This window comes from Zonotrichia leucophrys, chromosome 2 (assembly GCF_028769735.1).
Source record: "Zonotrichia leucophrys gambelii isolate GWCS_2022_RI chromosome 2, RI_Zleu_2.0, whole genome shotgun sequence".
Lineage (NCBI taxonomy): Eukaryota > Metazoa > Chordata > Aves > Passeriformes > Passerellidae > Zonotrichia > Zonotrichia leucophrys.
The window spans coordinates 148,265,639-149,347,511 of NC_088171.1; the positions used below are offsets into that span (position 1 = coordinate 148,265,639).

Below are 1,081,873 nucleotides of genomic sequence, written 5' to 3' on the forward strand. Positions count from 1 at the left end.
AGCAGCTCTCTGTGGCTCTGGCCCTTGTCACATTAAGCCACACAAAGCAGATAGATTAGGTGCTATGTTTAAATACAAGGAGATATATATGAATAAAGAAAATCATTAGTAGCCAAGGCAACTAATTGTGATGGAACTTTTTGTTCATAACAAATACCAAAATAAGCTAAAGGAGTGAAGAGACCAAAAAAACCCCAACCAACTACCCAGCCACAAAGTACACTATTTAGTAAAAACACTCCTTAATAGTACTCCTATGTCTCCTCCATCCCAGCTGCAGAACCTGGCATTTGCCCTTGTTTAACTTCATGTGTTTGGTGATTGCCCATCTCTCTGATTTGTCAAGGTTTCTCTATTAAACAGGAAAAAATTGCCCAGAAATTCTGGTTTTCATTTCTCTTGGAGGTCACCTACCTCATCCTTTTTCCTTCCTCTCAACAGATTGAAAACTCTGCTGCTGCCCAAGAAGGGGATCTGATATGAAATAGTGGTGAGAAATGTGAATGCTTGAAGCAGCTTCATCTTTCACCTGCCTTAAAATGTCTGCTGCCAGACCCAGACACAATCACAGCTGAGAGTACAAGGCTTCCTCAAAAGAAAAAATAACACAAGGAACTATCACCTGCTTGCAACTATCTGAAAAGGGCTATTTTCCAGTGGGAAGAAGGGGTAGGAACAGTTTAAAAAAAGATTGCTCCATCAGTGATTATTGCCCTAAGACTTGGTTCTATCAAACTCCAACCCCAGCTCTCACTGACCTCTGCCTGCCTTCCCACATAATAATTCATATTATTCCTCCACTCCTTCTGCTCTGAACATGTATTCCTTCAAATTTAGTGTGGAGAGCTGTACACAGAGCATTCAGACAGTGTTTCACCAGTGTTTAAAACCATAGGGTTTGCATCTGGCTATGGTGAATTAATCCCCTCTCCTGACTAATATGTCTTATTGTGTGTTTGCATTTCCATGGCCACATCAAATTGTTGCCTTGCAGCCCAGCTTTACTAGTCAGAGCCTTTCCCCCCTCAACAGGCACTCATACTGTCTAATTCTTCGCTTTCTTGCTCCTACCTCTCCCTTTTTCTCCTTAAAATCCATACTGTAGCTATAAATGCAGCTCCAAAGGTGAACCTGAAGCAAACCAGCCTCGCTCAGAGCAAGTGCACTTCTATATTTAGCAGCAAACATTTCGGTTGTGCTGCTGCAGAGCCTTTTTTGAAGAGCTGCACCTTCAAAGAGGTTTTCACAGAGCCACTGAGCCAGAAAGTATTGAAGGGGTGTTGTCTACAACTCAGCGTTGTCAAGCTTTTAATTCTTAAGCTTATAGCCGGAGGCAGAGCGCAGGGACATTTGCATGGTTATATCGGTTTCTTTTCTTCCTAGAAATTGAAAAGAAGGAACACAGGGTGAAAAATTAATGCCAGAGCTAAAAAAACCCCCCAGTACTTGCCTGTAATAGCACTCTCTCTCTCTCTTTCCTATATATATATTTTAAATAAGCTCCGAGACATATTTCATGTCCATTGCCAGGACTGGTAGCTTTTAACACCCTTTTGAGTCTTTTTTTCCCCAAATAGATGTGAGTATCTATTTCCATCCAGCAATATAACCACATTCAATGGCATTCTGCTTATTTTAAACTGCCCCTGACTCTTCTGCCGGTGAGACCAGACTTTACATTCACTCCTGACTGGTCTCACTGAAAGTGCCACATAAGCCCAGCCAAACCCTCTCAAGAGAGGCTGTAGATGTTGGAAGATGTGTCCTTGATATATGCAGTGTACAAACAGGGTTTTAAACCCTGCCCTTCACAATTTATTAATTCTATTATGGTTTATTGATTTTAATCAGCATTCATGGGGTGTTCTTTGTGAGGATACCTTGTCTGATGTGAGTCCATGAAATTTTGCTCACTATTTTGCAGATATGAACAGTTCTAAACCAATGTTAAAAATATGTGATGGCCTCAGCACACTCCACATTGAATAAGATGGTGGAGGAAAGTGGGAATTAAAAATATTGTTAATTCTGGAGAAATTCATACTGCAGAAGGTTTTAATTCTCAGGTGATTTTAATGTAGGTAAACATTTGTATGCTGCCAATTTACCTAGCAGTTTTATGTGTCAGACACAAAGAGCATCAATTGACTATCTAAATATTCTGAAATTTAAATAATTTTATATTTACTAGTTAACAGCTAGTTGGAGAACAAAAAATTTTACATTTTCAAATAAACAGTCTCTGAGGTTTCTTATAAAGATAGACATTTGTTTTTTAAATATCACATATATTTTATTTTTTCTAATTTTATTCCCCTATTTAATATTTGCATCATTTTACTTCCCTTTCAAATGTCACCGCAAATGTGGGTGGATTTGAGCAGAATGAAGATATTTTTGCATTTCCCATATCCCAGTGAAGAACTGTCTTTGACCAAGTGGCCATCAATGTCAATGAGACCTTTGCCTGGGTAAGGATTTCACTGACATCCCAGGATTTGTTTCACAGATGGCAAGGCACTCCACAGACTTAACAGGCAAAGTAGCCTGTAGTAGCAGTGCCACTACAAAGCCAGGATTATTGGCTCAAACACCCCTTTCTCAAGGAAAAGAGTGTTTCCCTGAGTGGAAGGGCTTTGAGGAGATTTCAGGGTTTTCTGAGCCATTTCAGCTTTTGCCATGGTTAAGGTGAGGAATGTACCACTCAAGATTGTTGAGAGGTCTTCCAGCAGGAGGAGGGTGTATTTGGGGGTCCCATGCCAGCAAACCAGCCCAGATATGTCAATATTCTGACCCATTTCCAGCTGCTTTTCACAGGTGATGGATCATTCCAGTGGCAGTGGAGAATGGGCCATGCCAGCAGTGACTTGCACGGCGCCTGCTTTAGAGAAGTCCTGTTAGAAGCCAACTGCTTTTCATTTTCCTGTCCTGTTTTCACATGTAAGTCAAAGGGTAGAGAAGGCAGGAGGAATTTTCCCTGTTGTCATATGGAACATTTGTGGCTCTTTCATCTTAAAACCTACACTTGACCCCTAAAACAAAGATACTCTTTAAGGTTGATGAGCCAGTGCTCTAAGCTGACCTGTGTTGTTCTGCAAAGATAGGAATTTGCTGGTATTTTCAAATGCAGAAACATCTGCACAAGTGGGTGGAAGGGAAGTGCTTTGGGTGCACAGATAATTATTGGGATTGTTACATGATAGATGAGGTTATTTTCTCAGTGCTGTGTACAAGTTCATAATGAGTCTAATCCCCTGAAGTGATGTGGCATCCAATTGCTGCAAGTAAAATGAAAGACTGCTGCTGCCTGACTGTCAGACAGAAGATTCAATGGCCTTCTCACTCCATAGAGGAAAAAAAAGAACTTTTTATACAATACTAATTCCTTTTTCCCTGCCCTGTAAAAGATAAGGATCAACACCAGCAAATTTCTGTTTACAAGATAAAGTAGGTGCTGGATAAGATTTAGGTGCTTACACCACACCCTTGTGATTCCAGTGTGTTGTTCTTCAAACCATTTAACACTTCAGTTAAAAAGAGGATTTATTTTTCTTTCTTTGGATGATGAATCTCATATATTTTAGAAAGTATTTTGAAAAGAATATAAAATGTTTTAATGGATTTGGTACTCAATGGAAGGGCACACTTCCATTGAGTGTGTCCATTGATATACAGGGTTCTTCAAATCCATTACAAGTGAAGAGGGAAAAGGGAGAATTTTCTCCCTATTATAGATCAACATTTTGAGTTCATTGTCCTTGCTTTTGTTAAAATGCTTTTTATCTCCTGATACCTTACTTTTATGCTTGGAATGAGGCATTATTCCTGAAATTCAAGTAGGTAAAGTTATTGAGTGTACCCGGTGTGAATGAAAAGCATAATAGCAAACTATAAAAGTAGAAAGTCTGTTTATGAGTTATGTCACAGCTCCCCCCATATCTTCCACCCCTTTTGGAGGACAGCACCAGCTCCAGATTATATCACACTGCTGAATGTACTTGAGCCCACTCATGGTTATAGGGTGCTTTTTCTCCTCCATCTTGTGTTACTGATGTGTTGTGCTGGCATATTTCTGGCATATTCTATGTCAGTGATTCCTTGGAATTCAAGAGGAGGATTGAGTCCTGGCATGTTGATAAAAACGTCCACCAGTTTCACAGAAAATTCAATTAAATTGACATCTGTTGCACCAAGTTTCACAATCAACTCCAGCTCCTCTACAGCAGTTCAGGTCAATATTGCTGCTAGAAATTGCTTTAGAACACCAAAAAAACCCTGTTTCAGCAGAACTCCCACATGTTCTTGACTTAGAAGCCATGCCCTCTCTTGCCACCTTCCCTTTTAAGTTACATAATGTTGATGAGGAGCCAGTTCCATGTCATAATGTTCTGGTTTAACCCCAGCTGGCAACTGAGCCCCTCACAGCTGCTCCCTCACTCCTCCACAGGGAGATGGAGGAGAGAACTAGGAGGGTAAAAGTGAGAAAACTCGTGGGCTGAGGTAAATACAGTTTAATAGGTAAAGGCCTCATGTACAAGCAAAGGAAAATAAGTAATAAATTCACCATTTCCCATGGGCAGGCAGGTGTTCAGCCATTCCCAGGAAAGCCAGACTCCATCACAGGGACTGGGGGAGACAAATGTGATCATTCTGAGCATCCCTCCTTCCCATTACCTTTATCTTATTGAAGGCAGATTGCTGAGTGGTGGCTACCAATGTATAACCTGAGACTTGGAAATATTATCCATGCATTTTTTCCACAGATATTACTGCACTTCTTTGTCAAGGTTGTCCACAGTTATACCAATCTGCAGCCTCTGGGAAGTATTTTTAGCATGCCTTGTAAATCAAAAGCATTTTGCAGTTATTTCCAGAGAGAAATCTTTCAGATTTGAAAACTCTTTGTAAGGTTCTTTCCATTTAAAAGATACACAACAACAATGTTTTATCCAATGGAATGGATCAGGGATCCTGGTGAAATTTTGGCTTAGCCAGGGTGTAATTGTCACTGAATCTTGGCTGTTTCACCTCTGTGAACAAAGCAGAGAAAGCCAAGGAGATAACTCATCTATGGCTGTGCTTCAGATCTGCCTTCACACAAAGTAACAGATAAAAAGACCAGGTTTATGTCACTTTCAGCAATCTCTCTTATCTCTTGGTGTTCTAAAGATCCAGAAAAACAAGAGCTTCATGCTTTCTCCCATTGGTTGTAAATAATCCCCTGAAATTCAGCAGATCAGAGATATATTTGAAGGATAAACTGACTACACATTCAGGTAGGATGTCCTTGAATGTGCAGTTCCCAGATTATTTTGCATTAAGACTCCACCAGGACATCCATAAGTTGAAAATTGCTTCCCCCACTTGGGAAATGGTGTGCTCAGGTTTAACTAAAGGCCGCATATAAGAATTTTAGCTAGGTACACTGCTAAAATTTAAATTCCTGTCCTGTTTATATTCAGATATGAATAAATCATATATTTCTTAGAAAATAAATCCTTCATGGGAGCACAATCTTCCCCCTTAAATCTATGAGCATCCTTTTAGATCAGAGGAAAATCTGCTACAGAAAAGTTTGCTTGAGCCTGCATGGCTCAAAGGCTCTTACTTGGTATGCACCTCATGCACAGAATTTCCTTCTGCTGAGAAGTACATGGAGCAGAGGCTGTATCTGGTTTTACATTGTTTGATAGCTCTTGCATTGTTCAAAAAAAAGATTTTATGACATGTCCTTTTGCTCTGGTGATGATTTGTTGATCTCTTGTGTTTCATTGAGCTATTATTTGTGAAGTGTTTTGTGATGCATTGCATGGAAGCTGCAGTCTAAGCAATTTTATGGGCTGCAGTGACAATTCAGGTATCAACAGGCAAGGATTAATGATGCTAATTATTCAAAACAATTGTTTCTTTCTTTAAGTACTTCGTTTAGAGGGAGGGGTAAATTGAAATAAGTGAGTGAATGTTGTGTGTAAGAGGTGTAAGCATTTCTGCTGATGGAAGATAAAAGAGGAAATCGAAGAACATGAGAAATAGCTCCAAATAATATCTATTGGAACACAACTCCTATATGTCATGTAAATTACTCAATAAAACCGGACTTTGCAAGCTACAGAGCAAAACTAATAACACATCCAATAATCCATTTGCCAAATATGTAAAAAAGCATAAAAATTGCATCCTTTATCATCTTCACCACTGACTCTAAACTGCAGCAGGTTTGCTGAAGTGGACTGTGCTGTCCTAAGGTTTTCAGATGGAGGAACTTGTTTGCTGAACCCAGCTCTGCTCTGAGCAATCTGTTCACAAAGCCCAGTGAAGAAAATGTAGTTACTGGCTGAAAAATATCCAAGAGGTCTCCTGTCTCTGGGACAGGCTCTCCAGGATGAATATTACATGGTAATCCATAATTCTGGATAATCTTTGTGTTTCCTTCTTCACAGCAGCATGGTACTTCCATGCTCAGTAAAATCTGTAACAACTGCCAGCATCAAGCGCCACAAATATAAGGTGAAATGTGGTTTATTTTACTGTGGGGTAAAGGATGCTCCAGCCCCAGTGCGCTGTTTTTTATCCTTGGTGGTAGGATTCAAACTCTATGAAATCACTTTTTCCCTGAGAATATGTTTTTTTATTAATTTTCAATAATAATGGATTTAGTAGATTGTTACCTAAAAATGCAGATTCTCTTCTTTCCTACAAAAGAGTGCACATCTAGCTATAGAAACCTGACAGAGCAAATGACTTCCAGTTACCACATGAGAAACTATTTACAAGATTAGGACTAAAATAGGCAGCCACCAAGCAGCAGAGGAACCTCTTTTTACTGATCTACATGCTTTTCTCCCTGTGATTTCCCCTAACAATTTAGATACTCACCAGCTTTATGACAGAGGAGCTCATGCACATTTCAGTTCAGAAAGAAAGTACACAAAAGAAATTGTTTTCACTGTGAGGGCAGTCAGAAAGGAAACAGGGACAGGCTGTCTGAAGATGTTGTGCAATCTCCATCCCTAGAGATACTCAGAACCAAATCAGACCCAGTCCTGGGCACCCTGGTCCACTTCAGCTGAGGAGTTGGAGGAGATCTCAAGAGGTCCTTCTTCATTTCAGCCATTCTGTAATTCTGTGAAATATCACTTGAAGGATCCCAGTCTACAGTGACCTGATGGGAGTGGTGGGCTGTGAGGTGCCCAGTATTCCTCAGATCAGAGATTTATGTTACTGGATATTGTGATTTAACCTCAGTGGGCAGCTGAGCACCACACAGACACACACTCAATGCTCTGTTCCATGCAATGAGGGACAGAATTGAAAAGGTAAAAGTGCAAGGACTGGTGGGTTGAGATAAATTCAAGAAAATACAAGCAATCCCAGAGGAATAATCCATATTTTTTTCCTTCTTGTCCTCCTGGAATGAGTTCTACATGTATTTTTTTCTTTACATGCAAAAACAAGGATAGATCCCAGACTGAACTATAATCTATTCTGTTGTTCAAACTCCCCATTCCCCTGCAGTGGAGATTTACCTGTGATGATCTTATTTAAGGCAGATAAATCTACTCTGTATCAGGCTATAGGACATTAATATTTCAGAATCAAGTGCAAGTCCCCGTTCCTGCTTGTGTTTACCTCGCCTCACCAGGGTCCTCTGCAGAAGGGAAATGTTTGCACAGAGGATCCCAGTTGCATTGGCTGCTGTGTCATGTCCTGTACTGCCACCAGGATTAGTAGGTGGAGAAAACATGAAGCACTTTCTCTGTCAGACTGTAACTTTAGAAAGCCAAAAGCTGTGTAAGTGAAGTGCCTTCTCCTTATGGTTTTATTTATTGCCTATGTTAACCAGATTTGGGGAGACAGCTTGGGGAGGGAAGTACAAACTTTCTGTATTAGCCTACTTCACTCTTACTTTTTCTCTCTCTTTCTAGTTCCCCAGGCAGTGCCTGATACCAAGAGATTTTTCTTTACTGGTTACTGCAACTAAGAATATAAACTTGCAAGAAATGTCAATCTTCTTTACATAAAGAAATGCCTTCAGCAAAGCTGTGTGTGTTTCCATACAGTGGGACTTCCAGTTTCACCTGTTTACTCCCTGCTTCCCAAGCATGCATGAGAGTCTCTGAATTTCTGTGCTGTCATGAGAATGATTTCTTCACATTTTTCATTGGTGACTAAATCTTAGACAAAACTGAACAACTTGTGGAGATGACAAATCCAGTGAGAACACAAAGTGATGGCCCTGTTTCCTTTCTGTAGGCTTCACATAGGAAAAGAAGATGCTGCTCCATAAAGAAATGAATCCAAAGAACGACCTCTGTGTCTGTGATGTTCCCAGAAAGAAAATAAGAGTTGAGCTGAGGGACACTCAAAGGTCTGACACTGGTGGTTAATTGCCTGCCCTACTTTCCCCAGCAGCTGTGGGCTCAGCTTGGATATCTGTGGGGGCCTGAATATATGTTGTATTGTGGGATCTGTGTGGGTCCGAGTTGCTCCAAACGAGCTGCAGCTGCAGGGTCCTTAGTTGGGCAGCAGCTGTAGCTCGTGAAGGTAACTGAAATAAATAGGGGTGGGTTGAGAGCCCAAGAGGAGTCCCTGAGAAGACAGGAAGGACTGTGCTGCAGAGAATGGAGAAGAGCCCCAGCAGAGAGGCAAGAACAACACTGCAGCGAAGGTTACAACAGATATCTCTGAAGCATTGCTGCCTTTTGGAAAACAAGGTAAGTCATAGCTTGTGGGTACAGGGCCAGGGACCAAAGCACGACCTGGTTACTAATAAAATCAGGTAATTATTCTCTGATGCTTAGTGTGTATTCATTATAATGTGTACCTAATGCAAATTATCCCAATGATTTTAATTGTGTTCTCTCCTCCCTACACACACTTAGCTCCCATTGACAGGGAGATGAGAACAGGCCCCCTCCTCTTTCACTCATTAGCAAGTGTTACAAGGATTATTCTGGTTGGGGAAGGTTTCTGGTGCTCTGCAATGATGTGTCTGACTCATCCCCTATTGTAGCAAGTAGGGAAGGTTATTTTTGCAGTGTTAATATGGAAAAGCATGTGGAAAATGTAATACTTCAAAGAGAGGTGCCTTCTGTGGGAAGTCATTGCTAATTAGGTGGTACGTGGGTGTCATCTGGGTCTCAGTAAACTATAGGTCATGCCAATATTTGAATTCTCTCAAGATTTTAGCATAATTAGGGGGAAATAATTAGCATTTCACCTTTCATTGGAAAATTGTGATTAACTGTTTACTAATCTTTTTAATGATTTTCAGGTTTCCTAGAATTGTTAAGTTCTTGCTCCTTTCAAAGCTGTTTGCCTGATGACAACCCAAGGGCATGTGGAAATCTTGTTGGCTATCAGAAAGGGTCTCCATCACTCTGATCCAGACAATTACTGTCATCATCTCTTCATGCTGAAATATATTTATCCACCTGAGATCTGAACCATATTGTGCTAAGTTCTGCATCTCAATACAGAAAGACAGGTGCCCTGTCTAACACTAGTAAAAATTGGAAAAGGAAATCAGGAGTTTTAACTGTTATGCAGAGAGTCACTTACATGATAAGGCAGATTCAGGACTAGAGAACTGAAGGTATCAGACTGACAACACTGTTCCTCCCAGCCAGAAATGTAAAGAGTATTTTACTCTCTTCCCAGTGGGTTTTAGAGAGATTAATCCCAGGATGCCACATGGCTTCTTTTGATGGAAATAGGCAGTCCACATAGACATGGTGAGTACAGCAGGAGATGAGTATGTGAGCAAACTAAACCAGATAACTTAGGTACTAATTACACCACAGTCATAACTCAATCCCCCTGGAGCTCTGGACTCATCTCATGCTAAACTCCTTGATGCTATTCAATCAAATGCTCTTTTAGGTATGTGTTCAGAGCCACAGTCCCACTTTTGATTGATTCAAGTTTTATACATATTATGAAGCTTCTCAGTTCTTCCTATTGTTGGGTTGTGTGCAAGATGAACCAACTCCAGCAGAGCTGAGGCTGCCACTCCCTCACAGAGGAACTGTCCCTGCGCTTATGTTATGGACATTGCTGTCTTGTCATCAGCCATGAAATGTAGCTTTGGAAACAAAATTCCCTGAATTTGGCAGATTTATGCTTCCTGTGAGAGGAGTACAGAATCTGATCATTTTTACAGAATAACAAAGTAGGTTTTTTGCCCTGCACCCAAATGGACAGAAGTTTAGCCTCCATGGACATCTGCCAAGCCATACAAGGGGTCGATCCATGATCCAGACAAGAATCCAGGACTCACTTCTCTCTTTGGTGGACCCTTGAATATCAATTCCTTAGAGCCATGGGACAAAGCCTCCTCACATTTAAAATGAGTTTTTTATAACGAAGACGGTATCCTAATATATCCCAGGGCCAGGATCTGGAGCTCCTGAATCTCCAAGGCATGGTTATTTTGCTGGGATTTATCCATTGCGAACCAATCTCATAATCCTCTTGCATTCTAAAGGGACAGAGAAGTTTTATTTTCTGATTTGATATGTAAAGCTGGCAGGCACTCAGCAGGACCACCTGTCCCAAAGTAGGATGGGAATGTCATTCTGCAAGAAAATGGTACTGCCCTGATCATGCTCTACCATGGCTTTCCTCTTCTCATCTGCAGGCACAGAGAGTAAACCATCCTCAGGTGTCACATTTCTGTGAGAAACACAGTCTGGCTCCCAACAGCCTTTGATGAAGTGGCTCTAAGTAGGACAGAGCAAAGCCTCAGTATTTTTGATTCTTCACTGATGACTTCATGCTGTGGTGTGTTCTTAAGTTTGTTAGTTGCTCCCCTATTTTCTGTATTAAATGGTTTCTTCCTTTCCCAGGACTTCCTGCTGCTACCCTGTCAGTTAGGTTGCTATGGAAATGAAACTGCTCCTCCCCTGGTTTCTCTTATAAAGTGAAAGTTGTCTCCTCCTTGGGTCCAGTCAATCACCCCTTTTCTCCTCCCAGGTTTCGAGAATTTTCTTTTCTCTGGGAGTTATGGTTGGCTGTAGCCCCGGAGCCCCTCCTATGATTTATAACAGTTGGTTACTTTGGTATATCAGTTATGTTTCGTACCTCCAAATATGTATTTCTATTGGTTAGCCGAGTTTCCCTGCCTTCTTCCCCCCTTTTCCCTTAAAACTCTCTCTCGCCCCCTGCTCGGGGCCATTTGCTGGGTGGTTCCCCTCCTTGTTGGTTCTTCTGTAATAAACCGACAGTTTACCCCCAGCAAGTGGTCGCCTCCTAATTCGTCTCTCACTGCGCTGCTCCGAGCTATCACCCAGCTCAGCCCGAGGCCAAGATGCCGAGGGGGGCTGGCTTCAGCTGCGCAGGGGCCCTGGCCTTCGCCCCTCACCAGATAGCCAGATTCCAGGGCCGTGTACACCCCCGCGCAACTTCAGTGCCTTTTGGGCTGACTGTGGGATGCCCTCTTTGGGGCACTCCAAGGCACTTTGCTGTGTGCTGTTTCAGCTGGTGCCAGCCAGCAGGACCAGACAAGGCCTGAATGGCAGTGGGGGAGCTGCAGCCATCTCTTGTTGGAGGCTCTCTGGAAGCACCAAGGACCATATGTTGTTCCTGGCAGGTGCAATCAGCAAGACTGAAGGCAGAATCTGGCAGTGCCCTGCCCTCCCTGCAGCACCACAGAAACTGGAGGAGTTGCCAGCCATTGACAGGCAGGAGGTTTGGCCCAGAGCCATCTGTCCACACTCACTTTCTGCTCCTGCTGTTGCTGCTGCCCAGCAAGCTCCCACAGGCCTGTGCTTGACCTCTCAGAAAAAGCTGGTGCTGGGAGGGAAATGTGCAAAAAGCTTGGAACTTTCAGTTTTCAAAAAGAGGTATGGATGCAGGAGAAAATTAAGGAGAAGAGGAAGAACAGCCTGACCACCTACCTTGCTGGAACAGAGATATGTGTCACCATATGTGCAGGCTGCAGGGCCTCAGGGGTGCTGTGCTTGGAAGAGAGGCGAAATCGGCATCCAAAAAATTAGTAATAGTGGTGCAGATAAAGATTGTGGTATAATTACTCACATTAAAGCTCAGCAGAGAAGGCAAGTACTGAAGGTGACATGACAGGTTCTGCTGGCCTTGCTGGTTTAGACATGATTTTGCCTAAAACGCATCACTGGACTTCACAGCAATGTGCATAAACAAATGTGCACACTAGGGGCTGGGGTAATGCTGAGGGAAGTTTATAGGATATGCTGGGGGAGCAGCAGGCCGTTCCCATACACTAAATTTCTCTTTAAGATAAGTGCATGGAGGCAAGGACCTGTCCCAGAAGCCTGAAACCCTGACTTTCAGATCATCTTGGCAAAGCAACCCCAAATAGTCAGATTTGAGAGAGCAAAAGTTTCAAAGGGATGAGGAAAAGTGAAAGATCAAAATTTACATGTGCTCCATGATAACATGACAGAGCAAATCACCCCCAAACGCCAGAGAAGGAGCCAGTGACTGGAACCATTCCCAGAGTTGGTTGCAGCCCAGGCCAGCTCCATGGAACTATCTTCTTTCTCTCTGCTCAATGTTTCTGTGTGTTTGTGAGGAAATCTCTGAGCCAAATGGGAGCAGGAAGGGGACTCTGGGCTCAAACTAGCTGTAATTGTTGTCCTGGGACACTAGATGGAGAAATGCCTTTAGGGATGGAGGAGGTGAGGGGCTGTGTCACCACTCTTACAGGAAAAAAACACAGGGAGAAAAGTGCCCTCCACTCACCATTATTGATGCTGTTGGCTTTAAGTTTTGCTTAAAAGCTTTCTGTTTTCGGATCCCATTACAGCTCCATGCAGGCCATTAGTTAATTAAGTTATTCCACCAGAGTCTGTCAAAGCTTGGATCTGTTATTACTGCCAGCTCTCCCAGGTTTCCCCTCACCTCTCTCCCCTTCACCCCTCAACACTGGCAGATTGCAAAATACAATAAAAAGCAAGATCCTGAGTAGATTAAAGAAGTTATTTTATCCTTGATGAGGCTGAGCCAACACATCTTCCCTGTGCTAAGTATATCATATCACTATTTCCACACAACAGTGCAGCACACAGTTTTCAAAAAACTTACCAAAAACATCATCAGAAGTCCTTGCCTATCTTTTGTCCCCCACAAACATGCTGCTGCCTCCCCATGACACACCTTCTAGGAGTAGGAGTTTACTCATAACAAGAGAAACCCTCAGGATGGAGCAACCAAGCCATCTGTGCATTGTAGCAACAAGGCACTGACATCCTCCAAGACATATAGAGGAAGAAACAAATTGGCAAAGCAAAAAAATTACTACCCCCACCTCTGTTTGCTTCACTTTGTGTGCCAACACCAGTAGTTTTAGCTGGGAAACAATCTCCTATGGAACCCATAAATTCTTGCTTGAGCTGTGGGGTATCTCATGGTGTCTGAGCTGATAGAGCTCAGAGTAACTCCAAAAGTGGAAATAATGGACCTATTGAACAGAGATTTTTAGCATAGTGTCCTGCTGGTGTGGATCCCAAGACCTTTATCATATCTGTGTTCTGCACTGTGCTCTGTCACTGCACCAGCCTGGCTCTACACTTGATTTCTGTCCATCACATTGCCCAGCCCTGAATCTGTCTTTGATGGCCATAATGAGCTACTTGTTGATGCTCTAGACTGATTTTCCCAGTGACAACCTGTTAATTAAAATCAAAACGTGCAAGAGAATTCTGTTTATGAGTAGAATTCTGTTTATGAGTGGGTATCTATACGTAAAACATGCAGATGATTCTGGTGGCCTCTGAAGATTCTCTGGATGCAGCCCTCAAAAGAAGGGACACAAAGTGCTCTGATGCACTTGTTGCTGTGTGGAGAAGTGTGATGTGCTGGAGTTTCGAGGCCTGAATAAAGAAATCAGGACTGTTTATTATCTTGTGATCCACTCAAACCATTGTTTCTATGGAGAGTCAGATGCAGAGGGTTCTGAATATCAAGTCAGTCTCAGAACAAGACCAAGTTACTTTGATAAAGCAGCAGTTGTTACTCCAGAGAAGAGTCAATGCAATGATGAAACTTGTACTTGACTCAAGTACAGAATTTGTACAGGCAAAATTTGACTCTTAGTGTCACTGGCTTGAGGGTCATCACAACATCCTCCCAATTCTGGAATAGCCAGTACAGTTCCTCACCTTGCTCCTGCCATCTGCAGATTTTACTGCTGATAAAACCATGCTGCTATACTTTCCACATGCAGCAGGCTGTTTGTTCTTCAGCAGAAAGGGAATGGTACAGTCATGAACAGGTGATCCAGGTCTCTTTTTACCCAGTGCAAAAGCAGAAGCCAAAGGCTGCTCAGAAAAGGGAAGAAGCAAACTGCTTTTGACAAGAGACAACATTCTGTATTTAGACTTCTTATCAGAACATGTAACAGTTTGGGAATTTGCTTCTTACATTTTCTAAGAGTGTATTTTTAGCCTCACTGACTAAGTTAGCTATCCTTTTTCCTTTCTTAGTGTCTTCATGGCAAGCCATAGACAGCAAGGATGCAGGATAATCCAGAATTTTCCCCTCATCAGATCAAAGTCAGGGTCTTCTTCATCAAACACCATCCAAGGTGTGGAGGTTTTATCAGTTAACTGGCCTTAGAAATTCATGAAACTAATAACTTGTGGCTGTAGAGCAGTTCCTCCCAAGGCAGAAAAATTACTCTGTGTGGGTGTGTGTGAGCAGGAGGAGAAATCTGGGAATGTCAAGAGGCTAAGCAACAATTTTCTTGCTTTTTCCACAGCCAAGAAGTTTTTTATTATCAGATATTGGGACTATGTTAAGTAGACTGAATTACAGACAGGTAAATGAAGGTCTGAACTTAACTGAAAACATAGAGGAGGGAAGGAGATGAAAGTTGAATGTGGCAACGAGGACTTCAGCTGCATTAAAACTCAGTTCAGGATCCCATAGAGTCCTAAAATTCCTCAAGAGTTGATCGTGAAGTTGAGAGCAGACATTGGTGCAGTCATAAATGGTTAACTGAGTTTGTGATTCCTTGTGTTTAAAGAATTAGTTAAAAGCAAACCAGTTTGGAAGTAATCCTTAAATAAAGCTCTTGCAGTGTTTTACGACAGATTCTTCTTATGTGAAACTACTGAGACTGATCATCTTTCTTGTAGGAAAAAGGGGGCAAAATGCAGAAGGTCATGTAGTCTTTCTCCTTGCCCTAAGACACCATATGGTCTGCCTAAAATAACATCAGACAGACTCGCAAGAGGGAAAAGCCTGAAAAGCAAATACTAAACCTCTGAAACCTGTAGGCTTAAAATGAAGCACTGCATTCACTCCATAAACACCACATCTTAGAGCTGCCAGAACTGGGTGGTATTCAGTGCCTGGACATAGCAAAGGCACTTTAACTTGTGATTCTCTTGTGAACAGCACCTTCTGTGTGGCTGGCAACTGAAATGGCAATGGTAAAAGCCTAGGAACCAGTCAGGACTGCTCATCAAGGCATTTGTCTTACAGCACTGGAACAAAATGTCTAGAAAGAGACAATTGGATGGAATTGAGCCCAAAGGACTGGACTTGTGGCAAGAGAAAGTAGAAGAAGCACCCAAGTTCCCACACCCCAAAGAGACAACAGCTTGTTCCCAGGAGTTTGGAAGCTATTTGGGACCATGGAATATGAAAGCTGAGTATTTTGTTTTTCTGTTTATTTGGCCCCATTTGCACAGCTTTGAGTACAATCAGCCTCATGGCCCTGGGACAGCAATGAAGGTGCAGATGTGGTGAGATTCACCCATGTGGCCACAGCAATGGTCACAGCAGGCTGGGCACATTCTGGGGAGTGGTTCCCTGTGGTCCTATATGAGAGTGGGCACAGATCCCATGGATCATTTCATCTGCCCCTCCACAGAAAGGCCAAGTGTATTTCTGGTCCTATCAGGTGGTGGTATAATCCAATCATCAGTGGATCAAAATGATAGACATGATTGAGTAGGAAAATACTCAAGTTCTGTTTCTCACTCTTCCAGGAAAACAGTTAATCCTCTTTTGCCTCTATTACTATTTCCACATTTTTTCAACTTCAAAAGTTGCTCTTCTGGAGCAGGAGCTATTTTACAAGACAGTGCCACTGGTGCAATCTGCTGCTCACCAGCTCTGAACTTGTCCCCTTTCCTCCCTGAGGGCAACCACATCTCTCTCCCAGGACTTGCCCAGTTATGTCCTGATATAACAGCAGGTACAGCACAGGGGGAATTGTGGTGGTGTTCACAGGGGTCCCAGGATGAGGGAGGAGATGAGAATCTTGACTCCATGTTTTAGAAGGCTGACTTATTATTTTATGATATATATTATATTACAAGAAAATTATACACTAAAACTATACTAAAAGAATAGAAGAAAGGATTTCATCAGAAGGCTAGCAAAGAAAGGAATGAATAATAAAGTCTTGTGACTGCTCACAGTGTCAACACAGCTGGCTGTCATTGGTCATCAAGTAAAAACAATTCACATGCTGGGTAAACAATTCCCCAAATCACATTCCAAAGCAGCAAAACATGAAGAAGCTGAAGCTTCCCAGCTTCTCAGGAGAAAAGATCCTGGCAAAAGGATTTTTCAGAAAATATGTCTGTGACAGGGAATGATGAAGCTGGGCTGTGCCAAAGCATCTCCTCCCCTTTCCTTTTGTTGTTGCTTTGTGTTTGGCACATTTTCACAGTGAAACCGCAGAAACAGCTGAGGGGATGGAGCACTGGTGACCAAATTGGTCAGGTCCAGGAGGGGCAGAAGGAAAAGAGGTGGTTGCACGTTCTGCTGCATGGATGTAACCATGCTCCCACTGTGTCTGCAGGGCCTGGTCCCAGGGCCAGGCTGCAATCTAATCTGGGACTTCTGCTGGTTGGTAACATGGAGTGATGGGCTGTGACAGATATTAAGCCCATGAGCACATTGATGCTCAGCATGCAAAGCCTCTCTCTGTGAGATGGGTTTTCTCAGGCCACTGTGAAAAGCCTGACTGATCTGAGAGTGCTCTGATGTCACCCCAGCCAGCCTGACCCCAAATGCTCGGAACAAGCACCAAGAGCCCTATTTTGCATTGCCTGTAACATCCCAAAACAGTGTCTGACTTCTCAATTAGTCTGAGAGAGGACTGCAAACTTGAAATCCAAACTGATGGACTGTGAAATCCATATCACATTGTCACCCACAGCACACTTTCCCTGCTCTGCACTGAGCTAAAAATAGACTTTCATTATTAGCAAGCAGACAAAGGCAGCCTGGAAGATGTTCCACGCTGACACTACTCCTGGCTTATGGATTTTTGTTTTCACCTCGGTATAGGAGTGAAGATGGGGACAAGCAGGGAGGGGCTGATCAACAGCAACAGCGCTAAAATCACTTCTTCCCCTAACCAAGATAATGTCTGGGCTTTGTTTGGGGTTTTGTTTGTGGTTTGTTATTTTTTTGTTTTTGTTTTTGTAACATTCTCTGCCCTGGAGCCAAGAGGCTCGGAATACATTACCCAGTACTACAGTATGCATTACACCCACCTCCTCTCTTAGGTCATCTATTTAAGCTCCTGAAATGTGACTATCAACTCCCAAATAATGCAGTCATTAAGCCCCTAATATTTTCTTTCTCCAAGTTTTATTTATTTGGAGGGTTTATTTTTAAAATAAGGAAGTTGATTTTTGCTTTAACCATTTCAATGTCTTATAGGAGCTATTAACTTGGGAAAAATGGAAGGGACTTGAATTTTTTGGGAGGAGGCAAACCATGACATGTCTGTCTCTATCAGAAATTCCATCTTTGTGAGGAAAGAATCTGTATGTGCATTTCTACACAAACCAAATCCACTGCAAAAGGCTCTGATCACAAACACTGGTGAGACACAGAATCTGTGACCCAGAGGCATAAACCTCTAAGATTTTGTTCTTAAACCACCATACATACACACCCTTAGTGCACCTTTTTTTCCAAGGTCCTTCCTTCTTTCAGAAAAACAAGGAATTTTCATTAGGAGCTGAAATGAGGAAGATGATTTGCTTTTCCTGCTCATTCATAATTTGAGTCTAAATACCAGCTCTGCCCTTCCCATGCCCCAGTCCCCTCTGACATGCAGCAGCTCAATTTCTGCTTGGTTCCCTGGCATTTTCCACAAGGTCAATTAAACAAGACATTGGCTGTCCATTATTTGTATAGTAGGAGTTTATGCCTGGACTAACAGAATGAAACAGCTTGGCAGAAAACCCAGGAGGGTTTAGTTTTGGTTCACAGCAGGCTGAAGTTCTGAGATAACTGGTCATGTTCATTTGCTCTGCAAGCTGCCCTTTTGTATCTCAGCTTTCTTTGAAAATGAAGCAAACCCCCAAATGTCCATAACCCTTGCATGCTGTGCCTGTGAAGAAGATCTCACTCACAGGGCTGTGTGTGAGGGTGTTGTTCCACTAATTTTTCTTTCCCAGAGAAGAGAAGTTAGCATCTTCCTGATGCCTTTTTGAGCCCTGCTGGCCTTTTCTTCCCCATGGCAGTTTTCAAATCCACAGCTTCTGCTGAGCTGCTAAAATGGTTTGCAAGGCTTTGCTGGAAATTTGTTATTTGGGCAACGGGAACAGAGGAGTATGTTGAAGCCAGATCACTGTACTTTGCCTACCTGGATAAAATAATCAAGGTTTTAAAAGTTTTGGGTCCAGTAATTCAGTCTAATTTATGTCCCATAGCAGTAGCATTGTAAAGGGACAGGACACTGCAGCTTGGGAGCATGGATATGTAATTTTGACACTGAAGGAGCTGGAAAGAAAATGTTAGGTATTACTAGAGCCATGTTCCAAACCCTGAACAGGTTTGGAACATCAGCTTTGAGAGAAGCAACCTGTCCAGTCATTTTTAGGAAGTCCTGCCTGAATGGTTAATAACCATATAATCAAGAAAATTCTGATTCTTCCTGCTACAGAGATGTGGGGGTCACACATCTGTGGGTGACACCTTCTGTGAGGTGCCTCAGTGAGCAGTGCAGGGAAATGAACCTAAGAATCTATTATACATTTATTCAAATGTTTCCTCACAAAATCTAAATTCAAGGACATAACAAAACCCAGCAGTATACCATTGGAACCTGCACTTTATTTTTGCTTTTTTTCTCTTTTATTATTTGTGGTTTTTCTATGCTACTATTCCTGAATTTCCACAGGTGATGAAAACAGGTTTCCTAGTTTCTGAAGGTGTGCAAAGCCATGACCAACCATAATAGCTCTCATTTGTCTAACTCCTTTTAAGAAAAACTAAAGTCTAATTGAAGTTCATGTGATACAAAGACACTTGGAAACTCTATAGTGCACATTTTCAGTGTAATGAAATTAATATCAGGACAATCAGGAATATTAGCAGAATAACAGATGCTCCTGAGTCATAATAACAACTACAAAAAAGGGAAGATACTGGATGTTTTAAATCTATCAAGTGCTTTTGCTTTGTGTATTGACACAGGTAATGAGTTCTACAGAAAGAAAGCTACACTTGAAAGCCTTTAACACTAAAAGCTTAATTTAGTGTACAATGAATAATACAGGGAGCCCATTCATGGGTCGATCAGAATGGGATGAGAGAGCACCAAAGGAGCAGACAGATCATGTTAATAGGAAGCTTGAAACTTATTTAAAAATCTATACTGTAGTTAAAATTAGAACACAAATTGGAGCTTGGCATTCTATTGCTCAGGAAATTGGTAATGGGATACTAAAGCCTTGCACTTCTCTCTGTCTGGACCTGGTTGGAGGAGGACAAAGGCGATGACAGCCACAACGTCGTTTACCACAGGGAGTCATTAAAGAAACTCCTGACAGAAAGGAATCAGCCTTTTCCAGCTATTCACAGTGTGGTGTGTGCTGTATTCCTCTATTAGTCCAAGCATAGAAAAATATGGGTCAAAATATAGAAGCAAATGTTATTATCTTCTTCATGGCTCTTTCAAGGATTGATGATAATTTTGACTTTTTCTTCAGGGGTGAATTCATAAATACCACTCAGCCTTCTGTGGCCAGTGGTTTCATCTGGATCAGATGCACCATTGAGACTTCTGGGTTAAAGAGCTTTTGGGCAAGCATGATAGGGCCCAGTGTTCCTACCAATCAGAGATAAAGGTCAATGGGCAGGGTTTGTCTCTTTCCTAGAGGTAAACTATTCTTATCCCAAAGTCCATCCTTACAGTCAGGCAACATTTATCAGGACAGATCCTGAAAGTTAACATGAGAAAAGGTGAAGAAAAATGATTTTTGGGGGGATGATGCCTTTGAGTTAGGGCAGAGCCACCATCAGGGGCAAATATCTCACTTCACTGTTAAATTTTTCACAATCTTGTACTGAGACTCTGTGGCTCTTTCCAAGCCACCCCTTTCACTATATCTGAACCACAAGCAGTGGAAACAGAAAGCAGGAAAAAGAACTTTTAAGTGTCAATATTTAGAAAAAAAAATGCCGTGGACAGCAGTCTATGTCTCACTGCAAAGGGACCAGAGCAGCTGGGTGACTTCCTGCTATGATCTAACACCCAGGAGAATGATCCCACAGGGAGACCTCAGGAGAAGCAGACCAGCAGGTGGATTTACATCCTAGAGGAAAAAGTGCCTGGGGATTCTAGGAAACATCCCTGGAGTTAATTTTGTAAATAAACCACAGTAAAGATATTAGCAGTAATTCTCAGGATAATTGTTTCCCACAGTCACAGGAACAATGGAGAGTGGTTAAATCACTTTTTGTTATTTTAAAACATATAAAAAGTATTTTAAAAAGATCTAAAATCTGTGTTCTGAGCAATGCCTTACTCAAACATAATGATTTTAAAAATGTATAGGTTTAACTGGAGAAATAATCACAATTTTTTGCCACTGTTTGATTGCATATTTTTTTTCCTATTAAAGCCTGACTTCCCTGGCTGACAATTTAATTATAAGGGTAATGGTATGGATAAAGGGACTTGCTCTGTAGTGCCTCCCACTTGCTAAGCATTTACTTGCAATCACAGCTACAAAAAATGCCACAGTTCCTCAAAGCAAAGATAATAATTTCCTTGCTGTCAGTGTCCTTAACACTTACCATATGAACTTTTAAAGAAAAAAGACCTTTGCATCACTAACTGCATCTTATAGAAGTCAGAGCTATATGAGGCTGCATATTACTGAAAGTACCAGCCTTGAGCTGCTCTTTAGTGGCCACTCATAAAAATAACTTCTACTGCATGGGGATTATTTGAGGGGTTCCAGAAAAGCATTTCAAGAATTTTGATCACAGGTCTACAGTGCCTACAAGTAGCATCTGCTCCCAATCAATTTTTTTAGACTGTTGGATCTTAAAAAAAAAAAAATTAAAATAATAAAGTCAGTAGATGTGAGGCTCCAGAATAACCACATAATCAATAGAGACAAAACTGCACAATCAATAGAGACAGCAGCTGACAAGAAATGAAAAATCTTGAGCAGTAGGACAACAAACTTTACTGCAGATGTGATATTACATGCTGTCATAAAAATTGCAAAACATTGCAGAATGATCTTCTGATGCTGGGAGCGAAACTGAAAAATTAATTTCTATGTGAATAAATAAAAAAAAAAAAAAAGCATGATGGGTCTAGAAAAAGCACCCAAAACAAAACAAACACCTTTGCTGCTTGTATTGCCAGTGTGTGTGTTCCTGGTTATCCCATCTAAGAAAGGTAGAGAAGAATCGGAATTACTAAAGAAAAAGTCAAGAGAGTTGATCAAAGGTAGACAATAGCTCTGACCCATGACAGAGTCTTTAGCCTTGAAGAGATTTGACTCAGCATGGAGTCATTACACAAGAATTAGTGAGTACCAGATGAAATGATCAGTCAGAAGATTTACACAAAGTGCTTGCTCACACAGTGCATAATTAAATCATGAAATTCATCACAATAAGATGCTCTGAAAGTTATAAATAGGTTCAAGAAGCAATTAGGCACTGTGTGGAAGAAAGGACTATCAGGGCCTGTTAAACTCAAAGCAGCATGGGAAAATCCCAAGCTGGAATCTGCCTGAAGGTGGAGGAAAATGCCACAGAAATAGGACAATATCAGCCCATTCCTGCTTTATTTTGGTATTCTTTCTTTAGGCATCCTCCATGACCATGGATAGGTGCAGGTAATTGGGCTGAAAGAGCCACCATCTGAGGCAGAACATTCTTTGGCATCTTCACTCCTGGAACATCAAACATGTCTGCACATGAGATGTTACCCCAAGAATGTCCCATTTCAGGCCTCCTTCAGTGGGATGAGCAAGAAAAGAATATGTTTACAGCAAGAAAAGAATATGTTTACTGTGGGGACAGCAGGTTCTGGAAGGACAGGGAGGAAAGAGGGTTTTGTGTTTTGTGTCAAACCTGTGCATCTCCCAGCAAGTTCAGAAGTGGTGCAGGTTTGCTGCTGTCTCCATGCGAGTATGAGGGAGAGTAATGGAAGGAGATGCATCTTCTGTGGACTGTGAATACCTGGAGGAGAGCTTGTAGTGTCAATAAGGATCAAGTGCCCAAATATTTACTGTGAGAACATGGAGGGTTCAAACTATCTGTAACATCCTTGAAATTAATCAGGATCATATTGAACAGTAAAGGAAATTGTGAAGAGACAAAGTGTTTTGGATTTGGTTCTGTCTAGTAAGAGGAACTGGAAAAGAATCTGAAGAGGGGAGGTGAAAGGTAAAAGGGCTGTAAGTCACTATTCTAAGAAAAAAAAAATGAAAGAGAAAAAAAGAGTAAGGATAATGGATTTACCAAAAAAAAAAAAAATTAAAAATAGCAAATTTCACCAAGCCCAGAGAACATATCTAAAGGGTCTCTTGGGAAGGTAATTTAAGGGATAAAGGAGGGCAGAAGAGCTGACAGTTACAGTAAGAGAGTGTATTAAAGGCACAATAGCAGCCTATCTTGATACAGGGGAAGGACAGAGAGCACAGTGAGAAACCATTACAACTGCATCAGGAGTACTTTAAGGGCCCCAAAATAAACTAAGAAAAAGAAATAATGACACAAAAGGGAAAAAAAGTCTATCATTAAGGACGAGGGATAAAAACCTCAGTGAGGGTTTGGGATTAAATGGGTTGCGGGTTGAAAGGATCATAAAGAGGAACACAAAAAGGTCTTAAAATACACTGAAAGTAGGAAGAACCATAGGAAATTACTGGTCCATTACTGTACAGGGAATGAGAATAAATAGTACATGATCTAAAGAAGACTGAAGAATTCAATGCTTTGCTGCAGACTATGTTAAAAAAATTATGAACAGCTACTTAAGCCAATTAATTTTAAAAAGGTGATAAAAGGACAAAGCTCAAACAGAAAATTAGTAGGTCAAAGACCATGTAGATAAGATAGAGCTATTGAAATTCATAAGGTGTCATGTCATTCAAAGGATTTAGAAGGAGTTCACCAAAATAATCCGTGAACCATTTGCAATTACCCCTGAAGACTTGAGGAAGACACAAGAGAGGCCAGAGTGCTGAAGCAGAGAAAGGAGAGAACCTAAAGGGGAACCCAAAACCATGAGGCCACTCAGCCTCACCTTTATCCTTAGGCTGCCTCTGGAAGGAGTCACTGAACCATCTACAGGCACTTTGGTAAAAATCAGTTGAGAGGAAACAGACATCAGGGGCTTGAAAATAATATCTCATGTCAGATCAACCAAATTTCCTCCTTGACAAGGCAGCACAAGTGTTGGATGAGAGGGCAGTGGTAGATTTGTTCTCAGCTGACTTCACTGAGGCTTTCTTACAGGCTCATGTAACATCCTGAAAGCAGTTGAGAGGAAGATGGGACAGAGAATATTTCTAAAATGTTTTTTCATCATTGTGAACATATTTATCCACATTCCAGATGCTATTTTTTCTGCCCTGAGAACGTCAAACATTCAAAATTTGTTTAGTCTGTCTATCTCAGCTGCTTTGAGGACAGACAGCAGGACATGAAACTGCCATGCATTAGCTGCCTCACAAAACCTGGCCTTTTACCCTGATAAATGTGAGGTAGCTGAAGGTGCCTCACTCCTCTCTTAAAAAAGAGATATTTACCATATTTTGCCTTGAATGAGAACATTTAACTTCTTTCATTCCAATGACAGATCAGAAAATGCAAAAAAACCCCCAACTTCCCTTGTCTGTCCCTGTGTTTAGGAGCTGACTATTGCCCTGGTGAAATTAATGAGTTGTGTCCAGTCATTAAACCTTTCTCTTAAATGAGCCCTGGGCACAAGGGTGAAGCTGAGATTACAGGCATGTCTTGGATTCAGGTAAATGCAGCATTTCAACTGTAAATTGCAGCTTGCTATCAAACTCAGAGAGCATTACAAGGGCTCCTCTGGGGGTCTTTCATGCATGTGGCTCATTCAATATTACCTGTATTACTTTGGATGCTATTATAGAAAAGACACATAAAATTTGCTGATAAAGCCAAGCTGAGAGGCCTTGCAGGGATCCCAGAGGGCAGGATGACAAACAAAAATGGTCTTGGCATATTGAAAAATTGCTCTGATATAAACAAAATCAATAAATAGGTGTTCTGCTTAGGAAGGAGAATTCCAATGTAAAATAAGAAATAAGTGGCAAAGCAGCAATGCTGCAGAAAAGAAGTCAGGGTGAGAGCTGAGCACTAAATAGGACTCCAAAATGTGCTGCTGTAGCAGAAACGGCACATCTCATTCCTGACTGAATTGACATATGGAAGGCACAGGAGGTAATTAGGATTATTTTCCTTTATGTTGGTGCTGAGACCTCAGCTGGAGTGTTGTGTCTAGGATTGGGCATCCCACTAAGATGTAGAAAGATTGGAGAGAGTCCAGAGGAAAATAGCAAGGATAGCAAGTTTAAATTTGGCCTGTGGGAAATCTGGTTTTCTTTTGTTTAGGAAATCATGATATGATTAATCAATGATAAAGAGATATTAATCTATATCAATGGTCTCCCAGCCCATATAAGGTTGTGGAAGAGGCCTATCAAGGAAGAAAAATTTGCAGAGTAAATGTTTCACATTAGACTGATAGATTGTGCTAATGAAGGGCAGCAGAAATCCCTCAGAAAATTTGGACAGTTCCTCCTACAGAGCTTTTAAAGAACAGGTTAGACAGATAAATATCACTGATGACATAAAGATGTGATTAATCCTGAACTTTTTAGGAATAAATACCTTTGAAGCCCCTCATCCCTGGGTGAAGAAAGATAATTTCCCTTCTTTCTCCCTCATGTCCAAAAACTCTGTTTCTGCACTTGCGAGGGAAGAAATGGAGAAATCAAAATGGAGAAATCAAACTGGAGAAACCAGGAAGACATCACCTGGCTGAACACAAGGAAAAACCAGGAAGGAGCTTTCACATCATTCCAAGTAATGGCTGAGGGCTGGATTCAGAGGGAACAGAGCCTCTCTGCAGCTCTGAATCAAGGAGTGGATATCCAAGATTTTAAAATCCATTTTGTCAGCATCTTCTAGCTTGCTCTGGACAGCTGAGCCCAGGGAAGACAGACCCCTCCTCACTCAGTTTGCTTTGGATGCTCCTCTAATCTTTTGGATACTGTAGTGTATGTGGCCTTGAGAAATGGGTAATTTCTGCACCACACTCATCCTTTATTCCTTGAATTCAAGTCTTGTCACCTTTTTCCTACCCCGTGGCTCAAAGAATTAGTAAAAATGAAAGCAGATAAGGAAGTTTTCACACGCAAAATTGTCAGAGAATAACACAAAACAAAAATCAACATTCAAGGGTTATTATCTGAAAATGTCATCTTTTCTCTGTAAGTAAAGAATTCATTATTTCTGAATGCCTACTAAACATTTTTTTAAGATTTTACCAACTCAACTGCTGCTCCTGTCAGATTCTTTCATTTCACATCCCATCTCTCCCCAAATTATCTACTTAAGGAGCAAGTAAAACCCATTTCCTGTAGGTTTCATCTTGTCAGCAGAATGGCCTGATTTAAATCATGTGCATGAATGGCTACTGCAGTACTTTAAAGCTGTCCCTACTACTTCCTCCCAAGAACAAACCAGAGGTAATGTTACCATAATATCTCTTTTCTAAAAACTGAGAGGGGGCTTTGGACTTGCCCTGCCTCCTCTTGTATCTTGTATCCCAGACAAAGAATGGAATATATCAGAGTAAAATTTAGTTTTAAATGCTTTGCTTCCCTGAAAAGCCCATCTTTTATTCTGGAGCATACTTAGAAAACTAAATGTCACAAAATAAAAGTATTCCTTGAAAAGACAGTTCAAACAAACAAGCTTTGCTGAAATCAGCTTCCCTCAGACTTCTTAGATTTTGGGACATGTTGGTTCACTCCTTGATCAAGTCAAACTTTAGGAAAAGACAAAACCAACTGTAGCATCTGATGTAGCTGCGTTCCTAGCATACTGGAGACCCAAACATAACTGGGTTTTGTTAACCATGGAAGAGAGAGGGAATCTGATTTAGAGACTAATCTGGGGCTCCTGCCTAACACAAGTGCTTTGCACTGCCCTTACTGAATTAACATTTGCTTTTACAGCTTCATGCCCTCTGCCATCACCATGGTTGATCAGCTGGAGCACAAGATTGATCCCTGGCTCCCCAGGACTGCTGCAGCTGGGGCTGGAGTTCTCCAGCAGTGGGGGAGTACAACAGATCAGAAGATGGATAATCTAATCTGGATGGTTGGACTTTATGACCTTGGACATCTTTTCCAACCTTGCTGATCTATGATTCCGTGGTTGCTGCATTGGAACATCCATGGAAGTGCCCAGGAGGTGCTCAAAAGGGATCATGTCTGCATGGACAATGAGGATTGGTGTATTACCCACTGCTCTAGGACCATTAAGGTTTAGCCGTGGGATGACCAGAGCTTTCATGGTCAACTCTTCTATAGTTCTGAAGAAAATGAAAATTATTTAATAACAATCTAACAAAAAGTCAAATCAAACAATTAACCTTGTTGGACCCTTCTGATTCAGGATATTCCATGAAATAACTGAGATTAACATAGCAGACTTGCAAGCTGCACTTGAGTGAAACAAAAGGCTTGGCCAGGGTAATGAGCTCTTCAGAAAACAAAACACAGCTCAAAACAGTGGCTGGCAAGAGTTGCAATCGATGTGAAGGAAATAGTTGCATTTCCCAGTCAACAAATCCCTTCAGTAAACACTGGCAAGAGCACAGTTTACTCAGAGCAACTGGATTCCAAAGAAACACTTGCTCAGGAGGAGTTGGGAATGTCAAATAAATCAGAGAGAAGCTGATTCACTTCTTATACATCACACCAGTGCAAAAACACTGTGGAAATTTGGGAAGTGTTTCTAAACCAGGAGATGAGAATATTAGGTGCGTGAGAAAACTGAAATCAGGTGTTCTGAAACAGAAACAATCAAGTCTTAAATAATTAGTTCAGGACTTCATTTTCCTTCTAAGCAGGTTTTATATTAATAAGTAAGGTTTAGCTGGATTTCAATACTATTAACTCATTGCCATGACAGTGTTTTGCAGTAGCATCCTTATTCTGCAAGGTAACACAAGCAAAAAACAAAATAATGCTAAAGCTTAACCTTCCTGAGACAACTTGACATCCCAGGGGAGCTCAGACCCACAAACATCCACAGCACAGAGCCAGCATAGCCCTGCCAGGCTGCAGATCTGAGCCAGCTCAGGCAGGTCTGGCTTCAGTGGTTTGCAGCCACAGCAGAGTTAATCCATGTCCTGGGTAATCCCCTCACATGTAATTAAGAATTGACCATATCCCAGAACAGCCTGAGAAAAGTCCACATCACCCTGCTCATAGCAAGCCTAGTTCTGAAATTTCAGCCACAGGGACATAAGTGTCCTCACTGCAAGGTGTTTCACTGGGGAGCAGAACATGCAAAGAGAAAAGAGGGACAGCTACTCTGCAAAGCCGGAAAATTCTCTTTTGGGTGGGGTTAAACTAAGTAGTAGACACAGGGTACTTTTAATTTGCTTTTATTCCTGTGTTCTGCATGAGGAATAACAAGTGTGTCCATCAATGCTGTGTGCACTCTGCATGGCACTATGTAAAAGATAAATATGTATATATTTCTCAAACAGCTGTGAAACTTCAATAGGACATGATGAAGAAACTGCAATTAAAATTTAATATGGAATAAACCAGGTCAATAAGAGTGTGATTTTTTCCTGCTGCATTTACTGTTCAATGGATTAAATTCATACGGAAGAAATATTACAGTGCTTATCCAATACTGGATTAATTATACAGAGTCTTATATTCCCTGATCCTATATTTTGGATATCAATGCCTTTACTGAGCAAAGAATCACAGAAAATTCTGAGTTGGAAGGGCCCCACAATATCCACTGAATTTGACTCTTAAGTGAATGTCCTGGACAGGGATTGAACCCACAACCTTGGTGTTATTATCAACATATTCAAAGACAAAGAGTTCTAGAAATGAACAATGTTTTCTGGCATGTCAACTTTCTGGACAGTCAATTTGAGGTCTTGTAAAAAGGTCTTGAGTTTCCCCAACAGTCTGCTCATACCTGAGAGCAAATCAGGAATTCCTACTCCAGACATCGTTTCAACCAAAAAAAAAATGTAGCACAAAAATTATTAGAATTTTAGAAATAATCAGGACCTAAATCTAATAGGCTTTAAAATCAGAAAGAGGAAAACAAAAAGCCTGGCAAACAAAGCTGAACTCAAGTAGCATCTTTTTTCCAAGTGTGTGTCTCCAAAAAGACCATCTCTTTGGAGATGGGAGGCTTTTTTCTTGCTCTGATCTGATTCTCAGCACTTAAGAAAGCTGCCAGCAGCTGAGGAGCAGCCACGTTTCACATGCTTACCTTGAACTTCATTTGATAGGGCCCAAACCACTGAGCTCCTTGATTGGATTAGGAGGAGTGCACTGCAGCACTGCATCATTACCAGGATTTAGTTGACCTCTGGGAAAATGTGCTTCTGACGTCCCCATCAATCTGGGCCCGTGTTTTGTAGCTCAGGCAGGAGAGATGCTGAGGGAAGCTCCAACACAGCAGCCCAAGCCAAGCCTCAGTGCAGGATCTGTCCCCTGAGTGCAGAGAGCCCAGGCACTGCCCTGCTTGCGTGACTCCTGCAGCCACTTGACTTTGCACAAGGTGAGAGTCCCAGCACGGGAGCGGGAGCTGAAGCGGGGATAACGCAGCCAGGCAATGTGCTGAGAGGCACGGAGGGAGGATGGAGGAGGGAGAGGGGGCTGCTGGACTGTGAAGCTATTTGTCAAACATGGGAGAGAAGCCTTTTCTCTTTTTTTGTGCATTTTCCCCCTTAGATTCTCAAACAGTCTCTATTTATCAACGTATGAAGGAGATTGATTATAAAAGAAATATCCAGTCCACAAGAAGATGAGGCTGAAGCCACTGCAGGCACTCAAAACATGCAAGGACACCTAAACCTAAAGCTTGGATCTCACAATCAAGGACACCAGAAAGAGGTTCTCATCCCTGCCCCTTCCGTGTAACCCTGGAAGCTTTGGAGTTCTGCTTGAGAGAAACCCTGGGTTACAATGGAGAGACAATCACAGAATGGTTTGGGTTGGAAAGGACCTGAAAGATCTTCTCATTCCAACCCCCTGCTATGGGCAGGGACACCTCCCACTAGACCAGGTTGCTCCAAGTCCCATACAGCCTGACCATGAACGCTTCCAGGGATGGGGAATCCACAGCTTCTCTGGGCAACCTGTGCCAGTGCCTTCCCACCCTCACAGAGAGTTAAAGAATCACTGGGAAAAGCTTCTGTCCTCTTCCCATGGGTGTGCCTGTGCTGAATGCCCTCTTTGAATGTGAGCAAGGGGGTCACCATAGCATTGGTGCTAAATTAAATCTTTGTCTATCAAAGATTTTGGTTGCGGCAGAAGGGATTTTGGGCTGGATCTGTACGTGGGTTTGGTTTGGTTTGTGTTTTTCAGTTTGATGAATTTGAGTAAGTGAGACAGGCAGGACAGCTTTGCTTCTAAATGCTTTAAAACAATTTCATGGTTTGTTTTTAATATAGAAACAAATGGTTGTTATGGAATAGGCTCACAATAGTGCAGGCAAACTTTGAAATTATTTTGTGAAACCCTCAGTTTACATAATTGACGTGCTATTTAGGTATGTCATGAAAATATTTTACTTTTTAAACAATTTTTGAAAAGTTTGGCAGCAAACTTGTGTTTTGGTCTGAGTTCACCACATGCCCTTTTGAGTGGGATTGAGGAGTGAACTGAGCACTTGTCTGAGTCTATGTCTCAATGGCAGAAGGATTCTTGGGACAGACCTTTAGTTGGGACTGGTTTGGGCTCCTCTTTCAAGAGAACTTTCTTTTTTTCTTCTGTGATCTTATTCTTTGCACTTGCTTTGCTGTCACGAGATTTTTGATTATTTGGGACAATTCCCAGGTTTCGCAGGGAAGCGTGGCTCAGCGTGGCTGCAGTAAGGGAGCACAGAGAGGGTAAAGGATTGTTTCAGATTCTCATTTTCTGAGTGGTGCAGTGCCATGGGAAGGCCAGAGCTGTTCCTTTCTCTCCAGACCAAGACTTCAACTGTGTCACCCTCAGGACCTCCATAGGATGCACAACTCCAAAGAGCTCCAATGCAAATTTTCACAGCATTTCCAGTCCCAGGATAGCTCAGGGCTTATACAGCCATCTTTGATCTGAAATTAGCAACCAACCAGAGCCTTTGCAGCTATTTTTTCATGGTGGGGCAAAGAAGAAACATAGAAGAGTTACCCCAACCTTTGTATTACTAATTTTGAAAATACACATAATCAAATATTCCTTGAAGATTACCCATAAAGGGTTAATTTATAACTTATCTTTTAATAAGCATTCTGAAATTAGCTTTTAAGAAGCCCAGCAGCCCAATATGTTGCCCACTCCACAGTTTTTCATAATTAAAAAGTGCTTCTTATCCAGGTGCTTGTGTCTGTAAGATGCTTATAGAAACAATTAATTATTTACTAAACCTTTAGCTGTTTATAATGAAAAATTCATAAGAAAGTGTGGTCATAAACAGACTAAGCTAGCAAATGCTTCAGTAGATGAAGAAAAAGAGACATCTAAAAGCCTTTCACCTCAGGCAGTCTAAGTGCCTTTTCACCCACCAGGTCGTGGTGCAGAACAGAAAAGTTCCTTTATCCTACACCAGTGTGTAGGATGCTGCTTGACATGGAAGGGGACACATGCCATATCTTTGACAGCACATTCTTGAGAGCATTAGATAAATCTGCATGCAGCAGTCAGATCTGGACAATGTTTAAAGCTATTTCCAAACAGCCAGCAATATCCTGATACTGTGGTGTGCAAGAACTTTCTCTTGCAAAGCGACTTCCCATGCTGATAGAACACTCCCAGGTATCCTCATTTTTGCAGAGGGTGAAGTTATTTCACTCTTCCCCAAGGACACCATTTAACCAATTGATTTTTGTAACCCTCAGCATTACCATAGTGGGCTCTGGGTGATTTTGTTGGGTATCGTGTATTCAAAGTCAACAAAAAGTATCAAATGCATAAAATCGCTGTGTTTTTTTTTTTGAGAAAAATATTCCTTTTATCCTAAAATGTGGGTTTGCCATCAACTCTTCTCTATCATAATCCAGAAGTAGCAAGCTACTGCTAAAGCTTTGCTTGACTGCCTTCATCATCAAATCTGACTTTTTGTCACTGGCATTGTCTGAAAAAAGCATCTACACCACATGGGGCAGCCCTAAATGAACACAACAGTGGAAGGCTGATGAAAGCTTTGTAAGGCTGTTATGAGAAACAGAAAACAAAAATGTAGGAGGTATGTGCAAAAGCAAATGCATTTTAAAAATAAAGGTAATCTTCTGAAAATACTATTTTTCTACCTTGATCATCAGGCAAGAGGGACACAAATTCCAGTATGAACTCAGTTAATGGCTTTTGTAGGAAAAGTGTAGGTTTCTTTGTCTAATGTTCTTCAAAAGCTGCCACATCAAAGCTGACCTGACAACAAATATCCAGCATCTTTCAGTTGCACTCAGGATAAAAAGAGGAAAAAAAGGCACAGGAATCTGACAGATGTTGAAGTACCAGTGGTAATCTTGATGTATGTCATCAATCCTGACCATCATAAAATCATAGAATCATTAAGGCTGGGAAAGATCATCAAATCTGACCTTTCACAAAACACGTCAACAATAACTTTAAATAAATAATAACATTGAATGCCATGTCCAGCTGTTTCTTGAACACTTCCAGGGATGGTGACTCCACCACCTCTCTGTTCCAATGTTTAACCTTTTCAGTGAAAATAAATCTTCCTGATATCAAACCTGAACCTCCCCCAGGGCACAGCTTTAGGCCTTTTCCTCTCGTGCTGTCTGTCACTGCCTGCCTGGGTAAGAGATGGATCCCGACCTTGCTACAAACTCCCTGCAGGGAGCTGTAGAGAGCAGTAGGGTCTCCCTGAGCCTTCTTTTCTCCAGGTGGAACAACCCCATCTCCATCAGCTCCTCCTCACAGGACTCTCCAAGCCCTTCCCCAGCTCCGTTGCCCTTCTCTGGACTCACTCCAGCACATCCAGACCTTTCTTGCAGTGAGGGGCCCAGAACTGGACACAGTCCTCAAAGTGTGGCCTCCCCAGGGCTCAGCACAGAGGGACAGCCCCTGCCCTGGTCCTGGTGGCCACACTGGTGCTGACACAGAATGTCAGGAGGCCACTGACCTCCTTGCCCACCTTCAGAACCCAGGACATTCCTCTGGCTGCCCTGGAGGACTCAAGACCCTGGCAAGGGGTGCAGAGGCCTAGGCACAGAGTCAAAGACACCTGTGCCTTCAATTTTAACCCATGGAAACAATTACCAACTTTGTGTGAGGAGTTACAAGCCACAAGGGTTTGAATAGAATGTTAGTGAATTTATCAGAGGGTGAAAATGTAGAATTTTGGGGTTTTAGAATGGGAGTTCAAGAGGCAAGATGGAGGAATCGGCATATCCTGTCTTTCTCCTTCTTCTTCCTGTCCTCTGTCTTCTGCTGTGATGGTGGCACTTTTGGATTGGTTTAGAGTAGAGACAAACTGTCTAACACAGGTGATAGGTATTGGAAAATTATTGTAAATAAGGTTCATGTAGTTTTTAGTATAAAAAGATAACACTGCCCTGAGGACAGTCAATGTGCCTCAATCCAACCTGCTGGACAGACCTCAGCAGGTCAGAAAGAGACTGTATTAGATAAAAGAAAATAAACAATCTTGAAAACCAGAGCTGAAGAATCCTGACCTTCTTTGAGCACGGGGCTGGGAAAAAAGACCTTTTAATACCTTAGGAACCATTCCAACAACTCAGAGTGTGAGACCCACCTTGGCACAGGGCAGCTCATGCTCAGCTGTTGTCACCAGCACCCCCAGGGCCTTTTTGCAGCTGTGCCACCTGATGGATGCACTCTGTACCAATCTCTCCCTGACTCATGCTCCCAAAGAGCTGCCTTTCACAGCAGTGGTGAGTTTACTTCTGATTCTCCTCAAAATGTAAATCAATGGCTGCATGTTGATGTGAGTTTTACATGACCTTATTTAGCTGACTAGCCTAAGTGTGCAAAGTACCTTATTTGTTCTGTCCTTTAGGTCATCTTTTGCAAAGGTATTCACAGTTCTCTAGGCAATGTACCAAGGCACTGGGAGGTACAACTGGCACATGAAACACTGATATTTGAGGCAGTATCATTCTAACTTGTATCCTGCTATTTTGTTTCTTTTTTAAGCCCATATTCTTCATTTGTGAATAAAAGTCAGCAAACAGAAGTTGTTGATATTTCTGCAGGTGGCTGGAATGTCTCTATGAATTATGCTCTCTCTCTCTTTTTCTTAGAAATTCTTCTTTTAAGAATGAAAGACACGTTCTGTGACAGAAGGCAGCCCTTACCACAGATATTTTTATTTCCTATGGATGAGTAAATTTGTGATTCAACCAATTAGTGCCCCAGGTGTAAATGAAAGAACATGGCTCAAGAAAACTCTGTACTCATGTGGCTACATCTTCTTGAGTGTTAAAGCTCTGCTTCAAATGAAGGCTTTTCACCTTCTCTGGAGATGCCCTCCTCAGTGCTTTGTGTGGTTATTTGGGACAGAGCCATTTCATTTACTTCTGTTGACACTGCTCTGCTTTGCATAGCTGAATTAAGACCTAATGAGCAAGAGAAAATGGGAATTTCTCCATAATAAAGTAGTTTGGGCAATCACCTGGGATGCTGGACACTTCCTCCTAATTCCTGCTCCAATGAATAATTATTTATGTTAAAGTGGAACAGCTTCAATATGTGTAAATGAGAGAGTCACATCTTCATTACTGAGAGGCTGAAGTAGCTCCTGGTGAAGGTTGTAAAGAAAATGCAAGTGAGGCACATTCACAGCAGTTTGCCAGGAATCTGCAATAATCTGCCAGCTGTAGTTTGGCTGGATCTTTCTTTTATGCTTTTGTTTTGGACTTCAGTCCAAGAACTGTAACAACTACAGCAGGAGGACAACAGACCAACTCTGTGCAAATCTTTAATAGCAGAAGTTTTTCCTTTTTAATGAATATTCACTCCATGCTTTACTCCTTCTCATTTTCTTTGCTTTTAATGATATTGTTTTATTATGTATTTTGGAACATTATTGTACAGGACAGAATTGAGATTTTTTTTTCCATTTCTGCATATACGATTGTAAACTTCCTTTGATATAAACAGCCACTCCTAATTTATTTTCACTATTCTCCCTTCCAAGGACTTCTCACACACCTCTCCTGATTCAAAGTCTACCCTCCCCATCCTCCTATGCCTTCTGTTCCACAGCCCTTGATTAGTGTGCCATAAAGTTTTATTCTCCTTTTTCTTTGTGAAGATCGTAATCTTGAGTCACACTTCACACTGTCCTAGCTCCTGGCCACATCCTTGCTAACAATTTTAAATCAGTCTGGTCATTAATGATGACTAGTTCAACATAATAGATCACAACTCTCCTTAGATCTCTCTTTGTACACCCAACCTTCTTTGAAGTTGGAAAATATTGTTTCTTCTCTTTTCGTTGCTGCATAAAAAGCTGCAATACTGTGAACAGGCAGCATTGCTTTTCCAGGCAGACAGCTTAGGCTCCACAGCTTCACCAGAACAAGCTGCACATCCTTCCTCTGTCTGCATTTCTTCTTCTATGGCTCTGTGAAACCTTTTTTCAATTGACGAGATATACTTTTCTCTGTTTCTTTTCAGACTCCCTTCTCATCTGACTCCAAAGCCCTCAGGACTGTCCAAGTACTTTCCAAAAGCTCTCTGTACCACCCTCATTCCCTCTCCTGCCATTTTTGCTCCTCCTATTCAGTAGGAATGACAATAAAACCAAATGGAAACTCACAGCTCTGTTGGTTTTTGAGAGTCAAATGTTTGCAGAAGAGCAGATGAGGCTCTCTCTGCAATCTGGTTCCCCATTCAAATTCAGGACTGTCTCTCTTTCCATGGCACTGAGCCGGCCTGCAGATGCTGCTGTTTATTCCTTATCTCCTTTGTGACTTTGGCACTTAGATCTCATGTTCTAGCAGTTTTGTGCACCTTATTCAGGCAGCATTCTCACCTATATGAGCTAAAAATGATATTTCTTTCATGTACCTGAAAAATACTTGGCTTCTCCTGGCCCCAGTTTAAAAAAAAACTAATGCTAAAAGTTCTTGAAATGCTGAAATTTTCAAGACTTCTTTTCATGTTCTTTTAACTTTGCTTAAGCTTCTTGGTTTTGGTTTGGTTTTTTGTTTTTTTTTTTTTTAATTTTTTCTTCTGGACATGTTTATCATTATTTTTAATACTTTTTATGTCTCTGAAGATGAAAAACAAATCAGCCATTTTTTTCAAAGTTCGCCAGAAAAATACAGAAAAATATCAGAAGATACAAACCCTAATTTCTTTTCTTTTCTCTTATATTTTTATGCCATTTGATTACTTCATGAAATGCATTTCTCGGGGTTTTTTTCTATATCCCAAAGAGCTAAAGACATAGACAGGACTGCAGCCCCACAGTCCATGCTCTGCAAACCAATCTTTCACTGTGGCCAGGTAAATATTGGTAGGAATGATGGATGAGAGCAGCAATCTCTGTATGGAGACACAGAGTCCCCATTAAAACAGGACCTTGTCGTTCATTCATTTTTTCCCCAGATGAAAACAATTTGGTCAACATTGGTCCACTCTAGATTTGAACAGGTTCTTCTAGAAGAGAAAAGCTTATGGAGCTTACAGGACATCCTCTCAGCTGCCTATCTTTGAAAAATTATTTGACTAGTTAATTCCCTTTTTGAGCCAGCTGTTTGCTGAATTCCCTGTGGATCTGGCTGAGGAAGGTGGATTTAAGGACAGGCTGGAGCAACCCAAACACCCCACACACAAATAAATGGGGCTGTGCTTGACTTCTTTCCTCAGCCCTTATCTCATGACATTTGTCAAAAAGAAAACCTTTCCTCAAGCATATCCTCACATGGTAAATGGACCAACATGGCTTTGTTTCTAGGGTGATTCCTTGTTCTTCTCATGCACAGAGCATAGGATTCAGTCAATACCAGGTACTTTGGTATTTCCTGCTGGCTTGGATACCTTACTCTGCACATACGTGTTGATTTTCCAGTGTTATCAATGGACAGTGTAAACTCAGAGGATTTTGCATGATTGTGCTGTAGGTCAGAAATCAGACATTGGAAAAATCCCTTTTGTTTTCTTCTTTCTAAATCAGAGTTTTCCTCACTCTCTGTCCTAAGGGGAAAGAAGTATCCTTCACAGGGCTGACAGCTTGAAGTGACTGATGTGCAAATTATATGTCAGATGTTATACTGTACTCACTATTTTATTTATTTTTATACATGATTTCATGTTCACATTCCCCATCCCAATACATGAACATGTACCAATGACAGTAAAACGCCCAGAGTGCTACAAAACCAAGCATTGAAAAATGAGCAAACGTCAGAAGTTAAGGTTTCTATGCAACCATAATTTCATACAAAATCACACAGATTAGTTGAAATTGGAAAGTGAGAGGAACCTCTGGAGATCATCTGGTTCAATCAATCTGCTCAGAGTGGGGACAGGCAAAGCAGGTCACTCAAGGACAAGTCTAGTTGGGGGTTGAATATCTCCAGCGACTTGACGACCTCTTTGTGCAAACTGTTTCTGTATTCAACCACCTTCACAGTATAGAGTTTCATTCTTCTTTCCAGTTTCACTGGTTTTCCTCCCATTCCCATCTAGTTGTTTCTAAATTCTTGAATTCTGGTGGTTTAAGCAATTTTTGTCTATACCAACCTACTTAGCTATTAGTGGTTTTGCCAGCCTTCACAGCCACCATGCAGTTATTACATCAATATCATTAATGACACCATCAACATTGCCTGTCAAATATGCAGACTGTGGAGCAGATTAATAATGCTGTTTTTGTTGAAAAAAAAAAAAAGTTACCTTAATTCACGAAAAATTAATTAAAAAATTGGATGCTCATTGCCCAAAGCAAGTTAGCATAAAATTCAATGTATTCTCATCTGCTTCAGACTGGCAGAGTATAAGACACTGCGTCTGAAAATGATAATAAATCTGCTGGTGCCTCCCATTGTTTGCATTGTGGTTATTCTTTGTGTCCCACCAGTGTCTGAATGATCCAATGATGCCCCACATTAATATGCGTGTGGAGCACTTACTACAGCATTAAAATTTCTGAGTGTTGGTTTTCTTGTTAGATCTGAGCTGAATTATTGAAAACCTTCTGCATCTGCTCTGGCAATTGCTCCAGCACACACCTTTATTCAGAAACAACACACAACTTCAGAAACAACACACACCTAGCAGATGTCCAGGTGCACATGTCTCTTATCTCAGAAAAGTTTTCTCTGTCTACTAAAACCTCACCTCCACAGTTGTGTTCAAGATGCTACTGTTGGAGTTTTCCTCCTGATCTGTACAAAAATGTCACCTCCTTCCCTCCCTGCTCAGTAAGATGGACCTTGGAAGGTTCCCTTCAGCCTCCAGGTCCACAAAGCTCCTGCAGTAGGACACACACATCACCTAATCTGTTCTGGAATCCATTCTGGAAATGGATCAACCTTCCTTTTAAAACAAGTTACTTCTCCTTTCCATACAACCCACATTCATCCCCAGTATATCAAATTCCTAGAACATTTTACAATGTGTGTGTCAGCTCCACTCTTTCTTTCTTTATTAGAGAAGTTTGACACTATCAATTCAATCACTGCTGAAATCCAGAAAAGGAAATAGACTTTCTTTTATCAAGAAGGCAACCATTAGGTGTTGACATGCCTCAGGTGCAGATAAAACCACTTGGCATTCATATTTTACACTGGCATCCTTGTCTAATAATTCTTTCCTTTGAATTTTAGAGTGTGATTAATCAGGTAAAGAGTTATTCTTCCATTAGCACTTTCATATTCCATTCATCAAAGCACCAAAATACAAGCCCATGTAACATGTTGACAATTTCCAGAAATAAAAGAAAGCAAATATTTCAAGATCAAGAGACTGATTCTCAGCAGATACTGAGAGCATACATGAGTGAATGAAAAGATGAATAAATGTATGAATAAATGACTACAGTAAGATGTTTACGTAAAGTGGTGAGAGAAATTACTTAACATTAAATTCATCAATTCTCTGCCTAACCAGCTCCTGCTATACAGGGTGACCAATTACAGTTATTTTCCAATTCTTAATAGATGATTAATTACATTTTAGTCTGGCTATGAAGTTATTATACCATTACAGACTCCTCTGGTATAACACAGTCATGCTATTTAACTGGCAATTGCAGCCTCAGGCTACGATTTCTAGTTGGGTTAGGTCTGGTAGACCTAAAATGTTATTGAAAAATAAGGTCATAGAGTAAATAAAATACTGAACTGTGGAAGACAGCATAACACTTCTCATTCTGATAGTTCTATTCCAGAAATTCCATGGCATGACAAATGATTTGAATAGGTGTGTCATATAAAGACTTACATACCACATTTATAGATTTCATTATTTGAAATTATTCTTTTTATGAAACTTCCCAGACCTGGTGGAGCAAAGAGTCCCATCAAGCATTACTGGGGCCAGATGGGAGGTGCTGCAGTTAGTCATTCACAAAATATATTAAGAACAAAAACATGACAGTTCTAATTATTATAAATGGATCATTAAATCCCTTTCCATTGCAATGTGGAATACAATCTCTGAATAGCAAGCATCTCCTGGAAAAAAAAAAATCACTTATCTGAAGCTAAAAAGAAAAGATCCATTCTGATATGAATGTGAGAATGTGATAGAAGGTGAAGTACATTTTCCCAGTGAATGCCAGTATTATTAAGACATTAATAGCTATTAATGGGGGGAGGTCTGGGATGAGAGAAGTAATATTTATAGAAAAGTTAATCTGCAAAAATGAAAGACAGCCATGGATTGTCATATTTCAGAGGCAGATTTTACAGCAATAAAACTCTTGCTGGCAAGGATGAACAAGGTGACCTTAGGGAAATTTCCAGTCATTTCTGAAAGTCACTGCTTGGAGAGGAGGACTACTCTTCCACACTCTCAAGGGAGCTGGTGGAGGCTCCTTCTCCAGCACACTTGAGAAGAAATGACTGTGTATGTAAACAGCAGCCCTTTCAAACAACAAAGGAAAAACAGCACAAAAGGAAAATGAGCCCAGAGGGAGGAACTGAAGATGCAGAAAGCAGCAATAATTCCCCAAATACTATAATAAACCTTTTATTTCAGCTATTCAGTTCCAAACTTCAAGCACTAGACTGAGACACATTACACAGGGGAACGGCAGAGAATGTCTAGTGGAAGAAACAGCACATGCCAGAGCTCCTGCTTTAGTGCAATTTATTCAACATTCCCACACTTAATGTGGACTGAGGAAGCAGTTACACAATGGTTCACATGAACTAATAGGGGCCTATTTCCCATAGGCCCTTCTGGTGAGCATGAGCCTTAACAACTTTAACAAATATAACCCCATATTCCACAAGGAGCTCTGTTAATAACACCAACCATTGTCATTGAAGCCAGTTAGTTCTCTGCAAGCTCTTTAAACCCTCTAGCAATCTCCACTTTTACAATTATTGTGCTAATTTACATTTAAAATCTTTAGGAAATACACTACAATGTTGATGCCCAGTTTTCCCATAAGAAAACTACTGGGTAACTTGACACAATCCTAATCTCAAATCCAGATTGCTTTCTTCATTTCTCACCTTTTATTGATCCTTCATTCACCCTTTCCTTTGAAATCTATTTAAGAACTTAGGGTTAGATCTTGCTCCTCTTATTCTTTTCTTTTTTATTGCTACTCTTCAGACACTTCATTCAAGATGAAGCATGTGGCAAAAAACACAGGACAAATGTGAGTGCAAGTCATGAAATCTCTGCTTCTCATTGTAAGAGCTTATAAAGAATGTAGGAAATTCAGCCACTCAAGTCACTGCCAGGTATGCACAGGAGAGGAATAAAATTGTAAGGACTGGAAGAAACAGTGGGGAGATTTTGACATTTTCTGTCTGATTTCTGGAGAAAACAAGGCTAGAGACATTGTGCTGTGTAAGTGAATACAAGCACAAATCTGTGTCTCAATTGCCTGACTGTCTAGAAAGCCTTTGAATGAGACCCTACCTACTGATCATTGAAACCTGGCCTCACACTTACTAAACATTAAAGAAAACACTTCTCCTTACTAATCCACTGGAAATTAGTCTTTATTGTTCATCTGCTCATGGAAAAAAAAGTTAATTTAAAAAGTAATGAAGTTCCAGTGCCATCACATTGATGAGAGTGAGGTCGTGCTGAAGATACACAGAAAGCCCATTTAAGTAGAGAATGCTGTGCTTCAGCTAAGTTTAAATTTGCTCCTGATTGTCTTTGAGCTATGAATTCATACCTCAGTGTCATGAAGGACATCAGAAAAAATCAGGCTGCCAATTACTTCCAAGTGAATAATTTATTCAACAAATTTAGATACTTCCCTTTTATGAAGTGTTCCCTGTGAATACAGAAGAACTCCATTTTAATTCTTTGTGTAAAAAATTCTGCTGCATAATTTCTGCAAATAGTTTCTGATGTGAAAAATCAGGACATTCTTTCTACAGTCCAGTAATCACAGTGACCACGTTTATCTCATGATCACCAGGTAACATTCCTCCTGTCTTTGTTGTATCCTTCGCTTGTTTTATTCCACGATTGCAAAAAGCATCAATCTTCTCTTGTTTAACTTCATGCATGACTTAATACAATGGAGCTGAGCACTCCACATCTCACTTTAATATGAATAATAATTCAGGCTATGATCTCTTTTGTCAACACACATCAATCTCAGCTATTATACAGCTCCTCTAAGACAGGCAGCAAGCACCTCATGGTATCTTAATAACATCCATTAGACACAGGAATTCTAAAATACCCACTTATTGCTGTGGAGGAAAGGGCCATGTATAAAATGATTACTTCAGGCATCCATTGTAATGCTTAACAACAGCAGAATGTTTTCAAGCATCTAAGTCAGTGCAAGTCAACAGAGAGGATTAAACACCTCATAAAGGGAGTTCAGAGTCAGCTACAGCACTCACATCTCTCCAGTGATGCTTTTGGGGCATTGCATGGCTGTTGGTGAATCATTCCCAACTGGGATGAGCTTTCAGAACCATTCATTACTCATTAAAAATATTCCTCCCCCTTTCTCTCTGTAAGGTAAGAGGGGTGAGGTGAGGTGAGGGGAACAAACAAACAAACTGAAAAACCATCACGGGAAACTTCATCGTGAACCAGAATAAAGGTGGAAATCCAATAGGAAGTTTCATTTTCCTGCCTGCATTCCTGTATATTTCACTATGTTGGAAGGCAGGCTGGGTCAGGGATAATATTTGCAGACAGACTAGAGGATCATTGTAGGTCTCTCACTTATGAGTCAAACAGTCTATTCTATTCTATTTTAATCTGTAAAGGCTCAAAAATCATGGGAGGGGATAAAATGTGGTTTTTAAAGCAAACTCTAAGTAGCCAGTAAGAATTAAAGAGCAGGGCTCCACAGGAGCATCCTCTGAACCATTCCCAGTGTCAGCCACACATGGCTCGAAGCAAAGTCCCAATGCCAAGCTGAAAGAAGCTGTGAGAATAAGGGTAGGGATTTATTAGGGCCTGTAGGAAATTTTGGACAGAATGGAGCAAGTCCAACACCAAAACAGAATCAACCTGCAAGTACTATAGGGAAGTCCTCATTAAGAGAAGGGACAAAGCAACAGGCACTAAAAAGATGCAACTGGAGATCATGAACCTTCCATTTGAAATGCAACAGAAGACACAAAACCTCCCTTTCCTCAACAAGACATATGCCAGAAATTTAAAATAAATTAGGCAGTAAGCAACAAACAAATCCAGATCCATCTAAAGACCAGGCAGAAAAACTGACATTCAGCCCCAAGTTAAATATGTTTGCGGTTCTTTGGAAATGCTAGAGTGCCTCTTAAGTGTCAATATTGAGTTAAAAGACACTTAGGAGACAAATGTCATCCTGTAACAAGGTGGTGATGTGCTTATTCCCTGAAGAGTCTGCCAAAGCAAACACAACAAGGGATGATCACAGCAAAAGTGAATTCAGCAGTTTGTTTCTGCAGTAAATGTGTTCAAATCAGGTCCCACAAATAGTTAGCAGTATTAATACTCCTGAAACTCCAGTAGTGCCTCTGGAAAGATGTAAAAAAAGACTCCTAAAGCACACTCCTTGAGCTTCCTATTGCATAAATGTGGGAACCCATAACAAATGTCCAAGGCCTGGCACTTTCTTCAAGATATTCCCAAATCAGGTAATATCTCCAGCTCTCACAAAAAGTAGAGTGGTAAAATAAAATTATTTCTTGCCAGACAGAACACGCATAATTCTGTTTTCACCAGAAAATACCAGATGAAGGCTCCAAAAAAGAGCAATTTAGGTTTTCTAATTTGCTTTTTAACATGGAATAAACCTCCCCTTTCCTCATTTCATGCAAGAAAGAGTCATTTTGCTAGTTGGTCCTGGCAGCTCCAGTCAGAACCACCTACATTGCTCTGCTCTATCCCACATAATTTTCATGAGCCATCAACAAAGTGCTGCTCCACACTTTGTATTGGCAGGGAAGTGCTAATTGCAGCCAGGCAGCCCAAACCTTCTGAGCACACAGAGGTTTGGGGATTGCCTCAGAGAAGAGGGGGCAAATGCACTTCTGTCTTCCCTAGAGGAGGATTATTTGCAGTCAGCTCCAGCCCTCAAGGATGTCTTTCCTGCACTCCCTGCAAGGCTGTGGTCCTGCCAAGAGCTGCACACACACAGAGGTGATGGCTGCAGGAGGCAGATCAGAGAGCCTGAAGGCACGGCCGTCCCTGTGCAGGAGCACATTGTGGCTATCCTGTCCCTCCTTGATGAAAAGCAAATTTGGGAACGATCTGAGCCAACCTCAGCTCTCCCTTTTCCAAGCTTCCCATCCGTTCTCCCCTCAAGCTCTGCACACAGCTTGGAGGCCACCCAAGGACAGGCAGATTGCATGAGTATGAAACCCAGCTCAAACTAATCTAGAGAGTTTGTTTCCCCAGGTGAACAAGAGCTCTACCACCAGCTAATGCTCTATCAGAGGCATTCACTGCATGAAATGTTGTTATCACTTTGCATATAATAAATATTCAAGGCACATGCCTCTAAGGCACTAGGTTAAGGTGCTTAACATTTGAGTACACATCACTGAAAAAGCAGGTTGGTACTTTGGTACTAACTCATCTCTATTTTTAGTCTTAACACAGCTCTAACATCCCCAGAAGCCTGACCATCCTGCTGTGATTAAATATCATACTTGTACAGTGAACTGCTGCCTGGATTTTAGAGCAGGTACATTTATTTTAAACCTCTGATCAGCATAGTACGCCCTTATTTTCATTCTAGGCTATTTAAATAGCAGTGTCATTCTGCTCCTTTTTCATATATAACCATGCAAAGAAATGGCTAATGGTGATTTACATTTTTATTGGAATTAGTGGAATGACTTACATAGAATTAATTGGGAGTTTTCATTCCTGTCACATCGTTGAAAGTTGTTGGACAATGAGGAAAAGTAAGTTTGAAGTACTAAAATATAGTGAGAAGGCAAAGATAAGTCATCTAAAGTTTTAAGATTTGAAATAGCTAGACACATCAGGAATTCATTAGAGAGTTTACATTTTGAAACAGGTTGTATATCACATTAAACATCATAATATACAGGACATCTCCAGATTCTCATGCCCCACCATGTTCTGGCTCCTCTCTAACCTCCACTAGGCAATCAAAAGTCTCCTATCAGCCCTAATCTCTTACATGCTGTGGGGTGCTGTGACTCAGTTACTTTGAGAATAAAATTCATTTGCCCAAACACAACCTCCTGAGTCACTTTGGGTGCTGCTCCAGAACAGAGCAGCTCCTCAGCCAGTCAGATTTGGTACAACACAATTCCTGCCTGCAGCTACAGTCTGTTCATGCTCTCACCTCCCAGTGATTTAACCAAACCTGAATTCCAGCAAAGACAAAATGCAATGGATTAAGAGGATGTACAGAGGCAGCTACCACAGTTCCAAGGATTTGCAATAATCCATTATGCAGTCTGAACCTTTCCATCTCCCTGAAGACAATGGAGTGGTCCAGTCCAAATGACTCCATCTCCTCAGCTTCTGCACCAAATCTGGCCTCAACCACTCTCCAAAGTGGCACAAATCCTACAGAGAGGCAGGCTGTGAGAAAAAAGCTGTATGAGGCTGTGAGATTCATGGCTATCACATCAGAGATTGTCTATGCAGTAAATTGGAGCTGGTGTTGCTTTCTGCCACCAACAGACTGAAAACTGAGCACACAGCTGGGGTGTATTACTGCAGCTTGTGACAGCCAAAAGCTTCTCCTGTTCCTTTCCATCTAGTCCTGTGTGTGCCAGCCAACTTTTATGTCTCATCCATCGAGAAAGAACCACTCACATGGCTCTGAGTGGGTACAACAATTTGCTTTGTACAACTGGCATGATTTCAGGTGAGGTGTCTGAACACAGACTCCCTTTATGGATCTGTTGTTACTGCTGGTTGCCTCAGGCACTGTCCAACCACAAGAATCTCACCCAGCAATGTTCCCAGATGGCCAAGGAGGGCAATGGCATCCCGGTTTGTATCAGCACCAGTGGGACCAGCAGGACCAGTGATCACCCCCTGGACTTTGAACTGGTGAGGCCACATCTTAAATCCTGAGTTCGCTTCTGAGCCCCTCAGCTCAAGAAAGACTTTGAGGTGCTGGAGCATGTCCAAAGAAGGGCAACAGAGCTGGGGAAGGATCCAGAGAGAATCTGAGAGTGCTGAGAGTGTTTAGCCTGGAGAAAAGGATGCTCATGGGTATTGTTAATCCTCTCTACATCCCCCTGACATGAGGTTGTAGCCAGGTGGGTGTTGGCCTCTTCTCCCAAGTAACAAGTGATTAGCCAAGAGGAGCTGAGATCAAGTTGTGATAGGGGTGCTGTCGCTTGGATATTGGGAAAAATTTCATCTCTGAAAGTGTTGTCAAGCATTGGAAGAGGCTGCCCAGGGCGGAGTTGAGTGGCCATCCCTGGAGTTACTTACAAGGTATGTAAATCTGACATTTATGGACATGGTTTAGTTGCTGGTTTGGTATTGCTGGGTTAGCAGCTGGACTTGATGTTCCTAAAGGTCTTTTCCAATCTAAGATTCTATGACTCTAACTAGGTATTAATGAACACTGGACAAAGCTTTAGGAATACTTTAAGGACCAGACATATTTTTTACAGTACTTCTACCTAATTTCTCTTTGCTCTAAACATTTAAAACACAATGCAGCTCCAGTGCCGGATGGAGGATGGCCTGCGTGATGGGAGTCCTCTGATTTTCTCATTCTGTTGCAGATGTTCAGGCCAAATATATAAGCCAGAATGCTAGGGCAGTTGGGAGGCCAAAAAAAATCAGAAAAGGTAATAAAACCCTCTGATTTTTCAGTTGCAAGACACCAATCACAGTAAAATACTGGCCCAGTCATACTGGCTTGGCAGAAGCTCTTCCCCTTGTGTGTCTGCACTACAAGCAAATGGTTGGTAATGATTTGTGTGCATGCAACACATCTAAGTAATTAAAACAAACCTCTGTCTGCTGCAGAATGCAAATGAGCCAACAAACTAACCCAACCAAGCCAGCTTTAGCCAGGCTCAGTAAATTCAATGCAGGGAATATTCCCTTGTAATGGCCAAGTGCTAGGAAGCCAGCTGGACATTCACTTTTTAAGGACAAGTAACTCTGGCTGAGGGAGCCCTATGTGTTGCTGTAGTTTGAGTGCTTGAAACATGGGGCATGAGTTTTATATTGATTCTATCCATCAATTATTGCTTGAGAGGGAAATGGAAACAGTAACATGAGTGGACGTAGCAACAGTACCTTGTACATCTCTATTCAATTCCTTCATCTCTAAAATGACAAGATCCCCAATTTTTCTTCACTAGAAGAAAGATTGATATAGGTGAGACATCGCTCGTGATGAAGTTTTGATTTTTAACCTTCTTGGTTAAAATCCACTCTTCAATGAGGGATTGTATCACTTCAGCTGGGACTACACCGAATTTGTGACAAGGTGAGGGCAAGTGTAGAAGGCAATGGTAGAAGTTTTATTTGCTGGCTTCTGACACCTGACACAAGAGACAACCACTGCTATGAGCATCTGCCTTGGGAGAGGATAGCAGCTGATATGAGTATTTCAGCCTGGATATATCAGTAGTTCCTCCATTGTAATGGTTTGCATAAGGTCAGTGTGGGAGGCAGAAATATGCAGGTGAAGTGTGTGACCTCTAGAAGAAGTGAAAAGACAAAGGGCAGGCATGTGTGCACTTGTGTGACAGATATTTTCAAAGTAACTTTGAACTGCCTTTTGGTCACAGCTAAGAAAAGAATCCTCCCAGACAAATAACTCTACAGAAATTAAATAGAATTCTTTCATCTGCATGGCATGGCAAGAACAATACAACATTTAATGATCTTTGCTAAGAATCACTGTTCCTTTACATAAGAAAGAAATATTTTCCTTTTTTTTTTTTTTTTGGTATTTGCTATTGATCTTGCCCCTTGTCTTTTTGCCCAATTTGGCATGCATTTGAAATTGTTCATTCATGTGTCTCACAAGCTTTGATGTCTGTGTGGTTTGGAGGAAATTGCAAATCACAGTTGTGAGTGCACTTTCTCTACTGCAGTAATTGCCTCTAATAGGGTAGGGGAAAGGGCCTCAATCCATCCCACCAGTTGGATGCCAGGGCCAGCAGGAGATTCCCAGAGACTGCAGAGGTCAACAGAAGGGCCCCTGAGGAGCAGCACAAAGGAATTCCAGCCCCTCCAGCCAGTGAGCTGGCACAGGGAACAAACAAGAGGAGTTAGAGTTGTAGGGCTGGGATCTTATTGGCACCACAGGGACATGGTGGGATGGTTCCTGTGGCAATGGAGTGTTAGGATGGAAGGATACAGGCTGTTTAGGAGGAAAAGGCAGGGGAGATGAGGAGGCAGGGTTGCCCTCTATGACCTGCTGGGGACATGGAGCTCACCTGGGGACAGATGAAGAGTTAACTGGGAGCCTACAGGTCAGGAGTAAAGGGAAGTCAGGGACAGGTGACATTGTAGTGGGATCTGCTACAGGCCACCCAAACAGGAAGATAAGTAGATGTAGGAGAAGCCTCATATTCACAAGCTCTGGTCCTCATGGGGGACTTCAAACACTCTGGTATCTGTTGGAGGGACAGCACAGCAGGGCACAAGCAGTGCAGGAGGTTCCTGGAGTGCATTGGAGGGGCTGGTGGGGAATGTGAAGCTCAAGAGCATCCTTGGCTGCAGTGACCATGAAATTGTGGAGTTCAGGACCCATAGGGCAGCATGGAGGATGAACAAGCTCACGGCCATGGATCTCTGGGGAGAAGACTTTAACCTCCTCAGGTACCTGCTTAGTAGAGTACCAGGAAATAAAACCCTGGGAGGGAAGAGGAGCCCAAGAGAGCTCGTGAGCACTTAAGGATCACCTTGTCCAAACGTTAGAGCAACATATCCTGATGAAGAAGTTGGGCAAAAATGCCAGGACACAAGGATGGATCAACAAGGCACTCCTGAACAAACTTAAACACAAACAGGGAGCCTGCAGAGGGTTGAAGTGAATACAGGTAATCTGGGAAGAATACCAGGAAATTTTCCAAGCAGCCAGGAATTAGGTTGGAAACAGTAATGCCCTTACAGAAATAATTCTGGCCAGAGATGTTAAGGGCCATAAGAATCACAGAATTATGGTAGAATGGTTTGGATTGGAAAGGACCTTGAAAACTACCTGGTTCCAACTATCCTGCCATGGGCAGGGACACCTTTCACTAGCCCAGGTTGCTCAAAGCCCCATCCTGCTTGGCCTTGAACACTTCCAGGGATAAGGCATCCTCATCTTATCTGGGCATCATTTTCCTGTGTCTCACTATGCTCACAGCAGGAATTTTTTCGTAGTGTCCAATCTAATCCTCTTCTCTTTCATTTTAAATCCATCACTTCTTGTTTTACCCCTATATGCCCATGTCAAAGTCCCTTTCCATGCCTCTTGCAGGCACTCTTCAAGTATCCCAGAGAAGCTGGAACTAGATGATCCTTAAGGTCTCTTCCAATATAACCCATAATTCTATGAGAACACCAGAGGACAAATTGAAGAATTTTGAAGAATTCGGCACCCAGATTAATATAAGAAACAAGTGTGGTTTATAGTAAATGTGGTAGAGGACAGGTAGTTGGTTCAAAATTTAATTTCTTAGCATATATATATAAGCTTCCTTTTCTCCCCTGAGCAAATTCATTGAAAATTAGGTAGGAAGAGCTTTGTAACTTTAAGAAACATTGACAGAAAATTAGAAAAGAATGATTGTCATAAACTTAGATGAAATGTTCACCTTTCAACTCTTCCAACACACATCTTTAACAGGACTTCTCTGAGGCACACACTGTCATTATCAATTCAGTTCTATTGCCAAAGAAATCACTTGCAAATGTAATTTATATGTTGAATAAATATCAAGGTTATTATAAAACTACAGAAATTAGGTTAAACCACTGCCCTCGTTCTTCTCTCTGTAGAAGAATTTCTCACATCTCCCTCTATATCTCCCCATTTATTCACACATTTTCCTTTAGATATGGCAAGATTGATTTCAACTAACTACAGTCACCGAAAATGTAGGCATATAAGATTGCCTTTTATGTTCTTGCTATTTTCAACAAAGAAGGACTTAGGAAAAGATAATTCCCTTTACAAGATAACTCATAGAATCACAGAATGGTTGGGGTTTAAAAAGACCTCAGAGATCACCTAGACCAACCCCCTTGTTAAGCAGGTTCCCCTAGAGCAGGTTTCACAGGATAAATACCCTGGTTTTATATGCTGCAGTTTTGGTGGAATGAATTGCCCTTTGAAAGTGCTGATTCCTCTGCCTTGTCTACAGGGTGAACATAAAAGACTCTCTTAAGCCATATATCTACCTCCTAAATGGGTAAATTAATTCCAGTCTCTGCCTTTCTCTCTATCCAGGTCCCAGTTCTATGTGCTGCTTGGCTTTTTCCTTCTTCCCTCCACCAATTAGATATCCACTTAGGGACTGATCTCCTGGGTAATCAGCTCCAGCCCTCAATCATCACAGGAAGTCAATGTCATGTCACACTAGTCATGCATTTATCAAACTCCCTCTTAAAATTAGTTATGTGATCTGTACCTGCTACTCCAAGAGAACAGCTGATCTACATTAATCTCCTTCCTCCAAGGCTGCTGCTAATTCCCTGCCTAACCATATTTATTATCAATTTATACTCCATTTGTCCTTTGGCTTCTAGCTCTTCCTGGAATTTACCTGCTTGTAGATATTTATAAGCAATAATTACATTCCTTTCTAGCTTTCATTTTGCTAGTCAGAAGAAGGGATTATTTTAGACATTTTTTTAACATAGTATCTCTAATCTTTCATCCTAGTAACCATATTCCAAATTTAATTACCCTCTTGAGTAATTCTTGTGAGACCTATAAATCGTATTCCACGTCAGTCGCAATGGTACTAAAATTTCCCTCTGGATATGGAGAAATCCCACCTAAAACACCCCAGTGTGTTTTCCCCTGGCAGCCTGGCTCTGGTGGGTCACAATCCTTGTGAGTCAATTAAAGGTGTGAATCTTCCCTCCCTTTTGTTTTCTTCTGAGAAGAATTGGTTTTACTACAGACCTTTAAACTTCTAAACCTTTCTCCAGATTTCATCCTATGGCAGTTTTTCATCCTATGGCAGTTTTTCTAGCCTTCATGAGAAGAAAATCCTTTTGTATTTTTATCCAGTACTTCTCTACCTTGATAATGAACACTAGATGTTTTGTCATCACTTACTTCTGCTGATGTGATCTTATATTTTTTTAATCTTTGGAGAAAACAACAGATGCAATGAGCTGTAAGAATTAGGTTTGAATAGCTACAGAAATAATCCTCTTAATGTAATGATTCTCTTTTAATTATAAAGTATAGGCAATACATTTTAATTATAAATTACAAAGTTCTCAAATTCCATTGCAATAATTTTCTAGACCTATTAGTTCCTTTAAAAATCTTTACTTCCCCTTCACAGTTTTGTATCCAGACTTCTCAACTGTCTCCCTGAGGTTCTCTTCTGGAAAGAATCTGGCCTTTGAGACTACCAGACCATGTCTACTTAATAGATAAACTCATAGAAATGTTTTTTGCAATATTTTAAGTTAATTATGAACTGAATTTTTAGGAGAAAAACTTTATTGTGGGACCTATTACCACTTAGAAAAAATATCTGGATTTTTTAATATGCTATACTAGAGAAAAAATGTTCATATATATGACATAGGAGCTCTGACCTTCCCAGTGTGTCACAGGGCTAAATTCATTTAGCTGAGCAGATGCTTTTTGTTGAATTTTTTTTGTGTTCTGGTGACTGAATAGGAGAGAATGAATTAATTTGTTGCTAGTCATCCAAAACAAGATTGGATATGTATCTTTCACAGCCAAATAAAAAGTATGCTAACCTAGATCCAAAATCTTGCCCTCAGACTTCACTCAGTTTCTCCAAAAGACTTTCTGAGCAAAAAGAGCTACTTCACTATTCATAATCTTATTATTGTCTCCTTTTATCATCAATCAGTTGTCTCTGAAGCCCACTCATTTTTAATATCTCTTGAACAATTTAAATCTCCACATTTTCTTATTAATTTTAAATTATAAGGATTGAGACAATCCATTCATGTCTTTTCTACAGAAGAGTTGATTTCCTTTCCTTTGCATTTGGGGCAGACGCTGATGAGTTATTCCCCTCCAAACTAAACTATACAGGTAATCTACTTTTGGTAACAACTTTATTCTAGCATTGTCCCAGTTGGCCTAAAGAAAATAAAGTATCACAGAATTACAGGATAATTTGATTTGAGAAGGACCTCTTCAGGTCCCTAATCCAAGCTCCTACTCAAAGGTGGTTAAGCTAGACCAGGTTTTTCATGTCAAGTTAAGTTTTGAATGACTTCAAGCATCTTCTACCTATCATGGCCATGTCCTGTGAGATGTCCTGTTCAGTGGATCTCAAATAAAAGCATGGTAATTAGCTAAACAAACAAAGACTCAAAAACCAAAACCCAAGGATAAAACCACATTTGTAAAAATTTAGAGGATGCTGGAACAGAGAAAGTTCAGTCTAATAGTCTATTTGAGTACGATAACTACATACGTACTTATCACACATATCACGTGTATATGTACACAAAAATTACAAAAGGGAGATAATTGAGTGGTAACATGAGGGAAAAAAAAATTGAATCACTTCTACTCTGCACCTAAAACAGATTTTGCAAAGTTGATTGAGTTAAAGCAGATATGCCACAGAAAACCTTTCCAAAATATGCATGCACCAGAATCATGAATCTCTCTCCCCTGGGCTGCATTAAGTATGGGATTTTTTATGATCTATCATTTTTTTAGTCTTCATTTTACCTTTCATTAAACATTACAAAATGTGTCTCATCAGAAAGCATTGCTTTTTATGGCAGCATTTCAAGCTCAGTAACTGAGGAGACTTTATTCTGCATCTGAACATGATTTCCATTTTACTTTTAATGAACTATTTTTATAATGCAAGTGCATAAACAAATAAGAAAATGAGTGGGCAAGGATGCTTAAGGTGCTTTCATAGGAACAAAATTAATTAATATCCATCTTTCAAGAGAAGCAATTTGAAACCTGTGTAACTATTTTACTTGCAGACATTAAGAAGAAGCTGTAGGGCAATTAGCAAGACCTTCATTCTGGAAAGGTAGTTTGGAGTCTATTACATCAGTTTGAAATCAAGCCTTCCATCAAATATTTCTTCCATGCAGTTGTTGAGGGGAAGTTCATCAAAGCTTTAGCAGGAAGAGAAACATGGCTATAGGATTCAAATCCAAAGATGAGGTTCAGTAAAGAGTTTTGGCTGACTCTTGGGAATTTTTAGACCACAGAGTCTATGAGTGATGGACTTGGGACTTGAATTTTATCCTTGCTTTGGACAGTCATAGAATCATAGTTTTTCAATAACAGCAACAATGAAAAAAAAACCACTAAAAAATCCCACTAAAACACTGAAACTCAGCTGCAAGAAAAGCTACAAAATCTGTCAGTTTAAAGCTGATGATCCCACCTGTCCCTGCTCAGGATGCAGCAAGGGTGCCTTTCAAGCAAGTGTCTTGTCTCCCTCATGTGAGCAGACAGAAGGGAGGGCATCTACGGTTCCTCCCATCATTATGGGAGAAATGACTGAGGTTGAGTTGAGTCTTGGCTGAGGTTGAGTTGAGTCCTCCTGTGGCTCACAAAGCCTGCTGAGGCTTTCTCTGCATATCCCAACAGGAATGTTTGTTAACAGCCTCCCAGACCACATTTGTCTCCAGCACCCAAAGAAGGGCTACAAATATGGTGAAAGGCTTTGAAGGGAAACCTCATGAGGAGTGGCTGAAATCAATGGGTCTGCTCAGCCTGGGCAAAAGGAGACTGAGGGGAGACCTTGTAGCAGCCAAGAGCTCTTTAGCAAAGGAAAGAGGAGGAGCAGCACCCATCGCTCCCCTCTGGTGAGGAATCCACCACAGACAGGAATCCAAGGAGTCCAATCCTGCCAATGAAGGTTTAGGTTGGATATTAGGGAAGGGTTCTTCCCCCAGAGGGTGGTTGGGCACTGGAACAGGCTCCCCAGGGCGGTGCTCACAGCACCAAACCGGACAGAGCTCAAGAAGTGTTTGGACAACATTCTCAGGAACATGGTGGGAATTTTGGGGACTTTCCTATGCAGGACTTGGATGATCCTTGTGGCTCCCTTCCAACTCAGAATATTCTATAACTCTCCAGTTCTATAATTTCCATAATTTCCCAAGAAACTAGTTTGAAAAGGAGACATTTTTTCCTTGTTAGCATCTGATTAAAATGTAATAAATTCCTCTCCCTTAATAGGAAGGGTTCCTTTGAATAACTTTGAATCCCATTTCTTTCATTATTCTTTGGTGAAGGAGCCTCATTTTTACTCAGAAGAGCAGTTTGACTGTTGTGGTCCTTAGCTTTTCTCTCCAAGCTTTGCTCATCATCCAGAACAGTCATTTCACTAAATTATCAGTTTCTGTTATACATAAGCTACTTCTACTTGGCATCAGAATAAGGCTTTTTTCAGTAACTAAAAATTTTAACTGATCAAATGAAAACACTAAGACAATTATTTGAAAAGAATAACCAAAGATGCCAATAAAATCTGCGCTGTAGCAATCAAATCATGATGTAAGTTGACTCCCAAGATATGACTGCATTAGCTTATATAGGAAGAAAATATTTTCAATATTAATTACTGGTGCTTTTTAACAAACTTGGCAGTAAATCCAGTTTTAACAATAACTAACTGCACATTCATTAATTCTGGAACTTAAGCCAAATGTAGTCTTCCATACTGAGAACATCTGTGATTGTGTCCTTTGGAATTTGTTCCCTGTGCATCTTATATAAGTGCATCAGAAATATTCCAACTCTCATCCCTTTGTTTTATTTACAGGACATGAGAAAGCAGGCTTGGAAACCTATCAACTGAAGCTGAGAGGGAACAGTGAAGAGGATAAAATAAATTTTAAAAATAGTTCTGATTAACTGGTTTCACTGAAAAAAAGGAATAGAAAAATAAAGAGTAATCTTTGTAGTCTTCATTTATACGTGAATAAAACAGAAGACGCAAACATGCAGAATACATTCAAAGAAAAAAGCTGCTAACAAGGATTTGCTGATTGTTGGATACTGAGGTTTACTGGAGCAATGAGAGCCTCCAAATTCTCTGCTCCTTGCAGTTGAAAGAGCCACTTCCCAAAATAGTGCTTCTTCCCAAAGCTACCCAAAACCTCTTCCACTACCAAGAAACCACCCCCAGCTCACAGCTTCCTTGAACATAGCCCAGATCCTTGGTTATGTATGTCAGTACACACTGATTTATTTGGATATTTTAATTCTGAAAAAGAAGAGCAACCTCTGCTTTCATGCTGGCTTACCTTGCCCTCATCATGCCTGGCTTAATGGTGAAGCAAAGGAATATTTTTAGCTACTGAGGAAATGAACAGTGAAAGAATATGCAGGATTTCCACACTATTCCTTCCTGAGTTAATGCCTAAGTGCTTCTCAGAAGCCTGCATAGATCAAGGTTTTCCACTTACACTTCTGCTTTTATATCTTGTATTTACTACTACAGTATATATAGTTATTGCCACCAAAAAAAAGTGCAAGACATCAACTTCAAACGTCCCCCTTAAATGGTGCTGAGTGTGTACTTTACTTGCAGAAACCACAAAGTGGAACAAATAAAAAGAGCTGTTGTAAGACTTGCTAAAGAGGTTCAGGTACTTGCCATAATCATTTTGCAGATGGAGATAAGCCTGAAAGAACATTAAAGTTTCACCGCAGAGATGTGATGTGGAGTTGAGCATGTCAAAAGGTTAAAAACATTTTGGGATTTTTTTGCTTATGTTTTTGATGCTAGGTTGTGAGATATATAAATCATTCATATACTATTAAAATGGAGCCCTGATTCACCTCTGGGGGATTTCAACAGATTACCATACCAAAGCACATTTTCTGTCCAGCTTCCACTCTTCAGCTATGTGTCTTCTGTACTCTGTATCATCCTCTTCAATACAATCTCCACATCATTTTTGATACCTCAGCACTTCACAACTCTCATTTTCTGGCACTATAATCTCTTCCTTCTTTTCAAGCAACTGTCAAAACATAATTCTTACCTTCTGAAATCCTTTTCCTATTTTTTTCTTGTAGAATTTCTGCACAAACTTCTTTTGGTTAAAAAAAATAGCGAAAGCTCTACATAAATGCAGTTCTTTAGATAACTGACTATATTTAAATTTCTTCAAACAAACATATGTTTGGTATTCCATATGATTGCCATTACAAAATTATTTTTTCAAAAGCACACATTATTGCTATTACAAATTATTTTATCAATTATTTATTAATATATTTGTGCATTTATGAATTAAATTACATATCTAAAATATAATGAAAATTTAAAAAACTCAATTACATCATTATAGGTCTTAAGATAATTTCAAATAATAAAATCTCCCATATTTTAGATAGATTTTGATTGGAATTAATAACTTTGAGAAGGTACCATTTAAAACAAATTCAGAGCATGATGTTGGGAACTGAGGAACCTGGTTCCAATTCTGGTATTTTGTGAAAGTATAGTTGGGAAAATTTGAATCTGGTCAGGCTAATATTTACTTTATTTTAAACCAAACATAAGTAAGAGAGACACTCATATGTTTTTTTGAAGTTGGATTTTGTGTCTTCAAGCACACTCACTGGTAAGGATTATGCATCTCTGTGGTGTCAGGTATTGCAATAATATGAAAAATGCTGGTATTGTCCAAGGGCATAATATGAATGCAGAGAGAAATCCAACCACATAAAATCTCTACCATTATTTATACTGAACACTGAAGTTATTTCTATCTTGGGTCAGGCCTACCTTTTTAAATATTTCACTGCGTACTTTTGACTAAGTAAAATATTCATGAATGTATTTCAGAATAATTGAATCTAATTTAGATTGTAACTTAGAGCTCTTCTATTCAACAGGTCTCCCTCTTCTACTGCTTAGTTGTGAATTAAAGAACTGTTTCCCAATCTGAAAATGTTCCTGAATGTTAAACAGATTGCACTGAAGAAATTCTGCTCATTATTTTCCTATGAATGTGTCTCAGGCATCCGAGCAGGTTGCAAAGAACCAGAGCACGTGAGCTCACACATATGATGAATAGTGATGATTTGAAAGGAACAGTTTGCAAACAGTGCACAGATTGAAAAGTTTTCATCAATGGTATTTAGCAAAAGGTTATAAATAACACAGATTTTCATGAAAGTCAGGAAACACATTTGAATTAAAATGGGATTTAAACACATGAAGCTTTCAGCTGGAATCTCATCTTTAAATGGCTGTACCTTTAATATTGTTAGATCTCTGTGCTCTTTGTGGTGACTAAATATTATCATTTCGTGCCAAAGGGTTAATTTCCTTTGTGTATAATATAGGGGAAGTGAGAGTGGTTGTACAATGCAGGATATCTCAACATTCTGGAATCAAACACCTCCTTTTTCTAATGGAAAGCACACGGACCTCCTAAATGCCAACAGAACGAAAAAAGAGCAAAAGGCAGCATGCATTACAAGTTTGTGTAGCCTGGATTTTTATAGAATCATGGAATCATAGAGCCATCAAGGATGGAAAAGATCTCCAGCATCATCAAGCCCAAGCCATGGCACTAAGTGACACGTCCAGTCATTTTTAGGGTGAACTTCACACCACTTCTCTGGGCAGCTCATTCCAATGCTTGGTAACCTTCTCAGTGAAAAAATTCTTCCTGATGTCCAGCCTGAACCTCCCCTGGCACAACCTGAGGACATTTCCTCTGGTCCTGTCACTGGTTGTGTGGAAGAAGAGGCCAAACCCCAAATGGCTGCAACCTCCTGTCAGGGAATTGTAGAGGGTGACAAGGCTGAGTCTGCAGGCAGTGCCAGGAGCCAGCCATGATAACACTGCAACAGGCAGCAACTGTGGGCATTCAGTCCACTTTAATTTTAGGGACTTTTTCATTGCTTAAAACAGATCACTGAGGATGAAAACCAGATGAGTGAAGGCAAACAGCAGTCTGAGATATCACAGGACATAAGTGGTGGTATCTCTTTCATGTAAAATTTTTCTATGCTCTCCCAGGCCCAACACTGAGGAGGCTGGATCAGGCCAATGTGCCAACTCCAGCATCACAGACATCCAGGAAGCAATTAGGCACTGTGGAAAAGCTGCAGCAAACAGCTGATTTCAGCAGTTTTCCAACTTGACTTTCATTTCAAGGTGAAAGCAATGAGCTGGGCTCTGTCAGAACTGACTTCAGTTTGGTTTCACAACTGTGTGGGGATGATGTGCCAATAGTAATGCTAGCAGTTAAACTAGTAAAACATTCAAGGGCTTCTAACACTGTCAAAGTTTGCATCTAGACCCCAAAACAATTGTTACTGAAAAGATGAACAGAAAATAATAATCTAGTTTTTTTTTTTTTTTTTTATGTAGGCTTGAATAATATCAAAACAGTCTGTAAATGTATACTATCAGTTCAGCAGACCTCAGATTAATGCACTTGACCCCTTTAACCAAACAAGGTAGTTTAGTCCATGCTCCAAAGGAGGTAAAGCCTGACCTAAAACAGGGCAAATAACTTCAAGAAACCCACAAAAGAACAGAGAGACCCAGAGAGCATTGACATATATGAGCTTGGAGCACTGATCCTGAGGTTAACACATGAACAGCAGGTGCACCCCTCATTTATCAAGGAACAAAGACAGGTGTGGGTACAACGACTCTCATGGATAACTTTCCATTGGACACAGTTTGAGTACAGCCCAACCACTTTATTCCATAAATATGACAGCCTTCACAAATGGAGCAAACCAGTCCAAGAAAAGCCCAAGATTTTAATTAATAGATGGAATTTGCCTAAGGCAACAGGCGTCAGTGTCAAAGCTGGCACAAAATCATATCTGTGGGTAAAAAGTTTAGAACTTCTTTCAACAGAAATTTGCCATAGAAATTGTCAGAGAACTCAACAGGAAACTTTGAATGGATTACTTTCTCCAGACTGGGACGCAAATGGTACAACAGCATTGCCATAAGGTTGCCTTCATTCATTACATAGACCTTGTTGTGGTTGTTTCCCTCCACATGTGAGTACGTTTATTTGCCTCGTTTTTTTATATCTTTGTTGGCCTCGTGTTCTTGAGGATTCAAATCATTATTTATGAGACATCTTTCAATTTAAAATTAAAATTTACAGAGCAAACTAAACACTGGATGAATATGTCCTGCTTCAGAAGGACCTTCAATAGATACATACATATGTGTGCATTTCCAGGTGGTAGAAATTAACCTGGCCTCTGCTGAACTGGTTAATTTAAAATGCATAAAACATTTCAGAAGTTCAGGAGAGAGCAACGTAATGAATGTGGTGTTATGTGCTCGGTTTCATTCTTCATCAATATTTATTTGCTCTCTCTACCCTGCCTTCTCTGACTAAAAACTTGCAAGTCTTTTTCCATTTCAAAGATGAATCTGAACCGATCTCCCACCTCAAATGAGAATCTCTCTCCTGCATCTGCTTTCAAAGGTTTTCATGTCATTGTCCTTCATTGCATAGAGGTAAGCAAGTGGAATGTCTGTTGGACACATTCTAGTAAAATCAATTCAGCTCACACAGAGTGGCTGCAATAAAATAAATATTTGTTTGTGGTGTCAAAGGATCCGTGAGGAATTGTGTGTCTAATTTTCTCACCATCCGCATATCTGACCTTCTCCCTCTGAATTTGCACTCTTCATACCACAGTCATTTCGTGTGTGCATGTAAAAATCTGATCTTTAACACCTCTCTCATGCCTGGTCCTGTTTTCTCCTCACCGGCTTGAGGCCCAAGAACCTCCACCTCTACCTTTATATGTTTCTCATCCTTCAAGCTGAGAGGGTTGCATTGATACGTCTGCAATCAGATTTTACAATGAGAGATACTGTTTCATGTCCTGTCTGTGCATTTATGATGATTTCCATATCCCTAGAACCTGTATGGCAAGGACTGTCTTATTTTTTCACATCATTGCCAGAGATTTTGGGGTCCACAGTGAAGTTCCTTCTGTGATAGTTTTGCATCAAGTTAGAAGAGCATTTCTGATATGCCTGTCCCATATGGGTGATGGTATTTGGGGACTGAAGCTCCAATTACTTTCTCCACCAATATTTGCACAAGGCCTGATGTCTGCCAGCCTTGACTTTCATGCCCAAGCCCCACCTGTGGGTTTGGGCTTTATGATTCCCCTGGGCTGAGCCCAGGCTTCAGACACATCAAGCTGGTAAAAATCACTAAGAAAAGAAGTTTAAGTGAGACCAAGACCACCTAAATCAGATCAGTGCCTCTACAGACATTTTGAGAGGATGATGGCTCTTGTTTCTTAGCCAGTGGCTGGGGATGTCCTTAACATCCAGTTTTTCCCTCTTCTGGGAGCACACCGGGAACTTCCTAAACTGAGAAACTCAGAGCATAAGTCATGCTTCAACTGGGACACACATTCAAATAGATATGAGATTTTCCAAGCAGCAATTAAATAACCCTTTCAGTTCATAAGGGAGACACTTCCCTTATACTCTGCTTATATTATACTCCTCCCTTTTTACTGATTATAGTTTCAGGGTTGCAAAAAAATCTCTCTTGTCCTGGAAAAGACTTCCCTGACAGACTGAAATTTCAGAAAACAATTTTCAGACATCTTTCCATTCAATGTTTCTGTAATTCAGAAAAAATTGAAACATTAACATTTGTCACCATTATCAGAGCATTTATAGATTGGCCTTTCTGATAAGGCTGCCTAATTGTTACAGCCACCTTGTAATGAAGGTGTCAGCTCTTCCTCTATGGAGAGCAGCCATAAACCCCTTTGAAGGCCTCTGCTGGATGAGGAAGAACAGATGGACAGACCTTCACTTCAGGTAAGCTCAGGTTTATAAAAGGAGAGGTCACCCAGAGCCCTCCAAGGGATGAACTGAAATTAAAGCTCTGGGATGCTGTCACTCTGAATTAACCAAATTGTCTCAGGCAAAATCACACCATGATGTGTATCATGGAGGGGGAAACAGAGACAATTCAACATAGAAATAAACTGCAGAATTTTTCCTTGTTTCATAGGTTTTGGTTTCAAGTTTTCCCTCTTATGTCCATTTTTAGAAGATTAACAGGAAAAAAAGCCTCACAAAAAAGGGTATAATTCTCTCTCTAAAAGATAAGAGTTTTTCCACTCTTAAAATATTAAATAGTTAACTGATGACTTTAAAAAAAATACTAATTTCTCCTATAGCAGTTTTTGTACAGCAATCCCTGGAAAAAGTTTGAAGTACACCAAGAAAAAAAAAATGAAAGAAAGGAAATTGAAAGTACATTGAATGAAAAAATCAAATTACTTTTCTTCTAGGAAAACTCTCCTTTACTCCTCTCACAGGCACAGCAATGCTTCAAAGAGAAGTCTATTGTATAATGAGTCACTTGCCAGCACCAGCAATCTCTCTCAAAGCAGGAAAATAAATCAATCCTCTCTGGGATTTTAGTTCAAGAAATTTCTACTTTTCTTTTTAATGATTCCTAGGATTTCTTTGAAAACAAAGGAATGAAAGGGGAAAAAAGTAAAAGAGGAGACAGGCAAACTCTCATCTGATCCCCAGGGGTAGACTATCACACTCAGCTCAGCCTGAAACCTCCCTGCCAAGCCTTGGAGAGGGTGCTGGCACCACCTGTTTGCTTCTGGGTGCCTTCCCAAGCACATTCTGCCAGCTTTGCCCTTGGATTGGATTGCTTCCAAAGCCAGGTGAGACAAAGCCTGGAGACTGTCAGACACCTGTGAGCTGGAGCCCATCTTCATGGGGGTTTCTTCCCAGCTACTAAGGCTGGTTACATTCAGCTGCATTAACTCCTCTGTCTTGTTTGTTTCTTGAGTATATCCAGAGTTCTTGGGTGATGTTTTACAATTTCAAGAAGGTGGGAAAAAGGAAAAATCTTCTTGTCTCCCATTTAGGGCTCACAAATCTTCAGGCAATATTTAAAATCCCAAGAATGCCAATTTTGACTAAGTTTCTCACATGGTATTTGAAGGTCACAGCAACGCCTTTCTCTATCCACGGTGTCTCCAAGCACCCCAAAAAAGAACAATAACCTCAGTATTCACACTGGGAGGATTACATAGGAGCAAAAGTCCTCACAGGAACTGAAACCACTGCTGTTCCTTTCATTGCAAATCTGCAGCTTTAGGAGATATTTAAAATCATCCTTCCTGATCAGAGCTGCTCTTGCAAGCTGGTGTAATCCAACTTTCAAGAGCAAACTAGAGTACAGTAACCTCACCCAGATCCTGTCTGTGTGCATCACCATCACTTTACAAGAGGAGAGGAGAGGCTCAACAGGTCTGAGTGAGAGATAACTCCCTCATTTCCTCTCCTTGCTCCAGATGCACCAAACCTGCACTGCCCCACTACCCTCTACCACCATGGAATCAGTCTCTATAACCTGCTCTGACATTTTTTTCCCCAGGAAAATATCACTGATCATATTCCTCTACAGGAATTTCACTGCTGCTCAAAATAGTCCCAGGTGTTGTTGTTATGACATAGAAGTAGTGTGGTGGAGGAAGAACAAAAAATTCTGAGCCATTGATAAGACAATTTTCACTTCCAAAGATGAAGCCTAGTGAGCAAACTGCAGTAACCAACAGGGCAGCCTTTCCTCCAGATTTCTGAAGAGAGATGAGTATGACATACTGGAGTCTGCAACTCCCTTCACAGCACTGTAAAACAAGCAATTTATTCTCGAACATCCTCTAACTTTAATTCCTTTAATAACCAAATTGCCAACAAAATTAAGTATGACAGGTCCATTTCCAATCCCTTTAATGATCCTCTTGTTTTGCCATCCACAGTTGCCTGCCTTTATCACTTTCTCTCTTGAGCCTTGGCTCTGACACCTACAAGCCTCAAAGGCTTTATTTATGTTAATTATCAAGGAAGCTTCCTTCTAAGTGAATAGTTGGATTATCTAACTCTTGATTTAACGGCAGAGTCAGCTTTATACACTGTGATTTACTGTAAAAAAATATGATCCAAGAGAAAACTGGTCTTCTGAAGTGCATGAGGTGACAGCAGTGCCACTCTGAGCTGGGTTTTTCAGTGCTGGCTGATGTCACACACTTGAAGCAGGTACTGCAGCTTTGCAGCCACTCATTAACTTTCTCCATTTTCTCTGCAGTCCCAGCTCTCTTTGTGGCATTACTAATTTTTTATCTGCAGGGAGAAACTTAAGGATGCAGCTTGCCCCAGGGACATGATGCAAAATGCAGCTGATGTAGCTGAGTTTGGAACAAAACAGAAAGAGAAAGGAGCTTGACAAAGTCACTTTGAATTTTATTGAGGGACATATTACACATTTAGCCAAGCTTGCCCCTCTCACGGCCCGGGGTGTTTCCTGCATGCTATTTGCATGTAATTCAGAGTACATGCTAAAGGTAGAGGGAGGATCTGAGGAGTCAAAGGGGAGGCTCAGAAGTAGGTTAGAAGCTGAAGGCACATATTAAAGGTCTCCACAAACACTCTACATGCACAAATCCAGACACTGTAATTAAGCCCGCATTCAGTTACTCATCCATTAGTCACTCACTGGCTTCTCCAAATATATCATGGCTGAAAGTCTCTCCATTCCACTTGAATAGGAAACTATGCTCTACTGATGTTCAAGGTTTTTCTGCTGCTTTCTACAACTCAGCCATACCAAACAACTCAGCCCTATTTCTTAGGCAGGCCAGTGAAGGTGGAGGTCCTTATTTGTTTGGACCCATTTTTAAGACATGAGACCCATTTACTCTCTGTTTTATGTACAGCCCTGACATTTCCTTCTCATCCCTCCATGTCCCCCACACAGCCAGCTGGCTCTGAACAGCCCACTGAGTCATCTGTGGAAACATCAATTAAGACCAACACCTGGAAGTAAAGCTCTAGCAAATTAGTTAAGAACATTATGAAGGCCATTGTAGATGACAACTTGTGTGCTCACCTCCCTCATCTTCCACCCCAGAACCGAAAACATTTTGATGAATTTTCAGCCCAACATTAGGACATGGTAGCCAGGTTCTCTGGTAATGAACACTGGTCAGATGTCCAGTACTTTCATTCAACTCTGTTTTCCATGGTGCTGTTACAGACAGTGTCATTGCTTCTGTTTCCCTTGTTCCACTTGTATTCCTAAAGATAAATCTGGGAATTTCTGTGAGGGAGATGTCATTGGTGCACAGAAACATTGGAGGCCACAGTAAGTGCTTACCAGAGAAGGGAGGCTGCAAGAATGCAGGATGTCTCCAGGAAATTCCAGCACACATCTGCAATGCCTGTTGGGAATGGGTAGAAAAGTTAAAATATCAGAGATGTGGTCACCATGAACATTTCTTTCTTAACTAACAGATAACATTGACTTCGTTCAAACACCACCAAGCAACAGCAGAGATTCCAGCTTCTCCTAGTGGTACATCTCAGCACAAGCTGTGCTTTTCTGAGCCTCTTACAGAGAGGTCATTGCCAGTGGACAGAAAATGGCCATTAGTGATTCTGAACATTTTACCAGACTCTCACAGAAGTGCTGCATAAGTCAAACAATGACCTGCTCAGCTGTGCTGTGCCCCTGCATGAGAACAGCACCAACAAACTGGAACATCAGTGTTTGGAATAACAGAATAACTTTTTAATGATTTATGATTTGAGCTAGGAAACTTGCTAGCCAGATGGATCTGCAACTGAGCAAACCAAGGCTGACCTGAGGCTACAGAACCTGTGTCAGCACACTGCAGAGGTTTTGCTGGAGATTGATTGTACTATTTCATTGCCACAAAATCATCTGGTAAATTCTTAAGATTTTTTTTTTAACTATTATCACTTAATCCAGACATACTCTGTTCACTTTCTCATCTGGGGCTGATATATCATCTTTTGGAGTTCGAGACTTCTAATAACTTGCTGCAAGATATTATGATTTATTAAGTATATTTTTGCTTTTGAGAATAGCAGGCAACATTTGCAAAACTATGGGAGAAAGGTAGCAGATTAAAGTAACAATCATAGGATCACAGAGTCATAGAACACATTGGAAAACATCTTTAGTCCAACCATTATCCCAGCTCTGCCAATCCTACCACTAAACCACATCCCTGAGAACCACACCCACACATCTTTTAAATACCTCTAGGAATAGTGACTGGGCAGCTGCTTCCAGTGGTTGACAACCCTTCCAAGGAAAGAGTTTTTTCTAATATCTAAACTTCTCCTGGCACAACTTGAGGCCAAGTCCTCTTGTCCTTGAATGTGTGGGCTAAAGGGCTCATTTCCTTCCTTACTAGTGAGTTCCCTGACAAATATAATTTTTTTCTTTCTTATGGCATCCTTGATGGATTTTATTTCAGCATTACTCTGTTTACTCTTACTCTGCCTATAAATGGTACCATTTTGTGTCTAAGTAATGAAAATTTCAGATGAAAAAGTGTCAAATGGCAAATCCAATACAACTGTCTGACTTTCTGGGCAAAGACCCTGCTTTACTCACAAATCCCATTCTACTTTTCTGAATCTAAATGAAGACCCTTTAAATTACTATTCCCAAGCATTGGGTATTATAAGAGCATGCTTTTAGGTAAACTGAGATTCACTGGAAAACTTCCAATCATTTTTCTGGCAGACTCAGTGTGTGGAACCCCAGATATTCCTGTCTGGTAAACACTGGACCATGGTGGGTGTTCACATCTTCTTTTCCAGGCACAGGCTAAGCTGTTTGGTTTCTGGTGGATTGTAACACATCACCAAAATTTTAAGAACTTCAGCACTTTCCCTTACTTCAGATATCCAATTTTCATCATGTAGACCTCTCCTACCATGAAGTCCTCACCAAGCAGAATTTTCTCCTTGTTGCTTTCCATTCCCCAATGTCCATCTAGGCTGTCCTTATCAAGGTCAACTTTTATTAGTGGCTGAAGATTGAGTACTTTCATTAACCATCTAGAAAAGGGAGCAAACATCATATTAATGCAGTGGATTGTTGATACGAGGTTGAAAGAGGTCACACCCAAGGGAGAAGGAGAATTAATGCTAAAGAGAACAAAGAAATCATTTGTCTTAATAAAAAATATCCCTTTTTAACTCTTCTCCAGCCTTTTCTATCTACTTTATTACTTAGGCCTATCTACTTTATTTCTTAGGTTTATTTAATAAATCAAAAAGTCTTGTTAGGCATAGGTCATGATTTACTTTTTATCCTGAAATACCATATTTATAATCCTACACTCTAATCTGGTTCCATTATGAGGTTTTTTTGAGAATAGTGTAGCCTTCTGAAGGGAGGTTAAAATGCAAATTAGTCTCATTTTACCCCATTTTTATGCAGGTGCAAGGACAGATCAGGCCCGTATGAAAAAATGGATTCAAACCAGAATGGCAAGGCAAGTTGAAAGCGAAGCTTTTAGGGTCCATCTTCGTTTCCCCAATAGAGAACTCATTAATAATATTTTAAACGAAATGTAACATTTTACCACATCTGTTTGTAGCTTTTCACAAAGACCTTGCAGAGAAGAAGATACAAACTGGAGAACAAAGAAGAATTAAGTCTAACATATTTCACATACCACCTGTAAATACAACCAGTGTCCCCTTGGAATGAAAAACTGCATGGAAAATACTAATGCTGCTACATTTATTCCTGCCTATATTGCAATTTCAGCACTCAATTTCTGTGCAGACTATCATAACTATTTATATTGTATCAAGGCAAAGAGAAACAAATAAATTACCTCTTTAGTCTTCAAAAGAGGGCATCTTTGGAGACCTCCTAGACAGCAAAGCACAGAGGAGGATGAAAGGAGTGTTTTACACATGTAAATGAATGTGCAAGAACAGGTCAGGGTTTTTTTTAATGGTCTGCTTTGTACAGTTTCTCTTCAATAATGTTTTCCAGGTCTCTGTTGTGAGTCAATGGGTAAACACAAAGGGATCATATCAGGGTACAAGTGAGACAAAGGGGAAACATTACCAGATAACTAATTGCTTTGTGGGTAGGAAATTCACTGTAAATGTGTATGAAGCTGCAATTTATTGCTGTAGCCAAGCTGATATTCTGAAGATGCATCTTTTTCATACATTCCTTTGAGAGAAATTTATAAAAGACTGGTTTTCAAAAGACAAGAGAAAAGAAAGCCATGAGATCCTTGACACGTTGTGACTCGTGGCTTTTATTTTGCAGCCAGGCCTTCATTTTCCTTCTGCCCTTCCCACAGCACAGCCCATGCATTTCAAAGGGTTCTCAGGGACAAGAGAGGAACAGATATGATAACAACTACTAAATTTGAGCTTATATTGATAAGATTGGAGATAAGCAGGTTTGCCATTTGTCCATTCAAAAGACTCCTTTTCATGTTAAAAGTAGACTATCTGTGTATTACACTGCTAATCACTTCACAGATCCATCAAACAACCACAACAACCTTATGCCTGATGCTGTCCCACTTTTTCTCCTTGTCCATCCCTGCTTGGTGTAGTTAGAATTGCTTTCTAGAAGCAACATCCCTAAGCATTTCAGAGGAGACCCAGTATTTCCATGGCATCTCCAGAGATTGCCCTTTTGGGCTTAGCTTAGACTTCCCAGCAGCTCCTCCTGGGAATGCTTCCATGTACCTTACTTCAGTAAAAGCTCTTGTGTAACTTGATAGCTTGAAAGGTCTTTTCTTTGATCACAAGTACTCCTTGTTTATCCAATTTTCTGCTCAATACAGTGTCTGGGGCATGCTCTATCAGACTCACTCTAGTGAGGTGCCTGAAGATTTGTTGGCCCCTGCAGCGCTCCCAGCTGGAGGTAAGTTTGGTTTGGAATGAAAGACAATTAGTGAAGAGAGTTCCACCCAGCTTTACCACAGGTGATTGGGTAAAGAAAACAAAAATGTCATTGCAAAATTGTTGCTTATTTGCGTTTTACTTTTTTATCACATTAAACTCATGGATGGAATGTAGATCCTCATAATATTTACACAAAAATTAATTGGTAATTAATTAACAGCCCCCAGCAGAGTGGCTCATGAGCTATCTCAGAGAGGAACTGGGCAGACAGAATCTCTTCCACCACAAACTACTGAGACAGCAATACAGGTGAAATCTCTCAGATGCAGCAACCATGAGGCTTTTTTCAGAGAAATACCCCAAAAATCTATTGAGAGTACTTTCCTTCAATGTACAATTACTAAACAAACACTCCTTTCCACACAATTCTTCTCAACTGTGAGAAGTTTGGAGTAAGCATTTCCGTATTTCTGTTTGGTTTTGTTTTTTTTCTTTCCTGTTTGTGTTGGTTTTTTTATTCCCACATGTTTTTGAAATGTCTTGGAACCTATGCTTATTCAATATATACTTTTGGCTGATGCCAGAAATGACATATCATGACATATCAAAACATTCTGGAGGAAGTCCATGACCATGTGGGATCCTCACACTGACCTGAAAATGTGAAGGCCAAGACTCATATGTGGCTCCAGAGGCATAAAGGAGCTTTGTGATGGTCCTCCTGCCTTTTGTAATACCTTTTTGTAAGTTATAACACATTTAGGATTTGTAGCTAAAAGAGGCCTAGACATGATGTTTCAGTATTGTTTTAAGCCAGATCCACAGAACCATCCTGCCTGCAGTGGATCAGCTTTTGATGGAGTGAAAACCAGAAAGGAATGTGTATCACAAGCTCACATGGGACAAGATGAACATCTAATATCAAGCTTGAAAGATTCATCTCAGGCTTCACATGAATGGGGAATTTCAATAGATACTTTTATGGCCTTTTACTTTTATTAGATACTTTTACTTATAGAAACTTTGAAAACCCCTGTGCTTGAAGATGATAGTTTTCCAAATTACTTGTTTTTGAGAATTTTCAGATACAATCAAGTCCTTAAAGCAAGAGCTAGTACTGTGTGAACTTTTAATTTGATACTGTTGTCACTGCAGTTGAAAATTATGAACTCAGTGTAAATTAAAATAACATCCTCTATTTGCTAACTGGCACAGGATAAAAGCCAAACACTTTCCAGCATGAGTCTTCAGAGATTCTCTTTTTATTTCTAGATGCTAAAAATCTTTATTCCTATTCAATTTTTTTTTTCCACTGGCAAGATTAAATACAAGTTTTGATGAACAACTGGGCAGTACAGAGACCAAACACTTTTTGCTTTCCTGACATAAAATAAGTTTGTGGTTCATTTAATGTTTGCTCTGTTTAGAAAGTACAACCTGGCAACTGAGGCACAGCCTGGGATGACTGGTGGCAACCAAACCTCCAAAAGAGGCACCTGCACTTACCATAGTCCAGATGGCAATAAATGGGCGTCAGTATTTCCTAGTGTATCATTCTCACCTGTTTCAAACCCTTATGGAGGACCGATTTGCTCAAAAGTAGGAGAATATTACACCCACCTACTGCTCTCATTATCTTGTGTCTCTTGTCCTTTGGAAATCCTTGGATGTTCTATTGACAGAAGAAAACTGTTTAGAATCAAGATACATCAAAATTAAAGAGAAGTAGAGTCCAGATACACAAATTATCTTTTTATTTTTAATTAGATAATGGATTGTTGTTAATCTTAAACAGAATTCCTATGTGGAGTCATAAAATCACAGAATGGTTTGGGTTAAAAGGGACCTTAAAGATCATCTCATTCCAAACCCCTGCCATGGGCAGGGACACCTTTCCCTATGCCAGGCTGCTCCAAGCCCCATCCAACCTGGCCTTGGACACTTCCAGAGATGCAGCACTCCCAGCTTCTCTGGGCAGCCTGTGTCAGGGCCTCTCCACCCTCACAGGGAAGAATTTCATCCTAATATCCAATCTAAACCTGCTCTCAGTTTAAACCCATTCCCCTTTGTCCTGTCACTCCATGCCCTTGTCAAAAGTCCCTTCTACCCTTCAGGGGAGTGTAACCAGGGCAGAACAGGGGGCAGAATTCCCTCCCTCACCTGCTGCCCACAGAGCTTTGGATGCAGCCCAGGACATGGCTGGATCTATGGGCTGCAATAGCATGGCTTACTTTGCTGACTGTGACCTCAGTCTTCAAAGTGATATATTTGGAGCATTTAAAAGAACTTTCTGGGTTCTTTGCCCTCTCACAGAACCACTTCCAGACCTTTAAGCTACAGGACGTAGGACTTCTTGCTTTAATTTTCCCATTTTTTGGCATCCCAATGGCTCTCTTCTACACTTTCTTTGCTCAAGAGGGGATGTATTCAACAGAAAAGTTCTTGTGTGTAGAAATCACTTAATTGTAATTCCCAGTATTTAGGGAAATAGGCAAATTATAAAAGCATAATTGTCCTTTCTAGGCTGAAAATTTGAGAATGAAGAAGTTTGTGAATACCTGGTAAAATTCATAGTTGTGGCTGCTTTGGGGAGCCACAGTACTTTAATTACAATTTTGGAATAAATGTTGTACCTAATATTTCAAATATTTCTCTTCTCCAGCTGAGTACTAATCTTTCTCACCTGTAATAATGGGTAGGAATTGAACATGTTCATGGATAATGAGATCATTGATCATGCAGACAAATGTTATAAACTAAAGTCTATAGTTGGACAACTAAGCTAGGCTGAGATCCACAATTCAAGTACAGAAATATTGGAATAACAATTGCAGAGGATTCTAAAGCCCTTAGAGCAAAATCACAGTTATCTGGACACTGCACTATCTCCTTCTAATAGGGAGATAGTGCAGTGTCCCTAATAAATTCAGGGAGTTCCATAGGTGTGTACTCCACCACAAGACAGGCCACCTGAATATAATGGTTCCTTTGGATATTTTATCCTGGAGTCTGTGGGCCTGCAGTTGATCCTGTCCTCATAATAAGATATAAATCCTGAAGTTTAGCTCCTTGTGCACTACAGTGCATGATTAAAGCAGAAATGCCACTTATGCTGCATGCATCTGTGGTACTGGAAAGGGAGAAAACTCAGCATGTGAGATTAGAAGCATGGTAAAAGGAAGAGGACATGTACTCCATTACCAGGAAAATTATTAATTGGAATTTACTCTGAATCCTTTGTTGGCTACTACATAACTTAAATCACTTTTTAAGAGCACAAACGTGAATGGGGAAAAATTAAGTTAGGACTCTTCTGGAAAGTGTCATTTTGTCTGCTTCCCTGCCTTGGTAAAAGGATCTGATTCCATTTTGCACTTATATATTTGAAATCCCTTTCTATCCTGAAGGATGAAGCCAATCTGAATTACTGCTTAACAGAATTGCTACAAAAGTGGCATGAATTTCTCTTCCACTGAGTATGAGAGACTGAAAAAATGAGCTGCCACTTATAGGAAGGATGTTACTTTATTTGAAATACAAGTGATTATAATTGTTTAAACTGTGATTTTATTACTTCTTTATAACAACCCTCTGAAGTGCTAAAATTCCTTTTTTCATCCAGTCTGATGAATCTGTTGGAAGAGGAACTCCTAGGACACAGATTCATACAATTAATAATTCTGATGTACCATGTTTGGAGGAACTGGTCATTTGTGCTCTTCTCCAGGCATTTCTAGGCAGTTCTTACCAACATGGTCTCATAAGGGACACAAAAATTCAAATATAAGGAAGTGTCACCTTCACCCCAGGTACTCAAAGAAAAATAATTCTATTATAACAATGCCGAGGAGGTTTCCACCATCAGACTGAAATCCCTTCAGGAAGGAGAAATACATATTTTCCTTAACAATTGCTTTGAAACCACCATGGATGGAACATCCCAAAACAATGTACACTGCTCTCCTTTCCAACAGTGAAAACAAGATGAGCACCAAGCAATATCTAGCACATTGTGCACTGTGCCTGACAGTTTTAAGGTCATGTAGAGATAGTGACTCATTAGAAGCTCACCTATTAGTCCTCTTTAACTCTGTTTTTCAGCAAGTGCAAAGTCATTTACAGTGAGGAAAAAAAAAAATCTCATTAGTGACAACCAAAGCAGGACAAGTGACCTATCCTTGGCCTTTTGTCCTTGTAAGCATAGATGCCCCAAACAGCTTCCAACTGTTTTCAAAATATTTGTGAACAAGTAATTGTTCCAGAGTCTATTTTTGAAATCTTTGGCTACATGAAAAAATTAGCTACATCCTGATTTCAGTGCCTTTGTAGCTGAGGCTAATGGTGTCTTATGAAATGAAGGTTATTGTCAGTTTTGGGGAACTTCCAGATGACAATCTCTCCAGTCAGTAAGGGGTATCAACAAGTTCCTTTCCAAACAGCATATTTTATTCTCTTTTGTTTCTGAATAGTTATAAAAGGCAGGAAGGAATTTTGTAGAATAAGAAAGATATCTCTATAAAATATTACTAGGTAGCTGATGTGCAAATTATTAATATAAAAATTACAGTAATAGACATGTAAATCGTTTCAACTAGGATATGAATTATTGACAGAGAGTAGGACAGCATTACAGAAAACTTTCCATCATCAAAAAGAAGCTATTATAGGTAAAACGATATAGAATATTGTTTGGAATTACATTAAATTATACTGAAAATCTTTAGATCACTTTCCTTTTACATTAAATTTATTTCTCATACATTCCAATATGTAATTTTTGAAAGTACAGCTTTTTAGAAAAGAAGATATTGCAAATTGAGCAGGACTAAAATTTAAAAGGCGCAATATGTGCAGATATTTCATTTTAACTCATGGCAGCTGTTTCACAAAGTGAAAGGCTGATCAAGCCTGTAATGGAAATAAAACAGTCATGAAATGCACCTCAATGCCATGGCAGGGAGAGGAACAAAGCAAGAGACTCTGAGTGGGATGAGCCTCAAGTGGTCCCTGCTGTAAACACAGATTTACCTAAGCTGTATGAAATGGGGAGCTACTCACTCCTCTCACCAAAGCAAGAATTAAGTGAACCAAAAGTGTGTTTGAGTTTACAGAATTTATCAGGGTCCCCATTCATGGTAATATTGGTATTGTGAAGTCCTGCATCTAATCAGGCTATTTTTTTAGGACATTAACCTGCATTTTTTGCTTTATTCATGACTTGTTTCAGGGATCAGGAAGGACCTGGCATGAGCAAACCATGGGAAACCTGCTCCTTCCACCAAGAGGCAGTGCCTCATATAGTAAGGGCAACATATAACCTTCCTTTTTCCATTTCCTCTGAGTCCAATGTGCAAAAGAAAGCTAGCAAAGCTTTCCTACACAACATACAGTACAGATTAAACCTAAAAGTTTAGCTAGGTACCAGAACTGAAGACGCTTGTAGCTTTTGTGGGGACCTGGATTCTGTTTCGTTCAAGCCCTAATTTAAACATTAACCATAGTTCATCAAATGTCTTTGAACTGATATTTGTCAAACATTCCAGTTCCCTGAATTTTCCACATGTCATTGCTTAAAAATTTAAACTTCTTTTTCCACTGGTTGCCACAGAGGAAGATAAATAATTAGCCCTGGAGAAGGATCCCATGGTACACTGCATGCTGGGACTTTCACAGCAAGTTTCTGCTCCAGGGATCATGGCAGACACAGTGAGCTGTAGTTATTGATGGCACGTCTCTGCCTCCCCTTATGTGTTCCCTCTGCAGAGTTATCGACAGATATTTGGCATTCTCCATCCCCCAACCTCCTTGTTCTGTGCCAGCAGAAAGGGCTTTCCACCCCCACAAAGATGATTGTCAAACTTGGCACCTGCTCCACACTGCCATGAACCAACCAGATTTACTCATTTTTGAAATCTAATTAAATCTCTTACTGCCTTATCAGATGAATCATTTCATTTTTCAGTGACTTGTCCTAAGTTTCTTGCAGATCCTTCTAATCCAGAGAGAAAAATAATCAACAAACAAAAAAGCATAGAAACCAAAGTACTGGCACTGAAGTTTTGGGCTCAGTTTGAGAAGTGTCTTGTAGTCTGACCTTGAGAACATTTTAAGTCTGCCATTCCCTCAGCCTCGTTTCATGATCCAACAGTGAAGGTGATCCCAAACCCCTTTTCCATGGCATTGAAGGTATGACTTAAAATCTGTCAAATTCATACAAACGTTCAATTTCACTTTTCATGCTTTGGGATTTGGCCCAAAGACATTGTGGAACAACTAGATGAAGATCAACCAAGAAAAAATTCCAAAGACAGTAACACAGTTTCAGTATAATTCCCGCTGAAGTCTTGAAGCTCTTGTGGTTTTATTTTGTTGGTCTCTTGGGGTTTTTTTTCAGGCTTATTGTTTTTTTTTTTATGATCTGAGTTAGAAAGCACCCACAAGATTCATCGAGTCCAACTCCTTGCCCTGCACAGCACCATTCCCAAGAATCCCATCATGTGCCTGAGAGCACTGTCCAAACCCTTCTTGAACTCTGTCAGGATTGGTGCAGTGACCAACCCTGGTGAGCCTGTTCCAGTGCCCATCCAGCGGTAACAAATCTCTTCCTAATAACCAAGCTAAACCTTCCTTGATGCTGCTTCTTGGAATTCCTTCATGTTCTGTCTTTGGTCACCATAGAAATGTCGATGCTGCCCCTTTGCTTCCCTCCTGAGGAGGCTGTACCTGCAATGAGGTCTCCCCTCAGACTTCTCTTTTCCAGGCTGAACAGACCAAGTGACCTCATATGCTCCTCATTTGGCTTCTTTAGCCTTCACCACAGTGCTGCTATGAGAAAAACATTGAATCAGACACCTGGGAGCAGCCCACCTTGTAAGAGGTGACCTCTCCTTGTTATTGTCACATAGATGGGTTTTTGAGAAATTGCCAGCCATTTTGTCTTAGTATCAACCATGTGCACAAAAAAATTATAGACAGACTAATTATATAATCCAGAATTATAGAATTTGCATTGTCTACTCATATTGTGCAATTTTTTAATCCTGGAGATTTTTTCACATCTTTTAAGTCTGGAAGGATGAATTTTCCTCAAAATTTACAATCGAATTGAGTTTCTTTTTAATAGGTTTGTTGATGGTTTTATTGTTTTGGTTTAGTTTATTTTTTATTTCATTGCACCTCTCCCTATCATATCTTCTAGATTTTCCCTGTAACTGGGCATTTCCATATTAATCATTTATTTTTGGAATGAGTTTTTTTCACTCAGAGCCTTTCCTCCTCACCACCACTAATCCCTCTGGAATAAGGTAGCTCCACCATAGCAGCAAACTGAGCTCCCTGTGGTGGTGCATCCCCTGCTTCTCCTTTCCAGGCCTCACTGTGGTCTGAGAAAACGGCACCTGGACTCAGCTCTTCCCAAGCATATCAGAAATACCCAGGAAATGCTGCTGTCTAACCAGCATTGTTTTCCTTATGAACAGGCTTGGAAAATGTTTTTCTTGCCTGAACAGCAAAACATTTGTCTTCTCAGGCTTTCAACCCAAACTGTGGCCAGGACAAAATGCTGTTATGACTAAAGCCCAGTCTCTTGCAACCCTATAAAGAGTGAGCAAAAAATGAGACCCTTTGAGCTCTCCTGGGCTGTAACCAGCAACCTCCCTCAGAGTGAGGTCTCTCATAGCCAATGAAGTCTCAAGTTTGCTATGCTTGGAGGATCCCAAAAAAAATATGAGTCCTGGGCCGATACCTCACTCCTCAAGGCCAGGCCCTTTGCTTGGGAGGAGATGTAAAATATCTGAAGTAAGTATTTCCTTGACTTCCAAGGGGAATTTTCCACAGGTACATTGCTTGCACTAACTCTTCATGTCTGTGTGCATAAACTTGTGGAAAAGTTATAGCAAATCTGGAAGAAATTCTGCTTTCTTACATGTTTAAGTACCTTGGATATTGAAGTAAGTTAGGCCTGTAAGAAAGTCTGTGACTTATGACTTAACCCTACTTAAATGCTGCTGGGTGTTTTAATTTGTTAAGTTGTTAAATTCAATATAAGTTATAAGTTAAGTGCTGCTAAGTGTTATTCTTTTGTTAATTACTAATTTGAAGTCATAAGTTAAGTGTTATTAATTTGTTAAGTTATAAGTTAGGTATAAGTTAAGTGCTGCTTCTTTGTTGAATTTTTAGGCTTAAAGTTTAAGTTAAGTTAAAGTACTGTTGAGTTTGGGTGCTGTTAAGCTTTTAGGATTTAATTTGGTTTTGTTTTTTCTTGTTTTTCCTTATTGTGCCTTAAGTGTCCTGTAAGTTGTTGAGTGAATCTTGACAATGAAATTTGTTGTGCTCTCACTTAATATTAAATCTGGTTTTTGCTCATACCCTTGCCAATGATTTTTTTAAGTGATCTCAAACAGTTGTAACACTCCCACACTCCCATTCCATATAGACCTCCATGGGTCTCCTGTGACCTCTCACCTCAAATCTTAGCTACAAATACAACTACAAATACTTTCCAGCACTACTCTAAATTTCCCTGTTTTTCACTTTTTTCTTTTTTAATACTTTACATCTTTAAGGGTATCTTCCCTTAAAGCAGTAAAGCATTATGGAGTAACATTTGCATAAAACCAAAAGTTTCTTTAAAGTTATGCCCAGTTTTTGGGGTTTTTTGAGGATGGGGGTGTTTTATGCCCAGAAGCTCATGATTTGGGGATGGATGTAGTTTAAAAGAGGTAAAGAGAGCCAGGCATACAGCCAATTTTAGCCTACTTTTGAGAGCAGACACCAGTACTTAATGCCAAGTTTTTGGACTAAATATGAAGAGGATCAAACTTTTTAACCTAGTAAATTTCAACGAGGTATATTTGCTACCAAATAATAAATACTTGCTGCACCTAATAGCTGAGTTAGTAATCATCTACTTTATCAAATTTTGAAGTTTGCCTGAGCCGAGCATATTCAAATCATGTGATAGTAAGTAATAGAACAAAAAGGAGTTTTTAAGGTGTGGGTGGAAGTTAGGCCATTTGTATAGAGGGCCTTTATTTGGTGGGGTTCATGGGCAACAGTGGGAGCTCTGATCAACAACCCGACAAAACCAGAATGATTGGCAGAGGGAGAGTGGTCATGGGGGTGAGAAAGTCAGAGTCCAAAAAGGGGGGATTTTTAAGGAGGCAAAAAGTTCTGCAGAGCTTTGAGGAGAATGACAAGAAGGTTTAACACGCTGGACTGCTGATTCTGGAGCTGAAAGCCATCCTCTGTTGGGCAGAGTTGTGTTGCACTTTCTCTTCATTTTCAGCAACAATTGCCACAGTTCATCCCTGCCACTGCAGTGCTATAAAAAGTTAAATATTGTTATTTAAACACAGAGGGAGGGAGGGAAGTCAGACAGGTTTAGAAATCCACTGTTATAAAACCAGAAGAAACAGCGCTGGAGAGAGAGCCCAGAGGGGAGATTGTTCCCTACTGTACAAAAGGCTCCACCTGTGTCATCCCATCCCACCTGAATTCTTTCTCCTCAGCTGAAACAGAGCCATTATAAGGCAATATATAACCCTAGTGCCTGCATGAAATGTTCATTTTGGTGGTGCTGCACCATCATCCTCAGAGCTGTTTAACAGCACAGGGTATCAGTCAAATATAACACAGGAAAGGAGATGATTTGAGGATAATGCATGAAATAGATAATACAATTGCAAAGCTGTTGGAACTTAATTATGGGATGCAAGCAACCACTGCATCTGCACCACAGCCACCTGGGAACACAGTGAAATGAAATATTTTCTATGTGCATGTCATATTGATGACTCTTTTCTATTGACACTCTTGATACTGGCAGCAAATTAGATTTTTCCCATTCCAGTACATGCTAACTGAAAGGTAATTTCAAGTCTGTGCATATTCACAGACTAAACTACAATCTGGCAGCTTTGAACAAAAGGAAGGAGAGAAGAACAAAGCTTTTGGATTTTTTTTTTAGATGCTGCTGGCTTCCTTGGGCAACAGACTGTTAAATCCTATTAGTAAAGTTTCCCCAGGAGTAGCTACAATAATTGAGGAATGTGGCACTCTTGATTGCTGCGATGCTTAAATATCCTAACATTTTGTTTGAGGACAATATTTCAACATTTTTGGATAAAATCAGCTGGAAGACAAACTGTACCACCCTCGGGGCCTCTGAAGCCACCAAGTCAGACCAAATCCTTGGATGTTTTTGTGGTCACAGAGCCTGATCAGACATCAGAGATGTCAACGGACAATGTCACCTGACAGGCTTTCAACAAAGCTTCTCCACATTTCAGTTCTCTTGCTATTTAACCTACTGGGAGATGGAAAGTCTCTGACAGAGGAGCAAAGAAAATCTCTCCTCACTGGTGATTGCTTTTGTAGAATTGGCATATGCCTGTATTTTGTCTTTTTAGTTGTAAAAAATGAATCACACAAGGAAAGTTTTTATTCAGCTCTTAACTTGTTTCAACCATGACCTGAGCTCTTCTGTTCTAATACAAAGAAAATCAACTTTTTTTTTTTTTTTTTTTTTTAAAGAGTGGCTTGGCTGTAGCCAAAAGGAAAAGAAAAATAATATTTTCATCTCCAGGAAAAAAAAAAAATAAAGGAAAACAGAACAGAAGTGATCCATTTTAAAAAAATATTTCATACTGAACAATTTAATTCTTCTTCAGCACCAGAAAAGATATAGCTCTAAACCAGGTTTTCATATGTGTTAAAGCTGAAGTCAACTCTCTGTTTATGATTTCCATTTCTCCAAGAAGAGGTATTCATAAGGATTAAATAAGAGATGGTACATAAAAATCGCTGTAGGCATAAAAACCCACTTCAGCATCATAGTGACATTAGCAACTACTCATTGAACTGGGGATATTGAAGCAGCTCTTAATTTTCCTGAACCTAAAAGTCTTCCTTGTATAAAAATGAACACAAAATAAAGGCAACAAGAAATTGAGCATTATTATTTTCCAATAGCTATTCATTCAAAAAAGCATAACATCTAATGGCATTGTGTTGGAAGGGCTGAACTAAATTGCTTGAAAAGATGAAGTGCTGATTAGTAAGTCAAGGGTTTTTTGGTGGTCTATTATTTTGTACTAGTTTAACTCAACCTTGTTAAATTTAGACAGCCTCCAAAACTCAGTTTGGCAGTGATATTACAGTGTTTAAAAAGTTTTTCCTTTACCTTAGGTCCTAAACTAAGTAACTGTAACTCACTGATGATTTCTACCAATGTGGCAAGCTTAAAGATCAAGTATTTTCCAGTAATGCATATGAAGGGGAAAAAATCAAATACTGATTAGTTGCAAATATAAAATAAAGAGTAGTCAGGCAAGGGCATAAGGAAGGAGAGAGAGCTACTGTTCTGATGTATTAGAAGAAACCTATATCATTTACCTAAACTGTATTTCATGGAAATAGAGAATGGTTTGGATTAAAATGAACCTTTAAAGTACATCTCATTCCAGCTGCCCTGGCATGGGCAGGGACATTTCTCATTAGATCAAGATGCTCAGAGCCCCATTCAATCTGGCCTTGACCACCTGCAGAGATGGGACAGCCACACATTCTCTGGGCAACCTGTGCCAGGGCCTCATCCTCCTGATGGTAACAAAGTCTATCAAATATCACCTCTTTCAATATGTGAAAAATATCATAGAACCCTATGGTATAATCTTAGTTAGAAGTGACCCACATTAATCATCTAGTCCAACTTCTGGCGCTGCACAGGACACTCCAGGAATCCCAACATGTGCTGAGAGCGTTGTCCAAATGCTCTTGGAGCTCTGTCAGGCTTGGGGTTGTGACCATTCTCTGGGGAGCCTGATCAGGGCCCAACCACCCTCTGGATGAAGAACCTTTCTCTAATATTCAACCTAAACCTCTCCTGACACAACTGCAGGCCAATGAGTGTTTCCCCCTCTGCAAAGTTAAACTTAGCTTCTGTAGTATATAGTTATAATCAAAACAACCTCTTGCAGACACTGTTTTCCTATGCATGCTTTCATAGGTGTGTTTTTGAGTCGCTGTTTTCAACTTTTCAGTATTTTTTCAGACATTTTCAATATTTTATAGACACTATTAGTGTGTCTGAACCTCAGTGCACATTCTGAGTTTTCTTCACAAAGTATATTACTGCTAGCTGTAATTAGTACATTTTGTTTAGTCTTCCAGAAGATCCATCTACCTGGATATCTACACCCAAAATACACTAGCACCACTGAAGGCAGGCATGTTCAGGAAGGACCCATCAGAAGACAAGTTAATATGTAATATCTCCATTATATATTATTTTTATGAATGATAGAAAGTGCTCAAGGGGCAAGGTTTGAACTTGAGCAGAATCCCAAGCACAAAATGAGTTTTTAAGGAAATGTTTTCCTCCAAAGACAAAGAAGCTCAAGACCTCAATCAATGAAAGCAATTTGGAACACTACAGCCTTGCTGAGGGTTTTTATCACAGCTGGCAGAACTGAGCAAGTGTGCTGAAACAAAGTGAATATCTTCAAGGTGAATAAATATATGCACAGTCATAGAAGGACACCTTCCTTTCCTACACTGTTACTGTGTAAATTATGAATTCCATCAGTACATATATCCTCAAATTTTACTGTAATAGCTCTCTGGGTTTGAGGTTCCTCAAGCTATCCAGAGAAAGTCTTTTAAAGAAATGTTCAAAAATAGAAATGGGGATGAATCCTTCACCCCATACAGGATCAAGAGATGTCAGAGGTGTGCTCCTCACCTGAGAGTGTAGACTGGGTCCCAATGAGACATTATTAGCCAGGGCAAGGGACAACTGAATCCTTCTGAATGTGGTGACAGTCCCTTTGTTTAAACAGGTATCATTCAAATGTGTCTTTGTAAAGTCTTCAGCATAGCCTGGAGATGTTGCTTATTTTATTGTGTATGCCTCAGTTAAGTTTTGATAATAGAAGACTGTGATACTGAGGAAGAAAAATATCTGCTTTTTAACCTGACAGCCCTCTGTCTTATTACAAACCTCAGGAATTTCTGATCATTGCAACAGATCATATTCTGGTAATTTTTTAACACTGGTAAATGCTGATCAAAGACACGCTTCAGACAGTGAATGTCTAGTAAATGAAGGCAGATATGAAATGTTCTCTAGAGCTCACAGGTTAGGACTTTTTATTTTAGAAGTACTATATGCTTCATTGCAGCCCTTCAATAACACACACACAAGTAAATCACGCAAATCAATTCCTAATGTGCTGGAATTATGCCAGTAATTAATCTGTTTAGCTACTGGGACTGAAAGAACAGTTGGGAAAATACATCCCTTTTCACCTGAAATAACAGTGTTGTATGTTAAGTTCACAAGACTCTAAGGGCTCTGTAAATATCATTTTGTAATATAGTCATGACAGCTGAAATTCTAGTCTCCATACCTGACCTCTTCCATAACATGGGATGATTCATTGTGCTTAAGTCCTTTTGATACTTTTGTCTGAAAAAAAGAAAAAGCAAAGGGAGACAAGAGAAGAAGAGGCAACTGTGACTGTTTAACCTGGAGAAGGCTTCCTATTAATGTGTATAAATACCTGAAGGAAGGGTGGTAAAAACAATTTAGCCATGCCCAGTGTCAGACTCAGGGACAATAAGCACAAATTGAAACAGAGGAAGTTCTCTCTGAGCATGGGCTCAGAGAATACGTGGTTCTTACTGTGAGGGTGACCAAGCACTGGCACAAGATGCCCAGGCAGGCTGTGGAGTCTCCACCCTTGGAGATACTCAAAAGTTGATGGGACATTTGCCACTCTGGGCAACTTGATCTTGGGGAACATGTTTGAGCTGTGGAGTTTGACCACATGATAGTCAAAGGCCCCTTCCAACATCAATGATTCTGTGAGAAAAGAGAGAATAGAAAAAAAAAAACCAGAGAGAGGGGGAGGGAGGGAAGGAGGAAGGAGGAAGGAGAAGGAGAAGGAGAAGGAGAAGGAGAAGGAGAAGGAGAAGGAGAAGGAGAAGGAGAAGGAGAAGGAGAAGGAGAAGGAGAAGGAGAAGGAGAAGGAGAAGGAGAAGGAGAAGGAGAAGGAGAAGGAGAAGGAGAAGGAGAAGGAGAAGGAGAAGGAGAAGGAGAAGGAGAAGGAGAAGGAGGGCTGGTTTGTTAGGACACAATCGAGGACAAATGCTCAGTTGGTCTAAATCAATCAGAGGAACTTGTCTAATAGTACCTATTTATTTTCTCTTCAGCAAACACATTCCCTGTCACATCATGTGGGAGCTCCCACACAGTTCCACATTTCTCCTGTTCTGATCAAGGATTTATCTCTCTTTGCTTATACAAGGCACTGACTGTCTTCAAGATACTAAGCAACCAAAGAGAAAACAAATGATTAAATGGATCTGCTGAAGTAAAAAAAGAAATATTACATTTAGGAGCATCTGACCCGCCATTTCCCAGCAGATAGAACACACGAATATTAAAAACTCGGGCTAGTGCCTAGACCAGCTCATCTCTGTTCCCCATGTTCTCTTAGAAATTAAAGTGTATATCCTGCAACCTAGATATTAATTACCTACCATTTAAAACCCTATTACTTTATTCTGATTTATACTTGATCAATAAAATAAAAAGTACATTAATAATGAAAAAAAATATAAATGTCTATTAATTTCCTATTAACCCACAGCTGTAAGAAGGTACATCAAACTGCAGCTTATTCCTATTGAACAAAGCATTAGGAATACAAGAGAAATATAGCAGAACACCTGATCATTAAACCATGAAAATTACTAACTATTAATGCCATAATGACTCAACTTCTTTGGCATTAAAGAGTGATATGTTAATTCATCTATCCAAAGTTACTATACTTAAAAGCTGTGAATGGTCAAATGTTTCATATACATACAAGCATCATTGTTTTGGGTAAATTTTTGGAATGTGAGCTATGAAGGTAAAATATTTTCAATCTGTTTGTTCATATTCATTGCCTCTAACTTTCTTAATAGAGATGGTTGGCCAAGCATTGTTCTATTTATTTTCAAAAGTATTTTAGAACACAGAGAAAATTCCAATGAACTAGAGTAAAATTCTTATGACCCAATATTTTAAAGGAGAAACGTGAGTAACAGTAATTGCAGCACTAAATTTTTGTCTGACATCTAGCCTGGGGGAGTAAAACAATAGCGTGAACAATATATGAGCTGATTAATCAGGATTTTAAATGGCAATATGTAAATCAGTGTTCCATTATAGAATCGTAGTATAACCTGAGTTGGAAGGGACCCACCAGGGTCATCAAGTCCAGCCCCTGGCCCTGCACAGGACAGCCCCAAGAGTCACACCATGTGCCTGAGAGAGTTGTCCAAACTCTGCTTGAGCTCTGCCAGGCTGGTGCTGTGAGCACTGCCCTGGGGAGCCTGTTCAGTGCCCAGCCCCTCTCTGGGGGAAGAGCCTTATTCTAAGAGTGATAATAGATCTTTTAAAATAATATAGTGTATTTTTTTTTTTAAGACAGCAGGCTTGGAGGAAAGACATTGATGTCAAAACAGTAGAGATCACTATGGTATTTGACTTTACACCAGAAACAACTTGTACAAGAACCAGGAGGATATGAAACGAATATGTAGATGTTGAACTTTTTACAACCCCGTTGACTGATAGTTTTTGACATGAAATTGCAAACAGAATGTATATTTAGTTGGGTTTCTAAGCAGAAAATACTGAAGAGAGAGGTTACTGAGGCACACAAAAATTGTGCTTTTATCAACTGTCAAGCTACTTATGAAAGAATAAAGAATAATGTATTGGCCCCTTTCCTCTTGGAAAATAGTGACTTTTGAACAAATCATGACTTTTGAGGGTAACATATTCAGAAATGATAATAGGACTGTTGGATACACAAATTTGAGGATTTCTGAGTGCATGAACAGAAAATACACAGGCTCTGGATTTGATAAAGTATCACGGCTGGAGGATTGCTCCTTCTAGTTCAGGTCTCTACTCATCTGTTTCAGGGTGGTTATCAAAATTTTAGAAAGTTCACATGGGTAACTTACACTGCCCACCATTTACCACATACAGATCTGAAAAGTGATTTAAAGATTCCTCTATCTTTCAGGTAATCAGGTAATCACACAGAAAGATCCAACCTAGACTAAAAAGCTCAGACAAGAAATAAGTCATGAACTGTCAACAGGCAAGGTACTTAACCATCACAACAACTTATGAACAGCTATGATGGATTTTTTATCCCTGGAAAATTTTAAATAAATATTGAATGTTTTTCCTGAAAGCTCCATCACAATTCAAGGAGAGTTAATGGTCTTGAAAAAGGAATCACTCAAAGCATGTTCTATGGCTTGGTTTATGCATTTTATCCTGGATAATTATTGTAGTTTCTTCTGGCTTTAAAAGATGCTACAGTAGGAAAAGAACAAGATATTCCAGAGTTGTAAGTAGGGTTTGAGGGCTAGAATTTAGCATTTTCCTATTTACTTGAAAGGGTGACTTGGGTGTCCATGATGAGACAGTGACTTGTGAATTCTGTCATGGTTACTGGTTCCAGTATGCTTAGATAGGGAGAACTATCATTGCTTAAGCATATTTTACATTAGAAACCTGATGTTGAATTTTTTGAAGGCTGGAAAGTAGAATCCTTAGTTTCACAGAGAATCTTGACTATAACAGGAAGTCATGGTCCTTCAGCTTCTCTTTGGAAGTTCTGAAAATGGTCGAGGGAAAGCTTAACCATCTGTTCAAGCTTTCTCTGTTACAGATATTGACATTTGCTAAAGGCAGCTCTGCTTTTCCAAAACAGCTCCCTGCTGTCCAGTCATTACTGCTCCAAGCCAACTAAACCTTGTGAAACCTGCTTGTTTAACTCATCCTTACCATATAATTAGGGTCTCTTTCCCAGGTAGCCACTTCTGGTTTCCACAAATATCCTCAGAGATCATGAGAAAAAAGTAATTGTGTATTCTCTGCTACAAATACCCAGCTGTTTATCCAAACTCATTTCACACAGCTTTTACCTGCTTATCTTTACTATTGGAATGGCAAGGTCTTGGCTGTAAACACAAATTAATCCATCAAGCAATGCAGGATATGCTATTGTGAGGACCCTGATTTAATTAATAGACTCATAACATTGGAGGGGATGTTAAAGACCATTTCATTCCAAACCCTCTCCCATGGGCAGGGACACCTCCCACTAAACCAGGTTGCTTTAAGCCTCATCCAGCCTGGCCTTGAACTCTTTCAGGGATGGGATATCCACAGCTTCTGTGGGCAACCTGTGCCAGCACCTCACCACCCTCACAGGGAAGAATTTCTGCCTTATATCCAATCCAAGTCTCTCCTCTTTAGTTTAAAGCCAATCTGTCTTGTCCTATCATTACATTCCCTTCCCAAAAGTCTCTCCAGAAATCTTGTAGACCCCCTTTAAATACTGGTAGGCTCCAAAAATGTCTCCCTGGAGCCTCATTTTCTCGAGACTGAACAACCCCAGCTCTCTCAGCCTGTCTTTGCAGGAGAAGTTCTCCAGCCCCCTGATAATCTCATGGCCTCCTCTGGACTCACTCCAGTAGTTCAATGTCATTCCTACACTGAGGATCCAGGTGGAATCTCACCAGGACAGAATATTGGGGAAGAATCAGTTCCCACAATCTGCTGGTCACGCTTCTTTTGCTGCAACATAGATTCTGTTGCTTTTCTAGGCTGAAAGTGCACATGGTTGTTTTGCTGTATTGCCAAGAGTCAGTAACTTAACAAAGTTCATGGAATTCACACTGTGAGAAATAATACAAATCACATTAACATATCTTTTTTTCCCTTAAATATTCATTTAAATAAGATTAATCCACTCTAAAGCCTAATTTTGACTCTGTCAGAGACCTTTTATTATGTTATTATAATCACATATAGCAGCATGAAACCAGTGATGTAAATCTATATATAGCACATGTTAGTTAATGGTTTTCTAAGTGTATTGAAAGCTCAGTCTGCTTCCACAGGTTTATAGCGCCTCAACATTTTGATCTATATCAAAGCATCCTTCCCACAAGCAGTTCCATGATGACCAGTTTAGTCAAACTTTGCTGTACATCTCATCTACAGTGCTTAACATACTCTAAAAAGTCAAGAATATGACAAACAGGAATTATTAAATATCACCAACCTAGGTGCAAAAAGAGCTTTACAGAGATTTCTAAAATTACAAGGATAATAAAGCCAAACCTCTCAACTCATGGGAAAATAATAATCCCTTTCATAACATTTCTGATATTTAGGGTTATTGGGGCTGGAATTACTTTGTCTTAGTTATTGATTTCCAAGCCTTTGTGATTACTGCTCTTTAAACATTGCAGAGTCATACTGTGCTTTGCTGCAGACTCTGAACCAACAAGCAGCTGAAAGGCCACTGGAGTCCCAAAATCACAACTTTCCATGTGAGGTCTTTTTTCCATCTTCAACTGACACATGAAACTTCTGTTTGGGGCCCCTTTCTTTATCAAAAGAAAAATTACATCCCACCTACCTCCCTCCCTGTCTCCCTCCCTCCAGCTTGCTATTTAGTAGTAAACAGAAGTCTTTGTAGACAATTATCTCTTTACGTTAATCAGTAGGAGCAGAGTGACTCATTCCACCAACAAACATGAAAGTCCTGCTAGGTCATCTGCCCTTCCCTCCACTGGAGCAGAAGGTATAAGCCCATACTCAATTGGCCCAGTTCTTGATGCTCAAATCTCTGTCTCTCCTCTTTATTTCAGACTAATAGGCAAGTTATCATGGAATTTTCTCCTTAACTGGTGATTTCGAAGCTCTCATTCTCTCTTAGAGAAATGGATAAATGAGCATTTCAGAGAATCATGATTTCAAGTAGATGAAAACTACATTGATGAAAGACCCTTCTGTATTGCCAGGGTAGTCTCAAAGATAGTTTTTGTCTGTCTTTTTAGCACACTAAGAGTCAGGCTCAGAAATCTAAAACTGTCATGACGTCTATCAGGACCTGGTACTCACAAAGCCAGAGGCCCCAGCTTGGTGTGTGCTGGGACCATGATGCCCATTGGAGCAGGGAGCTGCACCAACATCCTACACATACAGAGACATGGAGAACATGGCACAGAGAGTAAAAACTGCAGAATAGCATCCAACATTTTCTTATACAGAAAGCAAGACTTTGCCATCTCCAAGGCCAGAATGCATGAAACTCCAGCTATGCTGCACTCTGCACATCATTCTTCCCATTACCCTTCAAACTTCAGAAAAAGGAGATTTTTGTTTGTTCTGCTTCAAGAGCTATTCTCTTGATTAAGCACTTCCTTCGCCACCCCTGAATGAGGCTGCCCTTGGACAGCAGGTAAGGGGAGGCTGATTTTACATGAAGCCTGTGACAGGGAGATCCTTGACCATCAGAGGCATAGGAAGAGCAAAATAATGATTATGACATTTTCAGTGGTCACTGCAGATACAGAAGGGAAGAAACTGTGGTATATCTAATGTGGTAGAAAGAAAAGTGAAGCCATTACAGATATCTTAATTTCTGCTCAGTTTTTAGCAGAAGTCTTACCACGCTTCAGCCTCTCAGTCAGGAGAAATTACAATGCCCTATGAATAATAGATGAAGTACTATTTTGATGATGTAAATTAGTATTAATGCAGAAGATTATTTTAATAGTGTGCATAAATGGAATTTTCAGTGCTGAAAGGAGCCCTAATTAAATCTGATTCTTTCAACCATTCGCTGCTATGCCACTCAGCATTTTGGCAGGGGGGAGGCTGTTTGTTTTCTCTAACACTTATTTCTGTCTCCTCTTTAAATCATTTATTGTTATATTTAGTCACTACAATCAAAAAGTAAAATAGAACCCTAATGATGAAGTCAAACAAGAAGCCTTTAATAATGCAGAGCACGCCATACCAGAAGGAAAACACGCCAGTACCTAGGGAGAGTCATACTGGGGACAGGCATGCTTTAATGCTAGGAAGCGGCAGAAACCACTTTCCATTCCTCTTGCTTGTTTGGAACAAAATTTTGGAATTTCATCAGCACAGAACAGCCAAGAGCTGTTCCTGCAGGAGGCCCAAGGGAATTTTCTGCCCTGACCTTCACTTTGCCCATTGCACACAACATATACAATGTGTACTGCTCAGTGATATACATTCACCATTACCACATAATTGGAACACTGCATTAGGTCTGGCCTGGGAAAAATAGGCAGTCACATCACATCTTTCAAAGGGTTTTTGTCCCACAGGAATTTCCCATTCAGCAGGCATCTACCCAAAGCCCTGCTCACATAAGAGTGACTTCCCTATTTGGACTGACCTTCTGCAAGCTCAAGTGCTTCTAAATAATATTTTCTAATCCATGTGTAGGAAAAGAATTATATCAATGAGATTACTGTACAACCTGTCACGTGCTGTGCTAGTCTTTTGGGCAATATATTTATGACCATGTATTGTGCTATAAAACATAATGAACAATGACAAAATATCAAAGGCATATTCATCTGAAGAATCATTATTTTTATATTTTATGGCAGGGCTGTTCCATAATTTATTGTAAAGCTGCTTGGTGTTGTAAATACATTGTGCAATAGTTTCTAATATAAGTTCACAATACGTTACTGCAGCACTGAGATTAAAATCAGGTGTTTATTACTGAGGCATTTTTAATCTGGTACAAATCATAAAGGAGAAGCCAGTAGTGACTCACCAGCTTGGTAGAAATTTGACTTAATGAAATACTTACATGAGAACAATAGCTGTTGTCAAACTGGAAGGCCATTGACAACAGACTGCAGAGCTTCTGCATTCAGGACACCATATGAGGCTTATTTCAAGTTCATTTCATTTGATTTTGTTCTGGTGATGTGGATGCAGATATAAATGCCTGTTTACAGATAAAAATAGTTTTTTAATCACTCCTCTAGATAAAGAAAGCCATGAGGATTTTAAGTTTTTGTTGTTCTCCTTCAGCCTTCAATGACATCTCTCTCAGGTAGGGTTAGAGGTTATCAGCCCTGCATGTCCAGGCTTTCCTCCTCCATAGGTGCCACTGGCTCCTCAAACCTGTCAGCAGAGCAGATGGCATCAGTGCACCTCAAACAGGTTCTGAAGAACTGAGAGAACTACATACAGGCCATGGAAAAAAGCAAAGAGGGGAAAAAACCCACTGTGATCAAGGCACAGCTATTTGTGCTGTATGCACCTATCCTCCAGTCAAGTCCTACCTATTTCTCCTCCTGAATCACATTTTTCTACTAAAGAGAACATGATTTTGAAGTGTGCAGTCACCACTTCTGGCTCCTCCAGATCCATCATACCTTTTCAAGGATGTTCACGAAATTTGCCCCCTGACCCCTTGATGGCCAGCTCAGCTTGCTCTGGGAAGGCAGCACTGCTCACTTGCCACAGCACAGATTTTTGGGGATTCCCCCCACCACCCTCTTAATGGCATCTAAGCATAGAACTAGACTAGGAGAATAAACAAATTAATTGAACGAGGGACACATGGGTCAGACTTGGGTGTAAACACAGCACAAAGTGTATTGCAGAAAAAAGGTTCTCTGGGCAAACCAGTTAAATTCACAAACCCCAGTGGGCTTGGGGAGATGTCAGTTCAGGTCCATCATCAATAAATCGGTTTCAACACTAATATCTCTGGTCACATTTAATTTTCTTCTATGACTTGTGTTGTGTGACTGGGGTGTGCTTCCCCTGTGCTGTTCTTCAAGGGCCAGAACCAGGGTGAAATTTATCAGTAAGACCTGCACCTTGCACAAAAATGGGAGGTTAAAATAATATGTGGCTAATAATTAACTCATCTTCTCATAATTTTAAATTCCTCATAACACTATATTAAAAAAGAAAATGCAGTCATAGACCTAAAGGAATATCATTGCCATCAGTGTCATAAAATTGCCGTCAGAGAAGCAATGATGAGTACTCCAGCACTGCAGATTCTCAGCCAGCTTTCAGGGTTTGTAATGTGTCACTGCTACTTGTGTGCAGTCATTAAGGAGGTCATCTGACAAGACAGACCTCAACTTGGACTTCAATAATTTCATCATGGAAATTTAGGCTTCACTCAGATGCGTTGACCTGAAAGAGGCACTTAATCAAAAGGGATCTCTGCTCAGAAAGAGAAAGCTGAAGTTTTCCCAGTAATGGCTAAAAATGTGGTTGTAGTGGCTGTGCATTTAATTGCACATCTGTTTGCAAGGTTATGATTTCCATTCCAGTTCACTGACATTTATTTTCAAGACACTTCCAATCTGATTAGAAATTCTGCATGTAAGTCTAGCAGCCACAAAACCAAGAAAGAGGTGTGTTGTAGCTGAGGATAAAAAGTGACATCTTGAAATGCTCCTTAACATTTTCCAAATACTCTGAGTGCATCATCTCAGGAAAGTTTGTTTCTTCTCTGACTTTCTTTTGAAATGTAGACAAAATAAGGTTTTTTTTAAGCTAGGCTAATTTTGAGCTTCATTTCTAAAGCAGTTACTGATGAAATAATTTGTGTCTGTTTTACTTTCACCTTGAATTTCACAATTAGGGTCTTTATATTTGGGTGTCAGCTCAAAAATTAAAGCAAAAAAACAGACACTTGGAGAACCACTGAGTCCTTTGTACTGTTCACCTCTCTCATCCAAGTAGTGATATATTTTTGGAAGAAGATTTGGAAAACTTGTCAGTGTTTTTTATTGCAGTATTGTGTGGAGAAGCTGGGCAGCTGTAATGTGCACTATTAAAAGATAATTTTGAAAATGTAAGTAATGAAATACGACAAGGATGAAATTTTCTGTCCTTAGGATGGTCTGTGGTACCAAAGGAGTGCTGTTAACCTTAGCAGGGAATTAGGGGCCCTGGAAAGGTAACTCTTTCCAGTGCTGTATCCTCATCACCCAGGCTGGAGAAAACCACCAGATGCTGCTATTGAAACAAGCTGGCGAATGAGCATCTTCATGTCTTCCATTTACCTTGTGAATAGCAAGAAAATGTTTCCTTCCAGTTTCTTTTGTTAGAGTTTTAACTAAAATTTCTATGGACATCATTCAAGTGAGTTCTGGGCTGTGTTGACAGCAGCTGCCGACTTGTCCAAGAGGAAGACAGCAAGCATGAGCCTTCCAACTTTTTCCAATTTCTCCTCAAATTTTCCTCTTACAGCTTCAATTTACATTGCTGTCATACTCCTAGAAATCTGAATACCATGCATAAAAGTAAGTCACAATATATATTTATAGTTTTCAGACAGTGTTTGGTGTTGCAAGGTGACCCTCTTCTACCAAGTCAACATCTTCATTACATTTCTCTTTGGAGAAGATTTCTGGGGGAAGGTTACAGCTTCATGTTATATTCATAAACAAGAGTAGGACCAGCACCAGCTTCAGATCTGGGGGTAAAGCAGTTCTGCCACATTGGCTGGCCTCCTGGCTAAAGAACCTTCCTCTCAACACATTTTGGTCCTCCAAAGAGCTCAGAATTATGCACTTGCTTCCTTTTACTCATCATGCAAAGTGGCAGGGCAGAGGGCACAGATATCCAGATTCTCCTCCCCTGACACCTAAGTTGGAAATGCTTATTGTGTTTTTCCAGATCTCTTTCTTTGGCCTCATTAGTGGACCTTCTGTCAAAAGAATGCTGAACAAGCCTCTGGAAAATCAAAAGGCAGGTATCCTGAATGGATACTTCAGAAATTACTTGTCCTTAGCTGCCTGCATTTCTAAAATTCAAATAATGATTGTTACTTACCTTGAGGGCATACTGGGAAGATTAATTCATTAACTGTGTTCAGAAAGCAGAACAGTATCTTTTGGCTCCTAATTTAAATTCAGTAGCCAATGTTAAGTTCCTAAATCAATATGTAGAGATGTGAACAAAAAAAGATTTGTTTTTCAAAGGAGTTTGTGTCCATTCATCTCTCAGCAAGAACTCTCTTACTCTCTCTACTTTTAATTGACTCAGTTGAGAATTGGGAACCAAACCTCTGACCATTATGATCTAAATTTGTGTTTTTCAGAGGAAAAATTCAGCCTAAATAATGTGGCTATTATACTCTCCACAGCAGCAGCTATCCATGATTAAAGTGTTATTCTCATTAACTTTATTATAAGCCTCTGCAATCAGAAGATGCTTCACTAATGGGAACTTTCTGAGGCTGCCTCTGCTCTGATTAAATGTCTTTTGTGCATATTTGCAATTGCAAACATACATACATATATATAAACATTTCAAATGTCCATGCCATGCTCTTACCACTGCAGAACCACAGAGTAATTTTATCTCCTCATAAAACAGACAGTATGTTGTCTTTTCCTTTCTTTTATTTCCTCCCTATTTAATGGGTCATCTGACCACAGTATTTTCATATTATAGGAGGACTGGAGAGGATGTGGACCTACATGTCAAATGCAGCTTTCCCCACTCCTCTTATCCTCTCATTTCTGTTTTCATGTAAACTTCATTCCTTTCAGCTTCCTCTGAAATACCTGATGCTTTAAGGTGATGTGATTGGTTTAAGCATGAAGACTAAATTTTTAAATATAATATAATTACCATTCTTCAGGGTTTCTGCCAGTTGCCTAGAGAGGTGATTAAATGACTCCTTCCTTCTTAGGGTATAATTTGTCCCTTGGGATGTTTAGAGGAAGCTTTTGCCTCTCTGAATCACTCCAGATTGCTACAGACAGACATAGGTGATAAGTGATCTCAGAATCACAGAATCAATTAGGTTGGAAAAGATCTCTAAGATCAACAAATCCAAACTTTGACTGAACACCACCATGTCACTAGACCATGGCACTGAGTGCCACATCCAGTGATAGAAACTCCACCACCTCTCTGAGCAGCCTTTGACAACCCTTTCTGTGAAAAAACTCCTCCTGATGCCCAACCTGAACCTCCAGGCACAGCTTGAGGCCATTTCCTCTGGTCCTGTCACTGGTTCCCTGAGAAAAGAGACTGACCCCTGTCCAGCTCCTGTCAGGGAGGTGTAGAGAGCAATAAAGTATCCCCTGATCATCCTTTTCTCCAGGCTGAGCCTCCCCAGCTCCCTCAGCTTCTCCTCATTTCTACCCATCAGACTTGTGCTCCAGCCCCTTCCCCAGCTCTGTTCCCTTCTCTGGACATGTTCCAGCACCTCAATGTCCTTCCTGAATTGATGGGCCCAGAACTGGACACAGGATTGGAGATGTGACCTCCTCAGTGCCCAGCACAGAGGGACAATCCCTGCCCTGGTCCTGCTGGCCACACCAATGCTGACACAGAAGGCCAGGAGGCCTCCTTGCCCAGCTGGGCACACCCTGGCTCACATTCAGAATGCCCATGCATCAGAGTGGTGCAGAGTGCTGGAGTGGGGTTTTTGCTTTTGTCCATATAATTTTGCACTCCCTGTCCCCTATAAGAACAGGAGGATGTCATGGCAAAGCCTTTGGTCCTCTTTTCATGCCATCCTATAGCACTGGCAATTGATTTTTTATTATAAGTCTTATCACAGACTGTTATAAATGCTTTATTGGCCTGTGAAGGCATGTGGAATAAATTTTTATAGACTTTTCTGTGCTACACATTTATTATACACTTGTTAATAATTGTAAGGAAATGAACTTGTTGAATCAACTAATCCAGTCCAGCGTTTGCATGTTCACTTTGGTGTGACCAGTTCTTTAATCAGCCAAACACTTCCAATGGATTTTTCAACTCTCCTGCAATTGATTTGTGTGCAAATACAACAATCTGGACAAGTCCAAGTGGCAGCCACTTGTTGAAGTGGTGAACTTGCAGTACAGTCTGCACTTAGCTAAGCCACTTGAGTCCAGCTGTGGAAACAATCACATTTCAGGGAGCATTTAAACACACAGAATAATTGCTTGAGATGGCTGGGATTATGATGGATTTGCAAGGATTTCCAAGACAAACAGGACACTGGAATAATGCAGTCAGGGCCTCCCATGCTTACAGCTGATGGAGCACCAAGGAACTGTGTGACCAAAATTTCTCTCAGATACATCAGGACTTAGGGAGCTCACTAAGCAAGCAGACATAGATTTACTAGGTGGAAAAGGAAAAGCACTACCTTAGAAAGCATTCCACACTCCTGGCTGTGGTGTAACTCTAGCTGACCATCTGAGCTGATGAATTTACAGCACAGATGAATCTGGCCGCACCCCATGGTCACTTCCAGCTATGTTGGGGTTTTTCAGACTCACTGAAAGAAGATCTTTCCATTTCTATGGATTCCATAATGCTAAAGGTCCAGCAGCTTGGAGGATGGTCTTATTTTTTCCCCCACTGTGTGATACCATGGCAAGTCTCTTAGTTTTTTCCAGCTCTATTTTTCTACACTATGAAATAGCACAAAACTCTACCCACCAACAAGCTGTGGTAAAATCAAAGCAGTTTGTAAGAGTAAAAGTCAGGTTTGTTTCTAAATACTCCCACACTTCATATATTGTGGAGGGGAAAAGGAAATTATTACACCAGGCATTTTTCTTGGTTTCTGCTAAGATTTTTACATTGGTTTTAACCCTTTAAGGTACTAGGTTAATACCTGGGCATTGTCTGGCCAGTGAGAGGTTTGAATCCACAGCATTATTAGAATGAGCTGTACCTCACTTTATCACAAAACAGGAATTATTAATGAGCAGACAGGGCACAAGCCAGACTAACCTTTTTATACTCCTTTTCTGCCAAAATGTTGCTCTTGGTAGCACCTTTCTCATGCTCCTCTTTATTTCCTCTTGGATGGTCAACAGCACAAGCCCAGAGTGCAAGTCAGGTGATAAGAAAATTTCTTAGCAGGGTCTGAAGTCAAAAAAGATCCAGAATCACTGGAGCCAAAGCTGCAAAGATCTGCCAAATCTGTGCTTAGCACAGCTCTCCTACAGGAAATTATTACCTGCCCTTATACCCTGCTTTCCATCTGGCTTCCCTTTAGTTCCATAAGCAAAAAAAAAAAATAATCAAAATTCTTCATTTATAAGGGTATAAGCAACATGTCAATGTCACTTCGAGAATTATTCTGTATTAATTAATAAATAGTCCACACACCTCTCAACAAAGTTGCTGAGAGAAAAGATCTTGAAAGACTTTAAATTAAATAAGTGAAGACAAGAGGAACACATCACACGAGACACTGATAAACAAATGAAGGCCATATCTGAACATATGTCTATAACCATTGTCAAATTATTAAAGAATGGCAATTTTTTCACTTTGGAAGAATGGATAAATAAATGATGTTTAAAGCTTTAAACAGCAAGACCTGTGTCTCACCTTTTATTGATTCAGGGGCTATTTATCTCCATGTATATTTCCCTGCAACTAAAAATGGTTCCTATTATATTCTATTCCTTTCAGAAAAAAAAAAAAAAAAAAAAAAAAAAAACCAAAACACAAAAAAAAACAAAACAAAAAAAAAAAAAAACCAACAAACCACATATCCTGCCTGGGAGGAAAGCCAAAATGTTGAAAAGATATGATGAATGAGTGAAGGCATTAGCTGAAGCTGGAACACTGAACAAAAAATGCCAGGCATCGACATGATACTGTTTTAATTGTCACTAGAGCATCTGAAGAATCTGCCACTGGTTAAAAGATTTTTTTAAAAATTTATTTAATACTTAATTCTGTATAGACTGGATGCTGGCTATTTTTAATTAAACGTCTATCACTGTTACACCAGTCCCCAAACAAACAGGACGGAAAACAGGAAAGATACAGGGTATGTTGTTGGTTGGTTCCTGAGATACACAAGGGAGCTGCTCCATACTGGCTCCCAATACAGGAAGCCAACATTTTCTTCTTCCCCATGCAAGCTGAAATCTGAAGTCAAGAGAGGGTAATGGAAATATTTTCCTCACTGGACAATGGAAAACTTTTCCTCACTGGACAATTTTCCTGGGTCACTGTTCCAGATTGCAAGGGAAGATGTATTCTATTACCATCTGTATGGCCATTGTCTTTTGTCAAGTGGGCAGTTTTTCCTTATCTCTTCTACAATCACTCCTCCCTTAGGAAGGCACATCTGCTGATAACAGGCTATTGAATGTCACTGCATAACTGATAAGAACTATAGCAGCCCACTGTGAGATGCTCTGCCCAGAGGGAGGAGCCAAGCATTCCTACCTGGATATAATCTGGAGATTCTGGAACACCAGCACAGCTTCTCCACTGGATTTCCCAGAGGAATAGCAGCTGCCTCTTCTTCCACTGGATCTTTGGAGGAAGACTGCACCCTTTTCTACTGGATCCCTGCTTCAGCAGAACCACACCTGACACTCCAGGAGGACTCCAGCCACATTTCCAATTGGACTGCTACCTGATCCTAACCCTAACCAACAGGGGGTCAGGTTGGGTTCTGACTCTGTCAGTGTTGTTCTAGTGAACTGCATTGTTTATTTTATCCTTTTATTTTCTTCCCTATTAAAGAACTGTTATTTCCTGCTCACATATTTTTTTGCCTGAGGGCCCCTTAATTTAAAATTTGTAGTAATTCGGAGGGAGGTGGGGTTTGCATTCTCCATTTCAGGGGAGGCTCCTGCCTTCCTTAGCAGACTCCTGTCTTTCCAAACCAAGACAGTCACAAATCCCTTAGGCATTCAAAACTCAGCTCCAAAGAACAGCAAAGTTTTTTTGCCATGTTTCCATAGAACTTCAGGTTTTTTTCAGTTCTGCAAACACTGCGAAGTACCCCACCATGTCCTTGACATTCAGAGATGATGTGGGTCCTGGGGGAGACTCACAACCCAATAGAAACCAGGTGGGACGTGCCACAAAGTCCAAGATGGAGCTGAGTACTGAAGTTTAAGCGGTGGGCATTAAGTGAATTGTGAGCAGAGTTTTGTCATGATCCCTTCACTCTGCCCATTCCAAATATAAAAGCAGCTCCTTCTATCATATAGCAGTAAAAAAATTTGCTCTGTCCTGCTCACAGCTACCTTGATACAAATCTGTTGCCAGGAGGAGATGTGCAGCTGTGCTGGTACAGTGCTACAGCAGGAAAATCAGTCTCCCAATAAATCCATTAAGAAGCTCATAGATCCTGGATCCACTTTGATGCCCACCAGTTTCAGCTGGACTCTCCCTGTACATCACTCCCTGGTATTAGCAGCAAACAGTAAGAGCTGTGCCTGCCTGGAGCAGAGAATAAATTCCTGCTCACCTTTAACCTCAGAAGAACTTCAAGTCTGAGATTGGGTGATACCTGTGAATATCAAGGCTTCTGGAAGAACTCAGGTGGATCTGGAGGCACACAGAGGTCTCAAGCTTGCTGGGTGCTCTTTCAGCAGCCTCTGTATCTCCGTGTCAACTGCTACTGTACCTGGGTGGCCTGGGTACTTTTCCTTGCTCTTGTCTTCCATCCCCACTCCTCTAATGAGTCACTCATTGCTACAATTTAATTTATCTGCTCTTTATGCAAATTAGATTTGTGTTTTGCAGAAGGGTGAATTTTCCCCCTTTTTTGAGGAGTGCCTTAACAGTACTGTGTTTAGATGGGTTTCCATAGCAAAGATGTCCCCCCAAAGAAGTGTGAGATATAGAAAAGCTTGTGAGACTAACTACAGGGCTTTTAAAGCATGCATCTCTGCTCAGAATGAAAGATACATAGAGATTATAGCTAAAAACAGAGCTTTTCCTGGGCTTGTGCAGAGCTCAGTGCAGATCTGACTCCTCTACAGCTCCTTCAAAAGATGTGGCAGAAGATCTATCTACTCAAAGTGTCCTATTCAATTAAAAGGGGATAAATCCCAGCATCAAGGGGATAAATTAATTTTCTATTGGTCTATATTTTGTTTTTATCAGCAATGTATCTGAAAAAAAACCCAAAAACAATCCACCAGAAGCAGAACTTCACTGAAGATCTAAACAAGTAATGCATGGAGCTCAACACAAGCCAGAAAGAAAAAAATGTAGAGGTTTTAAGATCTGTGGCTCCCTTGGAAGCCTAGGAGCTGCTCCTGCATACCTGTGCAGGGTTATTAGTAAGGCCAAGATGTCCAGAGCATTTTTGGCTGATGCCAGAGCTGCAGAATCACCACCTGTCAGCTCTGTGACCAATGTGGCCCCTGATAGCAGACTCAGCTCAGGCACACTTAGCTCACTGTCTGGGATGCATTTGGGCTCTTTGTTTTCTTTATGAGATGAGGATTTGCCAGCCCTAGTACTTCTATACACTGACAGCTTAACTGCTGATGTCAGATTTTGCTGAGAAATGAGTTAATTTATGATTGCATGAAATGTTTGTCAAAAAGAAAAAACACTTGGATCTGTTGGCAGTATATAAAACTATAAATACTAGAGAACATAGTGACAGGAGCCAACATTTATTAAAATTATGGCCTGTAATGTTTTCAATAACCTCTTTCATTTGATTATTATTATCATTTCACACTGGGAGGTTTCTAAAATTGTATGATCCAGGCAGGCAGAGCATGCCTAGAATACAGGTGGGCAGCAAGTTCCAGCATGAAGGACTCAGGAAAGGGAACAAGTAGAGATGGGAGAGAAGCCTGTGATCACACCTAGTCAGACTTCTCCACAGGAAAGTTCCACCATTCCTGATAGAGGTGCTGCTCCTTTGCAGTGACTTTCTGATGTCTTTACTGCAGATAGTAATCACATTTGAGTAACACTAGGAAAGTGAAGAGTAGGCTGATCTACTTCCTCCTGACCTAAAGCCACTCTGCAGAACTGAGCCCTTCTGGGGTTTTGCCAAGGGTCACAGATGCGTTTGCCAGCCCAGGACAATTCCTGATCCATGAAGTCATAAGGGATTTTGGTGCACTGAACAAGGCAGGGACTTTTTATAACAAGCTGTTCTTGCTCACTGCCACACTCCTCCTGCTTGTTTTGGATCTCAGAGCAGTCCAAGAAACAGGATTCTCTTTCTCTGTGCTCTGCCCTTGCTATTTATGTCACTGATCAGGACTCTGATGGGCCCCTCCTCAGACTGCTACACAAGAGGGGCCTTGCTGTAGCGAGTCTCCCACCTAAAGGCCTTTAAATAAAGAGCAGAAAATGAACTAGAGGTCCAGAGAAGGCAAATAATTTATTTAATAGGAAATTACGGTTGAATTGGTGACAGATCTTAGGTGTCCCAACAGAAAACTTAGCTCCATGTCCACTAATCCTGCAAATTAATCTTTTTCTCCCTGACCTCACCTGTCTTCCATATTCATTGCTATTGTATAATATTCCCTTTTTACCTGAGCCTTTCTCTCACTCCTAGGGAAATTTCCCAGACTTGATGTTCTTCTACCTTATTCTCTACTTTACTTAAGTACTTACTCTACTTTACTTCTGCTACTGGCCCTCAGTGAAAATAATACTTTGGATTTAATTTCCTCACATTTTCATTAGAGTTTGCATATCCCAAGCTGGTCTCGAACATTCTTGTCCAGAGCACAACCAAGGAAGGAACCACCACTCCGGGACTGGCAAAATTTCAGACAGACAGCATAGCACAATCACCCCATTATCAATACCTGAGCCTTTCCACAGTATTTGCTCCAATTCTCTGTTTATCTTGATTTCAAATAGATTGTCCAATCATTCCTTTGAGGGACTATAGCATATTGCTCAGCACTAGACCTTTGTCACCTGTTGACACAATTCTCTTTCCATGAAATATGCAACTCCAGCCAGGCTCCTCTCAAATCCCCTTCACAGCAATGTCATGAAGATATTTCAATTATTGAGATTGCTATGAATTTGTGTATTGAGCAATACTAACCTCTTCTGTTAATCTCAATATTAGCAAATCCAAGACAATTATTTCTTTTACACTAAAATTTTGAAGTGGAGGCATGAATTCTGGGGAAAGCCTGAATGGAAGATTTATGTTTCTTTTTTACGTTTTGGATTGTTTGGCTCAATTCAGTTGCCCAAAAAGTGTGCAGTGGCTTTTGAGATGCCATTGACATCCAGGATTGCTGCACAGGAATGCTCCAGGCAGGATGGCTTAGGAACTCTGAAATGGTCCTACATGTCTTTCATCAGGCAAGGTGGCCCCTCTCCTTCTGAGCCTAAAACAGGAGTCTAACAGGGCACAATTTCAAGCTTAGCTTATCACATTTCCCAGGCTGTTATCTCCTGCATAGCTGGCAGGGAACAAACTGACATCACTGAGGCCCCTCTGCCCCTTAGATCCTCAGCTGCCCTTGACTTCTTCTGCAGAAGAGGAGCAACAACTCAGCATCTTAAAACATCTTCTTTAATCCCTACAGCCAGCTGGGGTAGAGATCTGAGCAAGAAAAACCTGTTCTGACAGAATGTTTTCTAGGCTTTTCAGGAGAAATTCTGGCCATCACAGATCCTTTCCTGGCTTGTAGGGAGAAATTAGTAAGATAAATGGCCAGTGTAATGATGTGGTCCCTTGATCTTGAAAGCATGAGCAGTCAGGTAAAGAAATTGCATTAGCATGAAACAGAGAGAGCTGCAGTATTTAACCTCTTCCAGTCCTTAGAGGGTCACAGTAATGCTAAATATGCTCTCCTGTTGGGAATACTGTCATGAAAGGGCACTCTGAGACATCACAGAGTTTGTAAGAGTTCCCAGAGACAGTCACCCCAGTCAGGTCATCAGGGGTGTGTCAGTCACTCTTGTTTTCAAAAGCATTCATGATGCTGAACATTTCTCGAGAGGTCTGAGTGTCTCTCTCCACAAGCTGCTTTACCAGCAAACTTTCACTTTTCCTGAGGCTTTTACCTTAATACAGCAACAATCTTCACTCATTCCATCATACAGCACTGGGGAAATGGGGTTTTGCTGCCAACAGAAGAGCCAACACTGAACAATTCTACTGGAGTTATGCAGATGCAATCATAAGGAAAGATACTGCCTAAAAGGCAAAGAAAATTAATAGGTGCTTTTAATTACATTATAGATTTGTCACGATGTATCAGATTAGCCGTAGCTAAGGGCTGAAATTCCACCCTGTTGCTCACTCCTGCTCTGCCACTGCTGCCTTTGGCCCTTTCCAGAACTTGTTTTTCTCCCAGCACCCCCAGACTGGCATGTTGATCAAGTGGAACCTCTGGAGCCCTGTGGAACCATCTGTGTCTGACACAGGACAGACCTGAACTCAGAGAGACCCTCCTGCAGCCCCAGAGCCAGCACCTGGGCTTGTGCAGCTGGTACACATGAGAAGAAAAATCTTAAAATACTGCTAAGGCATTTCAAGTTTAAGGAGAACTCGGGTTGAGCTTAAAAATCAATTATAAGAATATGATAGTAGCAGAATAAATGGAAAGAAAATTATATAAGTAAAAGAAATTCATATTTTGTGGATCTTACAGGATACTGATAACTTCCTTGTTTAAAGACAGGACCATAGGGTAGGTTCAACTTCATCTCTTCAAACTGTGGTCTCACAGAGATGAACTCCAGAGGTGCCTTGTTGAGTAGGAAGGGCAGCGGGAGAGCTCTGATCATCTTCAGTGGGTGAGGGTCAGGAAAAATCCATGAGAGCTTTAGGCAAACACAAATAAGTTTTTTTCTTAACTAGGAAATGTTCTTGCTGCTCTCCACTAACTCCAGCCCAGTACCAGAGTATGGCAATGAGGCAAGGTAGGCAACCACTGCAGAGCAAGCCCTCCTCCTTATGTGGACAAAGACTGCTTGGACCAAGCCACAAGGATCAGTCACAACCTCTCAGCTTGTTCCTCAGAGCATCTGTGAGTCAGACCCTTAATTTGGTTTGCCCAATGTTTGGTTCCTGCTGTGTTGCTGGGGCTCAGCTGAGTCGGGTGCATGGCAAGTGGCTGAAGCAGTTCTCAAGGGGGGAAAAAAGCAAGTTTAAAACACAGCAGAGTGAAGAAAACACTTTTGACAGTTGATCTGTGGTTCTCCTTGTTCCTGGAAGCCCTGTTTGATGAGAGGTAATAGATTGGCAGAACACACTTTAATATCACAGTTAGACAAGCTGGGCGTCATCAAGAAAGATTCCAGATGCTGAAAGCAGAGGAAGGAAAATGTAGCAATGAAGAAAATAGCCCAGCAATGTTTCCTTCCTCCCTCAGTCCTGACAACAAGGAAATTAGCTTTGAAGGTTTTCAATACCACAATATGACTGAAACTCAAAGAAAACAACTCTCCTCTGAAATTTATCACAGTGCTTGCAAATTCCCCGCCCTGGATAGGGCAGGCTTCATCTGCCTGCTCTTTTATCTGTCTCCTGTGCAACTGTGGATATAAATTCTGCTTTAAAAAAAAATAATAAGTGTTTTAGAACTTGTACTTCAGCCAAGATTCAATGTACTTTTCAACGTCAGCAAATTGGAAAATCTCAGTGCAAGTTGAAAGTTGAAATAAATGAGCTCTGAGATCTCTGCTTCAGTGGGAGGATTTGTTTTGTCTTTTCTTTTTCTTGGCTGCTTATATTTTTTTTCCCCCCTGAGATTTCTTGCTTCTTTCCTTACCATGTCACAAGCAGAAAAAACCAATACAACATTTGATGGTGTGGTCTGTTAAGGAACATGGAGAAGAGGGCAAACTGACTGGCCAGGTAAATGCCTTACAGATAGGCACTTTCTAGTGAAAAAAGTGGGAAAGATCCAGCTGCCTCTGCAGGTGCCAGATCCAAAGACTCATTTCTAGACACAGGAGCCTGGACTGGTCGCAAAGACTGCATTGTGAAGAGAAGGCAATAAATTCTATGAGGCAGCCCACAGGAAAAATAAATTACTCCCCCCACCCTCTGCACTGACCCTCTGTCTCCAGCCAAGGCCTCCCAAAGGTTCATTCAGCCACTGTGAGATTCAGAATGGCAAATTCCATTTTGGTGGGTGGTTTTATAGTAGAAACCTTGCACTTGGGAAAATGCTCAGGGTGTCAGCATGGGGAAAAGATTTTTGTGAAAGGGATCAGTAAAAGCCACACATGAAAGCCAAGAGCACACGTGCTAGGAGATGGGAAATGCCAGAGGCAGATTAATCCCTCTCATCTTCAGGATCTGGGTAAGTGCAATACAGACATAACCACTCTCCTTAAGATAGGAGCCACCTTTCAAAGAAGCTGCTGGAAGTGCAAGGCTCAGCCTGGAATGCAGATGTGGAATCCCATGTGTGAAACCTCTAGAAATGCAAGCCAAGGTGGATCCCAATGATTTTATTTCTCTGTGAGCCATTTTTTCTCAGTATGATTTTGTCCCATACTGTTCCCCTCTTATGAAAGGTCAAGAGCCCTGACTGGGGCAGCAGCCAGGATTATGGAATTAACTCCAGGCTGAGCAACATCAAAAATCTTATCAACTGTTCCAGCAATAAGAGGATGTTATTTTGAAACTGTGGGGGGAAACACACATGGAAAAACAAGCAATGGTAATGAATTTCAAAAAGTAATTTAGTGCTACTTAGAACAGGGGAGCACAATCACTCAGACTGATGAACAGTCTAATTAAGAGTAATTTATGAATAATAATTCCATCTAAATAGCCTGTGTGCATTTGTGTGTGTGTTTGTGCAAATAGTGAATCTGCCTCAGCTCTTGGTAATCCTGTGAGTGCTTTGGCAGGAGGGCTAATGAACCATGAAGTACAGAGATCTACATTTGTCTGACAATGCTTCATAATAAGAACAGGAAACAAAGTGTAAAAAAAGGGATGGGATATGAATGCATTAAATGTTGCTTGTTTTTCTGCACTCATGTGAAACGTGTGAGCCTCCAATGAGTGGAATTGTACCCGGCAGCACCGGAGGTGTTTCAGATGCGTTCTTTGATCAGTTGTGCTCCTGAAGCAGAGAAAATTTTGTCTTGCCTTAGTTTTAAGGATCACACACCAAATTCCTTGTCGCAAGATTATTAAAAATATTTTTATCTGTCATAGCAAAAGTTATGAATTCCCTGAGAGGATAAATACAGAAAAACAAACCCCTTCTATGATCTGTTGTAAAGCAGTGGTTGCAGACCCAGCATCAAGTTTTTATATATTTTTGTCCCTGGCTCTTATCTCTTAAACAAGTGTTTCTAAGGAGTATTAGATTTATAGTGCTGATAATGTGTAGAGCAATGCTTCTTGGAAAACTGCAAGGAAGGAAACAAAGGAAGAAAACATAGTAGGTTTCATTTTTTTCTTTCTTTGCAAGGAACACTCATTAAGAACTTTGCTGAGAGATTACAATGGTTTGGCTGGTGTATCTTTTTTTTCCCTCCACTCAGATATAAGATGTACTCATATGAGAACATAAATAGCAGTAGAAGTGAGGAATTGCACATTTTTAACTAACCCTGGAGGAACCACTGCTGCTATGCTGAGTGCAGTTTTCTCATCTGCATTCTAGGATAACTGAACAAGGGCTGACAGATATGGCATGGAGAAATACCACAAGAGAACATCTAGGGTAGGCTTGGAAGTCAGGAGAGGCTTCTGTAGAGGTTACATGAAGACTCTTCCTACCTTCTTTTACCTCTGCTTCATATCAGCATCTCCCACTTTCTTTCTCTATAGTAACTTGGGAACATCCAATTCCACTTTCTTCCACGCAAGTAACTTGCACCCTCTGGTTGCTCCAGACCCTCTGTCCTTCAGCCATTTATCTTCTTGTGACCATGTGATTTATTTCCTCCCCAAAAAGACTTTCAGCCCAGCTTCTTACAAAATAGCCTTTGCTAACACACTCACAGCCACACTCAAGTTTCAGTGCAACATCCAGCAAGAATTCCTGTGTCCCTTCCCACCTCTTACAGCTGCCCAGCCTTTCTTCACTTCCCACTTTCAGAGCCATCAGAGCACTTTTGCAAGCTGAGCTTGCTCATCTGCACAGGGGTAAAAGAACATGGAAATGGAGAGAATATCTTACGTGAGCATCACAGAGACACTCAGCCTCTCCCTTCCAGTGGGATGGGGGAGGGAATGGGAAGGGTGAAAGTAAGAAAATTCGTGGGTTGAGATAAAGACAGCTTGACAGACAAAAACTATGTGCATAGGCAGAGCAAAGAAAGGAATTTGTTCTCTAAGACCCATCAGCAGGCAGATTTTTGAATTTCTGAATCACATAATATTCTGAGTTGGAAGGGGAACCACAAGGATCACAAGAATCATCCAATCCAATTTTTAAGTCAATGGCCCACATAGGGATCAAATCCAAAACCTTGGTGTTATGAGCACCAGGCTCTGGCCAACTGAGCTCATCTCAGCCAGCTCTAGGAGAGCACAGGTTCATCTCACATAATGGTGACTGAGGGAGACAAATGTCATAACTCCAAACCACCCTTCCTTCCTCCTTCTTTCCAGCTTCATATGCTGAGCATGATGCCATATGGTATGGAATATTCCTTTGGACAATTCTTAAAATCATGGAATCGTTCAAGTTGGGAAAGATCTTCAAGGTCATCAAGTCCAAACACCACCTCATCAACCAGACCAGAGAATCGAGTGCCACATCCAGGCTTTTTTTACACACCTCCAGGGACAGTGACTCCATCACCTCCGTGGGCAACCCATTCCAATGTCTGACCACCCTTCCTGTGAAAAAAAAATTTCCTGTCCAACCTGAACCTCTTCTGATGCAGTTTGAGGCCATCTCCTCATTCTCTCACTTGCTGCCTGGTAAAGACCCCACCCTGCCCCTTTCAGATGGTTGTAGACAGTGATAGTTGGGTTAATCTGTCCTGGAAGTTCCATATCTTGTACATCACTGTGTAACTCTTGTCATCACAAACTGAAAATGTGACACCAAACCAGCTACTCTGGAGAAAACTAACTCCAAAACAGCACAGAGCAGAATAATGAGGTTTCAGCCGATCTTCCCAGTTAAGTGTCACAGATGTTACATGGGTGTGGAAGAGGAAGAAGCTTTGAGGGAGGTAAACAGGAAAAAAAAGTGCAAATAAAAATGCAAAACCAACGTAGACTTTGATCACTGAAGGCCTCTACACATTTCATAGAGACCAAGAGGAAGCAGGTTCTTTACTTGTAACTTAATGCTTGAGAATCATTAGGCTAAAGAAGCATCTATTAGCCTTTATTTTCTTCAAAGATGTAATTAGGTAGCTTCTCAAGACTTTTTTTGGCTTTGTTTTCAATTATTTTGCTTGGGTTTGCTTTGGGTTTTTTCAGTATCTAAGACTCAGGCAGCTCCATAAAGAGATACAGACAAATACAATAATAAATCTGACTTCACTTAGTCCTATATCTAGAGAGTTACTTTCTTGAATAAAATGAATCAAAACTTTTTTGGAAAACTGATTGGCTCTACCAAGTAATCATAATATGAGTAACTCGGATTTATTTCAAGCCACATTCTTCTTTACAGCTGCAGTAGAAGATGAGGAACAAGGAAAGGCAATATATATATCTACCTGTTCACAGGCAGTAGCTCATGGTACTCAGCAGAAGCATCCAAAAATAGCCGCAGAATGGGGAAAGATATAAATATATAGATATAGAGATGCATAGATACATTTAAAGCTTCAGGAAAAAAAATTATTCTGTTATTTCAAATAATGCATCTGGAAGGGTGGAAAAAAGGATACATCTGCATGATTTCTGGATTCAGACTTCTCAAAAGTAGAGAACAGATGAGTTCTGAAGTGCACATTTTTTAAGGGAAGTGAGGAATAAAAGTGGCATGATGAGAAGATGTTATAGAAAGAGGATACAGTGGCTGGGTACCAGCTTGGAATTGTGTTGGATGAAGTGAGAGGCAGCTCATACCACACTGACCCCAAAACAGAACACACACAGGGAATGCTCAGTATCAGCAGTGCCCTGGTGCTCTGCTTTCCCTAAAGGTCTGCTGGCATTAATGGGATGATAAAGAAGTTTATAGAATAAAAATTCTTCTGGGGAAATATTGATCAAAAGCATCTGCTGTTCTCATTGCTTATTGCTGAAAATAACTGCCTGCTTTGCAACCAAGCAAAGGAATTTGGTGAATACAGGATTGCATAAGGTCTACAAAGGCATATTAAATGTGGGATAGGTACTCAGTATGGTCTCCAAAAGGACCTAAAAAGAGAATTGTAAAGGATTAGGCGCCCATCCTTCTTTGGTCCTTTTACAAGTGCTGTGTGGCACCCTTACTCATGTCTGTAAGCAGAAATCCCTTAAGAAACACCCCAAGCTTTAATCACAATCTTTTAAATGACATTTGAACCTTGGATTTCAAGTTTGAAGCATGGAAATGAATCATGAGCAGAATTCTCCCTTCATTTCTCAGCTCCTCTATGAACCTTCCCTTCCCCCATCTCAACAGCTTCAGTGAGACACAGGCTGTACTTGCAGAGCAGAAAAAGGCACCTTCTGTTTTGTGGAGGAAAGCAAGGAAAAGTGAGCCATGGAGGCAGGACAGGACGTGTTCACTGATCTTACACATTTTGAGTGATCTCTTTGTCCCTTGTGTTTCTGCCTCAGCCTTCTCTCTTTGTCCTCAACTTCTACTGCAATCAACAGAAAGTCTCTTATCACACCCTGTTATTTGCAAACAGCAAGCTTGGAACATTTAAACATTGTCCCTTAAATGTATGTTCTGACTGTGGAAAAAGCGGGGTCCTTAGGAAATTTCAGCAAAATTGCTTCTGCTGTTTGAAGGAATAACACAAAGGGAAGAAGTAGATATTAAATATTTTAAAGTAAATCTAGGGAAGTAAATCTTCCATAGACTTCAATTATTTCACTGTTTTCATGCCAATTCTCTAGCACCCTCATGCTCACCTCCAAGCTTCACTTCCCAGCAGTGTCCTGTCCACTCTCCTTGTGCCTGGTGAGCTGCAGTTTCAGCAGAGTGTTTTTCACAAAGTCTTTTGGTCCTTCTAGAACTTTCAGTCTAGCAAGGACACTCCATCCCAAGTTTTGAGCCAAACTTTTCCTGAGGTTGCTTCTTTTGGCTGGTGGGGACAAATATGGGACTGAAAATAGGCTGGCATCCAGGCAGCCCAGAGGAGCAGAAGGGCCCAGAACCCAGATAGAAGTGGAAATGTGATGAGGCACCAGAGGACTGAAAGGAAGAAGGGAAAAGCACTGGGATGAGCAGAGGATTGATTTCAGGCAGTGCCAAAGTCCCCAGAACAGCAAATACAATTCCCTGAGTCATAGGATTGCCCTGGGATCCTGCAGCTTGCTGTCATAGTCCCACTGAAAATGGGACAGAAGGGAAAAGATGCAGCCCACCCACCACATCATCACCAGCCCCTGCAGAACCCTCCCAGGAGGGTGCAGGCTGGTTCTCTGCCATCCCACACAGCCAAAGGTGAATCTCTCCCTTCTCCTGTGAGACAGAGGGTAGGCTACTGCAAGAAATATGCCCTGAGGGCTTCTGGCAAATTACAAATGAAGTTTTCAGATTGACAAGCCTGTAAGAGACACAGACACAATCTTGTGCTGGGAGAGAATGGCAATAAAAAGCAATCATGCTTTTATACTGCTGAGTAGAGGCAGCAGGCATTAAAAAAATGCTCAGACAGCAAACTGAAACAGAAACAGCAAAACAACATTTTTTTCTCAAAATTCAAACCTCCTCAAGGAGTAAATCAACACTAGCCAGTCCTGAGCTCCTCATCTCATCAGAAAAGGCAGTGTTGCCATATTTATTGCTTCACTAAACTTCAAATGCTGGAATAGGGACCCTTAAAAGAAATCAGAGAACTTCAAGATGTGGTGGTTGTAAGTGTATTAGTTGTGTAGATGGGGAGGTTTTTACCTGAGCTATTTTTAAAGACCATCAGAATTACTTATCTATAAAGTAATTCTGATGGTCTTTAAAAATTATGCTAGAAAAATTATCTGTCCAGTATATTCCAGACATCAAGTTTAAAAAGGAAACTGAGAACCATGGAGAAAGTGATGAGTGCTATTTTGTACTCCACTCTGTAATTCAATCCAAAATATGATCCCACCTAGTTCAGTGACCAGTGAGAATAAAGATTTCTTAGTTACACTTTGAAATCTCAAGACCTGAGATAGGTAAGTTATGATTGCCCTCACCATGGAGAAGGGTGAAAAGAAGCCCTGAGGAACCACATTGCCAATGCCAGAATGGAGAAAAAAGATTGGTGTTCAAGTGTTCTGTCTGTGGGTGAAGCTCAATAACTCTGCCTTCAATATGCCCTTCAATAAGCCAGAAGAATCGGTTTACTCTTATTATCCCAAGAAGCATATGCTTGACCAAGTGCAGGTTTTGTGAAAGAGCATAATGTTGAAAACCAATATCACCAAGTAGTCAGAGCTATTGCAGGAAGAGCAAGTGTGTGCCAAAGTCTTCCTTCCACCTTCTTTTGTGATCTGAATAAAAGTTCCTCCTTCCTTCCTTCCTTGGAACACATCAACTTAACATTCCTGCTTTTCTTACTTACTTATCACTACTATGACTGCCAGTATAGAAAGACATCTGGGCCATTTTTTAGTCAACACACAAAATTCAAGTTCCTTAATGATTACGTTGATTTGGGCTAGGACAGAGTTAATTTTCTTCATAATACCTCATGTGGTGAAAATGGTGACAATATCTATGACGAAAATGGTGTCAATAACACAGAGATATTTCAGCCAGGATAGTGGACAGCAGCTGACCAAAGGAGTGTCCCACACCGTTTGGCTTCATGCTCAGCAAGCAGCAGCAGATAGAAGAAGAATCTGAGAGCCATGGAATCACAGAATATGCTGAGCTGGAAGGGACCCATCAGGATCATCAAGTCCAACTCCTGGCCCTATGCAGGACAGCCTGGGGGTCACACCATGTGCCTGAGAGCATTGTCCCAACACTTCTCAAATCTGCCAGGCTTGGGGCTGGCACTTCTCTGGGGACCTTTTTTTCAGTGCCCAACCATCTGGGTGAAAATTTTCCTGCCTAAACTCCCCTGCATCAGCTTCATGCTGTTCCTCCAGTCTTGTCACTGGTCAAGAGAGTGAGATAATCAGTCCCTGCCCCTCCACATCCCCTTGTGAGGATGCTGAAGACCATAATGGGGTCTCCCCTCTTCTCCAGGCTGAACAGACCAAGGAACCCCAACCACTCCCCAAATGGCTTCTCTTCCAGACCCTCCACCATCCTCATTGTTCTCCTTTGGACACTGTCTAACAGTTTAATGTCTTTTTTATATTGTGGTGCCCAAAATTTGCACACATGACTTGAAGTGAGGCCACACCAGTGCAAATGAAGGAAGTGAATTTGGCCATCAGGTTAAAATTTAAAGGGGTTAGGGGATACTGACTGGCAGTCAGTGTGCCCACACAGCCATCTTTCCTACTCATTTCAGTATAAATTCAGACTAAAAATTGAAAAAAGGTGATACAATTTCTACCTGTTTTCCTCATTCTAATTTAGAGAACCTATTTTTGTCAGGACACAGAAGCTACCATCACTAATATCCAAGATCCCCAGGGTGTCTTTTAGAGAAGAGTGACTGCAAACATCTGTATTTGGCACCCCTGGAGGCTTTGAGTCCCACAAAAGTCAATACCCAGCTCGCAATCTGTGTGATGATATTACTCATTAGAAGTCAACCAAAAAGGCAAGCCATGGCCTAATGAGGCATGAATACTGTTCCAAATTGTGTGGGAAGAACAGCCATGGGCAGATAATACTTCTGGTTTTGTTTACAAATTTCTTCCAGCATATGTGCATTTTGCCTTATGAAAAAAAAAAAAAGAAAGGAAGAAAACCAAAACCAAAAAAAAAAAAAAAACCAAAAAACAAACAAAAAAGTCCCCTAAAAAGAAAACAAAACATCAGCATATCTGTTTTGCTTTGAATGCATAGGGCAGTGGAATGAGGAAAGCACTAGGACTCAGACATCTGCCCTTCTAGCAGTGCTGCTCACAAAGAAATTACTCTGTTCTCAAAAGATTATGAGCTTGGCTTTTAATAACAGATTTTATGAAGTGCTGGCCCCTCTTCCCACAGGAAAGGACCTCCATTTCCTTCACAACAGCATGTGCTAGGAGTATTTGGTTTCATCTCCTCTTTTGCCTTTTCAGTTGAAGGCTGAGGATGTCAAGTCTTTGCTGTCGATTCTGTCAGCTGGGACTTGCTCTAAGAAAAGTCAACTAATATGTGACTCACAGCTGTGTGACAAAACTCAGGAACACCAGTGCTGCCCTTCCAGCCTGCTTTGCTCAAGTAGACAGGCCTTTTTTGAAGGCATTGGGAAGATGTGTTTTCTTCCATGCCTCCATGTACCCTAAACTAGACCAGACAAGGACCAGATCATGGCATTCTGCATCCAGTCTTTACAATTTGGTCACCTGGTTACTCCCTCCTTCCCTACCTCCTCAACTCAAATACAGAAAATATTCAAGAAGTGACTGCATATTAGCTCTACTGAAGCTTTTGATGAGGCAATTCATGATCTTAGCAAAAAGACCCATCAGTGTGTTCTTGTCAAAGAGCTGCCTGTCCAAATCCTTGCTTTCATGGTCCTCTTGTATTATGTAGGCCTTGAAAGCTTTCTGTCATATCACAGCATTAGAATTCACAAGATCTTTCTAGATTTAAAAAATGCATTAGTACTAATCTCTCTCTTTCCCTTCCAGTCTCTCTCTTTCCCCTCACCTGTGCCAGATGGTAACTAAGGCAACCTGGATTTACAGTGGGATGTGCAGACCAGAAAGTTTTTTATAACTCTCTAACTCGTAATATTTCAGTAAGAATCTGTACATAAACAAACCAGAAGGATTAGTGCCATTCATGAATAATACAGCTATTCTCCATGAAACCTTTACTGGGTTAAATGGAATATTCAAATCTTCCTCCAGATATAGACTTCACATATCCCATCTCCAGAGACAGCTTTACTTCAGGTTTGATATTTTCACCTCATTCTGCCTTTAAACAATGAGTTAATCTCCAGCTAATTTTTTTCCAAAATTCTGTTATCATTGTCAAGCAAATATCTTTGGAGGAATCAAAGATTCCTATAAAATTTGGGATTTCATCCCATTGTTACATATTATTGGACAAGACTTTCTGTAAGAGGTGAAGTCTGATGTCTTGCACAGCACTAACACTAGAAGACAGAGGTGGGATCTGCAGGAGGTAGGGAATTCATCCTTGCAGGGATTCATACAGTTGTGCATAATTTGAAAAATTTTGGTCTCACAAGCAGAATATGTCATTCCCATGTCCTGAAGCAGTGGAGTATAAAAAACCCATGAATGCCACAAGGGCTGTGCCCAAAGCAAAGGAAGACAAATTCATGTCAGGACTGCACTTGAGGCAAAAAAAACCTATTCATTCTGTTCTCCTCCTCCTCAATGCAGCTTTTTTGAGACCTGTTTCAATTCATCTTATGGGCCACAACCAGAGGAGCTGAAACAAAGCACGTGGTTTCCATTATGCATCTGGACAGCATCAGCCTAGAACAAGAAACACTTGTCTTCTTTTCAGATTGCAAAAATGAAAAGACTCAAAAGAGGCAGAGAGCAGCCTGGGAAAGGTTATTCAAGGCTCTCCAGCTTTGGAGAAGGAGGTTGTTTATGCAAAATATTGCAATGTCCTCAGCTGCTAATCCAGTGCCAACCTGAAGCCAAGACAGTCACTGAACTCAGCTCAGCAGAGTCTGCAGGTGACTGCACTCAGTAATGTGGGGGCCCTGAACTCCTGCAGGGCCTCACACAGTCCAAGGATTCCTTGGTGCAGCAAAACTCAAATTCAACCCAAATCCCCAGAGCAGCCTCAGTCATTCTTCATCTCTCTCCTCCTGCCTCATGTTTCTCTCCCCCTGCTTTATAGTCACAAGGTCTTTATAACCAGATATATTTGGTGCTGCCTTGCAGTGCTAAGCATTGTTTCCTGTGTATACATTACAGATTTTGCATTTCCTTGTCCTGGAGAAAACTCCTTTGAGAACTGGAAAACGTGTGCAGTGCCAGGGGATGTCTGTGTAGACAGACTTAGCCACAATTTATCTGCTGCCCTTCCAGATTGTTCCCAGGGTCACAGCTACCACAGGAGCTTGTAGAGCACCAAGGGTCATAAAACTATAGAATGATTTGCATTGGAAGGGACCTTTAGGATCATCTCATTCCAATCCTATGTCATGGGCAGGAACACTCTCCACTAGACGAGGCTGCCAAGACCCTCATTCAGCCTGGTCTTGCTTCTCAGTTGTCAGAAACTCCACCACAACACATTCCCTCCCAGGCACTGCATCATCCACCTGCTGACAGCAAGAGACAGTGCAGGTCACCACCAGCACATTGAGGCTGTCTTCCAGATGTTTGACCACTGTACTAACAGAAGTGTGCCTGTGGATGCCTGAATGATTCCCATTAATGGATGAGAACACCACTTTGCAGAAAATACTGAAACAAAAACCCTAAATCCTCCTGTTTTTATGAATGTGACAATATCCTCTCTATTCAAAAAACCCTTGGCTGAATTTTGTTTGCAGGGACACCAGAGCTGGACAGAGCTCTGAACTCTGAGATGTCAATCGACGTCAGCAATGGTTTGATGACGAAGTCTGCAGCTGTGATGCTCTGTGAACCAGGGAAATAAAACTCCTGGGATCAGGCACAGAAATGAAGCTGAGAAGTTGCTTGAGAAGCAGAGCAGTCAGTAGTGTAATGACTTGAAAGCCTGGGAATCGTGCAAGCGATGATGTCTGTGCTACACACAAGGCATTCAATCCCTTCTCCCAAATAAGGGCCCTTGACAGACTGTAACACTACATTATGGACAGGAAGATATTGTGCATCTGATGCCTTCCCTTTCATTGAAGCCCAGGATTATGAATGGTAAGTCATTTAGCCCACTTTAGATAAGCATCACTTTCAAATCGGATTATAATTTGCAGAGGCACAACATGTTCAGGGCAAAATCATGTCAGACACGAAGATAAGAACTCCAGGAGGCTCTGCTGCATGGCAGCTTTGCAGGCACAGAACCAGGGTGCTGGGAACATTGTAGTAACACACAAACTGACAAAAGAGGCCCTTTTTAATTCAGCTTGAGACAAAGGTGAGCTATTATACCTCCCAAGGCAATTGCCAGAGAGAACTGGGGAAAGCTGTGCAACATGCCGCTCTTCATGGTTGCTCATGCTGCTTTGGCACACATATACATTATTAATGCTGCTATTTTTAAGTTTTATTTTCCCTTGTGCTGTGTGGAAAGCTGTGCCATTCTCCACTGTGCCAGTGGCTGTCCTTTGAACATATTTTCATTTCCCATTTTCCCACATGAAGCATTTGCCTATGTCCAGGAGAACAAATAAAGTGAAGAGCTGCCAGCTCTGAGTCAGAGGGGTGGGGGATGCCACAGACAGCCTCCCACAGGAAGCAAAGGTGAACATTTCTCTCTGCAGGCGGTCCCAGGCATTCCTCACCAGCTCCAGAGAAATTCTGGAATATTAATGAGAGAAATGCAGGTCTTCCTCCTGCCCCTGCTCCTCTCAGAGACGTCGATGAGTGAGTCAGGGATGAGCTGCAGCTGCTGCGTCACCACTGTAATCACTGGGGAGAATCCCCAGGCACAGGGAGAAGCTAAAGCCATGGAGTTTCTCCTCACAGGCAGGGCAGGGTGACATTCAGCCCTGGGCTCAGAAGCAATTCCCTGCCAGGATTAAGCTGCTTTGAAGAAGAGGTCTCCCCTTCCCCTGTAGGCCCTTCCTTGCCAAGGTTTGCGTCCACAGCCTGATAAGAGAGTTTTGACTGTGGCATTTAAGCCTCTGATGCCATTGAAAAGGAAGGATGAAGGTGCACAAATTCACAAGACTGGTTCAGTTTTATGTCGAGCCAGATGCGCAAACACAGGGAGATATTGGGAGATTTGGATCCAGTTATTGGCTCTGCCAGAGCTTTGATTGATTTGTTTAAACCAATAGCGCTCATTTCTTCTTAGAATGAGAATCACAGAATTATTAAAATTTAAAAAGACCTTGTCAACTAAACCACGGCACTAAGTACCACATTCAGTCATTTCTTGAACACCTTCAGGGTTGGTGACTTCACCACCACCCTGGGCAGCCCATTCCAACGCTTGACAACTCTTTCCATAAAGAAATCCTTCCTGGTGTCCAACATAGAGCTCTCCTGGTGCAGCCTGAGGCCATGTCCTCTTGTCCTGTCACCAACTTTCTGGGAGAAGAGGTCTACACCACAAGGCTACCACCTCCTTTCAGTGGTTGTAGAGAGTGAAAAGGTCTCTCCTGAGCCTCCTTTTCTCCAGGCTATGGAATGTGTTTACAGGGATCTGCATGACTCCCATTAATGGATGAGAACACCATGATGCAGAAAATACTGAACAAAAACTCCTGTAATAGAGAAGCCTCCTGTTTTTATGAATGTGACAATATCCTTTCTATTCAAAAAGCCCCATGGCTGAATGTTGTTTGCAGAGACACCAGAGCTGGGTAGAGCTTTGAACTCTGAGATGTCGATGTCAGCAATGATTTGATGACAAAGACTGCAGCTGTAATGCTCTGTGAACCAGGGAAACAAAACTCCTGGGATCAGGCACAGAAACAAAGCTGTAGGAGGTATTTCCCTGTATCCTTGCAGGCACTTCTAACTATTGTTTAAACACCAACATACTGAAAACCACTGATCAGGTGTCACCTAAACCTTTGTGCCTTGGGAACATAAGTTTCCTCAAGAGATCAAAAAACCCAGTATTTGTCCATCAGCTTCAGCTGGTGGGCCATCCACAGAGCCAGGTCAAAGCGAGGCTATGGAATGGGTGTCTGAACCAGATTTGTCCTGCTCACCTTATCAGTAGGTTTGAAGTCTGGTTATGGTATTATCTTTTTGAAAGTCTTACGGTGCAGGAACACTGGTGAATGTTTAGGGCTTTTTGTAGTTATGAAGAGGAAGAGAAAAGGAACATCATTGGCATCATCTGCATCTTATAAACTCCATGGAGCAGGAGACTCCTTCTTCTGGTAGTCTGTTGTCTTGCATTCCTAAGAGGAAATGCTCAAGGGCTTATTATCTAAGTTTTTTATTATTATTATTATTATTATTACTAATATTTAAACCAGGATTCTTTTCTTTGACCAGAGTCCTATTTCACTTTGGCACCTGCACTTGTCTATTGAATTTTTCAAGGATTCTCCATTTCTCTATTGATTTATGAGATGAGAGGGAGTGACAAGCCTGACTAATCACTGTGTATCTCAATCTGTGACATCAAACTTTCAGAAAGGTCAAGGAGGCCATGAGAGTCATGGTCCCTGAAGAATGGTTTTGACATGGAAACTGAATTTATATGAGCCAACCCCACTTACAGCAGCTTGAATTCCTGCCTGTTTTGGTTTCTGGCCTTCTGGTCCATCAGCAAGCATAGAGTTCAGAAGCACAAATCCACTGTTTCTTCATATTGTTCCTGAATGAAAAAACCTCCTGTTTCAGCTCATTGCCTAAAGCCAGTTTCTTCTACAGGGACATCTGAGTCCTGAAGTTTCCTAGGCCATCATAAGCAGAAAAGAAGACACAAAGGGGTTTGCTGAGACCAGTCTCCCACTCAGAGTGAGGGAAATGCTAATCCTTAGCCTTAGGGTAGTGTGAGGGTTCATTAGAACATGTTTACATAGTGCTAGGCATTAATTATTAAGTCAAGCTGCCATTGAAGGGAACAAAAGGCCTTGGCTTTCTGAATAATAGGGCAAGCATTTCTTGGAAGACTCCCACTGCCTCTTTGACAGATGCACAGTGTGACATGGCATGTGGGAAACTGCAACCGTGTTTTCCTTTAAGTCACATAACTAATTAAACTCATGAGATAGCTCAGGCTCCACTGAGTAGTCTGGTGTTTTGGAAAGAATAGTGCAAAGCTTTGTGAATAGCTGAAACTCTCAATGCGAGGATTGACTGATGAAGAGCAGAAAGACAACATCACTAGGAAGCAAATGGTGAGTATTTTTCTTCCAGCAATTTTTCTTTGTGTGTTAAGAAGAGGAGACACAAAGAAGTCAACATTTCCCTTTCATGAAAAAAGCCCTACACAAAGTTAGGACTCCACTGAGGAATTCACCAAGCAATAAAAAACCCAGCCCCTTTTCAGTAGGAAGTCAGGACCTTCACTCTGCAGCTGAGGAGAACATGGCTGCAGGGTTCCATTTGCTCCACAGATCCCTGGTCACATAACTGGTGGATGGAACCTTCTCATGACCAAGAACACCTCATTAGCCTAAAATTTTCTGAGTATTCCCTAAGTAACAGAAACAACTGGGACTGTACCATACCAGTAGCTACCATTACCGCCCAATTCTGGGGTTATTTCCTTTAGACTGAGAACTATCAGTGTCAGGGGGCAGAAAAGATCCTGACCTGGCTGTTCTAAGCATGCACCGTGCCTCAGCACAGGAGGTGACTCAGAATCCTATAAAGGGCAATATTTTACAAAACAGGAGTATATTTCAACTTGGAAACACAAGGAGCTACCAAGTAATGGCCTATATGGGCATCGTTTCTGCTCTGAAAATTTTAAGTGATCTTCAGAGACATATTCCACATCTTTGCGAACATGGCTATGGTCACAATTTTATCACAAACTCTAATGCTTTGATGCAATTGCTTACAGCCCCAGCACCAGCTGTCCCACCGGGTGATTTATCTTCCCACACCCCCCTCTCCACCCTTTTCAACCTCATTTTAAAGGCAACCCCACAGCAAAGCTCCAAAGTGAAACCCTCAGAAACCACATGGATAAACCACAGCCATCAAAGGGGGTGGGTATTCATCACCATCAAAGATGGTGCTGGGCAGCCAGTGCCATTGTTTTTATTCTTGCCAGGAGAGTTCTAGTGCTCAGGGAGAATGTGGGAAATGTCTTTACTATGATTATTCCTTGTTGCTTTTACCACTAGCACTCCTGGTTATGCTGTATCACCTGTAATAGTAGTGGTAGTATTGGCAGTAGTAGTACCAATAGTAAAAGGAACATTAACAGTAGTAAAAGGAGCATTATTCTTAGTAGGCAGAGCCATGACTTCAGCTTTTATCTGAAAATAAATCTCTTTAGGGGTCTCAGTTTAGTTGCACTGGCAAAGCCAGTTGAGAATGGGATGGGGGCTTGCTGGTGATGCATATCTGCTGGAAACTACTGTGGCATCCCTGGCACGTTTCTCACAGGTACCAGGACACAATCAAACAGCAACAGCACTCAGTCAGAGCCAACCCAGCAACATCAGAGATGGAAAAACAAAATGCACTCCAAGAGTAAGGGAGGAGCACCAGGAGACCCTCATTTGAAACGTGCAGGCTCTGCTCAGATTTACTGTCACCAGTTAGCTGGTTCTGTAAGGCAACCACTTATGTGTAACTGATAGGTAGTAAAAAGAATTATTTGATGATTATCCCATTGCCTTTCCATTACTGGCCTGACCTGATAAGAAGCAGCTCCTCTATCCATCACAGCTGTGACCGTTCTGACTGAACTCATTTTTCAGACCACTATCAGTCAGCCTCAGCTATTTTTACTCCCAGATTTATGGGGCAAATTCATCCCCCAAATTCAATTTTCTTTGATGAAAGCTCTTCAGAATTTTTCTTTTCATCCTTTTTCCATTGTCTGTGAGTTATGCTTTACCTTCTCTGTCCCAGGTGTAAGTCCCAGAAGGCTATCTGTACCTGCAGGGATATTGCATTGCCTTCCTATATTTCTTTTTAACTACTGAAGTTATTTTCAGAAATAATATTTTTCATTCAAATGTCACTGTAAGCTGCAGGAAGCCCTAAAACAAGGTGGAATCTATGTTTGTGTATGTTGGTGGGTTTACCTCCTCCCCAGTAGACCTTGGACCAGCTGGTGATCTGTGAATTTCTGCAGAATTGAGGACATCAGTCAATTACATCCCAGAGGATGCTCCCATTCACTTGCATTACTGCTTCAATTATCCATTAATACTTGCATCAGGCTTGGATACTGATATCTATGTTAGGCACTTTGCATCAGTTTAAATAGCAAGTGAAAAAATAACTTCCACAGAAAGGACGGGAGTGCTTAGGGAAAAGAAATTAAATTCCCCAATAACTCAAACACCTACTCAGTCAGAAAGGTCCCATCCTCCCCAGCCCTGTCAGCCCTATGCAGGGATGTTGCTGCAAGCCCATTTCCCAGAGCTGAGTTTGGCTCTTTGGGGAAAATTTATCCTCCTACTAGTGCAAAAGCTGAATATTTATCTTGCAGAAGGGAAATAAACAAGGTAAAAATGCACAAGTCTGGGTGAGGTGCATGATACTCCTTCGACAACCTGTATTGCACTTAACAAACTAGACCAAATCCTGGCTGGGCAAAAAATAATTTTCAGGCTGAAGAATCAGCCCTACCCATAAAATACTCACTGAAGGAGCAAAATCCAACATAGTCCAGAATTCTACACGCACAGACACCCAAAATTTGGGTTTGACTATGGGGTTTTGGTTTTAAGTCCCCTGTGTTTACAGTGCTGCTTGAATTATTAACTTAAAGTGCTTTAATGATCTTGAGTGTTGCATTTTACTCCTCAGGCAGCTCAAGCTCATCTGCTTCAGTAATTTCACAAGCATTGAAGGTGAAACCTCTCTAAACCCCCTTTGCACCACATAATAAAGTGGGAAAATTGAGAAGGGATGGTATCCAGTGCTGCCAACCCTGGCATTCAATGGTTTGGAGCCAGTCCCAACTCCAGGGAACAAGCTGCTGAATCTCCTCTGCTGCTTGCAGGGGTACAGGTGGAAATGGAAATGGAAACACAGGGACAGATAAGGAGGCCTTAGTCCCTGCAGAGATGTAAAAAATCATATCAGACGTAGAATTTGTGACTGGGAGGTCCCCTGACACCCAGGAATGCCTCTGCCCATGGAATCTGCAGCTGGGATGGATGGAGACCCTCAGCTCAGCAGTGCTAGAGGGCACAGGTGAGTGTTAATTGATACCACACGCAAAGATAAAGGCTTTTCAGTGATGGATCCAGCCCTTGCACAAGGGCAGGATCTCCCTCTCCCCTGTTCCTTCTCCTTCCATCCCAGCAGGGCTGAGCAAGGCTGGGTTATCACCAAGGAGCTCCCTGAGCAGAGCCCTCCCAGCTGCTCTGGCACTGAGCTGTTCCCCACCCAGAAAAGGGAATCACTGGGTCTGGTACATCCCTCCCTTGTCCCACTGCCTCTCCCACTCATCACCAATTGGAACCCAGGACATTCCTCTGGCTGCCCTGGAGGACTCAAGACCCTAACAGGGGTCTCAGAGACCTTGGCATGGAGTCAAAGACACCTGTGCCTTTGATTTTGACCCATGGAAAAATTTACCAACCTGTATGAGGAACTGCAAGCCACGAAAGTTTAAGTAGAATGATATTGAATTTATCACTGGGTGAAAATGGAGAATTTTGAGGTTTTTAGAAGGGGGGTTCAGGAGGTAAGATGGAGGAATCTGGGTGTGGTCAGTCTTTTTCCTTCTTCTTAGCCTCCATCATCTGGGTGATGTTGGCACTTTTAGATTGGTTTAGAGTAGAAGCTCACTGTCTAACATAGGTGATAGGTATTGGGAAATTATTGTAAATAATGTACACGTAGTTTTTAGTATAAAAAGATAACACAGCCCTGAGGGCAGGCAGTGTGCCTCTGTCTGACCTGCTGAGCAGAGCTCTGCAGGCCAGAGATAGAATTTTGTAGATAAGAAATAATAAACAACCTTGAGAACGAGAACAGAAGAATTCTGACTCCTTCTTTGAGTGCTGGATTGGGAAAAGAGACTTTGTAACACATCTCGGGGTCACTGTGACCAGCAGAAACCTGGAGCATCACCCCGTGAGCTGAGCCCCACCCTCCCTGCCCTGTGTGGGGACGCAGACGCGGAGCCAGCTCATGACCTCCCCATTGCTCCATTTCTCTGGGGAATGCTGCTCGAGGGAATTATCCTCTGCACCAGCACATTTGGGTCACTCCAGGGACAGTTATCTGCACATCTCCTGATGTCCATGGGAGCTGGTTTCTCTGTTCTCTATGCTATGGACCTTTGCTAGGACTAATCCTCTGCACAGCAGTGATCTGTTTCTCACTGAATTGGCTTTAAGTGATTAAGGATGTAACTGTTTCTCACACTATCCTCAACCTTCTTAGCCTTGGCACCAAGAAATGTACAGAGACACTCAGGGAAAGAGCAGAAAGTCTCACAGCATCCATCATCAGGCCTGATATATTCAAATACTTTTGTTTTAGTGGTAACAGAATCATCTCCAGAACTGCCTCATGGAAAAGCAGGACTGTCTCTGTGGCAGGTGCTGCACTCACTGACATTTTTTCTCAGGCAAATTGAAATAAATGAACTGCAACCTCCCTAAACCCAGACCATTCATGGGCTGCTCCTGGTCCTTGGGCTCTGGGCCAAGCTACTCTTCCCAGGAGAGGACCATGTTCTTCTCAGGACACTGTTTTAGTGGAATGAGTCTCTCCCTGCTGTATCAGCTGTTTTCCATGTGTTACCTTAGAGCCCTTGCAGACTCAGTGGTCCCAACACAAAGTCCTGGGTCTGCTGCACATCAAAGATCTTCTGCCTCACTGGTGGCCATGAGGAGATTCTCCTTTCTCCCATGTACAATGCTGCCAGGCAGCCCGTGGCAGGTGAGGGGGGCTACATTCCCATTTTCTTGGGATTTTCCATGAATTGAGTACTGTTAGATCATCTCAGTATCTTCATTTTAAGGCCTGGCGTGACAAAAGGATAGGAAGTCTTGGTATTAGCCCATTATCTCTAAATCTCTTCATTTCAAGCTGCACTAAGGTAAGAACAAATAGTAGTAATACCAGACATAGAGTGCAGTGCAGGAATAGATAATGCAGTTCACAGAGACATTTCTATAAATATGCTACTTTCTAGTCTAGCAGGTTTCAAAGTTTCTTTCACACTCTGTGATTCAGCTAATAAGCTGAAAGATGCTTCTCAGGCTTCTTATTCAAGGACTGGCACAACCCATTCACCATCTGGCTGCCTCACAAAAGGCAGCCCATGCATATATCCCTTTGCTCTTTCATAATTTAAATTTCCAGATCCTTCAGATCCAACAATTTCTTACTCAATCAAGAAGAGTGTTGCAGCATCCCATCCCCACACCATGGCCTGGCCCCACTAGCATTTGACAGACTGATGTCTTTTGAATATAGCCTGGTGTGATTTCTGTTTGCCCAGATGGACAACACAGTTATTTAATGAATATTTCTCTGGTCAGGGGATAAATTATTAACTCACTGTAAAAGAAAATTATCTCCTCCTCACAACAGCTATACTCAAATGCCAGAGTGAAGCCTCATCATTCCTCTCCAGACCCCACAGGGCCATGTAAATTGATATCCACATTTTATCCAGCTAAATAAATGTTACTGATGTGTGTGGCCTAGGGTTGCATTCTGATCAAGACTGCAGTGAGCTATTAGGGAATTTGTGATTAAATGATCCATGAATTCTAGTTTTGAGGGAAATCAGCAGAACCATTCCAGTCCCACTCTGTCCACCTCCCAACCACATGGTAGCCCAGCTAGGCACATTCTTTATGGCAAATATGAGAATGCCATCAGAAAAATACTGTGTCTGCAGAGGAACTCTGACCAGGACTCTCACTGGACAGACATTGAACATTGAGTGCAGGTGTCTCTGTGAGCATTACTCCTTCTTTTGGCATGTAATTTGCAAATGGACAGCTTATATCTCACCTCTTTCAAAGTGTATTTATTCTCTAAAACCTTGGACTTTATTGTCCATATGCATTTTCAAAAGCTCATTTCTCTAAGTCTATAAGATTGTGCATAATGATGCTAAAGGACTTTGCTCAGGGCCATGTCCGTTCAGAGTTTGAATACCTCCAAGGATGGAGACTCCACAGACTCACTGGGTGACCTGTTCCAGCGTCTTGCTCCCTCATCTTCCCTTCTTCCAAAATAAATGTTTTATCTTACATTTAAATGGAATTTCCTCTATTTCAGTTTCTGTCATTTCCATTTGTTCTGTCACTAGACACCACTGAGGACATCTTGGACACTGCAAGATGCTTCCATCTTTTTTACTTCATCTCATCAAAGATTTATACACATGGGCAAGATTCCCCTGAACCTTCTCTTCTCAAGGATGAATCTGTCTCTGTTTCTGCTCATATGTCAGGTGCTCCAACACCTGACCCATCACTGTGGCCTTTTACTGGACTCACTCCAGCATTTCCATGTCTCTGCTCAGCTGAGGAGCCCAGCAGTGACACAGCACTCCTGGGGTTCCACCAGTGCTGGATGGAGGTGAAGAACAACCTCCCTTGATCTGCTGACAGCACTCTGGGGGCTGTTGGCCTTTTCTTTTTGCTGTAAGAGCACTTTCCCAGCTCCTGAGCAACTTCTGCACCAGGACCTCTGTGGTTTATTCTGCAAAACTGCTTTCCAGCTACTCACTCCTGGTGAAGTTATTCCTCCCTGAGGGGTAGAACTTGGTTGAAATTCATGACCTGTCAGCCCATTTCTTCAGCCTGCTGAGGTCAGTCTAAAAGGCAACAGAACCCTCTGTTCTCTAAAATTTAACTCACAATTTTGTGTACATAATGTAGGACACCTGTATATCTCAAGCAGGACTTCTCAGTTCCACTCTTAGAGCCAGAAGAGTGAAAATTAGATATCCCACCATGTAACTTCAGGGGTCTAAATTCCGTATTAGTTGTGGTTCTGAGAACTGCTCTCCCTGTCATATCTCATTATCCTCCACTGTTCACTGAAAAGACCATATTTAAATATCAAAGCCCTGGTGAATACATTTTATTTCAGCCTCTGTGTGTGTTAATATTATTAATATTGAAATTCTGAGATTTCAGCAGAGATGGCAAAGGTGCCTCTGTGCCTCACACTTTCTGCACAGCCCTCCACTCACACATCATTGCTTCTGCAAATACGAAAGCTCCATCCCAGTCCCCCACGTACCACAAAAGTATACCAACAATGAACTTGGAAAACAAGCCAACCTGCAGCTCATGCCTTTTTAAAAAAACTCTGTTTGGTTTTGTAATTGTCTAATTGGCTTGGCTCACTGAATGAGATTAATCCTTGAAAGGAGGAAGTGAGATTCTGCTTCTCCCTTTACAGCTGGAGGACAGCATGAGGGCAGATGAACACTTTTGTGAATCTAGGACACATTTCTCTCCCTCCTCTGCCCTTTGCAGGAGCTCCTCTGGAAGGACCTCATTAGAAATTCTCACTCCTGGCAGCTTCAAGCCATCTGTTGCTACAGAAGAAAGTGTTTGCTGCTTGCATTTCTTTTCCTAAATAGTTACAGAACAGTTGGTGCTGTCTGGTGTTTGGGGTACTCCTGGAGGGTGGTCAGTGCTCAAACACGACCTGTCTAGCCAGATACTTCCAGTCTTTTTTGCTAAAATACACCCAGCCTCTGGATGTGGATGGATCACAGTGAATGTCAGCTGAATCCACAAATGCCTTTCCTGAAATCAGAGCAAACTTGGGCCCTTTCTAAATTTCTTCTCAACAACTAAAGTGGTCTCAACCAAATCATTTGCAGAACTCAGACATTGCCAGTGGCAAGGATCACTACTGTCATGGTTTGAGCCTGGCACAGAGCCAGTGCCCCCATGAAAATGCCCTCACCCTGGTGTCTGCTGTGAGATGTGACCAGGAATAAGCAAAACAGGCTCCAGCTTAAACATAAAGAACACTTTATTACCTAAACTACAGGAAAATAGGGAAAAACTATAAGGAAAAGAAAAAAAAAAATTGAAAACCTTACAAAAAAACCACTTTCCTCCTCCCCACTACCTGAATTTCCCAATCCGATACATTCTCCCAAATCACCAACTGCCCAGCCTTGGCACCACACTTTAGTATACTCAAACTTCAGTTCATGAAGAGGAGAGGAGTCCTTCTTGTTCCATAGGCTTCCCCTGGAAACACACTGAAACCTCGTGTGCTTCCCTATCACTTCGGCACCGCCCGGAAAGTCCTTTTGCCGCTTGTGACATCTTCCTTCCATGCCCAGTGCTCTCACCACCGTGCATGGACCAGAGCTGCTTTTAGGGTTGTCTTTTATGGATGCCTTGTCTCACTCCAAAAAGGCACAGTCTCTGCTTTGGGACATCTGTCCCCCCCCATATTTTTCCAACCCCCTGGGGCTGAGGGGTCCCCACGATGAACCCTCCTGGTTCTGAGGCACTGCCTCCCCCTAAGTGCAGTCTCTGTGTCACAGGAACAAACTGAGTCCATGGCCACAAGAAAAGTCCAGCCAAAAGGCCACTCCAAGCATCTCTCTCTCTTCACTCAGCCAGTCTTCTCTACGTCCTTCGGGCCAGGTCCTTGTTTCATCTTATCTCTTATCTCCCTTCTTAGTCAGCTCCGAGGAGGATCAGCATTCTTGCAAGGCCCCAATCATGAAAGAAAGGGGGTTAAAAATCTCAGTCTCTGCCTGTCTCAGAACGACGATACTCCCACACGCGCTGCTGCGGCGGCCGGCCGGGCTGCACCCTTCTCCCCCCTTTCTCCTCCTGGGCCGGCTGCTATCACATTCCGTCTCGCCGACTCTCCTCTCTCTCTCTCTCCTGGGGGGGAATGGCTGCCCGATGTCTCTTGGGGCTCCTCCACCCTTCCATCCTTGAGGGCCTTCTCACCCCCATCTCTGTGCAGGCCCCGGGCCTACCGCATGGCTGCCCCTCCCCCACCCAGCAGCAGCGGCTGGACAGGGGAGGGTGATCTGACCTCTTCTCCTCAATGTCCCAAGAGAACCTCCCAGGGCCAGAGCTCTGCTTTTTAACCCCTGTGTATTCTCGGAGGTGTGTCCAAACCCCACTGGCTACACCAGGTGCCAGTATCAAACTCAGAACATCCATTGGTTTGACCACAGCTTCCCAGAATTCCCACTTCTTCCTGGTCAAACCACCACAACTACCCACCTCAAAAGCTGTGGTTTTCTTTTGCACTAGAGATGAAAACAGCTCCTTTATCACGAGATGGAGCTGGGCCAAGTGGGTTTCAGTCTCACTTTTCTGATGGATCATTCTGCAGACCAAGAATTTGTTTTGCCCTCCCTGAGCTTTAGACCCATGGGGATCCTTTGGTGATGGGTTAAAAGGCTTAGCAGGACCTCAGAGCCCAGCTGGTGCCTCTCTCTCTGGAAAAGTGAGCTCACATTATTCTTAAACTATTCACTACAATCAATGTCATCATTTGTTTTAGGAACCCCTCACAAAAGAAAACATTCCCAGTCTGTGTCAGCCTTTAGGTAGAAGCACAGGGAAGGTGGGAGCATCCCAACCAGCCTCTTCCAGGAGTAACTTAAGAAGGAAACAAGCTCAGAGATCAGAGTCACTGCTCAAAGCACAAAGCAGTGGCTGTTCCATGAGGGACTGATGGGAATACAGCAATGAAAACATGAAAGTGATAAATTGAGTACAGTAAGAACAAGAACAAAAGGAATGCACCAGACTTCTTGGGACCCATAGCAGGAGAGACTTTGACTTGTAGAATTCAGAAATTTAGCTATTTTTCCTCTTGGTGGCCAGTTCAGAGTTATTACAAAAGGTTGACTATCACTGTAGGTGAACTTGTAAGAGCTGATCCAAGGACCTTAGTGTGAGGACAGAGTTGTGGAGATTTTCATTCATTCATTCACCCCCACATTAAGAGCTGGGACAGTGTTACTGAGGTCTTGGCTGTTGTTATCTCATTGTATTTCATATTTTCTAAAGTCCCATACGGCACTGTCGCATATTTCTAAAGTCTCGTACCTTCTTGGCAATACTTCTTGGGGGCACTTCTTCACAACACAGACTTCTCCTGCTTATTGCCACTTCTTAGTCAAGGCTCCTTCCAGGCTCCCCCTGACTGGCCAAGCCCACCCCCTTTTATCCCAGTTATCTTCACTATCTACAGCTGCAGCCCATCAAGAACAACCGTGGCTTAATAGGGCAAGGCCTATCTACAGCTGCAGCCCATCAAGAACAACCGTGGCTTAATAGGGCAAGGCCTATATACAAATACAATACAGATATTTTACTAAGACTCCTACTATATTTCCCCCTTTTCTTTTTCTTACAGATATTCAAATACAATACAGATATTTTACTAAGACTCCTATTTTACTTGGCCCCTAGAAATCTTGGCCTAACTTGAAAGTTGGGGAAAAAAATGTATCTAGGGGTTTGAATAACCCACTTAAAGAATAACCTTCACGTTTCCCACCTACAACAAGTTAAAAAGAGATCTCAATTTCTTTCCCAAGTCACAGGCAAACTCCTCTTCTTATCACCTTCTCCACAGAAGGATCCTAAACTTTTGTGAAGGCTTCTGGGGCAAACTTACCCCTCAGAGAAGAAAAATTATTATTAGAGAGAAGAGTGATCTTAGCTGTAAGGAACTGGCCTGGGATTGAGGGCAATGTGAATGTTTCCCATCCCTGTAATAGGGATGCATCTTTCAGAAATGTCATGTAATTTGTGATTTTGTAAAATTATTATTCCAATATACTTCTTTTAATGTTCATTTTGTTTATTTCCCCACCTAGATTATAAGAAGGAAATATTTTTCTATCTAAAGGCTTAGGACTTCAATGCATACCACTAGTACCACCACCACCAAAAGATCACTACATATATTTTCAGTGTTATTAGAGAAAACAATCCAATGCCTGTTATAACTCTGATCCTCTGATTTGTTGATTCTATTCTAAATCCTTCCCTGAATCAGTGAGTCTGTATAAATCAGCTTTCACCATGTCCTGTTCCAGGCACAAGGCTGGACTGGATGATCTCCTTAGGTCCCTTCCAGAGTGAATTATCATATGATCCTGCTATATTGCTCAAATGGCTAATGATGCTCAGGTGACACATTTTATCTGAAGAGGTGACACATTTCTGGTTGTTGTGGTATCAAAGGCCTCCAATTACTGAAGCAAACAGTAAATACAGAGCTTAGTCAGGTGCATTGTGATTGTCAGCCAAGGGCAACGCTAAATCTGAGGAGAAGGGAGCAGTGGAGAAATTTGGCTTTCCTATTCATTATAAACAAAATCTGTGAAACAGAATGATCTGCAAAAGGATGCAACAAAAGTAGGAACATTTAATTTTCCTTTCCTATAGACTAGGCAAAATAAACAGTGTGAAAGGAAAAGGAAGCTTCTTGAAGTGCCCATGACAGGGATACATAAAATAATGGAACAATTTTGAGTGGAAATGGAACTTGATCATCTAACCTCTGAATAAAGCAGAGCCAGCTTCAAAATTAGATCAAGCTGCTGAAGAGCTTTTCCAGTCAGACTTTGATTATTTCAAGGTTAGCACTGAGGCAACCTATTCCAGGATTGGCCATTCTCCTTGTGATGCCTTTTTCCCTGGATTTCACTTTCTGCTGTTCATGTCTGTTGCTGCTCATCCTTCTGCTGCACAGCTCCAGCTGGAGTCTGGCTCCATCCAACCACCCATTTCATGTGGGAATTCCATCTTTTTAGTGCTGGTACAGCTCTGCTGAAAATCAGTTGAATTGCCCTGGGCTAAAACAAAGGGAAAAATCTACCTTTTCCCTCTGTGGATTCACAGGGTGTTGGAATTTTCTCTTCCTCTGTGCAATAATTCTGCAGTGTCCCCATGTCATTCCCAGCTCGCTTTTCTTTACGCATGGATCTCAGCATTGCCTTTCACGATGCTCAGAGAAAGAACTGTTAAATACCTCATATCCCAGCATCTCCTCTTGGTACCTCACTGGGATATTGCCATGGAAACAGGGGAAGTTTGAAATAAAAGCGAATACACTCACTTTTCTTATTTTTCAGCAGGGACTTCAAAATTTACTGCAGTATAAAAAAAGCCGTGTGCCATCTGCTTATTGAAAATTGAATGCAAATATTTCTTTTCTTTCTTCTAGAGCAATAAATCACTGCCACGGTCTAATCCCCTCAGAAGTATCCCTAGAGGTGGTGATGAGTTTTTGAATAACTTCCTCTCCAAAAGTTAAGGTGATAAGGAACATCCTTGTCCTTCAGCCAGGGATGGAACAGATAAAGAACAGACTGAACCCAAATGGAAGGCAACATGTACTGGAGACAAGCAGAACTGTGAAACCAGCTGCTGGAACAGAATTTAGGCTCTATAAGTCACACAACCTCCCAGCTATTTTTGGGTAAAGGTAATTTTTTAAGGATGATAGGACTATGTAGAGGAGTCTTCACAAACACACCAGTACCATTTTCCCCTCTATGGTCATTTTTTCTGTGGATCAATTGAAACAAACACCACTGAACTGGAGGGCTGAGACTTCTGCTTGCAGCAGTATGAGGCTCTCAGCTCTTGTGATTGTGATTTATTCACACTGCCTTCTAATAAGGGGCACCAGAGTATGGTTCTTGATATGGTTCTTCAGTCAATGGAGATAAGGAGCTGTAACCTCTAACTCAGCTGGCTGGAGAAGATGATGAGTCTGTATAAGGCACCATTTCTTCCTGCTGAGATCTGTACAGGATCTCAGATTCCCTTTGTGTTAGTGCCACAGCAGAGACCTGAGTCCATGTTAGGAGGTGGCCAGAAGAAAGATAATCTCTTTTCACATTCTCAATCTCTCTCCTTGTATTGAGATTTCTGCTGAAGAAAAGTTTTGTCATAATTTTGCATGTTGGTTCTATGACCCAGACACTTGCCTGTCATCAACCTGTCTGTCTGAGGTGAGGTTTTGCTCTTTGCACTGGAATCACAAGGAAATTTCCTGTCACTGGGGATAATCCTGACAGACTACTGAACATCTGACAGCTTTCCAGGGGAGAGAAAACATGTGGCAATGCTGATGAGTGCAGCTGTTTCTCTGCCCCTAATCTCAGCAGCCCTTTCCCCAATCAGTGGTTAAAGATATAAAAATATAAAGTTATATAAGTGGTTAAAGATACAAAGCTTATATCTCCTTATGAATTTCCACGGGCTCAGGTTGGCCAGGAGAGGCTGACTTACAACTTTTCTTTAGGTACAGGGTCACCATTCCTCTATGGGCAGAGCGAGCAGCACAGCCCCCTAGGTCTGGCACTGTGCACATAACTCTGCTTCACAGGCAGCTCACGGGGCTGCAGCCTCTGCAGGCCATCCATCTCCTGCCTGGCTTTGCCTCTCCCAGAGCTGTTTCAGGGAAAAGGAAGCAGTTGCAACCAGACTGTGTCTTCTGTTGCTGTGTCTCTGGTAATCAGACAGCTACACCAATAATCATGTCCTTACAACCCTGGCTCCTGCTTATCACAGGCTTGTCTGGGAAGGAAAGGCTGCTGTGACCTGCTCACTCAGCCATCCATCACCTGGATGTCCTCAATGATTAATGCCTCCCTACGGGAGCCTGCACAGCTCTCCCTGCAAGGCACTGAAGCTGCTGCATGTGCAATGCTTTGGGCCCACTGGAATATGGGTGTGATTGATCATTACTAGGTAAGTGCAGGGTGCTATGAAAATGTCCATAAATGACCAAGATTTACACAAGATTTATTTTAAGTGTGCTTAGATTATGCTTTGTTTAAGCTTCATTCACAGACACCAGGTCAAATCTTCCACTGTGTCCATTTGGAGAGACAGATCCATTGTGTCTGGAGAAGTGTTGATACTGAAAGATTATATTTTAAAGTCACTGCTATAACATCTATGGGGTAAGTCTTGATTGCAGATGCCTGCTTTGTGTTACCCTGATTCAAACACAGAGTCACAGTCTTGTTCAGGCTGGGAATTATTTCAGGAGGTCTCTAGCCCAGATTCCTGCTTAAAACTGGGGCAACACTAAAGTCAGACCAAGCTGTTTACAGCTGTTCCCACATGGATGCTGTGGTGGGTTAACCTTGGCTAAGAGACAAACCCCACTCAGCTGCTCTTGCACTTCTCAACATGACAAAATGAGGGGAAAAAGGAAAGCCAAAACCAAGGTCCAGAAATATTATGGACTGAGATAAAGACAGGGAGATTACTTATCTTTTACTGTTATGGGTACCTCAAACCAAGGTAACAAATTTATTGCAAATTAAATTTTGATTATAAGAAACAAACTAAAACATCACCTTCCCCCCATACCTTTCCCAGTCCTGCCTTCACCTCTTCATTCCCAGCTCCTGAGGAGAGGAATGGGAATGGGGCAGAGGTCAGTCCTTCACAACCCCTTTTGGTCACCCTTCACTCCTCACATCTCCCTGCTAGGACCCTGCTGGGTTGGCTAAACTGTCTTTGGGTGTTCAACCTGTGCAAGGATGGACCCTCTGAAAAGGTCTTTGAAGGAATAGAATTTCTTGTACACCAATTTCCTGCAGAGGATTAGCTGGAGTAAAGTAGGCCATGTAGCTCCCCAGTAAATCTGAGGTAGAATAAATTTCTCTATGTATTTGTCCAGAAGCCCACACTCCATCAGAATTGACTGGACACTCCACACAGCATGGCCATGGGTTGAGGAGAGGCTGAGTCCCAGTTTTACAGCTCAGCTTCTGCACAACAGCTCAGTAGGACCCTGACCTCGTGGTGGATGTGAAGCCTTCTGCTGTCTCTCTGGCTGTGGGACATCTGGAGGGAGCTCAGGAACATGTCCAGATCATCGCTTCCTTCATGTTCCACTAGAGGCCAAGATATGCTAAATATGATGGGTTTTTTTACAGCAAGATGACTGAATCCTTCTGTCTCTACATCTCATTCAGTTCTGGACCATGTCAGGTGTCATGGTTTGAGCCTGGCACAGAGCCAGTGCCCCCCATGAAAATGCCCTCACCCTGGTGTCTGCTGTGAGATGTGACCAGGAATAAGCAAAACAGGCTCCAACTTAAACATAAAGAACACTTTATTACTTAAACTACAGGAAAATAGGGAAAGACTATAAGGAAAAGAAAAAAAATTGAAAACCTTACAAAAAAACCCACTTTCCTCCTCCCCACTACCTGACTTTCCCAATCCAATACATTCTCCCAAAACACCAACTGCCCAGCCCGGCACGACACTTTAGTATACTCAAACTTCAGTTCATGAAGAGGAAAGGAGTCCTTCTTGTTCCATAGGCTTCCCCTGGAAACACACTGAAACCTCGTGTGCTTCCCTGTCACTTCGGCACCGCCCGGAAAAAGTCCTTTTGCCGCTTGTGACATCTTCCTTCCATGCCCAGTGCTCTCACCACTGACGCATGGACCAGAGCTGCTTTTAGGGTTGTCTTTCAAGGATGCCTTGTCTCACTCCAAAAAGGCACAGTCTCTGCTTTGGGACATCTGTCCCCCCCATATTTTTCCAACCCCCTGGGGCCGGGGGGTCCTCACGAAGAACCCTCCTGGTTTTGAGCCACTGCTTCCCCCTAAATGCAGTCTGTGTCACAGGAACAACTGAGTCCATGGCCACAAGAAAAGTCCAGCCAAAAGGCCACTCCAAATCATCTCTCCCCATTCAATCATCTCCACGTTCTTCGGGCCAGGTCCTTGTCTCATCTCATCTCTTATCTCCCTTCTTATTCAGCTTCGAGGAGGATTAGCATTTTTGCAAGGCCCCAATCATGAAGGAAAGGGTTAAAAGTTTCAGTCTCTGTCTATCTCAGAATGCTGGTACTCCCACAGGTGCTGCTGCTCCGCCGGCCAGGCTGCACTCTTCCCTCCCCTTTCTCCTCCCGGGCTGGCTGCTATCACATTCAGACGCCGGCTCTCCTCTCTCTCTCTCTCCTGGGGGGGGATGGCTGCCCGAGGGCTGACTCCCTGGGATCTTCCACCCTTCCATCCTCGAAGCCCCCTCAACCCCCATCTCTGTCCAGGCCCCGGGCCTACCGCATGGCTGCCCCTCCCCCGCCCAGCAGCAAGGCTGGACAGGGGAGGGTGATCTGACCTCTTCGAAGCGACGTCCCAAGAGAGAGTGCCAAGGGCAGTGCCCTGCTTTTTAACCCCTGTGTATTCTCGGAGGTGTGTCCAAACCCCACTGGCTACACCAGGTGCCAGTCTCAAACCCAAAACCTTCATTGGTTTGACCACAGCTTCCCAGAATTCCCACTCCTTCCTGGTCAAACCACCACACAGGTTATCTAATAAAGCACAGGGAAGAAATGGCAAATTTGAAAATTCATCTGCTAAAAGAAACTACATGGTCACTCAGTTGAGAGACCCTTGCTCCCACTATCACCATGGGATGGATTTAAATGATCAAAGGCAGACCAAAATCATATTGAAATCATCCAAGTGCAATCAAGTGCTTGTGTTTGTGGTGCCACTGCCTAAGGGGCCTCTCAGAGCTCCCTCTTTCACTTAAACAGCACCTGGTCACCTCTTGTTGTTCTTGTTAGCAGATCTGCCAGACTTGATTGTTTGCATTAGGGCTGCTGACAAGACCAAGCCTGGCAAAGCCCTTTTGGCCTTCAGGCTGTTGCAAGGAGATGGAGAATGTCTAAAGGACAGCAAACACTTTGTGATTTGTGTTCTAGATTCCTCCCTCTCTCTCTCCATCCCTCTCCCTTGGGGGGAGCAGACACTAATCATTGCCTGCAGCTCTGGGTGATTAATTTAAATGATTTAGCACCTGGGGATTAACCTTCACACAGAGATCGATGTTTTGGCTGTTTCCTACATTATTACCCTTACAGCAATTACCTCCCACAGATACTTGCTCTTGTGCTAATGAGCCAGAAGCTATTAGCATCCACATCCTCTATCTGCATGTTTTATAGTTGCAGGAGGGTTCTTCCTTGGTGACCACAACTTCTGGACAGGTAAATTTACAATATGAGTAGAAAAGGCTTTTCTGAAGACATTTCTGGAAGGAAAAAATAGGGAAAATTGTATTAGCATTATGAAATGTGTTGTGAGCATGAAATCAGAGGCAAGGAGAAGAGAATCAGACTCAGTTAATTGTTGCCCTATCTCCCCTTTCTTTTTTACCACATCTGTATTCAGCTGAGTCCTGTCTCAATGGTGCTGGCTCTTACACTACCACTCATCCATTTGTCCTATAGCATCCCACAGGCTCTTGCACAAAAATATGGATTATTTCAACCCATCAGTCAAATATTCCTTTTGTTTACAGTAATATAAATTCAATGAGTTGCTATCAGAATAATTGTGAAATGCACAGTCTGTACCATGTTATTCAGAGCCCATGCACAGCACAGAGACAGACTAACAGACAAATACAAACTGGGATCACTTCTACTGTGCAGTGTTTCACAATGGCAACATGAATCTAGAACTGAGGGACATTGTCTTCCTGCTTCATCTCTGCTTCTTGTCTCCTTTTATCTCTTGGTAAAATTACTTCAACTGTCTTAGCAGCTTCCTTTTTATAAATGGAATTTGTTACCTTTTATGAAGTAGAAATAACAAAAGAAAAGCACATCAATAGTTGTGCTCACTAAATATGATCCATCAAGAGGCATAACTCATAGTTTGAGATCAAAGTCACTCAGGTTGTGAGTTGGACTTTTCCCCTCTTATTTCTGTGTAGAACACAGCAAACCTCTGTCCTAAAACTCCACAGATGTCAGCATCTTGCAGTTTGCCTTTGCATCCAACTATTCAAACTGCAGCTGGTAACACTCATCAGACACTACAACAGCGAAAAAAATCAAAGCTATTGCTCCCAATCCACTGGGCAGCACAGGGCACCAGAGGATGGAGTAAAATCTTCTTCCATGAAAAATCAGCTGCTGGCTTTTGTGGAGAGAAGGACCATGACATACCATATATTCCCCCTTTATTCAAACCTAAGTTTGAATATTGCAGCTGTTGGTTGCTCTCTTTGGAAATACCAAGTTCATTCATATCACCTGAATTTCCAGAGTGAAATAGGAGTCTATTGTGACACAAGACCATTATTGTAGGAGGTATGTAGGAGCAAAATTCATATTAAAGTAGAAGGTTTTTTCCTGTCTCTCAACTTTGACTAGAAGCTAGAAGGGAAAGATTAACTCAGTATAGACTGGGGTGGCATGGGTTGGTAGTTTCTGCCTCTAGCATTTCCACCATCTTAGAAGCCAAGTGACACATTCCTACCTTAGCCAGACCTGGGAGAATTAACCCTAGACCTGAGTCAGGACAGGTCATCTGAATCCATGACAAGTGTTAAAGCCAAGAGTTTTCATCAACAGCCACTATGAAAGTGGCACAGTGTATTGGCTTCATCTACAAGGACATTTTCTTCCTTTTCTTCAACAGTAAGCATTTCCCAGCAGTAAAATGCTGGAGGCCAGGATAGTTTGAATATAAAGTCATGAGATGGTTGGGTTTGAAGGCACCCTAAGGATCGTCTAGTTCCAGCCCTCCTGCCATGGGCAGGGACACCTTACACTGGACCAGGTTGCTCCAAGCCCCATTTACCTTGTCTTTGAACACTTCCAGGGATGGGACATCTAGATCTTCTCTGGGGAACCTGTTATGAACCAGTTTAAACTTAGAAGAGCAAAGAAAGCTAAGCCTCTGTGAATAAAATAGATCAGACCCAGAAAGGTTTGAAATGTACCCCAAAAAAAGTGATTAAAACCAAATGAGGTTAGATGTTAGTGCCAAAAAATTGATATATTTGATTTAATAGTAAAAGAGGGAGAGGAGAGGAGAGGAGAGGAGAGGAGAGGAGAGGAGAGGAGAGGAGAGGAGAGGAGAGGAGAGGAGAGGAGAGGAGAGGAGAGGAGAGGAGAGGAGAGGAGAGGAGAGGAGAGGAGAGGAGAGGAGAGGAGAGGAGAGGAGAGGAGAGGAGAGGAATAAAGAAAGAAATATGGAAAGAAGTGGGCATGGGGTGTGGGGGAACAGGGAGAGAGTGACAGGGGTTAGGTGGAAGCATGTCATCCATCAGAGGGTAGCAGTGATGTCTCGTTGCTCCCCTCCATCTTGTTTCTTGGGGGTGAGGGTCCCTGTCCCTGCTGCTGCACCACACTGTGAAGTACAGAATCCTATAGATTAATATACATTTTGGCCAGGTAGGAACACCTCTGTTAAGGGGCCTGGGTTTGACACAGTCCCTTGCAATGCTCAGGGGCTGTTCCATCATCTGCAGTGCTCTGGTGCAGGGTCTGGGGACCCTTTTGGAGGGGCCTTTGATGGGCCATGACAGCCCCTCTGCCTTGGATGAACTTTTCCCTGGGGGGAAGAGCTCCCTGCAGCTGAGCTGGTCTGCACAGCAGAGGGTGAGAGGTCACCGTGCTTCTGGGCAGAGGCTTTTCCTCCACACACCCCAAACCTCTTCCCCCACCCTGTGGTGGAGGGTCTGTGCAGCTGATAGCTGATAGCTGATAGCCCCAGGGCTGTGGTCTCCACCCTGAGGTGCTAAGACTGAGCTCTGTGAATGCATCCTTCTCCCCCAGCCCTGAGTTTTTGCTTTATCTTTTATCCATCAACCAGCAGCTCTGTCAGGCGGCCTGTGCAGGGTGTGGGGGTTTTCTCTGCAGCTTTTGTAACACAGTTTTGCTATAAAAGGCAAAGGTCCTTCAAGAAGATGTTTAAACCACAAATTATAACATTCAGTCTCTGCTAGAGGCCTCACCACCCTTATGGTAAAAAGTTTCTTCCTGATATCAATTTAAATCTCTTTCAGTTTAAAGCCATTCCTATTTGCCCCATCACCCCCTTGTTCCTCTCCAGCTCTCCTGGTAGCCCCTTTAGTTCTGGAAAAGGCACTAAAATCTCCTGGGAGCCTTTTCTTCTCCAGATGAACCACCCCAAGTCCTCAACCTGAATCCACAGCAGAGGAGCTCCAGCCCTTTGAGCATCTTTGTGTCCTCATCTGGACTCACTCCAGCAGATCCATGTCCTTCTTATGTTGGGGGCTCCAGAGCTGGACACAGTGGGGTCCAGGAGAGCAGACGGGCTCTAGGTGGGGTCCATGAGAGCAGAGGACAGGGGCAAAATCATGTCCCAGCAGCAAAAATCGTCTTTTATACCTCCTTCAGTGGCTGAATTCAGACTGACACACTGATTCCAGGTCTTTCAGAGCTTTTGTTTACTGCCTTCTAATCAAATAACAGGTTTTTTCCTGGCTCTGAAAATCCTAAAAATATGTTTGTTTGTTTGTTAGTTTTTAATTCCTAAACTCATTGTTTTTAATATCAGAAATAAAAACATATTCTTCTCCCAGTTCTAAGTGTTTCAGTTTCTGTTCAATTGGATATTGGTTTGTCCTGGGAGAGTGAGAGAGCACAACAGGGAAGAGCTCATTTATCTCTTCTGTACTACTCATTATTTGGTATACTTCCAGCACAACTCCCTCATTTGTTCCATCTCAAAAGTCACTGTTTTTACAATGGACAAGCTGAACTAAACCTATTGCCTTAGGTGAGAAAGATGCAGAGATTTGGTCACAGCAGGATTACAGACACAAACCTGTTTTCAGTGTCTGAAATGTGTGGTTTGCTGACAACCAAGCAAAATATGTACTGAGCAGGCTCTTGCATTTTTCTGCAGGATGTTTAATTCCTTTCCTCCTCTGAGACAGGACCCAAGCACATGGCAGCAGCCAAACCCTAAAATATCAGATTTTTCTTCAAATTTATAATGATATCTATAGCCTATAAATGAAAGATTGAAAGTTTTTTCCTTCATTTTTACTCCCATCCCCTGAAGTCTGACATTCCTGTGGTTGCTAAGCTCAACGTGCAAAGTTTTCTTCAAATTCTCCTGCACTACCTGGAGCCCTTTAAAATGTCTTCTAGTCTATATTATTGATTGCCTCATTAATTACTCTAAAAGGTTTTTGGAAAAGGAGCAAATGGGGTTCAACACCACTTCAGCTTTTCTGTTCATGATAAAATATGCTTTCAAATACCACTCCAAAAAGAAAGAAAAGGTTGAGCTTAACTGCTAGACATGTCCATAGAAATCATAGAATCATTTGGTTTGAAAAGGACCTTAAAGGTGATCTAGTTCCAATCCCCTGCAATGGGCAGGGATGCCACTCTCTGGACCAGGGTGCTCAGAGCCCCATCCAGCCTGGCCTTGAACATTTCCAGGGAAGGGGCATCCACAGCGTCTCTAGGCGACCTGTGCCACTCTCTACTCTCCCTGTAAAGAATGTTACCTGATGCAGCCCAAAAACCATGTGAGATTGCTCTGGTATCCTTTTCTCTGTGGTAACTGCTGTTTTCCTCCTTTCTGTGCCATAAGTACTCCTGTCTTCACCAGAAGATGAAGATGTCATATGTTTATTGTTTTAATGTAGGCCAAGCACTAAATAAAGATGTGTTGAACACTGACAGTGTACCAAGACACAGGACTTCTTGGCTCTTCACTCATTTGTAAGCGAGATTCATAAATAGAAAGAGCAGATAAAGGCTATGACAGCAAACTCATCTCACTGTTGCTGTAATGTCTCATTAGAGTTGGTGGTGAGGCCTGGCACAGGCTGCCCAGAGAAGCTGTGGCTGCCCCATCCCTGGAAGTCTCCAAGGCCAGGCTGGATGAGTCTTGGAGCAATCTGATCAAGTGCAAAGTGTCCCTGCCCATGGCAGGGGACTGGAATGAGATGATCTTTAAGATCCCTTCCAATCCAAACAATTCCATGATTATATGGTAACATGTAGCTGGTCTGTGTTTTATCACTGCATATTGTGGTAAATTTGCTGCAACCAGCTTTTTATTCTGATGGTTAACTCTTCTCACTGTACATGTAGATGTTTCCTTTCATTAGGGCTGCTGGAAGGAAATATAAAACCTCTCACTGTCACTGTGCAGCTGGGATCAGCTTCTGGCCACAGAATCACCACGAAGGAAAAAAGAGAGGCTTCTTCCCATTAGATCAGATGTTTTTAAAATGTGAAATATTAACTCTGGCAACTTTTACAATCCTTGCATTAGTAGCAGGGTGTGGTGAAGCTCAGGTAGGAGCAGTTGTGGTGATGCCTGCTCCCCCAGACCACATTTATAATCTAAGAAAAGCTCATTAGGCCTCAGTATTGGTGAGCAGCACCTGGGATGAGCCCCTCTTGAGTTTATCAGGAACACTGTGTGCTCCCAGGAACTTGTGCTGTCTAATGAGCCCATGCTTTTTCCTTTTTTCTTCATGAACAGCCTTGGAAATGGTTTTATGCTTGAATAACAACCCAAGTGGGATGGTATTTTTGTTCTCAGAATTTCAAAGAAAGGCACTGACCTGAATCACAGCCAGGATGAAACGTTGTGACCAAAGCCCAAAACTTTCTTTGGGCCAATGAACAGCAGCCCAAAGGGAGACCCTTTGAGCTCTCCTGGACCAGCAGCTCCATCTGAGTGGACACCTCTCAGAAACAGAGACTTCTGTCTCTATTCTGAATTCCATCAAGTTTCCTGTACTTAGGGGCTACAGAACAATGAGAGATCCTGTCCTGATACATCAATTCTTCAACATTTCACCTGCTGAGAACATACAAAGGCATCTGAAGTGAGGATTTTGCTCCCTTCAAGGGGAATTTGTCACAGGTACCTTGTACAGGCTCCTCATGTCTGCGTGCAAGTGTGCATATGCCATAGCAAATGTGGGAGAAATGCTGCTCTCCTGGACTCTTAGACACTTTGGATTTGTAGGTGAGGTCTGTAAGTAAGTTACTGTTGGGGTACAGTAAATTCTATGTGAATTCTTTGCTCAGCTGTTTAACTTAAAAGTTAAGGTGCTAAGATGCTGTTAAGTTTCATTTAAATATTGTTAAGCTTAAATACTCTTAGGTACTGTTGGGCCTTCAGGCATATTCCTTTTTACCCTTACCCTTTCTATCCTTTTGTGTCATCCCCACCCCACTTCCACATGGATAGTTTTGTGTTTATTTTGGTTTGGATTGATTAACTCTGGATTTTTTTGTTTGCTTTCCCTTGGAGTGCTTTAACCATCTTGCAAGTGGTAGAGCGAATCTTGACAGAGAACTTTGTCATGCTGTCATTTTATATCAATCCTGTCTTTAGTGATAGCTTTGATGGTTATTCTTTAAGTGATCTTCAAACATTTGTTCACAACAAAATCACATCATTAGGACAAAGTGAGGGCCTGTCCCTGGCTTCCCTTGCGACTTACCTGGGTGGCAACAACAGCACGAGCTGCCCAATGCTCCATCCCAAACAAGGAGTCGTGCTTGTGCCTCAAGGCAGTATCTGCCAGCTAAAATTAGCACTAAGACCCACTTCTTTTATTAGGCAGCACAGGATTAATCATTTCGTGAGTGGAACATTGATCTCCTCAAGTCAGAAGTCACTCTTTTCAGTTTGATATCCTAAGATCCTGCCCTTTAGCTCCACAAAGTTAAGTGTGGGAAGTCTCAACAGCTGACTCCAGCCCACCATGCACTGACTCTGCCCTTTTGCCTCCTCTAAGCAGTTTGGTTTTGCTTATTCTGAACTGCAGTCATTTGGGAACAGCATCATTGGGTATTTGATGAAGGTTCATACTTCACTCTGCAAGTACTTTTGTCAAAAAAGCTTTTATTGCAATGCAAAATATCTTCTGTATATGACATCTTTCTGCCCCCCAACCCCCTTAAATTTAATGAGTAATCCTTTCTGGGTTTGTACATTGTGATTCTTGTGTGTATGTATGAATATATATACATATCTATATATCTATCAATCTATAGATATTATATTAATACAATCATATATAAATCTGGACCTATATCATTTTATATATACACATATCACTGGATATATGTCTGTGTGTGCATATACATATACATACATTACATATACACTATATACACATATATGCACACACATACATACTGTATAATCATAAACATCTGTTGGTTGTCAAGGGACTTTTCTTTAACAAAATAAGTTCCATCAGTGGATTTTACTTCTGTAGTGCAATTTTACAGGAAGTTAACATTTCCACATTCAATATAAAAGAAACAATATACATTTGAAAACGTGCCATAGGATTTTTAATGAAAAAATTAGAAAAGTGCATTATTTTACAACACTACAGTAAATGATTCTTTTTTTTTTCTCTGTAAAGACATTGTAAAATATATACAGGGTTGCGTAGTGCATTCATTACAAAAAAAAGATGCAATCCCTTGCATAAATTACATATTGTACAGGGGTTCGCTGTCTACTTGGACTTGTAAACATTTGTGTGATACAGTTTTCATTCTTTAAGTAAGCTGCAATACATCTTATTTTCATTTGACTGTTGTTGCATTCTGACTCCAGTACGGCATTCTAAGGCCATGTGTGAAGGCATCCTCTCCCATGACGGAGAAGGCCAGGAAAAGAAATGAAAAACACAAAAGAGTCTTTAATTTGGTTCTTTGTAATCAAGTTATCACTGGTTTAACAAATCACATCTTGATGCCTATGACCTCATCGCTCTCATTTGCCAGGACCAGCTCAACAACTATGTTGAAGTTTAGAGGTCTGAAATGAGCACAGAAAACAGCTTCCAGGAGGTAAATTCCAAGTGCAGTCTCCACAGCCAAGCAGCTCCTCTTTCTAGATGACCATGCACCTAATGCTCTGTGTGCTGCACAGAAAATGTATCAACCAGGGTAGAAATTTAGATTTTTTTTTCTCTATCTCAGGCTGTTGAGGGCCTTTAGAATGCCGTCAATACACCGTCGGTAAGTCCGCATATGCACATTCAAAGAAGTACAAAAATGCACCAAAAAGTGTCAAGAGATCCAAAAGAGACACAGCATCAGCACACACTCACAAACACACGCATACACGCACGCTCCTGTCTGAGCAGGAAGGCTCAGTCTCCAAAGTAGGATTCACAATTTAATTTCAACATGTATGTGTGTTTGGAAGAGATCCAAGAATTTCCATATAAACTCCTTAGGTCCCAAATTGAACACTTTTATCCCTGTTTCTCATAGATGAACAGTTTGTTGAAGTAAGAAATTGCACCTTGAAGAGACAGTATCCACATTCTTTTGGCCTACTGGAAACAATTGTTAAGCCCCCCTCCCTTCCCCCATTGACCTATCCAGCTCCAATTAATTTCCTTTGCCATCATGTCACTAGGGTCAAAAGTTTTACTTGATACTCCTCAATGGCAACAAAGAACCACACAAATCTTAACAAGTCAAGGGAAGAGGAAAAATAAAGCTTTTTTTTTTTTTCTTCCACAGTTCACTCCTGACCTTGCCAAAACAAAAGAGAAAAAAGAACAGATGGATTATTGGTTGTATTATAGGCAATGTGCATTCTGTAAAAGAAAGATTAGGTTTGCATTCTAAAGAAAAAGCCATTGCCTCATAATTTCTGCTTATTTATTAATTGTCAAAGGTTTGTAGTAAACAGGATTCTTTCTGAAGAATATTTTAGCTTTTTTTTTTCAATACAAGGTCAACCTACTTACACCCAAACTAACTTTGTGTGCATTAACCAAATTTGTCAAAGTCCAAAAAAGCAGTGTTCAGAGTGGTACCCAAGAAATTACTTAATAAACCCAACTGCTAGATTAACTGTCTTAAACCTCTTGTGATCTGGACACTGGGATCCTTCTCTTGTTATGCAGGTATTACACTTGTCCTCCCATCAGCTGAATAATACTCCTGCACTAAGAATTTACACAGAAAGTGTCTGCCACAGTGTAAATGCTGCTGAATAGTTGAAAAGGAGGGAAATTGCCATGAAAAGATTATTAAGTTGTGTTGAGCACACCAGTTGTGTTGGTCAATGGTGACCACACAGGATTCTGCTTTTCCCAAGAGAATAAAAAGGGCACAATATCAACAATCAAGAGGAATTTCCCACTGCTGCCTTTGACTGCAGTGTCTCTCTCTCCATGTTGGGCATTGAGAAGATAAGCTAAAAAGGATCTTTTCTGGAAAACACACATGGCAGTAAAGAATTCTTCAAAGAAAAGAAAAATTGCACGGAAATATCAATCACCATAGAGCAGCTGGAGCTTCAATGCTGAAGAACTTAAAGGAATGTACAGTGAAGATAAAAACCCCAACTAACTGCATTGCTAGAAGGATCTCACATACATGTCTTTTGCCCCACTTGGCCAACCTTTTGGGAAGACAGCAGCTGCTAGAGAAATTGGAAGAATTTGGCAGTTTTGGTGGTTAAAACCACAATGAATTGCTGTGACCTGGCCCCAGATCCATTTGGACAACTGGCATAATGGAGACAATGGTATGTGCCCACTGCTGCATGTTGAACAAGAAACCTCAAACCACTCACTTCACCATTCAGAAGGGGTTCTGAGAAGAGCTTCAAATCAGAGAGCTGAGATAAAGGTGGTGGATACTTCACAGGAAGCATTGAAAGGAACAGCTGTAGATCTATTTGAAGGCACTGCCACCCAAGTTCCATGTCTTGGTTTCTAAGGAGAAACCCCAAGGAGAAACCAAGCCTGAGCTCTTGCCCAGTGTGCAAGTCAGATATCAGCCCTGAATTCAGTGGGCCTCACTGCACTGATGTTGAACTAAAATCCCTTCCCCAGATTCTTCCAAGACCAGCTCCAGCCAAGATGCCAAGATGATGCTTGTCAGTAGGGCAGCTGAGGCATGACCCCCATGTCAGAAGTGATATTATCAAAGAGGCTTTTGGAAATCGTTTTGTAGAGTTGCAGTTTCAGACTCTGGGAGGCCAAAATCACTTACATAGTCTACTTCAGATAATCTAATTAAATACTTTTATCAGATTAATTATCCTCTGAACAATAATTATGATTGAGGCGCTTCATTCCCACTCTGCAGGGAGAGCCAGCAATAATGAATAAATGTTACTTCTCTAAAGGCCAGTTTTGATGACATTTTGACATGTAGAAACTGTCCAAACACAGTCAATACAAAGAGGTTTCTTTGCTATATTGTGACCCCCTGAACTCAGCTAGAGAAGATAAGAATTTCCCTCATATTCCTATGGTTCTGGGCAGGTGCTATCAAAGATGGACAAGGATACCACAGTTCAGGTCTTTTGGATTTGCTGCAGGCAGCAGGAGGGTTGGTGTAACTGATATCTTCCATGGAATAGGAGAGGAAAGGTGCTCTAGGAGACACGATTTTCCCTACTTTTCCTTTGCCACAGGTGTTGGCAAGGTGGTCTCACCACAACAATCTGCTCCAGTATGAACCAGCCCTGGTCCATCCTTCCCACACCTCCTGCCACTCTTGCATGGGAGGATGCCTGCAGATGACTGGGAAATAAACTAAAGCCAGAAGGTCATGACTCTTTCTTAATGTGAAACTATGCCATGGACCTCACCAGAGACCTACAGACAATGAGCCAAACCACTGTGGCTCTTTACCTGCTTATTTGATTTGTGCTGGCCATTCTCCTGAGGGCCTTCTTGCAAACCAACACACTCCAAAGTTCTCCTTGCAGGGTAATGCATTGCATCCCAGCCAGGGAAGAAACAAATCTCACCCATCCAAGGTTATCCACGTTGTGTTTCTTACTTAATTCCCTACATATTGCTTTTAATCAATCTGTAGATTTCTTTTGTCAGTGGCAATTAGAGAGGAACATTTCCTTCCCCAGGGTGTAGCTGTGTAGCATAACGCTGTTCATTAACAGATGAGGGGGCAGAGAACAGAATGTGGCGATCCTGGGCCTGAACATACGTCCATGAAATGGCAAACTAATGAGTTAATGTCTGAGTGGGAAAGGGGGGCGAGGGTGTAGGGAAAGCCAGAGGGTGGCTGTCTGTGAAATGGATCTCTCTTCTAGCCTCAAGTGGAGTGCTCTGGATACAGCAATTACTGCAAGCTGTTCCACGGGCCAGATAAACAATGAATCAAAGCCAGGAGGGTGGTATCAGAACTCGTGCATGAGGAAGATGCATTATGGAGCATAGTTTCAATTATTATATTTGCCAGCTCCACTTGTGAATTTGCCAGCTATGATAAATGTTATCATCCTGTTGTTTGCTCTGCATTTCTCAAAGTGAACTAAAAGACAACGCAGCTTGGAACTGTGAATATTAATTACCAATAAAATTGCAGCATTAATCTTTCCCCTCCTTTTTTTTTTTCCCCAATCTGTTGTGGGTGTTAATACATGGCAGCACTCCTTACCCTGTCAGAAAGCAAGGTGAAGGAGGACTTTGGGATATTTATTAATTACAATATTCATGGAAGGAGAGACAAATGAAGGCTGAAGGCTCCAGGGATAGTATTTCCAGCCTAAAATTAGCAGGCAGCTTTGAATGACTGGATTCCATAACGCAAAATACAGCTGCATTAATTACACAGGATGACTGTTGGTTTTAGGTCTTACTGCTTTCCCTTAAGTTTAGGAAAGGCTGTTCATGGTGAGCAGTAGTTGGAGGCACTGATAGAGTATCTAGCAGTGAATAGAAAAAAGTCTCAGGAAAAGGGTATAAATAAAATTCCAGTCTCAGGAAAAGGGTACAAATAAAATTCCAGTCTCAGGAAAAGGGTACAAATCAGGACTCATTGCATGGCACACAAATCAGCTGGCTTCAGAGGAAGGCCCTGCCTACCCAGGCCTTAGACAAAGGAGAGTTTGCTCTCTTGTACTTGGGAGCACCAGGAGGAGGAAATAGCATCACTAATATAATATATCACAGAGACCAGCACTGCTTAGGATGGGCTGGCTGAGTAAAATCTTGGTTTAAATGGAGGCAGCTGCAAAAACCTGCCTGGAGAGACAGGAACTCCATTAATCCCCCTATCAGCCATTATCAGTGGAACACTGGGGCAGACCTTGACTGAGCAGAGGACAGTCAGTGTCCCAGACTGATTCTACACAGGTGAAAGCTCAGCAGTCCTTCAGCACCACCTCACAGCCATTTCAACTGGAAATAACACAACTACTCCTGCTTCTGAGAACAATTTCGTATTTTCCCAACTTTCTTTTTGCCTTCCTACTGCTTTTATGGGGGTGAAATTTGCTTTGCCGTATTCATAATATGCATCTTAAAGAACTGAAAACTGCATTTTGGCAAAGGGTTTCATCAGTTTTTTATGGTTTTCATTCAGCCTCTAAGCTCAGCATAACTGGCATAAGAGTCCCAGGGCACCTTCCATCCATAATCAATTTCTCTGTGTCCAATGTCATTATTCCATTTGTTTCAATTTTGGTGAATTGTTATGATAGCAAATCCTTTTTCTACAATTTATCTTGCTGAAGTTCCCAAAATAAAATTTTATATAAAAAGTTAGATGACAGCAGGCTGGTCAGAAAAGCATTATTTTCTTTTTCAGTTCTGTGAGTGTTACACATCTCTGGCTGATGAAAGCAGCAGCGGTGTGATTCTCGTTGTAATTTGTGCAATATTCCAGTCAGTAATAGTGTCTTGTTGAAATATGCATGAAAAAGTCCATAACATTAGTGTAATGGACACACTCCAACACATCTTTCTCATCCAGCTTCCTCATAAAGATTTTAAATGACTGTCTTAATTAGATCTTAATATTAACAGGAATATTACATAAAGCTAAATGAGAACATAAACTTCAGCTGAAAGCTACTTCTACCCAAACCCCTGCCCTCTGCTCTGCACGCACCAAATGGTTTTGGAACATTTTCATGCTCCATCTTGGTTCTACTGACTGCTCCTTTTTAAGCCTTTAGCAACAAATCAAGCTTTATTTTTTCCTTAACAAAACCTTCCAAATCTGTCAGAGAAAACAAGGGGTTACCTTGCTTAAGGTCAGATTCACAATAAACTTGATTACTACCCTGGCATTTCATTGATCAAAGCACTAGGGAACTAATGAGAAAATGTACAATACAGTAGATTAACTTGGTCACTTCCCTCTTTTATTTTTCTTTTTATTTTATTTTTTTTTTTAAATAATGTCTGTTTCATCCTAATGAGCTGTTACAGAGAGTTCAAACAGAAATTTATTGCTGAAGGTCACTGTACATCTTCTCCATTCACTAACAACCAAGTTTTGGACTCTTCTAGGAACACCCAAAGACCCTTTCTGGGGCTGCCCAGCTACAGGTATCCCTGTAAAGCAGGTACATGTACAAAGTTCTGGCAAAGCAGTGCCTGTTAGATCTGTCAGGATATTCCTTACAGTAATGAAGACCAAGTGGAGACTTGTGCCTGCATTGTTCTATTAAGTTTCCTCTTGTTTCCATATCACAGCACGCTCAGTCAAAGCTATTTTGGTGCTTCACTGATCAAACTGATTTTTCCCTTTGATGATAATATGAAATATTATAGGATAATAGGGTTGTTATATAATCAAAGTCGACAGCAGGGAGCTAAATTTGTGTTGTTTTGATGAAGAGCACATTAGTGTGACATAAATAGACTAATCTGATTTATTATTATTATTTCTAATGCTTAATAATAGGGAATGGTAGGGGAAATGAGACTCTGGGGAATGAGAGTGCATCACAAAGTGATAGCAGACATTAGGATGTCTAGTCATGAGCAGCACCACTACTACCTGCTCATAGCTGAATTTCAAAAGAGTGAGTAGTGAGCAAGAGAAGTTGTTCTGAGAGAGATTATATCTTAAATTGAATAAACTCAATAATGTACTAGCCAAAATATTCTGTGAAAAGCAGTGTTGTGAGAAGAAAACATGTAGGGCAATAAGAAGTCAGAACTGACAAAAGTCAGCTCCCCTTTCACTGGCTGGTTTTTCATGTTTAACTGAAAAGCTGGGATTAACCTTGGACAAAAGCTTCCCTTTCATGATTCAGCCTGTTCCAGTTCCAGGCAGCCCAAGCCATTATTCACACATCAGTCAAGAACCATGAAAATAACTAAAGAGAGGCAGATTTTGCCTTGTGTTCTGATGTGCACATGTGAGGGTTCTTGTGTCTGGCTTGCAAAGTCCTACAAGAGTTTCCTTGCAAATGAAACATCCTGCTACTTCAAAATCCCATGTGTGGCAAAAATATATGTTGGACACAACTGTGGGCTCTTCAGCCAGAAAATAAAATAAATAAGCATATTTGAAAATCCCAAAGAATGCAGATACATTCAAGCAAGACACTTTCAAACACATACACTGATTATAGCTTTTAAATTTAAAAATATGGCTACAGACATCTACTCTGGCTCCTTCATACCAACATACACAGATTTCTTCAACTACATCTACAAACTTCAACTAAGCTAAAGCAGAGCTATTATAAAGCCATTGAGTTTTAACGCAGAGACTCTAAGTGGCAGATAACCCATGATATGATGAGGTAAGTTTCTCTCCTGGTTAAACACCCCATGTATTAAAATTGACTCTTCATTTATGGTTCCAGAGGGAAGATTTAGTAACAAATCAGCTAGAGTATGTAAAGTTTCCAACCTCTCCAGTTCAACATGTTTTATAAGACATTTAAAGATGATTTTTTTATGTGCAGCAGAAATAATAATTTCTTCCTTTCCTAAAGAAAAAAAAAATTGATGCAATGTTTTGTAAGATGCAACTGCTTTTTTTTCTTTTTGAAGATGTTGCTAAAGGTCCTGTTACCAAAATTCTCTTTTTCCAGGCACAGAATTCAACTTGAATTCTGCAAAACCCCAAAACATTCCCAGCAACTGTACATGATACAGAGGTGTATATTCCAGGCATACCTCTCTCCATAGCAGGAAAAGAGCCATACATTTATTTTCACTTCTGGGATAACAAACAAAGATGAAAAAAAGTGAATTTGGAGAGCACTGTGAACCCTATGGGCTGTCAGGGGAAACAGCTCAAGGTATCAAACACTGAGGTGGTTTAATACATCCTGAAACTGCTTTTTTAGGTATTCTTGCTTTGATCCTTCTGCCATCAGCATTTGCCCTAGGACGTGGTACTGCCAGCACAGCATTGATGCACCCAGCTTGCCCCACACATTACTCTGAAAAAGTCCATTGTCATTAAGAATCCTGTAAGTTCTTCACCAATCTTAATGTAGGATTTCATGCCACAGCAATTTCTACACCCAAAGGAAGCTGCATAACGGAGTCAAAGTCATTGATAACTTGCTTGTCATTTACTTACTGAAAGACAGATGTGGAGAACATGAGCATATTTGATAGTTAATAATTTAAAGCCAAGGAGAAGACAACAGAGGAGGAATGACACTCCTTATTTCTCCCTGTTAATGCTCTTTATAAATGTCTCTTTGAGAGGGTATCAACATCCATCAGCACACAGAGCTCAGAGCTGGGCACACACCATCTAGTTTTTAAGGGTAAAAAAAGGATTATTGCTTTTACACTGAGAGCACAGAATGGTAGAATCAGCAGGAGGTGATTAGTGCCAAAAAGAAATGGGTTTTGTATGGCAAATTAACACGGAAAGCGATTTAAAAGATAGAATTAAATCAGAGACAAAGGTGCAGGTTCATAAAACCCCCAGTCCTACTCTTGTAAAATCAAAGATAAATCTCCAAAAGCACTAAATCCCATGTAATCACTGAAAATTCCTATTCTGTTAAAAGGGAGCTGGATTAGGCCTCTAATTAAGTTCTGTAAAGTCTGTTTGGTCCAGATGAACAACTGAGAGATGGACAATGTCCAAGGAACAACTCTATGACATGGTCTCAACATCCTCCACTACAACTTGCCAACACAACTGCTCCTGCTGTTACCCTTCAAACACTGGAGTAAAGCTATTTTTGCCTGTTACTGCTAAATGCATTTTTCCTTTGCTAGCAAAAAAAGCAATATCACATCTAATCTCACAAGTTCCCAGTGAGCCAAACACAAGATACTGTCCCTTGAATTCTTCCTGAGACCAACAAAGGCTTTCCATTATTTACAAATCAAAAGCATTTAGAGACAATCATCTTTATTTTTTTTTATTTAAAACAAGGAATGCCCTGTCACTATTATATAAGAAAAAATATACATCCTCCTATTTATACCCATCTCAACCAAGCATTCCAAAGAATAGAAAATCCTATTCATGCAGGTAATTGCTGCACAAAATAATAATAATAATAATAATAATAATAATAATAATAATAATAATAATAATAATAATAATAATAATAATAATAATAATAATAATAATAATAATAATTTATAAATAAAATTGAAATAACAAAATACACTCTCCTGTTCCAACAATTTTTCCAATTTATCCTAGGAATTCTGTTTGCAAATTGTTGGAACAGTTGAAAATTATAAAATTAAATATAGTTAAATTAATATGATTATTTGCTTTTGATTATTAATTCCATTGCTAGTTTTTCTTGTGTTTTTATTATGCATACCAGTTTTAAAAAGTGCATGCTTTATTTTTTTGTTTTTTTAATTTTGAACTGGCAAGCTAAAATGATCCATCTTCTCCTGCCTTTTTTTTTTTTTTAATGTTAATACAATCTAAAATCTAGCATTAAAAAATTTACCATGATACACCTGGTATATTGACTGCTTATGGCGCATGCTTCTCTTGGCAAAAAAAGAAAACCAAAACAAATTGGCTCCCCTCCCACCCTCCCCTTTCCTTTTGGAAGCAATCTAAAAAAGCAGGCTGGAACACAACTGCTTCAAGGGCAAAAGAAAAAAATAATACCTGATGCTTTAATTTTTGTCACATGGCACTGGTTGTGGAATTGCACACGCACACACACAGGCACACACACCCAGCACTCACACAGGCACACGCACACACACTGCAACCTGCTTGTGAGGAAAAAAGTTAGTTAGGTCAGGAGTGCCAGTGGCACATGAAGGCTCCCAGCTGTGTGTGCAACTTTGGATTTGGTACCCACTTCACGTCACCTTGAATCCTCTGACATCCACCAAGGGGGTAATGTAAGGCATACTTTGCTGGAACAGTAATAATCCATGCTTCATGCTCAAGAGCTGAGTCTCAGAGGAGGACTGGCTTGCTCTACTCCCTTTGGCCTCGCTCCGTCTCACTCAAGGAACAGAAAGACCCAAAACAACAAAGAACTGGGAAAAACAAGGAAAGCAAAATAAGACCAATCCCTTTAAATGGACTTTCGCCGTTTCATCAGCCTGTGGTTATCTGTAAAGCTGTGCAACCCAGGTGAGATGGAGCTGACAGGAGATGGGAAAAGGCTGTTTTTTAATGTGCTTGGCGAGATCTCCTCTATCTTGTAAGAGATGGAGTGAAAGTACTGGGGGTTCAGCTTCGAGCTGAACGAATTTTGGTGGGACACCACCCGGCTGGTGTACTCGTGGGACCTGTAACACATGCAGGAACAAACTGACTGGAGGTCTGTCACCTCGGCCTTGTAGCGTGGCCGCCCGTGCTGGGAGTCCTCCTGGATGTGGATAATCATGCTGTTGCGGTTCCCTGCCAGGGACGCCCGCTCCTCGGCATCCCTCCTCTCATCCTCACTGTTCATGGTCAAGAACCTGAGAACAACCAGATTTAGAAATGCCCCGATGACTGTCAACCCCACTAGAATGTACATAAAGCTAAAAGCCACGTAGAGAGGCTTCTTCTGAAGGGCCCCTTTGGTCTGCAGGGCAACATAGTCTCCAAACCCTATCGTAGTCAATGTTATAAAGCAGTAATAGTAAGCGTGGAAAAAGCTCCATTCCTCGTACTGGGAAAAGGCTGCTGCTCCAATGCAGAGTGTCCCCATGCAGGAGAAGAACCCCACAGTGACCATGTTTTCCATGGAGACCTCGGTGCTCCTCATGCCACAGCACTTTTTGATGCGTTTCAAGAGGTACTTGACGAAGGTGTTCATGCGCTCGCCCAGGCTCTGGAACATGACGAGGGTCAGAGGGATCCCCAGCACGGCGTAGAACATGCAGAAAGCCTTCCCTGCATCCGTCCCTGGGGCAGCGTGTCCGTAACCTGGAGGGGGGATGGAAACACACCACAGTCAGTGTTATGAGTAAAAAAAAGGTTATCCATTTTTTTTAAAAGTTTGGGGAGATACAAGTTGAGCTGGTTGCTGGCAGAGGAGAGTTCTTCATGTTGTAATAACCTGTTAAGAGTCGGTCGTTAACTCCCTATTGTTGAGAATTCCCCTTTTTGTCAGTACCACCCTGCCTGCTGCCAGGTGGATAACCCTTCTTGGACAGTGAAAGGAGGGGACATTGCAGGGCATGCAAATGACCTCGAAGCCAGCATGCCACAGGAAAGCCACCCACCAAACTTACCAAAAAGACCTAAAACCAACGAGCCAACACAGAATTAAGAGATCAAAGTGATGTCTGGACGTGAGAACAAAGTCCGGAGCCTGCAGAGACTCTGAGACCCTTTTTTGCCCCTCGCCCTAGCAAAGGAGGACCTCGGCTAGAGGCAGGACCCTGGAGGTCAAACCAAAAAAGCAAGAGATTTCCCGATGCTCTCGAGAGGACGGAAGCCCCAGCTCTGCCCACAGACCAGTGGACACAGCACTCTTCCTCTTCCTCCGTGCCACTCCTGGAAGCAGTGGTGGGGTGAGTGTGGGCCCATCTGTTCTCCCCACCCGAGCTGATCACTTTTAATAAAAGCATTAAAAATAAGAAAAGTCTCCTGCCTGTGTTTATTTCAGTCAGCAGGGCAGGGGATGGTCACGGTTCCTCCATCAAGCAAGCCACACAAATCACTCTGATGCTGTTACAGACATATTTTCTGAAAAATCCTTTCACTAGGATCTTTTCTCCTGAGAAGCTGAGAAGCTTCATCTTCTCGATGTTTTGCTGCTTTGGAATGTGATTTGGAGAACTGTTTACCCAGCATGTGAATTGTTTTTACTTGAGGGCCAATGACAGCCAGCTGTGTCAAGGCTGCAAGCAGTCACAAGATTTTATTATTCATTCCATTCTTTTCTAGCCTTCTGATGTTTCCTTTCTCTTTTCTTTAGTATAATTTTAGCACATCATTTTCTTTTAATATAATATACATCATAAAATAAAAAATCAGTCTTCTGAAACATGGAGTCAAGATTCTCATCTCTTCCCTTGTCCTGTCGACCCTCAAACACCACCACATGCCACCACAGCCAGATCCAAAGCTGCAGGGACACTGCAGTCACACCATCGTCCCATATCTCCTCACCCATGCCCTGTGTCTGAAGTAAACAAGGCATAGAACAACAACGTTCACACAGGAGTGGGAAAGGTGAAAGAATGAGCAGCCTGTTCTGCCTCAATGTTCTGCCTCAATGTTCTACCTCAACAATGCTGAGTCTCCAAAACAGGGTTATATCACATTGATTAACTGAAGAAATTTCATATCTGTTCAGTGTTACAGGCAAAAGTGGAAATTTTAGAAATAGATGGACTTTCTCAGGGTGTTTTTGAGAGTAGTTGGTGTTCTGTCCCAAAACCAGAGTATAGTGATGGCATCCAAATTTTGTGTCTGCTGACAGCATGGAGTTAACAAATCCACAGGCCCACCAGCCAAAGAAATTCCTTTTGAACTCTCCCATACTGAATAAGCCTTTCTCCTAGTTACCTAATGAAAGTGACTCATTGCTGGAACACCATAGGAATTTAGGGATTTAATGCCCATTCTACCTTTACCTACTGGAAGAATAAACAACTTACCAGCTTGTGCCATAGTTTTACAGCCTTGACAGTATGGAAAAGGCAATTTCATCAGGATGTTAAACTAATCCAAGAATAGAGGATGTACCACATTTCGCAGCATAGTTTTCAGATGGGAAAATCATGGCTAATCATTCTAAATCAAACCAAAAGCGGGGGGCTGTTTTGATTTTATAATTATACCTATTCAGATTACATTGCTTTAAAAATCTACATTTCGTACAGGTGACATTTTAAGTGACTGTACCAAAGTCTCCAAAATGAGATGGCTGGGACCCACTTGCCCTTTGTGTCCATTCACCAGGTGGGTACCACTATCTAGAGTCCCTTTACAGTCAGTGAGAAGAACTGTGAACTTCACAAGGGCAGTTCCTGTTGTGTACACAGAGATGTTTAAAACAGGTCAGTGAGTTATTCTCAGGAGACAACTATTTTTCTACAATCATTATAATAGAAATCTTGGGACAGAATTCTGTTCAAGATTAATACACCTACATTTATGTATCTGCTGGTGTACTATGTGTCCAAACTCCTGTAGCAGTCAACTAAAATTCTATGCAAACAGGCAGCAGTGAGTTTTTTTGCTGACCATCCCAAGTCTGGCAGGAAGAAATGACAGCTCTGAGTGCTCATTGATCATGTTCATTAGGTCCCCATTAGACTGACTAGACATCTGTTGACCACAGAAGAATTTAGATACCCACAGCACTGGCAGACAACTACCTGTAAACAGCCAAATGAAGATATCCTAATCATGATGGTCACCTTGATTGACTGTCTCCAGTGCAGCCGCCTGCACTGGAGATATTGAGGGTTTAAATCAGTTTTCCAGAAAGAACCATCTAGCTTTATACCAGACCCCTGAGATATCAGGATACCCACAGATGGCTGGCAGAAAAAGCACAGGGCATTCAGCAGACCCACACAGATCTTACAGATCTGAAGATGGAGGACAGGTCTGACATGAGATACCACTGAGGAGCCCTGCTCATCTACTTTAGACTCAGGTCATGGACCTCTGAGTTTGTCTAATTATTTTTCTAAACTGTTGACACTGCACACCTCCTCAATCTCCTGTGGCAACAAATTCCAGAAGTTCACTATCTGCTATGTAAAAAAGGTACTTTTTAATTTCAAGGATATCTCCTTGTTTCAGCTAGAACATCTTAGTTGCAGAATTGAAGCTCTAAATCTTTCTTATCTACCACCTTCATGTTTTCAGCTAAACTCAGCTTTATCTCTGCTCTCAGGTTTTTTCTGTCTAAACTGAAGCCACAGCCTTTTTAACTCATATAGCAGAAAGCACATTTCCTTGATCATTTCCATGTCCTTCTCCGGATCTTTTGTAGCTCTGCCACACCAGTGCTGAGGTGCAGAACGCAGAATTCTGCCTTCCTCTCAGGATGGGGCTGCATCTCAGAGTCTGCACTTTTACTAGAACTAAAATACAAACACCAGACAACCTTCAAAATGTAAAGCGAGACTAGACAAGGAAAATAAAACAAGAAAACCAGCAAGAATCCCCTTCAAAAAGCAACAGGTTTATTCTTAGGTCAGTTGGTATTTGTTGATGGATGGGTTGTAAAAACCACTTTACAAAAGAAGCACAAAACTCAAAACAGGAGGTTCTTCTCCAGGTTACGGAGGAAAGAGTTTCACCTGTTGTATTGAGCCAGGTAGTCTGTTCATCATAAAAAGCAGTTTCCAAATTACCTGGAAAAGGAAGTGTCTTCACCAGATTGATGATGGGTTAGTTCCACCTGACTGTCCCTCAATAAAGGCTATAATTGCCTCTCATTACTAAGATCAGCTTTTGAACTACAGGGGTGTTAATTAAACCAGGGACGTCTTCCTATTTTATAGCTTTAGTTACAGATGATAAAGAGAAGGAAAGCTTCAGAAAATGTGATTTTCCAGATGGTTGCAGAGATAGCAGTTGGTGGAAACAACTTTTACTTTGGGTTCTAAAAAAATATTTGGGGTGAAAAAAAGTTTATTTTCATCTCACTATATCCTTCCCATCAAATATATCCCCAAGAAACAGTTTAGGGACATAATACAACATTAATATTATGCGCTTGCATGTTATCTCACAGTTGAATTTCTAAGATTTGTCACTGACTTTGTAATTATTTATGCCATAAAATACAAATATATCCACATCCCTGTTTTACAGATAGGGAAGCACAGACACCAGCAGGCTTTAGTTTCCCTCCAACTCACATATGTAGATAGAAAATCCAGAAATTCTGACTTGTATTCTGCCCCAAGTCATACTCATGTTCCCCAATATCAGATAAACGTCTCTTACTGCATTTTCACCATGAATCTGGGGTAAAGAAAAAATTTTATTAATGAAGCTGGAATAAGACTCTACAAATAGATTAATGTATAGAGGATTAGAGACACATATTTATCGTATACAACATGGCTATAAGGAATTGCCATTGCCTTAAACACTCTGAAATGAGGGGTGTGAAAATACCCCAAAGACAGACCTAGCTTTCCATTACTTAAGCATTGCAGAACCCACCCAGCATTGTACAGAGTAATACATGGAAAGCAAACTGCAGCAGTGCCTGTTCTCTGAAATTCAGTATTTTTTAAATCTATTACAAACCATTGCCTTCTTAACATCAGAGACTGCCTCTGGGAAAAAGGGGAAGGTGAGTAATTGCCAGAGGAAGAGGGGCACAAAGGAGCAGTAATGCTGGGAAAGGACACAGGTCACAGTCAGTCTTCAGGGAGTTGGGTTTTACTTGCATCACGGAAAGGCAGAAGTGGAAGCAACTGCCTTGGTAGAAGATTCCAGCTACCAAAATTCTTCCTGATTTCCTCTACACAAATGTCACTGCCCTTTAGCAGAGTATAAAGAGATGACTTTGTGTCATCATTAAGAAAAACAAGGCTTAAAGAAAAACAGAAGCATTAATGATGACAACAGGACTTCTCTCTCTTCCATGGTGAAGAAAAAATATCAAACAGGAGAGACCTTAGTACTGGGTACAGGAAATGCATCCCTTAATAAGCCACAGAGCTGAGGTAAGAGTGAGAAAGGCATAGAAGGAGCTCTACACTGGACCACACCTGAACAAACACTGCCCATCCTACTCCAGTGCAGTAACTGCTTTGCTGAGGTACCACAATACAGCAAAGCGACCACAGCAGGCAGTTTGTCTGCTGTTTAATGAGATATCATTGGAATGATCAAGGAAAGTCTAAATAACTCTAACTCTGATTGGATGCAATGCCATTAGGGCTCTCCCTCACTATCAAACCCCCTCCCAGCTGCTTAGGCTTTCCAGATAGAGCTCATCTGGGCAGGCACCAAGAAGAATAGCTTGGCACAAAGAAATGTCATGTTTCAGTGCCACTTCTGGACTGTGACGCATCAAAACCCCACAAAATCCATCTCCTCCCAGTCAGGGAACAGCTGTGCTACAGACACCAAGCAGAACTGTAGGAAAGTGTAGGCAAAGGAAGAAAAGAATCACACTGCAAGGGGTAGCCCCAAATCAGTTCTCTGTTTGGATCTTCCCTGTCTTTGGTTTTTCCAGGCCTTGTCCATTCCCTGATGAAAAACTCTCAAAGAACTTGTGCACCTCCATGTAATTCTAGAAGAAAAAAAGAATTCTATTTTGCTGTTTGCCAGAGCGTAGCTATAAAGGTCTGAAGAAAAACCACTTAGAGCCTTCTTCAACATTTATTTTTCTATGGTGCCTTTTAGATAGACACAGAGAGAAAATATTCATTACAATCTCTATGAGGTCCAGCTGGGGAACACCCCAGTATATTTCTCTGGGTTCTAAAGAGACATTGTCCTGGTGTACCAGCCTACAAGCAGAACCTGCAGAGGAGCTCTGTGCACACCCACCCTGAATCCAACAGTGACCACAAGGAGATGGCTGAGGAAGAGCAGCATAGGAATGCTATGATTACATATGAGTTTTCCCCAAAAATTTATGTATCAGCTTCATTATTTGGTGCTCAGGGATTTCTTAAGCCAGCTTTTGCTGGGTTTAGTAACACAAAATTAATTTCTCTTTCATGAGCTTGGGTATTGTCCCTTTCATGTCTTTGACATCCTGTGGCAAGAAGGTTCACAGAACAACCATCTGTTCTCTAAAAAAATTGCCTTGCTCCTTTACTTCCCTTTAATTTCTATCAATTTATGGCAATGGGATCTTGTTTTTGGAAGAGACCAGAAACAATCATTCCCCATTCCCCTTCTTTGTGTCACTCATGACTTTATAGACCTTTTATCCCCAAAAATGCCATGTTGCATTCAGGCTCCAAGGAAGTACCTCTGACACTTTGCAGCCCCATATGGGCAGAGCAGCTTGCTGAGATCTACATCAGTGATTTCTGCACCACACTCAGCTGCAGGGTACAGACAGGTCTGCAACATCTGTCCTGTCCTCCAACACGAATTCTCTGAAATAACACTTTGCTTCTAGGGCAAAAAGAATCTTAAACTAATTCATGCTACTGTAATGATGCAGACTGCACTGAATAAGTAAATCCATTACAAAAACGAAATATTATGGGAAAAAATCCTGCATATATTCAGTGTGTTGCATCTACATAGTAGCCATTCCAACACTACAAGGAGTATCTACTCTAGCAAATTAAACTGGGCTCAAGTTCTGCCAGGGGAGCTTTAGGTTACATATGAGGGGAAAAAATAATGAAAAGGAATGTAAATCATTGGAACAGATTGACCAGCGAAGCAGTGGAGTGTTCAGAAAACCTTGAAACTTGGCACTTGAGCACATGGTTTAATGGTAAACATGGTACTGGTGCTGGCTTGATAATTGGACTTGATCTTAAACATCTTTTATAACCTTAACAATTCTGTGAATCTGAGGATGAATTCCACCACCAGCCCAAGACGTCCACACTCTGTGATCAGCCCAGCCCACTATGGTTTTCCCTGGAATAACCATCACTGTCCTAGGCAAAGCCCATGCCTGCTCAACACATGGAGGGTAACACTGGCCAGGGTCCCCTGGAACCAAGCACCCTCCTGGTGCAGAACATGTGTTTATCTACTTCTGGCACTCAGGGTGACATCTCTGTTGGCCTCTGTGTCCTACAAAACACAGGTCCTGCTTCACTTAGAGCACAGATAGAGCCTGCATTGGTTTCTGAGCAATTTTCTGCATTGGGTTCTGTCAGAAATTGAGAGAGGTTTGTCTCTAGATGTGCATTGGTGCCAGGCCAAGTACATTGCATGACCAGTGTTAAAAAATAAAACCTGTGTCAGTGGTGAGTTACGTATAGGTTGTGCTCAGGCCAGAGTGTGTCTGCAGAGCAGCTGAGCCTCATTCACATTCACATTCAATGTGCAACAAGTCTTGGATGTCTTGAATCTCAAAGCAATGCTCTACATTATTCATGAGGGATGCTCTATTTCTCTTAGGAGGAGGTTTCTCTCCTCATTCATCTACACATCATTCATCCCCATGATGGGCATCTGGGCCAGGAAAGGAATTAACTTCTCCGTCCCTGTGACTCAAACCATTCTTACTCATGCTGGCAGCAGCCCAGGCCAGGAGGTTATGAAGAGAGGATAATGGCACCTGTTCTTCAGATAGGCAAGAGTAATTCAGACTAAAACATCTTCCTGATGTCACACACTTCACTTCAGAGGTTCATCTACGTCAGAGGAACCGCCACCAGGATCAGGCTGTGTCTGCTGGATTTGCTGCTCATGCTTTCAGCTTTCAGCAGAGAGAAGAAACAACACGGCCTTTGTGGTGCAGATGAAAGAGATTTTCAGGAGGGATCAGAGAGATACTCTATCTAGCTAACTGGTAGTAACTCATTCCCAGGACAAAGACTTTATCCTGAAAGGTAACCAAGAGCTGCTGTGCAGCTACACCACCCTCCTGGCACATGGGCTCTGCTCACTGCTCCCTCTTCTCTCTCCCATGTCTGGCCTCTCCCTGAATCCTGCTGCCTTTCTCCTCAAACATCTCCTCTTTGTTCTTTTATTCCCTTGTCAGTTGGTCTCACTGTAGACTTCAGCTGAACAATCTCTCTTAGTTTTGCACATCCCCTTCCATCCTCGAAGACAACCTCCCGTTCCATGCTCAAAGACAGTCTCTAATGCCAGGATAAACATGGCACATGTCTCCCTACAGCAACATACAGCAATATGTGATAATATCATCTCCTCTTGTGAAGACATCACAGGAGAGGAAAAAGAACCTGATGTGACCAGGTGCAACCTCAAATCCTAAACCCTTCAACAAGCTTGGCATGGCCTCTCATCCTGACCCATCCCTGGTCTGTTAAAATTGCCTCCATGTCCTGGATGCAGAAGTAAGGTCACACCACCTTGGAGATTGCACTCAGTGCTTTGTTTTATATCAAATCTTCAGAAGATCTCCTGTTCTGGGTGGTAAGGATACAACAGGCTTCCAGGGATTTTCTTCTCCCCACCACAAGGAAAGACTTTTTTTTCTTGATCTTGAAATCAAACTTCCAAGATGTTCAGGGAAAACAGCTTCAAAATCACTCTGATGGGCGAGGCAGGCACAGGCAACATGAAGCAAGAAAATGAGGAGGAAAAGGAAGAAACAGCTTCTCTCTGTGATCTCTGTGATCTGCTGAGCAGCAGGGGAAATCAGCCAAAGCCAGTCTTGCAGGTGGAAGGCCACTCATGCACATTGTGAGGTGGGGGAGACAAGAGTTTGGCTTCTGCAGCAGTGGCTCCTGTGAGCTCACCTGGGGTGCTCAATCTGCTGCCTGTCAGCACTGCCAGCAGCAGACCTGAAGGACTCATCCAAAACTGATAAGACTGATGACTACTCACTCATTCTTTTGCCACATTTCCTCACTCCCTCTACTATCCTGGTCTGCAGCCATCCCATTTTATCTCCTCTGTTATGGAACCTGATCTCTGGAGCATTAGTGGTAGCAATTTTTCCCCATAGCTTGTCTTCCAGACACCCCAAGTTGCAGTAAATTCTGGCGGATGCTCTGCATCACCCCAAATACCTGCTGGCAGTTCCCAGCCCTGACCATTACCAGATGTGGCTAAACCATGTTCCATTGGAAGGCTCAACTATAGGGAAAGTACCAAGAGTGCTTGGGCAGCTGCTTGAGAACCCAGCCCTGAATTCTTACAGCCTCAGTGAAGCAGGAGCTGAAGCTATCAGCTGTAACAGCATGCTGGGCAGTGCTCCTGAGGGTGGAACTTGAGGAGACAGTTCTGTTTCTCACACTGACTGAAATTATAAGGATCCAAAGGCAGAAATATAGTGAAACACAGCCATGCTCATTTCTGATTCAGGGCAGGACTTCTGGGTTGGCTGGTTTCAGCTGGAGACCACATGTAATACAGTCAGGTGTTCTCTCTATAAGAAGTTGACCCTCTTGAAGAGATTTCCTTTGGATTCTCAAAGGATCAAGGCAAATAATGTGTCCCAGTCTCTGCAAGGCTCTCAGTAAGGTCATGTTCATGAGACACTTTGGAGAATTATGTTCCAGAGGTTCTCAGATTGCTTAGACTACACTGCCCTCCTCATTCCCTACTTGGACTCCACCACCAGCACGCCCAAGGGATGGCCTCTCCTCTTCCCTGCTGGATGCCTCCCTGAGGAGCTGAGGACACAAACCCATTCAGTTCCTTGGGCCAGAGACGTTGGAGGTGCTGCTTATTTAGCACCTTTCCTGTCAGAGACTTGTGCCCAGGTAGTTTCAACATTCCCCCAGGTGGAAATTCCTGGCGACGTCTTTGCTTCCCCTGCAAAAGTTCTTGTATTCCTCCTGGATTTAGACCTCAGCAGGGCACAGCTCCTCTCCTTTGAGACCTCTTTTTTTCTGCATAATGCAAAACCACAGATTTGGTCTCATTTGGGCCTTTCAAACACCCACTGGGTGTTATGGCAGTAAGGAATAGGTTTATGGGTTTAAACCAAGGCTTAAAAAACTTTCATTTTTCTAATTAGTTCAGTGTTTTTCTCATTTCTTGGTGAGGATGAGCCATCTATATCCATATCTCTGCCCATCTGTTTTTCCTCCACGGTAACTTTGAAGCTGCTCACCAATTTCCACCAGTTAGAAGAAACTGTAATGTGAACTTGATAGTGGTCTGTTCTGCTGGGCCTGCCATCTGGTCAATCTGTGAATACACATAAAAGGGCCTAAAAATCAACACACCCAGAGTGCAGGCTCAGCTGCAGCTGGGATCAGCTCCTTCTCTGGCCAGTGACTGCAAAGAAACAGAGCTGGAGGTCCTGCAAGGTGGGGTGAGATGCAGAGGCATGGGAGAGAACTACAGGAATAACATCTCTCCATAACCTTATAAAACAGCCTGTGATAGAAATCTGCCTGCAAGGATGAAGATGCAAGTCAGGGTTCAAGAGAACTGGGGATGTTTTTGAGTTCACAGGAAACCAGGCTTCACTATTGTTGTTCATCAAGGAACATCTTGTTTCTAGCAAAAGACAAAATTTGGAAGATGTTGCTTAAAAAAAAAAAACAAATATTTGAGACATCTGTGTTTACTTCTGTTTGTTATTGTTTTACCTTTGAATGTGAATATTTCCCCTTTTTTCTGTTTAAAATTTACACTATAAAGGGGTTTACTAAAAGAGTAAATAAGAGAAAATGGGAAACTTCAAATGGCCCCATGAAATCACAGTCTTCTTGCTCATCTATCTGACACAGAAGATCTAATTATCTCAAACCTCCTCTGGTTGAACTTAGCTTCTACTTTTACTGCTTAGATAGGAGATGTCTGCAGTCCCTGGAAATTCTTTTGAAGGTAACAGAGCAGCTGAGATAATTTCCACCTGCTTTACCACCTCTCAAGAAATCAAGGATGCCAACACTCACCAGTTCATTTTGTACAGATAGAACAATATCTCAGCTCATCCTTAAAATTTCCTCTGCTTCAGAAAAGAGGCTGGAAAGAGAGGAGAGGTTCCTCTCCAGCTCTGTGAGGAGACGACCATTTGAGCAGCAGGGATTCTGGTGTACCAGATTTGTCTGATGCACCATTCCTGACTCCTCCCAAAACCAGCAGCAGCCCTGTGCTGGATTTACAGCTGTGCAGCACTTGACAGCTGACTTCTGAGTCTGTATTTTCCCATGAGCTCTATTTTTGACTGTCCCTGCACTCTTTTCCTCCCTTCCCTCCTCTCTGCTTGGTTCTCTGAATCAATCAGAGGACTGACCTGAGGCTCACATCATATCCAGTCCCAAGACAAATCATGCCCAGAACAAGTTCTCAGTCTGAAGAGAATCCTTGCAACCACTAGGAAAAGACTTTATCAGGTCATGTTATCCATTCCCAAGGGATGGCATATGATTGTTCCTTACAATATATTCTCCAGGGCTTTGTCCAGTTTTGTTTAAATGATTGAAATAACAGGGTTTCTGCTCTCTCCCTTAGGAAATTGTTGCCCTGTCCAGTAGATCCAGCTATTAGGAAGTTCTTTTTTGATACACAGCCTGTACTTTTCTTGTTCTATGCTGCCTTTTATGACATTGATCTTTTGTAGCCCTCAATCCAACACCCCCATTTCTCTCCATCACTGATCATGCCTTTGCACTTCTTGGAGATAGTCACAGCTTCATTCCTTCGTTAATATTAGTTATAAACAGAGCTCTTGGAGGCAGAGTCCTGCAGCAAGAAAGACAAGAGGCATTCTACAACACATATACATATATATATATATACTATTCAGATTTATTTTCTTTAGAAGCAGCTCCTTATATGATCAGTTTTATTGCACTTGTCTGCGACCACTCTTGCTGTTCAAAAATTTCAGGATCTTTGCTAGAGCTGTGTGCAGCCTTTCTAGCTGCAGAACTGTGGTGTCAGGGTTATCAGTTCCCTGGACTGCAAAATATTATCCTTTTTGCATAAGTAGATGTGACTGACCATCACTGTGACTTTATGTTCTCACTGCATAGCAAACTTTACTTGATGCTGTCATTGCTTAATATCACAAAGGCTTTTTGCACTCCACGGGTGTGATTGCAATAAACATTTTTTCCTTATTCACCTACATAAATTGACTTCTTGAGCACTTTTAATAGTTTCCTGTAACTGATTTTTGTTGCCTACAGTTTATTGGCAATGACCTGAGTCTTCTCCATGAGGGAGGAAGATGAAGGACTCATCACTTACAGAGCTGGGAGGATGATCCAAACAGCACTCTGAGGGATCAGGGGAAAATACATCAGGAAGAAGCACAGGGAATCACATCTTAACAAAAGACCAAAAATTAATGAGTTTTTTCTATGTTGTGATGATAAAAAAGAAGCATGAGAAACTTCTGTATAGTATTTGCAGGGACCCCCGTGGCAGGGAGGAATGATGAGGAGGACTCCATCTTATCAGATGGCTAATTAATTACTTTATTATACTATATTATTCTATACTATATTTCACTATATTACATTACATCTAAACTGGATCTGCCAAGCACTGAACTCTGCACACACTGCACAGAATCCTGTGACTGCCACCCAACACACACACCTGGCCCTGACAGGCCAAGGAAACAAAACACCATCACTTTGGGTTAACAATCTCCATATTGCATTCTTTGGCACAACACAGGCACAGCAAATGAGATAAGAATTGTTCTTCCTTTCTCTGAGGTTCAGAGAATGTGAATCTCAGAAATATTCTTGGGAAGAATTGTGCCTTGCTGCACTCTGTGAGGAGAAATGTGGCTACACTTCTGATTCCACTTTTTTCAAAGAATTAGTTATTTCCAAACTAAAGGTCTGAGTCTTTGCAGGATCCTGCTCTCAGCTGTCAGTCTGACACTGCCAGGGCTTGAGAAGCTGTATCTGAACAAAAACTCTGTAAAACAAAGATTACCAAAGGCCAGCTCAGAGCAGTGACTGAGACCATTGATGACGTAGCACCCACGTCCTCTGGAGCTCTGATGTCACTGTCCAGTGCAGTTCAGAGTAATGTTCATAAATCCATCTGACATCAAATGCTGCCAGGTCTGCTAAAACACAGCACACCCAGCAAGAGACAGGGGTTGATAGTCAGGAAAGTGGTTCAGATGTGTTTGCACTGAAGTAAAATCTTGCATTTTTCCTTCTACAACTTTCCACTTTGTGCAGCTAAGGGACACACAAGAGTACAGCCAACTTGCCATGAGTTTGCTCATGGATCTATTTCAAATTTTTGCTCTTTCTACTGCAGATTTTTCCCATGTGAAAGATAAAAACAGAGTATTTTTTCCAACTTTAAAAAAAATATTAATAGGTCCGTGGTATTTTAAGCAGATTTTGCTATTGAGAAACCAGGACTTTCCCTATACTAAAGGGAACCTAAAGGGAGGATTGGTTATTCCCACTGTGCTTAGGTTCAGTCCCTGCTAGAAAAACATGCCAGCAAATCAATTTAGAGACACAACTTTGTCTAGATCAGAGCTTTCTCTGTTTTAGACAAACTTACACAGATACAAAATTGTTTCTTCAAGGAAAGTCTCTGTGTCAGCAGGTGAACATCCAAGTTTGAAAGAACCAAAAATTCCTCTTCCCTCTCCTTTGCTTGTGATTCTCTTTCCCTTAATGACCACAATAAGAAATTAGCCAGAATGACACAAGTTTTCCTGCTTCTAGAACTTTTCAATCATAGACTTCTTTACATCAGTTACAGCCTTTATTGTACCTTTCTCCGAAGAAAAGCATCCCCAAATGTATCTTCTGAATCTGGCTGGCTGCAGTTTTGGCCAAGGTTATCTCCCCTGCATACACTCTAATTTTGCAGCAGCTTTATTAATTGAAACCTGGCTTTAATGATCTAACAGCAAAAGTCAGTGGAATCTGTTGTAATTTCTACCCAATTTCAACACATTTAGGCTGAGCAGTGTTTCTATTGGATTTATAGATAGATTTCAGTGAAAGCACTACATGGATTTCATTAAAAACAAAGAAAAAGCAATGCTGAAATTATTTGGGTTCAGTTTCTTTTACCAAGGTACATGTTTTTATTTCTGATTTTTTTAAACTCTTGCTATTTTTCTCCCCCAAAAAGCCTTATCCTTGAAAATACAAGCAAAGAGAGATGCCTCAGTTATCCTCTACAAATTTTAAAGTCTGATCTGTCAGTTATCTTTGAAAAACTGAAATCATTCAATCAAAACTTTCTGTGAAGGAAGAAGTTCAATTCTGATTGAGAAAGCATTTTTTGAAGCTGAAACCAAGAAAGGTAATGGAAATATATTGCCCAGTGGTGCTGTCCTGTCCAGTTTTCCACTGAGCCAGTTCTAACTTTGAGACACATCTGTCCTTGTACATTTAAGACAGAAGAGCTGAGCTAAAATATGAAGGTCAAAGTTTTGCACTGTTGTTCAGCTTTGGCTGTGGGAAGATTTGCTGGAATTGCTGTATCAGGGTAATCACACCAGCCTAACTCACTGGGCTGGCACTTTCAGATGAAGCAACCTCAGACATTTTTCTGATGGCAACTTTGATCTCACAGGAGCAAGGACACACCAGGAGCAGAGAGACCTTGGTACCTTTCCCCAAAAAGACAAAGCCAGAAGCAGTTCTCATGGGATGCTGTTCCAGGCACCACAAACTGTCCAGCTAAAGTCAGGAAACTGATCCTAAGAGATATTAAACCCAGAACTTGAGCTCATTGTGCATTGAAAAGCTCCTTCCTAAAAAGACAGAGGTACACCTCAGTTAGGGCTCCCATCTCCACCAATCAAGCTGTAAGGCTGTCCCTAAACTCACTGCTCTTACAGCTCAAAGTTTTCCTGTTTTCAATCCAAACTTGTTTGAGGTCTGATTCTTCTCATGGAAGTTGTCAGCTCAAACAGCAACCCACCCAATTTGCCTTTCCTACAGACTAATAAAGATGAGCCATATCTCACCAGCCTACTTTGTTTGTTTGTTTGTGTGTTTTTTCCAAGGAGGAATAAACCAGTCACAGCTAGTCTGTTGCATTAGACAGGGTCACTTTGATAGCATTTTGCACCTTTCCAGCTTGAATTCAATTTTCTTGGACATCAACAACCCAAATTTAGATACAGAGCCACAGAAATTCAATGCTGCGTTTGTACAGACTTCAAACTGTATTTCATACAACTTTAGACAGCTCTTGTATACAGCACTGACACAAAACCTGAAATGAAGTACTGCATCTCAAACCTACCCATCCTTGGTTTGTAACTAAAAATCCATAGGATCTTATTTTGTCTTACAGTGATGAAAATAGAGTAATTTTTCTTGGTGTCTGTGAGCTCACAGCACTGTAACTCAAGTACACAAGACTTCATGATTTAACCAGAAGCAAGCATGAGCTAAGTGAGCTAAGCTCCATGTAGCATAAAACAGATGGATGCTAAAAAGAAACTTTCCATATACTGCAAGCAACTCTCCCATGAAATGACCCATGAAGAGCAGGATGGGGTTCATGTGCAGCACCGAGTCCTAAAGCTGACAGACATATCCCAATTAGGTATTCTAAAAGTGCATCTGTTCAAACTCCTCAACACGTTTCCAGTGCCCAGAAAATCCTTTTGCTGAGACCAATCACCTCCCCTTTTACTTCTTTGTTGTTTGCAGACATTTACCTTTTCCCCACCAGCTCTGATAAGCGCAGCAAGCAGAGAGATTGCGGGAGGCAGCAGAGTGAGACACCATTTAATGCACCTGACTAGGCATAATCAGAGCCATCCATCACTTCAGTTTTCCATTCCCAGCCAAAAGGAATAGTCAAACTGAGTGGGAAGAAATGGGAAGTCACTTAGAAAAACTTTGTCAAACCCCTCACTATTTATCTTCTGCTGGGTGGAAAACAATGACCTACTATATTATTTTAATATCATAACCAGTGTTTTTATTTTATTTCATCACTGAACTCCTCCATACAAGGTGGCTCAATAAATCAGGCTGACAAAGTACTTCATGGAAGATTTCTGAACAGTCATAAACATCATTTGCACAGTTTTTATACCTGAGAAACTCCACTGTGATCCAAGACCCTGCAGTGGCAGGAGCTATATAAATGACACATGAGATTGTCCTTAACTATTCACAATTCTGCTCTGACACACAGAATTACCATCTGCACATTCCAAGCATGGATACCAGAGAGGGAGAAGGCCTAACCATGAAGAATACAGATCAGTCTGAGAGTTTAATATCCCTCCCAAAAAGGGCTTTGCAATGAGAGAAGTTATTAGTCTCTTCAACACAAGAGAAAAAACACTTAGAAAGGTTATTTCATAAAATCACAGAATGGTTTGGGTGGGAAGGGACCTTAAAGATCATCTCATTCCAATCCCCTGCCATGGTCAGGGACACCTTCCACCAGATCAGGTTGCACAGGATCCCATCAAACCTGGCCTTCAACACTTCCAGGGATGGATATCCACAGCTTGTCTGGGCAGCCTCTTCCAGTGCCTCAACACTCTCCCAGTGAAAACTTTCTTACTAATATCTAATCTAAATCTAATTTTAAAGCCATTCCCTCTCGTCCTTTTTAAAATTTCTTTGATTTAAACATTCTCCAGAACTATACCTGTTGTAATTTCAGTCTCTATTTCAGCTTCACTTGCAGGCTTTTTGAAGCTTATATAAATAAGGAGCAGCACTGCTGAGGGTCTACTGGAGACCTAAAAGATATAATATCCCTCCACTTGTCCCATGCATCTGCAAGGGGCCTGCATTTACAGTGGGATTTATTTATCATCTCACACTCATCAGTCTGGGATTTGAGCTGCAAACACATGCAGCTCAATTTTGGACTATCTGTAAGTTTATTAGAACAGTCTTGTGGAAGTCAAGTTTCCTCAGCTGCACATTTCTGGGAATCAATATCTATTATCATATGGTGGGTTGACCTTGGCTGGCCACAAAGTTGCTTTCTCACTTCTCTTCAACAGAATAGGGGGGGAAAGTAGGATTGAAAAATCTGTGGCTTGTGAGGACTAGTTGATTGACCAACAGTTACATTCATGGGCAAAACATGCTCAGCTTAGGGAAGAATAATTTCATTTGTTGCCATTTACTCTCTGACAGGGTCAGTGAGAAAAAAGTCAAATCCAAAAACCCCTTATCTCTACTTCTTCCTTCTTCCCATTCTCAACTTCAGTCCTTCATTCTCAACTCCTCTCTCTCCTCCTTTCCCAATTTGACATGAGGGATGGGGATTGAGGGTCATGGTCAGTCTACAACACTTTGTCCCTGCCACTCCTTGTTTACACTCTTGCCCTTGCCCCAGCACAGGGTCCTTCCCATGGGATATGATCCTCACCAAACTGCTCCAGCCTGTGTCCTTTCTCTGGGCTGCAGTTCCTCGAGAACTGCCACAGTGTGGGTGCTTCCACAGGGCACAGTCCTTCAGGAACTGAGGGCTCCAATGTGGGTCCCCAGGGCCACAGTTCCTGCCAGCAAACCTGCTCCAGTATGTCCAGCATGGGCTCCTTTCCATGACATTCCTGCCAGGAATTCCTGCTCCTGGGTGTGCCTGCCAAGGGCTACAGCTTCCTTCAGGGCAAATCCTTCTGCTCCAGCACAGAGTTCTCCAAAGGCTGCAGGGTGGGTTATCTGCTCTGGGGTGAATCTCTGATCGCCCATGAACACCCATGGCCTGCACCAGGGGAATCTCAGCTCCTGGAGCACCTCCTCTCCATCCTTCTGCACTGACCTTGGTCTCTGCAGAGTTGTTCCTCTCTCATATTCTCACTCCTCTCTCACAGATGCTTTCTGGCATTTTTTACCCTGTCTTACATCAAGGAGATTCACCAGCACTGCTGATGGGCTCAGCTTTGGCCATGGTGGGTTCCATGCTGGAGCTGGCTGAAGCTGACTCTGTCCAACATGGGGACAGCTCCCTGTGTTTTCTCACAGAAGCCACCCCTGCCAAAAGCCAAAACCTTTCCACAAAAACCAAATACAGACCAATAGCTATTTTATATTTGCTTGCTTGCTTCCAATTCTTGAAGGTAACAACTTCACTTGCTACCTCATTCACTGATGGGTCTCAATTTGCCTTGCAAAGCCATAAGGAGAGTTTGATAGAGCTGTTGTCAGCAGCTTCAAGTGCTCACACTGAGTCTGAAGCTGTTCCTGAGTCCTGAAGACCTCTGACTCCCCAGCTGTGTAACAGCAGCAGCAGCAGCAGCATTATAAACCTGGCAAGGTTTCATTTATCTCTGCAGAGGACCAGCTCTCAGCTTCAAAGAACTTGTCCCAGGGAGAAGACTCCAGTAAGCACCAGCACAGCAACTGGGTAACCAAGCTGCTTTTCTTACCAGGCAGACAAGGACTTGGCTGAAAGACAGAAGCTGAAAATTTCCTTCGAAACAACAACAGCAAAAAAGTCTTTGACTACACTGAATCTCAGATTTCTGTACTCATTGGCCTGATTCTCCCATCAGTTCCTTTCAATTTCATTTCCACACTTCTCCCATTTTGTTGGGCATATCCATTCCTCTTCCCTGCCTGCTCCACCAATAGATCACTCCATTGCTGTTCTCATGCCTTCACCCTAATTGTTTCCATTTCCTGTTATCACCTTTTTTTGGTTCTGTTTTCCTCTCCTCTGTCACCCACTTTCTTTCATTCCCATCTGCCCCTTTTTCATTCTCCTCTAACTACAGCAAACACCTCACCTGCCTCCAAAGGCAATGCACAATATTTAAGAGAACTCCATAACCTGCGAGCACCCTATGCAACAGTTCTCCTGTCATGATAATTGCCAACTATAAACCATCAGCCTTATCTCAGCTGTCAAGCTAATTCTGGCATGGGGCATTATGAAATTAGCCTTTCTTGGCAAAGCTGCTGGCCTTTAGCTTCCACAAGAACACAATTAAATGGTATTTGTGCAGTCAAGCTACAGCAAAGCTAAGAGGAGACAGACATCAGGAAGTTATTAGATTAGGAAGTAAAACAACTACTTCTTGGTTAGATCAAGCATTCAAACACATTATATCATATTTCAAAGGCAATACAGGCAAAACAAAACCTCTGAGGCACTTTGCCTCCTTCCCTCCCTCCTTATCTAGGCTGTGAGGAAGCACATATCATAATAGCAAATGAGGAAAGTCATTACCAGACCTCCAGATTTTGGATTTGTTCACAAGGTTACTTGTGCCATGCTGGGTTAACTCAGTGGGGACTCCAGAGCACAGACACAGCTTGAAGTCCTTCCTAATTAAATACACACACATACACCATAATCAGAGTTCTTTCTTCACCCCAGGGCAGGATCTTTGGCTCATATAAGTCAGCAGAATGCCCTGAGGAGCTACTTTGATTTATATTGGCTAAAAATCCAGTCCCAGAGCCTCTGTGCGTAAGAGGATGTTTTAGAATCACTGGTGAGTATCTGAGCTTAAAGAAGCCTTCTCACACACAGATTTACACCCTGTTAACAGGCACTTGTATGTGCATTAGTGGTAGCTCAAGTTTTACCCCTTCTTCATATCAGCTTTTGATTAGATGGGCAATGCTCTGAAGCTGGTGTCCACCAGCTCCATCCTGCTGGGGCAATCACCCCCTCATGCAGTGATACAGTCCAAAGGAAACAAAATCAAGCAAATTTGTTGGGCATGCCCTACTTTGTCTTCACAGATGTCCCCGTAATCATTGCATTTGGCATGATTTTGGAGGAAAGCAATAAAACATAAATCAGTTTCTACTCCCATATTTTTTCCCCAGAATCTGTGAAAGGGTTTGCTCATAATTTATTAGAAAAGTTAAACAATTGCTCAGCACCTTTTAAACAACTGTGCCATGTCAAAAGTTAAGCAGTAATATCAGCATCAGGGAAACATGGATCCTAATGATGTTCTTTAGAGGAAAGGAGGTGAGAGACATCAGTTTTAGGGTAGGATCTGCAGTCCTTTGGAGTCTGTCAAGGCCAAGTGTCCCAGGCACTCAAATCATTACACAGTGAAAACACATCCTCTGGGAACTGGGTTCAACTCCTGACAACCCACACAAGGTTTACGTGTGAATCCTGCTCAGCACAGCTCTGTTTCTCCACCCACCCACAGCCAAAGGAGCAGGCAGGCTTAATTTACTGCTCTTTAAAAACAGATGCTGGCCTTCAATTTATCTCCATCAAGGGAAAAAAATACCCAAGCTCCTCAAATGAAATGCCCTGCAGGATTTTGCCTGAGCAAATGTGAGATGGAGATTTGACAATAAAAAAGACATTTCATTTGTCTTATTAGTGGCTGACTACTGTGGAAGGTGTTCAATCAATTAGACTGATCTTGGCCTCCTGAATTATTGATAGAGAGAGCTGGATTACACTCTAAAATGCTTTTAGTTTAATTGCTCAACCCATCATTGCTTCATTTTCCTTTTCTTATGTATATAAATTTATTTTTGTTGTTGTTTTGTTATTTAACCAAAGCAGTTTGCCAGCAGCTGACTCTGGCACTTTGCTGCTGTTGGAGGGAGCAGTGGGCAGGGAACGGTGCCAGCATCCCAGAGACCAAGAGGGACCTGGGGGAGAACAGTGGCTTGCCATGATGAGAGAGACACACAGAGGAGTCAGGGGGGCTCCTCCTTCACTTCATGCCCATTCTGTGCATATTATAACTCCTGGTCCTTTCCCATTCCTTTATCATCATGCACCGGCTCCTCTTCGCTTTCTGCTTGCTTTCCTTCCATTGCCTTGCGTGCAGAATCATGGAATCACTGATCTTGGAAAAGATCAAGTCCAATCTTCAACTAAATACCATGACACCCAGTAAACCCTATCACAAAGTGACACATCTATTTGGTTTTTGAACAGTTCCAGGAATGGTGACTCCACCACTTCCCTGAGCAGTCTATTCAAGTGTTTAACCACTCTTTCAGTGAAGAAATTTATACAAATACCCAACTTGAACCTTCCCCTGGTGTAACTTGAAGCAACTTCCCCTTGTCCTGTTGCTGGTTGTGTGGGAAAAGAGCCCAACTCCACCAATTCCCATCAGGAATGCAACAGAGCACAGGACTGTCTTGGCCATGGCACTATCTCCAGCATCATCTGGGTCTCCAAATGGCTCTTCTTACCCCATCCTGACCATGGTGGTTCCCCAAAATTTCTTTACATTCCTTGCTCATTACCCCTTTCCACCCTCAATATCTTTTCTCAGGCCCCATTCCTCATCAGCTCTTAGGCACTGTTCTCCTTTTCCCAGGCTGTGCACTTCATCTCTTGCTGAGGCACCAGGACATGAGCAGAGACAAAATCATTGTATTCAAGAGTGCTCCATGTTTTACAGACTAAGAACAGGTTAAATGCCTTTAAAGCATGATTCCCTGCTACTTTATGGCAGGTTAACTTAAAGTGGTGAGAGAATCCACTATTGATACACCATGGATTGTGAGAAGCACAAATGGAGTTATAAAAACATGGAAGATTTTTCAAAGTGAGAGAGGAGAAAGGGAAAGGAGGCTGAGGAAAGAGCAAAATGAGATGGGAAAGGGTATTAAAAAGATATTAAATGGGCAGAGCAAAGGAGGATATGAAGAAAGAGGGGAAAAAGGGGAAAGTAAGAAGGAAATAAAGAGATGAGGGAACTTTGCCCAATAAAAGTGGCAGATATGCAATGTGGATGCTTGGAAGAACAAGAATTCCAGGTACCAGATATAAAAGAGTAATTTTGTGACAACAGGAACATGATATGGTCAGTATGCAGGGCTGAGGAATATGATCAGAGAGGGAAGTAAAGGCAGTAACCACAAAGCTGCAGAGCAGGTGAATGACACAGGTGAATAAACTTAATATGGGTTTAGAAGATGAGACCATGCACATAACAGGATCCATCTGAATATAATTCCTTTTCCAGGAAGTCATTGCAGATCTCTGCCACTGGATCCAGACATGACATGAGATCTCTTGGAAACCATTTGGAAGATAAATTCTGGGAAATGTGTCATTTTGTGTTTTTCTAGATGGCAAGTGAAGAATTACTGTTATGAGTGATACTTTAGCTCAGCCCTTCCTGGATGTAATAGGCAATAGATATTTTTCCCCCTAAAATAGTATCATAACCAGCAAAAAGCAATTTTATTTTAGACTTGGTTTAGATCTCAAAGGAAAAGTGTTTGATCAGGTGTTCAATGCTATTGTTGAAATGAAAGGAAGGATAAGTAAAAACAGGTATCAAAGTCCTTAATTTCTGAAGCACATGGGTGAAGAATTAAAGGGATTAGTAACTGAGTCACTTGGAATTAAGAATGCAGAGATGGTAACAAAGGAGCTTGAGATTTCTCCATGACAAATTCACAAAGAATACCAAGATTAGAGTATAACAATGCTTATTGCAATACACCTTGCAACTTATTGCAAGACTACAGTAATACTTATTGCAAGGGAAGAATTGTCAGGGAAGAGGAGTGGGAAAAGGATAAATCAAGAAATCCATGTCCAAGTCTTTATATGTAGGAATAATATGACAATGGTCCAAGAAACATTGAAACAACAGAAGAGGGCTCTTTAGATATGTAAGGAAAGAAAGCATCTGGGTGACAAGGTAGATGAGTATGAGCCATACATTAGAATAAAGTGGTTTTTTTTGTTTCCAGCAGAAAGATATTTAATTATTGCTGGAAACTGGTAACAAGGCCTGAAAAATTCCCCCCATGTTCTCAAATGTATAGCCTAAATATCAGGAAGGTGGGAAAGAGAGAAAGAGAGCAAGAAAGAGAGAAAGAGAGAGAGAAAGAGAGAAAGAGAGAAAGAGAGAAAGAGAGAAAGAGAGAAAGAGAGAAAGAAAGAAAGAAAGAAAGAAAGAAAGAAAGAAAGAAAGAAAGAAAGAAAGAAAGAAAGAAAGAAAGAAAGAAAGAAAGAAAGAAAGAAAGAAAGAAAGAAAGAATGAATTGCAGGTGTGTTTCCTATTGTACTTCAGTGAGATTAATTAAGATGCTCCACAGGGAATCCCTCATGAAAATGAGGAATCTCAGATCTCAGCAGGCTGCAGACAAGGGACAGTGGTTGGGCAACTGGCAGAAGTGCCAAAGCCTTGCAGGAAAGAGGTCCCATCCCTGCAAGCACATGTGGAGTTACTCACAGTGGGGCTGATTTTAATTAATATTTCCATTACTGGGACAGAAGCAGGATGCCAGAATGAGAAGAGCCAGACAGCAAGCCATGAATACTTGTGCAGTAAAGGAGGGGTCTGTGGCTGATAGCACCAAAAAGGGAAGCTGGAGCACTGGGGAAATTTGCCCGATCACCAAACACCCCTGACCATACAAAAAGTGTATTTGGGAAAGGGCCAGCCTCTTTCCAGAGGGTTCCACAAAGAGACAAATATTGTGGAAATAAGGAGATGCTTTGCTTACATCAAAGCATTCCTAAGAAAGATTTCACTCACAGTAAATCTCCTTTCTCAGCACTGGCAATTGCAAGGACCTGGGCTGCTCTTGCATTTAACCCCCCTGATTGCCATTAGTCCCATTTTACCCTGTTTTAAGCACAGAAATTACTTCAAATGTCCTTTGAAACTACTGCAGTGTCTCCTCCTGTCTAAACTTGTCTCTTTGTGAGTTTGATCAGCGCTAGGACACATCCTGAGAGATTCAGTCTCACACTGCACTGACCTTGGCCATGCCTTGGGCCAAGGAACATGAACCCTGGCAACACCACCAGACTTGGCTTAGCCTCAGCCTTTGTGGCCCTGTTATACCCTAAAGGCTGGTTCAGGTCTCAGATCCTGGTGAATTCCCAGTTCTGTACATTCTTCATGGCAGAAGTGCAGAGATGCCAATTGCCTTGTCATGATGAAACCTCCTCGAAGCAGAACAGTGTCTGCATTCTGAATTTGAGAGGGGAGTGCAGGTCTCTGTGGGACTAAAGCCATTTGAAATTTTTGGGGAATATTATATTATAGCATATCAGATATATAACATATATATAATATATAGCATATCACATCAAATATATGTAATAGATTATATATTATATATATTTGGGAATAGTAAAACACAGTTTGGACAGGTGTGCTCTTTCCTGGGTAAACAATTGACCAGAAGGCTGGGCCCAGAGAGCAGTGGTCAATGGAATCACATCCAGTTGGCATCTGGTCACCAGTGGGGTTCCTCAAGGCTCAGAACTGGGGCCAGTCCTGTTTAATATCTTTATCAACGATCTGGACAAGGAGATCAAGTTCTGAAAACCTACCATCAGTAGGTTTGCAGATGAAATCCCACTGGGCAGGAGTGTTGATGTGCTGGAGGGTAGGAAGGATCTGCAGAGGGATCTGGACAGGCTGGATCAATGGGTCGAGCCCAACAGGATGAAAGTCTGTCCTTGTTTCAGCTGGGATAGAGTTCATTTTCTTTCTAATAGCTGGGACAGTGCTGTGTTTTGGATTTAGTGTGAGAATAATGTTTATAACAGGCTGATGTTTCAGTTGGTGTTGAACAGTGTTTGTCCCAAGTCAAGGACTTTGCAGTGAGTTTTGCGCTGCCAGATCAGGTGCACAAGAAGCTGGGAGGGAGCAGAATCAGGACAGGTGACCTGGATTGGCCAGAGGAATATTCCACAGAATAGAACATCATGCCCAGTTTATTAACTGGAGGAGATTGGCTGTGAGGCACTGGTAGTTGCTCAGGCACTGACTGGGCATCACTCAGTGGGTGGTGAGCAATGTTGTTGTGCATCACTTATTTATATTGAGTGCTAATTTTCTCTTCCTCTCCATTTCATTACAATTACAATTGTAATAATTGCAACTTCATTACAATTTTTATTATTGTTGTAGTTGTTATGATTTGTGCTATTATTATGTTTTATTTTCTTTCAATTACGAAAGTGTTCTTATCTCAACCCATGAGGTTTACTTTTTTTCCTTGATTCTCCTCCCCACTGGGGTGGCAGGAGCAGGGGTAATGAGCACCCTGTGTGGTACTCAGGTGCCAGATGGGGTTGAACCATGGCAAGGTTCAACAAGGCCAATGCCAGGTCCTGCCCTTGTGTCCCAAGGAGCCCCTGCAGTGGCCCAGGCTGGGGCAGAGTGGCTGCAAAGCTGCCCAGCAGGAAAGGGCCTGGGTTGCTGGCCGACAGTGGCCAAACCTGAGCTGGTGTTTGCCCAGCTGGGCAAGGAGGAGGGTGGCATCCTGGGCTTCTGTGTCAGCACCAGTGTGGCCAGCAGGACCAGGGCAGGGACTGTCCCTCTGTACTGGGCACTGGGGAGGCCATACCTTGAATTCTTGGTTCAGTTTTGTGCTCCTCACAACAAGACAGACACTGAGGGGCTGGAGCATGTCCAGAGAAGGAAACAGAGCTCGGAAGGGTCTGGGGCACAAGCCTGATGAGGAACTGAGCTGAGGGAGATGGGGTTGTTCCACCTGGAGTAAAGGAGGCTCAGGAAGGACCTTATGACTCTCTACAATCCCCTGATGGCAGGTTGCAGCTGTAGGTTGGTCTCTTCTTCCACCTAACAAGTGCCAGGACAAGAGGATGTAGTCTCAAGCTGAGCCAGGAAAGGTTTAGGTTGGGTATTAGGACACATTTCTTCATTGAAAGGGTGGTCAGGCATTGGAAGAGACTGCTCAGGGCAATGACTGAGTCAACAGCCCTGGAGGTATTTAAAAGAGTGTAGATGTGGCACTTGGGCACATGGTTTGGTTTAGGTGCTGGCAGTGTTGGGTTAACAGACTGGATGATGGTAGGGGTCTTTTCCAACTTAGATGACCCTATGATTCTATTAATCTAGTGATAAAGAAGAACTTGAAAGAATAAATGTATGCTTGGTTAAATTACATAAGTATATTTTTCAAAATTGAGCTTTAAAGAAAATGAACCACATTCCCCCAAGCATCTTTCAAAATCGAGTATGACTCCCTTCTTACTGAGTTGGGGTTGAATCACTTTGTATCATGGGGGAATCCACACACAAATATAAATTCTTTTTTCTGACATTTAATTTGCAAATTGAAACCCCAATCTTGGCACAGCACTCCAGCAGAGTTCACCAAAGGATCCCTCTGCACAGCCAGGTGTAATGGAAGCAGCTTGGTGTCACCACGTGGCAGTGCAGCCCTGTCACTGTGACTCCTCCTTACACACGGAGCTCTCCAAACATCCATATCCACACCCTTACCCTGAGAGCACACAAAGAAGCCTGACACAGACCTAAACTCCTCCTTGTGCTTGAAATATCAGGGCAGACATGCAGGAGAGGTTTTCTTACACAGAGCTACTGCCAAGCATTTTCCAACACATATCTTCATATTACTTTAATTATTATGGCCATGACCCAAGGCATTTCCTGGGGATCAGAGAACAGTTGAATGTTCTCAGCACACAGACCATTAATCCCAGCCTGATAATGGTCAGTTTGAGCATCACAGTGTACAAGATTCCCTATATCCTTGGTTAGGGTCTCCAGCTGCTACCACAGTATATATATAAATACTACAAAAGCTCCTTTTGCATGAGCAAACACAGAAAGGAAAACAAAAAGAGAAAAAGAAGAAAACAAATGAGCACCCTCTATTCCTTGTGGGAAAAATGAGGGATACACAATGGATTGGCATTGGGGAAATGGTGCAAAGAGACATCAGGACTCTGGGGAAGGCCCAGGATTTTTTTCAACATCCATCCTCTGCTCTCTCACAGCTTTGTGCCTCACCCTCCTGGGATGCTGAAGGAAGCAGGTGTGTGCCATGAATGGGACACCTGGGGCCACGCTAGGCTGTGCTCCTTCAGCTTAATAGTCCCTGTCCCTGCACTGCCTGGATGGGAAAGCTGAGTTTGATAAAGTCCCAGCGGCTGAGATGATGTCTCCTCCTGCCAGCCTTGGATTTTTCACTCACCTTCAAAGTGGATGAGTGGAAATATCAGAGAAGTGAATCTCTTACCTGCACTGCTCAATGAGGCTTTTATGATATTCCCTGTTCCCCTTGGAGAGATGCTTAGCACACTCTGGGGTGTTGAGGTACATTCATTTCCATTTCCAATTCTCTTTTATTTCCCATCCATCTTCTGGCTGCAATAAGCACACACTCTCTCCTTTCTGCAAACAAAAAAACCTTCCTCCCCAGCCATTTCTCCACAAAATGCCTTCCAGTGACCCCCAGCTGGCTGCTCCAAGTTTCATCAGCACACCTGGGGTAGGAATGTGACTTTTCAGATTCCTCTTCCTCTCCTCCATCACCTCAAACAACCTTGCACCTACTTGTGCTCGAGCACCTCGTGTCTCCAGAAAACTCTGCCTCCAGCCCCCTTTTCAACAGAGACATGGTTTATTGCCCCCTAAGTAGCCCTTCACAGTTCCTCTTCTCAATCAGCACTGGGTAATGGTTTCCTAGGGATCATAATACTTAGCAGCACAGTAATTGAATGATATTATTAACAGCAGTAGCATCTGTGTTGTCTGTTTAATTAACTGGAGAGCAAATGAGGCCCTAAGAGTCATTACTGTGATCCTTTATTGTTTTTCTAATGATGTGCTGCTTCTTACTTGATTATTGGCTAAGGATCCCCTTTACCAAAAAATTCACTTTTAATAAAATAATAACAAAAGAACTCTCTACATACACTCCTGAATGACATATAACATATATTACTTCTCTCAAGCTACAGATTAAATAACTGAAAAAAATTCTGCTCTAAATACTCCAAGTCCACCGCCTTTACTACTCCCTGAACAGCAGGAAGGAAAGGGGAGACACCATCCTGTGTTTCAAGGAATGAAAGAACAAAGCTCTAAAACAGATTTTACTGCTGAGAAGCTGATAAAAAAAGCAAAGCTCACCCTGTGGTCATGCCTGGGGACTCTGTAGGGGCTGGAGGAGGAAAGATCAGCTTTGGAGACTGCTGGACACAAAAAACCCCCAAAAAACCAACAAAAACTATGATATACTAGAACTGATGACAACATCTCATTCCACCTCTGCACCAAAGGAAGCAGACATCCTCTCTATCCACAATTGGGCTGAATTAATGGGCAATCTGACAGCAGCAGGCCCCATTTCTCCACTTGGAAACTTCTTGCATGGGTGAGGCAGCCACTCCACAGCAGCCCCAGCAGCCCTGCAACCCTGTCACCACTGAGAGGCAGGAGTTGGATGTGGATGTGGAGCCATCATTCCCTCCACCCCCATTTAGCAGCCATCCTGGTTGGGTGTTGGGGCTGAGGTTCATTGCCTGACAGCTGGTTATTGGCTTCTCTGCAAGGGGCATATGGAAATTTCCATGAAGATGATCCCAACTGCAGTTATTCAGCTTACCAGGAAGCACAGGCAGCTGGCATTAGCCAAATTAGGAAAAAAAAATCCCATCTCAGACAGGAAGGAGATCTTGCTCCTTGCATGGCTAAGATATCAGCTCCTGCAAAGTCTGTAGGTTAAGCTGAGCAGTAAAGGATGTCACATTCAGCCATATGCAGGACTGGGGACATTACAGATCCTCTTCAACAGCCAGATGTGAGACTCTTAGCACTGTGTGGCTTTTCTTTAGCTTTACCTTGTGTAGCTGGTCAAGCCCTGCCCTGGTGGCCACAACAACACCCACCCCCTCTGCAGCGGCTCAGGGAGGCTGCAGCTGAATGTCTGCCAAAGCCTCTCTTCACACCAGCATCACAGCAGCACCTTTGAATCCTCATGGCCTTGGGGCCCTGGCTCTCCAGCTGCCAATTTGGAGACCATTGTGCTCAAACAAGGGCCTTAGGGAAGAGAGATGCTGCCTCCTTTGATGTCCTCAGTCAGCTCCACCCAGATGGAGAGGAAGGACTTGGCTCTGGGTTCAGTTCAGGTTCAGGTGTGGTGCTTGGGAGGTGCTTTTCTACTGACTTTTGTGGGTCTGGGAACCAGCATGGAATCTCTGAACATCAACTCTGTGCTTGGTTCTGAGTCCCAAGAGTATCTCACTGCACAACACCATCAGAACCAAGGGGACAAAGCTCATGAATGTCACACACCAGTTTTCCCCACCATGCAAAGTGCTCCAAGAAAACCCCACTTGAGCAGGGAGGTTGGACCAGATGATACCACTGGGGGTCCTTTCAACATCAATCACTCTGCAATTCTATGTTTAGGACCAAGGATGAGGCTTTGAGTGCAGCTATAGAAGGAGAGCTGCCTGTGACTCCATGATCTCAATGCAAAATCTTCCAAGAGTCATTGCCTACTTATCTGAATTGTCATTAAGGAGAAAAATAAACCCATTTTCTCCTCTGATGGCCTCATTCAGTTCAGTAGTATGTTTCATCAACCAACTTCTTCTTGCATGTATTAAATAAATACAGAATGAAGAATGAGCAGAAATGGATCCTGGGGCATTAGAGAGATTGGGAAAATGACTGTGGCCAAGAATAAACAGGCACATCAAATGAGTGAGGAAAGAAAAGAAAATGGAATGTCTCTTGTCACCACTGGACCTATCCATCTCAGGATAAATTCACTGCTACTCCTAGATCTGCAGATTTAAAATGGTTTTGTTTCTCAGGAAATTTCTCTGGGGCTCCAGGCTGACTCTTCATGAAACCAACTTCTTAGTTAGGGACTACTTTTTTTAACAGTTACAGATATTTCTATCTCTGACTTGTTCACCTGGAAATTTTGCCTCTTGTTCACAAGGGACTTATTTGTAATCCCTGATTTGCTGCCATTCTCTCGCTCCCTGAATCCTGGTGCAACAGCTGTTGGCTGACTCCTGCTCAGTGCATGAATGAAAAATAAATGAATGAACACATGAACTTGTGGCTTGCTGGAAATTTAGAATACAGCAACTCCTTCATACTGATTTGAACAATAGGCACCACAGGAAGCAAAGAAAGCTGCTGTTTGGTTGGAGCTGCTGAAGTGACTGCTGAAGAGACCTCAGATATTTCTTCATTTGGGTCTGAAGAACAATTACCATGTCAAATATTTTTGAAAAAGTGTGAAAAATCTCCAAAGCTGTGAAGTAAATTTGACAGGTACAATTTCTCTTGTGATTATGATGGAGATAGAGACCCCCAACCATGAGACAGCCTCCCAGCAACACTTTGGGTACAGCAGGTTCCAGTACTCATTGGAAAAGGATAAAAAGGGAAAGGACATGAATTGTATATGTATCTATGAACTTCGGAGATGGTACACTTCAGACAAAAGCCTAAATGATTAGAATAATTCATTTCAAGTCGGTCAGTAACCGAGTGACTACAGAGAGTCTTGCCTTTCCAAATATTCTCTTTATTGTCTCCATAAATCAGGAAGAGTGGTGTCTGTCCATCAGTAAGTGGAAATAGTTGTGGGATCTCTAAACAGCAAGCATTAAACATAAAAATGCTCAGATAAACCCTGCTGGTTTGTGATTTTTCTCATAAGAATCTTCCTTGCGCTAGCTGCTTGGAAAGCCATCCCACTGGATTCTCCCAGCCCTTCTGTCCACATTATTTATGGACAAGGTACCCAGGAGTCCTCCCAACACAGCTTCAAATGCATTCCTGTCCCACCAGCCTTGCTCACACAGATTTCTTTCCCCAGATGTCCATTTGTCCTTATCCCTTCTGTGCCCTTACCTAGTCACAAACTGCGCCAAGTGCCATTCATCCCAATGGAAGTTTATTCTCCCAAGCAACACATCTGACTGCAGATTTCTCCTGTACTCAGCCTGATTTTGTTTGAAACATTCCATAACTCTCCCTTCCTCCTTTCCCCATTACTGCTAAGCCAAATCATTCCCCCCTTTCTTTGGTTTTTGCACCCATTAAATTTTTGTAGCTAGATAGCACAAGCCCTTTAACTCATCCCTTGGACATTATTTAATCCCTTACTAGTATTTTACAGTGCCTTCCCACTGGATTTTTGTGCGTTTCCTGCTATTTCCCTGCATTTCCAGGTTTTTTTTTTATGGTAATGACAAAAGAAGATCCAAATATCTGCTCTTACTAGAACTACAAGTGAGGAACTCCCTTTCTTAATAGGGTACAGCACCTTCAGTCTCATCCTTTTTTTCTTCCCAGTGCCTGTACTGGTGGCTTCTTCTCCCCACTCTGCTTGTGCCTGCAGGGAGTGTAGCACTTTTTATATCCTGGTCTGAAGCCATTTACTTCTTTCCCAGCACCTACAGCATAGCTGGAAGTTATGCCAAGAGTCCAGGGGGATTTACACACAAGCTGGAACCTCTAAGTTCATCTATGTATCACCTTTCCAGTTGCATTCTGCAGAATTTAAGACTAAAGCATGTAGTGAAAACAGGAAAGGAATAAACAGGAAATAATCCAGCTCTGCAGGAGGGATCCAGGACAGTCCCCTAGGAAGGTGCATTCAAAGGAAGCCCCAGTTTTTCCAACCAAATAATGAAACAGGTGGCCATGCCACACACTGTGGAAGAGCCCAGCCATTGCCAATAGGCAGTGCAGGGAACCAGAAATCCTGGCTCACAGTCTCTGCTCACCACATGAAGCCCCTGAGCAAAACTACATAATCCACTTAAGCGCAAGTCTCATTTTATGATCCCTGGATATAACAAGGTAGAGATCAGCGGCCTCATTGCCCATTTTTGAAAGGCGCATGGGGAAGAGCTGACTGACAGGATTTTAAAGGGTGTTCCTTGCTGCATTTGTTGAAAGCGGTCATAATAAAAATGAGGAGAGAGCAATTCGCAACATTAGGCACCATAAACACTGCACTGGAATCTGCAGGACTTCACCCAGCTGGAGGCTGAATTTTAGGTAATTGATTTCCTGAAAACCTGTTCTTTGCCAAAATTACTATTTCACTGACTGTTAGAGGCAAACAGATAATTCAGCATATTTAGCAGACCTACTCAGGTACATCTGTGGGCAAGGGGACCAGTAGAAAATAACCACAAATAATCACCCCCTGATGCAGGGCTGAGCCCCTAACAGAGGCTGTGCCACAGGGTGTCCCCTCCCATTCCTCACGTCACCAGAGCTCTTCCCAGCTGACAAATTAGGGACAGTGTGCTCTCACATTTTCCTGTGTTTCAGCTGGAGAGCCGTGTCACATTCCTTGTTTCTCCTGGCCATGCAGGACGTAGCCATCACAGCCTGTCACCCTCTGGCTCCTGGCAGTCTGATCTATCTCAGAGAGGGGCTCCAAACCACGAGAGGACAAAGTCTGACTCAGGGCAGGGAAGGTCAGCCTCTGTCATGCCATGCTGATGACGCTGTGCTGAAGGCTCCTGGGATGACATTAAATCTGTCAGCTTCCTATTTGTCTTTCCAGGGAGAAATGTTTGGCAAGGGATAGCAAAGATGTTTTGATGGCTGGGCATGATCTCTGCTTCCTCCTGGCATGTTCTGGCTAGCAGGTTTGGCCACCACTGATTCCAAGCCTGGCCTGCATTTGCCCTATCCATTTTCTCCCTCCCGCCTCTTTCCTCCCATCTGTCCCTCCCTTTCCCTCCCCCTTTTCACAGCAAGCTGTGTGCTCCTAGAGAGCTTTCCATGTACACAACACAAGCACAAGTGACTTTGAGCTTCCTGAGGTCACTGTCCAAAAGGTTTCAGCCCCTCCAAGGTGCTGCAGGAAATCTGGCCATTTCCAAAGATGAGTAGCTAGCCCCTGTGCCCCTGAGCTGTGCCAGCCCCAGGTTTGCACAGGCAAACCCTGAATCTCCTCACATGCACAACACTGACTGAGATACTCTGGCATAAAACCTTGAGGCAAATACTGCCTTTTGAATAGATGATTGGTCTATTTTCCCAATAGGGGTGTGTCAGATTCCAGGCAATTTCAAAAGGACCACCATTCTGCTAGATGGGCTGATTCCTCCACCAAAAAGATCACCAACTCCTTGTTTACAACAGTTTGCTTTTCCAAAGCAGGCACTCTCAGCTTTTGATTTAGCTTTTAGATTTTGGTACAACTTCCCCCACGTTCTCTCCATGGCCAGCCAAAGACACCAGGAGAGATCAGGGTGGAGAAGACGAGGCTGCAGCTGCATTCCTAACCCTGCCTCCTCTACCACTTCCAAAAAAGCACTTCCTGTGATAACCAGAGACAAAGATGACAACCTTACAGCTACACATACATGCATACCTACATTCATAGGTATATAAATACATATATATACATATAGGTGCATAAATATCTATAGATACTGTAGGAGCCAGCCTTGCCACCAGCATCCTTCTCTCAACAAAGACATGACTGGTGTTGCAATGAGCTCAAAGCCTGCAGTAAAACATTTTGCTGCCCATTCACCCACCTCTGAAGCAGGAACAAGGCTGTCTGTGTAGGAGGGGCACTGTCAGTGAATGAAGGAGTCAGAGAGCCCATGGCAGAGTCAGGAGCAGAATCCCAACCTGACAATTTTGCTGGCATTTAAATCACACAAGCATTTTCTTCCGTTCAGCCACAACCTAATTGCCTACTAAGCTGGTTAGCCCTGCTTTTTGCTATGTACTGACTCCAGAGGATTGTCTCTTGCACAGAGCAACAGCTTCTATCCAGCTTGCACTCAGCTTGCCTCCTCTGTGCCGCTCTTTAGGCTGCTCCCAGTGACTGCTGATCTCACTCAGATTTACCAAATCATTTTGTAATGCTGGGTGCTCTTTGCTTGGTAACCTCACAGCTGTCAGTGGGAACAGACTCAGCCCTTAATCTTTGCTGATATACAAGCAGTGTTTTTCTAAGCCCAATGCAATGAACCCTGTAGGCAGGTACCAGCCACCAGGTTCCTCATAACAGAAGAAATGTCTCTCCAGTGAAAAGCAATCACTTTACACATAAAGTCCCCCCAAAAAGCTTAGCTGTATGTTACCATAAGGTAGATTTGGATTTGTACTCTGCCTTTACACAGGAAAAGCTGTGCTCACCTCTCTCCAGCTCTACCTGCTTAGCTACCTGTTAGCACTATCTGTGCCGCTTACATCAAGGGTGCCATAAGACAAAACCCTCAGTGCTCAGCATTCTTGGCAAAATCTGCCAAATATTGGCATCAACAGCCACAGAGGGCCATGGCATCCATGCTGTCACTTTTAGTAATTTGTTTAGCAATGGTGTCCAACAGCCACAGGCATAAGCCAAGGAAGGCCCTTTAGGCCTGGGGCTTTGTGGGTGCTAGAGCATGGCATGCTTTGGATTAAAACACATAAACTGTGACTGGCACACACTGACAGATGTTGTCAGATAAGTAAATAAATGACTACTGTTTTCAGAGAAGGAAATACATTTTCCTGCTTTTAGAAAACTCAGGTCAGCTAAATCAGTCACCAACAACGCTGACTGTGTGTGAACGTTCATCACAGAATCACAGATTCACAGAATGATTTGGGTTGGAAAAAGCCTTAAAGATCATCTTGTTCAAACTCCCATGCCATGGGCAGGGACACCTTCCACTAGACCAAGGTGATCTACTCCTCATGAGCCTGGCCCTGAACAGCTCCATCATTAAAGATATAAGAAGGGTTTGGGGAGCAGTATTGCTGACTGAATGTTAAGCACAGGACTTAACCTGCCTGGGCTAACACATTCACATTTTTGAACTTTGATAAATGCTGTCACATGTTCACAGGGAAGTAGAGACACAGCAATTCACATATTGCCACAGAAGTCAATGACATGTAAACAGGATAAGCCCCACTAGGCTGTAAACTCGGTAACCTCTCCTGAAACCTACAGAAGTCAAAATTTTCCACAAAACAGGGGAAAAAAAAGGCAAGTCTGCTTCATTAACATGCTTCTAGTAGCACCATTATCTGATAGTACTGAGAAGCTGTCTTTATGTAAAAACACTTCCATAATGGGTAATCAATAGTCTATCTGCTAAGCTGTTTTTCTTTATCTATGGAGAAAGCATTTTGTCTTCCAAAATTGAGTTGTGGATGCCCCATGCCTTGAGGTGTTCAAGGGCCAAGTTGGACAGGGCTCTGAGAAACCTGGTCTAGTGCAAGGTGTCCCTGCCCATGGCAGGGGGTTGGAACTAGATGATCTTTAAGGTCCTTTCCAACCCAAATAATTCTATGATTTATGACAGATTCAAAACCAGAAATGTTATTGCTGGCCTAGAAATTAGTCAGCTATAACTCTAAAACCTGACCTCATCCACTGAGCAACAAGCTGTTCTGCATGGCCATCAAAAGATGTAACAGGAGGTAACAGATCGATTTCAGCACCTACCATGACAAGAGGACAACATTTCATTTTCCTGACCTCTGATGAGCCAGATTTCTTCCCCTGTCACATAATCTGCAATAAATAACCCATCAGTCCTTTCCTTGGGTAGCTGCTGCAGAGCTGCCCAGTTTAACATATGCATTTTTACTGTCCCTGTTGTATCATTTCACATTAGTCCACATTAAAACCATATTTTCCATCAAAAATCTCGCTTGGAAAAAAATCCCTCACATCTCAAAATCTACATTAGCCACCGTCACCACTGAGTCATCCCCCTGCGGCAAACACAGACTTGTCCTGGATAATCCTGTCTCATCTCCCTTTCATCTCCACCACTGTGCTCCACTGCCCTTCTTCTTAACCACTTCACTGCTGCCCCCAGAGTTAATTTTTGAGTGTTAGATTGAATAGGCTCTCAAAACTGTTTGAAGGGTGGCATGAGTCAAAATAAAAAGTCAAAAGTTAGTATTTCAGCAGAGGAAAGGAGTATCACCACCATGCATTCACCAGGGAATTAGAACTAGGGAATGGTTTGGGGTTTGAAGGGTCATTAAAGATGATTCAGTTCCAACACACCTGCTGAGGACAGGGACACCTTCCATTAAACCAGATTGCTCAGAGCCCCATCCAGCCTGGCCTTGAACACTTCCAGGGATGTCACCAAAGTGAAAACCAGAAGCTGCTCTGAGCTCTGCTCTAGGCAGTGCACAAGGAAAGCTGTGCCTGGCTTTGACCAGGGAAAAGAAACAGTCTTTTTTTTGCCACCTTTGAGCAGTTTTCAGGACACAAATATATCCCCATTTGGGAATCCAAAACTCATTGTTGCATTTCTATCACCTTTGATTTTATCAAATATCATTGTTTCATTAGAATACAAGTATAGAATGAAATTGATAAATGATCAGAAATAGAGATATTTAACTTCTTCTGAAAAAGAGAAGGTACTATTCTATCACTTGCACATAGCAACCTAAACTTATCAGTGCTGAGAGTAATCCAGGTTCCCTGCCAGGCAACCCACAGAATTTGCCTCTAAACGCAATCTAATTTCATACCAAAATTAAATATGACTTGACCACCTCCATGCCTGCAACACATGAGGAGAAAGTGGTGGATGAGCAACTCTACCTCCCCTAGACCCCTTCAACAGATCACTTATGTCACAGTGCATGGAAGACAAAGATGGCAAAGGACTCACGTTTCCCTGCAGGCATCGGATGCCTCCTCCAGCCCCTGGAGCCCTGGGCAGAGCAAGGAGGTGGGGAGGAGTGGGGAGATGTTCTCTCCTTTTTGGAATGGGCATAAACTGAAAAAGCCTCCTGGCAGATGAGTGCATTAGTGAAGCACAACTTAGCAAACAGGGGAAAAGCTTCACTGAGACAAATGCAACATCCCTGAATCCTCCCTGAGAGCAAAGCAGCCAGCACCAGGAACAGCTGTTCACACCAAAATGTTTTTCACCTTTACCCTGGGTAACCTCTGGGTGATCACTGAATCTTGCCTTGGTGCTCGGAGAGGATGTCAAGGCCAGGCCCAGTACATTGTGCTCTACATGACTGATAAGAGACTTCCAAATTGTCTAAAGTTGTAATGTGATGATAAAAATCCTAATAATATCCTGCTCCCTTCAACCTCAATACAGTATAATCTTATTTAACACATTGGGGGAAGGGAAAAGAAAGAAAGAAATCTCGTAGTGAGCAGGCACCAGAGAAATGTGGGCTAGGAAAGGATATTACAGTATCACTTGGGAGAGCACCATAAATAAATCCTCACCCGAGATGGGTGGGCAGGATCAGCCAGTGTTCCACACAAAACTGCACTGCTCTACACGACAGTGACTCATCAACTTCTCCACTTCTGATCATCATTCCAACCAGGCTTCCACTGCAGCAAGGAAGAGAAGCCAGAGCAGGGAACCATCTCTGAGCCTGGCTAGAAAGCATGGTCTGGCTGTCAGAGCTGAGAGCTGGGACACACAGGTCTGGATCCTGCCTCCTCTGATCATTTTCTGATGCACAGTGTGGATGGTGGCCAAAGGACAGTGCCTGTGGCCAAGCTCTCCAAGGCTGGGCTCCACAATACCAGAGAGACATGGAAATACTGGAGTGAGTCCAGCAAAGGGCCATAAAGGATGGGAGGATCAGGCACAGAAGAGGCTGGGAGAGCTGGGACTGTTCAGCTTCCAAGAAGAGAAGGGTCAGGGAGAATCTTATCTATGTGTATCAATGCTTGACAGGAGAATGTAAAGAAGACAAAGACTCTTCTCAGTGGGGCCCACTCAGAGGGCAATGGGCACAAAGTGGCATCCAGAAAATGCCATTTTAACATGAAGAACTTATCTACTATGAGAGTGGTCACTCCTAGAACAAGTTGCTCAGAGACTCTCCTTCCTTGGGGATATTTAATTTCCATCTGGATGTGGCCCTCAGGAACTACCAGCTGGCTCTGCTTGAGCTGGGGACTAGGTGACCTCCCAAGGTCCTTTCAAACCTCCATGACTCTGATTGCACAAGTCTCATCCCAGTTCATTGGCTGTTCAAGATCCTTAGTACCACCTACATATGGAATTATTTGCTTAAAAGCAGATACAAGTCCAAATATCTGGTAGGCCTCACTAAATGCAAAACACAGTGTATTTACTCATTTATCCATAAGTTTCCGGGTCAATGTCAAGCCAGCAAAGTTACAGATGTTTGGTGTGTAGAGCTCATTTTATTTCTCTCAAACTATATTAATTCAGCCTTTGAATCAAAGGTTTCCAGTGAGGACCCTCTAGTCCCTGCAGGGGTGTTCTCTGGAGGCTCTCCATCTGCCAGACACCCTCTCAGACTATCACTCTCCCCACTGGATTACAAATTGTCAAAGATTCCATATGAACACTTTCTATAGTGCCTATCACCATAGTAACAGGCATTGTTCAGGAATACATATGCAGAGCAGCACCCTAATGAACATCATGGACCACTCTGGTTTTCTGCTGTAGTTATAGAGTGCACCAGGTATAAGATAAATTCACAGAGAACCAGATAGATTGAAAGCTCCCAAAACAACCTGTTTGTTTTTAATTTATTGCCAACTTGTGTTTTGTCCCTTCCATACAGTTCTAACAGATCTCAGTTCTTTGACTCTACACTAGGAAGTTTTTAGTTGTTTTTTTTTATTTATTCTCCTTTACTGTTTGGATAACAAATCCAGCATCTCCTTGAAGAACTGGGCTGCCTCCTCTGCTCCTTGTACTATTTCACATTGCTTTCAAACTCAGGTTTGGGTAGGACTGCAGCAGGCAGAACCAAGCCTTTAATCCTCCTCCTTTGCAGACTGCTCCATGCAATTCCCCTGAATGCATTATTTGGGTTGGTTTGTTTGTCTGTTTGTTTAAGTCATTTCCCTTAAGAGAAACATCACTGTTTTGTCTCTCCACAAGCCTAGACAGGTAATTGCATCTCCACAGAGCCCAGGATAAATGTGCATTCTACAGTTTTGCTATCATTTTGTTTTCCTATTTCCACAATCTTCTGTTTGCTTAGAACAAAGAGACACTGAAGCCAGTTGGAGGCTTCCTATAGATTTCCAAAGCCACTGGGTTAGGCCTCCACTTCCCAAAAAACTCCACACTCCAACTCTGCACCTCCTCAGGCTGAGAGCAAAATCCAACCAGCCTTTCCCCATTTGTCTTTTCTACCTTTTTCTCCCCAAGATGACAACTTTGCAATCGGCCTGCCAACACATAAGCCAGGAAAGGACATCAGGCAGCCAGCCCCTAAACTGTCAGCTTTTCTTCCCCAGAGGCAGCATTGACCCCAAGGCTCAGGAGGTTCCTGGGAGCTGTGTGGATGAAGGGACAGCTACAACTAGGGCCATCCATCATGTTTGTAAGCATCTGCTGGCTAAATCCCAGCACCAGGGCAGGGTGAGAGAGTTTCATGTTATCCAGGCTTCCCTCAAAATGTCTCTTTGGATGCAGCACCCCGTGTTCACCACCTAGAACCAACCTGTGGGGTGTTTTATGGCTGTAGGACCATGAACCAGAACTTTGGGCGCAGTGAATCCTCTGAGCTTGGCTGAGCTCATGCAGTTATGCCACCCCGCATGAGATGAAAACAGAGCTTAAATTTTAGGGTGGCCTTAAAAATAATTTCTCTACTCCATACCAGGGAAATGATTTCCTTGTGATGAGAGCTGCTAGGGTAACACTGAGGATTACAGATTTTACACCTCCACCACCTTATCTGGACACCTACAGTGACTACCACTTATTATACTCTTTTATATTTTCCACACACTGTCTTCTTCCTTTTTTCTGCCTCTCACACAGCATTTCTTCTCTCTTGCACCTTCTACTAAATGGAGAAGGGGAATTTGACCAGATAGAAGTACCTAACACAAACCCAGCCACTCCTGGTGCAGTGCTCTTCAGCAGAAGAATGGGGTAATTAATACCCAGGGAAAAAGAGAGCCAGGCACAGCAATACATATCACTTGCTCTGGAAATTAGGAGCAGCATTTATACATGCAGAACAGCTATTTAAAGATGTTCAGAGAAGCTTTATGGTTGTCTCCAAGCTCTGGAGAGCTCAAGTCATGATAAGTAAAGCACCTGGATTTCCAGGTGGGAGGATGCTAACCTAAATCCAATTTTAATACCTTACAGCTCTCTACAGTGTTTGCAGAACAATTTCTCTGTAAGAAAGCATGTGCAGAATGAAATTTAGATGATGGGGTACAAAGAATTCCTCAGCATTTTCCTTCTGCAACTCTAAGTCCCATGCAATAACAAACAGCATCACTGTGTCATTCTGTAGAAACACCTTGGATCTTGCATGACATCCAAATTAGGATTATCAAAGGATAATTTTAAGTCAAATTACTCCAACAACTCCGCTAGTTATAGGTTCTTTCCATGAAAGACGGGGAGAAAACAGGTAGAGAGAAGACCCAGGCAGAGAACCCACATGAACTCCATGGACAGCAATACCAGGCAAGGGGAACTGAGCCACAAGAGGACAGAGACAATTCCATGGCCCTGCCCAGGAATGATCTCCAGGCTCTGTGCAGCACAAAGCAGCACGTGGAAAGCCAAGGAGCAGCTGCTGTTTAGCTGCAGCAAAGCACTGCAACATCAGCTGGGTTGTCCCAAGGGATATGGGGAAGGAGGATGACCATCCTGGTACACTGATGTTGAAGGGGACAGTTTCTTGTCACATTTCCAGAGATAAATCCAGTTTAAGAGATTTCTATGCCTCCATCACATATTTCTGCCTGCCTGCCTCCATCCTTTTCCTGCTACAAGATACACCAAAGTTCCTCTGTTCTAGCACCCACGCTTTTAGGAGGATAAGTAAACAAACATGTTTATAAAAACAAGTCGATCATACCACATGATTTACCATAACCTACTTACCTTTCCCTCACCTTTAAGCACAGGCATATGCATTTTTAAGCTAGCTTAAGCTAAAAGCTAAAGCTATAAAAAGCTATATATTAAAAGTTAAAGCTCTGTAAGCTTTCCTATATCTTATTTATTAAAAACTACCAGTTCCACTGATCTAAGCTCTGAGACCACATCCAACCAACACTGGACAGGCTAAAAGAGCAGTAAATTTCCAAATTCAGCTCTTGGTTTGGATGTTCACTTGCCTCACACCCCTTAGTTTTGAATGGTGTCCATCTATATCATGAGATTTTCAGACAAGGAACTTTCTCTTCACATCACTATGAAACCTGCTTGCCCTTCAGCAGGGGCACAAAGGGAAGCTCTAACTCACAGTTATGGGTCTGCAACACGAGTCCATGTCCCCCCCCGTTGACACACTTGTAAATGCAAGAGTAAACTGTATATTATCCCAGAGCAAGAGTTCAACCCTAATGCTTCATTGCCCTGCAGGGATCTTGCTTCTGTCTGTGGGACAACCTTGAAAACTGAAGGAAAAGACAGAATCAGCTGCTCATCCTGGATATTTAGTGCAATCATGCTGCAGGACAAGAAGTTTTGCATCCTTGGGCCTTGGTCTTGGACACTGCACATTGGGAGAAGTTCCCAATTCCTGGTGAAACACATTCCAAGAAGAAATGAGGGTATTCTCTTGGTAATTCCACACCTTCCTACTTCTGACTAACATAAAACAAACATGTTTTACCAAACATAAGTTGGTAAAACTACTACTGCACAGGTGGCCAGGACATCCTATGGGAGAAGTATGAATCAAAGTGCCAGGAACTCCTGAGTGCAACTGTGCCTCCCTGAAATAGAACTGAGCACTCACAATGTCAGCACTCTAAGGAAACAATCTATGGGGGTTTTTTTTGTCTCTAAATTGGCAGAATGAAAGACTCAGATAGTAAGGAAAGACCAATATTAGCTGAAAGTTTTACACTCCTGGCAGTGAGGGCACATGTGGCACATGTGGCACTGTTCTTGTCTCTCTGGTCTGGCTCAGCTATGTCCCCTCTCAGAGTCAAACATCTCCAGCCAGATATTTCCTGGATCCCTCTGCTGACTGTACAGAGTGCCTCTAGGACAGGCTATGCTTCTCCTTTTTCTCCTAGGGTTATTCAGTAGGCCCACAGCAGCTTTATGCCCAGTTAGTAAAGCAATACCTCTGCAAAGCAATGTGGTCCAGCACAACCTCCCCTGGCTTTCTGGTTTTGTACAATTTCCTGCAGTTTAGAGTTGTCCTTCAGAGTAGTTCAAAGGCCAGGGGCATGCTGAAAGTCTCTACCCAAGGTATTTCCAGGGTGCCCTGTGCTGGGTACAAAATCACTGTTCCTGGAACAGACCAGCTCCTGTGGCTGCCCCAGAAACCCCCCAAAAGTGCAGCAGAGTGGATGGAGAGGTACAGTTTCAAAATGCCCAAAATCTCCCAGTGGCCCATCATCGATGGGTCACTGACATGGTCATTACAGCTTATCAAATCAGTGCATGCCTAAGGAAAGGTCTGAGCCACACATTCACACACACCAATGAAATCTGCAGACAAAAACCATCTTGATGTGATTAAGGCTGAAGAGGAGTGACTGCCTTCGACCAGACTCTCCTTTTTTCCTAAGGTTTTTCAAATTACACACAATATTTCCAAAGGGGTTTAATTAAAAGGAGAGACTGATGCCTTTTAAAAACATATTTAGGGACATTAGAAAGACCTTATCATTATTAAGAGAATAATTCATTGGAAAAGAATGTGCTTGATTCATTTTAGAAATTATCCATGATTAAGGATTACTATTTTTGGATCATTCATGGGATGAATTTGCATAAAAGCCCTGAATTAAGGCTTATCCCCCACAGAGCACCCCAGAAACCCCTGCCCTGTCCACAGCACGTGTGGATGTTAATTCTAAGCACAACACAATGATACACAGGGACAAACAGGCAGGGGAGAATAAAAAAGTCTCTGTGAATGGTCAGGCTTCTGCTTTACAGCCAGGGCTGGACTCCAGGAAAGCTGGAACCAGCTGCTGCCATTGAATTTCTTCATGGTGTGACCAGGAAATTTTCTGTGCCTCAGCTCCCCAGTGATAATTGAAGGCTGGAGCACTTCCCTGCCTTCTCAAGCAAAGGGGAGATGTGATCTCTGTGTCACATTTCATCAGTGTCCTAAGTGCTTATTTAGCATCCAGATAGCTCTTCCTTGCCCTGTTTGCTGCCTCTGCCATTAAGAGTGCTGTGGAAAAACGAGGTAAGGCAAGAAGACAGCAGGTCACTGCTCATCACCAGCTGGAGGACTCCAATTAGTGTAGGGCTAGGCCAGCAAGCTCCATTATGGGGAAAAAAGGCAAATCAGGTGCCTCAGGTGGTCACATCTTAGCATCCACATCAAATTACTTCAGCAAAAAAGAGAAATACAGAGAGCACATGTTCAGTTCTTCAGCAAGTGATCCCCACTGATGGCACAGGGCCCTGACATCTCACTCACAGCAGCATCACCATCGCAAACACCTCACAGCTGCCTGGAGCTTGCTGTCAGTCCCCGACCAGCACAGCAACATCCCAGCCTGTGTCACCACACCCAGGAGTGCCAGGTCACAGGTATTTCTCATGGCATTCTTCAGCTTTGCAGGGATCTCACTTTGCAATTCTTAAAAAAAAAAAAAAAATAGGTCTGGAGTTTTGCTGCCCAAGAGCTGGGATGAACAGACCTGCCCATGTTTCATTCTCAGTTTCAAATGCTTCAGACTGAATGAAAACTGCAGTCACAGACAGGCAAAGCCTCACACCCCTGCCCAAGCATTTCAGATTGATCTGGGACACCACACTGGGCAACTCCAAGACAGCCTGACCTAACGCCCCAAACTGCCAACAAATCTGAACCTGTGCGGTTTGGAAGGAGAAAACCCATGTTACAATCACTGCAGAGTGAAAATTATTTTGTGCAGAGCCGCACTCATGAGCAGGATGGTATTTCCATGGCATGACATCCCTTTCCGTTCCCAGTTTGAGATCAGTATGTACCTTGAATGTTCACAGCCCAAGACATTTCCTTTCCTTTAGAGTACTAAAATTCTAGATCCTGAAAGTACAAAATCCTTAATTTAAAAAAATACACATATATATTATGTTATATTATGTTACGTTACGTTACGTTACATTACGTTGCGTTACGTTACGTTACCTTAAATTACATTACATTACATTATATTATATATAGGCATACATTACAAAAGTCTACAGCTGCCACCAACAAAAACTTCCCTCACTGACGTCCACAAACTTAAAATACAGCCTCTGTCAGGAAGCTTTTGAACAGTTCTGTGAAACAAACTGCCTTTTCCTGACTTTGTACTTTTCTGTATTGATTACTTCATAAAAAGAATTAAAATACAAAAAGCAAAACCAGAAAGGGGCAGACAAGCTCCTCCCTTTGAGTATTAACCCTATGAAATATGTCAGCTCTAACTTATCTTCTTTCCCTATGGATTAAATTGCAACATTTTCCCTCAAGCCTGTAAAGAGAAACTACATGTTGCTGATCACTATCATTTTTTTTCCTATTTGCACCACCAATCACTTTTAATCATTTACCAGCACTCCTGGCTAACTGGACAGATCCCAGTTTGAGGTTTGCAAATGTTGTGCCCATTTGTGAGAAGGTGCAGAAGCAGGATGTGCTCATTTATGAGAAGGGCCCATTTATGAGAAGGGGCAGAAGCAGGATCCAGGGAACATCAGGCCTGTCAACCTGACTTCAGTGGAAGGAAGATCAGGAATCAAGGAAGGTTATGGAGAATTCCATCTGCAGTGCCATCATGTGACATGTACAGGAGAACCAGGTTATCAGGCCCAGCTATTGCTGTGCTGTGAAGGCCCCAACGAAGGAGGAATGATGAGGAGGACTCCACTGATATCAGAAGGCTAATTAATTACTTTATTATACTATATTATTCTATACATCTAAAACTGAATCTGCCAAGCACTCAACTCTGCACACAACCACACTTCAACTGCACTGAATCCCGTGACTGTCACCCAACATTCCCAACACACACACACTCTCTTGGCCCTGCTAGGCCAAGGAAATGAGACACCATCACTTTGAGTAAACAATCTCCATATTGCATTCTACTTTGGCACAGCACAGGCACAGCAAATGATAAGAACTGTGTTTTCTTTCTCTGATGTTCAGAGAATGTGAAACCCAGAAATATTCTTGGGAAGAATTGTGCTTTGCTTTTCTCTGTGAAGAGAAATGTGGGGCTACACCCAGCCAGCATAGGTTTATGAAAGGCAGGTCCTGCCTGACCAACCTGATCTCCTTCTATGATCAAGTGACCACCTGGTGGCTGAGGGAAGGGCTGTGGATGTGAAGCCTTTGACACCATTTCCCACAGCACAGTCCTGCAGAAACTGAGTTCCCATGACTTGGATGGACATGGTCTCCACTAGGTAAAAAACTGGCTGGGTGGTCAAGCCCAGAGAAAGGTGTTGAATGGTGTAAACCCAGCTGGCAGCCCCTTACTACTGGCTCCTGGTCCCAGGGCTCAGGGCTGGGGCCAGTCTTGTTTAATATCTTTATCTGGACTAGGGGATCAAGGGCACCTTCAGTAAGTTCACAGATGGCACCCAGCTGGACAGGAGTGTCAATGTGCTGGAGGGGAGGATGGCTCTGCAGGGGGATGAGGACAGGCTGGATGGATGGTGTGAGGCCAGCAGAATGAGGTTCAAGAAAAGCAAGGCCTGGGTGCTGCCCTTGTGTCCCAAGGAGCCCCTGCAGTGGCCCAGGCTGGGGCAGAGTGGCTGCAAATCTGCCCAGCAGGAAAGGGCCTGGAGATGCGGGCCAACAGTGGCCAAACCTGAGCTGGTGTGTGCCCAGGTGGGCAAGGAGGAGGGTGGCATCCTGGGCTTCTGTGTCAGCACCAGTGTGGCCAGCAGGACCAGGGCAGGGACTGTCCCTCTGTACTGGGCACTGGGGAGGCCATACCTTGAATTCTTGGTTCAGTTTTGTGCTCCTCACAACAAGACAGACACTGAGGGGCTGGAGCATGTCCAGAGAAGGAAACAGAGCTCGGAAGGGTCTGGGGCACAAGCCTGATGAGGAACAGCTGAGGGAGATGGGGTTGTTCCACCTGGAGTAAAGGAGGCTCAGGAAGGACCTTATGACTCTCTACAACTCCCTGACAGCAGGTTGTAGCTGTCTCTTCTTCCACCTAACAAGTGTCAGGACAAGAGGATGTAGTCTCAAGCTGTGCCAAGGAAGGTTTAGGTAGGTTTAGGTTCATTTCCTCACTGAAAGGGTGGTCAGACATTGGAAGAGGCTGCCCAGAGCAATGACTGAGCCAACACCCCTGGAGGTGTTTAAAAGAGTGTAGATGTGGCACCTGGGGACATGGTTTGCTGTTGGGACTTGGCAGTTCTGGGTTAACGGTTGGACTCAGTGCTCTCAAAGGTCTTTTCCAGCCTTAACAATTTCATGATTCTTTGATTCTACCATTCTTTTTCTCAACAAAAGGGTGATCAGACTTGATACAGCAGGTGGCACAGATGAAGCATTAGTTCATGGGATTATTATTAGAAACATCATTATTATTGGACACAGCTTCCTCCACCCATTCCTTAACTCAGCTGAGCAGGCTTTTCACTGTTGCAAGCCCTGCTGTGTGCTGCCTGAATCCCTTCTTTCAGTTGCTAGCAATTATGTCCCTATGTCCAGAGGGTTAAATTGAATACAGAAATCATCAGTGTGTATGGAACCTTTACATCAGCCCTTTTGAGCAGCACTCCCTTCTGCTTCGTTATACTGAAATTCATGTTGGCAAGTTTAATGGTTTATTAGGCCTTTATGGAGCTGCTTTTATTCCTCACAAATCTCCATGAACCTGATTCTGGGTGGAACTTGTTATTAACCTCTTCCCATGCTGAGAATTGAACTCTTGGCCCTTGTCTTTCTGTCCCTCCCCTTCACCACTGCTGAAGCTATGCCTCTGCCTTCCTTCCTCCTCTATACTCACCAAATCCCATTAATAGCTTCTTGTAATGCTTTTTTTTTTTTTTTAAAGCATCTAGAAAATCTAAATTAACTGTATTTGCCTGTCATCCATTATCTGCTCTTCTCTTAATCTTCCCAAAGAAATTGAGGAGTTATTAACAGCAGACACATAACTTTATTTGCAATCAGGTGCTGCAGCCTTCTAAGACATCACCAAAGATTAGGTGGCAATGTGTTAAGCTCTGCTTACACCCAGTGAAAACCCACATCTCTGCTCATGATCTTAGCAGATACATAAATGCCAGTGAAAGAAGTAATCCCTACCTTGACCAAGAAATGTGAATGAAAGAATGTGTGATTTTACACCTAAAATCCATGGAGTTTTGCTTCTTTCAACTCACATTTGCCCTGGTGTTTTACTGCCTGTTCTTTAATTAATTTCTCAGTTATTCTTTCAGCAGCTGAAATAAGACAGAGAAGTCTATGGTACTTTGGATCACCCATAGTTCATATTAAATAGATGGATACATTGGCCTCTCTCCAGTTCTTCCTAGTCCAATTATTCATCATAAATAGTATTTATTATGAATAAAGCCCCATTTTGGTTAGCAGAATGTTTAGGAGCCATCGATTTTTTTTTTTATAAGCACTTGAAAAATAGACTTAGAGATATTTGCAAATAATTTCCTTTTACTCCTTACTTTTAATGGTTGGTTCCTAGTTGGTTCCGAGTGTCCACTATCTTTTGGAACAGTTTTATCAGAAAAGCAACAAACTACAGTGGAAAATCCTTGATCAATGATAAATTGATGGAAAATCATTTAAATGGATAAATTGAAGACTGAAAGATATCTTCTCAAATCCTTTGGGGCTCTCAGCATACTTGCAAACAACATTAAGTGAACTAAGCAAATGACAATGAAATCGAGAGCTGTCACAAAAACCCAAGCCAAATATTTTAACTGCAGCATTGTTCTGTTCCTCCAGCTGCTTTTGATGTATGGTTGTGCATTTTCTATGTGATATTGAACTGCTCAGCTCTTTCAGAACACCTTGATTTTCCCCGCTGCCCTGATCTGTGCGTCTTTAATGGGACCTGGTCCTTAGGAACCAAAGCTGCACCCAGCCAACATCACCAGGGTACAAGAGAAGTGCCCATGATGTGTTCCCTACTGAGCAGCAGCCTTAAAATCCCAATTTGTTCCAGTGCCATATTGATTTTGGCTCCCTTTCTCAGTCTCTCTGTTGCCCTCCCCCTCTAATTATCCTATTGGCAAAGCACGAGCGAAGAAGGAAAAGTTCTCCAGAATGGGATCCTGGATTACCTGCAGCCACAGTGTCAGGAAAGTCTTTCAGCTGCTCTGAAGTGATGCACTCACAGGGGAGACACTGTGCCTGAAACACTCTGCCTCACAGAGGGAATAGTTCAATGGCACTCAGAAATTAAAACTCAGGAGAGGAAAGGGATTCCCTCCCACACATCTCTTCTCACCCTGTCGCCCAAACCCTTTCCAATATGAGCACAGCTTTGGAGTGAAGATTGATGCAAACAAGTGACTGAGCTCCTCTGCAGTCTGTGTATCGCCCATGATCACCTCCCTTTCACCTTGACTGTCTGGTATTCAGTGTCACCACAACCAGTCTGTAACTGGGAAGAAGGAGATGAATCAAGTGTTTATTAGCCCAAGCAGGAAATTAATTTGAAAATGGTGCATCTCTTGGAAGCCTGCAAAGCTTTATGAGAAGCCTGATCTGCTCTGCATGAATGAAGCCAGTAGGAGGGGTCCCCACTGCAATGGAAAAGGGATCTGTAGTTTCTGGCTGCCTTGCAACAACACTGCAAGTCAGCAGCAGGAAGGTTGTGTTTCACATTCTTTTTTATCCATGAATTCACTGATAAATTGGGGAGCACATTACCACCTTCGATTTATTGTTATCGTAAATTTTGTGGCTGCAGAATGGAACAAAACACAACAGTTAGGGTCTTCATCTTAGGAAAAGTGATGTTGTGCAGCCTCCCTCAGTACTCCTTTATGGCAAAGCACAAAAGATGAAGGGAGAAGGGGAGAGAAAGAAATATGGAAGAAGTGGAAATACTTGGTCCTGTTTGCATGCTGTTCACTGCCCCATTAAATCTAAAAACATTTCAGGCTCTGATTTATTGCCATTTCATGTACCCAAGTTTTCCCCTAACTTCTAGCAGTAAAGTCTTTGAGATTTCTGGTTGCACAGCTCAACAGGAGCCAGCCATTTCAAGCTTTTATTAGCCAGTACTCAATCAGCATGTGTTAGGAGAATTTTCAGCTGGATATCTCACAACTACCTGTCTGATTTACCCTGCAAGCAGATGCTCCATCATTCACAAGACAAACAGCTGCTTGACCATTCTGAGGGTTGGACACCACTAATCAGACCTCAGCTGGCTTAGGCTGTATCATTTTCACCCACTTACCTTCTGTCAGGCAGTATGGCCCAAATCTCCAGTGCTAGTGCCTTGCACACAGTTGAAGGACACCAAATTCTTAGCACTGACAAGTTGAAGTTGCCAGCTTTGGCCCCAGAGCATTGTCTGGATTTGGCTTTTTGTGTCCCACATGTGAGACAGTACATGGTGGAGAGGGCTGAATCTCAGAGGTGGAAACAACCTGTGTCTCCAAGAGCACAGAAAGAGGTGGGCCCAGATATGTGGGATAAGGAACTCCCTTTGCTGCTACTTTCATTTTATCTGGGAGAAAAGGGCTGCCCAGGGGCCAAGCTCTGAACAGCCTGCTCAGGTTTTACTCTTTACTTACTTACACTGTCTCCAAACTGGAAATCTAAATAGGTATGGGGTGGGGGTCAGCTCTCCTCATGTCTCTCTCTCTGCTTTTGTATAAGCAAATTTATATCAGATTAGGTTTAAAATAAGAGTGACATATGGTTGTCATGGGAGTTACAGCTCACACAGGATGGTAGGTTGTTAAAGCAGCGAAATAGCACTCAGCCTTTCCCTGGAGGACTTCCAATTTCTATAAACACCAGGCAACTAGACCCTCTGACACCAGGGAGGCAGTGAGTTGCTTTGGAGGGGGAGAAAAGCACCTCTACAACCATCAGGGCAAGTCAGGATCAGAAGTGAGAGGAAGACACAGCTGAGATAATTTTTAGCCTGGTGCTCCAACCAGTCTTTCCTCTTTGGGACTGAGGAGACTCCAAGTTTTCCATTGAGCACATCACCCAGGGCTTAGAGAAGACACATGGTATAAAACCTGTATCCTCATAGGAATTTTTGAACTCTTTAGGTTAGTATTCACCTAATTGAGAAGAGCTAGAATATTCCCTTTCTTCAGACAAAAGAAAGCAAACTCAGCAATTTTATGAAGAAGGAAAAGCATCAATGAAGAGAATGGAATGCTGAACAGTTACAAGGGCACTGCTATGCCAAAGAGACCCCTACCTGATGTGAAATTGTGTTCTTCATGTTTCCAGTGAAGCCCACAGCTCAGCACAGAGACCAGCCAGCCCCCAACCTCCTGCCAACCCTCCAGTGAGGCCTCAGCTCTGCATTTTCAGAGCAGACAGATCTGACACCCAGCTGTATTTGGGATGACACTGAGTGCATCCAGAAATCAGCAGATCCTACAAGAGCACTGCAGGGAAAGCTGAATGACCATCAGCACACAACCTCATCTCCTGCAGAGACTCAGTGTCCCCTGCCTGGCCATGGCATGACAGGCCCAGAGGACTGAGGTCAGTGTTTTGCAGTCTGGCTCAGGATGTCAGCTTGTAAATTTTCCATGGCCCATCAGCACCTCCACCAGCAACACTCCACTGGCCTGGCCTGCATTAACCTCTTGACCTAGAAGGGACTTTTGTCTTTACTGCTACCCTCCCTCCCATCAAAACTCATTTCCCATTATTCCACTGCACTACATGGTGTCAGTAGTTCAGATCTCTCCAGGAGACATCACTGGAATTGCAGATATTATTAAGCCACTGCTGGGTCAACTGCAACGCTGCACAGGGTTTCAGTGGTGCAGGAAATGAGTCAGACATGGTGTGATGCTATTTTGGGTACACCGCAAAGCTCCAAGCAAGTCCACATGGGATGGAGGTTGAGAGTCTGTTCCTTGGATAAGGACATTGCCAATACCCAACCTGAGGTGCTGCCAGGTTCCCTCACTGCAGGGAACTTCCTCTGTCAAAGCCCATTTACAGGAGCAAAGTGAAACATCACTTCAGAGAGCCTGAAGCTCCTCTCCAGCCTGCGGATCCCCATCTTGTAGTCTGGACTAACTTCATGTTTCCACATGGAGCTCTGGAACCTGAGATATCCTCTACCAGAGACTTCTTGTACAGAAAAATATTGGCGTGGTCATACACACCTGTAGTTACATGGATGTAATTCTTTTTGGTAAACTGAACCCTTAGTTTTACAAAGAATCATAGAATGGTGGAGGTGGGAAGGGACCTCTGCGGCTCATCCTGTGTCCCCCCCCCACAGGACCACCCAGAGCCACTGCCAAGTCCTAAGGCCTTGGAACATCTCCAAGGAAGGAGACTCCACAACCAGCCAGGCAGCATCTTGTCAGTATCACAGTAAAAAAGCATTTCCTGATGTTCAGATAGACCATCCCATGGTCCTGTCACTGGGCACCACTGAAGAGAGCCTGGCTCTGTCCTTTCTGTATCCTCCCTTCTGATATTCACACACCTTGATGAGATTCCCCCTGAGCTCCCACCTTTCTCAGCCCCCTCATAGGAGAGAAGCTCCAGTCCCTTAATCACAATCTGCTCCTTCTCTGGACTCTCCAGTATGTCTGTGCCTCTCTTGCACTGGGGAGACCAAAAAATAGACACAGGACCCTTGAAACTACCCACAACTCAGAATCAGCCCCATTTGATTACCAAGCAGGGCCAAATGAGCAACTGACCCCCAAGAAACCACCATCATCCCCCACTGTAAACTATTCCTAAATCTTCCCATCCCTTCATCTCATAGAGACAATGTTACATCCTGTGGCTCACAGGCTTTGCAGAGCAATTTGGAGTGTGAGTCAGAGGATTAGAAAATTCTCTTGCACCCATCCTGCAGCTTCAAGAGAAGTTGAAGTTTCTGAGGCAGATTCAGGCATCTTTGTGCTTTGCATTTACCAGTTTATTAGAGTCACTTCAATTTTGCTGGCTGAGACCTTGGCTTTGTTGTGGGTACCAATTTTTGCACAGATGCTTCTTTTAAATAAAAGGGCACACAAGACGTTGGCAAGTCTATAATTCTGTCATCTGACATTTAAATCAAAATCAATCTTTCTCTTTGCTCGTTAAACAAAGATAAACAGAAAAGTCCTGAGGTTCTCCAAGTCTCTAACCTGGGTGGGAGGAGGAAAAACTATGACTGTCCTTGCTTTCAGAAGCATCAGCCAACATTTCCCCCTCCAGTGCTGGCAAGCTTCCCTCCCCCCGAGGAGGCAGAGGTTTGGTTTAACACTGCACCCACCCAAGGCCCTGCCAGAGCCACAGGCAAGGCTGAACATATGGACTGGATGCTGTTTCCACATTAGCACACATTAGGATTAACCTCAGCAAGGTGACAGAGAGCCTTGGCTCCAGGAATCATCTCCATGGAGAATTACTTGATGGGATACCTAAAGCACCAGGGGGAATTAAGGCACAACAGGACACTGGGTCTCCTATGGGAGAGACAAACCCTCTCCCAGAGCTGTTTCAGCATAAGAAGGGGTGAGGCATCCACAGGCTTCAGTCCCCGGTACCAGTCTGTTCATTTTTGCACTGGATTTGGTTCAAGTTTTGGTTCAAGTGTCTGGTTTAGACTCCTCTCATTTTGTTACATTAATGAAAGGAAAAATAATTAAGACCTAGGACTGTGCAATGAAATCCCAGTCAGAGGACCAAAGCCAGTATTGTGGAAACCCAAGGCACCAGGAATATTTGTCTGTCTGCTCTGGGGTGCCCTGACACCCAGGGGAGCACTGACTTTAACCCTCCTTCATGGAGAAAGTTTCCTAGACCTCAAGATAGACCAGAATCCACAAAAGTTTGAAATAGAAAGTAGTGTAGGTGTATCACTTGGTGAGAAATTTAGGTTTTGGGATTTTTAGTATGTTGTGGATGGAAACAAGATGGAGGGCACAGGGTGTCATCCTGGGTTTCTTCTTCATGCTGCTTCCTTCTTCTTCCTTCTGCTTCATGGGTTTGGGTGGCATTTTGTAATTGGGCAGAAATTCTGCATTGCAGCTCTTTGGGATCAGTTATTGGTTAAAAGGGAAAATAATCTAGGTGCCAGCTCTTAATTGGATAGTTTAGTCTTAAAAGACCTTGTAACAAGAGATTGTTGGCCATTTTGTGCCTTGCTAATGAAAGACTGCAGAACTCACAGTAATGAGACTGTTTTACTGATAAGAAATAATAAACACTTGAGTCCAAACACAAATCACTGTCTCAAGTGCCTTCAATCCAGACCCAGAAGAACCAATGACTGGTATCCCCACACAGTACAGCTGCCATGATGGCTGTTTTCACTTTTTCCTGTCCAGAACATTGGTAAAATGCTATTAAAATGCTATTAAAACTAATCAGCTCTGTGATTTGTACCAGGTAAGAACCAGGTTACCATGGACTGACTCAGAAAGAATTCTCCCTTGATTGCATAAAAGATGGGAATCTGCTCCCAAACATTGCACTAATCAACACCCATCAGATTTATTAGTGTCTCTGAAGAGTCTCTCATTTTGCCTCACCATGCATTTCACATTTCCCTTTTTTCTGGAACCCTAAAGCCTCCAGGAATATTACCTGTCACTCACCTCACATCTATTTCCCCATAATTCACAGTTTGTTCTGTCCTTTCCTGTAACCCCAGGCAGTTCAAGGTTGAATTCTGTAATAACTCTCCTCTAGTTTAAAAACGTTTGACACCTTTGTGTTGGTCCCAGCTTGGTAACATCTGATTAAAAATGTGTTCAGGCACATTACAAACAGGGAGGATTTGTGAAAAAGACATGAAGTCTAAAATAATTACTTTTGGGGTATGTTAATTAACAGATCTGATAGCTGGAGATCCCTCTGAATTCTTGTGAAATCCATTACAATAATTGTGTTATTGCAAAAATATCTTCTCAGCAAACACTCCTCTATTTTAAGTAACAAAATTTGACACTTTACATATTCTCAGAATTTTGAGGGCCACCAGTATGCTGAAGTTCTACCCCTTACCCAGACATCTTACCCTCCTGGGGCTTTAAGAGATTTTCAGTATTTCTTTTTTCATGTGAAAAACATTACAGATCCTAAACGAAAACATTGTTTCACAGAACAACCCAAATCCTCCTGTCCAAAAAGCCCAGACAAACCCAAGGCAGCAGATGACAGTCTGCATAAATATTTCTTTCCATGGAGGCACTTTTTGACATATTCTAAAAGATATTGTGGGGTATCTGAGGCTCAGGACTAAATCTGGCTATCTCCAGAGGATCCCACAGTGGACTCCTGGCTGCTGAGGATGTTTTTGTCAGACTAACAGAAACACTGAAGGGCTGAAGGTGTTTTTTAAAAGTCATTTTAAGAGGTGTTTACTGAGCAGAAACCCAGGGGAATTGACTCCAAGCAACTGGCACAAGATTTGTGCCTTAGGACCTCCAAGTGTAATCCTTACAGAGATGGACTAAGCAGGTACCTCTGGCAGTAAGGAGGCTGAAAAAAATGGCCTGAGACCCATAATGTGCTGGAACTTGAGTATTTATTTATCCAAGAGTAAAATCCAGGAAGAAAAAATGTAGGGTCCTACTACATATCTCCACAGTCTGCTCCAAAATTAATACATGTGTCATACTTACATTATTAAGGAAAAGTGATAAACTATTCTCTCCTGGTCTGTCTCCTCTCACATATGCTATTTCTTCTTACACGATTACAGGGAATAATCTTATTATGACATTTTGACTGAAAGCCTGCAAATCTCACAATCTCTAGTTACAGAGTGTCAGCAATTAAAAAATGGCATTCAGTTACTCTGAATATCTTTTACACATGTTGAACAGAGAATAAAATAATTTATTTGGTTGTAGGAAGCAAGTCCATGAGGGTAAACAGCCCCTTTCTCAGCACCACCTCTGCTCTGGACTGTCTCAGAGCTGGTCCTGGGTTGGTGTGTCAGCACTCAGGGGAGACAAGGATCAGGAGAATTTCTTCATGGCAGACCTTGTTCTCCATCAGCAAAAGATTTCATTCAGCCTCAAGCCTTCCCTTGGAGCTCAATTAAATCTTCACAGCCTGAAGCAGATGAACTGCTCCATTTGCCCGCAAGTGTAGCTGTGACAACATCCTTAAAATCTTCACAGCAACTGCTCTTGAATGAACAGACCATGTTCCTCAGATTAGCAGGGGGGATCAGCTGTGGGCCTAATCCCCCTTTTGTACCAGCAGCCAGAGGGCTGAGACTGGACAGGCCCCATCACAGGGGTCACCTCACAGAGGGTGGAAAAGGCTGGTGCAGAAAAACCCAACTGCACAGGTTCCTCTGGTCTGGAGCCAAGCTGGAGCTCTTCCAAAGAGCACTGTGCAGAGAGCTGGGGCAAAATGGAGTAAAAAGGAAAATTTGGGGGAAATGGCAACAGACCAACCTTTCTACCCGTACCCCATCCAAATGACAGAGGTGGCTGCTGCTGCTGAGTACAGCTAAGACCCTGAATACAGCCAAGACCCTGAATACAGCCAAAACCCCCAATCCCAAACCCCTGCCCTGTCTTCAAAGGACAATTAATTCCACCTTTCAAGCTGGAACAACATCTGCCCATGCCTGACACTGCTTACAGCCATGCAGCCAGAGGAATGGGAGCTGGAGACATGATGGCAAAGGCACTTAAATAGAATAAATATCATTAATATGCAAAGGAAATGGTTGGCAGGCTCCGAACAGGAGAGGCGTTCTCGCGTGGTAATTGGGCTTGGCTGCAGCTCACAGCTTCACACCCAGCCTGCCTGGCTAACAGAGCCTTTGCTGGTGCAGATATAATGCCTTCACTGTGCAACACATAACAATACCCCAGGCTCATAATCCAGTGCCTGATAAACCCAGCTAAGCAGGGCCTTGCAGTGAATTGTTCTGAACATCAGCTGATTTTGCCACTGGTCAATTCATCCAAATGCAAAATTATTGTGCACAATTATTGTACACACAACAGCATTTCTTCACTTCAGTTAACAACTAGCGCTTCTGGAGGTATTTCTTCACTCCCACCATTAACAATCCTCAGCAAGGATTAAGAAAGGCAGGCAGTGGGTACTGCCACAATTAGAGAAGGAAACAGGCAGCAGTTTCAAGCCAGTTGTCTGGAATGACCCAACAAAACAAAAGAAAGAAGGAACAAAATTAAAAGGATATCCATCCCAAATCTACCCACTGAACCAGACTGTCAGGTCAGAGTCTGACCTTTCAGAGAGGTTTGCCTCTCCCTCTAAATGTTTATAGAGAGAAAGATAAAGGCAGGACAACACCAGTGTGGCTATACTGTGGCAGTTCTGACTTCTCACATAGCTTCTAGGAGAAACCTCCTCCTTCCAGATTTTGAGAATAAGTTTTAATTTTGCTACAGGTGCAGGAGGCTTTTTATAGGGAGGAACAGATTTACTGGAGCACAGAGCTGCTCTGGCTGCCCCCAGTCTCCTTTCCAAGTCCTGCAGTCCTGAGAGAGAGGGATGGGATGCATCCTACTCCATGGGATGCAGCTGTAGGGCCTGAGAGGCTTCCTGAGCTTGGCACGTAGTGTCGAAAAAATGAAGATGATAAGGTGACAATGCATTAGTCGCCCATTTGTGTAAGAATTCATTATTATTGTAAATATAAATTGGGGAGCTGCTCTGCAGAAAGATACTTGGGCTGGTGGAAATTGAATGTGAGTCAGCAGTGAGTCCTGGCAGCCAAAAGGTTCCTCGTGGGCAGGGTGGTCAGCCATGGAACAGGTTTCCCAGGGAAGTGGTCATGGCACCTACCTGTCAGAGTTCAAGGAGTGTCTGGACAATGATCTTTCCTCATATAGTTCAGTTTTTAATAATCCTGAGAGGAGCAAGGGGTTGGAATCAATGGCCTTAATGAGTCCTTTCACAACTGAGGTAGTCTTGAGTTTATTCTAAGACTCTGTGTCAGTGCAGGTCCTTCTAGGACTACCGATCCCATGTGTGGGACTGGTTCCTACTGAGAACTTGGGGTGGGAGTTAGAACATGACTCACTGATACTCCTAATTGAAAATGCAAACTGCAAGATTGGTTTCAATTTCAAACATATCATAATTTTCACCTAACATTGGAGTAGCACCCTTCCTAGAAGAAAAAAAAAAAAAAAAAAGAAAAATATCAAACCTCTTTGTTTGTCTTTGCTAGGATTCATTATTTAATTTCCTCTTCCCACCAAACATCATTCTGCTGAAGATACTAAAAATGGTCTCTTATGATTATGATAAAGTAGTGGCACTTCTGAATAGTCAAATCAAAGGAGAAAAAGAAGAGAAATGAATCTGTTGATGAAAAACTGAATGATTCAGACAAGAGAATTGATTATTTAAGTCAATTCCATCAGAATGTGAATGTCACTGTTGTTCTTCAATTTTGCTTCCCTTTATTGAAACCTTATTGTCTGTAAAGTTAAAAAAAAATCATTATCCTAACAAAATATCAATAGACACTTAATTCTGCATCATTCCTGTGGAATTCTTTGGTCATTTTGAACATGTTTTTACTACCTACTTACAAGAAGTACTTCAACATATATTTTTCATGATTCTTATAATAAAACCTCCTTGAATTAGAAGCAGTGTATATATCTAAAACATGCATTTTTCACAGTGTTTTATGTTTTTTACAGTCTTTGAGATGAAAAGTATTAAAGCATCATTTTCTTACTCTGTTTTATTAAATATCTTTTAACCAGAATTAAATATGATTTATACCTGCACATTCAATGAGGTACAGGAGTTGGGGTTTTTTTCATAGTCATTACACAGTTCAAGTTTAACTAGATACTGGCTAACAAAGAGCACTTTTGAAGGTAATATATTATCATGAATGAGATCCACACATACTGAAAAGGTTTTACTTGTTATCATTGTCCTTTTAATCTAACACAGCATTGCTGATTATGATATTTGGATGTCATCACCAGAACCTATTTATTTCTTGTTTACACATCACTGCCTGAAAGTCTGTTAATTTTTTATCATTTACCAAAAATTTAGAAAATATACTTTAAAGAAGAAAAAGCAAGGCACTCCAACTTCATCCCCACTGAGCTCCATGGTTACAGAGAAGGAGGTGGGTAAGAAAAGCCAGACCAGCCAATTTCAGATCAGTTCTGCTCCAGTAGATATTTTCCTGCAACAGATGTCAAAGCCTCTCTGATGTCCACCAGAATTATTCTGCTGTCCAGCAGCTGCAGTGACCCCAGGGCACAGCCTTCAGGGGGCTGAGCTGACATCAAAAGTCGTGGCTGAAGAACATGCTGCAGCACTCAAAATGCCTACATAACTCCCACTGACTGGAGAAACAGAATGTGCCTACTCTTTCCTCTCATGCTGATGGAGAACCTCCTGAGAGAATCTTGGAGATTTGCCTTGGGTGGCACACACAGCATGGAGCTCCACCAGAAAATATCTGCTTGCCACATGGAATATGCGAGTGTCCTGAGAACATTTTCACTGACAGGGTTACTCATCATCTGAGCTTGAACTCAGGCTCCCCAGATGGTCTCACACTGGCTCCCACTCTGCCTCAAATTTAGATTAAATAAATTTACTATCAAGTGAAGAAACTCCTCACTGGACAAGAAGAAACCACCCCAAATGCTACTCCCTGCCCATTAAAAGCATTTAAGTGATTTAAATCACATTAGGTGAGAGATTTCAAGCCTGTGCTCAAGCAAGACAGGTACAGTCAGACTGCATAAAATGGAGAGGGAAATGCCAGAAAATAAACCTTGGTAAGTACACAGTCCATTGTAAAAATCCAGCCCAAACAGGTTGCCAAAAACAAATCCAATAGAGAATCCATCAGTCTGTGCATGTCCCAGCTGAATACATAACACATTAAAAAGGAGGGAAGACTGTGTCTACGGCAAAGCAAATAGAAGCTGAGAAAGGAAAATGCCACCATTCTGCAATGGGAGCCCTTTACAAATAAATTGACACCCCCACAGCTCCTCAGCTGCACTTTGCTGTCTGTTCACTGAAGTACCAGGGCTTGGCCAAGGCTGACAACACATAGATTTCTGTCTTCTCCTTCATCTCAGCAAGGCCAGTGACACCACCTAAATGTCACTCTAATGTTAACCAGACAGAGTAACACAGGCTGGGGAGATGAGTTCTGACAATCAATTAGCTCCTTCTCCTATAATCTTTCACATGAAACATGTGTAATTTGAAGACCCCCTACAAAACACCACAGTTTAGTGGCTGTATCATCCCTCTCCTCCACAGCACCCACTGGGTTGCCCAAAAAAAAACCCAAGGCTGACCCCATGGTCCCCACACTGCAGGGTAACTGATGTTGCTATTCTCTGCAGCTCGTGTTTCTTGATCAAAATAACCCACCCTTTTGGGGAAGAAGGGAAGAGGAGTGGGATGGTAGGAGGAATTGATCCAAAATTCCCCAGCAAAACCAGAAGAAAAACACAGGCTTAATCAATCACATCCCTCAAACCTGCAGAAATCCTAACAACCCAGCCAGAAATAAGCGTTACCTAGAAACATGAGAATGCACTCCCAAGAAGTGGGAGGTTGGTTTGGCCAGGAATCCAGAGTTAATGGGAACATCCAACAGGAGGATGCACAAAAGGACCAAGCACATTTGTCCCTCCTGCCTTCTATTCCCTCCCTCCAATGATGGCTTGTACTGAACCAGGCAGCCTAAACGAAAAGTGTCAGTACGCTCTCAGCCACTGGCAAATCTCTTTTAACCTGAAGCTTCTCCTAAAAAAGCCGACACCAAAAATAAAGCTGATTAAATTGTTTAAGATACAGTTTGAGGCGGTCTGTTTCCTTTCCTGTTTTTTTTTTTGTGGTTTTGTTTGGTTGAGGTTTTTTCCTCTTATCCCAGAGTCCACAACAGGTTAAACAATTGGTTGACCAGAGAGTACCTGGCACTGCAGGTTTTTTTTTGCATTGCAGATGGCAATGGACACCTTATTCTGCAAATAAAACCCAAAAAAATCTGCCAAAAAAATTCTACAAAGAGAGGGGAAAGGGAGGAGGGGGCGCATTGGGCTGATGATCAGAGAGTGTTTACTTACCTATGGCTTTACTGGGGAGAGAAAGAGAGGGAAAAGAGGTGGGAAAAACCAAGAGAAGAGGCTTTGGGAGGCTTTGGGAGCAGGCAGGGATCGGGATGCCGGCGAGCCTCTGGGGGGAGCTCGGGAACCGCGGTTCCCCCCCCTCGGGGCCGTCTGTGCCGTGAAATTGGGAAAGGAGGGGAACCTTCTGCCCCTTTCCCTCTTGCTCGATTAAAAAAGGGTCCTCTTCCCCTGGAAATTCAGTTTGCAAACGCAGGTATCTGCTTGACAGCGTTTTGTCAGCTTTCTTGAAAGAAATAGAAAAAGGAGGGTGAAGCAAACCCCATTCAGCACCTGCAATGTTGCTCTCAACAACAGGGTCTCCTTTGGGTCATACAAATTATTCCCGTGATTGAGATCATGCACATGAGGACTAAGGCACCCCACAGCATCCCAAAGCACCCCAAGGCATCCCAAGCCCTGCCGTGAATACCAGCAATAATACTGAAGTTAGTGCCACATTATCCATCAGCTCCTGTGCCATCTCTCAGAGCCTCAGGAATTCCAAACGGCTTCTGAATTAATCAATCTCAAAATCTTCTTCCCTCATCACTCGGCACCCATCCCATCCAATTCCATCAGTATTGTCACTGAGGACTGGAGGAGTGTGTTCATTTGCCTCAGTGACACAAAGTTCTTTGAACACCTCTTGCTCAGAAAAGTCTACAGGGAATATGCATCAAGCATCCCCTCAGAGAAGGGGGGAGGTAAATCTGTGACCCTCCTATCCACAAAATCCTGCCAGTCTGTGGGATTTAACTCTGATGGTCCTTGGTGTTAGTTAAGCTGAGTTTGGGAAAAGCCATGCTTCCAAAAGCAGAGGAAAACAGGAGGTTACAGGCCAGTGTGCTCCTCCTCCAGCCTCAGCTACAGACGTGGCTTTTGCTTCCAGAAGCCCTCCATTCATTGTGGCACTTTCTGATGTAATTGCGCCACTCTTGCACTCACACATTCATCAGGAAAGGCAAAATTAAAAACTTAAATCACTGATGAAATATAACCAGCATGAATGTCCTGGTAAAAAAAATGAGAGACAAAATGCTCACTTGTGATTGTTTTTCCAGAGTACTCCCTGGCCCAGAAAGGCAGGATAACAAATTGAATGAGATAAGGAACTCCAAAGGCATGAGAAATTATTTCTGTGTTGGAAAGAACTGGCTAACAAGGAGAGATTAAATCAGCCAATTACACATATTCTTGGACTAAATATAACCTACGCTGAGGACTTTACAGCAGCCTCTAAATATTGGAAAGATGCAAACACTTTACTAGAGACAGTAAAACTACCAAGAGTGATGGAATTTATGAAATACAAAAAGGCCAGCTAAAAATTAGGAGCTGCCTCCCAACTCTGGGTTTATCAGAGTGGAACAGTCTGTCGAGGAAAGCGATCTTTCCTAGGAAAAGCAAAGATTTAATTTAGTGAAAGCGTCTCTGAGAACAGCCTGACATCTGCGAGGATTCAGCCGGAATCAGCGCAGGAACCTTCAGACTGCAGCTCCACACTCACTGCTTAGCAGAGCATGTTTGCAAATTGTAATGCTGCTGTTACAACTGATACTGTGCAGTTTTCAGCAGCTCTACACTAAGGGAGGGAAAAAACATTGCTCCAGCTACAAAAGGAAGCATCAGTGACAGATCCCTCACTGTAAGCTTTTCATTTCTTTTTTCTAATATTCACCCAGATGGATTATCAGCCCCTTTCTCCTGCCCCTATGATCCTCTGGAAGGAAAAGGGCTGGAGACAGGCATTAGGGGTCTGGAAAGTGTCATGGCTGGTGAGAAGGGAGATTTACAGAAAAAGATCTGGGGTCCTGGTGGGCAGCAAGTTGAAGAGGAGCCAGCAGTGTGCCTTTGCAGCAACCAGGGCTGAGCACACCAGTTGCAATAGTGAGAGCAAAAGGGGCAGGTCAGGAGAAGGGAGAGCTGTGTACCCAGAGCTGTGCACTGCAAAACAGGAGAGAATGGTGACAAATTGCAGACAGAGAAACTCAAGTTGAAGGATCAAAATTTTTATGACAAACACTTGACAGGGGCAGAGAAGCAGTGCCATCTCAGCTGGGTAAAAATCTGCCTTGGAGATGATCAAAATACAACCAGATAAGGCTCCAACCTAACTCAGGACTTGGGCTAATTGGAGGAGAGGCTTGGACTGATGCCCAACAGAGGGACCTTCCATCTTAAGCCATTCTGTGGTTCTACATAAGGAGCTGACTTGAACCAAAACTGAGCAAAATCAGGAGCAAGTGCACTCAGAAGCACAAAATGGATTTAGAACTGCATCAGAAACAACCTAAGAAATCATTCTCCTTCCCCTCCCCATAAGACTGTTAAAGACCCCAATATCCACCCAAAATCTCAGAGGCACAAATGGAAATCTAATGCCACCTTTGCATGCTCACCTTTGAGAATCACTCTCTGAGCTGCTGCCTTCAGGACACGGCACTTCCCAGTCTAAAGATTCTGTATGATATAAGTGGGAATTCCATACAATTCCATACAACCCTCCAAAAAGAGGAGTAATACCTACACACATACAAACAGGAGTTTGCCTTCTTCTTCACCACAAAATAGGCACAGGTGCCTCAACATCAATGACCCACCACAGTGATCTTTAAATATGAGTGTAGGATCCAGGAAAAAGCTGGTAAGCAAACAGTGACCAATGTGTCAAAGTAAAAAACAATCCCTTTCTCAAGGTGGCAATTAATTCTCTGATTTTGTTCAGAGGGACAGTTTTTTCCTATCCTTAGCAGAGTAAAGTCACTGGGGGAGAGGGGATGAACTGGGATCTAAGCTGGCTCATCTATCACCAATAAAGATGCTTCCCATGTGCTGATTGCAGGATATTACTGGAGGCAGCAGTTGTGAGGGAGAAAGCACTGCTTTATTTCCAGAACCCAGCTCAGTTTATGTGGTTGGCAGTAGGGAAAAATAGCATCACCCCTGTTGACTTGAAAATGGAGCAAACCCAGCCTCTAGAAATCATTGAGGGGGAATAAACTTGGAGTCCCAAGATGCCTTTTATAGAAGCACTTTATCATGGATAAACACACTTTGGAATGAGGCACTTTTCCCACTCCACCTTCTTTGAGTCAAAGTTATGTTTCTACCAGGAATAAGGAGCTTCTCATGGTTTTTGGGGGGGGTTTTTTTGGACAGTTAGAGAAGAACCAGCTTTTGCTGAGTGCCCTCATCCCTACCTCACCAGGGACATTTCTGGAGTCCTTATGGCACAAAAGCTAACTAACAGTAAATGACTCCACATCATAACCTAGTCCCAACCCATGAGAGGGAACTGTCAGGCTCATTCAGGTTGGCTGAGTCACACACAACATCATTGCTTTCATCTTCCTGATGAGCATCAGGGATAAAAGAAAAAGCACCACAGTTACATTATTCCTGCTCACAGAATATTGGAAAATATATTAAATTACTTCACGCTGGCTGAAACAAAGAACTTGGCTCCCTGAAGTTTTTTGTAATGAAGTTCCCACTTCAATAGCCGTGGGTATGTTCTAGGGGACTCCTCATCTGCTCACCAGGTCCCACCTGCCAGCTGCCTCTCCCCACACCCAGGATCCCTGCCACTGATCCACAGCTTTTAAAACAATTTCTTAGGCTCCTTTCAGGGTTGCCCTGGCTTACAAGAGGCCATAAAAAGTAACTTCCTCAAGATGTAATAATGAGACATATTCAGATTACCTTTGGGGCTGCCTAGCAGTAACAACTCTTCCAGGAGCAGTCATTGTCCTGCCTACACACACCTAAAGCAGATTTGTGAGGCCAGAGCTGTTTCCATCACTTGAGTTGTACAAGGCATTCACTCTTTTCTCTTTCTCTCTGCCTGCTTGGATTTTACCAAAGAATGCAGAACTCGGGGTGCACTTCTGGATTCCCATTGCATTTTCAGGCACATATTAAGGAGCCTTCAGTCATTTTGAGTTCAAAATTGCACTGGGTTTGTACTTAATTTTAGCTCTATGAAGAGTCGCTGCTTCTGCAGGCAGACACACAGGACACACAGATGGATTCCCTTGCAGCAACAAGGACAGCTATTGAATATTCAGCCATTTAACAGTATTTTTTAGTTGAACTCTCAATTCAGTTCTTGCCTCCCCTACTTAGGAACACACCACTTTTATCATACAGCATTCCTTCGGACCAGGATGAAATGTCAGGCTGAAAAGCACCATCATTGCATTGAATTCCATTCACAAAGGACTTGATCCCACCATCAAGCTCCCAAAATACTATTTCTTTCCCTGTCCCTTGAACTTGTTCCCCACTTTCCATCTTACTGAGCCATTACAGAGGGATGACATGAATCTCAACCAAGTCTGTCTCCACTACCAGCCTGGTCCATCCACTCCTGTTCCCTTTGGAGCAATGACAGGCACAAAGAAGGACCATGCCAGAAAAAAGAGACTGACATGAAAACCAAGAGAAACTCATGCAAACACCATCACAACTGTGAACTGTTAAACCCAAGCAGCCACATTCTGCCACAATCCTATTAAAGCAATGTTTTAATAGGAAAAAAGGTCTTCATTACTCAGGAATAAAAAGTCACAGGGCAGGAAAAGCATTCTCTTATGCTAGGATTAAATACTCTCAGTTGTCCATGAAACCTGAAGCCCAAGTTTTTCTGGGAATATTATGAATGTCTCAGGCTAGTGGCCAATTTTAGAGGCTATTGAATAGTTCAAGCAAGCATTAAGTGGCACTTATTTATAGCCACCACTGTGCACCTACCATGTGCTGTATTAACCCTTCAGCATCAGAGACCAGGCAGAAATTCTATGAAATTCATGCAACATAGGCTAAGCATCAAAAAGGGAGGTGGGGATGGTGGAGGGTTTGGAGGGTTAGAAGGGGAGCAGTTTGCTTGTGATATAATTTAAGGGGAAAAGAAAAAGAGTTATGCATGGGGAATGAGTCTGTTAGTGAGTGCTACAGCAAGAAAAATCAGCCTGCAGACCACAAGGCTACATTTTTTCCCAAAATTGGATCAGACCACTCTATCTCCTACTCTATAAACTACAGATTCTTTCCTTCATGCTTTGTTTAGTAGGATGATTTTTATTTTGTCCTGCCTGTTTTATTCCTGAACCACAAGCCAGCATAAAAAATAACTGATAACAAGCTATCTTTTTGATTATTCTGTTGTATGAGCTGGAGATACTATGAAATAAATGTGATTTATAACCTGTTTGTGGCCACATGAGACACCAGGCATTTCTCTATGATGCAAGAGAACTTCCACCATGCTCTCATGCAGAAGACCACAATTAATATCTAGCAAATAATGGGACATTTCTGGCTCTACCTGGTACCAATCAGCTGCACAATTCCAGACCAGCTGCTTCCTCACAGCTCAAAGCACTTTGTAGTGTAAGCACTAATACAGTAGAGCAATAACTTGAGATGATAATTTAGGTTGCTGCTCTTTCTTAAGTGTCTGGATTTTTACAGGCTGTCTACCTTAATTCTCTCTTTCCCATTAAAACCTCTTTGGGGAGAATGAGCATGAATTTGTAAAGGAAAAAAAAATCCAGGAATTTGGAGAACAGTAACAGGTGCATACAGAAATTGAAATAACACAATAGTTCACTGGATTTGAGTTGGGCTTCTAAATCCCCAGCCAAGCATCTATATATTATGTGCTCCAAAAATGCAGCAAAAGACAAGGAAAGGATTCATTCTGAGAATAGACTGCACATGCAGGGGAAGGAGGAAGCACAAATAACTATATCACTTGTAGGAAACTGAGACACAGTCAAATTAAGGGTAGGAGCAGAATGGTCCTGGGGCGCCAGGCACAGAAATGTACATACTTTCTGTCAAGTTTACAGACTAAAATTCAAAACAGAAGTGTACACACTTTTTGTCAAGTTTACAGAGTAAAACTCAAAACCTTTTCTGAGGGGCTTGAAAGGTGTTAGTTGCCATGACTGTCACAGTATTTTATTCAAATTTAAAAATCTAGAATCAGTTCAGGGAACAAAAACCATCAAAGGCTTCCTCCTCATCTGATCACCATTCTACAGCATCCCTGCTCCCTACCTTCTCCTCTCTCTTGCAGCATCCTTGCTGATAGAATGGCTCATTTTTAACAGCAAACAGAGAAAGTGCTCATTCCCCACCTTCTCCTGCTCCAAGTAACCTCTATTTATGATCCTGGGGATGCCTAATGTGTGTTAAGTGTTGAGTTGAAAAAAGAGTATTGGCTTGGCTCTGCACACATGCCAAACTGCAGAAACTGCAGCTGTTGTGACTGGAAGAGCTCAAAAATTCACAAAAAATTCAAGTAAAAAGAACTGAAACAGAAGAGTGTAGGCAAGCTTACCTGAGTCAGCCCCAAACATGGAGAGACATCACCTACAGCTCAAACCAGCAACTGCAAGGACATGTTGATTTGTCTTTATGGCAGATGGAAGCTGGGAAAGGGAACTTGTTGGGACACCCTCATGTTCCTGGGGTATTATGCCCCAGTCCTAGACCCAGGCTCCCAGAGGGTTGTGCCACCTGTTCCAGACCTACTCCACCCCCAGGGCTGAATGAATATTGAATTTGATTGTGCTGTTCCACCCACAGCATCTCCAAGTCCAGGGGAAGAGCAAGCATGCACCTTGCCCATGTTCTCGATGAGTCCTGTAACTAATATATTCCCTAAAAAGCCTCTTTTCCCTCTTCCCTTCACATTTCCATTGCAGCTGGCCATGTGCCACAGCAGGGAAAAGCAGCACAGGCAGCAGCACAGAGCCTGTGACAAATCACTGCAGAAGCAAAGCAGCCCAGAGATGCCAGTCAGCTCTGCCATCTCCAGACAAAAGCGACAAGGGAGACAAGCACTGAGATATTTCTATTCCACTTTTGAATTTGCCCTGGGCACTGCAGACTTTTCATGGGCTCACAGAGATTGTTCTCTCCCTCACCAGCAACAGGACTCATCTTTCCAAGCTAGTCAGCCTGGTGTGCCTTTTGCAACAATAACACCACTAAAGCAATTAACATTTCCTCTTTAAGTTTTTGAGTCAAGGTAAAAGCACTCAGCCTGAAGAGTGAGGGCTGTTGTGCTTTTCAAGGGGCAAAGAGGATCCTTCAAATAGCTGAAAACACACAGGCATAGCAAAAGCTTTGTAAGAACCTCACACAGTGAGGTTTGGAAGAGAGCACATAAACAGGACCAGATTGAGGATCCTGGCAATGCACATCCTACAAACAGGTGAAGGGGGCCAGCAGCAAGCCATGGATTTTCCACCCAGGAGCTGAAAAAGGAAATTGCAAAGTCCAGGCAGTACAAATTAATCTATTTTTGAGCTGCTAAATTTGTTGCAAGTCCTGAAGCTTTTTGCCTGTCACAAAACAGAGCCAGGTGTAGAAAAGGTGAAGAAGCACTGTGCTGCAACACCCCAGATGAATTCCAGGGTCCAGAGCAGCCCCAGGAGAGGTGTGTGTCAGCACATCCAGGACAGCAGCCATGCCATGCTCCTGTCAGGAGACATTGCTGTGCCTTCTAGCTGGCCTCCTTTCAGCACGATGAAAAGATGATGCCACATGCCAGGCAAAACCAGTCATGTGGATGGCTAAAAGTGTCTAACACATGGGGATCACGTGCAGTGAGATGCAAAGGAGCAGCTACACTGGGGAGAATGAAGAACACAGCCAAGCCTACCCTTCACGTGCAGGGCTGACAGAGCCCCAGCCCAGAAGGACACAATGGAGCATGAGGAGCTCTCCATCTCTGCAGAAGGTGCTAAGGCAGGTGGGATCATATGAGGAATAGACAAAGAGCCCTTGGCATGAGCCCTGGAGGGGGGCTGGGTGAGAGGGTGACTTTGAGCAATGTGAAAACCTGTCTGCCAGAAGTTGGACTGAGATCCACCAACTCATTCCACACAGCTCCCCAAACAGACACACTTCCTTTTCTTAGAAGCACAGATGCCTATATATATTTAAATCACTGCTCTAGTCAGGGGTTGTACTAGCAGTAAATTTTGAAACTGGGGGGAAGGGGAAAGGCACTGAAGATTCCAGTATGTAATTTTCTTTTTTTTTTTTCCTCTTATTAGATTATACCCTTGTTTAAGAACTAACTGTTCTTTTACTTGGTGTCCTTCTGGCAACCATCTCTACCTAGCAAGACGTGGGTGTGTGCACTCCCCCAAGTTCGCCTGTACTTGCATAGCAAGTTCATATGAAATACAGCACAGAATTTGTACTCCTGCAGCCCAGGAGCAGGAGTATTTAGAGCAATTAATCACTAAAATGAAGAAAAGCCAATGACTGGCACTGTAAAGGAAGAGAAAAAAAATGTTAACTTGGAGCACTACTGAAACGTGCTCAAAATACACAATCCAGGGTGGAAGGAGCACGTCTGCCTGAGCCCTGCACTGCTGGCAGCTGAACATCACAGGCACTTTGGAGCTCTGTGCTCACCATCCACATTCTTCTCCGGGGCGGTGCAGCCACCAGAGCGGATCTGGCCGGTTCCCTCCTCCCCAGGCTAATTCAGCTCTCCCCGGTCACACAAGAAATAGGGACAATATTTAGTGTTCCCCCAGCGTGGTTTGACCTGGAGAACAGCCTCAGAAAGGCTTGCATGGCCCTGCCCCAGGCTGAAAACAGTAGCATCAGCATGTCTGCCACACGTTGCAGTCCTTCCTTAGAGCTCTGTTTCCAAACACCCAGAGCTGGAAGGTGGCCACAGATTCAGCTGAAGTCATTAAGAAACCTCTGAGGTTGGAAAAAATTAGGATTGCAGATTATTGATCAATGGCTTTAATGGCATAGGTCTAGCATTACTATATTATCTAATCCTGCTGAGGCATATCTGTTCCCAAAGCCAAATACCTCTACAGGTCAGAACAGCACAAAGAGTTTTATGACTCTCTCATCAGAGTTTTAACCCCAAAGATTGCTAAAGTGTTGGTAATCATTAAAAAGAGCTCTGCTACTAATGAGGCTGTAACTAAAACCAGTGCAGAGAGCACACAAAACCTGCAGGTTAAGGCAAAACACTGCTGGGATGCTTTGACCCTGCCTCTATTGGAACTTTGTGAACCTCTAATTTTGTATGAGACCATAATACAGATAGCTGTGCAGTGCAAATAGCCTGGGGACTTATGGCAGTGCTTATCTCTGGAGGCTTAAAAAATAAAATACATAGCTTCAGACTCCTTCAGAAAGAACAGTGCATCCTGCATCCAGATCCCCACAATCATACATGGCATGAAAAGAAAGAAAACCCTCAGCCAAGTCTAATTACCACCACCAGGGAAGGTCAGTCAAGTTGTGACTGTTCTAAACTGCACTTGTATAAGCTGGGATGTTCTATACCTGCAGGCTACTCAGCTCAGGGGAGATATCTTGGAAAAACTTTAAAGCAAACCATGGCCACGACTTCAATTCTGAGCAGCACAAAACCTCAAGAGCTTTCCCCTTTCCTCTCTACTAACTTTTTCTTTTCCCACATCTCCAAGGTTTTCATGACCACACAACCCTGTCCCATCTTTCCCAGTTCTCTTTTCTCATCACCCACTTTCCCATCTGCAATGCCATTTGTGCCAGCTGTGACTACATTTTTTTGGTTCCTTCAAAACACATCTCCAGGCATTTTTCCTCACAGCATCTTGGATGCAAAACACGTCCCTGAACTAACCCACAAGCCCAGTGTCTTTCCTGGGATAAATTCTTCATCTAATCAGTGAGGGTGGCAACTAAGAGCATTTAGCAGAATATAACTGTTATTATTTTCCTCTCCCTTCATCCTACTGCTTGTTACACTCATTTGTGACCAGTCTCAAAGCAACAGAAATTTCTCTAAAGCACAGACTTACTCCTGTGTTTTTCAGGTATTCATCAAGTGAAAATCAACGTGAGTTGGTACCTTATGAGTCAGCAAGCAAAAAAGCAGTTTTAATGTACAAGAGACAGTAGCTTTCATTATTACTCCACATGCTGACTTACTTCCTCAGGTGTAACGAGAGAGAAAAATCTTTCCAGGGATGTTAGTGTGACAGATAGCTGAAGAAGTGGATTACCAAAGGATTTGGAGTTACCAGACACCTGTACTCCTTTTTTTATAAACTGTCCTGAAAGGCATATTTTTCTCTTGTTCTTCAATGACTTCACACTCCAACCAACCTGTTTTTTAAAGCCATATTTGGCAGGTATGAGGTTCCTTGGCTTGGAAAGCAGCCTCCTAAGTGCAAGAGCTACTTTTGAAAATGGAGTTTTAGTTCTGTGGTCTTCTAGACACTTTTTTGAAATTACTCTGAATTTCGTGCTGGTAGGGAGCCCAGTGCAGCAGGGCTTGAATCCAAGGACAGGACCAATCATCCTGACTGGCTCTCAGTTTCAATGAGTGGCAAATCAGAAGAAAACTGACATCAAATCCAATTGCACATAGAGCTGTGCTATTGTCACTGCCAAGTGGTGAGGCACATGATTCAGCACACAGAAGTTCACCTTCTTCCAGGTGGGTCTTGCAGTCTGTGCTGAATGTGAACCCCACCAGCAGCAGCACTTCAGAGGGTACATCCAGCAGAGGGATGGCTGCAGCAGGTTGTGGTTTTGGAGTGCATCTGGCACCTGGAAGGCTTCAGAAGGGAGCACACAGACACAAATGACAAGGTTGCACATAAGGTGGGTGCCTCCACTGAGCTCACCATGTCAGTGGCCCCCAAACCTTTTGAAGGAACCATCAGTGATGCCAGATTTGGTGTCACTGTCTCACCTCTCCCAACCATGCTAAAAGCCAGTTCACTGCGCCACTGCTCATCTTTCCTGAAACCACTGTGTTGCAGGGGTCTCACAGCTCGAGCTCAGATGAAACGAGGGGTGGGTGACAAAGAGGTGGCACTACACACAGAGCAAGGTGACAGCTTCTGCCCTGTCATACCCTGCCATTATTGCTGTCATGGTCATGGCCACCAGTCAAACAGCAACAGCTGGCCCCCAACTCCAATTCCTGCTGCACTGGGACCAAAGGAAAACCAGCAGCCAAAACTGCACCACCTCCATACCCTGAGTGCTATCAGCTCTCTGCCAGGTCATTGTGCCCAACACAGCCCCCAGACACCTGGAGGCCTGAGCCTTGTGACTGCACTCAGCTCCAGCCCTCCCAAATCCATGCCAAGTCCCTTGTACACTAGCCATGACTACCTCCTCAGCCCCAAACTTAGGAAACATTCCCAACAAATTTTCCCAAATGAATGTCTTGCAGTTTCAGTGAGGTGGCATCTTCTAACAAAAATACTTCATTCCCAGACCTCCATCCAGCTCTGAAAAGCAGCAACTGATTTCATGTACTGTTGTCCAGCTGGATATATAGACCAGGTTGATCTTGGCGCATGATTTTTCCCCTTGCTAGGACACATGTTTCAGATTGGTAAGTGGACTCACTTATCAGTCCATTCTCCCTGGCCCCTGCTTTGTTTTTCTAGTTATTTTAATCTTCTGCTTCAGTACAACAAATGAAAAGAGTGGAAATTTTCCACTACCCCAGTGTCTGGTCCTGAGCTTGAAGTCTTCACAGTGACATGAAGATTGGAGGATGCTCTGCAGCTGCACAGAGATCTCTGCTCAAGCAAAGGTTGGTCCTTCATTAGATCAGCCCACAGATGAAATGAAAGTGTGGTGACATTAGTGAGCACCCTACTAGAAGCAAAGAAAAGACTGCAGACCCACAGATGAGTCACAAAATCTGTCTGTTCCAGTGCTCTAATTACATTGCTCATCCAAGAAAAGCCTCTTTTGGAGCCATTAGGTCAGAATCTGTTCTCCCCTAGCTGTAAATCCCTCATAACTCGGTGAAGTCAATCGATTTGTATTGGTGTAAGCAAAATCAAGCACAGTGCACTTGCACAGCCTTTGATCTTTCTGTCTCTCTCTCTGCACACAAGCTCATAGAATGCCATTAAAGACACAAGAAACCCAGGCCCCTGGGTCTCGTGCATGCTGCAGGCACTCTGAGCAGTGAGATCAACAGCAAGCACTGCAGAGAGGTGGAACAGAAGGCAGAGGAGAGACAAGAACCCTCTGGGTCACCCTTCAGGATGAAAGGCTGTGGACCTCCCAGAGGGCCTATGGACACTTGTTAAAGGGTTGGAGCACATCACATTAAAATAAAATAAATTATCTACCTATCTATCTATCTATCTATCTATCTATCTATCTATCTATCTATCTATCTATCTATCTGTCTGTCTGTCTGTCTGTCTATCTATCTATCTATCTATCTATCTATCTATCTATCTATCTTTCAAGTAATATTATCTTTCTAGCTGAAAAGCAAACACAGGGAGGCACAGCTCCTGTGGGTCTCCATCACACCCAGCACAGCTTTGCTGACACACAGCACTAAAACTCCAGAAGACCAAAGACCACCAAAACCAAACATTTCTCTTTCAGGAAATCACCTGAGTGTAGGATTCCAAGCAATGGTCCATTTTGTCCTAATAGCTGCTTCCAGCTTCTTCCTCTTCTTCAAAGTCTCTACCAATGTCCTGTGCAGGAAATCTTGCCAGCCCCTCCTTGCCAAAGAGCTCTGCACTGTGAATGGAAGCAAAAGTCACCATCCAAAAGACACAGGATGTTCCCTCAATATTCAGTGTATTAGACAGGCAACCAAAGAATGACACTGGGTCACAGGAACATTTCCTGCTGTTAAATCTCACACAGCTTCTACTGAGATGTGCTCTTCTGGTTAGGAAGAGCATCAAGCACCTCCTTAGTCTACAGCCTCAGCTCTTCCTGGATAAATAAGAGTACCAAGTTCTCAAGGGAACAGGAAAAGAGGGAATGCTCACAGCATCCAGGAGCAGCTTGGCTTGAAGGAATTCAACAGGGAAGCCCACAAGAATAGCTTGAATTCCACGGATTGTTTTGGAAGTCATGAAGAGTAAAGGAAGACCATGAGACAAAGGCTGGAAAGCATTAGGATATTTCTCTCTCTCGGATTCCCTCCAAGCAGAAGAGCAGCTAAGGAAGACAAAGCTTTTAGATTGCAGAAAGCTGAAAGGCTGTCCCCTCCTCTTGGACATCCTGAACCTAATATTAGTTCTCACAAAGTGAATTTCCTTAAGCTAGTGGAGATGACTCAAAAAAAAGGAGTTTTCAAGGAGTCTTTTCTATTAACAACTAATTAACAACTAATTCTTTTAACACTAATTCATATATATTGGTTTTGTACATATATTTACATTTCTTTGACTCAGTTAATGCTCTTTTGTGGGGTTCAAGGGGAAAATCTCTTCTGTTATTTAACAAATCTCTTCCAGGCCTTCTATCCCAGGCCTTGTGTTCAATACACCATCTCCAAGTTCTGAAATTAGGTCCCCTGGGTTCTACATTTTCCACAGCACTGAAATGTGCACAGTATGATGTAGACAAAGACAGAGATATCTGTAATGGCTAATATGGAGCTGTATTGATTTTGGTGGTTATATGATGTTTGTTTACTTTTTTAAGCCCTGTTTGAGAACATTTTCTATTCCTTTCGGGCTACTGACATATTTTCCATTTGCTACAGGAGCTAATATCAATGCTACATCATGTGTGTGTAAATTTGTTGGGTGAGTAGGAGGAGATGCTTCCTTCAAAATACAGGCTCTCCAGACCACATTCTGCACACATTTATCTTCATTTAAAGTCAACAAATACACCAAAACAACCAAGTTTTGCAGAATTTACAGAGAAAAACTGATCAGAATCTGTTCCAGTCTGTCAGGATCCACCATTTTTGTCTGTTGGGAAAGCTGTGGGTGTCCTCTCCCACTCCCTGTTGTTGGAAAGGGGGTGGGAACACAATACCACATGGGAATAAAAAAGCAGCTTTACGGTGAGCTGATATATGAACAGGAATTAACAGGGTGGTGGGAAGGGGATGAATCAGCCAGTCCCAGGGAAGACAAAGAAAATTTTCAGACACTACCCTGGATCGCACCCACTCAGACACAGCATCTTTTCTTGGCCCCTGTGATACATCACTTCTTCCTCTCACAAAACCCTAGTATTGCAGCATCAAGAAAACCTGAAAATGGCCCTGCCAAGAGCAAATCAACTGATCCTACACCCAGCCAGTGGTGCACAGTCATTCCAAGAGTGCCAAGCCAGCCCAAGGCATCCAGAACTGCTTCTGTGTAAATGAAGTTCAGCCCAGTACTGAAGTCTAGAAAATATGGAACCCAACAAAAGTTTGGGCATCTGCACTTTCAGAATTAGGGAAGCATTCATTCCAAGCTATGGAAGACAGAAGAAATAAGAGGTCATTATCTCTGAGGTTATTTCAACAGCAGGTATCTATGTCACTCTTATGGTGAAAGACCCAGATTTGAGTGCCATGGAGGGGGAAAGAGATTTTGAAATGCAAAAATGGAGGCTGTACAAAGGCTTAGAGGGTTCTTCTGGGGAAAAAAAGTGCATTTGGGCTTAAATCTGTGTGGTAAATTATCTGTTCTCCCCCTGGTGCAGGCAAGTAATTCCTCTCACTTTAATGGACAATTTTATGGCTGCTAATAACATTTGTAGCTTAGATAATGACAAGGATAATCAAATCTCATGCTTGAGGGCATAAACTGATTGCTGCGGGGGTTAGCAACAAAATCGCCATCGCCATATATTGCACAGGTGTATTATGGGATGGATTTCCTTCCTCCAAAGTCGAAAGGCATTGGTGTCTGCCAAGATAACAGATTGGATGATTGTCTGTGCTATGGAAATTGCTGGTTTGTATGCATGGGATTTAGGGAAAGAGGAGGAACCTCTTTGTTTCAGCATTACAGAATATGCAACCCAAAATGCCAAGTGAGCAGGGGCTGCAAGATGAATATTGATGTCTGTCCTAGCAGAACCGCTCTCTTAGAGCCAAATTCAGCCTTGACCATCACAAAGCCCACTGTCAGACAGCAAATGTTGCTGTACATTGAGCACAGCATTTAGAAACATCCATTGAGTGCATAATCCCAGAAGTTGAGGGCTGGGAGAAACCCCAATAAACCATTTGACCTGTTGCAGGATGCTCAGATCCTCAGTCCATTGCTTGGGAGTTAGTCAGCTCTCAGCCACCCATTCCTAGGAACACATGGCTGAAGGGGCGTCCAAGGTAACTGAGCCCTTTCAAAACTGAGGCAGGCTGAAATATACCAAACCCAATTGGACAATTGTTAAACCACTTCTGACAAATATCCCAGTACTGGCACACTGGAGGTTCCTTACAGATCATGTTATAGCTGTTTTCACAGCTGATGATCAGCCTACATCTGGGTATGTATGCAGAAAAAACTTATTAATGTCCTCTTTACAACAATCTTTCCCATGTTTGAAGCTGTTATTATTCCCCCCCTTCATGTATTTCATATAGGCTAAATAATATCTGTACACTTCACACTGAATACAGGTTAATTTTTCTTTTAGCATTTTGATTTTTCTCATCCTTCCTCAAAACACTGTGTGCCCAAAACTGCACTCAGTTTCCAGGCTGAAGCCTTACCACTTTATCAGCATGATGTCGTAGTACCTGCATCTACTCAGTTTATATCATTTTTTTATATGTCTCTTTGATATTTTCTTCTTCAGTGTAATTCTGTGCACTTGACTTTATTGAATTTCATCATATTGATTCCAGACCATTTCTCCAATCTAACAAAATCGTTTTGTATTCTGCTCCTGCCCTCGCAGTGCTAGCCACCCCTCACAATTAATGTGTGTACTCTCTGTTCTACCAGACAAGTCATTAATGGGAAACTTGAATAGTACCAGCCAAAGGACAGACCCTTGTATGACTGCATGTGTTATGTCCATCCAACCTGACAGAAAACCAGTGATAAATATTTCTGCATTTTTAAATCCTAGTGTGAAATTATCTGGTGGCAGATTCAGCAGATCTGTGGGCCTGTATTTTCTGCCCCATTTACACCTGCACAGTGCATGTGTTTTTCACACATGTGAGAAGCACAGTCACTGTCCAGCCTCTGGTCCACAGTGTGTGTCCATCCAGATTTTACAGCCACCTCGCAGTTTAACCCATTCTAGGATTTTCTACTGCAATTATGAGAACCCAATGCTATTATCATGCCACATATATCATAAATTCCCTCTCCATTAGCTATCTGCTGGAATAAAAACAACCCAGAGAGGAACATGAGTTACTCAAGAAAAACTTGGTGTTGTTCCAACTTGTCCCTTGTTATCCCCTAGGTACTTTCACGCCGATTAACAGCTTGGTCAAATATCTTTCTGAAGATCAAATTTAGGTTGACTGAGCATTAACTGCCCATGTTCTCTCCTGTCCCTTTTTTAAAGATAGGCAGCATGTTTGTTTTTCCCTGCAACAGCCACTGGCAGGGCTGTTCAAACAGCAGCCATAAAAAGCTGGTGGCACTGCTAACACCGAGCAGTTGCTGTTAGAGGAGAGGTTTGATTCTTATCCCGATATTCAGCTGGAGACAGTGTAGAATGCACTGATAGCCCCTCAGGGAAGCCCAAACCTTCAGAAAAAAAAAAAAAAAAAGAAGGACAAGATAAACATCCATAGATCCCAAGCAAGATCCAAGGCAAACTTCAAACAGCCTGTGTGTGTAGGGAACCATTAAAAATACAGGACAGGGAGGCCAGTGCATACCTTGCCACAAGGCAGGACAGAATGCATGGGTCATTCCTGACAGATGCTTGTCCATCCTGTTCTGCAAGACCTGGCAAAGAAGAGCCCAGGGCACCCCCCACCAACCACACATTTCTCTTTCACAAGTATCACTGCTAGAAAAGTCTTTTTTCTCTGTTGCCACTCTAATGCTTCCTCGCTGTTAACATTTCTCCCTATTTACTGTGCCACACTCAAGGTCTTCAGGAACAGACCTGGAGTTTTGGTCAGATTTTAAATGCTCCACAGGCTGGATTCTTGTCAAAGAGACCATGGAAATAGTTTTTAACTCCTCATCACCCAGCTTCCAGTCAGGGTCCATCTAGTTATCCAGATCAGGACCACACATCCCCAGGAGCCAGCAACCTTCCCCATGACAGCTATTGCAGGGCATTCAGAGCCAAGTTTGCGTCCTGTGCCTCTTCAACACCACCAGCCTTTACTGTGTGTGATCCATCTTGGGAAAAGAAAAACTTACTGAAACCTTTAAAAAGAAATCTATGTTATATCAAAATACCAGCAGCATACCTGCATCATAAAGACACTGATTTCAAACATCAGACAGCAACAGCAATGAAGCAAGTCTGAAGCTCTATGAAAAACTGTTTCTGGTGCCAGTCCAGCAAGTCAAACCAGACCTGAATGCAACCCACACAAAAACTATCACAAGTACAGGAGTGGTACAAGGCCTTCTGAAAGAAGATATAAAAGGGGGTGGATATCTGGGGAGAAAAAAAAAATTAAGCCATTCTGAATCATACCTAGTGCTTTTCACTCATTAAAATAAACCTTTTGGATGTGCAGTACGTGAAGTCACTGACTTGTAGCACTGCTAATTTGCCTATGTTAGCCCACATCTCTAGGTATCAGCTCATGCTCTTTCCCCTGACTGCCAGAGTGCACTCATTAAGGCAAATACATTGCTGCTGAAGTACTAATTGTTTTGAAAAGCGCCCTTTAAATAAGAGGCCTTTTACTACTAGGCAGGATGTGTTCTAAGAGCTTTAGCCTTTGCTGCCAAAAGACTGGTTGATCATTTTTTGTTTGTCAGAGAAAAATACCAGAAATTAACGAAAGAGCTGATAGGGCATCAGTACAGACTGAACAGCAACCACCTCCTTCCTCATCTTGGAATCTTCATTCCCACATGGAACAGCAAAAGAAGGGAGAAACTCCAAAGTAGAGACGTTAGGAAGATCATTGAATTGTCAATATATCAGTTGAAAGGTCAACTGAAGAGTTCAGGTTGATTCACTGGCATCTCCTGGTGCTTCCAATGGCACAGATCCAGTGTTGCTGCTTTAACTATCAGTTGTCTAGAACCAGCCCAATGTCATTTCTAACACTTTTAAGTAATACTGGAAAAAAATACCAAACCAGGAAAAAGAAGAGAGAAGAGAGAAGGGAGAAGGGGGAAGGGAGAAGGGAGAAGAGAGAAGGGAGAAGAGAGAAGGGAGAAGAGAGAAGAGAGAGAAAAGAGAGAGAAGAGCCCCACACAAACAAAAAACAAAGACATATTTGATGTCCACAAGCAAACAAACAGTAGATCAGGAACATTTTTAGACGACATGTCAAAGTGAGGGTGGGTGGACAACTTTAAATGTTGGAAGAGACTTTCACTCCCCAAATGTTGGTCTCCAGACTACCACATACCAATATACAGGGTTTTTTTCTTCTTTGGCAGTCTGGGGCAGTCCAGTCTTTTTGAAAGCTTAGTACATGTGATGATCCTGAATAATGCTGAACAAGCATCCTTCTACTGTTTCTAGTTCTCAGCAGAAAATACAATATGTTTTATTCTGTAAGGAACTCTTCTAAAATTCATGGTTTACTCTGGAAGCCCAAGAAGTCCCCAAAGGCCAGAAAAAATGTGAGCCAGCATTGAGACTTCAAGTCACCTCTACAAGTATGAGAGGTTTTTCTGATGCAAGATTGTAATGGAGAGTTCAATCATCTTTATTTCATGAACTGTTTTTATACATTGTTGATGCAGTATCTTACATGACACAGCCTGCATGCAGAGCCTTATGGTCAGGGCTCCACCTCCTTCCTGGTGCTGGAATTCATTTTATTGCAGTACAGTATTTTAGATGTATCCAGAGCAAAGTTAAATTAAGCACCAAACTGCAGATTTTTTAGAAATTATTACTGCTGCAAACACTGTTTGCACTGAGTGAAGTCAGCCTTGTTTCACCATAACAGTTCAAACTACTAAAAACTAACAGCAACTGTTCATTAGTTCAAGTAATGGAGATATATCCCTTTGAAACAGGAATATTTGACACCTTTTCCTACTGTGTCTGGTCCTGAGAAGTTCCATGTGGGTGTGAAATGCAGCAGAGTGACAAATCAAAACTCAAGTGGTTTAGGTTTGTTACAACATTTAATTTCTGACACACATCCCATAGCCCTTGTTGGTTTAAACATAGGAGGAGGACATCCTCTTCAGAGGACATCAAAAGAAAAGAGGGTGGAAGAAACAGAATATTCTATCTCCACCCAAAACACCCCTGTAATGAGTTAATGGTGGCACGCATCTGAAATTACTGACATTGCCAATTGCCTTAGGAGTGGATCTCCTTATTTATATCTTCCCTTCAATATGTCAAGAATATCCCTAAATTGGGAGTCTGTGAGCATTTCCTTAGAGCTAATCTCCTGCACTACACAATTAGAGAGCTGCAGCAGGTTTCATTCATCAATCTGTGCCCTCAAGCCCTCTGTGAAATTTTTCTGCTTGAGAAGGAAGGTCCTCTTCTCTGATGGGAAAGTAGGAGACAATCAACTTCCCATCAGATATAATTTAACCCCACTACTTGCCTGCTTTTCTCTGAAGCTCTTTTTTTTCCTTCTGGTGCAGGGAATTGAAAGGACAAAGCAGGCTGCTCCCTCCTAATCATCCTAATAAGTAACAAATACAGGAGCCCTTAATAGAGAGATTCCTTTCACTGGCATGCCCTAATCACCTCCATAATGAAAGCAGTTAAAGAGGATATTGAACCCTTTAACCAACTGATAACTGCCTAAGCCTCTTGTGGCAATTGGCCAGGTATTAATAAAAAAAAAGTCATTGAACTCCTTAAAAAGGAAAAAAACTGCTAGGAAACTTAAGAGATTCTTCCCCTGAAATGGAAAAAATATAAGTGCCCATTACACTTGAGAAAAAAAAGAAAAGCATCTCAGTGGATCCAAAAGTGATAGATCAGAAGAAGTTGTTAACTGTCTGGGAGTCATGAAAGTAAGGAAAGCACACAAACAGCAAGAAAAGAATCACACTCCACCAAAAAAAAAAAAAAAAAATAGAATTAAAACCTCAGCATTCTTCCTCAAGATTTCTCTTTGCTCAATTTTGAGGTATGCAGTAGGCATGTAAGTTCAGCCTTTCAGTATCAATTGAAAATATACAAATCAGTATAAATACCAATGTCAAATCCATTATTAAAAATAAATAAATATGAAAACTACTTTTAAAGATATTTTCCATTAGTTGGTTTGCTATAGAATATAGCTTCTTGCATTGAAGAATTCTTGTCAAATAATGGCCTGATCCAAAACAACTGTTACTCAAAATATTTTCTCTGTTACTTATAATAAACCTTGAATCAGGACTTTATTTCTGGGCTTGGGGTTTTGGTTTTTTTTTTTTTTTCATTTTTTTGCCAAATATTCTTTTATAGAGGTGATGTCCATAGACAGTCTCACTTTAATCAAAGGGAATGCTGTAGCTGCAACACCAGCAATATCAATTTTGGTTGTAGCTAATCAAGTCAGAGATACCTGGTGGGTATCAGTAGCATGGAAATCTGCCTAAAATCAGCAGATTCCACGGACTATAATCCTGAGAAAATAACAGATTACAACTGATTTGCATTGCAGCAATGTCCATGGGTGACATTTCTGAAGGAGTCCACAGCATTATCAAAACTATCAAAAGGAGGAGAATAGGCCTGCTACACACAGCAAACATCTGTTGCAGGTCCACAGTAACCTCAGCCCCACATACAGGCATCAAGGATTAATTAGCTCTGCATCACCAGTAAGTGTCCTTGCCAGTATCTGTTAGAGGGGAGGGGAATCTTTCATGTGGCCTCCAACTATATCCAGCCAAAGACCTTCAATAAAATCCACAGCAAGTGGATACCTGATAGCCTAAAGAGCCTTTGACAGAACACATATGGTAATAACAGAGATAATTAGCCAGAACAGCACATGAACTTCCATGAAATAAAGCTCCAGGTTCTGCTATTACTGCATGTCAGAAGACCTAGGCTGCAGGAGTTTGCCAGTATCACCTTGAAGTCCTTATGGACCTCTGACTTTGGTTCACCTCCACTGTTCAATCTGGCTGCAAACTCATGCCATGTCAGCCAAAAGAGAAAGAAGTGAGCAGTTTGGCAATTAGAAAATAGCTCCCAACCTGAGTCTTCAGAAAGTCATTTTCTCCTCTTGTTTCTAAACTGAGGATAATTTTTACACAGAAGTGTTGTGAAGATGAATCACCTAATGTCAGTACAGCATTCTGAATATAAAGGTCTGTGCAGTTCCAGCTCAAAGCCAGGAGAAAAGATTTCAGCATTTATGGGGGAATATGCTCTGACACTGAAGGAACTGAGCACCTCAGCTCACATGGCATTCAAGGAAACACAACAGCATTCTCAACTGTCCTTGGTGCCAGACCAGCAGCATCTGTCCCAAAACTCATGGTGTCCAACAGGGAAGCTCTCCATTAATCAGTTTTCCTTTGGTCAAGCCTCATAGTTGTGAAGCTGTCCCAAGAAAAAGCAAAAGGTTTTTTTTAATTTTTATTTGAAGCAGGTATAAGACCACTGCCAACAGCTAAATTTATTTCCTTATTCTTAGTCAAAAACACCTTCATTCACTCCCAGTTCTGCCCTGTGAACCTCTGCTTGGCATCCTTGTATCAGCAGGATCATCTTCTTCAGCTAACTTCTTTCCCAAAACACTTACCAACACCTCTAGCTTCTAACCTTGACTGTGGGTAAACACAGATATTTCTATTCTGACACTTGCAAGGGTCCATAAATGGGTTTACTGGCTAGAATAATAATCAACAAGCAAAGACCATAAAGTGGAGAAAACAGAATTTCATATATCTTTGTGGGTTTTTTTCTCAAGAGAAACAAGTTGACCCAAGAACTACTAGGTCTCAAGAAGTACGGAAAAAGAGGAAGATTCAGAAAATCATAGAACATACGGCTGATAAAGACTTCAAGAGGTCAGCCAGTCCACTTTCCTTCCCAAAGGCAAAAGCAGCTGCAGCTTATTCATTCCTGGGAAATTTTTGTTATCTCTTTTTAAAGCAGCCTCCTTAGGCAGTCTCTACCTAAACACAACCATCCTGACAGCAGGGAAAAGTTTTCTTCATGGTTAATCTAAATCTCACTTGCTTCAGGTAAAAAAAGAAGTTATGAGTAGTTAGGAGGAAGTGAAAGAGCACCAAATACTAAAAAAACCACAAGACACTAATTTCTCCAGTGCTGTTACATTAAGGAAGTCTTCAGACACCTCCACCTAGTTCAGTGGCCAGAGGTTTCTCAATATTTCCCCACAACTGGTTTCCAATTCTTACTATTATGTTTGCACTGTCAATAAGCCACACTGTGGGAAGTTGCAGCTCAACGTCATTCTGAGCTGTAATTTTTACTTGTTTATCAGTGATTTTTAAAAAGCTTTTGCTGAAGTGCCTCTGGCAGGAATCTGAGGTATCACTGCAAAACCAGTTTTCAAGAACTCAAAGAACTTTATCCACAAATGTGAGCAAAGTAGCCTCAAAGTCTCCTTTGTTGGCAGAACACTATTCTGATTTTGCTTTCTTTCTTTTTTTTTTTTAATTTTCATCAGACAAAGAATATAGTGTGAAACAATCTTCCAGACTATTCTTGTTTTGCAGGAGGGAAAATTCCCACACACAGTCCATCTTCACGGGGCTCACTGCAGCAGACCTCTTTCTTGCTTTGGAGATACCACCACCAGATATTCAGGTCCTCAGCATCCAGTATTCTCCAGTAAAGCTTCAGATGGCATGAATGAAGAAATTTGTTACATCAGTGCATCTACAAGCATTTGTCTGACCAGGAAATCTTGCTCTCTGCTTTCACCTGAATTTATTAATAATTGATTGGCTTAATCTACTCTGTGCTTGTTTGGTTTTTTAACAAGATATGACCTTCATGGTCCTGGCAAGTCATGAATGCCCCAGTTAATTGACCAAAGCATTTGTGTCTTTACCTTTAATCTCTTCCTTTACATGTCTTGTTTTCTTTACATGTCTTGTCCTTTCTTTTTTTTCTTTCCATTGTAGGCTGTCCATCTGCCACGATTCCCTGCCCAAACCTTTTCAATGCACTGGCTCTAAATATTACCATCCACCAAAAACCAAGAGCGGACTCAAAACACCAGGGGTTAGTCTTAAAAGAGGAGCAACAGACAAAATAATTCACTTGTGAGAACACTTCAATCTTTTTCTTACCCAGATTAGAGACATCACTGCACTACTAAGTTGGTGGTTTTGCACCCATTTTATGGAAGGGTAAAACAATGCAGAGAAAGAACACGGAGACTCAACCACTGTCCCAAAATGGATTTAAGCATGTGTTTGCTTAGTTCATTAATGCAGGTTCAAACTCCCTGTCAGGACACCATCTGCCAGAAGTATGAAATGTCCTCATCTGGATGCAGACAGCTCCTGAGTGTTTGGCTACTCAGCAGCCAACCAGCTGTCAAGAGGTGGATGTTCATTCACCATTACAGGTATTGCACGACATTCTTTAAAAAAGTATTTTATCTGAATAGGTCACTCACTGCTTATAGTAGGTTCAAAACTGAAAACAGAGTCCTGAAAGCTGCAAAAGGAGACTCATAATTCACAGCACACACTGCCTTAATTTTGCTCCCCTTAGAGTAACTTCTCAGGAAAAAAATAAATGAATAAAAATTTTCAATCTGTTTGTTGTTTCAGTTCAATTTACAGTGACACGAGCAGCTTTCAGTTCTTTACATTCCACACAAGCCTCCAGAAATATTCCGTGTTTACTAGAGTTTGGTGGTGTTAAATCAAGAACAACTATCACCCTTTAAGCCCTAAATGATAGAGCGATATCCATACCAATAACACATTTTGACAGTGTTGACACCTGCTTACAGAAAAGCAGGTTAATGGCGTATAGAAAAGGACATTAAAACTTGCTAGAAATCCTGGAAATAATCCTTTGTTTTTGGAAGGTGGTGTTTTTATTCATAGTATCAAGCCTTTAGATGAACTCTGTGGCATATTCTACAGTGTATCTCATAAAAGACAAATAGCTGGATGAAGAGCTTCATTAAACCACTCTTTTTCATCATTTTGACTGTACAAGTGTAAATGGATAGGAATTCATACTAGCTCACTCTGAAACAAGAACATCCTGAAATGAATGCAGCACCTGGTGAGAGCCAAAAAAAGCTTATTAACTCTTTTTGATCCCCTAAAAACTTTTACACAATTTAAACACAACCAAAACTTTGTAGAAGCTGGGGGAGAAGAAGGGGAGGTGGAGAGGATTTTCTTCTAATTGATTTTAAGAGCAGACTCATCGAGTGTTGTAGCACCTGCTGTTATCAACCTTTCCATTGTTGTGTTGGTTTAAAAGAAAAAGAAAAAAGGAAAGAAAGAACAAGAACATTGCACCTGAGGAATAGAAACACATGTTCTGCCCCAGGTTTAAGAAAAAAACCTGTTTTCATATACTTGATTAGCTCTCACTTTTTAATTTAATACTCAGCTTAACAAGTGAGCAGTAACTCCCAAGCATCCGCCAATAAAAGCCAAATACCAAAGATTAGAGGAAATGAGAGACTTGACCAAATCTCAGTGCTTTGCCTCACACAGGAGATTTCCAGGTTTTCACGGTCCCTTCCAAACAGATCTTTAATCATGCGATTCCACGGCAAGCAACAAGCGGCAGAGCTGCCCGAGGAGGGGAGTCCAGAGCTGCGGCGGCGGACGGGAACCGAACCCGAGCATCGCAGCCCGAGGGCTTTGCCGGAGCTGTCCCTGTCGCTGCAAAACCAGGGACCGGGGACACTGCCGGAGCTGTCCCTGTCCCTTCAGCACCACGGACTGGGGACATTGACGGATCCGTCCCTGTCCCTCCCCCTTCAGCACCATGGACAGGGGACACTGCCAGAGCTGTCCCTTCAGCACCATGGATAGGGGACACTGCCAGAGCTGTCCCTGTCCCTTCAGCACCACAGCTCGAGGGCTCTGCCGGGGCTGTCCCTGTCCCTTCAGCACCATGGACAGGGGACACTGCCGGAGCTATCCCTGTCCCTTCAGCGCCACGGAAGCACCAGGGACTGGGGACACTGCTGGAGCTGTCCCTGTCCCTGCAGCAGCACAGCCCCAGGGCTCTGCCGGAGCTGTCCCTGCAGAATCACGGACTGGGAACACTGCCGGAGCTATCCCTCCAGTGCCATGGAGAGTGGACACTGCTGGAGCTGTCCCTGCAGAACCACGGACTGGGGACCCTTCCAGAGCTGTCCGTGCAGAACCATGGAGAGTGTACGCCGCCAGAGCTGTCCCTCCAGTACCACGCACCGGGGACACTGCCAGACTTAGACCTTGAGTACCATGGACACTGCCGTGTGTGTCCTTTCAGCACCACAGACTGGGGACACTGCCAGAGCTGTCCCTTCAGCCCCATGTCTCAGGGGCAATGGGGCACCTGTTCCATGGTCTGGGGACACTGTTGGACCTGTCCCCTGGCACTGGAAGAGAAGCACCAAGCTCTTCCTGGCAACTGATGGGCCATGGCCAACCATGAACACCTTTGATTAAATTAAAGCCACAGTAGTTGAAATCAGCACAGCGAAGAGGTAATCACTCCAGACATGTTGCTAGCATGGCAGTATCACAGAGCACAATTAAGTTAGACATAAATTAATCTGCAACCATATGCATCTTGCTCGACTTAGTGGTCCGCCGATTCCTATCACTGCTCTGTCTGAAGGGACGTTTTGTGGAGATAGAAGTACCCTTCCAGATTAGGCAAGGTCTTTGTTCACTCTCTTTTAAAAGTCAGCCTTCAATGATATTTAAGATACACTTTTGCTGGAGTATCTACTGAGTAAAGCAGGTTCACCAATGCACACTCTACTGTATGTGGTTCTGGAAGTCTGTCCAGAAGGTTTTAGAGGAAGGAAGATGTATATGAGAGCATACACACAGATTTGAAAAGAAATAACCAGCACAAAATATTAATATGAACATTTTGGGTCACTTCCATGGACAAGAAACATGGATAACAACTCTTACTTTTCTAAGAACTTAAGCAGAGCAGTTTTTTGGAGTTTTTTCCATCCATGAGACAAATTAGTTTAGGATAAATAAGAAATTAAAGAAAAATCTTCCATGCTTACTTTTACAGACTAGCTGTAGATCAGATAACATCATGAAGCCACTTTAGTACTGAAGAGATGGTACAAAAAATAGAATTGCATTTGGCAAGATGCAGAGAGCAACTATTAATAAACTTTTGAAAGACGGATTTTGAAAGCTCCCAGAGCACAGCTTCCCAAGCGAACAATTGTTACAGAATGTCTGCAACTTTCTGCACCATTCTTTATTATCAGTCTTCCTCCCAGTGGTTCCCTGTTGCTATACACATTTTTAAATTTAAACAATTCGTACATCCCAAAGCACCTCTGCCTACAGAAATGCATTCTGAGGTACTTTGAGCTTCCAAAACAAATCCCAGCCCTCTGAAGGAGAAAATGCTACAACTTCCCATGTAGGTTGTACTTGTTTATGGGTAAAATACCATCAAATCAGCAAAGTGCTGTACAAACAACCCTTTCTACCTGTCACCAACAGAGCTTAAGAATGCAGCAAGTACTGCAGGCAGCTCCTGGGCAGGAGTACAGGCACTGTGAGTACCAGGAGTGTGTGGAAGGCTTATTGTAACACAGAGGAGCAGAACAGTATTCACTTAGCACACACAAGTGGCAAGAGACAGGCTGAGGAGGAGAGACTCAGTGGTCAAAGGAGGAAAGAGAGTTCTGACATTGTAACCAATAGCGGGAAATACAAATCATCAGCCAAAGTTGCATTCTACTTTATATTCTGTTACCTGATAATATATGCATTTGTATTAATATAGCTAATAACAGAAAGGTAGAGAAATTAACCCTTAAACATCGTATCTTTGTAAGGGCAAATAGGCTTTATACTGTCAGATGGTCTTTCAAAGTAAATTTTTTACTGCCCCAGGTAGAATACAGTCAAACACAAACATAAGCAGACACTTTTCAAAGTGCAGTGGACAGCACGTTCTGCTGAAAACTCAGTATCTTCCGGTGGCAGTGTGAAAATTTCTTGTAACAGTCCCTATATGGCAAAAAGAGCAAGTCCTTATGTATTATCAAGAGAACTAATTTCATGTCCTGTTATGTATAATGCACTATCAAACAGCCACTGAGGTAGAGGGGTCGCTTCAGACCTCCACAGGTATTAGAAGTTCTGGGAGAAAAAACATTATCAACTGCCTTAGTAAACCCACCTTAAGGAACACAAAACCAGCACGAGTAAACCTGCTCATCCAGCCAAAGCCAGAGTTATAGCACAGTTCTGTGTGCACTCCGCAGCCTCTAGTCACCGTGGTATTTATTTTTATGGCAGAGAAACAAACTTTGTGACAAATTCTCAGCTTTAGCTGTGGGAAGCAGGGAAGTACAAAATGATAGCCTGTGGCTGTGTCCACTGACTGCCCCTTGCCTGTCCTGGGAAGCAGCACATCTGGGAGGCTGGGCAGCATGGATGTGACAGCCAGCATCATTTTGCCTGGCAGACTATGTGCCCACAAAGGGGAAATGCAGACTGTGACCTGTTGTCACATCAGGCGCTCCAGTTGCAATAAAAACTCCAGGAACACATTGTCAGTGCACAGGGTTTGAGCACAGCTGTGGGAACCACCACCACTGCCTATGCCAACTCCAAAACAAAGTTTGCAAAAGCAGATCTACCCATGCCTGGCTACATGAAGGGCTTTCCCAGCTGATCCAGTTCCCATGCCCTCATCATTTTCATTCTCCTCCAGGCTACTTTTTGCCCAAGTTTTCCCCGTGTCTCTTAAGGTGGAAGAAGGAGTGTGACCACAGGGCTTTCTTCCTGAGGGGAACCCCAGGAGTGTCACTCTGCCTCTTCCCTCTTCCACTCTCTTCCTCTCCATCCAAGCCACAGCACCATGGTAGCCAATGCCCCTAGCCAGACCAGCCCTACTCTTCTCCAGTCACACAAGAGACAGAGGATCCATCTCCAGGAGAAGAGGTGCGGGACATCCTCAAGTCCAACAAGTGCCCAAGAAGAGCATTAAATTACGTAACACGGGACGGAAGCAAAAAGACTCATCCAGCACAGACACCCTTGCAAGCCACAGCCTCCCTGCCCCTCTCCCTTTTTTTCCAGCCCGGGAAGTTTTTGCCCCAGTCCCGGCCATGGCCCCACAGGGTCTCCCCGAGGGGAGTCACTCACCGATGGTCGTGATGACCGTGATGGCAAAGTAGAAGGAGCCGGCGAATTTCCACTGGACTCCGGCGCGGTGCGGCTCGGACTGCATGATCACCAACTCCAGCTGCCGGTAGTCCTCGCTGGTGATGTTGTACTTTCCTTTGAGCCGGATCTCCTCGGCTTTGAGTTTCTCCTCCTCCCGCATCTCGTTGTCGGACTCCAGGGCATCAAAGACGGCAGCCCCGACCAGCAGGTAGGTGAACGTGCAGATGATGAGGGACAGGGTCCGCACGTTCTGCCTCTTCATGGCCGCCAGCAAGGGGCGAGTGAGGGGACCATGTCCCCCCCTGGCCGCCCGGGGTTCCGACAGGCCGCAGCAGCCACAGCAGGGCAGCAGCTGCCGGGGGGGCCGGCGGCGCCCGCCGCCGCTGCCGCCGCTCCGGGGCAGCTTGTGCTGCGGCGGCGGTCGCTCCCCGCCCGCCTGCTCGGGCTCCTGGGAAGAAGAGAGGCACAGGAGGCTGCTGGAGCGCCGGGACCAGGTGCCCTGAAGCCGGGAAACTCTGCGCAGGACCTGCCCAAACCAAGCCGTCCCAGTGCGCAGGGCCATCCAGGGCACCCCCCGCTCCTCCCTAGCACCGAGGCCAGGGGCAGGGGGTCCCCGCCGAGGGGCCGAGGGCCCCGGCACGGAGTCCTGCGGCAGGCGGGTCCCCCCGCGAAGTTGGCGCGGCGGCGCGGGGAAGGGTCGCCCGCAGCCCGGGCGGGGCGCGGCGGGGAGGCGGAGGGCGCCGCCGTCCCAAGTTTCTTCAGGCGGAGCGGCGGGGCCGGGGGGAGCCGGGCGGCGGCAGCGCGCCCATCCGCGGAGGAGCAGCGGGGCGAGAGGAGGAGGGCTCCCGGGCTCCGGCCGTCGGGGACCCGACCCGCCCCGGCCCCGGCTGCCTGCGGGAGGGTCGGGACGGGCTGGGCGCTCTATTCCTTCCGCCGCGGTGCGCGGAGGGCGGCGGGGAGCCGGGCAGCTGCTGCTGCCTCTGCTGCTGCTGCTGCCTCTGCTGCTGCTGCTGCAGGTGGCCGCGGCGTGGGCAGCGGAGCGGCGTCCGGCGCGGCGAGGGCGGCGGCGGCGGTGTCAGGCGGCGGGCGCGGGGCCGGGGGCAGCATCCCCGGGCGCGCCGGGCCGCGCCGCCGCTCGGGCGGGAGGCGGGGGCGCCGGGCCGGCGGCGTGGCCCTGGCGGCGGGGAGCCGGCGCTCCGCGAGCGGGAGGAGCGGCGCGGAGCCGCCCCGGCCGGCGGGCGGGGAGGAGGCGGCGGCGGCGGCCGCGGACCGAGCACCTGCCCGGGGCAGCGGCGGGGCGGGAGGGCGGCGGGCGCTGGCTCCGGCCGCGGGCTGCCGGGAGCAGCGGAGAATCGCCGGCGGCTTCCCCGGGGAGCGCGTGAGGGCAGCTCGGCCCCGGGCGGACACAAAGACGGAGGCGAGAAGAAAAAATAAGACCAAAAAAAAAAAAAAAAAAAAAAGAAAAAAGAAAAAGAGGCGAAAAGGAGGGAAAAATGAAAGGGTACTTTCACGGCAGCTACCCCGGCGGTCGGTACCGGGGCTGCTTTATTTAGGATGATTTTAGAACAAAGCCGTTAAGAAAAAGAGCGACCGTCCTCCTCCTCCTTCTCCCGGGCTCTTGACATCATCTCGGGGAGAAGCGAGCCCGCGCCCCGCAGCCATCGCCTGCGCGTGTGTGTGCGGGCGTGTGTGCGGGTGTGTGTGTGTGTGAGTGTGTGTGTGCCCGTGTCCGTGCCCGCTCCGGCGCGGGAGGCGGGATGCGGGAGGCGGGATGCGGAGCCCGCCCCGGCCCGCCGCGGGGAGCGCCTTAACCCCCTCGGCGCCGCCCCGGCAGGGAGCGGCCGCGGAGCTCCCCCGGCGCGGCTGCGGCTCCCGCCCCCCTTCTCCGGGCTCGGCCACGCCCCGGCCGCCGAGCGGGGCCGGGCGGTGGCGGGAGGGCTGAGCCGTCCCGGCAGGGACAGCCCCGAGCCGCTCCCACCCTGGAGCCGAGCCGCGCGTAGCGGCCGGGACGGGTTTGTGCCACCTCCGCCGCCCGGGGGACAGCGGCTCCGCGGGCTCTGCTGCACCGCCGCCTCTCCAGAGACCGCCAGAACCGACACACAGGCAGGGCCCTGCACACCCCGAGCCTCACACACCATGCCTGTACACCCTGAGCTTCACACACCATCCCTGCACACCCCGAGCTTCACACATCATCCCTGCACGCCCTGAGCTTCACATACCACCGAACACGCACACACACAGCCCCACACACCCTCAGCGTCACACAGCATGGCCCCCATGCACACACCTGCACAGCCCTGCACACCCTCAGTGTCACACAGCATGGCCCCCATGCACACACCTGCACAGCCCTGCATGCCCCAAGCATCACACCCCACAGTCACACGCACCACAGTCACTCACCACACCTGCAGGTCGTGTGCTAAACCTCCATGCACACAGAAATCAACACATCACCGTTCCACTCAGGCACCCCACACACACACACAGACCTCGGCACACCACAGCCATACATACCACAGCCCCACACATCAAAATTTCCTCAGGTCCCCACCAAATGCGCCACAGCATCACACACTCTAAAACCTGCTCACACCACCTCCCTCCACACTTCAAAGCCCCTTCCCCAGCCTCAGCATGACCTCCAAAGCACAGGCAGACACTCAGACCCATGTGTGGGTTCACAGAGGTGGAACTTGATGATGTTTAATGTTCCTTCCAGCTGAAACCATTCTGTGATTCTGTACTCGTTGCATGCAACCTACATACACACAGCAAAATGTTCCCAATGGTTCAGAGGAGCCAGCCTGGCTCCACAGAGTCCATCCCCAGCCCCATGGCTCCTGAGCCACCACCCTAGGGAGGCTGCAATCCCTCAGCTCCCCTAGCCACATCCTGCCTCTCACTCACCATCAGGTGTTACCACAGGAGCCTGAGGCTGCTTTTTTGTACTCCCTGAGACAAGGCTGACCCTCCTGGTGTTGCCTTGCTCAAAATTGCAGGCATCCTCCTGCATTAGAGCTGGGATTTTCAGCCTTACCCAATGAAGGATGAGCTGGTCCTGATTTCTCTGAGCCTCAGGTTTAGGACCTTGGTTTAGGTCTTTCTCAAATCCTAAGACCACAGGGCTCATTACTGTAATTCTCCATCCATAAAAGCAGCTCTGTCTGTCTCACTCCTGGCCCAAAGCTTTTGGATACCCTTCCTGAGGCAGGGGGGGGCAAAGGGAACCCAGTGCCTTGTAGATGGATCAGATCAGAAGTCAATCTCCAAGACTGAAGCCCTCTAAAAGGTGTACCCCAAGCTGAGTGGATGAAGCTGGTCACAAGGCCCTTTGGGAAACTCGTGGATGCAAGGAGGAGAAAGAATTCATTCCATCAATTCAGCAAACAAGAGTTCACCCAGGGCAAATTCTGAATCACATCACCTGAGAGTTACCAGAATCATTGCAGCACGACATGGAGCAAGGTCTCACCTGCCAAAAGAAGTGTATACAGATCAGCAACAAAGGGAAGGAGGGGAAAGGTGGAGAAAAGAGGAAATATTTGGTTTCGATCAACTCCTTAAATATAGAAGTCTGATTACCTTTGCCCATTTCTGATTCCTCAAGGGAGAGCAGGAGAAGAGGAATCTATAAATAGTTTGCAACACACAGAATCCTATAGCAAAGTTGCTGGGAAAGATCAATAGCATGATTCAAGGAGGGCTCCAAATTACATCTCAGGGGAGGGAGGTGCTGAACAGAATTGATAAATGAGTTGCAAATGCTGTGTGTGTTGTGTGTATCTAATTAACAGAGGGTGACTGGGATCAATAGCAAGGAAGGAGATGGTCTAAAAATAGGACTCAGGCAGGGACTGCAACCTGCGGGCAACAGCTTGGATGGAAATGTCCCCTGGAGTAATTAACCTTTAGCTGAAAGTGATGGTTAGCAGGAGGCCAGAGTGGGGCCTGTGGGCAGCTGGGAGGGGATGAGGGCTCTGTGGGACCCAGGGCACAGAGCAGTGTGACATTGTGGGGGCACAGAGCAGTGTGACATTGTGGGGGCACGGGCACGGCCATGAGCTCAGAGCCTTCCTTTGGTCAGGCGACAGTGACAGGATGCTGATTGGTGTGGTGCTTTCTGGAGAAATATCTGAATATTGATATTTTACTGGGGTTTTGGAACAGAAAATACATGCTGTTCTGTGTACTCACCAATATTTCAACATTGCTTAGAGAAAAGTAACAGTTATTTTTTAAACCTCTATTTACTTCCATAAGAATCTGCAGTTTTCTTTTCTTTTGCTGACCCTGTTACCAAGGGAGTACCCACCACTCTCAGGAACAATCTTTGCTCATCCAGACTCAACACCACGTGCATATTTGAGCCACAGAGAAAATAACTTGCAAAGGGGAGTGTCCTTCAGTCCTTCCATCTACAACAGAGCTGCCAGGCAAACTCCAAGGGAGAAGGATTGATGTTGGGCAGGATGGTCTGTGGCTCAGCTCACAGGCTCTGCTGAAGTGGCAGGCTTCAGCCAAGTGAGAGGCAGAGACAAACCCAGGAACAGAAAGTTCATCCTGAGTGCAGGATTTGGACCTGGGGTATACAGCATGACCAAAAGAAAAGGAAACTGTAAAGAAGAATCTAGAAAATATCTCTGGCAATAAATATTTGGAGGGGTAAGTGGTGAGGGAAGAGCTTTCCTTTAATATAGACAGAAGTGACTAAAAATTCCTGAACAATAGTTTTCTCCATGAGATTAAAAACAAACAAACAAACAAACAAACAAACAAATAAATAAATAAATGTCTTTTATTCTGCTGTAGATGGAGCTACTAAAGGAGCAAACTATGTTTAGTCACCAAAAGGAAAGTTAACTCAAAGGGACAACACATAACTTAGCTCCTCTTGGGTTAGTCTAATTTGTGGGAGAGAACACAGGTGGGAAGACAGCTCTGAGATGTGCACTGGGTGCCCTGGGTGCTGACAGCTCTGCTAACCCAAAGTTGCATCTACTGTCTCCCCAAAAAGCCAAATGGAATTTGAAATTTCTCACATTTTAGGTAAGAGGATGTGGGTGCTGTTGTGTCACAGCAGCTCTCCTGTTTTAGCTTGAGTTCACTCTGCAACAAGGGCAAGTGCCAGCCTCAAGGCACTTGGGTTGGGAGTTGTTCTCCTGTCTATCCTTTGGACATTCCAGAGGTTCTCCTTGAGGGAAATCTGATTTCTCTCCCTGTACAAGAACTGGCTGAGAGCTGCCAATCCATGAGCCATCTTCCAGGTGAATCACAGGAGTCACAACAAACCAGAAAAGGAAAAAGGCCCAAAACAAGAAAAATAACTGAAAAATTTGATCAGTACCAGAAAGAAGACCTAACCTGTTTATTTTTTAACACAGGTTATTAAGAAACAATTTTCTTTCTCTGAAAATGGTGGCATGAAGATGACCAGAACAGTAGTTCTGATTCAGGCCAAGGTTCATTGAGCCCAGAAGCTGCTCATCCACAGAGGCTGTGCAAGCACAAGGGAGAAATGCCAATGGAACAAGTATGTGTAGTCCTTTTTCATCTCCTTAAATACTCTCCCAACCTCAGACTACCTTACATCAGTGGATTTTCTGTTTTCATTTAGTTGTTCTATCCAGTGACCCATGACAGATCTTTCTCCCAAGCACTTGTCCTCTCTCTTTCTCAACCCAGCTGAAACTTTTTGCCTCCTTAGCAAAAATTCAAGCTGAGGACAAGTTGGATGGAGCTCTGAGCAACCTGGTCTCATTGAAGATGTCCCTGCCCATGTCAAGAGGGTTGGAATGAGATGATCTTCAAGGTCTCCTTCCAATCCAAACCATTCTATGATTCTATGAAAAATTCTCATCCTTCCTGAAGATGAATGGATCAATGGATTTGTTCTTCAGAACAAGAAAAGTGCTCCCTTTTATCTGTTTTGTCCAAGCTTCCTTCAGTGGTCCCCAGGCCCTGGGCTGGAACAGAGAACACACTGCAGTTTCTCCATGCCATCAGGGCTTGGTAAAGACTTTGAAGTTCAAGAAGGTTGTCTGTTTTTAGCCACTCTTCCCAGTGCAGGGCCATAAAATGACATCTCCATGTGGGTCTCCCATCTCTACTAAGTAAGAGGAAGAGGGTCCATGTGTACAGGTGAGCAAGGCAGAGGTGTAGCCCTGTAAAATGTCTCTGGCCCTTTGGGGGATTTCTTTGAATTGCTACTATAAAAGAGTCACTGTATTGAATTTTGCTGTGGATGTTCTTTAAAGTGACAATTCACAGAAGGTGGTCACACACAAGGAGTAGTTGTTGCCGTACTGTTCACATGAGAGGAGGGCTGCAAATCTGTAACAATTCCAAGACCTAATGAGACTGGCACTATAAAAGAAAGACACTGCAATTTCAGTCATTAAGAATCACCAGAGGTCCCCCATAAAAATTCTTCCCTGCAGTCTACAAAATTCATTCATTAAATGATCTGGCCATGAATGAAGTCTGTCCTTTACAATGCAGCTGCAGCAGCAAAGTGAACGTTGCAATTTTAAGAACTGGGAAGTGGCTCAGTTAAAAATGCAGTGCCTGACTCAAAGCCTGTCACAGCCATATCTATCAGTGCTGGTGGCCTTTGGATCAGGCTGTTATCAGGAACACAGAGATTATGATGACAAGTATTAGTGACTGGGTTGTAAGGAGTCAGAGCTCCCTTTAGTTTCACAGGCTCTCTTTGCATCCTTTGCTTCCGCCAGCTGTGTGCATTTGCTCAGTCACTGAAGTGTTTGTGGACCATGGACTCAGTCAGCTGAGTGCAAGAGGAAGCTGAGCTCGGGTTACTGGGTGAGTGCACCTGTGTCCTTAGAGCAGTAGCTCTGGAAAATGATGGAGGAGGGAACCTTCCCTGCACAGCTCTCATTTTCCTCTTTGTGCCTTCCTCCCATTGATGTTCAAAGGAGTGCAACCTCTGTGGGATGCACTCGGGCAGGGCTCACATGATTCCACAGCCTTTCTTTCACCAGGCAGTGTTTGTGAGAGGCAGGTTTGGAACAGGGGACTGGTGCTTTAATTCCTGCCTCCATCCCCCCCGTGCCTGCAACATGACAGTCCTTTTGAAAGTAATCAGCAGTGACAGAAAACATGCACCAAGGGTCTCATTGACTTAGGGAGAGGGTGCTTGTGTGAAGCAACTTCACACGTGGGAGAAAAAAAAAAAAAAAAGAACAGAATCAGACCTACGCTTCGTATTTTTCCCACACCCGTTTCTTTTCACAGGGAATTCGCTAATATTAAATCCACCTAGGTGGCAGGAATGTGAGCATCTGGTCCAACCTAAATAGTCTCTTCTGTTCTATTTTTATCCTGGCGTGTCATTTTTATTCTGCAGAGCCTGTGCGTGGCAGAAAGGGTGAGTTCACTTCTCGGTGTACAAGCCAAAGGTCTCTTCCAGAACTGCTGTGAAGGATTTGGAAGATATTTCACTCCAGCACAGAATTTATATATAGGCACAAAGCTTTCATTAAACATGAGCAGCCACGGGGACAGCATCAGTCACTGACAGTAATGTATGCACGTCTTGTAGGCACACTATAGAGGAGTGAGCTGCTTGGAGGAATTAATGCAGCAAAGGTGTTGGATATGGATGCATTTCTTACTGAATCGACTCCATCTAAGTTTCCTGAGCCACTGTGACTTCCAGGTCTATTTGTAGCTTACCAAATGCTCACAGTGTGACTGTCACTTTTGCATTTACTGCAGCTGATGCCTCAATGTGATATTTGATGCATATTTTAAATGAATAATTCCCATACCAAACCTGCCCCTGATGAAGAATACATCTTTGAGGAAAACCCTGGCAAGGTAAAACAGAATATCCCTAAGCAGGTACAGCCCTCACCATTGTCACCAGAAGCAACTGAGCTGCAGAGATGCAGAGCTCTGGGAGAGACATCTTCCTGCAGCAATGGGTACTGTATTTTGGTGCAACAATTTCTGAATGAAGTGGTGGAAAATGTGCATTTCATTAAAACCACCACTGAAGAAGGAAAGCAGTTGCTGAGGGGGCTTGCTATCTAGTGCAATAAGCTGCAACTGTTACTAATGGAATGCCACAGTAAAGGCAAAATATGAGCTGTCATGTGTGTTTACTGTGGAATTGTCCTTTTCTGTCCAGAAAAAAATTGCTTAGAATATTTAGAATAATGCTGAATGAAATGTGAATGAAATTTCCTGGTTTATCTTGCTTCTCTCTTTTAATTGCTTGTGCAGCAGGATCCAGCTTTTTTCTCTTTGGAATAAATGGTTAATGTATTCTCATCCTTTTTTATTTGGAAAAGATTGACTGGGGTCTTCCACACCTCCTTCTAATTTTTTTCCTATTAGAGGACACATGAATACACTCACCCTGGAGTTACCTCCATCATTTTCACAGTACATTTTGTTTTAACATATTTTTTCTGGCCTCTACTCCCATTGTTTATGATCTGACTGCCTCCCAGTAATGGAAACACTTTGGGAGGAATGGGGTGCCCAGCTGCAACCTTGCCCCAGATCTGACAAATTTCAATGGCACCTGGTGGGGTGTCCCCACTACCTCCACTTGCAGCTCTTGCCAAGCTGCTTCAGTGCTCCATGGCCTGAATATTCCAACATAATCCCTGAATATTCCAGTTGTGGATGCTGCTTTGAGCTCTACCTTAAGGCCAACCAAGCCAATCTGTTGAGGAGCAAGTGGAAGAAAAGCTTCTCCCCTCATCTCCACAGACATGCTGGAAGTGCCAGCTTTATCTCTACAAATTCAGAGAGTGGTTGGACTGGCTAGCAATTAAAAGGCTGGTGCTGAACATTGTTATAACTGTATCTGACTGTGTTGAAATGGAAGCAAGACCATAGCAGCAGCTTAAACCTCAGCTAATTCGATTACATTCAGCTCTGCCAGGGTCTCTTACGGGTATTTTCCAAAATAAATTCCAACCTGTATATACACAAAAAGCTGAACTGTTTCTTTGAAAGGAAGATTATAGTGTTACTGGTAGAGATCAGGCAGGATATTTACCTCAGTGAAAACCTTTCCTGAGAAACTCAGAGTCTGGGCAAAGGCAGCACCAGCTCCTGGAGACAATTTCCCACCACCTCATATTATCACTTATTTTGAAACTGGAGGAGGGAAGGAAAGTGAACCTTTAATAACTGCCCAGATCTAAAACCAATTTCGGTGCTCAAGATAGCTTGTAAACACACAATATGCTTTAAAAAGGATTGATGCTGAGCAAAGTGAGGTGCACATTTTCCTGCTGTTGAAGTCAAACAAAGCTCTTAAACAGCTTCCATTTTTGAGGGTGTGTAAATGGATACATTATTAAGAGCCTTCCTCTATCTGAAGATGAAAGATTTGCTTCTTATAGCTCTCTTACACACGTTTAAATCAGGAATAACCCACTGAGTATTGACCTGGTATACATTTGTTATGAGAAAAGAATAGAAAAAAGAAGTCCTGTATATAAAAAAAAATAATCTAACAAGGATATAAATTATGATGATTTACACTTTTGGGCCAGGAGTTGAGATTCCTTTTAAAACCACAATTGATTGATGAAGACTCACAACACGCCTGTGATTCAGTAAGTGCTACACTCAGTTTGCAGATGGTTGCTCTGAAGCACAGCATTGTTATGTGGTTACAAGCCCAACAAATGAATTAGTGGCAGAGCATGAACCAAATGCAGATTGCTGTATCCTGATTATTACAGAGCAGTGCTTTGGGACAGCATTTCTTCCTTGTGGCTGCTCACAACACAGCAAGAATTTCTGTAGTTTTGTGTCTCTTGGCTACAAAAGTTGACAACTTAGCATGGCACTGCTGCCTTTATATCTTCATGGTGTCACATCTCATCATCCTGAGACACTTGGTTTTTCTTGACAATCCACAATACCCCCAGGGTCCAATACTGGGCCTGGTATTTTTTAACTTAGATCTAAAATACTTGGATGAGGGGCAGATGCCTCCTCAGCAGGTTTGCTGATGACACAAAGCTGGGAGCAGTGGCCAATACCCCAGAGAGCTGTGCAGCCATGCAGAAGGACCTCATTAGGTGGGAGAGATGGGCAGGGAAGACTGTCTGAAATTCAACAGAGGTAAATGGATCCTGCACCTGGGAAGGAATGATCAGGCACCAGCACAAGCTGAGAGCTGATCTGATGGAAAACCACTCTGCAGAGAAGGACATGGGGGTCCTGGTGGACAACAGTCTGTCCCTGAGCCAGCAGTGTGGCCTTGTGGCCAAGAAGGCCCAGGGGATCCTGGGGTGCATTGGGAAGAGCAGATCAAGGGAGGTGATCCTGTCCCTCTACTCAGCCCTAGTGAGGCACATTCAGAGTGCTGGGTCCAGTCCTGGGCTCTTCAGGACAAGAAAGACTTGGAGCTCCTGGATCTGGGCCACAACAAAATGTGATTAAAGGACTGGAGCATTTCTCTTACAAGGAAAGGCTGAGGGAGCTGGGGCTGTTCAGCCTCAAGAAGATACAACTGAGAGGGGACCTCATCCCTGTCAGTATCTGCAGGGAGGGCTCAGAGCAGGGCCCAGGCTCTGCTCAGTGTGCCCAGCAATGGGACAAGAGGAACGGGCAGGAACTGATCCCAGGAAGTTCCACCTGGACATCAGGAATAATTTCTTCCCTGTACAGTGACCAAGCCCTGAACAGATTGCCCAGAGAGAGTGTGGGATCTCCCTCAGTGGATATTCCAGACCTCTCTGGACACAATCCTGTGCCTGTGCTCTGGGATGGCCCTGCTGGACCAGGGAGGCTGGACCAGATAAGCCACTGTGGCCCCTTCCAACCTGACCCATTCTGTGATTCTGTGATGATTCTGTGATGATTCTGTGATGATTCTGTGATTCTGTGTAATGCATCTAAGTCACCAAAGTAGAAGTTTAAAAACTGTGCTTCCTAGAAGGTTTAGAGATGCTCAACTGCCAGCCAGGCTCTGTAAGTCCATCCTGAAGGAACAGTCAATAAAAGGGATGGCTGCCACTGGTGGCTCACACTATGGATGTGCAAGACATAAAAGATCAGTGGTAAGGGCAGAATGCACAAAGAGAGTGAAAAGAATGACAGCAAAGGTCATCATGCAGGGGATCTAACCAAGATGGGGGAAAAAGCTGACTGGAATGAAGATGTAGGAGACTGAGGAAGGAAGTGAGCGGAGAAATTGGATGCTGAGGATGTGGGGCTAGGAGGGAGATGGTACAATCAGTCATTTGACACTGGGCAGAAAAAAATTGCAGTCAGAACTCAGAAAATGTTTATCAATGTCCACTTCAGCTGTGTCTGCAGCTTTTCCAGCTGTCTGGAGACTCTGGATGAATCCTCTTGGCATTTTTTCTTGAAGGCAACAAAGTAGAGGAGGGAACAGATAGCACCCACATTTTATTTTCCTCAGGGGGACAGGCAGTCTGTCATGCAATGTTCCAAACCCAGGGGATTTTTGGGAAAGGCACATTATGTCCAGTGAAGTTATCACTGGCCTGATACTGGCGTAATAAAGTGGACTCTCAGACCTGAACTCTGTCCTGAACTGTGTGCCTTGAAGATTTCTGAGCACATCTCTTGCTAAGGCTTTTTTCTGCATGGACATCACACTGCAGAGACTTTTGCCTGTGCTTGCATGTCAAGAGAAGATATGTGAGAAGGAAAAAAAGAGCCAGATCTCCACTAGCTCTTCAGTTTTCAGTTCCCAATGTGCCTTAGTGCAGATGAAGAACCCTTGTGTGTTCCAATATCTGAGGGGCATTAAAGCACCTATAAAACACCTCCCAGCTATTCTCCTGAAAAGACAATTTAGGAGGGAAACTTGCTGTTTAAACAGACACTCCCTGAGATTAATTTTATGTCTGGAGTGGATTAATTTCTCTACTGCTAAACTATAGTGGAAAGGCATCTTTGCAAGTGTCTGCAGACTCCTGCCTGCAAAGCAAAGCTTTGCATAAGCTCAGGAGCTTTTCCCCACCAGCAAAGCAAGCTGTGTGACTGCAGCACAAGGTTTCTGCTGGACAGCCACACTGCTTTCAGGACTTGGTGCCAGCTGAGGTAGACAGAGGCTGCTCACACCTCCTCACAGCCCGGGGCAATGCTGCTTGGCCAGTGAAAAGATTGTGGTGGCCAAGGAGCATGGCTGGTTGCCTTGGTTTGGAAAGAAAGGAGTCTGCTAAGGAAGGCAGGAGCCTCCCCTGAAATGGACAATGTAAACCCTCCCCACCCTTCTGAATTGCTATAAATTTTAAATTAAGAGGCTCTCAGGCAGGAAATAACAGTTCTTTACTAGGGAAAGGAAAAAAATTAAAAGGCTAAAATAAACAATGCAGTACACTAGAACAACTCTGACAGAGTCAGAACCCAACCTGACACCCTGTGGGTCAGGGTGTTGGTGGCAGTCCCATTGGAAATGTGGCTGCAGCCCTCCTGGAGAGTCAGGTGTAGTTCTGCTGGAGCAAGAGGGTCCTGTAGAGAAGGATGTATTCTTCCTCCAAAGATCCAGTGGAAGAAGAGGCAGCTGCTGTTCCTCTGGGGAATCTAGTGGAAAAAAACCATGCTGGTGCCTCAAAACCTCTGGATTATATCTGGGTAGCAGTGCTTGGCTCCTCCCCCTGGGCGGAGCATCTCACAATGGGATGCCATAGTCCTTATCAGTCATGCAGTGACATTCAATAGTCTGTTATCAGCAGATGTCTCCTCCAGAGGGAGGTATGAATGTGGTCACTCAGAGAGAGAGATAAAGCAAACTGCCCACTTGACAAAGATAATCTGCCATACAGATGGTAATGGAAAACAACTTGCATTGCAATCTTCAGCACTGGTGCTGGTCCTGGTCCTTCACTGTGTGCTCAGGGCACTGCTGGGCTCTTCCTCCCCAAACCTGCTCTAAGGCCACAATAAATAACCCACAAGAGTGGCAGGTCAAAAGTTTATGAGACAATGGCAAATTATATTTCTGGCCTGCCAAGCCATGAAAAGTAGATGGAGAAGGAGGAGCTCAGGACTTTTTGGTTTTCTCTGAAGATCATGCCTTGGCAAGGTTAAATAATTTCTGACAGATTGAAAAGACCCATTGGGCAGATTGGAAAGTCTTGCAAAGGGCTTTTTTGAGCAGACTGAAAAGGCAGAAATCTGAGCTCTGAATATGAAGCTGCTTGATAGCTTCATAAGACCACTTACTATCAATCTCATCCTCTTAGCACAGCAGAGGATGAGACAGCAGGGCACATGATTGAATGTTTTTCATATATTGTGAAATAAACTGCACTCCACTTCCCACTGCAGCAAGTGTCAGGTGTGCAAGATAAAACTGGGGCTGAGGTACGCTCCAGACCGCGGCACATTCTGCATTTCAAACACACACAGCACCATCCCTCCACAGGCTGCACAACACTGAATTCATCACACTTTCTAGCACACTGCTAAGTAAAACAGAAGACTGATACACTACTAATAGTTAAGGCTTCTTATAGCAGCCTCATCTGTTATCACATCCTCCGCCATCGTTCAGCTTCTCCTCCCACCTCGCAGTTACTCTGGCCCTCGTACTCTGTTTATCTTGCTCTTCCTCTCCTGACTCCATGCCTCTTTCCCTGCTTCTCACTTCCCTGGATTCGGTTTGCCTGCTGACCCCTGATGCCACCAGCTGACACAAATCCTCAGGGAGGATCATTTCTGTCATGACACTAAACAACAGCTTGGGATGACCTTCATGGGGCACCAGCAGAGGTTTGTGCTCCTGGCTCTGCAGCATGGGGCAGCTCTGCACTCCTCTGGGCTACAGCTTCTTTTCTTCATTTATGGGAAGAAGAACCTTACTCAGGGCTTGGTTCTCTGCGTGTCTTGAAGTCTGGAAAATCAAAGTCAGAGTTTGGTGGAAATGTCTGGTTTCACTGGCAGTTTGCATGAGCAGAGACTGAGAATGAACGAAAAGACATTTAGGATTTAGCCCAAAGCATCTATTATGAATATGTCATTAAATCCATCCTAGCCCAACTTCTGCAGTTAAGGAATAGAGTAGGAGCTCCAGGCTTAACCTGGAGCTGAATCTAGGGGATATGAGGAGAAAGGGAAAATTTAATTCTATGTAAGATCACTATTAACTGACACACTGTCATGGTGCTTTAGAGAAGAGAAAGGGGATGATTACAGAGGGAGAGCAGGAGCCACAAAATAGCACTTTTATTTTTCAAAACCTTCACATAGCTTGGCAGAACAAATGACAACAGAAGTTAAAACAGCACTTTTCAATTTTCCATTCTTTATTTCCACATGATTCTTCTGTGGAACTGCAATTAGGATATTTATTTCCCTGTCTTGTGCTTTTTCAACACAGAATGTCAATTGGTTTAGTAACAGATAGAAAAGCATGGCTCTTATCTCCCTACAAATATAAGAGTGCATTTCTGCAGGACTAACTCCAGGTATTCATGATGCTCATAGTCACCATTACCCCATTACCCAATTGCCTTGCATTAATGGATTTCTCCTTGCATCACTTGACTGAGGAGAAATTCAGTGCTGAATTACTACACTCATCTTCCAGACAGGAAACTGCATCTTAGAGAAATTGCAGCGTTGCCCACAGGAAACCTGTGCAGATCAGAAACCTCAACCAAAAGCAATGCAGACACAAAGGCCAAATCTGCTCCCCCAATACCTGTCCAGCACTTATGGGAACCAAATTTCCTTACAACTGTTCCCCAGTCAGGCCCACACAAACAAGATTTCAAACCACCATAGGACAAACTCAAAGGCAAACCAAAATCTTTAGCTGACAAAAACCAGAGAAAATGCAGCTTCAAAGCTGCCAACAGTGTTATTTACACCTGCTGGGAATTTGACCCAATCCATCCACTGCATCCAGTTATGCAAACAATAAACAACTGAAATTGTCAGATATTATATACCTTTAAAGGAAGATCAAGGCACTCCTCTAGAATGTGAGGTCTTGGGGAATTTCTCTCTGCTGGATTGGGAAGAACAAAAATTCTTAACGTGAGGCAAGCATTCTCTCTTTGCAATATTGCTAATAAATTTATTAGAAACAGGGAATTTCTTTTGTAAGGAAACATGTTCTCATGAGAAATTTCTGATGAAGAAACTTTCCTCCAGCTCTGAATTCCCATCAGATACCATTCAGGATCTCCTGGTGAGGGTGCTGATTAACAGCAATTAACAGCATGGGTCTTTCCCAAACCCATGTTAAGTCTGTGTAGGGAATGGGAGCACCAGGCTTCAGCTCTTGGGTAGAGGTGTTGACACAGCTCTCTGCAGTCAATTTACTTCTTAATAAAGACAAAAAATGGTTTAAAAGAAAAACTATTGGAAAATCTTTTGGCTCTACCGTAAGGTTTATAAAGCAGGAGTTCATCCACCTCAGACATAGCCAGGCTTCTCACAGCCCCATGTCCATCCAAATTCTAAATGAGCCCCAAACACAGAGTGACTGAACCCCCTGCCAAGTCTGGGCAACAACATTTTGGCCTTCAGTGAGACCAGTGTTAAAATTTCTATGCCACAAGTTCACTTAGGGAATTTAGATGATTCGTGTAAAATCCACACACCTCACAAAGGGCTACAGCAGATAAAGAACTCAGTCAATGGAGGAGAAGGTACTTTGGTGCCTCAGTGGTTTGCAATTGCAGTGCTTTGGTAATTCTATCCTGCTTCTGGTATTGGAGGGATTGCATAATCCCATTTTCCTTTCTGTCTTAGAAACCTGTTCTCTGCTAACATTGTTGGAACTTGTTGTAGCTGTTAGCCTGTCACAGTGAAAGTATGGCTTTATTTATTTAAACAAACCAACAAACAAAAAGACAGTCTGTGTTCCTGCTTCTCTTCCTGTAGGAATTTGATCAAATTTAGCTTTACAAATGCAAAAATAATTCCATTCAGAAGATAATCCAGAGATGTTGTTGTCTGTATGATATCCAATGCTTTGTTTCAGAACTGCAGGAAAGAGAGGCTCCATTTTTCAGCACCGAGATTCTTCCTGACTAAAAAGCACATGGAACCTTTTCACTGAACTTCTCATGTTCTCCCATCCTGAAGGTTTTTCCAGCCCTCTCTAGCTCCAGGTCATGTCCTTGTAGTGTCTTGTCAGCTTTCAGATTGTCTCACCTTTTCATTCCTGTTTTCCTTTGCATTTGCTCATTATCTCTCCCTTCATTCTCAGCAATCTAGTCCTTAGTTAAAGTAAATGTCAGCTTTTCTCTCTACTGGCATGAAATGATATTTTAACATTTATGCTCTTGCTTTGCCTCAACTCATAATTAAAATGATCAAATTAGCTATTTCATTAAAGTCAATGGCCAGACTGCTAACAGAGCCCCTCTTTTAGTACAATTTAACATCAGCATACAGTGCAGTGAAGGTGCCTAGCACTTAACATATGCCAGCTGGAATAGTTACCAGCTAGCTCTGAACCTAACTGAAATAATTTGTCACTTCTGAGCCAGCAGAGAATGCTTTACACTGGTTGCTGCAGTTCATTGTCTGGGGCTGAGTGTTCCAGTGCCACCATTCAACAGCACCACACATTAATTTGTCTTAGCTCCTGTTCCAGATGCCTGAATTCATCACAACAACTGATATGAGCCAAGATTGCTTTAACCCACCTTCCTGCCCTCCTGGTCCATGTGGTGGCTCTTTGTCTGCTCACAGTGTTGGTTAAGAGAGATTCAAGGTCAATAATGGAGATCCCACTGTCCATGAAGGACCAGCACCCAGCCCTGCTCTGCCTGTGGCTTCCTTTTCTGAGAGAGAGACCCATCACAGACCCCTAATGCATGATCTGGAGAGAGCAGTTAATTTAAAATCACTTATTGACTCAGTGCCTTGGAGAGATCCATGAGGGTTACAGAAAGATGCTAAAACAGCTGTACTCTAATGAGAATGGGTCTGATTAGTGACACACATGTGCCAAAAATTTCCTTGAAGGGCTAGGTTAGCACACACAGGAGAATAAAGGCTTTGGTATTTAACAGGGTTTTTTAATCTTTGCCTATGCAGAAATGAATCATTTGAAACTTGTTTTTTTTTTTTCAGAAATTAACATCTCAGTACTGATAGCAATAACTGAACTGAGTGTGCTTTCTGAGACATTCAGTGTCCTTTTCTGAGCGTACCCCATAAAGGGTAAAACTAATTTTACACCAACAAGCCTGAACATTAATGACCATACTGAGGTCTTGCTGTTCCCAGTGTGGAAAAGGGGAGCAGGGACAGAGGGCTGAGAAGTCCCTTGGACAGCTAAACTTGGTGTTCAGCTGCCTTCAGGAGGATGGAAAACTCCCACCCCAGTGCCCTGCAGCAGCATTAGCAATCCCTGTCCCTCAAGGCTCCAGCCAGCAGGCAGAGTGCTCTGCACCACTGGCACCATTAAAGCCCATAGCTCTGTAACTGTATATCCCCAAAGTCTGTGCTAATCTCATCTGAAAAATCCTCCTTGGCAATTACAAGCATTGTAGGGACTAAAGCAAACCACTCTGAAATGATCCTGCTATCACATTGCCTGGGCTATGGCCTGTGGAGGAGATTTCCCACAGAACAAAGGCAGTTTCAGTGGCACAGGGTGGGGTTTGGCTTCTTTGTCTCTGATGGTCTATATGGGAGTCTTTTAATGCCATGGAAGTATTGGAAATTGCAGAAAGTCAAGGATATTTGAGACAGGATCTGTGAGGATTACATGTGCAGACAGTAGTGGCATGGGGGTACTTTGGAGAGGAGAACTTTGCTGCAGCAAGAAGCTTTAGAGACATAAAAACTATACCATGCATTAAGTGTGTCTGTTTAGTCTCTTCACTTTTATGTTTTCATGTGTCCTGTCACAATGACATCTGAGCTGATGAATTTTGCCACTGGAAGCTAGGATAATACCCCAATTATTAATTTTATAAGTAGCTCTCATTCTCACATAATTTTATACAGACAGGTATGGCTTCCAATATTTCATATTTGCTCTTATTGAGGCCAAAGATTTCATTAACTCCTGGTGTGTGCTTGTAGAAATGATAGAGACAGATTCTTTTCAGGGGTGCAGAGTGAGAAGATGAGAAGCATCAGACAGAGGTTGCAGTAAGGAAAAGTTCTACTTCTTGCAAGGAAGCATTTTTCAATGTTCCAACTAAACACTGGAATGGTTTGTCCAGGCAGGCTGTGATTTCTCCATTCTTAGAGAGAACCCTCAAGCAAACTGACCCAGATATGAAATGAGTCTTGCATAGAGCAGGAGGTTGAACTAGAAGCCTCCAGAGGTACCTCCTAATATACAGCAATCTCTGATTCTAAAATATATTTATAAGAAAATGTATTGTCCAGAGTGTTTAGGCAAAGGGCAATATTAATTTTAAATTGCATGGAAGATGGATCTGAAGTCTTCCATACTCGAGCTCATGATTTTCTTCAGCCTTTGAGATGAAGAGTTATCAGATTCCTTGTGAATGATGTCTTTTGGAAGGCAACATGTAATGCACTTCAAAAAGCTTAGACAACAAAATATAATTGAATCAATCAGCAGACAGACTCAGAATTTGGTTTCAGAGCTGTTTTTCCAGATTTTACTCTTAGATTCCCTGCCAACCAATGATGGAAAAGAAACAATGCACATAACATATGTGTGTAGGCAAAGCTGCTTGACCTTAGTCAATCATACATTCATAGAAAAGAGTTCATGATAGACACAGTGGCAGAAATTGTTCAGCTTCAGCACATAATTTTAGCCAGAACCTATTAATCGACAATTTGCATAGAAAAGAATAAAAAAAAAAGAGAAGGGAACATTTATTAGAGAAATTATTGATGCTATTTACTCTCCAAAAACTGCCTGTTCTATATCCTCCTTTAATGCTACCCCACCTCAGAGCTTGGAGAAAGGAAGGCTGATGTATATTAGCCAGGCTACTGTGTTAGCTGTCGCTCAACAAATGGGGAAATCATTGTATTTGCAAACTCTGCAAGCAGATCACTGTAAGCAATCTTCAAGAACATGCACTTTGAATTCACTCTCAAGTAACTGTTGGCATGTTGGCAAATAGAACTGGCATGGTTTAATTTAAAGTTTGATTTATCATTGATTGTGGACATGCATGTTTGCTTTTTTTTTTTTTAATAAAAAGCTAAATTCTTTGCTTTTCACTTAAGTCTGCACAAATATTTATGATGGCATCATTAGGTCATTAAGGCCTAAATAACAACTAAGTTCAGAGAAAAACTATAAACAAGTTTGAATTTGCATTTTAAAAGCACTTGTTCTATCTAAGCCATGATACATGAGGACTTTTCCTCACTCTGCCTTTCTCCAAAACTTGACTCTATGATTATAATGTTGCCAAAAAATGAAGTTTTACTCTGGGACACATAGGTTGCACTGTGATTTAAAGGAGAGCTAAAAACACAGTTAAAAAAGAAGACACTCAATAAAATTTCTTCACTGGATATATAGATCAGAAAAACACCTGGATGTGAACTCCTTTCAACAGAATTTCCTCACAGGATCCTGGTTATTCCTGAGCCTCATGACTTTATTGAACAGGGATGAGACTACTCACAATCTGAACATCAGTGTCTTTGAATATGCCTTTATCTGAGCTCCAAACGTTGCAACAACGCATTAATCTATTGGGTTGTGCATTCACAATTCTGCCAAGAATTCTGAAGGGCTCACAGTGCAGTTTCTATGATTTCAACTCAAGCAGAAGTCAGCAGTGCTCTGAGAGCTGATCTGCTACTCCTGAGCTGCATTTCTCATCAGTGGGTCATTGTTATCCTGTGTTAGCACCTTCTGCTCCACATTCCATGTTCAGCCTGTCTCTCTCACAGCTACATCCCTGCACAAGTCCATTTCTTTTCAGGAGGCAGCAGCTTTTTCAGCTAGGTCCCAAATTTTCTTCTGCACATTATGTCATCCCAGAACATTGACATTGGCCAGAAGAGGATTCCTAAGAAAGAGAAAGAGCTGAGTCAGCATGGGCTGACCTTTGCCCATCTTCTGTGACTTTTCACCCAGGGATTCCTCAGACAGGCATTGTGTGTATGCATTTAATGGTCCTTAGCACGTTTTCTTCTATGAATCTGCGTAATCACTTCTTGAACCCACATAAACTCATAACAGCATCCCATGGGAAGAAATTTCACAGCCTAATTATACATTACACAGGGGAGAGTGTCCTCTTGTTTTTGGCTCTGAACCTGTAGCCTGGTAGTTTCATTATTATCCCCTACTTCTGGTATTGAAAGAGAACATGGAGTAAACTATAATTTTCTCCATACCACTCAGGTTTTAAAAGGCCTCTTTAAAATTCCTCCTCTGCTATTCACTTCTAAGGGAGAAGATTCTTAGTCTTTGAATCATCCCTCACACAGTTGTCCCTTGCTGTGTCACCTTTTCCACGAAATTCAGGCCTACTGCACCTTTTTGGGATAGATGGGACACAACTTCGTACAGTCATCAGGATGTAAGTAATGTGGGGTCACACAGGCACAATGAAGTTCTCTTTCATGATGTCAACTCCTTTGTGCAACTCCTAATTTGTATTTTTGACCCCTGTGGAGCAGCACAATTATGTTTTCGTGCAAAGTATTCCTCTACTCTCAAAATGTTGCTTCTAAGTGAAATAACCAACTGCTCTGCGCATGCTCAAACACTTCTGTGTCTCTTTTTGCCTAAGCCCTGCAAACTTTCCTGACCCAGTGATTATTCCTGCATCTTGATCCCCCACAATCATAGAATCACAGAATGGTTTGGGTTAGAAAGGATGTTAAAGATCATCCAGTTCCAACCCCCTGCCATGGGCAGGGACACCTTCCCCTATCCCAGGTTTCTCAGAGTCCCATCCATTCTGGCCTCACCATCCTCCCAGGAAAGAATTTCTTCCTAATCTAAACCTTCCTTCTTTTAGTTTAAAGCCATTCCTCCTTGTCCTATCACTTCAAGCCCTTGTCAGAATTCCCTCTCCAGCTTTCCTGCAAGTCCTCTTTAGCTACTGAAGGAGGTAAATTGTGTCTTCTATTCACAGTGGTGGAGGATTGCTGCCTTTTTGCATCTACAGAACTCTGATATATCTGTAGTTAATGGAATATTTTCTTTGCATAGGAAAAAAAGTGAAAGTTTCCAGTGGGACTTCAAATTTACAGGCATGTTAAATGGAAAGGATGAAGCACCACCTGCAAAACACACAGAGAAATGTTCAACTGTGTGAACCAGAAACTTACATTATTTCTTTCTACTGAACATATATATGTGTATAAATCAAGTTATTGCACACCATCCACTACATGGACATGCATTTCTCAGAAGTGCACTTGCAAGACCTGAAATGAAATTAAACTAAATTAAATAAATGAAATATGGATTAATGATTCAGTTGCCAGAATTTTGCATGGTACATAACAGAGAGGGCACAGACCAACACCATCCATGAAAGAATCAGAGAAAAAGCAGATGTGGAAGCAACCAACCAGGAGTATAACAAGGTCAAGTTTGTTTCTCTGTCTCCCTGCCCAATGGCAGCAGTGGGAATGAAAACATATGGGAAAATTCAAAAATGAAGAATTTTTGTGAGAAAAAAAAACAACAGTAAGGCTACCCAGGCAAAGTGAGCAGAGTGGAGCCATGGATGCTCTTGAACTGAGCTACGTCTTCTGTTATTTTCTTCAGCTACTCTGTTTAGTTCACTGCCTTGTTTTTTGTGAAATGTTGTTAGAAAGAAGATGTGGTATAAGCAGTGATGGATTCACTGAACCACAAAGCAAGGTGACCACCTGAGTTACGTGACATGTTACATGACAGTTACACGCCCCTTCAGTTACATGACAACTCTTAAGGTGGGTAATTTTGAGCCTTCTTTAAATGCATGTCACCCATTTCTTCAGAGCATCTCTGAGCCCTTCAGTCTATGGAAAACAATTTTTTATCACACTATAAAGACAGAATCCTTGAAAGGTTACTTCTTAAGCTTATTATCCAGGCAGACATTTCAAAGTTTTGCAGAAGTGTGTTATGTATAAGATTCGCCTAACCTTAGTCCTATATACAAAACAGAGTATTGCTTGACCCAGAATTCATCTAAACTGGCAGATCAAAAGTGGAACTAGAATTCTTCCTGATCTCCCTGATTATCTTTGTGCACTGTTCTTCAAATCCAGTTTATGCTGGAGTATGCAGAGGTTATGACATGGCAGAAATTATGGATAAGAATTTGCCACCAGCCATGGGGAGTGTGGCCATTCTGCAGATGGCTCCACCCTAGACCATGCTGGCACTGGCACTGCTAGTTCTGTGATCAGGAAATGAGCAAAGTTCTCTAAATGCACATTTTCTAAGTGAAAGGATGATTTTTCTCCTCATAATTTTTCAATACTTCATTTAAATCATGATTTTGGATAACACTGGGGAGCCTTGAACATCAGCGTCACAGAGATTGCAGACCAGCCTTCTAGATCTTACAACAGAAAGGCTTATCTTCTTCCAAAAAACCTCAGATCCACAAAACATTTCTATTTTGTGGGGTTTGTTTATTTCTAAATGTGGGGTTTTCTGTCTGCGTCTGATGAATGGAGGAGTGAATTTGGTGAGCTCAGAGAATACTGGCAAAAAAAATCTGTGTCTGCCAAACCTCTGAGCTGGCAGAGAATTTGCTGAGGACTTCAGCAAGTTGCAGCTGGCCAAAGGCCTGTTATTTTTCTAATTTATTGACAACAGTATTATTTTCCTTCTTTAGGCATCAAGCTGAAAGATATCATCATGTACTTGGGCTGTAGCCCTGTGAAAGAGAGCAAAGATTGGATTTGCTCATCCCATGTCTTCCACAAAACTCTTGACAAGAGTTTTCCACTCTCCCTAAAAGCAAATAGTTCAGGTGGATATAAATCCTTGGTCATCTGGTTTAATGCATGCCTGTAAGTTCCTTCACAGGTGATATCAGACTTTGTGTCATTAGAATTTCCAGTGGGATCTGACAAGTATTGCAGAAATTCTGAATTCTGTGAAATGAGCTTAGCTGGATATTGGCCAGCCATCCAGAAGAAATTGAAGTCCTGGAAAGCTCAGGCAAGTATCCCATCCAGCTATCCAGACAGCTTAGTGAATGCTGTGTTCACTTCTCTCTTCTGCCTGAGAAGAGAAACAGACTGGAGGTTGTGTCTGCTGTCCATAAATGCACCTTCATGACTTCCACTCTTTGGGTAAGGCGAGGGAGCAGCTCCATCCATCAGCTCTGTTTAAGTTTTTCATAATGCAATTAAAAAAAATATATACTCAGAACAGGGGCAAGAATGAAAATGAATCACCATTGAGTGATGAGTGTATTCTACTGGGAGGGGAAGAGTTTGAAGCTCCAGCTCTTCTTCAGAAGGCTGTGTGTTTAATCTGTTTGTGTGATGGACACTTCATCTCACATCCCAAGGCTTCCCCACTCCAGCACTGCACCAATTACCTGCCAATCAGACTATCAGATTAGTACACACACTTTTTTTGGATGCTACCTCTGGTTTCCATGGAAACTGTTTTAAGCCTCATCCTCTCTCTCAATTAGAACTTTTTATAATTTCTCCACCCTTATGAAATCATTTGTGGTTCCCATGGTAATCACTGAAAATTTGTTATCTCTGAAGTACTGCTTCCTAATCAGAGGCTTCACCAATGGCAATGTCCTGCTGGAGAAGTAGAAGGCACAAGAAGGTCCTAATCCTCTTTTGGAGTGAGTAGTGTGTCCTTTGCTCATCCTTAAAGCCAAGCACCATAAATCCCTTCTGAGCCTCCTAACTCTGACATAAAGGTTTTGGTCACAGTGGAATTCACTGAGTGCTGCTCTGTCCCCATTTATTGATTGCAAAGATGATGGGCACAGACTTGCACTCACTTTGTCCAAAGTGTTTCCATAGGTCAGGTTGTCTCAACAAAGCTTGTAGGAGAATTCAGATCTCCTTTGCTGAATTTACCTCCAATCTAATTCCCTGTTCACTGGGAATGAATGTGCCAAAAATCCAAATGCCCCGTGTGCATTCATTTGATGTTCAGGTGTTTAACACACCATATAGTCAATACAAACCAAATTTTGTATATATACACACACACACATACACAGACTACATTTATAGCACATTTTATTCACTCTCCTTCCAGCCTACAGCAATTTCCATGACTGTAAATATGCCAATGTGTGACAATGTCCTACCACAGTCCCAGACTGAGGTTTGCTTTGACACTAAAAGCACAGGTGCATCTGATCTCAGCCCTTTTTTTTTTTTTCAAAAATCAGCCCACATTAGTCCTCCTCTACAACAGCTCTTCTTAGAGTCCTGCTCTGAGCCTGTTATCAAGATTCAGAAGCAAGTCCTGTGGATGGTATCCTCTGGCCTTTCTGACTCAACTCCAGCATTTCAGCAATTTCTATCTTTATCCATCTGGGATGATAGCAGACAACTTTCCATCAAATACTGGTTGTACTTGTCTCTTACAGCTGATTCTGGACTTTTCCCTGCACTGAGTCATAAAAACCAAATTAACTGTGTTTCAAGTTTTGGTTTAATCTAAAATACAGATATGTATGTATATATCTTCTGGATGTATAAAACATAACTTAACATGGTAAAATCCCATCTCCATCTGTTGTAGAGAAACCAGGACCTCACCCAGGAGTTTCAAGTTGAGAGGGCTGTAACCCTCTCAACTCATGTTGAGGGTTAGTCCCTTAAGTTGAGGGACTGTAACCAGCTATTATAATTTCCAGCCAGGAAACACTGCATTGAATTTCTCCTTCCTCTTTGAAATAAGCAATACTTTTTGGAAAGATAGCCACTCTTGACTGAAAAAATTAAAGTGAAAGGACACTACTTTTCCTCTACGGAATTGTCCCAGTAGTTACTTGCTGGCGATTAATTTTTTGTTTGCAGTAAAATATGCCACATGGCACACATCCATCTTGCAAAAATCGCTGTTTTGTGTATCCCTGTGTATTCAATTCCCTTTTGGTCCTGCTTCCTCAGCACATCATCCCACAGAGACATATCAGACATTTTTTTCTTCTTTTATTTTTTACGAAGAATCTTATTGTGTGCTTCAGATGTGGAATTTCTTTCTCAACTGACATTAATCCAGGGTCTTAACTGGTGGGATGTGACTGTGTGAATATCACCATGCACTAGAGATTATGTTTGTTGGGACTATGGGATTGGGATTATGTTGGGATTATGTTGGGACCTCGCCTCCAAAAGGGGGAACATTATCTGCAGCACTGTAGAAAGGATTCATTGATGGACAAGGTGATAAATAGCATCAACCTCGTGGAGAATTGCTCCATTTTGTTCATCAGATCGGGTTATTTCCTGTGCCCATAGAAACCCAAATTTCATAGTCTGTTCATACCCATGTCAGCACATGGAGCTGTTGGAGCAAGTCCAGAGGAGGCCACCAGGATGATCCTCTGCCGTGAGGAAAAAGTTGGGATTGTTCAGCCTGGAATAGAGAATAGGATGACCAAAGTTCAGTGCTTCCAGTGCATGAAGGGAGCTAACAGAAAAGATGGAGAGGGACTTTTTACCAGGGCATGCAGTGACAGGACAGGGGGGAATGGCTTCAAACTGAAAGGCAGTAGGTTTAGATCAGATTTCAGGAAGAAATTCTTTACCCAGAAGATGGTGAGACCCTGGCACAGGGTTCTCCATCCCTGGAAGTGTTCAAGGCCAGGCTGGTTGGGACTCTGAGCAAGCTGTGATAGTGGAATGTGTCCTACAGCAGGTGGGTAGGAAATGGGTGATCATTAAGGTCCATTTCAACCCAAAAAATACAATGATTATATGATCCTGTGACTAACACTAAGCAGGGTAGGATTTCATTTTAAAGCCATATACAGTATTTAAAACAACAGAAACTCAGAGTTGTTAAGACACGTCAGAATTCAGAAGAAACTTCTGTAGCCTTTTGTATTCAGAAAGGCATTTGTGAAGCATTTGACATTTTGGTGTGTCAAAAAGGTTAAATGAATACCTGATAATCATGTAGCTGAACACTGGCATCCATTTGATAAAAATATAAAGGCATTTGGAAGCTATAGCAGATCAAAGAGCACCAAAAAACATTTCATTTATATGTTGAAAAGCCAGTGTGATGTCACACTTTTCAAAGGCCTTGCAAACAACTCCTCAGAAGGAAAAAAATTGTTGCAAAGGCTTATTAGCAGCTTTAGTAGACACTGACAGTAACTCCAGCTTGGAAAGAAAATGAGAATAATAAATAAAATAGAATTTTGTTGGCACTGCCCAAGAAAGTCAGTAACTCATCAGAAAGAAAATTATTTTTCCATAAATATCAGAGTTGCATGTGGTTTCAGCTGAGTCTACTGTCTCCCCCTAAACAACACATTTTACTGGAAGAGGACATGTCTTAAAAAAAAATTAAGTTTCAAAAATCTCTCCCAAGTGCTTTGGAGGCTCCTGAGAAGGACTGGAATGCTGATGGCTCAGACAATTAGGGGGTAGCTAATGAAGTACAAAGCAATGACCCAGGTGCAGAGGACACAGCCCCCCCTCAGGTTACAGCTGGGTGTTGAGCAAGGTAAGGGAAGAGGCTGATAAGAGGCTGATCCTTCAAGGTAGGGGATGCCTCTTATAATGCCAAATTCCTTACACAAATGGCTCAGCTGTGGAAACTTCCCCCGGGAAAGTGCTGGGACAGGCACACACAGCCTGGAGGTTCCTCCCTTCTGATGGGCCCCCATTGACTCAAACTCATGGCTTGGGACCATCAAGGGTTCACGGATTGTTCCCTGATTCACAGCATTACAGCATCCAGCTGGCACTCCCCACATTCCTGAGCATTCCTGAGTGTTTATAACCCATGGAAATTCAGAGTTCCTTTGGTTAATCCACCCCTGACAGATAGAGACTGTGACCATCACTTTTACCAACAGGCACTGAAACTGCAACAACCAAATCTTCATTGTGAGGTCCATGAGCAGTGAGATCCTCCTATTCCTTATACATTTCTTAAGAGATATTTTAATGTTTTATATTGCTCTATTGCTATAGATCATAATAACCAAAATGGCTGCATAACTGATTTTCATTGCAACCAAATTGTTCTAAAATAAACCCCACATATATATTCTTAAAAGCACCAATCATTCATTGTTTTTTCACTCTAATCCACCTCAAGGGACCTATTAACAAGAACCTGGTTTGCCCTTGCCTTCAGGGGTGGGTCACAGCAGCTCTCAAGGCCAAGCTCTCAGAAACAGAAAGTTTAATGCATTTATCAGTATCCTGGCCCTGGAGGATAAGGAAGAGCTCTGTATTCATGCTGTTTGTGTTTCACAGACAGTGATATAAAACAGAAATTCCTTTGTAATGGAAAACATTGAAGAGGAACAAAGGTTTGCCTCATTTCCCCATCTTCTCTTTTCCACTTTCCATGCCCATCTCTTTGAAAATCATTGTAAAAATAGACCTGTTGATACAAAGGGAGCTGATTTGGGCCCAGCACAGTGTGATGATGTGTGTAGCACAGCCTCCATCCCACTCTGCATTGCTTATTTCTACCTCACCCAGCCCCAGCTTTACCTCCTCAGAAGTACAGCCCAGACTGATGCAAAAAGAAGACAAAAAAACCCTAGAGGTTGCAAAATCAAACTTTTAATTAACATCTCAAATTCTAGTGGAGTGCTAGCATCTTAAATTGCTGGTGCTTAACAGCATAAGCAATTTCTGGTGCCTCAGCAAGGTTTGGAAATAAGAACTGGCAGAGGCAAATGGTGCAGATGAATATGCACCTCATTGACATGAAAAAAGGATATTACAGCTATTCCTTACCTAGAGGGAAGTTCCTCCAAGGCTGAATTAACAAAATGACAGTGCTCTGATTAGATTGCCCTGTTAATTTTGCACTAAGGTCACTTGTGAATCTTGGGATTTTTCATGAAAGATTCAGGCAACAAAATACCTGCCTGGTTTTCAGGATTCCAGGAAAACAAAATACCTGCCTGGTTTTCAGGATCCCAGAAAAACAAAATACCTGCCTGGTTTTCAGATCCAGCAGCCAGCACTGATTCCTTGTTTTCATTGGTTCTTCACTCTTCACACAGTGGTGGGGCGTTCTTCTGTCTTCTCAGAACTGAAAGCCTTGAACCCCCCCAACCCTCCCTGAAGAAGCAACATAGTCCATCATCCAAAAGTCATGAACAGGAGGCTCTTTCCATTTTAGAGCAAAGCTGGAGCTCTCGTGCTCTTTAACAGTAGTGTTGGGATTAGTGTTTTCCTCAAAGCAAGATATATCTTGCCCTTTGTGTTGTGTCTGTAATTACAGGCTTCAGAAGCAGAAGTCTTCACCCCTATTGTCAAAAGATGGGGCACAATTTTCATTGGTCTGCTGTGTAAAAGCACAAGAGGACTGGTCTGTTCTGGTTTCATGAGGAAAGGGGAGCTCTGGTTTCCCCTCATTGCCTCTGTGTCTGTTAAATGTAAAGAGTGTGAGGAAGAAGCCTTTGGAGGAAGATCACAACCAGACCTGGATCCCAGCTGGACTTTGGTGCAGATTCCAGCACCAGAGCAGACCCTGGAAGACATTGCTGTAAAATAGTCCCTGATAGATGTGTGTGCTTCTAGGGTGAGTTGAGCACAGGATTTGAAGTTCATCATTTTGGGCTTGGAATCTTGCCTTCCATGTTTAGATAATTACTGCAAGAGTCAATTCCAGCTCTTCTCTGTCCAATGGTACCTCTGAAGTCAGTGAGTGCTGAGAGAGCAGATAACCCTTTATTCAGATCAACTTCTGAACTGAATAACCAGGCAGCAGCCAGGAAAGAGGTGGAGTAGGATTTCAGTGAACAGCCTTAAGTCAGCTTGGGCTTCACAGCTCTGATGAATTTCCTTGGAGGAAAACCCATCTCCACTGGATTCTGCATTGTCCCAGCTGGAGCCAAAATCCCAGTATTGCAAAGGCTGCAGTAAAATTGCAGTTGCAAGAATAAGTGTGTATTTACTTCTGTAGAGCATGAAAGATTCTGCTGAAGATTTTACAGGTGGTTTTATTTACATCTGTGTCAGGGAGGTCAAAATCTCATCCAAAACATTCTGTTTTTTGTGTTGGCTAGCAAAAATGTTCACACTAACTAAATCTATCCTATAAATCACCTTGACAGTCCTCATAATTCAACATAATAGGGTTCTTTGCAGAAAGAATTGTCTCTCAGCTGATGCAAGAGGATGGACAAGATAACCTAAGTGAGTTCAATGTCTATGAAAAATTAAATTCTTAACCTTTTTCTTATTCCTTTGAATTCCACCCATTCAGGAGCAGTTCTACCCCAATCATTAAGGAGATTTCCCTCCATTAGCTCTCCCCATCTCTTTGCTAGTCAGTAGGGTGCTGCAATCTCCTCCTCAACATTTTCTGTCTTTATTTTCTTTGCTCCAAGAGTCATTATTCTACATTTATCTGCACTGAACTGGATTTGTCACCCTTTTGCCCAATTACTTAAATGATCTAAGACCTTCTGTGTCTGACTGCATTGTTCCTCATGTTTACCTCTCCTCGCCCACTCCTGTCACCCAGAAGTCTTGCTTTCAATAATTTCCAAGTCATGTCTGCAAATAATAAAGCATTTAAAGAGCCACAGTGTAACACTCACAGTGAAATGCCTTCTCACTTGAAACACAGAAAATAGACACAATTTCAGTATGTTTTACACATCTTAGTCTGATGCCTTCCTGTCACTCTCTGCTACCCACAGCCTTCAGATGCAAAAAGGCATCTTGAAGCTGCCAATGCAAACATTAATTTATGAGCTGACTACCTGAGGGTCATAAATCAAAGGGATATCTTCCACCTAACTGGACTTCCTAGCTTGTAAAATAACCCTATGGGTACATTTGTGGCTGTGGAGCTTAGGAATTATGCAGATCTTCTCTGCCAGCTTGAAATGGCAGGGAAAGAAGTGTTGCAGTGACTTCCTTCAAAGCTGCAATCTCCCACCCAGCTAGAGAGAACCCCTTCTCCTCACTGGTATGGCACATTCTAGGGTAAAGCCAAGCTGGTCAGGTCAAGCTTTTCCTCATTCTCAAGGTAACATCTCTGCAAATCTTCTAAGAGAGATGTTTTTGACTAAAGAAAAAAATGTTCAGATTTTTTCGAAAAAATGCATCAATATCATTGGCCTGGGAAAACTTATTGGAATTTCACTTAGCCACCCACCAGCAACAGATCAGTGCAGAATTACTGTGCTGCTCTTTAAGAATTTAAACAGACTAGGACAAAATTAGGACAAACAGCAATAAGCCATTAGAAAAGCTAATAAAACAAAAAGTAAAACATCTGCCATTATAGTATCATTGCTTCTAAGGTGCTTTTCTCCCCTGCCTTATAGATATTTAATACAGAAAACTCCATAACATATTAATTTCTAATTTTCTGTTCCAAAAATTCCCTTTCACAAATGGGTCAGTGGTGGGTGAATGAGCCATCAGAAGATAACTTAGCTCCCAATTTTCTTCTGGATCCTGGTCTTTGGACTGCTTACAAGGCAGAGCTTACCAAGAGGAGAGACAGAGGAGGACCACTAGGTTGTGTGCCCCCACCAGAGTAAGGGCAGGCAGCTAAAGAGAAGCTGAGAGCAAATTTCAGCAAATTTCCTCAGTATCTCTGTTTGGCTGCTTCTGCCCTAAAAACCAAGCAACTGGGATGAACAGCCCACATCTGGAAACTTATCTGGCTGCAGGTTTGAAAAGTTTGGAGTGTCTCTTAAGCTGAACTACATCAAGTCTCATAAAAATGTGACCAATCACAAGAAGCTTATCTAGGTGGGAAACATCAGGGGAAAAGGCGCCTGAATTTGAAAGCAGAAGAGAGACCTTCCTGATGTATAGCCAGGAGAACCTGTTTTATAGTTTTAAAAGACATACTCCAGCAATTACAGCTCATTGAAACCTTCAGGACTGACCCATAACACATTTTACAATGCCTTTTATAATAAAATAACTGAAGAGTATCACCTTTCTACTAGAGTAGTTAAGATGGACATACTGGATTTGTCCACATTGGACTTGTAGTGGAGATAGGATTTGCCTTGGAAGTGAATTTCTCAGTCACACTTGCTGCACTTCCCCACACAGAATGGGATTGCACCTGAAATTTATTTCATTTTAGATTAAACTGAACAAAAGGAACTGAACAACCTCAGGCACTTGAGCCACAAATGTTAATCCATGAGATCAGTCTGCAGACACGTTGTACAGTGTGGATGTCAGATGTCCAGGTTGGATTTCTCATTATTTAATTGCTGTGCTGGCAGTTTGGATCTGAATTACATTTCCCCACAAAACCCACCTGCTAACACCTATAAGGTCATTGCCACCTCCTGATGGTTTTTATACTGGCATGCAGAAAATCCCTGTCAGAACAGACCAGTGAGGACATGGTGGAGTGAGGACTGTGGAGTCTTGTGAGCTCTGAAAAACATGTGAGAGGAGCTGGGGAAGGATGTTGCTACTGGGGGAAAAAAGGGATAAAGAAGTTATAGGGAAATCAGAAGGACAGTGAAGTAATGAAGTTTAGAGTGTGAAAGTGAGTTAAACTGTAGAAAGAGCTACAAGAAAGATCAAATGGCAGATAAAGGAACAAGCTCTAGGCTGCTAGAGAAGAGAATATATTTTAAGGTAATTTTTGTTCCCTGTGGATGGACAAAACCAGTTATTTTTACTTTCAAATTAAATATCTTGTTCTGGACATGGACAACACTGTCTTCCCTTTTCAAAAGGCATGAAGAATCTAGCCTGGGTTAGCCCAACTCATTGTTTTGGATGTCTGTTTCATGGATGGAAAGGAAGGAGTAGCACAAACACACAGACACCAATGCCAAACTAACTCACCACAAATTCCGAGTCCACTTCCTCCCATTCTTCACTCTGATCACTGTGCATTGTATTTAAATCTGGTTGCAAAGTCTTCCAGTGTAGAAATCATGTCAAAACTATTACTTTTCTTCCCCTGAAACCCTTCAGCATATATTTTTCAGGTTTAAAAATGAACAATCTTCACCTCTACCTGTGAACCTGAGAGCAGGAAAGTGTAGTAGAGAAGAGCAGAAGTCTGTGGCACATCCTTCACTCGTGGTGATCAATAAATGAGATCTTTCGCCATCTGCAGCAGTTCACTTCAGTCTTAATTCTTCCTCAAGCTTCCAAACTTACAATGCCATGGATGAAAGGACCTTGAAATAAAATGAATAACCAGATATCTTCCCTTCCTTCCTTCCTTGACACCCTGCACAAAGTCCCAAAGCCATGATGACTGCTTGCATCGTTATGAGCAGCAATATTCAAAGAATAAACATAAAGCTACCAATGAACTTGTGAGGCTGCTGGAAATGCCTAGAACTAGTCAGTGCTACTGAATCCTAAGTCAAGACTTTTCATATGGTTTTTTTAGGGTAAACTGGACACATTGAAGGGATTGGCAAAGCCCAACATTCATTCAGAGCTAAATACCATTTCCCTCCTTCCCTCTGTCCTAAAGGAAAAGGAAGCAGGAGCAAAGCCATTCCCCTTGGTTCCCCTGTCCTAATGGAAAATGAAGCAGGAGCAAAGCCCTTTCCCTTGGTTCCCCAGTTCTAATGGAAAAGGAAGCAGGAGCAAAGCCCTTCCCCTTGGTTCCCCTGTCCTAATGGAAAAGGAAGCAGGAGCAAAGCCCTTCCCCTTGGTTGCCCTCCTCCCTTTGGCAGCCAGGGCTGGCAGAACACACAGCAGAGCCGTGCTGCATCCCATTAAGGGCTGTAGCAGCAGACAGACTCTCCAGCAGCACCAGGGATTGTCATGTCCTCAAGTGCAGCAACCAACAAACAGCTGAGAAGTTTCTGGATGAGCAGTTCACAGAGGCAGCAGCAGAGGTTACCACTTTGGGCAGCACCACTGTCTGTCAGCAGAGCTCTGTCCTGCCAGGCTCTCTGCTCTCAGATGCTGCTCATGGAGAGCCCAGGTCCCCCAGCACTGAAATGCAGACAGATGGAAACCAAGAGAACAGGGGAGCACAAGTCATGAGTCAGGAGAGCAGGGAATTTGCTGGTTGTGGATCTGCATCCTCAGCCTCTCACAAATTCACAGAACTGCCCATTTTTTATTGTTGCCCTTAGCAGATCTTTAGGAAGTATCTCTGTGGATTGGCTGTCCTTTGCTCTTTCACTGGATTTTGGAGTGGAATAACTGTGATTTCTTGTGCTATGTCCACCTCTAAAGAAACAGCACTTAGCAGTTCCTGCTTTCCCTGCCTGTTGGAGAAGAGAGGATCATCCTCATGCTCAACTCTTTCTGGAGCTCACACAGAAACTGGGCAAGGAACTGAATTTAATTTAGCAGGCTTGGGAGAAAGGATAATGTGGAGTCTTGAGGCACAGTTGGTGCTTCACCAGTTACCTCTGGAGAGCCATTTCAGCCTCTGGAGCACTGGGTAATGCCCATCCTGAAAGCAGATGGGGAAGGGAAGTTCAGTGCATATGCAGAGAATGACAACCTGCAGGCTTGCCTGCTGTTAATAAGGCACATCCAAGTTAATTTAACAAGGCTATTAGTTCAGAGCACCAGCAGAATTTGAATCTGGGAAGTCCAGAGTAACCATATAAACTAATACTTGAATTTGGTTGCCATATTCCATTTAGATATGTATTTTAACTGTAGGCAATCCCACCTGAGTTAATGTGAGTCCAAGTGTTATGTTTCCCCCCAGAAAAATTTTCCATGAGTATTCTCAAAATATTTTAACTCTTAGCTTTTTTTTTAAATACTTTCTTTTTTTGAGAGAGAGATAATTTTTGTCTATCATAGATTTTTTTTTCTATCACAGAAATATGTGTCTTTGTTTAAAGGTTTAAGTTTATATAGCATTGTACATTTTTCTCTTAATCTTTGCATAATAAAAATTTTCCACTGGCACTTCACTGCATCTGGCTAGCTTGATGCTTTTGGAGGTTTGCAGCTTCTGTCCTCTTTTGCTTATTCCATTAGAAAAGTTAGAATTGGCCTGAAGTCCCTAGTAGCTTGAGTTAATTTGGGAAGAAATAGTGTCAAAAATTCCACCCAGAAATGATGCTTAACAAATGTTCAGGCAAGAAATTTCTCCCTCTAAATATTTCATCATGTCAGATTCCCAGGACACGTTCCTGCTCCATCCCTCCGGTACTGGACTAATCAGTTACAAAACTCAGACAAAATTCATTTCCACCAAGTTTTCCTGTTCACAGTGTAGATGTTTGCACCCAAGTGTTTGAAATGCCATGAAGAACTTGGGGTTCAGGATAGCTCTGACCAAAAATGATCATTTCACCAAGGATAATGAAATTTACCATGTCCTGATCTCCACTGACCACATGGGACAGCTCAGCACTGCCTTTAGAGGGTGTGGGACTTGCTCAGGAGGGGATGGAATGGCTGAAATGCAGATTAACATATTTAGCCACATGTATTTTAAGGAATTTTACACCCAGTGCAAGAGAGGAACACGCTCAGGGTGGGTGGCACCATAGCAGGCAGACTCCAACACATCCCCCACGAGGATGTGCAAACACATTTCAGCAGCTAATAATTAAAATTAATGGAGATGAATTTTAATAGCAGTAGCAGAAGGCACATTCCTGGCACAAGGGGGATATCATGTCTGCTGTGGAACATCTGGATGCTCCACTTCCCAACAAATCCCAGGAAACTGGGCAAAAAAGCAGTGTTTCCATTTCCTTCTTATATCTTACAGACAAATAATTTTTGCTAAAATTAAGGGAGAGGTTTTTGGGGAAAGGAATTATATTTTAAAAAACCTCCAACCAACAAAATCATAATTAAAAACAACAACAATTACAACAACAAAAACCCCAGAAATACATATCTCATAAATAGGCAGACAGAATATTTCAGTCAAGGCAGTTAAAGCTATTCCATAGTTGTATGAAAATCTGGCAAAACTTTCAAAAATAGGAATGATACAGAAGTGGCAGTGTTTGGAAGCCTTATGGGCTGCACTGTGAGCTCTGCCTGTTCTTGTTCCCAAATAAAAGCCCAGCTAAGATTTAAAGCCTCCCATTAAAACTGCTCCCATTTGCTCCTTCATTTTGAGAGGGGCTTTTCCACAGACAAGAGGTTAATAATAAGATACTGGAAAGGTTCAGAAGGTGATTGCATGTCTTAGGTTAAACACAGATTTACTGTACACAATCATTTGCTGCTCTAATTGCATCCAAGTGTATGTTTATGTTTGATTACCCAGGTTTTCTTTCACAGCACCTTTAAATTGTTGTTGCACTACATGTGAAATGAATGGGATTTGGTGTTTAAAAACACTGTGTGCTGTGCAAACCACTAACAAGGGAGATCTTTTTATTATGTATTTAATGGGATAAAGATCGCCATAGGTTATTACATAAGAACCTTCCTCAGTCTGAAAGCTTTAGAAGATAAACAAATAGATTTTTCTGTAGAAAAGCCAGCTTCTTGAAAGTTTGTGGGACACTTTACTTACAAATTGAACCCACCTAGGGAACCACTGTCTTTAGTTTTATTTATCCCTGAAAGATCTTCTCATTCCAGGATGGGTAGGTGGGGTCTGACAGGAAAATGTGTAGGACTGCAGGGATGCTGAGTCCTCTGTGTCAGTCTGTGCGGCATTTGGCTGCACAGATTCACCCCTCTTCGTGGCACAGAAATCATGAGGGCAGATGCGTCTGATTTACTTGCTGTCCCTCCAGAAGGGCATGTCTTGCTGTGGAATATTCTCCTTTTTTTTGGCATCAATCAGGATGTTGCTGTAAGAATCAGCCAAGGACCTTGAGACAGTTTCTCACTGAGCCTGGGAGCTGTTATGTGTCTCATAATGTTGTACCTAATGATGTTCTCTATGGCAATTAATAAATATAACAACTTTTTTTTTTTTCAAAAACCTGCTATTTTCAGAACTGAGAGACCCAAAGCTTGATATCTACTTACCAACATTTAGTCTGTGCCTGAGTGGAGGGGGACAGAGGTGCAGGGCAAACAGGACTGACAGACATTCAGCACACTGACCACCACCTGAGCTGAGTGTACCCAGAGGAATGCCAAAGGGAGCTGCAGCATGAAACCAAATGGTTTCTTTTCAATCTGGGAAAAAAACCCCAATGTAATTATGGAGCTCCACAAGCTCTAGATGAGGTCTTGCCTTTTTAAAGAACTTTGTGATGGGGAAAGCTACAGAGGGAGCAACAGGTTAAATGAACGGGCGACAGCAGCTAAAATGCAGCCTGAAGAGATAAAAGGTAACACATGATGGAGGTGAATCTCCACTTTAAAAAGTTTAGCCCTAAATATGTCCTTGGCTGTGTCAAAGAATTTCATAGATCCAGAAGTTTTTCCCCTTCAACATTTTTCTTTTTAGCTAAAATTATACCAGCACTGCATTATTATATTATCACAATGGTGTATTTTTTCTTTCCCTTTTTCTTCTCTCCCATACACAAAATCAATAGAAAGAAATATTGAAAATGCCCTATTTTCACTCTTGTATTATAAAGATACTTTTGCAGCAGCCAGAGGTTGTGGGGTTTATGATTAAGCAACACTGTTAACAGGGCCTAGACAGATAGGAACATGAAATACAACAGAAGGTTGAAAATTATAACTGAATTTAGGGCTGTCTGAGCCTTGATATTTCAATGTTGAATCCTTTTTTGAGTCTCTTATGGCCAGTGAAACAAGTTAATGGTGCTAGAAAATGAAAAGTCCCTTTTCTGTTTTGTCTTTCAATAATTTAAGGGCACCTCCGGCAACCAAAACAAATATATTTATCATTGCACACAAAGCCTTTAGGCATGAACTTTAGAGAGGCACATTAGTGTCAGTGCATCTGGTACTGCTGTCACTTCCCAGTTTAGTTTAACTCTTGCTTCTCCTTTTTTCCTGACACTTGTGTCTGAAGAGACATTGCTTGATGTTGTTTTCTTTTCTCAGAAAAGAAAAGCAAGTTAAATAAATATTGTTTGTATAAAAATACACAAACATGCAAAAATCTCTTGGCAAAATTCAACAGTTTGTCTGTGCAGAAGATGATATTCAACAGTAATAATGGATGCACTTGATCTAAGACCTGTGCCATAACATTACCTCTTCACTCCTCATCAGTTTGTTTGCATGTGGGCAGGGTGGTTTTGCTCACTATAAAGAGAAAGATTGTGCAGAAAAACAACAAAATAACCCCCGGAAGGAATTTTCTCAGATTAAGTAATACATGAAGGATTAGAGCAGCAACTGTTTGTAGACAACAGGACTGCAAGCTTAAATCTGGAAGGAGTGAAAAGATACAACCATGCATAAGAATCTTTGTGTTTGATATCTCTTCAGAAGCCACATTTCATGGTGGAAATGAAATTATTATTATATTATGGGGATCAGCTTGGGCCAATGTTTGTTTTGCATCATTACATCCAGCAACCCACTCTAGATCCTGAAGCAAGTCAACTCACAAGGAAATGGGAAATGTTACTGCTCTGCATGTTAGCAAAGAGTCCTGCAAAGGTGGATCCCAAAGTTCACAAGGAAATGGGAAATGTTACTGCTCTGCATGTTAGCAAACAGTCCTGCAGAGGTGGATCCCAAAGCTCACCAACCCATTTCTACAGAAGGCAAAATCAAGCAGAGCATCTGAGACAAGGTCATGCAGTGAAGTCCTTGCTCAAGGCAGACTGACATGTCAGCACTTCTGGCACCCAGAGCCGTGCTCTGAGTAGTGAACCAAACCCTCCCATTCAGCAAGAAGTGAAATATTGGTGTCTGAGGAGCAGGGAGGGTTTACCTTGGCACATCAGCAGCCCTGCAGGTTAATCAGGGTGACACCAGCTCCAGTGGCACTCCCAGCACCAGGAGATGCTGAGCTGCAGCTGCAGGGACAGCCTGCAAGGGTGACAGAGCCCCCAGCCTCTGGGAGCCAGCCCGACCCAAAGAGGGTGGCCCACAGGGGAACAGCACATCAGCATCCACAAGGAGTCCCTCCCAAAAACCCAGGCTGATCTGTGGGGCAGAACAGTCACCCCAAACACATCCCCATGTCCACCCAACAGAGCTTTGTGAGCAAACCCAGCACAATCCTGGAGCCAGGACGTGCCTGGCAGGACTGATTTTGCTGCCTTTAGCCCTAGTTTCAGTAATCAGTTCCCTTGGCTTCAGTGGCATCAGCCATTATTTACCTTACTGTGAAAGTAGCAGCAACACAGAGGAGGTTTTCAGTTTCCCACTGGAGTTTCTGTCTTGGACACTGTCTCGCAGCCAGGCAGAATTATCAATCTCTCCTCCCAAAAGCTCTCCTCTCAGGGCTGGAAATCTTGAGATGCTGAAGGTCAGGAGATTTAAGGTACATTGGCAGAGCTCTATATCTCCAGCTTGCATTATTCTGGGTGCTGGCCAATGCTATCAGTCTCTTGCCAAAAAGGAATAGCTATTATGGCATTGATTTTCTGCCACGTAAAAAAACAGACAGAGTGACTTCTAGTTACATGCAACAGTAGAAAATGCTCCAGCCTTTTACTGCAAAAAAAGGCTGTGTCTTGGTCTGTGTGTCTTGGTCTGTGATGGCTGAGTCTAGACTAAAATGCTTTCAACACCAGTTCTGCACAGAGGAATTAGAAAAGTGCCAGTAGAAACAACTGGCATGCAAAGAGCAGATTTTAGAATCTGTTACAGATTGATCCCAAATACCAGAGGTTCCCAATGACAGCAAGAAAAATGGTTATAAAACTAATAATTGTGCTGGAATGGTAACATTCCACAGCAGGTTCAGATCTGCAGGCTGTATCCATCATAGATGGATAGGGCTACACCACAACAGTGATTTTTTTTCAGTGTTTCTCTGTTGAAAATTTTATCTGCTTATTAACAAACACAAGCCCAGTCCAGGCAGCACCAAACACTTCAGCTTTAAACAAACAAACAAAATCCATAGTGACAATAAACATTAGTCACTGAGTAATTCTTAAGCTTTGGTGACTATCCAGATCACTTGGCCTCTGAGAATATCTTTTCCTGATGAATTTCTGGTATGTTCACCCTGTTTTGGATAAGAACCTATATAATCCAGGTTTTTTGTTTTATTTTTGGCATAGCTTTTTTTTCCAGGACTTGGCCAGAGTGCAGAGGAAGAAAAAGTACAAAAGAGATGGAAAAAGAGAGAGAGAGAGACTTGACAGTAAAACACAGGAGATATCTAACCTGCTCTGAACCTTAAATAATCATCTACTTCAATTCAGTTTGAGCCATTGAGGACATGAAGGGTCATGTTTTATTCTTATTTTTACAGATTCAAAGAAGTCAGTGATAGCTTAAGCTCCCATTATACAAACTGAAAATGAACCTGAGTTCATTGTATCCAAAAGCAGCCTGATCCTTTAAAAAAAAAAAAAAAAAAAAAAAAAAAAAAAAAAAAAAAAAAAAAAAGAGGAACTAATTCATTTAAAAATTCACAGTGACTTCTGCTGCTTGTGGTTTGCAAATAATGTTGGACCTGTGCCAAAGAACAGGGAAAACATGAATACAACCAGCACTTTAACTCAAAGCAGCCCCAGCTTAGGAGCCTTCTGGCTTTATCCAGGGTAGGTGAAATAACCTTCTCTTAATTGCTTTGGTTAATCTCAGACAATCATGACAAACTCTCTTTCCCATCTCCTTTACTCTTCCAAAGGAAATTCAGTTTCATGGACTTGGTGCAATTTTTGGAGTTGTCTTCTGCAGGACCAGGGTTTGCACTTGATGATCTTTGTGGGGCCCTTCCAACTCAGCACACAGCATGATTCTGTGGTTGGTTTGGCCCTGTATTCTCACCCAGATCTGGTTCTCACCATGTCCCTGGAGGTACCCAGAGCAGCACTTGCACTGGGAGATGAATTCAGGTGGAGACAAACCTTCATGAATGACTACGGGCAACTACAGATACTCCTTCCAACCTTTCCATGCATCTGATCTCAAATGCATTTATCCTTTCCAGAAAGCCTGGCAGAGGGTGGGAGGAGTCAGTATTCCAAGGATCTCCTCATGCTTGGGCTCTCAGTCCCATGGATGTGCCAGCAACTCTTCTTTGCAATATAAACATGGATGAGGCTGAGGTCCCAGCTCTGTGCAGAGCCTTTCACCTCCTGCATCCACAGGAGTTGTTTCTCAGCCACAGCTCCAAAGGTTGGAGCTCCCAAGCTCAGTCTGTGTCTGTGACTCAGCTCTCAGCCCCAGCAGCTTTTAATTCAATCCCAGGTGTGCTGAGCACTGGCCATCATCACTAATATATGTGAAATAGTTCTATTAATCTGGTTACAACATAGGAAGGTAGAACAGAGTCATTTCTCAGTAATGAATCACAGTCGTGGGGATTTGAACATGGGGATTGAAAAGGAAATTAAAGTCAACTTTCCTCTATGGCTCATTCTCTGGCCCAGCATTGCCTCAGACGGGAGAGGGATTTCTTTTTGTTCATTAATAGCAGGGGCAGATCCGGCACTGCTTCCTGAGGACTGCACCTGTCCTGGACAGCAGTGAGCACACTGTGACACTCAGGATTGGTGCTGGGAGTTCCTCAGCTCTGCTCTGCAGTGCTGTGGCACCACTGTGTCTTCTGTAACTCAGAGAAAGCAGCAGCTTCTGACTCCAGATGTAATTAGGCACAAACCTAAGGATTTGGATGAGCCATGATTCATTATAAAACACTCAGTGAAAGAATCCTGAATTAAACCCCATGGGTCCCACCTGGTCATGACAGTGAGGGCTCTTCAGGGCTCCTGGTGCAGGAAGAATAAGGACATACCTGAGCAGCTACTTACCCTTGTAAGAACATAACAATTTTTGCTTTTTCTAGACCTCTGAATAATGAGCAACACAGTAATCATATTAAAAAGGACTTTAAGGGCATGACCAGCTGCATTCAGTGTCAAGCATAACAGCCCTTGAAAGTGCTTAGTCACACTTTAACTCCTGTTATTATTTTCCAAGCCTGTGTTTAACTCAGACAGAAATGTGGCTTTTTCTTACCCAGTGCAATATTTCCATGTTTAACCACAACCTCCCACAACAGCAGAAGGGCAGGTGTTGCACTTTCTTTCACTAAGGCAAAAGACACAGGCTGATAAAATTGTCTCGAGGTTTCACATGATTGCTGCCTCAAAATATTGATGCCCAGGGCCAGGTTTTGCACTGATGTCCTATAGCAGGAGTCCTAGTAAAACATTTGTATTTTATAAGTGGCCTTGTCCCGATCCAAGTTGTTCTAAATGGGCTGCAGCTGTGATATCCTTAATTGGGTGGCAGCTGTGGCTAATGAAGATAAGTGGGATAAAAGGGGGTGGGTTGGCCAGTTAGGGAGAGCCTTGGAGGAGCCTTGATGCAGGAGCATCATTGCTGTAAAGAGTCTGTGTGTGAGAATACCACCCAGAAGGTATGGGACTCTAGAAATATGATAACAACAATATGAATATGACAATTGGTGACCCTGATGTGATAGAAGATGTGGCAGCCTGAGAGCTGGGACTCTAGAAATATAACAACAATGAGATAACAATGTCCCTCTGATACTTTAGGAGAACTATCCTGGAAAAATTTGCTTTGCTAACTACTACAGGAATCAGGAGCTGTAGGGACCAATAAAACAGAGAGATCTCTGGAGAATAAACTCAAGGTGAAGAAAGAAATACAACAGAAAGGAGAAAGAGATGCTCTTGCACATCCCACTGAAGGGGGACAGCTCCCATCCTAGATAATGTCACTCAGTCCTAGCCAAGGGCTATTCTTTTGATCTTACAAGGCTGAGGATATAGAATGAAGTCAACAGATCTGGAAAATCACAGTCCTAGAAAGGGGGAAGACAATATTAGATTAACAAATGGATGATGGACATCCAGAAGAGTTCATATCCTATTCATAAATAACAGGCAAAACTTTAGTGTCACCGTATGTTTACAGTCTTTGCTGTGTAAATCCCCTCTGCTCTGAAGGTTTTTGTTGCTCTAGCAACAAAAGGGAGAGAAAGGAGAAAAAAAGAGAAGGGGGAATAAAAGGAAGGACCAAAAAAGATAGTCTAATTGATAGCAAAGTTCAGAAAAATCAGAAAAGAGGAAAAATAAACTGAAAGAAATTTTTGGAAGTTTTTTAGAAAAATACAATTATAGATCTGAAATAGAGCTGTAACTTCTCAAAAATATAAAACAGCATATCTTTCAAATTAGCGTTTTCCCAGCTGCAGGCTACAGAGTTTATTGCTTGCAGTATGAAACCTAATGATGTGATGGGAAAAAAATCTGAAAACTCTTCCACCCAGCCCTGGACAGACTGACAGCCCCAGAGATCAATGTCCATTAGTGAGTTGCTGACTTCATGCACAGCAAGGCAGAGCATGAAGTTCTCTGGTTCTCTTCAAATTTTGCTTAATTGGATCACCTACAGGATGAGAGGATAATTTAGCATGCATGGCCAGCCATATCTTCATTGCACCCCTGAGCCTGGAACAAAGGCTCTGGCTGGGACGGTGTGGACATCTGAGCAGTTGGATGCCCTGGGACTATCTGTCCATGTCCTGAGTGCCTCTGATCACACAGGAGAGGGCAACTGATCCAGTCACTGCTGCTCTGAGCTGTCTCCAGTCCCGTGGCTTAGAAGAAATGCCCATGTCAGACTCCTTTCAATGGAATCCTAATGAGACTTCAAAGGGAAAGGACCAAGCTTCTACCTCCAAACCATTTTCCTTAGGGATTTAACCTAGCCCAGCTGGAAGTAATGGGAATCTTCCTTCATTTCAGTTGGTGCAGTACCAAATCTAGGTGGTCAGAGATGGGTTAGAGTCACAGATCACAGGTTTTGTGTTTTCTTCCCCTTATCACTAAGGAACCTTGTCCTTACACAGAAACATCCTCCATCAAAGTCTCTTACTGGAACTTGCTTCTAGAAAATTAAGAGGCCTTGGTTTTCTTAACAAATCATGCTTTAAAAAGAAATAAATTGAACCATCATGTGAAATTTCAAAGATTTTCATTCACTAAAGTAACAACAAGAGCTACAAAGAGCTTCAACTATCATTTAGAGGGGATGAGAAAATTAATGGTTTAGAAACTGGTTTCTCAAAGGAGGAAAGAAACAGATCTATCTTCTCATCAGAGAGAGACCCAGGGTTGCTTTTATCCCCTAACAGGGTCACTTTTATCCCGCACCACCAGCCACCCCTGCCATGGTTTTGGTCTCTGGCTGCCCAGACTGATCTGCTGGCAGAAGTTTCCATCCAGGCTTTGCTGGATGTGCCTCAGTCACTCCCTGCAGACCCTCTGGTCCCACCTCCATCAGCTGCTTCTTTGAATCTATTGACCACGGTGTCAGAGTAATGAGGCAGGAGTTGTCTGTGCAGCCACTGACTCCATTATCTCACACAATATCAGGAGTGATAAAATGGCTGCTGGGTTTTTTAATGGTCTGCCAGAAGAGTCTTGTCGATAATAATTCTTTAGTTGGGTTTCCTGGAAATTACAACCATCTCCTCCACTGCAGCATCTTGCAGTTCTGTGGGAAATAGTTCTGAAACAGCTTCTCCGGCCTTAGAAAAAAAAAGAATAATGGAAAAAAAAAAAGCAAATTTGTCCATGTTGAACATGTCTTCCTCTCTTTTAAGCAACAATAAATGAGACTCTGGTTTCCTAGCTCTCACTCCTGCCTTATTATTTAGGAGTCAGTACTAGCAAGATCCTCTCTGGTTCTCAGTTAGAATTTTGGATTTATTAGACTGATCCCAGCACACTCCTGGATCCCTGACTGCAGCTCACTAATGCAGATCTCAGCAGCACTTTGTGACATGGGGCAGTGTCAAAGGGACAAGCAGCTGAAAATTCTGCTTCTGTCACATCCCTCTGAGCCCAGGGGAGCACAGCTTCATCACGTCCTGCTCCCCACAGAACCTCCCTAGGTCCCATGCAATGCTCCACAAGCCTCTTGATCCCACACAAGATGCAATAATTGCCTAAAAATCCAAGAGCCTCTTGATCTCAAACAAGATGCAATAATTGCCTAAAAGTCCCCATCCCTGCTGCAACTGAGCCTGTGCTGGGTTCTGTCCCTGTTATGAGAACAAAAAGAGACCCTGGGTCTCTCTGATGGCTTGTTTAGTGCAAAAACCAGTCTCATCTAAAGCTTGTATGAAATTTCTTGGGGGTAGAAAGAGAGACTCAGCTGGTTTGAATCTGAGCTCTTCCTTTGACTTCAGTGGACTCATGCCACATTACACTAAGTGCAGCTCTGATTTGAGGTATTTAACTCCTTTCTTCTCTGGATGTTGTGCTGGCCATCTCCTGAGATAGTTCTTGCAAGTTGTCCTTTAATTTGGGTTCCAGGGAGGAATAAACTCTGCCTTCTATTGTTTTAATGACAGGCAAAACTCTTCCAGGCACTTCCAACCACTAATCAAAAGAGGCAGACTTTCTCTTACCTCAAAATCTTCAGTAAAGAAGCCTGTAAGGTAAAGCTGTGTCACTGTGGTTGCCTGGTCATTTGGCAAGGTCAGGGTGGCCACACTCAAACGTGGCACCTGTGTTGTGGGTCTCGGTGGTGGGAAAACAGGGCTGCTTTAGACCTGACAGACAGCAAAGAGTCCTGCATCACCCCTCACAGCCAGCTGTGCAGCATGATATATTCCATTCAAGAAGCAGCTGTGGACCGCGAGGAGCAGTCTGAGGGTGGAGCACCTACAAAACTTCCAGACAGAAATGTTAATATCATCTAGAGGATCCAGGGACTGGACATAGTATGAGAATCCACTGATTGGACATGCTGTGAGAAAAGAAAGGATTTATGTATGGCTTGAGTTAAAAAAATGAAAAATGGAGGACAGAAGGCATGCCAGTGGGATGGCCAGGAATCATGGAATCAGAGAACAGTCTGAGTTGGAAAGGACCCACAAGAATCCTCGAGGGGCTTTACAAAGGACAATCCCAAGAATCACTCCCTGTGCCTGAGAGTTTTGTCCAAACACTCCTTGAGCTCTGTCAGGCATGGTGCTGCGAGCACTGCCCTGGGGAACCTTTTCCAATGCCCAAAAAACACAGGCAGGAGACCTTTCTCCTTTTTAATGTCTTTATTAAAAGCGATCATCTCGGGTGGGGAGAACCAACAGGTTCATCCTCACGCTGTTGCTGCTCCCAGGAGTGACTCGGAGGAGGAGGAAAAGTCCAGCTTTGTGCACTGGGCAGAGCTCGGGATTCCATCCTCAGGAGAGCATCTGGAGATTCCCTGCTATTTGGCTCAACATTCGAGGTCCTCTGTCTAGCCAATATCTTCAGGTTAGGGTGAGGAATAAAAAGGGCCTTGGCAGATACTAGATTCTGTTCCTCATGTCTAGACATCACTTTGATCCATCTATTTTGTGTTGACTTATTTTTAGGGGTTTTTGGCTAGGTTTGGTGAGGGGTCTCTCCCATTGCATGCTGGTTCCGAGGTAATTTGCATGCCAACTTGCTGTCCCTTCCCCTTCACCATCGGAGTGCCTTCCTCCAGGAAGCAGCAGGGTGTCACTCACAAAAGGGGGAATTCTTAACCATCAGGACAGGTAGCTAACAAAAACAACAGGTGATTACAATAACAAACAGTTAGAACTCCACCCTGGCAGCAACTGGCCCAACCTGTGAACTCTGCAACCTTTTAAAAAAATGGGCAGCTTTTCTACTCACAACACAACCACCCTTTGAATTTTCAAATATCCAACCTAAACTACCCCTGACACAGCTCCATCTGTGTCCTCGAGTCCTGTCACTGGTCAGCACAGTGAAGAGATCAACATCTGCCCCTCATCTCCCCCTCACAAGGATGTTGTAACTGTTGTGAGGTCTCCTTCAGTCTCCTGTTCTCACAATGATCAAACCAAGTGTCTTCAGCCTCTCCTCATGCATCTTCCCCTCAAGACCCTTCACCATCTTCATTACCCTCCTTTGGACGCTTTTTAATGGATTTTTATCTTTCTTATATTGTGGTGTCCAAAACTGCACACAGGACCAGAGGGGAGTGGTGTTTGGGGAAAGGAGTGTGGGACACATAGGAGAGCTACAGGAGGGAAGCATTGCTGAGTCCTTGGCCGGTGTTGTGTGTCTGCCATAGCAGGGAAAGGCATCCAAAAAGTGGCAAGTTGTGGAAAGTAGGAGGAAGCACAAAAGAGGGCAAGGGAGTGGTGATGGGGAAGGGATTCAAGATGGCAAAAGCAGATGGAGACATTTGTTCAGAAAGAAAATCTCCACCAATGCTTAGGAAGACAAGAGGAACCACTTCCAGAAGATACAAATTAGAAAACAACATAAAAACTTCCTCTGAATCAAAGAGCTTTTAGAGAAACTATGAATGACAGGACTCAATACAAGGTTGATTTTTGTGTGAATAAGTTCACCTTCTTTTAAGCTCTCAGGCTAAAACACCAGCTATCTGCAAGGCCTGCCAACCCCTCTGTCGTGTCCCCCAGCCAGCAGGGCAAACACATCATGTTTGATGTCATCTCTGTGCATGCAAAGCCAGAAAGGGCTAAAGATCTGTTGTCTGTAGATCTCTAAACATTGACTATTTTTTGAACTTGACAATCAGTCTGTTTTAAAACTGGTTGCCACACAGCAAAGCTGGGAATTCTTTGCCTTGTCTTTTATTCTACATTTCCTCCTGTTTTTTCTCAGATGGGGACAGACCCCTCACTGCTGAAGTCTCCATTTACTTCCAGGCATTCTGCCCTGGATCACAGTCCTTTAACAGGGTTAAACTCAAAGCATTATAAAGTAAACTGAATTCAACATGCACATATTTGCCAGACAAATTGAATTTGCTTTCACTCAGTTAATTAGGATAAGCATCAATTCTCACATCAACTGTTTTGCATTCGTGCACAGACACGGCCTCCTCTTCTTCTCCCTGCAATTACAGCAGAAGGCCACCAGATTTCAGATTTGCAGACATCCACCTCGTGGCTCCTCTGTGGCTCAGTCAAAACCATCTTCTGGTACTCACAAGACTCTTTCTAGACTCTGATATCCAGCACCTCCTGGAGAAGGCATCTCAGTTTTGATGGTCACATCTCAGGGCTTCAAAATCAAAATCTACCAAAAAACCCAAAAAAAAAACCCAAAAGAAAGTAGACCAAAATTTGTCTAAGAAATTTGTTTAAAAAGGAAATATCTTGCTTTTTTTTTCACCTTGCCCCAGACAGATCGCTTCAACCCTCTTGTAGGCCAGCACAGATTAGTTTAGGGAATCAGAAACAAGAAGTGGCCTAGAAAAGACCAATCCCAGGACTTTGTGGTGCTGTGGTTGTTACCTCATCTCAGTGGCAGGGATAGTCACATGTACCTGTATTTCAGTGTCCTTCATTATATGCCAAAGCACAGACCCACAGGACACTATTAATTATTACAGCATAAATTTATCATTATTATCATCCAGAGTTTCCTGTTTGCTGTGTCCTAAGGCAATCCCAAAGAGGGATTATTCAAAGAGGGGAGCTCAGCTCACAATGAACAACTTTCTTTTTCAAAATTTAAACATTATATCAAATCTTCACCTTTTCTCCCCTTTCTCCCTTGTCACAGACATCTTTTATGGAAAATCTTTCCTTAGCATTTTTCCTCCTGAGAAGCTGAGAGGCCTCAGGAAAAAAATGTAAACATTGATTATCTGCTGCTGTGGAATGCAATAGGTGGATCTGTGATTGGCCCATGTTGGATGCTTCTAATTAATGGCCAATCCCAGTCAGCTGGCTCAGACAGAGAGCCGAGCCACAAGCCCTTGTTATCATTCCTTCCTATTCTATTCTTAGCTAGCCTTCCAATGAAATCCTTTCTTCTATTCTTTAATATAGCTTTAATGTAATATATATCATAAAATAATAAATCAAGCCTTCTGAAACATGCAGTCAGATCCTCATCTCTTCCCTCATCCAAAAACCCCTGTGAACATTGTCACACTCCCCCACATGTTCCAGAGGCCTGAAGTGCAATATTATTGCTTTTAGCTGCACTGAGATCTACAGAATAAGGCCAAATTCACTCATCTACCCTCATTGACTTAGCCCAGTTCTTCTAAGACAGATGCAAGCACACAGGAGCCTAAAGCACTGCAAAAGCTGAATCTTAATCAGAGATATTTGGTTACAGCAAGGTCCCAGGAACATCCTTACCTAGAGGCAACCTTTGTCTTTCCACCCTTCTTCCTTGTGTTTTCCTGTGAATCCAAGTCCATGCAGCTCCTTAATCAAATCACAAAATAATCAGCTCCTGATCACATTTTAAGGGATAAATAGCACATGACCAGCATTAATCACTCATTACATCCCATGTGGGTGGCTAATTCCCAAGGACTCACAACAGAATCTAGAAAGTCCTGTGTTTTCCCTTGAACTCAGTAGCCTTCATCCAAATCAAAGGGAATTTTTTTATCACTTCTAATTTGTTAACACTGCAGACCTCAGAATAGATATTGGCAATGCTGCTAATAAAAACATTTTAAAGTTATTACCCTCATTGAAGTCCTATAGGATTTTATTAAAGCTAATGCAATTCCCCCAGACTCTAATGGTTAAACCACACTTTTCAAATAATCTTACAGCCATATCATTGCCATTACTGTACTTATTGGTTTTCTTAAATACCAAAATATATGAAGGGGGGAAAAGAGATTGTTTAAGCAGGTACATTTCCCACAAAACATTGTATTAACCACGCTCTAGCATAGCTCTAAAATCAATAGATTTATATCTGGGAGACAAAAACAGGAAAGGTCAGGGAGTGGGTTATTGTGAACTGGTTGGTGATCAATCCTGGCTGAAGACATGACTTTCCAGTTCCCATACTACAGAAAACCCCAGCCCCCACTGCATTTTGTTGTGTTGTGCTTTTCCCATTATGCAATGTAGTTTTAAGAAGTGCACCCTACAGATTGTGACTGCTTTGCTAATATTCTCATCAAGCCAAAGTGTTCAGTTGTTGCAGCACAGTGGGTGGAGGGGGGGAATATAATCTTTAAAAATAGAACCTAAAGTCTTTACTTAGACTGAAAAAAAAAAATTCTTAAAAAAATTAAAAGAAATCCAAGCTACCACATACTCCCCCATTCATCTGAAAGTGATTTGTTGGCAAGAATAGAAATTTGGTTTCCAAGGTACAGTGAAAGAGCATAGAGACAGCCTGAGGAATGGGATAAATATGCCATATTTCTCAGTTACACAAGGTGCTGTAGCTAAGGGGAGAGGCAAAGGGGCTACCAGCATGAAGCTGCTTGCCAAGAACTCCCCAGAACATTTGCATGTAAAGCCTTGTGTTGGAAAGGGGAGTACAGGTGTGACTCACTGCTGAGGCAGCCGTGCCAGCCACTCTGCACAGACCCTGCAGGGCTCACAGAGCCTTTACAGCTTGCTCAGACAAATTCCTTGTGCCAGCTGCTCCTTGAATGGGGGCAGGCTCCCTCCAGCTCCCACAGAGGGACCCAGTAACACTTGCACTGCTTGTCATCCTTCAATGGGGCTGAGTCCTGCAGGAGTTTCTGGTGTTTTTGCTGCAAAAATCAGTATTTAGAGAGATGCAGCCCTGCATGGCCCTTTCACAGGCTGCCAGCTCTCCTTGCCTGCAGAAACACAGCCAGACCTGCCAGATGTACCAGGGGACAGGGAGGGTTTCCATCTGCACCTGAGGCCAGGAGAGGGATGGTGAAAAGTTGGGTGTGGGGGATGAAACCCAAATCCTTGGGGTGGCTGCTCCCTACAGAGCCCCTTCAAGAGAAAGGGGATTTAATTCCACCTGAATTTGCTCCTGCTGGCCTGGGGCAAAGCAGCAGAGGCTGTGGGAGAAGGGTTTGGAGGAGCATTTCGCACATTTCACATGCTGAGCTGACTTGGGGGAGCCACAGCCTGTTCTGGGATGAGTCTTACTAAGACAGGAGCATTCTCAGGGCTGTTTTCCATTGAGATGTCTGTTCCCATGCTCAGCCTGCGGACCAGAGGCTCTCAGGGGATGCCAGAGGGTCTCAGGGAATGCTCACCCCTTGTTCAGGTGTGGGGTCAGGCCTGCCTGGGCTCCTGCCCCAGCTTGGCCTGTGTCAGGGCCCCTTTGCTCCTGGAACCCAACTGCAAAGGGGACACTGCCACCTCAGATAGCAAGGTGGGCTAAACTGGATTGTGAACAAGTCAGAAATGAGAGATAAGAAAACAGCAACAGTGCTGGAGAGGAGAGAGCAATGTTCTGCCATGGCTGGAGCAGCCCTGGGAAGGCTCCAGTACATGAAGTAAAGACCAGGCTAACTGTGCTGATCACTTTCTCAGTCCCCATTGTGAGGTTCACTTTGTGACCCAGCTTTCTTTGCAAAGTTCCTTCTCCAAACACCCTTTTTAGCATTAAAAATTGCTTTAGCTGTCTATTAGTCAATCAATCAGCCTCATGGATGTTAAACTCTTACCCTTACTGGAATATTACCTGGAAACTGGTACACAACAACGGATAGGGGCCATTCAATTTCATTCCAACTTCTTCCCTTTCTGAATAAAAGATATCAGCTGTTTCATATGAAGCTCTTTCTCCTCAATCCATATTTCCCATTCCACAGCCCATGTGAGCTTCTCCTCAAGCTTGTGGTGGTGTGAAGATCAACCAAGAGCAATGAGGTGCCCTGGATTCACTGCAAAGAAAAACACCCAAAGACACCCATAGATACAGATTTTCTTCTCCTGTGAAGTAATTTTACCTTCCTGGTTTATCCCATAAAAACTCCCAGCCCTGAACCCTTTGGTTTTTCCTGGTGGGCCCAGCTGGAAGCATCTACAAACTCCTGTGGTGAGATGGGAAAAGACACCAACTTCCTTCCAGCCTGTGGGAATGCTGGGGGGAAGAATGACCCAGACACATCCTCCTGTGAACTGCCTATAATGCAGCCAAAGCTTCTTGCAGGTTATTTTGAATGGCATCCTGTGAGTCAATAAAAGGAAAAAGAAGTTGCCGGACTTGCAAGGGTTCCTCAGGGGTGAAGAGATAGACGAGAATCTTGACTCCATGATCAGAAGGCTGGATTTATTAATTTATGATATATAATACATTTAGACTATACTAAAAGGAATAGAAGGAAAGTTCAGAGGCTTGCTATGCTAAGAATAGAATAGGAATGAATAAACAAAGGAGCTCTCTCTGATGATGTCCCAGAGAAAGCTTGGTCTTTGATTGGCCCTTCATTGTAAACTTGGAACATGGGCCAATCACAGGTGCACCTGTTGCATCCCACAGCAGCAGATAACCATTGTTTACATTCTTTCTCTGGGGCCTCAGCTTCCCAGAAGAGGGGAAAATCCTAAAGAAAGGATTTTTCACAAAAGATGTCTGTGACAAAAAGAGACAGACATAGGACACCAAGCACATTTCTTGTGCCTCCACCTAAACCACAGCAGAGAAATGCCCCAGCTCAGCGCTGCCCTGGCTCCTGCATAGCAGTGGCTGCACAGCACTGATCTACCCCTTGGGCAGACACATTTCTCAGGGTTACTTCTCGAGGCTGAGACCCCTTACCCAACAGCTGATATCTAGAAAGAGATAAGCAATATTTCACATTGGGCTTACAAGTACATTGTGTGCTAGTGCCATGTATAGAGCCATAGGTTAAGTATTTGAAGTGGAGTAAGTAGCAGAGTGTTTGATCACTTTTAAAATCACTTTTGGAATCACTGTCAAATCACTACCTAAACTATCATTCAAATCATCACCAAAATCACCATTAAATATTTGCCAAATCATTGTCAACTCGTTGTTTAATCCCTGTTTCACTAACATTCAATTATTGCTCAATCACCAATTGATTTTCACTCAATCACCAATTAATTTCCATCTGATCATTATTTGATCATTAATAAAAACTTTAAGTTAACCCCATAGCTTTGGCTTCTCATAATTCTCCTCTGACAGAAGTCTCAAGAGATTCTCAAGACACATGGTAAAGTGAAGCAATTTTGGCACATTTACCCCCAAACCCCCCAGCTGTGCCCAAAAATCACCTCACTGAAACACCACACTCCTGTGGAGCATGGAACTCTACTGAAGCTGAGCTGAAAATGCATATGATTCGTAACACAGATAGCATCTAATTGTTGGGTTATTTTCCTTTAATAAACCTTTCCTGAACCCAACAATTTTTCCTTTCTGTGTCCCCACCCCTCATCCTGCTTCCGCCCATAAAGGCATTTCCTATGGCAGCCACAGGAATGCTCCATCACTGCACCCAAATTTCCTACAGCCCTCCCAACATTTGTCCTCTGGATCTGCATGGTTTTCACACTCCCTTTAATCACACAGCTGAACAGCTCAAGAACAACTGGAGGAGAGCTCAGCAAGGTGCCAAAAAGTCAAGCAGCAGGTAGCTGGGTCAGCCCTGCTCCTCCTTCCCTGACAAACCTCTGCAGAGAGTGGAGGAGGGAATGGGGCATTCCTAAGGTGGAGCAATGCTCTGGCTCCCCTGGACTCAGCCATCACAAGTTTCATCTCCATGCCTTTGTTTTGAAATCCCTAATTTTCATGGTGAGTTTATTGATTTGAGCAGATAAAGCATTGGGTAGATCAAAAAGCTTATTAACTTTCAGGAGAGTTACATTGCATCTGGATTCCATTATTTAGATATTTTGTTGCAGAGCTATACTAGGTTTGGGTATTCAACCACCTTTTTAATTATTTTTTTCAATGAGTGTGAACATTTGGTATAATATACAATAACATGGGTTATTCCTGGGTGTGGTGGTGTTTGCAGGGTTTTAGGATGAGGGAAGAGATGAGGACCTGACTCCATGTTTTAGAAGGCTTGATTTATTTTTTTATTACATATATTATATTAAAACTATACTAAAAGAATAGAAGAAAGGATTTCATCAGAAGGCTAGCTAAGAACAGAAAAAGAATTATAACAAAGGCTTGTATCTCAGACAGAGTCTGAGCCAGCTGACTGTGATTGGCCATTAATTAGAAACAACCAACATGGACCAATCACAGATGCAGCTGTTGTATTCCACAGCAGAAGATAACCATTGTTTGCATTTTTTTCCTGAGGCCTCTCAGCTTCTCAGGAGGAAAAACCCTAAGGAAAGGATTTTTCATAAAATGTGTCTGTGACACCTGGGTGGAGGAACATTATTGTTGCAAGCCTGGGCTGTGCCCAGTCTCACCTGGAGCATGGGGAAAAGGTCTGGTGACATGGTGGGTGCTGTTATTTGTGTTTTGCTCACTGGAAAGGTCCCAGCCAAGCCCTGTTTGTACTCAGTGAGCCTGGCGTGTCCCTTTTGCCGAGATAAGGGGCAGTGGGTGGCACTGGGGTGGCACTGCAGGGCTGGCAGTGCTCCTGTGCCCAGGCTGCAGGATCTGCCTGGAGGGATCAGAGCAGGTGATTCCAGGCTGTGTGTGCAGTTCCTAGGGGAAACAGCAGCCCTGCTATTCAGAAAGATTATTTTTCATTTGATTTCATTTTTTCTTGCCAGTAAAAGATTCCTGCAAACACTGAGCTTTTAAATTAAAGGGAGTTAATGAAAGTGTACCTGTGGTAACTATTACCAGGTCCCTTGTACATTCAGCAGTCGCATTAAGATGATTTCTTATTATCTCTAAATCCATTCCAGAGGTATGTTCTTGCTGTTACAGCCCTCCTGTGCACCATTGCAGGTGCAGGTTTGCTGCCCAGCATGGCAGATAATATACAGTCCAACTGTGTTGCTACAGCCTTGACTTGGATTTTTAGTTTTGTTTTTTTTTTTCTGAGACAGAGGAGCTGGGGCTTACGAAGAGTCCTGCTCAACCTTGCCTGTGGATAAAGCATGTTCTTGTATCCACATCCCCTGGGCATTCCTAATGCAAATAGATACTTCACCTAAAAGGAGAGATCTTTTGTTCTAAGAACAGCAATGCAGTTTTCAGCTGAGACTGTGCTGCGTTGTATGAGACAATATTAAACAAGACAGAAATGGAATATTATTTTGGTATAGACAAGGCTGTGCAGCCTCTCCAGTCCCCTGAATGGATTAGGCAGGGTTTACTAGCAAGGAAGACTGTCCAAAACATACTTGGTGCATTGTCAGACACAGGCAGCCCATGAAATACACATTTTCATACAGCAGTTTCTTCATTTTGATTGAACCAGGCTTTGGTCCCTGAGCTCTTCTCCCTGATACTGATGGCGAGTTTTGCCATTCTTTTAGTTTTGGTCCAATTCTGAGTAACTGATTGTTCCTAATTCACAATGTCTGGGGTTTTCTTGGGGGGGATATTTCTTTACTGAGTGGTCAGGTCAAACCAGTTCTTCCTAAAGAACTGGTCAGTGCTTAAGAGTCATTTGGATAACAATCTTAATAACTAATTTTAATTTTTGGTCAGCCCTGAAGTGGTCAGGAAATTGGACTGGATGACCATTATAGGTCCCTTCCAACTGAAACAGCTTCTCTTCTCTTCTCTTCTCTTCTCTTCTCTTCTCTTCTCTTCTCTTCTCTTCTCTTCTCTTCTCTTCTCTTCTCTTCTCTTCTCTTCTCTTCTCTTCTCTTCTCTTCTCCTCTCCTCTCTCTCTCTCTTCCTCTCCTCTCTCTCCTCCCTCTCCTCTCCTCTCCTCTCCTCTCCTCTCCTCTCCTCTCCTCTCCTCTCCTCTCCTCTCCTCTCCTCTCCTCTCCTCCTCTCCTCTCCTCTCCTCTCCTCTCCTCTCCTCTCCTCTCCTCTCCTCTCCTCTCCTCTCCTCTCCTCTCCTCTCTCCTCTCCTCTCCTCTCCTCTCCTCTCCTCTCCTCTCCTCTCCTCTCCTCTCCTCTCCTCTCCTCTCCTCTCCTCTCCTCTCCTCTCCTCTCCTCTCCTCTCTCGGCCCTGTTGCTGTTGTTGGACCCATAAGCCCAAAATGCTCCACAAGCACAGCCTGAGGGTTCCAGGTCCATCTTTTCCCCTGCTGCTGTCTCTGGGGTTGTGACACACTCTGGCTGTCACTGTCTGCAGCTCCAGAGCCTCCTTTCTTAATGTGAATTACAGTATCCACAAGACAGAGGCTTGAGAACAGTTAGGAGTTGCCTTTTTATCTTCAGGTGGAAGTGAGAAAAAGAGCTGCTGAGGTGTTTCCTCCTGGGAAAGGCTGTGGAATAAAAATAAACTTTGGGTCAAAGTAAGCAAAGCCATTTCTACACGTGTGTAAGACAGTTGTCTTTCACTCCTGAGCTCTGTGGGCTGGTCTGAGGAACTCTGTTCTGATTTATCTCATCTCAAATACACTGGTTGGATAAGTGGATGTCTCCATGTCAATTTATCACCCTGGCCTCTCTTTACAGCAAGAATCTTCTTCCAGATCCCATCCCACCCTCCCCTGGACACAAGCAATATTTGGGATGTTCTGAATATGGCAGAGAGCCACCCCTGCTTTGGAGTGCCATGGAGCTGGGGTTGGCTGTGCCCATCTGCAGTGCCAGGGCCTGATGTGCCCTTCAGTGCTTGGAAGAGGAGCTGGGAGCCCCATCAGGAGTGCTGAGTGAGATGTGACACTTTCCAAAGCTAAACTTGCTGCATGGCAGCCTCACATTCAGCATTTCATGTGGCACTGGGACTGAGTACAAAGATGTTGTCACCAAGCAACAAAACCCAGATTTTGCAGGAGACAGTGAGGTGATCTAGTTGAGGTGTTAGAACATGGGTTTGACTCAATGATCTTAAAGGTCTCTTCCAACCTAGAAATTCTGTGATTCTGTGATACTAAACCTCCTCTCCTCCTGCCTCCTCTCCTTGCACCAAGGCCACCATAACCAGTCTTACCTGTGTGGTGGTGGGGAGCCAGCAGTGGACAAGAGTGTTGTGGATCAGTTCAAACCAAAAGTGCCAGGTAAAAGGGAGAGCCCAGAGAGGCAGGAGTGATCCTGTTCTCCCAGTGCCTGACCTTGGGATCAAGCAGGCAGCAGAGCAAGGCAGGAGCTGGACAAGCCATGAGATGCACTTGAACACAAAGAGGGAAGGCTCCATCCATGGCACTGGATGAAGGACTCTGAGCATTCCAAACCTAGAAACCTAGGGCTTGAATGAACAGGAAAAATGGCATGGTCTGCTTGCAGAAAAGAGACACTGAGAGCAGTAAGAAGCTATGAAATAAATAAATCTGATGTCAGAAAAAAATATCCTGAAACTAAAACTCTAAAGAAACAAGGGGAGAAAGAGGTTTGGAGCCAAGCAAGAGAGCAGTGAACAAGAATAATGCAGGGGCTTTTTTGGTATTGAAAGCTGACATCTGCCGGGTCTGTCTGTCCCCAGCATTGCTGCCCTTTGCACTGCCACCAAAACAAGCAGCCAATGTCCCCAGCACAGTGAGCAGAGACAAACTGACCCCAGTGATGGTGATGGGTGGCACATTTCCATTAGTGTCCTGCATGTGCAAACAGATAGAGCATCCCCTCCCAGCTGCCAAAACACTGCTGCCTTATCTACAGCACAGCCAGGGGTGCAGGGCACAGAGACAAGGAAAATATGACTATGCTCATTCAGGATCAGCTCAAAAAGCCTCTCAGCTGAAGGTCTCATCAGGGCAGGTTTGCACAATGCTGAGATAAAGCTGCAGCAGGTTTTCCTCTTCCCCTGGACATTCACATGGGTGCTGCCCAGGAGAGCTGCATTTCCCCATCATGTGGCTCCTTGCTGACAGGCTGCCTGGTGCCCTGCTGGCCCTGAAGGTCACCCTAGCCCTGGCCCATGGTGAGTGCAGTGAAAAGGAAAAGTACTGGGAATGAGACAGACCCCATGTTTGTACCACAGCACCTGAATGACAAACTTGACCCCGATGGAACTCTATCCTGGATGGGGAGGGAAAGGGGTTTGCTCTGTCTGATCTGCAAAGAAATGAGTCTCCTGTGCTCAGAGTTGGGGTTCAAGGGTTTGTCCCTGGGTCCCTTAAAACTTTGAAACACATTTGCAAACTTCATGCAGGCTTGATGGGACAGGACATGGGGATTTGTAGGACAAAGGGGAATGGTTTTAAACTGACAGAAAATAGGTTGAGATTGTTCATTAGGAAAAAATTCTTTACTGTGAGCGTGGTGAGGCCCTGGCAGAGGCTGCCCAGAGAAGCTGTGGATGCTCTGTCCCTGGAAATGGTGAAGGCCAGGCTGGATGGGGCTTTGAGCAACCTGGTCTAGGGAAAGGTGTCTCTGCCCATGGCAGGGGGGTTGGAATGAGATCTTTAAGCTTCCCTCCAACCTACATCATTCTGTGGTTCTGATTTATCTCATCTGAATACACTGGTTGGATAAGTGGATGTCTCCATGCCAATTTATCACCCTGGCCTCTCTTTACAGCCACTGGCAAAACCCAGGCATTTCAGATTGGAAACTTTTCTGATGCAGGGTGGGTGTTTCCTTCCAGGTCCCCTTGCCCTGTGACTCCTGTTCATATCCAGTGTTTTTTAATAAAGAAGTCTGTGGTAAGAGCATCACTGATCCCTCCTGTTGTTTCTCTGAACAGAGCTTGTGTCACCCTGAGCCCTCAGCATGGACAAGCTTTAGAGGATGTGATTTTATTTGAAACCAACAGAGCTACACAAAAGGGAAAATCTGGTAGATTTACCCAATACTTGTGTTGAAAATAATATTCCAAAGCATTTGCACCTATTTTGTCTTATTTTTGTGTGACATTTAAATGCACATTGTTCATGGGCTTTGTTCTGACACCACTTGCAAGTGGATAATATTGACACTCAATTCAAATATTACAGAGCTGGGCCAAGTCCCAGTGCCCTCCTCAAGAGACTTGGGAAGATTCAGCCCTGCCAGGACTTCAGCCAAGGGAAGACAGGAGCATCTTCTTTTCCTTTGTGAAAAGAGTCTTGTGAGCTCTGCACAGGAATGAGAGATGGGATGGGATGGGATGGGATGGGATGGGATGGGATGGGATGGGATGGGATGGGATGGGATGGGATGGGATGGGATGAGGCTTTATGCCTTCTCCAGGGTTATGGAGGAATATGATAAGGAAGGACAATTCTCACCTGGCCTGCCTTCTTGCCTTGGTCTGCAATGCTAGCATCTTCTCTGGTGACATCTTCCATGTAAGCAAATGGCCAGAGCTGGATGTAGGGTTCATTTTAATAAATTAAATTATCATGGTCAAGTCTTATTTCATGGCTCTTCTGTTTTTCACTTTACTTAGTTAACATTCACACTACTTTTGCACTTGTGCTTTCTCCAGGGATCTGCAGACACCCTGGCTGGCAAGGTGACATCCTGCTGGGGTGACATCCTTCTGCATCCCTAGAGTCCACGTCCCCAAAACACACTGAACACATTTGTAGCAGATGGGAGCACATCCAAATACTGTGTGTGTTCCATAAAACCCTTTAATTCTCAGGAGCCTGTGGCCTTCCTCAAGCCAGAGGTGAGGAAAAGCACAATCATTATTAAACTGGTGAACTGAGAGTTGGAGGTGGGGGTGGGGGAATTGGTGTTGGTGTTTTGTTGGTTTGGGGCTTTTTAGGAGCAAAAAAAAGGATGAAAGGGGCAAAAGTTCCCTGTTTCACAGTTCCTAAGGTCACACTTCATATTAAGGCTCCATTTACAAAGAGCACATCATTCCTTGATACATGTTGAGGTGATTGATGAATCATTTATGGTGTATTGCTATTGACCTGCAGGTCTCAGAGCTGTGATTTTACCATCTATAACTCCTGCAGCTGCTGTGGACACAGCCATCGATAACGCTGGAACACAAAGTGTTTGTGTGCAGAACGTGCTTGCCACATCTAACATTTATGAATGCTTTATAAACAATTCATAAATGAAATCTTAATATACAGCCTAACCTATTTTTAATGTTGTGGCAGTTACATAACCTGTTTCACCTTGATTCATCTCAGTTAACTTTGGGCACCTTGTGGAGGTGTCTCTCTTTGTAGCCCTGTGCCATTTCCCTCTGCAATTTTTTCCCTCCCTTCCTCCCACTGCTCATTTACCCCTGTTCCACCCCAAAAGTTCTGGTCTGGGATGCTGCAGCCTCTCAGGCTGCTGTGTGATGATGCAGTTTCTCATCAGGAACTCACTCATGTGTGCACACACTAAAGGAAACACTCCCCTGCCTTTTCCTTGCCCTTTTCAACCCAAACCCATTGCATGGGTTCAGCCTTGTGTGGCCACACAAAGAGGTGAATCAGGCCAAGGAATGGGGAGGGAATGGCTCTCTGCTCTGGATGTGGACTCTTGGGAAAGGAGCTGGAAAGCCCAAATCAGACCATGGCATCACTTCAGCCACTGGCCTGGAGCAGTTTGTCAGGACATGGGCAGACTTTGGAGAGCAGAAGGGCTCAATTTCTGACACAGATCAGTGATGACATCCTCACAGTCATTAACAAGATGCTCATTCTTAAACTGTTTCAAAAGCTGACCTGATTTCTCTCTGCCAGTGTCTACATTGCTTTTTTCAAGCTGAATCCAGGCTGAAGAGGGGCTGAAGTCTTCCCTCTCCAGCCACAGCACCAGAGAACTCTGGGCTGTAACAAATTCTCTGCAGAGGATCCATCCCAGAAATGGTGCTGAGCTGCCTCATTGTTAACAGATGCCATCCCTTATGCCAAGTGATTCCTGAGCAGCTCCTGAGGAGTTTTCCTGTGGCTGTGAAGATGCAAGCAGGAGGTGGCTGAGCCCTGCTTTGCCTGGTGCACAGTGCTGGGGACAATCTGGCTTCCCAGGAAAGTCTGAGAGTCTGATTTACACCTCCAGGGTGCATTGCTGTGGTTGGTACAGCCACACACTGAGCACATCCTGGCTTGGAAGGATCCTCTGCACTGCCAGACTTGGATAAATGCAGATTTTGGTGAGATTCCTTCTCCCTATACCAGGGTTCCAGCAAGCCAGTGGTGATGGCCCAGGCAACACAATGGGTTGTGGGCCTCCATGTCAAAATTGCAGGTTCAAGTGAAGATTGTGAAGATTGCACATCTGGGCACAGGGTTAGTAGATTTCCACAGGGTTAACAAATTTCCCCTGAATTAGCTGTCAAAAGAGGGCCTATTAATGTATTATTAATGTATTTTTATTGATATGTTTAACATTAGACACATGCTTGTATATCTTAATCATGAACACAGGGACAGGAAGGGAGCAGTGAGTGTTAAATGAGATGTCACCTACACACAAAGTTCCACTGGTGTTATGGAGTTGATGCATCCTGAACACAGTGGCCTAAAGTGTCCTTCCAACAAGAAACAACAGATTGCAACCACACAGACAAGGTCCTGTTCAACTGAAATAGCTCAAGATGCTTTAAGGAGAGCATCAAACTCCAGTTTATGGGTTTGAACCATTTTTTCTCAATTGGGTTTGAAGCATTTTTTCTCCACCATGGACAAAGTGTTAGGAAGGCTCTAACAGAGATGTGATGCAGAGGAAGGAAAAAAAAGAAAGGGACAAGTTGATCCTTTCTGTTGGAAAAAAACAAAGAAAAGCAGAAAAATGCAGTGAGTGGAAGAGTCAGTGGGAAGGATGAGGTGAGAAAGAGCAAGATGAGAAGCTGAGAGCTAAGGAGATGCTAAACAACCCCAGAATCCTGACCTAACCCCAGAAGGAAACAGTTATCATGGAACACTTGACACAGAAATTTTGTTCAGAGCTTTTTGTGTCTTCTGCATTAAGAAAAGAGCATGAGTGTTTGCAAAGCTCTGCAAAGCAGCCACCTGAAGGAAAGCCTTTAAACACCCCCTGTGCCCACACCAGAGCTGCAGAGGGCTTGGTTCCAGCCCAGGAGTGGCAGCCAGCCCTGCTCCGGGCTGTGCAGGGCAAGCAGGGGGGATGCACAGCCCCACTCCAGGGACAAACAAATGCCCACACCCAGGAGAGAGCCAGAGGAATCAGGGAAGGGAGGGTGCAGCTGACCCTCACTGAGGAATCCTCAAGAGCTTCCAGATTGGGAATGCAAACACGGGAGCCCCAGGACTGACAGAAGGAGCTCAGACAAGGCTGGGCATCAAATGATTCTTAGTGCTTGCAGTCTTCCAAGATGGTCCTTCCAGCCTTCGAGCTGTTTCTTAAAGGATGGAAAGAGTGAAAGATTCATGGAATGCTTTGGGTTGTAAGGAACGTTTACAGGTCCAGTTCCAATCCTTCAGCACTGAGCAGGGATATCCTCAGCTGGATCAGGTTGTTCAGAGCCCTGTCCAACCCAACCTTGAATGTTTCCAAGGGTGGGGCAGCCATCTGGGCAAGCTGTGCCAGGGCCTCACCACCCCCAACATCAGTATTGGGACCCTGAGGCATTTCACAGGGTCACAGATTCAGCCAGGTTGGAAGGAATCCACATGAATCAGCAAATGCAACTCCCAGCCCTTCACAGGACCATCCCCAAGAGCCCCACCCTGTGCCTGAGAGCATTGTCCAAACACTCCTTGAGCTCTGTCAGGCTGTGACCCCTTCTCTGGGGAGCCCATTCCAGCACCCAACCACCCTGTGGATAAAGAACCTTTTCCAATCATCCAACCTAAACCTCCCTGGACACAACTTCTGGCCATTTGTTGCCTTTCATGCGAGTGCCTCTCCCTCTCCTCAGCTGACACAGCAGCCACACCACAGAGCAGACAGGGTTCACCACCCCTGAGCTCATCTAGGAAGAGAAAACTTGAATGTCACCATGATATTTTCTGAAGAATCTCTTCACCAGGATTTCTTCTCCTGGGAAGCTGGGAAGCTTCAGCTTCTCCTTGTTTTGCTGTTTTGGAATGTGATTTGGAGAACTGCTTACTCAGCATGTGAATTGTTTTAATTTAATGACCAATCCCAGTCCAGCTGTGTCGAGGCTCTCTGAGCCTGTCTTAGGTTTTTATTGTTCATTCTTGTCCAGCCTTCTGATATATCCTCTTTCTTTTGTATACTTTTAGTGTATAATTTCTTTTAATATAATATAACATCATAAAATAATAAATCAGCCTTCTGAAAACTTGGAGCCAAATTCTCATCTCTCACCTCGTCCCAGGGACCTCACAACACCACATTTGAGTGAAGCTGAAATTTCAGTTCCAGGGTCCAACACATTCTTTCAGAGACACAACACAGAATCAAGGGATGCACGTTATTATCAGCAAAATCACCCAACACATCCAAGAGCTACAGACTAAGGAGACTGGCAGAGGTGTAAATTACAAGCCACAAGTATTTATTCAGGTAAAGTTACATAACTTATGCTTCTCCAGTGCATTCATATATGGATCAACATCTGCTCTCAGCAATGGCCATTTAAATTAGGAATAATTTATTGCAACCACTGGTTCATATCAGATTTACAATGAACTATTCAACTCATCATGTTCAAAATAATTGCTGGGTGTTTCAGAGGAAGAAAAAGAAGTTTTCAGTACCAAGAAATGAAAGCAAATAAGAAAAATATCATCCTTCTTTCAAGCAGTCCAAGGACCATCCTGACAGCAACCCCAGTGATTTTAAGCACCTTTCCCTCAACCCCTCTCCAAATTATGCTAACACTTAAATATCTTCCTTCTGGACAAGTTAGAAATGACCCCCAGAAGGAAGAACTTCTTGTGTTTAATCTCTTTCACCAAGACAAGTAGAAGTCTGAGAAAACTGGGGAAGATATCATAAATGCCAAAAGCAACTCAGTGTCCAAGTTGACAAGGGACAGAATCTGCTATATAATGAACAGATAGACCTTTAAGGGTCAGCTCACACATAAGAACTGATATTTATGTGCACATGTGGCAGATTTATAATGGCATATTGGATACCTAGAAAATATGCAGCCTGCTTTTCTTGTAATAAAACCTGTTCCCATTCCAACAGCTTCAGTGGGCTGTAGATAAGGATCCTTCATAAGTAAAAGGCACTGGAATGTTGCATACTAGGACAGCTCCACAGAACAAGACCTTCTCTTCTCAGAGAATGCTGTTGAAAATAATTAGAGAACAGGCCCTTAGCTGAGTAAATTGAAGCATCCTGACTACAACAGCGTCTACTTTAAAATATTTTTATTTCAATGTGGTCCTTATAAAGCCTTAGCTGTATTCCTAGAATCTGCAGATTATCTTCTGGGAACATTGAATAAAACCCAATTTGAATTTTGCTCCAACAGTGTTGTGCAACATAGTCCGGACACTCATGTCAAAACCAAGATTTTAGAGAAGATGCACTGGTTTAGTTCCTGCTCTCCTTGGATCTCATTTTTCTGGGTGTTGCCTATCCAGTGACAGAGAATTCAGCCTCATGGCACAATCTGGTCAGCCAAGCTCCACCAACACAGAAAAGCAGGCCCAACTCAGCTGTTGGACCCTTCTTCCAGGGGTTTTGTTACTGGACCTCACTGGCACCTGACAGAGCAGGGAATGACTGCAAATAAATCCTCAGCAGGGCTCAGATTTTCATCAGGTCAAGACTGAAAACTTCCACTTTCAAGGCTGAGTCCAGAGCCACAGCTCAAGCACAAACATTGATAACATTGCCACAACACAGGTTTTTAAAATTCCAGTTTTGTAGAGATACACTGGAAATGCAACTACCATGCTACAGCCACAGTTCCCCAGCTTGGGAATATTTTTAGGATGAATAGTCACTTGCAAGCATGCAATGAATGGGGTTTGGAGCACTGTAGGAAACACCAGTCACACCTAAAAGTACCCCTGGGCTTGGTGCAGAGAGCCAGAACTGAGCAGGAAGGGTCAGGCCAGGCATTCAGCAGGGCCCATGTCTGCATGAATTCTAAAGAAACAAAGAATTTGCAGAGAGGTTGTGCATGTGGATTTAAATCATGTAGAGCTAACTGGAGTGTCCCTGCCACATCTTGGTGTATCCATCCCCAAAGCACACTACCACCAAATTTAACTGTGCATTTAAGAAAAGACTGAGATAGTTTTTAAACATATGGTCCACGAAATAATGTATTAATCATACAGCTAAAGCATCTCCCTGCTTTACATGGGGTAAAAACATGTCTCACTATACAAAAACATCATTCTGAAAAATAGTCTAAATTATCTGTACATTCAGCAACTACTCTCACACTCAGGAATTCCACGGCCTAAACTGCTTAATAATTAAACTTAAAAACACCCCCAAACTTTAGGAAAACAAAAAAAAAAAACCAAAAACAACAATAACAAAAAAAAAAAACCCAACCAAAAAAAAAACCAAAAAAACAAAACTAAAAAAAAAAAGAACAGAACTGTGAAAGCCTAAATTCACAGCCAAGCCTTAGGAAGCCCAAAAGTTGGCTTATTTATTCTCCCAAGGACAAAACTCTTTTTGCTCTTCCTCACCCTCTCTCCTTTCTAGTTCATAGATCTGCCAAACTAAAGGCAGTGACTTTAGCAGGAGCAAGTGGCACTGGGCTCAGGGGAGGCACAGAATAACTGGAGGCTATTCTTACTTTCAGTAGCACACTGAAAAGCACCACTACTGCTATTTGCTACCAGACACCAAATTCTCAGCAAACAAATGATCATGAGCAAGCCAGAGAACAAATCTAACAGAGATCTACATCCCAAGGGAACATGCCATGGGTCCAGCATAGACCAGGAGGAATTTCATACAGACACACAAATCTTACTGAAAAAAATGATCAAACAGGATTATTCAAACAGGATTTAAGACCTTCAAACACATTGCAAAATTCAGCCCTCAAGACTCTTTCAAACCACTGATATCAATGGAGCATATTGAAGTATAATGCAAATAGTTTCAAAGGCTTTCTGAAAACAGAGGAAAACTTCAGCACAGTTATAATCTCTCTCCCTCTGAAATTAGCTGAAGCAGCTGTCCAAATGACTGTCAGGCAATTCAGAAAGTGTTCAGCTGTTCCTCCAGAGCAGAGACTGTGTCCTGGGGTTGGACAGAAACAAGCTGGGGTCAAGCAGAGGCTGTGCCAAGCTCTGCTGTGTGCTCTGGGTGATCAACAGCACCCAGTGCACATTCACATATTCCACATTCACAGCTGAGCTGGGGCCACGGGCTCTGTGGCACGGATGTGGACACTGGGAAGGCAGAGCCAGGACAGAGGCAGCTCCCTGCTGCTGCTGTCTTCATGGAATTTGATGTTCAGGTAGAAATCGCCCGTGTAGAGGAAGAGAAGTGCTCCAAAGTACACAGAGTCTTTGGTTGGCTTTACCTGGTAAAAAGAACACAAAAATCAGTACAAATAAACCATCAACAAGGCAAATTAATTGCAGTTTGCAATTCATTAGCTCCTTCAAAGGGTCTCAGAGTACTCCAGATTCACATCTCAATAATGCTTTCATACAAAAAGGAGTAAACATCTCGTCCCTATTCTAGTAAAAATGTTACTTAAAAAAATTAATCCTGTTATTCACTCATGCAGTAAATCTGTGCCACTCAGCACAAAACAGAATATGAACCTTTAGGAGTCACTGATTCCAAACCAGAATTTGTTTAAGGTAGAGATCACCCTAAATCTCTCCTTAGACTGTATTTACCAACATCTCTATTAAAGTTCTAAATCACATCTCTGAATTAATGCTAAATACATGGTTTAAACACCATTTAACAGCTTAGCAATAAGTAAGTTCATTCTCCCTTATTACTGAGACACAATCTGACTGCAAATTCTAATCAGGAACTTGGGTGACTGTCATTGAAATAATGAAGTTTAGAAAGAAACTTCCCAAAAACAGTAGCCATCCTGATTTTACTTGTCCAAATTAAATATACAGAGTTCACACCGTTTCTACATTTATGTATCTTCCTTTATCACAAATCCATCTACAATCCATATCTTTACAACAAATAATATATCTCAGTCCATCATTTCAGCAAGACACTTCAGTAATTTCTAACTTTAACACTCCCACCACTGTTCAGCATGTGATAATGTTTGAATTAGTATCTGCTTCCACAAGATGTTAAATCCTGTTTCAGGATGCCTAGAACTGAGCTACAGCAAATGCAAAACACCAAATCAACACAGAGCCATTCCACTGGATGGGATTTTTCCAAAAATTGTGAAAAGGCAGATTCATCCCAGCAGAAGAGTCCCAATAAAGGCTGAGGCTCTGAGACAGGCGATCAGAGCTGTTCCCCACTACAAAAAATGTCATTATATGGTAAACTGGGACGTGAACTGGGGAAGTGCTCATGGACACCCTTTGCTGAAGGACAAATTGCCACTGCTTGGGAAGACCAGAACAGGGAATGGGAAGGTCATGATGGGGAACAGGGGGAAGGCAAATGATCAACAGATTTCAGGGATGCTTGGAATTCAATAATACTCCAGAGAGGTGAAAACTTCCAGCCACCACCTTCCATGAGGCAGATTCTCTGCAGCTTTCAGAAGTGAAGGGAATGAGGTCTTTGCATTTTCTCCTGTTCAAGCTTTTTTTTTTGGAATTTCACTGCTGGGTTATTTAGTCAGGAGACATCATCCTGTATAGTCCCCTGGGCTATCAGTCTGCTTTGTTGGACCTCCCTAAACTGGAAGAAGTCCAGAGAGGGGCCACAAGGTATTTTTGGAACAGCTTTTCTATGAAGACAGGCTGAAAAAGTTGGGGTTGTTCAGCCTGGAGATGAGAAAGTTGAGTGGAGACCCCACAGCACCTTCCAGTATTTGAAGGAGCTACAGAGAAGCTGGAAAAGGCTTTCCATCAGGATGTGTAGTGATAGGACAAAGAGTGAAGGGACTAAATTTAAAGAGGGGAAATTTAGGATATAGATAGATAGATAGATAGATAGATAGATAGATAGATAGATAGATAGATAGATAGATATAGATATAGATATAGATATAGATATAGATATAGATATAGATATAGATATAGATAGATATAGATAGATGTAGATATTACTATGAGGGTGGTGAGGCCCTGGCACAGGCTGCCCAGGGAATTTATGGATGCCCCATCCCTGGAAGTGTTCATTGCCAGGCTGGGTGAGGCTTGGAGCAGCCTGGGATAGGGGAAGGTGTCCCTGCTGGAATGAGATGAGCTTTAAGTTCCCTTCCAACCCAAACCATTCTGCGCTTCCATGACTCTAAATTGCAGCTCCTGCACAAGGGTTCTCTGTTCACATCCTCAGAGCTGGAGAGCCCAGGCTCCCTTTGGTTTTGGTGTTGGGCACTTCTGCTGACCTACAGCAAACTTGTATCATCATCATGTCATCCACGTGAGGGATCAGAGCAGGCACAGCTGCTGCCCTGACCCTGTCCTTGGCATCTCCCCTCTGGCTGGGTAACAGCTCCTGCCCTCTGGCACCGCGTCTGGACACGCAGAACAACATCCAAACATGTCCCCTCGTGCTCCTCTGCCCTTCTCCCAGGGCTGCCTGCCTGATTTCTGCCTCACTGGAGCTGATGTGGCCTTTCCTGCAGAGCAGGGCAGGGGCAGGCACTAATGCCAGCAGTGGGTGCAGGCAAAAAGCAAACGAAGCCTCCTGAGCACCCTGAGCTGTTCCAAGCTCCTGGTCCATTCCTCCTGATCTGGCTGCACCATGGAGGAATGTCTGTGACAGCACAGCTCAGAGCCCTTGGCAAGCAGGGAGGTGGCTCCAGGCTCATTGGCATCAAGACCAAACATTGACAGTTTGGGCTCTACCCACTTCTGTTGTGCCACCACCACTGCATCAACACTTGTGGATTGGAGAAGAAACAGGGAAGCAAAATGAGCTTGAAACCTTTGCCTTGCTCAAGTGTGGGTGGGTCTGCAGAAGTTACCAGATGTTTCCTTCTAAACAGGAATCAACTTTGGAATGTGTAAGGCTGAGTGTCCAGTGGGGCGGCCTACAAAGACTCCCAAAAGATCAGACATCCAGCTGCAGCAGCCAGGGCAGCAGATGGTCACATCCAGCCCATCTGCTACACCAGGCACAGGACTAATTTTGAGGTCAAGCCTACATTTAGGAGTAAAAGGTATCCAAGGTCCTACAACAAAAGGAGGATACCCAGTCAATGAGACAGTGGAGCAGACACAGAATGGTCTCCCCAGGCAGCTGCAGAGCCAGAATAGAGTTGCCTAAACACAGGTAATGGGATGGTCTAAGGCACTGAGACACCTGCACAGGACTGGGAAGATGCCCAGGATGTCCCACAGGATTTCTGGCAGCATCTGGTGGCTGGTAGGATACCCACAGCACCAGTATGATGGCAAACATCTGCTTTTAGGCAACTGAATCTCAGCCCTGTGTTAATGAGCCAGGTACCACCTGCTGCAGACCACATCTCCATGGCCTCATGGGAGCTCAGTGGGGCAGCACCCCTGGTAACCCCTCCTCATCCAGGGGTCTCAGTCTGGAACTGAATCCACCCAAGTGTCTGTAAAGTGGATGTCCACATCAAAACCAGCTGTACAACACAAGGACTCACCTGATCAAACACAGAATGGCAAAATGTTTCCTACACTGCTGCTCCAGATTGCACTGCAAGATATATTCCATTACCATCTGTATGGCAGATTATCTTTGTCAAGTGGGCAGTTTGCCTTATCTCTCTCTCTGAGTGACCACAATCACACCTCCCTCGGGAGGGGACATTGCTGATAACAGACTATTGAATGTCACTGCATGACTGATAAAAACTATAACATCCCATTGGAAGATGCTCCACCCAGAGGGAGGAGCCAAGCATTGCTACCCAGATATAATCCAGAGGTTTTTGAGACACCTGCATGGCTTTCTCCATGGGATTCCCCACAGGAACAGCAGCTGCCTCTCCTTCCACTGGATCTTTGGAGGAAGAATACATCCTTCTCTACAGGATGCCCTGCTCCAACAGAACCACCCCTGACACTGCAGGAGGGCTGCAGCCACACTTCCAATTGGACTGGTACCAACACCCTGACCCACAGGGGGTCAGGTTGGGTTCTGACTCTATCAGTGCTGTTCTAGTGTACTGCATTGTTTATTTGATCCTGGTTTTTTTTTTCCTTCCCTATTAAAGAACTGTTATTTCCTGTTCCTATATTTTTTGCCTGAGAGACCCTTAATTTAAAATTTATAGCAGTTTGGAGGGGTGGGGAGGGTTTACATTCTCCATTTCAGGGGAGGCTCCTGCCTTCCTTAGCAGACTCCTGTCTTTCCAAACCAAGACAACTGCATTAGTCTGATGATTTGCTCAGCCACTCAGAGTGGCCTGCTCAGGTGGTCACCTGCTTGGCTGGCAGGACACAGCACCCCACAGCCTGCAGTGCCTGACCCAGCTCAGCCATGAGGAGCACAACTCGTGCCTGACCCAGACCAAATTCGTGTTGTCCTCCAGCCCAGCAGCTCTGGTGTGCCACTGCCCAGATCTGTGCCTGTGTGTCTGCTGAATCATTCATCAGGATGCTGACACTCCTGAGCCAGGGCAGAGTTAAAATAGATTTTATTAAAATTCCACCATTCATGGAAACAAAGATGAGCAGCTTGTACCTCAGAAAATAATGATCGAAAATCGAGGGAAAAAAGTCCACATTAGTCCTTTGTTGCACCAAGATAGAAGAAAAATTAAGTTTCTAGCTGCATCCTAATCCTTCCCTGATTTAGGCTACCATGTGGGACTGTGATTGCTTAGAACTAATTACTACTTATTTATACTGCTGTAGTACTTAGGGAGCTCAGTTGGAGATTAGGGCTGGTGCCAGCTACTGCTCGCTGCCCCAAAGAGTTTACAGTGTGAATAAAACAGTGCCAAGAAAAATAATTTGTTCCAGATGGGCCACAGAGGACCTGCCAGAAGTGAGCAAATGTTCACCATGGCTTCTGAGCTGATTCAAAATGACCATCTACTAATGAATTTCTCCTCATCTCCCACTACCAATTGCTTGAGCTTGCGTGTAATAACACACACAGGAAAAAATCCTGCTTGAAGATAAGTGATGGCACAAGCAGGGGCAACAAGAGAGGATGAATTGCTGGGAGTTACAGGATTCTCCAAAGAAGGCAATATTTTTGGTTTCAATTTGTAAAAAAACTAACTCTGTCTGATCAACTAATTATTCAACAAAAAACAGAGGTAAGCACTAAGAAAAATTAATAATAGGGTAAAAGATAAACTTTATGTAGTGAAGCAACACAAAAAAAAAAAATCCACTGTATTTTAATGTGTAAGTTCCACCATGTTAATTCATGTTTCAAAATCACCCACTGAATAAAAAATGTTAAATATTTAAGTCATAATGGGGAAAGTCACTTTTTCTGTCAAATACAGAGAAAAGTAAGGTTAGCCAAATTAGAAGTTATGCTTAAAAATGCAGACTTTACTTAATTTAAAATGCATGGAAATAACTCAATATCCTTCAAAAATTTTCCAGAAAAGACTTTGCTTTTTGAAGTATCATATCCAGCAGAGACTTTGTGACACAAACCAAGGCTGCTGCATCAAACTGAGGTAAAAGCACAAAGAGGTGAATAAGCATCACTACATTACTTCCAAGATAAATCTAACTTGGACTTCAAGCCACAAGAAAGGGAAATACAAAATTGTGTGACTTTTACACTTTCAACAATTTATATTCACACTGCAAAGCAGCAGGTGCATCCTGAAAATTCCCATATATGTCCCTTGTCTTCCAGGTAGCAGCAGAAACTGCTTTGAGACTTTTTAGTCTGGAATCAAAAATAACAGTGAATTTTGAGCATGAGACTTAACATTTAGAAAGGCAGAGGGATCTGTTGGGGTTTTTTTGTACCAATAATGAAGTTTCTGCATGACAACAGAGAGAATTTTCAGGGTGTGAGAAGTATCTGCCCTTGCTGCAATACCTGATGCTCCCACTCGACCACGCACCAGTGATGCACCAAACCAAACTTGTTTCTCCATCCTCCCTCCCACCCAGCTCAGCCCTGCAATAAATCATGTCAGCATCCTTGTGCCAGTGTCAGTGTGAAGTCAGCCCAATTAACTTAAACTGCTGACCAATGTGTTTTTTGCTAAACTGGACAACTTTGCACAAAAACAAGTTCTCGCAGCATCTGTCCTGATGGGCCTGCAGGGGGAGAGGGGAGCATCTTTCACAAGCAGCTGGGAAAGGGCAGCACCTCAAGCCACTTCCACTAAGCAATAAAAATAGCCAAGTGCCCATGACCTCAGGTTAAAAAAATAATGGGGACATTTTTTACAGCTTCCATACAGCAGCACTGAGTTGAAAACCAGCAGGGAATCTGGTCCAGTATCTCAACTTTTGTTTACAAAAAAGAGAAACAGGTTGTCTCTCATCCCACTCAGCCATGAGCTTCTATGGTTTTCTAAGCAGTGCCTGTCTGAATTTTGGCCAAACTCAGAGCAAAAGCACAGTTCTGAGCATGGTGGCTCTTCTCTGAAGCATCAAATACACAAACCAGGACTTCACCTCATCCCCCCAAACAGGTGGAACTTTCTGAAATCAATTTTCTATTCCTAAATTAGTCATTATGAGGGAAGAAAGGGCCTCTGGCAGACATAAAGGATTTTCTTCCGCAATCAAGGCTCTACACCCCAAAGAAGGTGACCAAGCACTTTCCCTTAGAGCCTGTGTGGTGCCAGCACCACACGCAGTGAAATGTAACCCTTCTTGTCTAAGAGTCGACATTTTGTTCATTTCACCTTTTTTGTATGGAGAGGAGGACAAGCAGCAGAAAACAATTCTATTTTTAACTTCTTGGGGATTGTGTTTACAGGAGAAATGTCAAACTCCTGAGCATTGGGGCAAAGGCAGGGACCGGAACGTATGAGAAGGCTGCCTGGGCAGGCACCAGAGACGCGACCTCCTGACTTTCTGCCCCGTAGGAGACTCAATCAGAAGGTAAGAATACATCACACTGACATCTCCCTTTTCCCTCATTAGCCTGGAGGGTCAGGCCCTTTGGCAGCTGGGCATCCAAACACCACCACTCTGATTAAAAACTCCACATTGTCAGAACCGGAGTCAAAGAAAGCCATCCCTGGATGATTTCTGCTGGCATATTTAAATTATTCAGCTACAAGAATGCAGTTAGCCCCCATTAAAAATCGAGCTGATGGTATATTTCATGCTCATTAGCTTTTAGAAATATTTTCTTCTGCAATGCATAATTGAAAAATATGCATGGTGACTGTCTCTGTGATTAACCTTTCATTTCTTTCTAACTAAAGTTCACTTATATATTTAATTTTGACAGGTACATTTTATTAACAATCTGAAGAGCTGACCTAAACAAAGGTCCTAAGCACGATCCCAAACACTCACCCCATTCCTCATGTTTATTTCATGAGTTACCAGAAATGCTGCTCATTCCATTCTGCAGCATTGCCTGCGAATTTTCATTCCAGGTATTTTGTTGTTGTATTTTTGGGAGGGAAGGATGTGGGAGAGAGTGGTGTTATCTTTTTCTTGCCTTAGAAGCAAAAAGCTCCTAGACTTGAATTTTCTACAGAAATTGAGAGAAAAATCATAATCTCAATTGTTTTTAAAAGAGGCCTTTTTTTTTTCCTCATTTTATGCATTTCTTTATGGTTTTATAACAGTATGCTAAGCATCCAGGAAATGAACCAGCTCATCAGATTGGCCATTAATGCTTAGCATTTTCTTTTTGCAGTCTGTTGTGTTTCCTCAGAACCTGACTAGAACTGATTTGCTGAGTTCCTTGGCTCAGCCTGGGGAATGTTTCTTATGGACTGAAGGAAAAAAAAAGTTATTTAAAATCTATTACTGCAGGCTGTGCTGGGAGACTCAAGGGACTGGCAATATGGTATTGAACATTCAATCTAGGGTTACCCATTCACATTCAGCCAGATCTGGAGTGACCAGAAATTGCTGGCTCTGATAATTTACTAGTGGTTTACATGGTAGGAAATTGCAGTCTTAAACCATTTCAGAGACCATTCCAGAAGAATGCAGCAGCCCTGTTAGCAAAAGCTGCCATAATCACGGGTATTTCAAAAAATTAATCTGTTTTAAAATGTACAATAGAGTAATGAAGCCCCTTTCAAATGCACATCACTCAAAATGCTGCTAGTTGTCACCAAAGAACTCACAGTGTCGATGTGGAAGGTGTTGGAGCCCACGAAGGTGATGGCATCCTGCAGCTCATAGTTGTGCACCCCATTCTGGTAGTCCTGGTAGGGCATCATGGTGAGAGCAAAGGGCCCCACGCTGTGCTTGCTCCAGTTGGTCAGCTTCACCTGCAGGGGCACAGGGTCCCCCACCTGGCACGTCACCACGGCGTCGCAGTCACACACCTTGCCATCAACCAGGATGTCTGCAAAGCAAGGAGACAAGTCCTTGTTAGGCTGGACACCTGCTTCAGCAACTGCACTAATCTTGGCAGGAGGCTCAACAAGAAAAAAGTAACCTCAATGGAACCAGGAGTGTGGGACAGTTAATCCTGGGAGAGAAAACTCAGTGCTGTGCTGTTGTGAAGGGCACGTGCTTGAGAAAAACCAGCTCATGAGGGGCTGATATCTGTCCACAGCTGTTGAAAGAGCTATGAAAAAACCCGAATTATGATATATACACAGGCACCAGAAGATATTTTTTTAACCTCCTCCCTTGAAGGCCAAAGCCACAGACCATTTCTCATGGTTCTGCAAATCAACAGCACGAGGTGAAGGGAAATACAAACAGGAACCATCAATACAAACAACAGCTAGAGAGATCCAGGGCTGGAGGCTCATGTTCATGTGTTACAGCCAGAATAAATCCTTCTGTGTGGAGGTGAGCTTTTGGAGCAGGACAGATACTGGCAGAATTTGCAATGTATTACATAAATTAAAATACTGATTATAAGGAAGAGCAGGATTTTAAAATTATACTGGAGTACTACAAGCTTGTTCACTCTTTGCACTTTAAATCACTCTGGGATTTCTATTTTTAATTTTCTACTTTTCTTTCCCTTACTGGGACAGCAGAAAATATAAAGCCTCCAAATTGGTTACTGCTGGGACAATGACAGCCAGAGTAATGTGTCCATTAACCTTGCCCATTTGCTTATACAGAATCAAAATGTTTCATTACCAACACACTATGAAATTGCCAGTCCAATTCCCTGCTCTGAAAGGGTTCCCAGTTGTGCAGTATTACTGTATTTTTCAGATGAGGGTTATCTCCAATGCACTATTAATACAGGAACATTTCTATTTCACTATGGGTTCATGTTCAGAGATAAGAGAAAGCCCTGGGCACATGTAAGAAAGCATCCTTTGTATGAATACCTATCCCCACAATCTCATATGCCCATGAGGCATTTCCATCACTCCTGCTCCTCCTTGGATCCTTGCCTTTTGACATGCATCATATTATTCCTCTGCATTGGATTTACATTAGTAATATCCCCTCTTCAAGGAAAGACACTATTTTTATGCTCCAGGAGTTTTCACAGAAAAAAAATTTACACCAAAATGATTTTTTTAACTTTGCTTTGTTTCGTTGCCTTGGACAAAAAGTGCAAAATGATGCATGTTCTTGTGATGCCCTTTAGCCTGGCAAACTGAACAAGCCTCAACACAGCCACTGGATAAAAAACAAACTAAAGTTATTGCCAAAGAAGAAAAAAGTTCAGAAAGGAACATTTATTCCAGAGGTCAGGCCAGCAAAGCTGAGGTACCCAGATGAAAACCTCTCCTCAACCAGAGCTGCCCAAATCCAGCAGTGTTAGATACAAGAGGTTTGGCAAAAAGAGCACAAAAAAAAAACCCTTCAGTGTTCAAGCTGAAGCTATCCAAAACCAGTGCTGGTGTCCCAGTTTCCCAGTTGGAACAGCCCCTGTTCCAAAATTTCCTTTCTCTCTCTCTTTTTTTTTTTTTTTTTGACAATTAGAGCATTGTTGAAGAGTTCTGGAGTGCTGAGTCCAGTTCTGGGCTCCTCATTACAAGAGACAGGGACACACTGGAGAGACTCCAATGCAGGGCCATGAGGAGGATTAATGGACTGGAGCATCCCTCCCACGAGGACAGGATGTGAGCACTGGCACTGCTCAGGCTGGGAAAGACTCCAGGGAATCTCAGCAACATAGATGAACACCTGGAAGGAGGTGAGAGGACAGAGCCAGGCTCTTTGACTCAGTGCTGCCCCGTGGCAGGACCAGTGTGCACACACTGAAACACAGCATCTTCCCTCTGACCCCCAGGAAATAATTCCTTTCCTGTGAAGGTGGCCCAGCACTGGCACAGGTTGCCCAGGGAGGCTGTGGAGTCTCCATCCTTGCAGATTCTCAAAACCCATCTGCACATGGTCCATGGCAAGGGGCTTTAGGTGGCCCTGCTCGAGCAGGGATGAGACCACAGTGATTTCCAGAGGTCCCTGCCCATCTCTGTGATTCTCTGAAAGGAAGTGATAATCATCACTGCATCTTAGGGAAGGGCTAGAAAACCTTTATGGCATTGGATTTCTCCTGCAGCAGCACACTCTAATACCATGGGTTGTCCTGCCCAACATGATCAATCTGCTTCTTGCAGTATTGCCCTGAGATCATGGAGGTGAAGTAGGGGTTATAATGGTATCCCACTATCAGGCATTAACTGACTTGGGTTTCTCAAAATCTCAGGTTTCTGTGGTTGAGATGACCCTGAGGTGTCAGAAAGTCTCTTTTTCCCAGCTCCGCAACCAAAGAAATCGAGATTCATTGGTTCTGCTTTTCAAGGTTGTTTATTTTTTCTTATCTATTACATTCTTTCTCTGACCTGCTGAGATCTGTCCTGCAGGTCAGGTTGTGGCACAGCATGTGCCCTTTGGGTGGTGCTAACTTTTTATACTAAGAACTACATGTACTTATTTACAATAACTTTCCAATACCTATCACCTATGTTAGACAGTCTGTCTCTATACTAAACCAATCAAAAAGTGTCACCAAGTGTCACCATCACAGCAGAAGATGGAGGAGGAGGAGGAGGAGGAGAAGAAGAAGAAGAAGAAGAAGAAGAAGAAGAAGAAGAAGAAGAAGAAGAAGAAGAAGAAGAAGAAAAAAAGAAGAAGAAGAAGAAGAAGAAGGACATGCCTAGATTCCTCCATCTTGCTTCTTGAACCCCCATTCTAAATCCCCAAAATTCTACTTTTTCACCCTGTGATACATTAACTATCATTTTTCTCAAACTCTTGTGGCTTGTAAATCTTTGAGTCCCTTGCCAGGTCTTGAATCATCCAGGGCAGCCAGAGGAATGTCCTGGTTCCAATACCAAAACACAAAGAATGTGTGTCTGTGGATAACCTTTGTGCTTCCCCATCTCCTGGCACAGAGCTGAAGTCCAGTTGCTTCCTTCAAAAGCAGTGCATTTATATCAATTCATGACTTTATATCAGTTTCTGTTTCCAAGCTTCTCCCTGCAAGGTGACTCCTTTCATTAACTAAAAAAAAAAACAACAACCCACTTGTTTTCTGCTTCTCCACCTAGTGGGTTTTACTCCTGTGCAAAGGGTTAGATCCCCAGACCATCACAAACCCTTGGAAATACTCCCTAAGCTGAGAGGATGAATCTACATTTTCAAGCTGCTCATCAATTGCCTCTTAGCTTCAATGGTCTGCTGTAGGAATTGTAAACGAACGCTTTGCCCTCTATCTCTACCTTTGTATCTAATAAAAGCTCAGAGCATTTCTTTCTAATATCTTAATGAGAAAATAGAAAATCCAAGCAAAAGGGAAGCATTTAAGTCTGGCTCAACCAGATTAATTTTTTTTCTCATTCCTAAAAATCAAAAATTAGAAAAAATAAATTCTTTTAGATTGATTTAAAAGTGTGTGTGTGTGCACATGTGTTTGTGTACATATTGAGAGATAATTTCCCTCCTTCCCAGAACACACTTCCCTCCTGCAGTACCAGAGCCAAGGATCTCAATGAGATGTCAGATGAGAGAGCACACATGGCTGGCGTGCAAAATACTATGGAAAGGAGTGTTTAAAAACAGCCCCCTTTCATCAGGGAGAACAGCTTGGTTTGACAGGCAGCTTTACTCCCTTCCTGACACAGAAAACATCTCATGGACCAGACGGATTTGCTTTAATATTTTCACCCATGAGCAGAGGAGAAGCCATGTGCACAGGGTCCCGTTTCTGCAGATTCAGCTCCCTCACACAGATGGCACAGAAAAGCTGAGACTGCTCACACCACTGCTGTGAGAGTGAATCATTACTGGCTTCAGAGCACAGGAGCTCTGAATCAGAAGATGCAGTCACTAGCACAGAAATCAGTCGTGGCTGTGTCTCCATCCTATGAAGATTCAGATACGAGAGAAACAGCTCTTGAGAAAATTAGAAGGACCAAGTTGAATTCCAATTGCATATAAAAATTGCATTTTAAAAGTGGCAGCATAAAATCTGGATGACAGAAGGGGGGGAAGCACAAAGACCTAGCAATCTCCCAAACTCCTTTAATTAAAAGTTAAATCATTTTTGAAGTGATGCAATAAACCAATAGACTGTTGCCCTCCCCACCCCTTTTCCTGCTCATTTACCTACAATGCCCACTTGTGTTGGCATCCTTGGGTGCCAAAATCACCCTGCAATGCCTGACAGCCATGAAAAAAGGACAGGCATTATTTCTGCCACACATTAATGAACAGGCACAGGACCATTCTCTTTTCCCTCTAGGTCCTTCCCTAAATGATTATTGTATCCAGAGAGAAAATGTTATCCAACACATTTTGGAAGGTGAGGATGAGGCTGCTACAACCACTAAGAAGGGTGATTGGAAAGCCTTGCTTTTTCATTGGCAGCCTTTGCCAAGCCTTTTAGGATCTCCATGAATTAATCTTTAAGATGGAAAAGCTGTTTCATGGGCCAGCTGATGGGTGATGCTTATTGCCACCACAGCAAGTCTGTGAGAGACCATTATGTAAAAATAACACATCAGTATTCTTATAATGTCTTTCTTTCAGGACCTCAGAATTCTCAAGAAAAGGGAATGAATGTTGCTATCAGGAAAACAATGACTATTCCACAAGAAAAACATCATTTACCTTTACCTGCCAGGTGCACTTGTGTCTACATCACCCAAAGGAGCTGCTTGGAACTGAACACCAAACATTAATAACATTCTGTGTTATTTACTCTGCTCATATTAACACACAGTAAGTTGTTCTTGCCACTTTGTCAAGGTCCCATGCAAGAACTCATTGGTCCCCCTGCATATCAACAGTCCTGAGTCATGACTAATTGCATTTTCACACCCAAGTCCCTCTTTGCCACTGTCCAAGTTTAATTTTGGAAAGCCACATACAAATACATTTAATCCCAGAGGAAATGCATGTTCCAGCAATGTTTTCTCTCCTCACTCATTTTTGAGCTGATTTAAAAAAAAAAAAAAAAACAGACTGCAGAGAAAGGCAGGGTGTCTTTGCTGATCTTTATAGGGGAGGGATGGAGAAATTTCCATTGGATATTTCCCTTTAAATTGGATGTCAAGTCCCCAGCTGATGCACTTGCACTGGCCTCTGCCATTCTCTGCTGCTCTGAGGACTCTGAGCAAACACCTCACAGAGAAATGGCTTTGCACAAACAAGTTGGCCAACAAAACTCAAGGCATGAGATGCCCAGATGAGTAAATACTGCTCACATAAAAGAAAAACCAGAAAATCAAGAATATGAAGTCTTGCCTAGCTTTGCTGTTATAGTTAGGGTACTCTGCCAATCAACCACTGCAATTGTTAATTAAAAAATACTAATTTCACTCATCTTGGTCTGTGAACCAGGAGAGCCATGGCCTGGGCAGGAGAGAGGAGCAGCAGCATCACTGACATTTCTGGATAATGCCCATCAGGTACTTTGATGGAGGAAAGCCAAGGCCCAGAGCCATGCTAGAGCTGCTGCAATGAAGATCTTATGGAATGATTCCGTTTTTCTGTGCTCAAAACATCTCAAAACAGCTGATTAAAATGTTTGCCCAGGACAGCTTTCCTTCTAATTGCCTTAAAAGAACACAGAAAGGGCCAGCCATGATGTCTGGAACAACTTCTCTATATTTCTTTTTTTTTCCCTTAACCTTTTTTACAAGACTATTTGTTCAGGACTTTGCAAGGAACTTAACACTGAAAAGGGAATTCTTTTTGAAATCATTTATTCAGAAATAGGTTTAATCAATTCTCTCAATTTCTGATCTTATTTTATGCAGCTGCATGAAAAGATCAGAAAGGAGGAAAACGTCTGTACTAGAGGCAAACTCTCTGTACAGAGCAGTCTCTACACAAGCAAGTTTCCCATCCCTCCCCTCATGCTCTGAGTCAAGTCAGCACCACATTTATCATTCTGGTTTTTGGGGCAGCTCAGAGGAGCAGGTGACATGTGGCATTCTGTTGAGACAACAGGACCCCTGGATTTTCCTGTGTTCCTCTGAAGTATGAACCTAAACACTGCTTCTGTTTCCCCTCTTTGCACTTGTTCTCCCTAATGTAGAGCAGTTTCCTTTCATTTTCCAAACCATTCCTGCAAATTATTTGCACACAGAGAGGCAGATTTGGTTACATTTATTTGTGCATGATGAGGTCCTGCAGCCCTTTCAGAGCTGAATACATCCATACAAAAGATATTTCTATGAATATAGAAACTGTGCTCCCTGTCACTTTCATCAGGAAAATGCTGAATGGTTATTTAATAACACAAGACCCTCTTAGATACTTGCATTAAACCTTCTGTCTATTATGTGGACCTGCTCCCTGCACCAAACCTGAACATCTTAATTTGGAATAACATCCTCATATTCATTCACTGTTATACTGACACAATAGTGAGGCAAATCCAGCCCCTGCTGAACTTCCCTGCAGTCAGCAGCACCAGAGCACAGAGGTATACACATGTTTGTGTTGTAACAGCTTCAGACTACACAGATATCTCACCTTGTCAACCACTGCTAGTCGTGTTCTGAAAACTGCCCTCATACTCAGCTTTTGCTTCTCCAAACCCCCTGCGGACCTGAAGAGTTCAGCTCCTCTTTGGGTCAAGGCCCTTGGACAGTGGTGAATGAAAAATACAGAAAAGGATATGAACAAACTATTGCAGCTTCCTGCAAGCACCAACAACCCAGAGACCTTCAGCCAACACCGGGGCATGAACCAGAAAACAGGAAAGTTGGCAGAGGATGGGATAACTGGACATGAATGTAGGCTGGTGAAAGAGGCAATTGCTTTCACAGGACCTCAGAGCTGCCCCGTTCCTGGCAGACTTCCCATTCCCAAACATTTTAGAATTAAATTAAGGACACTTTTTTTTTTTTTTTGCTCCAAAAGCAATTAAAAAGAAAAACACATTTAAAATCTAGTTCTAGCAACAATAAGCAATTAGTGTTTGATAATTGTCCGTGTCTTCCTATTTAATCACTCTTTTGCAGTGCCCAGTATGCTGATGACAGATCCCAACAGGTCCCATTATCTTTCTTGCCAAATTGTTCCCAGTTTGTGTCTGTTCTTAACTCTGTGATGGCAATGGGCTGAGGATGCTGCAGCATCCCCTGGGGCTCGTTGCAAAAGGATTCCTCAACCTTGTCCTTTGTCCTGAGGAAGATTCCTTCCTCCAAATCAGTGCAATGTTTATGTCCAATTTTAAACTCCAAGACATGTGACCAGCATTCAGTTTTAGCACTCCTTGATCTTGGCTATGAACATTTAAATGTGGTACAACCTTCTTCCATTAACTCCACAAAACAGGGTCATGCTAGCTGAGGAGGGAAGCATGAACGTGACTCTGGGGTTTGACTGCCTCCAGCTTCTGCTTGGGATCTTAAAACCTGAATGCACATTAAGCACAGATTTATTTCAGAAATGTGTCAGTTCAGTTTAACCTCCCTGGTTTTGGTGGGAGTTATTTTACTTCACACATGCCTTTTATGACAGACATTTCTCCTTCCCTAAGAAACTGCTGGCACATGGATGGCACCTGCTTGTCTCATCCTCTGGCAGCCAAGATAACCTGTGATTTGGTGCTTTGCCCAATTTGCTATCAAGTGAAAATCACTTCAGAGTTTATTCTGCTTGTGCCCAGCCCTAATCTAAATGCACAAGGGCAGATCTCTGAGATTTTAAGATGTTCAAAGCTCTGTGTTTTCCAGTAAGCCTGAGCCCCTCTTGACTTATTTTAAAATATTCCATGACATGGCCCCAGCTTCCTGAAATAGTCTCATTTATGAACGTGGGCCAACACTTTTTTGTCTGTTAATCACAAGCAGGTTTGACAAAATTTCTTTTTATTATCTGCTACACAGCCTGGAGGTCAGGCTGGCATACAGTGTGTGCCTTGTGTCTGAAATTTCACAAGCCTGGCATTTGCATTTTATTTTAAGTTATTGAAAACTTTATTTCTATAGCTTGTCTGTGTCAGGACTACTTTCAGAGCATTCTAATCCAGCCCTGTGGAGGAAAAAATGGAGAGGGAAAAAAGCCCTATAATACATTTAAACAAAACAAAAACCTATGAGGAAGTATCATATAACACTGGTTTTGGTATATTGGCAGCTTTGTGCAAAACCTCTGCAAGAATTGAACTGCATCGTATAATACCCTGAATTAGAAGTGAACACACAAGGATCATTGAGTCCAACTTCTGGGTCTTCACAGGACAAACCTAAAAATCACACCATGGCATAATTTAACCTGCAGTTCACTGAAAGCAAATCACCTCTTTCCTCACTGGTTGCTTAATGAGACTTTAAATTTTCTCCCTTTTTTCTCCTGCCATTCTGCAGTGATGGATGTTGGACAAACCTCTCCCTCTGTAGAAGAGATTTTGAAAAGCCTCATGCCAACTTTGTCAGAGTGTCTGACAAAAAGTTAATGGTAAAAAAGGAGCTGCAAAAGTTAATGGTAAAAAAGGAGCCTATAGCACTTTGTGCTGTTTTGGGAGCATGTTTCAGCCTCAAAGCAGGTTTAGTCTAGACACTGGATGGATTTCAGACCTCCAGGGAGTGTTACCTGCTCTACAAATCAGTGACAAGGGTGGTGATTGTGGCACGTTTGCCATGGAGATGGCAGTGAACTACAACTGCTCACAGGAGAAGCAATGTTATTTAACAGCAGAGCCACAAAACCAGACTGCTGTACTCAATTTTGTGCATTCAAAGTCAAATATGAGAGCTCAGCCACACAGTTTACTTACCCAAAATATCATGGAATTAGGCAATATGGAAGTGGATTTTTTTTTTCTCTGTATTTTCTACAATTTCAAGTGGAAACAGTATTTTCTGCATTACTCATTCAACAAGCACAGAGTGGTGCTCTGGGTTCTTACAGAGGTAACACCTAACAGGGAATTGTTTTGGTTTTTTTAAGTTGCTGGTTAAACTAATCCTATGTGTAGTATAATTGTCTTTTTTAAGGCCTGTAGGAAGAGATCTCTGAGGTAATGTCTGAAGCAGAAGGAACTCAAATTCAGGTGAGAAGAGAGATGAGACAGCAGTCTCTCCATGCCCAGATGTACAGAGACACCAGTGCAAGATGCTTTAAGTAAAAAAAAAAAAAGTTATACTGACTATTTGAAGAAAAAATTGTGGGCCTGTGACTCATTTTCCATACTTGCCTTTAAAAACCTCATGAGATATCCTGCATGAGATATCCAGGCCATAAGAATTTTTGTGTCTTTGTAGACCAGGCACAGCCTGGTACGAGATAATGTATAACCCCCCATTAACAGGCAGGTAGATGATTTACCACATCTCAGTGGCTGTGTAAACATGAGCAGGAGCACACTGAGCCTCTCAGGCCTCCTTCAGCCCAGCCACAACTGAAATGCACCCAGCTGAGCTAAATGAGGGCATCAACAGGGCCAGGCACAGACACTGCCTGTGCAGGGGCTCTGTGCAGGGCATCTCTGTGGGTGCCAGGCCACCTGTGCCCAATGTCCACACTCTGGGGATCCCACTAAATGAACCTATTCTCCATTAAGTTTCTTTTAATTTCAATCACAGCATATTTCAGTCTGATGACTCTCAGTTGTTTGGCAATCCACTTGCCAATGGATTGTCTTAATTTTTTCCCATTTTCCCCTTGTATGATTAGTTCACTTTTGCATTAAAGCATGAGACAGTAATCCAGGCAGGTGCAAGATAGAAACTCCCAAACCCTACTATGACTTCTTTATTCTGATTGCATCCTGCTTCTATATCATGACCTGTCTCAAAATCCAATCTGAATGCACAAAAGAACTGCAGTAATAGATATGTGTAGATGGAAGTTTCCAGTCATCCTCTCTGACACAAACCCATAGTTTTCCTTGCTAGATTGGATATGAACACTCAAATAACAATCAAGCTTGTAGAAAACAAGAAATATTTAAGCTTAGAGTCATCAAACCAAACTACTTTTGGCCTTTCTTGGAGATATTTCTGTTAATAATTTACTACGTCTAAAACTGAACATGCTCAAAACCTAGCTCCTGAATTTTTCATTAAGTCCTTTTCTCCCCATACCTGTCTTAATTTCAGAAATAAAATCAGATTCCTTCCTGCCAATCTCAGCTTTCACTTTGACTTGATATCCTCTCATGACTCATACCTCCACAGCCTGTGATTAAATCCTGATGCCACTTTCTAGAGCACTTCTCCAAAACTGACCTTTTTGCTCTGCTTGCACTGCCAAGCTCTCCTCTGAGATCTAACTGGATTATACACCTTAAAAATTAAAGTCACTTCATCTCTGCTTTTGAGACCTTCAAACTTTCTATTCTCCTCAACTCTCCCAGTCCCTGCACCAAATATCATCCTCTAGGTCCATGACCTGGTTATGTGCACATGGCAGCTTGCATGGATCTCATTCTCAGCTTTCCAGATATGGCAGTAAAGCTCAGCCCAGGCTCAATTCCCACATAATGACCCATCTATTCCTGTGCCAGCAGAAACCCATTGCTGAGGTCACACAGCAATAACCACAGAAACCTGGTGAGAATTGCTGCAGAGGTGGCAAATTTTGCCCACTGCTACCTGTGGGCTACAACCTGTGTACGTAACTACTTCTCTCTCATCACTCTGGTATATTATTTTTCCTATTCCTCCTCCCTGCTCACCTTTTTTTTTACATATACCATATTTATATTTGTAGCATACAACACAGGCATATATATTTACATGTGTGTGTGTATATATCTATATTTTCATATAGATAGATGATATAGATATATAGATATGTAGATAGATATAGATATAGATATAGATATAGATATAGATATAGATATAGATATAGATATAGATATAGATATAGATGGAGATAGATAGATAGATAGATAGATAGATAGATAGATAGATAGATAGATAGATAGATAGATAGAAAATGCTGGATATAGATATCTATATCTATATCTAATCATCTATATCTACATATCTATATATCTATATCATCTGTCTATATAAATATATAGATACATACACACACATGTAAATATATATGCCTGTGTTGTATGCTACAAATATAAATATGGTATATGTAAAAAAAAAGATGAGCAGGGAGGAGGAATAGGAAAAATAATATAAGCACTCAGGGACAAAGACTATAACCTCTTAGGGACCACAATACTCATGTTCCTAAGAGCTTAGCAGAACAATTTGTATGGCATCTAGAACTACACAGACCTATTTTCCTGGGATGGGAAGATGGCACTGCTAGAGAATCAGAAACAATTAAATTTAAAAAAAAAAAACCAAACCTAACCCTAAATAAATAAAACAATATTTATGTATCTCAGATCTCAAATCTGATGGGAAAAGGAAGTGAGCACTGCATCAGCTTTCCACATGGGGATTCTGAAACATTTTAGGGAGGAGTTAACCTGTCCTGGGAAGTGAAGTAAGGACTTCTCCTAAGCAGAAATGAACTAATAAGATACCAAAAAGAACTAAGAGGGGAAGGTGACTTCCAGAAGATAAAGCAAAACATCTTAATTGTAAGTTTTCAAAATCCCCATGCTGGCTCATTGAGGTACCAGCTTCTTACAAGAATAACTCTTACGCTAAACCAAATGTAAAGCCTGAGGATTTACAGGACATGCAGGAAGAGTGTAGAGGGGATAAAAGAAAACCCAACCACAAGGAAAAGTAAATTGAAATAAAAATAATGCTGTTTAAAGGAGAATTCTCTGAGAAAAGGCTTAAAGTAAGAGCCTAGAAATCCTTTCTTTCCCATCACTGCATTTTGAGCGAAAGGAAACCTCAAATATCAGCACAACAGAGTGCACAGAGGATGAAAATTCTGAGTTTAAATAAAACTGCAGATATGACATTGTGGGAAAAGAAGAAAAGAAACACTGAGTTCAGCTAGACAGAGTAAAAAATTAAATCCTCTCCATACCCAAGACTGCAAGGCATGCCTTGGGCTTCATCTGTCAAGTGTTGCAAAGCATTCCTGCAAACCCTCTCCCTTCCACTGACAACCTGGGTGCCAAAACCTTTTTCCTCACTCAAACCCTGGGACTGTGCTCCAGCCTGGAGAGCTGCTGGGGAAATGAGCAATGAGCAGGTGTCAAATTCTGTCCTTTTATCTCTGGCTTTAAAAGACAGACACAATTATGTGCAAATCAGCGTAGTGAGGCAGCTGATTAAGTCCCTTTTCTAAGAATTATTTTCCCAAGGCTCCGTGCACAGGCCAGCCAGAGTTATCAGCTCATCTGCAGACAAAGTATGGAGGCTGCTCCACCTTCTAGAGACCCATGGACATAGAAACAGAGATGAGAAATTACTAATTCCTCACCCACCAGTCAGGCAAGAGCCCTGCATTGTCTGACAAGGCTTCTCTGGCACAATCTTTGCCGGGTTTGTGTATTTTGGTATTTTGAGATTATGTGGGTACGTTTGATACACATTAGTAGAATGCCTGGGAAATGAAATGAGATTGTAAAGTACAGGAAGTTGAGAAAGTTGAAAAAAACTAAAGGTGAAAGTCTTCAAAATTCAGTGCATGGAAAGACTTTATGGCTTCTTCAGTGTACCTCTGAAGTGACGTATCATTCTGTGATTTTACATGTGAAGTGCAAAGAACTGCATCATGTTTGAACCTAAAAACAAGAACAGAAAATCCTCCCAAGCCCTATCAACTGCTGAGACCAGATTTTTAACTTTATAAAAATCCACGGATTTACATTACCTAGGGGTCTGGCAAATGGTTTTTACTTAGCCATGCTGGAAAACAGAGTTGGGGGGTTTTAAATGAGAAAAAAATGATAAAAGAAAAATAGCTTTTGATGGTTTGAACTGACCTAAGAAAGGAAGTTACCCATACCATATCGAAAGGAAATTTTCCTGGCAGTCTTAATACAAAGCCTGAGTGTACTTCCAGAGATCCTGGTTGCCAGCCCAGCCCCAGAAGTGGTGCCCCTGGGAGGGCAGTACTAAATAAAGCTCCTGATGCCATCTGCATCAGTGCTGCTGTTTGCATGAGCACAGCTCCAAACTGTGCATGTGGGATATGCCCCTCAGTGCTAACTTACCATCCTTACATCCAAACCAAGAGAGGCTTTGTATGCACCCTCATTATGCAAAGAGGAAAGGAGAGAGGATCATTTTGTCCTGATCCTTTCTAAACAAAAGAAGTAGAAGTTTTCAGAGCCAGGGAAATTTTTTCCAGATTTTTTCAGGTCTCTAGCAGCAGTTTAGCCTATGCTTTTCCAAAAATATCTTTGAAGTAAGGGAGTGGAGAGAAGCTCATGAGTGGCTTGGAAAGTATATAAAGCAAACAGTGACATATAATGGAAGCTGTTCCCAAGAGCATTTGGATTTCAGCAAGTACACAGCACTGGGAGTTAACCACTCTATTATGTGGGTTGTCTTTTCCAGCGTTAATTTGTGAAAAAGTCCATCTTTTACACACTTGCAATCCAAACAAAAGAACAAATTTAGAGAAGCAAGCACAGAAACCATGCTGGGCAATGGAGCACTGCAGACAAACGCTGCCAGTAATCTATATTCACATTGGATTGCATGAACTGACCCAGAATTAACTATGGCTGCCCTCTCCTGGAAAACTCTCTGGAACAAATGAAGTTCTCTCATCCATTTCCATTAATGGCATTAGCATGCTTGGTGGGAAGACCACAGCAGAACAACTGGATAAACAGCTACAAGGAAGCAGAAACAAGTAACAATAGAAAGGAACTATTTTTCCACAGAAGTCCTGAATATCCTGAATAGATATTCCAGTCCCTCTTGTAAACCAGGGACACAACTGAGCTCACCCAGAGAATGCAAACTGCGCTTCCTGGTTTAGGTTTTAAAATGGATGTCAAATGTCAGGATGGGAGTAGGAAGAAAGCAACTTGCAGTCAATTCATAGAAATTCTTCACATTCAGATACCTGAGAGCTTTAGGAAACTTCATTTGAAATCTTGATCTCCTTGAGGTTCATTGATCAAATACAACATGAGCCCACGAGCTCTAAGGGACTGAGTGCTGGCTCCAGGCTCAGCAGATCATCCTGCTGGTGTGTCTTTGTGCGCATCTAGAGAGCTCTTTCTTCCCTCTTCAAATAAAGATGGAATTCCCAGAACAAATGAGGATGGGCAAGGATGTTACTATGAGTCAGCAAAATGTCCTGACCCACAGTCTCAGTGTTATTGCTAGAATGCAGGTGGTTTCAGCCTCCTACCCACAGCTACATAATCACCAGTTAGGAAACCATTCATAGACCTTTCCTCTGAAGGCATTTTTTGGTTGACCTCATTCAGTAAGAATCTCTTAAAATCCTTTCTTGAGAAACAACAGCATAAGATGATCATTTTGGAAGATCACTGGCCAAATCCAAGTTATTACTTCTCCCATAAAGGTATCACTGAGTCATATCTCGTGATAACAGCACAGAAATACATGCTAAAATTGCAGAAAAACTGTGAGATTTCATTAGATTTAGTTATCAAATTGATCAATAGAGTATCCCTGATCAAAACAAATGAAAGGGAAACCCTGATCAAAACAAATGAAAATGAGAGGTAAAGAATTAATCACCTTCATGAGAGGTTTGACGGTGAAAGCATTTTAAAAATTGCATCAATCTTAAACATCCATCAGAATAGAATAATCTGTTAAATGAAGCATTTCTTTCAAAACTACAATGTTCAGTTCAAGCACTTTAGAAGCTCAATAGTAAATACCTACAGACACAGGATTTTACTAAATTTTCTTCATTATTTTCCTCTTTATCCACGTTGCTCCTGACCATTTTTAATGTCTCCTGCATTTGCCTCTGACAGCATCTACAGTGCACCAGGCCCTACATGAAAACAGGGAAAATCTGTGCCCTTAAATAATCAGTTTGTCACATAATGACCAGAGAAATCTCCGTGTATGCAATGAGCCCTTTCAAATGCCACATTCAATCTGCCTCAATGAAAAGCAGTTGTAATAGGAGGCAGATGCTCCCCAACAAGTCTGCCAGCTGTTCAAGCCATATCCAGATGTTGTGCCCACTGAACTCCAAACACATTCCAAACACACAACCTTTCAGGAAAACAGGAACTTGTTCCCTGTCTTAAAAATGCTAAGCCAAGATCTCTATCACTATAAAATGCCATAAAGTAACTCTGCTCCTGGGATTCCTTCACAAGTACAGAACAACAAACCCACAAAAAAAAGCACCAAAAAATTACAGAAAAATATGGGAGAATTGAGTTTGACAGGAAAGATCAATTCCAATTGTCTTTAATGACCTGAATGATATAAAACTCAACTTTAGAATCCAACCTCTTGTTTTCCCAATTCTAATTGTAGCTGGGCTCCATTTTTACCTTCCAGAGCATGGCAGCCTTAAGGAAAACAAAATGCTTTGTATGAGCAGAGGTTTATTTCCTCTGACACTTTTCTTTGAAATCTAATATAAATAAATATCACTATCTTCTCTGTATAAAAGACTAATAAAACTGTTAAATTGCTTGAAAATCAGCCAAGCTTGAGCTACTCTTAAACTAATCTAAGTATTTCTCTAAGAAAAGAAACCAGTTTCTGCCACAATGTGCCAATGCTTGTTATTAACAACAGTCTGAAAATGAATTTTTCTTGAAGGTGTGGCACTAACAGGAACTGAATATTCTCTCACATCAAAGAACTTCTACCAGTAAAGACCAGCAGGAGGTCTGTTGGCATTTAGAAGTTTTATTTAATTTTTAACATCTCAAAGTCATTCAGCAGAATGGATTGCTGTCTTTATCATCCCAAAGCACCTCATTAAACAAGTGAGTTAAACAACTATATTCTGCTAATGAGAAAACATGATTAAAAAAGTTCAGAGAAGTGGGAATGAGGAACAAAATTCACAAGAAGAAAACATCCTTTCAACCCAGAAACATGCCCATGGTTCATAAAATTTAAGTTGCAGTTTGGTTAACAAAATATAAGTGATAATTATGTCTTCTGTGAGTAAACAGTAAATAACCTGGTCAAAAATATATGGGGATACTTTCTAATAGGAGTCATGAGGATAATTTCTGTCCTGCCCATGGTTTGATGGTCTAGAAAGGAAGAGTCTTCCAGCTTTGTGATAAGATTCTGTAATTAATATACAGGACTGTATGCCAGCTTTGGCATTTGGGCTTTTTGCATTTATTGAAAATTGGTATTAGGACCTTGCTGAACTCCTGATAGGTATAATTATCCATGTATGCACCCACTAGGTTTACAGGGAAATATAAGTACTCACTCATTCCATGTATCAGGTTCATTTTTAAGATAGCAAATTAACTATTAATAATAGTTAATAACTGATTAATAGCTGGGAGCTATCTATACATAACAGTTACATCAGGTACATTTAACCAGGGCAATTTCCTTTGCTCTTTGCACATTTGAGAGTCACTGCAGCATTTCAGATCTTGGGAGTTCTCAAATATTCCTTACCCATCCCTGTCCATAGCTCACTAAATGTAGAATTTCCTTCTGAATTATGCCTGTCCAGAAGTACTTCGTCCTATTCCAGTAACAGCTTTTCTATGCCTAAAAGTAATACCTGGAATATTTCTACCTGATACCAAGATGTAAAAAGGGCTTCATTTGCTCAGTCAGCCTTTCCCCTGCAAATGCAGGAGTATTTCGTGCACATATTTACTCATGCATTGTGAATTCATGGACTCACAATAACCCCAGCAATATATCTAAATATTTGAAAGCAACTGTGGCAGAATCACTTTAGAAAATCCTTCTGAGAATGGTATGATGTTCATTTTCTTGCAGCCTGCTGAAATATTTACACAAATCTTTGTTCTGTGATGCAATTTGCCTGTTAATAATACTGAGCAGCAATCTACCTTGCCTAGACTTATCAAAATAGTCCTAAATACTTGAATCCTGTAATGAGAACAGGCATTGTCTGGAACTTTGGGCTGTAATGTTCTCTTGGATCATTTGTAAGCGTGGCTCTTTATTGCTTGGCGATGGCATGAAATGCCATCAAAGCCAGCAAACACCATTTCCCTGACTGCCCACTCACCAAGTCCTGGGCAGAACAAAAATGTGACACAGGCTGTGCTGAGAACCCTGGAAAAGCATCTGCCATCCTGGGCTCTGGGAGCTGAGACATTTGTCCTTTGCAGTCACAGGAATGGCCTTTCTGTTGAGATTTCCAGGAGAGAAAGATACAGCTGTTAATTAATAAAACAGCCAAAGTTTATCTGCAGGTTGTTTCACTAATAAGCAGAGCCAGTGTTATGACTGCAGCTTTTCCAGCTTCTCTGCTGCCTTGCAGAAAGAGACCTGGAGCAATGAAGGCAACAGTGATTATATGAAGTGTGTCCTAAAATTCCTGAAATAGTTATTATTCAGAAAGATCACTCAGGTCAAAGGGAGATAAAAATTCCTTTCTTCTCCAAAGACTAAAAATTTGTTTGTCTGCTTGCTTTCTCTTACATTTCTCTCCTTTATCTTCACTGCATTGCTGCCATGGGTCTGTTAAATTGGCAGCACCCAAAAGATGCCTCAGGAATGAATGAATCCCTACTGAAAGCTGGTATCACATGTCTGACACACCAAAAAGGGGTGATCACAACACAAGACTCTTGATGGGTTCAAAGAAAAAGACTCAAAAGTGGCAAAATAGCCTGGCTTTATGTCCTGACCTTGACTGCCTATGTTTCACTGCAAAAAAAAGTCACATTGCTACTTAGAATCACAGAATTGTTTTGGTCTGTAATGCTGCGCCCCCATCTCCATCCATGACCATGGCCTTGGTTTTCCTCACACTCTGCCCTGCCACCAATTGGTCTCAAATGCTCTCCAGCTTCTCCTAAAACACCTGTTATCAAACCCAGCTCTTCAGAAAGGAACAAGCCTCAGATGAAGAATCAAAATTCAGTTTTATCGTATGACTGCCATCAACACAGCGATGCAAAGAAATCTCTTATTCTGCAATCTGCATATTTTGTCTCAGAAAATTTTGTTAACAATGGAAACAACCAGTCTTATTAGTTCTTTAGGGAGCAAGGCAGGGAACAGGCATAGCACTGCTCTCTCCAGCAGGTAGAACTGGGGGAAAATCAGAGCTCTGGTGCTTCTCAAATCTACTGGAAAAAGCTACAGATGTTTTTGGCAGTGCAGCTTTCTCAGGTAATCCTCTACACAAACACAGCAAACTCTTTTCTCTGTAAATTCTTTCCAGTCCCACTGAATGAGCTCAATAAAGCAAAGGAGGAGGAACAGCCAAATTTGAGATTGAAAAGACAGGTAATCTCCATCTGTAAGAAGACTATGATTGCTCCATGTGCAGTAATTCTTCTGAATTATCCAGTCTAGTTTCAACTTAAAAATGATGAGACTTCCCCCATATCCTGCTGGAAATACCTTCACAGTTCAATAGATCTTACTGTCAAGGCTCCTTCAGTCTCAGTTTAAATGTTCCCATTCTAATTTTATCCCATTACTCTTAGTTATTGTCCATATTCTGGCCTCAAAGTAATTCCACTCTCACATGGTGCTGGTATCCTAATATTTCTGTCCTCCTCTACCCTCTGGCAAAGGAAGACATTAGAAAAATACACTAGAATAAATTAAAATTGTCAGAAAAGCCAATGAACGCCAGATAATTTTAAGATAAATACAATTAGAGCAGTTAAAAATGGAGGAGGACTATTAGATTACCGAATGCATCCCTGAATAAAGGATACCTTAAATTAATCCAATATTAAATGTGATCTAAGACAAAAGGTCAAGAAGAATCTTGCATATCTTCTTTAATTTAGAACTTCCTGGCCTTTATAAAATATCTAAAAATGCCATACAGCAGCACCCAAAGGTATGTTCATTTATTTCTCAGAAACCCACTTAATTTCTTTTTTAAAAATGATGCACTTTGTCTTTCAGCAAACTTATCTCCAGTGGGAAGGCCTTGTACAGGACTGAAGTTGCCTGTCAAGCCTGTGCTTTCTCCAAGCTGAGTGGGAAATATTTCTGTGCTGTCTGCAGTCAGGTACAACTGCTGCATCCAAGCTCATTTCAGCTGCAGTTCCAACAAACACACATGGGAATGCGGTACTGGAAGAATATTTGATTGTGTTTGTTTACCAACAGTGTTGATGCCAAGCAGCTCTGCCTGGCAAAAAATAAAAAAAGAAAAAAAAAGGATTAAATTTGTTTTTTAATAATTCCACAACTCTGATAGGAACTGTGCTACAAGAAATAGCATTTCATCAACAGAAGACAGATGGTCTTAATGAAACAGTGATATATCGAAATCTCAAACCTGTAATTCTTGTGAAAGTTATTTTAAAGGGAATAATAAATTTAAATATATATTCCTAAAGTCAGACCATGTCCCATGGCTGTGATCACCAGCAGTCTCACTTCAGTTTGGTGTGGGATTTTTTTTGTTTAGTTTTCTTTGTGGTTTTACCTGGATTAGTTCAAGATAGAAGGAATTTTACTTTTTTCAACATAGCACCCTCAGGGAAGAACGGTAAAGTTGTTCCTAAACTTTTTAAACTAATAAATCCCAGTCAATTTCCAAAATATCTAGCAGGCTTCAGTGTATTACAGTCTGCATTTACTTTTAAACATTTTTCTGAAGGACCAAAAAATTGCTTTGAAAACATCAGACAGCTCAGTCCAGAATGAACTCTGTTCCTTTGAATGACATTGATTCAGATATCTAGACTCAAGAAAGCATTTTCATGTAACAAAACTCTTCATTTTGGGGTCAATTAAAAATAGATTCAGGAGCAAATAAGGTTCCTTAGCAACTTAAACAAAGCAGGAAAAACCAGCCATTGCTAACACCGAGGGAAAACCAAAGTGTCTCATCTCTCTGCTAAATTACCTTCTTTTATTTCATTAGCAGCCTCTTCAGGCCTGTTATGAGGGACATTTGCTGCCATGTGTGATGATTTCAGAGAGGATATTTTCACTCTGCTAACAGGCAAGGAGAAGCCAGGCTGTGCTCAGCTGTCCCCATTTTTGTCACTGGGGTGACTCTGCCCTTTGCTCTCCTGAGACCCACATTGAGCTGGGCGCTCCCAGCACAGGAAGGACCTTGTTGGAATGAGCCACCAAGCTGAGGGAGGGATGGTCACCTCTGCTATGAGGAAAGGATGAGATAATTGGGGTTGTTCAGCCTGGAAGAGAGAAGTATTTGGGGTGATCTAATAGTGGCCTTTCAGTACCTGTGAGAAAAATGGAGACTTTTCCCAAGGGCAAGGAGTGACAGGACAAGGGGGGGATGGCTTCAAACTGAAGGAGAGTAGGTTTAGATTAGATATAGGAAGAAATTCTTTCCTGTGAGGGTGGTGAGACCCTGGAAAAGGCTGTCCATAAAAAAATGCCCCATCCTGGAAGGTGTTCAAGGGATGGAGTTCTGAGCAATGTGGTCTAGTGGAAGGTGTCACTGCCAATGTCAGGGGATTGGAATGAGGTGATATTTGAGGTCCTTTCCAATTCAAACCATTCTGTGATTCTGTGTTTTGCTTTTTGCTTCTTTGCCATCTCTTTTAAGAGGTCATTGCTTTGCTATTTTGATTTTCAGGCACTATGAACAGCAAGCACTTCAATAACAATACTCTGGTTTGTATGGAAAAAGTAGTGTGTACAGCAACAATGATGACACCTTCTACTTGGAAACTGCAGGGAAAAAGATCTGATAGATCATGAATAAATGAAAAAAAACTTTTATTCATGATGATAAAAGCCTGCAGAGTCCAGAATATCTTTTTCAAAAATTTCTTTTTTCTCAAGATCAGTCTGGCAGACTATGGCTGGAACCATATGCCCTAAACACTATTTGGATTCTCACCAATCTTTGGAAGGTCAAAGGGATCAATTAAGATTTTCAGAATTTTAATCCAGGGCCAATTAGTTTTGCAACAAACATTTCAACCAGGTCTGACCAGCATAATTTGGATATCAATTACAACTCTTTTGGTTTGGATTTTGCAAATTGCCTCCTGAGTCATGGGCTGTGTTTAAGAAGCTGTTGCCACACACTGCAAGAAAACATAAGACTTTTTCGGTTATTAATTACCAGCTAAGTGATTGCTATTTCATATCAAAGTGAGCATTTAAAAGTCTCTAGTATGTGTATGACTTTACAGACTTAGACTTTAAGGAGAATAACTGGCAAAACCAGATGACAATGGCAAAGAGAACACAAAGCACTGGGAAGAAACCAGCCACAACTCCAAATTTATGACAATATATTTTAGAATCTCAAAAATATTTATTTTCTCTTCAGCTGGAAAGCCAGGTTGAATCAGGTTAAAAGTTCATTATTTATGTTAATAATATGAAAAATAAAACCCTGCTAACACACCTCAGCTCTTCCATCCTATATATCAGTGACTTCTGTCTGTGAGAAGGAGAAATTTCCTTGAATTTCTTCCTGGTATTTCATAAGAGAGAAAGGTGCCTGAGCCCCTGCCAGCACACCAAAGCAGAGCTGATGTTTGTGCTGTTGATGTTTGCCTCTTTCTCAAGCTGTGTGCACCAGCTTCCCTCCACTCCTATCTTGCACACAGACTGAGATTATTTTGGTGAGCAGAGTAAATCCACTGAGGCCCGGAAATGCCAGCAACATTTTCCATCACCTGCTGGACAAAGGAAAGGCTGCTTTGCCTTGTTCTCCTTCTGTAGCATTTTGTATCATTAGATATTAGACCACAAGGACTGGTAAGGGAGAAGCAGATGGCTCATGCCCTTCTCCTGCCTTTTTACCTGTTTTCCAGGGGATGGTTCCCTTTTTACTCTCTTCCTTAGCAAAATAACTGTGTTCTGTCTGTGCCTCAGGATTCAAGTAATTTTTAGATGCTACATCAAGGCACACTAAGTGGCTCATCAAATAAAGGGTTTAATAACTGGTATGAAAAAGGTACCTAAGTATCACTCCAGACTTAGAAGACCAGACTTTGTTTGGTTTTTTATCATCATAGCAGAAAAGTATCATCTGCTATAACAACAATTATTATTATTAAGCACAGCTATTAACATAAAACTAAATTATTTCCTTTGCCTGACTAACCTATGGCTCCCTTTTCTCTAGCATTTTACCTGCCAACTCAAAAAGACCACACACACTTCACAATCCTTTTTAAACTGATACTTTCAATTTTTTACAGTATTTTAAGGATCAAATTAATTTCTAGCCATGTAAAGGTGAAAGCTCAATAAAATTCATAAGCCAAGTTGCACAAGGTCTGACCATGACATAATGGGGGGAGCACAGGGAAACATTGTGCTTCAAAAATATGTCCCTTTTCCCCCAAAAAGGCCTGGGAACTGTTGTTGCAGGTTCTACATGGAAGACATGAAGGCAAGAAGCTGCAACTGTTTTTAGAAAATCACAGAATATCCTGACTTGGAAGAGACCCACAAGGATTACAGAGTTCAGCTCCTGGCCCTGAACAGGGCAGACCCAAGAACCACAAAGAATCTGCAATAAAAATTAAAGAGTTGAGGGGTGGAAGGAACCCTTTCATTTACCTCAACCTCAAGCTGGATAAAGCAAGCTTTTCCTCCCTCCTAATCTGATTTGTAATGATGCTTGCACAGGGCAGAGAATTATTTAATCCAGCCCCAGACTGGTACAGGAAATGCACATCAGTGGCCAAAGGGAGGATCAGATCAAACCCCCAGGTGCCTGGGGGTCTGTCCCTGGACAAGCCCCCCAGTTCTGACCTCCATTTAAACATCCCATCCCCATCCATCAAATGATAAGTTGGAAGGGAGGAGCTTCTAACACAAATAGCAGTGCTAAGGCAATATTCCCCCTGCCACAGTATTAGATGAAGGGCAATTTTCCCATTTCTCCCATTGCTTCCAACATTTGCCATGAACACTAATCCTGAGGGTGGAACATCCTCACTGTTAGGGCTCTCAAATGCTGACTACCCTGCTCATTTTGACTAATAAAAATGAAAGCAAGCAGCACACTGAATGTATCCAGCCATTCTATATTGCTCACAAATTCCCCTGTATTAACATCTCATCTACAGTGCAATGATCTACAATTTTACAGCTTTCCAGCAGCAAAATAAGGCACTATTTGGAACATTCTGTAGAGTTATTCCACATCAAAATAATGGCACATTTGCAAACGGTTTTTCAATCCCTGGATAAGTTTTATCCATCTGCCCCTGAAACCAATCTGCCTTCAATTTTTTTAGCTAATCCTCACCTATACAGCAGTATAACAAGCTCCAATCTTCTACCTGCAAAATGAGCCTGTGATGAGGTAAAAAAGGTACAGAGTTTGAGTTGCAAAGGTACAGAGGAGATTTCCACACCATAGCATTTATAAAGAACAAGGGGAAAAAGAAATCCCATTACTTCTCATGTTAAGCTTTTTTGCTTTTTGTCTCAAAATATCCCCTGATGTGCCTCAGGAGTTGCAGGGAGAAACTCAGGTTGCACAAGCATGGGCTGTACAACTCAATTACCAAGATCTGAAGGAAACTCGTGTCCTCAGACAGCATCTCTGAGGTTTCACCATGAACACTGCCTGATCTAATTAGGAAACACTCAGCATCTTCGTGGCAATTACTAAAGAAAATAATTATGACATGATATGACCACTGTCTTCTTTCAGCTGGAAAAGCAGCATAAAATGACAGGAAATGGAAGTCGGACAGGAATTAATAAAACAGCCTTGGGCAGGAGAGCAGAGCAGAGATGATTCCATGAGAAGGTACAGGGTTTTTTGACTGGAAAATGAGGGAAAAGTAGCACATTGCAAGGTAAGGACCAATAGAAAAAGAGTCCATTTAGTCATAAATGAGCCACAGACTCAACAAAATAAAAAAGATTATGCTTGCAGACAGATCCCTATCACAGCTTTTATCACAGCTATTATAAGCAAAGAGCTCTTATGGTTCAGTTCATGGCTGTCCCACTGTCACATGCTTGCCCTCAAGAGATACCAGGTGACAATGCATTGACAATCCTACACCCATTAATGGCATGAATTAAATCTCTTCCAACACAGAAACTGATCTGAACCATTGAAAATACTTTGAAGTCCCCACAGGAGTTAATCTGGTGGTTCCAACTGAGAACTGCAAAACAAGATGCTCTTAATGCAGCCCCAGCCTTAATCACTGATCTGCAGGAATTTTATCACGTGAACTTAACTGCCCTGCCTCAGTTTACTGATGAGCACAATATTAACAGGTGGCTCTGGAGTAATCAAAATATGGCAGACACTTTCCAAAACAATGCAGGTGATCAGTGCAGAGCTCATGCAATGCAGAGGTGTGAGCCTTAATTAATGTTTATAAAGTGCCTGAAGAACCTGCGAGAGCTGGCGCCCAGGGAATAGAAAGTATCATTACACTTATTTTTCAAAGAGGCATGAATATGTGATTATAATTTTATTACCCACGCAGATTTATAAGGAGGGTTTGAGCACAAAAGAAATTAAACTTTTTTGACACTTTCTCTGCAGCACAGGTTCATTATCAGAGCCGTGTATCAAATGAAAAATGTAAATTTAACAACTCACTCTGAAGATCAACTGTGAAATCATACCCAAACCCTCACTATCTTCAAGCAATGTATAAGCAAAACACTGTGTGACAAGAGTGTTTTAAAAGTCAGGATTGTTATGTGGTTACAGCATGACACAATCTCAATACTTTCAGAGCATTCATTTACTGTAGCAGCTGTATTTTCCCCTATATTTTGATGATCTTGACATTTTCTAATCATGAGAGTTATAAAATTTAAAATTACATGGCAGGCTTGATAGGCTGCAGATTCACCACCTCAAGTGAAGTTATTTTTTTTATTAAATGTTAAATTGCTTTTCTACAGAAGGAGAGTTGTGTTTTGGTTAATTTTGCTTTTTGAATGCTACCACAAATTTCTTTTGATAATACAGTGGTCTGAGTGACAGCAGAGAGATTTTTCTTTTCAATAATCCTTGTTAAATATTGACCAAAGATGCCAGTTCTGTCTTTCACCATTGAGATGAATTCATTTTGGCACAATAACAGCAGGAGTTTTTTTTAGTATGGTTCCTAGTATGACTCAAAAGTTTCTAATCTGATCTTAGAATTTGCACAGATTTCTTTTTCCTCAGCAGCTCTATCAGTTTCAGGCATTTTAGGCAGGGTCTGAAATTTGGCTGGGGAGGTGCAGCTGCTTTCATGTAAAGCACAATGCTTTTCCTCCTCAGCCCAAATTCCTGTAAATAATACTTTCTGTAAAATACTGTCCCCTGCATTTGTAATCAAGAATTTTTATCCAGATGCCTTCCATGTTCCCTTCACTGACCAATCCCATTTCCAGTACCAGGTTTCCCTCCCAAGCTCCGTGTCCAGCCCAATCTCTAACAGCTGTGAATCAAATTAGAGACAACTCTACAACTTCTTTGCTTTCAGACAGATTTATGGCACAACCAAAAACAATTCTTCAGCATGACCAGATTACCTATATCCTACCCTTCATTCCTTTTCAGAAATTATTTGGCTAATAATAATGGTCTATCACATGGTTTCAGCTAGGAATTTAAATTAGTTTAACTTTTGAAGAGAGAACCTTATCAAGCCTCACTTCTTTACAGATACTATTTGAAATTGTCTCCTTTTTTCATATTTTTTAAACAGCTTAATAAATAGACATAAAGGATTAAAAAATAAAAAATAAAAATAAAATAAAAAATAAAAAATACTGCATATTCTGGTAAAGAAACATCCCAATGTGGGATTACAGTACTCTGTCCTGAATGTACAGCTCACACATTGGGCAATGGTGCAAAAGACTTCTGTGTTTTGACAGATGAAATGTAAAGATGAAAATATATTCCAAGGCAGAAGGATTTGTAGGTTTTCAAACTCTAAATGAGTTTTGGCATTGAACCCCCCTAACACCACAGGGAGGAATGTGACCATTATTAGTCCTAGAAGTGGGACATGAATTTGGATTTGAAGCTCAGCTCTCTAAAGGGGGTGTTTGTGTACCATGAAGTCTTCTCCTCTCTGCTTAAACAGCAAATAAAGTAGGTGCAGACATCAGGGGGATAAAAAGGACTGAGGTCTTCAATCATTTCTCAGAAGACAACTCTTAGCAAATCTGCACTGAATACCAACAGAGAGCTTAAACTGAGATTAACACACTGATTTCAGTGCTGAGAGTCAGGCCAACCCCTGCAGCTAACACATCTGAAATAATATTCCTCAGTCATATTTTTCAAGAGATCACAGGTTTACTCAGGCTGACCTAAAGCCCCTCCAGAAAGTCAATGTACTGAGAAGTCTATTACTTTTACTCATCCATACCTCTCCCCATGGATCAGCTCAGAAAAAGAGGTCACAATGCAAAGTCTGCCTTGTTTGCAGAACTCATTCTTCCTGCATATATTTACAGTGACCAAGCTCTTTGTTTAGACACAGATTTTCACTCAAAATACAGCTATCCCAGAAGGCAAACAGCAAAGCAGAAAGGGAAAGCAGATTATCAATGCTGTCTCTGCAGCAGAGCCGAATGAACTCCCTAAAATACTTAACCCATGAATAAAAGTTCTGATGGAAACATCATTACCCAAGACCTTCAGGGAGACCAACGTGGGATGACCAAATGGTTACAGACACAAGGAGCTCAAAGTTAGATTGCCTTTGAAGTAATCAGATCACATCACTCTGTACTGTAATAAAAATACAATGCCTTGGAGAAATAAAGGAAGAAAAGGACTATTTTTCATTCTTTTTTGGTAGATCCTGTGGTGTCCTAGTAACAGAACAACATCCCTTAAACTAACTGTAAAGCTTATGGTGCTGAAGCCTCTCAAAGCCACTGCAACTACACATGTTTTATAGCATAGCAGAAATAACCTCATTTTACATTCTGTAAGGAGAGGAAGGTGGTTTAGAAATACATCCATTTATGTACTCATTTCTATTCTTGGCAATTTAAAAAGATCTACACAGTCAAAAGAGCATGGTGGGTAATAGAAGAAATATCCTCTTCTACATATGAACAACCAGCCACATAAAGCATAAAAATGTGGATTGGGCACCAACTCCTGTTTATTTGGATTCTTAGGTCTTAATATTCCAGCTGCAATGCTTCAGGCTGACTTTGGATATACATAGATGTGTCCTCTCCTAAATTTTAAAAGAAGCATTCAAAATACTTTGCTGTGTAATAGCAGCAGGATATGCACATTTCACAGCTTGGATCTCCAATCAGACTGAAAAAGCTTTATGAAAGAAAGATCATTAGCCCTACTTGAACATGAGAAACAGGTACAGAGGGGGGAAAACAATTTGCTTACAGTTACGCCACCACCAAATCCAGGGGTGGGAATAGGACCCCCAAACTCCTCAGCTCTGTCCCCTCTGATGCTGCCTCTAACAACAAATTCGTTTTCAACACACATGAGAAATAATTGCTCCAAACTTCAAAAAAGCAAAGAACTTAAAGCTAAGTAAAAATAGTTTTATTCCATTTTCTACAAAAGAATGTCATCTTTTGAGGTTTGTTTTTATTTCATTTGTAGTTTATTCCCTTTCAGCATAGCAACCAACAGACTCATCACTCCTTTGAAGTCACTTTCTTTTTCCCACACTGGCATTAGCTACACAGACAATTCTCTTCTCCCCTTCAGCAGGGAAGGGTGAGCTGTAGTAGAGCTGTCTGGCATAGAGTTAGGATATTATTTGCTATGTCTCTGTAAATACTGTAGTGTATCTACTTTCACAGCTAACTTTCAAAGGAACACAATGATAAACAATAATGGATTTTCTAGGAATCATCAAAGTGGAGACAAGGAAGTACAGCCCTGCACAAAGCAGACTTCATGAAATGGAGCTGACAAGAAGAAAAGTAGAAATAAGTGAAATTTTGATGTCAAGGTGAAGAGAAGTAACAGAGGGGGTGCAAGAGTGGAGATCCTGAAAAGATCTTCCAGTTGAAGATCAAAAAGATTCCAGAGGGAAAGCGGTCAGTCTGTCAGCAACAGAGTAATGGGACAATGAAAAATAAGCAAGGTAAGAAGGAAACCTTGCTGGTCATCACATCAACATTGGCCAGATGTTGCAACTGGAGACAGGCTGTGGGGATGAGCCACCATTCACTCTTGAGGCATTTGCACTCTGTGCAGGAAGAGAGAACAGACCAGACCTTCCCTGGGTGAGCGGCTCCAGCTTTGCTGCAAACTGGCAGAATGTAAGTGGCACCTGCCAAAGGCCAGCACACAATCTCTTATCACTCCATCACTGGTGATGCTGCACCCCAGAGGCACATCCTGGACAGCAGGAAAGAACTGATCCCATTTCTCTGCAAGGCAGCTCTGCAGCACTTGGCCAACATTTCTGCTCCTTACAGCTGCTCTGGTCAGGTCTCTGGCCATCTCATCCACCATCCAACGTGCTCTGGCTCACTGCTGGTAACTTGGATGAACTTTCAAACTTTGTTTCTGCAGCTGACTTCAGTCCAAAAAAATGCTTTTCTTCAGTTAAACAAGTTTACCATGACACTGACTTTCCCTTTGCTACCATTTCTGATGTAATCAAACAGCTTACTTTTCCATGTTACTTGAATGGTCCTTAAAACATTCCCACAGGTGTTAAACCTGCCTCTCCTAAAATATGTTTAATTGAATACAATGTATGAATGACTGGAATTGAGCACTTAGAAAATGACCTACATTTAACACAATTTGCTACTGAAATACATGAATTTGTTACTCATTGCTGCTCTTTTCAGAATAAATGTTAAAGATCTTTTCAAAATGTTGTTTTATTAATAAAACCAGCTATTGTCTAACTATGAGCCTGTGAAGTCCTTCTTTTGTGCAGTTTGAGCTGAAATCCAGATATTTACCATCCAGCATCTGCCTGGTCATTCTGTTCTTGCTTTCCTTCCTCCACCTGCAAGGGCATCACATCACTTAATCTCTACCAACTGTACCAAAATGCTGTGGCCTATTCTGTCTCTGGAAGATTTCCAATACTTTCAGAAAGCAGATTGCAGTAATTGCAGTTAAATTGCAGTTAAAAAGAGTACATAGCTCCAGTAACTGTTATTTATTCATTTGACATTCTTAAACATACACTTGGAATCCCTACAGAGTTTCAACAAAGCTTCAGTGCAGTCTACACCTGCACTTAGTTTTTCATCCCTGTAATTTGCAGGTCGGTCTTGTGGTTTCTTTTATTGCCAATAATTAAGTGATTCAAGGTAGATTATTTCACGTATGAAAATTTACATTTTGCTCTGAGGAAACATGCCCTGGGAAAGTTGTGCTGCAAATCCTTCCCACTTGTTGTCTCTACATGGACACTCCAAGCACATCCCCAGAAATCAAGCTCCTCACAGCTGTGTGCTGCTTTACTGATGTAAAGGAAAAGAAGGAATGTGTTTTTTCACAGAGCTGTGGAGTCACTGAGGCTGGTAGGAACCTCTGAGCATCATCCAGTCCAACCTGTGCCCAAAGCAGGGCCAGCCACAGCAGCTTCCCAGGCATGAACAGCTGCAAGGATGGAAAGTCCACAACCCCTCTGGACAGCCAGTGTCAGCTTTCAAACACTCATTAAAAAAAAAAAAAAAAAAGGTTTCTTATGTTTAAATGGCATTTCCTGAATTTCAATATGTGCCCATCACTACTTTCACTGGATACTACTGAAAACCTGGCTCTGTCTCTACATCCTCCCATCAGATATTTATACACATGAATAAAATCCCCTTCTCTGGGGTGGCTTCTTCCTGCTGTCCAAAGAAGGGCTCATCTCTTTCTTCCTTCACTGTCAGTCTGTGCTAAATGTTCACCACTCATTGCTCTGCTCTCTGAGAGAGACCCAGCAGCTCCCAGCTGATCCATCACCCATCTCAAGGCAGAGTTCCATCAATTTTCCCTCCACTCTCATGCCAAGTGCAAAACCTGCTGTGGATCCTCACTACCCTCCCCTGCCATTCCTGTTCCTGTTTTTTGCTCCACTTGGCCAGGCAGGTCCTGCCTCTCTGTAGTCACCTCTGATTCCCAAAGAACATCCCACTGTCATGGAAGCTGGATCCTCACTACAGACAACAATGCTGACGTGCAGAATCTGTCCACTCCTTCTCTGGTCCTCCCCACTTAACGAGAAAGCAGAAAACAAAAATCTGGGCTGCACATGCTCAATCACAACCTGTGAAACCATCTGGAAATACCTGCTATGCTCAGGTTTCCTTGACTGGATCACTGGAGCCCATTTGGAAGGGGACCATTGCCCAGGGGCTGGACAGGCCTCAGCAGTCTCCAGCACCCTAGAACTGAGTCCTGGTCAGCAGAAAACATCTCAGGAGTGGTCAGGCTGTGAAATGGGGGCTGCAGCCCCATGGGAGGGAGTCACCCCTGCTGCTATCAGCCACCCTGCTCTGGCTCAGATCTTCACTGGACAGAGCTCCCAGCCCCTCATCCACACCCAGAAGCTGCTCTGGAGCTGCAGGTGGAGCTGGAGCCTTCCTCCAGAGGCCAGAGGTCACAACTTTCTGAGTTTGCCATCACAGAAATCTTCATTTCTCACTCTGATTGGCACAGACTCCCAGCACATCCTTCAGTACTGTTGGGAGCTCAAGTCTTTTGTATCTTCAGCATCTTGGAGAAGAACCAGTCTCTCTCTCTCAGGACCACTTCTGAACCAGCTGCTGCATCAGGGACCTGTGCTTTAAGGCCTGCAGCTGAATGGGCTTCTCCATAGTGTCACTGTCATATTTTCTGAAAAAATCCCCTTGCCCAGGGTTTTTCTTCTGGGAAGCTGAGAAAAAGGAAAACAATATTATCTCATTTGCTTCTCCTGTGTTTTGCTGCTTTGGAATGTGGTTGGATATTGTTTATCCAGCATGTGAATTGTTTTTCACTCAATTACCAATCACGGTCAGGTTGTGTTGGACTCTAAGGAGAGAGTCACAAGCTTTTCTTTAGTATCTTTTAGTCTTCTGAAAGTATCCTTTCTCTGTTCTTTAGTATAGTTTTAGTATAGCATTCTTTAATAGAATATATTATCATAAAATAATAAATTAGCCTTCTAAGAACATGGAGTCAGAGTCATCATCAGGGGACCACAAAAATACCACATCCACAGCACCTGCTGAAAGTGTGATTGACTTTCCCCAATTCTGATCAGGAATGGCTGGAAGAAGCTGTTAGAGCCTGCTGGAAATTATCCTTTCCAACCAAAGCCAGCACCACAAAAATTCTTGAAGAGCTCCCAGGAGACCTCTGACAGCCCTGGAGGTTCCCAGGAGAGCTCAAAGGAAAGCACAGAAAATGTTCATCTGTTGGCTGCCTCTTCCAGCTGCACTCACCTCCTGAATTTACTGCTGAAAACATCCTTTTTTATTTGGAAATAGAGGGAAGAGTACAACTTTAAGGACAAACAATACAAAAGCCATCAAGTGGAACCTTCTTAGTTTGTAGTGGAATAGAGTTGCTAAATCCTATCCCATCACTGGCCCAGACAGTGAAAATTGACATTTAATCAGAAATACTGCAAATTTCTACATTGCTTTGACATTATCCATTTTTCTTGGTGCCTTCATTTTCCTGTGCAACCAACAGCTGTTACAAATCTCCGTGTGAAAAATAAAATGGAAATACTTTAATGATTTTTAAAAGTGATGGGGGAAGCAAAAAACAATTAAGTTTGCAATGTTGCAATTATTTAAAACCCATCTACCGAAACTCAAAGTTCCAAACATTAGGGGGCCACTATGGTAGATCAATGAGGCATTACATAAACTCTACAAATGAGGTGCTGATTAGAAACTGCACTAGAGAGAACAGTATCTGAACTTCCCTGGAATAGAGAACATTGGCAGACAGATGACTGATTTCTGTTCCATAATGCTGACATCACTAGTCCAGCAAAAAAGCTTTTGTAGTTGTTCCTGCAGCAGTGGTTGTTATTCTTCTAGGACTACAGGTAAAAGTAGAGATCAATGCATTGCAGTGTTGTATTTATGCATTTTTGCAGTAAGTGAAGAAATATCTTATTCTCATCCTTCTGTCTTTATAAAAGAAAAAGTAATTCCAAGAGTACTGATAACCTACACCTTCTTCTTCTTCTTAGGGTTGATTGACTCAACATCAGCTTCTTTTGTGAAGAGCAGGCTAAGGGGGTCATAGTCTCAGCCTACAACTATTCCAAGGAATTGTAAAGAAGATGGAGACAAGTCATGAGCAGAACGTGGAGGTTCAGAGTGGATATCAGGAAATGATTCTTCACTTGCAGAGTAGTGAAGTGCTGGAAATGGTCATTGAGGAACCAAATCTCTGCTCCCTGGTCAAATCTCCAGCCTTAGAAGTGTTTGAGACTCATCACAGGCAAAGCTGACCTGACACACTTTGGACTGCAGGACTTCCAAGGGACATTTTCACCTCCTATGACAGGGGCTTTGTGGTGCCTGCAAAGGTTTTTGCCCAAACTGCAACCTGCTCATTAGTGCCTTTCCCGCATTCTCTCAAGTCTGTCTCCTTTCCTCCAGATTTCACAAATTTGCAGGAATTTCACTGTCACAGAACTCTCTAACTATCTATCAAATTGCATTAAAAAGTGGTAAGCAAATTCAAAAGACATTTGGGGAGACTGAAGGAGAAAGGAAATTCAGAAATGCAAGCACGCTTTCTCTTTTTTTCCAGACAGGAATGATAACGCATTTAGTTTTCGTTTTCCTCCCACACAATGGTTCCAGGGGCCAGTGCCTGTGGTAATTCCTGTCCTTTCAGGATGTCCTGAACACAGATGTATGAAGGCACAGAACCACCATTCATCTTCCCAGCACATGCACAGTCCTCCTCTCCAGAACACTTCTTTTTCTGGGACCCATGGTGCCAACTCTGCCAGACAGGATCCCAGACAGGGCAGACAACTGCTCTGACCTGCTGTTGTAATTCTATGTTCTGGCTCCCATGTAACATCTATTTCCATCACCTGATCTGCAAATCCAGACGAGGATATAGGGCAGGACAGAGCAGATGGAACAGCACGTTATGACCTCCTGGTGGTATTTCTCCTCATGGAATGATTGAGTCGAGAAAAAAAGTTACAGTGTCAGACTCTCCAAAATGCTAAAGCTGAGATCAAAGTTAGCAGATAAAAATGTCAAGTGAAAGATGTTCCTGTGCATCACAAACAGCAGCACTGTCAGGCAGTGAGTCTAGTGGGACAGATCCTGCTGCCCATGTTGGGAAGTTGGAGGACAGAAGCTGGAACCCTTCATGTTTCATGTATTTACCTGGTCATTTCCACACATGATGATTAACACAATCTGCACCCACACAGGGCATGAAAGATGCCTGAAATACCAGCCATTACCTCAAATGGGTTGAGAAAAGACAATTTTGGCTTGCTTGGAAGAGATTAATTGTCCATCATACACTCCCAGGCAGAGCTGTTGGCCCAATTGCTACGGAAAGGAAGACAGGGAGAACTCCACTGAGCCTTTTGAGCTCTGACTCCATCATAAAATGTCTTTTATTTACCACCACCTTTCACCAAAACCTCCTCAAGCCTCTCATGTTAAAAAAATACCAAAAGCCCTTTGGGTTTTTTGACAGCAACCTCTGTCTTGACAACAACCCTAAATGAGAGAGAACTGTTTGATCTTTCTTTTGTGTCACTGTTTGACAAGGTTGGCTTCTGCCTGGCAAGTGAGAGCAGCAGCACTGTGAATGCCATTCATTAACTTCCTCTTTTGGAAAGAAGTTCAGGCCAATTTCTGAGTGATGGTCAAGGCTTGTATGGGTACCATCTGTGCACAGGCACATCCCAGAGACAGATCTCTGCTGTCACAAACTCCTCACCTCTCTGCTGTCACAAACTCCTCATCTACACATGAACATGCCCAGAGCTTTCTGACCCACCTTGCTCCTTCCATTTACAGAAATCTCGTTATGCTGAACTATTCAAAACCACTCAAAACCTTTTTGTGCCCATCTGAGCCAAAGGGGTTTCAAGAGACTGACAGCACTCATCTGCTTCATCTCAGGGGTCCTGCTACAAAAAAATATCTGATGAGGTTTCCCCCTGGATTTGGGACTGTGTATTGTGCATCATTCATCTTTTCTGCGTCTTATTCCTCTCTCATTTTCCTTGTTCTAATTTTTCCTGGTTTTGTTGGTGGGATTGCTATTTTTAGAATCATATTTTACTTTATTTCAATTATTAAACTGCTTTTAACTCAAGCCATTGCTCTCACCTTTCCCTGCTCTCCCCTCCATCCCCCCGTGGAGTGGGGAGTGAGCAAGAGCTACACAGTTAAACTGCCACAGAGATAACAACAGCACTTTGTTCATATTCTTTAAGACTCAGAGTATTAGTCAGCTAAAACCCATTAGAAAACCACCCACAAACTTCCAATTCTTTTTTTTTTTTTTTTTTTTTTTTTTAAATCAAGAGGCTAAAATCATCTTTGTCAGAGATATGCAAGAGAATTGTGTAATGCAGATTTTATTCTGGTTTTCTTAGCTTTTCCTACGCTTTTGAGCTCAAGCATCCCCATTTTCTCTATTCTTTGCCTCCTGTTCGCACAAGTTTCTTTATTCACCCATGAAATTCATTAGACATTATTGAACACAACTCTAAGCACAACACACACCAGCTAAGGAATGGGGAAAAAACCCAAACAAGGATGAGTGAGGATAATGACTCACATGGGACAATTAAAACGTGTCTGTAATTATTATTAGTGCTAAAATTTTACAACGTGACAATGAGTTAAAACCAACATAGGACTAAAAAAAGCAAAGCAATGCAAAACCACCTTGACAACAAGCAACCATATAAAAAAGATAAAGAGCAACAGTGAATAAGTGAGTTCTGCTAAATATGTTCATTGGCTTCACCATTATCAGCTAAACAAAATCCTATTTGCAATACAAGGCCTTTTTTCTGCAGTTAATTTCACTCCTGTTTTACAGGTTCCTGACTGAACACTTGGGATTTTCCCTTTGTGCATGACTCAATCCTTGCCCAAAAATATGCATGGGCACTGGGGACAGCATTATTACTTCCTGCTTTCTCCTTATATTTTTCCCCTAAATTTTACCTTGAAATTAACCAGATTTTCATGTTCCTCCACAGCTATTAAATCCAGAAATCAGAGCCAAGCAACGTGCACAATTCCATCCTTTTGGGTCTCCAGCTGTTTCAGTAACCTTTTTTTTTTTGTTTTGTTAAACTGTACAAGAACTTCCTTCCCTTCCTAAATTCAGGGCTTTATTCAGAATAATCTGCTCCCAGCAGCTAATTTAGGTATCACGACTGCTCTTCTGCTCTGACAGCACAGCCAGCCTGGTCTGGCAGCGCTGGATTGTAGGTGGCCTGAATCACTGATCACTTTCCCAAATTCAGATGCTAAAGATAGGCTCCTGTAGAAAAACAGCCTGAATCTGGCCCCACATCTCTGCCAGTTTTTCTCTCATGATTTGTGTTTGCCCAGCCCTGAACCTCTCAACATCTCATCAAGGATGCCGCAAGAAACACTCTTCACTTCAGTGTCCTTTTCCTGGAACTTGCACCATAACCATGTCTCTGCTTCACAGGGTCTATCCCTCCTTCTTAATGCTTCTCTTGATTTAAATTATGCAATCCCTATTTGCAAGTAATCTGTAGACCCTGTCTATATTCTATTTAATAAAATTTACAGATGATGCTTAGAATGGGGCTGATATTGCACAAAGCATTACTGACCATGTAATCCAAGTGCCCTCCCAACAGGACAGAAATGCTCTCTCATTCAAACCATCATCTCTATTTGCCTAAGACTTTTTTTTTCCCCTTTAGCATCTCTTCAAAATTTTCTGAATTAGTTGAGCTGACTATTAATTCATCTATTTTCTATTTGCCAGGCTTCGTTGCAGTCAAAGCAAACACAGTCAGGTGACTTACATGAAATTTGGTCTGAAATACAAATGGCTGTGAGAATTTTAGTGCTTGATTCTGCCAGCCTTCATTCTTAGAAAAAATCCTGATTTTTATAAAAGGTCACCTTTGAATGAGCAACAGCAATGCTGATAAAAATCTGCAGGACTGAGCCTTATAAATGCAATTTTTTGCAGGTTATTTAGAGAGAACAAAAACAAGCAGACAATCAGATTTAGACATCTGTTTTAAAGACAACTCTGCAAATTGTCTGGAGACCAAAATAGATTATTAGCAGGAAATGGAGTTTTCTTAATATTGAATTTGATCCTGCCCTACTGAAAATCAATGGAATTTTGTTGCAGATTTTCATGTGAAAGGGACTTAACAAGCAACATATACAAAAGCAGAGTTACAGGAACTGTCAAGGAGAAAGCTCAGTTAGGATAAACCTACAATTTCAATATAAAAGCGTTCCTGCCTGAGAATGAAAGAGAAACATGGGAAGAGATAAATGTCCAATTTGAGTGGAATTGCTGAATGCAGTAGTGGAACCATTCAGCTTTCTTCATAATCCATGAAGTATAAAAAGGGAGGAAAAGCAAAGAAAATCCAAAAGACTTAGGTCCACAAGGGTGTGGTTTCATGCAGAATTGTTCACATGGAAAGCACTGGTGCTTCCCTTAGTGACACTATTTTCCTTTTTGCATCGTCAAACAAAAATATCAGAATATTTTACCCATGTCAATTAACCCAGAATCCTTCTGGGACATACATCCTTATTACACCCATTTTTGCAGACTACAATGACACAGAGTTTGACTCATTAAAGGCCAGAAAATGAGTCAGCAAACAAAAAGAACCCCAAAGCCCCAATCATCCATTGTCTGCAATAACTACTGAATAACCTCTCTCTTCGTCACCACTCAGCCTTGGGAATAAAGTCACTTATCTGAGAAATAAAACTATTCCTTACTTTATGCTTCCCCTTTTTGTATGTTTGTTTTCCACTATGATTGCCTCCCAACATTTCCCAGCCTTGCACACAGACTGATGTACTTAATTTTGACAGATACAAAATCCGTCTTAAATCTGCTGCAGTGTTTATACTGGGATGCATGAAAATGACTTTGTGAAACAGAGTCTCAGAATAGAAAATGAGATTAAAAATATTTTGCACAAGAAGATTTCTCTAGGATATGAGAGAATAAGGCCATACAAACCTTATTCTCCTTCTCCAGATCGCCTAAAGGGGCCCCTACAGCAGAATTATTATCTTTAATCTTATTTTCTCTTTTCAGCATGTATTTTATTTTCTTCTCTCTGCTAACAATACCCTAGCCTCTTAATAGCTCCTGAGTTCACCTCCTAAAAAGATATTCTAGGGTAAGCCTTGTCAGTATTAGATTTGCAAAGGTTTAGAAACAGCTTGGGTTCTCTCTGTGCTAACAAACACTTAGTGATAAATGCCTTCTCGAGGACTGTATTGCTGAAGTGATTTGGTCAGTGTATGAGCCAGTTTGCTTTACAAGCATGAACTTCCCTGGCCTGCCAGTATTACTGCAAAATAGAATCATTTTCCTAAATGGTTTCATTAAAGGGACATTGTGAGGCTGAATAGGAGCTATTGAATGAAAATGGACAGAGTGAATTTTTAGTCATGCCAAACCAGTCTGTGGCATCAGTCACAGAGGTTTCACTGAAAAAAAAAAAAAAAAACAAAGGAGAAGAAGAAAAAAAAAAAAGTCTCCATCGCTTTATTTGGAGTTGAACTCATTTGCAATGATTCTGAAAGATTCACTGCCACTGTGGCTACAGAGCCCTCATCAGCCATCATCGAGCCAATCTGTCAGAAGAACCCAGGATGAGTTATTGTCTGACACTGCCAAGACTTTCATTTGCTGTGGAAAATCATAATCTTCTCTCTGCTTCAAACAATTCCCATTCAATTGCTCCCCCCAACTTATTCAACCCCTACAAAGCCATGATGGGAATACCAAGAGGGAAGACCGAGGCACAGGGAGCAACCACAGCCTCTCCTTGAAGGGGAGTCACACTGAGCAGCAACAAATTCTGCATTTTAATGAAAAACCAGGAAGATGAGGGCCAGGAGAGCATCATGTGAGACAGCTGTTGCTATTTTTGATGTACAGCAGTGCTGGAGCACAGACTGTGCCTCCCCTGCCTTGGGATTTTTCAACTTTCCCTGGGAGATGGGAGGATGGGATATCCTGAAGGAATTCCACCTACACAGCAATTTAACATGGCCCATGGGCATGGGCACCAGGATTTTTCTTGCTTCTTTTTCTGCCTGAAGCCCACACTTGAATTTCTGGAAGACTGAAATCCAATCCCTAATGTCTTCAGGCTGGTAATATTGTAGTTGAGTGACACTTAGTGGGCTGTGACAAAAAGAGTTGATGATCTGTCCTTCATTTCTGCTGAATCTCTGTGTGTATTTCTACATAGGAGGGTTTTCTCCTCACTTTTTCCTCAGACCTGCCCCATAAAACAGGTGCAATTGCAAAGTCTTCCACATAAAAGCCTTATAAACTAATACAACCATTCCCATCAGTAGGATTCATCTCCTCAAACTGCAGCCATGAAAAAGCAAAATCCTCTCTAAGTTCATGAAGATAAATACACTTGCAAATGTATTTCCACCCCATCTGTCCTGGGCAGCTCTTGTAGGATGGGAAGAACTGGCCTGGGACTGTAAATCTCATTCCACTGACAGTGGACAGAGCCTGGACTTACAGGCATTTCAAATTAAAGGAGATTAATATCTATATCTACACCTACAGTCCACAAGTGAGCTAATTATGCACAAACTCCCACAGTCACAACCTTAACAGTAATTCAGTGAGATGCCTTTTTATTGTTATCAATATTTTGAAGGCACATTTCTAGCACCAAATCCATTTTCAGATAGCATGGGCATAATAACAGTTGAGAAATATGTAGGTGTCACAAGTGTAGGTGGGGTTTCTGTAATTCATCTTGCTTCATATCCACTGTAAAGATAAATATCAATGCAAGGCAATACTCTTGGAATTTGTTTATCTTGCTGCTGATTCATGGCTTATTGGTCATTAAAGGGAAATCAGTGGCATGAAGTTATATTTCTCTGTAAGTAGCAAGCAATGCCAAAATATAATGAGGACAAGCAGATATAAACTTTCCATGGCCTAGGAAAAACACATGATTTAGCAAATGTGTGGTGTTATGCACAACCTCCTATAAAATAAAAGGAAGAAGAGAAAGAAACAAGAAAAGGGAAAGAAAAAAACAAAAAAGCTGCCTTATTTCCCTGGACTCTGAGGCACCTTTCCTTCCAGCTTGCTCTACATTACAGATCCCACATGCATCTCTGTCAAGACAACCTATGTGAGCTCACTGAAAACTCCTGTCACCCAAGCTGGGGCCTGAAACAAAACTGAGAGACCAATAAATCATGCTACAAAAGAGAAACTCACACACAACATAGTGGGCTCTTTTCTCCTTTCTTTTTTGATTTCCCAATGCCTTTTTTTGGTCTTATGTGCTGCATCTTGCAAAGGCATTTGGCAGATCAACAAAGCTCATGCAGCAGCACAATTAATCCTCATCATCCTCAGTGTGATTTGTGCTAGCCAACTAAACCTAAGATAATTTTCTTTTTGAAATGGGATAGGATCAAAATCCTGATATCAGAAAGCAACTGAACTTTCCTGAAGTTCACCAGAGTGAATTTTCTTGATATTAAGAGTTCCAGAATATGCCCTCAAATATCTATTGATGGAACCAATTCATTCCACAGATTGATTGAACCTTCCAAGTACTGTGGGATGGCTTTTTTTTGTAGACTTAATTCTGGTGTTACCTGCAATAATAACATATTTGTGCAACAGCTGTACATCTGTGTAGTTAATGAATTATCAGAGCTGAATCAGGCCAGTCATTCACTGTGTCTGCTTGTCTACATACTGAATTTGATAACAAACTGTGCTCTTAGCAACAGGATGAGTATTTCAGGATGGATATATTATGTGGGGAAAAAAAACCCTAAATGAGATGATACTGACTACAGCACAGCCAGGGATGGGAGAAGTCTGATCCTTGGAGAGGGCTTAACTGAGCTGAGCAGGGAGCTTTAGCCACACACAGGGTATTTTCATAAAGCATAAACTAAAAACAAATTGGCATCTCCTAGCCAGTGTTTCACTCCTGTTCTTAACAGATAATGATCAGTGCTAAAAATACATCAGAAGAAAAGGCAGTCTGGGTACCCAAAGGTTTCTTACTTCCACAGAAAGCCCTTCAGAGGAGTCTCTTTGCTGGGATGACAATCATCTCCATGGGGGATTTAAATATCCAGCATTTTCAAGAGAACAATCTTAACCAATCTTAACAGTCATAAATTTTCTCCTCCCATGCAAATCCTCTCTAATATGGCAAAACCCAAATTAATCTCTGGACAAATATTCAAACCATTTTGCTGCGTTGTTTTTTTTTTTTTTTTTTTGGGGAGGGTTGTTTGTTGGGTTTGGTTTGTGGTTTTTTTTGTGCTGGCTGATTTGTTATTTTTCTTCCTCTATACTTGAAATGAGTTGCCCCAGAGGCTGTTCACAGCAGAGTACCACCCTCCTTACTCCAAGTCCTGTGCTCTCAAATTTCAGATGCAATTACTCCACTCTGACCCCTGGAAGTGAGAGGAGTTGGACAGAAAAATCTCAGTGAAAAGCAACTCAGAAGTGGGTGATATTTACAGGCAAACAGTAATTTGCCAAACCTATGGTTGGGAGGCAATTTCACACATTCCTTTCCAGGATCCAAGGGCCTCTGTACCATGTTTTATGCAACTGCAGCTGAAAGCCTTTTGCACAGTGTGAACTGCCCAATTTAGTGCAAATAAGTTAGTTTGCCTCCTATATCAATACCTGCCAATGTTTCAGCATAAAAAGAAATGAGGATATTAAGGCTATTTCTTTTTCAGACAGCATCTGGTTGGTTATTGTGAAAATGCTAGGGTAGTTGTTCACATCCATTTTCCATTTAGCCTAAATTAGCCTTTTAAATTTAAAAATACCCTAGATTTCCCCAGTTTATAGTTTTTGCCTTTGATACCATTTCTGAACTGATGGAAACTTCAATCAGAATGTTCCTAACCTCTGACAAATTGAATATTGGGAGAGTATATTAAGCAGAACACAAAAACTAAATAGATTTTTGGAAGTGTTGTAAAAGGCAATAAACAAACTAAAATAAAAGACAGTTGGAAGAAAAAATAAGATTGATTTGTAAGAATGAGATCTGATTTAGGGCCAGCCTTCATTGAGAAGGAGTACCTTGTGTTATAACAAAAAAAAGAAGAAATGATTAATGTTAAAATAATAGTTTCCATTTCAATTTGTGTGGGTACAAGTAAGTTTAAAAAATGTTATGCCTTCACAGTGGTAAATTAGTGCATTTTGCCCACACACATCTTTTTTTTTAAAAAAAAGACTAAGTCATAAAAACACAATTTCCCTTTTGCAATGCCTAGTCACCGAGCCAGGTGCAAAGTTTTAAGGCTCAGGATTCTCAGCCTCGTGTTCAGACCCCAGAATTAAATGACATCATCTCTTCTTTCATTTTCTTGAACTCAAATTCAAAAATATCTACTACCTCAGGGTGCCTGTTTCACACTGTCACAGATATAACATTTTTACAGGTTACCTGCTTTTAAATCCTCCCTCTGGCTGAGGCAGGGCTAAAAAACTGAGCTGACCCAGACAATAATTATTGATAATCAGAGAGTTTCCTGCCCTCAGATGGGATGGAAGAACAGCAGTGACAGCCTGTGCCATGGCACTTCACTGTCTGTCTTTCCATTTGTGATCTGAATCTGTGTACAGTGCATGTGATTTAAAGATAATGGAAAATCTGGCTTCAGAGAGAGATCACTGAAAATGTGGTATTTATTTTTCCAAAAATATTTCAAAGAGATGAAACCCACGAGGGTGAGCTCTGAGATCTAGCCAATATTTCCATTGACAATTTAAGTTCAAGGAGGAGGGGAAAAATAATCTAAAAAAATAAAGATAGAGAGATAGAGAGATAGAGAGAGAGATAGATAGAGAGAGAGATAGAGAGAGAGAGAGAGAGAGAGAGAGAGAGAGAGAGAGAGAGAGAGAGAGATAGATAGATAGATAGATAGATAGATAGATAGATAGATAGAAGATGCTACTGATGACTTGGAGCAAACAACAAAATTTAACAGGATTTTGATGACAGTCCAAAAGTCAGCAAAATGCAATTCATTGAAGAGGAGGACAAAATACCAACACACAAATCTTCAGTAAGAGAACACAAATGTAAATATCTAGCTGCTAAAAAAAGAAACCTACCCAAAAACGTGGCTTGGGGACCAGCAGCTCTGATCCAGACTGGGTAATCAGGCACAAGTGGCTTGTAAAGCCAAATAGCAGAGGTTCCTCTGGGCTGTGCTGATGTTCAAGAGAGTCTGGGAGAGCATCACTCCACCCCAGGCAGTGCTGCTGGAGCTCCAGCACCAACACTGAGACTCAGCAGAGGTCAGTGGGAAAGAGGTCAGGAATCTGGTAATGGGAGAGGTAAGGAAGCTTTCACTTCACCAACAGGGAGTGTGTTAGTTATGTTAGAGAACAGGGAAAAGCTGTGAGGGAGAAGCCAGCTTCAACCAGAAAGGCTTTTAAACAGGATGGGAATGGAGAGCACAACAAGGTCTCAAATGTCCAGTGGGAATCTGGTGTTTATTACATCTTGAAAGCCTGTTTCAGGTAAGATTGTATTTAAATCTCAGCTCCCAGAGAGACATTAATTCCTGCTTCTCATATAAATTTTTAATGCACTTCCATTATTAAAGCAAATTTTATTCCAAGGAGCTTTGCCTCTAAAATTAATCAAAAGATTTTTGTTGTACTCCAGATGAAGCAAACGCAGAATTCCAGGAGCCTAACACAGAAACCAGACTTCTATAAATAGACTGTGTGGAGCCTGATTTGCTGCAAGTCAAGGGGGTAGGTCACATATCACATCTCTCCAGGCTGATCAACATTGGTCAGGTATTGCTTGAAAGGCAGCCCAAGATGGAAAGCAAATAGATTGATTCAGCACTGAGCTCAGAAACACACACTGCTAGGAAATGAGAGCTGAAGCTACATGAAATGCACTGATTTCTCTATATATTTGAAAACAGTCTGAGGTGCCTTTTTTCTTTCCCTCTCTCTTTATTATTCTGCATGCAAATGCTGAAAACAAAGCATGCTGGTTATGAATAGGTGGAAGTTGTATCTCAGTCCCAAACAGAAATATACCCTAAAGCATATCTCCTGGTTCTTCCCAGTTTGGGCAAATTAATTCCTGACAACAATAGAGGTGTTTAGCATGACCAAAACCCACAGGAGCTCCTGCTGGGAGCACTAACCCCAATGGTCTGCCCTCTGTGCTAAGGCAAAGCCCAGCAGAAAATCATGGAAGGGTTTTCTTATTCTGGACCCAGTGTCATGGACCCAGAGATGTTCAGCACAGCAGCTCTCAGACGTGACCCCATGAAGGGATGAAGATCTAAGGGAGGAAACAGCAAGACACAAAAAAAACGTGTTTGCAGGTACAGAGAGGTCTTCTGCCCAGCCCTCCCAACTGTTTGTGGGGTTACACAGAGCCATGCTTACACTCATTAATTTCATGCTATGGATTCCATTGAAAACAGACTTAAAAATGCCTTCCCAATCCTCTGTCCTGTTATTTGGCATGTGACAAATAGTCACATACCTAAATACACAGCAAGGTACCTTTAGTGAGAGAACCTTTCTCCTTGAGAGAAGGAATTTGGTCCAAAAATCAATTTTCTCATTAATTATTTGTATCAACAGAAATGCTGACACATCAAACAATTTACTTGGCTTCTTGTATATTACCCTCAGGTAATATACAGCCTTTTGCTCAGTGCCCAGAAAAATATTTCAAAGATTTCAAAGCTGCTGTTTTTGGGGACCTCTCCCCAAGACTGCAGAGATGAAGCAGTTCCAGGCACCTGGCATTCAACCACTGAGCTCCACTCACTGCTTTCACATCCTTTTCTTTCAACCACACACTCAAAAACGGCAGAGTCACTTTCTAACCCACTGCTTCAGAAATGGAGAGGGGGAAAAAAGAACATTCATAACCTTTGCTTGAAGGTTTGCCCCACAAAATTTCCTTTGTGAGACTGAGAGAAAATGGGAGACTAAAAACCTCCAAGGATGCTGCTTTGATCTTACAGCAGGAACCCATAACACCCTCTGTCTGACTCCATTTTGGCTAGACAGGACTGGCTTTCCTCAATGTAGGAGACAGTGGAGTTGGGTCACGTGCCTGGTTCAATTCCAGCTTCAATCCAAAGTTGCTCTTGACACAAAACCAGAGAAAACTTGGCAGCATCATCTCCCAACCTTGGGTTTAGTCCCAAGCAAAATTCCAACTGAAACACAAGGTCCCAGATCTGCATGAAGCCGAGAGAAAATGCTGGCACTGATGCTGGCAAGAGAAGCAGCCAAGTTTTGCTGATATCTACGTGGTGCTTCTCTTTCAGCTGCCCACAAAGAACTGATATTGCTTTGTGTGGTCTATTTGCCCTGGAAATTGGGATCTAAAGCCAATGACAGGGATGTCATGGGAAGCAAAACTGGTGTCAAGCCTTGTGGCAGGGTCACCATCTCCCAGGTCACCAAGAGATCACAGCCAACCTGCACCAGGCAGTGCTGGAAATCCCAACAAAGAGAACCAAAAGGAAAATTTCAAGAATTACTAAATAGTCGATCACATCAAAGAAAACAGCTGCATTTTAGCTCATGATGGATGGATGGATGGATGGATGGATGGATGGATGGATGGATGGATGGATGGATGGATGGATGGATGGTCACTACTCAAATTTTCTCTGTGTAAGACAAAGGATTGGGGGCTGATCTTTCCGGCACATTTCCGGCATGATTAGGCCAAAATCACCAGAACTGTGACATCTTTGCTCACATCAAGCAGAATATTTATACAGGGGTTGAAACAGAGCTCAGAATGAGTAAGCATACCAAATTGCCACTTGATGCTTTCCATGATTCAGCCCTGGCTGCTCCCTGACATGCAAGGCAGGACTGGTGACCACTCAAAGCCAAAGCAACCCCTCACAGGCCTAAGTGCCATGAAATCACAGCACAGATGACACTGCACAGACACTGAACAAGCCTGTCACCAGCTTCTCCCTCAAACACACTCCCTTTTTCATTAGCACAAACTGAATGGTGACCACAGAATGGAGTCAGACCTCCATGGCCAGCGCTCAGGAGGACAATGTTCCCAGTGCATTTCAGACTGGGAGGAAATTTTTCATTCCCTGGAAGTGGGCAGAGAATCAATAGCTCATTTTTCATGTTATGGTTATTATGCCCAGTGCTTCACAGGCATTGTGTCATGTACAGCCTCTATAGCAACGGCTCAGATTCCTCACTCCTGTTTGCTCTGTCAGTGGCAGTAATTGCAAAAAATCCCCAGGGCTCAGGAGTGTTTAGCTCCAACTGGGAAACACAATTGTGGACCCAGTAAAAGTAAAGTAATAAAGAGAGGCCACACAAATATGAAAACAACTGCAGCATGACACCTTTCCAGTTCCATTAGAGTGACTACCCCAGTGGCAACCCAGGTCCTCAAAGAAAGCCTGTGGTAAACGGTTGGGGTTTTATTGAAAGTGCCTTTCACCATTCTACAGGAATTGCTCCTGAGCACTGTAGGAACATCACAACACTGCACACACTGTTTGTAGACATCCCTGCATTCCTTGAGCAGCAGGAGGGCTAGGAAGCTGACAATAACTTGGAGCATGACTCTCCCCTGCCCGGCCTTCAGGCCAGGGCAGGGCAACCTCATCTCTGTGTCCAACTTTAATCAACCTGCGAGAGCAGAATGGACATGCCATGAGTATGGAGCTGGGAATTGAGGGGAGAGAACAAATAGTGTCTGGTGAAACACTCCAAGCTATGAATCCCCAGACCACAGCACAGAACTGAACATACTTTTGTTTTTTGCTTGCAAAAGAGCCTGAGACCTGACAGCTAAGATAAACATTAAGACAGCAACAGCAGAAATAAAAGCAAGCAGGTTGCTGAATACCCCTGCAATGGACTTGTCTTCCGGTAAGTGAAACAGGGCATTGACTGTAAAATGGCTCCTTGGTGGCAAAGACTTCCAAGCCAGTTTAAGAACTGTAGAATTGTTTGGGCCAGAAGGGACCATTAAAGGTTACCCAGTCCAACACCCGTGCAATGATCAGGGACATCTACTAGATCAGGTTGCTCTGAGTCCCATCCAACCTGATCTTGAATTTTTCCAGGGATGGAGTGGAATCCCTGGAAAACCTCTCTGGGATACCTGTGAAAAATTCCAAAAGTTTGTGGGTCAAGGGCTGATTCCAAGAGTACAGACCAGGACCTGCAGCTCCCCCTGCACTGAGCAGGATTGAGATTGCAATAATTCATCATCAGTAGGTAAAACCACCCTGTCTCACAAAGATCTAATCCCAGCTCACATCCCCTATCATAGTGAGCAATCCAATGCTTGGTGAATTCTGCTTCCCAATGGCGGGAAGAGCCACGATGAAAGGCTCAAAAAGCAACATTGCTATGAGCACTTGGCTGCCACAAGCCAGTCCCCCCTGCGTTAACTTTCCTCATACCTCCTGCTTAAAACACCAAAAGGCAGAAGAATCACAAAATTTGTGGCTTTCATGGGCTGTATTTGTACTGAAAATGGACATGGAGAGAGCTCCTGCCCTTGCTCTCCATGGGAGGTTTCTGTCCCCACTGAGCTCCCTGAGGACACGCTTGTGAGGCTGTCACAGCTGTAGCCCCCTGTCACATCCCATCTGCTCTGTCCCTGCATGAGGACCCTCCTGCACCTGCCAGCTCCTGGTGCCAGGGGGGAGCAGGAGGCAGAAACTTCTCTCACTTCACTGGGGAAAGGAAAAATGCCTTTTCTTCAATGCCTTCTTCATTCAACCAGAATGAAGAAGGCATTGAAGAAAGACCCCCCCCACCTGCTTTCTCCACATTCACTGACTGCCAGCTTCTGTTCAGGGCTCCTTTTCATTCAGTGTAGACTTGGGGATGTACAGAGGAGAATCCTTTTCTAAGAGCTGCCCTGCAGAGACAATGACAGGATACACTGCCACTGTTATCCCTCCACCTTCCATTCCTAACCTCTGTAAAAGTTCCTCTGACAGCTTGTGTAGCAAACTGAAGTCATTTGCTACACCTTCAATCCACAACTATAAAATCCCAAAATTTCTTATCTCTGCAAAACATACATATTCATACATATATATATATTCTCATAAATATCTTTAAGTGTAAAGAAAACAAGAATATTTTATTTTCACCCAGATATACAGTAGGAAGGTTGAAACTAGACCTTACAAACCTTTGCAGCCTAAATGGAAGTTGCCTGGTTGTATTTACAGGAATGTAGAAAACATTTCCATCAAATTCCTTATAGACAAGAAATGAAAAGCACTGATGATTGAACAGCAGAAAAAGAATGAGAAAGCTGGTTAGACTCTCATTTTCTCATGACTACACAATCAAATGATCTATCAATAAAACTAAAAGATAAAAATTGATAGGATGAAGCAGCACACACAGACCCTAATTCAATTAACCTGCAGAAATCCCTGCCAAGAGCTTCAAACCAGGGCTGATTTTCATATGTATTAATACAGTTTTCACTCACTAGATTTGAAATGTCAGAATAATTTATAGCACCAGAGAGCAAACTGATGGTTGTCTCTGATCAAAAACCTGCAGCAATGTTCCAGCACTGTTTACAGTATTTACAATTGCTGAAATTGCTGATACACGTTTGTCTTCTGTACAAATATTTAGCTTTGGCCACTGTCAGAGCTAGAAAAGATGTTCTACTATTTGCTTTATTCAGTGTCTTTGAAAGGGCTATCTCTGCATATAAATAAAGGGTATTTGATGAAGGTTTTGCAGGCTCAGGAGTGGCCAGGTTTACCATCAGCCTGTGCTGAAGTGGCAATACATGTGCTCGACCCAGGTTGTGTTGGGCACTGTATTTCCAGGCAGTGAAAGGGGCTGGAATGCCAAATTGCATTAATTCACTTCATCCAGCAACTGCTTTAAAAGGATTTAGCATGAGAAGCAGAGCACAAAGCTATCAGAAGAGCACTGCATGAGTGAATAGAAATTGAAGACAAATGAGTTCCTTGTGAAATTCTGCAATCACTTCTTTAAGCAATAAAGAGGTGGTTTGTTAAATAATAGACTAGAACAAGTCCAATAAAATAAAAAACTGTCAAAGTACCCTTTTCAAAGTTGCTACATAATCTTCCAATTTTGCTTTCATTAGTAAACAGTAACAGATGATCAGATTCTATCGTCATTTTGTCTGGACAATATCTTAGCAGCTTTTGAATACATTACAGAATGAAAGAATACCAGAAGAAGAAAATTTAATGTAATTACCACTTTCTGAAAATAGATTGAGCATAACATTCACTTAATATAGCTCAAATAAAGTGAGAAAGAAATCAAGGATGGGGAAACTGTTTCCTATTTAAGACCAGATACAAACAGCTTGTCCTAACCATCTCTTCAGCATCCACCTCCCTTCCCTGTCTGTGGGACCAAATGAGCAAAAATATTTCTGCCAAAAGTAGCAGCACATTACTGCCTGACCAGCAGCCTCAGCCTCAACCACCCAAGGATGCTCTGGCTCCACTGGCTGCAGACCTTGAGTCAGGTAAATCCTCTCCCACAAATACTTTTTCCTTCACAAAAAGAGAATGAAAGGACAGAAAGTGAGAAATTTTCAGTAAATTGTGTCCCAGTGCAGCAGCAGCCGTGCCCTTGCACAATGCCCTCCCGTGTGCACACAGAGAATATGTTTTCCTGCAAGCTGGAGAATAAAAAATGCCCAATTTCCCTCAAAAGCTTCTGATTACTGTCCCATGTCCTGTCCCTGGCTCCCACCCAGTCTCTTGTGACCCCATCAAGGCTACAAGAAACCCTCTCTGTCCCACTGAGATCTTCACCTCTGCCAACCTGTAGAACATAATTACTTTCTGAGATTTCTGTCCTGTTTCAAATACTGTTGAAATCAATCACTAACTTGAAAAATTACTGGGGACAGGCACACAGACAGCATTGCAGCTACCAATTTCCTTAGGAAATAAAGCTAAAAACAGCTTCCTGCCTGTATTGCCAGACAGAAATCCCCTTTCCTTAACCCCATGTGTCTCTAGCTCTACCTGCAGCCATCCTAACTTACAGCCAAGCTAAAGAAACAAGGCACAGCCTTAGTTACATCAATCATTAACACAAGAGCAGCTGATAACCAAAGTGCACAATGTCCATGTATCTGTTTATCATTAGAACTGCAAATATCCTTTGGCCTTTTTTTTTTAAATTCTCAACCAGCAGAGAAAAAAGGCACAGTTTTAAGGGAAGAAATACCACATTGAAGCCTTTCTCAAAGTCCTTTACCCCTGATTACAGAGAATGCTTTTTGTCCTTTTCTTAACTAGTCTTTGCCTGTTGACCACAAACTGAAAGGCAGAATGGAAAAAAATGAACCATCACCTGGGTCACCATATCTGCTCAGGAAACTGATATTAGAGACTGCTTGCATTTAGTTGACATGGAAAAGGTGCTCCACTCTAGCAAAATCAGCATGACATCCACTGGCAGAGGCTAAACCTACAGGAATTAGAATGGGAAATTAAAGATGAATCATAGGGATGGCTGACTTTTAAAGGACATGGAAAATTCAAAGCTAAATATGGTATTTGTCTGAAAATCCTGGGGCACATCAACCAGAATTTAGTGGGTCCAGTGCAGAAATGAAGAAGTTAAGTAGTAGCATCTGTGATATTTAGGAACAGAATGACTACAGCAATTCTCCTTCAGACCCAATCACAAAATCTGTGAAAAGGAAGGAGAGAAGAGAAGCAGGATGCTTTAAAGGAGAAGAATACACTGGTCAAGAACTCTATACCAGCTTTTTGCAAAGAGATTTCACATGCAGTTTGCAATTCCAATATTTCCTTGATGTTTCTGAACAGGAGATGGGGAATTGCTGAGCTCCCTGTGCCCCAGTGCACGATGCCCAAGGCACTGGGAGCACCCAGTGGCACAGCAAAACAATGAACCCTGCATTTGGGGCAGAGCCATGCCAGAGCCAGAGTGTGCTGGGCAAACTGGCGGCTCACTGTGAGCTTTGTTTTTACCACCTGTCAGCTGTGAAGGATGCCCTTGGGGGTTTTCTGTTTACTGCTTCAAGGTCTACTGCTGAACAATATTTCAGTAAAGTCATTGTTACTGTTAACTCAGGAAACTTTTTCTGGGGTTAATTGTAAATCTTCAATACAAAAGATAAGACTGTCATTTTCCCCTAAAATAATAGGCTCACACTATAGCAGGCACCTGCTTTGGAAATTAAACACCTTACTCAAAGTGAAGGCAAAACCCTTTGAAAAGAGAACAAAAAGCTTACTTTTTTTTTTACTTCTAACTTCTTTCAATGCTTTTCTTTTACTCATCTGCTGAAATCCAGAATTAAAACAAAATTCTAAATTAGGTATCTCCAGTTTTATCAATGGACACCTTTGATTTTTGTTTGAAAGGTTGCTTACTTGGCATCCCCCATCTGAAAAGAATATACAAGAGTTCTGCTGCATTGATAATCTATGTGTCTATTAGGAATAAATTTCAGGAAAGGTTAGATGACACATAACTTACTGGGAACCACTCTGTAGGATTGCAGGCAAGGTTACAGTAATGTCCTTTCAACAGGATAAATAACATATCCATTCACCACGAGCCAACCCTGTCATGTTACCTCATTTTAATCAGCCCTTTCATGATACAATATTCATGTGGAAATTGGGCTAAAAATACCCCCTGCCAAGGTGATTGAAGAAATAAAACTGAGAACTTTATTTTGCCTATTTTAAGATCAGGTTTTGTCCAGAAATAATGTGGCATATTAATTTGAGTTTCATGTGGGGGAAGAGAGGGAATGAAAGCAAGGGGAGGGAAGGAGGAGAGGGGCCAGGAGCTATTGCCTGTCCATCAATGATTAACCAGCCCAGGCTAAAGCTAACACCATCCCCTCGCACTCCTCAGAAGCAGTCATTCAGCACCTGTGATTGCATTCAAACAATAAAAACCAAACAGCCAAATGCTGGGCTTGCAGGCTGGGCTGTGACCACTCAGCAGCACCCACAGAAACCCAGGTGGCCAGGTCAGCCCTCGAGCTGCTCCTGGCTGGGTCTGAGAACAGACCTGGCACACATGTGCTTTCCCAGGAGAGGAAAATGCTGCTCCTGGGGGTGTGTGAGGGGAGGAGGATTTCCTCTAGCTCTAATCCCCAGCACACAGCAAAAGTCAGCTGCCTAGGGAGTCATTAAGAAGGAAAAAAAATCATCTTGGTCTATTTGAAGAGGTTCGCAAAGGAAAGGGAGAAGCGCTGACTTTGTGTATGAAAGCCACGCACAGCCATGGCATTACGTGGTCCCAGAGCTACTCCCCATTCTCTGCTTGCTCAGTTTACAAATCAAAACAAGATATTTCATGTTGTTCAGGTTGCAAGCCCAGCCTGGTGCACACAAAGATCAGCCAGTGACCTTTTCCCCCCCCGTATTCCATCCTCATCCCCGTGCTGAGGAGTCCAGAGACACAACCAGGCTCTGCTGGATCCTTCACTCTCATATTGGCTGTGCCACACTGACAGCAAAGAAATTTGTATCTGTCAGGTTATTAAATTGATCTAAGTGAACAGAATCACAGGGGACTGGGGCTGTGATGAGGTAGCTCTCTCCACAGCCACATGCTGAAAACCTCCTCCTCCTTTTTCCCTAAATCCTTCAGCCAAGCACACACAAACTTGTCAGTCAAACTCATCTGAGGCTCAGTGTGTTCATCTTCCACAGGCATAAGGACACATCAATAGCATGGAGACCAGGACCAGGCCTGGCAGTTCCACACCAGTGGTTCTGTGAAGCTTTAAGCTGGTTTTTGAAAGGGCATTTTGTCAAGAATAACTGCTGCAGTACTTTTGACTTTTAGCAGCTGAACTGAAATAGATGAGAAGTAATAGTAAACCAATTAGAACAAAACTGACTATCACACTGCACACAGAAAATTACAAGATGATCCTTTTCTGCTTTTTTTATGTAATAATTCCACTTTACTACACTGTCATAATACTCAGCAAAGCAAATTCTCATTCAAAAAGCCCCCATCTGACATTAAGAATTGGACTTTCTCATTACAACTAAAGAGCCTCTGTTTCTCTATTATTTTCTTTTTCCTTGCATAGAAAGAAACTGAGCATAACCAGAGTGGTGCTTCTGAGCATGAACTTTTACAGGGATCCAAGGGATGTTTCTCAGGGCTCAGCACCACAGCTGACACCATTTCCTATCTATACCTGGCTGATCAGATGAGCTCTCAGCAAGTTTGCAGATGGCCCCAGACTGGGGAGGAAGAGCTGTCAAGGTGCTGGAGGATTTTGCTGTTCATAGGAACATCCAGAATGGGCTTCCAGAAGCTGCACAAGGCCAGTCCTGCATTTTGGAAGGAACAATCTCAGGACAGGTGTCCAGGCAGCTAAATGCACATTGGATTGCTGCCCTGAGCCTGCAAGTTCTCTACTTGCTTCACCTGGGATACAATGTCCAGTTTTGGAATATCCCCAGCACAAGAAATGTTGACAAAGTGGAACGAACTCAGATGGCCAGGGGCTGAATTCACATGGCCAGGGGCTGAATTCACATGGCCAGGGGCTGGAATACACAGTGGATGTGGAAAAACTCAATAAACTGGGAAAGGAGGCTCAGGGGCTGCTCACCATCAATGTCCCGCAACAAGGGGAGCTTACACAAAGCACAGGTTAAGATTTTCTGAGAGGTGCACAGAAGGAAAGGGGAAATAGTTAAAAGTTTTAGTGAAGGCAATCTTGATCAGAGATATGGAAAAAAATATGCACATCAGGAGAAAACTCCCTGTCCATGGAGATTTGCTGGTGCTATCCAAGCAATATGACCTAACCTTGGAGGCTGGAGCTCCTTTGAGCAGTTGGCTTCCAGAAGGCCCTTCCTGTCATAGACATGTTCTATGAAAAATACTTTCCCTAGGATTTTTTCTCCTGAGAAGCTGAGAGGCCTCAGGAACAAAATGTAAACATTGATTATCTGCTGCTGTGGAATGCAACAGGTGCATCTGTGATTGGTCTCAAGTGGTTGTTTCTAATGAATGGCCAATCATAGTCCAGCTGTCTTGGACAGTCTCAAGCCTTTGTTGTCATTCCATTCCATTCTCTGCTTTACTTTCAAGCCTTCTGATGAAATCCTTTCTTCTATTCTTTTAGTATAGTTTTAAAATAATGTACTATATATATATCATAAAATAATAAATCAGCCTTCTGAAACATGGAGTCAGATCCTTGTCTCTTCCCTCTTCCTGGGACCCCTGTGAACACCACCATACCTTCCAAACAAAAGTTTTATATGATGCTCAATACCTAGATCTCCATTTTTGAACTTTTATTTTTTTCATGATGGCTGTTGCAAGAAAAGGCAGGCAAGGGAGTCAGGACTCCACCACTGATTTTCAACAAGAGAGAAGTAAAGGTACAAGTAAGACATGGCACAACTTATCCACATCTTTAAGGACTCCAGAAACTGAGAGGCAGAAAGAAAGCCAAAACCTGCAGCTCATTAGAGATGAGGTGACCTCCCTGTTTCTTCTAGTGTTAAGAGAAGGAGCACCCTCAGCTTCCAGGCCACCAGGGGATCTCAGTCTGACAAAAAACAGCTGATCTGCTGTGATTCAGTTCCCAGTTTTCCCTCTGAGGGAATGAAGAAATGAAACCCAGAGGGCAATAGCAAGCACAGAGACAATTATTATGTTCTTCACAACAGCAGCTGTGTCTCTATTTCACTGTGTCATGCTCAGATCATTTTGAAAACCAGCACCCCTGCCATGCACCCTCATCGAGCAGCAGCAAGCTCCAGCAGCCAAACAGTGGCACAAAATCACCTCTGCTTTTCAAGCTAAAAAATTAGAGATCAAAGAACAGGGTGTTTTCTAGGTCATGGTGTCAGATTCCAGAGCTCACAGTTATCAACAGGCTTCCTGAAGAACAGCACAAAGACACAAACCTGCACAGTGGTTTTATCTGCTTAGTCCAGAGAATAATTTCACTACAGGCTGGGCTGGGGAACAACAGCTCTGACTGTGCTGAAAACTTCCTATCTTGTACTTTTATTTGTAAGTAATTAAGCATCTGCATGTTTTGCTAAGTCAACAACCTTTTGACAAAAGAGACAGATTTACTCTAAGAGCAATAGAGCATGAAAACAAAAAATGTTCTTGGGATAGTATCCTACTTTTAGGATTTTGCCTCAGTAACACTTGTGTTTTAATGATCTCAACAAAAGTTTAACAGAGAGTTTACACCTAGCAAAATTATTTTAAAAATTTCTGAAGTTAGACTATATGGAGTTAGATTAATTCCATTAAAATAGTCAGGAGGAATGTAAAATGACTGTAGAAATAGTCCCTGACAGAGCATGGGAAAGGACTGAGCTCTGGTAATCAGGACAGTAAAAAAGGAAAACCTTTTTTACTGCTGAATATCTGTGCCCCTTCTCCTATGACTACTGATTGAAGCAGTATTAGGGTAGCAAAAGTAAAATTACTTTTTCATTTTATTAATAATAAAGTCACTCATATACTGGTATAACAACACTTATTTTGTTCTGGGCTTTTAAGAAGTTTCCAGGGCATTAAGATGATATATGAACTCTTACAGGGAAATTTTTAAAAATAAATAAATAAAATAAAAAACCCAACAAAGCAAAACAAAATACCAACAGTTTTAGTACCTTGCAGCATCCATCCCCAAAAACTTGAAATTAAGGAAGCAGCAGCTGAACTAAGAGTTGGCCATTTCTTTGCAAAACTTTTCATGCTGGGATCATAGATCATGTTGCATTTTTATGGAAGATACGTCCTTAGCAAAGAGGAATACCTAAATATCTATAGGCTTTGATCCAAATTTAGCAACTGGAATGGCTGTGTTCTATAAAGAACAATATACACAGCCCTTCCACATGGGATCTCCAGTAAATAACTTCTAAAGAGCTAGTCTGGAAACAGTAGGAAGGAAACAAGCACAGCTTCTTTGTAATAACAGAGCACCCCAAGGAAAGGTATTTCTATATAGGCAGCAGAAAATTGAAAGAAAAAGGAAAGCATAAAAATGAAATGGAAAGTTTCTGGTAATCTATCAGAGCTCCTTTACTAATTTTAACTCGTGAGTAAGAGAAATGTCATTGCTCTATTGACTAATCTGTTTGGAACATCAAAACAGCTTTGGTTCTGTTATTGATTTACTTTGTTAAGTGATTAATTAGTTGGGGTATTCCATCCCTCTCTTTTCCTCATGCTTTATCATTTATTAAGCTATCCAGGGGTGCAAAACATCACAGAATCCCAGAATATTCTAAGTTTGAAGTGACTCTGCATCCCAACAATCCCACCCTGTGCCTGACAGCATTGTCCAAACCCTCCTTGAGCTCTGTCAGGCTTGGGGCTGTGACCCCCTCCCCGGGGAGCCTGCTCCAATCCCAACCACCCTCTGGGTGAAAAACAATAAAATTTTTCTCATATCTAACCTAAATTCAAACAAAGGAAACTCTTTGCTTGTTTTTATCTGTGGAAAAACATTTCTGAAAACTCATTGCCCTAACAGCAATATCTAAGTGAACTAGAAATTTAGGAAGAAAGATAACATGAACATTTTCAATTACTTTAAAACTCTGAGACTAGAACTAGACATGCAGTTCTCAACAAATGATGCTGTAGCACCAATAATGTCTCTAAATTGCTTGGGTGAACTGAAGCAATTAAAAAGGGGTAAGAGCATGCTGTAGTTCCTTCTGTGCTCTATTTTCTTTCCTGTACTCATACACAAAGAAGTGTGATGATTTCCATTTAAACTGAAGGATTAACAGCATCATGGAACAATTATTCATTACTCAGGAGAAAGGATCTTTGAAGACAAACCAGCCACCATCAACCTCACAACTCCATCTGACCCCAGTTACACACACACACTTTGTCAGCACTCCTTTATTTCAGAGTTAGAAAGACTCATCCTCTTACTAATATGATCAGGCAAGAAAGTTCATATCAAAGCTATAAAAAGCAACAGCATTTCAAGAAAACAGAGGCCTATTAATTTTTCCACAAGCTAAAACAAGCCTTTGAAGCACAACCCAAAATTAGATGCACTAGGTACAACTTTAATCTGTAGCACTCTGGGCCCCCTACAAAATATCCAGAATATTAAGAAAAATATCCTAAAAATTTAAAACAGGGAAGTTGCCAATCATGCAGGGGGAAAACTGGAAATTCTGGGTTCAAAATGGGGAAAGTGGGGAAGAGAAGAAAACCTGTTATTCCTGAAATGAAACTTTAGAGAGCAATTTTTTCTCTTCCCTATTTCCTGCAGAAATACCTCTTCAAAGGCCATCTTCATGCTCTTTGGGTGACCTTTCTGCTGTTACATTTCACTGCCTGCCCTGAAGGATATCTTTTTAATATCTTGTTAAACGGGGAGGGAAACGTGCAACGAGCAAAACACTCTGAAATGGAGGCACTTCTGCCTCAGTAAATACTTTGAGGATATATAAAGTGCAAAAAAGGGTCTCTTATTTCCAAAGGCCAGAGATATTTATAGAGTGCTTTTTATCAGTGTGTAGGGATAGTGGTTCCTATACAGTAAAAGAAAAAGGAAACAAGTGAGGGTTTTATTGACTGATGTACATACTGCCAATGAGAATATCATTATTAATGCAGCTAAACCCACAATTTTAAAATAAACCAATAGTGGCCGATTCCCTAAAGTCTTTGAACACAGCCTGACATTTTATTAGGGATTCCAGAATGCAGGAGGAGAGGCATTGCCCTGATCAAGCATTAAATGAGATATTCAGCTGGGAACATCTTTCAGTGTCACTATGAAATAACACGCCGATCCCATTCACCTATAATGAACAGAAAAACAACTTTTTCAAAAACTTGTAGAAGATATCTTCTTTCTTACCCTCATTTTTCCTGCAGTGAGAATTTGGTTAAGCTTTTGTCACCTAACAATGGTTCCCCCAGTTCCTCCCCTTCTGTGGGACACAGAAAACTTGAAAGTCTCTTTTGTCTAAAAATTTTGTGCTACATTTTCTGCAAAAGACACCAAATTACCTGTATTCAGATAGACTGCATTTCATATGTATCTTTTCTTTGGAAGAAAACCCTGGCTAAGATTAACAGGCAAGCAGAACACTGGTTACTATTTTAAGGGTATTTTAAGGGGACAGAAATCAGGCTTTGACATTAGAACACTGCTCGAGTCAGAAAGTTTATTTAAAAAATAAAATGTTGGGAGAAACAACAATGCAAAACCCCAAGGTCTATAACAGAAAAGATTTCCAACTCTCCACTTTCATCCTTTCTGATCTCCTCAGCAGCAGCAAATACCTTGTGCAGTCCCTTTCACCCAAGTGTGCTTGACAGGAAGGCTGTCAAGTTAAAAATTACTTTTTTTAAAATGATAACTTTAAAAATAATTCATTCCCACAAATCATTGGGACAGCCAGGGAAGAGAAGCAGAAAAGAAAAGAGGGAGAATTTACCACCCTCTGCGCTCATAAAATGGATACTTAGAAAGAGCAGGACAGTAAATTTCTCCAGTTTCTCCACTTCATAGTCTGGGGGCACCAAGCCCACGAAGCAAACCAGAGTTGTGAAGCCCAAGACCTCTGCAATTCCCTTCCAGCATGACATTTCTGGAAATGTGTCCCCTCTAATCCAAGGCACAGCTCAGCCCAAACCCAGTGTGCTGCCCCAGGCAGTTCCCAGCCAATTTGCTGATCCAAACCTGTGTTTCTCTGGAAAGGGCCCAGGAGGTGCCTGAGGTGAGACAGTGCTGTTAGAAAAAGCAAATTCTCCTCTTGCTCATGAGCCTCCACACCTGGTGATCATCCAGTGATCAGCCTTGACTCCCCAGATCTTACTGGAAAGCTTTTGGGCTTAAAACAATGCTTCATTCCCCTTTTTTAGATATGTCTATCAAGTAAAGCTTTATATTCCACCTAATGCCTTCATTCACTTGGACATTATAAATTTAAGCTTTAGCTCTCAACCTTAGACCAGACTGTAAAATAAACTTGTAAAAGATTATTTCACTCTCCTCTAAATCAGCATTGAATAAAAGGTAGAAGAATGCAGCTGACAGGAACTGCCCTGGACATGTCATCAAGTAATTGAACAGAGATGCAGTGATAATCACTGAAAAAGTAATTTACTAAGTTATTCAATCAATATCATGCTATTTATGGGTTATTGTTCAAGTATTTATAAATACTGAGGACAGTTCATCAAAAGATATTAAAATCCACGAGATTCATTGTTTTCTTGAGCAAAATACCCATTCTATATATATTAACATCTTTATGCTAGCCTTGTCACTGAATCTATATATCCTTTTGAAAATAAAAATATCTCCTGCTTTCAAATTACAGCTCTCCCCACCTACGTGATTTTATACTTTCAATAGTATAAATTACAACTTTCAATAGTCTGAACTTAGACTACAGATTTATTTTAGGGTTTTAAACATATGCTCTGACACACAATTAATTAAATCGACATTCTTTGCTATTATCCTTGTACTGATGTGTTAGCAAGTGAAAGCAAAACTTTTAGCTTAGGAGAATACACTACTGATATAAAGAGACATTTGCTTGGACTAAGAAATTATATAATAGAAATTAGATGGTTTTGAACAGTTAGACAATTTAGGTTTCTATAAAAACATAAGGCTCAGGTTTGCTCTCTGGGACAGACATGTTCTTTTACTACATTTTACTGCTGTATTACATTTTGATGGGAAGGTCATCCTGCACCCAAAAAGTGAATTAACTTATCTATGGGCCTAGAGTTTGTTTTTACATCTTGAATTATGTCATAGCTGATGACACAGGTGCTCAGCTCCAGAATCCTGTTCCCCAAAACCCAAACCAGGGTCCTCTTGGAGTGCACCATGGCTCCCTTGCTTTTTGCCACCTGACAACTGAGAAATATAGAATACAACTCTATGACAACCATGGGATTTTAAATTTTTATTACTCAGAAAGCATTTTTGAAGGTGACATTTGAAGACTCCTGTGATGGTGTTCACAGGGGTCTTAGGTTGAAGGAAGAGACGAGAATGTTGACTCCATGTTTCAGAAGGCTTGATTTATTATTTCATGATATATATTACATTAAAACTATACTAAAAGAATAGAAGAAAGGATTTCATCAGAAGGCCAGCTAAGAATAGAATAATAAGGAATGATAACAAAGGCTTCTGTCTTGGACAGAGAGTCCGAGCCAGCTGAATGTGGTTGGCCATTAATCATAAACAACCAACATAGGCCCATCACAGATTCATCTGTTGCATTCCACAGCCCAGATAACCATGGTTTACATTTTTTTCCTGAGGCCTCTCAGCTTCTCAGGAGGAAAAATCCTAAGGAAAGGATTTTTCATAAAAGATGGCTGTGACAGAATCCATTTAAAGCTTAGATGCGCATGAGATTGTCAGAGCAGAGTTGGGCATTTGGAGATTCTGTAGTGACAATACAATGACTTGGACCTTTAAATAACCAAATTAAAATCACTGTCAAACCACTGCAGTATGAAAGTGCTGAGATGTTTCCATGCAGTTCTGTGTGAAGCATCATAAAAACCTTCACACACACCCCTCCAGCAGCACCTCAGCAGCTGCTCCAAGCCAGGTTGGATGGGGTTTTGAACAACCTGGTCTAGTGGAAGGTGTCCCTGCCCCTGGCAGGGGATTGGAATTAGATGAGCTTTTATGTCCCTTCCAACCCAAACCATTCTGTGATTCTGCTGAAGGAATCACACAAAGTGCTGTTCCCTTACAGTGCTGCAGGATCATCAGAAACTACTCACAGTGTGTGTAGATGGAACATCTCCACACTCCATATCTTTAAAGTCCCATCTGGACAGTTTATTTAATCTTCACTTTTAGTGCAGCATAAAACCCTGTAAAAAGCAATGCCCAGAATGGGGGCCCTGAGGAAGCAGCACAAACTGCCTGTGGCTAGAAACGACTCATTGTTTAGGCTGTGGAGGGAAGACAGAGATGGAAAGCCATAAAAGTGATCCATGAGACTGAGTCTCTGGAAAACAATGTGTTCCTACAGCAAATCAGCCTTTCATCACACAAGATGTATTTCAGTACGTGTAAAGCCATTCTGAAAAAATTGCTTATGCTACTGAGCAGTCAAAGGGATTTTTTTGGGTGCATTTGCTCGTCATTTCTGTTCATTGTGCAGATGGTAAAAGCACAAGCAGACCCTACCCCTAAATGTCAGCTTTACCTTGGCAATCCTCCCCATCAAACACTGACTGCCACACAAATGCACCTCACCAGGATATGAGGCTGGAAAAGTGAAACCAGAGATTTTAGAAAGCCCTCACCAATATCCCAATGACCTCTCCTCTCCCCAAAGGACCAATCCTCTATCAGAAGAAGGAGACCTAATATTATGGCAGACCTGAAGAAAGAAAAATTCTCACTTGTTTTTATCATCTGTGACTTGCAGATTAACATTTGGTTGGTCAAGGGAAATGCTGGAGGATCTAGCTGTACATGCAAAATAAGCTGCCATCATTAATAGTAAAAAATTGCCTTCCTTACCCCAAAGTGGTACCCACTATTTAAAAAAAAAATAAATATCTATACATAGATAGATAGATAGATAGATAGATAGATAGATAGATAAGTATAGATATACATGTATATTTATAATTTTTCTACCTGGGGACACCCAAAACCTCATTTAAATTACTGGGGTTATGTCCAGAATGCCAGAATGCACAAAAGTTTGCAGAGCCCAGCTGAGAAATGAAAAAGGGAGATTGCTGCAGTCCTCATTAACATGCTGCATTTCAGTTTGTGTCTTTCCCTTCGGGTAGGCACAGGCACAGCATTTTCTTCTGACTTCATTAATTTTTGCTGCTATCAGGTTTTGATTACTTTCCTTTCAGACATGCTCTTAAAGCCAACCAGTTCAGTCACATTCTAACAAAATCAGACCAACATCAAAGAAGCCTGTGTTTATGCCATAAAGTCCACACAATCCAAAATTATCCCCTCGGTGACAGCACCAAATCATCACACAGGGAGACAGGAGTTTCTCAGGAGCACGAGGTGTCACAGCAAGGTTTTAATTTGCCCACTGGAAAATCCATTCTCAAGTGTTTACAGAAAAGTGATAGAAAGATAATAGATGTGAGACACTGGAGACAGATTGTATCATCTTCTCATGAAATTCATTCATATTCCAGCTCCTCCTTGCATTCAAACTAAGGAGTTCTGCAAACCTGTGCTGTGACAGCTGTCCCTGCTCTCAGCAGCAGTTCCAGGGATGTCTCACCCAAGTGCTCGTGCCAGGCCCTGTGTACTCAGAAAAAGCAGATTATGCTCATCTTTGTCATCTTCCTGCTCTCTTTACTGTCAACAGCTGGAGTCTCTTTTTTGATGTTTAGATGATAAATTCAGTGTATCTTTGCATGCCATGTCTACTGCAATGAGGCTGGGAGCTGTGCAATTACAGCAACACCAAAAAACCAAACCAAAACCCAAAACCTAAAATATGTTCTGTGAGACTTTCACTATATTATCATTGCACTATAGGCCATAATTACTGCTAGCATAGGACTGCACACAATTAATATTTGTTGGGTAGACATTTTTCCACTATGTGTTTTAACAAATTCAGATAGATATAGAAGAGTATTCCACGAGAGAAACAAGTGACCACATAACTGATTTATTTAGGAAGGGAACAAATTCCCAGAGCACTGGGCAGAAGTTAGTTCATCCCCTGAGATGAATTCAGCTTCCTGAACTATGAAATTGTCATTATTTGTCACCATAGAAGTCTTATTAAAATTCAATTCAAACTTCTATTAAAATTCAACCAATCATGACATCAAACACCACTGTCTGAATTTATACAGATGCCTAAAGGAAAGATAAAGGCTAAAAAGCCTTATCTCCTTCAGTGTTAGACAACAGCCTGTCAGTCAGTTCACAAGTTCCTCTCAAAAGAAGTTCATCCCCTTGAAAAGGGCAGTTTAGTGTGTGAAGGGAGCAGAGAATGAGAAACAACTCAGTGTAAGAAGTCACAATAATTGACTGGGAAGTTCTGAAGAGAAAAAAAAAAGAGATTTTTCTTGTTCCCTCCACTGACTAAGCAACGAAATGCTGTCACAAATTACTGGTGCAGCAGGGATTTACAGGAGGAGGAATCCTTCCAGGTCAGACACTATCCCTGCAAAAGGGTAGAAAAAGGAGCAAAGTCTGTCACAGTTCCCCCCATCACTCTCATTTCCATATCTTCTCCTTCAAGACTTACCTCTTCATGACAATAAAAAAAAAAAAAAAGGAAAACTCTAAGCCTTCTGGAAATCCAGAAGTTAATTTGTCCTTCAGTAAGAATTTATATAATTCCTCTATGTTGTATTATATTAGATATTCCATCATGCATCCCCTCACCTATCCACAAAACACCGTCTCAAAATCTAGCTGTTGTTTATAAAATATGCTTGTGGCTACTGTTTCTTGGAGTCTTGATGGAGACAAGAGGTTTAACAGACAGCATTGCAGAGGAATTGTAGAGGTATCAGGAAAAAAGTCTGTCTCTGAGCCTCTCAGAATACAGCTATACTGGATTTAAAGACAGCAAGGTCAGAGGCTTTAGCTGTACAGAGAAATTACTACATATTTTACAAAATTAAACAGAATTCTGATTAGTAAGGAGAGGAAGATAGGGCTAAAAATGTTTCTTTAATGTCAGCTACTGAGGGATGGAAATGAGCAGGTCTCTGAGCGTGCTGAGACACAGATCTGCTTGCACAAAGTCCATCATTTGGAAATGTGCACCCATCAAACCTCCAGCACTGGGGAGCAGCAATTCCCTCAAGGCTGCCTTTGAAAGGCATCTTCCTACAGGCAGAAAAGAGCAGAAATACCATAAATTCTACAGCTCACAGACTTCCAGTACAAAAAGGATTGTTCTGGGACTTTTAACTAGATCTCAACAATTTTCAGATGCTTGAGGGCAACTGCCCAAGTAATGTCCACAAATAACAACCAGAAGCCCCCTAGAGATGGAGAGCTTGGAGAAATTCCAAACACAAAACTGTTCCTCAAAATGGTGAGCAATCCAGAACCATATGGATCATGGTTTGTATTATCTGGACCCAAATATGCTACTGAAATGGCCCACCATGATGGACAATTACCATGTTACAGATTCAGACCTAAACTTAAAGGAAGCAGCCTCTGAATTTGACATAACCCAGGGAAAATGGGAAGAACAGGAGGGCTGAAGCTCCCTGAGAATCATGTCAACAAAAATATATCAACAATGTCTTACTCTACTGGAGGTACAAAAGCCTGAGATGCAGTAGAGCTCTCAAAATGCCCTTTTTATCCTCCTTGTGCCTCCTTCAGGGTAGAGATTCCATACACAGTAATGGAAGGAGAGGCAGGCACAGCATAAGGAATTCCAGATGAGCTCCTGGATGGGTATATTTGCTATATAAACCCAAATCCTGTCACTGCCTTGCTCTGCCAGGACACCCAGAGTGAGGTGAGAGGGAATCTTTCAGCTTGGACATCTTCCAGTCACTCAGAAGATCTTGCAGAGCCAGATGTTTTTCCCTGCACAGTCCAGAGCAGCCACATCTGGGGCTTTTCCACTGGGATTTGAGAAGCCTCAGTTGCCTTCCTAGAGTTGGATGCAAACAACAGACAGGATCAAACAGAGAGGGCAGCTTGTCCATGGAAAGCGTGCAGCCTGGCAGGAAGAAAACCTGGAGAACCAATGCCCTGCCCTGCTGCTTTGGAGGCAGCAGCACAGGAAAACCCTTTGGCCAAGATGATAAAAGTAAATTAGAACTAAAAGGGCATTGCCTACTTCTTTTTTCCTCAGCTGGTCACCTTCCCACCACAGGCACAGAATTTTGGAAGGTTATTTTGTCTTGCCACTGGAAGCTTCCACCTCTTCAAGAGCCCATGCACAGCCTGGCAAGCAGAGCATGCAGACTCCTGACATTACAGATTATTGGGTTTCCCACTGTTTGTTTTCCATCTCAGCCCTTCATAATGCCATCAATTAAAGGCTAAATTTATAACTGGTGTGTTCTTTGTAAAAGAAATTTACTCAACACTTCTCACTTGTAATGTGATTATTTTTTCTTATGGTCTCCTAAAGTGTTTCATGAAATTAAAAACTGCAGTTAGCTCCAGACAGGAAAGAAATGCTGGAGCTTATTCTAAGCAGCATGGCATCAACCCTCAATTACTGTAAAAAACTATTTATTTAATATGTCAAGGCTAATTGTGGCAGCCCACCCAACACTTCCAAATAAATAATTAACAGCTGAATTTAGGAGCATGAGGTAATCAAGTTATCCACGGCATATGACATGTTAAAATGTATTGGTTTTATTTGAAAAGAGAGGAACCTTTGCATGTAGAATATGCTATTTCTGAGTGTGAATGTATATGTATGAGACAGGAGAGGGGAAAGCTGGGAGAAGAGCCATTATTCACTTATAGCCCTAATTCATAGAAATTTCAACTGAGGATTTATAGAGTAATCTACTTTCCCTCTCCTCCTGGTAAAAAAGTTAGGAAACTAAGAAGAAAATGGGAGAACATGTCTGAGTCTCTGTTTCTACTCTGATATGCATTTAGAAAAGTTTAAATCAGTCCCAGTGAGGTCTTATGCAGGAAATAGCTTATGGTTATCTCTGGATTTCTCACAGCATCTATTTTTTTCTGTGAAGTAACTCCCAAGCCTATTTTCACTCCCAAATTAGCTTATGATTTTGGATCAACAGACTAATTGGTTATTCCAACAATTCAATTTAGTACAAGAAAAGTTAAGTGCTTGATGCGCCAAGAAAGAAAATCACCTTCTCATAATCCCAAAGTCACTACTTGGGACAGTGTTGATACTGAGACCTACAATCCTTCTGGATGACCAAAAATTACTTCTTTATGAGAAGTCACATTAATAAAAAAAACAAATGCAAAAGGCAGGGCAGGTTCATAGGACACTGCTGCTGTAGCTCATGATTCTTTAAAAAGTTGTACAAATCTGAGAAGGGCCATTGAAATACTGAATTTGTGGTTTCACACACAAGCCCACAAGTCAAGCTTCCATTCTGTCACCCTTGCTAGAACTGGGAAACCTTTACCTTCCCCAAATACCAGCCACAAGTGTGTGAAGGACTCATCTTCTCTCTTCGCTCCGGCTGAGAGCTGTGGTCAGGCTCTAGACTCATGTATTGCAGGGATTGTTCCAAGTTTCTACATGAGATTATTCCAGGTTTTGTGCAGGTTCTCATTAGAGGGACCTAGCCCTATTTGTATCAGGATCATAAGAGGAAAATGCATCAGAAATGGATTATTATATGGAAATGTCCCCATTTTCATATGTACTGGAATCAAAAGTCTGTATAACGCAAATCCCAGGAAGCATTGAGTGATCCAGGTGAGGACATTCCCTCTTTAAGACTGCAAAAAGCTGCTTCTCTCCAAGCCTTTTGCACAATTTCCTTTTGGAATTCCTTGGGAAGAGCATTCAGCACTACACTCTCAACACTTTCAACAGGGCAATGCTGAGCCATTGCCCATTACTTCCTGTGTTCTCATTTTAATTAGAATTTTTTTTGGTTGTAATAGTAGAATACAGAACTGAAATAACTTGGTTTTCACTCTAAGATTCTTTTTATGAAATATTTTGCAGGTTGTTTTTTTCAAATTATCACCAGCATCATGTTAAAAAGCACTTCACCACTGAAACCCTTTTATGCAATGCTGTTTCCTTAGGAGACCAAGCACATGGAGCAGGCCACTCATTCAGGAGGTGACTTTGTGCCAGTGTGTGACACAGCCAAGAAGGAACAAGATTTGTTTTCATTTTTTCTAACAAGAAGTTCATAACTGATCCTCTCCGTGTGAGGCTGTGTTTGAAGAGCTGATCTCTCCAATTGAAGTGAACCCTTAATATTTTATATGGATAAGAATGTATTTTAACTATGCAAAATAAAATATTTCAGCAACAGCAGATCAGGGGGTTAAATTCACCAAAAGCTATGGAGCTTTCCTAATCTGCCTCCCTACAAGAGAAGAATTGATGGAGTTTTTTTTAAGTATTAGGTATAGCAATCCTTTACATTACAGGATGGTGTATATTGTCCCATCCCTGGAAGTGTTCAAGGCCAGGTTGGATGGGGCTTGGAGCAACCTGGGATAGGGGAAGGTGTCCCTGTCCATGGCAGAGGGGTGGAATGAGATGATTTTAAAGGTACCATTCAATCCAAACCATTTAATCTTTTTATCAAAAAGGCAACTTTTCATTCTAATGCCACACTGCATTAAAAAATTGTGAAATACATAAATAGACTATAAGCAGAAATAAATAATTTACTTTTGCATTTGCCATTGGTAACATTAAACCTATAACCACAATGCTGTTCTGATGTCAGAATAGATTGCAGGGCAGTAGGAGTGAAAAGAGGGGGGAAAAAACCCTGGAGGTTGGTTCATTTTTAGTAAAAGACTTTAAAAGTCTAATCTGTTTAGTTTATCAGAAATATTGTAAAAATTACTTGATTTGTGAATATCTCTATGGAAAGAAAATTAAGAGCAATAAAGGACTCTCTAGTGGGGAAAATTGTTACTAAAGGAAAGGGCTGAAAGCTGGAGCAGAAATTGAAATTAGGCAGGGAACAGGAAGATTACACCTATCCTGACCTTTTTTATGAAGACCAGGGGCTTTCTACAACGAAACCTGAGCTTGTGAGCACAAAGTATTAGCAAGGAGGGCCAGGTAAGCTCCCAGAACAAGGAGGAGATCAGATTGAATGGCACCTTCTCACTTAAGTGTTTATAAATCCCATGGAGTCAAGGAGATCCATTTGCAGTGGTTAGTGGGAAAGGAAGGAATGAGAGCAATAAGCTGGGGCTTAGATGGGATATCAGAGTCTCTTGTCAAAACTGGGGAAAGAATCTGCCAGAAAGTGCACTCAGCAGCTGTGAAGGGCAAGGCTGGGTGGGAGGATCAGGAGTGAAGGATGTGAAGGGTGAAGGCAAATAAATGCAGGTCAGCAATTCCTAAAGGGACACAGGCAGGGAATGACAAGAGCAGGGTGGCTTCCTAAAGCAGGGAATATGGGGTGTGAGCCCCTCCCCTGGGACAGGGATTCAATCCCTCCTGGTTTTGCTTGTGTTCCTGCTCCTTAGTTCCCTTCTGGGGGTGAGCAATGGGGGAGGGCAGGAGTTGGGGTAACACATTTTTGTTGGAACTCGGCACATCCCTCCGGGCGTCCAGAGTTGCTGAGGACCCCACCGGGGGGCTTGGAGACCCTGGCATGCAGCCCAGAACACCTGGGGATTTGATTTTGACCCCTGGAGCAAGTTGCCAACTTTGTATGAGGGCCTGAAAGTCACACAGGTTTGAATAGTGTAATAATAAAATTATCACAGGGTGAAAATGTAGATTTTAGGATTTTTGGTATGGGGATTATGGGGACAAGATGGAGGAACTTGGGCGTGTCTACCCTTTCTTCTTCTTCTTCTTCTTCTTCTTGTTCTCCATTTTCTGCAGTAATGTTGGCACTTTTGGATTGGTTTAGAGTAGAAGTGCACTGTCTAACACAGGTGATTGGTATTGGGAATTAAGTGTAAATATGTTATATGTAGTTTGTGGAATAAAAGGACAACACCACCTCGGGGGTGGTCAGAGTGCTTGTGGCTGCCCTGCTCAGCGGATCTCCGCTGGGCAGAAAGAAAATTTTATAGATAAGAATTAATAAACAACCTCAAGACTGAAAACTGAAGAGTCCAGACTCATTCTTCAGTTGCACGGGCCGAAGCAGAGACATCCTGCACATCTCAGGGCAGCAATTAACAACAGCAACCCCAGACATTCTCATACAGATGGAGACGGAGACAAAGCAATAAGCCTAAAACACAAATACAAATTACTGCTTTTCTAGATGTCATAGATATGGAATAGGTGATATCTGAGTTGGTTTTGGAAAAGCAGGGAGTGTCTGACAAGGATCTAATTTTATTGGGTCAAAATAGCCATTAACAAAGAGGTCTCTACAGAAAAGGAGATTATTTCCAAAGATCTTCTTAAATGCAATGCTTTATAAAGAGACATCAAGAGCATATTAGCTTGCATTGAATGGAAAAGGGAGGAAAGATCCAGTCAGAGGTCTGCAAGAACTAGGAGTTTTTCCATCTTCTTGGACTCAGAGCTTTTCATAAAACTGATTGACTGCTCACCCTCTCACATATTTATTCATTTGGCAGCCTGGTTTTCCCAGAAAGCTATCTCAATTCAACAATGCCTGTGGAGCAGAGACAAAACCTGGAAACAGGGAATGATGGATGGTTTGCTGGGATGGCAGTGGAAGAATGGAATGGCAAGGGCCTCATCCAGACATCCTCACAACAAATAGAGGAGCATAAAAATATTCATTACCAACTCAGAAAGAAGGCAGCATCAGAAAACGAATGGGAGCTGAAGGAAGCCAGGCAGAGCAGTTTGAATACAGAGGGGATGTGGAAGCTGGAATGGGAATGAACTGGTGCTACAACACAAAGATGTCATCCCTCAGAAGACAAAATGTTGATCTGTATCATACAAGAGGCAGAAGCCAAACCAGTCTGCAGCTCCTGTGAGCAGAGCAGGGGCCTGAAGGCATCACTGCTGCCCCTGCTCAGTGGAACTTAAGGTGCAGCCTCTGATTCCATCTCTGTGTTCTGCTTCCTCTATTGTTTTATGTCATTCTAAATAACTACACCCAGTGGATCTCAGTGCAAGCTGGTCTGTGGACCAAGAGATTTCACTAACAGCTGTTTCCTTCATTTTCCTTTTCCACATAAAATCATGTTGTGTGAAGTTATAGTTCCCTGTACAACTCTGAAGGATTTCTGGGAGCGACTCAGCAGTGGGCAGGGGTGAATTTGTTAACACAAAAAACCTTCTCCAAATTTCTTCTTGCACAGTGAGCAGTACCCAAGAATAAACAAGGGAAAGACAGGACCAGGAGTCTTTCTGAAGCTTTGTTGTGTGAACTGGAGATTGTCAGAGTCTACATCCCAGTCCACCTCACAGTCCAGTTCTGTAGTCCAGTTTGTCTGTGCAGATGTTATGGGAAACTGGATCAAAAACTGTTCTCCTGAAGTCCAGGGCAGTGAAACCACCATTTTTCTCATCTCCTCAGGATCCTGAACTCCACCATCCCATGGTCACTGCAGCCAAGGCTTCCCTTGACTTTCACAGCCCTAACTAGTTCTTCTTCGTTTAAAGGGTCAGGCCTGGGCAGATCATGCCCACTCACCAGCTGCTCAATCACCTGGGTCTGGAAGCTGGCACCAATTACTCCAGAAACCTCCTGAATTACTTTTGTCCTGCTCTGATGTCCCTCCAGCAGTTTTTGGGGTGGTTAAGGTCCCCTGTGAGGACCAGTGCCGTCTATGTGAGGCTTCTTCCAGCTCCTTGCACGGGGACACCCAGCACAGCATCTGCCCTCTGAACCCAACCCAGCAGCTCCCAGCTGTCTCTTCATCACTTTAAGTTTACATCTTTCTGTCTAAACATATTTTACTAGTTACAGCTTTGTTTTCTGTTTGGTATTAAAACCAGAGAGTGACAAAGTGCTGTGGTTTATCTTTCCTGTTAGTGACACTCCGGCGCTTCCCACGGATCCTGCTGAACTCACCTCAGCTCCACAGGGAGAATAAAACTAGAAAAGGCTGCATAAAAATATTCAGAAAATATTTAGAAAGGAATCACAAATGGAGATATTTCTTGGCCATTGGTATTGTGGAGTGTCCTTGACCTCACTAAAGTTCTTGTCATTCACTGTGAAATCAGCACATCTTTAGATGTGCATCTCTGTAGCCAAAAGCATGCTCTTCAATGTCTTTATTTTCAATTGCTTTGAGAAATTCTGCAAATAAAGTGTTGTTTTAACAGTTTGCATGAAAACACAGCAGTGACTAAGATCCATTTCACTACATTTTGAGCCCAGACACCTAGAGAATTAGCTAAATGTGCACAATCTACCTCCTACGTAAGGGAAGATTATGGTTAACTCTCTTGAAGTCAATGCAGATAAGTCAGTGTAAGGTAAGATAAACAGGAGTAAAGTCTACAGCATTATTTTAAAAAGGAGGAAATACAAAAAATAGAAGTAAACAGACCACAGTCTTTCTGCTAGAAAGCACAAACAACCACCTACATGAGGAAAAGTGGAGTAGGTGTGTGTTGGCCATTATTGATATAATTAGAAACTGTTTTTAAAAAATACGTTTTTACAGAGGAGAAGTTACACAGTAAAAATGTGTGTCAGCAAGTTATGTCATTTTAGTTATGTATTTGAAAATTAGGCTTACATATATGACATTTTTTCTGTAGATAAATCTCACAGGATGCAGAAGATGAATATTACAGAATTTAATGTTACTCTTAAAACTATGATTTCAACATTTGACATCCTAAAAGTTGCAAAAAGATCAGAGCTTTATTTTAAAGAAGACACTGCTGGACCTTGCTCACCTTTTTTAAGGTGTTTTCACCTAAACAAGGTAAACTTAAATAAATAAGCCATTTCTTTCTCAGATAGAAAGAAGAAGACTGGGATGAGCCCTGGAAATTTTGTGCTGGCAGCAGAGAGCAGAGCTGGTGGGATGGAATGGGAAGGGCTGAAGGACAGAAAGGTGGGGATCAATGGAGTTTAACAGATTGGCTCTGGCTGCAGTGGCCAGCGCTGAAGTGCAGGAGCAAAATGTGACCAGAGTGGCCAATTAAAAGAGATGAAAAACTGCTGGGGAAAGAACCAGGCATTAATTTAAGAAGCCTGACTGTGAAGCAAACATATTCCAAGCTAGGAATGAAACTAAGTTTGTGGATAATAAAAAACACTGTAAATCTTATTAAGCAGGAAGTCTAAAGAGGCTTTTCTCTCGTTTTGTACCTAAGAGTCTGAAAATCATTGCATTATTAGATTAGCTTACAGAAAGGTAGTCATTCAATATCCCAATCTTATCCATGGGGAAAAAAATTTTTGAAGAAGAAGATTTATAAAAACCACTGATGCCAGGGCCTATAATTGGAGAAGAAGGATGGTTTAGCCCAGAGTTTGGATAACAAATGCTAGCCCAGGGAACTCAGACATTGAGTTCAATGGGGATTATAAAGCTTAATAAAAGGCAATACTAGTCAGCTCTGGCTCATTTTTTTTCCCCCAGCATTGAGACAAGAAGTAGTTGCAAGTGCTGGCTGCAATTGTTCACACGCTGAACAGTTTCTCTCTGGCCCTAATCAGAGTCAGAGGAAATGTCCAAACCTAAAATGAGTTCTCACTCCTCGGTCCAAGTGGGACTGAAAGGCTCCATGAAAAGAAACAAATCAAGAAGGCAGTTCAGAACTGCAAGATTTAGTCACATTGCTTTAGTCAAAGACTTGGGGGACCCAGGTTTCTTTCCCTGCTCTGCCACAGCGTTCTTGCACACCTTCAGGCATGGCACGAATTCTCTCCCCTTGCTTCTGAGCTGCACAGCAGAGATAAATGTTCCTCCCTAATTTAGGAGAGTGCTGTCAGCCAAGGAAAAAACAAATAGGGGATGCTCAGATATAACCACACTGTAAAAAGTCAAATCTTAAAATTAAAAATTCGGGAAAGGACTTGCATTCAAAACAATGTTAAAGTACAAGCTAAATATACAAGTTTATTTAAACCACTGTGGAATAATTAAAAATTTAAGGGCACTTCAGTTTCAGCACATTTTCATTCACTATCCTAAACAACATTTTGAATACAGCCAAAGCATGTTCATTAATTCCTAAAGATGCACATAAAATCCTGAAACTGTCAAAAGAAAAATTAGCTGAAAGGAGTCCAGGAATTGAACTTCCAAACTAGTCTGGCATAGTTAGCACAGCAGAAACAAGACCCTACTGGGGTAAAAAGAATTTTTGATTTCATACAATTTTGTACCAAAATTCTCTAAACTATAAATCAATTTAATAGTTCAGTGTAATGCAAGCTACAAGATTTGTTAAGTATTAATTATTCCTAAGTATTTAATACTTAAAGCAAACCAAGCATAGTCTCAGCTCCTGTGACTCACTCAGATGAAACAGAAAAAATTGAATTTTCCAAACCATCACTATATTATAACCAACCCCCTTTTTTTCAGATGTTGAAGGACAGTCTTTGCAACCAGATATCAACATGGAGAGACAGTTAAAGATTTTTCTATCTGCTTTTCACTGCTGAAATTTAATCTCATATGCTACATGCCAGCCATGAAGGTATTAGAGAGCTTCATGTCCATCACTTTTTAATCATATGCCTGTTGTACTTTCAACCTCTCCTAGTAAAAAAAACCCTCAAAAATTGGATTTATCTTAGCAGCATTTTGGAGTTCTTTTTGGTTATTTCCTACACATCAGCAAACATTCCCTGCCAGGTTGTTTGTCTGATAGCCTTGATAATCTTAACAGTTGTTTTATTCTTTCTGATGTTATGCTTTGGTTTTGGTGAGCAGAGCTGTTTTCTAAAGCTCCCTGTAGCATCAAACATGAACAAAGCAAGAAAAACACATGGACTTTAGGCTAGTAAAGAAGATTTAACCAAATTGATAAACTGGCTTCAATCTGAAGGGTTCACAGATTTTTTAACTGATTGTCACAGCACAGACTCTACCCAACATCCCACAAACACTCAGTACCTACTAAAAGAGACAAACAACATTTTACCCTGCATTTACAGAGCAGGATTTTTAATTGACCATAAAGGATGCAGATTCAAGCTCAGGATGTCTGCACCAGTCTCAGTGGGGTGTTCTCTTGAAGAGAAGTTGGTACAGGCCATTGATAAAGGCAGAGGGCACCTCTGTGTCCCCATTTCTGATGCTGCATTGTTGGCCCTGGCTGAACAAACTCCTGTAGTGTCAAGATATGGAAAAATTCTGTATTTTTAGAATTTCAATGTAAAATATCCTTTTTTATCTACATAAAAATAGAGAAAGGATAATATACAGTTTTCTTCTGGTAATAAGATCCTTTTTAAGCAAAGCTAAATATTCCTATTTGAGTAATAATTACAAATTTTTGCTGTTTCCAGCTTTACTTCAAGTTCCTCTTATTTCTCATTACCCAGTCTTTACAGATATTACACTTATTGTCATTGATACCTCTCCAGAGGTTTTCTGTCAATTTCTGGTGAATCATCAACACAATGAACAATTTCTTTGTACTGTTAATATTACAGAACACAGAATGGTTTGGGTTGGAAGGAACCTCACAGATCATCCTGTTCCAACCACCCTTCCATGGGCAGGGATACTTTCCACCAGACCAGGATGGTCAGAGACTCTTTATTACAATTATATTTTAAAGGAAGCACAGAATCCACACATTGCATAACTTCACATTGTAGAAAATACTGAGATTTTTTCTGGTTGCTTTTTATATGCTGCAAAAAGCTGATTTTCCTCTGCTGTGTCATTCTCATTAATTTGCCTTTCATGTTTTCCCATTTATTAACAAAATGTTGAAATCACCTGAATGTGAAAAGTACAAGAGGTTTTGTAGGGATCCACCAAATCTCCATTCCTAAACCACACGATTTCAAAGAATTTTTTCCAGAGATAATGACTGTTACAAAATTCATTTTAAAGTACTATCTTGGGATAAGTGGGAAACATTCTGGCACCCCCTGAAAATACATTTTTGAATCAAGAATGGTAATGTCCTGGTAACAGCAGCTCTGAAACTTTTTCCCACATAAATCTCCATCTTCCCTCAGCTGTTGTTTATGTCTTTGTAGTGACTATGTTGCATCCTTTGTTATGTTTTTATTCCTTGTAGACATTGATGGAGACTACAACTATTTAAGATATAAAGTTAGGAGTTATTTTCCTTTAAGAGTTTTAAAATTGAAAAAGTTGTTCAGAGCCTTGGATCCCCTTCTGGCCCCAGTGGTTCTTGGGTTTGTACTTTTTGCTTCAAGTGTGTAGCCTAACATTGAATCCTAAGCTGATTAGAGCTGTAAATCAACATATACTCCTCCAATTCTCTTAAATTCACAGAAGCCTTCATTCAAAATTGGAGAAAAATATCCTAGCACTGACTGCAAGCAAGTTCCTGGTGTGGTCACTTGTCACATCAGTGCATCTCAAGGCATTGTATCAAGAAAACATTTCTTCCATAACTTCATTTCTGTGACTACCAAGGCTGCTCCAAGCTGTTCTGAGTGATTATCTAGCACTCATTTTCACTTTCTTAATAATAAGTTGACAGCATGCAGCAGATAAATTGATTCACACAGCCACAAAATTGATAAATTCTGAACTGGAAGGAGATTGCTGTTGCCATGCAAGTCAGCAGGAATCCTGAGTTTTCCTGCTTTCCTCCTCCTCGCTTCTCCACAAGCTCAGGCAGAAGGGAGTTTGTCAAGAAAACTTGGGAGGGATAAGAGCAATTAGCAGAGGCACAAAATGCTTTCACAGAACAAATAAAAGAACAGCTGTGGATGTATACACAGGGAAGAAAATAGCTGTAGAAAGCTTTATCATCTAAAGCTCTCTTAAGGACCACATCTGTGGTGTGTCCATTCCAGAAGGGAAAAGGACACTGCTCACAAGGTCTCAGCAGTGGCAGGAGTGGGAATGGAGCAGGATGGCTCAAGCACCTTCACACTTCCCTCAGCTGCTTCCCCACACACAAACAGCCTCAGGAAAAGCAGCCCATGAGTCCTGTCAGCTTCACATAAATGTGGTTTTCCCAACAGATTCCACATCTAATATAATGAAAGAGAAGTAATGCGACCTCAACCAAAATGAGTTCACATGTATGATAATAAAAATTAACCACAGTAGGTCCCACATCTGTATTTATAAGGCCACATCTATGGCATCTATTAGCCGGGGCCTGTGAAAAGCTTCAATGTCCATCAAGATTAAGAGCCATACAAGAAGCCTTAATTTCTCCATTTCCTGACTCCTTAGGGACTCAATTTTGCCAGTCAGTGTTACCTTTCCTGGCCTAACTCTTTTCAGCATCATTTCACAAATCACAGAGGCACACACTGACTCCAGCAGCAAACTGGCTTTGAGGTATCTCATAACCAACAGGTTTTGGTGATGAATCACAGAAAAGCTGACCAAGAACCTCACTGCTGAGATTTACAGCCACACAAATCATGGCCTCACCTTGAAACTGTCTTGAATAAAGAAACTGAAATTCTTCTTCCATCTGCAGAACCTGATATTGTCACATTGCAGCTGAGGAGCCTGTTCCCCACTTGGTGGAATAAAGACTGTTTTTAAGCAAAATGCAGCTTTAGACTACTGTGCTATTTTTAGTGACTAAGAAAAACTACCAAAGGGAATTCCCAAGCAGTAATGCAATTTAGCAGGCTAATACTCACTTGTACTTTGAAAGAAAACCATTAAATTATGTCAGTATAAAATATGCTGAAGAAATATTTGTAATGTAGGTACACAAACAACTGACACAAACATATTTAAGGAAAGCTGCCACCCAAGGAGACAGTGTTAGGGTTTAAGTTCAAATAAAATCAATTTAAGGTACTTGATGTGTCCATGCAAAGGCAGAGGCTTTTTGTAGGGAGAACAGAAGGCAAAGTATTCACTGTGAGGGTGCTGAAGCCCTGGCACAGGTTACCCAGAGAAGCTGTGGCTGCCTCTGGATCCCTGGAAGTGTCCAAGGCCAGGCTGGATGGGGCTTGGAGGAACCTGGGACAGTGCAAGGTGTCCCTGCCCATGGCAGGAGGTTGGAACTGGATGATCTTTCTGGTCCCTTCCAACTCAAACCATTCCATGAATCTCTTTTTGTACAGCCACTCTCAAGGAGCTGATGTTCCTAAGGAGTCTGTCCATACTTTCTAGTATTTCCCTCACCTCTCAGACTTGAAATGATTCTTAACTGCTTTCTAATTAAATCAGGATGGTTTTATCCCTACATTTGCTCTGATTTAAATATTTGGTTAAATACTTTCTAATTAAGACAGGTTATTATTTATATGAGAAGTCTGATACTTCATTAATGATGCAAAGCAGAGAGCTGCAGCTCTTTCCCATGGAACAGTCTCAGATCACAAGATTTTCAAAATTATAACTTGAAAGCCTGAAATTTATTCCCTCCCTGTTGACCTTAATAAATAAAATCTAAGAATTTCAAAACTTGGTGTCTGGAGTGAAGGAGCCTTTCTTCTTCAGAATATTCCCTCTAAAGATTACATTTTTAAGGAAAAGCTGAAACAATTTCTGAAACTATGATGGGTTAATTTTCCAGAAATGAAGCTGCTCTGAAAACAGCAATGAAAATTGACATTTGACAACAGTATTACATTATTTAGTGCTGACATTAAACAAGTAATATCTTTTGCTGCCACTGCAAAGCTTTATATTGCATCTATCAAGCACTTTTCAGGTTTCCAATGCAGTCAAAATGCTAATCAAGTGAAATAGTTACTGGGCACATCCTGATTTAACATTTGCTTTGATTTCAGAACTTGCAAACTTCATATTTCTTTATTGGGCCTGAAGTTCAAAATACTGTGTGGTGTCAGAGAGGACGAGAAGGGCCATAAGAACCCAGCTATCAGAAAAATGAAGAATCAGCAATCAAGGGTCTAAAAATCAGCCTATTTGGACCCAAGTTAAACAAAAAGCCAGAGGTAGGGAGATGAATGTTAAACCACACAGAATTCCCATTTGGAAGATTAAATAAAGATAATGAAATAATGATTATTTTTCTTTCTGCATAAACTAAGTCAGTCTCTGATCTCTGTATACTAGAATACCATCATTATTATGCTGCATTAATATGCAATATAATACTTTTCCACTATTTTGAACACTCTGCAGGAGTTTGGTGGTTAATATTGCATTTTAGAGAAGGCAACACTGTGAAAGGGATGGCAAGGAGCAGGCTCTAGACCACACATTAAGACAGAAGCATCTATTAAGGTAATTGCTTCATCCTCAGGATATTACAGCATGCTAATATTTCCCAATGAAAATTCAAAGTCTCAGCCCAAACGCAGCATGAAAACACAGTGCTCATCCATAGCTCCTGCACAAACATCAGAGACTGCATTTTGCTTAGGTTCATGCAGAAACCTCACAGACCCTGAGTGGCCAGCAGTGCCTGCCTGGTGAATCATCCATTCCTGCAGGCTCTCCAGCTACAACAGCCACAGTCTGAACCACCTGTTTGCAGTGTAATGAGCTATCAGCACCTTTGCTTCAGCAATTCACTGGTAAGAGGTGTCCCAGCACAGCTCTTTGGGGCTGATAATGAAATTCCTGCAGTTGACAGATGTTACCATGACAGGGCTGTCTGCTCCCACAGGCAAAGATGTTGTTGCCCAGATTATTAAACTCTATAAACCCCACTGGGGAGAGTCAGGGCCATCTAAGCAACTCCTATAGGGATCATCATCTACTTTACAGCTGATTTATGTTTTCCCTGTTGAGAAGTAACACCATGTTTTAACTGCAGCTGTTATCTCATCACACTCAGAGTGTGGGTGTGAGAGGATGCGTGGGATGAGCCAGAGGCCCTGGTGGGAGGAGGACACTGCCCTTGGTCTGACCACCCTTTTGTTTCTTTAATCAGTAGAATCACAGAATCATTAAAGTTGAAAAAGACCTCCAAGATTATTGAGTCCACCTTTTGACCAAACACAACCAGGTGAACCAAACCAAAACATTGAGTGCCACCTTCAGTCATTCCTTGAGCACCTCCAGGGGTGGTGACACCACCACCTCCCTGGGCAGAACCTTCCAAAGCCTGACAAAGCTTTCAGTCAACAAATTCTTCCTGGTTTTCAATCTGAATCTCCCCTGGTGCAGCTTGAGGCCATCCCATCACTGGTCACCTGGGAGAAGAGGCTGATCCCAACCTGGTGCAACCTCCTGTCAGGGAGTTGTAAAGAGAAAAGAAATCTTCAATGTTCACATAAAGAAAAGAGTCAAATATTGAAGACAAGTGTGTCTAAATATTGGAGATAATCTGACACAGAAAGTATTACCAGAAGTTTCTTCAGTAGTTTCTTCCATTAAGAACAGGCAGCCTGAAGGCAGAGACATTCCAATTAAGGTATTTAATGAAAACTGAAGAAGGGGAAAGGCTACTACAGAGCACCTCTCACTGCCACAGCAGTCCACCTCTCACTGCCACACAGCAATCCATTGTCCAGCCACAAGAAATAAGGAAATAAAATCTCAGTATTGCCAGAGGTTGAAGATAAGGCTCTGTTTGAGGGTGGGATAAAAGACAAGTCATATTTTGGGAAAAGGTGGAGAAGGGAGACAAAACCCATCCTGAAGTGGGTAAAGGAGATGCCACTTCAAACCTATCAGAAATAGTGAAAAACAGTGACTATAAAAATTTCTCTGACATTTGGCAGGGAAGGAGAGCTCCCCATTCTTATAACAGTTGAGAAACACAAACATGCCTACATTTGATAAGATAAAAAAATTGAGTCCAAGCAATTAAACTGATTTGCCTCAGGCCATTTGAAAGTTTCACAACCCCAGGTTCTCCACACAGAGACCTCCCCCAAAAGCCAACCTCTGCAGGGGGAGCCTCTCTGGCTGTCAGACTTGGTCTGCAAGATCAATGTAGCAGCACAAACTTTTTCTGATCCTCATCCAGATCATCACACTACCCAGCAGAATAACTCCCTGTGCAAGGCCTGCTACCTTCAATTGGATTTTTTGGAGCTGATCTGCACTCCACTGATCATCTCACTTCTTCTTCAGTAGGAAAAAGTCAGCAGCAAAAAGAAAATGCAAAAATTTGTAAGCTTTATGACACTACTTCTTTCTTTTCCTTTCATTTAGATTATGATTTTGTCTATGACCCAATTCCTAAATATTATACTCTAGATAACCTCTAAATTTTTCCTGGAATATGTGAGGTCATACTGTCCTCTTAATAACTATAAAATAAAACATTTCAAATACAAGAGCAAATACCCAAAATATCCTCTTCTTTTACCAGATTCATTCTCATCTTTCATAGATATAAATAGAGAAGATATTGATGTTTTCTTAGATTAAAAAAAAAAAAAAAAAACACAAACCAAAACCGAAGAATAAGGTATTTTTATGATACATTTTGGAAAGAATTTAAAATTACAAACCAGTGGTTCATTTTTTTAATTGTACATCTCTTTCTGATACATTGAGAATACATTAGCTCAGCAGTATCTGTAGTTTACAGTAGCAATTAGCATCCTGGGGAGTCAGCTGCAAATAACAAATTCATAAACAAAATAGAATTAATCAAGGGAAAAATTAAAATAAGGAGGAGCTTGCATAATCTTAGGATGGCAGAACACCTAAGAGAAGCCCTTGCTCCAGGCAAGGATTAGTCTGTCAAAATTATGGTCAAATATTTAAACACTCTTCTTTTTCCTTAATGGTTTCTGAAGTTAATGCAAGGTAATTATCTAATTAAATAATAACTATATTATGGCCTGTCTAACAATTAAATTCAAACCATAATCACCTTGCTAAACTTCAAGATGTCCTTGCAAATTTTTCATTTCAGTAAGAGAAGGTACAGTGGAGATGCTCTTACCCATCAATGCATAAGCAGACAAAATAATGGACAGCAGTCAACAAAATCCCAAAGTCCAACTGTTCCTAAATGTAAAGATGTGGCAGAAATCTCTTCTGCCATTACATGGTTAAAATGTCAGACCAACAGCATGTAAAAATCAGCCCATGCATTATTTTATGTACACAAGATGGAAAGGGGTGGAAAGAGCACAGAGCTGCAATCTCACCTCTGCCAGCTGAAATCTGCTCTGCCTAAAATGGAACCAGGCTGGCTTTGGTTAAGCCAGGCTTTTCTCAGGCAGGGCCCCCTTCCTATCCTGTGCTGGATTTCAGGCTACAGAAACAGAAACAAATCCCACATGGATTTCTTCCAGCAGTGAGGGAAGAGGATGGACAGAGAGAAGGCAAAGAGGTCACTTGGCTCATTTTCCTTTTCTTACAGGTAACAACTCTCAACAGAAACTGAAGCCACAATTCTCAAATCCCAGTGATGCTGCTGCATGAAGTGACCACACAATTCACAGTCTGCTAAAATTATCTGCCAAATCAGGCCAAGAGCCCTGGCCAGCCCTTTGCCTGTCTCTGAGCTGCAATCTCAGACTGGGCAGCAATTTCCACTGATTCTTCTATTCAACTCTTCATATTATCAGGGCTATCATTTCACTGGCAATATGTTGGGGTTTTTTGTGGTTCCCAGTCCATGACAGTCTGGAAAAAGAATTCCTTAAGGAAGATATTTTTAACAAATCTCAGCATGAAACAGAACAGAGATGGGGCTACAACATTTCTGACCAAGAACACCAAGCTCAGAGATGTTTTTCCAGCAGCACACAACTCTTAGTTTGGGTTTGTTTGGGGTTTTTTTGGGTTTTTTTTGTGAAGCTTACCCATACTTTGTGTAACAGTTCTTTACCAGGCATATTTATAAGGAGAAAACCACTTGGAAGAAGAGTACATGCAGTTCACTGGAAGCCTGCTATGGTAAATTTAATTTACTTGGAAGTGCTGAAGTACTGACAAAAACAGAAACTGTAAAAAAAAAAAAAAAAAAAAAAAAAAGCCAAAACCAGAAAGAACAAAGACAGAACAGAGATAGAATCATCTAAGCTTGTCAGAAAGGCAGGAAACACTGTCTTGGACACACTTTACTTGAGTATACCTTGCAAACTTACAGGAAAACTCACAAGTGCAAAGTTACATCCTTAAACAACAAGATGAGGCTGTTATTGAAGTGCTATGATTTGTTCTGCATCTCTATCTAAAACAGTTTCCCTTTAGAACATCCTATTGAAAGGCAGAGAAGGGCTCTGAAGTGTTATTTTCTTTACATTTGAGAGAAAAAGCCTTTGTACTTAATATTGGTTGAGACCTAGAGTATTTTAGGATTGCAAAGCCCATTTAGATTGCTCAGCTCGGACATGAAAGCCCTGAGAACAATTCCAAAACAGCAGAATTAATACAGTCTTAAAAGAGAAAAATCAATGCAGCATTTGTATTTCTTTTTTTTTCTTTTTTTTTTTTTTGCCCCCATGAGCACCAAAACATTCCCTAATTAGACTGCATAACACTGCTCCTGGCTAGGTAACAATTATCACTCCCATTTCACAGGTTGCTAACGAAGGAGTTTTGCTCAATTAGAAGTGAGAGGATCAATATCAGGCCATACCACATCTCCAGAGGACAGAGGCCACTGCAGCCTGAAGTGCCTCAATCCACTGGGTGACAAGATAAGGCGCAATTAGTTTTGCTGTTTCTCTGATCAAAGAGAGAAATTTCTAATGGACTGCCCTGCTCTGGCAGAATGTGCCACTACCTTTCCTCTTTGTAACAGCAAAATTACAGTGAAAAGAAACAATTTTCTACAAAGCAAGTCCTAAACACAACAGTGCAGGAGCTATTTTGGCAGCTAATGCTCAATGTTTTGTGCTGCCTTTATTCTTAAGGCAAAGGGTACACATTTCATCTGAGAAGTGGATCTGTACACAAAATGAAGGTATCCCATGCCTTAACAGAAAGGAAAGCAGATGAGTCATTTTAAATTATAATCAATGGGAACAATAATCCTACAGCTAAGTCTTGATATTTCTCAAGTGCTTTCATAAATTTTCAGAAGGGGCATTTCTACCACTTAAGCTAATACAAAGCAAGGGATCAATATTACAAGGGTTTCTGGATTGCACCAGAGACTTGAAAAAATTCAACTTGCTTCTGTGCTTCAGCTCTTCCTATCTAAATTCTCTCTGTTCTCACTGGATTTCAGCAACACACAGTAATTAAATGAACAAGCTCAAATTTTTCTAAATATCTGAAATATTTTATTATTTGTACCATTTTATGCAAGGTATGTATCTTAAAAGTGTTTCAAGGATATTTATGAGCTCAAACAGAACTGACGGAGGGCTATAAATCCATGCTAGCCATGAGGAGCTATTTTAATTTCCCAGAGCCTTGTACCAACTGGGGCTGGCTGGCCAGGAGAACTCAGCACTGGGCAGGTGTTTCAATTCTTGTCTACAAAAATACTTCATCTTCCTTCTCCTCCCATTTCTTTCAGTCTCTGGCCTTCATTATAAATCTCTGCAAGGTCTTGAGAAAGCAGAGTTGCTCTGACAGTCAGACTGAAAGCCTGGCACACTGTGGCATGTCCTGCACAGTAAAAGCTCCTGTGCATTGTCACAAGAGCCACCTTGCCCACAGATTGCTCCATCGCTGTGTCTCCCTCACCACCTGGGACAAGACCCAGAAAGGCAGCAGGGCCATCCTGGCTCCAGCAGGGAGCTTGTCAGTGCTGGCAGCTCAGGAGTCTCTGCTCCAGCCCATCAAATTCTGGCCAAGACTGTGATGCTCTCATAAACAAGGAGACAGATTATAAACTGACTTGATGGATTGTAATGATGGAAGTGACACACGTGGAAATAACACTTTCTTTTTTCTGGCTGTGTCTCATAATCTCTCTCTGCCTTCCCCCATGACTTGATTTTTTCTATTTATTCTCTTCCATATGTTTCTGTGTAATGGAGAAAGCACAAATAAACTGCAAAGTACAAAAAGGAGAAGAGATATTTCTCTATAATTATAAATCTTGTTGTGTGATGCTTTGTATCTGTTGAGATTTGGGGAAACAGATTTTAAGAACAAGTTCCATTAACAATAATGGGACAAGTTTCCAAAGTAATCCAAGCTGGTGCACTTCACAGGAGCAAAGGCTTCCATTACAGCCTTCATGTCACATTCATATTTTCTGGAAAAATCCCTTCACTTAGGATTTTTCTCCTGGGAAGCCGAAAAACCTCAGAGAAAAGGGAAAACAATATTATCTCATTTGCTTCTCCTGTGTTTTGCTGCTTTGGAATGTGTTTGGAGATTGTTTACCCACAAGTGATTGTTTCATTGGTTTTTGGTGTGAGTATTTTCACTCTTTGGCCAATCACGGCCAAACTGTGTTGGGACTCTGGAGAGAGTCATGAGATTTCATTATTACCTTTTTACCTTCTTTAAGTATCTTTTCCGTATTCTTTAGTATAGTTTAGAATAGCATTCTTTAATATAAAATAGTATCTTAAAATATTTAATTAGCCTTCTGAGAACATGGAGTCAGATTCATCATTCCTTCCTTTGCCTAGGGGGAACCCAAATACAACAGCTTCAGGCAGTTTTTCCCTTTGCTCTGCTAAACCACTAAATCTAAGGAGTAAAATCTTCAGGTTTTGCCTACTTCCACAGTGACAAAAGCTACAGAGTAAAACTCTGCCCCGGCACACCAACGACAGTGATGCAGTGAAAGAATAAACTGAGCTGCTTCCCAAGCAGGGTCAAATTCTTATTCTTGATCTCTAGCACTGCTGCTTCATTACCTCTATATTGTGTCCACTAAAGTGCTCAAAATACGTAGAACTACCCAAGAGAAGTTAATGGATGTCCGAAAACATATTTAATTTGGCATAAGCAGCATGACAGAGGAGCATGTGAACCATCAGCACACCCAGCTCAGTTATTTCCATGAAACAACAGATTTACAGTAATGGGTTTTAGCTTGCTTTTCATGAAGGAATTCTTTTGGACCCCATGAAGGAATAGGTGTGCACCTGTGCTCTTGGGGATTCCTGAAGCCAATGGAAAAGATAACCCTGAGGAGTGAAGGTAAATGTGAAAAGATAATGTGGAAAGAAGCAGGTGACACACTGTGGTCCCTCACAGCTCACCCATCCTGTGATTCTGTGGTTATGTATTTTCTCTCTGTATCCAATTAACCTGGTGATCATTTTCATGTAAGAATTTGCAACCAGGCTGTACTTTTAATATGCAGAGTGCTAGAAAACACTTGTGCTAAGACACTTTGCTAGACATATTTCTAGTTATGCATGCAGATCTACTGAATTTCACAGAAGCTGGTGTACCATACCTCAGCTTTACCAACACACATCTCCAATGCTCTTTTTTCCTTTAGTTCTTTAAATAATTTAACATATGAAATTGGAAGGTGCTGATTTTTTTCAGTAAGTCAGAATTTCTTCACAAAACTCAAAGATGCTCTGATGACATTGGATGGGACAGCAACAAGCATTGCTGCAGCTCTCTCTCAGCAGGCACAGAGAAGTTTTCAAGTACATACTGAGGATGAAGCAGATACTGCCGTTGAAAAGCAAATGCTTTGCTTAAGTTTGCTCAGTAAATTTCAGAAATGTTATCATTAAAAATTGAAATTAACTTTCAGCTGCTTGGGCTCTATATTCTGTTTCAAGTGTTTCAGATGCAGTGGTCTGGTTTTCATAAAAAATTCTAGATTTTTGTTCAAGGATGTTTCTGTGTGATTGCCAAGTCTTCCTTTAAACTAATCTCCCCTCCCTTCCCGTCCACTGTAGCATTTATCATTACTGCACTTATTAATTTTTAAAGGCTGCCCTTCTTCACAGGAGCTAAATAGGAAAAAATGGGAAGGTGGAACCATGACAGATAATATAAATCTGGAAAACAATTTCCTTCTCCATTCACAGCTGCCAAAACTCAAAATACCCCCCTCTTTATGACTTCATGCACTGCTGGTGACTTACAAGTGAAGAAAGAATTCCTTCCCTTGCATTTCAACAAATATGAGGAACAGCAAATTGGCATGGATGCTTCTTTTCAGTAGCAGTCATCTTGTCTGGCCAAATCCACTTTTTCCTCCTTCTGTGGAGACAGAGAGATCTCCTGGCTGGCCCCTTTCCTACAGAGAGGAGCAATACAAATCCAGACAAATCCTGTAACTTCCAAGCATTTTGTCAATTCTGAGCACCCTGCCAGTGATCAAACCCAAAAAGTTTTTTTCCTGCTTAAAATATCACCTTCACTGAGCTAGGGACAGTTCTTTTCCAAGTTCTTCCCCAGTTATTTTCTACAACAAAACTGTTGCCATTTATTGTTATGGCATTAAACAAAAGAAATTCCTGGACCCTCTTGGTGCTCCCTGAAGGTAGTTCTTTAATACAGATAAAAGAGGCTGAATAGTCTCAACAGAAATTAGAGATTGGGTTTAGATTGGGATTAGAGATTGGATTTAGACAAACCACTGTCTTTGAGATCACATTGTGGCCCACAGGACACATGGTGCCATTTTTTGATACAAAGCAGTCGTTAAACTGCCGAATTTCTACCCAAAAGTCTTGGTTTTGTTTTTTCACATGCAGTCACTTTTGAAATAATAGTTTAAAACTCCATGTGTTTTCTCTTTAGCCATAAGAAAACTTCCTTTAAAGAAACCACAAAATCTAAAGCAAGAAAAAACTATTACAGAATCAGAGAATCACAGAATGGATAAGATTGGAAGGGACCACAATGGGGTCCTCAGTCCTGACTCAAATACCACAAATTCTGTTTAACCCTTTAAGGGCTAGGTTATCCTGTAAAGTTCCCTTAAAAATAATTATAAATTATTAAAGCCTCTAAATGTATTCAAGCTGTGGCTGATGGTTCTCTATCCAACCAAAGATATAACTTGAGCTGCAAGATCTATTTGCTTGTGCTTATTTAATAAGAAGAAAAATTCTATTTCTGTCTCCCATTCTGTTCAAAAGTACACGAACAAGTTTTACTCAAAGTTGAAAAGCCATGTATTAGTCTTCAGGCAGATATGAGGATGGGAAAAATTCTCCTCAGAGGAAAAATTCAGAAAGGTTTAATGTCACAGTCAAAGAATTAGGATGGAAATATTCATGCAACCCTAAACGTGAGGATTTTTGTAGCACTTTTGTAATCAGTGTGGATGTATTTAGGTAAAATCTAATTTTCCAGGGAAATCATAAATGCCTCATTTTCCCAAGGAGCCTGAGGGAGACTGTATGTACCAGAGATAACACAGAGATTGTATCAGAAGGCAATATCTTTGGATATAAATAACATGAGGAAGCACAGATGCAATTTCATCAAATATCACCTCCCCAGAGTACAGACAAGGCTCAACCTCTTTCCTGGTACCCACTGAGCATCATCCTGGTGCATCCAGAGGGCTCTGGATAGCAGGACTCACAACTGCCCTGTTCCAAAATGTGCCCCTCACCTGCCAGGTGGGGCTGGGATTTCTCTGGGAAGGCTCAGACAGGGCTAAAGCTGCTTTGCAAAATAGGAAGTGGTGCTGGTTTCAAAGTGTTTTACAGCACAGGTCTGTATCCACATCTTGCAGCCCAGTTCATCCCTCTAGCTACGAGGCTGGATGCTTTAGCTCTTGGCTGGGAAGAACCACAATATCTCCAGCTTTTCCTAATATGATTTTATTTCTCTCAAGAGAGGGCAGAAAAAAAAATTGCCAAAATTTGGCAATTGTAAAATGCTGTTCGGCCCAAAAATTATAACAGAAATGCAAATATTTCCATGTTTTATGAATACTAAAATAACAGCCATTAACCAAGTAAAAAAAAATGCTCTTTTATCCATCATCAACAGGGATACTCTCATTACTTGAAATAAAATACTGATGTTTCTTCATTCTCCTATTTCAGAGAAAGGCTGCAGTGCAGCTGTTCTAAAAATACTCTTTCTTTCTAATTTTTTTTCAGAATCTTCATGATCACCTTTGAAATTTGTAGCTATAATTTCAATTTAGTATGTGGAAGAACAGGACAGCTCTGAGTACTGTTTCAGATCCTGGCAAACATCTTGGAAAGAATAGATGAGCATCCAAAACCACCAGCTGAGAAAGTGGTAGAAATCCCATTGCTACATCTCAAGAGCAGATTAAAAATAAATACAAAGAAAGAAGTCAGCTTTCCACTGAGTGCTGGAATAGGCCAGGTTTTGTTTCAGAGTCTCAAAAGCTCAGGTTTCAAAACCTGACAGAACTCCAAATTTAATTTCTTTAAATTAATATTAATTAATGTATGCATTAATTAATGTAATACATTAATTCCTTACATTAATATCCACTCTCCAGACACACAGAGCTGGATCCCATTGGTGTCCCACTCCTCAGGACACTGGTGATGTTTTTGTGAACAAAAACACATCTCCTCCAGGCCCCCTGATGGTCCCACCTCACACAGAGCACTTTGCATAGGCAGGTACATGGCCAACAGCAGGGCTGGGCATCATCCAGGAACAGAAATCCTTATTTTGCCCCATGTGCCACTGAGTGTTTCTTTAACACAAGCAAATCTTGTTTTCATCGGCACAACATTTTAAAAACTAAATTTTCTTTTCATTGTTCTACTGAAGAACATTCAAACCATATCAACAATTTGTGTCTTGCTTTTTCTGTTTTCCCCATCGCTATGTTTCTCTTTAAAAAATCATCTTTAATTGGATTAAAATAGAGTTTTTCTTCTTGTCAGATCATTTTTTCACAAGGGAACTCCCCAGCTTTAGTGTTTGGTAGGGCTGATTCTTTCTACCTTTCTTTCTTGTCCAGCAGGGACTCAGGAAAAGCACAGCAGGAAGTCAAAACACAAATGGAATAATGTCCTCTACACAAATGGAACAATGTCCTCCTCTGACCAGTTGTGCTGACCCATACATAAGGCACCTCCCCAAGCAACTTCAGACAAATTTACAGGAGACTGAGCAGAAATTCCACCCCAGTCTTCTCAGAGCTGTGGAGGTGCCCATCCTTCACTGCTGCCAGGTTTAATGACTGAGACACAGCCCAACAAGCAGAGATCCATCACAGGATTCCTCCAGGATATTAGAGGGGGAGATGGAGGAGAGCACCAGGATCAATGTTCACAAGAGAGCACCAGGATCAATGATCACAAGGGACCCAGTTTCACCAGCACTGGAGTGATGAGCCACCACAGCATCCAGAGGGTGTAAAGCTGTCAGAAGAACTGGATTATCTTTTAACTGTGGCCCTTGCAAGCATCTATCTGGGGACAAAGATGCAAAGTCATGGCAGTTTGCAGCAGCGGTTTCTAAACATTTCCAACCACAAATTCTCCTCCCTGAGCAATGAACTCATTTTCATTTACTCTGCCAGGGTCTTTCCCCCATTCTGAGAAATGCTGGACGGATGGGGATGCACAGAATAATCCATCACACTCACAGCCCATTTCTGGGATGCTGTAGGACCTAAAGGATCCCACCAGGCACAGGATGGTTTGACCTCACCTCTTCTGTGGAGATCAGAACCGTATCTTCAATCAAATTCTGATGACAAGGTCTAGACCCAGGGTAGAACACATGAGTGTGTGTGGGAGAGCAGCACAAATACTCATTGGAACATGGTTTCTCTTTTTAAGGCTTTATAATTTTTAATGGATTTTTACTTCCCCTTGGCAACTGACTTGCCTTGAAATAAAGTCCAATATTAGTACCCTCCACTAAAAGTAAAGACCGGAATTGTTTGCTGGGCACTGTAATTAAAGGAAGTCTAAGCAGATAGAGCAGCTCACAGTGCTCTGCCTTCCCTGCAGCCATTTGCTAACTGTGTCTGATTAAACAAAAATAAAAATAAACTCCCAAATGCAAATTTTACACATATGAAAACACCTCACATTGACACCAGCTACCTGATTAGTATTTTAGATGCAGCAAAATAGAAAGGCAACTTCCTACAAGTCTTTCAAACCTATTCTCCAAAGTAAATCCAATGGCTCAGTCAGACTTTATAAACTTTCCTTCCTCTACCAAAGCAATGGGTGATTACTTCATAATAAAGAACATGTGGTGGAGATGCACGTTTTGACCTTCAGAGAAGCAGATGAGACTGTGGGAGGGCTGTGGAGCCATTTTATTTCTTGTCAAGTATTTTCAGAGGTGTTTGACCCCAGGTGTGTTCAGCTTTGCTCAGAGGACCCAGAGGAGCCTGGCCTGGGAAAAGTGAGTGGCAGGAACCACAGGAAAGCTGGTGAGACAAATTTTATGTTCCTATTTCATTTTATATCTACTGCCAATGAGAAGACAAAAAAAAAAAAAAAAAAAAAGGAGGATCCAACAACCAAATTTTATGAAAGTTTATTCCCTAAACATTACTACTGAGTTTTGTACTCACAATAATGGGGTGTGTTTATTGATGGGGGGAGACTGCACTCAGTTTAGCACCATAACAGACTGAGAGACATTGCAGTGATATGTCAGGAAGGCTTAGTAGAGACTAAAATTAAAAGCAAGCCTCACTAAATCTTAAAAATGGGATTGCTACATCAACAGCTTGATGTATAGCTTCTATTGTTGTTCACAGATAATAGTTATTTTCTGTACCTATGAAGTGCTTTCTGTATTAAAGTACTCCTGCCATCATAAAACACTTGTGAAAATTAACAGCCAACTTCTCCTCTGCACTGAATATTAATTACTGTATGAACATTTCTTGCCACCCAGCTTTCAAAACATCTTCTCTCCTAGGATATTTAATTTCATGTGGAAAGCAATTTTTCATCAGCCTCCACAAATTGGTGAATGGAGAGGACATGGTGCATCTGACTGCCTGCCTGAACTCCAAGCAAGCTCTCTCCCCACTGTGAGTTACAGGGCTTGAAATGAAACATTAATTATGGTTTTTATTTATAAACAGGAATTGATCAAAGGACAGGTATGGAGTGGTAATGGTAGATGTCAGTGGGTTTATTAATAACTGTTAGAGCTGTGAGGCAAGTGATGGAGCTGGGTTTAGTTAAAATGAAATGCTTCATATATGTCACTGGAGTGAGCCTTGCAAATACTGTCAGGATGGAAAAGGTTAAAATACAGGTATGAATGAATGTAGAGTGATCAGAATTGGAGTTACAGCAAGCATTGTAGGTAAGGGGGATTAATATCAAAAAGATGTTCAGGAGGAGAGAAAACTCCAGAAAGCAGCAACCCCAGAGCCCCCAGAGAACCAGCAGACAGTAACTCAGACACAGCCTGAAACTGGCCAAGACAGCAAGGTCACTGGCTGCTTATGGAATACATATATTAGCCCAAATTAGTAATTCTTGTTTGTCACAGAGGACTTCACATCAAAACCAGTTCAGACGCTTCAACACATCTCAGGGTTGGAGAGGTTCAATGAGATTTCTGAGCACAGTCAACATTAATCATTCAAGAGATGAAGTGCCTAAATTAGTATGAAAGATACTGCAGTAAGTGCAGCTTGGCCAAATAATAATTAAATTACTACTGTGAGGAAAAGAAAAAAGACAGAATGACGGCACTGTTCAAGTCCTTGGTTTGAGGAAGGGGGGCAGGACCCAGCAGAGGTGCCTCTCACTGCTGCATCTCCTTCTGAACATTTCTCTGTTGGATACAAGGTGAATTAAAACCTCTACCAGCTATTTTCTCTTTTTAGACTTAGCCCTAGAAACATTTATAAACAACACTAAATCTTTGCTTCTACACATCTAAGTTGAGTCGCTGCAAAAATGTTTCCAAGATCAGCTTTCTCCACCCCTACTGAAATTTTACAAGGGATTTATAAAGCAGTTGATAAAACACAATCTAAAAGTTCATACCTGATTTCCCTAGGAAAAGCAATTGAAATCATGTTCCATGCTATAAACTAATTAAGTTGTTGCTTCCTTTCACTTGAGTCAAATACTCAAACCTCTCATATTATTTTCATTTTCTTCTGGCTGTGAACTGCTATCAGATAGCCCAAATAAAACATTTTGCTGGTCAAAACCTTAAAGAAAGGAAAGGGAAAAATATTTCAGCTTTATAAATTGTTTTTATATAAAAATCCTTTCTTGTTCTTGATAGTATGCCTATAAATAATTAAAATACATGAACAGCAATAATAGCAAAATACTTTTCTCATAAGGCTTGAACTCAACTTTCTATCACCATGAGGAGCATTTATCTTGCCTGTGGTAATACTTTATAATCATTTTACATTAAGAGGTCTATTTTGGGGAGGATATATCTTTGATCTCTCATTATATACATAGAAATCACTTGCAGCTGACAGATCCATTACACTTCCATGATGCTCTTTGTCTGCAAACAAAATACTTATGGAATCATTTTGTTTCCTGTAGAAAAGTCCTTTCCTGCTTCTCTCAGCACATATCATGGAATCAAAGAATGCTTGGGGTTAGAAGAGACCTTAAAGATGAATTAATTCCAATCCCCTGCCATGGGCAGGGACACCTTCCACTGTCCCAGGTTGCTCCAAGCTCCATCCAGCCCAGCCTTGGACACTTCCAGGGATGGAGCAGCCACAGCTTCTCTGTGCACCCTTGTGCCAGGGCCTCACCACCCTCTGGGTAATGAATTTCTTCCCAATATCCCAACTAACCCTGTCCTCTGTCACTGAGGAGAACTTCCCCCAGGTCCTGTCACTCCATCACTTCTCCAAAGCCCCCCTCCACATCCCTATGTGCACTGGAATGGGCTCTAAGGTCTCACCAGAGCCTTTCCTTCTCCAGGTTGAACAACCTCAACTGTCTCAGACTGAGTCAGAAATAATTGAAAACACACAGTGAAAATCAAAGAGGGCACTGATTCCTCAGGCAAGCACGTAGAATTCATCACATAGATGTTTGTTATTTAGATTTTTTTCCTATCAACTGACACATAAATACGTCCATTAAAAAAAATCCTGCCTGCAAACAAGGCAATTCTAAGGCTGGTAGAGTTTGTTGGAATTTTCTAGAAAGCAGAGAAAGTGATAAAGGTGAAGGAGGCTTTTTTTTTAGTTTGCCTTATGGAGGGAGCACACAACCAAGCCCTTTGAAGCACAGGACTTGTTCCCAGCACTGCTGAACCCATCTTGCCTTCAGCACCACCATTCCCATCATGTGCTTCACCCCCCCCTTCTGAGGCCTTGTCCTTTGTAAGATCATGAAATTCTTCATGTATTCTCAGTCAACTGAAGAAGTTCCAGGAACTGTGGACTAAATAAATTTCCAGTTGCTTTTCCCCCAATGCCTTAAATAGGTTGCGCTCATCACGTGCTTCACCTGAAAATAGTTACAGAGATAGTTCCTAGACCACAAGGAAGACACACAGGGACAAAGCCAAGATGCCTTGATGTCTTCTATCAAAATCTTCTATCAAATTTGACCTACATGTTCCAAAGGAAGAACGAGGTCAAGTCCACTGGGAAAAGGAATTTCACAGGACCCATGTACCAAGGAAAAAGTATAATCTCAGTTTCTCATCAACAAACCTGCCCATCTCTAAAAAAAATTCCTCTGCCTTGAACTTTGATTCCTGAACAAGAACATTTCATGGGTTTCTCATGTTTCAAAGGGTCCTGGAAATGCTGTGCTGTTTTATCTTTATTTATCCCACACAAAAGACATCCCCTGATTTAAGTCAGATTTAAATATGGTATTAAATGGGGAGAACTGCTGTCAGGAAGACACAGGCTTATTTACATTAGTCCCAGATTGATCCCAATGATCTGCAAGCAGTTTCCTCTGATTTGATGAACACCATTGACAAGATAGAATGAATGCTGCAAAGCACTTATTGATGTGCAAATAAATATGCATTTGCCACCAAGACTTTGTACAATATAAGCTCGAAACTCCAGAGACAGGGAAAATATGGGCCCCACTGGGGTACATGCTCTCTGCTAGAGTGTGACTAAATCTACTCTGCTGGCAGAGTAGATTTAATAACGTTCTTCTCCCTCCCAAGAATGTTATAAAGCTGCATTAACATCCTCAGGCAAAAGTCTCCACAAAAATGAAAAGGAATATTGTTTCTATTTTAGAGATGTGATAAAACCCTATAGCCAGCCACCTACATAGTAAGTACTTCCATTCATCTTGGTAGCTGAAAACCCAACATTCAGATCACTTCTAAGTTTAGAATAAAGTAGTATGGGAAGTTAACCACTTGAGGAAATTCAGGATTGCAATTACCTTAGTTAAAGTGCAATCCTGATTTATCACCCAATTCTTACCAGGAATCTTTCTGTCATCTTTTCAGAATGAATGCAGATGACTGCACAGAAGGCTCAAGGCATATAGCAAATAATATGCACTATATGGATTTTGGAGAAGACATCCTTTCATGAATATATCAAACCCTAAACACGTCATTGAGAGACAAATTCACATCCAGTAGAATGGAAAAGAAACCACCAGAAAAAGAAAGGTAAAAACTCATTTCAGCAGAAGGAATCAAACAAGCAGACCTAAACTACACTTCCTAAAATAATTTAAATTCCTATTTATGATGCTGCTTTAGGTCTCTTTGCTAAACTACCTGAAAAACAGACCAGAGAGTTCATGCACAGAAATTTTAGGCAAAGCTCTGGTTTTATTGTTAATGTGGAATATGAAACAACAACTCATTGTTCATGACCAGATACTATGACAATGAGCAAATTTGAAAGAGGCTCAGCACTGGTATCTACAGCAGCAAGGACTGGGCACGTTACCAGCACTTGCTGTACAAATGCTGCCTTACAGTTGTACTAACACTTAATCCTTACCTCTTTCACTTCTGTATTACAAAGCCTAAGTGTAAAATGGCACTAAATGCAGTGTGAAAACACAGTAATTCCCAGCTGCCTTATTAAAACATTGACAAGGTTGCAGTGAGACGTGCTGGAGAGGCAGCTCTGCAATGTTATTACCATGTGGTGGAAGTGAGTTCATTGAGATGATATATTCATATTTCTTCCGACTAATTACCTGTTCAATAAATAAATATATCTCTGTTTTAAATAAATAGGAAATTTGTAGATTCCTTCATTATTACTTAATTTTCACCAATAAAAGCTTTTCTGTAAAGGAAGGGCACAGTACCGGGCAGAGATTCACCAAAATCTTTCCAAATGCTGTAATGTCATAGTGGCAGCACAAACTACCCATAAAAGCACTTAAGCTGCCAGTACCCAGAACAGCACATAAAATCCAGAAACTTATGGGAATTACACTGGTACTTACAGAAAAGCTTAGCACACAGACAAATTCCTAACAACATCAGAAAGCTCCATCACTGTCACCAAGCTGGACACATCATGGGCAGGGCCAGTGTTTAGGTGACACTGTACAAGCAGGAATAATCCACTTGAGTGACATCTTAATTAATGGCTCTTGAATTGCTGGGGCATACATGCATTTCTCAGATACTTCAGAATTGTTAAATAATGTGGTGAATCCATTACAGCAATCCTGCCTGAAGTTCCTGCAAGTCTTTGAAAAGTTCCTGTAAGTCTTTCTGGTCACTGCTGTGATCTTTGATGCTCCAGTGTCCCCTGCACCCTTGGCAGACAGCAGCACATAGGCAGGGCCATGGCATTGCTGGGAAGCTGGAAGATGCTGTTCTTAGCAGAAAAGGAATGTGGTGAAATGGATGAAATCAGTAAAAATGCTGGAGCTGATTTCAAACTGCAGCTGCAGAGCAGCTGCATCTGCATCTGGTCTCCTGTCTCCTCCATCCAGGTCTGGACCTGACCCCTGGGCTTCCTGGCTTGGCCCTGGAGCTGTCTCCAGGCTGTGATTTCCTGGGCTCTGTGTGATGCTGAACAGAGCCTCTGGCCCACTCCTGGCTCAGTCTCTGTGAGCTTTGCCATCGCCTGTTCCAGGTGGAGCTGCTGGCCACCATGGCACCCTCTGGCCTTTGGAGCATCACTCCTCAACAAGAGGCACCTGAAATCCTCACAGATCTTCCTGAAATGCTGCCGAGCACAAAGCAAACCCAGGCAAGGGTTGGATCCCATGCTGGGATCATGATGTGACACAGCAGTTTGTGCCTTGTTCCATGACCAAGGGCTGGCAGATGTTGTCTGCTCCCTCAAAGTGATTTCATTGGAGTAACGCTGCAAACCTGGAGGAGACATCAAACACTACCTGTGCCTGCTCCTGGAACAAAGAGCCATTAACTGGAATTCCCATTCTTACTAACAGCAGCATGATTCTAACGTGAGGATTGAAAGGTCCTTGTTCCTGGTGGTCCTCAGGTTTGTGTGTGAGGCAAAGACCATCATTTCCCAAAACTTTTACAGTGACAAAACTACCAAGATCGTAGAAATTTAAGAAGGCTTTTATCATAACTATCATTTTGGTTTTTTAATTCCTCAGATAAATTTGGAAGAGAAGTTCTGCTCTGTTAAGACTTGTATAATCCTTTTTGCTTCTGGCATTATCACCCATCCTGACCCAACCAGCTTTCCAGGAAAGAAAGCAATTCACAGTAGGGACATCTTTCCATGAGAACAGGAGTGCTGGAATCTTAAACTGTGAAGATTTTTGAGAAGCAGCACCAACATGGGCACATGTTATCAAATTATCCACGTGCCAATACCAAGATGAATCCACTTTTTTTTATCTTTTTATTTTACATGTGGTGCCTGGCAACAAAGACAGAGATCCTGCTGTAAACTTGTATTCCAATATGGATTTTGAGTTGTAAAGCACACTTGGACAGTGGGAAAACTTGGTGACAACTGTGATTCCTTCAGACTGTTTTTGCTTCTAGCTCAAATGTTTAACCTTTTCCTGTGACCAAAAGGGACAGCAGAATGCCCTTGCCTAGACAAACATAGTCTAGATATAGAACGTGAAAAATTCAGATGCGTCTCTGAGATAATATTAAATCCACAAATTTATTTGAAAACTAGATTCCTTATTCAAAGGATAATTCATAAATGCCTTCAAGAATAATGATTCAATGCCATGAACATGGAATTAATAACAAAAATCCATTGCTCATTTGTGAAAATTTCATGGTGAACAGAGATGAAATGTCTTCCAAACCAAAGAGAGGATTTTTCTAAGATTAAAAGTAATATGTAGCTTTAAGTAGGTTAATATTTATGTTAGACCAGTGTAGCAAATCTAAATACACAAAGAAATGTAATTCAAGCTTTAGAGAAAACTGCAATTAAAAAATGAATTAAAATCAAATTAATCTTTGCCCTGTCCCAGTGTAATGATTTAATTGCAATTTTGAAATCTGTAGCAGAAAATAATTTAAATGAAGAATAAATTACACATATAACTGAACAAAGGCAGAGAAAGCTAAAGGAGAAGTACATCAACTGAACAATAAAAGGGCTTTGCTTGAGGTCAATGCTTATTATTTGCCTTTAAGGTACTTGGGAGTCATCTGCACAGCAGAAGAAAGCAATTTTACAGCAAACTTGTGAAGTTTTGAATGAAGTAGACTGACATCTGGGAAAGGATATTTCCATAAACAAATGTTGACACGTGACAGATGGATAGAAGGGCTATTTGAGGACTACTGTATGCATTCATGCTTTTCATCCACATTTCTCTTTACAGGCTTCCTAGCAACAGAATTTCTAACTAAATCCCTCAAAAGCCACATGCTCTCCAAAGGACTCACTACCCTCCCCCTGAAAGAGCATTTGTGGGGGGAATGCAAGAAAGTCATTCAAGAAAAGTATCAAACAAATGCTCCTCCCGGTTAGCAGAGAAGTGCATGAGCTGTCTGAGCTGGTTGAGATGGAAAGTTTTTAAAAATATCTTCCAGACAGGATTTGTTCTATTTGTGCCCCATTTTGTTTTATTAAAGCTGAGCCCTGAAAACATTTTCCATTACCCAGGAGAGGACAAACCACACATGGTGAAGGTGTGATTCCTGAAAGGTTCACACATGGTGAAGGTGTGATTCCTGAAAGGTTCACACATGGTGAAGGTGTGATTCCTCAAAGGTTTTACTGGTTTTACATGCTCTAAGGGCAAGAGCCAGGTAAGCACTGCCAGCAATGCTGAAAGCTCTGAGCACCTGTAGCTGGAAGCTCTTTGTTGTCCTCTGTTTTGGCTTTTACATTTCCTCTGTCTGTCAACAATGCTTGACATATTTTGTCTGAGAATATTGGCTCAAACATCATGAGGTTCAAGACCTAAAAGTGATGTGAAGCAGCCCTGGAGGACAGGGGAATGCCCAGGGAGCTGACTGTGGAGCAATAAATTTAAATAATCAAACCACGCAAGGTCTTCAAGGCATTAGACTACACATTTCCCCAAATGACAAGCATTCATTGCTTCTCTGCAATTGAAAAATAGAATTCTGTAGAAAAATCACTGGAGGATGATGGTAACTTCCTTCATTTGCCAAAGGAACAGCGAAAAATAAAAAGCCAAACTATTCTGCTACAATCTGGGATTTCTGCAATTTTTTTCTAAATTTCAGAGTGAAAGATGTCAGAATTGCACTGGAGATGGCCCTAGTAAGGTTTGAGCCTGACTCCATCTCACATTTTTAACACATTGCAGCAGATATACCACTTGAAACCATTAATTCAACACCAAAAGAATATTTTTGAGTATCCAGAACAATGAAAACAAGATAGGGAAAAAAGAGCATTATCATTAAATGCATTTTAATTTGTAGCCATGAACTCACTGGGTTGTTGTCTTGGAGTATGTTTATTACTATATTTTTTTCCTTTTTTTCAATTGAAGCCACATAGGTTTTTATGGCTTCTCAACACACACAGTTCAAATAAGAGAGAGGCATTGCATATGAAATATACATCCAAGTTACAATCATGGTCTGCCATTAATTCACTAACAGAGAGCTGCATGATTTCCCAAAGATCAAAGCATGCATTTTTAAGCCACAGAGTGTGAATTTATCAAGAATTACTCTTCATTCACTGACACCTCATAAGGATCCTTTCATGATTTAACCATGCACTGCATATGTGAATTTGCTCAAGTGCCAAATACTCATATTACCTCAGCATGTACTTCCCTTAAAATCTTGAAGACACAAAGATGTTCCTCATAATCTCCTCACACGTGTGTTTCAGGCATCTCCTCACCTTACATTTTAACAAAGACATTATTTTAGAAGGCTCAAATGCCTTATTTGATTGTCCAATTTACACTGAAAACTTCTTATTTGCCACACAGCAATTTGTCCGGAGATTAAAACCCTTCAAATGGATAACTAGTCCTGTGCTTGCTCTTATTTCCACTCTGGACATGTTTTCTACAGAGTCAGGGCAATGCTTCATCCCACTGCCACTTCCAAAACCCTTTCCTGGCACGTTCCTGTTATTTTAACACGTACACCAAGAATCCACAGGCTGTCAATTTCTCTCAGAAGACACAGGGATCAAAGAGAATACTCTCTTCCTTCTCATCAAAACTAACACACAGGAAGTATTATGCTAAAGCCTATATTGACTGTAGTCTTTTTGAGTCTTGTCAAATGTGGAATGCAAAATGTGGAAACACAAATCCCTGGAGGCAGCATGGACACCCATGGATATGGCACCTTGGGCATTCATTTACCCAAGTCCTTGCTATTGCCTCAAACACCCACTTACATTACAGCCAGCTCAGTTTTTATGCTCTAGTTTTGATAATTCATGACCTGGTTTTGATATATTATTGGGCATGTTTGATTTTTTCTTTTTTGCCATGGATTTGGCCATGTCCTTTTATTGCCAGGGGACTTTTTACCATATATTCATTACGATATGGGTCGTAATTCTTAGAGAATCTATTACTGTGTAGATCACTGAGATATTTCTTAACTCCTGTCACAAGGAAAACTGTAAGTTTATGCATTTAAAAGATGCAAGAAACCTCACAAACTTCTGGAATAATTTATTGGATTTATGCCACTTGGTGCTTTTAAATCAGAGTGCTGATGACAGATGCATTCCCCTCCCAAATGCTGACTGGGCTCATGACACAGAGGTTTTTCATCTCCGACTTCCAACATCACAGCATTTACAAACCTAAATGCATCTCTCCATCCATGGTCACTCCCCTGGCATACTCCTCCAGCTATGTCAAGTCTCTCTGCAGTGATGTTTAACTTTTTCCTTGGGTTTTTATGATGTGAACTTTTAGTGAAGATGCATTTGGCAACTTTCCCACTGGGAAAGGAAAGCAATAAGGAATGGTGCATTCCTGACTGTTGCATACCTTCAGGGATCAGGTTTATAAGAACCACAAATTAAATGGAACAGATAAATGAAAATCCATCTGCTGTTGGGAAAACCAAGCCTCCTAGCCTTGAATGCCCCAAAAGAAACTGTACAAATTTGTCTTCTCAATTAACATCAAAGGCTGTGGGGAACAGACACCTACGAAATCAAAATAGGAATGTATCACTGACTTTACCACGGTTCTACCTGGTAAACTTTTGAGGGAAAGGAACTGTGACTTATTTTGGTGAATAGTAGGGCATAGTTATGCTGTTTGGGTTTTGCCTTTTTTTCTTTTACATGTTCTCTGTATCTTCACACCTATATTTGTAGCTCTGTAGCTTATTGTATTAGTGACTAGTCTTCCCATACTTATCCCTGTTCTTTCCCTAGGCAGAAACACAAAACAAATTCCAGAGCTCCAAGCCTCGGGAAGTACAAGGCCCTCTACTATCTTGGTTCTTCCTGGGAACCAAGGCTGAGAACAACTCATGGACTTCAAGATCCATTCTCATGGACAAAGTACAGCCAGTGCTGAAGGGGGGACTCCATAGAAGGGGCTTGACCTGGGGGGAACTGCATCACCACTTGTCCTCCTAATTGGTGCTTTTTATCAATTATTCTAATTTCCTAAAACCTATAAAAATGTACCCACCCCTGGGGGAAAATGGGCTTTTGTTGGCATCTTTCCATAACTGCCCCTGAAGGCTTTCATTAAAGATCCCTTTTCATATTACCTCCTTACAAAATTATCTTGAGTTTCATTTTCAGGTTGGGTAAAAGGCAACAAGAGCAGTCAACAAAACCCCAGTATGTCCCCAAGTAGAACTTCAAAGACATCAAATCAGTGGTTTAGTTTTGAGTGATTCAAGGAAAACACATGAAATAAAATTTATTTGATGTAATACCAATAACAGCTGCAAGTGCCTGGATGGTGAAATTCAGCTTACCAGCAAACATATTTGAAAAACTATTCAAATTTACTCACCTATGTTTATCACAACACTCTGAACCAAAATGTCAATCCCTAATTTAATTTTGCTGAGGAAGAAATCAAGTCACAGTTCAATGGCTCTTTCAAGGCCCAGAAAGGCCTCAGTGAGAAGCTCCTATTTAATCTCCCATCAGTGGATAACCCATCTTCCTTAGCACACAGCTCAGTAAAGTGCTTTATTTAATCCCCTTCTCATTCAAAATATCAGAAGCTGGAACTCTGCTCTTTGTTTTGTGTTACAGATTAGCACCTTTGTTCTTGCTCTGAAGGAAATCCCAATTATGCTGTATTTCCCAACATCACACAAAAACCTGGAGTTTCTTACTGTATTCCTTTACTGGTTTCCTTTAAGCTGAACTTAAAGTTTACAGCTTGGCTGTGAAAAATGTAACTGGAATAATTTCTTCCTGAGGTGACAATTGGAAAAGATAAAAAATTACAGAGGAGGCACATGAACTTTTAATTGACTATCATGACAATTGTATTACCCCAGAGATACTCATTTGGAGAAAGTGTCCTGGCAATAAGACATTAAAACAACTATATTTTCTATGTCTTGGGTATCTTTCATCAGAGGTTCTCAGTGCATCTACAGTCATTCATTAATTAAACTGTAAGAGCTCCCAGTGTCATCAAGCAATTACTGCTTATCTCCCCTTAGTAAATACCAAATCAGGGACAGGGACAGTTAATTCCTAGGAAGACTTTCAATATGTCCTTGCCAACTGACATTACTTTTATAAATGAATTAGGTTTCCTAGGTGGGTATTTGAGGGGCTGATGAGTTGGATGAGGCACAGAGAGACGTGAGGCACAGGCTGGTGCTCACAAATGACTGAACATCCAAGGCAGCTCAGAGCCAAAGGCACTGCAGAGAAATGAACCAAAGGAATCCCAAGATAACTCCAGCCCTCTCTATCTCATAAAATGCACAACAGCCCCAAGGTCCAAAGTTCCTTTACAATAATGGTTGAAACTCATAATTTCACTGATTTACACAGCAGGTTACATCCTTATGCACCTTTTTTGGCTTCTGTGAGTGATGCTTTCCTCAGGTTTTTGGTCACAATTTTCATTTTTTTTGGACCCAGATGCAAGCCTGTCATAAGATTTCGTGGTAGCAGTAATGACACACCCAATTCTCTTGTAGGATCCAAATGCACTTCTAATACCAAAAATATAAAGTTCTTACTCCTTCAAACAAACCCAGGACATGGATTCTCCTCCTGTCTGCTAACACTTAGCTTTGTTAAATATTTCAGATGCAGTTTTTATGCTGGACTCTTCTCATTATGCTTTTAATGTCCAAGAATTCTAAAGCCCCGGTAAAAGCCTTATGGTTTAAATAAGAATGTATTTATTACTTCAATTTAACTTCAATTAGACCTTTGCCACAAGTCAGAATTAAAAAGAGAAGGCTGCCTTCCTCTGTCAAGTAGGTGTTTCAATCACCCTGAAGGAGCAGAAGTATTTCTTTGAGGCAGATAAGTTCTATAAACATTGAGAAGTTCCAGGGCACAATGGTTTGCATATAATGTAACAGGCTTTTCAATTCAGGAAGCTGAGATTTGTATCTACATAGGGCAGAAAAATTAATTTGGTGGCCCTCAGTACAGACCTCTTGGACCTAATCAACATTCCAGACCTCTCTCAGAACCAGCACTTGAGTAGTTTCTTAAATGAGAACCCAAATGAAATAACTCTGTAAGGCCTGAGGTGACAAAGCTCAAAGGGAACAGACATTTTGGTTCATGATTATGTTTTCTATAGAAGAGGGAACAGAAATGCATATTAATGAGAATGAAGGGTTTGGAGAGAGATGACCTCTTCTTACAAAGCTTATCTCATTTATTTCGTTAGATATCAAAAAGAGTCACTCTTGTACTTTAGCACTGTTGTACTATTTGCTCCAACTTTTCACCACCTGCTTGCAGACAATAGTGAAGATAGAGAAACTCAAATTCTGTTTCATCTCCAGTGCTTAAAAGATACTGTGGATTAAGATCTTTTATCAGCACTAAGCAATGCATGACTGAAAAATGAGTTCCATAAACACCATCCCTCAGCAGGCTCCAGAGCAGATCTAAAGCCATTGGAACAATGTGATACCTCAGCCTCCACCTGCCCCTTTATGGAGTGGTACAGATTTTTAAAAAAAGTATAAAACATGCTCCTACTCACAATTTTAATCAAATGAAAATATTAAATTGGAGAGATCATTTCCCTTGTTTTAGTCCAAGAGAAATCATGGTCAGTGTAAGTAAGACAATGAAAATGAAATTTCTTAGAATCATAAAGAAACCTACCCAAATCCCATGTTAATTCTAATTCTCATTGCAGTTTTTAAAAAAGACATCTGAGAAATTTCAGTCATGTAAGTTTGATGCCAAGCAATCATCAGCTGTGCAATAAATGGAGCAAAAGTGATAACTTAGCAGAGCCCAAGTGAACCACTGAGGTGATCTTGTCTTACCCTTTAGCCTTCAGCAGTCACTTGGCACATGCATGGAATGAGGCCCTTTTCCCATTTCTCATACAGAACAGAATTGCCTCCTATCAGCAGAAATGAACATTTCTCCATCCTTTAAAAACGCTTCCCTTTGTGTCTCTCTATCCTGTGTGAGCACACTAAAAACTCCAACAGCAAGAACAACCATCTCTGTTTCTGTAAAATAAACAGCAGGAAGCTTCTTAGCTTCTCACATTCAACAGCAACAAATTTATTTTAGCCCAGCAGACCAACGACACATTCCTGCTAAAGTGACCCTCACTCAGTGAAACAGCAAAGCCATTTTCACCACTGCTGACTCCAGTTTTGAGCTGCATTGCATCAAACACATGTAGTCTCTTTCTGTGGTCCCCACATTGCATTATGTGGGGAAAGGGACTACAGAAAGCACCACAGCAAGCTGGTCTCCAGGGCATCAACACCTGCCTTTTCATGGACCTCCCTAATGAAGAGTGTGGGCACATATGTGAGGGCAGCATGAGAACTCATTGTGCTACAGAGGCTTGCTGTGAGCCAGACATCTCAGCTACTTGAAAGTCCCAGCAAGTCTTTGTCTGAGAAAACAAGTAAATAGCTCTTTTTATTTGGCCTTTATTGGAATAATTGATGTTGCTATAGAGAACACAGTCATAAATTCGATCATCATTCTCTCAGAAAACCAAAACAATCTTTCTAAGGAACAGTCTGAAAGCAAGCATAGTTATTTAGCAGATAGATTAAACATGACCATAACTGCAGAGAGAATTTACCTTGCAAATTAAGAGCCCACAGGTCTAAATCTATACATTTAAAATGGTACACAATGCCACCTTCCCTCAAAGGCAGTTCCAAAAATCAAGTGAAAACAGAATTTTCAGATATCATACACTTCAAACATTGACTTTTGACAGTTTGTACTTGCACAGGAGAAAATCATCCCAAAGAACCGAGGTTCCAATTAAATCTCAAACTTTTTTTATCTGAGAATTTGGTGGCCAAAAAACTCTTTCAACTATGGGCACAGTAACAGAAGGGATTCAGGATAATTTTTTTTTTCTACTCAAAATAACTTTCAGAAGATTTTCACAAAACTCTTTTGCTATCCATCTTTTAGAGCACAGATGCCAGTGACTCCTGGTGGGGGGTTGTTGGGAAAGCACCCCTAGAGACCCTTCTGGCCCTTTTCTGGCCCTTGCTTGCTTGAGCTCTGTCTTGGCAATCACTTGTTGCTCTCTGAGTGGTGGATGAAGTTCACAGTTCAGACAAAGGCAGCTTTCTCAGGCATTCTCCATTGGGGAACCATCCACAAGACCACTTACCCTCTCTTTTCCTCTCTTGATGGCAATTCATTAAAAAAATAAATTAAAAGGACTCCAGACTGCAAGGTAGATTTGAACCCATTATTATCCAGACAAAAGAAGCTCAACTGGATCTTTCAGCTGGTTCTATAAAACCCCTTCCCTCATGATGGGAAGATGTAACAATTTTCCCACCAGTATGTCTCAGAAGGATGAAATTTCACTCATCTTTACATCCTCTGTCAGAAGGAATCTGTGGTTTCAGTACACAAAATATCAGCAATGTAATTTTATGGAAGTTCATGTTTGTGGAAATCAGATGGGAAATTGCACACAAAACTCATCCAGACCAGCACTGGCTCTGCACCAGGGACTCCAGAAGGAAAGGAAAGAGCTTCATCCTCTGGTACAGTGGAAGAGGGAGAGACAAAACCTGAGCAATAAACTCTTTTAATTCTTCTGCCTTGGTCCCCAAAACCTAGCATTCAAAAAAACCTTGAATTTTCCAGCAGAAAATGGTACTAAACTTTTTTGAAAGTGTCTTCATTAAATACCAATGAAACAGAAAGTGAGTGCCAGTTTTAAAATAAAAGTAACTTTACCCATTTCCCAAAAGTTTCTCAGATTTCTGAAATGCCACTCAGGTCGGCATAAAGTGATTTAATGAAGGTTCCTCTGCACCAAGGCATCCCTTCCCAAACTGCAAGGAGAACCTGCAGTCACCCCCTCAGCATGCCAGTGGCACAAAACAGGATTTTTATGGGTCTGCAGACAAGATCAGACAGAAAGAAATAAATTCTCCCTGGATGAGCCAACGGGAATTGCGTGTCAGCACTTCATGAGGAATCAAATTTCCTTCATTTACTACAAATCACATTATATTCCAGGAATTCCTATATGAAATATTCCTCAGGCAAGGTCTCCAGTTGCTCTTGCCTGAGGTGCACTCTGAGTCAGATCCTCAGAGCTGGGCTCCTGGGTGTTGGTGGCACTCTGGCAGGGGAAAAGCCTCTCCCAGCCACAGAGTCACAGCTGATGAAGGGCAGAGCCCCTGAATTTCAACAGGAACAGGGTTTGGGCCCATCACTGCTGCCTTTTAGAACCAAAATGCATAAATAAGTATCTCAGGGAGTTCTTTAATGGGCAGCTTTCTCTGAAGAGAAGACCCAATCTGTTAGTAAAGAATTCTTGGTAAAAACTCTCAAGTTTCTTTACTCTTAGAGGGTAGAAATTCAAGTTTGTAGCTCTAGTCTGGCCTGCTTCCAAAACTTGAACATCTGCAAACTTTAAATCCTCTTTTTACTACAAACTCAAAACAGGCTTAACCAGGAAAGAGTTTTTACTGATTACTGAAGCCAAACAGTACTAAAAAAAATTATTTAAACCTGAAATACTAATAATTAGTACACCCTTTCCTGAGACAAGAGTGCTTTGGAAGAACATGAGCAAAAATAAAGAGTAATATCCAAAACATTACTATTCTGCTTCACATTTTGGGATTTTGATTTATCAACAAGAGCCTGTGACTTTAACAGATGATTCAAAACCCAAGAAAAACCCAAAACAATAACTGTATTTCCTCGGGAACTTGCCCAAAGTTAAGACATTTATAATTTCTGCATATTAATGAAACAAACAAGACAACCTCATCTATTTTTCAGGGTGATAGAAAGAAAACAAACAAAAATTCTCTATTGCCTTTAGCTTTCCTTAGTCTGTCCAACAATCATGTCAGATACCTTTTCACTTCACAGTTAACCCTTGGAAAGGAACACTACTGGTAACAGCTATGAATATTCAAGAGTCTTCACTTCCCCTTTCCTTTCCTTTTCCATTTCCTTTCCCTTTCCCTCTTTCCCTTCTCCTTCTCCTTCTCCTTCTCCTTCTCCTTCTCCATCTATCATCTGAGGTCAGAATCAAACAGATGCTGAGGATGATCACTTTACCTGGATCCCCACAGACTGTGGAACCAAAGGACATGCACCAATCTCCTCGAGGTGAGCTGCTTTATGCCATGTTCTGATATTTAAACCCTTAAGAACAAACCTGAAGAGTGATGGAGTATGAACCCAAATTTTACTAGCAAAAACCTCCTCAAGAGAACCTTAAATATGTGGTGGAAGGCAAAGATCATTTCTGAGAAATTATTTCCCAATGGCTTCCACCAGTGAAAGGAAAGCAAGATAACTGAAAACAGAGCATGCAGACCTGCCTTTGCTCTAGTCCTGTGGCAGAAAGACACACATTATTCTCAAACTCAGTTTCATTTATTTTCTGTAAGTTCTAATTACCACCAGTACTTTAATTACTGCATTTTGCAGAAGACCCATACAATAACCATTGAGAAAAGTCATTAAAGCTAATGAAAAATTCAATTCCAATGACTTCACTAGGTTGGCTTCCAAATTCAGCTTTTAGAGGCTTGGAATAAAAAACTTTGACAGTTTACATCATTAAATAATTGAATGTCATATAAATGCCCTCTTTTAGTCATCATTCATTTAATTATCTCCACTGTTGAAATAATGCAATAAGCCCATGCTGATCAGTATGACTTAGCATTTCCAAGTCCAGATCTAAGAATACAAAACCAGTTGTAGTATTTTTCCTCCAGAAAGTTCAATTTCAATTTCAGGAGTGTATATCTTCTAATATACATGATTATTAGCTCCTACTGTTGGGTTCACCATTCAACTCAGACTATAAAAAAATATATATTTACATATACCAAAAAATTTTAAGAGGGTAAGAACTGCTGAATTCAACTAGGGATTGAAATAAAGAAGGAGATGGTAAAAGCCAGAAGATTATTTTCCCTTTCCCAGTAACTTGACAACCTTTTGTCCCTGGAGTGTAGTTGGTATTTCTTGTTTAAAACTCCATGGTAGCAAACTGATCACAGTTAGTCCAGATGTGGGATTTGAAGGTAGAAATACTGCTATAAATTTTTTGGAAGAGTATGTGTATTAAAAATCCATACTGAGGTTTGTAACATAGTGGTATCTGAGGTATTCTCAGAATGGATGCCACAATGTACAGAAAACACAGTATTTTGTGTTCTACTGATTAGTACAGACCAGTAAATGTGTATTTTATTATGATTTATTGGTCAGTAATAATTTTCCCATTTAATATAATTTTAAGTAGCATCCATATACCAAAAGATTTCAAACCAAATGTACAGGAACTCAAGATATGGATATATTTACATGTGTGCCACTGCTACAGGTTTCTGTCTGCAAAAGAGAGATGCTGTATGTGAAACAGAAGTACTGTTCCTCAAGGCTGTAAAGTCACTTATATTCACATTAAAAATAATCAAGCACATGCTGGTTACCAGGAAGAATCCTCAAGCTTTTCCTGTCCAAAAGGGACATTTCTGCTTCTTACAGGTTGTCCACTTGCAACAAAAGAAACCTGTGACTTAAATCACCATCACTTCCTTTTAAGTATTTAATATTCCAGTTTCATTCATACCATTCTCTGAATTGTTTTCAGCAACTATAAAAAGCAGAGTAACAACAATTTTTTTAAGGAGAGCAGCTTCGCTGGTAGCATGGGATCAATAATCAACCAAGAATCTGAGTCTGAGCCTTTGTGACATTCTTCCTATATTGTACTACCTCCAGTGAGGGATGAAAAAAAAGTCTAAAGAAATCCTGCATCCTTCTCTTTGATCACTGCAGACTTGTACTGTAGGAGATCTCAATTTAGAAAGAAAATAAAACAGAACAAATAAACCAAATCTGTACAAAAGGTCTTGAAATATAACCGGCACAATTCTGGCCATCAATAAGCATGGACTTCTTTAGCCTTCTCTGGAGAACTCAGCTTGTGGCATTCAGCTTGCACTAGGAAAAAAAATGCAAACTGCAGCATTCTTATTTTCAATCTAAGTCATGCAATGGGATAGATCATGCGCCTGAGAGTGGAGCAGAAAAACTTGTCACTTTGAAAAATCATTACCTAGGTATGCTGGCTACACTGACTTCCCTCCAACATTATTGAGTAATGAGAACAACTGAACTTCAACTTCTTCTCATGATGGAGCAGCAAATGTTCCTACCAGTCTGCCTACTACACATAAAGGACGAAGGGCATGAAAATATTCAAGAATTCAGAGAGCACTGCCAGCCCTGAGGAGACCAGGCACCAAGGATGGTTGAGCTCATCCAGAGATCACACTGTCACTTCCACACTTGCACCATCTCTAACACGCCCACCTGGCCCCAACCCAGGGAGAAAACAGAATTTCTCAGAACTTGCAGTGTGACCTCTACAACACATGCCACCAGAATCCTCCAATTTATCTGTGCTCACATGGGAACAACTCCTAGAAAAACATCATGTGCTGAGTGCTGGTCAATCCAAACTCTTCATGTGAGTGATCCTGTGATTACTGAGTTGTTCTCTCTGTCCAGAAAAGCAACCTGGTTCAAGTCTGATGTCCAGCTTCAGACTACAGTTTGGTGGATTGTTTCTTTGTCACCACCACGTTTTTTCCTCCAATTTTCCAATTCCATTCCTCGAAAAAGATATGCACAGATTGTAACCAACAGCCGAGATCCTTGTCTTCCTACAACGAAATACACTGAGCTCCCTCCCAATCCTTTTAACACATTTTTCTACTCATCTGAGCATTTCTGAATCTCATTCAAATTTTCAAAACTCTTTTTATTTTTCTTTGTATCAACAGGCTAGATATGGCTGTGATGGTCTAAAGATGTAAGTGCATCAACATCTGCTCACGTGTTGGGCACCCATATAGCTTTAACATAACATTTTAAGATCTTTATTATAAAATTATTACTCGACAAAAAAGGAAACATAAAAATAACCTACAACTTAAAATGTGCAAAGAGTATATATAAAATGGATATATATAGATATAGATACATATATATATTTGGATTAACATATTCAAGTTTTATCCAGATTTCCATAATGCTGTTACATAAGATAACTGGGAAAAAACTGTATTTAATGCACTCTACATGATGTATGCTGCCTTTAACAATGAAATCTTGCTGGTTAACGTTTTCTCAAAGGTTTCTTTGTAAGGAACAGGGCCAGCTCAGACAGAGGATGGGCATAGGCAACCTCAGCCTGGGAAACTGAAAACATGGACAGTGAGGTAAACCTCTGTTTAGAAGAAATAACAAGTCTTCCTTTGCATGCAAACACCTAAGAAAAATAAAAATGTCCACAGTCTATCACGACAAATTTATAAATAATTCTTATTCTGGGCTGGCAAGGGATAGCTGGTTAAAAGACACACATCAAACACATGCAACTGAGGCACTGTGACACACCATATGGGTGCAGACAGCCTGCAAAACCTGCATTATTCCATGATGCAAATTTCTTTCAAATCTAAAACATTTCTGACATTGAAGTATTTGTCCTGCCTTAATGGTAATTTCAAGTGATGAGCTTACAACATGACTACAACAGCACAGTAGGAACCAACTGGAACCGTTTAACTTCACATTTTGCAGGAGTCATGTAAATTAAGTAAGTAACTCTGGTTATCAGACTCACTATTCAGCAGCAGCTCTAAATTCACCGATACCTGAAAAATGCTTCAGGTAATCAACAAGCTAAGTGAAAATATTTCTTTCTTGTAGAGTTAGTTGCTCCCAGATTTGAAAATAAGCATTTGGGTGCAGTGAAATGAAAGAGACAATTGGAAACCAATTAGCTGAACTGAAAATGGAAATGGTTTCAGCCCCAGATCTGCAATCTGCACTGAGACTTGCATCAGTGTTCTTATTATATCTTCTGCTTTGAATTGGGCTTCACGTGATGAAGAGCTGCAAACACTCCCTGGTTTAGTAGAACTGGAGTATTTTGATATTTATCAACAATGGCAGCAACACAACCACCACCCATGTTTTGGATTATTTGCATTCCTGAGTTTACAGCTGTTTAGGCAGGTGGGATTTTGTCTATTCAGAGATATTAAATTCAGACTGAGCATTTTCACCCAAGGCTGCTCCTCCACGCTGTTAGAAGTTAATTCACCAATAGGATTTAACACCTAATACAGCCAGAGTCAGGACACTAGAGAAAGCCTTCCTGGGCTTCCCACTTCCCTGGAATGGGCACTTGAAAGCAGATATTTGGTCACAGTTGGGCTTAATGTATTAAGTGGCAGCACATGAAGCACAATTATTTTTTTGGAGCTGTAGAGATCTGTTAATGAGACATGGAAACATGGCCTGCTTGCTTTCACTTAATGAACTTTGCTGTAATGGTAACTGGTGAGTAATCTCCCATTCTTATTTCACTTCATGAGCTTTATTTCTTACTCTCTCTCCCATCCTGTTGAGGCAGAGGAGCAATTCAGTGGCTGGGGGGACATTTGGCAGCTGGTGAAGGTCAGCCCACTACACACCTCCCCCAGGAAATGACTGCTCGTGTGCTAGATAAATTTAATTCTGTTCTGTGTGTGCATCCCTTCCACACACATCTAGAGTTCCAGTGTCACAGACTTCATCCTGAATGCACATGGTATTCCTCAGACACTATCATGTGGCTACAGCCAGACAGAAATGCTCCATATGGTGTTGCTACCGTACCTATAAAAAGGCTTTAACGAATTCTGACTTCATCCTGCCACAGAAGAAGTATGGAAATGTAATGCCTGCCACATTTTGTTGCTCTCAGCCTCTCCTGCAGTCTGTCCTCCTGTGTCTTTTCCTCTCCCATTCTGCACTAGGAGGCTGTGCTCACCTCTAGCAGGCATCTAAGAACATCCATGGCCCATCTGTTTGAGTTTAAATCAAGCTTTTTTCTTCAATCTGTTGCTCATGCTGCCCATTGGCTCTTGGAAGAATTTTTCTGCTTTATCCCCTCCTTGAAGCATTTCCTTGGCTTCACAAGGGTGGTGCTGTTGACATGTTAGAGATCACTGCCTATTGGGATGAGCCACAGCATCTCCTGGTTTTCTTGTGTCCTCCCCAGCTCATTCAGTAATTTCCTTTCATTTTTCACACAGATGGTTATTTCTGGACACAATCTCCTTTTTTTGTCTCTTTGCTTGCAGTGCACCAGTTATTCAGCAGGATTAGCAGGATTTCTAGGCTCCATGCTTGTACAAATAAGAAATAATAATTAACTGATTAGGAGTTTGGGAAAATAAATAAGCAATTTTTCCATTTTCATAGATGGTATTTCCTAATTTGCTTTCCCACTTTAGCACTTATTAATCCTTTCAAAAAAGATACTTTATTTTAGGTTTTTTTATTTTTTTCCTCTTTTTTAAAGAAAAATTATCCTAATATTAGCACTAAAACTATTTCTAAACATTAGAAAACTATTCCTACACCTTAGACACAGACACGTGGAAATACATTCTAGCTTAGAAGATACCAATGGGATTTTCACTGTTGAACAGGAACAATTTATATCTCTGGCTAGTGGCTGGATTTCCAGAATCCTCACCAGGATTCGCAGACATGGACAGAAAAAGCAGCACTATTTTAGGCTGCTGGAAGAAGGCCATTAGTCACCATGAACACTTTACAGCTGGTGTGCATTGCAGGGGCTGTTGACCAAATGAACCTTTAAAGGAGAGCAATTTTAAGCCTACTGAACTCGGACACATGCCAACTCATGAGGAAAAAAAGAAATCTTGGGAATTAAGGAGAAAAAAGCTCTGTTAAATCACACAACTTCTTGCTCAACATGTGCAAGAATCCCTCCTACGGCCTCAGGAATATGGAGAGTCCCATGGAAGAGCAAGTTAAATATTGTCCATTTAGAAGGTACTAATGAGTTCAATCACTTCTAAATACATAGAGGGTTAGGGTTGTTGATTTTATGTTTGGGGGTTTTTCTAAGTTTCTGGATGCATAATTTCAGGTGATATTTTACCTGAGTTGTCTGGTGGCCAAATGTGTCATGAAAGACATCCAAGCTTAGTGAGAGGAGTAAAGGAACTCCAGGCTAAGCAGTCAATGGGAAACAAGAGAAGGAAGTTATGAGGCTGAGGCAGTTTCAGCTGAATATTTCATTTTGGGGTAGGAAATACACTGAGGAGTTCAAGCCTATGAAAGAGAAAAGGATTGGTCCATATTTTCCCATGTTTTTTTCTTAAATAGTGACAAAGGCCCTGCAGTGATGGGGCAACCATAACTTTTCTTGCAAGAAGACCTAACACACAGAATTTTCCTTTTTTCTTTAGTTTTAAATTACATTCTTTTGCATCACATAAAAATTCATGGTCTGAACTGCTGAAGAGCAAAACTGTAACAATAGAAAATAGGTACTGCAGGGGAAACAAAGGAAAATTGCTGATCTATTTACAGAAATTCAGTATAATGCATTACAGCTACCTTTGGCAATGCTCTGGAGAGCAACCAGAGCAGCCCTACAGAGCTGTCAACAGAGGCTTCAGCTCAGGAGATCTCATTTGTTTTGAAAATGATCTCTCTTTATCTGAGTAGCATCTGATTTCTGGGCTACAATTTAAAATAAAATATAATAAAGAAAGTTACTCAACTCCAATACCTCCAAAGATCAAGGGAACAGAGAAAAGCAAACAAACAAGAACAGTTTAGCAGACAGTTTCATTTAGTTTCACATTTTCAGAAAACAAATTAGTGTTTTAATATTCCAGGGGCAAACTACAGTAGTTGAGCTGTCAGATTTCAAGACACACTCTGAAGCTGTTCCTCCTCTTAATTTTGTGTATTAAACATCCCATCTGGTTTGGGTCTGATCCAGTAAAACTAACCTGCATCCTTCAAATGTCCCCTAAATGCTGCATGCTGGAGTTTTAATAACTTTATGAATATAATGTGTATTCTGCTCTTCCTACTCAATGAGTCGAGGGCTTGCTCATATTTCAGTGTTTAGCACTTTGTGTGCCCCTTAAATCCTGCCCTCAGACACATTTAGAAATATTACAGAGCATTCCAGGTTTCCCAGAAGCAAATTCCATTCTGAAATTTTTATCTGAGACAATAAACATTCCCTAAATTACTTTAGTGCACAAAGCAACTATTTAAGTAGAGTTTTTCTAATGGTATCACCTTTTGGTATTACCAATCTCATCTCATTTATAGTTTATATGCACAGCGCTTGCACATTCCCTTCAACATTTAAATATTTATATACCAGTACTGCTCTGGGAGGGAACACATGCCAGTGGCTGTTAGCAGGATGTAAAGCAACATTTGGGTTGGTAGCTAGTGCAAACCTTGCTTGACTTCTTAATAACCATCAAGATTTCATCACCATGCCACCCTAAAGCACGGCTGGAGTTGTTCCAGTGCTGTGCTCTGCAGCTCACAGAGCTGGGGGAAAAACCAAACTTAGCTCCTTATAATTAAGGCAGAATTCAGCTGAGCAAATGTAGCTGGATTTGAGCAGTTTTACACCTCCCTCTGCTCCCCTCAAGGCTGGTGGGGGACACAGACATCCTGACCCAGACAACAACACAGCAACTCCAACCTTGCCAGTGCCTCCTGCTGCACTTCCAGTGTTAAGAGGCAGTCCCACACAACAGGACAACTCATGGAGAACTACACAGAGTAACATGAATCTTGTCCTTCCTGATTCTGTTCGAACACCTTCCTTTCACCAAATATCACCTGAGATAATTTAAAAATTACACATAATTTTTTTCTTGGATGTTTATGCAAACAAATGAAGAGTCTCTCTGATGAATGCAAGGTTATTTAGTTGTGGTGATATCAGTTTTTGGTTTTTTGGGTCTGGATTGAGAGCATTTGAGACAGTAGTTCATGTTTGGACTCAAGTGTTTATTATTTCTTATCAGTAAAACAGTCTCACTACTGTGAGTTTGGCAGCTTCTCATTAGCAAGGCACAAAATGGCCAACAGTCCCTTGTTACAAGATCTTTTAAGACTAAACTACCCAATTAAAAAATGACACCTAGATTATTTTCCCTTTTAACCCAATAACTGATCCCAAAGAGCTGCAATGCAGACTTTTCTGCCCAATTACAAAATGCCACCCAAACCCATGAAGAAGAAGGAAGAAGCAGCATGAAGAAGAAATCCAGGACAACACCCCATGCCCTCCATCTTGCTTCCATCCACAACATACTAAAAATCCCAAACCATAAATTTCTCACCAAGTGATACACCTACACTGCTCTCTGTAATCTATTTCACACTTTTGTGGATGCCAGTCTATCTTGAAGTCTAGGAAACTTTCTCCATGAAGGAGGGTCAAAGTCAGTGCTCCCCTAGGGGTCAGGGCACCCCAGAGCAGACAGAGAAATATTCCCAGTGCCCTGGGTTTCCACATTTACTTTCTCCTTAACTACTCAAATCCCAAACCCTGCTTGGAATGGAATAGATTTGCTGATTTGTTGGTTCTCTTCCACAGCCTACAGCAGCCATTCTTCCAACAACCCTGCTTTGCACCTCTGATGCCAAATGGTGGATTGCTTTTGAGGGGTTTTTTGGTGTGTTTTTGCTGTTGGCTAGAAATGGAAAGGGAAATAATAGTGTGTCATAATATATCTTCATCAAACAGTAAAATGTGATGTTGAGCCTTCATGTAAACTTTGGGCAGACCAGGAAATAGGAAATTACAGGCATGGTCTTCCCTCTTCTATGGATTTCATGGAACCATGCAGATCAGTGGGAAAATATCAGGCAGGAACATTTATAATTTTTGCAAAGATAATCTGAGATTTCAGGTTCTTATATACCAGGTGAAGTGACTTTGCTGCTGTTCATGGTGCAGAGAGGCCAAACACCAACCCAGCAGTATGGCTTAGAATAAATTCAACAGGGAAGTTGCTCAGATTTATGAATGTTTCCTTGGGGAGTTTGCTCCTGATTCAGACATTACCACCAACAGGTAATATTATATCTTCTTCTCTAACCTCTTGTATGTCCCAGCACATATAATTTCATTTCCTCTTCCTACTGAAACTCCAGTCCCTTGAGTTTGGACGCAAATCTCCCCCACAGCTTTTCAGGAGATAAAGTTTATGGTTTTCCCGTTCCAAGAGGTCACAGATGAATCTCTCCTGAGAGATGCTGGAAATTCAGCCTTCTAAAGGAGCTCAAATAGCCTCAAACACTAAATTTGTATAAAGAAATAAAGCCTGACCAGGCAGGTAAGAGCCATGACAAGTCTCACAAAGTTAAACTCCCTTCATTCCCAAAAGAGCACATCCTCACAGCTCCTATTATTCCCTTTAAGGATGACAAATTGTATGATTTGGGATTGCAGAGCTAGAAGAACTGCTGGAGAGATCTTTACATATATAGATGCTCTTTCCCATATTGTCCTTCTCATTTTCTCCTGAAGGAAATGGAAGACAGGGATGGTATCAACCTCAGCCACTCTGGTTCTCTTATTTGCCTCTTGCATCAGCAAAAAGCTTAAACAAGCCCCTGTGGCACAGGGTTAATGGCTCAAAATGGACTCATGCCTTTGATTTTCTGGCTTTGCTTCCTGAAACATCTGCTGGCAAAAACACTTTCCTGAAAGATCTCAGCGAAAGGACTGGTTTTCCCCCAAAGTAAGTGCAATTCCAGGTATAATTCAGAACTAGAAAAACACACTGCAGAGACAAATCATTATCTAGAAATAGTGATTTAACTGTTTCAAAGACAGGAATTTCCCTCTAATGAGAAGAACTAGCAATCAGGAGTGCCAGGAAAACTAATGGAGGCTCTGAAGACCCAATGTGACATGGTAGAAGCAACACAACTTCCTCTACTAAGGTCCCTAAGAGGTGATTTACCTTTTTAAGGACCTATGAGCACCATGTAGAAGGCTACAAATGAAATTATTTGCGGCAGTTAATATCATTAATAATAGGTAATAAAACACAATAGATTATATACTCTGCTATAATAAATAAAGCACAAATCCAAGAGGGTGGGAAACCATTTAACTAACTGAGTATCATCCTTGATTGGTTCACAGAAGTGTGAGGAAGAACCACATTATGAAATTTCCTGCATGGGAAACCACAGGGAAATTTCCTGCATGGCAAAATACCAAAGCAGAATCTAAAACAGGAATGTCTACTTTAGGGTGCGGTGGGAACAGGAGGAAAAAAACCCAGAATATTTACCTCTATATTCATTATTTCTTAGTTTTCTTTCCCCTCAGTCCTAATGTTGTTTTTATGCAACTATTTGCATTTATTAAATTATAATTTATTTCAGATCAAAAGGAAAATAAACATCTCAGCGCCTTGTACTGGAAGAGAAAACCAATATGACAAAGAAAATTACTAATATGATAAAAAATTTATATCTAACCAAGGCAGAATATCAATCCTGCTGCTTCTGGCTCACATTCAATCTCATGAAGAGGCGGAATGAAAATTTTAAAAAATATTTTAATAAGTAACACCACCCCTGTTAAAAGCAGGATGTCAGGGCAAAAGGAGCCTAAGCAAAAGCACACTGAAAAATTTGTAGATGCAGGAAGGGTAAGCAGGGTAAATAGTAATTTTTTTTTCCCTATCTATTTTTACAAATGGAAGTTCTAATGGACCAAAAAGAGTTAAGGAATAGCAAATGCTTGGGTATTTATTTATTTATTCCATTCATAGCCAGTGACAATCAGGTGCCTTAACTCGGTCTCATCGTGACTGGCAAACGGTCACAACCAGCTGACAAGAAAAGCAAAGAGAGAGAGAGCCAGGAGAAATCTCTCACCTCCCCAGATTTCAGCAGCTCCAGAATCACTCCCTTGGCTGGGGATCACTGGTGTGATGTGGATGTTCTCAGCTCTGCTCCATCCCCCAGCACAGCCACAGGCACGACACAAGTGCTGCTCTCCCTTCTCAGAGCCAGCTCTGCAATGGGCACACAACTTCCAGGGCAGTTATGTTACACCATGCTCTCAAATAAATTCAATTATTAAACAACACCATATGTCACTCCCCTCCAGCTGAAAGCACAGCATAGGCTTAGTTTGGTAAAAAATCATAACCTGCTGGTGGAAATAGTATTGGATGTGACTGACAAGCCTCATTCTCTGCTGTGGGATGGAGTGAGAGTGTGATTGTAAATTTGGGTAAACTTTCACCTCCTCTCTGAGCACTTGCTCAATTTCTCTTTCATTTCACTCTCCCACCTGCAAAATGTTTGCCTATGTAAGTTTTCACCTCCGCTGTTAAAATTACCTTCCTTATATTCTGGAAATATCCTTCCCTTCCTCCCAAGCTACCTAAGCTATTACTGCACAGTCATCCCCTCCACCTCTAAAAACAGCACGTGCATGTTCTTAGCTCTTGATCCTTGCTTTGTATCTTGGATTTTATTCCTTCTCGTGGCCCTTTGCTCCTTCTTGAAGCCACCAAGCCCACAGCCTTTCTTTTCTCCTCGCTTTTGTTTGCAGCGGGGTGTGGCCTTAAAGTCAGGTGTCCAGCTGGCAGAAGGGCGGCCAACACCCAGCTGCAAAAATGCGTGAGCACCCCTCGGCGTCAGAAGGCTTCGGGCTGTGCTCACAGCGGATGGAATCGCTGCTGGCCGACGAGAGTAAAGAGCCCGGACACTCACTAGGGACTTGTCAGATTTATTGTAGAACCCAATGTGTCAGCCAAGGAGAGACAGCCTGGCTGCTATCTAACATGTGTCAGCCGGTGAGCGACCTCAAACAAAGCGTGCAACAGGATTATAAAGGGGGGAGGAATTCATGGGAGGGGTTTACAAAGAACCAATAGGGGAAGGCAAGGGAGTGGACTTAGGATAACGGGCATGAGAGAAAACCCAATAGAAACAATGTAAGGAGGGACCCCGGAGCCACAGCCAATCAAGTCTCCCTAAGCACAGAAGATTCTGGCAAACTAGGAGGAGTGGGGAGTGATTGACTGGGCCCAGGGAGGAGAACAAATTCTCATATAAGGAAACACAGGGGTGGGGAAATTATATATCAGAGAGGATTGGCATAAATGGTGGCGGGAGCAACCAAGGTAACCAAATGACAGACAATACCATGGCGGGAAGAACTGGTGAGGGCAGAACCATTACAGAAAATGGGGGAATGATACAGAAAATAGGGGAGTAATTAAATAAACTAACAGAACATGCTACAACATTTGTTGTTATTGTTTCTCTTATCCTCCCTCAGTTTTCCACAAATGGAGCTGAACAATATCTAATGCTGCAAGGTTTTCCATTAAAAGACTTTTCATTACAGGAAAAGCTCAACAATTTCCAGACAAATTGTATATAAACAACTATAAAAATTTGAAACACTTAACGTGTTATAATCTTGAAACCAGTGCTTTATAACAAGAACAAATTTTGGATTCTTAAAACTGTATTTTCCTCCTGTGCAGAAATCATTACCTGCAGAAGTTTTACAATTTCCTTTGGGGTTTATAAGGATACATATTATGATAATAAGGAACACTGGCAGCATGGATTGGCAATTTAAAAGCAAGTTCAGGTACTTTAAAGTCTGCAAGACACACACACTTTGGTATTAATCTTTTACAACCTCCTGTTAGTTGCATCCAAATAGTTTGGGTTTTTTAATTTCTGAATTTGCCTTTATGTTTAAATCTTTAAAAATATAAAAAGGAAGAGTAACACTAAAGAGACCAGGAGCCTAGAGTGCCACTGCTTGACGCCAGAGTTTGAAGGTGGAGAAGTCAGAATTTTCCAAAAATACCAGTCCCTGTTCACTCCTACCTGTACTCCTCTGGTTATGAAACAGATCCTCCATGGAAGGGGGGAATTACCTGTGCTATTCCCAACAGAAATTCCCAGGAGGGTTCACAGCTCCGGATACCCCATGGGATTTGGCAAATAAAATAAGGTGGCTCAAGTGGGAAACAGAAAATGCAGAGGAGACAAAAAAAAGCCTTTAGAAGGGGAGAGGCTCCTGATGAGCTGGGATCAGAAATCCAATCTCCAAAACTGAATCAAAGAGGCACTGCAAGTACAGGCTCTAAGCCAGAGATAAATGCATTTTACAAGCTACACCTAAGACAAGACCAATAAAATAAAGATTATTGAAAAAAAAAAGAAGAAAAAAGAAAGAAAAAAAGTGCCCTACAGAGAACATGGAGAAGAAAAGCTGTGTGTTATAAGGCTTCCAGAAGAGATATCTTATTAAATATTAAAGCAAGCCCATTATTCTCCTCTGCCTGCTAAGAAATACACTGAACACTGTAGATACAAGATCACCCACCAATTTAGGGTGAAGAGGCTGAAAATAAAAAACAAGCAATACCCTTAGAGATTCAGCCCCTTAAAATTATGAAAGATTTCTCAGAACTGGAAGAAAAGGATAAAGAAGAAATACATAAAACCCAGAACTGGTTACCAGCATGGCTATGATGAAAAGCATCCTTAATTGACAAAGCTTCCAATCCTAAAACCCAGGCACTGAATGCTATCTGACAAAAATACCATTAGCCCTGGAATTTAAACACAAGGAGATCTAAAACTTTACAAAGAAAATAGGGGAAGGAGAAACGGCAAAAAACAAGGTAAAGAAAACAGTAGGATGCTAAGTTTAAGGGAAAAAAATGAACAATGAGGCCATTCAGCTCATTAGGAATAGCAAGAAATATCTGATAACTAGCTCAGAACAAATAGCAAAAGTTTTTGAACATATTTTATAAAGGATTATGTGGAACTGATACATCTTCAGATAAAAGACAACCAACCCTGCTATGGATTGACACCAGCTTCAGTAAAAACAAGAAGGTGAGAGGATAAGGTTGGATAATCCAGTTATACATGAGTTCATATCTGAATTTTACATGCTTTAAAAGAGCTTAAAACATTTATTAGTAAGTCTCTTTTATAAAATCTAGCAAGTAAAAACATTTCCTTCTCCCACGACTAAGGAGAGCTGTACACAGGAACTGGAACAGCAGCTTGTTATATAAATCTGTTGATAAAAATGTTGATGCAGAAATGCTTGCTAAAATGCCAACAGATAGAATAAAAGCTATACTAATTGGATTTATGCACTTAGAAAAGGATTTATGGCAAACAAAAAAACCCACAATTGCAGGTAATCATAGGAGCTCCTTTAGGCTGCCTTAAAATATGCATTAAAAAAATCACTCCCTGTGATACAGGCACTGAAAAGTACAAGTGTGGTTTGAAAGACTAATTAGATAAATCTGTCTGAGAAAGTTCAGCATGACCTAATAAACACAAAGCTGGGGATCCAACCTCTGGCTCAGAAAGTGCCCAGGATGCAGTTTTCCAAAAGTAGAAGGACACTCATTTGGTAAAGTGTTGCTTCAGTCTTGACATTTTATTCCCTAAAAATCCCTTAATGCTACTGACCACTGTCAGAAAAGTGATACTGGCTTGGGGACACCTCTGGTCTCATTAAAACAGCTTTTGGTGTGGCTGCTCTTTCTACACCCCAAAAACCTAAAGAGAAGAATTGAAGAGCTCTAAGAAAATGTTTATTTTTCAGTGTAACCTATGGGCACCTGGTTTTGGTTTGTATGAAGGCTGGATGGAAACACAGGAGGGTCAGGGTGAGACTTTCTAATATGTGACATCCCACAAGCCCAGACACAGAGGATGCTACAGAGAAGTTCAGCAGTAAAATGCAGGAAAGGGCTTGTTATTTATAGGTAGGCACCAGACAGAGAACAAAAGGGGCAAAAGGACATCTCAGGTCTGAAAAATTCAGATCACTCTGTCTGGAAAAGAAATGAAGCCCCAGTTATTTTTCAATATGCCTTCACTTCCCTGCCTAAATATGAGAAATTGTGATCTTACTAAATAAGAGTTTTAAAGGTGGCATGATCTGACTCTTTGGGGTCCAAACCTCCTTGGTAAAGTATAAGAAATCTTACTAAGAAAAATATCCAATATCCCAATTTTCCAGTGCTCTCCAAAGAAAAATGAGAAATAAATATGAAAGAGATCTCTGCTGACCCCCTTTTGAGGGACTGACATGCACAGACCAATGGTTATTTTTACTTGCTTCTAGACTATGAACTTTTCAAATGTAGAAAGGATGAGCTTCTCCCCTTTCTGAAATCTTTCTGTGTTCCAAGAAATCCTCAGAGCTAAAAGCAGACTGCAGTTCCACCTCTCAGAGTAGCCAACTTCCCAGGCTCTGTGTTGCAAAGGCTGAAATGCAGCCCTGCTCTTTGTTTTAAGACACTTCAGAAACCATCCAAACATGCTCAGGGTTTAAATTTGTTTTTCACCTAACAAAAAAGTCTCAACAGTAAAACCATGCAGAAAAGCAATCATTTGTCCTCTCACACAAACATTGGCCTCTGCCCTTGTGACCTTGCAATCTCCCCTGTTCAGCCGCAAATTGTCTACGCTGAAAAACATGGAAGTTTTCTATTTCCTCCCCAAAATGCACTATTATTATAAATATATCTAAATAATGAATATATCTAAATATATCTAAATAATAAATATATCTAAATAATAGATCGAAATAATATTATATCTAATAATTATGTTAAATATATCTGCAGATGAAGAACTCCGTATTTTTCCTTTTTGTATTTTTTCCTGCTGAACTTCCAGCATCAGGTGACAGCTTCCAACAACAGCTGGGCCTCTAAACTTTGGGAATAAATGATTTCTTGGGTGTGAGCTAATTTCTAGAAGAGATAATCCTTTTGGGTTAGACCAGCTACCATGGCTACCACAGGTGTCCAGAGCTCTTCCCCACATCCTAAAGTAAAGCAGAGCAGTGATCATGATCCCATGAGTTAAAGATTGGCCTCACATTGAAAGGCATTGAGAAAGCAGATTCTACCAGGGTCCAGAAAGTGATGAATCCTCTGTAAGGAAATTCTCACCATTGCATTGGGAAGGTGTCAGTGAAGCCAGCAAGGTGATCCTGTACAGGGGGCAGAAGACATTTTCTTAAGCTGGTGACTTGCCATGATGCAAATCTAGGACCTATGTTTCTCAAGAAAACAAAGGGCTTTTTTTTGGCCTAAAATAAGAAAGTAGATCCATCAGATTTTCCATTTTGTATCACAGTGAGGAATAACTGCGTGACTTCCAAATCACTGCTGCCAAAATGGGAAACCATTTGAGATGGCCTGATGAGAAGGAGGCCACTGAGTGACCATTAGCCCCTGACATAAAGCATGTACATCAGAAAGAAGTGGGGACAATGACACACAAGATCAACTTGCAGCATAGCTTGTCCACCTATGGTATTTCTTTTTGGCTTTTATTTGTGCTGCAGACAATCTTTATTTTACTCAGATGTGCCACATGCCACCAGACAGTGGCTTACCCAATAAATGTGCTGTACTCACTGCTTAACACTACAGGACATTTTCCTGTGAGCCACAAACACATTTGGATACAGAACTGATGCACCCCACTCTAAAGATTGTCCTGGGCTCTTCCAATCCTATCCCACAGCCATGGGCTGAAAAGAAACCTAAATCCACCCCAGCTTGGTACCTGTGCTGTGACAGCCAAGATCTGGAGGTTACTGCACTGCCCAGGGCAAAGCAGAGCTCTCTGCTGAGACATCCAAACAAAAAACCCACATCCCCCTGACAGAAACATTTTGACAAACACCATTTACACAGCACAAATGTGGGATTTTAGGGGTTTCCTCCAGGCATGGGATGAGTCAGCTAACAGAGGTGATTCTTTTTTGGTGGGAACTTAATTCTCTTCTGAGCCCTCTATACCAGACACCACAGCCAGGCTTCATGACCACTGGGTGCTGGCAAATGGGCTCAGTCTAGACTTACATATAAAAACCTGCCTGCAGAGGGATAAAAACATATTGTTGTTCAGCAACACAATGAAAACAGGGTAAATTTTGTGTAAAAATTAATTATTGGAAATAAAAAAAAGAGGTAAGGGATATTCTAATTTTTCTGCATTTGTTAGTTATTACCATTTATTCAGTGACATAAAGAAGCTTTACTTCTACACCTGGATATTCATAAAGCAGTTGATGGAGTCACCAGCAGGGAGTTCCTAATTGCAATAAGAATTTCTCAACTAGTAGAATAGAAGGGACTATTTCAGATCCACACCTTGCCTTCTCCCAGTCCAGAAGTTCCACTAATAATTCCCATTGCCAGACATATATTGCTGTCATGAATGAAGCAAGGTCTAAATGAACCCCTTGAATGTGGATACAGGAATCTGTATCCAAACTGATGGGATACACCAGTGGGAGAAAAGGAATAGCAAGGATGAGACATCATTAAACAAACTGTGTCCTTCAAGGCATGACACTGACACCAAAATCGCTCCTAAAAATTGAATTCTGTCACTTATGAGCAAAACAGAGCAGTCCATTTGGTAAAAGGGTGCTCAGTAGTATTTAACATTTCAAACAGTTTGTGTGCAGCACACACAAGACTGGACACACCAACCACCCAAGATGACACCCAAGTGAGGGCAGCTTGGGAAAGTTGAACCTGCTTGCCAAGTTTGATAGGGAGGACTTGAATCCTGGCCAACATGTTCTCTTCTCTCATCAGAAAAGTTTCAAGGGTCTCTCTGTATGCTCAGTACAGCAGGGCTTTGTTTTCACATCAAACCCATAAAAGGCTGTGAGAGTTGTGGTGCTTGAAGCTCGTTTTGAGCTAATTCAAAGGACACAAGAGAAAAAGATGCAGAGATGAAAAAATCTCTGCTGGTCATTTTCAACCAGCTGTGAGATCTGGCAATTGATTAGAAACCTTAGCTGAATATCGATGACTGACACAGGAAACAAAAGAAGGAGACAACTTTAAAAAAAAATTGGAATTTCATAACATATTAAAAAAACCCCTTTTTCTTCTACTTGTAAGTTTGAGGCCTGGAGTTGACCCTTCAGAACAATACACTGAACTTACATAAAAATAAATTTTTATATTTTTGTATGAGGCTAAAACAGATCTAAGATTGAAAATCTACAAAATTGAAAGGAAACATATGGCTATTTTAAACTGTTATTAGCCTCATTCAACTTTATCATTAGCTCAACTCAGAGGTTAACACGTTACATATTTCAGCTTAGCCAGTCATATCTGCTACAGGCATGCTGAATAAATATCATATAAATCACAGAGCCTGACAAGACTTAATAAGAAAAGCTGCTAAATTGACCTATAAATGTAATGTATTACAATGCATCAGCTGGTGTTGCCACTTTCTTGGAAACAGTGGAAGAATTGGGATAGATGTCTAATACCCTCTTATGAGTTTTTTTACATGACTATGGGATGAATATTCAAAAACTTAAACCCAGGGAAGTAATCCCACTATCAATGTTTTACACCTGAGTTATTCTTCAATAATATGTTGAAATTTACAGCAAGCCTCCAACACCTTCCCCTATTCTAATCTTCTCTGATCTGTCTGAAGCAACATTTCACCTCTTTGACAAGTGCATTTACAGTTATTTTAAAATCACTTGTTTGAAATCCAGCAGTTCTGCAAACCCAATTTCTTTGAATCTCATTCCCTTTTTGCTGGGGGAGGCAGAATTTAATATTCATGATCCGTGCTCCTGTAAGGGAGTATTTGCAATTCTTCTGATACATGTTACTGGGTTAATCATATTTTCTTTCTTGAAATGTATCTTTTGTTCCTACAAAGGTAATGAAGGAGAGTTACTCATCTCCATAATGAATCTTGAATTTTAATTAAACCTATTAGCTGAACATGTCAAATGTTTGTCACTTTCAAAGCAGCATAAAAATTACTCTTAGTAATAAATGTTACTTATTCCCATATTGCCCTGGATTATATAGCAGACACAGTATCTATAACAAGATCCTTATGCTATTTTATTCTATATTAATATGATTTATTATGCTGTAACAATGTATTTTATTCACTCCTCTGCACCACCAGCAGCACAAGGATAAATTGTGTTGTAGAACACGCTGGCATGTTCTGTACAGTACACCCTGAAATAAATGAGCCTGCAGTGACACAGACACACTTTCCCTTATCTCCCTTAACTTTGCATAACACACTCAAAATGCACTACTTATGCATCTCCTACTCTGCAACGAGTCTAGTCAAATGAACAATCCACATGAATAAACATAAGGATGTAGGAAAGCACTTGAAAGATCAGAGAACAAATCAGCAGGGTTGGGATATCCTTTGCCATGGTACCTGAATATCTGATAAAAGTACACAGTTTGAAGGACAGTGGAGATGAGAAGCAGATTCTGCTTGGAAAAGTATTCCTGGACTAACAGCCTTATGGATTTCCATGCTTAGCACAACAATTCTGCTCTCCTCTAAAAGCTGCTGCTCCATGATCAACCCAGGATCTAAAACTGATCTGAAACTGAGCCTGTGTTACCATCTCCTCACAGAGCATCACCAACAGCAAAGATCCCATCAGTGCCATCAACACCAGTATTAACACAGCCCTACATTCTTAATGCCTCCAAGGGATCTGCAGACACCTAAACTATCTGCAAATACTCACTCTGGGGATAAGAAATCCATTCCTCAGATACAACAGGATCTGAAGGCTGAGGAATCACTTGCCATGCCCTCACATCCCAAACAGCTTTGCCTTTGCTAAAGAAATATATCATGTTAATGAATTATTCCCTTAACTAGCTCCTGTATTTTTTTACATCCATTTTTCCTGGGAAACATGGTAAGAGCACCAACAGTGTTTATAAAGTGAGATGTCATGATGGATGCAGTACAGGTAAATGCATCAAAGGAGCAGAAGAGTGTGTTTCCAACAATCCAGCACAGCCCTTTCAGGAAGGCTATAAAGCCTCATGATGATGATGCACAGGCATTAGTTGCCTGTCTTTGGTGAACTGCCTTCTAGGGTCCCAAGGAATAAAAGCAGAAAAACCACTTTGCCACACAACTCAGCAAAAAAACTACATAGACAACAGAGCCATGAGCAAGCTTTGAAGAGTGGCATAAAGCTCCTTTCCAGATAACTCCTTTCTAAGTAAAACTGAGAAAAATCAGGTTGTTTTATTATTATTTTTGTTGGTTTTGTTATTATTATTATTATTATCTGATAGCTCCAGTTGACATAAACACAGTCAGCTCTCTGCATATTAATATGCAAGTGTGACAATGTCATTTTAGTTTTCATTACTATTAGTCTGTAGGGCAGGAGAACAAAGCACATTAGCACTGAGATATTTGGCTGTTGGAAATCAGTGCTTTCACTCCTGTTTTGATGTGTTTGGTGTAAATGTAAATATAGAATTGTTTTAATCAAGGAGGGGGATGATATGGAGTATTCCCTGTAGGTACAAGATAAATAAAAACTAACTGCCTTCACAGTGAGCTTTAGATTGTAGCATAGAGCACCCTGATTTACTGTTAAAGAATAACACAAACAACAAACAGGACTCTTTACCTGGACTCCAAGGCAAGAAAACATCACATGAACCATCTCTTCTATATAATTTTTGTCAGTCAGCATCATCCCAGCCTTCTGAAGGGCTGGAATACAGAAACACTAAACAACACCAGAGACACTACCTAATTCACAATCTTAACAGATATATTCTTGTTCCATTACATTAAATATTGATTTACTCTGTATTATTACAAATATTATGGAAGCTGCTTGACACTAATCTGCTTTGCGTGCTGGTAATCAAAGAGAAAGAAGTCTATTGACCAAATCTATAAAGAGAAACATTTTTTTTGCAATCAGATAATTACCAGAGTAAGGTATGATGATGCTAAAGTTATAGAGATAAGGACAATCATGGATGTTCATATGGAAAAAAAAAATCCATCTAAACCCTTCCCTCTCCTGATTAACTAAGTGCTAAAGCCCAGGTGGCCACATGGAAGCTCTTGGAATTATCTGGAATTTCAGTGACACCCATAACATGCAGAATTACAATAATATGCATAAATAGCCTTTAGAAATCAACTGAAACAGTAGAATTAGGAAAAAATACATAGGCAATGCCTTATATCTAAATGAGATTACAGTAAATGAAAAGAGAACAAGAGCGGTATTTAACACTAAAACCAGATGAACATGGATGGGGACAGAAATAACAAGTTTTAGCCAAGGGGAGAATCAACCTCAGGCTGGCAAAACTGAGATTTCCTCTGCGTTTTCAAATGCACTATGAACTCCCTGGCTCAGGCTCCAAGGAGTGGAAACGACAGAGGACAGACCTGCAGCTGTTATGGCAAAACACCCTGAAGGAACCCAACAGGAGACACTGCTGGAGACCAGGGGAGGTGGGAGGGAGAGGAGGAACCACACAACTCCTGCCAGATGCCTTGGGGAGACTTTGTCACTTGCTCCAAGTGACAGTCACACATCCTCAGCTGAGTGCAGAGGCACATTGCACATCTATTTCCATGGATCTCAAAGGATCAACTCCAACTTGCATCCTTACATAAGTCCTTTGCCTCTGCTCTCCCACATTTCCAAAACTTCCTCTAGGAGGTTGTATGAGTTGGTCAGGACACTCCTCAAACAATTTTTTCTCAGTTATTTAATCAAGCTGACCATGATTCTCTGTGGCCAACCCAGAACATGCATAATTTCACTGAACCATAAAATGGTTTGAGTTGGAAGGGACCTTCAAGATCATCAAGTTCCAACCCCCTGCCATGGGCAGGGACACCTTCCACTATCCCAGATTGCTCAAAGCCCATCCAACCTGCCTGGGACACTCTCAGGGATGGAGCATCCACAGCTTCCCTGGGCAGCCTGGGGAGCCAGGGCCTCCCCATCCTCACAGGGAATAATTTCTCCCTGATATCCTGCCCTCTGTCAGTTTGAAGCCATTCCCTCTGTCCTATCTCTCCATGCCCTTGTCTAAGTCTCTCTCCAGCTCTCTTGCTGCTCGTTTAGGGACCGGAAGGCGTCCCAAGGTGTCCTCAGAGCCCCCTCCAGGCTGAGCCCCAACTCTGAGTCTCTCTCACAGCAGAGCTGCTCCAGCCCTCTGAGAATCCTCGTGGCCTCCTCTGGACCTGCTACCACAGCTCCATGTTCTTTCCATGATGGAGCCTCTTGAGATGGATGCTGTGCTCCAGGTGGGGTTTACTGACATACAATAGATACAAAACATCTTTTCAAGATCTTAACAACACACAAAACACTGCTCCACATAATCATTACATGGGTAAGTTTCTATTGACTTTTAATAAATGTCTTATGTACAATGAAATCACTTCTACAGCAGTAACAACCCAGGACAGTCTTTGGAAACTTCACCCAGGCTGCCAATCAATGCTGCTGGGCACCCAACTCAGACTAGACAAAGCAGGATGATCCTCCAGTGAAAAAAAAGGCCAAAATTTGGCTGCATTTTTGTTACAGCCATTAGACAGTCAACATGCAACAGTTGTTGCAACTTCTTCCAGCTAATAGTTTTAATTAGCCATTGTCTGATACAGAGCCAAAACTATTTTAATCATCTGTCTTAAATAATTATTGACAAAATTAAAAAGTACTCGGATCAAAGAAAAATAAAGAAGGTACAAGTAGCACTCATTCTCAAAGCAACTGGAGTGGTGAAGGAAAAGCCCTCAACTCCAGCAGGAAGAATGATTTTTTTAAGTCAAGGACAATAGTTTAGACATGGAAATAGATCAGAGCAACTTCCCAGGACTTGTTCTGTGTGTCCAAATATAAACTGCCTTGAAATTCGTCATGGTACTTTATAGCCACACAACTGATTTAGGAAATTCAGACCAGTCTGTCTGGAAACACTTGGAGAAAGGAAGATAAAGAGATAAAATCTACAGTTACAGTCAAAAAGCAATTAATTATTTTCTGATCACTGTGCACATGAAGTTATCAACTGAAATACATGCAATTACATTAAATTAATTCATATTAAAAAAAAAAAAACCAAAAAAACCCACCAGAAACAAAACCACCAAATCAAACAAAAAAACCAACTAGAAAGATTAGATGACTGGAGTCTCTTACTAAAGATACAAATTCAGAGCAATGTAAAACTTCTAGGAACAGAGATTTCTCCACATGTCCATGCAAGCCAATGTGTGGAGAAGCACATCTGTGTCTGATAGAAAGGATGTAGAGAAAATGTTACAGATCCTCCAGCCTTACACAAATACAAACTGCATTGCTTCTCTTCTTTTCCCTCTCCTCTTAAACATTCATTTACAGTAGGCAAGCAAACCCTCTGTAGGCTAAAAGATGCTTGTTTCATTTTTCTTCTACAGAAGACACTGAGCAAGGATGCTCCAATGATGATTCACTTCAAGAGAGGCAGATGGATGTTTTTGGTCTGATGATCTGATGTTGCACCACATACCAATGTTGATTAACTATTACTGCTTAGCATATGAAAAGACAGAGTCCAGAAGCACAGCTCATTCATTACTTTGCTAGTTCACATGTACTTTAAATAAGTATTTAAAAATGCTGCATCCTATCAGTGATGGATACAAAAAAAAGTGATCATCAATTTACAGGCCTAATTATGCATAGTTTTCTAGAAATGACATGAGGGGTAGAATTAGGGAAACATCAAACATGCATCAAACAATGCAGAAGGAATTTAAACCCAAAGAAAGCTGCCCTTTACTGATCTACCTTGAAAAAAACAGGCAATCCATCCATCCATCCACCCATCCATCCATAGATGTGCCAGAAATGATCCTGAAAACTGCTTCTCCTCTCCCATTTCTCTGTCTTCCACAATGAAACTTTTCTGTTCTACACAAACATCAAAAGGTTTGGGTTGGAAGGCACCTTAAAGGTCGACAAGATCCAAGGTTACTGCCATGGGCATGGAAGCACCTGTTCTGATAAAACTTCCCCAATATCCACAGAATTCCCTGTGTGTAGTTCACACCTCAGCTCAGGCAGGGTTCCCACCAGAACAGACACCCCACAGACATGTGGAGCTTTCTTTGCTGGTTGTGTCACTCTGAATTTCTGCAGTGTGCACGTGCATTCCACTGGCTGACAGGAAAGTGTCAATGTGGGGTGTCTACCTGCACACACAGGAGCTTCTCTTTCTGGCAATGAAGGCAGAGATGAGACAGAAGTGGGAATTTTATGTAACAAAATAATAAAAGAAAAGCCTTTTGGTAAGAATATAATCACATGAGCTATATTCCTCAGGAAACTCTTAAACCTGAAGGATTAAAAAGTGTAAAATATGGATATATTTCTTTGGGAGGAACTAATACATGCTTTGCTGTAGCTGTAAGTTAATGCACTGACTCACTTTCAATTTAACCCATTCCACCCAGATAGGCTGAGGTACCTTTTGAGCTTCAGTAGGTTTAGAGGACAAAAAGAGCCACAGAGTGTTAACATGGAAACATGTCCCCCTTTAAAGGGGACATAGGGAAAGCCACATTCAGGGAACTAGAGAAACACAGAATGGTTTGGGTTGGAAGGGACCTTCAAGATCATTGAGTTCCAACCTCCTGCCATGGGCAGAGACACCTTCCACTATCCCAGTTTGCCCAAAGCCCCATCCAGCCTGGCCCTGACACTTCCAGGGATGGGACAGCCACAGCTTGCCTGGGAGATTTTTGTTAGTGTCTCACCACTCTCACAGCAAAGAATTTCTTCCTAATATCCAGTCATCCCTTGACTGAATACTGCATATTGATTGGTACTCTCTTCCAGTTTAAAGCCTTTCCCCCTTGCCCTGTCACTCCATGCCCTTGTCCAAAGTCCCTCTCCAGCTCTCTTGGAGCCATTTTAGGGACTGGAAGGGGCTCCAAGGTCTCCCTGAAGCCTTCTCTTCCTCAGACTGAACAGACCCAACTTTCTCAGCCTGTCTCCATAGCAGAGGTGCTCCAATCCTCTCATGATCTTTGTGGTCTCCTCTGGGCCTGCACCAGCATTTTGGAGGCCCCAGAGCTGGATGGTACCCATATAAACAGAGCACTGTGATAGGGTATCACAGTCCTGCCTCCAGAGGTACTTTATTTTATAGATTTTGATGGCTTCTGCCTCATGAGCTCACTAACATTTTAAATCTGTGCTTTATGGTTCAGGAGCCTTGAAGAACACAACTTCCACAGACCTTGAAAATACAGGATCAGCCCTGAAGGGCCAAGTGCTCCCCATTAATATTGTGGCCCCTACATAAATGGTATTTTGAGTACTTAATTCCTGGCATACCAAGCAGATGTGGGGAGCAGGAGCACCTCCTGAAAGTGACTCAGCACTGACTTTCCAGGGAAAGGTGTTCTGATATTGTATAGCCATGACAGCAGCACCAAGTGTGGGCACAGAGGTATTCACATCATATACAAGGGAAAAAAAGTGAAGCATCAAGAACATGATTAAATGAATAGATCAGACAGCAGAGTCTATTTTTAAAGTTCCAATAATAACCACCTATGAGAAAACAAAATAAAAATGCTTTAGGAGATCAGCCCTAACATCAGCTGCCCAGTGTGCTCCTCAACTTTAGGGACACAGACAACATAGAATGAGAATATAAAAGCTATTTTGGTCATAGTTTTATGTACTTTAAGTTCTTGCTTTCTTCACACAATAGAAACCATCCATTGACAATGTAATTCTGCCATACCTTTCCCTACCAGAAAATATTTGCTTGATATTTTTTAATTGATTATCCTGAGAAAAATCCAGGACTGTCTGCCTGTTTTGGGATGAGTTTGCAATGCACTGAGATGTAGCAGTTTGATTATAAGGAGACCACATCAAACTAAGAGGTGTAATGACTGAGCACACAGCAGTTACTCCTCCCATGGAGCAGTGCTATGGATGTTATCCAACTGCAAGTACAATCTAACACATGTACTTTACTAGTTGTAGAGTCTGCAAGCCTAAAGGAGGGTCAAAACAAAAGATTAAAAAAAAAAGATCTTTCCACCCTAACTGCCAAATTCTGAACTCCTGTTTCTGCTCCTTGGAGACAAGCAGTAGTATTTCTGGGATTGAAGAAGCAGCTCAGGAATGTGTGAAATATAAGACATGACTGGACAACATCCATGCAGCTCCATGCTGTACTTCACTCTGCTGCCTGTTCCTTGCAGAGCAGAAGGGTTTTTGCAGAGCTCCAGGGCAGGTGATCCGTGCCAGGCCAAGTGCAAAGCTCTCCCAGCCCGTGACACGAGCTGAGCACGTCCCTGGCAGAGCCGCAGCCCGAGCTCCAGCGCTGAGTGCTGCCTAAAGCTCCCTGCTCCTCTTCCAAATGGATTAATTTTTAAAGATAACTCGCTTTTCTCTTCCAGCAGGGAAAGAGTGGGGACAGACTTCCAAAAATAGGCTAGCCTGTCACAACTGCTAACTGTCACACAGCGCTGAGATTGGAGCTGATCTCTTGGGGAGGCGGCTGAGAACAGAGGGGAGTAAGGAAGCAAAGAGAAAGAGTAATTTCTCTTTCCATAGCCCAGCCAGAATGGAAATGAACAGGCAACCTGTAATCAATCACAAATAGTACATAAGCCAAAAATCAGTCATTCTGAGTAAAAATACATAAACCTATCAGTTTACCAGCATTTATTAGCACAAGTGCTATATTCTGCAGCATCAAAAATGATGCCCAAATGTACTCTCTGATCAAGGTCTCACCAGGAAAAATACAAGATTATTGCCCATTTAAACAAATTGATCCAGCAAATTAAACCAAAATGCTCTCTTTAAATTCAATTTTCAAAATGCTGTCCTAAAAAGGCTTCTATCCACGTGGCCTCTGCAGTACATAGACACTGAAGTCACAAGATGACTAGAAAAAAATGTTTAGACTTTTGTGAGATGAAGCTCCATTCAGATTACACAAATTGAAAGCTTATTTTAAAAAAATTATAATAAACCCATTTAAACCCAGGCAAAATTTGCCCGGTACCAAATATTTAAAAAGAAGATAGGAAAAAAACTACAACTGCATCATTATTAAAAGGATGAGAACATAATCTCGTTCAACAGTGATCTTAGCCCTGTGTATTCATTTTATTAAAAGGTCTGAAAAGGAATATTTAAAAACAAAATCTTATTAAGAAAGTCTTCATCATCCTTGCTGATGGTTTTTCCTTCCCACTGCATGAAGGAAATGTATTTTTTTTCCCATACAATCTTTGCCAATAACAGACTAATTTTTTTTCATTGCCTGCCTTCGTCATACGTTGTTGTGGAACATTAAGTGTGCACTTAGTTGAGCTGCAACACCAGGTGTTTTCTGATGCATCTGTGTAAGATGCTAATCTCAGTATCAGGACACAAAAAAGTAAAAGATGACATAAAATTAGATATCATCACTAATTCATGAATTTAATTTCCCTTTTTAGGTCTAAACCACAGCCCACTTGTCTACAGACAACAACAGGCTTTTGTTGTGTAGAGTCATGAAACACTGATCTAATAAGACAGAGATAGTGACTGAAAAAGATTATTTGATGTTTTGAATGATGACCATACCTAGAGGCCCTGGGAATGACACAGCCATGATTTCAGGGCCTGGGTACAAACTGTGCCAGTGTGGGCTCTGCCTGACAGCCCCTTCCTTCTGTGTGCTCACTGCTTTATTTGTACTTCTGAACACCACTTTCCCAAAACAGAACAGCCACGGGAGCTACATTTTATTATTATAATTCTTGAATCCTATATAAAGCATTGCTCTGCTCCAGACATGAATGTGCAGTACAAACACCAAGTATCATCACTTTCCATGGATAAACACTGCAGTGCTCCTCCAGAGCTGCACACCAAGGGGCAAATCCCATGCCCAGAATCCAGGAAGGGACGAGAGAGCAACAGCTTCAATTTCTGCTCCTCAACAGAAAATTCCTCTACTAAATGTCTATGATAACCCATTAAAACAAGGTTGATTTGATAGGGAACACAGATGAGTAAGGCCCCTGGCAATGCACACCATCATTACAGTCATTGTATATAACTGAGGGCTCTTACACAGGTGTATCACAGCTTTGTCCTCCCCTCCAAACTTCAATTATCGAAATAAAAGCCTACTTCAAGACATAATAACCAGTGGCAATTTTTTTTTCCTTAATGTCAGATATAAAATAAAATTAATTCCAGTAAACAACTCTTGAACTGAGAGTCTGAAGAACAGCACATAAAAGACACAACGCACCTTTTCAACAAGCTCTTGCTAGGAGCCCTTTATTCTCACCCAGTGTTTATGGGAGCTTTTTATGAGAGTTTTTGTGGGGCTCATCCCTATCAGAGCAGACACTGTGATTACTGTCAGGGACAGTGCTCTAATAACACACATGGCACCTCGCTGGGAGCCAAAACACCAAATATCAGCAGCAAAATATCAGCCAGATCACAAAACAGCCAGCTAGGAACAAAGCAGCAGCTCCCTCTGGGTACAGCAGGAGAAATCCTTCTGCAACGAGGAGGTGACTGGAGTCCCAAGGCAATTATTTTGTTATCTAAAAGTGGCTTTCAAATTCAGACATTCTGCCCCAAGACCTGAGCAAAGCAGCATTGAGGTGGCTGCATGGAGGTTTGTCACAGTTTGCAGATATTAACTCTCTTCTGGTACAAGTAGCTCAGGGAGAAACAACAGATTTTACATGTACCACTGGTTCTTTAATCATCTCCTAATGGAAAATGAGACCTAACTTGGATCTTCTCTTTTTGTGTTAAGGATGCTGATGCATTATTGGTGCGTTAATAGAAAGAAGGGGCAAAAAAGCCAAATATCTCTAATGAAGAAGGTATAAAAGACCATGGCTTTAAAGCAACTGATTCTGCACAGAATAAGGCATCTAGAAACAATTGCTGCAATTTCTTCCCTGATCTGAATCTCCTCAAAGATAGTTCTTTCAGGCAGATGGCAAAGAAGAAAAATACTGGATGTACAACATGGCCATTACTTATCTCCTGAAACACCTTGGCAGCCTCAAAAATTGGCACATCCCATGACTCCAGCTCAGGGACTGACCCTCACTGAGAACATCCATCTTATGCAGTCGTCCTGATGAAGGAGCCAGGGTCAAGAAGCAAACTTTGCACTGGTGGGGAAAAACCTCTCAATTCCACATTTCTGGACAGAAGGGCAACTGGATTTCTGGATGGGAAAGACAACTCTTGGGGGCACACAAAAACATCCTCTTCCTCTTATTTTCTCAAGTCAAATCTAAAGCCTTGCCAAATTGCTTGGATACTAACATGCATTTACCAAAGCAAAATCCTGATTCAGTGCCCTCACTGGAACAGAATGATGGTTAATACTTTTTGCCAATTATTTGCTCCTACCTTTCCATTACTGAGATAGCAATGCATGTATCACAAAGGAGTTTTGAGTGTGTGACAAAGAGTTTTGGCTACTGAAAAATAGTGCTGCACAATTTGCAAACCCAGAAGGTTATTTCAAGACAAAATTGCCATGAAACACTGTCATTTAAATAATGAATGGCTATGCTTGCTCGCTTGATTTCTTTCTTCTAAAATAATTTTTCTTGCTTTCTGTCAGTTGGCAACAAATTCATCTTAACATTTGCATTTCAAGCAAGAAGAGAAACCCAGACAGTTGCTCCAAAAGAACTGGAAAATGTACTCTGAACTCTGGTATGTACAAACCTATCAGAGCCATCCAAACTTTGCCATTTGTAGTTTGCCAGGAATTCAGAAGGAACCCCAACTTTGCTTAGAGGATTTGGAAGTTGCTCTTCCCTCCCATTTGAAAATGGTTTTCAGTCTCATCCCACTCTGCAACATCCATTAATTCAGATTAAAAAGGGCACCTCATTCTGCTCTCTTCCCATATCTACACAAAGAATCATAAAATGTCCTTTGCATAATTTATGAGCAAAATGGCTCCCATGGGGTCAGGTTTGTAGTTGTTGCATTGGGGTTTTTTTGTGGTGGTGCTGTTTTATCACCAACAGTTACTGTGGAAATCACAGGTCAAGTATTGAAGAAAAAAATGCCCCTCCAAGAATCATCAAATAGGTCCAACTCTCATTATTATTCAGCAATAAACCAAAAAATGGGCTCCATTGCTACCAGAGTTCCTATTTGCAACAGTCTGCCTTAAGCAAAAGGGAGATGTGGAAAGAAACCCTATTTCAATTGCTTACACCACTACAGAGTGCAGGGCAATTTTGGCCAACAGATTTTAGCCCTGTTAGTAAAAAACAATACAAAACTAGAACATTTTTTTGGGCAGAAGGGAAAATAAAATTAACACCCCCCCCACCAGGTTTTGTACAAATATTTGGCTATGAGATGCCTATGAAGCCAACTGGTCAAGCATTTTGTCTGATGATTTGAGTTTGCAGCCTCATGGACTCAAAGAATCTCCTTTGGAAGCCATTTCAGCTGATTTTTGTGTGCTGTGGGCATTGGCCAGAGGTGCCAGGCTGAAAGGCTGCAGCCTTGGCACGTTCTCCTCCCCCCTCAAATGGAAAGGAGCACAGAAAAGCCTTCCTAACCCTAAATTCCACCCCAAAGGCAGCCTCACCATCCTTTTGCTGCAGTGCCTTACCAAGGTAACAGGAACACACAGTGCATAGACAACACTGCTCAGGAATAGCCTTGGATTTTCTTTAATCTAAGGTAATAATGATGTTAGATGTGATCACTTCACTGATTCATTACCACATCAGAGTTCACCATACATAATTTGTTGTGCATGTTGGCACTGAACTAATGGTGTGTGACATAAAGAATCTGATTGGGACCTGGACACAGGAGTTATACAACTTCAGACACAAACATACAAACACACACAGGTATAAATGCATTTAGAGAGACAATAAAGATCTCTACACACATTTCCACTCTTGACTCTCTGCTTACTGGGTGGGATGATTTTAAAAACTGTGTCATTTTATCTCTGCCTCTAAGACAGTTTCCTTGTGAAATGAGAGAAAATATTCAAAGGCTTTAATTATTTTTTTCTGAGCATTCAGCAATCCCTCAGTGAATTTTTTTTCACTGCATTCAAAGAGGCAAAATAAATCCACCACAGGCTAACTCCTAACTCCCTCCCACTCCCAAATAAATCCTAACTTTTGCCCACTTCCAAACACAAAAGAATGATAAACAGCAACACCACAGACTTTTAGGTTAAGCTGAAATGAAGAGAGATGTTTCAAAAACTATTCAAAACTATTGTAAAATATGGGCAACATAAAAACCACAGAAGAAAGACACAAGATACAGAGCCACCTGTTGAAAAATATTTCATTGAGAAGTTCTATGAAAGATTAGCATTGAGGAAATGCAGATGTGAGAAAATAAGAGATTTCTTATCCATATTATTTTAAATGGCACAACACTTTTGTTATACACAAATATATATATGTTAAGACTGGTGAACTTGTACAGAGGGTGGGTGAGATGACCTCCAGAAATTTGTCATCTTTGGAACTGAAATTATTCCATGGAAAGGAAGCAATGACTTTACAGGATGAAATGAGGGTGGTAAATCCCTGTGGAGAAAACATCCTCCTAGGTACTTGAATAATTTATAGCAGCATGGTGCAATGGTCACTCTTGGTAAAACTCTTGCTGTATTCAAAGATTCCACAAATTCAGAAGTTTTAATCATTTTATATATTAAACTCACATCTCTGCATTAACACAGCCTCTCAGAATTAAAAAGGTTTTCACAGTAGCATATCAAGTGGATGATTTTAATGGTCTTTCAAACACAGTGCCAGGCAGAGACTCAAGTGACACAGCTTTGAGGAGAGAAAGTGAATTTAGAGGCAGCTATTTATGTCTCCCTTATATTTCATTTTATTTCAAAATATAACACTAGTTCTAAGGGATTAAAAATGCAACAATTTAATAATAATGCCTATTGTTTGAGTCTCTAATGAAGAAATTAAGCCCCAAATCCATCTGCAGCTTCATACACAGTTTGTCCTTTGCATTTTTTTATCCATAAAGGTTCCCTAACTCAGAATGACTTTTGGTTACATTTTTTCTCACAAACTAAAATAAACACCAAGAGAAGCTGGCATCATTCAAAACAATCATCCCTGAGCTCAAAACACAAAGATAACAACCCCAAACAACAGTTATTAAAGAAAATAGGCACAAAACAGTCCTGTCATCAAAACCTGGAGGCCCAAGGCCATCATCACAGGCAGCTTCAGCACCCAGGAGGTGACAGAGGTGTGCATAAAACCTCTCCCAGCTCTGAGTGCACCCAGCACCTCCAGCTGCCCAGAGCCAAGAGGACATAAACCACAGCTAGGTAATAAACCCTGCCTTAGGGTACAAAATGTGGTGCAACTTAGTCCATGGGCATATTTATACATGGACACCCCATTTGGCAAAAAATCCTTCCAGTTTCTGAGGTGCTCTACAACCATTGCTCACTGTCACAATTGCTGCTCCTTTCTGACACATTGCATTTATTTAACTCCTGTGAAATAAACTCATGGACAATGACAGTCCAGATCCAAAACCAGTTTTTACCAGGCTAATGAGAAGTCTGGTAGGAGCTCAGCCTGAAACCAGAACTGTCTTTGAGAAGTTCTGCACACAGGTGAATGTTCAGCAGTGTTCAGCACCTCCCATGTCAATGTATCAGGGCCCATTTCAGCTTAAAATAAACAGCTGCAGGCTCCCAAATCAACAATTCCAGCACAGCCTGGCAAACCTGGCAGTCAGATTTCAGTGATCTCAATCCCATCTTAAAATACTCATCTTTGCTGTGTTTTACTATTTGCAAGGATACTCCTAAGACTGAATACTTGGTAAAACAAGTATTTAACATTGTATTGGTTTATAGTCTTTACTATAAACCAATAGAAATTTCTTCCTTGGATTTTTCTCTGTGTGTTCAGATTACTCTGCACACTGTGTGTAAGGATGCCTTTAAATCCAGCAGCAGAAGGGCTCATCTCTCATGCACCACACTGCTCTGAGGAGACACAGCTTTTTTGTCTTCAGGTTCATGGGACCTCTTCTCCTACTGGCCTCAAAAGGACAACTCAGGCACAGACATTAAATGTGCCTTTTATTATCTCACCAGAACATGGCCAGTGATCAGGACCCTGCAGCATGCAAAGCAATTTTCTCTATTTTGTTACCCAGAAAGTCAATCAGTGAATGTAGTGATTTTCCTCTCAGGATCTGCATTTATTTTTAAAAAACATGATTAATGGGTCTTAATGTAGCAGCAGCTCTTACACTTGACAGAAAATAAAAACTCAACCCAACATGCTCAACTTTAAAAAATGCATAAGGGTAACTAGAGCAAAAACAAAGCAGTTATGTTCTACAATGCCATCTCAGGTCTGCTCCCAGAAAGCATTAGCAAACTAAGATATATTTAGTAAAAATTAAGGTGGCACTATATGTCTGATTTATTCAAAAACCTCAGAGGAACTGGGAAAAAAAAAAAAAAAAGAGTTTTACTTTCATCCCTGCTTTTGTGCTTCCTGAAATGTTAGCAACCATGGCTACCAGACGTCAGTGTGCTCTCATTTTCATCACCATGAACTACCAAAAAGCAATACATTCCCACTAAACTTTCTTCCCCTCTCTCTTTTTTAAAAATAGAAGCTTCACATAGTTCAGCACAATGGCGAGGTGACCCCACATATCCTACCATTTTTTGCCTAAGAACATGTGAAATCAGCACTCCTTAACCTGCAGGGTAGATTAAAATCAGGAGCTACAGTAGTAAAAATTCACAAAACATAAAACCAGAGAATATCCTGAGTTGGAAGAGATCCACAATGATCATCAAGTCCAGCTCCTGGTCCTGCACAGGACACCCCAACATTCCCACCATGGACCAAGAGCGTCGTCCAAACACTTTGTGAGCTCTGCCAGGCTTGGGGCTGTGAGCACAGCCCTGGGAGCTGTTCCAGTGCCCAGCCCCTCTCTGGGTGAAAAACATTTTTCTAACACTCAACCCAAACCTCCCATGACACAGCTCCAGCCATTCCCTTGGCTCCTGTCACTGCTCACCACAGAAATCAGGGCCTGCCCCTCCTCTTCCCCTCGTGAGGAAGCTGCAGACCAGAACTGGGCAGCATCACTCTCAAACAACCTTAGGATACTGGTCTTCAGTTACAGCACAATCTACAAAAAGAACAATGAAGCCCCTTTTCTTCAGTGTTCACTTCCTTTGGAGACAAGACAATTAATAAACAAAACACATAACCCCCTGGGAGATATGAACAGGGTTTGTACTTGCTGGGAGGTGAATTTTGATTACCTTCAAACACATCCCGGCTCTCCCATCCCAAGCCAGAGCAGAATTTGTGGGATAAGAGGCTGCCTGTCTCCTCTCCTCCCGGAATAAGCATCTGCAGCAGCTTAATTATCAAGTTACAAATAAACATATTCAGCTTGGTGCATACATTCAATTACAGATAATGAGCTCTAGACAAAAGCTATTGAACTATAACTGAAATCCTATGAGCCGGTACACAACAAACCAAGATTAAATGATATGGACTAAAGGACAAGGAAAAAAAAGATTCTTCCTTAGCAAGGCATGCAAAGTAAGGAGATTTTTCTGGGGAAAATCTGACAAAGAGGTAATTGTCAATACCTATTATTTTCTCTAGTCTCATCCATTTTTCATAATGTTCCAGCAAAAGTTCAAGTGGTACTCAAATTGTTTCACTCTGACTGTTACTGTTAAAATGAGATGTTTACAAATAAAAGCTTAGTGTTTGCTCAAAGTCCAACTTTATAGTGCCATCAGGATGAACCATAATGTGCCACATGCCTGCAAATAAAAGCTAAGACAAAGTGAAGCCTGAAGGCACATTTTGGAAATTTCTGTAATTTTAAACTCTGCAGTGATACACCACATAAACTCCAAGTATCAGAAAGTTGGGAAATTCAGACATACAGTTTACTTTAAAGGAAATGAAAACATCAAGGGTTCAGACAGGGAGAGATGAAGTCAGTGGAAAACCCTGACGTCTGTCCAATGCGTCAGGCACGGTCAGGAGCTGCACAGATTAATTTTCTCCAGCTCCAAGACAATTTACAAATGTACACAGAGTTCTTTGAACACATTATGACTATGAATGGTTATGAAAATGTTTTGCTCTCTCAGTTTTCTGACATATGGGAGTGCTCTTTACATTGGCTTTTTTCCTTATAAACTGACTTTTCATTTGCAATGAAATGAAGATTCTAGGATTCTGCATGCAAACCTTATCAGAAATACAGTTTCTTTATCTCTTCCAAAGGGCCTGTTGTAGTGTTCCATCTGAAAGGTTTGCTGTAATCCTTCATCCTGGATTTAGTTTATTCAGATTCTAAATATAAAATAATCTGGAAATGCTAACAATTGCTTCTGCTCAATATCTGTCCAGTGGCTGCAAGTTCATCATCATTTTTTATTTGACACGTCAGTTCAGACTGCACTCTCCTGATAGCACAAAATTAAAAACTCAAGTGCTGCCTCCTACTTCCAGCATAGCAAAACCCAGACACAGACAAGCAGGATGATTACAGATCACAGAGGGCTTTTGCAAGAGGTATTTCACTTTGTTTCCTATTGCTAGAGAAAATTGATTTTTCTGACCATAACCTGCAGCAAGCTTTCACAAGGCTGCAGCTATGACCTTACAAGCATCCCAGTGAGCCCCTGGATAACCAGGGAGGGAGAGCAGGCAACTCTGAACAAGTTCCAAAGCTGACTTCTTCCACATCAACAGGATGCTGAGAACTTGCTACACAGCAAGAAGAGACAGGTTTTCCTCCTTTCCAGGGAAACTGCAAATTAGTGCAATCTGCCAACAGCCAAGGAAAGTTCACCTCATACAAAAGAACATCTTCCAGTAGACCTGGAGCATGTTACCCTGACAAAACCCAGATGATTTCTCATAACTCAGCTGTCAGATGGCCACTGTCTTGGAAAATATTGCTCTGTGAAAATACCTGCCTCCAGAACCCACTGTCCTGATATTGCATATTCAATGTCTCTGCATCTCCTCTTGCAGCCACCACACTCTGCTGTTGGGGCTCTGAGGTCACTTTCTTCCCTCTTTATGTTACAGCTGAGGACTGGAGCTGCATCTGGAAGTGGCCACAAGCCTGGCAGAGCTCAGGGAGTGACTGGATGAGGCTTTAAGTCAAGTCATATGGTTTAGTTTTAGGTAGCTGTGAAAGGAGCAGGAGTTGGACACAATGATCCCTGTGGATACCTTCCAACCTGAGATTTTCTATGATTTTATTATTCTATATAACCCTTTTTCTGCTATGCAAACTCCAAAACTGACTCCTGTCATCCAGGACTTATTGTAGGGATGAAGAAAATTTTCTCAGAAGATTTAGTCTGAATGATTACACAGAGTGAGAAAAACTGGGCTAGACAGCAAAAACAGAACAAAAGAACACAGTTTTGGGTGAAAGGAGTTGAATTTGCTTCATGTTCCTGTAGTAGCCACTGGCTGCTGCAAGGCATTACCCAGTGAATCAGACTTTCTAATGAGCTGGGAGTCAATCTTTTGCAAGGATAAGCTTTGGATTTATTTCCTCAGGTATTTTTACAGCATAGGGCATGGCTTGTCATTTCAAATGATCTGGTTCTCTCTCAGCTGTATCAATTCTTCTGCTCCAATCTTGGCACTGAGGCACTTGATGTTTATTACTCGGTGACTGGCACAAACTGTGTGTCCTGGGAGGTGAAACAGTCACACTCAGAGGTGCAGCTGGCCTCACACAGGCTGGGCTTAAACTCAGCAATCAGTGCCAGCAGCTGAAGAACAGATCAGCCAACAGCTCCTCCAGAGGGTCAGGGATGGGTGATTGGAAGGAGGGAGATAAATGCGCAGGAACTTCTGAGGAGACTGAGGAGCCTCCGATGGACAAGTGACATCTGAGCTGACCCACTGCTGGCAGCACCTCTCTCTGAATGGGACACCACCATGGGGCCACCAAAGTTTCTGCAGCTCAGTGGAGGCTGAAATTATATGAACATTTTATAAATACCCAGAGAAAAAACTTGCCCCAGCCCCATAGAAAAAGCTGCTCTAAACAATGTAATATTGAAGGTCAGGAGGACAAAGCAATCAGTAAAACCACAGAGGGGATTAACCAAACAGATCCTCAGGATCTATTATTGTTTTTCCCAAAAATAGCTTCTTTAGTCCCATGTTGATGCCTAAATCTTATCATCAGGCTGATTTAAACCCATCCTTTTCGGTCAGCCACATTTAAATCTCTTTTACACATCAAGTTAATTGTTGTGTCTCCATGTCTCTATGGTATATTTCATATTTCTGAAAACTATCTTCTACTTATGACTATCCTGTTAGAAGATTCCAAAAAAACAACAACGAAAAACCCAACCCAAACCAAAAAACTCAAAAAGAAATAAACCACAAACTTGCTACTCTAAATAATGTGCAAGCATCAATACCTAGTTGTGTCTTGGTTCCATTACAATTGATATGCTCTTTTAAATAAACTGTTATTAAGACATAACTCTAGGAGTATTTGTGCTTCTAACAATCTCTGCTCCCAAAAAGGCTGCACAGCCTTTTTCCTTCCTCAAATCTTTCACATAACTTAAATGAAACAGAAAAGCAATATATCTGCTCAATGAAACTACAGGGTAAATTCCATTAATTCACCCAAAAGCAAGACAACAGATGAGCACATGAAAGCTCTGAAGTAGGAAGACATTTCCTGGGACAGGCAGCAATGGGAAGAAATTGCAAAGATTCTTGTTAAAATTATTTTTCTTGAACTTAAATCTAGTTGTCACCAGTGATCCAAGCCGTGAGAATGATGAAAACTCTTCCTCTGTCCCACCAATTATCTTCACTTCATTCTATTTATAAACTGTGCTCATTTCTGCATTGCTTGCACAGAAGAGGAAGGGAACTTGAAGAAGCCAGAGATGGTCAGAACCAGGGCAAACCAATGTGGCATTTATTCTGCTATGAATAATAGGCAGTGATGAACAGAGACAATGAGTGTCAAAGTGCCACATCTTTGTCAAGAACTGAACTTCCAGCTCCTGATCCCTGTCACATTTTCAGGATGCAATTTTAGAAAGAATTTTGAGTTATACTTGTAAAGAGTTTGGGAAAAATCACAATGCAGTTTTAGAATGAATTCCCAATAGTAACATCTCTATTTAACTAAAAAAAACTTACAAGATTAAGTCTTCTGCCACTGGAATGTGACAATGTCTGATGCAAACACTTTAAGGATGAAGCAAACTTAAAAATGAGCTTCAAAACCTGTGAAGCTCTTGGAAGAAAAAGCAGAACTGAAACACAAAAGCTGAGGGCCAAGGCACACAAACTAAAGTGAGGCAGACAAACTAAAGTGAGGTGCAAGCAAATAAGGTTTGGTACAGGATTTTCATGGAGTTACAGTCTGGTCAACAGAGGTTCAGGAAAGGAAAATCATCCTTTTAATATGAATTTAAACAAAACAGTTCTGATCAGGAATCTACATGATCTTAAAAGTGAGCTAAAAGTGCCAAAAAATATGTTAGAGGCCACAAGAGGAAAAAAGAAGGCAATTTGCTTAAAAGCTGAAAAAAATTAAAGCAAAGCAGAGAATGTGGGACTTGATTTGAGAGGTGAGAGCCACCTTGATTTGAGAGGTAAGTTTTGGAAGTGAAGCCAAGGCTCTTGTTACCTGATCAAATGATGAGCTGGGAGCTTTGTGTGAGGTGTTTGGTACAGTCAAACACACAGTGAGGATATTCCTACAATAATTTCAGTTCCCACAGTATCAGAAGAGTACAAAGAGTGCCAAAGGGTCAATTAAGAACATTTATGAGTAGCTGAAGGACACTGCCACAAATCTCTCCAACAACCTGAATTCCGCAATGTCTTTTGTATCCTGTATCCAATGCCTGGGCACTACAGTGGCACTACAAAGGCACCTTAACATAAAAACAAAGGCCCAAGTCCAAATCTATGTGTGAAAGAAGCTGATGTTACCCCCCTTGAACTGGATTTGGGGGATGCTTGCTCTGCTGTGGGGAAGAAGTGAAATTCAGACAGGCCAGCTACTGCACCCACAGCTTCTGTCATTAATATACACTACAATTCTAAAATAAAGTACAATTCTTAAATAAGGAACCTTAAATGCATTTTCTGCCTTTTCTCTAAGTTAGGTAAGTCAAAAAGAGATACAGCAAGTAAACTACAATAAGATCATATCCCCAACATCTTAAAATAATTGGTTTTGATGACTATCTCTCTGTCCACATTTATTTTTTTTAAAAAGTCAAAAAAAGTGAAAAATAGAAGAGCCTGCACAGTGCTGTTGTTTGATGTAATACTTGAAGGCAACTTTAAACAGATCCACATTAGAGAATTTCCTCTCATCATCTAATTTCAGACTGGCTGGAGTCACACACCTGGATGGGTGAAGGACACCTGGGCTGAGGAGCTGCTGCTGCTGCATGGACCCAGAGATCCAGGGAAGCTCCAGAGGGGGCTCTGAGCTCAGCTGGGGGGACGTGTGGAGGTGACAGGTGCATATTCACATCCTCCCCCTGACTGAGTGCAAAATCCTTTCAAACAGCAGGGAAGCAGTTTTGTTTCACTGAAAGCCACAATCCTAATTTGTCTCTGAGTGAAATGCAAGTGTCAGCCTTCCTGAAGAAACAGTCACAGGGTAAAGAAATGGTTCTGCCTTTCTTGGATACTCCTAAAATGTGGGAATCTGCCTCTCCCACTACCCCCAGCATGAAAAATCTTTTTATCAAGAGCACCACACTTCTCCCACTGTTACATCTTTGGGACAAAAAAGTAACAATTACTCAAGAAAAAAGGGAAAGACAATGAAATGGCTGTGATGCTCTGCATTGCCTTCCAGGTAAGATCCCCCAAGCCAGGTATGTTGAAGAATCTCTACCCTGTGGCTCATGATGATAATTTTGATTTCAAACACACATGGCCAGTCTTCCAAACAATTATGCAACTGGTGTGGTTAACACTCCTGTAACAAATCACTCCTGCTCCCATCATTCAACAACTTTGTCCAGTCTTCTCTTCATCACTTCTGCTGATAATAAACCCTCTGCATGTTTCACAAGTAGTTTGGCCACAAAAATATTCACTTAAATAATCAGCAGTATGATCTCTCCACTGGAACACATGTATTATTCATTACTAGGTAATCTCAACAGCTTGCTCAACGTGCCTGGGGCTTCTTTAACTTCCCACAAAAAGGCTGACAGGGAACTTTTTTCCCATTTTTAAGCATCCACAAATTCAGTTTAGTCTATATGCTAAAGCTTTTCTGCTTCTTCTTCCCCCAGCTCCTGAGCACAACAAATCACAGAAAAATCCATCAGGAAAAAGTTTGACTAAATGATTTCTAAATTCATCATCAGACTATAGTTTCAGTCTGTTGTTGGGATATGAGTAAACCTGACTGTGTTTGCACTCTTCTCCTTCTATGTGAATAAAGGACAAAGCAACTAAAATAAAATTTTGACCTGTTTTCTGCACAGGAATTAAAAATCCCCCATGTATGATAGCAAAACCATATTTGCTTCAAGAAGCAGAAATTTTAAATGGGCAAAAGCCTTATACAAATACTAAGAAAGTGAGAACCACCACAGGAGAAGGGGAAGGATAGAGAAACAAGAGAAACTCCATCCTATTTAGGACAATCAGGTTGGCATAGGCATCTTTTTCCAGGAAACATCTCTTGAGTAAAAACAAATCAGCATGACTCACTGGATCTCACTCACCTGGTAGTCACCAGATGCCTTTTCACTGCTGAACTTTGGAGCTCTCAAATGTAGATTCAAGCAGGGTAATGAGTGTTGCCAGGCTCAGAACAGCTTATTTCTACATGCCACTCATTCCTGCAATTGTTTCTTCCTGAGGTGAACTCATCATGTGAGCTACACTAAAACAACTCACCACAATACCTTCCCCAAAGCTCTGCAGTAACTGATTCCTGCTGTTGCAAAGGCAACCAGGCTGCAAAGCAAGGATTTTCTTGAGAATAAAAGCCAATTTTTTTCCTCTTTTCTTTACTTCAACTGCATCTTTGTCTTCCCCAGCTAGGACCATGTGAGTTCTGGCCTTCAACTCAGTGACCTTGCCATTTCAATGTGCCACGTTATTTCCCCAGGGATAACATGATTTCTTCTAAGCCCTTTGGGATAAAGGAGATGAAGGATTCTGGGCTGCCACCTCCAAAAAATTTCTTTTCTTTCCCATCCCTTTTCATCATTGTCCAGTAGCTCACATAGAAGCCAAAACAGTATTTCCAAATAACTTTGCACATGCTGCCACTCTGTCGTGTCCCAGCGTGGCTGAGCAAGTGTGTGAGGATTGACTCTGCACCTCTAAACTGCATTTAGTGTTCTCATAGACCAGTCAATAAGCAATTCACTCACAAGCACATACTAAAATGACATTGATAAAAAGCTCATGAATGTGATTCAAAAGCAATTGAACAGGTGAACAGCCAGGTGCCAGCTGTGTGCAGCCCATGAGAAGAAACATGAAGCATCTTCTCAAAAGCCTAAGTCTGGATTCTACTGGCAAATGGATTTTCAGGAGGTTTTTTGCCTTATGAATTTATTTCTAAATTCAAAATAGCTCTTTTTGATTAGCCATCAATAATGCAGGATGCCTCTGAAATAACAGTTATTCTTTCCATTCCACTACGAAAAGTGCCAAGAATAAATCCTTCCATTTTTTATGATAACCGAGTAATGGAAAAATTCTCCTAACCCAAAGCACGTTGCACTGAATCTCACTAACTCACTGATTCCAGCAAAGAAGCCTTTCAATGACAGCTCAAAGTCATATGGCCAATCAGGCAAAAAAAAAAAACCAAACTACTTCTAAAAATCAGAGCCTGTTTACGATCTGTCAATTAACAGATGACCAGGTTTTTGAACAGGTATTAAGTAAATATTCTGACTCACTTTTAAAACTAAAAAGACCTCTTGTTGATTATATTAACATCCTCCACTATTTGACATACAGGTTTGAACATTGTTTTAGCACATATGACAGTTCAGGTCAGGTCCCAAAGAAGCAGGTTGTGAAATTCACATCAGTGACAAAAATAACTGGGTCTGTAACACACCTTGAGAACTGCCAGAAATGCCTGATTCTTACGAAGAAGCGTGATCTTTTTAAGCATGACTTTTGATGTCGTACAGCACTGCCCCATATGTCCAACCAAATGCCATTTTTAAACCCTGAGGATATATTTAGCACCACATACATCATCCTACTGTCGTCATTTCACCAAACAAAGCAAAAGACAGGATCATGCTAAATGATGCAGCCTCAGCTTGTGTCAGGAGCACAGCAGAGAAAGGACTGCAATACCAATGATGGCTAAAATGCAGCCAAGGAAGCTGAGGAAATAAGATGGCATGGTAGATATCAATGGATTTGAATTGTGAAGCGAGAATAAAGAATGAAAGCATAAAACATGCTGACATATGAACTGTATCTGCTCCTGACTAATCTCTGCTCCCCTGCCATTTTCATAAGGCACCATCTGATCTTCCAAGTTCCTGCATGCATGATGAGCTCTTGGCTACAGCCTGGGCTGGTGCAGCCAAATCTTTGTGATTCCACCTGGGCAGGACAGAATGCAAGTTATCACTTCCGACTGGCACCGCTTCCTATGCCCAGAGTGACCCTGCACAACAACTCTATGCCTCATTACACCAGCCAAGAAATTAATGTACACCACCAGCCCTGTAAAGCTTACTGTCATCTCAGCAGAAGCTTGAATTATTTATCATAATTCAGAACAACTGATGATGTTTTTTGATTTTTAAGAGCAAAAACTGTTTTATTCTTTACATTTAGTAAAGAATAAAATGTAACTGTTTTGGAAAAAAACTACAGATCTCTTTTGTTATTCTGTACTCAATGTCCATCACAACAAATCATTTGTTCATCTCACCTTCCTGCTAATAAACTGCCTTTGTGATGTCTTTGGAGCCTCATCAATCACTTTGTACTGGTTTGTAAAGGATGAGAGCCCCTTTCCCCAACAAACTGGAGTGCACAATCCTTTACTGCACAAAGGAGAATCAAAAAGCAAAGCCAACTAATTCAGCCTGCTCTGAAGGACAGAAGCAAGCAAAACAGCTCTTGGCATGTACCCGAGTTTTAAAGTAGGCTTTGGAATGTGAGTTTTGTTCAGTTTTTAGGGAGGTCTAGACGGTACTCAGACACACTTCAGAGAGACACTTCACCATTGGATACTGCTGATCAATCCCAAGGGAATCATTTTGGTTTTACCATTTACCCACAACAAAAACCAGTCTTTGTGCTGAGCAGTATAAACAAAAATATCATCTATTAAAGAGCCAGCAGAGTGAAGCAGCTTTAAAACCAGGAGCTTGAGAGGAAAGCAAAGCACAGCCAGGGCCTCATGCAGGAGTCCTTGATGCACTTCATGTGTCCACACCAGACAGCTGCTATTTCCTATGGCTTCTGTTCAGAGTTCCCCTAAGACGCAAAATAACTTGTCCAAGCTGCTAAAAACCACCAGAGCAAGCAGGAGAAATGCCAAAGGATGTGTGTGCTCTGCCCCTCCATCCTCTCCACCACAAGGTCACCTTCACTAAGCAAAAGCAGTTAAGCACTGGGGTTAATTTGGACCTGCAAATAGTTACTGCCAAACATAAAATCATTAAGGTTGGAAAAGACTTCTAAGATCATTGAGTCCAAACATCAGCCTAGAAATTCCAGGTTCACCACTAACCATGTCCCTAAGCACCACATCCACACCAACCAGACAAATTCTTCAGATTCTTCCCAAGCTCAGTAGCATTTGGGGTCCTTTTCTTCAATTTTTTTGTAAAACTGATAGATTTTTGAATGATATTTGAGTCCTCCACTACTATTGTTAAATTTGGGGTTGGTTACCTGATGGGTTAAAACATAGTGAGAGTGAACAGAGATAAGCAAAAGCTTAATTCCACCGGGATCAGTCAAAACAGACTAATAAATGCAGGGAATAACAAGTGAATTCATAGTACAGGTGTGCAAGAATGGGATTCTGCTCTCAGCTGAGATGATTGCCTAAAGACTTGACATTAAATGAAATTCCTTCTCATATAAATCACTTCTGTCAGAAAACACATGTGCCTTTCAAATATTTGGAAAGGAAGCAGTTAATTTTGGTTTGTTCCTTGAATGTCCCAATTAAGACATTTCTACTAAATTAGGATGGCATTTTCAGTATTGATTTGGGGGATTATTGTCAGCATTAGCTTGATACACACTTCATCCAGTTCTTCACATTCAACATTATCAAGGTTAGACTAAAAACAAAATCCATAGTTAGACTTTCTTGAATTTTTACTGTATCAAGGAAGGGAAAATGCTGCTCTCTTTTCTCCCCATGACAGGCACTTTATTTCCTTTGTGCATTTTCAGAGGGAAAAAAAGGCTATTTTCATAGAATTGTCTAACATAGCAAGCTCATTTTTGGAGCCCAGCTCTGCCCAAAGGACAAGCCAAGCCAGGCCAAGACACTCACCTGCATCTCTGGACAAATCTGTTCTCATCACAAAGAATTTTCTGGCCCATAACAGATCATTATGCTATGTCAATCTGGGACATCATGGACTCACAGACCTTAAATGGTTTGGGTTGGAAGAGACCTTCAAGATCACCTCATTCCAACCCCCTGCCACGGGCAGGGACACCTTCCACTGTCCCAGGTTGCTCCAAACCCCATCCAACCTGGCCTTGGACACTTCCAGGGATGGGGCAGCCACTGCTTCTCTGGGCAATCTGGTCCAGTACTAAATCACAGCACATCAGATAATTCAGGGAGCTTCATTATTTCACTTGTGTCTGCAGTGAAACATTCCCCCTGCTGGCTTTCTGTCCTGGGAGTTTCTCTTTGCAAATGCTTGGCCTGCATGTGATTTTTATGAAGATTTAGTGCTCACCTCTCCCAGAGTTTGCTCAGAGTTCATGAATCTTGAAACTTTTGACACGCATGGGAGATCATCCCTGAGGGACAGGTTACCCACTGCATCCTGGGCTACCTGCTGCTGTAATTAAACAAAACCTCAGTTCCTCCCTCTCAGGGCTTGTCTTGCAGAGTTTCCTGGGCAGTGGAATCCCCAGAGCTCCCACAGCTGCTCATTCTCTGCCTCTGACACACCTCAGGGGACTTTGAGTTCTGCTCTTCCTGTATGTGAGAGAAAACCCTAACTACAAAATAAACTTCATATTAATAGAGAAAGGAAAAAAAAAGCCAGAGTGTGAAGATAGATTAATCCAGGTTCTCAACCATAGAGAGAAATGACTGAGAACTGCCACAGTGCCCAGGTCCCAGCACACTTGAGGTTCACATGAAGGTCTCCCACCTCAATTCACACTTACCATCATCTTGGCAATCTCTTTGCAATCTCTGCAAGGCTTCAGGGGTGAGACATCCAGATTTCAATTGGAAGAAGAACTACAGAGCAAACAAGGGATGAGAGCAGGGCAAATCAAGGAAAATCTCTAATAGAAGTGGGAATGAGAGGATAGTCAATTTACAGATAGGCAACACTGAGTACCAGGTACATTGTCAGAAAAACTACCAGTGCTAGCAGCAATTGCCAAGTATTCCAATTGTTTCTGCCACCAGACAGCACAAATAACAGATGACTGAAAACTAAAGTAAAGAATCTAAGCACAGGAATCATCTTCTGGTCATGACTGCCAGTTCCTTCAGATAACAAGGGCTGGAAATTTCAGGACACGAGAATAATTTCTAGGGAGTCAGATTGACACCTGGGGTTTCAAATAGAGAATATACTCACAGCAGGAAGGGTGGAAGGGCAGAGCATAGCTGACAGTCTAAGGCACACAATCTTTTTCCAGTAGCACAAATATTTAGATATGCTACCCAGAATGACCAGAAAAACATTCTTTATTAAGTGTGGCATGATTTACTCTGAATCCAAATACATTTTCTCTTGTTATGCTATAAACTGAATACTAAGAATACAACAGACTGCAAGACAAAAGCACAAGTACTGCATGTACCATTTACCTTGTGCATATACATTGCCTCTGTGTGTCAAGATGACATCTACTTTTTCGTCTCATTCTGGGAAGTATGAAATATTTAAAGCATGGCAAACCCTTCCATCCCAACCACAGCAAAGTGAGATGTCCCATGATGGACTTTGTCCTCCTCCTATCAGTTCTTTGGTTACACCTTTGCTGAAGAAGCTTCAAAGTCTGTAACAACGTCCTTTCTGAAGCACCCACTCCTGTTTGGAGAAGTTCCAGGATTCAGGGTAGCATTTTACAAATGTGGGACATCACTGCTTTGAGAGTAATGATGAGATGAAACACTTCACCTGTGTTTGGACAATGCTCTTATTTAATCACAGTAACTCAGAGCTGCCTGTGCCACAGCAGAGGGAAAGGCATCACACCACTGATCCTCATTTTTAACTATGATAATATATTTAGCAAGAAAATGTCTGAGGGGATGTTTAGGCTGGATATTAGGAAAATGTTCTTCACCCAGACGATATCTGAGCATTGAACAGGCTTCCCAGGGCAGTGGTCACAGCACAGAGACTGACAGAGCTCAAGGAGCATTTGGACAATGCTCTTGGGCACATGGTGTGACACTTGGGGTGTCCTGTGCAGCGCCAGGAGCTGGACTCAGTGATCCCTGTGGGTCCCTTCCAACTCAGGGTATTCTATGATCCTATAAGTACCAGTCTTGCTTCATTCTACATTTATCTGCTGGTCAGACTTTGCTGAATCACAAGTTTTGTTCCATGTCTTCAGAAGCAGCTTTTTTTTTTTTTTCCCAGTAGAACACATTCAATTTTTCCTCTTGCCCCTCCAGATGTACAGGCCATGAGATAAGGACTCTACCATCTTCTCAGGCCATTGACAAAGTAATTAATGCCAAGAATTCTAACATTTTATATGAACTTTTTCTGGAAACAGGTTCTGAAGCACTTTAAATACTTCAAACATTGCATAAAGTATAAAACAAATTCTGCCCTTCCCCTCATATGTAAAAAGTTCTGTTTCTAAAAGAACTGGGGCATAAACTAAACCATGGTGATATGATGACTTTCAAGGCTTGGATGCAACATGTAGAGGATAGTTAAATGTCTATGCAGAAAAGACACCCTCATTTTCTCTTGGGAGCTCTCCTGTGTCCCCAGGGGAGTTAAAACAAAGCCTGCTTACTTCATTCAGTCATTGCCGCATAGTGGAACACATGAAGAGATCTCTGGATAAATCTTGAGGAGAAAGTTCCACTCCTCTGGATATTTAAAGACCTTCCAACTGTTTTGTTTTGGGTTCCTGACTTTAATATCATTTTTTTAAAGTCACAATATTTAAAATAAAATTCAAATTAAAAATGAAAAGGCTTTGGTTTAATTATTAAGGATTAGATAAATTGCCTGGTAGTCTGAAGTGCTGTGCATCCAGCAGGTCTCAAAATATTGTTTGACACTGGAATGACCATAATTTCTACATGAATTGACTATAATTTCTACATGAATTTAGGAGCAGAAATGCATGGGATCAGGTTTGGGGTGAGTTTTATTCAAATCCCTGGGCAATTTCATGGTACAAAAGATTTTACCATTTATAATTCAGCACTAAAATATTGGTAAAATTGATTTACATTAATCTATTTGTAAATATAAAAAATCCAACGCTACCAGTGGAGTCCTTATGATTGACACAGTTGTGTCATACTTATGGAATTTCTGCCTTCCATACTTGAAAATCATTCAGGCAAAGCCAAATAACAGAGTAACATCAACATTACAACTGAAAAAAAACACAACCCAAACTGAAACAAACACCAAACCAGAAATAAAATGCACATGACTACTAAAAAAACAGCAAATGGCCCATAGAAATGGAGGCTCCAGGGGATGCTGCCATCAACAAATTGCCTCATTTAGGATTAGCTGGTACACAAAAATGACAGAAAACTTGCCTGAAGAAAGGATGTTTTAAATGGTTTTAACTAGCCATGTGAACACATTTTGAAAAGCACCAACTTGTGTAGGAGTACACATGAGCAATTTGGCAATTTTATGGTTGGACTCAATGATCTCAAGGGTCTTTTCCAACCTGAATGATTCCATGATTCTATGATTGGTTCTGCGCAGCTAAGGTGCTTCTCCTCAGATGGAAAAGACACAGGACCAAAACAGTCCTTGGCATCACCAATTATGGGAATGACATCAAAGCACAGCGAAAACAGAGACACAAGTCTTAATTAGCTCTGTCTTAATTAACAAAGGTGATAAAACCCAACAGAGAGGAGAAAGGAGCTGATTTATACAGCTAGATACAAAACCTCTTTGGCTCCTCACCTGGCACCTTGGGGCTCTAGGCTTGTCCCACATTTAAAACACGAATTTCAGGATTCTGTAGAGAGCACTGAGGATGGTTTTTAAGAAGTACCAATGAGCTGTACTCAGTCCTTAATTTTTGGCACTGATGTGAAGGCTCCATTTGGTGATGCATCTGCAGTGTTGGGGAGGTGTTTGAAAGGTGGGAGAGAGGGTGATTCCCCTCCTCCAGCATATGCTGTGATTATTTGGTGATTTCAATACACATTCCAAACACCAGCTGTGGTCAACGGGACCTTCTGTTTCTCTGGTGTGTTGTGTTTCTGTGTGAATTGCTGCAGCTCAGTAAAAATCAAAGAACAGTTTGTGTTGGAAAGGCTCTGAAAGATCATTAAATTCCATCCCCCAGCCAAGGGCAGGGACATCTTCACTATCCCAGGTTGCTCCAAACCCTGTCCAACCTGGCCTTGGACACTTCCAGGGATGGGGCAGCCACAGCTTCTCTGGGCAGCCTGTGCCAGGGCCTCACCACCCTCAAAATAAAGAATTTCTCCTTAATATCTGATCTCAATCTCTTCTCTTTTAGTCTGAAGCCATTTCTCTTGTCCTGTCACTCCAGGACCTCATCCAAAGTCGCTCTCCAGCTCTCTTGGAGTCCCTTTTAGGCACTGGAAGGGGATGTAAGGTTTTCCCTGGAGCCTTCTCTTCTCCAAGCTGAACAGCCCCAGCTCTCTCAGCCTGAATCCATAGTGGAGGTTCTGTATCATCTTTGTAGCCCATGCCACAAAATGCAGCTGATTTCTGTGTTGGGACATTGTCAATGGTGGAATTCATGCTCAGATACACAGATTTTTGCAAAGCATGTATTTTTTATCATCCACTGCACCTTATGGAACTGTTGGGTGTAAAATACGTAGAAATGCTCCTTTCTAATATTAAGTATTCTTTATGGTCTGACTAGACTAATTACCACTGAACAGCATAGCAGCTATGTCCTGGAAAAAAACAGGCAAATTTTTTTTAAACTTTAAGCCCAATCTTCTTTACATGCTTTTGCTTCACTTTGTTTCTAAATAGGCAAAAATAAAACGTCTTTTCCTTTTTTTTTTTTCCTGGAAATTCTGGTAGAAACTTTATTCTCTTTCCTTTTGTACTAAATACTGTAGATAAATAGCCTGAGAACAAATACAAAGAAAAGAAATAATTCATCCTGTGATCCTGGATTCTGCTGACACCAAACTTTTTCTAAGAATATGCATTATCTACTCACAGTACTGTTAATTCCTGCAGCACTCTCATGTTTTGTTCATTAACTTCCTTTTAGCACTGCTGTAGAGTTGGGGAAAAACATATGCAAATGGAGCAGAAAACAGAGCAGGGACGACAGAAGTTTGCTAGTTTAACATGAAGCTCCAGGAGCAATAACATTTTCAAACAAATGCAACACAAAATCCTCCTACACTGCAGTGTAACAATCAATTTGTTTGCCGAGAGAACTTCTAAAGCTCTCATAAGGGAAGAAAAATCTCAGACAGACACCTCAACAATATCAGGAGATGGAAATCCATAGCAAAAGCTCTCTACAGTAAACTGTGGACAAAAAAAGAAAGCTTCCAATGAATAGACAGAAATCCATTTAAAAGCAATAATTAGCAGTCCTGGCCTTATTTCAGTTACACTGACCCCTTTCACATAAGTTTTCATGCAGGGAATGCTCAAAATAAAGAACCAAAGTTGGGATTTTTTTGCAAAAGGGAAAAAATACTCAAAAGGGAAGATTTCTGGGAAAAACTGGAAAGCTATATGAGACATGGAATGATCCAACAGTACCTTATTTCAGAAGTAATCTTCCCAATCTCATCCCCAATGCATGAACTGCACTGTAAAACTGTGAATAAAGCCCCACTTCTATGCATGTGCCTACAAATTTAGCCATTTTTTAAAGAATAAATGGGAACATGGACACGTTTGAGAGGAGGGAGAGGAGTTCATAGAGATACAGAAATAAAGTACAAATAATGCCATGAAGGGTGAAAAAACCACCTCTGATACTAGAACCTGTACCTGTTTCCCTTAAATAAAACTCCCTGCAAAGATGTATTCCATTATAAATTCTAGCAGTTTAAAATAAACGGCTTCCCTGAAAGAGAAATCTTTAATAAAGACAGATGCTCTGCAGATGCATCAGTGCCTGTTCATTTTTCTTCCTTCTAATTAAAAGACCATTCTAACTCCTGGTTGAATTTTTTCCCATCCCAGTGCAGCGTATTCCAGAGGGCTGCAATAACACAACTGCACACACCCATCCAAACAGGATTTCACATCTGCCCAACAGGAACTTTGCCTCAGATTCCAATTTACTCCATAATGGATTACATGGCAGAGATTCATTCAGCTGATTTCCATAATGACAACAGTAGCTGAAAAGAAGTACTTGCCTACTAAATGGAAATGTGACATCAATATTAAGGTAAACATTTGAGTCTGTTGAATACTTTATTGGCAGCAGAGCTATTTTAGCTCCAAAATAAATTTTCCCCAATAGCAGCTTTTATTTCATTTCAAATCCATCAGCTCTTCTGGCTGCTAATTCCCAGAGCTGCCCCTTCAAGTTTTTAATCTTATCTTTCCAGTGTGAAAGTGCTGCAGACCAGCACTTTTAAACACAACAGTGCAACAGTTTTGAAAAGCTATATAAATCGTGTGAAAGACTATCCTATTAATTCCCTTTCTTATTACCAATTTTTCTCTTTTATTTACAGGGCTTGGGGACTTGAAAATTCAGTCACTCTGAGGGAAGGAAGAACTTCAGTTTCACTGGGACCTCCCCTCTGGCTCTTGACATTTTCAGAAACCTGTGGGACAATACCATTCGGGTCAGCCCAGACATGGAAACTGTGCTAAGCCTAAACCAGATCAATTTTAGTTTGTAGCTCTCAGATAAGGACTTTGTGCTCAAGGCATTGTACAGAGACACCAGCAAAACAAGATATCTACCTTCAGAGTATCAGACTGGTAGTACTAAGAAAAGTCTGGCTGGAAAAATCAGTTTACCAACCTGATTAAAGAGCACCAAAGGGTAGAGAGGCAACTGGTTGTTTTATTCTGCTCACAAGGACCAGGATCTTTGTGCCAGGTAGGAAAGAAATTATCCTGTGAGCTGTAAATAGATAACTTTCCTGGTTTAGATGAAAACATCTGCAAGTAGCAGACACAGAGGAACTGAAAACAAATATTTATTAGATAATTACCAGAGTGCAAGCCTAATGTTTTATGGGACTTTTGTTTTCTAAACATTAATTCTCCAAGGAGAGAAAGGATTAAGATGATGCCAAATGCCACTAATAAGCCACTGTTGAAATGTTTTATTTATCTTCTCTGAGTTAGAAGGGTTGATCTAAGTATCTGGAAGTTATGAATATTAAAGATAAGCTAAAAAAACTTGTCTCTAAGGCAGCAATTTCTGGCTGATAATGTAACCTTTGGCACCACTCTAATCTGGGCCATAAAATTGCACCAGCCATCTGGACCAGGATCTCCCTAGATCAGCCTCCTTTTCCCTCTAGTGGTGCAGGGACAGCTGGAAGCACTCTAAGAAAAGAAGATTTGCATCTCTCCAAACCCCCTTAAAGGAGATGCCACACATGAAAACTCTGTGCCTGCCCACTCCAGAGAAAAAAACTGAGTTTGCTGCAATAGATGATCTTACAAACATCAACATCTGCATGGCCAATTCCCACCACCAAATGACCTCCACCAGCTCACCCAACCTCTTGAACACCCATTTGAGACAGCACCCCCATCCCATCCATCTCCCTGAGCTCAGACATCGATGGCATTCGGTGCCACAGAGACACTTCTGGAATTTCACAGGCTCAAAAGTTTCTTGCCTGCATCCCATCCAAAAATAAACCTTCAAAGATCTGAGTACCCTTGAGCTGTGCTCAATTCCTCCTTGTCACACATTTGGTTTGCTCAGAGAATTAATTGGCTTTGTGGAGCATGAAGAAACAGAAATGGCAATATGTACCTCAATTAGACTCTATTTTTAAAATAATTTTTAAACTTCATAAATTATGAGACTTTAAGGACTTTAACAAGTTTGCTTGATTCACTTTGATCAAACAAGGTTAGGGACTCATTATACCCATACATGCAGCTGTTTAACAACATTAAAATACACCATCAAGTCAATCTTTCTCTAAGTGACTTCGCATCACACAGCAAGCAGATCTAAAAAGCCCTGTCATTTGCAACTGGCAATCACCATTCTGGCAGCACTGTAAGAGGCTTTCTTAATTCCACTGGTGTTTAAATTCATGAGCCAAAACTCATCATAAATTGTCTTTTATGGCTGTCAAGAACAATGATGGATATTCTCTTATTTAGCCTTTTGTGACTTATTGGGAGCCTCTGAGTGCCTGAGAAGTGTTTGCTACACTGAAGATTGAGACTCTTCTATTTTTATGTTGGAAAGACACAGCACATAAAGTAACAACCTTAGAGCCTACAGTCAGAACCCACTGGCTCTTTATAAGCAGACTTACATCAGCTCTTAATTATTTTTATTGAAATTCTATTTATTAGAAATTTTTAGCATGGTGAAAATAGAGGGTGAATGCTCCAACTCTGAAAGAAAATGCCACCTTCTGCCAGAAAACTGAGGCTGCTTTGCCATGCTCTGCCAGAGCCTAGGGGGAATATAAATGGACTGAGAAGGAAGCACATGATGTGTTACTGATAAAATAATCTGGCATTACAAAAGGACCGGCAGCCACGGCTCCACCAAGAGATCAATAAAAGTGCAAATAGCAGCCTCTTTAGAAATCATTGCTTTCCCTCCAATATGTGGTGACAAACTCTGTGACAGCATTTACTTCATGCTATCAGCCTCATTAAATAAAGCAGCCTGTCCCCATCCACCCACAAGGCCAACTCCAGAAGTCTATGGAAAATATTGATTTTTCTTGACTATGTTCAGGTCAACGATGCAATGCAATAAAACAGCTTAAGACAACTATTCCCTTTCCAGCTCGCAATTAGAGCCTTGAAACCCTGATTCTAGGTCTTGGTCTGAGATCTGTTGTCAATTCACTTTGACCTTAGGCAAGCAAATTTCATCACTGGGGAACTTGCTGCTTGCTGTAAAATGAGCAGAGTTAACTTCTCTCAGAAGGCTGCTTTGCTGGCTTTGAGACTTTTTGATCCTTTAAGGTTTAATGATGTGATAAAATGCATTTCAGTTTGAGTTTGTTAGATAAAACACACCCTCAAGTGGAATCTTTACATGTGAATGATTATGCACCTGAGGATCTGCGCCAGGAATTGAGCATCCCTGTGTGTCAAGGAAGAGGAACAGAGCAGGATCTCCAGAGACACCCTGCACCATCAGTGGAAGGAGCTTTTCCTGCACTGCCACTCCTGGGAGGCCCCACATATTTTCCTGGAAAGGATGAAATTTAGTACAGCAAAGAGACACCATCGGGAGAGTTAAATCCAGAAAAGAAGAAAAAGCAATTTCAATTTCTAGGTTTAGGTGAGACACAGAACTATTTTCCTGCTATTGCAAGGACCAAAGTCAGCCTTTTTCTGTTATCTGCTGTATATATATCCTTTATATACTGCACAAAGGATGAAGCCCTGAGGAACCAGCAGAGATACCAAACCTCATCTTGCCAGACCTTCCATACAGACCCATCCCTAAGGGACAGACATAGAACATCATAATATTTTTTTCTTGTTGGATTATCTGATCCTTCTTTGATTATTTTTACCATTAATAGTGAGCATGTATAAACACCATTTTCTTCACTCCATACAGCAGCTGATAGTTGGGGTAGGTGCACCCCACAACAGCTACAAGAAGAACCCTTGAGTCACACTCTACATTCACAGAAGGAAAAAAAAAATCTTCAGGTTCTGAAATATATTAATATGGAAACAGTTCAATGTTTTAACAAGAGAAGTAGAAAAAAATTTGTTAGCCTCTTCAGCAGTGTTATTTAGCCTTTTATTGCTCTGCAAATTTAGACAGTGACCTATGGAGGACTCCTGTACGATTCCAAAATTTGGAGGAGAATCCTCTTCATCCTGAAGTGCTCAGACAGGCCTCAACAATAGAATCAAGGGTCCTGGTCTTTCCAGACTGGGACCAAGCAAACCCTGGTTATCCACATTATAATTTCAACCTGTTTCCCTCTCTTTCTTCATGCTGTCTGCTTCAATTTTTGAATGAGAAGCATGAGAAGAACCTGAGTTTTGTGCCATTCCATGAGCTTATAACCCCTTTCTATTTTAGGAGCTGAATAGTAAAAGCTGTTACAAACATCAAGCATCCTTAACTACCTTGCACACAAAAAGATACACAAAATCATACAAAGTCTTTGAGACATTTGGAGTTTGAGGCTCAGCTTTGAAACTAGAAGAGCGATCATCTTGTTTCCCATTTCTGAGAGTACAGCCCGTGACCAGGAGTGTGCTGACTGTTCTTGCTCAATTCTGTGATTTCAAGGTGATTTACTTTTCTTGGGCACTGCACACCCACCTGCTGAGAGTTAAACAAATATTCCATCTTTCTTTACCATTTGGGTGATCACATTGCTCTCAAAGGAACTATGGTTTATATGCTCCAAAAATATCCATCCAATAACTTGAAAGTAAATCTTGTTCCCTCTCTTCCTTATGGAAAACTGAGTAATAAAGGGACAGATTTGAGTCCAAATGTTGGTGCAAACTCTATGTACTTTTTCAGTTTTGGCTTAATATTTTCATAGCAGCTGCATCCCAAAAATTGTGCACATGAGCTACACAGAATCTCAAAAAATATTTTGAAGACAAAAATGTTATTTAGTAGTGAAGTATCAAAAATACCAAAATTTAAATCTTTAGATCTCATTTTTGCTAGATGGCATACAAGATGTACATTCAGGTTGTTAAACTGCCTCTTCAGGATATATTTATAGGATTTGTATAAGCAAAGAGCTCCACAGAGGCAGGGAGCCTGATTCCCATGGAAAAACACCTGCTCCTCCAGCCAGCAGAGCAAGGCACTCACTTGGGCTCTTATGAAACCTCCTGGTCAACATTGGGCTGCCACTGACTCATTTCATGCTTTAGCTCAATGCCACCATCCAAAAAGTGACAGGAATCCAATATATAGACAAAAATAATAGAGTGGTTTGGATTGGAAGTGACCCTAAAGATCACCTCATTCCACCCCCCTGCCATGGGCAGGGACACCTTCCCCTAGACCAGGGTGCCCCAAGCCCCATCCAACCTGGCCTGGAACACTTCCAGGGATGGGGCATTCACAGGGTCTCTAGGCAACCTGTGCCAGGGCCTCCCCACCCTCACAGGAAAGAATTTCATCCCAATATCCCATCTAAACCTTCCCTCTGTCATTTGAAGCCATTCCCCCTTGCCCTATCACTTCATGCATTTGTCCAAAGTCTTCTCCAGCACTCCTGGAGCCCTTTATGCACTGGAAGGGGCTCTAAGGTCTCCCCAGAGCCTTCTCATGCCCAGGCTGGGCATTTCCAGCTCTCTCAGCCTGTCACCAGCTGGCTACAGTGGTGTGGACCATGGGCTGATTCCCCTCGCTCTCCTGGAATGATTCCATCACAGCACCAGCAAGAGCACACAGACAAGAACTCCTTTTCCATCTCCAAAGCACAAGTGCTGTCTGAGTGTGGCCTTTAGTACCAGTGAAGGAGCTCTGAGTGATCCACCAGAGCTTTTTCTCCAGTAGTGAGAAGAAACTACTAAAACAACAGTCTGCTAAAACAACATTCCAAAGTAAAGGGAAAAGGGAAGGGTTTTTCAGTTCCTCACCCCACAGGTACCTGACACCCCCACACTGTGCAAAATCTTCATGTCCTGGTGCAAACAAAACCATTTCAACTTACAAAGGACATCAGATTTAAAATATAGGACTAAGAAATTATTTTTTTTCATGTTACAAGAGGCAGCTCTCAAAACTGTTCAGAACAGCAAATAGCCACCAGCAAAAAGAAAGGAGAGAGAGATAAATGAAACTGCACCACCAAATGAAAGAGCAGCTCCTAAGTCTCTCCTTTTTTGGGTGCTTACACCATAACTTGTTGCCGTGAACACACTAAGCTTAGAATATTGTTTTAACATTGATATGGAAAAAATCTGCATAAAGCACTCCTCATAATGTAATGACAATGTACCCAACTTACTAAAACTGTCCTTTTATTTAGCTTTATGAAATTGTAGGAAAATTAAGAGGTCTTGAATACAAACACAGTTCCAATGTACTACGCTGCAAGCAGGAGAAGAGCAGAAGCAAAAAAATGAACATGCTGAAACTTGAACAAGCTGAACAATTCTTTTTTTTTTTTTTAAAGCCATCAGAATTGAAACTGACCCAAAAGAAAGTTAGCATTTGGTGAAATTTGAAATCAAAAGTAGAAGCTTTTAGAAAAGGCTGGTATATAAAATGTCTTCTTTATTTGCCTGCAAAAAGCAATAGGATTTTGTGAATGGATCCTGGCTCATCCCTGGAAGGATTTTTAGCACCATCCTTTTCCTTCTGGTTTGTTGTGTGTTATCAAACCTAGTGATGTTAAATGGCTGTATGAAAGCCATGAAGTCTAGTATATGGGGTGCAAAAGCAGACATGAAAAATGAGGAAAATAAGAATGTGATGGTTCAGCTCAGTTCCTATCAAGGCAGAGTATCAGCTAAATATAATAATTACAGCAACCTTAATTACAAGAGTCATCTTCAAATATTACACAGCTTGACAAAGCCAACTAAGGGACAATCAGGAGGGTCAGCATCAGAGCTGGAAGCAAAAAAACAACTCACTGATTTTAGGAAATAAAAAAAAGTAAATGTTAACATGCTAACAAAACCAAGACTATTAAACACTGCAAGATCTTCTCTACTGTCATTTGTCACTCAAATGCAAGCTGTGCTTGCTCTCAGCAAATCTTAAGCCATTTGAAAGAACTTTTAAAACAGCCTTTGAAACATCTCTCAGGTTTTTAAATTCCAGCCTGATGAGACTTTGTTTTCCTGTTCTCCCATTTACCCTTAGATACTCCCCTGTTCCTCAGCATGTGGTTTCTGAAGAAAGAGTAAAAATGAAAACTTTCTATTGCTCCTTTTTCTATATTCTGCAGAACCTTCAACATAACCTCACCATTTTCAAATGAGATGTTAAATTTGTAAAGCTTACTACACATTCCTGCTTGCACTGCTAATTAACAGCTTAAAATAAAGACATTCATGTTTTTCAACTCTGCTGGAACACAATTGTAGAACAAAACACCATAGAAGAGTCCAAGTTACTGAGACAGGCTGTTACTGAAATCCAAAACCAAGCAGGAGAGTAACCAGCAATGTCAACTTTCTATGGAGAAAATATTGGGCAACTGAAACCTAGAAGATATTTTGGGGACCAAAACCAGGATATCTATTGGAAGGAGAGTAAGAAATAATTGGAATTTGGCAGCAAAATGAGTCAATGCAAAGGAATAACTCATAACACCATTAAATACTTGTGTTTTACTTTAGTCCTACTGCACATAACAGCTACAAAAAGCAGACTGAATATTTATAAGTGAACTGGCAAAGCAGCAGTTTTGCTGTGTCTTTTTCATTTAAAATCATCACAGTTCAAGAAGTGACTCAAGGATGGAAAGAGTCTCATGAAAAGACCTAAAAATCTTGAAAAAGAGGAAAGAATCAACCCAGTCATCCTAATGGAAAATGTCAAACCCAACAACTTTCAGGCTGATAGTTCTGCCAAATATTATTTATGTGCATAAAAGTAAAAACTGTGTCCTTTTCTGGAGGCAGCAATCTCAGAAACAAGTTAGCACTACTGACTTTGGGCCACAGTGTTATACTCAAGGATTTCAGGATGAAGCAATTCAGATCAAAGACAGCCCAGGATGCAGCTGAAGTGAGGAGGTGCCTCAGACAGGGGGAAAAAGCTACTGATATTTAGCTGCATCCATCCAGTGAGGGCTCAAATTCCAATTTTTCAGCTGAAAGGACAATAATCACATGTTACCATCAAGGGGAATTTAAAATTTACAGAATGCTTTGAATAGTACGACTATTTAAGAAACAAATCTCTTTCTGAATGGTAACATGCAACACATGGTCAAATTATGAAAACAAGTCTTAAATCCCCATGTTCTTCCTCTTTCCTAAGTGATCTTTTTCTATTTCCCCTGTTTAAAAAATCCTCCCTGAGGCCCTGTGTCCTGTGTCATTTCCCTGACCTTTTCCCTAATTCCCTGACAAACTTTTCCTGGTGAAATCTGTTATTTCTAGGAAAGAAGAAGGACAGAAGAGAGGGACCCAGTGCTGAGGTCTAACACAGGGAAGCACAGCCCCCTCTCTGTGGCTGAGGCAGCCAAGGCAAGGAGTGAAGGAACAGAACTCAAGTGTTGCTCTCTGTGGTGGAAGGTTTTGCTTTGTGCTTCATTTCCTCCTCTCAAGTAATGCAAGCCAAGTTCTCAGAACATCACTGAAGTGGGGCTGCACTCACCCAGCACTGCTGGGTGTCCTTCTGGAGCCTCTGGGTTGTAAAGAAGCTGATGAAAATGAGAGAACTTAGTGAGGGTTGACAGGGCCTTAAAGGACCAATTTCTTTCTGCTTTCTGCAGCTCCCACCTGACAGTGGGAAAGGAGAATTAAACAGAACCTGATTTCTCCACCAGAACCAAGTGTAACTCAGAGATCTTTTTGATTTAACACCATATTACATCTCATACAGTTGGAGAAGTCTAGTCCAACTTCCCATTTACAAAGAACTGCTGTATTTTGCAATGTTTGAACCACAAGCCTACAGAACATTACCAATAAGGGAAATCTCCAATATTTTTCATAGAATGATGAAATGGTTTGGGTTGGAAGGGACGTCCCATGGGCAGGGACATCTTCCACCACCCCAGGTTGCTCCAAGCCCTGCCCAGCTTGGCCTTGGACACTTCCACGGATGGGGCAGCCACAGCTGCTCTGGGCACTTTCCAGTTTATTCCACAGGTTTGAAAATCAATCACCTCCTCTGCCAGACAAATGGAACATGAGGAGTAGATAATCTCTAAGCACAGTGAAAAGCCAAGAGTTTATTTTAGTAATTGATGCTCCACACAAGAGCTGAGCAAAAGAAACCCTCTCAGACCAAGCTCAGTGTTTCAATATAGACTTCTTTTATTTTATTTATTTTTTTTAGTTTTACCTGATTTGTGCCTGTACAGGCAACTCCCTCATTTCTGGAAAGCTGTAAGACAACACTGGGCTACTTTAATACAAATTCAAAGACAGACTTCTGTCATTTTTACTGAAAGTACTGCAGCATGTACCCAGATATAAAAATATCTGCTGTTTGGCTTCTTACATAAATTGAATAATAACAGCTAAATTATTTCTAAATATTCCATGAAAACTTTCCATTGTCATTTAAAATGTCTGAACATTATTAAATGTTTCAGCATCTGCTTTTTCCTTTGGATTTTTTTTTTATTTAAAAGCAAGCTTCTGCTAATGTTATATTCACATGTCAAACAGCTCTATGTGTTGTTCTGTAATTAAGCAAAATTTAATATTGGGTAATTGAAATATCAGATTGCTAAGAACTGAGCTTCTCCAATATCTTATTTTCAAATAAATTGAAATTCTAAATAAATTCTTAATTGAAGAACAAGCAGCAAAGAAAACCAATTTTCACTTAGGACTTAATTTTCCAAAGTTTTGCTAAAACAATGCAAATCTGATTCTGAGGCTGATACACTTCCAGTGTGAACACTGCATCCTCTCTTACAGTTTTCAGATGTTAAAAATTACATATAATGATTAAAAAGCAGCCCACTGAAGCTGAGTGCAACACAGGTCCTTGATAGATCAGTGGTTTCTCATATTCTGCATCCACCCTTTTTGCCAGTTGCAACCGTTCAATCACACATAAAACCACCAAATCCTGCCAAAAGAGAAATGGGTGTTTTCCATTTTACCTATTTTTACAAAATTTTAGAAGATAGAAAGGTAAACATGGGGGAAAAAATCAGTCAGTATTCAACATGTTTGTGTACATAAGGAACCATTGTTTTAGATTTTTTCTTGAAGTACTGTTTCTCAAATCTGCTGATGGAATCAATAGCAACAGCTCAAAATTATGACAGATTTTTAAACAAGTCAGTAATTACAAGGTTTTTATCATTTTTCATCTACATTGAAAAGACATAAGACTAAGGAATCCTAAAATTCAAAACAAGCACACTATTATGAAAGCAATCATTAATTTGAGATTGAGCTACTAAACATACAGAAAGTCAAGGAAGAAGTTCTGGTTATTAACAAAATAAAACATTAAAAGGAATACCCGTATTATCCTCTGTTCCACCTTAGAATAATACTTTATCAGCAGTAAATAAAAAGGAAACTGAGAAATTTTCAGCCTTCTGCTTGCACAGCTTTAGTTAAACACAGAAATCAAGGTGTGGGCTGAATTTCACTGAATCAGTGAATTTATACTGACATAAAACTGCAATGAGACAGAGCTGAATGGGAACTATATTCCTGCAGGCTCAGCTATTTCACCTTCTCTAATAATACCTGAAGACCACTGAGCTGTTGACATATTTTTTCCCACTAGTAAGAAATGCTGAGGGTAAGTATAAATATGTGTATATACACAGAGATGATAAAAAATTTAATTAATTCCACCTATAGCACCTTCTTACATTTTTCTCTTACATTATGACACCTCTCCTGCAATTTTAATTCTTTTTTTAAAAGCTCATTTTTTTATTCAGGCTGCACCTCTTCTCAAACATGTTTTGTTGGGGCTTTTTTGCAGAGGGAAATCTGCAGCATCAATATTGTTAGGGCTTGGGCCCATTGAGTTATCTAACTTTTTATATTCATAGGGTACACACAGGACTAAGAGATGATCCATTCTTGGCAGCAAACTGTATCACACACTAACATAGCAGAATATGGAATAACAACAACCTCAACCACAGTTTTTCATTGTTATTCACTACATGTGCAGGGAATACGTTTATTTCAAATTCTTTATGAATTCAACTCAATATGCTGCAAAACAGTCCTGAAAAAGCCTCAAGTCAAATTGCCTAAAGTAAATAAAGAAAAGCAAATTACTTTAAATTCTTCACCTCTACACTTCCTGCAAAAAAACACAGTTGTGCATATTGCCAAGCATCTTTTCACAATAATCAGTTTCAGAGAAATTGGAGATAAAACAAGATTAGCAGGCTCTTCTATCCACTTCCCTGAAATATTAACAACTTCTGCAGATTTTCCAGTGTTTTCAAGCAGAGGAGAGAGTCCCACACGTTTGGGCACAGAGAACATTGCTAAAGATGACTTTTCTGGAGCCTTCCTGCCAAAGGTTTGACCAAAATTCTGCCTGGGGGTAGGATCCAGCTCAAGAGCAAGACATCTAAATTTGGTCAGCTGCAGGTGGGTTTGTCCATGTCCACTTGGTGTTTCCAGCCCCATGGAATAGAGATGGAGCCACCAAAGCTGGCGATGTGCAGGAGGAAGAGGAGCACCAGGACAAAAAGTCCTGGGAACTGCTCTACCACCTCCAACCTTTCACTGTTTAATATTCATCAGGCACCCAATCACACACACAAAAAAATCCCTTTAAAACATATTATAACATACATACCATGCAAATTTTTGCACACATATTATTAACAGCATAATCCACCATATGCATTTGAAATTTCTTTGGTAAGTTTTAAGACATTTTCATGTGCTGCAGAAGTATTTTACTTCTGGCAACTTCTCCCACTATTAAGTCTGTAGATTGATCAACATCAGGCAATAAACTTGGACAGTGCTCATCAAACATAAGAAAAAGTCCAACCAGTTTGGATTCTCACCTGGTTATTCTCTTTTTAAATGTAATGCTCATGAACATACCCCCTGCATCTCTCATTCCAGGTTTGATAAAACCACCTCCCTTCCCACTCTTCCACTTGCATCAGAAGCCACAATTTATTACCTTCAAAGAACAGCTGGCAGCTTGTGCCAAACTTAAATAAAACATTCAATTTTGAAGGTGTTTTCATCATGTTTGGTATGGGGTTTTTTTTGTTGGCTTGTTCATGATGTATAACATCAAACTACTTGTTCAGGCAACACCTCTTTTTAAGGTCCTGTTCTCAAAGAGAACAGTGGTTTCTACAGCAACCAGATGTGAAATCTTAAGTCCAAGATTAGCACATAAATAAAGCAAAGTGTGAAGGAAAAGGTTCCTTTCTACTATAAAGAACCAGAAAAAACCCAGCCTCAACGAGGTCTAGTGAAAGAGCAATACATAAATATAAAGTTTTAGGTACTTTATCAGCCACATCAATTTACCAAAAGTTTCTTCAGCAGTTATATTGAATCATAAACATCCTCATCCTGTGTACAACAAAAATTCTCAAAGTAAGCTCTTGTATTACATTTATTTCATGGAAATTCATAACTCAATATTTTAATGTCTTTTTTCCTGATTCTCTCCTTTTTTGGCACAACCAAGCAGAGACAAATCTTTCTGGAGGCTCCAATGTATGAGCAGTGTGCAACATGGAAAAAAAATTCATATTTGGAGGAAGACCCAAGCTAAGGAGCATCAGTGGGGCTAGAGAAATGGCTTTATCAGAGGGACACACACAATCTAAAAAAGGTCCACGTGTCTGGACAATAATTGGAGCATCAAGATGTGGATGAGATGACAGCACTGAATGAGAAGGGAGCAAGGAAGGGTGCTAGAACATTTGCAAGGCAGTCATGGGGTTATACTTTTTAGCAGAGATTAAGCAGCTAATTAATTGATTAATCAAAACAATTAGCGAGATGTCAAATCACCACAGCGGCAAATTTAAAGTCAATTAATTCAAATATTCAAAAGAACAGCAAATAATTAATAAGGAATTAAAGAGTTTGTTAATTATGTGGCAGTAGATTAGTTATGCAGAAAACTAAGTGAGAAGCAATTAATTAATTATGCAGAGAATCAAATGAACCACAAAATATTTATGCAAAGAATCCCCACAAATGGGCAGTTTAAAAGCAGATGGTGGGAGAACGCTGGGGTATGTTTAAAAAAAAAAGTTTAATAAGTTTAAACTGCTGGCAACTGTACTTAGCTGAGCTATTAAGAAAACCATTTGAAACAAGAGTGGAAGTGAGGTCAGGAAGCAATTGATGAGGAGAATCAGGTTGTCAAACAGACCTATGGCAAAGGCTCATGGAGACTCTGGTTGTTATTGACATCTCCAAGGGGCAGGTCTGGGTTAGAAACACAGGACAGTGAAACTCCAATGGATGCTGGAGCAGACCTTTGTCACATGATTTTATTACCATAATGTCACCATATGCTTTGCCTCTCCCCTTTGCTCACTGCCCCAGTGCTGTACCCTGCACTGTGCTCAGTCTGGACTAGAAGTTAATTAGGATTCATGTCTTACATTCATGTGGAAATTGTCATGCATACAGCTGTAGTTTCAGACAAAAATAACACTCTGCACCAACATTATCTCCAAAATTTAACTCCCCCAACATGCTTTGGTTAAAATTGTAAATGAACTGCAGAAGGGAGCTGAGAGAAAGGCTCTGTTTACATCAGTAAAAAGGAGTGAGATTCTCATTGTGGTGTCAGTGGAGCTGGAATGGAGCTTACACAGATGTGATGCTACAAACTCTCTGAGCGGTGCCTCCACATTCAACCACAGATAATCCCAGGCCTCAGATGAAATGTGGTGTCTACTGAGAACAGAGATTTCATTTCAAATGCCTGATTCATTACTCAGAAGACTGAGATGAATTTTAACACTTCAGCTAATGCTGACTTATGGGAGAAAAAGCCCCATTTAGATGGAAATGATCACAGGGCTGGGGCAGCTTCCCTACGGAGCCAGGCTGGGAGAGCTGGGGGTGCTCACCTGGAGAAGAGAAGCTCCAGGGACACCTGAGACCCCTCCCAGTGCCTAAAGGGGCTCCAGGAGAGCTGGAGAGGAACCTGGGATGAGGGATGGAGTGACAGAACAAGGGGAAATGGCCTCAAACTGAAAGAGGACAGGGTTAGATTTGGTATTAAGTAAAAATAATAAATAATTTCTTTACTGTGAGGATGGTGCTGGCCCAGAGAAGCTGTGGCTGCCCCATCCTTCCCAGACAGCAAGATACAAGCTATTTAAATGGAAAAAGAACTGCTAATATTTTTCCATACTTGGAAAATCTAGCCTGAAAATTTTTGTTCAGAATTTTAAATTAAAGAAATCTTTTGGATTAAACATTCACCCTGTGGCCCTCACACCTGCAGAGGTTTAGAGAAGACACCATAAAACCTGACCTGAAGTCTGGAGCTCCAACATGAAACACTTCAACAGTTGTGTGCAATTTGGGATAGAAGAACTATTGATTAAAGAAACATTTCACATGTTCAGGAACATGGTCAGAAACAATGCAGAGTTGTGCAAATCTGTACAGAACAGAAGTGGAATAAATAAATGGTGACAATATTAACCTCTCCTTGATTTAAAAGTGACCCCCCACTATCATTTCAAGACAAGTCTCAACAGAAAGAAACAATCACCACAGCTGAAAAGGCCTTTGTGCTCCCTTAATAGCTGCAATGAAAATCACTTTTAGGAACCACAGTTTTATCACCTGGATGTTTTCTGGAAGTGCATTTGTCATTTAGGGCAACTACCTGACAGGTTATATGCACTGCAGTGAAAAGCAAAGTAATTTTCATTTTACTGACACACACCAACTACTGAATGATGTCATAGGAATGTAATATGTAAACTCATCTTGGCATATAAAGGCATTTAGCAGAATTGGAAGGTAAATTCTTGTAGAGTGCCCTCTCCCAGACTTCTCTCCAGGCACTGTGGTAGCCCCTTGCTCTGTGAGATGCTCAATCATAAATAAGAAAGAAAATAAAACCAGTAAATGATACTTAAAATAGTATTAGAGATAGAGTGGAATGAGATTCTTGCCAAGTGGGGAGAAAAAAAAATCAATATTATTTAACACATTTCTAGATTGCCAACCACCACAGCACACAGGAGCTTACAACAATAAAAATACATTTCAATACAGGACCAACAGTGAGCAGCAACAGAATCGATCAGGAGCTAAGTGAAATGCATGAGGCTTTGGTTCCAGCTGAGAAAGCTCTCCTGCCATCCCAGAGCAGCCTGCAGAAAGGAGAGGGGGCTCTGGATAGAAATTCTCATGGTTACAGCAAAAGTAAGGAAAGCCAGCCTACAGCCAAGGTTTAGTATTGAGAAAAAAAATGTTATTAAGTGGAAGGTAAAATAACTGAATGCACAGTATTTCAAAGTGACTCAAAGCCAACAAGAGATGGAAATGCACCCCAGTATTATTTTTCAAAAAATAATTCTGAATTCATTGCAAAGCTCCACATTTAGAGACAGAAATACATGTACTAGTCAGGGAGAGTCACAAGAGATTTTATTTTTTCCAGGTAAGAAAACCCAAAGCATTCAATGAAAAAGCCTATTGACATCAAAGATCTCAGTAAACCACTTTACCCTGCCTAAGGACTCACTTAGAGCAATGAGCATTTTCTAGATTTACAACTGAATTTTAAGTGAAAAATTACTTTCTTCCAAGTGTTCATTCATTAGGAAATGAGAAATAAGCAAAAATGTCATTGAATGCTTCTCATACAGGGCTTTATCTGACTGGGAAATTACTTCTGTTTTCAGGGCAAATATAGCATTTTACACAAACCCTTAGTATCCCACCCCCAAAATACATGTCCACATTGCTGTGGCTCTTAGCAGCCTTGAGTATATGAGGAAAAGGGGAAGCAGCCTCAACCTTCTGATTTAAATAAGAGCTGATGAAGTTTTCTCAGATATCTCTGCCAGGAAATGATGTTCAGACAAATTCTGAGGTATTTTTCCAGATAGCTGAGAGGCAAATCTGAGTCAATCTGAGTGTCCAGAAATTCAACCTCCAGTACGCATCAACTCCAGCAGCAATTCCACATAACCCAGCAAACAACATCCAAAAGTGTGTGCTGACATTGCCATAAGCCCAGAGACTTGAGAGGGAACATGCAAATGCTACCTAATGCACAGTGAAATTTCTCTCCCAAAAAATCCTGTAGAGGAACATGCAGACATGTGCTAAGCACCTGATGCACACATTGCAGCTGGTCCCCACCTCCTGTGCAGCCTGTGCTGCTCTCCCCTCTCTCTTGATGGATGCAGGACAAGGAGATCTCCTAATGAGCAAAGCCACATGGTGCAGAGCAATGCAGGAGTGCCCCAGCATCAGCCCAGAGCAGCCAAGGCAAAGCACAATTCTGGTGCCACCAGGAGGAGGAAGGACAGAGGCAGGGCAGGAAGGCTTTTAGCCTGGGGAATGTGCAGCTGGAGGTTCACAGAGCAGAAAACTGAAACCCAGGCAAAAATGGCCTCTATCCCATTTTACCTGGTCACAGAAGTGTTTTAATCAAAGTCAAGCTCCTCAGCCCAGTGTCTGATTCACGGGATGACATGAGGTGCTTTCAGCCCTCAAGTAAAACAAAAAATGATGAGTTTTAGTATTGGGTCTGGCAGTGTGACACCACCCAGGGCAGTGACATCTTCTCACAACCCAAAACCTGGCTTTGCAATGTGCAGAGGCAGAACATCTCACATTCCAGACCTCCAACTGGCCTCATGCCTTTTCCAGTTAGGCAGTCTTTATTAATATTATTAATACAAAGAAACATATGAGCCAAATGCTTTTATTGCTTTCCTAATCACCTTTATTGATATTTGCATGGAACCTGACTATTTTCTCAGTCCATCTGTTCCTGCTGCTCATTTATAATGTGAACTCTTAATTCTGCCTTGTTAGAACTGGCTCATATGGAGGTAATTATGTCGGCAAAAACAATGGATTGTGATTTCTAGAGGAGAATGGGAAGCAGCAGCTACTATAGGCTTGCTATTAATGGCATTTCTAATAATCCTTAAATAGAACTGCTTGTACATACAGACCTTTTCAGCATGTATTGACTGTATTAAAAAGTCAAATAAATGTTAAACTAAAAAACCAATATTTTTTAAAAAGAGTAAAAATATTATCTCTTGTAACCTTTCTCGAATGTGCCCAGAGCAATAAGCAATAAGATCTGTGATGTTTAGAAGACACCAAGCTAATTTCACTACCTATGAAATGTTTAATTACACTAGCCAAGAAAGAATAATTTTTGACAGGATAAATTATATCTCCTCCATACCACCATGGGAGCAGCCCACTAAAACATTTGTAATGTAGACTATTGATCATGTGCTTCATTGTGCCACAGTAAATCTGAGATTCAAGCCTGCTTCACACATCCTAATCCATATGTCCAATTTTAGTTTTGAAATAAATATATATGAGAAAGACCTGAAAATTCCCTGAGCTCACATCAGACCTATTCAAGAATCTATTTAATTAATTGTAGTTCATTTTTTACTGGGAAAATAAAATGGTATGTGTAAGACATTCACTACTTCATTAGCAACTTTCACATATTTCTAGTTTGAAACTCATTTCAATTTGCCAAGATAAATGCCTTGATTTTTCCTCTCTGCTTAGTAACAGCATGCAGGGTAATAGGAGCTGGGAAAGGCAGCATTTTTCTTTGAGCAAATTCTACTCAGCAGGATCCAAAACCTTAACTGGAGAAAATCACCATAATTTGTTGAACATTAAATGCTCAAGAAACACTGAGCCCCGCCTTTCTGAGAAGTTCTGAAAAAAAAAAAAAAACCACCCAAAAACCCAAACAAAGGAAACCTGTACTTTTTTATTAGTGTGTTAGCCTGCAGAAGTTAAACTTGATTAGGGTAGTCAATAATCCTTGGAAATGGTGATGCATAACCCCACAGAGCTCTTTCCTAGAAAACGGAGCTGTAATGAATGAACCAGGCACAGCCGCAATGCAGAGCTCTCCCAACAGCCAGAGCTGAGAACTTCCCCACCAATCCTCCAAACAGCAGCTGTGATTTCTTTTTCTAATTACAATTCACTCCCATCTCCACCCCCCCCCACCAGCCCAAACTAATTTTAACCTAGCTTCTTGTTAATTAACTATGTTAATTGCTAATGCTTCTTGGCAAATTTAGCAGGTTTCTGCAAGCACTGGCTCTAATATCTGTGTCTAAATGCACAGTCATCCTGATAAAATTCATAAAAATCCCTCCCTCCAGCCTTTACATACTTCTAATTCAAAAATCTATCTTCTCTTTACCTGAAATCTGGCTGTGAAGTCCCAGAAAATTCGGAGAAAATCACTGCTGAATACACTATAAGCCAGAAATTAATTGAGCACACCTCATGCTATAAACCTCTGCTCTTCGGGATATTTTCTCCTCAGGGTCTCTGGATACACCATAGTTACTAATTTCTGAATTTATTAGGGGAAGAAAAATAACATGCAAGTGCAAACTAATTTTATCCAGCCCTGAAAATATATTATTAAGTACTGAATCGTCTCTGAGATTTGGAATTTAATTAATCAAGGAGCCCAAGTCACCTGTAATGGCATGGAGCTGAATTTAGCCACAACCATTATTGACTCAATGGAAGCCTCTGGGATTTAGCTTCATTGAAAGCTGTTTGTTTATTTAGTTAGGCTTTCAATTTTTTATTTACCCAGGCACTGAGCAAACTATAGATTTCAAAATGCTGCCTTTTATGATTTTAAATTAGTTTTTAAACACTTAGCTGTGCATTACAGCAATGCAACCAAAGGAAGTCATCACAATGATGTTTCAGCAGGATTTTAGGGAAGGGAATCTTGCATCATCTCCCCTTTGATTAGCCAGGATCTCCCACCCCAAAAACCCAACACCTTGCACTGACAAAGTGCTGTGGAAACCCTTTATAAAGAAATGCTTATTGAAAATAGTTGCAGGATGCTACTGCATAACTCAATATTCAAGGGGTTTTTGGTTTTTTGGGGTTTTTTTATGTGCTTTGAACAGAGGTAAAGAAAATAAAATCAGTAGCATCCTCTCTACTCTTGTCTTGCCCTCCTTTCTTGTTTACTTTGCACAAATCTGGACAGGGCTTTTAGGATATCACTTTCTAGAGCAGCCCCTGCTTCCCTGCCATTCTGTTCACCGCAGGGATGATCCTGCAGTACCTAGAAACAAGTGACCTCCCCCAGAAGTGTGGAAATCACTCCAAGCTGTGACTCCAATTTGTGCTAATAGGAATATCCAGGGGAAGCCATTGCCCCTTGTCTCCTTGCTGCTGTTCTCAATACAGGATCACTTCCAGCATGTTCTGCAATGAGGTTTGTTAAACACAGCCCTTAAACAAGACTAGTGAGAAGGTGAAAAAAAATTACTTCAAAGCATTTGAAAGCAATTTTGGAATGAATTCTGCAGCTACATAATAACAGCATTGGGCCCTGGGAAACAGGAGCTGCCAACTCAACTAACAGGTAACTGAGTAAACAGAAGAGTGGAACTGCTGGAAAATAAATAATAATAAAACTGCTAATAGGACTGGGAAGAAAAGCGACAACCTCATCTGCACCAGGACTCACATCCACAGCAACCTGTTCTTGCAGCAGAAGAAGCAGTTCACAAGTCTTAATCCATGGGGTAATGAAAAGCTCGAAAAGCTGTAAAATTTTCAGTCACTCATTACAAAGTGACAGCCATTACAGTGTCAGAAAGGTGTCATCACTAATTTGTCTCTGCACCTCTTTGATAAGATAGGTTGTGATTTTAATGTATGTCTAAAAAAATACACTGTGTTTGCCCTCTCTATTCAATCTTTAAAAGCAGTTTTCATGATTTTGTGTCCTGATTCAGTTTTTCCTGGTGGAGTTCAGAAATATTATTGAAACTTTTCCCCCTCAAATCCAGCATAAACTTTTCTTTCAGAAGCCCTTCAGAGCTGAGAGACCACAACTTCCAGCAGACAAAGGACTGAACTAGCATTAATACAAGGAGCGATTGGGGAATAAAACCCACCCTAATTCAAAACTGTCTAATGAAAAATCTTCTTCACAGCTCATCAGTCCAGAACCCTGCCAAGCTTCTTCATTCTCTCAGATCTTAATCTCCAGCACTGGGAAGAATAGCCAAATATATCAGTTAACCAAAATTAAGTGTGAGTTAAAGTAGCAAGTAGGCAGAAGCAGCTCACAGAATGCATCCTCACCACAAACATGAACAGCAGCAGTTGGGATTTGCCAGAATTGTCAGCATCCTGCCAGATTTCCTGAACAATTTGAATGTACAACCATAGAAAATTCCATGCCATTCCACAGTATAGTTTTAGGTGCAATAATAAATTAATAAACTTCAATATATGTATTTCCACAGTGGAGTTTCCTCCGTACCAAAACTTTAATAAATGTACCAGTCATCAAAACCCAGGTGGATTTTGGTCTAATTGCCATTTATGCTGAATTTTTTTTTTAAATAAAATATTTCATGCACCCATTTTTATTATTTTTCCTCTTAGCTATTTCCAAGAAGACATAAATTCAACCCTAACACCAATAAGCAGAGTCTCCAAGGGTTCCACTTAACACCTGCACAAAAAAGTACCAAATTGAAGAAAAGTCATTGCATCCAGCTAAACTTCACATCTTGTGTAAGATTCCTTGAATTTAACTACACATGGTTAAGTATCTGTTAAGTATAATAAAATATATTAGCTTACAAATAATGTGTTGATTTACTGCTAGCCTGCCCTGTTTGTAGTTGCAGGAATACCTTAATTTATTACAGAACCACAGAAATATTTGGGGTGGAAGGGACCTTCAAGACCATCTCATTCCAACCCCTGCCATCACTTCTGCAGGAGCTTTCCTCAAATTGACAGAATTTGGCTTTCTCTTAAAAAAAAAGGCGGAACAACAAAAAATAACAAAAAACCCCCCTGCAATCTAAATATATCAATGCCTCTGGTAAACAGCTCACATGATGACCATTAAAATCTATCACTGGAATACTACTGAAAGCTACTGCAATATAAACTTTTGATCCATTATGCTGTCTGGAGTTTTATTCCACCATGGCAGCATACACTATCATACAATTTAAGAAAATACAGCAAAGGATATTAAATACAGCAGCATTGATCAGACAGCTCTGCTTTAGAAAAAAAGGACCATAAAACTGAAATATGTAAACATTACTTCATTGTGATGGCCAGCCTAGGGCTGTAGAGCAAACCAACAAAGGGAAATTGTACTTATGTGCATCTAAATATGGGGACTATCAGATGATCAATAGTTACTTGCTTGCTATTTTTCTGTCTAAAGAATCATAACACAGCAATGGCTGCAGCAAAAAAAAAAAAATCATTGCACAGCTTCATAAATTTTCCTAAAAAAAAAAAAAACACTTTTCATTTATGAGCAATGCCTCAAGGCTGATGGTGATTCATCCTTAAATGTCCATCTAATCCCAAAAGAGGGGATGAATCTCTCCCAGCCAAGGCAGTCATGAGCCTTCCTCCAAACCCAACAAGGTGAAGGGAGTTCCCTTCAACACCTGCTCAGGTGTAACTTGGTGGTGCTGAGAGCCATGTGCAGAAGCCCAAAGACCACCAAATTCTTTACATGCAGTTCACTGGAAAGCTTCAAAAAGACACATGTCTGGATATTGCAGGAAAAAAATCCATAGCTTTCTAAAATTATAGCTTGCTTATCAGTTCTCCACAGCAGGGAAACACACAGGGGACCTGTGGATTTGAAAAGATTAACACGTGATCTGGAAAATGATTGACTAGCACAGTTATGAAGTTTGCTGACAACAGAAAATCATTTGGAATAATCAAAACGAAAACTTTGCTGCAGCCTTGCACAAGGCACCCAAGTGATGGGGGCATAAAATGGGAGCTCCAACTGCACTGCTGGGGGGGAGATAAAAGATATGAGAGTGAACCTAAACCCAAGAAGAAGGGAGGGATGGGGGAAGGTGTTTTAGGATTTATTGTTTATTTCTCATTATCCCACTCTGATTTCATTGGTAATAAATAACATTTTTCCTCCAGTCAAGCCTGTTTTGCCCATGACAGTAACTGGAGGGATCCCTCCCTGCCCTTTTCTCACCTCATGAGCCTTTCATTACATTTTCTCTCCCTGTCCAGCTCAGGAGTGTCGCAGACATCTTTTATGAAAAATCTTTTTTTGAGGATTTTTCCTCTTGAGAAGCTGAGAAGCCTCATGAACAAAATGTAAACATTGATTATCTGCTGCTGTGGAATGCAACAAGTAGATCTTTGATTGGCCCATCAATCAACATTAAATATTTGTAATTAATAGCCAATCACAGCCCAGCTGGCTCAGACAAAGAGCCTGAGCCACAAACCTTTGTTATCATTCTTACCTATTCTATTCTTAGCTAGCCTTCTGATAAAATCCTTTCTTCTATTCTTTTAGTATAGTTTTAATGTAATATATAAAATAATAAATCCAGCCTTCTGAAACATGGAGTCAGAGCCTTGTCTCTTCCCTCAACCTGAGACCCCTGTGAACACCATCACACAAGAGAGCAGTGACAAAGTGGCTTTGTGGGCACCTGATGTCCAGGCAAGGTCAATCCCCCTGGATAAAGCACCTGAGGGATGGGGTGATGGAAGAGCAGCTGGAATGCAAAGGGAAGTAGAGAGCTCTGGAGTGGAAGGGAAGCACTGACAGCTTCTTACTCATCACCACTCTGTGAAGCAATCTCAGCTACATGGCCAACAGTCCTGTGAGAGCCACAGCACACAACACAAAACAATTATTACTGTGAGACAATAATAAAGAGAGCAGGAAAAAAAACAACAAAAACCTCCAAAAGGTATGACCAAAAAACAAATAAAGAAACTCAAAATCCACAGTACTTTCAACATGAGAAAAAAGCCAAGCATTTTCATTACATAGCTGGTAAACCAGTAACTGATACAGATGTATAAAATCAGGAATTATAAAATAAAGATGACAAGGGACTAATTCTTCCACAGTTCCACATGACACAACTGGGACACGAATACAGTTATCAAGTGACAAATGTAAAGCAAACCCTGGAAAATACATTTCAGACAGCACAGATGAGCTGTGGGACTTTACCACCACCAAATGCTATAGGGGCCATGAGTCCAGAAGCCCACAGAGACATCAATCCCACTTGTGGAGCATCACACTTTTAGCAGCTATTAATTCACTGGAGCTGAGGATGAGAAAGTCCTGAACATGTCGTTCCCAGAAGCTGCGAGTGTAAATCCTGGCCATGTATTTATGGGAAAGGATCATGTGGCATTGTCCCTGCTCCTCACACTCCCTTCTGAGCCACCAACTGGGACTGGAAGACAACTTTTGCCATCAGAAGAAATAAATCAGTGTGCTCCTCCTGCAGGACTGCTCCTGTGGGCAGGTGGACAAAAAACTGCTGAAAGGTCTAGGAGGGGAACTGGAGGGTCCCAAAGGGAATTGGAGTGTCCCAACGTGAACTGGAGTGTCCCAAGGGAAACTGGAGGGTCCCAAGGGAAACTGGAGGGTCCCAAGGGGAACTGGAGGGTCCCAAGGGGAACTGGAGTGTCCCAAAGTGAACTGGAGGGTCCCAAGGGAAACTGGAGGGTCCCAAGGGGAACTGGAAGGTCCCAAGAGGAACTGGAGGATCCCAAGGAGAACAGGAAGATCCCAAGGGGAACAGAACTTCACTGGGAAGTTGAAAGGACACATTACACAACCCCATCCTCCTCCTCCCTGCTTCTGTCTGATTTTGATGTACTGAGTGGTCACCTCACACTGTTCTGCCCAGTTTAAGTACTCCAGTGCTGTGGGATCCTTTCACTATTCCATGTACTGAGCCTCCAATATCACAGATCTGTCTTCCTGCTCCTGGGGAACTTCAGGCAGTCTCTTCTTCCCCAAGAGAATATTTAAGGGCAGAAATGTGGTTCATGATACCAAATTGTCTAATGTTTACAATCTGTTTCTGTGTAAAGGTGATCATTTTTCCAAGCAATATTAAAGGAGAAATACAATAGATAGCAAGGGCTGGATAAATAGTCTCTTCTCCCAATTTAAAATCTATAGTATTTTATACAAAAGTAATTTTAACTGAAAGGAAAATCTAAGTGGTCATTCATCACTGGGCAGAAAAGCTGTTATGAGTCTCCAAGTCTAAGAGCTGAAGCTGTGAGAGGCTGAGATCACTGTTCCCAACAAGTAAAAAATGCTTTTTTAAAGTACTGATATAAAATTCTGCTGCTTGGTACTTCCATTATGAAAACTTCCAAGAAAATTTTAAACCTGTGATACATATTTAATAACATGGATACCTTACACATCATTAACTTCTGCTGACACTTTATCTTTTCCCCTCTTTTCCTTTAATAATATTTAAATTACAGAGTATGATTTTAAGGTATCATTTCCCAGATCTTAGAGTACTACTGTTAATGTCTAACAGGTTTGCCAGCACGATTCTAATGAGATTTTGGGGATGATTCCTACTGTTGCAGTTGAGTTTAGACATTTGAACAATCTGTAGGTAATTTGTAGGCAACTACTTCAGAAAGATGACAATTAAAAGACAGTTACTTGGAGAATGTTAAAATTCCCATTATTTTCTTTCTTTTTTTTCTCTCTTTGTAATCAATATGCAAATTTAGGCATTTAAAACCAGATGAGAATTAGAGAAAAATGGTACATGTATAAATAAAACAGGCACTGTGATTCCACTCCCCTTTTAGTAAATGCCTTTAAAAGAATAAAATGCCTATAAAATGCAGAGTTATAGTTTGTCTAAAGTTTTGTCAGCATCATAATGGAAATAAATCATCTGAGGGGATCTGAATTTTACAAGGAGAGCAGGCATGGGGCTGGTTAGAGATGAAATAAAGACAAGGGCAGATGGTTAGGCATGGAAAAAATGTAAGAAGCTTGATGTAACAGAAGTGATGGACACTGCCTAAAAATCTAGAAACAAAGGGACTATGAAAAAAATCAAAGTATATGTAGAATAGTCTGTTCCAAACAAGATGAGAAAAAAACCTGAAAGCCAAGAGAATGCAATTTATATAGCAGTAAAATGAAAATGAGGAACATCAGAGGCAGACCTAAAGCCTCCATCTGATGATTCAAGCTGACACTGTGTTTGTGTGTCCAAGGCCACTATAAAAGAATTCCACTAAGTGTTTAAGAGATGAATTAGAAATATTTCCATCTAGTAACACAGAAAATTTATTTCTAATCACATAAATCACCGTATTGTTCAACACATTCAGTACCAGTTTATTTTTATAATAAGTTTGAGCATATTATAATCTGGGTAAGAAAAAAGACATTTCTGAAGCATATATTAACCATTACTAGAATAATCCTGAGTACAGCTTCCAACTTGAATGGTTATTTGTTTCAAGACTCTTTATCATACATTCCAGAATGCATTTTATCAGCAGCCTTCAATAGGAGAACATCAATCAAGCTGCAATTTCCACTGGAACTGGAATTCACTAAGAATTATGTACTAAAGGACTTGAGGAAGAGGCACTCAGTGCACCAGACAAGGAAAAGGTATTGTCCCTCAGAAGAATGAAAAAGCACCTAAAGGTCTATAATAAAATTGATGACTTCAAGAGATTTTATACTGCTAAAACATTTTAAAACCACAAGTCTTAAAGTTTTATGCACACATTGAGTGGCAGGAGGTTAAATGCTCTTGTGACTCTCATGGATTTATATTCTCACAAATGCAAAACAACCAGCTGAGAAGAGACTGCTTGGAAGGACTTATAGCAAACAACTACATCCTAATAAAAAGGGGGAGGTCTCTTACATTTAATTATCAAAAGTAATGAGATAAAACAAAAATAAAATCTAAAAAAAAAACAGGCTGTCATATCACCTCCAGGTACAGTTTTATCTAAGTGCATATTCTGATCATAAGGACCAAGGAAGTTCTCAGTTACAAAGGTGAAGAAAAGCCCTGATGTACAAGAAGAGGTTGATTGATTGATTGATTGGAGTTCATGCTACTCAAAAAGGGACATTTGTAAGTAATGTCCCTGCTGCTTGGAAAATGTTGGAAAGTGCAAATTCTCCATCTCAAAACAGCTGTAACAAGGCACATTTAAAAAGTCAAATCTTCTCTCAAGAGAGTGCACAGAGACATTTTAAACATTTACAGAGAGTGCAGAGCTTTCCACAGCAACCAGACAGTGCCTGTTAATGAAGAAATCATCAAAATGCCAAACATTACTTGAAAAGGAGTGCAGTTCTCAGAATAATCAAGTTATAGCTTGAAGTTACTTTGAATCAATGTTTGTCATTCCAGAATTTCATAAACCATTATTTCAGAGAAAACGGCGTAAGACTGTAAAAATTTTAAATTTTAATTAAGAAAAAATACTAAATATACCTTTTTCTCTACTTCCAAGAAACTTTCATTACATGACCTGATGGGCAGGCCATCTTAACCTACGACATTAGAGGTGAAATCCTTGTTGCCACTCACCCAAAAATCAAATTCTTAAGAACTGAAGTAAAACCAGGATTTATCTCTGAGAACTTAAAACCACACCCATGGGATGGATGGCATATTCCAGTCAGGGAAACATTCAGCACCTGTGGAAGCACCTAGAAATACACTGTCCAACACTCAAATGGAAATTAAAATTGCTTCAGGAAAAGAATTCCTGAATTTTGTTCACATGGAGGAGAGAGAACGGAAAGCTCAGCAGCATCAGTTGCTGTATTTTGCAAAGATAAAAAGAAGCAGCAGAGTAAAGTTCCCCTTCACCACAGCTACAGCTGAGTGTCTCCCAGGAGTACAAATATTCAGTAATTAAGAGGGTCTAATCAGCTCCCAGGACCCACCTCACCATTTCATTTTCTTCAGACTGCCAATAAAGATGCCAATTACAGCTAAATATAACAGAACAAGACATGCTCTTGTGAAGTACAAAGAAAGATCACATCTCATTTCAAACTGGTCATCAAATAGCTAATAAATTCTAATGGGCTTTCATTGCTTTGATTTTGAATACAAGAGAGTAAACTGCAGGAAAAAGCTTTCAGAGCAGTTGTACCACAACTCAGCCAACTCTGCCAGGTCTGGGAATGTGATAAATACATTATTTTGTCATAGAATCAGAGAATCATGAAGACTGGAAAAGACCCCTAAGATCAACTATTAACATAACACTGCCAGGTTCACCAATAAACCATCTCCTAAACACCATAATGTGATTTACATTTGTAAAAAATACATATGTTAAATCTCCTAACTTTCCCCAAAATAGCAATAGTAGGGTTAATAACCCACACCATCCTAAATGAAACTGTAAAAATTGAAGTAAAATGCACAGCATTTCACTTTTTCTCCTTCAACCATCATGGTCTGTTCTGAAACAAAATTTAACAAATAAATAACACCCCACACACATTTTACCTGCTCTACTTATTGCCAAAAGTAATCCACCTTTACACACTGGGCAATTAAATATTGGATATAAAAGGTACTGACACTATTAGAGCTTCCTCCCCCTGGCTGGGTAGCAATGTGCAGAGCCTGCAATTTTATTTTTACAGAAGGAAGTCATAGACCCCTTAAGGCTGCCACAGCACAGCTGCTAATCTTGAATACCTCTCTTACATCTGGATCAGTAAACTCCAAATGGGAATGAACAAACAAGGTAGGTGGTGGATTTTTAAAAGGCAAGTGAAACAAAAATAGAAGGATCTTTTTATAGTAAGAAAAGCCTGGGGGAGATCTCACCACCTCTTCTCTCTGCTGAAAAATGCTATTTGCTTTTTAATTAAAGCTTCTTCGGTCTCTTTTTGCAGCCCAATTTTCTCTGAGCGCCAGCACGTCTGAGGAGATGAAAAATGCACTGAGTAATGAATTTTAGATTTGAAGAAGTCAGCTCTAGAAATAAAAAAGGCCTCCACACATAGCCAAGATTTGAAGGTGAAGTGATTTAATGGCTGACTCGACTTATTATAATTATCATTATTCATGTTGTGGTGCCACCCAGAGGCTCTGTGTTAGGTACCATACCAATAATACCATTTCAACAATAAATCTGTTTGCAGAACTGGGCAGGAGTTGAAGAGCCCAGGCAGAATTTAAGCAAGAGGAAGAGCAGAGGAGTGGCAAGAGGTGGGAAACGAAGCTCCAGCAGCTACCAGAACTTTATCCAGTATAGGTTTGGCTTGTTAACAGGAAAGCAAACACTTCTAGGGAAAATAAAATAACCTGGTACAGGTCACTGTCCCTGGGAGCAAGGGAGAGAGGACACCAAAAGTGACAAATATTGCAGCAAGACACCCATGACAGAATGGGATCCACCCAACTCCTCCTCCTGTGTTGGGAACCTCAGCACTTCAATGGGTATGGCAGGAAGAACACAGGAAGAGGGAAATACAGTGTACACTGAAAAATGAGGGGAGGGAGGAGGTCTAAAAGAGAAGTTGGGGCCAGTAGAGAATAAAACCAGAGGTGGCATCATGAAAGGCACTAGGAGCAAAGGAGGTGGCTGTGGAGCAAATGTGAAAGTTTGGTATTATGTGGATAATTTATAATGAGTCAAAACAAAACAACAATGCATGGCAATGTGGGTATAATGAAATTGCAAAAGGCAATTTGATGCTTCAAGTGATTATCTTTAGGCTTTTTAATTTTAGATTATTCCTTGCCCAGTGACAATGCTATGCTTTCTCCATAGTAAATTAAGCAGAAGTCTTTGTGGGCAGCTGCCCACCACCTTTCTTACACAAGAAAATCCACTCTTTATATAACTTTCCAAATTAATAATTTAAAATAATTATGTAGAAATTCTGATTAGACATACCCAAACAAGATCAGAGCTGTAGGGTGGGAGAACAGCTTGAAAATGCAGGTATAGAGGAGAGGGAGGAGTCAAGTTACTGTCAGTAAGAATTGTTTTTTCTGATGTCTCAAATTATTCAGGCCATATCTTTTACTCTGCCAGTCACAGAGCTCATGTAAACTCCTCACCAAAATTTAAATTCAATACAACTGATATGAAATTCAACTTTGCTAATTGATAGAAATCTGACCTTAATTGTAACCACAGCAAAAAATAAGCCAGTATCTTCTATGATGCTGTGGCTTTGCCCTGGGAGCTCTGCAAGGTTTACTCATGTTTAGTAGTAATCCTCAGACTTTCAGCAAAGGATATTCACATCTGTGATGATAACAACTATTCAGATGTTTTGGCCTGTGTGTTCATCAGATCCAACTAAAGGAAACAATAATATCACTAAAATCATTCCTATTATTATACCCAAAATCATGCTGTTCCAAAAGTGCCTTGGAACTTGGCTGCGGGACTATAAAGCAAAATATTCTGTATTTGCCATGAGAACCTAAACTCAGCAGCAGTTACATTAATGTACATTTTCCACTTCACTTCCTTTGACTTTATCACTGCTCATCATTCACGAGGTTTTATTAGTCCATCCTTGTGCAATCAGAAGGTTATCAAGCACCAAAAATCTTTAACCATTTAAGCAGCCCATCCTCTGTGTTTATTAAAGACAGGTGTCCATTTATTCTGACAGGCACTACTGGATAAATAAAACAAAATTCCAGCCACTAATTCCCAGCCAGTCCTGTCAGGACAAGAGTCAGTTATTTCATCCTTGTAAATTAAAGACTGGAAACAGCATCCCAAACAACTAAAAGCCTAACGAACAGGCTGCTTTCATTACACTTCATATCAATAGCAGTTGTCAAAATGAAAAGAACCAAATTCAAGCTTCATTTGCTTCCCACAAGCCATTAGGAAATGTGTAAGTTTCTGTTTTGATATGCAAAGGAAGGCTTTATAGTCTCATAAATGTAAAAATAAAAGAGCTAATTTATGCACTCATCAACAATGGAGGATACAGTTGACAAGTTTATATGCCTGAACACACACCCACCAATTAAAATGGTGAGGATGGGTGAGCACAGAGATTTCTGGTGTACCACACAGGGCAACCTCACGAGGCTGTCATGAAAATCAGAGGATCTTGCTCCTGGAGAAGACATCTGCTCCATCTCCTTTCCCCACATGAGTGTCTTGCCACACCTGATCATTTCTGAGACATTTCTGTCTTGTTGGACCTCAGAGGTTTCCCTGGTGAAGCCACCACAGCCTCCCAAGACAACCTCTTCCCATAACTTTGTGGTTTTGTTTTTTTTCCAAATACACTGTATAAAAATACACTTTTCATAGAACTTTATTTCCAACTTTTTTCTTTTTAACCAGAAAAACAAGAAATGTGTTATTTTTGTGTTGAGGTTAACCTCAGCCAGCAATTCAGCCCAGCACAGCTTCACTGGGATGTGGGGACACCTGGAAGGGCAGAACTGAGAAAACTCATGGGCTGAGACAAAGACAGCTTAAGAGGGAAAGCAAAACCTGTGAACACATGCAAAGGAAACCAAAGAATTCATTCACCCCTCCTCATGGGCAGGCTGGGTGCTCAGGAAAGCCAAGCTCCATCCAGAACGGTGACTTGGGCAGACAAACATCACCCACCCCTTCCTCCTTCTTCCCCCAGATTTTACTGCTGTGCCCAACCTGTCAGGGTTTATGGAATATAACCTGTCAGGGTTTATGGAATATCCCTTGGATCAGCTGTCCTGGCTGTGCCCTCCCAGCGCCTGGTGCATCCCCAGCCTCCCCTGGCAGGGCAGAGGGAGGAGCAGAAATGGCCTTGATGCTCTGTAAGCAATACCTAAAACATCCTCATGTTATCAACACTGCTTTCATCTCAAATACAAACCACCTTACAAGCCACTGTGAAGAAAATTATCTATCCCAGCCAAAATCAGTACAAGAAGTAACATATTAGAGGGCTGTCATGTACCTCCTGGTCTGCTGTCAAGCCAAAAAAAGATTCTCTCGTTCTGCTCTCAGCTCCCACTGTGCAGATGTCTAATCAAAACCACAACTGAACTCTGAATTCTCTGCCTGCTACAAAGGCACACCAGAGAATCAACAAAGGTTTCTCTCCTAAACTCAGGAGCTTGTCCTTGTTCCTATAAAAATCCTTACATTTTTCACTCCAGTTCTTCAAGTAATTTCTCTCCCAGCTTTCCTGTATATTTTACATCTTCTAGTCCACCAACAGGGCTGGTAATGAAAATATTAATCAGAAAGTCCTTGCTGAGCTCCATTTCACAAATCCTGCCAGTCTCAATGAACCACTCATGATTTTTCTACAGGTGGTTTTCCAAGGAATTTCACATTCCTGTACAGAAGACCCCAATCCAAACCATGTCCCTTCAGCTTCAAGTCTTATAAGAAGGAATGTCAAAAACCTTGCTAAGCTCCCCAAAATACACAACCTGGTTCTTCTCTTTCCTTAGAGATTTTCACTTCCTCCAGGAAAAACTAGATTTCTTTTTGACCATTTCCTGCTCATAACTTTTATTTTCTTTTTTGAGGATATTAATGCCTTTGATTGGTATTTTTCAACTCAAAAGAATATCAACAATTTGATCTGCATAACAGTTGCAAATGATGAAGTGGACATACCAACAGATCAGAACCTGTGTTACTGTCAGTGTGATGAGCAGCACACATACAAAATCCACTAGAAGTGCCAAAAATGAACTCCAAATAGAAAATTCAGCTGTTGCAAGGGGCAGACACATGGCACACATCGTATTCCTTACATCCCAGCCCTTGCAAATAGATTTTTGAACACTTTAAATTGTGAGTGCAGTGCTCATTCTTGGTGCACTCTTGGGTTATGCCCCCTCTCCTTTTGCACTCTGGCTCTGCCACATGAGACTATTTCAGAAAGACAGTAATAAATGGCTTTGTAGGAACATTGATATTTTTGTGACTCAAGGTTTCTTGTCTGGCAATGACTGCAGATTAAACTGGCTGAGTGGGCACTTAGCAGGCCACTTTTTCAATTATGAACCTTCACAAACCCTCAGGTTGATACAAGTGTCATAAAGAATGAACACAAACACACCAAACCTAAACAAAGTATTACTTTAAAAGATACAGATTTATGTTCCTGAACAAACACTAGCAAAAAACAGCTGCCTTATCTGAAAGCAAGTGTGCACCAGGACAACTGCAAAGTATTCCTCAAATATTATTTCTTTTTAATGCCATATTTTAATCAGCTTCTTAGCAAGAAGTACCAAGTGTCTTTAAGCTGGTTGTTTTGAAACAGAAAATCAAAGAGAATGAGAAGCAGGAGTAGCACAAACAAACACATTCTGGTTCAAAAACTGGGATTTCCCAGGTGAGTGCAGCTCTACATTCACTGAAGAGAAAAAATAGCATGAGAATATTAAGGAGAAATGAGTAATGTTATTGCAGAACTATTTAAAAACTTGGTTGTACACCCATCATCTCTGTGAGCAGAGCTTTGAAGAAGTGCAGGGATTTTAGAAAGCTGAGAGATTTTAGAAAATGCAGACTCCTTTCTGATGGAAAAAGTGTCCCTTTCTGCAGAAATTCAGATGAAAGTGAGAAGAAAAGCATTTTTGTCCTGCATTTGTAAATTAGAATTCACACTTGTAAGAACTGAGCAAACAGGAATTTTTATGCTCTCACATCACAAGCCCAGGTCTCCTTTAACACAGCTCTCACTGGAGCTCTCACACCAAAAAGGAGAGGAAAGTTTGGGGTTTTGCTCATGAATGCTGAGTGAGCTGCTAGGAAAGAGAATCCTCAAGACAGGAGGTTTTGACAGAAAGCTGCTCAGCACAAATTTCCCACTGCAAGAGGACAGAGTGAGGCTGGGAAAAGCAGAGAATATTGGTCCCCAGATCTGGTTTTCCATTTCTGGCTTATTCCAGTGCTGAAGAGCCCAATGGTGGCTCTTAAAAACTTCACCTTACAAGTAAGAAGTTATAAATATTCAAGTAAAATTTCAAGAAGGTCACTCTATTTCCCTGTAAACACAACAAAATGCCAAATGCATTTAGGCACAATTTCAGAGGTTAAAATTTTATCAGGTAAACTTGACAGATTTGATACAAAATTCAGAGATAACCACAGTGACCCATCTTTACACATCCTTCTGCTTCCAGTTCTTTCCTATACCCAAGGCAAAAATTGCAGCAAAATAGAAGTAGCAACAATTTAACACTTCAAGACACCAATTCTTCCTTGGATTAGTAAGAAAGAAGTAATTTTATGAATCAGTACTTGCTTAGGAAAACCTGTGATAGAGATGTGATTCTCATGTGTGATGATTTATCTCATCAGGATGGATGAGAAGAAAGCCTTTATTGATAAACAATCATTTTTTTTTCATCAAAAGTTTTGTGAAAGAAAGCAGACCTGAAAAAAAAACAACTTACATCCCATCTGGTTTAAAGCATATGGTTTTGATGCTACTGTAACAAATCTTGCTCAGATCCAAAACATTGCACACTTCAATACTTCTCCCTGTGCCATAGAAATTAGTTCCAGGGGAAAAATCAACTGACACAAAGTGATTTTATAGCAGGATGACATTTATAAAAAATTAATGTTTTGCTAATTGATTGGCTAGGGCAAAACATGGAGCAACTCAGCTGAGTTTGATGACAATTCTTGCAGAGTGGAAAAGGCAAAACTCTTTGTTTATCTGATTCAGATTTGCTCAAGTGTATCAGGTTCCATAATAAAACAAGGTTTAGTCAACCACATCATCTTCAAATCAAGTTGTCCCTTTCCAGTAACGTTTTTTTTAAATATATTTTATTACTTCAACCAAATGCAGAGTTCCTAAAGTATAATATTCTGAAGGGCTTCTCAAAAATTAATATTATAGAGGTGAGGAACTTCACCAGTTCTCAAATTAAGCTAAATGAAAGAAGAAAGCAAATACTTTTTAGCTTTTACATCCAACACTCATTTTCAAGTATTCTCCTTCATCCCTGCCTACAAAGGAAAAAAAATCAACCTCCCTGCATCTCCAACATGTCACCCTCCAAAATCAGGCTCAGCACAGTTTTGCTCTCCCAGGATGCTCCAACATGGGGCTGGGGAGACACCTCAGCATCATTTGTGCAGAGCACTCTGGCAAGGGAAAGCAAAGATAACATAAAAGGTAAGCATTGAAGGTAAAGTAAAGATAACATTAATGCACATAAAAGGTGTTACTTGCTTTTTGTTTTGTTTTCTAAAGTGGCTGAAACAGAAATGGGAGATATCAGAGCTGGTTCAGGTCTGAAATAACACCTGATAGTCCACAGCAACTTTTGTGTTCAGTTTCATTCTTCCACTCAGGGAATGCAAAAGAAAAATAGTATTATTTTTTAATCGAAGGAAAAAAAATTCTGTGTCATTTTAAAAAAGCACCATTTCAACATCACAAAAACAAAAAAATAAGCCTGTGTTGAATCTTCCCCTTTATAACCAACAATAAAACTAGAGACAAGATGTGGGACTTAAAACTTCTCCTCTGCTGGTTTCCAGCCAGCTGTCTCCTCCTGTGCTGAAATTAAAAATAACTAATACCTTCAATGAGTTATCAATTTTAAATCTTGTCCAGTCATTTGGGGAGTCGTTTTTAAAGTATTTATCAATGAATTTTACTGCAACTCTTTCATTTTTTAAAGATCTAATTTGCCTTTCCTTTGTCATTTCATCATGACAAAATCCCATTTATTTAGACCCTTATTGCCATGAAAATGACAAATACTTCAAAATAAATTTACTCAGCTAAGTTATTTTAATTATTAACACAATTTAGACAGTTTTTGAAGCAGTCCTAAAGAAAATACTTCAACTGCTGATTCCAGCAGCAGCCTACAATAAGCAGACACATTTTCCTAAAAGCAGAGCTCCAGAGTGAGGTCATATTTTCCAATATTCTGCCTCAATCTGGGAAAGAGACCTTGCAGAACTTTTGATTGATAATTTCCCTTCCCAGGTGATTGATGCTGACCTTTCTGCCAAGGTCTGAGGTGCCATTTGCAGACCAGAGACTCCTTCCCTCAACATCCAGCACTTAAATTCATAATAATATTTTCCTGAGAACTCAACACAGCATCCACAGCATCCTGTAATATTTTACATTTCCAGCTCCAACTCTTTTCCCACCTTGTGACATAGTCTCAAGTCAACACTTTATGTTTTCCCTTTTCTTTTTTCCCCAAGAGGAACTGATGATGCTAATGAACACTTGGAAAATAAAACCCACAAATTAAGTGCTCTCTCATGCCACCAATAAAATGACAGCTCAGAGTCACTGGTTCAGCATCCTGGAAATCACTGAGGGATTATTCCACTTGGCACTGTGTGGGTGTATTACACATTAATAGGCTTCAAGCAATACAAATAATAGATTTAAACATAACAGAATATATTTTTCATATTTGTTTCATCTACACAAGCCAGGGACAATTGATGACTTCCAAACCTGCAGAGCAGACAAGGGCACTCTCATTTCAGGAGTTGAGATTACCAAATGAACTGAAAAATTTGCAGAACTATGAAAAAAAAATTGTATCACCAGCAAAGCATCCAGCAGCATTGTGTCACCACCTCTTGAAATTTGTCATAACTAAAAATAATGTTAAAAATTCATACTTCAGAAAACAAGCTGAAATTACACTTTCTTCTTTGAGTTCTTAGGAAAAATTATTTTCAAATAAGGAAGTAAATACTGTTTTCTCTAAGCCCGTGTCACCCTTCATACAAATGACACCAATTTGCAACAGGTCTGCAAGGCTGGAGCACTGCAATAAAATTCCCCTCAGCCTTCCCTAAAAATCTGGGGTTTATTAGAAGAGTTAAGAACTAGACTGCTTTATTTCTTTATCTTGTCCCTTCCTGACAATTTAGGATGCAAAGAACGCAGTGGTCTGCAATAATCCCTTTTTCTGTGCTATGCAAACCTGCCAAGGCAGATGCAGTCACTGCTTTCCCTCTGACACCCCAAACTGAGACATGGATAGGATTTTTTTCTGCAATTTTTAAAATTTGTGGTTGCATTTGACATTTATTTCAAAACCAGGAGCACTCACAGAGCCACCCTCTTCCCCCTTAGCTCCTGAGAGAGCCCCAAAGAGAAGGAGCTGAGGAAAAACTGAATTATTGCTTACAAGAACCACCTGCTTTGTGTCTCCAACTCTCTCAGCTTAATCAGAGCCCAGGGCAACACTGCTTAATGTCAAAATTACCCACTCCCTTTGCTACCAAAACACATCAGTGCTCTGAAACCAGTGAATAAAACCCATCTCTATTATTAATGTAGATCTCATTCATTTCTATTGCCATCAACATTTGAAAACTTTTTACTTTTTTCTCCTTGCAGGAGAACACATTTCCTAGGAGTGCAAATACTGACAAACTGAAGGTAAAAAAAAAAAGAAAAATAGATGAACATATGATATAATGCAACATCCACTGGGATGAGTACAAAAAGATTTATAATTTATTTATATTTTATGAGAAAGAAGATTTTGCTATTTGGTTTGGAGATCACAGAAGCACTTCCAATGCCTCCTAAACCAGCACAAATGAAACAGCAAGAGCCTGAAGCAGCTCCCACATCCCTACTCCATCCCCTGGCTTTACAGTACATTGTTTGCACTTCTACTGATGCCTATTCCAGGTAACACCACTTCAAGCATCTAAAACAAAATACCACACACATGTTAACAAACTGTGCACCTTCCAGTGTAATTATGAAGGATTTCTCAGACTCTCATTCCAAAGTGAAAACCTTATTACTGTGGCTTCATAAAAATGAATGCCAAAAAAAAAAAAATTACTATGAAAAAATAGATGTATTATCTACTTTTTTTTTAATTTCCCCTTGATTGGCAGTGCTGCAGGCACAGTTTGATGTGTTCAGGGAGAACCATCCCAACTCTCTGCAGCAGGAGGATCCTGCAGCAGAGTGGGGAGCCCATCCTGGTGCCCTGAGAGCAGAGCCAGGGTGTGATGGAAATCACAGGACTGTCACTGAGCTCAAAGCTCTGCTACATAACCTCAGGAATAGGGAAGGCAGCCACTGCACTACAGTAATCCAAAGCTGATTTCATCAATATTTGGGCAATTCTGAATTTTTAAAAAAACTTTCAACTACTTTGCAGACATTGACAGAGAACTTTGTGCATGTGTTGTATTTTGTGTCCCTAACACTAGAACAAATCTGGGAGTGATCCTGTGCCTTCTGACAGTGGTGAAACTTAAAACCTGAAAAGAAGAAAACCACTTTTCTTTTTTTAGTGGTTGAAGAACGCCTAATTTTCTACATTGCCTGTTGAAGAAAGGCCAGACTTTGTGCCAAGCCTTCTGAGCAGGGCACAAAAACACCTGTAAAACTCAGTGTACAGGGATAATCCCCACTCAGGAGACCAATCTCAGAAAGCTCTCATGGGAAACCATGGGTGAATGTGAATCCATCACAGATACCCCTGGAAAAACCAAATTTCAAAGCTTCAGCTGTGCATGGGGACTGCTAACCTCCAGTTCTGAAGGGAAACTCTGCCATGAGAACCATTCCATTTTTCACACTGTCAAAAAGACACAGACTACACCCACAAGGTTTAAAATATTGACAGTTCTATAAAGGTTTCCAGCATTAAAAAAAAATTCTGAGTACAGCTAGGATGGTTACTTGACATCAAAACAAAATCATCTCTGATTTATTTCCCATGTTACACTGCACATCAACAATGACCTCAAAAATTCAGCATTATCCACCTAACATTCTGACCAAAACAAAGTAATTTCAGCCACTTCCTGAGATATTGTTGAAAGAAGTTAAAAAGTACCTCAAAAACAATTGATGGATGGTTTTGTGAACTTCCATGATACTTAAACAAGGATAGATCTTGCTGGAATTCTTCTCTGAAGTGAGGGTTGCTTTGTACAGGGGAATGGACTGATGTAATAGAGAGGAGAATTCTTTTTTTTTAATTTATTTTCTTTTCCTGAAAACCTCCTGTTAAATTTCTTGTCTTGGATGAAATATTACTGTAGCAAATTGTGAAACTGCAAGAACATTCTGCATTAGTTAAAGCCCAGTTTGCTCCAGGAGTTCTCAGGGAAAGGAAGCACAAATACAATTGCAAAGGCTGAAGTGAGACAGGACACAACTCTCAAAATTTTGGTGGAATAAGCACCAATTTTCCTACAATATCAGCCAGAAATTTTCTTTAAATAGAATTTAGATTTAATTTTAGGTCCTTCCAAACCAAACCATTCCATGACTCCATGGCATTGCAGGGTCACTCTCACACCAGGGTCTGTACATTGGACTTGGCTGCAATTCAGGTGACCAAAGGAAGTTATCACTCATTAAGATTCTGAATGAAATTAAGACTTTTCCAAACAATTTAAAATGAGAGCAGGAAGCCTGTTGGTTTAACACCAGCATGTTCTGACTGTGGAACAGCTGCCCTTTGCTTAACTTTAAAAATGAGGGAGAAATGGAATGTTAAATTGAGCATTTTATAGAATAAATATGACTTTATTCACTTCAGCTCCCTCAAGTTAAGCAGGTGCCTGGATTTATGCCCTGGACTAAACCACTACATTGAACTTCATTTGATAAATTTATTAAACTTGGTAATTTTGATGGAAAAAGATAGAAAAAAATGCCAAATGAGGTGAGGATTAGCTGAAAGCTGAAGTTTGTATGTAACCACTTGATGTTTCACTCCACTGGCAATGCAAACCATGGTACAGCAGGAACTTTTTGTGCCCTTTTCACCCTTATACACCTTGCTTGGTCACTCATGTGTGGTTTGTAAAATATTTCAGTATGAACTCATTCTTGATACTACATGTTTCCACTTTCAACTTCTATTCTGTCAATTCAGTTCCTAAAAGAGGAAGAATGGGCAAAAAAAAAAAATGTAGGCAGGGAAATTATTTTTAGTCTGGCCAAAGAAAGCAGTAGTGCAGAGAAGATAAGCTCTCCTGGTATGTCATGTAAGAATTGGGTGCAGACAGAAAAAGTAAAATACACAGCCTATAGAAATAGCTTTTTGATAGCTTTGCTGCAGTCACAGCCTGCCCAGAGTCCCAAAAAAGCCCAAGAGAACTCAAATCAGAGCAGCTCAGTGTGCACCAGGAGCACCAGCCTGAATGAGCATCCCTAAGAAAGAAGAGTTCACTCAAGTGTGAGACTGCTTCTGGTTCTAATTCTGATTTTATTGCAGGTCCCCTTTAGGATCTGTCTCTACAGATCTGTGTCCTATTTATGCACAGGGTAAAAGGAACTGCACCATCAAACAGGGATTAACATACCATAAAACACTGATTTATAAATTAGGGAAGAAGAGGGAGATTTCCTAAAGGTTGATTTTCCTGCAAGAAATACAAAGGCAAAAGCAATTTTTCCAATGAAATGAGGGAAGGGCTGGTCCTGCAGGATAAGGGGCAGAATGAGGAGCTGGCAGATAAGGGCTCTGCTGCTCTGCTCCTGATTCCTTGGAGCAGAATTTGGGAAATTTTTCACACAGTGTCAGAATTTTCTCTCAGAAATATCAGCAGAACCCCAGGAAGGTCAAGGTCTGGATATTTTTAGTTTATCAAGGAGGTTGATGGAGACACTGTGTGACCTAAAGGCTCTTTGGTAATATTGGATTGATGCTGTACAATTATTAAATGAAAACTGCTGCATCATTAACACCTCTCTCAATATGAAGCATATTTTAATTAATCACATATTATTTTAATTCACTTTCCATGGTATGGCTTGCACTAATATCTGCTTTCCTGCCAGAGTGGGTAAACAACTGAAATCCAGTAAAATAAACCTAAATTGAGTTTATCCTGTGGTATTTTTTATAGAGAAAATGGTTTTATTTCACTTGCTGTCTTAGGCAAAACAGGAACTATGTAAAATTAGAGGGATGTAACTATAAAAAAACCACAGGGGAACTTGGCTCAGTGTGTGTATCACTTGGTTTTAAATAATTATTTTGTAAAATATGTTCTCACTGAAAATTATTTTTCTGAATACAGTTTTACATTTCTTACTTTCCTGTAAGCACACAAGGAGCTTCAACAAATACTGGTGCCCACTCACTCAGGCAGAATTGGTGGAAAGTTAAATATAAAGTACAGAGTGAGCAGGGGAAAATGCAGCCAATCTCCTCTTCTGAAATAAGGCTCAATGACTCTAAATTGGAATGTGTAAGCAAAAAGAGTGGAAAATAAAATTGTTCAGAAAATAATCAAAATGCATAACTATAAATGCATCATATTTGGTTTTTTTAAAAAAAGGCATGACAATTTTTTTTTTTTTTTTAGTTCTATATGACTATAAGGATAATATTTCGTTTAAAGACAGTAGTTTTAAAAATATTTATAATGATCACTGGACAGAAAAAAAAAGTCTTCTTGGGATTAAATGCTTGTTAATCAATTTGATTTTTATTTTCAAAAGCACTTGTGCTAGCCATCATGTACAGATGCATTGCCAAATTGAAATAAGAAGTTGGTTAAATTCAAATGGATTTTTGCAATTAAGAGCAAAGAAAATTAATCAATCCAATACATGCAATCCTCAATATTGTTCCAAAATACAAAGATGCAGCTAATAAATTTCCACATTCTTCTCTTCCAAAAATTTTTTTACCCATGGAATTGTAATCCACAACTTAAAGTATCCCATAAGGGAAATTGTGTCAAGACAAGAAAACTGATTTTCCATAATCTCATCAGCAGGCAAATGCCATAGCATCTTACACCAGGAATAACCTGACATTCCTGAACTAAAATCAGATCACTGCTTGTTTTCCACCATCATCATCACCACTGAGTTCCTGAGCAGAAGAGATGAGTTACACAGGACATTCTTCAGGCATCAAACCGAGTTAAAATCAGCTTGAAAGTGAAGAAAGCCACCCTCTTCCTAAGCAGAAACTTCTTTTTAGCCTTCTCTATGTCACAGGAAAACTGAAAGCAAATTTTGCAGCTAAAGTCTCACTCCAAAAATCTTAAAATAAAATTTGTCATTTGAAACTGGATCTTATGGCAGGATTTGGTTAAGGCTGGTGAGTACAGTTTAAAATGCTCCTTGTAAACCTGGAAGGTCTTGGATGTTCCCCTGGCTAGAGATCAAATGAGCCAACATTATCAGCTGCTGCAGAATTTTATTATTTATTATTTCTGTTGAAATAAAAAACTGTTGTGCTCCTCCAAAGCAGAAAAAAAAAACTCTCAGAAATTTGCATCATAACTCAATTTCTGGATCTGCTGCTGGTCACACCTGGGCTGAAAAGGAGAACTGTGCATTAAATTATTTGAGAGGGTAAAATCTGGGGCTTCCAAGCTTTATTTGGAAGGGATGTTAAAGATCATCTCATCCCAGCCCTGCCATGGCAGGGACACCTTCCACTGTCCCAGGTGGCTCCAATCCCCACCCAGCCTGGCCTTGGACACTCCCAGGGTGTCACCAAAACAAAAACCAGAAGCAGCTGCTGCAAATGCTGCACTGGGCAGTGCACAAGGAGAGCAGTGATTGGCTTTGACCAGAGAAAATAAATGACTTTTTAAAACTCTTTCCTTTTTTTTTTTTGCCCCTTCAAAGTAGCTTTCAGGCCACAGGCAGAACAGCATGTGGGAATCCAAAGCTCATTGAGGAATTTCTATCACACCTGATTTTATCAAATACAGTGATTTTATTATAATAAAAATGTTGAATGAGAAACACCAGATGGGCTGACTTAACTACAAAGATTTTCAGAAACATCTAAAATGGAATTTTTATTTCAAGTTCATGTCTTTCACCCTAACTTTTTAAATTTAGAGTGAAATGAAAGCAAAATGATTTTTCTTGGGGTCTCTATTTGGTCAGAGTGACCCCAAAACACATTAGAAAGTCTCTTTTCTCAGCCCAGTGCTTGAAGGAGTCAGAGCTCTTCAGTTATCAGTCTCAAGGTTGCTTATTGCATGTTATCTATAAAATTCTTTTTCTTGTCTTGTTGAGGTCTGCTTATCTTATATAAAAAGTGTTATCTTTTTATATTAAAAAATATGTGTACAATATTTACAGTTACTTTCCAATACCTATCACCTGTGTTAGACAGTGAGCTTCTACTCTAAACCAATCTAAAAGTGCCAACATCACAGCAGAAGCTGGAGGCCAAGAAGAAGAAGGAGAAAGGCTGGACATGCTTAGATTCTTCTATCTTGTTCTTTGAACTTCTATTCTAAAAACTTCAAAAAATCTATTTTTTATTTTGTGATAAATTCACTATCATTCTACTTAAACTTTTGTGGCTTGTAATTCTTCATATAAAGGTGGTAATTGTTTTTTCCAAGGCTAAATGAAAGGCACAGGGGTCTTGGGCTCTGTGCCAAGGTCTCTGAATCCCCAGACAGGGGCTCGAGTCCTCCAGGGCAGCCAGAGGAATTTCTCGGGTTCTGACAGATTTTTATTTTATTTGCCACTTTTTCAGGAATTTTAAACCTGTATAAATCAAGCTCTTCTATTTCAATTATTTACCCTCTCCTTAAAGTAGAATTACCACTTGTGATGTTTTCCTGCATTATGATTTCAGATTTCTGAATGGAAACATCCAAGAGATTTTTCTTTCCCTCCTACTGTAACATCATACTTTGTTGTCCATGCAACTTTCCTATTTTTGTACTAAGTATTTTTCTTGTCAAACCTTGTGGAGCTGATTTTTGAGATTAAGCCTATCCTAAGATGAGCTGCTTTTTCTAACAGCCTTTGTTACTGAAGAGAACAGAAAAAAAATTCACCTCAGAGTAATTCCAAACAATGGAATTAAAGAGCTACAAAACAATTTCAAGGGACACAGGTCAGCACAAATGCCAGGATTATGAATGGCCAAGAAAAACAGAATGGGGAGAGGGAGATGAGGAAAGAACAGCCCTTAATTCTGGATTGCAATGAAACATTAAAATTCTTTCTGTGGTGAAGAGTGATCCCTGCTTGTTCACTGGGGCTGATGAATGCCACCAATTTTGGTTCAGCTTCACTTTGCTCAAGGGCTTGGAGAAAATTTCAGCAACAAAAACCAGAACAATAATGTCATTATGGCTCTTTTCTCTTTCTGAGCCGGAAAATCACAAGTGTGTATAATAAAATTCAGCAAAGAGGGAAGAAGGGTACTTCAGGTGACCTGGGGATGATCATTCAAGAAACAGGTTATTGGAAAGCATTGTGCTGGCAGCCTTTGCAGAGCATGCATTATTTAGATAAACTCACTTTATTTACCTCTAAATGTTATGCAATTCCTGTGTGCAGCACAAGAATTTGTAAGCTAATTTGCTGACTTTATTTGTCCCTGTTTGCACTGAAAGGACCACATCAGTTTGCTCACCCACAGATTCAGAGTTTGGGGAGAAAACAGTTTCAGGAAAAGACAGTAAATTATCCTAATTATTCTATTTTTAAAATACTAAAACAAATGAAGTAGAAATCCCTTCAGCAGCCTGTTGCCAGTTTAGAACTCAAGGTCCATATTTCTGCCCTTTTCAGCATTTCTTTCCCATTTATCCTTTGTCACATATTTCTGACATGCTTAAGAATATGGAAATATCACAAAGACAATTCTAACCAAAAATATGAAGTCTCAACACTGCCCAAGGTCCCAGTAATGCAAAGAGCTGCTTCTTTTCAGTGTTTCTAACTTCCTATTTAGTTTTGAATATTTTTATTAATTCTCAATAGCCATACATCAGACTTTGACAAAGATGGTGTGTGTGTGTGTACCTTATAGGATTTATGAATTACTCTTCATGAAATGTTTGTAGAATTCAGTGCAAAGCTTAATTAAGAAATACAGACGTTTTAATCAAACACATTATGAATTTTATACATTTGCAAAGCAGCTAGTTAGAGCATATTTTCATCCCTTAAGGATTTCCTTATTGCAGAGTAACCAAAATAGTCATGACAGCTAATTACTTTCTTAAAAAGAAAAGAAAGATTTAAAAAAATTCATTTCAAATATTAATTAGCTTCAGTATTTCTTTAGGGCTTTTTTACCTCTTTCTGATACTCTGGATGGTTTCATTTAGTGAAAAGCCAAAATACATATTTATATTTATATTTATATTTATATTTATATTTATATTTATATTTATATTTATATTTATATTTATATTTATATTTATATTTATATTTATGAAAGCAACAAGTATATATCCTATTTTCAGCTTGGGAAGGAACAGAGGTGGGAGTTGGATCACAGAAATGAGGGAAAGTGCTGCAGACCAGAGCCCACCTAAAGCAGTGTCAGGCCATATTCTCTGTATTCCATCTGTACTCTCACATCATCTTCATGTTTGGCCATTTACACCTAAACACACAAGACACGAACTCAAAGAGCTGCTCCCTCCTCAAACATCACTCAGAACCCTTGGTGTCCACACAAGGTCCTGAGGCTGGAGATGCTTCACAAACCCAGCAAGTTAAAAACTACAGTGAATCCTTTTTAATTTTCTTTCTTATATTTTTCCTTTTTTTTTTTTAATATATGGCTTTAATATACCCATATTCAAAGTTTAATTTGGTCTGCCTGGGATGGTAAATAGCAATGCACCACACTCAGCTGTTACTATGAAGAATGAGTTGCCCATAATCTGTGTAATAGAACAATTCTCCTGCTAATCCATCAAGCACTTTGCCAAGGACACTGCAGGGACACCACAACCACCAGTCCCAGGATTTCTGCTCAGGATGGAAGAACTTGCTGGGATAAGGGAGAATATAATTTGTTGTGACTAACAGATTGCATCTTTTGGAAACGAAAGTCACTCCACAGCAAAGCTCTTTTCTGCTGATCCATTTTTTTACCACTGTTAACATTTGAAAGCTCTGAGGTTTGCAGCCACCCAGAGCTGGGCCCCAGCATAAGTTTCTCTCTGAACTTCAGTTCTTGACAGGCAAATCAAGAATGGATGATGTGGCTGGGATGTGACACTGCACACAGGTCTGAGGGGAAGCCACACAAGTGCACAGTCCACTGAAACCTTGTCAATCAGCTTCTCAGATTGTTCTGAAAATCTTTTCATTAGCCAGCACCAAATTCTTTCAGAAATTCATTGAGAATTCACGTTTTTTTCCCTCTTTGAACTCGGCAGGAATTATTTTCAAGCAACAAAATCACATTGCCTGCCAGAAAGGCAAAAAAAAAAACAAAAAAACCTGAAAAACCCCAACAACCCAGCACTTCTATACTGCTCATAGCACTGCAACATTTATGAACCAGTGAGCCTTAATGAAAGCTGCAGCATTCAGCTTTTCCATGAAGCATGATGAGCTTTCCATAAATTGCAGCCACGTTTCTCCTAGAGGGATATGAATAAAGTCTATTTACAGAATATTCAGCAAGTGGTTACAGGGTGAAAATATCACTTGTTTCTTCAAAAAACCAAATTACCAAGTTTCCGTATCCTGGATTCCACAATTTTTTTTCTTCCCCTCCAAATCTGAACTTCTTTTGCACAAATACACCCTAACCATATAAACTAAGCTGACCCACATACAGCCTTAGTGCATTTTTTGGACATGTAAACATGCAAAAGGAACTTTATAAATACAAACTCATAAAACTGTGTCTAGAAATAGAAACAGCAGCAAAGACATTTTATGGAAAAATGTGAAAGCAGAGACAGAAAATATGGACATCCTTGAATGAATACCAGGATGATCAGAGTAAAGGAACAAAGACCATTAAATCTTGGAAATTCCCAATTTACCTTGGCCAGTTTGATTTAGGTGGCAGGAATATGTGCCACAGTGTGACAACCACAGGTAAAAATTACTCACCCAGAATTCATTATGTGGCAAAATCCTATTTCCAAGGAAATCAGATATCCATTAGTCTTATGTTTTGCTTTAACTTTAATATACAAAAGTTGTATGTTCCTGGACAAGGAAGGCATAATTCCAAAATAATTTTTTCATAACATATACAAAAGAATGTGCATAATTAGGAGCAAAAAACCCTTTCCTACAACATCAGGCACTTTATTCTAGCTAAAAGGTAAGAACAATAGTCAGACTGTATTTAAGTCAGGGATCCAAATATTGCTAATGCTGAAACAAATGAATGACTGCCCTCAACAGACAATTAAAATTTTAAAAAGCACCCTGTTTTGAAAAGGTCTGAGGCTGTTAAAATTCCATGTGGCTTTTCTCTCTTGGAATGATAAATGCAGCCAACAGCTGATAGGATGTTCTACCATAGGTTCTATTATTAAGCCATGTGAGGAAGCATTGGCAATTATTACTAATTTTATTTTAGGCTTCAGCACAGAAAAGTAGCTGGAAGAAGTTCTTTTCAAGAAGTTTTCTAAGTCTGTCCAGACAGATAAAATGCAGCCATCTTCCCAAAGAAAATGTGTGGGGTTTCATTATCTTGAAAGGTCAGCCATTCTTACAAAATTAAGTTCTTAGAAGTTCTGGTGTTATTTCATGGAAGGAAAATCTAAATAATATAACATAATGAAGATAGCTTGGCAACAAGCTTCCAGGAAAGAACCAACCAACTCTCTAAAGAAATTATTAGAGAAAAATTATTAAAATCTCTGAGATGGAGATTTTCATAGAAAGCATTCCCAGGGTGCCCAGGAAAAAATGGGAGTTAAAATAAAAAACTATTACATCTACTGCATAACTTATTTATGTGTATTAATAGACTCTGTAGCAGTACACACCCCAAATGTCAGGGACAATGAAAAATACAATGTATTAAATACAATGCAAATACAATGTAAAAAAATGTAACTGTAAATACCACAAATTTGCCCAATGGGTTCAAGTAAATCTGGATTATTTTCAGTATATGTGCTGATCAGTAGGATAAGCACTGAACACAAATACATGCTGCTTTGGATTAAAGCTTATTTTGTGGGTTTTTTTTTTAATAAAAATCATGTTGTCACACTTCCAAGATGATGCCATATACTTTAGCAGATGAAATTACACAAGGCAAAAACAAATGTCTATGAACAAGTTTTCCTGTGTTAACCTTGCACCTTTTTAACACCTTAAACTAAGGCAACAGATTCTGAGCTCCCAGCTCAAAAAGCTAGAAAAGCTTTTTAACCCTCACAACTTGTTTTTCCCTCTCCTCTCCATAACCCTAAGTCCTTCCTCTCACCTTAAATTCTAAATATAAATAATGTAACTACTGAAGAAAATCTTCAATGCATGTGAGACCTCAGCAGAGATCTGTGAGGAAATTAACTGGGAGTGTTGTGGTGGAAATCCAGAATCAAACCTGGCTCTAGGGCACATGCTGGGGTTGGGAAATTACAAAAGAAGGATGGTACCACTCCTTTCCAAAGCCTGACTTGGCATTTCCTTTCAATAACAGGACTGGCCTTTCTCTGAGTGGGGTCTGGAATGGTGCTGGCACAGCTCCTGTCCACCCACATTCTGTAAAACTTCAGTAGCTCACTCACAATACCCCTTCAACAAAATTAAACCAAACCAAACCAAAATTAAACCAAACCAACCTCTGCAGAGCATCACAACAGATCTACAATAAAGGTGGAAGACAAAACCAGAGAGTTCTGCGTTTGAACTCTCAACTTCTGAGAGTTGAAACTTCAAGATTTGTCAGAAATTTATTCCTTCCTTTTCACTCATTTTATTTAAGGGCCTCCATCTTTAATCTAAATGCTATATTCTGAAACTCTGGGTTTATGGCATTTAGGTGTGCTTGCAAAGCACTTCAAAAGTGGAATGTAACTACTGGGAATGATTTTATAACTGTAAACTATCAATGTAATACATGGCATTTTTCATTTGTTTTTATTCCTGTTCCAAAATATGCACTGAGTGTTAAATGAAAGATGTTACAGTGCAGTCCCTACACAACATAGATTAGATTAGATGTGGATTAGATTTTAGGAATAAATTATTTACTCAGGGTGAGGAGGCCCTGGCACAGGTTGCCCAGGGAAGCTGTGGCTGCCCCATCCCTGGAAATGTTCAGGGCCAAACTGGTCAGGGCTTGGAGCAACCTGGGACAGTGGAAAAGGTCCCTGCTGTGGCAGGGGGGTGGAACGAGATTATTTTAAAATCCAAATCCAACCCAAACCATTCAATGATTCTATGATTCTACAATTCCAGGAAACTAGAAACAGTATAGATACTAAATAAAGTGCTTCCACATCTGGGATTCAAAGCAAACTTCATACACAAATAACAACTATACAAACCTCCAAAACCTCCCACATCATTATGTGGGTATCAAATTTAATTCCAATTCTGTATTTCCAACCCTCTGGGACAAAGCAGAAACATCTGTCTTTATTTCAGCTGCCAGTCTAACAGTATGTTTTAAGATAAATCACCCTCTATGAATAATTAATACTGCTTTCTCAGTCAGATTTGTGATTATTAAGTCATTATTTGTTTGTTTTCAGTGATGATTAATCTGTTTTCCCTTCTCATGCTTAGTCATACAACTCTGGAGGAAAACAAAACCCTCAGATAACTTGCAAATTCTGGTTAGAACTGAGCAGTCAGAAGAACTTTGTATTTCAAAATATCCAGCTGAAAAGGTACACAGACCAAAGGGTATTCTGCAGTGGGGTTTCCTGTGCACAGAAAAACCCTGGGTTATAAATGATTCCAGCACTGGAAGGTGTTGAAGTTGGCACACTGAAGCCCAGGGACACAGGCATTGACCATAAAACACAATTTTAATGAGGATCACATAAAGAAGGGCTAGGATAGGAATGAAGGAAATTTCATGTCCTCAGCAATCTATTTTCTGCCTCTTTTTGGGAGCAGAGGATCTGAGTCTGCAATTCTCAAAGCAATCAAGGCAATCATCCCACCAGCCTTTCCAATCACTGATGCCATAGAAAACTCCTGGCATTTCTCGCTGGGTTTGTCTTCTGACAGACTGGCCTGGTAAATCAGAACAGAGAATCTGCAACAAATTAGGTAGGAAAAATACACAAAGCAATTGAGGAAATAATCTGGAGGAAGAAGGGTGAAAACTCCTTAACTTGCCTTGCCTGGCAGTGATACAAACACCAGAGCCAAACCCAGCACACAACTGGGAAGTGGGAGATGCACAAAGATTGTACCAACCCTCATCTTGGGTCAATTAAAAATCCTCCCCAAACTACTCTTGAGGAAAGAGAAGGAAAGCAGGAGGCTGCAGGGTCAGGAAGACACTGGGAATTTGACATCCCTCCCATCTGAAGCTCCTCTGAGCCTTGAAAATGGGCTTGGAATAAACAGAGCCAGAGATGTGGGTCCTGTATCTGCAATTAAAAATCAAACCTCTTCCTAGAGGTGGCTTCTTGCAATTCCAGGATCAGGAAGGTCTCTGGATATAAATATTGCTGTGATGCTGAGGGGGATATTCAGAAGTCCCCTCAATTGGAAGGACAGAACCCTAATGCCACCTCACTGCCAAGCCAGTTACAGGCAAATGGAGCAACAAAATAAAATCTGCCAAAAAGGCAAACCACAAGTGAAAGGACTGATCTTATGGTCTGAACTAAAGATACTGACAGCAAGTCAGTGCAAAAAAACAACATTTGCTTTGCTTATTAACCAGGGATGTTGCCGGAAGCACAATAGTTACATAGTTTTAGTTTAATCTCAAAATGGGTGTGCAAGTCCCAGGTTATTAAAAAGCCTGAACAGGACACTCTGTTCTGACCAATCATTTCCCAAGCTTTATTCACCACCATTCACTCCCAGGGCTTTTTTCAGCCACTATAATGAGTCACTCACTGGTTAAAGCAGGAGGCTGAGAGACTGAGCTTCCCACTATATTACTGTCTTATTCTGTAGCCTGAGGCAAAGTAATGATCTTTTCTCAGTCTGTCTATATGTAATATGCACATTATGCTTCTCTCAGGGATATGATTTGTTCAGTGATGATAAAAAACATCTCGGTTTTCTCAGAAAAACAGCATCATAAATCCACAAGAGGGAAGCAACAGGGGGAAAACAACTGTCTTCCCGTATCAGTGCAGCTGGACAATTTAGAAGTTGCAACAAACTTTTTACCTAGAATTATACCATCCTCCAATATCAAGTTCTTCAATATTTTTATTTTAAAAATAAATATTTTTTAAAATCTTCTCAAGAGAGCTTCCAGCCTTATAAACATAATGTTGGCCAGAAGAAGTACGTCAGAAGTTCATCCTGCCCTCAGAGAAAGAAAACCATTTGACAATTCCAGGATTTCTAATCTGCAGCCAGAAGGGATGAGATCTTCCACATCATCCCAGGAATCCTGAGAGAATGGGAAGCAAGACTTGAACTCTGTCAGCTGAGGAGAACCAGACAAGCCCTAAAAAATGATGGAGATGCTGTAGAGCATCTCCAGCAAGATGAGTTGGAAAGGAGGTGTGGGAGGAGGAGTTCAGGAAAGCACCAGATAAAATGGAGGAGCTGGAATTTGCTTCTGCAGTTAAACAGACTTGCTCATTTATTTTATCAAAATTCCACTGGAGCCTTGGTCAGCAATGCAGCAGCAGAGGCTGATAATGACATTTCTTCAGAAAGGCACAGCATGAACCAGGAGTTCCAGCAGTACTGCAGGAGAATTTTGCAACCTTTTTATTTGGGGAACTAGTTAGACACTGGACCTATCAAAGATGCTAATTGCTCAGAGTCATGTTCCATGTTTCTAGCTCATATTTCACTTTGTTCTTAGAGGCAAAACATGATGTCCAAATTAGACATCTTCATAGGCTGTGCTTCCCCACACCATACCAACATTCTCCTTCCATGTTTTTAAAAACCTGAATTATTCACTGTACAGTTCTGAGGCTCAGAGTTATTGGGTGAAAAGGCAAAATTATCCATTAATCTTCAACTTTTACTATCTAAGAACAGATTTATTATGTTAGAAGTCACAGGTATTCCTTTCAGAAGTATCAAGGAATGTTTTGAAAGGAATTTTTTTGGCCAACTGAAATACAACTTGGCAGAAACAGAGTTCTCCCTAATGAAGTCTTGGCTTATTTATCTATATTTGTCTTGAACACAGCACAGAAGAATTCTGTGAATGAACAAAACCAGAATATGTTTCTATGTAGCTGCTTAGGCCCCTGCATGGAACAAGCCTGTAGGTGTATTTGTGCAGCAAACAAATTCCATCTGTGGGCAGGCAATAGTAACAACACCTTTTATCACATCTAATCTGCATTTCCAGCATGTCAATGGCACACAAGTGAGAATCCTGAAAAACAGGAAGATTTTACTCTGAGACTTACTCATTTAATTGACAACAAGAACAACAAAGTCAATTTCCAGAATGCTTTACCCTTTCAGCATCCCAATTTAGATTTTGTCAATGTGAATTGCATTGGATCCCAAATGCTGAAATGCCACATTGAGAGATGCAGTCAGACAAGGAAACCTCACAGCTCTTAATTCCTTACAAATCTTGAATGACACCCAACCACGAGTAGGAAACCACAGCAAAAATGAATCTAAAGACTCTTCCAGAGATTCATGAGAGCTTTAAACAGACAATGAAACACATCAGCACTTACCATCCACCAGCAGCAAGTCATTAGCTGCAAATGAAATACATTCACTTAACAAATAGGACTGGAATCACAAGTCAGCCTGGCTTTGCATGAGGGAGACAGCATTGGTATTGACAAGACTCCCAAAATGAGCAAATTTAAAGGACAGGGCAATTAAAATGTTAACCACTGCCTGCAGCCTTCTTTGCAAAAGCGTGCCCAACTTTGCCACCATCAAACAACTGCTGCTTCAGACGGGAGGGAAGTGCCAAGACCTTGCACTTTGTTTGAATTTGAAGTGGATCTGCAGCATAGGCTGGGTATATACAATAAACTGAAGTCACAGATTAACTCAGATAGATAAACTGACTCTCCAGACACTGCTCTGTGACAGCCAATAAAGTGCAGTGAAAAGATGACACCCTCAGATGCACATACACAGCTTTGCACCCTCCCCACACCTCCTGAAACAACTCAATCTGTCTCTAATAACAATCCTTGATATTTCAGATATTGCATTGAGATTTAAATTGAGAAGCCTAAACTGGAACTTCAGCTGTGTCAGGAATCATTAATCCTTTTATAGAGTAACCAGGAGCCAAATCCATTTTGTGATGACAAACTGCAAATAAAGGGACTTGCAGGACCATCAAACATGCCAAGAGCATGGCTGCAAGATGCAAGGTAGGTATATCAGGTCAGAACTAGGTCAGAACTATATAATTTCCATATTTCATAAGGTTTGCCAAGTTCCAAATTAGAGGCAATCACATAAATCTTAAAACATGACAGTAAGAAGATAAAAATTCCCCTTGGTTAACAAACAAAGGAAGACAAGAGTATACAAGTCTCAGATAAAGTAGAATGGAGAACAGATAAAACCTCCCCCAGAAAAAGAAAATCATTCAGAAAACAGTAATTACAGGCAATTACAGACACAGCTTTGACATTTCCACTCTCTCACAAAAATTCTGTATTTAAAGTATGAAACCAGTAAAAGAAAACTGCCAACAGCTGGATGTCCATTGACTCTGTGTTAATAGAGGTAGGAATGTCTTTACTCTGTGATTATTTTCAACCTATCTCTGCACAAGGAAGAAATTCAAAGGAGAATTTAGTGATTACAAAGTGTTTTAGCAACTGACTTGCATTGAACTTTACAAATTTACTGCAAATTTGAGTGTCAGTAGACACCAAATTTACCAGCCTTCAGTTTCAGGCCAAGGCACAACGAAGCAGGAGCTTTTGCCCACTGGACTCCAGAAGACCTTTCTTTGGTTTTACTAACCAAAACCATCAATGGTAAAAAAAGACAAACAAACAAAACAAAACAAAAGCAAAAAGAAAGAAAAACAAAACAAATTTTTTTTAAATGCCTCTGTCTCAGAAATGTTTGTCTAATAAAGCAAATTGGGTGGTAAGTGAAGAGATAACTGTGAAAACAGCAATTATGGGGGGAAAAGAAAAGGATGTCATAATGATTGTAAAATTTCAACAAAGACATAACTAAAGTAATTACAGCCAGTCTAAACCCTAACAGGAGTGAAATAGTCTAAGAAAGCAAGAGAGATTGCAAACATGGGACTGCTCAGGACTAATGAGTACAAAAAGCATCAAGATTAACTAGAGAGGTGGAGGAAAACTCACATACAATAATACTCTAGCAGCTAGTGCTGGTATAGAGCATTTTCACAGAAAATAAACACTATTTTATTTTATTCTAGGTCACTAGGCTGTGACCTAGAATTTACTTTCTTTCCCCACAATACCTGGGCTGTGAAAGGTACAAACATATGAAGCTGTAATAGATGTGAAAGCCATAAATAAATAATTCATTAATCTGCAGTTAATATCATGAATTACGAGTTTATGTCATTTTTATCACGCTCTCTGCTGATTCCTTTTGTAGTCCAAATGAGCCTCTCTCCACCTCTGGTCCCTGCTCCTCTGAGTGGCTCCTGGTTCACAAGGTGGCAAAGCTGAATCAGGAGCTGCCCCCTGCCCTCCTCAGGGGTACAGGACACACTGACTCAACCCCCAGCCTCATCCCACCCAAAACCAGAAGATATTCTTTTCTTCTGGTTTGGTTTTGGTTTGTTTTTCCCTGCTGTTTTAGTGAGTTGAATTGAGTCACTGTGCCATGAAGTGACACAGCCAGAAACACCTGAGTTTCTTTCACATAAGAGTGAGAAATGAGAGATAATGTGACTGAGCAACATCTGGCAGTTTTGATAGGAACAACCCATTACTGCCTTGTCTTTTCACAAAGCCATACCCTCCTTCCTCCTTCTCTTCAACAAATGCCCATTTACCTAAATCTCATTCAATTATGAAAAAAAAATAATTGTAGAATTGAAATCCCTTCAATTTCCCTAATTCTTTTTTGACAATCTTTCAATTTTTTGGTTTATTTATGTAGTGAGGACAGGAGCTGCCTGTTAATGTGTGCTCACTCTGTGCTGCTTCCTGGCACAATTCTTGCAGAGGGAACAATTTATCAGTTATAAGCACATGGATTTAGCCAAATACTGCACATACAGAAAGCTTGGGAAAGATGGTGTTAAAAACTGGTTTGGGTACACAGAAAGAGTAGAATTAAAATAATTTCCTGATATGAAAGAAAATGTTTTAAAAGGGCATGGGATAATGGACTGCATGTGTCAGAAGATAGGAACCTTCAGCAGCAAGACCTTGAATAAATTCTCGGAGAAGCACAATTAATTTCATTATACCCTGAGAATAAAGTGTACCCATCAGTGTACTATTCTACTCACACTTTTCCTATGCTACATGTTTGGTGAATAAAAAGGGTTACATAGCAGCTTATTATTATTAAAATATGATTACAGTGCCTGTGTCTCCCCAAGCAGCAAAAACCTCCAAACTCATATCCTCAGAAAAATCTTTTCATTTTTATAAGCCATCTGTCAACAGGCCATTTCTTCTCTGCCTTCCCTTTGATCATACAACCCTAATTTTCTCAATGTGGCAATTAATCTCTTTTCCCCCTGATTTTTATATAAAGATATTAGAAAACCCTCTGAAGCCTCCACACTGTAGACTTAGCTAATATATGCAGACTTTATTCCTATAATTATGCTTTTTCCCCCCTTCCTTTCTCCCTTCTCCCTTTCACATATCATCTATCATATCTTGTTTCAATAGGACCACATGATCTTTTTGTGCTCCCTGAGTACCTACCCAGTGTGCTACAAGCTGTCCTGTGCCAGACAGAATCACCCACCACCCACAATTCTGCTCCTCAAATTACCCACAGAAATGTCCAGGCTCTTTTTCCTTTGGCAAACTCCACACTGATTTTATGCCTCCTGTTCATGCACTGCTAAAAAAATGAATGGTGTGGATGTCAGGCAGAAAAGTGTGTGCCTGAAATCCTTCACTATTTCAGCAGATTGTCTTTTGCTCACATTGGGTCTTATCTCCTTTAATAAAAAAAAAAAAATATTTAAAAAACCCAACTTTCCTAGAATGAATCTTTTGAAGAATGGGTATTGAGACAGTCTTTGGGAAAATAAAATCATCCTGCTAAGAAGCAGAACATTTAATGTGATTGGATACATCACTCCCCAAGCTTTCATTTCATGCACAAAATCCTTTTGATGCTTTATATCTTTGGTGTCACAATAAAAATATCTTCTTATTACTGAGGCACGATAAGAGAGTAAACAGCAGCTGTGTGATAGCACTGATGTAGCAGAACAAATCCCCCTGAGGATTCTTGACCTTTCAGCCTTGCTTTTCAATGCTGCACCTAAAAATAGCTTTTCTCCACTGCCAAACATTACAGCTCCATGCTGCAGAATAGCAATGAGGAGCTTTATGCTCTAATGGCTTTGCTATAAATAGAATCTCTTCAATGCTAAAAGCTCTTCATTAAAAGGATTAGTGACTACAACACACAACAGGAGCAGCCAATACCAAACCTCAGGCTTTGTAGCACAGGCTGATTTTAAATTTACTCAATTTTAAGGTTTATGAAGCAACTGTGTAATTTGGTGAGTAAAACAGAATGAAAAAGAACCCCCTCCCCCCTCCCAGGCAATGTTTTGGAGGGCTGATTTTGATATAAAATTAATAGTTTGAGGAATCAGCTTTCTACTATTCTCGTTTTCTCCAGTTCGATGCCAAATTGACTGTATAATGCAATGTCAAAATGGAGCACAAAGCCACAACAAAACTGATGTCAGTGCTTGAGCATAACAAATGATCAGTTCTCTGCTAGAGCAGAAAAATTCCCATTCCTGAAGGGACACAAATTCTCCCAGGGCTGGGCTGTGGCTCGCCTGTGCTGCAGCAGGTGCCACATTTGGGGACTGAAGCAGGAGGGTGACAAAGGCAGGATGACAAGGGGAGCAGCAGAATTGGAATCCCACATCCCATCTCAGGGTAAGCACTTAATAAAGCCTGAATTAGGGGTTACTTTGAGATATACCGGCAACTACCATTGGTGATGCCTCACAAATACCCAGCCATGGAAAGAAGACCAGAGAGAAAATGTAATTAAAGCTGAAATTAAAGCTGAAATAAGGCACATTTTTTTAAGTGATGAATAATCCCAACATGGCAACAGTAAAATGCTGACCAGCACGTTTGAAACTTCCAAGAAAAATATAAACATTACTTCCCAAATGAGAGATAAATTGACCATCTACAAATATTAGAAGAAGACAAACTTATCAAATACTCTTTTTTACAAAAATGTGTCTGAAATATTCAGATATTTTAAACTTCACTGGTACAAATGGTGGAGAATGAGCAGTCAGTCAAGGAAATTCAACCACTCTGATACTGATGCATTTGAAAATATGCAGTAACTTTGCATATCCACTGGAAAAAGGAATCTATCCCATTCCTAGGTGCAGTTCACTTGCTCCCATCTTAGCCTGGCCTGCAGAGCCACCTCTCCATGAGCCACAGCACCAACAACCAGCTCACAATTAACCATGCTCACAAATTGGCTACTGCATGCTCCAAGCACTGGCCAGTCCTGGGCCCACACAAACAAGACTTCAGCCTCAAATAAAAGGCTATTTCTTGGAGCATCTCCATGTGTATTGAACATCTTATCCCAAAACATCCCTCAGATAGATCAGAAGGTGATCAGGATTATATTTACTGAATATCAAGCCTTCAACCCACTGAGGTTCTTAAGGACAGGAACATCTGTCTGTGGAGCCATTCTGTATTTTTAATTGACAAACCAGTGCACCATCTGATTGCCCATCAATGAATTCCACTCATGGGTCTTTGATTCTTTGTTCTGAGGTTCTGCAAATGTGGTCTTGGTTCAGTACTTTTGTTTGAATTAAAGCAGATGTGGTAATGTTGTTCAAATTAATTTTTTTAATAAAAGCCACAGATCTGAGTAGTTGAAAGCAATAACTATATTCTGGGTTTTCCTCTTTTATATTTGTTTACTTTTAGAGAACAGAAATTTTATCAAACATAAACGAAATTTATATTACCAAAATAACTAAGGATGGCTTTTTCCCCCTCTGACATTTAGACAAATGGGAAATTTTGATTGCCTGCAAAAATTGCTAATAGGCAGAACTGCATCCTTTTTTTCATTTTAAATTAGAAGATTTGCTACTAACATGCCATATGCTGTGTGATATGTTTAACAGAATGTTACACTTCTAATTGCATACCAATCAAGGCCTCATATTTTTCAACAATTAGCAGAGCAAAGTATAAATTTCCTTGTGTCGTTGGCGCTTTCAGGCATCCAACAGTGCCTACAATATTTCAATCCGCACTTGTTCCAAATCCCAAACATGATTCCTCTTCAGGGAGAGACCTTCAAATACAGGAGACTGAAAAGGAGAGGATGGGGGCAGAGGAGAAAGAAAAATGTACTTCTACAGCACCATCCTTCTGACTTCCCAGGATTTCCCACAAAAGTCCAAGATATTCAACCCCAAAAATGGGGAGGGGATCTGAGCTGGGATTTTATATGAATCTCTCCATAATATCTTGACTGGATTTTATATATATATATATATATATATATATATATATATATATATATATGAAGAAAGAAGTCTGCAGCTATTTATGACATTTAAGGATGTCACAGAATAAATTTATCTGTAAATTCAAAAATCCCCCATTTTCAGGGATGAAGAAAGGAGATGTTCTCTAGTCTTGGCAATTACACTTAGTTTGAATGGAGTATGGGAATGGAAAAATCCGGCAACAGCTCTCCAGGTAGATCTTGGTAAATTTCAGTTTTAGGGCAGCAGAAGGTATCCAATCATGATTTTCACCATACAGTTTTCAAAATTTTCAAGACATTTTATGCTGATTATAGTTCATTTTTTATTTGTATCTATTAACTTGCTTGCTGATATTCAAATTTCACTAATAATGATGAGTTTTCCCATCATATCATTTATTATTTGTAATGGAGCACAAGTGAGCTATCTATTGAATAATAAGATGGCTTGGATGCATTTTAATCCCTGTTTCAAAACAGAAAAAATCCTCAATGACTTTTCTCCTAGACATTATCACAGATAAGTGAAATTTTACAGAGTAAAATATTTACTTGTGTTTATTCCTGTGTTTGCAAACTTTAACAAATTCAGTTTGCCATCAAAATATGAAGTAATAAAATTAAAGACTGGATAATCACCGCTTATAAAGGTGGTTGCAATGTGTTATTAATTAGCACATACCATGTACTCAAATTTATTTTTCAGTGAAATGCTCAGGACCAGTGGAAACTTTAGCACTGGAAATGTTTGAAGCTTCACATGAATCTCCTGTTTCATCAGTGTTATTTCAGAAAACCTCTCCACAGAGCCTCCTCTCTAGATTTCTGCATCTGGAAAGGCACAGGAGTCATCACTGTATTATTTCAGTTTAAAGCTTCTTCTCAAAGGTGGTTCAAAAACTTAATTACTGCAAGTTTATGTATAAATAGCACCATCCAACAGTATTACCTAATGGGATACTGGGAGTAAGTCTGAATGCTCTTAGCATGAACTTCTGGGAATAAAGACAATAACTGAGCAGCTGAGGGTCACCTTTGGAACCTGTGCCACCAAGAAACGTCCCCAGTCCGTACAGAAAACAGTGAAGTTCTAAATAGAGGAGTAAACTATAATGTGAGAGAACTGATGGCACAGCCAGCCTGCTTCAAAAGCTCTGAGTTTCAGAAGCTACAGGCCACTAAATCTGAATAAAATGCAGTTCCTGGGATAAATGACATCTCTGGTTTTCTGCAATGTTTTGGTCCCTTCACCTTTAAATTTAGATATGTAACAATTTTCTGCTGAGTTCATACCATCAAAATATCTAACTGAACTTAAGGTTTGCTGATTATTATGGCACTTTGGCAAACAAACAGCTCCACACTCTGAAACTCCAGTTGAATGACAGAGGTAAATGCCATCTGTGGTATTTTACATAAATTAGGTAAAATGACTGGATTATTACCAAGTTGCCAGCACCAGAGGAATACAAAAGACATTTTAAAGGAGAATGAAAAGGATTAAGAATGATGCCATGCCATATATCAGAGTTGGTGATTTCACTCAATAGATAGCCTAAGAAATTATTTATTGCAATAACAGAGGGGTTTTTGAAGGTTAATTCTGCATGATGAACAAGTGGCTGGATTTGTTTTACTCTCTCAAAATAGCAGAAGAGTTTCATTGTCTGCCACTGTGCCTTCTGAAGAACAGCTTCCAGATTATCAGCGCCAACCTCGATTACGAGCTGCCTCCCCTATCAGATGTGTATCACTCCATGTCACACTCCTGCTCCCTTCTGCTCATTTTTACTTGTCTGATTCATGCACAGCATTCTCAGAGGTACAAAACCAGGTACTTTGACAGCCACAAAGCTAAAACAATTCCTCACAAGCAAACAATCCTGTATTGCCTCTTTGTCATTCCTTGTCTTGTGTCATTCAGAATTTTTCTTACCTGTGTGTAGCATCTATTTGTTCTGAAGGGATTTCTGAGTATTAATGACCCCAAACAACTGCACTAAAACCTTCCCAAAAATTCAGTTACTGTGTAAGAAAAACTAACATAAACTTGAAATTCACTTGCACATCTAGGGTTGCTAACAACTGTTAAATTTCCAGCCTGCAAGGCTGACACTGCTTTATAACATTATTGGTCATGGTGCTGAGTACTTGAAACTTGAAATTTAATCAAAATTAACTTCTAATGATTTTGGTGCTTTAATTATTCTGTATTTAATCAAAGTGACTACATTATTATCAATCTTAAACAGTCAAGATCCTACTAGAGATACACTAGAGAAACACAGCAGCAACTTGTCAAACACCAATAACTCTCACATTGCTCTTAATTCATAAACTTTGGTACGAGCCAGAAGGTTTAACAAGCTGGATTTACTCCATCACTGCCTGTTTCAAACTCCTGCTTGTGAGAGAGGCAGTGCTGGTTTCAACAGCTTACATCATGCTCTGTGAAATACTAAATATTCACTATAACTTCGTGGTTAAAGAAGGACAACAGAGAGCCTTGGAAATGATACCACAGATTCACCTTAAGGTGGATCATTAAGGATCCATGCCAGGAATAATGCTACTGAAGATCTAAGCTTGTCAAGCAGATCTAAGAAAACAAAAACCACACTTTACACCAGACACAGACAAAGGCTACTGAGATAATTGTGGGGTGAAAAATAAAAAAAAAACAAACAAACCCTCTGCTATCAAAGAGACTCGGAGAGTTCGTCCTGACTGCTGTCTCAAGACGCACAAAAGAAAGCAAGAGTGATAAAAGGCAAACATGAGAGACTGAGAAAAGCTATTTCAACTAAAGAACAATATTGACATGAGAACAAAAGAGCTGGAAATGAGTCACAAATAAATTTAATCTTGAAATTCCTATTTGCAGTAAGGATCTCAGACAGAGCTCAATAAGTTTACAAAAGGCTCTCCAAACAAAATTATATTGAGACACCTTCTGCAGTCTACTGAATTAAATAACATGAAGATGTATATTTCATGTCATGAGATTAATTTAAAGCAATATGCAGACAAAGCACAATCTACTAAGTACCCATGAGCAGAAATCATCTCCTTCAAACACAGCCAAAATGTTTGACAAAAACAGTTCATAATTAGTGAATGGTGAGCACATTGCTGATTAATACCTTCATTAGGAACAGATGTTCAGAAACTCACTCGTTGATCCAGCAAAAATACATACAAAATTATAGCTGCTAGGAAAACAGAAGAGGTCATTTTGACTCTAACAGGCAAAAGTTCAGGTTGTTCACTCCAACTGACAGCTGCTCACTGACCTTATTTCCATCCCAGCCTCAGATCTGAGATCACACTTCTCACTGGCTTTTATTTTCTGTGCTCCACAACTGCTTTTTGGCATTTGGTTAGTGAGATAAACCTGGATGGTTTCTTCCGGGAAGTGAAGCATGTATGGGAAAAGAGAGGTGATGCAGTTGTTGGGAGTTAAGCACCACAAAGGAGCTCAGTGGGCAGCACAGTGAGGACACCCAACACTGTGGGGTCAGCTCCTCTTTTGGGGCATTTACACTGGGCACAATGAAGGAGCTATAAATATGTCTCATTTCAGAGAAAGGTTCCAAGTATTGTTAGAAGACTATAAATATGTCTCGTTTCAGAGAAAGGTTCCAAGTGGCCCAATGCAGAGGTGCAAAGCTGTGTTTTACTCAGCCTGAGCTGTGAGTAAGGCCAAGCCCCAGCCAAGAAGCCCAGCCAGGTCTGGGCTGCTGATTACACCCCAGCAGGTGAAATCCCAGCTGAAATCTGAAATCAGCTTGTGAGCAGCCTCCAAGCAGCTCTGACTTCATGTCCTGCTAAAACAAATTTACTAAACACTCCCACAGCTGTGAGCACTGATGGAAGGCTTCCCACCAGAACCATCTGAGGCTGGTGGCACCTGATTCTGCTCTCAGGTTTCTGATTTATGGTCCCCAATGCTTTTAATACCTGGGTTTTTCCTTTGACTTCAACAACTCAACCCCATCGTTCACTCAGAAAACTGACAGTTGACTCTTTATCAAAGCACAGAAATGTAATTATCCTCTGACACTTCTTTTAATTATTGAGGATTGTTCCTGCTGCCTTTTCTTTCTTTCCTGAAGTTTTCACATGAGGCAACCAATTACTTCTCTGTGTAATTCCAAATACTGTCGAGATATTTTATCCTTTCCATATCCTACTAACATTTTTAATTGACTCTTCCTTATTTCATCTCATGTGTCTGGCCTTGATATAGAAATTCTGTAACAGCTCTGTAAGTGTCTGATATTATTGAGCCACAGCTTCATATGACACTATGCAAAATGCAACGAGTAATAAAAACCAAATTGAGTATCATTTGACAAAAGTCCTTTTGAACAAAGCCATCCTACAGAATGCATTTGCTCAGCTTCCCTTTTATATTTTGAGATGAAAAAATGTCTCTTCTCCCTCTGTAACTTTTTCTAATGTGTCCATAGGTAATGAGAAATGTTGCTAAAGTGACCCTGAATTTATGCTTAGTAAGGAAACAGACATTATATAAAAAGTCCAAGTTCCCTATTGAGTATAAATTATGAAAAAATACACACAATTAAAGCTCAGAAAATATTTTCTGTTTCACTGGCTCCCTTTGTACAATCAAATCAATTAATTATTCAAATCAAATAAATGAAATTAAGTTTTATTATTTCAATTAAATCCATTAAGTTTCTTAATCCAAAGGGCTGGGATAGAAAATAAAAAACAAAAGTAATATCTAGTTCTGATATTGTTTTAATAAAGGGACAGCAGGGAGATGCAAAAGACTAAGAAAAATCACAAAATGGAGGGAAAAAAAAATCTCATATGCTAAAACATAGACAGCTAGATGTCAAACTTGAGAGAGACTGAAAAGGAGAAAATGAGAGGACATGAAAGAGAGCACTTCAGTCAAAGCATATGTTTCTTCTTACAAATCTGTCTGCTCTGATCTCTGTTTGTGCTGCTGAGGTTTTGACAGTTGGAAGCCATTAATTTCAGAATTACAAGGCTTATTGAGCTGGATTTATGGTCTTTGCAGTTGGTAATTCACTTCTGCTTCCTTGATGAAGTAAAGGACTACTCCAGAATGAACAATGACAATGAAGCTGACTTCCCTCTCCTCAAACATCTGGAGAACTTCTGCTGATGGAAGGTCACACTTGCCTTCACCAATGAGTCAAAATATATGAGGTGGGGGAAGAACTTGTGGAAATATTTGGAAAAATTTGCTTTTAGTAGAACAAAATAAGAGGTAAATGTTCAATTTATCTTGATTAAGCACAAACTTCAATCTACAGCAGAGTACATGAGTGCTTCTACTGAGAAGATGTCACAGTCCAGTTAAATAACAAATTTTCTTGGTGAGAAAGGTCTGATCCCAAGCACAGCATGGCCAGTGAGGCAGCTGCTTTCATTTACAGCATTCCTGGCCTTCAGTCCCAAGCATGTTTTTTAATAAAAGCAAAATAAATAAAACCAAAGCTGAGAAGTGTCAGCAGGCAGAGGAGGAAAGCTCAGTGTCAGCCTCTGGACTGAGGTTCCCCTCTTTATTTCCCCAAATCAATCTCACATAAAACCTGACCTGCACCAAGGCTGTTCAGAGCTGGGTTAGTGAATGCTTAGTGAATTGTAGTCCTCCACTACAATTAGCACATTTGCCATTTCTCATTCTCTACACACTTAACCGTACAATTCATTTAATTGTTGAGCCATTAAAATCTTACCTGATCAAAGCATTTTTCTTGCTTCTCTTGTTAATACATACATCTTCTGATCTAATTTCCATTTTTAAGTTGTCCACAAGCTATAACATATTTTTTCTAAATTTTTATTCAAATGGTAGTTTCTATGCTCATTAAAGTAATAGAAATCTATTTCCCTGCAGATTCACTGATATTTTTTCACCAACTACCTTACAAGACAGCTTTTTTGTCTTTTCAATCTTCTTCCTTACAATTACCTTCACACAGTTCTCTTTCAATGTGTAACCCATTGTCATAATTATTACAGGAGCTTTTCATTTTTTAATTTGGATGTTCATTTAATCTATTATTCAATTTACTTCTAACAATACTTAGAAAATGAAGTACCTTGCATAACTGCATGACAATTTATCATCATTATGGTGTTTCTCAATCACCTATTATGGCTTAACTGAAATGTCATAAGGAATACTCCTCTAAAGAAGTAAATAAGGCACGGCTGCTCTTTTTTTTTCCTTTAAAATATAATGGTTTTCTAAATTAAATATTGAACATAGTCTCTCAACACAAAAAAAAACGTATTAGGCCTGATCAAGCTTGAATGAGTTAGTTTTCCTTCTTCCACAATGTCCTGCTTATTTTTCTCTTTTTTGTAGCTGATTAAACACCTTTTGGTACTTTCCTCTCCACCAGTATCTCTACTGGAACATTTTTCTAAAGCCCTTAACATTGTGCTGAAAACCATCTATGTTCCCATGCCAAAAGCTGCCCTACTTCAACAATTTTTCTGCCCTCCTGGTCTTCTGATGGATTCCTGGAGAACAGTCAACTTTTGATTTTGCTAATTAAAAAAACTGCATCTCAGAGATACTGCAACTCAGAGCAAGCAGACTGTAGATCTTCTAAATAGTGAACACAACTCACTCCTAGATTTTCTCAACTTTGAAGAATTGATCAGATTTTATTCAGTGTAATATCTTTATAGCATAAAGCTGCTAATAGTCTTCATTCCCAGATCACCTCTGAAACTACATTTTCTTGTTCTGGTTTGATTTGAGCTCCTCTGGTAAGAAGTTTCATTAGAGGTTTGGACAAATGTCACCTACACCTTTCCTCACAGCTGAATTACTCTGGTGGCTCAGAGTAACACCCAATTAAATAATTTCCAACCACTTCAGACAGCTGAACTTGTAGCAGATTTCTGCGTTATTTCTTTCAGAACAGATAAACACCTTTTTTTTGGACTACATTTCACCCATTTCATTAATGGCATTTGGTTTTTGATATTACTGAAATATTGTAGAAATACAGAGGGAGATTTTTGGCCAAGACCTGCAGTGACAGGATGAGGGGAAAGGGTCTTAAACTGAAGATGGCAGGTTGAGATTGGACTTAGGGAAACAATTTTTTACAATGAGGGTGGTGAGACAGTGGAACAGGTTGCCCAGAATATCTGTGGATGATGCTGGACCAGTAATTAGACTTCTCCAGTATTTATTACCCCATTTTCCCTCCCAGTCTTTTCATTGTTTTGTTAGAAGTTCTGTACCTGAAGCTCCAGGTGCCAGTCCCTTCAGAAATCTGCTATGAAGTAACCACTGGCACTCACACAACCTCTCTCAGGCCATTCCATAAGAGGTTTTGTTGATTTATTTTCACTTCAGGGTGCTCTCTTTATTCTTAGCATCTTTACTTTGAAATCACTACTGATCTGGTTATATCTGAAACCTTCTCTGTGTGAGTTTTTATTTTCAGTTTTGAGTAACCAAAGCTTGGGTAGGAATCAGAAACAACAGCTGCTTCAAAACACATCACACAACAGTGTGTTTTGACATGAGACCTGTGCCAGATGCCCCAGTTTCATCGAGTTAGTCCATTTTTCTGAGTACTACCCCAGTCCCTCAACACTTCCCAGGAACTAAAGCATGTTGCTTGCTTGACATTGCCAAATATCCTCCAAAACAGCCTGCACACAAGCTGCTAAGATATGGAAATGTTCCCACCTCTCTTGGATCTTAAAAATAAAAATGAAAAACCTGAAGATTTTTCTAAATGGATGAGAAAGATCGGTTACCTTGCAAAATCCATTTATCACCAGATTGTTTCTCAGTTTTGGTCGTCCTGTGAATCAGACTGTGATTTTCTACCTTACTCTTGAGATTTCCTGGCTAATGCTCTTGGGTTCATCTTTCCAATGATGGCAATGGCCAGACTACTGAAATGCTAAAATAGAAATTATTGTAGAATATTTTAGTTTGGTGAACCAACACAGTAACATTCACCTTTTTTTTTCAAGTGCAGGCTCTTATATACCCTGCTGATTTCTTTGAATTTCCAAGCCTGTATCTATATATAATAAATTATCCTGTCTAGGACCTTGGAGGGGTTTGTTTATTAAAAGAGAAAGCAAAACTACTTTCTTACAGCCCCCCATTAAGTTCAGTCTTTGAAAACAGCTTTGGAATTTCAAATATGGAGCAGCAACATTGTAGGACTGCCCTGGCTAAAACCAGACTCTGAATAAGGTCTTGTGTGCAGAGATCTGGATCATTTTAACTAAGCCCATGGGGACAAGATTATCCAGGGGACATCCAAAACACGGCTTAGAGGTGCATCATTTACTCACTGGTAGACACTACAAAATATTTTCCTGTGTATTTGGGATGCAGTGATCTCACACTGCTGAAATCCCTTAATCACATGAATTATGGAAAGAGAGATTTAATTATTGTCTAGGGTCAGGCTGGAAACTACAAAATAAAATTGGTGTGCAGCTTCGGTAATTAATGTTAATATCCACAAAACATAAAGCTGTGAAAACTGATTATGATTTGGTGCTCTCTAAAACATACAGTTAATCATTAAGATAATTTATTTTTAAAGCAATGCTTCCATAAGATGCTTTGTGAAACTTAACCAGACTGAACTTCCAAACAAGCTGTCATGAACCATATGTTCATAAAACATTTCAAAAGACTTTAAAATCAACATCTTCTATTGATTCCAGCTACCTCTAAGGAACAATTTAACACCACCTTCACTTCTGAGTTTTTTTGGTTTTCTCTAAGTACAATACTCTTACATGCTGCAGTAGGCACAGAATTTATTGTAGGCCCATAACAAGGAGTGCAGCACTTTCTGCCAATAAGTAAATAATCCAGACTTTGTCTACTGCCCATCCCTTTTCTTATTTATGGCCTGAGCAGCATCCAGCAGCAGTGATTTCAGTTCTCCTGTAATCACATACTAGGAAATAAAATGCACTGCATTGTGCAAAGGCATCCAAGTACACTTAAACATTAAAACTGTACTGAAATTCACATCTTCTTTTATGAAGAAAGGAAGAATAAATGAAATGAATGAATGAAATAAAAGAGTGAATGGAAGCAAAATCTATTTCTGGACTTTTTCCATGGTGAAGCTTGACAAATGCATGTTTCTTGGAACACTGCTGTTAGTAATATTAGAGTTCATGTATGATCATTGATTTTCAGTTATTCAGTTAGTTGCTATGGAGAAAGAAAAGCATTTGCTTGATATATTAAAACCTCTAGCACTTTTCAGTGTCTACAGTTCTAAATTCCTAAATCAATTTTCTCCAATAAATCTTCCCTCTTACACTCATGAGGGTCATCAGGAAAAGATTTCTATACCTGGTGCTTGAAGGCGGTGAAGGAAGTTAAATTTATTTCACTTTATGCAGGAGAACTCAAAATAAGTTTCTGTTGTGAAAATTGTTTACAGCACTCTCAGAGTGTCAGAAGCCTCTTGTTTCAGAGGAACTTCTCACTGAATGCAGGAATATCCCAAGCCCAGCTTGCTCCAGGGTCAATCAGGACCCAATTTCAAACTCAGTTCAAGTTCAAACTCTACTTCAAGTTTAATGAAATCTGGTGCACACATTTGTACCCAAGATAATTTTGCTATGGAAATCAGCAGAGCACCATCAAAACTGAGAAGTTTTCTCTCTTGGGATTTTGCTTGCTTGCAAAGTCAGAGGCATAAATCAAATAAAGACTGAAAAAGCCCTGCCCAGGCAGCAGCCACAGATGACTCCATCAGATCATTTCCAGCCCCAGCACAGCACTGGGGAGGCTTTGGAGGAGGTTTGGTTCTCCTCATTACACACTGCAGGCTCTGTTTCCTTGCTTTGATGGAATTAATGTATTCACCTCAAAACCACATCTATGCCTGCATTTGGTTTGGTGCCCAGCTGTAAAAAGAAAATATGTCATAAATTTTAGAGAACATTGAAGCTGCTGGTGTTGAGCAAGGTGATGCTTTTCAATTACATGTGATTTACTCACCTGCCTCACAGACAACTTCATTTTACTGAGATCTCCTAAATCTTAAAATCAATTCTAACAACACATTAAGAACTCTCACTCCAGCCTTTGAAGTATTTTTTTTTATGATTCCTCATGTTTTAAATACTTTTCCCTTCCTAATCATTAAATTACAAAACAAGCTCTTCACTACAGATCACTTTTTCCCTTCTATGACAAATTTCAAAGGTAACTTTTACCCTCAGACCAAAATTTCAATGTCACTGAATTTTGATTCTACTCTTTGCCTTCTATTTAATGAAAAAAGGACAGGATTGTCAAATTTAAATGAAAAATTATTTCAATATGCTTTCATAATTCCAGAGATGTAATATTAACTCTTATATGAATTAAATATGCCAATTTTAAAAGGAGTGTTGGAGTACAGCTTCTACAAATTTGAATAAGAGCCAGTCATTTTTTTAATCAAAACCATGTTAAATATTCATTCATGTTTCACTGTGAGCACTTATAATAAAGTAAACCCTTCAATGTGACCAGCAGTGTTGCAAACTCCTTGAATAATCATAGAATCAATTTTATTGCATGAAACTGAGCCAAATTTTTAGCCAATTTATGCAGAGGCTGTGTCACAATGATGGCCAGTGGTAAAGAGTTCATATTAAAACACAAGTTATTGTCAACATACACAAAAACAAAACTCAAAGCAAAGCCAGGTTGTAAATACAAACAGTGTAACGATTAAAATGAAAAAATTCCAGCTGATGCTACAATATTACAGTATTTTAAACTTTTAACATGTTTCCATGCCTGTAAGAATTGAATAGGAAATGTATTCTGGCACTGAAAGAGAACTTAAGTCCAAGAGAGTGTGACAGTGCCTAAGTGCCTGTACAAGGCACACACCTCCCCTGGCTGTCCCAACATTTCAGCAGCTCCTCATTACTCCCACCCACCAATCAATAATAACAATCTCTTAATTCCTCCTGCATCCCACACATTATTAAAGAAAAAATCCTCCTGTATTGCCAAGGTACAGTCTGGAGGAAGTGCAGGAGCTGCAGGCAGGGTTACCTGCCTACAGCTCCACCAAAGATTTAACTGCTCAATATTCAAAATTATGGTGAACTAAAAGAAGCTAAAATGTCTCCATTGTCTTTAATTTTGAAGTTTTGCTTTTGTTTCCAAGTAAAATCAGCCATTTAACCAAAAATGTCCTTTTCAATAATCTCAGCAGTAAACTACAGCTTCCAAGTGGACATACTTGGTGTGTTATAAAAATAGATAATATTCATTAGCAGTTTAGGAAAAGCAGTTGGGAAAAATCAAACAAAGAAAGTTAAGTAGACTTCTGCAAAACTGAACTTTCCACTAGGAGATGTAATATAAAAGTGGTAGCAAACCAAGCATTCAATATCCCAAAGGATCTCCCTTTCCCTGCTTTGCTCAGTGTAGAAAATTAAAATGTACAACACCATCAGTCAACAGGCTGTGCTTCAAAAGATTTTGCAGCTATGAAGCAGAGAATATCACAGAGTTTTGGCTGAAAACTCAAGTAACTGGGACTCTTTAAGTGAATTAATCAGCAGCATGAGAAATAACCAACCCCACAGGAGATTTTGTTGTAAATCAGTGTTATGTTCATGGTTTTCAAACAGTGCATCAAAGATCACTATTCAGGCAGGAATGCCAGGCACAATTCTATAATTTAAAAAGCCTCTTTTCCTAAGAAAACAGTGGAATTTGGCACAAAGAGAATTAAAAGGAGCAAACCAAGGGTACAGGGAAAGAAGAAAAACACGTTTTTCATCCTTAAGCTGATGCCTTTTGCAGAAGTGCCAAAGGAAGATTTTTCACCACAAAGCCCACGTTAGAAACCTGCTGATGGTCAAAGCCACTCTGCAGAGCCAGGAAGTGACCACTGAGCTCAGAACACACAAACCACTGACACAAACTCACTGGTTTTACTGGTCCAGGGCAATCATGGCCAAATCCCATCAATCATACTAAAAATGTTGCCAAATCTTTGAATCCCCTGAAGAACTGAGGCCAGGTAAGCTTGATTTCAAAGGTAGCTGATTATGGCTAAAGTTGGACATACTTACAACAAACTACATTAAACCATTTTTTATCTTCTTATTTATATACAAAGTGCTCACAGGTTTTAACATATGAGTTGAGGGTGGTCAACACACTTGAAAAAGACCAAAGAATTAAAAGAGTGCACAAATAATGGAGTTCGGGGTCATTCCAATTTTAATAATTAACACAGGAAATAGTGATGGATCATTGCTCCTTAAAGTTGCTCCTCACTAGGTCATCAAAGTATTAAAATATGGAGCAGAGAGTTAAATTTGTGTTAAAAGCAAAAGCTTTGGCAACAATTTGCTGATGACCTGGGGATTTGACCTGAAACTTGCAACTCACATGGAAATGTTGGGGATGAAACATCTCATGTTCCAAAGCCTCTGAACAAGCTTTGTTGAGAACCTCAGACAGAAGTTGCATTATTATGACTCTTCAAAATTAAATTAATTCCGTTTTTCATTGTGGGAATATCATTCTAAATGGAAAATCAGGACAAGTAATTCTTCTGTGCTACCCAGAGTAAAAACATTTTCTGCACCTCAAAAGTTAGTAATGCAATTGTCTGGACCTTAATAAGAAATATATCACAAGGACATTACCATTCATATGAAAAAAAATCAGAGAAATTACTTTAAAAACACACACTGTAAGAAAAAGGGGAAGTTTAAGTAGCAGCCACCTCTCATACAAGACAACTAGAACTGAAAATTACAGGAAAAAGTGCACAGTCAGGTTTCCTATTTACTACCAACCAACAGTGGTACTTAAAATAAAACAGATATCAATTCTGCATTTATCTTCAGCTAACTAAAACACCTAAAGGAAAAAAAATTCCTATCAAATTCTTCGCTATCACAGACTGTCAGTAAATGAAAACATTATCATTCTCACGCTGCTGAAAATAACAAGCCAGTAGATTCTTTATAAAAGATCATCAATAAATTTGACAGCACTCACCCCACTGGAGAGGAGCCAACTGCAGATTCTCCAGGACCAGCTGATTCAGAACCCCCTCCACACTTGCCTCCCCTTCACGCTTCAAGGAAGGGTAAATTGGAATTAAGGAAAATTTTGTTCCAGAGAGGAAAAGGGTATGTGATATGCACAACTTTTATTATTGCAAATCAAAAATTCCATCTACAGATTCATTAATATGGTTTATTAACCCATCAATTGACCGACAGTAAAAGTAGAGCAGTTGATATCTTCTGAAAATTAAAATTTAATTCCACTGAGGATGGTTAAAGCAAAGGTAAAATATACCTGAACCATAATAAAACACAAGGGTAAAAAAGTCTGGGAGCTGCAAAAATGCAAAATCTTCAAGTATGTGGTGCAGGATGAGAATTCAGAAGGATAAATGAGGAACAATCTGAAAACAAAGAGGTTAAAATTTGATAGGGCAATAGAAAACAGAACAAATGTCTGCTAGGACAGCCCTGGCTGCAGCCTTGGTGCCAGTTCCATGGGATGTTGGCCAGTGACAGTGCCATTACTGAGGGCAAACATCACACCAGAACCATGGGCAGAGAACTTGCAAGCTTCCCTTTCCACCCTGCATGAGCTCAGAAACAGGCCCAGACTGAAAAGAGAACAGATTAGGAAATTGTTCTTACTCTTAAAGACAGCACAGCACTGAAATAAACTGCTGTGGACAGAAGAATCTCTTTTGAAAGGGCTTCAAAACAGGTTACCCAAGTGCTAAAATAAAAGAATAGACAATATCCAATGTCATGCAAAGCCAGTATCATCCACTTAAACAAATTAATAATAATTTTGTGTGATGAGTCAATCAAGATAACATTTATTTGTAACAGGAAGAGTGCTGGATTTCTTTTTTCTAATTCCCTGACTGCAGAAAGGCACTGGATTCACAAGGCTTGGAAGCACATGCAGATGTCAGCACCATCCTGTATCCAGGCATGAGTCCCACCATAATTAAGGAATAAGCTCCTGGTGAGATTCATCAAGATTTCACCCCACTACTCCAAAAGTACTGGAACCCTGGTGCTCAAAAATACATCAAAAAATAAAAGACTATCTGAGCTTTTATTAACAGCTTCTCAATGTGATCAGTCCCTTTTCTGTAAACCCTGGAGATGGACACACAGCATCTGACTGCTGAAATAAAGATTCACCTGTGGCAGTTAAAAGAAAATTAACAAGCACTGTAGATAACCAATTTCTACCACAGTACATATTCTTGCAGGGTCTCCAGGAGATTTAAAGAAAAGTCTTGAAGCTCAGAACAACACAAATCTAACAGTGATTGAGACTCAAGAGCTCAGAGATGATAGCAGTGGAAAATCAATACCAAGTACAGGATTATTGCCATTATTTTTTAAAAATATTCTCATTATGCCCTGAAATATGTCATAAATAGCACCTCATTTTTTTCTCCTAAAGAGACACAAATAAAGAATTCACAAATCCCAAAGAGTCTGAAAGCTGTAAACACCATTAAAGAAAAGCATCTATTTGGAAAACTGAAGGCAGCAGAATATCACCTTAGAATAGTGCTGCTGCAGAAAAATGAGACTCAGAACACCAGCACAACTCAATAATTTCCATAAAACACACTAGAGGGTAGAGAATAATTTGAATTACTTCACAGATACAGCAGATAAATAATTCTGTTATCACATCTTTAATCTAAGGACTGTAAGTGAGAGAAAACACTAATAAAAAGGCAGTATTTAAAAGATGCTTTAAAACAGAGTGGCTGCCATTAACTGTAACATTAAACTAACTTTAATGTAATTTACTTACAACAGACTTGCAGTGGTGCCTGGAATATCACAAATTTTCACTGTTTAGAGCTTCATGGGAAGCTTAATGTCTCAACTAACACTATAAAATTATAATAAAACAGGTGATTCTCCCTTCTTTATTGTTGGTAAATGCTACCAAAGCAGATCCATGTATTCAGAGGTAGAATATTCCTCCTGGAACACAAAACCACAGGAGGCACATCTGGGGTGCTGTGTCCATTCAGGGCTCCTCAGGACAGCAGAGATGTGGAGCTCCTGGAGCAGGACAAGAAAATGAAAGGACTGGAGCATCTCTCTTGCAGGGAAAGGCTGAGGGAGCTGGGGCTGTTCAGCCTTAAAAAGAGAAACTGAGAGGGGCCCTAATCCCTGTCAGTGTCTGCAGGGAGGGCTCAGAGCAGGGCCCAGGCTCTGCTCAGTGTGCCCAGCAATGGGACAAGAGGAACAGGCAGGGACTGATCCCAGAAGTTCCACCTGGACATCAGGAATGATTTCTTCCCTGTGCAGTGACCAGATTGTCCAGAGAGGGTGTGGAGTCTCCCTCTCTGGGGTTATTCCAGCACTGTCCGCACACAATCCTGTGCCTGTGCTCTGGGATGGCCCTGCTGGAGCAGGGAGGTGGCACCAGGTGACCCCACTTTGGTCCCTTCCAGCCTGAACTATTCTCCAATACTATTGGAGGTTTTCTGGTCACACATTTCAGAAAAAAAAAAGTCAGAAATCAAACTGAATGGTTCTTTGGAAAAGCTAAAAAAAAGCTTTAAAAAACCCCAAAAACAAACCCCAAACAAAAAAAAAATGGGGAGGGCAACAAAAACAACAACAAAAATAAAACAACAACAGCAACAAACAACAAAAAGAGAAAAGCACCAGAAAAACTCACAAACTGATTAACACAGAAAATAAATATGTAATAACCCAAAAGCAGTTTAAGCTTTCACAGCCCAAATTTTCAGATAAATAAATTTCCACCAAGCTCATTTTTAGCACACTGCTTATTGTCATCTAGTGGCAAAATGAATTCTATAGACAAGAAATAGCTCAGTGAGTATTCTTGTAGATTAATCTGGAGGTTCAGGGTCTTATTTGTTTATTTTTCAAACAAATTGATGTATTAGTTTATCTTAGATACATGGCTATGGATTGTAGAACTCATGAGAAATTTTAATTTTCACAATTCTATGTGAAAGAAAAATGCAGCATTTAAATGGTTAGGCCATGCATAGATTATTTGACTCATGAAATAAATTGAATTTGCCTAATGAGGTCACTGAATGAAGCAGCAGAAAGGAGACTGGTGGCAAAGGAGAGAAAGGTGAGGTTGAGATGCAACCAAAGAAGTGGACTTAAAACAGAAAGGAATAAACACATAAAGGAATTATGTGTTCACATGAACCTACAGAGGGACCTGGATCATGGAATTCCATCTCACTGATCTTTCTCCTAACTGTATTGTCAGGCAATCACACAAAATCGCTCATTATAGGACAAATACAAAACTGAAAATTGCAACAAACTCATTGCCTGGGAGACGAAAAGCAACCAAAATATGCAATAAGAAAATATAAAAGGAACAAGGGAGAAAAGCTTAACTCCAGAGTTTGCCTAAGACAAAGCCTTGAGAAGTCAATGAAAGCAAAGGAGTTGAACAGGGTTGCCAAGATACCCTTTTATTCTTAGCTCAAAGTCAAAGCTGATAAAAGGCACAAGTGTAAGATCCAGGATTTAAAATTCATTGAAAAAGACTGCCCAGATAAACACGAGTGCAGGCTGCCAAGGTGAAGTCTGACCTTGCAGAATTTATCTACTTAACCAAATCTCCACACATTTTGCTGAGGACTCACTGCCATCACAAACCTGCTCTTCTGTTGGAGCCACATTGCTGACCCAGGCCTCCTTTCCTAAAGTTAAATCTTTGTTATTAACAACACAGGAATCTGCCAGGATTTAAAAAGTTGACTTCCAGCTTCCAGCACAACAGTTCATATTTAACAGCTCAAGATATTTTCATCTGCACAATCAAATCAGCCCCAGTGGGGGCCTCAGAGCTAACAAACACACAACCACCAGATGCTGTTAAAAAAAAAAACAAACAAAACAAACCTAAAAACCTAATTTTTCACTGCTGACACCCTTATTTCACGTTTCTGTGGCAACAGATTGAATATGATATAAACGGTTTCATACCAAAAACCTAAATGACATTCAAATGAACCAGTTATTTCCCCAGGGAAAACTTGGGTCTTTTACACTCTCTGGATTGCCTCATGTGTAGCTGGGTACTCACAATTGGAACACAGTCTGTTACCTAAAACCTACTGCTTAAAAAGACAATTGGTTTTAAAAAATGGCTCCTATCTGGAACTTACTCATGTTTTTTTCTCCTTACAGCACTCCACATCTTGCATCCTAAAAGAAATTATTTTCAATACATATGTCCTTTGCAAATAAATGCAGGTGGGAGAATGCACATAATCATAAAAAATGGCAAATGTTCCCAAATAAGAATTATACTAATTAAAAATAAATCTGCATGAATTGCACATTTTACTGACAGCAGTTGCCTTATTCATATTTTAAGCTTTCTGCTTGATTATTATTGTGGAATTTTAATATTAGAACTAATTAGAAGCAGTTATTTAGGGTCTTAAATAATAGTTATTTTTGCAAACAATAAGAAGCAGCATAGAAATTTAAAGAAACCTTTACTGATGCACAGAAGTTCTACAAGATGTAATACTCTCATAGCTGATGATTCATATTTATGATCAAGATAAAGTCATCAAAAGTGGAATAGACACAGAAAAGTGAATTTCAATAAGAGTTATAAGTAATTTGCTGTGAAGCAAATGAGATGACTCAAGGTTCTGTCTGATAGATAATAATTTCAAAATCCTGATTGGCTGCTTCCATGATGAAATACAAAAACATTCAGAATTTTCATGTATTTGGAAAAGATGGCAGTGTTCACAAACTTAACAAATGAGTGGAATTTATGAAGATCATTGAGATGAAATTACAAGAAGTTCCACGTGCCACCCTAGAAGAAATCAACAAATCTATAAATGAAAGTTGGGAATAATAATTCAGTCAGTTATGCTGGACCACATGCAAAAAAAAAAAAAAATCTATCCAACAATAGAATTAAAGAATAGTTCTCAGAGAAAACATCACCTCTGAAAGCTGGAAGGTCCAATTTTATTCTGTGAGAAATCTCACCTGCAGTATTGCCTCCAGCTTTGGATCCCACATATTGAGAAAAATAGACCTGCAGTGCAGGACAAAATCAGCAATATGACTGAAAGAAAATGTGCTTTGAAAGAAATTTTGGCAATTAGGTTTAAATATGGGAAAAAAACTGAGGAAGGGGCACAAAATACAATTCCAAAAATGTAAGAGAACATTGCAAATAGGACAGACTTCCTATACATCACAGATATTAAGGCTGAAGTAAGAAATAAAAAGTCTAACTATTACAAAAGTTAAATATGGAACATGATATTTAAGGTGGCACTGGAAGTCTGTCTCACTTTTTGAAAGGCTGTTAGGGCCAGGTTTAGAATATTTTCAAGAAAATGACCCCAAAATGTTACAGTCTCATTTCACTGAAATAGCAATTCCTTCACAGTACATTAGAAAATTTCTCTGGCTGCAATCAGACCTGGGGATAGCAGAAGATGGATGAAGGAAAGAGTTTGGTTTTCAGAAGTCATTCTCTGACCCAGCCCTCTGCCCAGCTGCACAAATCACAGAATAATTTATATTGAAAGGCAATTCCAGTCACTGTCCAGCCCTGTGCTCAAAGCATGGAAAATACTGAAATTGCACCAGGCTGTTCAGGGCATTGTCCAGAATTTTTTAACATCTTCAAAGACAGCAATTTACAGCACTTTTGGACAACCTGTTCCTCATTGTGAAAAGGAATTTTCCTACTGCCTAACTGGAATTTAGCAGTCTCCTCATGACACACCTTGCTCCAAGGGTCAGGTGAACTTTGTTGATTGCTGAAACTCCCAGGCTTTGAGGAGGCTGCTCCTGGAGGCCCAGAAATTTCACTGGGAACAGATCCAGCATCCATTCCAACCCTTCCTTCCCCAAATTCTCCTCTGCTCAAGTCCAGAGTCATTATCCTGCCATGTGCCTTCCTCACATCCATCAGGATATTGAGCTCCATCATCTCAGGACAGCTGCAGCCAAACTTCAAACACTCCAGCTGGATCATTTGTGCTGGGAGCAGATCTCACACACAGCATCTACCAAATCAAACCATCCAACACCTGTACACAAAAACTACCCTGAAAGTATTTCAGAAATAAGCTCCCCTGCAACTGGAAGACTTCTTCCAGTCCTTAAAGAAAAGTTCATCCAGCTTTGCTTCTGGTTTAGGTGGTCTGTAATAAATACACATCATCTCACTCTGTTGGACAATTCTGTACTTGGTCAAAAAGCTTTCAACTGTCTCACCCCTCCTTTCCTAATAATTCCCTGTGCACACTCTAATTTCTCCTCCAGATGCTTTTGCAATGGTACGAGCATCTGCCATGGGCCCTGGGGTCACACCTCAGGGCAGATTCTGTGACTTTAACTCACCCCAGCCCATCCCCTTCCCATACCATGCACACAATCAAGACTGAAAAGTTATCTGGGGAGCTCTGAGTTATCTGAGCAGTTGTTATCTGATTAGAAAAGTTATCTGGGGAGCTCTAAGTAGTTCAGAGATGATGGATAACAAAGGGATCACTTGGTATTACCATTCAAGAGACCTGCAAAAATGCCTCCTCCAGTAGGAAATATCAGTAATTCTGCCCCTTTGTCATTTAGCAAATACTTTTCCTCTCTTGGCTGCACTGAGTCTGACTCCTGAAGAAAAACAAGGCTAAAGCAGCTGAACTATCCATCCATTTCCCTGCCTGTCTGTCCATCAGTATAAACTCTCCTGGCCTGTGTCCAATTACTCTGATGGGAGAAAAATACCTCAGAAAACAAGTTTCTTACACTTAGCAGAATGGAGAGTAGAATATTTTTTTTATTGACTGGTTCACATCTAAATATTGCTGCAAGAAATAAAAGGATGAAGCCAGAGATGTTCAGGTAGAACATAAGGAAGAATTTCTTTATGGAAAGGGTTGTCAAGCATTGGAGGGACTGCCCAAGGAGGTGGTGGGGTCACCATCCCTGGAGGTGCTCAAGAAAGGACTCGGTGTGGTGGCACTCAAGTTGGTGGTATTTGGTTCAAGTTTGGACTTGATGATTTTGGAGGTATTTTGGTAACTTTTCCAACATTAATGATTCAACAATGCTATGGGAAAGACTAACTCTAGCTGGGACATGACACCTGGAAAAGAATATATACACATTTCTTCAAGGATTTTCAAGCACATGTGAAACTTGTTGCCCTTCATTAATTAGATGAGTTTTAGTTCCTGGAACAGACAGAAAAATCAAAACAAGTATTAAAAATACAGAAATTAATAATTGCACTGAATTTAACACACAGAACCCACACAGTTCTACTGGTGTCTAAGGTACTGACCAAAACTGGGATCAAAACAGGGGTTAAATCCAGAGCACAGAATGGATGTAAACAGTGTTGCCCAGCAACTAGAATGAGTGAGGATGAATTTTTACACCTTGACAAAATGATTACCACTGTGGACTCAATTCCAGTGTAAGAATTCATCTGTGCTATCACAGAATATTTATATCTTCCCATAACACAGACATTTTCTAAGTGAGTTCTGGTTAAATATTGACATTTTTTGCATAAAAGGAGCTCTCTGAAATGTTGCTTGGGGTGTCTGGACTGAACCAGGCATTAGGAATCTCATTTATGTCTCAAACCTTGCCTTTGACAAATCCTGATCTGATTTAATCATCACAGGATGGTTAAGGTTGGAAGGAACCACTGGAGGTCACCTTGTCCACCAGCTGTTCAAGCAGGATCCCCAGAGCAAAGGGCTTGAAAATCTCCAGGGAAGGAGAATCCAGAATCTCTCTGGGCAATCTGTGCCAGTGCTCAGCCACCCTCACAGTACAGAAGCTCTTCCTCACAATAATTAGTAATGAAACATCATTTCAGATTACTGGATTAAAGTATAATTAAAATTACAAACAGATCAAGCATGATTTGATTGCCATTCTTCTCTCATCTTCTGCCACCCCCTATCATGTGAATTCGAGGATGATCTGAGTGAAAAATATAAATCACCAGGGAAATGCTGAGTACCATCACATGGCTTGGGGGACTGTTTACTGTACAGAATGTTTCCTGAAGAAAATCATGAGAAAGTGTATTTTTGACAAGCCAAGGACAAGATTTTTTATAGAAATCACGAAATTTATAGCAACACCATTGGTTTATTTTAACTCTAAACTGAATGCAATTTCTTATTAATAATCATAAGGCAATATTTTACTGCTTTTAGAATTATTGTGGGGATTTTATGCTTAGAATGACTAAGTCATCACACAAGTCCTGTCTAAGCCTTAAAAAGCTACCTAAGATTAGATACATTACTAAATCTATAGAGAGGACTTGGAAATAAATTATTCTAATATGTTCTAATTTACCCAAATTTAATTAAATATATGCAAACTCTCTAAATCCAGCTTCATTAATTTCTTCATGATTCAGTTACTCGATGTGGGGGAGAACAGAAAAATTTGACCCCATGAATCTACTACTCAGCAATCCTAACTACACTTCTTCAGTTCCCTAAAAGCTGGGAAAAACACACAGGATTTATGACATGCTCAGTGACTCAGAAAAAGCCATTATAGGATGACCCAAGCATTGCCTAAATAATATACAGCACAATTAACCTTAAACAGTCTATAATTATGATAAGCTTCACAGTTCTAATTACTTTTCTTTTCAGTAACACTGCCACGAAGTGAGTTGCATTATAAAATAAAATGTATCAGAGGGCATCTATTTATATACTTTTAAAGCAAGCATTTATGAAAGGATATAATTTTCCAGCAAATATCCAGCTTGCTGTTAATCTCCAGGCCTCTTGCTTGCTGCCTCTCTTCTTCCAGCTGCTTTGCATTCGCCAATTGTGCTCCATCAGTTGGGGATTCTGGGAAGCTCTCAAAATTGAACTTGTCCACTTGGATAGCCATTCTGTAGCAAAGGCAAAGAAAGAAAAAAGCCAACAACATCATTCTTGCTGATATTAGTTCTGGAGAAACTGCAGACCACTGAACACAGGCACTACAATATCAATATATTGGTTCCAGTGGCAGCCAGTCTGTAATTAATGACACAGAAACCATTTCGTTTATGCTACTGAAAACGGAAGTCTAAGCCTGTTGATGGTAAAAATGTTTTACAAATCATCAATCAACATCTTAATGACTTTGTGAGAGGTGCACAAGACATTATTTTGCAGTTGCAAGCAGATGACCTCATTGTGGTTCTGCAGAGGTTCACCTGCCCCCACTCTTGGTAGGTGAAATCTCTTGGTGTGCTCAAGACTTGCTGAAAAAAATAAGACTGGGCCAAAAGCTGAAGAATATTCTATGTAAAGTTGTTTTTTTAATACCAACCCATACAAAAGGGAAGCAGAATATTATGTATCAAAGAGTCTCCTGAAGTGAATTGTAACACGTTGGAGAGCCCATTGGTTTCACAAGGCACATTCCCCACTTTTCCTGGCAAAACCCAGGAAGCAAAAACAAAATATAACAGAAGCAGGGCCTTAATGTGGCCCTTGGACACTTCTCTCCTGCCTTGTGCATCTTCATGAATTACAGACCATATTAATTTCAGTATCACAGTAAAATTCATTGGTAGCAAATGGTTAAATAATTGCTTTATTAAATGTACGGTAAGGCAGAAAAGGTAATCAAATTAAATATAGTACACTATAATGCATACTAAATACTGATATGTTAAATTAGAATCACTAATCTAATAGAAAAGGGAATTTAGACCAGCTCACATCACATGAAATGTGGTTATGGAAGATCTAATATACTGTGCTGCCAAAACAGCTTTAATTTCCTGAATTGTCTGAAATAGAAAAATAATTAGGGAAGAATTAAAATATATTGCTCTTGAGATGACTTTGCACTTAAGGAGACCAAGCAACAGCTTTGAAAACCATTCAGGATGAAATGCAACTGCAAACTGAGAAGCTGGGAAGGGCATTTCACAAAACACAGGATTACTATTATCCTTTTATCTATTTCTCCATAAAAGAGGGAAACATATTCCATGAATATTGCCAAAAGGAAAACACCAGCAACAAATGTCAACAAGAAAGAGCTTTGAAATCTCCCCAGACCAGAAAATATTTGCTATAATTCTCATTAATTCAAAAGAATCTTGACCCCAAAAGAAAGTGGGTGAAAATAGATGGCAATTACAAGGAACTATCTAGAGCTTGTGAAGTTTGCAGTGGGAAGGTGAATTCAAATAAGCTTTATCAACACTGAGCAAAAACTCACATCTCAGGAGAAGCTTCTGAAGTTCCCCCTTCACCATTCTAGTGGAAGGTGTCCATGCCCATGGAAGAGGGGTGGAACTAAATGTCCTTTAAGGTCCCTTCCACCCCAAAGCACTCCATGATTTTATGACAGAAAAAGTTCAAATACAGCATTCAGGCAAAGGTTTCTATAAGCTCCCACTTGTGCAGCCTGCATCTTTGCTGATCCTCACATCCCAAAGGCAGAGGATTTAATCTGCTCCTCTCTAAGGGGGGTTTTGTTTTGGCTATTTTTAATGCAGCAAGAGATCATTAGAAGTTCTTCATTTGCATGCAGAACCCATCAAGTGCTGGGCATATTCAAAAGCTAAAGATGAGTTATAAAAGTGGATCACAGTAACTGCCAGAATCAAGCCAGAAATAAAGACTATAATGAGAAACACCCAGATACCATCTGAAGAGTGGATTCTGAAAAAAAAATTACCAGGCCTGAAACTATGACTAACAACATCAATTCTTACTGGCAGTGAAGTATGATTTGATTCTGCAATGGCAGGATGGATTTCCTGGATTTTGCACAGGCAATGCACAGGGACAACACAACTGGAATATTTTGAATTTCAGTCTTTGTTTCCGAGATCACCCCACCCCTCTGTGGTACATGAGCAGATGCAAACCAGTACTTGATTTCTATGATATACACAGTAATGCTGATATTCTCACAGAAATATAGATTCATCTAGCCACATTTTAACAAATTACCTTTGCTTCTGGACAGTCAGGAGTATTTAGAATTCATCTCTGAAGGGACCAGGAAAACAGCTCCCATCTAATTAATGTTAAACTTTTCTAAGTGATTGCTATCTGAGAAATATATTCCTACCTAACAATATTTAATATGCAACTGCAGCATTCAGACTGCATCCCTCTGTTGAAGGACCATTGCTGGCATTATGGTCAGTATAGTGATTTTTGTCTGGAAATTAAATATGCATGTAAGCACTCTGTACCCCAACAGCCTCCAATAAATCCACATCAGCTTCAGGAACACAGCCTAGACTGCTCTTAACTCTCCATTGTGCATTTCTGCTGGAAGTAACTTTTATTAAGCTCTGAGCTGTGGAAAACGTTTAGTGAACAGGGCTCTCAGTACTCAGAGATTCTACTAAGTTTTCAAATCTTCTAACTATGTTTTTATTTATAATGTTTATACTGTATTTAGCACAGTAGCACCTCATGTCACATGAGAAGCTACAAAAACACCCCCAGTGACACACTTGCCAGCTAGAAAGTGAAGAGTCTAAGTAAAAGAGAATTACAGAGAGAAAAATATCCCACAAAACAGTACTATGAACACAGCCCTAGGTAGGATATATGAAAGCAATAAAGAGAGATAAAATAAAATGTTTCAAGACTATAATTCCTCTCAAAGCAAAGCACAACAGAATAAAATCCTTGCTCTTTTTCTTAAAGGTATCTGCCTTTTATCATGTGTATTCTGTGCTAAAAATATTAATTTTAAGTTTTGTCTCTGCATTTTTTATCTGTAATGTTGCTTCAGTATTTTTTCCTCAGCCTATGGAACATGTAGTACATGGGAAAGCTTTGCACAAGAATCAAAACAAAATATAAATACCATAACCTAAATCAGTCATTCATTCTGAAAAATGTACCCCTACTCAAACCCAGCTTCTTCACTTTCTTTTTAAATACCAAGATTTCTCCCATCTCAAGAGATGCATTTCACCAGGGAGGTGTTAACAAGTGGACAAACAATTCCCAGAACCAGCTGATGGAATGAGAAAATGGATAAGCTGGACAATGATTTACAACCACCAGCTGAAAAAAGGATCTTTTTCAGCTTTTAAGTGATCTCCAGAGATCACATGGACCTCACCCTGAGGAAGGGGAGGGCAGTGAAAGGCAGATTTTTGAACATCACCAAATTTGTCACTGGGCTGAGCAGCAGAATAATGAGACTGAAATGTGTTTTAGCCAAAGAAATAATTCTCTGCTGTCTTCTGCAGTTACTTTGTGACTTGTTTCCTGTCAAGAGTTCCCTGCATCTCTCCCCAAATTTGTCCTTGCTTGTTGTGATATACAAGAATCTATGGATCTATAAAGAAAAAGGTAAAAATAGACAATTCAGTCTGAAACAGGCATTCAATTTGTTGCAAGCAGCCAGAATAATGACAGCTCACATTGTGCAAGGGCACCTGTTCCTTGCCCTTCACAGTAATTACATATCAGGGAAAACAGAGAAGATCTTAAAACTCAAAAGTTCAGAAATAAACTTGTTCCAGGAAAAGGGACTAGAATTCCATTTTAACTTCTTTGCCTCATGGGGAGCTATCCAAATTTCCTACTAGATGAGTTTTCAATAAATGATGAGATATTTGTATAAAAACACTGCATTATGCAAAAAAAGAAAAAAAATTAAATATCCAATCCTGCAAAGGCAAAACAGGTTTTGTTTCTCTCTGGCCAAACTTGTCTGAGCAGGAGGAGGAATAAAGCAACAACAGTTTTCATGAATAATGAAACAACCATGTTTTGAAACTACTGGGTTTTGTCACGAAAGCAGCCCAAGCCTTTGTGACAGCTCCTCAGACAACTGAGCATCGATACAGGGATGCAAATTATTCAAATAGAAATGAAAAGGATGGAGAGGAGAAGGTCAGCTCATTGGCAATGCTGATGATGTGTCTGCACGGTCTCATCTCACGTCACCTGTCAGGATGGCTTACAGGGAAACAAGTGACAAACCTCCTGATGGCACAGCCAACATCTCAGTGACAGTCACCTAAAGTCCCATTAAAGTCACAGTGCAGAGCTGCTAAAGGCACTGGACAGCTCATTTCACCTCTTCTCAGAAAAAGAGCTGCAACTTTACTGGAAATCTTACCCTTCCCTGACAACAAAACACTCAGCAGAAAGGATTTGCAGGCAGGAAAACAAAACTTCCTGCAAATGACATCAGGACTGCTCCTGAGCCAGTGGCTTCCAAATCCCCCTTTCCCAAAGCAGTGCCACCTAAAACCAAGCAGCACTGACAGCTTCACAGAAATGGCAACTGGAAATAAAAAATCATAGGTGAAAAACTGAGTATGGAGCATCACTGCAAACTCCTCCCATCCACCAGTGATGCACCTCAGATCTTTCCATGTCCTCCTCTGAATCTATAAAGTGAAATTAATTATGGGATACTCTCCAAATAAAACGAGGTTAAGAGCAGGCATGGTATTAAAAGAAAAGCAGCAATCTGGTCAACATAAGTAGATTTCATCTTTCATTAAGTAAATAAAACACTGCTGCTTAGCTTGGAAGAACAGAATATAGAGATAGTCCTTATTTAATTATCCTTAGGAAAAAACAATATAACAGGAACCCAAAAACTCTCCCTCATGGCTAACTACCTATTTAAATACTATCATCCATAGAGGAGTTTGAAAGCTGCTTCCAAAATGAAGCTGACAGAAGGCAGCTGGAGACTTTATTCAATATTTTGTTTACTGTTCATCCTCCTTTCTTATATAAAGTAGGCAGTAGGGACACTATGCCAGACCATGTTACTGCCACTTATGCAGAATGCTTATGTGCATGAAGAGTGCCTGTACACTCAATGATTTTAAATTTCAGGAAAACTTGAAGTGATGATGATAGTCTTGTTCTCACATTCAAGAGGGAAAAAAGATGCATAATCCAAGTTTCCTTTTAAAATTTTGCCTGATTCTTTCATTGTGTAATCTCACTTGTAATGTATAACCTGCTGTTTCAGGTGCACATAATTCCACCCTAAATACAAGTCCTGCAGTTGATACCAAAGTGGATGTGATGCCCCAGTACAGAATAATTTACAGGCAAAGAGGGACCTCAAGAATCAAATTTCTTGTGAGGTGAACACATATGTATAATTGGTTGGAAATAATAATGTAAAATAATGCAAATTAACATATTCCTTGTGTTTATCTGTTATTACTTCACAGATTTAGAAGAACAATCTGCATTTCATTCACTACAACAAAATACAACTGTAAAATTCAGCAGCTCAAGTGACCCACAAGTAATGGTCTCTCCTCCTGGCCTAAAACTGACTGCAGAAAGAAAAATTATGGCTTTAATATCTGAACCATGCAGAGCAGAAGATAAGTTTTTCTATTAATCTCAAGAAAGGTCAATTAAATTTAAAAATCTGCATTTAGAACTTAATTATTTATTTAAAATAATTGAAGAGGAGATAAAAGTCAGACTATAGACTGAATATTCAACAGCTTAGACTTATCTGAGTGACAACATTCAAGACAATAAAAAGTTAAACCAGGAAAGAATTGTTCCACTGGATATAATGTAATATTTGAAAATAGAGCAGTGCTAAGAGATAGCTGGCTACATAAATCTTCTGCTTAAATGTGATTATACTATGTGTGCTGGTCATATAGCTTCTTAATTCCTAACTCCAAATCTGAAAATCATAAACTGCAAATGAAGAGGCAGAACAATTAACTTCAACTTGCCTCTTTTTTCACTTAAATAATTTGGACTTCCATGGCAATCACCACGTAGCAAAGCTCTTAGCTACCTAAAGAAATAGGAAATTTAAAATAATAATAATCGTGGTTATAGCCTACTTTCTGAATACACCAATTGCCATAGGGGGCATAAAGACCATTAATCAGTAGCCTTTCATTCTAGGAAATTTGGAAAATTCTAAGTACAGTAATACTCGAAGATTGAGTTAAATATCCTCCCTTTATCATAGCTGAACTGCACAAGAATTTCAAAATTCTCTTTATCCAAAATAATGCCATACTGTACCTCCTACCTCTCTCTCAGTGGAATACCAATAATCAGAGAAATAAATGTCAAAATATATATGTTCATATTCAGCTGCTCATTTGTGCAATTCATTATTGCCTTCATATGGCAAGAAGTTCAGAAGAAAACATATGCAAACTAAAAACATGGAATTTTGTGCCAGATATAACAAACAAGACCAAAAAACCTCAATTCTACAGTCATCCAATTATCACTCCAGCTGTCTGAATCTCCTCAGGAAAAGACTGAGAAGATTGCCCACCCCAAAATACAAACAGCAAAAATAAAAGGGGGATGGGGTCAGTACTTCTGTTCAAAGCATCTTTACCAGGGAGCCTCAAAAGAAGGAGCCAGGTGCTCACCTGGTGCAAATCTGATTTCCATTCTCACACTGAGCACAGAGGGACAAAACCACCAAATGTCTCTGCTCCTGGAATGGCCCAAAGAAACCAGAAATGCTGGTCATGAATCACCCCTGGATCATTTCCCAGCCTGGGCTCTGTCCTGACCCAGCTCTGGTGGCTTTTGCTGGTCCCAGAGCCCTGCAGGATGATGCAAAGGAGTGGAGCTGAGTGTGTGCAGCACCCCAAAACACTCAGAGGGGTCTCACGGCACATGATAAACCTGGAGCATCAATTCACTTTTGCCTGTGAGAAAAAAGAAAAATTCCCAAATTCCCAGTGCTCCTCTTTTAAAGGAATGTGACTGTGACATGTGGCACACAGCTGGAATTTTCCTTCAGAGAAGATGCTGAGATCCTACCCAAAAACCAAACTAGGGAGCAAAAACCCCCAGGACAGCCTGTGCATCTGGGAAATTATTCACATGAGAGGAATCCATCTCAGTGACTACTCCAGGGAAAATGCAGAGATACAGAGCTTTACACACAACATAAGGAAAATGTAAGTTTCTCACAAAGGAAATTATTCAAAATTTTTTTTTGAAGAATCACAGGATGCATGAATGCTCAGCGTGCAAGAATACACATTTCACCATGGCCTGTCACTTCAAGATACAATTAGACTTTACATTCATAATGAATTATTAATTTACCATCTACTTGCTTGTCTTCTCTTTTTATACACAAAGGTAACATTTTTCCTTTTCCCAAAGCACTGCAGCAGAAGTTCACCTCAAGATGATTTAGTATAATAAATAAAAAAATACTTTTTCAAGTCCCTGTTTTCCCACTATAAGCTGTATAATTTTATCACACCTGCAACTTTCACATTTTCTGTTCAGAGCACTCACTCTTTGGTCTCTTGAAGACTCTTTTATTTCAGTCCATTGACTTTAAAATATTTATTTTGCCACAGACATTGATTCTTTTCACCTCTAGAGTTGAACAGATTCTATTACAGATTCTCAAGTCCTGGATGCAAGTTTTGTGAGTGATGCCATACTTAAAAAAGGAAATCTAGAATCTCTGCCAAAGAGCAAAGCTGGGCAACAGCCAGGACACCCTCAGTTCAAGAAACCAAAGCACCAGAACAGCAGCGAACATCTCCCAGCAAAGCAATGTGGTCCAGGAGGTTCAACCCACAAAACTTATTCTTAACTAGTGAAAGGAATAATGTTCACAGACAGGAGTGGGAGTACAAAGGCTTTAATCATGCTCCAGAAATCTCAGCTCACAGTGAGTGTGTGTCACAGGTTCCAGAGCAGTCAACTGCTCAGCACTAATACCAGAAATGATACACATCTCACTCACCCACACACTATCTCACCTAAACCATTTTTTTTTTCACAAAAAAATCACTGTACATATTATAAGTTTATTTATTGCTTTCACCAGCAATGACACCTGTATGTGTGTTTAGAAGCATGCTCAGAAACAAGCTATTTTCAGAAAACAAACCAGCAGGGATTGTTCACCCTGGAGAGGAAAATGCACTGAGGACACCTCAAAGCCACCTTTCAGTACTTAAAAGAGGGTTATGAGAAGGATGGGGACAGATTTTTCATCAGGACTTGCAGTGATAGAACAAGGGATAATGTTTTAAAATGAAGATAATAATGGGTAATAAATCAAGGTGCTGCTTCTATTGTTTCTGTTGCTCATGATACTCAGCCTTTGGCAGCCCTGGGTGCAGCTTCAGCCAAAAGCAGAGCTGGGGTTGCCTTCACTTTCATCTCATGTTTATATTGATTTATGCTCACACACTTTGCCCCACATATTGCTGAGCTGTGTTAATTATCTGATGTGCTTTACCAGTTCATCAGAAAATGAGCACAGCTCTAAAACACCTTTTAATTTTAGCCAAAACTCCCCGTGTGGAAATCACCATCCCACAAAACTGCCCTGCCATGTGCTCTCCCACTCACTGAGCCTTGAGCTTGAGCTCCCCTGGGAAAGGGCAGCAAAGCCAAACATCCACCAGACTCAGATGTGAACACTACAGCTAGAAATTCAGTATTTATTTCATTATTGTGATGGAATGATGCTCATTTAGGAGCAGTTTCCTGCCACATTAACCTCCCTTGGTCAATTAGGGAGATACAGAGCACAAGTTATACATGGCCAATGGATCCTGCTCACCCATGGCCTGATGTCCAGGCAGTGACCAACCCATCCTCAAAGAACTAAAACAAATTAAACAAACCACCAAAGTCAAATAAGATCAAGGGGATTTTTACTCCTGCTTCCTGTGGTTCAGAAATAGTTTAAACACAGTAGCCTAAATTTTAGCCAGGGAAATTCCACCTGTCAGCAAAGCAATGCTTGGGAAGCTTTCACAGAATATGCAGCTGTGTAAAGGATCTCAGAAGTAAACCCTGGATTTTTGGTGCCACTCATAAAGCAACTTTTCTTGTCAACTTCATATACACAAATCTCTTATAAAAGAATGGATTTTTTCACTACATTTAGAGAAAGTGAGGGAAAAGGAACTATAAATACTACAAGTTAGGAGCAGTCAGCTCATGGTGTCTGAGACCGACACCTCAGTTTTAAAAATCGACTTGTCCGAGCATCCTTTCTTATCATGGCAAGCACAAAGCCTCCAGCTGTGGAACAATTTAAAACAAAACCCCCAAAATATGACCTTTCCATTGCAGGTTTACACTGAAGGTATAATTTGAAGTCTGCTACTAAACTTCTTCAGAATTTTCATGATTCTTATGAGAAAGGATTATTCTTAAAATGAGGCATACAGTTACATGATAAAGGAGTAACAAAACTTTTTATTTAGGTATTTAATTCATGTCTACTTGAAATAACTCTTTGAAAATGTCTAGCTTTGAAAATATGGAGATTTTAGACTAATCTTTATAATGCTTCATAAACTGAGAAGGGATTATTTCAAGTAAAACATTAATGTGGTATTATTTAGAAGGTTTGGCAATGTTTTAAAGTATTTAAATACTGAAGGTGGTTTTTGTCATCATTTATGTTTAGCATAGAAGTTTTAAAAGTCTTTTCAATCACCTAAATCTCAATTTTATGAACTAAGAAACAATTTTAATCAATATTCTGTTATTCTTTGCTTATTTGTAATATTCCCTTACATATAATAAAAGTCCAGAAGATTATGTTATATAAACATCTGCCACACAAATTTTCCTTTAGGAAAAAAAGGGAAACTGAGAGGTAAAATTCAAAGATATTGAAATAGAAAACAGTGCTTTGCCATCTCTTTTATGACAATTATATCTACTTTTCACTCATTGACTAGATTTTTCTGACTATAAAAAACACAGGCATATCTAGATTTAGGCATCTATTTTAAACTGAATTCCTGTTCAGGAATCAGATTTATTCTCTGCCTTTAAAGAATGGCAAAATTATCATAGTTTCACTTCCAGCTTATGGAAGAATTGAAATTCATTTTTATATAGATCACCAACATGATTTATCTTAAAATCATGCTGTGCCACCAGGCTGCCAGTTCCTGCAAAGACAGAAACCCCCCAAAAACCACAGAGGGCACAGACATTAACCTACACAGAGCTTTGGGCCAATTTGACAGTTCAAAGAAAAAATCATTTTTTGTTCTTTCCTATCTACAAAGAGCAATTTAACACAGAAATTCCAGACCTAGATTATCCCAAAAGGACAGACTATTACTACCAGAAAAAATGTACCCCAAAATTGTGTAGCAGTTTTATAAACTCCTCATCTACAATTGAGAAGTCACCGTGGTTGTGATTCACTGATTTGCCCTGAGTTACTCAATTAAACAGTGAGAAATAGATTAGAGGGTTAATACTAAAACTGAAGATATATTATTATTATTAAAATTGGTTGTATATATCCTATGCAAATCAAATAAGGCTGTAAATACACAAAGCAAAGATTACATGATCTGCTTTGTTCATAATAAGCCTCTCACACAAAAAATTTCCTTTCATTACTTACTATTCTCCATTTCTCTCTTCCACACAACTACAAAAGAGATGCCATCAAGCAAGTAAATCAAGGAATAAAGCTGCAGAGATTTTTTTATTCCCATTTATTCCCATTGAGCCTCCCTCAGGGACATACAAATTGGAAATTGCTAAATTGTCATCTAATAGGCAGAAACAACGTAGGCGAGACCAATTAAGTAAAAGGCAGAAAGTTGTATTACACATGTAATTAAATTAAATTCTTTGACTAGACTACATTAGAGTCATTCCCAAAAAGGACAAAACTCAACTTTAATCAGCACATGACACCTTGTAGGACACATCTCCAAAATTGTACATTAGGAGTTTGGATATTACAAAAAGAGTATTTTTCTTAATTGTAAATCAAGTTACTTCCAGGTGGTAGGAAATTGTTTGAACAGCAGCATTCCCTCCCAGATATACAAGACTTTAATGATGCATAATTGAGTACAAAGTCATAAAAAGTAGTTTTCTTGTCCTTTTTTAGCTGTAATATCCTTCAGCTGGGTACCCACACACATTTTTTCAGTGGGACCATTCTCTTACAGAGATCCCCAGAACCCAGGAAACCACCAGATCAAATGTGAGTGACAATAACTGGGGATAATTTGGCTTGTGTTCACAAACATCATCAAAAGGAACAATGCAGTGGGGAAGAAAAAAAAGTGCAGTGCAAACAATTCTGACCTGCAAGGTTTGGGTTCTTCATCTCTTGCCATTCCCAGCACTGAGCCCAAAACCTGCTCATTGTAGGCACCAGCTCAGCCTTCTCCTTGTGCCACTGCACAGCCCTGGAGCTGGAGCCCAGGCTGAGATGGAAATAAAATCCAAAATACAGGAGTTGGAGCCCAGGCTGAGATGGAAATAATTCCAAAATGCAGATTCAAGGGACTGTCCTGGACTACAGGAGGAGAAGAAGCAACATTTACCTCTGCTTGTGGTGCTTTTCCACGCTTTTCCTTTCTGGAAATTGGCTAAAGCAGGCAAAAAGCCATCAGCACCCCATTTCGAGAAGAGCACTATTTAGTTAAACTATTAATTGTTCATCTAGATGATAATCAGAATATCAGAAATGGATTGACAGCTCTAAGCACAAATTGCCTTTTGGAATTAAATCAATTCTGTGATTGTCCAGCAACCAGGGGGGGGGAAAACATTTTCACAACCTCTGTGCCCTAAGCCAAATTGATATTTTCCTCACAGTAATTCCCAATAACTCACTTTTTATCTACCTCTTTTTTTGTTATGTTTCTTAGATAGTACCATTTCAATAGCAAATCTGTTATTTTCTGTCTAAAGAAAGTTCCTATCCTAGAGGAACACATTTGCCAGGCAGGCTGAGAAACCTTGAAGCATAATCATTACTTCAATATTGGAAAAATCAGCTTATTGTTTATGTCATACACATACACAAATTAAAATGGAGACTTAGAAAAGAAAAAAAGTGATCTGCTTTCTTGATTGAAGCATGAAAATGCAGAAAATGAAAAAAACACATGGCTTAAATTTCCTTAGGAAAAAATTAACCCATTTATATGAAAAGAACAAACAGCTTTTAAAAATTATAGATATTTTTAAAAGTTAATTATTTGTATAAACCAGTTCCTGTGCAGAAGGGATCAAATGTAAGTGAGTTAGTGCAGCTGACAGCAGCAGTGAGAAAAGCAAGAGGCCAGGACAAAGACAAAAACCAGGGCTTGTTTTGGTGAGCCTGTTCTGAGGACAAGTAGTACAGACATAACCCACTGTCTAATGTCACCATGTGCTTGCAAATATCACTGTACAGGAGTCCAGCCTGCACAGCCTCCCAGATAATGCCAGATAAATGGCAAGAAGCTCTCCTTCAAATTACAGATGGATGGTTCTTCCCAGAAAGGGAGACATAATGTCAAAATAGAAGAGGTAACACAACCAAGAAGCTGCTCTGAACCCACATGGAATGGCCCCAGAAACAATGAGCACTGACATGAAAATATTCCTCATGTAAATTCAAATTCCATCATTAGAGCCTGTGCACATGTATTTGTTGCCTGCTGTCACCATGTAATCAGCAGTCACTAATCCCCCCATAGTGGGGGGAATCCTCTCATGAAATTCTCTATTTCATGTTAGAGATCATGACTGAATATTCCAAAGTCCCATCCTGTCCAAGTCCTTGTGATTCTGAAAGAAAATAAATGACAGCTTGAAATAAGCTGCTAGTGATGCCCACCTTAAGAGATGCTTTCCATCAATGTATCAAGAGGGAAAAAGGAAATATTAGTGAAGTGTGATGTGGATTTATTGGGCCTGACATTGTTGGGCTCAGCAGAGTTGCTGTAGGAAGAGATGGGGAAAAGGCTGCTCATGAGTAACACAAAACACAATAATAAGAAACAGGTTACAGCATTATTTAAAGAACACAGCACAGCTCAGGATTTTATGTATTATTATTATTATTGATATTTTAAAAAACATCTCAATGACTTATAACAGATTTCCCTTTCCAAATTCACTACTTAATCAGTCTAGACCCAAATGAAAAATAGGACTTCACTCAATTTTCACTAGGATGCCTCTGCTCTTCTACCTTAAAACTAATGGTTTTGAATTTCTTAACATTCACCTTTCATTTCATTTTACATACATACTGAGCTTTTCCTTCCAGTGGATAATAAATAATATAGAATATAGAGTGTAATGCCTGGAAATAAATCTAAACTGAATTCAGGGGGGGAAATGAAACAGAGTTGTTACATCCATGTCAGGATCCAAAACAGCAAGGTCTGATCAAGCAGCTAAAAAGACAATGCCTGTAACAATAATGGGTATCAAATATGTAAGAAGAGAAAAAAAACTCAGCAAACCCTAAAGACTTCCAAGTGCATGGACTTAAAAATGGTGAAATATTTACTCAGTCTAAAAATGACATTAAAGAATGTCACTGCATTCTTTAACTCACATTTCCTCTAGGGTTCAGTAGACTTCATAGTGCTGTTTCTTCTCTAAGGGAAACTCTGTCTGTTCCATGATTTTTATTGTCATAAGCCTTTCTACAACAATAAATTACCATTCCTTGGGACAGCTTTAGAAGGGATGTAGGTTTCATGATGGGAAGGTACAAAAAGCATTTTGTGTTTTGATGTACTCTTTTTATTCCAGTAGAGAAATCATCTATTCTCAATCTCAGCTCTATTAATAATTAAAAAGGGTTTTTTGCAGCACAAAAGCTTTTTCAAAATATCAACAAGTCTTTAGACAACACTTTTGCCCTGCTCATAAATGCTCATTGCTTAAACTGAATTAACTTGAGGCATAATAACACTTTGTTTAAGATGCACTGATATTCTAAAAAACTATCCTGCAGTTTATTGGTTCACTGACTCCAAATCAAGTTTCTTTTGTTTATCATTTAATTCCTTCCTTCCAGTCTTCTAATCCCCACACTCAGATTATTAATGCTTTTTTCCTATTCATCACTATCAATAACAAACTTTTCCAAAGTCACTGTTATTCCCAGAAGAGGAAGAAATGCAAAGAAAGGACAAAATTTGGCCAAGGAACAAGAATTCAGTTAAAAGTTCTGTAGATAGTACATGGCCCAGCCTATAATGACTCTCCATATCACACTCCTGCATCCCAGTAGGCAATCAGTTTTTAGCTAGTTTTTTAAATATGGAAATTTATTTACCAAAAATTGGAAGTTCTTTTAAGATGCCCATGTCCACTTCAGTGTTTATGTTCTGCTTACACTCAACCTCTGATTTAAGTCATCTTTTTAGCCTCAGCCCTATAACCTCACTCAACATCTCACTCACACTCTGACCCATCCACATGCTGCTGGAAAATGACCCAAAAAAGGACATTGTAATTCCCCTGCCCCCTCCAGGTTCTCTCAATGTTCAAACTTAATTCGATATTAAAAAAAAAAAAAATTGAGACAGATAAAGGGAAAAAATCAGCTGAGTACTACAGGTCTTACAGAGTTTGTCATCAACTCCATCAATCTGCGTGTTAAATCATCTCTGGCCTCTCCACCACCATTAAGAGGAGTTGCATCTTTCCCTGCCTGTGTGGCTGATTTGGGGTGAATTCACCACTCAGTTAAGTGCAGAGAGGCTCCCAGACCATGCACTTCCATCCTGAACTTCAGGGCATTTTCATAAATCAAAAGATCAAGCAGCTACTGGAAACTCATTTATGGTAATATGAATATAATTACTGCAGTGAGCTTCAGTGAGTTCTTGCTAAGGTATTTTCAGTAAGAGCTGGAACTGAGGTAAAGCATCCATCATTAATCACAACCAGTGAATCAGACACACAGCTGGGCTGGGCCAGCAAAGCACCCACAGCAGAATCCAAGCTTTGCTTGGCATCCCCCACACATGAAATTCCAGGTGGGTTCAGTGCTGAAAATTAACTAAAGGACATTATTTTTGATGTTACCTCTTTTGTTTGGAACCCAGAAATGGCTCAAGCACATCAAGATGCTTTGGGCATGATGGAGCCCAGAGCTCCAAAGCACTTCCATGGAAGGAACACAGATCCTGTCTCCCAACCAGGGAAAAACCTAAACAGGGTAAGGGCTGAAGATGAAAGGCTCCTTTTTGCAGATGCTGGCCATGACTCATCATCAAACAAAAAGCATGGCTCAAATTATCTCCAGTAAGTGAAACAGCTGCACAATGATCTCTAGAAATCTTTGTACCTGTTTGAAGTAATGACAAAATACCCTTTCCTTAACCTGAAGTGCCCATGTCTAATGCTGCAGGGACCTCCAGATGCAGCTCTGGAGTTACAGAGAATCCAACTACACATCCTGGTACAGAGAGAGCTTCTCATCTACGAAAAACTGATTCTAGTTACACAAGAACATGCAAAATATGAAAAGCACACCAACCCCCTCGAAGATGAATAGATACAAATCAGTTTTCCCCATGAAGGGATAGAATTTTATTTCAACCTCAATCACAATACTTCACTTGAACCACCATTTTCTGAAATTCAAAGTCTCTGTGCTTTTTTCTATTTGTTGCCATGAAACAGCTGCTGTAAAACTCTGTTCTTCTCAAGTGAGAGGAAACCTTGTGAGGAAGACACTGAGCAGTGTTTCCAAGCAGCTTTCACAAGCCTTTCCTAAGGATCGAGGAAAAATTGGTGGGCAAAGCAGTTGTTCTCACCAGCTAAGTCCACCAGTGCTGTCTACACTGGTGTTGAAATACCCATGAACCTGAGGGAAGGTGACAAACAGGATGATTCCTGCAAGATTTGGGATGCCTCCATTCCTGCTGGGTTTGAAAAACTGCCCCCAAGGCAGATAAGGGGGAAGGAAAATCCCCTTGTGAAGCTGAAGATCCTTGCAGGAGCTCCATCACAGGGTCAGAGAACTGATGGCAAAGCCAGGTCAAGCCTCAGAGATTCCCATTAGGCACAAAGAACTGCATCTTCCTGTTCTCCAGCTCCTTAAAAAATTAAATTTCTTACTGGCAGAGTGCTTTGCCTCTTTGTCTCTTCTGAGAAAACACAATTGGAGCTGAGGACGTGCCCACTGCACCCTCCTGTGACTCAACAGTGACACAGACCTGCCTTAATTCAGAACATCAGCTTGAACAGGGGTGTTGGGAATAATGCTGGGGATGGGAAGAATTCCAGGTATCTCAAGGATGCAGGGAGATTATACACTTCCATTAACATAATTGTTTTACCAAGAAAAGGCTTGCAAGGTGTTCTTGGGAAGTTCTGTGGAAGCTTCATGGAAAGACTGGGACTGAGATTTCCCTGGAATTACTGGGGAGCACTGGAGGCTGCAGGAGAGCATCAATGGCAGAAATGCTTCCAGGCACAACGAAAGCTGAGGAAGACAACTCTCCTCTTGGCTAGGGCTGCTAAATCCAGCTTGACTGAAGTCTGCTCCACCCCTCCCTGTGAACACTGAGACCTTCCTCAAGACGGGGTGTTCTGAGACTTTTGTTGTTTTCATTTGAATGGAGGAAACCAAAGAAAAATCAAACATCAAAAATCGAGTGAGGCCATCAAAGCCCAACAGCTTCAAAGTCTACACCCACAAATTCAAACCTCCTATTGAAGGTACATATTTTTTGTCAAAGCTCTCAGAACACAAGCAAAGCAATATTCTAAAGGAGACATTAAGGAAAATAAATGCAGCTGCAATGTCATGTTAAGAATGACACAGGTAGATTAATCTCTCCTGCAGGTACACACAGATTTAAAGGGTATTAATTAATTGAGGAGAAGTTGAAGTATTTGGTAACAAGCAGAAGGAAATACATCCCTGTTAGAAAGCACACATGGGGCAATCACTGAAAGAGGAAAAAAAATCCCATCTGTATCTATTTTAACATCAAAATGTGTCAAAAGCCAACTACACAAAGAGAACTGACGTAGGTGCTGTAAAACATTTTTTCCACAGCCAGTTTTCATTAACAGAAAAATACCTGCAGATCCTAGACTTTGATCAAATAATGTGTGCAGAAGAAGCAAGGTATTTTATGAGATTCCAAGACAAGCTTCTCTCAATCCCATCAGGGAGAAAAACCCAGAAATACAAAATGCAAGTCATTGCTGGAGAAACTGCCACTCTACCTGTACCTTACACATCAGCCTTTCTGTGGGCAGTTTACAATTGTATATTTATTGAAATTTTAATGAATAATGTGCAGGTAGTTATGGTATCTTTTTTTTTTTTTTTTTCTTCTGGTTTAAATTGCTGATTCAAACCTTAGGCTAGTTTAGATATAGCTGGGGCTTGGATTTTACCATGAAAATACACTGGTTTTCAAAAATGTCTACAAATACAGCATAAAGATGATACACAGTACAAACTATACCTGTTTGGGGTTTTTTAAGGCAGAAAACCACCCAACCAGACCAAAGCAGCCAGCAAAACATACAGTTGCATTGAATCATTAAGCCAGCACAAGGCTTAAAAGAATAAATCTCAGCTTTTAAGTGCAAAACAGAATTCAGTTTTAACCACTGAGCCATGACCACTGCCTCTTTAACAATGCTATAAAAAGCAACTTGGTTTTTCAAATTTAAAAAAGTCAGTGCCACATAAATACACTCACAAAAGACCTAAAAATAACTTTAGGCCGCCCACCCTCAAGGTCACAAGGAGCAGATGCAAAGAAATAAACCTCTGTGAAGGGTTTCCAACAGGAAAACACTACTGACAAAAATGAAGGTGTTGCCACTGGTTCACAGCTATTTCTTTACAGTTCTTCTGTGTCAACTTCTGCTGAGTTCTGCCCATGCAGTTCTCACCAGTGAAGAACTTTGCTGGTGTTGAAAGAACATTTATTCAAACTTACTGACTGAAAATAAACTTTGGTGTGAGTCCTTTCTACTCTTTACAAATGATGTGCTGAAGGAGAATAAAAATGGATATATTAGAGGTGCATGAAGGCAGAAAGCAGCAATTTTCAGCATTTCAGGGTAGAAAGGCTCATTACCACAAATGCAGAGGTTACAAACAATGCTGATCCTGCTACATCAGGAAACTTCTCCATGTGGATCTGCTAACGGATTCCTCTCCAGCTCCTGATGGAAACCAGATCATCATAGGCCAACCATTCCTTTAACACATTTTATACTTCTCAGAGTAGAAAAACAGAGGGGAAATAGTGGCAGTGATGGGGGCTGAAACTGCCTTGAGAATTTCCTTTTTTTGGCTGTAGCAGGTCCACACTTGGCAGAATGTCCTGCCCCAAGGGACAGAGCTGCTCTTTGTGGACCTTGAAGAACAATCTAACAAGACCATCAATAAGTGTGCTCTGAACACCAGTAAAGTGATTCCCTGATGCAACAGTTTAGGGATTTCAATGTTTCTGCACTGAGCTGAGTTTATGTGGCTTGCAAAAGATGAAGGACTGAGCCTGCTCTCCTGTGATTTCAAAGTCTGATTAAAGGAATCTAAATCTTTAAAATCTGATGTTTCAAGCATGCTCGCATCCCCTGAAGCTACACCTTTTTTTGGTTTAATTACTATTATGCCTTTTTTAAGCTTTAATGTTTTCCTTAAGAATGGGCCCAGAAAGTATTCAATTACTGAGGCAAGAAGTCACAGGCTGAAACAAAGCTGTAAGAAATACTGCAGCCTGTCAAAGGTGATAAGGGACTCTGATTATCCTTGACTGCATTCCCTGGGCTCAGCATTTCATTAAATTGCAATGCTCTTTTTTAAAAATAGATTTACCACCATATCCTGAGGGTCTTTGCTATTTTTAGCTAAACCTATGCACAAAAATACCACTTTCTTCACTAATTGTATTTGATTTTCAGTTTCAGTGTTACTGGTAAGATTTTTTACGTTTGGGTAATGCAACCTGAAACAAGTCATGAACATTACAACAGTTTTTAAACTCATTTTTATGAATCTCCCTTCAACTGGATGAATTCATAACTTCCTTGGAGAAACTACAAAATGCTTGAAAAATTAGGTATTAAATTAAACGAGGTGAACTTGGCTGTTACATCCTTGAAGAAGAGCAATACAGCCAACTGTGGATCTATGCTAAAATAAATGAGTTGAAAGGTGAAGAAACAAAGTAGAAAGGTTGGTCAGACACTGGAGCAGGCACAGCCAGGGAAGTGGTGGAATCAACATCCCTGAGGGGCTCAAAATACAGACAAATGTTGTGCTTAAGGACAAGGTTCAGTGGGATCTGGCAGGGCTGAATTAACATTTGGATTCACTGACCTTAGAGGTCCTTTCCAAAATCAAAGATTCTGTAATTGAATGAATGAAGTTTTTTCACCATGTGTTAACAAAATTCTTCTAGCACATACCAGGATAGAAAGTGTTTGCACCAATTGTTTGATAATGCCTGATTAAAAGCTGTAGGTTTTGTTTATTTGTTTATTTTTGGGATTTGTTTACTGATTATGATATTAAGTAAAACAGCTGACTATGTAGTAAAAACACTGCATATTTATGTGTGTGGAAATCTTAATGAAACATTGAAAAGAGCAAATTTATTTTCAAATAAATATTTTCCTTGATGCAATGGGCATAAATGGTTCTGCTCCACAGAATAGTTTTCTAACTGCGGAAACCAACAGGAAAGCTGAATTAAGTGTTAACTGAAACTCAGAAAACAACATTTTCTACAAGATGTCCAATATCCATTTTCATTCTTCATTGGCAGAAGCTTCATCAAACATCAGTCAGAACAGAAAAAAAAAATTGAAACAAATGCTGTATCTGAGGAGAAAGGTTGTGAAATCCCATAGATAAGCTTTAAAGTGTGACACAACTGCAGAATAATTACTTCTAGGAAAAACACAGCATTATCTCATGCTTCCACAAGTCAAGATGTTCTTCCAAATGAAAAACCTAACTCAAATATTGGTAACCTTTTCATAGTTTTGCAATTGCTTTAAGCTGAAAGAGGAGAGGTTTAGACTAGGCACGAGGAAGAAATCCTTTATTGGGTGTTGAGGCCCTGGCACAGGTTGCCCAGAGAATTTGTGGATGCTCCATGCCTAGAATGTCCAAGGCCAGGTTGGATGGGGCTTGGAGCACCCTGGGATGGTGGGATGGATGTGCTCTGCCCATGGCAGGGGATGGAACTGGATGATCTTTAAGGTCCCTTCCCACCCAAACCATTCCAGGATTCTGTGATCCCTTGAAGACTAAGCACCATCAATGAAAAAGATGAAGATGTGAAAAGAAAGAAATGAGGCTTGATCAGGTGTCCCAAATCAACAACTGACTGAAAATGAAGCCAAGGCCACAAGGAAAAGGAAAATACATGGCAAAAACATTCAGTGTTTTGTATTTTTGTTCTCAAATAAAGACAAGTCCAGCCCACAGTCATGAAGACAATTAATGGATACAAATATTTGTCATACAAGGAGAAGCTGAGAGAGCTGGGAGAGAACTCACAGAAAAGAAAGCTCAGGAGGATTTTATCCATACATTTTTGAAGGAAGCAAGGAGTAAAGAAGCCAGATCCAGGCTCTTCTCTGTGGTGCCCAGTGCCAGAACCCAAATCAAAATATGGGAAATTTCATCTGGACATGGTACAAATCTTTTTTCTGGAACTGCTCAGAGAGGTTCTGCAGTCCATGACTGTGGCTGTGATTCTGTGGCCTTGCTCATAAAATTATCAGTTCTGTCTTCAAACTGGTTAGCAAGACTGAGAGGGAAAAAAACCAGTCTGAAGGTTATTCCAGAATGTCCATCCTCTAATATGTTCCAAGGCCAGATTTCGCTTACTAGTAAATAATTAGAAAGTAATGAGGGGAAATCTTCAATAGAAAAATAAATAAAATATTCCCAATTATTAAAGAGGCTGAAAAAACACAGAATAAAACATTTAGGGGATTGCTCTAGATGAATAAATATGCAGAAGAACAGCATTTCTATTTATCATGTGGAGTTATGCAGAGTCGAGCTGGTTTTTGGGGTTTTTTTTACATCCAGTACTTGAATGATTGCTTGCATAAGGCACAGTTAGCTCAGAAAACATGTTTAACACAATGGAAGAGAAATGTACACAAGAACTTCTGGGATCATCTCCTGCTCATTATCCCTGCCCTCTCAAAAAATTGAAGTTTTCTTTTACATTCATTTCCTACTGCTGTTTCAATTAATTTCACCAAAATGAATTCTCTGTGAGGAAATCTCCAACCTTCAGCTACTCCCAGTGTCTAAAGAAAATATTGCCAAAAGGAAAGGGAAAAATTTCTTTTGCTTCCAAAATATGTTTACTTGAGATAGAGAGCAGCTCAAGGTGAAGGGATGAGAGAAAAACAGAGACTAAACCAGGAAATGAGTGAGAAAGAGAAGAGGAATGAGCTGCAAAAGAAGCCTCGAGGAATTTTATAATTCTGGGGTTTATATGTGGCTACTTAATGCACTCAGAATTTATACAAAGCAGACAAAATGCACATTCCAGCCCAACACCTGATGGACACAGCCTGCAGAACTTGGAACCCAGCACACAGGGAAAAATACAGAGAAAGAACAAACCCAAGTGAACCCATACAGGTCCTCTGAACCAGCAAACAGCTCCCAAAGTGAGCTCTGAACTTTATAAAAGAGAGTTTTTAGGATAAAGCCCAACCATCACAACAATTGCAGAACTGCATTTTACTAAGACTTTTATTTACCACAGTGTTTATGGCTGCCAGTTCACTCAAGAACAACATTCTGCATCAATAAATCACTTTGTTTAAGGAGCTCTTGATGAACAGGGAACTGGGTCCTAATGGGAATCTCAAGTGCTGAGTTCTGTCACAGGAGGAGGAGGCTGCTGGGTCAGAGAGTTTTAATGAACATCAACCATAGTTTTAATGAAAATCAACCATAACACAACAGGATAGCTCAGGTGAAACATCGTTAAACTTCAGATAGATGAAGAATTTGCTGCTAAAGTTTTATTCTCTTTCCATCTAGGAAGGTGAAAGTTAGTGCAGATAAGCTCAGTATAATTTATCTTCTAGCAGCATCCTGAATAACTAACAATTGGGATGCCACATACTCCTTCCTAAATTGCATTTCAGGGATGACTTTCTGCTGGATTCGGGGGGGGGGGATCCTCCTTGATTATATTCTCAGATTTCTGATTATCTTGCAACAGATTTATATGCAGGGCTTACATGGTTCCCTGCCCATGGCAGGGGGTTGGAACAGATGATCTTTGAGGTCTTTTCCAAGTCAAAGCATTCTGTTGTTCTGTGACTTTATAAATCAGTTAAAGGAACTCAAAATAGTATGCTTATTATGTGACATTGATTCACTCTTCAGGAGCAGACAGCTCTCCTCCACCAGAACTATAAACCTTCTTACTCTCATGTTCTCTCTCTAGCTCATCAAAATGTTCCAAAATCTCTCTAGAAAATACCTGACTCAAGGATCACAAAAATACTGACAGAAACACAGAAATAGCAATAAGGAGAAAATTACCAAGTAAAACACTGTTCCAACTTTACACCAGTATGTTCAAAACAAGTTATTTTAAATTAATTACTACTGGTGAGTACAAAAAGAAAAGAGAACTAATATCCCATCATTAAATCACACCAAATCAGCTAATTTGGGTGGTTTTTTTATTTACTTTCTGTAACTTTTACTTCCTATACTTGCATTTTCATTCCACTAGGTAAGAAAAAAAAAGATACAAAATTGTAATAAAACCCTCCATCATTATCAGGCTTTTTCTGACTCCTGACTGTTTAATTCCTTATTGATTCTTTCTTTTTTTAATCATATCTAAAATGAAACTGATTCTTTGCGTGCTGAGGACAAATCTGGAAAGAAATCCATGAATTTATTGAGCAGCATAACAAAGACCATCCTGTCTCATGGACAATGCTCTCTGTAGGAGCAAACCTTTCCTTTACCTTGACAGATGCAATTCCAAATGGGGCTCACTGTGAAATCAAAATATTGAAACTGTCAAATATAATCACTCCTCTGGCACATCATGCAAAATTGAACCTTTGTTTTATAGACAAGAAGGATGGTTTATTTCTTTAGCAGACCAAGGTCTCAGGATGATTCAGACTCCTGCTGGGGAATGCAGAACCTAAGGAGGAAGATGAGCACAAAGGGAAGGAGTTTGCACCTGAGAGGGGACAATTGTCCTGCTGGGCACTGGACAGGTCACAGGCACAATTCTCCTCTTGGTGCTCTTGTAAGAAGCGCCACAAAAGGAGGGCGTTGTGCTTTTTAAGCTCTCAGTGAGATCAACCCTTCTGTGCTGATGTCTTTTGCTGTTTCAACCCAGGTTCCTATATTCTCGTTTCTTTCACTTGTTTTTTCTTTCTACATTTCCACTTTATCAGACTGCAACCCTAAAATGCAAGTTTCTTTCCAGCCTAAGAATTCCCAGCGTTGTCTTCTCCATCCCTGGCCAGAATCTCTGTGTGTAAATCTGAAATGACTGAATGTGGTATAGAAAATTTGAAATTTATTTCCCTAAATCAGTTTTTCATGTTCTCCAAACAAATTACTGCTTCTTGCATTTCAGAGTCTCAACAAAGATGACAAACACCTTATCAACACCAAATATGAGCATCTGTATAATTATTTCAAGAAATATTTAATCTTTATTTCCAGATCCCAGACATTCTGAGTTGGAAGGGCACATTACTGCTTCTTTATCTTGTGCATGCTATTAATGTTTTCTAAAACTGCTTCTGGAAAGTCAAGTTTTGTTTCCCTCAGGTTATATAATGTATTTCTTTATCATGTTCTGTACATTATTCAAGACCTTTGACAATAATTAGTTTTGCTTTAAACACTAAGAGAACAACACTGGGTTAGGAAACTTGACAGATTTATTTCTGAACTGAAGCAAGGAAAAATGTTTAAAAACAATGAAATACATGTGTAACAGTGAAGAATGATTATTAAGACAAAAAAAAATCCCAGCCAAGCAGCAGAATATTGCCAGAATATGTATTATTTACATTAAATTATTTTAAACCCCTGTAGACTGTTATTTCTGTATGAGAGTGTGAATTCTGTGTAAATGTATTACACACCACACTTAGCAGTAAATAAGTTTAATTCGTATGATCTGAACCAAACTTGAAAATAGATGAATTTCCAAGTGATCAGCTCTCAGCATGTTTGTTTTTCAGTGGATTCAGAGAAGCAAATTCGATTCACTGTTAGTTTTTAATGCAACACATTTAGAACCAAGGAATTGCAATTGCACACTTGTGGTGGAATCAGGAGTGCTGTTAATCAATAAGGAGCAAAAATAAAACATGCAACACACCCAGAGGTACCTGTAAGACGTCACTGATGGACTTGCCAGAACTTTGGGACAGACACTGACAGAACTTTTTCAGTCCAATCATTCAAGGAGCTCATCACAGTAAAAGGGGTTAGAAATAAAAATAGAAAATTACAACTCCTTCCTCAGACTTGGTGTCCAAACTCTACTGAAATAACTTCCTACTGCCTTGTTGCTTGCAGTATTGTGACTAAACCAGTTTTTAATTGGACCCAACATGCAGTGAAGGTACCAAGGCTAAAACTTTCACTAAATTCCAGTATGGAAATCAGGAATGCAGGACCTGTTCTTCTTCCAAGCAAGAACTGAGAGCCCAGCACACATTAAATTCCTAAAGGTGCCCAAGCACTGGCACTGGGGGATATTCCACACATGAGAGATGCCAAAAAATTATATTCTATATTCTTCAGTTTTACTTTTCATTGAACTTGCAATCATTTGAAGTGAAGTACAACACAGAATACTCCATTTAAATCTTCTACCATGAGAACAGAATCTCAAGTCCACAGAGTAATGCCTGCAATTTCTATCATGTCTATTTAAGCAATTCCACAGTACTCCATGCCTAAATAAGGAGAATTATTTTTTCTTTAAAAATCTAGTTTAATGTTTTATTTCTTTAATTCCTGTATATATTTCTCTGTCATGCAGTTGCTACTTCTCTATCTGAATCAGCTTAAAATAATCAAAATATTCCAAATAAAGCGAAGCAAATAATCCCTCAGGTAGTCTGTAACACTGTACTTGGATGTTTTTATCTCACCTTCATTAAAGAAAAACACATCTGCACTGCTTGTGTTTTCTCAAGCATCCTACCTGGGAGGCTTAGCTGTAATTTGGATGCCACAAAAATATGTTCTTGTAAATAAAGTAATTTTGAAAACCTGCTAATTTCTTCAAGATCCAAGTATTTTATTCTTGATAAGCATCCATTCAGTCTTCATGCACAGATGGACACAACCTGTTTGTAGTTTTTCTTCAATGAAACAAAGTAAAATATTTTGCCAGAAAAGAGGGTACAAAAAACCTGAAACTAAATCCAAATTTTCTTTTAACAGTATTGAGATTCTGAGGTATCTCTCAGAAGTAAAAAATAAAGTTAAAACCCTAATAATTCTTGATCCAAGAGATTAGACACCCATCCCAAACACAGTCATAATTTTAAAGTGACAAATTTACTTACACTTCATAAATTATCCTTTAAGTAACGAAAAACTGAATGTTTTCTAATTACTGTATGAAACTAAAAGAAAACTCTGAACTGGAAAAGCAGCTTCTGGTTTTCTAATATTCTTTCAATACTCCTCAAATAAAGGATAGGAAAGGTAATGAATACACAAGATAAAACTCAAAAGCTTTCAGTGTAAAAATGTAATTGTGAATATATATACATACATCTGTCTCTACATATATCTATAGATAGATAGATAGATAGATTAGATAGATAGAAAGAAAAAACAGTCTACAAAAGAGTGAGGCACCAATCTCTGCCATGGGTCAAACCTGGATTAAAGAGAACTGCAGGAAGCTCACCAATAAATGGAGAGAACTTTATTTTGAGATCTGATAATGATGAAAATTCACTCTTAAGATACTTAAAACCAGTGTATTTGCTAGGGAAGAGAAAACCCATGAAAGCGGGAGAATGATACAATGGAAAGAATCTCTAGATTTTCTACATCTAGGCAAAAGGTAAGGCAGATTTCATACCCAATCAACAAAACCACCTTAAAAAGGGATAAGGAAAAGGTCAAAGAAACTGAATGTGATATTGGAACTATTTTTTTTATCTTGGAAAGAAAAAAAAAATTAAAACCATCAAAAAAAAAACCAAACCCTTTTTTACAAGCAACAGATCTGAAAAGTTAAGGGGGAGAAGGCATCAGGGTGGACCCCAGAAGGGCCAGTTTTTCTTGGGCACCACATTACCTGATAATTGTAATTTCAGGGAGAGCTTCCAGCATCTCCATAAGTCACTCATCAGCTGCTCTGGGGGGACCCCTCCTCCCCCTTTCACCACCAGCACCAAGTCCCATCAGAGGCAGAGATAAATGCCTGGACTTCTAAAAGTGTTCTTCAAACCCTTTTGGGAGCAGAGAGAAACAGCAGCTTAAAAGGAATCCTGTCTGAGGAAACTCAGTCCTTAAGAGAAACAGCACAGTTAATACTGGGATTCTGTTCTTTGGGAAGTTACTGTGCTCCTTACTGTCAATAGAACAACTTGTCTCAGGTGCAGATAAAACCTCAGAATCTTTTAGCTTAAAAAAAAAGAGAAAGAAAAAAAAAAAGTAGAGAAAGCTCAGGAAGTATTTGGTCAAAATTTTTCCTTTTCCTCTGAGAAATTTTAGCAACCACTACATTCTGTACAGCACTGCAGCAGATTACACCTGTGCTAGGTGTCCCTGCTTGAGTAGGGGAACGGCACTATCTGACCTCAAAAGGTCCACTCCAACCTGAAAGCCCCTGAATGATGCTGTGACAACACATTTCATTGATGTTTTTGGCAGAGCATTCACATCCAAACCAAAATGGTCCTAAAGTTCCTGAGTATTTAAACTACATCTACTGTCACTAATGATAGATGAAGAAAAAAACTTGGAATGACTCAAGCTGTCAGGAGCATATGTTTCATACTTTAGTACATGAGGATAGAATTAAATGCCATTTTAAACAAGTGCATTTTTGCTGCAGATTTTATTAGAGAATTACCCTCCACGAGCTTTCACAAGCCTCTTACTGTGAGCCATTCATAAACTGGATTCACACAGCAAGAAAGCACAGAACTGTGACAACAGCATGAGCACTTCATTCAGTTTCTAACTCTGCTTATTTCTCCTGAACTATCCAGGCCTAGATTTAACACAAACCGCAAAGTAAACCGGGAAAAAAAATCACTGAACACTTTTGGTAGGTCAGCTGAAATTTTTTTAGAATCAGGTGTATGACTAACTTCTATTGAAACTTTTTCTAGTTCCTCCAAAAATAACAAAACCAGTAATTTTGACTTATTAAATACTTTCTGTAAACTTAAGTGAAATACATGAAAAAACATTTGCTGCTACAACTTAAATTATTGTTTTCCTCTTTTCCATAATTTTGTATTACCCCTTAATCTTTTGTAATTCCTGCAACAGCAAGTGTTCAAACCTAAATACTGATCAGAATCACTTTGTGTCAGGGAGAAAACACACACAGAAAAAAGGCATCCCACTGCCAATGGATCTATGATCAAAATGAAGATATAAAACTGCTGAGAAGAACAAAAACCACAGTCAAAAATTCATAGTCAACACAGTATAAAAGCCAACAAAATAACAAATAATCTTCAGTAGGTGTTCATCAACTACAAAATTTAAGCAGCAAATTAGTATAATTTGCTGCAAAAAATTAAAGTTTAAATGCCTCAAAAAATTATGCCTTCAAAAATTACCACAGCATGTGAATGCTGTTTTATTCAACCCACATTTAATTTCAGATTTCCAGCAGGACTCAGATATTTCCAGGACTGACCACTGGAAGAAATGGTCTTGAACAACATTGCAAATTTCTACATGACCGCAAGTTATAATTTTCATTTCAGATCACCATTGCTGATGTATTTCAAATAAAAACTTCTGGAACCCTTGAAGATGCTCTATCCAACACCCAGCTCTGGTATTTCCACCTCCACTCAGGCAGGGCAGGTTCAGCTGCTGCCAGGGCAGAGAATTCAGCCTAAACCCAGAGGAGCAGATTGTGCTCCTGCTCTTGGCCCTTTCCTGCCCAAAATACCACTCCTCATTTGGTCTCTCAGGCTCCAAATCACACCTTGCATCCCTTTAATAACAGAATATGGGTAAAAAAACCACATGAGAGGGACTTTGTTATCCCTGGTCACCCATTAGGTGAAATGAGCAAAGTTTCCAAAAAATGAGCAAAATTCCAGTTCTCAATTCTGTTCAAGTGAAGAATACAGGAAAATCTGGAATGCTCAACAATGTGGCAGGAATTGTAACATCCAATATCTCAGGAAAGAGAATGAGAGTTCTACAAAGCCCATTGAACTGGCTTCACAGTCGCAAAATCCCAATTTTGGATCCCAAAAACCTCCGCTAACTTTGTTTTAAATTACATGAAAGGCAGACTTACTGTCAACAAGATATAAATCCTGTCCATCTACTTAATCTCTGTCCATCTACAGAGAAATCTTTCATCCTATGCTTCATGCTAAAGAAAAACTAAAATTGCTGAAAGCCAATGACAGCCTTCTAGATTTTAGGGGGTTTTTGTTTTAAATTGTAAAAGATGCTTCTGCTCAAAGTTATATACAGGGGGAAAAAAACCCAAAACCAATGTCAGATGAAACACAGTCCTTGAGGATGTATGTAATTCCCAGGCTTCCATTATGTAATTATTTTTTAAATTTTTAGCTTTGTAGCAAATTCCCATTCCCAGGCATGACATTACAGTCCTTGTAAATTTCTGCTGAGAAAGCATAGGAAGAAAATGAAATTGTTCTAAGCATGGGAAGAAAATTGAATTGTGCTAACCAGTTCTAGTGCATGATTCTTGGATTTATGCAACATCCTTGGTGCTTCAGAGTAAACACTGAATAAACATCTCCTACATCTTCTGAGCTTGCCTTGTGCTAAACTTAAGTGCTGATCTACACCAGGACTGAATTGATATTACAGTGAGAAAGCTCAGTGTTTAAAGGATGGGAAGTTTTAAGAGTTTTTCTCTTTCATTTCAAAAAGAAGGAAAAGGTCAAGTGACTGCTGGCTGCATGTTTGGGTGAACTCTGCCACACAGAGATGGGCTGAGTGGTTGAACACGCATCTGTGTCCTGCACCTCGCTGAAAAACTGAGAATTTCCTTTCCTTCCCTCTTCCCTTTCCTTTCCTCTTCCCTCTCCTTTCCTCTTCCCTTTCCCCTCCCACCCTTGCCCTTCTCTTTCCCCTTGCCCCTTCTTCCCCTTTCCTCTTCCCTCACTGCCATGGTCTGATGTTCACTGACTCTGTTGCCTTCTTTAAGGCCACATTTTGTGCCCATATTTGCAATCCCATTTCCCTGTTCAGCAGAACTGAGCTGTTCCCTCCCCACACCAGCAGTTTCCAGCCCCACTCCAGCCCAGATTTCTCCTCCCTGCTGCCCATGGGATATCAGCACCCTGGGAGGGCTCATCAGGTCACTGCTCCCTCCATCCTGAGCCTGGAAAATGGAGCTGCAGTCAATCCAGCAATTAAATTTGAGACTTCTGAGCCACTGGAAGTGCAGCAGTCACCCTCTAATACACCTACAGGAAATTAAACAATGATATCATCAGCCTATGAATAACTTTTCATTCAACCTGCTGCAGCAGCAGATGCCAGGTGGCTGCATCTGTACCAACAGAGCACCTGGCCCAGGTACCAAAATAGCTCAGCACAAGAAACTCTTCTGTTTATCACAGGCTTGCTTTAAATGAGCTTTTCAGCTCCTCAGGATATGGCTTGTTTCCCTCTATCTCTGCTGGTAGTAATATCTGCTAATAAACAACATGACTAATACTTGATAATAAACAATAGTAGAAGTCTGCACAAACCAAACCCATGTCTCAAGAGCACTGATATTGTTTCATATCAAAACATTTGGAGGACAAATCTGATAACCTTTTAGTTATCACTGGAAGTTATGATTTAGATTTTTTTTTCACACTGATGAGCAAAACACAGAGTTTAGTGGCCAATTAGTCCTACCCTGTAAAGCATTTTCTCACTAATTCTCCTCATTCATTCCACTTAGGATGTGGAACTTATAATGGAGGAGGAGGGGAGGAGCTAAAAATAGCAGCAGCAAAAAAAGAAAATGAAAGAAAAAAAAAAAAGCCAATTAGTAGGAATTGAGGAATTGCCACAGTAACCTTTGTCAGGATAAATTTAAGGTATAATGCTCCAAGATAGTTACTATGGTGACCATGGGTGCTTGCAAGGTACCTCTAATGAGAAATGCAGTATCTGTCACAAGCAAGCAGATGCAGCAGCAGCAGCAGCCTAACAGGCTATTTAAAGACACTTTTCTCCCCTGCCCCCTTTTTTCAAAGAGCAGCAGGAAAATAAACTGCTACTAAAGTAGCTTTACTATGTGCAGTTTTTCAATTTTTTATTTTTCCCCCACTCCTTCAGTCAGTGAACTGTTAAGATCTCAGTGTAAGATTTATCCAAATTGAACAGGTTAGATTTACAAACATTACCCACTCTTTGCCTGCTCTTTGCAAAATAAATTCAACTCACAAGTCATCCAAAACCTCCAAGGAGTGAAAGGTTTTTACCTTGAAAAAATTATATAGACACAGGTTTAGAGTAAGAAAACAAGAAAAATGTTTGTGAAAAATCTTGCATAAATTCTCTTATTTGCCAATACAATGTGCAGCTGTTATCATTTAAAAGAATGTATTTTACTAGATGGAAACTATCTCAGATTTATTTTGTTATTTTTAACAAACTAGATGGAAACTATCTCAGATTTATTTTGTTATTTTTTTATTTTTTATGTTGTTTGTTTTTTTATTTCTCCAAATATACACAGACAATACTTAAGAGTGAACAGCTTAAAAAAATAAGGTTTCTCCTTTTTCTACACAAAGTTCACTTCCTTTCCATTGTTTACAGAGGAAGTCTTTTTCAAATTTGGGCTGTCACTGCCATCACAAACACCCTCATTAGGGACAAGCTTGGATTAACTTGTTACAGCACACACAAAATGACACAGCTCCCATCAGCACCCTCAATAATAAACTTCAGAACCATGAAAAAAATAATAAAATGTGTGTTGCTGCAGCTCTTTGGTACCTCTCAGAGTACTGCAGCCAGCTCTGGGCTCCCCAGCACAGCAGAGACCTCAGACCTGCCCAAGGGGCTCCCAAAAGGAGCCCTGGAAATGCTCCAGGGCTGGAGCCCCCTGCTCTGAGCCAGGCTGGGAGAGCTGGGGCTCAGCCTGGGTAGGAGAAGGCTCCAGGGATACCTCAAAGCACCTTCCAGGGCCTGAAAGGGAGTGAGAAAACCTGAGAGAGACTTTTCACCAAGGCCTGCAGTGACAGGACAGTGGTTTCAAGAGGGCAGATGTAAATTGGATGTAAGGAAAGTGGCTTTTATGATGAGGCTGCCCAGAGAAGCTGGGGATGCCCCATCCCTGGAAGTTTTCCAGGCTGGATGGGGCTTGGAGCCACCTGAGATGGTGGAAGGTGTCCTTGACCAGGGATTGGCAGTGGATCATCCTGAAGGTCCCTTCCCACCCAAACCATTCCATGTTTCTATGATTTCAAGCTGAACACTGAATGGAGAGGTTTGTTCAACACCACCTCAGCCTCAAGCTGGGCACCACCACCCTCGCAAAGCCTGGGCAGTGCCAGGGGTGACTGAGCTGTGCTGGGAGCTCAGGACAGGCCTGGCTCACACCCAGGGTCAGCCCCTGCTCGCACCCTCACTGCTCACACACACACACCCCTCACTGCAGCTGGCCACTCACAGTTTTTCTTGATCAAGTTCTCGTTTTCTTCATCCCAAACTGAATCTTCATGCAGAAAAGAATCCTTTTCATGCCTCTTCTTAATTAGCAATAAATTACTAAACTGCTTTTTTTTTGCCTTTCCCAATGCTAAAGAGGCAGCTTCTCTCCTTTTAAACACTGCAAATTAAATACTAAAATCTTTCTTTAAGTAATACATCTAAGCCCAAAGCACACAGGAGAACACACTGTGAAAACCAGATCAATGGTAGCTTGTGATTTAAATAGGTTAAATGTGGGTTTGGCAACTTTGCAGCCAAGCTTTTGCATTGATATTAGCAGGTGTTAGATCTCCTTGAAGCTGCAAAAGCTCTGCCAACTCATCAGGAGATGCACAACTCATTAACTCAATTTTGATATAAAAGATGGGGCTGAGAAGCTTCCCTGATGAAGTAACCCTGGAAGGAAACTTTGGTGTGAGTATAATTTATATGTGAGGCCCTCACTTGTCAGAGGAAAAGGTTTTAGCTGAGATAATCCCCTGGCTGGGATTTTACCCCACATTTCACAGCCTACTATTAACAGAATTAATATTCTGCCATGTGTTCTGCAGAGCTGACTTAGATTTCAGTTTCAACTTTTTTTAAAAAAGACAATGAATAAATACTTCAGGAAAAATCCTCCTGACCTAGTAAACTGTCAGAGCAGGAGTCAGTTAGAGAGAAAAATTCCCTCATGCAAGAAATGACTCAGTAGATTCTTTCCAAAAGAAGCTTTGTTTATACAGACTTATACAGATAAGAAGAAAAAAAAAACTCTATGAAAGGCACACTAAATCTCTGGCCCAACCCTGTTCTGCTACACTGAATTTATCTTGTTGCAACTAATACCTGAATTTATCCAGATTATAACTGTTTTGTTGTGTAGTTTATAACTCTTTCAGCTGACCAAAAATATTAAAGCAAAGGTTTCTCTCTTGCTTGGCCAATGCCTTCCCCTCTCAGTTAAAGCCCAGACCCAAACCCACCTGCTTGGCATCAGCACAATCCAAGGGAAAGAAAACACTGAGGAGGAGAAAAGACAACAGGGGAGAGGAGAAATAGAATATTTGAAGCACCCAAAAGAGCTCCTGCCATTGGTGAGGAAAATCTCTATTCCATCCCAAAAAAATCTACCATAAACAGCCTCCAAGCAGCTTCCTGCTCAGCAGTGCAAATCCTGCAACAACTGCATGTGTGGGAACACCCCAGAAACCTTCAGGTTAGGAGTCAGGAAAAAATCTGTGGACAACAGCAAAACCTTCATCCAGACGTAAATAATTCAATTTGTGAAGACAAGAATCAATAAACCAAGAATCAATAAAATCAGTTTCCATTTAACCACCCTAACAACAGTTACACCAACCTGCAAAGTTTTATCCTGTAATTGTGTGAGGGAAAAAAATACCATCAATCATCTCAGACAATTATACTTGAAATATTTTTTATACTTCATTCTTCTATTCACAATGTGTGCTTACTTTTATTTTCTCTTTTTTCCCCTCAAGTGTAACATTGGATTCCTCTCTCATATCAAGCTCCCTTTTGCAAATATTTTTTTTCCTTTCAACTTGAATAGTTTTCAAGTATCATCTTCTCATTTGGTGAGATCATTCCAAAGAAGTGAAAACATCCTGCCCTGTGCTGATACAAAACATTCTGCTCAAAAAAAATGCTTTTTTTGGCGCACTACTGAGCCATAGGTAAGATTTTCACAGATGTATTAAAACCTGGATCCAGTTCCTAAGAGGTAAAAGACAGCCCTGAGCTCATCATCCACTATTTAAAGCTCAGATTTTTTTTTCCACCCTGTTCATCACTGTGGATTTATTAAGACTGAAGTTCACCGGACAATTCATCATCTTGTCCTCTCTAACTCCTCACATCAGCTCCCTCCTTCACAGTCCAGCACCAGGGACTGTCCCAGCCCTCTGCTCACCCCTCTTCCACCACAATCCCAAACAAAATTGAGCAGTTCAGGGCCCAGCCCACATTCCAGAGGGGCTTGAATGAGGACCTGAGCTCTACAAGTTATTAATCCCTTTCTTAGTTAATTAATTAACTTTCCATTCTCATCCCAGAGCAGTTTGGTTTCTCTATCAGCTTCTGGTGGGGAACTCCTTCCCATGTCAAGAATGACATTAATTACACCCTCCTCACCCAGAAGCTTGTTCATTCCTGACCAGAACTTCAATGTTCTGGAAATGGATAAGCTCACAAAAATGGATTTATGAGCTACATCTTCCCTGCATAAAGCCCTGTTTACTCCTTCCTAGTTCAGCACACTTAATCAATGCAGGTGTACACATAAAACTGAAATAAACATGTAAATAACCTTCTTTAGAAAGTGTCATCCTCTTTCCTCCATCTTATTATTTGACATATCAAATCTGGAATGTTTCCATGATGTCAAGATCTTTCATAGCCTGGAAGCACCATATATGATAGGGAGTAATTTGATAAGTGTTTATAGGGAGGTTTTAAACGCCTCCTGCACTAGGCAGAAATCAAGGTACTACACAATCCAGACTGAGAGTTCCTCTCCCACTGAGGGCCAGGAAATCAAACAATTCCCAGTGATCTTATTTCAAGAATTGTCAATTATACTTTAAAAATCCAAGACTAGAGCAGAATTCTTCATTGTTATGAAGAATTAGAAATAATGTGCATTTTTCACATGGCAAAGCATGGCAAAGCTCTCACTGGGAGAACCACTGGAAGAGTGGGCTGGAGTGGGCAGAAAAATAGCTTGAAGAAGAAAGATTACAGACTTAACATCCCCCCATTCCATGCCAAGATTAGACACTTTTATACGGCAAATCACAAATTCTATTCAAACTTAGCAGAATACTAGTTTGGGTTTTTTTTTTTTTTAAATTCAGGACCTATAAATCTTTCCATTATTTCAAAGAAGGCTTCACCTTTTTGCCTGTGATCCCAGTTATTATGGTGGCATTGGTGAGGGGGGAAGAAAACAGAATTTCCAAATCAGCATCTGGTGATACATTTGTAACTGCAAAATGAAAATGTCATAAAAGGTTGGCTTTATATACAACAGCATTACTTAACATCTTTTAGTGATCTTTTCAAATCACTGTTGTTTTAACTTTTGTTTCCAGTTAATGAAGGCAGAATTAAATGGATGTCAAGAGTAAGGAATAAATTCAAGCTGATGAAGCACTAATTTTAAATGAGTGTTCTCTTTGAAGGAAATACTCACAAACCAGCTATTTTAATTATACTTTTGATCATCTAAAACAAATTAATAGAAATTGGATATTTTCATTTCCAACTTCAGGAAATCCATGCTGCACCCTCGTGATTTTTTACAGAACATCACAGAGCAGGCAGGGAGCCAAATCTGGGCAACATCTGAGTGGAACTTTCATAAATCCTTTGGCCATTAAGGCAGACATAACTGGCAGCCACTCAAGACAATCTTCTTTCATCCCATTAACGCAGCCACCGTGTCACCACAGCCACAAAACACAGCCAAGTGCTCCTCAATACAGGGAGTACTGTGCTCTAAATTAATCTATTTATCTACAGATATTGATCAAACCAGGTGTGACCTGGAGCTGCACCTAAACCCAAAAACTCGGTCTCTTACTGGCAGCATAAACAAAAAAATTACCTGAAATGTGTTAGGGAGGTTTTCCACAAAAAATAAAGATGATGGTTAATTGGGAGATGGACTAAAATTATTCAGTTACCTTCATCATTTTGTCCTGCATTCTCTAAAGAGTCTAAGTGCACCCAGATGCTCTTCACTCCTTATGTCCAAATATCATAATAGATCAATTTATTAGGCAAATTAATTCCACTGAGTTTTTTCATCTTTTAGATGAACATACAAGGCACCAGGTGACAGTGAGAAGAAGTAGTATTGCACCAAACTGAATCAATGAAGGAGAACTGTGCAAATTCACATTTCTCACAATAACACGCTACTTAAAATAAGACATGAGTTAGAGCTCAAAGCCTTACCAAAAAGTGGCACTATGACATCTGTAACAGTAGGAAAAAACAAGGAAAAAAGGCTAAGGAAAAAAAAAAATTGTCCTCCAGAGAAGGGCAAAAAACCCCCAAAACAGATTAGGACAAATTTTGGAAAGACAGAAAGTCTTGGAGGATAAAAGAAAACAAGAGAAGAACCAGTTCCTACGGACACATGCCCATAACTGCTGGCTTTGGGAAGAAAAGGGAAGCTTACCAATGAGTAGGTAGATTTTCAAATCAAAGAATGGTGTAGATTGGGAGGTCCCTCTGGAAGTATCCAATCAAACCTGGAAGTTGGCCACGAAGCCCCAGGTTGGCAGCACAGCACCCGGCCAGTAAATTATTCTTTGCATTGCTGCTCCCATGCAGGCACAGAGCTCAGGGCAGCTCCCCCTGCCTGCCCAGCCTTGGGCACTGCTGCATCCCACAGAATTCTGCAATAACCTCTGCAACAAGAAAGAATTCTGAATAACCTCTGCAGCAACAGTCTCTGCAGCCTGCCTTGAATTCACACTGCAAGGCAAGTCTGACAGAAATTTGGGCTGTGCCAGCTGCGCTGCAGCTGCAAAATTCACTCCCCCGTTTGTCTGAGCTCCTGTGGAGGGCATCTCTTTTCTGCCATTGTTTCACTCAGGATCCCCAAGTTTCTAACATGGATTTTATGAGGAGAGACAGCCAACAGAATAGCTCAGGTGTGCTGACCACAGGGCAGGTTTGAGACAAATCAGAAAATTTGATTAAGTATCCATCCCACAGAAGTACAGACAAACATGGAAAGAAAAAACAATGTTGATTAATACAACTTTCCTTTCTCCTTCAGTGTTCAGAAAACCTACTGGAAAAAGGACAAACCCCAAGGTTCCATGGAATCTTTTCTTCCTGGGAATATTGGGGGTTTTTTGCAGGAAAATTAATTCACAGTGAAAGGTTGATAATGCTCACCTTCATCCCCCACGTTTTTCCATCACTCATCAATATTGAAACATGATTTTCTAAAACTACAGTCTGAATTTACTGGTTTGAATATGTGTGAATTAAGGGCAAGCACAATTCATTTCAACTCTGACTTCCTTCATGAAAAGGTATTTCTTCCTGTTTAACTTGTTGTTCCATTGTTATCTAACAAAAGAAACAATTATAATTTTTCTTACATTCTTACCTTTTTTTTCCCACATTCCTTGCACAAAGCTGAAAACCCAATTAAAAAGTATTAGCACTTCAGTCCATTTTTTAACATGCCTGCACTTTGTCAAATGCTTCCACAACTGTGCCTAGCACCCAAAAATTTCAATACATTGAAATTTCAATATATTGAAATAATATTTTTCAAATATTGAGGAAATTAAGGAAGGAAAAAGTCTGGCTTCTTCTATGAGAAAAAAAAAAGTTTGTTTTTTTTTTAAATAATTTCTAAATCTGACTCCTGAAATCAATTACTCTGCCTTTTTTTCAAGAGACAGCTTTTGAACCCTGCAAGTCCTACAACCTGTAATCTACTTAGGATTCAAGGGGAAAATGAAGATGACTGGTCTGGATTTTGAGTGATTTATAGCTCATTTAAAACTGGAGCAGCAAACTCGTGCTACATCTGTGGGATATTTTGTATAAGGGCCAAACTACCCAGCCACATTTATGTTGTGCCCTATTAAACTTAATAAATCCTGTCAGAGACAAAATTGGCCTGTGCTCACCAAGCTCCTGTTTCCCCAGCTGCATACACAAAATATTATAAATAGTGCAAATTGGGTCTTCTGAGGCCAAGGCAATGTTCAGAGAGGTCAGAAAAAGTGCCATGCAGGCTAGATGCAGTGAGTTAGTCACCTCTGATTTAGGAAAAGGCAACTGAAGAAGTGGGAAAAGAAAAAGAATCTTAGGGAAAGTGATGTAATACAAAAGAGGTGCCTACCCAGGGCAGTACCACAGGATTGATATAATCCATACGTTGAGTTTTGGGGAAGGGAGGGAAGGGAAGAGGAGAAATAACCCCTCTTTCCTCAATTCTTAACAGAAACAAATGCTAAATTCAAATGCAAATCACAGGAAATAGATTGCCTGCACTTTCCCTATGGAAATACATCCTAACTGTTCAGAAGAAGTGGCACTGGGGACAGCACAGGGAGAGGAACAGGAACACACTGCTGTAAAAGGTACCAGAGCATTTGTTTTCATCATCATTACAGGGACAGAACACGGGAAAAGGTCTTCCAGTTGGGAAGTGTGGCAACTGCAGGCAGATCTCTGGCAATTCCAGGGAGGACACCTCAGAACCAGCCTTTGTGAAGGTCTTTGCCTCCACTTGTCCATGGGGGAGATGGTCTGATGATGCCTGAAGCCTTGAAATCTCTTCATTTCCAGATGCATTCATACACAGCTCAAAGTTCATTTTTTATTCCCATGTTCACTTCCCTTAACCTTTCCAGGAGAGCCTTCCCCTGTTCCCACCTCATACAAAGCATTAAATTGCCTTTAAATTTTACTGCACCTGTCAAACTAAAGCCAAAGGCTTTTATTTTCACTGCTCACCTGAGTCTTCTCCCATTTGATCTCCTCTTTGTCCTGTGCGTGTGACCAGAGCTGAATATCAAAATTCCCTCCTATCATTCCTTCTTTCTGTTGGCCTCTCCTGTCCTCAGATCACATCTGGGTTTTTTAGGATCCCTGTGATCAGCCCCCAGCTGGGGTGGGATATTTCACCCCTTACAAAGGAACTAGGACCAGGCAGGGACAAGCTTGGAAGGGACCTCAGAAGACCATCTGGATTTCATGGGATGCAAATGGATTCCTTGAGTGCTTCAGCTACAAAGCAGTCCAGAACTGAAATGTCTCTTTATTACTTCTTCTCTTGCTCTTTCCTTTTTTTTTTTTAATTATTGTTTGTTATTTTGAAGTTCTATAGTTTTTGCAGAATCCTCCTCTAGCATCTCCAGTTTTTGCAAAGTGCTTGGAAATAAATATGAACATCATAACTGGTTATTACTATGACTAGTGATAGTTATATCACCCTTTCCTACCCAAACAATTCCTTTAATTTTTTTTTGTTTGAAAATAATTATTCACTCAAAATTATGTACAATGTTTAAAGATTGATTTGGCTATTAGTAGAAAAAGGCAAGCCTTAAAAAAACTAAAAGTGTATTTAACAACTGTCAAATAAGAGACAAAATAAAAACTACTGCCTTGAAAACAAAGGGTGATTTTCATGTTTAAGTTAATAGAATTTGACTTGAAAGTATCTCAGAAATATCCAGCTGGCCATGAAGACCAAGGGCAACTACTGTGAAATTTTATTTTCTCTTGACAGCAGGCAAAGCCTTAATCATAGCAGCTCTGTCTTTAAAACATAAACTGTAACAGCAATGTATGGAAAAAATCATTAATCTCCCATACAGACAACATGCCCTGCCATAAGCAGACACACAAATTAAACACTGACTTGGCAGCTCTGAGAAATAACAATCATCATTTACTTACATATGGGCAATAAATTTATTGGGGGAACTTTTGGTTCAAAATGGGGCAGAATTTTTAGTTCTTGTTCCCTTTGAAAGAGGACTTATCTCAAAGTGTTTTCAAAATGTGCATTGTTAACTAATACTGCAGAAATTGCAGTGTACCACTGCACAGACTTCACAGCTCGATTAATAAAGGCATTTACATCAAATAATTAAGCAGCAGAAATGGCACTCATAATTAGCATGCACACAAAGGACTTTGAAAAATTCTTTCATTTCCATGGGTTAAAAACCCACCAGACTATGGGATAAAAGGTATAGAAGTGAAAATAATAATTTGTTTCTTTAATTATTCTTGTCTCATTAGAATGTAACAGAAAAAAACCCAGTGAAGTCAATACACACAAAAGTAAACTTAGCAAAACTGAGCATTATACCTATAATTCTGCTGACTTTAAAAAAAAGAACAAAACTAACTGTAGAGTATATGTGTAAGCAAACACACTCCTTTAACTCTGTCACCCTGCTAAAAAGCAGGGTAAAACTGCTGACCCAGAAAGGAAACCTGAACTTGAGTGTTGACTTTGCTACTGCAGGATTGCTTCAGCTTATTTTTAATTAGGCAACCTCCAATTAAAAAAAATGAAAAGGCCAAAATTCCATCATGTTCTTTCACATCAGCATCCCCAGGGTCACCAGCACTTGTCAGAACTTGTAAATTTTGCACAAAAGCCTCTCTGATTTGAACTACCAACAGAATTATTTCCTCATTTACCATGACCTGTCCTGTTCGTTCTTCATCTCTCAGCTCCTCACACCAGACCTACCCTGGGCATCCCAAGCTTGAATCCCCATGGTCCTCACACCAAGGCCAGAACAGGCTGAAAAATGCAATGTGTGAATGTGCAGAGCCCAGCTGTGCAGTGTCACACATGGGGAAGGCTTCAGCAGCCCAGCTGGGCTGTCCCACAAGGACAGAGGAGAGAACTGATCTGCCCAGACCCTCCCCAGCATCCATCTCCCCCCAGTGCACAGAACGGGGATGGGGAGGCAAGGCAGGGTGTGTGGCACAAAATGAGATATCCTGGGGCACACAACCAGATTACATCTATTACCATAAATTATGAAGTGATTTAGGCATAAATGAGGGCCGTCATGAAATTTAATTTGAATGGTTTGATAATCAATTCAGGAACACAATAATTACTGTACCTAGGGTTTTTCAATAAATTCAGATCACTGCTAGTGGCAACACTTTTTTTATTCACAGACATTAATACAATTCCCTCCAAGAGCTGTCTGCTATATTTTTCCATGTCAGAACAACCTGTTGATTACCTCTTTGCTGGGATAAACAAGCTCAGATTTTCCACTGATTATGTTCAAAACACTTGCACTTTGCTCACTGCAAAGCTCCTTTAACAGTGCAGCTGACTGCTGCAAGAAACAGCTTTTATTCTTCAACAAACTGGAGACTCAGTTAATCCTGCACAAATCTCTAGAGGCTGAGCTTTCCAATAGCAGACATGAAAGAATTTGCTTCCCTCATCATCATCACATGTCATATGTTCAACTGGAGAGGTGAACAAAACATGTTGATACCATTGGGTGATATTTGAAATTAGCTGAAGACATTGCCAACACCTCAACACCACTCACTGCAGCCAGAACTTCCACAGAATAATTTGGCTGACATCTTTTCATCAGGACACCAGATCTCCAGTGCATTTCCCTGTGGATATTGAAGTTTTAAAAAATTCCTGCAGGTGTAAAGCAGAAAAAATTAATTTGAAGCCTTTGCAATGAAGCCTAAAATTATTTTCAGGAGTTCAACAAACGATCATCCAAAACTCTTGCTTCTCTGTTTTCTTCAACCAACCTCACAGGAGAGGGAAGAAAAATCTCCTGTCTTTTCCTTCTCTACTCCAAAGAAATCTTGGTTTTCTTCTCTCTCCATCATAATCTTGTGGGGAAAAAAGACCTCAGACTAAAACATGTCACTAATTGTCCCACAATGGGATAGGAAGGAACATTTCAAGTCATGTGGAAAGCAGAGATGGGAATATCAAGTCTCTAATTAACATCTTGGGATACAGGGGTAAAAAAAGGCTGATCCTTTCATTTGTTTGTCTGCAAAACAAGCAATGATGAAAGACAGAAAGATGAGTGAACAAAATAATCACTGAGCCCAAATTATCATTTCTGACTATAAAATGACAGGGAGTAAAATGTTTCTCTATCCTAAAATAGAGGGAGAAGAGTGTCACTTCTCAGAAACACTGCTTATATATGTCTCCAAGAACAGTTACAATGCACACAGTAAATAATCCCAATTATTGGCTTAAAAAGTACAGCAAATTGTAAGTTTAAGCATTTCTGAAAGCTAAAATGATAATTTTCACTAGTCAGCAAAATAACCTTACTGTAGAAAAAGGCATCTATTTTCCAGAGATTCTTTTAATGGCCTAAAGGATGTCTCTTTTCCTAACTAGTATAATACCAGTTTTTCCTGACATATGCAGTGTTATTGTAGCAGCTATTATTGCCCTGTCTCTAAGTTAATTGAAGCAAACTGCCTTTCAGACCTTAAAATAAAAATATTGTGCAGCATTCTACACATTTGATCCATTTCACATGAATACAAATAAGACCGAGAACAGGACAGGGTTGGAATGCACCAAATAATGTGGACACTACAAAATGAATCCCAGGGACTGCCCTTGATGGGCTCAGAAAGGTTTGGCAGTGCCAGCACTGATCTGCTGGCAATCCCAAACTTTCTTTGGCATTTCTCTTTTGATCTCCTCACCCTTCCCATTGCCAGCACCATGGTCAATTGTACAGCTTCATTATAAATCACATTATATTACAGAGAGTGCTCCAATAAGTGCAGCACCCATCAGGATTCCTCATTTTCCATGGGAGCAATGAAAGAATCCCCTACAAATTCCCTCTCGGGAGGGAAAAACTTACATTCTACAGTGACAACTCTGTAATGTAGAGAAGAGAAGCAACATATCAAAATTCCCAAGTTATTTTACTTTCTAAGCATCCAAAGTGGGAAGCAAAAGAGGCCAGAGTAAGCAGGATGCAGCATTATCCTTCTTTGTGGGTCTGGAGGCAGAGAATATGAAAACACTCAGAGTCCCCAGCAATAACAAAAGGGACAAAGAAAACAATTTCCTGCTACCTCCACTCTGTCAGGATGGGAGATTTCAAAGTGAGGGTGACGAATGGAGGCAGAGTAAATTACAAAAGGAAGAGAAAGTGACCAAAGCTGGCAAAAAGTCACTATTTAAATAAAGGTAGAATGAGGCAAACATTAAGAATGAGGGCAGCATCAGAAAAGGTACAGGGGAAATGAAGGAAATAATGAACTTGATTGAAAAGCCCTCCCTTGAAATATTAATCAGGTAATAATAACAATCAATATCCAAAGAAAAAAATCCTAAAAGGAGACTCCAAAAGAACAGGGATGTGTTGAAAATCTTTGTATACCTGGGTTGAAAACCTTGGTTCAAAAGCAGATTCCAGGGAATGCCTGCCCTGTATTAAAATGCAAAGATCTGGAGCCATTGCTTAAAAAGGGAAAAGATTTCTCCTTCCTTTATTTATTTTTTCTCTTTTTTCCCCTTCAAAGAGCAACAAAAGCCTTTTTCTAAGAGCAGGAAGCTTATTGTAAAGCCCAGTGTATGTTTCACATGCTTTTCTGTAGTAGATCTATTGGAATAAAAATTAAAGCTCATGGCAACATAGAAGCATATACACAGTTTTACAATGAAAAGCACTTACCTTCAAGAAATAGATAATAAATGAGTTTAGAAACAATGAAAAACTGTGCAATTTCTAACCAACAAGAAAAACAAATTTTGCAATAAGAAGAAAAATAACTGTAAATGTTTAAATACCTGCAACACATATACAATCTCCTTTGATAAATGACTGTTTCAAAAGACTTAGTGAAAGGGTTTATACCCATCACAATGTAATGATTTAGAGATATTTAAATTTAAATCCATAGGAAAATAAAATTCAATCAGAGAGATGAAAGAAATTTTATAACCTGATTTGCAGCTTAATTTCTATCTGTTACTATTGTCCCAAAAACTAGGAATGAAAATTTTCCAGGGGTTTCAAAACTACAAAAACAATGCAAAAAACCAAGAGGCATAAAAATAAAATTATAGAACAATATAGATGGGAAGAAGAATACTTTGGTGAATGTTTGCAGCACTCACATTCTCTGATAAAATCCCTTCACCCAGGATTTCTCTCCTGGGAAGCTGAGAAGCCTCAGAGAAAAAGAAAACAATTCTTATCTCATTTGCTTCTCCTGTGTTTTGCTCATGTGGAATGTGTTTGGAGAGTGTTTATTAACAATAAATTTGTTTCATTGGTTTCTGGTGTGAGTTTTTTTGACTCTTTGGCAAATCAGAGCGAAGCTGTGTCAGGACTCTGGAAAGAGTCATGAGTTTTTATTATCTTTTTAGCATTGAGTATCTTCTCTTATTCTTTAGTATATTATAGTATATTTTAGTATTCTTTAATATAATATAGTATCATAAAGTAAATAGTATCATAAAGTAATAAATTAGCCTTCTGAGAACATGGAGTCAGATTCATAATTCCTGCCTTTGTTGGGACATTACCAGCAAATACAATAACTGTTTAGACTGCTTTTTAAAAAAGAAAAAAGGCAATTCTTTCCAAATAAAAGGCAGAAGCACTGTAGGTTACTGGTGGTTTTGTCCATTGCTTGGTAAAGTAAAATTCAACCTGAGTTTGAGTCAACACATTTCCACTTGGTTGTGCTTTGGGAGTCATCAAGGCAAAAAGAATTCCAAATGTGCTGCTATTTTACCTATTCTGTAATTCTTTTTGACAGCTGCATTCCTTGCAATTAACATGGTTTGACTTTGAACTTAATATTCAGCCAGGGATTTGCAGACATCAAAACATCTCTCTTTAACCAAGTTTTTAAACTCTCCCAGAGAGGAGAGCAGTGCAGGGAGCCCAAAAGCAAGATTCCCTTTTTCACATTATCACCTTTCCAGGATGAAATTGGAATTCAGATGCAATGATCACCTGAAGGAGATTAAGCAGGCTGTCCTGGGCTACAGCCAGCAGCAGGAACCTGAGGCAGGTGTGTAATGGCAAATAATGGTTAATAATGAGCTGTACGCCACTCTAGTAGGGTTGCAAGAATCAATACCCACAACAGCTTGCTTGATTTGAAATATATTTTCCCACAGAGATTGGAATTGCTTTTTCTTCAATTCTATTTTTCTTTCCTGGAGTTTTCTTTGTAGGAAAAGTAAGGAAATGGCTGGGGAACCACATAAAGAAAATTTAAAACTGGGAAAGGATAACAAACTACTGAGTTCAGGTTTTAACACCAGGATTACATTCAGAGCACATGGAAATTACATTCAAACACTCTACAAAAGTTAAATGAGCTGTACACCTCAGTACCAACTGCTTTGTATTTCATTATTTCCAGGATCACTACATGCAGAGCCCAAATAAATTTACATGAGATATTGCTTAAACTTAGTGATGCACCCCCAAGAAATAAAACTTTCCTATTCTTTGACATGTGTACAATGCTTAAGAAGAACAACAGGCACCTAAATGCCATCAATTGTGTACAGAAAAGCACCAGGGCTAACCCTGGGCCCTTTGGCAGAGGCAGCACTCACCGCTGGCACTCCCCGGCGTGCAGAATTAAATCCTCGTTGTTCCTGGCACTGATGGTCAGCTCATGCTCTGTGGAATTGAAGACATCAAGAAGGAGGTGGCACTGCCTGGTGCTGTTCAGATGGAGGGAAAAAACCACCATTTCAGTGATGATATTATTGTAGGTTTATCAAAATGAGTATTCATATACGGATATAAATATATATACAAAGAATACATTCATTCGCATAGAGGTATTATCTCCTCCTCCAGTTGTAAGAATATCCCTACAAAAACAACCTTTTTAAAAATACTTTTTTTTTTTAATAGAATTAAGCAGATGCACCCTAAAGAGCAGCAATCCTATGACAATTCTATCCTGCACAATATCAAGCCCCACAGCATTTGTTCATCTCTCTACATTCTCACTTTGCAACTTTCACATTCAGTTCTGTGGAGAAAGCCACAGACATTTTTCAGTTCCTTAAGCCTTCACATAAAAAGAAAAAAAAGAGTTGCATTATTTTAAACTACCTTGACATTACCTCTTTAAGACATAAAAGTACAAGCAAAAATTTAAATTGGTTTAAATTCATTATAAAGGAGAAATTCCATTTCCATGGCTTGCCTACAGACCAAAACAAGCTGGCAATTGGAGTATTTAACTTTGAGAGGAATTTCTCTGAGAAGGAGAACTCTCTCCCCTCTGTAAGACTGGGAAACAGAGTTACTTCTCACAGAAAAACTTAACATTTGTTGGCTACTATCCATTGTTTCTAAACTCATATTCAAATCCAAATTTCCCTAGATGCATTTGATAGAAATACACCAACTTCATTTCTGGTAACCTCAGAAAATAAAAGTGACAAAGTTGCAGAATACAAACCTTATTGCAGAAGTTAATTCCAATACACCTTTTCATCATAATTAACATTTTTATAATATTCACCATTCTTATTATGTAATACTAATAAAAATAATTTACTACTCATTTACTACTTAATACAATTAAGTGTTAATATTTTAAATTATTTTATTCCAAGTAAGATTCTGGATTTTTTTTTTTTTCTAATTTACAACCTTTTCTTCCTTGTGAGAATAAGCAGAAATAGCAGCATTGATGATAAAAATATAATACACATGAAAATTTATTGGAACCAGGTACCAAAATGCCAAATCCTATCAGACAGCTGCAATAACACTTTACCAACGTATCTAAAATTCCAAACTTTCCAAGAGGCTACTGAACAAACTAGAAATATCCCCAAAAGGGAAGAAAGGAATACTGGTGAGTTGTCAGAGTCATCCTTCAATGTGCATGATCAAGCTACAGCCATGTGTCTGGGGCAACCAAAAATGTTTATATTTATTGTTTATATTTATTGTTGCACAATAGTTTACAACTGAACTGAAATGCTATTCCAAAGGCAATTAAACTCAGAGGTACAAGAGTTTAAGAACTGTTCTACTCCAAAATAGGTTCTCTGGTCCATAATACAACTCTGTTCTGAAAATCAAAGAAGTCCCTTGCAGAGCACACAGAGGAGGAAATGTTTTGCCAACCCCTGGGTTGGGAAAACTCCCAGGACAAGCCCAGGAGGAGGAGGTTGAGCTCAGCAAGTGAAAATAATGTCACTTATGTCACTTGCAGCCAGGCACGGCTGGGGTCAGGACCAAATCTCTTAGCAAAAAAAAAAAAAAAAAAAAAAAAGAAGAAAAAGTGGGGGTGGAGCTTCTTTAATATATATTTTAAGAGATTTCTCTCTCTTTGTAAAACCCCAATGACTGCTGAGTATAGAGGGGGATGCAGGGAGGCAGCTGAGTGCCTGAAGCAAACTTGTCAAAACTCAAGAATTTAGAAGAGATAAGGAGATGTGGCTCTTGTTAGAAACTTCCTTCCTCAGAACTCACAAGAAAGAAATAACTGGGAGGGCAGTGCTTGAGTCAGTTACCAGGAAGGAATGGAAAAGAAAAGGGGGAAGAGCTTTTATCAGCTTCTGCCTCATCTTTGGCAGAGTGGGACAAGACCTGTGAAGTCTCAGACACCTCTGCCTCTCCAGCAGATACAAGGTGATGGTCTGGAAGAGCAACTTCCAGTGCAGATTAGTTTTAAAAACTTCATGTGGAAGGAATTTGTTATTTCTGCCACAGCAAACCCAAACAAAAAACATTCAAGCCTCCTGCAGAGCCAAAGTTTTGCAAATAAAACAATTCATGCCACAAAGGACCTACACAAGCAGCTGCCCCTCAGGACTAAACAACATTGATTTTAAAAAATCCCAAATATGAATTCTTGAAAATTATTCATCACCACAACACTTATTTCCTCCTCTTCCAACACTACACAAAATAAACATATAGGAAAAATAACTATTTTCTTGCAATTTTAAGTTAATTCACAAGGAAATCTTTAGGTAAAAATATATATAAACATAAAATTTGAAGTTACAGAATTATTACAGTACCTTGAAATCTTAGAAGAATAAGATATTAATGTGAAAGAATTGAAAGTAACATTAAGACTGTAGGAAAAGGTAGCATAAGCTCTTCAGAATAACTACAAGACAGTATCAAATAGACTATTACAGCAATGAAAAGCAAACACAATTAAAGGTTTTGTTTTATTTTTTTTTAATTAAAACAGGAAGTTTCAAACAGAAGCTCCATCCAAGTAAGGAAATCAAGAAAGCATCAGCTCTGGAAAATCAGATGTAATACCAAAAAAAAGTTTAAAAAAAAGGATAAGAATCAACTCTGAAGTTGTTAAAGAACAATTTGCTGAAGATCTGAAAACCAGCAGGAAGGTTTGTTTTTTTTTTTCTTTAACATTCTGCAATTAGTACGACTGTGTAGAACTCATGATGCTGAGTTAGGAAAGTTCCAGAAAAACACAGAAGTAATAAGAAAGCCAAAAATAAATATCAATTTTCCCTCCAGCAGAACATACAGAAGGCCATCCTGTGCAAGACAGGAACTAAAGAACTTATTTCAGTGTCAGTAAAGGAGATTTGAGAGGCAAATCATATTCATGCAAGTTTGATAAAGGAACTCCAGTAAGATTTTGCTGAACTCCTGTATTTAAGTGCAGTCAGAAATGTGTTGCTTAAACCAAGTTCTTTACCAGAAAATTCCTAACATCAAATTGTTTTAAGGATTTGAAGGCAATTGACCAAATCTTAGACCACTTGTGATGACCTCAACACTACGTAAATCAGGTTTTTTTAAAAATCTGCCAGCTTACAAAAAACCCTTAAACCATTCAAAATAATAAATGGATCTAAAATTGATTACATTATATACCATAATGCCCCACTGACATGTTTGGCAGAGAAACTCCAGTCACAAGCCACAGATTTCTGGAACTGGGAAAGACTGGCCTATAGACACACAATTTATTCTCCTTTTCCCAAAAGATCCACCACCATGTAAGAGTTTACACTAAATATTTATTTGGTTGAGGAGGGTGGATTTTGAGTCCTCTAAGTTTAGTTAGGTAGGTGTTAGCTACCATTCATCTCAGAGAAAGCAGAGAACACTATCCCCCACATTTCCCACATTCTGAAGGTTCACCAGAGGCTTCCCAGTCTTTTTTAGGGGTCATTATTTGTTACCAGCTCCCTCTGAAGGTTTGGGATGAACACATGCAGAATAAATCAGTTTCTGTTAGGTGGGGTGGGTTGGTGGTTTAGGATGGTGTCAGACACACAACATGAAACCATCACCAGCACTGCTGGACCAGGAACAGACGCCAGGATACAGAACAAAAGTTCATGAGAGGGTTTGACTCTTCTTCCCATCTAATGGGAAGGAAGTCTGGTCCAAAAACTCAGCCTACCAAAAAATCACAGCACTCAAACATTTTTTCCATTTTGATAATCTTCCTGATTTGTTCATGATGCTTGATTTTGAAAAATCTTCCATAAATATCATGTTCAAGATTTCCTTTCACAAGTGACACAAAACTAAAGAAGGTTCTAGAGGTAAAACACTAGAATTAGAAGGAAATATTTTCATCAGATAGATTTATCATCTGAACATCTCAGAATTACAAATTTAAGTCAATGCTGATATCAAAAAACAATTAAGAAATCTTTTTTTAAATTGAAAATTGAGTTAGTTCAACAATGTCTCAGAGATTTAGTGTATAAATGGATTCCTGTTATCATCTACTGTAGAATTGAGAACACAGCACAAGCAAAAGTTAGCAGCACAATGAATCATGCTGTATTTTTAAAATCTTACAATGCCAGTTATGGTTCCAAAAACAGTCACAAAACTGGGGCCATGGGAACTTTAGGCAAGTGACAATGACACTGTGATCTAAAAATCTCTTTCAGGAGGATTGTGATTACTTGAAATGACAGCTGAGGATATTCTTCAGTAACACTGAACACAGAATTAAACCCCAAATGCAGCTGCAATGATGGCTCACTTCAGTGAACAATCTCTGCAGTTCTGTCTCCAGCTCAGTTTAAAAGTCACTTTAAACAAGAAATTCTCAGGAGGGCTGGCAAGTTTTCTGCATCCTGACTCATCTCCCTTTCCCATCAACTGAAATCATAGAGTATTTTCAGATCCACTTTTTTAAATTTCTTTTCTTCTCTTTTCTTTGAGCAGCCATTGCTGCACAGAAAGGGACAGAAAGGGAAGAGAAGTTTTGGCTCTGGTGACAATGGTGTGACAGATGACAACCCTGTTCTCCAGAATCCACTGACCAACACAAAGAGCAGCACAGCACAACAATGATCTACACCACCTTTGTTGATGCTCTTGTGTCTTCAGTAGGGCCTCTTTAATTTAATTTTTAATAAATTATGTAACTTCAGATGATTAAGTCAGTTTCTCCACCTTACTGGCAAAAGGGCTTTCCACAAATTCCAAGAAGAGTCCTCATCTGACTTCTCCCAGTTGTAAACCTTTTCACTTATGCTAAATATTCCCAGCACATCTATAAATATTTGCAGATTTATGTTCTGACATATCCATGTGTCAAACCATACATATTTAACATCTGGATCCCAAAAATCAATTCTCTTAATCTGCAAGCTGCTTTCTGCTGCTCTTTCATGAACCCACTGCAATGTTACAGCATTAGCAGAAGTTAAATACCTCTGATTACCAAGATAATTTAACTATTGGGTGTAACCTCCCACATGTCATGAGTTACCACTCAGTAGAATCTATATTGAGCTCAATAGTGTATAAATAAGGAATATATTTTAGAATGACATCCACTCCTGAGAACGTTAATATAAATCCATTGCCTGACAGATTTTCCTAATGATTTGTCAGTTTAATTGCAGCAAATGAGAGCTTTATTTGCTTTATTTAGTTGAATTTGCATGGTTCCCAATTTGACTGACTTTCATTATTAATATTTTTCATTAACAAAACAGTGAATTTAATACTAATTATTTTCTCCATGTAAAAACATCAGATCAATTTAAACAGGTCATATCTCAAATCCTCCTCCAAACAAACATCTTGCTCTTCAAGCAACCAAACAAGAGATGTTTTCCTCCACCTTTCAAAGCTCTATGACATACTGAGCACCAAAATATTAAGAAAGAGAAGACTATAAGGAGCTGCCTATCAGTAGGTGACTGATTCTCATTCTGAATGTAGCAAATGTGAACAATCAATTCAAAAATCTGGCTATATAAAACCAACAAGGGTTTCAGAAACTACCACATAACTTTTCATCATATAACAAAAAAGTCTGTTAGAGCACAGCTGAAGAAACAATGCTGTTTACTCTTTCCCTTGTATAATTTGTAAATATACAACAATCAGGATTTCTGATCCAAACTTTAGATGTTGCAATTTATTGTAGTGAAACTATGAGCAACCTTGGAAACTGGAGTGGAAATTCTAAAAATATGTCTGATTTTATTAAACCTCAAAGTTCTACCCACCCAACTGAGGACCTCCTGAGAACCCTCACCAAAGCCAAGACTTCTCTTGGCTCTCAATGGCTCTCAAGAAGAAGACTTCTCTTCTCCTCAATGAAACCAAAAAACAGCATCCTAACTTTAAATACAGAACATGAGAAGTCTCAGACTACGGAGCACTGCAGACTGTGCTGTGAGCTGATGTCTTCTGGACAAAACCAAATCATTTGATCCAAGGATGTACACTAATGATACAAAGGACAGTTACCCTGAATCTACAGTTAGGTGAACTGGCACTTTGAATTAACAGTGTCAGACCTGATTTAAACCCAGAAATAGAGTCTAAGGCTCAGCACTTGCCAGAAGATATCTGCAGCTGATGTCTCTTCTCAGCATTAAGATAGAAAGGAAAGTATTCTGGCAGCTTTAAGATAGAAAGGAAAGAATTCTGCCCCACAAAAAAAATTAAAGACTAAAAATCTTATCATCTTGAATTTGTAGAATTTCCAGGTAAGAATATTATTATATATCTGGATTCCCAGCTTAAAAGTGAAGGCACCATCCCTGAGGATTGACTTCATCTACAAACTCAGACTGTCTCACCACACATGTAGAAAACATGATCAACATTTTCTGGCCTTTGTAGCCTCTTATTTAAGACACTTTTGTACTGATGGAACAGTGGCAAGGGACACAAGGGGACCACCAGCAGGTCCCTCACAGTGGGCAGAGCACATTACTGAATTCTTGTCAGACCTGCAGTATTATTTCTGGCATATTTTCATGCTCTTTTATAAAGGCAATAAGGAAAGACATTCAGTGCCCATAAAAACTGGCAGAAAACACACCTGAGAGAAACAACAGGTATAAAGAAGATTTTTCAAGACAACCCATATAAGTTGCAACAGCAGACTTGCTTAGAGCTAACAGGATATCAAAATGAGGAGAAGAATCACCCAAAACTATCAACAGAATGTTTCCTTACACTGAACCATCTGCAATCCATCTCCAGTGGCAGCTTAGGGTCAGATCATGGGATCCCCAGTGGCAGCCTGGAACCTGCTGGGAACTGCTCTGCCTGGAGGCCTGGGAGCACAGCAGGGTTTGGGGCTGAGCCCTGGTAAGGAATCAATTAACGTGGTAAGGCAATTACAGGAGATAATTAATACAATTTTACTATATAGATGTATCTGCATTTTACAGTAAATAAGTGGTTCAACAAGTAGATCCCTGAAGCCCTTCAAGATTTCATTGAGCTGCAGGACAGAGTGGGAGAACTTTCAACAGTAATTCCTTATCCCTTACACCCCATTCCAGGGCACTCCTGATGATGCTCCTGGGAAAGTCACCTCTCTGCTCACACCAGCAAGCAGAGCCAAGGAACACAGGGAACATCCTCAGAGGGAATATCTCCCAGCACAAGGCTGCTCTGCCAGCCCCTCTGGGTGCAGGCAGCTGAGGGAGCACAGGGTGACACCCAGAGAAGGACCTGGGAGCAGATCAGGGGCTCCTCAGGGATGTTCTGTCAGTTCTTCACTGATACAACATCCTCTGTACCAACAGCAGGGCTGAGATCTGAATCAGAATTGGGTGTGGGCAGAGCAGAGATCTAACCCAGAATTGGGTGTTGGAAGAGCACAGATCTGAACCAGAATTGGGTGTGGGTAGAGCAGAGATTCCAATCAGAATTAGGTGTTGGAAGAGCAGAGATCTGACCCAGAACTGGGTATTGGAAGAGCAGAGATCTAAACCAGAATTGGGTGTGGGCAAAGCAGAGATCCCAACCAAAACTGGGTGTTGGAAGTTCAGAGATCTGAACCACAATCAAAAGTGGGCAGAGCAGAGATCTGAACCAGAATTGGGTGTTGGAAGAGGAAAGATCTGGCCCAGACTCAGGCAGCAGATCAGGCACTGCAGTGTGACAGGAGCTGCATCCACCCCACCTTAACCCCCAGAGCAGCACAAACAAAGGTTAAAGGGATCTGTTGTCATGACTAAATAACTGAAGATATATTTGAGGTGTGGTTAATGAAGCTTCTCCCCATGAGGCAGAACTTGTGCCTAAGTGGAAGATATAATTTTGCTTAGATATTTAAAAAACAAAGCCAAGCCTAAATCCCCAGTTGTTTCAGTGATATTTCCCAGGCACTTCTGCTCCAGCAGCTAAATAGAAGAAATACCAATTAAATTTTGAAGACTTCTACATAAACCATAATCTTTATGTTATAGTGGGGGAAGAAGTGTTTTCATTAACATTTTTCCTGAGCTTTTTTCACTAAAGGCCTAAGGGAAGAATCAATGCTCAGAGTCTTTTTAGTTTGATTTGACTTTTTAGGCCCAGGAGTTAGTAAGCTAATGTTTCTTACTTTTGTGGAGGCAAAAATGTAAAATAGAAACAATAAAATGAAAAAGAAAAGGAAAAAAAAAATTAATCCAGATAATGAAAGCAATGATAACTTCCATTCTGAAATGACAGCTAAGGAGGTAAATTATAAAATACAATTTCTTGTAATGACTAAACAAAAATAGCTCAGCACCTCAGACAGTACTTAAGCAATGAAGTCTCAGTTGTAAACCAAAAGGAAATCAGATTTTTTTTTGCAAGAGCAAGTAAAAAAACCCCAATTATAATTTGCTGTCATTGTGTCTCAGATATTGGCAGAGATTATCAACAGTAAAAAACAAATTTTGTTTCCTCTAATGATGAAAAGCTATCCTTAGCAGATTGAAATACATATTTCTGCCATTTTCCCTCTAAATTATAATATCAAATTCTGATGGAGAACCTGCACAGGGATGCACAAGAGCAAAGGAACAGTGTTACAGATCACTAAACCAGTAACATGGAATGAGCAGTAAGAGAGAATGCAAAATCCATTCATGACTTAGCAAACAATATATATATACCTAAAGTAACAACCAAAGTAAAAAAAAGCTTTTTGACAGGTCTGGCAAGAAAACATTTCTGAGAGCAATGTAAATATTAGAGTCTTTTTCTCCAACTCAGTAAAGCTTTTAGGCACCCTGAAAAGCAGGCACATCTTTAACTACATCTCCAACCATGAAACCACTGAAAGTTTCCATGACTTAACAGATCTGAGTGGTGAACAGGGAAAGGAGGAAGGAAACACACACAAGGTGAGATGAACTGGAGCCACTAAACACAACACAACGTGGGAAACTGTGTCCTGCTAACTCAGAAACTCTGAATTAGCACCTCCATCTGTGTGTAAGGATTTCAGGATTAAATGCCTGCCCCACATCAAGAACTCCAGAGAGCAGATTGACAAAGCAGGGCTGGCATAACCTTGGCCTACACAAAACACATCTGGGGAAGCCAAGCACAAAAAGCCAAAATCCCAAAAAGGGAGAGTCAAATAAAAGCATCAGGTTGCATTTGAAGCTTTTATGGAAGGTTTGCAGCTTCACTCCCAATCCACCCTATAAGGAATTGCAGTGAACCACAGAGCAGTCTGCTCATTAAAAATATACATTTTGAGAGTATGGAGAGCTTTTTTGACACTGAATGGAGGGAACTAGGCATTCAAATAATAAATGAAATCTGGTTATTTTAACCTCTATATTGACCCTTCTTGAAAACTATTTTTAGCTGATGCTGTGGTACTTCCAGGTTGTTCAAGAGAGATCACTTATTCACTCTTGAAAACCTTTCAAAGGCTGAAGAACGTGCCTTTGAAGGGATGAAACTGAACATCATTAAAAAGGGGCCCAGAATTTTGCAAACAGTTGTTCTGGATACTGTGTTCTGACTTTGCCAAGCAGCATCAGATTTGCTTTACTTGAGCAATTCCTAACATAATAAAACCATGTTATGCTACACTTTCAAGCAGCAAAATGCTCAAGAAACTTGCTTACTAATAGAACCATATGGTTTCATAAGAGCTGGACACAAATGACTCATTAAAAATAATTTTGTTTGTCTCATTTTTGAACATTTTCTTTAAAAAAACTATTGCAGAGTTTCAGTGTCTTTGCCTAATGTAAAATTCCCTTGCTATCTGCAAAGGTCATTATTTGCTGTATCCCCTGTGGGGAAGAACAGGATCCCATCCCTCTTGGCAGTGTCATCATTAAAAACTCCACTCCCTTGTCAGTCGTCATCCCTTCAGCAGGAGAAGCTGCTTTAAACTTATGTTTCAGCAAAAATCCCAACTTATCACTCTTCTTGCTCCAGACTCTCCAACTTCTCTTCATGTTCAAGCCTAAAACTTTCCTTGATGCTTTAATTCTTCTGCTCACAGCCCTGTTTTTCAGGCTATGTTGCTGCCACAGGCTGTCCATCTATCCTTGGACATTTCTGCCATGGTATGATACTGAGGACTCAATTCTTTCCTTTGAAAATTAAATATTCACCCAGTGCCTCCAAGATTGGCATTTCCTCCTTGCCCATCTTTAAATTTCTGAATTTTGTCATGAAAAGGGTCCCAGGCCCAGCAGGAATTTCTTGGATCAATTATGTTCCCTCTCAACTATTATTACTGGTGTTGCATACATAACTGCACTAAAACAATCTCAGAATTTAATCAAACCAAATTCTTGCTCCCACTGTGCATAGAGAGTTTTTTTACAATAATCCTACTAATTATTAAAACTGATTGCATTCAGTGGCTGAGAAATTTTATTCAAAAAGATTTTCATTATCACAGCATTTGACCACCATCAAGAGTTGCCTTGATTTTAATATTCACTATGGCATTTGAAACTGCTCTGTGGTTTCCAGGAGAAAACAAACACCAGAGGAGAGTCTGGTCACAATTTATTTGTCACATCATTCACACGTTCATTGGCAGTAAGACTCTGTTATAAAAACTCCAAACTCAGTAATACACAACACATTACAATTGCTAAGAGATACAGAAAAAAGTCATCAAATTGTGCAATAAACATGAGATTTCCAGGCCCTGCTAAAACACATCATCATGAGAAAACATCTGAACCTCAGAAGCTGCTGAATGAACATGAATTGCTCCAATAAACTCCTAAATGAGCAATTTTGAAAATTTCTTCACAAAATTCTTTACCTACACGTTGATGATGATATTAAAAATGTTTCCAATATGGACTTTAAGTTACATTCAATGGAACAGAGACAGTGAGTGAGATTCCAAGAGTCAGGGCAGGGCTCACCTTGTTGCTGGCAGGGTACTGATGCGAGTGAAGAAAACAGAGGGCTCCACCTCCACGTGGAGACCCAGGGCAAGGTTCCTGTAGTATCCTTCAGCATGTCCTGGTCCACCAGAGTACTTGAAATTCAGAATGGCTTCCAGTGTCTGGAGGAATAAAAGTTAATTCCTTGTTAGCTATTTTTCACTACTGTGCATTTCACAAGTTCAATTAAATTAGGCCGCAGAAGTGATTTGCAAATTTGCTTTCCTAACCCATCTATTCTGTTATCTCAGGAAAAAAAGGCAATCTAACAAATAACTGCAGCTTAGGCAAACAGTTGCCTAATCCTTTGGAAAACTAAAGAGTGCAGCATAAAGTCAGCTGGACTTCCCTTTACATAATTCCTCTCCATATCACATTCAACATCAAAAAAACAAAAAAAAGTTGCTAAAAGAGTTAGGGTTTATTCAATGCTGCTCTCCTTCATTCTCTTGAAAAATATTCACCACTTCACTATCTAATCAAATTGAGAAGCTTCAAAGCTGGGGGGCAGATAAAGATGATACAAAGCTAAAAGAATCTGGTCTCTCATTCTCATGTCCTTGAAGTAACAGACTGGAGCAACACCCAACTGCATGTACCTTGTCTCTGTGTTCATTTTAGAGGAAATGGCTGGCTAGTAAATATTTAAAATTATTCTCTAGCATGAGCCTTCTGCTCATTGCTCTCAGCAGCACTGAGCCTTTACTTCTGTGAGGAAATTTGGGGCTTTGTGCCTTTCCCCTCGATGAACAGCATGGGAGCAGCTTCCCAGCACAGTCCCCACATCATCACCAGTGCTCAAACCCAGAACAGCGTTTGATTGATCCAGAGAGATCATTCACCACCTCCTCTGTCATCATGCCCCTGAAATATGATTTGCTGGAAGTAAGGTGAGAATTTGGGAAATGTCATTGGATTTTTGTTTTTATTTTCTCAGTTTTTATCCTGGTCCTCAGGCAGCTGCCACTGCCACACCTCAGAGCAAGGACAGAGGCAGTGCCAGCCCTGCAGCCTGACATGGACATCACATATTGTGCTGAAACCTGTTTATGGAAGGACAGACACTTCTTAAAAGGCTTTGGAAACAACACCAATTTCACCTTTGTTTGGCTTTTAGCTCATTCTTTATAAAAAAAGGCAAAAAATGCCAAACTTCAAGTCAACAATTTAGCCAGCAAATCTATTTATCAGACACCATCAAGCCTCAGAAAGGTAAAAGCACTCTGCCTTTCAACAGAAGATTCACAAAAAATTTATGAGACCTGTTATTTTTTATCATGAGCTCTAAGGAACAATCTAAGGATTTTACAACTTACAAAAAACTCCAATTTTGTTTGATACCATTCTGTTTATAAGCGTGGCTGAAGGAAAAGAAACAGATACAGAATCATTTTCTTAAAATAACCACAGTCCAGTGATTTAAAGAATACCAAAATCAAGAGTTTAATGTTCTGCTGCATGTGTGCACTTAACTGTTCTGCCTATTTCCAACTCCCTTTTAAGTGGAATAATTTTAATTCTTAATTTAGTTTCATTAAAATTCATGAGAGCCAACTTACAATACAAATAAAACCCTTGACTGGGCACTCTGGACATACCCATCTACTCTGTTTATGTCAATTCCTAATTTGTACTTAATGAACTCAAGTTTATGTTATGTCAGAAGAGCTAATCAATATTAAACACAAAAATAAAAAAGCACAAACCCATTCAAAACATACTTCATCCTAATTAACCAGCTGGACCATTTCATAAAAATCAGAGCCAGACTCTGTAAGTACAGGGAACTGACATTGCTTATGTTGTAATGTGAGAATGGACTTCAATTTCAATTAGGGCATGGTGAAAACTCTGCATGTTCTGCATTATTGCTGTAATGCTGTGTCCTGCTGGGAGCAGCTCCATGGTTCCCTCTGCACAGCACCATGGAAAAAAGCTGCTCAACAGGACCAGCCCTGTGTCATTACAGGTAACAGATTTCAGCTTGAAAGGTCACAGAGCATTACTGTTCCAGATTCAAACTCCTTTCCATCCCAGACCAAGTGAAAAACCTCCAGAAAAAAGGCCAAAAAACACAACCATTATGTGCCACTGATGGGCAGGAGAGTTTAAGGGCACCATCATAATTTTGGTCCCTGTTACAGTGAGGAATTTGTGGGGGAAATCCTGCTGATGATGCTGTGTGTCCTGAAATCCCACTGGAGAGAACAAGGAAAAGGAAACCCAACCATCTTCTGTTAATCCAGACAGCAGCAGGATATCCCTTCCCACCCAAAACGTAAGATCTAACAGGGCACAGTAAAGACTGGGGAGAAAAGAGATTCCAACAACTACAGAACACCCAAACCTCTTCTTTGTTTTCTGTTCTTTCTCTGGCAATGATGGTTTGCAGCAGTCTATGAATGTGCGCATGTGCACACAAAGAAAAAGCATCAGGCAGACTTTACATCAGGACTGTAGATGGATGTGCAGGAGAGGAGATTGACTGAAGGAAATAATTATTTTTTTCAGGACCCTTCAGATGGTTAGAGAAAGCTTCATTGCTTAGGATTTATGCAATATGAACAGAACAAAATATTTTAAAAAAACCACAACAACTACAACAAAATTCAATCTCCTTTAAAACCTCAAATATTACTTCACCTCTAATATGAAAGATTCATTTTCTATCTCTGTGATAGAAAAAGAAAATACCACATTTTCCAAATTTCAGATAATTTACTACTCTCTCCCACAGCACCTGCAGAGAATGGCCCAAATGCTACAGCCCCCAATTTAAACAATGTTGTACCCTGACTCCTTGTGAAACCTACAGAAATCACAGCCTGAGCTGCAGATTCTCTTCATCCTTACAAATCCAAATAGCAGTACTTAGAATTCTCCAAATTGTACCACTGCAGACTGAAAATGAGATGGCAGAATGTGAACACCATTCTTCCTGTAGATTATCTATGAAAAACAAAAGGAAGGAAGGAGAGAGTGCACCAGGCTTTCAGGGCAGGCAGGAAAAGAATATTGATAACTGTTGAACACATATGAAATTCAGAAACCTGTGGACTTGGGGGGATTCTTGTTTTTAAGGCAAAGCTCCATTCTGGAAACTCAACAGTAAATATTTACTGTGATGGCTTTGGCTTGATACATTTTTTATGATTTCATTGGTCCTTCCTTCTATTGATGAAGAAAAGGAAACAAAAATGTTCCTGCATCTAAATTCCAAATGAGAGATTCTTAACCAACAGCACCCACTATCAATGACACCTACCAGAAATATTCTGCAGATAAACTATCAAAAATTCCTGGTTTGGTTTTTCATGCTTTTTTTCCTCCAAGTATTTTCAGCATAAAGCTGGCACCAGTTTGTTGACTCACAATAAAATTTAAAGCAGAGCTATGAAGGAATTGAGGTTTGATGCCACAAATGAAAAGCAACCGGGCAGTAAAGTTTCCTCACTCACTGGCACCAGTCAGCTCCCACCTGCCAACATCTCAGTGATGACTCTGAGCAGCAACACCTCTAATACTGATTTTTAATTGCCAATTCAGTTGCAATCCACAGCTCAGAGAAAGTATTTCTACTGAACTACTACCACAGTACTTCCTCCACAAAAAGCAAAATCAAATCTAAAGAGAATCTCTGTTGTCATTATATTGCAAGAGTTCTATTGTCATCACATTGCAAGGGTTCCATATCGCTAGAGTTTCACACCTCCTTGATGTTTCCTGTAGGCTGCTCCTCTAGGCACTGACTCCAGTTCCTCCTCAACCAACCAATCCACTCTTTTATATCACTCTTCTTATTGGCTACAAGTGTGGCCTGTTAAAATCAGGCCTGTTCCTAATCCTTAATAATTAACCCAGCTGCAACTCTTTAGGAGCCAAGATTATACTATATACCACCTTCATTTACCCATTCTGTATCCCCCTACAATTCCCCTTTTTTCTTTTAATTATGGAGTTGCAGCATTTCTAGAAGCACATGTTCAAGTAAATTAACATTATGACACATTCATACATTTCATTAAGAACTAAGAGTTCTACAAATGCTCAAACAACATATTATAGTACAGATATATATATTTCTGAGTGCTGGTTCAGTTTTGCCGCTTTTCTCAGTTTACAAAGTACTTACCTTCAAAATCTTTTATACTCATATTTAACAAACACTAATAACTGCAACTGATATATTTTACCAATAGTTTAGTATTCAAGTCCTGTTTCCCTGAATCCACAAGGTTATATAGTTGAGTCCTGTTTCCCCAAATCCACGGGATCATGTAGTTTAGCATTTGAGTCCTTTTTTCCCAAATCACATCGGGGTCACCATTTGTCATCTTTATATTGCAAGAGTTCTATTGTCATCACATTGCAAGGGTTCCATATTGCTAGAGTTTCATACCTCCTTGATGTTTCTTGTAGTCAGCTCCTCTAGGCACTGACTCCAGTTCCCCCTTAGCCAACCAATCTACTCTTTTATATCACTCTTCTTATTGGCTACAGGTGTGGCCTGTTAAAATCAGGCCTACTCCTAATCCTTATTAACTCAGCTGCAACGTTTTAGGGAGTAAGATTACATTCTATAGCACCTTCATTTACCCATACTGTATCCCCCTACAAATTTCCACCTAATTCTACAGATTATTGCTGCTCATGCAGAAGTTGGAATGTTACTGAGAACAGAAAAGTCCAAAACAGACAATGACAAATTAAATAGAGAAATTAATGGGGGGAAAGCTGTGTGAAAGGTATTTCTAGTGGTGGCAAGTGAAATATGGTGCTCAGCCCTTTCTCTCAACTGAGAGATGATTTACTGAATACTAGACTCAGGAAAATTTGCCCCCTCTAAAAAGTGCTCCAGTTCTGTGTGGCAAGTAGCACAATTTTAGGTCAAGAATTTTCTTACACCAAGAGCATGTTAAGGAACTATAAATCAAGGATATAAGGGCCCACCTGCAGAGATGCAATCATTATATGCTCTAGGTAAAGGAAAATAAAGTTTCCATAGAAGAACGCAAAGCATCATCATCATTTGTGAGCAAGGCTCACATACACTGTGTTTTCAGGTCTTTTCTAAATTCCCTTAGTACAGTAAAAATGACACTAAGTAGATCTCAGCACTTAATAGAAGATGAAATGTCAATGCTACAGGCAGTTTGCTCCCAAGGAACTGCAGATGCTGACTGCAGTGACTGAAGAAATACCAGACTGTAGCACTACAGACTCCTCCTTAAATCCACAACACTTAAAAGCTAAAAACTAAAGGGGAAAAAAATAGCATGAAGACCAGACTCAAAATACACAAATTCAGAACATAATCTTTCTAGTTTAGCTTCTGGATGGCTTTTAGAACACAATCTCATTAATGAGTATAATTTCTCATGCAATTAGGGCTTGAAATTTGAAAAATAATTTATTCTAGGTGTGTAACCTTCCAGTACACCTTCCTTTGGGAAAAAAAAAATACTGATTACTTGCCCAACTGTAAATATGATTTATTCCCAAATCCTATCCTACTCCTGATGTTCTTCTCTCTCAAACTCCCATTAGCAGCTCTGGCTCCACACATTCCTGAGTGTTCAGCCATTTTTTCTGACTTTAGCCCCTTTTCTCACCTGTTGCCTTGTGATTTCTGGTTTGGGTGTGGTATTTTTTTTCCTTACTATAAACCCCAATTTTGTTAAGTTCTCTCTGCCTCCCTCCCTCATTCCTCTTCTTCTCTGACCATTCCACTCTTATTCTACTCTGAGCAACAGCCAGTAAAATTCTCATCAGTAAAAAAAGAGAAATAAAAAATTGATACTTCATCAGTTTCATCTCACAAAAGGCACCAGAGGATCTGTCTCAACAAAATGAATTTCTCCATTTCTTCTGCTGGGTGGAACGCTGAAAATCTTTAAAAGAGCTTTGTGTAAATAAACCATGGATCAGGAATTTCAGCTGTCTAGCTGTAACTAATTAAATGATCTGGCAGTAACGAGGAGAAAGTGAGTTTCTCTAATTAACCACTCTCTTTTCAAGGGCAGCAGGTGACCCTGGCAGTGCTCAAGCTCCTGACAACAGCAGAGATGTCCCCAAAAACGTGCAGAATTGGATCAACCTCAAAAAGTCCTGCAAGCTTTTAATCCAAGCACATGGGATAAGCTGGTCCAGGAACACGTTTCAGATACAAACACAGGGCATGGACACAGCTGAATCTTTTTTATTTTAAGGAAAAGGCTAAAAAGTGAGCATTGGGAAGGAAATGGAGATGCCTAAATAGCTGAAACCAAGATGAGACTCAAATACATCAAGCTTCCACTTTGGAGCAATTTGTGAACACAAGGACTGTGTCTATGTTTAGCACTGAGCTCCAATCCCAGTCCTGACATTTGGAAATGCACACAGTATGCCTGTGTATTCATCTGGCTATCAAAATTAATATAGATTAGCACTTTCTTGAGCTTTATTTACAAAGGTCTAACAAAAGAATTCCTGTCATTTTTGCTTCTTCCTCTCATCACTGAATCTACAGCCCGTGGTTCCACATGATAACCTGACAAAGATTAAAATCTATATTTAAAAAAAGAGGCTTAAAGGATGATTTTGTGTAAAAAGAATGAGGCTTAATAGCAGTGTTGGGAGAAGCAATTGGTGCATCTATGTCCATGGGCTGAATATCCTCCTGCCCACTTGCTCTCAGGAGGATAAAAGGGGACACAAAAAAAAACACTCCCACACTGCTAAAGAGGAAAAGCAGAGACACTTCTGGATACCTTCAAATCCTATAATTCTACTTGGGAAGACAAAAATCTCCAATCTAAGAGGAAAAAAAATCTGACAGTTAAATGACAGAAGTATTTATTCCTGTCTTTATTCATCCCCAAGGAAAGAACAGCACTGCTGGAATTTGGGATTTGAGATCTGCACAACTCCTTAGCATGGAGTCTCTGGTCCCAGCTCTCTGAAGGACTTGGATCTTGATATCCTCAAAAGGTTAATTCAAGGTGAGTATTGTTTCAAAATTGAAAACAAATTGTTTCTCTCTAATGTCTTTAGTGTCTCGCACAATCTCAGGCTGCCATGAAAGGTCCATGTTAAGAAATGAAGGTAAGAATTTGAACATGTCAACAAATATTTATGAAGTTTTCTGCCTGCAGAAAACACTAGTTCACTATTATTATTAAAAAATAATAAATTGAATTTTTACATGAAAATCATTGGTGGGATAAAGTGCACAGTGATATAACAGAATCATAGATTCACTAAGGCTATAAAAGACTTCCAAGACCATCAAGTCCAACCATGGACTTGAGAAAGGCAGGGAGAGATCCATTTGCTTTGCAGAGAGAGATTTTTTTCATTGCAGTGTCACTGGACAGTATCAGTCTCTTCACTCATGGCTAACCTGTCTTATTTTCTGATACACAAAATGTCCTTTAGGGTTTTTGCATTTTCAGAGATGATATGACTGTCTTTTTTTTTTTTTTTTTTTTTTTGCTAAAACATAAATCCTATACTTCTGTCTGCATGCCAATCCTGAAGCAAATCTGAATCCACTGGAATACTTCATTGATCAAGGTAGAATTCCTAATTTTGCCCAAGTAAGAAAAGAAGACTCTCCCTATAGATATTGTTCCTTAGAGCACCAAACAGTGCAGTAATTGATAGCAGGAGCCCTGATACATGCATTACAAAAAGGATATGCATATGTAATGATCTTGTAGTGCATATGTAATCATCCTCCTGGACCCAACTGCAGCACACACTCTCCATGCTAATTTTTCTCTTCTCTATTCCACTGAAAATACACTTGGCAACTACAAAAGCCAGGATAAAATTCTTAACAACTGATTAAGCAATTAAATAAATTGTGCCTCTGCAGCAAGTCAGACCTTTACATGTATAAATACAAACAAAGCCCACATTGCCACTCCTGTTAAGCTTCTCTATCAGTCTGCCACACAATTCAATGTAATTTTTAGCACCTGTGTTAACAGGTGACTTTGCACACCCAGGTTAGTGAAGAAGGTGCCTGTTGTGTGCAGCTCTGGTGCAGTGTTACTCAAGTGACTTTCAGCAGCAATTCTTGCACCATACCAGGGTTTATGGAGCTCATCCATCCACATTTCTGTCTAGTTAAACCCCTGAACAATGAAAGTGCTGCATCCCTCAGCAAAAATAGCACAATGGCAAGTAGCTGAAGCTAAATATAGCTCCTGCAAGCATATACTGGGAATTAAATAGTACATTTCACCCCTCCCCAATCCTAAATCAGTAAGCTTCAACAAGGAATCTCTAGTGAATACACACAGGAGCTCAATAAATCCCCCTTAAGCTTACAAGGCATATTCTGAATCTGTGCAGGCTAAAAATAGCTATGTTTATAATGAGAATGGAGATGTGAGCAGAATAATATTAAGTTTAAAGGCAGGGCTGGTGTAGTCATTCTGCATTAACAAATAGGGTGAATCAAAGGTCGCTCTGACAAACAGATACACAGGCTGACAGATAAAATATAATATCCAGCAATCTTGTACTGAAGAGCATTCATCTCTCATTAAACTCTGCATTTCCTAATTGACTATTGCAGCCACACATTCACAAGTGATTTTGTGCACATTTTTTAGCTGGAATACAAGTTGTTAGCTCCTAAAGACAGAAGGCAGGAATACACAGCATAATTCCCCTGGACAATATTCCCTCCTAGAGCTTCAATCCCCTCTGGAAATATTCAGGAAATACATAATTATTTTTGTTGTATTAATCACAGAATTCTGCCTTCTTTAATTAAAGGTAAATTGCATCCAGGCCTCCTGGGTCCCACTATTGCAGCTGGATGCCCAAGAGGCTGATGCCCATTCTCAGCTGCCTCAGTTTTACCTCCCTCAGCCTGGGTCCCAGCACTGCTGACCACAGCTAGCACAGCATCTCATTCTTGGCTGAGCTACAGATGAGAGATTAAAAATAATTTAAACACAAGTAACTTTTATGTGGAACATTCCCATGGAGAGTTTTCTGTCTGCTGACACTAAACTGCAAAATGTGTTAGAAAAACATGCTGGGGAACAAACCCTGCATGCTGGTCTTGGAGGATGAGAAGGAATGGAGGGGCAAGTCAGAACACATATTCCTTAATAGCTTCTTTGATTCTGAAATCAAAGAATGGCATCAGTTGGAAGGGACCTTAAAGACCATCTCGTTCCAAACCCCCCTGGCATTGGGAATCCTTCCACTAAACCAAGCAGCTCAGAGCCCCATCAGTTTGTTCTAGAACAATCTGGGGATGGGGCAGCCACAGCTTCTCTGGGCAACCTGTGCCAGGGCCTCACCATCCTCATATTAAAGGATGGTTTTGCTTTTATCTAAAGCAAGCCTACTCTCTTTCAGCTGGAAGAGCCATTCCTCTTTGTCCTGTCACTCCAGGCCTTGCAGTCTCTGTCCATCTTTCCTGTTGGCTCCCTGCAGGTACTGGAGGGCCACAATGAGGTCATCCCAAGACATCTCTTCTCCAGGCTAAATAAACCAAATTCTCTCAGTCTTTCCTCAAAGCAGAGCTGTTCCATCCCTCCAATCATCTTGGTGGCCTCCTCTGGACTTGCTCCAACAGCTCCACATCCTTCCTGTGCTGGGCCCCAGAGCTGGACAGTGCAGGTGGGGTCTGACCAGAGCAGAGGAGCAGAATCCCCTCCCTTGATCAGCTCCCACAGTTTTGGATAAATCCACAGCTTTGGATAAATCCTGCCCTGACTCTGAAGTAGGAAGGTGGAAACAGAGAATAAATACAGGGACACATGTTGATGAAGAAATCTCAGACATACACACACCCTTCCAAGGGGAAATTTGTCTCTGTGAGACCACCTGGTTCTCCCAGCAATGGCTAGGGATGTGCTGGGGGCTGTAAAGCAGCATCACTGCACCTATTTCCTCACTGAAACCTTAGGTTAGAGGGTACATATGTTGTTAGGGGTAATGGGGTATTATCATAGGATACATTTGTACTTTGAACCTGTTCAGTTCACCCTCCAGGCACAGCGCCCAAGAGTAAAGGCACAAATGCTGGCAGATCCTTCTCACTAAAGGCACATCCCAGGGAGAGGTGGATAAAACCAAGATGTGGGCATAACAAAGAAACATCTCCAGCATAAAAACCCCACATGTCATGAAACCCTAAATGAAATTACATATCATTACATATAAACCCAGTAACAATTCAGAAAGAACTTCAGTAAAAGCCAGAAACAAGTGCTGAAGAAGTGACAGCCAGCTGGGACTGACACCTCTGCTCACTGCTGCTGCTCATGCACAGGCAGGTCATCTCTCACCTTGGAGAGAGTGAGCACAGGACTTTTCTTTGGCTCCACAGCACATCTGGCTGCTCCAGACTCAGCAAACAAGAATTGCCTCTCAGAACATAGTCCCAGTTTACCAAGTGAGACTTTCACAGAGCTGTACAACACTACTAAGGTCTGCAAATGGTGAGTCGAGGGTGAGTCCTCCTCCAACCTTCCCACAAAAGCAACACCACCAACCCTGAATAGGCTGATATGCAACAACCTCAAGTCCCTGGGTAACACCAAAAAGTTATTCAGTTTTGTTTTTCATGCCAAAGATTTCTACGCCGTTTTGTTCTTCCTCAACCCCTTTTCTGTTCCTTCTATTTCCACCATGTCCTTTGTGAGCAAAGAGGGTAAGATTGCACAGAAAGAGGGAAAGAAAAAACTCTTTGGTTTGCTCTCTATTCCTTTACTTTCTAATATTCTATTCCTAATAATTGTTTGTCTTTGTAGAGCATCTCATGCTTCCAATTTCATGTATTTGGAATTAAAACTCCAAATTCTTCATGTGCATTAACTTCACCATGCACATGTGGATCAGTGCTGAGCTTCACCTCAGACTTTAACCCCCCAGCCCTACTGCAGGATAAGCCTGTAATCCCTGAGAGCTGGTTTCCATGTGTGCTACCCTTGCTGATCTTTGGCAATTCCTCATCACCCTAATGCTCAGATCCTTTAAGAGCATGCACAGGCACAACACAGTCCTAAGGAATGAGGCAGGAGCCCACCCTGCAGTGTGCAAATGAGCCCCTTATCCTACCTTGAACCAGCTCAGCTCATGATGAGACCTTTACATTCGTCTCACAGCACACTTGCCTCTCTCAAAGAGCTTTTTGTCAGTCTCTGGGAGTGTTTAGGAATCAAGTGAGCAGCATCAATGATTTTCTGTTTGTTCAGGAGCTCTGAATATAGAACTGGGACAGATTTGCTTACCGTGATGCTGCCCTTCATTAACAAAACCCATTTCAACAGTTCCCCAACAAATGTATCCTGTAATAACACCCTACACCCCTAACAACATATGTACCCTATAACCCAATATAATAACCCTGATAATCTGCAGTTTCACTTCTGGTTTTACCACATTTACCAACAGTAAGTGTAAAGTAACTGTTTTAATTGCTCTGCTTCCCCAATGGCAACATACAACTTAACTTGCCAAAGTTACAAACTTTTGAACCATCAGAGAATATGAAAATAATATTCCAGACTAAGAAGGAAGAATCACATGCACCCCTCTATGAGCACAAGTTCTTACAGAAGTCCAGAGTTTCTATTTTACATCGCAGGGATCCATCCCATACAAATGGTTTTAGGAAGGTATCAAATCCACTCACTATTCAAAACACTCTGCTGAAGAAGCCAGTTCCTTTCATTATGTGTATAATTTTTATTCATAATATTATTGTAGTACACTCTGAAGAAAAAATATAGTAACAGCCTAAAGGATAAAAATCCTCCTCTTCAATAACAGAAGTATCTTTAAAAGAAACAATGCATAAAGCAAACCAGGAAAAAAAAAATCAATTCTATAAAAGATTCTTGGAACTGATAAGATTTTTATAGGCAAGCTCTTTGGAATTCTTGGGTTAAATAATCCTCATTTTTTTAGGAATTCCTCTGATTACAAGGGATAAGCCCAATTAGTGAATTTTCAAAAGTAGAAGCAAATGAAGAAAGGGGCTTTAAAAGAGGGATGCTTGAACAATTTTATCTCTAGATCTGTTTATTCAGCACAGACATTAATACATAAATATGAGAGACTGAGCACTTCAGATTTTTCAGCTGCTGCTTGGGTTGGAAAAAAATGCTCCAGTAGCACAATCAGTTTTAAAATCAGTAAAGTTACTGAGCTAAATTTATCACTGATTTAATGAGTTTAATGTGGAATGAATAGCGCAAATTCCTTCTCCTTAATATGATGATCAAAACTAACAGAATAAGAAAATAGTGAAATTGGTTTTCAAGAACTAAGACTTCAGAAATTAAATCTGTCCTCTGCTCTGGCTAGAAATGGGTTCTTTGAGTTGCAGAAAAACAACACTTTCCATTCTGATATATCTTCTTTCCCTGGGCAGGCTCTTTGAAAGCAACCAAGCCTTTAGTTACACCACTGAAACACGAGTCAGTGCTCCAATAAACTCTCTGTATGTGATTCCTTCAAAGGTTGCCCCTCAGGACAGGGAATCTGGACTTAGCTCTTCAGGAAACATATGAAAAATAATTGCAGATATGAGTCAGACACGGAGATGACACTAAAATGAATTTCCACTCTTTGCTGTCCCCATTTTGGCACAATTCAGCCAGGTGGACACGGCGTCTGCTGGCTGGCTCCAGTCCCACCTGCACTGAGGAGCTCTGAAGGCTGAGAATACACTTTAAATTCTGTGATGTTACCAAAAAAAAACCAGACAAATTTTCCAGAGGCAAAGGTCACAAAGCAAATGAGAGGTGTAACACAATGCTCTCTCAGAAATATAGATTTACAAAAGACTTGTCAGGGACAATTTGACCAGTCTGCAGCAAGTGTTTGCTGCTCATTTCTGAGCATGAGCTCAGACAATACTTGAACCATTCCTGTTTTCAAGCTGCCACTACTGATGCATCTGTATTCTTCACACAGAGCAATAATGCTCCAAAAATAACAGATCATCCTACAAAAAGGTAGCAAAAGAAGGGAAGGAAGGGAAGGAAGGGAAGGACCTGGTACCTGATGTTTAAACCACTATTTTGATTTTTATTTAGGATGCCAACTTGATTCCCAGCCTAAGTGGTTAGCACACACTTAAAACAATTACAAATGCTTACTTAAAAAACACACTGAGTCATCTCTGAGCACTTCATAAATATGCAGCAGGAAACTCCCAAACACTGACTCATCACTTCAGAGGTTTAAAACACAATCATGCATTTGCCAACTGTTACTCATACTCGATTAAATCCTAAGCAAAACCCGTCCTTGTTCTGTGAATTCCACTTGACCACCCATTAAGCCTGGCAGAGAAAAGAGCACAATGGGAGGCAGAAAATTGGGAAGAGTGTTGATTCTTAACAATTCCTGTGGAAACACTATTTCATCTAAACATACTTGGAAAATTCTTTACCTTGCAACTTATGCAATGAGTGGCTTTTGTCTTTATCTTATTTCGAATGAATGACTGAGTGAGGAAAACAAACAAAAAGCAAAACAAATTTGACAACTTGTTTTAATCTAGAAAAGAAGAAAAACAACATGCAACAATCTCCAAGTTTCTTCTCCATAAAATTCTATTTGTGCACAACTATTTAGAGTAGCAACTCAAGAATCCTGGTCAGACAATGCACTGAGATGCTCTAGCTACCTATTCCTACAGGATTATGATGCTAAGAATACATGTTTAATGGGCTACTCTGATAAACATCACCATAATACTTCTATTTCATCCTGAAATTGATTTTGTGAAATTTGGCATAACTAAAAATGTTGTTACTGCAAACATTGTGATTTCTGTAAAATTAACAAGAACTCCTTATAATTTTCCTAAGGCTTAGTAAAATTCTGGCTTTGTTAGAAATAATTTCACCAAAAGGCAAGTTAATGTATCCACATTGTAAAAAACACAGATGTGTTAATGCTTCCCATTTATGGCAGCAACCCCAGCTAAAAGACAGGAATAATTTTTGGTATCCCAGGCAATTACACAATAGTCAGTAGTCAAAAGAAACAGTCTCCTATTCTTGAAATATTTGTATAGAGTACTAAAGTTTCAGATAGAAAAAGAGAGTAGGGAAAAAAGACAATTCAAATAGTTATGATAGAAAAGCAATTTCATTTTCTAATTCAATTTTATTCAACCAGAATGATGGAGTTTTGCTTAATTTAAAACAATTTTTTTTTTTGTTTTTAGTTTGTTTGGGAGATTTCAGGCATTTTGAGATTTCTTGGGTGTGTTTTTTTGGTTTTTTGTGGTTTTGGTGGGGGTTTGTTTTTGACAGGAGTAATTACATTAAAATTTTTTTTTTTTTTTTTTTTTTAGAAATCAGATTTGTTTATAAATTGTTAAAATACATCATTTCGGACATCCAGAATTCCTTCCATGCCCACTCCCCTTTTTTTAACCTCAATAATTAGAAGATGGCCAGGAATTGTATCATTTTAAGGTCAGGAACTGTTTGGCAATAAATTTGTTTGACATCCTCATTAACAGAAGAAAAATAGTAGCCAAAAGTTGCTTTTAAAAGTCAAGCAACAGCAAGGCATCAATACTTGACTCCATATTCCTGCATCTAAATGACAAGTGTCTCACCCTGCTTTAAAAAATATAATAAGATTATAAAGAATCTAGTTGTTCTTGTCCATCTCTAAGATTTTAATTTTATCACACCAAATGGTAAACAATCTGTTTGGCAACTTATGATCTATTTTTACCAGGTAGCAGGAGTGTAACTTTTTCCTACTGAAATAAAGACATACGAGAAATCAGTTTAAACATATCATCATCACAGCTTTAACATAGGAAAAGTGTAAATTACTCCTAAGGTTTGAGGGTTGATTGGTAATTGTTTGCCCGAAGCTACCCACCTGCATTCAACTCAGGTTAGAAAGAAAAAGAAGCTAAATGGTTTTAAAAAAAGGAAAGTAACTTTCTAAAGCAGAGAAGAAACCCTAATGAGTTCTGAAAAATGAAATTTATTAGACTTACATGTAATATTACAAATATTTGATAACACACTTGTGCTAAGGTAACTGCATTAAGCTCAAAATTTTGAAAAGAAACATCCAAGTTTAAAATATCACAGGATAATATGAACTACAACATCATGATGGGACCTGAAGTCAGCCCAATTTTGGAACAGAAACTGGGCTTCTGTCTCCTACCATCCTCTCCTTCCATCCACTAGAAGTTAAAATTTTCTGAGAACTGGTACCATTTAAAAATAAATAAATAGAAAACAGAACAGAAATTTTAAAGCTTTTAAATAAGTTTCCCCTGCCCACTACACTCTTACACTTTTTTAATCAGCTCACCTTGGCAATAATCCACCATGAGACTTTATGGGGACACTTTCAGGATTTGCTTTGTCTGGATCAGGGAGATACTTTTGTGGTCAGTCTCCTCCTCACTCTTATTTCTTGACTCTGTTCTTGAAGAATAAAACTGGATCATTTCAGGGTGAATTACAAGGGCTGCATCAGGAGAACCACCAGCAGGTCAGCCCAGGGGTGATCTTTCCCCTCTGCTCAGCCCTTCAGGAGAGCTGTGCCCAGTGCTGGACTCCCCAGCCCAGGAGAGACCCAGACACTGGAGCAAGTCCTGCCCAGGGTCACCAAAGGAATTTGACCACCTGAGGAGAGACTGAAGTGTTCAGCCTGGATAAGAGAAGGCTCAAGGAGCTCACACCCATGCATATGAACACCCTGTGTGATGGCCTGAAGAAGATGGAGCCAGCTGGGTTCCAGCAGAAAGGTAAGGAGCAATGAAATACAGAAAATTCCCTTTAATCACAAAGAGCTTTATTATTGTTAGCATAGACAAATGCTGGAACAGCTTGCTCAAAGAGTTTATAAAGTGTCCATTCTTGGAGATATCCAAAATCTGAGTGGACATGGCCATGAGAAACCTGCTGTAGCTGACCATGCTTTGACCAAGTGTGCTGGGCCAGACCATCTCAAGACATTCTTTCCAAGAGAAAGGATACTGTGATAGCAAATTGGAAGATACACTCCATCCACTACCAGACATTCAAGTCCACAACATCAGATTACAGACATAAATAAAATCCACCCCTCCTCAAAAGCACTGGCAGCACAGACATCCTATCCTCAGCACTCCCTGCTTCACTTCAAAACCCTGCAGGCTTTTTTGCCACATTTCTTACCAATGTAAATCCATTTTGTCACCAGAGAGAGATGATGATCCAATTTTTGCAGCTCCAGTGAGTATCCCTGGCTGCTGAGGTCTAACATCCTGGTGGCAGAGCTTCCATCCTTTCAGCCATCCCTTTTTCCCTCTTCTCACTACTCACTTGCTAAAACTCCCCTCATGAGCCTTCTGATCTGCTTCCACAAATAGAAAATTCTCTCCCACTCCAGAAGGTCCATGTTGGGTTTCTGCTTCCTTTTTCTGCCTCTATCAGGGTCAGGATTGAAGGCACCTGAGACGATAGTTTGTGTTCATCCTCAGGTGTTTATTGTTTCTTATCAATGGTCCAGCCTCACAGCCTGAGTTCTGCAGTCTTCATTAGCAAGGCACAAAATGGCCAACTACCTCTTGTTACAAAGTCTTTTAAGGCTAAACTACCCAATTAAGAAATGACACCTAAGTTATGTTCCCTTTTAACCCAATAACTCATCACTCAGTGCTCACAATGTGGAATTTTCTGTCTAATTACAAAATACCACCCAAATCTATGAAGAAGAAGGAAGAAGGTAAAGAACAACCTGTCTCCACCCTAAAACCTCCATCTTGCTTCATATTTATTACTATATTCTAAAACCCCAAACTCTTAAGTTTTCCACCCTGTGTTATTACACACTAGTAACCAACTACACACTCATAATCCCAGTGCTGTTAATCAACTTTGGAAGCCTTCTCCACAGCCTCAGGACAAATGCAGGTGTTCTCATGCAGGTCTGTGCCTTTCAGCACAGAAAGTTTAGAATTCTCAGTATCCAGGGTTCCAACAGTCCAGAACAGGCAGCAGGCAGGACACAGGAGACAGGAATCTTCCTGCCACCTTCTCTGACACCCAGGGAAGCCCTTGGGAAGAGCACAGCCCACAGCTCCTCTTTCCTGAAGGCCTCTGACTTGAGCTGTGTAACACAGGTGAGTGACTGAGCATTTTTAATGGTTATAATCAACTTCACCACTTTCAAAAGTGCTGTGGACAACAGTCTGCACCATTCCAAGTATACCCCAAATTCATAAAAGTAACTTGCTCATGCTCTCAAGCACTTAAATGCAGCTTTTGCGCTTGATTGATGGAATCCATGTCCATTACTACCTTGAGCTTCTCTCCAGCTTTTCTGTGTGCTTCATTGAGCACAAGAACTCCCAAGCTTTTCTCAGCAGGGTTCAGCCACCAGCTTCACTGAGCTCTCATGTGTTAAGGGAAATATACAAGGTTTCTTTTAAGTTTATTTCCTAATTTTGCTCTAGTTTAAGCCTTTCCAAGTACATGACATAAAGAGATCCAAGGGTAGGACAAGAAAGTGTTCATGTAAGGTTTTATAAAAACATGGTACAGCTAGACAGCATTTCAGCCTGTTTGCCATTTAATATTTCAAATCATATAGAAAGAAAAATGAGAAGGAAAAGTGAGAAGACAACTCTTACAAATTTAAATAAAAATGGGGTTGCTTTTGACATACATAAATTCCACCTTTTCAATTTAAAGGATTGCCAGTTGTCTTGAATTTTGTCACAGGAGACTCCCAGTTTTGATAGACCTGTCATGTGCCCTGTCAAACAAACTTACAAGATATTGTAAAATGTGTAGAGGGAAGTATCTTTCTACTGTGGTGTGGGGATGACAGCTTTATGAATGATGTCAAGGAAAAATGTTGTTCTACAGAGCAAATATCTGGCAAGTTATTATACACTGCTCACCCACTGCCCACATTACTCAAATGTTTCAGGCCTTGCTCTCCCTTTCTTCCTGCTTCAAATTCAAATGTTTTACTTTTTCATAGGCTATTTAAAAAATACAAAGAAAGACCAACACAATGAAGAACTAAAGTTTGGTAATTGGAGAGAGAATAATTAGGGGGTTTACCATATAATGGAGATTTTAATAAATATTTAAATGACAAAAGTCCTGTTAAGTGGCTGTATTAAAGTAATAACACCATGTTATGTGCACTCTCATATTTTGAAGTGCTTCTTTAAAACACCTGATGAAATAATCAATGCATGAACATACAAATATGAATCAAAAATAAATCCTGGCTCGCACTAAGAGTTCTAATACAAATTCAAGCCCTAAAAAGTTAAAATCAGTACAATAATGTAAAGAATAGATGCTTTTTACTCCAGATTTCTTACAGCTCACAGCTCTTAGTACTTGCTAGGATGCATCTTCAAAAATATTTAATGTAGCATGTTTTAAATGCTCATTTGCTGCTCTGTCTTTCAGTGAAAAAAGTACTACACAACATGACTGAAACTTTCCATAGCTGGACACCTGCTCACCTGCATTTACTGTGATTCACTGCTATAATCTAAAAGGAAAGAGTCTTTATCCTAACTAAGATAAAATTCACCAATGGCACAGTCTGCAAAGCAAAGTTCTCAGTTCATACTTCTAAGAAATGGCCACATACAGCAACAAAACCAGGATATCTAAAGAACAGTGCCAGAACACAAAATACATCTCAACCCACTCTCCCAGGCACAAATAGCATGAGATTCCCTGAAAATGATAGGAGAAATGGGTGTGAATGTCTTTTTCTGCACAAAATAGAGCTGAATTCTATATATTCAGTACCCTTCTTTTCTCTGATCCCGCTGAAGGTTTCTCTGAATCCAGAAGAACTTTCACCATTTCCCTCCTTCAAGTGTTTCTTCACATCTTCAAAGACCTCCAGTATGTCAAGCATATGGGCTGTGAAGCACTGACTTCAAAAGCAAAGCCAACGCCTGGTTCTATGGGACACACTCATGTGTCCACTAATTCTGATTACAGTTTCTGTCAGTGCCCAAAGAGCCATCAGGCTCAGCAGTACACTGTGTACTGGCATCATGTTTGCCATCTGTCAATCAGTGCACAGGCACAGAGATGGCTGAAAGCAGGAGGTGACAAACTGCAGATGGCAATTTAAGCCATCACAGCATTTCCCAGAGGTGCTCAGGGTGCAGCAATAGTGATTTTTTTAATGTTCATTTTCATGACATTATTCTCCACATAACATTTTTCAGCCTGGAAAAGAGAAGGCCGCAGGGGGACTTAACTGCAGCCTTCCAGCACCTGAAGGGAGCCCACAAGAAAGATGGAGACAAACTCTTTACAATGGTATTTAGTGACAAGACAAAGGGGATTGCAGCATTCACATTCTCTGAAAAATTTCCTTCGCCCAGGATTTTTCTCCTGGGAAGCTGAGAAGCCTGAGAAAAGGAAAACAACTCTTATCTCATTTGCTTCTCCTGTGTTTTGCTCATGTGGGATGTGTTTGGAGATTGTTTACCCACAGGTGATTGTTCCATTGGACTCTGGTGTGAGTTGTTTTGACTCTTTGGCCAATCAGGGCCAAGCTGTGCTGAGACCCTGGAAAGAGTCAAGAGATTTCATTATTATCTTTTTAGCATTCAGTAAGTATCCTTTCTGTATTCTTTAGCACAGTTTAGTATAGTATTCTTTAATATAATATAGTATAATAAAATTAAAAATTAGCCTTCTGAGAACATGGAGTCAGATGCATCATTCCTTCTTCACTGGGGCATCTCTGCAAATACAATAGGGGATGGCTTCAAATTTTAAAATAGTAGGTTTAGGCTAAATATTAGGAATAAATTATTAACTGTGAGGATAGCAAGACAGTGGAACAGGTTGCAAGCATTCCATGATTTTATAAAATTCTGTGTTACACAGTAATATGTTTGATCTATTAATCAATTTTGCTTTAAATCTTCCCTGATTTGCAGCAGTGTGCCACCTTAAAAAAGATCACTGTGAATTCACTGAAATTCCCATCATTGTAATGCAAAGGAAATCATCAAACACCTTGAATTATGTTAACAGAATTTGTAAAATTAAGTTCTGCAGTCTGTCATTCTGCTGAGGTATGGTTGAGGTTTGGCATTGACTTCAAAGCTCAAATATCCACAGCCTTGTCTAAAAGATCTCCTTTTATCCCACAGCACAGTGAGTCTTCCTCACTTCTGGAATACCTGCACTCATCTCTAAGCCTGGAACTATGTGACAGGTAATAAATTCAGGATTAATCTAATATATTTTAAGTCATTATTAATGGAATCCACTAATCTGTCTGTGCTTTTAAGTAGTTGTATCACTCAAAACATTAAGAGATGTGACAGACAATTCCTGCATGCCAAGTTCCAGGTTACTGATTTATCCACACATGTGGAATGTTTACTTCAATCAAGCTAAGAAGTTGGTGTCAAATGTTTTAATGCATAGAAAAGCTACTCAGAAATTCAGCTTTGTGCTGCTGCAGATACACAGCACCACATGGAGGAGAGCACAAGGAACAGGAGAAAGTATTGTAGTTTGATTTCCTGCATGATACCTAAAAATCATTATCTCTGAAAAAACCTCTTCTTTGTAAAAAAGCCCAAAACTCCAAATACGCCTCCAAATATTCTCACTTCAAATTTTCTGAGTATTTTAGCAGCAAATTACTCATTAAATTCACAGCTAAACAAACTAAAATTGGGTTCTGCTCTTAAAACAGCAGTTCCTTTGAATGATCATGATGGATGGTGTAATAAGTGTTTTGCACAGCAATATTTTTGTGTTTTAATTACACACACACTCAGCAGAGCTGCCAGGTGTCTTTTCCTGCACCAGCTCACAAAGGATCCCATTATCCACTGTTACTTTGTCCACACCTTGAGTCCAAGGAATTTTATCAGGAAGATCTGACATGCAAAAAGCCAACAAGGAGGGCAAAAGGATCCTCTCACTTTTGGCTGGAAGTTATTTCCAGACCTCGAAGGCTGCAGAGGAGGAGAAGGGCAAGAGGGACAGCCAGCCCAGAGCAGGTCCTGCCCTGCAGCCCAGGGATATTTCAAGGGGGATGCTGCCCCTCTGCTCTGGGATTCCCACCTGGAATGCTGCATCCAGCTCTGGGGCTCCCAAAATCAGAAGGACGTGGAGCTGCTGGAGAGGGTCCAGAGGGGGCCACAAAGGGGACTCCAAAGGCTGGGACATCTCTGCTCTGGAGATAGGCTGGGAGAGCTGGGGCTTTTCAGCCTGGAGAAGGCTCCAGAGACACCTGAGAGCCCCTTGCAGTGCCTGAAGGGGCCACAGGAGAGCTGGAGAGGGACTTGGGACAGGGGCTGGAATGACAGGCCAAGGGGGAATGGCCTCTGACTGAAAGGGAGTAGGTTTAGATTAGATACAGGAAGAAATTCTGGGCTGTGAGGGTGGTGAGGCCCTGGCACAAGTTTCCCAGAGAAGTTGTGAATGCCCCATCCCTGTCCAAGGCCAGGCTGGATGGAGCTCCTGCTTAAGTGGAAGGTGTCTCTGCTCATTGGACTGGGCCAAAATCAACACCACCAACAGAGGAGGACAGTTTACACACACAAACACCAACCCTTGGCCCTTCACAACAAAACATTCCCCACAATTATTCCACTTTCTGGCAATGTGCAGTCTTGACTCTTGCCTGTGTCTGTCCTTATCACCGTCCATGAGCTTTTACATCTTACTCTGCCCCCATCCGACTGCTGGCAGGAAGCCAGGAGGGGTGTCTGGCAGCCAGCCAAGGTCATCCACAATACTGGAATTGTCTATAAAAACATAGTTTTAATTTAAGTTTTCTTCTTACTAAACCTCAAATGGGTAATTTTCGTCTCTCTTAAAATGGCTTCAGAAAACAACTGCAGTCAGTACATTCTAACATGAACTCACTTCTCTCCTGATTTCTTTTTTTATATCATTTGATGTCAAAATTTTAAGCAATTCTTGATAGGAATCTAGTGTATTTGTTAACAATAAATTATATACTGGAAATAACTAGAAAAACACAGAAGTTCTGAGTCAGGATCATAATAGGAACTCAAAAAGGCTAATCAATAAAATACAGCATGTAGAAACTTAGCAACATGTTCTTGTACTTGTAAAGACTGTGAAGAACTAAATCTTTCTGGGTCTTCAACTCTATGGCTCATTCCAGTTATTATATTTAGTATAACCCAAAAAATAAAGCACTCAGCACTTCATGGATGTCAAACTGACAGATTAAAATTAACAATAATAATTGCTTTCAGTATTTACTTTAAATTGTCTTCCCTAACATAATGCCATTGAATCCTTTATTTTCTGTCCTTTACAGATGATTAGTTCTCCTGTTCCAGCCCATGGATCATCATGGGGAACTGCTGACTTGGTCTAAATGCAAGCAGCTTGTCAGAAACATCACCACATCTGAGTTAAATATAGGTGGTGAACCATAGTAAATGTGTCACTTGCATTGTACTGCACCCTTACCAGTTCCAAAACCAAAAGGAACTATTCACATTTTATATTTTTATTAAGTAGGAAACAATATGTACAGGGGGTCAAGTTACAGATTTCAGAAGTGCATTTGAGCTGTGGGAAAAGAGAAAATATAGTTTAAAAGTCAATAAAACAGCCTAAAGAAAGGAAATCCTTCATCTTTCAGAAGGCACTGCTCTTACTTTGGGAGAAAGCACTGATTTTATATCCTAGTATTTAAATACATTGCTGAGAGAATTCTATTTCTGCTGAGACATAAAACCTGATTGTTTTCACATGCAGAGAAGTGTTAACCTTCATGTTTTGGACAAATTTCATTTGGACAATTACATTCCAACTAACTACTCCTGTGATTTCAAATGTCTAAGAGTCACCAGAACAAATGACACCACCTTAGCTCTTAGACCAGAACATGAAGAACTAGAAGGTCACTGAGATAAACAGCAGTGTATGGGTAGACAGTTTTAAATGTCAGCAAGGCAATTTGTGTAGGATATAAAATGCAACTGAGAATTAAGCAGCATTTTTGAAAATTGTGCTGAAAAGTTTATGGGATCTTTGGTTAAGTCACAGGCACAGGTTAGGGACTGATTCATTAAGCCAAGGAACTAAGTTTTAAACAGTGAGTCCTTTATTTATTGGTAAAAGCTACTTCTCTGTTAAATGGAGTTGGTTTCTATAATTTGGCCACAGAAAACCCTGCTTTATGTGCATAACCTCTGTTTTCAGACACCAGAGAGTGGAGTAAGGATAATTCACACAGGAAATACTGGATCAGAGGGAAACAGGTAAATAAGACAAGTGTTATAAAAAAATTCATACAAAATAATGACTGACCAAGTGCAAGAATGAATACATCTAAAATAGCCTTGAAAATGGATAAAGTTAAAGCAACACACTGCTTAGAATTTAATAGGCAAGATTAAAAAATAGAACAAACTTGCTTGATTTGTTCAAACACTTAAGACTATAATATCAAAGGTAAAATTTTGGAAAAGCTTGAGAAGGGTCAGAGTAGGAAGTGGTTTTTTTGTAACATTTATATTTTTTCATAAAGGAACTTTCTATGTTCAAATCAACTCCATGCACCAAGCACTGGAATGGAACCAAGGTGTTTCAATTGTTAAAAAATTGAGCAAAACAAAGACTTTGGAATAAGGGAAGAAATAGACAAGAAGAAAATAAAATAACTAAATCCTCTTTTTGAAATATGACAGGAAAGTTTAGCACTTACACTACAGTTTTTTAAGATAGCAGCCATTCAATAGACCATAACTGATAAAAACAAGTATAAAAGTACTTCTTTTATGGTATAAAGAAGTACACCGGAAAATAAGACAATATTTTCTGACTAGATTTATTTACTTGAGATTACTTTCACGACCTTGCATTGCCATTGGTGAGATAAAACATCCCGCTAACATAAGCTATCACTCCTCTGAAAAATAGATAGAAGCACTGAAACAACACTTGACTACCTGACATCCAACTGCACCTATTCAGCAAACCACAATCATCTTGCTGAAAAAGTTTCTGAAGCCCTCTCTGAGGAGTTTATACACTTATCCCAGAGTTGATTTACAGATATTTTTTATATTCTTTAGTAATAAGTGTGTATCATATTTGTCTTTTGGAAAAATTGGCACCTAATGTAGTAATCCAGAAGGCTGGTTTCCTTTAGAAGGGAAGAGATTATCAATCTGGTTCTTGATGCACCTCAAACTTACACTCAACCACTTCATTAGATATCACAGACATAAAAGCCAGCCTTTCAATGACTCCACTAAAATTACCCTACTTTTTAACCTTTGATGGTAAATTCACTCTTCTTTAAACATGAGATCCACCTTTTCCTTTAGTTAACAATATTTTCCATAACACTTCACTCTGTTGAACACTTCAGTAACATGTAAATAAATGTACAACCCGATTTAATCCTAAAATACAAAACCACCTTGTAAAGAAAGAGCTAAAGACTGTAAGCAAATGTTAAATTATTTGTTAGCTCACACTTAACACTTCTAAAAAAATTATATTAGACATTTGCAGCATGACAGTGATTTTCTCTGCAATATGGTATCTCCTCGTGAAGACATTTTATATTTTTATTATAGACATTTTTAAAAAGCTCATTAGTACTTCACTTGTAGTGAATCCAATTCATTGGTCTGAAACTCGTAAAACACACCTATGCACTGCTTAGGAACGAAGAATTTCCTAAATGCACACAATCCTTTGTCCAAATCCACTTAAGATGAGGAGAAGCAAGTTTTGCCTTGATCCACAAACGCAGGAAGGAATTAACTTCTAAACACACCCCAAAGTGAGATTAAAACACAAACAAGACTAAATGTTGGCACAGAAAACAAGAATTCAACTTTATTTTTTTTCCAATAAATGAGGAAGAAGAGACATAAAACAGGAAAGTAGGAGAATGCCAGCAATGATTGTGAGAAGCACAGGAAAGGGTTACCCCAGCACGGCTCCAGCACTGCTCTCCAGTGCCATGGCAGATCTCCCTGCCATGGGCAATTCCCCAGGTCCCTCCCAGAGCTGCCCAGCCAGGGAACAGAGCCAGGGCAGCAGCACCAGCAGGGTGGAGCAGCCAGGACAGCAAAGACTCCAACACTTTCTAGATGTTGCAGTGCCCGTGGCTGTGCAATCCTCTGAATCCTCCCTTCCCCTCAGGGAAATCCCCAGGGCTTCACCTTGGAAGAACAGATCATAGAGCTTTCCCCACCTAGGCTGACAGAGAGGACTCAGCCCCTGGTGCTCTGCAGCACCACTGCCAATCTACACCAGATTATTTATCCCATTGGCCGGCTGGCACTGCCCACCCCAATCATTGATCCCTCATCCCCCCTACAGCTGCTGCCCTCTGCCCGCCCCTGCGCCCTCGGGTCATTGGTCACTGACCCCGTACTTAAGCCTGTGCACACCACATGGTTTTATCTTTTTCCCTGTTCCATTTGGCAGACTTTGCAGTAGACTTTTTCTGGACTATATCGTACAAAGACCCTTCCTGCCTTTCCTCTGATGAGCTATCTGTGGCATGTGTGTGTGCAAGAAGTTGAAATAGCTGTTGTTGTGTCCTTACTCTGAGCAGCTGCTGAAGGAGACACTTTGAAGAAGGTTGCAGCAATTCTACCACTGTGTCAGGCTGCAACATGTGGCAGGTTGGGCACTTGCTTATTTTGAGGGCTTTGAGAGTGCCAGTGTCACCTCCACCTCACAGCAGCTGCATGTCCATGCAGAACTTCATCCCTGCTCCCCCGAAATTCATTTCCTACCCCTTGGCATCCAGGCTGAGTTTGCCTGATGGCTCAGGAAGTTTACTGCTCGCTCACCTGATGGACCAACTACAGGCTCTGTTAATGACCTTCAAACAGCCTGCCTCATTTTCTAAATTAAAGCAGTTTCTAAGGTTTTTGCTAGAGGCATTTCAAAACTTTAATTTGCAATGAAGACGCAATGGAGAAACTTAATTTTTACTCGTTCACCACGTTCACCAGGTTATTTACAGGAAAGCAGAATCACTGTTTTTGAGGTTCTCATCTTGATAGCAAGAAAATGACTTTAAAATCATTCAGTCTCACAGAACATTAGACTTTATAAAATAGCTTAATGTTTGTCAGTGAATTTAGATAAAGGTACAAGAGAATAGAAGAGCCCTATTCTCTGCCAGATCCTCATTCATAAGGTCCTTTTGACCCATTCCCTTAGTACTTCAAGGCAAGGGCATTTAAAATTCAGGCAGTGAAAACAATACCTGGAGTGTTATTAATGCAATAATCAGTTAATTCAGACTAATAATTAAGCAGGCTAGTGAAAATGTACCTAATTACACCACTCATCAAATTAATGTTCTGATGCTGTCATGCAGTTTAAAAGCTACTTTTCTTCAAAGCAACAGCTTGGTGAGTTTTTTCACCACCAAGCCAGTACTTTGGAACTGGTGTTTCCTTGACCTTTCACATCTACAAAATCCTAAGATCTTAGAGTACAATGAGTCCTAAACCTATTTAAGTTGGCTGAATTAGGATGTGGCACTGACTACAGGAATCACAGATCAATGCAATATTGTACAGGACAAAACCAGGCAACATTGCAGGATGTTAATGTGCAGTCTCAAAAAAACCACAAAACAACTCAGCAGAAAAGAACACAGGCTCAATGAATTGCCCAGAATATTGGTTTTGAAGCATTACACCTGTCTCCCATTCTCTGGAGAGATATCATAATATTATACATGACACAGTCAATGTACATCCTAAAGGATTACAGGACAAAATACAATACTGAGACAAAAACAGGATCTGGAAATTGGGGGTTTTAATCGTTTTGTTAAGCAAGATCATTGCCAATAAACACTGTTTCCAATAACTGTAGTGACTGAAATACAATTGAACATCTGTATAACTCCCAATTAGTGCTCCTTCAAAAAAACTGCTAGCACAAACTGTCAAAGGGACAACAAAATTGAGAGAAAAATAAATGAAAAAGCAATAAGTATACCCATTGACAGGAAGTTCCTTCAAAGTTACAGACCAGAGACAACTACCACAGTACTGAAAAGGAGAGCAGTGTAAGCCACTGAGCCAGAACAGACAAAGAATAATATATAAATAAAAGGACTCAAAATTCCTGTGAAAAATAATATCTGGATAGCCAAGAAACAGACTTTTTGCAAATCAACTGACTCCTCCATCCCAAGCCAACATCATTCATGAGGTACGAAGTCCAGCACAAAAACAGCAGCAAGCAGATCTAGGGACTCCCCATGCCTGGAAGTGTTCCAGGCCAGGCTGGATGGGGCTCTGAGCAACCTGGGATAGTAGAAGTCGTCCCTGTCCAGGGCAAGGGGTTAGGACTGGATGATCTTGAAGGTCCCTTCCAACCCAAACCATTCTGTGATTCTGTGATTCTAAGTTCATGGCCTAGACAGAAAAAAAAAAATGCTCCAGCTTTGAGCATTTCATGATGCAGAAAAATGTACATTATAAATACAATTAAAGTGTTTTCTGTTCAAAGCCTGCTCAACCAAAATTTCAATTTTTCCATAGTATAGCTAGAGTCTCCAGAGAGTTTTTATTTGTTATTTTTGCAAGTAATTTAATCACTTTTTGCTCCTTTATGGTAATAACTATCTACCTGATTATTTCAGCAACGAGCAAAAAAAAATCTAATCACAAGTGTCAACTGTGAGCACAATATTATAGCTGAGTCCACTAAACCCCACTAAATATGACCTTAGAACCAACAAGCTCTCACCATTTTATAGCTGGAAATCAAATGAAAGATACATTAACATTACTGTGCACATACTGCAAACACATGGTTACACAGGAAAAAGTGATCTGTTTTTCTAAGTTATTTTGAGTAATTATGTACAGGAATATCAAGTACTGACAAGCAAATCAGGTGACTGCTGAAATTTGGGACAGTAACTTCAAATAATGCTGAAGACTTAACAAAACACCATCAGGCTTCATATAAACCAAGACTGACTGAAAAACATTTAACAACATGTGGAAGGATTCCATCTAAAACATTTCACTAAAACATACACTGCCTCAAAACTCTGCAGAAACACTCACTGGCTACACCCAGACAAGGTGAACATCACTAAAACATGCATGGTAATAAGTCTTTCCTCCCTGCAAGAAAACATTGAAAAGACAAAACCATCACAAAAAAACCAACATTTTCCTTCATATATTATCAAATGACTGAGAGTTTTCATGCTTAAGAAGGTTTTATGCAATATTTCATCCACAATAAAAATTTCCACTGTTACTATAAAAACCACTGAAACTTCCAAATTAATGACTTAGGAAGGCAATTTTGGTTCAGAGTGTATCAGTTATAGAGTCTTCTTAAATATTTATAACTAATAGTAATTAGAAAGAAATGGTTTCATGTGTGGTAAATCACTTAATATATTCTGTGCAAGGTTAAAACTTAATAAAATACCTGCTCTGGCAAACTGAATTATCACCTCCATGTAGATCACTCACTTCAAATTAACAAAAAAGAAAAATCAGTCTTCTCTGAATTAAAATGTCTCCATCAATAGGCTGATTTGCACAAAAGCTAATAGAACTACTGCTCAGTGCACTTAAATCTTTCACAAGTAATAAAAATACACTTTATAAACATATATACCATGTATAAATAAAATAAATCCTGCATCTTCCCACACTTCTGGTATACACTGCTTAACTTGGTCATGTTCAAATTATCCATAGTCAAAAAAAGAAAATACATCTTTACAGGCAACCAATACATTCCTTTAACCATTTAATCTCTGCAAGGAACTGCTGCATATAATTTAACATTTCATTTCAACACTATCTAGGATTTTGATAAGGAAAAATAAAGAAAGGAAATGGGAGAATGTATTGTTCAATTTCATATCCCTGTTGAGTTGTGAAGTTTTTAGAAATTGTAATCAGTTAATGCAATTGAAACTGATCATGGAAATCTAAAAAAAAAACCAAAATACCGGAATGAAATACAAATTATGAATAATTAATCCATACACTAAAGGCCAAACCATTTATTTAAGGGACTCTGTGCTGAACTGAGTTCCCATGATCAATAAAGTTACTGGTTGTCTTGGCTCACACATGTCCACTGCATTTCCTGTCCCTGCTGTGTCTGTCAGCATTCTGGACTGCTCAGCCAGGTAATTAACAGCTGTTGTTAATTTGTTTGTTTTAATTCAGAGTCTTCCACAGATTTCTACCTTTGGCATTTTAGTGAAAAAAGTATTAAAACTGTAAGGGGAATAAAAAAAATTACGTTTTTTTCTCAAGCTGCAATACTATAACATACATTTATTTTTTTCAATTATTTTATTTCTCAGTGACCCATCTGCCATATGGTACTTCAGGCTGTAACAGCCTAAAGAAAAAAATAACTGCCCTATTGAATAAAGCCTTAAAATAAATTATAACTGCATGACACCCAAGAAAGCAAAGGCATCCTAAATCCTGTACCACAGATGAACAAAGAATTCACTCCTACTTTCTCCAATTGTAGGCTAATAGTGCTCACTGACCTTTTTACTTACCATACCTCTTAAAATCCTTTTCTAGAAAAAATATCACAATTGCAGAAATTTTAACAATTCTACTGTTACTATAATCAGTTTTAGTTTCATGAACTCGTTCATTAAAAGCACAAAATGTTAAGATACCATTCAATTTATAATCAAAGTAATTCTGATATTAGAGATTTGCTAAGTCAACCCAAACATTACAGAATGCCAGAAGCTGGTTTAAAGTTTTTTAATCCATGAAAGTTGTCTACTTCTTATATGGACCACTGTTTTTAGTTACAGCATTGTTTTTTTTTAAATTCAGTTTTGTGCAAAATTCAGTATAGTGAAACAGCTTTGTCACTATAAATGAAACACTCTCCACCCCAGGAAATTAATTTAGTCCTGCTCAGCCAGATGTAGCAGATCCTCATCTTCAATCAGGTTTTTGCTGAAATGACTGCATTACTCGTCTGTCCCAAATCCAGCAAATGAACTAGTGATGGAGATTTGGAATAAAATTTGGTTATTTCCTATTTAGTCCTTTCTCCTAACGTGTAAAACTCTGAGAGTCTCGATAGAAAACATCAAATACCAACTGTTAAGTCATCACAAATTCAATATGCAAAGGACAGGAACAGTTTCCACTGGGGACAGGAAAAACATGAAGAGGAAGAACTCACAGAGAAAAGAGGAAAAGCTGTCTGTAGTTTCCTGCAATAGGAAAGGCTGGAGATGATTAAAGGCAGACTGTGGAACTTCTGTCACCAGATCTTCTTCCAGAAGAGCCAAGGCTTCTCTGCAACTTTCAAGGGAGCATGATGGAGACTGGATGTCATATCAAAGTCTCTCCCAGCTCTACTTTCTTGGTGGTTTGTTTAGCATCTCTCATGTAAACATGGGCAGGAAAATTCATTAATGGCAGCAGGAATAGTTGTTTAAGAAGTCAGTATTGAAAGTGAGAACAAACTGACTGAAATTCTGCTTTTCTCTGGGAAAGCCGCTTTCCTATTAGGTCAAATAGGAAGCTTTCTAAAAATACTATGCTACAAAAGCTTATCATAAAGCAGTATTATTAACTGAAGCTACCTTATCTAAATGGCATACACATAAAAGAACCTAACATTTGCTTTTGGTTAACCAGGAATTTGAAAATAATTTAGGTTTTACTGACTTAGGTCTCAGCTGCAAAAGGACATCAATGTGTTTGGCAGCTACAGACCAGATAACTTCACCTCTCAATGAAGAAAGATGACAGAGTAAAGTATAATGAAAAAATATAAAGTATAATTCTGTATTAATTCTCTGTCACATCAGCAATCTCCTGTCTATGACAGAATCTGTAATTTTTCAAATTCTAAACTTTGCCTGTATTACTGTGTTGTTAACTATTCACAAGATCAAGCAAACATCAAGTACCAGAAAGCATTTCATTACTCTAAAATATTAAAAGAAAACTATAGTATTACTGCTAACATTAAATACCATTTCTACAATATTCAGCAGGTGAATGACTAATATAACCACCAGGACTAGCATGCACATTTTTCTCATCAAATATTTAAAAAGCAGTATTATTTTATTTTTTAAGGAGTAGTGATCTAGCACTCAAAATAGTCTGGAGATATAAATGCATCTATATAGCTGAGAGACTGTCTTTTCTTACATATGAATTTATTACCAAAACCTTTTAGTGCAAAAATGCTCACACAATTTTTAAACCATTCCAGTCTAATAATGCTGTTAATAAATACATAAAGATATAGCCAAAATTCCTAAGCAGAAAGTTTTGAAATACAACACAAAAGATAATACTCTTTATAAAAAAGATATAGCACAGCTTTTCAAATACAGGACATTAACCACAGCCCTGCTATCTTCTTAGTCTAAAAGTGCATTTTCACTGCTTCTTTCAGCATTTCAGGTCAACTCTGATCCTGCTTCAAAAGTCAGTCTTCACAGTGCATTCAACTGTGCTTTCAGTTATTTTGTGAATCACAAAGTAATTAACCTTTATTCAGTACATTTCTCGTTCTGTGACAAGCATGGCATTTCTCCCTCAAGCGTTTCCTCAAAAAAAAAAACCATGTCTACTCTTCTGTTCCCAAAAATGTATAAAAAGACACGCTGCTAAAAGTATACCAAAAGACAAAAATGTAAGAACAGTCAAGAAAAAAATCTCTGCTACATTCCTGTAATATTGCTTATTGGTAATTAGGGCAGAAAATATCCTTCACAGAACGTTCTGGTCACTGCCAGGAGGCTCTTGGGAAACAGCTCCTCTGAACGCCCACCAAGGAGCAACAAAAGCCAATGGCAGGAGGGGAACAGAGATCCCAGCTAAGGGAGCTGCCAAGCCTGTCCAGGAGCTTCACCTGTACCATGAGCAGGACAGAGGCAAGGACATCTCCACCTTGACCACCAGGCCTTTGTGAGCCATGGCAGCATGGTGCCCAAAGGCCATTGTGATGCTGGTCCTCAGGGTGACCCAGAGGGCAACAAATCCCTGCAGCGGCCACTCCCAGGAGAGCAGCTCTCTGAGGAGGCAGCAGCTTCTCTGGAGGCAGCAGCTCACCTGGGAGATTATGGCCAGTGTTCAGCAGAGCACTCCGCAGTGTTAAAGAAGCAGGAGCGAATGCCAATGGCAAGCCCTGAGGGGGGCAGCCGCTCATGTCCAAACAGCAAAAGGTGAGGGCTGAGGAAGGAGGGACAGCCTGCAGTGGGACCTGGGGGAAGCCCTGGGGCAGAGACAGCCAGGCCTGGCACCAGGCCATGCTCTGTGCAGGGCCCAGCACTGGAATGGCCCAGGCACAGCAATGGCCCAGAGGCAGCGAGCCCAGCTGGGAACCCGGCCCAGCCTGGCTGCTGTGGCCAGCACCTGCCTTGGGGCCAGGCCCGGGCCTGCAGGCACATGGGGGACACTGTGCTCACACAGCCACCTCCATCCTGTGCCTCCTCCTGCTTCCCACAGGTGACCTCCAGGCAGCCACAGGCGGCACCTCAGGTCACCTGGACAAAGAACACGGCACACAGCAGCATCACAGGGCCACAGAGACTGTCCGTGTCAGACTTGCCGCCTCACCATGGCCCTCAGATGCCACTTGCAACTCCCTGCCAGCTCAGCCCTTAAATGCAAAGTGCAGCTTCTGCGAGGGTCAAGCTGCCCCATCTGCCAGCACAGCAGCAACAGCAGTCCCTGGGTCTTGCCCAGTGCCTGCCCAGCCCCTGGCACGCAGCGTTCCTGCTTGCCCCGCTGGCAGCGCAGCCGTCCCGCAGCCCCCGGCCCCACGGCCATGGCGCTCCATGGCCAAGAGGGCCCGGCGGGCTCTGCGCCGCCTTTTCTCCTTCAGCTGCCTCAGGGGGCAGCCAGAGGAGTGAGCCCGGGGCCAGCAGCAGGACTGTGGCCAAAGATGCCATGGCTCACCCTGGGGACACCCAGCTCCCAGGGGCAGTGGCAGGTCTAGGAGGCAATGGCACCAGGGAGTGTTGATGCTTCAGTGGATGAGAGGATGGTGGCCAAGGCAACCACTTGCCAAAAGTAGGCTCTGCTGCCGGCCCCTCACCCCCAACAACAGCAAGGCAGCCTGGTCAGGGAGAGCTGGGCCTTGTGCACTCCACACCAGCTGACTTTCGGCCCAGGCTGCATTTTCAGGGGGCATCCCTGCCCTGCCCCAGCCTGGATTCAGAGTTGAGAAACACTCCTGCAGCCTCGGCATTGCAGATAAATGAAGGCAAGCCCATTCTTTCTTCACGAGGAAAACAGGAAAACACCTCTCTGGATACCTGAAAGAAGGCCTAGAGAAAGGTGTTAACCCTGGATGAATGACCCAGGGTCCTCACTTCCATAAGAACTACCAGGACCCCCAGTGCAGAAGCACAGCGTGAGGAGGGACCAATGAGATCCTGCTGGAGCCAAGAGTCTTGGAATGTTGTCTGCATCATCACTTCCCCACCCCAGCCCTGCTCTTCCCCACACCCCAACACCACCTAGTCTTCCCCATGCCACCTCCACTCTTCAGCCACTTTCCTTCTCACCCTCCTCTGTTCCATCCCTATCTCTCTACCCCACATTTCATGATAAGTAAAATCTCTATTGTTAATTTTCGTAGATGGTCTCATTGGCACAATTCGCACACAGGAATCTCTAGATAATCCCATCTCAGCAGGGCCACACATCTGCACACAGCACTCAAGGTGTGGCCTCCCCAGTGCCCAGCACAGAGGGACAGTCACTGCAACAGTCCTGCTGGCCACACTAGTGCTGACACGGAACCCCAGGATGCCACCCTCCTCCTTGTCCACTTGGGCACATGCTGGCTCGCATTTGGCCACTGGCAGCTGGCAACCCAGGGCCTTTATTGCTGGGCAGATTTCCAGCCACTCTGCCCCCAGACTGGAGCACTGGAGATGCTTCTTGGGACAGAAGGGCAGGACCAAGACCTTGCTCTTCTTAAACGTCACCCCACTGGCCTCACACCAACCATCCAGCATATCAACACTCCCACCCACCTTGTTGTCATCACAATTTTAATGCTGGGGGTACCCTCTATGCCCTTGTCCACATCCACAGGACAGAAACCGAGCAGGATTGGGCCCAGGGGACACAGCTAGGGACCAGACAACACTGTATGTGACACCATTCCCCACCACTGTCTGGCCATCCTGACAGTTCTTAACCCAGCCAAGAGTGCCCCTGCACAAGCCCTGGGCTGATGGCTTTTCCAGAACTCTGCTGTGGGAGATGGAGTCAAAGGCTTTGCTCAAGTCCAGGGAGACTCCATGCCCCCCTTTTCCCTCAGGCCTGATGCGGGTCATCCATGGCCCAAGGGACATCAGGCCGCTCAGGCAGCACCTGCCTTTCCTAAACCCAAACTCCCCGGGCCTGATCCCTCAGCTGCCCTCTCTGGGCCCTGTGATCCCCCTCACCATGATCAGGGCAGAGAAATATGAGGGGCTGGGTGGGAGTCACTCTTTGGCACGGCACAGGGCTTCCTTGGGGATGTTTAGGGGAGGAACACACAAGGTGGAACAAGAGAGAGCTGTAGATCTTTGGGGAAAGAACAAGCATAAGTAAAGACAATGGTCAGAGGACTAAAAAAGGCTTTTCTGACCAAGGGCATCTGCAGGGAAACCACCAGGCCTATGGGACCACGGGTGGCCATGGCCACCATGCCTTTGTGACCCGTGGTGACATCGTGCCCAGAGACCATTGTGACGCGGGTCCATGTCATGGCCCTTGGGGCTATAAATACCCTGCAGTGGCCACTCCCAGGTGAGCAGCTCTCTGAGGAGGCAGCAGCTTCTCTGGAGGCAGCAGCTCCTCAGGACGCAGCAGCTCACCTGGGGGATCCTGGCCAGTGTCTGGCACAGAACGCTCAAGATGTGGAAGCAGCAGGAGGTGAATGCCCACGGCCAGCCCCAGCAGGGGCAGCCACTGCTGTACAAAGGGCTTGGGCCAGCAGCAAGGCAGGGCTATGGCCTGCCACCCATTCAAGCCGGACGTGCTGTGCCGCTCTGCACTGTGGCCCAGCCGGCTTGGAAGCACCTGGGGCACTCTGAGACAGAGGTGCTCATGAAGGTGCAGGTAGGGCATAGGGGCAACACCTGCAAGGACCTGTTCATGGGCCTGGGCCCATATCTGAGAGAGAACAGGTCCATCACATCCACTTTGAGAAGCCCCAAGGGGTTAAGTGCCCAGCAAGAGGGGGAGGGAATTATTTGGCCAGCCAAGCAAACTGTGCCTTGTAACCAGCTGTGCCCAGAGGATGAGGAGGCTTTGGTGTGTCGTTTGCGTAAAAAGAGGGAAGAGCTGGAGGAGATGGAAGACAAAGTCTTCCATGATGAGATGTTTAGAGCCATCTCCTCCTCCCTGGATGACAAAGAAAGACCCATGAGATCTAAGTGTATCCTCAGCAATGCACCAAGCCTCTCCCTGGAGCCAGCTGCAGGCCCCTTGGGCCCACACAGCACTTGCAGTGTGACCAATGACACTGCAGATGAGACACAAACCTACTCAGAACTTGTGTCTCTTGACCAGTTGCTGGCTGAGCTGTGCCCTGCCACAGACAACACACTGACTTGTGATGCTCTTGTCAAGGAATCCACAGGAGAGGCAGAAAACAATGCAGAGATTGCACATCCTGACCTGTTGGCAGGCCTGTGCCCTGCATCTGGTGATTCGCCCTCCTGTGCCTTTCTCGAGAAGCTCCTAGAAATGTGGGAGGAAGAAGAGCTCCTTGACAGAGCAGCAGCAGGAGAGAGTGACAGTGAGCAGGAGAGCCTGTTGTCTCTCCCACTGCAGGAGGAGGAAGCAGAACCATCAGCTTCTCCTGTGGACAGCGATCCTGCCTTCGAGCAGTGCATCCAGCCTCTTCCCTCGGCATTATTTGAAGATCCAAACATGTCTGTGGGTTGTGCCTTGCCTGCTGACCCTGCAGACGAGGCCGAGGCAGCAGGCATGGAGGCTGGGCGTGCCCAGGCCGCCCCTCCCCAGGGAAAGCCCTGCGGGGATGAGCCGCCGGCAGGAGCTTGCCCGGTGCCTGCCCAGCCCCTGGCACGCAGCGTTCCTGCTTGCCCCGCTGGCAGCGCAGCCGTCCCACAGCCCCCGGCCCCACGGCCATGGCACTCCATGGCCAACACGGGCCAGCGGGCTCTGCGTGGGCTTTTCTCCCCCAGCTCCCTCGGGGGGCAGCTGGAGGAGTGGGCCCAGAGCCAGCAGCAGGATTGTCACCAAAGATTCTGAGTCACCCAGAGGATGCCCAGCTCCCAGGGGCAGCGGCAGGTCCCAGAGTCAAGGACACCTGGCAGAGAAAAACACTGAATGCTTGGATGGATGGATGGATGGATGGATGGATGGATGGATGGATGGATGGATGGATGGATGGATGGATGGGTGGATGGATGGATGGGTGGGTGGGTGGGTGGGTGGATGGGTGGTGGGTGGGTGGGTGGATGGGTGGGTGGATGGGTGAGTGGGTGGGTGGGTGGGTGGGTGGGTGGATGGGTGTTACATCACTTGTGAGGGTTCCTCAGGGTGAGAGAGATAGACCATCATCTTGGTCTCATGATCAGAAGGCTGGATTTATTAATATATGATATATAATACATTATGACTATACTAAAAAGAATAGAGAGAAGTTCAGAAGCTGCTAAGCTAAGAATAGAATAGGAATCTCAAAACAAGAGAGCTCTCTGTGAATCTGTCCCCGAGCTTGGTCCTGTGATTGGCCCTTAATTGTAAACATGGAACATGAGCCAATCACAGGTGCACCTATTGCATTCCACATCAGCAGGTAATTATTGTTTACATTCTCTTTCTGAGGCCTCAGCTTCCCAGAAGAGGAAAAATCCCAAAGAGAGGATTTTTATGAAAAAATGTCTGTGACAGATGGGTGGACGGATGGATGGGTGGATGGGTGGATGGATGGATGGGTGGATGGGTGGATGCCTGAATGGATGGGTGGATGGTGGCCAAAGCAACCACTTGCCAAAGGTAAGCCCTGCTCCCAGCCCCTCAGCCCAAGGCACCAGCAAGGCAACCTGGTCAGGGAGAGCCGGCTGAGGAAGGATGACAGCAATGCCTTGTAGCATCCCTGAGGAGCTGAATTTCGGCCCACGCTGCATTTTCAGGGGGCATCCCTGCCCTGCCCCAGCCTGGATTTGGAGCTGAGAAATGCTCCTTGGGCCTCAGCATTGCAGATAAATGAAGGCAAACCCATCCTCTCTTCACATGGCAAGTAGGAAAACACCTCCCTGGATACCAACAACAACATAGACTGGGGTAAGGTGTTAATCGCTGACGAACGGCTCAGGGTCCTCACCTGCACAGGAAATACCAGGACCCCTAGTGCAGAAGCACAGCATGAGGAAGGACCAATGAGACCCTGATGAAGGCAAGCTTCTGGGATGGACCTCTCTTTGATTCTTTCCTCACCCCAGCCCTGCTCTCCCCCACGCCCCAACACCCCCCAGTCTTCCCCTCCCATCCCCACTCTTCAACCTCTTTCCTTCTCGCCCTCCTCTGTCCCATTCCTGTCTCTCTAGCCCACATTTCTTGCTAAAGAAAATCCCCATTGTTTACTTTGGTGGACTGGTCTCATTGGCACCATGATTCGTAATTCGCACACAGGAATCTCTCACTAATCCCATCTCAGCAGGGCCACACATCTGCACACAGCACTCAAGGTGTGGCCTCCCCAGTGCCCAGCACAGAGGGACAGTCACTGCCCTGGTCCTGCTGGCCACACTGGTGCTGACACCGAAGGCCAGGATGCCACCCGCCTCCTTGTCCACTTGGGCACATGCTGGCTCACATTCGGCCTGTCAGCTGGCAACCCAGGGCCTTTCCTGTTGGGCAGATTTCCAGCCACTCTGCCCCCAGACTGGGGCACTGGAGATGCTTCTTGGGACAGAAGGGCAGGACCAAGACCTTGCTCTTCTTGAACATCACCCCACTGGCCTCACACCTTCTAGCCAGCATGAAGAGCCAACCAACCACCCAGCATATCTACACTCCCACCCACCTTGTTGTCATCACAAATTTACTGCTGAGGGTACCCTCTATGCCCTTGTCCATATCCACAGGAGAGATACTGAACAGAACAGGGCCCAGGGGACAAAATAGGGACCAAAAAACACTGGATGCAATAATATTCCTCATCACTCTCTGGACACGGCCAACCTGACAGTTCTTAACCCAGCCAAGAGTGCCCCTGCACAAGCCCTGGGCTGATGGCTTTTCCAGGACTCTGCTGTGGGAGATGGAGTCAAAGGCTTTGCTCAAGTCCAGGGAGACTCCATGCCCCCCTTTTCCCTCAGGCCTGATGCGGGTCATCCATGGCCCAAGGGACATCAGGTTGCTCAGGCAGCACCTGCCTTTCCTAAACCCAAACTCCCTTGGCCTGATCCCTCAGCTGCTCTCTCTGGGCCCTGTGATCCCCCTCACAATGATCAGAGCAGAGAAATATGAGGGGCTGGGTGGGAGTCACTCTTTGGCACGGCACAGGGCTTCCTTGGGGATGTTTAGGGCAGGAACACACAAGGTGGAACAAGAAAGAGCTGCAAGTCTTTGGGAAAAGAACAACTATATGCAAAGACAATGGTCAGAGGACTTAAAAATGCTTTTCTGACCAGGGACATCTGCAGGGAAACCACCAGGCCTATGGGACCATGGGTGGCCATGGCCACCATGCCTTTGTGACCCGTGGTGACATCGTGCCCAGAGACCATTGTGATGCGGGTCCATGTCATGGCCCTTGGGGCTGCTAATCCCTGCAGAGGAAGAAGAGCTCCTTGACAGAGCAGCAGCAGGAGAGAGTGACAGTGAGCCAGAGAGCCTGTTGTCTCTCCCACTGCAGGAGGAGGAAGCAGAACCATCAGCTTCTCCTTCGAGCAGTGCATCCAGCCTCTTCCCTCGGCATTATTTGAAGACCCAAACATGTCTGTGGGTTGTGCCTTGCCTGCTGACCCTGCAGACGAGGCCGAGGCAGCAGGCATGGAGGCTGGGCGTGCCCAGGCCGCCCCTCCCCAGGGAAAGCCCTGCGGGGATGAGCCGCCGGCAGGAGCTTGCCCGGTGCCTGCCCAGCCCCTGGCACGCAGCGTTCCTGCTTGCCCCGCTGGCAGCGCAGCCGTCCCGCAGCCCCCGGCCCCACGGCCATGGCGCTCCATGGCCAAGAGGGCCCGGCGGGCTCTGCGCCGTCTTTTCTCCTTCAGCTGCCTCAGGGGGCAGCCAGAGGAGGGAGCAAGAGGCGAGCAGCAGGATGGTCACCAAAGATGCTGCGTCACCCAGGGGATGCCCAACTTCCTCTGGCAGCGGCAGGTCCCGGAGTCAAGGGCACCAGGCAGAGAAAAACATTTGATGCCCTGAATGGATGGATGGTGCCCATGGCAACCACTTGCCAAAGGCAGGTCCTTCTGCTGGCCCCAGCTCAGCATCAATGAGAAAATCACAAGGCAGCATGGTCAGGGAGAGCCCGCCGACAGAGGCTGACAGCGCTGCCTTGTAGAGTCCCACAGAAGCTGACTTTAGGCCTGGGCGACATTTTCAGTGGGCATCCCCACCTTTCCCCCAAGGCTGCATTTGGGGCTGAGAAATGTTCCTTGGCCGTCAGAATTGCAGATAAATGAAGTCAAACCCGTCCTCCCTTCACACGGCAAATACGAAAACATCTCCCTGGATACTTGCAGCATAAACTGGGGAAAGGTCTTAATGCCCGATGAATAACCGGAGGTCTTCAGAACCTCTGGGATCCCCAGTGCAGAGACATGCGGGGTCAGGACAGATCAAAGGTGCTGCTGGAATGCAGCATCTTGGACTGACCTCTGCTTGATCTCTTCCCCACACCCCAGCCCTGCTCTTCTGCATATCACCTTACCCTCAATCTTCCCCACCCCACCCCCACTCTTCACCCTCTTCCCTTCTCGCCCTCCTCCTCTCCCATCCCTATCTCTCTACACCACATTTCTTCTTAAATAAAACCCCCATTGTTAATTCTGTTAGTCTCGTTGGCACCTTAATTTGTGCACAGGAAACTCACTAATCCCCACTCAACAGGGCCACACATCTGCACACAGCACTCGAGGTGGGGCCTCCTCAGTGCCCAGCACAGAGGGACAGTCACTGCCCTGGTCCTGCTGGCCACACCATTGCCACCAGCCTCCTTGCCCACCTGGCCACACACCAACTAATATTTGGCCACTGTTGGTCAGCACCTCCAGGGCCTTTCCTGTGGGACCAGCAGTGCCCTTGTGGCCATAAAGACTGCCAGTGGGATCCTGGGGTGAATTTGTAACAGTTTTGCCAGCAGATCAAGGGAGGTGACCCTGTCCCTCTACTCAGCCCTACAGAGGGGCATTGGAGTGTCCAATTATGGGCTCCTAAAAACAAGAGAGACTTGGAGGTCCTGCAGTGTGTCCACTGGAGAACAATAAATATGATTAAGGGACTGGAGCATCTCTCTTACAAAGACAAGCTCTGAGACCTGTTCCTGTTCAGCCTCGAGAAGCCCCAAATGAGAGGAGGTTTTATCACTGTCTCTCAGGAGGGTGTCAGAGGATGGACCTTCTCAGTGGTGCCCAATAATAGGACAAGAGGCAACAGGCAGAAACTGATCCAAAGAAGTTCTACCTCAATATGACAAATAATTTTTTTACCATGCAATGACCGAGTACTAAACAGTTTATCCAAAAAGGGTGTGGAGTCTCCCTCTCTGGAGATATTCCAGCACTGTTGGGACACAATCCTGTCCCATATGCTCTATGATGGCCCTGGCTGAGCAGGAAGGTTGGACCAGACAACCCACTGTGGTCTCTTCTAACTTAACTCATTCCATGATTCGGTGACATTCTTAACACAGACTGGCTCACACTGAAGTGGACAAAGTCTTATTGAAACAAATCAAAGTCATCTCCCACCTCCTTCTAGTGGAGACAAAAAACTTTCAGCATGCACTAGGAAGGTAACATTGCAGGACACAAGAAATCCATGACATTTCTGGATTGTGGAAAGGGTAATTTTTTGTCACAGATCTTGGACGGGCCTTAAACATTCTTTAATCATTTGGAAACTTCCATCTGCCTAAAAAAATACTGTTGCTACATATCAAATTACTTTTACCGTGGTAAAACACATACTTTTTGTACTGATCTGCTTACCCAGCACTTCAAAGTAACCAGAGTATTCTTGGCTGCTCTTTTATCAAGAGGAAAGATGGATGCCCTTTCATTAAGGCTATAAAAATTAGTCCCTTGTACTTATGAGTCAGATCTTTCTGAGGCAGCTTACTCCTTTTTCTCATAATGGAACATTCAGCTTTCATCAGCAGTGCTTCCACTAACAATCCTAAAACCAACAGCCTAAAACAAGCTATGATAAGTCCTTACAAGGAGTCTGGCAGCAATAATCTTCTCTTAAATACATACAGACCAGATAAATGCTGAGCTGGCCACAAATTTTCAGACAAACAAGAACTTGCTAATGATGGATTTTGAAATTAAGAGGAATGGGGCAGTTGAACAACCAATCATTTGCAGGATTTCTCTTACAATGTCACAGTGCCAAGCTCTGCTAGAAAAAAATGCAGAGCTCTCAAGGTTCCTGGAAGAGTGGATGTGGATGCAAAAATTTACATGTCACTATCACAGGACATTCAGAAAAAAGTTCTGAGAACCCCATTCAGTTAACTCACGACATCAAAGAAATCTGACCAAGTCCACCAGTCCTCTTTAGAAGACCAGGATGAAGAAAAAGGCCTTTGTGACATTAGGCAGAACATCCAAAAACATGGCCCATATCTGCATGGTGAGGATAACATTCCTCTTCTTGTCCAAACACCAAGTTTCAGAGGTTTTAACTTTTGTACCACAGCATTCAGGCATTTTAAGACTCGCACTCTTGGATCTCCTTATAATTGTTAATGTTCTATACCAGTTTTTAAAGAGATTAAAATAAAAAATCACCACACAAACCAGACATGGCCTCTCAAGGAATGCTTTGCAAAATAAATTTCCACTTTGTCCAAGTACATTAAAAATTTTTGCCTAAAAATGAATGATTTCTATGCACACATGGGTGGAACTCTCAATGTGTGGCTCCAATACTGTCATGGGTTGACCCGGAAGGAGTGAGAATTCTGGGAAGCTGTGGTCAAACCAATGAAGGTTTTGGGTTTCATACTGACACCTGGTGTAGCCAGTGGGGTTTGGACACACCTCCGAGAATACACAGGGGTTAAAAGCAGGGCACTGCCCTGGCATTTCCTCTTTGGACACCGCCGGCCGAGGAGTTCAGACCTCTCTCCCTCGCCCGGCCCGCTGCTGCTGGGCGGGGGAGGGGCCAGCCACATGGTAGGCCCGGGCCGGGACAGAGATGGGCTTGAGGGGGCTTCGGGGGGGCTTCGAGGATGGAAGGGTGGCGGAGCCCCAAGAGACATCGAGCCCTCGGGCAGCCAGCCCCCGCCCCCCCTTCCCCCCCCCCCCCCCGGAGAGAGAGAGCCGGCGGCACCGAATGTGATGGCAGCCAGCCAGGAGGAGAAGGGGGGAGGGAGAGAGAGAGAGCCCGGCCGGCCGCAGCAGCAGCATGTGTGGGAGTATCATCTCCTCCCAGGACAGACAGAGACTGAAAACTTTTAACCCTTTCCTGCATGATTGGGGCCTTGCGAAAATGCTAATCCTCCTCGAAGCTGAATAAGAAGGGAGATGAGAGATGATATGAGATAAGGACCTTGGCCCGGAGTTTGTGGAGATGATTGGATGGGGAGAGATGATTTGGAGTGGCCTTTGGGCTGGACGTTTTCTTGTAGCCATGGACTCAGTTGTTCCTGTGACACAGACTGCATTTAGGGGGAGGCAGTGCCTCAAAACCAGGAGGGTTCATTTGTGAGGACCCCCCGGCCCCAGGGGGTTGGAAATATATGGGGGGGACAGTTGTCCCAAAAGCAGAGACTGTGCCTTTTTGGAGTGAGACAAGGCATCCTTGAAAGACCACCCTAAAAGCAGCTCTGATCCATGTCTCGGTGGTGAGAGCACTGAGCATGGAAGGAACATGTCACAAGCGGCAAATGGACTTTCCGGGCGGTGCCAAAGTGACAAAGAAGCATCCGGGATTTCACTGTTTCCAGGAAAAGCCTATGGAACAAGAAGGACTCCTTTTTCCTCTCCATGAACTGCAGTTTGAGTATACTAACGTGTGGGGCCAAGGCTGAGCAGTTGTTTTGAGAGAATGTATTGGATTGGGAAAGTTAGGGAGTGGGGAGGAGGAAAAGTGGTTTTTGTAAGGTTTTCAATTTTTTTCTTTTCCTTATAGTCTTTCCTATTTTTTTTTTCCTGTAGTTTTAGGTAATAAAGTGTTATTTATGTTTAAGTTGGAGCCTGTTTTGCTTATTCCTGGTCACATCTCACAGCAGACACCAGGGTGGGGCATTTTCAGGGGGGCACTGGCTCTGTGCCAGGCTCAAACCATGACAAATACATGGAATTGGTTACCCCTTTATGAAGTCGGTAACATTTTCAAAGATTAAGTAATATTTTAGGTTTACTGAGATTTTTATATAACTTCATACCTCTTTTAAATCTCAGTTCAAATACAGGCTATTTTCTTGAGACTTTTAGGCATTTATGTGCTACCAAAATCATGTCATGCAGAACATCTCAGTACAAGGGGATATGAACTGTTGTTGGCCATGCACACTTGTCAATAAGTGAGTGATGGAAATTATTTCTTAAATGGAAAGCAACAAATATGCCAGGCAGAAGATGAATGACAGCAACTCAATCTACAAACTGTATCTTCAGACTTCTATCTGTTCTCAGTCAAGAGAACAGGAAACTGAGATACACAAATGCAAACAAAGTTTGTTTTAGGACTCCAAGCAGAAATAAAATCCATTCTGAGAGGTGATGCTCTTTGCAAAAGGCTGTATATAATGTGTTCTTTGCAAAACACCAGAGGAAGGTACACGCTGTAGCACAGATACTATCAATAACTGGAATTCAATACACCCGAAAGCAAAGCCACAAAAATGGCATTTGATGCCAACACCTAAAACCAGTATCTCATCAGTAAAATAAAAAGAGAAAGTTGCATTTAAAATTAACATTAGGAAATATGGATGCCTCTTCTTCTTCATATCTGAAAAGCAAAAGCAATGTGACCTAAACCAAGCACCCTATGTCTTAACAACTATACAGCTCCACACCTTCCTGAAGAATTCCTACCTTTTCATCTTTTCCCCTTAGTCAACCAGTGTGATCTGCTTCAGTTAGGATGAGCTTCAGCCAACACTCTTAGCCAAAACCCAATTTCAGTGACACACTAATCATCTAAAAAACCTGACCATCTGTGTTGCATGAAAGAGAGACGTAAAAATGAGTATTAGCAGCATATTGATGAAACTGCAAACCAATCTGTCACAACCTCCTTTGCAGTCTCACATAAAAAGCACAGTTGGCAGGAATCTAAAAAATTCCATGAGAAAGCTTCTGGAAGAGAAGAAACAACTGCTTCAAATAACTCAGTTGTCTGGAAGAGAATAAAAAAGGGAGTAATTAAAGCATGGAACTGCCAAACACTGAGATAACATGGAGACCTGGCAACCATCTCTCATGGCCAGTGAAACCAAACACAGCACTTGTGCTTCACATCCCCTGTTGGCAATATAATTCTACTAAGCAATAAACCCAGTGTGATTTCTGCAGGTTTGGAGGAAGTAGATGAAATGTACTTGAGAATTTGACAATGATCAAACTTTTTTACCTTCACAAAGGACTCTATAATACTCCATAATATAAAGCAGGAACAGCTGTCCTTTATTCCCAGCAAGAACGCTCTCCTGGCTCATATTAAACTTGGCATTCACTGTGACTACAAAGACCATTTCATCAGAACTTTGCATTTCTCCTTGCACAACTTCTGAAATTCCTATTGGTGCCAGCCTCAAATTTCCCAAGATACTTTTACACTCAATCTCTACCACTTACAATGTTTACTCAACACTCAAGTCTCATCCAGGAATTTGCTGAGGACACATTCTGTTTCACCATCTGGATTTTTCATATATTGGATAGTATCAGCCTCAGCATCATCAAGGAATCAGCCATTTCTGCCAAGAAGACAAAGAGGTCAGTCAAGCTTGAGCTGAGGTTGGTAGCTCCACACTGATTGTGCTCAACCATGTTCTTCTCTTTCACGTATTTGGAAAAGCTCCATCTCATCAGAAATCCAACTGGGCTGACTAACTTTTGCAACCCCAAGTCTCCCTCCTTATCTTTCCTTTAGATAAAATACTTTTTTCAGTCATCAGAAGCCTTCCTGAGTTACCAATCTCAAACCTTTTGTCCCTTCAATGTGAAAAAACCCAGACTTCAAGAAAAAATTGATTGCATCACTTCAAAAGTCACACCTGGATGCCACCTATGGAATGCTACTCAACAATAAACTAACACTTCCCTTCAGAATTCCTCTGTCTACCAAGAGAGATTAATTTCATGCCCTCCAGCATAATCTTTACAAATTTTTGGGGTTTTACTATAACTTCAGATATTTTTTCTTTCTCTTTCTATACGTTCCCAGGACTAAACACCAAGTTCTCCCACAAGCAGCCAGGTATCTGCCTCACTTCTAGACACAATCAGGCACATCACAATTCTAGTATTGAACAAGAAAGATAAATTGCAGCATGATTCACATTTGTGGTGCAAAATTTAAGCAAACCCATGAAAAGAATCTGGATTTGTGTCCGTCCACTCCTTACCATCTTCACTATTAGAAAACACACACCTCAAGCCTTCACTGATTACAACGAAAGTTACTGCTAAGAATACCAGTTAAAGCTTAATTGCTATCAGCTACATAAAAACATCTGCATTACCTGAACATTTTTGAGGGTTTTGTTGAAAACTGGGCATAAAGCAAAATTATTACAGAACAAGCCATCGCATTATCCTTTTTTAAAAAAATAAACTGCTCAGCAAATTCATGAGATTTGATAAAATCTACTTAACAGAACAGCAAAAAGCATGAAAATACTAAAAAAAATTCCTCTGAGCAGTCAAACCAAACAAACTTGGGGTTTGAATTATGTAGTTCTCGGTCTTAATACAGAGCTTTTGTTACTGAGAAAAACAGACATTTCCATAGCTCTGCATTCTACAATGGACAGCAGTACCTGTCTGAGGAGAAATATGACAAGTAAGGCATGAAACGATCATCACTATCATCTATACTCAGTATACTCTTGTTCCATCTTGAACCTGTCTTTTGTCATGGCCTTCCTAACATTTAGCAGCAGTGAATTTTACAATTTGCATTATGCACATTGAGAAAACAAAAATTCCCTTTTGATTATATTAAAATTTCACTAGAGCTGAAGAAATCTATTCATACTGGCACTGTCTTCTTCTAAATATTAATCTTACTACAAATCTTCCTACAAAAACAAAGTTAATTTTAGTTTCCATTTCCAGGCAGGTGTGATATGTATTCCATGTCCAACATATAGCAGAAAATGGATACATTCAATGACGATGATACACTAAAAAGGCATACTGCTATTTTTATTATTACAGTCATTGTATACAAATCAATATAGCTTTTTTTAAAATCTGTAATCAAACAAACAAATTTAATGGAAAATTAAAATCTACCACTGCTGTCCATGAATCACAGAAGCCCTTTCCCCAACTCCACAGCAGTAAAACCAGACTGGATCCTCTTTTCCTGCATGGTGGATGATAACAAATCATCCCAAGCCCTGTTCAACCACTGATCAGAGCCTGTTACTGCTACTCATGGCCCCAAGTGCAATTCCCTACAAACCCCACAGCACAAGCAGAACAAAAATAAACCAAAGATCTCCAAAGCCCTGAAAGCTCCATGATCACGCAGGTCTACACTCTCTTCTCTGGTGTCTTTTTCAGTAATGCCACAGTGCTGCAGCTGCAGTTTCCTTACAGGGCAGGCACTAAAAACAGATTCTGTTCAAAGGTGGCACCTGATGGTGTCACTCCAGTCACACCTTCAGCCTCCTCTGTGCTCAGACAGAGCAAACCAAGCAGCCAAGTCCCAGACTCTGCATTAATGCTACCCCAGAGAGTCACAGAGTCATGGAACACTCCCAGGGATGAGGAGTGGGACTAAGAAAGCTGCAGAGGACCTTGGATCATGTGGGGCTTAGGCCCAAATGAAGGCACATCCAGGGCTTCCACAGGACACCCAGCCTCAGCCAAGCTGGGGTGCCAGGCAGCCACGGCTGAGGCTCCGCAGTGAGGAGCATCTCACAAACTCTGGAGCACAACACACCAATGGCCAGCCATGGGAAACCTTTCACATCAAACTTCACCAGAATGCAGATGAATCACTAACTGAGTACAATTCTGTTATTTCTCCAAAGGCCCAACACTAACCTCATCAGCATAATGACTTTCTACAGTACCGAGGGCGTGCCCACACACACTCCTGCTGTACTTGGTGTCAATCCATTACCAATCCAACATGAAATAAACCCCACTGAAATCAAACTGCTTAACAATAAACACCAACAAAATACAGTAAGAAACCCTCTTACAGTTTATTTCACACCCAGACTTCAGAATATGTAACACTCAAGAAGTTATTGTATTTTTTTTTTCTAATTTTAATTTTCATGTGCTTTTCTGCATGTATCATTTCTTTGATTATCATGTCTAGCTTTGTTCGTTCTTGCAGTGTAAAAATGTGTTGGGATATTAAAATGTTACTAAGTGTGTACAGATGTATAGCTTCTATTTGAGCAGCTCAGGGACTGGTAACCATGGCACTGCTTCCAAGAATAGAATTATCATCTGTAACAGCACTCATGCTGTGGCAGTTGACAGAATGGTTATAAATATATCTATTAGCAGCCTGAGCTGAATCTTTAAACAGCACTATAGGGACAGCAGTTGGCTAAAAATAGCTTGACAATATTGCATTTGAACACTTGTCCTCAGAAACACTTTGTCACATCCACAGAGCAAATTTCAATATTTTTTTTCCTGCATGAAGCTGAAAATGAACTTCTGTGGCACACAGGAGACAGACGGTGTGACATTTTTTGACCTCCCTCCCCCCAGAACACTACAAATAAAAGCACAACAGCAACAATCTTGAAAAGGCTGCTATAAAACATGAAGTGATGCCTAGAATTCAAAGTACATGAAGCAAGAGCAGAATCAAAACTCATTTTTCAAGGAGGGAAAAAAAACACAAGGCAATCAAGAGCACACAAATAAGCTGTGTGAGCTGCTGGAGTTCAGCTTCATTCTAACACAAGTCCATAGAACTGGAACAGGGAAATGATGGCTACACAGTTGTTACTGACAACTGTATGAGCCCCCAATCAATATGAAGAAAGGAAAATTGTCTCAAAACAGGTTTCTAAGTACAGAAGATTTCATTAATTCAATCATACATTCTCAGTAAATACCTTTTGCTTCCCACTTTTATTATTTTCCTCATGTGTTTAATCCCAGTTGATACCAGTGCAGTAAAACCCCTGTGACCAGTTCAGCCAGCTGATGAAAAACAAACCAGTGTCCTTTATTACTCAGGGAAATGCCTGCATTTCTTTAAATTATCAAATACAATTGCTAATTACCTAATAATCATCTGTACACTGGAAAATGTGACTCATAAAAAAAAAAAAAAGGTATGAATGATGAAGGTCTCTACAAAGAAAAAGATGTGCTCACAGAGTACATCATGTCACACAGCATAAAGTATTTTAGCTGAGAAGAAATCTCTGGAGGTTCTCTGATCAGCCCCACTCAATGCAGGGCTAAATTACAGCAGGTTGTTTCACTGAGCCAGATTCTGAAAATGGAGATTCTGCAACATCTCTGAGCAGCCATTTTGTGTCTGAGGGAACAAGAAAAAACTCCCTCATATGTGACTGCATCTTATGTTTGAGCTTGTTCCTACTGCTTGGAATTTGGGTGGTGCCCAGTGACAGACAGTGGGCACAGAATGAAACACAGGAGGTTCCCTCTGAACATCAGGAAACATCCCTCAATTATCAACCTGTTTCCAGCACAAACCCAAACTATAGCCCCACAACAGCCACGATGAACAAAGTTAACTCTACTGCAGCCAAAACCAGCACAGGGTGAGAGCATGGAACCTCCCCATGAAGCTGGAGAAACTCCCACCTTAAATACACTCAAAAGTCAACTGGACACAATCCTGGACACCTGACTGCCTGAGCAGGGTGGAACAGAGATGTTGTCCAGATTTGCCTTCCAGTCTCAGCCATTCTGCAACTCTGTTACTGTTTTTTCACAATGTGTTTCCCAGATGAGCCCAGCTCCCTTCACTCTATGTTCTGCCCCAGATAAAGCCCTCACGCACCTTCACCTGAAGCTGCAGAAACCTCAGATCCCATCACATCCTGGGGCTGCAGAAACCTCAGGTCCCATCACATCCTGGGGCTGCAGAAACCTCAGGTCCCATCACATCCTGGGGCTGCAGAAACCTCAGGTCCCATCACATCCTGGGGTTACAGAAACCTCAGGTCCCATCACATCCTGGGGCTGCAGAAAACTCAGATCTCACCACATCTATCATGGACTCCACTGGCCTCAGTGCAGCATCTCCTTGTCCATCTTACACTGAGAACCCAAAACTGGGCACAGCACTCCCAAGTGCTGACCAGAAGGGAAGAATCCCTGAGGCTGCTGACCACACATTTCCTGGTACATCCAGTTGGAGCTGGCCTTCACTGAAAAGGCACAGAGGCACTGCTGACTGTACATCCACCCGGTTTTTTTCTGCCATGACTCTCTATCCAGTCACCATCCAGCCTATGCCATTGGTAGGGCAAAATAAGTATCCAATTTTATTTTATTTTATAAGCATAAATATATGTGTGTGTATAAGGTTTCATTAACAGTGGTTTTGAAGGGTATTATCTACATTAAAAATAAGAAATTAAACACAGCTTAAAGTGCACTGAACTTGTGTTCTTCAGAATTAAAGGTAAGACCTTTGATATATACTTCCAAATGCAAGTGAAAACAAGACCCAAGGAAAAGAAAAATTATCTCCCAGCCAAAACTAAATACTGTTTCTAAAATAGGTTTGAATTACACCTTCCATCTTTCATGATGATTACTTAAAGATGAACTACAACTTAAATAGAACAAGCTCCACGTGTTGTATCCTTCTTAAAGCTTGGTTTTGGTAAGGGAATGTAATCTGACATTTAAAACTTAGATAATGAAAGTCAACTCCACTGTAGTATGAGACTTGAATATTCAGGCAAGAAAATTAAGCTCTTGGGATAATTAGAATTGCTGTTTTCATAAGGCATATGGATCAACTTGACCGTGGCAGTGAACTCGGGCTGCAAGGCAAAAAGAATTAACATTTCTACTCAAATTTGCCCATTATCAACTACACTTTCTTTAAAGTTTAAACACTTCCAATCTTTTTTCTAGATTTATCACAGGGGAATTAGAACATAGAGCACACATTACAACTGTGAACTTCTGAAAATCTACTGACAGTACTACTCCACATCTCTCTAGGATTTCTGCATATCTGCCAAGTGATATTACCACCATGAAGACTTTTCTCAACCAAAGTGTGATGCTGAGGACTAAAGAAAAATCATGTCAGATCTGGTAAGATACTTCATCAAACAGGAAAATTAATGAGAGAACAAGCCTTTAGAATGAGCAATAGCTTGAGTGATAGCATTCCTTTAAAACATCATCTAGGTAGCTGACTTTACAAATAAAACAAAAATTAGGTTAAACCTCTGTGCAAAGGAAATTAATTTTTGTTCCACTTAACTTCAGTGTCAGCTACAAAAGTGCAGTTATTCCAAGGATGTAAAAACTTTGCTAAGATCTCCAATTAAACCTATACCACAATTTAAAAAAGAATAATATCTGACTATTACTTTATGACTCTGTCCTGGTATAAATATTTGGTTAAGTAGCATTTCACAGTATCACAGAATGACTGGAAGAGACCCACAAGAACCACTGCATCCAGCTCCTGGCCCTGCACAGCACCATTCCCAACATTCCCACCATGTTCCCTGAGAGTGTTGTCCAAACACTTCTTGAGCTCTGCCAGGCTTGGTGCTGTGAGCACTGCCCTGGGGAGCCTGTTCAGTGCCCAACCACCCTTGGTGCTGTGAGCACTGCCCTGGGGAGCCTGTTCAGTGCCCAACCACCCTTGGTGCTGTGAGCACTGCCCTGGGGAGCCTGTTCAGTGCCCAACCACCCTCTGGGGGAAGAACCTTTTCCTGATATCCAACCTAAACCTCCCCAACACAATTTCAGGCCGTGCCCTCAGGTCCTGTCATTGGTCAGAGAGCAGTGTCTGCCCCTCCTCTTCCCCTCACAAGGAAATTGTAACTGCAATGAGGTGTCCCCTCAGTCTACTCCAGGCTGAACAGAACAAGTGTCCTCAGTCACTCCTCAAGTAGTTTCACCTCCAGACCCTTCACCATTTTCTTTACTCTCCTTTGGATGCTCTCTAACAGCTTTACATCTTCCTAATATTGTGGTACCCAAACCCACACACAATATTCAAGGTGAGGCCACCCCACCCCAGTGCAGAACAGAGCAGAGCAGAACAATGCCCTCCCTTGCCCAGCTGGTGCTGTTGTGCCTGATGGCTCCAGGACAGGGTTGGTCCTTCGGGCTGCCAGGGCTCTGCTGACTCACATTCAATTTTCCATTGACCAGGACCCCCAGGTCGCATCCCACAGCTGCTTTCCAGCCTCATTCCCCAGTCTGTCTGTACATCCAGGGCTGTCCATCCCTGGCACCTGCTCTTGTTGAGCCTCAATGGCTGCTGATCACCCAGTCCATTTGTTCAGGTCTCTGTGAGGCCTCTCTGCCTTCGAGGGCATCAACAGCTCCCCTCAGTTTTGTACCATCTGTGAACTTGCTCAGTGTCCCCTCCGAGCCATGAGTCCAAGTCACTTGTGAAGATGCTGAAGAGCACAGGGCTGAGGATGGAGCCCTGCAGAAGCCCACCAGTGACAGGTCACCATTCTGATGTCACCGGTGTCATTGTCACCCTCTGTGCCTGACCCCTGAGCCAGTTGCTCACCCATCCCATGACGGGGGCTGAACATTTTGTCCAGAGGGCACCACGAGAGGCAGTACTGAAAGCTCTGGTGACACCCAACAAGATGGCATCAGCTGGCTCCCCCTGCCCAGCTGGTGGGTGACCTGCTCATGAAAGGCAGCCAGGCTTGCCAGGCAGGACTTTGCTCTCCTGAAGCTGAGCTGGCTGTGGCCAGTGACTGCATTGCCTCCCAGTACCTGCACTGTCTTACAGTACCTCCCAAAATAATCTCCTCCATAACTCTACCAGGCAATGAAGAGTGAGACACTCATCAAAATGACTTTTTCTCCTCAAGTAATTTGTTGCATATTTTCCCTTAGAAGTAAAAGAAGAATACCAAAAGTTGTCTGAATTTCTTATAATTTTATCAGATAGTCTAAAATTAATCATTAGCAAGTATCAATTGGCTGGCTGCATTGACACAAATGGTCTTGATTGGATGAAGCACAAGCTACTGAAGCCAACAGAGCTACTGAAGTTCAACACAGACAGAAAAAATAAAAATAATTTTAAAAAATCCTACCACTGTTTGATATAACAACTTCAGAGCAAACTAACATTTATTCTGAGCTGTAGCTGACTATATTTATGGGTGCTGTGTTTTATCTCAGTCACAGTGCCATCTGGTGACTATTTATACCCTTATACATTTTAAATAGATGGTATCTTTTAGGCTCATCCAACCACCTCATGTCATCCATTAACCTCCCCCTAAGTCTGATGTGAAAGTGAGGACAGGAACAGTTCTTCAGGAAATGGAATGATTCCAGATTTCCATTTTACATGTTCTTCAAGTGAACTCAGAAGTTCATTAGGAACAGAGTGGATTTTAAGCACTAAGGTATATGAATGTTGCTATAAAAGAATAAAATTTCTATTGCTGAAAAGGAAGAGCTGGTCTCAAGAAAGAGATGAATGGAAGGGTTTGCATTTTTTTTTTTTTTTTGCTTTTCCCTGGAAATTGGCGTCTAAAAGCCAGCTGTGCAAGGACAAACAGCACAAACTGCCTTTTAAATCCTGCTGCTAAAGTTACCACAGCTTTCATTGAAAAAGTGGTGGCAGATACATCCATTTAGTAAAGATAAATCAGTATTGATCAGCTTACTGCATCCACATATGAAACATTCAAATAGACTTGCCAGGTTTGTTACATATTTTATCTCTTTTAACAATTTACAGCAGTTATGAGCCAGTTCTGACACTTTGATGAAAGCAGCAACATGAGAGAAATATTTATATTGGTGTTAACCTTTATTTTTACCCCTTCCCCAAACTTACAACAAATATTCCCATCATTATTCACCCTTCAACTCTCCCCATAACAAAATAAGTGACAAGACTGTAATACATGGCATATCTATAAAAGAGGAACACATATTATACCTGGCACTGTTTTTCCTTAATATAAAAAATGCTGCATGAAAAATATCTAATTAGAAGTAAAGGCAGCATAGACAATTCCCCCCAAATCCCCATGGCAGAGAGACTGAACTAAAGGATTTTTATGGTCCCTTCCAACCCAAACCAGTCTATGATTCTATGCAGCCAGAAAATGTTACAGTAAGAAAGAGGCTGCTATTGGACATGAATTTTAAATGGACTGCTGTTTCTCCTTTCTGGAATAAAAGGATTTTATGTAATACTACATTTATTTCAGGCTTTCAACAGGCATAACCAACTTCGTATAAAATGAATGTCCATAATGATGAGTTAGAAAATTAATTCATATTGTTGTTTCTTATGCTGATACTACCTCAATTTCCAGTCCAATATCTATTTTGTTATTAAGCATATTCACATGGAATCAAGTGTATAAAACATTAAATATTACTTCAGCTGCTACCAGTACCAGTAATAACAAAATGCTTCAACCATCCCATAATTAAACAGTTAGCATGCTCAGAGGGAATAATTATTTCCTATTTTTCTGTGGAAGACAGTGTCACAGTCCATTTAGGGAAGAACTCAGCAGGCCTGCTACTCACTGCATAAAATAGTTAAGGCTGTTGTTCAAAACCCCAAATCTGCTGCTTCTGATACTTTCACTGGAAGAAACTGCTCTGATTCCACACTCAGTAAAGCAGAACTGTTCTCAACATATTATGCAGGTCAACAATTTCTGATTAAGTTTTCTTTCCATAAACCATGCTATTAATAATTTTTCCATTATCCACTCTTTTCTAGAAAGTACTTCACCCCCCAAAAGCTAACAGTTTTGGTTTTCAAGGGTAATGCAACCTACTCCTGACAACAATGAGCATACACAACTATTTGATAAATTGGATGGGGGAAAATGACCCAATCTTTCCCAAGTAATTGTAATTAAACTCATCTATTCTCTTTCATTAATATTCCAGAGTGCCACAGAATCATTTTCTATTTACTTGAATGAATATTCATGAGGCAACTGACTGGAACTCATGTCCACTTCCCTCACGTGCTCATCATTTGAAACCAACTCTCGTCCAGGCTGGGCAGTCTTGTAACACTGCAGTGTCCTGGCCAGGAAAGGGCCTGAATCTGTATTATTTGTATTTCTGGTGCATTGTATTGACCTCACAAGGCCTCAGGACTGAGATTTGTTCAGTTTGCTCTGATTGACCTGCCTGCAACTTTATTTTATGAGCTTTAGCTGCCACAACAATTTGTCCACCTGACCAGAACGCTGTGTCTCATTTGTTTTAGTTGTGTGGGCCAACCACAGCTTTACACACAGAGTTGCAAGAGGTAGAATGAGATATTCAGGAACAAGATAATCATGTGGTGTGAATAAATAAAGGGCCTGTCTGATGACAGACACTTGGAGAGGTGGTTGCAGCACAGCTGTACAAGCAAAACCCCACAGGCTGTAAATCACTCACCAAGAATCAGATAAAAAAATGCAGGTGCACAGCTGGACAAAACCCTGCTCAGGGCTAGCAAGAACAAATAACATCTAACATATGCTGATGTGGGATGTAACAAGGAACCACAGACCAATGAAGAAAAAGTAAGGTGTAAAAACACATTAGAAAAGGCATCCTAGAAAAGAAATCACCTGTGGCATGTTCCACCCAGTGAAGGAACGTCACAGCACTGGGGGGGTGGCCATAGCTCCTGCCCCTTTTCCTCTGCTAAGAATTGGGTGTGTAATAATTCCAGCTGTATTATTGTTCTTCCTGTAATGATTCAGTCTGGATTAATAACAAATAAAAGGTTACAATTTCTATACTAAATACTGTACTCATACTGAACTGGCTTAGCCATGTAAGGTGTTACCTTCTCATTGACTGTAAAACAATGAAGTGGCATTGAGTGACTTCCAGAGGGGCCTCCCAACCTCAGCTGTTCTGAGTCTGATTCTGTGAATGCTGCCTTATCAACAAAGAGCTGGATAAATAAGCAGATGAGATTGGAATGTTTCTTTGAATTCTCTGTGCTGTGTTCTTCTATCTGACCTCAGACCTACAGTTCTGCTGTATTTGGGACAGATACTGTTCTGATTTTTGCTGTACAGCTCCTTGTCAGTGAACACAACTCTGTAATGCAACTATTAATTTTCCTTAATGGAGTAGAACCTAAAATTTCGAATAATTTTGTCCTTTTACTTATGTTTTTTCACCCATCAGTGATGACTGATGTTCAATATACCTTGCACTACATATTCTCAAGACTTTTTTGTGTACAGGTAAAAAATGCCACAGGAATGCTGCAGTTGACTCAGGAAAAACAGAAAGATGATAAAACAGCTAAAAGAACACAGTTTGATGCTGAAAAACGTCTTCCATTTTTTTTATTTTTCAGAACTTAAACCCTGAAGTTCTTGGATGAAATATGGCACAGGGCAACCCACAAAAAAATGGAAAAGTATTCTCCAAAGAGAGTGCACTGCCCTGAATTGGGCTAAGGTCTCTTGAAAAGGAGACTTTTGATCCAAAATTACTGTGTTAAGATTCTGGGTCTTCTGCAGTTCTCAGAAATATTTATGTCAAGAAAGAACAGTTGACAAAAGTCAACCCCTAAAGTGCACTTTTATAATAAGTGAAAAATGTATTCAAAATGCCTTTTCCTGCTCGATTCAAGCTGAACCACTCCAAGCAAGAGCCCTATCACCAGCCTATTCATCTGCCTGCCATTAACAGCTTGTTGTAACAAGAAATCTCCTCTTGACAAGAGGAAGTTACAAAATTTCATTCCAACTGTGACATCCCAACCAGTGCCTATCACCTCCCCTTTCATGATTAAAACATTCAGCACAGAACCTCGGGGTAAAAATTCAGTTCACAGAACTCCAACAGGGTGAGGTTTCATTGAGGTTTTCAGAACTTCACAGGAGAAAGTGAGAAGAATCTTTTCTACATTTATAGACATCCATGCAATCTCCTACTCAGTGGAAATAAAACAGCCCCACATATTAAACAAATAATATGTGGCTGGTTTTAATTCCATTATTAAGTTAAAATCAAACAGCAACACTGGAAGATGCAGTCAGGTTGCAATTGAAACAGATTTCTGAAAATAAACAGGCTCAAATGCTTGACTTCAGCTTTCACCTAAAGAAGCGTCTTCAAAAGTAGCACATTTTCAAGCATGTGTTAAACAGAAACAGCAGCAGTCAAGTTTCCATTTTAAATGAACAAATTTGTAAACTTGTTTGGAAAGAAGTAAATTAAGAACTGACAAAAATGACAGCTGAAAGCAGTAGAACAGTCACGGTATTTTTTTTTCTAAATATAAATCAAGCAAGACTGAAATATCTTCAGTTTCATTTATAAAAACATGTTCTATTTTTCTTTTTTTAAATCTACCTACTTGTGTACAATTTTAACTGGCATTATTCAGTTTAAAATTGTTTTTCATACTGCTGAAGTTATAGTTCTCTTTTTTTAAATCTCCATGTTTATATACTATCTAAACTGGCATTAATCAGTCTAAATTTTGTTTCATAATGCTGAATGAATTAATTTTACCTTGCAGTTTCCAAGTTACTTGTAGCTTATGCAGCTCAAAACCTGAGCCACGGATCAGAATACTGAAAGCACTGATATATTTAATGAAAGTATACAATTTTCCAGAGAATACAGGATGGAATTATGTATTAAAAAAAAAATAAGGGACACAACAGGAGAATGTGAAGGCTACATCAAGCATCCATCTCAGCTTAGTAACCAGGCAGCCTTCAATAATATTTCTTAAAAATGAGCAGCTCCACATCCCTCTGCTCCAAACCTAAATGTTTGTACTCACTCAAGTCTCCTTCCTGTGTGTTCAAAAAGCCTTGCTTGCTTTGGGGTTTTCTTCCTGCAAACTCTGTTATTGAGTGTTTATATCAGAGATCTTCAAACATTTGAGTAACTGAGGGGTATCACTAAGTGCAGACGACTTGGGCTTACAGGCTTAGCCTGGGTACTAAATAAATGGGGATATTTCAATTCTTTTATGTAATGGAAACTAAGAAAAATGATCTTTCTGAACACTTTTCCATATTGTGCAGTCTGAATATTCCCACATTGGTTTAGTGCATTATAGTCTTCAGTTTTTTGAAATCTTAGAAATTTAGAAACTCATTAAGGCCTTAAAACTGGTAATTTCAGTCTTTTGCATTACTGGTATTCAAGACCCAACAGATCAAATACTTTCAATAGAAACATAAATGTGCCTGCTGAAGAAGATTTCTCTTCACTGTTATTTCTGGAGTTTTCCCCACCATTTTGTGGTACAAATCTCCAACACACACACACAAAGTATGTATTTAAAATATACACTCCAGTATGTGGGATATGAAAATAAATTACTTTCCACAGAATATGAATCCACAAATGAAACATTTGCATTTATAAAACAGGTTTACCGTTCACAGTGGATCCACCCTGTAGATATTTAATTGATAGGAGGGAGTCATATTTGCACCATGGCTAAATTTCGTTCTTGAAATATTAAATTTATATCAGGAATTCCTGCTTATATTACACTTCAATTTCTTAAATAATGTCCAATTCCATGTAGGCAACAAATCTTTTCAATTTCCAACAGTCATTTTTCTAGTCTCTCTTCAAAATCAATTACAAGTTGGTGGTAGGACAGGCAAACTCCAGGTTATAAATCACAGGCAGTTTCAGTATCCTGTAAGATTTTATTTTTGCAAATATAATGAACTCTCAGTCATGCATAACTGACAAGCAAAAAGATAAGTTAATTTACAAATGCATTCTCTAGTAGTAACTAATTATTTAACTCAGCTTTATCTTAAACCATATATTAATGGAAAATAAAAATCTATTTAAAATTAAACTCTCTGTGAGGAAATGTGAGGAAATTTCATTTCAGTAGCATATTAAATAAAAGGCTTAACTTTCAATCAGATTTCTTTAAAAGAGGGTTCAGATTTCAGTAAGAAAGAAAAAAAAAAGAAGGAAAAGGAAAAAAAGAAACCACCAGAAGTTGCTGGGATGCTGTGATAATTTAAGTTGAATTTTATCCAAATAGCACACAAGTTTGGGTAGGACATACGGATTAACACATTCAACACTTGCCAAGACTGCCACAACACTGAAATGTCCTCTTGAATTAATTTCAGAACAGGTGCATCCCTACAATTCCAAGAACGATTCCAGCAGATCCAGCTTGGAGAGGTCCCGAGACAGGGATGGGGACACTGCTGACATTTTCACATTGCAGCCACAGCAGAACTACAGAAGTTTCAGAGCTTTATCTCCTTCTTCTGACTCCCCACATGAAAAAGGAAAAGTGAAAACCTTCTCAGGAGGAAGCAAAAGGGAAGTGGTGCAATCAAAAGGGGGAACGCTGACAAATCCCTTCTGTTTATTGCAGCTAAATTATTTTGTTTATGTTGCTGCTTAAAACCTCTAGCAGAAAAAAAAAAATCTTAACTCCTTCGAGGAGGTCATAGATTTGTTTTTACTCTGTGCCCTGAATATTCATTCAAGATGCAGGGTAGCAATTTGTAGTAAATTATAATGTAATAAATTATTGTAATAAATTATATGATCATAAGCTGATAGAAAGACCTTAAGAAGTGGCACTGGCAATTAGGGAAATTCCTGAGACAGGAGGGAAAAAAAAAACACCAGCAGCAATCACAAATATCTTAAAGAACTCGGACTTTGTCATAGAATGTAAAGGAAAAGGCAAGGAATACTCAGATTTCAGAGTTTTTCCTGGTTATTTTCCTTGCAGCCTTAGTTATTCCCACTGATTGCTGCTGAGCTAAACCAAGGATAGGCACACAGGGAAACAGGACTTGAACTGAATACAAAAAGGAGATGAAAAGCATCATCCTGATACTGTTAGGTCACAAAAAGGTGTATCTTTGCCTCATCACAGATAAAGCATTACTCAGATTGGGAGCTGTATATGCCCTGGAGTTAAATATGGAGAAAAATCTCAGCTATTGCTAAATTTGAGTGACAATAACCAAAAAAGCCTTTCTTATTCTTCCTGGCTTAGCAATTTTGGTCACTCCGTCTCTTAATAAAAAGTATTTAGCTATAAACAAATATATAACAGAAAAAAACATACAGATCTTCATCATCACTTCACATTAAAATTAATTTAACATTTAATTTAATTTGACTCAATCAATCTTTCTTTCAATTTAGAATTCCCTAGAAAAAAGCTCAGAACCTGGTGTTTAGGTTAAAAATTGAAATACTGAAACTCCACATTTAATCTCCTCCATCATTTCTGAGCAGCCACTCCAGATCTGAACCTACTCCCCCAGTATTAAATGCTGCAGAGAAACTCAAAACCTGTAGTGTCTGTTTTTCATTTAATTGCTTCCAAATCAACAGAGCCTGAACAAAACCCACAGACAAACCTGCAAGGAAATGCACTGCACTGCACAGAGCATAACATGGAAAACACTGTTTCAAACCTGCTGCTATTCTTTAAGATTTTCCCAATTCATAAAACAGCAGGAAAATGTAAACCAGCAAGCTGGTGATGCAGAGAGAGAAATATGGAAAATTTCACTTTTTCCTGGGTGATGAGCTAAATTTCAAAGCTTATTTTTAAGGGTCGGGAAAATAAAACGCCCACCACAACTCCAAACAGGTAACCAGGAAAATGTAAGGAATACATCTTTAAAACACAGGAACTAAATGATCAAAATAATTTGTACCTTCCTTCAAAGGAATGCAGCAAGGGGGGAAAAAAAGAAGGGGAAATAAAAGATGTCAGTGAAGCTGAGAAGCTGTGCTGTGATGCAGAACTCCACGCTGCTCCAGAGCCAGTCCTGCCTATTTCTTTAGGATAGTCCAAGGCCAACTCTTTGGCCTGGCTGACAAAATTTTAATGAAGATTTTCACTGTTCTGCAAATTTTAACCATTTGAGGACAAAGGATAAACAGCTCCTCACTTTGTTTGCTGCATTCTGAATTTTTAAACTCCTTCAAAAAAAACCAGTTTTCTTGTCTTAGAGACCAAGTTTACAAAGGACATTTTCCATTGTTTTCCTAATCCTGGAACCTGCAGGTTTTGGTGTCCAAAAGCAACTTCTACTTCTAGAAAATTCAGACTCTGCTGGGAAAGCACAGGGAGCAGTGGCCAACCAGGTTCTCTTTCCTGAGATACACAGAGAGACTTTCTAATTCTTCTGAAGGCAATTAAACCTTCAGTCACTGGGACAAGTGCACAAAGTTCTTACTTTTTAGTTCTTTTTGGCCAGATAAGAATCACAGAACTATCAATCCAAGATCATCAAGTCCAGCCTTTGGCCAAGTATCACCATGTCCACTAAACACCATCACAAAATGCCACATCCAATTGTTTCTTGAACACTTCCAGGGATGGTGACTTCCCCAGCTCCCTGGGCAGCCCCTTCCAGTGCCTAACAACTCCTTCAGTGAGGACATTTTTCCTAATACACACTGTGAGTGTTTTGCAATAGAAAGATTTTGTTGAAATAGGGAGATTTTTGTTTTGTTTCATTTTGATTGTAAAATTAAAATGTACCAGAGTCAGAATCACAGACAGACTTTTATCCCCATTTGATGTTCTACATATCCTTAAAAAGTGTGATGGTCATAGTTTGATTTTTTTTTTTTTTTAGTGAGATGCAAGCCTGTGAGCTGAACAAATGAGGCAAAGAGAGCATGAGCTGAGCCTTACAGACTTTCACACATTAGGCTGGTACAAGGTACTCAACAGATGGCAAGATTCCTGAAAAACACAGCCAGGATTTTGTACATGGCAAAGCAGCAGTGAGTAGAAAATACTGTGAGAGATGAGAAGAGACAAAAAACAAAAACCAAAACAAAAACGGCAGAAAAGCTTCAAAGAGCTCATTAAATCATATTAACAAAAGACATTTCTAGACAAAAGTAGAAACATGTCAGTGTTCCAGAGGAGGAGAATCAGTGAGACAGACTTTGCTGTTCCGATGTTCTTTGTGCATGGGAGACACTGCAGGTGTCAGAACTGATCCGGGCCCTCTCTCCTGTCCCTGGACAGCAGCAATCAGGAGCTATGGGCAAGCAGAGCTATTTGAGATTCCTGCTCTCAGGTTTCCTTCTGGAATTATTTTCCATACATTCCTCACTGGAGTGAGCTGGATATTATAATAATGGACATTAGAGAAACATCAATGCATTTTGTCCAAAATGCAGAATGTGTTTTTTTCTCAAAGCAAAATTATTAAGTTGATTAAATTAATTCCTCCTGCCAGTATTCCCTAACAATTTGTTCCTGGAATATAAAGACCCCTATTTATGCCTTCCTGTGCCTTGAGAGATTCAACACACACCTATAGGAGAGCCTGGTGTGATGAACACACAGCTCAGGAATACTCTGGCACTGCAGAGTGCAGAAAACATCTTGTTTTGCACACAGTTACGTCACAAATTCTGATTTTCAAAGGGAAACAAGGTCCCCTCTATAGAGTAAATAAAGAGAGAATGTCCACAGGCTCATTGTGTTGCCTTTTCCATCAGGGACTTCTCAAAGCAAGTGGCTTTCACAAAGGAGGTGAGGTGAGCAGAGCTGCACTACACAAACATCTGAGGATTGGATTGTTTGGGTTTTGGGGAGGGTTGAGTAGTTTTACTCCATAGAAATCTAAGTTACTGTTCAAAGTTATTAGTAAAATACAGGGTTATAACTGCTCAGATCTGGGGACAGCTTTTGCTTTTCCTCAACTCACCTCCCTTAATTTGAACATCACTCCCAGGAATATTCACTGAAGTGGTATAGAACATGATAATAGAATTATTTCTACTTTTATTAATTTTTCAGTTAAAAATCTAACAATCACCCACAATTTCAACTCCATTCCATCCAGACTTGGAGATCATAACCCACATTTGGATACCAAGTACAAAGAACAGTTACAATTCAAACTATTTCACTTCTTTTGTGGTAGAAAATTTGCCATGGTGAAGTTATGCATTATAGTTGCATGACAGTACCACCACAAAGGAAAGCCAAAAGGTCAGCTTCAAAACTGAAACATTAAAAAAATGTTCATTATAATTCATAAAACTTTCAAACTTTACAGGAATACAGCTTCAAGAGCAAAAGCAGCACTTTGGGGGCAATCATCACTGAGCTGTATAATAGCAAAGGAAAAGCAGTGTCCTCCTTCCTTCGGAATTTGACATTTCTGTCATACACAGAAGTTCCCAATAAAATTCTAAAAATAATTGGTCGCACATTATCTCATTTACAATAAGTAGAGAAAAAGGATACCTGGGGGAAGAAAGCCTTTATTTGCTTTAAAATCCAGTGGTGGAAATTGAAGGTAAGACGAATTAGAGCTAATGGTAAAATGCACTTTTAAAAGGCTATTTCACCATTACAGGAACTGCTGTAAGGATGGAGAAAGTTTTCTGCCACTGAAATATTTCCATAAAATTGGCTAACTTCCAAAATGCCTGCTTCAGCTCAGAGTTCTTGGCATGATGCTGAAACCTCGGAGGTAAATTTATCAGGATCAGATTAGATGGATGATCAGTAGAAAGTTTTCCACCAAGGCTACAAGAATAGATTCCCAGCATCTAGATAACTTTCCAATTTTTTATAATTCAGATCATTTGCTCTCCATTTGTAGCTATTCCCCTCATTATTCTAGCCTGGAACCCCTATAGTCTACAGGTGATGACCAAGCAAGCAGATAAGCTCAGGGAGAGGATGTGGATTGCCAGCAGCACTGACCAACAAGAGGTAGAAAAACAAATGAAGAACAACATGGAAGAATTGAACATGGAAAAATAGCATGGAAGAATTAAAACAAAAAGACACAGACAGCTGCCATAGGGAACAAGCACCATGCAAGGGGCAAAATCCAGAAATGGCTTTTGGTAAAGGATCAAGGTTCTAGGCAAAGAAATACTAATAATGAATTCTCAGAATGCAGGATTTCAAATGATTTTTTCATATTCTTAAGAAACAAGATTACATCACCCTTTTAATGGGATGGAGCATTTGGTGCTTATTTTGACAATATTCCCAACTCTACATCTTTTGTGATCTTGGGCAAGTAATTTATTCCTTGTTCTGGACTCTCAGCTGCTGCATCAAATGGAAGGAACAGCAATAACTGTTTATGGCTTGCATTTATTAGTAATAAAAATAATACTTGCATTTGTACAGTGTCTAACCAAAAATGAGTAGAATTTCACATAATTACTCAAGCAAATTACTGAAATGGGCTGTTCACCTTGCTGGGCATTTGATACAAAGATATAACCTAGCTGAAAGTAAACTTGAAAAAATTTAGACACATCAGTTACTGCCATGAAGCAATCTAGAAGCTTCCTTGCTCCAGAGATTTACTTTATTACAAAATATGTATTTTAATTGCTTCTTGTCATTTGTCTTTTTCTCTTCTCAGACTTATTTCAGCTAAACCAATAATGTTTTAAGAGCCCCAGGTTTAAAATTAGCAAGTCATTCTGAGTCCTCCACTCTTACCAATCTGCAAAATGTGATGTATTATGCTCACTGTATTTAATAACTACAGACAGCTGAAGCACATCCAAGACACTTAACAGTAATATTTATACTAATTTATCATCAAACTACACACCTCTAAGTGGTGCAGCAAATACTCCACACAAAAACAACATGCACCAGTTTAAAGGCTAAATTTCCCAATGTAATATTCATAGTACTTTGATCTTCTATTACCAGAGAACATGCTTTTTATTCCATTTAAACACAAGAACATTAGGAATTTAATTTACTCTAAGATTACACACCTACAGAAAATCAGGTCTAATGAATCATAGAGAAACATCTAAGAAATGACACTCTATTTGATCAACACCCTCAAATTCCTACACTTTTCCCTCTTCACAGAACATTTTTTTCATCACCTGCTTTTCCCTCTCACATCATCAGTCACTGCAATTCACAGCAAGATCAGCAATTTAATGACAACACAGAGAAACCAATTTCATAAAATGACCAACAAAATTTGAGCTGGATCTGTTTTATCTAACACAATATTAAAAGCTGCATTCATTTCAGTCTCAGGGCTTTTTCTTCTTTGTCTTACAAAGAATTTCCTCTCCTCTGCTTTTGATGGTTTTAGATAGTTTTCATTGCTTGGAAATTTCAGCATTTTGAAGTCAATCTTGTCCTACTCCCGCTAACAAAGAGTTAGCCTCTGACTGATCAATGATAAATTTAGCACATCATCATTATTAGTACTAAATTAAAAAGCTTGAAACACACTTGTAAATAAATTGAAATTCTCTTAAGCAATCCCTCTTGCAGACCATCTTACTGCAAAATTGCAATCTAACACATTTAAAACCTGGTTTACCCATAAACAGCAAATGTGGAGCTTGCTGGGATGATTCTCCAGTCACTTCCCTCAGTGAATCAAAGTTGGTAAAGCAGATTCTGAAGAGCCCTTTCAAAAATGCTTTGGCATCAATTGCAGCCACCACAGTCTGCACTTCCCATTCCTTCTGAGCAAAGCTGCCACACCTGACCCACCCTTCTGGAGTGCCCACAGTGATAAATTACTGAAGTTCCTTCTCTTTCTCATATTCCTGGGGAAGGCAGCTATTAAAAATGCTACTTCTAGCTAAACAGAACACTCACAGTCTAAAGATTTTACTTTTCTTTTATCAAGATGCTCTTTATCTCCTTGGCCAGCTGCCCAAAAATCAGAACAAAACTCCAAGCATTACTATGATCTGCCTCTATGATTGAGGAACTGAAAATATTTCAATTTTAAAAAAAAAGTTATTTGAAATATTAAGAAATTTAACTTGTCTGCAGATTTATTTATTCTGAAATGGAGAGAAAAAAACTATGGCACAGTGTTTATCACAGCCTGCAGTACAGCTATTCCTCATTACTTGTCAATGCACTGAGTTTTGTGGGTAAAAGACCAGAGAAAATTATTAAATCAATAAAATTTATGTAATTTCAAAAATGTTCCATCAAACATTTGGAATGAAAACATTATCATATGCAGGATGAGCAATATTTAAGTAAAAATGCAGCACGAGGCTGAAACCAACTTCAGCAGCAAATGTCTGAATCTACAACACGAGCACTGTAAATGTGCTCAGGTAAGAACCAAGTAAATAAGGCACCTGAAATAAAGAGTGGTCTTTGATCCAAACCCTGCCTGACCTCCCTCATCTGTTCTCATTAAAAGAGGAAAACTAAACATGCAAGAACTTGCAAGTGCAAAGTTAATGTGTAAAACCCCAAAGAGATTCTGAATTTGTGACACCCGACCGTGGAGCACACAGCAGGTCACACTCTGCGAGCTCCAGGCTGCAGGGGCTCTCTGACCTCTGAAAGAACATTTTGAGGAAATTTATCACCGAATGCAAGAGCATTCACATAAACATCTCAGTTTCTCATTAGTCTTAAAAGTTCTTACAGAGCTGACTGGACTTTCACCACCCTGTTCCAGATGTTTGTTCCAAACCTCCCTCCATCCATGCCAAGTTCCCAGCTCAGATCTTCACATGAGCCCATCTTTATTATTTCTCCATTATTCAAACCCAGTCAACTTCCCCTCCTTTTCTCCCCTCACCTTCTATGCAGCCAACCCGCTCCTACAAAAGCCAACCTCAGTACTGAGATTTTTTTCCTGACTTATCACAGTGTCATTATGGATGTGACCACCTCCAGCTGGTCCCATAAACTCTGTTTATTGTGCTGGTGTCAACTTTCATTTCTCTTTGTCCATCTTTAGACAAGAAAGAGATGAAGTGTGGTTTATACAGGAGATTGCACCTGCAGCTACTCCTGATGAGAGATTTGTTTGGGTATGAGCAGGGTATCATCGCTTGTTTTCTGAGTGACAATGAAGGAAGTCCAAAAAAAAGTGCTTTTGACATGCAGACAGTGAATCTTTCCAATTTTTTTCTACTAGTACTTTATAAATTTTTTAATCCTCCTTTCATGTCAAATAAAATGGGAAAAATAGCAAGTTCTAAACCATATTGCATTGAAATTGTAGATGCTACTGTGCTAATATTGAATGTAAAACACAAGACAAGCTGAATGAATTGAATTTATCCAAACCCAAGGGGCAGCAGGGTTTTTTCCACCCCTGGCTCTAGGGAATAGATTTAGTCAAATATTTTCTTAATGTTCTGAATTGCAGTCCTCTCTAGGGCACAACAGACTGTTCCTTTCTTGAGAGACCAATTCACAGAAGGAGAGGAAGAGGAGTGGAGAGCAGAAATTGTGTGGAATACTCAACTATTTATAGAACTCCAGGGAAGATAAGCAAAGCTGAGCTGGGCAGGGAAGGAAAGCTAAAAGCATTTAGACCCAGACTGCTCAAAAATTGCCAACTTTCATCCAGATCCAAATCCAGATCGTAATCAAATTTTGCCAGACAGGTATCAGCTGCCAAAAACCCATTTCTCCCTTGTTTTTGCAGAATGGCTCTATTTTTATAATCCACTTTATCTCAAAGAAAACTGCAAATCTTGGCCAGGAAAGCAATAAAAAACACCTTGCTGACCTGGCAAAGGCTGATGTGGCTCACAGCTCCAATCTGAGCAGGCTTCAGGAGATGTGAGTGGCCTTCTGGCCCTCACATCACATATTGTCAATTACAAAAAATAAGATATGTATTATTTTGATAAAAATCAGATTTGGACATGAAAGAGCTTTGTTTATTTTTTATCTTCTACCATCTTGAAAGTTATTAGGGAAATGAGATAAAAACATAAAACTTGACATGTTTAATATTGAGGGAGAACTCAGGGCCACAGAATTTATAAGCATAGTAATGAATTCCAAAATAGGACAGCGTGGAAGTACAACATCTTAACTGGACTGTTGTGCCTAAGATCTTATTCCTATATTCACATTTCTTCAATGAAAAGGAATCTAAATTTCAGTTGTGTTCTATAGAGTCTACATCTACTCTAAATTCAGCAGCACCCAAAATTATTTTTAAAATTTAAAAAAAAAAATCCCATTTGTTCTGTTTAAGGGCTTAAACTTAGAATAGATATAAGGTTTATGAACAAAAGGAGTTAGAACTTAAAGTATCAACACTATAAAGTTTATCCCTGTTAGCAGCACACTTTCAAATAGAAGAGTAAAGCCTGAGAATTGAATAGAAAAAAAATCCAATTAAGGCTTGCATCTCATCTTAATACACTGCTGAGTAAATCAGAAAAGATACATTAAAGACAGTGTGTTAAATTAAATTAGCTCTACATACTGTATTTTAACACTTCCTACCATTTACTGAGAGTGCAGGAACAGAGCAGTTTTATGAGAGTACTTAAACCCTTCCAGCTTCTGCAGCTGAATCTCCAGAATTACAGCTCACATTCAGGATGCAGAAGGAAATTCTCCTGAACAAACAAGTCTCAAAACAAATAAAGAAGTCAGCCAAATCCCTTATAAATTATAAACCAGCCCTGTCTGCCAAACAACTGCCCAGTAAGCACTGGGAATGTTTAACAGCTTAAACCAAGGGTTTGAAAAACTCACAATATGCTTTCAAAGTTTTTATCATCCAGCTAAGAGTTCTCCATTTCAGCTCTTCATTTGGGTTAGACTGATCTCTGAAGCTCAAGTCCATATGGAATAAGGACTGAAGTGCCAGTTTGTTTCTTCCATCTGACAAGAACTAGACCACACCACAAAATCTCAGCTTCCAAGCATGAAAAGCAGTGCAGAATCCCCAGGTTCAAACTGGCACTGTGTTTGCTGAGAGATTATGGCATCTGGTTAAATTTCTCCCTGCAGCTTTTGCATGAAGACATAGAATAGTTGAATATCTGAACACACTGCAGTGTTACTCAAAAAGTAACAGATTCAGCCTCAAACCTGACATTCACACACCACAGCAATGGTGAAAGGCTGAGTTACCCTCAGCAGAGTAATTTCTTCCTTTCATGCAGATGCACCCTGGAACAACCAAGGAGTTTAGACAAGGCTCAGCACAACAACCCAGCACTGAACAGCAGAAAAGAATATCTGAACATAATATTACAGCCTGAGATTCCATTCAGCTTGAGGGTATAAGCAAGCTTTATGATGAGGTCATAAAGCAATTTTTACACTGAATTTATGAGCTCATTGTAACAGTCATTTCCAGCAGCCAGTGACTGGTTTATTAGGAGACAGCCTACAGCAAAATTGGAAACAGAGATTGCAGAGAAGCTCGACTGCAATATCCAAGACTGAAGCACAAAATCTGTAAGGCAAACAAGTAGGGAGGGAAGGTTTAAGCATGAGGCTTATAAATATCTGAACAAGGACATTTCAGAATCAGCAACACGAGAAGCATTGATTTACACTCACTTTCATTTGCAGAAATTCACTTTTATTTGAAGATGAGCTTATGCACAGCATGCAGGATTGAAAAATAACCACTACCCCTGAATATTCACACCAGACACCTATTGTTAAATCATGAATAAGTGACAGCAGAGTGTTTTACCACACATACAAATTGTTTAAGATCCATCTTGCTTCTTAAGTTAAAAACTCCCACTTGCTTCTTACATTAGTCCTTGTCAAACCACTCTAATTGGCACAACAATAAAGCAAATGTAACCCAGAGCTCATCCCAAACTGCTCTGTGAGGGACAAACAGCCCAAAAATCCAGATTTGTTCTGCTGCCATAGGGAGAAACTCAAAGATCTTTTAAGGAGGTTCTAGGGAACTCAAAAAGATTCATAAATATCAAACATTTTGAGACTCAGCATCAAAGGGAATCTTGGATCCTCTCTCATGTGCAGATCCCAGCTTGTTTCATTTCACACAGCAATGTCTGAGCAAAAGCATTTGACAATGAACATAATTCATGTACTCAAAGACACCCAGTCTAAACCAGAGAGACTCAAATCCAAAACTACAGCAAATTCCTCAAAACTCAGCCAAGACAACTGGATCACAGCACATTCTAATGATATCTATAAATTCTTAATTGACTGGATTGTTTACAGTAACTCCCTGCATCTATGGTTTGGAATTTATCTGGCTTTCATTTTAAGCTATTGGCGGTTCCTATGCTGCTTCCTACTAAAGAGCAGTGTCAAAACAGAAGCCACAAGCAGAAATCCACATTATCACAGAATGACTGCCTAAAGAGGCAAGTACATCTCCTCACTTAGAACAAGTCATTTTTTCTGGTCATTTACCCACTACCCACTGTCTGTCCATGTACGTAGAGTTAATTATGTGCGCAGCCCAGTGAATCAAAAAACATTTTTAGCATAGTTCTAAATAGTTTTGAGCTCCATAGGCATTTTTAATCCAAGCAGATCCAGTTATTGGTTTATAGTAGTTTAATTGGGACAAACTCCAAGCATGCTACAGGTTCTGTACAGCAGTGATGCTCATCAGGCTCAGGACACAGAGACATTTACTCAGCAAAGAATCTTTGGTGCTGTTGGAATGTGTATTCCCTACTCAACATAGTTTTGATCATCTGAATGGTTCTTCCATCACAAAATACCAATTAAATCAAAATTCATTCCATAACCCTGGCAACAGGATCCAGCATGTGTCTTCCCACCACAGTTTTGCTACACATGCTGCAAACCAAGTTTCTGCTTTACACCCCTTCAATATCCTTCTAATACCATCACACAGATCATTGGGAACCTGCAACTTCTTGGTTGCCAGGACAACTGATTGACAAGTAAAAAGTGCACCAAAATGCTTCTTTCTTTTGTACTTGGAACAAAGTTCTGCATTTCTAGATTTTTTAGTCCTATCTTGAAGTAACACTCCCATTGCTGCTGTGACTGAGAAGTGTCTACAGGCCAGACATGCTACTCAAATCTCTGAACTTAAAAATCAATGCTAGACATTTTGTTCACTTAAATAGCAAATTATTTCCTCAATCATGCTCATTTATATTTATAAACAATTTGGAAACACCTTACTATGCCATAAAACACAAAGGCTTTAGTAATTTTGCTAAGACCTTTTCTGCTGCAGAATCAATTGATGATGAATTAACAGTGCTAATGATCCAGAAGAAACACATTTACAAATTAACAGTTTCAGCTGTTAATTGCTCAGATAGAATTGTGAATATTCCCACTGTGAAGGAATCAAATTCACAGGCAAAGCAAGTCACTGAGAAAAGCAGAGCCTGTGTTTGCTTCTCAGCCAAACACACACAAAGCCAAATTTTGCCACATACAACACTCACTCTAATTCCTGACAGGATGAGCTGATGCAGAACATGGATCTGTGCAGGGAATGTTTCAAATACTGCACACAACACAACATTCACCAAAAGCTGGGAAGAGACCAATGAAGTGCTGCAGTCCATTATTTACAATCTTTCTTATTTTCATCTCAAATTATATCTTCTTCAAATCTGGCCATTATGAAGCTAAATTTATTTCATGCTCAAAACAACAACTTTACACTATCAACAGGTAAGATCTGCCCCAGAAAAGAAAAAAGCAGCTTGGGCCAGGGGAGACTCTGGGTAAGCACACTGCAGCTTCCACCTACACCACTCTTCTTCCACCCTGCTACTTTTCTTTACTTTTCCTTTGACTCTCTCAACTATTCTGTTTTATTACTTGTAGGTACATCACTAAAAAAAAACTCACTGCAAGAAAGCCAAGAATTCATAGAGAAGCACCTTCCTACAGAGTAAATAGCTTGAGAAAGCACCATGAGGTGAGCTGACAGCTCCCCCAGTACACCACAGGGACAGCCAGCTCTGCAATTTCCACTCTTAGCCTGATCTTTCTTCACCTTTTTTGTTTGTTGGCTCTAATATAACAATCCAAACACAGAACATCAAGCTGTGCTAAAGGAAACCAAAGGGAAATATTTATGAGACAAGGAAACCTTTGTTTTTTAATCACACAACAAACCATAGCACAGTACAACGAAAAAACCACAGGTTTTACTTATTTTGGTGTCATTCCCCTACCTTGACGTGACTGAAATCACCAACTTTGCTGCTTTCCTGGGGATTAAGAGGTTTGGTCTCCACTCTTGGTTTGACAACCTGCCTGAAAGGACTGGAGAGTGGGAGGCCACTGACACTGATTCCATCTGGAAAACAGAACAAGGAGAATTACTTTTGCTTGTCTCATGCTATGTTTTGTTCCAATTAATTTAGAGCTTATTATCAAAGGAAGAGAAAAGACACATAAATGATATTAACCTTTTACACAAAAAGACAAAACAAAAGACAAAGATTATTTGGCTGTTTCTCCCAAGACACCAAAAATAATCAAACTTGAACACACCAAAAACTCAGTGAATATCATGGGGAAGGATGGAAACTGCATTTGAAATAATCACAACAGAGATGTCAGGTTAATAATATGAAATTAGTTTTAACATTTAGAGTATTAAAATAAAAATCAAAGTTTGTGGTTTTTCATGACAATGTGATCCTATCAGTTCCTTAGGATCCTTAAATTAATTTCTGGTGCAAGGATTTTTTTTTAAGCGCATATTATGGAAAATGACAGAAAATAGAGATGTCATGTTTTGTACATCTACTAATGCAAAAATAGATAAAATAGTTCTCTTTTATAAAGGAGGCAGAATGGAAATTAAGGTTTCCATTGTAAGAGTCAACAAAAAAAGCTTAAAAATACCCTGAGAGGAATGTCCTGAGAGTTTGGTGCTTACTCCCAGTCTGGGTACTGGCACACACAGGATGACAAAGATACAACACAAAAAATTAACATCTTCTGTTATTGCCAGCAAGGTGTAACTTGAAGGTAAATAAATGCACTGCAGCACTGAATAAATATCCTAAAAGTGTTGTATCAGCTCCTGGGGGAGAGCAGGACAGGAGGTGAGAGCACCCTGCCCATGCAATGCAGCACGACCATGAACAGGACAAAACACAGAAATAAATACAGAACTACATTTGATCACAGGCTTTGAAAGCTGCTCTTTCAAAATGAAAATTAGAAGTTTTAATTGAGGAAAAATATTCTTCTCCAACTGATGAATGATTTTCACTAGTTCTATATTTAGAACAAAAACTGACACTGACTGGTGCATAAAATTGCAAATGAAAACATGAAAGGAACCAAGTATGAAAACCTGCATGGCATTAGTCACATTTTCCACTTCTTATATGGCATGAGCTTTATTTCTTTGAGAGAAGAATAGATAATACCTAAAACAACATCACAGAGATACAGCTAATGCCTTTCTTAATTACTTTATCCTTTCAAATCCTATTTTATTTTTAATTTCTACAGTAGAGGGGGAAGAAAAGACAATAGTTTAAACATTTTCTCTGGAAAGAAAACATTTTTAACTCTCTAATTTGTATCTGAAAAAGGAAGTTTTTTAGCAAAGGAGACATCAGGATGAAAGGGAAGTCCAAGGTAACTTGGTAGTGATTGAACTTTCTGTCTCAAGTTTGTGGCACTCTCACAGAGCCAGTGCCAGGCACTTTGTGATGCTGCAAATGACTCAGCCCTTCTCAGCCTGGACTGCTCAAGGCAACTTCTCTGCCAGAGGACAAAAAAAATCATTTTCTACCACAAACAACTACCTTTTAAAATTATTTTGTTTCTTCTGTTCTTTGATCAGGCAGCAATGGGAGAAAAGACCTTGCCCAGATCCCCTGCAATACATTAAATAATCAGAATGGGGGAAATCCTGTTAAAAACCCTGCTAGGCTGAAGAACTTAATGATGGCAGGAGAAAACACTGAGCACCAATGAAGCAGTTCTCCAGAAGTTTTAAATTATTGATACTTATATTTTTTGAGATTTCATACATTTTATTTTCTCTCATGAAGTTTAGAGAGATGAAGATGCTAAATCCTCCATAATTTTCTTTTGTCAATCCCTACTGTCAAACATCCTGAGCAGCCTTGTACTATATAAAAAGTATAATTATCTTTCCACTCTGTCCAGAAATCTTCCTAATTTCAACAATCCACACTGAATATTTCCATGGTAACAGCATATGACCAACACTTTTCCCATGGTAACTGCAAAAACACAGCTTGCCTTTCCAACATCCCAGTCACTGCTGTCACAACAGAGCAAACTCTCCTACCAGCATTTCCTCTCTCCTATCAAATGTTAAGTAAATTGTCAATTTAACTTCATTAGCCACTTTCCCAGCACTCTGAGCAGAAGAATCCCACAAAATTTCTTACTTGGATGAGGGAAGTGCATTCAGGGAGTTAAACCTGTGGATTTACAATGAGCACAGAAGGAAGGGGTGGCAGGGGACAGCTCCTGGCCTGTGTCACACTGTGCTGTGCAAGGACCACTGGCCTGACCTAAAAATGGATCCATTTTTACTGTCTGTTAAAGCTTCCTTGTTTTAATTCTCTTGTTCTTCTAATTCTTTTGATTCTGCAGTAATTTGCAAACATTTTAAATTTGTGCTTAGAGTTTTTGGGTTGAGGACCCCAAATGTGCTGCAGTGCATTTATTTACCTTCAAGTTACACCTTGTTGGCAGTAACAGGAGATGTTAATTTTTTGTGTTGTATCTTTGTCATCCTGTGTGTGCCTGTATCCAGAATGGGAGTAAGCATCAAACTGGGGATATTACAGCCATGGAGGTCCCAAACCCCATAGAAAGGAAACACTTTAAAACTATTCCAGTGACACCACAAAAGTTGGGATTCTGAGGCAGTGTCCAGGCAATTCCATGTCACACAAAATGGAAACTGTGGAAGGTTTAGGCTGAAGTGCTGTTTCTTTCCAGGAGAATTTCATACAATTCCACAGCAGTGCAGATCTGCTTCCTGCAGCTTCCTCTAAGCAGCACAGGGACCCTGAGAGGGGCAGGAGGAGGAGGAATCCCAGAATTATTCAGGTCAGAAAAGGCCTCAGAGATCATCAAGTCCAGCCTATGACCAGACATCACCACATCCAGAGCCCAAGTGCCACATCCAGCCCTTCCTGAAACACCTCCAGGGATGGAGGCTCCACCACCACCCTGGGCAGCCCATCCAGGGAGGGCAGGAGGGGCTGCTGGCCTGGAGCAGGATCCCTCCTGCAGCCCAGGGATGTTTCTGGGGGGTTCTGCCCCTCTGCTCTGGCGAGATCCTCCCCAGAGTGATTTTTGTCCATCTCTGGGGCTCCCAACATCAAAAGGATGTGGAGCTGCTGGACCAATTCCAAAGGAGGCAAAGATGCTCAGAGGGCTGGGATGCCTCTGCTCTGGAGACAGGCTGGGAGAGCTGGAGCTGTGCAGCCTGGAGAAAAGGTTCCAGAGAAAACTCAGAGCCCCTTCAGGGCCTAAAAGGGATCCAAGAGAGCTGGAGAGGGACTTTTTGCAAGGCCATGGAATGATACGACAAGATGAGGGTGGCATCAAACTGACAAGGAGTAATTGTTTATCCAGAGCATGATGAGGCCCTGGCACAGGTTGCCCAGAGAATCTGTGGGTGCCCCATCCCTGGAAGTGTTCAAAGCCAGGTTAGACAGGGCTTGGAGCAACCTGGGATAGTGGAAGGTGTCCCTGCCCATGGCAGGGAGATGGAATGGGATGATCTTGAAGGTCCCTTCAATCCAAACCATTCTTTGATGCTATGTGACAGAACCATAGAGTTTTTCAAAAATACACAGCTTGATCATAACATATGAAAACTAAGTGCCACTTCAACCCATTTGTTTATTTTATCAATTCTTGCCTGATTGAAATCTCAAAACAAAAACCTCTTGGTAGGCAACATCTCATAAGAACACTGTAACAGCTTTGAAGTTCTTTAAACATGCAGAAAAATAGAAAAAAAAAGACTTGAGACAGGAGACAGACTGCTTGCTGAACTTGAATGTATTTCCTTTTTTTTTTCCCCTAGAAAAAGAGAACTGTACTCTCATGATGTGTGCAGAATTCTAGAAACTTGCTGTGTGCAGCAACAAAGAGCAGAATAACACCAGAGCACACAGAGTTTGAGGCAATATAATCCACCCTTCACACCTGTGGTGGTTTGACCAGGAAGAAGTGGGAATTCTGGGATGCTGTGGTCAAACCAATGGATGTTCGGAGTTTGATACTGGCGCCTGGTGTAGCCAGTGGGGTTTGGACACACCTCCGAGAATACACAGGGGTTAAAAAGCAGAGCTTCGGCCCTGGGAAGCTCTCTTGGGACTTCGAGGGAAGGAGGTCAGATCTCCCTCCCCCGTCCAGCCTCTGCTGCTGGGCGGGGGAGGGGCAGCCACGTGGTAGGCCCTGGGCCTGGACAGAGATGGGGGGTGAGGAGGCCCTCGAGGATGGAAGGGTGGAGGAGCCCCAAGAGACATCGGGCAGCCATCCCCCCCCCCCCAGGAGAGAGAGAGAAGAGCCGGCGACGCCGAATGTGATAGCAGCCAGCCCAGGAGGAGAAGGGGGAGGAGAGTGCCGGCGGCCCGAGCAGCAGCGATGTGGGAGTGCCGGCGTTCTGGGACAGACAGAGACTGAAATTTTTAACCCTTTTGCTTACATGATTGGGACCTTGTAAAAATGCTGATCCTCCTCAGAGCTGGATAAGAAGAGAGATAAGAGATGAGACAAGGACCTGGCCTGAAGGACGTGGAGAAGACTGACTGAGTGGGGAGAGATGATTGGAGTGGCCTTTTGGCTGGACGTTTCTTGTGGCCATGTACTCAGTTTGTTCCTGTGACACAGAGACTGCACTTAGGGGGAGGCAGTGCCTCAGAACCAGGAGGGTTCATCGTGGGGACCCCTCGGCCCCAGGGGGTTGGAAAAATATGGGGGGGACAGACTGTGCCTTTTTGGAGTGAGACAAGGCATCCTTGAAAGACAACCCTAAAAGCAGCTCTGGTCCATGCACGGTGGTGAGAGCACTGAGCATGGAAGGAAGATGTCACAAGCGGCAAAAGGACTTTTCCGGGTGGTGCCGAGTGACATTGGAAGCACAGAGGTTTCAGCGTGTTTCCAGGGGAAGCCTATGGAACAAGAAGGACTCCTCTCCTCTTCATGAACTGAAGTTTGAGTATACTAAAGTGTGGTGCCAGGCTGGGCAGTTGGTGATTTGGGAGAATGTATCGGATTGGGAAATTCAGGTAGTGGGGAGGAGGAAAGTGGTTTTTTGTAAGGTTTTCAATTTTTTTTTCCCTTTTCCTTATAGTTTTTCCCTATTTTCCTGTAGTTTAGGTAATAAAGTGTTCTTTATGTTTAAGCTGGAGCCTGTTTTGCTTATTCCTGGTCACATCTCACAGCAGACACCAGGGTGAGGGCATTTTCATGGGGGCACTGGCTCTGTGCCAGGCTCAAACCATGACAACACCTCAGATGGGCACTGAGATGCAGCTCCTTCCCTCTCTCAAAAATGTGCTCAGGACCATCACAGGAGGGAGCCCAGGCAGCAGCACTCCAGGCAAAGTTCCTGGGATTGCAGCAGCTCTGCCTCAGCCAACATGAACCAGACTTGAGCTCTTCTTTGAAACCCCATTACCTTTGAAGACAATAATTAACAACAACAAATGCACTGTAAGCAAGGACTTATGTCCTGAGGTTGTTGAACTGAACTAAAATTGGAAGATAAATTTACAATAAGGGTGAATGCAGTGAAAGAGAACAAATGAAGTGTAAAGAAGTTCATAATAAAACTAGAGATTATGTATGCAGATTACATTAGATGCTAAAATAAAGTGCCTCAGCAAAGGATCAGTATAAAAGGATGGCAGGTTTATTGGCCTGTATATGCCAATAATCAATTTATTGTTATTTGCCTCATGTCTCTCTTAGTTATTTACACTGTAAAGATTTGGCTCACCAGCTCTCTGTGTATTTGTGTAGTGGCTGGAGTACTATGGCACTTACACAGTGTTAAAAAATCCCATCCTTTATTAGTCAAATCATGAGACAAGATGATTTATCTGGTTTAAAGTGCAGTGGGAAGACAAGAGGGCGCCTTATCTTCCATAAGTACTAAAGCTGGAATTCAAGAAAAATTCTGTAGTTCTCAAAAAAATTAAGAATATTTTTTTAAATTACACAGTGATGAATTTATGGAGGACATAGAAGCATCTGTATTTTTAAAAAATAGAACAAAAGGGAAAAAACCTCATTTCAACAGTACAACCATACTGGCATCTTCAAACTGCAGAGACAAAAAAAATACTTCTTAAAAATGAAGTCACTTCAAAAGAATACTCAGAATAATTAAATATAATAAAGGCTACTAAGCAGAGTAACATGGAAATGATAGTACTGCAACATCTCTGAGGACCCCATCATTATCATCAGTGATACCATTATCCTAATAGAGTCCTCCAGGCTACTTAGTTTCTTGGAAGAACTGTCAAGAGAACATTTAAATTCCAAATCAGGTATCATTCCAACAAAAAAAAAAAAAAAAAAAAAAAAAAAAAAACAAAAAAAAAAAAAGCTTTGTCTGTACACTGTGTAAGTGCAGGGACATTTTAAAGCAGATAAAATCTGGCCATGAAAGCAGAAAAACAACAAAGGGAGTATGAAAAATACACTGGTCTTGCATACCAATGTTAAAAAATATTCAAGATTAGTGCTCCTAGACATATGCTATTATTGCTCTGCAAGCTTTTTCCCCTGGAGTGATGCCTTCAGTTGTAGCTTTCATATTTCCAGATTCTGTACTGCATTAGTTTATATATAACTCTGAACTTCATATAAAGTGTTAGCAAGTTCTCCTCACAGCTCAGTCAGACAAAACAATCCTTTTCCAGCCCCAGAACCAAGGACACCACTGCAGCTTCAGGCCCAAAAAGTGCAAACAACAGGGAATTGAGGAGAGCAAACTGGGAGGATGGGACTTCATAACCTGAAGCTGTAATTGGACAATTAACCCCAAAGTGTAAATGGACCAAAACTTTTAAAAGTGTGAAAATTCATTACTCACAGTCCATCTTAGGTGGAGCCTTGGCCAGGCTCTTGCACTCTCCAAGGTGTGTCCTTTAAAGGCCTTTTTAATAAATCCCTGCTTTATTCCTTTAACTCTGTCTAGCCTCTGTTCTAGGCAACCTCTCCAGGCATCAAGAGAAGGGAAGGAGAGACTTAAGGGCACAGATTTGCTTCTCTCTCAATGTGTAATTAATTAGTTCCTTTGATGAGTTTATGAATTTAAATATTCTCACACTTGTCTTTAGGTTCCCTACACAGGGAATAAAAGAACATTAACGTTCTACATAATGAAGTACTCATTGCAAATTAATTCATTAACTTTAAAAAACTCTGTCCCCACCTAACAGAAGCTTTGTTAAAAACCTCAAACGAGTCACTGTGTACAATACAGCACAGAAAGAGCAGCTTTTGTCCTCACCCCATTTTTAGTGTCTGGGAAATGCAGAATTTCAGAAACTGCAGTATAATAGCTGGAAAGGGGAATTCATTATGCTCATAATGTGAATATCCTGTTGACCTTTTCAGTCACCTTAACAGGTGACAGAGATCTCAGTGCTTCAGCTCCTTGCACCTGGCTGTACCAAGCACATCAAGGGCTTCCCCCTGCCTCACCCAGTGCAACAATCTAATTTAATTAAATTAAATGCCCATGCTGACCTCCTCAGCCAGAGGAGGAACCCCGAACCATCCAGCTGACAAGAGATCCAAAATTTCACTAAGATTTGTTGCAAAGATGGATCTCCAAATCTTGGTCAACTGGCTTCAAGACAGGGAATCAGAGAATTGTTAAGGTTGGAAAAAACCTTGAAGATCATCCTTGTTCAACTCTCAGCCCAGCACCTCCATCATGTTCACCACTAAACCACATCCCCAAGTGCCACATCTGCACTTTTTCTGGAACACTTTCAGGGCTGGTGAGGTTGGTGAACAGGGCAGCCTGTTCCAAGGTTTTCCAACCATTTCAGTGAAGAAATGTTTCCTAACAGACAATCTAAACATCCCCTGATGCAACTTGAGCCCATTTCCTCTCATCTTGCCTTTTGTTACCTGGGAGAAAAGACCAACACCCAATAAAACAACAAAATTCAGCATAAATAAAAAGGGGGGAAAGAATCCTAAACTTATACATGGAGAAAGAGGCTCTCAGGATATCATTTCTGTTGAGAAGCAAGATCATGCAGTTGTGGTTCACACATTCATGAATCTCCCAAATCAATGTTCAGCAACAATCAAAAAAGGAAATAATAAATTGTGCATTAGCCCATGATTGCAAGGAAAGTAATATAAAACAAAATAAAGAGCACCATTAGGTCATCACATGAACACATGGATCAGCTTTCAAAAAGTGTATATAGCCTTCCTCAAACAGACAGAAATGAGAGTTCAAAAGGGACAAGGCTGACACTGGAACAGTTCCCATAACAGGGACAACCAAACCCTCAACACTTAGAAATCCCAGCCTGCTGTGACAATGCCCTGGGAAAATGCATCAAATCACTGCAGGAACCATGTTTGGAAGATGTCTTGTTACCTCTCCCATGCAATTAAAAACCTGGGAACACAAGGCCACCACTAATGCAAAGCTGCTAAAAAGTAATTTAGCTGTGACTCTTCTTGCTATGGCATGTTGTAAAGAGCTGACAGGAAGAATGGAGAATTTTATCCCACTAAGGATGAGTAAAAGTGCCTAGAACCAGAGAAACCATATTCAGCCCTGGAAGCTCCTAAGCTAATAGTTAGAGGCCTAGAGGAAAACAGAAGTTAGTGCACAAATTTTCCTGTATTATCCCATTGGAATCTGTTCTTAGCCACTGTCACAGTCAGGATATTGGCTGGAGGGTCACTGATGTCATGTACTCATGGTTTTGCCTCCTTTAATCTGGAAAAACACCCAGCACTTTTCCCTGTGAGGCAGCACACCATCAACACACCTCAGCAATTCAGACTGATGACTTGGTTTACTTTCCAATTGGATAAATGTGTATCATCAAAAACATCAGTAATTTATCCCTTCTGCAGCATGTCCTGATTACAAACAGTGCAAAAGGAAACAATTCCAGCAGCAAATGAAAGACATGGAAGTAAAAATTGCCCTACTAAAGACATTGCTTTTAAGAGACGAACGTATTTTGATCATGATTGTAAATGTGGTTGGTCTTCAAAAGAAAAAGCTACCACAGTATCCTATGATTAAAAGTCTTGTCATAGTTGCCATTGATTTTCCAGCTCTTTACTGTTCTTCCCATCAGGCTCTCTCCTCCTCTTTGGAAACTTTAGCATTTGTAAAGTTAAAAGCAATACATAAAAATAAAGTAGCAACTAAATTTTCGATATACTTAGCATCCCTAATAACACTTTCAAAGGACAGAGAGTACACAGCACCCACAGATACCAAAGTTCCAACAAAGCAGGAATGGATCCTACTCCTTTATCATCACTAAATGAGGAAAAGTTGAATTGCTTCAGCTACACAATCTTTCAGAGAAGCAGGAGGTAGTAATAAGATTAAAATGGTGTTCAAAGATTTTGTTCATCTGTGGTCCCATAAGAGCTGGATGCAGGTAAAGAGAGGCCAAAATCCAAATCCCAAATCCCACAAGTGTTCAGTGTCCACACATGAAGTGTGTTATCTTCACCTCCTACAGAATAGTTGGGGTTTATGTTATTTCAGCAGAAAAGCTCCTACACAAGTGCAGCTTCAGAGCATTTTGGACACTGGGCAAAGGAAGGAAATTTTCCATATATTTGTGTGCTTATATATCTATATATCAATATTTACTATGAAATCTCACTTGCTATCAAGGGGAATTCCTCAGAGTCTCAATTCCCTGGCACCTCTGTTTTCACAATGTCAGGGTGGGCTCTCCCTTCACTATCAGCATTTTCCACAAGCTCTAAACTGAACTGCAGTGTAGCAACACTGGGGAGTTTGTGCAGTAAAGTTCTAAAATATTTTTAAAGTATCTTTATATTTTACATTAGGGAGGTTTCAAAACCAAAATCTTTCAATCATTACTAACAACTACTATAATTTTTGTCTAAATGCATTTGCAAGGTAACTCACAGAAATCATTCCTATTCAACCTGAATAAGCTCTGCATGTAATTTTGTTGTATTCTTCTGTACTGAAAGATTACTTATAAAGGTAATGCAGACCTGCAAGTGGATCCTGGGAAAAAATCCAAATAAAAGAGAGTTTTTAATACAGGATTATCTTGTTTTATCAAGGTAATTTAATCAGTGCAAACATATGAGACAAAGGAAAAAATACAGAGTAGAGTAATTACTCCAGAAAGACTGTGTGTTTATTATAAAAAGGAAATCCTTATTACAAGTATCTGGTACTTGTAATTCCAAATAATTCTAATAGAAGCGAACACTGTGGCTTCCTTTTATTCAAAATAAGTTTAAACACATGGCACTTTCTCTGCAGTACAAATATTAGGGGGATTCTGCCTTAAATTTCAATCTGTCCCTTTAGGCAAAACTGCACTCAGCAATTATTCAGAATTCTGCAAACCTGGATAATTAAATAATCAATTCAATGCTAATTTTCTTTAAACCCCACTGATGTTTGTGAATTATTTTTCCTTATCCCCATAAGGTAAGGATTCAAAGAGACACCTCAAAACCACTGTCAAAAATATTTTAAAAGACAGCAGGGCAAGGTCTCATGATGGGGAAGCTGGGCCAGACTCTCATGCCCACAGCTCTCTCAAAACTTCACCCTTCAATCTGCAGAGCTCAGCCCAGGGCTGACTTTGCTTTACAAGACACAAATACTCAAACATGCAGCCACATCCCAAATCAGTTTAATACACCGGGCACAGCAATTAGCAAAGTGTTTCCAGCAGCACATAAACCCTCCTAAGCAAGGAGAAATGAAAAACTCACCATCACTGAGATCCTGCAGAAGGTTTTCTTGGCAAGAAAAGTCCAGCTTCACTTTAATGTTTACAACAAATGTTGCAATCTTTCCAGGTTTTAGAGGAAACTGGCAGAGGGTGTCTTCTAGATTCCAACTCAAGAAATCTCCATACAGCTTCTCTGTAGCAAAATAAGTAAATATTTGATAAGCATAAGCCCTGCATTAAGGAAGTTTCAGTTTTGAACTGCTGTAGAGAGTACTAACCAATCTGTCATGTCCTGTTTAAAAGCTAAAATATTCAGAATTAATGTATTAAAATTAATGTAGCACTAGAAAGACAGAGAAGTTACTGGGTACTGACACTGACCTGGAATCACACAGATCACAGAGCTCAAAATATGAATTTAAGTGAAGAAGATCTCTACCAGAAAGAAAAAAAAAAAAAAAAAAAAAAAACAAACCCTGCACAATAGGCAGCATTAAATATAAACTTTAAATATAGCCTGCAGGGGTTCTAAATGTTCATGTAGTTTGGAATCCTACACAGTTCAGCTCAGGAGGTGTCACATGAATGCAGAGCACTTTTCATCAAAATAACCCAAACATAATCAGCTGAAATTCTGAAACAGCTGTAACATCATTCTTCAGTTATTTACTGAGCAATAGAGAAGGCTAAGAAGGGTACTGGCCTTCATCCTTTTATAAAGTCCTTTCTTAAAGCTCAGAAGCAGCCTTTTATAAAGCCCAATCATTAAGGATGCCAGACAGGGTTAGTCAGTGACAAAAGAAAATTTGTTTAATACATTATTTGCCATTTGTCCACTTGATATAGGGGACAAATTAATTGTTAAGTAATTAATGTAATTATTAAGTTCTTCCTCATGCCAGAACATTATACAAGGGAGGGAAAACCCCAGAATTTACTGTTCATCCACACTGGGTCTTCAGTTCTGGCCAGGGTCAACCCACCCCATCCATAAATTCATCCCTATATGCAGGACAGCCAATGATAAATACTACAAGAAAGTCTATTGGTAGAATAAATAATCATGATGTTTGGCTGGGAGAGCCCTAAAAATATGTTTAGTGATGTATTATAGAAATGCATGTTATCTCCAATGTATACTGGGGAGTTCTTCTAAAAGCTGATTTAAACACATTTTGAGCACAGCTGTGCATAACAGGGACCACTGAAAGTCACACAGTTCATCTCTACATCCTCCCAGGCTGCTTGGTAAGAGCAAGGTAATTAAAATCTGCTGTGATTTCAGAACCTTTCCAAAACTACCCTCTAAGATCCACATGTGAGGGAACAGGGTGGGCAGACTGCCTCAACTACCACAACCTGGAATAAAGGATCTTTCAAAAGCAGCAATCAGAATTCCAGATTATGTCCAAATCATGTTGATTTGCACAGGAACCTTTGGTTTCCTTTTCTAAGAAAAGGAGAAAACAAAGAGAATATTTTTTCCATTAACTTCCACCTAAACAATAAAAGCTTTGCCTGAAAGATACTCTTCTCACAGAGCACCAGATGTTGTCTTGTGTCTTTCCCCACCAAATCAATAGTACAGATTTCTTTATAAAAAAATAAAGACAAGGTAAAAATAAAAAATCCTCCCAACAAATTATTTCCTTAATCTCACTTCCACCTCACCTAATGATTTAGCAGGAACCATATCACCACTCTGATCATTTTCTTCTACTTTCATGAAAAAAAGTTAGTAAGTATGACACTCTCTATCCCCTTTTCCTGTAAAGTAAAATTCAATATGCTTAAGGAGTGTTTTTCCCTCAGTGTAAACAAAGAAGGACATATCCCAAGCAGTGGAGCACCAAACTCTTTCCAAAATGTGTTTTCATTAAGAGATCTATTTGAAGACATTACAAGGGAAAAGATCTTTGAAGTAAGAACAGCCCTTGCAGATACTTTCTAATTAACACCAGTAATTACAACACAAGATCTAAATGCTGGAGCTAAAATCTAAGCTGTAGATGTGGAGAAACAGCTAATTTATATTTATCTGACACTTGGTTATAGTTTAACAATGTTGACCTTGTTCAGTAATCAGCATTACAGTGAATTTTATTCGGGGTTCAGACTTCTCAGTTCAGTGGAAGGCTGACCTGGGGCAAGCCTGCATTCAGCTCTTTCTCAAGCCAAAAATTTGTGTTTAGCACACAAGTTACAAGCAACTGTTATCAGGAGTTGTAAATAACAACCTGTTTCATTTTACTGGGTGCTAAATCACTAAAATCCTAACAAATATCACATAAAAGCTTACCCAGAAACTAACTTTGGCTCATCCTAGACCACCCTAACTTTTAGCAGCTTTTAAAGAAAAAGTCCACACTGATATTTTGCATAGAGAAAAGATAAAGTCTTCTGCCAACAGAAGAACCTCAGTTCTTTTCAATCTTAAATCCCCTGGTAGATCTGGCTTTTTGCTATAGTTTATTTTATAAACTCAAAATAACTATCAGTTCTAAATGCACAGGCATTGCCATTCACGCATTTTAACTTCTCCTAGACCTGGTGGATAGAAATGAACCTGCAGGACTTGTTATGCTCTTTCCAATGAGATAACACATTTAGGAAGGAAAGAAGTTATTATAGTACAGAAGCAATTGTGTTCGGAGCAGAGTGAGAATATGTGAGAGGAACAACTCTGCAGACACCAAAGGTCAGTGGAGAAGGAGGGGCAGGAGATGCTCCAGGTGCCAGAGCTGAGATTCCCCTGCAGCCCAGGGAAGGACTCCTCTCCCTGAACAGCAGCAGGAACAACGTGGGATGAAGTGAGAGCAACCCCCAAACCCCCTCCTGGAAAACCTGGGAAAGAGGGAGTGGTGGGAAGAGGTGTTTTCAATATATATTTTACTTTCAATATATATTTTATATAAATTTTATCTTTTCTAATTGATTTTCATATATTTAAATATCTATTTTCAATATATATTTTACACTTCTTATTATCCTGTCCAATTTTGTTAGCAATAAAATTAAATTAATATCCCCAAGGTGAGTCTGTTTTGCCTGTGACAGTGATCACTGAGTGATCTCTCCTGGTCCTTAACCCATGAGACTTCCATTGTATTTTCTTCTCCCTGGCCATTTGTGGAGCGGAGTGACAGAGCAGCTTTGATGGTGTCTGGCATCCAGCCAGGGCCAACCCACCCCAATAACCCAACTCCAATTTGAATGAATTTACCAAGTTTTCTTTATCAAAAATGGAAATAGATCTAGTCCTGGATATTCACATCTCTTCCTGAACCTCAGAGGAGATTTTTCATTTGTGCTCTGGCAAATGTGTTCAAAGGCCATGGGAAGAATGCAGCTGGACAGGTGAGCCTGATTCTCTACATTTAAATTGCTGAGCTCTGTCACTGCTAGGAAAGATGAGTGAGGATTTGGCTTCATCCAGGTTCATTCCATGTGTGTAGCTGAGCTCACCACTTGTGCTAAGATTGCCAAGTGGGCTCTTCTCAAGTCTCAACTTTGAAAACACCTGGGTTATATTTACCCCTCAGTGGATCAAATTGTTGGTTTATCACAGCATTTGGACTGCACTCCCTTATCTGAGACACAACAAGCCTCTAAAAAAAGCTGACTGCAGCCAAAGGGAAAGCATCCAGCTCTGCACAGGTCATCTTTCCAAAAAAAGGATTAAACTGTCTGACCTGGTGAGGGACAGTGCAAGGTGACACAGAGCTGACCCTGGCAGCAGGGACATGTGATGTCCAACCTACAGATGGCCCAGCCTGGCTCAGGGGTGCAGTGAGACACTAAAAGCCATGACAGACATGTCTGCTGTGGCAGCATGACAAGTCCCTCTTGCTGATGTGCCTCAGGATCTGTTCTGTAACACAGAGCTGCTGAAGGACTCAGAACCCTGGGATGTCCTTCATCAACTGCACAGGGGGAGCTGCAAACTCTTGTTTATCTGAGGGCCAGAGTGGAAAACCCACAGAGCAGCCCCTGATGGTGACAGAAGAGAGGTAAAGGAAGGGAAGTGTGAAATTCTTACCTCCAGAGGTTCTCATTGACATGACACCACCCACAACAATGCCAGAGGAGTTGGATTCCTCAAGGACAGTGACTGGCTATAAATCCAACATCAGTAAAAAAGAGAATGTTTGCCATTTACAGCACTCATCTTTGTGCTAAAAGCTGTGGCTCCAGAAACAGAAAGTAGGGAAATGGGTCAGGCAGGCAGCAGCTGCAAGAGATTCACAACTGCCAAGACAAAAAGAACCAAAGGAAATTGGGTGTAACAAAAGATGACTGAAAGCTCTTTGTGTTTGGCTGGAATTGGCCAAAGCTTCTCATGGGCTCCTGAGCTGACTGGCAAGCTGTGGTCAGGCAAATGAAGGTGACCACCAGCTCTCAAGGACACCTTGAGCACTTTGCACAGGCACATTTCAATACAGAACAACCAAGGGAAAACTTCTTAACACACCATGGACACCTGCACATGCTGTCAACTTGATGTGGAACACCAGGAGTTTGTGTGGCTGTTAGAGATGGTTTAATGCCCTGTTCCCAGGAGTTCCATGCATGTATTCACTGACCAAAGGGAGCTGCTGACATTACAAACCTTTGGTTCCCTGTTGGCCACCAGAATCCCATCTCACTGGACTGTCAGCCCAGCCTCATGCATTTGTATCAATTTAACTCAAATGGAAGAGAGCCCATGAAAAAAGGCAAAGGTCCATCCCCAACCCAAGAAAGATCTGTTGGAAAAAGTCCTGAGGGAGCCACTGAGTTGATCACAGCACCTCTGCTATGAAGACTGAGAGAGCTGGGGTTGTTCATCCTGGGGAAGAGAAGGCTCTGGGTGGATCTTAAAGCCCTGTCCAGTGCCTAAAGGAGCTCCACGAGAGCTGGAGATGGACTTTGGACAGAGCTTGTAGTGACAGAACAAGGGGGAATGGCTTCAAACTGACAGAGGACAAGTTTAGCTTAAGTATTGAGAGGAAATTCTTTACTGTGAGGGTGGTGAGGCCCTGGCACAGGCTTCCCAGAGAAGCTGTGACTGCCCCATACCTGGAAATGTTCCAGGCCAGGCTGGATGGGGCTCTGAGCAATCTGGAATAGTGGAAGGTGTCCCTGCCCATGGCAGGAGAACTGAAGTCCAAGGTCTCTAAGGTCCCTTCCCACCCAAACCATTCAGTGACTGATTCTATGATACTCGGCAATACTTCCACACAATCACATTTGAAATAACATAATTATTGTATGCTTCATGTGGACTATTAGTTCTTCTAATTTGCCTTTTCCAGTGCTTTACATTGTTTCCACAGCAGTCATTTAAAAAGTCACACTTAAGTTTCTTTTTTTCCTCCAAGAACACAGTTCATCTCAAGCACACAGCTCCAAATACAGGGGTGCATTTCACTTCTGTGAGACAATGCAAGAAACTGAACATTCTGCTTGACAGGACCCTGGATCACCTTAAGTTCTGCTCTCAAAAGAAGGTTAAGATGATTTCCAGAGGTCCCTGCCCACACAGACATTTCTGATTGCATGATTCTGATGGCACAGTTCTCACACTGTCAGAACAAATATCATTCAGTGCCTCTCAAAATTTACTTCTGTTTTTCTGAGAGAGGGACTTAAGTTGCATTTTTTGAGTATGCATGCTTATAGTTTACTCATCAGAAATTTTCCTTTTTCTGATAGTTATCATGCCTAATAAGATTAAAGACACTGTGTGGTGGTTTGACCAGGAAGAAGTGGGAATTCTGGGAAGCTGTGGTCAAACCAATGAAGGTTCTGAGTTTGAGACTGGCACCTGGTGTAGCCAGTGGGGTTTGGACACACCTCCGAGAATACACAGGGGTTAAAAAGCAGGGCTCTGGCCCTGGGAGGTCCTCTTGGGACGTCGAGGAGAAGAGGTCAGATCACCCTCCCCTGTCCAGCCGCTGCTGCTGGGCGGGGGAGGGGCAGCCACGTGGTAGGCCCTGGGCCTGGACAGAGATGGGAGGTGAGGAGGCCCTCGAGGATGGAAGGGTGGAAGATCCCAGGGAGTCAGCCCTCGGGCAGCCATCGCCCCCCCAGGAGGGAGAGAGGAGAGCCGGCGACACCGAATGTGATAGCAGCCGGCCCAGGAGGAGAGGGGGGGGGGAAGAGTGCCCGGCCGGAGCAGCAGCGTGTGTGGGAGTGCTGCAGCTCCGGGACAGACAGAGACTGAAAGTTTTAACCCTTTTCTTTCATGATTGGGGCCTTGCAAAAATGCTAATCCTCCTCGAAGCTGAATAAGAAGGGAGATAAGAGATGAGATGAGACAAGGACCTGGCCTGAAGAACGTGGAGATGATTGAATGGGGAGAGATGATTTGGAGTGGCCTTTTGGCTGGACTTTTCTTGTGGCCATGGACTCAGTTTGTTCCTGTGACACAGAGACTGCACTTAGGGGGAGGCAGTGCCTCAGAACCAGGAGGGTTCATCGTGGGGACCCCTCGGCCCCAGGGGGTTGGAAAAATATGGGGGGACAGATGTCCCAAAGCAGAGACTGTGCCTTTTTGGAGTGAGACAAGGCATCCTTGAAAGACAACCCTAAAAGCAGCTCTGGTCCATGCACGGTGGTGAGAGCACTGGGCATGGAAGGAAGATGTCACAAGCGGCAAAAGGACTTTTTTCCAGGCGGTGCCGAAGTGACAGGGAAGCACACGAGGTTTCAGTGTGTTTCCAGGGGAAGCCTATGGAACAAGAAGGACTCCTCTCCTCTTCATGAACTGAAGTTTGAGTATACTAAAGTGTGGTGCCAGGCTGAGCAGTTGGTGATTTGGGAGAATGTATCGGATTGGGAAAGTCAGGTAGTGGGGAGGAGGAAAGTGGTTTTTGAAAGGTTTTCAATTTTTTTTCTTTTCCTTATAGTTTTTCCCTATTTTCCTGTAGTTTAGGTAATAAAGTGTTCTTTATGTTTAAGCTGGAGCCTGTTTTGCTTATTCCTGGTCACATCTCACAGCAGACACCAGGGTGAGGGCAATTTCATGGGGGCACTGGCTCTGTGCCAGGCTCAAACCATGACACACTGTCAGATACACAAAGGGGCTTCACTGCAAACATCTTTGATAGAGAAAGAAAATACAGGATGAAATAAAATTAAAAGTTTTACTGAACTTCAAGGTGAGTGTATCAACTATTCTCCTTTTCCCCCACTGCCTTTAACAAAAGTTGTCATGGAGAGATGGTGGTTTTAAAGCTGGCATGAGTCTCTTTTTCAGCATTGTGAACCCATTAACTGTGTAATGTTATGTAGAAAAATTCTGATTAACATGTGACTCACAGGCCCATATATTCCACTATTTAATACATCAATTTCTCCATTTCACCTGAGTGCTGTACTTGGCCTCTCCATTCCATACATGCAGCCCCTGGCCCAGGAGGAGCATGCTGGAATTTCTGAAATAAGAACTGTATGTCATCATAGGTTTCAGCTCCTAAAACTATTCCTGGTAACAAGTCTCAGACCAAAAGTCTATTCTGGGAAGATTGGCAACTCCTATTCTCTGAAGTTGTGGAGAAGGGGACACTCTGTTATAAAAAATCACAAGCTTGAATACTGAAATGAACAGAAATCACAAGGTATCACACTGCATTTTAATGCTTTGGCACTGACAGAATAAAACCTGCAATAAAATAAGGTATTTCTACTGTCAGTAAAGATTATGTGCTTGTCACCTGCAGTGCTTCTGTTAAGATAATTTTCATAACAATCCCTCAGAGGACAAACAAAAAAAAAAATGCATCACAAAACAAAAGCAGGATTCACCTATCAGACCACTTTTTAATACTAACATGGACAGAGCAATTCAAGAGAATTAAGTGTACACAGGGGATGTGCTGTATTTCATCCAGAGCTTCAATTATTCTTTTAACTCACAATAGCTTATTTTATTTATTGCCTTGTCTTTTTAAGTCTTCTCTCTATTTTTTTTCTTACTGCTCACTGAGTAAGATAGAAACAGGCTTATTTACTTCCACTCCCTCAAGTAGGACAACATTACTGCTAATAGTAATTTATTTAATGAACTAATCAGCATATTTAGACATAAGGAGAAAATAATTTAGACCCAAGATTCTTCCTCATTACAAGTAATTGCCTCAGGATTTTTCCCCAAGTAACACTGAAATTAAATTTAGGTTTCCAAAAAGCAGATGACCCTTTAGCACAGGGATGGTTCAACAATTTCCTTCATCTTTCTACATTTTCTTACATTCTCTTTCATTCCTATATTCCTACAATAAAATCAAAATTATTTCAGCTCTGTAATGGGAACTATGATATTTATTCTAAACTGACCTAAAAGAAGTATAACACAAATAATCTCCCTTTCAACAGAGAAGAAGTAAGCATGAATATTTCTCAATATAAATCAGTATACACACCCTTGGTGTTGACTGTTTTTGCTGTCACCTCCAGTTTCTCCAAAGGCTCTGCTCCAATATTTTCTAATTTAATGATGAGCTGCTGGGTCTCTCCATTGTACAGTTGGACAGACACATTAGTGGAGATTTCATCCCCTGAAGAAGGCTGAAGTGTATGAGCAGACCTACAAAATGTGACAAACAAATTATTATGATGAAAATGTTAAAAGCCTGTCCTGGTTACTCTGTTCACTATTTTTTGGAAGACTCAGAAACTATTGCTGAAGACACCAAATAACATTTTCCATTCCCATTTTTAAAACCATTGAGGACCAAAATTAATAATTTATGCATAAGACAAGTCAAATTTTAAGCAATACAGAATGCATATTCTAACTCTGAAAGCTTGTTAAAATACCTGCAAAAACTGTAAGGAAGGGGAAAGGAAAAACAAAATCAAGAGCAGGTTGTTGTATTTGTGGGGTTCCCAGACGAAGGGAGGAATGATGAATCTGACTCCATGTTCTTAGAAGGCTGATTTATTATTGTATGATACTATATTATATTAAAGAAAACTAAACTAAACTGTACTAAAGAATACAGAAAGGATACAGACAGAAGACTAAAAGATAAAGACTCGTGACTCTTTCCAGAGTCTGACACAGCTTGGCTGTGATTGGCCATTAAATTGAAACAATTCACATGAAGCCAATCAATCACCTGTGGGTAAACAATGCCCAAACACATTCCAAAGCAGCAAAACACAGGAGAAGCAAATCACATAATTATTGTTATCCTTTTTCTCTGAGGCTTCTCAGCTTCCCAGGCAGGAGAGAAATCCTGGGCAAGGGATTTTTCCAGAAAACATGATGGTGACAGCAGGTCACTACAAGGAGCAGGTTTATGGACAGTGCAGGGCAGAAACCTCACAGCAGTGGATCCAACGGAAAAATTCCCAGAGTGAAAGGTGGAACAGTGCCTAGAGATGAACTCTTTGGAGCAGGAATGAGGGAAGGAGGCTGCAGAACAAGACAGATGGGCAGAGGTTCCATTCCTGACGGCACTTTCTGTGCTGATGCAGAGTGATCAGAAGGCATCGAGGATACAAAGACAGAAGTCACTGAGATTAATGACCAATAATCCCACTTCTTTTTGCAGGTATTCCTGCCATCCTTCCCTTTGATCCTGTCCTTCCCTACCACAAGACAAGCAGCCTCCACAAACAGGAGCAGATTTCAGTCTTTCAGAACAGATCTGTGACAAGGACTTCAACCAAGTATTTTTTGATCATTCAGAATGTGCTGTCATGTACTGTTCGCATTTCAGGGCTCTGGAATTTGAGCATGTGGAGTGAAAGGGAAGAAGGAATTTCTTTATTCCCCCTCATACTGAGACAAAAATATTATGGAATTGCATACTAAAAAGGAAAAATTGTTTTCAGTGACTGTATAAATGTACATGTACTTATTAGTGATTCTTCTTCTATATCTTTTTCTCTCTTATTTCTTTCTTTCTTCTGTGATAATTGAGTTAACAGTCATGCCTGGACTAGATTTTTAAGATATAAACAGTGAATTCTTGGCTTGATACATCCCTCTTTGCCCAAAACCAAAGTTTTGAGCACATAAAACATTGCAAAATTATTTCTGCATGTTTCTGTGAAATTCCATGGTTTCAAGCAGTAAAACAAAAACCTCAGTTTTGTATTCTAAAGCAAATAATGCAGATTTAGATTATGTCCTGTTTTACTCAAGCACAGATGATGCACTCAGGTGGAAAAGCTTTTATTCAGCATGTGACTAACAGTTAAATACAACCTAATAAAATCATCATTTAATTTAATTTTTCACCTTGGAAGGGAGGTGCTGATCTGCAGCCTTGGCAAAGCTGGAATGACTTCAACAGTGCAGCCATTGGTCTTCACTCCTGGCAGATTGTCCAGAAGGCAATCACTGAAGACTCCAAAAACTGAAGTATGATAACCTGAGTTTTAGAAGAAAACACCAGTTATGTTGTGAATTATACTGTTTTCTGGCAGGTCTAAAAGTACCCAAACCACCACCTTCTCCACAGGAAAATCTTCTCAGGACAGATAATATCTACAGGATTTCAAACCCCTGAAACAACATTTATAAGTACCTGACAATGTACAAACGACACATGGTCACCTCTGCATCTGTGGCATGTAAAATAAAATAAACTGTAAAGAGCCTCTGATTTCTACAATGCATTAGAAACTTCTGCAGAATTCTTTACAAGATCAACATCACAAGTCATAGCATGGACACCATTTTATACCTGTCACCAAATTCCCTGGGGCACATAAAACATGTCAACCTTCAACACACATTCCTTATTTCCTCAGAAAAATGTTTACAGGAAAGAATCTCAACTACATCCAGAAGGATAAAAGAATCCTAAAGGAAATTATTAATGGAAAAAAATACGCATGCATAAACACAAACACCTGCCATGAAAGACTACAACTTCTGAAAGTTCAATTTAGTAGAAAAATACCTCTCCACTGATTCCTTACCAGGCAATATTTATGAGTTATATCTGAAGGAAAATTTGATACATTGACAAACAAAAAGCTGCCAAGTACAGAAATCAACTCCTCTACTTGCAATACATTTTTAGTATGTGGAACTCAAAAGGAGACAACTACAGTACAAATGTTCTGAATGCTTTGATGCTATTTACTGAAATAGTTTCTGAGAAAAAAAATCACATGAAAAATTGTTTTATGAGCAGACACAAAAGCACTTAAGAAAAACTCAGTGAAAACAGTTTCTTCAAGTTAAAAGCCATCCTCTTTTACAGCTTAGCTTTACCAAAATTGTTCTTATCCTGTATCCTAACTTTACATTCCAGGAGGACATATTTAAAAATGTGATTTGATAAGATGATTCACTCCTACTACATGCTGAATCCATCCTCTCCACATATGCCTCCTTTTCTAGGTCTGCTAGCCTTTTGTAAAAGCTCTTTAATTTCCTTCCTTACTACACACACAGTTTTATTTTGGCTTATTAATGAAATGATATCTTGACTGCAACAGGCCATACACCCTGGCTAAATTGTTTCCACGGAAGCAATCTGCAAAAATTTCTGTAATCTTACATGAACACGATTAATTAAGGGGAAAGAAAAAAACCTGCAAGATTATCTTCTGCATTCTTAAGAAAAAAGTTACAGTAATCCTCCTCAGAAGCTTTCCAAATGAAAGCATTAATAAAGGGGAGCTGGAGTTCATTATCCTCTTCCTCTCACACATGAGATACTCCAAGAATGTGCTCGTTACTGCTGCTGCAGCCAAGTGATTCATCAGGCTGTTTTTAATGAAGCCTGGTGCAGGGAACAGATTCCCTGTGTTCCTGTTTTCTTTTCCTGACTGAGGAGAATTCAGAGTGGTGAACGCACACGTGGCAAACAAAGCCATGCAAGCCACAGGGGTGTAAAACTCAGGTTGTTCTGCCAGCAAGGGTGAGTGGAGCCATCCCTTACCATTGACAGTGATCTGCCCTGTGGTTTGGGGAACTCCAACCAGAGTCACAGGATAGAGCCCAGATTCTGCAGGGAGGGAAAGGGCAGCAGGCAGAGACTCAAATTCTACTCCAGTTGTCAAGAGACCCTGAAAAAACACAATACACAGATAAATCCATTTATGATATACACTTACAATTTTTATGCTAGATACTTATATTTTAATCCCATGCTTTACATCAGCCAAACTTTTATGATTTATTCCAATTTACTCATAGCAGTTATTCTGGGGTTTGAGTTGCAGTGACTGCAGCGTGCATCCAAAATTACAGCAGGATTTGTATTCAACATGGAAATGTGTTCCAGGAACTGAGATGGGAATGAAAAACTAATAAAAATTTACATCCAAGCACAGTAAAAAAATCACAGATATCATCTGCATGGTGCTGTTTTGTACCTACATTTAATTGTACCTGTTGTGACTTTAACTTGAATATTTGATAGATAGTGGAAATCAAATCACTATCTAATCAATTTTTGATAGATAGTGGAAATCACAGATCTTGCTTAGCTTTACTTACATACCCAAAATATGTTTTCTAAGAGGAAAAAAAATTGTATTTACAGATAACAGGGCAAGTCTAGCTTAACCATCCAACCTAAATATTTCAGTGAGTTGGAATAATGCATTCATTTTGCTGAACTGATCCTCTCAAGCCTAAATGCCTGCAGTTACTCCCTTAGTGTCAGAGAAATCTTTTAGCATTCTAAATTTAAAACATGGGACAAAATGAGAAATGAAGCAGAAAAAAAAAATCATTGAAGAAATTTCTGAGCACAGCATTACTGTTCTTACTAGACTGGGGCTTTTCTTTAAGCTTGGTTAATGAATTGAAGATGCTTGAGCATAGAATGTGCTGTTAAAAGTAAACTTGATTTTGGAAAGCATATAAATCCAAGTTACCCATTGTTTTTCTATATACATATTTATTTTTGAGTAAGGATGCTACAAAGACCTCCATCAATAAAAGAAGTAAGAACAACTGGATTAAATCTTAACTCTGTGTGGATGCTTAATGAGAACTGAGAGCCCTGTTAAAGAGGAATGTACTTTTGTGAAGAGAGATTGAAAAACTCACAGTTTGAGCCACGGAAAAACACATAACATATCCAAAATCTGTAAAATCTCTGTTCTAGCAATTACTTCTTTGTAGACTTGACACTCTTGAGACAACACCTAATTCACCCAAAGCTGCTCTGGCTTTGTGGAAAGCTGCATTAGAGAACTCTGTCCTTGATGTTGCATAAAATTCCATTTCCATTGTACTTGAGTTGTAAATAAATACTCTGTCGCACCCTCATTTCTACTGAATTTTTGTTTTCCTCCCATTTCAGATGCAGACTTCAGTTGTCAGAAACCATCCCCAAAAACACAAGTAAAACCTTTGTCTTTCTGTATATTCAGCACCCATTGTATCAGAGCACTGAGATTCTTTGATTCCCACATTAATCCTTCCAGTGGGATTCACCCCACAGAAATGGGATGAACATTCTCTCTTTAACACTGATGTTGCCTCAATTTTCACCACAATTCTGCTGCTTTTACTTTGGCTGAACCAAACCTTAGAACAAAAAAAAGCTGGCCCCATACACTCTCCAGAACTCACTTTTAAAACTGGTACAGAAGGCTTTAAAACTTTATTTTCGTCTCAAAACCATTGATCTATCACTTGGCCTAATATTCAAATACATTTGAATTATTCAGGATTCATCTCAACTAAAAACTTTCATCCAAGGACTTCAAGTCCTGCAAAATCAGTGATTAAAACCCCCCAAACCCTCCAGTGGCTTGTTTACTATCAGCTGTAGCAAATGTAAATTAAAAAAAAACTGGCAGGGACCCCTAAATATTCTCTACTATGTAATGCAAACCTTGAAAACAAAGGAATTTTTTAGAGAACAAACACAACTGAAGTGCCAAAATACCTGCACTAAGCACACACTGCGCCTGGACTAGAAATTGAAGAGCTTCAAATGCACTAACACAAAATCAAGAAAGCAGCAGTCGATTCCTCCCCTTTCACAGTTCTACTGTTCAGTAAAACTTCCAAGTTTTGAAAAGTAAAGACATTAAGAAAACATTAAAACTCATAAAAATGGGGGGAAAACTCAATATAAAAATCAACTAGACTTCAGATTTCCAGACATAAATTGAAATCATGACACTTACCCTTAAAACTTAGGCCACATAAGCGATTTTTAAAAGACAGTCACACATCTTAGAATGTCTGAAAGATGATTTCAAGAGCACAATTTGCTGAATTGCACAATTCTGCAATATTTGCCCAACATTGCCCTCTGGTGCCTGAAGTTTTGCAGTTTAAGAGCCTAACCAAGGCTGAAGTACTCTCACATCCATTAACTAAAAAATTTCAGCCACACCACCAAAAGTAGGGAAATGTGTTAGATTTCTTTTCCTGAGAGTTATTACATTATTTCAAGTAGTAATATTTAGTAATCATTTAGTCACCACTTGGTAATCATTTCTCTTTCTGACCCTACACGAACAGATCATCCAAATCCAAGGTTTCCTCCAGGGAATATATGAGTCAGGCACACAAAAAACTGTTTTCTTTGTATTCTTATAAAACAATTTAAATTGTCTTGGAGAGAATGTATGCATGCTTTTATCACAGTATGTCTTTCAATCACTTCAAATCTCATTTCAGTTTTAGAGGAACAAAACAACTTGCATGTAAATGGCAGCATTTGGGGACGCTGTTAAAATAACAGGAGTATGTAACTGCTTTTTTTAGGCTTTACTTACCAATCCCAAATTGCAATCATTCTTTTTTTAAAGTAACACGACCTTCAAAGTTACTTTACAGCCTGAACATCCTTGTGTACCGTGTTGTCAAATACTTTACACAAAAACTGTCAAATATTTATTTTAAAGGAAATTTTCCCTACTATTTCTAATATGGTTATTTCAGGCAGACCTAGAAAAACACCAAACACAACCATTTTTATTCTTTTCCCCCCTTCACCTTTCTTGACTAAAACATTCTCCACTAAATGTAGTGCAGCAATAATTAAACATTCTCTCAAGACAGCAGAGACAGCAAAAGATGTGAACTCAGGAAAAAGCAGTTCATGGAAACAATTTAAACCATCATAAGCAAAGTTGTGGGACTGATGATACATTCAGATTTATCAAAATTTTAGATGCTCTTTTTAAACATCAACATAGAGCTCTTGACTAATAGCACAATTTTCAATTAAAAAAAAAAAGCAATGGCCATTCTTAAAGCATCATTAATCAAAATACCACACCTGGTTGTGTTCAAATAAATACAGGTCCCAAGCAGAAGGAGAAACATAGAATAAAAACTTAATTCTTGACTAATGACAAAGTATTGTAAATTATAATATTCTCATGGGATAGGAGGTAGCAAATTTTTTTGTTTCTTGATATTTATTTATTAAATACAGACAGATCTACTGTCTGTAGATCTTGTAGCTTTCTTGGAACCATGGCTGTATTTTCCACACTACAAACAGAGAAAATGCTTTCCCACAATACACAACATTACCTCAAAATTAATTTCTCAGCCTTTTTTTCTTTTTTTGCTTTTAATAGGAAACTTGATAAAAATATGAAAAAGAAATTAAAATCTTAGAGAACTTAACATCTTGCACTGGATCTTCACATGTATTTTAATACTAAATCTCCCCAGATTGCACAGTTTGCTGCTTTAAGCATTTGTCTCAAGATACAAATCCACAGGAGATTTCCCAGAATTTTTTTTATTGTTTTGGAAGGCCTGAAATGTGAAGATCATTTTTTCCTGCACAGAAAACTGCAGTTATGGCAGTAACATCAGAACAAACTGCAAAAGGGCTGGAGGCCATCACTGAGAGACCTGAACAAGGCTGTACAGAAATCAACATTCCTGGCAGAAAAGGTGAAGTGGTGGCACAAATGTGCAGCTGAACACCCCATCTCCAGCTGAGCTGCACCCCAGCACCAGCATGGCAAAAATATTCTGTCTAATCCATCCCAGCCAGCTCTGCTTAGGCTCATTTTTGTCTCTCATTCTGCTGATTTAAGGTACCTGCTGAGTTTTATTAAAGCATTTGTTCTGATCAACCCCAAGATCTCTCCTACTTCACTTTATTGCTCACACAATTGTGGGAGCTCATCACTTCCATGATTGAACATTTTCATTTGTCATTTTACAAACAGTACTGCACTTTCCATTGGACCAGCCCTCTAACCATATGGACAAAATAGAAACATGAAATAGAAAAAGACAGAAAATGAGCACAGAAATGGGGCAGGAATGAAGAATAGATACCTAATTAGAGTCCCAAAGCAGGAATACTCATGACTGGAAATTAATAGTAAAAACAACAAAAATGGGCCAAGATCCTTGAGAACAATAAAATAAAATAACAAAAGAAAATCAATTGTTCAGGGTTTATCATCAGAGCAACACTAATCAAAGTCTTGTGTCCACAGTCTCATATCAAGCCTAGAAATTCAATGCCTTTTACTTAAGCACACCTCAATTAACCTGCATGGACTCAGCATTAATACTTCAATTAATGAAAAAGCTCTGGAAGCCTTTCCATGGGGAATCATTCTCCTTAACAACCTGTGCTCAATGCTAACTTGTTTACCATCACAACAGAAATTCAACAAACAGAGACACAGTAGGAAAAGTACAATGGCAAAATCTTGGATTTCATGTAACATGAAATGAGTAATTTATCAGAACAACAAATCTAAATTGAGGGAAAGGGGGAAATTAAAAAAAAATAAAGACTGTAGATTTCAGTACAGTTATATATTGGTGAATGGTGGAGCATGGAAAGGACAAAGAAAAATTAAAGCAAGCAATGGAAAACTCAGAGATGACTGGAAATAAGCCTGAATGATCTTGCAAAGATGAGGTGCTGAGTCAGGCAGAAGGAAAAAAGTCGTGGGAAAAACAAGTTGAAACTGCCACTAAATGACAGAAAAGGACACACTTGCTATGAAACTGAGTCAGTGAGAGTAAATAATCTGAAAGAATTTGATAGGTGATGTGAAATCAGACAAGAAAAGAGTATGGGAACTGCAGGCATGGGTACATGTTAATAATAAAATACACCATTTTAAAATATTAACCAGCACTCTGAATTATTAAAATGAAAACAGAGGAGTTTATTCTTATGATGAAGTAATGTCTATTCCCACATTCCAGAAAGTTCACAGATAAGACTGGAAAACCAACAACTCAGGTTGGAAAGAAATTGTAGAGGTCATCCTGTTCAGCCCAGCTCAGAGCAGGGGCAGCTTTGGTGATAGTTTGGGCTTTTCACATCCTGGAAAAAGGGAGTTTTTATCAGGGAGGGAAGTTCCCAAGGCTGCAGCTCATTCCCTGACTCTCCTCCTCTGGAAAGAGCCCAGCTCTGCTTTTGCTGCACTTTCCCATTCTGGGATTGAGCAGAGCAATAGGAATCACCCCAATATTCTTCTTCTCTACAGGCTGAACAGATGTCAGTGTTTCTGTCATTTGGGGAGCTCCAAACTGGCCTCAGATCCAAAGAAATTGTCTCTAAAATTCCAAATCAAGGGGAACAAGCACTTTCCTCAGCTTGCTACAGTCTTGATAAACAAATCTACCAAAATCAACCAATTTCTCCAAGTGAGGCCACATTAGTGAGGAGCAGAATTCCTCAAAGCACTGACTAGAGTTGCATTAATCACTTCAAAGATTTGCATCTAGTTGGCAAATTAATTCCTCTTGTGCTTTCCACTGGAACTGGAATTCAGTGGTAATTCCAAGACAGAACTTTATCACAACAACAGTAAAGAGAAGTATTGGTGCTACTACAATTCATTTGCTCAGGGAATGGATGTTGCGTAGATCTACACAAATAACTACATTCTGAAATCTGGAGTGCATGGAAGCACTCAGAAAGAATTTCCTCATTTAGAAATTTTCCAAGTTTTTTTAATATATAACAACATCATTACTTACACAATACTAATTGGACTGTAAATCAAAATGTTCTTAATCAATTCATTCCCACAGAGACCCTTCTGATGTGCAGCTTTAAAACTACTTTTTCTATTAATCCCTAAAAAATTTAAATACTTCTGTGAGGGTGAGAGGAAATGCTGCTGGAGAAAGTGGCATGTTAGCTTCCAAGAATTAATTTTATTGTGCTATAAAAACAAAATCTTTGGGCACGTTCATTTCCCATGGAAAAGTACCTTATCACATGTGGTTTATTATCAGTAATTTAGGTCAACTTGCTTGACTAGACACTGCAGTAGACATATCAATAAAAATAAAACCCAAATAAAAATCATGAGTAAACAAATGTACACTGATTCAATTAGCTTGACAGAACAAAGGGCTCTAAGAGATGTGATTTATATTTAGAGCAATACTAAAGGTAAAAGTATTTAACATAAAGGAAAATGCTGGATTAGGACTGAGTGGATATTAAGTTGGTCTGATAGTTACAGAACTCTTAACCTTTAAATTGATAACAATTTTTAAAAACCCTGTTAGATGGAATAAAGAAAGGAAAAAAAATCCACAATTTCCCTTTTTTTTGGATACACTGCAAGCAGCCAGCTGAAGTAGAGAGCTTAGGCCTGATCCATCTAACCTCACATATTTCTCCAGTGGTTTGGCCTTTTTTTTTCACTCCCTTCTGTTCATCTGACATTACAGTGTTTTCAAATAACATAAATCACTGGGAACAAGGAATCCAGGAACTGAAGTTTTTATTAAAACCCAAAGCTTCTCAGATCTAACTATTTTAGTTCATCAGGTTTTTAAATTGTGGTCAGAATGGGAATTGGAAAAGCAAGGATGAATGTGGACTTTTAAACAACAGTAGCAAGGGCACAATAATCATTAGGTTTTGGGTATAATTATTACTTGAAAACCACTCTATGTAAATCATGTAGCAAGACTTTTATTCAATAGAGAAATGTACAGAACTGATTTATGGGTCAGTGCCAGTAAAGCATTTAAACACTCTGAGTTGCAGAGATTTTTCTTTTCAATACCTCATCACCAAAAATATGAGAAAATTGATTAACACCACAGTGTTAAACTGAGGTTATGCTGGCTTAAACCATCTTTAAAGAATATATACACAAAAATATATTTGAAAGCCCAAATGAGATTTTTCTTCAGAAAAATAGCAGAAAGAGAAGATTTAGAAAGGTGCATACCATGTTTTCTACTCGGAGCTCAAAAGGCATGGGGTTGTACACCATCAGCTGAACTTCACACACATCTCCCTGGACCCACTGGAAATCTGCAAGAATAATCACAAAATTAAGGCAGGAATTACCTAATCACAGGCTTATAAACAAACAGCAGCAGCTGAGCTGTCAGATTGCTACAATACTTAATATATCTCTATAATCTTCACAGCCCAAGTCCTGCTCAAGAGCATTGTATGACACAAGCTGTAAATCCCAGGCAAAGCAAGAAGTGAAGGGACTGGAAATATTCATTAACACAGCAAGAGTGCTCCAAAGAACCAATGCTTCGTTGGCAAAATTAACTCAGGCAGCAATTCAAAACACTACTTCAACACATCCTTCCTGTTCAACACTTAAAGGTTTCCATAAGTGGAGTTTTGTAGAGTGCACATGGCCTTGACATTGGAGACCTGGGGAAGAATCAGCCCGGTAAGAAATGAACACAACAGGAAGAAGAAAACCATCAGTTCTTATAAAGACACAGCTGATTATATGGAGTAAATAAAGAGACAGTGAAGTAAAGTGGGCCAGGTAAAAAGATGAACTTTATATCTTAGCACAAGAGACAGGTAAACTTTAAAGATACTCCACTCTGCGAATTATATTTTTTTTGAGTTTTGTAATTTAAGGAGATGAGGCTGGACTAGTGGAAGGTGTCCCTTCCATGGCAGGGGAGGTTGGAACTGGATTATCTTCAAGGTCCCTTCCAACCCAATCCATTCGGTAATTCTGTGGTTCTGTGGGAGATTATGGAGGTCAGAAGCAGAGATGCAAATTTTGAGCAAATGTTCAATGCAAAAAGATTATTTTATATCAGCACTTCATAACCTTTTCAGCCCTCAGGCTTGTGTCTACCTTCCAAATTTCTCACAGTGAACCACATGCACCTGAAGTGCAGACTTTAAACTGAGTGTGGCAAGATTCTCCCTGCAAGCTGAGGATTTGCAGTCCAAGTAAACAAAAGGTGGTTTAATTACATTTGTTAAATAAATCATGATTATAAGCTAAATTATAGCATACAGGGACTAGTTCTTACTAGTTTACCTAATGATTTTAACATACATTGCTAACAATTTTTCTACTAGGATATTAAGAAATGTCCAGTAAAAAACCTGGATAATCAATATTAAGACTTTAATGCACAGTTGAAGCAATCTGTACTCTAATTGTACAATCACAATCATTTACTTTCTGATTACATTTTGCAGGCAATATTAGAGAGCTCAAGGGAAATGTACTTAATGCAAATGTTTAACTCAAATTAATGCCAGTGGAAATTAAACACATACATCCACAGATGTTAATGGGTGATATTACTGTGAAACCTGAAAAGCAAAACTGTTGATTAAAACAAAACATTCACATTACAGTGGTATAAGATGTTCTCCACATTTCATATTTAATTGCTTATTAGTGTCCATGATGTCTTGTGCATTCTGCAGCCCCCAAAACAGCCAGTGACTGCTCTGCACAGGTACAGAGTTAAACATTGTGGATTCCTACAGCAACAGAGGCACCTGCAGTAGCACAGCAGCCCTGAACCTCCACATTCTACCAATCACTACAGTGAGGAAAGTCTGTTCTGAAAGCACAACCACCCAACAGGGCTCTCCAGGCCCAGGATTCATCCCTCCATGATTCATTTGTGCCAGTGATGTCAAAGCTCTGGGACATGGCAAAGCTTCCAGCTGGTGTTTGTTCCTCATGCTGTGGGCATCAGGATAGAAACATTTCAGGTGTGGTGCCTTGTGGCCAACACCTGGTGAAGCAGATTGTGGGATCCCATCAGGATCCTCAAGGTTTGCCACAAAATCCCATTGCTCAGCACCAGGGAGCCTGGTTTTGTCCCTTTCCCCCTTCCTAGCAAGTTCAAAGCTCTGTCAGCAAGCCCCATTGCTCCTGTGCTAGAACTCCTCTTCCCATCTAAAAAAGCCTCATCCCATCAGGTGTCAGCAGGCCGGGTGTTGATAGATGGTCAAAACCCCCCCTTTTTTTCCATTGACACCAACCTTGGAGCCACACATAAATGGAGCTACCTGTTCCTATCAATGTTATTCCTTGCTTCTGCAAGGATCAAGGAAATCACTCCCTGTGCTCCTGATCCCTCCACCAGCTGTCCCAGGGCCTTGAAGTCTCTTTTGATTGGCCTCAGACTTCTCTCTGTTGTTTTGTTGCTGTCAGTCTGAACAACCAACAGCAGAGAGAAATCGGAGAGTCTTTCCAGACTGGAATTTCCTAGGGATGTCCCTTACCTGAGCCCCTGGGAGACAGCAAACCTCTCCTGAGTTGGGTCAGGTCTGCACATGGGGCTCTCTGCTCCCCTTAGAAGGGAGGGAGTCTCCTGTGAGAATCACCCTTCTTCTCCTGCCAGCAGAAGAGGTTGTGATGCAGGGTCCAGGTGGTGCTGCTTTAGGAGGCCCCTCTGCCCCAGAGGGACCCTCAGCCACCTCATCAGTTGTTTGGCATTCCCATTCCAGAGCCTCACCCCTCTTGTACAAGGTGCCAGTCCTGCTTGTCACAGGAGGAGGAGGAACCTTCCTCCTGTATGTGCAGTGACCTGGTTCCATCCTTCACCTGCAACAGACCCCTGACTGACAATCCCTCCACTCATCACCCTGGTGGGCTCTGAGTCCTGCTTTGGGTTCTGAGAGTCCCTCTGCTTTGGGCTCTAAATCCCTCTGTTCTGGGCTCTGAGACTCCCTCTGCTTTGGGCTCTGAGTCCCTCTGCTCTGGGCTCTGAGAGTCCCTCTGCTTTGGGCTCTGAGTCCCTCTGCTCTGGGCTCTGAGAGTCCCTCTGCTCTGGGCTCTGAGAGTCCCTCTGCTTTGGGCTCTGAGAGTCCATGTGCTTTGGGCTCTAAATCCCTCTGCTCTGGGCTCTGAGTCCCTCTGCTCTGGGCTCTGACTCCCTCTGCTCTGGGCTCTGAGAGTCCCTCTGCTTTGGGTTCTGAGAGTCCCTCTGCTTTGGGCTCTAAATCCCTCTGTTCTGGGCTCTGAGACTCCCTCTGCTTTGGGCTCTGAGAGTCCATGTGCTTTGGGCTCTAAATCCCTCTGCTCTGGGCTCTGAGAGTCCCTCTGCTTTGGGCTCTGAGTCCCTCTCTTTGGGTTTTGTGTCCCTCTGCTTCTCCACTGCAGAGAGAGGGAGGTGACCACTCCACTCCACCCTGGGCTTGTCAGGCACAGCTGTGTCCAGCTGTGGTCCCCAGAGCTGGGAGGGACACAGACACACTGGAGAGGATCCCAAGGAGCACCACAAAGGTGGTCAAGGACTGGAGAACCCCCCTGAGGAGGGATATCCCCTCTGGGGTCAAGAGAAGGCTCAGGGGCAATATCATCACAGTATTCCAGAACTTCAAGGGCTGCATAAAGAGGACAGAAGCTCTTTCCTCACAAGGAGCCACAGGAAGAAGACCAAGGGTAACAGACACAAGTTGGACTGAAACAGGTTTTATTTTCTACTAATTTTTTTTTTGTTTCAGTAAGAACAGTGATTCAGTGGAACAGCCTCCCCAGGGACATGGTGGAGCCTGAATCAATGGAGGTTTTTTGAGATGAGATTGAAATCCCCTGTGAAAAAAGTGCCAGGGCAGGGCTACAGATTTGTTCCTTGGGGGAAAAGGTTTTGAAAGGAAAGGTAAAATGAGCAATATTTGTATCAGCTAATACAGGTATGACAGAGCTGCTGGATTTTCTAACAGAACCGTATTATATATTCTTGCTGCTTTAGACTATCAGCACTCAAAACCAACAAAACACTTCATGTCAAAAATCAGGAGGTTTATTTTTTATGACTAGCATGCTATTAAAGCAATTTAACTACAATATAATTATCCCTGTTATTGTTTCCAATCAGAAAAGCTTATCAAGTTGAAAGCTGAAAACATTTCAAGACTTTCTAAAGGGTTTTGTTTCCCTTTGGTTTGTCAGCAGTGCTTGATTTCCTTTGCTGCAAAACAATAATTTAACCAAAATATGGAGTACTATCTCCATGTAAGACAAACAGTTCATTTGTTATTGTTGTTTTTAATTAATGTTAAATCCATGCCATTAAATTATTCTCATTAATTTCGAACTTAATAAATTTCTCTGCTTCTTTCAAAAGAAGTATCTGCTTTTATTGTGTATTTTCTTTTGTTTGCTAAACTTTGAAACATAAGAGGCTTTTAGCAGGGACTGCAATGTTTATATACTTCAAAAGACAAATGCTGTACAGGATCAGAAGCAATCAGACATCTCCTTAGGCTAAATAAAAACCTAAAAGAAGAATGTTCACTGTAAAATGTAAATCTCCTACGGTACACAAAGCACCGAAACAAATCCTAACCAGTTCAAAAATGCAGGTTCCTTTTGTACCCATCAAGGAATGAGAATACTGCTTTGTACAATTATGTGACAAAACTGGGAATAAGGTTTTATTTAAATGAAAAAAACACGACACAGTATAGCTAAGAGATTAAATGTTGAAAATTTAATAGTAATTAAACTTTCAATGAATTATTAAGAGAAATCAAGAGAGCACTTTAAGATGTTCCCCTTCGTGCACATTTTTTCAATTTATCCTTTAACTAATTCTTCTTCTCTTTTCTTAATTTCTTAGCCTTTCTCTTTTGAAATCAAAGTAGTGCTGCAGCAAAGTCACACTGAGCCAAGTGCATCCAAACTGCCAGATCACCATCCCTGCTCTGCACATCCCAACTGTTCCTGTTTCAGCTGTTTATTGAAAATACACCTCACCATAAACCCAAGTGGAAAATGTGCATGTTCTTCTCAGGGTGAGGGATTTATTTCACTTTACTGACAACCAGATCCTGAGCAGGGGCACAGCCCATTTTTGTTGGAAAGAGGAAACCACAGAGGTTCTTGGAGAACTGGCCCTGCAGGCAGGCACAGTCCACATGAACAAGGAACCAAGTTAAGATAAAACATCCTGCAAATTTCTGAAGTTTTTACAATCAGTTCTGTTCCACAGTCACATAAATAATTTTTTATGCTGACATTGATGCCTCTGGTAAAAGTTATCACTCACATGATAGGCACAAAAGCCACAAAAAAGAACTACCAATATTTGTAACTTAATCCAGGATTTAAACAAACTTCTAATCTTTTTCCAATGGCACAATTACTGAACTGAAAGGCTTTATAATCTTTATAAAAAGAAAATTACTGATATTCCTAACAGGGTTTAAAAACTTTTTCTTGGCTGATCTCTCCTTGAGTAAAAGGGGCCAATGAGACAGTTCATCACTCTGAGTTTATGTTAAATCAGAACAGGAAAAGGAAAAACCACAACAGAGCATTTTCCTCAGGGCACTGAAATTGTGGGGGCAGCCAAGCAGAGCATGTCAGAACTAAGTTTTCCTTGAATTCTCTTTTGTTTGAGAAGGAAATAAAACTAGTTTATCTCTTCTTGAAAAATCAATATTATCACCTATGAGACTTTATTCCTCTTTTGAATATGAAACTGTGCCCCAGAGAAAAAAAGATTTGTTCCTTCAGGACTTGAGGCTAAAAAAAAAACCTGGTTATCTCAAATGAAAGACAGAAATGTTCAGGTTTGCTTTTCTTGACCACAGAAGATTCTCTAATTTAACAACAGAACAGAAAATACTGTAAATTATTCTTACCTATTTTCTTATTTCGTTCTTCCCCACGACTGTGAGCAATAATTGGAGAATATATGAAGGGGCTTTTGGTTGACACATTCTGACCAAGTAAACTTTTCATTTTGTGAGGTCGGAGACTGGTTGGGAGGTTCAAGAGCTTCACAGATCTGGTGAGTATGAAAAATAATTTCTAATTATTTCATTTATTCTATTTTGTAACAGGTGACTGTGTTAAAAAAGAACACTGATAACAAAGAACATTGACTGATCAATATGAAATATCAGTCGAGAACAAAATACCTGAAATGGAACACTTGAAACAAATATTTACAATACAAAAGGAAGAAACACCAACCCAAGGAAACTGAAGTTTCAGAAAGCTCTCAGAAAACAAATAACAAAGGAAAAAAATGTTCTTTAGAAACAACAAAACCCAAACTAGCCAGAACAGTGATTTGAAATCCAGCTATTAATTTTTGAGTACAGACTGAACCACAACTCCAGTGCAGAAAGCAGCCAAATATTCAACTTAAACCCAAACTAGAATCCAGACAAGATTTCATTGGGCAACACAAATAAAGAAACTTCTCTACAGTGAATAAAACTGATTTTAATACAGTGAAAATGCAGAGTTGCTGCTGGAAAGAAGAAAATGTCCCAGAAATTTGAGTGGGTTTGTTAAACAACCAGAAAGCAAATTACAAATAGAAAACAAATGATTTATTAGATTGCATCCCTGCTAGACCCAATTCCTGCAATGCCATGCAGGGAAATCAATGCTCTTCCAATGCTCAGGGGAAAGTAAAGACTAAATTGTGGGCAGAAGAACAAGCAATAAATTGGTGGATATTCAGTAAAATCAGCAGCATTCTATAAACCTGTAGGACACCTAATTACTTCAAATCAGGAACTCAGCACAGCAAAGAACAGATATATCAGTATCACACTAATAGAAAGCAGACACACAAGAAACCAAGATAATGTGTTTCTGCGAAAAATAATGGAGCTGTAAGAGTAGCACTACAGACAAGTTCTCTCTGTGAAACAAACCACCTGATGAGAAATTACTAAATAACACTAAAAGTGGGTTGAACAAGAAATAAATCTTGTTGGATGGGAAAGGAAAAATATTTTTTTTTTTTAATAAATCTCACTACACTAAGTAAACAGAGGGAAGGGGGAAAAATGGCACTGAGTCAATTTGAAGTAGTAAGAAAAATGTGTAAAGACAACTAAAAGCAGCAGTGCTTAAAAGAAAGAAAATCTTCTGCTTTTAAAAATATTATTAGACAATTACCTTTAACATAGGTAAATTATAAAAATGAGAATAGTGCATTTTTTATCTGAGAAAATACCAGATGATGATTATATATTGAACATGAGTAATGGAATATAAAGATTTTGCCTTGCCAAATCTCTTCTATTGCCTTTAAAGTACTGGGGAGAAAAGGTAACATAGCCACTGTGTTCCTATTTCACTGTGGCATTTCCATGTCTGACTGTATTTTGATTAAGAAATTCACATCCAAAATAAGCACCCCACATTAAATGGATTAAAACTTGTAGACCATGAAATGCCAACAGTAAATAGAAGTCATCCCCATCAGTAAATGTGTGTTTCTACAAGGCTCTAACATGGATTGAATCATAAGCTGAGGTTATTCAACATTCATCAAAATGACATTTCCACACATTTATAATTGATGTCACAAAAATTAGCATGATTTAGCTCAGAGAGCTCTGCAGTCCAGCAGCACAGCTGGTTCCAATGGGCTGGGCAGCTCTACAGCACCAGATCTGCTGGGCAGATGGACCCAGAGCCTTTATATCTAAATTCAACTAACATTTTATTGGAGCACAAATTTTTATTACTATGGCTTTTATAGAAATTTTAACAGACAAGAAGGAGGAGAGGAGCAGCAGTCCTTAAATGTTAAATAAAGCTGATGCTGGGTTCCTCAGCCCATAGCAAAACAGAAGTAGCAATTCCCAACATTCCAAGCACAGCCAGGTCAAGACAAGTAGATAATGTAACTGGATATGTTTGTCCCCTTCTCTCAGCATAAAAAACATTTTAATTGACATGAAATCTTTCCCACTGAAGTCTTGGGAATCTCTTGCCAGAGTTCTGGCTGGCCTCTTCTTCCAGTTTCTTCTCCCAGGTAACAAGAGTCAGGATAAGAGGAAATGGCCTCAAATTGCATCAGGGGAGGTTTAAATTTGGTCTTAGAAGAATTTTCTTCATGGAAAAAGTTGTCAAGTATTGGAAGGGGCTGCCTAGGGAGGTGGTGGAGTCACCATCCCTGAAAGTGTTCAGAAAATGTGTGGATGTGGCATCTGAGGACATGGTTGAATGGTGAATGTGGTGGTGGTGCTGAGTTGATGGTTGGACTTGATCACCTCAAAGGTCTTCTCCAAGTTTAATCATACCATGGTTCTATGATGCTATCACTAAATTCATGACTCCCATGAAGGAGGATTCAATCAGTATTTCCTCCATTTTCTTCACTATTCAACATACTTCTTCTGGATAGGAATTATCTTTCCTTCAAAAAGAAAATATTCCCTTTCAGTCTTCTATTATTGATACCCAGTGGCTACTTTCTCTCTCTCTGATTCTCTCTGATGTCATGCCAGGCTTCAACCTGAACAAGTTGTTATTCATTGGCCTGACTGCAGGATGTGCCTGAATGGAACTGAGATTTAGAACAGGCCAGTGAAGGTGCCAGCTTGAAAATGCAGCATCTGGAAAGGGAGAGGTACAAAAAGCACCATTTCCAGGTGAGTTCCAAGCTCTGTGGATGAAAACTGCATCCAACTCATGGACTTTCAGTATTGAAATGATCAAGTACTCAACTAAAATCTCAGCTGCAGCAAAATAGCTTCCTTCAATTGAATAAGAAACTGTTGAAGGACAGTTCTTCAAAAAACAAAACTTCTCTCTTTCTGAAACTAAAGGCCAGAAATTATTTTTTGGTCATAGGCTCTATTTTAGATCAAGAGCTTCTCAAAACAATTTGACATTTTGACATTTTTCCATGTTCCTGTGATCCACATGCATAAAGTGAGATGACTGCATCCTTTCAGTATCCTTTAAAATTTGACAGGTACTGTGAAAAAGCTAAAGATTGTGTTTTGGTCTTACTTCACAATAGGCAATTTGGTGAAGGGAACAGGAGGTAGCTTCAAACCATCTGGAAGAGTGATGACTTCCATTGTCCCAGGGCATTTTGCTGTGTAGCTTTCCAAGCTCTGCGTGACATCTTTCTTTTCTAGAAAATAAAAGTGGAAAACAATTTCAAACTCACATTTAATTGAGACTATAGCCTTTTTTTGTACAAAATAACTCAACTGGCATGCCAGCTAATTTCTGCATTCAGCACTTGGAGTAATGTTCAACATTGACAGATGGATCAAATATAATTAAGTGACCTTAAGCAAAAGAGTTTTCTAGATTTCTCAGATTTTTTCAAGTGCCAGTCTATACCTACTTTTTGTTAGGGTTTTTTATTGTCAAAATACAATTTTTTACCATTCTACCTATTAAATCTATATATCCAAACAAAACAATCAGCCTCACACATATTAAGGTTATTAATAATAGCATTGTACGGGAACAAAGACTGCTCTGAAACATTAGATTAAATAATATCAAAGGCAATGAAGAGAAACAAATTACTTTGGATGTTAACTTGTGTGAAAACTATCTAATCTTCAAAATAATTACACTGTGTTATGCTACTAAATCATAACAACAGGAAAGAAAGATTTTCTTTGGTTTTGCTTAAAAATACAAGAACATTCAAACAAATATATATTATTTGGGTTATCTTCAAGAATGTACAATGATTGCATATTAGTTTTATCCAGCAATTATTTTCAATAATACATAAAACTGTGTCTTCAGAAAAAAAAATAAGTCTGTTTGGAAATATAAAGCCTCAACACAAAATTGTATTTGATCTTCATGGTGCCTTCCAACCCAAACCTTTCTGCAATTGTATGATTCCCTATTTCTCTGATGAAATGGAAGACTGCAAATAGAGAAAAGTCTGGCAGTGTTTGTTTAGAGGGGAGAATGAGACAGCTGAAAAGACCTGTATTGTTTTGAAGTGAATATTCAGAGTGTTGGAAGGAACCTTAAGGTCCAAACCCCCTGCCATGGGCAGAGACACCTTCCACTGGACCAGGCTGTTCCATGTCCGACCTTCCACCAGCTGTTCCATGTACGTGCTACCAACAGAAATAATTATTCAATATCAAAACTGTATCAGGAAAATACTTAAAATATCAAAATACTCAATGATAAAACTCAATAGGAAAGGGAAGGGTGATAACAATTAGCTATCAGTAGTAGTACTACCAGAAAAACCTGCTTAGAGGTGTACTGGGTATGCAGCAAGATTTTGGTAGCAAGGAGTGGCCTCTGGGAGAAGGCACCAGGGTATTTCCATTCCAGACAACCCCAAAACAAACCTGCTGCTGCCCAGAGCTGGGCCAGTCAGTTATGCTGAGAGAACACATCTAAGAAAGGGTAAAAAATACTCACAGCAGCTGTGAGAGGGAGGAGTGAGAAAAATGGGAAAGAAACATATCCTGTAAACCATGCCAAAAATACCAAAACCTGCCCAAAACACCATCTTGGGCCTTGAAAAGCACAAACATCCAGCAATGCTTGTGCTGCCCACACCAATCCAGCTCAGTTTGTGAATTCTACAGCCACAAGGAGTACACACTCCTTCAAAGCAAATCAACATTGACTGTAATCCCTTCACTATGGAATTAATGGCACATAACTGACAAATTGCCTTGCTCATGTCTGTGTTTCACTGAGCCATTCCCCACTTTTGAATTGCCTGTAGGGAATGCTCCCAAAATCCCATTAATTAGACATCCATATAGACTCAGAGCAGCACAACACAGTCAGGAGTTGTAGTGGTTCAAGGCTGAGTATTGCCATCAAAATTTCAGGTTATTTGACATATTATGAGCAGGGGCACACAGTGCAAGCAGAATCCACCCAGATGGAAATGTTCACAGCTACCAGGAATGATGGAGGTAATGCTACAGCATCTGCTTAATTGTGCTTGAAACCAAAGGTCTGCCATGCCAGAGCACTGCCTTTCATTCCCTAGTGTGAAACAGTGCCAGTTACTGTTTTCAAAGAAAGCAGGCTGCCATTAGCAAGAAGAATTTGTTTACAGATTTTTGAATTTCATGGTTATTTCCTGGTAGCAGCTCCCCATGCTTTCCATGAGAGAAAAACCAAACCAAACCATTTTTCCATGTTGATGTGGTGTGAAACACAGCTTTAAACGTGCCAGGCCAGCAGCTCAGTTCCTTTTTCTTAGCACCACATCTCAGCCAAGATGCTGAAGGAATCCACATCAGCAGGACACCATGGGAAGCATCCACAATCCAAAAGAGCTGCCTAATCCTGCCCAAGAGCCACTTCTGAAATCCAGCACTGGAACCTTCTCCCTCGAGGAGCACCTCAGCTCCCTGACCTCTGTGCCTTAATGGTTGCCAAAACCTAGTCAAAAACCAGGACAAACCTGCTACAGAGATTGCAGCTCTGAATTCTCACAGCTTCTGGCTGCCTGACATCCTGATCTGACAGAACCTCCTGGCAGGAGCCACTGAACTCCTCAACCTCACTCCTGACCCACAGTGAGGAGATTTCTGTGATTGTTATCACCAGCACTTACCTTTTTGAAAAGAAGGGACAAAAACCAGCTGCTCTTGGAGGTCTTTACCCACCTGGTGCCTTCATGCTCATACAGCAGGAAGGCAATCACCACTTGATCCTGTGACCTGAGAATTCACCTCAACAGCTTTAAAAGCCTGTCCTGCAGCTGGGAGCACTACTGGATGCTCTTGTGAAGGTATTAGAGACTCATTTATTGAGTGAGGAGTGACAGCTTATTTTCTCATCTGGATTAACTATGTTCACAATTTTTTTGCCCTCACTTTCTCTCCAGACTGACTGAAAGCCCAGGATCACAGAATGGCGGTAACCAAATGAAGCTGAGCAAAGCCTCTGGCAGCACTGGCATGTGAGCACATTCTGCTCAGTTTTTCCCACTGAATTTTCCCCATTTCATACCAAATTGGCTTTGGCTGCTTCTGACAACCAAAAAATTTGCAATTTTTTTCCACCAATACTCTTAGAATTTCACTGCTCAACTACTTCACCTCAACATAACAAGCACTGATTTTGTGTCCAAGCTGCTTCAAACCTTCTTCTAATATGAGAACACAAAAATCTGAGAGCTTCAGATGCACAGTCAGAAACCATTAGTGATTGAAAGCTACTAAATGTGAAAAAGACAAGACTTTCTGCTCATTTCACAGTCCTGTGGAGCAATATTTCACAATAATGGAGCCATTGAAAAATCAGACCAGGACAGGACAGAAGGTCAATTATAGACTAACATTTTTAAGCACTTCAGTAACTGTGATTTAACAGTGTAACACAAACAGCAGTTCATGTCTTGGCAGATAACACAGAAAATTGGAAGAACACAATTGTTGTAACTGTGCTTTTGAATATTTGAAGAAATTTAAAATAGCTGTAGTTGGGTTCAGTCACTACCCAAGGCAAAGAACAAAACCACAACATTTGTTCTTTGGCAACAATTGACTGATGTTTTGTTGATCAAGTCACAGTGTCCCCTGCAGAACAATCCACAGCCAGGTGAAACAAAGAAAGGGAACATTTCCTGTCTGACCCACCAATCCCACTGGAACAACTTCATTTCCTTATGGAGCTCACTAAAATATTGAAAAAAAATAGCTCCACACCTTCTAACTCCAATTTTACCTCAGTGATAGGCCCAGAATCAACATTTTAACAAAACCCCTCATTGCCCAGGGTGCTTTGTGCTGGCTGAGCTTTCTCCTTCTCCCTTGAAGACATTAAATAATGGTCACAAAGGAGGAGTCTGAGGAGAGCTCCTGCAGCAGTCCTGACCCAGCTTTCTCAGGACAGACTCAAACATCTCCTTAATGAGTTAACAGTTATATATAACAAGACAGAAAAGGCAGTCTAATGACAGGAAAAAAAACAAGAGAAAAAGCAGTTTTTGTACCCATAAACACAGATATGGCCTTCCACTGCATGGAGGGAATGTACAAGAAAGATGGAGAGAGACTTTTTACAGGAGCATGTATTGACAGGATAAGGGGAAATGGATTCAGACTGACAGAGGGCAGGTCTAGATTAGATATTAGGAAAAAAACCGATTTTCTGAGGCTGGTGAGGGTCTGGCACAGGTTGCCCAGAGAAGCTGTGGCTGCCCCATCCCTGGAAGTGTTCAAGGCCAGGATGGATGGCACTTGGAGCAGCCTGGGATAGTGGAAGGTGTCCCTGCTCAAAGCAGAGATAATAACTTTAAGGTCACTTCCAACTCAGACTATTCTGTGCTATTTCCTTCACACACCCACACAAAATGAGAATTGCTTGGTGAGCTCTAGAGAAGAGAAGTCCATGTCTACTTCCAGGGAAATCTTCAGTCTCACTCTGCCATGAAAATGCAGTGTACTCTTTAAACTAAAGCATTTCAAAAAGGCCACAAAATACATTAAGACCCTCACAAAAGCTGCAGTAGGAATTGAATATTCACAGACAGCAACAACCACACACCTTTTACTCTGCAGTTAATCAGATTGCAGGGGGTGTACAAAGCTCCTCAGCCTTTCAGGCAGTGCCTGAGCTCTGGTTTGGGCAGGGAGCACCACATTTGTGTATTCAGGGCATTCCCCTTCCCCAAGCACAGAGCCAGAGGGGTGAGCAAAGCACCTGGGCAGGACCTCAGGATGAATCCACTCCTCATCACCAGGGCTGGAACTGAGCAGACAGAGCAGCTCCTGTCCCTGCAGGCAGCACCCTCTGCTTCCCCACCCCATTAACCCTGACAGGGATTGGGGGATGGCACTTTCTACATTTACTTTCTACCATTAATATTTTTCTGAAAAATACATGGAGCAGGTAAACACAACTTCAAAGTGCTCAGAAATCTCCTACTTGAACAAGCTGCTTTGACAGGAACACAGGAACCCTGAGGGTTCATCCCACTGCTGCAGTAAATGTGTGTGCTCCCCACAGACTCCAAAGCTTTCTTAGGGAGAAAGGCACTGACAGTCACCAGAGAGTATGAATCCCATTTCTTTAAAAAATCAAGCAACATAAATCTCTAAATAAACACAGCAGAGACTAATAAAATTCACTGTTTGACACAGAACAGAGCAGAAACTAGAAGAAAATAATTAATCTATGCTATGAGAGAGTTAGATCTGCTTTCATGACCCAAACATCATAAACTGTATCACAGACTGACTCCACCCACACAAAGGATTCAGTTATTGGCTGCGTAATAGCTCATCTTTGAAAAATAAGTTCTCAATTTACTACTAACTTTGTGGAAAGGGGAAGAAAATATTTTAGACACAAATAAAAATAGCTGTCCTTTAGAAGCAGAATGTTTTCCACTTCTAAAAAGACTGCCACAGAGACAAAGAATAGGAGGAGACTAAACACATCACAGTCTTCCATTACCTATAAAACCTTTCCAAGAGTTTTAATAACTGCATAAAATGTATACACATGAAGTCCCAGCCAGTTTGCAGCCAAATATTTCTGTTTAAAACCTGACTTTAAAAATTGACATAGCTGAAAGACAGTTCATAAAGACACCATCAAAATTTCAGTGTCTGGTTCTCCATCATATCTCAGAACTTCATATCTGCAGACTTTCAATACTAAAAAAATACATTTTGTATACACAAATTCAGTATATAAATCACTGAAATCAATACTAATTTTTTCAGGTTAAGGAACTACCTTTACAAAAAGTGGAGTAAATGAGACATAGATAACTTCTCTAACAATAAATGAAGTTCAGGACTGCTGCAAAGCTGCCTATGGGCAAGGCAGGTTTTGTAAATATTCAGAGGTACAATGGTGTAACTGATAAACACATCTGATTCTGGATTTTATGTGGAAGAAGCAGAGACAGAGGATGGAAGGAACAACACACTGATTCCTGCAGAATATTTCCCCCAATATAGTGTTATGCACAGGAATTTGGCCAGAAAGGTTTATCAGGATTCAAAACTTCAATGTCTCCACCAGTGATCTAAACTTGCTTCAGAATAGAATGCTTTAATGGTTGAAAAAACTGGGAAACTGGCTGAAAATCTAAAATGAAGACATGTCAGCTCTCTCTCCTTATGTACAGTTGAGTTTTCCCATCCCTCTGTAGAAACATCTCTTCAGTATCATTCCAACCCCTCTCATCTTCCCTTGGCACATCCAATCCCACTCAATGGACATCACATGGGGAGCTCACTGAGGTACAGGGATGATCCATTTTTAAACATGGATATTTCATTTTCCATATAAACTGCCAATTTCAACAGCAGCCTTGACTCCAGTGCTTTAATTTGAATTTAGGGTGAGAGAGCAGTATTGAGTCTGTTAAATGTCATATAAAATATATTTGAATTTTAGTAATATAGCACTTCCTAAAATAGCTTCCTTTGGTACAAAAAAAAAAAAAATAGCACTTAATAATACAGCACAAATTCTTCATGTCTTCATCTGTACAACTGAAGTAGCTCTTCCCCAAAGGAATTTCTCCTTTTTTTCTGGAATAAAAACCATGCAATGTGCCTCCAATTGCACACCTGTATACTTTCCCTCAATTAACTGAGGGAAATCACATTTCTTTAAGATCAGAGGTACCTATATGAGGACAGCAATTTTGGGCTAAAGCTCAAAGACCTAATTTTGTTCATGAGTGACCTTTAAGAATTAAGAGCAACTTTTTCCCCTTAAAAAAGCACTATTTTACTGTAACAATTGATCTGCTGATCATAGTCTAAGAACGTGGCTATGGCATTGGCTGGAGTTTTTGTCTGTACCACAATGACACAAAAGTCTAAGCAAAGATAAATCACATGTGAGACTTTCAGGCTGGTCTGCAATGCTAAATATTTGATTCACAGTGCATTATTTTTGTCAAATAACATAGGACTTAAAAATCATTGTGTTTCATATTTAGTGCTATGCAAATGAATTTGAATCTTTTATTCCTGTTGCTAGTTTACTCCATTTCATTCAAACTTTCAAAAAAAATCAGAGTCTAAAAGACATGTAATTCAGGTAAATAAACTATACCCTCTTAATAAAGCAGTTTGACCAAAATTATTAAATAAGTTGGCTTGTCTCTACAAAACACAAATTCCAGGGAGACATTCTAAAGTGGGGGGTTAAAAAAAGCAGGAAGAAGTGCAGCAGGAACACAACAGTGCTGAAGTTTGACAGCACAGAACTGATGAAAACACAGAAGCAGATGAAAAGCAGCAGAAGTCACAGTACCACAATGAGTAAGACTGAACTGGCTTCTAAGGAGTCTCCTTCTACTTCAAATAAAATCTCCCAAGTCTTTTATTCCAACACATCAGAAAGCATTTCCATTCAGGCTTTTTTAACATATTCATTCTTAGACCACACTGTGCCACTGCTATACATCAAACACACAAGGTGGCAAGTCTGTTTAATTACATTTTTATACATATATATACACACATACACTTATTTATATATAAGTACACAGGCTAGATATGGCATTAAGCTGAAGCTGTGAAATATTTCAAAGTAATGGCTAAGAACTACCCAGGCTGCTATAAATATTCCCTGGTAATTACACTGTAGACTTCCATCTTCATCCTGAAATCAGTCAATTTGAATATTACCAGACCAACCAAAGTAGCTCCCTTTTGAAAGGTTTATTGGTTGGGCAAAACCAACTTGCAGGTACTTTGTCAGCTGAAATATAACACAGTGCATTTAAAGCAGTTCATCAGCGTCAGTAAAGTAAACCTCACTGTAACTCTGAAGTTTACATCAAGTTTTAATTTGCACTAAATTCTCTGTTCAGTCTGATTAAAGCATCATTCTCTTTAGCCCTTGCAGTCAGTAACATTTACCTTTCCAAAAATGAATTTACACACTACAGATGATCTATGCTGCCTTAATTTAAGTGCAATTTAAAGTATTTTAAGCATTGCAGAACAAAAGAAGCTACAGAGCAGAGCAGTTGTGCCTTCATTGCAGAGCTTGGGGATTACCTGGGACAGCACCAGCAGACTCTGGAAAAGCAGGATTCCAACACTGGATCTCTTATCCTCCACTCTCAAGTAACATCACCACAATCAAGTCTACTCTAGAAATTCTAAATAACTTTGGCTTGGCAACAAATTGTGATATTGTCACTTGTGCAGTTTCCTAACAGCTGACATCTGCTTTGACAAGTGCAGCTTTGGGCTAGGGTAGAGTTAATTTCCTTGGCAGTAGCTGGGCTGGGGCTGTGTTTTGGGATTTGTGCTGAAAAGTGTTGATAATACAGGGATGATTTGGTTATTGCTGAGTACATGGCTGGGAATCTCTTTCCTCAACACCCTAAACTCATTCACTTACTGTTTCTATCTCTTCTAATCATTAATGAACCAACACACCCATAGATGTTTTGGTTTTTTGGTTTTTTTTTAATTCAGGAATATTATATCAACTAAATCACACTCATTTCAATGCTCCATCATTTCTTGAAAATAAATCAGGCTTCAAAGATGCTCCAACCTCTTCCTATTAAATCACAATTATCCACACACCTACCAGTATTTACTAGAGCTTCTTACAATGCAACCAGCACTGAGCCAAATTTATTGAAGCCCAGAGGGCTTCAAAGGATGGAATTTGGTTTACCTCACTTCAAGAGAAGCATCCATGACCAGGGTCACTTAGTCAGTACTGAGAGGGCCACAGATGTGTAGGGGGAGTGATGAATCTTGAAAAAAGAATCACTGCTGTGGCCAGGGTCACTAGGAAGACTGTGACACAGATATATCAGTTGGAAGAACTTCCATCCCTCTTGAACTCTTAAAAAAAACACAGCAATGCACTTGCCGTTTGTAATTCTAAAGTGAGGATAAAAACACTTAAAGAAATTAACTGCAACTGTAATTCAGCTGTTTAAAATTAAAATGCTTTTAGTGCCTTTGAACCTTATCTGGTACCTGAAATTTATTACTGTTCATTTTACAGTTCAGATCACTCCCCACCATAAACCACCTCTAATTACATTTCAAAATAATTTCACAGATTTATTCTCTGTAGAGGAAGGAGCAGCCTTGGAATCTTCTTTCCTAAACAGAAAACTTTGATCCAAATGTTCTGATACAGCCCAATCTTCCCTGAGTGTCTCTTTCCATACCTCAATTATCTTTCAGTTCTGGCAGGCTTCCTGCTTTCTTGTGAAGTTATTATTTTTCATGAGTTGAGCAAGTTACACCTCAAAATCTTTTCTGGGCTTATGTCTTTATTTGTAATATTTATAATTTTGTTTCCTCTAACCTAAATATAAAAAACAGGAAAAAAAAAAAAAAGAAGAGCAGCATTATGAGAATCGGCAGGAGAAATGGCAAACAGAGGGGAGAAATGGTGAGCAATCAGCTCAAACTGAAATGAGCTGAAATTCCCAACAGCTCTGGCTACAGCTCTGAAAACATGGGGGAATCAGAAAGTCACAGCAAGATTTGAACAAGAGAACAGGAGGCAGTGAGGTGAACAGAGTCACAAGCTGCTCCAGCAGTCCCTCAAAAAAAAAAATTTTTTAATTGTTCCATGCCCAAAAGTTATTTATAGGCTCACAGGTTATTCCTATCCCCTGCTCCAGTGAAATTCGTTTACCCCAGTCTCTGTGGGGAGATAGAACCCACCAAATTCCTGTGCAGCTTCACTTCATTTTCCCAGGTTTGGATGGAAATTCAGGACATTACAATTTTAAGATCTTTAGAAATCAAGTCTGGTCCCTATTGCTGCTTGGCAGGAGGGCTACAAAGGGTTAAAGTCATTCCCACATTCACTTGTGGCCTAGCTGTCAATTTTCAGGAGCCCAGTTTAATATTCTTCCTTATTTTCCATACTTCCACATAGCAATTTGAAATTTAAATGACACTGAAGGAATGCATATGCAATCTGTTCTATAAATAAAAATGTCTAAAATACTGCATAATTTCCTCTTCCAAAATGCAAGATGGAAAGACATATTTTAAGAGTTGTAAGACACCACGTCTGACATCACCAAATTACACTCAGTCCAGGCTTAGCCATAATTCCTGAAGATGAACAAGGTTTGGGGTTTCTTTCTTAGATCAAGCTCATCAATTCTTTGCAGAGGGCACAACCTCACCCTACCCAGCTGATATTTCACCTGAACACAGCAGGCTTGAAAGGAGAAGGTTCCAGAATTATGGAATGGTGTGGAAACCCTCATATTAAATGGTGTGGAGACTCTCAGCTACCAACCAGTCCAAGCTGTCAAGGCATCAAGGTGGCCTTCCCAGCCAACACTGACAAGTCCATCCCAACTCACCTACAGGATGAGGGGAACTGAAACAGCATTCAGCAGAAATTGTGGCAGAAATTCTTCACTAGTTACAATGATCTCAGTCCAGGCTGATAATAAACATCTTTAAGAAACATGATTCAAGAAACAACCACACAGAGGAAGGACAGACACACCAGGATGTTCTGGGAAGTTCTCTCAAGAATAAAGATTCCAAATCCTTGATCAACAGATGAAAAATTACTTCTGCATGTTTAATGCAGATCATCATAGAGTCAGCAGTTTAATTCACTGAGTGCATGACAGAGCAGTGGAGAGCTCAGATGTGAAGGTGTCACCCCACCCAAAGACTGCAAAGAACTCAAGTGCAGCAACAATAACCATGGGACAGGAAGATCTTGGCAGAGCTACACTAATAAATACACATTATTTCCCAAACTTCCCAAAAATAGATGAACCTTGAGGATCTTTTAGGAATTAGCCCACAAAAAAAAAAAAAAAAAAAAAAAAAGGAATGTAATACTCTTAGTTCCATCCCATGCTATACATGGTGGGTGAGAAAATGTCACTTCAGCTCAGCACATGGAGATCCCTGCCAGCAGAGGCAAACAGCAGGAATCCTGAAATGTTGGAAACCTGCTGAATGTCTGAAAGAACATGAACTTGCAGGAGTGAGGGACTGTTCTGATCTGCTCCAGCTGAAGAGAGACAAGTTTTGCCTTGATCCACAAATGCAGGAAGGAATTAAGTTCTGAACATACCCAAAAAGAAGATTAAAATACAAATGAAGTTAAATGTTGGGATCCAAAGTGACAACTCAACTTCATTTCTTTGCAGAGGAGGAAAGGAGGAAACAGGAAAGTAGGAGAATGCCAGCAGTGATGGTGAGAAGCACAGGAAAGGGTTACCCCAGCACGGCTCCAGCACTGCTCTCCAGTGCCATGGGAGATCTCCCTGCCATGGGCAATTCCCCAGGTCCCTCCCAGAGCTGCCCAGCCAGGGAGCAGAGCCAGGGCAGCAGCACCAGCAGGGTGGAGCAGCCAGGACAGCAAAGACTCCAACACCTTGCAGACCTCACAGATTTTTGGGCACTTGCTTAGAGAGGATTTTGTGAGTGGCAACCTCACATCCACCTCCCAGAACAGCACATCACTGGTGACCTCCATCTCTGCTCCCCTAAAATCCACTGGCTGCTCCTCGGTACCCAGGCCAAGTTCACCTGATGTTCCCAAAGTTCATTCCTCCCTTCCCTAACAGATCAACATCAAGGTCTTGCAATGGTCTGCAAACAGGTGCCTCATTTTCCAAAAGAAAGCAGTTCAAACCTTTCACTTTCAAACCTCAAATCTTCCAAGAGGCTATGGAGAAACATTCCCAACTCTGTATTCATTCACCACAGCCTGCCTGGTGAGTGGGCAGTCACATTTCCTTAGCAGCTGTCTCCATATAATTCTGTGTTTAGAGAGGCCCTAACAGATGAGCCAACCCAGAATTATTTGCACTCAATGCAAGCCACAAGCCATTTAAGTTGTATTAATAATATCAGTGAAGAGCCACAGTAAAATAATTGCCATTTTTTTCCAAATATCTGACATTACTCAATTCAAATTCACTGAGCTGCACACACAGTTTTGTTGCAAAAAGCATTATGCAAAAGATAGGTTCAATTCCAAGCAACTTTGCAACTGCACATTTTAATTCTTGTTTAAAGAAAGTGATTCTTAAGGGCTTGTTACCATTAAAACATAATAGCTTGAGATTAGAGGTTTTACACAGAATTTAGTACCTCTTTTTGCTTTGCAGAAGACTGCATTTTACATATTTATGCAACTAAATAGCTTAATTTTAAATCAAACTTTTAGTTTCCATGTTGTTAAAATAGTGACTGACATCTCCCATTTACTTGATGATATTCTTTATTTAGATTTGCCAGGCTGCATGGTTGGAGATTCAAGTAAATTCAAGTAAACATAGACAAGCTGTATTTTAAAATGCATGATTCAATTCAAACATTAAATTTTGTTTTAAACACAAACCACTTTTGACTATGCATTTGTGTTTCATTAATAGAAGCAAGAGTTTCTAATTAATAGATCTAGATTTCATTGGAACAAATAAATCTCAGCAGCTGAGCTTCTAATTGGAGAATAAATCAGTATCTCAGCTTCAACTGAACTAGTAAATGAACAGAATTAAATTTAAAAATGAGAAAATGTTCCTTTTCTGTGTCTAGAGGCAGCTAATTCTGAGAGAAAAAGGGTTAGAAGGTCAAGTTCCAGAGCCAAATGTTTCGCTGGTAACTTCCTCTCAGCTTAGGAGTTTTCACTTCTATTTATTCTAATTTTAAAAATGATCTGCAAACTACCCAAACTTTAAATAGAAGGATTTAGCAGATAATCAGTAACAAGCTTTAAAAATATGAAGGAAAGAACACATTCAAGTGAAAACTGACTTTCCAAAAGAGTGAGTTTTCCTCCACCCATAGGAACTGGCGACTTTCTATGCAATGTAGAAAAAAGTAAAGTCTGAGCACTCTTGAACTCCAACACCACTGCATTATTTCTGTTTTCTAATTAAACCTTCAATTAATGAACAAAACCTGGAAATTTCAGTCATGTGGCATCAGAGAACTCTAATGACACCTTTTTGCCAGTTTAGAAGGGAACAGTTCACAGTTAGTAAAACAGCAGCCTAATCCCCTGCTTCAATTCTCTTGCTTTTGTCCTTTACTACAATTCAGGATTGAAGGTTTGTTGGTTTATTTTTCCCTAATATTCCAATAGTTTTATAAGAACTATACATTTAAAATAATTTTCTATGCTAAATGGACTCTTGCACAACATCAAGTTGGACTTTATGATCCTGGAGGCCTTTTGCAACCTTAATGATTCTATGGTCACACAATATCAATCTCAGCAGAGTTACCAAAAAAATACAGGCAGAAATACACTTCTGGCACTTCTTATCAATGAAAGACACCAAACTCAACAGCAAGTTCTATTTTGGATGTATTCAGGAAAGAAGGAAAGAAAAATACTCAACTGTGTTTCAGACACATGGGAGAATATTTAGTTTGATTTTTTCAAAGGCACTAAACCTCACAGTTATCCCAGGCCTTAGGACACTGGAAGCTTTACTCAGACACACAATGTCTGAAGGCAAAGAACACAGAAGATTCTTGTCTTTGGGAGTTCAAACCTTCTTGGGATTAGGGATTACCAATATCACATGTGGAAATGCAGAGTGGAAGAGTTTAAAACCTTGTCTTCAGCACAACTTTCCATACGTAAATCAACAAAACTCCACTGTAAGTCCTGGAAAATCCAAGGACCTTTTGACAGCAAATAAGATCTACAGGCAGAAAGCAAATTTATTCCAGTTTATCAGTTCCTCTCCTTGCTCCAGCATTGATTTGAGCCACTAAACAGAGGGAATAAAGCAGGCAAATACCTAAAATTTGCCAACAAAGTTCTTTGCTGCAGGAGTCACTAAGGGGAGACATTTGGCCTCAACAGAAGGAGAAAAGGAAAAAAAAAAAAAACAAAAACCTATACATTTTACTTCCATCCTCTTATTGTAAACAAAGGAGTAACTGGAAAAAATTATTTTTTGCCCAGCTCACTGAGAAGCAAAACCAAATTTTAATATCATTTAGCACTCATTAAGATCATTGATCTCATTAAGCTGGGTGATAAATAAGTCACTATGGAATATTTTTCCTAAGAAACATAATACAAAATAATAGTTGTCACTTTTGGCTTTTTCAGGTGATTCTGTAAATGTTACATGGTTCTATCCCACAGAAGGGTTCTCACACACATCATTCCCATTGCTGAAAATCATCCACTCATTCATTGTATTGCCAACCTTTGACAAATCAAATCCTGTTAAAATATATTGCTGAATTTAAAAAAATAAATAAATAAACTGCAGAATGTCGAGGAACTTAAGGCCACTGTCCCAGTTCAGCACTGCTTAACTCAGGTCCATCACATTCAGCTTCCAAAAGTTAGAAACACAGAATGGTTTGGGTTGGAAAGGACCTTAAAGATCATCTAATTTCAACTCTGTTGACTGACTACCATCAACAACCCACTCAGGCATACACAGAACTCCCCAACTTCCCAGCTCTCCAAATTAATTGTATTTCAAAATAGAGTCACAGTATTTGATTATGGATCAGAAGAAAGTACAAATCTCTGCTTCCTTAGAAGTCCTACCTTGGTCAGAAAGGAAATCCAGCATGGTCTGGAGCAGGAAGGAGAGGTGCCTGACACACAGGGCAGGGTTGCCCATCCTCCTGGAGGCGTAGACCAGCTCATGGAGCAGGCGCATCTGCACTGCAGCCCATCCCCTGTGAGTTCCTGGGCAAAATGCAGGCAACACATCACCATAAATCATTCTATTTACTGTATTGTAAAGGTGGAAATCATCACTAACACCTTGGTTTTGGCTTTCTTCACATGCTAAGCAGTAATTTTATGGCACTCATACCAATCACCCAACGGTTGTTACAAAATCCAACCCTTGTACTCAACACAAAAAAGAGGATTGTTGTCTTTGCTTGAATATCTAAACATGAAACCAAGTTTTGTTTTATGTGCTTGTCTATGGACTAATAAATGTACAATTAAAATTTTGAAGATGAACTTAACACTTCCCAAGAACAAAAATGATGCACAAAACACATAAAGTTTTTTTTAAATTCTCTGGACAATGCTCATGAGATTTCATACAGAAATTGAAATCATAGAATCACAGAATGGTTTGGATTGGAAAGGACCTTAAAGATCATCTATTTCCAACTCCCTGCCATAGGCAGGGACACATTCCCCTAGACCCGGTGGCTTAAAGCCCCAACCATCCTGGCCTTGGACACTTCCAGGGATGGGGCAGCCACAGCTTCTCTGGGAAACCTGTGCCAGGCCTCACCACCCTCACAGTAAAGAATTTCTTCCTAATACCCAGTTTAAACCTCCTCTTCCAGTTTGAAGCCATTTCCCCTTGTCTTGTCACTCCATGCCCTTGTAAAGAAAAAAAACTACCCAGTAATTCTTAGCTCTCTTTAAAGATCAAGTAAGAGATTTTTTTTCTAAATGCTTTCCCAGGCAATAAAAGCAATAAAACTTTGGAACACAAGGCACATGTCCTGATTTTCAGCCTTTAAGTTTCAGGCTATGAATTACTTCATGTTTGTAGAGTATCTATGGGAAGAATAAATAGATGATCTTAACATAACCTTCCTTTCAGAACCACAATATGCAGCACTCTTCATGAAGCTTAACCTGCTTTTAGTAGTAAGCAACAGCAATAATTTTTAAATAACAGATATTTCGAGATGTTCAATACTTCATAAACTTCAACAGCCTTCCTTGTAATATCACCCATCAGCATTTGGCAAACTGTTTTAGGAATATTTACTGCAACCAAACCTTGAGAGTTTATATTTTGAGAGTCTCATTATTTTTCATGTGTGAAATGTCATTTCTATCTTAGAGTTTGCAGTGATCTTTCCATATGTCTCTAAAAGAGCCATTTCAGGGATAAAAAATGAGACAACTCACTTCAGTGCAACATGAAGGTAAGGTAAAAATGAAAGATAAATTCCAGTCATGTCTTTTCTTTGCTTTTTTATTTATAATTTCTTGCAGAACTTCTACAACTTCTTCTCCCAACACAGTCCTATCCCAGGTCACAGCATATTTTTCCCAGCACATTCCCTATTCCTAGATTCTTAGCATCTTTCCACTGAGTCCACTTGGCATTTGCTACCTCCTCTCACATATAATTTGACTGCCAAATCAGAACAGTTTTAAAAAACCCAACACCAACCATCCACAAATACAGCTCAGCCCATCTCTTTCTGCTCCTCTCCTGCAGCTACAGCATTCAGGGAATGGTCCCCAAAACTGCTGCTCTATAACACAATGCAAGGTGTTGGAAAGGTTTACTCAAAAGGAGCTGCCAAGCAGCAATTCAGCTGTCTCTGATCTCATTTGTGGGGAAATGTGACATATTTGACCCTATTAATTACATTATCTGTATCTATATACAAAAATATGTAAAAGGATTTTTAATCTTTTTTGTCAAACAGCTATAAAACCAAAAGAAATACGATTTCTGATGGAACAACCAAAAGCACTTTAATTGAAAAAGTAATCCAGAATAATAGATGACCTTTTCATATATTGAGAAGCATATTATCAAAACAAAGATAATAATAATAATGTTTTTTTGAAAAACATAAGAAACTAAGTTTTCATAAATAACACATAATTACTTCCTGCAACCAGGGAACCACAGCAACACATTCAGCAGTGACTTGCAGAAATTTGAAATTACTGGAACAACACTAAGAGAAAGTGAAGGCACAGTGTTAAACAACTGCTTTATCTGCTGCCATTAGTTTCGGATTACCAAACAACTTAGGTCCAGGATGAAACCTCTCAAGGGAATTACTATGGAAAGCCAGCTAAGTGGCAATCCCACTGACCTTTGCTGAAGTCCTGAGGGTCCAGGGAGAGGCTGTAGCCAGGCAGGGTCTCCAGCAGCAGTTTGTAGCAGGCCCTCCAGCCGGGCTCGGGGATGCTGGGCGCCGCGCACTGCATGGCCGCGATGCGCTTGAAAAACGCCGATTTGCGGTGGAAGCCGATGCGCTCGTACAGCTCCGACAGGATGCTGTACCGCTGGATCTTCTCCTCTTCTGAGAGCTGCAGTTGGAAGGGAAGGGAGGAAAGGGATGGTTTTTAATCAGATTTCAAGTGCTGAGTTTTAAAAAACAAACAGGAGTAGCAGACATTGGCGCTGCAGAAGGGCAGGGATTTGCACATAGCCAGGCGTGACAGCTTCTGCAGCCAGGGAAAGTTAAGCTTGGTTCAACTGTTAATAAAAACTGCAAAGATGAAGTTCTGCAGCTTCAACTTTATTTGTAAGTGGTACTAACAAGTAAACAGTCAAAACAGTCAGTAACAGCTAAACAGCTCCACTTTTTATGGAAGATACTTAACATGATATTGGTGTGAATGAAAGGAGTGCAAAAATATAGCACTTCCAAGATTTATTGATTCACTAAGATTTTCATCCCGTGAAGATTAAATCTGATCTTGAAATCTCAGGCTATGAAGGCAAGAAACTACTGTCTGGATTTTTATGTCTCTAATCTTGTAAACCACAAATTTTTCATTCCATGAAACCGCACTGTGATTTATACACCGTGAGATTGAATCACAGAATCATAAAATGGTTTGGGTTGGAAGGGACCTTAAACATCATCTTGTTCCAACTGCCTGCTATGGGTAGGAATGTCTTTTTCTAAACCAGCTGGCTCCAAGCCTCATCCAACCTGGCCTTGAACACTCCCAGGGATGGGGCATCCACAGCTCCTCTGGCAAACCTGTGCCAGGGCCTCACCATGAGCAAGTTTTGGAGGGCAGCAGTGAGCTCAAGGGGAGCTTTTCCCAACAAGGTAAAAAATAATGTTGAAGTAGCAAAATGTCATGGAAAGACATAGATTTCTTCACTGAGTCAAGTATTGGAACTGCCCAGGGACATGGTGGAGTCACCATGACTGAAGGGCTTTAAAAGATGTGTAGCTGTGACACCTGGGGACATGGTTTAGTGTTGGGCTTGCCAGTGCTGAGTTAATGGTTGGTCTTGAGCTCTATTCCAACCTAAACAATTCCATGATACAGTTGCACACTGCCAACAAGTGAGGTGAAATTTAGTTAAAGTCCTGTTAGGCTTAAAGCTGAAACTTGATAAGAAACTACCACCATGTGCTCCTTTAGCTTATCAGTGTATTGGCCTAAGTCCCAGGTAACTTAATTCCTTTTGCCTCTGGCCTGAATGATAATCTTGCTTTGGAGTCAGCCAGCCATGAAGAGACTGCCACAGAAACTGTGGATGATTCCTGCTCTGTGTCCCAGGAACCTGCAGGCAGAGCAATGCTGACACCTAGTGCACAGGACCTGGCACAATCCAAAGCAATCAAACGTACTTGAAATTACTCTAAAGCTGCCAACACGTTTTGCAAAGTGTTTCAAGTGACAAACTTCACCCAAAAATAGCCCTAAAGGACAGAAACAGCATTCATTCTTCAAAACTGGAAGTATCAATCAGTCTGCTTAACTTCAGGCACTCAAAGGCTTGGACAGTCAGAGGGAAGCTGCTCACCACACTGGCTGGGTTTTTTGAAGAAAGGATTAGGTCTTGTAAGCAGAGCTTCAAAATGTCTTTCAGCCACTCAAATCCTGATATAATTACAAAAAGCAGTCTGTTCTCAAAAGTCACTTCTAATTTTGGACACAGGGATATGAGACACATCAAAGAGGAGTTATCAGAGGGCACCACGACCTTATCTGACAGTTCAAATTTTTGTACTTCAGTATATGAAGAAACACACAGAGTAGCAAAGCATTTTAGAGAGTTTCAGACAATTTTTGAAGCTGAAATTCCTATTTTTTCAGAAATGACAACACAAGACAGTGCCTGACACAAAAATACCACCCATCCCTAAGACCAAGCCCTGTATATCATGAGTTGTGAAAAAAAGGTAATTGTACCAGGGTGAAAACTTTCAGAAACCAGTGCAGCTGGAAAAAAACCAAAATACACAAAAGGAAAACACTGAAAAAATTTGGAGAAGTTACTATAGTTCCCAAAAGCAGTCACTGAGAAAGAACACGAGGTATCATACTGAAGTCACCTATTTATGCCATTTTTAACAAGTTAGAGCAATGAAAAATATGGCAGCAAAGCTGAAAAGGGCACAAGCACATGATCAGGAAATAAAGAAAAAAAAAGCTTTAAAAAACCCTATCAAAAGCTATTCCTTAAATACAAATACCAACAATGTTCACTAAATTCTTTAAGATGATAAAAAAAGACAGGGCAATGCTATTTCAGCAGACAGGAGCCCTCACTAATAATTGGAATTACTATGAGAGAGGCAGCAGATTCTCAGAAAGTTTTATTTTCATCATATCTAAGTTTTTACCATTGTTACATAGCTTGTTGCTTAATGGTTGTCCCCAAAGTTAATCAAGTATTTTCCTCAGTTGCAGAAAACCTGTTTTTCATCACCACAAAGACAGCAAAATTGCATTTTCCTAAGCACAAAAAGTTATGTGTTACCATCCAGGAATTTAAAAGAAGAAAAAATGAGAAAAAACCCACCCAGATACTCCAAGTAATTAATTCTGGGAAGATTGCAGCAGGCATTCTGCAGGCCATTGGTGTAACACCTACAAACATCTTTCCTGACCTCACAAATTTATAAAAGCTTAATGCCTGTAACGTGGCTGCAGAACAGGCACCACCTGAAGCACAGCATTATTTCCACCTGGTTAATTTTTATTTGACTGCTCTACCAGACAAAGCTACAACTGCACCTGCAAAGGCTGCAGGTCACTCTCCAGGTAATAGAGTTTTTCCTCAGGTTTGTTTCAAGCCAGGCTTTCAAAGAATGCAGCTTTTTATTTGTTTTTTAATTATTCCTTACTACATTAAAATTTTATAATCTCACTTTCTCTGTAATTATATTTTACAATTTATTCCTCATAACTGGATGCAAAGTTAAGTCTTATTACCCTGCAGCTCATCAGAAAATACCAATTACATGATATTACTAGACTGAGTATGAAATTAAATTTATGGATAGGAACAAGTCGTACACTTTAACCTGTGAGGTGTTTTCTGCTGCAGAATATTGGTTGTGCTGATGTTCTATTTACCTACAGATGAAAAGCACTGTCCTACAGTTTTTTCCTTCAGCTATCCCAGGATGACTCCTCCTCATGAGTTAGTCAAAATAATAAATACAACTCTTATTTGTTTACATGCTTCATACATTAAATCTTAAAAAGCTGTACATACAATTCCCAGCCATACCTGTCTTTAAGGAAAACACATTTCCCAGCCCTGGAAGGATTATCCTACATTATTTCACATGATAATGCCAACACAATCTCTGCTCCCAGCCCTGCAGAGATCCCAGACTGAGCTGGTTTGGGCTGGACTGGCTGCAGGTTCACTGCTTAGATCAGGGTCTGGTTTTCATGTTGCCAAGTTTGTGTTTGTGTATTATTAGGCAATTCATATCAATTATTGAAGTGGCAAGTACTTTGTCATTCACTTGGTGCTGGAGGTTCCAAAAATCCTTTTGGTTCTTTCTCTCATGGAATTTTGTCCCATCTGTTGGTAAGAGACAACAAGGACCAGTACTTAACAATGACCAAAAAAATGGCCAAGGTGGGGAAGGGTGCAGCTGGCTCCTCTCTCACCTGGGGGTTTTCTTTTTGGGAAGGCAAAAATACCAAAGAGATTTTGGCCAGGGGGTGAGGGTACACACACCAGTGAAGAACTGTGATTCCTTTTCCCAGGTCCTTGCCTGTAAGCCCCAGATTTTCAGAGTTATTTGGAGAGAAGGAGGAGGTCACATTTTCTATTCCAAGAGAGCTTCCTGCCCTCCTTGTCAGACACCTGTTCTTCAGACCAGCACACTGGGTCTTACAGGTTTCCTCTGATAAGAAGCGAAAGTTGCAATATCAGTGGTGTCAGGGAGAACTGGGTATTCTCTTAGTGCCACTAATTGCTTCCAGAAAAAGAAACAACAATGTTGGAGTTTGCAGGCAACAAGAATAACAGCTCCAGAACAAGAGGATGGATGAACAACAAAGAACTGCCAGCAAAAAAACAGGTTACAGAATTAAAGAGAGGGCCTTTAGCACTACAAGGATTGTGGCAATTAAGGCACACTCTAACAAGACTGATGATTTTTATGACAGCTTATCAATTAATTATTGTCTCATTAATGCTTTGTTAGAAAATTTATTCCAGAGAAAGGATTCTTAGCAAATGAAAGAAAGTATTCTACCTCCCTCATAAATCTGCTGTCCCTGTCTGGGCCTAATAAGGTCAATGGTGTGGATTTAAACTGCTCATCTTACCAAGATGTAATGAGAAAAAACCAAAAACCATTAGGAAACCTAACAGCTTTTTATTAATCCTTTCTCTCTGTGAGCAGTGACACCAAGCTTGAGACACTGCTCAAGTGTTAATGTTGTTTTTGTGGTGATACTGAGCACTTTCCACACAGCTCCAAACACTGATTTCCCCCCTGAATTACTTTCTGATTTGGCTTAATTAAGACTTTGCACTACACAACAAAAATTCAGTTGATTAAGAACACTAATCAGACCCTTCAGCTCACTCTGCAACAGGCCATTCCTGATTTGCTCAGTTCCATTGAATGAGATGCAATCAAGAAAATTTTAAAAATCCACTGCAGAGCAGTCCCAGGCAGCTGTTTTTCCCTAGTACAGCATCACAAGAGAACAACAATGGGATTTTTTTTTACCTTCACAAGGGAGAAGAAGCAACAGAGTTTAATCTCAAACTAAGTCCTCATGTTTTTAGATGAACTCTCAATACGTTGTAACCCAGACTCACAGATGTGAAAATCCCCAGAATACAAGCTTTTGTCAGAAGAAAGGCAATGGTACAGAAAATAAACTGAAGTGTCCTGAATCTAAGTAACTTTCAGGAGATTCTGTCAATTGACAAGAGAAGAAAACCTGGACTTTGCAACTGACCTGCCGAAGGTTGATGTAAACTGCGTTCTGCAGAAACTCAGAGGCTTCCATGCTCCTCTTCTGCATTGCCAGGACTCTCACAGCCTTCACACAAGCTTCCAGCTCAATCACCCCAGCATTCTTGTACTTGGAGAGGGAGAAAATTAAAATAATATTGAAGTATTGCACCTGTTAGATTTTATGAGCATTTCTGCTCAGCACATAAATCAGCTGTCACATCCTCCAAAGCCAGCAATTCCTTAGTGCTAATGACTGCACTGTTCAATTATCAACATGTGCCCAAGTGAAAGTTAAGGTGTCATCTAAAATATTATTGTGCAAAACAGCTGCTATCAGCCTCCTCACTCACTGCTCTCATTTTGAGAGTTCAGGTGAGGAGAAAAGCTGGGAATATTGGAATAATTTGGGGTAACCTCATATAAATGGTTGGTTGTGGGTGCTGTGGCTGCAAATAAATTCTACCTTTACAATGCAAATATTTTTATTGCTGCCTCCATTGTCTAACTAAAGTTAAAACAATATTCCGGATGAGAGAATTAGAAACCAATCTGGCTGTTCTAATATTTGTTTGCAAAACATTTGCTGTAAATGACTGTTTGGTGATTTAGCTTGCTTAAGGAAGCTAAGGAGACAATGCAGATGTGCATTGAACTGTTGGTGCTCAGATAATAAACAGGCAATTTTGATCTGGTGATTTCCCCAGACAACATTGATACTGGGTATTTGATTTTGCCCACCTTCTGCTGAAGTTGAGCTCTCTTCAGGTATTTATATTTGAAAACCAATGGGGGAAAGGAAGCTCAATAACAAAATGCAAGAGTTACAGCAGCAAAGCTGTCACATATTCCTCTCTTGTCATTTATATTAGCAAAAACAAATCAGTGGAGATTGAATCTATTTTAGAAGGTGCTACAAAAGTTTTTCCAGTTGAGTGAGAACATAAAAACCATCCAGAAAAGTGCTGCTTCCTCAGCATTAGAGCAAGGAGCTACTCTGTAGGTCTGGAACAGGCAGGAGGTAACTGTGCTTGTCTTGCAGGGTTATAAATCAGTCCTGACACAAATCTCTTTGTTATTTCAAGTGAAGCTGCAGTGAAGCACAGTTATTACTTGCTGAGAGCACAGTGCATATTATAAATAATCAAAATATAAATATCCTGCCTTAAGCCCAACTAAGTCCAATAATTTTATACTCCTAGAGACATCACACCCTTTCAAGATGAGCAATGTACCCTTAAGGTAACATTAAAAAGCTGAATGCATCCTTGACAGTTATTGTTTTACTGATGGATTCTAATTTATCTGACACTGTGCCCAGAATTATCACCTTTCATTGCTCCTGATCATAAATTAACTCATGCACACAACTGAAATTGTTTCACTTGGAGAGTCTCCCTTCAACATGGACATGAAAATGCCAGTAATAAATATTTATAAGCTTGGTCTAAAGATACATTATCAAACAAGAAAAATACCTGAAATTAAAAAGTGATTAAATAACTCCCCTGCAATACAATCAAACTTCTCTTTAGTGTTGATGTGGACACTGAGCCACTATTTTCACAGTAAAAAACAATTCTTTTTCTTTTGTTATTATGACTGCAGACATTAAGTTCCTTTTCCATCTCAGGCTCTGATCATTTGCACAAAAACCTAAAAAGTGCTCCAGCAGAGCTGGAAGCTGTTTTACAAACCTCACTGCCATGCTTTAAAAGATCCCCCAAAACCAAAGCCTCAGCAGTTCATGGTTGAAAAGAACTTAAAGTGTTCATTTATAAATAACCAGGATTACCTTGCCATAATAAGAAATGGCTTCTTTATATTTTTCTATGATGTCCTCAGGACTCAGGCAGTTCTTGGCACGTCCTATCTCAGCACTGGTATCTGCATTGATCCCGTTGGAAGTCAGAGCACCTGGAACAGAACAGGGTCAGAAATGAGCACGGGGACTCTTGGCAAGTGCTAAATATCTAAAAAGCAAGCTAGGGTATGCTGTAGGTTTGACACAGAATACACAGGGTACACTTGCCCTACCTAGAAAGAAAGGAAATAATCTTTCACTTTGTAAAAAATAAAATATATTCAGGATTTTTTGCCTTTATCTGAATGTTTAGACTATGAATAAAATATAGATTGCTAGAATTATTTTATGGCCACATCTGAACAGCCAGTTTTAATCTTTGAACTATTCCTTCTACTTTAAAACTGTGTTTCTAAAGCACAGCTTAGGGAAAAAAAAGGCTCAGACAAAACAATAAGAAAATGGTTTTCTTATATAAGAAAGAAGGCAAGAGACAGAAAGGGTCTATATAAGGGATAAGAATTTGAAATAGAAGCCAAGGAAATCTGGGGTATTAGAAAGAACATGAAAATTCTATTTTTAGAATTTGATTTTATTGGAGTTAACATCATAAAAGTGGAAACATATCAAAGGCTTGGCAAGGCTCAATACCTTCTTACATATTATTTAATCTGCAGCATTATACTGTAATTTATTTAGGATTATACACTAATTGATTTCTCCAAGAGGTTTTTCTGCAAAAATGGCAAAAAATCTCCGTGTTTCAGAGCTGGCCCTAACTGTCAATAGACAGTTAAAAACTATTGTGAAAGGTATTTCTGAATTTACTCAGGGAGCAGAAAGAATGTTTCTTTACATACTTAAGTGCTAAGGCAACGTTTTTAATATGTTTATTAACCTTAATGAATCAGACCAAGCACATCTGGAGATTAAGATTATTTTTATGGAAGTGCAAGATGTTTTTTCATGATGACTGAGGGAGCACCATGACTCTAAAGAATCACATATGATTATTCAGGTTGGTCACGTCAGAACTATTTCAAAATCTTCACTACTCATGGAAAGAAATCTTGTTGATTAGAATTAGTTGAGACACAATCACAGAATTACAGCATTTATTTTGTGCCAGTTACCCTTCAGTCTCTATAATTTCTCAAGATTTATAGCCAAAAACTGAAGCATCAGGGATCACTGCTAGTTTTGGCAAGTGGCAATAACCATATATACAATTGCAAAACACATCAAGTAATACAAGAAAATATTTTGGAAACATGCAGGAAAATAATGTACCTGGATCAATGAGAACTTCTTGTGCCCCTAAAAGGAGGAACAAAAATGATTTTTTTCAGCCTTAAATAGAGCCAGCAAAGTAAGTTCTTATAATGTTTTATAACATCAGGCTTGAACAAAATCATCAGATTCATCAGGGTTATCACTGCTGTTGTGAAGGACTACCAGTTATAATTCAAGTAGTCCCCATATGTTAAATCTCATTTTGTTAATAAATAAATGTCAAAGTCTATAAATTTGCAATGAGTTTTAAGACATACTAAGAAGAATTTCAGAATTTTCAGTGTATAATTTAAAGCCATATCTTTTCCCCCTTATCTTTATTGTTTTGGTTAGCAAGTTTCCATTACAGTCCACTTAGTATTAATGCCAGGACCTACAGTACTTAAATCTTCTTGTGGAAGCTCATTTAATCTGCACAATACTCTAGAATAAAATTTCCAAGTAATTTTATCCCTTTTAATTGTCATTCATTTCTCCCCATCTAATTTTCTGAATAATTGAGTCATGTCAAGCCAATAAGCCAGACTGTCCATGTAAGAGTACTGCAGAGTTGGATTACCAGCATGGAACACCTTGTGGCCCTAAACTTTGGTTAAACATGGCAAAAACAATTATTTTATCAGCAAGAAAGACCCTCCCTTCAGTTGACTTGCTCAGATTGCAGACAAGTGAAGCAGAGATTTAGATCTAGATTCAAGTATACACCAACACTTCACTCAGGTGTCATAATTCTGCCTGGGGAAAAAGCAACAAAATCAAGATCTTAGAATTCCCAACAAATAAAATCCAGTGGAGAAATCCAGACCAGCCAGTGACCTAAGCATAAAGCAATCCAGATTCATCTTGTTTGACATTCAAATTCCACAAATGACAGAGCACATCCAGATTTCCTAGCCAAGAGGAACTATGCAACTCAGAATCTTCCTTTACACTGAAGGCTGCACAGACACATCCAGGAATTCCAGGGGACACAGCCTAAACCTGTCCCCATGCAAACAAAAGGGTTCAGATACCTGAGAAATCAAAGCACCCTTTTCACAGAAAGGTTTGGAAAGGGATCTTAAAAACCATCAAACTCCAACCCCCTGTCCATGGGCACCTTCACCAGAGCAGATGGCTCAAAAACCCAACCTGACCCTGAGCCCCTCCAGGGATGGGCAGCCACAGCACAGAGCACAAGCTCAGGTGTATTTTGGAGCTTTCTTTCCAAAGCTGTTTCAATATAAAGCAGACACCCCCATCTGCTGAGCAGGTCCTGTGCTGCAGCCTAAAAATGCCAAAGGATGGAAATCACAAGGGATTCCAGAGGAAGATGTTTCTCTTGGCTGGATCTGGGCAGGAAACTTCATCCTGTGAAGGCTGAAGTGCAGGCACAAGAAGAGGTGCAATTCCAGGTACAAGGGGAAGCACTAAAGGTAACTCCCACATCTACATGCCTCAAAATCAGTACAACTTTCAGTTCCAAGTGTGGCATTTCTTTGTGCAGAATTTGGAATCCCTTTTTTTCTGGATTTATCCCACAGAAAGATACAGCAGAATTTGTTCCCCAGACTGAGCTCTGTCCTCACGAAATCAATTCCAGTGAAAGAGACTGTAACCAAAGGTGCAGTTTGAAAGGATTTCAAATGAAAGACACTGTAGAGTCAGGAATAGGTAAAAAATAGAAACTTTCAGAAAACTTTGTAGGAAAATGACATCACAGCAACAGCTGTTTGGCCAGAGGGAACTCAGCAGTTCACACCAAACACAGAGATCATAACTAGAGTTAGGGAACAGTATCTAATGGGCCACAAAGTAATATTTTTGTCTGCAAAGGATGACAAAAAAAACCTGTAATCAGTTTTTCTTCACAGAAAAGTCCTTTGAAAAATCTTGTCATATGAACCTAAAACATTTTTAAAGTACAACTACACTAACAAGTTTACAAACTGGACTTTGAAATACAAGACAACTTAAATAGAAACCAGCAATAATACACCCAAAATTAATTCAATTATTCTGATAACTGTGACTTTTTATCTTCTTTAGTAACCAGGAGTACCCATGACAAACAAGCAGATTGCAACATCTCCTGATAAATATTCATTGAAAAGTAGATAAAGGTCATTAACCAGGTGAAATTGTAACAGCCAATGTAAAATGCATTCATAGATCATGGGACCAAATGCACAGATTTTAATGACTAGGTATTGTATAAAAATTAGTATTCTGTCCTGAAATAAGGTAATTTTACTATCACAATTATCTGATTTCAATACACACAGTTCATAATAAAGGTAATGCAAAGCAAGTGTTTACTAGATTGTGACTTATAAAAGAATAAAGATGAGTGGTTGCTTCTTTAGATGAAGGAATTAATTCTGACCACATTGCACGAGAGAAAACACCAGCACTGAAACCCAGCTATGTTTCAGTGCTGAGTGAATGCATACACAGCAGCAGCTGTGCTGGGTTAGCCCACAGGCCTGTGTAGCTCCCATTAACCAATGTATTTCCATTTTCCTACCCCAGCCCAGCCTCTCCTGAAAGCCACAGAACCTTTCAGGAGTTGTAACACCACGTGACAAGTGTCAGGTTATGTGACAGGCTCATCTGCACAGCCACAGAGGGGTGGAGAGGACCAGTGACCATCAGCTGAGCCCCAACAACCAGATCAGAGCCACCAGAGCTGGGGAGTGAAGCCCAGAGCTGATCTGAGCTCTGGGGGGTGCAGCCCAGCTCAGTTACCCCAGAGCTCTCTGGATCCCTTACAGACAGACTGGGGGGTCACTGCTACAGGGATATGGGGCTCACTGGGGGGAAAGAACATCCTGGGATTGTACAAAATTCCTTCTGGGGTGCAGGGGATGAGCCAAAGACAAGCACAAGGAGGGACTGAGGCAGTTTAGGGACCAAGCATGGAAAAGCAGAGGGGAGTGAATGTGTGTGTGCTGGTCTAAGCACCAACAGCTGCAATGGGCTCTGCCCTCAGCCTTGGGGGTTGAGGTGCCAGCCCCTGGTGCAGAGCAGTGCCAGCTCCTGGACAGACTGAGGCTGTGTCTGTGCTCCCTGTGTGTTCTCCAGGCCTGCTGGGAATTCCTGCTCAGCCTCCTGTCTGCCTGGACCTGGGGCCATGGAGCTGCAGCAGCCTTGCCTGTCTCACACAGAGACACCAGATTGGCACCTCTGAATGCCAAGGAGTTCCATGGCACACCTGGAGGCTGGGTAACGAGTAACTCCTTTCACCTGCTTCTCCATCTGCTAAGCTCTGTTTGATGTCCTCCAGTTCTTCTCTTGAAACAAACACTGAACCTGTGATCCCCACCCATCCTTTTCCACAATGTTCACTGCATTACAGATTGTTCTCATATTTCTTCTCAGCCATCTCATTTGCAGTCCAAGAGTTTTGAAAAAGTATACTAAATCTTAAAAATTACATTGGTTTATTGGCATTTCATTTTAAAAAATCTATTTGTTACTCATTGACTTTAGAGTAGCAAAAAAACTCTGATAAAAATGTTCCCAACTTAATTCTTTTTAATACATGCAGCCCTGCCAGATCCTATTTTATGAAAACTGTCTGCCTCTCCTCCAGCAAAATTCAAACTAACACAGACACTACTAACAATCAGGTGAAGAAATCAAAAACTTTGCAATTCTTGCAAAGCATATGTGTTGTCATTAACACCAAAACAGAAAAATAATTGCAAAAATCTAAAAAAAAAATTCTTCCCCAAACCTCCCTCCTCTGATTAATGCTGTCATCTGTATAACTTTATAGTCAGGATGTAGGAAGAAGTTTTCAGATGTAGTGGCAAACAGAATGAACCAGAAATGCCATCCTTACCTGGCCTGTGCCTGTTGCCTGCCTCAGCAGACAGAGAACCTCCTTGGGCCCTGCGAGAGCCAACTTTACCCCCAGTGCCCCCTGGGTAGTGATAGATGACAGATGCTGAGCACAGCCCCTCCAGGGCAGCTGCAGAGAAAAGCAAAAAAAGCCAAAGGGTTAGTAGAGAAATTTGCAGGAAGTGAAGCATCCTGTGGTAAAGTCCATTTACACAAACAAAATGAAAAAAAGTGTCTTATGTATCTTACTTTTTTAGAAAAAAAGTATCTCATGTAGCATAGTTTCTATTTTAACATTATGTTATAACCTAAAACTATATTTAACACATTACTTAAGAAACTTAACACAGCATAACTCTCTAACATAACACATACCATATTCACTTTAATATTTGCGAAAAGCCAAAATAAAATATATATTTACATAAAATCCACATTTTCACACTTGGCATTACAAGTGCCACACGCAGTCGTACCTCCAAGCCAGAGGAAGTCGTTGACAGAGCGCAGCAGCTCCACTGCCATGTGGTAGTGCACCAGGGAATCCTGCAGCATGCCCGCCTGCAGGCACAGATCCCCCACGTGCTTCCGCATGCGGCCCTGGCAGCGCTTCTTGTAGTGTCTGCAACAGACAGGAGCAGCTCAGCAATCTGCTCTGGGCTGACAAACACCTCAAGTCAATTGCTTCCCTCCTTCATAGCAGATCAACGTGGATTTACTCTCTGCTTCTAAGCAAATATGAATGCTAACTAATGTCATGTGCAGAAGGAGCAACAATTTGAGGATATATTGGAAAAAGCAATGTATTACATGTTTGGGGTACACAGCTAGAGAGTCACATGCCCTGAAAATCTCCAAAGCAAGGTTCCTGCAGACTGCAGTGAGTATTTGGTTCCCTGTCCATAGCTGATATGCTGCTTTTTTGCTCATTGTTAAGCCAGGGTGGTCTCTTGTTCTGCCTTTTTCTTTTCCCTCAGCAAGGGATGGATTGTTCCTGTGCTTCCAGGAAGCTGTTCTTGAATAAATCCCACAACTCCAGGGATGCTTCCCATGGAATCCCTCACATTTTGGCTCTGAGCATATTAAAGGTGATCTTTCCCAAATCCTGCTCTGGGCCTCTGCCTCCTCTGCTGGGAGCCTCCCCACACACAGCCCAAAGGTATCGGGGGACAAACCCCCCCAGACCCCACAAACCTCCCCCTGCTTCCAGCCCCTTCTTTTAAAGGGATGATGAGTGAAAAAGCACCATCACTTCAGGCAACAGCTGACAGAGTTTCTCCTCCTACTCTTTTTCTACATGTTAAAATAAATGGTGATGTTCTTCCCAAATGAACAAAATCTACTGAATATATTCAACAGACACCTTGGTACAGCTGAACAGGCAACTTGGGCATGAATCTGTGTGACAAAGGCACTAATCCTACTGTTTTGTTTGGGGTTTTAGTACATTTTAGCTAAAGAAAAGTTTAAAAAGTAACAGATGCAAAGTAAGACTGGATTCAGAGAACACCTCATGGTTTAAGAGACAGTTCAGAACTCTGCTCTCCCAAATCCATGAACAATCCTCCTGCTATCCCTCCTGCAAAAGTATTCCCTGGCCAGAATGTTCTTGCACTATAATTATAAACTTGTTTCATGAGGAAGAAATTTAAATGTCAATTGAGATATTTTATTAATTTATTTATGTTATTTTCAATAGTATATCCTGTTGTTCTAACAGTACATCCAGAGAGGTATGAAAGTTTACTTTGCAAACATCACATCATGAGGAAAAATAGACTCTTCTTTCTTTGGATAGTTTAAACTAAAATAAAAGTCTATCAAAAATGAAAATTTAATTAGAAGAATTGCTGCAGATGCCATTCTTTACTGTACACATGAAATCCAAAGAATCTGGTAAAAATACAAAGAACCATCCTGGATTTACACAGTTGTAAACTCTGAGCTTTTAGATGTAGTGATATATTTTCAATTTAATTAATTTAACTTAAATTAAGTTGAACAGATTGCCCAGAGAAGCTGTGGATGCCCCATCCCTGAAGTGTTCCAGGCCAGCTTGGATGGGGCTTGGAGCAAACTGGAATAATGGAAGTGTCCCTGCCCATGGCAGAGGGGCTGGAAGGAGATGATCTTTAAGCTTTGTTCCAGCCCAAACCAGTGATTTTTTAAAATGGTACCAAGACTATTTGAACTTAACAACTTTAAACAAAAAAGAAACCCAAAAAACCCCTAAGGTAACACCCCCACTCCAGATGCTGAACTCTTATTCCCTGGAGTGAGACCAGAATATAAGAGGAATGCCAAAGTTATGGAATAAAACCAGTTTGGGGCAGTGGGGTTTTTTTTTTTCAAGAGATGAACTGAAATGTCACTGAAACAATCTCCATAAAGCACCTGAACCAACTGTGCTCATGAGGCCTGTAATGGAGAAATGCCAAAAGGAGAAGAGGCACAGAACATATGAAATGTAAGGGGAGGAATAAGGACATTCATTTATTTCCTTTAGATTTGAAGGCACAAGGGCCAGGAGGAATGGCAAGAACCCAAACAATTCCATGGCACTGGTTTATTTGCCTTCAAGGCTGTCAGTTTGGCTTGGGTAGTTCACACCACAGAGCCACATCTCTTCAGCCACCAAATAATGTCTCATTCCCTGCAGCTGGTTTGGAAAAAGGAGATGAAGAGAAAGGAACTGATTTATATGGACAGGGGACAGAAATTGAAAAAGAGAAGATATATAGAAGTACAGACAGTAGCCTTATAAAAACTGAAGAGAGAAGCTATCAGAACCAGTGTTATTGTCTACAAAAAAAAAAAAAAAAAAGGAAATAATAAAAGGAGACAAGCAATAGGTCTCCTATTGCTTCTCTCCATCTAAAAAGTTACAAATAATTCCTATATAAATGTTTGCCCTTTTCTGATCTAGCACACCATATTCACAATTGATGTGAAGGTGTTGACATTAAATGAAGCTCAATACAACTGTTGTTCTTCATCTTTCAGATGTGTCAGGAATTGAAATATTTGTCTTTTATTTTTCAACAAGTATGTATTTTATAGATATTTTAAGAATAAAAATGCAAGAAAATTCAATGTGAAAACTAAAGCTGCTCTGTATGAACTATGGAAGGGCACCAAATCTTACCAAGATTTCAGTCTGAGCTTTGAGTTATAGAAAAATAACTCCATCAAAAAGCCCCTTTGTAATCTGGAATCAGCATTGCACAGGAGAGTTTAAATTGGTTAAAAATCAGATTTTCCTACTCTCTGCACTCCAGAATGAAAATAACATTGTAAATGTTAAATTGCTTTAACTTTTTTTGGTTTTTTACAGCAGTGGTGGAACTGGGGAATCACTGTTTCCTTACCCAGCTCTAATTCCTCTCAAACTTGCCACTACTTCCAACTCCATCTCTTCACTTTCAAGCAATCTTTATGTTTAGGAATAAATTAAAGTTTTTATTCTCTCAAAACTGTACTTTAAAGCTTTCTTCCAGATTCTCCAGCTAGCAGATGATTGAGTTCATAAATATGAGTCATACAGCAAAGGAAATAGATGATGCCTGGCTCCTAAATCAGGACCTGATACCAAACAGTTTTGATCACACAGCCTCAGCACCTAATTCTGCTGCTGATTTATGCCCAGTCAATACATCTGAAGTTTGAAGGCATTTATTCACCCAGACATCAATAAATATTGCTCAAAAACCACTGTTCTTTGAGAAACTCTCCTTTATTTATAGAAAACCAGATAATTTATTCCTGGTGATGAAGAAATTTACTATCAATTATTCAAAAACTGAATTCACTCCACTTATTTTTAGGCTCTTCAAGGTATTGCCAAGACAGGATTCATCTCCAGTCCCTGCAAGTCACTGCCATCCTCTTGGAAAATATTTTCTCACTAATTATGGAGTAAGTTTGTACCAAACAAATGTATAAACTGTCTTAATTAGGCAGTCACAATTAAGTGCAGTGAATTCAATTTCTTCAAGTATGTCCAAAAAGACAAAAGGCAAAGACTGCATGGAAACAAAACCCACCCTCCACAGCCAGCAAAACTTAATTCACTTCACATTTGGGAAGCCTCTTTTTAAAAAAATCCACTATCTACAACATCAGGCCCTAAAAATCATGTCCAAGGGACTCATTGTTCCTTCTGTGCATCCTGAGGTGCAAATTTAATGGGAAAAATGTCCTATTGAATGTATATTCATATATATATATATATATATAAAAATATATCTCTCAGCAGAAAGTGATTGCTTATTTTAATACTGAGCTAGTTTTGCTTCACAGCTTTTGCTGAAGAACCTGAAAGTGAGAAGCTTACAGATATCTTCTCTCTGAATTATTTTTTGTTAAAACTCTGTTAAAATATTTCAGCTCTCTCCTGCTTAATCCCAATCTATTTAGGGACAGGAAGCCCACATAAATTAACAATTACTTCCTCTAGGATAAGAGGACAACTTTTCTCTGGGCCAGTTCCTTCTGCCAAGAGCAGCTCCTATTAATTTCTCCTCTAGAATATCATTTACAACATGAAATTTCAAAGAAGTACCCAAAGTCTCTCCCTACAAACTCTCTCCTGAGTGTGATGCACTCAGAAACATCCCCAGGGAAGGCAGTGCCACCTCCTGCAGGGCCACCCATGGAAAGCTCCTCTTCTGAAGGTCCTCACCACACAGAAAAATCCCATTGACTGCAAAACTACTTCAAAATCTTATTTTCTGAAGTTAGTTGGGTTAATGCTCTACCAAACACATTCTTATATTCACAGGAATCACCACAATCATGACCAGTGACCACTGCTACCACTGCAAAGTGGGGATAATAAATCTGCTCCAGGAATTATGCAGAACTAATTGATTTCCATTTCTGCTTTCTTTGCTCTATAGGACATGTGCTTTATTCTTTCATCTCCAGCTCTTTTCTAGGATCCCAGGAGAATTTTATGGAAAATTTACAGTGTTATATTTTAAGACAGAATTTATTTTCACTACAAACCATCCAGAAACAAGTTTGACAGAATTTCTGGATCCTCCAAATTTGGCTCAATTTACAAACAAGAAACATGCAAAATCAATTCTCAAAAGTGTATTCATGCAAAATGCTCCAACAAAAAATTTCCATCAAGTTCTACTAATTCCAGTTAGCATGCAGAGCTATAGAAATCACCAATCATAACATTATCCAGACTCCAAGAGACACAGCTACAGCACTGGATCAACTGCCAGAACTTTTGAATCTGGAAATCAAACACAGGCAGCAACAGCTTCATGGCTTTGGAGTTTAAAAAATAAAGCAAATTCCAGAGGCCAGCAGCCACCTAAGCAGACTAGGTGTGTCCTACAAAACAACTCAGCATCGCTACCAAATGTAATTGCCAAATGCGCCAAAAGGGGGCAGCTGCAGTGGGGAGGCTCCAGGCAGCGATTGTTTCTGTGTGTACTGAGAAAATAAAGATAAAAAGCAACACTGAAATGTGCAATGAAGGCGAAGTGAAGAGGCAGGACATGGGAAAAAAGCTAACTAATTTCAAAGATACACAATCACATCCTACCTTTTTAGACCCAACAACAAACTCACAGGGCAGTATGAGAGAAGAAGGGGGGAAAAAAAACAGAAAGGAACAGAACAGAAATTAGAAAGACAGAGAACAGAAAGGAAATTAACAGCCACATACATATACTGAGATCATCAGCTTTGATAAATCAGTGCACAAATCCCAGCTATGACACTTCTACAAACAGGGCCCTACATCCTCATCCCTTCACAGCATTAAATGATGCCAGTATTCAAAAAAGAAAGAGCCTAAGACACAAACTGATGTAAACAACATTAAAATGAGCTTATCCAAGTAGATTTCCAATCATACTTGTGCGTTTATTTTTAGCTGAAAACAGAAATAAAAGAGAAAACTTAAAACAAATGGGATTTTCAGTATTTCTGGCACATAAATTTCCCAGTTTTCAATTTATAGGATGTTTTTATCATCATGAGAACGTGTTTCCATCGTTCTCCATCAATCTCCCAGCCTCTACAACTATCAAGTGCAACTGATTTCAGAAACTTTTTCAACTATCCTCAGCAGCCCTGTGACCACATAAATATTTTATCCAATTTACAGATGAAGAAACATCTGTAAGAAAAGAAAAAATTAAATCAATTTGCCTAAAATCCCCACTGGCTGAATGCTCCAGGAATTAACCCAAGGTCAGCCTCTCAGTCCTACAATTTCTGTTTAACAGGACAACATTTCTTCAAAACATTTTAGGACTCAGCCCATTATTTTTCATATATAAAGTTCTCTACCAGCCAAAAAAAGTTTTTCCACACACAAAATTCAGTGACTTTTTGTATGCTGTCATCTCAGTCTCAGCTCTGGGAATGTGTCTCTCCTGCTCATTACACAAGCAACTTGCAAAAAAAACAAAGATCATCCTCAGTTTTCCCAAGAATTGCCTTATTTGAAATAATAATTCATCTTCCTAATTTATGAACTTTGCATCTTAAAATCCACTAATCAGTTGACTTCCGTGGCAATTATCATGCAACCAAGCTAATGAGAGTCTTCTAACTGGGTGAGGGAGAAGATCAGGCCTATATATAAAGTATTAACCTTAATATTTGTCCATAAACACTTGGAGAAGAGTACATTTTAAGATATAAACTATGTTCAGTAGTTTTAATTAGTCTCCAAATCATGTGATCAGAATTATGTGGCCCATGTAAATTCTCAACATATTTCCCTCAATTTATCATCCCAACAGCTCCAGGTTACAGCTGCATCACACATTTAATTACACCTTTGCTACGCATTGCCATTTAACTTCAATTTCAGAAGTTATAGGAAAATAGATGTTTATTTATCCTAAGTAGGTATCCACAATTACAGCAGCAGAGACATACCCTCTGTTACAAGAACAGTGTGTCTTCTCTGACATTTATTTAACAGAACATTTGTGGTTTTAAGTAATTGGCTGCACACTGACTGGGAGGTCAGGATACATTGTATACAAAAATTGAAAATAGACAGAAAGTTACAGAAAAGATCAAGGGACTTTCTTTGCCTTTAACCCTTCAGAAATTTCCACCTGTTCTAGAAAAAGCTGCTTCATTTGTCTCAGTCTCTCAATATCATCATGTTTTTATTTCTTTCTGTAAAATCATTATGCTGACAGGCTCAAAACCTACAAAGTAGCAAAAGTTGTTCTACCAGATGTACCCACTTCCTGCATTCAGACAACCCTGAGCCCTCCCTGATCAGAATTACACATCCACTCTTGCAAAAACAGAAACTGCTCTCTATTGAAGAAGGTCCTTCCTGGCCCTGTCTCTCCCTGGTCTGCAGTGCTTTCCCTTAATTACTCAATCTGTCACTACAGAAGGGAATGTGCTAAAATAAAATCCTGTGAACTGCAATCCAAGCAGCAAAAAACTCACAAATAATGAAATGCAATGTTACTGTCACTGGCTCACATCCAAAGGCTTTGGCTCGAAAGTATAGGTTAGTTTAATAAACTGATCTGAGTTCAACCTTATTCTATGGACCTGAGTTTGTGCTGTAGAACAGAGGGCAGAGGTGCATCAGGCTGCATGAAAGTGCCTAGAAAGGCTCCTGTGCAGAGAAGCTAGAAATACATTTTCATTCAGCTTTCTGAAGTTTTAATGTATAAATCATAAGTTTTATAACAATCAGAAGTACTAACTCCACAGCAAAACAGAACTGAAGAACTTTCTTACTACTGAACTGAAAAATTAGAATATTTAACCCCTTTTCCTTGAGCAGCTCAGTGCAGCAAACATTTCAAGTGCATCCATTGATCCAGACTCACTGAGAAGCTGTTTGGTATTCAAACCTGCCAGCAAGGTGTGTGCAGAGCTGAGGCGGTGATTAACTGTGGATAAACCCCTGTGTCCACAGGCAGGGGCACACACCCTCCATTCTGCCAAGAACTGAAGCACCACACTGAATCTGAATTCCTCACTGCAACAGCATCAAATACCTGCCTGGAGATGTGTGGGCACACACTCTGCTGTCACTCCATTTCCTCACCAGCCCAGAACTTCACAAGGAGTATTTCCCGCTAGTAACAGCACAGCCACTGCTCAGAAATTTGTCATTCATCTAAAAAACCATTTCCAAATCATAATTTTTTATAAGACACAACTGAACAGCAGAATTCATTCTGGTTTTGAGACTCTTGGCCGACAATTATCATTTGCTACCTATTTGGAACAGGAAATTTTGATTATATTCAGCCAAATTTCATTCAAACTGAGTAATGAATGACAAGATTCTAAAAAGGCTTGTCCAAACTTCTCAGTTTTACCACCCACGTGCAAAAAGCAGTAACACAGTAATTCATAGTGATAACTGAAGAATAGTGTGGGTACAAACAGGGACCAACAAGTCAGAGCCAGTTCAAGTGCTCACCAAAGAGGAGCAGGTCAATGAGGTACTGATGGTCCTTCAAGCCACCACAGATAATTTAACAAAAGCTTCAAACTAATTAGAAACCTGGAATGCTTTATTCCTGTTTCCAAGGCCAGGACCAGCAATGCAGGCAGAGCTGATTAATTTGATCTAAAAGCTTTACAGACCTGCCTGGACACCTCTGAGCTTTGACACACAATAAAAACCTCTGATATGAACACCACTATTTCCTGAGTTTTCATAGGGCTTCCCCACCTCTGTCTCTGCCAGGACAAAAGGTGGATGCTTCCATCCACTGGATTTGACTGCAAACAGCAGAGTCAAACAGATTTTGCACCTGCCTGTAGCTATCAAGCCAGAATTACTAATCCCTTGCAGAGGAGCTATGCAACACTCAAATCTGACAGATGAATATGCAAATGAGGAGGAAGGAAAAATGGGGGGATAAAACTCTAACATACAAAAAACCAAACAGTTAAGAAAACAAGACAGGTAAAAAGTGATAACAAATAATTACATGAAACAAAGAAGGACAGGAAAAGATGCTGGACTTCATTATCAAAATAAACAGCCATTGTCTATAGAATGAAAAAGTAGACAGAGGTTTCAAGAGAAAAAATACAGTAAGTAGGATAGTCAACTACTACTCAACATGATATAAAAAGTTTCATTGATCCTAACTGAATTTTTTTATTAATATTGTATATCTATAAAACATTGGAAGCTTTCCAGCAAAAAGTCTCATTAGAGCAGAATCTGTCAAACCACTCCTGTGACTTCTTCCTGCTATTTGATAAGCTTCATCAATTAAATGTATATATAAAAACAAGCTCAGAACATCAAATACAATGACACTACACATTAAATTCTCTTAAAACTACAGCAAGCAGACACAGAAAGATCAGGGCACAGCTCTGCTGGAACAAGGTTCACCCTGTCCTTTCTAATAGGCTTATCCTAAAGGCTGGCAAGTGCCACAGATGTGGTTTTTTAAGACCTGTGAGCTGACAAAAGCAGCTGCTTACCTACTGTCGGTGTCCAGACCTACGAAATCCTTCTTCTCAAAAGGGACACAGAGCAGGGGGATCTTGTCTCCAGACTTATCAGTGGCTCTGTCGAGACGCTTGGACTCCAGCACTATGAAGAGGGACTCAATAAAATCTTCTATTCTCTTCTCCACAGTCTCACACTCATCATAACTGGGATAAAAGGCGACATCTGTGCGGGGCTGCTCTGCAATCTCTCCTTGAAGCCCAAAGACAAACAAGCGGGAGTCATACAGAGTAGAACCATACATTTCCTTCTGAAGATGGAATTTTTCAAAAGTCTGAGGCCATTCCTTGGCTGAAGAGCACTCTGTGATGGTGATCAGCCCCACGACCTTGCGGTGAGTCTGAAAATCGCCCCACTCGTTGTTCTCCGGGGGGTAGTGGTGCCTGTAGCGGATGTAGAGCACTCGCTGCGAGTCGCGCACGTTCACCTGGCTCACAGCCGAAATGCGCTTGTAGATCCTGAAAAAGCTCTCTTCAGGGACAATGCCCACGGGCTGCACCACCACCAGGAGGGTCTGATGATCCTCAGCACACTGCATGTAGTCAGGAACACTCATTTTGCATCAGCTGCAGGCTACTGAAAGAAAAATGCAGATTATTTTTTAACCTTCAGAAGTGTACAGGGTTGTTGAATCAAACCGGGGCTTTTATGCTAAACATTTCTGCAGCCTGAATTTATGTGCTACAATACCACTGTTTCTTTCATTATTTTACTAAATCTTCAACCATGCAACCTACTGACATTACACTGTGCACAAGGAGTACTTTCAGTCACTTATCAAATAAAACTCTGTAAATAAGGGCTTTCCAAGTGAATCTCACTCCCTGTGCAGCTACACAAGTCTCTACCACAGCCACTGGGCAGAAATACCAGCTCAGGACAGCCTGTCAAACTCAGGCTCTTCAGTCCCATTTTACTGGGGAAATATGCAAAATTGTGTGGGGTAAGGTGTAAACAGGCACCAAATCACGATCGCCAAACTTTATACAGGCTGTCAGTGTTCACATGTGGCCAAGCAGAGGAAAATCAGGACCAGAACACCTATTTTTGAGGAAAAGCAAAGTCTTGCCTTCTCAAAACACACACAGGTAAGGACCAGGCAATGTTTTCTGCTTTAACATTTAAGTATTTAGAATCCCTTTTCTCTTGAGCTCTCTAAAATAAATTACTGCACTGCAGCTGAGTCTTGAATGAAGATGCACATCCCTGAATCCTTTTATGCCTGAGACCTCCTGGACCCCTCAGATCCCTTCATGAATTTCAAGTCCAAAGCCCTGAACTGTAAATACCACCAAAAAAACACAAACAAAACCTCAAACCTCCACAAAAACAAACACACGGACAAAACAAAACAAAACAAACTCAGCCCAGCTTTAGACTCGACACCATTGGTTTTACAAGCAGAACAACGAGTTCCGAGCTCGCAGGGACACAGGTGACAGAGAAACAGCTGCCTTGAGGAAAGGCTCCTCACAACTATGGACTGTAGCTCCCTTGTCCCACCTCACTGCCCGGGAACTGCCCAGCAGCCCCATCCCGGGGTGCAGCCCCATTCCCAGGGTACAGCCCTATTCCAGGATACAGCCCCATCCCCAGTGTGCAGCCCCATCCCAGGGTGCAGCCCAATTCCCAGGGTGCAGCCCCATCCCGGGGTGCAGCCCCATTCCCAGGATCAGCCTATCCCAGGATACAGCCCTATCCCAGGATACAGCCCCATCCCAGGGTGCAGCCCCATTCCCAGGGTGCAGCCCCATTCCCAGGATCAGCCCTATCCCAGGATACAGCCCCATCCCAGGGTACAGCCCCATTCCCAGGGTACAGCCCCATTCCCAGGATCAGCCCTATCCCAGGATACAGCCCCATCCCAGGATACAGCCCCATCCCAGGATACAGCCCCATCCCCAGAGTGCAGCCCCATTCCAAAGTGCAGCCCCATCCCAGGGTGCAGCCCCATTCCCAGGGTACAGCCCCATTCCAGGGCAGCAGCCCCATTCCCAGGGCAGCAGCACCGTCCTGCCACTTCCCCCAGCAGAGGCCGCAGCGGCTGGGAGCTCCCCCCTTTCCCTGTCCCCGAGCCGGCCAAGTTTAGCAGGGAAAAGGAATAAACTGCAGAAGAGCCAAGCGCAGCAGAGGCGCGGTGGAGGCGCACACCCCCCTGAGCCCCGTCAGGGACAGCGAAAGGCGCGGGGGAGCTGCTCTGGGGGAGCGGCTGCCGGGTGGCAACCGGGAAAGGTGCACCGACAGCCCGGCAAGAGCCGGTCTTTGGCTAGCGAGGGCGGGCGGTAACCGGGGAAAGGGCACTGACAGCCCGGGCGGGAACCACTTAGGACAGGGGGACGCGGCTGCCGGCAGGAGCCGGTCTGTGGGCAGCGAGGGCGGGCGGTAACCGGGGAAAGGGCACTGACAGCCCGGGCGGGAACCACTCTAGGACAGGGGAACGCGGCTGCCGGGCGCTAAGCGGGGAAGCGGCACTCACAGCCGGGACGGGGGGACGCGGCTGCCGGGCGGTAAGCGGGGAAGCGGCACTCACAGCCGGGACAGGAACCGCTCTAGGACAGGGGGACGCGGCACTCACAGCCGGGACGGGAGCCGGTCTAGCACAGGGGGACGCGGCTGCCGGGCGGTAACCGGGGAAGCGGCACTCACAGCCGGGACAGGAGCCGCCCCGCTGCCGCCGGAACTGACGGCAATGGCCGCTCCGCCCCGCATGCGCGGCGGGCCATGGCGGGAGAGTCGTGAGGGGAGCGCGGCGATTTTCCGCCGTCGTCCGCGGTGCTGCTCCCGGGGATTCTACAGGGACTGGGAGCCTGTGAACACGAGGCATTGCTCCAAGAGCAACGCAAAACAGGAGTGGACGAACGAGTGATTCACCTGGTGAACTTCAGCCGACTGTGTATGAAAACCTGCAGGGCTCTAGCTAAGCCCTTAGAACGAAGTGAGCCTTTCTGGCATTCCCAAATCCCGAAACTGGTCTGGTGTCATAGAATCATCCAGTCCAACTGTCAGCCCAGCAGTGCCACTGTAACCCCTGAACCACATCGCCAGACTCAGGTTTTCACCTGAAACCCTCCCAGGAATGGTGATTCCACCACCGCCCTGGGCAGTGTATTCCAATACCCGACTACCCGAACAATTTTTTTTTTTTCTTATCAGCATCTCCCCTCTCTCATCTTAAGTCCATTTCCACTGGTCCTCACACTGCTGGCACAGCAAAAGAGGCCAGCCCCGGCTCATTACAAGCTCCTTTGAGGTAATAGTAGAGAGCGATGAGGTCCCTCCTGAGCCCCATCAAGAAGAGAGAGATCTTCCTCTGAGAGGATTTCTCAGTCACGTAGCTTAAATGGCAAAATCTTGAAGACTCTGGAAGTACAAAAAATCCAGAAGAATGAGCCTTGTATGAGAGTTCAGGTGAATTTCTGGTGGAGGATGTGGGAACCTTAATGATGCAAGTGTGAGATGCTGCATGTGGATAACCAAACCCCAATATCAGCACAGGCTGGGGAATAAGTGGGTTGGGAGCAGCCCCACCAAGAAGGACGTGCGGGTGCTGGTGTGTGAGAGGCTGGATGTGAGCTGGCCATGTGTGCACTTGCATCCAGAAAGCCAAACATGTCCTGGGCTGATCCCACAGTGTGGGCAGCAGGTGAGGGAGGGGGTTCTGCCCCTCTGCTCTGCTCTGGTAAGACCTCACCTGCAGTGCTTCATCCAGGTCTGGAGTCCCCAACACAAACAATTTCTTGGAGCAGGTCAAGAGGAAGCCATGGAAGTCAGAAGGCTGAAGTGCCCCCCTGTGGAATCAGCCTGAGAAAGTTTGGGTTGCTCATCCTGGAGAAGGGTCCAGGGACCTTCTTGCAGCCTTTCATAAGGGGCCATGCCATGACTTAAACTAGTGGCACTCCAACAAAATAACTTCAATAGAACTCACAGTGTTTGAAAAATCTGGATCAACAATTGCATTTAGGTAGAATCAGAGAATCATTTAGGTTGGAAAAGAATATCATCAAGTCTAACCTAGTACTGCCAAGGCCACCTCTAAACCATATCCCTAAGAGTTCCATCTACATGGCTTTTATATCCCTTATGAGATGGTGACTCAACCACTTCTCTTGGCAGATGGTACCAATGCTTGAAAACCCTTTTGGTACAGAAATTTTTGCTAATATCAAATCTAAACCTCCCAATGACACAACTTGAGGCCATTTCCTCTTGTACCATCACTTGTTACTTGGAAGAAGGGAGTAACCCTTACCTCTTTTCCAGGTCTCCTCAGCCACTGTGGCACAAGCTGTGGGCTCCAGGCAGGTCTCTCTGCTCCTCTTGGTTTTCCCCAGTTTGACACATGAGGAAAAACAGCAGCATAAAATGAACTGAACAAGCTTTAGCCTTGACCTTCAGTTATCTTCTAAAAAATGGACAAAAGTTCCCAGAGGGAAAGGAGCTGGAGAGATGGCAGCACCAGCTGGCCCTCAGAGTCTCAGACAGAAGCTGACCAAGCCCAACAGCAGCACGGCCTTAGGGCCAGGGAGGGATGGGGAGGGCTCAGCCCAGTCACTCACAGCCTCCCCTCCTGCCAGGGGCAGCTCCTGCTCCTTTTGTCCCTTCTCTGGGACACAGTGACTCACAGAGGCACCTACACCTGGCCAAGCTCTCAGCTGGCACAGGGGAAAAGAGCAGCTCTGAGGAGCTCAGAGGGTCCTTCACCTGTGTCTTCCCACCACCATGCTCAATGCCCTCAGAAATTCTGGCAGTTTGATGAGGTTTATTTGTATATTGAAATAATTAGATACCCCAGTAGTATTTTTAAGAAATGTGCTGGAGCAATGTCAGCTGTCTCCACAAGATGTCACAAGACAATAAGGATGAAGAAAGAAACCAATCCTTCCAGACATCCAGGCAGCATTTCAGGATATTTGTGCTTCCTTTCATATATAACATACATACAATTGTCAGTTTTCGGCTGTTTGAAGGGCCTGGAAAGGCCCGGAGTGGCCTTGGGGCAGCCCGCGTATCAAAAGACGAGAAGAGGCTTCAGTTCTTCTTTCTGTTTTTATGTTTATTAATTGTTTATCTAAAAGATTTTCTTTCAGCCCGACAGAGGTCTGCTCAGCAGTCAGCCATGAGCACACTGTGTAGTCCTCCGGACAGTCACCTATCTTTATACCCATGGTTACATGTACAATATTTATCATTTTTCCCCAATCCTTTTTATTTTTATTGTCCGGTGCACTTTCAGTAACGACCAATCCCAAAGTGCCACCATCATCACAGAAGATGGAGGAGAAGAAGAAGAAGAAGAAGAAGGACAGGACACGCCCCAATTCCTCCATCTTACTTCTCTAAACCCCCCTGTACATAAATCCTAAACCCTGTGTCTCACCCTCTAATTAACTAATCCCTTCACCATTCACCCCGGTGAAGTCCTCCTATCCTCATACAGGTGTCGTCTCCCGTGTAGGATCAAAGTCCAGCCACCAGACACTTCTGGCAACATTCCAGGACTCCCGAGCCCCCAAGGGTGGTCTCGGTGGCTCGGCACCTCAGTCCTGGGGTGCTGAGATCCCACATACAATGGCTCACATAAAATATAATCTCAAAAGGATTATACAGCCTAAGAGATAGAGATTATCTGCAATAGCTAACTATAAATTATGTCCCCAAATGCAGGAATTTTGGAATTTATCATATACTGTTGTTATCCTTGCACTTCCAACTGTTCATGGTGTTATATTTTATCAATAAATCAGTATCATCTGCAGGCTTCGCCTTATGTACTTGGCAAATTCTGTATAAAAAAGTAACATTCAGTCAATAAACTCCCTGTGTTTTCCATGTAATGATTCTTTGTGGGTACATTCCTTTCTCCCCTAAATTCCTTGTGAATTATTATTCTGTATTCTGGAAAACGTCTGCTCTTCTCTCTCATATTAAGTGGAGATTATATAGTGGCCTTAGCAGATTTCTTACCAACACAAACCATCAGGCATGTTGTTTGTAAAGCATACTGGAAACTTTTTGATTGAAACCATTAATGAATTAATGCAAACAATGTGTCATCACTTCTGGAAGTGCTCACTCACCCTGCAGCTCTTACCCAAACAGGTGCAGGCAAACTTCTGGAGCAAACACTCCCAGCACCAAAACCCCATCCACAAGCACATTACAACTTTCCTATGCAGCAGGCCCACAGTGTAAACGTGGGGAATGTGTTAATAATGAAGATACAGCCCCATCATCACTTCATAGCCTACACGTGCCCTCCATACCTCCCCCACAGCTCTGACAAGTGTCAGGATGACCAGACACATTCCCTGGTGCTGCACTACAGCTGCAGAGGTGTTGAGCAGCCTGTAATTACAGCTTGAGTTAACAGCTTTGTGAGCAGTGGCCTGTAATCGGGATACACACAGGAGATGCCCAGTTTCCATTAAAAACAAGCTCCCCACCCTCCTGTGCCAGCCTGGGGCTGAGGGGCCATGATGAGAGCTGAGGAAGGGGAAGCCCCAAGGCTGATCCTGCCTGCCCTGGGGCAGCAGGAACCCACCCAGGTGGGAAGAGTGACTGGAAAGCTGCTCAGCACAAAATGACCTGGTGGAAAAGGACCTGGAAGTGCTGGTTGGCAGTGGCTGAACATGAGACGGTATGTGCCCAGCTGGCCAAGGAGGCCTCCTGAGCTTCTGTGCCAGCACCAGTGTGGCCAGCAGGACCAGGGCAGTGACTGTCCCTCTGTGCTGGGCTCTGGGGCTGCCACACCTCAAGTGCTGTGTCCAGCTCTGGGCCCATCAATTTAGGAAGGACACTGAGGTCCTGGAGCATGTCCAGAGATGGGACACAACACCGGTGAAGCGGCTGGAGCACAATTCTGAAGAGGTGCAGCTGTTTAGCCTGGAATAAAGGAAACTCAGAGGTGTGACCTTATCACTCTGCAGCCACCTGGTGATCGGTCACAGGCTGGACTCGATCATCTCAGAGATCCTTTCCAGCCTATTTGCTTCTGTGATTCTATGAAGGAACTCGCAGCCGCCGCAGCCTCAGCTCGCCCGGGTATCCCCGGGCCCGCTGTCTGCCCGCGGCGGGGAGGAGAGCGCCGGCGGGGCCGGGGCTGCTGCAGAGGGAGCGTCCCTGTGTGAGCGTCCCTGTATGGCAGGGAGATGCAGGGAGCTGTAGTCCCGGCTGGAGGCGGGTCCCTGTGCGGGCTCCGGTGCTCTAGGGAGCTGTAGTCCGGATAGGTGGCGAGTCCCTCCCGGTGCTGCAGGGAGCTGTAGGGAGCTGTAGTCCCGGCTGTGGGCGGCTCCCCGTGCTGTAGGGAGCTGTATTCCCGGTGCTGTAGGGAGCTGTAGTCCCGGCTGCGGGCGGCTCCCGGTGCTGTAGGGAGCTGTAGTCCAGATCTCAGTGCTGCAGGGAGCTGTAGTCCCAGTGCTGTAGGGAGCTGTAGTCCAGATCTCGGTGCTCTAGGGAGCTGTAGTCCAGATCTTCGTGCTGTAAGGAGCTGTAGGGAGCTGTAGTCCCGGTGCTGTAGGGAGCTGTAGTCCCGGCAGCCGCCGCCTACAGCTCCCGGCGGGCCGTGCCCTCGCTGCCGCTGGGACGGGCTGAGATGGCGGCGGCGCGGCTGAGCGGCACCGAGCACCGTCTGGTGTCGCTGCCCCTGTCGCGGATCCGTGTCATCATGAAGAGCTCCCCGGAGGTGTCCAGCATCAACCAGGACGCGCTGTTCCTCACGGCCAAGGCCACGGTACCGGCTCAGCCTGCCCTGCCCTCGGGCCCCCCGCGCCTCCCGTCCCCGGCTGAGGGGCCTCTGCCCTCGGAGCGCTGCCGCGGCCCGGGCCGGGTTCCCGCTCCCCTTCTCTGCCCGCATCCCGAGTCTAGAATCACAGAATGGTTTGTGTTGGAAGGAACCTGTAAGAACATCTCTTTCCAAAGCCCTGCCACGGGCCGGGACACCTTCCACTGTCCCTGGTTGCTCCAAGCTCCGTCCAGCCTGGCCTTGGAAGCTTCCCGGGATGGGGCAGCCACAGCTTCCCTGGGCAACCTGCGCCAGGGCCTCACCACCCTCGGAGGGAAGAATTTCTTCCTAATATCTGATCTAAACCTGCTTTCTGTCAGTTTGAAGCCATTCCCCCTTGTCTTGTCACTACATGCCCTTGTAAATAGTCTCTCTCTGTCTTTTCTGTAGACTCCCTTCAGGTACTGACGTTTAATCAGTCTCTGCACTCAGTGTATGTGCAGTTAAATATGGTGCTTCTGCCTTTAGATAGGGATCAATGATATGTTTGAATTCTTAGTCTGACTATTACTAATTTCTGTTTTCATTTTTTAGGAGCTTTTTGTTCAGTATTTGGCTACATACTCCTACAAACACGGCAGAGGGAAGGAGAAGAACGCTCTGACGTACACTGACCTGTCTCATACAGCAGAAGAGTGTGAGACCTTTCAGTTCCTTGCAGGTATTGCTAACACAAGGGTAAATCCAGTGTCTGCTTTGGAAAATAAAATCTTGCTCTTAATGCTCTGTTTTGTGAGAACCCAGTTCTCCTACTGGTCATTGATCTCCTGGTTAGCATTCAACTGGAATTCATAAACTACTTCCCTGAAAACATTTCTTTGTGAATGGGGATATTTCTGCTCCCTCTAGATTATACAGTTACACTGTATACAGTTCTCAGGATATTGCCTTTAGCATTTCCTAAATTGCAGCAGTTCCATCTGAAAGCTTTCAGCCTGTGGAAGAAGGGTATTGTGCATCTTTAGGTGAGAAGTTATGTGGACGAAAAATGACACATAGGAATCTATAAGTTATGGTCCCTCTATGCTTCTAGATACACACACACATTTTTACTGATACTTGGATTTTATATTAATGGCTCATTGGATCTAAGGCAGTTGAGCACTCTGTTTTATATCAAATAATTTACATCAGCAGACAGTAAAAGTTGCCAGTAATCAGTCATGAAATAGAGTCCTTATCTTTGGTTACTTGTGCCATAAGTGGGTAACTCCCTCCTACTCTTACAGCAGTGTGTGAGTCAGGCTGACTTACCTGGTTATTCACCTAAGGTTTATTAAAAATATTAATATTTCTTTTTTACTTCATTTCTTCAGTGGTTTGGATACAACAGTATTAACAATGCAATGCAAGTATTGAAATAGATAATAAAAGCAGCAATTCTGCCTTTCAGATATCTTGCCAAAGAAGATTCTAGCTAGCAAATACCTAAAAATGCTTGAAAAAGAAAAGCGAGATGGAGAAGTGAGGGAAGATGATGATGAGGCTGAGGAGGAAGAGGATGAAGATGAAGCTGTTGGTGACAGTGTTGGATCTTAAGGCCAATGGAGAATTGTTTCATAGTTGATCCATTTTTCTATTGTATAAAGGATGTTATTTTTGTGACTGAGAATCCAGATGCTGGATGTATTTTTACACTGAGCCATCTGCTTTTGCTTTAAGAAGTTTAGAAATTGAACTTTATACTCGTTGGAGAATGGAATTCTTCCCTCAGAAACACAGTGGGGTAGGAAGAGACAGTGCAAACCTGACAGCAGAGCTTGGTCAGGTGATTTGAAATGACTTTGTCAGACAATCATTACCCAAATTGAAAATTTCTTACAGGCAGCTTTCAGTTCAAAAGCTCCAGAAGTGGACCAAGTCCATTAAAAAAGTCTGTGAAAGCAGCCATGTGGGAGAGGAGGAGATCCATCCCAAGAGCTAATGGTGGTTCTGTAGCTGTGGTGGTAAATGGGGTAGGAAATTATGTAAATGTGTGCATCCAGAACCCTCTTCTTGAATGAACTCCAGTTCTGCAGTGTCTCTTGCCAAAATGCACATTGAAGTCTGTTAATTGTGGGTTCTTGAGAAAGAGCAGCTCCTTTACCATGTGAGTGACAGAGATGGATTTTTCATTTGGTTTTGGTTTGCTCTTCTTTTTGTACTACAGGAATGGCAACCATCCTGTGTGGAACTTTACATGCAACTTTTAAAAATAAATGTTTTGTATGAAAACTTGACAATGGATGCAGAAACTTCCTGTAGTTCTTTCCAGTTTCAGTCACACATGTGGTCAGTGTGGCAATGTCTGAGAGAGAGAAGTGACCAAGATCTGTCCCCAGGGGTGAAAAAAGCCCCAGGTAAGCAAGGGAATGTTTAACAGGTAATAAAAACCTCCCACTCCAAAATCAGCCAGGAATTTGTGTCAAGGGCATGTTTAAGAGTTACCAGAACTGAACAGGCACAACCACACTCAGCTTCTCTTAAAACATAGCAGGGAGCTCCAGCACATCCACAATCCAGCACATTCCATATTCTAAGAAAGCTTAGGCAGGTAGGGCCAGGGACTGGCAGAGCTCCTGAGCCACACCAGAAATGCCCCTGCTGTTTTAACTGAGCAGAGGATGCTGCACTGTAAGAAATGTTCCTGAAGTTGCCATAAATGAAAATCAGATTGTACCAGGAATTCTGCAGTGAGTGCTGAGTGGGGCTGGATCCCTGGGAAATTCCCAAGTGTAAAGGCAGAACCAAACCATTGTTCCAAGAGCTGGTTTGTGCTTTTTTATTATTAAAAGTGCATGGAGATGGGTGGAAAACTGAGTGTGGAAATCTGGTGGGGGGAGGAGGTGCCAGTTTTTTGAGAAAGAAAAAAGATCCACCAGCACAAATTTGCACAGTGAATTTATATCAGAAACAGGGATGAGGGCAACAAGCAAATACCTGAACCATGGATGGGTCAAACCAAAGAGAGGAAAATCCTCAAACAACCCTCAGGGGTCTGAGCACAGCCCCATCCCTGCACCATGGGAGAAGGGAAAAGGGACTGGGAAAGGGGTGGAAGATGTTCTAATTCCACCTAATTTGTCAGTAAATGATATTTTCCCTCCAGTCACATCTGTTTTGCCCATCACAGCAACTTTTCAGTGACTTCACTGTCTATTCCTCAGCCCTTGAGCTTTTTAATCCTATTTTCTCCCTCTGTGCAAACTGCATCATTTAACAGGAGCTTCCTCAAAAGTGACCAAGGTATCTTGACCTGTTTAAGATGTTCTGGGATTTTAGGCAGTGGATCACAGGCCAAGGAACACTTTTGGATTATAGGTGTTTCTATCATTTTCCCCCCCACAACACCAGCTTGTGAGACCCCTCCCCAGCCCAGCCAATGCAGCTCAAAGGACATGAAGTTCCCTAAACGTGCCAAAATGACAAAAGAACTGTGGTTAGTAAGCATAAATCACCACATTTCATCCCTCTCAGAAGTTTCCTGTGGGATGATGAACATACTCTGTGAATTCCTGAGCCCAGAAGAATGTGCACACCCTTTTGGATTCATTCAGCCAGAATCCTCCATGGGAACTTCAGAGCTGCCAAAATTTGCCACAGCCCTCTCCAAGGCCCTGCAGCTGCCAAAGCTCATTGCCATCAAACCAGTGAAGGGTTATTTGTTTTCCCCAAGAGCCTGACCCAGAGCAAAACCTCATCCAATTCAAAGTGTGTTTCAAAAAAACAATGGAAAAAATAAAGGGAAGAGACAGCTCTGACAGTATTTCATATTTACTGAGTAAAACCAATCTGTGTCTGCAGGGTTGGGCTCCCAGAGGAAGCTCCTTGGCATCCTTGCAATTCTGTTGGATGCTTTATAGTCACCACCAGGTGCTACATTTTCTTCATTTAAAAATTGATCACTGTAGGGATTCACTCAGAAAGAAAAAAATAAAAACCAAGAATTTCAGGCATGTGATTTCCAAAATGTTCATCTTCCCAAAAGAATTCCAGGATTACAACTTGGAAGCAGATAAAGCAGCACGGATTGTGCCTGGCTAGGCACAGGGAGGGTGGAAGCACAGGGAAACATCCAAACACAAACAAGGGGAGAAATGCAAGGGAGAGCAATGGACCAGAGATTTTGGCAGAGTCTCACAGTGCACAAGTAACTACAGAAAATGCCCAAAAATTAAATGAAAAGACATCAAACTATATCTTGTAAAGATGAGGAATTTTATTTTATTGACATACTATGAGGCAAAACAAAATCGACACCATACAAAATAACTTTATAAAATATCATTCACATCATTATTTTGTCAGGAATTACAGCATTCTGAGCTTGTTACAAGTCTTATGTTTTGAGGTGAAAAACACTATGCTAAATCTTTAGTATTAGTTGTATATATACAGTAAGAAACCAGAACAGAACCTGTTAGGTTTTTCATGAGTTTATTGCAAAAGTAGTGCAAACTATTTTACCTTGCACGCTGTAAAACAAACTTGGAAAAGGACCCACCTAAGCTTAAAAACATGACAATAAATGCTCAATTTCACAGCCTTTGAAGCTTCCTTCAACAGTTCTCAACAAAAATTCCCCATCTCTGCACATTTTTAGATTTTCACTGACTCAGAAATGAAGGAGTCGAGGGTGGACCTGCAGTAGGGAGCAGGCAGAGAGCAGGAGGGTCCTGCTCCAATGTGGGGCACTGCTCTTACCCATGGATTTGGGGAATCACCCCCAAAACACCCACCAGTGGGGCAGGTTTGGTCACTGTGTGCCCCCACTAATCAACTGCCCCTTTCCACACTCATATTTGAGAAAAGAGTCAAGAAAGCAGAACGAGCCCAAAAAAAACCCCACAAACCATAATTAAGAATTAGGAACATGTATTGTCTGTTTTAGGAATATAGTATCCTTTTCCTCCTTTTCTGAAGTTTATAAAGCAAATTTCCATGGTCCCCCTCCCCGTGTGTACACACTGCAGGGCACATCCCACCCCAAACTCCTGCAGGATCCCAAGGCAGGATTCTACATTCTGTGAGATCCAGAGAAAACAACGGCCTAAAACACTACTGGGGTCCCCCAAAGCAAACAGGTAGCTAAGTCATCTCCTAAAAAACCAGAAAAGCAAATAAATGCTACATGAAAAATGTTAAAGAAACAAAATGCAGCATATTCAGGCTCTTTTTTATTTTTTTTATCTTGAGGTACCTATATAAATATTACCTTCTGCCCAAAGTACGATTGGTTTTGTTAAAAAACTAAAGTCCTTATCAGAGCCAATTGCAGGGCAAACATTATTACTGAGAAAGTGCAACCATGCTGATCATTTATCTGCAGCATATTAAAGGATGATTAGGCTTTAGAAAATATAGCTTAAGTCTAGACCTGATGGAGCAGTTTTATAAAAACACTGAACAGAGGCATTTTCCTTTTGCTCAAGAGTCTCTGCAACAGAAAGCCTTAGGAAACAGCTGGGAAGTCCTGCCATGATGGAATGCACTTTTACAATCCCATTTATAGATTTTTTTTCTTTTAATATTTAAACTAAATACAATTTTACAGCAAAGATTCCCCCTCTGTAGTAGGTACTGGTAAATAGTGGATTTTTAAAAAACTTTTTAAACTTCAAAAAATGATAGCATATCACAACTTAAAGCTTTCCAAAAAGGAATTCTTTTTGAGTAAAAAAGGTTCACATAGTAGAAAAAACTTACACATAGTTGTAAACTGTTACATACAAAACTGTGGAAAGGTCAGTGATGTTTTATTCCCTCACCCTTACATGTGTATCCCTTCTTTTTATATTTATATATACACACATACACAAAGTCCTGTGCTATGTGCATATATAGAGACACAGAGATGTAGAGATCTGGGGTCAGGATTAAACATTTCCAAAACTTTCTTTATTGGCTATTTCTCTTTGCCTAGGTCAGCTGTGATACTTGATTTTAAAACTTGCTACACCAAAAAATATTTTCGAATTCAGTTTTTCGTGTCGCAGTTAAAAACCATCTGCTGTTTTTAATCAGGAAGATGAGTTTTGATTGTTGTGCACTGGGGAGAAAAAAACACAAAGGCACAAAGAATAGAACTCAAATCCAAGATTGTTGTCTCAGAACAAGAACCCAAGGGTTTGGGCCACGGATGGGGTGGGTTTGGTCCCCTTTGCCAAATCTCCTTGACAATTTGAGTAATTAGCACCCAACTGGTTACATGAGGTAGATCCAAATTGGAAAAAAAATAAAACAAAAGCAAGCTGGGTCCCCAACACTTTTTTTTTTTTTGCCTCTATTTAAAATGTTTTAAGGATTTTAAGGATCCTATGTCAGTCATAAGAAGTAGAAGCAATGGCACCTACCCGAAAGCAAGCACGGAATTCAAGAATGGCTTTTTCTGGGCTGTAAAATTTGAAGTGTTAAATCACAATCCTCCTTCAGGCAGAGATTTGCTGGCAGGGGGAGGGAGGAGAATAGGTCTGACAACAAGGACAACACAAAGCTGGGATTTGGGAAAGCCTGTTTGGGGCCAGCTGCCAGAGGAATGGCCGAGAGCCAGCGCCCAAAGAGGCATCACAGTACAGAGCTACAGGTGTCCCTTGTTTCTGCCTTGGCTAACACTGAACTCTACAGGAACTCTCCTGTAGTTAAACAGTATTTTTGCATGCTCTGAGAGAGGAATCTGACACATTTAGCATTGAGTTAAGGCTTAGTTTAAAGTGGCCTGGCCACACAGCATCACACAGGTGCCCACCCAGGGCAGCGAGAGGAGCAATGGGTGAATCCCAGCCCTGTGACCCCCCAGCACTGCCAGGTGATGCCACAACTCCATGGCAAACCAGGAGTGCCAGGGATGCCCTGCTCACCAGCTGAGGGCAATTCTGGGCCTGGCTCTGCATTACAAGTGCTACTCCCACCCAGCCAGCACCAATCATTTCTATACTGCAAGCACAAGTTCCACAGAGATGCAACACACACACAACACTACTCAACAAACACTTAGTACCACTTGGAACAACCTTAACATCATAGCTTTCTTTTCTCCTCAAAAAAAAACCAAACAAACTTTAAATGGTCACAAAAGCATTTTGATTGGAAGGAACATTTACAATATGGAAGCTTCTGGATTGATTTTTGGTTCTTTTTTTCAGTTATTTTATAAAAAATAATATTAAAAGAATTTTTGAAACTATTAAACGATTAAAACCTTAAAAGATAAAGTCAGTTAATTTTGCAATGTACCAAAATTAAAGCAAAAAAAAAATAGATTTAATCAATACATTCTGTTTTCCATCTTGCCCTCCCAAGATCAAGTCAACCACTCCGCTGCACAGAAATCTGGGGCTGGATCTTTACTTATCAACTGCCCTAAATGCTGAAATCGTTGTGATTGTACAATAAAATACTGCGAAAGCCAGGGAAATTGTGCTTGTTATTTCCAGCCAAATACTGCCTTTGTATCTTTTACAGACAGCCTATACACTGTCCCCTGTCCTGTCACATGTGTGTGCACCCATACAGAAAGGGACACACTCAGATCTAAAAAATCTAAACTTCACCAACAAACTACAGAAAGGAAGTGGTAACACTCTTCAGGATGGCACAGAACTTTGCCAGATGTAATTCCCCATTGCACCTCATTGAAAATTTGATTTTCCAAGATAAATGTAAAACTTACTCCTTAATGGCTTTTGATGGTTTTTTGGGTTTTTTTTCTCTTATTTTCTTTAAAATGCAATTATGAAGTTGTCATTTGTAAATGAGATGAGCATTGAAGGGCTCAGTCTTTAAGTTTCACGAGAAAATCTCTCAGGAATGACAAACTTTGGGTCAAATCCTTATTTTTAATAGCATAGAAGCAGTGCTATAAAAGTGAGGTTTGAGCACCTCACAGTTGATGCAGAACTTTGCTGAAATCTAGAAACAAAATTCACTGCATGTCATGTTGGTACAGGAGAGGTCTGACCCAACCCCAGCAGCTTTGGGGTGCCCATAGAGCCCAGACAGGATCTGCTTTGAGTCAAGTACATAAAAAATGTGCAATTTCACAAAAACCAGCATGACTGAAGCTTCCTCTATTCATGGCTTTAAAACCAGGAAAAGCTGATAAATACAGAAAAGAGTCCACATTATTTATTTTTTTCTGACAGGAAATCTAAGCTAACAAAGCAAACACAACCAGCACCAGCCAGGGGGTTAGACACTCCCAAGCTTGCCTGCTGACCTGTGCACCATTCATGCTTGCCAAGCACACCCAAAAAACCCTATAAAATTACCAGAAAAGTTTAAATTTATATTTTGGGGACAACTCCTAGGCTTGCTCCCAGGTCAGACAGCATCTGCAATCCCTGCTGATGAGCAGGGAGCAGTGGTTTAGTTGTGCTTAAAGAAGGGAGGAAAAAAAATAACAAAGTTCAAGTCTGTGGTTCAATAGCACATCCAAAATGTGGGGAAAAAACACAACTAAAACCTGTGCACTCCTGAGAGCCCCATGGAAAGGATCATTCCCCTTGATACAGAACTGCCCTGCAAGCCAAGGCTCCTCAGGGAGCCCCAGGCAGGTTTACAATGGATCTGCTGAGGCAGCACATGGACAAATCCAAAGGAATTGCTTTTTTGGGGGGGTTTTAGGTGGGAGGAAGGAGCAGGCACAGGCTGCAGCTGGTGCTGTGGGTTTGCAGGGCTGCCTCCTGCAGAACTCCCACAGGAACTCCTGCCAACCTCTCATCCCTCCAGATCCAGCAGCGCCCCTGGCCCAGCCCCAGCCAAGTCAGAGCTCCCCAAAATCACAAATCAACCCAGGGAGCTCCCTGCAGCCTTCCCCTGCTGGATGGGCCAGCAGATGGGTGCAGGGTGCAGGATTTCTCAGGGGCACTTGCAGAGGAGCCAGAAGGAAAACTAAGAATTCAACTGTCACCTTAACAAGTCCCTAAACTGGCAATTTTGAAGGAAATGTCTCGCCTCCTTCCTCTCTCATTTCCCCAAGGCTTGGGGTACCCAGGGTTTCTCTTCTCTGGGGCATGAGCAGCACCCAGCACTGAGATCCTTCACTCCCCAAACTTCCTGATGATCCTGGGTCTGCCTTGTCTGGAAAACACAAAACTCTGCTCTCACCAATGACAGAGGAGCTGTTCAGCATCTCTGCTCAGTGCCAGCCCTGCCAGCAATAGTGTCCACAATCTGCAGTGCACAATGTAGTGAAACATCTTCTCCAGAGCAGCCACTGACCCTGCACTTCACACTTCTGGGGGGCTTTGAGAAATCATGACTGAGAACTGAACCAAACTGACAGGATTTTACAGAATAAACCCAAATGGTTTATTCAGTCACTTGCAAAATCTGGGTTCCACAAAGTCAGCACATAAAGCAATCCTCCTGCCATGGATGAGCTTCATTAGTGTCTAGGCCAGAGATTAAGGGAAGGAAATCACAAGGAGCACAGAATCCCAAGAAACTCACTCTGACAGGCCAAAACACACAGCAGAAAGCTCAGTAACTTGTAAATAAAAATCAACTTTAACACTGCTATGAAACCACACAACACAATGTGCTCCAACAGGTATTTCTGTCAGCAGAGTGGTTTGTTCTGGAATGAGGAAGCTTTTGGAATAATTGTAAACAAAATCTGATGCATTAACACAGTTTTCTACAGTTTCATTTCAGGTCACCTGAAGTACCCTCAGTCCACATGCACTGATGTCAAGGTTGAGTTTTTGCCAAGATTTTGCACAGAACTGACACTTAACAGTCCCCAGATGAACATACTCAGGTTTGGGGTTGCTTTTTGGTGTTTTGGTTTGGTTTTTTTCCCCCACATTTTATATAATTTTCTGAGCAGGGAATAAAGTATTTTCATTCTTACAGTCAACGTCACCTTAGCTAAAAAACACACTAAAAAAATAATCCAATACATATTTTTTGCCTCAGATTCAAAATATATTTCAAGCACCTTAATGTCATTTGCAGAGAAAACCTGACACTTTCTGGCCAACAGGTAAAGTACAGAAACATTTTTCATTTGGAAAACAACAGTATAGAAACTGGGACAGGTCACAGAGGGAGCTGCACTATGGAGTGACCCTGACCAGAAGCAGATGTGCCAGATGTGCCCCTTCACAGGCCTGGTACCCTCTCAGTAACAGGGATGCCCCTGGAAGGCTGAGCAGCCCCCCAGCATCACAGTATGGCACAAACCCCATCCCTCTGGGAGCATTTTGGCTGCTTAGGGGGAATTTCACTTCAATTAATTCTCCCATGAAGGAATACAGGAGGTAGCCTAGAACTGCACCTGCTTTGAAACTAAAGATTCCTCCAAAGCCACTTTTGTAGTGATTTGGCCAAGCAATTACATTCAAATTAACACTTCAAAGAAACAACTCTGACAAAGCAACTGAAACACTAAATGGGATTAAACAGCTCTGTGCCACACCAAGCACACACAGCACCCCCTGCCCATACAATTTGGATTAAACCCTCTCAGAAATGTATCTTTCCAGTCATCAGCCCTCAGAAACAGAAGGCAGAACTTGCTGGTTTGCGCCCTAACATCAGCCAGTGGGGCTGGAGGTGGGCTCTGTCCTGTCCCTGGGGGTTCTGGAAGCAAAAGGCAATTGCTGATGGATGGATGAGATCCAAGGGCAGCTCAGAGCACTGACACATCCTCTGCCCTGCCCAGTCCCACACAGACAGCAAGACATCATAACTGGATCCAAATCCCTGTCATTCCACTAATTCTGCCACATCCAAGGATTCTGCTTCTACAACACAAGAATCACACAAGCAAGGAACACCTTGAGAGCTACATCTGATAATTCAAATATTACATTAATGCCATCAGGCATCAAACTGATACCAAAATTGGCATTTGAACCTTGCACAGATAATGAGCACAGTGAGAGCTGAAAAACTGCATCTCTGTGGTCTGGGAGAAATGTGAACAGAGGAGAGAAGGAAGAAATGTTTATAAATTCACACAAACCCTAAATATCTCCACTGTGACACAGCAACTGTGCCCTTCTTGCACTGATACCATAATGCACACAGAGTATAACAGCATTTAACACCAAAGCTCCCACCTCAGCACTGGAAAACATGGCAGTATTGTGGAAAATAGAACAAGGAATGGCATCCCCAGCATTTCTGTACTTGCTGTGCAGAGCACTATTTACAGTATTTTCAAACAGCTACAGCAGATGCAGAAAAAAAATCTTACAGTAAAAAGGGAATTTTAAAAACCCAAAAATCAGTGCAATTACCTTCTACTTGAAGTTTTCCTTAAGAAAGATGGCATGTGTGCATCAAGAAGCATGTGACCAAATGGAATATAAAAGTACAAAACAAAGGACTGCCCTGCATTGGGAATGGGGAAAGCCACACAAAGAGAGATACTATGGTAGGAGAAGAATATTACAAAACCAGGAAAAGAAGTGAGTTTAATGACACTGGTCTCAAGTGTGAAAAATACTGAGAACCCTTCTTACATTCTTTTAGTTAATGAGTAAAAGATATATTTAAAAAAAAAAAGTCCCTTACGGGTTATTTATGCCACCAGAGGTGCTTATTTGACTGAGTCTGCTATTTAATCAAAAGCCTTTAGTCAGGAAAAAAAACTTTAACTCCTCACACCTCCTCTCCAGAAGTTTTAGATTGATAATCCTTGTGGAAAAACCTCTTGTCCTATGTTATAAAAATGATCCAACAAGAACAAGACTCTGTTACAACAAAGGCTGTAGGAGTTATTGAGAGAGGCAGAATTAAAGCCAAACCTTCACAACCTTCTTGCTTTGCCAATCAGGGAACCCTGCCTGGGGGCCTGGATGGAGATCAAAGGGATTTGCTACCTGACAGATCAAGAAACAAGGGAATTCCTGTGGAACATGGAAGATCATTGATTGTAATTCACAAAGTCAAATATTCTAAAGCAAGCCAAGCCAAAAAAAGGAGCTCTAATAAAACAAGTGACCTCACTCTGTACATCAGTGCATACACAACATGTGTTAAATTGCATAGGGCTGTCTAAAATGCCACATAAAGCAGAGACAAATCCACCTCCCTCCAGCATCTCCCACAGGATTTGCTGCTCAGGATCAGCTCAGTTGTTTCCTGGGGCTGGAACAGATGGAGTGGACTGGTGACTCTGTTCAGCCACTGCAGCAGAAATCTCCACCACCAAGCAAACCTCATTATTGCATTAGATTTTGCACATCAGGGGAAAAAAGACAAACTTTAAAGTATTTTGTGTATTTTGACAGTACTTGTCACCTCCCGAGAGGAGCATTTCAGATTTGCTGATGCTGTTTTGGGGGGCTGTGCAATGGGACTCCTCTGCACGGGCTGGAAAACGCCCCAAGTGCCCAAGGGTGGCACAAATTTGGTTATTGCTGAGCTGATCTGCACAGTGACCCAGACCCAGAGCTGTGACCTCAGCTGGCACTGCTCCACCACAGCCTGGGGCAGACTGAGACTTCTTGAGCTTTGTGCTGACCTGAGATGTTGCTGTTCTATACCAGACATGTGGGAGGTACAGAATAAAAATAATTCTAGGATTTTATGTGCTTGTGGCAGGTTTTTTTGGACAGGAGACATTCTTGAATGTGTAATTTATATTAGAAATATTCCCAGAAAGAGGTGCTGCACTGCCAGCATGCTGTACTTCACAAGGTATATACCTAATCAGTATTTTTTTTAAATGCTTTAAATTATTCACTAATTCACCACTGGTGGGAGGGAAAAGCAGGAAGACACAAGTGAAACATGAGGGTTAGAAATCAATTTGCCCATCACCAAATAAATGCAGACCTACTTTACAACTTTACCAGTTGTGGAGTCTTTCTGTGAATCACAAGGCATAAATAATTAGCAGTATTAGAGGCTTAGAAAGGTCTGTAAAAGGTAAAAATGTCCTGAAATGCACATAAACATCCCAAGTTCCTAATACTTAGGGAAGGAAAGCTACATAATTTCTGCTTGTTCCAAGAGGATCCACAAACAACAGCTACTCTCAGATTAAGGGCCTGCCTGAAACTCCTTTTCTCACAAAGGAAATATCTTAAATAGGATGCAGTGCAGTCCCAGGCTGCTTCAGAAATGAGATTTGAGGTCAAGCCAGATCCTGCCCTCCCCACCCCATCTGATCACCTGTACAATTCCACTGTCCCATATCTGCATGGAAAGAGGGGGATGCATTTCACATCCAAGAGGTCTCTGCATAACAGACAGCAAATAAGTTAAATGATGCCTTAAAATGGATGATCTTTATCCTATTTGATAAGAAGAATTCATACAAAAATAATTCTTATATAAAACTCTGCCAAATGAATATCTTCACTGAAATAGGAAAGCTCTGAAGGAAACACAGAGAAGTGCAAGACACCCACCACGGGGAGGATCTGCAGCTTGAGGGGAGGTAGGTACAACCTCGCTGGCACACAGCAAGACAGACAATGCTACCTAGGATTTGCTTCAAATTTACACAAATCTGAATTTATAGAGCTATGACCAAGAAGACACTCTGAGCCAGCAGCCTAATCACCCAATCAGAATAGTACAAATATGATTATTCTGTTAACAGGTTTTACATTTCACCTACAAAACATTGACAACTCACACACTGCTACAAGGTGAAGATCTGAACTGGAATTATGTACCTAAAAAAGGCTTGATGCAGCAAAGGTTGGGCATTTTCTAGCTTATCCAACACCACCTGGTGGCAGCTGAGCTGCTCTGTGGCCCAGAGCTCTGCATGGCTTAAAGCTACTTGCCCATCCCAGTGGCCAGAGGTAAAGTGTCCAAACAGAGACTGAGCAGCCCAGAGAAAAGGGAAAAGACAAAACAAAATCCATCAGTGGAGGAGAATGAAGGTTTTCCAACCTGCCTCTCAGCATCTTATTTCACTTATCCCATGGAAAAACAAACATGATCAAGTCAGCATAAACAACTTTCCTGGGCTTTTTCCATTTTCTCCTAAACCTGCTCGTGGCATTGTCATTAGTGCAATGGCTTACATGTGTGTTATGGTTTTTATGAATCCAGTGTGCAAACTAACAGAAGCATCTGTCTCATAATTATCAGTTTTAATTAATGCTTCTCCTAAGAGAATGGCAAAATTCTCACCTTTCCTACAGATCTTATGCATAATGAAGAGAACTTCACCTCCCTCCCTAAGTAAACTTCAGTTTCCTCATTTTTATCTTTACTGCATAGATTCTCTGACTTGTGCCTAACTTCCAGCGAGCCACTCTCCTCTAGCAGAGCTCCTGCTTCACCACTACTCAACACATAAATAAAATACAAATTGTTTTGTGCTTGTATGGATGTAGGATGTTGGTCTTGTGTGCGTCTGAACCGCAGAGGTAAATCCTGCTGTGTTGAAAAAGCCTTTCTGCAAATCCCAAGCTACAATAGACACTGGCTGCATCTCTCTCCTCTCACCACATCAATTGCATATTTTTTTTTTGCATTTGAAGAGTAATGTCCCCACAAAAAGGATCTTACTTTCTAAGTTCAAAGCATTCTTGATATGTTAACAGAAGTATAATGAGCACTCCTTAGTAAATAAAAATAAATAATAGCATCTAGTCTATCACATTAATACTGTGAAACATATATAAAATTTACATTAACTCAAACAACAGTGAAAAAGGATTGTACTGTATTTAACACCACAGACCCGTATTCTTTAGAGACTTTGGAAAGTAAGTGTCACAGTCCTGTATGACAAATCCTAAAGTTAGCTGTCAGTATGATTTTAAAAAAATCTTTAGAAATTTTTTTAAATGGCACATTTTCTTCTGTCAATCTAACTGGAGCTATTAAAAGCTTAGGTACAGGTTTACTATTTTCTTTTTTGTTTTTTTAAGTCCATCTTTAGTCTATGAAAAACATTTTAAAATGCAGCACAATAAAAAACATTCAAGAACAAGCTTCAGAAAATACATTTGTCCTTAGACACACAGAGAATAATCTGAGAATAATCTTTATAAGACAATTAGAAACCAGAATTTTGTCACGCTCTTATTTGGAAAATAAAAAATTTGTAAATGCATTTAGAATAATCAAGGCTTCATAAATACTCAAAAAATGCTTTGCTTTTCTTTGTACTAAAAGCTGATTCACAGCATTTTAGCTCATCAAACCTTACTATGAATTAGATCTTTCCAAGTTATCAAAAGCAACTCAATGAACAGCAAACTGAATGAGGAGTTTTGTGGGTTGAGTTGTTGGTTTGGTTTTTTTTGTTTATCTTCCCTAAGCCCTGAGATTGCAGCTCTTGATTTAATTACAAAATCTGGGTCTGTTTTATACCAAGCAGCTCAGAGATTTTTGGCAAACCACATTTCCGACAACAGCGGGGTTTGGTACAAGAACGCAGTTTGTGATCAAGTCTGAAATTCTGGACGGAAGGCTTCCTCGCAAATGGGAAAGAAAGGAAAAAAGATGCATCACTCATTGCTGGCTGTCCCTGGGCTGGGGCATCTGTTGGTCTAAGTGCAGCTGGTCTGGTGTGAATCCAACTCTGCCTTGTCCGGAGCCGCAGAACACGAGAAGGTGTCAAGCAAAGTACATCGTGCGCAGCGTGTCCTGGTGCACCTGGACTGCCTTGGCAAGTGCTTGGTGGTCTCTGCCATTGCTCTGGCCAGAAGTGTGGCTGCCTTCAGCACTGGAAGAGAAGGGAGGGGGGGAAACAAAAAACAACAGGTTGGGGGGGGAAGAGAAACCCTACTGTTGTCCTGATTTTTTGAGCCTTCTGATGTTTACATTCTCGTAACAAACTTTCTCACACACTTTCTGTAAATAACTTATTGTTTTGCATTCTTTTGTGGAGGAGGAGGAATTTGATGGACTGTTGGTTTGTCCAGCATCATTGGAGAGGTGGCACTTTCACCCTCCAGTTCACTGTCACTTTTGGAAATCTATAAATGTTGGGAGTCAGAAAATAAACTCCTCTTTTTTCACCTTGAGAGCAGCGGTGTGTGCAGATCGTGTTGTTTTGTGTCCTATAGTGACACCCTACTTAATCTGCCTCTCCTGGCAGGTGTTTCTGTACCATTACTTTCTTCTGGACAGAATAAGGGTAATTAATGTTTGACCAAAGCCCCACTGAGGTTCTGAAACAGCAAACAGCACATACAGGAACACCTTCTGCTTTGTATCAGCAGTGACAGCAAATCCAGCCTCAAACTACTGAGGACACCACTGACCCCAGAATTAACAAGCCCCACTGCCTTCCAATTGTGCAAAAGTGCAAAACTCTGAACTCACCTATCGTGCTCCTTATCCACCAGATGGTACCTGGCTCTGAAGGCCACCAGGTGAGCGTAGTAGGCGGGGGCAGGGATGGAGACGGAGCGCGTGCAGCGCACGTAGGTGTGGCACAGCTGGTAGGTGAGGATCTGCAGCTCGTCCGACGAGAAGCGATTGTCATCCCACAGCACGTGGTAGTGAGAGGGTCTGCTTGTTCCCTGCAGCCAGAGCACACAGCTCATCAGCATTCCCAAACATCTCCTGAGCTTCCAACCTCTGCTGGGAGCTGCAGGGAAATGGCTGCGTCCTCAAAAACCACGGGCAGCAGCTCGACACATTCCAGCTGGCTTTTCCTTTAAAAGGCAAACAAACTCCTTCCTTGCTGCCTATCAAACTAATCCCTGCCCTTTTATTGGTAGGGCTGTGTTTCCCAAAATTTCACCTCTGAAATGCACTTTCATCTTGACAAGAAGCCATCTGATAAAGGAGCTTTAGTACAAACATTAACAGTTAAAGAGTTACCATGCCACACAAAACGTCTTACCTGAATCCCAGCATGACTACACAGGTAGAAGTCAAACTCTGAGGGGTGGGTGATTTTTGTGTCCACTGTGGTACCAGCTGGAATGTTTCCACTTTTCCCAACCTGTTGTGTAAACAGCAAATGCAAAGACATTGAGGCATAACACAAAGGGTTTTTTTTTATTCGCAGCTGTATAGCCAGGAAAACAAACAAACAAAAAAAAAAATCTATAAAAAGCAGAAAGTGAAGAAGAATGTGCAAAACTGAAATTTTGTTCCAACTGAAAATCTGCAGTACCTCTACTATGGAGAAAGAAAAAAAGAGATCTTCTGCAAAATCTTCTTAGAAATTACCTAAAAAATTTGGTTTTCTGAATAATGTAAAAAGAATTTCCTGCAACTGAGTTGTCAAATTATTTTCACCTTCCCACTCCAGAACAGGAGTAACTTTTCCTGTTTATACCTGCAAGGGGACAATCCTTCCTTGTCAGACAGGCCACTTCTTCCCTCAAAATCTCTTCAAAACAGAATGTCAAAATACTCTTTACTTTCAAACAATTTAACATCTGTAACCACAGCATTTATTAATATAACAGCCATGTTCATGTCAGCTTTGGGAGTTACTAATTATTGCCTTGAAGCCTGGTGGGGTCCAAGTGCTCCCACAGAGAAGCCTGACAGAAGGAAAAAGAACATGGAAAGCCAAATCTTTGCCATGAGGAACTCTCCATTCTCAGCAACAGCTCTTGAAGAGTCTCCTCTTCACACAGAAAGTACCAAAAATCAAATTGGAGATTGATCTCCCCCCACAAAGTACCACAAATGGACAGAATTGGTGACTTGGCTGGAGCTCTGGGGTGCCAAGCAGAACGTACCCGCTCGTTTTTATCCGTGCAGAAGAGTCTGGTGTGGTGCCTTTTCTGCACCACTATGAATGTGATGCCAGGCTGATAATCCTTCTCCAGTTTAATGCAAGCCTCCCTGATAGCCAGCAGCTCGTGGTGCAGAACCTGAGGCACACAGAGAGAGGTGGGATCAGCATGAACCATTGCCATCACACAAGTTCCTCTTATTTATCCACAGATAATGTATCCTGTTCCTTCCTGCACTGTCACTCAGAGTAATGAGATGTCAAAGCTTTCAGGACCAAATCTCAATTTCTTCCCCTCATGAGGGCAAATTGCATCAGCAGGTTCCTGAGCCAAGAGAAAGCTGCTTCCAGATTTGCTCAGCTCCAAGCACGAGGCTCAGACTAATAACCTGCATGTCAAAATCTCTTTAACTACCAAATATAAATGAACATTTAATTAGGCTGCTGAATACAACAGACTAATTATTTTTCAGACTAGAACAAGGGATAAAATCCAGAAGTGCTCAGCTGCTCTTTCCCAGCTTTCTGCAGTTCCAGGCAGGACTACAGACATCAATAATAAGGAAAGTGAAACAAACCAAAAAACCAATTATTCAGTCTGTGGGTTAATTGTACATGAAAACTTCAGTGAAAAGCAATAACAAATTAAAAGAGAATATATCAAAAGTTCATACAAAGATTATTTTATCAATTCAAATTTAGCAAGTGACCTTTCCTCTTTTCCCCCTAGATTTTGAGAAGCCAACTCAAGTCTGTATCTTTTATTTACATACTTAAATACTGTATAGAAAAGTGTACATAAATGTCTTTAAAATATATAGAAAAGTATTTAATAAAATATGGTACTAACAAGCAAACAAAATAAATATGAGAGGATGAGTTTTATCAGAATAAAAATGACTGCGACAATCCAGTATTTATTAATCCTGTATTAACAAAATATATAATTATTTTTTACTACCCAAGTTCTATAGGATACACTCTCACTAATATATACTAAATAGGAAACAGATGTGGAACATAACTTGAGTGCTAAAACTACACTTTTCACTTATAATTCTGTCAGGGAAAATATTTTAACGGGGAAAATTACTTTCAAAAGCACATGAAAAGTATGCAAACACTTCTCCTGCTTGCTTGGTTGAGGGAAGATTTGTTGCGCTTATACTTCTTATAACTCCAACCACATAGAGGTGGAATTTTAAAATTCCATTACTACCACGAAACTACACGATGAGAATTTCAAGAAGACAAATATCACCTGTTGGAACTGCCCCTCAGAAACACCATCCCTGTAGAAGATGATTCGAGTTGGTTTGAACCTGGTGGATTTGTAGAACTGGATCAGCAGCTCCCTGACCATGGCAGCCAAATCCTGGATGATTTCCTGCCGGTGCTGCTGCACCCGCACCGTGGCACAGTAACGGTTGGGATGAGCATCCATGCTTCCCACAACCTGGAAAAAATGCTTGGCATCAAACCAGAGAGCACTAAAATAAAGGTTATTTCATGGGATAACTGCACTGTTTTGAACACTGAGTGGTTGGCTTGGCAATGATGTATTTGAAATTAAAATGTGCTTGGAAACAGCTCTGGGTTTAGTCCACCTGTGGCAGCACACCCTGCTGAAACAGAAAATTGTTTTAAATCTAAAAGACTCATTTCTTGTTTGCACCTACAGGCACTTAAAAACTCAAATACAGTTTGGAGCACTGATACCATGAAGCCATTGAGATAATTCAGACTGTTGCATAGGAGTTGGAATTCTGAGACAGCAAGCCTGAAATGGTGATGGACCACAGAAATATCCACACCTTTTATCAAGGGAAGGGATTTTTCTGTTAATGAAACATTAACATCCTGTAAAAGTGACATGGGACTTAAACAAGCAAAAAACCTGAAGAAGTGAGCACATCTCTGTCACTGTCATATTTTCTGAAAAATCCCCTTGCTCAGGATTTCTCTCCTGGGAAGCCGAGAAGCCTCAGAGAAAAACAATATTATCTCATTTGCTTCTCCTGTGTTTTGCTGCTTTGGAATGTGGTTGGAGATTGTTTATCCAACATGTGAATTTTTTTACTTACTGGCCAATGAGGGCCAAACTGTGTTGGACTCTGGAGGAGAGAGTCACAAGTTTTTCTTAGTTTTTCTTTTTTAGCCTTCTGTAAGTATCCTCTCTCTACTCTTTAGTATAGTTTAGTATAGCATTCTTTAATATAATATAGTAACATAAAATAAAAAATTAGCCTTCTAAGAACAGGGAGTTAGATTCATCATTCCTCTCCTTGATGGGGGTCCCAGAAAATACCACACAGCTCCACCTGGTTTTCCCTGAACACACAGGTGTAAGTTTTTAAAACAGATACATAACATCACCAAAGAACTTCATTATTAAACAATCCTGAGCAGCCAATACAGGTGTTTGACATAATACAAGCTAAAGACCATTCCCTGTACTTAAGAAGGACATTTCCAAGAGATTACTGCACATTTTGTGTTTTCTGGAAGCTTGAGTCCCCAGAAACCACAGCTGAGCCAGCCTAGCTCCCTATCAGCAATGAAGAAATTCTGAACATTTCTAAGTGCTGAAGAAGCAGATTTAAACATGCACCAGCTCATTATCAGCCTGCTAATAAATATCAGCTCCCAAAAAAGCTCCTCTGTGTATCAGCAACTCAGGCATTTTACAAGCTAATACACACATTTAAGTAATTAGCATCAGAGCAAGCTCTCTGAAGTTTCAGTAAATTCCTGCAGAAAAATAATTTATAATGCTATAATTAGGCAATCAGAAGCAATGGACCACAAAAGGATTGAAAGCAATAAAATGCATTAGAGCTGAGCAGCAGGAGGGAGAGAGAACAGGACACAATTTACTCACTGCAGCAATGGAAGGCTTCTTCCCATCCCCAGCTGGAGGGTGAGTTACATCTGCACCAAGGAATATGACAGGCTGCTGGAATACTGGGGGTCTGGCAAAGAGAAGGGAAATTTGTAAAAGCAGCAAGATTTATGCTTAATAAAGCACATTACAACTCAAATAAACAGCACTCTGTACTCCTGCAGGGAATTCATCAACAACTGGCACTTGATCAGAGTTGGTCACTTGTTCTGTGGCAGGAATTAAAAATCCTGATTAAGGTTCTCATGCTAAATACTCAGGCAGATTTTTAAAGCACAGCTAATTGTTGCTCTTAATTAAAAATTAGTTTTAAAATATATCTAGTTTTTTCTAACTTGAAGAATTGCAGTTTTTATCACTGAACCAAAGAAAGGAGAAAAAGTTGATCCCTTAGTAACAAATGGCATCTGAGAAAAATAAATAAGTATGCACATATGCAGATGCTGTGAAAAAATATATTTTTCCTAATAAAAAACAGTCTTGGTAAGGAAGTCCAATAATAGTAGGTATCAAAGTTATTACTTGCAAAGTAGATTTTTTTTTAACTAAGCTGGAAAGTTTTAAACAAATCTTTAGGTTAAGATATTAAACTACTGCCCCAAGAGAGGAACACCAAAGCACTACAACACAGGTTTTAAATTTGAACTCTATTCCTTAATGAAACAATTTCAAACAGGAAATCTTGGACCACCATAATTTCTTTGTGGGGGAATGATTTCATGGTTAAGAAGATTAATTTATCTGTTTGCAGACCTTCTTTAAAAGAAATGGGAAGGTAATGTTGATGATTAGGCTTTTGTTGTTTTTTCTTGAATTGTTTTTTTTTTTTCTCTCAGGAAATTTTCTTCCCATTTTTTGCCTAAGAGATGATGAATGGACTGTACTTAAGACACAGAAGAAAAACAGCTGGGTGTCTTGGAATTCTGTTAATTTTTTGTTGTCGTTTGGGTTTTGTTATTGCTGCTAATGTTGCTTTTTTGTCTACATACATAGTTATATATACATATGTACATACATATATTCTAGTAAAAAACTGTTATTCCTTTACCACATCTTTGCCTGAAAGCCCCCAAAGTCACAATAACTTGGAGGGAGGGGGCCATCTCATCTTTTCCATTCCAGGAAGATTCCCACCTCCCTTGGCAGACACCTGTCTCCTAACCCAGCAGAGGTTTTGGTGCCCAGGGTTGGGCTCCAGGGCATTGAGAGGAAATTATGAAAAAGGAATAGCAGTTTCTGGGTAACCTAATTTTGTGTGAACACAGAAACCTCCTTAGGCACCATGTGGTCTAACTTAGCCTGGTTTGGCTGCCACATGGCTGTGGATACATTTTGTGCTTCCATTTGCAGCTCCTCATTTAAACATGGATCCTATGACCTAGGCTACTGTGGCTGTTACCCAGTCTGCACAACAGGTCAATAAGGTGAGCAATTCCTGGATTTTTCCCTCTGGCATGTGGACACATGGCTGTACAACCATCACAGGCTAAGCTCACGTCTGTGGGGCTTCATCAATAATGGTGCCCATTGTGAGGAAGCAATACAGGGGGCAGTTTTCCCCAATTCTTCACCCATTTCTTTGGATGTACCCCAGCATCTTTTAAAGGGTTCAAATTTTTTCTAGATGTTGATATCATACAATGGCTGCTGTTGCTGATAGGCCTAATCTATTTAGCATTTAGAGTATTCCTCTCCTGTCTATATAACCTAACTTTTGCAGGACTATTTATTAGAAGCCAAAAGAGTTTGTCTGAAGAGTCACTGAAGCTGCAGATAAAGGCTCCCAGTTATCTCAGCATGTCTCACATTCTCTGCAACACAAAAACCTCTCCCCCTTTGAAAGATGAACTTACCTTCCCTGTGGCAGTAGAATGTTATTCACACCTCCTAATTTGACATTTATTTTTAAGCAGAGGTTGGACAGAGTTTGTGGTGTTGTTCTTTGGACGTTTTTCATCTGCACACACTGAGTGGCCATTCCCAGCACCGTGTCCCCGACGCGCTTCACCTCCGCTGCACAATGAGAAAAACAAAATAAAAAATTTGCAAATTGCAAATCAAACCATGGAGGAGACTTGAATTTAACTACAATTAACTACACCTGGAGTTTTAGTGAAGTGTGCTCAATCTTAAAGGAATACAATGAAACTTAAACCCAAACCCACCCAGCCTCCAGAACATCCCCCCAGTTCTGCTCTGCTCCACCTAACCAGTCCTAAATGCAATAACTAAAGGCACTGCTGCCTTATATTAACTACGATTTTTTTTAATTCATTCTTATTTTTTAGTTGTAGCATCATATCATCATCTTTGGCTAATGATGTGAGCAATGTGGATAAAATTAAGATATTGAGCACTTGTTGCATTATTAAACACTGGAATAGTAACACAAATCTAGCAGTGCTGAGCAATATTCAACCAAGAAGTTTATCAGTACTTCACTGCAAGTTCATCACTTGCATAGCCAAGTGACCAGCTCAGCAGACAATGGTCCATAAAAACTCCAAGAAACTCATTAAGCACTGTACAATTCCAATGGTTAAATCAAATCCTATTGTTAACAATAAAATTGAGACTTCAAGGTTTTCAGAGACCCACACACTCTTATAGGGAAGAAATTTAGGCTCCAAGATTGGCACAGAGAAGATGAACCCTCCTCTTTGGCAACAGGAGAGGGAAAGAGCAGGGTGGGAAGAAAAGACAAGACTGTGGGTATGGGAAGTGCAGGGTATGGAAGAGCGTAGGGTGAAAACAAGCAGAGAAGATTAGAGGGGGCAGAAATAACTATAATTAAAGATAATGACAAAGAAAGAAGATCAGAGTGGTACCACATCCTCTCAGTGGTTAAGTAGAGGAAAAGAATTCCCTTTTAATGCCAAACAGGAATAGTAAAAATGTCATTTTGCACCAAATTTCTATTGTACAAATTAGAGATGAGCCACCTCGTTTGCAGGCTGAATTCAAAGGGGAAAAAAGTACTATTTCCTTAAGGTTCCTTGCTTAATCTCTTTTCATCTTGTAAGAGATTAATATTAAAGTTGGAAAATTATTTTGTGCTCTATTAAAATGGTGAGGGATGGCATAAAACAAATCTGCAGCTGCTTGGTAGATCTGATCCACCAGAGAAGAGTGCACACAGCTATGGGAGAAAAACAGTGGCTGCTGCTCCAGCTGGGCAAGGTAAGTGAAAAAGGAGGGAGGCAGGACAGGAAAAAAGCAGTCCTGCCTATAGGAGGAGCTGGAAAATGCATGGTTTATGTAAAACATACTAAAACCCATGTGTTTTATGCACCAATTGTCACTGTTTCAAAAATAACTTTTAGTTTGCTGAATTTTCATTTTCTATGCACCTGTATCCTTGCAACCCGAGTTAAAAAACTGAAATGAAAAGAAAAATAGACTGAAATCTCCTTCACTCAACATTTTTGCCAAAGGAGATTGTTTGAGTAAACAAAGGTGTTCTAAAAGCTACAGAGTTCTTGAAGTCATTACTTCTTCAGTCACTTGGAATTTTCAGCACACAAGTTTTATTAAGCATATGATAATCCACTACCTATCATTGCCAATCTGACCAAACCCTGTGCTGGCTTTCTGAAATGCAATCAGCAGGGAAAATGGCAAAAACAAATTAAAAGCATAGAAAACATACTGAAAATACTTAGGTCTTAATATAAGACATCACACAGCACAAGAAAAATAGTAAAATTAATTTACAGCCCATTCCCTAACTAGCATTTATAGAGTTAAACCAGCATTAAACCTCTCTGCTTTGGACAGCTCACAAAAAACACACAAAGCTGTGACTGAAATGCACCATTGGCACTCACTGACCATAGACTGGTGTTTTTCCTGGCAGAATGACCACGACCAGCTGCAGCCCAGTGTAAGTGTTCTTGAGGTGTCTGAACATGGGCTCCACGCTGTCGGCTCCCTGCGCGTATTTACAGAAGCAGGGCTGCCCCTGGATTGGCATCCCAGCATCCCTGGAAATCTTCCTCAGCTGCTCTGTGAAGGACCTGGGCAAGGCACAGAAATACGTTAAATTATCAGTCAGTCAAAACCCATCTTGGTTTTGATGTTATTTTTGATGGAACAATCCTGTTAAACTTGCAGAGTTGTGCTGTTCAAAAACCTGGGAATTTAAACCCATGTGCCTCTTTAATTGGCAATGCCCGTGTAGTCACTGAAGGCAAGACAGGAAATATGCTGTATAAATAACATCATTGAAGAAAAAAACTTATTACCTTATTTCTATGAGAAATACAGGATAAAATACTTTTTGCAATAATGACAATTTGGCATAGCCTGCTCTAACATAATTCCATGTTACCACCAGAGAAAGGGCTGGAGTTATTCCTTTTTTTCCCTCATGATGAAAACAATCAACAGAAATTACCAGCAATTGTCTCAGTGAATTGCTTTAGCATCCATAATAATGCACAATTTCATAGATGCCAGAGAAAATGTGTAAAATCCTGGAGGTGAAGGCAAAACTTCTCCTAGGCTGGTAAAAAAAAAGTCACCCTTTGATGGAACTGGTCAGATATGGAGATAAATTTCTTCAGAGGCTTCCACCTGAGAGCCTTTCTAGCTCACTGCTAAAAGCCCTTTATTTATTAACCTCCCCACAGTTGTCTAAAACATTGCTCATCCCCACCACAGGGTGCCAGGGTATCACTGGCTGAGAGGGTGTGAAGATTCAGCTTCTTCCAAACCTGTTGTTAACTTGCATGAATCATAAGAGCCTGTGAGCTCCAGCCCTGCAGCCTGAGGCTCCTTGCAGAAAATGGAAAAACAAGCACTCACTACAGCAGAGCCAGGGGCAGAACATCTCCCCATCCCTGGGAGTGTCCAAGGCCAGGCTGGGTGAGGCTTGGAGCAGCCTGGTCTAGGGGAAGGTGTCCCTGCCCATGGCAGAGGGGCTGGAACAAGATGATCTTTAGGGTTCCTTCCAACCCAAACCCTTCTGCGATTTCAACATTCAAGTGTGAAACAAGTCAGGGCTGAGTCCATCTGGAAGTACAGGGCCTACTGTAGGAAGGAAAGGCTCTCTCTCTGTTCCTAAGAGGTAAAGCAGGATGATTTGGAAGATTTTAGAGCATCTGAAGGTGTTTCCTCTGTTGAATCAGCAGCATTTGAGTTCCAGCTTGATCAACAAGATGTAACAAGAGACCACAAGATGGAACAGGATGCAGACATTTTCCTGGCTTGAAGCAATGTCCTTTCATGGTAAATAAAAACTCATTCTAAGCCATTCAAATAATTTTATTCTGGCTCATTATGTTCAGGACTTCTGTCTATTTCTCAAAACTAAGTAACTTGGCTTACACAGCATTTCCACTAGAAGCAACACCATGGAAAGGAAAGTTCTCTGGCAGCCCAGTTCCTGACATGTGCCTGGAGAGAACAAGTCCCTCCCTTCCTCACACAACGGGCAGTAAAAGATTCCCACTGTTTGCTCATCACTTGTTAGGGAAAAATTCCCAAGCTGTTTAGCAAACCATGAGAAGGAACAGTGCCCTGGCAATGCCACTGGTGTGAGCAACCCCTGCCTTGAATTCACCTCCCAGAGAGCAGCTGAGTCACTGCCAGGGCTGCTGCACTTGGCCATGCATGAAGGGGAAGCAGCTGCACGTGGAAGGAGGGATCAGACATGGATCTGGGCCTGCACACCTTCCCTGAGCCAATGCAGATGTCACTGTGACAACAATCTTTGAACAATCCTGTCCCATCCTAAGATAAAGAAACCACATCTGGAAGTTTCATTCAAACACCTAAACCAAATAGAACAACCAATCCTACTCATCTGGCAAATACAGCAACTTGCACATTCCAGAAACTCTGAAGAGGAAACGGTTTTGGACAAGAAATTTCCTTTTAAAGAAATTCTGCATGAATAAATCTACCTCATATAACCAGGAAAGAGAACACACATGTTAGCTGGCATTCTTGAGAAACACCCACTGATAAACACCCATTATTACACCATTTCTGTTATCTTAAACCCTGTGCTAAGGATTCACAGGTCAGATATCTGCCATAAAGCAGAAATGGATTTTGTTAAGTCTGATTTGGAAGATTCCCTGATGCTGGCATTGAAATCAGACTGGCATCACTCAAAACACAAAGACACAGAAAATGTATTGCTGTGTGTTTAACAATTAAACCAAAAATATGTTCTTAATAAAAGTGAAATCATGACATTTGCATCCTTAATAAATGATAAAATCAGCACCTTACACAACACTTACTTAAGATGAACTTCAGTGCACTGGCGCTGGGGAGCAAAGCAGGCAATTGCCCAAACCTTGATTTCAATTCCAGTGTGAAATTGTTTATTCCTCATGTCCCAGACACCTTGCACTGGTGTAGCAATTGCTTTATTCTGCAAGTGGAAGGTAAAAATTAAACATTACTGCAAAACTTGATTGATGCTAAACAAAAATGGGCTTTGCTTCTACTTCCCTCCAAGTGGAGGTGATTTGTACTCTGAGGTCACTCTCTCCCCTGTACAAACATCCATCCATCTTATAATAATCATTTTATCACTGTAGCAACACAACTTCTTAGCCAGGTGAAAAATAAAACTCACATTGTTCATTTTTACTGCTGATCATTGTCTTTGGTTGCAATTATCAGCAGCAAATAGCAATTATATATGGGAAGTAAGATTCCTGTTTGGTATGGAAAGTTAAAAGAATCTGCATTTCTACAGTGACTTTACAACTGCTGAGTGAACTTTCCAAGGGAAAGTTAATTTAAGTACTATAAATATTTTACACATCACTAAGTAGAGGCAAATAGTGGTTCAATGTCACTCACACAACTCCAGAAAAAATGTGAACAAGCTGAGAAAGGTGATCAGTTATTCAACATTTTTATTTCTCCCACCAAGCAGATATTACTGGGATGGATTATCTAGAGGACAAGGGATGTAATAAAGCGGCTAAAGTAATTCTGGTGATGTTAATTACCTTAATAAATACTGATAGATGCTTTAGACAAGTTACCATGATGCCTTCCTTCTTACCTAGCAACAACAATTAAAGCTTCTGGGCATTTTTCAGGACACACACACATGAATTTGATAATGGATTTTGCAAAGAGTTGTGTGTGCTGAAGGCAGTGCCTCCCCAATACAACTTTCAACTTTCATCTGCCGGTAAGTTCCCCCAGCCTGTTCATAAAAATCTCATAAAAGCAGTGCCCTCATCAGGGTCAGGCCTGGGGTACCTTAACCTGCCAGGGAAGGGAGGTTTGAGCTCATTTGCCTGAGTCACCTGAAGAATTTTAGGCAGGGAACTCAAGAACCTCTCCCATTATGGGTTTGCAGGCTCTGCTGTGCACAGGGACAGAATTTTATTCAGCTGGCAATGCATGATCTGAACAGATTCATCAAAAGCCTCCACAAATGAAATTATCCCAGCTATTAAAGCTTTCATCTTGCAAAAAGTCCCAGTATATAACTGATGGACAATCCTGTTTCTCAAGCTTTTTTAAAAAAGATATCACAGGAGAGATTCTGTCAGGAAGGCCATCTGAAAAGCCATTGTAAAATAAAAACCTGTGGGTAAATATTCCAAACAGGAAGAGACAGCTCTAGGGAAAGACTGATAGAGATGATACCTCAAGACAGCTGCCCTAAACACAGTTGCTCCACCCAGAATATTCAAAACCAGCCAGAAGTTCAGCAATATTTCAGCATATTTTCAGATATATACAGTAATAATTGAAATAGTCTTTGTTCTTCTCCATACACATTGATTTGAACCACTATTTGCGGGCTGCCTCTTACAACACACAATTAAAGACTGTGCTGTAAAACCTGATTAAAGTAATTTTATTTTCTTTTATCCTAAATTTGAGGATAAAGTCAACATAAAGCTATTTAAAGACACATATATTTAACTCATAATACCTGTTTAGAGCTCTGATATGGGAAAGTTCAGCCTTACTAAATTTTGTTCTTTGCTTTCTAATTAAATATAATTTGCACACTGGTCTTAAGCGACTTGTGTCACAGCAGCAGAGTGTTTGAGGCAAAGAAGGCATTTTTAACCCAGCTTTACTTTCCAAAATAAAACAGCAATCAGAAGAGATGCAAATCAGCCAATACATCTAAGGACTTTGAGAACCTAAATTCAAATTCACACCTGTGTCAGCTCTCTGACTGCACACAACACAATTAATTTAAAATAACCACATTACAGAGGCCAGCACAGACTGTTGGACATACCCTGCCTCCATAGAGGATGGAGGGAGGCTGAAGGACCCTGCCAGTCACATCTGTCATTTCATCCTTGACCATGATCCCAAACTCCCGCACGTAAGGGTCTGTGTTGAAACTGGCGCTCCGCATCTGAAATGATCAAAATGTACAAAACCAAGCTCATCCATAACCTGTGTGCAATGCACAAACACATCAGCACCTGCTAAAGGTGAGCAAAATTAAACCCATTCCCACCCCTGCCTCGTGTCTGGCACAGCACTCACCAATTTGCTGATCTCTTCCTGCCTGTCCGGGGCTGATCTGGCAGTGGCTCGGATCATAGTGGAAGTTTGATTGTCTGTGAGTTTCTTGATGCATCTTTGTCCTGCCACTATGTTGCACACCTGAAATTTCCCCACAGAAAGAAAATTAAACACAGCTCAATTCTTTTTTTGGCTCATGGCTTTTCTTTCACTGATGCACCACTGAATGTCTCAACATTCGGCTGCTCAAAAGACAGCTCGCCAATATTTGAACCCTTTTTCCCTCTGACCCCCTTCCCCCAGCCCCAAAATAGAGAATTCTCTGTGAGTTTACTTGCCTCCAGAGGAAGGTATGTGTGTTTCTGCTCCTGTCCAACTTGTAAACATGGAAGGTGAGGGTAGCGTAAAACTAATTTATGCCTGTCCTTAAAATACTGAGCTACAGTGCATTCAACTGTTTGTCCATTCTCCTGCTGAAGTGGGAATCTGTTGGAATGCAAACATGGCAAGCAGCTATTACTTCATGTAAAATGCTTCCCAACAACTCCTCAATAATTTTTTGGCACAAGTTACACTTATTGAAGGAGGATGAAACCAAGCCCAAACAATTAAAAACCAGATTCAGATACTGATCAGTTATCTTCTTGTAAAAAGCTGTTATCAGTTTTGTTCTTTATATTGCTTCCTTATAAATAGGAATGACTGTCTCCATATTCAAGTTATCTGCAAATCTCTGGTTGGTAGTTAAACTTTTTTTCCAGAGGAAAAAGAGATTGCAAATAAGCAACATCAGGAGGCTGATCCCAACTGCCACCACTTTTCTAAAATTCCAGTTGTGGGAAACATCACGCTACAAACAGGACACCCTGTCCTTCCAATTTTAAAGAAATCCATAAATGACAGGAAAAACCCCACCCAACCAAAAAATCTCCCAGATCTAAAACAGAGCAAATGGTTTGCTAAATCAAATGCTATGATACTCATTATAGTATAAAAAAAAAAAACCAAAAAGAACAGCAAAATAGGGAAAATACTTTGAGGTATATTTAAGGGTATTAACCAAAGAAAGCATCATTTTTCAAGGCAACTTTTCCCACCTCAGTAAGGCAGGCAAGGTGTTTTTCTAGCCTGAGACCAAACATATGCCTAAAAAGCAGGAAAATACTACCTGAGACCAAACATTAGCTCAAAAAGCAGAAATATACTTTACGTTTGGTGACTTGCTGGTCGTCTGGTGACATTGCACACTCTGTACTTCCTTTTCATTTGTCCACAGTGTGTTATCTCCACCTTCAGACCTAAAAATTGGAAAGAACAAATCACTGTTTCTACAAAATCAATATGTCAGCCCTAAACTGCTACAGGAGACCAGTTAAACAGTGCAATAAAGCCATTTTATTTAGCCCCAAAGGGCAGAGCCCAGACAGAACTCAAAAAGCAATTTACAGTCTTAAAATTCAAAACTCCTGAGCTTCAGCGAAAGTTCAACACAGAATTTCAGAGACAAGATGAAATCCCAAAGGCCCCAGAGGACACAGATGATGCTGAGCACATTCTGCAAATTCCAGAGCTGGACCTCTGAGGAAGCCCAGGATGGGGAAAGGACAAAAAGGGCACAAAAGCTCCTTGAAACAAAATCCCTTATTTATATTTCTGTCTAAACAGATGGGGTCTGGAAGACCTCCAGCTCCTGCAATGAACTGGGGGTGTGGGTGGAGGGGAATCCCCAAAGAGCCTCTCAGGAGCTCATGGGAATGAGGCCACAGTGAAGCACTTTGGTGCCAGATTATCCTTTCAAAACACAACCAATGCAAACTCAAAATTTATTTGTACTTTCCTTGCTAATTTCTAGTTGGGCAAAGCTAATTTTTGTTGATGTTTTTTGGAAACATAAAAGGAAGATGCAGGATGGGTTTATTCCTTTTAAAATTGCTTGCTTTCTGCCAAGAGTATCAGGAAGGAAGGATCTCCATTTTGCAGAGGAAGCCCCTTCAGTGAACAAAACCAGTAAGGTTTCTTCCTCCTGTTCTCTTTGATTCAGTCACTACACACTAGAATAATTTCTTATTTCCTTCCAAGAGAGTATATGCAGGACAGATGCCTAAGTATGTAAAACACACTGCTAAATTATTAGTAAATCTGAAATATGAAAAAAACTGGTATCAGAAATTAGAAAAATTTAAGATTGGGTAATAAAAAAAAAAACATTAAATCCCAATCCTTTGTAAACATTTAGAAATCATCAGATTAGGAACTGCAAACCTTTTGTCATGAAACTGGGATTGGTACTACTGATATGTTCCAAAAGCAAAAAATATGAATTTTTTGTCTCCCAATCTGGCAACTGCTGTAGAAAATATTTAAAACACATAGTGGTAACACATCAGACAGAATAAAGGTTGTATATAATTTCCTTAAAGCTGTATATAATTTCCTTATTACCTTTTATTTCTTTGGTAAACTTTACCCTTTGGGAATCTGTCAGAGGTTTTTGTTGTTCTTCAATACTTTTGAAGTCCAGAACTTCACAGACAAACTCAATAACTGGCTGTGCTTTGTAAAATGCAGTTGCAGACACTGCAGACAAAAACATTAATGATGAGTTATAACAATACCAAGGGAATTCTTAGGAAATCCAACAAATGGAACTGAAATTTTGCCTTTACATCAAGGAGCAAGAAGAAACAAGAAAATCCTTCCTAGTACCTACCATCAATATTTAGCATCATTTTCCATAATGAAGGTCTGACTGACTGATGGAAGCCAAACCAAACTTCTCTGCCACCACCCAAAGGATTTGAGCACCCTTCTGATGCTGTAAAGAAAGATCTCCCCACAGGAGTATACCTGCAAGAAAACAAATAAATTCACACCAGAAAACTAAAGCAAAAATTGCAATAAATCCATAATTAATGTAAATTCCTTTTCACAAAAGCACAGAAATGTCAGTGTTTAAAATTACCAATAATCTGAGATTCCTGGCAAGACTCAGGTCACATCTCTCAAAATCCAGCTTGTTGCAGTAAGAAACTGGCTACTACTCAGGTTTAAATTTAATATATCTACTAATTCCAACAAAAAAGCATCAATAACTTTTTATTTGTACTCTTTTAAAACATCAGCTGTGCCTCCATAAGAAAAGAATTCAAAGTCTCTGCCATTAAAACACCAAGGTAACAATCTCTCCCCACACTCTGAATTATAGACATTATGAGAGGGTAAATAAGTGATCTAACAAATATTTCTAATTTATCTTTTATCTTGATCATTAAGTACTGCAAACTTAATAACAAACAAATCATGTCCAGAGGCAATGTGCTCCTCTGAACAAAGGTATCTGACATTCTGGGCTGCTTTCTGTGCTGTAAAACCTGATTGAAGTAATTTTATATTTTTTTATCCTAAATTTGAGGATAAAGTCAACATACTATAAGGCTATTTAAAGACACTTACATGTATTTAACTCATATTACCTGTTTAGAGCTTCAATATGGGAAAGTTCAGCCCTACTAAACTTTGCTCTTTGCTTTCTAATTAAATATAATCTGCACAGTGATCTTAAGTGACTTGTGCCACAGCAGCAGAATTAAGCCCAGTATCTCTTGGGGGAGACTGAAAATCCTGTAGGTCCCACTTGAAAAACAAACAAATAATTCCCAATTTTTTCTTTCCTATCTAAATAGCTACACAGGGTGACATTAATGTCCCCCTAGCACTGCAACCTTCATACAAACTGGCAATAACCATCCAAGACACACAGGAACAGGGTAAGAAGTTGTTTTAAATCCACCCTTCCACATCCACTGTGGCATTCACATTCTCTGATAAAATCCCTTTGCCCAAGAATTTTCTCCTGGGAAGCTGAGAAGCCTCAGAGAAAAGGAAAACAATTCTTATCTCATTTGCTTCTCCTGTGTTTTGCTCATGTGGAGAATGTGTTTGGAGATTGTTTACCCACAGGTGATTGTTTCATTGGACTCTGGTGTGAGGAGTTTTGACTCTTTGGTGAATTGGGGCCAAGCTGTGCTGAGACTCTGAGAAGGAGTCACAAGTTTTCATTATTATCTTTTAGCATTCAGTAAGTGTCCTTTCTGCATTCTTTAGTATAGCTTAGTATTCTTTAATATAATACAGTATTAGAAAGTAATAATAAATTAGCCTTCTGAGAACATGGAGTCAGATTCATCATTCCTGCCTTTGTCAGGGCATTTCCCAAAAAATACCTATACTAATAAGGTATTAATAATAATCTACCAACCTCCAAGCTCTTCCCACCTGAGAGAGCCTCCTTCTCCAAGGCCAGAGAGGGAAGAGAGATGGCAGAGCCCCCCTGACCTGAGACACACACCCATGGGCCAGTCTGACACCTCTGGGGAAAGGCTCCCATGTCCAGGCTGGAGGTGACCAGGGAAGCACCAATGGCCTCTTGCTGAGCCTGCCATTGCCACACAGACTGCCCAAAGAGCCTCCAAAATAAAGTACTGGAATGCTCTTCCCAGGGAGGTGGCACAATCACCATCTCTGGATGTGTTTAAAAACAGACTGGACGTGGCACTTGGTGCTACAGTCTAGCTGAGGTGTTAGGGCATAGGTTGGACTGGATGATCTTAGAGATCCCTTCCAACCTCATTATTCTGTGATTCTGTGAAAACAGCCCCAAGTCACACCTAAAGCACCTCCAGGGCTTCCCCTCACCTCATGGAAGGCAAGTGCCTCATGACCACATCCAGGGCCTGGATGGTCTCGAAGGGGACGCTCGGCAGCCGGCCAGAGAGAGCGTCGTGCAAAGCCTGCAGGCTCACACAGGACATCCACTTGATGGCCACCTTAAATATCCTGTCCTTTCCTTCTCCTGGCAGAGTGACCTCCAGCTCCACCTGCAACAATGCCAAACAACAAACCAAGATGATTCTTTCCATTGGAAGGGGGGAAATCAGAAGGGACAATGGATTCCTCTGAACAACACCACAAAGCAGGGGAGGAGACAAAAAGCTAGGATGAAGCAACACCATGGATTAGGTACAGCCCCTTTTTACAGCTCCATCTGCCCCAAGGGGTATTTCAGAAGCCTGGAGGGCCTCCCAGCTGGCATTTATCTCCTCTGTGAGGCAACACTGGAACTTGGAGGTGCTCATATCAACGGGGAGGTCCCAGTGAAGATCCCATAACCTGATTTCAGATCCCTAACACGCCCCAGCGCGTCGCTGCTCGTGTCAGCTCCTGCACGCCTAAAATAAAGCACGGGGTGTCACCACCTGCCAGGATTCATGACTTTCTGGTATTTGCTCTCCAGAGCACCAGAGTGCTTTACATACTGTTGCTGCAGACACAGCTCAAACAAGAGAAGAAAGGAGCTTTAAAAGCAAAAAAAGAAGAAATTATCAATCACCCAAAGAAAACAGAAAAGCCACAAAAGCCACCAAGCCAAAACTGTTACTTTTAAAGTAAGAAAACAAAGAATAAACTACAAGCCCCAGTGCCAGTGATGGTATCAGGTAGGAAACAGGGGCACCACTTTGCCATGGTATGCCCTACCTGGAATTTTTTGTCTAAAAATTAGTGGCAAACTACATTGTGGTAAATGACTTCAGCCAATTACTAGTAATTTTTTCTAATGCTGATTTCTCCTCTTTCTTAAAACAAAGGAAGTCTGAGCACCAAGGTTGTTAAGCCGACTAAAATTAGGGCTTGTCTGAAAGGATCAGGTCTGGGAGTGACTACAAGAAATAACAAGATCAGAGTATCCTTTGTGCTGGATACAAACAAAAACGTTGCATTTTCCCTGCTAGGGAGCTTGTAATTTAAATGTAAAAGCTATTCACCTAAGAGGCAAGGTATAATTAGCAAAAATAATAGGTGGCTAACAGCAAAATAATATCTGTCAGCATTTGGTCTCTTGCAACAATTTTCTTCTTTGGTCAAAAATAGGAAGGAAATATAAAACACTTATTTGATATATAAAACACTTTTTTAATATTTAATATACTTTTTAATATATAAAATACTTACTAATATATAAAAAACTTTATATAAAATAAGAAGTCTTCCATGTGCCCCTATAAATGAGTTTACCATCTATAGCAGGCACACAAAATTAATATTACAGCCGAATCTTTCCTCCAGCACAAACATCATGCCCCAGGGAGACTGGAGCAGAGGAAGGAGCTGCACAGCTGTGGGAGGGCAATGGGAACTGAGCCTAATCTGGGGACACTGCTGTGAGCCTGGCCCAGGTCAGCCCTGCTGAAAGCTGGGCAAAGAAACTTTGCTGTGCTCTTCAGCTCACACAGGCTGGAAGCTTTCCATGAGGTCTCTTTTCCACCACACCATCAAAAAGTTCTCACCTTGCCTCTCATTTACAGCAGGTGGAAGATGTCTGCCACACCTGACCTGCATTTTCCTTTAAGCCTCTCCTCCAAATCAAGTTTCATCATTCCTAATTGAGCAACCCGGTCCAGTTGAAGGTGTCCCAGCCCATGGCAGGGCTTGGAGCAGGGTGGCCTTAAAGGTCCCTTCCCACCCCAACCACTCCATATTTATTCCCAATACTGCTCATACCCAACTCATCTGATTATTGAATGCTTTGGTGCCCTTAATCTAAAAAAAAAAAATATTTAATTTTACTTTTTTTCCTCTCTTGGTATCAGTTTACAAAACTCCTTCACCATGATGGAATGGGAGATGAAGAGCAATCTGTGCTGCAGGACCTTGTCCCTGGTGGAAATAAAATTGAGGGATTTGAAGAATTTCTATTCCACGTGCCCAGCTGCAAATACCAGTAAAAGTTAGCAGAGCTAACTTTTGTGACTGCTGAATTTGGCCCAAAACAGTTTTTGCTGCTGGGTCTAACTCCAAATGAGTTGAATTAGGAGTCATTGCTAAAAGAAGTAAGGTTTAAATAAAACTTTCCTGGTTTTTTTTTTAATTAAATATCTCACCCTATTAAAAAAATCATGAAAATATATTTTAAAAAATCCTTAATCCACATCCAAAAGTTGTCATATACTTTTAGGCACTGCTAATCAGAATTTTTCCTCTCTCAGCAATATTTTATTTATCCCACTCTGTACTTTTGAGGACAAATGAACACTCTCATGTTCGGCAAAGTAAGCAAAATATGAAAAAATTAGGACAAAGTAGTTTTAGATGGGAATTTTACTATGTCCTTCATTATTAGGGATACATCCTAAAGCAAAATACAAGGTTTGTTTTCTCCTCTAACCCCAAATAAATGTCAGGATGCTACCTGGTCAACTCACTGCTAAATTGCAACAGAATTGACAATTTTGCAGCTAAAGGAACTAAATTAAAAGGATTTTACTGTCAGGATGTGAAAAATCATTAAGCCTGTAGAAAAATCTCAAAGTCATTCTTAAAAAGAATAGGTCTTGAGGCTGATGCGCTCTGAATGACTCACACAAATCAGAATTTTCACTGTTAAAAAAAACTTTACACCTGACCATGTGTTTTGGAGGAATTCTTGGTATTTCTTCTTCTCCATAAAATAAATGCAACATCACATGATTATTTATCATGCTCTGAGCATACAATGTACCTTTTCTCCATTAATCCAAGAGCTTTTCCTTCCCAGGGATTCAGAGGAAAACAGATTAACAACAAGCTATGGGTGTAGGCAAGAGCTGTTTCTGTCATGTGCAGAGTCTTTAGCAATACTTCAGAAAGACAAAGAGAGGCAAATTTGTGGCCACAGACAGAATTAACATTTTCCTTCTAGAAAGGGAATAGCAGCAGGATTTCTGTACCAAGCTGCTGCTCTGTTCATTCCTAATTACTGTTTTTCTAATAAAAACTAATGAAGATGTAGGTTAAGATACATCAGTTGCTCTTGAATCTTCCTAGGTGAGAAAACTTCCAAGTTCAGGTAAAATTAAATTCCAGCTTTTAACTGCAGAAGGATATTTTAAGGAAATAGACAAGTAAAGCAGGAATTGCATACAAAGCTGCTGTTAGAGGTGACCTGGGTTTGCTGTGTAGAACCTACAGGGAAAAAAGAGACTTTTAGTATCTTCCTACCTTGACAGTGTCCTAAACACTTCTTTCTTCTCAATATGTACAAGTAAAAACTAAGAAAATATCCTGTTAATATTCACATATTCCATATTTGTTCTAAAGGTCTAACATTAAGAGTGAAAATAAGGTAACTAAGGGAGGAATGAAAACAGATTTGATAACCATGATAGCCAAGCAGAAAAGTATAGAGAAGAAAAAGCTATAAAAGAAGCAGAGCTGCCAGCAAGTACAAAAAAAAAAAAAAAACAAGCCAAAAACAACCACTACAACAAGAGATGAGGACAGAGTGCATTAATTAAATTAAAAGAGCAACAGGAGGAGGAAAACCTTGGCAATTTGGTGTCAGCCCTCTGTTTAACATCAGCTTTTCCACTACCAGTGCACAGTGCAAGTCAATTAAGATCTTCCACATAGATTAATTATTGTATGTTCATTAATCTTTTCAATATGATCCTAAATGCAATCAGATGTGCAGTAAACTTGCTATGTTTGCTATGTACAGAACAGTCAAAAAAAAACCACCAAAGAAAGCTAATCTAATTATGCTGGAAGAAAGTCCTAATATCTACAAGCTTTATAGTGGTTTAAATCATGCTTAAACCAATTTAGAACCATGTAAAAATTTCCTTCATTAAGCTAAATTTCCCCACATCTCATTTAAAACAGCTCAAGATTTATCTCTGTTAGCTCTTTCCTCCAGGGTAAGGTTAATATATGTGGAGCAGAACAAGTGACAGAGCCCTTTTACCACGGGAAACAGGGGAAAAATGGGAGTTTATAGAAAGTGAGCCACAAATGAAACCACCTGAAACTCTCTGATGATAAACTCCACCACAAACACCTCCCCAGTGACCCCCCACTCCAAATGATGACTGCTCTGGCAAGACTGGGAAAGGATGAGATGATTTTTTGGGTGAGATGCTCCTTCTGTGCCTGTGCTGAGCAGACAGGACTCTATTCCTGATGCTTTGGATTTTAAAGCCCACACACACTGACATACACATGGTGAAACTGAAATCTGGGACAGTGTGGCAGCAGGAAATGTTCCTAATGGCCCAATTCCTTTGTGTCCTTGCAAACCAACAGTGTAACCCCTACAGCTGGGAAAGGCTGACTTGGAAGGTTTTGTTAACTCTGTCCCGTCCAAAATGGTTATCAGAGCAAGGAAGGCCAATTTGCATCTCATGAAATCTCATTAGATCTGAGGATTAATTTGATCCCTGTTTATCATGTATAAATAAATCATTTCTCATTTACCTTTACTTATTAAATGAGGAACTTCATACTAGTCATAAGGTAAACTGTTATTCACCCAAAATTTGTAATGTATTATAAAGCAACTCTGCACAGATCCAGAGTTGTTCAAACCCCTAAGAGACTCTCATCAAGTATCCTTCCACCTCTGCAAATACTTTGCAGTCTTGTGTGTCAAACCTGTAGGAACTGGAATATTGTATGTGAAAGCAAGAGGAAAAAAAACACTACAACTTTTAGTGATTCCTTTATAGTTTCCCAGATATTCCCTTATCAGTTATGAAAAGTAATTAACACTGGAGTAGAGTCTGACCTTTACTGCATGGCATTCATTTAAATAAATTGGGAGGAAATAAAAATTACACATATGAGATTAGGAGCTTGATTCAGGCAGAACTATTAACTACAAGCACTGCACAGGCACTGAACATGAGACAGCAAACAACAGCCTGAACTATTTTATAGCTGCTGAATTTCAGAGGGCCATTTCTCTGTATTTATCTCCCCCCTTATGTTTTATTTTTGTCTAAAGCTGAAGACAGAAGAGTCCTCCCTGTAAGTGTGCACCCCAGCAGAAGGGAACTACAGCAGTTCCAAAGAGAATGACTGTGCCCTCCCTCAGGGACTCACCTGAATGAAAACAAGGCACAGAAAATTCAATCTGCCATGGGATCACAGATGCACAGGCTCAATTATTTACTAGGGCTTGTGTGTTTGCATGTTCCAACAGAGCCCCTTCCACCCCAGCAGTCAATGGGCACAGGAGCAGCCACAGCCAGAGCCCAGAGAGGTCACTGCCCCACCAGGAGCTGGCAAACACAACCCCAGCCCTCTCCAGCTGCCCCAGGGCAAAGATTGCAGGTCTTAACCTGTGCAGTGTAAATTAATTTGGCTCTCAGTCATCAAGGATTAGGGAGGAGAAGTTCCAATACAGGCAACAGAGAGATGGAGGAGCTTCTTTCAGCTACTGATAGTGAGAATAAGCTTAGAGTGGGCCTTGATGAGATTAGTGAGGTGACACAACAGCTTCTTGCTGCCCAGAGCAGGATTTTTCCTCCTCTCTCCCACACTCAGCTGTGCTCTCCCTTTTTCCTTAGTGCCACTCTGGAGACACTCTGCTGTCTGGGGCAGCTGATCCAGATCCCTAAAGCAGCAGAAATCACACCAGAGGCGAGAGAGAGGGGAAGGAATGAAGGGATATAGAACAGGGAGTGACCACTGGGATAGCAGCAAGCTCACACTTGTGTCCTGGCAAAGCAGGGTGGCAACAACAGAGACAGCTATTGCAGAAACAAACAGAAAATCAGTTTCTATTAGTTATTAAAAATATTCTGAAAACATCACATTGAAATGCCTAGATTTTTTTCTATTTAAAACTTACTTTATCTCTCCCAATGGGAAGTGGCATTGCTGTATAAAGGTTTTTTCTTCCATCAAACACTGGTTTGCGATCCCCAAAAATCTGGGTTTTAAAGTGCTGAACCATATGCTCCACTATTTCTCTGAAAATGCAAAAAGATTAAGTTAATCCAACTTTTTACTTTGAATGTTAAGAGACAGACAAGTACTATATTTACCAACAGAGGCATTAGGCAAATGAAAGGGTTTGTCCACTCCCGTCTATTAAAGGCAAGATTTGACTGATCTGAACTGAAAGCAACTTTTTCACAGACTAAACTGCTTTCTTAAAAATGCTATTTTTAGGGGTTTTTTTCAAATTTAAACTTTCCTTCCTCTTTTGTGTGATCTACTGGAAGTGGTGAAGTGAAAGCTCATGCTCTCTCAAGCTCAAAACAAAAAGTACCTGACAGATCTGAGGCTTCAGCTCCCCTGCCCTACAGCCCTTTCTGCAGAGGACCCTGGACCAAAAGCCCAGCAGAAGCTGAGAAGCTTTCAAAAATATCATTATCCCAAAAAATATCATTATCCCAACTTAGAGCCCCAAAGTCAGGACAGCAGTTTATGCCAACAATGATAGTGAAATGTTTTGCAGCTCCCTGAGAAAAAGAATTTTTAAATGCATTTTTTTTCATGCACACAACAAAACTGGGTATGTGCACTCAGTAGAGCTGTGAATATCAACAGTACACATTCATTTAAAAGTAGCTGGAATTAGATTCCATTTCTATATGAACAGGGAAACCACTCACACAGCTCCTGTCAAACCACAGTGTTTACACACTGGTCATCCAAAGCAGCTCAGCAGTCAGTGAGAGGTCAGCTGGAATAATAACATTTTTTGAAGCTGGAATAATGACATTTTTTGATGCCAAAGGTCTTTTGGCCCCAATGTCCCAGAGTGACATCCCTCAGTGCACCTGTACCACCCAAAATCCATCTGCAGGCTGCAATCTTAACACACAATCAGGGCCAAAAGGGCACTGAGAGGTTAAAGGGGCACAGAAAGGAAACCACTGCTCCCCCAGCACTGCTGACACCACCAGCTCACAGAGGCTGCTCAGGCACCCTGACTTGGCAAGGGAATTAACCCAGCACTCAGGTAGGGATTACAGTGCTGAAAAATATGAGACAAAACTGAACTCACCCAAGGAAAGAAGTGAGATTGTTTTAATTGGCAATTTCTTTGCTGCGTCCCAAGGTTTACCTTAAAATAAGATGAGGCTACTGAAAGGAACTCTGACCTCCTGCAAACCATAAATCAAACCTGACCCAGTAATATCTGCCTCAGAGTGTGACTGAATAAGTACATAACTGGGAGGAAGAAGGTATTTTTCAACCTTAAGATTGAGCATGGAAACCCCACTCTCCTCCTGAGCAAGTTCTTCCACTTGTTAACTGCTTCATATAAAAAAATGAATACTTCCACTTGATTTATGTTTTCAAGCTTCAAACCACATCCACAATTAGCAATGGTGCTTCTCAGCTGTGGGTGGAGATATTTTTAAGAAAAATAAGTTATTTTCTCCATGCAGAGTTAAGAGAAGAGTTATTTACCACTTCATTAACTTCAGCCCCTTGGGACAACTGTTCTACCAAGCTCATGCAAGCTCACCAAGAACCCTGGGCTGGCAACTGCAGGCAGCGCTCACCTTGCACAAATCCTCAAAAATTAAATTGAGAGCACCCAGAGTGCAGAACTAAACTCACATTGCCCACTCTGCCTGCCCAGCTACCCAAACTGATCTGCCTGAATTGTAGCCAGACTGTATTATTCAGGAGCATGTTGTTCCAGCTGTGTTTTCCAGTGCTGCTCCAGCTCATGTCTCAGTGTGGAACTTGCATCCACAGTGGATACACCCTGCAGTGGGGTCTGCAGGGTCACAGCACAACTGCAGTAAAACTGAAGAACAAAGCTGACACACATGAGGGAGTAGAGCAAAAAATAAAACCTCCTCCTCTCCTTTCTAGAGGCTGTATCACAAAAAACAATGATAAAAACTACCTACTACATACATGTGAATTATAGAACTAAAATACTAGAAACCTGTAATGCAGCTGTAAAAAATCATCATTCAGAATTGGATTACATGTGCATCCTGCATAATCCTATATATATATATATATGAGATATATATATAGGGTATATATTTGAATATATATATTAATATATATATAGGATATATGTATTTGAATAAAATATGAATATATATTTGCACACACAGAAATTCATGTATAGACATAGGTCACAGCTCACAAAAGCCCAGGTGCAGGTGAGTACAGGTACATCTACAGAATACAGAAGTAAGCACTCAAAAGAAATAAAACACACTTTAATATGTGAATCCAAATTGTGTTTTTACCACACTGCCCTGAGAAAGATCCACCACAGCACTGCTGAATGCATCTGTGGCATCTCTGCTTACTGCAAAAGGCATTTCACCTGTGTAGGTCTGTACCTGCTCCTGTCACCACAGAACAGGAGTGACTAACTGGCCAAGCAGAGCAGGTCATCAGCAGGCACTGGAGGAAGAACTTGCTACTGAACAGAATCTGCCCTTCCAGTGAGAAAAACTGCTTGAGGTTTTGTGGCAAGGGAGGACTGTAAGGGAGGTGCTCACACAGAAAATACACATGAGCTGTGCAGCACTTGGCCCCCAGAGAGCTGCAGAGGAAATCTGGATCAGCAGCAGCTGGCACAGCTGGAGTGGTGGCAGGGACAGGTCAGGAAAGCAAATTTCTCACAGCTCCCCTTATAAAAAAGTGACTGCTCCAAGTGTTTTGCAGTGCTCCAATGCAGGAACAGCACCTCAGTGAAATCAGCAGTTGCCTTGGGCAAGAAGAGAGTTCAGCTTCATGCACTTAACAACCGTGTTTGCTTTTGAAATTAACCTCGGCTCTTGACTAGCTGAAAAATTAAACTAATAATAGATCACCACAGGAAGTAAAAAAAAAAAACCAGGGCAGCAAAGCACAGTGATGCTGCTTTGTGAGAACACTATCATTACCAACTCCTCAGTGTAACAATGGGAATGCCCTCAGGTTTATTAACTCACAGCAGGAAAACCGTGGCTTTCAGGTGGCTTTTTTGACTCCACACTGTTTATTCTAGTGACAGCTGGTTCCACCCATGTCACCTTTTTAACAAGGAAAGGCTTTGCTCTTGAATATATAAACAGGCCATTCCATCCTCCAGAGTCAAGGTGTAGTTATGATGATGACACTTGTGGTTTCCAGCTGGTGCCAAGTCTCATTCTCAAGTTTCACTCCTGGCAAGGCTGCTCCTTTTTCAAGTCAATGAAGTTGCACACTCCAACAGGGCACAGGTGCCAAAGGCAAGACCTGGCTGCTTTGTTTCCCTGGACAGCTGAGCCCTGTTTTCACCTTGCTCTCTCTTTCAGGAGCACAGCTTTCCCTTATATAGAATCTACTGATGAAGGAGAATTTCTTACCTGCTTTAGTAACTCCATAATCCTCTCCCACAAACAAATGGGTTTTGTCACCTCTTGTGAGCAGGGAAAGGTGGGAAAAGAAGCTGGAACCACCAGCTCCCTGCTGAAGGACTTCAGCCAATTACACCCCAATATTTAACCTTATTTAGGTAATAAGAAATCACTTTTATCAAGTTGGTTTATACTGACCCAGCTTTAATAGAGCTAATACAGCTTATCCATCTGCCACCAGTGGCTTCAATCAGCAGCATCTTAAGATTCTGACAAAATCAATCCCAGTAAAGATTTGGAAGAAAAAAAAAAAAAGTATTTACATATCCTGTTAATTGAAGTGATCAGTGCAATCACTGATTAAAGCCAGACATCTTTCCAGACACCAGGGAGGGCACCTGGCTCCAGCTTTTTCAAAGAAAAACAAGACAGCAAATAAACTGAGGAAAGGCAAAGTGCAGTGTTACCTGTTAACTCTTCTAGGACATTTTTCTGGCTTTATATCCAATTCATAATGGTAGATATCTATTTTAGGAATGTCCATTTCAAAGAAGTTGGCCTGCAGTTTGATTGTTCTCCCAGAAGTGCCAAAATCTGGTCGAGGAGGAGGTTTAAAGGCATATCCCTGTATTGGTGGTGGCAATGGGGGAGGAGGTGTGAGCACTGCAAAAGAGAGAAAGCACAACTTAGCCATCATCAGCTGCCTCAAATTGACATTTCAGCAAATTTACAGCTAGTGGATCAGGGAAACCCAGCACATTTAAACTATTACTCCTTTTAAACAACCTAAAAATGGAAAAAAAAAAAAAGCCCAAACCCTGCTTTCAGGAGATCATGAATTCTGTTTTCTCTTTCTTTCTCATGCTGGTTCACAATTTGTTGTATTTCATAGCCCCAATTACTGAAAGACATCTTAAAATCAGTTGCAGTTTCCTATATAACAAGTCATCTGGGTAGAATTTCACAGGGCAAGCAGGAAAGCAAGAGCCAAGCTCTTCCTTTCATTTTAAAACAGATCTACCCACATTTATTTGAGCAACCACCTATAAAATGGAGTTTCCACCACTTTCCTCTCTGCTGCAGCTCTCTGCAAAATCCTGTATAAGAACTGAACTATATCCTACTGCTTCCTTCACACAGAAAACAGAGCAAATATTCTACTGCTGCTGTGCTCAGTTCTTGAGGTCAAACATCAGCTGTTGCTCAGATAACATGAAGCAGAAGCACAAAGGCAGTTTGCTGTTGTTTCAGTCCAGGAAAATCCATTAAAAATCCACAGAGAAGGGTGCAAGGTACCAACCTGAGCACTCAAAACTTCTGCAGCCTCAGTGCTCAGGTGCTCTGTGCTCTGGAGCAACAACAACTTGCAGCACAATCTTCACATGTGAAAGAACCCAGGAGGTTTCTCATTACTTATGTAAGAATCCAGGTGTGGTTTCTTAAGATTATCAAATTCAGTTCTCTGCTAGCACCAGAAACAATTCACATCCCTTCATTAACAAATCTGTCACCACTTTTCCACCCTGACTTTCTCTAATGCTCAGAAAACATCCTTCCATTTTTATTTATTCATGGCAGGTTATATTTGGTGGCCTTCATATTGAATACTCCTGACAGCACTTCTGGATTTAAACCAAATACACATTTAATACTAAATTCCAGGCTATGCTCCTTCTGTTAGTCCATGCTCAAAAATCAGACTTCATCGTTCTCATCCTTCCAGTGATCTTTCCTGGAGCAGACTAAGTGATAACCACACTGTGCTTCCACCTCTCAACTGGAAAAGGCAGATTAATGAGTTCTAAACTGCTTTTGCTTGCTGTACCACTTGTAAAGGCCATCCAGTGACCACTCAGGGCAGGTGCACCCATTTCAGGTGTTTAAGATCATCTCCCAATTCCCTATGAACCTCCAGCTATATTGTCTTTAATAAATCAACTTTTCTAATCCATATCTATTAACCTGCTGCTTTCTGAATGATGCTCAGATTCTCCTTTTCCTGACAATGCCTCCCATACCTGTGATGAAATTTCACATACTTATTCCTAACATTTATGCAATGTTTGCTAATGAACATTTCATAATGAACACTTCATTTCAATGCTAATGAAATAATAAAACCATTCCCAACATCAGTAGCATCAATGCCCCACTTTACCCCTCAACACTTCCCATGGCCAGTTTCCCACTCATGAGTATCTCCCTTTTTTTACCATCCTCCTAACAGTCAGCACCAATTTCCCCAAGCACCAAATGCTTAAGAAGATTTGACAATGGGGAAATGATAGAGGGATTTGTTATTATTTTTTTTAAATCTTGTTTCTGATCTTATTAATTTTTGAAAATCTTGTTTCTGGTCTCCCAAACATATTCTATGGCATCCACCCTTCTAATTCAGGCTACTGAAACCCAATTTCCCTTATTTCCCCTCCCTTTTATAAACATTGCCATTAAAGACTTTGGTGTTCTCCTACACTAACACAATCAACAAATTAAAATAACTTCTTGCTGAAGATCTGTATTTCCATAACCTAAAACTTCATGTTTCAGTACTTCAGTTTTGCCTTCAATGGCAATATAGCAATTTTTATTTGAGTATTATGCATCCACATTGCTCTTGCAGTGTCCACAGCTGCCCTGAGGAATGGAGCCAAATATCACCTTAGCTCTTATCTCTAAGCCAACCCTAGATATCACCTTAGCTCTTATCTGTAAGGCAGGAGCAGCCCCTCTGCATCTGCCCTTGCCCACCTCCATCCCTCAAGGCAGGACAAAACACAGCTCATGATTCTGCTCAACCTTTGGCTCTTTATTTTTCCTAAATTCCCACACATCCTGATTTCTAAGACATCAATTTCCATTTTTTCCCAACACTTCCAGGCCCTCTGGTAACTTCACATTTTTCTGATGGTGATTAACTCACTCAGGTGGCCCTGGTGTCACCATTTCCCCTGTTTGGTGTGACAAATTCCCACTGGCTGTGACATTCAGTGGAAGGAATCCTCTGCTGAGGACAGGACACCTAACAGAGTTATTGACAGCACTGCCACTCCAGCTGGGAAGTAGCAGAAAAAATACAAAAATACTCCCACAAATATTTGTACCTGCAATTCACCAAAGGTTTCTGTGATCCACCTCCAAATCTGATCAAGAGGATGTGCACAAAGCAGCCACCTCTCCTCCTCCAGAATCCTGTTTGCCATCACTTCCACCCCCTCTCTCAAATTTTAAAATAATCTGTCTCCCACATGCATTTTCAGTCACCCTGCTGCTGAATCCTTTACAGATCACCACTGCACACATTTTTATTTTCATCTTTCTGTAACAGAATTATTCCATTTGAAAATTATGTCCTAGTCATCAACTTTATTCTCTGATTTTTGTGTGTTTCCATGCTTCTCATTACACCACACATTATAAAATATTTTCATTTTCTATCCAGGCTCCTGTATTTTAAAGTTCCATTTCTTGTTATCCACACTCTGCATTCCACATTGCCTTACCACTATTACCTGGCCAACTGTTATCAACATATTGATTTCCCTTCTCTTTCCCAATGATTTTTATGCCTTCTAACATTTCTGTATCTACTGCCACATCCTAATTCCACTGCTCTTCCTTTTCTGGGCCATATTTTGTACATCATGACTTTTAAAATTTTCAAAATAATAAAAAAATTACACTTAGATATTGGAAGTACAAAGAGAAGCATACTGGAAGGGGACACACATCCCCACAAGCTATTTCTGCCAAATTAAGAAATTCTGTAATTAAGCAATAAATCCTCCCTCCGCTTTAAAATGGGGTTGTTTAATGCTTCACAGGGGCATTACAAAGCCATATCTGTAAATGTTCAGGGATCAACATGGACACATGTTGCTCAATTCCTCCAGTGGAGTTTCAGCGACAAGCAGTGAATAAAAGTGAGGTTTCAGCCCCATTTTTGAGGCTAAGATGAAACACTGAGAGAAGCACAGATTCCTGGGGAAAGATGGGAAGGCAGTTTTATAACCTGCATGACTCACAGAGATATAAAAGCACCAAGCTGCCCAGAAAGCAGGACCACTGCCACCCTCTATTTCCATCCTGAACAGTTTTGTCAATGATTTGGGTTTAATGATCCAATTAAAGGGAAAAAAAAAAAAAACCATAAGGTGGGGAGGGGGGGAAACCTATTTCTGGCTCAACTCCCAAGGCAAAACTTATTTAGGGCAGGGTGTTGCTTCAAGGAGATAAGTGCTGTTTATTAAACAGCAGCAGCGACCCGATAAGAGCTCAGCCTACATCTGAAACAGACACAGATGTGTCGGGGATGGGAACCGAGCTCCAGGGGCCAAACACCAAATATTGCAGCCACCCAGCTGCACTCACTCCCTGCACTACTGCCTCAAAGTAAGAAAGCAAAATCAAACTATCTGGTGTGGAACTTATTGCAGCAAGCAGCTGTGAAGGGTAGAATCACAAAATGCTGGATTTGGTGCTGACAGAACAGAGAAATAAAGCAGGAGGCACAGTTGCTGCATTCAGTGATTCAGCTGCCCCATCTCCCTGTTCAAACACCCCTGCAGAATTCCCACCACTCACTTTTACATGTGACAGAAGCTGTATCAATACAGGAATATTCTCCTTAGTGCTAAGGATCCTACTAGGAAGCTTTTTCAGTTGTGCTACAGAGGACAGCACTGGACATCTGAGCTGGAAGTGATGCCCTGGCCAGGGAAACCTGCCAAAATTCCTGCAGAGACACCTTCATGAACACAGATGCTGCTTCTGGAGACAGTTTTCAAAGCATTGGAAAATCCCAATGTATTCCTGGATTTCAGTTTTAAAGTGCTGTCAAGGAAAGAAGGGACTAGAAAAAAGACTAATAAACTGGAGCATCCATGGGGTAAGAATTGGAAGCTCCTCACTCATTTGCCAGGTGACAAAATGAATAATGAGAGCATTTCAGCCTTGATATGATGATTGAGACCATCAAGAGGCCCATTTTCAAGGTGTGAATTAAGGTGAGCTGGGTGTGCAATAATGAGGTCCCCACATGCTGTCTTTAGGCTTACTTTCATCAGGAAAGAAACCAGACTTCCTATTATAATTCATCCCATTTACATAAACAAAATGTTCATAGCTATCAATCTTAAAAGCAGCACTTTCCACCAAAAATCTGGAAAAGACAGTTATGAGAAAAATAACAGTCTTGTGGCATTTTATGAAATAAAATTAGCAATCAAGCAAAATTACTCTTTCAAAAGACAGGGGGGAAGGTGGCAGTAGAGGAAACCTGGATAATCACAGAAATGCTGTGCTAGTAAAAATAATTTTGCAAATTGAAAACTATTGTGAACGCAAGGCTGGCTGCTCTTACTCCTGCACATTACTGAGGATGAAAATCAGAGATAGAAGTGACTCAGGGAGTGACCAGGCCAAGACACTCCCTGTCTATAAAAGGTGTGAATGAGCCACACACTCTGACAAGCTTCCACTCTAAAATCCACACAATTATGCAATGATGGTTTTCCAGCACCATGTGCTCCATGAACCATTTCCCAGACTTGGAGCATTCATTTCTTTTGTCTTTCACCATTTTTTAAAGCTTAACTGCTGGCCTGCTCAGCATGCTGGAAGTGCTGCCAGTCAGCATGAAAGTTGCACATTGGAGATTTTTTAGCAAAGAATTATGCAATTTTAATGTGCAGGCAGAGGCCTAATGAGTTTCTAAATAAGAAGGGGCCAAACAAGTTGCATGGAAGGGCTTGTTGACACAGGAAATCATCTGAGCATAATTACCCCAGTGCAATTATATCAATAAGTTTCCTTGTGTGGCAAGTCCTAACTCATATTTAATAACCAGGTGATGTTTTCACAACTCTCAGTAGGTTTTAGCATTGGGCTCATGCAATCTACATGTGCCAAGGGGGAGCTTCTCTAAAACCATTTTTCTAAAATCTCCAAATGAAACTAAGGTGAAGGAAGCTTTGTTTGAAAGCATCACTTTGGGTTAAGGTTTCCCATATCAGATAATGGGGCTGCTCCTCCAGATCATCACTGAAGGTGTTTCAGGAACAACCACTGAGCACATTCACTGCTGCCCGGAGGTCAGTGTCTGATGCCACCACACAGACACAGACAGGATGCTCGTTAGGCAAAAAGAGGGATTTAATAACTTGTCCTCAACTACTGAGCAGCTATTTTGCCTCCAGAACTGCAAGAAATAAATCAAATGACAAATGTGTTCATCATGAGCAGGTTAAAAAGAACCCAGGCTGGCAAAGGAACACCCTCCAGCAGCTGCTGCAGAGGAGCAGAGGATCGTGAGCACAGAGCAGCACAGGTGGGAAGAAGCCAGGCTGACTTGTCAAGTTTTGAATATCTTAAAGAACAGAGTTTCCACAACACCTCTACAATCTGTTCCACCCCCATGGTAAAACAAAGTTGCCTTCTACTCAGCTGGAGCTTCCTGTGCTCCAGCTTCTGCCCTGCTCTGGTGCACCTGCCACAGGACTGGCTCCATCTGCTCCAAAGGCTCCTGAGATCAGCCCTTCCCCTCCTCTTCCTAAGGCTGAGCCCACCTGATTCCCTGCACCCCTCCTGGTGTGCCACAGGCTCCTTCCCCCAGTGCCCAAGGGTCATTGTCCCCTCCTGGAAGTGCCCTTTGAAGTGGGAGAAAGGGAGACTTGGAAAGGGGACACCCCACACCAGGGGAAACAGGATTTCCACAAATAGTTATTCAACTGCCAGTAACAGAAGGAATTCGGAAAGAATGTGGAAAACACCCAGTACAGATCTGTGACAGGATCTGTGCAGAGTTTTTATGTATTTTAGTCACACATAAATAAAGCAAGACAAAAAAAAATACAGGGAGTTCAGCCTTTTCTTTTTAGGACCCACTAAAGAAAAATTTGGGGCTCTCTTCAAGTTTTCTGACTGTCTGGGCTTTATAAAGAAGTTTAACTTCTGGCTTTCTGTTAAGAACCGTTAGGGAACGATAGGAGAGAGGCTGGCAGTGTTTTCTGTGAGATAAGGGAAACCCAAAGCTGCAGCTCACAGTCCCTTGATATTTTAGGGGCAGAGGAATCTATATGGGACTGTAAGTCTGTCTGCTGCTCATTAAGGATGTTTTAGAGACTGGAAACCAGAAGCTATAACATTCTTGATTAGATAATGCAACAAAAATGTTACAGAGGTACCTATTAATCTCCAAGAACTCAACAAGCCACAAAGGGAGCAGAGGAGATGATGTAATCAGATTTTCAGTTGTCATTTTTGTCAAATCCCCACTCAAAAGGTTGTTCTGGTCTCTCAATTTCTAAGCACAGCACATTGCATGTGCCAAAGTGGGCTACAAGGAAAAGGACTGGCTTAATATTGATGAGCAGAAATGAAGGAGCTGTCCTCACATTTGGTGATATTTTAAGGTCCTTGCATGACCACTGAGATGTTTGATGCTACTCTGCCAGATTGCTTCCAGTTTCTTAGTGCTGTAGTAGGAAACTAAATACCTTAACAAAAGTGAAAGTATTGGATAAACAGCACTGCCCTCATAACTGTAATCTCATTATGTACAGCAGATTACTCCAGATATAATTTTACTGAATAATGGGCACTTCCTGTGAAAGAATTCATGCAAGATTAACTTCCAACTCAACCCTTTTACCTCCTGAAAAATGTCCCTGCCCATGGCAGGCAGGTTGGACAGGATGATCTGCAGAGGGGCAGCCCAACCCATTCTGCAATGATTTTGTCTGGAATAAGTAACCAGTTACAGACCTGCAGCTCCCTTGGTTACCCTGATGCCTTTCTGACCTCTGTGGGACACAGCCAGGACCTTTTCAGAGCGCCAGAAGTGATGTGATCACTGAGAGCAGAATCACCCCAGACACCAGAGGTGTGAGCTGCAGTCACACATCAAAGGGACAAGCCAGACTTCAATCCAGCCTGCTTTAAAGTCAGGACAACATTTCAAAGAGGAATATGCAAGAACAAAAGAACTGAAGAGGAGGAGATCAAGGCTGCAGCAGAAAGCAGAATGGCTCTTTCTAGCCCACAAGCTGCTTCTGGACAATGTCAACCAGCAAAAGGCACCAAGTGTTAGTACTCTGCTTTCCTCCCACATTCTCCTTACAGCCTTGACCTTCCAAGTCAGCCTCCAAATTTCTGAATACCAACAAGCTGCTTCTCACCACCTGCAAGTGGGGTGAGCAGTGGCAGAGCACCCCCAGAGCACCCAAAGTGCAGAACTTCCATCCTCACTGCTCACAAACCAGGTGCCTCAACCCATCCCTGCATGTGGAATTTGACCAAATCCTACCAGAACCCTCCTTAAGGGCCAGAGAAATGCTTTTAATTACAAGCTGCAGCTTGAATTAAGCCATCCAAATAAAGAGCCTCAGCCAAACAATGGAGGGATGCTTATGGCTTACCCACAAGTCAGCAGCCCAGTTTGAAGTTAAATGTGAATTCAAAGTACAAAATAACTCCATCTTCAGACAAGCTTCTACTCAATGAAGGGGGAAATGGAGAACATTCTTAGTGCTTTTTATCACATTTGACCATCATGATTCATTCCCTTTTCCATGCCTTAGAAAATGATGCTGAACTAACTCCAGATGTCTTTCCTAACAATTTGAAATACAGAATATAATGGTATTTTCTGCATTCATAAAAAGCAATGCCTCCATTCAATACAATCTCTGTTCTTTGCCATTTCAAAAGACCCAAAGTGAATAAACACATATTTTATGAGGGAACAAAAAACTCCAACCCACCTACCAGCACCTATTGCTCCCTTCAGGCTGCTTCTCCTCCAGAGAAGGTAAGACCAGAAATTCCATATTCATCATCCCACATCATGCTTCCCTTACCCCTTGTTTGCATTAGGATAGGAAAGAAATGTGGATCCCCCTCCTTCTGTACTAGCAGACACTTGGAACTGCACAGGTGTGTAGGGAACAGCCCAACCCACCCTGCCCTGGGTTAATTGGTTTGGTTTTGAGTCACCATGAGGCTGGTAAAGCATGACTTCTTCATCCATCAGGATTGAGCCTCCCAAAAAACTTCACACACAGCCTCAAGTTTCTATCACTGCTTGGTGTGAACATGAGACAGACAGACAGACAGCAATTCCACCCAGTCCCCAGGAGCCACAGGGCATCCAGTGCTGCAGGTGCAGAGCTGAGCTCAGCAGGGACACCCAGCCCCATCTTTAGGCACTTGCACACCTGCACACCAGCTGCCACCACCCTGCACCTCCAGAGCTGCACAGCTCACCCTGGGAGAGTGTAAAAGATGATTTTTGTCCTGCTCAGACACAGTAAGAACTGCTCTCTGCACTACAGCCCACGAGAGGATGCTGGAGAGATCAAATCCCCCAAAGCAGAGTCAGAGCTCTCAGCAGTGCTGCTCCCCCACCATCACCCCATCCTCTCCTCCTGCATTTCCAGAGCCACCAGTGCCCACCAGCTCCACTGAATTTATGACTTTCATGGCTCAGGCTCTGTTCCATGGCCACTGGCATGGTTTTCCATGTGCTGGGCCTCACCAGCTGGGAGCTGGTGCCACAGAGGCCCCAGATCCACGTTCCCTGTGGGATCTGCATTGTGCACAACTTAATGAAACACAGAAGTGATTTGTGCTCAGCTAACTAAAGAAAGAAGTTAGGATGGTTCTGCTTTGAGCTGTACCTTTGCAAGCACATTTCATACTCACACAGGCTTTGGCTGGCAGTGCTTTTGCGCAAAATGTAAAAATACAAATTAAGTTGTTTTCATTCCTTAACAGTTTTTAATATACAAAACTCAACTGTAGAGCTGTAATTCAGAAGTAGTCATGTCTTCCTTGGGAAAAAAACAATCTTTTCCCATTCCCACACTGGATTAATCTACAGAACACATGAACACTCTCGTGGTTTAGGTTCAGAATAGAAAATTCCCAGCTAAGAACCAAGGTTATGCTTTATTTTATCATTTCAGACAGTGGAAGCAGCTGTAGCATAGCAGCATCTTCAACATGCAGCAGTATCTCCTGTGGTTTCCAGAGATAGGGCTGTGGTTTCCAGCATCACTGCAGAGAGGGCAAAATGCAGGTTCCTAATCATGGAATAACTGAGCTATTACAGAGTGTGGGCTGGCAGCACAAGTCCCCTATCAGAATTTTTTTTCCATTACACCTCAGGGTTTTTTCCTCCACCTGCTTCTTGTAAGCAACTGATGTTCTCATATTACCTGATACAAACTAAAACTCAGCTGTGAAACATTAAAAAAGCCACAGAAAGGTTTGATACAGAGAGGCCTCCCTCCCTGAAATGTGACATTAATGGGAATTTGCAAGTCAAACAATTAGGAAAAAACCACCACTGGTGTGCTCTTATCACATATGGAGACCCGGACAACAAAGCTTCATTTCCCTGCCCTGGCAGGAAGTTTCCTCCTCCTGAAAGGAGCTCTGACTTTTAAACAACAAACCTTTATGCAAATATTCTGAATCCTATGAGTTATTCCTAAAAATTCCCTCATTAAACACTGAAGCTCTTCCCAAAATGAAATGCACTGGTTTCACTGAGAAATTAATTCCTCTGCATTGTCATTTCTACATGAACCTGGATTTCTGCTCTGTTTTATTTTTTGTTTTGTTTATGGTTTGGAGGGTTGGTGGTTTTTGGGGTTTTCTATTTAAACCCATGTCTCTCAGTAGAGAGAGCTCTGTTTCACAACAGAAATATTCAGCAGAGCTGAAGTTGACAACATAATTTGAGAAAGTTTCTGTTTTACTGGCAGTAAAAAACCACAAATAAGAGAAACCCCTGCTCTCCCAAAGCCTTGTGCTCCATGAGGATTTCAGATATGGAGAAGGATGATGGGGCAAGAGTGTAAAACCAACAGAGATATTAATAAAAAAAGGCCACAAAAACCAGCAGAAAGGGAGCATTCAGTGCAAACCACAAGCTGTATGAAAGGACAGAGAAAGAAGTTCATTATCAAAGTCAAGAACACAGCAACATTTAGACAGAATTCACCCTCTCTGTGAACAGATGCCTGGCCTTTAATAGCAAACACTTGCTAAACAAGTTTCAGAAGGTATATAATGAGGCCCCAGTAATAATTATGTTTTAAAGTTTTATTCATCTACATGACAGGTTTAACTTCAAACAATTTTTTGATTGATCTAGCTAAGCCAGTGAAACCTCCACTCTTGGGAATTCTCCTAAAATTAGCTTATTTAAAATAAATCTAAATTAGCACATCCACACAAACTTCCTACTACTAAATTAAAATTTCATTATTTTCTCACATCAATAAGCTCTTGTGTAAATTTAATGAGTTAACTAGGAACATAAAAAAGCATTGCTGAGACAAAAAGTTGCAATTTTCTGACATGAGCAGCTCAAACAGAGCCACCCATGGTGTCCAACACTGCCAAGGCACAAAAGTTACTTTTTTCCTAGACTATATACAAAATCATAAATATCACTTGATAAGTTTCAGAAGTTTCAAGCTTCCCAAAATAACAAGCTGAGATTTGTTTATTTCTCAAAAAAAAGAAAATTTCAGTTTTGCTCTCCATCTGCTTGTGTCACACCCAACACAGGCTGGAAGTGACACAAGGAGACAATAAATTCATGTACTGTTTAAACACACAGTCCTCAGACTCACACATATTTTATTAAGAATATTCTCCACCTTCTGATTAGAAAGCAGCTTGTACAAGGGAATTCAATCAGGTTGTGCCAGGAGAGCTTTTAGGAAAAACTTTTAGGCTCAAAACTGCAGATGGAGGGCCCATAAATGGAGTTATTCTGCATCTCTGAGAAGTTAAATATTTTAATGCTGGTCCCAAAGAGAGAGACTTGCATGACTCCAGACTTATTAATGTTGGGACCTGGTCCCCAACACTTTCACTACAGAGGACAATAAACTCCCACACAAGACAGAACACAAGTAAAAAAACAGAACAGGACAAGCAAATTACAAATTACAACAAATCACTCTCACCACACCTGTGATTAAAAAAATAAATAAATCCCTTTCACAACAGTAACAATATCTGGTAGCACTGTGGACAGCTCAATGAGTACCCAATTCAAAAGAAAAACCTCAAAGCAAGCCTTGGACTGACTGGATTATTCCAGGATCCACAATATTTTCCCATCTAAATCAATGGGTTGCTTCCACCTTGGCTGGGTCCAGTTTTGTAAAGTCATACAGTAAAAAAAAAATAAAAAAATAAAACCAAACAAAACTTTCCTTGCTAGAAAGCCTGGACACCAGGTGCCACGTGGCTTCACAGCTGCAGCACAGCCACAAAGCAGGGCATTTAGGAGAGGCAATTTTGCTTAATATGAAATGCAAAGACAGAGTACAGAAGCAAATGAAATAATGCTCACATAAAAACTTGTTATTTGAAAGCACCAAATATTGTTCTGAAAAGAGAAAAATAAAAGTAAAACAATTAAAACAGAGAGGTTAAAATGAACTGCACTGATCTGTGGTGCTCCCTAAACAGGCTAAAAGCACTGATGAAAACAGGCCTGAGTATATAAAAATACAGGCAGCACCTCAGTCTCCAGGAGTTAAAAAACCTCCACTTCCTGGGCAGTACTAGAAAGTCTCCTCAAAGCACAACTTCTTAGAAATGGCTACACCACAGGGACTCACAAATTACAGCTCTGGTGTAAAACATGACAGGCACTACACAAATTCAGTTTACCTGGGGCTGATACTATCCAGCTCTGTCTTTTCCCAATTTCTGCAGTATAAAATGTGCAATGAAATTTTTAAGTTGTGTATTACAATATATGTGGGAGGAAAAAAAACCCAACCAAAAATCCCTTTGCACTGAACTCAAAGGGCTGTGCTTCCCCAGTCAATAGGATAAGGGACATTTTACATTCTAGTGGGCTGCTTTGTGAGTACATCAGAGAGGAAGCAAGATACTAAAACAAATTAATTGGACAATGCATGGAACAGATCCCTACCCACAGCCACTACAGTCAAAACTACGTAATATTTTCCACCAGCTTTTTTTTTTTTCCCTCTAGTTCATAACTTACCAAAAATAAGATACTGGAGGCTGACTTTTCTTCATTTAGAGATTTAGATATCATTTCTGGTAGGCTGAATATTAGAAACTTCATCACTAAAAACAGGACCGGGTATTTTGCATAAATATCAAGTAAGGGAAGCAAAACACCCAAATTCTGACAGCCCTTACAAGTTTGTGAAGCTGTTGTCAGGACAGGCTTAGCCAACATGAACAGGACTTTCAGCAGGCATGTAAAGTTCCTAATTAGCTAAAACTATCTGGGTTTGCAGAGCCTGTGATTCCTGTGATTTCTGGAAGGCCAGAAGTGTTTAGAAGGGCTGTTTTCTGAAATGGAAAAATCTCTCCCTCCTATACAGTTCTAAGGGGTACAAGAACATCAGATGATCATCTGAGGCATTTTTTCTTACCGAATTAAAGCATTTATATCCCTTTTCCACCCTTCTGTGAAAGAGAGGCAGACTGGTGGGGATAGCAGTGAAGGAAGGGCTGCAAACTGTGAAAAAAGAACTTTCCTGGAAGTCAGGAAGGTTTGGTGTTCTCTGCACTGCTTCTGTACATTCCAATGCACCACTAAATATGTACCAGCACACAACAATTCTGCAAAAGTGGAAAACTTCAAGATGAAGTAAAAGTAAGTGCACAAAATGCCATGCAACTGCAAAGTCAGCAGGAGAATCACTGCAGAAAAAGATGTTTCACTTTTCAATAGCAAATAGAATAGTTCAGTTCACTGAGGAAAGGAGAAAGTTTGGTGTCACATCTGACACCACCAATTATCTTTCCATCAAACCACCTCATCTTTAAGCCACCTGAAGATGACACAGTTATCTGAGGCAACAGAATGATATAGAATTTTTCTTTCCTTAGGAAAATATATTGGTCATGACAGCAACACATTTGAAAAAGTCATGCTGTGTTTTCCAGGCTGTAACTTTGTCAAATGCAATTTCAATTTTAGCAAAAATGAAGAGAGCCGAGGCTGCATACAAAGTTCTCATTCCTTCCTCTTTGTGTGGCAGCTTACCAGGAATTTCAGCATCAATTTATGGTCTAAAATTAAGCCAAAGAAACTGGATGACTCTGTGATAGCAGCAGCAGGGTAAGACAGGTCCACATCCACCCCCAAGAGAACAGAAAAAAAATTTTTAAAAAGAGAAGGACAGACCTTTAACAGGCTGTACAGGGAAAATATCCACTGCCAGTGAAACACAAGCTAAGAGGACACTGGTGGATTAAATTCAAGCAGATGAAGATATAAAAATTGCCATTTCTACTACCCCAGTTAAGTTATGAGAACACCTTTCCCTGCACCACATTTTAAGACTGAAGACTTCCAAAGAGAATCAACATCTAAAATCCAAAATCTTCAAGAAAACATATGGAAGGTAAAAACAAGTACCTGCACTGAAAACTAAAACAGACTTATAAAAGTTTCAGCAGTCTATTCACAATTTTTAAAGGGTAACTTAAAACTAAATGAAAATAATTTTAGTTCCACTAATTTAATAAAGTTGCTTTTTGTGCTAGGGAAAAAAAGTTGGTATTTCACATGCAAAGCTATTACCAACTTCACACTCTTTTTCAGACAATTACTGCTTCAACAATAAATTAGGACCCTCAGCATCAGGCAAAACCAGTTATTCTTTTAAAGAATTAAGGAGAAATCTGTGGTGTGCAAAGTTTAGAATTAATAAATACATTAAGACCTAGAAGTGCAAGTTCCAGAAGTTTATGAAGCTTTTAATCAAGTCTTTTAACTGAATGACAGTACTTTTATTGTGACATTTTTCTGTCCTTCCTTCTAAAAAAAGTACACCAAAAAGTAGCAGTATCAAGCTTTTTCTGCAAAAAAAAAAAAAGAATTCCCTCTCAGATTTTCAGATTCTTGACTTTTCACACTTTCTTGAAGCTAAAAAAGGGTACGGACACAATGTCACAGCAAATTCAACACCACGTCAAGAACTCAGACAGTATTTGGCAAAGCAAAAAGGGACTATTAATTTCCTAATTATGGAAACAGTGATTTCATGACAACTCCTTAATGCACAAAACCCCACCTTACTCCTGACACAACAGCATGGTTGAACAAACTTTGCACGTTCAGCAGCGATGTTTTGAAATCAGTCAGATATGGCCTCCGAACTTGCTTGATACTGTTTCCAGAAAAAGAATTAAGAATTAAGACTAAAATAGCAAACCCTGTGGCAAATTGAGCGGCTCCCTGGCAGCAGGCCAGGACCAGGGGCACCTCGGATGGGCTTGGCTGCAGAGCCCAGCTCGGACACGAACTGGGAGGGCAAAGCAGCTCCCGAGCATCAGCAGGACAGGGCAGAGATGAATGGAGCCTGTCCCTGGTGTCGAGGATGTGCTGACAGACCTGGAGAGGCTGCAGCTCTCGCCTGTGTTCACAGCAGCCCTGCCTCGGTGAGGGGCTGGAAACCACACTCGTGCTCTCTGCTCCGGGCAGGATTTCACACACAGTGGGTTTGTAGTTTTCAGATTAACATGTGGCAGGGGACTTCACAGTCCCTCGCTGTAATAAAACAGAATACCCACAATAAAGAATCTCCACGATGCCCTGCCTGGTGCGCGGAGCAGGAAGCTGCCGGGGCTGCCAGAAGCCGCTGAGCTGCCGAGGCTGCCCGGGGATGATTGCACAGGAAGGAAGCAGAGCCTCGCTCCCCATGTGCGCAACAACCCGCAGCTCCCAGCCCGGCCAATGCCCGGGGAAAGGGCTGAGCCACCCCGATAAACTCGGAAGTAAACAAGGCACGAGATGAGCTCGGCCGGAGAAAGCGGTGACAACACAGAGCCAGCCCGAACTTGGTGAAAGCACAGCAGCGGCAGGAGCTTGATACTGGTACTTTTGTTCCAGATAGGGGAAAAAATTCCTACACAGCAAACGTGGGTCCCTGATGGCAAACAGCAGCCACCAGCTGCGAGATCATTGCAAGTGAAAGGGAAACTGGTAGGATCGGATAGAGAGTAAATAAAGAGACTCCCACACATTAAACTACTCTCAGCCCATATGCTGGTAATATTTTTAATTGTCTGTCTCCTTAAGCACAATTTCGAACAAGAGCTATCGCCAGGAGGCGAACACAGCAACAGCCCGATGTGAGCCACCGAGAGCACCTGTAAACTGAAAGTGAACCTGTGCCGACACCAAAAACCAAAGGATTACATCTCTAGTCCTACGTTATTGGTGCTGAATGTGCAAATGGTGTCACACATGAAAGCAGGAGCTTCAACATCAGTCTGGGGACACAGAGCTGTGCCAGCAAGAGCCCGGTGAGAAAGTAAAAACAGAGCAACTGTACTTCAAGAGGAAAACAATATTCCTAATTATCTTTCCTAATTATTGCCCCTTCAGGAGAACCAAGTCAGACAGAAAAAAAAAAGCCAAAAAAAACCCCCAACACCTAATTGTGGATCCCAAGATATGAATGCTTTTACAGAAGCATCTGTATGTGAGAGGAGCACTAAAAGACATCTCAGTTACAGGTCCTGTATTTCCCTACACCAGTCCCTGCTAGATTATCCCTCTAAGCAAAGAAATTTTATGCAAAGCAATTGAGAGCAATAGCATAAAATAAAGTTCCATTTATTTTGAAACTTTTCTAGAAGAAAATTAGGTGCCAGTCACCCAAACACTGCTGTTTCTACATAAGAATTCTCACCGCAGAAACAGCCTAACACTAAAAAGGAGAAAACATTGTCTCATATGAGCTGCACAAACTTGCGCAGTATTAACCTATATTTCCCCAAAGTGATACTAAACGTCCCTAAGAGAGTCGCTAACCCTTTTTGCACGTCCACTTTTCCTTTGCTGCCAGGTTTGCTCCCTAGGACACCTAAGGCAGCCGTCCCGACATGCGGGCGCTTCCCCAACGCAACTATCGCGGCGCGGCCGCGGGCGAACACGCGGCCAGCCGGGAATCCCAGGATGGAGCCAGGAGAGAGGAAATGGAGACCCCGGTCCGCAGCGGGAGCCGCGCCGGCCTCAGGGCTCGGCAGAGGGAGGGGGGAGCGGGGCACGGAAGGCGACCCTCCCCTCAGAGGGGCCTCCGGACACGCGGCCCTGCCCGCGGTGGCGGCGGCGCCCTGACCCTCCTTCCTCCCCCGGCCGGCGCGGCCGCCGCTCCAGCCAGGCCCGAGCCGGGGGGGACGAGGCGCTCCCGGGGCTCCCCACGGGCACGGACCGGGAAAGCCGCTCCGGGGGGAGTGGAGGGGGGAAACAAACCCGGGCAAAGCTCACCGGGTCCGGCGGAGGGGGCTCCCGGGTACATGTCTCCGTGTGTGCGGCGGCGGAGGCGGCGGCGGCTCCAGGGGAGGGCACGGGGGAGGGAGCGAGCCCGAGCCCCGGCTACGCTGTCGGGGGAAGGGGAGGAGGAGGAAGGAAAGGGGAGGGGGGAGGAAAAGAAAAGGGGAGAGGAGGAAAAAAAAAAAAAAAAAAAAAAAAAAAAAAGAAAGAGGGAGGAGGAGGAGGGCCGGGAATCCAGGTTACTCGTCGGCAGCGAGGAGCGGGGAGGGGAGGAGGAGGAGCCGCGGGGTCACGGGGAAGGGGCGCTCCGCCCTCCGGCCGGGCAGGCGGGAAGCGGCAGCGGCAGCGGGACGGGGATCGGAGCGCTGCCGAGCCCAGGGGCCCCGGCTCCCTGCCTGCACAGTCCCCCATCCCAGCCTGCAGCCCCCGATCCCAACCTGAGCCTGCAGCCCCGATCCCAGCTTGAGCCTGCAGCCCCCGATCCCAGCCTGCAGCCCCCGATCCCAGCCTGCAGCCCCCGATCCCAACCTGAGCCTGCAGCCCCGATCCCAGCCTGCAGCCCCCGATCCCAGCTGCAGCCCCGATCCCAACCTGAGCCTGCAGCCCCCGATCCCAGCCTGCAGCCCCGATCCCAGCCCGCAGCCCCCGATCCCTGCCTGCAGCCCCCGATCCGCCTGAGCCTGCAGCTCCGATCCCAGCTCGCAGCCCCCGATCCTGCACCCCGATCCACCCGCAGCCCCGATCCCTGCCTGCAGCCCCCGATCCCAGCCTGCAGCCCCCGATCCCAGCCCGCAGCCCCGCCTGAACTCTGCCCGCAGAGTCACAGAATCAGCCAGGTTGGAAAAGTCCTCGGAGGTCACCGAGTACAGCCTATGACCGGGCATCACCGGACCAGAGCACGGAGTGCCGTGTCCAGTCTTTAAACACCTCCAGGGCTGGTGACTCCACCGCCACCCTGGGCAGTCCATTCCAATGTTTAATCACCCTTGCTGTGAAGAAACTCCTCTTAAAGTCCAGCCTAAACCTCCCCTGGCACAGTTTAAGACTATGTTCTGTCATCCTGTGGCTTTCAGTGAGACCTTGGAAAATGACTTTGTGCCTCTAGCACTCTCTCCACTACCTCTCCCTGTTACATGTTTGAAAGGTATGCTGGGATTACATCGGTATTACACATACTGCTGGATCTTGAATTAAATTTGGATTTGTTTGTTTATATTCTTTTATTCCTCCTGTTGCTCTAAAAACCTCAGCTCAGTTTCCTCATGAATTCCCATATCCACTTTTAGTCATATCTGTGAAACCCAGCTGTGGTGGGGTTGCCTTATTGTCCTTGTCAACCAGATAATGTCTGGTACTGCACACGTGTAAAGTTTAGTGCCACCAGATAATGTAGTGGGGAAAACAAACTAGAAATTATGTGAAAGAGGGAGAATACTGATCAGTATGATGCACTGAGACCCTGGAGATATCCCTGGAGGAATTTAAAATACATGGATGTGGCACGGGGTATGGGTTAGTGATGGGCTTGGCAGTGCTGGGTTAATGGTTGGACTTGATCTTAAATGTATTTTCCAACTTAAACAATTCTGTGATTCCACATCAGAGATGATAATTCCTGCAGGAACTGTCATCCTTTTGTAGTCACCTAATTAGTACATCTTCCTTTCAGACAAAAAGTAGGAAAAATAAAGTTAAATTTGCTAAGGAGGCAAAAAGCAAGTTAGTGATGCTCACTTCCACTGGAGTTACCTCCAGAGTTCCAGCACAGCCATGATCTATACTTTCAATCCCCTCCTCCATGTTGATGTGGAAGCCTTTAAAAAATTCATGCAGTTTTTAACCCAGAACAGTCAAGCCCCATCAAGGTCAACTGAATTCCTTCACCAAGTATTATCTGCCAGAGAGCAAGGCAAACATACAGCTTGTATTTTATCCAATTAATATCCTTCTTCATCAGGTCACATCTCAAGTGATACAGAAGCATCTCACTGTTCCAAAGTATTTACTCTCCCCTTTGTGTCATACTCACAGATATTCCAGGGCTGCTGTTAGCAGCTCAGCTTTCACTTCAAGTGAGCTGTTCCTGAAACCACTGTCACCACTGCAGTTTCCACGGGAGTGATTTTGGATTTGTCTCCATTCCAACCTTCTCAAATTGCTGGAAAGTAAAGATTTACCCATAACTATAAACAAATAAATTATGGGACAAAATTATGGGTCAACTTTAGTTTTAAAGGAAAGCCAAGCGGCTCTAGCAAAAAGATAAACAAAGGAGTTGGCAAAGGGGTTGCTGTTTTCCTCCCTGTGAGGAACTGGGCAACATTTTTTCACAACCACCAATAATTTCTGGTATATAACCTTACTAGAGGCTGAAAAAGAGGGTGGATGGGGGAAAATCCCCAAAAACAAGAGCCAGAAGAGAATTATCTGAGGCACATTTGGCCTTTCTGCTGAGGTGGCAGGAGAAAAACATGCAGTTTCTGTATCAACATCTAATTTTTGATGCTATATTTAAGCCAATCTCTTCAACCTGATTAGGGATGTAACTTTCTCTAACATTAGACATACTCTTGTGCCTGTTAGACCTGCATTTATTAAAGAAAAGGGGATAAAACACACTGACAACTTTCTGGAAATGTTCACTGGACACATTTGGTCACCCTGGCTATCAGCACTGACTTATGCTGAACCTACAAGTCCACTCTGGTACTGTGGTAGCAGTTTGAAAATAATGAACTAACAAGCATCACAAGACAGGTGAAATATAAGGGGAGGTTTCACAAAACACTAAACACTCATCCCACACTTCCTTCTGGCTCCACAGAATCCTCTGCAATCGATTTCAGAAATTCCCTAAAAAACAGAGATCATGGAAATGGCAATTAATGCCTCAAACATCCTAGAGTGCAACATTCTTGTACTGATTTAAAGCTGATTTCTCTGGATTTAGCAATTAATAAGCAAAAGCATTTGTCACTGTTCACACAAGACTGTAGAACTGCACAGTCAGCTAAATAGTAAATTAAATTGTTTTATTTAAGCAGTTTTCCCATGTGGAAGTGCTGCTGTTTCTCAGGTGTATTTTCATGGTGCTTAGCACTTCCAGCAGCATTTCTGTGCAGCTGAGGAAAAGAGTTCCAGCTCTCTTCTGCCCCTGTTCACACACCCATTTTGGGCCATGTCACTTGCTTAATTTCCAATGCTTTCTGTCACTCACAACTGCTGTTTTGGAGCACAGTGAAACCTAATTATGTCTTACTGGGCCATTTCACCCAAAAAAGGCTTCAGTTCTTGAAAAGGTTTGTTCTGAAAGAGAGGTTTGAAAGCTCTATAACAGCATTCTTTTAAGCGTGGTCTTTATATGCTGCATTAACAATTATATGGTAGTGTAAGAACAGCTGCTTAAATGCTTAAAATTAGGTTTTTCTAAAGAAGAAAAAGAGTGATTGTTGGGCACAATACCTGTCTTAACTGCTGTATTTCAAGATGACATTTCCCAGAACTGATATCTGTCACAGAAGAAATTATTAATTTTGGAAAAAAGCACGTTCTAATAATTCTGGAAGCAAAGATGGTATTTAGGAGCAGCATTTAAAAATCCTTTATAGCAGTAGCAGCAATCTAGGGAAAATATTTTATATACAAATAGGCCAGTGACAAATGATAGAGCTTTTCTTTTGATGAGAAAACATACCTTGATCTCCCTAAGTAACAACCACTCCCATTTTAAATTGAATTAATTTTAAAACCCCCAGAGTTTATAAATGTCTGACAGTCATTGCTTACAATGATATAATAGCAAAAATTTTCACTCAGAGCTGGAAGATGTAAATTTTATTCTTGACTTGGAGGGTATTTAGGCTTATATTTGCCATCTCTCAACTGGCCTAACTTTTAAGATGTTATCCTGGAGTACATGCATGAGACCTGTCACATATTCTGCATTCTGGTTTACATAAGAATTTAAAATCAGAACCAAAGTGAAGAAGTCCATGGCTCTGTGCCCTAAAGTGTTCACATTTTACAAAGACTTTGAGGGTTCTGGTCCCCCTGCTCAGGAATTGTTTGTTATTTTAAAAATTAAATATTTAACCACAATTAATCCACGGTGGAGGGACCAAAAACATTGATTTCTGAGTTTCTATAATCACATAACTGCCCCAGCTACCAAGCTACAAAGCTGCATTTGACTTATTTTCTCAAATGAATTGCAATAATAATTTCTAAAAAAACAGAACAAAAAAACCCAACTAATTATCATTAGATTACTAACTTCAGTTCACTCAAAAAGACAATTTTTCCAGGTGATCGGGATCAACAATGCAACAATGCAACGATTCAACTTGATGGAAAAGATGCAGCACCACCTATTGGGGATGTGTTACACACACTGGTTGTTACAGTTTCAAGAAGTATCAGAGTTTTGTTCTTTATTGTAATGACCTTGTTACAAGGGGGAAAAAACCCAAACCGAATAAAAAAAAACAACCAAACAAAAAAAACCCACAAACAAAACCCCCACAAAAACAAAACCAACCAACCAACCAAAAAAAAAAAAAAAACAAAAGACAAAACCCCAACTAGGAACAAAAGGACTTTCCAAAAAGAAGATAAAAGAAGTAAATACTGTACCTGAGACTGTTCACCAAGAAAAAAGCCCTGATGTCCCTAAGTGCCACATCTAGATGCCTTTTAAATACCTCCAAGGTTCTTGGCTCAATCCCTTCCCTGGCAGCCTGTTCCAATGTTTGACCATCCTTTCCATGCAGAAATTTTTCTTAATAGTAAATCTAAACTTCCCTGAGCACAACTTAAGTAATTTTTCTCTCACCCTAGCATTAGAAGAGACCAACCCCCACCTGCCTTCAACCTCCTGCCAGGCAGCTCCTTCCCTCCCCAGCTTTGTTCCTGTTCTTCAGACAGGCTCCAATGTCCTTTTTGTACCCAAATCTGAACACAGGACTCGAGGTGTGGCCTCCCCAGTGCTGAGTACAGGGGGCAATCACTGCCCTGGTCCTGCTGGCCACACTTGGCCTTTGGTCACTGAGCAGCCCAGACCCCTGCTGGGGGCTCAGAGACCCTGGCACAGAGCCCAGAATGCTTCTGGTTTTGATTATGACCCATGGAGCAAGTTACCAACCTTAGATGAAGATCTGCAAGCCACGACAGTTAAGCAGAATGAGAGTGAATTTATCATGGGGTGAAAAAGTAGATTTTGGGGTTTTTAGAATGGGAATTCAGGGCGGCAAAATGGAGGGATCTGGGCCTGTCCAGCCTTTCTCTTTCTTCTTCTTGGCTTCCATCTTCTGCCGTGATGTTGGCACTTTGAGCTTGGTTTAGAGTAGAAGCTCACTGTCTAACATAGGTGATAGGTATTAGAAAGTAATTGTAAACATTGTACATGTAATTTTTAGTATAAAGACATAACACCACCCCGGGGGCAGGCAGAGTGCCTGGACTGTCTTGCTGAGCTGACCTCAGCTGGAGAAAAAAATTTTATAGGTAAGGAACAATAAACAACCTTGAGACTGAGAAATGAAGAGCTCTGACTCCTTCTTCAAGCACCAGGCTGGGAGAAGAGACTTTCTAACTTTTCTCAGGGTCACTCTGACCAGGGAGAGATCCTGAGACTTAGGGAGACACGAATCACCTCAGGAAGGTTAAAAGCAGCAACAAAATAGTTAAGCAAGGACAAGAAAAAAGAACTTCAACTCTTCTTGGTAAAGACCTCTTGAGTCTGACCACTTTGATGACCACCAGTGGCCTTGGTCATGTTCTAGCATGTTCTAACACTCAGCATCAGCTCTGTGTGAACATCACACAGCGAATTCAGGGTGAGGTGCTAAGGGCTGACTGCTTTGGGTATGATAATGACAGATCCTGCTGATGTTTTCATCTTCCTTGGCAAAGCACAGGCACCTCCAGCCAGATCTCTGCCACTGCTCCTCACCATCCATCCTCCAAGTGTCAAGTATCCATCCCAGGGAACTTTCCCAGCCAAGTCACTTGTTTTGTTTATCATGAAGAGAGCCCTGTGATCCTGCACCAGCCTGCAAGCACACAGCTGGATCATCCTCCTAAACCTCACCAGCCTGGGAATAACTCACTGCCCTGGAACAGCAGAATACACAGAATGTAAGGGGCTTTGTTGGTTTGTTTTTTTTTTTTTTAAGCCTCCATCTATATGCTGTAGATTTATCCAGAACAGAGACTTCTGCTCCAAAAGGACGGTGATGTGTTAGACAGTAAAAGTACAGACAGTTACAGGATCAGAGGTGAAAAATTTCCACTGCAAATTTCTAGACCCTTGGTCTGCTTTATTATCTAGCTTTATTAATTAAGCTTTATTAACCAGCAATCCTGATCACATATCCAGGCTTCCAAAAGCTTTAGGAAACAGCAAAACTGGGGTTTCTTTTGGTTTTTTGCTTTCTTTTACACAGTGATTTGTTTTCATCAGAACTTTCTTCTGGGCTCCTACAGAGCAGCTCTTTCAGTGTCACTCAATAGATGCAGCAAGACAGCCATGAAGCAAGGATGCAGGCAAATCTCATTTAATTAACATCTTTGCCAACCAAAGCCTAAGCTTATGTGAATGTCACATTTAAATTTTAGGTCTTCATATTTTATTTTTTAACAGCCCATCAGCATTTCTAACAACTTTTAGCTTAAGGACTGTTATATCAGAACTGTTACAAAACCATGTCTTATTAAACATACAATTTTGTTGACTGCCTGCACACTTCCAGCGCTCATCTCCCAGGCCAGCAACATTTGCAAGTTTATTTGATTGAAAAGGAATCTTATTTCTCTGCTGCTCCTTTTCAGTCAGATCATCATCTCATGGAGCACTGGGACAGCTCTGAGGGCTTTGGCAGCCCTGGAGTGAGGCTCACACTGTGAAGTCACTGTGAAATCCCATCCTCAGGCACCCAGCAATGACAGAGGTTCCTGGATATTTAATCCTACTGGAAAGGTGTATTTATTTGTGCTTTGAGTTAGGTATAAAAATGTAGACAATTGTCCTGTGCCTTGAAGAGGAAGTTTAGGTAAATGCTTAAATTCAGAGCGTTGACTCCACTAATAGGGATAAACACCCACAAATTATGCACTGCATCACTGTGCATTTATCATCTCCATCAGGGAGTGTTAGATCTTTGTTTAGTGAAATTCTCAGTTGTTTGTGGTCCTTACGAAGGGATGGGTACAAGAGGTAAAGTCCCTCTTGCCTACCTCAGTTTTCACTTGTAACGGTCTAATAAATCCTGAGATTTCTATAAAGGAACACTACAAAATCAGGTTGGATACACTTTGCTGGTAATAGAAAGTTGTCATTTTTGGATTCTAAAATGTCAAGCTTTTTGCCATTTTTTGAATAATTTTATGTAAGCTTATTTTTTATAATTTTACTTATTTGGTTTGGGTTGGAAGGGGCCTTTGAGGGTGAGATAGCCTAGCCCCACTGCAGTGCACAGAAATATCTTCACCTAGATCAGGTTGTTCAGAGCCCCATCCAGCCTGGATGGAATCCCATCCCTCAGGCATGTCAGCCACACCACTCAGCTTGGAGTTATCTGCAAATCTGCTGAGGGTGCACCTGATCTCTCTGTTCATGTCTTTGATGAAGACTTTAAATCATAATGGTGCCAAACAGAGCTGAGGGACACATCACTGATCTCCATCTGGACATTGGGTCAATCACTGCACTGAGGGTGTGAGCATCCAGCCAATTCCTTATCCACCAAACTGCCCATCCATAAAACCCATCTCTCTCCAATTAGACAGAAGGATGCTGTGTGGGACTGTGTTGAAGGCTTTACAGAAGTCCAGACAGGTGACATCCATATCCACTCCATGTGGTCACTCCATCACAGAAGGCCCCTTGGTTGATCAAACAGGACTTGACCTTGATGGAGCCGTGGCTGTCCCAAATCCCCTCCATGTCCTCCAGCACAGCATCTAAGAAATCTGTTCCATGATCAGCCCAGCCTCCAAGGTGAGGCTCATCAAATGCACATCTGTCAAGAAGACACAAAATAAAATCCAGAAAACATTAATTTTTCTTAATCTGATGATGCTGTTGGAGCAAAACTCTGGAATTTACTCAGGCTCATCAGAACCATATGTGAAAAATGTGTATTTTATGATTGGCTTTTCACAAATATTAAAATGAATATTATATGTGTTATGTTAGAAAGTTATGCTGAATTAATTTTTTAAGTAGCGTGTTAAATACGGTTTAGGTTATAACATAATGTAAAAATAGAAACTATGTATGTAAGATTTTTTTTAAGAAAGGAATGAGGTACTCACACCAGATAGCAGTCACAGGACACCTAAATCTTTCAGAGAAAGAGAATTTATTGCTCCATTATCAGAAGAAATGAACTTCTTCCTGACTTGCTCAGCCATGAACACGACGTCAGGATTAGGAGGAAGAAGTTGGCACTGACCAGACATAATCCTGTGTTTGAATGGAATTTATGCATCATGTATGAGGTGTATGAACATGCAACAGGCTGTTGTTTTTAAGGGTTCATCCTCTGTCAACATGTGTCCTTTTTCGGGCTTATGCTGCCCAAAAAAAGTACCCGGACTTCCATAACCTTTTGTTTCTATTGTCTCATATTGTCGTAATCCAAATTGTCCAAATTATTATTACTCTAATTATATTGCTATTTTTATAACCATTTTATTACTATTAAACTTTTAAAATTTTAAGAACAAGTGACTGGCATTTTGCACAGTCACTCCCTCATAGAAGGCCCCTCAGTTGATCAAGCAGGACTTGACCTTGATGGAGCCATGGCTGTCCCAAATCCCCTCCATGTCCTCCAGGAGTGCCCCAGCACAGCTTGCAGGAAAGCTGTTCCGTGATCTGCCCAGCCACTGAGCTGAGACTCATCAAACACATATCTGTCAAGAAGACACAAAATAAAACCCAGAGAACATTCATTTTTCACAATCCAATGATGCTGTTGGAGCAAAACTCTGGAATTTGCTCAGGCTCATCAGAATGCCAGAAACACAGAATGATGAGGTTGGAAGGGACCACAGTGGGGTCACCTGGTGCCACCTCCCTGCTCCAGCAGAGGCTCAGGATTGTGGGCAGATAGTGCTGGAATATCTCCAGTGAGGGAGACCCCACACCCTCTCTGGGCAAACTGCTCAGTGCTTGGTCATTGATGGGAAAGAAGTTCTTGCTCATGTTTGGGTGGAAAAAAATCACAATACACAATCCTGTACCAAGGGCGTATTCAGCACCTTTTCTCCCCGTTTTATTACATACAGAAAACGGAGTGTTTAAGCGAGGCAGTGACACCCGAAGTAGCTGTGGGGGAGAAGGGCTTGGGCCCCTCAAGCTGTGCCAGGGAGGTTTAGTTTGGATCCTGGGAAAATGGCCTCAGTAGAGTTTTCACCCAGGGTAGTGGAGGGATACAAAAGCCGTGGGGATGTGGCACTCGGGGCACGGCTGAGGCTGGCAGGGATGGGGGAGCGGCCGGAGCCGGCGCCATTCTCGTTTTTCGGGTGAATTATTGCCCGTGAGGGCGCTGAGGGACGGGGGAGGGAGCGCGCGCGGGCACCTGCCATGCGCGGCGGGTCACGGGGTGACGTCATTGATGACGCAACGCGCACCGCCATTATAAATCCGCGCCGGCGAGTCCGGCCCCTTTCGATCCGCGGCGGCCCAAGGTGCTGAGTCCTTCGTACGAAGCTAAGGCCGAACCACCCGGCGACCAGCACCGCGCCCCGCCATGGCCTCCGTCTCCGAGCTCGCCTGCATCTACTCCGCCCTCATCCTGCACGACGACGAAGTCACCGTGACGGTGAGTGCGGCCGCACAAGATGGCGGCGGCCGCGCGGCATGGCCGCCTGAGGGGCCGCGCCGGGCCGGGCCGGGCGGGCTCTGAGCGCCGCTGTCTCGTTGCAGGAGGACAAGATCAACGCGCTCATCAAGGCAGCCGGAGTGAACGTGGAGCCTTTCTGGCCGGGGCTCTTCGCCAAGGTGGGCGAGAGGGACCGCGGGCCGGGCGGGAGCGGCGTGTGGGGCTCCCCAGCGCACCTTTCGCCCGTATTAACGAGACTTCGCTGCCGCTTGTTGTTATCCGCAGGCGCTGGCGAACATTGACATCGGGAGCCTGATCTGTAACGTGGGAGCGGGCGGTGGCGGGGCTCCGGCTGCCGCCGCTCCCGCGGGTGGTGCCGCGCCCGCCGGCGGAGCCGCCCCCGGTAAGTGGCGGCCGCGTCCGACCGAGGCTCGGAACGTGGATCCGGGGATCCATGGAATGGCTTGAGTTAGGAAGAGCTTAGTTAGGCCATCTCTTTGCAACCTCCTGCCGTGGGCAGGGACACCGTCCTCTACACTGGGCTGTTCAGAGCCCCATCCAATACTTCCAGGGATGGGGCAGCCGCAGCTTTGCAAGCACCGGTTCCAGGAGCTGTTGGCATGTGGGTTCTGCCCTGCGATGTGCGTCAGTGTTCTGGAGCAAAGCACGCCCCCCCCTTGAGAAAGGGAGCATTGCACATGAAGTCAGTGCACAGGATTAGTGTTCCCTCAGAATTAAAACTGCTCGTCCTGTGTGTCATCAGGATCAGAGCATCAGCATCTTCTCAAAATTTTTCGGGTTTGCTGGAAATTAATTCTGAACAAAACCACTTTGCTAATAGCACAAACAACATTCTTGGGCTGCTGGCTTAGGTTTTAGGACTACTTGATGTTAATCATTGCATGTGACACCTTTTGTGACAAGTGACTTCTATGAACTGATAAATTAAAATATAACTCTGTTTCTTTTCCAGCTGAGGAGAAGAAAGAAGAGGAAAAGAAGGAAGAATCAGAGGAATCTGATGATGACATGGGCTTTGGTCTTTTTGACTAATTAGTTTTGTACCAGCCTGTAATAAAGAACATCTGCTTGTACTCTTGTCTCAGGTGGATGTTTGTGTCCAGGTTACCTGCAGCTCCTGAAGCTGCTGTCATGAGTGCTCAGCTGGGGCTTTACAGCTTCCCCTGTCAGTTTTTTGGTGTTTCACAAGAACAGTTAAAAGCTCTAAAAGGCACCCACAGCCTGTGGATGGAGGGAGGGATGAAATCCCAGTGAGCAGGGGTGTGGTGACAGCTGTGGCACAGCAAGGCCAGGGGCTTTTCACAGTGGGGAAAGGGCTGCAATGCTCAGGTGTAGGGCTGAGGTTGTGGCAGGTACAGGATGTATTTACCTGTGTGGGAGGTGATGTCACACTGCAATGGAAAGGAGCTCTTAAAAGGCATGAATTTCATAAATAACTTCTGAACAGGACTTTTCCAGAGCAGTTGAACAAGGGAAGAGTCATGTTCCAAGTGGGTATTCCAAAGCATTTGAGGCATTACAGAATTCCAGGTGTATAAGAGACACCAAAGTTGTGGAGGGGGATTGTTGCACAAGCACTGATAGACTCTGCACTGTCCCACCTCTTACATTTACAAAACAACTTCATGACAGAATGGTAGGTATTTGTATTATCAATTCATTTTTAAAAAGACACAGGTACCCAGGGAAGAATTCTTTTGCAGTGCACACACATGAAATAAAGAGTCAGAGTTTCACTGGTAACACCTTTTTAATAGGTCAAAGTAACTGTACAGTTCATTATATTCTTCCTGAGAATAATTTATATCCCTCAACAGCAAAAAGGGAGTGTGGTTTTTATTTTAACAGAACAGATGGCATAACTGGAAAACCAAGGAAAATCTAATTACACTGCTCTACTGTAACTCCTCCCAGGCAAGATAGACAAAAGGATGGGTTAGTTAACTACAGTGGGTTTAAAATAGTCATCATGGCTTTAATCTGTCTTTATAAATTATATAAAAATGGGGGACATGAATGGTTACAGGTCTCCTCTAAATGCAGCTCTGAATTGCTCTGGTACAAAGCAGCATTTTCACTTCCAAGGAAAACAACATTGCTACAAAAGAACTGGCACGTTATCCTGGTGAAAAACTCGAGTGTTCAGTTGTGTCCTACAGCTAGTTCCAAACAAATGCTTCACACAGTCACGTCAAAGTAAAAGGCAGGAAGATGAAGAGGGCTTTAGTTTGTCTTGAAATGACTGAAGTCTTGAAAATATAGCTTTTTATTCTTTCTCTGTAAATCGTGATTAGCATATTGCGACATAAGTGTTCTAATAAAAAAAATTCCAGTCTGGATAGTTCATATACTGTGGGCAAGAATTCTCAGCCCTGAGGTTTCCCCGAATTCTTCACTTCACAATATCTTTCTCCCATCTGCTGCTCCAACAGTTTTGGCTCCGAGGCCCGGGGGCAGCTCAATGGTGGCAGCTCGTGCGAAGCGTGTCCCATGCGATGACGGAGTGACTGCCCCGTGCCCCAGCTCCGAGGGCTCCTGTACAAACTCAGCTGCTGATAACCACGGCCCGAAGCCAGCCCGGCCCCAGCAGAGCCACTCGGTTCAACTGTTGCAATGAGAGACCCCCAGGGGGCGGCCAGGACTGCGCTGGGTGAATCCTCACTGCTGGTGGAAGGTGAAGGAACATCCTGGCGCGAGCAGAATTCCGAGGCTGACGATGCTCTTCCCTCAGTGCTTAGTGTGGTCTGGACTGGCTGATTTTCAGTCTGGCTTGATCAATGACATCCAGCAGGTTTTTGGCATCCACAGCCAGGGCGTGAGCAGCCGTCAGCATTTGCTTCTTGTACTCCTGCTGCAGGCTGGTCATGACGTACTGCTGGGCCAGCTTCATCTTGTTGATGAGCTCGGCCAGGTCCGAGTTCAGCAGCTTCTGTGCCATCTCAATCTGCAACGAGACAACCCCATCAGCCCTGGGGGTTTGAAACCCTGCACTCACAGCAATTCCACCGAGCCACAGCCCCTGCTGATCCCTGACTGCAGCTGGGCTGTTTCTGCAACACCACGGGGAGCAGCAGATGGAATTTGGCACCTGCTGAGCCACCCACTGTTTAACAGCACCAAGACCCAAGTACTGGATTTTAAACCACAACTTGGCATTAACAGCCTGTAATGGGTTTTCAGGTTCTTGTCAGCTTTACTCTTTTTACTACTGAAGCAGCTCTAAAGCATAGAAGCAGCTCTAAAAATGAAACAAGAAGGCAGATACAGGTTACTTAAGCACACAGCTAAGTCAGCCTGAACCTCTGAGATGGCACTTACAGAACCCCACTCATTCAAGGTTTGGAGGAAAACTGTTTTAATTACGAACTTCATTGAAAGCTCTCAGTCACTCCTCATCCAGAACTACAGACAACCTTCCAGCTGTACCAAGCTCTGCTCAATTACCTGTTCAGTGACTTGGTGTGCAAGCAAATGACAGGTGACATCTGCACTAAGAATTAACCCTCAGCTGATTGACTCCCTGCTGTGGAATACTGGGGTTTATGTCACTTCCTATAGGTGACACCTATATCCAGTTTTAAGAATCCTCACTAATACCAAGCCTAAGTTCATGCAGCAATTTTAATTAAATAATTTTATGCAGAATTATAACCCAGGAGTTCAGTCTGCTCAGGGAACCAAAAGGCCTGTGCCAAGAAAAGAGCACCAAAACCTGTCCCAGTGAGCTGAGGATGACTGGGAGGGCAGTGGCTGAGCAGCAGGTAGGGAGAGCTCCACGTACCTCTCTGTGGGTGCTTGCAGGGAGCACTGGGAGGGTCTCATCTACTGTTGCCAGTAAAGTTCTTAGTGCCAGACCAACCTCCTAAGAAAAGAAAGAGATTAAAGAAATAAACTTCAAAGACTTGGAAGAAATGGATGAGAGAATTTTAGGAGTGCAAGAGGCACTGGATATATTTAATTGCTCATCTGGATAAGGAAAGAGTTGGAACATGCCTATGGCACTTCACAATCCCGCCTGCAATTGTGTCTATTAGCATCAAAACAAGATGCCAAAGGCTTAAGAACAAGTTTTTCTCATAAAAGTGAAAATGTGGAGAAGACAAGCACACTACTCAGGAGCCTGGACAAGCACAGGCAAACTGGGCATGAAGCAGTGCTGTCCACAATAGTGGGCATGGAATCCAAAGCTCCAGCCTCTGACCACATGAACACAAACAGCTTTTCTACTTCCAGACACCCCAAACACCCCGAGTTCAGGCACTGCCCCCATACCTTCACCATGGGCACATACTCCTCGGGTGGGGCCGGCTGGATCTTACTGGACATTTCTATCACCGCCTTCACCAGCCCCGTGACGTTCTCGTAGACTTTGTCATTGGAGCGGTCCAGGTTGGCCGTGGGGGGAGGGCTGATCTCCTGCGGCTGGATCTGCAAGCACAGAGCGGCTGCTGGAGCTCCCGTCCCCAGCAGGTGGGGCTCGGCCACCTCCCAGCCGGGAAGGGCTCGGCTTCCCCGGCTCCCACAGCCCCGCCCGGCCCCGCTGCTGCCTGAGCTGGCTCCGGGATGGAGGAGGTTTCTTTCAGTTCTTCTGACTGAATTTGATCTCTGAAATGACACTGGGCAACTTTCACCAGGGTATCCCTGAAGAGCTTCCAGTGTAACACTCAACAGAGAAGGGAATAATTTGAGGCATGAGAGTACTGAGTACTTAACATGTCTCAGTGGTTCAAGTTCCACTGCAAGGGCAACAGGTATCAGGTCCCTCATTCCAGAAGGGATTTTTGTGCTCCAAAGAAATGTCAGAGCACACATTAACATACTGATATGTTAAAGAGAAAACTGGTATGTTAAAGAGAGAACTGGAATGAGATCATCCTTCCAAGCCAAACTATCCCATGATTCTATGACATTATTCTTTTGTTAGTGAAAATCTACAGCAGGTTAACAAAAATGGTGTCACCAGTACAGGTGGAAAACATGGAATGGTTTTAGACATTTGATTTCCAAGAGATCAGAAAAAACTCCTAAGTTAAAAATCCTATGGTCTTTACTCAAGTAAAACTTCCAACAAGTCAGGTAAGTCTGGAGTTAAATCCAAGACAGACAATTAATCCCAGGTCTGAAATGAAACAAACTTTGCAAACATCCTTTATAAGGTCCTCAGTATCTCAGAACTGTAAAACCACCAAGCATCCCAGTCTCCTGCAGCTATTCCCTACAATGGGATGCCCAAGCAACAACTCAGTGTGAGCAGCAAGTTAAAAAATTCCTGATTTCCTCCTGGATCTGAGATGGCTCATGGCACTTCAGCTCCCTACACTGGGTTACTGCTGGCTCTCAGGACTGGTCCCAGCTCCAGGAAAGCTTCACTGCAAGCCCCTGATCCACTGCCCTGAGGAAACTGTGGAATGCTTTGGTGAGACTTTCTCTAAGGAAGGAGTGCAGGATTCAGTACAAGGTGATTCCATTTTGTAGCATTTCATTAAGTGGATACCAACAGCTACCACAGAGATTCCATTTAGTGCATTGATCAGAAAACACCTTAGGAAAAAGAACACTGTAATTGCTTCAATCAGCAGGGAAAGGCTGTGATTCGAATCAGTTTCAGCAATCAAGAAGTTAAAACAGTCATTTGGCAAAGTCACATGCAAGGACATTTTGGAATAGGGCACGGACACACACGCTCACGCGCTGCTTACCCTCCATGGCTATGGTTGAGCAGAATGTGGGGGGAGGTTAAAGAAATTTACCAAAAGAAGGGAAAAAAAGAAAAACAATATTAATAAAACTCAGCAGGAAAAAAACAAAAAAACAAACAAACCCAAAACATGTGTAGCAATCAGAGACCAGTTAAAAAGCCTGCAACGAAAACGCATCCTCACCAGAACTGGCAGCCACCAGTGTTAGCTCTGGGCCCTGTGTGACAGAAGAGCTGCTGTGCACCCCTGTGGGCAGTGGAAGGGTTTGCCATGCACCCCATGCTTCCTCCTGACTCAACACACGGGCAGGAGATCATGCAAAGCTGACAGGAGCAAGCCAGTGTGGCAGACTGCTGAGTGGAGCAAGGGCCTGGGAAACCTGTCCTGGGAACTCTGCTGGTCCCTCTGCACAAACAGTCCAGGATACAAATTTTGTATTCATCTTTCTGGAACTTCTTGTTTAGGTAAGTCATGATGGGAAATACATGGGTGATTTAACTGTGCAGGACTTGTTCACAAGAACTCATCACAGCCATGGCCAGGAACTACCCAGAACCCATTCCAGATGATTCCCAACCCTCAGAACTCCACACCCAAACTTTTCAAGACTATGGACATTGTGTTTCTCAGCCCTTGGTTTCTCTTTGTTTATCCCCAATATCAACACCACTACTCTGCAGAATTTTGAGTTTCTTTGTGGAACTGCTGACTCTGCCTCACCCAGGAGCTCTCTGGAGCCTGCCCTGAAGGCTCCCAAGGGCAGGAAATTCCAATCCTCTTCATCTGTGCTCTCCCTGAAAAGGGAGTCTGAACTGGGGGTACAGAAAAGGGAGTCTGAAATGAACCCCAGAAGCATCTTCAGTTTAGGACAGCAACCATTAACAAAGCTATGCCAAAAAGTAATGGGCTGTTTTCTTCAAGGGGCATAAAACAATCCAATTCCAAGAAAATTTTGACAGAAGAAAAAAAATCAGCCCTTCTTTCCTACTCAAAGAGCTATTTAGTACACAAATCCTGTTCACTTGTCACTACTGATGTCTCTGACTGCTCAGGTTTGTTTGTTGTCAAAAGGATTTATTTCAAAAACATTTTTTCATGTTCCAGCATCAGCATTTAGAAAGGAAATTTCAGAGAAGCTGAGTTTAGGAACACATCTGTTACTGCTTTTTGACATTTTCTGAGGCTTGGCAGCTCGTAAAGCACTGGCATCAGTTTATAATAAATAATCCTGCTCAAATTCACCACTGCTGGCTATTTACACTGGTTCTTAAACATTCCAATAATCCCAGAACACGAGCAGGAGTGAGGCAGGCTGGCAGTGGCTGGGATCAAGTTGTGCTGAACACACTGCTCTGGTGGCAGTTCTGAATTTCATGTTCAGATGAACTGGGCTTTTCCTGTATTTCCTTAAATCACCTAAAATAAGGGTCACTTATCCCAGCTGCTGTGGCCACCACACCATGGATTCCTGTGCTTTACTACAGGCCTGGCAGGGCTGTTTCCTGGAGATTAGAAAGGTGGCAGAGTCCCACAGGCAGGAAACAGCACACAAAGGGATGATTTTGGGAGTGCCTGACATCCTTAGGAGCTGTTCTGTGGACACCAACTGCAGCAGGGGCAGGACACTGCACCCTGCAGCAGCACCTCTGCTACAAAACCACTGTCAAGTTTCAGTTTTGGCTTTATTGCTATTTATGGGAAATGAAAGAACACATCAGGAAGTATCTCCCTCCCAGGTCAGACAGCCCATTTCCCCTCTTCCCTTGTTCCCCAGAGCTGGTAGGATTTGAGGAGCTCTGGTGCTGCAGCAAGAACTTTTTGAGCACTGCAGGAGAGGTCTCACCTCCTGTGACCAAGGACAGGAGACTTTGGTACCATCTGAGCAACTGGGATCCCTGGGCATGCTCCATCCTGCCCAACAGGGAGCTGGGTCCATTTGGGACACCTCATCATTCCAGACTAGAAATAAGCTCACCTGGGCAGGTTCTAGCTGAGGAGCCCACTACATCACAGCCAGGGAGACCCTGAGTTCCCTCCCCACTCCCCTGGAGCTGTTTGCCCCATGACATTATTTACTTATGAATTCTGTCCCCTTTGCTTTCCATGCTCTCTACTTCAGGAACATCAGATTACCTCAGAGCTGTCACATTTGATTTGCTGGGGGTATTTCACTGGTAATGAATAAAGTGGCCCTGGTAATGTTCCATTTTCTGGGTGCTCCCCTACCTTCACACCCTCGTTGTAGCTGTCCACGGGGCTGTTGAGGCTGGCCAGGCTGCCCAGGTGCCCGGGGGCTCCGGGGCGCGGGGGCTTCTTTGGCGGAGCCGCGTGATCTGCGACAAAAAATTGTGATTTTAGAGCAGCAAGGTGTCAGAGGCACCTGGCACCCTCCTGCTCTGCACTGCACAGGCTGCATGGGCTCTGCTTTGCCACAGATGGGAGATCTTTAGGTGTGCTGCAGGAAATGCACTGTTTGTGGGAGCTGCACTTTAAGAGAGCAGGATTGTTTTAGTTAAATATTTGAAACTCCTTTTGTGGGGTAACTGCTGCTGCTCTGGGCACAGCTACCCCAGCACTGTGATGGTGTCATCCCTGGTCCCACATGCTGTGTGAATCTGGGAAACTGGATTTCTTCCCAGCAGCAAATTGTGTGATTCACTTTTGAGACTGAGAAACCCAATTTTAGGTGTCTACTGCTGTTTGACATGTCTGAACTCCACCCTGGGTGAATTCCCACTCTGACTCAGATGCTCTAGACATTTCCTGCTTGTTGATCTAAACACTTCCTTGGCTTTGCTGACTGCATGTCTGGGGCCTGCATGGGGAACCTGAACACACAGCACACAAACATCAATGTGTGTGGAACTGAATCCTCTCTGTATGGAAATATTGCCATGAACTTTGTTGACTACTGCTGCTACAAGACTTGTAATCAAATACTCAAAATGTCAGCATCTGCATTTACTGCTTACCTGGTTTTCCCACAGGCTGATATATGTGCTGGTTACCAGCCTATAAAATAAAATAAACATATAAAGTAGTTATTGCAGTGCTTGCAGCTCTCATCAGCACTAACTTAATCTCAATACCAAGAGCAGCCAGCTCTCAGCACATTTCCTACCAGCTGAAAATAGATCCCAATTCACCATCATCAGTCCCTTACTACAAGTCTATTACTTACAGAGCAATAAAAGAATTTGCATGTATTCTGTACTGCTCACAACAGCCCTGGCCTCCACATTGCAATTCATCCTTATTATTCAAAGGTGGTGAGACAGTTCCAGGCATTTTCAGTCTGTGCCCACAGATGCAACTGCAGAGGTCATGGTGGTGAAGGAGAAATGACAACAGAGAAACTGCAGAACTTCCTGCTGAATGCTTCTGTAATGGGAACACACTTTGGAGCTGGTTTGCTTTTTGGTTTTGCTGCAAAGCTCTTACTCAAGGCCCATTTGCCCATCCACTTGGAAGAATTTAGTAACAGACTGAAGTGACTTTCCCTGGTAAGGGCATTCATCCATCCTTCACACCAACCTCATCACTGCTGTGAGCAGCCCAAGAGTCAGCACAGAATTAAGGAATATCTCTGTGTCCACTGCCCTGGCCCTCAGGGGTGATTTTAACTTCCCAAAATTCAACTGGGAATATCATACAGTGGACACAAAGAGGTCCAGGAAATTCCTGTGAAAGTAACTTCTGGATGCAGGTATGAAGGAATACTGGGAAAGGTGATTGCTGGAATTGCTGTTTGTAAACAGAGAGGGACTCATGGGCCAAGTGCTGAGCAGTGGCTGCCTCAGTCATGGCAACCACAAAGGAGTTGAGCTTCAAATTGCTGGAGGTAGGAGAAAAAATTCCAGCAAAACCTTGGCTATGGAGAGTGGACTTTGGGTGCTTTCCAGGAAATAGTGAGGCTCCCTGGGAATCTGCTTTTGAAAGAACTGGAGTCCATGGATGTCAGGTGATTTTCAAGAGCAATCTTTCAAGAGCACAATTCAGAGTGCTGGACATCAAGCAATCAGGGCAGAAAAGGGCCTGGCAGAGCAGGGATCTTCTAGAAGTTAGGAGGACAAAGGAAATGTACAGACTTTGGAAACAGGGACAGGCAATCCCTACAGAGATGCTGTTTGCCACTGCAGGGAGAGAATTGGTGCTGACAAAGCTCGACTGCAGTTTCAGCTGGACAGCACCACAAGAAGGGCTTTTTAAAAATGTCAACAACAACAGGAGATGCAGAAATGACACTGGTCTGTCGCTCTGTGAGGTTGGTCACCTCAAAGACAGGGACATGAAATAGAGACATTCAATCATGTCATTATCTTTGATTTGTGCTGTTAACCTAAATATTTCAAATCTCATAACCCCAGGGGGAAAGGAAGAGAGCAAGAGAGAGGCAGAATAATGGTATCCCACTAGAAGAATTCTTGCATTTTTACTTCCACAAAATTGTGTATTGAAAGTACAGGTCAAAAAAATGTGATCAGACAGGAACTGCCCAAATGTGGGTGGTAACTTCTCATTTGTATCACTGCCCAGTTTCTCATCCTCTGTCAGAAACTCAAATTGACTCACAGCAGTAATAAGCATTTCCCACTGCAAATGAAGTCAGAGTTACATTCTGAATCTACTGAGAACTACAAGATCAAATTCTGTGACTAGAAATTCAGTTACCATGAATTAGAGTCTCTTTTAAACCCATTTTGTCCATGACCATGAAGTGTTTTCTTCACACTCTTTCAAATGAGGTGCTATATTGGACCACCTCATCTGGGCAGGCAGGACTTTCCCTGGAAACAGTTTGGGATCTGTAACCTGTGGCATGACCTGAAAATCTCCTGGGCATCACAAAGCATCTTCACAAGCAGCACAAAATGCAGCAACACTTTTCTTGCTCTTATATAAAGATGCAACAACAGCCAAGGCCTAACAGTAACTAAGAATCTTCTCCAAATTCATGGAAAAAATCTTAGGAGCTTCCAGACATGAATGTCTCCAGAGACTGTGCTGCAGTGTGTCACTGATATACTCATTCATGACTGTCTTGGCTGCAAATGCAGGAAGAATCCCTAAATTCCTAAAAAGTGAAGAAATGCTTAAGCCAAAGCAGGAATTTACAGTCCCATCCCAAATGAAACAGGAGGGTGGATTTAAAATATCCACTGCTTTCCTGGGGAGAAAGAGTGGATGAAGCACCAGGTTTGTGTGATGAGCAGTGCCTAGCCTAATCCCCCTTTTCCAACAGTATGATCCAGAGATTCCAATGGCAATTCAACAATTGAAAAAATGGTTTTAATTAAATTAAACAGTCAGGAGTTAAGCCACTAAGAAAGAACACCCAAGCTGCAGCTGCTGTCTGGGAATAAAGGAATGGCTGTGGGGTTTATTCCAATTGTTTCATAGTGGATCATTTACCCCAAACAGATTTCTGAGTAATACAACAGCAACATTTACATTCCTTATGAGAAAACCCTTCAGATATTTAAACAACAGCATGAGTTACTTTATTCCTGCTTCCTGTTGACAGAATTTGCAGAAAACAATCCCCATTTTTAAATAAAAGGCCCAATTCTACAGCACATGAGCACTTGGAAATTATTGTAACATATTTGTGGAAACATTTTAATATTTGTTTCAAGAACAGCTTCAAGGGGAAAAAACAAAAAACAACCAACAAACCCCAAATCCCCCAAACTGCTGCATGAACCACTTTGCTGTGGCTGCAGTTCCCACAGAAGCTGAGCCTCTTGGAAAGCTGTACCACCATGTAATAACAGTGGAAACATTTAGCAAAACCTTTAAATCATCTCCCACCCCCAAGCCAGTGTACAGAACATTCTAGCAGGAAACTGGAGGAAGAGCTGGGAGAGGAAAAGATCCCCCACACTTACAGGGCCCTGCAGAGCTCCGTCCTCGCGGTCAATGCTGCCTCTGGAGTGCCTCATGTCGGGTTTCTGAAACAGAAATCCAGGGATTCACTCTGTGCTCTGCTCACCCAGTGGCGTGCCCTTGGCTTAGAGGCAGTGCAAAGACAGGAGAATGCTGTTCCAAATGCACACTGACAAATCCAGATGTCATTTCACTCCAGCCCTTCGCCCCCGCTGGCTCCTCCTGCAGCTGCCCCCAGCACAGGACTCAAAATGCTCCAACAAATATCCAAAGTACCCCTGAGCTGACACAACATTGGAAAATCTGCATTTTAGTTTTCTCAAAGGCAGCAAAAGTTGAGTTTTTTTCTGAAAAATAAAAAAGCTTGCTTCCCAACAGCAAAATTCCAACCACAGGATGAGAAACGCTGCACATTAATTCCCGCTTCCTGCCCCAGGATGGCTTAAATGTACTTGGCTCCCTCTGCAAGCAAATGGGGCCAATTACTGGAGCTCTCTAAACACTCCATGTGGATACAGCCAGCCAACAAAGCCATCCAGATGCCCTTTTCTTCCCATACAAGCAACAAACATATTTATATTTCATGTGTTTTCAGCACAATACAGGAATCCGGGGCTTGGTCGTTTCTAAAAGCAAAAATAAAACCACACTGATTCTGATTTTTTTTTTTTTTTCTTCACACATGAACCAATAATTTTTCTCACAGAATATGCTAGAGTTGGAAGGGACTCACAAAAACCACTAAATCCAAACAGGAAAACCCCACTTATCTCCCCAGCAAACCCAGGTATGTTTTATTTATTCTTCAAGGACAACATTGATTACATGGGAAGACAAAGGAATAGTGGATGTGAAGCCAAAGTTAACACTGATCTGAACACACAAGCTCAGCAAAATTACAGTGTGCTTCTTGTGCACCAATTCTGGCACTTAAAAACAGGATTTATCTGACTCTCTCCTACAAGACTGGATGAGGAGTCACTGATAACTTAAGGGATAAAGTGGTCACACATAATATGGAAATAACATTTTTTTAATTCAGAGAAATGTAGATGTAACTAAACACAGTGTCACTAAACTGACCACATGTTCTTTCAGGGTTAATTTCAGGGGACAAATACATCCTTTTCTTGTTTTAAGGCTATTTGAGATTCCTTCCTCCTGTAAGAATACTAAAGAATAATTCCAACTCACAAATCCTACTAAATGACCCTAAAAACCAGAAGGGCAGAAAGAACCTGCAAAAACACACTAATATTGATCTTCTGTCATTAAAAACAGCCCAGTTGTGCTGCCATGTCAGAACGGCTCACATTTGGGATTTTCATTCAATCTTCTGCAGACTGAGTGGGGCACAGCCAGAGACAGTCACTGTCTGAAAGAACTTGCAGATTAAAAATAGAAAATCATATCAGACAGGGAAATATTTAACCCCCTCTTATCATGAAGAACTGAAACAGACACAAGTGATCTCCTCATGTTTTTCCAGGAATTTGTGACAAATTTCAAGATGAAACTTACCATGACTCATCTCCAGTTTATTTCCTTATTACGATAAATGAATTCTTTTCTGATTAAAGTCTCATTTGATATGAGTATGTCTGAAAGTTCACTAGACAGGTAAAGTCATGATTCTCATAGTATTCTTCAGCTAAATCAAATAGTTACCCTTGTTAAATATCCATATAAAGCATACAACAAACTACATTTCTATTACCCTGATGCTCACAATTTGCCATCGTTTCATGTTCATTTCTAGCCAGGGAAGTGCCCAAACTCTTTGGAAATAACCAAAGACTGTTTTATCACAGGGGTCTTTAATGCTCTTTACACTTACAGCAATTTATTACTCAAAAAATGCATCTTAAACCAGGAATGGTTTGGGCTGGAAGGGACCTTAAAGGTCTTCTCATTCCAACCTCCTGCCAGGAGCACCTTCCCCTGGACCATCTAGAGCACATCCCTCAGACCAGAATCCAGAGACAATGAAATATCGAGCATTTTAGAAGAGTCAGAAGCACAAAAATGCACAAAAGTCCAAGTAACAGGACTTTTTTTCCTAGTAATATAAGCAAAAACTGAAATTAGCAGACACAAAATCCATCTCCTCCTCTCCTTGTCTTGCTGAGAAGGTCCCTCCTTCCAGCATCCAAAGGCTCCAAGTCACAGGAACAATTCATTCCCCAAGTCTCCACCAGCAGCCAACATGCAGAATGTTGAGTTTCCTCCAGGACACCCCATCTTGGACAGCACACAACCCACAGCCCAGGAATGGCTGTGCAGAAAAGCTGAAAATGCTCACCAAATATCACAAAAATGGTGATGATTAACTTGGTCCCCACCCAAACAAGGCTGTGGTGCTGCCCTGGCATCTCCAAGAACCTGATCCCAAACTGCAGATCCCAAGTGCCAGGGGGTGATGGCAAAGCTGAGGGACCCTGAGCAGCTACACCTCAGAAATAAGGAAAAAATCCTTTAGCAGGACATAAACTTCTTTCAACTTCCACAAGCATTCTCCTCTGCTCCATCAAAACCTGGGCAGTCAGGAACAAAAGAGAAGGGTTCAACTTTTGTGTCCAATGACTGAGAAAAGTCCCAATTCTATATTTACTGATTTTAATGTTCTAATAAATTCTAACAACTCCCATTTGACTAAATGATTTTCTGGTTTATTCTTTTGTGTAGATGTGGAAATGTCAGAAGGCAAATTATTTTACAGTAAAAGTGATTTTGATGATCAAACTCCCATTGTATTTTAAAGTATGATTCAGCAGCAATTCTTCCACTTCTGCAGTTGCAAGAGCTTTGAGCCCCTCATGCTGCCACAAGAACAATGCATTGCTGAATTTTTAATTCTGTGATCCTTCAGCTGTTTATTGCAACATTCTCTAGGTCAACACTCAGCCTCACACCAAACCTGTTCTGTACTTCACCATTTCACAGCCCCAGAGAACACCCTGCCACCTTCCCAGTCCCTGCCATGGCTCTGAACCTCCCAAAAACCGCAGAGATAAAGAACTGTATGTTGTTAAAATCTTCCAGAAACACAAAGTCCTTCAAAAGTAAATGGATTTTTTTTTTTAATAAATAAGCCTACTATCTGAAATCTTTGGAAATGTCAAGAGGAATTTTCAGACAGGATGTGTATGTTGACAAAGTGGGACATAATCCACTTTATTTCCAGTATTTCTGGTTACTTGCTAATAAAAGAATATGTAAGCATTGGAGTTCTCAGGACATGCTGAATTGTAATGTCTTGGTGGGATTTTCTCAGGCTTAAAATTAGAATCTTATTTTAGCAACAGTTCACATCAATTAGACTTGAATTGAAGTTCTCAGTGTCAAAATAGGACAAAAACCACAACTATGTGGGAATTTCAGAAAAAAAAACTAACGAACCCAAGCATGATAAGGAAAATATGTGAGTTATTTCTTCTTAGGCTATCCCAGAAGGGACTATAAATTTCTTAGTACAAAACTGTTCTGTCTGCTGAGGAGTTACTAACAGGCATGCACATATATATCTTTATTTATCTGATTAAAAATAATGTACATAACATCAGCCCAGCCAGAAAGGAAGGTTCAAAGTGGAAACTCCAAATAAAGGAAGGAGCAGGCAATTAAATAGGCCCAAAAGAAGAGATGTGTAAAATGTTCAGAGATAATTTTTGATTGTTTTAGATTGTTTGTACTGCAGCCATTTCATCTGAAGGTGCCCTGGACAGAGACAGTGTCCTGTAATGATCGGCATCAAGCTTTGGGTGCAGTAATGCTTTGTGTCTCCACTTCAGCTTTCTCAAAAATAACTCACCTACTTCTGTCCTTCCTGGAGATGATTCTCTCCACAGCACTTTTATCAATAGAGCATGAAAATTTAATGACCACAAGTTTTAATCAGTGTCCATTAAAGCTGGGAGAGCTGAAGTGCTGCCTCCCCTCCCTGTCAGGGGCTGGGGTGTCATCCTGGATCCCCCAAATCAAACCCTCCACCAGTTCTCTCCTCACTCTCCAATGAATGTATTTGGAACCGTATAAAATCAAGCACTTCTTTACTCTTCAGCTTTTACACAATGGATTTATTTTCATTAGGGAGCTTCCCACGAGGAGAGACCTGTTTGTTTCCCCTTTTTACAGCAGAATTTCCAGAATCCTGGATTCTGTTAAGGCTGCAGCTTGAAAACAACATTTTTATCCTTTCAAGCACTAACTAGTCCCATGTTCTCCAAGGACCAGTTTCAGGCAAACTGCTTACACTGATAACAAGCTCCCCAAAGACCAGCACATTTCCATTGCAATGCCACTGCACTGAATTCCCCATCTGGGGAGTCCCCTCCAGCAGCATCAGTGCTGTTTATCCCTGTACCAATGTGCTGTGAGTTGTGTTTTCTCCCTGCAGAAGCAGCAATAAATTTCAAGTCATGAGCAAGTTGGTGTTACTCTGGGGAAACAAAAATTGTACCAACAGAAACCCACAGAGGATTTTCCATCTTGTTGCAGTGTCCTACAATAAATCATTTGCAGTTGCTCCCCTGTGAGTCCAACTCTCAGCAGTATAAGTGGGATGTGCTGTAGAGCCTGAGGATTGGGTAAATAGAGCTGTTTTTGGAAACAGACAGTTTACACTGAGAACACCACACATGGTTACAAAAGTTAAATATTATAGTTAAGTAAGTTAAATATTAAAATCTGACTCTATTCTGTTGTTCTCTGTGCTGAAAAGGACAAATATTATTTGAAACTTGTCTAAAGCAGGCAAGGGAGGGCCAGATTTCTTCTCTCTAAATCACATGGAACGAAAATAGGGGAGGCCCTTCTTCCCAGGGCAGAAATGTTGTCACTCACTAGAGGACACAAGGAGCATGTGTGTGTAACACCTGGCTTATTTCTATGCTGGACATCATTACATGGCCTTAATGCCTCAATAAATCACTTATTTTCTCATGTTTGGACTCTCATGTCTGAATTGTGGATATCTTCAGGAGACCTGCCAGGCTTCCAAGAGTGACTCCCCACTATGACTTTTCCACATCTTCACTTCCTCAGGGCTAAATCTAGAAACACCCCCACATTCCTTTTCCAAGAAACACCCACCTATAAACTGAATATTCTCCTGACACACATCCTGCTATGGGCTCAAAGGCACCCTGTGACTATCAGCAGTTCATTTAGCTCCTACCAGGGGGTATAAATTTGTAATAGGCATCCAAGGGTGAACCTCAAAGTCTGTACAGTCAAAATGTTAATGTGGAAAGAAAAAGAACTGAAGTTTGGATTCCAATTATGGAATCCAATTCCTCAACAAAATAGATGCAAGAAAGATGGTGTTTCCTCACAATAAAACTAACACAAAATGAAAACACAGCAAATCTCTTCCAAACAGATGCTATGAGTGTATTACAGATAAAAGAAAAATCAGCAAGTTCCTTCTCAATGTCAATTTGGGGGATGATAAACACCCTAATGGTCCAGAGACTGAATCAACAAACACTACAAATAATCATTTATTCTACACAAAAAATCATGGAGTTTTTGAAAGTTCCCACACAATCTACTGCCACCCCTGCAAGGTCAATGCTCCTTTCCCAAGAAAACTGATTCCACAAAAAGTTCTCGAGCATCTTTCAAGTTTTAATTGTCAGTGGGATGAGTTTGACCTCCTGGGTTGTGTAGGTCACAAGTAAGTGGTGCCACACAAGACTGGAAAAGCTAATGCCTAAATTAGGGAAGAAATTTTCCTTTCCCCTCCCTCTCTTCAGGCCAAGCAATCTGGGCACAGGGCTTTGTTTGCTGTCACCCCAATGGGAAAATGCAAATTCCCAAATGGACTTAGAAGGAAACCAGTTTCGACACCCATTAATCAAAAGTCACTTCTTAGCTCAGGCACAATGTGGATCTCAGCTAGAACATGTCCTGGACATGGGAGCATCTACCAGCAGCTCCAACACAGGAGATTTCCAAACTGAAACATTCCCTGAAATACGCCTAAGGTCAAGCACAGGGCAGCTGTCTGTCACAACCCACACACAGCACTGTAAATTCTCCCCTGTCCCCTGAGCCTCAGGCACCCACAGGCTCCTGGTGACATTCTACTCCCACCTTCTCCTCCATCTGTAGCCATCAGCCTCAAGCAGGAGAAATTTAACACTTAACTTGAATTTTGACAACTGGGAAGCCAGAGCTGAACCAAAAACCATACACCAGTGGCACTGATAACAATTCTCTGTGGAACTGCAGAGAAACACCACCAGGACAACCCATTACCAATGATTTCTTCTTCCTGCTCGTGGTGAGGTTCAGAGCATTTCCCTCCTCACAGAGCTCTCTCTTATACTATTTCTTCCCACTAACATGTGCCATTATTCCTCCAGGGCAAGGCTGGGTACAACTCTTAGCACAGCCACAACCCTCAAATGGTTACATCATTTTTAGGGGTAGAGTTCTGTGTAAGGACAAACAGGCAACCTCCAGATGGGCACCGAATTACACCCACAACTTCCCCCGCACAAACACTCAACTGGATAAAATGAGATTCACCAAAAGCCACAGCTGTTCAAGAGATGTGAAATACAGCTCTCACTAGCCCAACACTTACTTTAAAACCTGTTTCCAAACCCACATTTTTGGGGTCCTGTATCCTGTAAATTTTCTCATTTCACAGAAGTGACCAGTTTTAACCAGCTGCAGTACAAAACCCCAAAATCAGAAGGAATTAAGAAGCTCTGTGAAACAAAGAATTACCAGGAATCGTTCTTCTTTTTCGAGCCAGCGCTGATCCTCCTCCATCTCCTGCTGCTGCCGTATCAACCTCTCCTCCATGAGGTGTGGGGGCAGAACCTGGCTCATCCCACGGATGTCCAAAGTGCCTGAATCCTGCAATCCACAGGAAATTTACTCAGTCTCACAATTTCCAATTCCTATCAACAGGTGCAAGAACTTAGAGATGATAAAAGGAAAGTTTTTTAGAAGCCAATTCTCGGCAGCAATCAAGCAGAGCTTCTTCAGCTCCTCAAAAGCTGAAGCAGAGCACTGGAAGAAACTCCTTCCAACCCTGGAGTTTTTATCTGCCTTGCTCTTAGTCACTGCAACCAAAAAAGATTTGAAAGATTCTGTTCTGTTTTTCAGCAACATTGTCACTTCCTGTGTTGCACTTCATTTAAACTGGACAACAAACCCAGACTTATCAATCTTGTTTTCTTGGTCTTGAGCAATAATGTAACCATCCAGTTGGTAAAAGCTACAAGATACATTTTTAAAAATCAAAACAAACACACTATTCAGTGTTAGCCAACAGTGGCAAAGCATGTCACAAAAACATTTTTAATGAATTTTTGTCCAAATATTTATGGCTGTCTAAAGCTTACAAAGCATGTCACAAAAATATCTTTTAATGAATTTTTGACCAAATATTTATGCCTGTCTTAAGCTTACAAATACTCCACATACCATACCCCAATGCTGCCTGGAAATCATTAGGAAATAGTGTATAAATTAGTATTTTTTAAAAGCCAAGGGAAATTTGGTAACAAATTCTCTGTATTTCTGAGACAACTTAAATGTTTATCAGGAACACAGGGAATAGAGCTGGTTAGAGAAGAAAAAAAAAATTACAACAGAAGCTGCACAAACTGAATCGTTGTGGAAGGAAAAAAATGGAATTAAAAAGTGTACAACAATGGAGAACAGAAAAAAAAAAGACAGAAGGTTAAAGGGGGAATTAATTTGATGTTCCTCAGCAGCTCAGTGCAATCATGACAGGCTGGAGAGAACCCAGAAGGAATTCAGCTCAGGAACAGTCTTTCAGACCCTCTCATTTTCTCTTCTGGGTAAGTAACAAAGAAGCCTCAATCCTTCAGCTGTGCTGGGTATCTCCCAAGAGGTTTTTTTTATGAGTGTTCCCATCTCTGTGAACAGCAGTAAGTTCCAGTAAAGCCTTCTCTTAACAAACACCAAATATTTGCTATCACTCAGATAAGTAGTAACAACTTTATCACGAATTCATGTGTGGTGAAACTTCATGCCCAGCTGTCACCGTCATATTTTCTAAAAATTTCTTTGCCCAGGATTCTTCTCAGAGAAAAAGGAAAACAATATTATCTCATTTGCTTCCCCTGTGTTTTGCTGCTCTGGAATGTGGTTGGAGATTGTTCATCCAACATGTGAATTGTTTTTGATTTAATGACCAATCACAGTCAGGCTGTGTCAGGACGCTGGAAGGAGTAATGAGTTTTCATTATTATCTTTTAGCCTTCTGTCTGTATCCTTTCTCTATTCTTTAGTATAGTTTAGTTTAGTATTCTTTAATATAATATAGGTCATTAAATAATAAATTACCCTTCTAAGAACATGGAGTCAGATTCATCATTTCTTCCACAGGGGTCTCAGAAAATACAAGACCCAGCCCATTGCAGTGAGACAATTTTAAAAGCACCAGAAACTCTCAGTTCTCCTCTAACAGATCTACCTAAATAATAAAAGTAATACAACTTACAATAATAATAAAAAGTGCCTTGAAGTGTACAGAACACAGCAGCAGATGTGTCAGATCTCCTACCTCCATGTTTGGCTGCCACACTGGTATTTCCTGAGGCCGATGGTTCCAGGAATCTGTTTGATCCAGGAGAGAAGCTTGCCCAGGATAAATGCTGCCTGCCATGGCTGGTATCCCATGAGAACCAGGGTAGCCAGACACCTTTAGGGGGCACAAAACCCCACAGGGGCAAAACCAAAGAGAAAAACAGAGATATTAGTAAGACCTGTGCTTCCCTATAAGGGAAACATCCCCTCCAAGACATGAAAGCACAGAAATGACTCAAAAGACACTGAGAGGAAGGAGGAGAAGCAACATCAGAATAAGGAAGCTGAGCCAAAATATGACACCTCTGTTTTAGGCCTTTGAGGATGCTCATCATAACATAACTATTTTAGAATAACTGCAACAGGGCACAAATACAGCTTTTGAGGAGAAGTATTTTATGGTGCCTATCAAACCAGCAGCTTCAGAGCATGCTCTAACCTCTGCAGGAAAGGAGATCAAAGTCCTCTGAGGACAAAACTCAATCTATAGATACACATGTAAGAGCTCCACACGCAGAGCTCATGTTCCAGATAATAGGAGCCTGCAAACATCACCCTACAGAGCCCCATAAAAACGTCCCCCCTGCTGTATCTTACAGGCTTAAGGCTTGAGTGGCAGCATGTAATTAGTGTGCTGAGCTGAGTGGCCTGGGAACTTCTCCACAGGAAAATCCAAGTAGTTTTAATGAGCCTGAAGTACTTATTAAATCAATGAAAACCTCCCTCTCTTCATGGAAAAAAATCCCCTTGACTGAGACAGCTGTAATATGGCTGGAGCCTTGAAAAACCTAAAATTGCTCGAAGTCCTTTAAAGACAAACTTTTGTTCTGAATTTCTTCAGCAGTTTTAGGAAGAAAAGCAAAACCTGAGAGTATACAACGTGGTGGAGCTTAAGGCAGCAGCTATCAGGACACACAAAATAAAATACCAATGACCCCAAGGAAAGGCCCCCAGTTAATGCCATTTTATAAAGCCAGTGATTTCACAGCTCAGCACAAATGTCAACATGAACACCACACTCCCTCAATAAATATGGAAATGGCTGATGTGTTTCACTGCAGTTTCAGGAATCTGAGCACCACATCAGATGTGGAAATATTTACCATCTGGAGTAAACCTACCAGGCTCAGTTTGGTTTTTTTTTTTTTCTATGTAAAACAAAACTCAGAACTGAACTGAATTCAAATAAACCATGTAAGAAGTGCATCAATCCCACAAGCTGCATCTAAACCCACATTTGTAAAAAAACCAACATGTATGGTATTAAATGTAATACCTGGTAATGATTTGGCTGTACCATGTGCTGTGGGCTTGGATAAAACCCTTCACTGGATCTGGGGCTGGGGTAACCAGGTCTACTGGGCTGTAAAGAAAAAGGAATTTTTAGAATCATTAAACACACACAACTAAACACAGAAAATTATGTTTCAGTGAGACAAACATTTACAGGTTTGGCAAACTTCAAAAAAACTCCAAAACAGATTTTCTGTAATTACAAATACTTTTTTTAAACAATTAAAATTAAGTTTTCGTCCATTTTTGCTTGGCAATGGATGCAGCTGAATTGTTTGCTCAGTATGTCAATAAATAATTCTTGCTCTGTGAATTCTTTGTATTTATTTAATTGCTTGTACTCAATGACCTGCTCTGTTTTGTTACACTCTAGAGAGAACATCATCTAAGAACCTAAGTCTTAAATCAAAATTACAGGTGCACTACAGCCTTGTTTCCAATTTTTGCTGTTATTTTGCTGCTTTTGTGACTGTTCTCAAAAGTAAATTCTTTTGTTCCAGTAAGAATAACACAAACCAAATGGATTTATTTGCATGGCTATTTCCATGTGGTATTCTGAGGTATAAAGTTAGTTCTGATTATTAACTTCTGTGTAACTAATTACCTCAACATGGAAATTGCTTTTGATCTTATTCAGAATATCTCCAAAGGTATAGTTGAGGGTTTCTTTTTGAATTAGGAACAGCATTGCTGGGTATTTCAGGAGGAGAAAAATTAACCAAAGAGGGAAAAAAACCCCAAACTTCATCATTCTGCAAAGGGCTCTCTCAGTCCTTCTGGCAGTTAAAGGCACCACATCAATTGGAGACTGCAGAATTTATCAATGCTTGATGAAAAAATTCATTCTCATTCTGGACTAGGATGTTTTCTGTCTCAGGATTCTAACAGAAATATCACTGTGAGATACAAGTGATCTCATACAAGTGATGGATTGTGAGACCTGGGAATTGTCTGAGGATGTGCAGGAGCTTTAAGACCTGCAACACTTACAATGAATTCGCAGAAGAATAAAAAAAATCAGTTGTCACATCAGAAAATTAGATAATAATTAAAGAGACACTTAAAGACATACCTACAAGATTCCACTTGTTCCAATGCCATTATTAAGCACATTCATATTTTACACAAAAGAAATGTGTAAAAAAAGTTAACCAACAACAGCATCAGAAATACAGTGTATTTCTACAAGGACATAGCAACCCCCTCAAAACAGATTCTCTCTAGTGGAAGAATTAACTGCATTTTTAACATCAACATAAAGGTGCTCATTTCAAATTAAGCATTATGCTGGTCCAATTTATGCAGTTTATCTGCTTCTGTAACCTGGAACATTGTCTGTTTAGACAAACACCAAATCCTGCTAATTCATCTCAGATGACTGACCAGCTTGATGGATTGTTTGCTGTTTCTAACTCTGAAATGAAAGCAGCAATTCCACTGCCCACATTTTCTATTTGCCATCAAGGTACCAAAATGCAGAACTAAGCTCAGAAATCTGATCTATCAGGCAACAACCTGGAAATGGGAGAGAAAAACACCCCAAAATCCCCAAACAAACACAAACCCTCCCTCTCCCCTCAAACCAAAACAAAAAGTTGCCTTTCTATGAGGCCTGGGTAATGTGTGCAGCACAAGATGCCACACAACTACTCCTGGAATTATTATCAGAATTATTAATAATTAATTATTATTCCAGAACAAGGAATTCACAACAAGGTATCAGGACACAGACAATACAGTGGTGACTGCACAAAAATAAATTCTTCAAAATACAGGCTTGAACTTTCAAGCAACAACTTGCAAAAATAACTCTGAGGGGAAGCAGAGTGAGAGGGAACTGGAGAGGTTGGACTCCCACAGCTGCAGAAGCCATCAGTGACATCCAAACAGGACAGAAATGAAAATGAAGTGGAAACTAAACCACGTACGTTCCTTGGAAACAAACCCCTCATTTTCTGTCCAGAAGAAGGAAAATGCAATTAGCTGACTCCTGTCCTGTCACTAATGTGTTATAAATAAACTTCATGCTGGCCTGAGAGCTCATTAGCCAACAATTTACAGGAGTGCTACAAGCAAGAAGGGAAAGGAAAAGCCAGGAGACAGTTTCGTGGCAACTTTGGGGTTTTTTTTTACAATTTCAAGTAGAAACAGAAAATCTTTAAAGCAGTATCACAGCACAGATCAGTTCTGAGCACAGTTCAAGCAGAGCTGGGTCATTTCAGGCAAAGATTCCCAGATGGGGACAGAAGTGGCCAAAATGCTGTGGTTTGAACCAACCCATCAGGGCAGGCTCTGAAGAAATAAACTGAATAAAAAGCAAGTTTTTGTTTGCTTTTTGTTAAACACACATCATTTGCAGTCTTAGCTACCTTGGGAGGAGCTTCATCTGATCCTCCTGAGTCCCAGGACACCGTGACTTGTCGCCTGGATTCCATTCTCATTCGTTCTTCTTGCTGCAGCTTCTCTTCCTCCAGTATTGTACTAAGGAAAACACAATGCAATCAAGCAAAACTCCAATTTCAGTGACTAACAAACCTCTCCCCACAGCCCTTGCATTTTTCAGACTAATAAACAGTACTTCACATGAAATGCTATAAAATTACTGAGAGTCAAACTTATTGTACATATACTGGTTTTGTGTCTGAAAACCAGTATCAAGAAGAAATATTTCTGTAGGATTACCAGGGTGCTTTTAACAATGAAAACAGCATCAATGTTCAGAAAGCTGTGGTTGATCTCACACACAATTTTTTTTTCCATAACAGTTCTTTTTATGTGCAATTACACAGAGAAGTCCTCAAAGACAATCAATCAAGCACTTACTTGCATGAAAGCTTAATCTTCACAAGAAAATATTCTACTGAACTGCTGCAAAGGTTCAAAACAAACCGAAAATGTTCTTTACTGAAACTCAAGAGCTTCAGATCACTGGGATTTTTTTTTCTTTTTTAAAAGAAAGCAGTCAAAAATACTCCTTCAGCTCTTACATTTTAGCCTAACCAGGAACACATTCAGCAAAGCAATTTAGCAAAACAGAAAGATCTGACAGTATTCACTCAGCTTCTAAGCATTCAGGTCAAAAGGCTGCATTTTCACAAAGTACAAGACAGCAGTAAAACCAGTTTGCTACTTACCACTGTTCTGACTATTAGAAAGCCTGTTTGAAGCTGAACGTGCTCCTGCTGCCCCCACAGCCAGCCTCCTCCCAGCTCTGCTATGTGGCTTATTAATGTTGGATATTTGCCATTTGAAAAAGACTCAGAGAGAAGCTTTGAAAGAGGGAGCTGCCAATTCCTTGGAGCCGCACGCTACGCGGGCGCTCTGAGATGTGAGCAGGGCAGATTATTTCCATATCACTGTCCCCAGGGTAAAGGCAATCCTGTGGAGGAGCTACTCCAGTTTCTTTATCACTCAGGAGTTTCCAGAAACAAAGCTAAGTTCTGAGTTTATAATCTCCTGTTCAGTCTGCTAAACAACCACCCAGAATTACTCATTCAGGGGATGAGATCAACTCCAGCAATTTATTCTCATCGTGAAACTTCACTGCTCATTTCAAGAATAAATTCCTGCTGGAGACAAGAACTTTGCTTTTCCTTACTCAGCCAAAAAAACCCCAAACTATGCCACTTCTAAAAAGCAGAGAAGCTTGTCTCTCTGCAGCTAAATCAAGTTTATAACTATTGCTGCAATTTCAATCCATCATTGCTGAAGCAACACAAGAATGTGGAACAAAAGCAAAATCAGACAAGTTATTTGTAAAAGTCACCCTGCTAGAACTACCATGGAAACACAGCTACAGCCTAACAGAGGGAATGAAGAGAGAATCATTCCATTTTACCTCTCTTTTCCTTCAGAATAAGGAAAATGCAAGATTTTCTACTTGAACCTATGAAGAACCCCTGCTTTAGAACTATCTCACAATTCAGGTACCCTGTATTTTTATACAGCATGAGAAAGTAGCCAATGAACCATGATTACCATCTTTTAAGAGATGGATTAAAAAACCCCTCAACAAAGCAAGACCAAAAAAAAAAAAAAGGGGAAAAAGAAGTTTGCCCAGATTAATGAAAGAGAAATGAATAAAATGTAGGTTTTTAGGTTTTTAACCAAGCTGTTGGTACAGCAGTTGCTCTAATCTGAACAAAAGAATAGAATGGAGTTGGCTGGTAGTAGCTGGCTAAATTTAGAGATGGCTTACTGACAATTTGGGGCCATGTGTGGAATTTGTCACAGCACAGTCCTGGTTTTCCATAAAAAGGAATGAAACCCCAATACCTCCCTTTGCTATCAAAGCCATTTTACCTCTGGTGCCCCAATGTGCAACACCATCAGCTTGCATCACCTGAAATGACAAATTTCTTTTGAAATTGCTTCTTTTTCTTAACACAGGCCCAGCTTTTTGCCTTACAACTGCAGTTCATCCTCCCTGCTCGTGCCATCAGGAGCTTCTTTCCCAGCAGCCCAGAGCAGCCTGGCCAGAGGCTGATGGGCTGCAGCAGCATCTGTACTTGGATGCCCTTGATTCTGCTGACAAGAATATAAAATAGAAATGCCTCAGAGAAGCACTACTAGAAAAAACCACAAGGAATAGAAATGACTCACAGAAAGGTCTTTGTTTTCACAAAGGGAAGACTGGTCTGTGGATGAAGGAAGAGTGTGCCAAGAGATATTTTTGACGTTTCCTCAGTGCAGCTGCTCAAGTTCTCTGAACAGTTTATTAGAATTTGCAGAAGGTCAGGAGAAGTCAGATCTAGGCATATTTTCCCAAACTGCACATATTTTTAGCAGCAAAGAGGAGCAAGCAGAGAATTCTATCCCTGTGGTTCCCCTATCAAACCTTGAGGTAGCACAGACAAATTTAACTTCTCTGCGAGGTGAAGGCTCAAGAAAAACCCCGACTATTAAAAGTCTGCATAATTGATAAACTTACTTAATTTACAAAGAACTTGCTGAAATTGGCCTGTGACAGCAAAAAGGAAACATTTATGGGGACCTTCAGTGTAGGAATATTTAAATTACTAAATTGTATCCTCATATTCCAAAAGGCACAGCAGCACCAGTGTCTCCTGCTACAGTGGTGTGGGAACCTCCATCAAGTGCTGACCCCCAAAAAGCAGCTTCTTTATTTCCCTCTGCCACCCAGAAATACAAAGTTGGATGCAGAGGAACATACCTGCAATACTGTTCTAATATGAAAACATTTTTATATGGATTATAGACTATTAATGGTCACAAGCAAAGAACAGAAGAACAGCAAAGCATTTTGCAGCCTCCATCATGTATTTGAGGTAGGTGTTAATCTTTTTTTTGTTAGAATGCCATAAAAGAAGACTCAAACTGCCCTCACCCTTACCAATTTTCATTTATAAGCAACATTTCAGGATCTACATCAAATGCAGTGACAAAAAGACTCAGGTCCAGCTCTCATCAGTAAATTATCTCACTGTTGTCATAAAACCAAACTTTAAAAGCATAGTATCAGTCTCCTTTCCCCCCCCATTCTTTTTAGAGCTGTTTCCATGTGCCCTGCAGCCCCAGGACACCAGTAGGGTGAAGCACTCTGTAAAACCTGTGACCACCAATGGGCCACAGGGACACTGTCACCTCTGCAATGACACAACTGCTCCTTGTTTTGCTATTTGTAGCAGGGCAGGTTCATGAAAGGTACTTTAAACAAAATCTGTTCCAAGACACAGTGAAAAATGTGATGAAATGACATTAATTTGAAAATTTAAGTCTTTTGATATTATTTACCATTTACATATTATTTACTATGTATATTATCTTGCAAGACAAAAAAAATCTCTTCTACACAAAACCAGCAGGGCAACACACACTTCCCAATTTAAAAAAATCCTATATTCTAATTCTGACCAAGTCAGAATTGCAGGAGTAACAGGGTAGCACCTCACTGTCCTGACCTAATCTGACTTTTAACCCCCCTCCACCACTTGAAAAGGGGACTTGGAATGCAAAGATAAATTACATTTGGAAATCCACAATCCACCCATTTGTTTCTGTGTTTGCTGGGAACACTGACTCAACCACATCCACTTCAGACAGATCAAATGCTATAAAATTACTACTCTAATAACAGTACTTAAATTCATATGTAGCAACAAATAACAGTGCATAAATTGTGCAGAAATCAGCACCTTTGCCTTGCACAATCTGCTGCAAATTCAGTTTGGGTAAAGCAGCTGTTACTATGAAACAGAAAAAGCACCAAATAACAGAGAGCATGTGAAATGCTTATGCTCCCATCTATGCTATTCCAGATGCAGAAGATTTTTCCCAAAGCCATGAAGGTTTTTTTTTTCATTAAACCAGAGAGGAATGAATGCTGCAGTGCTGTATCTGGCTCCATGCAAACATCCAGCCTGCTCTCAGCTTGAAGAGACTGCTCTGGACAGCATCCAGAACGAGCAGCAGCAACAGCACAGGGAAAGGCCACCAGGGAAATAGATTGTTTTTGCAAGTTCATGGGAATTTGAGTTCTGAAACCCAATCCTGCCTGAACTGCCTCATCATCAGGGAATTGGCAACATTTCCAGTGAGAGGCTGGCTCTGTCTGGAGCAGCAAAAGCAGCCCTAAGGAAAACCATGCTGCCTAAATTTGGGAGATAAAGGTCACCGGTTTGGTGGGGCGGAAAGTTCTCTGCTTTGGTGGGAACAGAGTGAAACTGGATTTTAGAGTTGCAGATTTTAGAGTTGCAACCTCTCTCCTCAACCATGAGAGAGGCTGCCCTGTAAACAAAGCTTCAAATGTCCCAGCACGAGCAGAGGAGCAAACACCCCTCCACAGGGGGTGCACTTTCCATGCAGAATGAGATGAAGGGGTGCCTGCAGGTCTCAGGTCTGATCTCCTGCTGAAGCTGGGCTCCCTGCACAGCCAGGGCCAGGTGCTCTGAGCCTTTTCCAATCCAAATCTCAATGTCTGCCAGCATGGAAATTCCAGAGTCTTTCTGGGTGACCTGTTTCAGAGCTCACCCCAGCACACTGGGAAACATTCTGATGTGTAACCAACGAGCCCCTGCCTTGCTGCATGCCCTGAGTGCTGGTTCTGAGGAGAGCCAGGCTCTTGGGCACACTGGATTTACTCATCCTCTTTCCTTCCTGGTGAAATACTCTCCCTGCATGGCTTTATACACCACAGCCATCTTCCAGTCACTCTTTAAAGGGCTTCATTCTTATCTGTGCCAAGCAGCTTTAACAGTACAACCTGGCTGCAAATTATCAATCATCCTGTACTTTCAGAGCAAAAAGAGACAAAAAGCAAATGAATTGCCAATTTCCACCTATTACCCAAATCACACAACTGTGCCACATCTTTTTCTTGCAATCCTTGCCCAGCCCTGACATTCCTCCCTTTGTGTTAACTCCACACAGTCAAGAGGATGAGAAATTATCTGTGAGAAGGGTCAAGTCTTTCCTTAGTTCTAGAAATGTTAGTCTACACAGGAATTCCTAGAGTAACAGATGGTGGAGCTGTGTGAAATGTTAAGAATTAGGAAAAAACTTTAAGGTCTTCCAGTTCGCCATACAGCAGCTCTGAGATAGCATCATAATTACATTCAAATTGTCTCTCATTTTAACCACCAGTGAATTATCTTAAACCATGGACATTCAGTGACAGCAAAAACATAATACTATGAAAATAAAACATGCCACAAAGCACAACTTTGAAACAAAACCTGTAGTCAAAGCAAAGAATTCAACAGTGAATTACAAGAATTCCCAGTGTGGATTGTCAGTGAGCAAAACCTATGTGTTACTCAAAGCTTGCACTGACTTATGCAAAACACATCCTGAGCAGTCATGAAATCCAAACATCGCAACATCTGTGACCCAATTTGTTCACAAATATCAAATGTGCCTGCACATTATCTCAGAGATGTTTCAAAGCTTAAATAACCAAATAACCCTCCCACTTTGGGGCTGGTGAAATCACTGGAATACATTACTGCAGAATAAACTAAGGTGTGAATTTAGACTGGTCTGCAAGGTGTGTGCTCACACTCATTCCAAGATAAACATAAAGGTACTTTATATCCTGGTTTACAAAGGGCAAAGGAATTTCTGTCTATGATGTTGCATTTATTGCAGGCTCTGCAATTGCCCTGTGACAGCTGTGACTGTGCAACTACTGTGCTACAAGCCATGAAAGTAACTTCCAACAGCACTAACCTGATGCTTCATTTATTTAAGATACATCTCTGCCCCAGAAGCCCACAGCATGTTTGCTTAGATAATCACTCTAAATTCTTTTTCCCTCCTTCCCCAAGGATTGTAACTAAAATTATAAACAAATTGCAAGTAAAACGTGGAGTTTTTCTTGGGAGAGAAAGGAGGTGATTCATATTTCCAGTTATTTAAATTTGGTGCCTAATCTCATTTTCTCTACCAGATAAAGCCCAGTTTTCCCAAAGACCAGCAACAACCTGGCCATTTGAAGATAAAAACTCCAAACACCGTGCCTCGGATTTTCCACAGAACCAAAACACCGTAACAGAAGATAAAGTGAAAAGAAATATTTCTGAACAAAGGAAATGACCTCTCAGAAGTCAAACCCTACCTGAGTTGTGCTTTAAGTTCAGTAAACCTGGGTCTCCTGCTGGGGTCGTAGGCCCAGCACTTGGTCATAAGGCTGTAGAGGGTGGGAGGGCAGTTTGGAGGCATTGGGAGCCGCTCACCGTTCTCGATCCGCCCAATCACATCATTGTTCTTCACTCCCTGGAAGGGCTTTACCCCGTGCATGAGGATCTCCCACATACACACACCTGAGGGACACACACAAAACCACCTTTTCTTCACTGTCAGCAAACAATCAGAGCTGCCCAAAGAGAAGCAAGCCCCAGTTTTGTACTAATAATGCAATTTCTGCTAAAATATATAACCAGGGATTTGGTTTGGACTTACCTGCAGCAGGATCACACACACAGCACCAGCCTCACCTTCTGATGAGGCACAGTGACCCACAGACGGCTCACACAGCCTTTTACCTGCCCTAAACCACTGCTTGCTCATATTCAAATCTCCTCTCTTATGAGGTAGAATGTGTTTGCTTTTCCCTCTGACTCCTTCTTCCTGCTCTGACATGTAGAGTGCATTTTCACTTTGAGCGTTTTTAGGGTTGGCATTGATCCACATTTTTTTGTGCTGAAAACGTGTAATAAACCAATTTCTATTAAAACTGCATTAGAAGAATAGCATCTATCACTTTAGAATTGGCCAAAGTGATCCATAGGCTTCATTTTTCCAACTCTGCCAGTACTGGAGTTTTCTTCAAACTGTTATAAATGCTTCACTTAAAAACAGTCAAATTTTAAATTGAACTCTCACTTCATTATCCTGCTCTTATTTCAAGTGTCATCACTTTTGTGTTCTGTCTGTACAGGCCAGCAGTCAGCACCAGTTGGAGCACAGGACATCAGATTATTATAAAATGTTGTATATTTGGGAAAAAAGATCAAGGTTTCAGAACATGTCTATTTACCCTTGTATTTAATGAGCTTCTGGTTGTATTTTTTAAGAGGCCAGGAGCTATGAAAGACAAATTAATTCTTTTAATTTAACATTAAAGAATCTAGCATTAAAGATCTGGAAATTTGGTATCTCATGGGATAATTGCACATTAAGCATGGAAATGTATATCAACATAAAGAAAAAGTCAAAATGCAACAGAGAAACAGCAAATGACAATGGTATAACACAAAAAAACCAAACCAAAACCAACAGACAAAAATAATCTCTGTCATAACTATGAGCTAATTTCCTTGCACTTTAATTTCTCTCAGCTTCTTACCAGAGGTAAAAAATTCATGAGAATTCAGGCTTATTAAGCAGGAAAAGGAAAGAAAAATACAGAGGTGGAAAACACGCTGGAAGAAACTGGATTTTCAGAATGCACAGTAAAAACTGTGAAAAATATTTGGAAATTATTCATTTATAGCAGTCAAAATGAACACTAGGCTTGTCCAAGAGGACACAAAGAACCCTCCCCACTTGGTTTTCACTTACCAAACATCCACACATCACTAGCTGAGGTAAACCGTCGGAAATTGATGGACTCTGGAGCCATCCATTTGATGGGTAATTTTCCTTTGGAAGCTACAGGGAAGGCAAGAGAGGGCAGATTGTTATCCCCACTACAGAGCTCAAAAATAGATTCTGTTCCCAGTGAAATAATTCACAGGCAAAACCAATCTCCAGTGAAGTACTTCAAATATTGATATATAAGCTGTTTGGCTTTACATGAAATGGAAAATGAACCAACAAAACACAAAATAATAATAATAACCCCCCAAACCTCCCTTAAAGACCCCAAAACCAACCCCAAAACACACCAAGAAATGATCATGTCAAAATTATTTCCCCTCTTAGCAATTAAAACAATAAAATGTAGCTCAGCAAAGTGAGACACATAAAATGAGGAAACACAATAGAGTGTAAGGGGACAGATAATGGATAATTTAAAATACATGAAACCAGAAAAATATTAAAGATGAGATTTATGTAGTCATGATTTAATAATATAAACCAGCTTTGGAATGCTACTGTTTGGGACCCAACATGCAATCTTTATTTTCCTGCTGCATTTCCCATCTCTCAGCACTGCAGGACATCTCTCAGCTGCTGGAGACATCAAAGCTCAGGATTCCACCCAAAATGGGGCAAAAGTAGCCTTCAAAGGCAGTTTTGTACTGAATCTCCCTAGTCCAGTGACATCTGAATATGCAGCATGCAGTGACAACACAAACTCAGCATTCATCTGAACCTACATGTGAATTTGATCATCTTTGCACCTTAAATCACACCTTGTGATCCTTCTTCTTAAGCACACATAGCAATTTACTGCCATTAATCAGGTATTGAGTAACTTGCCTTTTTATACAAATGCAGCAGCTAGACCAAGGAAATCTGGTTAATTCCTCAGCAATGTGAGAAGCAAGTGTGTTTTCAGTGCAAGAAGGACCCAGAGGTGCCCTCACCTTTGTAGTAAGTACTGTCTTCCATGTATCGGGACAATCCAAAGTCACCCAGTTTCACACAGTCAGTGGTAGACACCAGCACGTTTCTAGCAGCAATATCCCTGCCAAACAAAAGAAATAATATTTCTAGTAACTTCAAAACATGAAGTGGTGAATTATCAATACCTGAAGAAAATTTATCTCCTTTCCTGCAAAGGTAAGGAACTGGTTTAGGATTGTAGTTCTGTAGGAGGTTTCCCAGTAAGGAGCTCAAGTTCTCATTGCAGAAAACAACAAGATCTCCCTCAGCCTTTTTTTACCCTTTGTTATTTACATGTCTTAACATAAATATCTACATATCTATGCATAGCCATTACTTAACATGCAAGTGTTTGCTTATACATTACCACAACATATATAGAATTACACAGTCAGTATTTAAACACAAGTGAATTGCTTAAGTTTAAAATTAATTCTACTTCATAACTGGAGTTTTGTGAACCCTTAGTTGCACACAATAAGAGGTTGAAGCCAGTTTCTTCTCATTCTTCTCATGTTCACATTCAAGGGAGTAAAATTCAAAACACACCATGAAGGAAATTTAGGTTCATTTTCTGGTTAAGCAAGTACTTGTATTTTATAAATATTTTATTTCCCTTCCTCTTTACTTAAGAAGCCATCTGCCCTTGTTTTGCTTTTCTATATTTGAATGATTACAGTTGACTCACAGCTTGAAAAAATACTGTAACCACAAAGCAACAACTGAAAATGATTCCGATTGAAATCTGGCACCAGCTCCAAGTCAATCCAGGAGTGAACCAGCAGGTGTCACCCTTGAAAAGGGTGTCATTTCATGGAAACCTCTGCAAAAATGACACTCCCTAAAATGTTATGAGCAGTGACATATAAAAAGAGACAGGTACAGATAAATATTTATGAAATCTCACCTATGTACAAATCTTTTGCTCTCCAAGTAGGCAAGAGCTGTGCTAAGCTGGTAAGCATAGAGTATCAGAGAGGCCAGGTCCAAGCTGTACTTCCTTACTTGCAAAAACGACCTCAGCTTTTTGCACCAAGGAGAAAAAAAGAGAAAGAAATTAGGACAAGAAAATAACAAAGCTGAAAAAGGCATATTTCAAATTGTGAAGTTTACATGAGTATCAATGGGCATGACTTCCATGCCTTAAAGGCTGGATGAGGTAAAGAAAATCACTTCCCATGAAGGTTGTGACTGCAGCAGAATTCAAGCAGTCTTTCTACATGAAAACTGTTAAACTAAAATAAATAACTGTAATTTTGTGCATTCTTTCAGTCTCTTTTTGAAAAGCATTTGCTGTTGCTGTTGCAGAGTGAAGCACTCTTGGACTTTTTGGTTTTTTTTACCCTTGAGTGCAGCCTCAATTTATGGCCTAAATCACTTCAGAACTGAACAGCACCTATTCAACCCAAACACAGATTGATCAGTATTGTTTTAGGAGCATTCATGTTAATAATTAGTTTTAACCTACATGTGCTAAAACAACTGAATTTAGCTCAGAGTGGCCAATATCAGCGCAGAATATTTGTCAGCTTTATTCCCAGTATAAGGCAGGCAGAACCTACTGGAAGGTGGCACTAGAGTGTCCTTACAGATCAAAACAAGGCTTTGAAAAGTGATTTGAACACTGGAAAGGAAATCTATTAACAGAAAATTACTTCTCCACTATAGGTTTTTCTATCTATCCCTGTTATTTTATTTTGGAGTTTGATAATTGCAATGACAATCATATAATGTTGTATGAAATATCACTGCAGCTCACATTTTCAGAAACGTGGCTCAAATAAAACAAATTGATTATAAAAAGTGAGATCTCGTTTTCTTTAAAGCATTCATCCAAAAAACATAATAATGAGGGAAGTCATCTTATCTAGAGCCCCTGCTGCAGATATTCTACAGGAAAAAAATAAAAAAACCAACACAAGAAATTCAATATTTCAAGGGAAAATGCAGCATTATTCAGGAAGAATAAAAGATGTACAGTTTAATTCTGGAAGGTATGTTTGCAAATGCTGTTTAACTGATTATCACATTATCATCATCTTGACAGAGGTCATGCTCTCACTCTGGAACTGCAATTGAATGCTCTGAAAACTCTGACTAAATCACTCTGGAATGAGGTGATGCAGTTCCCCCGGTGGAGGAGAAGGTCAAAAGCTGCCACTCCTGTTTCTGAGTCCATAACTCTGCAAAGGAGTATGATATCATGCTTGATAGCATGTGTTAGAATTCTGAAGTGTTTTTTCAGCCTTTTCTGGGAGCTAAAAGAGAGCACGAGGATTTCTCCTACCTCTCCAAGTGTACAGAGCTCCATGATTATCCAGACTGGGTTTTCTGTGATAACCCCAATGAGCTTCACAATGTGGGGGTGATCAAACTGACGCATTGTTACTGAAAGGAAAGCAAAGAATTCAGTGCATCACATAAAACCTTTCTTAAAAATAAAAAACCCCTGTTGGTTAAGCATTTAGTCCATGAGCAGGGAGGATAATCACAGACTTTAAACAACTGTTGCAAGCAGTGATTTCTGGTCATTCCATGTGCTGAGGGCAGGCAGAAACAAACACTGATTGCCTGAGCTGTGCTGTTCTGCACTCACAAAAATGCAAACTGCTGTGGAAGGTGCCAGTCAGGTCAGGTTCTGCCTCTCAGCCCTGGATCTGGTTATGGACATAACCTAAGTTAATAAAATAATCTGTCAAACCAGTGCACAACCAGTTAATCTGTGCCTTTCTACTGAAAGAGAAGGCTAAAGCAGTCTGTATAATTCAATTACTGGAAAAAACATGTTTGCCAGATTATGATATGGACAAAAATCTTATTTAATCATTACATTATTTTATTTCCCATGGAGTTAATTTCAGTCCTGGCAGCACAGCCACAGTATGTTTTATGCAGTATGACACATGAATCACAGAATCACAGAATGGTTTGGGTTGGAAGGGACCATCAAGACCAACCAGTTCCAATCCCCTGCCTTGGGCAGGGACACCTTCCAGCTTGCAGGCCCCAAGCCCCATCCAGCCTGGTGCTGAACACCTCCAAGGATGGGGCAGCCACAGCTTCTGGGCAACCCGTGCCAGGGCCTCACCACCCTCATCACAGAATATATCCTAAACCCAAATTTAACCTGCCCTCCTTCAGGTAAAGCTACCACCCTTGGTCCTATCCCTGATAAAGAGTCCTGTCTCAAGTTAGGCAAGAATAAATCCCATTTTTTTCTGTTTTACACAAACCACAAACTAAAAAAACCAGGAGGTGTTTCTGAATTTATATTCTGTAAGCTCTGAATTCTCTACTTCTGGATACACAGTAACCCCCCAAAAAATCCTTGGATAATTGTATAATAAAAAATTATACAGTTTAGTAACATATCTTCCTGACAAGAAACTTTATGGGAGAGAATATATTCTTTAAAATATTACTGTTATGAATAATACAGGGAAAATTGCAATAAAGCAAACATCCCTATCATTGACATAGCTTAGGGAATAAATAACATGAAATGTCATACAGGCAATAACAGCTGCTAAATCTTTTCAGCATTGAAACTCCATCATAGGCAAACATCAAAATATCTCAATATTCCTAATATTAAAATATTAGGAAATAAATGTATTAATTCAGTGAAGTAAGCAACTGTTCTGAGCAAATTTGCAGTCTGAATACAAGACAAAGGCAACAGATGGGAATTAGAATGAAAAAGAGGAAGAAGAAATGGCAAAACTATTAAATCAAAATGGAAAAGTATTATTTATGTGTCGACTACAGCAGCATTTCCTAATCTGTCAAACTTGAAGCATAATAAGGAGCATTCAATGAGCAATTATTTTCTACACTGCCAGGAGACAGCAGCCTACCTTGTGACTGCTGAGTTATTACTGTAAGCAATGGTATTTACTGTTCCAACAGATAGAAATGCAATGGAAAAAATTACAGTAATTTACAAAAAAAATGAGAATCCATTAGCTATTAACACAGGTCTTCTGAAGGAGTTGAAAAAACTCCTTGAATTAAGGAATCATGAATAAAATATACTGTAACATCTGACCAAAACCAATTACTTTACTGATAAAATACAATACATTTACAACATTTAGAGGTATACAACAGCAGGGGACAATAGGCAAAAATTAAGGCCTAAGTGCCATATCTTAATTTGCTTGCAAAATCAAACAACAGAGGAATCAGAAACTTTAATATTCTTTCAAAAGTTTCTGTTCCTATTCACCCCAACAAAAAGCCTTCCTCCACACATGAAATGTGCTACTTGGGGAATGCAACGTTTGTGGGCAATTATTTAGAAAAATGGCCTATTCTGGCATAGATCTTAAATCTGAATTTTCAAAGCAGATCTCTATTAGATCATTTCCAGCAAGGACAACTACCTGATCTTCCAAAGCAATAAAGTGGAGAAGGTGCTGTGGTTTTTAAAAATTTATTTAAGGAAAAAGAAGGAAATAGAGGATCACATCAAATGTTCCAAAATTGGTTCTAAAACCCTACAGGAGCCAGACATCACCACTCAATTTGGAAAATCAAAGAACCCACATCCACTCACACACATGGGCCATGCAAGGATGTAGAGAAGTCCCCTGGCACATGCTGTAGGATGAGAAAACATCAGGCTGTATATGAATAAAATATTTACAGCAGTGTAAGAGTTTTCTGGCACTGGTGGCCACAGTCTTTGCAAGGAGAAGATACAGAAATGATCCCAAAAGAAGTTGCTTCATACTCACAGGCTTCTTGTAAGAATTTTTCTCTAACACTGTCTGAAGTGCAGTTTTTACACGTTTTGATTGCAACAGCCATAGCTGGATTTTCCTGAAAAATATTATTGAGAAATAGCTGAAATACAAACCGCCAAAAACAGCCCACTAAAAGCTGGCCCTTAGAATTCTGGTAAAACTACTTTGGAAAAAATTACTATTAAATAAAATAACGTCAGCTGAGAAATTACATGTTGAAAGCTTCTGTGTTAAAATACCACTATAATCAAGACAACTTGCATACAACATTTACATCCAATGTGTCTTGAAAATATTTAATGTGTGTTAAACTGTTGAAAAATTATGACAAAAGATGGTAAGTTTAACTGAATAGTACTGTAAACTTTTTGTGCTATTGAGGAAGGTAAACTCTTGACAATATTTAGCAAAAATAGAGAAAAGAAAGAGATATGTGCCTAAAAACCACACTTGGCTTATACAAGCAAGCAACCCAGAAAGCCAAATTAAAGACTTTTTGTGGCTTTTTCACAGCAAAGACTGGCTGTAGATGTGAGCCCAGACTAAAAAGGAAAGTAAAACAAAGATTTTTACACATTATCTTCACAGTCAGTCAGACCAAGGCTTTAACACCAGGTTCAACAGAACCACATGTATTGAAAATCAAAATCCTATCTGAATATCCAAAAATGAGAAGTTATTGATGGCTTGAGAGCAGCTGAAGTGTTTTAAAACTAAGTTTCTACACTGGAATGGGCTTATTCAAGGAGCTGAATGTCCTCCTTCCAAGTGGGAAACTGGGAATTGTCCACTGTTTAATGAGCAGTTTACAAATGAACCTTTCCTCAAAATGCTACAGCACTGATGAATATCCTCATCCAATTTTTAAGGCCAGTAGGAAATGAAGATTCAGAATTATGTTCCATCTCTGCTCATGCTTGGTCTATTTTAAATCTGTTTACAGACAAAAATTACCAGAATTAGAATAGTATTTCTATTTTGCAGGATAAAGTATCTTATTTTCAAAGTTGTTCACAAAAGAGATCTTCAAGTTGACTTTGAAGGAAAATATTGATCTGATCCTTTTCCCACACATCAAATGCCCATAAAGTAACTGAAAAAGCTGATGGTAAATCATGATTTTATTATTCCCTTATGAAACCAGGATTGAACAATCAGCCTGGGGATGAGACCTCTGGATGCCTGCCAGACCCATCCCTCTCCTGTGTTAAACATCAAGGTATTGAAATATTCTTTAACCAACAGGGGCATCAAAGGGAAGAATCTGAGTGTCTGCAACCAGCAAAGAGATTTGGCAGAATAAATGTTGGAAAAGGTCTGATATTGGGGGTTTGTTGACCTTTTGGTTTTGGATAAGGAGGCAAACCAGTGAGAATGTATAAGACTGGACACATTTTCTGTACTGAGCAGGAAATGTTTTTTTAAATGACACTTTGGGATTAATTCCACAGTTAAGCAGCCTTTAAAGACAATCTGGGATTCCTGGGATTGTTACAGCTGAGCAATAGGATGCTATAAAGCCATTTTCCACTCAGTACCCTACACCTGAGGCTGGCTGTGACCCTTCAGGAATACCTGGGAGAGGTGGATGCTGAATCAGGACTTTACAGGTGCAATGAACAGGGATAAATGGAATTTTTGAGATTCAGCTTTGAGCTAGCAGAATAAAAGGCAAGGAATATCCTCTATATTTTTGCACTCAAGCTGAACATATAAAGGCTACACTACCATGTTATTAGAACTAATCTTACATTAATTTTAAGATTTCTTCCCAGAGTGTGAGTTACACTCTGTGACCAGAACATTAAAATTTAATGACATCACTGTTCTGTTTCACCTTCACATATCCCAGTGTCCTAAATGAAGTACATTCTTATTAAGAAAGTAAATCCACAGGTGGCTGTTTAAAAATCTCAACAAAGAATGCCTGAGTAAAATCCATTTTCCAATTCACAAAAAAGAATGGAGACAGTCAATATTTTCAAAACAACAGCCCATAAGAAAAGGGTCTTTAATTAGTTTTACAGAGCTCCAGACTTATCTACCATTCACCAAGCGAGTGAACCATTACTCCTTGGTACTCCTGTTAACTTGGACAGAATGAAATGAAAAATAAGAATCTCCCTCAATGCAAATTATAACAGATGTGCTTTCTAAATAAGGTATCAGACCAGACTTCAAACTTGCCTGAAACAGAACATTTATCCTTATTTACTTAAATATTGCATTGAAGATTATTTAACCCACTGAGTCCAGGACCCTAGCAGCTGTTTCTGAAGTTAGAACTAGATTATTGTCCACAAGAATTCTTGTATAATATATCAAAATTTCCAACAATTTAGTCTAATATGAAATATTTATTTTATTAGGTGGCTTTGTTGAAACTAACTATTTCTTGCAGCTTTCTCTTGCAATTTTACACAAATTTTTTGATCTATTGGAAATGAATTCTTAGTCTTTCTAGAAAAACTCATGAGCACCATCCTAAATTACACAAGTCCCTGGTTTCACTGAGGTGACTCTTGTGCTTTGGGATTTTGCTGGATCAGTGTTCAAGTATTTTGTATTTTATTTCAGGAAAACTTTAGGAACTTTATTAGGAACTTAAGAACTTTATTAGCCTTTGTTGTGAGACAGACAGTGAGATTGTCACTGGACCAAATTTTTATTTGTTCTGGAAGACTCAGACCAAGACCTCTATGGAATACTCTAATTTTTTTTTTAACCTAGCAGAGTTTGATTGTTAATTTTGCTTTGAGAAGTGAGGCTTACCGGGCTCATGTAAACTCCTTGGTGCACATCTCCAAACTGTCCTTCCCCAATGCAGCGCCCCAGCTCAATCCTCTCCCTTTGAATTTCATAATCTCTGGCTACAAGAATATAATGCACTTGAAATATTAAGTTGCTGCTGAAGGGCAAGGAAATAATCCACAAGACACAAAACTCAAAGTAAGTCACTCAAATGTCTCACATATGAAAAACTAAGATTAACATTTGCTGCACACCAACCTCTAGAGATGCTGCACACACACAGTGGAGACCTCTCAAACCTCTCAGTTTGAACCAAAGCAACAGGAAAAGAACTGTGAGATTGTTAATTTAATTACAATGCACTTATTTCAGTGCAATAAGTATAATTAAATCCTTTTAAATTACAGCTGGTGAAAGACAAAGCACACGAACAGTTTAAGGCAACACCAGTGATGTTAAACTCAGCACACATCCCTTTGGCTGTTTAAGAGGACTCCACCATGTGCTGGTTTAGATTTTGGAACCATCAAAAAAAGCCCAGAGAACTTTTAAAGAGGTAACTGCAAGAAAAAAATACAGGAACAAGAGGATGGCAAATAAAGACAAAATGAAAGAGCAGAATTTTGAGTGCACTACACCTCTGCCAGTGTAACTGAAGTAAAATTGAGATGTTTGGTGGCCTTATGCAATTTTGTTAATGTCACAGTTTAATAGGCTGAGAATAATACTGATAAAAATGGCTCAGCACTTCAGCAAAACATGTAATCAATTGCAATTGAATGATTTCATTTGCAATTTAATTTCTAGCAGATATGAAAAATCTTTCAGGAATAGCAGAAAAGCATGCACAGTATATGTTTTCACCTCCACTTGTATTATTCAGAGAAAAAATTATAACCAACCAGCTTATAACTTCATAACCTTGACTTTGACATCATTAACACTACAGAAGTAATGTCATGTAGAGCTGGCTAACAAGGTGATAAATGCCTTTTTCATCTCTTTTTTAAGTACTGCATTTTCCTCTTTAAAATCCCAAAGCTAACTGGTTTAACTATAAATAAATAATGTTTATTAAATGAAAGTGAATAGTAAGCTTTAAAATTCCACATCATTCCAAACTGCAAGCATACAGGGATGGGTAAAGGGTCTCCTGTTACCTTCATCTATTCCATAGCTTTCTGCAGTGCAATTAAGAGAAAAATCAAATGCTTACTTAGACAGAGCTTCTTAAAATCAAAACAGGACAAACATTTTTCAACATGAGAAAAAAAGAAGAAATATACTGATGCAATTTAAAGTTTACATTAGCAGAAGTCACAGGTCTATTTTTGTGATCTTTACTGACTCAGTCCTTTGGGAGCTGAACACTTGAGTCCCCTTCAATCCAGCAAAGCACTTAATGAATTTCCCTCCACAGCCCATCTCATGGGTTTTGCATTGAAGCCATCTTCAAGTGTTCAGCACAGCCAGGGCTGGGCCCACAAGTAATTACTGCCATGAGAATTTAAATAAAAAGGTTGAGGGGTGGGGAGGAATAAATTACACAAAGTTAATTTGTTAACAAAAATAAAGGATATCATTTATCAGTATGTTTTGAACCTGAAACTATGTTAAAACAATATGTAGTCACTTAACTGCAAGATATTAAAAATGCTCAGTTTATTTCTGGAAAACATATATTCTTGCTTTTCAAATACTGATGTTCAAATATATATATATATATATGTTTTGTAAAACATATATTCTTGCTTTTCAAAGGTTTTCCACAGCTGTGGAAACAATGCTGTGAACACTGAAGTGATCATGAAACATTCTGCCCCATGGAGAGCTCAGAAATCTGCACAAGTTCATGGTCCTTCAGCAGAATGTGGCCCCAGCTCAGCACCATCCTCCCCTCTCACACTGACCAAACCTGATGCTTTTGGCAGGATTCTGCACCAATGGATTGTCTGCTTCCAGAGAAATCCTTGGTGGCCCAAATGCAACTGGAATTTTCCAGATGCAGCTTTTAAAATCAGAATATTGGACTTTCATGTTTAATGACTTGGCCTTGACAGTTTAGGATTGTATCATAATTCAAACAGGCTGTAACACAAAATCCTTGTGGTGGCTGCAGCACCACTGTTTTTACTTCAACGATGAAGACTCAGCAGAACTTTGAATTTCTATTTTTGTTCTTGCAGTCTTTCATCTTTAACAAAATTGCATGTGGTAGAGTTGAGTGTTCCTTTCTCATGGAACTGGGAGCACCAGATCTGTCACAGAGCAAGGTGAGATACTGACAGACAGCAATCCACAGAGCTTGCCACACTGCTCTCATCACAGAGACCTTATCCAGTCTTTAAGTGTTATGTTCAGCATCACAATCAAAAAAAATTCTGCATTTTGAGACAAAAAAAGAACTTTACTGTGAAATCACAGATAGCAGGAAAGCAGAACATTTTCCTTGCACATTTATTAAATAAGGCTGATATTTTTAGTTCCTGCTAAACCAAAGAAACTTTTGGATAGGAAATTTCCCAAGGTAACCATGGCACTTACTTGAGGGCATTGTGTAAGTGTCTTCTTCATCTATAATCTCTGCATAGTCATCAGTCTCTGCAAAGGGAGGAATTGAAGAGTTTCGGGAAGAGCAGATGAAAACAATTCCAGAACAACAACTCCAATGTACCAAGGCTGGTCTGTCCCAAACCCCAAGCTCAGCATTGCTGGGTCACATTTAATACAGCATGACTAAAACTGGCTCATGCATAATTCATGATATGATAATGACCTCAGTGCCAACTGCCTTACATCACAGAGATGCACTCAACAAAGAAGAAAAGGAAGATTCGTTTGTGTTCAAAAAAGTTCAAGTTTTGTAACTGGGACCTATCTAAACTGTTGATTTAAAATCTTTTAAACAGCAAATTCCATTGCAGTAAAGAGAAAAAATTATGAATTAGTTAAATTGTTTTACCTTCAATAAACTGGCAATAACAGTTTGCTATTTTTTATGTCAAACAGGCAGAAGACACCAATGATGTTCCAGGGCAGCTTCCCCCTACTGTCAGTGTGGCCAGCTGAGTTATTTACCACAGAATCTTCTAGAGCACAAAGACCTTTTTAAGCCACACTCTCTTTCCCATTTTTCTTACAATTTTCCTTGTTAGTGGAAATTCACCACAAGTTTTGCTGTGAGGACTCAGGATTTCATGGACAGGTTTTGGTAACAACTTCCCAAAATTTTCAGAAGAATGACAGTGCACTTCTTCCTCTGTTTAAAATTACATCATCTGTTCTCAAAATGGTTTAAATGGTGTCAAGTCACATCAGAATGTCCTTCCCTTGCCCTAAAGAACTTCCAGTGTGTGGAGGTAATTTCCTAAAAGTCAGATCAACTCCTCCAGGGGTTTTAAAGCCAGTCCACAACAGAGGGTTCATTCTTTACTTCAAGGCTGTCAAATTCTACTCACCACTTTAAACACAAAGAGAGATTCTCAAAACTGAGTAATTTCCAAACCCATTGTGCAGTTTCTGTGGTTGATTTGAGGTGATCACACACTGGAAAGCCTCTGGAAATGATGATTTCCTCTCCCTTTTCCCCCATCTACCCTGGAGCACATGGATACATCCCTGCAGCTCCCTGGCCTCACTCCAGAGCCATGGCTTGGACTGGGACAGCCACAGTGAATGGGAAGAAGGATGGGATGGACCCTGAGCTGAACCCAGCCCTGAAACCAGAGCCAGGCTTATCAATATTTCACACACAGACAAGCAAGAGGCTCAGTTTTCAGGCAAACTGAATATTCAACAATTAGGAAAGTACAGGTTGCCTATAACCTTTGAAGTTCAACACACTTCAGGGAGTAAGTGTAATTTTATGATCCTAGTTTCTTACTATTGAAATATAATTAAAGCTGTTTTTTTCTTTTGAACTCCTGTAGGAATACACCAGGTAAAAGCAGAATTGAGAAATTCCATGTAATTTTAAATTTTGTTAGGCAATTTCTATTTGGGACATCGCAAAACACAGTCACCTAATGAAAATGCAATAAATTCTAAAGACAGTGCACAATTCTGAACAGGCAGGACACTCCAGAAGCACTTATCTCTTTCTTGGTATTTTATTTTCTTCCCTACATTACAAACTAATGTTTTTGTAAAAATAAGCCTTTGATTTTAAAAATAAGCTTAAAAAAAATCCCCAACGTGATGGAGACAAATCACTGCTTCCCTCCAATATTGTGATAGGATTTTGTTGAAGATATCAGAAAGTTCTTTATGTTAGAAAATTGACTGGATGAAAAATATTGTAAACACATCTAAGAAAAATTTTTGAAGCCTGGAAACCAAACTGGTGCCACTTTAAGGACCCCAAACACTTTTCACACTAGGTTACAGAATAGTGCTTTCAGAATGTGATCAATGGCAGGGCTTGTTCATCTCTCTATTTTAAATTCATGAGTTAATTCATACTAAAAGCATTCTCAGAGCAGCACAGAGCACTTTACATGCTTTTGATACATTGCCCAAAACCATCATGAAACCAGAAGTCTTCATAATCAATCCAAATAAATTAAATGTACACAATTAACTACACAAACATTTCTTGTTCCACATTTAACAATCTGGAGAGAAATATATAAAAAAATAATTCCTATGTATGTCTGGCATTGGTTTTGGGAATTAGAGAAAAATTCAGTCCAGGCTGTGCTCAAAGTGGTCTGGAACAAAGAGAATTGACCTCCTCAGAGGGGCTTGGGCCCAGCATTAATGACAGACTGAGAATGTCACCAAATTGCCAGAACTGTGCCTGCTAAGAGATTCCAGACCCTCCACTGAGCCTGAAGCAAGGCTGAGCTGGGCAGGGCTCTCCAGGCTGCTCCACAAAGGAGGATGTGTCACAGCACCCTCAAGAGCTGAACACATCCAGGGATTCCAGGTGTCCTTGGAAAGTCCAGAAAAACTCAGATTTAGTAAGGGGGCTCATCATGCTGCCCTCCTGCACTTTTTAAACCCAGCAGCATCACTTGTTATGATTCCTGGAGATGGGCAAAATGAACAAGTTGCTTTCAGGAAAAGGTAGTGGTGGTCACTCACATGAATGAGCCAATCTGAGCTTCACTAAATCTGAATTAATTTATTAAATGTAGGGAAAAACATCCCAGGGTATTAAATCCATAATAGCTAATCCATGACCTTAGGCACACATTTGAACTTCTCTTTTTCATAATTTATCCCATTTATCAGAGCTTGTAACTTATAAAAGAAGGCAAGTTTCAATAAAAAACTATGTAGGGGGTAGTATCTGAAATATAATTTTTAAATTTATGGCAGAAAAAAATATCCTTTTGATGTTTAAGAAAAGGAAGAAAATGGTGTGGTATTATCTTTAGCTTATATCTGAAGGGAAGGAGATGAAAAGTTAATAAACTCCCTTCATATTTTACTGAAAGGAAGGTCACAAGATGTGATCTCTACTTCCTCTTATCCCCCTCCTTTGCATATTGCTTTTATGCCCTTTGTGCCTCCTACTTAGAAGAATAAAGGTATACACACTACCAGTAGCAGCAGTTTGATTCTTTCCCAACATCAGATGGAAATCCTTTAGAAAAATAGCCAAAAATCTCTTAAAAAAATCAAACTCCCACTTCTTTTAAGAAGAAAAAAGACTTTAAAAGTCTGCAGAAGTGAAACATTTTGTAGTAAGTTTCAAAGTTTTTAAAAGAAAACCCCAAACATTAAAATCTGTCTTTAAAATTATTAGTTTGAATAGCTGAAACCTGGTTAATATTCATGTATTCAATCTACATTCATCTATCTTGTAGAGCTTCTTTTAATGCAAGGAGCACTTTGATGCCTTTAAAGCATTTCTCAGTAGACTCATTTCTCAGGTGTCACATCCACTGATCTCACCCACTGACCAGATTAATGATGGTGTAACCATTTCAATCAAACTGGACACTTGCAAACCTCTAAACCTTCTTTGCATCATGCCACAAGTCTCACTGCAAACACATGCACCACCACATCCCTGTGTGTTTGAAACAGAATTTTTCCTTTTCCAATTCCAGTTTAGCAGACAGCATTAGTTGCACAGCCTGTAAAGTACAATATTTATCAGCTAATACCCAAAGCAGACCACTTTTGAACACTGAAAGCTGGATAAAATGTATTACTGAAATGTGCATTAAGTGGTTTATGGAGATAAGAGTTGCATATTGCACGTTAGTAACACACAGACTAGAAAACATATTACCGTCCCCACTAATTTCATCTGCAGATCCAGGTGGCATGCAAGGAGAGAGAAAAAAGAGGGGGAGAGAGAGGGGACAGAGAAGGGGGAGGGGAAAATATACTATTAAATTCATGAGTAATCCAAAAGTATTCAGACTGTAGTTATCTTATATACCTGACTCAAGAGAAACCAGAAAAGCAGCAGAATTTAAGACTTCTCACCTAAAACCCAAGGGACAGAGATATGCTCTAAGAAGCTTTTATGATGAAACAGAGTTAATGACTTTCAAACACAAAGGTACACAAAAATTAAATTTGGAACTGGAACTAGTTCTTTTAATGCATTGTTAAAAATAGTCAATTTCTGGGTTTATTCAATACTTTAAGGCAGTTGTCCTACAGCCAGATGAGTCGGCTCAACTTGACTCTGCACTTACACTGAGGACTTTGAAAAGCAGAGTTGGTGCTGACCCTTCCAGAAGAAATGCACTCCTGAGCTATCACCAAGACATGAGAGAGAAATGGAACCATCTAAGTTTTAATGACACATAGCATTCATTACTTGTACAAGGCTGAAATTTAAATGAGTGGCAAAGAGAGCAACTCTACAGGGAAGATTTCAAACAAACACCAGATTCCACGTGTACTGCAGCAGCCCTACTGCACACCAAACCCCACAGCAGAAGCTAAGGCAAATATTTTACACAGTCTCTACAGATAATAGGAAATTCTTCTTACCCCTAATAAAGCCAAACTGGTCTAGATCAGTGCTGGACCAGTACGCAGCCAAAAGCATCGCTGTAGTCCGTGTTTAATTCAAAGTGATCTCAGCTGATGCTTATTGTTGCTATTCTGTTTCATCCATAAGCATGCTGTGTCAGGGGTCCAAGAATGAAGTCAAAATATATTTAGAAAAAAAAAAGATGGCAGTCAAGGACTGCATGACTGTATAAATAAAATAATTTAATATGTTTGTCATTGTAGCATACGATGTTCGAAAACACGTTCCCCATAAAAACGGGGACCAGCAAGCTGCACGAAAATCCAATTCAACAGCAGGAAAACATAACAAAATTATTCTTGGAACTCTGTTTACCTGAGGCTAAAGTAGTTTACAAACAGTAACTGAGTTAGTAAATTCAGCTTTTGGGTTAATAAGGCAGCCTAGACAAAGAGCAGAGCAGTACCCTTGGGTGGCGACTCATGGGCACAGAAGACGAAAGGCAGAAAGCGTCTAGCTTTCTTTACTTTATGCTGACAGTGATTGACTCCTTTACAAAGAGGCAAGAAAAGGAAAGAGAAAAAAAAAACAGAAACAAATTATTTGGAAATAAAAGAAAAGAGACTGAAGAGAACATCTACAACGAATGAACATAAAAGTAAAGGTTTACATTAAAATTCTGTATACCCAAATGAAAATACAAAAGTCTCTGAAACTCTAAAGCATTTTTGGTGTTTTCCTTCAAATTCCTTTCTACAGTAACTCATATTTCAGTTTTTAGAAGTAAGACTAGAACCCAGTAAAAAGTCAGACTATGCCAGCTATGTACACCACTCATTAACAACACAAAGAACATTTATCCCAGAAGTGCAACCTGCTTTTCCAAGTTTCTCATCTACGTTCTGTCAGACTTGTGTGACAGCTATATTCCAGCTAAAGTGGCAGTCACCAGACTTAAACATGTATGTACTGACTCTCTGAACCCTTAAAACAACATAGGAGTATTTCACATAGCAGGATTACACAGAACAAGGGAAAACATGGTTTCCCTCTCCTCTGAAATACAGCACTGACAGATTCTATGATTTCAAATCTGCCACCAGAGTCTTATTCTCAGTGCAGACCTGCCCTGCCAATGGCACCCCACTGCAGGGATGACAATGTTTTAGCGAAGTGCTCATTAGGACAAGGGAAATTCTGGAGTAGGAAAAAATACAAAGAAGCCACACAAGGTGAGAAAGAAGGACACAAGATGACACACAGCACCTGAGGTGATACCTGCTCCTTTTATTTCTCGTTACCTGCTTGCTCCTCTCTGCTTTCCCATTTTTCCTCTCCCCAAAGAAACAGGAGAAGTGGTTTAAAAAGCCAATTAAATAAAAAACCTGCATCTTGGGGCTGGTAGCTCTTCACAGCCAAAACTCAGGAGTGAGGTGCAGCCACCTGGAGTTACACAGGTTGGGGATGCAGGTATTAAAAGAGAAGCCCAGTCCCACAGCAGCAGCTACTGGACAGTGAACCAGTCAGTGGTGGGAGGAGTGCAAAAAGGGTAGAAAAGGAAAATTATATTTTAATAAAAGTCACTTCTACAATCAACAAAAACTACCATCACTAAATATGCTGGGTGACTGAGCAAACTAGAATCCCTAATCTAGTGGGAAAATGCACATATCAGAGAGAAAGACAGAACATTAATCAGATTCAATGCTAAAAACTAAAAGAGGTGCAAGGAGAGGGGAAAATTCTTGACTAAGTCAGTGTATCAGTATTTCCATGTGTCTTGGTTTAAGACAATTTAAAGGGGAACACTCTGAGTTCTCCTCCTTGATACTCCTAAGGGACTTCTCTTCCTAACATCACATGGCAGACAATTTTCAGCACTGTCATTCTAGCACAAACCTCAGGTAACACCCATAAAAAGCTTCAGACACACTAGGAAGGAAAAGGAAAAAATACTGCAGCAGGTTTAAGCAACCACTGAAGGGGTGTTGACATGAGAATGAGGGAACCCAACACTCTGTGCTGAAAGAGAAGAACAGGTATAGAGTCACTGCAGGCAATGCAAGCTCCAAAAGGGAAGAGATGCTTCAACTCCTGACCTGCCTGCTCAGGATACAGAGCTAAATTAAGCCTGAAGTGCTGAAATGCTGCTCAGCCTCACACTGATAGGTGGGAGGCACAAGCTGCTGAAACCTGAGCAAACCTATTTCAAATGAGGGCACATTGCAAAGGTAAAAGTGTTTTTAATTCATGTGCATGCCCTGATGCCCTGTGATGGTCCAATTCTGCCCTTGCATTTAAACTCTGCCTTTATGATTTGCTGTCAACAATTTGAGCTTGTTCAGCTGTTCTGCCACAATGAATGGAAGATGCTTTGCCTTAAACTTACCACATCTGCAGTCTAGCTACAAAAGGAAGTTGATTCTAATGAGTTGGTTTGAAATTTTTTAAAAAATAGAAGTTTTAACACTTTCTCAGGAGTCCACAGAATACCATAATGAAATGAATACAACTTAGAAGGATTTCCAGCATTCCACAGCAGCTTCCAGCCAGGTTATAACTGGTGCTCAAGAATGCTGCTGAAAACTGCACAGGACTTCTTAATTGATTTAGTTCCTCTATGCAGTATTCACTCAAATTATTGTGAAAAAAATTTAAAAGGCAAAAATAAGGAAAGAAATCAGTTGCTGTGCAATAACTATGTTAGAAAGAAAGAGGCCAGGCTTTTACTGCCCTTTTTTTACAGGGCAGTTACTACTGGAGCTCCTTGTTTGGGCAGAGAGCAAACACTGGAAGGCTGAACCTGAAAATATCCCATTCTATTTCATTATACATTCTTGAACCAGTCTGAGGAAAAACCCTGAAACAAAAACCTGTAGAAAGAATAAATCAATTGATTTTTGAGCTTTTGAACTCCAATGAGCACTATGGGGTTGGCACATCAAATATGTTTCTACATGAACAACAAACCCCCAACCTGCATGGAATATTTCTCCAGTCACACCACACTGGCACTATTTGCACAGCAGAAGTGTCTGCTCAAATTCAATGAGAGGCCCACAAAGGAGGAGCACAGGAGAATAAAAAACTTATTAAAACCTTAACCAGCACCACAGGCTGATGGAATCATTGCAGGAACTTCCTGGACACTGATATGGAAGAAATCTCTTCAGACTGTCACCACAATTCATTCTAGTACCTTTATGCATGAAAAGAAGCCTTTCAGTCAGTCAGGCTAAAATAGGAAAAGATAACAGCACCAGTCTATTCAACTGTGATGGGAATCTGAAATACTGTAATTCATTAGCATTGAGGGCATTTTCAACTGTATTATCTTATTAATCAGTGAAATAGCTGGATGAGTTAAGAGCAACTCCCTCCTCCATGAACCTGGAGATTAATGACTTGCTCAAGGTTTGTAAAATCAATCTGCAGTAAACTTTAAGCTTGAATGTCTCCCAGTGCTGTGACCATATGGCAGAGCTAAAGCTCTCACAAAGTCTTTATACTCCTCAAATTACTTAATAATTACTTGATTTGAATTTATAACTATGTCATTTATAGCAAGACTCTTAAGTCTTTCTTTTCAGAAGTGAGCTGTGCAGTGCAACAAAGCTGAGCTGTGACACAATCCTGAGTACTCAAGATACAATTTTTCATCTAAAAATTTAATTACACTTCTCAGCTTTGTCTCTTTGGAGTGTCTTGACAAAATGGATGTTAAAAAACTGCTAATAATTTTTCATACTCAAGCAAAGGCCACCTTTTCCCCACCAACTAACTCAAAAGGAGCTAAGAAATATAAGTCCTGCACAAGAAACCCTTTCAGACCTGGGCACAGGGCAAACCTTCACGTGGAGCACAAGAATTGTGTCACAGAGCCTGCTCTGTGCTCTGCAAGCAGAAGTGATTCAATAAAATCGAATTTGTTTTTCCATCCTGCTCACAGCTTTGCTGCTGATCAGCCTCAAGCCAGGGCACAGAGGTCCTTTCACAAGCCAGCATCTCCATTCAGAGCACTTTTAAGTGCTGCAACACTCACATCAGGTTAATAGATTCATTATTTTTTTCCCCCTCTCCTGTTTGTTGTGTTTTACCATTTGGCTTCTCCTCTATAGGAAACCTCCTGAAAGTCTCTTTTACTCACAAACTATACCATAGAGGTTTTGGGGTTTTTTTCATGACAAAATCTCCCTTAAATCAGGCTTACCTCCTTCAAAATAGAGGGTTTTTTAACACTCAAACTGAAATTTCAGTTGAATGCCATGACTACACTGGCAGCTCCCTCAAACAGGATCTGCTCCTAAGCATTAGTTCTCATTTCACTGCCAGATCAGGAGTTAATAATAGTGATTAAAATTTAACAATTTTATGTTACAAATTTGTGATTTTAAAGCAAAATCTGGAAAGTTGCTGAGAAGCTCCTCTTTCAGGGTCTTTCAGGATCCTAAAACCCTTCAGCTCCTATACAGATATTTGCTCCAAGAGATCAAATCCTCCATGAGGCATGCTACTGAATATGTCTAAACCATGGAATAGAGAGGCAATGGCAAAACCAGAATTATTAGCAATTTCATGATGAACTTAAAAACTGCACCCCTTTGAGTTTAAAATGCTGCCTGTGTTACTGACAGCAGCTGCACCAGCTGGGGAACAGGATAACAAACCAGTTTCTCTTTAATATATTTATTTCCCTCTTAAAGGTTTGTGTCCTGGGGTTTGCTACTCAGGTGCCCTGAACACTTTGCTTTATCAGCTGGAACAGGGACTGTATTTTCAGAGACCTTTTAATTACCTTCACCAAATAAGCTCATACTAAAGCTGCAAAACCAGCACCTGCTTTAAGCAAGACCAACCCTATGGGATATCCTAAAATCCCCTTCAGACACATCCCTTGTGCTGGCTACTGCAGGACAGCTCTCCTCTCCCTTCCTGTCATCTCACTCACAGCTCCCTCCCCACAAAAACATCATTGTACAACAGTACCTGAATATCCAAATGCCAGGATGGACTGCTTGGAGCCTTTAGCTTGAAAAAGACCCTTAAAATCATCGAATCCACCCATTAACCCAGCAGTGCCAAGAACTTGCCAAGACTTGTTCAATCCTCTGCCTGTTCAGTGAAACACATGGGCTTGAAATGTCATTTTCTGTGGCATTGCATGGAAAGCAGTATTTGAGCTAGGATTAAAAAAATTCATGAATTTTCCAGGGTAAAGGAGGCACAGTGATTACCCAAGGGATGCAAAAGCATATTTATTCTTCCTAGTCATATTTACATAAGCAAGGGGCAGAAGAAACCAAAGAACTCAGTGTCAGGAGGAATTTATGTAGAAAGGGAGCAAGCAGCTACTGCTGAACTGATTTCATTTTATGAAAAACTTGTTGTAATACAGAATGGACCAGATAAGTTATTATTTTTGGAAATATGTGTATCTGGAAATACAAGATCACCATACCAAGGCTAATGTTTGCTATGTAAAAACAAAGCACTGGCCAAAGTAAGTTCCTTTAGACTAGAGCAGAGCATTTTAATAAGGTGTCTCCAAGCCAAACAGTGGAAATACAGTCAATAAAATTAGAGTTAACTGGTGTGCTGCTTCTTACACATTTGATATATTATTTGCACAGAGCAAATAGTTTAGCCTTACCATTTCCTGAGTGAACACCCTTGGCTAAGGACAAAGAACTCTTTTTTTAATGCAGAAGCAGAGGGAGAAGGAGGTAAAAGCTGCAATTCCCTATAAGCTAAAACACTCATTGTTTCTGGTGAATCACAGCGACTCCAGCCAAAACATCAGATGATTATCAAAGAAATCTAAAATCCAACTGATTTGGTTTAGCTTATTTACAGTAATTTATAATCTTACACACACACCAATGTGTTGAGGCATAAAATCACTACACTTTTTAAAAGGAGGGGAATCTGGCAGGCATCTTGGTTACACACAGTGTCTACTGCAAGGAACAGAGAATTTGAGGAATCAAGGTAGACAACACCAGAAGAAAGAGAAGCAGCAATAGACAAGAAGTTTGTGGTGAAACCTGGCTCAGTGACTCACAGATGCAGCAATTTGCCGCTTTGGATTCCTGAAACCAACTTCATCCCTCACTAGTTTGAAAGGACCTTTATTTACAGGAGGAAAAATAATCAAGAGGATTTACAAACCTTCTATTTTTGTGTGCTTTGGAGTATTGCAGCACTTGGAAAAGACCAAGTTTTCACTTCACTAGACAAGAAATATTCCAAAGTATGTTAGTAAGTACTTAAAAAAGACAAGGTGTCTTTCATTAACAGGTTCCTTTTTAAACTTGCAAAGCTTCAGACAAATACCTGAATAAATCATGTTTCACACTGGGTTTGGATATTGCTGGTTTATCCCAGTTGTGGTGGGGCACTCACTGTGAAACTTCCCTTTTGAGCTAAGTGTGTTAATACTACAAATGTATATGACTTTGAAATTTTTTTGCTGAATCTCTGTTTTACATTTTTGCTATTTATCTTTAGCATTGGGAGAGGTCTAAACAAAGGGGAGCGGTGTCAGTGAAATCAAACATCAGAGTTAATTCATTATCTAAATCATCAAAGGTGTGGAGCAATTACAGATGTCATTGAGCTACAAAAAAAGGCAGGTTTCTTATCTGAAACCTGGCTCTGAGCCCCTGCAGTGTCAGCAGAGAAAAGCTCCTGTTCTGCAGCCCAGAGCAGCCCCTCTGCTGCCCTGGCTGCCCTGGGCTGGGCTGGTGCCTCCCCTTCCCACTGATGGATGGGTTCCATCTGACAGCAGCAGTGACACTTCTCCACATCCACACCAAGCATCACTTCATTTACAGCACCCTGATTCCTTGGGGGATTCAAGAGATTCTTACAGAAAGCAGCTCCTGAGAATAACCCCTGTCATGTGGGTTCATCTCAGCAATCTGCCTCCACTTTAAATTTAATATGATGGCACACTCAGTGCATTTTAACTAACTTTGGGGGGAAAAACACAACAACAACAACAAAGTATTCATGTGCTCTGTGCCATTATGTTACAAGAAGAACAAACCTTTGAGATTTAATATTAAATGCATTGGCTCAAACCATTCCAGCATTTCCAGTGGTTTAAAATGGTATAAAAACCATTAACATGGTATAAAAACAAGCATCAAGCACAATAATTTTATTGTGGAAAGATATAAAACATTCCTACAATACAAGAATAATACCTAATTGGTGTTTTTGGTATTGGCAAGAATGAGGATGATATTTCTGGTTTAATTTGACTGCACTGCTCACAGGAGCCACTCTGCAGTGCCCCTGACACTCACCTGAACAAGCAGCTCACCCCCAGCAGTGCTCTCATTTCCCCCTCATCCACTTTCACGTGAAACCCTCAATGCCAGAGCTGGGGGTAGTACAACTCACTTCCTACACTAATTTCAAAATGCTACTTTAAAAAGAAGTGTTTGTGCTCTGAAACACCTAAGAACTTCAGAAGACACTTAAATTTGCAAAGGCAGAGTGACAGCAAGAAAGGTTCATGAAGTCAGCATTTATTATTGTTTTCATTATTAAAAGTATTACTGGCATGCTCAGAAAATCTGAAGGAGTGAACATCCGAGGCTGCAGACAGCCTTTTTTGTCCTGAAGATTGGCCTTTTTGAGGGTGAGTGGAATAATTACAAAAGCACAGAGCTAATCACTTCAGAAATTCTAACTTTTTTTAACAGCTAAAATGAGCCATACAGGTAAGAATCCAAAGAGAACATGCTGACCATGCTTCATGCCTATTCACCTGATCTAGCATGCTTGCTTGCCAGGCACTGGAGGAAGAAGAGCTGCTATTTGACTCTGAGAGCTGAAGCTCTATTACCCCACTGCAGCTTTTTCCTCATTTTAACTCACATCCTCTCCCCTGTATTCCTGCAGTGTCTATTTGGGTTTCCTGCGCCAAGCAGTGAATCTCAAATATCTTTTAGAAGTGGGTAAGGGTGGGGAAATGAATCTGAGAAGTAGGAAATTAATTAATTGTCTATGTAGCTTTCCTCCTTATTGTATGAAATATGTTGGGGGTTTGAGTATTTGTCACTAAGAGCTCACATAAATAAATGTAAAAGTGGGGCTGAAGCCTCCCTCTAAGGGAAGGGAAATCCACTGAGTCACAGTATTGGCTCTTCAAGTTTGTGACCAAATACCAGAAACCTATTAAAACATAATATAATCATAATATAAATCTTAATCATATAGATCATACTATAAATAATTTTTGCATTAAAATTCCCTTTATAAACATTATGCATACTGATTTAGAAATACATTTTCTACTAAGACACTACTAAGACTCAATCCTTCAAAATTATTTAAGATTCTGTAACAGGAACATATTCTCTCCGAAGCATAAAACCTCCATGTTAACTTAGAGAATTCTTAGAAACCTATAAAGAACAGAAACAACATGTATTACCTCATATACCCATCCTTCAATTAACTTGTCATTTTCAATAGCAAAAATTAAATGCTTTTATCTAAACAGCTACAGAAAAACAGCTATTAGGTTTCTCCTTTCTGTAAAGCAATGATTAATATTTAATTGCCTGTTTTCCCTTTTCAAAGCTGCTCCCTCACAATTAGCACATACTCAGGTAATTTCAGTTCTAGCCAAGACATTCTACTTCATCCCAAAGTTAAGTGGAAATTCTGACAAGCTTTGCAGTAACTGCACAGATGTGGCTGTTGCATAAAAGTTTCTCTTTAGAGCAGAGCTCCAGTCTGGGGCAGTCAGCAGCCCTGGAAAAGCTTCCTGCACCTCTGCCAGCCCCAGAAATAAACTCAGCTGCTGGCTTTGGATGAGCCTTACCTGACACAGAGACCGTGTGAGACCTCACTCCTTGCTTCTCATTGTTGGCCAGCCTGGAAAACAGAAGTTGGAAGTGCTGAATGCTGGACATTCTCCACAAGCACGGGGAGCTCTCCCAACAGGCACCTACTGTGATGAGCAGGGCTGAGCCACCTCCCCAGGCACAGCACGGGCAGGGAGCAGGCACGGAGGAATCTACCACTGCATCCTGCCTGGGGGAGTGAGAGTGGCTTTTAATCAGCACAAGCAGCCACAGAAACCTGGGCAGTTGGAAGGAAACCACAAAAGCCAAACTGTGCACACTTTTAAGATGTGTGTAACCTGACTGTGCTCATACTTTCTGTGTGATCTGTGGGAAATGGAGTATGAATTGAGTTTCTGTCTGTAAAAAGACTTATCTTGTACTATTTGGAATTCATTTACATGTCAAACATAGAAAACCAATCACATTTAAATGTAGTTATTTATAAATAAACAGTACAAACTATTTAGCATCACTCCTATAATTAAATTTACTGAACCCCAGTCAAGTCTTTTCCAAAACATCCTGCTTTTGTTATTGTCAAATATGGGATACATTAGGCACTTTTTTTCTTTGATTTTCTTTCTGGTATCTTTGTAGTTTAATATTACTGCGAGCTTTTTATGCCCTACCTGCTATTTGTCCTGGAATCCAAAAGCAACAATAAAAATTATTGTTATAAAGAAGTTCTGAAAGCATCACTATTTTTCAAAACTCTTTTTTTAATATATGAGAAAAGAAAGCACAAAACTTACTTTGGTATGGATGGTAAAGCTCTTTCACCTTCTGTGTAAACAAGAAGAAAACAGGATTAAAGCTTTTGCACGTTTTCAAATGACCTCTCTCAAAGTGAAATATATACATGCCTGAAACAATAATCATCACAATCTCTGAGGGAAACTGAGAGAGCTCAAAGAATGTTCTATACATGTATAAACAGCAGCATTATCAACAACTCCTTCTACCCACTCACACAGACCTTTAGGCAAACTCTCATCTGAGGAAACAACGTACACAGAATATAAAAGCTGGTTTTATTCTTAACAAATAACTCCAATAAATCACTTGCAGAAGGTGTGACACTATCTCATCTCTCTGGTAAGAAATGCTTTTCTTTTATCTCCAAGATGTCCTAAGTTCTAACATATAAATAAAACAATTCAATCCAACTTGGATTTCCAAGTAAGACAACTGAAATAAATCATTAAAGCACATATTATCATATTGATTTCACACTGGCTTGAGACTCTACAATAATAATGTTTTGTGTCAGAGAGTAAGTCAGCTTTTTGTACACTACATTCAAATCCTTGCCAGTCTTTCTTTGAAAATGGTAATGTGTGTGAGACCTTGGATGTACCTATTCAAAGGGTTTTTTTCCTACTGGATTTGATGAAACCCTTGGCATTCCTGTGGGGAAGTTACTAATCCTTCAGCAAAACACCTTTTCAGCAGATTGGAGTATGCAGGGAAGGAGAGAAGATGGGTAATAAAGTGTGTTTCACTCTCTAAATCAATGTAGCTCTGATAAAGTGACCTGAGAGAACAGCCACACTTGCAGAAAATGGTGACATACAATGTTCAACAAAATAATGCAAATTCTTATTTCTTTTTCACCCATGCTAAAATTTCCAGGACTTACAGGTGTAAACAACAGTCTCACCTTTGTGTATTAAGGGATTGAGCAGAGAAATGCCCAAAAGCTACACTCAACATGGCAAAATACTATTTTTGTTCATTTTTTCTGCTGTCTACAGGTAGAAAAGCAACACTTGGCTCAGCAACATCAGTCCATTCTGATCTGTCTGATGGAGGGTGTTAAAAAGGAGATGCAGAAAAGAAGGGAAACCAGAAGCTGCAATTTCAAAGCTCTGGAGCAGCTCAGCAAAGTGACAAGAACAAGCACCTGGAACTGGGGGGCAGAGGGAGGACAGTAAGATTATATGAGCAGGTGGGAGATAAAGGTACTGTGATATGTTTGGGTAAGTGATACCTTTTGGGAAGGAGACAAAAGGCACAGATCCTCAGAGATAATGTGGAGTAACAAATATGAGAGCAATGGTGTGGAGGTGCAGCCTGGCAGTAAAAGATTGGGGAACAGGTACCCAAAAAAGAGACTGTAATGGGCACAAGAGGTAAAACCTGGATGAAACTGGGCAGAAGACACCAAGCTGGAAGGAAAAGGCACAGGAGTTCTGCCCACTGCTATGCAAGCCTCCCCAGGGCTGTAAAGAACACTCAAAAGAACTTTAATTTTTACATGACACCTACAGCTGTCAGCATTAGTTGTGAAATCATCCTGGGTTCTGCTTTACACCAATTTATGCTGCTCGTTGTTCCAATGCTGCTCTTAGACTTGGCAATTGATGTAAGGCTTAGATGGTGCTGATTAATCACACATGTTACTGGTGGAACACAAAGTCTTCCTCTGCTTTAAAAGAACTTCACTGAATTGCAGTTACCTTATTATTCTGTGTTTTAAAATCAAGGTAATGGATGCACAATTAATAAGCAGCTACTCAAAATAATTTTCCTTGCTCTTTAATATGTAGCTCTATTTCATGTTAACTGCATCCTATTCAAACTGCATTCTAAAGATGGAATTTTAATTTCCCCTAAGGCTTCTTTTTGGTAGAGTATCATATTTGGGGACTTCAGAAAGATCAGTGAATGATTTCATTAGACTGGATAGGAATGATTCCATAACACTTGCAGGGCCACAATGCTTCATATGTTCAAGATGCTGAGATCAGATCAGATCTGACTTTTTCCCTCCTCCAACCTCCCAAGAAAGTGAGAAATACCACAGGTGGCAACTGCTAGTGTGTGCTGAAGTCAAACACTACCTATCAAAGAGGATCTAAAGGAGATAAAGAGAGAATCTGACTTTCCACTGTGGTATTAAATTTCCTTAAAGAAGAGAATCTCATTCTGTTACCACAAAGCTCCACTCCACTTTCTGAACAGTTTCCTAACAGTGCAAAGGTCATAATAAAATGTAATAAATCATAACAAAACAAAATCTTGATTCCATTGTAATAGCAAATCTTTTCTCAGCCTTTTGTGAGATAAGGAGAATGTGAATAGAAGTGGTCTTACACAGTGAGTAGCAGTATGATGTAGTCAATGAGTTTGAAAAACAAGAAAAGAAGTGAAGGAAATGTGAAAGAATTGAAGGGAAAGTGAAGAAAAGGTGAGAATTGAAGCAGTCTGGAAAACTGTGAGGAAAAGTTGGGGATAGACAGAGAAAAGCAGAGACTCTGACCCAAGTGAAAGGAGAATTTACTTCCAGATCCACTGGGAAATCAAGCAGCACACATGGGACCACCATACCCAGAACTATTCCATCTGATCATCCCCCTTTTCACTGAATGTGCTGAATTCCACAGGACATAAGTGGCTTTGTGCTCATTTGCATCAGAGCCAGAGATCTGGACCCTGTGGAGCTGGGAGATGTGGACAAGGCAGGCTCAGCCCTGGGGAGAAGGAAGGAGCACCCACAACTGCCTGGAAGCCACAGCCTGGTGCCTGCAGGGACTGGCTACAGGGACAACACACCCCATTTGTGAGTGCTGGAGATGTGTCAAGTGCAGGGCTGTAAATGGACAGGGGAAGCTGGAAAATACTTTAAAAAAAACCACACAAAGGTATCAAAAAACCCTCATACACTCTTAAGTATTAAGAGGTGCCCAGGGGTTGTAGCACTAGGGGGTTGGAACAGATGATTTTTAAAGGTATCAGCAAACCTGAGCTATTCTGTGACTCTTCCATGATTCTATGTCTCCTCCATCACCGGATATAATTAAAGAAAAAACTAATCAGCATGGAACTCCTGATCCTGCAGACGCCCACAGGCTCTGGATACAAACTGCTCACTTCAGGCACTGGTGCTCATCCTTTTACAGTTTATATCCCAAATAAAATACCAAATATTCATTAGTACCCCTGCAGGTCTGAAGTCAAAATTTCTTACTAACAGCATCCCAGTTTAAGCATATGTTGTTTTTCACAAGTAGAAACCCACAACATTTTTGCCCAATTCTATATTTTTTTAAAGAAATGGGAGATGCATGGATCTGCTGGGCTTTCCACAGGGTTATCCAGGTCTGAGCAGAGCTCCATGCTGGACACAGCAGAACCCAGGCAGCTCCAGGGCTCCCAGCCTGGGGGAATGGAAATTGTCCTCACCTGACTGAAACTATTGTGAAAGCAAAATCAGTGAGGGGCCAAACTACAGAGGTAACAGTATCCTAAAAATGGGAACATATTATCAATCTGTTAAAATGAAATTCCTGCCCAGGGTAAATCTGGGTGAAAACAAAAAGCATTGAAGTGGAGAACTTCACCAGCTATTTAGATCTGGTATTTTTGAACACTTCCCTGGGCAGCTTATTCCAATGCCTAACCACCCTTTTGGGGAAGAAATTTTCCCAACATCCAATTTAAATCTTCTCTGGAGCAACCTGGGACTGTTTGCTCATGTCTGTAATTTGTTACCTGGAAGAAGAGACCAACCCTCATCCAGCCACAACTTCCTTTCAAGTGGTTGCAGAGAGTGATAAACACCCCACAACCTAAAAGCTGATAATCAGTTCAAGAGTTTATGAATTCTTTAATTTGTGTTCTTGGCCTCTCAGAGGTGTAAGTGTGATAATGGAAATACACATATTAAGTGTAACATTTCCACATGGGTCTAAAGGGACCTGAACATCCAAATATTTACGAAAAATAGAACAAACTGAATGGAAAAATGCCAAATACTGTCCAGGTCTTAAACACTATCAAGTGCTCTCCCCAAATTAAGAAGAACTGGATATCATTAATGGATAGCACGACAGATATCCCAAAACCAGACTCTGTTAGTAATCAAGAAAGACAATTTATGAGGACACTTGCAATAAATGTAAATTTACAACAAAAAGGGGATGGGAAAGCTCAAAAGGAGGATCAAACACATCTGGGGGGATCAAGAGTCGCCCCATGATTTTTTTCTGATGTGTTCTACACATTCAAAGCTCACTGTGGAGGGACCTGGGAATGCAGATCATGATGGGGACTGTTCTCTTATGAAATGTTTAATGAATATGCTGGGTATTGCTATGAACTTCAAAAAAAAAAAAAAAAGAAACCTCAGACAAAAGAAACCCAGAATTTATTTTTAAAGGGGTTTTCTTCATGTATGCATAAAGTGTTCCCACAGTGCTACCTGATGTTCCTGTTCAATCACTGCTCATTTGCTCCACGTTAAAATGTGTTATAAGAATAGCCCACAAATAAACCTGCATTCACACCTACCAAAAACCTCAGTTAAAACCTCAGTTTTCTGTGCAGGGCACAGAAAAATCAGAGATACTGCCCCTCAGAGAGCTCAGTCAGCCTACAAGATGTAGCAGATGCTGCTAAGAAAGTCAGGTAGGAGCAGGACAGGAATTAGAAAGAAAAACTGCAAATAGAACAGGTCAGTTTTGATGGGGCACCACCACCAGTGTGGGAGTGGCAAGAACTGGACAAAGTCCATGTGTGCCCCTAAAGGAAAAGCAGAGACAGAGTCAGAGCCATCCATTAATTCAGGGAAGAGGTCATGTATAGACATGAACAGTTTTTAAAGATCAACTGTGGCTACAATAGGTCTACACTGGTATTAGAAGGAAAGTTTTGGCAGTCAATAATAAGGATTGTGGCAGACCCCAAACCATGATTTCTCAGAAAAGAAGAGGCACAAAAGACCTCCACTCATGGGCACACACTGGTCTAGAGACATGGAAATCTTGGATTGTGATGCCTCTTTTATTTTTAGAAAATAAACTGTTATTATCTCTGATGCTAGCTTATCCTTTTGGTGTCTGATTTTGGGGCCAATGATTCATCATCATGAAGTTGTGCACCAGGGTGGCTTGAAGAGCTGAGTTTGTGTTGAGGGAAGATTTTAATTTGGGTGAAGATAAGACTGCACAACTCACACAGCTTCTAACAAAACTGCTTGTGTTGGAGCTAAATGTCACTCACACACACTATGGGTCAGAAATAACAAAAAACATGCAAATTCAAGAATAATTTGAACCATTACCATGTGCTGTCAAAACACCTAAGACCCTAAGACCACATTTCTTTATTAGTGAATGCTCAAGTTTAAGTTTGGGGATTTTTTGAGCCACACACAGGGAGGATGTTATAGACGGAGCTGAATTATGTTAACAACATCACCCCAGGGAAAACCTGTGGCAGAAAAAAGCAAGAATGTGGCTAAAAGAGACTCAGTTTCACATCAGAGAGATGCTGGGATGGTTTGTGTACTTTCCTGTACTACAAACACGGAAGAAGGAAATAATTTATTGCTTTAGAAAGCAGCAAAGTTGGATGAATCCCATGGGTAAAGATGAGAACAACATGAAAGAAGAAAATTTCATTCTTAAGCAGCTTTGCTTGCATGATTTTCAATAATTAAAGCTGTCTGAAACTGGAAAAATTCTAATGAAATGTAATCAAATTCTTTCTAAAACAAGGGATACCTGCTCTCACTTCTTGAGAGATGCTACAAAAACAACTGACAGCCACTATAAAATGTATTTCTGCTTTAGTTCTATTTTAGGAGAGAAACTCATGAGACTTCTCAAGGTTTTTATTTTTTAAATGGAGATATGTGAGTATCTAGGAAAAAGGCAGAAACTAAAAACTTTCCACTTATACAAATGCATTTTAACCAACCTCACTAAATTTCCCCTTGTATATTGGGAATCACGTTATAAGATAACACACCCTTGTTAGGAGTGCCTTTAATAATTACAATTAATTCTGCCAGTTAAGTTGGAATTAGTGCAAAGCAGTGATTGCTGAATCAGCCTAAATCCTCAGCAATTTTTGATGCAGTGATAATTTACTACCAGCGTTTCTCACGGCCCCTCCCTGCAGGAAAAGAGCCTCCAAGTGAGGGTTTTTCTGCCACCTCTGTCTTGCATTCAAAGCAGGATGAGCTGGGAGCAGCTCTGGGGGTGTCCTTACCTTTCTGAGGCCTGATGATGAAGGACTGCGTGGCCCCGTTGACCAGGCGGCAGTAGCCGTCGATCAGGTCTGCCATGTTCTCTGCAATGGTTAAGGATGGTGCTGTCACTGTCAGAGGCTACAGAAGGGAAAAAAACAAGGCACCAACAAAGAGGAATTATTGCAGTTGAAGCCACTGAGTGGAACAGCTGTGTCATTGCATCAGAACTTAACACACGCCTGCAAAGCGTAAACAGAACAATGTGGGTGAGCAGGGAGAGTCCTGCCTGAGCTTTTGGGCAGCGAATTTCAAACAGGAGGTTCAGAAAGCACAGCTGGTAAAACCCTCCACCTAATGTAGTGTTATTTGGGCTTCTGAAGTGTAAACAACTGGTGAATACAACTGCTATGACTTCCAGAGTTATAATTAAGACAATTCTGAAGAAGTTGGTTATTCCTTAAAGCTCTCACAGGTGGAATCTTTTTCCCCACTCTCTGCAGTATTTGTTCTTTGCCTAAAAAACAGCCCTTTCAATTTCAATAAAGATTATAAGAAAATAAAATATGTACAGTGGAAAAAGAGATGAGAGACATAGAGGCAAGCTATAAAGTTCAATGCCACCAACATTCATCATTCTGTGCACAGACCTGCCACCCTCCCTCAGTCCTGCTCTTCCACTGTTTTCTGGTGCAATGGACCAAGGAAATTATTTGATTTCACTTCCAGCACTGATTCCATGTAATACAAGGGAACAAATTTTCCTTCTTTCATATTTCCTCCTTACATAAATGTGGAATTGCTGTTTCCTCTCCAGGATGCAATACACATGCACAAGCTGCTAATAAATTGCATTTAAGAGCTCCTGTTTTTATATTAAGCTTCTTCTATGAATATCAAAGTCTACAAGCACCAGATGCAAAACATAAAATGTGAGTGAACTTTAAATCTATTTTAAAACCAAACCCTGAACAAAAGTCCAATATAGAGAAAATCCACATTAGGAGTGTGTTACATCTCACTCCTTGCAAGGAAACACAAAGTAGCTAGTTTATCAGCACATATAATATCAATAACATACCTCAGGTGCACCTGCTATCTTTAGCTGCAACATCCCTTTTCTGTCTTTGTCTTCACTGTTTGAATACTGAATGGTTTGCACTTGATTGAAATCTGCTAGATGGGTTGGCTGCAGAAAGAAAACAGAAAAAATTGAGCGGAAAAAAAATCAAAATTACAGCAAAATAGCCTGCCTTGATCCCTGGTGTTGCAAAAGCACCGGGAGACTTCGATCTCCAAATTACACGTGCAGAAATCTGTTCTGTGTTTCCTTCTAGAGTTTCATTGCCACCCACTCCCAACACACACAAACATCCAGAGTGGCTGGAAAAGGAACCCAGCTCCACTGTGCCCACAGAGGTCACTGTTGAGCAGTGCCAGGCACGGAACAACCTCTTGGGTGCCAACACAGAAAACTCAACAGGTTCAAACCACATGGAACCTGCACTGACACATTCCCAGCATCCCTCCAGACTGCTGGAAAAGGTTTGTTCTTAGCTCTGTGCTCCTGATTTCCCCATCTTTTCACTGGTTTTGAATTCATTTCAATAGAAAACAGGACATGGGTTCAGCTTAAGTTGTGATTGTAAAGTTCCCAAACATTTTGCTGAAGGATTTGTCAGGACAGAGCTCCTTGCACCATGGGGGTGCATAGGAAACACTGAAATACAGCTGGAATCAAGGAAAAGGCTGTGAAGGATATGAAGAAAGTAAATAAGCAGTGCCTGCACAGATGTGCTCCCCAACTGGTTAAACAAGCTCTGCATTTACACATTCTTAAGAAAGAGAACCACTCAGAATGATTTGCATTTCATTGGTAAAAAATCCCCACCAATGCTTTAAATTCTGCAAGTGAGCACTTCACTGGGTAGAAAACCCAACAAATTCAGTGCCAAAGCTGACACAGTCCTTGTACCTAAGACCAGAGCCTTTCCTCTGATCCCAAATCACAAATTAATACCTGACTTAGAGCTGTACATGCTGAGAGCTCCCAGAGATCAGACTGTGCTTAACCCAGAGATCAGACTGGTCACTCCCCTTTCTGTGACATCCAGTTCACAACAGGTCATGGCTCTTAACACAGTGACTGAGAAAAAACCCACACACCAGGAGCAGACTTACATTTGCACCCTTGTCTGTCAGGTAACTGATTCCTTCTTCTGGGCCAATTGCCAGCTCCACTGAGATAATCCAGCTTGACTTGGGAGTCAAAGGAGAAAGGGCAGAATTTCAGTAATAAGACATGGCCTTGCTAAGGAACACTATAATCCAATGTGGTAATTACAGATTTTAGTAATTAATATCTAGAACCTTTTCAACTCTTTAAACAAAATTATATTAAAATCAAGTAGTTCTGTAAGTGGCAAACCCCCTCATGACTGGTTTCCTGAGGATCTCTGCTACTCAAACTGCATTTCCATGCATTTTATCTTAGGTCTACATGAGAACTATGAGTTTCCTGTATTTCCTCTTCTTATGAACATTGATATTCAAGTTCTAATTTCTGCTGGAGCCTCATTTTCACAAACTTTGCAAACTTGGGGCCCTTCTTCAAAATTTGCTTGAATAGGTAGAGATTAACAGGTATTAGGTGAAAATTTACTAACAGAAGTTGACATTTCCTTGTGGAAACAGCTGAAAAAGTGCACAAACAAAGCACCTATAAAAATATTTTCTTTTACATACAATTTTTATCCTAGTAATGAATGATTATTTTAGACAGTCAATAGAGAAAGTTCTAAATAAAATCAATAAATACCATTTGTTGCTAATGAAATCTAATTAAATAAAAAAGGATGTAAGCAAAAAATTATTGCAGAACCAAGCAAAAGCAATTGGACTGAAAGCTCCAGAATGGATTCTAATGATTGTCACATTCCTCTACTTACACCAAGAGCACACTTGAAGCATTCCTTGTCAAATCTGTACACTGGAGAGAGGATCTCAAAGAACTTCAAAATACTTTCTTCTCTATTGAGGTTGGCAAATTGTCGAAATGTTTGTTGGATTAATTTCCGTAGTGTTTTGGCCTGTGTATTAAAACATTCGGAGAATAATTATTTCAAATCTACCAGCTGAGGGATATTTTACGAGTTTTGGTCACTTAGTAGTACAAACAGTGTCTTTATCAATGAAATGCAGACAATTCTCAAGGAATAAAAAAAAGCTTCCAAATGTAAGCAGCAGTTCTGCCTTTTGACTTCTGCTTAGGACCAAGATTATTTCTGCTATATCATAGAGAGGATATTTAATAACATTTTAAATAAGTTAAAATAGAAGACCACATGTTAACCCTTCCAGGAATATTTGTTCTAAGTTCCTCATTTCTCTCAACTTCTGAACTGTGTCCCACCACAAAAAAAACCCAGAATAATTTATACCTTCATATGATCTTTTAAATCAAAACCACCATTCTGTCTCTTACCTGGCAATAACAAACCAGCTGTAGCTGTATCTTAATCTCTGCACACAATAACTTAGACTATCCATAATAAAGTGGATTCTTTCAGTCTGATAATAAGCAGAAAAACCCTTCAATATAAATAGATGAAATTTAAAAATGCAAAAAGTAAACCAGACTTTTAAACTAAACTATATTAATTATGTTGTCTAGCACTCTATTACCAGTTTTCAAGGTACAAATACCCAGCACAAAGGATAGCTAAAGTAACACTTAAAAAAATTAATTACCTGCCTGTACATAATTGTACATATAATACATATAATCCCTTTAAGGCAGACACTCATGAAAATAAAAATAAAAACAGGGCCTGAGAAGCAGTATTTCTAAGATGCCCCCAATCTGAACAAACCATCAAGAATTGTGAATAAAAACATCTGTCTAAAGTGACTGAATGGCCTTAAAAAAATCCAGCTCTAATTCATCTTTCAACTACCAACAACGACAGAAAGCAAAACCACGCTTATCTTTGCAATATGTCAAGGTTAAGACAGGAATTGCCACTGTTCCTCCATGCAAACATATCTGAATGTCCCATTTCAACAGCAGTAAAACTCTTTATTCTCCCACTCTGCCTGTTAACAGCCCCAGGCACTACACAAATACCAACTTCCTTTAGTCGTTAGCACTTCCAGGCAGATTAGACACTCATTTTTAGAAAGCCTTTACAGAACGTTCAGAAGTCAAAATAGCCAGAAATGTTTCTGTGGGGTGTTTAGGAGTTACTCCAGTAGCAGTAATCCTAGGGTGTTGCATATTCACAAAATGATCAGTTTTGCAATGATGCATACACATCAAATTAACAAAGAAATCTGTAATTTGGTGTAATTTCAAATTCTTTTGTCAATTTAGCAGAGCCAGCTCTCAGGTGGATCATGAAGGAGGCTGCAGAGCCCTTGGCAGTCAGGAAATTCCCTCGGGCACCCAGAGCTGCCTCAGGCTTTGTAAGGACTCAGACACTGCACGCTGCACCTCCCTGGTATCTTTATTTTTACAGAGAAAACCAACTCCAAGGCAAGTGCAAACCTCAGCCTTAGCTTATCACTGGCAAATACAAGGAGCAAGACACAACAAAATAAAGAAACATTTGCCAGCTCAAGGTGTCCCAAATATTTCAGCCACTCAGCTGATTAAAGATTCTGCCCAGGGATTGTTTTCCTGACCAATTCCAGCATCACATTTCCTGCCAGGAATACTGGCATATGTTATCTGGCTCTTTTCAGTCCACCAAGAAGAATTGGTCACTTTAAATTTTAACATCATGAGCAAGGTGTAAAGATAGACAGTCCATTAGAGTCACAGGCTGGTTTGGGTTGGAAGGGACTTTAAAAAGTCCATCATGTTCCACCTTCTTACCATGGGCAGGGACCCCTTCCACTGTCCCAGGTTGCTCCAAGCCCCATCCAGCCTGGCCTTGGACACTTCCAGGGATGGGGCAGCCACAGCTTCTCTGGGCAACTGTGCCAGGGCCTCAAGCACCCTCGGAGGGAAGAATTTCCTCCCAATATCCCATCCAGCCCCAGCCCCGTCAGTGTGAAGCATTCCCTGTGTCCTGTCACTCCATTTCTTGTCCCAAGTCCCTGCCCAGCTCTCTGCCAGCCCCTTTAGGCACTGGAAGGAGCTTTCAGGTTTCCTCAGGTTTTTTCTCTTCTCCAGGCTGAACAGCCCCCAAACCCACAACTTTTCCATAACAGAAGCATCTATCAGAAATATCTCCAAATAGCAACTTCAAGCAAAATACACTGAAAACTTGATCTTAAAAGTATTTCTAAGAACCATTGTTTTGTTCCCTCTCTGTGTTCATTCAAAGCAGAGAGAATTGAAAGAAATAATAATTTTATATTTCACAGCTATTGGGAACCCTCCTTTTCCTGCCAGTTCAAATTCCCTGGTTTTCACAAAGTGGAAGAGCAATTTAAGGATTTAAATCCTGTACTACTTTGAATAGGGATTTAAATTTCATTGAAAAGCAGACACATTTCTCCTTCCCTTGTTTTTTTTCTTCATATGTGCAACATTTTTCTTCATTTCTTTATAAAGTTCCAACTCAGCTTCACCTTCTGGCAACTCTTGCTACTTCTTTCTGCTATTCTCCCCACTTCAGGATTTCCAAAGTGCAGTTTTCTTGGTCAGTCAGTTTTCTGGCTCCATAATATTATTTTTGAGACAGTTATTCATACTTTTACGTCTGGAGCCTTTCACCACAATTTTTCCCGTTAGCAGAAAATACAGTTTCAGATAATTGCTTAAATTAAAATGCAGAGGGGATTACTTAAATCCACTTGACTTCATTAGCTTCTGATTTTCAAAAGTCTTTTGAAACAAAACCTTGTCATGACAGACCTTTTGTGTTTACCCATTTAAATTACAATGCAGATTCTTTCCAAATCTCAAGTTGAATTCTATTATTTCTATAAAGCTCCACTGCTCACCAAAACCAGCTCCAAAATAGCAATTTATGATTTATACTTTCATGTATGAATTGTAAGAGACATTTTACCAGGACATTCATATTGAGGTGGCTATAAATGTAAAATACTTGGTGACCATTCTTAATCCCCCTTTTCAACACACTTGAGACAAATTTGCATTTTTTACTCTGAGAACATATGGACTTCAATGGCAGTGAGATTCAAGGAACGTTTATAGTCTTAGCTAGGATTAACCTAAGCAGAAATTACTGGAAATCTTCCTTGAATAAGTTGGATACAGTCTTGAGCAAGGAAGGCATCAAGTTTATCAAGTTCCCAGTAAAATATTCTTTTTACTACCATGTTTCCTCCCTCTTTCTCCAGAAGTCTCATTTTTCTTTTAAGGAAGGGGGAAAAAAAAGGTATTTGACCCAAGAGGCTGCAAGGACTTGTTTTGCACTTTTACCCCCAAGGTTTGAGAGGCAGAGCTGTGCCCCTCTCACAGCAGCTCAGCAAGGCTGTGTGAATCACTTTATCCTTGTCCTGCCAGATGCATGGCTGGGATTCATATCCCACCAATCCTATGGACAGACTGGATGTGTTTTCACAAAGCAAAACTGCACAGCAATTCCCTTAGGACTGTACAGTGAAAACTATAATGCTATTTTCAGATTTCTGACACTTTACAGAAGTACAGGATTGATTGGGACTGTAATTACCTTCACTGAATCTAGCAAACTCTTCGGGAAAAACCGTCTCAAACCAACATCTTTCCTAAAAGAGAAAATACACACACCATTAATACCAAAAACATTGTGCAGTATCACATTTCTCTTTCCAAGATGGTGCTTTGGGTCTGTTTGTTGTTTTAACTAGCATATATGATTACTAAACCATTTACCCAACAATGTCCTTGAAAACTTCAGAGTAACAAACAGACTACCAATAAAATTCTAACTAGAGTCACTCCAACATCAAATGCGGCACAGCAGCATCTTCTAGTTTAAACCGCAAAGGATATTGAGGATATTGTTGAAATTGTAGAAATATTGTTATATTCCTACTATTATTTAACCAGGTACCTGTGTGGAAAGTCTGTTATTTGAAATGGTGGCTTGAGCACAGAGTTTTGAGAATAAAAACTGGTACTTGTACATTTTTTAATAATTGCAAACATTTAGAAAAAATATTCTTAGAGCATGTAGTTAGGTGAGAGGGAACAACATGGAAGTTGAATGCCCTGATAAACCTCTATTAGAATGGAGCAGAAGATAAAAAAAGAATTCCAGAATGGTTTGGTTTGAAGGGACCCCAATGACCATCCAGCTGGCAGGGACATGTTTCACTAGACCAGGTTGCTCAGAGCCCCAGCTTGGCCTAAGGAATCCAAGAATCCATAAATCCATCATGATATCACCTCACAAAGTCTGCTGAGTGCAATTCCATTACTGTTTTACCCTTTGAAACACTCTAATTAAGGGGTTGCTTAAATTTCTACTATTATTTTTTCCTCATACTAAGCAAATTAAAATTACCAACTTTTTCTTGCAAGCAGTCTCACTTTTTGCCACTGTAAATCAGGTGGCTGTGAGCTCAGAATTTGCAAACTGAATTTATCACGCTCACATTCACACCTATAATTTGGGTTGTAGCCCTGGTTTGAACACCAGAGCCAGTATATATGTCTATGCTCTGATGTTATGTCTGACATGTGTTTGTGTCACTACTACTGAACATCAGCTTCAAAAAAAGGTGCTTGAGAAGTTGCCAATGACATTAGTGCAGAAGACACCACTGAACAACCAAGTGTAAAAAACTCACATGTAAAAAAGGAAAAATAAGAGAAAAATATAAATAGGAAAAGGATTTATGGCTCAAAGGTGTAATTGACTTTTTTCCTTTAAATTTAGGACATTACAATCTCTTTCAAACATTCTTATCTGCTTCTGGAACAAGTATGAAAGTGAGCTTTCCATGAGTGCATGCTTTGAACATCACAGAAATACATCTGGAATTCTTACACTTGGCAAAGCAAGGAGAAGCTGTTAGCAGGCAGAGATATTCAGGATTTATTTACTGCTACCTAGGAGCACAAGAACAAAGCCAACACTAAAGTCAATATAAAAAGCTCACTCAGAAGAATAAACCAGGGTATTTTTAAAACTCTCTGAAGATGAGTAGCAAACAATTTCATACTAAAAACATCCTCAAGCAGGAGAAGCAGAATGTTCATGTCCAGCACTGGCATCTGTGCAATGACAGTAAGCTGCAGGATTATAAAACTTCATAAATGTTAATTCCTTCCATGCATTTCTTCTCAAATGCAAATGATACTTGGTTTATCATCCCGCACAGTTAAATGAATCTAGCACACTATTACCATCTAAATAATATGCAAAGACATTTTGACAGGGATATATTAGTTTAACATTAAGCATTTCAGAGAGAGTTGGTGCTTCTGAAATGAAGCACCTCCCATCACCCTGGTATCCCTGATTTTAACAGTCCTGCAGCACAGGGAGGCTGCCACTGCCTCATTTGATTCATTACCAGGACAAGCTGAGCAGCCTTTTGTACAGATCTGGGTGCAACAAACTGAGAAGAAATTCTTATGCAGAGTAAAACAGAGCACAACTCTTAACAAAACTTGTTAATAAAGCATTTCCTGTATTTATCTGAGACAGCAAATTTATTTACTGGAGGAGAATTTAACAAAAAGAGCCACACAGATTCAATGCCCTGGCCAGCAACAACTTATGGATACCTATAAATAAGAGAATAAACCCTGGAAATTGGAACATACAAACAGTTTTACACACACAACCCTACAAACTCCTTCCCAGCTGTGCTGTGTGGGGGTGGGATGGCCAACAAGGGAGACACCAGCTCAGGGCTCTGGATGAAGGATTCAGCCATCTGGTTTCTGATTGCCAACACAAGATAACCAGCACTGGTCATGCAGTTCTACTGCAGCTTTGTACTTAACCTCATCTACCCCAGCCTACTCATGGGCTTAAATCTGAATTCAATTTTTAATGTACAAACTTCAATTGGATTAATAAAACACCAACTACAGATAGGTGATACTGCTTGTCTTACAATGATAAGCAGCTTTAAGCAGCATGTATCATGTATTTTTTACCTCAATCCAAGTTACAACAAAAAAAAGTAACACTAGATTAACATAATAGACTTGAACATGCCCTTTACCAAATTGTGGCTGCACCTGTTCCTTCCTACAGCTCCCATTTCTGTACTTGTAATTATCCCTGTTCTCACTAACAGGCTTCACACTTATTAGGAAGAAATTCTTCTTTCACTCCATGAAGGCCCAACTATGAAAGGCTACTTAACAATTTGATCCCATCTACCATTTCCCATCCAGATCTGTTCTCATATGACAATCTGATCAAAGACAAGTAGACATGAAACAGACATCTGACAAAGGCAGCCAAGGAGCAATCACCCCCAATGCAAAAAAGGGCCATTTAAAAATTGCTCTCAGCTGGTTAAGTGCCTCATGATGTACTAAAACCAGCAATCCCCCCACAAAAACACCAAAAAGCATCACTTGAGCAATAAATATTACTTGTGCAGTTCAACATTTATGGGCTATTACGGTGATAAGATCAAATTAATGCATTTTGGGGATCACTGGCACTTTCTGCAGACCCTTTCCAGTCTGTAATTATCTGTAGTACAGTCAGTTTAAGGTGGTTTTATCCTTCATCTCTCCCAGCTAAACCCCATACAAATTACATCCTGGTTCTCAAAAAAGAAAAAACTTCTGAAATGCACAATTCTCCACATCCAGTTCCACATGGCATTAAGCTGCTACATTTTGCATCTCAGGGTTTTGCTTCACTATGCCTTTCACAGCAGCAATTTATTATTTCCTACAAAAGCAGTCACTGTTTGGAAAACACAGACTGAAGGAAAGAAATCACTGTTCAACTGAAAGCAGCCCCACACTGAATCCTCCTGGAACTCTCACTTGTTACATTATTAATTTATACTTTGTGTGACCTCTTATGACCCTGCTGTCCTTTGTCTCATTGTTTCCAAAGTCATTAACCTAATTACTCGTGCTTGTATCTTCTGACTTGCTAAAAAACTGACTTTAAAACACTTTACTCAAGTTCTTACTTGAACATATGTGAACATATGTATGCAAACTACACCAACCATAACTCACATACTTTCAAATCTTTTATTATATCCCCTTTTAGTCTTGTCTATCTGCTCATCTCCTTTATTTTTATTAGTCTTTTCTCATTTTGTGATGTGTTTCCTCAACCAGGATATTTCTACTAATGTTTCTACACACAAAAACCTGAAGTCTTAAAAAAAAACTTTAGAAGTCCCTAATTCAAACAAAATCAGAGTTTTAAAAGAAATCTGAATAAATAAAGGAGCACTACAGAAATACTAAATAAGCAGGCTATTTATCAAATTTATCTTTACCTAGTAATATCATAGATCCCTCAAAAATCCTTGTAAACTTATTCATTGTTGTATAAAATCTTACCTTCCTCCTCCAAATGCTCTAATTTCACATCTCTAAAAGTTGGCACCCATTTGTCATTAAAAATAAGATTTAAAAAATCGAGACTTCACTGCTGCAACAACCTTTTATCCCAATTTTGTGTTAAACTGTACAGGATCTTTTCACAAGGGTTATTAGCAGAGATGAGCATATCATTGCTGCATGTATGTCTGAAACCTTATCCACTATATAAATACAAATAAAACCAGTTTTCAGGTTTTTGCTAAAAAGCTGAAGGACTTTGGCTTGTTTGAACTGAAGCCATCCCCTGTACAACATGAATAATCAAACAAAATATTTCATTACAAGGATGCTCCTTGGTCTTCCAAAAATCTGGGATACTCAGATAAACAATAACCTTGTTAATTGCAAGGTCACATCTCAGGAAATGCCCACAGTGAGCAAACAGAAACAAAAATAATATCACAAACATTTTCAAGTAACTCAAACTTTACCACAAATGAGTCACAGCTAAAGAATGCAACTGGGCACAGAAAAACACTGAGGAATAAAATCACCTCACAAGCAGAGTTGGTGAATCCCATGAACATTTGCAAAATTGCTGAAAACCAAAGTGAGCCTCCTGATCAAGTTTAAACTACTGCAAACCTGTTTCTCTGGAGAGTTAAAGGCATTTTTCCTACTTCTACATCTCAATGGGTTTCATCATCCTTTTCTTACATTAAAGCATCTTTACCACCTTGATGGAACAGAAAACTTACAACAGAGAGTTCTGTCACTGAACTGAATTTATTGTTCCTGCTGCGGAGAAGGGACAGTTCAAACCTCACAATACTTACTCTAACACTTCATAGTTGGACTTCTTTTCTAATGCATTGCCTCTCATCTCTCCATAGGATCTCCTGAAGTCAGGAAAAATATTTGAAAGCAACAATTATTGGATAATTCAGCCTAAAACTACAACATCAACATAATCAAAACTTCCACTCAGCATCAGAAAACATTGGCAGAATGAATTCAAAGGTAAGTATGAAGTACATTATTATTCTACCTCAACAGAGCAGATTTTGATTTTACAAATTAATTGCATTTTCAGAACCACTTTAAACCACTGCTGCCATCAAAAGTGACCTGACCTGGCCTTGAGCAGCTCCTTTCCACCTCACACTGCACTTCCCCCTGAGAGCCCCCTGTGCATGGAACAGGGAGAACCAGGGAAGCAGGAATGATGAAAACTGCTCCAATCCAGCCCTGCTCACATTAACAAGTAAATTAACAAACAGCTTTGTTAGGAGAGGGCTGAGATCATCGTTGTCACAGAATAAAATGGACCAGAAATGCTCATTCTAAGAGTTTCACAAGTTCATCTATGAGAAATATCTCATCAAAATGCTCCAAAGAGCCACAGCTTGAGAGGCAGGGAAGGCAGGACCTGGCTGACAACATAATCACAGATTATTACATTCATCACATGTTTTGAAATAAGGCACAATGATTTTGAAAGTGCATAAGGAGTTTATAGTTACACAAAGAATTTTTCTTTTCTCTGGGGCTACCAGCAAAACTTACAACAAAGGCATCAGGTTCTCCTGTGATACCTGGGAAATTTTATAAATATAAATTTTGTTTTAATTTGGAAAGTACTGTTCAAAGGACACTTTTATTCTCTCCTAACAAGTTTACATTTGTTATTAATTTCTTATCAATTTTACTTCTTCTCTAATCTCCCTGTGTGAGACATCAGCATAACTAAAGCAAATGTTTCAGGCTGGAAATTCTCCATAAATTAGCAAAACCCAACACATGCATTTCAAAGGTGGGAACTCTCTCAAGGATCTGTTAATCTGATATATTTATCTTTATTTTCCAGCTGTCTATACAGTTGACAAGAACACCAAAAACACCCAAAAGGATCCTTAAGATTTAATCATTTCAAAACAGCACATTAAAAAATGAGTAAATACAGAGAGGAAAAGTAGCAGCATTTATCTATAATAACATTCTTTAGCTGCAGGATTTATATATGCAGAATCATAAGACTATTTACTAAATAACACCACAGATGCATTTTTTTAAACATACTTCAATGTACTCTACAGGCCTTTGAATTATTCAGATGAAGAATTCACCCAAAAGGCAGTATCAAGATGTAATTAATTAAAATTTTAAAATAATGTTAATTTAAAAATCACTAGAAATGAGTTACAATACAGTCTATTCAGTTTTTCTTCAAACTGCTTTGTAGCAAAAAAAAGGTCTTATGATGTTTTATTCAACTCCATTGGTCAGAAATTGATGAACTTTAGGCAGTTTCAAAATTAATGTATATATTCTGTCAGAAAGATGTTGAATAATAAATTAAATTATCAGCTTACCGGATTTCAAGGCAACCTAGTTTCAAAGCAATTTCCTGGTCCACTTGATCTGCTATTTCTAACATATAGTCATTTTTCACCTACAGCAAAAGAAGCAGGGAGGCATCACAGAAAGATCAGTTCAGTGCCAACACAGACGAAAATACTCCCCAATAACTTTCAAATGAATACATCTTAATTTTCTGGAATGACAATTCACAGTCCAGGAAGAGAAAAAAGAATTTATGCTCATATTCTCCACAAATGAGCAGACACAATTCTCCACAAATTTCTTTGGTAAGAAACACATTTTGACCACCAAGAACTTGATTGAAAAATTTCTTGTGTATGTCAATATTGCTTATGTTTTATTAAATATAATCAAAATTCAGAGGGACTGAGCAGATGGTTACACCTGCATTCCAGGCTGCGTTCTTGAACCATCCTGGTCAACAGGGTTTAATTGTCTAGGCAGATCTAATCATGCAGGTAAAACTGATAAATGCCTAGGAATTACAGTGAAAATAAAAACAGAAGTAAAGAGAGAAGAATGTACAAACTGTACTGCACACAGGCATAAAATAATGCTGAACTAGCAAGAAGAACAAAGAGTGAATGAAACTGGGTGGTGACCATCTAGAGTAGGAAACACTTCAAATCTTCATCTTGTTGTATTTACCAGCATGGATGGGGGCAGAATCCTATTTTTTAGGTAATATTTCACCACACTGGAGTAAGAAATTTATACAGTACTAACAACAAAAAATTCAGGCAGAAAGAGAGAACAGAACCAGCTCCCAAGATATTCACTCTGCAAATCTTGCTCCAGTAACAAATCTCAGCAGCTTTTCCCTAACAGCTCCTGTTTTCCTCTTATGAAAACACCAAGTTGCTATTGAGATCCTGAAGTTGCAGCAAGTCCTGAAATCCCACAAAAATCCAAGAGACTGACTTGTGGATCAAAGAGGAGATGATGCAGCACACTTCACCCAGTGGGTTTGGTGAGTCACGACAAGCTGTAAGAACAACAAGTTCAAACTACTACTGTTAGGAAATGCATAATTTAGGAGGTAAGGAATTACAGCAGTGGATCCAACAGCTGGAGGTGTTCTCCACTCTGCATTTTCCTTGGAACATGTGAGCATCCACCTCAGCATTACTGTGGAAGCTGCTTCTACTCCAAACTACAGAAAAATCCCTAAAAATGTCCTGGACCTGAACTGCATGAGAAGTTTTAATTTGTAATTGAAAGACATGAAAGAAGAAATATGATAAACTGTGCAAGAATGAGAAAATTAATTATTACAATAGCTGAAACATGAGAAAAAAGCTTCTTACATCTGAATTCATACAGGCACTCAATATGACAAAATAATGAGCTTTTAACTCTTCTCAATTCAATTCCTACAAATACTAATGAGACAGGAGAATAATTGCCCTTCAGCATCATGTAGTGTGCTATTTGTACACACATATGGAAATAATAATTCTGTATTCCCACAGTAATAGTATACACAATATGAATTCATAATTCTCCTCTTTATTATGCTCACAATTTAAATAGTTGGATTTAGATTGGATATTAGGATGATTTCTCCACTGAAAGGGTGGTCAGGGATTGGAAACTGTGCAGGAAAGTGGTGGAATCACCATCTCTGGACCATTCCAAGTGTGGCTGCAGCCCTTGGGGACATGGCTCAGCTGGGGATGTGGCAGTGCTGGGTTAGTGGTTGATATTCCAAGTCTTTTACAGCCTAAATGGTTCTGTGATCCTATAAACAGCAAAATGCAATAAATTACACCAGGTTTTCTATTGCTGAGAAAGGACTTTGAGCTGCTCATGCACTAAAACTGTCAGACAGGAGAGCGGGGCAGGTAAATCAGGAATGGAGTTTCAGGGTTAACAAACTGTTATAAATGACCTCTGCAAACACACGTGGGTGGTGACCAACAGCACAGCCCTCCTCACCCTCAGGTCTATGTGGGATACCTCAAAATGAAAAAAACTGTTGAACATGGGGTCAGATCATACACTGATACCCAAATTCCAGAAATTCTCTTGGTATTTTCCTGAGAATTTACCTTCATGTCCAGCCCAAACTACTCCACCTACCAAGTGAATCTGTTCACAAAATCCCTTGGCTGACCTGTCCTATATCCACCCAAATCAAATACCCACTGACTGATCACTTCTATTTCACTGAACTATTTTTTTTCCCCAAAACTACAGATTCAATTTTTTGAACCATTTCAACAATTTTGCATCACCAGGACATTTCAAAGCCATTATCCCCCTATTACTTGAGGTATTCAGACCCCAAGAAGAACTGGCTGGAGCAAAGTGATTTTTCAGACCTGACACACCAAACCTCCACTCACAGGAACAAAGATAACTTAAAGCCCAGTGTATTATGATCAAATGTGGATTCATTTATCTTCACAGTTCCTTGCCTTGTGGATCCCAGTGCTTGATTTGTTAAACTAAACAGTTTAAGAGCATCTCCAGTCTGATGCAAACATGATTTTAAAACGCTGCTAGCCTCCTATTCCGTAAATAAATAAGCAACATTACCCAAATATTTAAAGTTTGGGGTTTATCTCCTCTTGCCCTGCAGCTTGTGAGCTTTCACAAATTCCAGTCATGTTCCCAGTTTGACTCTGCAACTACAGACATCAGATATTGACTAAGAAAATGTAAAAGACCATCCCCCATTCCAACAAAATGGAAGGGGAAAAAAGAAGTATTTTACATTATGTACACCTATTTTAGTGTTTAAACTTTGTGAGTTATAAAAGATTATAAGCTTTAGGAAACCTGTGGTGAGAATCCAGTGGTCTGGATTTAACAGTGTCCTACTATGGATAGCCAAAGGGGCTTGAATCTTCCCTTTTTTCATAAACTTGCCTGCACACATTCTTCTTTCAATTTCAGCAAGGAAAAAAAAGCAGCAGATTCAATTTCTACTGCCAGAATACCAATGAGAACTTCTCTTATCACCTTTAATTTTGCTTGACTATTCTCTTTGAGATGGCATCAGATCAATGCATGAACTAATGCCTGTGCAGAGATGAGATAAGAATTTCACAGGAGGTTCAGCACAACCTCCTAAGGAAAAAGCCTGAGCAAATATTAAGTGGAAGAGACATAAGAGATAATTTAATGGTAATTAAATGCACTGTCACAAGGCAATTGAATAGTTTTCCAAGAAGCCTTTTGTGTTTGCTCAATTATAACTTTTATTATTATTATTATTATTGTTAATATAATTAAACGAGAGAAATGAGAATATTTTCTGGGTTAGACAAACAAAGGCCCCATCTTCAAGAGCACAAAGCCTATATACATACAAAGGCACAAAACCTGAACTCTTAGAAATCTAACAAAACCCATCAGGTTTTTTCTGCTGACTACAAATTCAGAAGTATGTTAAGAGATAGGATGAAGCCTTCCCTGTGGGGTTTGGAGATCCTGTTATCTGTGAGCTTGTCACACTCCCTGGCACTGAGTGCAGATCTTTGGCTGTATCTCCTATGGCTTGGAAATTTGAGTAATTGTGCAAAACCTGGAGAAGCTGAAGAACACATCTGGCTATATATACAGATATATAAACACAAACGCCATTTTCAAGCAGATCAAACACCACTGCCGTAATATTCTCTACAATTTAAATGTTCAGAATGGGATCTCTCCAAAGACCAAACCAGTAAAAAACCCTGTAGGATGCTATTTAATACACCTTAATTTCACCTAGCTTGTAAGACAAAACTGATTAATATAAACTTGTCACATAAATCTGATTTCAAAAAAGCCACCCCAAAAACCCAATCAGCTAAACAAGAAATCAAAACAGCAACCTTTGATCTCTTTCTCAAGCTCAACAAAGCCTTTAAGGTGCTCCTGCTAAACCTCTGTGCCACTACATCATTTACACCCCATACTGGAGACCAGATGCTCTGGCAATGATAAAACGACATGAAATCTGTATTTATCTCCAATAGTTTATGGTCACAATGTCACAGCAATGAAAATGCAGAAAGATCAACAAGGCAAACACTTGGACTGACACCAGGATTAAGAATTCTTAAGTGTCAACACTGCTAAAATCCTGTATACTTTTTATTTGGTAACAATCCAACCCCAAAATATGCTAACTGAAGTGAGTCACTTTGGTGTATGTTGCTTGTAACATATTTGCTTCCACTGAGTTACTCATTTTGTATTCCCACATAATGTGCTTATCTCAACTCCCTGAGAAAAATACATTGGAGAACAGTTTAAAGGAGGATAAGAGACAAAAGTAATTTACTGCTGCAAACTGCTGTGCTGATTTCCAGAACCTTTTCCCTTGGATTTTTTTTTAGTATGTTCTAACAAGTTGAAGTCAGATTTACAGTCAAGCAGGTGCATGCTTTGGGGGGAAAGGATTAGGCTACTTAAGTTCCATTAAACATGGAATAATGGAAATAAAAACTGCTTCAGGCTTCCAGGCAAATGCTACTGCAGTGCCAGTGTCAGAGGAAGCAACTCTACTGAAATTTGTTCATTCACAGGGTGGTAAATCAGAATTAAAGTGTGACCTAAACTTCACATTTGGAGTTGACTTCTTGGCCACAACAGCTACAAACAGACTGGTACAAAAAAGGGCTGCAGTGGGGAAAAATAGGAATGCTAAGCATAAAGGCACCTCTCAGAGGCAGGAAAAAGAACTCTTTCACATGTTCTGATAAAATTAAAAATGAAACAAGATTGTCATTGCCCCTACGTACAGAATGCACATCACCCAGCATCAGTGAATAAATGCTTAGAAAGGGCAGTAATATCCAGAGAAAAAAGGATTTTGAAATCCAACACAATCCTAGACCATATTTCCTGATTTATTACTGCCCTGATATTCAGCAACAATTCACTTTATTTAAAACACTTTTTATTCTCAACAATATTATAATTTTTTATCACTCCTCTTTTTTTAGCCAGAACAGAAATCTCTCTTCTGTCTCCAGTATTTTTGGCATTAAAAGTTAAAGATACCCCTAAATCACAACCAAAGGAGGTGAACACAATGTGAACTAAAAGACTTCTCCCACATGGAAGAGGGGCACATAAACACAAGCCCAGTTTTATTTATGATGTCAAGACTCATAAAATATTTGTTCTTTTACTTGAATGGGGAAATTATTGATGGTGTCACTTCTAACTTCTCAAAATTTACTAGAAAATAATGGGCAGTTTCCCAGCTACAGAAATGGACAGCCAATCCCAGATGGAACAATTTAAAATAAAAATTGAAAACAGAGGAAAGCCCATGTTTGTGAAGATGGAGAAATTAGAGAACAGCCCTGTGCTACAATTTAAGGAGAAATCTATCACTAGCCTTGTATTTTCTATACCAGCTGCTACTTTCAGAAGCCATCTGCTTCATTTTCCTGCACACGAGTTTTTTATGCAGCTGCAGTATTTCAGAAGAAGGTTCACCCAGGCTGACAAGCAGTTCATAAAAACACCATGCTGGATTTAGATTTTTTTATTAAGAACAACAGTAAAGTAATTCTGAACTTGGCAAATGCTTTCCAGTTTAGGGATGTTTTTAAAAAAGATATTAGATACTGTGTCCTAAAAAGATATTTTAGGTTTAAACTTGTTTATAGCCTTATAAATTATTACATAAAATTATCAAACTTGACATTGAATTTTCAAGCATAAATACTGTGGAAATTCTTTAGCAACACTACTATCAAATGGTGTCTCATAAAGGGCAAATACCAATAATTAGCCACTACTGGCTTTCCCAGCTTAATGTTACCAAGAAATTTCCCACAGGATAAACTCCAATTTTTTAGGAGGACAGTTTAAAAATAAGCAATCTATTTCTCTTGCTTTTCTTTCAATCTCTATGACCTACTTACACAACTTCGTCCTTTTTTATTTCTATTTTTTTCCCAAATTTGCACTTCTTTGAACACTGCATTTAAACAACCCTTCAGTGACTAAGTTCCCACTGAAGAGTTAAGACCATACCCAAAAAGAATCATCCCAACATAGGAGATATTTAGATAAGCAGCCAAACAAAGAAAATGTCTTCTGTTCTCCATTCAGTACATAGAACACAAACAGTAATTACAATCATTTAATGAAGCATGAAAGCAAAGATTTATAATATATAATTTGTTCTACACATTTATTTTTAGCTGGTGCTTTTATATATTGGGAAATTATGTACTTCCACTTAGTTGGTGAAATTTATATTAAAAAAATACAACCTGCCTCTTAATTGTCCTGTATATGCAATAATTTATTTATTCTCAGTAATTTCTCTGGATTTATTTTTAACAGCTCAGGTGTGTTCTAGCACCTGCTTTTTAAATTCAGGTTTCTAACTCTAGAAGGTAATTTGGTGTTAGGTTTTGTATGTTACAGTTCACCCTCAGTCACCACAGAATTTAATCAGGATCTACCTCTGTTTTACACCAACACACAACACTTCTGGTGACACCCATCCCACCAAAACCCACAGAAATTATTCCTGCAATTTACCAGTTCCAGCTTCTGTAATGAAAGACCAGAATATCTCAATATATCCATGGGAAAAGCTGATCTTCAGCAACCACTTTTGTGACCAGGACAAAAATCCAAGTATACAGCTCATTTGTTTTCCCCAAAATTGCCCATTCAAAATGAAGAACATTGCTTTGCTCTGCACCTGCAGCAGGTACAACACACAATTCCACCCCAGTCCATGGCACAACTCTTCTGTTGTGCATGTTGTGCATCCCACCAAAAAGAATGATCTCAGATATTGCCTGCTACTGCTATGAAATGCATAATTTGGGAAATGCATAATTCTCTGCTTTCAGCTCCATTGCTCCTTGCAGGGTTAAACACACCACAGCCTCACTGTAGGACAGACACACGACTGGGTTCATGTGGAACAGTCACCCAATATAAATTCTGATATTTCTAAGGACCAAACTGTTCCTCCATCCTGGTTTTCCAGGTTTATGTAGGACACCAAATTTTCATCACTACAAAATCAGCTTGAAGAACAGGGTCCCAACCCTCACTACTACAGCCTCAGAAATCTGATGCAGCATTAACCCTGAAAGATTTGTGCCTCATCTGCTCTGAATGAAGCCCCATATGTACAAAAGCCCAATGTCTGCTTTTAATGTCATCAGTATTTTTAGACACCACCTTAATGATCATAATGGTAGTTTTTAAAATACACACAGGAGGGAAACACATATGTGTTCCCACCCCTATTTACCCATCTGATAGTATTAAATTTGCTATAGGAGATAAGTCAATATTAGGGAAAATTAGGGCTTTGGCCTCATCTAGGGGAGTTAAAAGCCCAGATCCAGTATCAGGATAACATTCATCTGCCATCTGCCCTCAGCTGCTCCTCCTCTTCGTGTCCCAAGGTCACAGGCTCTATATTATCTAGGGCTGATCTTTGACATCTCTAACTAATTTTGGAAGCTCCTCTGTTAATAATAAGGGCATTAGAGATGGGCTGGAGGGAAACCAACTTGTGACAAGGCATTGTTAGGGGCAGAGCAGCTAAAAATGGTGCCGTCTGTGCGGGCGGGCTGAGCTCCAGATGTCACTGCAGGAGACGCGGCCGCCTCCAGCACAAAGTAGAGCTGGACTCCTGGGAGCCATGCAGAACTCAACCTGCTGAACAAGCCTTGCTCCCAGCTCTTTTTATGCTTCTCCTTTCCAACACAGAGTTTCCAGATCAACAGAGTCCTAGCATCAAGGTAAATCAACTTTTCTGTGGGATTTTTTGTTGTTATACACAATTAAATCTGCTAATTGCAGTCACGTTTTGTTCCAGACTACTAAAGACATACTGCCACACATCAGTCCATGGAAACCTGGCTCTGGAATTTGAAATCTATCAGGCTGAATATGAGCTATTTGAGAAAAGCCCACAAAGGAAGATTTTCACTGTTGTGGCTGACAGGTGGAAATTTTAAATCAAAGCAACCGTTTCCCTTTGGCCTGAGCTTGGCTGAGCAGTTAGGAGGTGTTAAGGAATAAGAAGTTTCACAAGTTTAACATTCCTACCACAGAGCACTAAGGGAAAGCAGACATTGGGCACACAACATTTGCAGCCAAAGCAGCTCCACAACTATGCAAACAGCAGAGCCTAAAACAAGAATGTCAGCATAGTTTGAAGGGTGTAAATCAACTTTTACAAGAGAAAAATTACTTTATAGGATACTGTGAATATCAGCAACTTCAGAAATCTGCCCCTGTCAAGGAAATCCCACTTTTAATTGTCTTTTTAAGCTGTTAAGAGCAGACAGGAGAGGTTCAAATTAATTTATAGTTTTATCAAAAAATATATTTTCAGTATCTTTAATCAGCTGCAGCTCTTATATTGCCACCTCCCTGCAGGGCAGTTTATGCCTCAGCCTTTAACTCTCCATGAAAGATCTGCTGGGTTTGGGGTGGGTTTTTTTGTTTTGTTGAGGTTTTTTTTTTTTGTTTTAAATAGGCTGCCAACATCAGGAACAAGGCCAGCTTTTCTCCCAGTGTCCTTCATTTCCTTCAAAGCTTTTCCTGTCAAAGTCATTTGCTTTAGGTCTCCTATTTTTATTAGGGTGTAAGAGATGTTGTTATTTAATTAGGTTAAAGAGTCTAATTCCCAGCCTGCATTTCAAATTATATCTCATGCACCTAAGCCTTATAAAACTTTAATCATTAAGTTATTACAATAATTGCCTGGACTTAAAACTTCCTACATGTCAGGGACAGAGTTATAAAAATAATTTAATTTGCATGATGTATTTATCTGCCACAATATAAAGAGATATTTCATTAAATGAAATGCCTTTTGAGTGTGAACATAATCTTTACAGACACTACAGAGACAGAGAAAAAAAAAGTGCCAATTGTCCACAAAAAACTTTTTCTCCCCTTTTTCTGAGGATGTTTGTGCCTTAATTTTTTTAGTAAGGAAAAAGTTCGGGTTTTTTTTTTTGATCTTTACTTTTTAAAAAGAGTTTTCTTATGAAAATGAACCTGCAGTGTACTTGTCTGGTGAGGCACAGAGCCCTCATGGCACAGAATTCAGCTCAGTTTTTTCAGGGCATCACTGGCCTGCCCTAACTTTGAGATCATCCCCTGCTTGCAATTTCTTCTTACACAAACTTTGGTTAATTTTAAAAAACAAATTCAAAACAGTTTAGTCTTGTGGTCTCCTTTATTATATATATTAACATTTCCAGGCTAGCTCCACACAGCAGCAGAGAAAAATTCAACACTGATAAAAGCAACCTTTTCTTCTTCACTGGGATCTAAAAAAAAACCCCAAAAAGTTACTGTAAAAGTCTTCTGTTTGAGCACAAGGACAGCAACAATGGAACAGCTGATGCCCAAGAGCTGCCCCCACCCCCCATACAGATGCTTACTCCCTTTTCATCAAGGGATAAACCATCTCCAATTACTGCAGGCTAACATGTTATTCAAGGATAAATGTGTACAGGCTCTTGTCCCACAACAAAAGGAAGGCAATTCAAGTAGCTTACGTCTGATTCTCATTACATGAATGTTTTTAAAAGCTGTATTCTATCTTCATTTGAGATATGGCTTCATTGCTCACTCAGCTACTAAGGCAAAACAGAGGAGCCTGTCCCCTTTATTTCCTCTTCTCAACTGCCATGTCACTGGAACACAGGGAAAGGAAGGAACTCACTAGGAATTTCACCAAAACTTATTTAAAGCAACTGAAAATACTTCCAAAAAGGACAAAAAAATGGTGAAACCTTATTTCATTACTCAAAATCTGTGATTTTTAATTCTCCTTTTGTACCTTAATGTTTGTTTTCTCTGAAAAATGTTAATAAATCATACAAAAACCTAGGTATCTTTACTAGAGATTTACAATACAGTCAACAGAACACACACATACATACACACACACAGAGGATGCCATTTCTTAATAAATCTTAACTTACAGTATTTTTATTCACTGTACTACACTTTCAAGGTTTTGTGGGTGGGATTAGAGCTCACTTTTGATTCAGATTTGGGTATTCAATACCACAGGACACAAGTGAAGGCTGGCACATAAAACCTGTGCAGTAAGCATCTGCCAACTGTGGAGACAACCATAAATCTGGCTTTTCCTGATTTCTGAATATTTCAGCCTCACAGTTCCAACAGCACTGGGTGGGATCCAATTTGCCTAATTTGGCTGAAACTGTAAGCAGTTGGGCCCAAGGGAGTAATGCAGTCCATGCAGAATCAGCACCTAAATACTCCATAGACTGAAAAAAGAGAGGACACCCCTGAAGTCCTGTCACCCACTACCTCTGACACCTGCCAAAGAGAGCAGCAACAAAACAAAAAGGCACAGTTCCAGCATGAGTTTGTTGATCAGAGCTCTCAAATGGGATGTGAAATGACATGACTGGAACACAGAGCTCCTCCAGTGAAGGGGAATGACCTAAAGATCAGCCTCTCCCCATCTCTGGCCTCCAAGCTGAGGCACAGCCTGAGCACAAGAGCATCGTTAGTGGGACAGATTCTGATGTTATTAACGAGTTGTGTGGTTCCCCCTGCTCCCACACACTAATTTTAATCCCTTGCTGTACAGCTTGCAGAATGAAAGGTCTCATTAAGTGCCCTGCTTTACACTCCCAATTAAGAGCAGCTCCCGCCCACCGCAGATGGCAGAACGAGCAGCACGTCCAGCCACAAACACTTCTGGGCACAGCTTCCTGATCCGGTCAAGACTCTTGAAAATGAAGAATATTCAAGACCAAAGAAAGGTCACAGCATCCTTAAAACAGTCAAGAATCAAGGAGAAAATAGTGATTTGACATATCAAGCCCAAGCTGAGAAGCCTGAAATGCAGTGATTTGCAGAGGGCAGAGCAGTGGCTGCAGTGAATGGGAGCAGTCATGCATGTGCAGCACAAACGTGTGCCAGCTTTGGGTTTAACAGCCTGGTAATTGTGCTTTGGGTGAGCTGCATGAATAAACCCTGCCTGTTGACAGTGATTAAAGTAACATTTTGTTATCTTTACAAAATGCTCTGTACTTTTCCAGAAGATCACTTGAGGATTTAAACTTTCTTTTTCAACAATACTGTGGCTTCCAACTCAGATTCAAGAAAATCATTACAATTTCAAATTGCATGGGTGACAGAGGGAACCATGTTTCTTCTCCTTCTCCATGAACTTTTAAATCTGTTGCATTTTTTAAAATTACATTTTTTTTTAAATTACATTTTTAGTAAGACAAACAATGTGTTTGGATATTACCAAGTTAGCAAAAAGGTTTCCAGTCTCATTCTGACAAGAAAATCACAGGCATCTGGTCCTCACAAAAATCTTTTTTACTCATTTGTAACATACAAATGTCTTTGAGTTTTACATTGAGAAAAGCCAATTTGACAACAGAGGTGTTGTTTCTGTCAGATTTTTAAAAATTTTTAACTGAGTTCTATGCTCCTTATCTCTGACAGTTGCCTCTGTGCAGAAAGCTCAGGATATCTATGCATGCATGTATGAATTCTGTACATTCTGTTGTTCTTGCCTACACACAACATGATGCATCTGACTGAGAGCAGTGGTTAAGCAAAAGATGTTAAAATGTTGCAGGAATGACACTGGGATAGGAAAATGTGAAAAATCATCTTTCCCTGGTTTTTTATCCCCCTCTCTGCTGTAGGCCTGGTTTATGATGCAGTGTTACTGCTTAAATTCTTCTCTTGCCTTCTTTTCATACGTCACTGCTGCTGCCTTAACACTTCACCACATAGAAGTTATTGTCCTAGTTTATCCAAGAGGACAAGTGAAATTTATGGAGCAAAGCAGAATCGTGGATAGAGAATGACAGCTCTGGAAAGTTCTGCACCTGATTTCCATGACAACGGAGACCCAAATACCTCAGAGCACCCCAAAACAAAGCGCAGTGACTTTTAAAGAACTGGATTCAGACATACCTCACAATAAGGTGAAAAAGAAAGGGGAAGAGAAAATAAATGGGATTGTGTGAAGAGCAAGGAGACAAGAACCTCTGATTTTCATTTTCTAACAGCACTGGGATTCAGGGCACTGTCAGATACAGGCAGCTGTCAGCTTTGCCTATCAGTCCCAATGACCTTCCAAAACCTTCTATTCTGAGCCATTTGTAATGATTTCTCCAAATTTAGTTAGAAGTTAACAAACATTCCTCTGGCATTTCAAGCTCCTTGCTTTATAGAAACATCTCCCTGAAGCAGAAATGAGAGGGCACTGCAGGCTTGCCAGGTGTTGAACAGGAAAGTGATGAAGTTCAGGGAATTATTTTGGAACTCATCATGGGAAACACAAATCTCCTGTGTTTAAAGCCAGTATGAAGGAAGTTCCTTGCTGCTAAAGGAAAAGAGAACATGATTTTGTTGTACAAGAACCCCTGGCAGAACTACACTAAAAAATCACCAAAATTCACACCTTTTAGGCTGAATCCAGCATATCACACAAATCACTTAAACTAGAATGTGAAGTCCAAGGAAGCACTGCAGGAGAAGTGTCTTTTCAGAAGTCAACTTCATCATAGATCAATATACAAATTGCATCACACAGTAAAAAAAAATAAAAGTAATTTATCTAAGACAAGAATGTTGTGTACACAATTGTGCTTGCTGGAGTTAGGGTAACCATTTTAGTCCTAAGTCCCCTAAAAATACCCCCAAGTGGTTTTATTGTGGGCTTGTTGATGTAAAAGCAGATTAAAATAATTTACCTGAATAAAATTAGAATTTAGTGTATAATTTATACAAACTTTGACTATTACACAGTTTTAGTAATCCAGAAGAGATTTTAAACCCAAGAAAATAACCTAAGAATGTGAGTGGGAAAAGCATTTGATGGTTTGTAGTGAAATTGTCACTCACACTTAAAAATAAAAATGAAGAAATTCATCAGTTTAATTGAGTGTGAATGAACTGTAAGAAGCCAGTGGAACAACAGTCAATTTTATCTGAGTTAGGACAATTATTACCTGCAGAATCACCTCGGTTTTGGAACATATTCCTCATCACTTCTCAAGCAGAAAGATGCCATGGGTTTTGTGCCCTTTCTGCTTTATATATGCAACCTTAAGTTTTTTCCATTTTTCTGTTTCTGCAGTAATATGCTACCCACATAAACAAACCCAGAGTTCTCTAAATTCAGCAAAATCAGCAAAAGACAGAGCAGAAGAACAGAACATACCTGCTGATAGAAAAAATTTAGAGTTGGTTTGTCTTCAGTGAACTGGTTTAGAAATCCTTTTGGCAAATACCGAATTCTCAATTCATATCTGAAATGCAAGTAAAAGAGACTTTTGAGCAGAATTAAAATTAAGATTTCCTCACAACATTCTTAAAAATACAAATAAACTCAAAATAAACTTGGAAAATTAATGGAAAACTTCCTTTTTGATTACTCAAGAGAACTAAACTGGAATTTATGTGTAACAGACATTTCACAGAGATATTTACAAAGCACTTTTGTAACAGAAGCAAACTTAGAGCCTTGCTGCCTTCTCAGAGCTTCAGAGAGGACCAAGCACCAAGACTTGGAGCAGATAAGCTCCAGATCCATGGGAAGGGAGTCCCCAGATAGGTGACAACAGATGAGCTGCCAGAAGCCCTGACATGACCCCTGGCACCAGCTTTTATCTCTGCTTCTCACATGAGGGACTTAAAACGCTGATCCTGCTGCTCCAGGAGTGACAAACAGCGTCACTCACCAGGGAGCCAAAGGAACAGGACCCTGCTCCTTCTCTGATCCGTGCTCCAATATTCACCCCTGGATTTTCCATAGGTTTTGAAGTGATTTCTCTGTAAAAAGGTTCTCTGCTCCCTTATTCATCACCAAGACACATGCAAAAGCCAAACAGTTTTGAACCTGACAGTCATATTTTAAAAGGTAATTCTACACTAGAAGTGAGGGAAATTCAGGATGAGCCTTGACCCACAACCTAATCTGTATTTACTTCTCAAACCTTAACTTCTGCTTTCAGCCCCTAAATTTAGTAATATTTCTTGTCATAAACTTCTGCTTTCAATCCCTAAGTTTAGTATTATTGCTTGTCCTGTGGTAACAGCCTATGGTGTTTGACACAGACTGTTTGCTTCCTCCTCTGACACATTCCTTCAATGAAAGTCTGATAACGAATGTCTCCATCCCCTGGGCTGTGCCAACACAGCATATCCTAACACACACTCTTAACAGCACTTCCCAAAGTAAGTATATTTAACAATCTGCTCATGATAAGAGCAAATATTACAACATTTCAATCAGTTGGTTTCAGCAGGACAAGAAATTCTTTTCAGCAAGTGATTTGGCTGCCTGTAATCAAGATTTAAGGAGGATTTGGTAAAAAGTTACTAGGGGTAAGTGCTGCCTAGGATTCCACAGCAAGCAGAACTTGCAATATCCTTATTTACTTAAAATTAATTGAAAAAACACTGTCCTGTTAAAAACCATTAAAATAAGGAAAAAATTTGGAAATTGTAAATACACACACTGTATACAAACAAATACTACTAGAATGATGCCTTGTTGTAGTATGACAATATATTTCCTAAGTCCTGTGCAAAGAAAACATGTTGTTAAATAAAGAGTGAAATGCAGGAGGCTGAGAACACCTGACAGAGAGTAGATTTACAGTGGATACAAGGGAGAAATATTTTACTCTAAATGTGGTGAGGCCCTGGCACAGAGAAGCTGTGGCTGCCCCATCCCTGGAAGTGTTCAAGGCCAGGCTGGATGGGGCTTGGAACAACCTGGGATAGTGGAAGGTGTCCCTGCCCTGTCACTGGGTTGGACTCAGTGATCCTTCAATGTCCTTCTCAGTCCAAACCATTCTGTGACACAGGACACAGACACAGATAAACAAAAAAAGACTCCAAGTCTTTTAAGACAAACTTTCACAGGTTACTCTCATATGTAAGGGAACATAGAAACACCTTCTATTGCTGATCAGCCTTTACATTTCATGATCCCCAGCAGATAACTGGTTATTCACTAAAATTTAGGTATCAGCCAAATTGTACCTGCCGGTGTTTATGTGTCAGGGAGAGAAGGCGGCACAAGCACCCTGTCCAGAAAAGCAGAGCCTCTCCTGTTTTTTATTCTGCCATATCCACTAAAATCTACTGAACACAACTGCAGAGACTGACAGAGAATAAAACAAGTCCATATAAAAGACTTCCTTCTTTTTGGGGACTCTACAATCCAGTGCATTTTAGAATGACAGAATCATTAAGGTTGGAAAAGACCTTTAAGAACTTCAAGTCCAACCATCAACCCAGCAGCACCACCATGTTCACCACTAAACAGGGTCCTCAAGTAGCAAATCCACACTTTATTTGGAACACTTGCAAGGATGGTTACTCCACTGCTTCCCTGGGCAGCCTGTTCCAGGGCTTGACAATCCTTTCCATTAAGAATTTTTTTCTAATATCCAACCTAAATTTCTCCTGGAGAACAAATATGGGGAGAAGCAGCTGAGGAAGCAAAGGAGGCTCAGGGGAGACCTCATCACTCTCTAAAACTCTCTACAGGAGAATGTAGCTAGGTAGGGGTCAGGTTCTTCTCCTAAGTAACAAGTAATAGGATGAGAAGAAACCATCCCAAGTTGCACCAGGAGAGGTTTAGACTGAATTATAGATCAGAAAATTAGATATTCAATATCAGAACAAATTTCTTCATGGGCTGTCAGAGATTGGAAGGGGCTGCTCAGGAAAGTGGTGGCATCACATCCCTGGAGGGATTTAAAGTAGGTGTGGCACTTGGGGACATGGTTTAGTAGTGGCCTTGGCAGAGTTGGGTTAATTGCAGGGCTTGATGACTTTAGAGGTGTCTTCCAGCCCAATTGATTCTGTCATTCTAGGATGCAGAACGCCATTACTCTCTGGGATTAATAAACAAAACAAAACAAAAACCAAAAAAGCAAACCAACAAACAGAGGAGAATCCATCTCTCTCCTTTACAGGGACTTGTCTTCTTAACTGATCAGCCACGGAAGTGCTGCTTCTTGCAACAGGATCTCATGAGAAAATCAGGTAAGGCAAAGCAGCTCAGCTGGGCCAGTGACTGTGAGTGACCTTCATTAGCTATTTATAACCTCATCTCTGCCTCTGGGAATGAAGGAGCTGACTTCCAAAGGCCAACACAAGGATGGGCTCAATTTTCAACATCCTCTACATTGACTGCCTTTGAAATGCAGCCAACTGACAAGGATGACATGTCCCTTTCTCACAAACCAGGTCTGCTCTCAGAGCAAACATCTCAGCTGATGATCACTCCCCTTACGTGTGATAAGTTATTCCTGGAAGATCACCACTCTGCTTCTGCAAGCACTACAGGGCAGCTGGTGGAGCCAAAAGAAAAAGGATGATCCAACTCTTAAAAACTTGTGCCACTGAAAGAAATAATTTTGCCAACCCCAACCCTGCCTCCAGCAGGTTCTGATTCAGTTCACATCAACAGCAAAGTAACCAGAACAGAGAAGATGAGAACCAAAAGGGCAAAGGGGAAGTCTTGTGCGAGTTTAATGAACTGAACCAGCTCACTACAGCTTATAGAAGTATTAAGGCTCACAGAAGGAAAGGAAAAGGACTGGATAACTGGAAACCAGAGAAGAGAGAAGACAGAGTGCAGCAGGGAGAGGGACAGGTCTGTTATATCAACTTGGTCAACTCATTAAACCATCCCACAGGTGATCTGGCCTTGTATCTGTGCCAGGCTTTTGTATCACAGCTACCAAAACTCAGAGCCCAGGACTGCTGAGCACTGGGGCAGCTCCTGCCTGCCAGAGGCACAGCATGGATGTCACCTGGTCACAGGGACCTGCTCCACAAACCCCAAGCACAGAGCTGGGAGCTGTCTGCCCCGAGGGGAACAGGGTGCTCCAACACACACAACTTGTTATGTGAACCTCCTGATATTCTTTTGTGTGACACAAACACCAGCAAAAGGAACAGGGCTCTGGCACAGAGAGTTTTGTCAGAGGCATGAAGGAGTGCAGCTGTGCCTGCTGCTCAAGGCTCAGTATTCACACCAACCCTCATCATTTTGTGCATTTATGATTTAAGAGCCCACATCCTGCTAACCCTGGCTCACCCAGCTGGGTGATGGATTTTACCCAGATAACTTTAGTGTGCAGCCTACTGACAATTCCTGTAACTTCTAGTACCTGGATTAGTCCAGAAGAATTCCAAGATGTAATTGCTGAACACTGAATACACAAACCTTTAATTTGGATGATAAAAACAAAATAATCAAGTGAGGTATTTGGTGGTTTACTAACACTATAGGAAGCTTTTAATTTAAGAACCATTCCAAGACTACCTCCCCTTTAGTAATCTAAATATTTCTGCAAGTACTGTCATATGATCTTAGACACTTTGTGTTCTGGCATTACAAATATGACAGCAGCATTTTGATTATGCACAGCAAATCTCTCTGGGTTTAAAAGGTATGTCAGGCTGCATGTATTTGATAACATACTAAATGACACTTGGAAAGGTATTGAATAATTTACACCTTATCATAGCTCTTTCATGAGCATTTTACACAATTCCTTTCCACAAGCTTCAAAACAATATCTAACTTTGTTTTTAAAACCAATTAAATGTGTTCTGCAATGTGTACCACGCAAGTTGCACTGCCTTATAGAAATGGAATTGACACTGATACACAAGGTAACAAATTTCCACAGCATAAATTATTCACATCTCACCCACCACTTGATAACACCACTAATCACAGAAAGGATTCAAGAATCTCCTCCTTTCTAAAGTGTGATTTCACAATATTATCGATGAAAAACTTCTTGTGAGGGAAAATACCTGTGTAGCTCACAGAAACAATAAAATATAACATGCATAAAAGAGAATATGCGACATTCCTGAAACACAGGTTTTAAATATTCCTAATTTCTTTCAATTTGTTAAAATCAGGACCCTAAAGAGAACTTACAAACTGAATATTGCCAAATGTGACATCTGCTAAAATATAATAACTACACTTGTGAGAAATTATTGACTATTTACAATACTTTTGCAGAAGATATGTGCATCCTTTAAAACAACCAGCAACTTCATCACAATTGTGGTTATGAACATAAACCACAGAAATAGATGCACAACACCCCTGTGGAACAAGTAATCACATTAATCTATCCTTTGGTTTAATCTTTAGTTGGTTTATTGGTACTTTACAACTCTGAGCTCTCCATTCTCTAGTAGGCTACAGTGTCATTCTGCAAATAAATTTTAGTTTCCTCTTGTCTTTCTACCAGCAAACTGGAGTTTCCTTCCTTCCTGTCCTGAGTGGGTATCACCAGCTTACCCTCCTAAAAAGCTAAAGAAACGTAGGTTATGCCACTTCTTTCAACCAACTAACCAGCAGCATGAAAAACCTCAGCAAATGTGCCCAGGCTATGAAAAACCCCAAAATGCTGCAGTTATTTTTCTACAGTGCATTGCTCCTGGTTTAACTTGAGAAGATCACAGTCAGAAGGAAGGCAGATGCCACTTACTGCTCTGGGTCTCAATATAAGAAAGTTTAACAACTGAGAGGTTTTTCAAAAGCAGAGGGATAAAATTATTTCTGACTGCATTTCACTCTTTTCAAACCACATTTCTCCTGCTCAGTCTATAAATAAGTACAACCACTATTTAACAATATCCTTTTGGCTTTATTTAAATAACAAGATTCATCCTTTTAAAACTGCAGCCATGTGCTTATACCACAACTAGGAATACCATTCTTTTCCTAAAACTTTTAAGCATGACAAAACTTGCAGATTCCAGCACAAATGACTAGGAGATTTCTGTTCCTATTTAATGCTTCCTCTAAATCCCAGGTTTCTCTTCAGTTTGTAGGAAACCCCTTAGAACAACAAAAACCCCTTAAAGCAAACAAAACATTGCTCACAGCTTTTAGTGAGGAATTTGGTGAGTTTATTTCCCCTCATTCTACCAGCTCTATCCCACTACAAGATCTCAGTAAATTAAATCACAGAGTATTTTTTACAAGAAGACAGGAAGACTTATATGACTGACATTGAACAGAGTTATATTCTTACTTCCATTCTTCTGGAGGGTGGGCTAGTTCAAATTTCTCTCTCACACTGGACACCCCCATGTCCAGGTGCAGCCAGTGAACTTCCTCAGACTGCAGGTGGCTGAGCCGTAACCCATAGCAGGCCACATTCTTCACTTTCTGACTGTCCACAATCTTCTGAATTATGCCCTGAAACAGAGAAATACACACTCCTTACAAGCTGTAAAATACAATAATTTTTTTTTAATTTTAAATATCACCATGTAATACCCTACAAAAAATACTAAGCAGCACATAGGTAGCGACTTTATTAAAAATACCAAACATATTTTATTGTAAGCCATTTTTTCTTTCACACAACCAATTATAATTGCTGAAATTTTACCAGCATGACTTCAGAAAACATCAATTAATATGTTCCATGCATTTTATCAGATTCAGGCCAGTATTTCCTCTATGTAAAACAGAATAACATAAAAGCCAATATTTCAAAAGCAGGTTTGTGGATGAAAGCAAGATGCATTAGTTCAAAAAGCCCACCAGCAGTCTTTAAAAGTCACTCTCCATCAAGAACCAGAAAATCATCTTGGACTTTTATCCTCTTCAATGCCCCAACAGCCAGGATTTCATAGGTCACACCACAGCCCCTTGGGTTTCCTTCCCCCTCCTCCCTGACTTACTTGAGATTCAGCAGAGATCTCTTATAAAACCAGGCAAGAGACAATTATTTAGGAACATTCTCAAACACAACAAATGTTGTTTGCCCTGAGGTAAATTTCAGAGTTTGAAGATCTCTTGCCCAAGAAAGGAGTCTTTTACATAAACAGGCCTTTACTTCTGTGACTAGAACGGTCTGAAAATTTCCTACTGAAAAGAATCATACTGGTACACACACACACCGATGCAGGCAGAGATGCACAAGTGATTCTTGCTCAGAATTCCAACAAAACCTCAGCACATCACCAGTGCAAGTTCTACAGGAGCCAGAGGTGACCTTCTGCAGTGAGTTAGGTGAGAGGGGTTTCTACAGGATGGTGCTGTCAGCCTGGAGAAAAGGAGGCTCAGGGGGGCATTAATGCTCTCCTCAAGTCCCTGACAGGAAGGTGAAGCCAGGTGGGCTCAGACTCTTCTCACAGGGAAAAGGGAAAGGATGAGAGGAAATGGCCCCAAGCTGCAGCAAGGAAGGTTTAAATTGGGTATTAGGAACAATTTCTTCACTGAAAGAGTGAAAGCCTTGGAACTGGCTGGCCTGTGGAAGTGGTGGAGTCATCATGCCTTGAAGTGTTCAAAAACCATGTGGATGTGGCACTTGAGGACATGGTTTAGTGGTGAACTTGGGGCTGGGCTCAGAGCTGGATCTGATGACCTAAGCAATCTTTCCCAACCTAAATGACTCTGTGATTGCTTCCCAAAATTTATTGTTTTATACCCCAAAGAAAATGTTTAAAACCCTGATTCTGCAAATTAAGCAAGCAGAAAACTAACTGCAAAAAGAGAACTAAGCACTAAATCTGAATAGAGGGGGAAGATGACACATGTAGGAGTGGAATCATTCTGCTGGTGAGGTGATATCAAGCTGTTAAATCAGCTCACACATCTCCTCAAACTGCAACCTTTAAATAATCCCTCAGAAGCAACACAGTGCACAGAGAAATGTAAAACAAAATTCTTTCAAGCCTACAGGAAGGAAACACAAGCCATGTTTAGTCAGCTCATGGAGACTGAGTAAGAAGAGGCTCCATCAAGCCCAGCAGGACCCTGTGAACAAGAGCAGCAATGTGAGCACCCTCAGAAGCGTATTTTTGGTTCAGAGCCTGCAGGGCCCCAAATCTCCCTTATCTCCCAGTTCTGGGGTTGGACACAGGGCAAAGGGGAGGGCGAGCCCAGACCTGAAGGAAGATGGACAGCAGCAGAGCAAGCAGGAGGCTTGCAGAGGCTGGTATTGTGTGGGAGGGAAACTTCACAACACTGCGGGCAAATCCAAGCTTTCAGGCAGCTGGCAGCAGCACAGACTCACCAGCCACAGCCTGTCCCGACAGCCAGAAGGTGCCTGAGCTGCTGGGAACAAAGGTCGGATGCAAAGGAGCAGCTCCCTGCAGGCTCCTCGGGAAAACAACTCAAGGAGGAAGCAGAGAGGCCACAGATGGGTGCCAGGGATGAGGCAACACCAGGCAACACAAGGGAACACTTCCCCCAAGTGCTCTCCTAACCTCAGCCTATTTTTATCCCAGTGGATTTCCCAAGCCAAGCATTGTTTCTGTCATTCATCAGCCTACAGTGAAACTCTTCCAATTACTCATCCTGTCTCCTCTTACAGCAATTCACTTTTTGCAACCTTCCCCAGCAATTCCAAAGGTCTATTATCAGGTCAGTGAACAGGTTTTAAATCTGCATTTAATGTAAATTGTTTAAGTTTGTTTCTTGCCTGCATTTGAGGCTCTTTGTATCACAAACTACAAAGGAGAGCAGTTGCCTGTATCCCTGGAAACATTCACCACCACCAAGTACTCTCAGAAGAGACTGAGGCATATTTAACCTCTTCTTCACCCAAAGGACAAGCTCTGCTTAGTTAATAAAGCCTAACATTTTAGCATCTCATCCAAAGGGAATGGTGCCAGCTTTTCTCTATGCAAACAGAAGAGATTCACTCATTTTCATCCCTTCCTGCACCCTGCACAGAGCATGCAGCATACAGCATAACATTTCTGAAATCCATCCCTCCCCCATCTCTGACACAGTCAGTTGATAATGAAAATGGAGGTATGTGTTCTCACATGATAGTTATGCCTGCTGTGATAAGAAATGGTTTTGGAAAGGAAAAAATTATGGTAAAATTATCTATGACCATGAACTACTGAGACAACTGATGCATAAGGCTCAGCTGAAACCATTAGTGCTTACTCAGGAAAGAATCAAGATGGACATTTCAGACCCTCTCCAGTCCTCAGGCTGGATTTCACAAGGACTGAAGAAGCCAGGTGTCCTAATTCCCAAATTAAGCAAGATTTTAAACCTTTTTTGTATCATCAATCAAGTCTAAATTTATTGATCTAAATCATCAATCACAGAATCTAAAATCAAAAATAGACATATTTTCTGATTTATGTAAGTAGGGTGAGGTATGTAGTGAGGTAGTTGTTGTCAGCCCAAGAAAATAATCAGCAATAATTAGTACATGCTGCAACTCAAGAAAAAGCACAAACACTAAGGAGAAAGCAGAACAGGTGCACAGGAGGTCAAGTACAAGTGCTGGAAAACACATTCTAAAAAGCCATGTATTGTCAGGAAGGAAGTGGTGCTTTATGTGAAACAAACACATCAAGTGCTTCTCTTTGCTGTTGTTTAGGAAAGCTGCAGAGCTCATTCCAGGTGCTATCACAGTCAGGAGAAATAAGGAAATGTGGTGATTTAGACACCCAAAATGGCTGGTTTGCAGTCTCTAGTAAAACATTTATTTGCTTATATAATTTTTTATTAATAAACCAGAGGAATTGGATTCTAAAACATTTAGAGCCACACATTTAGTCCCATCAGGAGAACCCAGCACACAACAGAGAGCCTCATCCAGCCCCAGGGACTTGCCCAGCCCTGGCTGCTCTTTATAAACATTCCAAGATTAATCCCCAAGGCTTGCACTGGCACTGCAGGCAGCATCAGGTCAGTGCATTTAACTCCCATCAGCAGTAAATAACATGTTCAGCCTCCTCAGGTCCTGGGCAAGCTCCATAAACCCAGTGGGGACTCCTGGAGTGTCCAACAAAGCCACTGCCATCACTCCAGGCTGGGTGACAGCCTCTGGGGAGCCCTGCCAGAGCAGCCTGATGCTCTGTGTGGCACTGACGAGAATGTTTCATCAGAAGTTTCCAGACAAACAATTTAACTGCTTAACCACTGCACAATAGCAACTCCAGCATCCTGCTGAGACATGTCACCACAATGCTCCAGCTGGAAGCACAGCCAAGGAAATCTGAAATCTCTCCAGACTCTACTGCAACCAGCAGCTCAGGAAACTCCTCAGAGGGATTGCTAAGTGGAAAAAACCAGGTAAGGACCAGCAGTTACAACCTGACCACAAACTCTTGACCTCAAATTAATACTTGTTAGAGAGCTTGACTCCAGCAAAAACCTAATCCAGAATGAGATTTCACTTTGGGTATAGGGGATCCATCCCTACATGAATATAAATTCCTATGAGGTGTTTTAATGTGTCTGTTGGCAGCTCCCTACAACTGCAAGGCAGTCACACAATCATCTGCCACTTGAATGTAGTTTAGTGTAATCACATTGATTTTAATTAAGTTTCTGAAGCTGACATTTACATTCTGAACAAAAAATAGACTAGCGCAGCTGAGCAAGAGACAGTGGGAAGCCTTCAGAGGAATTTCTTATCAATAACAGGCAAGGGATAGGTGACCTTTCACTCCCTTTACCCCAGAGAGAAGAAGAAAAAGGTAGAAACCTGGATAGCAGGTTTTTCTTCATGTAGAAACCTGGATAGCTCTCCTTTTTACTCATTTGTCAAAAGAAACACAGATATACATCACAGCTAATTTAAAAAATAGATTGATATTTGCCCTAAATTAGGAGAATGTGCCCAAAATCAGAATTTACAGTAGAGTGTATTTAAGAAAATTTTGAAAAATCAAGGCAGACCAGAGAAAGGCCAAAAGGCACACAGTACCCTTGGCTCTCCCAGTATGTATCAATAACACTTTGCTTCTGTAAATGAGTCAAAATGAATTGATTGCTTGTAATTTAACAAGACTGATGTGCTACTATGAATAAATTGAAGACAGAATAATATACTCCCAGTGTGACTACAAACCTAATTTCCTTATTTAGTTGGAGGGACAAAGTTTCTTGCACCAGAAAAGGTCTTTAAGTAGCAGCTCTGACATAGGCACAGCGTGCTAATGTTTGTGCAGCACTTCAAATATGCCAAACACTATTTATATATCAAGTATTGCAACTCCTGATGACAGATTTATATGGGGGGCTTAAATGAAAAGCTGAACAAAAGTAAATGGCAAAGGTCTGATGAAAATTAATTTATCGTTTTCATACAGGAGAATGTGCCCACTATACCAAAACCTGGGCTGTCCTCTGATAACACTGACAGTCAAAGCACAAAGCCCACATTCCTCTTTTCTCATTCCTGTGCTTATCCAGCAAGCACATTTGTGTATCATATGATAAACAAGACTGGAAACTGATGAGGCTGCACAAGAACTCTGCACCTGAAGCCCAACAAGTTGATACTGCAAGCACAGCCTGCAGACAGGTTTGTCCTGCTGGCCAGGATCCTGGCACCATCCCAGCACTGAGACACCTCAGCCCAAGCAGCACATCCACCCAAGAGCCTCAGAGCCTTTCACATTCAACCATGCTCACATCTGTCACCCCAAATACCTCTCACACCCACACAGAATCCCACAAGGAACCTTCCAAGCACACCCTGACAGCACTGACAGAGCAGAGCTGCTCCAGCCCTGCTTTCCAGTCTTCTTGCATTAATCAGCACTTTTCTGTTCCTACTGCACACTTCCCAAATTAATGCAATGCTCTTTTAAAAGCTGACAATAAATTTAGTTTTGAGTGTGGGCAGGAGGGTGAGGGAGGGGATTCTGCCCCTCTGTCCCCTCTGGTCAGACCCCACCTGCAGAGCTGCATCCATCCCTGGGGGCCCAGCACAGGAAGGACCTGGAGCTCCTGGAGCAGGTCCAGAGGCCACCAAGACCATCAGAGAGATGGAGCAGCTCCCCCACGGAGCCAGGCTGTGAGAGCTGGGGCTGCCGAGCCTGGAGAAGAGAAGAGAAGATCCAGGGAGAACCTAGAGCCCCTTCCAGTGCCCAAAGGGGCTCCAAGAGAGCTGGAGGGGGCCTCTTTCAAGGGTATGAAGTGATAGGATACAGGCAAAGGGCTTTAAATAGCAAGAGAGAAGGTTTAGGTTAGATTTATGAAGTTTTTTTACAATGAGGGGGTAAAACACTGGACCAGGCTGCCCAGAGATGTGTGGATGCCCCATCCCCAGAAACACTCAAGGCCAGGTGAGGCTGGGCTCTGAGCAGCCTGATCTAGTTGACAATGTCCCTGCTCGTTGCAGCAGGGCTGGAATAGACAACCTTTAAATGTCCTTTCCAACCCAGATTGTTCTGTGATTCTGTATTTCTCTACTCCCTATCCTCAGATGCTCAGGCAAAGTCTAAGAGCCCCCTTGGATCCAGTTTTTGTACAGTTAAACACTGATGCAGGACGCTGACTTGAAGCCATCTACAGATCTAGATGTTTTCAGAAAAATGTCAAAGGGCTATTGAGATTAGGTTTAAAATGTTATTTTGCATGTGTGTCTCATCTGAGGGTATCAAGAGTATTTTGCACAAGTAAAACAGGCATTCCAAAGCCCAAGGATCTAAGTATACTGATTATCACTATATCATACACCTTTTTGTTTACATTTCAAGATCCATAATTTTGAATTCTTGCTATCTTTCTCAGGTTTTTAGAAGGGAGGCACCTACAAAATAACAATACAACCATGCCTTGTTATCTGATACAGTTCATACAGGCATGCAGCAGAGAAAAGGAAAGAAAAAAGGTAAATCACACCAATTTTCTAGCTCTTATACTAGACCAGAAATTATTTTATACATTTTTACACACATCTATTTGATGTTTGAATGGCTGCACTCCAGTCTGCTTCTATACATCAAATAATTCCACTGCCTCAAAGCACATATATCACTGTACACACACAGAAATGAGATTTGAATATGCAACCATTGCTGTAAAGAGCTGACTTCACCAAAAATATTAATCCAGCTTTGACTCCTGCCAGCACTCACAGCCTCTTTCCACAGAGCTTTGTGTGACCAAGCTGCTCCCCCTGTTACTAAATCTAGTAAGAATCTATTTTAAAAGAAAAACCCAGTAGATAAAAACTCATCCAATTAATATATTTGCATTTCCTTTCAGATTGCAGTAGAAACACCAGAGCGGCTCCACCCCATGCCCATTCTCCTACAACTCTTCTGGCTTGGGGGGAACTGAGCAGCAATAAAGCACATCTGGCCATTCCACAGCTGGGGAGCAGATTCAGGATCAGTATTGTGCAGCCCAGATCTGCTCCAGAGTAGCCAAAGTAGATGTGTAGCACCTTTTGTCCAGATATTGGCTCTAAATAACACAGACACAGGTTTGAAAAAGGAGGAGCCTTGGAGGTGAGTGGGTGGAATCACACATGGCACTGAGGCTGGACTGACAAGCCTCCTGCCCTTTTTCAGAACAGGCAATATCCTTCTTGGGAAATGCTTGGAAACCAGGAATGCTGCTGAGGATGACAAGGGATGTTCATCAATAAGGCTTTAATACTCTGTTCCCTCAGTGCCAGCATAAACAGGCATTTCCTTTCTCCCCCCAGCCTTTTCAGCTGTGTCAGGGTGCAAGACAATGCAGCTAACAAGATTACAGAACTGATCTGGATTTGCAACAACAGCAAAACAATCATTCATTTAAACTTGGATGAGTTTGCCAAAACAGTCACACCACCTGTGCCAGCACAGCTACGGTGGCAGCATGAGAAAACAAACAGCAAGGAGGAGCTGCCAATGAAACTCGGGTCTTTACCAGGGTAACATTTGAATTTCAGACCTTTGCACTGCAGGATCTTCCCATTCCTCCACCACAAACTGATCTCCACTCAAACATTCTGCTCTCTTGCACCAATAGGGGAAAGTACAGCAAGGACTGAATGGGAAAGAAGACACAACACAGAACACAGTAAGAGCTGAATTACTGCTCAGTGAAGACCCAGCTGAGTGTGCTCCAGCCCTTCCCCTAAAGCACTCAGCTTAGGAACAGACCAGAGCACACAGCTTTCCAACCTGCACATGTGCCTTATACCTGGGAGGAGCAGGGTTTTGCAGGTGGGCAGGGAAGCTGAGGAATTTGCTCCGGTCTTTTTGCAAATGGGATGGGATAGGATGTAGCCAATGCTCCTTGCATTTAGGGTTTTTTGAAGTTAGATAATATCCTTCCCCTTAGCTACTGTACTTGTTAAATTCAGCTTTTTGAGTTCTTATTCTGTCAACATTAAGGAAGCTGACATTTCAAGGTGGTACTGCATAGAAAAGAAAGAAAAGGACACTTGAATTGAAACCAGGTTAAGAGAACCCCAAACATTTACCTTTATTTGTTCAAGAGCTCTAACCATGTTTCTCTTCAACTACAAAAATAAGGACTAATCAGACAGGTTAAAAGTTTTAATGCTATCTCTATCCAGCTTAGGTTGTAGACAGTATAACAAAATTGGAAAGAAAAAAACCTTTCTGATAATCAAGGTACAACACATGTCTGGCAATAACCTGGTTTGAGATTTGTGTTTGTTATTTCCACATAAATAATGTCTTTACTTCTCACAACAACTGGTTAAGAATCAAGGACAAGCTTTAAAGGCTAGAACTTTTAAAAAAGGTGTAATTGATGCAAGGTGGGCACCTCTGGGGTGGAAAAGGAGACTGCACAGAAGATCTGCACTTTATAAAAAGTCTCCTGTAAGGACTCACACAAGGTTTCCCAATGCCCATTTTCCAAAAATCCCAGATCTTCTCTACCCATTCAATGTGCTACATGCATTGCAGTCTTTTTTTTCTTTTTCCTTAATGATGGCTACAATTCTGCTTCAACCACATCTGAAAACAGAGGTGATTTTCTCCTAAGTGTTGATCAAGACCCAGTGGCAGTGTTGACTTTCAGGGTGCACTTGAGACCAAAAAATTCCATCTCAGCAGCAGCCACCTCCTCACACGCCACACCTGAGGCTGTGAGCAGGGCACAGAATGCCCTGCATTCCCTCCAAGCCCCAAGCCTGGAAATCCCTTTGTGCACAAACATCCAGACACCACATCCAAACAAGCCATACCAAGATAAACAAGGAAGATAAACAACTTTTCTTCCCCTGGCAAATGTTTGGCTGTGTCTGCATACACATTCACAGGAGGAGACCACTGTTTGCACATTCATAAAAGCCTTTTCTTTCTTTTGGAAATGAAGCATGTCTTCAGTATAAGACCAAAGAAAAAGAGGGTAATGAGAGCATGCCAGTTCTTTGAAATCCAAGAAAGCAGTTCCCAGAATTGAGAAGCTGCTCTTGCATCCACTGCAGAGCACAGCCTTCAATCCTCTGAGGAAACAGCAGTCTTTGAGGGACTAAATCCATCCAGAATAAGCAGAGGTGAACAGCCCAAAGTTCTCCTCAAAGCAAAGCCTATGTGGAGCCACACTGCTGTCTTGGTGAAAGACATTTTAAAACAAGCAGCAAGGAAATCACAGTCAGCCTTTTAAGGGATTTCTACAGAAAGCTGATTTCTGTTCATATTAACTTAACCACCTGAGTTTTAATGAAAAGTGTTTACCCTTATGACCAAGGAATTGCAGAGAAGGTATACAGCTAAATCACTGTTTCTACTCTACACTCTAGGATATTGTATCTTTGTTTTCCTCTTTTTTATTTAGTTTTTTTAAGAGGAAAAGACCTTTTTATTGCTGGTTTGACTCTCAAACACATCCTTCATTCACAAAGGCAAACTGCACCTTGTTAGAAACAGAAGATGTTAGGAACCACAAATCAGGAAAGAAAATTCCAACTTTACTTTCCCTGGGTAGATTCCATAAAGTCCTCTGGCTTTAGCAGCAGAAACACCTTTAATTGGCTCATCTAGAGATTCCTGACCAAGTGTGACTTCTAACACTGGGAATGTACCCCAAATACTGGAAATGTTGCCCAGCTATCACCAGCAGCTGTGCTGACCAGGGAGCAGCCTTAGAAAACCTCATTTCCTTTGAATGGCAGAGCTGTCCCAAAGACATTCACCTTTGAATATTCCTTCAGAGCTCCTTGGAAACAAACCCAGCTCCAGTCTCCTCCCTCAGGCTGTAATTCAGAAGAAATGGCAGAGTCTCCTCCACAAAAGGAGGCATAAAAACCTTACAGGCTATTTTAATCTTCAATTATTCAGCTTGGTCAAACAGCAGTCATTCCAATGGAATGTAGGCTTGTACTCCAACAAGGGTTTACTGTTTCTAAAATAAATGTCATGGTAATACATCAGTGCTAGACCTTCACTACCTGCACATTCACATTCAGCAGTCACTGTCCCAGTTGAACAAAATAACAAAAGAAGGACATTTGCAAAAAGAAGGAAGTTTACCAGCAACCCATCAGAACAATACAAAATTCCCACTCTTTTGGAAACATCCATCCAATTAAAAGTACATGTAAAAATTAAAAATTAAGGCAAGCGTCAAGTAACTGCTACTCGCCTGTTCTTTTGATCCTGTTTTTATTTAAAAAATGGCATATTCTTGCTTTTAAAAACAATATATAACTGCCAACTGAACTCAGCACTGAATTTCTTAGCAACTCCAAGTTTTATATCCTTAAAGTCCATAACCACAGGTATTCCTGAGCTGGAAAAAAACAGATTTAATATCTGCTTTTGTTTTCCAGGGTTTTACATACTTCTCTGGAAAGACAGCCTTCATTTCAAGTACCACATTAAGAGCCCAGGACATTTATCCAGAGGAGAGGTTTGCAAGGTTAAAAACATACTGAGACATAGTTTTGCTCCTCTTGTACCAAGTAATGCACTTAATGAAACAAATCAATCAGATTAGAGATAGCAAACCATTAATACTTAAGTCAAGGAGCAAAAACATTTCAAGTGGCACCCAAAAAACTTTACTCCACATAAAATATGTATGCAATTGATGATAATGATTCCTGTTGCTGAACCTCTGATCTGTCCCCAAACACAGACAGGAACTTATTGAATTGACAAGAGACAGATTTTCTGATCATCACCAATGAAAATCCCTGGATTTCACAGGTCTGTGTTTAGGAACACAAGAACTCCTCCACTGAGGAATTCTCTTGGGCCTTTGCACATGCAGCCATGCTAGGAAATAAACAGTGGAAAGGGAGATAAACATTCAAAACTCTTCATGGGTTTTTATTAATTTCGTTTTCTCTTGTACAAAGGAAAATTAATAAAGGATAGAAGGAGAAACAAGTCTCCATCACTCCATGACAATCTCTCTCCTCAGCAGAATCTTTGCAGTGGAATTTGAAGAGCTGTTGGAAGGAAGGAGCAGATGGGATCTGCTTCCACAGCAAGTACCTCACAGCAGAAAACAACCCCACACACCACCTACCACCCTGCAAGATTCTGCTCTTGGAAGATAATTAAAAAACAAGCAAACCACAAAAGCATTTGACATGCTAAACTAGGCTTAGTTACAGTTTAGATACCACAAAACCTCAAAAATTTAAAGGATAAATGCAGAAAAGGTAAGATCTCAGCATTAGAGAGGATGTAAGCTCACAATAAAGTGTTCTCATGCATATATAACATTTCCACAGAACTCTAAAGATTACAGATACTTATTCTCTAGAAAGTCACAACTTTTGGGTTTTTCCATAGATGAACTGAAGAACAGTATTATAAAAATACAAGCAGCAGGTGACTAGAGGGGGAGAGGATGGAATGACTGTCTGGGGGAAAAACCAAACAATATTTCTTTCCCTAAGTGATGTACACATTATATTAAAACATTTTAAGCACATAAATACACTCATATATACAATTAAACACATTAATTTCTTATTATTTCTTTTAAAACATGAAAACATAATTTAATGTCACATTCATCCCTGCTCTCATTCCTGCCTTGAGGTGCCACACAGGTCGGTACCACTTAAAGTTCCTGAATTTATGCAAAATATACAACGGGTCAAGATTATTTTCAAAATAAACCACGAAACTTTTATGTTTGTTTGCTTCCCATTTTTACCTCCCATTTTTGAAGATAACGCTTCACCTAAGGATGGCATGAAATGCTGAAAAGGGACTCACTCGGACATCGGTGGCGTCTCCGTGCCGGATGTTGCTGGCCCACGTTGTTGGCTCGCTGTTGATTTCAAAGTAGTGGAAAACCTTCAGGACTCGTTCCATGGCCCCTGGGGAACGTTCCATGCCAGTACTGAGGTGAGTCTTTGCACCTGAACTTGGGGTGTGATTCAAGTTTGGGTCAAGGTAAGCTGCTGCCATGGTTTTGCTAGATGCTAGGTATCTGTCATATTCTAGGGAAAGGGAAAAAAAAGAAAGAAATTAATTTTAGTTATGTATGAATCTTCTACTTCTTCATACAAGGCATTTACCAGAAAACCACGAAGATTCACTTTCTTTTTGGAAAGCAACTAAAATATTTATGTATCTACAAACATAAAAACTTATCCAGATGACTACCAGAGAAACTGAAAGCCCCTTGGAGCAAGTGATCTAAACGTGAACACCACAATTATTTACAGAAGTGGTATCTTTAGCAAAACCTCTTCCATTTGTTTCTCAGTGACTTACCCCAGGTCCCTCACAACAAATAGCAGCTTTCAGTTCAAACAGTTTTCATCCCTAGAATCTGCCAAGTCTGCTCCTACAACAAACCTCTAAAGAGGGATAAGGAAACCCCAGCACTGAACTGGAGGCTCCCCACTACGAAGCCACACACCAACAGCAGGCTCTCCTGTTCCAAGGCTAAAACAATGAAATCTTCACTCCTTTTGTGCTAGTTTGGAAACCAGTGGCACACAAACCCACCCAGACTGAAGTTCATTATTCAGTGAGGAACCATTCAGATCACAGCTATCCCCGCTCTCAGCAATTTCTGAACAAGTGGCTAAGTTTTATTTTTCACTAGCCTGATTTCAAAGTCTGATGGCAAAAGGCACAGTGGTATGAGTCTGCATGTCAAAGGAAAAAGAAGAAAATTGCCTCTTGGCTACTGCTTCTAATTAGTCAGCCACAAGCAGATGGTGTCTGAGAAATCAATGCAGTCCAAGAGAAAAAGAGCAAAGAGCACCTCCTCCCTGCCTGCCAGCCCAGAGCATCATTCCAGTCCGCTGGCTGCAGAGAGCAAAGGACTGCAGGGCTCTGCTCCAGGCCTTGGACAAGTGCACAGAGCTTTCCCTACCTCCTCCTCCTCACAGGGAGGCAGTTTTGAAAATGTGAGTTAAAAATAAACTAAACTTGATCTTTTTGGCAAAGTGCTCTGAACGCCTTGCTGGTAGTAAACTGAATGTCTGAGCCCTGGTTCACCTCACTGAGAGGGACAAGAGAGACCCCCCTGCTTCCAGCTGAGCTCCTGTAATGCCTGGCTGCCCCTCAGAGCTTCAGCCATCATCACCCTGTCACCTGCCCAAGAAATGGCTCAGAAAACTATTGGGGGGGGGGGGAATCAAAACAAAACCCAGGTGATTTGGTGTTCAGGACTGGCTAGCTCCATGCCTGAGCTGCTGAACAGCAAGAGAAGCAGAAGCAGCCAGGATCAGAGTGAGGGAGAGCATCTCCCCTCCAGCAGCAGCTGTGACAACACCAGCCACGCTCAAAACACACCATGAGCTCAGCTAACAGGAATTAGCACCAGCAACATCAGTGCTTGAAATCTCCAGATTGTAGATAACATTTGTGAGGCTAAAACCTGACTGGAAGTATTAAGCATCCATGAAATTCAGACCCACCAGATAGAAAAGAAACAACAGCCCATCGGAGCAGGATGTCTTTACCTCTTTGAATAAATTGCATTGATCCAAGGGAAAGGCAGGAACTTACAGTGGACAGACAAAAGGCCTCTGATGTCCTGCCCTCAGGGGAGATGGTGAGAGAAGCCAAGGAGAAGCTTCTCCCAACACTTTGACAGTGTCTGACCCTTGAGGGACTTCCCCCACCTGCCAGAGTTTCCTATCTCTGTGAAAACTCAAGAAACCGCTACAGCTTCATTGCTCCTCTTTTCTGGACATCAATAAAAATTAATTAAGCCAACCCAAGACTCACATTAAAGCTTCTCCTCCTCTTCACCTCTCACAAACAGACACAGATCTGAAAATGCCAGGAGCCCCTCAGCAACTCTTTGACTTCTGCTCACCAAAGGAGCCCGTGAGCTGTTTTTACACAAACATTGACTTTAAAGCTGAAACAGGCACCAAAATCTCCCCTGTGGCACAGTAACACCAACACAACACGACTGTACAAGCTCCAAACTGCAAGACTCCCTCCTGTAAGGTTAAAATAGCCATTGCAAAACCCCAAAGGTCCTCAGGGTAGGGAGTTTCACCAGGAGAAATTCAGGCAGATGAAGCCCAATTTCCAACTGTTTGGAATGAAATTATCCAACTGTCTGGAGTGAAATTGCAGTTTTCAGGCTCAGACAAGGCCACTGACCTTGTGCAGGATGCTCTGCATCCTTCAGAACAACCCACCCTACCTCAAGGTCACCGGTGAAACTGCTGAGCTTTATTTAAAGTTTACATAAGCAGACAGCAGGGAGAATTGCTACAACACAAAGCAAAATTGAGTCATGTCTTCACAGAGAACCATAAGAATGCCTGCTTTAGTATTAATTCACCACACTCCAGCCACTTAATACACACATTCATCAGGTTTTATGTGGCTGAAGAACAGCTATAGAGGGAGAAAAGCTATTGGGGAAACACCAAACCAAGCATTTACATGTCTAGCCATAGGCTTAAATATGGACAATCTCCAGCCCTTGGGAGCAGCAAACAGGAAAGCAATGCAAGACTCCAGCACCTACACACTGAAGGGCTCTTACAAGGTGTCATTTCAATGGACAGGGAAACCACTATTATAATGTTTCATTATTCTTCAAAATGTGGAATTAGACATCAGACTGACAGTACTGGGTACAGGGTCAGTTTTCACAAGGTTCAATTTCACAGAGGTTTTTCTAAATAAAACAACCCCCTCCACAAAACTAGAATAGCAGTTTTCCTTCAGTATTTGATCTTCACTGGTTCCTTACAACTTCTTTTAAAAAGCCCAACGTTTACTTTATGAAGCACCAAAGCAGCAATAAATCTGATAGCTCCAGGTATAGAAACACATGCCATATCCCTGGTTATGGACCTATTAACATTCCCATTAAAACCAGCCCCTGGGTTTGAGCTTGTAGTGTGACTGTAAAACTCTGCCCCAGGCCAAAACTTTGTAAAACACAGCTGCTGTTAAACAACTACTTTACAAGAGCTGCTGGGTGTTTTACGATACAAAGAAAGCTCAGATAACAACACCACGATGCTTATTTGGGCTGTTCTAAATTCAAACCAGACTGGTGAGTAATGCTGCAATTACACATCTCAGTTTAAATGAGCAGCTTTAATCCTCTTGGTATTAAATAGACAGGTACAGTGTGCTACCATGGGCCAGAAACAAGCTGCAGTCAACTAAAAGAAGGCAGATTTACATTGCATATAAATCAGAAATTTTGGACACAGCAACCTAGTGGAAGGAGCTCTTGCTCATGGCAGGGAAGGTGGAACTAGATGATCTTCAAGATCTTTCCCAACTCAAACCATTCCATGATTTTATTACTTAATTCTACTGTATTTTATTGGATCTTGTGGTGTAAAAAGCTCATGGTGTAAAGTCAAGCATGGTCAAATTTCTTTGTATGCAAGGCTCTGTGCCAGTATCCCTTGGAGCTTCCAAGAGGAAGGACTATTGTTCTCCCAGGGCTCGCACTTCAGAGAAACCCCTGTGATTTCTCAGCAAGGTCAAGGACTATTCCAAGACTGGGGGAGGAGCAAAGCAAACCAGCAAAGCAAACCAGCCCTGCTGAGATGCTGCTGTTGTACCCAGACTACAACACAAGATGTATTTATTATTGCTGAGATGGTTTTCTTTACTGTGGTGAGAGTACCTGAGATTTAGGCAAGTTGAATCTGTCTAGAAGTTATTTCCTCTCAAAGTGACTCCTCCTGACACATTCCCACATTTGCTGACTGTATCAGAAACAAAATCAGTGTTATGACTTCCAGTAGCACAATCAAAGTTCTAAGTCACGTTTCACTATGAGCTTTGAGTACTCAGAAATTAAATCATTTCCACTAATGAGACAGTCAAAAGTCATTAAAAAATATTTAAATCAATTAACTGCAAATTGGTTAATAAAGTGATAGTAGAGTCATCTCATAAGGAAAATGGTTTCAATGCAAATAATGTCTTCAACATCAGCAGTTTGATAATAAAAAATAATTTAAAAAATAAACAACACTTTCTCTTATTAGTGTTGGCTGATGGCCAACAATGCAGTGCTAACAAGTTCATGTTACAAGGAACCAAGCTGTAATTATTCACATTATTCACACTGTGACTCCACATTGTCCTTTGTAGATACCATGAAATCTTATTATTCTTTAACCTCCACATTCTGATCCCCATCTAAGGCTTGAAGGCATTGACATCTATGAGCTAAAGCCCCTTCCAGGTGGCATTTCTGCAAAATAACTTGGTCATCTAAATTCAAATCTATACAAATCTGAAAGAATCTATAAAATCTGTTAGAAAAGCTAAGAATACAGTAAGGATTCAGAGTTCATTTTGTTCTCTGGTCCTGGTGTAATAATCCTTCTGCAAGACTTAAAATACTTTCAAATATTACTTAATTATTAAAGTAAATGAAAGATTAGATTTAGATTGCTTGCACCTTTGACAAACAATGCTGCTTTACTGGACAGACTGACTGCAAAGCAGCTTTCCAGAGGACCTGGATGTCCTGGTGACACCAAGCCAACCATAAGCCAGCAAAGTGTCCTTGCAACCATCAGGCTCCTGGGTTTTGCTACCAATCCTGACAAGAGAGACAGGGACATTATGGAGACAGTCCAATGAAGGGCCACAAAAACAGGTCAGGAATTTCAGTGTCTGTCATACAAGGAAAGGCTCAGAGAAATGGGATGGTTTGGCCTGGGGGAAAAAAGCTCAGGGGGATCTTCCAAATGTGTATAAATACAGTAAAGATGGAGCCAGACTGCTCGCAATGATGCCCAGTGATACATTCATTTATTTGGGCACGAAGGGACAAAACAGGAATTTCCATTTTAAGTATTAAGAGAAAGTTTTTGCACTACACAGGTGGCTGAACACTGCAACAGGTTGCCCAGAGGTTGTGGAATCTCCATCTGTCTGTATTCAGATCACAGCTGGACACAGTCCTGAGCAACCTGCTGTAGGCTGACCCTGCTCTGAGCAGAGGCAGAGGAGGATAAATCTCCACAGGTGCCTTGCAACATCTGAAATTTTGTTATTTGGCAATAAAAACTAAATTAAGGATTTATTTCACACTCTAAAATAAGAAATTATCCAGAATACATCTCACATCAGAGAGTAAACATCTCGTGCATTTCAAGCTCAATCCATTTTCACAGCTTGTATTAAATCCTGCTGTAACTCACCTTGCAAATATTAACTTGACTATCTCAACCTCACAGACGGGAAAGGTGTAAAGTACAATTTTAACTAGGATCCCCATGACAAAGCCTGTATTTTTGGGGCCTGTGTTGAGAGTCAGCACATTGCTGACTTTTGGTATTCCATCACCTGATACAAACACATCCACAGCAGAGAAGCAGCAAAGGTGCCAGGTGTGTGACAAGCCCTTTTTGCATTTCCTTGATGTCAACATCTTCTTACACATTTAAGGATGAAACCTGGAGAAAACCATCAGGTTTGTGATTTCAAATTAGGGATGGATTCAGAAAGAAAGGAGAAGGGCTATATTTTCCTTTTATCATCACTTTAGCCTTCAAAGGCATTCAGTAATTTCAGCTATTTCCATAAGTCACGTTGGAATGTCCCTGTTTGTTCCCTGCTGAGTTTATTTTTCTTGTACTTCTTCTTTCAGCTAATGCTGATGTTCAAAAGCAGAAGAAAAAAGGAGCAATCCTTTGTTGCACTTTACCCTGCCTTTCAGCTATGTTCACTGGTTTTGGTAATATTTGCTATGACTACATCCAAGAACACATTTATGTATTTATTTATTTCTCTTGCTGCCTCTTTTTATTCCTTTCCTGGTCACTGCTTTCTCCCTACTCCTGCATATACAACTGCAGGTATATGTAGTTTTAAGTGCAGTATTTGTAGCCAAAAGCATTTATCAAGGCTCTCAGATCAAAGTATAAAGCCAGACACATTAAAACAATTTTAAAATCAAGTTCTTAGTATCTATTTTAGCCTAAAACATCTCACCAAGTACTTCACTGTATTAGTATGAAATAAAAACTGGCAATTTCATTTTTCCCCCCCTCAGGGAATATTGCCTGAACAGTTACTAAATCTATGTCTCAATACAGTTGAAAGATAATACAAACCAAAGTCAAAACAAGTTTAGCAATACAAATTGCCAATATGGGACCATTTATTTCAATTATAATAATGTTTTAGGAGATTAAACATTCAAGGAAGCATGAAGGAGGAATTCAGACACAGCATGAACTACAAGACCCACATGAAGTGAAGCAATATGACATTCCTGGGCATGTAAATGTAAGACAAGGATAACTCACTAAAAATCAATAATAAACAAAGTATAAATAAATTAATGTATCACCTAAATTAAATTAAACCGTGGCATATTTATTCCCTGTACAGCTGCTATGGTCAAAGGCTGCTGAAGAACTCTGAGTGGCTTTTGCTGAGTGCCAAACAATTCTGAACTCAGAGTGGATTTTGCTGAGTGCTGTTACTGGCGCAGCTGCACCTTGGGATGACAGGATTGACAGAGTTTCAGGGGACAGACCAATGGTTAAACGTTTGTCCTGTCAGGCAGCAATTTTCCAAATGTCCCAAAAAGTCTTGTACTCATCCACTCTGCATTCAAAACACCACCCATCCTTCTCACTAAAAATCCCACAGGATTAAGCCCTAATGTACCTTTAAATACTCAGTTTAACCCAATTTTATTGGAACATTACATAATCTGTGCTATCAGCAATTCCCTTTGGAGTCAGCACCGTTTTCTATTTTTAATATTAAAAAATTAAATAGTGAGGAAACATCAGTTGTGTTGGGAATACAAGAAAATCAATGTCTGTACAAGCTTTAATTAGAACACAGTATCCAGTTAGATACTTGCCTAATTTCTCAACAGCACTCTGAACTTTCACTGTGGTCCCTTGGCACCACTGAAATTCAAATAAACACTAATCTCCCCTTGAATTTTTTGTTGCTTGCTTCTAGCAAGCTCTGGAGAATTAGAGGGGTGCAGTTTTATTTCAAAAGGCACCAGAGAAATGAGCAAGTAACAACTGTGCAATTTTAAAATAAAGATTTAAATTAATTTCTGTGTATTTTGAAGCTGCACTACTTGTTGGCAGCAGCCCTTGCTATGAAAATTGAAATAAGAGACTGAAGGAATGAATTCAAATAATCTTTTCTAACACTGAAATATTGCTCCAAGGAGGACCCACACAGCCCAGCTCTTCTTCCAAACAGCTTCAGAGGCAAATACAAGCAGGGAGAGTTCACTGTCCTTCTAGAATAGTAAAAACTAATGAGAATTGGTGATGATGCAAGGGTGCTTCTCCAAAATTAAAAACCAGAAGTGCCTGAAACAAGAGGCAGCAGAGGAGAGCAATGAGGTATCACAGCTACACTGTCAAGGCTCAACACATTTGGCTTTGGCCACCATTCGATTTTACCTGGGATTTCCTGGTTTTATATTACTGAATGACACCATCCCAGCCTATAATTCAAAATGTTCCTTTTAATGTTTAACGCCCTTTAATAATTTCAACTGTCAGATAAAAGGCACTTAAGTGCTCAGGAGGAACAGCATGACAACAGCCTCGCTGCTGCTGGCAGGGCAATGGCCTCTTACAAAATTCAATGACCTGTAAAAAGTTTGCCTTAGGTTTATTCTGGCTCAGGTGTTTCTCAAAGCCAGTAACCACAGCCTCTCCAGAGGTAGAAATGAAGAAAAACGTGATTCTTTACTCTGTACTCTGGCTAAGTCAAGCTAGAAGCAGATAAACACACACTGTATGGACCACTTCAAGATTTTTATTAAAAATAAAACAAAAACCAACAAAACATAATAAAGCCTTAAAAAGGCAATTTAAAACACTTCATCCACTCCAAACAGATCATCGGCCCTCTTCAGAGTTCTGGAGTCAGCACCAATGATTCCATATTGCTTTGTATCAGGACACAATTTATGGATTCCCCACCAGTGCATCCATCCCAGGTGGATGCTCCTGATGTGCTGTGCAGGGCTGAATCCAAACCCAGAACCCAACACCCCACTGCAGATGGAATTCTCCCTTGGACAGGGTCCCTTGCTCCCACACTCTCTCCAGAAAAAAGGGATTTCTGTGCTGTGCACTGCCCAGCTAAGGGAAGGGCATTCAGAGCTTTTGCTCCTTTCAATCCCGATGAAGCTCTGAGGTTTCTGGTGGGGTTTTCCAGTGAATGCATCATTAAATCTCTGAATGGAACCATCAACACTGAAAGGCTCACAAAATTGGAATCATCCAAGAAAACACCTTTGGTGTCCAGTCAAAGCACTTTTCAGTCCTTTACCTTCAATCTAACACAGGGCTACTGAACCTTTCTTAATTAATTAAAGCAAGTCTAATATACCACCGGGCCTGAAGTTTGACATTTACACTCTACTGAGAAATAAGGAATTCACAAATTTAAGGGAAAGCTCTCACCTAAATAACATGATTACAATATAAAGTGGGTTCAGAATGTGTGCTTTAGGGGTTTCTTCAACCTGCAGTAAACAGAGAGGAGTCAGACAACAGCTTACCAAAGAATTGATGTTAGAAAAACTAATTCATTTTTCAGAACCATCTCCACTATATATGTCAGATCAGCTAAAAATTTGGCTTTGCATGAGACACAAATGACCAGAAGGGTTAAAATTTCTAGAAGAGCTAAAGAAGGTAACAGCTGCCATTAGACCATTCTACTTCCAACTGAGTCACTGCTTCCTGAGGTTTGTAAGCCAGGGGAAGGAAGCCATTCCAACTGGTATTAACCAGCCCAAAAACATTTAATTTAGGGCTTCCTTCAAGAGAGCTCTCTGAAAGTGGAATTTAGTACTTAAAAGGATAAAATATTGGGTCTGTGGTAGAAAAATTAATTGGAACCTGGAAGAGGTGGGTTCAATTCCCTAAAGCAAGACAAGCTTCAGTACAATTAAGTTTCCTCAGTTTTGCCACTTCCAATTGTGGAAGGAATCATGCAGAACACCACAGGAATAATCAATCACAGTACACGTGGCACTATTTTCATCTCCTCTCCAACCTCCCCTGACAGGAGACACCCAGGGTCAAAACCTCATCGTGCTTTGCAACACATGAGCCATAATTACAGCACAGCCTGTGCCAAAACCCACATCAGCCTCTTCCACTAAAGCAACTGTTTGGGCTGCTCCATCTAATCCACCTCATCCCACCTGAGATAACCCAGATACTGATTTGTTATCAAATTTCAAACAACAGGGAATGGGGTCAGAAATACCAGAAATATCTAATTCTACTGCTACACATTTCAAACCCAGAAGTAAAATTGAGTTTTTGCAGGTTCTGTGACAGCCCATCCATGGTGATCAGCACAGACCCAGCAGCACTGAGGTCCCAAACCAGCAGTGTGAGCATCCCCTCATCATGGCAGGGAGCAAAGGAGACAGGGGTGACAGGTTTAACATCCTCATGGTTCAACATCTTCGTGGTGGAGAAATTCAGGCACACCTGAAGGCACCAAGTCAGCAGGTTTCACTAGCCCCACAAGAATTTACTGCACCTTTTTAGAATATATTTGATAATGGACAGGTATTAAGTAAGAAGCTCATAAAGATGCAACTTACTTTACAGTGCATTTTTCTTCTATTCAATTATTTCCCTGGAAACAATAAATCAATTCCCACCATCACAGTGATGAAATACGCAATTTGTGTGTGACAATCTCACCATTTGCAGAAACAGCAGGTGGTAATAAATTAAGTTGGTGTTACACAAACAAGACACCTCCATAAGCTAACACCCCACACACAGAGGTATCAATCCATCCCCCTTCAAGCCTCTACTAGAACACACAGGAATATTAATTGGAGAGGGGGGATGTATTGAACACGTGCAGTTTTTAAATGCTGAATTGACTTGGCCTGAGAACACAATCCAAAAGGATCTGGCAATTGAAACACCTTTGCACACGAGCTTCAGGAAGCAGAGTTCTTACATATTTACAATCTGTGCCCTTAATATGCTTTAATTTATTTTCAAATAAATGATTTGTACTAGTTAGAGAGAAAATAGAAGCACAATCTCCTTCAGGAAGGAGTGTGTGTGCTTTAATATGTGTGAAAATATTTCTGCACAAAACCTGAATGTTGTGACAATACACCTTCCACACCACAAACATGCAGCAAGTCAGAGGTACCTGGGTCAGAATTACCTGGAAACACTTAAATACCTACATAAACTGAACAGGAGCAAAAATTAGGAAAAACTGCACAAATTGATAAAATTATGAAATATTCTAAACAAAAAGGACAAAGTATTTCACCAGATTACCAATTTTAGCCTGAAATTGGTTCTTTGGGATCTTTGTGACTTGGAAGAGGTTCTGTCAATGCTTACTAAAGGCAAGGGGTGTCTTCAGCATCACTCAACCCCTTGTCAGCAGAGAATTATGGATTAAGTTTTTTCTATTTTAGCCCCAAGGTTCCACAGAAAAGTCAATGGAATTTCCAGAACATCTTCTGCATTGTTCAAAAGTCCAGAGAAACACAACTGAAATAATGAAGGGGCAGAGCAGGAGCCTTGTGAAGGGAAGCTAAGAAAGGCAGGACTCCAGATGGGAGCTTGATCAATATTTACAAGATTCACAAGGATGGATAAACTGATATTAAAAGATTCTCTAGAAGTCTCTAATGCAGTGGATACTGAAGGAACAGAAGGACAGGCTGCAGACAACAGTCATGCTCACACATTCTCCTGAGATAGTCACAAGTACGAGATGCTGTCCAAAGAGAATGAAACACTGATGGGTTAAATTATTTTATTTAAGAACATCCATAAAAGCTTCACTTTTTGCTTCTGCTATTGAAGGTGAAATACAGAATTCTGGAATGGTTTGGGTTGGAAGGACCTTCAAGATCATCTCATTCCAACTCCTGCCATGGGCAGGGACACCTTCCACTATCCCAGGTTGCTCCAAGCCCCATCCAACCTGGCCTTGGACACTTCCAGGGATGGGACATCCACAACCTCTCTGGGCAACCTGTGCCAGGGCCTCACCTCCCTCACAGGGAAGAATTTCTTCCTAACATCTGATCTAAACCTCCTGCCCTTCATGTTAAAGTGGCTCCCTCTCCTCCTGTCACTCCAGGCCCTTGTCCCAAATCCCTCTCAACTCTCTTGGAGCCCCTTCAGGCACTGGAAGGGCTCCAAGGTCTCTGCAGAGCATTTTCTTCTCCAGGCTGAACAGCCCCAACTCTCCTGGTTTGTCTCCATAGCCAAGGTGCTCCAGCCCCATGATCAACTTAATGGCCTCCCCTGGACTTGTTCCAAAGGTCAAATATAACCCTTGGGGCTTCCAAAAAGTTCAGATGAAAATACATATACACAGCTTTTGGCAGCTTTTTCATAGACTAAATTTATCAAGTCCATAGATGCCAGTGCAAAACAATGATGTCCATGCTTAGAAAAGCCTGAAATCAAGTCAGAAAACTAAAAGAAGTAAAAAAACATTTTTATTATAGAACAGCTCAGAAAAATAAACAACTCTATGAAAAAAAGCCCATCTATGAACACATCCAAAAAGCCTACACTGAATATAGTCTGATCCTTTAAAGGGTTCATATAAGTATATTAAAACAACAAAAACAACGAAAAAACCCTAAGAAAATTAAGGAAGTCCCAATGTCCCATCACTCAGGTCTTATTTTTCAAGTTTTTTTAAAAATTATTTTCTTGCACAGAGCTTAAGTTCTCATGTATAGTTTAACATCCAAAGATCATTAAAGGAATTTGTCTGGTTTCTCAGACATGCCTGTGTTAGGAGCTACAAAACTGATATATGGTCATTTCTGAAGAGTGTATTTGTACAGAGGTTTGAGTTCATTTTTCAAAGGCAAGCAAGTTGTCACCAGAGGCTGCTTCACCAACTTAATAATTTCTCCTTGCTGCCCCTTTCCTCCCTGCCCAGCATTTCCTCATCCACTCTTCCCAACCATGGAGCCCTTGCTTCCCTCTGAGCCCTCCTGCTGCTGCTGCTGCTTAAATTTTTGAGTTGCTTTTACACATGAAGACAGAATAAAGCAGTCTGGCCCTATTTTTTTCTGATTTTGGTGGGGGTTTAGTTTTTCTTGGGGTTCACAGTCTAAAACTGGCACTTCTAAGCCTCTGCTGCTAAACTATTAAATAACATTTACTGATTTTCAATACCTGGTCAAGAGAGAGGTGAAGAGGAAAGACAAAGAGGAGCAGAGAACAAGTAGGAGATGAAGAAGAACTATTCCACTGCAATGGTTAAAGAAGGCAAAAATAACTTGGTATACAATTTGTATATACTAGCATATAATTTGTAATACCAGTATTACAAATTCAAGTGTAATTTCCAACTTCAACCTTCTCTTTTTCCTTCCTTTAAAGCCATTTATCAACTCTTAGCCGGTACCCAGACAAGTTTGACCAACTAAATGGACAGATTTAACCAATAATCTTTAACAGGGGCAGAAGTTGATGGAATTCTCTGGGAACAGGATAAACAAGTAAGGTTTGTTTGCATCTGAGGAAGGTGATGAGCACCTGTAATTTGCACCAAAATCAACAAAACAGCTGATCACTGACTATCATGGCACCATCCACAGGTCTCCAGCCAGGCACTGGAATTTTAAAGAGGTGATAGGAACTTTTAAGATGTAATGAGGTGCTTCTTTTCCACCAGGGACCAACTGAACAAGTAACTACAATGAAATGTAAAGGAAAAGGGTAATTTGAGCTATGCCTCGCACAGTCTACAGCAGCATAAGCACAACTAACCTCTAATTATTTCCCATTATTTTGCAAATGTCAAAGTATGGTCTTTAAAGATGCTCAGCATTTGTCAGGAACATGATTTCATTACATTTTAATCAGCTGCAGAATATTTCACTTAGCAAGTGAGTTTCATGGCTGACAGGAATTCCACAAGAAAAGCTCACTTAAAACGCAGTTATGTTCTGCTGTCAAAGACAACACCACTCAGAGGAAAACCTGAGACATCAAGAGTTAATAGGATTTGCTCTGAAGAAATGAGCTGCAAATGATTTTCACACTCCAGAAGGAAATTAGTTTTCCCACTTTAAGAGGTGAACAGAAGAATACTTTGCTAATACAAAGAAGAGTACAGAGCAGCATACTTGATGAGACTTCATGGTTTACTCTACCGCTTTAGGCAAAATAAATACATTTTTAAAAATAAATAAATAAAGATCAAGCCCCTAAACTAACAGCCCCAAGCCACTATTTTCCACTTAGAGCAATCCTACACATTTAAAAAGTTTTAGGAAAGACCAAATTCTGATTCATTAATGGGCAACACTAATTCTTTATTTAAGATGTCACTCAACAGCGACTGAAAACATCCCTGTTCCACCCTTCTTTGTGGAAAATGCATTTTTCACAGCAAGAACTTGACTGTGTCACACAGACTGTGACCCAGAGCAGAAGTGAGACAGGCACAGAGAGGGCGAAGCTGAGAGAAAAATCCCTCCAGGAACAGATCCCGGCGGGTTTGGCAGCACAGCCCAGCCCCATTTCCCCACTCACTGCAATGACCCCCTGCCACACTCGAGGTCAGAAAACTCAGTTTATTTCAGAACTTCTTCATCATATTTGAAGTTTCTGGGGCCAACTCAAACTGTGGAAGACGTTTCTCAACATCAATGCATGCTAATTATATTTTTTTTAAACTAGACAACTCAAGATTCTTCATTGTTTTAATTAATCAAAAGAAACCCACAGCATAAAGATTTTGGAGATGTAGAAAACTAATACCAAAACTAAACACAACCCTGGTTCAGTTTCTCTTTAGTTCACTTTTATGATACAAGGTCATTTATTAAAGTCATCTCTTATCCATCTTCCCTTGGTTATCACAATTCAGTCATAGCATTTAAAAGGACAGGACTTGAAAAATGTTTAATTATTTCCCTGGTGTGTGTGTGTTAAGTTCATTGTTAAGTTCTGTCACCTGATATTAAAAAACCAACCTAAAATCAGAGTTGTTGCTTTTAGAAACTGGACAAATGCCCAGAAAAAAAATGCTAAATACTTTTTTTCCTCATTTTTCAGATGTAAGACATAAATTTTAAATTGGTTTTGTTCTTTCAGAGTCTAATTTAAAGAAGACAATATATTGCTGTACAGCATATATAAAACATACAGATTGATCTCAATGCTTTAAAAGGCACTTAGCAAAGATGTACACCAATACAAGGTATTTACAAAGAAATTATTTTGGACAGAATTTGTCAATTCTTATAGGATATTTTGCAGGAAAGGCTTAAATTCCATGTTTGTTTCAATGCAAGAAAATTAAGATTAAAGGGAGATAACAAATTAGGCTGGGAGTATGACTATAAACATGTTGTTTTGACAGAAAGCTCTGAACTTATAAATCAAGTTATTATAACATTTATATAATCTTCTCTTACATGCTAAAGAAAACAGTTCACAGTGATAAAACAAACAGCACCTCTCTGGTCTGAAATGAAAGAGAAAAAAGAAAAAAGTAATAATTGAGGCAAAAAAATAATAGTCCATCTAAAAATTTAGTGCCAAATTACACTGTACCACCAATATCAAAGAAAATACAGGCCAGAACTGATAAATCCACAACCTAAAGTGCTCCAGATCCACTTTTCTCCTTCAGCAGGGCCTTGATTATCCAAAGCAACACCCGCCCCTGTGATCTCCAGCAGACTGGAATACACAAATGTGGTGGTGAGGAGTGCTGGAGCAGCTGAGTGCTCCGGGATGAGGAAGGAGGAAGAATTCAGCACCTGAAAGGACCCAGCCCAATAAAATCTGCCCAGTCAGTCACAACGGACACATTTTATGAGCAGCTTTATTGCAGAGCAGGAGGTTGTCCTTGGGAGAACAGAAGGGCACAGCTCAAGTCTCACTGCCTGATCTGATACTTCTCCTAGCAGAGAAAAGAAATAAAGCAGCACATTTTTATTCCCATTTCCAACAAAACTGGAGCAGCATTAATAATGTGAGTGCAGACTGGATATACAGAGCAAGGAAAGTCCTAAAAATAGAAGGAAAAGTATTCAAGAATTTTGTGGTAATAATCTACAAAAAGTTATAGATTAACTATTGTTTTGTACAATTATTGTAGGGCTGAAGCAACACGTGTACCACAGACAGCAACAAAACTGAAATTCAAGATAATTCCCACATTAGGGAAAGGGAATGACTCTCACTTCCCAAAATGCAGCATTATTAAAAAAAAATCACAACCTCTTGTTTATGTTCCTACCACTGAACAGGAAAATACTCACTGGATTGAGACATCAGTGACTGATTCATAAAATGAAATTATTATTCTTGGCAGACATAAAAAACTATTTTAAGTTGAGGTTTGGTGTTCTCCCTCTTGATTTTATGTCTCCAAATACTGTGTTCATACTAATCTTTCCTGAATTTCCCAATACCATGCTGAAAAAACACAGAAGATTTGTGACTGCAAGTTTCAAACCTGTCCTCATTTCTCATTCTTCTGAAGATGCACAAGCCTTTGCAACCACACAGGTAACCTGAGACACCTGGATTTAAAAATCCTTCAGCCAGGATTTCTGACCTCTGTGAACTCATAAATACAGACCCAAGTTTGATCCCATCTTACAGCCAGTTTCAAGTATGAGAGTTTTCCCCCATTTTGATGCTTTTTTCCTTGTTCCTGATATATTTACACCCAAACCCTCCCACTGTGGTTTATTTTACTTTGGCTTGGCTGTGATTTTAACATTAAAAAAAAACAAACTAGAGATAAATCTGGATTAAACAGAAGTGACTGGTTGCCATTGCTTTTCTCTGCTGGATAAACATGAAGTGTGTTTTAACTTGCCTGGCTTTTCCTACAGGATGGAACAGGAATTGTGAACATGACCTTGCTGTGTATCCAGGAGCACCCAGGGTGTGCTTGCTCCTGATTTCAGATAATTCCCATTTCCATCTCCAACAGTCACTGCTCCCTCCCAGAACAGACCAGACACAGAAAAAGCACAACTATTATCCCTTCAAATTTTAGGAATTAATTTCAGAGATTCCAGACTGATTTCAGCATCAGCAATTAAGGACTAGGATAATTCTGAGTAGAAAACTACCTGAAGGAGGGTTTATCACAGAAATTATTTGGCAGCCACAGCCACAGCAAGTGCTCCTGTTCCTACAGCAACACCTTGGTTTTCATCAGCGTGGAACATTACTTAAACTGCCCAGATGTATCACAGCCAGAGGTGGGAAGAGAAGTGAGATGTGGCAGATAAGAGCATTATTCCAAAAGCATTTTTATTGCACCTCTAGACTGACAAAAGATATTTAAATTATATTCAGATGTGCAAGTTTGGTACTTCGAACTACTGGTCAATACAGGTCACATAGTTGTTCCAGGAAAACTAAATTAATGCAACCAAAACCAGCAAAAAGTTTGTTCAGTATCACATAAAACCAGAACCTATACAAACACCAAAATTACTCTGGAAAGAAGAAGAGTAATGGATATTTTCCAAACAAAGACCTGATGATGCCTTGTATTCATATATTCAGTTTATATATCCTGTATCTATAAAACAGTATATATTTTATATTTTATATGAGATACTATATGAAATACTACGTGTATGTATTTAAGAAATATAAAAGTAAAAGTAGAAGACTGAAGGGGCAAATGTTTCATTTTAAGGACAGGAACAAGGAAGAAATTCTCTGGTGTGAGGGTGGTGGGGCCTTGGTACAGATTTCCCAGAGAAGCTGTGGCTGCCCCATCCCTGGAAGTGTCCAAGGTCAGTTTGGATGGGGCTTGGAGCAACCTGGGACAGTGGAAGGTGTCCCTGCCCACGGCTGAGGGGGTTGGAGTGAAATGACCTTGGAGATTCCTTCCAACCCAAACTATTCTGTGGTTGTACAGCATCCTCCCAAGTCTGTGTAAGAACACCACAGGCACTAAGTTCTCATAATTATAACCAGAACAAAATCCCCCTAATTTTAGTTTCAGAAGCACATGCAGAAAAGCCCACCTTCTGCTGAACCTGGTTAGCTGATAAAACATTAACTTATTGACCTGACAGGCACATCCCTATGTGCCCATCCCATTTCCATGTCAGAGGACATGGCTGGAACAGCTCAGGGTGTAAATCTTAATTTCTTTGCTGCTCTCATGATAAACATGACACAGGAATCAGCCCTGAACTGGGAACAGATACACAGCTCCTGTCACCCTTTCCCTCTGGGGAGGGGCTGGGATGGATATCTGCAGCACCCACATGCTCCTATTTGACAGGTACAGCTCTACAGAACCATAAATCAGAGACCTTTTAATTCTGCCAGCATGAGTCAGGACTGCTGCAATCAAACACCTGAATGGACAAAAAGCTGCTGTTCAAGTACCTGGCAATGCAACTTGTTGCATGGGAATCATTTGTTAGGATCAAATTGAAAAGGCTGCTCGACTCCAAAGTACCTTTGTTGCAATTCTTCAGATTATCTTGACCAACCATCGTGACACAGGCTGAGACAAAACCCCCTTTGAGCTGAACACACTGAGATTTCAGGAACATGATTCCTACTATCTCCCCATACCAGCAGGAACAGATCATTGCTGAGTTGCACACATATCAGCAGAAAGGTTGTGAGAAGTTTCAATCCTATTGCCCCTTATCTTCCAAAATCAGCTAAGAAGCTACAGACCACACCCAGTTCCTTCCCAGAAATAAAGATGTAACAGGACTGCAGACCATTACTCACCCTGCAATCACTTATGATGAAAATGTTCCTTGCTCCTATGACCTCTAGATGGATGTTAAAAGAGAAAACTCAAACAGTATGGGAATCCACGACCAAATACTGGCAATTCAGTGATTAACTTTGCTTTATCAAGAGGTATGGTTCAAGTGAGGAACGTCTGGCTTTACTTTTACTTCTACAGCACAGCCAACTGAAGTAAAAAGTTCAGCTTTGGGTCTCAAAATGCCACTGTTGAGTTCATTACCCTCATCCCCTGCTGATGTGATGCTGCACAGGACATCACTGAAGAGCTCAGGTGCTGTGAGCTGCTGTCCCAAGGCACAGCAGAACTGAAGCACACACTGATTTTACTCCTGTATTTACTCAAGATGAGGAGACTCAGGCCATGGAAAAAGCTGTTTCTCCTTAGACATTACCTTGGTAAATCAAGGGACAACACTTCATTTGCAGATTCCAATTTAAATAGGAAGTACAAACCCCTAATGCTCACTGTTATGGATCTGAAATCACTGGCAGGAGAAACACGACTTCAGAAAGCAGTGACAGTGCTTGGGGAGAGGATTAACCCATCTCCCTTCTGGCAAAGTAACAAAGCTGGGTTATCAAATAAATACATGGGAAAAGGGAGTTTGTTTACAGGTTATTTTCAATAAAATGACTCAGCAGGATTGAATACACACAGAAATGCTTTTCTTACTATCTATGCTAAGCTACATTAAATATCAGAAGAGGACAATCCCACCCTCTTTCCATATGCCAATAAATCCATGCTGGGCAACCACCAGTGACCTCCATACCTCAATCACCTCCACACCTCAGGCAAGCCCTGTCCTTGCAAACCCAGCAGGGAAAACTGGCATTGGGACTTCTCAACATGGATTCAACAGGAGATACTGCAGGGATCTCATTGCTTTTGCATGATGATGAAATCTTCATGAATGATACAATATTTCTGTAACTCCTCCAATCAAATACTCTTATGATGTCCTGTACTTAAGCTTCTTTTAATATAGAAGCTTAAGTACACTATATTATAACTTTTTATATTTATAGTTATAATAATTTATATTATAACTTTTAATATAGTATTTACAAAGATATTTCCTTATGTTTGGATTTTGGTTGTTGTGCTGGGTTACAGATTTCAGCAGCTTGTACAGATTTCCCTACTATAGTGTTATTGTGTATATTAATCTGTAATATCTCCACTTTTTAATAATTCCATGAACAAATCCATATCAGGTCATGAATCTAGGAATACTAGTGAGGGTTTTTTTCCACACAATTAATGAAAAGTACATCATCTTTGCTGGCATATCAACATTTTTTACAAAATACATATTTGCAACTGTTCAATTTCAGCAGCACTACATCAAGTGAAGGGTTGAGACAACCTAAAACATTTCTTACAAATACAACACCAGTCACAAAAGCTCATTTCAGTACCATAGTCCCACCAATAAAAGCTTCCAAAAGAGACATTGCCCAATGAATTGCATTTGCTAAAAACAGAGAAGCAGATAAGAGATCATCTTTGGTACCTAACGTTGAAATGCTGCAAGTCTTGCCAGGTTAACTGGGCAAATCAAATTATGCACATGTCTGTAGATGTATTTTACATACAGAAAATAAATATACACAAACACATAATGGGACTTGTGATAAAGAAATTTCAAATATAAACTGAATAAGAAAGCAATTAGGGCTATAAACTCCTGCTTAACTTTTGTGCTTAATGCACCATTTCCAACAATGAAACATTCACTTGGGTTCCAACTTCCACACTTTGCTGTTAGACTTGTTTTCCAATGCTTCTTTAAAAGGATCTTTCAAACATTTTGTTTTCCTTACTGAAGTTTAGGTTTGTTCCAGGCAGCTCAGAATTTAATTCCAAGCTGCTTCACTGGCTCATTACCAGGTGCTACAATTGATAAGATCACACATCTCCATTACCCAGGGAACACCAAATGCTCCCCCAGCCCTTTAAAACAATCACTTTCCTTTCTTGTAAGAATATCTCCAGCTCCATCTTCCATTCCAGTCGTCTCTGAATGTGAACAATCACCCCAGTGGGAATGCAGCAGACTCCCTGAGCTGCACAGTTCCTGTATTTTAAAGAATATTGAGCTACCACACGTTGTGCTGGAACACTGGAAGGGAACCCCCCCTGCTATTCCAGATTATTTTCCACCTTTAAATATATCCAGGCAAATCAGGAATATGATACTCTGAGCAATCCAGTCCAGGGGAAGGTGTCCCTGCCCATGGCAGGGGAACTGGAACTAGACAGATATTTAAGGTCCCTACCAGCACATACCATTCTGTGATTCTATGAACTTTTTGCCTTGAAAATTAGTGGTTTGATGAGATTAACATTATTTTTCTTCTTTCTACAAAAACCTCCCCAAAAAACAGGAACTGAAGAGATGCTTTTCATGGTTTGCAAGTCTCATAGCTCAAGAAGCTACAAAGTTATTACTAAGTTTAACAAAAGTTTAGGCAACATTACCCTTCAGAAGGAAATGGCCAATGTAGCCCACGTGGTTAGCCAACAACAGACTGACAAATGACAAACCAGACTTTTCCCAGTTGTTTTCCCCTCAGACACCATGGGAAAAGCACAAAATGTCACTCCTAAACTACACCTATAGAGCAAAGAAGAAATGCAAGAGCAGGCGCTTCCCCTCCAGTCACTTCAGCTGAAGCTCACTGAGAAGATGCAGCAGCACACCCACACAAACAGAAAGGCTTTTTTTCCTTTCTATACACAAGAACAATTATATTTCTATGTTATATATAGAATGTCTGCATCAAAGAAGCAGGATATCTTGCTTTAGAGATTATTTACCTGCCTACAACCTTCACAGCAACGTCCCTTACTCCATTTTTTTATGACTGTGTCCCTCTTAGTGATCACCTATCACATAAAAACCTAAGGGCCTGTTGGACTGAATGTTATCACTCTGTCAGCAACACAGCAGAGATTTATGACATGGAGATGAAGGAGAAACAGCTCTGACCTCCTCTCTTATGCATCCAACTGCCTTGCTTATATTCAACACATGACCAGCAGGTCCCATCTGAGCACACCCCCTCAATCAGCAGGGCTCACCAAAAACAAACCCACAACATTTCACTTGGAACTGCTTCTCTTTCAAAAAAGATTGCAACATTTGCAATAGGGCAAAACTCTTTCCCAGCAGATTAAATACATTTCACAACACAGGTTAAAATTTTTATTATTTCTTTTAGTCAAGAGTAGGTTTTTGACTGAATTTGGCTCAATTATTTTAAGCCAGTATAGATTTTCCATGTCAGTTTGAATGGCTGAGTTCAAGGACTGTGATCACCCTGCAGTAACAACTCACATGGCACACACTGAATTACATCAATTAACTGTTCATAAATGACTAAACAGAGCATTTCTGGAAGATATTCAAGCAACTTCCTCCTCCTTGGGGTGGATAATTCACAGACCTATAGCAGAGCTGCCCAGCTACCCTTGGCTGTCACGTTTACACTGATTTCACCCAGTTATTGTGTAAGGTTAAAATTCACAGGAAACACAAGAAAAAAGTTACCAGCAAAAGTATCTAGGTTGAAGTGTAATACATTATACCATTAATGATTTTAACAAATTTCAGAGATGCTAGTGAAAAGTCTTTAATGATCCATGATCACTTTCTATTCTGCTGTTAGAAGCAGAAAGGAAACAGCCCTGTATGACAGCAGCACAAAGTTTCAGCACTTAGCTGGGAAAGGAGTGGTGACTGCTCAGGGATCAAGACAGGCACTTCAGCATCCCTGAAGTTGTAACTGAGCTTAAGGATGATCAGTCCACAAGACCTGACATTTAAAGTTTCAAATTACTTAATGAGAGGGAGGAAGCAGCCAAAAATGTCTTACTGCTATCCTGATAAAGAAATACAGACTTACTGAGAAGAAATATGCCAGAACAAAGTACACACTTTTTCTTCATTCAGCCACCAGAATACCCTCAAATCCAGAGTGTGCAGACCAAGACTAAATTATTCAATTCAGTAACACTACTTAGATTAGATTTAGATGTGGAGAGGAGGCAAAAAAACAACACAGTTTCACACAAGTACTTTCTAAAGCAAGTAAATATCTTTTTCTCTGTAGCAGCCCTACAGACAGAGGCACAGAATTGGCTGCAATTAGGTCATCCCACGCTATCGCTAAGAAGATTTGACGATTTCAGATTTAAGAACGCTAAAAAAAAGTGAAACCTCTGTATGAACACAGACTCACTGAAATATTTCAAAGCCTTTTCAAAGAACAAACATTTGCTGAGATCACACCTGGTACAATGAAAGCTCAATCTGCCCCATTCAAAAGACTACAGAGCACTTAGAAAGTTATGGATAATAAAACACATCAAGATCCCATTTTAAGACATTATAAAATACTTTAAAAGTTTTATCAGTTTTTGCTACATGTAACCTGACACTTTACCAGAAAAACCAAAGAGGCAGAATAAAGACATCAGAACTAACTGGTTCTCTCATTAATATATTACCTTTCTTGGACTGCAGATATCTCAGAGCCCTTATCAAAGTAGGCCAGATCCGTCTCATTTCCCTAAGGTTAAGCCGGTGAGCAGTACACAAAGTAATCATCCACTAAGGCATGGCCACCATTCAATGACAAATATAGCTCAAGCTATTTCTCATCTGTCCTATTTTTTGGGAAACTGTGATGAAGCTTTTTCTAGAAATCATCACAACTGGCAGCTGTGAAGATCCTGGTGCCTTTGTCCTCTTATGCAACCCCTGGTGTTCCCCTTCTCCCCCACCAGGAATAACAAGAGATTACAGGGCTGCTCTCCAGATTTGGGGCAGAGGGGATGGACAAGCAATCTTCCCTGAAGTCATGTTCTGAGAACACAGGCGACCAGAGGAAGAGGTGGGATCATTTTTCATTCATTTCAGTAGCTGGAATGGGTGGGGGGGAATCAATACCTTTTATCATGGCCCAGTGCAGCCATCCCCAGCCCTGCTGGGGCATCCTCTGGGACTGGAGTGGGGGGGGAAACAGAAACCTCAATACTAAGCAGCCTGAACAGCAGATGGCAAAAGCTTGCTTTTGCTTTCAGAAGATTCTTCTTCTCTACTTTAAAAAGTTACTTTCTGGGAGGTACCTTCATCCTGACCCTCACAGCAGTCCAAGGAGAGGAATCCCAATTTCATCTAATACTTCTGTTACCCAATTTATGACACACAGATCTGGCATTGTTGTTACCCCTTCACGGTAAACAAGTTTTACTAAGAGCAAAGGACACTCTGTATTAGCTTTGTTTCCAGCTACCGTTACTCATTGTTTACTAAATATTATTCCCTTGTGAGCTGACAGGTTCTGTACTTCATGAAACCAGGGTGTGGTGTTCCACTTCTCCCATTTCTAAGTCGATTCTACTCTATGTAGCATAATACGTGAATGTGTGACATATTATTAGTTTAGCCTTGAATATTTCTGAAAGGTGCAGAAAACAGGCAAGACAAAGTGCTAAATGCTTCTTCGTGTGCCCTCCTAATTACTAGACAATAAAAACTGTAAATAAATTTAATCGTTTTTTCAAACAACTACTCAGCTATGCCTATCGAATCCTTAGTTAGATACGTCTGCCCTGTACTTCCGAAGTAACTGGCTGTCCGTGATCCAAGATTACGGTGACGCAATACTTCACTGCCAGTTTCTCTTCCAAAAAAGAAAGTACATTGAAATGAAAGCAAGCACGAGGAAGGTTATGCTTACAACCAGCAGCATTCAACTTTTTACAGTTGTTTTCCATCTAAGGAAGATTTGATTCTTTAACTACTAATAGAATTTCGACCTTAATCCCTGTAAAGTCACATCCACAACTCCAGTATACAAGTAACGTCCAGATGATAATATGGTAAATATTAAAAGTCTTGGGGTGCAAACTAAGATTATCACGTGAATGACTTTCCCATGTCCATCTAACTATTGTTACGCCTCAATTTCAAGTCCAACCGTCTCATTGTAATAAATTCATGCTCTGTGGCTACTTATTGTCTCCGTTTGGGGGTGGCTAATAGGGGTGGCAAATTCAGAGACATCAAGTAAAAACATGAGAGTCTTCCGCTCCCTACGATCAGGATCAGGCACTTAAAAACTACTTCTTCTAAAAGGTGAGTGAAAGCAGGATCACCCTCGCAGCGGCTTCAAACATACAAAGATCACAAACAAAGCCGTCAGATCCTCACATCAGTGCAAGTACAAACCAAACAGCTCAAGTGCTCTTTTCATTTCAAATCATTCTTAAAGGCAGAGGGAGAAAAAAAAAAAAAAAAAACCTACAAAACCCGAAGCATCCCAGCTGTCAGGTGAAGCAGCTCCTGCAGAGGGGCAGCTCCGCACTGCAAGCGCATGACCAGAATATTTATTTTCTAGCTTGGCTTTGAGAGGGAAAAAACCATAGAACCACAGGTGGTAAAACGTTAAATTAAGAGGGAGAGAGAAATGCATACAGATATATAGACACACATATACACACAGTTACATATAAATAAAAGGTCGGAGTACCTTTAGCCCAGCACATGGGGAAAGGGCTGCAGCCGCTTTTCTCCATGCAGCCCGCACCTGCCCGCCTCGGGGGCTGCTGCCCGGCCACCTCCAGCAGCCACATACACGGAGCGTGCTCGATGCCGGCCAGCTCCGGCACACAATGTCCCGATTCAGCGCTCCGGGCTCCTGCGGGGGGAGGCTGGAGCCGCCTGGCCGCGCCGGATCCCGGGCAGAGGAGGGAGCCCAGGCCCTCCCCGGGGCGGTGCGCCTTCACCTGGCCGCGGGGGGAGCGCGGTGCCCCGGCCCGCCCGGGGCTCCAGCGCGCTGCGCTGCGGGGAAGCCGCGCCGCTGCCTCATCTCCCCCCGCCCGGGAGCATCATCCACCTCCTCGTCCTCCTCCTCCTCGCCGGGAGCGGTGCCGAGGCGGAGTGAGCCCTGCGGAGGAGGGCGGGCAGGGGCGGGAGGCGATTACCCGGCTGCCATTAATATGCTAATCCCCGTCTGCTGCCCGCGCCCGGCCGGCTCCGGTTCAGCCTGTGCGCAGAGGCAGAGCGCTGGAAATGCGCTGGAAACGCCGCCCGGCCCGGCCGCGGAGCGGCCTCGCTTCGCTGCCGCCGATGTTCTGGTCCCGCACCGCCCCTTCCCTGCCGCACCCGCGTTCTGCCACCGCTTTTACACATTTGCTGTGTCCGCTTACCGACACCAGGCATCCTAAAAGCAAAACTTGGCTCTAAGTGCACGGGAACTTCCCTAAAAGCGCTGGAGAACTTCCCCAAACTTCAGCAGGATTTTGGGTCACACTCTCCATCAGCACTTGCCTCACTCCATGAGATGATGGATGGAAGAAGCCCGGCAGTGCTGCTTGGCCCTAAAGAATGAATATCGCAGCCCACGCCAGCCCTCAGTGCCACATCCAGCCCCCTCTCAACCCGGGGCTTCTTTATTGGCTTCTCATCAGAAAGCAAAGGTCACCTCAAACATTCACCCCAGATGGTGAACGGCCTTTGTTTCTGCTAAACTTTGTAGCACCTAACACCAGAACTGCTTAAAATAGTTTTCTTTTCAAATGGTGAGTATAAATACTGCAGAAGCCAATGTTTATAATAATCACACAACCAGGCACAATGTGTGTATGGAAATAAAGCAAATATCCATTTTACAGCAAAGTATTTCACAAAAATTATAAATAACTGTTTCAGCTAGAACACCTATTAAAATCAACAGGAACAAGATTCACACTTATCATTAAAGCTCTTTATATATTCCACGGTAATCTCTTCTCACTCCCAGCCCTCAGCAGTAAGGCGTGAGGCTTATCCAAGACTAGAACCAAAAGGGAATTAATCTAAAGCCAGCAGACTTCAACTTAACCTATCTGCCTACTTGTAGCAGCATGCACTCGTCTACAGCATATGTTTAATTACCATTCTTTACTGCCATCTCATTTCTCAATACACTGACTGGCCTTGCAGAATTAGTGGTGGATGTCAAAATTCTTGATAAAAAAAAAAAAAAAAAAAAAGAAGAAAGGAAGCAGTAACTGCATTTAACTATTGTCTGCTTCTCTATTTAAACGAGAAAAAATATTCTATGGTAAAAAAAAAAAAAAAAGAGAGAGAGAGATTAGGCCACAAGCAGGCCCATCAGATGTTCTGCATCACTGCTCAGGCACAAAGCTCTTTCTGGGGCTGAAGAAAGCCAAAGGGAACTGAAGACATGCCTGGGTGCCTTCCTCCCCCCACCACAAAGTTTTCCAAGCCCCAGTGCTACACAGACAGACAAACACTTCTGGTGACAAGGTCGATTATATTCACCTTCAATAATAAAGCAAAACACGCTACAGCAAATATTTAAATTCCCAATTATTGTAGTTGTGTGGGTACAGAAGGGGCACAGACAGGCTCAGTGCCTCTCTGGTTCATGCTGCAGCTGGCAGGGCAGGAAATCTGCTTTTACACATCCAGCTCTGCCATGGGCTCCCTTGGTGACCTTGAGCAAGTCAGACTTGTTTCCTTCAAAAGAGGAAACTGCAGATACTTCTTCAGTTTTCCTTAAATTTATTTGATCTGTGCTCTAGGGTGTAAAATATATTTTTTCAAACGTGTTTCTTCCATAAAAAGAAATTGCTTTCCAGAAAAGGAGATAAAAAATATCAAGAAGTAAAAAGGGGAAGGTCTAAATTAAATTTTATTTATGAAAACAAAACCCTTTAAATATCAACTGGTAAGTGCATTGCCAAGGACAGTTTTAATAAACAGAATGTGTGGACTCTGTATTCTTTACACTTATAACAGATGAGGCTAATACAGATTATCAATCCAAGTGTCAAGAGATACTGCCTGCTCATATAATACCAGTATTATATTCATTCTTCTCAAGGACATAAATTCTTGTTTCTGTATTAGACTACAAAATGAAGGTGAAAACTAAGCACTTCATAACATGATAATTTTTAAAATTCAATTTTAGAAGCTGTCCAACATTTTACACCCTGAATATATATTTTTCACTTAAACCAAGTGCTTCCTTGATGCTTTTTAAAAAATACTTAATATCTATTTGTTATTATAAGAAGTACACAGTGGACATATGCTCATTCTCTTCTTTCAAATAACATGATAATCTTTTTCTGCACAAAAAAAAAAAAAAAAAGATAAAAAAAAAAAAACCCCAAAATAAATTTATGTCTGAGATGTAGAACCCCAACAAGGCAACAACAAGGATAAGAAAACAAACCTGAGAAGTTAAATACATCTCCCGTATACAGAGTATTTACAACATTTTATAAATACTGCTCCTCAAGGAGGTATCTGAGCAGCATTTATGTCAAGTAATCTGTTTTAAGTAATGCCAATCAGATTAGAGCATTTACTGAGGTAAGAAACATCTGTCAGAAATTAGGGCTGTGGAACAGGAGCGTTGGTTCTGGTTGTGCAAGATGCATTTGCTGACACACACTGATAGTATGTGTGTAGCTGTCTCTGTGTAAGCAATGATGATAACAGATATGAAAGAAAAACATAAAAAAGTATTTCTAGAAAAAGAATAATGCATAAGTTTTTACTAAGAATATGCAGAAGCATTGACCATTTCCCTCAGCACACATTCTGCCTACCCCAATAACAACAGACAGGCCAAGGTCAGCTTGGAAATGGCATTCTGCCCCAAGGAAATTCAAGTTAAGACTCTTCTGCTATGACTATGATTTTGGTTGCTCAATATCAGCTTGCTTTTAAAGACTACTGATTATCAGCATCAGCTTTTGAAAAGCAAGAGGGGAGGAAAAAAGTCAGAAGCATTTTCTGAAACTGTATCAAGGTGTTAAGTTTTTCAAATTTTCTTTGTGGTGCTGAGCCTGTCTCCTATTGATGTCACCTTCAAAAATCAAAAAGCTCTGGGGAACAAAGGGTTAAACAGCAGGGTTTTGTTTTTTACAATTGTGACACATTTAAAAGGTCGTCTGATTTTTTCCACTTAAGCTTATCCAAACAAAAACAAAGATCAGGCCCATCAGACAAACTGGCAAACCTTGGCTTTCTCCATGGAGCTGCAGCTCCTGGGAGTGTCCCAGAGATCTCATCAGCACAGAACTGACCCCAGTTTCTCCCTCAGTAAATGCCATCTTTAGGAACTCTCTGCTATTCAACTATTTTTTTTTCACATCAGTTAATATCTCTATTCATCAAATTTTGATCAAACTGGCTGGCAAGTTGGAGCATTGTTAGGAAGGGGACCAGGACAGAACGAAACAGGGAATACCTGTCCAAGTTCCACTCTGCTGAGAAATCAAACTGAACTCAAGGTTTGGAAACTGTGAAGAAAACAGACAGATTGGCACTGGGGTAGTATTGGAGAGCAGAACAGAAATTTGCTTTTCAGCTCCTCTCCAGCAACACCTCAGCCACCAGATGAACAGAACAGCCACAGAGATCTCCTCCAAGGGAGAAAAGAGCAGCACATTCACTTGTTAGAACAAAAACCAAGAGCTACAGCCCAGAGCACAGCCATGACAGCAGCATCAGGGCTGGAGGCACCTCTGCTCTGGAGACAGGAGACAGTGGGGAATGTTCAGCCTGGAGAAGCCTCCAGAGAGACCTTGGAGCCCCTTCCAGTCCCTGCAGAGGCACTTCTGACACTGGCACATGGTGATAGGACAAGGAGGAATGGCTTTGAACTGAAAGAATATGTGTTTAAATTAATTATTAGGAAGATATTCTTCACTATGAGGATGGTGAGACACATCCAGAGAAATCATGGATGCCCCATCCCTGGAAGTGCTCAAGGCCAGATTGGATGGAGCTTTGAGCAACCTGGTCTGGTATGAGGTGACAGTGTCCATAACAGGGGGTGGGAAGTAGATGATCCTGAAGGTCCCTTCCAACCTCAAGTGTTCTGTGATGATGATGGAGATGCTTATTATTATTATTTTGGATTTAATAATTCACAGTCTTAACTACTTTATGGGCTACTGTTTATCACTCTAGTAATTTCTAGAAGCTGAAGAACAAAGGCAATGTTTTGAAGGAGATCTGCACATTCCTGTAGGAGATGGAAGAAGAGTTCATTACATTCATCTAGCTGATAAAGAAAGTTGTCAAACAAAGTTTACCCTCAGAAAAAGTGCAGGATTTTTTTGGTAAAGCCACAAATGCTTTCTACCATGACAACTGCAGCCCACAAAGCTGAGAGTGGCTGATGAATGTTCTAAAATTAAAATATGTTTATTGATCAGTCTTCTGCATCTGAATTAATTTGCTTTTCCTTGTTAGTATCCAAAATTCCCCAAACCTGCTGTCCAGACACTCTAACTGCACTGTAATCTTCATTCATCCTCATTCCCTCAAGTTAGTTCTTTGTGTGAGCTTTTTCCTAAATATTCTAATTATTCTTTGGGTATATGCATTATTTAAAAGTGGAAAACATTATCTACCTAAGTTTACTCTTAGCCAAAGTCAAACAAACATCATCTCTGTTCACAGGAACTACTGAAAAATGGTACACTGTAATTATAACAAATCCAAAATGACAACTCCTGACCTCTGCCTTACTCTAAACTCAGGTTTGCTAAGGCTGTTTTGGAAATCTGCCTTGGATTACCTGGTCTCTAAATCTGTCACCCCTGCCCCCAAGGAACTCTTTCTGCTCCACCCACCCCTCCTCTGGCTCAGTTTCCCCCTGAACGCCCTTTGCCAAAGTGCTCAGATGAGAACAGGGTGATGGGCTCCAGGACCTCCAAAGATCTCTGAGACTGAGAAACTCTGCCATCATTATCCTGCCACCAGAGATGGTCTTTCTTATTTAACTCTGAGCATCCTGACAGGCAGAACTGAAAGGAAAATGATATTTTACTTTAAGTGTCAAAATCCAAGCCCAGTTTTTCAACAGAAATGATTCAGCACATCTGAGAGGCAGCATCACCTCCGTGCATTCATTTTAGATTTTGCAATATGAGCAAACTCTAATTCCATGCTCCAGACTACATGAGGCCATTTTTCTCCTGAAGAAGAAAGACAGAGAGCACTTAGATAAACTCATTCTAGATTATAAACTGCTGAGGATCTCTGCTTAAGATATTCTTCTGGCAAAAATCAGTCCACTACTGAATTTATTGTTATATTTCTCCATTTGGTGAGCTTAATAGTAGGACAATCTTGGGTATTCCCAAAAAGTTTGGAGTTTTAAAACAAAACTTTGTGACCTTCTGAACCACAGTCACCTCTTTAGCTTTATGATCATCTGAGCTACATTTTAAAATAGTAGTTGACAGAATTCATTGGTTTTCTTTTCAAATCTTAACCTATTGGCAGTAGTGAGGTGGGGAGCAGGACAGATCAGGGTGCTGGGAGGGAGCAGGAGGAATTCAGGGTTAATGAGGTTTCCCACAGCTCCCCTGTCCAAGGGATCCTGTGATGCTGTGCAGCAGAGCAGGCAGCAGTGCAGCCTCCCAGCCTATGCTGGTAAGACAACAGATGTTATAAGGGACACAAACTAAACTTTAATTTTATTATTCCCTAAATAAAGACTGGCCATTTTTTAAACCCATATGGGTTGTATTAGTTTTCAGGCATAAAAGTTGCAGCAGATTTCCCTGTGGGTGGACTAAGCTGCTCATCTTTCTCCCACTTCCTTCCATTTACTTTTTGAACACTTTACTGTAGAGAAGGATAAAGTCAATGCCATGAAAGATGAAAAAGGTTTAAAATTACTCCTTCCTTAGGACACTGATCTCTGTTTCTTCTTGTTCTAGGCTATTTACAAAAAAATCCACTCAACAAAACCATTTCTATCCTCAGCACATCTTTGAGAAGTTCATTCACTATTCCATTGCTTAAAGCTAAATTTGCTTCATGGACACCTGGAGAGAAGAGGTGAAAAAAAGAGAAAAAGTGAATCCTACATATGCCATTCCTTATTTTACTGCAAAATATAATTTGGTCTGTTACAGAGTCACTGTGCTTATCAGTTTGCATTGTGTATCTTCAGCCTGCAATGTGAGGTGACTGGAGAAGGAGTGAGACAAAGCAATCCAAATGGTCACCAGAACCTTCCTTGACCTTACAAAACCTCCCTTTTTTATGGCAAAACCCTTCAATTTATGAGGTAAACACAGTAGAAGGTATCTGAAGGGGAAGGACCCAGCCCTTTGATGCTGTTTAAAGGAATTGCATTTTGTGAGGATTACTTTTGCTCAGTGGAGGGGATCCAGGAGTGGATCAGTTGACCTTACAGATTGTTAAAATCCACCTTTATCAATTCAAGGGAAGCCTAGAAATAATTAGTCACATCTTCTAAGAGGGATCTAGGAAAATGAAGTTGCTTCTGGGTCAGCAAATCTCTTCAGTGTCTCCTATCTGCTGCTTTCTCTCTCATCTATCTAAGAAGCAATTAAACAAAGAAAGTAAGAAAGCTGTGCAGCCACACAGGGTCAGGTATTTACCAGAAATGGTGTCACCTGGACGTGTCTTCCTTGCCCTGCTTCTCCTCCAGATGCCAAATACAAAGCTAAAACAACAGCTCATCAAACCCCTTTCAGCTGCAAACATGTTTTTAGGAAGAAGTTGAACCTGACTCCCAGTGTTACATAAAGCACAGATATAACATCACTAACTCCTCAGACTCCCAAGCTATTAAATGCAATTACAAACTGAATAAAACAGCAATCCACGACCTCACAATAATGCAGTGTTTTTCCATTTGTGTATGAAAACACACTGGGGGAACAGTTCATATTGTATTTCTTAGTGAAGGATGAGCATAGCATAAATCCCTTCTATATAAACAAACTCTTATAGGCTAAACCAAAGCTATTTAAGTTTAAAATTCCAGAGTCACAGAACAAATCAACAAGCCAATGCTGATACCCTTCAAGTCTAAGAAAGCAGAAAATTAAAAATTAATTTTTAATTCTTACAGAACATCATTTTAAAGTTTTATAACACAAACATTAATGCTGCTCTATTACCAAGCAAATTCAGTGCCTGAGCTACCAAGCAAAGAAAAGCATATTTAAAAAAAATAAGAAAATATTGTTAAATAGGCACAAATCTCCCTTCCTCTCTGTAATTAGCAAAATTTGGATTTAAAATTTGCAAAAAATAGTTTGATGCTTTGTTTAGGAGAACCTCTAGTAGAGGCCAGGTGTAGCTGAGCCTCTAAGCCACAGAAAATTCAATTCCTATTCACTTTAATCAATCCCTCTTCCTATTTTGTACCAAGAAGGGATATTCACTTTTCAGGAACTTTCAGCTACATTGCTGCTTTGTGAGACCAGCAATAAACTTCCAAGGAACAGCTCCTCAGGCAGTCATTTTATGCTGCTACAGGGAATTAAAGGTCATCCTCAGCTAACACAAAATCTTTTATTCAATGCAAAATCCACCACCTTAAATAGCCTCATTTGCTCCTCCAATTACACAAAACTGCACAGTTCTGCTGAACAAGTTCTGTTTACCTAGGAAGATGCCTGCAGAGTGGTGTCAAAGAGCTCAGAAACACAACAACTTGTTGCTCCATTTTGAGAAAGGCTTCCAGGAGCTCAGCACCAAATGCAGCTGAAGCTATGGAGCTGTTACAGGATGGAGCAGCATTCAGTGTCAAAGGCAGCACATTCCCACAAATCCCCTCTGTGCATCCTTTCAGAGCTGGGAATTGATGAGCAGACCAAACCTCTGCTCTGTAGCTCCAAACTCAGCTGAGCTTTACGTGCAGTAAGATTTACCCAGGGACTTGACAACTTCAGCTCAAAAGGCTTTGATGAAGCTGGAAACAGATGTGCAAGAATGCTGCTATAAAAATGAAAATAGGCAAGGCCAAGATGTATAGAACCAACTGATACAGCTGGGAAAGATGTTTGGGCACAGCCCTTCTTCAGATCTGAAGAAGGGATGTTAAATAAGTATCCTGTGTCTTCAGATGATAAACAAAAGATCAAAAAGCCAAAAAACTCCTTTCTGATGGCAGCCTGAATGACCTACTTTAGCAAACATCACAGGGCCAGCACTGTCAGCATGTAACAGCATCTGACAGGGCCAAGAGCTCATCTCTTGCACAGTTCTGAGCTGCAGAGCACAGCTCCCAGAAAACCTCTGGTACTGCTCTCCACAATCCCATTTGATGCATTTCAAGACTCAGCAATCAAGCTTTTAAGTGAACATGAGACCAGAACAAAAAATATCCATGCCTGCATAAACAGAGGAAGAACATAAAACCTTGTCCTGCCACACAGACACGAACAAGAAGAGTCATAAACTTAAACTGGGAGTAGGAAAGTTGAAGGACCTTGAAATAAATGTCTAATAAGAATTTTTAAATTGCAGAAGAAGATGTGAAACTGTCATCTTAATAGGTTAAATATCTTCAAGGAATGACTTAAGTCACGTTTGCCTTGGGGTAGGACAGACTTCCTTCACCCCTCAAGCTTTGAAGTCATTAGACAAAGCCTGACCATTTGTCCTTAAAATTTCTACTTAATACTCTACTTTTAGAAGCTCTATATAAAAATCTCAGCAATTATGTTACTGATGTTTCCAGAAGCTCAGTGGCAGTCACCACCTCTAACACCTCACTGCGTCATTTGGCTCCCTCACCCTTCTATATTGCAAAGCCCCAAGTTTCAATAATACCTTTTACTCCACCTCTTAGAGGGCAAGGAGATGACCAGGGAACAGTCAGTAGGAATTTCAGTGCTGATCAATAATTTTTTTACTGGGACTAAAAGCCTTAGTAGAAGTCTTTAGTACCATAAAATTCCCTAAGTTGGAAGGGACCCACAAGGATCATCGAGTCCAACTCCTGGCCCAGCACAGGAACCCAGACAATCCCACCGTGTGCCTGAGTGCTGTCCAAACACTCCTGGACTGTCAGGAGTGGTGCTGTGACCATTTCCCTGGGGAATTTGTTCCTTTTCCTAATATCCAACCTAAACCTCCCCTGACACAGTTTCTGGCCATTCCCTCGCGTCCTGGTCACCAGAGAGAGGTGACCTGTAGTGGAGGTCAGAGATACTTGTGCAGCTGCTCTTCAAATCCATGAAAATTGGCTCCACTAAGACATCTGAAGACAATGTGAATCACAACATAAAGTCTATTAATCCTGGAAATACAGTTCCAGTATTTCTCTGTATTAAGCCCTTCACAAAAAGAGTTATCACAGATAATTCTCCCTGATTGTCATGGAAAAAAAAATCAAACCATGTGAAACCATTACAGAAAGTCATCTGAATGGACAATAACCAGAAACTTCAAAGATCTTCTTAAAGGAATAATTAGTGCACAAAGATATAACCTGTAAAACATTTTTGTGCCAGAGTTAAACAATGTAAGAATTTCTTAAGAAGTTTCCCATCTATCTCAAGTGTAATTCCAGCCCACTAATGGAAGCACAGGCATTTAACAGCCCTCTTCTGTTACCCTGACCCTTCCTCAGAGTAAAGTCCTGAGGAAAAATGTACTTGCTACAAGAACAGACTTGGTTGTTGTTAAGTTTGACCCTTCCATATGAAAACCTGAAGAAGATCAGCTTTGTATCTGACAAAAAATTTTTGCAGTTTTTCATATTCAAATTAGTGGTCCCTAGGGAAAAGACCTGCAAACTATAATATCTTAAATATGTTCTTATTTTAAATATTAAATATAATATTTTCTTCTGAAAAGAAAAAAGGGAAAGGGGGAGCCATAGGTATCCATTTTTGTTCTTACTTCCTTTTCCCAGTCTTCACTGCACAAACAAAGCCAGCAGAAACAAGTTGTGAGCTAAGGGCACAAGGAGAGGGTTCAAACTATACATTAAGGATGTAAAAATAAACTACAGGAAAGATCATAAAATCCTTTATTTATGGTCATTTTAGGCGTAACTTACAACAAAACAGCTGGTGAAAGTTCACCATGCAATGTTTTTCCTCTTGGTTCACTGCAGTCAGTGATGTTCCTCTCCAAACAAGCTCGTGTGTATTTTGGGAGAAGATCCCAAGCCACTCCCAGCCCAGGTCTTGCAGAACAAAACACACACTAATAACCAACATTCTGTATGAGCCAACTACACAAGATCCAGCTTGATATTGAGACTCTTCCTTTCAGTCCCAGTGTTATCCCCACCCTTCCTTTACTCCATAGCTGTTGCTGTGAAGGCCCTGGGTGGTAACACACCCCAACACTACAGAAGGGGTTACAGAAATTCACAGGAGCTGCACTTGCTGTGGAACAGTTCCATAAAAACAGTGAGTGCATTGTGAGTGCATTGTGAGCATCAGCAGAACAGACTAAGGAACATATTTAGGAATCATGATTGTTGGACTCCTCAGTTTGCCAAATTTCATCTTCTCCTTGAGTAATTCTGCACCAGAACAAGACACTTTCAGTGACTGTCACTGAAGGTTTTGTGCTGTAAAGGAGCAGCAGAAGCTCATTCCCAAAATCCTGATGCCCTGATTATAGCACACTGCTCTCCATGTGCCAGGCTGGCTCTGTGCTTGGATTTGTTTTTTCTCCTGTAAAAGAAGATAGATGAATTCTCCAATCACTCTTAGCAGATACACATCCTCCACCTTGCCTATACAAAAACTTTTACAAACAAAAAAACTTGCTATGAGAAAAGCAGCAAACAATCCTGAAATCCCTAACCACTTATCAAAAATTTTTTAAATGTCCCATTTTTGTAACTTTGAGAAAGTCCAGACAAAATTTCAATTCAGATCTCCAAGTGCATCATTAGAATAACCTTTGCCAACATCCCTCCAGCTGTTTCTGCACAACCAGCAGCACCCAGTTTGCCACCAAGAACATCCCTGTGGCTGTACAGAGTGCAAAGAACTTTTCTTACTGTGAACTGCCAGGTCCTGCATATCCATCTGCACTCAATGGCACAGGACCCACAAGGAACCATTTTCTTCTGTATTCCTTTGACACCAAAACAGGTAAACATCTTCTCAGAGTACATAAGCATCCTGCTCCAAGCAAAACATTACTACAAGTTATTTATTTTTTGACAGCATGTAGTACAGAGCTCCAAGTTCCTCTGCAATTCCTCTGATATTGTACCAACAAAAATCTGTAGTTCACATTCAATAGTTTCTGTCCAAGGTGTCCCTTCAACCCCACAACAAAATAAACCCCTAAGAATTGTCAACGTTTTCTTCTTTTATATTTTGTCCAAAAGCTCTATAAATTGCCCTTTTTTTTAAAAGAAGAATGCCAACTGTTATTATGTTTAAAATAAAGCACTGAATGATCCCCACTCCCTGCACCCTTAACCACACAAGACAAATTCAGCACCTCTCAGATGGAAGATTGACCTGGCTGAGGACTGCAACCATGTGCCCACATGGCATTGAGGCTCAAGTTTCTTGTCCATACAATGAGAAAATAAATATAATCTTAGTATTTCTAAAACAAACTTTCCAAACTAGGAATAAAATCACATTCTTTATCTAAAATATTAAGAGTACTTGCAGCTGCTTTCATTCAAAGCTGAACTGCATAACTGTAATTCAGAATATTTCAGGTTATCCAGGGTGGAGCAGCCACACCTTTTTCTGCCACTTGCAAAAGAACAATTTTCCCTAGAAAAAGTATCCTTATCCCTCCAGCATAATTCCTAAAGATATAATTTGAAATATCAATTTCTAAGGAAGGAAATAAAAATTTCCAATTTGTTCTAAATAATAAATTAATTAAAACAAAGAAAAAAATCTTAGATACTATACATTCAGGTGGTACATTTGCATATGATGCACCCTTGATTGCTGGAATTCTTCTACTTTGAAGAATTCCCAGGAATAAGGCAAGAACAATCCTCACAGCAGTGTGGGTGTCTCCAAAACCATGGGAGCCAGAACTACAGGAAATGATAGGGGAATGTGCTGAACTGCTGATTTTTTGTTTATTTTAAAGTGTCAGACTTTATTGATCCAGCTTGTTCAGATTCACAGGGACACAGGACCTGAAGGACCTTTCATGTCATCAAATCTTACATTCTGCCTCCTTATGCAATCATGCCATAGTCCCATTAAGTGCCCAATATATCAAATTTCACTTTCTTTGAGCATAAAATCAGTCTAGAGCAGATACCAGGGGTGCCACATCATTCCCAATAAACCTGGTTTATGTCCTGATTTTTATTTTTTTTTAATACATACTCTCAATTGTCTATATTGAAACTTGTTTTCTTTTACTCCCTCTCCTCCTTTTCCTCTATCCCCATACACAATCCCAGAAAACCAATGTTCTGCAGCCAGGGCAAGTTCCCTAACTATAAATCATCTCACAGACTGCCCTGGCAAATGGGGGAGGATCCTGACAGCTGCAAGAAGCAAATGGAACCTGAAGAGGGGAGGGTCTGGATGACTCAGGCTGGTCACCCTCACCTCCATCACTGACACAGTGAAGGAAGGAACAACACTGGAGGCCATTTCTAAACAAATGAGGCCAGTAAGGTGATTAGAAATAGTCAGCAAGGATTTATGGAAGGGAAAACATGCCTGATCAACCTAATGAACTTCTGGGATTAAAACACAAGCTTGAAGAAGATGTCATTTCTCTTAACTTCAGCAAGACTTTCAACACTGTCTCCCATGACAGCACCATGATACACAAACTGAAGTTATGGGCTGAACAAATGGACAGAGAGATGGCCTGCAAACTGTCTGGATTGGCAGGCTCAAATTTCTAAAGGAAAAACACTACAATTTAGCTAATTTGCAGTTTCTTGAGGTGTTTAATATATCTCACCTCAGTACTACTACACAGGTCAGCCTCACTAATAAAAATGTTTTTCTTCCCAAATCATGCCGTTGCTCTTGTCCTGTGTGGGCAATGAGCTCTAAAATAGAGATGGGAATGCAGGGAAGAGGGCAGTGGCAAAAACAAAGCCAAAATAAGCCAAGAAAGTTTCACTGGAAAGGTTGGCAAAGACACAAATTTCATGTCAAGGTCTAAGCTGTCACCTCCCCAAGCCTTCAAAACAAAAAGAAACAAACAAACAAAAAGCTACATTGCTTTTCCTAATATCAGAGGTATAGAACAATGGGAAAATGCATTTTATGAGGTACAGATGATTAACCTTTTAAAACTACTCAACCAAATTCTAAAATAGGAAGATTTAATGCACAAATAACAAGAGAAACTTCTTCCAAGTGACATTTAAGCTTTGTCAGCAATAACCTCATCCAGCAGTAATAGCAGTTTCGTGACAGGGAATTTAGAAATCCAGCAAAAACACCTGCCTTGCTGGTAGTGAAAAGAATTCAAGCTACAGGCCATATCTGCATCAAAAGAACAGTTCTCTCACGTTTTCAGAGCTGTACAGGGCATGCAGGCAGCTATTCTCACTTGACAGCACTGGTACTTCATAAACTTGTTTTCAGTTCCATACTCATCACACAAATAAAATCATTACAATCCAAGCCATCACAAATCTATGAAATCTAAGTTTACTGTTGCTTAAAAATCAGAATTTTTAGTAACATTTGCAAAGATTCCTAGAAAAAAAGAAAAAAAATCCTGATTTTTGAAGGGATTACTGAAAGTTCAGCTTTTAGAGAAGCAGTACAGGTTTCCTTGTGCAATCCCTTCAGCACCATGCTAAGGATTCTAAAATGGGAGGAACTGTTCAGTCTTAGTGCAGCTTGTATTTAATTCTTACTTAAAACTGAGGTGACAAATCAAAAAGCCACTATTTTGTACTTTTTTTACTTCTGCCTACACAGTTGGTTACCTTTTCCCCCCCTTTAAGCAGGGATATTAACAACAGCTCTCTGCTCATGCTACTGAGTTTATTCTCAGCTGCATGAATAATCGTTGCATAATTTATTACCCTCTGTAATACATGTGAACATTTATTTTAAGAATTCTGCATAACCTCAATTCTGTCAATTCTTGCCTACTGCAACTCTAGCAATACCTCAACTGATTTTTAATTTTCTGTCTTTTAACATCATAGGAAGAACCCAACCCTTTGGGGCTTTGGAAATTCTGGTTGCTGTGTTTAAGTTCATCACCCAGGCAGGTGTAGGTTTAGGATAAGGAGAATCTTTTGCACAGCACAACGTTAAATATCCCATCTCCTGCCCAGTGGGTAAGAGGAAGGGGAAGCAGGAGGTTGTTCAAGGCTGTGGAAAGTGCCAGGAGCTGAATCTGATTTCCTTAAGTGGATGATGAGCAGGCCCTGTGTAAGCAGCAAGGCCAAACACACCAAGAGACTGAATGAGGACATGCCTTCAATTCAGAAACATCTTTAGGTTGAGCTGAAATTGTGTAACTCTTTCTTTTTTTTTTTTTTTTTTGTCCTAAATGAGGACTTGGAAGTAAAAATAAACCATTTAATATTTCAAGATAACAATGACAGTGTGCAAAGAGTGCTTACCTAAATTGTACATTATACAGCAAAAAGTGAACACAAACCCATCACATTTAAAATATGCTCATATCTGAAACAAGACCTAAGCAAAAGATGTGTATTTCCTATTAATTTTTTAATACTTTATGTTAGGAGCCAGCAAGATTTTATTTGACTCACCAGATATTATCTGGAGGAGTCTTTGAGAATAAACAACTGTACTTGAGATTCGATTTTGGCATAATGTTTTATTGAATTTTAAACCAAAAATCCAGTATATGTTTGTTTCTTATATTTGTCTTTATTTTCCTCTAGTTCTTTGAGACAGTTTCTTGCTTCCTCACTATTTCTTCATTCTGGTAATGAAGTCATATTTGCACTGCAGGATCAGGAACAAAGGACCAGCTCTTAGGAAAAGTCACCTACATCACACAGATGTTAGACCTGTTTTAAATTCAGAGTGAAATAAATCCAGGAGGGATTGCTTTTAATCCCAACAGTGTCAACAGAGAAAGTTTAACAGCATTTACCAGAGGAAACCAGACTTTCATGCCCCCAGGCATGCTGTGAACACACTTGTGTTGCAAGAGAACTTCATTTATAGACAGAAGAACTGTGTGCTCTACCCACCTTCAAAATTATAATATTTTAGCAAATTGTTCTCCAAACCCCTCCTGGTTGACATTCCAAAAATTCTCTATGCTCATCTCCATAGCCTCAATTACAAGGCAGTAAAAACCCAAGTTACCCATGAACTTCAAAGCAGTGAGAGAGATTAATTCAGGATAACTCTCCTGAGTAATGATTTAACAACCTCATCAACTAATGCATTCTCCTGCACAGAAACAATCCTTCCTTACAAGATTTCACTGTGAAATAAGTGTTCTGCATGACCTTGATATACACTGCCTATATCAAATTTATGGATAATCCAACCTCAAACAAGAAACTACAATAAAGACACCACCTGAAGTAGTCTCCTCCTTATTGCAAAATCTTCAAACACTGCAAAAGCCCCCCCATATTATGACAAAAACTGAGAGCACTAAAAGCAGGTGACAAAAGTGAGAACATTTCTAGTGACATCTATTGTCCACTGCTGAAAGTGGCACTCAGGAGAAAATAGTTCTTTAAAACTCTGAATAAGAAAATACCATTATTTATTGCAAAGATGAGTTTTGATGATTTAAACTTTCCATCTGAATGCAGAACCTCATCTTTATTCAACTATATTACATCTTTTATCCAGGCTGCTTCTCCAATTTATCACATTTCTTTTGAATTTTAATCACATCATCCAGTGTGCTTGTAACTCTTTTTGTGTTGGTGTTACTGGCAGATAAAGACAAATCAAGTCCATTTTCACGGTCATTAATAAAAATACTGCAATACCACAGGACAATACAGACCTCTGTGAGACTCCAGCCTCCCCTTCTGACAATATTTTAACCATAATTTTCAAAACAATTTCTGACAATATTTTAACCATAATTTTCAAAACAATTTCCTTAGTTCCCTTACCAGGAGGTGCTGCCACATCTCTGCTGCAGGTAAGCCATGGGGTGCAGTTTTTATATCCTCTCTAAAGTCCTCTTGCCATGGGAAAAGCTCATCCTTTGAGAGCCCTGGGAAAACTTCTGCCCTCTATCAGTACTTGCAGGACACAGTTAAGGAGTACAATGGGGACACTCCCACACACAGACTCAAACTGAAAAGAATAATCTCACTGTGACTCAGATTCACACCAGCCAAACTCTTCAAGTCCCAAATATAAACTCAGAAAAAGTTTTATCACACATCCTTCTCCTTGAAGCTGCAGAAAAAAGCCTAACAATAATCCTAATCTTCCTGTCAGCCTAACCGAAACATCAGGTATTTATTTTTCCAATATTTTCCACAAGTGCCTGCTTCACAACCACTCTCAGCATTCAAAATAATTTTAAAGATGTCATCCTTAAAAGAGGACTTCCACATTTAAACTTCACTGCTTCAAGAAAACATGATTTTTTTTGCAGAAGAGCTGCTCTGAAGTTCTTGTGGAAAAGATTAGAAAATATCACTGATATTGCTGAAACTGAAATTGCCATTTGATTCCAACAGGAAAGAGCAGCTACCTTCACAGCAGGTGTTAACAGCAGCAAGAACAAATGGAAGAATGAATATACAACCAAAATCATGAAGGCAGAGGGCAAGAAATATCCAATCCCTTGATCAATCAGGAGTAAAAGTGCACTTCAGTCAGAATTCCAGAATTCACATTACAACAGGGAATAGATGGACAAATTCCACCTGCCAAGATCAGGAGACATCCTCACTCTGAGCTCTGCATCACCACTCCAGCCCACAGCACCAATGAATGCATGGATTTTAAAACTTTGTTAAAGGCCAAATGTAACAAACAATAAACAAAAAAACAAAAAAATGCTATTTTATAAAATCAGACCATCAGGGTTGGATTTTTTGGTGAGGTCCATGTTTTTGGGGGGCTTTGTTGTCTATTTTTAGGTTTAGCGTTTTTTGGGTTTTTTTTTTATTTTTAAACACCAGAAGAGTCCAACAGAGCAGCTCACCACAAGTCACCTGTGTCACCAAGTGAACACTGTGCCACCTTCCCCACTGTGACCTGGGAGATTCCTTCCCCCCATAAACCCCCCAAACCCATTTCCCTGCACTCTGCCCCTCTGAACCACCACTAAAACCATTTGTGGCTGCTCCTAATCTGCTCCCTGCCAGCTGGGTCCCACGTTCTGCTGAGCAGCTTTCAGCATTAACTATCTCACACACATATTTAATAACTGCCTAGAAATACACCTCAGTCACCTCCTCCCCTTGTCAAAATACACCATTGAAATGGAAAAAAATCTGTACCTCAACAGGTTTTGTTTTGACCTCAGATCCCCACATGACTAAGTACCATGACAGTGCCAGTAAGAACCAATATTCTGATTATGTAAAAGCATGACTGTATCATAAGCAAGCCCTTAAAAGCTGCCTGCTGTCACATCAAGACGTAACTGAAAAAAGAGAACTTACCTGCTGGCAAGGGAAGTGTTGAAATATCTGTAACAATAAAGAAATACATTTAGAAACAGAAGAAAAAACAGCTCTACAACTGCAGTGACCTCATAATTTTTCTGCAAGGCCATACTTGTTTAATAAAGCACATTATCTGAAGCAATTTGCTGGCTGCTATGAATGCCACATGCAAATCAAAAGCATTTTCCTTGTCTCACCCTGTTCATTAACAGGATTATGCTTTGCTCACCTGACTGAAGGACAATGAGTGTAATTACTGCAGCACCATACAGGTCACTACACACAAATCAAGTGTTACATACAAAATTCACCTTCACCTACAGAACTTCAGAGCTCAAAGTGTCAGGGACAGTCTTTGCAAATGAAGAGGATTCTACAGAATGTGTTCTTTATTCTTAAATCGTTGGAGAAGAAGTAGTCAAGTTTCCAAGCAGATAAGCACAGAACACAAGAAATAATATTAAAAGAAAGGACACTGATTTTTGTCACCAAGGCACATTAGACACGGTTGCTGAACATTTTTCTAGTAAATGCTAAGGCTGTCTTGAGCTGCAAACAATGACCACTGTCTCAGAGTCTAAACAGAACATATAAAAATTATAAACTAAAAAACCCATTATATTAAACTGTAAGTCATTATATTGTTCCTGCCTGCTTTTCTGCTGTCATCTCAGTACACATCATCACGACTGGGACATGAGGTGCCCATCAGAGTTCAAAACAAAAACTATAACTCACAAAGAGCTAGAAAGAAAGAATTACTCAAGTCTGTGAGGACATGGACTGGGGACACACATCACAGGGCACCACAGGGTTAATGAAAACTGAAATAAATACAAGTGGAGGGACGGATGGATGAGAAAGGGCAACCAGTAAAATAAATGAGAAAAACTGAAGTTAAGAAAAAGTTTTGCACAGTTATTTGGTTAAAGGAAACAGCAAAGTTGAATAATAAATTGTCACACTGGGTACAAAATCCACATGGAAACTGAACTTTAACCACAGGTGTAGCAGCTGAAACAGATGCAGAGATTACAGGGGCAGATGGTCACTGCTCTGCTACCTATTAGAAGAAATAATGAGGCTTAATAAATTTATTAGCCCTGCTTTCACCAACAGATTGTTACAATTCATGTCTGTGGCCAGAAAACATGATGAAACTTCAATAACAAAGAGAATTACACCTAAAATTTAAAGGCATCCCACAAAAAATTGTAAAAATTAACTGCACTACTCTGAGGAGATGATGAAACAGCAACACAGAAAGTTGAAATGCACTTAAAAGTGGGAAATCAAAAGAAAACAGGACACCACAAAAAACCCAGAGAAAATAGTGAATGCCTTAGTCTGGTAGAATTTATACAATTATAAATTTATACAATTTTTATAAAGATAGTAAATTGCATTCAAAAGATGCTCACCATGCTGTCTGCTTAGGAACAAAACCATGTTACATGTAGGATATGCCTTGAGAGGTGATGCAGCCAAGGAGACCCAGGAACTGCAGGAAGCAAAAACCCAACAGCTCCTGCCCAGAATCCAGATCAGCACACAGGGACTGGAGCTTTCATCCAGCAGAAAGAGATGTGCAATCTCAATTAATTTGGAAAGTTACATGAAGATAAATGTTGCATCATTTTTTGTTTGTGTATGTTTAATTGTTTCCATGCTTTTCTTTTTATGAAGTCACAGAAAAATTCCTGCCTGCCACCAGGCTATACAATAGAACTGCTGCCACATGAGTAAAGCATTTAAAACTGTGGGTTAGAAAATACCAGTTTTGATTTTAATTTTTCGACAGTGACAGAAGCATATGTTTAAATTCCATTTTTAATTAACAACTATTGAAATATTTAAGTACTACAAACACTTTAAAGTGCATTAAAATATTTTAATTTTTTATATTGGGGATGTTTTATCACAGCATTTATTACTTTTCAAGCAGACTCTTTGGCTAAATGTGCCTACACAACAGATGTCAGGAAAATAATGACAAACATAACCCCCAGAAAAATATGTTATTACTGTTATTATATACACACAGGCAGAAAACAATCACATCTCAGAATTTAAACAGGGAAAGCTCTGCAGCTAAGACACACACAGAGAGATTTTTAACTTCAAGAAGAGCTGATCATATCCCAGTGTTTGTCCCCAACACCGAGCTGCTGTTTCCATTGTCACCTCTCCTGCCAGGGCTCACACAGATCCTGTCACTGCACCAGGACCCTCCTGATGGGCACTGACACCACCAGCACTGCTGCCATATTGAAATCAAACACTCTGAAGATTTCTTACGTCCCTGTTCCCCTGCAAATGAGTCCCACAAGTGCATTAACAGAGGAGATGCTGCACCCCTGGGACGAGTTTACTGAACAGCTTCCTGCAACTGCACCTTCTCCTGTTACAATGTAGTGCCAGAGACTGATTTCTACCATTAATTGACATACATTAGGTCTAAAAACAAACTGGACAGAAGAAATTGAAGCCTGAAGGTTGTATCAGTACACTCAAAAGTGCATATGTGCACTTAGCAGGTTACTTGTGTGGTATTACTCAATTATTTCTATTAAGCACCAAGTCCTCTACAGGCTGATGTATCTTCATTTTAGCAAACACCAGCCACTACAGAAATGTCAATTCATAAATGAAATAAATATTTCCCAATTCCAAAGATAACATTAACAATTCCACTCCTTTGTGTACCCAGACACCACAACCATAAGTGAAATGCTCATTACCTTCAGGTGTTCCTGCAAGTGTGGAGTCACTTTAGGAACTTTCTCGCCATTGAGTTTGCCCCATCTCTCCAGCTCACTCTCGTATTTTCTGGCTTGAAACCTCTTAGCTTTATTCACAAATACGGTTTTTCATTTAAAATCTAACACTGAAAAAGATGAGTGGATTCAGGCCACACTTTACAAACTTCCCTCAGAGAGAGTAAACTGAGAGTACACACTCAGGTAGCCACTCCTTTCAGTTGCTTTTACAAACTTGCCTCCCCTGCAATTCAATCTCTAGAGAGGAGAAATTCAACCAGTGCTGAGATCTGAAGAGGAAAAACCCCAAACTTAGGGTTTTAATCTGCTTTGGGACTAAAATGAGAGGCTTGAGAGCATTTTGGAGAGCTGTCCTGTTGGGAAGGATTCCCTCACATCAGGGAGGCCTGGACTGACTTTTCTCCTACAACTCAGTTTCTGAGTGCTTGGAGTGCTGTCACACAAACCACATTTACAGCAGCTGTACAACAGGAACCAATCTTACTTTTTTATCTGCTCCAAAGTAGTTCTTCAAAGTGAAATCTAAAATGAATCATATTTCAAGTGCTGCTGCTCCTACTGATCCTTTCAAGGGATCACTCATGTTCTGCATTTATATTCTTAAGTATCTTCCTGTGCTGCTTGGCAGGGAGCAAACTGCCAGTTTGAACAGGCAGAAAGAAAAATTACTTTCACATCATATTCTTTATCATAGCCAAACTTGTATATACTTTGTAAAAGCTAATCAGTTTTCAGATAAAACTGATTTTATCCCATGTAGATATTGGGAGGATGGAGCAGATGGCCTCAAGAGCTCCTTTCCAAGCAAGGTTTCTGTAATATTGGGCACAGATGATTGCAGCAGATCAGGAACAAGCTGAAATGACATTAGAGGTGCTACAAAATAAGAAAGATCCTCAGCCAAAGAAAATGTACATAACTGGTTTATTTGGCAAGTTAATTCATTAAGGAACAGAAAGTATTTTAAAGAAAAAATACTATTATTGCTTCTGTATGCACTGAGATGGCTTTGGGCACTACAGTCCCCAAATAAGCTTTGTGGATCCCAGCAATAGCTTTTTCTGATTTATGGATGCCCTGAGGACCAGATCTCTCCACCACTGTATTTGCTTTTATAAAACTGCATTTTACACTGCAGAGTTTCAATGTATGTTTTCTTAAAAATGGAGCTGCAACTTTAAATCCTCCTTCCAAGAGTAACATCTAATCATCAAAAACAGGAATGTTCTGTGAGCTTCCTATTCCTGCCTCAAGGTAAAACCAGAATGTGGCTCAGTGCACAACTGCAGAGGCTCAGACTGCCCCATCTGCAGCACTGATCTCCTTCCAGAGCTGTGGTAAGCAGCAGACCACAAGAAATTTAATCCTGTTCTCCTGCAGCAGGAGCTGGCTGACTCCAGCCTAAGAGCATTCCCTTGAAATTAATTCAGATATTCAATTCACAAACCAAGCTCTCTTTCCAGGGAAAAGTGGAGGCTTGCAGCACACAAGGAACCACAGACCACAGTCTGCAAGAAGCCAAGCAGCACACACATGTCACTGGATAACAATCCTTGCAATTAGAGGAGGAATATCACATAAAATGCAATTTTCCTTTTTAGCCACAGTACCATAATAATTTAGGAATACAGATGCATATTCAGCTTTTAGCCTTTGTGTGGCTGGTCCTGAAGGATGTTGTCTTAGAAGCTGGATCCAACCAACTGGAAGGCTCCTTTCCTATATTCTCTGGCAGGTTTAAAAGGATGTTCCTCTGGTCTTTAATGAAATTGAGATCTCATCATCTGTGCAAAAATATTTTTCTTTTTTTTTAAGAGCAAGTAAGTAAACACAAACTACAAGTAATCTTTAAAAAAAAAAGAAAAGCTTTGTAAAATTACACTTGTTGAGAAACTCAAGGATTTATCCATAACCATCTGATCTACTGAACAAAGACCTTGAAGACACAATCACATCCTGACAGCACACTTATTAAGAAAAAGCTATTAAAAAGTTTTAAAGTATGATTAAAAGATTGTATAAACCACCAGTTGCATTGTTCCACATATGTATTTTTTCCCCTTCATCATTAAAAGAGCATCTCATTTGTAACCTACATCTAACCCATTTCTAATTTAGCAATGTGCAGGGCTGAATGCTAACAACCTTTTATTAGATCATTTCATATTAAGGCAGTTTTTTAGGGCAATTTTCAATGCAACTCACTAAAATCCTTTCATTTATTACCTATGTAGAATAAGAGGCAGAAGTGCCTCACTGTAAAGGACCATTTTTCCTAAACATATTTTATTACACTTGCAAGTCTTTAAATGCTCCAACTGTTTTGGCTTTCAGTACAGCCCCGTTTTTCAAACACCAATACCTGATACAGTATTTAAATGTCAATCCTAACAGCACTAAAACCACCATTTGCTTACTCAGATTAGAGTTTTTTGCCCCTATTGACATATTTATTGCATTTGCCTTAGGCACAGCAGCAGCAGCTGAATATCCAGCTTAGCTGCAAATCTTCATCTGTTCCCCTGGGGAGAGATGGAGGGGGCACAGCTACAGGACAGACACCTCCACCCACTAAACCTGGCAGCAGCTCTTTTGTGCTTTAGCCAGATCAGAGAAATGCAGCAAACAAAACCACACATCTTGTGTTTGCAGCCCTACTTCACAGGAGACCCACGTTGCACTGGAGTCCCTTATTATCTTGGCTGAAATCTTTGCTTCAGCTGTGAGCAGCAGCAGTAATGATTTAATGCTCTCCTTTCTGTCTGCTGAAAAGGTTAACGAGCAGGCAGCCGCCCATGAACCGCTGTGACACCCTGCGAGCGCACAGCCTGTGCTGTGCCTCGGAGAAGTTCTCTCTAACCACTCACCCCTTCCAAGGCAAGCTGCTGCCTCTGAAACACAACAGCCACACAAAATTTAGCAAGGAAAAATGAGAGAACCAACTGAAACACTGCACAGAAAATGAAGGGTTTTCTCAAATTAAGTGTTTGGTTGATAAAACAGGTACAAAGGAATCTATGGTGTGATGATCAACATGTCTGACACACCTCAAATGCCTCTAAATATGCGAAAGCTTTGTGGTGTTACACCAGTACAAGCAGCAGCTGATTCACCCCATACCTCAGGAACACCTTCAGTTCATATCTGCTTCCATAATTTCTCCATTTGTTGTCAGTTTACTGTCACACTCCTCTCACTACCCCACTCTTCTGTATGTACCTGCTTTCCTCTTCCTATTTGAAAACAAAATTGGTATTGGGTCTCCTTAGCTTACAGAATCTACACCAAAAAAATCATTAAACAGTTTCAAATCTCAATTTCCCCTCTCCTACTGATACTACTCCAAAATCACTGCTTATGCTTCTTAAATACTAGATTTTGAAATTGAAAAAATACAAACCCTGATTAAGACCATCAGAATAATCCACCTGTGTTTTCCTCCCTCTCAGCTGAACTCTCCCCTGAACTCTGCATGCACCTTAACACTTCAAATTCATTTCCACCACATCACTGAGCATGACCACCGAGTTATCTATGCAGCCACCAGGAGCCAAATTTTCAACCAGGCACACTGAACAGTGGGATATTAAATGAAAAGGTTCTGGTGGAAGTTACATTTAAGGAGATTAAGAAGAGCAAGAGAAATCAGTCAGTCATTACTCAGGGCAGGTGGGATCAATCTCATTACACAGTGAGTTACAGAACATGCAGTATCTAAGCAACTCAGATAAAGAATTTAGTCTCAGTACCTTCACAAGTACTATGTGCACCTTTTGCCTATGGGGAAGAGACATTTGGATGGAGAAGAGGATGGAGTAGTTCCCCAATAATTGGTTTTATTCAGCATCACAAAATGTGTAAATGAACTCTGCAAGTCTGCAGGTCATATTAAACTCTCATGGGTCAGCAAAAGTCATATCAATGGGGGAAAAACCAACAAGGATTTCACAAAATTAAGCAAGTTGCTAAGAAAGCAGCTGCACTTCAGCACAGGGCTGTGATGTAATGCATCTGGGGAAAAACTTCTGAGCAATTCCTCCTTTACCAAGGAACACTTGCACTCTCTCCAGCTCCAACTGCAGGAGGAAGGCTGAGTCACTGTTTTCTCTGAAATCATCAGCTCCAACTGGAGAAGCTGGCCAAAGGCAATAAAACATTGTGGCTCATTAGGAAGGGTACTGAAAACATGGCATTTAAACCCATTACTGTGCAACACAAAAAAGCATCAACATGTTGTGTCCAGTTCAGGAGGAGGCAGAGATGTCTGGAGCTGGGCAGCTGAAGGGATTAAGGGATGGAGCAGCTGCCAAGGAAAGGCCAAATTACCAAATCTGGGCCCCCCTCAGCAGGGAAGATGTGAGGCTCAGGGTGAACGTGATCACAGAACAAGTGGAGGGGGTAGGGGAAGAAGAGAGGAAGAAAATATTAAAAAAACCAAATCAATGCAGCACAATTCAACAACTTCTGACAGTCTGAGCACTAGGGAGCACTTGAGGAAATGACTGGAGATTGGGTTCAAACCAGTAAGAGTGCCTTCCCCACAGCAGGCACTGAGCTCCCTGCAGTTCCTGCAAGAGAAAGGATGCAGAGAGGTGCCACCAGGCACTGGGCCAGGCATGCAAACTCCATGTAAATAACATTTCCTGCTGCCCTCGAGGGCCAGGGCTGGGCTGGGCAGCCCTTGGTCTCATTTAGCAGCATCTCCTCTATCAGCAACACCATGGCCAGTGATTGTCCCCCTGTGCTGGGCACTGGGGAGGCCACACCTCAAACCCTGTGCTCACATGTGGGGCTCTCATGACAGGACAGACACTGAGGGGCTGGAGCATGTCCAGAGAAGGGAATGGGGCTGGAGCACAAGGCTGATAAGGAGCAGCTGAGGGGCTCAGCCTGGAGAAAAGGAGGCTCAGAGGGGATGTCTCTCTCTCTCTAGAGCTCCCAGACAGAAGCTGGAGGCAGGTGGGGGTCAGTCTCTTTCCCAGTAACAAACAATAGGACAAGGGGAAATGGCCTCCAGTTGTGTCAGGGAGGGTTTAGCCTGGTTAGGAAAAACTAATTTCACAGAAAGGGCAGCCAAACAGGGGAGGTTTCGCATGGTAAGGAAAATTCTTTCATAGAAAGGGCATTCAAACACTGGAAGAGGTTGCTGGGACATGGGTGAGTGGTGGCCTTGGCACTGCTGGGTTAACAGCTGAACTACCCCTTTTAAAGGGCTTTTCACACTAAAATGATTTTGTGATTCTCACGGTCTTAAACTCCCTGTCATGGCTCTGTGAAGTCACGAGCTGAAACATCACCTATAAGAACACCTACTCAATCAAAAGTACTGTTCTAAGAATGTCAGCCACACTACAGGAATATTCTTATCTTTTAATGGTTTATCACAAAAGGAGATGTGTTTAAACAAGCCCAGGAAACTTTAAAGGCATTTAAGATGTTTAAGGAGGGACATGTGTGTGCTGGCAGTAGTTCAGATTTATCAGGAATATCTCCAGCACTGTGATCTGTGATCACATAATCCTGATGGAAATATTGTGACATTTTATGAACATAACAATTCAGGCCCTCAGGCAGGCTTAGGGAAAGCTGTAGACATGTATTCTATACATGTGCAGCTACCCCCTATTTGTACTACAGAGTGCTTGTTCTTCCAAGTGATAGCTTCAGTGGATGTTTTCCTTTCAAGAAACATTGTCTTGACATTGCCTGCTATGATTGAAGCTCCCTTGTCATTTTCCATGAAGGACTTGTGACACACAATGTGCCACCACAAGTCACCCACGTCTTCAAAAGGTGACAGGATTGTGTAGTTCCTGCACTGAAATACAAATTAGCTGTACATGTCACTGAGGGCTGGGTTGTGCTTTGGTATGACAGGAACTTAGCACAGAGCACGGAGGTGCTCCAGAATGTAAAATAAATGTGATTCCAGGTACAGAAATGAGCTGTGCCAAGGGCACAACCACAAGGGGAGAGAATGAGGAGGAATTACTTCAGGCAAAATATTCAAAAGCTCAAAACAGAGCTGCACATCCCAGACCACAATGTAAGAGAAAACTGTTTTCTTGAGTGTTTTTTTAGAAGGGGTCAAGTGGGAGTTTTGTTTTGGTTTTAAAACAGTAACTAGTTAGAAGAATTTAGAGTAACAGATTAATGATGTAACCAAAAAACCACCCAAAGCTTCTTTTTCAGAATATTAGAACAGTATTTTGCAAGTTTTGGGTGGTTTTTTTGTTAAAACACAAATTCTTAGAAAGTTGGGCGAGTCACTTCCTTTCATGTTTCACCACTGTAAAATTATGCTGTTTCCATGGTTCTGGCCCACACATGGATTCCATTGTTACAGCAGTTTTTCAGGAGCTGGAATGAAAATTTTAAATTTCTCTTATTTGAAGTTACAGATGGGTGAAAGAAGGTTGAAGATAATCAATGCAGCCAGCATAGAGTGGGGAGAAAATGTTTAAGAGTTTTCCAGTAGAGAACACACACAAAGTAGTTTGTCCGAAGTCTAACAGCAGATTATCAGCTTTGCACACACGCACTGTTCTTACCTAAAACAAAAACCAAAAAAACCCAAAACAACAACAACAACAACAAAAAACTCCACAAAAAAGGGGGGGAGGGCCTTAACATTTCCACCCATGAAAAGACTGACTTAGTGCCTAAGAAATAACATGTTTTATTGCTCACAATGGGATTACTCCAAAGTATTCACAGCGAGTTTGACAGCAGCTGTACAAGTTTTGCTCTGTACACAAACCTGCCTCAAGAAATAAGATGAAATTTGTTTGTAATGAGCATACCAGGGTTTTCTTAGCCCAACTGGGACACCCTGGATGGAGAAAGAATTTGCTTCAGCTGGAGCTTGTTGTCAAAGTGAAGCACAACATCCCTTCACAACAAATGGGCATTTACAGCCACAGCTACAGAGGCTGAAATCAGCTCTGCAGTGAAGACAAGACAGTTTTGGATCCTAACCATGTAAGAAATAAGAGAACTAAGGACACTCACTGTGATAGAAAAAGTCCAGTAAATTTACCACCATATGCATGGGAACAACTCCTTTAATGTCACCTGGGTGTCACACATCCTCCCAGGGACACAATTACACCACTTCCAACTTGTGTTGTGTTTGGAGACACAACATGCTGCCAAGTGTCATTCTGCTAAGGGAAGGTTTTAATAAAAAAATGAAAAAATATTTCCAAAATGTTTGGATTACAAAGGAACATTGATTCAAGAATTATTGACAAATAATTTACTTGACCTAGACCTTGATCTAGGTCAAGTAAATTATTTGTCAAACACCAGAGCAGACACAAGGCAATGAGAATTAGCAAGGATATAAAACCAAATGTTATTTCTGTCATTTCACAAGACTACACAGTACTTCATAAGCCAGAAAGACACAGAGCCCACCTCAGAGGGTAAACAGAAATTTAGAGGCAACAGAAGATAAAAAATCAGAAAAGAGCAGAAGAGACATTACAGAGCAATATATTATGTATTCATCTAAACTGACAAAATGCTCTTTTCTTAATATGCTACACGTTAGCAGCAGTTGTGTTCGGCTGGTTCCCTCCTCACACCACAACGTTGATGCACTGGCAGAAATAGAGAAAAAGCAAAGGGGAAGCTAGGGGAAAGTTCTCTGTCCCCTTTTATAAAGTTTTCCAGATAGAAAATAGACAGAGAATGAATTAAGACAGCAAAAAACAATGACACACGAGACAGGGAAGAACCATGGGCAGAATAAAAAAAAATAAAATCAGGAACAGAAAAATACACACATACATCAGGACAAAGAAACCCAAAGACAACACTAGATTATGAAGGTAAAGAGGGCCAGTGGGGGAACAAGTGTGCAGACAGAAGAACTGCAGACAGAAGAACTGCAGCACACAACACTGGACAGATTTTCTGTTCCTCCTTGGTTCTGTGGTGGCGCCGTCAGAGAGCGGCTCAAACAGCGGCGCTGGTTTAACAGGAAACACCCTGTGTCTGCAAGGACCTGATCAACAGGGACCCCACTGGTTTCACAGAACACAACACACCTGCAGCCCCCACATCCCCTTGGCTGCACCTTCCCAGCTCAGCCATTGCCTTGATGCCTTTGCCCAGATGAGTACAGAGTTTGTTTCCAGCTCGGCACGGCGCGAAGTCAAGCGTGTGTGATTAATGGATTCTCATTTCCACAAACCACTGAAAAAGTTCAGCTTGGCATCATTAAGATTCTATCAGCCCTGAATTGCAATTTAAGATAGCATTTTTTGCCTTAATCTGCTGCTCTATTTAATCAATTTAATGCACAGTAAAAACTTAATTTGACAAAATTGAAAGCATTATTTCTCCCTGCCTCTGGCATGAAACAGATTAAGACCACCAGAAATACTTGCAGAAAGATTTAAGATTCATTACATATTGGGTGGCAGATAAATATTAGATATGCTATAAACTCTAAGTCTAAAAGCTGTGGGTTTTAGTTAATGCTGCAATTACCCCCCAGCAGCCAACCCAAGTCACGCTTCCTACACAAGGCATGACTGTGAGTTTTGAAGTCAGATCTCCTAAAATGCCATTTTGTACCATGCTGACAAACTCCACAGACAGTAAGGAGAAGGACACCAAAGACAACTTCTCCTGTGCAGGCTTCTGGCCAAACCCTGGCTGGATAAAGGCTCAGGTTAGAACAGAACATGTTCTATGTCCAGGATGAAATAACAAACAGCTTACATCCCTACCCAAAATTCAGTTTCATCTACTTAGACTATCTACAGGAGGTGAAAAGACAGTGACAGAAAGCTGCCACATATATGTGTCTGGAGGTGTCTACAGAGAGTCTGAAGCTCCAAGATAACCCAAGTTACAGGAGACACATCCACAGTTGAGTCCCAGAGCTGGAGATACCCAAATGGTCCCAGGGCTGGAGCTGATTCTCCAAGAAACAGCTGCTCTCATCCCATGGCCAGGGCTACAGCACCATGGCACAACTTGTGCTGTGAAAGGAACACTTCTGCCTTCAGGGCTGTCAGACCAATTTTCCTCATAAATAACTAACAAGCCAATTTTGCGGGCAGTGGCAGGGACAGGAATCCTGCCGGCACAAAGCACACTCATTACTCCCTCAGCTAAGAATCACTAAGTCCCTTAGAAACTCTCACTTGCCTTTTAAGTATTTAAGTAGAGTGTTACAAGTTTATTTGAAATGGATTTTAAAGCTATGATTTTGTACCTAGACACGACTTCTTAGAAAAGGAAAATCAAATACAAAATGCATCTGCTGTTAAAACAGACTGAAATGTATTATCCCTGCTGATGTTAAGGAACAGTGCTGCTTCACTTGAAAAGTACAGATATTTCAGGAACAGCTTTTTCCATTTATGTCAAGGGATTACACAGTGTATACACTTGTACAATTACATCTTACTTCAGTTTGCTTTGTTGATATATAAAATGTAATACTAATGGTGAATACCCACCCTGCTGATGTGTAACAATTCCTTATCAGCAAACCAAGCTAGCTGGAGCATAAAGAAATCATGATGCAGTCCTTTAAGAATAAACAGAAAAGAGGCACAAATATCCTAATTACATAAGGGTATCCTCATTATATATATAAGGGTATTTGGTACAGTCCTGTGTAGGCTGGACTCAGTGAACAAATATTTTCTGCACAAAGATAAGAATTCAAGACCACAAAGAAGTGTACAGCATAAATGTGGCTTTTGCCTCAGCAATGAGTGCTGGGAGGCAGAAAAACTTAATTCTTTTGTACCACAATATAATCCATAAGAAAGGACAGCAAGAGTAATAAAGCCTAAACCAAGAAAAACATTGTTAAGCTTTTAAAATTCTTCACTGATACTGCAGTTTATTCCTTGCCCCACCATTCCACAAGAATGAAAATACATCAGCTCTTCTCTTTTGTTATTTCAAACAAGGATATATTATCTGAGACTTGTTCTCTAAAAAGCTTGTCCATTTCTGATCATTCATCAGGTATGAAAACAGGGAAGACAAACAAAAAGAAACCTATCCAGCTTTCTCTGCTCCTGATCTAACTTGGACAGAGTCCGATGCCACTGAATTCCACCAGAGTGAGAACAAAGAGCTGAACGTGGTCACAGGGATGATCCAGAGCAGACCTGACAGTGGTTTCATGCACTTCCAACCTCAGTAACAGGAGGAAGGTGAACATTTTTTTAATTACTCTGTAATCTAGTTCTCAATTTATCATGTATGAGGTGTCAGGTACCCCAGCACACTAAATTATTTAGCATACATTGTAACTGTATCTTCTGCCTCTCATAATGTGCAGAAGACATATGCAGTGATTATTAAAAATTTTAAATTAAATATTGAAAAAGCATTAAGTTCATCAAGGTCTCCAGTTCCCCAGCCTTCCCTCTCCAAATTGCTCCTGAATGTATCTTAAGACTCACCCTGTGAGTTCAAGCTTGAGGCACAAATGAGAAAGAAAATGGTCCAAATAAAAAACCTTATCCAAATTTCCACTAATTATTAAAGAGACTCATTTTCAATCCCTTCAAGATCTAACCAGGTTCAGAATGGACATGAACCTAAATTTGCTTGAATACATTAAAATAATTCTGGCACAAAGTCAGGCAGGTGCTGCACAAGGATTCCTGTATTTGAGGAACTTCTGAACACATCTTTTTCACTGATATGAAGAAAGAGATCAAATTAGAGAACTGCAGTGTGTAATTACATCAGTGTCAGCTCTGGTACAGTTAATATTTATTTCCTCATCCTGCAAACTAAGCATTTGTGACAGTACAAAGGAATTTCAGGCTGCATATGCAAACAAGTTGTCACAGAACTGAAGCTGGAATAACTTCTACTTGTATTTGTCTGCTGCAGTCCCACAGGGGGAAAAATGCACAAGTTCTTAGCAACAGGACACTGAAAGCTCAGAGCAAACCACAGGAAGCTCCAAGGACCAAAAAGAATTTTTTCACCAAAGTGATGGTGATGTTAACTCTGCTGCCACCTCAATGCAATTTCATTTAATCCATTTATCTCCCTTTTCCCCAGTTCCTGAACAGTTACTGAAGAGTAACAAAAGTCATAAGGCGCACAGGAAACCTATGAAGTGTGTCTCCATGGCCAAGAGAAAAGCCACAGAAATCCTCTAGAAGGATTTGGGGTAAACTGGGCAACTCTGACCTGTGAACTCCTCAGGTCCCTGGAGCAGATCTGGCTGGATTCCATCTGTCAGATGCCTACAGCACTCCCCAGTAAGCCAGCAAGGCTGGAATCACAGTGGTTTGGGCTGGAAGGGACCTTTAAAGGTCACCTAAATTCCAGCCTGTCCACCACAGGCAGGGACACCTTCCCCCAGACCAGGTTGCTCCAAGCCCAATCCAGCCTGGCCTTGAACACTTGCAGGGATGGGGCAGCCACAGCTTCTCTGAGCAACCTCTGCCAGGGCCTCACCACCAACACAGTTTTACCTTCTTAAAAAATATCAAGAAACACCAAACTTAAATGTGAGAAACTGTTCTGAGTAGCTTAAGAAAGCATTATTTACACACACTTTTATATTCAACACCATGGCAGTGTTCAGAGCACCCCTGAGCAAGGGGAAGGCAGCACCAGCATCACTGTGGCTCCTTTATCCAAAGCCAGCTCAGGTCTGAAACTCACCTGACCCCAACCCCTTCATTCACAGTGCAGGTGATTCAATGTTCCAAATGTCCCAGGTCTGGGGGACATCCAAGGGGAACTCACAGAATCATCTAGGCTGGAAAAGAGCTCTGCAACTGATGCTCTCAGAGGTCTTTTCCAACCTAAATGATTCCATGATCCTGGGTGTGAAAGCTGCTGTTGGCAGCCTGAGATCAGCAGCTCCTTTCAGCTGTGGTTTGAAGCTTCTGCCTTTGGCAGTTTGGTAGGAACCAGGTCATGGCCAAAAAACAGATGGGGGAGAGGATAACAGAGATGGCAAACAGCACAAGCCTTGTTATCTAGGAAACTGAGGTAAGAGCAGACAATGTTGTCATCAATAACAACCACAGAGAGATGGCAGGGCTGGTGACTGGCAGTGCTCCATTCTGTCCAAGGCAGTTTCTGTGCTGGGAACAAGGGCACAAGGGCAACTTCTGCTCCAAACCACCTGGGATTGAGCACAGCCACTAAAAGGCTTAACCCAGTGATGTAGGATTGCAGTGCACCAGCTAACTGTCATTTAGTTCACCTCACAAAAAGCAAAACCAAAAAGGATTCTGGGTATTTCCCACATAGACTTTTCTAATGAAGACATTGTCACATCTGTCTGTAGACATTAGACAATGCCAACAGGTTGGTAATTACCCACAGCTCTAAAATTTAAAGTCTACAAATCAATTAGACACTGTTCCAAAACTCAGAAAGTGCAGCTTTGAGACTGGGCAGTGACTTTGCTATGACTCAACTCAAAAGCTCTTGTAAATGCACCTGAATGCAAAGACTGCTCAGCTTCACCTTCCTGAAGTGTCCTACTTCCAGAATGTCTATTTCTGAAAAGTCTTGCTTTTGTAGAGTTTAATACTAATATCATAAAATTCCAACTCCTCCATATCTTCCTCAAAGTACCAAAATACCAAGATAAACTGAGAAACAAAGGACTGACTTTATTCTTCCAGGACTTAAAGTTCCAGAGGATTTGATTCCCCATTTTCTCCTTGGCCTCTATTCCAAACTCTAAAACTACAATCATTCAAAATGCAAATATGTTGGGTTTTGCAGTGGGGATAAGGAAATACACACTTTTTTCCACAATTCAACAAACAATTGTTGAAAAAAACAAACAAAAAAAACCAAAACAATTTCAATGATGCTCCCTTTCATATACATGAATGGACACATTTGTCCCCTTATAAACTGCTGGTGGATGGAGCTGCATCTGTTGTCCTCTGGCCAATTCTAACATTATCAAGAATCAAATGGACACAAATCCAAACATTTTTAAAAAGCATAAAATATTAAAATCAACTCATATGGCCTCAGACAGCGACCACAAAAAATTATTTTTAGGGACAAAATCCTCTCATTCAAGAAAAACATGAGAGATGATGAAATTTATTTCATTCCTGTGTATTAAGTTGTGAGACTAAGTGAGCAGAAACCTATTTGGGGAACACTCCTGGGCTGGATTTGCAGCCCTGATTAATGCCTAAACACTGATATTTGTGACTGAAAGCTCCAGAAAAATCCAGGTCCTTTGGGGTCTTTGGGAAACTGAATGACACAAGAGGGACAACACCAATGGTAAGAGTGCAGAATTTTCAAAGATTTTACATGCTATTAAAATGATTTTTGCATTAGAAAACTTGCCAGCAGTAGCTTGTTTCTTATTTTGTTCTATCCTTATTTTCCTTTCACATTTACAGGCATTTTAAAGAGCAAATTACACAAAAAAACCTGGTTAATATTAAGTTTGTGAAACTGGGTAAATACATGAACCATGTGTGTAGAACATACAGTAATTTATAATTCAGATGCCTTGGTCTCAGAACCTCCATGTGTTAGTTTGGAGCTGGAGATCAATTAACCACAACTCATAAGTGTTTTGAAGCTCAAAACCCAGCAATGCACAAATCAATATTTAATTTGCAGTCTGTGTAGGAGTTAAAAATGTATCAGAAGCCATGTACAAAGTATATATTATCAACCACAAAATGAAATAAATTCTAACATGCACTACACCAACAGCCTCAGCAATTAGAGATGAATATTTCAATGTAATTTCTATTAATGCCTCCTGAATTTAACAAAAATTTGTGAACAACCAGCCCATTGAAGTTACAAATGGTTCCTAAATCATTATTTGCATTATCAAAGACCATATTTTTCCTGCTTATTTCTCTTTCTACCAAAAGAAATGTCACAGTATTGAAGAGGTTTTCTTTTCCTTGGGCTGTTCACATCCCTGACTCCATCCCTCCTTCAAATTTCTGTATTCTTCAGAAATCTGTGATACACTGGGCAGATCAAAACATGTTCTTGCTTCAAAACACATTTTAGGCAATTTTAATGATATGAGAGAACTGTAAAATAAGAAAATGCAAAGTTACCAGGATTTCCTGAACAGATCAGCTACACAGAAAACATGGATGCTTTCAAACATGCAAACCAGGATTAACTGAATTGGGCCAATGTGCAGAAATTCTGCATTGCTGCCACTTTCCAGGCCTGAGGAAAAATATAACTATCATCCCAAAAGCAACCAGCCTTTTGTTCAGTCTCTGTAATCTTCTAGAATTAACCAGAAAAATTTTAGCCCTGAGGCCAAACTTGGTGTCCTTCCTACAAATTGCTTTTCAAATGTCCACAGGTTCACAGTCATTTATCTTGAAAATTTATTTCAAAAATAAAAAAAGAAAAAATAGATCCATACTAAAGCAACAAATTTAAACTCCATCTAACTCACTAAAATTATACAGAAATGGGTTTTTTTTCCTGACAATATTTCACAGTTCAGATGCAAACTGAGGAATTAAATGTTCTCTTTAAAAATATAAACCAGGTGAGGAATTTGAATGAAGTGACTTGGTAGAGCCAACCAGTTGAGTGCACCACTCCTTCCCCACCTCAGCACTTCCACACCTTGCCCACTAAAATTAGGAAATGCAGAATTTATATCAGAAAAGCATAAGATACCAACCAAAAAATAACTCTGGATTAACATTTCAGCTACTTTTTTAATCTATAATGCTACAATCACACATTTTCTTTGGTTATTTAGTGGGAGTTTTAGTCAGAAAAGCTAAACTGGCATCTTCTGACCCCTATTTCTCACACTCCTGGCACACAGACCATGCAGGGATGGCAGCAGCATTCTCTGCCCATATGGATATAGGAATACAGAGACCACCAGGATATTAAACAATGTAAATTACTGTTTCACTCATGTCCTCCTTTCTCCTTCATGGGGAGAGTTGCATTAGGTTATGTCTTCAAAGCTGAGTGTTTATTATCAAAAACAACATCAAAACCACTAATTCCTTATATTAATAAAAAGATTCAATGATTTTTATGTCACTAACTCTGGATTCATTGTGGAGCTCTTACTTAACCCTTTCCTTCACAAAGCTGAGGAGTAGCTGGTGGAAGTTTCACAGCACATATGTTTATACACACACCCCCCAAAGAAAATCTTCCAGGTAGCTTTGGCTTGGCTTCTCTTCAGCCCTTATCAAGGGGAACACTCTGAACTGAAGCCCAGATTTTACCACCAACACCAAATGTTCTATTCTTCATTGAATACTTACATGACTACAAGATCTCCTGGAAAAAGTGGGCCTTGAATTAAAACAAAGTCACAAAAAACTGTTCCAAAAGGATGCAGAAGTCACTGTTCATTTACCACCTTCATTCAGGGCCCTTCCTGTTTAGGATTTAGCACAGAGTAGAAGCACAAGGCTCAAACTGAATTCAAATACAACCTGTGCCTAGGAAATTTTTTTTAAAGTATCAAAGAGGGATTCATACAGAGCCTCTAACACCACACAAAAAGGAGGTGCAAATTAACATCCTGCTTGCTTGGGATTTTTTCCAAACCAAAAATAATTATGCAGAGGCTTCTAAGGTAAATTATTCACCATATTAAGAGTCCAATGCAAATTTATTTGGAGAGGGATTTATAAGAGTGAGCAGCAGTCACATTAAAGGCACAGGATTACAGCCTGAATTGTTCTGTTCAAAATAACTATGACACAATACAGTTTAGACTACCAGGAATATTACTACTAGCAAAAAAAACCACAAAAAGAATTCAGAAACAGAAGGAAGTATAACACTGATGTATTTTTACTACTAGAGAAAGCCTACCACTCCTTTTGGATACTGCTTTTAACAGAGATAATTCAGAATAAAGGAATGGGCTGAAGGAAGAAGTCCATGATTACAGCTGTAGCTGTCCCAATTCCTTTGGACCTTAAAACTCTCTACAGTTCTGCCAAGCTTTGTTACCATCCCCTCCTGAAAGTTCAGCTGAGTAGACTGATCCTGAAAGAGGGAAATGACAACACAGCCACCTGCTTACAATACATCCAAAAATAACCTGGAATGCCAAACTTGGAGTCCTGTTGACAACCGTGACTTTTTGTGTGCCCTTTTGCTCTGCACAATCCAAACCCTAAAATAAGAAATGACCTTTTTTTTTTTTTTAAATGGGAAACCTGGTTAGCAATTTAAAGAGTGCACCTTCCACAACACAGCTGGGAGTGGACTGCTAACAATAAACCTTCCACTTGTTAAAGGGCAGCATTTCAGTGGCACCTGCAACAGCTATGAACTCCTGCCAGGTGATCAAGGCTCCCTCTTGGTACAGATTTCATCTCCTTTAATGCATTTATTTTCTTATTGCCTCTTTGTGTACTCTTCATCCTCCTTACTACAAAAATGCTGCCCAAGTTGCATTTGTCTGGACTCCTGACAGGAAATTCAAGTTGTGTCTGCTTTATTTCTTGCCTGGAAAAGAGAGTACTGATATACAGCCACTGGTCAGAAAGAAATAAAATAAATCACATCACTTCTCATAGACACCTAGTCTGTACTCACTGCTGTGTGGGCAGTACACAAAAGCATAAAAAACAAGCCACTATTTTTGCTAATTCTTGTTATTGAAAATGGATTGCATGAAAACATCGCATTATTTCAAAAACTCAGTAGTTGCAAAAGAAATTGGCATCTAAGGAATTGTGATGCATCAGGAAGACTGATGCAACATCTCACAGGAAGAGAGAATAATAAAACCAAATTATCTACAGGCATCTAGGCACAAAGGGGAGTCAGGCTGATGTAAAAGGTTTTAGCCAGGGTGCTCACATGTAACTCGTGTCAGAAACAATGAGAAGGAAAGGAGTCACATCTGAGGCTTCCAACATCATCCCATAACTTCCCACCAGCTTTAAAACAAGGAAAGAATAACCAACCCTGCATAAACAAAATGAGATTACAAGCAAGACAGCAATCCCAGAGAAAACAGGGAGGGTTCAGTAAATCAAAAGGGAACAAGGACTGTTGGCTCAGTTGGTCAGGGTTTGACGCTGATAAAACCAAGGTTGAGGGTTTGATCCCTGTACGGGACATTCACTTCAGAGTTGGACTCAATGATCCTTGTGGGTTTCTTCAAACTCAGAATATTTTGTGATTCTGCTGAGATGAAGGGGAAAATAAACAAAAAACCAGTATTTTGTTGGTACTTGTGAATAGGGTGTGCCAAAAATGAGGGAGACAAGTAATGGCTTCACTTTGTCCAGTGCTGATAAGGGCCAGGCTAAAACACCAGGCTTGAGATTCCCTGCCTCGCAGGCAGTGCTGATTAAAACACGTGTCAGGAAGTGCACTGGAGCCCACTTCCCTTCAGAGGAAATTCTCCATGAATGTCTGCAGGAAATAACCCAGATCCTTCCCTCAGCACAGCACACAAACCAACCTTGGCAACCTCTGGGCTGCCACTTGCTGGTCCTGCTGCAGATCAAAATTTTATGACAAATATTTTATGACATGTCAGTACATTTGTGTCCCCTAATGTTGGTTCTCTGTAAGGACACTCATTCCAACCTGCCCCACACTGCAGCTCGAGATGCTACACCAGTAACAAACACTGCCATAAAAGCCTGGAAACCTTCACTCAGTTTTTAAGGTTGAATCCATCTGGTTTGAATCTTGGTCTTCTTCAGGTTTTCTTCTAACAACACCAAGGTACATTTGGACATGCAAGGTTGACAGGGAGTTGACTCACTAAGTATGTGAAATCTGGACATACTGGAAAGTTCAGAAATCTACCACCTAGCAGTGAGGAGCACATCACCACTGATTATTTTGTATAAGAATGGTCTTGTTCAAAGATTCAGAATATTCTGCTGCTTTCAGAAACTTTCCTAGGCCAGCATTAAACATTTTTGTGCATTTTCTACAGTGAACAACAGCCAGAGCAGATCTTAACCCATTAACCAAGACAAAGATCAAAGGCCAATTTTGCACTACCACTGAGCAAAGCTGAGTGTTCTCAAAGAAGCAGAGCTACAAACTTCACCTCAAGTAATAACCAGAATATCATTACTTGAAGCTGCCATTGAAACAGCCTGGAGCAGCAGCAGCACTGCCTGGCTATCCCTGGCATCATCAGAATGTGCTGCTCCAGCCCCATCCAAGCTGCAGCACAAAGCAGTGCTATTTACAGAGTCAGACTGCTTTCTGCTTGATGTTTCCCTATTCACATTGACAAGAGGGCTAACAACCAAAACAAATATTTTGTTTGGGATACAGAAGACCTTTGGCACCTCTAGAGAGGAAACTGAAGCTGTGCTTCATTCTATCTCCCAACATATTCCAGGATAATCCAGACAGGCTGAAGTTTTATTGAACTCCACAGAGGGATGAGACAATGCAGGACAATACCCCAACACTGAAATGTATTCCCCAAGCCCACTTAGTCCCCTGGAAGAGAACACAATTGCTCTAGGGACAGGAGGAGCAGGATCAGCTGTGCCAAGCAAAGGCCAGGGCAGAGCTCAGGAAGGCCCCAGGCAGCACCCAGGGAGGTTTGTGCTCCTCACGCCCCAGCTCAGCGCTGGGCAAGCCTGGAGGCGCTGTCAGCACAGACACAGCACAGAGCCCTTGGAAGGGCCCAGCCCGGGAGAAGAGGATGTTCTGTACCCAACTCACACACGTGGCAAGCCCAGCTTCCCTGGAAGAAGCTGAAGTTTATCCTAACCTTGGTGGCAAAGTAAATCTTTCTGCAATGACCCAGAAGTCCAGAATAAGAAACCAGTCAGGAAGCCCAGCAAAATTCCACTTGCAGAAGCCAGGAGGAGCTATAAGCATGTAGGTCTTCCTGGCAAGGAGCAACATCCATTAATTATCTTCACACTTGAGAACAGAGTGGTTGTTCTTTACACCTTCAAGTGCCAACTGAAATCTTTTGAAACAAATTTCATGTCAAGAGAAAAGCCCTGAATGTATTAAAACAAAATTAAATGCATAACATCCAAAACACACAAGAACCCAGATCTCTGAGATTTCACTGGGGAAGTATTTCTAACTATAAGATATAAAAAGGGACACTAATTTCTCCATCTGTATGCTGGATACAACAAGGTTTCTCATCCAATCCTAGTTTAATTCCACCTGGAATAAAACCATAAAGTTGGAAAGCACCTGAAGTCACTTGCAGTAGAGACACAAATCCAGAGAACATCCTTGGAAGCTGCTCCTTAGGTGGAAGGGCTGGCAGCACCTCCTGTCAATGGCTGAGCAGTGTTTGAAATCACACAATAAGTACAGGTAAAATTACACATTTTCATCCACACAATGCCTGCACCAATATTGTGCTCAAACACTGGCCTGAGGAGTAAATCAGAATTATAAAGCTAAACAGAACTGCTGCTCATAATCCCTATTTTATGATTTTTGTCCTCTGCACTCATTATCTGAGAATGATAATATTATTTTGGTGGGAAAAGACCTCTAAGACCATCGAGACCAAGCATCAACCCAGCACTGCAAAAGCCACCATTAAACCATGTCACCAGTGTCACATCTCCATATCTTCTGAATATTCCCAGGGATGGGGACTCAAACAGCTCCCTGGGCAGCCTGTTTCAATGCTCAGCCATCCTTTTGGTGAAGGCATTTTTTCCTAATATCCAATCTAAATCTCCCCTGGAACAACTGGAGGCTCTTTCCCCTTGTCCTGTCCCGTTTCCTGGAAAAAGAGCCCAATCCCCACCTGTCCACACCCTCCTGTCAGGGAGTTGTAGAGAGCAATGAGGTCTCCTCAAGCTCCCTGTCCTCCAGGCATTCAGGATGATGTTAGCAGAGTGATTTTGTCAAGTTTCCTGCTTTTCTTTCATGGCCTTGATACCTGCTGGCTTAAATACAGAACTGCCAAGTGATTTCAGTGCTGGTCAAATCAGAGAGATCTGCTCTGAGTGCAAGTTTGAAATGTTACAACAAAAACAGGCATGTCAGAGCCCAGAGCCAAAACTGAAACCTTTCATTTTAAGTTCTGTGACTCCATCCAGTACAAATGCCAATAAAACCACAGGATGGAGAGGTGAAGGCAGCACTACCACAGCACACCTGAAAACTCCATCCTGTAAGAGGAGGGCTTGAATGCTGTCCTGAACAGACAAAGGGACTGGGAGCAAACACTTTGTTCCACACAACCACAACCTAATGAAAAGACTATCATGGTACAAGTAACAACTTGACTTTTTGCAATATGAATACAAAAAATAACAGCTTATAAAGCAGCTGGATAAGTAAGAGATGCAGCACATTTTCTGCCACTTCCACTGGAAATGTCTTTGCAGTATTTGCATATAGAATACCACTTTCAAAGAGCAAGTAGCACTAATCCCTTCCTCTTATCAAATTCTCAGCTAGAAATAAATAAAAAAAATTAGACTTCAATATAAACCTGACAAGTCAGAAGTACTTGCAATCTACATTTAAGATTTTTCACTGTTTCCTCTTACTCTACATTATATTTCACAGCCTTGTCATTCACTGGGCTGGTTTTCTATGAAGTCTTATCTAGGCAGGTACTGCAAGATATTTACCTAACAAACTAATAAATACTTTGTTGTCATGGTTTTACCAGGATATGACTCATTGGAACCGTGTATTCCAGGGAGCAATTGGCTTCAGTTCACAAAACATACAAGTGCACTTCTTTTCTTTGTGACATCACAACAGGCAGAGCTGTTCCTTCCAAAAGGTCAAACAAAATTAAAGGAAGCATTACAAACCCCCTGAACTCACAGATCTGATTTGCAGGCCTTTATATATGATAAAATGTTTTGCTCCCACTCCCCTGCCCTTGTTTTCTGGATTTCCCACACTATTAGTTTTCCATGTGCAGGAAATATTTTTCAAGTGTCTGAGCTTCCATCTGAATCATAAGTCAGAATTAACATGAGACACAAGGCTACAAATTTTGATTTTAACTGATAAAAATATCAGTACTGCTTCCAACTGAAATACTTTGGGTTTTTTCCAACCTAAGTGAAGGCTGCTATTTTTTAAGCCATTCAAACTTTTTCTTTGGAGTAGTAAGAGTAGATGGAATTCCTTGGGAAAAACTAACTGCATAATATAAACAAACATCATCCCATACCAGAAAAGGGAAAGGAAAAAATTGTAAAAGAGAAGCAAATATTCATCATAAGCTTGAAATTTAAGAAAGGCTGATGACATCCAGAAGTAAGCTACTGAAGAATAAAGATATCTGTCCCTGAAAATTTAGATGGTGAGGAGACATTAAGTGACCCTCTGCTGATTCCTGAAGATGAAAACACATAAATATTGTGGATAGGATCACAGCCTGGAGCTCCATTAGGGACTGATCCATGGGAAATGCAAGCAACCACAGCTCCTTTGCTCTCAATTCTATCACAGTCCAGGCAAGAACATCAATGACTCTAAACCAGGTGATATCAAGTTTTAAATAAGGGTAACCACATCCACAACTTAGATTCAGAAGTGCTCCTGAAGTAGCAGGAGATGAATTTTGTTACCTGCCAAAGCCTAAGCAATAGAAAAAAAATAAATTTAATACAGGCTCTCAAACCACCAACCACAGGGAAGGCTGCAGAAAGGGGAGGAAACCAAACCACAAAGAAAAAATAAGGATCCAGCAAGTTATTCTAGCCACACTCAGATGAAGAATATTCCAAACATCCATATATATGAGCTGCAGAAAAGGCAGAAGTCAGAAATACCAACTACACTGAGGAGTAAAACTGAAATTTTCAAATATAACCATTCACCCTGGGGATGGGGGTGTCACAAGGAATCAAAAATATGCAGACCAGAAATAAATTCTATAATAGAAAGAATTCTGTGGCTGCAATTCTCTACTCCTGCTTTCAGCTAAACTTCTTCAGATTAGGCCATGCACCCCTACAGCAAAGGTTTTGTTTTATTAAGAGCCATTTCTTCTGTACTACAGAAATGCAGAACATAAGAATAGAGAATTATTTGTAATATTTTGTTCCAAAAGGCAGCACATGGGACTGGTCAGACAATTTTCAGCCAAGTGGGTTTGGTAGGTGAGAAAACACCTTGCAAACTCCTCCCATGTACAATAAATGAATTGCTGCACTGGTCTGCCCACCTTGGGCTGAATGGAAGGACCATGAACAGGCTGTGAGAGAAAAGCCAATTCCAGGAGGCTCAGGGAAAAAAACAAACCAAGAAATTCTGTTTTAACACCCACTGGTTAACAATCAGGATTTTCAACAATAATCACAAGGAAACAACAACAAAATCTCATCTTGACCTGCTTTACCCAGAATAAAACTGAGTGTGAAATTGAAATCATGAACTGTTGTACATACCCTAAGTAGACTTTCCAGCTCTCAGCAGCAGGTGCTCAACACAGGATGAAACATCAAATCTGAAACAAATATTTAGAATTCATTAGGGTATTTTCTTAATTAATGTCAAAGCAGTCTAACATCCAAAAAACTTAGAGCAAATTAACTGATATTCATGAAGACAAGATAATCACCTGCAGTACACAACCTATTTTACAAGTGCAGATTATTTAGCTGGATGTTCTTTTCTTAGGAAAAGAACAAAAAAACCCACCCTAAAACAAAACACAGAAGTTTGTAGAAGCCAGAGACTTATATTTGAACTCAAAACAGACAAGTTGCCTGAAATCCTGTTGTTCCCATGAAAGCAAACTAAAAATTTCCCAAGTTATATCGATTTGTTCCTTTGAAGAAGGAAAAGGGTTAAAACATCACAAAATGAACCTTTATTACTGATATATACATTTAATAGCAAAACCAAGTGAGTGCTGAAAACTATGATGAGTGATTCAAAACATCAGCAGCACCCAGCTCTAGAATTAGAAAGTGCTTCCCTGGAAAATGCAAAGTGTGTGGGAGGAAGCAGGCAAAGCATTGATCTCCTCAGGGCGTGTGCACCACAGGGCAGCCAAGCAGCTCCCAGCTGAGGTAACAAACACACAGATATTGCTCAATCCACAGAGCTGTGGGTTTGTTTCTTAAAGAAAACAATTGATCCATAAGAATTCCAGAGCCAAGTAATGCAGAGAGTTGAGTGTATTACTTTGCCAGTTGCTTTTCTTCTTCCCCTTTCAAACAAATATACACTATAGGGACAAAGACAGTACCAGCAGAAAGCCCAGGCTTATGTATTATGCTCTTAAAACTGGATTTCTAAGAATAAAGTTTGTTTCCCAAACTTTATTCACCTTAGATACTTCATTTTCCACACACATAAAGGCCACCAAAAGATTTCCACAAAAAAATCTCATCAGATAAAGTAATATAAAAATTTCAAATAACCTCTGCGCAGTTTTTCTTAAGGTTTCATCTAAGCTGTAATAAACTGGTATGGGGGGGAGAAAAATAAAACACTTTAATTTTAACATGAAAACCAGAAAAAAAGAGTCACAGAATTTACCTGAAACACAGATCCACACCATGCAGAAAAAGAAACAGCAAGAACTTGAACTGCTTTCATGGTGCCCCATGAGATGAATGGCAGCGCCTCCAAACCCTGATTTTCTGGGTAACAGAATGTGCCAAGTCAGGCTGTCCCACCCCCCCTGCCAGACTGAGGGGCAAACAACAGAACCACAGCTCTGAAGGGTTTCATGGAATCAGTCATGATTTGGGACAATTTGTAAAAACACTGATAATTAACACAATGGGAATGATCTCATGGCAAATTGCTCATTAGACTGTTTCTCAGACACAGAAACCCATGCATTGACTGATTTAACTGAAGATGATTTCTGATAAGCAAAAGCTAAATTTAATTTCCAAGGCCAGTAGTGATGACCTTTCCCTACTCTGGGAAGATACATCAGTAGCACCCATAAAATACTTGTTAAAATAATTGTGTGTGTAATACCATGGGACTTACACAGCATCAAAAAAGCACCAAATGCTAGAAAAATATTATTTTAATTGCTGAGGCATCAATAATGCAAACACTTGCAGACATGTTAAATTTTCCACACAAGTTCTCTCACTGATTTTCAATGGAGGCAGCCACGTGTGTAAAATTCAGTGTACAAATGCACAGCCCTGGGATTGGATTTGGTGTTGGGAGGCAATCCCAGAGGACACAGAAAGGGCCTCTCAGTATTTCCTACAAGCAATGCAGTCAGGACAACCCAAACATGGCATCATTTCTTCTCCCTTTGCCAGGCACACCTGGCCAATATTTGTTTTCACAGGTTACTTACTGATTTCCTTCATTCAACAATTACTTAGGCAGCAAGTGGTGACAAGAACTCTCCTATGCTCCAAGCAGTTGGAACACTTCTTAAAAGACCAATTAGTCTCTTTCTAATAGGGATAAACTGCTGAAAGCTTCTAAAGTGGGCAAAAGGAGATTAAACATTTTTTTAAATGCTTTGGATTGAAGATATTTGCTTTTATTTTGACTTTTTGTAAAAAAAATAATTAAAAATCTATTGATCTTACAGAACAGTTTCTTTAGATAAAATAAACCCAAACAAGTATATCTGCTCAGGGAGAAAAAATAGAAGGGAGGGTGATTTTTCATAGCTTTTGAAATTTCTATAGATTTTTCCACATGAGAAAAATATTGTCACTTTACTGAAAACCTAAGTATTAAATTTAACACTTTTTGTGGTGGAAAACTATTCCCTTCTAGACTTTTCCCAACCAGCTGCAAGTCACCCACTTGGTCCAGTTGTGCTTCCTTATTTTTCCTTATTCTGTTTTATCTTCCCCTGTAATACCTTATTCTGCTCCTAAAATCAACACAGAATTCTACCTATTTGTAATTAAAAGAATTTATATGTAGATCTAAATGTCCACATAAAAGGCATGCCAGTTTAAGTTTTGTCCTTCAGGATCATTCTATTCCCTCTCTAATTTGAATCCTTCCCAAAGGATCGAGCCATTAGACAATTACCAGTATCCAGGAGTAAAAATCTTAATTTATCTTCCAGGCATGGAGCTCCTTTCTCAGCTTCCTTATGTTTCTAGCTACCTTTAAAGCTCTTGGATTGTTCTCTTCAAGAAAATTTGTGCTCTTCACTCTTTTCACACACAAATACCTCTCCTTCCCAGATTCTCCAATCCATTTCAACACAGCAGTGACCTCAATGACTTCAATCTCCACAAAGCCAAAGAGGGACCACTACAAACCAACATTATTTGTTTCACTTCCCTCTCCAAACCCTGTGTAGTGGTTCCACAAACTGATTCACAGCACCAAAGCAAATAAACAATTTTATGCACTGCAGCCTTACAGAACACTTAATCTGGTCTCTGCTGATGCCCCTTTGGCTCTGCAGTGTCAAAGGGAAACTCCACAAGGATCCCAGCAGACAGGAAAGGCTCCAGGAGCTCTGGCAGGGCAGGGAAAGAACAGGAACAGCAACTGCTGGGCACAAGGAAAATCTTCCTTAGCAGAGATGAGACAATTATAGCCAGGTTATCTGCAATCCCTGTAGCTGTACTCTCCTGGATCTTGCACAAACAACTGAACCAAGTGAACTTTGGCTCAGTCACTGAGCAACCACAAACAAATTTCCATCAGTGAACTGCACACTGTTCATAGGGAATTATTCTCCAGCCACTTGTTTTAAGGAGGCAGAAAAGATCTAAGATTTAATGTTTTAACAAGATAGGAAGTGAAGCATTCCAAAGGTCTTTTGGAAAAATGTAGTCTTATGAACATATATATTTAGGACACAAAAAAGGGGGATGGAGCTGCATGAGGGGGAATTCAGATTGGACATGAGGAAAGGCTCTTCACAGGAAAGGGGCTCAGTCACTGGAACTCCCCAAGGAAGCAGTCATGGCACCAAGCCTTAGTCCTTTGGTCCTTCTGGGTCCCTTCCAACTTGTACATCCCTGCAACCCCAGATTATCTCACCCCTGCCCCACAGCTGAGCACTGAACTGGCAGCACACCTGTCTGCAGCACCAAAAACACCCCCATGCAAAAAGGTAATTACAACACAGCCCTGAATACAATCTATTAACAAATGACCTCAGGAGAAGCCCAGAACAGTCAGGGCAGTTACTGAATCCTAGACCAACTCAAAAGCACCTCACAGATAAGGCTGGGAGGATTTAATAGCTTTGTTTCAGAATAATTAGCATACAAGCAAAGCACTAATTTCATCTCACCATTGCATAGTGGTTTGCTCACCAGAAGAATCTAGTCCATAAAGCACAATTTGGACACCTCACTGGACCCAAACACAGAGCCTAAGCACATCACCCCAAAACTCACCCCACTATGGCACTGTCAGCTGCACCACCACGACTCCTGCACAAATTTTTAACCAGGTTGTTAAAACTTAATTGGGGAAAGAAGTACAAACATCAGTAAGATCTCAATTCCATATCATACTAAAAACACACACACACAAAAAATTGAGCCCATACTTACTATCACCTCCTATTCACATGAGCCATCAGATAAAATCAGCTAAAAAGACACAGCTTTAACAACACAGAACACAAGTTCAACATAACACTTCAAACTGCTGTAACACAGACTCAGTCCAAAAAACGATCAGATTTCAAGCAACAGCTGTGCATTAAGTACTCACATTATATGCACATGGGCACCAGCACTCTCCCCTCCCCACTTCATTTTGACTGTGCTCCAAACCCTTTCTCAAACTCACCACTTTCATCTTGCCTTTCCAAAATTCATCTCAACCCAACTACCCACAAGGTCTTGCCTTGTTTTTGTACTTCTACCAGCTTCAAGAGTAAGGTGTTCACAGAAATGTGCTTTATGTACATTTATTTTCACAACTTGTGCAGTCCTCACCCTTTTTGTACTTTCACTCTATGATCTCTTCCTCAGTTTAATATAACCAATGTTCCTACTCCAATTTGAGAATACTGGTGCTCAGTATCTACTTCCACAGAGGGACCAATGGTTTTTGAAAGAGGGAACTACAGTGCAATCCCCATTTACCACCAAAAAGCCACACAGATAAATACATTTCAGAACTCCAAAATCTGTTTCCTAGGAAGGGAAGCTCTGTTCAATACTCCCTTCAGATTGTGAAAACAGTTTAAAGGTTTTGTTTGCCTTTAAGAGAAGAAAAAGCTGATTCAGTTGTAAAATGAAGCCAATGTTACACACTCCTGACTTGAGGAATTCCCTCTCCTCTTCTGATGAAAGGAGAGCAAGGCCCAACAGGGGCTGCTGGAACTGTGAGAGGAGCACAAAGAAATCCCCCTTCACTGAGCTGGATCAGCAGGGGCTGGGAGCCTGGGACACAACTCAGCTCTGGCTTCATTCAAATCTGAGGATTAATTGTGTGCTGCACACCAGCTTCCTCTAAAGGGGCCTAATCTTCCAAAAAATCACTTGGTTATTTAATAAATTCATGTAGGTAGCAAATTCCCAGAGTACCAAAGCTCCTTTTCTTACACAAATGAAATACTGTCAGGAATTCCAGGCAGGAAACGGAACAGAAGTGAATTCAGGGTTACATCCCATCCTCCTTTGGACTCCACTCTTTGACTAAGTTTTACAGAAGTCCTGAGTGATATTTTTTTTCTATCCACGACCAAGAAATAGAGGGACTAAGCTCAATCTAATATTCACAAAATGTTTGAGAAAAGACCAAGTCAGACTATGTGGTATTTTTCCCCAAAAAACCACATCCCATTTACTTTTTTCCACCATTTCTCTTATAAATTTCAATCCTCAAATTGTACCATCAAAATATGTGGGCAAAATAAAAATAATATTTTTTTACCTATGGAAATGGATTGATTTTTCCTGATAACCATTAATTAATATGTATAAAACAATGTCTGTACATATCCACTAGGGATATAGTAACTGCAATCCTCCTCCTTGGTGGAGATTCCCCTCAGCCACCAATTGAAATCCCACAATTTACAAAGACAATCCTAAACAAAAAAAACCAATTTTTAGAACAGATGAAACAGGTTTTAATGCAGATGACAAGAAAAAGGCTTCCCTATACTTCCACCAATTGAGGGCTTCTGAAATGGCATTTATTTCCCCAGACCACAGCAGTTTACACCAATTCCCACACATTGCACAGATCCACACTCTCAGCTTCACCTTTTAGTCTAAAGGCACCACAAAAACTCAGATGCAGCACTGAAATGTTAATTTCAACAGCTTCTGCCTCTAATTTTTAACCTAGTGATTGAAAAGCTACCAGACCCATGCATTTACTCTATCCCAAGGATCATCTCAAATGCAGGCTGCTCCTGAATCCCAAATTTCAGCAGCAGCTGTACCAGGTACAGCCAGCCAGGATTACACACATATTTTTACTAAAGATTACTTAATTTTGCTTCCCAATCTCAGTAGCAAGTTGTTCCTCCCATGGCAAAATGCAGAGAAACATTCTGACTTGCTTTAAAACACATTCATTTGAGTTATGATCAAGACAAAGCCTAGTGGTAAAACATCAAATACAAACTATCATGGTGAAGAGTGAAAGACTGACAGAAAAACAAAGGAATTCCTATTATTCTGAAAACAAAGCTCATTTTATTAGTATATAATAATATATTGTAACTAATTGAAGGGCAATAGTCAAAGGAACAAGAAAAATCATCCTAAGACCACTTAACCAACTTGCTTGTAAAGTTTAAAAGTCTTGCATGTTTTCCTCCTTGAAATCAGATAAACCAGCAGCTAAACTCATTGTTGTAATATCAGTAACCAGTTTACAATGCTGTTTTCCAAGCCCTGTGTAGGTAACATCTGCAGAAGTTTCATTTGCAGAAAAGTTCCTCTCCCCATGACCTTTCCAGCCTTCCACAAAGGAAGCACAACCTGCTTTGCCTGGGACAGGTTCACATCAGAGCTGCAGCCTCAGACAAGTGCAGAGATCCCAGAGAGCACAGGAGCTCACAGGGTTACTGCCAGCTCCCTTTTGATTATCACCATAATTCTGCAAATAACAACCCCACATTCTTTACCTGCTCTCATCACCAAAACCAGTGCTGGGCAGGATTCAAGAGGTCACCTGGTCAGGCTGCCACTCCTCAGGTAGGAATGAAGAGCATCTCCTTTCTGACAGATGCCTAATTTGCTCTTGGAGACTGTCAGGGATGAGTCCCTTCCTTAATCTATTCCACTGGTTTGTTATTCTTGGAATTAAAAGTCTTGCTCCCCAAGCAGCAACCCAAGTCTTTGGTCCCATTATTTAAATCAACTAATTCTCACTTTAGTCCCTGTAATCCTTTATCATCTTTATCCTTGTAGCAGCACAATGCATGGGAATAACTTAACTTCTTATCTCTTGTTAAGTCTTAGCATCTTAATTTGTTCAGTTCTTGGATGTCATATTCTCAGGCATCTGCTACTAAAAGCATCCAAAAAAAGAAAACCCCTTCTTGAAGTCCAGTGCCCAAAACTGAACAGAATTTTAATTAAATCCTACCAGTGCTGAATCCAGCAGAAAAATTATTATTTACTCCCCTGCTACACCAGAGCAGAACATTTCTTTACCTGCACAGCAGAGGTTAATCACAAACTGAGCACCCATCAATCAATAACCTGCACATCCCAGCTCACTCAGCTCTTGCAGGATTTTAAAAGCATATTTTGAGCAGAACATTTGAACAACAAAATTCAAAATGCACTAAACATGGAGTAGTAACAGAGGCTGTAGAGCTGAACAAGTGCAGAAAACAGCCAGCTTTGTGATTTATACAAACTGAAGTGGAAATGACAAGATAATTAATAAACTAACTGAAATCTAGAAGCCTCTAGGATATAGTGCTTAAGCCTGAAATAGAAAATGAGAGCTGATAAAAATTCAGAATTACTTCTTTAGCCATTAATTAACAGTGTTCCCATAATGGAGCTGTTAACACCAGAGCAAGAACTGAAACTGTAATTTGTAACATTTGCAAAGAGCTTCACTGAGAGCGAGAGACCAACACATGTCAGCAGTCTGGGAAGGTTTCCTGGGTGAAAGCTGCCAATGGAAAACAAGTTTAAAATTAAACAATATTAAATAGTTTTTGATACAATTAAAAATGGAACTCAAGTGATTTTAAAACTTTCCAATTTGTGGCTCATTAACATATTAACTATCAGCCCTTTTTCTGCCATATCTGTAAAATGAAATGTATTTTATTTAGCAAACAGTTCTGACACAGGCATGATGAGGGGTAAGGAGCACTGACAAACATGAATTTACTGCTGTGGCCATGCCCAGGTTCACTCCAAGCTGTAAAACAGCACCTGAAATTCACAGCTTGGATCCAACATCAGGGTTTGTGCTCCCCCTGTGATGGGCACTGCACAGGGATCACCTCAGAACTGAGGTGGTTCTGTGCCAGGGCTCACTGTCCTTATATTAAAGGCAAATAAACAACAACACAGCAGCTGAATTCATCTGCCATTGAAAGGAAAAGAAGAAGCCACAAGAGGAGAAATAAAATGAGTCCCAATTTCTGGCACTGTGGCTGTGTCAGTGGCTCCCAGCTGCTGCAGCACTGGATGACAAAAACATCACCAGGCATGAGGGGTCCTGGACAGAGGCAAAAACACAACAACACCTCCAGGTTCTGGAACTTGGGAGGGGAATGGGTGAAGAAAGAGAAGTAAGGACTTGTACCAAACTAAAATATGAAGTTCATCTCTTTACAAAGTTAGTTCCAACAACTGAATGACAAAGGCACCTGTTACACATCCCTTTTGTGCCTGCACTGGGACATCCATTATAATCCACTCTGCCTGTAAAGAGCTTCCACTACAGAGCATCAGGAAAGCAGCAGAGGGGAGGGAGGAGGAAACTGCTCAACCTGAGGTACTCCCAGGCATAAAGGAGCCACAAGAGCATTCAGCCACCAGCAAAAGGAATTTCTGCTTGAAAAGTCTATTAGAAACAGCAAGGGGAAAAATTGGTAAACAACTTGGTTGGTTAACCAAAAATAAAAAAGAACTGTACTGTTTTAAACACTAACTTTATTTTTCTTCTTTCTGTATTAACCTTTACTTGAAAAAAGCAGGCAATAAAAATGCCAGCATACCAACCCAGAACACAGACTATTTGCCCCTGTGAAGACAGAAAGGCTGGAACTGCCCAGTTAAAAAAAAAAAAAGAAATCAAGAGCAGACACCCATGTGCAAGTAAGAAAATGGTGGCAGATTTTATGTTTTCCTACTACCTTTCATAGAAAAAGAATTTAAAAGATTGCCTGAAATCAGTAAGAGGAAATTCTCTTTTGAAGATCACAGAATTTCTGAATCTCAAAGCTGCAGAGCATTACTGAGAACAAACTTGCCTCAGCATTCATGCTGAACATAAAACCTACAGCAGCCAGGATGAAACAGGTATTGATTGATGTAAATCTGCAGCACTGGGTGGAACTCAGACATTGGGATTTCTAAGTCTCTCACCAGTACCTTCAACAGAGTAACCCTGGATGCACTGCAAGGAAATCACCTATGAAATGCTGATGGAGCAGGGACCTCACTGGCTGCTGCACATCCCATGGATTAGGTCACTGACAATTCCAGGCAGTGCTTAAGCCTGGGCAAAAAAGTGGATACCTGGTTAAAAAGGTGCATTCACAGCTGCAAAACACATCATTTAACTCATTCTGAGCCTCTGCTAAATGAAACTTCTGGTTTTGTCCTGAAACCTAATTATTTGCAGCAAGAAAACAGGAAACAAGATTTAAAAAATCATCTGCTGTTTCAAATCCTTGCTACAAACTTCAATGGGACTACAGGAAAAATGATCTCTGCCTTCCAAAGACGCTTCAGAGGCTCAGACAGTCTGCTCCCTCTCTCCTCCTCCAAACCAAAATAAAACAAAAGCAGGAATTGTGAATTTCTCTGTGTGGGTAAACAATGCAAGGCCTGAGCATGGCAGCAGGAAGCAGGAGCAGCTCAGAGTCAGCAGAGCCCTCTGACCCTTTCTCCCTGGCCCAGGCACTGGAACAGCTTCAGCTCAGTCACTTCTGTCTCTGCAAAGCCAACAAGTGCCTCATTTAAGGACTCCTGACACACACACAGGCTGAATATTCCAAATTTACTGTTCAATGTAGCTGGATCAACAGCAGAGGCTGCAGGACACTGAGGCAGAGGGTTTGCTTATACACGTCTGGGCAAAAGGAAGGAAATTATTCTGGGGTCTTGAAATGAGTTAAATTACAGTTCCATGAGCAGGGAAAGAGCCAACATGAGAGGGATTAACTCCAAACTGACCTACCCTACACTGCCACCAAGATGGAACTCAGCAGGACAACAAAACAGAGTTGAGAGCTTGTCAGGTTGCCTTCCCACAAGAAAAACAAAAGGTAATGCTTCCATACAACAGGGAGATAACAAAAACTACCTAAAACTCCTTTCCTATGCCCATTCTGCATTGAATGTGACAAAAAGGGGCAGAGGAGCAATGCAGAAAAACAGAGGGGAAGAAAAAAGTCTTGCAGTTATGGGCAAAAAAGGAAATTCAACCCAGGAGAGTTTTGCCAGTTCAGCCAAGGACTGCTGCAGAGCTGAAGAACATTTAAATACACCCAGAATTCAGAGTAATGCAAGTGAATCAGAGCTTCTCTAACAAAGCCTGCTGCCTTCAGCATGGTTAATTGCCTCTTCCATTCTGATTTTTACTTGACAGAAGTTGCATTCAAATCCTGCACACCAGATTTCAGAAACTGCCTTCCATTTTCTTCCTCATCCACGAACCACTGGCAGCACCACTGAGCTGCATCTCCACGTTTCCAGCACTGTCAGAGCCAGAGAAAATCAGTTTCTGTGGTTCTCCTGCCACCTCAGAAACTTTTTCTTCCACACACGATTCCCTGAGTCAACTCCCTCCACCACCACATCCCTCTGATGTGCTGAAAGGCGTTTGAACTGCTGAGATTTGCATGGAGATGCTTGGAAAGCTACCACACACCTGGGCAATCACAGCTGGCTCTCGAGTCTGCTTTAATACAAATCCAGAACAGCAGATCAAGCCACACAGAGTTTTCTGTGCTTTTGGTTGTTTGATTATATTTTTGTGGGTTTTTTTCAAAGAAAAGCCCTAACACTCACAAGTCTGCCCAAATGCACGATTTTTATCCCAGCATCAGGAACACAATGCTGGACAAGCAAGAAACTCCTACATGAGGAAGCTTATACAGTGGAAAAAACACAGAATTTATACAGGAATGGGACAGGGAACATAAAAAATTAAGCCTACAACCCCAAACACAGAGGTTTTTAAACTGTTCAGCCCCTAAACAACCACTATTTTTTGATAGTTTTTCTTAGCCATCAACCTCTACCAGAATGTGGAGAGCAGGAATGAAAGTTTTCAGAAAGATTTACTCAATCACCTCCATGGAACCCCAAAATCCCCTATTTAAACCAGGCATCTCTCTGGACACCACGTTTTCCACTGAATTTCCCATTCTTGCAGCTTCCTGTCTTTGTGACAGACACAATAAACCACATTCATTGAACACTGGTAAAACACCCAACTTTCAAGGCTTTTAAGTGGCATTATATACAAACCAAGAGACTCACTTGAAATTGCTAACAATTTATAAACTCTGCTCTTGCATTCATCTGCATCAAGGTTCTAGGTTTGTGTGGTTTTTTAGAATAAAAAGACAGTTTTTAGCACATTTGTATCCTGCAGAAGTTACCATTCAGGGAGACAAGGATCACTGTAGTTCAGGTGCTAAATAAATGTATTCTAAATTGACTTTTAGAGTGTTTTTCCATCATTTCTACTCTTATTCCATGCAGGAACTCAAAGTGATGCAGGAAGGATTTCCTTGTTGTAGTTTTTCAAATTCTGACCTGCAATTAAAACCTTTTGAAGAGATTAAATCAATATGTCCACGTTGTCTGTGGTATTGAAACTTTAGAATTACACTAACATGAGATGAGAGGAAACACACATTTAGTCTGGAAACCACATCTGATGGAGCTAAATATCAACCACACCAGGAAACAGATCTGGAATATGAATTCCAGTATGAATTCCTTTTTAAGCACCTTCTGCCCAGTTACTGACATTTATCCAGAATGTGAAAATACACTTTAGGCAGTAATCTACATAAAATATAAAAGTACAAAGGTCCAATTTAAGACAAATAAAACCCCATGAGACTACTCAAATCTTGTGTGTTTTTATAGAGATTTAACAGCAAAATTACAACCTATCTATAGTTACCAATATTCTTCAAAACCACACTTTGACAAAAAGTTCTTTTTCATAGGGAAAAGCATTTTTACATAAATCCTAAAAGATGTAAAAGGAACAGGAAAAGCCTGTATTGTTATTATTAATATTATATTAAAATAAAGACCATACTACTACACACAGCAGTGCCTACCAGGGGGGAAAAATCATTTTGTTATACAAATAGCAAGAAATAAATTATTAATTCTTTAGTTACCCTCCTAGTGGAGAAAAAACCAACCCACCACATTCATGGATGCATTAAAAAAACAGAACACAATCTCCTAAACCATCAAAGCCACCTCTTGTACTACTTAATCTCTAGAAAACACCCCTGCTTTTCCTATCATCCTGCCCAAAATATCTATTAGCTTGGTGGAGTTCATAATACTGAGAGTTCCCATTCAATTATTACTTAGATGGCAAACCATTATATTACCAAAAAAAAACTAAAGAAGAAAAAGTCCTCTCCACAACAGGGAACACACTCTGAAGCAAAGAGCAAAGTCACATCACTAGATATCTTGAAAAGAATTTTTAAAGCTATTTCAGCAAATTACACATTCAAGACATGAGTGTTATTCTAATATTCCTTTCTGAATAAAATATCCCAATAAGGTACTAGCTGATTGCTGTGTCCCTGCACATGTTTAGTACCTTTAAAACCCAAGGCTGAGGCCAAGAACAGCACAGAGCCTTTGACAGATAAGCACAATGTCATTTTCCTTTCATGTATACATTTTAACCTTCCTGCAAAACAAAAGGTCAACCAACACAAACATCAATCCCAGCCACGTTCCACGGAAACTGCATTTAAGACATAACAGCACAAAAGACAAATTAATTTCAGAACTGTTTTTCTCTTGTTGAGTTGCCTGCAGAGTTTTACAGTCCTGTGAGAGACAATTTGTCCAGCAACCAGTGTCTCTTTCCTTTTTGCTCTGTTAACAGGATCCCAAATTTTAGGTCCATTAAATTTCCTGCATGGATTGATCTCAGAGATGCACACACAAATTCTGTACAGAATCTCAGCCACAAACCTTGCTTTAAGAAATCCAAGGGCTGTGTTCCCCATCCATAAATCACACCAGACAGGCAAAGGTGTTCCCACAAAGGGGGCAGGGTAACAGCCTGATTTTAGGGGTAACAAAAGAGGGACAGGTGGAGAAAGGAAGTGGTGGAATTTTGGACAACATCAGTGAGACAACAAACTGTTCCAAATAACTGTGTAACATTTAATATTTCCTGGCCCAAATCCAGCTGCACTCCTGACCTTACCCAGGTTTAACAGAACCACAGACGCTAAAGGCAGATTAGCTTCGAGGAATGTGGGACTTTTCCAATTAATCCAGGAGGAGAAAAAAATATATCAAACAACCTAAAGCCAAAGGAGTGTGAATTTTAAAGGGACACAGCAATACTACTTCACACTTACATTAACATTTGCATTAAATATTTCAATATGAATTCCCAAATGTTTCTCTTTACAAGTGAACTTTTGTTTTAATACCTTTATAGAGCACTGGTCCTATCCCAGTGAAACTGCCAAAAACTGGGCTCCAGGCTGACATTGCTCCAGTGCCAAGGCCTGCAGGATACACTGGAATAGGACTAACACAGAAACAGCACAGCCAACACTGTTTCAGACAGAAAACAACAAAAAACACCACGGGAAAGCAAAGAGTAAAGTCTAACCCCTTGCCCCAAAAAAGCATCCTCAGAGCACAGGAGGTCTGGGAAGAGAATAGATGTGAGAACTGGACACGTACAGCATATGCTTCACAATTAGTCGCGGGGATTTGAGGAGAACGATTCTCTGTTACAGCTGCAATTCTCACTGTACTCCAAAATCAGGTTTACAACCGGAAAAAAAGAAAAAATATCACATTTCTCCAAGGAGTGCAAAGGCGGCTCAGTGTGATCCAAGTTCTGCGGCACCCCCGGGCCGAGAGCAGCCGCGCTGAGGGGACGCCGCTCGCTGCCCGTCCCCGCCGGGGCTGTCCCCGCGTCAGGGGAGCGGAGCTCTGCCCCGGATCTCCCTGGATCACACGGTCCCAGCGAACGCAGTACATAATAAACCAAAAATAACCCCCAAAGCCCACACTCCTCAAAAAAACCCCCAAATCCTAAAGAGAAGAAAGCTCAACCACTTCCCCGGCGCTACCGCTCCGGCTCCAAGAGGCAGCCACGGGTTTGGTTTACGCGCTTGCCTGAGGAGGGGAAGGGGCAAAGGCAGGCAGTCCGGCTCCGGCAGCGAGGGGACACCTCCTCCTCCTCCCTTCCCTTTCCCTTTGTTTACTTTACGGACCGTCCCGCTCCACCTCGCCGCCTCCCGACACATCCGGTGGGACCGGCCGGGGCTGCGGGGCGGGCAGCGCGCAGGGGGCGGCCGGATCCCCCGGGGTGGAGGACGGGGCAGGCGGGGCACCAGATGACCTCTCCCCGCAGCCTCCTCCTCTGCCAACCCATTCCCATCCTGCCTTCCCGCGGAGGGAAGCGGCTCTGCCCGGAGAGACCCCCAGCCCACCGTGCGGTGCCTCCTGCGCCCCGGTGGCCGCGGCAGCCCCTCCCCGGGCACATAGGAACGGGCGGCACCGGGGACAATCTTCCCTTCCCTGCGGAGCCGCCGCCGCTCCCCGAGCCGGGGGCTGGGGCGGGGGACACGGAAGGAGACGCCGCTGCCCCCCTACACCCCCTCCCCGTGATGTAAATCGGGGCCGCTTCGCCCGCCCCCTCCCCGGGCAGCGCTCGCCGCCGGCACTCACCGCGCTACGGGCACGGCCGCCTCCAGCGCCGCGGCGAAGAGAAGCCGCGGTGGAGGAGGAGGTAGGAGGACGAAGAGGAGGAGAAGGCTCCGGAGGGTCTGCGCGGGCAGTGCCGCCTCCCTCCTCGTCCCCTCCCTCCCTCCGTCCCTCTCTCCCCGCCCTCCCGGCGCGCTGCACCATGGGATGCGGCGCTGCCCCCCCCAACATGGCTGTGGGGGGGTCACGGTGCCGCCCCTCAGGGAGCGAGGCGGGGGAGGTGGGGAAGGCGCGTCCCGTCCCCGCGCCCGCCTCGAGGGCTCTCCCTTCCCTCCCTCCCTCCCTGCTTCTCTCCTTCCCCGAGGCAGCGCGGGTCCTGACGGGATCTGGCGAATTTGCTGGGGAAGAGGCGAAGTTTAACCCCTTGTCCTGGCTCAGTGGCACCGGCTGGCACAACTGTTCTCCCGTTCTAACTCTGCGATATTCCGGTTGTGGAACCTCCCTGGAGCTGTCCCTGTGCCCTCCCTGGAGCTGTCCCTGTGCCCGTGCTCTGTGGGGACCCTGCTTGAGCTCTGGGCAGAGCCTTGGCTGTAACGCCAAGGTTGTGTGTTCGGTCCCCGCGTGGGCCAAGTTGAACTCGGTGATCCTTGTGGGTCCTTTCCAACTCAGAATATTCTGTGTTCTGTGACCCACTGGTCTCTTCCAACCTTACCCAGTCCGTGGTTATGCGAGTCTGTGATAATCTCTTTCAAGGAAATAATTCAAGGAAAATCTAAAATGGCCACAGTGTTTGAATGCCCATTAGTCATTGTGTGTATTTAATTAAACATAAGTCTTAAATCACAGGATCATGGCATGGGGAAGGTTGGAAGGCATCAAAATGGGGTAATCTGGTTCAACCTCCCTGCTCAATCAGGGTCATCCCAGAGCACAGGCACAGGATTGTGTCCAGAGAGTTCTGGAATATCTCCAGTGAAAGAAACTCCACAGCCTCTCTGGGCAATGGTGGAACTTCTTGGACATCAGTTCCTGCCCATTCCTCTTGTCCCATTGCTGGGCACACTGAGCAGAGCCTGGTCCCTGCTCTGACCCCTCCCTGCAGACACTGACAGACAGGGATGAGTTCCCATCTCAGTCGTATCTTCTCGAGGCTAAACATCCCCAGCTCCCTCAGCTTTTCCTCAATAAAAGAGAGATGTTCCAGTCCCTTCATCATCTCTGCTGAACCCACTCGAGGAGCTCCATATCTTGTTCTGAGGAGCTCAGAGATGGACATTCCAGATGAAATGAGCTATAGCCTCTTCTCCCAGGCAACCAGTGACAGGACAAGAGGAAATGGCCTCAAGCTGCACCAGGACAGGTTCATGCTGGAAATCAGGAAGAATTTTTTCGTGGGAAAGGCTGTCAAGCATTGGAACAGGCTGCCCAAGGAGGTGGTGGAGTCACCATCCCTGGAGGTGTTCAAGAAATGACTGGACATGCCACTCCGTGCTGTGGGTTAGTTGATGTGGTTGTGTTTGCTCAAAGGTTGAGTTCAATGATTTTGGAGGTCTCTTCCAACCCTAATGATTCTGTGATTCTGGGAAAGAGCCATTTTAAATGTCTCTATTAATCTTTCCCTTATCTCTCATGGCAGCTGAACTCAGGTTTTGCTCTCCTGCCTGCCCCAGGCAGCTGGAGCTTGAGCAGATCCCAGATTTGCACCTCTGGAAGTTACATGTGTCTGGAAACTGCAGGCAGGGCCACAGAATCATAGAATATCCTGAGCTGGATGGGACTCACAAGGACCATTGAATCCAGCTCCTGGACTGCAGCTAACAAGGGCTGATAGAGAACTACTCAATATAATCAATGGTATTTGGAATGTGAGTTTCATTGATAAAATCTAGGCAGTTTACTTCAGGGTAAGACAAGTCCCACTCTTAAACTTACCTACATTTATTAGTTTACCAGGCACCATAAGGAAACCCAAGGGGGACATGGAACAAGTAAAGACCTAGATTGTAAATGCAGTTTTCAGGTGAATCCCACCTGAAATGCCCAAGCCCCTCCAGGAGCCAATCCATTAAGTAAGCTCTGAGCATGATACAAATGCACTGGGCACCATAAAAATGATTCCTAAAAACTCTCTTTTAGAGAGCAACCCAGTATTCCCATCCATCTTTTGCAGAAATGCTGGGACATAACCAGCAGGCTATTATCCTGGAGACAGGATACCACAACCACTTTCTACTGGATCTGGATCACTATGAAGGAAGGAAGGAAGAAAGGAAGAATTATTTCACTTATTTTATAATTATTGGTCTTGGGATCACTATTGGTGCTCTTGCCAGAAAGGGTAGAAATGTGCTAATTAAAATTACTGGTGCCAGAAAGTTGGGAGACATCAATAAAGATGATGTTCATAGTAACACACAGGAAAAATCAGATGCTCCTGAGGGCTGGAATGGTAAAAATGGAAGGAAATGACTGAGAGAAATAGGAGCATGTTCTGATTAATATACAGAGAAGGGGTGGTACAAATACTGGAAACAGAAAATGAAAGGGAAAATGGAGCTTCATAAATTTTTATGATACAGTTATTACCAACAGCAGGGAATTGCACTAAATGACCCTTCCCAGAATTTAATCCCAATTACTGATCATTTCTCCTCTGTCCCTGCTTTCACCCAAAGATGTCAGAGTGCAGTAGCCTCTGAGCAAACTTTTGAAGAAGATAGTTATCCCCATTTTTCACATTGGAAAGCTGAAACAGTATTTGAGTTGCCAAAACCAGAAAAAATTCACTGGAAGAACAGGCCTAAAAGCAAACAACTCCTCTCCAGGGCTGTATCCTGTGCATTCAGGACAGCAGCAATACCTACTTTCTGTCATGCATTGGATATCCAATTGATTTCTTGTAAAGATTTAATAAACATTCTTCATTTAGACATTTTTTCAAATGTCCTTGCTTTAATAAACAGTCATTATTCCTCTATTTTTAGAACTTTATGCTCTGCAGATTCTCTGAACAACATCAGTGTACCAATTCTCTCCAATTTACAGGTGGAAAAACTATTAAAGAGTTATTTAGGTGATTTATGGAGGAAAGAGAATAAATCCAGAGCAGTGGTAGAGCTGTGAATCTGATTCTTACATTCTGTTCTATCTTCTAATAGTTTCACTTTTTCATATGGAAAAAAAAAGAATGTTGTCTGAAGTCCCTGGGAGATTTCCCATTGGTTCTATTGGGATGAAGGCAAGCCCAAAATAATCTATCAAATTGATGGTTTGTAGTAAATCCTGAACATTCTTGTTTCAGGTCCTGGTGACATGTTTTTGGTTGGTTTCTTGTTGCCTTTCTTCATCAGAAAATTGCTTGTAAAAGCAGAAGCCTTCAGCAACATACTGATTTGATAAAAATGTGAGGGAATCTCCCTTGTGTTACAGAATCCAGGTTTTAGTCAAATGTAGAGAAAGCTCCATAAAAGCTGATAATTTGAGCTCCCAGCTGGGAGAGGGGAGCTGTGATGATGTCCAGTGAAAAGTTTTTTCATTATCCAAACCAATAATCTTAGCAGAAACTCGTGAGGCACGAGCAGGGTGATAGTCAGGGTTACTGTCAGCTCTACAAGGCACCCACAAACAAATCCATCCTTCCTTCCTTCCTTCCTTCCTTCCTTCCTTCCTTCCTTCCTTCCTTCCTTCCTTCCTTCTTCCTTCCTTCCTTCCTTCCTTCCTTCCTTCCTTCCTTCCTTCCTTCCTTCCGCCACTTCCTTCCTTCCTTCCGCCACTTCCTTCCTTCCGCCACTTCCTTCTTCCTTCCGCCACTTCCTTCCGCCACTTCCTTCCGCACTTCCTTCCTTCCTTCCGCACTTCCTTCCTTCCTTCCGCCACTTCCTTCCTTCCTTCCTTCCGCCACTTCCTTCCTTCCTTCCGCCACTTCCTTCCTTCCTTCCGCCACTTCCTTCCTTCCTTCCGCCACTTCCTTCCTTCCGCCACTTCCTTCCGCCACTTCCTTCCGCCACTTCCTTCCTTCCTTCCGCCACTTCCTTCCGCCACTTCCTTCCGCCACTTCCTTCCGCCACTTCCTTCCGCCACTTCCTTCCTTCCGCCACTTCCTTCCGCCACTTCCTTCCTTCCGCCACTTCCTTCCGCCACTTCCTTCCTTCCGCCACTTTCTTCCTTCCTTCCTCCCTCCCTTCCCAATTAAGTGAAGGAGAGCCCTTTAATGAGCCCAAATCTCTACTCAGCTAAACATTTATAAGTTGTGACTTATTCCTTTGTCTTCCAAATTTTTGTTTTCTTCTGATTCTTCAGAACTTGTGTAGAAATGTAAAATTATTTTCTCATCCGCTCTGTCTCCACAGAGGTTGTTGGAAAAGGCAACTGTCCCCTATAATTTATTATAGAATGATTAATATGGAGGGAAGACATTTAGTTTAATACTACTGGTATTATTGGAGCAGTCCATGCCATTACCTCATTTAATTTACAGGGCTTATTAAACCTGGTATAAACAAAAAGGTAGGAAATTTCATTATAGAGTAGCATGTATTGTCTTTCCTTCTATTAAGTGACAGAGCTGGGGGTAATGGCTCTGAGGAGAGCGAGTTCTTTCCGGTGTTTGGGAGCACAGCTGCAGCCAGGCATCCTCCACTTTTCTGCAGGATGGTAAATATTCATTAAAGGAACAGAGCAAGCAGGTAGCTCTGAACTGCAGGCTATTTCAAGCTGTGCTGATGAAATAGGGATTTGGGGAAAAAAGAGAAGAGAAAATGGCAAGATGCTAAATATTTGACATAATACGCAGTAACATCCTTTATTGTAAGAGGATTTTTTTTTTAAATCACCTAAATCAACCTCAGATGAAGAAGTCAACTGCATATGTAAGGAGTCTACATAATACTCTGGCATTGGTGAAGGAAAAGTACATAGTAAATACCATTAAAGGCACCAAAATGTAAATGTTTATCCATCTCTGCTTCTTTTTGTATTAAAAAAGATAAAACATTACATCAGCATTTCTGGGCAGTGCCTGGAGTGGGAGCCGAATGGAAAGTCACCAGTGAAGTTTTTCTAATTTATTAAACAGAACAAAATACAAAGAAATTCTTAAGAAAAGCTCCAAGGGAAACTGGCAAACCCACACAAGATGAGGAAGGAAATTTCAGGTAAAAAATCTGGTGTGAAAAAAACAAATCAGCAGCTGGGGGACCCACTTGATGAGTTGCTGTTATTAACGAAGACCTCCAAAGCAAATGTTAATGTGTTAATTAGAGGCAGGGTAATAACCTCCTAGATTTCCCAGTGGGAAACAAAACAAAACAAAAACAAGACAATTTCTGTTCTGGATTTAACTGGCTGAAACCAAACATGGCATGAAGGGAACTCTCCCAGCACTGAGTCTGCATTTTCTGATGTGGGTTTGCAGCATCACTGGCCCAGTGGTACCGCACAACCCTTACCTGACCCTGCACCAGGTGCAGTCCTGGGACACAGGAGTTCATTTATCCTTCTAGAAAATCAAATAAAATCCCTCTCCTGACTGATAGGAGAAAAAAATAAAATCAAATCCTTTGATTTCTAGAAGGAAAGGAAAGATCCCACATTGGCTTAGTGAGGCTGGTTCCAAGGAAGGAATGAAATCAGGACCCTCTCAGGTGGAGCCCTGGCTCAATAACAAGGGAAGTAAAATTCATGATCTGTCCTGAAGGGCTGAGCTTCCCATCACAGAGTCTTGTCTTTGCATTTTATTTTGACTTTCAAGACTGAAGTCAACTTCTTGGGGCTTTTTTCCTCTCCCAACCAAACCTCAGGCAAACTTGGTGCTGAGCCAAATCAAACCATGTATTTTAAAATTGCATTCTCTTGAGACCCAGAAGCACGAAGGAATGGAGGTCTTAAGGATATTTAGAAACATGTGAACTCTTTGACTCACATTCTGCTGTTTTCTATCATTTTGCTGCCTTGAGCTGTGGTGCCCACTGTTCCCAGGAAGGCTCAGGAGGGAAGGAAGGTGCTCAGGACTGTGCCCAGCCAGTGGAGCACACTCCTGGGACAGCGAGGATTGGAGCCCCAGGGCTTACATTCCAGGATTGCACTTGGTGCCTTTCCCAGTAATGACACAGCCTTTCAGCTCATTCAGTTCTGAGCCAGCCCCAGATCCTTTTATTTTTGCTTACTCAAACTGCTATCAAAAAATCTCTTTTTTTAAAATGTATTTTTCCTTATGCAGTCCTGGTTCTTTGTCATTAAAACATGGAGTCAGTTTTTTGCAGGAGTTGTGACAGTTGCATCATACTCTGTTCTCTGTCAAATCCCTCCCCAAATCCCTCCAGCTGCTCTGGAAGCTTACACTTTTCCTAGAGCCCCTTGATGTGTAAAATGTGTGAGATGTTTTGATCAAAGGGGTTCTTGTACTTAATGCAAATTTCAGCACACATACAGCACTTGGATATGAGTGTGTGGATGCAATCCTTCCATCTCCACTGGGCCCCCAGGACATCAATCCAGCAAGGGGAGCAGGGATGGCTGGTGCAGAACATTTCTGCTTCTTTATTTTTAAGTCTGTGTTAAGATTGCTCCATATATGATAATTTTAGCTAATATTCTGAATGCCCATCAGCTAAAAGGTTACAATGACCACATCTAAGAAAACTTGTCTTTTTTTCTCTCACATTTTTTTCTGACATGTGAGCAAGCAACATAATGAAAGATGTCCTTTCTGCAATTCTTTTGGACACTACAAATGACATTTTAGATAGCAGAGAATCATTTTCTGAAAATGTGTTTTCAAACACAGAGCCAAGTACATTAAGTAGAGAGACTGTTTTCTGTGGGAATTAGTGGTCATTGCTGATCAACCTCACACTTACTGAATTATTTGGAAGGTATATTAATATTGACCCTTACAATGTTTTCTTTATTTTCCAGTCTCTGTCTGTTCATCTGTGCTATCTACAAATTTCTTGTCAGTTTGAAGCCAATCCCCCTCAGTACATGCCCTTGGAAAAAGCCCCTCTCCAGCTCTCAGGAGTGAGTGTCCCTGTCCTCTATCCTGTTTCAGATAAAATCCTCCTGCATTACACTTCCCTCCTGGCTAAAATAATTACCCTAAGTTACAGGTGAGATGGTGCTGACCTGTGTGAGTCCATTTCACAATGGCTGCATAGAGTCCCTCCTGTCCACATGAAATCATTACTTGGGAGCCACTGAAACAGTGACCTCATAAATTTAAGTCAGCCAGGACGTAGAAAGATTCCTCTCATTCCTCTGATTTGTTCATCCTGTGCTGCTTTGAGAGCTGGAATAAAAATGGAATAAAAGAACATTGTCATTTTCTTGAACTCTTTAGTTGCCTAATTAAAAATTGATAATTTATTCTCATTCAGGATTCTGTAGGAAAAGGATACTGTTCTTGCAGTAAAACAAAGTTTTTCAAGAGAGTCTCTGGACCACATCAAGAAAACCATATCAGGTGTGTGTAGAAGATATTTCTTCTCCATGTTACACACAGTTCTGCCCTGAGTCTCTGAGTAGAGGCACAAAAATTTTCTGAGGTGTCTGTGAAGTGCTTTTGTGTCTGACTGGCTCAACACCTCACCTGAGTTTATTTAATTTGTAGGAAGAATATTGCACCAAAAAAAGGTGAGAGAGAAGAGGACTTGTGGTTTGACTGAAAATCACAGACTAAGAATGTTTATGGTTGGAAGGGACCTGAAAGATCATCTCATCCTGCCAGGTGCATTTCTGTTTGCACTGAAATTTTGCTCTTTGGGGCAATCTAACATTCTTGCATCAACATCACCATTAGGCATGGAAAAGTGAATTGATAGCAGGTGTGTCTTCTATAATACAGCTTTTAATCAGAATTTGTTCTTGAAATGTTACTCTTTTTCTTTAGAAACATGTATTTTACACATCACAATATTAACTTTGTAAGATTATTACTTCTCAGCATAACAGAAACACAGGATTTTAACTGGCACATTGTTTACAAGTCAGACCCAGCAGTGCAGTGTTAGGTCTTTTTATCTGCTCTGAACTTCATGCAGTTTTTAATGTCAGTGTCCATAAAACTGGCATAGCAATGTGATCCTAAGGGAAGATACCAGGGGTTACAATTAGGAAAGGTTCAGAAAAGAGGTTGAAGTTGCTGAAAACTGAAAACAAAATGTACAAGCCAGATTTTTTCTCTTTCTTCCTACAGTTGTTGTTTTCCCAACCCTCTTATCTGTATCTTAATAAAAACCCTCCTACAGTTTCAGTGAGGGACTGGAGCTGTGTGTAACAGAGAAGCAAAGATTTCCTTACTGTTTTGTTTTGATGTTGCTACATCAGCCCCTGCGTCAGACTGTTTTTAAAATCTGTTTATGTTGAGTTAGCTACAGGCTGAGCTGCTTTGTTTATTTACCTAGCAGGTGCAGCAAATGTGGAGTTTTTTTCATGCTCCTGTTGTGTTGTCTTACACTATGATTTAAATCAGATTAATGTGACCAAAATGTAATAAAGAGAAGCAGTAAATATGTTACAAAATATGTATAAATATGTAATAAAATATCCTGTTAAGACATTTGGAAGATTTCATGCTTTAAATGCAAATTCTTGTCCCTAGATGTACACATTCATAGAACCATGGAATCCTGGAATGGTTTGAGTTGGAAGGACCTTCAAGATCATCCAGTCCAACTCCTCTGCTGTGGGCAGGGGCACCTTCCACTCTCCCAGGTTGTTCCAAGCCCCATCCAACCTGGCCTTGGACACTTCCATGGATGAGACAACCACAGGTAACCCCTGCCAGGGCCTCACTACTCTCTGAGTGAATAATTTCTTCCTATTGTCCAATCTAAACTGCTTTCTTTCAATTTAAAACTATTCATGGTATAAATTAGTACTCCTTTTTTACAAAAATGTATTAATAAAAATAGATATTAATTTTCCAGTTGTTATTTTGATCACAAATGCATGTATTCACTCTTACTATTGGATTTCTCTTTGTGAGTTGAAAAGTTTCAAAGCAATTACTTATGTTTTTCTTAGGTAAATGTATCCCAAAAGAAGTCTAACTAATTTTGTGCACAGGGTTGCTCTCTTGCATAAGTTCCTTTAACGTGATACCTGAGAGATTTAACAACTGAGCTATTTGAAAGCAGTGTGGTTGTAGAAAGGTAAAAAAGTGAATTTTACAGACATGAAATTTGGCAGTCGAGCTTCTGGAATTTCAAGTTAATCTGTAATTTCCCTGCAGTGCAGACTACACCCTTTCTCTAGGGCTGGAGAAGAGTTGCAGCTCTTAATAAAGAGCTGTAAATAAAAGTTTTATTTACGTTTAGTAGAAATTAGGAGAAAATCCTGAGCACTTGTTCTTCTGTGGATAGATCCAGTCCCTGCCCCACTTCAGTCAGTCTCTGCCTGAGAAATACTTCACAGGAAACAAAAATGGAAAAGAACAAATTCAATAGCAATAGGAGTGTTATTTTTAAGCTACTGTGCCTAAACAATGTCCCCTCAGAAAAATAACACAAATGCATGACTATTGACCACAATAAATGAGGAATTTAGGCTTCTGTTGCCTTTCTTCTGCTGCAGCTGTAGTATGAATTATTAGAATCACCGGAAAATCACCTGTGGAATATCTGACATCCTTAAATACAGCCTTGATGATGTTTATTTTTAAGCACATGGAGCAACAATCCTTCATTATTTTGCCTTTTCACTCTGAATTAAAGTATTTGTCTTGAATTTCAAGAGACAACTTGATACATTCATGCATGAGCTAAAATAAACCGCAGTGAGCCCACAGAGGAAGAGATTCTATAGGAGAATGGCTTTTACTCTCTTAGACTGGCCAAATATTTGCAGCTTTGCAATGACTCATCCATTTTCCTCTCTTCTTCAGCAGAATTTTGGAAGAAAAGACTAAGGAAGGAGCTAATGATACTCCTAGAGGAAAAGAAGATCAATTCCTTTTTTTTGTGCTTAATTTTATCTGAACCAAATCCTTTGTTGCCATAGTGTGGCCACAGAAATGAGCAGAGTTCATCCCAACTGAGGAACAAGCCTTTAATCTTCTGCTTTTATTGATATTTGTTATTTATTTTACAATAAATGCTACAATTTAGCATTCATTATTATTTTTATGCAAGGAAATACTTAGGATTGGGGATGTATCCTGATAAAAATTTGGCAGCACATAGATTGGGTCATCCTGAATGTTCAGACTAAAGGGGAGCTCATAAATCATCAGTGCAGTGTCCTGCTGCCACCAACCACCTCATGGCATGAGCTTGATCCTGAACTGGAATTCAAACATAAACCAGTCTGTCTGTGGTGCTGGGTTTGCCTTTTCCCTCAGGTTAAACAGCTCTTTTCTTCCCCTTCCCTTCTTTTCTCCTGTTCCTGCCCTCCTTGGATAGGGCCAGGGTCATTCTCTGTGGCAGAAACATTTTGCACCCTTGGGGTTCTCAGGCCTGCAGTTTCCTGATGGCAGAGTCCTTTGGGACAGAGTTTGGAAATGTTAAATCCTCAAAAGCAATAATCAATTAAAGATCTCATTTCTGGCTTTTCACTCCAGCCCTGTGCACGACAGCAGTGTCAGTAAAGATGCTTGAGGGACTGGGTTGGGAACAGGGCTATGGAGCCTGTCTGGCAAAAAAACCATATTGGTTTCTCAACCTTATATGATTGCTAAATATAATTAAAAGTTGGAAGGTACGTACCCACAAGTTGTGTAAACCAGAAGGGGGGAGAAAACCCTTCAGGTTTACTTCCATTTATTTAGTTCTTATCTTACTCATGGTTAAAGGGATGAACTGTTTTCTAACAAAATTAAGGAATACAGTTAAGAATCATAGATTCTTATGCCTTTAGGTTTAGAAGGGACCTTCAAGATCATCCAGATCCAAATCCCCCTGCCAGGGGCAGGGACAGGGACAGCCTGCATTAAACCAGGTTTCTCAAAGTCCCATCCAACCTGGCCTTGAACACTTCCAGGGCTGGGGCAGCCACAGCTTCTCTGTGCAACCTGTTCTGGTGTCTCAGCATTCTCACAGCAAAGAATTCCTTCCTAATATCCAATCTAAACCTGCCCTCTTTCAGTCTGAAGCCATTCCTCCTTGCCCTGCTGCTCTATGCACTTGTAAATAATCTCTTGTAAATAATCCAGCAGGCTCCTTCACGTGCTGGAAGGCCAGAATTAGGCCACCCCAAAGGCTGAACAACCCAAATTCTCTCAGCCTTTCCTCACAGCAGAGCTGCTCCATCCCTCTGATCATCCTGGTGCCTCCTCTGGACTGGCTCCAGCAGCTCCAGATCCTTCCTGTGCTGGGCCCCAGGGCTGGGGCAGCTCTGCAGGTGAGGTCTCACCAGAGCAGAGGGGCAGAATCCCCTCCCTCACTCAGGCCACGCTGCGTTGGATGCAGCCCAGGACATGATTTGCTTTCTGGGCCATTTTCACATTCCTGATCCCTTTCTTCATGCCTAAAAGCAAAAACCACACTCAGAATTTGTGTCCAGAATGCAGCAAGGACAATTGCACACAGGCAATCGAGGCAGTGAGAGTCATTTCCAGAAAGACTTTTTCTGTGCTTCTACCTGCATGTTTCAATAACACCTGCACCTGTGATGTGTCATCTGAGGAGCTCAAAGCACATTAGAGGTTCAGGTTTAGCTAATGGGTAGCAGTCACTGAAAGAAGGAAGGGTTCCCATCTGCAGGCACATCAGGAGGTACCTGAATGGATTAAATGCCTCGCTCAAGGTCAGACAAAGAGTTCGTGGCTAAACTGGAGAACACTGAGAGGTGAATTAATATGTCCTGATGGCAGCCAGCTGCCTTGCTGCAGCTGTGCTCAAAACATTGATCTGATCCTTGTGGATACCAGGAAACTTCTCTAGACAAAGGATCTCACACAAAATCAAACAATTTATCAGCCCTCCAGAGGAGCAAACTGTGAAGTGTTGGGCTGTCACCTCTGTAATGCAGGCAGCAATTGCTGGGCACTAAAGTGGTCATGTTTTCCCTCTCCCTCCTTGATGCATGTTTCCATAAAGCCTTGGTTCCTGTGGAAAAACTACTTACCAGACTCTGAGCTCAGCAAGCACATATTCTGGTCACAGAGTGCCTCAGCCTGCAAACCCTTCACTGCTCATGCTCTTTTAAAATTCACTATTCAAGGACTTTACATTTTGACTTGCTAGTCATGTTTCTGGAAGCAGAAGCACCTAAATTATAACTCAGTCCCCAAAGGCCTGAAAAGAAATGCACAGCTTCAATTCTCACAGCACAAGTGCTGCAAAACATTGCTTCAGAGGCAACCTACAAACTTGGCAAACTAAGGGTAAATTAAAAACCACTGAGTTAAAAAACTTCAGACAATGTTCTTAAGATATGCTTTAACATTTGAACAACCCTGTATTGATCAGGTGGTTGTTCATTGTAGGTCCCCTCCAACTGAAGTATCCTATTCTATTCTATTAAAAATAAAAATAAAAAAAGAAAAGCCCAAGGTGTGGATATATTATAGAATATAGAATATTAAATTAGAATATATTTATTATAGAATAAATATAGAATATATATAATATAGAATATTATAGATATTATAGAATAAATCCATACTCTTTTCCACCATCCATCTATTCCCACTGGAGTTGTACAGTAGCAGTAAAGGGAGAGTAAAAACCTCAGCAAGGTGCTGTGCACACCTCTGATTCTCCCAGCACTACCTCAGCTGGTGGCATTCAAAGGAGATAACAAAACAAATCACAGCTTCCTTCCCAGGTGGGCAAATATTAAAACAACTGCAGGAAGGGGTGAGCAGTAATTCACTGCCCACAGCTAAAGCAGAGATACCCCAATCTCCTCTAGCTCCAGGTGAGTCTTCATGGCAGAGCCAACAAACCCATGAGGTCACATAGGGGAATGTATCAAAATTAATAAATCATCAAGTCTGGTGAATACTTCAGAGGGTGAAAATTTATTTCCCCTTGGCTGATCCTGGCTTTTATGTCATCTTGAAGTGCCTTTTTTTCCTCATCCTTTCTTACAGAAGACCACAAGTACCTTTATCTCCCCTGCAGGGACCTGAACATATTAAAAGGTCACTGCTAGATCAAAATGAATATGCTTTTAAAAAGAAGCATTTCCCTCAGTTCCCAATCATGCCACAGTAAAGCTGTAATAAAATCCATGCACAGTTTACCTGCATTATTTTTATCATTTTTCAGAGCATAAAAAAACCCAGAGTCATTAATTCTTCTTCCACCAGTCACTTGTTCTTGCTAGTTTTACACTCACTGTAGCAGTAATAGTGCCAGAGCTTGCAAGGAAATATTGAAACACTAATTAACTTGTTAATTCTGTGTGTGGGCAGGCCCTTTGTTCCCTCTAGAGCACAAGTGATTTTGGAGATATTTGTTTGGGATTTCAGGGTGTTTGCATATTGTGTATGGCTCCCTGTGTATGTGCTGGTATGTGTGTGGGATTCCTCTGGCTGGATTTGCCTGCAGCTGAGCCTGCACCACATTCCCCTTGGAACAGGCAAGTTTTCCAATGTAAAAGTTTAAAACCCCCCCAGTCCTCTCCTGTTTTATTTCAGCCACTGGATAAAAGGCAGCAGATCACATGGCTCTTCCATGGACCTGTGTTATGGGGGCACAATAAATGTGTGTCCCCCTTGGCTCTGGGGTGCTTGGGGAGATCAGTTTTCAGCACGTGTCCAACAGCAGTTCAGCCTGGAGCACTCCTGCACTGCAGAGGTTTTCCTGTTCCATTTTTCCAATAAAACCATGGTGCTGCTAACACCAATCTGATTTTCTCTGGGAGGTGGTTAAGCATGTGGCTAGAATTTGTATGAACAATGAACAAATTTGCTTGTGTTTCCAGGCTCCCTTCCCATCCTGCTGCCTCTTTGAAAGTCCTGGTCTGGTAGAAGGTGCCCTTGTCCGTGGCAGAGGGTTGGAACTGGATGATCTGGAAGGTTCCTTTCAACCCAAACCATTTGATGATTCTAGAAGTCACTTCTGCTATGGCACATCAGAAATGGCTGGGAGAACAATACTGAGACTCTGCACTGAACCTGCATAGAAAATACATCCAGGCTGTGTATTTCTCTGTGTTGCATGAGAAACTTTAATGCAAAATTCAGCCCTCAAAGCATTAAAAAATGTTGGTATTATGAAAACCTTTTAAAATGTTTTGAGCAACTGTGGCAATGGTTGTGTCTCAGTAATCCAGTTTAGGAGGTGGCCCTTCTTGTCCCAAAGCTGCCTGGACAGAACAGGGGTGGGACACACCTTGTGCACACCCATTTGTAGCAGTTTCTTCTCACCATTAAAGAGCAAGGCATTTCCAGGGGGAAAAACAGGCTGTGGTTTTGTAGCCAGAAATCATGGAGAAGCCAGGGTCAGTACAGGTGGAATTGCTGTCACTGAACTTTAGGTGCAATAGTTTTATTTTTTAGTTTTGGGGGAAGGATTTTAGATGCTTTAGGGACGGGACATGAGAGGCACCTGTGGTGCAAAGAGCTGAAGCTGGGAGGGGGAAATCCCACCCTTTGGAAGTAAACCCCATTTCCAGCCCCAAGGAATGCTGAGGTAGCACTGAAGGACTTGTTGCTTCATGCCTGCCTGACAAGAGACTGGAGGCACATGGAAATAGCTCAAAGCAGCCCAGCTGCTGTTATCTCCTCCAAGTATCCCCCAGAGCAAGAGTGAGGTGCTGCACATGCACACAGCTCTGCTCCTGCAGCCTCCTACAGACACTCACCCAGATGTTTCAAGGTACAGATGTGCCCTTTGCAGGGGAGAAAACACCCACCCATGACTTTTAAATCAGTTTTTCCTTTGATTTGCTTCCTTCTGGGGGGGTTTGTCATAACACTTGCAAAAGAACCATGTATGTAACATGGGTAAAGCTGAGCATTGACCTTAAATGTTTTTTCTCCTCATTACATTGCCCTTAATAGTGGCCACTTACATTCCCCATGTGCTGAGAGCAGGAATTACCCAGTGAATGGCAGCAGAAGCCAATGTTTTGGCTTTTATTATCACTTGATAAACCCATGTAAGCCCCATTAAGGCTGAGAGGAGTTCTGTGTGTGTATCAGGGGGAAAAGGGACCATTTGCTCTCGAGTGCATGTAACTAATTAAAAATTTAAGAGCATATAGTACATAATTGTATTAGACTGTAGGTTAATGCTGCTGAATGAAAAAGGCAGATGAAATGCTTGTACAGAACAAGAATCTCTGGCTGCCTCTGTGCAGTGAGACTGTGTGCTCTCTGTCAATGGCACAGTATTCCCTGCTCAGGCTGGCTCTGGGGTTAGGGGCTGATGGAAATGGGCAAATCCCTGGCTGTGACCTTGGTCAGGACCTGCTGGGCAGGAAACAATGCAGGGAAAGACAGGACAAACCTTGGCACCTCTGAGCCAGTTTCACATCCTCTGCTGAGCTGCTTTGTGGTGTGGTTTTACTCCCCAGGGCAAGCAGCACCAATGCCCTACTCCCACCTTTCACCACACAACAACCTCTCAGAGCCATCAGAGAAGGTTTGAGGCAGCTGCTCTCCTGGGAAGATCCCAGTGGCAGCAGAGCCTGAATTCCTGCTGCTATCAGCCTCCAGAGCAGTTCCAAAGTGTGTGCCTCGGTGTCACCTCCCTAAGAGCACAAAGCCATCAGCCACCAGAATGGTCCAGAACAAGATGCTCATGGGGGCCTAACCCGGAGTAGAAAACACAAATCCATTCCTTCTGCTTCCTATATAATTGTGTTTCAATACACAAGACTGGTGTGGAGCTGTGTTAGAGTCAATAGAACTGTTAAATAGCCGGTCATCTTCGACAAAGACACAGATAATTGAAATTACACAAAACTGTGGCTGTCCCTGCCCAAACAAAGGCATGTGCAGGACACATGGATGGAAAACAGCTTCCATGGAGCTGAAAAAGATGTCCCAGCCTCCAGCACAAAGATGGTAAACACAGTCCCAATGAAAAGAACTGAGAATTAATTTTTTTAATTGATTCTTCTCCAGATCAAGGAAAAGAAACCTCCTAAGGTTTTGTAAATAAAGATAATAAGACCAAAGAAATACTCAGCTCTGATACAGGTTTGACATCAGCCTAGGAAAACCCACAGGAAATTAAAACCTCATATTTCAGTTAATGTACATTTCTGACAATCATTACATTCTACAGCAGAATCCATGGGCAAGTGCACAGTCACACTTTTTAATGTGACTATCAGCTTATTCCCATTTCCTTACAATCCTTCTATGGTTTCAGAAAACCCCAGCAACAAAAAACCCAACCTTTAAAGTTTCTGTCATGTGCTTTACACCCCTACAGCCACTGCTGGTTTAAATTTCACATCTATTCTGGAAGTGAAAGTTGAGCTGATCTTTTTTTTTTTTTTTTGTTTGTTCTCTTTTATGATAAAAGAGCAGCCACTGAATTAATAGCAGGTCAGTATGAGATATATTAGAGTGTGGTTTGGCATTTCTGCTGAGAATCTCCTGTCATCTCCACCACCACCCACAGGCACCATAGCAACCACACTGCGGAGGGGCTCCAGCGCACACACTCGAACGTGCTGCTACATGAATGCACTTCTTGTTTTGCCATTGTGATGCTGAATTCATTTCAGCTGCAGTTGCTCCTCCCTGGAAAGCTTCGTTTTCCCACTGAAGACAAAATAAACAAACAGCTCCAATTTTGCCCTTTTGGAATGTAGCAGTTGTGTAGGATTCAGCTGAGTGGGCAATTGAGGAAAAAGTCCTCAAATTATATCTTGCACTTGCACAGAAGTTTTTAGCAGTGCCATAAGAAAATTGTCTTTACATTCAGCACAAGAAGCAACAATTTCTTGAGAAGTATAACTTCTCAAGAACAATACTTGTTTATTCACCAGTGTTTGAATATTTAAGTAGTTAGTGCAATTATTCGTAAGTATAACAGCCTGAGTTTCAGCAGAGCTGGTAAAGCTTGTGCAAGTCAGTAATTTGCTGCAATTAAAAATATGCAGCTTGCAAAATACAGGAACACTGTTTTTAGCACATTCTTATAATGTGTTAAAGACACTTTTAAAGTGTGCTAAAGCATCCAGCTTGTTCTTCAGCACGTACTTTCTTCACAGTTTGTTCTCCTATGAAAAGCTACCTCCAACGGTGTGGGCTTTTCTCAGCTACTGTTGTAATCCCACTCTGTTACACCCACTTCCAACTTCTCCATAACCCTGCATATCACTTCCAGGCATTAATTAATTATGCCAGTCCTTGTAGGGTTCATTAGTCAAATATTTCACTTAAACACTGCCTTACATATTGTCCGAGGACAGCCCTAAATCCAAGAACAAATTGTTCCTGTTACGTATTCACCGTTTTTGTTATTTCCCCCTCATTGTGCTTCCAGCCATCTCCCAGCAGAGTTGAGAAGAAAACCCCCACACAAAGGGAGGGACTGCAGTGCAGGCAGGATCTGCAGCCAGATGGAGTCATCCTGATGTGAACCACCCGTCTGACCTTTGTGTGACTGTCGTGTTTGGCTACTGGCCTTTGAAGTGATGGGATAAGAGGTCTCCAAAAGGGGCAGGTGGGATGAGGGAATAAATGCTGTTGAGATATAAGCTCAGTAAATAACTTATTTTTAATGTGTTTCTCATGTACAGTGTTCCAAAGTGTTGCTGCTCTCCAGCCTTTTCCTTTTTCTCTTGCTCAAGATGGTCATTGCAATAATCCTTCCTGGATTTTGGGGAGAAAGGCACAGCACTTCTCTGCATGAGCCTGTGATCTCTGTCTTCTTGTTTAGCTTCTCTCCTGAGAGATCAGATGAGAGCTTTGGGAGTGCTTGTCCTGAGACCAGGCTATGCCACCAGATCCACATCTCTCAAACAATGCAACATTTCTTTGGCACCAGGATCAGAACAGAGACAAAAACCACAGAATGAAAACAGAGCTGGAGGATCCCAGCCCCAAATTCTTTGGCCACATTCATGCTGAAAATCTGGTGTGCAACAGGCTCCTGGTCCCTGAGCCAGCTGGGGACCTGTCAGAGTGTGCCAAGCTCTGCTTGGAGCAGGCACCTGGACTCCTCTTGGAGGGAAAGGTCAGTGGGTCCCCCTGCTAAGGTGGCAGGACATGGCCAAGGTGTGCACCTGGCGTGGGAACTCAGAGCAAGGCTGGTGGCCTGGGACACTCCTGTTAGCAAGACTAAAGACAACTGATTCTGCATTTCTCCCTGGAGGTTCTTGGATCAGTGTCCAGCCACACTTTAGCTTTCTTTTGATGAGCTAAGTGGACCAAGCTCCTTAAATCTCTCCCTGCAAGTCATCTTTCACAGACTTGTGTACATTCTTGTGCCTCTTTCTTGAATTCTCTCCAGCTTCTCAGCCTCCCCCTTGCTTTGTGGATGCCAGAGCAGGGCACAATGGGTTGGCAGCAGTTTCAGGACATGGGGAATACCCAGACAACATTATCACCCTCTTCTCCCTGGATTTCCTCTGCTTATACACACAAAGATTAGGTCAGTTCATGGACAGCTGATTACTCACCATGACTTGCAACCCTTTTTTGGTCACAACTTTCTAGTGTAGAACCACTGCAGCCCCACCAGGCAAGTATCTTCTTTCTCCAATGTTGTGACTTAACTTGGTTGTACTTGCTTACCTTCAGATTGCCAATTATTTGTTGGTATCCGTGACCTGGATTCCTTGTTCTGACCATTTTCCCAGCCTTTTTCATCTGAAAAATTTGTTGATAATGATTGAAAGGGTTTTTCCCTAAGCTGTTGATAAAATACAATAGTATAGAGCCAAGAAGTAGTCCCTACGGGATCTGTCCAAACACACACCCACTCTAAGAAAATTTCTCTGGTTATAATAATATTTAAGACTTGAAGTAAGCCAATTCTTAATCCATTTAATCTGTTTCACAGTGGTTTTGTATTGTTTTAGTTACTTCATCAACATTTTGTACTATTACAAGACAAATTTCTTACAGAAGCCCAATATCAATTCCCTCATCAGTCAGACTTAAAATCTAACACAAAACTCTCCTGAGCTGCATTAAAACTGGAGTAATGGGAGATAACAGTGTTAAAATGCCACATTTGGGTATCAGCAGCAAGGTGGGAACACCAGCACAGTGCTATAAATGTTATCTTTGCCCCCACAGCCTTGCTCTTGGCAAGGTGAAAAGCTGCTGCAGACAGTGCTGGTGTGTCAGGCTTTCCCTTTGAAAGCTGGTTACATGATCCACTGACCAATGTCCTGGGAGAGGGTCTGATTTTCCAGGGCAAATGCCACCCCTTTGTAACCAGAGAACCTCTTATTTGTAATTCATTTGTAAGCTGAAGATTAAAAACAAAAATTCTGACATGTTGGAGGTAACTTCAACCTTCCATTCAGATGTGAACAAAGTGCAGCACCTCAGTGACTTCTCCAGCATTTGGAGGGCAACATGGGTGGAATGAAGTTTTGAGACAGGATGTTTTTCCTCTTCTCCCAGGGTGTCTGGTGTGATTTTTGTCAGGAAATTAGATTTATCAGATTGTCTTTCCTTTCTCCAGCTATAGCAGGATCTCACATGAAATGCTCCTAATGTATTTGCCCTGATAGAGAAGGAAGCAATGGGGTTTAGGTTATGGTACATATTTTAGTGACCTGTGAGTGGTATGGTCAGCACAAATTCATTCATTTCCTTGGGTGAAATGAGAGAAATTTAAACAATTGTCCTTTTCAAAGGCACTTTTTGAACCCACAGAAAGGACCTGTAGAATTTGCTCATCTGCTGCAGGAATGAAATTCATGTGTTTGCAGCAGCCTTGAATGTCTTGACTTCACATAAAGGTGGACAATGAACAAATTACATATGCACACACAAAATTAAAATTAAACAATTGTTATCAGGATTTAGATTTGAGAATGAACAGGATGCTAATGAGATAATGTCTAGGCATCACATGGTCTAACTTGGCACAGGAATGTATAATCATGTCTTCTACACTGTCTGTACTACTCTGAGGACAAACTCTAGAGATACCTTTTCAATATTCCATCCCTATTTATTTCTATGCATTTATTAGGACTAGGGAATTTATAATTTCCATGTCTCTTAGTGTACCTAAATTCTGATTTCATGCTTGTATATGACTTAAATATAAAGTTCCAAAGACCATGAGAAAACAGGAAACACTGGCACAGGGAGCTTAACTCAGCAAGAGCAAGGCTGTTCCACTGGGAACTGGATCTGCTGCCTAAAACTGATTTGTTTGTGGTGAAGCCCAATAACACTTTCAGGTTCAGTTTGATTCCAAAGCAAGGATCTTTCAGCAGCAGCAGACAGAACAGAAACCATTACAGACACAAAATAGGAAGGCAACATCTCTGCAGCCAGGCTTTGATTGATGCTAATATGCATTCAGGGAGGCTGTGACTGCAGGACTGTGTGTCTGACCACATGCAAATCTCATTCCAACCACAGCAACCACCCAGCACAAGGTGGGTAATGCATGATCTGAGTTCTTATCACTCAGCAAACTCTTTGGGGAGGAGTTCATTCACATAAATAACACAAGAGAAAAGGAAGGCCAGCTTGGAAGGGATGAGCAGGTGAGTTGGGAGATGGAGCAAATCCTCTCCTGATGATCTTCCTACACCTGCAGCTCCTAGTGGTGTTCCAAGAGTCCAGCCCTCCTGAGAGCAAGAATCAGGAGGCAGAGCTGCATTTTTTTCTCCTCCCTTGATCTCCAGAAGGGACTGAAAAAAATTGTTGCTTCTGGTAATCATTAATCACTCCGAAACCAAACCTGGCCTTGCAGAACTAACTGTGCGGTCAGAGCACTGGGAAAACTAGGAGGGGGAACAAAGTGGTCAGATGGTTTCTAGATGTCACAAATTTGGGGGTTCCCATATTTCATTTCTGTGATTATTTTGTAGTCTCATAAACTACACTCCTGAGAAGCATTTATTTTTGCATGACCTGCATTTTTCTTTGGACAGTTACATCCAAATATTTAAATTTATTATTTCCCATTTACTTCTGAGTGGGGAATAATAAAGAAATAATAATGGTGTCCTGCTACTCTCTCATCTATCTGCTGATTCAGTCTGTTCCAGTTGAGAATGAATGAACCTGTGTTGTGCTACCTGAAACAGGGGGAAAATCCCAGTTGCAAAGCCCCTGTGCTCACCACCAGCTCTGAAGCCTCTTGACCTTCACTGGGACAGACAAGGAGCTGTCTGAAAAGCAGAAAGTCCCAATATAAACTGATGGATACAAACTAAAGGATACCAGTTGGATGCTGAAGTTTCTTTCTGGATCACTGACTTTTTACAAACTTTCTATCCTGTGGTTCCTCTGTAAAAATGTCACTTAATAGGAGCATGAGATTCCTTTTGTTGATCCCTCTCCAGGCTCCTGAAGACAGATGGGTAAACACATGGGTGGTCAGTGATGGTGAGAAATGAGCCCATTTCAGTCCCACATTTCAGGACGCAGGTGCTGGATCCTCAGGACACAGGCAGCTTGAAAAACTTCCTTACCACCCCTGGGGTGCACTCTTCACTTCCACGTTCAGGTTCAGGCTCTTTCTCAGGTTTCCAAAGGTGTAACAGAAAACTGTGGCAGCTGAATTTTCCTGACACACTCTCAGCTAAACTCCTGAGTCACCTTTTTAAAAATTCCTTTAGCTGTCAGTTTTATACATGTTTTCTGCATGTTTTTAGTTTCTCCTTTGGGTCTTTGCACTGGTTAGAGTTACAGCAACCAGCAACCATTTGTGGCTGACACAAGCACGTGTGAGGGAAATGGAGAGGAACATTTGTTTGGAGAGGAAATAAAGGTGAACAATCACATGGACCTTACAGACATGTTCAAACACAATAAAACACAGATGGTTTCAACTTTGGCATGGAGGGAGTGGAATTGTTTAAACACAGGCATTTAAAGACGATACAGATAATTTTCAGAGAGGAGGAAGGTGGTGCTGTGGTCTCCTTTGCAGCCCTCCAGTGTAGCAGCAGTTCTGTGTGTAACGCTGCCTTGCCCTTTGCTATCTGGCAGGTGTCTCCCTGCACTGGGCTGGCTGTGGGATTTTCCCAGCTGACCCTCTGAAGTTGGCTGTTTCACCATTCTGTGATGTGGCAATGTATGTTTATAATTTGTGGAGCACCTCAGGGTGAAAGGCCTTCTGTAAATGCTGTTATTCATCAAGGAATAACTGGGTCTGTCCTTTAACTGCGAGCTGGAATCCTTCCCAAACCCCACTGCCACACTCAGCTGTTTATTATTTTTACTAGAGCGGCGCCCAAGGATGAAATGGGGTGGGGGTGCCTTGTTCTGAATGCTGTGTGAATATAAATGTCATCTTCTCACTGACAAGGGAGGAAAAGGCTGTGGGAAGGGAAGTGTTTTATGTGCTGTGTCTGAGTCTTTCTTTCCCAGCTCAGCAAGGAAAATCAGAGGCCAGGTCTCCACATTTTTCCTCAGACCTAACCTAAAAGTGAGGCCTACAAGAAGAACAGCCCCATCTGAGCAGCTTTTCAGTCATGATGGCAAAGACTCATCCCAGGGACAGTTCACCCAGGCAGGTTCTGTGCCAAATTTAAGCTGAGGTGAACCACATCCTTCCTGAACCTGCTTCTTTCCATGATTAAATCATAAACTAAATCCAGATGTAGACACTTAGAGGAGAGTTGCAGGCTGGGATGAGAGGAGCACCCAGGGAGAGAGACTGGGTGCTCCCTGTGAGGAAACCCCACAATACCATTCTGTACAAACAGAAAGGTCCCTTAAGACATGTTGAGTCAGCCTTGGGGCTGAGCCACACACCAATCTCCAGCTCCATCCCCCTTTCATTTGCTTTACAGGAGATAAAGCAATCAAAGAAGATCTGAACCCTCCCAGCTAGAAGGAGCAGTGTAATGGTGGGAGAATGTGCATCCAACCAGAGCAGGACAAGTAGAAATGCTGCAGTGAATTAGATGTTGTGTGTCTGACAAGAGACCAGTCAAAGCTGCAACAAACCTCCATTTATCCCCATGGGAATGTAGCATGTCTTATAGGATGCCAAGGACAGCATTCATGTTAAAAACAAACAAAAAAGGTCTTCTGTGTGAATTAGTAGTGAGTGTTAGTACCTCACAGAGGGATTTGGACTGTCTTAGGTTTTTTGGGCTGCAGCTCTCTCAGGGCAATTAGTAGCCTTGCTAAAAGTGCACCTGCTTAAAGCTGTGATGAACCATTATGGGTTTAAATCCATGATTAGCTAAAATGCAGCTTCTGGAGCCAGCACTCTGGGGCTGGAACTTGTGCACAAACAGAAGTGCCTGTGGCTTCCCTGCTTCCTGGCTCCTACTGATTTAGAAAGGTTCCAGCAGAGCCTCTCCTCCTTTTGGCATTTTAACATCCATTTTTTGGCAGGGCTCCACCATAAAAGCGGTGTATAAAAATACAGAATAAAATACAGAATAAAACAAACATAACAGAAGGAAGTAATTGTGAACAGCACACAAGGCCCTCCTGATGCAAACACTGGGCCAGCTTATTTAAAGACTTCAACACTCTTACCTGTTTCTGCTGCCCATTCATTTGGGTTTCACAATGTCCAAACCTCTCCACTAAGTTGAAACCAATTTCTTTTGAGATGGGCCCAGGCTCTTGGAAGCTGGTTAGGAAAATTGGAGATATTAGTTATGAGGAAGAGATTCTTTGCTCAGAGGGAGGTGAAACGCAGGGAAATGTTTCCCAGAGAGGTGGTGGATCCCTCATCCATGGAAACATTCAAGGCTGGGTTAGGCAGGCTCTGAGGAACCTGATCTAGTTGATGTCTCTGCTCTTGCAGGTAGGTTGGCTTGGATGAACTTCAGAAGTCCATTCCTGTCATCGTCATATTTTCTGAAAAATCCCCTTGCCCAGGATTTTGCTGCTGGGAAGCTGAGAAGCCTCAGTGAAAAAGGAAAACAATATTATCTCATTTGCTTCTCCTGTGTTTTGCTGCTTTGGAATGTGTTTGGAGATTGTTTATCCAACAGGTGATTGTTTCATTGGTTTTTGCTATGAGTTGTTTTCACTCATTGGCCAATCAGTGCCAAGCTGTGTCGGGGCTCTGGAAAGAGTCACAAGATTTCATTATCATCTCTCTAGCCTTCTGTAAGTATCCTCTCTGTATTCTTTACTATAGTTTAGTATGGTATTCTTTAATATAATATAGTATCTTAATAAATTAGCATTCTAAGAACATGAAGTCAGATTCATCATTCCTTCCTGCCATGGAGCACCCTACAAATACAAGACATTCCAACCCAAACTGTTTCATGATCTTTTAATTACAGTAAGATTGTACAGAATCACAGAATGAACAAGGTTGGAAAAGACCTTTGAGATCACCAAGTCCAACCCATGACCAGACACCTCCTCATCAATTAAACCATGGCACTGAGTGCCACATCCAGTCTTTTATTAAACACATGCAGGGATGGTGACTCCACCACCTCCCTGGGCAGACAATTCCAGTGCCCAATCACTCTCTCAGTGAATAATTTTTTCCTGATGTCTAACTCCTCCTGGTCTGGTTAAGGATTTCAAAGATGCTTTGCTCTGTCAAGAGAGAATTACTCCCCAACAGGGAGAGGGATACCAGTATCTGGTGTAGTGCTTGTTTGAACTGGTCCCATTCCCATCTTGCTGGAGTTATGAAGAGTATTTTCAGAGACTTTGAGGAAGTTTTGGTTATTTCAGGAGTGGCTGCCTCCTATGCCTGGAGCAATTATTGCTACACCTCCTCTCTGGCCTGTTTACATCTCCATGGACCAAAAAGCTGCCATTATAAGGTGGTGTTTGGTACCATTATGTGTGGTTTTTTGTCCCTAAACTCCATGGACCTGGTAGGGCTCAGCTTTGTGAACAAAACCACTGCAAATGCACTGCACCAGGTGTATCATCAATCACAGGCTTGTCCTGCTGCCCATCAGCTTTGCAGCACTAAAATTTGTCACATCAGTACCAAGTTGCATTGCTTTATTTTCCCATTGTAGTAATTTTTTCTTTGGACTTTGTGCTGATATTTAAAACACCCAACAACCAAATGTAAACACATGCTCTGACTCAGTCGTGGTGTACTTTAAAAGACACAGCCTATAAACATCCTTTCCTGCAGAGGCCCAAACAAAGGCAAAGGGTTTTCCTCTGAGCAGGATGCTCAGAAGGTTGGCTCTGAATGTCTTCTGCAGATGCTGTAGAGTCCTCTGCAGCTCTCTACTTTTATATTATTTCTTCTATGAATTTTATTTATTACTCCCCAGATGTCTGACTGACAATGTTTAATAGCACTCCTCAGTCACACTGCCTGGTGCAGCAGGGCACAGGCAGTGGTTTGCCTGAAAGCAACTTCCAAAATGCCCCTGGCAGATTTGTTTTATCCATTGAGGCAATTCACATGCCCGAGCAAATTGTTTAATTTCCAGTGGCTGTATGAACACTTTGCTTCTTTATTCTTCATGTTTCTGACAATGACAGGAATTGCAAGTGCTTGTTAATTAAAAGAAATTGGAGATAATTGCCAAAATGGAGTGAGAGGAGGCTGATTTGTATGACTGGAGCATTAAAACTGCTGACTACAACCTGTGTGTGAATAGCAGTGTGTGCCCAAGAGAAAAGGTGGAAAGAGAAAGGAAAAGAGACTGTGACCTGTTTAGTGTAAAATGCAGAGATATTAAAGCTGTAACTATCAAAGCTGGGGGGGATACAGTGAGAGGTGAGTGTGTGGTGCCTGTAAAGGGGATTACAGACCATGGCTTCACATTAAGAGGTGAGCTGCTCCTGGAGCTTTTATCCTTAATAAATGGAAAGAAATACCAGGTAATGGGAGATTTCAATCATAAAGATGTATGCTGGAAGTCTCATATAACCGGAAATAAATCTATTTGAAGTTCCTCAAATGATGTGTGATCATTTTCTAGCCCAGGAGATATTGCACCCAACACGAGATAACAGTATTTCAGATTCCATTCTGACAGATTGGTTGGAAGCTGACAGTATCTGAGGAACATATGGCTGGGACTCTGTTTCAATGGACCTGCACAGTAATGAATATATTGGGTAGCTCCAAAGGGATAATTTCCTACGATTTAAGCAGTATAAAAAGAATGAAAGTTGGGCTTTCTATAAGAGGATTTTACCAGCTGACCAGCCACCTTGATTTCACAGTGATGTGAGAGGGCAATTTTGATTAAAATCCCATCCTGCTAAAAAGGCAGGATGTCACTCAGTGTGAGATAAATGACTTAATAAACTGATTGGGACAAATAAAATCTACATTAAAGTGGACTGGTGCAAAGCTACACTGTCCCCACACTGCCAGGGAAGGCTGGGGCGCAGCTCAGGGGGAATTTTGGCCTTTGATGGCTGAAATGCTGTGTCCCATCTTTATGTTCAGATTTAGAAAAGGTTGAAGACTGGGATGAGCTGATGTTGGTGTAAGGGAGAAGCTGGAGACAACCCCAAGGATCACCAGAAACGATTTGTAGCCAGATGTAGGAGCTTTGTGTGTTTAGTTTATCCAAAAGAAGCCAAGGGGTGACATTCCATCTGTGCCTGTGTGCTTTGTGGGGAAGCACCAGGTGACTGTGTTGGGAACAGGGCTAGAGGAGGAGATTCTGCTGTGCACTCCTGGAATTGAGCTGCTGGTTCTTCCTGCCTTTAAGAAATCTCTGAATCTGTGAGACGCTGGTAAGAACACTGGTGATATTTGATTATACAAAGTTTATTCAGTGTTTCCTGGAATGATGCAGCATTGTCTGCCACAGGGAGCAGACTCAGCAGGCTGCTGGGTGAGGCTGGTTCCAGCAAGATACACTTGAGGAACAGGCTCTCTGCTTTTGTATGGAGCCTTATGAACTGTCAAACCCCATGTTAGAGTCGCTAGATGAAAATTTTGGGCCCTGGAGTCCTGGCATGTTACTAGGAAATGGGAAAAATAAGTTCAAAATCAGAAATACTGTGAAATGGAAAAATATTGTGGAAAAAGCTGGAGGTTTTATGTAAAGCTGCCTTTAGCTAAGCCACTACATTCCCCCTCAGGGAACCTGTATCCTCATCTCAGCTTTGCTGAATGGCAACAAGCAAGTCACTGCTTTCCCCTGTGTCCATTGCCTGGCTGTAATGTGGTATTTTAAAGACCAAATTGACATTTCCTGTGCACAATGGCTCTTTAAGTGCTTGCTTTTGTGGTTACATTAGGATTCCAAAGCAGGAGAAAGTTTCTTTCCCTTTGCACCAATAATTGAACTTACCCAGAATGAGACATTGATGGGCTCTGGAAAAGCAGAAGGAGTGATGTCTAAACTGGCCTGAAATTCAGTCAACAGCTTGTAGTATCTCCATGAGCCTCTGAGTACTTGTTACTGTGTCTTCTGTCTTCAAAATCATGAAGGAAATCAAAGAGAAAAATCTGTGAAGTTTTTGCAAGGTGTCCAATGACTCTTTCTTAGGAGTTCTCTGGTAAACAAAGCTTTCTTATCTTTTTCCCCCAAATTACAGCCCTTTTTACTTGAACTCACATATAAATATTGGATAATCTCTTATTACAGTGCTTTCCCAGGGAAAAGAGGGATAAAAAGACATTTAGGGTCTCTCTGGCATTTCAGAAGGGCTATTTCCCAGTGGGTCAATAAGTCTGTTTCAGAAAACAGGAAGAGCCTTGACCTTGCTGAAACTCATCCATCTGCAGAGCTCAGTTCCTGCAGGTATAGAATTCAGACCTGCAGTAAGACCTTGTGTGCTCCCAAATCCCTCATGGTCCTCATGCAGAGGAGTCACTGTGCTGAGGGGCACTGAAATATTTGTCCCCAGCCATTGATTTGAGAGAGAGAAGAACCCTTAAAGACTGAAAACATCACAAAGTCCAGCATGGAAAAAACCTTGCACAAAAAAGTTCAGCTGTGTGTGTGAGATTCAATTCATTTTAGCTGCCAGACATGGACACACTCACTTACTCTGGCCTAACACCGCTTCTTTTATTTCCAACACGAGGAGGGCACAGGGGCTCTTTGTCTGTGGTAAGTGTTATGAAAGTTGAAAGAAAAAGGGGAAGAATAAACCCCTCCAGCTCCCCATGGCTAATCAGGTATTCACCTTGAATGAGTACTAATGAGAGCAGCACCACATCAAAGGGGAAGCTGGCTCCAGTTGAGGTTATTAAAAAGTTTAGGAGTAACAGGGGGCCCATGACCAACAGAAGTGACTGCATTTCACATTTTGTTCTGAAGAGGGAAATCAAGCCCTGGGCTTGTCTGCTCAGCTGTCACCTGCTTTGGGGCTGTCACCATCAAAAAGAGGCACTGGGAGAGCTGTCCTTGCAGACAGGGGTGGGGTATTTTTGCTCAGGGACTCAGAATTTCTCTTGCATTCTTCACACAGACATTACCAGAAGGTAACAAAACCAGCAGTGCTGAGTTGATTTTTGACACATCAATGATAGTGAGCTCCTTTCTGCCACAGCAGTAAAAATTTGTTAAATATACTGAAGAAAAGAACCAAAATGCCCCACTTGCAAACACAATGGATGAAAAATAAACATGGCTTTGTGGTAGCAGCTCACTGGGAATGGGATACTTCCATTATGGCCTCCAGCTGTACACAAGTGTAAGAGGTGAGGAGGGAATTCCAAGCTGGGATGGAGCTGCTCCAGTGCTTGTAGGTTACTCCTGCTGCCATAAAATGGATGTTTGTATCAAATAGTGCTGCAGGTGAAAAGCTCAGCATTTTTACCAAGGGCAAAGACAGGGCCTGTCCATATCTCTCCATCCTGAACTGCAGGATCATGCTCCAGACAGTCTTTTTAAATCAAGAGCACTGAGATTTCTTGAAGGAATCTCTATTTCTAACATCACTGGGGAATTTTCCCCTCAACTTCAATAGCATAAATGCATACCTGCAGGTTTGTACACTTGGAGACTGGGGTAAAAATTCTTCTCACATTATAGGCTTAAAATCCTTAATTTTTCTACCATTTTGGACTTCTGTTATTTGTCATGAGGCCTTTAAGTGCAAACTGAAAGTATCCAGGGACAAATAATGGCACAGCCACCCCCAGCTAAGTGATACCTAATATTGGGCCATTCCTTTAGTCAAAAACTCCCCTGTAGGGCATCAACATCCAGATTTCAGAGTAAGCTGATGCCAGCTGAAGCCACAACAATCTGCTCTGTTGCACACTTGAATCCTGTGATCTTAGAAAATGACAGAACTCTCTTTAGCTCCTGCTGAATTCCCACTGTGGAGGATTCCAGGGGCTGAAATGATTGTCCTGAAAGTGTAAGGTCCTTCCCAAGTTACATGGCAGAAGGAAATGTGTCTGCTTGTGGTGGCTGTTTTGGGGATTTTGCTCGCTACTATTTTATGGAAATGTCTGCACCTGTGAAATTGAGGCAGGAAGGCTCCAGAGCAGCATTTGGATGGAAGAGACAATGTTTCCAACCAAAAAAGGCATTTTGGCCCTGAGTGACAGGGAGGAAATAAAAATAGAGAGAGCAATGACAGTCTCTGCCATTTGTGTCTTGCCTAGCCAGAGAAAATAGGAGTTTAACTACACAAATACACTGAAATGTGCCAGCTTTACCTGGCTCTGTCATTGATTTCTTTTTCATCCCGAGTTTCAATAACCACGTGGTTTGTATGAGCTGAGCATTAGCTCACTCCAGTCTCTCCATGGTGCTGTGGTTTATGTGGTTCACTGATTTTCCAGAGTCTGGCTGAGGTGCAGATAGGCTGCTGCTCTGACTGGAGAAAAAAGAGGCCAATGTGCTTCTAAGTAGTTAATGTATTTATCCACTCAGTACCCAGTGAGGTAGACAAATGGGTTTTCCATGTTAAAGAGGGGCATGGAGTCCAAAGGGGAAAAAAAAAGTGTTATTAAGTGTTCCAGAGCTGCATGCAAAATATATATTTGTGCATTTCTGTATGTGTGTGTTTTCATAAATGGGTGGATTTGGCTTAGAAAATGTTAAAAAATCCCATCAGAACCAGGAAGTCTAAACTGTGGCTTAAAAATTACTTTTACAGAGGAATCACAGCGATGGAAGGAGCCCTTCAGCCCAGGGCTGACCTTGGTGGAAGTGACTTCTCTGCAGCACAAGGGGTTGAACCCCGCAGGTCTGAGAGCTCCATGGGCCCCATCCTGCAGGAGACCCTGGAATTCCCACCCTGGGGCTTGGTGGAGCAGCTCCCTGTGAAGTCTCAGCCAGGAAAGCAGCACCAGCACAGCCCATCCCACTGACCTCACCAGGGGCTAAGGGAGGAGCCCTGACCTCCAGCATCCTTTCCCCAGCTGTGGGAGCTGCCTTTGTTTGAGACCTTCATTGTTCAGGTCCTGGAGAAAAATAGGCTGCCCCTAGGAGCAAATGACAAGAAGAAAATTGCCACACAGGCAAAAACTGTCCTCATGTCCTGTTTCCAATAGAAATGGATTTTTTTGAGTGCCTGGTTTCAATAAAAAAAAAAAAAAAAAAAAAAAAAAAAACCACAAAAAAAACAAAAAACAAAAAGAAAGAATTGGAGGAGGCATTGCTTTTCATGGAGTGCCAGCAAATAATTGCAAAAAGTTGCTTGTTTTTAAAGAGTTGCATGACCAGGGACAATGCAGGATGCTTGGGGCTGTGCAGACCTGCCAGATTCTGTACCAGTTCCAGATTGTTTTTCTCCTTGAAAACACCCTGACCTGGTCATTTATCTTCATCTCCCAGAGCTTCCCCTGGTGCTGGACTAGAATGGAAGCATCAGCTACTTCTCAGCTGCCCACAGGAGCGTTGGGCCACAGTGATATTTCTGAATGAAGATATTGATGCTGGCACTTGGATCACACAGGCATTGGGGCCAGTGCTGATTCTCTTTGGCCACTGCTAGGGGACAGCATGGTCAGGGTGGAATTGCACCAGCAACCCTCCACTTCATCAAAGCTGGGCACTCCCTGTCCCTAACAGCCTCAAAATAACCCTGAGACAAAATATTGCCAGAATATTACAGGAAGTCTTGAATTTATGACTGTAAAAAGCCCAAGCATACAGATCTATGCTATATATAAATCACACTGTGGCTTTTTTCCTCATAATTTACCCATTTTCCAGGGAGTACTGTTTGCTTTGAATTTATCTGTTTTATTTGTACAGAGTTAAAGCCTTCTGGGTTTTGTAGTCACCATCAGTCAACTAGTGAGTCTCTCAAGCTTTTCTGCCTTGCACTCTGTTGTAGGTCCTGCTAAATTCCATTTGCATGTCTATTCATGCCACAGAAAGTATCACACCTGCTGGCATGTGGAGTGTGTTCATCACGGGGTTAAGGAGCTCAGAAATGTAGGAAATTTTTTGTGTTTTGATTGTCACTCTTATTTTGGAGCTTTTAGCCCAGACTTTACAAGCTGTTGACCGTGTGCTGACACCAGAAGCATTGGTGGGGGCACTTTTGCCACTGAAACTCTTGTGGCAGATTCACTGTCCCTGCTGGGTCCTCTCAAGGCTCAGAAGGTCCCGTGACATCAGCAGTGCCAGGAGCCAGGACAAGGCAGGATGCTGTACCCCACAGGTGCAGGATGCTCTTCCTCCATATAAACACATGAGAAGACTTTGGAAGGAATTTCTATCAAATCTCTTTGTTTCACCCTAGAACAGCTGGTTTGGGGGTTTTGTGCTGTTTGCCAGTTTGCTATAGAGACATTGATGTGGAGTGACAATCTGAGCACCTTCTGCATTGCAATCCTAGATGAATACAGTTCCTTCTCTGCAGGATCAGCTGAGAGGCTCCTGTGGGCAATATCAGAAGAGCCTACAAATACCACAGGCATTTTGACCAGTTTTGGGTAAAGCAACCCCCCAGTGCCAGTGTGGCTCTTGTCCCTCTGAGTTCAAAACAGCTTTGTCAAAAGAATTAGAAAAACTTTGCAGAAGTAGAAGAACAGACAGTGGAGGGAGTGCTGCTGGGGGTCTGCAAAACTATTGTTCCCAGTTGGTGGGGAATTGCAACAAAACATACCAAAGTCAGCTGTTTTGAGGAATCTATAGCCACAGGTGCTGCTTGGGCTTTCCCACCCTTGAGCCCATCATGATCCACTCTAGAAAACAAACTCCCTCTTTAGTACATGGAACAACATGGGGAGAACTGAAGGAAAACTCCTGCTGCACACCCCAGACCACAGATAAATAGAGATGACAATAATAGTGATAACTGGTGATAACAACAGTGATAAATAGAAAAGAAGCAGGGCCATGTGGCAACCAGCAGCAGAAGACAGCTCTGTGCTTGGCCTTTCCCACCCAGGACACAAAGGAACGTGGAGAACCTCAGAGGCAGCATTGCTTCATCTGCTGCTCACAATGGGCAGCCTCGGGGTGTTTTTAACCTCCCTGGTCAGGAAGAGGGGGGCAGAGTGTGGGAACTTGGGCAGAATATTCAGGGTGGCAAATTACTGAGCTTCTTAGAGGCAATCATAAGCCTTAGGGATGGTGAGGCTCTTAAAGGAAGAGGAGAACAAGACTCGCAAGGGACATTGTGACTGGCTGGACCTCATCCTGCTATCTCCCAAAAGCTATGACTTCAGGGAATGGCGTGGGAAGGTGTCCTGCCCTAATGGGAGAAATAAGACAGCTCTGCCTTGAAATGTCTGGGCAAAGATTAAATGTGACTTGTTGGAAGGAAAAACTGCTGTGATATTGTGCCAACAGGCTGCAGAGCTGTTCATGTCGGGATGAATTCTCTCTGTGAGCAGCACGGGGGCCCCGTGCCTGCCAGTTATGGGGTTTGGGGAATGCATCCCGTGCTCCTCCCTGCTCCTGCAGCAATGCAGCCTGGTGGGGCTGGAGTGTGCTCTTCTCTTCCAGAAGCCAGGAACTCATTGCTCCATTTTTTTCTAACATGATTTTCGTAGTTCAAAGCAAGCAATGCTTGTTTTAATTAATGAATATGTTTCTCTTTTCTTGCTTCTTGGCTTTCTGCCTGGTCCCGCGTTTTCATGCCTTGAGAATAAAATGTTTCATTCAAAACAGAATCTTCTTTGTCCCTGTGTGGCTGCTGCTCAGAGAGGTGAAGGAGCTGGGGAGGTGGCAGTGGTTTCTTTTCTGGGGGTGGAGAAGCAGAGAGGGAGAAATGGGCTGGATTACAGAAGAACAGCAAAGAAAGACAAATTTTGTAGCAGTCACTGCACTTAACTCTTCCAATTTGCCAAAAGCCGTGGCAAATCCTGTTTATGCAAATCCTCACCTTAGCAGCTTTCAAATATTTTTAGAGCCACTGGTGTGAACAGAAGTGGAAATTGGAAGTATATAATCCCAGCAAAACTCTATGTACCTGTGGAGTTCACTGCAAAATGTGTGAGTAATGATGTGGCACATTTAACTGGTGTTTGGTGACCGCTACCACCAGCATCAGCTGTTTTTTCACAGCTCTGCTTTAGCTTATCAGCCCTCCTTGATATTGGGCTAAATTCCAAATAAAGCAGGGAAATCAGCTGGCAATTCATTTGATGTGTTACATTTTTTTTTCTCCACACTTAATTGAGCATTCCACTTCGAGTAATCCTCAGCATTAGATTAAATCTCTATTGATCTCACTTTAATGAGCTCACCACTGTGACCAACAGCCCTTTCTCCTGCGGCAGATGGAGACGTGGCCATCCGAACATGCAGCAGAAATTCCTCATTCCAAAGGGGTGATTCCTCCTCTCCATGACCATCCTCAGCCCCCCATTACCTCAGTCTGTGCACCCAAAGCCAGCAGATATTCCTGCCCTTTGCCCTGAGCTTTTGTGAGGTTCCTACTGCAGGGAATTGCTGTACAAACACTGCCAAAATCTTCCTGCTTAGAGATTTCATTGCTGAGAGGCAATGTCCATGTCCATTAGAGTGAAGGCAGGTAGCTGAAGGCTCTGTGTGAGCTTTCTCCTGTGCTGCAGGGAAACCAGGAGTGCTGGAGTGCTTGCAGCTCTGACTCCTGCTTAAGGGGAAATATTGCAAATTCAGGGCTGGGACAAATCAATCTTGTGAGCTGCAGAATTGATTCCACTCTTGCATTTAAATTTTCACTTGAGATTAAACTATAAAATGAAGGAAATCTCCCTTTCCTTCCTTATAATGAAAAAAAGACAGTGATTAATGAGTGTTTAAATCCTAATGACAAACACATCCTAATGACCCAGCACTTTATGATTTGCTGCACTATAGCATTTTGGAGACTTCATGGATCAAACAATCTGTAGGGTCAGCTAATCACACTTCTACCTGGCAAAGGTCATGGGCACTTCCTCAGTGATTTCTGCTCACAGTCCAACAGCTTGTATTGGAACTGAAGAGTTTAACCCTTTCTGAAAGACTTTGATGTAAAGACAACATTGGGGTGTCTTAGGGAGGGAGTGGGGAGCAGTGCAGTGCTATGGATGAGACAGTTTAATGGAAGTCTCATTCTCTCATGGCTTAAGATCATGTATCATAAAAAAATGTCATATACTAAGTAATATATTAAATCTGTATGCCCAGTTTTCATGGGTTCCTGGCAAATGGCATTGCCCAAGCACAGCTGAGAAGCAGCAACAAGGGCAGGGACATTGTCTCATGTCTTTTAGCATGAAGTGTGCAGTGTGAATTTGCCAACACTGCCCATCATCATTTTCAAGTTTGCTTATTGCTCACTTGCTTTCTTCCTCTTCCTTATCTACGAGAGACAATATGTCTTGCATCAGCAGATTGTGATTAATAGTCATGATGTGTAATGACATTAATTAGCAATAGCAATTGCTAATGATTAATAACAGCAGCTAAGTGAAACCTTGGCTGCAATGATTTATTTTAGTACTTCTATTGAGCTGTGCATCTGGCAATATTGGGATGCTGCAGCAGCTTGAGGGAAGAATGTCAGTGTGGGGATGTGAAGAGCTGAGAAATGTGTTGAGGGAAGCAGGTGTGTGGACTTGTCCCTCCATATTGCTGCACACAATGATCCACTGGGAAATTTGGGTGCTTTAGTGGAAGATGGAAGCTCATCATGCATTGTGTCATGAAGCTTCAGCACAGGATCATCAAATGCTTTGGGTTGGAAGGGAACTTACAGATCATCTTCTTCCAACCCTACTGCCATGGGCAGGGACACCTTCCACTATCCCAGGTTGCTCCAAACCCCATCCAACTGGCCTGGAACACTTCCAGGAATGGGGCATCCACAGCTTCTCACTCACTGAGCAATCTGTGCCAGTGTCAGTAAAGAATTCCTTCCAACAACCAATCTAAATATCTCCACTTTTCATTTAAATGCCTTCCCCATTGTTCTATCACTATCTGCCTGTGTAAGAAAAGTCTCTCCCCTCTCTTTTATAAGTTCCCTTTAGGTACTGGAAGGGTCTAAGGTCTCCCCAGAACCATCTCTCTTCCAGGCTGAACACCCCCTGTCCCTCAGCCTGTCTCCAGAGCAGAGAGGCTGCAGCCCTCTGATCATTTTTGTGGCCCCCTCTGCACTCACTCCAAGAGATCAATATCTCCTTTGCTGGGGACCCCCGAGCTGGATGCAGTGCTCCAGGTGGGCTCTCACAAGGGCAGAGGAGAGGAGAAGAACCAACTCACTCAGCCTGCTGGACACCTAGGTCCCCTAGTAACCATGAACTCCAAAAGGGTTTGGCCAAAATACAAATTGTGTTGCACAGATTTTTTTATAGCTCTTTCACAGGGAAATGCTGTTTTAATGCTTTAACTTGTTTTGACATTGGATGGGAGACAAGCCAGAAGCACAAACCAATAATCTTCACCGTTGCTAGGAAAGGTCTAAAAGAAATTCCAGCTTGAACATCCCTGCACTTTGCTGAAACAAATTGGAAATGAGAATTTTGCAATAGGGGCACATAATTGCTGCCCACTACTCAGCTGAAGGAAATGGAAGGAACAGGCATATCTTCAGCACGGCCTTGGTGCTGATTCCACCTTCTGGGAGAACTGAACTTTCATTTGGATTAAATACAATTATTCCTTTTTTTCCTCCTGCTTCCTATTAATTATATGCAATTTACTCTGAAAAGATCTGTTACTGTGCTAATCTTAGCAATTGCTGTACTGCAGCGAAAACATTGCACAGCCCTCGACGTCTGCAAGCGCTTCCAACGATGAAATTTCATATTAAAAAGCAGCAACAAAAATATCCTGGACCACTTTTACAATTTCCCTCTGTGGCACAAAGGTTTCTGAGAGAAACATTTTGATTTATTTATAGCCACTTCTGCTACCGCTGCAGTTGTTTTTGTGGTCTATTCTTTCTAATTTAAGCTGCAGCATGAGGCAGTACCCGGTTATTTGATTTGTCTTGAACGAGCCACGTAAATGAATGATGCAGGCAGTGTAATAATAGTCCATGCTGGGCAGGGACTTACAGCCTGGGCTGTACAGAAACATCCCACAAGCCTGCAGGAAATGTGGGGCATCAGAGAGCAGCATGGCATGAAACTTTCCAGTGACAAGCTGGTGGCTGGAATGCAACTCCAGGTGACTGTGATGGAAAGATCATCCCAGTTCTGAGCACTGGGGGATCCCATGGGGTTTTACACCATGCAGATGAGAAGATGAGCCTAGAAGGAGATGTGAAGAGGTGAAAATCCCAGAGAGCAGAACTGATAAACTTGGACAGAACTCTGAGTTTGAGTCAGAAGTGGCTCCTGCAACACAGGCTGACTTTCTCTGCAGGCTTTGCTGGAGTTCCCAGCCAAGGCTGTGTGAAGGAACCCTGATCTCTTGTGGTCCACATTATAACAATTATGGGAGCACTGGACTGGCAGTGGTCAGGTAACAGCCACCAACAGACTTAAACAAACAAGATGACTTCTCCTCTGATATCCAAGGAGCAAAGGCCTCACTGGAACCAGTAACTTGCAAACCAGTTCAATCAACTGTTTAGAACAAGACACTGTCATTGTATGAGCTTTGCCAAGTGTTTTGAAGACCCCCTACAAGACACATCCATTTTATTACCATCACAGCTGGTGACAGTCTGTGTCCTGAGAAGTTCAAAGGATCACATGAGCAAATTCTTCTTGGTTTCGGCAGTGATCCTGGTGGAGTCGCAGTCCAGCCAACCCTGCCTAAGCAGCTACCACGTCCCGAAAACTCCCAGACATGAGATCATAAAATCATGGAATTGTATAATATCCTGGACTGGAAGGGATCTGCAAGGATCATTGAACTCCAAGTCCTGCCTGCACACAACAGCTCCAAAAATCACACCTTGTGCCTGAAGGCATTGTCCAAACACTGCCTGAGCTCTGGCAGACTTGGTGCTCTGGCCACTGCCCTGGAGGTTCTGTTCCAGTGCCAGGATCCATCTGACTAAAGGTGGATCTACAGGGTGGATCCTGAGATCCCACACCCTGGTTGCTTTTGCAATCAGTAGGGTGAGAGGCACCTGCCAGTTGAACACAGGGTGTAGTTAGTGTCCTGAAGAAGACACCTGCATGGTTTGGGTGAACAACACACTATACTTAATGCCAATGACTGGACCAGTTCTATCTTTGATGAGCACCCAGACCATTAGTTTAGTTTAGAGGTGGATGTCTTGAATGACATAAGTGCCTCAGCAAAGGTGACAAAAGCTCTGCTGGTTGTCACTGCAGAACCTGCAGGTCTCCTGTGTGTTCAGTGTCACAGCTGCCAGCCCTGGATAGAAGTCTGGGGTGACAAAGAAGTCTGGGGTGACAAAGAGTAGCCCATGTGGCACTGGGTGTCTGGTAGCCAGATGGCCAATTGTATCCAAGCTCTGCATTTCATGAGCTGCTAAAGTGAGATGAGATGAATCATATCCCAAATGTCATTGCCTGATCCAAAAAGTCTTCAGCAAAATTCCTCTGAATGTACCTAACCAAAAGCAAAGAGGGCACTTAGGGTGACAAACCAGCTGAGGATGGCTTTGGTGAACACTGCACTCTTCCCCACAGAGCTGGGGCCCAGAAAGCATCTTTGAAAGCCAGGCTGACAGGAGGAGCCCATTTTGTAGCCCATGTGCTGCCCAGAGGTGAGGTCTTAGACTCATAAATGGGTTGGGTTGGAAGGGACATTAATGATGTTCTGGTGCAGCCATGGGATTTGTGTTTCCTGTTGGTTCATTCCACACAACTCCTGGGCTGGTGTTTGTGGGGTCATGTTGTCTGTAAAAAATACCTTGCTCTCCCCAGGGGCTGCAGAAGGATTTCAGGATCTCTCACTGGGCTTTTGCTTCCATGGTGGGACCAATTTTGCTGATGGTTTTGTAGCACATAAAAATAGCCTGTGCCTGGAACAGATCTACAACCAGAGTGAAAGTCTGTGGGGCTGCAGATTCTCTGACCCTAGATTGGTGGTAAATGAAAACAGGAGACTGAACTGAATTTCCATACCACAATGTGGCTGCTTGACTCACTAAGGTAATTTGAAACCAACTTTCAGATTTATTCCCCTCTGCTCCTGATGCAGCCTGGTGTGCAATTTTTCAGTGACAGCACTGAGCTAAGTAGAGTCAATGAGGGTTAAAAGGGCTTAAGAAAAAAAGAGAGTCATGTTTGGTCAGGTTATTATTATCCCAGATCGATCCCTGCAGGATTTATTGGGCAGCCCATGGAATGCTGTACTGACACAACTGAGTGGGCAGCAGGAGGAGATGTTGGGATTGCTCAAATTGACATAGCAGTGAAAGTGTTTGTCAGCCTATGGCATGAAGGCAAAGGACTTCTTTAAAGTGAAACTCACTGGACTGACTTATCTATTCACTCACTTATCTACTCACTGACTTATCTCCTACTGACTTATCCATCCAGATCTCCATCCCCAGTGCAGTAAAAACAGACTAAAAATAGTAGAAGACCAGGTCTTTTTTAGGTTTTGTTGAAAATAACTTGGTGCACAGAGATGTTCATGAAAATGTGTTCAAGACTTCTTGGTAGATAGCATGGAAAACTCTTAGTAAACTCCTCAGTGCAGTGTGTCAGCACAGAGCTGCAAAATGAAAGCTAAAAATGAAAGTGAGGCAAATAAAAAACTGAGTATCAACCCAAACCATTCCATGAGCCTATGATTCTATCTGAAATAGGAGATCCTCCATCTCTGGGGACTTTTGGGAGCTCATGGTTGGAACTGTCAAGGGAGCTAAGGTGACTTGGCATCTCCTTTTGCACTAAGCAAAGTGCTGAGCCCCACTAACTGCAGTTAAAACCTCAGCCTGTGTTTATTATTACCACTCTATATGGAGTCTAGCCCCAGTGTAAGTGTAATACATTGAGCTTATTATCCTCATTTTCCAGCACAGCAGAACTGAATGCAATTACAAAGCCTCTTAGAGGTGATTTGACTATGCAGACACTCTGCAGCCTGCTGGTTTTTCAGACACATTTAGCCCCTGTTGAGGAACAGAAATCCTTCTAGGCTGATATTGGAGCCATCTGGTGATGTCTTTTTCAGTCCAGTAAACACTTCTGGGTTCAGTTTAGAGGATGTCAGTACATAACAGCTTATTCAAGAGCCAGAACTGGGTAACTATGAAAAGCACATACACCTAGGGATGATGCAAGTGTGCAGCAGAGATAATTCCTAAATCTAATGGTAAACAGGAGATACCCGAATAATTTATCTTTAAACATGGGTTAGGGGGTTGAGTGGGATTTTAGTGGCATGTCTGAAAATAACAGCAAGCCTCTTATTTTGTGGGATGATTTGAATGTCAAAGTGTTTCTGCATTGAGTGCTCTCCTGCTGTACTGCTTGGAGCAGAATAACACCATTGATCCATTGGGCTGCATGTAAAGGATGCACAAAATGGCTCTTACACACAACATTAGGCCATGTTGCTCCCCTGGAGGTGTTTCTTGTCACCACACAAAGACCCTGGCTCGGCACCATGCCCAAGGGAAGCAGGTCACCTGGTGCACCTTCTTCCCACACCCTGGCTTCTCTTTGGATTGCTCCTGTCCATGATGGGATCAGCTTAACTCCATGGGGCTGGCAAGCTCTTGTGAGCTCTCACCTGTGTCTGGCTTTGCCCTTGGCAGCTTCTGAACTTTCTGCTTCAGGCCAAGGTAATTTATGCAAACAATATGACTTGGTTTTGGCAGTGATTTAGAAATAGCCATCTTCTGATGGTATTTCCAAAGGTCTTTTTGTTAGTGGATTTTCTCCTCACTGAAGTGCCTCTCAGCAATTTGTGCTGCAGCTGTGACGGTTCCAGGAGCCCGTTCACTAATCGATATGAAACGTGCTCACACATCCAGCTGCTCACATCCCTCCCTGTTCCTCAGGTCAGTGTTTCAGGCAGCAGATGTGTCCCTGTCACCCCCTAGTTTGTGCACTGATTTGGCACACTTTGCTTTCTGCATCAACGCCTGCAGCAGCACAAGGGAGCCAGGAGAGCACTGCAGACCCTTCTCCTTCAGATTCCTCCCTAACAATTGCCCTTCTCCACTTGTCTCCATGGGCTGAAGCAACAGGAAAAGCTTCCAGAAAGCTTTCAAGCAGATATTCCCCTTGTCCCTTCACTTCCAGACATGGCAGGTTCTCCCTCCTTCCTGTCTTCTTGGAACTTCTGCTGGTCAGAGTGACCCCGAGATACATTAGAAAGTCTCTTTTCCCATCCTGGCTGCCAAAGAAGGAGTCAGAACTCTGCAGTTCTTGTTCTCAAGGTTGTTTATTGTTTCTTATCTATAAAATTCTTTCTCTGGCCTGCAGAGGTCTGCTCACCAGGTCAGACAGAGGCACTCTGGCCACCCCCAGGGCAGTGTTATCTTTTTATACTAAAAACTACTTGTACATTATTTACCATAACTCCCCAATACCTATCACCTATGTTAGACAGTGAGCTTCTACTCTAAACCAATCTAAAAGTGCCAACATCACCCAGAAGATGGAGGACAAGAAGAAGAAGGAGAAAGGCTGGACACGCTCAGATTCATCCATCTTGCCTCCTCAACCCCCATTCTAAAAACCCCAAAAATCTATTTTTCACCCCATGAAAAAAATTATTATTCTACTTAGACTTTCAGATCCTCATCTAAGGTTGGTAATTTGCTCCATGGGTCATAATCAAAGTCACAGGCATCTTGGGCTCTATGCCAGGGTCTCTGAGCCCCCTGGCAGGGGTTTGGGCAATCCAGGACAGCCAGAGGAATGTCCTGAATTCCAACACTGTCTAACAAGCTACTGCACTGTGCCCATGACTAAGCCACACGCTGGTACTTGTTGCCATGAGGAGCTTCACCTGGAGCCCTTCATTTTCTCTTTTCTCCATGGTTGTCCTCGTGTCCCCACGCCTTAATGGGATTGCAGGTTCCCCTGCTTGCAGCCCTGCCTGTCAGGCTGTGCAATGAGGCATCTGCCTGCTTTCAGGTGATGTCAAGCCATAACTAATACTTTTAAAATTAACTGCTAGAGGACAAGGTTGTGAGATGGTTCACAGACATTTCATATTATGAGCCGTATTTTATGGTGGAAATTAATTCTTACAGTCATTCATGAGTGTGTGTTCCTTCCCTTTATAGCCCTTTGCTTCCTCCCTGGCATCCACTGCTGTTCTCTGCATGGCACAGTGGTATTAGGAGGCTGAGAGTGAGATTTAATCATATTTATGATCCTAATCAGCAGGTAGGTGTTGGAAAGGATGGTCAAGCTCACCAGACTGCATATTTCCACAAAATCCCGTGTGTTGATCCTGCTGCATGATGGTGCTGGGAACTGCACCAGCAAAAAACCTTTTGTGGCACAAAACCTGGAGGGCTCTGTGCTGGTTTAGCTGCCTGGACTGGCACAGTGTGGGCCAGGGACACAGCAGTGAGGTGAAAGGGAAGTTGTGGGATGCATGTTGGGGTCAGGGACAGCATCACAGAGCCGGACATCCTTCTTGGCAGGACATGAAAGTAGGTTGGCTCCAGTGTTTAATAAAATCACAGTTACCCAGACCCCTATGGAGCTGTGCATCCTGTAGCAGCTGCCCTTCAGTTCCAGTGTGAGAAGTAAGGTATTGAAATTTGTTTCAAAAATAATTTGTTTCAAAAAATGCAGTCTCTTTTCTTCTTCAGGAGATGGTAAATCAGATGGTGTTCAGGCTACCTTTCCCTTCTTAAAGGAATGAGATAAACAACAAAGTGAGTCCTGAGGTTTGCCAGCCTTCATATCCCATCTCCTATGTCTGCCCTGATCTCTGGAACCTTTGGGACAAACCTGAGGATTCTTGAAATGGTAATCACAGCATCCCCAGGCTGGGAGCAAGAAAGAAGGAATGGCAGGCATGGAGGGTGTGATTCCCTTGGTGCAGGCAGGTGGAAGCTCCTCCCCATGGCAGCAGACAGTGGTTCACAGTCACAGGACTGGGCAGCCATAACACCTCAGAAATCATCTCTCAGACTCCTGAAATCATCTCTCCAAGGTCACAGGGGCTGCACAGCCCTGTGCATCACACCCAGCACGTAGGTGCCTTCAGGTGCTGTTTTTGTGCTCACCTGGATTACTCAGCCTGACCCAGGTTTACTTCCTGCACATCTGTGTTCCTGCCAGCAGAGCTCATGAGTCACTCTGCAGTGGGGCAGCTGGTTCCTGCTGGTGTCTGCTAAAATCTTTACACCTCTTCAAGCTTCCCTGGCAGGTCAGCTTTGTGATGGGAGCTCAGTGCAATACATGGCAATGGGGTTTGGGAAAAGACTCAAAGCATTACATTCCTTGGGCAGCTCAGGGGTCCAGAAAGATCTCTGCAGTCAATGCAAATCTCAAAAGTGCTGGTATTTCCCTTCATTCAAAAATTGTTCAAACTTAAAGAGGGATGAGATGTACTCCTCATGGGAAGAGAGCATGCTTATTTGCCTTTCTCTGGTTTATTTTTGAGGAAATGACCTTTCTGAGCTGTTTAGCAGCTGCTCTTTCTCCATCATTTATTTTGCTTTCAATATTTTCCAAAATTTAAAGAAGTCATAACCACACCACCCCAAGAAGGAGGACAGTATGAGACTACTAAGATGTTTTAGCCAGACAATCAGTGCAGATAAATTGATTGATGAATATGCACCCTCAAAACAAAAAATCATCACAGCTATGATCAGGAAAGAATTCATGTTGGCTTATTTGATGAAACCAGACTGTCACCTGCATGAAATTCCCTTTAAAAAGGGAGGGAGAGGTTTGTCTGTCTGGGAGCTCTGACCATGCTCCTGATTCACTGCACAGACTCATTCCAGCACACTCTAAATAACCTCATTCCCTGGGGACTGATGCAACCAGCAGCTGCCAGCAACCAGCTCGTCTGGTGTTTCCTCCTCTCGGTTGCAGGACTCCCCACCCACAGGTTTTTAGGGAACATGGTGAGAAAGAGGCATTTCCTGCCCCTCAGAGGTGCAAAGGAAGGGAATAAGTGCTCATCTTTCAGTTCTGACAGTGTGGAAAGGACTGACTAGAGCAGGGAATTTTGCATATAAGATTTTGGGGCAGGTAGAGGAATCCTGACATAGGGAAACCGTGCTGCTCTTTGAATGTCGTGCACTCACTTCTATACCTGACCAAAACCAACAGTAAACACTAAGAGGAAACTCTGGAAAAACATATCCCAACTCCTGCACTTCCAGCACCTGGAAGTCATAGACTGGAAAATACAGTGGGAGCACCTTAGTCCCAGCCCTTCAGCTTAACATGAGCTGTCAGCTCTTCAGCAGCATAAGAAGATGAAGAACAGGTTGGTATTGTGCTGCTGCTTTTGTAGGAAGCAGCAAAAAAATAAAAGGAATTATTGGATGCAGAGGTAATTGTGATGTGCTGTGGAAGTCAGAATGGCTTTTGTAAAGGGAAGTCCTGCCATAGTCCCTGGAGCTCTCTGAAGGTGTCAACAAGCCTTTGGATAAAGGATATCCTGTTGATATAACCAGCCTGTATTTCCTGAGAGCTGCAGACAGCATCTCTCACCAAAGGCTTTTAAGGAAAGCCAAGGCGTAAATGGAAAGGTCCCTGGATGAATAAAAAAGGAATGAATTAAAAAAACAGGAAACAGAGAGTGGGAGCTCATGGTCAGGTCTTGTGGTAGAGGCTGAGCAGCAGTGGTGTCCCCTGGAGGTGTGTGCTGTTTGCTTACAAACACATTCATGAGCTGGAAAGGAGTAAACTGTGAAGTGACAAGGTTTAGTCATGACACAAAAGTCCTCTGGGTAATAAAGGTGATTAAAAATTGGGAAGGATTGCAGAATCTCAGTGACAGGACAGAGAAATGATGCCAGAGGGGAAAAGCAGCCCTCATCTCACATGTGGCTCTGAGGTAGCCAAGCTGGAAAAGCTGGGGCTGTAACAGATAGCTCCATGAAAATATCAGCTAAGCATATTGTAGCAGTCAATAAAGCAAATAAAATGTTGGGAATTGCGAGAAAATGGGACAGAGATCAAATCAGAAAATTTTGCTAAAGAAATAATTTTAAAAAATTATAAATTATTAGTAGTATTATATAAATACATAAATCTATGGCTCTTCTAGCTTGTATCCTGTGTGCAGCTCTGGTCCTCTCACTTGAAAAGGAAACCATAGGTGAAAAAGGATTCAGAGGATTAAAAAGCTGATAAGAAGTACATAACTACTCAATGTAAGGGAAAGCTAAATAAGTTATCTCTTCAATTTAAGAGCTGACCAGGATAAATCTATAACATCACAAACATCATGGAGAAGGTGAAGAGATTGATTTTTTCATTGCACTTTCCAATAAAAGAAGAAGGAAGCAGTGATTTTAAGTGGGAGAGGACAAGCTCAAAGGAAAAGGAAGGAAATGACTCTTCATGCCTGTAGTTAAACTTTGGAACTTCCTGCCACAGTGTTTTGTGGGAACTAAAAACTGATGTGGCTTTAAAAGCACCCCTTCAAGCAGGCTCTTCAATGAAGAGAGAGATTGAGGGTTATTAATATACTAAATCCACCTTTTCAGGAAGTCCCTCAACTGCACATGAGTGCAAAATGGGACTCTGCTTTTTACTCTCTTCCCAAAGCATCTGCTTTGGCTGATATCAGAGAAACAACTGGTTCTTGGGCTGCATGAAATCAGGGAATGCACCTTCACAGTGGTCAGAGTGTTGCACATTTTTCTCAGTGTTGCTGTGCATTTAAAACCTTGTCATGGTTTAATCCCAGCCACCAACTCTGCCCTATACAACCTCTCACTCACTCCTTCTGGTGGGATGGGGGAGAGAATTGAAAAAGTGAGAAAACTTGTGTGTTGAGACAGAGACAGTTTAATAGGGGAAGCAAAAGCTGTGCATGAAAGCAAAGAAAAAAAAAAGAATTAATTCTCCACTTCCCACAGGCAGGTGTTTGGCCATGCCCAGGAAAGCTGGCCTCCAGCACATGTCACACTGACTTGGGAAGTTAAACACTACTGCCCTGAATGTCCCCTTGCTCCTTCTTCTCCCAGCCTGCTGGGGATGATGTCCCATGGTGTGGGATGTCCCTTGGGTCACTCAGGGCCAGCTGTCCCACCTGTGTCCCCCCCCAGCTCTGTGCACTCCCAGCCCACTCGCTGGTGGGGTGAGGTGAGGAGCAGAAAAGGCCTTGACTCTGCATAAACCCTGCAATAATGCAAACATCCCTGAATTGTCAGCACTGTTTTCATCAAAAATCCAAAACACAGCCCCAGAATTGCTACTATGAAGAAAATTGCCCAGGTAAAACCAGCACAAACCTCAAGGACCTGGCCTGGGAAGCAGACAAAGCAAGGATCTCAGACATTCAGGTGCTATTTTCCTTTCAGCTCGTTTCCATCAGCCTGTGCTCACCATTCCATCCTTTGGTCTATTATTTCCAAATTTTCATTTCTCTTATGGGAACACCATTTGCAGTCATTAAAAAATTGAGTATTTTCCTCCTGTCCACTGCATAAAAAAGGTACAATGATGACAAAATATATGAATTCTTGGTATATTATTTCAAGTGCTATATTTAACTAAATTATCCCCTCTTCTGGAATTGTTTGTTATTCCTTTGGTGATAGAACAGCATCCTGTTTGCCTGCCCATACTGCAGCTGCAGATTTTTAGTGAAATCCTCATGGGTTTCTTGAAATAGCTTTAGAACTGAAACCTCCCAAACACTGCAATGCACTTCCAATTTATTTAACCAGAGCCCAGAGTGAACTGACTACTCCTATCACATTGTTGTTCTTCAGAATGCATGACCACGACGATTGTTTAGTGCAAGGGCTTAAAAATACCCCTGAATTATGCAATTTCATCTTTACCAAATGATGTGAGTCAGCTGGGCAAATGCCAGAAGGTGTGTTTGCTGCCATAACCTTAACTCTGTTATGTTGCACATCCCATGTGAATAATCCATTGTCAACCACAGGAAATGGGGATCTTCAACTACCACAACCTGATTACAGACAATGATCCATCAACTGCTACTTCTGAGTAATGTTAATCACTTTCCGGAACATTTGAGTTTAGATACATGGATAAATGATTTATTAATTCAGCACTATAAATTTGGAGAGCTTATGAGAGCTAGGATGTGGTGCTGTTACAGAAACAGCTACATGTCCTAGTAATATTGCTTGCTTTCCATATTCTCCAAGTATTTCTCTTCCTCAGAGGGAGAGCCCAAGAGCTGGGATTGCTAATTACATTTGAAGAGGTGATCTTCACATGAAGGTTTTATTTTGTACACAGAATAGGACTGAGTCCAACTTAAAAGAGGCTTATGGATTAAGGATGTTGCTGTTAATGATACCTAATAACAACTGGATCGCTTTGGAAAATCAGAATCTGAACATCTGCTGCTAAATAACAGTGAAAAGCAGAGTTGAAGACCTGGCTGTTAAAATATCCAAGCAAAGTAGCCCCAGATTAATCCCTGGGAGATGAGAGACAGATTGGAAAAACTGCCAGTGCCAGAGGTTTCAGTCTTCCCAGACACATATCCACTGTCCTCTCCACCAAACAAGGTTCTGCCATCTCTAATTTAACCCTTTATTTCAGTTTAAACTCACCACACCTGACCCACTCCCAGGGAACATGAAGAGCAGTTTACAATCTCCCTTTCCACAGACACCTTGCCCACTCTCAGGTACAATTGTCTGAGCAGCTCTGGGCAGGAGAAGTTGCCTTCCTTACAAAAAGAGAAATGAGAATGAAAATGTTGGCTTTTAAATACTGTCCAGCATGTTACAAAGATCTGCAGAATAGCAGCTTCTTGCTCTTTGGTAGTGATGTAAGCCTAAAATTAAAAGCAGAGGTATAGCATATCTTTAAACCAGCCTACTCTCCTCACCCAACATGGCGTTTTTCAAAGATATCTGAACACTGCAACGATCTCCATGCAGAGGCTTAAAATTGCATCAAAAATAAAATTAATAAAATAGCAACATTCTCTACCTGAAGTCCAGAAAAAATGACTAGGAGCACTTGAGTTTTAAAAGTCACCAAAGAGCTCATTCCATCATGGCACCATCATGGCAAATCAACATGTTAGGGTCAGTGACATTATGTTTCACCTAGGAGAGCAGAAGGACTTCCTAGAAAGGGAACTAATGATGGTGCCTTCTGCATGACAGATGATCTCACATATGGAATCCATTTGGCCACAGGCAGAACCACCCATCGAGCAGATTACAGTGATCCTCAGCTCTGCAGCTCTCTGCAGCTCCAGCCACTCTGCCAGCACAGACAGCTTTACACCGAGCACTTAAATATTCATTACCTCCATCCAGCAGATTAAAGAAAAAAGAGCAAACTGGAGATACAAGACTCTAAAGCAACAGCTGACAATATAGGAGATGCTTTGCTTGGTGCATCTGTTGCACAGATTATGGATAAGGAGCTGTCCTGCTGAGCCACAGCTTTTCTAGAAATTCTGTGTTGGAGGACACATTTCCCATGTGACAGGCTCCAATCCTGTGTTTCTTTCAGGGTATGAGGGAGCTGCCTCTGCTCCTTCTGGCACCTTTATTTCAATGCTTAAAGATGTTTGGGGAGTAACAGGAAACCAGAAGGGCTGAGAGGGGTGTTAGGTTTTTGCCTGGATACAACTAAGAGACTGTGTTTGTGATTGGGTCACTGTATATATGATAATATATATTTACAATCAGGGCACTGTGTCTATGATTAGGGCACTGTACCCAGTGGAGATGGGCTTCTCTGTGTTTTCATACATAAATCTCTTAACCTTATTGCTCATCTTATGCTGCCCCTTGTTTTTCTCGTTGTGTTGAACTTTGTGGGTTTTGTGCAGGTAATACTTGGGGTTTTCCCCCCCCGTTTTCATGATTATCACCACTGACACCAGAGCTGCAGAGCAGGAAAGCCCAGTGACTGCTGACTGATCAGGATTAGGTGGCATCTATAAGAGGTTGGCAGAGACAAAGCTCAGACCAAACAATCTGCTAAATAACTCACCCTGCACACAAATGCTGCCTTTGCAGGCTGAACTTCTAATGAACTGCAAATTACAAACAAGGTTACCAGCAGCTTATCACTTGCTTCAAGTGCTGAGCATAAAGAAAGGTTGCAAGGAGTTGCTAAAAAACACAGCAAGAGGCAGGAAAAGTGTTCCATTAAAACAAATTAAGGGCAAGGAGAGATTGGTGGTTTCTGGGGTTACACTAAAGGGCTTTGATGAACGGCAGCTCCCAAAGGATGGTATCAATTATCTGCCTCAACCTGGACAAACTGGTTGCTGTGTAAGCATCAATCCACAGACAGTCTTTCTGACATCATCTTAATTCTCATTAGAACACTCATCTATTCCTTCTCTCCTTCTCAGCCTCATTCCTCCTCTCACCAGCACAAACCTTTATTTACACTCTGGTTTTTTGACTCATCTGTGACATTCTTCTCTTTTCTGACCCTCCCCTTCCATTACCTCTGAATACTCTCACTCCTTTCAACCACCTTCATCCTGTCCTCGTCTTTCAGTCATGCTGTCCCTGGAACCCTTCCTCTGTCACAGACAAGATCACAGCTACCCAAGGTATTTTTCCAGCTCTTTGGGTCTTTAAGACTGCATCACCTCAGGGAAATCTTCCATTTGTCAAAAAGGGAGAGGGCAGCAGGTGAAATTTAAGGGTTGTGCTATATAGGACATAAAATCTAGTGGTCAGTCACATTTGGCTCTATTTCTGGCACTCTTCTCCCTTCACCTTCTCAGAGGTCTCGTCCTCTTCATCTCACAATTTTTTCTCTTACAGAGTGCTTCCTGCTGGCACTCCCATATTGTATCAGAAAGAAAAATGTTGAATTTATTCTCCATCTGCTGCCTTGAACCCTCTTCTTCTGAACAGCTCCTTCCCTCATCTCTACTTCTACTGATTATCTGTAACTGCCCAGCTTTCCTCCATAATCCTTCTTAATATTTTATTTTATTTTATTTTATTTTATTTTATTTTATTTTATTTTATTTTATTTTATTTTATTTTATTTTATTTTATTTTATTTTATTTTCCATTTTTTTCTTTTTTTTTTCCTTCACCATCTCTCCACTTGGTTCTTGATCAGTTTGTTAATGTAGATGGGGGTTTTAGGATCAGATTTCCAGGGGTACCAAAACCAGAACAGCCGCAATCTATTTTTTCTTTTTCTGGCCATTTGCAGAATAGATGTTCAGTTCACTGTTTCCTCGTATTGATTTCCTCAGCAGCTATTCACAGGGTTTATTCTGTGAATTGATTCAACATTAGGGCTGTGTTATTTCCACCTAGTTGGAGAAGTAGTGTGATGCTGTTTTCATTCCCTGCATATTCAAGGGCATGAAAGATCAAGCATGAATATCTATCTGATCTTAGCCATTCATCCTGAATGTGGAATGTGCTTCCTATCATTGCTTCTACCTGAAAATAACTTTATAATTTGCAGAGTTATGAACTTAGACATTAAATATAAACACTGACTTTTCCACTGTTATATCTAACACTGATTAAAATTGGAAAGGAATATTCAGAAGCAGTTACTTTTCATACCATTCCCTTAACTCTAATTGCCTCTTTCTCTAGCCAGACAAGAAATGCACAGCAGAGATAACAGTTTCATGATTTTTAGTCCACAGATACTTCCTCCCATGTATGTAAAAGAATTAATAGAAACTGAGAAAATTTTGTGACTTTCTTGACTAAATGAGGTAGATATGGGCTACTGTTTGGATCTCTAGTTTTTTATCTCATACATACAATCTTAGCTATCCTGACATATGGACTGGTTACTTAGGGACCAACTGGGAAGCTCATGTTGGGTTGGATGGGTTGAGAAAGTAAAAATCTAAACCAAAGCTTGTGTTTAGTCCTAATGACTGCTTGGTCTGAATGCATTTACCAGAAACACCTCAGTGGAAACCTTGCCCACAGACAGTCTCCAATTCCACTTTGCCTCTGGGTGGCCTCAGGCTGGTGTGCCACCAGGGTGGCCTGACAGCAAATGAGGACAGAAAATCTTCTCACTCTGGTGCTTTCCTCTACCTCTTTTTCCTCCATGATTCTCTTTACTTAGATACTGATATGGTCTACAGCTAAGCTGAACATCCCAAAATCTTGAATCCTCCTGCCAGTGAAACAGGATGTTCTTATTAACCTCATTCTATCAATGTGGAAGTTAAAGTGACTCACCATGGTCACAGTTATCAAGTACCTCACAGAGCAGGGCCATCACTTAAACCAGCAGAAAAACCTTTTGGAAATTCTGGAGTAGGAGGCCCTCCAGAGAGAACAGTGATTATCATGATGAATTAAGGTGCTCATGTGGCAGGGTGCTGTGACTTTGCCAGCTTGACCAGTGAACATCCCTGTGGGAGTGTGCCTGGGTAGAGGGACACAAGCTAAGGATATAGATTCTGGCTGCATAAATTTGTCATTAGAATTTTGCAAAACCTTGGGAAGCCTTGTAAAACTTTGGCCACAAAATATCTTCTAGAGCAGGATAAAAGGGGGTCCAGGTCCAAGAGGCACTGAGAACACAAAACTCGTAATGAAATCTGTGAATGCTGCAGTTTCTCAGCCTCATGTAGCAGAGGTCAGGGGGCTGGGAAGATCAGGGGAAAACTGGTAATGGAGATGAGTCAGTCTGCCTCCATCTCACAGTGCAACTGGAGAACATCTGTGTGTTTGGTAGCAGACTGTGATACAGTGGTCAGATGTATATTCACTGTTCACTTTCTTTTGGGATGGGTTTGAACTGCCTGAGCTCCCTCTGCTGCTTTGTCAGGGCAAATAAGAGACACCCACCTTGGGGAATGAGGAATCCAAAGTCAGGTACAGCTGCCATATGGCACAGATGTCCATTGGAACTAAGAAAACTCAGCTCAAAAAGTCTGGGCTGGATATGAACCAGTGTTAATTCCAGAGAGGAGCAATCTGACCCACCCTGAAGCTGCTGAGTCAAACTGAAGTCGATGTCCTGGAAAGTGCTGCAGAGGCTGAGAGGAACCTGGCACTGAGCAAAGCCCTTGCACAAAGCTGCCCTGAGATGAGGTGTCTTCAGCATCCCAGTGTTTCCAGGGCAACCAGGGCTGGAATTCAGTTCTGCTGAAAGTTCACCAAATCCCAGCTTTTTCAGACATAATATTTTTCAGTGGCTGAACTAGCATCTTTGGAAGTTGTTTCTGAACAGTGGCTCCAGTGTGCATGGCCATGTCAAGCATCAGCAAGGGCACAATAGGCAGACGTTACACATTTCTGGAAATGAGAGGCAGCTCCTTTACCCTCAGTGCTGTTATTGTTCCTTGGGAACACAGACATCACTGTTCTGTTGGATCCATGGACATTTGGTGGGATCACTTGTTTCTGAGAGTGTTTAGTAATGGAGACATCAGTAGAGGGTGGAAACAAGCCCTGATAGCTCTTTTTTCCTGATGGTGTAATATAATTCTCTATGTAAAATAGACACCAAAGTATTTGTCTCCCTTCTGGGTTTTGAGGGTTAAGTTTTTAGTTTTCAGTGTTGTAACTGTATATGTTCCTGTTACCACATCAAGATTTCTCATGTTCTGGGTTCTCAGCAAATTCAAGTACTCTCGCATTTGTAACTATGTCAAGCAAGTCGTGCTGTAAAATCATAATTTGCTATTTCTCATCTATTTGAATGACACTTTGCTCTTTTATTATATGAAAGGGAAAACAGGCACTCTTAATCCATGTGTCCTAGACTGTTCATAGTTTGATTTATTACATCTTATCCTTCCTTCCCAGATAAATGGTTCCAATCCTTCAGGTTTTTTGTTCATTGCTGTGAGAACGCTGCTTGTCCCTGAACTCCCCAATCCCATTATTTATTTTTGAAACAGACTAACAAGCACTGAAGACCGTCTTCTGATGACAGCAATCACATACATTGTGTAACTGAATTATATAACCCTTCATCCCATCCTTTATATAGATTCATCTCTGTTTGCTTTTCGGATGTGGCCACACAGCCAACGCAATTCTCAACTGACCTTTCTCCAGTAATAGCCAAGGACTTTTCCTGAGTCAGTGCTTATCCTAATTTATCGTGGCACAAAGGCACACTGAACTGTGACAGCTGCATGGTATAACTCCCAGCTGTGCACATGTATGCCACAGCAAGGCTTTCCACAGAGAAGAGTTATCCCAAAATCTCTGGAATGGACTCCCATGCAGATAAGTCCTAATTTAAGGCCACATTTCAGTTTCTAGAGTCAGTTTGGGAAGAACCACAGAGCTGTGTAAAGGAAAAAGAAATGTACAAGCCATGAATGTTGCCATGGATAGTGGAACAGGGAGTGCACAAGGCTGGTGTGACAGGGTGGCTAAATAAAGTGGAAGTGACATAGTGAAAGACCTTGAAGCATGCAGCACAAAATAAAATATTTCCCCAAAAGACAGATCACTCAATTAAAAAAGAAAAAAAGCCCCATTTCTAGGCAGAATGAGCTGTAAATCTCTGTGAGAATAGAGACAGCAATGTTCGTCTCAAGTTACAGTGAAGGGCAGTAAATCTGCAGGTAATTCTCTGGGTGACCGTTCAGCACAATGATGGACAAAGGTCTGCAGGGCTCTGCAGCCTGGCTTGCAGCTCCTCCTGCTCGTGGATTTAGCTTGGAGAGTCATACACCAGGTCAGGCTGCTGGGATTGCCTTTGGCTACTGCAGGCTGGAGGGCACTGCCTCAGCAGGCAGGATCTGTGTACTGAGATACAGGTGTTGACAAAGATATGTGCCCTGCCAGTCCCAACAGACCACATGCCAGAAATTTAAGAACTGAAGGCTTCAACTGAACCATCTCCGGTGAAACTCAACAGAGCTTTGACAAGCACTGAAGCTGCTTTCACAGCATGTTTAATTATCAGATGTAATTTAAATGGCTGGGGAGCTGCAGTTAGAGAGGGAATCAATGAATCTCAGGCAGACAATGGGGTGTTATTTCCTTCAGAGTTGCTCAGGACTGAATTTTTCTTAATAATGTCATTAAATGTACCCAGGACTTCTGAAGTTTTGTGTTACCATGCTCCTCTGTGCTGCCCTAAGACTGACAGCCAGATAACTCTTTCCTTCTGCTGTAATTTGGAACCTGTGTGGAAATTCTATTCTTTTGGGAAGGTGCAAATAGTGGGATCAGTCTCTTACATTGCTGTACACCAGCAATAGTCTCTGTGGTTGGGAAAACCTCACGTGTGAGTCCAGAGGCCAAGCCAAAGAGAGAGGAGATGAACTGATGCACTGGAGGGTTTCTTTATGTGATGTCTATTGCCTTGCTTACTGGGAAGCTCTGGATACAGCAGCACTTCCCTCAGCAGCTGTAGTTATCCCTTCCCAGCCCATATCTCCAACACAATCTGCTCCTAAAATAGCCTGTTCCTCTGCACAGAAGTAGGAGATCTCATTTTCAAAGCATTTCCTCTGCTGGTAGCCTCCCAGCTTTTACTCACGGTGCTGGTATCCAGCACTGCTGCTGCGAACGAGCAGCAACGCCCATGCACAGGGAGGAAGAGGAGGGACCCAGGGAGAGGAAAAAAATCACCTCCCTCCACAGTGCAGGAAGCAGGGAGAGGCCATGTGCCAAAGGGTCCACACACAAAAGGAAAGGTGTGGTGCTGCCTGGAGAATGATGGAGGTGGGGACAGGTGGTCTGGTAGGTGCCTCAACACAATCCATACAAGGTGCTCCTGCAGTCATGTGGCAGTTCTCAACCAGAAGCATCAAGTGCTGCGTCTTGCCCAAAAGCCAAGTGAGAGGTGATGTAGGATACTACCAGCAGGAAATTGTTCATGGTGAGCAAAAAGAAACATATTTGTCACCAGGAATGAGCGCCCATGCTTTCAGCAACAGCTCAGGTAGGAGACCAACATCTCAGCTGCAATGGAAAGGACAGCCATGCTCAGAATCTCCCAGGCCCTGACCTCTTGCCCTGATCCAGTGTCTTCTCAGGAACTCTTACTCAAATCCTTACTTTCAGTTACCTTACTCAAGCCCTTTGGTCCAGAGTCATTCATCCTTGACCAGCCCATTTCCCTCGCCTCATATTTTCAGTCCACTATAAAATTTAAGCAATTTAAAGCTATTACAGACCATGCTTGCCATCTCCCATCTCTCCAAACTGCAAAACTATCTATCTGTCTGTCTGTCTATCTATCTATCTATCTATCTATCTATCTATCTATCTATCTATCTATCATCTATCTGTCTATCTATCTACCTATCTCTCTCTATCTATCTATCTATCTATCCATCCATCCATCCATCCATCCATCTACCTATCTCTGAAGGCTCTCATTTGTATGAACACAGTGTTTCTGATTTCAGTCCTGTATTTCAGGAGCAAATTCCCCAGCACTGCACAGGACTTTGGTAAATGCATCTCAAACAGGATTTATCTCAAGCCCCTAAAAAGCACATGTACACAAATTAATATTCATTACTAAATTAATATTCAAGTTCTGCCTCTGTGGTGATTAATCTTCATAGACCTGGGTTTGGCACTGTCTACTTCCTTCATGCTGGGATCCTTTCTCCCCACCTGATTAATGTGTTGATATGAGGCTTCAGGTAAATGGCCAAACTTTAATTTATCTGTCCTTTAAACCAATTGTTCCTTCACAACTACAATTCTGTCTTTGTTATGAAAGTCTTGTGGTTTTCTGTGCTCTTGGGACATCACTGCTGGCTAAGCATTGCCTCCATGTACCATCACACCAAAGAACTTCCATGTGAATCTGAACTCTCATGTCCTGCTCCAGCAGGAGCTCATCTCTTCCCTTCCCATCCACCTACATGGCTTGTGATAGACAGTGATGGATTATTCATGGGAAAGGCAATGTGAAATTTTGAGCTGGCCTTTTTTCTCACTTTCTCTGCTAAAATGATAATTTGAAATATTTGTATAAAACCCAACCTATTTCCCCTGTGGGTTGTTGTTTTGTTTTGTTTTGTTTTGTTTTGTTTTGTTTTAGCAGAAATCACTTTGTATGTAAAATGTGGTTTTTGAAGCTAAGGTAAGGTTTTGCCAAGCTGTTTAAATGCAATCCAGCTGTCAGAAAACAAATTTCTCCCTTTTATAAAAATACCAAATCCACCACCTCCTTTCCTCTTTCACCATCCCTCTCTGGGCAACATCTGGAAACAGTCTAATTAGTGGTCCTGAACATAACTCAGCAAAATCCTTTCTTGGCAGAGTGCTAGAGCTGGACCATAAACCAAAGGCCCTGTGATCTCCTGATTGTAGCCAGATCCTTGCTCATCCCACACATCCTGCTGCCTGGGCAGGGCTGAGAGAGCTGCCCAGCAGCCTCCTGCTCCCTGGAAAACGTGGTGTCAGTGAGGCAGCAGCTCCTGCTGGTACAGGAGGGGGATGAGGAATTGCTTAGGAGGTGGTGGGGCTTTCTCACCACACCAGAGCCATCTGCAAACCAGTTGAAATCCCACCAGGGGTGAGGAGGTGATTTCCTTCCTGGCAAAATATCCTGCTCCAGGTGCAGCAGGGCAGCATGAGTGCTGAGAGGTGATCACATCTGGTATTTGTGCATCTGTGGCTTGGCTTGGCTCACAAGGGCTCCCCACAACCTGCAAAAGGGATATTTCCCTCCAGTTTTCCTTCCCTGTTGTACCTTGGATGGTAAGAATTTCACAGCAAGGACATTGTTGCAGGCTCCCACAGCAGGAAAATGTTTTAGTGATACAAAAATAGAATTTTTGCAAAAAGAATTCCTTTGGATCCTTGAAGATTCCCTGCATTAGAGGTAGACATGGGGTTTGAAGTGAATTTTCCAGAACAGAAGGGATTTATGCAGAAATCATGGAAAACAACTCGAGAGCTCCCAGTTGAAGGGAATATCCAGCAACTCTGGCTTTCAAAATGTAAATAGGAAACAGCCACAAAATCTTATCTGTACTTTGCAGCTAATGAAAACACTAGTCTCTCCTGGGAGCCAAGTCTTTGCTCTAATTTTAATGCATTTTCTTAGGTTTTCCTTAGCTGTGACTAATTTGTGCTGTCAGGTGTGCCTTTTTTGAAGTTAAAAAGCATATCTGAAGTGCTACAACCTCCAGCCAGAATATTTAAATTAGTGAGTATCCACATCTCAGAGCCTGTCAAGCGAGGGGATGGCACTCAGCTGCCCTCATGCTCTGCTGAGCCATGGGTACAAGCAACCTCTGCTCCCACTGGAGCCTGTAGGGAATTCTTCCCAGGTGAAGTGCTGTGCTGGCCCCTGGCATTATGTGGGCTGTGCACAAGCAGCATTTGGACTGTCAAGCACAGAACACTCCAAATCCAGATCTCAGCAACCTCCTAGAATGTGTTTAAATAGCAATAATTGTGTATATTTAATTATAACTTCATTATACTATATAACTACAAAAACTTCACCCACCTGCTTGCTCTGGCTGTTTTCATGTCACAGATTAAACCTGGCCCTGTTGATCACACCATGAAACCTCTATCCCCAGGCCCCAGAGCCTTTTAGCCAAGGGTCAAAGGCTTTAGGAGACCCTGGGGTTAGAACTTGGTGGAGTGGGGTGGGCTGGAATGGCACTGAACTGTTCCAGATTGCTGTTCAGCTGCTGCTTCCTCTGCTTCAGCAGAACCCTGTGCTCAGCTCTGCTCAGTGATGCAGGGGACAGAGAAGGCTGGAGGAACACACAAGCAGGCACCAGCCCCAGCTGGGCAGCTCACCCTGCATGGTAGGTGTGATATAGAGTGTGGACATATCTAATGGTGTCAGGGACAGATGAATAACAGGGCACCCTGAGTTCAGGAGAGCAGTCCAGGCCACCTGCTGCTACCCACAACCACCAGGCCATGGGGGCCAGGCTCTGCCAAGGCTGTGGAGGAAGTCTCTGAACTGTTGTTAGAAGTAAAGATGGTGTAGTAATGTAGTAAAATGTTTTTAATGCACTTCCTTCTGTGTGTAGTTTGGGATTCACAAGGCTGCTCCCACCAGTGGGACTATAAAGACCAAAGGAACTGTGGTCTATTACCCCAGTGAAACCAAGGAGAGTTTCAATTGAGGTGCTCCGTGCCACCTAAAGCTGTACATTCAGAAATGGGAGAGTAGGCAGGGATTTGGACAAGAGCCAGAGATGAGATTGCACATGATTTACACTTAATGTCAGGCATGTGACTTGCTGCCTACAAGGGGAGGAGTTGTTTGCACATAACTGTGTCTGCATTGTCCCTGCAGCTGAGCAGAAACAAATGATTGTGCACTTGTCTGCAGACATTAACCCTGCAGAGCAGGGAGGCTTGTTCCACCAGAGCTGCATCTGCAACAGCCAGTATGAACTCCTGCAAAAGCACAAAAGGTGTGGATGTGTGGGATGCAATTAATATCATGACAGTGAATGTTTTTCTACTGGGAATGCAGCCAAAGGAGGCTTTTGTGTGTCTCCACAAAGTTGTCAGCCCTTCTTTCCATGCGTCCTCAACAGAACTTATTTTCTCTAAACAGGGAAATAAAAAGCAGATTTTGCTAATTTACCTATCTATCCTTGCTTTTTGACATGGAGATCAGATAAAGATGTTGGTGCTTCCCAAGGAACACCATATGCAAGCTGAGGAACAAAAATCCATTCAGTGCTGGATTCCAGAGGAGAAGGTTTGGATATTCTGTGCTGCCCAGAAAAAAACCTGCACAGAGAGTGAAACAGTTGTTATTTTGTACCATCAGAGTATTTTCCTTCTGTCTAATGACAGCTGTGTCTTCCTGTCTTTCTCCAATGCTGGCTGGAGCTAAATTCCTTATTTTCTGATTGATTTTCCATGGAGACTTGCAGAACCACGGCACCTGATGGATTTTCCCATCCATCCTCTTCTTGCTAATAATATTTACATCTGTTTTCAGTCAAATAAGACAAAAGGGCAAAGTGCTGAACAAAAGTTCAAGCCACCTTTGTGATACAGGCAGAAAAACCAGGGTAGAAAAACAAAGCACCTGTAAGCATAGCTAGTAAAGTAAAGGCTGCAAACCCATGCATCATTAGAGAATCCAGGTGGGAAGGACATCTGGTAGGTGCTGCTATTACGGGAAAACCTTCACTTGGTGATTGTGCTTGGAAGTCAGTCAGTCAGGGCACAAGTCTTCAGGAAACCAGGATTCACTGGTGCTGGTGCTCAAAAATTACTTGTGCAGGTACATTACAGGTTTTGCAGGTTGCTATGAAGACTTCTCTTTGTAGCTGGTTTAGCAAAACTTGGTGCGCAGCTACATCACTGCTACTCAGAAAAGGCCATCAGTGTGTCCACACCCCATGCTGCAAATGCAGTCTGATTTTTGAAACAATTCATGTACTACTTAACAAAACATCCAAATTTACCTCTCTAATCAGAGGTTTGCAAAGCACTTTAATTCAAACCCACACGATGATCCAAACAGCACACAATGGTCACTCTCTTCCACACCCTTCACTAAAGATGCCTTCAGTGCTGCTGCTTCTCATACCTGGGATTGTAGCAAGTGGTGTTTGGCTCATACCTGTTGAACTCTAAACCATGGGACCAAAATTCATCTGTAGGTTATCCAGGTGTTCATTGAGTGCTGCTTCTTTATGTGAGTACTGCACAGCTCTGCGATTCTGTTGCATCACACAGAAATTAAATATCTATTGAAGTGTCAATTAATTAATCTTCCCTGTTCACATTTGTAGTAGTCTGGGAAATATGAGATGATGGGTTTCAGTTTCCAGGGAGGTGGCCAGTGTAGCTGAGGCTGTGGAAGTTGCTGTGATAAATCATGCACATAATATCTAAAAATTTGTGTATTATTGACTTCCTCACATAGCAAAAATCCAACAAAAGTTTTGGCTTCTAAATAATTTTCTGAGATTTTGAATTCTGTATCAGCTTATGAATTGTCCTGCAGACTTGTGTGGGTGTAAATTGGTCACACTAGACAGAACTTGATTGAGGAAAATGGCAGAGATCAGGATTTTTTTCAATAGCTTCTCATATTTTCAAGCCTGTTTGGTAACTAGGCAATGGATAGAGAGATTCCAATCATTCTGCAGGTGAACTGGCATACTTTTCAAAAAGTCATTTGGGATATTTGAGCTTTGAAATGATGAATATCACCGCAGTGCAAAATCCCCCAAGGGGGAACATTCCAAGCTTTGAAAAAGCAGGTACTGAAAACAATCAAATGACAAATGTCATCAGCTTTTCAGAAAACAGGAGGAAAAACTTGTATATTAACCCACAGCAATTAACAATCTCAGCCAAGCCATGTTTGCCACCACTCCAGAGCGCTGTAATAAGTGGATGATGAAAATGAAACTGGCTCTTTAGCTGAGGTGACATCCTGAAAAGAGTTATGGCTACAAACCCCTCCAGAACCAGAAATGCCTACAACCCTCTTTAAAAAATATTGCCTAAAGTTTTTGTGTTAAGATTCAGCAGAACCACTTCTCCTCCCTCCAGCTCTGCCACTACTGGCTGTCTGTGCTGGGTGTGATGGGATGGCACTGGGACAGCGAGGAATGCCAGACTGGAAGTAGAGCATAAGCTCTAGACTTTAACTGGTTGGGCTCAGTGATCTTGGAGGTCTTTTCCAATATAAACGATGCTCTGATTCTCTGATTCTATTCCCCTGACCTCAATGATAAAATTTGCCAGATCTGTTACAGACGGGAGATGGTCTGAATACGGCTCCTAGTGGTTAAAGACGCCCATGACATGTTTTATATGAGCTCGGCTCATATTTATGAGCTCTTGGGAAATTGGATGAGTAACTCTTCCCTTTCCTTAGAATTACCCATTGTAATCTTTTTTTTTCCCCTCTTTTTTTTTTTTTTTTTTAAATTTGATTTTCATCCTTTCTAGAATGCCTGGACTTCCTCTGTAATGAGAAGGATGACAGCTGTGAGAGAAAGGATGCAAACACAGAACGATGAATAGTGCCCTGATTCCCAGCTTTCACAGGATATTTTAAGCAACTCGTTTTGCCTTTCCCTATCTGTCTTCCCCATTTGTTCACTGCTGTGCATGTTGCATTTTGGAATTTCTGTCACAGAAAATGATCCCATTGTGACTGAAGCAATAAAAATCTGAAATGAAAAGCTAATCCTGCCCCAAATTGCTTTTGAGGTGTAAGACATGAAACAACAGATGGGTACAGTCACGGAGGGGAATTTAAGGCAACGCTGAAGCAATCCTGATGAGTGTGATAGGCACCCAGCACTGGCTATGAGCTGTTGCCAAGGCTTCTCTATTGTTGCAAAAGAAATTTTAATGAAGGATTTGAGAAAAGCTAATGAGAGAGCTCTGTAAATATTTTTGTAAGCCCAAAGCATGAGAGAAAGCGTGAAATTGATTGTTTGAACATCTAACAGTAACTAATTTGTGTAGTAAGTATGATACCCATGAATTCATAATGGAGGTTATGAAGGTTAATTCATGACCATGTCTAAGTTGTTTAAATACCATTGAAGAGTATTGTTAAATGAATCAGGCCAGGGAGAAGTCTTGGAATAATTTTTTAAAAAAGGCTGAATGATTTTAGCCAGGCAACGAGTGCAGAAATTGGAAGCTGCTAGGCCATAACCTTTTGATATCAGCAAAGGAAATCATTAAGATGAAAATTGCCAAAGGGATTTTTTAGCAATTGCAGTCTCTGCTGTATCAGATTGGGTTTTATTTTCATTTTCAGTGGCTAAAATACTGATGGCTGCTCTGACTTCAGTACAGTATGTGTTGATTTCAAGAAATAAAAGACATCTCACTGGGGGCGACAGAACTATTTATGTGTGTTGGCATGGAAGAACAAAAATACATGGCAAGCCTTAGAGCCAGCACTTTCCTGTCAATGCAGTAAGCCCATCTCAGCACAAGTGAGGAACTGTAATGAAGGAAGCACCATAGCTAAACCCACATAAAATTTGGGTTTGAAACTATTATTTGGAACAGAAAATAACTGTCAAAGAACTTGGACTTTTAATCTCATAAAACTCCTCAGAGGCAATTCCTGACATGGCCCACTGACCCTGAACACTCTTCATCTGCTGTAGCGAAGACAACTGGGAGCACCACTCTGAAAAAGGCTTTGTAAGAAGTTACAGTTATTTGTGACATGTAACAGCATCTTGAATACATTTCCCAGAAAACAGACCCTCCGGGTTTTGCATACTTTTGAATTTCTGCAAAGATTTGTCTACTACTATTCCTTAAACTTATGAGATTTTCTCTATCCTGGTTTAAAGAGTTGAATTTGAGGTTGTCAAATCTTATCTCTTTCAAAAAGCCTTTAGAAAAATCTTTCTAATGTGATTTGTGCAAGATAATTCAGGCCTGAGCAAGTGTGACCCCTCTGTGCCCTATTCCTGCCTAGACAGAAGCAGTTGCCTGCAGCTGTGTCCATCTTGCCCTCAAAAGATTGTTAAAGTGCCACTTGACACACTAAATGTATTTGAATGAATATTTTCTGTCATTACCAATTGAAATGACTCCTGTCTTTTCCTCCTGACCTTCAGAGCTGCAGCCCACAGAAGAACAGCATTCTTCCTCTTCCAGACAATTATGTGTCTGATCACCCGACACCAAGAGGGAAGTTTATGACATGGGAAGTATTTCCCTGTCCTTGAAGGGAGGTGCTGGGTTAGATGATCTGTGCAGGCTGATGTTAAATTAATTTAACAAGTCCTGAGCTCTGGTTTCAAGCAAGCTCAGACAGGAGCTCACTCTGTGGCTGTGGACACATATGCTGGGGTACTTTATCAAGTATTTTTTTTTAAAGTCTCCATGAAAGTTGAAACAGGATTGCTGAGCCTCAGGAAAAATTAAATAAGTAGTTTTCCAGGGGTATCTAAGACCAGGCCTACCAAGAGTTAAGTGGCTGTAGACAGAAGGACCTGGGATTTTCTCAGCTGGAAGACACTGCACATAAAAAGGAAGATAAAAGGAGTACTTTGTGGTGGGGGAAACCCCTCAGTTACAGGAAACAGTTCATTCCAAGTAGATCCTTCGGAGAAAACAGGACTTTGATTTCACACACTGGCAGGAACAATAATTGTAGGTTTTTCTCCTCTGTTATCAGCAGCAGAAGAGAAGGGATAGGAAGTCCACAGTTCAACTGCATTTTATCTGATTTCTGTTTTTTAGAGAAAGGGTAAATAATTTTCCCTGAAGTTTCTTCAGAGATGTCCTCAGCTGCCAAGAAGCCACATGGCCATACATATCTAATTTATATTGGCTGAAATCACAGCCACAGAGACAGCCTTTCTGAAAATTTCTATTAAGCTACTCCAAACTTAATATATAAAAACAGAGTCAAATCAGTAGGTACTTTTGAAATTCCTTGCCTCCATTTAGGATGTGTTTACAAAGAAAGAATAGAAGAAGAAAGTACACTCTCATCTGTACCTGAAAGATCTCCTTGTTTATTAAATTTGAAGAGCAATAGCTGAGTAAAATATAACAGAGGTAATTACCTCTGTAAATCTAGTTCAGCCTTTTACCTTCCCTGTTCCCAGTGTTCTTTGCCTTGAACAGATGGAGTAAGGTAAATAAGCTGGACAAAATAAATCCTGTGGAGCTACTGTATCTGTTTTATCTGCACAGATGTGGAACAAAGAAGGCAGCTCAGGTCCTGAGTGTCAAGGCATGATGGCAACCAACACTGTCTGACAGAGAAGAAAGCTGCTCATTGATTTTTCCCTTGTGATATTACAGACATGAGACATGGTGAAGAGAGGTGCAGATATAATTATTTTATTTCTAAACCAGAGGACACAAAAACCAGCATTACTGTGCATCATACAGAAAATGCTGCTGGTACTACTAAACAGGAGTGGGCTGTCACGGAAGGCAAATCCAGTTTGTTAGTTTTTGTTGATCTGAACTATAAACTTTGAGCTAACCTCTCAGGCAGAGTCATTTGCCAGTCTTAGTAATTGTTAGCAGTCAAAACAAAAAGGTGCAAAAACCCTCCATAATCATCTGCTTAGTCATTCCAATGACAGACTAAGCACTGAATGCCAGATGACTTCCAGCATGGGATTTTTCCCTCATCAGCTGTAGCTGGAAAGTTGCAGACACGCAAATGTTTCTTGAGAAACTTGCATTTTTTCCACAGGTATGTATTATTTATTCTTGCATCTCTGAACCCTTATTAGAACAACTAATCTGAGATTTATCACATCAATCTTTAGGCACCATCTGAAGTATCCAAGCTGAAATCCAGTCTAAGCTCCTTCTGTTCTCAGTGGTCTCATCTCAATGTCAGTTTGAATGCTGCTCTAAGTTGCTCCACAGTTGTTACAAGTAGGAAGTGCACTTTCAAAACTTTGCAATCATCTTTATATCCTGCTGGGTGTAAGCAGGATCTACAGGCCTGAAGCATGACAGGCTAGAGAGAACACTTGCTTTGGCCTGCTAACATAAAAAAGCTCAGAAATTCAAATGCTGTGAACACCCTTACCTGTCACCAGCTTTTGCATAGTTGGTTACCTGTGGGTAGTCTTGGAAGATAGGCATTATCTGGTTACAGAGTAACAACTCTTTTCTTACACCACATTGGACCACACCACCAATCAAAAGTGGACCTTTGTTTACAGTTCCATCATTTGCATCCAGGATATTTGCACACCCTCACAAAGGCAGGCTCCTTCCAGGAAGAGCATGCCTATTTACAGGGTGCCACAAACAGCTGCCATATCTGCCATATAAATGCATCAATAGCACACAGCATTTCCCCTTTCTTTCCCTGGAAAATCATTATCAGAGAATCACAGAAGAGTTTGGGTTGGAAGGGACTGGAAAGATCATCTCATTCCAACCCCTGCCATGGACAGGGACACCTTCCAGGGTGCTCAGAGCTCCTTCCAATATGGTCTGGAAACTTCCAGGGATGGGGCATCCACAGCTTCTCTGGCAACATGCGCCAGTGCCTCCCCACCTTCACAGTAAAGAATTTCTTCCCAATATCTAATTGCAAATCCACTGTGACATTCTTCACTTGGCATTGCTAATTCCTTAGCTGTCATTGGGCCTGTAACTGTTCTGCAGCTGCTGAGGTTTGGGAGCTTTGTTTCTGTTTGATCTGCAAGAACCTAGTTGGAAACATTCAAAGCAGGTTTCATCAACACATGC

At 41.2% G+C, this 1,081,873-nt stretch overlaps 7 protein-coding genes and 1 long non-coding RNA gene across 20 annotated transcripts; 3 read left to right on the top strand and 5 right to left on the bottom strand.

Annotated features, from left to right (window-relative positions):
• Positions 1-149,125: 149,125 nt before the first annotated feature.
• Positions 149,126-239,139, bottom strand: KCNK9 (potassium two pore domain channel subfamily K member 9). The gene is made up of 2 exons (XM_064706730.1): positions 238,041-239,139; positions 149,126-150,426 (listed from the first exon to the last, which is right to left on the bottom strand). Exons 1-2 carry the CDS (start codon positions 238,621-238,623, stop codon positions 149,585-149,587), a joined length of 1,425 nt encoding a protein of 474 aa, XP_064562800.1. The 5' UTR covers positions 238,624-239,139; the 3' UTR covers positions 149,126-149,584.
• Positions 239,140-284,340: 45,201 nt separating this feature from the next.
• LOC135443417 (uncharacterized) lies at positions 284,341-286,276 on the bottom strand. Its single transcript, XR_010439019.1, has 3 exons — positions 286,228-286,276; positions 285,063-285,151; positions 284,341-284,966 (listed from the first exon to the last, which is right to left on the bottom strand). It is a non-coding gene; the product is annotated as an uncharacterized LOC135443417 (long non-coding RNA).
• Positions 286,277-299,980: 13,704 nt separating this feature from the next.
• Positions 299,981-753,484, bottom strand: TRAPPC9 (trafficking protein particle complex subunit 9). Of its 5 annotated transcripts, none has more exons than XM_064706725.1 (24): positions 753,366-753,484; positions 750,763-751,366; positions 746,861-746,881; positions 741,774-741,919; positions 741,299-741,427; positions 737,470-737,496; positions 736,171-736,292; positions 734,380-734,505; positions 729,282-729,498; positions 727,009-727,152; positions 712,525-712,651; positions 709,401-709,546; positions 703,744-703,829; positions 696,522-696,648; positions 694,865-694,997; positions 693,036-693,199; positions 684,671-684,823; positions 673,882-674,006; positions 602,401-602,543; positions 591,385-591,495; positions 546,339-546,492; positions 537,556-537,646; positions 310,962-311,185; positions 299,981-303,155 (listed from the first exon to the last, which is right to left on the bottom strand). In XM_064706725.1, exons 2-24 carry the CDS (start codon positions 751,344-751,346, stop codon positions 302,976-302,978), a joined length of 3,480 nt encoding a protein of 1,159 aa, XP_064562795.1. In that variant the 5' UTR covers positions 751,347-751,366; positions 753,366-753,484; the 3' UTR covers positions 299,981-302,975. The 5 variants fall into 5 exon arrangements, with proteins under 5 accessions (XP_064562795.1, XP_064562796.1, XP_064562798.1 ...); XM_064706726.1 differs by having other exon boundaries at positions 753,321-753,484; XM_064706728.1 differs by lacking the exon at positions 753,366-753,484 and adding an exon at positions 753,321-753,342 and having other exon boundaries at positions 750,763-751,363.
• Positions 753,485-758,273: 4,789 nt separating this feature from the next.
• Positions 758,274-760,804, top strand: CHRAC1 (chromatin accessibility complex subunit 1). Its single transcript, XM_064703631.1, has 3 exons — positions 758,274-758,519; positions 759,105-759,231; positions 759,964-760,804. Exons 1-3 carry the CDS (start codon positions 758,382-758,384, stop codon positions 760,107-760,109), a joined length of 411 nt encoding a protein of 136 aa, XP_064559701.1. The 5' UTR covers positions 758,274-758,381; the 3' UTR covers positions 760,110-760,804.
• A 1,944-nt stretch (positions 760,805-762,748) lies between these two features.
• Positions 762,749-819,105, bottom strand: AGO2 (argonaute RISC catalytic component 2). The gene is made up of 19 exons (XM_064706731.1): positions 818,969-819,105; positions 802,143-802,338; positions 798,216-798,336; positions 792,245-792,426; positions 790,260-790,396; positions 789,992-790,126; positions 788,760-788,847; positions 787,888-788,035; positions 787,571-787,690; positions 787,314-787,436; positions 785,329-785,462; positions 782,909-783,093; positions 780,931-781,090; positions 779,057-779,147; positions 777,437-777,631; positions 776,180-776,314; positions 775,327-775,428; positions 774,801-775,000; positions 762,749-774,198 (listed from the first exon to the last, which is right to left on the bottom strand). Exons 1-19 carry the CDS (start codon positions 818,997-818,999, stop codon positions 774,090-774,092), a joined length of 2,592 nt encoding a protein of 863 aa, XP_064562801.1. The 5' UTR covers positions 819,000-819,105; the 3' UTR covers positions 762,749-774,089.
• LOC135442949 (uncharacterized) lies at positions 818,998-819,897 on the top strand. Its single transcript, XM_064703220.1, has one exon. It carries the CDS (start codon positions 818,998-819,000, stop codon positions 819,895-819,897), a length of 900 nt encoding a protein of 299 aa, XP_064559290.1.
• An 8,722-nt stretch (positions 819,898-828,619) lies between these two features.
• Positions 828,620-829,895, top strand: RPLP1 (ribosomal protein lateral stalk subunit P1). Its single transcript, XM_064703633.1, has 4 exons — positions 828,620-828,801; positions 828,906-828,980; positions 829,087-829,204; positions 829,775-829,895. The coding sequence occupies exons 1-4, from the start codon at positions 828,730-828,732 to the stop codon at positions 829,852-829,854; spliced, it is 345 nt and encodes a 114-aa protein (XP_064559703.1). The 5' UTR covers positions 828,620-828,729; the 3' UTR covers positions 829,855-829,895.
• A 658-nt stretch (positions 829,896-830,553) lies between these two features.
• On the bottom strand, positions 830,554-1,017,582 carry PTK2 (protein tyrosine kinase 2). Of its 9 annotated transcripts, XM_064706739.1 has the most exons (36): positions 1,017,430-1,017,582; positions 1,002,826-1,002,884; positions 977,691-977,717; positions 935,320-935,546; positions 923,433-923,599; positions 917,564-917,651; positions 904,377-904,456; positions 902,841-902,903; positions 898,214-898,268; positions 894,512-894,652; positions 893,745-893,822; positions 892,645-892,752; positions 891,587-891,704; positions 885,343-885,373; positions 884,566-884,618; positions 876,193-876,276; positions 875,028-875,045; positions 871,328-871,384; positions 869,944-869,964; positions 868,805-868,902; positions 866,024-866,108; positions 863,572-863,672; positions 862,192-862,307; positions 861,266-861,366; positions 860,295-860,384; positions 858,850-859,054; positions 852,644-852,755; positions 850,258-850,344; positions 848,959-849,096; positions 847,146-847,277; positions 840,410-840,472; positions 837,494-837,533; positions 836,748-836,854; positions 833,095-833,250; positions 832,604-832,684; positions 830,554-831,766 (listed from the first exon to the last, which is right to left on the bottom strand). In XM_064706739.1, exons 4-36 carry the CDS (start codon positions 935,512-935,514, stop codon positions 831,557-831,559), a joined length of 3,279 nt encoding a protein of 1,092 aa, XP_064562809.1. In that variant the 5' UTR covers positions 935,515-935,546; positions 977,691-977,717; positions 1,002,826-1,002,884; positions 1,017,430-1,017,582; the 3' UTR covers positions 830,554-831,556. The 9 variants fall into 9 exon arrangements, with proteins under 9 accessions (XP_064562809.1, XP_064562810.1, XP_064562802.1 ...); XM_064706740.1 differs by lacking the exon at positions 977,691-977,717 and having other exon boundaries at positions 1,017,430-1,017,568; XM_064706732.1 differs by lacking the exons at positions 977,691-977,717; positions 1,002,826-1,002,884; positions 1,017,430-1,017,582 and adding an exon at positions 959,847-960,259.
• Positions 1,017,583-1,081,873: the final 64,291 nt, after the last annotated feature.

Bases quoted from the DNA above. Each gene is read 5' to 3' on its own strand.
- AGO2 (XM_064706731.1), bottom strand. From the start codon at position 818,999: ATGTACCCGGGAGCCCCCTCCGCCGGACCCG. The intron at 787,437-787,570 runs GTGAGTGCTGTG...TGATCATTTCAG, and splicing joins AGGAAGAGATCAGCAAATTG to ATGCGGAGCGCCAGTTTCAA. The intron at 775,001-775,326 runs GTAAGACGTTTT...CTCTGGCTGCAG, and splicing joins GTAGTCATGCTGGGATTCAG to GGAACAAGCAGACCCTCTCA.
- RPLP1 (XM_064703633.1), top strand. From the start codon at position 828,730: ATGGCCTCCGTCTCCGAGCTCGCCTGCATCTACTCCGCCCTCATCCTG. The intron at 828,802-828,905 runs GTGAGTGCGGCC...GTCTCGTTGCAG, and splicing joins ACGACGAAGTCACCGTGACG to GAGGACAAGATCAACGCGCT. The intron at 828,981-829,086 runs GTGGGCGAGAGG...TGTTATCCGCAG, and splicing joins GGCCGGGGCTCTTCGCCAAG to GCGCTGGCGAACATTGACAT.
- KCNK9 (XM_064706730.1), bottom strand. From the start codon at position 238,623: ATGGCCCTGCGCACTGGGACGGCTTGGTTTGGGCAGGTCCTGCGCAGA. The intron at 150,427-238,040 runs GTGAGTGACTCC...TCCCCCCTCCAG, and splicing joins CACGGTCATCACGACCATCG to GTTACGGACACGCTGCCCCA.
- PTK2 (XM_064706732.1), bottom strand. From the start codon at position 959,949: ATGTGGCTGCTGGAGGTGGCCGGGCAGCAGCCCCCGAGGCGGGCAGGT. The intron at 935,547-959,846 runs GTACTCCGACCT...CCCTTTCCCTAG, and splicing joins CCCCATGTGCTGGGCTAAAG to AATATGACAGATACCTAGCA. The intron at 863,673-866,023 runs GTGAGTATGAAG...CTTTCCTTTCAG, and splicing joins AAAATTCTTACAAGAAGCCT to TAACAATGCGTCAGTTTGAT.
- CHRAC1 (XM_064703631.1), top strand. From the start codon at position 758,382: ATGGCGGCGGCGCGGCTGAGCGGCACCGAGCACCGTCTGGTGTCGCTG. The intron at 758,520-759,104 runs GTACCGGCTCAG...TTCATTTTTTAG, and splicing joins TCCTCACGGCCAAGGCCACG to GAGCTTTTTGTTCAGTATTT. The intron at 759,232-759,963 runs GTATTGCTAACA...TCTGCCTTTCAG, and splicing joins GACCTTTCAGTTCCTTGCAG to ATATCTTGCCAAAGAAGATT.
- LOC135442949 (XM_064703220.1), top strand. From the start codon at position 818,998: ATGTCTCCGTGTGTGCGGCGGCGGAGGCGGCGGCGGCTCCAGGGGAGG.
- TRAPPC9 (XM_064706725.1), bottom strand. From the start codon at position 751,346: ATGAGTGTTCCTGACTACATGCAGTGTGCTGAGGATCATCAGACCCTC. The intron at 684,824-693,035 runs GTGTGTATACTG...ATTTTGCTACAG, and splicing joins AAAAACAGTCAACACCAAGG to AGAAGCTGTATGGAGATTTC. The intron at 546,493-591,384 runs GTGAGTGCTGCC...CCTTTGCTACAG, and splicing joins CACGCCGGGGAGTGCCAGCG to AATGGCTATCCAAGTGGACA.